The sequence below is a fragment of the Falco cherrug genome, chromosome 3 (genome assembly GCF_023634085.1).
Source record: "Falco cherrug isolate bFalChe1 chromosome 3, bFalChe1.pri, whole genome shotgun sequence".
NCBI classification, from domain to species: domain Eukaryota; kingdom Metazoa; phylum Chordata; class Aves; order Falconiformes; family Falconidae; genus Falco; species Falco cherrug.
In genome coordinates, this window is record NC_073699.1 from 72,843,949 (window position 1) to 73,997,381 (window position 1,153,433).

The following is a 1,153,433-nucleotide window of genomic DNA, read 5'->3' on the forward strand; positions in this document are numbered from 1 at the left end:
GTTTCTTCTTATATCGACTCTGAACCTCTCTTGTTTCAGCTTATGCCCTCCCATCTTCTTGCAGCTCACCGTCATGAAGACCTGGGCTCTGTCTCCTTCATGGCCTCTTCCTGGGTATCAGAAGGCTGCTAGCAGGTGCCTTCAAAGCCCTCTCTTCAGCAGGCTGAACCACCGTGTCCCTCTGCCTCCCCTCACAGGGCAACTGCTCCCTCACCACCTTGGTGAACCTCTGCTGCTCTTGCTCCAGTTTAGCAACATCTTTCCTGTATTGGGGGACCAAAACTGGACCAGTACACAGTCTCATTACAATAGACCAGTCTAAAGTCTATTGTACAGTTTCCTCCCCTATGAAGCCTGAGTCTATAAAGCTTTCTACTTCAAACTAGCCTTATCATGTCCTTTTCCTATAATATTCTTTTGCATGCACTTGACTCTCTTTGGTGGCAAATGGAATGCTGAGGCTGACAGCTGCAGATTTTAGCACGTGTGTCTGCAGAGCTGGGGCCTTTCCTGGTGAGCTGCTGCACATTGTACTCCAATATCTCCATGAGATGTTAACTCAGACATCACTCCGATCATGTGGCAACACTACTTCTGGGAACAAAGAGCCTTCTTCATGCTAGTTAAGTGTCCTTGCACTGTGTTTCCACCACTGGCGAGGTGGAAATGACAGAAGAAAGATATGATGGTTTGGCTGGGGCTGGAAACTGCCTGTCTCTTGCCTCCATCCAAGCCCAGGGCATCTGCCCACCAGGAGCACAGCACCCAGCGCAGGTGGGTGTCCAGAGCCCACAGCAGAGCTGCAATCCACGTTCGCCATTTCCCTGAGACCTGGGGTGGCCAGTGCAGCCATTAATTTAGGTAATCTAGAGCTGACCATGATACACACAGGAACTATCATACTGGTGGTAAATCCAAAGCCTCTCACCCCTAAAAATTCTGTATTAAAGAAGTATTTATTTTGTATCTCAGAGAAAATGAAATGGATGCTATTTTAAATGCCTAGACTGTGTCATTTAATTGAAAAATCAGTTTATTGCTTCCATATGCCTAGGACCACCAGGTGGCAATATAAGAAAAAGGATAAGTGCGTGTCTCCAGCACCTGCCGTGTATACCCAAAAAATCAAAATAAATGACAAATATATTCGAAGACAGGTATTTGGTCTCCTCAGAGTTGTTTATATGCAATGTTTCAGCGATAAGCATTTCTCATAATGAAATGCTGATTTTGAAAATATTCTTTCTTCTGTTTTGGTCCTGTAGTTGGGAGTCTGTCTGTACAACTTCAGAAAATGGTGAGTGCCTCCGAACCACACAGGGTCTTACTGTCTCTTATGTACATTCTCCCTGACCCCAACATCTCAATCTGAAGAGGATATAAAAACCTTGAAATTTTCTTATGTTACCTTGTTAAAGTGTAAAATGGGACTTATTTTCCTGCATCTGTTTTACTGTCTGTTTTTTGCATTCTGAAAGGTTGTCTAACCACGTGGATGCCCCAGGAAGGGTTTAAGCTCATGAAGTCCCATGCACCTCCTGAAGGCAGCTGTGATTTGTAAGTGAAGAGTTACCATATTGGATCATATGATGAAACTCTTCCAGACTCCGGTGACTTATTTCAGGAACATATTAAGCCAGAGGAAGCACCCCTGTGCCTATTAGCTATTGATGAATTTCCTTTTCCTTCTACGAGTTTGTCCAATTGCTTTCTGAATCTAGGCAAATCTGTAATTCCCCTGGTGCTAGACGGGAAGAATTCCCCAGGTTAAGTCTGTGACAGTAAGCAGATGCATCTCTTCTTTGTTTTGAATGTTTAATGCCGCCTTGTTGTATTAGAAAAGAAAAGGATTAGTTGCTTTTCACTGTCTCCATGTCATTCCTGATTTTACAAACCTCTAGCATATCCCCTACCCATGGGTTTCTTATCCAGTCCAAATTGTCCTGCTGTAATTAAGTGTCCCTTTTATGGCAGCCATACTCTTCCTGTCATCTGACTTACTGCCTCTTCCCCAGCGCTACCATATTTCTACCAGTAAAGAAGTATTTGTTACTCTTTTTGTACCTTTTCATTTATTAATATTTGTCTGGAAGTGCCTAGTCAACTAAACTGTCTATTTAAAGTACTGGCAAATCATTCTCTTTTTTGTTTTGAAACAAGTCAAAACATTCTTATTTGAAGCATTTAAGGCTTTAGATGCTGTCTTTTGGGTATTTGTGATAGAATGTAGTTTCTTGTCCTTGGACTGTTTTGTTCTTTCCTCATTTAAGTCATAAATTGATTTTTCTAATATGATTCTGGTCTGCAGCGACAAGTTGCAGAGGCTTCAGAATGGCCGCACGGGGTGGAACGGTTAGCACTTGCTGTTAAAGGATAAACCTAATACTAAAATAACAGGGTAGCTGCAACCCCAGACTGAAGGTACTGGCAGCGTAAGTTGCGGATGTCAGTGCAGCAGCTGACATTATGCCTCCTGCGTCTTTGCAGGTCTGTCGAATCAGTCAGTCACGGTGGTGAGAATTTCCTTTATTGGCTCAGTAAAAATAGAGGAGGCTGGTGAGTGACTTCTGTGGGTCGGTGAGAGCCTTCCCAGCCACGACAGGAGAGGGGTTCTCACACTGCGTGGAAGACCTCCCAACAGATGTGTCGGGTGCCAGGAACCTTTTCCAATCAACCCTGCCAACAAAATTAGTAGAGAGGAAAAAGTCTCCATAGGATTTTACAGATTATAAAACAAAAACTGATATCATTGATTTTTTTAAGTCCAGAGGAAAGTGCTGTAGCTGTTCAGCTTGTCTTTTTACGTAACATCGGAGGGAATTATTGTACCCTGCTGAGTTACTGAGCAGTGCAGTGACTCGTGGTTTGGTTTGTTTTTTTTCTCCATGGCAGCACCTTGTTAACCAGGAAGATCTTTTAAAAAGTAAACGAAGTTTGAAACACCTCCTTGTTTGTCCACAACTCACTCACTATAATGCAGCTAAAAGAAGTTCTCCAAAAGCAAGGAAAGCCTCGCAAGGTTGTGCTGTTTATTTTAGAGACTTGCTCTGTTATGGTGGTGGTGGGGTTGACTGGTCATCTGTAAGACACCAAAACGTGGTCTACTAACCATTAAGAGAAGTCATGTAAAAAGGTAGTACCCACTTGTCTCCATACATCTTGAGGAAACAAATTAAAGTTTGGCTTTGATATGCCTCTAAGAGGAAACATATGTTAGAAAAACATTGCCCAGAATTGTCCCTGTCCCCTCCTCCCCCAGTGGCTGTTTTATTGGGGGTGGGAACTGGTGTCCCAGACACAGGCGAAGAGCCAGCCCAAACCAGGCAAAACTGCCTGATCCCAGCCTGAGCACGACTTCAGTGTGGCAGAACCACAACAAAGGAAGATGTCACAGAGTCTTGAGATTTGCCCAAGGGCTCGGTGGTTGCAAAACCCCTGTCCCACCTGGGAGCAGACTGTGCTCTGCTGTGGCGATGACGATGATGTGTGTGTGGAGCCTGTTCTGCACCTTGTGCTTCTGTGTGGGGGTGGGAGAAAGGTGAACATATGCTTTTGAAGAAGCTCTCGTATGTTTTCTTCTAAAGGTGCCATATGCGCGCTCTGAGTCACTGGGACATAGCTTACCCTGTGACAGCAGTAGCTCTTGACAGCACTGCTGGTGCGGCGGCTCAGAGGTCAGTATGGAAGCTGACATGCTTTTGGATCCGAGATTCATATTCTGCACCAGCCCATCAGCTAGCGGTGGTGACAAGTCCAGTTGTAGGGGCTTGGGCTTGTTCTTCTTTGGGGTCTTTTCCTTACAGACAGCTTCCTTGTACTGTAGGCTGGTGGAAACCCTTTTTTAAGCATGTACAATATTTTGTCAACAGGGTAGCATCTGAAACTGGCCAGAGTTACGGCTTTGACTGTGATGCTGTTCCCGTGTTCAAATCTCAAAGCAGTTTAAAGTGTCTCGTGGCAGTGTGTCTGCAGACAGGCAATTCACCTCGGCTTCAGAAAGCACACCATGTCCCGGGCAGGCGGTCTCTTTTTTTCTCATCGGCTGTTGGCTAATATAAACAATATTCACCTCCCAAGTGGCACAGATATGCAAATGAACCTTTCATAGGATAATGGCCATATGAAGCTTTGCTAGCAGGCATTCACGACATGTGGAGGCATGTTGGTGCCAGATGCTTGCAGGGTTTTGGCTGTGCTATTCTCTTTTCCATTAGGATAGCGAGTACCAGGCTATTTTGGGAGATCCACTGCAGGCCCAGATCAATGATTGGTGCTTCTTTAAAAGCTTCAGGCAACAGTGCTCTCCAGGTTGCCACAGGATTAGCTGGCCCCTACACGGTGCCATTCTGTCTCCAGAAGCCCTTGGCTTGTCTAGCTGCTATGAAGTGTTTTATGAACACCGAACCAATGTCGTGTTGCAAGATCTCCGAGATGTGATAGTGTTTCATGACACAAACAGAAGAATTTATCATTCTTAGTGAAACCTTCTGGGGAATTGCTTTGTGATGGGATGAGCAAAGCTCTAAAAAAATCATCAGATTCTTTTGTTTTTTCAAACTAGAGTAAAAACTTGTATCACTGTCTATAGTCTTTTATAATGAGGTAAAAGCTAGTTATACCAGTATATGTGGAACTGTACAATTTTTACTTCTTTGTGAGGTCAAAATACCGCCTGATATATTGAAGTCTGTTGCTTTATCAGATATAGGAAAACATCAATCTGCTTTCCCTTTTTCTTCTTTGAGGCTTAAAGCTCACCTAAAATAGCTGAATTCAGTTTATAGCTTGGCCAGCAGCAGCTGTACAAGTGAGATGGTTCTGGAGCTGGTGACTAAGCCAAATAGTCTTTGCTTGCATTCAAGACACTTCAAAAAGTGACAAGGTCCCACCCTAACCATGGAAACCCAGCACTTCCATTTCCATCCCACCACCATAAATGTTGCAGGGCAGCAGCCATGGCAGGGTGAGACAGCTCATTGATTTGGGAGACCAGAAGCAGGAACTGCATCCAAATGCCCACTGCACAGACCTTCCCCTAATGCCCAGTGTTGTATACTGGGAGCGGGAAAGCAGTAGCAATTGCAATGCAGGGTCGTCCATATGGACTTCCCTGGGGGGGGGAGGGGGGGGATGCCTCCCAGGACTTCTCTGACGTGCAGCAAGTTTGTTGTCAGGAGGACAAGCACAGCACTTCTCATCAACTATCTTACTATTTGAGTGGCCACAAATGAGTTGTCCTGGATTTCACCTTGACATTTTGCTCTGAGTGAAATGGAATTACAAGAGGCAGCAGGGACAGCCAGGAAGCCAAAATGTGCCATGGATGGCACAGTGGTTTTCAGTGTCCAAAGCTATCTGGAGCTTTGGACTTTTCTTCATTCTGCTTACTGCAGAGCTAAGGCTCGCAGGCTAAGGCTGACAAAAAAATTCCCTACACAGGGAAGAGATCTGTGCTACATGACCCTTTCACTGCTAAGATTCCTGTCCTAAAACCTCTGCCCATGGAGCTGGAGAGCCAGTGCTTTGCCTGTTTGTATGTGGGATTGTTAGGGGCAAAGAAGAGCCCTGAGTGGCCTCTCCCTAACCCACTGGTGTGTCCCGCTGTTGGGCGGCCAGCCTGCTGCCGCTTGTCCAGCGGTTGAGTCCTTCACAAGTGCACTGCAAATATGAGTTTTTTTGTGATTACTGTTACCCATTCATACCTCACAATGCTGCTTTTCACTAGATCATTTGCTCTGTAGATGTCTATTTGAAATAGACCAGAATTGACCTTAAGTAGACAATGTTTGAAGGGCCTTCACTTGCATTTCTGACAATGCGTGCAATTATTCCAGCACCAGCATGACTGTTTCATTTGTCAAATGCTGATCTGATTTATCTCTACTGAAAAGCAGTATGGCTGATGACAGTCAGCTTCAACAGCTTTTCCTGACTGCCTATTATTGTCCTCAACCAGATTAATCTTCTGTTTTCTTTGTTAAAAATATAGAAGGGGAAGAAGAAGTTGTTTTAGTGATCAGTATTGGACTATTGAGCATAGCCAGAATTTAGTCTGCCATCAGGAAGGCAGAACTGCAGCTTTCGTTTTTGGTAGTGACTCACTGCATAAGTTAAGCAGGATGGTCCCCGAGGCTTAGACTTTTCATGCACTCTGCATCATGTTAGAAACATTAAAATATTAACAGACTTTGATCCCAGTGCAGCCTGATGCTTGCTCAGCTCTGTTTTCAAGCTAGAATGCACTCCATCATTGGATTCTGTAGTAAACTTCAGAAAACTTAGCCTGAAAGCCAGAGCATCGCTATTCAGCAGCATCTAAACTCAGTCTTCAATTATTTAAAAGCCACTCTGAGTGCCTCTTTGGAGTCGTGTTACAGATATTTGTTGGTACTACATTTTTTCATTAAAAGACACATCTCGCTGGCCCTCACCAGTTCTTGTGAATGAGAGCATTACCATTTCTATGCAGCAATCTCCATTCCCCCTAACACCTTGAAACTATCCATATCCTTCTCGTGTTTATGTCAGGAGGATGAGACCTTAAATATCTTAAAGGCATTACTAGGTAGCTAGTGGTTCTCACACAAAACCACCGAGATCAAGTTTCAGGAAGGAAAAAAAAAAAAAAAAAAAAAAAAAAAAAGAGGTGGTTGAAGGAATATAACTTTTTCTCTCCCTGAATATTTCAACAGGAGCATTACTGGCCAGCTACCAAACCTTGCTCTTTCTCACATGTGCTTCTACGTCTCAGCCCTTCTTCTAGGGACCTCGGTGGTGGCTGCAGCAAGCAAGTGCCTGTGCAAGGAAGACAAATTAAATCTCTGCCAGCTCTGCCTCCTGCACTGAGCTGCCAGTTCAGCACTGACGGTGTTTTCTTCACAGGCTCCCGCAGCTCGGTTGCGTAAGGCTGTCAATCCCAACCAGATCTGGAGGGCCCAGAGAAAACTGGCTGCATGCAATAGTAGCAGCCTTAGCATTGCTATTACCGGACAAGTGGGTAGTGAAAAGCTAGAAAGCAAAGGGAGAGGTACTGGCCCGTGTTCCATTATTCTTTTAAATCTTCCCCTTCTCATCCCCCCACTCGAGGTTGATTGAGCTGTGCCTGAGGAGGTTTGGAGTATTTCTGAAATTTGCTTCATTTTGAAAAGGTCTTCTGAAAATTTTCCGCCAGTTACGGCCGTGCGAAATCACACATCAGAAAGAGCTTTGGTGTTGCAAAACAGCATGCCCATCATCTCTGCATTTCTCTCTCTGAATGTCTTCCAGAATTTCTCCTTTAAACTTCAGCATTGCCCTCACCCAGTCTTAATTGTTGCTTCTTTTTGATCTTTGCTCAGCAATATTTTTCAGACAGTTTCACCAGAGGAAGCTGAAGTATCACCTAGGGGTGATGGAGAAGGGGACATCTGGGACAGGCACATATGAGGAAACAGCTCCCACTAATGTTTGGGGGTCCTCGAGTGACCAGTAGCTCTGGACTTGTACTTTCTTCAGAGTGACAGCTATTTTCACTCACTGGTGTGCATTTCCAGGTCATCAGACAGACAGTAAGAAGCCCTCCTCACCATGGACTGGCTGTGAATTGAAAGAAAATGAAATAATAATCAAAATAGGCAACTCTGAGTCTTTTGTGGGCAATCAGGTTACTAGCAAGTGGCTTTGGTGACCCTGACGTTGTGAGCCACTGAAGCTGGCTGGATAATTAAGGAAGGAAGGAGATGTAGAGGGTAATGCATGCAGACCTCCGGAAGGCTGAATTGCATACAGATCAACTTTGCTTTATTTGTCTTTTTTCCTTCAGAAACATTCAGTGTGTCGCTAGACTTCTGTTTCTCGGTTTCCCTCAGACAATATCCCTGTTCCTCCAACAGATTTCTGCTTCAGTAGAGGGACTATCTGATTGCAATTTCAAAACACTTTATATACTTATTTTCTAAGTGATTATAAGATGCTTTATTTAAAAACGATGACTTCCTTACTGTTGGTCTTACAGACTTGAAGGTATTCTCAAAGGACACCTCCTACCTGAAGAGGGATGAACAAGCAAGTTAAAATTGCCTGAACAAACCAAGTAACATTAATCAAATATAAAACAGACCTTAGCAATTAGGCTAAGGAAAAAGCACCTGAAAGAATAAGATGGCATTCTTGCTGGTTAAGCAGCTAGTCTGCGTTCAATTCCTGGCCATGTGAAAAAGTGTATTTTCCAGCCTTGCTTGGTTTTATTAGTAACTAAACAAAACCAGAGGCGACAAAGCCATGTTCCTGTCATGGGCAGAGTAATGCTAATGGCAGTAGATGAATGAAAACAAAGAGACCTGGCCCAGGCTGGCAGCACAACTTGCTACATACACACCGTATTTTGCTGACAAGGGTCCTTGACACCTGGGATAATTCCAGAAAGGGCCAGGTGTAAGTGCCCAGTGGATGAGCGGTACGTGGAGTGCATCAGACATTTAAATGCAGCACCAGGGTGATCAGGAAAAGGATAAAGCTGCAATGCAGAGTGTGCGTAAGGGAAGCTGTGGCTCGGGTGCTTCAGAGTCTGGCTGCGAGGGTGCCAGCCACCACTTGTCCGTGTTTGGCCAGTAATATGCCTGCCCACCTGCCACCTACCTAGGTGAAGAAAACCTGAGGATGATTCAGGTACCGAGCTGAAATTGGCAGGTCTGAGGGTCCCTGGCTACGGGGAGAGACAGACCGAGAGGAAAGAGAACAGATGTAGCTGCCACAAGGCCCAGTGCGCGGCTTAAACCTCTTCCCCAGGCACAGCTTTTCACAGTGCTTTCCCCACAGGGCCTCTCTCTCTCTGGTGAAGTCGAGTTGCCTTTGCTCCCCTGGAGATGGCAAAGCGCCTGTGGGTTAATGAGTTGCACCTGCTGCTGAAATGAAGCTGTAATTATCCTGCATTTCTATGCAGAGTTGGGTTGTCTGGCTGCAGGGTGGCTGTGGAGGTGTTGTTGCATTTCTGGGGAGGCTGCTGCAGGCTTTGAAAGAGGAAAAAGTCTTGTTAAATCCACTGGGTAAAGCTACCAGAGGGCAGGTTAAAAGCCGTGTGTTCATTAGGAGTACCGAATGTGTTGGGTGTTCTTGCTGAATGACTTTCTGTGCCTAAGTGTTGACTGGAAAGTCACTTGTGCATCTAAGGAGCCCAACGGAAACTGTGAAATTGGATTTTGAAAAGAACTGCAGCAATGAATCTGGACAATTCAGTGATGCTGAGAATGGCAGGAGTGGACAGAAGGAATGTATCTTGGCAATGCTGTCTGATTTCTTCTGGAATTAGGATAGTTGTTTAAAGTCCCTGTGTAATATAGCGTGACAGACAGCAAAGATCACAGAAATTGGTATAGAGGAGTGGATTAGCAAATTATTTGTAAACCAATATAGTGTACCTTTCTAAACTACCTTTTACGCAAAGAGTGGCCTAAACTGTTAAGAAAAAATAAATCAATATAACTGCAAAATTAAATGACAAAGAAAGTTTACTGCTAGGAGAGTGTCCTATTTTTGGCTTATAAGTGGATATACCCTGACTGCTGCTGCTGTGTGTTTTATCTGTCCTTCAAAACAGCAGATGAATGAGCATTTCCAGAAACACTGTTAACTAACAGGGGAAAGAAGCTGAATATTGACGTTACAAAACAATTAATGCTCTTGTAGGAAAGTACAAAAATGTTTCCATTTAGAGGATGAAACAAGTACCTGGATTTTATTTGACGTAAACCAATGTGTTGGGTGTGTGCTTACGAGTTCCTAGTAGGCAATGTTAGACATGAAGCTGAAATCCCAGACGTGCAAGGTGAAAAGCATTGGTTGCATTTCCACACTGCTCAGGAGGCATCTTCTTTCCTTCTTCCCTTGTGCTTAGAGAGAGGAGAAACTGTCCTGGATCCCAGCCTGGGAGGTAATGTTGTGGAAATAAACCTGCCTCTCACTGGGACAGCTGGTGCTGAGGGAGAGGAGCAGCCCAGCACCAGGCACTTCTGAGCAAGGCGGGAAGGTGAGCAGAGGCAGAGACTAAGAGCTAGTGAGAAACTGGCTGTGACCTTCTCTAAAACTCTCCATTTGTGGTAGGGCTAGAGGTGATTGATAGAAATCAGCTCAAAGTGAGGCTTTTAAATACTTGAAACTGACCCCAGCAGGCTGGCACGAAGCCACGCATGGGCTCCCAGTCCAAGTGAGGAGGGCAGGAGCAATGTGGTGAGGGATCAGATGTAGGACCAGTAACCACTGCCCTTATTTTTCAAAAGAAGTCTTTCCTGACAGAATTTTGTTCTATGTAATCTGAGAGTGGTTTTATCTGAGAGAGTGGTTAATCTGAGAGAGCCTTTACCTGAGAGTGGTTACTGATGGTTATTGTGGATGTACTGAATTTAACCATCAGCTGGTCTTGGTGACACTGGTGGTATCCCTGTGCTTTGCTGCCCATGCTGTTGCCCAAGCACAAGGAGTACGGATGCTATGTGGAGCTGCTGTGCTATCAGCAATTCCTCCCTCCTCAGCAATGCTGAGGCAAAATTTCAGTGCCAAGAGGCAATGAGATTGTCTTGTTCTCCAACAATAAAATCAATCAGCAGGCTCCTCTAGGGTCTCATCACCACCTTGCTGCTTACACTGCATAAACCACTTTTTAGTATTTTTACTTCTTTATTCTGTCTTGCTGCATTATATGTAACAATTCTGGTTAATTCTCCATTAAAAATGGAGAAGTAAGGAGGTAAGATGCTTTTGCATACCACCTAGACAGCTACAGATTCACCTATGAGCCCACTTCTCCTCTGATCAGCTATGCCACAGTAAAAGTCCTTGATAATCAATGTGAAATCGCATCAGCATTATCATCCAAGCAGCAAGCTTATGTCCATTTAGGCAGAAACAATTGTTTTCCTGAAAGACTGTAGAAATGCTGATTAGAATCCTATATCTGAATCACTCTGCACCAAATGAATTGGTTTGTTTTTCTTTAAAAATGTACAAACGGCTGAAGTATGCCAGGAATCTTGCTTCCATAATCTGTAGTCAGGGATCAGAGCTGGCGATGGCTGTACCTTTGCTACAAGTGAATGAGAAACATAGTGGTTAAATTTTATTAGGGTCACTTGTAACGTTTCATTTTCACAGCCAGTTTGGTTGGCAGAATATTTGATTACATATTTTTTGCATAATGAAGCAATGGAAATCCACAGCAGTCCTCCTCGATAAAAGGCAGTGGGATGATACATGTTTTAAAGAGTCTGCATGGGCTCTCCTGTAAGCGTGAGGCTCGGGAAGGGAGGCTTTTTCTGCTGTCAAAGCCCATGGAGCAGAGCTGGGCCTTTTCAAAACTGTGACAGCCCTCTAAGTAAGGAGAGATGTGAGCTAAGGTGATGTGAGGGCTGCAGAAAAAAACTCACCAAACACCCTAAAATGCAAATGTGCAAAGACATGCAAGAGCCGGTCCTCTGAAACAGAGCAGGCGGGATCCACCTCTTTTGCTGGTGGAACAAGAATGGATTTACATCTCACTTGTGCAGTCCTCTGGGGCAGGACTCAGAGCTAAACAAAGGCATCCTCTGCACGACAGAGGAAATCACCACCATTTTATGTAAGAGCTAAGTTTTAATCTTTGATGCAGAGGACTTGCCTGCACTGTATCCCAGCCCACAGCCCGGTCGGTCTGGGCTGTACATCCCTGGGGAGATGCAGCATCCGAGGCCAGCGTGCCTCAGCGAAAGCATCTTGCTTGGCACTCTGAGTCTTTGGGTGGGGGAAGCAGAAAGCCAGCAGGTTGTATAAATTCACAAAAAATGAGTATACTGGAATTGCAGCACTTCTATTTCTTCCTTCTGAGCGTGGGCATAAAAAAAAAAAAATACATTTTCAGTAGGCCCAGAGTGGGTGTGTGAGAGAGTGGAGTGTTTGCTCCCCATTCCCACCATCTGGAAAAGGGTGGACGTTTCAGGGGAAAGGATCCTGACAGCAGAGTTCATCTTTGATTAGCACATCACGGAGAAGTCGCACATTGAGTTGCCCAGTCTTAAGTGATTGCAGGAGAGGTTATGGAAGAAATAGACAAAATGAGTATTGCCTGACCACCAGGCCTGGAAGATACTCACCCAGGTCTCCTAAAGGAGAATGTAAGGATGCAAGAGCTCATTTGCATGCAGCAGTGTGCAACCTCTTGTCTAAAACCAGTTTGCTGTTACAAGGCTGTTACAAGCACGATGCTTGTTTTTTAAAATCATTTCCAGGGGAAAAAGGGGAGACTGTAGGCTGGTAAATTTGACACTTGTGCTGGGAAAACTAATAGAAGCTATAAAAATAAGAGAATTAGTGGACAGGCAGTAAAAATGACAAACAGAAATGTTAGTGTGACTTTGTGCCAAAGTCCTGTCTCATAAACGTATCTGAGTTCCCTGAGGGTGGGTAAGGCTGGGCTGCTCAGTATAATCCTCTTGGATTTCCAAAAGATTTGTGAGGACCTGGGTTGCCTGAGAGTAAGGATAACTTCACCTCTGGTTGCCCTGAACTGTCAGTAAGAGATGGTGGGGCTGATGTGAGGGTGCAGCGAGTAAAGGAGAAGAGACCATGCAGAGGTGTGAGTGGTAGGGTGCAGGGAGGAAGGTGTAGTAGAGGAGGGACAGGCACTGCAGAGACAGGAATAATCCAGGCAACAGGACAAGGAAGGAAACTGAGGAAGGGAAAAATGGACGTGGAGAGGCAGCTGTGTGCTGACTTTTTTTTTTTAATTAGGAGAAGCTGAAAATACAGGGGGACGGTAGGAGTGGTGCTGACAGAGGCAGCCGACAGGGTCTGCTGGGGGGCATGTGCAGGTGCCACGCTGCAGGACATGGTCCTCTGCGGCGACTCGAGCAAGTACCCTTAACACAGCAGAGGCCTTGCCTCAACGTGATCTCCAGAGGTTCCCAGTGGAAGGATGAGAGCTAACGGGCACAAACTGAAATATGGGGAATTCCATTTATACATCAAGAGGATCTTCTTTATGGTGAGAGTGATCAAACACAGGTACAGGAGGTGCCAAGGAGGTTGTGGGGTCTGCCTTCTTAGAGATACTCAAAAGCCATCTGGACACATTCCTGGGCAACTGGCTCTAGATCGCCCTGCTTGAGCTATGGGTTTAGACTTGATGGCCTCCAGAGGTCCCTTCTCACCTCAGTTTTTCTGTGAAGAGGAGGATTGGGCTATTCCTTGTTTGTGAAGGAGCAAGGGGAAGAGGATAGAAAATGCTTTTTCTCCATCTGTCAACGTCTTTTTTTGTTTGTTTTTTCTGTGGTGGTTTTTGTTTTTTGGTTGTTTTTTTGTTTTTTTTTTTTTTTTTTTAGGGGGCAGGACAGTGAAAGCAGCAACAGCAAGTCTGCTCTCTGCAGGCATGAGGAGTCCTTTGCTTTACCATGTCTGTGGTTTAATGACAGATGAAGGAAGGGACAGGCAGTAGCAATGACCATGATGGTGACAATGAAGGACAACAGGAAGCTGGGAGTGGTTGCCGTGGAGGTGGGTTTACCACCCCTCTAGTGCTGAGGGGACTGGTGGGGAAGGGTGTGCAGCCTTGCTGCTGCAGTGGCAGCCCCCACCCACAGGAACAGCAGTGCTGGCCCTGCCCCACTGAGAGACCTGGTCCTGGCGGAGGCAGCTGACAGGCTGGCACCCTGAGGGCATTTTAAGTCATTGTTTCTGAGATGGAGATCTCAAAATCCTGATGTTCTTTTGAGCGTTTCATTTATTCAGATACCCACTATGTACCTGTCCCCTTCCAGTTTGGGCTTGGATTAGAAACTGATGCCTAAACCAACAATCAGGCAAAAGGGGTGGTGAAAGAAGAAGAAAATGCCCTTCTCTGCTAGACAGAGATGAGGGAAGAGATGGAGAGGCACTACAGAGGTCCTAGATGGGGAAGAGGAAAGCCATACCTGGCTAGTCTGTACAGTTTCACCAGGTGTCAGCAGCGGCAGGGCGTGGGTCGGGTAGGGCTGGCCTTAGCAGTTCCTCTTTATACATGGTTAGAAGAATGTATCTGTGTTATTAAGGGGCCTCCCGTTTCCATGTGGGAAGTGCTCAGGACAGAAGCCACTTTGCTGGGGCCTCTTTTTGGTAAGGAAGGGAAACTGAACCTGGGTGGGTTGTCATCCCACAGCCGGGAGAGCGATGTGGGCGTCGGGGGGAAAGCTGAACACATGAGCAGTAACCCAGCCCTTTTCACTCCTTGCAGAGTCCAAACCCTTTCTGGATATCACCTCTCCCCTCTGTCCTGGGGTCTTTGCCTGGGAGGCTCGGGGCTGTTTGGGCTCAGGGCTGTGTCCCTGTTCATCACTTCTTAGTCCAGGTTGTGCCCAGTGTGCCTGGAGGTGGGCTAGGGTCCAGTACTGATTTAGTCAGTGACAGCAACCTGCTTGCCTGGGAGAAGCTGCTGCAGGAAAAAAGTCTCTTTAAGTGGCATCTTTCCTTTTGTTTTAAAAAGGAAGAGAGAGTTTGCACTCAGGGTCTCTGTGGCTTTCACAAGGAGCATAGTACAACCCATCTAAGGAATGACGGGGTTGCTGTGAAGGGTGGCCCAGCAATACGGAGCAGGGAAAGTAACTGCAGTGCAAGACTTGTGGCATGTGCGCTTCGTGATAACAGCAGCAGGTGCGGCCAAAGCAATCCTAGCTGGCGATGGACAGAGGAGTCAGATCATCAAGATTAGCAGCCTGGAGCACTGTGGGAAAATCCCTTTTGGGGGGGAACTGGAGAAAACCGGAACATAACAGACGTGTAGTATTACAGAAAGCTTGTTAGGGTAAAATACAGCTGTCGCTTTCAGGATGGTTGGCATGCACGGAGTCTGCTTTACCACAGCTCCCTAAGCAACACACCCTGCCAGCTCAGCACCTGCTGGTAGGGGTAACGGAGTGTGGAGTGGACTGGAGACCCAGCGGCCAGGCTCTGTTGTGCTCCCTGCAGGACTGGGAACTTGATGGTACCACACAGCTGACATAGTAGTCACCACATGAAGAATCTATGAGAAGATGCCCGCTGCTGAGCCAAACATTGTGGCGAAATTGCTTTCCTCGGATGAAATAATCTCACTGAAATACTAACGCACACCTCCATCTCAAAGCTGCCCACCTCCAAGGTCTACTGCACCTCACTAGGTATGTGATACTAATCGCTAACAACAATATGTACAGTTAGAGCCACTCAAGCTCTACCTAAATGTAAAGAAAATGGACTAGTTCTGGACTGAAATAAGTCCAAAGGGGCGGGGGGAATTGTTGTCTAAACTCCCAAACGACCACACTCTGATTTAGTGTTTAACTATATACAAATTGTGCATAAAGTTAGGCCAAGCTGACCCACCCTCCAAAGTTGTTACGAATGAAGGGACTTCTAATCAAGGGAGTTACCCTTCAGAAATAAGAAACAGAGAACAGATAGTGAAAAGAACACCATCATCTAAGTTATGCAGAAAGAAGCCTTCAAGTGAGGAAAGTTATGGCTGTAAGAGGACACAGGCTGATAAGGTGTTGCAATCCACTGACATCAACAGAAAATTAGCTGAAAATAGTACAAAGAGTATTATGGTAGTGGGAGATTGTGACCTCCGACTCAAATAGTTCCCCCAAAAGAGGGCAAAACCCTGCTTGAGGAGCATGTGTAGTTAGTAAAGAACTTCAGCACTGCTATCTGAGGATGTGTACTAATTTGCATTAGAAGCAAGAGACTTGTAACCAATCCTGTGTATGATAATGAATATGCAATACACTATGAAGTATAAAAAATGGACAAATGAGAGGAGAAGTTAGGGAAGACTCCATCGTAACTTGAGGGATCAGTCAATGGGCTGAAACCTGTCTTCTCCCCTATAGGGATGCCTATTGTGTAAGAACTTTATTCTGTGACTAACTCATGCTAGCTCTTATTAGGTGTATTGTTTTAATCTTGCTTTACAGTCAACATGCTATCACTGGCAATCTTCAAACCTTATTCTGTCACAAACTCGTATTTTCTATAATAAAAATCTTCAGCTGAAGTTCATTTTGTATAAACTTCCAGAGATCTGAGTGGTTGTTACAAGGGATTTGACTCAGTGATGCTGCCAGCCCCCAGGGGTCCCTGAAAAGGTTTGTCAAACCCTGCTCTGATACAGTGGGCTGTCAAAACGCAGGTAGTGGACGGGCTGGTTGGACACAAAGTTCTCGTCTTACTTGGGAAACTGACAGGCTGATCAAATATGAAGGGTTCGAGGATACCCCCCATTCTTAACATGACAAGCACCAAGTCTGATAAGACTTCCTTACCTAGCTGGGAAAGGCAATTTTACTCTGTGCAACAGTTTGATTTGTCCCTTACATGGATTTTTTTTTGTACTTAGGCATTAAAGTGAGAATTGATGTGACCAGGAGCAGGGCTGAAAGAGGACGTGGTCAAGGCTCTTACTGCTGTCCTCGAAGACGTGAATGCTCTGCGTTTTAGGATTGACTCAGGTTTTCCATACTGATGTGTTGTCTCCCCTGTTCTCCCTGTCCATTGTTCAAAGCTCATTTTGACAACACCACTTCTACATTCAGAAAGTACAATTTAATTTCCAGATTTCTAGGTGTAAGCTTTTAGTGAAGACCTCTCAGAAATGAACTAGCCCTACTTCTGCCAATCAGTACCCAATACAACTGTTAGTTACCTTGCCATTAGTCATTAGTTACCTTGTTTTTCCAAATGCGCTGTTTTTCCTTGTGTGAAGGAGCCCATCAGTTAAATTGTGATTAACCCCATGTTGTGCATTACATATTGACCTTGAGTTCATTTCATTTTGTTGCAAATTGAAGTACTCCAGAAAGCAGTTAAAGTTCTCAAATACTTTAAAGACCAGCTTTCTCTTGAGTCATTTGGTGACAACTACAACTGCCTGAAGCATTAAAGCTGACATCTCCCAGCTTAGCTGAAGGAAGCTGAGACACATGGTATTTTAAACAGAAGAGACCTTGACCTTGGAAATAGCTTTTGTGCTCGTCCTCCAGGGACTGTACTTGTGCATCTGAAGGTTTTGCTGCAAAATTTCGAGGATGTGAAGGGTGGGATAGATCAGGAGAGGCTGATGGGTGAGACTTAGTGGGGTTCATGAATGGCTGATGATGGTTGATGTTAGCATATGTGTGGTTATTTTCTTCTTTTCTTATATTTTAGCTTTCAGCCCAGAGGTTTGGGTGACTTTTTAAATAACTGTTTTATGCACAGTTTAAAAGCAGACAACTTTGTCAGTAAGCCACTTAGCCAGAAACTTTCTTTAACTCTGTAGCTAAAGACACCATGTGGTATCTTGTTAGAAAGCCTAAACAAGAGTTGATAAGAGCTAGGTAGGATTGCCAACATCTTTGTATAAAAAGAACATATTTTCCTAAATTAGAAAGCTATCTAGAGACAGCGCTTCCTCCCTTTCTTGGGAGGGAGACCTCCTGCCTTAAGTTTTCAGAAATGACTGGTGATTTTTAGATACCTCTGTCTTGCATGTCTGACTACAGACTACTCTAAGAATCAAGTGGGTCTGAAAACTGAAATCCCTTAAATACATTTGGGCAGCCTCTTCAACTGGTTTTCTCGTAGCTGGTAGCTTTTGTCTTATACTGAATAGGTCGCTTTCTCCAGGTATGTGTTCTGTTCTTTGTTGCTAATTTTGTCTGCAGTTTTACTAGGTAATACGCCGCTTCTTGCCATGAGTTTCAAAAGTACTCAAAATAAAGATGACCCCCGTAAGTTTGCAAAAGCTATCCTGCTGCCTCCAGGAAGCTACCTTTCTAAAGGCTCAAGCAATCTGGTATACAGTCATCAGTGAAATGACAGTGGAGGTACAATCAAATAAAACAGCTTTAGCAACTCTAAGGCCTGGTTACCTTGTCCTCCTGCTAAGGCAGCCTCTTGCTCTGAGGATGCCTAGCCTGCCAAAGCAGCCTCCTGCATGTACGCTCCTGCAGTGTTGTAATTGTGCAGAGAAAGCGTTGGCTGTGAAGGCATGACCTGAGCATCTCCTGCTAGCTAACACTTCTTGATTTGGAGGTGGTTAGGCTAGGGGGGAAACGTTTTGGAAAACAAAGGTTTTGGAAAACAAGGCACCAATTGACCTATAAGTCCCTCTGCCACATGGTGTTTCTCGTTTGTTAGTTTTACTAGATGTTTCTCATCCCCAGTGAAGTAGCTGGAACCATTGCATGATTCACCAGCAGCTATTGAAGAAATTAAATGTATATGCTGTTTTATCCATTGTGATAAGAGTTCTTTTAAAATACAAAAAGGGAAAACATCTGGGTTTACATATATCACAGCAAACATGAATGGATGTCTAAGGAAAAACTACTTCAGTAATTCATTCAGCTTTCGCTGTGTAGTCAGACTGTCTGTGGGGTCTGCCATCATGTAGAGCCCTCCCATCTGGCTCATCCTTTTGGTGTAGACTTCTGCTCTGTTCTCTGGATTTGGCCGCTCTAAGTATCTGTAGTGACAGAACCTAAAACTGGTATTTTCATGTAATTTAGAAATCTTCCAGCTGTCTGACAGACTGTTGCAGAGGTGAGAATATGTTATAGACCTACGAATACACAGTAGTCTTGTAATAACAACAGAAAACCTGTGTCAATTTTCTTCTCCCATTTGGCAAAACTCCAAGCATCTGCTGTCTAAGAACATCAACTTTTTGTAGCAAATTGGTATACTGAAACAGAATAGGTCCAATTTTCTCATTTCCTTAGTGACTGGAAAAAGCCCCCAAAAATTTCTACCAGACAGCAGAAGGTAATGAGAGCTATGAGGTCAGATTTATGTTTCTTATAACATGCTTCTGGTAATAATACAGAAATCTCATTAAATCTTATTTAAAAATAAAAAAAGAACCCTCAACCTATTTGTTTTTTCCTCCTTTAAAGTAAGTGAAAACTGGGACAGGCAGAGAACAGACCATCCGTGTTGCATTTTGCGACACGTTTGTTTGCAGGGTAATCCACATGCACTAGGGATACTCGTTGTATCCAGTGTTGGGGCTGGAAAGGTCTTGAGCTTCAAGGAAGGACAGTTTAAAAACTCTTTGGGCAGATGTAGCCATAGTCATCATCTGATCACCTGGTCTCTGGTCTTGAGGCAAGTTACTTCTGCTTACTGCTGTCTCCTCAGATTTTCTGATGCTGCAAGCAGGCGAGATTCTGTGCTGCACAACTGAGCTAGGAGGTCTGCTCTCCAGGCATCCGCACGGCAGGCAGAGGCAGCGGAAAGGTGGCACACTGCTCCTTAGGTGTCACAGCAATCTCTTGAGTTCATTGAAGAAATTTGTCGGAAGTCTTCAGCAGTGGAGGGGAAACAAATCAAGCTGGAAGCTGGCTAGTGGGGCAGAGGGGGAAAGGGGGCAGAAGAACATAAATTATGTGAATTTTCCATGTGGCAGCAGTGAAGCGGTTAAGGACAAAGAGTATGAAACCCTGGCTGATTGCTTAAGTGGTGCCTTTTGGGGACTGCAGCTGAGGTCAATAATCTAGGTGAACACCAGGCTTCAGAAAGCAGATAGTAACCGACACAAGTCTCACAGAAAGCAGATAGTAACAGACACAAGTCTCACTGCTTCCACCAGGTCAGACAAGTGGCAGAGTGACCTACCTGCTGGATTAGCAGTTGCTGCTGTCTGGGGACTCTGACCTTGCAGTAGCACCAAGATGTTCTGTTAAACCTTCCTTGAGGAAATGATGTGGGAGGCTTTTTGCACCTTTTAGCTGCAAGCTGAGGAGGAAATTGTTGGGAGTTGCCAAATCTGGTAGCCAGACAGAGGTGAGGCTGCTGCAGCTCTGTGTCCCCTGCCACAGCCAGCAGTGGGGCTGAGCAGGTACATCCTGCAGGCATGCAGGACACAAACACACACAGCTGGTTGCACAGCTTGGCATGGACAAAGAGCACAGCGCTTGCAAAAACACGGACAGCACCAGTGGCCTCATCCTGTTTCCCTTTCCGGCTGATCAGCATGACAGTGCTTTAGTGGAAAAAATATATGTACATAGCATGGACCCCTGCAGTAGCTGAGCTTAGAGACAGGCTGTCCAGACACGGACACCCGGGTCTTCCCAGTACCTGGCACCTGGATATATGAGACCCACAGCCCCTCCCCACCACTGGTGCTCAGGCATGCAGTTGCACGCTACGGGTCTCTCCAGCCACTGGCCTCAGACACTCAGTCAACCCAGAAGCTGGCCCTTGGGTCCTCTGCTCTCCAGCTGCCTCAGGCACAGACACAAACATGTAAAGGTGTCTCAGTCGACCCCCAGATGCCACTGTCTCTCCTTCAGCTGGTTTTGGGTTCCTGGTCCCTCTAGCAGCCTGTTCTCATGCTCTCTGGTCTCTCTGTTATCTGTCCCAGACTTCTGGCTGCAACACCTGGCTCCTAGGCTTCTTATGCTGCTCAACAGCTACTCTGGCTCCACATCTGGTAGTGATTACACAGCAGTATACACACCCATGCAGGCATGCCAGTTTCTCCAGTTGCTGGCATCATAGACAAATGGGTTCTGTGACTCATGATCCCCCATCCTGCATATTGACGTTGTGACATCCATGCGCACAGAGTGGAGAGCCCCTCACCCTGGCAAGTAGTTAGAAATGGAGTTTGATGAGAATAGAGGACAGGCTGCAGTAATCGGGCACAGGGCACTGCCAGAGATGTGTACTGAGTGATAACCTGTTTACACATAATCAGTTCCTTTTACCCCTTTCTTGACTTTTTTTCCCATGCTTATTCCTCTCAAACCACCTTGATCCCTTACTGTCCCTTCCTCTGGTCCTTCCTCTAAACAACCTGAAGTAAGCCTTGCAAAATCCCCAAGTGCTCTTCCCTTGCATCCTGCAAAGAATTCCACAACCTTAAGGCAGTAACTCCCTCTCAGTCTGTAAGGTGATCTGGAGAGCTTCTCCTACCAAACCTCATGTTGATGATGGGTTTCCCACGAGAACAGTGGGCTGAGCATCCTCCTGTGGTGGGTCTGGGAGTATCTGATTAAGATGTTGGGGTTTGACTGCCTGTCATCACTCCTCTGCTCCTTTGTGTTGGTGGACACAGACCTTTGCTGATGTGAGTGCTCTCCAATGGTGCCTGGGCAGTAGCAGTGTCAGGGTGCTCTGTTTCCCTCACTGGGTTATTGGAGTTTCCCTGGCTGTTGTGGTGGGGATGATTCTTTAACTGTATAATCTAACAGAAATGACACAAATCCAGGCTCACCTCTGGTAAATCAGTTGCAAAGCTGAGTTTTGGTAGCAAAAAAATTTAATCTAGATAAGAGAACTCACAGAACTCTACTTTTGTAGGAAGGCTGCACATCCAGGCTGTCCTTGCTGTTAAGGAGAGGTGAAGCTAATTAAAATTGCTCGGGGTTATTGCCAGCAAAATTATATGGAAGCACCGTATTCATTATTTAGTAAGCTTTGTACTCTAAACTTTACCACGTAACCTCACCATTATAAATCACAGTACATTCAAAGAGCAGCTAAAAGGGCTTGGGTTTTGCCATATGCTCATTTCTCATTCGTTTAATTCTTGACTCATGGAGCTATTTTTGTTTCACACTCCTAAATTAAAAATGAATTGGCCCAAGGATGTCAATTGGAAGTTAATGATTAAAAAACCAACAACAGAGTAGGGAAAATGTATAAAGGCAGGACAATGAAACCTATTGATGAAGTTAGCTATAAATCTTGGCATGTTGCATAGTAACAATACAGGAAATCCTAACTATTTGCTGGCGTGGTTCAATCCACATTACTGCTTTACCAAAGTAACAACAATTTACAAAAAGGAGCCCAGAACATCCTGTCAAAAATTACTTACCTGATAAATCAAAATAATATTTATGTAATATTTCTTGTAAGCTCATGAATATGGGTTATATCAACTCTGCACATGTTCTAAATTTTCTCTTCAATGTTCTAAATTTGTCAGCAGGGAGGTTTAATTCTGCAATAGAAAATGAAAGTGTGTGTACGTACACAACTTGTCAATATGTCCAGAAAATAGTTTCTGATGTAATGCTTTGGTTGGGAAAAAAATGTGGAAACATTCTGTATTTCCTTATAATTTTCTGGAATACTAACTGCTTTTAATATATGCATCCATACATATGTTTTCCCCCTTCTCCAGACTGTTTTGTTTTGCAGTAAACCCTCACCCTGCTTTATGGTTTTCCATCTGGGAAACCATATGAAATAACCATGGTTCAATATTGAATCGTCTTTTCCCTCAGCAAGTAATGTTTTCTGTCTGGTGGCTCGTCTGACCAGCATAACAACTGGGGGAGGAGGGGTAAGTGCTGGAAAACTCACTGTCACCTTTTTTTGTAGGGTTTTTTTGTTTTGTTTTTACTATTTTGAGATGTTGCTCAGGTTGATCTACAAACCTAGCATAAAAATGTTTTCTCTCAAGGAAAAAGAAGGGGTAAAACTTTAACATTCTTCTTCCTTCTTCATGTAGTCCCTTGTTCTCTTTTTTTAAAATTTTCATTTCTGGATACTTGCCCATGTTCAGAGTGTTGATTAAAAAATGATCATAATAAGGCAACAGTCTGCTCTGCCTTATATACGAGATGAACTTGTTTCCATAGAGTAAACCTAAGATGAATTTACGGTGGCATAAATACGAGTAATAATGGTGAATGCTGAGGCAGAAGCAGGAGCATGCTTCTCAGTGTTGTCAGTCTTATGATGATTTTAGCGAGCATTGAATCATTCAGTTTATGTAACTCTGAGGATATAGACTTGTTTGTGCAGAAAATACCTTGTATCTCACATGCACTAGTGAAGTCCATGCCCTCTTGCTCTCTGGTCCTAATGCTGGGGGATGGGAAAAGAGCAGCAAACACATGTTTTTTCGGGTGATTGCACAATTTGAGATGAAAGAAATATCACTTTTTCTTTGTTGCATTAGACACCAAGAAATTTTTGTAGGCTTTTGTGCATGCCTTTCCTGTGCCCTTCTGGGCCCTAAAGGTCAACAGTTCCAGATTTCCCCCAGAAGAGAAGGCTTGTGGTGAGCTGTTGGTCACCTAAATTCTTCACCAGGAGGAGTTCCTCCAGTCCTGGGTTGGCTTAGAGGGGTTATCCTATCTTCCTAAACAGTCTGTTTGGCCACTCTTCCTTGTTGCTGAACTAGTTACATGATGGTCACGGTGTTTTCTTAGACCTTTACTGTATACAGTTAAACCTTATAATTGCAGTCAGCTTCAGGCTAAAAAGAAGAACAAGCTAAGCAGTTGTTCCTAGCCCTTTAGTAATTCTGCAACCATAGGCAAACCCATCTCAGAACTGCCCAAAACACAACCCAGTTAAGTCCTGATAGCAGTCATCCACCAGTAAATGCAATTGTAGCCTGCCACTGGGAACAGCAACACTGATAAACTAGTTTTAGCTTACTTCTTTGACAGAAGTTTTTCTTAGGATTCATGCCATTTCACCTGCAAAAGAAGGGCTCAGCCAGTAGTCTGGCAAATTATTAGGTGTCCAGATGTGCTTGGCAGCTGTGAGGACAAGTTTGGCCACCAAAGAAGCCCAAAGAAAGGAAAGTGAATAGTCATATAAATGCATAAGAGACTTCTTAGGTACGGAAGCCACAAACTCTCACAAACAGGACTGCAGAAAAGCGAGGAGGATGCTAGGTAGATAGGGTAAGAAAGAATAATGTAATTTATGGGTAGCCAAATGGCTGCCTGGGAAGTGCAGAAGCAAGTTCGCAGATAGTGGGATGCTTCTATGCAGAAAGGTCTGTGTTCAGGGAAGTGCAACTCTGCCCACAGCAATTGCATCAGGAAAAGTGCCAGGAAGAAGGTATATATGACAGAGGACTGTCATCGGCAAAGAGGCATCCATTGTATGCTAAGCCAGTGATCTGTGTATTAGATATAAAGAAAACTACAGTACACAAAGCAGTGTGTTGCTTGATGTACCACAAATGTCAAAAAATATCTTTGCCAGTTAAGTAAATACATCCCTGGAAAATATATGATGGGCTACTCTACCCTTCTCGTGGCATAATGCTGTCTTACTGGGACATACGGGCTACTGATAGGAAGCTTCTCTGTCACAGAGGCAGGAACAGACACCTATCTTAGACCACCACAGTTTACACGGTGCAGCTTACAACATGGCATGTAAGTGGAGAAACATGGAGATGTATCCCCAAGAGGAGGGGCAGTTCCATAATGAATAAAATGCCCCTGGCCAAGGGTGCTTGTACACTCAGCATGGGAAGGCTGAGGGTAAAACCAGCTTCAGTGTCTCACCGTGCCAGCTATGTCAGGAAAGAAGAGAGCAGTCTCATGTGGTGTAGTAGAGGAATCTCATGATGGGAGTCAAGTGAGGCAGTGAAGTCTGAGGAAAGTACTTTTTAAATAATAAGCTGGTGACTAGGATTAACAGAGCTAAAAGATGGCTTAAAGCTTTGGGCTGAGGATCACTGATGACTGCTGCATATAATGAACTTCCTACCCCAGGGAGAGGGTGATGCGTACCAAAGGGCCAGTTTAAGACTGGAAAGGACTTTTGGAGGAACTAATGATCTCTGTAAATCTCTTTCCCTTTGTTTTGGTGTTAAACACTTTTTGAACTTCCATGATAAACATGAAGTTTTTAGTGTAAGTGACAAAAAACCCAACAAATCCTTTCTTCACCTTAGTTTTTCTTACTAAGTACAAACAGTATACTGTAAACACTGTTCCCCTATAGGAGTAGAAAAGAGAAAGTAGATGAAGAGTATTTGCATGACTAGTGTAGTGCTAGTAGTGTAATCATAATGAGGGTAATATAACATCTACTTGAAACAGAGTAAAAGAATTGAGTATCAGTAAAGGAAAGAGAGAGAAATTAACGAGAAACATCTTTTCATCATTTTGAATATACCCAATTAAATTAAGTTGAGCAAAGTTGTCTAAATTCTGATACGTTCATAAACGTTTTCATGCATATCATGCTGAACTAGGTCCTGAAAGAAAGAAAAGTGCCTTCCTAGACTCTTTCTGTGTATGCAGCCAGAGCAGCAGAGTATTCATTAAAGCCATAAGTAAAGTGCATAACCAGAGATTTAATTCTTGAAATTGCATTTGGCTACAAAACTTTAAAAACCATGTGGAGAAGGCCTTTATGTAGAGTGTCCTACTGTAGCTTTAGAGTATGAGGAACTAAATTAATTCAGGGAATTTATTACTGCTTGCAGTTTGCCTGTGATGAGGGCTGGGACTGTGTTTTCTTTTCGGAGCTTGAATTTTAATCTATGTTAATATTCACATCAACAGGGTAAGTTAATGAGGCCCAAGCTCATTTTATTATCCTTTATCTGTCTGAAGCTCTAAGCTTCTACCCGCGCAGCCTGAGCTATGCACTCTGCATGCTGGATGAGGAGAAGCAGTTTGTACTTGAGCATTTGTACGGCACAGACGTGAGTGCTCTGTCGTTGGTGTTCTCCATATGGGAAAGTTCATTTTGTTTCTGTCTTGCTTGAAAACAAACAAACAGTAGATCAGCAACATGACCATATATATTTATATATGTATATATGTATATAAAAGGGGTAGAAAATAAGGGGTATGAAAAAATAATGCAAGCATGCCTGTGAGGTCTGAAATGGAGCTGAGTGCGCACTTCTTTGTAGAAGACAATGAGTGGTTGATGATTGCTGACGTACACTGGGAAAAAATAGAAAGCTTATTTAAAAGGAGACTGTATTAAAATAGGCACTTTTTAATTCTTGAAACTATTTTTGTCACATCTGGGACTCCTGAAGTAAGTGTTTGCTTCTAATGATTTCTCAAGTAAGGACTGACAGGCTTTGCAGAAGGATTTGAGCTTGTCAGATGTTCCACCATTGGTAAAAACTACACAAAGAACAATGGAAATAGCACATGGAGTTAAACTGTTAAAAAAGCTGAAAAGAAAAGGAGAGGGGTGTGTCCAACAGTGCAGCCTTTCTGCATGTTGCATTGCAGGGAAACGTTCGCAGAGGATCTGTCTGCTGAACATCCTGGCCACTGCCTGCCTAAGCGCTGAGCAGGTGCAGGAGGATGGAGAGGTTTCACCTTCGTGGTATATTTAAGACTCAGCCAGAAGAGTTTGTTAAAGTCTGGAAGCAGAGAGGAGTAATGAGTCTTGCTGCCTGGGGATCAGGCTAGAATAAAGTGCGAAGAAAACTTCTGTTGAGAGGAATTGGTGGACATCTAATGCAACTGCACACATCCCATGAGAAAACAAATAACCCAATGCTCAACACCGGGAGATGTGTTTGAATTCATCGCTTCACCACTCCTAATACTGAAATGCGGTGGCACAGACCCATTAAATGAACATCTTCATATGACTTTCTACCCTCATTACAATTTTGCTTGTCCCTAATAGGAGTAGTTTTATATCAAATGCCAATATTGTAAGGAGCATAATGGGATGGGAGGAGTGGTAGGCTAACACAAAGCAAGAAATGTTCTATGGAGAAGTCACATCTGCTACTCCGAATTTCACAGTGAATTTGTTCACCTTCAAAAACTTACAAGCCTTTTTTTGTGGCGATGAGGGCAGCTTTAGTTAGCAGTGAGCAATCAAAGCCCAGCGGGTGGAGCAGTCAGGTTTGATCCCAGGTTGTGGCAACCTGAATTGGCCGCTCAAGGATAACGGAGGGCTGACTTTGTCCTCTAACTCAATGGTCAATTAAACCTGGGATACATTTACTGGATTTTGTTTTGAAATTGTTTTAATTTGTCCCAGCAAAATACCCCTGAAAGTTTTGAACTGTAGCAAGTACTGTTCTCATTTGTTTGCATGGAACATGTCGGAACAACTTATGCATTTTTTTCCGCTATGCTGAGCTTCACTATCATCATAAATTGCTTATTTAAGTTCAAATGTCAGTTAATTCTTAGGTAAATAAATTCTTGGGGTTTAGAACTGAAATGAAGCAGTACATATAGAATATCAGCTGAGGAGAGGGGGAGGGAAAAGACTTAAAGGTCCTCAAAGAATGGGGGCACTTATTAGAGAAACATTTCTTATTTCAACAGCAGTATGACAGATTTTCAGCTGTACTTTCAACTTGGAGAGTCTATAATCACAATGGGAAGTTCTGTGGAGGCCTCTAAAAACAGTAAAATGTGTATACATAGTGTGAGATATGCCCTCTCCCCACACCCTGACTAAGGCAGTCCAGTGAAAAAACATGTTTCTCTGTGTGTGTAAGAACCATTTTCTGTAAAATTTTCATAAGGATTGGTAATTTGAAAACTTCATGCTCCTGCAGCCCTCCAGTACTAACAAAAGCTACCGAAGTACTAAATTAAATTTCAGATTCTGAGCCTACTAGAAGCTGAGGTCAAAGTTTGGAGGAAAGTCGCTCCCATTTTAGTTACCAGCAACACCAAGGTAGTTAGTGATAGTGTTGGCTTCAGTTCTGACAATTTTTACAGCTTCATTTGTACAGCTAGTTTTGTGGGATGACAGTGACTATCTTTTGCTAGGGGTGCTCATATCTGATGCTGACACTGATGTGTCTTCCTCAGAACTGATTGCAGCTGAGTTCCTTGTTCAGTTGCATCTTATGACTCTCGAGCCACCTTCTTGCATGTGTGTGTTCGTTGTTTTGGTATTTTTCCCCCTTTTCTCCCATTAGCTCTGCTACTTTGCTCAGAGTGTCTTTCAGTGACCTAAGTATAAACCAAAGAGGATTTCTTTCCTGTGTTTAGAGGTGAGGTGAGTTGTGCGGATTATGGAATTTTTAACCTTTAACCATTATCTATCTTGTCACCCTCCCTCCAGAGCCCTAGTGTGAAGCTCCTGTCCTTGCCCCCTCGTTATTGTTAGTGTCCCTCCACCTGCCACTCATCATAGAGAGAGTCAACAACTTTGGAAATGTGACTGCCTTTAAAATGAGCAACTAAGACTTTGCTTCCTTTTACCTTTCTTGAAGAGAAGCTGACCTATGCTCAGCCAGTCTGCTTTTCTCAGCAGGTCTTTTAGTAGGGGATAAAATGAAGGGTTGCTCTGGTTGGAGGAACAGTTTTGTTCTCTGGAGTAGCAACAGCTGTGCTGGTGCTGTGTTGTACAGATGTGTCCAAAGTAATAGGAACACAAGGTTTCCCAAAGAGGGATGTTTATATGCTGGAGAGGAATTTTTTCTTCTTCCAAGGCTTGTGCAGCTTTGTATCACCTGTTGATAGACGACTTAATAATGTGGACTAATTATTATGTCAGCTAACTGACTTGCTGAGGATGTGAGGTTCCTCCCTCTTGTAGAACCGATGTCTCTACCCCTCTGCCTGCAGGGAGGGGTCCCTGGTGTTTGGAAATACTGGAGTACCCTAAGACCCGGCAGAGTAGGAGCCACTTGGGTAACTGCTATGAGTACAAAGCCATGCACGTATTTCCTGCCCACTCTTTTCCAGTTTTTCATTTCTGTTTCATGCTCCTTTTCCCGTAGGCCTAGGCAAACAGGGGGTGTTCAGTTGCGCAGGCTCATGGTTTTGCACTGTGTGGCAGGGAAAGGAGAATTAATTCTGAGCTGGGAATGGCTTGTGTGTTTATGTCCTCAGAACGGGTTTTGCACGTAGATGCATGAAAAATTCCCAAAGCAGGAGGTAGCATGGGTGTCTCTGCCTTGGCCCTCATGGTGTTTTCCAGGCCATTAATGCTGAGCTGCTTGTGCCTGCTTGGTGTCCTGCCGTGGCCAGTGCTCTCAGCAACACACACACTATTTTCCAGCCAAACCAACTTGCCAGAATGGACAACTTCATGTCTGTGGGGCAGTTTGCTACCAGTGGCAGCTTCCCTATTCAAGCAGCCATCCCACACTGCTGACTGCAGTAATAGGTAGGTGGGTGATATGGTTAAAGCTGTAGGTTGTAAATGTGGTTGATACTTCTCTCAACTTAATTTGCACCCAGCGCATGTGGGTACAGGGCTCCTACTGCACAACCTCTTCTCAGGAGATAAAAATCCTCAGTTCTAGTTAAAGCCTGTGTTTGCCGACTCATGAAGGTGTCTGTCCTTTCTCCTGAAGCTCAAGATCATCTGAGCTCCCTTCTGCTGTGCTTCTGCTAGTGAGCCAGCCCAGAGACTGCTTGCTGCTGGTACCTATAACTGGCACTCCCACCTCCTGCTCCTGTCCTCAGATCTATTTGATCTCTACTGAATTTAGCTTCTAAAGCTCAATAATTTGTTTAAAATCTTGTGTGGTGCTTGGCTTTGATGGCATCAGTAGCAGCCACTTTCTTGGGGCTGGTGAAGGACGTGCTCAGTGACTGGAGATGCCTCTTCCACCTTTCTTCTCCTGCCTGCTCTTCACTCTTTCCGTTCATTTGGCCCACCTCAGTGCCTCTTTACTAGGGGAGAGATTTTAAACCAGTTGCAATTTGCAAAGCTGGTGGCTCAAAATGCCTGCAGGCAAGAGAGGTCTGTGGCAACACTGACATGATGATACTGCCACCCAGGGTTGCCCTTGCCAGCAGCCCAACATGGGCTCCGGCCACCTCCTCCCCAACTCTTGCAGTGCAGCCCTAGACCCTCTGTTGCTCCTCTGCAATGTCATTTAGTGAGTAGTGGTGAATGCAGTAGCGCACTGGCAGAATCCCGATCAGCTCAAGAGACAGAGTGCTCTTGAAAGTGCACTCATGAATAGTATTCATGCGTATTAAAGTAATGGCCGTAAGTACTGTTCACCATCTAAAGAGATGGAAAAGGCAGTCAGTAACTGAAGACCGAGCTCAGATAAAAATCATGATGTTTAAAGCCACGGTAACAAACCTGTCAGTATCCTCAGCCAGTGAGAAGAAAATCCCTGTTAAATAAGTCAGCGACAGGGAGAGTCAGTTCGTTGAACAGCACACTGGTCCATTCTTTGGGCTGTGGTATGAGGGCACAGAAAAGCCCTGCTGATATCCATAGGGTGCTGTGGAAGTGCTGGGACAGGTCTTGCTGGGCTGGCTTCCAGAGCTAAGCAAGCCTGAGCAGAAAGGAACAGAAACGCTAATCCGGTCTTGGGGAGAACAGGCACACCATGCTGGGTTTCGTAATGAACAAACAAGCTCTGAAAAGGCCAGAAAAATTTGATTATAAACCTTTAAGAAAAGGTGTTATATCTTTTAAAAGAAAGAGAAAGCTGAAAAAGTGCCTGTCTTGCTCTTGCCTTACCAACGTCTATTTTATTAATTATTTGAAAAAAGGGCTGCATTAGTAATCTTCCATGAATTCAGTAGCAATTTTGTGATTTTATAGGAAGTGTATTTGCTGTGACTGTGGAAACTCAACAGTTCAAGCAAACTTACTTCCCTGACCTCTCATTTTTTTTCTTGACCTCTTAGAGCAATGTTTTGCTTTGTTCTAGTTTCCCATTATTCTTGTGCAACTCTGAGCTGTTCACATCCTCCCAAAATTTCTGGTTGAATATACGTTTCACATTAAAGTAATTCTAGACTTTTTTTTCCTTTCTTGAATCAGCTTTGATGTATCTGAGTTTCTCCTGCCATCTGGTATTCTGCATTGAGAGCCACGATCCATGCTGTTAACTCCTTACTGGTATTTTCTCTTTTGCATGTGTTCGGTGGGACCACTAAGCTGCATCAGAAATCTGCAGAAAACACATTTCTGGTGGTTCTGAATTCCCTCTTCTTGGGCTTTATGTCATTTTGTGCTGCCTTGAGCGGGCATCTGTTAAAAAGCAAACAACTAAAAATGCTCTTTCCTCTAGCTGGCACCACGTTCCCACACTACTCCGGTTCTGGGGTGCAAAAGAACCCGGTTTAGGACACAAAACCCACCACATGCTGGTGGAGAAACTGCATGGAGAGGTTCAGTGTTTGCCTTCATGAAGCAATTGGTGATTATTCTCTGAAACTTCTCATTTGCTGAAGCAGAGACTTTACTATAGAGCTAGAAGATTCGCTCAACTTCAGTAATTTATGTGAAATAGTAAAATCTTTTTCTCCTGAATTCACACTCAGTGTGGTGCAGAAGAGAATAGTGGATGTATTACGTGTGGTTTGGATGTAAATGTTCAGCATATGTTTGATTATTTCCCCATTTGAAAAAGGGCTTAGACTACACTCATAAATACTGCAGTAATTGTATTTCAGGGCAGAAGCTTGTCTATCTATTTTCTCTAGATATGAACCCTCCAACTACTAGGATGCACATTTTGACTTTTTATTATAATGTGGTGTTGTAATAGTATTCCTCCTTCTCCAGGGAGGTTTTTATATATAGAATGTTTATATATACACACACACACACACACATTAAAATGGTTTTGCTATGGGGGAAGTGAGCACTGAGTCCAAGAAGATAGGTTTTATATATTTTATTCATAAAAACAGATTTGCAACAATTTATTAAAAATTGATCTCATGCAGTATAAGGTTATACAAGAAATTCTTCATTTACATTTTATTCTGGCAGTTCCAGTCTAGTTTAAAGCATTTGTGCACTAACATCATTGGAAAATGGCATTGGGGCACAGCCTCTTCATAAATTTACAGTACATTTTTGCTGCAGTATAAAAGAACAGAAACATTAAATAGCTATATTCACTTGGTTGGTCTTGTTATCTGCAGTAAAGTAAAAAAAAAAATGTTATGGGAGAAACTACAGTATCATTGAGACAAAGAATGTACTGCATGGTTTAAACCTAATAAACGTCACACAGTCAGTATTCACGAAGTTACAGACACACACACACTCACCTCCAATGGTCCAATACTTCTGATTTTTTTTTTCCTGCTAAGTTGGAATAATATTTCTACAGAGATCTTTGTGTATACATTATATACAATATTGTAATTTTCTCTTTTTAAAAATTAACATTCCTTTTAAAATAAACCAGGCCCTGATGATATTAATAAAGCAAGAGAATACTGTCAACACACATTGAGTGACAACGTCAGTGTTTAGTGCTTAAACAGAGTAATGAGTTCTATTTTATCTGTGTTTATACTTACATGTTTTTGTTCTAAAAGCTACAGATATTTCCATAACCTCTCTTACTGTATGTGCCAAGTGAAATATTTTGTGATGCTCCTGATTGTAAGATTCGGATACATATTCATGTTGGGTTTGGCCACTATGAGGTGTGTTTTATTTTTAATGGAGATTTATGCTAGCTTGTCAAAGCTGCGGTTAAGTCCCTCAGCTAATGAACCTCTTCAGCTGTGCTTCAGTCACTGCTGATTTCTAAACCTTTGTAGGAATGTCATTCCAAAGGTTCGGTCTGAGGTGCACAGGTGTTGGTCAAAGAAAACTGAGAGCCCAGTGGGAGCTTCATGTGTTTCCCCCCGCTCCCCGCCCCCCCCCCCCCCCCCCCCCCCTCGCCCCATACTCCTAGCAAACAGCCCTGGCAGTGAGGTGCCACGTTTCCAGTCCCTTGGAAAAGAAGCTGCATGTGTATCTCACCTGTGCCTGAGGGTTTGGCTCCAGTGCTGGTCCAGATAATATGCCACTACAGTTCCTCCTAATTACTTCGGTTCAGGGGATGGAGCTAATGTATAAAACCCATTGTTTTTTCACAGTCCTCTTCCGATTCAGATAAAATATTCTGTTGGTGAATTTGATTTGTCCTCTCTCTTATCCACTACCACTGTCACACACGCAGGTACAAAGCAAACAGTGTATATTCACATCTATGTGCTCTGCAGGTTTGCCTGCAGCAGCAAAGTGCTGTGCCCTACCCCTCCCCCCCCCAAGTCCACTACATTATTTTGATTGTAATTATGTGTGACATAATTCAAACAAACTATGAAAAACAATCCGTCCTGTGACATTAAGACTTTACTACCCATCTACTACTCAGCTTCTTGAGTTACCAGCCCTAGGACTTTTCCAGACAGTTTAGTACCTTATGGTTGGTGGTGTTTATTTTGAAATAGGTGCAGAAACTGCTAAAAATGAAACTGCAGATGGTCAGCAGTCACTACCATCATCCCTGGAGAAGGGTGAAGCACTCCGCTTCCAACTAGCAGCTCTCCAGCTGGTGACAACTCAGAGCTTGGAGCTTCAGCCTCTGCTTGGGTTTTATGTACAGCTGCAAGTTAGAGGTGACCCTGCTCACAGCACTGCAGAGTCTCAATGACACCCGATGAATCATTTCTCACAGTCCTCCTTTCCTATCAAACATCGTCCCTGAAATGAAAACAAGCAAGACTAACCAGTGCAGAATGTTTCCAGCAATTTAACACAACTCTTGTAAAAATGAGAAAATGAGTGTATCTATTTCAGTAAATATGGTATAGCTCAACCATTGTACTTTTCTTACATGGATACAGTATAGAATTGCATGTTCTCAGCAGCCACATAAAGCTCAGTGACATTTGAGTGGTTTGTTGGGTTTTTTTCCCTAGTGTCTTTTTTGCAAGATCCGTATTTCCCAGCCTCCTTGTTGCTAGTAGAAATTTGGGAAGAAACGTTTTTCAGTGACTTGTATGTGAAGAAATAAAAACTCCATGAATAAGGCTACAGATCAAACTCCTTGTGTCCTTCTCCTTTGCCTTCCCACACGAGTTACACGGGCACTCCTGTGATGAACGGCCTCAGCAGTAGCTCCTCCGTGGTAAGAGCCAATGTTACTTACATGTTTGTAGCAGAGTTCTAGGTCAGATGTTTAGTCCAGTCATTTGAGTACTTAAAAGCAGTTCAGGAAGCACTGATCTCCCTTTCCTACAGCCCCGAAACCATTACTCGGAAGGAGGGCGGCACGTGTCTGTGCCGAGGACTGGCACTGGGGCTTACACATGGACTGGCACAGCTAGCATCAACTCCTCCTATGGATGGCAGGTAGGCATGATGAAGAATCGGCAGCTGCAAAGACAGCCGACGCTGTATGCTGCGAGAGAGACAGAGAGGAGCGTTAGCCAAGAGGAAAATGTAATACATTACATGCTCGATGTGCTTGCAGGTTGTTGCAAGGATATTTTCTGTGCCTGCTGCTGTGATAGAGAGGGTTAATGCCAAGAGCATTACACCCGCTGCTGTAGAGCTATGCCACCACAGTGTTATTTCCCCTTGGGGAATTTTTCTGACAGGCTAGATACAACAAAGGAATCTAAGGATGCATTCTCAGCATCCCACAACCTTCTGAAATTCCCAGGCACTTTCAGCTTAATTGTCAGACTGCTGATACTAGAAAAAGGGAAAACCTTAAGTCTGCAATGAGGGCATATGGCTTAGCAACCCCCCACCCCTTGAAAAGTGATCTATTCCATTCAGAGCCCCGGCTGGCTAACTGCATAGACATGCATGAGATCACAGGCTGAGATTTAGCCATGCATCATTTAGCACAAGGATGTCAGAACTAAGGACAGCATTTTTGCAACTCCAGCTAAGGCAGACGCAGGTGTGTGGAGGAAGAGAATTCAGACTGATGGGTTTTTTCCAAGTAGTTCCTTTTTGCAGTTTAGGTCTGTGATTTTGAAGTGCTGGATGCTCTCAAGTTCCCACAAACAGTGCTTGGGACTGAGGAGTTGGCACGCTAAAAGCAGTCTAACCTACCACCCACACCAAAATTCAGTATTTAGGAACCCAGCATTCTTTATTCAATTTTCCAAGCAGATTGACGCCATGATTTGTTGGGGTTTTTTGTTTTGGTTTTGGTTTGTTTTTGAAAGGATACTAAACTGTGCTCACAGATATCCCAACTCACCACTTTTTGTGACGAGCATGGTGCCATAAGACAAGGGCTCTGCTACCCCCACGCTGAGGATATACTAGCACCTTTCACAAAATCAAAATCCAGCTGAGGTTTGTTAGAGATGTTTTCAGTGATTAAGATGTTACCATACCAGTATGGCTTCCCCATTTGAAGACATTCACTCTTGAAACACAGAAGCACTTTTTAAAGAGAAGGCAGATGTCAAAGTGACAGAGCTGAACCAAAGACTGGCTTTTTGATCCCAGGAGAAAAATGCCCATACAAAGCATTGTATCAGTACAATAGAGTTTCAAATTTGTGTTTCCCTGTTGACTGATACAATGACTGTGCATAGACAGGCCTTTATAAGAAGTATACATTTGAAAGCTTGCCTTTGGACAGCCTTTCTGATTCAAAAAACATTTCTTTTTTGCTTTGTGTTAGGAAGCGGAGACAGCTACCAAGGCATCCATTGCACTGTTTGGGGACCAAGCAGTATAGCTTTCAAATTCAAACGGAAAGAAATGTAATGCTGCTTCTCTTTGGTTTCTTCACTACAAATTCAGGCTTGTTTATACAGAGATGTAGCGCAAACATTTGTAGTCTGCCTAAGTCAGGAAACTCTTTCGCATTCCCCCTCCCCCAACCTCCCTTTAAAAGTTTGATGCAATATTAATCACAGTGTTGATGCATTGATCATTGTAGTGCTGGCAATGCATTTCTGGGTCTAAAGAAAATCCATTCATTGTTATTTTGCTACTGTGCCTGACAGTTTCTGGTGCTATCAATGAAATCATGCCTCGTTCCCAAGAAGTGCAGAGGTGGCATGGCTCGCTGCTTCCATGTGCTGAATCCTTATGAGCCTGACGCTGTGGATTGTCATTCTGTCTCTTGTTGCAGGGTCAAACGCAGAATTGCTTGCGCTTATTTTCCCACCAGTGGAAATGCTTACTTTGTTCTACTGTTACAGACTTCTCATTAAAGAGCTTTTTGAAGCTATTCCAAGAGAATCCAGTTGCATAATCCAGTGAATGGGATTTTTTTCCCACCCATTTAAGTGTTAGCCATACCATGGACAAAGCATGATTATTTGACTATGCCAATGGTGGCTGCAGTGGGTGGCAAATTTTCCTTTAACTGTACTTAAAGTTTACTTTCACTTGAAAACTTGGTTCCTGGAATTGGGGCAGAGGACTGTAGCCTGGAGACTCGCACACAATTAAGAGTTTAGGTAAAACTCTTAGGGAGGAACACAAAACAAAAAAAGTAAAAAAATCCAAACAAATGTGCCATTTTCTCCTTAACTGAAAGTAAATCTTGTACCTTACCTCACTCTCTGTAATTTTTTTTCTTTCTTCAATATCAGTGGTTTTTCCCTTCCCCCACTCCTACCACATTTTGTCAATGCTTTTGGGGTAACCCCTGATAGCAATACAGGCTGGGGGATGGAGGCATCAAAAGCAGCCCTGCTGAGGAGGACTTGGGGGTACTGGTGGGTGAGAAGCTGGATGTGAGCTGGGAATGTGTGCTCGCAGCCCAGAAAGCCAATTGAATCCTAGGTCACACCAAAAGCAGCGCGGCCAGCAGGTCGAGGGAGGTGATTCTGCCCCTCTACTCTGCTCTCGTGAGGCCCCACCTGGAGCACTGCATCCAGCTCTGGAGCCCTCAGCACAGGAACGACATGGACCTGTTGGAGCAGGTCCAGAGGGGGGGCCACAAAAATTATCAGAGGGATCAAACACCTCTCCTGTGAGGAAAGGCTGAGAAAGTTGGGTTGTTCAGCCTGCAGAAGGCTCCAGGCAGATGTTATTGCAGCCTTCCAGTACTTAAAGGGACTTACATAAAAGATGGGGACAAACTTTTTAGCAGGGCTCGTTGCGCTAGGACAATTGGTAATGGTTTTAAACTAGAAGTGAGTAGATTTAGATGAGATATAAGGAAGAATTTTTTACAATGAGGGTGGTGAAAAAAATGGGAACAGGTTGCCCAGAGAGGTGGTAGATGCCCAATCCCTGGAAACATCCAAGGTCAGGTTGGATGGGGCTCTGAGCAACCTGATCTAGCTGAAGATGGCCCTGCTCATTGCAGGGGGGCTGGACTGGATGATATTTAAAGGTCCCTTCCAACCCAAACCATTCTGTGATTATATAAATTTGTTTCAAGTTGTCCATACAATATATATAAGTCAAAGCATATATATATATATATATATATATATATATATATACACACATATATATGGTCAAGTATGTTGGGGAGGGAATGGTTAGTATTAGTGGTTTTAGTCTTATAGGCAACTGCTGAAGGAGATGGAAAGAAAAGGTGGTGTACCACACACAGAGCAGCTACTCATCAGGTTACTGTGTTAGAATAGGGCATATATCTTCAGCTCTGTACAGAAATGCCATTTATTAGGGGTAATTAAAATAAAGTAAAAACTTGACTTCCAGTATCAATGTACATATGAATACAATACAATACACATGGGAATGCACGATGCTACAAAGGGAGCAGAGTCATGCGAAAAATATTTTGGTTCTGCTATAGAAAGCCACTGGTGAGATCTGTTGGTAAGCTGGGGGACTGAGACAACTGCTGCTACAGTGAAACATCTGAAGATCTGTGGGAGTGTGTAAACTGTGTCTAAGCATTCAGGGATCATTTCAGTTGATTCTTCAGCCCATTAATGTTGAGTTTTAGGAACTGCTGGGAAGCTGGAGAAATTCTAAAAGACTGCAGTAAAGCAAGATGTTGTACTAGTAAGTAAACCATTCTAAATCCACCTTATTTTAGTGACAGATTTGAATAGGACCATACATAGAGTAATACGAACCACTGCCAGTGAAGAAACTGAATAACAGAGCATGTTTATGCCAAGGCATGTGGCTATAATGCAATAATCCAGTCGTAACCAACATTTTTTATAAGAATTTTTTGTTACTAAAATTGTCATTACTGGCTCCAGCAGGGTATCTGACTGTCTTTTAAATGCTGCTAAAAGCAGAGCGAGCCTTAGCTCAAAAAAAAAAAAAAATCCAGGTGGCTTCACAGCGGTTACCTACTTTAAAGGCTACAAAAATGACCACATATAGGACATACTCTATCAAAATGGCAGGTTTTAGTGGGGTCCTGCAGAAATCTGTCATCATTTTCACTCAGAGATCTGGAAGACTGTTATATATTGTTGCTGTTAAAATGAGAACACTATAAATTTTAAGGTGCCAAAACCTAATTCAATGATTGTAAGCCACTGATGAGATGGGACCATGTGCAGGAATGAAGGTGCACAGAAGAATATCTTTTAAGGGTCACAGGAGATATCATATCGAATAGATTTGTGTGGCCACCATGCAGATAAGCTGACTGATGCAACCTTAAGATAAGTAAGGGGGGATTTCCCAAGCTGGAAGACCCTAGGGTGTAGGGGAGATCTGCCTCTCCTGTGAGAGCAGCTGATGAGGTGTGAGTGGGGCCGGGGTGATGGTGGCCAGCCCCCCACTCCCACAAAGGGCAGCCCTGGGTGGTGCTACCAGCAGGTTGGGCAAACAGAGCCTGGGGCAGCAGCTGGCACTGGAGGGCACTGCTTTGAAGAAGGGACCTTCCACTGGCCAAGTGGAGAGGCTTGAAGTCCACATAGCCCAGCAACTGGACACCATTCTGTGACCATCTGCACAGGTCAAGGGTGCTCATCCTACTGACCCTCAAGGCAAGCATGGTGGGCACTCATCTGAGAGCAACGGCGGCAGCCCCAGCAGCAGGGGGGTCTGTGCCATCTACCCCGGCAGAGACAACACCTCTGCCCAGACAGAGCTGCTGAAGGCAGCGGCTGCAGGGCAGGCCTCGGGCTGCGGGAACTGCCTCAACCTTTCTCCGGGGGCAGGGACCTGCCTGCAGAAGGTGCCCAGCTGGAGCAGTGCCTGCAGAGGTGGCCGAGCTGCAGGAGGTGGTGAGGAGGCTGCGTCACCTCAGGGACGCTGAGAAGTGGTCAGACAGCTGGTTCCAAGCGCAGCCTGCAGTGGACCCACAGCCCATGGCCAAATAGTCAAAACCTCTCCCACCAGCACACACAGAAGGGAGCGGGGACAATAACGCAGAAAATGGAAGCTCCCAACATCAAGGACCTGCAGGAGGAAAATCCTTCCCCTGACACCTGAGGTGCCCTTGCAGAGCCACTTGGCCGCCCTGCAGGCTGACGAGGAAAGCCCTGGCCCTGCAGGAGGTGCAGGAGGCGCTGGAGCGGAGTGAGGCAGCCCGGCCTGCCCCGAGCCACACCAGTGCGCTAGGGAAGGGCGACAGGTGATGGCAGCAGGCAACTTCTGAGGGGCACGGAGCCCCCGTCCGCTGGCCTGACTTTCTAGAGCTTTCTAGAGAGGTCTGTTGCTCACCAGGGGCTCGTGACAGGGGTGTCACTGAGAGACCAGCATCAGTCCACTGACCATCACCCACTGCTGCTGTCCCACTGGGCACCAGTGATACAGCCAGGAGCAGCCTGAGGAGTATCAAGAAGGATTACAGAGCTCTGGGAGTGGTGGTAAGGGACAATGGAGCACAGGCAGGTTTTTTCATCAGTCCTCCTTGTCAAAGGGAAGGGGCTTGGAAGGGCCAGTTGAATCTGGGGCATCAACAAATGGTTACAGGGCTGGTGCCACAGGCAGAGGTTCTGCTACTCGGACCACTGGACTCACTTTGAAAAACCTGGTCTACTGGGGGCTGATGGGTCCCATCTGACAGAGAAGGGGAAGAGCATCCTTGGTCATAGGCTTGTCAAGCTGGTGAAGAGGGCTGGGGAAGGGGAACCTCAACCCATCCTCCTCCTACCAGCTGGATTGGGGGGTTGGAACTAGATGATCTTTAAGATCCTTTCCAACCCAACCCATTCTATGTTTCTGTAAATAACCATGGAAGGCCAGAAGTGCTGCCTGGTAAGTTGAAAAAAAAGCCTGTGTGTGCAGAAGTATTTTCTTAAAGAGCACAAACCTTGGAAAAAGGCGGTCTCTTGTAAAAGAGAGAGAATCACAAAACCCTAGTCCCGAAGACGACTACACTTCCCTTCTCTGGCAGGTCCAGTGTGCCTGGGTGGTGTGAGTCTTGTACCCAAACTGCCCACACATCCTCTGGGGAGACACTGATCTTTAGACCTGGCACAGTCACAGCTGTGCCAGTGCTGAACGACACTGTTTTGATTTAGCAGGCCTTTATTAATTTCTTTCCATAAATGTCAGTGACTGCTCAGATTTGTACTGGCCCACTCTTTAAGACCTTTAGGAAATCTCAGTCTTCTCATCAGTTACCACTAGCCTAGAAGAAGTTCTGTCATCACCAAATGGTTTTATCTTTTTTCTGTATTGAATCTCTATCGGGAGAACTGGATTATCTGAGTGTCTGTTTTTCTTAGCATCTCTCTTAATGTAAGGAGGCCACGTGCAGACGAGACTGCTTTCAGACTACATTATTTCTGACAAATGGTGCTGGAAAAAGGCATAATAGCTATGCATTAAAACATGCTGCTGACCCCATAAAGTCAGAAGAACTTTCTCAGCAAGAGCTCTGCTTTTGTGAAATAACCAGATATTCAGCTAGTTGGGGCCTTTTTTGGTGCATGTGTGTGTGTGGATTAGCTCCTGTGCTGGTTTGGGTTGAGTTTTTTTCTGAGTGCAAGGACAGAGTCAGAAATCCATGTTATTTTCCTGCACCAGGTAGTACAAGGCATTAACTGCTATCTGAAATCAGGTTTGCTGTCACTGATGTAACATGTGACTCATTCTAGTAATTTGTTTAATTTATTCTGTTTTTAAATAAGCATTTAAGTTGCCCATGTAGAAAACAGGAGTCTGACATCTATTAACTCGGATCCTGATGAAGTGGTGCCCGTGTAACTAGGCTGCTGTGGAGAAACAGCTGACCCAGGGACAAGCAAACATGGTGCTTCCCTAAGCTCTGGCCCACAGCAGGCCCTGCTGAGCTCATAGAGGATAGTATGTGAGTTTATTGTATAGATTCCTGGAAAGAAAAGCTGATACCATAGAACTCTTTCCCCTCCATGAATCTAGCAAGTGCTTTGTGCCATCCTTTCCTTATAGCCACAGCACTGTTTCTAAGGGAAACTACGTGGTTCAGGCTTTCCTATGCCAAAACTCAGGTCCAGCTGCTATGGTAACAATGAAAAGCCCTCAGACTGTTTTTACTTCCAGCTAGCTTAAGACCGAAAGAACAAAATGGCTATGTACACCATGAACTCCTCTGGCTGATGTGTGGAAGGACTTGGACTTTTGACAACAGTCATGACAAGTGTGTGCACATATGTACATCCTCTTCTCTCCTTAATATACATTGGTGGTTGGGCACAGCTTGTCCTGTAACTCACTACAACAGCTTTAGATATCATGTTAAGGATGTTTCTGACAAGAAAAAAGAAGTACGCTAGTTTGCCTTTGGGGCACCTTAGGATCCAATGCCCCTGATATCCTCTAAATTTGGTGGTGACGGTGAGCTGGTGGCAGGGAGGCATTACAGTACAATGTTGCTGCCCACTGGTGCTTCAGGAGGTGCCATTCACATCTGTTGCTGATGGTACAGGCTCTCTCTGTGGCTGGAGCTGGCTGAAAGGGTTTACAGTGAAGGTCTTCCCACAAAAATGTATGAAAGAGAAATATGGGTTTTGATGAAATGTAGTAATTTAAATGAATGTCTTATCAGCAAAAGAGCTGCTGTCCAGGGTGGAATTTATGGCTAAAACAAGTAGAAAGTGTGCACGCCAAGCACATGCATACCTGAGAAAGCAAGGGGTGTCTCTTTTTGTACCATTAAGTAATGATGTATACTTACTGTTCTGGAGAGTTTATGTCTTCTATAGGATCTTTGCTTGTTCTGGAAGGGTCTGATGAGCCCCATTGTGCTGGTGGATTTTGATCAAGATGATTTTTCAAAATGGCTTTCTCACCATCTGAAAGGACAACAAATTCAATTTTACTGTACTGTAACAAAATGACCATTTTAAAATTGTTTAATTTTAAAATTTCTCAGATGTTCATAATGCCACAAAGTAAACTCTGCCTGCCTGTACTCTAATACAGTCTCAGGTTTCCCTGTGAGTCTTTCATACGCTTCTGCTTTCAATTACATGCTTCTTCATAGGAGCTACCATGAAGAAACAGAAAAGGGACAAACCATCTTTTGTCCTTCCTCTGCTTCTCCCCCCCCCTTTAAAAAAAAACACAAACCAAACCTTGTTTCCCACCTCTGTGTAGCCCTATCATGCCCTGTCACCTAGTCTTAGGCCGTGTAAAAAATTAGTGTAACTGCACCATCATATTATCTTACACTCAGAAATTGTTACCTTTTCATACAAAGAAAACCTCTTAAGTCTTTTCCTAGAAAAACTACAATCTCATTGATGTACAAAACCTTGGTACTCTTGCAATCACATAAGCAATTGAGTGTTGTCATGTAACTATCTGCTATCATTTAGCACAGAAATACGATTTATACCAGTTGCACTGGTCCATAGGCTGTCTGCAGGAAAGACAGCTAATGATTTCATTAAGCTTTCTCCTGCTGTTCTCTTTTCTGCATAGTGATAACATAGAAGATCATCATTTTCCCTGTAGGTAGCTTCACTTGGTTCCCCCGGGTGTCCCGGGAGTCCCTGGCTAGCTGTGCTGAAGGCTATGGCATCGGTCCCCCTGTGAAACACAGACGAACACAGCCATTTTAGGAAGGCTGTCTTTGCTGAGGATCCTTTCTGTTCCTGGCTGCTTTTCCAAAGTCTCCTCCTGTTAAGCCAAATAAAGTCACATGGAAAACATCTAAGTAATGAGGACAGTGCACAGTTTTCATAAATAATTACAGAGCAGCTCCAAATCCATCACCGACAGTTTGCCACACACACAGAGAAACAGTGACTGCTGCAGGCAATAAGGCAGCATGGAAGAGGACTCAAAGGTAAATTCTTGAAATGGACACTGGAGGTTTTGAACGTAAAAACAGGTATGAGGGGAAAAAGCAGGAAAATAGTGAAGAGAAAATGAAAATAGCATGAAAAACCCAGTACGTACTGAAGGCTTAAGCTGCTTTTCTGTTCTACTAATACTCGGAAGCCCCAAATACTGCTGAGGTCCCAGCATGCTAGGAATATGTATGTTATCAATGAGCACTGGTGGGACAAAACAAGCAGCAGAAACAAAGAGTGAGGAAAGAAGCTGGAAGCAGAAACAGGAATATTTTGAGGGCAAACTCCAAAATGTATAATTGCTTTCTCAGCATGGTCATCCCTGGCGTTATTTTGTTGCCTTCACTTTCTGCTGTGAAAAATCTGACTCATGAAGAAATGATGTAAAAATGTACAGGCATGGGGATCACAGACATGGAATTTTTCACTTATGTTGCATAGAAGAGAAGAGTCTGGGTGAGAAAGGAGGTGACCAGAACACATGAAGCTGCTTCTGCAGGGGCCAGAAAATGTCAGTAAAAGAGAGCTAAGGAACCAGCTGTAGCAAGAAGAGTGCCTGGAAGGAAGATATGACAGGATTCAGTGATGGTTTAGATGTGAAGGGAGTCACAAAGAGTCACATCTGACAGTGGCTAAGATAAGCAATGATGTCTATCATCTCAGGACAGCCTGAAGTTTGCTGGTGTCCCATTTGCTGTCACAAGAGTTCAGTTTTTATTTTCCATATATCACATTTCTATGTATATCGAGCTTGACATTTGCATACAAGCCTTGTGATATCTATAAACAGACACATAAAAAAGAACATTTTTTACTTCCATGATTAAAACCAACATTCAATCCTGAGCTGATCTAAGCTGACAGTGAAAACTGCTGACTTTATGATATAGACCAAAGTTAAAATTTGAGTAATCCTTGTAATTAGGGATGGAAAAGCTTTATTATTTAACTGTCTTAGGCTTCCAACTTCTTTGGCCAAGATAAGCAATTTAACCTGTTACAAAGCCACTGAAGATGCAATTCTTCAACAAATGACTGGAATATGCAACTGTTGGGCTTCGAGAGCATGTGATTTCATATATTAATGTGTTGTCGGCCCCTGAAGGTTTTATTGTGCTTTCAGTTGTGTTGAGAAAGAGAGAGAGAGAGAGAGAGAAAGAGAGAGAGAAAGGAGATGGTCCCTGCCAAAAGGTGGGGGATTTAGTTTAAAGTAGAGCAGAAATCATACATTCTCTGCCTACTCACCCCTCAACACCAACTGCCCGTATATCACTGCATGTTATTCTTAATAGATCTTTTTCTACCACTCTTGCAGATGACTCTCCCTCCCTTAATACACTGCATAAATTTCTGTATCAAGGTTACCATATACAAGTCTTAATGTGTATGTATAAAATACAGAGAAAATCCACATAAAACTGCCATAATGTCAAGATGTTTTTCTTTTTCCTATGCTTCTTTCAAAATACAGAAAAGTTGGGTAATTCATATTTGTTAAGCTTTTTGGGAAAGGAGCTGTTAAGATTTTTATTCTGCAGCTATGGAAACTAGAATATCTTTCTTTTCTTTCTTTTTTTATTATTATTTTTTTTATTTACCTTTCATTTAAATAATGAACAGCAAGATTCTCACTTAGTGATATGCTTCCAGAAGCCTGAGCTTAAAGAAAAACACTATTACCATATGTGCTAAAAAAAACTTAAGGATGGAGGAAATTGATTTTATATACTTGAACAATGGAAAGAAAATAAGGGTAACTGCAAACATCTGAGTTCCCAGTTTCCCCTGAAAGTGTAGCATTGCTTTTAGTACTTCCCCATCTTTTCTTCCTTTGTCCATTAAGTATGCCACTTGAAAAATGCCCTTCATTCTTAGGGTACTGTCTGCCACTGCAGATGCTACTGAATAAGTTGCACCAGGATGATCTAACTACCTTCAGTACTGAATTTACATTACCCAGAAGCACTTTCTAAGTAATTTTTACCTTTGTAGACCTCAAACAGGAACTCAGAAGTCTGAATAAGTGATGCCTGAGCACTTCCCATTCAGAAAACCGCTGGGAGAAAAGACAAATAGATCTCAAGGGCCTTGCACGGCACTCACTGATGAGTTCATTAGAAAACAAAGCCTGCTGCCCAGTTGTTGGCAAGAGCCAGAAGGCTTTAGCTCAGAACTTTTGCCTACCTGCAGCGGAAAAGCAACTTTCAATTACAAAGCCCTGAGCTGCAAGAGCACATCTGATGCTGGCTGTGGAGAGGCTCAGCGAGGAGGTTGCTGCTCCCAGCTGCTCATCTCTCCCTCTGCCAGGGGTGACACTTCAGACCTGCCGCACCTATAATCGTATAATCACTCTGTGCCCTGCGCTGTCAAAATTACCTGGGCTGGCTTAAACGCATCATCCATTTTAACAACTCCTGTTCAGCTGCAGGCAGAAAACACCAGGTAACCGCCACCGCTGCAATTTCTTCCAAGGTTTTAGAAACTGTATTTCTTTAATTAGAAGCTTGTTTTGTTGACATTTGTAAACTGCAACTTTATTGAACACCTTCATCACTACACTTTAGTGGCATTATTCCTCTGATGGCTTACAACTAGATGGCAGAACTGCTCTTCACCCCACATCTTTCAATTCCACTGTTGTTTTCTGTCTGCTAGAAAGCGTATTTTATGCTCTACAAAGAAGTATGTGTGGTTTAATAACAAATTATAACAGCTGGCAGAGGTAACCTTGCTGATTTACTAAAGAACTCTGGAAACTTTAAAGCTAGAGGTAGATTTTTAACATCTACTGTAATGTTTCACAGTTCTGTTGTTTGGACTGTGAAACATGACTAGCCAGTTTCTGCTTTTCATTAATAGGATGAAAAGAAAATAAAACAAAAGACAAAATTAAAATGATCACATCATCTGCTGGGTATATCAGAAAAAGTTCTCCTGAACTAAGTGCACAGCACAAAGCAGTCTAGATCATGATTTCTGATAGTTATGTTTTGAAAGGAAGATATTTTAAAAAGAAAAGCCAGCGAGATTCCCCTCTGATTTATACTACTTTAAATCAGAGGAAACTCCCTTTACTACAGATTTATTTCTGTGGAAGGAAGGGCGGGCACTGAACCTTTGGCAGTTTGGTCTCCCTGTTGAAACAGAAACAAGTTCCAGCTTCAGGATTGGAATCCATTTGCCAGGCTTCATAGAAACTAGTATACATATCTCTATATATCTCTATATACAAGGGATATAATGAAATATATACTTTCTTTAAAACAGCAGTCAGTCCTTTAAAGGAGTTATTCCTGAAAGCTTTTCCTTTGAATCTGTGGTTTCAATTTTAAGCTTAATGCTTGAATCACACCAACTTCATAGAGGTAATATTCCCCCCTCTATCACAGATGAACTCTGTTTTGCTTCGTATTTATGAGCAAAATGCCTTTGAGATCTGTTTTCCTTTGAGCTGCTTTTACATGGGAAAAAACTAACACTAGGAAACATTGGAGTGGGGTGACAAGTGACAGTATGTAGGCATATCTGATATGTAAATGAATGCTCCTAGTCCATTTACAGCAATGAGTAAAAACTGTTTTCTGGCTCAAAACAGAAAAGGCTTTCTGAGCAAGCAAAGGTGCCTGCAGAGAAAGAACTTGCAATAAGGGTTTGTTCATAAGTGAGGGACTACTGCAAGGCTGTCTCTTGCTTCTTATGTACTTTCCATAGAATCACTGTAATTCATTAATTTCCCTAATATGCTACTCTGAAATGTACTGGCAAAGGTAGAAATAAATGGAGGTTCTTCTGAAGGATTTCTTCTGGGCATGGCTTTATATGAAGCTCTTAAAATCTATGAATCATTCATGTAGAAATAATTTCATGTAATAAAATGTCAAATAGAAGTCAAATAGAGTAAGATAGTAAGATTCCAAGCGCAGCAAAATTACACACACCCCCCAACCACATATTATCTTCCCTATGTTTTTTTCTCCTGAGTAACTTTTATCTCTGCAGGAACTTGCACAGCAGAAATAACTTCTACCTTCATGAAGTGTCTCCTGTTTCTGGCACACTGGCTACATGGGTGCAGGGAGCCCTTTTGGGAAGCTCTGGTTTGTGCCTGTGCCAGGGTATTTCTTCCCTGGAGCTGTGTGGCACAACCTTCATCTTTATACAGCATCACAGCTATAAGCATTTGTCCTCCTTTTCCCAAATGTCAAGCTGGAATACTCAGCCGAGTCTCCAAGCTTGGCTCTCCTTGCTGAACAACGCTGCCAGTTACAGGAACTGCCTGAGCCAAGCGTTGGTCTCACCCACAGCCCATCCCTTCCTCAAGCCCAGGCTGTAATGTGGCTCTGCTGCTCCACCAAGGTGACCAGATCCCACAAATGCCAGGGAAGAAGCTAATGTTGTGCTGTGCATAAAGATGAGGTCACTAGCAGACACAGTGACTCAAAATCATCTGAGGAACTTATCAAATAAAGTTAAGGGCATGGCCTTTTAAGTTAAACTGGGGAAGCCACCTGAGGTCCCAAAGCTACAGTCCATGGAGCACATGAACTGCTTGACCACACAAACCTATCCAGCAATGCAGACAAAAACCTGCATTAAAAAAAAAAAAAAAAAAAAAAAAAGCAAAAAAAGCAGTCAAACCATAAACTACAAACCACATTCTCCTAATTGCTTTTCTTACACAGCCAATTGCTGTAGATGTCTCAGGGACACTGTTTGTGAATAAGAGAGGAGTGTCTCAGATAATACCTCTCCTTAAATGAGATGTACTGAAATGTGCTGTGAAGGAGTTCCTGTGCCAGCACAGTTCTCCTGGGTTACATGTGTTGCTGGTAGTAACGAACCAGGAATCCCAAAGTTAGGAAACTTCACTGATGTCAGTCTGTTATAGGAGTGTGCAGCCATGTCTACCTATTTTGGCTAAAGTAATTTAGATTTTTTAACCCAAATCCATATTTTGTGTAAATGACGGTGGTGGGGAAGGAAGGAAAGAATCACAGAATAGTCAGGTTTGGAAGGGATCCCTACAGATCACCTAGGCCAACGCCCTGTTAAGCTGGTTCACCCAGAGCAGGTTGCACAGTCACATCTAGGCAGTTTTTTAAGGTTTCCAGAGAAGGAGACTGCACAACCTCCCTGGGCAGCCTGTTCCAGAGCTATGTCACCCTCAAGGTAAAGAAGTTTTTCCTCATATACAGAAGGAACTTCTTGTGTTTCAGTTTGTGCCCGTTGCCCCTTGTCCTGTCACCAGGCACCACTGAAGAGCCTGGCCCCATCGTCCTGACGCTCACCCTTAAAATATTTGTAGACACTGCTAAGATCCCCTCTTGGTCTCTCTTCTGCAGGCTACACAGGCCCAGCTCTCTCAGCCTTTCCTCATCAGGGAGATGCTCCAGTCCCCTCATCACCTGCATAGCCCTCTACGGGACCCTCTCCAGTAGTTCCTGTCTCTCTTGAACTGGGCAGCCCAGCACTGGACACAGCACTCCAGATGTGGCCTCAGCAGGGCAGAGCAGAGGGGCAGGATCACCTCCCTCCACCCGCTGGCCACCCTCCTCCTAATGCCCCCCGGGATCTCACTGGCCTCCTTGGCCCCAGGAGCACCCTGCTGGCTCATGGGCAACGTGCTGCCCACCAGCACTCCCAGGTCCCTCTCTGCAGAGCCGCCTCCCAGCAGGTCAGCCCCAGCCTGTGCTGGTGCGTGGGGTTGTCCCTCCCCAGGTGCAGGACCCTTTGTTGAACTTCATGAGGTCCCTCTCCGCCCAGCTCTCCAGCCTGCCCGGGTCTGCCTGAATGGCAGCGCAGCCGCCTGGTGTGTCAGCCCCTGCTCCCAGGTTTGTACCATCAGCAAACTCGCTGAGGGCACACTCTGCCCCTTCGTCCCAGTCAGCGATGACTGGAGTTTAACACGACTGGACCCAGCGCTGACCCCTGGGGAACACCACAAGCTACAGGCCTCCAGCTGGACTCTGCGCTGCTGATCACAACCCCCTGAGCTCTGCCATCAGCCAGTTCTCCATCCACCCCACTGCCCGCTCATCTGACCCACACTGCCTGAGCTTACCTATGCGGATGTTATGGGAGATGGTGCCAACAGTCTTGCTGAGGTTAAGGTACACAACACCCACTGCTCTCCCCTTGTCTACCCAGCCAGTCATTCCATCACAGAAGGTTATTAGGTTGGTCAGGCATGGTTTTGCCTTGGTGAATCCATGTTGACTGTTCCTGATGACCTTCTTTTCTTCCACGTGCTTCAAGATGACCTCCAGGATGATCACCTTTCCAGGGATGGAGGTGAGGCTGACTGGTCTGTAGTTTCCTGGGTGGTCCTTCTTGCCCTTTTTGAAGACTGGAGCGACACTGGCTTTCCACCAGTCCTCAGGCACCTGTCCTGTTCTCTATGACTTTTCAAAGATGATCAAGAGTGGCTTGGCAGTAACATCTGCCAGCTCCCTCAGCACTCAGAGGTGCATGCCATTGGGGCCCATGGATTTGTGCGTGTCATTTGCTTAAGTGATCTCTAACATGATCCTCCTTGACCAAGGGAGAGTCTTCCTTTCTCCAGACTTCCTTTCTTACCTCCAGGGTGTGGGAAACTAAGGCGATGGCCTTGGCCTTGAAGACTGAAGCAAAGGTGGCATTCAGTAACTCTGCCTTCTCTGTGTCCTTCGTCACCAGGGCACCCACCTCATTCAGCAGCAGGCCCACGTTTTCCCTAGTCACCCTTTTCCTGCTGATATACTTGAAGAAACCCTTCTTGTTATCCTTGACCTCCCTCACCAGATTTAATTCCAAGCAGACCTTAGCCTTCCTTGTTGCCTCCCTCCACATTCAATGAAATAACTTCCTTTGGCACTTATAGGAGTTAGAAATTTTAACTCTGGACAATTTTTACAGATCAGAAACCTAATGAAGTGTCCTATGACATTAAAGTTTGATTAGGACTTGTTCGGGATGCATTGCATAAGTCCCATGCTATTATCTGTTCTCTGAAGTGCAGTGCCCTGAATCTGTGTAAGCAATAGTGATGGGGATACACGACATTGCTTTCTCTATGTGAACTCCTTCAGAACAGCAACATATTTTATAAAGACTGACATAGGATTCAGCTGTGTTGACAACGCAAATGTGGCAAATGATCTGCTGTGATTTTTAGCTCCAAGTTAACTGCTATTTTTAGCATCTCTCTTCACTGTCCTACTCACTCTCCACTCATATTTTTTACAAAGTCCAAGGTAGGCACAAACCTTGTCATCACCTTAAAAACAACATTGGACTGGCTTCCCTAGTTGCATGGTGGAGGTGAGAGACATGGTCACTTCTAGGTCATGCTAGTAAAGTATTTACAATCCCAAAGCTTCACTCAAGTAGCATCAGGGAGGCATAATTTCAAGGTTCTGTACTATCGTTTACAGAAAGTTACATGAAATACATAGCTACAGAAAGCATAGTTATGTCAGTCAGAGTTAACTTTCCTGTAGCTGTAAGGGCCAGAATTTTTTTAAGTATCATTTAAGAGATGTCTGTTTGCATCTGCACAGAAGCAGCAGTGACTCAGCAGCATGAATTCTCCAAAGCCTTGTTATTTTGATTGGAATGGCAAATTTAAATTAAGCACATAGGTTGACTGTTGGGAATGGATGTGGTGAAAGAAATAGAGAAGAGATTCAGATATATAGCTAAGGAACAGGGAAGTGGGGAAAGAGAAAACAAGAGGCAGAAGAAACACGAATGGAGGGACAGAAAAAGGCTAGCTAGGGTCATTGAACAGGGTGGCTCAGAGGCTGGAAGTATGAATATTTGATGTCACTCAAGTAAGGATCAGGATAGTCCATAATACTCATGCTTGGGGCATTCTCCACCAGCTTCAGACACCTGCTTCAAATTGGGATCCAGGTCTTCCTCATTCCCAGGTGTATGGATGCTCCAATATAAAGATGGCCAAGGAAAAACATCCTTCTTTTTTCACCCCTCTCTTTTTGCGTGGAGCTTGATGTGGTAGGTCTGTTCAGAAAACCGTCCAGCAACTTCAGTATGCAGAAGAATATCTACCTTGTAAATCCTGATATATGGTTCAGGATATAAATGAAATAATACATGGTTCCAAGCTACATTAAGGCTCTGTATTTACAGGTGATTTTAAATATGTATCCTGCAGCAGGAATGTAGAAGCTGGGGAAATGTACTGGGGAAAAATTAGGAACACAATCTTGGATGCTTCTGTTTAAAGCAGCCATTAGGCATCAATATCTTTTGTAGATATAGTCTCAAGTGCAGAAAGGTTATATTTTCTTCTTGATTTCATTGCCAGCATCCTACTGTTAATGGAATACAAACTGCTCTGGGAAGTATCCCATCCTAAATTTACACCTGACGTATCTCTTAAGAATCATTTTTATTTCACATACCCAAACTCAGATGGGCATTTGGCACAATGTAATGTATCTTTTCTGCCTGAAGTACTATTCATGAATTATCATTTCTCCTGGAGCATCTGACATGGGTGGAACATTCTATGTGTTCCTTTCAAACACTTGGTAAAACTGCCTCATCCCACTCACTGATGTTAGTTCTTGCTGCTGATCTCAGCCCAACAATCACACGCCTCCAGCAGCTATTTACGTTTTCCTTTTCCTCCTTCCCCCCCCCCTCCCCCCTTCTGTTTTTTAATTTTAAAAAGGACACTGGGAACTCTATGGTGCTCTTCCTTTTTTTTTTTTTTTTTTTTTTGCCACAAGTTACACAACCAAGTGTATACACAGGCAAAAACAAAAGGCACATGAAAAAGTAACCTTATCCAACCAAAATTTCAATATATTTCAAAAGCATATGTGAATTGTTGCTGTTGCTCTAAAATTATTCTTCAACAACTGTATTTACAGGAGTAGCTTCTGTTCCACTTAACCAAGGTTACACTGCCACATCAATAGGAAGCCTGAGCCAAGCATTGCAGCAAACATGCCAGTCTATGACTTCCCAACACAGGGCAACTAGTTTTTCACATGCCATAGCAATATTCAGCTGTACAAACTCATTTGCCAAAAGTCACAAAGTAGAACCATTCTAGAGTCAGAAATGGAAGCTGGGTGTCCTGGCTTCCACTTTATTGCGCTATACACCAGATCTTATTGCTTTCCAAAAGTGAAATAGCTTTAATGAAAGCAATTCTTTTGCATGTGTTTCTTCAGGGAGCAATGCAAGAGACACAGTAGAAACAACTTAGGAATATTACAGTCATCATTAAATCCTTTTTTACCAGTTCCTAGGGAAGAATTTTCATACATGAGTGCCTTCAACTCTACATTTAGAGTCCAAACTAGCACTGAAATATTTACGTTTCTGTCCTATGTGCTTGACAGCAGTTTCCAAAAGCAGGATTTGAATGTCCTGCACAGACAAGCACATACTAAACTGGGCTTCCTACTGTTGAAGGCTGGCTTGATTAACTCACAAGATCTGAAACATTCTGTGACTTTCTCCATGCAGCACAGAAAACTTGACTTCTGAACACAAGTATACTTCTGAAAGTTCCCCACTTTACCATGTGTATTATACACACAGGACATAAAACAGAAGACATGCATACAGATAAATAACTATACATATACATAGTTATAACATATAGCTTACTATGTGAATCTGCATGCTTTCTGTAAAGCAACCAAAATATTTAAAGCTCTATCTTACAGAGGTCTGAGTGCTCTTGAACCAATCCAATAAGATTGCTATTTAAAATCTTGGCAGGTTAAGCTACTAATGGCTTTTACTAGCTCTCACCTTTGCTGTCTGTAAAGTTCCGTATACTAAGAATGTCATTAAGATCCTGATAGTGGTTCTGCTTAATGTATGTTGTTTTCTCAGGAGTGTCCTGAAGTTGCATTGTGACCTCTTCCAAGTCTTTGTCCAGCTGCAAAACAGAAAGAGTATGAATCCCTAAAAATGCGACTCATTGTTTCAGGTAACTGCAGTAACTGCATAGCTTTCTATAATTAGGCTGGAAGGCAGGTGGCAATGCAATTGCCACACTGTGCCAAATAGAATTTTCTTATAGCACTACAATGCTACCTCTAAAAATCATGCTATAAGTAACAAACCACATTCAGCTGTGATGTTGCAGAGGGCATATGAGAAGAATAATCTTAGTAGTTGACATGTTAAGCAATTCAGATATCCAGCTGAATTAGAAAGAAATAGGCATTAGGAAGCCCAGCCTGATAACCTCTCAAATGTTTATTATTTGTGCATACAAATACAGCATACACAGCTATAACCACTTTGCTGAGTCAATCAAATTATGAAACATACAGGAGAATATAAGTGAACTATGTCATTAGGGACATGTCCAGCCATGTGACTGACTGCTGTCAACTCTACCAGGAATGTTACTTTGTCCTAAAGATTATTTTTACTCCTTTTACTTTTCTTAGACAGACACACCCTTATTAGACTTTTTGTTTGTGTTCATGTGTGTTGAGGTTTGAAGTCCAAATCAGTTTGGCTCACACAGGGCACCAATTTTCAGAGCACAAGCAAAACTAGCAAACTGCAACAAGGCTTTACCACGGGTCAGATTCTACCATCCCTGCTGTTTTTCTATCTTCCCAAGGCCAGACCACCCTGCTCCTTCTCTCTGCTACATCTAAGTCCTTCCTTCTCCCATACTCATCCTTCATCCAGTGCTTCCTCAGAGCTATTTAATCACTTTGCAGAAACGAGCTACAGCTGCACATTGTCCATGTCAATCAACCCACTGCCTTTGAAGCAAGGCCACAGCTGCATGTTATCAATGCCAATCTACCCACTGCCTTCATTCCTCTACACGTGTGTGTGTGTGTGTGTGTGTGTGAAATTTTGAAGAAAATCCAACTCACAGTTTTTGGTTTTGGGGCTAAGAACGCTCCACGCTTTCCTGAATTTACAATTACTCCAGTGTTTTTCATTTTTTTCTGTGTCTTCTGTAAGTGTAATAACTGTGTAATCTGATAGCTAGCACTAAACTGCCATTGCAAACATAACTTTCCAAAAGGGAACAAAATGGAAGTAAGAAGAGGGGGAAGAAACAAAAATCCCAGTCCTCTCTTTCCCCAGAAGCATCCTTTAAGACTAGAGGGACAGGGAGAGAAGCACACAGCCACAGCAGAAATGCCAGGTTGGTACACCCCTAGCTTTTAGCACTGAGCTGAACACGGGGTGCTCTCCCCAGAGGGTAACTTGTATTCAATTGGCTACAGCCCCAGTAGAAAATAACCAGATACAAACATCTTAATGGTGATCTAGGATACTCTCTGTGAACAGTTGTCCAGGATGCGATATCCAGAGTACACCCCACTCCTTACTGGCTTAAATGAATTTTAGAAGTGCTGAATCTAGATTTACATTTTTTCCTTACAGAACTGGGACATAGCAACTCAAGGTAGATAAGCTAGAGGTCTAGCTGCTAGCCATAGTAGGGTATTCTCCAAATCCCCCTGATAATGAAATTCTTATTTGGACCTACTGGTTCTGAGGATTTAATTTGATCTGTTTAAGCAAAGCCTAGAAAGATCAGCAGGGCCCTGTGTGCACTGATATGGCTCAATTGCCCTAACCAGCCTTACCTGTGATCACTGTCCTGAGCCTTGCCAGGCACAGGCTGAGATCTTGTGAGTTGGGAGGCTTAGCAGAAAAAAAACTACAGCAGAATATAGAAACTGAAATAGCCAGTATAGCCAGCTGAGCCTTTATTAAAAACTGCAAGGCTCTCACATGAAAGAGACCTGGCAAAGCTGAACTAAATTTCTTTAACAAGGCAGAGGTAACTTCTGCTTTTGGAGTCTTTGGTAGTCTGAGTAAACACCTTTTGGTTACCTAGGCAATTGTTGCTAGTTAAGATGAAGAAACAATGGTTGCATCAAAATACCTTTTCTTCAAGGTATAAGAATACTCCACACACTAGGCAAGAACAGGTTAATTTTTTTGTAAGACATAGATCAGTTATGGTTATCTTGTCACACAAAATAGGCAGTCTTCAAGGCTGATTTGTAATTGTTTGAGGTCTCCTGAGCAAGGATGGACAATGAAAAACATACATATTCTAGTTCTACGGAAATTCATGCACTCCATGCACTTATCCTTTTTCTTGGTAGAGACTGAAGAAACTTCACAGCCTTTGTGCCAAAAGGGTCAGCCCACATGATCGTAAAGATCTTTTCCACCTTAAGAAAATATGTAGTTCTCTTTTGTGGCAAATGTAAAAAACTGTCTAGCAAGTTTTTGTGGGAACTTTCACAGAGGCTGAGAAATAACAGCAGCAGCAATCTCTGAGCTCAGCCATAAACAGGAACAAAGGTAGCTCTTCGGTGCCCCTGGGGCTGCACGTCTCTGTTACGCTTGCAGGTAAAGGTTGCAGTTCTAGAGCTGTTGCTCTGTGCTGCTCAGCACACCCGTGTGAAGCAGCAGGGTAATTTGCCTGTTACAAATAAACAGGGGAAGTTTCATTTTAATTTGCTAAGGCACATTTTCATTTTATCACACCTACCATGTATTCGCTGTATTAATTGGCTATTCATATAAATAATCTGTTTTCTATGATTTCAATATTTTTCTACTGGGAAAGCAATTTTTTTCCCTCTAAAAAGTAGTCAACATTTAAGCAGATTAGAGAATTGCAACAACAAAAATGCCTAGGCAGTATATACAATAAACAATACCTCTGTAATTTTCATTCTCAAGCGGTGGTTCTCTGACTGCAGTCCTTCTAGTCGAGATGTGCTGGCCTGATTGACGCTGGTGACTGATGTTGATGTTTTTGAATCTTCTTTCTTTTGATTTTGAGTGAACTGAAATCGTCTGTTCTGTGTGGCTGCATCTGGGTTTGTCCTCAGTGTGATGAGCTGAAAGGTTTAAAATCCTAAGAAATCCCATCCATGGTTTTAATTTTGCAGCTATTTCTTTTGTATCTCAAAATATTGAAAAGCAAACCAAGAGTTCCTTTCTGACTTTCAACTACAAAATTCTGGAAAGTCAGCTCTGCTTGCCATGTGCAATACTTGAGATGATTTCTGAGCAGGTTGAACCAAAATGATGTTGCAAAGGGAAGTGTTCAATAAAATTAGGAAAAACTAATCTAAAGCATATTTAACTGGATTTTAATTATATTAAAATATATTTTAATGTTTCATCAAACATTTTTTCCTTCATTGATATCTTTATACTTTTGAAGGATATATTCCTTAAGAAAAAACAACCCACTAAGCCCTTCTCTTACCAGGTACAGTCTCATCTGAAATTTCTCCTTTCCTACTTTTACAAGTAACACTCAAGCAGAGAGAGGCATGAAGCAGGAGTATTAACTGAAAGAATTCATGGGAGATTGCACTCTGGAGATAACAGAAAACTCATTAGGTTTTAGTGACTCAAAATAAACCAAATCTGTTCAAATAAATTAAATAAGCCACTTACAAAAAGGTTAACCTTAAACATACTTAATTAAAGCAAATATAAGTGAGATTTAACACTCGGTGACAATGTGAAAATATCACCTCAACATGAGGAGAGAAAGCTACTAGCTGTTTGGCACAGAGAAGAGAGCTACTCAGATTACTCTAGAGAATACAGAATTTATGATTACTTGCCAAGCAGCATAAATATATATATTTCTATACAGGCCAAGCTGAAGGAGCTCCCTGCCCTGAGAGCATAGGCATGGCATCGTAATTCCAAAGCTGTTGACTTGTCTGGAAAGAGAGAAGAGGCCATCATTTTGTAAGTGTAGCACAGCCAGATTTTGTGGTATAGCCCCATTTTGGAACTGGTTCCTCTTGTTCTTCAGAGAATGAACCTGTTCTGCAGCTGGGGTGGCATGAAATAAGGACCTAACTCCTGCTAGAGAGAGATCTGACCGATCAGATGCTGAAGCACCATAGGTATTTACAGACCAAGTCTGCAGATCAGGATGATGCTTGAAGATGATAAATTTCGTTTTTCAGGTAACAAAGGAGATGAGAAGGCTGAGGTTCTCAAGGCCTTCTTCCCCTTAGACTTCACTGCTAAAACTTGCCTTCAGAAATCCCAGACCCTTAAAGCATTTGAACACAACAAGTTCATGCAACCTGATAAAGTGTATCTCTGAAGACTAAGGGAGCTGGCCAATGTCATTGTGAGGCCACTCTCAATTACCTTTGGAAGGTGATGTTGATTGGGAGATGTTGCTGAGGACTGAGAGAAAGGAAATGTTACAGCTGTGTTCAAGAGAGGTGAGAAGGAGGATCTGGGCAAATACTTCCTTGTCACTTTCACCTCAGTCCATGGAAGATGCTTTAGCAAATCCTCCTGGGAACCATTTTCAAACATATTAAGAGCGGTGATTAGAAGCAGTCATCATTGATTATGAAGGGGAAATCCTGCCTGAACAACCTGATAGCTTTCTTCAGTGAGGTGTCTGGGCTGGTAGACAGCTTCCTCAAAGGGAGGATGTATCTCTTAAAGTCTGCTTAATGCAATGAGATCCCCTAAAGGAAGAACAAATTCTTATTCTGTGCTAGAAGAATGATTAGAGGACTAGGGCTGTACTTTGATAAAAGCTTCTGAAGATAGACATCATGAGCGTCTCAACACCATGTCATTATTTCCATTTGTATTTAAGTGAGGTGGTGTGATCTGTGCAGAATAACAGAGATGCCACTTTGGGTTGTGGTTTTGGGCCTGCCACAGGTCCCTTGGGAGAGAGTTATTTTTCTTGACCTAAGTGAAGATTTCAACATTGTCTCTCATGATGTCCTCACAGTCCAACAGATGAAGTAGTGACTAGGTAAGCAGCCAGGGAGATGGACTGAAAACTGGCTGAACTTCCAGGCTCAAAGGATTGTGGGAGACAGTCACTAGTGCTTGTACCTCAGGGGTTCACACTAGGACCAATGCTGGTTAACATCTTTATTAGTGACCTGGATGGTGGGACAGAGCACACCCTCAGCAAGTTTGCAGATGATCCTCAAGGAGGAGGAGGGGTTGACATACCAGATGATTGTGCTGCCATTCACTGTGATGACAAGAGACTGGAGATCTGGGCCAACAGAAATCTCCTAAAGCTGAGGAAAGGGAAATACCAAGTCTTGCCCTTAGGGAGAAAGAAACCCCAAACGCCCACCCAAACAGGCTGAGGTGTGTTTGGCTGGAAAGCAGCTTTTCAGTAAAGGCACTGAGGTTTGTGGTGGACACCAAGTGGAACACAAGCCCACAGTGCCTTGGGCCAATGGGGGCAATCTATTCAGCCCTGGTGAGAGCACACCTGGAGTGTTGTGTCCAGGTTTGGGCTCCCCAGCCCACGAAAGACATGGGTGTACTGATGGAAGCCCCATGAAGGGCCACAAAACTGTTGAAAAGGATTGGAGCCTTTATGATACAAGCAGAGGCTGATGATTGTTTAGCCTTGAGATGGAAGAGATCAGGGGACATCGTTTGTGTGTATAAATGTGTGATGGGAGAGAGTAAAGAGGATGGAGCCAGACTTTTCTCAGTGGTGCCCTGCGAAAGGAAGGGAAGCACAAAATGAAAACCAGGAAATTTCATTTAAACATCAGAAAAAAACCTTTTTCTACTGTAAGTGTAGTCAAATCCTTGTATAGATGCTGAGAGAGGTTGGGGAGTCTTCATTCCTGGAGATAATCAAGACCCAACTGCTCAAGACCCTGAGTAACCTGCTGTAACTGAGTCTTCCTAGAGCCCTCTGCCTCTCCCCTCCCCCATTTCTTTGATTCTAATTAGGCTGGTTGTAATGACTGGTGTGTCTAACTCTCAGACCAAAAACTGCATTAAAATGAAGTTAAAGGTGAAGAACGGTAATTACAAGGCTTCTTAAATTAGCAGGCAAAAGTGTTACAAGATAAAAGCTCTTCAATTTTATGTCATCTAAGTTCAAACTGAATATAAGATAGAAGTATATCCATCCATCAATAGACTCAGCTTCATCTGGAAGTCTATAGCTAAAGACTGGATGTTTTACCACAAGGACATATGCTCTAATTAATTCATTCACATGATATGGATTAGGTGGAAAAGTCCATGAGCCATGTTGTTGGCTCACATGTACAAGGGATGAGGTTAGATGAGCTTTTATGGCTTTTGCTAGCCATAAAGTCAGTGGAGTTTGTGTCTTGCTGCCTTGTATCTGTGTAGTTTCAATTTTGACAGAGTCAGTGCTGAATATCTATAAAGAGTCAATGGCAAACAGACAAAAAATGCTACCAACACAGAAAATTAATGTTTTAATCCTGGCCCCCTAGAACTGATTTTGCCTTGCTGCTCTACAGGAAACCAGATCAGAATCAGTGTGTTAATGCTGTTGCAGCCAACAATGGTATGCTTTTGGTGTGCGACTAGAAGTGAGCACAATGTTCTGTCTCGAAAGGAATGGAACAGAAAAAATGGAAGGACATGGAAGTTTGATAAACATGGATAAACACGAGAAAATCACTTCATGAAGGGAGAATACATATTAGGATTGCTTCTTTTAAAGAAGTGATGAGTATGCTGAAAAGTACTACAGATATGTTCACCCTTAAGAAGATGATTAGACATAGCAGTTAACTTCTAACAGGAAAAATACACATAATGTATGTTTGAATTCTGCAGACCACTTCTACAAGATATGCTTGAACCCAGAAATCTATGACAGTTTTAAAAATATTTGGACATTTTGATCAGATAACAAGAATGTCAACAGTTACTCTAAGTAGGATGCAGTATAATAGATACTAACTTTTGTATTTGAGGACAGCGATGATCATTTTCCCCTGATTTATCTTACTCCACTATGGGATTTTCCTCATGTTTTTCTGAGGTGCTTGATGCTGAACAAAATGGTAGTGAACGAGGTGGACATTTAACTGGAGAAATACAGTGATCACCATGTTATAAGTAAATAAGATTAGTAGAGCTGACAAGAAGTAAAGGGAAAATGTCATGTTTCATTCTCTAGTTTGCTTACATTGTTGAATAGTTGCCTATTCATGTTTATAAAAAGACTGTGGGGCAAAACGGGATTTCCAGCACTGTTGGCTCAGGAGACTGCTGCAGAATAGTTAAAAGGAATGTGTTTTACTCTGTAGAGCAGAGAAGTAGAAGTACTCATCGGACCCAAACCCACATCACTGCTTGCATCTGTCTGGCCACAGTGTAATAAATGAAAAGGTGCAGTCTTCAAGTCTTCATTAGCTTCTCCTGCACTTGATAAGCCACAGCTTTAGTATTTCACTAGCAATCTTCCTGTGTCACCAAAATTGTACTAATTCACTACATACTTGCTAAGGGGAGAGATTTGGTGCTTCTCTCGCACCGACATCTTACCTAGATGTACAGACTGGGTGGTGTTGGATCTAATCATCTGAGGGGTCCAGACAAGCTATTGTGAAGCCTGTGCTAGAGCAGGTTGCAGGAAAGAGCGCTTGCCAGCTGTCCTGCTGTAACTGTGGCACACCACGGTGAGAAGAAATGTAGGGCAAAACATATGAGTGCAAGAAGAACTCCAGCTGTGAAAGCACTTGCATGGGCACTGGAAGTGCTGCACTCCAGCTCCTGCTTCAGCATCTTATTTTTGTACCTTAGGTGAGGATCATTTTTAATACAAAATAGCTAAGCATTTGGAAACCTGACAATACATGGAATAAGATGAATTACTTCATGCTGGAAGGCTACAGTTCATATTTGTATTTTGAGTAGAAAGAACTGAGAGGAAAAATGAGGGCAGGGTAACTGGGGTTTAAAAGAAGAGCAGATGAAGGGGTTAAAAAAGGAAATAGAAAAGTAATTTCAGTGACTGTGGCAGCAGAAAAGAAGGATGGGCAAAGGAGCATGAAAGCAAAGGGGCAGAAGAGCATGTCACAGCATTAATAATATTTTCTCTTTGAAGAGAGTTCTGACATTCTGTGGAGGTATTTTTGGCATCAGAGTTTTAATATGCATTTTCATTCAGCTTACACACTTAAATCTTGCAGTATTTCAAAGTACTCTCCATTGCTGTGTTTGTGAATGTTCCCTTAATTTAGAATGAAGTTACAATTATTCTCCAAGGTCCAGAATAAAAATATAACTATATATGTCTGTACAGTTTTTTAATATTTGAGAGGTGAAGTGCAGAACTTGTAAAAACATGCTATGCTGGTTAGTTGTTCCTGGAGAATGAATTACTTCTCTTTTTTGCAGATCAGAAGTCAGCTTCTATTGCTAGCATGCGCTTCTAATTTCTTTCAGAGGGAACACTATGAGATAAATTTATTTTCTTGTTTCTTTTACACATATAGTTCTTGTTGCCCCTGTTAGAACCATCACCAGGGATGCCACTTAGCACTAGAACCTATTCACTGTAATTTGCTCCATACATTTATTGAATGTGGACCAGTAAAGAGTCACAACCTTTTTATCACTACTCATTTGAAAAACCTAAAAACAGATTCCAGAGGTGAAAGAACCTGCATCTTGACTCTTGCCTTGCAAACATTCCAGACATCCAACTGCGTACGCATTTGATTTAGGGTGATAAGCTAGATTTATGCAAGTCACTTAAAATGAATATAATTACACATTTTACTTCAAAATGCCAAATACATTCTCCAGAACCCGAGGCTTTTCTAAAGTAAACTTATGTAGAACCAGTTTTGCCTTCATTCAAGATCTGTCATACTCATGTCTAAGGTTTAAATGCACAAGTGAAATGATCAAATTCTACCCCTCCGGGTAAGTGTCTTCTCAGCTCTTCCAACAATGCACAACAAACACATCCTTAGAGCCCGAAAGAGCAAAACCAAATGAAAGCATATGCCTCCCGGTATGTGCCTTACTTAGTCCATTAATATACCCATTAGTAAATACATCTTCAGTGTCAGCATTTGCAGCATACATGCAGTTTTCCTCTGAAGTACTGATAAACTCTGCTGTACCACGATACCTGAATACCTTAGAAGTCTCAACACAGTTTGCCTTAGAGCATGCCAGTGAACTAAAAAGGTCTTATTGTTTTATAGGTATAGAAGCAGAGATCTTGTTTATCTTGCTTAGGGTACACAAGAAACATGGCAGAGTAGACAACTGGACCTGTCCCTCCTGAATCCCCACTGATCACGCTTTCTAGAAAGTTCCTACAAGTTGGAAATGGAGACTATTCCATTGAAATTACAGAAAATAACTTGTGTTTCCCCAGGCAAAGATTCAGTAAAGATACAGGCATTAGAAACACGCATGTTCACTCTCCTGCCACTCTGCATAGACTGCTTTCTCCAAAATCTCATGAAGCTTTGTTCTTCCTCTTCCAGAGGCAAGAGATTATAGATGGGCTTGGTTTAGTTAGGAGTCACACACATCCCCTGTACTTGAAAAGGCAATGAACGTTTAGACATTAAATCACCATTACAAAACAGAAGGGAAAAAAATCCAGACCCACGCTAAACAAATTCACCTACCTTAGGTACAAACACAAGGCAGAGAGTAATGGTGCTGCAGAATATGATGACTAAAGCAACGATGCAGAACTGCACATTGGGTTGGTCTCGAGTAAGGAATGAAACAGCAGCACCAATAATGCACATTATCCCCACGTTGTATACACTCATGCCAATGTACTTGCTATCATTCAAAGCAGGAATGCTGACATTCCGTGTCTCCCAGGCTAGGAAACACCCAAATAACTGGAATGGTAAAAGAAGGAAAAAAGATGACAATTATAAGAGGAATTGGCTGACATCCAGAAAAAACATTCATTTAAAACTGGTATGTTTTCTAACTTGACAAATACAGGTGATACTACAATACAGAGATATACACCTACCTCTCACCCAAAAGCTAATTACCCATGTGATTCGTTTTGCTCACTAGGACGGATTCTTGATTCTTACAAGAAAAATATGAAGCCTGGAATTACTTGTGATGGGAACAAATTTCTCTAAATGCTATGACTATTTTATACTTTTACTAATTTTTAAAGACAGCTCTTCCTGTTTGTTTTCAAGGATTCTAGTAAAGATATAATGTGCTCTGTTCTTTTAACTATTTTTAGCAGCTGTTCTCAAAATACTCTTATCAATCCAGTCATTCATTATATGATTATCATCTACATTAATAAACAGCAGTGCCAAGATATGTCCCATGGGAGATAAATACACAATGTAGAAAGTGTCACCCTAGTTGTTCAGACTGCAATTATAAAGTCTTTTATTATAGTGGGAGTTGGTAATGGCCTTTCAATTGCAGTTGTCTAATGATTTCTGGCATAAAACATTTTGTGGCAATTTTTTGTTTGCTTTTTTCTTTGGTGTATTTTGTTATTTCCAATATGCTTTTGTGATTCAGCAGGGGAAAGTCTTTAGTGTAAGGAAGCTGTCTTCATCCCTTGAAATTTAATTAGATTTTTCTACAACATGAAGTGCTGCAAAGGATTATTTTCTTGCTTTTGCATTCCTCAGAGAAATTCTGGCAATGCAGTAAAACCACAAGCAAACTCAAGATGTTGTAAATAGGTAACCCAGCCTACAGTCTAGGCAAAGCCCAATAAGAGTGTACGGTGCCCTGGGAAGGATGGCAGACAGCAGATGGCATCGAGGGGAAGGGAAGGACAGAGAGAGGAGCCATTATTGAGACCCAAGACATGGTTTCTGTGTTTTCTAGCTTTTCTGATCACACTGCAGAGACAGTCAAGAAGGAGAAAGAAAAAAGGCGCACTCCCATTGACCTTGACATCCTTCCTCCCAGACCACCACATCTGTCCACTGCATGTCATGGATGGAGATAATCTTTCCTTTTCTACGACTGCAACCCATGTGGCAAGGCAGGAAATCAGAGGTCTGTGATGATGGGGATTAATTGCAGTTGCCTAGTAAAAATTTGCCTTCTGGTTTTTTCCTGTGGGAAAAACCATAAAAAATTTCAAAGGCAAATAACCTGGACTAGAAGAACACTGGCTGCCAGTCAAGCGCAAGAGAGTAGGGAACTGACAGAGTTATGTTTGCTGTCCAAACTCAGTTTTGCCCTCACATGCTTTCAACTGTAGTAACAACTGGATGTTAATAACTGCAAATTTCCTTGTTTATTTGCTCAGTTTTTTCCTCAGCCAACAATGGCAACAAACCCAACCATTTGTGACTCAGCTACTTTGCACTCCCACAGACAGGGACCAGCAGGCTGCATCCACCTACCTACTCACCCAGGCACTTCATACCAGGACTTACTGCTGCACTGCCAGCCCTGCCCTCCCATTGCTGAGCTTGTCTGCTAGCTTATTTTGTTCTCTTGCCTACAGCACATATGTTACCCTGCCACATGTTCGTGAGCAGACCTGGCTGGAAGGCTTTGGCAGATGAGGCATCCATTCTCAGCCCATGGCGTGTGGCAGGCTGGAGGTGCTGCCTAGTCCAGGCAAGCCCCTTGCTCACCCACCTTCTCAATGCTGCCGTCACTGCTGCAATCTATTAAGATATGTAGGCAGGGGTGGCCCTTCCCAGCAAGAGCAGCAGCCATTGCCCTTGCAATCTTTACCCAAGCCTTCCTCTGCACCGTTCCCACGCTGTCTCCTCCACACACACCTGAAGAACATGGTCCTATCCACGGCACTCCCTTGTCTTCTTGTTGCAGGCCTAACACTTTGGTTTTACCTATCTCTAGCAGGACTAGAGCCCACACCTCACCCTGGTCCCTTGCCCCTTCTCCTGCCCTACCCAGCTGCCTAAGAAGTGCTTGACGAAAAGTAGTGGCTGCTGCAGGTGCAGCATGGGAGGTTTTTGCTCTCGAGGGGTCAAGGTATATGTAGACAGCTACCTGGAGCAGTGAGGGGTCTCAGAGCCATTCAGGTGGGGCAGTTGAGGTGGGTAAGCTGTTTATTGAGTTCGGTAGCTTTGTGCCAGAGAAGCAGCTCAGCCCCTAAGATGTTTTCAGAGCTCCTCAGGTAACCAAGATGATAGTTCCAATAAGGAAGGATGCAGGCAGCACTCTGCTGTTGGGTCTGGCACCATGCACAGACAGAGCAGGGGAATGTACAGACTCCTCTACAGGCTCCGCAGAAGCAAATTGTCCACTGTATTGACCTGGCTGGTGTGGGGATATACCCTGGTGATACCTTTTTTCAGGATACAAACTTATTCCTCCCGGACACTCCACCATCTCAGCGTTGCCTGTTCTGCATTCTTGGTGCTGCACAGCTCAGCTGTGCTGCAGATTTACACCTTGCCAGCCCCTGAACTGACAAACAGGCTGCTCTGGGCTGAGCAGTTTTGAGGGGTAGAAGGAATCCTCGCGTGTATGTCTGCATCATGTTTTAAAGGGATGAGATCCTAATTAACTATGGAGTAGATGACTATCTTCTCCTGCTGCAATTAATTATTAATGAGATTTTTAGGGTTGTAGGTCATCCCTCACTCTCCCCCACTTCGCCCAGTATGAACACATTCCCTTCCAAAAGCATTATGCCGGGAATACAGCCAACATACTTAAATGAGGCCAGCACTTATTACAAATAATGGGCATGAATTTATAGCTGAAGCAGTTATAAAGCGATCTAAAATATCAATTATAATGGAAAAAGATCATTTGAACAGTGTTGTGGGGGTTATGGTTTGGCCCATTCTCATTTATAATTGACAACAGCGTGAAAAATCGTTAAGTATCTTCCAGATGAAAGGAAGATATTTATTTATATGATAACTACAGAAAGGGAGTGGGTTTCCTCAGAATAATGCACTATAAATTTGAGAGCATTGTTTTTAATTTTTATTGGCATTTTGGGTAAAATGCTTGCCTCAGGAAGTGAGCTCTCCTTTTCTAAAAGTCACAGTTCATCTTTGAGACTCAAACATGGATAAAAACTGAGAGTTTTCTGCAACCTGCTGCCAGGACAGTGGTGATTGCAGAGGTGTTCCTTGTTTGCTTGCTACAGGTGCCTGCAGGGCTCTGTTGGCTTGGTAAGATTTCGCCTCTGTGACAGAGCCTTCCTGAGGGAACATGACACCTTCCCTCCACCTGCCCTTCATATTGTCCCCCTTCCTGAGTCTCAGCCAATCTGCACAAATTAAAAATTCATTTTTAAGACGGCAAAAATCCTGAAAATGGCTTGGTTGAGGAATGTGATGCAGATGTTAGTGATGATTACTTGACAAGTTTTAAATATGAAACTTATGACCTCCAGTTAAAAACATGGACTCAGTACCCCAGTTCAGCTGCTCTTTACTCCTAGTACCTAAACTTTAAACATTAGTCTTGCCCAGCTATTTAAATCACACTTCTCATTACGCTTGGGGACACCTGAGTCTTGACACTGCTGTGCAGTTTAAGGACTATTTGATATTTAAGGCTGCCTGCTGGGATTGGCAATGCAGCTGTCTCTCCTCCTATTGCTCCTAGAGGGCTCAAGCTGGTAAAGGCTTCTCAGAGCATGTCTGCCAGCTTGGGTCCCACACAAAATACAGCAGCAGCCGTCTTCATTCAAGACAATCATGCTGGTGATGACCACTGCACAGCTTAAGGTCTGGACAACACGGCACAATTCCAGATTTTGCCTGGGGTGTTCTCCCTAGCCCCAGAGTACAGGCTGTCTTCAGAAGGAGCTCTCAAACTTCTTTCAGAGCTGTCAGATTTTATGTAATGAGAGGCTGACTATCTTCATTACTTGGGCACTTGCGTGGGATGTTAGTTACGATCTCTGCTGAGAATTTTGATTAAACAGTCTTTAGAGAAGGTGTGCATGAACACATCAGGATGGAAGCAGGCGGCTCTTAGCAGTGCTAATGTAATAGATTCAGAGAGGGATAGGACACATCTGTCCCCGCTGTTTTATACCAGCTCGCTTAGGCAGCTCCTTGATGGCAGTTACAATTCCTGTCCTGAGGTTCCTGATGGATCCTGTGCATCACAGGAGTATTAGTAACTTAGGGCTATGCATTCTCCTACAGAAAGCAGTTACCTGAAAGTTAAGGAACACAACAGTCTACTGTCAAGTCTAACAGTCTAATGTAAGTCCCTTTGGGGATCTCAACCAGAAACACATTGAGAATACAACTATGAATGCTTCCTACATCATTAGTCATTAACTTAAAGCCTTTACCCATTTTGGTCTACTAAGTACACATCTTGCTCATGTAGAAAGTGGTGTAAAATGTTAGTTTGGGTTTTCTCTGAAGGTATGGACTGTGCAGGCAAGATTACTTTGTTTTATCTGTTGTTTGAGGCTAGACAGCTTCCATTTGACACTACTCTGATTTAGAGTATTACCTTTCTAGCAGCTGAAAAGGTGGGTTTAAACTGTGTTGTCACTACAGCTAAAAAGGCTGTGAGACAACCATTGTAAAAATTTGTGGAAAACAGTATCTGAAGACAACAGGATTATACCACTGTGACTAGAGATAGAATCCTGGTCACTGAAATAAGTTTGTATTAAAATCTTAGAGGGATAACAGGACTATGGAGAATACAATATTTGTGTTTAGAGAGTTTAACAGGCAAACTTTAATTTTTAAAAATCTTGTACTGACCTGACCAAATTGTGATGGCTGGGAATATGACAAAAGTGTTTGTAGCTGAAGTGTTGGAAAACAATAAACACTGTTTTGCAAAACTCTACTAGCTAGTTCATTTTAAATCTTGTTCACCAGAACTACTGCTAAACACAGTGACAATTGCTTACCGACCCACAACACATATTAATATAATCAAGTGTTTAATTTGCTCTTGGACTGCATAGAACGGCAGCTACCGGCAGGAAATTATTTATTCTCCTGTAGTCTGTCTTTCACTGTACTGCCCTTAAACCATTTTGTCTACACGTTTCATTTCAAAGTCATGTCTGCTTATAGTTTGAACATGGCTTATAAACAGTATTAGGAAAGCAAGATAAAGACAGAAAATTATACTGAGGATATGAAATGAGCAAACAAATACCAGAGGAAAAGTGTCCAATCTTGTCAGAAGGCATGCTTGCCAATAACTAGAGGGTATGGTTTTGGAAAGATTATGCATTGGACCAGGCTCAGCTTTGCAGCTAATTACTGTCCTGCAGTATCCCTTAACCATGCTCACTTGTGGATCACAGCCCTGCTGTGCTGCAGCAAAGAAAAAAAGCAAGCCTTTACTTCAAAGATCTAACATCTGGGGAATTTTTTTGTTTGTTTTGTTTTTTTGGGTTGTTTGGTTGTTTTCTCCTATCTGGATTACTGGGAGATTTCCCCTCCTGCCACCCCTTAAAACAAAGGTGGTTCCAGACTCTGGACTGTAAAGGCCTCTCAGTGTGAAGTAACCATGGAGCTGGACCTGTGGGTTTCCCTACTCATGTTCGTTTATTAAACCCAGATCATCACAGACATAAGTACATTTTTATTTCAGTGAAAATGATGCAGATATTTTTCAATGAGAATTTTCAAAAGTTAAAAAAAAAAAAAAAGCATTTTGATTTTCAGGTTTTCATTAGAGAATTGGACAGTAAAAAGTACTGAGACATTTTCAGGAAGATGCATAGAAAAGTGATTCTTTTTAATTGCCAGCACACCAAATAAGGTTAGCAGACAGAAAGACAAACTATATCCTTGTAGTTCTCCTACCTTCACAGTACAATCAGATGTTAAACCATTGGTCCCTCCCCTGATCCGGTATGAGTCGGCAGTGTATTTAGTTCATTTTCACAGAGCTGCTCTGGATAGACAGTGTTAAAGGGAAGCTTAATATTTCTATTGAGCATTAGGATAATGGCTAAATATTTTTTAATGCAAGATATGATATTCAGCTATTCAGTTGAAGGGCTCTTTCTTCATAAAAGTCTTGGCAAAGTCCTTCATGATGCAGGGCACTTCATAGGGTCCTGCCCAGGGCAAGATGGAAAGGCAGCTGCCCAAAGCTATGGGCACTGACATGCATCCACAAATAATTTTCCACTTTATACTCCAGGCCTCCCAAATCAAGAGGTTAATAAAATATTTCCCCTTCCTTCTATTCAGACTGTATTTGAATTTCTTCTGTGAAAATTCTGCTTAGTCATGAAACACATTATAGTAACTAAGCTGAAGCAAATACGCAATTGGTTATTAGCGAATATCCATTTGGAATAGCTTTATATGGTCTCTGGCATAAGATTACCACAATCACAACACTGTAAAACCATGAAACATCTCTGATAAAAACAAGTGTATGCTACAATTTAAATCTATTTCTGCTATTTAAAAATTGATGCCAAGAGACATGTAAGGGAATACTGTAATATCTGCAATATTTTAAGAATATATTTGAAGTTTTCTTACGGTCATAGGGAAAAAATTTTCCTACAAAACCATATGGTAACATGTTTTGGATGCTAAAACCCTGTCAATGTTTTATTAAAGCTAAAACAAATATCTGGTACCACTACAAACTACCTTCCCCCACCACAAAGCTTAACTATCTTCCTCTTTAATGATTGTAAGATGGGACAGATGGGTTGGTGCTAAACCCACCATAAGTATGAGTTGGAATCATGCAAATTAATTGCGAAAGAAGGAGTCGCTCCTTCCGAGTACTCTTTTCGATCAGGAAGGGAATTAGGAAAGAACGCAAGTAAATGTGTTAAAAATTAAAGGTATTTTCAGAAAATAATCAGGAATTTTAACATAATCTGGAAGCTATTCAATTTTTCTGCACATAAAATTTATCAATTTGATAAAGAGATTGAGAATAGACATATTGTTGATACACTATCATAAGATAATTGGAAGGGACTTGAAATCATCTGGTGCGACCTCCTGCACAAAAAGCAGGCTCAGGTCTGAGGTCAGACCAGGCTGCTCATAGCTTTATCCAGTCTGGTCTTGAAACCTTCCAAGGATGAAGGCTGATCCGCCTCCCTGGGCATCCTGCTCCACTTCCCTCGGAGTGAAATTTTTTTCTGTTATATGCAGTCTATATTGAGTAAATATAGTAAAACAGTAAAAATGAGGAGTGCATGTTACACACCACAGCTGTACTGTTCCTAAGCAGCTCCTGGATTAGTTGTACAGAGAGGGCTTAAGCACCTAAGGTGGGAATCTACATCCAGCATCCAGCAAGGATGGTCAGGCCAGCCCTCAGTACCATCTGTAGATACCTGAACGCTATAAGCCTTGAAGTTTCTGCTTCTGTGCAGACTAAAAACTGCCTGGACTCTGGCTGGGTATTTTCTTACCAGTGTCTGTCATGTAACCAACCTCTGCTGGAATTCAGAGAAGAGGCATTTTGGGCTAGTAAGGACAATGTACCCTGACGAAGACGCTCTCCCCTCCTGCTCACCAAGAGAGGAGCATGTTTGTGGATTAGCCATCAAAGTGAAGGAAGCTATTGGAGATGGGAGCAGGGGAAGCAACAGGAATATTTACAAATACCAACTGAAAGATGCTTAAGTATGTGCTGTAAACAATCTGCCCTAAACTTCCTAAGTGTAAAGAAGCTTTCCTTACCTTATAAATTATTTTGGTTGCTGTGGAATTTAAAACAAACAAGCAATAAAACTGGCTGAAGACTAGACTGAATGTAACACAAGTTTAAAAAGAGGAAATTCATAATAATGATTATGAAATAAAGTTCTAAAACACAGATAGTGGAAAGGAAAGTTAGATATATAGTAGAAAACGAATGGCTAGCAGCATTAACAGAATTCATAAGGATTTCTAAAAATGTATGTGGAGAGAAAAGAATCCTAATAATGATTCATTCCTTGGAAAATGACAAATTCAATAGTAATGATACATAATAAGATATACTTAATGAATATTTTTATTCTATATTTATATAGAGATGGAACAATCCATTCACGTCCTGCCAAAATAGAGAACTGCAGCTTATTCCAGCAGTAAGAGAGCTCTTGAAAACCCTGCCAAGACAAACTGTTGTAATCAGAGAGATCCAATAACTTGCATGCAGGAGTTTTAGGAATTGATTTAGAAGTTGTCTGGACTGTTGGACTTAATTGTTGATATTTATTGGTGTTCTGGCAAAGCTGCACTTCAGATATAAAGAGGCCATATGGGAAAAGAGAAGGTGGAACATCTTCAGTGACTACAGAGCTATTACGGTAATTTCTATCCTAAGTAAATTAATGAAATGGCTGATACATGAACTTGGGCAATAAATGACAAAAAAAAAAAAAAAAAAGTAGTGACACAATTCAACATGTTTGGTTTTTTTTTTTAATAGGATTGCAAGATTGAATAAAACCGATTATATTTATGCAGCTTACGTGGATTTCTCAGTAGTGTTTGTCTTAATACTGCGTGGTATTGCTATTTAAAATAGTATGTTTCAAAATCCATACAACAAATTTAAACTGATTGAAATCTAGGTGATAGATCTCAATGTGTAACTATTAATGGGAAGCTACTAAATAAGAGCATAGGTTTTCAAAAATTCCTAACTTAATGCTGTCCCATATTTCACATTGATATTAGCTGTAGCTTGAAAACCTCTCATTTAACACTTAGAGGGTAAAATTAGGATTTGATAGGGAGCACAACAGCCAAACTGAAAATATACCTTGGCCTCGAAAACCTGTTTCTCGATAGCTGAAAAATAAGTAACTGTAATATATGTCAGCAACACAAAGAAACTTTCAATGTATGTACACCTTGAGTCTAATGTTAATTAAATGCCTTATCAGGAAGAGGAGAATCAAACTGTAGACAAATCTAGTGTTTGTGGTTCATAATCAAAAGTGCTCTAGAGGAGTCCAATCCATCCCTAATCTGGTATTTTTCTGGCTGAGATCAGAAAAAGAATTCATGACCCTCAGAAAGATGTTAGTGCAATCACAAGTAATGTACCACTGGCAAGTTTAAGTAAGATAGTGCAATTTTTATCATCCTTTGGAATATACAAAGTAAAGGTACTTTTCAACCATGTCTAGATCATCAAAAATCAAAACCTAGACATACTGCAGCTGATGGTCACCAGGTACACACAGCCAGACCTTGAGCTTGTGTGTAGCATTTTAGAAGCTGAACCTGAGGTGGGAAAATAACTGGGTCTCTTATGTATGGTGGGACTTGCCCAGGGTCACTAAGAAGACTAACACAATGACAATGGCAAGATTTAGGATGGTCATCTTATTATTATTCTCTGGTCACTGGTCCTCGAGAATCTGAATACAGTAACTGAGAAGCCTTCATGCAGTTAGTAAACATTTCCTCACACCCCTTCAAAGGCAATTGAAGAATCATGAATCTGACTTTTAATGTTAGCTCACCTTAATACAGAAGGAACCCGTGCATCCTGGCGAGTAATGCCTTCCCTTATTTTGCCTTGCCTGGCCTTCCCTATCCTGCCCTTTCATGCTCTGCCCTAACCTGAGTGATTGATTCACTGCATCAGTGCATTTAAGTCATCAGAATAGACAGTATTGCTTTATATCTTCAAGCCAAAAAAAAGTACTTTTTTAGGTTATCCCAACTTAAAGTATTCCCATTTTGAGATAGCAAGAGGTCACTGTAAATAATTTTAGGCTGACTAAATCATTAAGCCATTTCACCTTAAATATTGCATTGTTCTGTAATTAGCAATACTAGCTCTTTAGTATAAAGTATGTTAGAGATAAGTATTTTATTATTACAAACTGCAGAATTTCATATTAGATAAACCTTTATAAAATGATACAGTAACATGAGAGGTTCTGGGTTTTGTTCTGAAGGTAAAGTATGTGTGGCGTGCGGCGCACAGAAACATCCTTGGTGATAAAATAAATTGCATCAATCCTGCTGTCCTCATATAACTCACCATAGCAATTATTTACGTGATTCCAAAGAGTATCTTCTTTTTCATATGTAGTGATTTGTGTGATAAAAGGGCACTGGAGTAATAAAAAGTGTATATTTCACTGGCAGTTATGAAACACTGTGTGCCTGAAATAAGTACAGTGAGTAATGCTAAATGGCATTTGCAAACTTCAACACTCACATATCGTGTAGGAAACAGTCCAACATACATGCCAACAAACCAGTCTAGGGCAAAGGACTAGTGAGAACCAATGCAGTTTGGTTACTGCCCAGCACAACTCAATCTTGAAAGAAATGTCAAAGAAAATTATTTGATAATGTATTTTTAAAATATACAATGTTATTTTCCCTCTTTAATTTTTAATTTGAAACATTATTGAAGTTATTTTTGCAAAAAAATCACCACCATTTCAGTCTCACAAATCACCACTATTTGTTGGAGTCTCACTATTTTTAAAGGAATTTTAATTTGATTTGTTCATTTCCACTGCTGTGAGTGAAGCAAACGCATTTACTTGTTTACTTTTCAAACAGAACCATGGAGAAAAATGTCTTAAGTACTTTTATGAGGAACACTGGTAAATTCTACCTGGAGGAACACCAAATGAACTGTTCAAAATTTCTATACAAGGAGATTGGAAAGTAACAAAAGTATGGAAAACATTGTTCCTTTTAGCAAATTATCTAATAAAAATCTTGTAAATTTAAATATGCAAAGTGAAAAATACTCTCCCAGGTGAAGAGCAGGAATTTATTGACAGATATGTCAAAGCAGTAATAAAATAATATACTAGAGAAGAGATGAAAAGTTAAGAACTTCATCCCTAAAGATAAATAAATGACCTAAGAGATACAATCCATCACCACACAACGTAATTACTGCAATACAGTTAAACACCTTGTCAGCAACTGGTTACTAAAGCTATGCTTTCTAGTTTGGCTGTACCTTTTTGGAAGATTTGGCTTCAAAGATACAAAATCAGAAACTGGCACTTTGCAGATTAGGAAGAATCAAACAAAGAAATGTGAATAGGAATTTCAGAAGCTCCCAGCTCCACACAGGGACTTGCAGACGGGCCCTGCAGATGGGTGCAGGGGCTCTGACAGCCTGAAGGAGCCCTTGTTCCCTTTCACTTGCAGAAATGTTTTTTGAGCTGGACTAGTTCACGGGTGTGTAAAGAAGCTCCACATATAAGGTAGTGGTAAGTTTTGGGTGATGTGCTGTTTTTGCACAAAGTATGATGTTTTATGCCAATGGACAGTTAGATTTTACTGTCAAACTGTGGCCTCAAAGCTGGTCAATGTCAGAACACCTAACTTCTGGCATCCTTGCCTTCAAAACACAAATGCCTCAATACTGTGTTACATGCTGAGGTTACTCTGAATCCAGAGCTACTCAGATCGTGCTCAGATGTGGAATCTCTCCTAACCACTAATCCCTTTGTGGGATCAAGTATGTCCTAGCTCTTGATTTCACAGCCTGCTTGGACATTCTCTGAAAAATAAGCATCTACACCCAAAGCTGATTTTTTTTTCTTTATTTTTTTTTTTAAATGGGAAGGTGGGAAGACTTCTTTTCAGCTAGTAGCTCCAGGATCAGAGCTCTCATCTGGTAACCGGAGGCACTTGGTTCTAGTGCCTTCTCTGCCTGAAGGCACTCCGCAGCAGATCAGTCTGTCACAAAGCTATTGTTTCGCATTAAAAGGAAAAGCTCTCATCCCTTCCTGTTGAACTTCATATTTCATATTTAAAGATCTTTCAGCCTGAAAAAAGCAGCATGAAAAGCAGCAGGACTCTGCAGCCCAGCGGAGCAGCCATTCGCTGTGGAGAGGGAAGGCTCCGGCCACCAGCAGCTCCCTCTCCCCAGCTTCCCCCAGGGCAGCAGCACTGACCAGGCCAAGTGGAAGCAGCTGACCCAGTCTTTCACGGGTGTCCTAACGAACAGGCATGCTACAAATACACAGAACAGATTGAACCCTTCGGGCAGTGTAAACTAATGTTTATCTAGGTTTAGGATCCAGATGGGGCTCTGTTCAGATAGCTGTTCAGCTGGTCAGTGCTGTCAAAACCAGATGTTTTTAAAGCCTTCAGGCTTAGGAGATTTAATCACTAATAGTCACCTTTACAGGTTGTTTTGTTTGTGGTTTTTTGTTTTTGTTTTTTTAAACTATGAGGATTCAGGATTCCTGGTTCCTGAGACCATTTCAGTAAGTAAAGCTTTTTGTGGAGATGGGCCTCAGTGACGAAAGGGTTATTTTGATTCAGACTGAATCAATCATGTGTCTCCTGCAGCTTTTCCTGAAGGACATCTGCAACTCAGAGGCAAGCATCTAGAATAACCTAGTCCTACCTTTTTGGAGAATCCAAAGGAATTGAGATGATTTGGGTTCTTTATTTATAAAGTTGTCTCATTCACAGACCCATCTTTTCACTATTGAATTCCTTGGTTTGTGGTATATCTATAGTATTCAGCTTAAGGGCGATTAATGTCTTAATTATTTTAGGTATGCTTATATCCATATATTACCACCTAATGAACTTCAAAGCAGGTCCAATTATAAAAGGTGTATTCAAGGAAGTTTGAACTCACTCCCAGCCATCAGAAAAACAAATATAATTTGGTTCATGCCTATCAGCAGTTTGAAGTCAGTGTTGTGCAGAACAAGCTATGCTTACCATCAGCAGCCCTTTATAGGCGTAGACAATCCCAAGCCAAATTGTCATGTGAGTGTTTTCGCAGTGCTCCAAGATCGGTCGGATGGAGATGTCTCTGCCTGCAGGGTCCGGCTGCAAAAATGAAAGGTGAAATATTTGGATTCAAATTTCATTTATATTCACACCTCAGAGGTACTTAAACATATTCTTAGTAGATGGAGGATGTGTAGAATACAGAGTGGACAACTTTAAAGCAACTTGTGACGATGCAGACCCCTGCACCTGCAAAGGAATACAGTGAAAAGCAAAGATCTGAGGAAACAACTGCATGATAGCTACCACCAGATGAGCTCACCTCTACTGCAAACCAGAAAGAAAATGTCTGAAGTCACTCTGTCTTTAACAGTGTCAGTCACACTTACCAGCTCTAAGACACCTAATTTTTCTACAAGGTAAACAGCTTGAATGCATAGGCATGAAAATAAATGTACTTAAAGCCACCCTTTCACCTGCGGTTCTCATGTCACTGGCAAATGGCTGATAAACAATGTATGAAGCACTGCTGTGTTTCAGGTCTTTTTTCATTGACAACCATGAGCTAAATCAAAGACCATTCACTATGGAAACTACAGCAGTAGCTTAGAAGAAAGTATAAATCATCAAAAATCTGGAAAAAACGTCCTTTACAGCAAGTGAATGTATATGCAAAATTTAATGCCACTGGAAGCTTTGCAGCTTTCAATTTATTTTGAAAAGGAGACTGCATAAAAGTGAAGAATCAAGAGTACTTTTAGACTGTTGGGACTGTTTGTATGAGGGAGAAGTTGTAATTACAACAGAGAAACCTGGAAGAATCACCCCCACCCCCTCACCTCTTTCTTTTTTTTAAACAGGGAAAAACAGTTGACATGAAGAGCAAACGGGTACTAGCGACTATGCGTTCTACAACTAGAACACAATTAGGGTTTGGTCAAACTGCTTTTTAATGGTGTACATTGTATAAGAACACAAGGTGCTTCTCATATGGGATTCTAAGAGATCCTGTTTTAGTTAGATACCACAGAATACTCCTGTTGGCTGCTCTGAGCTGTGTGTACCTACAGTCTGTTTTGCTTTATAGAAAGCACTGAAATACTAAAGGCCGTTTTTCCTTTCTACTTTGAAACACTGGATCTGAACTTCAACTAAACTAAGATCAAACCAGACATAATTTTCTGTATCTGGTTGTCCCAGTGGGCTTTCAAATTTCCCTTTTTGATGAATAACACATGTGAAATACCTCATGCAGAAGTATAATTATTATTATATGGAATATGGAAAAATCCTATTTTCACCAACTGAAACATAGAATTGTATGTGGAAGGACTTCAGAGAGGTCTGAATAATTTCCTAAAGCTTATTCTTGCTGCCCCTGATGCTGGTATGAATTTTGCTATGGATTTCAGTGGTCACAGCATTAATCTGCAGCTCAGTTTCTTCCATCAGTCTTTTTGTATGTCAGGCATTGCCCCTGACCTCATGCACTGTAAAAAAATAATGTAACAAATAAGGAGGTAGACACAGTGGGGGGAAAAAACAAACAACATTGTGCTATGCACTGCACAGTCAAAGGATTCACAATTCTCTTTGCAAATTGTGCAATAGGCAAGGCACTAACATTTAAAACCTTTTCCTATCATGGACTTCTGTAGAAACTCTGAACAGGAGAAAAAATTACTTTGAAGAAAGGTGTCCTAAAATAAAATAAGATAAACACCAAGAAGGTGATACTAACTTTCCCAGAGAGCTTATGACTCCACCCTAACGGTTGCTAATGGCAAGCAAACAACCATTAGCTGAAGAATTGAAATGACTGCAAACATGAAGTGGCATCACAACATCTAAGGTGCTACAAATGTTTGTCCGGGGACCAGTTGAAATATCTCTTTGTTCCCCATCAACGACAAAAGCCCAATGCTAAAATTTAGGTGCACTGAAGGGAAAGTACCCTTTCATGTCAAAGTTACAACTTGCTATGTTCAACATCATTTTTGACTGGTATGAAGTGAAGTTCACATGACAAATCATTCAAATACAGCTCTGAATGTTTAACTGATGTGTGAACAGGACTGTACTACAGAGACATTTTTTCTGAAATTCCAAACTACACCTAAGCTTGCTATATTATTTTTTTTCCATCTTTGAGTTACAGTATGCTAACAGTTGCATCCCTTATGGAATTATGGAAGCTACATCAAGTATAAACTTGTCATCATCAGAATGTCTTTTTTTTTGGTCTCCCCCCGCCCCCCCCCTTCACACTGGGGAGTCAGCACAGGACTCTATTTCTCCAGCTCTACATCCTTCCTGCCATGTATTCCATCTATTTCGGTTTCATACTTCTGTGAAACAAGAAAGTTTATAAATTATGTAGACTTCCACCTGGTGCAATGGACAATTCCTTATTTTGAAGAATATTACTGAAATGAGAACTCCTATTTGGTCAGTGGCAGATTATATTTTTATTTTCACTATGTGGTTATTCTCTAATGAAAATTTGCTTCAAAATTCAAAAGCATATGTCCATTTATTTCTCAAAACCGAGAGACCCAGGCAGAAAAATGACAAAATGGAAAACATAACTTGTTTTCAAATACTGTTAAACAGAAAGAAGTTGCATCATTTCCTTTGTAATGAAGTTTGTCAGATTTTATAAGGCAATGATAGTTTTAAAATTATGTTAATTAAATAAAACTGTGTATTCAGATTTTCTACGTGAGATAAGGAAATCTTGTGACTTGCTCTAGGGGGAGTAGGAAAAGAGAGAATACTGATTGCAGCATCAGCAAAAGTGTACATGGGGCAGTACTTCTTTCAAAGCACTTTCCAGATCTGCAAGGTAGTAGTATTTTAAAGAAAAATTTGCTGAGGTCTTGTGTGTGTGGAGTTAGGTGTAGCAGGTAGCAGTAATTTTACAGTGAACTGATTTTGCTGATTACTTATTGCTACTGCAAAATGACATTCCTGTTTTTTAATTTGCCATTCTGTTTCTTCACTGGTTTTGCATGAATTAACTAATCATAGCAAAAAGCTGGGTTAAAAAAACATATGATATTTTCTGATGTCAAAAGAATCTTTAAAAACTCTACAATTACAGCTGAATGGAGCACTTCACTGACCTCTCTAATCATCCACCATTTGTGCACTTTGTTACTGCTTTAGAGAGGATGACAACATAAATGCTACCAGTGATTATATATGTACTGGAAATTTGCCCTTTCCTTTTATAGAAAACAATCTAAATGTCCTTCAGATGTCATTCTCAAAAGCCTGAAGACCTCCTGTCTTGTGAATAGGCTGAAGCTTTCCTACCTCTTTTGAAATCTAATAAGGTTTCTGACATTGACCTCAATTTCTGGAGTGTTTTCAGCAGCTGAACATAAACAGTTTAATCTGTTCACTTCATCCAAGAGTTGTGTATCATCACTGGCAAAATGCTTGTTTTACATGAGATCTGCTAGGTCTAGAAAGCAACCCAAACTAGTAAACAGATTACCTACAGAATGTTTATATCCCCTCTCTGGGCACGTTCAAATTGTTATTAGTCAACTCTGTGGTTTTGTTGCCTTATCATTTTCTTTGCATTTCAGTCTGCTGGTGGGCTGGCAGATCCTTGTTGTAATAGGTGAGCAATGGCTTAGGTGGTACTGCCAGAAGGAGGAGTGAGGCTTAAAAGCACATGGAAACACCACAGGGAAATTTGCAGGAGGGACTCTGGCAGGGGCAATGATAGGACTGCTGAGTGCCTCCTCTGTTCCTACACCTCTGCTAAATAACTGAGCAGCAATGAGACTTCTCTTCCCTTCATGTCTCTATGGACTGCAATACAGAACTACAGGCTCAGTTTAAGCTGCTTTCCAGAGTGGCCCATGTTAGGGAAGAAGCAAGGCTGCTTCAAGTGCAAGTGCAGTTTTTGTTGAATAATTATCTCCAATTCCTTTAAGGATCTGGCTCCCCTTGAGTAAACAAATGCATGCAGTGCAATGGACAGCTTTCCTTGTCCCAGGCTAAGGTGTGGGAAGATAGGGCAAACCACCCTGAGGCACCTATGCCTTCTGGGCATGATGTTATTTGACCCATAAAGACAGCTCTTGTCTCCTTTTTTCCATCTGTAAGTACAATTTCTTAGTGGCTATTATACTAGCCAAGATCTCTTAGGAAACGACCAACACACAGTGGGGAGATATTTGTATTATGATTAATGTTTCATTGACTTATTTTGTGTCTTTATTGCCATTTCTTCTCTATAGCTCCACATAGGTCTTAAAAGGAGGATGGGTGTATGTTCCACTAGGCATTTCATCCAGCAGATGTCTGTGAAGAACAGACTGGGCCACTGCGCAGTATCCAAAATCCTTGACCTTCCTAGGCTACTTTTTCTACACGGTCACCTTTCCAGCTCCCATTGCCAGTACAGCAGATGATCGTTGTGGTGCTGCTGTGCAACACAGCTCACAGGTGGACAATCTCAATAAGCTTTCTAAGAAACTTTGCAGCAGATTTCCAGCGTGACATTTTGGCATTTCTGCATCTGCAGTTTTACCAGTGAGGAAATCAGAACATTAGGCCTCAGTTTTTTCCAAAGATGGATATGAAACATAAGGTAAATAGTTGCAATTTCTGTTTACTAGGCTTAAAATACACTGTAAAGTTCCTATAGTATAGGAAAACATAAGATCATACTCTTCGGACACATTGTTAAAATGGTCTTCGTATACCAACCCACTCTCTGCTTTATCCTCCCTTTAAATGACTTCCATCTAACTGGCATAATGACTGTATACTATTGCTAGTCTGCAGCATGATTTAGACATCTCTGGCATTTTTAATTTGGCACATTTAACGGTGATTCCTTATCTGAAAACCCAGACTTTGCTAAATGAGAAGATCATCTTTCTTTTTAAATACACTTTTTTTTTTTTTTACCCCAAGGACAGTTATAGTTAGTTTACACTATATATTCTGTAAGAAATTAAATTTACTGGCATGTTGTAACAGGCCCTCCTCTGTGCTAAACTGCGTATCTGTATGAAAGATGTTCCACAAAAGGATTTAAAGTTTTCAGATGCAGTGTGTTGCAGCCAGGCTCTCAATTACTGATGAAAAGAGAAACAGAAGGATCAGAGGATGTCTACTTTTCAGTTACTTAGTAATTTGAGGGTATTTTTAGAGAAAAACAACTGTGATATAAAAAAGAGCTTTTTGAGGAAATGGATCCCTTTTGTTTTATATATTTTTTACTTTCTGTAGTCACATCTTCCACAAATGCAAAATAGCAAACACAATACTAAGCTGGGGTAGCTCACTTGGAACGTCTTCCAATTAAAACTTTTTAGAATAAAAACTTGTTTGCCTTTGTTTATATCTGAGCTTAGGTTCAGATACATTATGAATCACATTGTATGTTATATATTAGCTCAGCCAAGTACAAAACTGTTGCTGAATTCTTGCAGTCCAGTGACCAATTTCATTTCTCTTCAAGATTAATACGGAAGTTTGGTCATTTCTGTAATAGTCTAATGATCCAGGACAGTGATTGATTTAAAGACTTTTTCTTAATGTATTTTTCTTTGATTCAGAGTCACGGGACAATGTGATCATGGAACAGAAAATCAGCTTTTAATAGGGGAATGCAGGATTCTGTTAATAAGAGCAGGCTTTCAACTAAATGACTATCCTTACACCTGGCCCCTTCATGACTCCTGCAAGACAGATGACAAACATGAATCTTCTGACCTCAGGAGAAGGTATGGACGAGATTCTGAGCAATCACATATATTGCATCCAGTGTGTGTACTTGATGCTCTCTCATGCAGGTCCCAAAGAGAAAATTATTTCAGACTTGAAATTAGATTTGTTTTTTTCAAATTGTTTAAATATTATTAATATTTGTAAGGACATTTACAGTTGACTGTTACAATGACTATTAATACACAACTGCATCAAGATAGCATACTATATCAGTTCTCATTGAACAGAAGAAGTTCTCATAAGGATCTAAAGTTTAAGAATGCTGCTTTTTTTGATTTTTTTTCCATAATCTGAGATTGAAGACAATTTTTTTTTTTTCATGAAATAGTTACAACTGCTTCAGCTCCTAATCTGTGGATTTACTTTGTACCAGTATAATAGATTAATGCTCATGGAGCTACTGGAAAGGGAGCTGTTATGTCATTTCTGTAGATAAGGAGGGGTTTTCATATGAAGGTTAAACAAATGCCTAGGAAATCTGAGAGGAATTAATCTTATTGAGCCATACTTCTTTGAGTTGGAAAAAACATCTTTCTTTCTGATAACTATGATGAATATAAATATCCTCACTCCAGTTTTTATTGCTCAAGAGATTGAAGCAGTTTTCTACAGTAAATTTCTACTTAGAATTATTAATTTCTAAAATTCTAATTCTGAATTTTAATTAAAAACTGGAAAAGTGTTGGAGAGAACTTTCTTTTAATCTTTTTTTGTTTGGAAAAGTATCAGTTTTTAATAAATCTAATGACTTGAACTCACATTTAAAGTTAGGTTTGCAGTTCTTTACAATGTTCCCCTGCAAAGTTATTTAAATTGAAGAGGTGTGATTTTTAGATTGTGATTAACTTTTAAAGCAGTATTTATTTATATTAACTATACAGATTAAAGGTAAATTACTGGCAATTCAAATTCATGCAAAACAAGCATAATAATTTGCTCTGTGTTTTGTGAAAGTTTTAGACAGTTTATCTTAATTTGTAATAGAGAAGATTCCAGCCATTTCAGGTATGTTAATGAACGAAGCTTCTAAGGATTGCTCTTGAAACTTCCAATGGTTCCACAGTGGTGATGAATACTGCTGCAATGCACTATGGCAGTATTATTTTAAATAACCCCGCTGCTTAGGCTCAGGTGGGAACTGTGTGGGACAGCAGCCAGCCTTGGGCACAGTATGCATCTTCTTCCCAAACCCTCAACAGGAGTGGCTGTGTGCAAATCCAGAGGAGGATTTGCACAGAGCTGAGGTATGAAGTGTCTTGGAATGCAAGGTTTCTCACGTAGATCTGAATATACACCCCCTGCTCCTGTGAGGTGAATTAAAGGATATTTTTAGGTTATCCACAGTGAATACAGTGTATTTTCTGCTTCATTAATTTTCTTCTTATACTGAAATTAAGCTCCCCACCTCAGCCAAGGGACTAGACTTCAGATATTATCTGGCATCACAAAAACTTCAAAAATTAAACTCTTCCAACAGTTCAGAAGAAATCCTGTTTACATTGTAAATCCTAAAAAATCTTCACTCCTAGTGGTATTTTAGCATAGCATACACATGGGACAGTAATTCTGTAATGGTTGGCTAGCTAGAAGTCATCACACAATGAAATGACATTTGCTGAAATACCAACACATATATCCCTATTTTTTATCTCGTCACTTATTTTTCAGTTTACTTTTCTAAGACATAAAAAAAGATGTACCATATAAACCAAGGAAAAAGTATTATCAAATTTTGGGGCCTAAAGGATATTAATGTAGTTATTTTACATCACTCATCTCGCTAGAAATACAGAAGACAAGTCTAAATTTACAAATGGATGGGAGTGAAGAAAGAAAGAGAGAGGAAAAAAAAGAAAACATCAGAGATACACCACTGTAATTCCTACTACCCCAAAACAATAAGGTCTGGAAATACCGTCACAGTGATAGTCACACTAGTCACACCATAATAACTTTAAAACAAATCTACTTTCTAGCTCCCCATCTGGCTCTTGTACAAATAATTCCATAAAGCAGTAAACCAAAAGTAAGTAAATAAGTAAGTACTTAAGTAAGTACTGTAAGTTAGCATGATTTAAAGATGAAAAAACACCAGAAGACCTATTTATATGTTCTTGTATTGTAAATGTGTCCATACACCTGTTCTTAAAGAAAACGTCTCGGCAGCATTATTTGTAACATCACTTTACTTAATGATTTTTATTTTGCTGTTGTGGTGCTTCATTTCTGTTCAAATGAAACTGTCTTTTGAGAGCCAAAATGTTCCCAGTGATTTGGTATTTTTATTATTATCATCCCCTAATCCAAGCAGTTTCATTTATTTGCATTAACATAATATACAGAATAATAGATTAGACTCAGTAAAGAAACCCCTGTGATCCCTGCAAACAAATGCAGACTAGCAGTGAAAAGGAAAATGCAAAATTCTCTTGTATCATGGAGTGTTTCAAACAACTGTGACTAAGTCTTCCCACTCTGCACTCAGTGATCTCTTCAGTAGAAATTTTACATCATATGATTTCCCCAATTACATACCTAGGGACTGGATAATGAACTGTTTCTGCATATGTGCACAGAAGCCATGGGACAAGTGTTACAAAGACTTAAGAAAGCATTCTCAGCAGTAGAACGTGTTTTTCTTTGAAGGGAGGGCAAAAGGGCAAGGTATGAAAGAAAAGCAGGTTAAAGGAATGAAGACCTTTGTAACTACCCAGACGCCCCTGTGCTGCACTGATTCTTCCAGAAATGTGTACTTCTTGTCTCAGCTTCACAAATTGAGGAAGGATGTTTTCCCCTCCTTTCCTGTGAAGCTGCCCAGAATCGTGGCTGACAAGCTGGACTTGCAGTTTCTTCTAGCTTTTCCTTTCCTAGCTAGATTTCCTGCTATGCAGGAGGCCATGCCAGCCACTTTTCTTGGTGGCTGGAACAATTCTGTACCTCCTTGATTACGGTAATGGAAACAGGCAGCATTAATATAGAAGTATGGCAAATGCATGAAGAACAGTAAAGCAAAGATGCAGAGGACAGCCATAGACAAACTGTTAGTGCGGCCCCGACAGGAACCAAGGTAGAGACCTTTTCTGTGCATAGTTTGCTAATGGGTTGGCTTTAAGCTGTAAGCAAGGCTATGACTTATTGTTCTTTCTGTGGAACTTAAGAGCAACAGGATTTAGCTCTGTTCCTGTCAATAAACCAGATTTGCACCCAACAGCTAATGGAAACTATCATCAAATGCTCCTCCCAACAAGAAAAACTCTCAGGTTCTCAATTGTGCCCAGCTATTTGGGCCAAGAAGGGCAACAACCTCATCTCTATAACTGCCTTATATTTGCTGTTTAGTGCTATAATTCCTTTGATTTATGGATGTTGACAATATTTATTACTGTGCCTATTTGCATTGCAGTGACAACAACAAATGGACACTATCTTCCTGCAGAAAGTGAAAAATCCATTCCCTAAGAGGATTTTAAAGCATACATATGAGATGTGGCAGAAGAGGGAAGCATAAAGTAGCGTTTTATGACATCTTCAGAGGCCAATATCAATGGACACCACTGTCCCCCTATACAGCCACTGACAAATGAATAGTTTCTGGGCCATGGCAAATAAAAAGGAATACTTCTCAACATGAAGGACATTTTAATTTCCTCACTATTATTTTATATATATATATAAATAGACATATATTAACCATCCAAAATGGTTAGATGACGGTCCATCAACCCACTACTGGAGGATTTTGCTGCTAGTTTTATGTCTGCACTAAGACACATTTAGAAACTGTTGTATTAAGTGGAGGTCTTTCCTTTGTTTTCAAAAAAAATAATCAAATATTTAGTTTTTAAATGCTAAGATTAGCTTAATAAGTAGATTCTCATAATTACATCACAATAGTTGTAGCAGAAGCACCTACATCTCCTCCAAAGTATCTCTAGAATTAGGTTATTCAACTTCCCCATCACAAAAGTTGCTGTGATTAAAATAAACTCTGTTTCTTGTTGACAGTCAGATGTAAGGTGCATCTTAATATATGGAAGTACATGAAAACATTTGTCTGTCATAAGCTTTTTGAGTATTTCAATGTTTTTTCTCCCACCTTGCAACACTAGCAATGTCTCAGATATAAACATTTTTACCTAATATCATCCAAAACCTGAATAGATGAATGAATAAATAAAGGTCAGGTCAACAGAAATATTTTGATTACTTCAAAAGATTTAATTTGGGTTTTGACCTTTTAAAACTCTTAACCTTACTTGATAGAACCTAACTCCATTTTGAAAAGAAAGGTAATTCTGAATTAAGGGATTTTCTTTAGTTAACAAAGGTCAATAGGAACATTTTAACACTTTTCCACCAAAACTATTCTGCATGGGGAAACTCACTGAGACTCCCTTTTTCTGGCAAGTATATAAATCTTACGACTACTCAATGTTTTCTGAGAAAAATATCTCAATACTTAAGGAATATCATCAGCAATAAGGTTGTAAATCCATGGTCTTGATGGGTTACTTCTGAAGATTCACACTTGATAGTATAATTGATAGTATATTAAAGCAGAAGGACACTAATGAATGAACCACATGGCTTTACAACTTTTACTGGCATAGTAATGCCAGCAAAGCCTATAGACTGGAGATGAGTACAAGGTGACTAACAGTATATAAAGTATGTCTTCATCTTTGGTAGAGTCCTGTTTCAGCTGTGAAAGACATAGCTCTTGGCAAACTAAAAATACTTTTGGAACCTTAAATCAACACCTTTTCTGCCTTAAAGAAGGAATCTGAAATAAGGCTTAGGATTCCATATTTATATTGGCATTACAGTTTAATAAGACCATTTTGATAATTGTTTCATCTTCAGCAAAACACAGGATATAGATTTCCTTTTCATTAACTCCAGCCTGAAATAAAACATTTCTTCTAGAAAAAACATTCACTGACCATGAACCTATATAACCCTTGCTGAGTCAATGCAAAAAAATTGGACCTAATTTTGCTCTTCATTTCTAAAAATGAATTTAGTTCAGGTTCCCTTAGTTCCTAATATGTTTTGTCTAGTAAATTGAAAGGCTATGTAATAAAATTTTTTCCCTCTGTTGGTATTTACAGATTTTAACCGAGTAAACTCTTAATGTAGCCCTTGATAGGCTAAATATTGAGTTCCTGGTGTTTTTCACTATGAACATGTTTTACCTTCTTTAAAAAATCTCATTGCTTTTCACTGAACTGTCATACCAGCAGATCTCCTGAATTCTGCAGAATGGAATGGAGCGCACTACGCTTATCATGGCTGCCTGGAGTCATATCCAGGTTTAATAACCACCATAACACCTAAGGTTAAGTCAGACCAAAGTGTATCTGTGAAATCACAAATGCCATAAAGTCTCTCAATTCTCTCTTCTTTATTCTAAATGAATAGAGAAATGTGAAAATAGTTTAAAAGCTATAGAAAACAAAATAGATAACCTTGAAAATTTATTCACCAAGTATTTCTCCTGATAACATAGGAATAGTTGACATACGTAGGAACCAGTAATAGTTGCACTAAGCTACCTTGAAAGTTACATGCCTCCAAAACACAAAAAAGAAGAGCAGTTATGGAGATTTTTGATTTTTCTATTACGTCTTTTTTCTATAAATAGCTATTTCAGTGTTGCCACTTCTGCTGATGTTACTCAGAACAAAGCAGGTAGTCATGGGAATTTTTTGTTTCTCTCAGATCAGTAAAACTTTTATGCAACATTTTTCTTAAATAATTTATCTTCTTTCAGCATCTGTCAGACCAGATTTCATTTAACACAAGTCTACCACACACTTTGTTGCAGGTCCTTTGCTCTGGCATACAACAGAAGAATTTTCAGTTGATAAGAAAGCAAGCCAATGTGAAACAAGACCTAGCAACCATAAAATGCATTTTATATTTCCATAGAATTGTTTTTTAAATTGTTAAGCTTCATATCATAATAGTGGATTTTTTTGGCTTTTGAAGCATATGTTTGATATATATGTAGTACAAACAGATAACTGTGAATTCATTCTACCTTGCAATTCCTACATCTTCTTGACATAAGTAGTACATTTGCTTATTTATAAGATTATTCTTCAGTGAATTCTTGTATTAAAATATCTGGATGACACAAAATGCTTATTTTCAAACTAAAGAATTATAGGAAGCATTGATCTGTAACCATTCTCTGATGTATCTGTAAATATTTTTCTGTAGCTAACTACACAGTGTATATCTATAGCTGTGCATTTTTCCTTTTGTCATGTGACCTTTAAGTTGTCTTGGTAGATACAGGTGATCTTCCTTACAAGCATCTTCCAAGTACAGATCTATCAGGCATCATTGTAAAAGCATTGTTCCAGGATCCAGTATTGGCAGCAAAGCTTGCAATCTTTCCTGGCCTTGAAGAATTCATTGAGGTGGTTATTTCTGAGGTAAAGTGCTTCCACTGTCCTCTGAATCCATCCACACTTTTTTTTTTTTTTTTAATAGAGTGTACGTAAGGATTTTATCATTCCTCCTATTATTTTTTTAGGAATGCTTATTACATAATTTTATTCTAGCGGGTGAGCATATATAATTCTTCTAGAGCTGACATGAAAGCCCTCAAAAACTCCTCAGCACAACCTCTGACAGCTTACATTTACACCCAAGTTTTCATTTCTGAGAACAAGGCACTGAAAAGAAGCAGCAAGAGGATCAGTGCCTTTGTTCTTCCATACCATTTTTCACTGCTCACTGGAAGACAGGCAGAGGACGAGATAAGCACAGACAGGCAGGCAGTATCAGCACAAAGGCAAGAAAAGCAGCGTGTTTCTGAATGGTGATGGCTGGTGTCAGCTAGGTTTGTCTGACCTGGCATTCACCTCCTCTGTGGCACTCAGCTACACCACTAGCCTGTCACACATTCCAGGACAAACCTCTCCAGTCTGAGCTACCTTCTTACGCTGCCACTGTATCCCCTTTAAGGTAGCAGTGTGACGCGACTGTAGGAGAGGCAGGAGTTGCAATCTTCCAGCACTTTGCACCGGCCTGCGTGCTGCAGTGCTAGAAGGCTTCCTTGGAGCAGGACCAGCCTAAATAGCTGAGTGAGATTAAGCAGCAGCAGTACAGCCCCAGGATATCTTCATTTTGCTGATGTGCTTTGAGAAGCTAACAAAAATGCAGAATGTTCTGCTACAGAGTTCCTAGTTAACATTCCCCTAAATAAACCCACACCGAGGATCTCTGGAGCAGTTATGGAAAGACCCAAATGATCCAACCTGGCAAGCTTAGACAACTTAGCTCCTCTGCTGGAAGAAGCTTTCCTTACCAGTGAGAAACTGAAGCTTGAGCTTGTGTTCACAGCTCAGCTGAGGCTTGAAAAAGTGTCAGTGGTGACAATTCTTGATCACTTGATTCTCTATATAGCAGAACAGACTTTGAGTAAATTAATCAGAAGATGAAATAAAGAGTCTCACAAGTACATCAAGGATAGAAATAAACCTTGGGAGAAATGCTGAGATCTTATGGAACAAGGAAAATATTAAAAACTTAAGACAACTGAAACATCAGACCATTTTGGTTCAAGAAGACTGTGGGGAAGAATTGAAATAGTGGTGAAAATATTCCCTTTTGCCTGCCAAACTAAGAAGGAAGGAAGGCGGGAGCTACAGTGGAAAGTGGCCAGGTTCCCATGCTCCCACTAAACATATCTATATATATATATGTGTGTGTGTGTGTGTGTATATACATAAAGCATCTCCTGCCACTGTGACAGCTAGTGGGGTATGAACTGACTCAGCACCAATTCCATACATGGTCCCCCAGCTAACATATTAAAAAAAAATTATTTCCGTAACCTGATCAGTATTGAAAAAATAATTTTATCTTTTCATTAACCTTTAAAAAAGTGATTTTTCATTTTGAAATGTGTTTGTGTAAATAAGTGTGTATTTCCATGGCAACAAGGCCTGATGTTCCCACAATCACCTTGACATTAATTTATGAATACATCAGGCATTCAATACAAAAAATTAAACAATAGCAATTATTGGTTAGAAATGGAAAACTGCTTTCTTTGAAGGTAGTTGAAGGCTATGAAATTCACCTCTATACAAATCAGAAACTCTATTATTATTTTAGAAACAGGAACTCCTATCGAGGCAAAATGTAAGTGCAGTGTTTTGATCTTGACTTAACAAAAGCAGTGTCTATTAGCTTGAAAAACCTCCATCTAATGTTCCCACCCAGGGAAGAATGGACAGGGAAAGAAATATGACAGTTACTCATACACTTATCAACAAAAAAGTGTATCCACCACTGAGCAGTGCTAGGATATCATCAATGGAATGAAAAAAATGCAAAATTTGAGTGGATCATGATTTAGCTAAACTGCTAAAACTCCAAGATTTATATATTAGGGTGAATAAGTGACATGGTTTGCTGGCATACAGTTTAGGGATTAGAACATCTATTGTTCATGAAAAATTTTAAAAGCACCACCAAAATACAGTTGTTTTGAAGCACTTGTACTATTATTTTCAGGGAAAAAACCCAACAAACTCTTACTTTAAGTTTCAGAATATTAGAGTTTTAATGTTTTTACTTGAACTTTTTATCAGTTTCAAGTTACATGAACCAATTTCTTACAGTTTATGATAGCCTTCCTCAATTAAATAGTATCATTCCACAAATAATTCTCGCTATAGTAATTAAGACAACATGGAAATAAAGTATAAGGGAAAATTAACAAGAAAATCTGAATCTCGTGCTTCAAAAGCAGTTAGTTCACATTACCTAATTTGCACATTAAATAGTACTTTAGTGCTGTAGGAGCAAACTGTCACAATCTGGCCCTATGCATTTAAATTTTTATGGAGGCATATTAAGTTCTTATTGTTCTTTAAATACTTTTTTTCCCCCCCAAAGAAATAAAGTCTGCTAATTACAACTAAATAAAAGGTTTTAATTTTCAATGTAGTATATTTAAATACACTGCTCTCAAGTACTGTTCCAAAAATAATAGTCACAGTATGCAATTTGGATTGAATCAAGCAACCATGAATCTAAACGTCGAGATATACATTATTCTCATGTGAATTAAACCAAACCTGAGGAGCAGTGTCTCTTGTGACAAGCAATAACAGCTTCCTCCAATATTCTCTAATCTATATTAGCTGTGTAAATATGTTCTTTTTAATTACAAAGTATATTCTTATAATGCAGATTTTATCATTTAATTTCTATTAACAACATATTTTCACAAATATGACTCCTGGTTCTCTCTTTAATATGCTCTATGTTTGCCAAAATAGTCTCAAAGGAATCCAGTAATGTTTAACTTTATGGTTAAAATCATTTGCCCATGCCACAGGTTACGAAGACACAGCATGTAGCTTACAGACTGAAGTCAAATCCACTGTGTACAGTTTGTTGTTTCCGGATTATTTTTTTTTTTGCTAGAATATTTTACTTGGTGGAGAATTAATAGAAATATATACCTGAAATTCCCTGATCAAACACCTGCCTATATGGACATAGCAGTATCTTTACTGGCATCTCCTGGAACAGGATGTGGGGTTATCTACACATCTGAATGGCTATCTTCAACCCTTAGTATTCCAGCATTATCCGAATGAAACAATAAAAATAGAAATAATAAATACACAGATGAAGGACATGACTGAATAGAGTTTCTTACCATCATCATGCCACTTATTAACAAATGATGAACACTCTCATTTGTACAGAATAGTGTTTTAAATGGCTTTAAAAGACAGGTAGGTGCAGGCTGTGTTAGCAGAGGAATTAATTTTGTGCATATGGACAGTGGCAAACAAACAAGATATGATGTTATTAAAGCTATCCATTAATGTGACTGTCCACCAGGGCTAATGTCCATTTACTAAAGGGTGCAAGAGGGCGTATTTTTCTAGCTCTGCAGATAAGTGGAATTAAGACTATATTATGATTTTGGATCCAGTGGCTGTATCTAAAAATCAATTGCTGTAGTTGTTTATTCTTGTCAACCATCTGCCAGGGTAGGGAGAATGCCTAATCCAAGCATAATATACCTTCCCTAAAGTGAATGGGAATCTTATTTTTCATTTTAGTGTGGTCAGGATTATGCCTGTGATCTTTCCCGTTTTTCAAGCTTGACAGGTTCCTACAACTGCAACTACTTTGAATCACCATCTGTATCACTTCCTGGGCTGGACATACCTATTCAGAGAAAGTCCTGTGGTCTGAGTACCCATCAGTGGATGGAGCACATCAGGCACGCCTTTGGAGCACACTTGGTTTAGTTTCACTGAAAAGGACACCAGTTCTTGTCTTCATATCTAAGAACTACTCCAGAAGTGCATTCCCAAATCAAAATGGTGATGCAGACAGACATGAAGTTCCTTGGGGAGGGAAGCTACTTCATAACATAAGTCAAGACAGATTAAACTGGATAACTCGCTTGTTCAAATGTACACGTGTGTATTTGTGTCTATAGCTTCATATAATGTTTCTCCGATATGGATTTTTTTTTTTTTAAAGAGGAAATTGACGTTTAAGAAGCTGCAAGCTGAAGATTCAGTTTCTCTTTGAATTTGCATTAGAAATCTGAACTATAATTTAACAAGAAGATCAAAACAGAAAACCAAACCACCTTACAAAAGCTGTCTTTCAAGCATGTAGAGATTTAGAATGTTTCTGTAAATTGCTGTCTTCAGGCTGATTAGACATTTGCCATGACAGCATCACCACAGACAGAAACCTGGAGGGTTTTTTTAGCTATACCCTCACTAGATCTGTGTTTTTTAACTTCTGTCAAATAGTGATAGCATAGTGTCTTGCATGGTAAGCCTGATCTGATTTGTGAAGGTAGCTCCTATATACTGTAATACAGAACACTAGCGATTCTCGGTAGTTCCTTAGAGGTATTGCATCCAACCAGTCACTTGTGATACTGCAGGATGTGCAGGTATGCCTTTGCAGGTGCAACAAGCCCAGAATTTACTGAAGATGATCAGGAAAGAAGCCATGGTGTGCTCTCTTCTTTGTAGTGCATAGAGCATACACAGCCAACGATCTGAACACCTAGTAAAAAGCATGCCCCCCAAGGATTCCCTCTTAAGGTCAAAAGAGGTAACTGGCAAATTTTGGAGTATAATGCAGACTGCATACTTTTCAAATCCTTAGTCTATGCCAAATCCACAGTGCACAGAGAATGGGGGTAAGGGAATGGATTTAGCCCAGTGTACTTTCCTATCTATTTTGCTTTACATCTACATCTTCTGAAGAACATCTGTAGCTTGGTGGACAGACTATTGGAAGGACGATATCAGGGTATTCCCACACTCCAGCTTCAGGGAGCCATGGAATAGTTGAGGTCAGAAGGCACCTCTGGAAGTCATTTTGTTCTTTTTGCTCCACACAGGGTCAGCTAGGGTCAACCACATACTGTGATCTTCTGTGGTGGTATGCAGGACCACCATTTCTAGAAGGAACTTCATATTCAGCTTGTTTGCCCAAAGCTGGCCAAGCTGCAGTGCTGCAAGTGAAGATAAGATAGTTGGTGGCACAATTAGCTCAGGCGCGAGTTTCTGGCTTGTCCTGAAGTTTGCCCAGAAATAGTTGGGTATTTAAGTGTGGGCTTTGGTGTGCACTCAAAATGAAGTACAGATATTCCATGCACAGATCCACAGAAAAAAATCCCATGTCTTATCTTCCGCTTGGTGTTCATGTATATGGGTTTCCCCCTAACATATGTCCCCCATTCCCAAAGTGCTGGGTATATTGAAAATTTATGCATGCTTTACATTTAATTTAAGCATTTCCATAGCAACTGCTAGATTTGAAGATGTTTTACTTTTCTCCTATGATACAGAGTATATTCTTCTCAGAACAATTTCCCAGGCTGTGTTTAGCCACATTCATGTGACTTTCTACAATTTCATTTTCAATGAAAATTACCAGATCATCTACCAGATTGACTTTTATGACTTCTTCCATCTCACTCTGTGTTTAAACAAGTAGTTCTGCATCAAATGGAGCTAATGAAGCCTGATTGCTCAGAATCAGTGTTTTTGATTGATAGATGCAGGGGTTTAATAAGGTCCAATTCACAACCAAGATGTTCTTCACTCTTGGAATAGATCAAAGATGTGTTTCCTCCTCTCCTTCTCTCTTTCCTTCTCTCTCTTTCCCTCTCCCTCTGAGTCTTTTACACAGATGCTTTACTGTCAGGAGAGTCTAAAGGATGAACATGGTCACCAGAAGCCTGATACTCAACCAGTGTTCATAACAACACACAGATAGGTAAAACAAACATGTCTGTATGCTGAAGTCTGGAACAAAACTAAGGGGACTTGAGGTGATCTATGGTGCACCCAGCATTAATGAAGTGATGACTGATACTTCTGTATGGGGAACCTTAAACCTCTTTAAAAAAAATCAGAGTTTCAAGTAGGAATAAAAATACAATACAGGTAAAAAAAGGAAACATATATAAGGAAAGGAAAACAGGGGAGGTATGGGAAAGATTTTCCTTGCAAATTTTCACTTCTTTCTCATCTGCATTTTGCCTTTCTGAATGTCACTTCCGAAAAGGATCCCACAATTGTAAGCTATTCTTCCTGCCCCTTTGCTGTCACAATATCAGACTTTCATCACATCTGATTTCTGTTCCAGGACCACAGCTGGTACAGCGTGCATCTTTTATACTGGTATACTTCCATGGACAGTCTGCATAAAGCACAAATCTAACAGAGAGTAAGCAAATGAAGAATTTAAATTTGCCATCAGGTTACGCAGACATCACCTTCATTTTGTGCAAGCAGTAATGCCTAAGCCAGGTGGTGAACAATCAGGCTTCCTATTCTGTCAGGCAGCAACCTGACGCTTTACTTGCCTGATATGTCACACAAACCTGAGCTGCTATGTAAACAGCAATAAATAACAGAGAAGTGGGTGGTGGCACATTTGTTTGCAGCTCGCACATTCCTTCCCAGTCCCCTCACTTTCATCCTAGGAAGCAAGTGAGGCAGTAGAGACAGAGGTACTCTCAGGATCCTGGCAGGCTCCAGGATGTAATCACCAAAATAAATCAATTAATTTAACCCTAATGTAATTATCTGCTTTAGAAGAAGGGTGATTTTAGCTTGCTGAATTAACTTTCAAGATCAAACAGTTTTGCTAATAAATTTATACAGTTCCAAAGACAACAGTATTCTCAGCAGCCCCAGTACAACTCCAGTGGCTTCAGTGGAGCTGCTACATACTTCCATAAATGGCAGCACCTTTCAGTCAGGCAGCAAGGATTAGATTTCCAATTAAAAGGTGGCTTCAAAAATAAAGCCTACCATTACAATCAAACTGTTGTCAGACTTACAGTGAATGTATACCTGTTAACATTGGAAATTATGCTCAATTTGTGGATAGAAATTTCAAAAAAAGATTCAAAATGGAAGGCATTTCCTCTGGTTTCCATGCTCAATCTGTTGTAAATTGCAATATCCTCTGGAGCGGGGACTATGGGTGAGGTTTGCAGCAAGGGCCTAGGATATTAACTGTTACAACCTAAAGATCTGGTGTTTATTTTTAGGTAAAAATGGAGTAGTGAGGAGGAACAATGTCAGACAAGGATTCATAAAAACTAAGCACTTGGTTAAAGGGATGTGGTAGCCTCAGCTCCTGATCACGCAAACAGAAAGGCCAAGGTACTTTTCCAAGAAATGTGATAAAAGCCCAGAGAAAAATCTATAAATGTTCATCCTATATTCCCACAGATTATTAAAGAGACTACTGCTGCTGTGATCTGTTTTGAGTCCTCTAACGCTGACAGTGGGCTCCAAGAGTGCAAACAGGTCAGATGGAGGAGTGTTCAGTCTGTGAACCCTGTCGGAGGCAGAGGAGCCCAGCTGCTCAACAGCAAACAGGGCTTAGGCAGTTCTTCCCTAGAAATGGCACTTGTGCATCTGGAAAGTGTAAGACCTAGGATTTCAGAAGCCTGCAAGGACAAATGGAAACTATTATGAGGTTGTGAGAAAATTAATTTGTACTTAGGTGCCTATGAGGCATCTATGCAATTAAGAATTTAGATTCAATTTGGGGTCCTGACCCTGTATTCTGACATACCTCCTGCAGTGCTTCGGCTTATGCTGGCTTTCCATGAACAATACACCACCATGCAACAAATACTGCCAATGCACAGCCAACGTGTCTGCTATCACCAGCTCCTTTTCTTCTGCTTACCTTGCTACTGTCCATCTTCTCCTCTCCAAAGGAGATTCCCTCCTTAGCTCTGAACATTTTCCATGTAGCTAATTAGTTTAATTCCTTGCATCCCTGGTGTTTGTGGGCACATTCCCTCTTTACAATTTCCTTCCTTTCTGGTGGCAGAGGTGAGAATCAAACAGCCAGGTTGCTACAAGGCTGACAAAACCTGGGAAGCACCAGGGAGGCAGCCACATCACCTGTGAGGTCCCGGGCAGCTCAGCCCATGGGAGGCTGAGTGACAGGCAATCCTTTACTCACAGCATGTGGGAAAGGGAAATAGATGTTCGAGGGAAGGATGTTAACAGCAAGACTACAGAAACCTGGCAATAATCGCCCACTGCATCCAGAGCTCCCCAAACCAAACAGAAGCTATTATGTTTAACTTCAAAACTGCATGTGTATTCAGCCCATCTGAAATACAAACATAGCAGGTTATAATGACAGCCTCTCAATCTTGAAAAGTATTGAACATATAATACCAAAGGAGATAAATGGCAGCTGAAGTTAATAAACTGTCAGTAATGTATTATTTCAGCTTTCCACACACAAACTGGTCAAAAGTCACATTGGAACAAAGTTTAGAGAAATTTCTTTACAAATTAAATGACTGCCTCAAGCAAGACCTAGTTCTGTGTACTGAGAAGGCATGAATCTCAACCAAAAAAAAATTACTTCATTTAAAATGAATTTGGAAGTTATTATTCTGAAACTATAAAGGCTACACAGATTAACAGTGAAAAAACCAAGGTAATAATTGATTTAATTATTTCAGTTCATGTTTATTTGCACCTCAGTTCTCAGTCCTGAAGCTAGGAAAAGTTCATTTTAGCACTAACTACAGATGAACCTTAAATAGTAATTAAAAGTAATTTCCATGGAGAAGAATAGACAAGGATACAATGCAAATCCTATTTATATCTATCATGAACATTCAAATCCATCTCAATCACAGCCATTAGAACATGAAGAGCAAATGGGTATATAGACACAGGAATACATAGCAGGCAATTCTTTTAGATGTGTAAGATGGAGGACATTCTATGAGATCATCCTTACCAGGACCAAAGACAGCAAAACGGAACAGAACAGAACAGTGGAGATAACTGTCACAAAGATGCTCAAGGCTGTATTTAGAAAGGGGACAGGAGCATGTCCATCATTTTGATATCACTAGTACCTATGGCAGGCCAGCTCTGTAGGCATCTGATCCCTGTGACACCTGAGTTTTCCTCTGCAAACCTTTCTAGTAGGCACCCCTGCTTCTGCAGCTAGGTGCATGCATGGCACCTCAGGGCATCCATTCACTTGTAGCTTGTCTTATGATGAGTATTACCACAAAATGTTTCCCAACTGGCTTACTTGTGGGGTCTGATTTAGTAAAGCTGCTTAGGCAGTACCTATCCCTGTGTAAAACACAGCTTGTGGCAACAAGAGGTGTCCCTTACCTCTTTCCTCCCCCCACCCTAAATCTCATCTATCAGGACAGAAGAGAGATAGGCTCCAAACTCTCTTCTACATCATCAAACTTGAACCAGCATCTTTCACTTAAGTACTCTAACCTGCCGGAGCACAGCAGTGTTTAAAACCTTGTACCCAAATTGGGAAGAGGAAGCATGAGAGAAACTGTCACCTCCTTGTGTACCCTACACCTCGATGTATACCTGTCAGCTGGAGGATAGGAGATGCAGAAATAAGGCACTTTAAAACCTAATTTTAGGTCAGGAATTTTATTAACTGGTGCAAGTATGTGAAAAAGGACCTGGTTCTCTACGTGGCTGAGCAGCAGCGAAGGAAATGGGAAGAAGGAAGGCAGCTAGCCAGTGGTAGGGTATGCAAATTAGGAAGGAGATTGAAAAATTTTGAGATGGTGTACTGGAATACAGAAATCACTGGCCACTGCATGTCTCTAATCCTCTTCTATATTGGGTCTAACGTTTCATTACATGTGGCACAGAAATCCATCCTGCCAGCTGTTTTGCTGGCTTTAAGAAGGATAAAAACAAGTTCAAAATGTGGTAGAAGTCAAGGTAAATTAAACATTTCTTGTCCAATCACTGTATGACTCAAAGAACCAAGAAGGTAATAAAATAAAGAAGCAGCATGGTCATCAACACTCTGAACTACCATCTACAGATCTCTTTATACTTTTAAAATAAAATTATCTCTAGTGCCTGCTTATGCACAGGAAACAAACAATTTCTTCTAAATGGGAGTAATGCTGTCATGCATTCATATACTAGTCACTTTTTGAAAAGATGGTGACAGGAAGATGCATGTGTACTGTCTACATTGACCTTCTGAAATCATCTCTTCAATCAACAGTCAGTGCCTTTAATTTCTTTCCTGAGGATGAAGACAGCTTCTACAGCTAATCCTGACTTTAAGTCCTTAACATTGTATTCCTTCTCATGCATGGACAACACTTGACTAGAGGTAAACTACATGTGGTAGAATATGAAACTGCTCAATTATCTGTGTCATCATTCAGTTGGCTGGCAAAAAAAGAGGAGGAAACCCATGCATTTTTAGTAGAAGTTTTGTAAGGATGACAAGAATTATTTTTTGATGACAAAAATGACAAAGACATTTTACCATTCATGTTGTTATAAAGTAATATAAAATAATACCTTTTTAAAACCCCCTACAGAGTGAAGAAATGATACCCTAATATTGATGGTTTTAAAAAATAAACACATCTTTTACTGAAGTTTTCCCACTCCTTATCCCAACACCAGAGTACCTCCAATATATCTTGAAGAAAGGAACAATTGTCCCATTTAGTGGTGGGGGACTGTGAAAGGGAAAGATTAAATGGGTCGTCCAAAGTCACAAAGGCAGTAACTACACTCCAGAGGACTTAATTGGAATCCTGAGTTAGTTATCAGACCAATATTAGTTATGCCAATCTACTACCCTGGTTATCAACAGCTTTGATTGTATTTTGTACTGAGCATCGTAAGATCCACTGCTGCAAAACATTTTTCGCTGCATAAATGAAAATTATTGAATTAATATCAAGGACAAACCTGGTCAGAAACGAAGCTTCAACCTTACACTTCGATATCTAAAGTGCTTCTGAGAAATGGGGGGTGGGGTTGGGGGCAGGCAGGCAGGGGGAGGGGAATGATCTACCCAGAAGTGTCCTGACAACATATAAGCAGCACAAGCTTCTGCTGTGGTAGCAGAGTTACTTCATTTACATGAACAATTTATTGCTTCTAGTAAAGAACATTTTATTTCAATTAAGTGGACTTTAAATAGAACATTACAGAAAAATATCAGGTCGTCTTTATTGCTGTTGATAGTTTGAAGTAGTGCCCACCTTTCACAGAGATGGGTGTGAATTTGCACTTGAAGATATATTTTTTCTCACTGTTTTTACATTTTTTAGGTTAATTAATATATCTGCACTGCATCACAGCAAAGAAAAAGGAACTGTCACTGTATAAAAGACCAGAAGCCCAGTTAGCTGGTATCTTGCTTCCAGAGATGTTTTGCAAAATGTACAAAACTTGCTAGTTAACCATATTTCCAGGGGAAAAAAAAAAAAAATATCATTTTTCCAAGCTGCTGGAATTTTTGGTTTTCTCTGAAGGAGTGGTAAAATCTTTATTACTTGTAGAAAAGTCAGATCTGTTATTATTTTTTTCTACTACACCTTTTTCTTCTGTATTTCTTACACAAGTGAATTCAACAGGTTAATTATGCAGTCTACAGAGTACACCCTTTTATCTTTTAAAATGTATTGATAAAATTAAGGCTTCTACTGGCAGTTTGCTTATGTCACATTAGAAAGAGTACTCACAGGTTGGCCTTTTTCACCATTATTTTATATACTGCTATCATATAAGCTCCTATGTCATTTCTGAGTTTTTAGAAAGCACCTGAACTAACCTTTTCTATTATTTTTGTTGTCCTATTATTTGAAATTTCTCTTTCATCTCTCTGTCCTTGCCTTCCTACATTTTCCACTCTCATCACTGTGTGCCACAGACAGCTGCCATTATCAGCTATAAAATTGCTCTTCAAAATGGAAACTCTTACATTATGTTTCTCTTTGCTGCCCTTTCCTCAGTCCTTTTAAATTGTTTCACAGTTTCACTGAACTGATTAACTTGCAGCCAGCTGTAAATTTTGCTACCAAAATACTCATGACAAATTTCAAATTTGTTAAGCAGTTGTGATCTTCATACTGATTTTGAAGCATTCCACTGTTAGATCGAATTTTTCTGTTAAGTTCTAACCAACAGATGTACGAAGGCAGCCTTTTCTGAACTGTTAGCTGCTTTTTGAATTAAAGTAGCAGAACAAAAGCACCATCCTCTAACTTCCACTATTAAAATGTAAGATAATACCACAATGCATTTTTAGTAGTAGAGTAATGATTGCCTGGATGACCAGTTTACATAATACATCTTCTCTTGTGATATACCTAGAACTTAGTGTCTTGTGATAAAAGAGAGAGATACTGTAAGAAAACCTTTTGAAAATGTATGCAATTACTCAAGTCTGTATATTTTCAAATTCTGCTGCATTTCATACTTCTCAAGCATTCCTGAGAAGAGAGTATTTCAGTATAATGTACGTATGCACAAAGTGCTTTACAGAAAATCAAAGCACAGGAATGCTTTGCTGTTTTGTGATGTCTGAAAGGAATGGTAATCTCGTATTCTTTCAAAACACCTAAAAGGTATTTGAAGGCAAGCTATTTCACCTTCTGCTGTACTTGAAAAGTGAAACTCCAAAGGTATTCTCATTGACTACTACACATTTATTAGAATTACATTTCTCTCTAGGCTTCATACTTGGAAGTGGGAGGTTTGTCCTAGAAAAGTGTTTGAAAGTTTCTACTTTCTTCATATATGACTATTAGAGCATGTAGGATATATTTAGTTTCTGTTTTCCACAACTGGATGTATTGACTCATACTTTCTGACTGTTCTTTTAATTTTCAAAGCAATTATTCTTGAAAAGGTTTATATACCGAGGTTGTCAGCTAAATATTTCTTATATGCCTGGAAAGAACATGTATCTTTGCAGAAACCCATCATTTTACAATTAGATGGAGGCTATGCTAGTGTTATATTTCATTGAATATTTCAGTTTGGATTTTAATCGTTTTTGTTCATAGGTGCTAAATTAATGACATGATAAATCCAGGACCAAATTCATCCTCAACAGAAGTATAGATTTACTACCTTAAAGCAAGTCTCTGTTAATTCAGAAAAACAACATCAAGAAGAAGAAGAAGCCTTCAGGAAGCACTTTATTGAAATGAACTTCCCTATACTGTGTAGTTAGAGCATACAGAAAAGGGAAGTTATGTTTAGAGCTTATTCTGCAGTCACCAAAAAGTACCCGTGTTTTAAATATGCAACTCAACGGTACATGAAATCTGTAAGCACACCTCACATAGGACCTTACCCCATGGGCTGGGATAGAAGAGAAAACTATGACAGCCTTGAAGAATCTTGAAGAATGTCTTGAAGAATCCACTCCGACTAAGCAGAAACAACTCTCCTTAACTTAAATCTTACATCTAAATAAAATGCAAATAACTCCATCAAAGGCTACAGAGCCTTAAAGATTTAGATTCTTTAAGCTAAATTCTTTAGAAAGAATGATAGAAGCAGAAGGAACCCTTTCCAGTGCATAGCCAATGTGACACATGAACAAGATACTTCACAAGTTCCTCCTGTCAGAACTTCTTATGACTGTAATTCTTCCTTCCAAATGTCAGCCTTGCTGTAGAAATTTCCAAGCCTGTGACAAGGAGGGGAAATAATATTCTCCTGCAGCTTTAAGGATCATTAGTTATAATCACAGCAAAGCTCCTTTATCAGAACAAATCCACTTTAGCATGACATTGTTGCAGGTCTCTTGAGATGGCTAAACCTTAGAGGCTTTCTCATGTGACTCTTACTGTGTCAATATCGTGTTTAAGTATGTTTCTGACATACTGATAGACAGTTTTCCTTTAAAACAATGTATCATAGGTTCACAGGAAAAATTCTAGATGAAAGGAACCTCAGGGACCTGTCTCTAGTTTAACCGACTGCTCAAAGCAGGCTCAGCTATGAAATCAGACCCAGTTACTCATCCAGTCTGACCTTAAAATGGACAGAGACTGTACAACCTCTCTGGGCAAGCTGTTTTAACACAGGATTGTGCTCACTGAGAAAAAGATTCTTCTTGCATCTAGGCCAAGCCTCTCATTTCAGTTGGTGCCCATTGTTTCTCATCCTCCCACTCTGTACTTCTGAGGAGCAGCTCACCTCATCTTCTCAATAACGCCCTCATAGGTACTGGAAGGCTGATGTTAAGCCACCCTGAAGCTTCCTTTTCTTGAGGGTGAACAAGAGCCATTTCCTCAGCCTCTCCTCTCAGGTCAAGTGCTCTCCAGTGACCACCATGTTGGTGGCCCTCTGATGAACTTGCTTCAGTAAAAAGCTCATGGATGTGCAGAATGTGATAGTGCTTTGCTTCGATTTCTGTAACAGTACAGGAACTCTAACAGCCAAGGAAATGGTATTCCAAACAAAATTGTAATTTTTTGAATCACCAGTGATACAGGAGGCATGCCAATTGAAATGTTAATCACAGGTATTTTAGACATTAACAGCAGAAATGTTAGGACCACAAACTGGCTCTGTCCTAGTTTCTTGCTTCATCAGACTTAAGATCACATGTGACCCAGCTCACAAAAGAATGTTAATTTTACAACCTCCATTTAATGTGAATTATGGTTTTGACAGGTGGATCTGTGTGTTTGTAAAATCAGCAACTCTACTTGAATGCTCACAGTGAGTAGCTGATTCTGTAAGACAGAACTGCAACAAAAGGCACACAACAAACCAGGTGAAAAGTACAAAGTAGTTAAGGTTTAATCTGAAGCATCTCTCATGGGTTGGATGTTATCTGAGATAAAGATTTTAAAAGTTGATGTCCAACATAAGAAATCATCTATTTTATGCCACCAAACACAATTTTTTGTTTCATTGTCTTTACAGTGAAAATAGTTAGCAACAAGATTATATAATTTGAAGCATGATGAAAGGGCATGGTGAATTCTTTAACAATTTTTTTTTTCTAACGCGATGAGGTGCCTTGTTGAAAGACTTTCTAGACAGAACAGCAGCTCATGTACAAAGTGGAGGAACTAAGGTCACTGTTACTCTGACAGTCAGATTAGAATGTCTCTGACATAAAGTATATTAAACTGAGAATGTGTTTTTAAAAATTAAGGAAAGAAAAATGTGACCAAAAATATGAAAAAAAATGTTGAAGAATCAGTATTTTAAAAAAGGAGAAATTTGAAGAGGCTGGACAGTAACTCTGGACTGACTTTTGTTCTACAAGTTGGGTGCTTAGCCTGTGCTTCTGAGGCTGTGCGCACCTTGCCAGAACACCCATCCAGCCCACAGCTGCCCCATGTGCTCCTGAGACCAACGAAGAGACGAATCGCAGGCAGAAAATGTACACTAGACCTTTATGGTGAATGAGCAGCAACGTCAGAGCAGCCAGATGTGTGCAATGCGATTGATCCCAGGATATGCAGTCCACCTGATGCCTCAGGAAAGCAGGGTGTGTGTTATGCAGGCCCAGACTGAGTTTAATGCAACTGTTATAAAGAAGGGGATGAGGTGACATGGGAAAAGGGTGCGGTAAATAGCTCTCCCAGACACTGCAAGAAAGGTGGATTGCCCTGCAGAAGGATATAAATAAGTGGTTTTCCAATCTCTCTTCCAAGGAAAGAGCTACACTATCTAGCACACTCAACTCTCATAACAGTTCTGCATTGCTTATTTAATTAATTACATACACGTGACAATTTAAAACAATCAAAACCAGAATAACTCTATTTGCCATTATTTCCTGCCAAGAGATAAAACTTCCTCAAAATTCTGAAAGAAGCTTCAGTTTGCCTGCAAGACTTGGAAATTAGAAAACTCACTGCCTGAATTTCCAACACGCTCTCTAAACTCTGATGCAAAACAGAGGTGCAGCACTTTCCGAATGTTCTTTTTGAAATGTCAGTAGGAATGCAAGTACTTAATAAAACATTCCTTACTTGGAATTAAGGCTGTAAGATTTTTATTAAACATAGCTGAATCAAACAAGGTTTGAATCAAATATCCACATTTGATGTGTATCATATAGATTGTTCCCACTTCTCCCACTGTGCCTAAAAAAGTGATTGTATGTCAAAAAAAAATATTCATTTGCTTTTAAAGGAAAGACTGTTTCAGAAACTTGTTAAAAGAACAAAGCTAAATAAAGCCTGGACTCACCAAACCAAGAAGAAAGGATGGGTTCATTCAACCATTCAGGGATTTACAGATCAGGATCTCCAAGCTCAGATATCTCCTCTGCTTGAGGGAATCTGAATTCCCAGTTCCTGCCTCCCTAGAAAGTGCCCTACCCTGCTGCTATAATGGGCAGTGTGTTTTGCATTTCACCTGTTACGTTATTTCACTTTATTAATAGATGCTAAGTGTATTAATAGATACTAACTCATGTGAACACTGATGCATACACTGCCTACCCAGCAAACATCCCAGCCAAATGGCTGGAGAATCAGTCTTAGACTGCTCTCATTTTTTTTTGTATAATTATGTCAGTATTTAATAAATAAAGAAACAACCTCAATGGGAAAGAGTGCAGAAGCCCTTGTTTAGAATGTCATGTAATCTGATTATCGGTACCACCTCCTCAGCCCACATCCAGCCCTCAGTCCCGCAGAGGGTGGATTTTAACAGAACTGGATCAAGTCCCATCCAGTCTGCCACGGTGCTCTAACACCTGAGTCAGCAGGCAGGCAAGTACTAATTCCCCTTGTCTAGCTCAAGCATGCATCTGGCTGAAGCATTTTTTTTTCCACGTGAAATTATTTGGTGAATTGGGTTTACATCTGTAAGATATTTCAGAGCAAGTGAATTTGCACTTCAAAGTCATTCCCGGTTTTTTTGCTAAAACAGTTTGTCCAGCTCTGTCATAACAATAAGCCTCGTTAGTGAATACTGTTTAGCAGAGAATAAGTACAATTGCACGCCTAGAAAACTGAACACAAAAACAAAATGAAGAAAAAAAAACAGCATAAAAAATTAAGAGGCCATGAAGATTTTGCAAACAGAAATCCTCAGAATAATAACCAAAGGAACATTGCAAATAGAGTATTTTGGGTTCTGTATGTGATCACAGCAAAGCATTGCTGCTCACCCACACCAGGCGGCTCTCTGCTCTGGAGAACAGCAGACTGTAAAAATCCCTTTTCATAGAAGAAAGGGGCTTGTGCATATCCAAAATTACTAAGATTTGCTTTTGAACCTAAATATCCACCTCAGCTGCTGAACAGATGCTCAGCCTCAGAGATGGTGCAAAAGCCTCACACTCAATTCTTCTATTCATTTTAAGGCTGTTGCTTTTTCATTATTGTTCTGGATCTGGAAAGACTGTAACCCCCTCCTTACTCAACTCCATATCCCAAAGTATATGCAAATGGGATGTTTGTCTCAGTTTGCTGGATGCCTATCTACTGTAAAAAATAATACACTTAAAGTCTTGTGCACCATTAGTATCCCAATTAAAGGATCATGTGATCTGCTCCCTGGCTGAAACTTGTATTCTCTTGAAATATTTTCTACCCATGACTGCTGAAACTGTTTCCATGATTTCTCTGAAATAAGCTGCCATTCCTTAATCATGGAATATATTGTCACTTTATTATGGTGGCAGGCATTTATAAGATATTGTTTTCTTCCCTGCCCTGCATACCTGAGATAACAATGGTTATCAAAGTCATCAGGCTAAACTGAGATGTCATTACTGGGTTAGAGTCTTGAAAAGGATGGAGCAGAGAAAATCATCTTCATGTGTACCCAAGTCCTGCTTTAATTGAAGGGCACAGCAGAACAGCTCCTGTTTCATTAACTTTAAATGACCTTGGTCTTCTTCACCATTTTAGAGGAACACACAGTCCTAAATTCGGAGTGCTTCATTCTTTCATACCTCACGGCATGACATCAGCTTTTCCCCTCTGCCTGTTTACCAACAAGGCTTTAACACTGAGAAACAAGCTTTGTCTGAGAGCAACAGCAGTGGAGACACAGTTATGTTTGTTTTCTCTCTCATCCTAATTTTTCTTTTTGTATTGATTCTTCATAATGCTGGCACCCAGACAAAGAAAGAGCACTTCACAGCCTGGCACTGCTGCTTTGTGGGGTTATCACATAGTCCTCATTTCAGTCTTTACAGAGCAGCTGCTTGTAATGTAAAATGTTATCACCAAAGCAAGCTAACAAAAAGAGATTCATTTACTGAGAAACCAAAGCTGTTCTTACGAAAAATAGGAATATTTACTGATATTATGGGATTGCTGTGAAATAAGCTAAAATGGTGAGTGTATGAGGAGATAATCCCTGAACCAGCTCACAGGTGCTGCTCTTTTTTCTCAAACTTCGAACTCAAATTTCATAACCCAGGGAAACCTGCATCTGTCCTCTGTGTATAATGTGTTCTATAATAACTACGTATTTAGAGGGAGTATATGTTTATAAATACACCTTTGCATTATTTTTTTTAAAGTACGAAAAACCCTAAAGTCAATGCTAAAATGAGGAGCACAAACTGCCTGCAGCTGATCACCAGGTTCTGGTTTGCCCACTTCTGTGGTTAAAGTCTCATTAACTTGCTGTATTTTATTGGGTATATCACCAAGAATCATCATTCTGGCACACTGATGTTGCACACAAGGTAGTGGAAAGTACATAGGCAATCTCCTGGGGAAGAAACGGGACCACACTCTTCTCCACTCAAGGATGAGAGAGAATGTGGCCATGGCAACAGCAAAGGGATGGATGGGGGTTGCCTCCTAGGAAATGCAAAGAAATCCCTCTGCCAAATAGCGCATATGTCACAGATGGTGGTAGCATGGGCGACCCAAGCATGCTTTCTGCCAGCACCAAGTGTGTTTCCACACATACACCCGAGCCCACTCTATGGAATTACAGTTGACAGAATTTTAAAGAAATACAGGAATTCTCTCCCAATACTCTGTTCTACCTTAAGGAGCAAGGGCCAAAGCAAAATATAGCACTTAACAACTTCACTTATGACCCTAATTCATCCCTACTTTGATCTTAGTTTCTGTATTTGTAAAATATTTATGGTATTGACTTCACAGGCACTTAAACAAAATTTTAAATATATTTAATCTTTTTTTATGAGAAAGCTACATATACCCTAAGGATAATTAAGGGGACAACGAACAAAGCAGCAATCCCACATTTTTTAAAATATGCAATGAAGAGCAGACTGTGTAATGTCAGGAATGACTTCACTTCTAATTTCAAAGAAGTATGGCCATGACAGATATGTTAATCATGAGAAGTATCTTGTTGAAATTAATAGGACAAAGAAACCATTTTGAATAAAGGCAAAAATTTTCAGGAGAGGATATAAGAAAGCCAAGAAAACTCTCAAAAGCATGAAACTCATGATAACATCATGAAAACTGCAAGGTAGTAGGCTAATCTTTCTTATTTTCTATGACTAAAATCCAGCTAGATTTATAGACACATACTTAACCATCTTTAGTATTACCTGGTATTATTTCTGAAGGCAGAGTATTATTTCTTCACTTTCTGCTTTTTTAGTGCTTTTATGTTTGTGATATGGATGTACTGATGCATTTTTTGCATTCATTCTTCTTGTTGCTTTGCATTGCCATGAGGAAAAACAGAGTAAGAAAAAACTTTCTGCAATTCAAATCGTTACCCACTCAACAGCCCATGGGGTTCATCTTCACAAAAAACTCTGGATGTGGGTCAAGTTCAGACTTGCCTCTTTTTGCCTTGAGGCATTTTTCTGCAAGGCTAATTCTATAGGGCAGAAATGCATAACATTACACTCAGAAAGACAGCTATTTTTAGCCATTAAAGACATATTTTTTAACAATTAAAGCATTACAATTTGCAGAATAATTGTGCCAAGCAGCAAAGATTATACAGATACCCCTAATGTGCAGAAACGGCATCTTTTTCATGACTGAACTTGTCTTCTGTCCTTGACAGTGACAGCTTATTTATTTTATTATTTTTTTAGATTCTGGAGTGCCTGAAACATAGTCCCAGTGTTTTTAATGTAAAAGAATACCAGCAACAGCCTGACGTGGAAATTCTTACAATCAGGTCAAACACAAAGAATGCAATATTTTAATAGTGGGAAAGGCTAATCATGTAGGAAGCACTGTTCTGTAGTGTAAGCACTACTAGGTGGCAAATGTTAGAGCAAATTACCACAAAGAATGAACAAAGCTGGGTTTTGAGCACTTACCAAGTGCTTTTTCCAGTCCCTGCTGCTGTTTATTATATCTCTGGGAGATGCTCTTATAAAAAATGAAGCTGGGGAATTTCACATCTCCAGCCAACAGAGGAGTATCAGAGAGGCTTGTATCTGCCAATAAAACTGATATTTACAGCAGAACAAGCATGATGAAAATGGAGATACAGATGCATCTGAATTACCCTTGGTGTCCCAAACAAGGAGATAGAGTGGAGCCCTCCTAACAGACAAGACTTGCCTGCTGATCCAGGAAGATAAGCATTTGAAAAGAGGCTATCAAAAGCCACTCATGAGCAGTCTTTTCTTCTAAAGCAATCTTCCTTGAGGATACAGGAAATCAAGTGTTCATTGATAATGTTTACTCTGTAAAGGAGTCATGTGGGCCAGATTATCAGATCTGCTTCACTTACTTTTCACAATTCAACTAGTAGGAGGATTTCAAAACGAGACACTTTTTGCCAGCTAGGGACTCTTTTGGTACAAGGCAGTTCATTATCATCACAAATAGAGTAGTATCCCACCATTCCTAGCAGAGGAAATGTGTGGGAAAGGGCTGTAGTTTTCTTGCACTCTGCCTAGTTTGGCAAAGAATTCCTTTAGGTCAGTTGCTAATTAGCAGTCTTCAGAACAGCACTAAATTCTGCAAACACCGTAACCCATGCAGAACCATCCCCAGAATCAGGAACCAGGCAGTCTCAGCCATGATCATCATGCATGTGAAAACAAGCTTGATACGAAAAGTCATGTTGTTCTATGAAATAATTATATATTTTAATTTTATGCTAATTTGGAACAAATGCAAGTGTTAAAATACCTTAATTTTTTCAAGACAGTTTTTTCCCCACAGCCTCAATAGAGATCCGCTGAAGCGCCTTGCTTAATAAAGCTGTATAATTCTTCCCCTTGAATTACAAAGGTGACTTTTTTGGTTTGCATCAAGCATAATGTACAGGGTTTGCATAGACACAGAATTTGTGTGTGTGTGTCTCATCTATATCTTAATTATTGATTTAAAAATAATTTAAATTTAGGAATATGGATTTGTCCCCTCCAAGTGTCTGACTTATTGTGTAAATGTTTTGGTCATAATAAATATAGTTGACTGGCTATCACTCACATTTTCACTGCTACTGAAACTCATTTTCAGACACCTCTGATCAGGTTCTTGAAAAAATTATTCTGTCACCAAGAACAATTATGAGTGACTGTTTCTTTTTGCTGTCATTCTGATTATATTCACTGTTTCCCTTTAGTTTTCTGTCCTTGCTGGATGGAAAGATGAAAATTACCCATGCTCTCAATTAATTTTCTCACTCTGCAAATTCAACTTACTGAAAAGTTTTCTCTTAAAAATGAATTTGTTACTTCTGCAACTGCAATCACTCTGCACCCAGATAACCTCAACTTCACTCCCTCTCACAAATATCTACCAGTCCCAGATGGTTCCACTTTATTGTGCCTAACTATGGCATTAGGATGGTCATGCAGATATGGGTGAGCTCAGAATAAGGAGGCATTTTTTTGGAAATCTGATCCCTACTACAAAGTAGCGTTTTTTTGTGGTTTTTTGAACATACTGTCTATGTGGAGCTTCATCAGCATTTGTGAGATGATAAAATTTATAGTCTGCTTGTTGTTGATACAGAAAAGGGTAAGTGACATTTGACTAGCAAGATCACTGAACCGAATAGAGCCTCAACATTGTGGACATGTAACCTCTGTGCATTACACTAAAAATAATAAAAAAAAAGTTTTGTATTCTCCTACAAAGGATTGGAAAATGCCTGAAACACAATAATGTGTTTGGAAATGTTTCCCAGGGGAATTTGCTCCATCACCTCCACAGGGATTAAGGTGAGGTTGACTGGCCTGTAGTTCCCTAGATTCTTCTGCTTGCCTTTATTGAACCTTTGGTTTTCCAGTCCTCTGGAACCTCCCCCAGTCACCATGATCTTCCAAAGATAATCAAGAGTGGCCTCACAATGGCATCAACCAGATCCCTTAGTTGTCATGGATGCATTCAGTTGGGTCCCACAGATTTGTGTATGTCCACTTGGTTTAATGTTCCCTAATGTGATTGTCCTAACTGAGGGTAAAGCTTCATTGCTCCAGACTTTCCCACTGATCTCAGGGACCTGCAGTTCCTCAGGGCAAATTTTAGCAGTAAAAACTGAGATGAGGTTGGGTACCTCATCCTTTTCCATGTCCTTTGTCACCAAGTCCCCTGCCCCGTTCAGTGGCAAGCCCTCATTTTCTGCAATCTCCCTTTTGCTGTTGATGGAACTGTAAAAGTCCTTCATGTCCTTTCTGTCTCTCCCAAGATTCAACTGCAGATGGCCTTTAGTCTTACCGATGCCATTCCTGCACATTCAGGGTGTCTCTATAGTCCTCTGTTTGCACCTGTCTTGGCTTTCACCTCTTTTACAATTCCTTTTTAGGTCTGAGTTGATTCAGGATCTCCTCCTTCTTCATCAGTGCAAGCCTCCCTGCCATTTTGGCTTGATTTCTTCCATGTTGGCATGGTTCACTGCTATGCTTGGAGGAGACGATCCCTGAAAACCAGCCAGCCCTCCCGGTCTGCTCTTCTCTCCAGGATCATCTCCTCTGGGATCCTGCCAAGTAGATCCTTCAGCAGGCCAAAGTCTGCTATCCTGTAATCCAGAGTTGTGCTTCTCCTATTTGCTACCTTTTCCTCTCTTGGATTGGGATCTCCACTGCCTCATGGTTGCTGCAGCCAAGACAGCCCCTAACTTTCATATCCCCAACCCTTCCTTGTTTGCAAGCATCGAGTCCAATGGAGTGTTGACCACTGTTGGATCGCCAGTGACAACTGCTAGGAAGTTCTCATCAATGCATTCCATGTACCCCCAGGATTGCTTGTTTAATGCTGTGTTGCCATTCAGCACACACTAGGTCCTTCATGAGAACCAGGGCTTCTGAATGTGAGGCTTCTTCCCGTTGTCTGAAGACAGCAATGTCTTCTTCCTAGTTAGGCAGCCTGCAGTAGACATCTGAGACAACATGGTCTGCCCTCTAATCCTAACCCATAAACTGTCCCAGGGCAAGGCTCCATGAATTCCTGCTAGTCTCTCACAAAAAGCTGAATGTCCCCACAACCTTTCTCACCTCTCTTTTCTAAAGAGCATGTGTCCATCCATTGCAGCATGCTGGCCACAGGAGCCTTCCCACCATGTCTGTACAAGGGCATAGTCCTGGAACTGCACACACGCTTTTGATTCCTCCTGTGTTTTTGTTCCATGCTACATCTATGCCGTAGTGTAAAGACATTTCAGAGAGGTGCTCCAGCCTGTTGATTTCTCAGAAAGTATGAGAGCTCCCTCCATGATGCTGTTCTCTTAGCACTTCCCTGTTTATGTGCATGTGCTTGAAGTGGGCTTCCTTCACTCTGATTTGTCATTCATAGGCTCTGCCTTGCCGGCCATACCCCTCGCACTTTCTTGCCAACGCAGCCCATCACTTCCTCAATGGACTGTGGGTCATCAACTCCCTTCACCCCCTTGCTCCCAGCTTCCAGGTCTCCTCAGCAGGCTTTGCCGCCTGTCTGTTGGCAGAGATGCTTTTGCCTTAATCCACCTAAGAGCTATTTTCTAGAATCTGCCTAAATACTAATTTCAGACATTTGCATTACTAAGTAGAAATCACACAAAGCTAGGCTGAAAGAAACCTCTGAGACATGACGAAGTATACCCAGCTCACTCTTGATTACACATTCATCTAACATGTCCTCAGAAATCTCCAGTGAGGCAGACTGCACAGTTAGCATGTTCCAGCACAATCTGTCCCTACACTTACTTTTTCTTAGCGTCTAACTTAACTCTCTGTTGGGTAAATTCAGCTCGTTAGTTTTGTCCTATACTCGGTGGGGATAGGAAGAAATTCTGATTTCTTGTCATTATAATAATCTTAATATTCTACTCTTCTTTTTATGACAAGCTTTCTCATATTTTTTTAGTTTAGAACAAAGAAGGCACAACAAACCAGAAAATTCTCAGACCTCCCTCATAAGCCATTTTATAAACCTCTCATACCTCTTCTGACTTTCCTCTGGACTCCCAGCAATTTTTTTACCTTTTCCTGAAATCCAAGCATCCAAAATAACACTAGTTAAAATGCCATGTGTAAAATAAAATACCTCCTATCTCCCATGCTTTACATGTAAACATTGCAACACATCTGCTCTGGTTTTTTTTGCAGCAAACTTTTCCAAAATATTCCCTTCTTACCACTGGGAAAAAAGATCACAACTGTTGATGAGCATTTTCTGCTCATTAATGAAACTGGAACAAAACACAGGAAAAATCTGTAAAGCACATTATATAAAACATCTTCCCAATCTGACATTGAACTGTCGTAACTATGTTTTAGTACATTTCTGCAACAGGTGGGGGCACCCACCAGATGGCAATTTCATCCATAACATTTCCATAAGTTGCTTGTGAGAATGTAACTGGTAGTATGTCAAAAACCTTATTAATGTTCAAATATATCACATCCACTGCTTCCTTTGTATCCACTAGGCTGTCAAAGAGGAAAACAGATTGATTTGACCTGACTTGTTCTTGATGAATTGATGTTGGCTGTTTCATATCACTTTGTTATTTTATCATCTATGTGCTTTATAAACTGATTATCTAACAATTTGTTTCATAACTTTTTGGCTACTGAAGGCAGAGTGACTGTTCTACAGTTTCTTTTTGTCATCAGCAATAATCCACAAAATCATGATAATTTCTATTGTAGTCAAAACATTCCTGAATGCCCAAGTTCAAAGTCAACGAGTTACAATGTGATTGTAAATGTTACACATTGTTTTAACTAAATTATGAATTCTAACAAGAAGTCATGTATCTCTGTCCCTGCTTTTGTATTTGGGTTTTGCCTTTTATTTCTTCTACTATTGCAATTGTGCCTGCTCCAAGCCTGTTTCTTACACTGTGAGAAAAAGTATTAAGGACTCTACAGAAGCATTTCTGAATTCTTTCTCTGTATTAGGCCACAAATCCTTTTTCTTACTCTCCTTCCAAGTCCTCTTCAGAAAGGTCTTCCTTCATGATCCTTACACCAGAGTAAGCAAAACAAACGTAGTTTGCTATGGGCATGTCTGCAAACACCTAACAACACTTAGCAAAACAGAACCACCATGTTTCATCCTTCCTTTGCCAATTGCCTTTGCACATCACAAGTGTTCAGGTATTCAAACCGTCTCACTGTTTGGACGTTCCAGCCTGACAGGACTAAACAAGAAATCCAGTAAGATCTGTCTACAGCAATCTCAGTTAAAGATCCACTTTTACCTCCAATTTTTTTCTCCATGTTCAACCTGATTAAATAAACATGGAATGAGGAATCTCTAACTTCTGAGGAACAACAGTTTTAATTAGCTTATAGTACGATGCAGTGCAGCAAAGGACTGTGAGAAATAATAAACTAGGAAGTGCTTCAGCCTTGGGACAATATTGCTGACAAGCGTTATTCTTACAAAAGCCATCAGTAACAAACCACTTTAAAGTTGCTGAAAAAAATCTGGATGCTTTGAATGACAGGCTAGACCATCATGTTGTGAACTGTCTGGTCTTAACCGTTACTCAGAATGGTGTCCACTTACTGTGTGACTCCCAGGACTGCTCTGGATGGAGTCGGGAAGGCAAGGAATTTCCTGTGGTACACAGTCCTACAGCTTCCTCTTGTTTGAAGCTGCTGGACTAGTGGAACATATTGTCCAATATTTGGATGAATTTAGCATCATGTGCTACACAGTTAACCAAGTCAGAGATAACATTATCTCAATTTTTATCGGCAACTTCTTTTAAACAGGAGAAACTCCTTTTTGTAACACTGGACCTTCTTTTGGTTGGCCAGGCTGCTCCTGCACTCTAGTGTGGAGACTGCTCCACTCCCCCACACTGCTTCATCTCCACTGCAGGATTTGCCAAAAGAAGGCCACCGTCACACACTTTTCTGAAAGGGCTTGCCCGTGATGCCTGAGGTGTTGAAACCTGTTTACAGGGAAGGATGAGTAGGAGTTAAGATACACTGCTACCTTCAGCACCACTGTACTGGCCTCCAGTGAGCTCCTGCGTGGAACTAAAAGGGAAAGTTTAAGCCTATAAAGCCCTAAAGAGTCTGACAAAGATCTAAATAATGGCAAAATCCACTATCGACATCATTATTCCATACTGCAGCCACTGAGGGTACCAGAGAAGCAGAGTCTCTGCAGAAGATGTGACAGGCAGCTAGCATTTTGCCCTGAGAGAACTTCAGTTTTACTCTCCTTACCCATGCCATTTGTCAACTTTTAGCACGTTGTAACAACCAATATTGCTCTTCTTGTATTTCAGAAGAAAAGGGAAGATCAAAGTTAGAGAAGGTGGGGAGTAATTGACATAAATACACAATGGAGCACAGAATTATGTATTACAACTTCCACAGAGCACAGACATATGTGGACACCTGTAACTATTGCGGTGAATCCATGTGTTCATGCTTTCCCATCCTAACTGTATGAAAACTGTCTATCCAAAATTACAGATAAAGTGTCAAATTTAATCCAAAACTTATTCAAACGAGTTAAATCACATTAATGCCAGTTCACAAGCATTTCCTCAGTCATGTTTCTCTCTCTTCAGATCCCGGACAAGTGATATAAAGACAAGACAGTTGATCAAAGTAAAATTTAACTGCCTGTGGCTGAGATTAGGGAGAAAAGTAGTAATTGCTAAATGAGAGAAGGCACTTCCCTGTTAGGTCTGTATTTGAAACGCTGTGGACTTCACAAGTTAGGAGAAGGCTCATGTGACATTAACTGCGTGCTGCTTGGCACTCAAGGTGACAGAAAAGCTGCAACAATTAAGTACTCAAAAGGCTTTTTTGGTAACTTGAATTTAAAGTTTTAGTTGCTGTTTTAATCATTGTTAGTGGACAGGAATTCCTATGAAACAGACTGCCAGAAAACCGGCTTGTTTTCAACACCCTTTACATTCCTGTCAAAACTGAAGTGGGATAACTCTATTTCTCAGTCACTTTGCATTTTCTCAGCCTTCTCCTTTCTCTTTCTGCTTCTGCTATTTATGGAAGAAGAAAGGGAGCACACACACAAAAAAATTTTCTCCTTCGTAACTGCACACTCCTTCCCACTAAAATCTGCAATATTGAAATTCATGCAATTTCCACAGAGGACAGTATAATCTAGTAATTCCTTTAATGCACTTCAAAGTGTGTTTACTATGTGCTGATGCTATCACTTGTCATTCCACAGGGAATTGCAGGCATTCCAATACAGAGCACTCCTGAAGTGGTTTCTGCATGGAAAAGTAGCTTGAGCTGTTTCTGATCTCTCAGAGCTGTTTAGCCCTGACCTCCATTCTCAAAAAAAGAAACAAGCCTCAATGCCTCCTTCAATCCCCTCAGTAAACTGTTATACCATATAAACATACTTATGAATAGAAGACATGGATTTTCTTCCTGCTTATTTTAAGGGAAAATGTCTGAAAAGATTGAATCAGGTTTGCCAAACTCATGTGTCTTTGCACACCATGTAATCGAGAACAACTATACTGTGTTTTGCAGCCCATATTAACATGAAGAGATCACTTTCTGAATCGAAATACACCTTGGAAAAATACACACTCCATCAGTATTAAAAGAAATCCACTCCTCTCCTCCAGCTCACCCTATTCCTATCTCTAAGATGCTGAGGAGAAGATATTAACAATGCAGACAGATGGAATTAGAGAAGTTTGAAATTAATGCGTTTCCTTTTGAGATAACCAGTACTGATACTTCTTACTTCTTTCTGATTTTTACACTGTATTTTTGGTGGGGTTTTGTGGTGTTTTTTTGTTTGTTTGTTTGTTTGTTTGGTTGGTTTGGTTTTGGTTTTGTTTTGTTTTGTTTTGTTTTGTTTTTAATGTTTCCACCTGATGTAAGAACTCTTCAACTATGGAAATTCAGATTATGCCTTGTATTCTTCTTTCACACTTTCCTGCAAGTATGAGATTCACTTTGAATCAACACAAACCCAGGACATAATCCAGTCTTCTTTGACACAAGTGTCTTGCTATTTGGTTCTTTACTCATTTGGTGATTAACAATGGATTTTCATGCAACCAGTACTCTTCTAGAGGAGTATTTTGTTGTGAGGAAAAGTGTATTTCTTTTTTAAATCAGCAATCCTGTTAATATAAAACTGAAGAACTCAAGTTGTTAAAAGAGAATAAATAATATTTTGGAGGAACATTGTACCTAATAAAAAACTAGCAAGCAGATTTCTTGGTTTGTTAGTTTTTTAAAATTTTGCACTGATTTGTTAATTTGAAACTAATCAGAATATCAGTTCTGCTTACTGAACACTATAAAATTAACATCTACAGGCAATTTTTCTGCAGCTTGGAAATGCAATGCATCAATCTGAAACCCACATTACACCAAGTCCTTTGGTATTTCCTTATTTTCTAAATACAGGCTACAAATAAATTGCAGCATTGTTATGATGGTGTAGGTAGGTTACTTCTAACAGCATTCAGAACTGCACACAGCTAATTTAGTATGTCTTCCATTTACAGGCACCCAGTAAGATAGAAAGTTTATTGTTGTGAAGAGCTCTGAAATAAAACAATTTCTCCACTTCCGGAGCACATATTTTTAACCTGATTTACGTCAGCAAAAATTAGCTGCTTTTTCTTTTAATAACTGTACTCTTCTGAGGCATGCCCTTTCATGTGGAAGCTGCACTATATAATGTTACTATTGCATGTATGTGCGTGTATGTACACACAGACACACAACACATGCAAGCCTGTGTTGCCTGTGTATATAGGCCAAAGCATATATGAAGAGTATTACCTAACTGTAGGTTACAAAGTAAGTAAACTCATAATCATTAAACACAATCAGGTTCAATAAGAATGATAATACCAGAGACGAGCAATTCTGTAGCCTGATCTGTAAATGGTATCTTGTACCAGATACTATTCAAAACCTGTCCCTCAATGCTCTACTGAACCACTGGATGGCATCAACCTATAACACAATCAGTTGCTGTTGCTTTACCTTTTTACAATTCTACTGATTATTCTACCATTTGCTACTGCTTTATAAAATTTGTGCATTCTTCATCTAAAACCCCAGTCCTGTGAGTTCATCCCTTTGGGAAAAAAAGTTTATTATCCTAATAGAGATACTAACGGCGACCTTATTACCATTTCAGTAACTGATTTTAATTATACCACAATATACAGCATCAGCTGCACAATACTGAAATAGAAATCTTTTGTTCTCACTTACACATTTCATAGAGTCTAATAAACTTGCTAAGGACATATGAACCTTTAATGGTCAACACACTTTTAAATAAAAAGATAGTTTTAGAGTATGAAATGAGTATTAAACTAATGTTCTTTGACAGCATGCACTGTCAAAGAAATTTCTTGCTTTATAGCTGGCAATATCTGCTAGTAAACCAGAAGAACTATGTATCTAGTCATATTTTATGAAGAAGAAAAAATACTGCTTTTTTTTTTTTTTTTTTTTAATTTCTAACGCCCAAATACAGAAACTTTTACTAAATAGTCGTTTCTAATGGCTGTGAAAAGTCATGCATCTCATATTCAAAAACCTTCCCTCTTGTCAAAGGTATTGATTTCACAAAACTGTACATCTGGCCATAGAGTTAATACTCTAAGTCAATGGGAATCTTTGAAAGATGACTTATTTGCATGCATGCCACACTTTGCAGAAATGGGGCCTTTATGGACTCAATTCTGCCTTCAAGTATATCTGAACAACTCCATTTCAAGCCAGTGCAAATTATAAAGAAGAACTGAGTGCTGTTTGTATAGTTTGGCATCACTAATAGTTTTCTTCTAAGGAGAGGAAAAGTGCTAAAGTGCTTGACTGGGATGGCCAGATTGTTATGGATAAACGTTGAAATTCACTGGCTCAGCTGTAATGCAACACTGCCAAATCTGTAGGTGAATTTGTACATGCTATTCCAGCTATGCTATGTATGTCTGACATGTAGTACTCGCATGGATGGCCACTGCAAAAAACCCGAACAACTAAATAGGATTGACAGTATGTCTTATGTACTTCCTATAGAAATGACATGCTCTGTCGCTCTCTGTACAGGGTCTGCTAGCTAAGATCTACTGGTAGGACCCTCATAGTTCATATTACAATTTGCCATATCATGCCCATCAGTGTTCATACCCTCATGCTATTTGTGGTTCACTTGAGGGTAGGAGTCCACTTCGCTTATCTCTGAAATATTCAACGAGCATCCAGTAGCAGTCCCTATAATTTATTTTGGGTTGTCTTAATTAAAATGAGATTTATTAGAGAGAAAGAATCAAATTAAACTTTAAGCAGAGTAAAAACATAGTCAGATTAATGTCATGATAAATTTAACTCTCTAGACCAGACTCTTTCTCTTTTTTAAGGTTGCAATATATTAGATAGATAAGAAGGAGTTTAAAAGACTATATTTCATAAAGTTAATTTGTTGCTGCCCAAGAGCAATGTGGTCTCAAGGCTGGATCCAATAAATGATGATCCCAAAAGTAAGGACAGGAATGGCTATCTTTCAGGCATCTGCCTTCACGGGTCTGGTGGCTAGATTAGATATGTGGATGCAGAGAGATATCCTCAAATGAGAACCAGAACAATTAGTATCCTGAGTGGAAAGCTGCCTAGAGTTAGGCAATAGAATAGCAGGATCATTAAATCTTGCCTCTTAGACATATCAACCAGATTCCTCTTTTTTTCTCTAGCACAAAATCCACTCATCAAACACACCTCTGAGCTTTTCTTTAAAAATGAAGCTAACAAAAGAAGCGGTCTACCATTTCCACATAAAAATTGGTATCTTAGAGCGCTGACATGGGAGAGGGGAACTACTTCCTGGTTCGTTGAATAAAATGCAAACAAAGTAACCTTGAGATTAGGGATCAAACATCTGCAAAGACAGTTTGAGTCTCCAATCCAATAATGCAAAGTGACATAATTTTCCAGGAGACAGACAAATGTTCCTACAAAGAAGAGTCAATGCCTGGTGATTAGGGCATTGATAGATGAACTGGGAGCTTAAATCCTGAGGAGGGAATTTAAACTGGTGGTCCAGTTCTTGGGCAGACAAGCTCCCCATCATCTTGCGCTATATAAAGGGTTATGTTTCACAAGGAAGGGGCAACTGTCACAGAGGTGGGTGTTTTTTTGTTTTTTTTTTTTGAAGCCTAGGTTTGTCAGAGTGATTTAAACCTAATGATTCCTGGATTCAGCTGCTCAATCTTAATAAGAGGAGTTAAGCTCTCTTTCCAAGTACTGGGGCAAAGCAAAGTAAGAATTTGCTCCACCCTGCCAAGACTGAGGCAACTCATCATGTACATTATCATTCTGGACGATTTTAAAGCAACAAATGGAGTGTTAATGGTTTAGGTAACAGCTGCACAGTAGTCTTCAGCAGTTTTAGATTTAATTGCATAATTCTGCTCAAGTTCCAGTTAAGGTGCTTGAACTTCTTATGTTTAATTTCGGTTTTTAATGTCTGTTGACCTTCTAGATTTTGTTCTTCATACTGCATATCAGCCCAGCATTACAAAACTAGGAACCAAAGAAGGCGATCAGTAATATTATTCTGTAGGCCCAAACTTCTCATCATGGAGCCTCAAGTCTTAAACCAAAATTTGCTCAACCTTAATATAACTCAGTCTATGAAGTTGGCTGCACTGATGGTTATGCACAAGAATCCAAGCTATTTGTAGAAAGCATCAAACTGCAGCTTTAGCATTGCAGATATCAGAAAAAGAGAGAAACTGGTCTTTCTGGCCCCAGAGATTGCTGGTGTGGAGGGGTGGTGTCTCACCTTCAGTTTTTTGCTCCTTTATTCCATCACAGCACGGAGAGGCCATGGTCACGGCTCACATCTCTTTAAATAAGGCAAAGTAATACCTGAAAGGATCTCTGGATATGTCTACAATAAAGTTCTGCAGACAAGTACTGCTGGAGCACTGGTGTGCCTTTTGCGCTGAAAGGGAGTCATCTCTCAGAAAAAAACAACTTTTTAGTTGGTTTGCTCTGATGACTGACTTCAGGTGATGCAGAAGAGGCCAATATTGCTAGTATGGAACAAAATACAATCACATCAGCTGGAAACACGCTTCTTAGTCCAGAATTCCTACTATATTCACTTCTGCAGAGCTGCTCTGGCTAACCGACTGCATGTAATGGTCCGTATTGTTCTTTTTAATAATAGTGTGGTTAAATGCATGCCTCTAGCAACCCTGTGAGTGTATCAGAATATATCGGTGTGAAGTCTCTGGGAAAACCCCTTTTTGCCTCAAAAGTCAGGAAAATGCTTTTCCCCATTAAGTTAGGAACACCTCCACTTTAGCTCCCCATAGGAGCTACTGGTAAGATGGCAGACACAACAGTTTTAGAAAATGGCTTCAGAATTCAGATATTCAATTTTTAAGCTGGATTTGAGACCATTAGGGAATTATTATGGCCTTGTATTTTCATCTCATCTATACAATCTTACTCTTATATTATTTATATTGGGTGAGGGAACACAGATTAAAAACAGATTTATACAGTATAGACAGAGACCAGATTAAAATAGCTTGTCTGAATATTTTATCTAGTCTGACTCTCTGGAAGGCTCATCTAGATTGGTTTAGTTATATTGAATAAAAAATTACTTTTCTAAGAAAGCACTTTCTGCTTTCCCTCCTTTGACCCTTTCAATCTCTCATGCTGTCAGTTACTTCTGGATTAAATCCACTTTTCTCCTCAAATCCCAGTCTGGTGAGTCCATGTCATTTGCTTGTAAAAGTCTGACAGAATTCATCATACTATCAGAGAAACTGATTGGAACTCTATCACCATTCCAGTGATACAGTGTCTGATCGGGTGGTCTGTTTGAAGTGGGTAGAATAGCTTTTTGTTCCTGGTAGATTAGCCATGTCTCTCATTTTTGCTGATACAAATACCTAGCTCTAGTCGCACTTCCCCATTCCAACAACATGTAATATTTCGAATTCACTTGTCATGCAACTGGTGGGTTACTCAGCAAAAGAGGTCAAGGTGCATGGATCTTGGATGACATTTCAATTATTCTAGCCTGAAGACAAATCATGGGGTTTGGCTCTGTATCTTAAAATAAAGGGTCCATAACTCTTAGATTTCTGCCAGCATTTATTCTTCTCTTTATTAAATATGAATTATTTATAAACTTCATAGGTTTTAAACTGTCATGGTGTTGAGCAGTTCAACGTAAAATATTCCATTCCAACATTTGCTGAACAAATCCAGATAAATGCCAGCACCTTCCCTCACACCAGAAATAACCAGAAAACAAATAGCGAGCCACTTATCAAAACAACAGAGAAATAATGTTTTCTGATTTATCACCTATCACATGAGTACTGTTTGAATTTCCTGCATGGATGATTAATACTTTACAAAAAGAAAGATGAATAGTGGACAATCACAGTACTGGAAAAACAAATTTGCTCTATTAATATGTACTGATTTGCCATAAAGTTCACAATTTGAAAATAATTTTGCTGATTCTTTTAAGCTTGAATCCAGAAGAAGTTAGGGTCTTACAAATCACAGAAACATATTAATCTAGTTAGGGAAGGGTTTTCTAACTAATACAATAGATAACTCATTATACTAATTAGAATAATGACAGGAGTATAAATGTCTTTGTAGCACTGGTATAGCTTAACAGGAGAGACAACAACAATTGCAAAGATAACACTCAGATTTGCACGTGCACAGACGCCAAAAAAGGGAGAGAACTTCAAAAAGGAATTAAGCCACTTTATTTCTATATAACCCCTCCTCCCACCAACCAAAGCAGCTGCATTTCATATATTCACTGAATTTACTATAAAACAGTTTTCTGAAATATTTGTCTCTATGTATCCCTTGTATGTAGGGACACTTTCATATCTTTCTTACTCTTTGGCTGGTGCTTACATCTAAGGACTTCAAATGTCTCATCTCAGAGACATTAGAAGCTTGTATACCATCTATCACTTTCAGTCACCCTAGAAGCACGGCAAGGTGATGGTGTAGAGAGAAAGAAAAATAGATAACAGGGTCCACACAGACAAAACATTTTGAATAACAACTGTCATTTCTTAACAGCAAATAGGTTTGGACTTTGGTATTACATGTTTTTCTACATGGATGCCAAAGGGCATCTCAGAGAGGGCCGGCAGCGTGGCCTCTTATGCGCAAAATGGTATGTTTTCAACTCATTACTCATTCTCCTTCTTGTACTGGCTGGATTGGCCTTTCACATTACCTGGCACCTTGGGGATTGTTGACTGTTTAAAATAGTCTGGTGGGTGGTTGTTTACACCTGGTAACTGCTGTGCTGTGCTGTGCAAATTATTTCATGCTGAATGTATAAGGTTGAAAACTGCTCCCTTACACGGCGAATATGGCCAATGTAACATGCATAGTGCAGCCCGCCAGGAGGCAAAGTGCAACTTCTTTTTTAGGAGAACAGAATCATTGCAGGTGAACTGGATCGTCTGAGTTTCAACACATTTTCAGGAAGAGTGGACAGCTGAAGATGCCTTCTGTTTGCATGTGTTGAGGCATGTGTTAAGACCATACATTTGAAGGGAAGGAAATATGATTCTGAAACTGTGTATACTCCTCAACCCTGTGTGAAGACAGCGCTAGAGAAGTGATACTATAAATGTCCATACGTTGCTTTGGACTGAGAGCCGGCTCTGAAGCAGCCTCAGGTGAAGAAGCAATGTGGAATAGTGATTTTAATCCCATTGTGATGCAATGATTTATGCTGACCACATTGATGATATTGACCTGAAATCTTACTGAATCTTCTCAGGATCCCAAGGCTGTTCCTATGGAACCAAGAATGGAGCTGAACTCAAGAGCTGCAAAAAATCCCTGAGATCTTAATAAGCATGAGCAAGGTCAACGTCACCATGCTGAGCTGAAGATCCACATGGGGAAATTGACTGAGCTGTACTGGTTACATACATTTTGTCTTGGATGTACAGTAGGAAGTGATACAGCTACCAACAGAAAGTTCTTCGGTAGCTCTGAGATGGAAGTAAGATATGTCATTACTTTAAATGGCATTGGTTTACAAAACCTACTTGCAAATGATTTCAGATATGGGAGAAGAAGAAATGGCCACTCCAAAATGTGGAAGCAAGAGGTAGGGCTAAACATGCTGCTTTTTCTTAGGAGAAGATGTCTTGTGTCTTGCCCTGCTTGCAGGATGATTTTGTGTTAGGATCTTCATTACTGGTTCATGGATCTAAAAAGGTTTTCTTTTTTCCCTTACCTGTTCCTTTAATTGAAGTGTGGGATTGAAGTCTATCAAAGAATATATGTTTTGCTTTCACAAAGAACTTTCAACCTTTTGGTGACATCTGTCATTAACTGAAATGCTTCAGCAATCTGTATCTATAAGCCATGAGGCATTACAATATAATTACAGGGCCAGAAAGATGCATGCATATTTGATGCATTGATGCATTTTCATTATTTTCAGCACATCAAAAAAATTTCTTGAAAATATAGGCCAAGTCAGTGTGACTGAGCAACCTCAGAATAAAGCATTAAGGAACAGGGACAGAGACATTTAATGCAGGAAAGCATTCCACACTAAAGGTATGTCAATGTGATTGACAATGATAGTGTCAGTCCTGAGTCTAGAGAGATGTAAGCAACAGAACTGATAATAAACATCAGATTTTTCAATGCTAAGGAGTTCCCAATCCATCCCTTCTTTTACTCATCTGATCTGTAACATATTTTCCAAGAAAAACACCTCTATTAACCAAAGCAGGATTCCTCTAGGCCAGAAAAACCCTACCTTACGGTAGCCATTATCCTCCTACACAGTTTGGATACAGTGAGATGTAGAAAGAGGAGAGTCCTGCTAACTGAGTTGCTATACTGAAGGCAATTTTAATGGTAAATCAGAATACGTCTTTCATAGAGATTGAACTCTCTGAGGAGGAAGTTACAGAGCAATTAGAGATGCAATTACAGTAAGTCATCAGGACCAGATGGTATTTCATTCAAGGATTGAAAGGAATAATGTGAAAGAATTTACTGAAGAGGATATTTATTCTGCAGCTTCCAAAGAGGCAGGCTTCACCCTCTCAGCAGAATGAACAGCGTACTGAATAGTCCACCGAGTCTCTGGTTACACAAGACTGAGCTTTGGTCTCTGGGTACTTGCTGCTCCCTGAGTAAAGGAATGAGTCTTACACTGTAACTCTGAAAGTCAACAGCTTTGGACTCTAAAGAAAATCTGACTTCCACATTGAGCGATTTCTACTGAGCAAAAAGGTTTCAAGAGGCCAAGGTGAAACTCACCAACTTTACCACAAGCTCAGATAGCAAAACTAGTAGAAATGCAGAAGGTGCTGCATTTGTTCTTTCCTGAAATAGGTAAGCCATGGGTTCAAGCTGGATTGGCTGGATCTGTGAAGTAAATACAAAACTCTGGCTAGTAAGAGATGTACCAGTGCAAAGGGCCAAACTGTGGCTGATACGTAATGTGCAGACAGGTGCGATGCAACTCTCATAGTAAGGGCAGGCTACAGGACTACAGAATTACCCAGAGCAATGTTGCCCAATCCCAGTGTAAACTGTATGATTCTTCTGAGCTAAAACCACTTCTTCCCTCTGAACTGTGAAACTCTTCTTGATTCTCTTAAGTGTTAAAAATTTGTGGCTGTCGACCATAAAAACTTTTGTCTCATGTTCTCAAAGTTCGGACTGGGTTTTGTGCATTTGCTTTTTTAGCTGCCCAAAATTTAGCATAAGCCTCTTGTCTGCAATGGTGGAGAAGAAAACTTGAGCTGAAAGGAAATAAAAAAACCAACCAACACATAAATGAATAAAGACATATATAAATGTTTTAATTTATAGCAGTATAATGGTATTTAATGTGTCATACCTCATCTACCACAATAATTCAAGAGGGACATTTGGGGGGTGTGTGATACTTTAATTGCCATTGCACTAATGGTTAAGAACTAAGCAGCCTTGGGTTTATGATAGCAATAATGAAGTGGACCCAAGACTGTACAGATCGCTATATATGACACAATAATCTGATATTCAATAGTAAAGACTTGAAAAGGTTTATTGGGTAAAATATAGACTAGATGACACTGATGTTAATATCTAGCATTCAGACCTTCAAGACTGGTAACAACTATTTTAATAGGCAGCATACATAGGATTTTACACTGAATGTGCATATATTTCTGCCATGCTATGCTGGCCAATAAGAACTGATTAAATACTGAAGATGAAACCAACCCCTAACAGTTAACAGCTAGAATTTTCTGGGCACTTCTGCATATTGAGCTAGCTCTACCATATATTCAGAATACACTGTGCATAATCCAGTGCAATTAAACCTACTGTTTACGCAAGTTATTCTTAAAAGCAGACTCTTTTTCTATAGATAGCAAAACTGCTCCTAAGAAGACAATCTTGTGAAGTGTATATAGAACCAACTTAATTCACAGCCAGGGAAACTGTCTGAGAATCTAGTTGATAGGTTTGTAAGACACTGATAGATATAATTTGAGATTATTAAATTTAACATTTGCTCTATCAGATAAAACCCAAAAACAAACAAACGAAAAGAAGCATGAACATTTTCTTCTCTCTCAAGTGTGGATGTACCTAGGGGTACTTTTCTTGTGTGAAACATCTCTGCAGCACTCCCAGTAAACTCTGCCCAAAAAGCCAATCCCATTCCTGGGTGCCCAAAGTATAGCTGATAAATCGATAGAGTGACAATGTGTCTAGTTTTATACTGGCTTAGAGCACACAACAGCAGAAAACTGCCACTTTCACCCTATTCATCAGGGTGGAAGGTCAAAAAGCTATACCCTTCAGAGTTAATATAAGCAATACTTATTTTACATATTTTTATAAAGAGAGAACTTTAGTGCATTACTAAAGTTTGCTGATTGTACTAAATGGTTTCAGGTATTAAAATATTACAAAGGACTAAACTGCCGAAGGGTTTGTAGAAATTGGGGGGATTGGACCATCTTACACAAGACGTTACAGAAATGAGCTCTTCTTCTGAAGGCACTATGTGAAGACTAACTAAATCCCTGGAAAAAACTTACTTTGGTTTGGGCTGTGCAGGAGTATGAATAAATAACTTTTATGACACAGGGGAGAAAACTGAGACAAAAGATTATGCTGGCTAATCTATGCCAGATTTTGGATTCCAACAGTTCCAGGGCACACATTCATATTTCTCAAGTACACTATACATATCTATATATTTATATATTTTGAATGCACAGTTGAAACGGCAAGATGGAGCTGTAAGATAATCCTCATAAACAAATCTGCATTTCTAAACTTTATTAACAAGCTGCCAATCTGTGGCCTGCTGGAAGGCAAATAAAACTTTGTTGCAGGCAATATAGAGTTCACCAGCCATTTAAAACCTGATGTCAAACTAAAAATTACCTACTGTTTATTACAAACCTTCCCATCCCCTCAGAAAAAAATGCTGAACATAGCTGGACAATTTTCAGAGCATCTGGGATGGAGAACCTGTTTGAAAATAAGTATATGTAACCTGTTTCATTTAACAGTTTACCTATGTTTATTTACAGGATTTGCAAGGGCTGCAGAGATGAGCAGCTGGGATGCTTCTGTGCTTTGATGGTTAACTGGGATGAATCCTTTCCTTTCTGCAATATGTGGAAAGGCAGAAACGGGCTCTGCCACTCTTTTTTCCAGGCCTTTGACAGACACAGCAGTTTCAAATCCCATCTGATGGAGCCTAAGCATGGATTAGTACATCTGTTCTCTGACTTAGTCCTACCCTATCTTTGTTTGGCTCTGTCTATTTTTTTTGCTGGTAGCACTGCCTTCATTTCTCCAGGACAGCTGGCTTACGGACAGTTTGTTATGCTGTTACCCTATTTCAGGTAAAATTGCTGCCACCCCTGGCCTGAAACCGTGCTTCCTCAGTTATCATCCATACAGTCTGTTCAGCCCACTCGTTAGATAGGTGAAATATCACTGGCAGTCAGATGAGAGAGTTGGTTGAAAGGCTCGCTCCTGACACAAGAGACTCTCCACAGAAAGAACTGCAGGGAAAAGGCCATGAAATGACCGCCCCAGGGAACGTTAGCAGCTCTAAAGGAAAGACTGTAGTCTTGATATTGTTGACTCAGAGAGGATTGCAATAGGATGCCTGGAGCTGTTGTATATCCATGCCAAAGGATGGCTGAACCACACCTGAAGCAGTCCCTAAACTACTGCAGAAAACAGTCTGATACAGACTATAATTTTTTCCATCTTCTGGGTTGCAAACTTCATGTGTGGTCTAGCCACCCCTGCTTTGGAAGGGGCAACACTTGAATTAAGTGTGGGAGCACTGGTAAAGGCAACATGCACAGTTCTGCCATGTCTGTTAATTCACCCTGTGTCAACTCAACTGGATTAAAACAGCAGGGAAGAAAGGTAATCAGTGCACCAACCTAGATGGGTAGCTATTACATGGTTTCTCTATAGCGTGAACTTGAGTGCTTCAGGCTAGTTCATCAGACTGTGAATTGGTATAGGCAGAGCATGTAAATAGATGTTTTGTCAGCAATCTGCTCTTTTGCACAACAGAACATGGCTTGTGTTCTTCTAATGCAATCAGCACTGTAACAGGCCTGCAAGGTGTTTTTCTTTTTAACCGAAAACTAATATTATGTAAGGATGGTCAGCAGCATCTTCACTTAGCATTAGTAGTAATATAAATGTGCTTGTAAATTACAAACAGAAATGATAATACCTTTCTTTCCTACCCCAAAACACATAGAACATTTCAAATGTCTAAACAGTTTTGTAAATCTTGGTTCTAGGGGTGCTGCAGTTTGGCAGAGGAGGATGTCAGTCTGTATTAAACTATTTAATCCAGTCCTCATATTAGGTTTCAGCGCCACACTCAACCCAGATGCAGAAATACAGCTCACTGTAGCAGTCTTCATAGTAACAACAGTAAAATTTTAGCTACAATAACATTGAAATGGCTACTGTAAAGGAAGCCGTAAGTAACTTCCAGATTTTGGATGTTCACACATGCCCCTGGCTTAAACAGAAATAATATTACTACTTATCTTTCAGGGGTACTGAGAAACAAACAAAATTATTGTAATTCTTGATTTTTTTTCTGTAAGTCAGAAGTTAATTACTTCACAGATGGCAGAACGGTGAATGGAATGAATGCAGTCAGTTTGCCTAGAACACTGGATTCCAGAACATAGGCAGCGAAATGAGACAGAAAAAATTGCTGGCAAATAATAAATATCTATTTCCTTTTTGCTTTAAATAGACTAAAAGGTCAAGAGAAATGTAAGACTGATATTTATCCAAGTAAATAGCAATTACACTACTAGGTATATTGGTCCACCAGCCATCTCAGACAGAGGGATGAGCACTACCTTGGCTAGTAAAAGATATCCTTCCATAATATTTATTTCTTTCATATTCTTTAATCAGAATAGATTGAAATAAATAGTCCTAAGGGTCACTGCTATTCTGCCTTTTTGCTAACAGTGATAGAGATGAAGTTTTTATTACCCATTTAAGGACATAAAGAAAATATTTTCATAGTTTTTAAATGGATTATATGTAGGAACATTATAGACAGCAATTTACAGCATTCATGGTTTGCACATAAGAAGCATTTAGCACCCGTAGCAAAATATTCCCTTTTATACTTTAGTGCCGAAGTTTTTTGCCTACTTCAATGATTTAACACTGACGCAATATTTGTAAACTAATAATAAGAATGGTTAAGGCCTCTCAGAATAAGCTGAGCTAAAATATTAAGGAGCTAGCATTAGAGACAAGGATCAAAAGCTACAAAAGTAATGTGTCAGTTCTGGCTAAATTCATCAGGCATGTCCACACGACTGCGCCGAAAACAACAGATGTGAGCGAGTGCTGGGTTTTTCTTGTACTTTAACTTAATCTGCTAGTTTTAATTATTGAAATTAACATTTTGATATATATATATGATATTTATATTTAATATAAATTATATATATATATATATAACAATACTTAATAGTATATTGTACAGGTTTATGCTATGGTCATTAGAGCTTTCCCACTGACAACTACCAACTCCCCTACCCATCACCTGAGGTTAGGGACAGGGTGTATTTAAAATCTGCTGTGCCTGAATAGCCACTACACAGCTGATGTAAAGATGAATGAAATAACATCTACTGTCCAAACTGCAACACTTCATCATTAATTTGTTTTAAGTTTGTTCATTACTGTGGTAAGAGTTCTTCAGTTATAACCTGCAAGGAGCCTCAGCTCTTGCAGGAATCTGGATACGCTGAGTCTTGTAGTAAAAGTTCTGTGATCAGTTTTTGTCAGTTAAATGACATAAAAGATTTTCCACATTCTCTTTACAACAGGAACAGCATTTAGATAGTCAGCCATGGATCTCTTACAGCTCAACGGAACAGTAGGATCCACCATAAAGGACTTTTTATTTTTATGTGATACTTTTCTATCTGAAATGATGTGATTTACACTCATTCATAACAGCAGATTTTTCATATGTAATAAAACATCCATTGGACTTAGAAGAGTATTTACTGGTTCTGTTGTGTTCAGCAGAACATCAGAGTGAAGTAAACTCTCGATGCAATAACCAAGACCTACACATGAGTCAGTGACAGTGACACATCCCTGCTTAGCTGAACTCTCAGGTATGGCAGCACTTTTGGGACCCCTGAAGACCTAATGACAGGACGCGGCACGCTGAAAAGTGTGGAGGTGAAACCAGCATATTGCTGCAGGGACCCTGGATGCTCAGCTCAGGATTCATCCTCTACAATAAATCATTCTTCAGCAAACACCTTTTAAAATGGCAGATCACAGTCACCCTTAGTACAGTAATTTGTACCTTAATATGAAGCCTTTGTCCTGCTAGAATTTCAGTGTAAGGGTAAGACTGCAAAGGAATCTGAGAGATTTAAGTACCTGATACCCTTAGCTACCAACTGGGACTTCAGTGCATATTTCCTCCGCATCCCTTAAATATTGTAGTCTGGGGAGAAAAAAGTCTGTTTTGGAAACAGATATACTTAAAAAGTAGTTACAGAAATGAAGTCCTATTTAAGCACAACCACAGTTACGCCTGTATTTTTAAAAAACTCCAGGGCTTGATCGCAGCAATTCTAGGCCAATAAACCTCACATCTAAACCTGGCAAATGGGCTGAAATGATAAATTAAGCAGAATGAAAAGAGACCTGAGAGACCAGGCTCGCTAACATGATCTACTTGGCATGGATTCTGCAAGGAATTATCTCTTACTGTTCTTTAAGTGTAAATAAAATAGTGGCTATGACAGGAAAAGTTCATATATTTCATTTAAAAATCCAAGTTTCTACAGAAGAGGTAACTGCAAAGGTGTGAGGTGATGGGCAAAATACACACAAAATCAATGAACTGCAAAAATATAATATCAATATGCACGTGACACAAGGGGCTGATTCCAAACATCTGCTTTAAAAGCATAGGGCAGGGAGTTAGGGTTATGAAGGTTTTTAGTTATTATTTCAAACAAAGTGTGATTCAAAGTACCTAAGTATCGAAGTAAGTTAGACATTTAAATTCCCAGTGCAGTCAATGATGGATTTACAGTCTCTCTGTGGTCTCTGGGAATTCATGAAAATTCAAGAGGTCACCAATCTGGGCTGTTTACCTCTGGCACAGCTTATTGCCACTGTAGCGTACATGGCAGAACAGATAATATACTTGCTGCAATTCAGTACTCACACATTAACTTAAAATCACTGCTGACCTTCTTTTAGGTTAATAACTTAGGTGGCACGCTGCAGCAGCCAAAATGTCATTCTGTCACTTCTGTTAGAGATCTGGAAAGCCTCAGCAGATATCAGGCTTGGATGTTTGGTGGCAGTAAATTGCCCAAAGACCATCTGTTAGAACACAGCTGATGGCAAGTGAGGTGCTTCTAAAAGGCATTTCAATGTTTTTCCATGGTGGAAGCTATACTAGAAAAAGAGCTAAGCTGTGCCTGACCAAAAACCCCTCCCAGATGCGTCAGCTTTTGTATGAAAGTTGTACAGTAGGCCCTTTGGGCTGGTTAGATACAGAACTGAGAATCCTCCTCTGCAGCTACCTGCCTCCTTTCAAACAGGAGAAAGACTGTCTTTACAGTAAATAAACAGCAGTGAGTAACTGCAAACTCACCAAAAAAGAGGATTTCCTAGTATTCTTGTTACATGGACCTGTCTCCACATAAATGACAAAGAATAAAAATTTACTGGTTAGCTAAAATCCAAGACAGAAAGAACACAGCTGGATTTTGACTCTGCTTCTAGAAGTCTGTCTGCATTCCATCACAGAGATGGGCAATATAAAACACACAAAAAAATCTGATTTAATGAATGAATTATGCTAAATAGATTACCCTAATACAGTCTCATTTATCTGCTACAATTACATATAAAGAATGCATATGAAAAAGAAGCAGCAAACAACGACACATTTGAGTCTAGCCACTTCACTTAATGAGTGAAATGCACACTGAAAACCTAGCACTATTTTGTGACCTGAATAGAAACTCTTTGCAGAGCTGTACAAAGATATAAACCTGAAATACAGGATGGGATACAATCTTGTGTAGTATCTACACAACAAAACCTTGGCTATTGTACCAAAACCTGAGATTACTCTGTCAGTGTTCAAAGAACTCAGATTATTTCTGCAAAGCATTAGTAGAACTGTTCATTCAGCCTTCTAGTCACATAGTGAAGACTACATAATTTGCTTATGGTTGTACAGGATCATGCTACATCAGTTTTTCCTCTAACTTCATGCACATATATAGAAAGAAATCCCACAAAATATAGTTTCATGGCACACAGACAGAAAACGTGGAGATATGTCAGGTGTCCGGCTCTTCCACACAGCGGAATAACAGCAGTTTTGTTATATTCAAGATTTTCCAGCATGATTTTAGATTCAAATCTGGAAAAAACCCTCACCACTTAACCATATGCTACTCTTTAAGTATGAGTCACCTGTTGACTTCAGTGTGACTACCCATATGCTGAAGGTGTACAACATATTGAAATACTTTCTTAGTTTAGAACCAAAGTTAGAAACAAGATATATCCTTCTTGTAGAGACCTGAAATGGTATGACATTCCCCGTGCAAAAGATTCACAGATTGTATCAGGATAATGAAAAATAGAAAATAATTATCAACCTAATTGAGAAGATGAAATAGAAAGGGATTACAGAATGGCAAGAAAACTTCGGTATTCTGGGATGACTAGAAAGAGATTAATTCACAGTAACAGAATTGTATCACTATGTCTTTTGTGGTTTGAATGCTATAGAGCACTCTAATTTCAAGTTTCCTACCTCTTGCCAGTCAGTAAATAATTCTCTGAGATTGAAGAAACACCACATTGAATGTTTTTGGCAGATAAATATGGAAATGCAAGATTATAATGGTATCCATGAGGTTAATGTCTAATAAATACCAAAATTCCCCAACTTCAAGGCTTATCCCTTCAGCTAAATTAATGCTATGAAGTTTGAAACACTACCAAGCAAAAGTTAAGACATGTCAGATAATATCTGGAGTACAACTTCAGTTCTTACACACTCATCATTTGCAATAAAGTCCTTTAGGGAAAATATCACTGAATCACAGTACAAGCTCATAGCAATAATGAATTACAGTTGCAAGGGTGTAAAGGTAGGTTTCCTTCCCAATTTATTCTAAGATCAAGGTGACATACTGAAATGAATTCATTACTGTGAACTCTTATTAACAATGAAAGTCTACAAAATCAGCAAATATGAAAAATATTATATGTAAGACATTGTAAAAATCTGAATTATTTCATTAGCAAGCAATATAGTTTCAGGTCAATTATGGAAATATCAGTTATGTTTGTTTTATGAGGAAAAACAGAGTAAAACACAGACTTACTTGAGTAAGCTAGGTATCTTACATTTAGTCTAGCAAAGAAAACTGTCATCTTCCTGTCTTTCTACAAATCATACCAATGTAGGCATTCATCTTTAACTTTAGTTATGTAAGCTCTCAACTGTCTCATCAAAATAATGAACATAACAGGCAAATTCTATATATTAATCAGTATGTCTCATATATGTAAACTCTGTTACTGGGCTGATGAATGCTATGTTGATGCTCAAATCACAGAAGCCATATGTTTTCAGGCCAAAAGAGACCATTAGAGTTAAATAATCTGCCTTGTTGCATCAATGAGACAACTTTTACTCAGTGATACCTTCACAGAAAGAACCTTCTCTTTTATTATGCAAATGAAAATGATCTGCCCTAGAGTAAATTTTGGAGAAAGCTATCTAGTTTTGAATTGAAGATTGCAAAGAGAGAGTAATTCACTACATGACCAGCATGGCCTAATTAATTACTGGTGTATTTAAAATGTTCTGTCTTGCTTCTTAATGTGAGCATTGATAATTTTGATTGTCACTCAGTAAATCATGGGGTTTTTGTTTGCCAGATCAAAAAGCTAGTTAACTTGTATCTTTCCTCTGTGTATAAGTATTTCTGAATTCATCTTATTATTATATCTGAAAATAAGCAACCCAGATTGCAGTAACTAGCAAAGAAGTTAGTTCAGGCTCTAAAACCCTTAAAAATATGCGGTAATGCAAGACAACAGAGTTATGAATTGTGTGTATTTGGGCATTTTAAAATCTGATACCTTTTCCTAAAGCTATTTATAGCTCAGAACAATGTTCACTGAGCTGTGCAGTCCCAGGTCTCCCACTTACGTATGGTAATATTTCTGAACATTCGGTCTCCTTAGCATTAGTCAAGGAAGACCTCTTCGTGGTATTGTTCAAGAGTAAGTACATATCATGCATTCTACTCTTGAGGTTACATAAGGATATTTTAGGCAGTTAGGCATAAACCCCAGGACCTTAATGAGCATCTACAAATATTTTCCCTTACTAAACTGCACCACAGAACAAATTTGTTAGAAGATAAGCAATATTTTGTTGTTCCAGCTCTAGTGTTTTAATCACATAAGAAAAGTATAGAAGAATATGATATATTTTGTTAGATTTATTGGAAAATATCAAATAAATCTATGGATTTATAAGCTTGTCATCAGGTCTGAAAAGGCAACAATCATTCAAACTAATAGGAAGAGAAAAAAATGTTCTGAGTTAAACTTAATGCTGTTATGTACTTAAGATAACTTGAGACAGATGAATAGTTAGAACCAATAGTTAGCACCACAGGTATTTTTATAGCTTGCTTGTTCCTGGATTGAGGAAGATGACCCAGGTATCAAATATCTAATTTACAATCTCAGCATCATTCATGACTGTACTTCTTACTAGATGCTGTGCTATGGCTCTTCTTATAGCACTACAGGAAAACATTTGTTTTGAATATCAGAGAGATCTAAAAGTGGAAAAACTACTTATGACTGTGGCAGGTTGACCCTGGCTGGGTGCCAGGTGCCCACCAAGCTGCTCTATCACTCCCCTCCTCAGCAAAACAGGGGCAAAGAAAATAAGATGAAAAAACCCTCATAGGTCAAGATAAAGGCAGTTTAATGAAGCAACAGAAAAAGTTGTGCATACGGAAGCAAAGGAAAACAAAATGTGTTATTCTCTACTTCCCATCTGCAGGCGATGTTCAGACACTTCCCAGGAAGGGGCTTCAGTATGTGTAGAGGTTGCTCTGGAAAATCAACATCTTAAATGCTCCCCCTTCCTCCTCCTTTCTCTTAGCTCTCATACCTGAGCAGACATCAGATGGTATGGAATATCCCTTTGGCTAATTTGGGTCAGCTGTCCTGGCTGTGTCCCCTCCCAGGATCTTGCCCACCCCCAGCCTACTGGGGGCAGGGAAGGGGGGGGAAGGTTGGAGCGACAGCCTTGGTGCTGTGCGAGCGCTGCTCAGCAGTAGCCAAAACCCTGCTGTGTTATCACCACCTTTCCAGCTACCAGTACAGGCACAGCTCTACGAGGGCTGCTGTGGGGCTCAGCCAGACCCAGCACAATGGCCCAGGGTATTAGACACATAAATGCAACAAGGCTGACCTAAGGAGTACCTTAGCTCAACCATTGCTCTATATTTTGATTACCTAAAGATATCTATTGTGGCCTTGTAAAATTTACGTTATTTATAAGTAACACTAAAGTAGTATTTTCTCTTTTGGTCTCACTGGCAATAGAACATTTCTTCTGTATAGTATCTACTGGACTGCAGCCTAGTTCAGTAGGATGCTAGACCCATTCTTGCTTAAAAGACTCTAGAGGTGACCTCGTTGGCTGTCACATTCAGCTTCCCTATCCATCAGCATGGTCTGCATGCATACTGGAAAGCCAGTGTTGCACAAATCATTGTGATTTAAATGCCTGTTACCTACAGAAGTTCCCCCTGCCTCCTTGTTTTAGTTTGCTTGCAGACCACTGCAGAAGAAAATCTGCTTTAATCCCAACCTGTAGACATAAAGCTTCATTCACCAAAACTGCCAACTGGTACTCTTTCATCACTATTAAATCTACATGAAAGAAGGTAATCTTCAGAGAAATCTGTGCATTAAAAAAAATCGGTAAAAGAAATAATGGTTAATGCATAATGCAGGCCACAACTGCAGATAATAGAGCGAGCTACTCTCATTACCTTGGTATTCTGCAGTACAAAGGACATAGAATCACAGAATCATTTAGGTTGGAAAACACCTTTAAGATCAAGTCCAACTGTTAACTCAGGACTGTCAAGCCCATCACTAAATCATGTTGCTAAGCACTGCATCTACATGTTTTTTAAATACCTCCAGGGATGGTGATTCCACCACCTCCCTGGGCAGCATGTTCCAAAACTTGACCATACTTTCCATGAAAATAATTTCCTTCATATACAATCTAAACCTCTCCTGGCATAATGAGGCCATTTCCTCTTGTCCTGTTGCTAGTTACCTGAAGAAAAGACCTACCCTCACCTGCCTACAACCTACTACCCTGCTTTCAGAGCATCACTAAAAAAAGTCTTTCACTCTTCCCTGCCATGTATCTGGAAAACATCCAGATCTCTGAAGGACTCAAGTTCTATTTCCAGCCTTCTCTGGTCTCCCCATTAAACTAGATTATTCAATATGGTTATACTGGCAGTATACACTTGACTGCTCTTCTCTCACTTAGTGCAGTAAGTAAACACAATGAATACTGAAAATCAACCTGCTATGAAATTCCTTTTGCTTCCAAGGCTCTTCCTTAATTCCTAGTGACAACTTGCTCAATGTCGGTAAAGGTGATTTTATAAATCCAGATTTTCTCAGAAACTGTCAGAAGTGTGTGTGGGGAAGTAAACTTTCTCTTTTCCTAGAAACAGTCCCAGATCTTTACATCCGTATTCCTCTAACAGTCAGATTTTAAACTTATGAAAGCAACAGACCTCATAAAAGCAGCTTTGAGAAGTCTGATTAACTAGTTCTACGATATGAATTTTGTGTTTTCTTAGTATATAATCTATTTTAATTAACCATGAAGTGGAATGTTAATTACTGTTGTCATTTAATTTTAGACAGTCATATCAGTTGCGGAATGGACTTCAGTGGATGTTATTGAAAATGCGTTTGAAAATCAAAATGTGACAAATTAAAGTGTTTTAAATAAGTGGCATTCAAATTATGTCCTGCAAGTAGGTGGGAAAAAAATTTTGGTCTGCAGCCTAGATCCTGGATGTCATGTCACTGCAAGGAAAAGCCTCTGTGGCAAGTAGATTAACATAGACAGTGCTTTACTTTTCCACTTAACCAGAATTTTTTGCATTAGACACAGGCTGCATAGACATACACTGGAAGGGTAAAAAAAAGAGGGGCAGTTCTAGACAGAAAGCGTCCCTCAAGAATTTTGGAATATTTTCTTGTACTAGCACATGTATTTTCTTATCTGCACTTTGCAGCTGTCTAGCAGACACTAATGAGAGATTTCATGTTCATACCAATTACTTGAAATATTTAATGTCCTTCTTAAGGTGCATTTACACATCAAAGAAATGACTCAGTCCAAGCATCCCACAATGCTGCAAAGGAAAAAAAAATGTCCTCTCTTTGTGCTGTAAGAGAAATGACTTTCAGTTCTCCTGTAGCTAAGGATACATCACCAGTTTTATTTCAGACCTTCATTTTCAGAGGTTGATAAACCAGGGCAAAAGCGCTGCGTTTATACAATTCTGGGTAGCTACTATATCAGGTAAACACTGAAGTTGTACCCTCCTTAGCCAGTTAGTGACATTTTAAGGTGGGCAGCAATCAGGATCCCCAAAACCACCTGAACACAACAACAGTGAAAGATGTAGTGTGTACCTAACAGACAGCTGGACTCTGAAGCAAAATAACCCACCCTATCATATGCAACTAGGGTGCTGGAGATCAGTTTCTAAGGTCTGAGGCAAATCACTAAACTTATCTGTCTGTAAATACACACTTCTGGAAATAATAAATTATCTTCCTTTATTTGTTTTGTCAGAACTCACTTGATAACTTTCATTAAATGTTTCTGTGAAGAGCAGTGGGTGTTAATTAATCTTTATTATTTAAAAAAGGAGTTACTGAAACAATCGCTTTCAATCGGTGAGACAATTACAAAACGTGTAGGTTAGGTTGCCAGTGATGTGTTGCAGTGATGGTGGCCAGTAACTTTGGTAGCAAGTCTCAAATTTATATGATGTTTTAGTGTTTTGGTTTTTTTAACTGCTAGAAAACATATTCAGACATTTCTGTCATAATTTACACAAAAACAAAGAAAGCTGGGCTTGTTAAATAACAGGATCCAATTAATTTTATATCAATCTAATTTTGTGTACTACTATCTTCCTAAAAAATCAGATCTCGCAGCTCAGAGTGGTTGGTTACAGCCCACTGTTAACTATGTGTGCACTAACCTGCCTCTGCCTAAGCCTGTCTACAACCACAGCATTTCTAGTTGGTGAGAAGGGATATGATCCGTACAGAAGGCAACAGATCAGCCGGGTGGTAAGTGGTGAGCCCAGAAGTGTCTGCCTGAAACACCAGGCACTGAAGCGCCCTCCTGTCACTGCACCATGAGGCAACCTCCGTCTTGCCATTTTCCATCCAAAGAAATTGTCGTTACTGCTAGAGACTGTTGCTCGCAAAGACATCTTACCCTCCGTACATACACATTATCTAAATCTAGCCTCACATCCTTTAAGGTCTTATTAGATCTGTCTCTGGTAAGGAAACATCTTTAGCTGTTAAATCGAATAACATTTTCCTAGCACACATACTCCAATGTCTGAGTTTGGTTCACAGCCTACTGCTTCACTGTGTATAACCTTCAGGTTTTTTAAGAAATAAAGTCAGCATTGGGAGTACATTTTCAACCTTAAAATAGCTGGAATCATAATTGTAACTTTTTTGTTTGGAATACTAATACAAATAAATACATTGACAAATATGAAGTGTACTTCCCATATGAAGAGAATGTTTATGAATAATACCGAGATTTGAAAATCTGTAATTGTCTCACATTTTTCACCGTTTTGAAAAGAATTTTAAATCTAAAACTTACAGAAATTTAAAGTGGAAGTGTTAGTCTTTGAAAAACAGTATAGTTCAAAGTATAACAACCCCCCTGCATTTTATTTTGATGGGAAAGCACTAATATTCAAAATACTCTCAGTTTATCTTCTCTATACTAAAAATGACAGTCCTTTTATAGTAAAATACATACTTGTCATTCCATGTAAAAATTCTTGTTGCTGAATTTGGAATAGGAAATTTTTTATTATTAGTGCAGGCAGTCTTTGATTTATAGGTCAGATAAAAAAAAAAAAAGGTCCCAAGCAAAAATCAGTTTCATGTTTAAGCCTTTTCTTCAGTTAGTACTCCCTCAGACCAGAAACTATTAATCTTTGTGGCTTTTCATTCCTAGGAAAAATTAGCTGTTGGTACTTAATCTCCTTTCAAATAACTTTTCTTTATTTTTCTGTCATGAAATACAGGTTCAGAGGTGCTGTGTGTTACTGTGTGGTCAGTATGGCTCCAGGCAGAGAACAGAGAACTTCAGTAAGCTACCCAGAAAATATTTGTGTCCTCATTCAGAACCCAGATATTACACTATCAAAATGACATTAACATCTGTGCAGAAACGTACAGCTCCAGATGGAACCAGATAACGATGTCTGTAATTTCACAAACAGGTGTGTGGGACGGTGGGGTGGGCAGGAATAAAAAGCTACAAAAAGAGGTTACTGCAATGACAAAATTCTAGGACTTCAAAGGAACTAGTAACACAACCATCACCAGTGTTCAGTAAGACCTGGGAACTAAATACTTGCAGGTATCCCTTTCGCAAGTTCAGCTGGAAAGGACAGAGGACCTGTGACAGGGCACAATGCAGCCGTAAGTCAGCCACAGACTGCAATGGCAAAGAAATAAACTTTCTATATGGGTACATAACGGCATGATTTGTGTGTATCTGAGTGAAGTTTTCACACCATCTTCTGAAGCATGTGGTATTGCCTGTCACAGAAAATTTAAATGGATCATATTACTAATGCACTTCTTAATGATATGCCCTGGTTTCAGATGGGACAGAGTTAATTTTCCACTTAGTAGCTGGTACAGTGCTGTGTTTTGGATTTGGTGTGAGAACAATGTTGATAGCACACTGATGGTTTTAGTTGTTGCTTGGTCATGTTTACACTGAGTCAAGGACTTTTCAGTTTCTTTAGCCTTGCCAGCAAGAGGGCTGGGGGGGGGGGATGGGGGGGGAGGGGGGCATGGAAAATTGGGAGGGGACACAGCCAGCACAGCTGAACCAAACTAGCCAAAGGGATATTCCATACCATGGGACGTCATGCTGAGTATATAAGGTGGTGGAAGAAGAAGGAAGTGGGGAGACATTTGGCATTATGGTATTTGTCTCCCCAAGTAACTGTTATGCGTGATGGAGCCCAGATTTCCTGGGGATGGCTGAACACCTGCCTGCCCATGGGAGGTGGTGAATGAATTCCTTGTCTTGCCTTGCCTGCATGTGTGGCTTTTGCTTTACCTATTAAACTGTCTTTATCTCAACCCACGAGTTTTCTCACTGTTACTCTTCCAATCCTCTCCTCCACCCCACTGCGGTGGGAATAAGTGAGTGGCTGCATGGGGCTTGGTTGCCAGCTGGAGTTAAACCACAACATGGTATTATAGGAAAATTTGTATGTATGTGAAATCTGGAGGTGACGCATGATTCTGAAGTGTTATCATACCCACAAAAGGAAAGGGAAAGCAGACTTAAGGTACTTGCAGAGGATGATTACAGGCATGAAATACAAGGGGATAAAAAGGTAAAACTATCCTCAGGATACCTGTAATACCAATGCCAATAAAAATTCTGTATGCCAGAAACTCATAATGTTAAGAGAATAACTGTGGGGAGAGTGAACCAAGAAGATAAAAGGTTTTAATGAAATATTAACAAAATCTTCATCCCTGTGCTTGTTTGTAATGGGGCATCACACTTTCTAGAAAGGCCGTGATGGGATCATCAGATTATGGCTCTCCCTGTTTGGAGCCAGAACAGTTGACGAAATAGGAAAAGCAGTGTAACAAGAGGAGAAATGATCATAAGATGGGCAGGACTTTAGTACTGAATATAGAAATAAAGATAATTAGCACAGTTATATTAAGTAGAAGTGTGTCCTGGATACCAACCTGCAAGAATTTAAAAGGGATAAACATCAATAAAGTTTTTATTCATATTTATATTAACGGTATGCCTAAAAACTGTTTACAAGTAAACTAAACAAGGGAAGACCCAGATTGCTAAAGGCTTATACTTTATGAAAAGTGAGGTATCTCCAGCTGTAAAATGGTCTTGGAATATGATGACTTTGGAGGATATTGTACACTGAGTTCGGCGAGCGTTGCCATGTTCAATATTTCTGAGCACCAGCATGCAAAGAAAGACCCTGCACAGAAAGGGAGCAGAGGTGGGCAGTAATGATTAACAAGTACAGGTAGTGCCCCCATGACTCAACAAGAAAAGAAGACAGGGCCTGGAGCCCGCTGGCTTGTCCAAGTGGCTCATCCGAAGAAGGCCTGCCCGGCCTCCTGCCAGCCTGCCTGACAACCGAACCCGTGACTGGATGGGGCTGCCTCAGCCTGCTGCATGCTGAAGTGGACAGAACCAAGGCATTTAGTGTGAAGAGCATTCCTGCAACACACAGTAGATGAAAGAGATGACTCAAGCGACATCTTTCAGCATTTGGTTTCTGTGTGTCTCAGATTAAAAATTTAAGGGTATGTTACGCAAAAGGATGCAGGCACAGTGTGAGACCGGGTGTTGAGGTGTCTGACTTTGAAGTGGTTGGCATCTGCTTCTGAAGTGCAATCCACAGCCCCATGTCAGCTGCCTGCACCCTCTATGGTACTCTTCCACATGAGATTCAAAGCAGCAGCACGCTGAGCAGTGGGCCACAAACACTACTCCAAGTAAAAATGCTAACGAAACAGCTGTGTCCGAAATCCCACCCTCCTTCAGCTTTGGACCCCCAGAAGAGAATTAGTGGTGCTGGGGAGTCATGCATTGGAGTGTCTCCAGTACAGTAAACCATCTTCTTAGCTTCAGGAAAAAATCTGTGGAGAGTTTACTCCACACTTTTTGGACAGGGACACCCAGACAGGGCAGCTGTATTAATCCCCAGCTGTATAACAAGTCTTATTGAGGACACAGGCAGGGAACTGCAGATGTTGAGAACCTGAACCACCATCACACTTGCAGTCCCACCTGCAGACACTACTGTGGGTCCTAACAGAAACTGTCCTGGATACCTTGGGCTACAAAGAGAAAGAAAAAGGTAGCACAGTACTAAAGGTAGGCTGATGGGTAACATCCCAGTTAGGGTGGCTGAACCAAGAACAGCTCCTCTACTTTTTTAACAAAAGCATATGACACTGCTGTGTTTTCAGAGGACCTCATTCTACTTGTATATATTAGACTTGCTCTGATGACATACACTAGACTGAGTATCTAAAGGGGTATATGTAGAGAAAGGCCTGAGGCACAACATGGTAGTGAACTTCCACTTACGTGCAGTTCATAGAGATGCAAAATTTTAGTGAAAATTTCACTAAGTGAAACCTAAGTGTCTGCAGACCAAGGGGCAGGGATTTCTAAGCAAAGTATAAATATTGCTAAAGCTCCCCAGAAAGAGTCTAAGTATTTTGTCTTATCAGAACATGAAATTGAGAAAAAAGAAAGGATAGAACTGAAGGAAATACCAAACAAATAATGAAAGGTAGTTTTGGTTTTTTTTGTAAATAGCAGAGGTGCAAACTATGGCGTAACTTACATGTGAAGTTTGAATTAGACAACTATAATAGCTGGGCTGAGTACATACATACAAGGTTGCCAGAGCCTGCCTCAAAGGCTGCACAGCAAATAATATTAAACAGAGTAAGACATGCTAGAAAAAAGTGCATGCAAACCCATAAAATAAAGCAATGGTAAAAAAGAACCAATATTTTGGTTATGAGAGCACTTCAGAAACTGATACAGGATTATATGCTACTGCAAAGAGTGCTGAACACACGGGCAGAATATTCTTGCTTTCTAAGAGTTAGGCCTATCAAAACCCCTAAGTGATGTATTAAAACATACATATTTTACTAAATGTAAGAACTTGTGAGTTGTAGTTCTCATTCATTCATCTTTGCCAGTTACCATAACCAACCAGCATCACTGCTCCCCTTCTTTGTCTATATTCTTCCTAGTTCTCACTTGTGTGCTTCTAACTACTTTTCTCCTTGTGCAATGAGGCATGCAGATGTGCACTGACAACCGGGAGGACACTGTCCTTCTCATAACATTCCAGGATCTTAACCATAAAATAGAAATGAAAAGCTAAGGAAAGGAATTCATCTTAAGGGCAGAATGACAAAGGTGATGTTTGGAAGATTCTATCTTAGTGCATGCATACAATGCTACTGCATACACCTTATGTACACCCCTCCCCGCACACCCCCCCACCCCCCCCCCCCCCCCGCATTAGAAAAGATCAATATCATTACAAAGAGTATTTAAAGGATAGGACTTTTATCCCTGAAAGATTACAGATGTGATTTGGATTCCTGTAATAGCTTGAATATTGTAGGAAACTTTCCTGTGACCCAGTACAGCTTATTCTATGTCGAAAAGTCATGACTTAAAACCTAAATCCAAGCACTGCTTAAAAAACCCCGCTATTGAAATGAGGTGGATGGATGATGATTAATTAGTTCATGCAACAACAGAAAGGCAGAAGATACAAAACAGATACTCCAGAAGAATAAAGGACAGTACTATAAACAAATACAATTACATTTGCACCAGTAGGTGACAGGTCCTTTCCCTCACAACTTAGACTCTTAGGTCAGCAACTGTTACTGTCTTTGGCAACAGGCTTTTCATCTTGGGATATCAAACAGGGCTGACAAGCACTGACCTTGCTTGACAGTGGTCATTAACCATGTTCACTGTCATGAACTTAACAGCACTTCTGTTTTATGCTACTTCTTCTGACCCATTTCCTCCTGGCTTCTCACTCAGATCTGGCTCAGGATTCCGCTTTATCAGGATGGAGACTCAGTGTCAATTTTTCCCACTTTTTTTTTTTTTTCCCCTTTCCCCTCCCTGCCCCCCGCCCCCCCCCCCCCCCCCCCCCCAATCTGTGACCTGGCCTGGACGGCTAAAGGGAAGAAGCTCAGCAGTCTGTCAGGTCTGACAGTTCGCCCAGGCTAGAGAAGCAGACATGGCTCTTTCAAAAGGTATTAGAGTGCCAAGGGGACTATTAAGAACAGAAAAGGAAGAAAGGAAAACAGTCCACAGGGTCCCACTTTCTGAGCGTGCAGTGTTGGATAAAACAATTTGTGTTGTAAGTTTGAGAGACCAATGGAAAAGCAAGTTCCTTATGGGAAAATAAAAATGTAGGGGTTTTTGCATTTATAATTACAGAGCATAGTCATCCAGATAGTTCCCAGCTTTTCACAATATACATTTTATTTAAGCAAATTTTCTATATTTGTCAACTCAACTATTAAAATATTAGATGCAGTTGTGCAAAATTTCACACTAAAGACAGTGTATGTACTAATTTGATACTGTCAGTGCTTAAGTTTGGTGGATGAAAAATATGCAACAGTGAGAGAGGAGACTTGAGTAAAGGGAAAAAGATAAGCACCATAAAATATCATACCGGTTTAGAAATGTTGCTACTGTTGGGATGAGCTGATAACAGCATGCAGCACAAAATTCTGTATTTCAGGGCAGGATCAATAGGATTTTCCTGAAGTGTCAGATGTCTGGACTCTAATAATAAGCATGTATAGGTTAATGGAAAGAATACAGCTAAAACTGTCAAAGGTGGTTGGCCCTATGGTTTATAATCTGGGTGTCACCTCCAAAAGTAGGATATTTCTTGGAGCACAAACCAGTCATTCCTGCCTCCCAGGAGATCCTTGCCAGTGAGGAGTCTCAAGTGAATTACGATGTTCTCCCACTCAGCAGTGAGGATGAAATCGATAGCCCATTGTTCAATGTTAATAATAATCTTTATATAACAGCAATTTGAAAAAAAAAAAACACCAAGAATATTTATGAAAAAATCTGATTTATCACACACTGAGAATATGCTTTGCCTGCAGCAGCCATCTGTCTATGCACTTCACGGCTCTGTTTTCTGTAGGAGACAGGCTGTCATACGAAACGTTTCTTTCGGCTGCTTATTTTGGGGTTCTCAATTTGAAGGAGATCAAGTATTTTGTATATTTTTTCCAGCACAAGAAGATATATTTGAAGGCTGACACACAAATCAAAGGCCCAGGGAAGGCGTTAAACTTGTATAAAAGTTTATGTGGAAGTGAAGATTGGGTCAGACAACTGCCAACGGCTGGAAAAGCTTTCAAGCAAAGTGCCTGGGAGAAGGGTAATACTAATGTTGAAATCCGAATGAACCATTGTACTGAGCAGAGTAGTCTAGAAAAACAAGTACATTGTCTGCTCCAATACCTGTATGTGCACTTTCGACAGTGCAACTACAGGAAGAGTGCCCTTTTAGAACTGTCTCCAAACCAGCATTTTTTGCATGTATGAACATTTATGATGGAGTTCTATTAAGAATGTGTATTGTTCACTACCTAAAGATGATTTCCTTTTATTAGCTTTTTATTTCTTTTTTGTTATTAAGATGCTGGAAATTTGTGAGAAGGCCAGTGTCTACGCAGTTGTAGGTGCACATCTATGTGCCTCAGTGTTAACCATATTAACATAAAGGCAGGCTTCTGGGGGTGGGGTGGGGAAACAAGAGAAAAAATTGATAGTTTAAGAGGTTAAAAATGATAGTTTAAGAGGTTAATAAAGATCTGATCTGTATTGGATGTAGATGTTGCAGGGAGAAAATAGGGGGTGCATTTTTTAGCTTGTTTTGCAGCAATATGGTCAGCTTCAAAGCTGCAGCAATAAAAATAAATAAATAAACCCTGTAGCAGTGATCTTAACATTTTTGCTGTAGAACCACATTAAAGAACATTCAGCTGGGCAAAATCAGTGCACGCCTCACTAGACACAGAGGTAAAGTAGCAGAAAAGGAAGTACTTTAGTTAACCAAACACAGGTGTGTCCTCAGCACAGGAGAGAAAAAAATCTTTCCTTGAAAGAGGAGTAAATGCAAGCTTTCAATGGCAAATGCTGAGAAAAGAGATGTAGTAAGTTAAAAATGAATGAATGAAGAGGAAAGGAGTAATCTGAAAAGGAGGCAGCTGAAAGAATGAAAAGAGGAAATGCAAAATATACGCTGAGAGAGGGGGAGAGAAAGAGGAAAACATGGAATGAAGGGGAGGGAAGAAGAACATTCAAATACTTAGCTGGATCAGTCCAAAGCCACTAATTTCTGTAATACATTTTCATCAGTTTCAACAGAAGTTGTGTCATGGTTATAACTTGAGTTTATATTTCTATTAGTCTTGTAACTGTGTGCAGCAAAAGGAAGACAATTTGAAGGATCTGGTTGTTTCAAGATAAGCAGAACTGACAAGTCCATGAAAAAAGAATTCTGCCCAAATAAGCAATAAAATGGCTTAGAGCATATTCTGGGTTTATGTGTGTTTCACTGGGGTTCAGTTGGAAAGACTGTGCATATGCGGTGAACACACACCTCACTGTTCCTTTAGTGGTAGTGTTTTTTTGGAATAGAAATCCATTTAGGACAAATTGTATCTGGGAGAGGGAGGCAAGAAATAGCAGGCAATTTTGTCTGATGTTTGCAACCTGTTGTGGTTTAACCCAGCCAGCAGCTATGTACCATGCATCTGCTTGCTTACTCCCCCCACCAGCCCCTGCTGGTGGGATGTGAGGAGTATCAGAAAAAGGTAAAACCTGTGGGCTGAGATAAGAACAGTTTAATAGTTGAAATATTATTTTTTTTAATGACAAAATTACATATTACATACAACAATAATAACTGTAATGAAGGGGAGAGGGAGAGAGGAATAAAACCCAAAGGAAAAGAACAAGTGATACACAATACAATTGCTCACCACCTGCTGGCTGATGCCCAGCCCGTCCCCAAGTAGTGACTGGCAGTCCCTGCCGACTCCCCCCCGTTCATGTACTGAGCATGACATTCTATGATATGGAATGTCCCTTTGGCCAGCTGGGGTCAGCTGTCCTGGCTCTGCTCCCTCCCAGCTCCTCACTGGCAGAGCATGGGAAACCAAGAAGTCCTTGACTAAGGGCAAGCACTGCTTAGCAGCAACTAAAACATCTGTGTGTCATCAACATGGTTCTCATACTAAAATCCAAATCACAGCAATGTGCCAGCTACTAAGAAGAAAATTAAACTATCCCAGCTGAAACCAGGACACAACATAAAAGGAGCAGATGTATGTCGAGGTGGAAATGCATACTGTAAGTGTTATGAAGTAAAGTGAGGCTTGGAAGCTAAGTCCTCTTCAGTGCTTAGGTATGCAAAATCCATAGTTCCTTCAGTTTAGTGACATGTACTATCATATTTTTTTCCACTCAAAGAAGCAAACAAAATCCAAGACCCTTAATCTCAAACAATAAAGTTTCAGATTCCACCTTCCTTCAAGGCCAAATACAATAATCAACCCAAAGGGCCAAATTCCTTTTTCCTGAGAAGTTTAAAGGAGACTCATTATGTTGGCTCACCAAAGTCCACAGCTGCAGCAAACCTAACTCAGGAGCAGATGTAGCTTATAGGGACAGTGATAGTCTGACTTCTGATAACTGGCAGCAGGCCTGCTTCTCCTTACGTGCTCCTATCTGAAAAATGGATCCCCCCCTCTCTGCTCATTCCTCCTGTCCTCTTTCTATCAGTGCAACAAGCCTGGGGAGGAGGTGTGTAGGAGGAAAACCAGGGGAAAGAGGGAGAAAGCAGACTTCACAGGAGACATCTGATCTGGAAGTTGTCAGGGTGCATAATTAATTGCTGAACTGGTGAATCAAAAAAAGAGTGTGGGAAGAGTATAAGCAGGCTAGACTTCTTATAACAAAACCACCCAGTGGAAAATCAAAGTTTGTAGTATATTAATAGCACGTAAGAAGATAAAAGTTTTCCACAAGTCACTTCAAAACATGTTTTCTCAGGGCAGCAATATATTTTGGCCTCAGAAGAGCTACAGCAAAGAGCCTGGAGGCTTCTGGGAAGAGTATTGACCAGGCTGAGCTCCTGCACCGAGTGCCATTGTACTTGCTCTACATTATAGGAAGAATTCAGCAGATACATCTGCAATCAGATGAATTTTGAAGTAGAAGTCATGCCCTCCAAACACCCAGTATATTTTATGGCTAGGTAACATGTGATAACTTAAAAGTTTATGTATTATTTTAGTGCCCCAGCTATGACAGCCACAGGTAGTGCCATAATGCTAAAGAGAAAGGAAAAATACCACTTCTTCTTGCCAATACAAAAATATGTGCCAAATGCTTCTCAAATTTTTAAAAAGTCAAAATACACAGAAGTGGGGTTTTTTTTGTGTGTTTCCAATATAGCTGACTATTGAGAAGAAGTCCTGATAACAGATATCTGTTACATTAAAACAACAAGCAAGAAAAGAAAAAGATGGATTTGTAGTTTGCCTATACAAAATTCTCTGATCATTTCTATTACTCAGCTTATTCTTTCAGCAGGTGATATCACTTACTGTTATAGCCCTCATTCCATCAGAAGTATTCCTGAGGAAAATACTGCAGCCTAGGGATAGCCTGAAAAATGGTGATCTCTACACAGCCAACAGCTTTACTCTGCAAAACTAACTGAGAAGGAAATCAATCAGAGGGTCTGCAGCTGTTCAGCTGTACCAACCAAAACACAGAAAATAGGTCACATAAGGGGCTACAGTTATTCTGTAGCTTGAAGACCTTGGAGACATTCTTTTGGGATAATCCGTTCTTTCTAGCATTATAAAGTAAATTATTCTCACCCAGATTTGATGTAGGTCCATAACAAATCAGCAGAAGACTGATTTTCACAGAGTCTATAATCTGTTTTTGATGATCCGTGTAATTTCCAGTTACTGGGGTTCTTAGTGGTTTTTTGAGTTCTTAAGAGTTTCTGCTTATTAGAAATTAGTTAGAAAAAAAAGAATAATACAAAATACTTCAGACTGCTGGCCAGTTTCCTAATGCTTTTCCTTATAACACATTACAATTTTTGATAAACACCCTCTCATTGGGGTTTTCCCAGTAGTTACTGACTTTAAAACATGCCACCTTCATCTTTTTGCCCTCTGTAATTGTACTTCACCTTGGAGCCCTAAAGCAGTACTCTTTCACCTGGACTGTCTCAAATGAATATTTATTTTTCTTGAAGAGAAGCAATACAAATAATCCAAAAAGAAAACTAAAAAGAAAAAGAAGAAGGAGAAGGAAAAAGAGAAGGAAAAGGCAAAGGAAAAGAAAAAAACACCACCTCTCCCCAAATAATCTTCAATATCTTCACACAGAATCTGGTGGTAAAAGGAATAGTGCATGTGTTCAGAAAAGCCACAGTTCAGCCACTGAGCACATGTTGGTGGCTGTGCAGAATAGCTTGCAAAGTCAGGGCCTGAATCAGCAGCATAAGAGAGTATAAAAAGACAGAGACCAAAAATACACAACTTATGTTACGAGGAGCTGCTTCATGGGGTGCAGACAACAAAAGGCCACTCTGTACTCTGGGTGTTAAGGACAGGATTTCCTACCAGTAGTTTTACCCTACTCTTTTCTGTTTTGAATACTAAACATTAGGTACAATAAACATCACAGTTTGTGCTGGCCATGTCAATGATGTACTTAATTTTACAATGGTCTTCTACCTAGTCTCCAGGAAAAATATTTGTGAACAGAGAATACTTTCTTTTTAAAAACATAAGTAAAAAAAAATACAGTGAAATACACCTGTGTGTAGGGCCACCATCTAAGCCTCAATTTTCTCTTAAAACAAGCCCTAAATGGTGGGTAGTCTTAGTGGTCTTATTGATATTCTTTGTGCACACAAAAGATTTCATAAAACATAAAACTGTGTTATTGTGTAAAGGTGATACTAGTAATAAATCCAAGATAACAGGGAGAAATTGGAGATATTAAAAAAAGATGCAAAATACCAATACAGACAGTTTTGCATTCAAAGACATACTTCTGTTATTTTCTCAAACATTCAATTAAATGAACAATAGTTTTTGGTTTATTTATTATCAATTTACCTTATTCGGATCCTCATTCCCTTGAGAAGCTATTTGTAGGCTTCATTACTGGACGTCTTCTGCTTCTCTGCCTTTGGTTCCATGGCAACCAAGGTAAAATTAGTAGCAGAGAGGAAATCCCAAGCAGCCCTGAGCTAGAATCTTAGGAAATCCACCTTTTTATTTCACAGAATCAAAGAATCGCAGAACGGATGAGGTAGGAAGGGATCTCTGGAGGTCATCTGGTTCAACCCCCCTGCTCAAGCAGGTTCACCTACAGCAGGTTGCCCAGGATTGTGTCCACGAGGCTTTTGAATATCCTCAAGGATGGAGACTCCTCCACTTCCCTGGGCAACCTGTGCCAGTGCTCAGTCACCTCACAGTGGAAAAGTGTTTGCTGATGTTCACACAGAACCTCCCGTGTTTCAGTTTGTGCCTTTTGTCCTGTTACTGTGTGCCACAGTAAAGTGCCTGGCTCCATCCCCTTTGCCCCCACCCTTCAGGTATTTATACACACAGATAAGGTCTCTCTCCATCCCAGCTCTCTCAGCCTTTCCTCACAGGACTGATGCTCCAGTCCCTTCGTCTTTATGGCTCTTCATTGGACTCTCCAGTATGTCCATGCCTCTCTTGTGCTGTGGAACCCAGAACTGGACACAGCACTCCAGGTGTGGCCTCACCAGTGCTGAGTAGAGGCAAAGGATCACCTCCCTTCCCCTGCTGGCAATGCTTTCCCTAATGCAGCCAGGACACTATCAGTTGCTTTTGCTGCAAGGGGACATTGTTGGCCTATGTTCAACTTGGTGTCAGCCAGGACTGCCAGGTCCTTTTCTGCCTTCCAGCTGGTCAATGCTCAGCTTGTACTGCTGCATGGGCTTGTTCCTCCCCAGCTTCAGGGCTTTGCACCTCCTCTTGTTGATCTGCACGAGGCTCCTGTCACCCTATTTCTCCAGCTTGTCAAGGTCCCTCTGGATGGCAGCATGACGCTCCGTTATATCAGCCACCCCTCCCAGTTTTGTGTCATCCGCAACCTTACTAAGGGTACACTCTTGGCCCATGATCCTGATCACAATGAAGATGTTGAACAGGACTAGACCCAGCATTGACTCCTGGGGTGCACCACAAGCTAGTGGACTCCAGATGGACTTTGTGCCACTGATAACCACCCCCTGGGGCCAGCCATTCCGCCAGTTTTCAGTTCACCTCCCTGCCTGCTCATCCAGACCCTACATCAACAGCTTCTCTGTGAGGATCTTATGGGAGATACTGTTAAAAGCCTTACTAATGTCGAAGTAGACAATAAGCACTGCTCTCCTCTCGTTCACCAGGCCAGTCATTTCATCATAGAAGTTTATCCTCCTTATTTAAAAAGGAGGATGTTAAACTGAATGTGTCGTTTGATGAGATAACTAGTTCTGTATTAGGATTTATGTGGGGTGAAAGTTGCTGATACACCTATTTGGAACAGCCACTCCTTAAAACACCACAGTGCTTGGAAAGCCACCGAAACTAGCTGAGTATCAGGAGCTACGCTGTTGAAAGCACTTGGCCAGCACTTATTTGAAAAACCAAGACAAAACTAAAGAAAGAACTAAAGCTGGAAGAAATAGAATTGTCACCATTTAAACAGGTTAGGATGAAAAATGCCATTTAATACAAAAGTAACTCTAAGCAGTTAATTTTGTTTGAACTCTCTGGCATATGAAGCCACCACGGAAAGCTTTGCTGTTGCCATGACTGCACTGCCATATGACAAGATAAGATGAAAACTTTTAAGCATGCAGTTGCAGGGAACAGTTTGAAATTTCTGTCCTTTTCATTTATCAGGCCATGAGCTAATTAGTGGGAATAAGTAAGAAAACTTCCCTCATGGCATATTAATTCACAATGCATATTCATGGGGGTTCCTACTCATCCTCTCAAGCATCCTGGACCGCCTACTGAGAGGCAGCATGGTTTGCCCTCCAGTACTGCCCTGCAGAAAAGTGGGTATAACACCACTTACTGTGTTTTGAAGTCTAATTAGCTGTTTGCAAAAAGAACTGAGGTCGGCAGATGAAAAGTGCTTCAGAAATGCAAAATATTATTATTACTATTAATAATAATAATAAAGAGCATGCACCAAATAATTATCATAGCAAAACAACACTGGTAATTTTATAAGGTCCCCAAACTGTATGAACTGGATGTTAAAGGGAAGTTAGGAAAATACCTTCTTTTCCTCCAGCAAAACCATTAAAATATAATTGTTCTTGGTTTTTAATAGATTCTGTTAACAATATAACTGGCATTAAATATTATGAATAGGCTAGGTGACTTTTCTAAATAGAGAAAATAATATGGCTAATGTTTTAAAAAGAAGCCCATATTAGGCTAACAAATGCTGAATGTTAATCAGGAGATTTTCCAGATTTTCAAGCACTGAATTGGCTGGTCTCTTGAAAAACATGACCTATTTTTAAACACTGATCTTCAAAATGCTCTACTTACAGTCTTATGTTCAAAGTATTAGGCTGCAAGGTTTGGAACAATCTAAATAATTGATGATCTTCTAATCAAAAGGGACACACATCAAAGAGAAAAAGCTACAGTTCTGTTCATTGAAAGACTTAGGCAAACATGGAAAAAAGAAAAAGGAAGGTAGTGACCAAAAATGTGGGCAAAAAAATAATTAAATCACTACTGATTTTTTTTTATAGACCACTCCTATCATAAATCCCACAAATTGTTTATGATGAATAAATCAGTTGGAAATATCAAGAAAAAACTGATTCCCAAAGCAAACTAAATTTTCACTTGATTTCCATAAGTCATACCTTTTATCCCTTTGTATACAAACCAGTAATAGACCCTAATCCAACCTCTAACAGACAAGATTCCAGTTCTTCAACTTATTTCACCTAAAGTTTGTCTTTGTGACAGGTAACTTGCTATCTTGGAAGTTCATGGCTTCCCTACATAATAAATATCACTGGCTTAATTTAAATAAGTTAAAAATACTTTGGTTAAACTGGTGAAAAAAGTATATCAGCAGGAGTTCTGAAGTTCTGATGTGAATGAAATGGCTAAAGCCAGGTCAAAATCAATTTAGAGTTGTCACAAAATATGCCCGCTTTAGAATATACCTTTACATAAATTCAACTTCATATGTAAATTATATCTAGGTATACAGAGACATGAAGCAAATTTTCACAGATTCTGATTTCATACAAAAGGAAAATAGCATCCATTTCACATAGGTGCAGGGTGTTTCTAAGACAGGAGAAGAACATTGATATCACTTCTCCATGCAATTTTCTGAATTTATCTTTGAAGGCAAGAGTCCTCATTTGAATTAATGTTTACTAACTGCAATAAATAGTCCTAACTTCCAAAACACACTCCAAACCCCGAAATTTTAATGGCTAGACTCCATTAACCTTTTAAAAAGAATCTATTTAGTTACTATTTTGCATTCTGTGTCTAAGACAAGAGAAGAGTTATCTTGGTAATTTCTTTATAGATGTATCTTAGGTATGTCCACACACACTCATTTTCACCAGTAGCCACATATTTTTGCCTTGTTCTCTTTGCTGGCTTCTGGGACTTTGATCCAGAAGAAGAATAGTCTTCTGCTCTTTTTACCTTTTTTTCCTTAGGTCACTCACACCGTCACTTCTGTTTCACATGTTTTTGGTCAAGTAAAATCAATAGAAAAGGGCTTCTCGTTTTTCAATAAGACTAGGGTATATAGGCAGCCTTATCATTCAGAAAAGTTTAAAAGATTCTGAATCATCCTAACATTAGATTGTTTTAAAAAGATGAATATGTAGTTCTTAATCTGTTTTGTGCAAATGTATGATGGTCCAGACATATGATGGAAAGTTTACAAGCCAGGATGTAGGACTGCAACCAAACAAGCTTGTTTTGCATGAACAGCTATCAGACACCTGGTGAGGTACATCAAAATCAGAGAAAAGGAAGTCTCGATAGCACAGTTCCTACACCCTAAGGCAACCATAATTATTAATACAACAACTTGGAAAACAAACTTCTTTTGAGGAAAAAAATGATGGAATTAAATTTTGCCCTTTACAGGATACCCATACGTAATGCCTTCTATTATTTGGATACAAAGGCAAAACTTCCTGCAACTCTCTCTCACCCACCAGAAATATAAAAAACAACTGTAATTTTTCTTCTAACTAGAATTTTTTACAGGGTGAAAAAAAAAGTTCAGTACCTACACTTGGCACTTTTCCTGATACACACATACATGTTTTTTCCCTTTATCCCTCTAAATCACTGTCAAGCTTTGAACATCACCGAAATAATAAGCGGCCACTTCCTCTAGTTGTCTCTGCTTTCAAAACTGGAAAATAAAGGAAGATAGTACAAAAAAGACTAATGAGTTACTGAGCTATTTAAGAATATGGGCTGAATGTCAGATGCTAAAATCGGATTTTATTCCTAGACTTAAAGAAGGAAAGGTCTTGGGAACAGTTACAGATTGGACAGCCTAATAGCTTGGTATATCCCATGTTTGAATTGCACCCACAGACTAGACTAAAAGCTCTCCATGTAAAAAGACCAAGAGTCTAAAGATCTACAAAGTTGCTTTTTATCACATTCTTTAACCTTTATAATAATATGCTGAAGGGAAAGTAAGAGCCAGACTTGATTTAAAAATGGCATAGACCTTTGACTCTCCTCCAAATGCATGAGAATTGGACCTCTTAAATGACGTACTAGGCCCCTGTTGCCATCTGAAGCTCAACACAGAGGGACCTATTGAAATTTTTCTTAAAGTTTCCTTTCACTTCAGAATGTCAGCATGATACCGTAGTTAACAATGGGCGCTGTTGGAAGTCCAGAAATGCAAGATGTAAGTGGAGGATGTTCACTTACAACTCAGTCTCTTGGCTTGCAGCTCAGTCCATTTCCCATTAGACCTCAAGGTAGGCAATATGGCTCTTCTCTACCTGCTCTAAACCACGGAAGATAATTGCTTTGTAATGAAAGCAATTACATTAAAAATGATGCCATTTTCTATAAACTTGAAGTCATGAGAAGTTGTGGCCATATGTGGTGGTGGTCAGCATTAGGTTCATTCATTAACGTACTTATAGTTTGCTTCAAACACAGGACTGCCTGCAAGAAACTGAAATGTTCTCCTTTAGCTTCTTCTGATTCATGTATGAAGTTCCTGACAGAAATTAGATTACACTGCTCCTAGTTAAAAGGTGGCAGCTCTTTGCTGAAGGACTGGTTGCCACCATCTATTAAACCCTTCTGTTGCACAGTTGGAAGCACCTTAATTCTGAGTTTAGATGAACATAGCTCTCTTTCACCAAAGGTTAAACAAAATTTGGGGAACGGTTTGTGGCAAGCATTGACACAAATCTGTCACATTTTAAGCCATATTTTTTTTAATTTACCTCATTTAGCTTTTCCTATTAGTTTCTACAATAGACTGTGTCAGTTTGTTAGATTCAAAGCCCTAACAGTAACTCACACAGCACTCTTATGTAAAATGAAAATAATTATTTCAAATAGGTTAAATATATAAAAGAGGTTTTGAGGTTCCCAGATGTGTATTATTCCACACAGGGCTACTGAAAAGTAGCTGTGATCTAAAAGAGACTTTATTTAGCCATGCTTTTGTTTCTCTGCATTTAGTACAGCCTTTTACTTTCCTAGTCAGCAGCATGCCACCTGCTCTTTCATTTCCTCAAAGTAGGTCAGCAGTCAGCCATCAATCTTTCATCTTCATTACAGCTAAATCCTAAAGCCTGAGGCAAATGAACCATTTTAAAGGAGATGCAGTGATAGCTGTGGTATTCTCTCTCTTGTGTTAGCCATTTGTGGCTGAAAAAATACCACAAAATCCAGATGAAGCTAGCCAGCCTTTAACTGGAGAGTAACAGGAATGCAAGCAGTTTTCACAAGGTCTTTCTAAAAATCTGGGGCCCTGTTCCTAAACACAGAAGCATGGGTCCAGTCTCCATATCATATAGTCTCCTTCATATACTTATTAAACTATGAATTTCAAATGTTAAATCATTACCCCCTAAACCAAGGCAATTCTAGATATTCAACTAATCAAGTGCCTTAGAAACATCTTTTAATTTCTGGCTTCTGTTTACTCATGATCAATTTTTAACTATTTTTCTCATGTGTCAGCACTGACATACAGTTTGAATAGTTCACCTCCTCTCCTGTTCTTTAACATTACATATATTAGAAATAGTAATCATATATCTTCCTGGCATCAATTCTGCAAAATTAAGCAAGCTCTACTTTTTTAGACTATTTTAATAACAGAGGTTTTCATTTTTTTTTTTTACTAGCACAACATTTCTTGCATGTACCCGTTCCTTTATGAGGTCATTTTTTTTATCAGAGGTGACCTGACTTAAAAAAAATAACATTATTTGTAATTTAATAACAAAGTTTGTGGAAATCAGATTTTCTGTCTAATAATTGTACTGAACCTTGAAAGACTTTTGATTTCACAAAGCATTTCTGTTTCTGTAAGTCAATGAAGCACAGTGAAGTTCAATCAAGCACTGGGCAGTTTTCAGAAACAAAGGTATCTGACAATTTCACCAGATATGGGCAATAGCTCACTGATTTTTTCTCAAACAGCAAAAGACAAGGCAGGGTGAGGTAGACAAGAAAGAGCTTTAAAACAACGAAACAGGATGGAAGGAAGCCCACATGAAGCGTATGCATGCAAATGCCAGGAGGACAGGGGTGAAGAGAACAGTGGGGGAAGCGTTCACACTTTTTCTGGGAAGTCAGCATGATGGAGCATCTCTTTGAAGTGCCTGTACACCAAAGCATGCATGTAGCATGGAGAACAAACACGTGGAATATGTGGTTTGTGTGCTGAGATGTAGTAGGAAGGCTCCCACGGCTGGGGTGCTGCAACAAATAAATAGGAAGGAGCAGGCTGGGAAGGGAAAAAGGGAAAGTTGCCTGTTACATGAGATAAAAGTGAGAATACATTGGACTCTGCCTTGGGATGAATGATGAGCCGGTCCAGAGTTTATGGTTAAGATTAGAGGGCAGAACAAAGCGGTGTATGTTGTGGTCGGTGTTTACTACTGACCACCTGATCAGGAAGAAGTTGATGAGGCCATGTTCAGAAAATGGGAAGAAGGTTCATGTTTGCAGAACCTTATTCTCATGGGGATTTGACCACCCTGATACATGCTGAAAAGACAACACACAAAACCAGAGATTCTGGAAAACTGTGGACTGCAGTGATGAGAACTTCCTGACACAGGTGTGGATGATCTGATGAGAGGAGGCAGTCTTCTGGACAGGCTACCTAGAAAAAAAGGCAGAAGTGGTAGAGGAGGAGAAGGCTGGTGGCAACTTTTGCTGCTGTGACCATGAGATGGTAGAGTCTGTGATGCTGAAAAGAGGAAAAAAGGCAAATATCATGATAGCGACCCTGGATTACAGGACAGCAGATTTTGCCCTGTTGAAAGATTTGCTTGGAAGGATCCCATAGGAGATGGTCTTAGAGAAAAGATCAGGAGGGCTGGTCCATTTTCAAGGATCACCGCCTCCAAAAATAAGAATGGGCCATCCTACATGGAGGAAATCAAGCAGCAGCAGCAAGGGGCCTGCATGGAGGAACAAGGAACTCCTGACTGAATTCAGACTTAACAAGGAATTGTGCAAGAGGTGAAAGCCTGAACAGGTGGAACCAGAGGAATATAGAAACACTGAATGTTCAGGAATGGGATTAGGGAAGCCAAAGTCCATCTGAGGTTAAATCTTGGGAAAGACAGAAAGGGTAACCTGAATGACTTTTACAGGTCTTTCCACAGGAAAAGGGAGATTACAGAAAATGAGGGCCTGCCACTGAATGGGGCAGGGGACCTGGAGACAAAGGACACGGAAAAATATGAGGTACCCAATGCCTTCTTCACCTCAGACTTTACTGTTAAAATTTACCCTGAGGAATCACAGGCCCTGAAAGAGTGGGAAGGTCTGGAGCAATGAAGTTTTATGCTCAGTTAGTACAATCAAGTTAGGGAACATTTAAATCAAGTGGACGTACACAAATCTGTGGGATCCAACTGAATGCATCCATGTCAGGACTAAGGGAGCTGGCTGATGTCATTGTAAGACCACTTTTGATTATCTTTGGAAGGTCAATGGTGACTGGGGGAGGTTACAGAGGACCGGAAAATCCAAAGATCACTGTTACCATTGATATGGGCAAGCAGAAGGATCTAGGGAACTACAGGCCAGCCAATCTCACCTTAATCCTTGTGACAGTGATGAAGGGAATCCCACTGGGAACTGTTTCCAAACACATTAAGGACAAGAAAGCAATTTGAAGTAGTCAGCAAGGATTTATAAAGGGGAAGTCCTACCAATCTGATAACCTATGACAAAATGCCTAGCTTGGTAGATGAGGGGAGAGCAGTGGGCCCTGTTTATCTTCACTTGAGCAAGGCTTTTCAACACTCTCCCATAACATTCTCGGAGACAAAGAGATGAAGTAGGGATTAGACAAGTGGTCCCTGAGGGGGACTGAAAACTGACTGAACTGCAAGATTCAGGGGACATGATACCCAGCAGCATGATGTTCAACTCGAGTCCAGTCACGAGGGGTTTATCCTAGGGATCAACACTGTGCCCAATACTGCTTGTTAATGATGTCAATGAGAGGACAGAGTGCTTCCTCAGCCAGTTTTCAGACAATACAGAGGTAGGAGGAGGCATTGATACACCAGATGGTTGTGTTGTTCTTCAGTGGGTTGTTGAGAGGCTGGAGATCTGGACTGACAGGAATCTCCTGAGCTGAGCAAAGGGAAATGTCAAGTCCTGCTCCGGGAAAGGAAGAACCAAAGATACCCAACCCATACAGGCTGGGTAGTGTTTGGCTGGAAAGCAGCTTTGCAGAAAAAGCCCTGGGGGTCGTGATGCAACTGGCCTTTTCCACTGCATACTAGTTCCACTTCATGCTCCTTAGTTCTTGTATTTGAATAGACTAGGTGTGATCATTTCTATTCACATTTTCTACACCACTGAAGATTTTATACTTCCCTGTCCTCATCCATCTCTCTTCCAGTCAGCAGTCTACCCCAGTCTGTTCCTTGGATGGAGGCTATTCCACACTTCTCAATCATCTGCATAGCTCTGTATGTTTTCCATCGAAGGTAGGGAAGTGTGCTGGAGCTGTATACAGTGAGGTATAACTGGATTTATAAACTGGCATAGTATTGCTTTATGTTTTGTTTTCTACTTATTAGAATTCCTTACACTTGGTTTGCCTTTTGACTCCTACTGAGCATCAAGATGACATTTTCTTATAACTATGTCCTATTGTATCAAGATGTCACCATGACCAGGAATTTATTTACATTCAGTTCTACCTTTTATTCAGTTTTCACTGAAAACGGGAATCTTGCTTGTGATTTCAATTTATGAAATCAGTGTCACAGTGACTTGTGGAAATTACTTGTCAAAGTTCATAATTTCAGCAGCTGAAATAATTACTTTGATAATTTCTGATATTACTCTCATTTCAGATTAATTAAAATTTTATGAATTTATTAAAAAAACCCAAACACTGTCAAATTAGGAAAAATACCCAAATTATTACACCTTTGTTCCTGAAGTGATCTTTTCCATCTTGCTCCAGTCTAGTTCCTTTGTAATGCCATTTCTTATAATCTTGTTTGATGATCTGCCATCACACACACATTTCCATCCTGAATGTGCCTCCACAGTGCTTTAACTGGCTGGTTTTTCTTCTATATTAGTATATGCAAATGAAGAGTATGAAAAACACTTTGTCTCAAAACGTTGCTCACAGCATTATTGTAAGATTAGACCCAATGAAATCATTAAAGATATATGCCTTCAACCTATATAACAAGTCTGAAGAACACCTTGACGTTGGGAGCAAGGAATTTTCATTTTGCTTTCATCTGCTGCACAAAGTTACGTGCTAGCTCAACAGTATTATTCCAAATAGAAAATTCCATAGTAAATTACTATCTATTATTAGCCCTATAGATTTATGATGTAGGTGTTCTGTTCCACTTTTATTTTCAACAGTCCCACAAACTGAGAGAGGACTAATCAAAGCTGTAAGATCAAGATTCCTTTTCTGCAGAGATGTAACCTGCACACAGAAATATGTAACAGGGCAGATATCCAGCTTTTCACCTACCACAATCAGAACCATGAGTTGTTTCAATGATGTTTAGGTCCTCTACCATTCCATAAGAGATTCTTGAAACTTCCATGAGCTAGAAGCCCACACATTCAAGATGGTCAGAAAGCAAAACAGACTCCCTGTTCTCTGCCTCTTGGAAAAATAGGTGTACATCAAGTTATAGAAAATGGAAAAAAAAAAAAAAAAAAAAGGACTTATTTAAGTGGACATGTGGCCATCAGAGTTATTCCTGACCAGATACCAGAACTGAAACATCAACAGTCATTAAATATATATGTATATATGTACAAATAATACATACATTCATTCATACAGATATATGTATATCTATATACAACATACTGAAATAAAATTTAGAGAAGCATTTTTTCAAAAATATGTGTCTTTTCTAGTATCTAATTCTGTAACACACATCAAAAAAGATTATTCCACACTGCCAAGAATTACACAATATTTTATTTGTTAATGAAAAAAGCAGGCATAATGATCTTAAATTGTAAGAAGGGCATTTCCATAAAATGAGTACTCTAGCCTCATAAACCCTAACCTGATGTAGCCATAGTAATAAAAGAATGATCAACTGCTTAGAAAGATTCTCTGATCTCTAACATTCTTGGGTCAGATGCTGCGTGAGAAAGCAATAAAAATATCTCTGAGTGAATGGAAACTGTTGAATAAAATGACAATATTAAAGAAATCAGTACACCATGGCACTTAAAACCAAAGTGTTATTTGAGATAACAAGGAGTCTCTTATAATCATAGTAAGGAACTTGCTACAAAAAAGTTTTACATTAGAGTAGAAATGATATGAGGAAAAAATAGGATTTCTAATACAGGTTTTAGAGACAAACAGCTAAAAGACAACATTGAGTTTCTTTAAATGTACCTGAAAATCAGAAAATTGGATCCATGACATTGCTGGACTTAGGTGAGAGGTAAAGATGAGAAAAGAAGTAAATTTCAGCATTTTCTGGTGAAGAACCTGTTGACAAAATTTCTACACCTGAACATTCTTTTCAAGTAACAGAAATTAACTACTCCACCAAGATTCAGAAGATTTTAAATAAAATGATACATTAAGTATTCATTATATGACGTATGCCCAGAGATAATACTGTTGTTTAATAAGCTAATAAAAAATGTAGTTTGACAAAAACTGACAAAAAAAAGTCTTTTCATGCAAATTGCTTTTAAACCAGAGGGCTGAAGGGTAGTAAGCACTGCTCCTATATTTTAAAGGCTGTAAGGGATATGGTATGAGAACAATGTCTAGGAATACAAAGAAGCACCTATACAAACTGTGAGATGACTGCCCTCACACAGGGATAGACTTAGATGGACTTAGACACAGGCTTCACAAGCAGTGGTGCAGGACAGGTAGGCAGCTGCTACAGGTCATAGAAGCACTCTTGAAATGCAGTACTCTTGCTGCCTACTTAGCTTACACAAAGAGGAGACAACGTGTGCTGTGTAGACTACCATCAAAAAAAGACAAGACAGGGAGGGCTGCCAGGCAGCTACAGCTGTGAGGAGTTGGTCTCTCCCATTATGAGGTACTATTTCCACATCTCTTTTGCATACAATCAGTGTCAGCAGCACTTTCCCGGGTCCCCTCCACATCTCTGACTCTCAGTTACATTGGCCAGTATCACCTTCCCAAATTCTGCAAGACCTTCACCCTAGGCCCCATCCCACCCTCATTCACTAGGAGCTGGCTCCACCACTTCCACATAATTAAGTTAGTAAACATCTGTATTCAATTCTTACCATAAACCATTAAATCAGGTCTTACTGGGAAGCTTGTCCACAAGCATGTTAACACCAGCCTGGAAGTACCTAAACCATGGCCACCTGCAGTCAGGTCATGCCAGTCTTTAATAGCTGCTCACCTGTAGGTACTGATCCAAAACTGTGCTGACCCAAACCACGAGTTTGCTGTCCTTTCACACAATCAGTTTTATCAATGACCTGCAGATTATGGTAGTGAGAGTGAGCATGATGTAAGATTTGGTAAGCATGAGAGTTCATGGACACAGGCAGGAGAAAGCCTTACAAGAGGGAGTAGAAGGCATGCACTTCCCAGAGTACACATGCAGCTGCTGGAGGTCTAAGAACAAAGACAGTTTGGAAAGTTGACTGTAGGGTGACTCAGGCCATTATAAAGCAAAAAGCCCCCAGTTTTATAGCTTTTAAGAATATATATCTGTCACTGAAGCACTGCTAATGCATATTGGTCCCATTAACAATGTGGTTAACAGCTATTACGTGTTTCTTCTCTTTTCTCCAGGGAGAGAAGACTATACAGAAGGATGTTTTAAAATAAAAACACATATGCATAAACACATACTTCTGGATATTAATGCTGGAGAGAGCTAATTCAGAAACAATCCTTGCTTTTATAGGAGTGAGGAGATTTGTGATAATCTGCAATTTCTGTAGAAAAGCTCATTCTAGTGTTTGGCAGATCCCCAAAAAGATTTTTCTCACTTATATATGAAATATACATTTGAATTTTTTGACTATGCCTATCACAGAAGAAACAACTTTACCCTCTAAAGTGAAGCAATCTTTACATACATAAAATACAGGCAGACAAAGGTCTTGATTTACTGCTGTATGGGAAACCCAAGAACAGAATGGACTAAGGCACTTGCAGTAAATGTCCTGTGCTGGGACTAGCAGGTTTTTTAAATAGTTTTTCCGAATATCTATATTCTCATGTCCAAATATATTGAATTGAGATTTTTTTTTTACAGATGATAAGGTACAAACAACTAGGACTGCATTGCTTTGCCAGGGTGGGACAGAGTCTTCGAGGTTTGGGTACAGATATGGTATAGTATTACTTATGGCTGCTGTCCTGTAAGAAATCTTAGCAACAGTGAGAAATCCAGGAGAACTAAATAGGTAAGTGAAATGACCTGTAGTGCATAGACATAAAGTGAATGGCTTTGTGTATGGAAGTTCTTCTTCAGGCCCGCTCCCCACCAGCATAAAGTCTGGTTTACATGGGTAAGTTTCCAGCACTCTGCCACCTGCTTATTACCTGTGTGTATGCCCGTGCTGTCTAGCTAGTTCACTGAGTGTCTCCCTGTGTATGCTAGAAACAGGAGCGCTCCATGTGGCACTTTGCCACTGAGTATATCAGTATCTATTAAGTTTGAGCAGCACTAAAGTGGTTTCAGTGCAAAGCCAAGGCGCACCTTTTAGATGAGAGCATTATTTCATGGTCAAGCACTGCCTAAAGATCTTGTGGCAGATGACTAGATGCTTCCTTATCCCCATGCGCAGCAGGACCAATCCATTGCTGCCATTAAAGCGTTTCACTACAAGGTCTTGGCCAGAAGACCAGTCACGACATTCCAGATGAACGATGCTGACTATAATTACTTCTAATAAAAGCTGAGGCTTGCCTTCTCAATAAGATTGCTCATGACTAGACATATAGTTTTAAAGGCTTACCAGGATACCCTAGGTGTGTCTTTTCAGTATCCATCTATTAAACATTTGAAGGAACAAGGGAGTATTCTTCTCCCAAAGAATCATTAATTACATTAGATGATTTGTTATCCTAAATAGCTATTTTAACATAGAATTTTTTATCTTCAGAGAAGTCTGATAGAAGGATTTTATTGGTCTCTATTGCAGTCTCAGCATATTCTTGCAGTAATTCATCATGCTTCATTTAATCTGCATCAGCATCTGCTTCCTGACATAGGCATTAAAGTCTGTCTTTCCCTGTACAGTGGTGTTCGCTTCCACAAAACAACAGAGAGATGTTACAGGGCTAGAAAGGGCTGAACATTGACTACCCAGGATATAATGCAACAAGGAAGATGAATACATTCCTGGAGTCTGTCTTCTGGAAGTTTTTCTTAATCGGGCTCTGGTGTTTGATGGAGGGAGAGTTTCCTTGTCTTTCTTGCTTCTGATATTACGAACAATTCAAATCACTGACAAAAGAGTGAAAAATATTCCTGTCTGGATTATAATGCCCCCAAATCTTGACACAATATGCAGTTCAAGCAAAAATGTGTCCAGAGATCTCTCAGAGATTTATCCTTGAAAGAACAAGGAAAACATGTGAGGAGATGAGCTGCTAAACTCTTGCAAGTGTGGCACTGCTGAACAAATGCTGAAATATCCTAAAGCCAGGTATGTTGCTATTTGGCAGTCAGGAACTGACTGCCAAAAAGCATCAGTGTTGTCCTAAACCAATTCTGTAGTTGTTTGCAGCCTTATAAGGAAGCATAAAAATCAATGCTAAGTTTGGCTCTGGCTTCAGCCTTCAGAGAAATAAATCTGAACAAATGTATCCTATGTATTTGAAGTTTAAAGTGAAGAAGTGCGATTGGATCTAACACATACTGAGCCTCCTCAGCAAATGAACAAAACTGTCACAGTGTCTTCTGTGTGAACCAGCAAGATACCACTGATAGATGCTATGCCTGTTGCTTTTGATAGTGATTAGGTTTTAAATCATTTACTGGTAGTCTCATGCTATACACAGCAATCTCAATAGTGATGTTACCAAAAGTGGTAAATGGCTGCTTTTAATCCACATGTATGTAATGACTTTACTGGTACTAGATATCTGCCATCTGATTTCCTTTTGTCCAATAGTCTGTTTCTCTTAGGACTGGGGATTATACCTCGAAATCCCAAAGGAAGAAAGAAAAATAATCTGGATTGCCAAATGTAGTGGAAAGGATGGGTCCTGTCGGGTACCTATGGTAGCTGAGTCCTCAGAAACGGAGGAGCTACAGCAAAGTGTTAGCAAGGTAGTAGCAACATGCCAGAAATGTGACTACATAACAGCAGTACAAGTAACAACTATTACAGGTTTAAAAAACACAGTATCATGCTTCTATATTCCAGAGTAATACTTCCACTCTAAGAACCGTAATTCCCTACTAAAATCAGTGTTGCTCAACAGCACAAGCAGGAAAATATGCAGATGAAAATGCTGAGGTTAATTGAATCTAAAGATCTGTGAGGAAAGTAACTGAGTGGGCCATATGATGACAAATAGAATTTGATATCTGTAACTGTAAAGCCATTTTCACCTAAAACCAGGGGAACTACTTACACATTTTCTCAGGGTCTTAATTAGTGCATGGAAGTGATCTGGGAATCACTTTGACAGTAAAGTCCAAAATTTTGTTTAATGGTGTACAACACTGAAAAAGAATACACTAAATATAAGGAACAGGATAAATAATAGATAAAACCATTACACAGATCTTCTAAAATATGCAATATTAGTCATCCTAACTGAAAAGGATGCTTTAGAGTTTGTATGTCATAGGAAAAAGAGCTTAATAAGATAGAGACTGTCTACCAAAGAGAAAAGAGGAAAATAAGGTTGTACAGTAAACACACAGATGTATAATGAATGGTACTGCAAAAATAGATGTGGAAGATCCAACTCTTTTGTCCCCTAAAAGAAAAATAATATGTTCAATAGGATGGAAAAGCAACATTTCCAAAACCGAAAAAGGAAGTTCTTCACACAGTGCCAAGTTAGCAGTTACACTTGACTGTAAAAAGTTAGCAAGAGTCAAAACCAACTGACATTTATGGGAATAACAAAAGTATTCAAATAGTGAGCATATAAAACAGTTATGAGATATACACAATCGTACATTTGAAGTCACTACTCATTATGAACAATGGCTGAAAATTTATCAATGACAGATGAAGGCTCAGATCTGCACTACATGTTTCCAGCACTCACCTCTGAAAGTATTTGTGCCAGTCATTGTTGCAAACAAGCCAGTGAACAAGACAAATTACAAGCCCTGTCAATGACAGTGGTTCCTATGTTCCTGAGGTTGGGAAGTAGCATTTATTGGGAAGTGAATAATGGAGCCAGAACCAGAATTGGAATTACTTACTGAAGAGGAATAAATACTAGTAAGCTTCATCTTATTAAGTAGCTGAAGCAGCAGCCATTCATCCTGCCATTTTGGAACTGACCCTGCCCTATTTCTTTATTTTTGCCAATTTGATACGTGTTTCCATGGGAACAGAAGCAGGACTAGCTACCAGCTGAGTCAATCTCAGCTGCTGGCTCCCACTTCTCACGTTTTGTTCCGTTTCCTTGGAAACTGCTGTCAAATGAGAAAGAGAAGTAAAGCAGCTTTTGCACTTTAATATTTACTCTCTCTTTGGACCTGCTCTAGATCCTCTGGGTCGGCGGAAGGTTTACAGCTGACTCTAATGGCCATTCATTTTCCTCCTCTCTGGAATGGCTGCCAGCCACCAGTGGGCCCCAGCAGATGCAAGTAAGAGTTCTCAGTTTCAGCTACTGCTGGCGGGCCGCCTGCTGTGAGCTACAATGGCAGGGTTTGAAAGCAGGCTACAGATTTCAGGAGACATTTGGCTCCCACAGTCTGTAATATTTCAAATTGGAAGGAAAGAAATTAAATTTATTTAAAAAATAGTAGGGGAAACAGATGGGTGTAATGATATTTAGAGAACAAATTGACTAACAAGATCTGACCTGCATTAGGCTGAACACCCTCAGAAAATACTTCAGCCAATTATATTCTTCATTTCATAATATACGTTTGACAAAGTTCTCACTAAGCCAGCTGTTAGCTGACTGAATAGCCCAACAGCACAATGTAAACAACGCTCCCTAAACACATCTGTTTATGCATATATACATATGCAGAAAGAGAAAAGAACGTGATCTGATTGTTTCAAAACGGCGAAGAATCTGCGTAAATCTACTTGAGCACATGAATTTGAACCAGACATCTTTACCAATTCCAGACCTATGCAACTCCCATATTTTTATCATGTGTATGCAAACACACGCACGCACCCTTCTCCATATATAATTTTGGGCCAGGGTATTTTCCAGTTCTTACAGCAGCATTGTCGTGACTGAAGATGAATATTAAAGAAAAAAATAATAATGAAAAATATATTTTAAAATTGTATTAAAGAACATAAAAGAGCCCTGGAAAAGCATGTAGGCAACTAATCTATGGCTTAAGTAAAATTTTCTATGAAAATTATACTCGATCTACATCTGTGCAATTAAATCCCAATTTTCACATATATTTTGTTGAAAAATGTAAAGAAAAATCTATTTCACAAGACAAAAGGCTGTCCTAAAGAAAATATTTATATATGGTGGCCTCTGCTTTTAGTTAACTAGTCTAACTATTTGGGTACAGTACCATGTTCACTTTGGACATGCTTTTGAGGGAAGAGGTTAAAGAAATTTTAGCAGATCTAATTGCTCACAATTACATAGATCATTGTTGATAAATAATGCTTTGTTTTACTAATCATTGTGTAAATTAACTGAAGCAAGGAGCCTAAAGTTCCTCCTGAAGGACAGTTCATGATGAGAACTAGCTAAAACCAACTCTATAGTTTGGACAAGGACCAATGAACACCAGAGTCTGTGTGAAGAGAGAAGGTAAAAATTTCAGAGTGAGGGAGACTACCAAGCTTTCATCCCCATGACACCCACCAAGAGGCACCACGCAAGCGCAGCTGGGAGGGATTTATGGAAATGACTTCTTGGAACTTATTTTAATATGAAGCGGGAGTAGGTTATGAATATGTATAGGCATATTTGGAAGTCTTATGTATATGCAACATTTGATTACATAAATTGAGGCAAGTTGTTGCCCCAGGCACGCATGGCTTTGGTGAGAGTCACCGACTCCACCCCCACCCCCACCCTCCGCTGAATAAACATACCTACTTTACAATCTGATGAAATTGTGGATTCTGATTCCACACGTCACTTTTACTCTTCCTTTTCTTTCACACCTAATATATGAACTCCTTCCTGAGTTTTCTTTATCTCACTTCTCAGTTACGTTCACAAACTCTCACTTATCAGTGGCCTGGCATTCCGATTGTGAGTAACTTCTAGAATCATATATTTAGTTGCATTCACATACAGTCCAAATAATATCTGTGGAATATTCATTTCTTCAGGTACTACACTAGGAGCAGTCTCACAGAAAAGACAATCAGAGATCCAGGAACAACATTTCTTCCAGTCTTGTTGCACTTTCATCCATCCACCAAGAATATACTCAACATTGTTGGGCATCACAGAGTTGTGTCAAGTCAGCTAACATTGTGATTTTGTTCTGGGTTAGTTATTTGAATGAAAAACTTAGGCAGTTGTAATTGTTTTAAGTCTTATCCACAGAGATGTAAGACATCTGAATTTACCTGGCCTATTTATTGGTTTCCTTCAGCTGAACTTAAAATCAAAACCTAAGCTCCCATTTTTCTCTTTATCGGTAAGACTTCACATGGCAAACAAGATAATAATCCTTAGGTTTGCTGCTGCAGTTGCCATCAGGAAAGACCATTTTCTGGAATAACTTACTAAACCTTTGTCATCTTATCATTCACTTCCTCTTCCACTGAACAACACAGGTCCCAGCACAGAGACTGGGACTTGTCCTGAAGGAATCTGCAGGCTACACCCCTCCTTCCTGGAAAACGAACTTTTATTTATTTCTTAATTCTGTTTCCTTGTTCTAAAGAATTTTATATCCATTTGAGAGTTTCTCTCTTATTCCATGGCTGTTTAATTTCCATGACAGCCTTTGATGAAAGAAATTGCTGGGTCCTTTTCGGAGACCTAGCATGCTGTGTCAGCTTCCATTCATATGCCTGCTGGCTTCTTCAAAGGACTTCACTGAGTTTTTGCATGACTTGTTCCTTCACAAGTGCCATGTCAACTCTTCCTCAACATAGCATATCGACTTCTAATTCCACTCCTGATTATGATTTTTATAAGCTGGACTGCTACAGACATTAACTTACAAGTTTGAGGTTTCCACTCCATCTTGAAAACATGGCAAGTCATTTGCAATTTTTCACTCAGATATCAAAGCAGTTTTGAGCTAATGATTACACACTGCTGTCAGTAGTTTAACTATTACTCCTTTGAATTGCTTTAGAAAGTCTGGGAGAATAGTCTGTTTCCACTGATATATTTCTGATCAGTTTCTCTATTCCTACTGGCAACTACAGTCACTCCTCGGTGAGTTCATCAGAAGGGTTCTAGCACAGCAAGCTCTACAAGCTCTTCCACAAAGAATTTTGCTAAATAAAGCAGCAAAGCAATCATTTAATCATACTACACAGCCTTGTTTTCTGCAAGTAATGCTCTTATATTCTGATCAAATACTGTCCCCAAAGATTCCCTGACAAACTGCTTGCTACCGATATTTAGAGAAAGATTTATCATTAATTTTTTTTTGCTTTTTGCAAGATTTTTTTTTAGACTGCTTTACTGTGTTCTATATTTAACTTACCAGACTTTATGAACCTTTCTATCCTCATTTGGATACAACTTTGTTTTTTTGAAGGATGTCTTCCTGCTGTTTCATCATGCTGAGTCTCTTTTTCAAGTCTTACTTGCTGCATGGCATGCCTTTACTCTGTCTCTCCAATATGATATTCTTAACACTCTCTAGGCCACCTGCAAAGATTTAACTCTCTACAGTGTCATCTTTAGTGTCTCTTTAAGAAGCTTCCTCAGTTTTATGTTGCTCCCCTTTCTGAAGCTGAGTACCACTTCACTGACCTTTTTTGGTTGTTGCTTCTTCAAAGCCATCAAAGCTAAGAACGATCTGTCTGCAGTTACAGAAAAGTCCTTCAGATATCAACGCTTCAGAACAGATTCTGTATGCTATTCAGAATGAATTCAAGGGTTAATTCTGTCTTTTTGGATTTTCTAATTTGTTGAATTACAAAGCAGTCACCACTCCTAAATAAGTTAGTCTGGGCACCACATTTGTTGAGTTTACACAGCCATTTTTTGCTTTTGCAATGTTTATGACTCCCTCAACATACCAGTCAAAGCTGACCTGACTTGTTGGTTAGCAATATGTGTCCGATAGCATACTTACACACTTGGAATGCATGTTAATTCTGCCTCACTCACTGCAATGATTAATTCATTAATCTGAATTGACTCCAAGTTTTCTTCAACAGACTGCACTACTCAATTTTTCCTGCATATTGACATTTTTGTTATAGCAATGTCCTCATATAAAGTTGGGCATTCTTAGTTTCCACATTTTATTTCTACATCAATGCTAGAAGGCCAAATAGGATGTGTCTCATCGATCTGTTTTTCTCTTCTGTATCTTCTAAAATGGCACTTTGTTCTAGGGTTTTTTTTCTCCATTTCATGTTTATTACCATCCCAGGACAATTCAGTGTGAAACCTTAAATACTGGTACTCCAGATTCCAGAATGAAGTTTATTTTTAAATAAAGGTAAAGTTATCATAAGGTTGCATAAGAGGAAACACTGCAGAGGTAACTACATAACTGGCATTAAGACATCAAGAAAGGCAAAGGTTGCTGCCCTAGATCAACAGGTTTTAAAATTCTACTAGAAATATTGGCATCCCGTATGCAAAGTATTATTTCTATTGAGTCTAATGCAAGATCTTTTTAGCTTGGGAATTATGAAGTCTAGTACTTCTCCTTTAGTATACAAGTTCTTATTTATTGAACATTGTCGTTGGTTACCTTTGAAGGCCACAGTGATTCAATTTGTGTCATAGACATTTGTGTTGGGAGAAGACAAGTAAGAGGCTTTCAAGCTAAACTTTAGAGCCAAACAATTACTACACCATTGTATTATGAGCAACAGGTGAGTGTGACTGTATGTTTACACACAGACTTACTGAACTGCAGTAAGTACCTAACTGAATTGTGATATGGCTATTGCACAAGGAGAACATATTCCACTTTGTAAAGGATTTTGCTGTTTCAGATTGTGGTTTCATTCCAATGCAGGTGTATCAGTGAGCAACTGAAATTAGAGCAAGCTGGTTTCCTATATACTTTTTGTCTTGTGGCTGGATTCTTTGCATCTAATAAAGTATGAAGCTCCCCTATAGCATGTAATTTATAATGTTTGTCTTTATACAGAGGGGTAAACTCACTCTGCAACCCTCCTCTTGGTGGATACACTACCAGAACCCACAGCTGGCTGTTTCCATCAAATCTGTAGAAGTGCTACATCCTTAAAAGCTGTATCTGCTCTGTCAGGTTTCACTGAAACTGGCAAACAAAGTTTGTTGGGCAGTAGAAAAAAACACAAAGAGCACCCTTGCACATAAACATTGCCATCTTAAGAAAGCAGAACAAAACCCAGATGGCTGGGAAAAGGTGCTAGAGCCTTGCCACTGGGGTAAAGTTCTTCCACAGCTGCATACACAAAAGCACTGTAATTCCTCATGGCCTGTCAAGCCCAAGAACCCAGCTGGCAGGATGGTGAGGGAGGATGCACTCCAGTTGACACAGCCAGGAGAAACAGTCTGGCAGGAACCTACTCGAAATCTGATCATGTCCACAGAGCACTGTGACTATAACAAAGAAGGTGAATTGCGATCTAAAAAAGCAAGTTCCAAGTTCAGCCTAGGAAGAAGCTAGTGAGAAAAAAGCAATTGGTCTCTTCACTGGGCTGAAACATTAGCAAAAAGAGAAATGTTACAGCTAGTGCAACAAGCAAACCAGATAAATGGAGATATTATATGATTAATTCCCATTTTTTACACTGCTGCTTGAAGTTAAGCAACATTTTGTGTCAGAAAATACTTCTATGTTATATGAAAATCAAGCCTACAGTACTCTTTATAAAGTATACATGGGTGAAAACTTACAGTTCTTCTGCAGATCAGCATACAGCTAAGCAAATTTTAAAGTGGTCCCTGCCTTTACCTGTAACCTGTTTGATTTTATCCAAGGACTACATTGTCTATGTATCATATATCAAATAACTGCCCTACAGGATGGTATAGATGCTTTTTACATCTCAGCCATTAAAACTTTTAACTTAGTCTCTTATGGAAGCCATAGATGCACTTTTCATAAGGATGCCTGACATTTAGAGTCAGGATGCCAGAAGCAAGTCTGAAAGCTGACAGACCCAGCATCCCATCTGATATCTTACTTCTGTCAGGGGCCGAGTCACCACCAGTGCCTTCACTTCCCTTTGCATTTTTAGATGTAGACTGCCTGTCCTCAGCTTTTAAGGCACATATAGCTTGACTTTACAAACAATTCTGGAAAAGGAGTCTGAATTCTTAAAAAGTGCTTGATAATTCACTGGCGTTGGTATTCAAATAAACTATTTTGTGAATAATGCCAAACAGCAAAGGACACTGTCAGTTTTTAGGCTCCTCGTCTTGGTTACTTTGATAGACTTATTTATTGAGACACAGTTAAGAGAGGACCACCTTATGGTAGCCAAATGCAGAACATCTACATAGGAAGCTGATGAGTATTCATAGCTAAAACAGCACTCAAACAGTTCAGTAGCTAGAATGACTGACTGTGTTCATAACTTTGGAGCCTACATTGAGTTTAGTCTCTATCACTTGATTCAACTTTAACTGAAAGAAAATAACACCTTTAAAATTATTTCATAGAAGCAAGTGGGACAAGGAATATATGAGACAGAGTATTGCTGAAATAAGGCAGAAACTGGCCTCCAGTAGTGTTTACTATGGTGGTAAGTGCTTTTCAAACATGCAAAAGGTAATACCTGCTCAGGCAAACTCAACTACCAATTAAAGAATTCACCATTGGAGAATGCACTTAACCTCCCTAAAATTTAAAAAAGCAAACTATAACAATAATAATCTAATTTAACAAGCAAATACAACTGTCATTTGCCTTTACTCAGGAGTTTCTGGGACCTGAAGAGGTGTGTTTCAGGAAAGCAAACTGCAGTTCACCTCACTGCTTTTACAAGATAAAAACAAGTACAGGATTTAAATGACTAAATTTGCTTGCATAATACTTTTATTTCCTTCCCTCCTCAAATCCATTAGCTTAAAAAACATTCTGGGAATTTATAATAATAGCTAAGAGCACTTACAGTCAGTTTAACTGAATTCTATCCTGAGTGTTCAAAATATTACACATCCTTGTGTGTGCATTCAATGAATGTGAGTTTACATGGCCTTGCATAGTTTCCAGAGAATTTAAGTTCTGATACAAAGTTCAGACAACTGGTTTGCAGACCTGTGGACTAGATAGCACCGAATGTGGGACAAACACACTGAATTTTTAGTGGTATACACTACACGACCAAGGAATACACTGATAATTCAGATGGAAATTGCAATGATTTTAAAACCGGAATAAACATTATTTTTCAAGTATATGGTACTTATGTTTTGGTAACTTCACAGTTACTGCTGCTCTCTGCAGAAATTTCACTAAGGTAATTCTGATAAGACCAGATGTCAGGATGTTTATTTATGGCTTCCCTCTGATCAGGGAAAAAAGTAAAAGTCCTTCTAACTCATTCACCCACAGCACTGAAATGAGCATTATTTCAACTGAATTTTGTGACTACTCATCCATCATAATATATTTGGTTTTAAATGAGCAGTGAAACCATTAACAACACTGGCAATCGAAATATCAGTTGCAATGCAGTAAATGCAGAAGTGAAGCAAACAAGTCTATCGACAAGCTGCTATTGTTTCAAGCTCTACAAACACAAAGCAGAAGTGTCTCCACAAGACAAGTTTCTGTTACATTTTTCATTTTTTATTGACAACTATAGTAACTGGGGAGTCTATTAAAAAAACGTTCAAATGCTAGGGAATGACTGAGAAGTATGTTTTCAGACTCTAAAATGATTGAAAAGCATCCATTGCAGTTTAGGAGGCATCGTTCTAAAACACCTTATACAAATTATATTCAAATAAAAAGTAAATACTTCTACTAAAATTCCAGAGCTACACTGCAAAGTAAGACCAAAGTAAAAATAATGGAATAAAATATATCTTTTCTTGCAAATGTTAACATCAGAAGGGAAAATTACCATTCTTTTTCTTACTGATTGCCAAATACTGAAGAATAGAATAACACTTCTAGATTGTCCTCAAATAATCTAGTTTTCAGCTATTACCAGTTTCCATGTTGGAGGTAATAAACTCTCAAATGCTGCTAATCTGCATACAGATAGATTTTTTTTTAATATCCTAGTTCTGCACTGTTGCTGCTGTGTTTCCTGCTGTCAGTTTGTCCAGAAAGCTTTTCTTCTAGAAACCTACCTGAATGCTGGAAGATTTGTACAGCTGGCATTAAGTTATTACCTCCTCCCTATGAAAATCTCTAGCATGACCTTTCTGAGAATGACATTAAAATAGGAACAATCACGGAGTGTGTGTATGCTCATGCTATTACTGAAAATAAATATAGCAGTAGGTAACATAATTCCTGAACATCTCCATAAAGAATGCAGCCTAAGCAGTGACCCCTTCTGCACTTATCTTGAATGAGCTCTTACTGAAATCTGCTAATGGGTTCTGATAATCTATTATTTATTGCAACAGACTCTAATAGAGAGTCTTAGCAGAGGACTCTCCTGTGTTTACAACACTTTCATCTAAAATCTCTCACAAGTGACAGAAATGTGGCACCTTCAACTACAGATACAATTTCTTTTGGTTGCAGTTACTTAATTTGTATTTGCTTTTACAAAACAGAATCCTGCTTCCCCCCAAATACGCAGCTTGACCTGCTTTCATATAACCTAGTGCAACTTTAGCTTGTTCTTACAGAAATCTTAGATACTGATATGCAACCATAAGTATTACTTGGGCTTGAGGACATACCTCCATGTTATACTTTTCCACTGTCCTTCTCAAAGGATCCACAACCTGCCAGCAAATCAGGATGCAAAGATCAATCAGTAGCATCCCTCCAACTATCACCAGTAGCTTCTGGTCTTTAATGATCTGGAGAGACAAAAAAAAAAAAAAAGGGAAAAAAAAGGGGGGGAGATTCCCATGAGCCATAGATAGATCCCTGTACAGTTTTAGTCCTATATAGGGAGAAAAACACAGGCTGCTAATAAAAAGGGTTTTTAACAATGAACAAATAAAAGTTTCAGAAATATCAAAAGCTAAAAGCAAGAAGACACAAATTATTTTAGTTTGTTTCCTGGTTGTTAGAAGTATCTAAAGTGCATTCCAATTTCTAAAAAGAAATTGGGAGGACTCTAAAATATTGATATTGAAGTCCAGGTTTAATATTAAGTCCTGGAAAATATAACCCCCTCATATTCTAGAGAGTCACTATGGTGTTTATGTGTGCAAATGCGCAAAAGTGTTCATTACATCTGTCAGAGCAGCAGGAGTTCAGACAGTTTTCACTAAGATTTATAGTGTTCACTTCTTCATAACCTTCTCGGACGTGGAAAACACAGAATGGTCAGGGTTGGAAGGGACCTCTGGAGATCACTGCTGTTGACACACTTGCCAGGTATTAAAAGATAAGTTAATTTTTGAGGTTTTGTGTGTATGTGTTTAACATTTGCCTCTGTTACCCAGGGAGCAGAAAGGGATGTTATATTTTTTAAATATTATCAAGATTAGAAGATTTTATTCACATGCAACTTAAAACACGTTTTTAATTTTGCATGGATTTTAGGTTCAAAAAAGAAAACAAGTTGCTAATAAAAATAACAAGCAAAACCATGTTTTACAGTCTTGTATAGCTGCATGCAATATCTATATTATTTCTACTGCTACACAGTAGCAACACAGAAAAAATACACTGCAAGTACATTATTTCAGTTGCAAGGCTCTAAGCATGTTCAAATATCAGGCTTAAATTAACTTTGTGTCAGTCCTCTTGTGCCTATGTTCATGTTTTTTAAATTAGTATGTACTTCTATTACTAATGAACACTCATCCAATATTCAAAAGACATTGCCAAATTGTTTCAACACGGACAAACCTACATATTTTCACCTAGTTTTGGTTCTCAAAAACAGTTGGCTTAATCCAAATTAAATATTCAAAAACATCAAGCCTGAGCAGCTTAATAAACTTGCAATTATTTCAGTTCAATTTGATGAACTTGTTAGGACTTTGAAAATGCCTTAAAAAGCCAGAAGTGTGAGCTAATATCAATACAGGTGAGGGTGGTATGCCTTCCTAGAATAAATTGTATTTGCACTGAATACCTATTGAATTGTATGAATATGATTTGAAATAATGCAAGAGGAACTTCAGAAAGTTTGGTTTTCATATTATTTAGTGAGATATATTCTTCATTTTGAAAGGTGTTTCTGCAATATTTTGCACCGCTTTTTGTTAATCTGCTAGTTCATTTTATAAATCATTTGGAGTAAAATGAGTGTAAAACAGGCTAGCAATCAGAATGACTTAAAGGACTTGATGCATTATTTTCATCTCCTGAGACCAGTTATTTAAATCCATGTAGCCACCATCATCATAGAGGACCAGAAAATGATGCTTTCCACATGTTTGCAGCATAGTAAAGTATTGCAGCAGTGATAAGGCAGTGTGTCCATCTCATCAGAGATAGCACAGGCATGCCTGGAGAGGGTGAGTCGAGGGGAAAGGTGAAGCTTTCATGGTGGTATGTCTCACTGCCGGATGGTTTGGCAAGGAGAACTTTTCAAGGAAAAGTTGTCTTGGTGGGAGGTGCACAAGGAGGAGGAAGACTGTTGCAATGTCTTTCCTCCTGAGGCTAAAAGGAAAGCAGGTATTAAGCAAAGATTCTCAGACACACCTTGGTCCCTTGTCTTCTTTGGGAAAACATAACCATACCTAACCTTTTAGTCATTTACCAAGTTGCAAGCAAAGCTGAAACAGGACTGTTAATCACTGAGGTTACCCTCTGCAGAAAAAGCTCATACATTTTTTATCTCTTTTCTAATGCCTCTAAACAGGGCTTGTCAAAACATACCTAGTGCTGCTCTTGGTGCGAGTGGAGATGTAGAAGAGAAAACCATGGGGAATCAAGTCCAAAGATAATTTGGATTTAGATGAAATGTAGACCCTCAACCCAAATTTCTTTTTCTCCCTCTTAAATGGCTAGATAAATTATTTTATTGGCATATTTCAGTTGGTCTTTCTTTTTCAACGGATGGGGTTTATTTTACTAAAGTTGGCTGTTTAACCATTGTATGTCTAACCTCTCTCAGTAGCCAATGGGCAGAAACAGGAGCCTTTAAAGGACAATTCATTCCACATATCTTGGGCACAATTTAGGATCAGAGAAATTAGTGTTCTGAAATATTCCCCTCCCTTTGCTCCCCGACCAGAGAGGTGTTAATAAACAATTTACTTCATCTAAAAATATGCATTTGAGAAATTTAAAGCTATGTGAAAAGAATCTGCCAGAAATGTTTCTTTCTGCTCTACTGAACCATAAAAGTTCCTTGTAAAAAACCCATAACATCAGTAACGATGCCTTATCTTTCTCATGAAAATAGGGAACGTTTTACCAGGGACAGGTAAAGCATGTGACAGCTAGCCCACTGCCTTCCAAATTGGTACCAATTATATTGACATTGCAAGTTGGGTTGAGTAAGATGCAGATTTGCCAACACTCAGTAATGTTAATCAAAGTGGTACAGTAATGCCAGAAGCAAAAGAGTAAAAGGATACTATCAAAAGCAGTAATACTGATAATCCACTCACTAACAGGGTCAAAAGAAATCTCATATTAACACGTCCTATTCAGAATCACATCGCTAACTGCCCTTTCCTGCTTGTGTGCATCTTCTATTTGTACCTGACCCTGCACTACTGTAGGTCAATATTGGTATTTTAGTTCACATATAAGTTTGGTAACCTTTTTGGGGGGGCGGGTAATTATTAGAACAAATCAAAGCAGAAATGCAGCTAACAGTGGAGCTCTTCCTTGGATACCTCTTGGAGCATTTTTTCCTGTGTTACATTGTGAATGGCCCTTTTCTGGACAGAAGGGGAGAGGCGCGTAACAGCAGCTGTCACTGGCAGCAGGTGTTATTAATCCCTTACGTCCACCAGACAGCCAGAAGGAAGGCAAGCAAAAGAAAAGCCCATGAGATAATCTGAGGAAGCGGTCTGCACATGCTGCCAGTGCTGCATGCAGGGCGAGCGGGCTGACGGCGGGGCTCCTGAGGCTGCCCCATGGAGCCATCGCCACCACGGTCTGTCCCTGGCAAAGCCACAGCAGTAATGCAGCTCTGCAGCAGCACTCTTCACCAAAATGCTAGCATTTCGTAACGAGGTGTTGCGATTCAATTATTTTTCACTTCTGACAGTGATTAGCAGAACGTCCTAACATAAACTTGTTCTGAGAAATGCCATTGGTGTGTCACTAGCAGCATCTCTAAGAGGCTTGCTGATCTCCACCCTCCCCCCACAGAAAGCCCAGCTTTCCCCCTGCCCGGCCATCACTCCCACACACCAGCAGTCCTTAATTCAGTACATCCACTCCTTGGGAAACACCAGATGCACTGAAGGAGTCTTGACTCAGATCTTGTGAATCCAACAATTTCTGTGTCTGACAGAAGAAAGTCATGAGCAACGGAGGCTCCTTACAATCAAATATAATATTCTTCTTTCAGAGGAAGATCCTTGCTTTTCCCCTTTTTATCTTCCTTCTAGCATACAGTAGATCAGCCTTGGGAGAAATGCAGGGTAGCTAATAAAATCCATTTTTTGTGAGTGCTGCTGACTCCTTGCTGAAGCCAAGCTCTCATACAGCAGCATCTGTGAGTAATATTTTCTACCATCTGTGATTGGATAGGTGAATCTGTCTCATCCTGGCAGATCTGCCCACTGTTATAAATGCCATTGCTACCAGTCTGGACTATATATCTGGATATGAAGCTATCTGTCCTCAAAACAAATTCACTCAGAACAGAAACTGGTAGGCCATTTTCTTCTCAGAACATCGCTGTATGAGCAAATCAAATTTTTTCTGAAAACTTGTGACCATGAAGACAAGTTTAAGATCAAAGTCCTTACCTTTTATAGACCTTGCAGTTTGATCATAGGAGATATAAAATCTGTCTGAAGTTCTGGGATGAAGTTTCTGCTCATGAAAACCTTGGGGATTTTCTAGAATTATCACAGGCTGTACCACCTGCCACAGCAACTTCAGCTGTCCATGTGGTTATTATTTCACAGACTTTTTGTGCAGCTTTTTTCATTTGCTTCCATTGTGCCCTGCAGGACGCTATCCTCCACCTGTTTATGGGATCATGTGGCAATTTGGCAAAAAACAGTAATTCAACATTCGGCTTCCTCTTTGTAGTTTGGGCAAAGGAAAACTTTGTTATTTCTTGCCTTATTAGAAACCAACTCTGCAAATGTGTATGACAGGGACCTTAAAGCTGAGCTCCATTCTAAACCATGAACAAGGAGACTTACGTAAAGGCTTACTCTCTTCTCCAGGATGCAACATTAGCTTTGTACTCTCTGAGTTCCACAAAGAGCTTTTCTGCATGGATCAAATAGTTAATTTCCTCTTGTCTTTTTTTTTTTTTTTTTTTTTTTTCAGAGTTAGTTTCTTTGCTATCAGGAACTTTACCTCCCTTTTTCAGAATAAAATATCTTTAAATTTAAAGGAAGATCTGTTGGTAAATATTGGTGGTTTGTTTATTTGTTTGGGGTTTTTATTAATTGCATTCATAGAAGCATAGCAAGGCTGGGAGTATTTTTATTTTGTTATAGGTTTTCAGATACATTTTCTTTTCCTTGAAAATTTAGGGTTTTTTCTGTTTAAGAAGGCAATTCTGGTTTCTCTTAGGTAGATCAACCCTTTCTAGTCTAGCTGACAGATCTGTCCCTTGCCTCTGGCACTAGCTGGATAAACACTTAATGCTATTCAGTAACTTTTTTTTCAGTTGTCTCTTCCCTGACTCCTGGAATGGAATCTGTAGAGAGAAACCCTCTTTAAAGGATCCCTCTGTGGAGCTTCCTAGACCTTATTCCATTAAATGAACAGCACTGACAGCAATTACTGAAGCTCTCAGAAATCTGAAACCCAATCTTCCTCTCCTTGGTACATACAGAAATCATGCTGATAGAAGTCCTCCCTCTGAACTGAAGGGGAAAGTGAGAAAATAACAGAGTTTGGGGGGAAAAAAATTATAAAGTCTGCAAAGCTGCAAAAAGGGACCATACAACCACTCCTAAACTTGCCTTCAGGATAGTGTCTCTGTTGCATAAACTAACCTTCCATTTCTCACAGTACGATTACTAGATACCTTAGGGCTGCTCCCCTATGTTTAGTGGGTCGGCACAAGTGGGATGGTGCTGTGAGGCTGGTGATGCAGTCAGTAGTAGATAGGTGAACTTTGCCATACATGGGCTGATGGAGATATCTATCTTTGAGTTATTAAAGCCATTAATATTTTAGAGATCTATTCTGTAATACACTCTTAATTTCTATTGTGTAACAGAATGAGAAAAAAGAAGTATTGAAAACACATTATCCATTGTTTCCAATAGCTCTACAATGGTCTTTTTGAACAGCTATTATGAGTATTTCCTATAATAGGTTCTATGATTAGTATTGGGAACACTTCACACTGCAATTACGTTAGTTTTAATGAGTGAATGCTAACACTTTAAAAGCGTATTTTGCAGTAGCAAGGTTTTTTGACCAGGAAGTCACTGGCAGTAAATAGCTAAGCTTAAGACATTTTACTTTTTCAGAGGTATTTTGATTAATTTGATGAAAGATTTGTATATCTACTTATAAACTTAAAAATAAATGTTTTCTGTGAGGATTTGCTGTGACCCCCTTCAGTCTAATAACTTGATGATTTTTACTGCTTTCCAGGATAGTGGAATGCATGGTACTACTGATAATAATGGACAATCGGAAATGATCAAAAAGCTTGTTTTTGAGAATTAAATAGCTACAGTCACTAGCCTGCTAAAGCGCTTATTTCTAGAACGTGTCTTCTTTTCTGACTCATGCTTAGGATAATTTCAGAGCAACTTTGGCCAAACTGACCCTCTCAATAACTGCACTGCAAATGTGGATGTGTTGAATCTATGCCGTGCTGCCAGGAGAAGCTATCTGATTAGAAGACATCTTGCCTCTCTTCCAATTCATGTAAAAGAAAGGGGGAACATCCTAGGGGGATGCTCTCTAGGGGTGATAGAAGATAAAAATTTTACACAGGTTAGAGAAGGAGAGGTATTCAGTGACAAATTAAAAAAAAAATAAAAATCTTCATCTTTGAAAGCCTGAGCTTTGGCTACAGTTAGTTATGGCTACAATGCATTAGAGAATTGGAGAGAGGATTGTTTTACTAACATTGCTGATCCAACCATAAGGAGCATGCAGAATGATATAACATGGCTAGTTTCACAAAACTCTTGAAAGGACAAAAATAAAAAAAACATTGTAGTCTTAAAAACCAAATGGCACTAAAGAAATTTGACTTCACAGCATTAGAACCAACCATTCTTGCTATACAATGTTTTGGAGGGCAGTTTCAGCTGGGATAGAGTTAACTTTCTTCTTAGTAGCTGGTACAGTGCTGTGTTTTGGATTTGGTGTGAGAACAATGTTGATAGCACACTGATGGTTTTAGTTGTTGCTGGGTCATGTTTACACTAAGTCAAGGACTTACGAATTTCTCAAGCCCTGCCAGCAAGAACGCTGGAGGGGGACAAGAAATCGGGAGGGGACACAGCCAGGTCAGCTGACTTGAACCAGCCACCAGCCAAAGAGGCATTCCACACCATGGGATGTCATGCTTGGTATGTAAACTGGGAGGGTGGGGGGGTGGGGGGTGTTGGCTGGGGCCTGGGGATCGTTGCTCAGGGACTGCCTGGCCATCGGTCAGTGCATGGTGAGCAGCTGTACTGTGCATCACTTGTTTTCTTTCCTCCCTTCCCTTTGGATTTCCTTCCTCTCCCACTCTCCTTCCTTTGCATTATAACTGTTGTTGTTGTCATTATTATTGCTCTTTATTTTTTATTTTCTGTCAATTATTAAATTGTTCTTATCTCAACCCTCAAGTTTTACATTCCTTTCTGATTCTCCTACTTGTCCCTCTGAGTGAGGGGGGACTGAGCGAGCGGCTGTGTGGTGCTTAGTTGCCGGCTGGGTTTAAACTATGACAACTTTCTTAGAAACAAACCTCAACATTCTGTTCACTTCTGGAACTACCATAAGTAAAGCAAGATATGCTGTCATGAGAGAGCTGCATATCCCATCAACACAGCAGGTCAAATTCACCTTTGAGAGAAATGCATCTGCTGAGCCCAAGATTGCACGGCGGTAAGTGTGGAGGAATTTCTACCACGGCTGTGAATGCTCATCTTTAGGGTTAAAAGGGATCCCAATCTTCGGGAAAAAAGTGCACAAAGGATTTGAATGGTCTGGAATAAATGTTCTGATTTTGTTTGAGATAACATTAAAATACCTAGAATTTAATATTTTCTTTAATGAACAATTCTGTGGGAAAGCATACTACATTGTTACCAAATAGCTGGGGACATCAATGCACTTGATTACATTTACAATCCAATTTCAAGCTATTCAGGAATAAATTGCTTCATACTGTATAGCGACATGTTCTTTATTTCTCTGTCATCCATTAGTCTCATAATACATAGAAATTATGGTTGTAGTGCTGTTTATGAGCAGTTACATTTCACACAGAGTTTTCATTGTTTTCATTGCTACTGAGGTTTAGCCTTATCAAACTGTACCATGCAGAAATTTACATACATAAATTACTCCAAAAGCAGATTTTTCTCCTAGATGTACAGTTCATTAGCTCAACTTCTTTCTGTGACAGAAGCTTGAGATTTAGCTCCCCGATCCATATTTATATGAATGTAAATTTTAGAAATGTGATTCCTATTGTTCCCCGGCTGGCATTTTGGCTGATCAGCTTTTATGACAAACAGGATGCTTATTTTACATCTAAATATGGATTCTAGGATTACACTGACTATTTTCAAAGCTTTGGACTTAAAATTTATAGTTACAGCTATTTGAGTAAAAAAAAAAATAATCAGATAATTTGGTTTCCACTTGTGTTGCTTTAGGAAGTACTATATCTGTATATTAATAACCCATGAAGCTATACCTGAATAATTTATGCTGCACTGTAAGTATCATGGATTACTTGGTCCAGTGGTAAATATTCATAAGGAAAAAAAAAATCCCAAACAAGCAAATTTCAAACCACTGTCTTGCTTACTCTCAAAGACTGAACAGTAACACAGAACATTTCTTTAGGTATCCATGTGCTGGTTCATTTGCAGGAGATGGTCCCTTATAGATTGTTTTACTGCTGGTATGGTTACCCAAAGCAAATTTTTGGACCTTGACACATCTCCTTTTCAGACTTATGGTCTCTAATATATACTTAATGAAATACAGGTGCATGCTATGTATGTATGGGAAATCCAGCATATAGCTTTTTGTTATACACACAAAAAGCTCTAGCTAGATTGAAATAAATGTCCCGGGAAAGTGTAAATATTTACAATCTGAAAACTGACCTCGAAAAATATTTTCTAGCAGTAGTTACAGAAAACACTGATTAGGTAATAAGATCTACATTCACACTAATACAGAACTACATCTATAAAGGCATTTAAGTGAGCAAATAATATATGGCCTGTGAGGTTCTGACCTAATCCCTCTGTCAATATAATCTGGAAAACTTTGCCTTGTTTATCTTTAAATTATTGAGATAATGAGTATCTCTTTTAAAACCTCTTTAGGACTTCTGTGAGAAAGATTATAGATTCTAATAAATTTTAAATTCCATAGATGGCTTGAAAAACCTATAGAAAAGTTTACAACTAGAGATTACACTCATCCTATAAACTTTCTCACAGAGGGATGGGGATAGAATAAACAGACAAGTTGTGAGGAGAAGGCAGCAGCACATAAACTTTTAAGTGTGTGGCATCCAACTGCCTTTTCCTCTCTGTTTTTTTTTCCCCAGGGCACTCTGTGCAGTTGCAGGTACTGACAGCTTCCCTGCAGCTGGTACCACGGGGTGAGAGCACACAGCCAGCCACTGCCCACCCCGACTGGAGGGGTCAGAACTGGGGGCTGCTTGGAGCAACCCGTGTGTCCTGCTGCCCAGAAAGATATGGATGGTGTCTTACCCCTTCCAGCCTTCCATGCATTTCTGTCTATGGACCATTAAGTATAGAAATTGAGGTGGGTTGGCCATTTGTGTTAAAAAATGGAGTGGGAAGGCAACAAGCTAAAAAGTTTGAGAATTCTTGCTCTGCTTCACTCAGGTAGTAAATTTGCTTCTCAAAAACCATGTTCAGAGAGACTTCTAAAGCATAACACATAATTCTGGCAATTAATTGTTTTTCTTCATGTCGTCTCTTAACTATCTTATACATGAGATCACCTTTCCCAAAACTCCTACTACCTTTTTCATTATGTATTTTTTTCCAGTTTAAGGGAAAAAGACTGCAACAGAAGACTGCCCCTTTTATTACACAGCCCTATTGCCTGCCCAGAGCACTCACTGTGTCTGCTACATGACACTGGCATCCTGTAGAAAACTAAGGCTGCACTTAATAATGCATGCAGAGGAACAAATGTACATTGTAGAGATCCTAGCAAGCCGTAGGTTTTCAATGATTGATTTTTTAGCCACAACATAAGCCTTTTAACATTTTCATGAGCCCATTCTTTTTAAACAAAATGAAAGAGAAATAATTTACAGTGAGGTTCACACACCAGCAAAAGGAACCTTTAGATTTTTGCACACCTCATAAGCTTGAGCTAAAAGAATAACTAGTAGCTATCACAAGCTGTACAACAGCATAGCAGGAAGACAAGGAACAGAGTTCGCTTTTAGGTTTTACAGATACATAGTAATATTAAAAACAACAGGGAAACTCTAAAATCCTGTGTTCAGTTTTTATGCTCTGCCCAAACTTCTGTGGCAACCATTCCGGCCACACCTAATTACAACTTTTTCTTGCCTCTTATTCCTTTCCCACTCCTATGTTTCTTTCCCAGTCTATGTCACTACTTCTCAGGTCTCCCATCCTGCCTCTAAATTTCAATCTTAATCTAATTTTAAAGCAGATCTAGTCCCTCAGCTAGAGTTTGGCACTTGAATCCCAAACTCAGGCTCTGTGTTCCACTATACTCAGCTTTCTTGACCACTTCTTACCGTCCTCCTTGCCCCATTCAACTCTTTCCTGGCTTTCAATGTTATTTCACGTGTCAGAATTTTAATCCAAATTCAGTCTCCCTCCTCAACTCCTTCTCCCAGTCTATAATCCCAGGCTCTTCCCCATTCTTTTTATCTGGACAGGCTCCCGTTTCCTCCAAAGCCCTTAGCAGCGAACCTGATTTCTCATTCTCAGCCTCTTCCCTGCTCCCAGCCTCTGTGCCCCATGGTTCCCCTTGCAGTACCAGTCTCCATTCCATCTGCTAGTGTCACCAAAGCAGTCTGTGCAATCTCTTACCCATCTTTGCAACGCATGAAGACCATAGCTCTCTTCAGAAGTCTTTTAAGGATTTAGTAGGCTGAATGCAAGATTAGTTTGCCAGACTGCAGCCTGACAGACATAGCTAAGTCAGGCTGGACTGGTAAGTCATTTTTCTCTGTTGTGGTTGGTTGTAGCTTTCTAACCCTGGATAGTACCAGTATCTTTTCTCAGTACTTGTTAAGCTTTTTAAACCTTTAATATCTGAGAACTCTGCAGTCACACAGTAAATTTAAGAACAGAGAAAAGCTTATGAAATATCATCAAGTAGAATAATACCGGCAAAGCCGTAGCAAAACAAGTCTTAAGAAAAGATGCTGTTAAACATCCTTTGTGCAATTATATTCTATATTTACCTTGCAATAATATTGTCAACGTAAAAACATATGCCACCAGAAATCTACAGTGGTAGCAATAACTAAGTACATTGATAATATTTTCGGTGAAAATTAAACATAAATCATCCCTCCCCTGATGTCACAGTTAAAGGATTAACTACAAATAGACAGAGCTAGAATGTACTATGGTAAAGGTAAGACAAGCTTATCACAGCAATGGCAACTGAGAACTATGGTACTTTCAAATACTAACTGCAACATGCAGCACTGTGACGCAGATCATCGTGTTTTATTGTGTCCACCTACAAATGGTCAAATACTTGTTTTTGAAGGAACAGAATATATAAAGCTTATGGAATCTTTAAATATCACTGCTTTGGATTTTTTATGGTGGTATTTGTCAAAAGTGAATGGTCTTTATTTGGCATACTGGAGTTGTGCAGGGGCAGTCACTACGCAGGACTGCTTTAATGCCCCCTAAAACCTGACCATGCAGTTCCCATCAAAAAAGACAGCTTCACAACCTTCTAAACTTTACCACAAAGACTGGCTTCTTCAGATGGTTCAGCTAGCTAAAGCTTCCCCAGGCCACTACAGGCTCTCTTGCCACTGATACTCTCTTCTCCCTCTTTTACCCACTGGCAGTCCTCCTGCTGGCAAGGAAAACATAAAAACTTTGCCGTCCTCTGAGCAGAAGACATTCTGCAGCCCAAAATCAACAGAAAGATGTATCAGAATTACACCTCAATTATAAGTGTTACAGTTATTTTTGATACTAATTCCATTCTACTTTCCATTATCTCTACTAACCTCTTAAAAACTCAAAATTAATTTATTTTTCCCTACTGATTTATCATTTCCATCTGACAAAAATTGATTCCCTTGCATCCCTCTGTTTCAGATCCAGCTAAAATGAATACATTTAAAATTTGCTTCCTTTGAGCTCTAGCAAGATCAAAGATGGTAACAGAGCTCTGGGAATCTTGCAAAATGTCTCAGTTAGCAGCCTGATAGAAGAAGGAGTATATTCTGAATTTTATTGTTTATTTTTTTGCAATAACAAAGGAGTAGATGTATAAATGGGTGAAAAAAGAAGAGATTTTTGAGAGCTTTATAAACAGAAGTAAATAAAAATCTTCAGCTAATTCAAGATACTCTAAATCATTTAGTTACACTCTCCACTGAGCTAAAATGGAGCTATAGTGTATTATTATTTAAAATTCTATATATTTTCTCACAATGAGACACAAATCTACTCATCTCTTCACAAAGATAAGTGTCCAGTAAAAGTCTAGAAGCAATTTTGCCCTATCTGATGAATATAAATAGATTCACTCACCATATTCTTCTCTCCCTTACTTAATACCCACTTCCATGAAATGAATGAACCAGTATTTTCAAAAGCCACACAGACATTATTCCACTCTGTGAAGAAATTTTTCTGTTTGGAAAATTTTCCTGATTAAAATATTCAGGACGACAGGCATAAATATCAGATTTTACTGTCATACTTATATACAGGTGGAAACCGAAGCGATCCCAATTAATAGGCTCCATAGTACTTAAATAATTTTGGAATTTTGTACTCCTTGTATTGAAACTGCTGTGTGTCATGTCACGTGCTGTCATGGCACAGCTAATTCAAGAAACATGAATGTGCTTTTTCACACAGGACTACCTTTATTTATCAGTTAGTTATTGTTTGTGAAAATTTCTGTTGCTTATGCTTCCATAGATACAAAATACTTTGTAAACTACATCTGCTGAAAATGGAAATATCCTTGTAAGACATAAGTAAAGAATGCCATGTTTTTCAATCAACTCTTAAAAATGCTCTATCCTGGCAAATCAAAGAAAAAGTAGGACTAGTAAACATTTACCCTGTATAGCTAATTTGTTTGCATTAAGAAAATTGTTGCCTTATGATTCATGTTTGTGTTCTGGAGTGGAAAATCCAAATAAAGCAAACCAAGATAATTCTGTGGCTATGATCCTTTAAAGTTTACAGAACAAAATGTGTTATTTTCTGAATTCCAGAATATTGAATAAGATGCTGTAATAGCCTTGATGTTTTCAGTATCACTTACAGTGAAGTAGTTCATAGGTCAGCATCCAGGTGTCTGAAAGTTTATATCCCTTATACTGGTCAGTGCCTTTTAAACTGATGTTAAGTAATTTTTAACAAACAGCTGTGAATAAATAATTGCAATTTGCAGTTGTTGATGAGCCTGTTGAAGAACAGCCACTATACAGACTTTGAGGATTACATTTAACTAAATGACAGTGATATTTAATATCGAGTAGCAACTTGAAGCTCTAAAATGAAATGTTTTCTAAAAAACAATAAAGCAAATACTTGGTGACAGTCCACTGAAGTACCTGCTTATTTCTATTTGGAATAATATGTATTGTAGAAATGATAAAATTCTTAGGATAATAAAGGTTATCAAGTAAATATTTTTGTGTTACCCCACCAGTATGTAACTTCACTAATTTACAAAGATTTTTACCAATATAGCTGAAAATATATTTGCAATGTAAAATTTCATTTTTCAAGAAGGTAAAATACTGACTCAGCTTTGGTTAAAAGTCTTTAATACAGGTAGTGTAAGATACTTTAAAAATATATACTGGACTTTGCTAGCATAAACTGATATATTATGTGGCCACTTTGCACAGGTGCAGAAAGGGTGGTCTCCACTTTCCTCCATCCAAAGACACTATTTCTGGTACATAAATTTCTTACAGTTTTAGTTATTTTTAAGATACTTGTTATTTACTTTTCATTATTTTTTTACATTAAATGATATTTTGGATTTCATTAACACACATTTAAGCAAATCTGGCATGACCAAATAGTAAAGTACTAGGTGGCTATGTAAAGGTGCCAGAGTGCTAGGTCCAGTTCCAGCCATGTCATGTATTTCCTTAATAAACTGAGACATAAATCTTTTTAGAAACTGAGTTAACTCTCTCTGTCTATTTAAATCCAAAACCTTTCCAGGGAAAGGTGTATCTTGTGGTGATAGCATCTCCCTACATGTTGCAACTGTGGAAAAAATAACATAGTACTAACAAAAATAGTAGTAATACAGTTCTTCCATGACTACATATAGAGGGAAACAAACTGAGAAATCTGACAAGGTTTTGGAATATTATTCTACTTATTTTGGGTGTAAATGACTCTTTACCACTTATTAGAATAAATCTATTCAGCTGCCTATAGGAACTGCATTTGGTATTACTTCTCACTATAATAATAGCAATTTTGTTTCTGTTTCATGCACATTTCTCTTACTGTTTTCTCCATCAGATTGATTTCTATTCACCAGCTTTGTCATTTTAGAATAAAACCATCTGATTAAAAGCAAATGAAATGAACAATACAGACATGAATTGTTGTAGTACTCCTAAGCTAAGCCTAATTGTTTATAGAGAAAACGTGCTGAACCAAAAATTCCAGAGACAACTAGCGTGGTTCAATTCCAAGCAGTCTTAAGGTAAACTTACAAAATTTCAATCAAAATTACAAATAGAAAGCTGTATAAACAGCATTTTCCTTTCTTTCCTCCTACAAATCCATGAAAAAATTGTGTGTAATGCCTGCATCCTAAACAGATATATACAGAAAACATTTCATAACAGCTATGAATCTACCAGAAGACCACCTCTGGATGCATAAAAAACATACTGAATAAAAGTGAGGATCTGAACTAACTTTGAAAATTTACAGCCATCTCTACTGTCCACCTCTCATTATAAAGACTGAAGGGCTGATGCTTGACTCCAACTCTTAGAGACTACAAAGGAGACCAAGAAAGCCTCAATATCAAACCATTCAGGATCTTTGAATGTGACACATGAACAGAGTCAGCACAAGTACAGCCACCCAGGTAATGTAGCAAAACTGTTAGAGAGTTGTATTACAGGGCAACAAGAAAAGAGTTTACTTCCCCTCACCTTTTTCTTCATTTTTACATTTTTGAAAATTGCATGAACTCTCCATGTTTTTGCAAACATTGCTCCAAATGCAGTTGTGTATCCCACTGTAAGAATCCATGTTCGGACCTAAAAATATATATATATAAAAAAAGACAAAGCCATTTAATTTTCAGTAGACAATATGGATATCACCATTCCAGCCAACTTTTTTTTCAAGACTTCAAAAAACTATTCAAAGAACTTCACAAAAATGTTGACATTTCAGAATTGCCTAATTCATAGCTTGCTTGCCTTTTTTCTCCTCCCTCCAGCCCCATCTCCAATTATAACAAATCTGGATGCTGAATTAACAATCAATTCCATACATAAAAATACAAGTCTTACAATATTCTGTATTTTTTTCTCACTTTTATTGTGTTCTGTGCAGACACAGGAAGGAACTAGTGGAGGAAACCAAGAGACTGAGACTGTAAAAGTATCCAGGGAGCCAATATTAACAGCAACGTTTTGAACAGAGGAGCAGAGAAGTTATTCAGACTAAATAAGAGGAAACCGTAGTATGTAACGTATGCATCCCTTAATGCAGCCCTTGAGCATGCTGGAAAGATGAGAGAAACTGACCTTAAATTATCATATAGGGGAAAATGGCAAGACAGGAACATAGACTTGGTGGGCAGACCTTTGGGGCAAGACCCGAATCAAAGATAGCACCTGCAATATTGGCCTAAGGAAAAGGAGATGGTGAGCTTACATAGAACGATGAAGTAATGGGACCCTGAGCTGGCCATAGCTTTGGCATAGACCTATCTAGACATTTTCCTCATAGGGAGCTTCCCAGAGAAAAGCAGAGATTTTAAAACTAACAAAGATTTGTCTTTAGAATGAAAATGAGTAGAATGATGATGACTTTTTTTTTTATTATTTTATTTTTTTTAAATAGAAAAACCTTATATTGACCAGGGAGGACAGAACACAAGTTACAAAAGCTTTTTGAGCAATTCCCCACCTGCCCACAGCATCCTTGAAAGTAGGTCCTCGCTTTCAGGCTTGGTTTCAACTAAGCCAGTGACTTTAAGGGTTGCAGGAAGCTCAGTGCGGCCCCTTCTAATTCCTTGGAAGTTTCTCTTTTCATTACCCTGGAGGTTTGGCTGTTTGAAAGCTTTTCTGCCCTGAACAGACCATTTTCTTCCCCAAAAAGGGGCTGAAGACTACAGAGCAGCGCAGGTGGAAAATCATGCAAGAGGTACCACAAGGAGCTGGAAGCCTACAGCTGAATCTGAGAGCCTGAGAAATCACAAGGAGGAGGATCAATGTCCAGCTCCCTCTAGAGATTCCACGTGGACTGGGCTGTCAAAAACGGAGAGTGCACAAAAGACAGCAAAGAAGTAAAAATAAAATGCTTTGTACATTGCAGATGGAAAAAACTGGGGGAGAGAGAACAGCTAAAGACAGGGAAGGCAAAGCTAGAAAAAGGGAAAGGCATCCTTGTTTTGGCCATGTTGGCCATGCATCCTTGGCCTGTAGAGCTGTTTTTTGATATAAAAGCCTGATTTATAGAAACTAGGAAATTCTGAGAAAGGATTTTGAAAAAAAATCTTTAGATGACCTAAAGGCAATGTTGTTCATTGGAAACTGGCTTAGCTTCACATCTGACTTCTGGAGAGTTTGGGATTTTTAATTTGTAACTTAATTTGTAACTTTAGGACATGCATATCGATGAGAAACTAGGCATTGTAGTAAGTTGCAAAACTTGGGATCTAAGATAAATATCAGGAATAATCAAAATGTTCCACTTCCAGATACATGTTATCTAGTTTTTGCCTTTTCAAAAATCTTCAGAATTTTCATTTTTGTATTCAAATAGTGATTCCCCCCCCCAAAAAAAAAAAAAAAATATTGTGTAGAATAGAAATTCTGAATTTTACTAAGCATTAGTGACTGGATATCAAGGCAGAAAAGAAAAAAAATGTATGATTCACTCCAAAAATGTTGATAAAACAGTAAGAGACATAAAATTACTACAGTTCCTTAAAATAAATAAATATGATATGTATCATCAATAATGGTGAATTAGTGAGAAAAGGGTACACACAGAAACAGCAGTTTGGGTCCTGGCAAAGAAGAGTGTATACAAATGGACACCCAAAAACTGTCTGAGAAGGCATATGGCCCAAACTGATAACACTGCACCATGCAGGGGGACACACCTCAAGTGTGGAAGTGTGAACTCCAGAGGTGCTGTCTCACCAGTGTGGGCATTGCCAGGTTGCAGAGATACACACAAGGGTACAAAGCCTACATCTCTTACAGGACAGGTGTGTATAGGGGAACCTGCACCCCCAGAAGAAAGGCTGGGCTGGTAACTCGTGTCCTGTGAGTGGGAGCTCTCTGCATGTAACTCAGCATGTGCATTTATTCAAAAATATTGGGAAAATATACAGGAGACTGTTTAGATATTTGTATGCATATATTAACATTTTATTAGCATCTGATGTTGTGGTTTATCTGTTGCATTTCTGATATTGACCCTGGAACGTATAGTTCACTGATTGCTGGTTAACCTTGATATTAATAAAACCAGTAACCAACTGCAATTAGATTCAAACTGCATGAGTTTTGCCACGTTGTGTCATTCTTGAATGGGATATTGAAAAAGAAATCCATAACCCCCCTGCAAAAAAAAAAAAAAGGTGGAATAGATAGGAATAGATATTTAGGTCAGAAAAGCATTATTTTTAACTCAAATATTTTTTCAAATCTTTGCCCATTAACTATCATCGTACATCATTATGCTAGTAACTTCAGTAAAACCACACGTAGATCAACTATGAGTGATTTAAAAAACATATTTCATGCCAACATGTTCATATTAGCGAGTTACATCTTTTTTGACTTCACATCAGTTGAATCGTGATAACCATATTCAGCATTCAATCGTTTTTGTTGTTATTAATAAGTATTCAGCTCGTTTGTGTACAGTTTAGTGACATATTTGGCAAACAGATACATGGTATTTTCATGTCTCTAATAAGACTGTTTTGTTCTCACTGAAACAGTAATTGCCTCTTGGGAATAGTATTAAATTCAATTATGCTCATAATATGTTTCTAACCTGATATTCAGAAAAAAATATTTCTAGCATGTTTGGTTTAAAAGTTTTTATGTAGTCCTGATCTGGATTGTGCAAATTAGAATAATATAACTATTGGCTATATTGGAAACATTCTAGCTTAAACATACCAGGAAATTTTGTCAAAATGAGATTGCTGTTGCTAAGAATGAGATGGTAAGTTTCAGATGAAAATAAATTTTTAATTTTGAAGAAAATTACCTCAAATTTGTCTCCTATAATTCATTAGTTATACTTAAATTATACTTAAAGCAAAATTAAAAAATTACAAAACAGCAAAAGCCTCTGAAATTCATACATCTGCCCATTTATATCATTAAATGTATTATACCTCCAAAATCTACTCATCTGAAAGAACACAATGAAAATAACTGGAGAGCATGACCATAATGTTATACAATCAATCAGCAATTCTCTTATGCTGGAAATTTTTAACAATGCATTTTGAAAGAAGAAGCTGAGGAGGATCGCCCTCCCCCGAGTACCGACCAAATGAGCAGGTAAGGCACCTCCTTAGAAGACAGGAAACTTGCATTCCAGTCCCTACTCCAAACTAGACACAAAACCTGACAACATTCTTATGCTTCTATAGAAGGGTAACATGCAAAAATAGCTACTGTTTATCTTTTTCTTAAAAGGTTAGATCATTACAAATTTCCTCATGCTTTCATTGAATTTTAGGATATACCTTCAATTATCTGCCTTTATTTCTTGGTTATTTCGGTTTTTTTAATAACATGTTTTAACTAACAGAATATCTCCTACAAATTTTTTTGTTATCCATCATTCAAAGACAACTCACAAGAGTCAAAGGAGATAATATGGCTTGGTATACAACAATCAAGTTTGTCTATGCAGATGCTAAAATGCAGTCTCCTACTTCTTTTTGCTTTATACTTCCTACACCTTTTTTGTTTGGGATGTATTTTTAAAAATACGATGTATGTACATGGAATTTGTGCTTCCTATAAATTACTTGACAGAACCTCTTACAGGTGCATAAATTATGATAAGAGAAAAAGCTAGAAATCACTTATTTAGTGGACAACACAGCTGACAACCACCAAACACTGAAAGTGTGTCTGCAAAGAAACAAACCATTCAGGGTAGTTTTGCAGACTTGGAACAGATATGATTTTTATTTAAAACAAACAAAAATGCACCTTTGTCAAATATTAGTGTTTGAACAAATGTTGTAATGTGTTTAAACAATGTAAGGTCCAGCTAAACAGTCACTGCATTTATGAACAAGATGCTCCTTACATCTTGTAGAAGCATTTATTTTCAACTTCCCTTTGCTGCAAAAAGCCTCTGTTTTAAACTTATCCATAAGGTCCTAAATAGCTTTTATTTTTTTAAGTAAGACTGTTCTTCCATCATAATAATAAGCACCGATAGCTTAACAGCCTTATATAAAGTTAATTCATTTTGAATCATATTTCTTTTCAACCTTGAGAGTATGCTGGCCAGACTACATTTTGAATGCTGCTATTTGATATCTTCACACAAATCTATCTGCATCTTTCCCATCATCTTGTTACGTGAATGGTGAAATGGTTACTATTTATATATCTGTGTAACAGACCCACAAGGTTATTTGATATTACAACTTGTTACTAATAAAAGAAGCCATCTAACAATGAATTAGTAAGGGGAAGTTAGTAAGTTGTGAAAACATTAGAAACATCCGGAACAAAGAATGAAAAGTCTCTCCTTGTTTATATACTCTAAGAATGAAGCTAACAAAGAAAAACACTATTTTGAGTACTGCTAACTTTCAGATAAACTTCAATATTATTTGAATTTATTTCAAATAATTTATTTTAATAAAATCCTATATAAAATTATAAAATAAGGTTATCTTGGGAAATGGGCTGAATTGATGAAAGGTAAAAAGCTTCATTTTTAAAGAAGTTCCATTGTTTTCCCATGTTTGAACATCACTGCATATGCATTCAGAAGGCCATACAGTATTGAGCTGACAATGAACACCTGGGAAGGTATTGAGCTCATGAAAGCAATAATAAAAATTTCAAATGCAGCTGATCAAGAAAGTGATGTATTTTACTCCCCTGTTAAGTTGAAAGAAAAAGAATACCTTCTGAACTGAGTATACTACGTATTCTCTTTTTTTTGTGTTGCAGCTTTAAATTTGCTATACTAATCCAGTTTGCTAATACTAAGCAAACAACAAGATGGGATTAAAGACACAGAATGAAGGATCAAAACTCCCACATATCAACACAAAGAACTTCCATGTGTTGCAAAAAGAGCTACAAACTTCTTATCACCTCTCCAAGTTACTTTTTTTTTTAATAACAGTTCTTTGAATAGAATAATGAAACAGCTTGTTTTTTTAGCAATGTCTTCTTTAGTTAGAAAAACATTTAGATTATGTTCCTGCAGAGGAGTCACTCAGATTTAAGAATCCTGAAAACCTAATTTTTACAATCTCAAGACCTTAATTTTAATGGTTTCTTTTAAATAAAAACATTCAAATCTTTCTTTCATAGGACTTGACAGCTGAGACACTCCCCAGCTTAGTTTATGAGACTCAGCTTGATTCATTTTGGGAATATCAATAATTATCCCATTTTGCAAACGTACCAGGTTGGAAGCTGCAGTACCCACAGGACTAGGTTGCAGCTGAACTTTAGTGCTGAGCAGCTTGGTGGCATCTTAAAAGTGACAAACGTGAGAATACACCATGCTGTGGGTTTAGCCCTGGAGAGTATAATTGTCTTTAAGCAGACAAATCTGTTGATTTCTGTGGACTACTCATGAGCTGAAAATTAAGCACCTTCTATTTTCCTGGCAAACTGGGGACATAAAGGATAATTACGATGAACAAAAATGTGTGCTCTCAACAAGTTACCATTGAGGCTTGACCCTGCTTCTATGAACCATGGCAAAATCCCCAGTGTGAGCACAGGCAGGCCACAAAGAATGAGTTCATCTATTTGAATTTTACTTTTCTCTTCTATATAAAACATTTTTTTACACGAATTCACAACTTTTAACTCATTCTTTAGAATCTGTGTGGCACTGACACGGTTCTTGTAAAACATAAGTGGCAATAACATTAGAGAATTTAATCCTGCTGTTTTCACATAAATTAAGTACAGTGGTTCTTCACATGCTGTGAGATCTCCTGTAGTGATTTCCTAATATATTTCAGACCATTTTTCAGAATTAATACATGAGTAGTGTAAAAGATATTACAATTGCTCCTGATTCTATAAGGAGGCTTGAAAATCTAGCTGTTGTCTTACTGAAGGAGAGACAAAATGTTCTAAAAATATTACCTTAATAAATCTCTGGCAAGGTTGTCATGTATTTGCTTCAGCATACGAAATAATTTTGTTTCAAGGATCTATTCAGCCTTGTAACTTTTGTTTTTGCTTTACCCCCCCTCCCCCCCAAAAAAAAAGTCATTTACTAAAATAGAAGCTGATCAGGCTCATGTTAAACTCAGTAATAGAATTGCCTTTGAATTAAATAGGAGTGAAATCCGCCTCAGACTGAACGATAGTGAGGACAGTTATGAAACTGATTATACAGAAAAGGGAGATTAAAATTAACAGCTAAACAATTAAGTAGGAAATAAACTAAAGAATACATGCAAAATTAAAAGGCCAGACTAAAGACACAAACAAAGGCTACAGTTTCCAGAGACAAAGAAATGGATTAGAGGTCCAAATCCTTCTGCAGTTCAGTAGAAACTGAGTGTCTATCTGTTGCTTTTTTCATTCTTGGCCAAAATTAAACAGTTTGAGGAAAAGTATCAGGCAAATATAAAGCCCCAAGAGGGGAGAAAACCCCAAAATCTATGGCAATGCCTAATGAGCATAAAGAGTATGAATAAGGAGTACATACATCATCAACTACTAACCAAATATCAAGGCTAGATGCTATTTGGTAGCACAGGGTCTAGTCCAAGTAGCTGTTGCCCAAAGTACACCAAGACAGCCACAGCTTCCAGGTGGCACTGCCCAGACATTTTCCTTTCAGTCAGCTTCCCCCAAAATGGTTAAACAGAGAAAACTCAAAGTGACAAGGCAAGACAAAGCAGGAATAAATAAATAGATAGAAGGTTCATACATCTTCTGCTCCCTGTTTACCAGTTAAAGCAAGTCCCTACTTCCAGAGCTGCTCTCGGCCAGCTCCATGACTTTCAGAGCTTTAGCAAATTACTCAGGATTTGCCTCACCCTGCAGCCTGCCCCCATTCCTAGAAAACTGTTCCATAACCTCTCACACCTGGTTTTCCTCCCTGCTCCTCACTGCAGTCTCTCAGTCTCTGTTGGATGTGGTTTTCACCATGTCCCTCCACTCTTACACCACCCTGCAATCCTCAACTTGCACAGTTTCAGGGTTTCCCAAGAAAAGGTGCAATGTAGACCACGGAATTCCACCCTGCCTAGCTGTTCTCTCAGCAGGGCAGACATAAGACTATGAAAAATCAGTAAAAAAGAACAAAACCTGCCTTTCACATTGCTACAAGATGCAGAGTCAAAAGTGTCCATGATCCATAACTATTAGCTGAAAAACCCTAAGCGCTTCTGAAGATCTGGAGACATTTAAAGGTCCCATTTTAAAGTACACTTTTAAGAAGGTAAGGTCTATAACATCTAGTGTTGCCATGAATGTACATGTTCTCAGGATGTCTGGTTGAGAGAAACACAAAGTCCAGTAGTCACACACTGCAGTAGGTAACTGGACTTTATCACTGGTATCTCTCCCCTTTCCCTCTCTCTTTCTGTATCTCCACCCCACCCTGCTGTTTGGTTCCTTCATTCCATACAAAGCCTGTTTCCAAATGCCTGCATCATAGCTGAGAGCAACCGACTGAAATCTGAAGACCTGGGCACAACCTGGGATGGATGAGGGCACCGTTGAACACCACAGGTGTGCAAAAACTTTCACACGCTGTTTACTTGATCCAAGGCAAAACACTGACAGGGCTAAGTGAGATCACCAGGAATCACAGAATACCTGCCTGGTTTTGGCAATTCATCTCAATCATTCTAATTAATGACATAAGATAAAGCATGCTTAATTTTTGTGTCTGTGTAAATTACAAGACTTAGATCCTCTTATCTGTGATATAACAACTATGCAGAACTCTGGAGTGCAAAGGAGACTGGTAGACAATTGCTATCTCCAGAAAACATATCTCCCAGAACAGTGTGATTCCTATACTGAACTATTCCAAACAGATCATTTGCCATCATTGCAATCACCCAGTGCAGCATACTCCCTAGGAGAAAGTGCTGCTACACATCAGGACTACCAGGACACAAAAGCAGAGCTGTTCAGTCTACCACTATCTAATACAACAGACCTTCCTGGTTGGAAACTACGGGCATTTTGCTGCAACCTGGAGTACCTAAACCCATCTTCTTTTCAGCCCCTACCTAACCAGTTATATCCAGAGAATATGGACATAATTTTATTTACCTGCTTGAGGGACATGCGTAACAGAGGAGGCTGTGCTCCTCCTTAGGGCCTTCGTAGCCTTTCATCAGTAGTAGTTCCAACTTGTGAAGACAGTACTCGTCTTAAATGTAAAGTGTGAAATTCTCAGTAGAATGTATTACAGCAGTCTAAATGTTATGATCATATCTAATATTCTCTCTATTTTAAGTATCTCTATTTAGTATGTCAGCTTAAACTCTATTCATAGGATGTATCACTGGCATTGCTAATTTTGAGTCTCTGTCTCCATATAATAAATGCTTCCATTTATTTTTCCACTTGTTTGCATTTTTCCAGTTGGCATCACATCTTGTTTCACACCCGTACTTCTACCTTCTTTTTTGCTATGATACCATGGTAATTCTGAGATTAAAAACAAAGATAGATCATTCTCATTCTTTCTCTCTCCCTCATATCTGAAGCACTTTCTACTTTGGCATACATATGCATTTAATGAAATATTGTATTGCTTCTCCTTTTTCTGTAGAACCAAAAAAGTTGCTATTAAGTAGGCCATGATCTAATGGTTCTGTAATACACTGACCACTTTACCAGGATTCACTGCTTTGGAAGTTTCAATTCCATGTAATTGGAGTTTTATAATATGACAACTCATACTGATTTATATACTAAATCCTCCTACAACCAGTACTTTACAGAGTGGGAAATGGTGGTACAACTTATCAAAGAAATCCTTTAAAATTGTCAAGTGTTACTGGGCTAATTTTGGATGATGTTTCAATGTCCTTGAAATATTACAGCATAATACATATGCCATAAGTAGATGTAGGTTGTAGAAAAGTCAAAAAGACCAGCAATTCCAATGCACTTCACCCTCTAAACACTGTGTTGTAGAGGAATGAAGCTGGGTTACTTAACATTGATAATATACAGCTGTGGGCTGGCTTCAGGGGCGGTGGGTTGGCCGATGTAGACAAGGTGCAGCTGTGGTGGGTTCTGTTAAGGGGTTGGGCAGCCAATGAAGAGGGAGCAGCCAGGGAAGAGAGAGGAGGAAGAAGCAGAGAGAAGAGAGAGGGTGAGCGTGTGCCCTGGGTGAGGAGAGACCAGGAGGCAGCAGAGGGACTGGCATGAAGAGTGTGTTGGTATGTGGTGGTAAAAGACCTTGTTGCAGCTGGCTAGCTTGGAGAGTGCTGCAATACTGTGCTATAGAGGAAGCACACACAATAGATTTGGAATGTAATAGCTACAATTTAGACACCATTTTTCCTGAATTTTGTGGGTGGACACAGGAATATTTAAGGACCTCCTATAAGTGTTGTCAAAAAACCCCAGAATATTAAATAGATATCATATGTAACATACCTAATTACATAAAGTTGCTATTGTATACATACTGCTACTCAGGTGAGATCTAATAGCTTCTGAAATACAGAAGACAAAGAGGGTGATTACTTGGCTTAGAGAGGGGATAACACTAATGACAGCTTTTTAGGTTTTTCATGCGCTTATAAAAACTGAATCAAAATTTTTACTCCCCCCCCCCCCAAAAAAAAAAAAAAAAAAAATATCTCTCCCTTCACTGACATGACTTTTCTCCATGCCTGGGGTGTAGTTGTTACACCCACAAGTTTTTGTCTCCATGGGTTCTTATGATCACCCTCCATTGTAGCTGGTTCTCTTAAAGACTAAGCCACAGTCTTAACTAAAATGGGAATTTTTAACTAATCTTTAATATTGCTAGAATGGGTAATCAAAACCATGCATTTCCAGTTAAATGGATGATCAAGAGAGATTTATGTTGGTCTGATCCTATAAGAACCTGTATCTGTAAGTAGTCCTTATGAAACCACTAAGCATATTGCCTATATGAAAATACAGATGTTCATGACGCGGGGCAGAACATATATGCTGTATCCAGCGCTAGTAGATGTTTTGGGGAGAAAGGAGGAGACGCAGAAGAGCTGCTGAACAGAAGAATGGATTTGTGTCCCATATTTATGAATCCCCCAGCATTAATTCAGTTTTCTAGATATAAGGAAAGTGCATTGCCACAGTCAATAGTGGCCATGTAAAGATGATTCTAAGAGAAGCATAAGCTATCCCACAGACAAAATTATAAATGGAGGAAGAAATTTTGTAAGAATTGTTTTAATAAGCAGAAGGCTAGATAGGTTGCTTCTGAAGGGTTTCTTGCACCTATGAGTGTAATACTAATTGCTGAGAGAGCTGGGATTCCTAAGTTAAATCAGTAGCCGTGCACAGGAAAGCACAATTAGAAATGTTTCTGCTCTGAACTGAACCTGGAAAGCCTAGACTGGGGAGAAATCTCCCAGACTCTGCTCTATTGGTATAAAATGTAAGTATGCTAAAAAAAAAAAATCAATCACTGTTCAAGGCATGTGGTGATAGTTCTTAATCAAAGTTGGCTTTAAGAACACAATGTTCTCCCCCACCCCTTTCTTTTAGTGGTCAATTAAGTCAGGTAGTTATCTTACTCGAGTGCCCATCTAGAACTTTCCCTCTTCGGCAGACAGACTTAACGTAATGTGACAAATGTGACAAATTGGAAAAAAAGAAGAGACATGTAAGATAAGACAGAACAAAACAGCCCTCACTTAAATTTTGTTGCATTTAGAATATGAGAGTAGTAGTTACATTTTCAGAAACAAATTAGGGAAAAATCAGCAGAGATGTTCTCGCTCAGAGGCACAGGATTTTGAATGTTGGTTCATTTTTCAGAGTTAAGACTGAGCTGTTTCGCATTTAAAGGAGGACTTAAATGTACTTTTATATAGCTAAATCTGGATGGAAACCTGTTCCCCAGAACAACTCTGTGCTGGTGAGTACCTCTGGTTCCTACTTTCTTTCCTTCTGTTCAGCTGTACTTGGCTGCTTCAAGAAACGGGTTGTAGCCTAGTCATACAATGGCCCACAGCCTGGCAGTGCAGTCAGGGGCTCTGAACACAAGGCCCTCCAGGCTGAGCAGACAGCAGGACCTAAAATTTGCTACTCCTGCCACCAGATTCTTCTGCAACAGAGGGTAAGAAAAGAATAGGGATTGACATCAACAACTGACTTCCTAATGACACTTCTGCTCCATTAGAAGCTGTTTCACAAAAAAGGGCATAATTGCTGGATAAAAAATGGATGTTGGCATCTTCCACTTCCTATTGGCTCCTATGTATTCAGAGTTACAGTCTGGGAGAGGTGAACAGGATCATCCTTCTACAGCCTTTGAGGCACTTCTTTCTACTAGCTATATAGAGGATTTGCACTCTAGCTGTTGGAAGACTGGATATTCTCTCCTTCTTTCTTTTGCTGCTAACATTTAGGTGTCTAAAATACAGCTGTGTCCAGGCCCAACTAAGGAAGCTAAGACTGTGCACAGAAAATCTTGTATTTTCACCCATACTTTGTCTAGTGCATCTTGGCATGTATTAAAGACATCTCTAGTGCTTTGAAATGGTATAACTGAACATGTCACATGATGTTTCACTTCTGTAATGGCTCTAGTCAGTATGGAGGATTTCAGTTGAAATATTGGGATATATCTGCACGAACTAGCTTTAGGCATCCAACTTTCATGCTTTGAATTATTCTCTGGAAGTAAAGTTTCTCTCTCTCCAGTGATGACAGCAGAAATTCAAACTCCTAAAAAAAGATGATGTGAACTGCAACTTTTTAGAGACTTCAAGAAGGATCAAAACCACAGTAAGGATAACTCCTGAGCAAGTCTGATATTCTTAGACAATGGGCAAAGCACAGTCTTGAATTTTTTTGAGAAAATATTTGATAAATTTAAATGTTGTTTGTATTGGTTTTGGAAGGAATATACTTGCAGTGAAGTTCTTTCCCTTTCTTTGAAATGGCCTCTGTCAGTCAGGCTGCATACTACAGTGAGCAATTAAGACATTACAAGTTTCTGCATGGACATATTTAATTTGGTTTGAGTTGCTTGTTTTGCTTCAACTAGAATATATTCTACATGGATCTAGGCTTGTGTGAGTTTATAGCGTAGTCTGGAAATAATACTAGAAGTCTTTGGAGATTCAGCCAAAAGGATTGAGTAAAAACATTTGGACAAGCAGCAGTCATGAAGTCTAAAATAATAAAAAAATCTACAAAGAAAACATAGTAGCTTCACAGATATTATTAATCATCATGCTATGAACATAACCTTTAATAAATCAACTTAATTTATATAATTTCAAAACAAGAAAGCATATCTACTCTTTTAGTGTGAGACCAAATCCCCAATGTACCTGAAGCTTTCATTAATAATCATACAGTTTTGTGCATGTTTTAGAATTTGGTCCCAGAAAACATTTCAGGAAAGGACTAAAAGAATCAGTGATTAAATGGAATGAGACATCCAACTACTGAACTTTTCTGTTTACATTTCTTGCAGAGCTTCCTGTAAGACTATCTTCAACTAGAATATATGGAATTACTTACTGTGCAAAGTGTCTCAAATGTCTTTTCGGAGACAAAGGATCCATCAAGACCAAAAAGAAAAATAGATGCATAAGAAAGCATCCCTCCAAGGATAATAAGGTTGTTCATGTAGGGACTGGACATCTTTATTAGTCTATAGACAAAAGGTGATAGTGCATTAAAGAGGAAGTGATTACTTCTAGGTTATTAAAGCAATAAAGAAGAGCTTTTTGTAATCAGGCAAACAGATAACCCTTCTTGTAGAACTCCATGCAATCTATAGGCATGCACACTATTTGATATTTTATAAAGTCTAGCATTGTTTCAGGTTTTTTGAATGTTTAGTATAAAGATCTCCTATTTTACTGATGGATTAATTAGGTAGTTAATGTTAATTGCAGACAGTCAAACATAAATAAAAAAATTACACTTTCCAGACAGTATAAAAGAACTTGTCTTAACAGACAGACAATCTGTTTCAGTGTGAATATATTACACAGTCATTTCAATTAAATAGTTCTAAAATATAATCTTTCCAGTTTTAACATTTTCCTTATATATGTACACACATATATATGAGACAGACTCTATAAACATGGTATTTAAATATGAAAGAAGTAGTGACAGATGTAACATGAGTGTCTTACTTCTGATTTCTGTTTTTGATGTTAAAGAACAAGAAAGCACTGGCCATTATCATTCCTAGGATGGTGAGGGCAGAGAGGATGCTGTAGAGAGGCAGGGAGATCTTGCGTAGCTCCTCTTGGATAATTGTTTTGTCCTTTGGAGGCTCAAGGCCTAGAATTACAAGAAGAAAAAAAGGCTTAAAGTTCAGCCAGATGTAAATTTTCTATAAGAAGATTTGTCTCTCCTAAGTACTATACCTCAGTTTAGCAATTTTGAACCACATCAGTAGCTGATGAAATCATTGACTTGGACAGACATATGTTAGTCACATTGATTGATAAGAAGGTTTGCATTTCTGGAGCAGGTAAGCATCCTCTTTGGAAAAAAACCCCACAAACCTACAGCAAAACCCTAATGCAGAACCCTGTAAAATATATGCTAACTATCCTCATTTTAAAGTGTAAATAAACACTAAAATGCGTACTATGACTGTAAATTTTACCAGGAAGCTATATTTCCCTGAAACAAGTGACAGACCAATGAGCAGAAAACAGAAAGCATTGTTCTCTGCACATTCTGATTATTATCAGGGCAAATTCAAACTGCCTGTCTAGATACCTACCACAGCTGGAGACCAGCTTTGGTGTGGCAACACTGGGGCAGGGACTGACAGCTCTGAGGGGCTGAAATAGGATCCTGGGCTGTGGGCAGGGTGAGAGAAGTCTCAGGAGGTACAGGAGGTTGAGGGCTGTTGGTGCCATCAGGATTCTACAGTATGGAACAATATGGAAAAATGAACAGCAAAGGTTTTATGGGGACAGACCCACTTTACAAATCCCTGCAGATGTGGACTTCAAAGCCTGAACCTAAAAACTCTGTTTAAAGCCATGTGCTTGATCGACAGCCAGCTCCCACTAATTAAAGGCTTCTCAGTTTAATGAGAAAGATTACTTTCCGACAACTGTAATAAAGCTCTGCATCCCCTACTTCCTACACTCCATTTTACCTGCGTACTAAATTTTCCCTTGGTGCAGGGGACTGGCAAAAGGTCTTTTCCATCACCACCTTCCTTCAGAAGGGGATTTGTGTGCCCTACAGTGCCTCAGCCTGTCCTTTCACATCAGCTCTCCTTTACTGGATGCAGGGGGGGTGGGGGAACGTTGCCACAAAGGCTGAGGTACGTAATGCTTTCTTTGCCTCAGCCTTTAACAGCAAGACCAGCTTCCCTCTGGGTACTCAGCCCCCTGAGCTGGAAGGCAGGGATGAGGGGGAACAGAATGAAGTCCCCACAGTCCAGGAGAAATGGTTACTGACCTGCTGATCCACTCAGATGTGCACAAGTTGATGGAGCCAGATGGGATCCACCTGACGGAGCTGGCAGGGGAGCTCGCCAAGCTCATTTATCAATAGTCCTTTAAACTGGGGACATTCCAGAAGACTGGAGGTTGGCCAATGTGACACCCATTTACAAGAAGGGCAGGATGGAAGATCTGGGGAACTACACCTGTCAGCCTGACCTCGGTGCTGGGGAAGGTTATGGAGCAGATCATCCTGTGTGGCATGAGCAGGACAACCAGGGGATCAGGCCCAGCCAGCGTGGGGTTACAAAAGGCAGGTCCTGCCTGATGAACCTGATCTCCTTCTATGACAAGGTGACCTGCCTAGTGGATGAGGGAAAAGCTGTGGATGTTGTCTACCTGGACCTTAGCAAAGCCTTTGACACTGTCTCCCACAGCATTCTCCTGGAGAAACTGGCTGCTCATGGCTTGGACAGGTGTACTCATCACTGGGTTAAAAGCTGGCTGGCTGGCTGAGCCCAAAGAGTGGCAGTAAATGGAGTTACCTCTGACCTGCAACTGGTCACAAATGGTGTTCCACATGTCTCAGTATTGGGGCCAACTCTGTTTAGTATCTTTACCGATGATTGGGATGGAGGTGATTGAGTGCACCCTCACTAAGTTTGACACCAAGCTGGGCAGGAGTGTTGATCTGCTTGAGGGCAGGAAGGCTCTTCAGAGGGATCTGGACAGGCTGGACTGATGGGCCAAGGCCAGCTGTGTGAGGTTCAACAAGGAGAAGTGCCGGGTCCTCCAGCTGGGTCACAACAACTCCACGCAACACTACAGGCTTGGGGAAGAGTGGCTGGAAAGCTGCCTGGTGGGAAAGGACCTGGAGGTGCTGGTGGACAGCCGGCTGAACATGGGCCAGCAGTGTGCCCAGGTGGCCAAGAAGGCCAATAGCATCCTGGCTTATTATCCCCCACAGTGTGGCCAGTAGGACCAGGTGAGTGATCGTCTCCCTGTATTCGGCACTGGTGAGGCCCCATCTTGAATCCCGTATTCAGTTCTGGGCCCTTCACTGCAAGAGGGACATTGAGGTGCTGGAGCACGTCCAGAGAAGGGCAATAAGGCTGGTGAAGGGTCTGGAGCACAAGTCTCATGAGGAGCAGCTGGGGGAACTGGGGTTGGTTGGTCTGGAGAAAGGGACACTCAGGGGTGACCTTACTGCTCTCTACAGCTGCCTGAAAGGAGGTTGTAGGCAGGTGGGGGTTGGTCTCATCTCCCAAGTAAAAAGCAACAGGACAAGAGGAAACAGCCTCAAGTTACACTGGGGAGGTTTCAGTTGGATATTAGGGAAAAATTCTTCACTGAAAGGGTGGTGAAGCGCTGGAACAAGCTGCCCAGGGAGGTGGTGGAATCACCATCCCTGGAGGTGTTTAAAAAACGTATAGATGGCGGTGCTTAGGAACATGGTTTAGTGACGGACTTGGAAGTCCTGGGTTTACAGTTGGGCTTCATGATCTCACAGGTCTTTTCCAACCTAAACGATTCTATGATTCTACGTCTACCACACAGGGCCAAGCAGCTTCATTTCACAAAATTGCTGCACAGGCAGAGATCTGTGGACCCACTGACCACAGAGCTGTAAGTAACTGACTGGCAGCTGCCATAGCTAAATTTGACATTCACTCTTCTGCTTTGCACCTAGAAGAATGTTCAAGGATTCATACAATAAAATAGCTTTATCTCTATTAGTTTAGCTGAAACAATTCAGACAATGGATATTTGCTATCCTTCAGTCTTTATGCCCAACATTTCTGAAAAAAAATTTCCTTTTAGGTGATCACAATAAAGTGACAGTAAAGGCACCATTTGCCAATTTGATATTGGAGAAAAGTACCTGAGATTTCCTCCATTTCCCTTTCCCACCACAGAGCACACATTTACAATGCATGACGCTTCACAAAATTAGGCAACAAGTACCTAGCCAAAAATACAACAGTGCACATGCCTGAATTAAAAGAACTGATGTTAAAGGAAAAAAAAACCACTCTGCTGTATGTAAAATATACAGGATATACTGCTGATTTGTATTTATTAAATATAAACAACCCGTGATTCTATAAAATTTAATTTTTTTTATTTGTGCAATGGCTATTCAGTTCTATTGCTTCTAATATGAATTATTGTTCGTTTGTGTGCAATTTTATGCAATGGTTTAAACAGGGTTATATTTACTACTCCACATTTTAAATACTTAAAGTTACTAAGTTTTTTATACTACTTGGAAGACATAAAACCAGTGTCTTCCACATCAAATACCACCTCAATAAAAAGTTAAGGTGCGTAAATGGAGAAAGTTTCACTGTGAGTAACATAATACACATTAAGACAAATATAAGACAGGCTATGGGTGGAAGAAACACCAGATGTGGTCAGAAAAAGATCTAGGAGTCTGATCCTGAGAAAAGCCAAAACAGAGATTTTCCCCATCTTCTACTGTCTATGAAGGCATGGAATGACGAACAAAACCTGTCTCCTGTTACATGGTTCATCCTGCATATATTATCTGGAAATTAATTGTATTGAATTTGTATTCAAGTACGCCATCAGTTCCTCCTTGCAGCAAAAATAATCTGCTGGGTCCCATACTTTGGCAGCTGGGACAGATTCTGCACTCTTCATTCCCAAAGCCTCATTCTCCATGACAGTTGTGAGAAGTGCATGTAGCTGTGCTCTTTTAAGTCCTGCAAAGGATACCAAAAGGAAAGGTGGAAAGCTCCAACAGATGGACATGCAGCCATGAATTAGATCACTGCAGTGAAACTCCAGTCATGCTCATGCAGACCTTGGATGGTGGGACACTGGAGGCAGGTTTAGTAGAGCATGGGATACAGCAGCTTGGTACTCATCCACCACTCCCAGGGGAAACCAAACAGATCTCATTAAGCTGACTTTACTTATTAGCTTTAAAAATAATGTATATACCTATATTCAACAGGAGAGAACGTGAAAAATTCATTTCAACTGACATCTGGCTGTGATGATCATATGCTCAGAAAGCTGTGGGTATGCCTGCACTCCAACTGTTGTGAGGGCAGAGGAAGTCCCCACATTAACTATGGTGTAGCATGGGATACAAGATGGCAAGATACAGCAACATAGGCTATATGCCTGCTGTGGACTTTGGGAGTGCTGCTGGGCTGAACAGCCTCTCTGGCTGTGTTTCACATGGGCCCTTTTAAAGCTAGCCTTGGTATTTTAAAATTCTATTTTCTAACTGTCTAACAGACACCTCCCAAAGAAAAACAAACACCTCCTCCTTGTTGTGTGCAAACACAGCACACTAGAGCATCCTTCAGGTGAGACGAGCTGGGGGAGTGGGAATTGGGGATGAAACTAGAACATTATTGATTGGTAGAGATGAAATAGAAGACCTATCTGCAGCTTGTTGAAATATCAAAGAACGTTTGTGTACATATATGAATTTGAATTTGTCATGGTCATTGGAATGAAAAACAAGTACACAATATCAAAACATATATCAAAAAATTCTCCTATTTTTCTTAAGCACAGCTCAGCTCCCTTTCTCTTCACACAGTGTCATAGCTTTTTGATATTAAAACTCTTAAAACAGTTCTTTACCAGCACACAGTATTACAAACTATATGCAGTTATCCATGTCATTCCTGTACCTCTTTCCAGTTTTCTCTCCTACCTTGGAATCTGATGCTATTGTTGATTATTTCCAGCGTGTCAGCCACAGCATTGTACTCTCCCACCTTCACTTCCTTTCTTTCTGCAGAGACACAGACAAAAGTGATTGTTTATGGCAGTTCATATGTTCTCAATTATTTAACTGATTTTGCCTTCTTTTTTGACAATACGTCAAAGGAAAAGAAATATGCAAGAACAGTGCATGAATTATTAAAGCAGAATGCCAGGCAGCTAACATCATTACAAGAAGTATTTCTAATTCTTTAAAGAAATGCAAAGTATTTTCAAGAACTCATTTACATAACCAGGGAATTGTTGTTATCGGGCACAGACATCTCCAGCTTAAAGATCACACACTTACTGACTGGCTCACACAATGCAGGACATTTTGCTGGGAAAACAGACATGGCTAAATCACACATTCCACTCATTTAAACAACTAGGACTTCTTGTTTAGTGAAGCATTTCCCAGGGGACTCACAGTGGCAGGCTCCAACCAGTACGGAGTAGACTGGCTTATTAATTGATACTCTGGGAATCTAATCTCTTATTCTGACTGGGAATTAACAACTCATTAGTACCCTGACTGCAAGACATACAATGTCACGTAAATAAAGCCAACATGCACTTGCGCTAAAATTATACTGTTAACTCGCATCTACTGTTTGGCACTATCATCACATATATGGCCTTCTTGCACCTAACGGAGTAGAGTAACACAGATACTTAATTTGTTCAGCTGCTGCCTTGGCCCCTACAGCTGGAACTCCAGCACATATTTGTCCCACCCTTCTGATAACATCTGTCATCAATGAGTTTCTGCTATTTCTGTTGGGGTTTTGGTATGGCTTAGAAGTGCAAGAACTTACTAAATTATCACTTTTACACTAAAACTTTTACATTTTGATCAGAGACTTACAAACCACAAGCACATTGGCTAAATTGGATGAGCTGGTTCAGCAGAGCCAAAAATTTCCTTTCAGGCCTCTATGTCTGGGCATGCAAAACCCAATTTACATTTAAATTCTGAGCTCATGACCCTATTTGTGACACTGTTTTGGGAGCTGATGATCTTGAACTAGATGGCAAATTTGAAAAGACTGTATTTCCCCCAACAGCTCCACATTAACCTTTTCTCCTTTCTCACTCAAAGTGATTGTGCCTGTTCAGCCCTGCTGAATGGAGCAGCTAGCTCCATTTTAGTAAAATCTACAGGCTGATTAATATTAATCTGACAGCTCACAGGAGGCAAAAGTTTTCCTTACATAAACCGCACTTCTTACTGTTAAAATTGTTTACGCAGAATTGTATACTGGGCTGAAAATCTGGTAGAGATACCTAGATGTTTGTTATACCCCCATCAAAAGCTGGAGTCTGCAGTTCTAAAAACTGATTTGCCTTTCAAAGGAGCATGATCCACTTGTGGGGCCCTAAGCCTAGTTAGGAATAAAAGTGCAAGCCCCTGGTCTCCAGCAGCAGTTTCACAAAGCCCATCCACACAGCATTACCCAGTCTTAAGTGTAAATATAAGTTTATACTATCTGTAACTGGCTGAAAATTCTCTGTGAACTAGATATATGAATAAATCCTTGACAGTCTTAAACAATAAAATCTTCCCAGTAGTCATCTAAAACCTAAAATGGTTACGGCTAAAAACTTCACCGATTCAGTTCCATCTATGTTTGTTGCATGACAGCTACTACCCGTAGATCCAAAACATTAAAGATGCCAGAAAGTCCACAGCATCTACTTATACCAAATGGGGAGGCCATGCACCTTGGTTTGGGTCTAGTCACCACTTTACAGCAACACACTAAAACCCGATAGCTCTGATGAACAACAAAGAGAAAAGTCTTGCATGCCAAGGCTTACTGAAGTCAAGAAAAGCCATGGAGGTATTTGATATCTTAAAGTACTTACAGTTGTGGAAAGTAGTCTATGAGGGAAATAAATCACATTTGTATTGAGAGGAAGGATATACTACCCATTTCATAGTTTGGTTACAGGGGTGCTAAGGGGGAGATGCAAACAGTCTTTGTGCTCTTTTGTACTGCCAGCAAGGAGTACAACTACAGCTGTTGGTTCTCCAGGCACAAGCGCTGATCAGTGACAAAGTCACCCCCAAATATTAATTAGAAGAAGCAAGGAGGTAGCACTACAGCCCTCTTTTCTCTTGCGTAGGCCAACACAGCTAAGGATGGGACTGCAGGCTCTACTCTTCTATATGCCATTACCTCAAGTTCCCTTTGGAAATTCTGAATTACTCAAATCAGTATACTGTTTGTACCATGTAGTTCATATCTGTCAAAATCTCTGTGTGTTCAGCACAAAAGGACAGGAGGAATTGGAACTCTTTCAAATAAACACACCAAAAAAGTGCTTTGTGCAATATTCAGAATATGATGTTGGCTTCTTTCTGTAGTGCTTTCATTATTTTTAACATGATCTTTCCATACTCAGAGAGACTGTATTGATACACCACCACCACCACCCCATCCCCTCCCCGTCCCCTGTCCCCCCCCCCCCCCAAACCACTCAGGTTAAAATGTGGAAAAGAAATATAAGGGAAAATATACCTGTTCTGTGAGATAATGTTTGATAATACCATGACAAGAGCGGTGGGATTTTAGAACCCAACTCTCCAACTGGCCCAGAAGTATGTGACTGAAAGTTATGCCTATCTAACAGAATCCTAAACAACCAATCCTTATTGCTAATTAATTGTCACAGAATAGATTACTTATACGGCCAAGATTAAGGCCTTCTGCCACCAAAGAACTGAACTACTCTTAAAGGTGAATTAAAATGTTTTCTTCTACATGTTTTATTACGGAATTTTGTAGCCTATTTTAAGCAACTCCAGACAAACTGTCAAAAAGAAAATTGACAAAAAAGCAACTACTACTTAACAAATTGGGTCACATTTCACAAAATACAACAGATTTTTAATTGCATATCAGGTAGTTACATGTTTTTGTTGAATAAAAGCAAAAATAATCCTGCAACTAACATCAGCTGAGTAAAACAAACTTACTAAAATGCACGAGAGTATTATGATTGCCAGGATGACTTACCCATTTACCCTGAGAATTACCAGATAAGTTGCTAACTAATGCTTAATTTCAGTTCTTTTCACTGTATGTCATAATTTCATTTCCATTACATTTTTAGAAATGTATTTATTCACACCTCATGAAGATAGTTTTGACTGAGATGTTTAAGGATGAGAGAAAGCACTTGCAATGTATAAGAGATGGGACAGATGGATTTCCTTTATTTTCCTCTATGTAGACAATGCTGGCTAGCTCCTAATGACAGTAAGACTTTGTCTAAATCTAGAGCTTATAGTTCCTTCAGGTATGTCAGTCTGACTGCAACAGTACAGATAAACCTAGTGGTGATGCAGTTAAGCCAATATAAAAATGTTTACAGCAGTATAATCACCAGTAAAATGTATGTTTATAATAAATGGCAAGGGCAGTCTGAAACAACACAGAATCCTACAAAATTACAAGATTTATGTTGATATGTGAATGCATTCATTAAGTCCTACACATCTACGTGGTGATACCAATGTAAAAAAGTATGTCTAGGCCACTAGAACAAAGACAAATTAACAGGTCTGCCCTAACATTACCATGGTGCTCAAACTACATGGCTGTAAATAAAAATTAAGAACTTCAAAGCTCTAAACAGCTTACCATAGCTTAACATGACTAATACTTTGTAATGTCACTACAGCTTTTTATAAAGTTATAATTCCATGCAAACTACAAAGAAAACATGTGCAAGTAATGAGTACCCACTTTCCAACAAACATAATTTTAAAGTAAATTTAAATTTTAAAGTAAATTTAATAAATTTACTATGGATTATTTTCCAGATAAGTTAAGGGTCACTGAGGTGTCTTATCTAAAGGACACTTGGGCTATTCTCAACTTAAAAGCAGCAGAAAAAAGACAAAACCTACAGCTGAAAGCATACACAATATGCTTTCAAGAGTAGGTCTTACTCTGTCCTGAAAAAACATCCCTGCATAAGGTACTGCCTCCATGTCTCCTTCTCCTTGAAAATTTTTCTTCACTCAGGAAATTACCAGTGTTTTCTCTCACAACCTTCCCCTGACACCAGTTTAACAATCCCTTCTCTTTGTCAGCTGCCTCTCTTGCTTAACCATTGTAATTCAGTGGCAATGATTAGATGCTTAGCGCATTAGAAAATCTTGCTGCATATTCAGCACTTAGCCTATCTCTGGTTCCAATATTATTAAACCTTGTCCTACAACAGAAACATTTAACTCTTGCACACTGTTCCTCACCCATGCCTCACAGCCCAACAGTACTGCTGGCAGCTATAGGGAATATTTACTCATCAGATCTGAAGAATTTTGGAAAATGCCCAAGTGGCTGCCAATAGGTGAAACTGAGCATGGACCATACGCACCTGAAATGCTTAAAGATCCTTAGGAGGAGAATGACACTTAAATTTGGAAAGATTTTAATTTCAAATCAATCTCTTAGATATGAATCAAAAATCATGTCACTGCACAAGTACTCACACTTTCAAAGACACATCTAACCTATCTGAAAGTTCACCATTCACAAGCTATTGGCAACTTATTGACAGGTTCAGTCCAGAGACAGGGCAAAGGGTACACTGACACATTACATTATGGTGTCCTGAGGCTTGCCTTTCTGCAGTTTGGCTTCTGGTCACATTCCTTTTTAAAGAGTGAATGTTTTTCTTTAGCACTTCAAACTGTCAGTCACCTAGCCATCATGTGTAACTGACATGTCTTAGCTCTTCTTTCTCATTCCCTCTATTGCCTACTGCAAAGGCTTCTGAAGAACTAATGTGCCACATTTAGTGACAGCAATCCTGCAACCAAGGGAATTCAGAGAACAAGTCCCAGTAAGGATATGGGTGGAACACAAACAGTGAAAACCCTAAGCCGGAGACTGCAAACTGATGGCAAATCTGAGAACACTTTCCATATTTCAGTCAGTCCTGTGTAAATTGCCTGCAAAGTCTCTTCTAACCTCTCCTACCTTTGTGTCACTCATTTTGAAAGCTGTTTCACAATATGATGATATACTACAAAAGCTGGAAATAATGTTTTAATACCTCTATATTACCAAATTAAACCAATTGTCATGAAAGCTATTTTCCTTCAGAATAAATACAGAAACATTTCATGTTTAGGATCCCGTAGAAACTCTTAGCAAATTAATGTAATCTTAATTTTCATAATATATCCTTGTCAAACAGGACTGGGAAGCTTTCCAGTTATCCTTATCACATATCAGCAATAACCAATACAAGATGAAAGTTTCCAATTAAAAAAAAAAAATCACAAAAGAAGCTTATAAATAATGAATGAGCAAAGCTTTTTTTATTAATTTCTATCCACTTGTAGGCAACCATTTCTTTGTTTAAAGACAGAAATGCTGAGATAAAGAATCACAGTTCAAATAACAAAGAAAATGTCAGGTCAGATAGAAGATTATTCGTCAGCAGAAGCTGCCAAAAAGAAAGAATCAAGGAAGAAAAATATGTTACCTTTGCAAGGATTTGAATTACCACAGTTTTTACCCTTGCAATTAGAGTAAAAAAACTGTTTTGCCCAAAGAAATATTACCTTCATCTTTAACTCTGGCATAACTATTTCCTTCATTTGAATTTTTTGTTTATTGTTTTATTTCTGAAATCCTGGATTGCAGTGCACACAATATACAGGAAATCTTAAGTTATGAAAGCAGCTCATATAGCAGCTGGTAATTACTCTTCATAGCAGTTCTCAGGTCCTATCTTTCATTCATTCATAAAGCAAAACAGACATAAAGGTTAAACCAGTCAAAGGCCAAACACTGTATGTCAGCCTTAGAGCCAGGATAAAAACTAAGAATCTTAAACCTGGTATTATTTCACTAGTTAGTCATGGTATTTAGCCAACAGGACATAGCAGGCAAGTAAGCAAGTAGCACATAAAATGTCATTAAGTATCTTGAACTCATAAAAATCTAGTCATTTTATAGCCCAAGAAAAATTTTCCATAAAAAGTTCAAGCATATGCATTTTTAAAAGCTTATAAAAATTAATTTTACTGATTAATTTTAACCTTTGTTTTTACCTTTCTGATTTTACATGTCTCCTGTTTTGCTTATTAGACTGGCTTCTAGCTCTGCATAGCAATTTAGTAATTTAGTTCATGTGGATTTAATACCTAAATATTTTAGGTATTTATATATTATGTATCAAAGAACTATGAAATAAAATACAATTAAATAAAAAAATAATGGCTTTGAGTTTAAAATAATTACTTCTTAAAATCTGAATTGTTAACACTATCATTATACTTTCATACAGGAAACTGAGAAAGGTATAAACAAATCTACAGTAATGAAGGCAGGTTATCTATGAAGTATAGTGATTGGTGTGATGAAGCAAGCATACAGAGGTTACATTAATTCTTCTAAAAAGAAGTTCCTGTTTCTTAGGTTCTTAATAAATCCCTTGATAGTTTGAAATGTGGTTGTATATGAGATCACAATTTTTTTAGTTTAAATACTTCTAGCATAAAATCTTTACTGACAATCATAATCAAACTATGTAACCACTGAAACATACGTCAGTAATTCGAATTACCTTTAATTCCACTAAGGAAGTTAACAGATACAAATATTCAAATAGGTACGGTATGATTATAGTTTAGGACACATACATGGGCAATAACTGCAACATCTCAATCCAGCTAAGGTTATTCCTGTTCTATAGTTCATTCTCTTTTATGATTTGATTAAGTTTTGAAAATCCTTCTCATTCTGAGAGTTTATTTGCCAAAGTAAATTATTCTTTGAAGTACATACAGTACTTCATACATACATGTATTCATACAGTACATACAGAACGTAAGTGTACATGTGGTTTTAAATATTAAATTTTAAAATATTAATATTTATCTAAACATACAATGGTCTACAAACAAAAATTGGTATTTATTTCACTTATCAGTTGGAATCACCTCTTCCTAGCAGAGTCCAAAAACAGAGTGCTTTTCTTGACTCAGAATTTACAGCGGGAAATAGCACTGCACATGTAAAACTACAGGCAGCCACACTAGGAGAAGGCATTTTCTCAATTATTAAATAATATTACAACTTTATTAATTGTTGCGTGTCGTTAAGTACCTTTACTGTCATACACTAGTCCATTTTCTACAGTGTGCCAGAAAATCAACTTGTGCAGATACATAGGCTTGGGCTGGCTTCCTGGGAGACCTCCCAGGAGCTTCCCAGGTTTGAAGGGCCATCCAGGCAGTGACAGGTTTGGATGCAGATGCCACTGATATGCAGAAAAGTCCCCCTGGCAGCAGCCCAGGGCCCAGCAGTAGCTCCATCTGTCAAAAGTCTCTCTGGGAGAGAGACAACTGAAGCAAGAACTCCACAGGAGGTGGAGGTGCCAGTAAGAGAGGCTGTGGCCGTGTTTTATTGCCTCTTGAGCTTGATTTGAGAGTGCTGAAACGTCAGAGACCACGAGGCGTAATTCAAGATATACCATGAATTATACCACTAATTCAAAGATAAGGGACAGCAAACCATAGGCTGGTATCCATTTTGACAGTCTATGAGACTTCCAAAGAAACCCAAGATGATAGAGTGGCAGTTTTTCCAGATATCTTATGCAAGGAGAATAAATGCAATTATTATCTCTCTGGTGCCCTGGAAACTGAGTCTGAGTAGGCATGGTGTGCCCTATCAGGAGAGTCTGGCAAAAGAAAGATTTGAATCATTACCAGATTAACAGAGGATATGTTTTTAGTTATTTAAGTTATTTAAGTCAAATTCACCAAGCAGTGTCATTTAGGGAAGAAACAACTGGGAACAGCCCTGCTGTCAGTCTTTTCTGACTTGCCAGGTAAAAAAGTATATCTGTAGCTGAAAATGCAAGACACCCAAGACAGTAGCCTAATTCCAGTTTCCATCTGCTGGCTCAGCATTGAAACCTTCCATACAAACCTGACAGAAGACATGACTGGCCACCACCAGGTGGCCACCTGACAGGAAAGCCAGCCCTGGGGACCTAGATGACCCTGGCTCCAGTCCTGCTGCGCACTCTGGTTGAATGAGACAGAATATCAGAGTGACCTTTTCTTCTTCTGATATGCTTAATATTCTAGCATTTAATTTGATTTTCTTGTCTATGTCTGAAAGAAACATTTCCCTACACTTACCTAAACCCATTACTTATCTAACTGAAATTTTAAATTCAATTCAATGTAGAGTATCACTTATTTTTTTGCAGTTAAGACGACAACTAAAAAAAAGGAAATCAGTTACTTCAAAAACCCTGGATGGTTACCTTTTTCCCCAGAGAGGCTTTTCTTGTCAGTGCAGTGATGCACAGCACAGCCACTGACAGTAGGTCCAGTCTGTGGACAACTTCAGCTGACCTGAACAGTGCCACCAAGCCTCTGCCACCATGTTTTCTGAAGCTGCTCCAAAAAGACAGCACAAGCTGCATGATGCAGTCTTCCGTTTGAGGGTTGGGTGGCCCTTCCTAACTTACATGATAACCAAACTTTAATGCATAACGTGGCAGAAATAAAAATGTCCCCCCATCACAGAAGACAGGTGCTTGGCCAGAGGGCAAGAGCAGAGCAGCATGCCAGCTATCGCATAGATGGGACAAAGTGACTGAGAACCTTGCAACATGGTTGTCTTCCCTCCACTTCGCAAGGCATGCCTGCTTTCTGGTAATCTCACACAATGCAGGGACAAAACAAAGGCTCTACTGTCGCACATTTTGATGCATACCTACATTTATATGATTAGGGCCTTCCCTTGCCATCTGTCAGGGTTGTGCTTCCCCTCCTCTGGGAGGGCAGGGCTCAGCACATGCTGAGCAGCCTCACAGCAGGCTGTGCTGGGTCTGCTCCAGCCAAGAGGTCAGAAAACAAGATGCTCTGGCTTCTTCCTTAGGTACTGCACCCTTAAACTTTTTCAGAGTTAAGAGTCCATTATTTAGAGGTTGGAGTTTCACAACTACCATGCCTGAGATGGGAGGAGAGCAGCAGCTGTTGTATTACGTGTGTTAGATCCGAACTACTACGTCCTTGAATATCCATGCTTGCCATTACACCAGGTGGCCTGTGAAAACACTGTAGCACATAAAGAGCTTTGAATACCTTCTTCATGATCCTGGGGCAAACCCAAAGGCGGAATTCCCACTGCCCTCATCCTAAGGTACAAAGTAAGGTAGCTGAGGCAGCACTAAACACGTTTATACAAAGCTGCAAACTCCATGCTCTTTTCAGCCCTTGTAATTCATACAGTAACTGCCGGGGGGGTTTCCTGTACAGGAAAAGCAGTTTTGACTCACCCAGGCTAGTTTATTCCAGAGACTTTATTCAGGAAGAGTAGAGGAAGCATTCCAGAAAAACGTTTAGAGCAACAAAAAGCCCACTTGTGCAATAACCTGCATCTGCAAGCCACCCCTCGCCAAGATATAGGGGAGACTGTAACAGCACCCAAGTAGCTATGCACACCTAAATCACTCTTCCAGCTTCCACTGCTGAGATGAACAAGACAGCTGTTACTCAAAGAGCCATCAAAAGCCAGAGACATTCAGCCTTTCAAGCTCTAGCCCTCCCCTGACAGTCAGCTCCCCAGGAAGCAGCCTGTCTCGGGGCTCAGAGCCAGGCGGGATCACAGATTGCATTTCCCTGTTCTCAGGGAGGTACACTCCCCACCAGGGACAGGCTTGTCACCACTACGTTTAGGGATGGCACACCAGGGAGTGAGAAAACAAGAAATGTTACAGAACCGCAGGGCACCCATCTAACCCAAGACCGGAGTGATTCATAGGGTGAGAAAAGTGTGCTGGAGAGTGCTGCTTTGAGTGTTTTTACAAGCAGAAGTGGCTGCTGGGAAATTCCTCTTCAAAGTCAGTCTTTCTTGCCTGTCTTCAGGATTCCCCAAAGGCTACCTGAGAAGTTTGGAAAGTTTGGTGCACCTACCAGGAGGAGTGGTTCTGTGAGACCATAAGCACACGTGTGAGCAACCTGCAGCCTGGGATGCTGGCTGTGGGTGCAGGTGGTGAGGCTGTGCAGCCCCATGCCCTAACGCACTGGAAGACATGAAACCTCTGTGTGAAATATCACCAGCTAGAAAAAATGACCATGCCCTACTCAGTTCTCACAGGCTCTAAGAGACAGATACAGCAGATGAATCCACTCATAGGAGACTGCTGATCTACAAAAGAAGTGACAGGTGCAGTATTTGAAATGTTCTGGGTACCAGCCCAGCCCAATAGGCCCCTACAATGATATTTCTCACTTTACAAATTTCCATTTGACACCCTCTTTTTTGGATGTAAGTGTATGTGATTTGTATGTCAGGATGAGGCCAAAACAGTTTTGAAACATGATAGTAACAGTCAAATCAGAATTTAACTCACCCTGATGCATATTGTTCATGTTGGTGGAGCTCTTTGACTTCCTTCAGTTACTACCAGTACATTTTAGTAGGATGCATTCTAGTCTTGAACTTCAACATTTATCACAACTATTTCTTTTTCCTTTTAAATCCTAACTGTGTTAAAACTTAGAGGGGAAAAATCTACAATAATCTCTGCAAAAGAAGGCTCATACAGGAAACTATTTTGGTTTGGTTAGATTCTGTAAACTGATCTTGTATTCAAGAGGAAAGGAACACACTCCAACTGGAACCTGTTAAAAGTCAAAGTTCCAGAGAAATAACTACATTTTCCTGCTACTTCAGTGAACCTCCACCTGCTTTAACTGTTTTGAGTAATCTCTTTGTATTACTAATCCACTGGAAAAAACAGAAAGGAGGAAGAAGAGCCAACAGTAATCTCTCAGTACTAATTAGGAATAACACATATTTTACTAAAAGCAAAGGAAGTGGTGTAGAAGACTGATTAAGATAAAAAGAAGAGTTTTGAAGTGATAGTTCCTGATTTCATCTTTAATGACTGCTTCAAAATTTTCCTAAAATATGGTATATTTTACAACACACTATGTTGTGCTGGTTAATTTTAAATTCTGATTTATTTTTCCTTTTATTTCTTCATCTGGAGTTTGAATAGCTACAGAAAACAAGTCTGCATTAAGAGAAAAAAACTCCCATGAAAAGCTACAGCCATTAAATTATAATTACTCTAAATAATAAAGGATTTAATGTTTAATATAGAGCAGTTATATAATACACCTGACAGACAGCTCTGGAATAAAGTTGGCAAAGCAGAGCCAGAGAACGCAACCATTTACGTGTAAGCATAGCTTTGTTTTTGTGCATAACATTAAATACACTCTTCTAAGAGTTTCCAGAATGAAAAGTGGTATTACAGGTACTGAGAGAAAACAGTCTGACAAAACACTCGTAGTCTGAAAGAATCTATTCTGGCCAGAAAATTGATAGCATACAGCAGTGATGATCTTGGTTTGAATATTAACTTTTTACAAGAGGACAGAATTTATGCCTGTAGGAATGCAATATAATATAGGGCAAAAAGTCTTGAAAAGCCGATTAAAACTAGAAAAGCAGAAGTATGCATTTTTTTCTCATGTATCACTGCACTGCAGTATGACAGTGAAGACTGCTAGAGACTTTACAAGTGGGTGGGCACAAAAGACTGAATTACCTGTGAAGATGCACTAAACTCTCGAAAATGGCTGCACAAAACTAATGTTATCATTTTTTCATTACAACTAGAATCAATGCTTGAAAAATTCTAGCGTTTCAAATGTAAGGGATATATATCTCCCTGTTATAGCATGGTTTGCCTTTTGCCTGAAATAAAGTTAAAATTGTAGACGTGTGATGAGTAAAGAAAGCCGAGGTTTGTTTGGAGTATGAAAGCGCGAGGCGTTCTGGAAGCAAGAAAGGCCAGAAACAGTTTCAAGGATAAAATAGTTCAAAAAGCTTTCTCTTGAAAGTGTTAGAAAAGTATTACTATAAGCTACAAAAATCAATTGTCCCACAAATTTTAATTGTGACAAGTTTGAAAGTCAAAACACAGTGATTTAACTGAGAGAAGGGGATTTAAATCTTACTTGAATCAAGTATGTATCTCAGTGCATATGTATCTAAGAAATCACTACCAATCCCTCACTAGTCACAGCATTCAATGGAAATTTAAATTACAAAATGTTTCAAGAAGAAAAAAAAAGATTGAATGGAGCAGAATCATAATCTATGTCATGCATTTTATATAGTTACCTGAATTACAAAAAGCAAGTACTTTACCTATTAGACCATAAATCTTTAACGCCCCAAATTTTAAGAACCTCTGTACAAACCTATATTAGAAAAAAAAACCTACTTAAACTTAGGTATAGTTTTTTTTCTCTTCACCTTCTTGTACACAATTGTACTTGTACAATTCTACTGCAATAGTCTTTACAGCAGGGCTCCTCAAACTGTTTAACCAGGGGGCCGGCGCGCGGATGCAGTGGCAGGCAGCCATCTGCGGCTGCTGGGTTTCCCCCCCCAACCCCCGGCGGGGGGGTCTGTAAATACCGGGGGGCGGATTGAGGACCCTGGGGGCCATATCTGGCCCGCAGGCAGTAGTTTGAGGACCCCAGCTTTACAGATTACTGGGAGCTAGCGATGCAAGTCAAATCCTCTTACTAATTGCTTTTCAGTGTAAGGTAAAAATATTATCTTGCTTTCCTGTGTTCTGGATAGGTACAGAAAAATCTAGCACAAATCTTTTGTTTCTAGATTTAAATAACTTTGATTTAAGCAAGAATAATGGGATGTAAGACAATAAAGGTCAAAACTCATGAGGACACAGCAGCCAGAAACATACGGAACATAACCTAGGGAAAGAGTCACACTTCTTGTGTAAACCAGTGCCTGGATCTTCACTTGCATATTCGGAAACCTGGCATCCCCAAGTTCCAGCTACAGTCTTTCCCTTATTTCTGATGCTCTCCTCACCTCAGGAGTCTTACCACCTCAGCATCTAGCACCTCCTGACTTTCTTGGAGGAACAGAGATGACCTGGTCTTGGTCCTGGTAGGACCAGGAAAAAGAAGAGACAACAAAGGGGCCAGGATTTATGGCACATGTTGCATGTGCTAAGACAGAGTTTGCCTGTGCCAAAAGCCCACCCTGCTTAAATCACTTTTTCACTCATCTAGACCATGTTACTCCTCATTGCATTATTAGCATGTGTAAACATGGGGGAAAACACAGCCACTGAACAGAACAGTGCTCGTGCGGCATCCTCTGCTCTGGTCTTGCTGCAAGAGGAGTCGCTGGCTCCTTTTCAACCACGCCACCCATGGGAGAGCACTGCTGTTTGGCAGCACCCCATTTTCCCATGTACAGCACCAACACTGAACTGCAGCTTGCTTTTCCTTGCTCTGCTGAATAATTTCTGGCACGCAGCAGTGGATATATTCCTAGAAATGAAAGTTTCTTACTTGGATGGAAAATATTCTATAACTTTCGCAGCCTGTTTCAGGAGATAAGACTGCTTCTGCAGACACTTTTCACACCTGAGCTGTAGGGGATAACAGTGTTGCAATGCATGCAACCAGGATGAAAGCCATTCTCACTTCTGCAACCGTTATCAAGACCTTGTCTACCTGCTGCATCGCTTGGGTTCTTTCTTTCTTGTGTAGTGTGCCAGCAGTCATTCTGGCAGGTTTTGAAGCTGCTGTTTTATCCAAAGATAGCAAGCACATCATGGGCTTTCTGCTGTTCCTTGTGTGTGTATATGGGAGTGATGGGTGGTAGAGCTACCATGAAAATTTTATGGACCCTTCTGGACTAGCCACTAACAAAACAGTCCTTTCCAGTTCATGCTCTTACCCTCAAAATACTGAATCCCTTCACAGCTTTGACACCACACCATCCAATATACCAGAAATATCATGTTTGTATTGCAATACACCTCAACTGTCCCTAATAAAGCCAACAAAAAGCCTGTGCCAGAATGTCATTGTTTTTCATGGTTTGTTTTTAAATTTCAGCAGGTTATCGGACTGAAAAATATTCTGCAAGACTGACAGAGAGAGCGGAGAGAGACCAGACAGCAGGCTAACAACACACGCGCAGCTCAGTGGTCAGGTAGGGCAACCACACAGCCCAAAGTACCAGACGGCACAAGTGGTAGGAGGTGCAGAGAGATGGTGGGAGGAAAAGGACTCTGCATTGCCATGCTTCATTACCAAAAGCTATTGCAGCTAGTCTTGGAGAGACCAGAGACCTGAGAAACAGCCATGTAGGCCCATTATCCTTGTATACCCCCAAAAGAAAGATTATTTACAGGCCTTTTTACCTACCATCAAGTCCTTAATCTTCTCATATCTGGACAGTCTAAGCTCCTCAAAACTAATCAACTGTTTCAGGCATCTCGCTACCATTTTGAAGTTTCCCAGAAAAGGTCCAAAGAGTTACAGATCTTATTCGATCAGGTCCAGTTCAAAAGCAGCAATTCACCAATCAGAACAGTGTATCTGCTCAGTTTGTGATTTTTGTTTATAAATCTGCCCATTGAGTTTCCTGATTTTGCCTATAAAAATGAAATAATCAACAGATAACAAACTGATACTGCATTTTTGATAATGTATAAAATCACTACGATTTTTTTAACTCGGGGTATGATGTTCTCAGATGTACTCTTTCTATTTCCTTCAAATGGGGCTTTCCATATCTTAGGTTTTTACAAGAAATGCTGTAGAACCTACACTACAGAAAGATAAATGCATTCAACTGAAAGCAAAAACTAAGCTCATCTTATGATCTAGCTTGTACTTTCTGTCTGCTTGTTAACTTTCTGTTACTTTCAATAGTTAATACTGTTTGTGTGAAAATCTGCCCACTGATTTCAGTATGAGAAACTGAGTAACTGTTTCAGTGGTCCAATTTCCTGCTCCTATTTTCTTAATAAAAGCCTCCTTCTTTACACCCCATCCAACTCATTCACTGAGCTTAAAACCAAAATTACCTGCTATCTGAAACCCAATATGTTTCTTAATTATCTAATTCCCATTCACTTAAAACAAATGATAATAATTTATACTATACCTTGACCTAGCACAGAGTATAATTTAATAATCAAGAGAACGCTATACACATAATTGGAAATGGTAAAAAACCCATTTGAAGAATCTTGAATTTTTCTGCTTCTTGCATTAGACATTTTCTTAGAGGAATCTGTGTATGACTAATTTAGTACTATATCAGAAAGAAAACAAGCTTCTTGAAGATAAAGTACAAAATTATCACAACTAATTTTTGCTAAAAGCATGCCAGCTCAGATGGCATTTTTCTAAAATTATATTACTATAGCTTTTATAGCAATCAAAAGCAAAAGAGTTTAAAGCCAGTTTTAACAATACTATCTCCAAATCAAGTCAGAATCTTTCTCAGTCTTTTGATTTTAGTGAAAATAAATCTTGAATTAATGAAATCAATTTATAGTACTCATTACTGCATAAATTATATATTTTTTCTTTTCTTACTAAAAATAAAATAATCTTTCAACTTTATTTGATTGCCAAGAAAAAACAAAAACTGCAAAACATAACTTTTTAATTATTTAGATCTCTTTCCCAGGTATTAAACAGGATTAATCCATTTAGCTAAATTTAGTACATTTTAACAAATACTAAAAAAGAAAAATAATATAGCAGAAAAGAAAGACTGAAATTTTTATATTTACAGCCAAACACAGAGTAATTTATTTTTCTTTTTTTCTGCAGAGCTGTGGTGATCAAAATGTTCTGTGTTGATAACAAATTTAATGAGAGACACTGGAGCCTGTATTAAGGCCACTAGAAACTGGACTGGCTTACTGCACTGAGCAGCAGGCACCACAAGGGAACAGAGTCAGCCAGAGCTGTTCACCAAGTCTAAGACAACAAGCAGTTATGGAGGTGCTTCAGGGAGCCCACAAAGTCTCCAAAACCCAGGTATGACACTAACGATTTCTGTGCTCCTAATGTACCTTCTGGCACTGAACTCATCAGCCTGAGATGATACATCCCACAAGACTGCTCAGCCAAGACAGCCTTCTGCTGAAGACATAAGCTACCACACATGAGAAAGTCTCACCATTTCACAGACTGCTTAGTCCCTACCTCAACCACACTGTTGAGGTAAAACTGAGATTTGGCATCATAAATACACATTCAAAATAATTTCTCACACCATTATCTATTAGAAAACTAAATTGTCCAATTTTTCAAAATAAATTCTTATTCCCAACCACCTTCAAAGCCAGTCTTAAAGGCTGAAGCCAGACCTTAACAAAAGTCTTTTTCACCTGTGGATGGATCTTCCCATTTGGAGTTCCCATGGGGAGGGTAAGAAGTGCAATACAGCCTGGAATTAACAATCTCACTGAAAGCTTCCTTGTTTATGGATGGCATAACCATTTTGAGTTTACCATAATTTGCATGTGCAATAAAACATTATGCACCCAAGCAGTATAAATTAGGGTGTTAAAGCTTCTTTTTTTCCCTTGTCCTGCTACAGTAAGTCATTAAGGGTGACATTCCTAATAGTCCTGCTCTGAGGAACTAGTCTTCAGATTTGCTTCATTCTCCAAATTACTGTGCTGGGGCAGGGGAATCAAAAATGAATTTAATCTTAATTTAATCTTAATTGGTATTACTAAAGAATCCAGTTTGGTCTTTCTCAGCAAGGATACTGCGTTCTCAAATTTACAGATTTAATTTTGTTTGATTTACTCTTCAGCAGCATCAAAGTATTTTTGTAATATCTAAGGGCCGTAAATACTGTCTGAACTTGGTTATTTAAACTTTATTACATGAGAAGTCACTGCAGAATTCAAACCTACACAACAGGCAACTGAACAGTGCTTGATTTAGTTCATGATTATTACTGTAGCTAATTTGTCCCTTTCATAGCCACCACACTGTTTATTAGAAGATTTGGTGGGATTCATCTGCCCAAACATTGATGAGTATGACCTAGACTTCTGTATCTCAACTACTGTGTTCAGGCTCCCTGTCAAGAATTTGAAGGGAACAAGCACTTCTTAAACAGCACAATTTGCTTGGTCTACTGTAGACACATAACTAAGGATATGATTGAGTTTCATTCTGGAATTGCCTATATCTTTCTTTCAGGTGGACCAAGACAACTGCCCAGGTGCAAATATCTGGGTAAGTTATTTGACTTCTGATGGGTATCAGAGGTGAGACAGATTTCTTCTGAAATGACCATCTTGCAAAAGAAAGATGAATGAAAACAAACATAGATCTAATAAATTATTCCCTTCTTACACAGAGATTTGTCATGGATAGTAGCATAGCTTTGAAAAGAGTTAAAGAACAAATGTTTAGAAGAAATTTTTGTTAAAAGGCCACTAAAGAAAACAATACTTGCTCACAATTAAAAAAAAAAAAATAATTCTGCTGTCAGTTAAACCTGTACAAATAGAGCTGAGCACACAAACAACAGAAACTGAGCTCAGCCAAAGAGGACTGCTGTTCCATTGATTATGCTTGGGCTTAGGCTATTTCTTGAAATCTCTTTCTGTTTTAACTAGTCTAAGCTTTGTTTAGTTCCTAGTAATGAAACACTTCAAAAGTCTCTGATTGTTGAAATACAAATTAAGAAATTTCCACTTCTGTTTCCAGTTGCTTTGACCAGGAGGTTCAATGACAAGGCTTACAAAAAGCCTAGGCACCGAGATCAAACACAACTATAGACATAATTACCAGTGCAACTATATCTTAGAACTGGTCCAATATTTTTTGTGACAAGAAAGAAGAATTCCTGTTAGTCCCACTTAGCCCCCTAGGTCAGTCACAGGAACAGTCCTCTGAGATACAGTAAATAAGAGTTTAAGTTCCTTCTCTGAAAAATCTGGATGAGGGATCAAAGCTCAGCCCTACTTCACCCTAGATGAATGCCCCAGCTCCTGGATCATCATTTTGCGCTTTCTTTGTGGTAAATTAATATTTAGTTATTTATACATAGCAAAAAAAGTTCCAACATGAAAGACTTAGAAATGTCCCCCAGATATATCTCAGGAACAATTCAGTAGTTCAGAAGATACATTTCTATGCAAATCCCTGCTACACATCAAGCAGAGGATGGAACCAAATATGAATTATGTACCTTTCATGTGGGTGCTCTGCCTGCTAGGAATGGGGATGCCTTGAGCAAAGCTGCACTCAACATGGTGCTTTCTTGGAACTGCAGACCATCAAGAAATGTAAGGAAATGCCTACTCTTTGCTGAGGTACTAGGGCCTAGAGATGCCATATTTTAGCATGAGTCTAGAGCAGGCAAATACTGGTGTGAATATGGGTATGCAGGGAGTTCAAGATCAGGCAAATGTCTGAGGAATGGCTCTGGGGATCTACATTCTTAATCCTACATAACAGGGTAAAACAATTAAAATCTTTCAATGAACTCCGTAATATTTAGTTACTTTAGAATAATTAGAATAAAACAGATTTATCATCCAGACATACAAGATCATTTTCACCAGGCAAGCACAGTCCGTTTGTGCATGTGTCAAAAACACCACCACACCCCACACCCCCCCCCGCAACATTCCAAATGACATGTAATTAACTGTACAGGCACTTGTGCAAACACTAAATTCTATGCATACCTTTTGCACTTGTACCCCTGTGAGAAGGCACTGCAGTAGACTTTCACATGACTGATATATCCCTGCATTGCTACAAGGAAATAAGGATTTGTATTTCATATGCCTCAAGAACATATTTTCTATAATTGGGTGTGTATTTTTAATATTAGTTCAGGTTTTTTATTATATGCAATGAGATCAAAGTAGACTGTGTAACAATACCTTAAAAATTAAAACCATATAGCCCCAGAAGAACATTTAAGCCATGTGCAAAATGAGGTCTCTCAATGCATTGTCTTTCAGATTATAGGTTTGATTGCATGAGGTGCTGGAAGTCCTGAATGCCACATCAATTTAGCATTTTGGGATCTACTCAGAACTTTGCTGGATCAGGCTCAGAGTTTACAACAGTACAACTACACTGTCTTAATAATGCACTGCTTAATTAAAGTATTTATATGCACAGCAGTAATTCATCATACCATAAGCTATTGCTGATTAAAACCAGTAAGCTGGTTTTAAAACCTTGTGCACTCATTATAATCAACAGTAGGGAAGGACTCCTAAAGGCTTGACCCACTTCCAATACAATTTGACCCAATTCAGTGTGATGCAGCTCCATTTATATTTTATCTGTTGATTGGGTTTTATCTATTTAACAGATCAGCTATTGATTTCTACAGAACAGCACAATTTATAGAATCATTCCAGATGAAAAGGAGAAACATCTGTTGTTCGGTTTTGTTTGTCCTTGGCCACTCCATCAGGATTAATTATCTAACATCATCTTTAGTAGAAAAAAATGCTAGCCTGTTCTGAAAAATGAAATGTGGATGGCATAGCCTTCTTCACAGCTTGTTCTACTGCTGGACTGTTACGTAGTTACCCAGTGATTTGGCTGACATTTAATCTAAATATTCCCTTACGTCTTTATCTAGCCTCATAATTATGGACTAGAGACAAAAATCCTGTTCTTGACAATGGCAACTAAACTGTAGCATAGGAAGGTAAACCTACCACGTGTACAAGTCAGGAAGCTCTCCTCCTGTTTTAGCCCTTTATGAGCCAGAGACATCTCTTTTTTGGGTAATCAGTGGCAACTTGAACAGCAATTCACAAATCTCAGATGAGGACAATTCCCAGTAAACTTATATCATCTGAGAAAAGGGAATACACAGGAGAATATTCTAGTCAAAGCACAAAGGAGCTTACCAATATTTCAGAGACTGGCCCTCTACAAAGCATGGAAAACACACACATGATTGTGACAGAGGGCACACTGTATGTTGTTTATGCTGGATCTAAGACAACGGTGTATGTATATCACTAATTTTCATACAAAATTTAACAAATTTTTAAATCCTTAGCATTTTTAGCAAAGGAAGAATGGAACCTAGTTTTCAAGGTCTAGTTTTCTAGCAGTCCTCTGCTTTGGGAGGATACCGACAAAGATGAATAAAAAAGGACTGACAGAGGGGAAATTCAAAGAGCCCTGTAGGGTTTTTTTTTTTCCTTTCTGCCCACCTTGTGTAGCCTTCCTGTTTCTGTACTAGTCAAGGAACTATTTGTAAACGCTAAGTGGCAAACTACTTGACTGAATTAATGTGGAACATTTCAACTCTGTTTCCATCTCCATCCTGAGCAATATAAAACAGGGACAGATTTTCACTTTCTTCATGCAAAGTGATGAAAAGCCACTCCGTGATCTAATCTTTCACCTACTTAAAATTGAATCAGTCAGCATAGAGTATTCCAGTTTCTCTATCTGGACCTCAAATGAGCTTTCCTTAGCTGCTTGTAACTTTTAAGATGCTAGAGATTTTCAGCATTAGTCATTTTATACTTAAGAATAGAAGGGGGAAAAAATACTTGTGAGCTTTTACCTTTGATCCTATAATTGCTGACGTTTTAGTGCTTGGTTTATGGCATGCAAATGTCACATTTCACTCCCTTACTCCTGTGTCCCCCTTTCTTGCTTGTTTTTAATAATAGTTGCAAAGCCAAGAAGATGAAAGGAAAGCAAGTAAATGGAATATACCTAGTTTTAAAAAAAGCATTTCATAGTATTTCACCCTAAATTTATAGAAAATTATGAGAATATAAATGCCACCTGGAATGAATACTGCTTGAATGGGTGTAAATTACAGACATTCATGAAATCAATTATTTTGTAATGAAGGATACTGCCGAGCCACTTCCACACCTGTTCTTTTAGTATATGTATGAGTGAGCTGGGAAAGCACAGAGCAACACATACTGCTAGTGCCTAGAAATCATCTCTATTCTCATTGTCCTTTGTATCCACAGCCTGTAGTTATCTGGAGTTCAGAAAAAGCACTGCAAATTCAGTGGTTCAAACAAGCATAATTTTAATGCATGTGAAGAGTCCGTAGTTGGCAGCAGCTCCTGGGATGAGGCTGGTGCCCATACCTGGCTACGGCAGCACTGTTTGAGGGAAGGATGCTGCACGTAATTCCTCAAATCTGTCACGGAAGGGGCAGCGTGCATTTGTGCTGGTATCTGCTGCCCAACGCATGGAGGTATGTATGCAGATTGCGAAGATTCAAAGTTATTTTTCCAGTACATCTGTCCATGGCCCTATGGGATAATGAAGTCCTGCCAGGGATGCTAGCTGACTTGCTTTGTATGGGTGCATCTGTAGGCAGCAAAAAGAGCCTTTTCTTCCAGCTTCTCTGCCCACGCAGAAGCAGCCAAGGTTTTGCTAAATGGGAGAGCCCCAGGCCAATTACCGCAAATAAATTGAACCTGACAGATCATTTAAGATAAACTTTTATTCCTTTTAGGATCTCACGTTAAGAAAGCTCAACACCAAATTACACAAGGCAGAACTGCGGAACTTTGCGATGCTCCTACCTAGACCATTTTTTCTTTTTTAATTCAGGAAAAGAGCAAGAAAACATTATTGTTATTCTGGCAAGATCTCTTTTGTCAATCACAACAAATGTCTAAGGCGAAAAAAACTTGGGAAACTGCTTACATGCTCAAGTCTTCAGTTACGAAGCTGAGGGAGAAGCATTTATCTGACTACTTCATCTTACAAAACATGTAGGTTTCAGATTTGCTTCATTTAGGGAGAATCCATTTTGGGTAGCATTTTCAAAATGCCTGAATGATTTGGAAATACAAGTCTTGTGACTCAGTTGTCTTTCCCCCTAATATTTTATATTTCTTACATTTTGTCAGCATCTTCCATACATGTAGATAGGTCATAGAGGGCTAAAAAAGAAATACCGTACTTTGGTTAAAAAAAACAAAACAAAACAAAACATGAATCAATAAGGGAAACAGAAGCATAAGTCCAACACAAGCCCAGAAGAGGGGTGGAATATTTGACTTACCTGCTGGTCCATGGCATCAATAAGGCACTCTATATCCACAGGACACATGTATACATATTTATGAACTGCAAGCCCAGAGTCCTTCCCAGAACTCATTCTTCTGTAAGCCCCACTAATTTCAGACCAGCCCACAGTTTGAGTTATGAGCACCACTGGTTTTAGCTATCATAGTACATCATCAGCTGGCCTAAAGCTGCCTGAGACTTGGGAGGTTTTCAGTGATTAAAATAGGCCTAGAGTGCTGAAAACCAAACCTGTAACACAGAGACAATAATCTAGCATTTGGCTGCAGGTTATCACTTTGTTTGTCAGCTGAATTTATCAAATCTGGATATAAGCAGTTACATAGCTTTTGATGATCTATAGCTTCCGTATACAACTGCAACCTTAAATCCAACTTAAGATTTTCTGGATGAGAAAATTCATGAATGATTTTTCAAAAATGTTGTTCTCTCCTCTGAATTCAAGAAGCCCTTTGTGTATTTACTGACCTTTGTGATTCACACTTCAGGGGCTTTTCATAGTCTTTCCCTTTTGAGGGGGGAAGCACAGACTAAATATGTGAACAACTTCCTCCTTTTATCAGGGCCTCTGTCATTTACTAACACAACACAATATTCGCCTGCTGTCACATCAGACTGCCACAACCATGCTCCAAATGTCACATTAGCAAAGTCAGGTTAAAATCACTTTGTGTTATAACACTTTCTGCACTGACCTTTTGAAGGGCCAGAATGAGAGGAAGACTTAGTTCCCCTCGCTCTGCGCAGGGAGCCTCTCCTTATTTTCTCTCCAAAATGCAAGAAGGACATAGAATCATAGAATCATTTAGTTTGGAAAAGACCTTTAAGATTATCAATTCCAACCATAACCCGGGACTGCCAAAGACATGCTTCAGGTTTTATGAATGTGCAACACCCCTGCAATAGACCGGACTCACTGCGGCTCCATCTTGTAACCTATGTGGTACAAGCAGTCTTGTAAAAGAGTAAAATTGCTCAAGGATTTGGGTCTCTGTATATCTTAGACACCGTGTTCTTTCCAATATGCAGGCTGAGGAGCACAGGAATCTGCTTCCCTTGACATAGTCAGCTTTCCATTTTAACAGTTCAGGGCAGAACGCGGAGCTATTTGCCTCACCAGGTATATAAATAACCTGACCTTTAAAAACGGCCAGAACATGGAATCTGGATTACTAATTTGGGACCTATAGCATACTTCTAATTGAGGCAAGGATCCATCATGGCTTTATGATAGATGGAAATATATGTTTCCCAGGGAAAAGCTATCCAGCCTGCTCGGGGCAAAAGCTGGCATGCAGCTAGCCAGGGGGACCTTAGGGGGTACCTTTTTAATGAGATATTGCTCTTTTCCTCCTCCTTCAAACTAACCCTTACTGGTAGCCCCAAGATGATTTGCAGTGGACAGGGAGGCTGTGCCAGAGCTTCTCATGCCAAGTGGGGCTTCTGAGCCCACCTAGTCAGAGAAGGCAAGTCCTAAATCTGGTACAATAAAAAGAAATTGATTATTATACATATATGCTACTACACAAGGGATTAGCTAGCAAAGACTGTACAGTGTCTGTCAAGGTCAAGCATGGCCTGGATAGCTCTGAAATGGACACGCAGAAAGTAGCTCAAGAAGGAAAAATGTCTCCATGGCATAGAAGTTAAAAAAAAGTGGGGAGAAATATAGTGAGAACACAGCAAGGTATCAAACAGCTTTGTGTCGGTAGTTAGGGATCACATAAAATAGCACTTAGTTTTATGTACAAATGACAGTTCCTTATTCCTGTGCCTGAGTCTGTTTCTTACACGTACAGTATTAATTCGATGCATTTTTCATTCTGGCAGTAGTTTGAACTAAATCACTGCTAAATCATCTGTGGTGAAATAATTTCTTTACAGGTAGATGTACTAGATCAATTTAATGAAATAATTTACTTATGAAGAATTCATCCCTTGTCCTCCATAATCATTTAAGGAAAAAATTATACACGCACTCCAGCTGCAGATAACAAATACCAAGATGGATGGAATTCTAAGGAGACATTTTTTTCAGCAGTCCACATTCATGATCTCCCTTTAGTTTCAATTTTTGAACCAATAACTCAAGAGCAGGAAGAATATGACCCAGTCCTTTTGCTCCAGGGGCAAGGCGACATTAGGGTCCATAGTAAGCTTTTTAAAGATGTTTTGCCTAAGTCCTAATTATCTACAGCTTTTTTGACCCCCAGAGTCTGCTAGAGGGAATTCTGAAAAATAAGCTTGCCCTCCATCAGTTTATGTAACTACAAAGGGTTTATACTATCACTGGGAATAAAGAAATGGAATGCTACTATTTCCTGAACTGACATCCCCATTTTGTTTCTTGTGATAGGGAGGGAGATAAATTCCTGTTAAAGCAAGTCAACAAGATTCACTGAAAATAAACAGAGAGATGCTTACCATAGAAGTATAACAAATATAATATCATTATTTTAGATTACATGATTCAAGCCAGAAAATGACACCTGTGCTGTTATAGAGTGTTACTAAAGGTCAGACTTTTATCACGTAAACAAAATCCAAAAGTTTTTCTCCTAAAACTAATAATTACATGTGCTTATTTTCTATTACTGTGTTTACAGAATCAGAACTCTTTAATTTCTGAACTAGATTCCAGTGATGATGTATTGAAACAGATTGTTTTTACAGAAACTAAAATGTCAGCTTAGAGAACAAGGTGCCAATACAGTGACTGCATGATCAGCCATGACTTGAAACTAAATTAGCACTTGTAATGACAGAACAAAATGAAACTATGATTAGGGTGCAAAAAGGGGGGCTAGTAAATTTGAAAAGAAATTTAGTCTTTTTGTACCTGTAGTAAGAAGCTAATATGTGGATTAATACTGTTCCTGTGCTTTCAAAGGTTTAGTATGAATGCCTATATGGATTCTGCAGCATACAATTCACAACTGCCTTTGGTCACCTACACAGTGAAAAAAAACATCTTCACTGCTTTTTTTAAAAGCATTCCTTGTTCATCTCCCTTATCTATGATAGGTCTGTTTGTCATCTTTGTTTTCTCATAACACTGTGTTAATATAGCCTACCATCCCAGAAGTTGGTGCCTAAAGGAAATTTTTGTCAAATATTCTTTGTAATAAATTTCCATTGACTTAGAAATCTGTCAGGCATTATAACCTTATCTCAGTATCTCTAGCCTGCAACTACGCAAACCTTCACAAGCTGGCATGGTATACTACTACTAAACAATATTCTGGTTTTGTCTGTTCAAATGCTGTAATGTCAAGCAATAAATCTACGTCCCTTTAGTGACCTAGATAAGCTTCATTTTCTTCTTTTCCATTCATTAAGAATTAAAGTTGTTCTGTTTCATGGGTTTGTTTCTCTTGGGGAAATATTTAACCTACAGGTTAGGGACAATGTCATTGCAATAGACTGCATTCTCTATTAATTATGTCAAATGAAATATTTTTCCCATAAGATATACCAGAATCTGATGGATTTCTCATAAGTTTTCTGTCTCTTTTTATCCTCCTGTAGCTGTATCACAACTCCTTCCAGAGAAGACTGTCTCTCTGAGATGCTGAGGGGACATACTTGCCAGCACACAGCTCTGCAGAGAGCAGCAGGTCTGGACGGCTCTGCAGCCCTCGAGAGAGATTGCCTTTCTTCAAAAGATGGGGAGGACTGGGTGGTGAAAAGGTGGGACAGCACTGTACCTCACCTAAAATTAAACATCTGGACAAATTAACTCTAGTAGAAGTAGGATTCTGAATACCAATTGCAAAAAAATAAAAAGTAGGAGAGCTCTGAAGGAGACAGCTGGCAATTCTTGCAGGTCCTTCTCAAACACCATTTCTTTAGTGGGGTACTGATTTCTGTTAACTTTCTGGAGCTGGATACTTCAAATTTTCATAGAGATTAAGCATTGTAAAATTATTTTCTGTTGCTTTCCAACTTTTTTTCTTTGCTGTTACTTTTGAATCTTAGTCCTTTTCCTTAGTATTAAAGTCAACTCCTATGACATTTTTGCACAAAATAGTGACAGCGACTTCTCGGTTCCTATGAAACACTTTGTGCCTCAGAGTATGCCAGATGAACTGAAGTGGAATCTATAAAAACTACAGCTATTTCTATAATGTGTGTGTTTGTCCCAGAAATAATTATTTGCAAAGTCCAACACACCTCTCAAGGGATGAACTGCTCTTTAAAACACAGGCACAGACACACAGCGATAAATAGGTCTCCCCTGCTCCTCACACGTGTCTGTCTCTCATGCCTGGGGGAAAATACTGAATTCAACTCCTCCCATCAACTCTGTCATGCTTCCTGCAACTTTGGGTAGCACAGAAGTACACAGCTAGCCTTAAACTAGCTTGAACGCTGATAGCTGCAAAGCTGTGCTCTCCCATAGTCACGCTCCCAAAGGAAAGGTTACCTACCAAAATGCTTATTTTCTCCTGGGCAGATTTCCAGATTAGTCTGCTCAATGTTATTGTTGCTACACAGCTAGCAGTACCCTGGTTGGCCTGTTTAAAGCTAGCTCAGGTAAAACAAAATAAGCTGCTGTGACAACCAGCAGCTGCAGTATCAGCATACCCTTTCAGTGCGTCCTCCCTGGCCTTGCAATTTATATCCACACAATACAGCTTGTTCCAAATGAGGCGACTCTAGCATCTCCACACACTTAATCCCATTAATCTTCCTTTATAAGCAATGCCCTAAGACCTCAAACAACTTCTTTAGCTATTATCTTTCCTTCCTCCAGTTTGACAGTACACATGCAGAACCTAGGTACCTGAATCTCAATATGTTATTCCATGTTTATTTATAAAAACAAACCAAACAAACCAAAAACTCTACTATGAGTAAATAGTACCAATAGAATAGATTACAAGAGGAATAACTGCTTCAGGGAAAACAGTGCTGCTAGGAGGTTTTGAACAGGAAATGTGCCCAAAATAACCTGACAATAACAGGGGGAAACAGGTACAAACATATAAAAAATATAATCTCCTTTATGTTTTCATCTGACAGAGGACTGGTATAAGGGTGCCTGAGATACTGATAATAAAATGACAGGTGACGTTCAATGCTAGTAAGGTACAGAGTAACATATAAGCAAAATTATCTCACATATACGTACATAGTGGTTGGTACTAATTACTTAATAGCATCCAGGATGACACCTTAGACTTACTGTGGCTGAAAACATCAGTGCTGTGCTCACTGGTGGCAGAATAGGCAAAGATATGATGAACATGGTAGAACAGAATATTGGGAAAGCGGTTAACACAGAAAGGTCATTCAGCAGCGTGAGGTATGGAGGTAGGTGTTTCAGTGCGATGTGTGGCTCTCATTAAATTCTCACAAAAAGGGAATAAGTATCAGGAAAGGTAAGGGAATATTAAAATTATTGAGCAGCTTATACGTGATGAAAAACTATATAGATGACAAGGACTCATTTCTAAAAGAGTGTCATTGATAAGAGAGATCTGTAAGACATGAATGATATGAAGAAAGCGAGCTAGACACAATTATTCATTGCTTCTCACATTAAAAGAAGCAGGGTATGCCCAATGAAATTTTGAGGTAGCTGGTTTAAAAGAAGAAAACAAACAGATGGAAGGGCTTTAATCTTTACATGCATAATTATGTTGTGAAACTCATTGCTACTGGATGTGTTGAAAGCCAGAAGTATAAATGGATTCATGAAAGATACGACAAATTGATGGAAAATAAATCCACATGCAATTGTTAAACTTGATGGTCCAAAGACACCCTCCAGCTCAAGAAGTCATGAAAACACTTGCCTTTGGGAACTCAGAGTGTAAAATAAAGAAAAATCATTTCTATATATGCCTGTTCTGACACAGATACCCATAAATGGCATATGCCGTATCCTTTCCTCAGTATCCACTACTGAGTGGATACTGAGCTGGGCAGAGCTCGTTATCTGACCCAGTAGTGCAATTCTTCATGCACTAGCCACACAAATAAATATGGTCAAACAGATTATCAGGTGTTACATCATTAGGCACTGAAACACCAAAACCTCTGCACTCCAAATGCCTTTGCTTGGTATGCAGACAAGGATTGTTTCACTTTTCTATTTGGTCTTTCCAGGAGGTAGATAGTATTTCTTGATAGATTTCTTCATTATCAGTGGTTGTGGGGTTTTTAGTGTGCATGTGTATGTATGTGTGTTGAAGAGGGAGGAATCACCTCTTTCTGTCAAGAACTGACCGGGAGTCTCTTCTTTAAAACACACCAGCAGAAGGGGTGGTGAAGCACTTCCCTTTCAAATAGTTACCTATTTCAATATAAATGGTTAGAGGAGTCATCATACACTTGGGAACCCCAGATTCAATTCACTTTCTTCCTGAGAAGAACTGTAATTTTCACCTCTTTCTATTTATGACCAGGCTATATATACATCTGGATAACGACTTTCACTATTTGTCCTGCTAAAATCTTGTACAACATAGGAAAACAATTGACATTGATGTACTAGAGACAAAGGCTGAGAGGGCCTGACACTATAACCTATTATGATCCTCACTTGAATGAGGGATCCAAGACCCAAAGATTACTTAAGCATTTTACATTCAAATAATACATTGGATTTAAAGGAAAACAAAAACAGAACCAATGTTGGAAGAGCAAATAAATCTGTTTCCTCCTTACAAATACCCTTAACCACCAGTCTAGGGTTTCATACTTTACCTAGGTCTCTTACTAGAAATAATTCAAAGATCTACAACAAATAAGCCACCTCAAGGGTGTCTGTGGCTGTGGTGGATCCTCTTGTACCCCTCCCGGGAAACCTGCATGCTCAGTTACCTCTCTGAAACGCCTGTACACCAACACACGCAGCGCAGGGAATGAACTGAACGGGAAGAATGAGAGATCTGTGTGCTGTCACAGGGCCATGACCCCATTGCAGTTACAGAGACACGGTGGGGCAGCTCACATGGCTGGAACGCTGTCATGGGTGTCTATGCAGCTTTTAGGAAACGGGCCAGCAAGGCGAGGTGGTGGGGTTGCTCTTTGTGTGAGGGAGCAACTGGAATGTGTTGAGCTCTGCCTAGGGTGGGTGCAGAATGAGTCCAGAGATTATGGGTAAAGATATAAGGGGCAGGCCAACATGGGTGACACTGCTGTGGGTGTTTGCTACAGGCCACCTGGTCAGGGAGAGGAAGTCGATGAGGCCTTCTACAGACAGCTGGCAGGAGCCTCCTGATCACAGGCCCTGGTTCTCATGGGGAACTTCACCTGCACTGATATCTGCTGGAGAGCCAGCACAGCTGGGCACACACAGTTTAGGAAACTCCTGCAGAGCGCTAATAATAACTGTTTGATGCAGGTGGCTGAGGAGGCAATGAGGCGAGGTGCCTGGACCTTGTACTCATAAACAAAGAAGGACTGGTTGGAGATGTGAAGGTTGGGGGCAACCTTGGCTGCAGTGACCATGAGATGGTGGAATTCAGGATCCTGCGTGGACGAAGCAGGGCAATAAGTAGGATTGCAACTCTGGACTTCAGCAGAGCTAACTTTGGCCTCTTCAAGGACCTACTTGGAGGACTTCTGTGGGTTACAGCTCTAGAAGGTAGGCAGCAACTGTCACATATTTCAACCTTCTTGTCTTCTCTAAGCAGCCTAGATCTTTTGCTTTTTGTAATGAATTTTTAATTCATTTTTTAATATTCTGTCATCTTTACACATTTTCCTTAAATGAGCACTGGATACAGTAGTTAGCTGTAGCCTTTTGGCACTGGGTAGTTTAAAAGGATATTATTTCTACACCCCAGTACAGGATTTTTCTTCTTTTAACTTCATGTTTTTGCTTATTCATGTTCAGCCTGTGACCCACTGTAATCCCTAGTTGCTTTTACGTGTAACTATGGCGTGGTGAATTGTTCCCCATTTTGTATTTGTACAGCAGTTTACTCCCAACGTAGCGCCAGGCATTTGACATAAATAAACTGCATCCTGTTTTTTCCTGATTACTTCTTCAATTTTTTAATATCTTTTTGAATCCTTGTCTAGTCCCCTTTGTGCTTGCTGGCTCCCTCAGACATCACTTTTAATTTGATAATTACATATTCTAGGTCATCTTCTTAATCAGCAATAACAATATTCAGTGACTCCAGATTTAAGGCACACCCTGTCAGCACTCTGCTTGGCACATCTCTCCGTATTAGATGACTATCCTTGTCATTGAAATGGGACTCTAAATCAGTTTTGCTGACACCTTGTAGTTTCGTAAGTTTCACATAGATTATACTAACCCAAATCGCTTAAGAAAACATCATTGCCAACAAAAGATGGAAGTGGTACTCCACAGAGGTAGTGTGACTGAAATGCACTGCCTAAATTATTTGCTGAATCAGCACCCTAAATGACAAGTTATAAGACAAGTGGGTTTTTGTATACCACAGTTCAAACTATCAGGACTAACTGGTATTGAAACATCTGACAGCACGTAGAAAACTATTGTTTAGGGGGATTTCAGATGGGAGGGATCTAATAAAGGTTCGACCTAGCCACCACTAACTGCCCTGGAGCTAAAAAAGCTTGTTTAGGACATGGTGGGGGGAGGTTTGTGTGTGCGGTGTGCTGGAAAATTGCTACAAGCCACCACGGGTACTGTTAAACAGGCTTAATTTGACAGGATGAATTGATCATTAAGCTAACAAAAACAGTGGTGGCTAAGATAGGAACAGCTACAATCTAGCTACATTATTTATAAGGAGACAGAATGGAGTCAATACTGCACACCAAGTCTACCAAACACTTTTGTGATTTCAGTCAAGTACTCCAGTTAGGATGTGACAGAAGCAAGATTTCTGACTCCTTAAATCTCTTTTTTGCATGCAAAATAATAGTCCTTAATGACAGAAAGATCTTTTCCAGAAGAATGCAGCTGCCCAGGATAAACACCACACAGTTTTACATATTTTATTGTTCATCACATGAACAATGTGACACTAGTGATTATTTATTGTTCACCATTCAGATTCTGCTCAGCCAACAGAATTCTGAAATTCTTTATTTACTTTTCCCCTAAGTTCATATATGGCTCTTCAAAGGTACTCCTTAATCACTCAAAAATTTTGATATTTATAAGGAGATTTTATTCTCACTTTGTAAATATGCTGCAGAAGCAGAGAAATCTGAATCCACTGATTCTGGATGTTCGACACCATGGATTCCAGATATGACATGAGATATTTCAAATGTGAGTTTTTAGAGTGGTCATTAAATATTTTCTGTTTATTGGATTGTATTCCTCCAACATTATCACAGAAAGAAGATCCAAAGACTGGTTCTGTGTGGTATATACTGGACAGGTGTAAATATACAAAAAATATTCAGAGGCCATTAGTCTTATTATTTATATGAACCCATATGGAAGCAAGAACCAAAAGTAGTTAAGACTCTGCTGGATCATACTTAGAATAACAGAAGGAAACTTTTCCAGGGTTGGATTGATGACCCTGGAGAACAAGTTGTTGTATCTGTAGGTGGTTCTGGAGCATTGCTAATGTCTCCTTCATTGAAGCAGCTGGGGACAACAATTAGGAACTAAGTAGATGAACCGAGGCTCCAGTTAAGAAATCCAGGATTCTCATGTAGCTTTCTCTTCACTGTAGAGTAGACATTTGTTTGTCTATTTCTGTTGATTAAACTCAGAGAAGAATATCTGGGGCATTTACTGCAGAAATTCAGTGAGGCCTTTTCTAAGAAGACCACTTGACAAGCCATGCTCTCATTCTTGCTCGGTACCTAGATCAGCTTTCAACACAAGCAAATGTTGTTATCATATTACCCGGTTAAATGAGTTGAAACTCTTAAATTCTTCCCAGAAAGACACAGCAGATGACCACTCACTTTCTTCAAGTTTTCTCAACAGGCAGTACCACAGACTTTGTTCCTATCTACAAGAAGCGTGATTTATGCACATTTCAATGGTATTTGTTTACAATTCAGCTTTAGTTTTCCTTTTTAACCTATTACAGCACAGAAGTCTCTTAAGAGTTTCTCTAATGTCTGACAGAAATAGGAATATGGCTGAAAGCAAGGCGCCATTTAGGCTCCAGTCAGATTAATCAGAAAAGATCTGCGAAAAAGTGAAACACTTTGAAAGACAGGTATGTGTCTGTTCTTGCAGCGTCCTGTATCACAGCAATCTACAATCTCAGTTTTGTTGCTTCCCTCCCCGCTCCTTGATATGCACACAACAGTTGCCAGGGCTCTTTCAGCTTTCACCAGCCAAAAGATTTTGGCTATCTACTTCAACTACATGTTTGACAAAGAGAATAGTCCATTTATTGCACCCGTGGAAAAATTGCCATTCATTCGGAAGGATGCCAGCTTCAAACATCACTTGGATATTTGAGCTAGACTGACAGACTGCTCTTTATATGCCAGTAAGGTAGGGGAAGAAAATGCTATGAAATGTGCTTTGTATTCTCTGCTGCATACTAAATCATTCCTGGGTGGTATTCATGATCTATAAAGCAGTAAGTAGTTTGGTCACAGCTATCTCTGGCACCATCTGTTTGGCCACTTGAAACACTAACAGGCTGCACAGAAGCTGAAAAACAGACATGACTAGCGTGAATTTGGGAAAAACTATATCCAGATTCAAAATTAAACCAGCTATTCAAAATTTCATCACAGTGCGTCAGGCATACCTCGGTTACCTTCTAAACTCTCACAGGCTGGTTTTCCCTTGCCCCTGGCAGACATGGTTGTCTGCTTTTTTCATAGCCATGATGTTTGCAGATAGTCTCATTAACACAAGAGTTGCCAGCAAAGAATAGAAAATGAAGGTCCTGAGTCTACCTAGAAATTTTCTACCCTGGCAAATGAGGAAAAGTATTGCTGGCCAAGGAATCCTACGTCTGAGATACAATTATCTATTTACCCATTTTATTTTTCTGCATTGAATTATTTGTAATAACTGTGCATTTTCGTTCAAATTGTTAACAAAACTATAAAACATTGCAGATGAAGAAATAACTCTTGCAGTATAGAACACTAAAACTGATGATTCCCAATTATGATGTTTGAATAAAAAGTTACTAATACACTTTATATACTCTATTCTCATAATTACATTTAATCTCACAAAAGCGTTTACAAGACATCTTTGATGTGGTCTTTTTTTCCTAGAAATCATCATGATTTGTGTCATATTCTAAAATAAAATATTAATGAATGAGTTTTATATGGGTTTTAAGCTCGATATCACCTAACAGCTACAATGACAAAGGAAAATCCCATTTACCATTTTAAGTACTGGACTTAATTAACTTCTTTCCATTATTAGGAACTTCCCCAATGGTCCAAGATTTCTTTAAAGTTAATGAGACTGTTTCAGAAAGCTTCCTAACCAATAAAGTATTCTTTTGAACAAATTAATAATTTCTACAATTATACCACAAATATTGAGTGTAAAAGCCTTGTATAAAAAAATACCAATGAAAGAACAGAAAAAATATAATATCATTTATAGTTAAAAAAAGATAGGTAAGTTTCACCTATGTTGTTATACTGTTCCTTATTTCAATTTCTCATATGTTTTTGTACATTCATTTCCAAAATTAGTAAGAAATGAAACAAAACTTAAGACCAGACTTCAGATGTGTTGACAGCCTATTGTTTGCATGAGAGATAACCCAGCCCGTCTCCTGCCTTGGTTATTTTTTCCTGTAGGTTAATGATCAAATCCCAAGTAAGGGCCTGAATTAGTTCTGAAATAGATGTAAATCTGATGTGAAACTGAAAACATTGTAAAGAAACTCAATTTGAATTGTTGAAAATAACAAATCAGGTATCCCGGAGTTCTATCACTTGTCCAGATGATACATGTTGCACCTCGACATAATCCACAGTCACATCCTCAGTGTGCAGAAGGAACGTGCCAAACTTCCTCCTTGTTCAGATGCTCTAGAAAGGTACATACAGCTGCCTTAGGCATAATGCATAAGGGCTCCTTCAGACTTCTGAAGAATAAACACCTCTTGTAAAATCCCCTTACAATATTTTCTCATGATTCTTTCATGTGGCTGTAAACACCGCTACTATGAAGAAATGGGAGGGTGTGGGGGGAAGAAGAGGAAGCAATCAATATTTATCATTAGTGTTGAGCAAGAATTTCTAAATTATATTATCATGAGATGACATCTGCAAAGTTTTAGTGGGCAGAAATGCTTCAGGGAACATGAGGTAATAGCATCAGTTATAGCTGTGAAGGCAAGAGCAATCCCCAAGATTGCTTCAGTAAATTAGAATGAGTAACAGATCCCCTCAAGTGCATTGCTGCTCATTAATAATAATGCCCATACAGCAGACAATTTCTGTTTAAAGGATAAGCCTTTGTAACATGGTCAGCAGGATTATGTTTAAAGCGATCTCCTGAAGACAAAGGCAGCGCAAGCTTCTTTCTCATGCATTGTCTGAAAAGGATTTGCCAGCATTCTCACCACTACTCTAATGAGACCATCCAAATGCAATCATCTCCAGTTTTATCTCAGCCTCAGCCCAGGAAGAAAAACATGAATTGCATTTTATATACTGCAGAGAGAACTATAACATGTCTTCTATGAATCACCATTTCTGCAGGAAACTCTCCCAAGCAAGCACCTTGTCTGGGCTGCAAACAACCCTTGACAAATCCCCATGGCTGCATTTGTGGTCTCCGCTGCTGAGACCATTCCCTGCAGGAGCAGCTCAGGCTGAGAGGATGCAGCGGGCTTGGCAGGTCGCACTGTGGAGTGTGTTGCCTCCAAGGGATGGGGTCAGCAGTTTGTGTTCTCTGCATGCTGAGGGACCAGTTCCTGAAGCAACTTTTAGAAAGCAGTTGTGGAATGTCAAAAGTGAGTCTTTAGAAAGCACAACACTAACTTGAAAGAGCTTAGCAGCAACAATTCTCTCTAAATTCCTCTCCAGATTCAGTTTTCAGAAACTGTATTAAGAAGTGGATGATTAGCTGACCAGGAGAGTTTTTCCAACAGCTGTTGGCTGTTACAGATCAGTAGTTTCTGTAAGTATGTGGATTTTCTTCTAGAAAAGTTCCTGGAAATATCTGGGAATACCTCAGAGCACTCAGGGTTCAAAAACACAGTATTTTAAGCAGGTAACAAAACTTTCAAAGTATTCTGCTGCATCTTCTGAGCAACTGTTTTTCAAAATAATTGTACTATTTAAAACATCCTGAAACAAACGCCACACAAATTTGAAACTGCATACATAATTATAATGAAAATTGAACTGTTTGCAACCTACCTTGGAATTGCGTAAATTTGATGGTTCCCATCCTCTCTCCATTTCTGAAAACAACTTGACCCTAAATAAGATAAATAAATGCCTTATAAGTTTCATAAATCTCTCATAATATAGTTTTGTTAGCACTGCAATTATTTTCCGTTCACAATTAAAATTACCCAAGTAAGGTTTAAATTTGAAGACAGCAGATTCAACAAAGGTTAAAATAACGCAATTACACCTCCTTAAAGTTTTCTTCCACGTGTTTCAAATGGCCTTAGAAAATTGACCAATGCTATCACCCACTTTTCAGGGATGGAAATTTAGGTACAATAAAGCCAGTAACTTACTCAACCTCAGATGATGAGAGATAAGCAAATAATTGATTTTCACTCCGTGATTGTTTTTACCAAGGATATGTAAGAGTTATCAAAGATCACACAAGAAAATCGTTGTCCATTTCATTCATCATATGGTTCTCCAAATGGCTCTATAATCTACTTATATCTTATCTTATATACTTATTCTACTTGATTATGGATACCAGTAGCTCGTGGCCTGGTTTTGTACTACACCAATATGCATGTCCTAGAATTCTTTTTAAATGTAAAGCCATTAAGTCAGTACTACCCTTTGTTTTGCAACTCATTGTTACTCCTCAAAATAATGGCTACATGACACTGAAACCTCCTCACATATCCCTAGCAAATTACTCTCATCTTTCATCCCATCTTTCCAATTTACATTAAGAAAAGATCTTGTTAAATTTCTTCCTTACTTCAGCTATTTCATAATTGAGTATGAAAGAACAGGTTTTCATTCATTTATGCTAAGAAGTATCTTTAATATTTTGAACCCACAGTGGAGTGCTGAGTGCTGTCAATATAGATTGCTGTTTTATTGCATCCCTAGTTTGGTTTATTATTATCATGTACATTATTCTTTGTTTTAGAGGAATCAAGGTAAGAGAAAACAAATGATAGGTATTTAAGGCTACAATGCATTTCTCTGTGCAAGCCAGCCCCTTTTTGGATAACCCTTTCTGGTCACTAAGGGGATGCATGGAAGACAACCATCTGAATTACTGAAATCAATTGCCTGCAGGAACTGTACAACAGATGCAGAGTACAGCATACCCATTCCACGTTTTCTGCAAGCAACCAAACACAACTTCCCTTTGATAAACAGAAAATGACACCCTCCAACAAATATAAGAAACTTTGTGCTAAGCAGTAAAAGACAAAAACACCTATATGTGACAAAACGAGAGCAAGAGACATGTATACCAGTAATGGGAGAGATGCTGGTGACAGCTACAGAAGGATACGGGAGCTACTCCTAATGAAATCCAGTAAAGCTTAAGTCTCATCCAGTGGCTGCTAACACAGCTCCAGGAAAGAACCTAAAACATTAGCAGGCAGATTTATGTGTGCACTTTAGCAGCCTTCATCCAGATCTCCTTTAGTTTGGAGAAGCAGTTTTTACTATCCCTTCATCTGTTTCAGCATCATCCTAATGCACTTGGCTACTTTGTTTAAGTGGCTACTTGGTTTAAGCAAAAAACAGTAGATAATATTAAAAACTTATAAAGATGCTATGCAAGCATCACTTATTGCAGACATATAGCTATAGTCAACCCAGTCTTAGTCTTGCTAAATTCTTGATTCTGTGACCTGCATCGGAGAATTCTGTAATTAAATTTTTCACTGTGTGGATAAGTTTTTAATTTGATTTTAAATTTACTGCTTTTTACTGTAACTTTATCTCCTTTTATTGTTTTATTACAAGTTAATAGAACTGTAAGTTGTAGTCTACTAGAGTGGTATCTATGGTTAAACATGGAGCACAAACATCACTGCTATCATAGAATGATAAAATGGTTCGGGTTGCAAGAGGCCTTAAATACTGTCTAGTTCCAACCCCCCCTGCCATGGGCAGGGACACCTCCCACCAGATCAGGTTGCTCAAAGCCCCATCCAACCTGGCCTAGAACACTTCCAAGGATGAGGCATCCACAACTTCTCTGGGCAACCTGGTCCAGTTCTTCACCACCCTCACAGTAAAGAATTTCTTCTTAATATCTAATCTAAATCTACCCTCTTTGATCTTAAAGCCATTATCCCTTGCCCTGTCACTACCTGCCCTTGTAAAAATTCCCTCTCCAGCTTTCTTGTAAGTCCCCTTTAGGTAATGGAAGGCTGCTGTAAGGTCTCCCTGGAGCCTTTTCTTCTCCAGCTCTTGAAGAATCCCAACTCTTCTAGCCTGTCTTCACAGGAGATCTATCGTGATGGCCATCTACAATTGTCATCTATTATTGATAGTATAATGTACCGGCTCAAGAAATTTTCTAGTTTCCAAGTGTAACTGTTTTGCAGTATTATCAATGCTGCTTGCAAAATCACACACATTTTCAGCATTCAGTCGGACAGGCAAATATCATACGCATCTACTGACTAAACACATACATCCTCATTGGCATGTTCTGAAACTATCACCAAAACATAAATCAGTTCTGAATGTTCTGAATAAATGTAAAAAAAATTTAGAAGTATTTGTTTTTATCAACTTCCCTTTGCTAAGATTGGTGGGTTATACTATCTAAGTATATCTAAGTAGTAGGTAAATAAAGATATGGATGATGGTGATGAAAGAGTTATGGAACAACTCGTGAAAATGTCATTGTTATGTGCAAAGTTATTCAATTACAGTGTTTTACTTTCATTAAAGATTACTGGAAAATGCTAAAAAGTCAAAAGGGTCATTATAAAGAATAACAATTTCTAAATACTATTTTATGAAGTCTGACATTGTCCTGGATATTGTTCACAAACTACAGAGTCTGTATGTTATACACGCAGATATTAACAGGAAAAAGAACAATTTTGAGAAATTGAAATTGGCTATTTATTCGATGTGTAATCCAATGAATAAATCTGTTTTCAAAGGTAAAATGAACAAACCCCATATCAGCAATAAGCCTCAAAGCAGGAATCTCTAGTGCAATCCATGAATGACAGTACATATTACCCAGGCATCATTACCATACCACTTGGTTCTTTGCCCCTCAGGAACATGCTGCTTCATAACATGCAACAAGTGGCTACAGCATCTCAAGTAATTTAAACCCCTCAAGACTAAAATTCCTGTGTGCTCGGTGAGAAAAATTCCTAGATTTTTACTGGGACTTTAGGCAGCCCCAGGAGATGGATGTAGTGTTGCTGTTGCAGTATTTGGTTCTGCCAACATGGCAGAAAGGAGCACTCCTCATGAATACTGAGAAATTGTATAACTAGCAATAACTTCATTTCTTAAAACAGAAATAGGAAGGAAACTAATGAGAGTCACCTATTGCTCCATGCTTTCACCACTATTTTATGAAAAATAAGGCAATTACATTTGGGGTAAAAAATGTTATATAAATATATAATAAAATGTTGTAGTACATGATTTTATAAACTAAGAGCAACGATAGTAAGAAATAAGCCAACCAATGTTTCAGAAACCTGTTTTGTAGAAATGACTTTTTAGTCATTTTTTTAGATTTATGGCATGAGAAGCGAGTTATAATCCAATGACACTCTGTAGCTCACATCAAGTAATTTCCTTGCCACTGAGGTAACATACCATAAGGTTTAGCTAGAATTATCTTCTTTAGGCTTCAGATTCATAAATTACTTACAGTGTTTTTTCTTTATTTAAGGTAGAGGATGTTTTAATAATAGATATTACTAATGCACACATTAAGCTCTGACATTACAAAAGCCAATCTTAGTACTATTTCGTCTTTTCTTTTCACCTTACCACATACCCCAGCATATATGCTGGTACAGACTCCAGACGGTGTGACCCATCACGAATACAAGACACAAAATCCCCTTTTACCTTCTGTTGTGTTCTGGTGACATTGCATAGGCATATTTAGGTACTGTCAATATTTCCCAGTCAAGTAATTATTTTGCTTCGAGAGATGTAAAATATGATCACTGTCCTTAAACTTTTAAATCAAGTGCATGATTGGACTACTTGCACTTGAGATCAAACCATGTATTTTACGATACATTAAAATAGTGAATTAATCAACAAACCCTTCCTCTATTACATACAGATCATCCCAGTGGAGACCAATAGAACCCACACTGGTATCTTAGCGCCTGTTATATTTTCTTCAATCTACCATCTACAGATATGTTTTTTCCCCTTTCTCTACCAGTACAGAGTAAATACCAATTCTGTAACTGATCTGCCCAACTCTGAGCTGTGGACAGGATCTTCACATCAGTAATTATTGTTGAAAAGTTGATGGGAAGGAAATTGGAAGTGTGTGGCTTGTTGTCCAATAAACAGTGATGTGAACAGAGAGGGGAAGAGAAGCTGAATCAGCTGTCTGCACAGCGTGGTACTCTCAGCTGTTGCTGCTGCTATGTACAGCCACTGCTGCACACAGCATCCCAATAAACTATATTTGGGATCCATGGCAGCTGCATAACTCATAATGCAGCCTTAAATGATTATGCTTTACTCAGTTTTCCTAAATGTGTAACCACCTCACAAGGGAAAATACTAGTTGCACATTGCAAGTTAGGTGTCTTGGACAACAGAAATATATAGAAGCTTAAGTTGGGGAAGAGGGGTGCGGTTTAGGGGTTTTTTTATGTGATTGGTTGAGTGGGGTTTTTTTAATACATCTCTGAGTCCAGCTGCTTTTCCTGTAATTATTTGGTGCTTTTTTTCCCCCCCAAAAAATCTACAGTGTTATAATCTTTTACCATTGTCCTGTTTTCAGCTGAGTTACTTTTCTTCTTAGTAGCTAGCACAGTGCTGCATTTGGGCTCTGATGTGAGAGCAATGTCGACAGGACACTGATGTTTGGGTTGTTGCTGGGTGATGTTTATACTAAATCAAGGACTTTTCTGTTTCCAGGGCCCTGCCAGCAAGAGGGCTGGGGGGGCACAGGAAATTGGGAGGGGACACAGCCAGGACAGCTGACCCAAACTAGCCAAAGGGATATTCCATACCATGGGACGTCATGCTGGGTATATAAACTGGGGGAAGAAGAAGGAAGTGGGGGGACATCTGGCATTACAGCATTTGTCTTCCCCAGTAACCATTACGTGTGGCAGAGCCCTGCTCTCCTGGGGATGGCCGAACACATGCCTGCTCATGAGCAGTGGTGAATTAATTCCTCGTTTTGCTTTGCTTGTGTGCACGGCTTTTGCTTTACCTATTAAACTGTTCTTATCTCAACCCTTGACTTTTGCATTCCTTTCCAGTTCTCCTCCCCATCCCTCTGGGTGAGGGGCAGTGAGCAAGCGGCTGCGTGGTGCTTGGTTGCTGGCCAGGGCTAAACCACAACAACCATAAATGAAAACCAGCACTGGACCAAACATTTCAATGGTGTCAGTCTCACAATTGCCACATAGAACAACATCATCTCCCTGTTTCTTCTGCATACTCTCTTCTATGTGCTCTGTTTTACAAGCCTAACACTGATTTTCGTGCTACCTGCATGTACTTTATTATACAGCATAACTGCCTTTCAAGTCATTACTAAAAAGACAGTCTTTACCATCCCTGGATGTACAATCTTCACCTTTTTGCTTGAATTGATGTTCCTTAGCCATCAGTCCTTTATTTGTGGTCAGAATAAGAAGTCCACAGGACTCATCCATTCGCACTCACAAAATATTATCCAACATTTTCTTTATTTTACACATGGGACTTCCCCTGCCTTTACAGCAGTCAGTCATTTGTCTACACTTGGAAGCAGCTGTTTATTATACTTTATTTTTTTCCTGGTGGATAAGAAGTAATTATCTTTGCTATATTATGAACATGTCATTAAGCTCTTTTCGAGCTATAGAGCACTAGTATTTATTAGAAGTTCCTTTGCATTATCACTGACAATATTATTATTCATCTCTGGACATAGGCCCATGCCAAAGTTAGAATTCTTTCATTCCTCATACACTGAAATCCACAGCCAACACACTTTCTCTTTCATGTCTCTAGCCTTCTTCGTAAGTCAATAAAATCAGAGTTCAGAAGATTCTTAACTGCTCTCACAGACAGGGCCAGGTCTTCACTTTGACCATGATTTCATTTACCATGTATTTTCTTCTCCAAAATGTCTCAAATATAATAAACAGAGAAATAAACACGTAGCATTTATTTCTGTGATTTTCAGTACTACACCTACAAAAAAGATCTGCTTTAGACCTTACTTCACTCTCCAATAGTCTTCCACACATGGCACCAAACAATTTTTTATTTATTCAGATTTGTATTAAATACTAAGCTTATACTTGCTATTACACTGTTGACTTCAAAAGTCATAACTAGATATTCAAGTTAAATTAATAACACAAATACTCCTCATTAGAAGAGAGATCATGAGTATGTTGACACACACATCACAGCTGGATGCAAGACAGTTAAATGCCTCAGGACTCATGTCCCCCGAGTATTTTCCAATGGGCCAATACATTCCAGGGACTTTGCCTCAGTTCTGCTTTACTGTCCAGGAATCTGGGCTATGCTGCCCTAAAGGCAAGCCATCTCCCCATATAATAGTGTTTATCCCCAGTGGCTTTCCCTGAAATGCCTGAGCCTACACAGTCTAACCAGTTCCAAAAGTGACTGTCAGTATTTTTTCCAAAAATTAACTCAGTCACTTCTGGAGTTCTTGAGTTAGATATTTAATATAAAGTAAACCATTTAAATAAATGCATGCAGGAACACCTGAAAAGCAGTGAGATAACTAAGGCAACTGAAGTTATATTTTTAGTTTAAAACAGAGTGCATTATTATATAATGAGTATACAATTAAAACTGTCCCTTTAAGTTCTGTGACACCTACTGAAATCAAGGTGTACCTCTGATCCTGTAGTGTTCTTATTGGACAAAGGCCAATAAAACTAGGCGCCAAGGAGGGTGAAGCATCACAGGACAGCAAACCTAAGAGCTTGCTAACACCCAAAGGGCAGGCAGGAATTGTCCGCCCACATTGCTCCTAGCTGCACAGTCCTCCTACACCCACCTGGTCATAGCTCTGCATTCATCAGGCCCCATGTGAGCTCTAGTGGCCTATTAAACCAGCAAAATGTATTCTGTGATTTTTTGGGGGTTTATTTTGTATTGGTTTGGCAAGTGGGGGAGATGTTTCTGAATTGCTTTCCAGCACCAGATGCAGGTGCCAGCAGAAAGAGCTGGGAGGGAGGGAGAGAGGCACCCTCTATTAGTCCCAGCTCCTTTCAAAAGCCTTTCTGCGTTACCATGCAATCCACAGAACCCACTACTCGTATGTTACACTCAATTTACTCATACCGGACTTCTTAGCTACTGACATGCCTTCCCTGACATGCAAAAACCAGCAAGCTGGCATTCTGTGACTCTTGGCTGTGCAACTTTTAGGTGGTGAAGAGCTACATGCTGTAATTCATAACCTCTTCCACCCTCCAGTCCTCACATCTAAGACAGCAGTGTTTATTGAGAAAAGGAATATCATTTAGTCCATCAAATTATATAGTTGAGAGTAACCCAACAAGCTTTCAGCTCTGCAAGTCTAACCTCCCTTCTGAAACAAAACAGCAAACTTCCAGCTGAGGGCAGCTTGTGCACAGCTCTTCTGGTTTCAACCTAGTTACATCACTCAATTAGCCAGAGACAAAGAGCTAAGCACAGGAGATGTAAGCACAGTGCAACAGAGAATACTAGGGAGACAGCAATAAAGTTGTCACCCCTGTGGGATAAAGAGGTAATTGTCACCTTTGGAACAGTGAGAGCAGGAGGCAGAGGGTGACAAAAATTAAAATGCTTCATAAAATCATCAGTGCTTCTGAATCCAAGATTTTACATCCTCAGACTGCTGTGGATAAAATGTTTCTAGAACATTTGATCTAAGCAGACCCAGTAACTGGTGCTTTTCAAGCCTTGAGACTATTTTCAGAAAAGGTGTTTCTGTCAAATGTTTCAAGATTGAAGATTTAAACTTGAAATATTTTATGATCCAAAGGGATTTCTTTTCCCTGCCTGTTTTCTCTCTTATGACATTTTCTGAAAGATTTGGGTAACTGAACACTGGTGTCTGGAGAGCAGCAGCAGCAGAGCAGCTCAAAAAGCAGGTGTGAAGCACAGCTAAAAATCTGGTCTTGGGCTAACATTTTCTAAATGAAGCAATACCACCATTCCCATCTAAACAGATACTTGTGTTCTAGCTATGACAGAGCAGGCATAAAACAGCAGGAAAACAAAATGCTTACTTCTAAGCATTAAATATCTGTCTGTACCACTGGAACGAGAAAGTTTCCAAACACAACAACATGGGTTTTGGAGAAATAAAGTGGGAAAGAAGGAAAATAAATTGATGGAACAGAAGTGACCAGAAAAAAAATCTCCTGGTAATTGTGACAGCGATGGAAAATAAGAACCGGCATTCATCAAATCCCATAATATCAGAACTAGGAGGCACTCATAGAAACTATTAGGACATCAGTCTAAAACAGAAAAATCAGTGATGTTTTTCATGTTGTTCCTTTGCATAGCCTGTAATGAACTTCTGAAATCTGCACGGAGTGGGGATTGTTTATTTATTTGTTTTGTTTAGAAAGAGAGGACTGGGAAGTGAACCAGTCTACTGACTTCATGGGTCACTTCAGATATTTTTATGTAGCTGCTTCTGTGAACTTTTGGCAGACAGAAAGGGAAATATAAAATCGGCTTTATCTTAGAGTTCAGTAAACATGCATGATTTTTTAAATAGGTTACAGAAACTTCAACATGAGTGAAGTACAGGATAAGCAGATGTACAGGTTCACAACAGAGGCCATTTGGAAATAAAGAACACAGGAAAGACATATAAAAGTTACTAATTTTTTCCTTCTTTTTATTTTTTAAGGGCAAAACCTGTTCTGGGTGAAATTATCCAGCAATTTTAATAAAAAAGATGAGCTTGGTGCCTCGTATTTGCCAAGAGAAGATCCTAACAACAGCTGATACAAGCTCTTTGTGGCATTGACCAGTTGTGCTCTTTGCTTTGGCACGCATCTCCCTTAAAGGCCTATAGAATAAGTAATAGAGTTTCTAGAAATTAAAAAAAAAATCTAAATTTCCAGGTTCCCTTAGAATGAACTGTCTTGAATTACAAGCATTTCTCCAAAAACAAGTTTCCTCAAAAAAATGGCTACACTGTGCATCTCCTAATATCATGATAGGAATGATTGAGTTGTAATCCACAGCTAAGCTGGAAGAAATGGCAAGCGAAGAACATCACATTAAGTTTCAAATTCTGGGAAAAGGTGGTCAAGTATAACATCTTTATGTACCTACCATCCACATCTAGGATTATGTGAAAATACAAAGTACCGTAAGTCTTACCACCATGATTTCATCATGCTACCACTTAACTCCCTTTTAAATAAAGAGTTCCAGTCCATTCAGTCTCTTCTCCATAGCAGAGGGGATTTCCCCCCCCAACCCACCCCCCTTTCCACTCTCTACGCCTTTATTTCAATTTTCCTATTTATTTCCTGAGCAAGGCTATCCATAACTAAAACACAGATGCTCTTGCTGTGTAGAACAGTGCCTCTATTTCTAACTAATATTTTTCTGTCTGAACTTTACCATATTTTGGGCTGAACTTCATCTCTTTTATCAGGGAAGTGCAGGAATTGGACGGGGAATGTGCAGAATTTCTTCAGATGGAATTTTGTCCCTCCATCTCACAGCGTCCTCTGCCATCAGCTGTCTGCACAAAAGCGTGCTGTTGTCAGCACAATGACAAGAGAGAAGCCCAGACTAAGTTGCTGTATTAGATTAGCATTTAGCTGTGTATACACGGTTTTACACAGTTATGCTGAAATGAGACGGCACAATCATAACATTGTTTTTCAGCACAGCAAGCAAAAGGATGATTTGTGAACATCTGAGCACTCTTGGTTTATGCACAGAAGCAAGTCTAACGGAATAATGTTTCTGACAAGATACCAGCGATTCATAAGCAGGTGAAGGTGGGGAAAAAAAGGTACTACCCAGGAAATCATGATCAAACAGTATTGCACTTGATGGCCATTGCAGGTGAAGAAAGAAGAAACCTTTACACTTTGTCACTCATTTAATGTGCTTTTACACATTCAGCTAGGCTTATGGTTAGCACAAGACAAAGAAGTTAGATGCTCTTTTTACTATTCTTTCTTGCCATATCATTTTCATGCAGTGACAGAGTTGTTCTGCTCTGTGAGCCATCTCTTCCAGTGCCCATATAAGCTCTTTGTGGGCTGCCTAAAATATGGTCATAACTAGCGGTCTTGGGTTTAAAAGCATGACAGGAAAGAAATTAAAATGAAACATACATACTTGACAAACTTTTTTGCAAGCTTTTCCTGAACATTTAGCTAGTCTCCAAACCTGCAGTTGGCCTCTGAAGCATGAGCAAAATAATTCCTTTACTCTTGACTCAATCGCTTTCAGATGTGCATAAAAGCATTGATGTAAACAACTTGTCTTTCAGGGTGGCAACAGAAGAGGAAACAGTCTGAAGCACTGGGACTAGGAACTCAAGCCCTTTTCAGTGTGTATTAAAAAGTAAATATGAACTGCTTAGGTGATACTCAGAATTGTTCTTTTGAGGTTGAGTCCCTGATGATTTCAGCTTCTAGCTCTGTGTGTCTCTAGAAACAGCATAACAGTACGTTATATTCTGCCACCATGTGTTGTTTTTTTTTCACTGCTTTTGTAAGAATGAATCAGAAGAGATGGCATAAAGCCTTTTAAGGACACCACATTAAGTAGCAGTGCTATCTCTTCAACAGTGCAATTTCAGACGATGTTCTGAAGTAATTTCTTCCATTTTCTTTAAACTACATTAATCCCAGCAGAGAGCACAAATGCACAGACTATATTTCATTTGTTCTGATGATGACCCGAAAGACAACAAGAGCCATTACCTCCTATCCATGCGCTTCTTTCTGCCCAGGCTCTGTCACGTTGGCTGGACACAGGAGATTACTTTGTTTATGAGGTTCTTTCTAATGAGCAGGCAACCTATGTTATTAGCAAAGTCTTTGCATCCAATGTAGAGCACACTGGCTTTATTCACGTGCAAGTGCTAAGCACAGTATCTTCAGATTACTAAGTGAGAACTTTAATTCAAAACTGCCTTAATGAGAAAGGAAAATAAAAAAAGGCATAAACACCAGACAGCTTTACAAATCTCTTTTTAAGTATGAATACCTGTCAGTCTTGGATGATTCTTCCTACTGGCTAGAGAAAAGACTACGATAAGAGACCCATTCCCAGTGTTATATTGCTACTATACATCTAAAAATTTCCCTGCAGGCAGAAGGGTGATCGCCAATTAGGAAAGACTATTTGGAATCAGCTAAAAGGCTTGGGGTTTTAGTGAACAGCCATCCATGCCCAGAACACAAACACTGATTTTCCCTCTTTACTCAGTACAAGCTCTTACAGAGGAACTCAAACCCTTTTATTCAATATTCATTAAATGTTTGTAGTGACTAGAGGATTTTAAACCTTTCTTTGGCAAATCAATTAAGGCAGCTCAAGGCACACACACGAAGTCCAGGACATTAACTTTCTAATATATATTTCCCAGTGACAGTCACTGAAATGGGCTGGTTTTCCATTTCATAATGAAACAATGATAATCTTTGTTCGTTTAAATTTACAGAAAGCTTCTAACAGCCTTTTATTTTAGCCCGGCTGTAGTTTCGGCTTTACTTGAAAACTGTTTTAAGATAGATATTTCTGTAAAGCTAAAAAGCCTAAGCTAAACTATTTCTAATCCTAGGACTCAGAATTGCTTTTCTTTAAAACTTCCGATTTTGTCTATATTGCATTCCATATCAGAAAGCACTCTTGAAGACAGCTATGTTTGACGATAATGAAGTAGATGTTTCATTCTCTTCCACTTTAGTGCTGCATCCCTCCAGGTGATGCTTTCATCAGCATCAAATTCTGACTGAAAGCTGCAGAGAAGAGTATTAGTGTTGCTGGGCACAGAGATTTGAACAGGTTTGGCACTGGCAGGAAGGAGATCTAACCAACATATTCTACATAAAATCAAATTCAGCCCTTTTCACTGCCCATTTTAATCCTATTCTAACCTGTGCCAACAGCCTGCAGAGAATCAGTGAGATATAATTGGCATAGTTTTGACACTTTAAAATTCTCTATTTATATCCTTGTAGCAGTTTTATTGAGGAAAGACAGCAGTCTCCATGTTCTTCAGAAAACAGATCCAAAGATGCTGGAAGAAGTTCAGTTCAGTTTCTGAGTTGTGAGTGATCAGCGTCATATACCATTAGATCCTACACAGCATAACAGCTTTCCAGCTGGCATACATGAGAGCTCTCAAAGATGTAGCTCTCTTTAGACTCCATAAAGCAATACTTAGAGTAAGGGTGTTACTTTGGGATCACTTTTTCTACATTTTCGGAACACTGAAGTTAAGGTTTACTGATATTTAAACATCTTCCCACTGTGATGGTTGCTCTTAAAAACTTTTGTGAAATACTTTGTTGTTTCAAATACATTCTCTGCCTAGAATTAATTTAAATCAATGTCATACTAAAACTTTGAGACATACTGTCCTGGTTTCAGCTGTGATAGAGTCAATTTTCTTCTTAGTAGCTGGTGCAGTGCTGTATTTTGGATTTGGTGTAAGAACAATGTTGACAGCACACTGGTGTTTTGGGTTGTTGCTGGGTGATGTTTATACTGAATCAAGGACTTTTCAGTTTCTTGGGCCCTGCCAGCGAGAGGGCTGGGGGGGCACGGGAAATTGGGAGGGGGCACAGCCAGGACAGCTGACCCAAACTAGCCAAAGGGATATTCCATACCATGGGACGTCATGCTGAGTATATAAAGTGGGGGAAGAAGAAGGGGGGGGGGGGGGGGGGAGGGACGACACACATCCGGCATTATGGCATTTGTCTTCCCCAGTAACCGTTAGGTGTGACGGAGCCCTGCTCTCCTGGGGATGGCTGAACACCTGCCTGCCCATGGGAAGTGGTGAATGAATTCCTTGTTTTGCTTTTCTTGCGTGCACGGCTTTTGCTTTACCTATTAAATTGTTCTTATCTCAACCCTTGACTTTTACAATCCTTTCCAGTTCTCCTCCCCATTCCTCTGGGTGAGGGGGAGCGAGCAAGTGGCTGTGTGGTGCTTGGTTGCCAGTCGGGTCTAAACCACAACAATTATCTAGAATTCACACTCACTTAACAGAGAAACAGTGTAATTTTTAAAGAAAGACATTGTTTGTAAACTCTTCAAGATCCCCTAGAGACATGATGATGAAGATGAAAAAAGGGCAACAGATAATATTTCATTGTCACCCCTTAAGTCACACTAGCTAATTTGCGGAAATGAGAAGTGTAAGGTATTAGTAAAGTAAGTCCTCTTTTTGCTTTTCTTCTAAGTCAAGGCAGTGTGCAAAGTCCGATTAATGACATGAAATAGCTAAGGGCTAGGACATCTCTCCCCCTTCAGCCCCATTCTCATACCCAACATCATACCTACACCATGTCATGCAGACTAATTCAGATGCACCCAGGCGAGTAAGCTGGTAAATCTACACAGGAAAACATGATCAGTTTGAGTCTGGGAGTACCACCAGATTCCCAGACTACCAAGCTTTGTCTAGTGAATCCCCTTTCTCAGCTCAGATACAATTAAACTGCTTCTGGACAAAAAAGAAAAAAAAAACCATCAGGTATCTTTAAAGTACTGCTCTCAGTTCTAGCTTCAAGAGGAGCATAGGCAGAATGAAGTCAGTAAATTCGTAAATGGATGTGAGTTACAATCAATAAATGCATTTGCAAGGGGACACATTCATATCTAAGCCCTTTCTTGAAATTACAAAACTAAGCATGGGGAATTTTTCACTCCACCATTCCCATCAGAAGACTCGTTCTGAACCTGAATCTTCTTGTCATTTCAGGATTTTCTCTAGCTTTCAGGTTCCTCTTGTTTTTGGCCATACACTCACTTTTAGGATCACAGTACGGTTTGGACTAAACAGCTTTTCCCCTGGTAATTTTTGGCTGACATTTATGCAAAGAACAAGGAATTCTCCTCAGCATACTAGGTATTCTCTGAGCTGCCACAGGGAGAGGAAAAAACCTAGCTATCCTTCCACCACAAAAACTGGTATTATATAGGAGACAAGCTTTTACTTGGCCAGTCTGAAATCCCTCTCTCACGCACAAAGGGTATAGGGAACTTCATGTTCCAGAATGGAGGCAGGGATTGAATTTCAGCCTTCTGAGAGGGAAACTGAGGAGGAACCATACTGGGCTGTTGCTGTCTGAACCTTGGATACTGACATTCTCTTTAAATGCCTCTGGTATGTCTAAAGCAGACAGTTGCCTCAGTGCATACTCTTGCATTTTTTACTGTTATTTCCTCCAGTGTCTCATAATGGAACCCTCAAGATCCTTTAGCTCTTCCTATATGATATTTTAATTCTCCTCTACCTTAAGAGTTCCTTTCAAATCCATGTTATCAACAAGTTGCATGAGTAACACTCCTACTTTTAGTATGAGGCAAAAATAAACATATTCAATAATATAAGTTCAAGAGCTGATACTGGTGTCTTGGAGAAACTCTGCTAGAAGAGCCCCTTCTCCTAGCCCTTTCAGTCCAGCCTGGGGTCACCTCTCCTACAGCTATATTCTAGCTGCCTTTTTTATTTATTTCTTTTCTGATTCTCCATCAAATGACTACGTGAAACGCAGGTATATTCTGCTACATTTCCCGTGCACTCAGGCAGGCTCGCCATGAGGTACAGCTGACTGTATTGAGCATAGTCCAAAGAACAGAGACGCTGAACTTCTACACTTGGGTTTGATTTAGTACGTTTTACTAACATGTAGTTTAAATGATGTCTACATGTAGGCATTACTAATTGTGTAGTGAAAGTTTGTATCCTGTCACTTGCTCATTGAGAGACTAAGGCTGTCTGTCCTCTAATAATCTGGCAAAAGAACACAATTCATTTTTTTAATACTTAAGAGACTCTAAAGTTGGTATATTTACTTGTACTTAGTTGCAAAAAAAAAAAAAAAAAAAAAAGGAAAAAGCAAAAATGCTGGAAAAAGGGAAAAATCCCACAGAATTTTCTTACATGGAAAAAGAAATTAAATAACTTTTCAGGTTTTAAAAATACTTTATTTGAAAGGAAAAGATGAAGTGTTTTCTTTTGAAAATGTAAAACCAATTTTCTACATTTTTTGAAATACTGAAAATATTCAGATATTTAAATTGTGGGAAAAAAGCGTGTATCAAAAGGCTGATGGTGGCGAATATCACTCAAAAGAACAGATAATTTCTGATTGACTCATAACTGCACTCTTTAGAGACTAATATATACAAATGTACACTAATTTCCCTGGTTTATATTCAGAAAGGACTATACTCAGTTGAATAGAAGATGAGGTTTTCTTCCTCCCAAATCAATGTCTCAACAGCAGTACCCCAGCCCCACACCCCTGAGTCATGCTGAGCTGGGTTGATTTGCTCTTAGAGCCCTAGCAATGTGCTCTAGCAACCCAGCAAGCCGATGCCAGGGCAAATCCGATGGAACCACTGCTGGCAGACCTCAGCTCATGCTGCAGGAAGCCCTGAAACCCTGTTCTGCAGAGGATGCGGAAATGATTTTAAGGTAAGATCTTTGAAGGGAAGTCTAGCAGCCCAGCCTTTGTTTGCCCATTTTTCTGCTCCCAGGGAAAGAAAAGGTTACCTCACACAAAAGCCTCCTGGGTCGATGTCAGTATAGAAACTGTTATCACTTTGGCTGCTTTCTTCAGCCCTGTTTGAGAAATCAGACCTTCAAGGTCTAGGAACCATTATACTTGAAAGAGACCTGATTGGAAAACAAAGAAACCATTGTTTAAAGATGCAGTATTCTTCATTTGCCTAGAAAAGATCCAATACTACAAATTCTAAATAAGTGCAATGAGTTGAAGCTCACGTTGACACCTCCATAATTAAAGCATTCTGGCATCAGGCGCTTGGCTTCTTGGAGAGGAGTACATGAAGAAAGACAGCAATAATGTCTAAACAGCCTGAAGGAAGACAAATGACAGATTCCATTATTTTCTCTGGCTATCTCCAGTATCGTAACCTTTTCCTTATCTCAGTCAACACACTCACACTGAACTGAATGGGACTAAATTTCTTTTTAATACTTTGACAAACTGCACTGCTCTGTACAATAGCAGCAAACCTTGTATTCACAGGTGCCCTTAAAAATCAGTTACTTTACTTTTTAAATATTTGTCATCAATCATCTATGTTAATTGGCCAAGTGTATGGCATTCCTACAGTGTATTAAATGTCCCAAAATAACTAATGAGAAGCCTCTTTTTCCATGTCTCACATGAAAGCGGTATTAGACTAAGAAAGTATTTCCTTCTCTGCCACTGGCATTCAATGAATATTTATGATGTTTTTCACTACATTGCAGTAATATGACAATGTTGAATTCCAGATAGAATGGGGATACAGTGCTTAAAAGTAGATTCTACTCTCTTTTTATCACTCATAAAAAGAATTAATTGCAAAACAGCTAACACAAACAATTCCTTCTCAAATTAGATCATATTTTATCTTCATATTCTAAGCTGGAAAAGGAATCTCTTAATTTGTAGCAACAGCTATCTTTAAAAACACTAATAACGTGAACACATTTATTAAATATTTGTAAAGCTATTTTATGCACAGTACTAATGCTGACTGATCAAAGTGTACGTAATTAATGAACAAGAAAGCAATCGCTGCAATAATGGAAATCTTATTAGCATATAAATTATCTTGTTATCAAAAGCTTAGAATACCCATGTATAGGAAGATACCAGTTATATCAGACTGTTTTTCTGAAGCCATTAAACCAGAGATCCTCAAACTATGGCCCACGGGCTGGATACGGCCCCCCAGGGTCCTCAATGCGGCCCCCGGTATTTACAGAACCCCCCGCCGGGGGTTGGGGGGGAAACCCAGCAGCCGCAGATGGCTGCCTGCCACTGCATCCGCGTGCCAGCCCCTGTTTAAAAAGTTTGAGGAGCCCTGCATTAAACAAAGTCAACTTCCCTGGAAAGGCCTGCATCTCACGGTAATACAAAAAAGCTTTATCCTCTGGACAGGAACTCATAGGAAATGATTAGGAACTTTCAATGCAGATCTGGGTACCAGGAGGTGCTGGCTACAATGCAGTGCTGGGCTATGTTACCGTCCAAGTTAGGTAAAAGAATTTATGCAGCACTGTTTTTCAATCCTATTTCTCTCTCTTCTATTACTAGCCATCAGACAATGTGCACTGGTAACCCCTGGAGACAGAGAGGGCTTTATCTATCAGCTCTTCCTTTTTTCTCATCAGAAATCTTCTCTCAGCAATGTGGCAGGGGGACTATACAGGAATAGAAGAGGTGAGACATTTGCTGATGAGGATGTGACATTTTGACTCAACTTATTCAGGAGAAGGAATTTTACCTACTAAACCCTAAGAATAATTTCTGTGGCTTGAAGCCAGGAGCAATTTCCAGTGCTCTCTAATTTATCTCCCAGGGTGGACACAGTCTGTCCTACAGACAAAGACACAATGTTCATACTCTTGAAGAGAGACACAATGTTCATATTCTTCCATTTTAAAGAGTGAACTTTATTTTGCTCCCTATACAGTGGTGTGCACACAAGGAGCAGTGGATCCAGTGGTAAAGTTGCTCCTAGTTGCAAGCTTCTTTATTTCTAATCTCCAAGAGACTATCAGTATCCTATTGAAAGGTGATGTCTGGGGAGAAAATTTATGTCTCCAGTCATTCTAATCCATATTGGATCAAAAGCATCATAGAAAATACCTGAAGTTTTCTACTGACATCAGTGAAGTCTAATTAATACAAATTTCTTTCTCAAGACAGCATTCATCTTTTCTTTTTTGTCAAAATGTGTCCAAATGACAACTATTTTTATCCAGAACTTGCACTACTTTTAAAGACCAGAGTTTGGAGGTTTTCTAAGCCTTTTAACCTCTTTAAGATTTATTCCTAGAAGTCGGGCCACTACTCACTCCAATAACATTTCATTCATGGAAGTATTCCCATGGAACATAATGGACTAAATATTGTAGATCACATCTAAGCAAGAGACACTTTCTTATTAACTGTTCTCAGTGACAGGAATAAGACGTTTTATTTTGGATGTGAACTACCATAGGCCATTGTAACTTTTTTGCCCAAACAAAATATGTTTTACATGGAGTCACATATTCCCCCTGAAGTTAAAGCAGAAGCCAGCTACTGTCTTTATTCAACAGTGTTTAATTTATACAACCGACACGTGTAGTAGAGCACTATGATAACTCTTTATTTCCTTCTGAGTGAAAATGGTCAAGTGGATATAAAATGTTCCCACTTTTACAATGTGCAAGATAAAAGCGTATGTAAAAATCAGTATGTCACACATCACAAATATACTGAGTACTACAGGTGAGGAATAGGGAAATGGCAAAGTATTGTCCATTTTCATTGTTTATATTTAATAAAATAACTGTAATTTCCATGTTATGATAGTCTATCAGTCCAACACATAAAATACAATCTAGTAACTATTATGTTATTTTAGTATTACAGAGTTTTCCTTTAAAATTTTCTTTTTATCAGGAACAGTTTCCTAAAATAATATCTCCAATTATAGCTTGATATGAACCATATTCAGTTCCAAATTTATCTAAGGAATCCATGATAGGACAAGCAAGCATGCTTCAAATGCACAACCTCCTATTGGAGTTTTATTTTTAAATTTTCTGCACATCAAATGCTAGAAAACTCTTGCTCCTGATTTTCTTCTTGCCAATAGATATTAGTTATCATAAAATTGTACTTTTTTCTTCTGTGTGTGCCAAGTCAAGATTGTTTGGTCACTGTATGCAGTCAATCAAATCTGGTGTATCTCAGAATGGTGCTGACTGGGGAGACATGTTATCGTTCCACAACTTTAGCCCGCCCTGTAACGAACTAAGGGTGCTGTCATAGCAAGCCCTTCATGACTCTTCAGGCATTTTGTTTTGTTCCGATTACTCACCTCTTTTACCCAGCAATAAAAACAGAAACTCAACTGAAATAAACAGCACATTTCCTGAAAACAAGGTACATTCAACAGGGATAAAGTATTGGGTTAGTTCTGCTTTTCCTCCTTTTCTCATTTCATCCAAACCCACTTCAACGCAGTACTTCAACGAGCATCAGATCCAGGAAAAACCTTCAAGTTTTGTCAAATCTGGCAATTCATTTCAATGTACAACAAATGCAAGTTTTTCATGCAGACTGTGCTGGGTTTGGCTGAGAAGAGTTAATTTTCTCCATAGTAGCTAGTATGGGGCTATGTTTTGGATTTGTGCTGGAAACAGTGTTCCCAATTCAGGGATGCTTTGGTTGCTGCTGAGCAGCTCACACAGAGCCAAGGGCTTTTCTGCTCCTCACAACCCACCAGCGAGCAGGCTGGGGGGCACGAGAAGCTGGGAAGGGACACAGCTGGGACAGCTGACCAAAGGGATATTCCGTACCACATGGTGTCACCTCAGTATATAAATCTGGGGGAAGAAGGAGGGGGGGGGGACACACATTTGGATTGTTAGCATTTGTTTTCTCAAGTAACCATTATGTGTGATGGAGCCCTGCTCTGGAGATGGCTGACCACCTGCCTGCCTATGGAAAGTGGTTGATGAATTCCTCGGTTTGCTATGCTTGTGCACATGGCTTTTGCTTTACCTGTTAACTGTCTTTATCTCAGACTCTTCCAATTATCTCCCCCGTCCCACTGTGCAGGAGTAAGCGACCCGCTGTGTGGGGCTTAGCTGCCAGCCAGGGTCAAGCCACGACATAGACACACCGCATGAAACACCATTCATTAAAAAGAAAGGTCACGCAGATCATTTTCGTAAGAATACAAATTCAGATTGGCTGCTCCTTACAAGCCTAACACACTCCACAACACTTAGAGCTGATTCTGACCTTCGAAACAGAGCCATCTCACCATGCAAGTAGCTTGTCAGCGCCTGTCACAAGGTGTCTCTTGAGGCAAAGTTGGAGAGGGTGCCTAATCCACAGCAGGCTTAACTCGAGTGCTGCCCCTGCAGGGTGCAGTATGGTGATTTACACACACCAGCCCAAGACTGCTGCTGCTGGGTTACTCTACTTCTACACCAAGAAACAACCTTGTGAGTGTCAGGGGAGCAGTTATTTCAGACTCACAGTTCCCATCAGAGCTCAGTTTACTGCCCAGCATGAGTTTGCTGATACCACAAAAGTGAAAAGGAAACAGTGAGACAAAACGGGGGGAGAGTGGAAGATCAGGGCTGAAACAAGATCACAAGACACTGCTTTTTAAGATGAATCATCTTTCCCTTTCATGTCCTGGATGGCTAATCTGAAGAAGATTACGACCCCTTCTACTGAAGCAAACAGTACCACATCTGGTTTCTAAGGAAGTTTTATTTTTTCTTATTTTCACCTCTTTTACCAGTATGGGGACATACGACTGTCGTGGTTTAACCCCAGCCAACAACTAAACACCACAATGGCCTTTGAAAAACTGATGGTTTGCAAGTTACATCATCTTTAAACTTATAAACTTTGCTCTACAGTCAAATCAGGTCAGGTCAGGTTTTGTTTTTGAAATGGATTGTAAAAGCAACATTTGTCAAAAGCTTCCAAGAAGCAGCGTTCAATATACAGCTTTCCTACATAACGAGTAGGGACAAACTTCGATGTTACTCCTGTTACTTTATCATAACTCCTGCTAATCTATTTTTGGCTTTGGAGGGTTTTAAAAAGTGGTTTCCACTTCACCCAGACTCCAAATAAAAATAGCTTACAATTTCTCTTTGCTGACACAAGTAGAACATATAAATGTCAATAGTATCATTGTCAGTAGTCTTGGGGAAAATTTTGATACATACCAGTTTTGAAGAAATATTTAGTATCTTTAACGTTAAATGTCTGCAATTAGTGAGTACAAATACATGCTGATTACTGCGCATTTTAGAAATACAATATATATCAAATATCACTCAGGTCTTGTCTTTATTAACATTGGAGTGAGAGAATCTGGACATACTCTGTCAGTAAAGGCATCCTTGTTACCCTGATTGTTAAGAGACTGCACAGAGGAAGGCTGGGGAGAATGCCGGCAGTTCCCACCCAGATCCGTACTACCCTCCTTCAGTTAATTACAAGATTAAGCTAACCAAACATGCAGGCTTCAGGAATCTGGAGAGAAAAATAGTCAGTGTTTACAATAAAAGCTGGTAGATGAAAAACAAACTAATGTGCAAACTGGAGGTAATGAGGAAAAATGCAGAGGAGGAGAAACAAAAGTGCCTGTGCCTGTCTGGAATAAGCTTAGGAATAACTTGTATTGAGAAAACTCCCATCACTTACAAACACTGACACTGCAGAAAGATGCGCATTAATGAAGGGAAATTCAGAAAGCCACAACACAAAAGCAGCTTTTGCCAACATCATGCATGTCAAATACTATTTCCCCTCTCAGATCACAGCATTTAAATCAATGGCCTGCTCACTGCCACATAACTTCTTAACATAAGCATTGGTAGAGGAATTTAAATCAAATTAAGTACACAGGGATTAATTTCCTGGGGAGGATTAAGATCTTTCCATCTATACAGAATGGTTGAATAAAAGTAAAAAGAGATATTGCTGCAAATATTTTAAGGAGGCAATCAGCAAAGAAAAAAAGCTTTTTCATCAAGGTGCTGCAAAGGTAATTAAGGAAGAACTATAGCAGGAGAAGCAGATTAGATATACAGCACAAAGAAGGCTGGGAGAGAGAAATCTGTCTTTACTAAAGACATCAAGCTTTGGTCATGACCAGCAGGATTCTATTGCAAGTGTAGAAATAAGAGTCAAAGATCGTGCCATCTTGGAGTGGAAGAGAGGTGGTGGTAAAGAGCAAATTGCGTGTGCAGGGCTTCAAGGCTGTGCACCACAGCATCTGCATTGTTACTCTGCAAAGCAAACCATGCCCATTTGATTAATTACAATCAGTGTTTAAGTCAAACATAGTGTAGTCTGAATTATGAATGTAAACTGTGCCTTATTTTGGCTGCCATTTAACAAAAGTTAAGAGGACATGAACTTAAAGTTGCATTTACCTAAAAGGCTGTGGTTACTACAAGTAACTTTTCCCATTTTCGTAACGGAAATAAAATTGAAACAATAACAGAATCTTGGGAATGTAAAAGAGCTTAAATATTTTACCACATGAGTTAATTCTTTTTACAAAATTGGAGAAAAAAGAACTTTACTTTGGCACAGAAATATAGCCATCCCTCTTCTTCCTTCCTAAAATCTCATTAAAGTGTGAAGGATTTGCTGTGTTTCAGAATTTTTCACTTGTTCCCCTTCCTGTATGAGATCTACTATTGAAGGATATTATGCTAGTGACTCACAGGGCGTTTGGAGCAGATTCTTTCCTGGCTACTCTCTCCTATGCACTGCCAAGCATTACCGAGCATTGTGGAAAGCAGTCTGAGATGTAGTTGGTATGAAAGACACAAGAGAAAATAAGATTGTTGTGTTTTATTGGGATTGCATTGCATACAGCTGTGCTTTGTTACTGAGAGGAGTCCATGGTTTTACATATTTTAAAAAGCATTTGCAGACCTCAAAGAATAAAGCCAACCTAACACTGAAGTTATTAAAGTAACTTTATTATCTGAATTTGATACTCTTATTTATAATTAAGATGGTAAAATATATGCAGTCTGCAAAAGCCTAAGACACTATATCTCTGCTAGCGTTGTGGTTTGGGTTCTATGTAGCACTGCCTTTGCACGTCGCTCAGATAAGTGAAAAGCATGTCACAAACTGCATTTTCAGCCATGACAAGCCCCCAGGCTGTGGCATGGCTTTATTGAAAAACCTAAGTCTGACATGCCTTTAATTTTCACTGAGATGCACATTAAAACTTGTATAATACATTTTGTATAACAATTTTATTCTCCCTTACTGTTAGCATTTGGGATATTGCAGGACAGTTCCACAAAGACAGAATACTACATGGTAACTCTATATGGGAAATGTTTCTTTTACTGGGACAGAATCTACCTTGCAAAACAAGGAACGCACTCTTTTAAGACTTGATTCAACACAGCCCTTCACCAGTCCATTTGGAATACACATGCTTAATACTCAGTGTGCTCTTAAGCACTGCACTTAATCAGAGCCTAAGAGATATACCAGTATAAACAGTTTGAAAGCCTCAGGGAAAATATTTTTCAGAAATAAAAAATGAAATTCAGCTATTCTGCCCCCGATAATTTTAAGTATCTGTATTAAGAAGTAGAGAAAGAATATTCTACAGTTTTAAAACATTTGGTTACACATTATATGCTCCCTTGATTTACAGTAGAGAAATAGGCAGTTTGACATTTGTAAATGGTGTTAGGATTTTCCATGTTTATTTTTCTTTCTAATGCTACTTGTCATTGGGTAAGCCTTTGACCAATTTACCAAAATGCTTGTCTAAAATACCCTGAATGTATTATTTCAGGTGATTAGCTGCATCTTTACTGAACATTTTAAAGAGCTGACATTTACTCACTGATGAACCACACAAATATGTAAATCTAAAATGCCCAGATCTTAAAAACCCCAAATGCCCAAATATAAAACCCAGATATGACAAGAAGTAATTGGTTAGGTAGTTAAAATGTTTTCCATCCTTTCTTCCTTCCATGTATATCTATTTGCAGTAACAGCTACAGAAATTTATGAGCCCAACAACTCAGATGCCACTACTTAGGTTTTAAGGGAAAGTATGCTTAATACTCATCACCCTAACAGTTACTTATACAAATGTTTTCTGAACCACATCTACAGGGATTTCTGTTCCCTTTGCCACAGCTTTTCCTGTTCCTGTAACTCAGGAGCCGCTGGGATGCATGTTAGAAGTGCTCTGGACCAGGTTCCATCCCTTCCCTCCCAGGCTAGTGGTTGCCTCAAATTGGGGAAAAAGCCCCTTCTGTGTCCCGTGAGACTCTACAGCTGTGTTATGGAAAACAGATCTAAAGCAGAGAAAAAGCTTGATTTGGTCTACTGCACTTGCAGGAAATACTCACTAAAGGATGTCTGTCTTGCCATAAATGCTTTCTGCAAGAGGGAAAACTTGACACTAACACACACGGGTCTGAAACATTAGGCTGAAAACTGAGCACTGAATCTTTTCTAGAATATTAATAATGGCCCTTTGATATATATAAACTAACCTGCATCTTCAACATGGAAACTAACAGAAACATTATCTAGATACAAAGAGATCCAAATTTCCACGAGAGATCAAAATTTCCACAGTGCCACAGTCTCTGCACTCGAAGAACAGGCTATAGGATAAATTCCATTAAAAGGAGTAGCTTTAAAGTCACACAAAAATCAGTCATAAATCAATAAACAATTTCAGGTTTCAACGGAAAGTTCCTTACAATGGCTTTGTGATGATGCTGAGGTCTACACACAGCTTGCAACAATCAGTATGTTACACAGTATTTAATGCTGCATTGGTTTGTTTTGCACTCATCCAAAGGGACCAGCAAACAATTATTCCTCAGCTGTACGTGTAGCTTGACTGATTTATTGCCAGATTCAATTTAACCGATCTATGTGTTCTTACTTGAGGCAATTTATATTTTCAATCTCTTATCAAACTTTGTGGTGTCATAATTGCTTTTTATGAACTTTTGCCTTGCTTCTGTATGAATGAAACTGTCACGATGAGGAAGAAAATGTGTAGCCAGACACCAAGAAAAGGTGGTGATTTAAGATTTATGAAAAAAAACCAACCAACCCCCCGAAAAGGAAATTAACTGACAATATAGATATTATGGGTTTCAAATACCAAGCTTTAGGGTCATTTAAAACAAAAGTGCCAATAACGGTATCTCTAAGATGTGACTGTGATCTTAGAAAACTCAATGTTAAGAAAGTCTAACACTTCTAATTAGAAAATATTATTGCAGCCTCTTTTGGAGATGCTCACATGGTTCTCTGGTATGCAGCAAACATCTGAGTTCAGCAGAACGAGAGCCTCCAGGCTACAGCAGTTTACCTCTCTCTCTCACAGAATTCACGTTCAGCTGAGACATGCACTTCTGATCACCGTAACTTCTTCCCCTCTTCGTAACTCCTGAAGAACATTTTAACCCAAGTAGCTCAACAGGAACATGCTGAGGTTGTGGCCCCACAGTCACCAGGCAGATGCCGCACCACTACCACCACCACCACGCATCAGAAAGCAAGCCAAGTAGTGGCACACAAGACTAGACAGCCAGGTGAGGCAAGACCAGCTCCTGAGATGCCAGAAATGATTCAACAAGCTATTTCCTCCACTGTGTGGAGCAGGAGCGTGTCCTTCACCAAGCGTGGCTGAGGGAGGAAGGGAATATTGCCAGGGTCTCTGCTGCTGTCTCACACTCTAGGGACAATATTCTTTGCAGACTCTAGCTGTGGATCTTAGCTCTGTATATTTTGCAGCACTCATAATGATGACTGCTTATGCACAACATCGTTCAAATTACATGAGCAAACACAACTGAACCACTGTCTAATTCAGCAGCTAGGATGAATGAGGCAGAATTGAAATTGCACAGACAGAAGAATTTCACCGGAAGTTTTTGTGGCACAATTTACAAGGTAGAGAAGGTGTAGCATTTACAAGGTGCAAAACAATCCATAACTGTATTTTTCAAAGTTTTCCAAATAAAGAGTTGGCTCTTATATAGCTAAATTATGCCTACTGATAATAGATTTGACAAAAAAAAAAAGATGTCAGTTCATCATAGATGGAAAACCACTGTAGTTTTTGCTGATTTTTAAATACCGTATACGGACAATTCTTCACTCAAATCATTCTCTCCGATCTCTTGATTTGTGTTTATTTAGTCTGGAAATTTTTTCAGTTTGTTAGTATTATGATGACACTCAGAATTTTACATGCCACCATGCAGCACATAGAGTGTCCTCGGCAGTGACAAGGAAACATCAGCCCTGGACAGCTTTACTTACAGGATCTATGATAACTGCTTAACTGTAAATTCACTCTTTGGAATTAAGCTATGTTGTTTTAGTTAGGTCTGGGTTGTTTTAATCTAGATTCCCTGTTATTACACCTATTGCTACTACATGAGCGGCATGACACAGAAACTGTGCAGATTATGCTCAGGGTGAAGGGTCACTCAGACAAAAAGGCTTGATGCGAAAGAGTTCGGTACAGATTTGCTTATTTTAGTTGCATACACAAGATCAAATGTTGTCAAAGCAGTCCAACAAGCTCTTGGTTGAGAGGCAGAAAGACTTGTTAGGAGAGACAATTAAGATTTCATGAAGCTTGGCTAGATGTTGGAGGCTGGATATATAGAAATTCAGATATTGCTAAAACTATCAAGAACAGAGATGTGTGAACTTCTTTTTAGACCATGCTCTAAAAGAATAATCTGGTTCCTGACAGTGGTTAGCAGGCACGGTTATAATTTTGGTGCATTTGAGGTCATTATCACAAAACTGGGAAAATTATGGTCACACAGAAAAACTGAACAAGTATAGCATGCTGGGTCTTAGATTTGATTAAAACTGTTTATAACAAAATGAGGGAATAGTCTGCTTCCTGCCCAGTGCTTTGGGTTTATATGTTGACTACCTCAGTTGTCATTACGGGCCAGATATAAAGTGGGTGATAATGCAGAAGGCAGAATCCTGAGACTATTTTTCTAAAACCTATAGAACATTAATACTTACAAATTGTTCAAATGAGGTGGCTGGGAATAAAAAAAAAAAGAAAAAAAAAAAAAAGAAAAAAGCAAGGCAGCTTGCTTTACTTTGCTAAGTGCTGCCTTTGGCCACTGCCTGTTTTGCTATGGCAGCTCTGAAGGTGGGACTCAGCACAAGCAGGTCACAGCGTCCTAGACTGAAGGGGCTCCAGCAAGGGCCTTGCTACGCTTTCGGCTTCCTCACCTTCCATGAGTTTCTTCACGTGAAGAACTCCAAGGGGGAAGTCCTACCATACCATATACTCTACAGAAGTGCAAGATCTTTGTTGTGTTACGAAATCTTAAAAAAGAACGCTATCTTGACATTGCTCTAGCAGAGGCTAGATAATTCAAAAGCCATCTCACATCAACAGCAATGGCTGAGGCAACAACCTGCCATGAGCAGATGGTGGGAAGAAGAGCAGAAGGTAACAAAAACAGAAGTTTTAAAAGCTGATTCCAAAAATACTAGAAAACTATTTGAAAATGTACTGTGCATTTGTCTACAATAAATGCCATTATAATACTTTAATTTCCCCGTGTTTCACTAAAATGCTTGCAGGCTCCAAGAACCCTATTTGCAACTGGAGCACCTCTCCAAGGAAGAAAACTAGTTCATCATAGGAAACATGACTGCCAGAAAAGAGGAGCAGTGATGTATGAAAATATAATCCATTGAACATCAGACCTGACAACCTCAGAACTTTTCCAGGCTAAGTCAGCTAATAAAACCATTTTTAACATTATAGGTGGATTCAAACTCAGCAAAATGCTATATTCAAGTTAAGGAATATTTGTGCCTTGAGCTGTCATAAAGATTAACAGCAGTGGAGAGTATGTTAATTGGTGAAGCCAAAATCTCAGAAGTACTGCAATGTGAAGAGAATTAAAATAGAGTTTTAAAAGTTTAATTTTTTTTGCTGGCTAGAAAGCAAAAATGTCACATTGCAAAATATTCCCCAAGGGAAAATTTTGCTCTTAGGTGCACACAAAAATTCCCAGCGGTCTAAATTCTAATTCTTATAACATCAATGTGGGTCACTTTCACTGAATTAAAAACAAGACTCCTTTTAAAGGCTTTTAAAAATTGTCCACAGATGGGTAGCCTAGATAGAACAGAAATTGGCTTGCCATGCAACTATTCATCAATGAAGAGTTGTCCAATTAACTTAAATCAACAGATGTTTGTAAATGTGGTACAAAAATTATCATAAAAATTCATTTATTTTATTCCTTTTCTTAAGAGTATGCAAATCAGTGATGTAAAGGATAAAAATAAGCAGGTTAGAACTAATTTTATACGTAATAATTTATTCATTAAAAACTGATCTAGGATTTCAGGATATTTAGAAATATATCATTTATGTGCTTTAATCATTCTCTAAACTCTCAGTATTTATTATAAAGCAAAACATGTTCGTATGATAACAGCTCTTCAAAGAACAGTAGAAAGTTATTATTAAGATTTTCACAAACTGGTTTATGAGTCTTCCTATTGCTTCAACCTTCATAATATTATGTGTACACTCTCTGAGAGTTCTCCCTTTATCTTTTTTCCATATTTCATATTCCCAAATATCTGACAAAAAGTTAAGAATTACATTGTTGTGCCAAAATAATATTTATAATGAGCATAAATGATCACTAAAATATTCAGCATTTTTTTGATTTACGTGATCTGTATTGGAAGTTGCAGCTTTTATAGGCATCATTAGATGTTAATTTTTAAATTCCTACACCATATTATTTTAATCGCTCACAGTTGACACCCGAGTCATGTAATTCCACATTGCACACTATCTAAAGGCATTCTTCAAATATGCTTGAACAAGCTCTTGTGTCTAATCATTTATTACTAACTTACAGCACTCAACTGATCAGCACTCTTAAAATATATTCATTAATTCTAGAAAGCATTTCAGAAGAAGTTGCTTCTAAATTTTCTGTGAGCAAAAAGGATTTTGGAATAACATTTCGAGTCATAGCCTCACATTATTTATTAAAGCACTTTGCTAGGTAAGCACCTTCTCCTGCTCATGATGAAATTAAGCGATTTCCCACTCACTGATACAGGAACAGGATCAAACCAGTAAAATCTTACTATAATTTGCCTGTACAGTGAAATAATAATAAAATGCAATGTATACTAAAATAAGTGAGAATACTGACACTAAAATTTTGCATCTTTATGGCATTTATTGTCCCAAAAGAGTCCTGGTGTAAAGCTAGTAAATAATAACTTCCTTATCTGTCTGAAATCTCAGTGAGAGTTTTAGGTACACAGAATGGAATTATCAGAGCTGGAAGGATCCCAAGGCAGCAGGGTTAACATCTGTTCCCATGGAAAATAAAACAAGAACTGTAATACCCTCAAGCACTCAGGAATTCAGTTTTATACCAGTTCTAAAATATGTTATCTCTAAAATCATAGCGGTTTTTAACTCTTGAGTCATGACTGAAGGGCATTCACATCTCAACTGTAAACTGAGGTGCTTCTGCCATGCTGTCTTCTAGGAGGGAAGGGAGATAAATCAGAGCAAGGTCTGAGGAGTTTGTGGACTGTGGCTGATGCAGGATAACTAATCTTGCTGCTCTGACCACTGTGCATACTGAGAATATGCTGCAGCTGAAGGCTGTACTATGTTTGCTGAGTTTCATCCCCAAGCCACAGAGGGCTTGGAAGTATTCATGGAAGATCTTTGCTTGTCATTTCAAATGGAGACATAGAAGCAGTAGCATCCCTAATTTTGCCATACATCTTTTTTTCTTCTCTTAGTGACACCAAATGCAGGAATAATTATAACACTGAAAAACACTGTTAGTCTGGAATGTCTGTGATTGATTGGTTTTTACCTATACATCGTTGCATCATCTGCAAATACTCACCTGGAGGCACGGTTCAGCTGTGCCTGTACCAGTCTGTACTTGTTTGATTCACACCTCATCTGCCAGTTAACCATAACAGAGCCTAGCTGGCTCTTCAGGACCATCACGCTCCATCTAGTACACGCTTACATGGCCCATCTAGTAAACAAATGGCCCATGCATATACGTCTGTTTTCTATGAAACAAGTATAATCTGTTAGTGATCTGCTTTTCAACAAGGACAGTAAAATCAGTTTCAAGAAAAGCACAGTCAGGTGAGAAGATGTTCATTAAACTCTACACACTATCAAACAAATCAGAAGAAGAACAAGAGGCACTGGGGACTGAAAACTCAGAACTGTTCAGTGATGCAGATGACATGAAAGCCTTCCAGGAAATCTTTTCCTTTCCCATTATATTCTCCTAAATAAACCTTTTCCTGCAATGTTGCTTTCTAGACTCATTGTTCTTTAAAAAAGGTGTGTGTGTGGGTAGGGAAATGGCTATAAATTTAATTCCTCTCCCAGAACCCAGACCCTGCTGACTCTTCATCTGTTCCCTCTGCACTCAAGATATTTCTCTCTTGGGGAAGGAGCAATCTTCCTCTACAGGCAACAATACTTGAAAGAGCCTTGACATAATTTTAACCTGCAGTTGTTTGCTAGGCTACTGTATTAATTGACACATTATATGCTAGCACAGCTATCAAGAACTGCATCAGGCCCTAGGGCAGTTAAAGCACCTAAGACTTTTCCTTCTGCACCATGCTTCACTTTCCTTCTGCACCTCCCTTAACAGCAGTGCTCTAGTCATTCCTTGGGAGGGTACAGCTGCAGTTTCAGTGACAGAAATTGCTAAATTTCACAAGCAGAAAATTGGAAATTTGCAACAATGTCAACACCACACACCTCGCACCACATTTTTATTTTGGATTATAATGGCAGAGGAGTCTCTGTCAAAACAGTTTTTATAGCATATATTGCAAATCCTTAACTCTTTTCCATGGGCTTGTATATGGAGGAGAAGCATGTTGTGCACATTATCTTGCTGATATGGGATCATCACCAGAGATACACAGTCATGTGTCATCTGCCTTTGATCATAAGATATGGACACGGTTTGAAGCCATGGTATAGGTGGACAGAGCTACTACAGGTTTCTATTATTTTTCAGAGATGGTATTTCATTGGTATGCTTACTGCCAGAGGGTCACTTCTCCATAAGTATCTGTAAGATATTCTCGTATCACCCTTTTTCAACAGGCACATGAACAACATTTCCTATCTCTTGTCAAAAAGAACTTGGTGAAGTGAGGCACAGGGTTTTATCACAATGAAAGAAGATAAATATCATTTTTCCTTCTTTTTCTACTACATGCTGGAGGGGTGACAAAGGAACACCTTACCTACCTAGTACTTCTGTTTAACTAGAACACAAAATGCCATCTATTGATCAGGAAAAACAATTAACTTATGCAAGAGATAGCAGAGTTCCTATGTTGCTTGTCCGGCATGTATAGGCTGTCCCCTCTTTCAGTATCTTTAGAATACAGAAAAGAAAAACAGAAAAAGAGAAAACAAACCCCCAAAAAGTTAAAACAAAGGTGGCTTGGAAGCAGGCAGCTACAAAACAAATCACACTTCAGAAAAACCAGGGTGGTGGAACTACTGAAATGTGCTTTGTTTCTTCAGAAGCTTGAAGGAGAACTACTTTGTGAAGCACAAACCTGCACCACCACTTAGACAATGCAATCACCTTCAACAGAGCTGTTTCTTGATTATTTGTAGGTACTTCCACTCTTTGTACCCTAAGCAGCAAAAAAGCAGCTTCTAGTGCATATTATGTATTATGTTAAACACTGTCTAGATACAGACAAAATTAAATATAGAGCAGAGGAAGCTAAGACACATTAGCCAGATCTTAGAAAATATTTCACTAGCTTTTCTGTTAATGTATGTTGTTTATTTATTTCCATCAAATATCCACCTATTAGAATGAGAGATGCAATAAAAAGTGTTCTGCAACTTCAGACTAAAACCTTTTTTTATTTGCCACCAACTGTATCTATTATATCGTCAGCTGCTGATTAGCTTGAGGGCTAATCTTGAAATGTCACAGTTAATCTCAGTTCTCACTTTAACAATTTAGGATTTCCTTTTGTATGCAGTTTTGCATCGTTGGCAGATGAAGACATTTGCACTGAATTTTCCTAATGAGCAAACATTGTTTATGACCCTATGCAAAATTGCTGATGGCTTACTTTAGCAGCTATTTTAAAGAGTCTACTAAATGAACTGGCCATGTCAGGAGCAAATTATTTAACCAACCCACTGTACTGCTTTCAGTTGCTCATCTGAGTTGGAAAATGTACTAGAAGTCAGGAGGGAGTAAGGAAGTAAGAGATTCACCATGTTTATCTCCACTGAGGGAGGTTCAAGGTTCAGGAAAACCATAAAAAGATTCAGGAGGTCTTGCACACAGCTAGTCCCCAAGTATTGTTCTTTCTTGTGCTACAGAAGAAACCCTGTACCAGGAAGCAAGTTCTGAAAAATCAAGAGGAAACACAAGGTTCACATTGATAAACTGTGGGGTCAGGTGTGGAAAAAAACTGAGACTGGCCAACAGTCAGGTGGGGTTGTAAGCACATGCCTGTGTGTGCATACACACACATATATATACACATACATACATATGTTTTCCTGATAATGCATCTTGCTAGCGTACTAGACTCCCTCAAATCACCCAATTATGGATAATAGCCAAATGCAAATTGTCAAATGCTCATAATTAAAACCAAGTCAAATTTGATGGAAAGTTCAAAAGCATTTCTCAGGAACAGGTATCTTTATAGTGTTAGGTATTCCACTGCACACTAAACCTCCACACACACCCCTTTATAAAATTAAATGTACTTTTAAAGCACTATTGTAGATTAACAAGAAGTTGCTTGATTAAAATTTCTGCCCTCCCCCCAATAATTTTACTATCTGCCCTACCTCAGCCATGCTAACAAAGAAAATTTTGCTCCAGGTATAAGTAGCACTTGAGGCTTTATTCAGAACTGTTCATGCAAAATTAACTGCACTTATCAATGCCACTACAGAAATGTTTGTTAGAACCCCAAATTAAACATAAATTCAGTCTGCTGAAATCTACGCTAATTCCATTTGATTGTCTGCCAAAGAGCAAAGTATTCCTTAATTTAAGTCTTAGGGTATGTGATTTTTTCAGGATGACATGAAATAAATATTTTCTCCCTGTTCTTATTCTGTTGCTAACACCTCCTATATCTCTGAGATTTCGGTACAACAGTGGCTACTGAAGCCTGGAAAGTGGAGGCAAGCTGCTAAAATCAATCTTCAGAAATAATCAGCATCAAGATAGAAAATTAACTTCATATCAATAAGCATTTTTCCAGTTATGAAACATGACTGGATCCATTCAAATTCAAGGTGCCAGGCACAGACTTGCTATTTCATGGCTGTGGTTTCAATTGTGCAGCAGGTACTGTGATGGAATTTTATCCTACTGTGCTAGTTTCTGGTTGGCATAAAAAGACAGACAACACTGTATTTAATTTTCTCTCTCCTCTACTGTAATACATTTTCCATTATGCACAAATAATAGAAGGCCATAAGGATGAGAAATAAATTAAAAATTCTGAAACCTGATTTATAATCACAAGTAACAGCAATAAACTCAAGCAGCAGAAAACCCTACCGCAACAGTTACAGGACTTCAGGCTGTAACAACCAGGGAGAATTGGTAACGTTCAGGACATCACATCAGTGACAAAAGTGATTAGAAAATTAGAGGGAAGTATTTTTTAAAACTAATGTCATTTTTTTGCATTAAAAAAATAAAATTTTTCTCCATCAATACATTGTGGCTTTCCTACCACCTGGATACCCCATGGAACCAATATAAACTTTCAACATACTGAGAACAAATATGGTATATAATGTCTTTCCAAATATAGCCAACATTTTTTGATAACAAATATAAACATTGCTGTTGTTGTAAGGTACTATGTAACCACCCATAGCCTTTACAAAGGAGGGGGGGAAGGGAAAAAAATTACTAAAACAAATTCCTTCTCTTCTCTAGATGGCTTTTCATTCAGTATGCACTAAATATGACTCATTAACCTGAGAAGACAGCACTAATTCTTCACTAATTATCAACCCTATCAACCTACTATGGTAGTAGTATTATACAAAATAAAGTTAGACATTTTTCTTTTTTATTTTTTATTTTCTTGTTAATCTTTCAGGCAAACTATCTTGCTTTAGGAGAATTATTCTAGCTCTGTGGAAAATTCTCTTGTTCTTTCACACATACGTGATGGGCATATTATAGGAAGTATGCTATAAACTGCTGTATAATTGTAATCCATATATTTAGATATCCCATATATATTTTTTGTTTCCCATCACATTTTCACTCTGTATTGATTCAAAGTAGTAACACTTCAACAGAGACCTCAGTAGATTCTCCAGCTCTAAATTACTTCCAGTGGCTCTACCAACTACATAAGGGGACTCCTCAGACATCTAAACTGTGTCAAAATAAATTGTGCGAGTACTTCTTTTCTTATCTTTCATTTTCTGACAGTTAGGTTATCAAAAAGAATGTGTGCCGTTTGAGAAGAAGGATATGTTAGCAAGGAAACAGGCATCTGGCAGTTTATAAACCATTAAGGTGGCACGGTTGCATTCAGTTTACAAAACTGGTTTTATTTGGATTAAGTGGAAAAAATAGTCCAAAATCCTTTAAGAGATTTTTTGTTTTAATAACTTCCCCATTAAAAAGTAAGTGCTCTTATAAGCAAGGAATTAGAAAAAATCTAAGCCATGAAAGCCAAACTAGTCACAAATCAAAAGGAATCCTGTCCTGAAAGCTGGTTGTTGCAGATGGACCTTTCTAACCACAAAGTGCCTTACTCATTTTGAAAACAGCCAGCGTCAGGGGATCTGACTGCAGAATTAGGACATTCAGATTAACAAAACTGTAGGAACATCCCTGCAGGTCTGAAATATTGCATTTCTCATTACATAGTCCTTTTGCACCTGTAAACCAGTATCCATTTTACCTTTGAAAAAGTGTTGCAGATAACTGTTTTACTATTTTCTGATAAAGCACCGAGTATGTTACTTTGCTCTCTGTTCAAAATATACGAGAAAATTATATGGCAATTAACATGACTATAAGTCAGATAAGTGTGAAGGAAAAATAACAGAAGGAACCACGAGAGAAAAAATCCAGAAAAAGAGCAAAACCTTCAGGAATTTAAGGAATAGCTATAATTTTCTTAGCAATAGATTTCTGACAGTAGAATTAGAACAAGCAACATTTATGTACTGAGCTTCTGATGCACAAAAAGAGGATTAGTCCTGTCAAGTTCTCAGACAATAGCCTAAACTGTTTTCTAAATATTGTCTCCAAGAAGGAAAAAAAAAAAAAAGACATTCTGTGTAATCAGGAACTAGCACACTTCACTCCCAGCAAGTCTTTTTAAAACTGTTTAAAAAATTCCACAAAAAAACCAGCACTCAACAGTGATTAATTTTTTTTTTGTTGTTAACTATAAATAATTTCAAAGAAAATGAAAACTGGGTAAAGGGATTTATTATTTATGACATGACAGTATTGCTTATATCATATTCACAGAAAGCATAAAGAAAGATGCCTCTTAATAGATTTTGCCTTTTTAGATTCTTGTCTACAGCTTCTTGTCTACCTTCTCCTCTTACCTAATAACTAACAACATAGTTTATTATATCATTGGATGGGGTTTTGAATATTGGTAAGACTTGGTCCTTCCTTTTACTACCTCTTTTTTAGAAACTCATTTTATGTTTGGCACAGATACTCTAGAATAAAGTAATGTCCTTTTCTTATTTAGAATAAGTTTTTAAAAATAAATTATAAAAATTTTATACTAAAATATTTTTTCTGGAAAGAAATAAAATGAGATATGGCACTCCAAGATGTAAAACTTATGTTCCAGTGAGAGTTTTAAATTAGGTCAGAAATTACAGCTATTAATTAGACTGAAGAATAAAAAGTTTAAAAATATTTCTGGCAAGAATCAATCTATTCCTTCAACTTTCTGAACATATCAATGCAAAACATTTCATATCTGCTATAAAACCCTTCTTCATACCCGAAAAACTTGAGTATTGTTTGTTCCAATTATATCATAAGGAAGTGTAGCTGCTATAGATTTTCTTTTCATATTTTTCTGATTAAAATATTTCTGCGAATGTATTATAGGAACAAGCATGACCCTTGCAAATACCAGATTTTGGCTGTGCATTGTCACGATGACTTGGTAGAGAAATGTTTTACAAAGCGCTTCAGACAAACACTAAATGCAGCGAATAATTGTGCGGTAATTTCCTTAAAAAGCATTATACCTGGGGGAATAAAGTAAGTAAACATGGCCGAATGTGGTTGGTGAAACTTTGATTCATTCCTTCCCTAAAGGGATGCAGTTCATATGTGAGGTTTTGCTGGTGTCTCTGAAACTAACAAAAAAGAGCCTTCTTAATCTTAGGGGGTTTGTTTTTTGGTTTTGGGGGATTTGGGGTTGTGGGTTTTTTGGTGGGAGGGAGGGAAGCAGTGAAGGGTAATTAAGCAGTGCTAATGAAATTATACATAATCATCTGTCAAGACTAAACAGCAGGCAAAATGCTAAGACAGGGAAAGAACAAAAAACACCAAAAAAAGAGAACTGCATAGCAATATACAATTTCAACCACCTTGAGAGATAACTGTACTTGGAATAACTCAAGACAGAGATGTCTGAGTCCCTGCAGTCTGGTTCGTAGCTGCTACTGACTGAAAGGTTTATTAAAGATCCAGTCCTGCTATGGATGCAATGGGATACCCAATTCTTTTTACAGAAACCTTCAGTCAAATTCAATGTAAAAAGAAAGCAAAATTCATATTGAACAGGAAATTAGATTCTAGTATTGTCTTGCCATATGATTGGTTTTTTACTTACACATCCTAAATTAGCTTCAATTGTACTGTGATACAAAACATAGGCTTCTTCAGCAATTAAGGACACCAAAAAGTTGAGCCTGTACTCATTGCTGATGTCTATACATAGGAATTTCCTCCTTGAACCAATTTGTGACATGTATGACAGTCCTAGTTCTACTTCAACATGTTTTGAGGTTAATTGATACCCAAGACAATTTAAATTAACATAGGGACAAAATCTGACAGGCAACTGCACAGTGGCAGCAATGACGCCAGCCTCCTGCGTGCTCTTGCTGCAGGGAAGTGCCTAAAAGCACTCCCTCTGCGCACAACTGAAATACATATTTCTTCAAAACTGATTTCCTTGCCTACCCATGTTGCAGCCCAAGTACATGCTTAACGAAGCGTGTCCCTGTAAGTCCCTTGCTTGCTGTTATGGGAAACTGTGAAGAGCATTCCCCCTAAAAAGGAGTCTGCTCATCTTTCTTGGTGAAGGAGTATGGCTCTACAGCCTCCTGAACACATGTGCCATTAACTTCTGACTGATGTTGCCTCAAATGCAATTAAGGAATAAAGAGTTTTTAGGGCCACACTCCTATTGCCCATTTTACTCTTCTAAAACCAGAGGCAATGTCAATTAAAAAAAAAAAAAAAAAGGTTTACTACGTATTTGCAACGGAGCAATTGAAAACTGAATGATATTATTATTACTACATGTGACCAGTTCTTTTTAAGTCATAGTCAACAGGCTTTGCACTTGACTGTGAAAAAAATACAAATTATAAATAAACTTAAATGGCAACTGAAGTATGTTGTAAGAATATCTAGGATGTACGGCACTGGAGTTGGAGTCATTAGCATACCTATTACCAAAAATAAATGAAATGATGGAGAGAAATAGCAGGCATTTTCAGATCACATTCTAGCTACTCCTCAACTGCTAAAACAGTCACTGAAATGGTCACTGCGGCTTGCAACACTTGTGGTTCCCTTGAGACCACTCTCACTTGTTATTTCAGATGACATCCATGCTTAAAAATCTGATAACTTAGGAACTGTACAGTGTCATCACTTGGCATAAGAAGACAGGTAATAAGCAAGAGTCTCAAGGCAACAACATTAATTTTTAAGATAAAGTAGAACTGTGGAAGCTCTGAAGATACAAGAAATACAAAATGTGTTTCTTTTTCAAGAGTATTTAAAATTTAATGCTTGCTTCAGCTACTGACATAAAATCACAACCCTCCTCCACGCAAGTATCTGTTTAGGACTTACCGTTACTCCAAAGAAGTTGGTTTCATTCATAGCATCCAGAAAAATTTTGCCAAGTTTGTGATTCGTGTAGTTAAAATCTTCAATTTTTTGGTGCTTGTTGGTGGCATTCAGATACTTCATTGCCCGCTGCAGGGTCTTGGCAATCACCCATATTCCATCATACGCATAACCATGAAATTTGCTGGATTGCCCATCACCGCGCTTAGCATTGTATTCCCTTTCATATTGCTGTGGAGTCTGCAGAGGAGAAAAACTTCAGGTTTACTCCAATACTTAACGTTTTACAGAGTTGCATCCTAACCTACACCTCGAACTGCACCCTCCAATTTAAAGACATGCATGACTGATACAGAAACAGCTGCCAAAACAAAAATTAAAAAAGAAACTATAATTCCAAAAACAAATGCTACCTGACTTACAAGATTGATGGTGAGACTGGGAGGGAGACCTAGGAGACAGGCTGAAAAGCAGTTGTTCTGCTTCTCTGTATGAAGGACAACTTTCTCGGGGTTTTTTTTGGTTTAGTACAAAAGGCTTCAGTTCAAACAAAGGTACCAGCATACTGGTCAGACATAATACCAGACAAAGAGGAAGTCTCTATCCCTGCAAATGAATGATCTTATTACACTTTATAGAATAATGCAAATCAAATAACCTTCACTTGAGCAACTATTTGCTTAATATGAAATTAGCTGAGTGGCAATTTGTCTGTGTTTTACTATGCTCTTTGTGGTGTGCTATCTTATGATGAGTTGCCTTTTCGTGAAGTTGCCTTGCATGCTCACTCAGCAAGGCATGAAAGAGAGATGAAAAAAAGATGAAAAGCAGCAAAACCAGGGACGTTTATTCGTTGGCCAGAGCTTGCATGAATTTGTTCTGTGATAAAATGTTATGTACTTTAAATGTGTGGAAATACCACATATTTACATATTTAAAATAACCCCTGCCTGCCTCCCCCACAGTTCTGAGACACAAAAATCAGCAATGAAATTAAACATTTTCAGGATTAGGTTTAAACATAAAAGTTTGCTGTTTCTGCACTCAACAATTTAACCTGACATGACACAGCACATGATGCTGCTGACTGCAATTCCAGCTTTACTGTACATTTAACTTGTAATGTTCATACCAGGGAAAGAGAACAGATTTGAGGCAAGGGACTTTACTGCTTCCTTACCCTGTAGAGAATTGGAATTTATTTCCAAATATTTTAAAATTGCAAACCAGTGGAAGGATGAGACTAACCATGATGACTGCCAGCTCTCTATGTAGAGGAACCCTCTAGCTTCACCTCCCTCCTCGGTGCTTTGCTGTGTCAAGACACTTCTGAGACAACTGATGGTGTAATAAAATAGATGAAGGAAAAATACTAACCCTTCCTGAGATGGTCTTTGTCACTTTTGAGCTGAGAGGCTCAAAATCCACTCCAATATAACCTTCCATGGCTGCAAGAAGATTTTTGCTGAGACATTGTGAGGAATTAATCCAGGATTCCCACCAAAGGTTTTCATACCACCCTGGAATAATCCATTGATACTTGCTGCCATACATTTCTTCATCATAAGCCTACAAAGAAAGAAAAATAGAAAAGGTAATAGATATTGTAATAGACATATTGAACATAAAAGTAATTGCTTTCTTTTCACATTTTTTCCATTATTAATGAAATTATTGTGTAACTGAAGGATACACAAGTATTTTGAATAGTTTAGAATAATTAGTAGCTCATAATTAAGACTCCTTTCTTTAAAAGTCCCGTCTTTAAAATTCAGGCCATTAGAAGAGAATTTACTAAAACCTATTTTTCTTTTAATAGAACATTTTTTCCGAAACAGAAAAATAAAATATTGGATTCTAGAACAAGGGGAGATAAAGAGGAACACTGGCAGAAGACACAGCGTTTGCACAGAAAATTCTCCCTAACACAACTATTACATGAGTGGTGGGACCACCATGCTACCACATTTAAACTAAGTTGTTATCATCCTAATACCATCCTATGATACCATGAAACAGGATAAGTTTAATTAAGAAAACTTGGATCCTAGGCAGCATCAAATCACAATGTTGCAAATATGAACTAAGTGACTGCTAAAACAGAGACCACAGGCAGCATGCATCAACAGTAAATCGATAAAGCAAGCAAATCTCCGTGATTTCTTCTTTTTAAGAAAGAAATTTCTACAGGTGGAATTTCCTATTATTTGAATACTGAATACAGCCCACTCTGCTCCAAGATACTGAGATGCTGGTTATCTCTTTTCAATACGTAGCAGATACATACAACAGGAAACAGAAATGCTTTATTAGTCAGGCACATATGCTGTTGGGCCTAGGAGCTGATATATTCACAACAGATAGTGTATTCCATTGCAAGGAGTGTTCTAGGATAAAATCGGTAAATTTTATCTCTGATGTTTCTCTCACTGTCTTGTAACTAGATATTTTTCTTTTGACATTTCAGTCAGACTCCATTTCAAAACAGCAGGTTTCATGCTTCTTTGGCTCCCAATATAAGCAATACTGGAGATACAAGACATAAGATAAAAATTCCCATTTTTAGAAATACGTGGTGCAGCCTTAGAGCTCTTAACTGGAAAACTGCTACATCTTCACAGAAAATGTTACAGAAGGAGGAAAATGTGAGAATGCAAACAGGACATATTAGTCATTCAGAACACAACCATTCTGAAAAGTATCCCAAAGATCACACCAGAAACCTACCAGATAAATAAAGATGAATGGCAAAAAATGTGAAATAGGGCAGCCACCTAAATACATTAATACCCAAATTAAAATTAGGCTTTAAATCTGCGAAGGCTATTATACCTGAAGGCTATATATAGGCCAACACAGTTCATAAATGTATTGTGCACAAAGCAGATTTGTTTGACCCCTGGTTGCAGGAGCTTTTGTTCAGCCAAAATCAAATTTCATGCATTTGTATACAACGTTGCTTGAAAGTGCTCCTGTCTGAAACCCAGTGCCTTGCGTCTCATATCTTACTTATTTCACAATCCACATAAATTGTCTCTCTCTCGCTCATTAATTCTAAGCAGAATTCCATCTGCTTTTGCCCTCCTGCCCATCTCCACTCCTGCTATGATGACATTGCATCCCAGGTCCACTTGCGAGTAAAACAGCAGTCCCATCTTGCAATACCTCCTGATGTCTAAAAGAGTTTCCATTACACAATTAGGTCATTCAAGACCTTTCATTGGTATAGTGTCTTTTATCTGACAGTTTTCAAATCACTGAGGACACAAGTTGACACAAAATAGTGGTTTCAGAGAAGGACAATCTTCTGTAGCTTCCCTTGCTCTATAAAGTATCAAATCATGTGTTGCAAGAAAGTCTTGGCTGTGAACTTTTCTGAAATTGGAGCTATTGGAAATTTTCAGTTTCTATAAGCACCTGAGCCTGTTTCCTGAACAATCTGTAAATGTCCTGGGATATGGGCTGAAAATGGAAAGTTTCAAAATAGCCAGGAATTCCATACTGGTAACAAGGGATCATTCCCAAAAAGGCTGGACTGAAACTTGCACATTCTTGCAAGAATTAGTTTTTAAAAAACAACAACACTTAAGAGCTGGCAGCTCTTCATTCGAGATATGGTGAAATGATAGGATCTGAAGGGTTGTCTGGGGAAGACAAAAGAAGGAGTCAAATCATCTCCTCCAAAGCGGAGCACCATGACCATGTAGTCATTTTTCTAGTGACAGCACAGTTGTTAGTGTTCAGGCATTTCAGTGTGCCAGAAGACATATTTCGAAATAATGCTTTTTGCCGCCATTTCCTCCCTGTTGATTCTGCTAAATGGAGATGACCTTGATGCCTAAAAGATATATTTCCTTGAAATATGTAGATCTTTCTTGAATTGTTTGAATGCACACAGACCACTTCTTAACAGGTTATAGCTTCTAAAAGGAAGATTTGTTGGCACACAAGAGCAAGGCAAAGAAGGTTAACAAATGCTTTGTACCATTAGAACAGTCATATGTCTTCCCTAATCTTTCCCACATGTCCTACCTAGGCTGAAAAGCCCTGAGTTGCTGTCAAGCAGCCAGGAAACCATCCTGGACATTTTTTGCCCTTGTGAGACTGAATTTTATTTTATTTTTTTAACTTTTCATTCTGGTTTGTATCCATAAAGAGATGCTTATTTACAGCAAAGAAATTTCTGTAAGAGATATTTCTAAGTGTAGTAAACAATTACTGGCAGTTTGTTTAAAAGGGCCTGAAAAACCCTATCCCCACTGAATTTCCATTATGGTTCCATCATGTCAGCATGGACACATCCTATAGCCCACCCCTACAAGAATGCCTGTAAACTTCTGAATTGCAATGAACCTCCATCTGTCATTAGAAACCAACAGTGCCTTTAATTCCAAAACAGAGACTCAGTCGTAAAGCTTTATCAGCTCAAAGAGAATAGGGTCCATTCCTTTCATATCAACTGTGTTGATTAAGTCTGGCTTTATTTATTATTAAATGTTTAGTAAAAGAGCCACCTAAATCTCATGCAGTGACCTATGCATAATAGTCATCTTCTTTAATTGTCTTCAGACAGATAATTGTTCTCAGCTATGTCAGTCTTGATGTGTGCATGATTATGCTGCTTTATCTCTATGGCTTCAAGATAATTTGTTGGAAAATTTCCCACTAACAATCTTTTTTAAATAAAATTTTCTGCAGAACTGACGTTGTCATTGGGAAGTTGCAATTTCATGTTAATTCAATTTCAAATGAAAAATGATGTCTATCCAGCACAGTTGACCATTTTGATCGTTGAAGTGTTAAGTTTCGACCAAAATACCCTAATTTCTATGCATGAAAAATATCGTATTCATCCCACTGAGCTGAAAACATTAGAAAGCTAAGATTTCCCATAGAATTAAAATCGCTAAGTGTTTTTGACACTAGTGTTAAATGAATACTTAAGCTTATTTAAATCATTGTAGGAAACATCTCCTAACATTCACTTTGTCTTGAATTAGCCCTGTCACATTTTTAAAGTTTGGTACTGAATTAGACTGACTTTTAGTCCATTTATCTTTGAGTTATGTGCCCTGCATCTTTTGTGTGTGTGTGTTCTGCGGGGAGGGGGAAGAAATAGCCAGGCAAAATGAAAATGAGCATACTGTGTCCAAAGAAGAGCAATGAAACTGGTGAAGGGTCCGGAGCACAAATCTGATGAGGAGCGGCTGAGGGAACTGGGGTTTTTTAGTCTGGAGAAAGGGCGGCTGAGGGGAGACATTGCTCCCTACAACTGCCTGAAAGGAGGTTGTAGCAAGATGGGTGTTAATCTCTTCTTCCAAGTAACAAGTGACAAACAAGAAAAAATGGCTTCAAATTGTGCCAGGGGAGGTTTAGATTGAATATTAGGAAAAATTTCTTCACCAAAAGGGTTCTCGGGCATTGGAACATGCTGCCCAGGGAAGTGGTTGAGTCACCACCCCTGGAGGTATTTAAAAGACTTGTAGATGTGGCACTTAGGGACATGGTTTAATGGTGGACTTGGCAGTGTTAGGTTAATAGTTGGACTCGATGATCTTAAAGGTCTTTTCTAATCTGAATTATTCTATGATTCTATATAAACTCTGATGGATATCCTGAGGACACCTCACAACACATGATTGTTGAATCCAGACAGAAAATTGAGGAAGACTTTAAAGATTTTCCCACCTACATAAATCATTAGCAAATAAAATTCTGGTTATAACCACAATCAGAAGAAAAAAAAAATAATCTTGCAGTAGTACAACAGCATCTTCCGTTAACAAACTCAAAGCCTTTCTCTGGCTGATTTCAGACACCCTGCTAGATATAATGGAATCACAAGTAAAACCTGTCTGAAGATACACCTGGAGAAGTGGGTTAAAAAACTTGGCATATCTAAATTATTGTACTCTTAGACACATAGCTGTAGGAGTGCATGAGTCAACAATACATTTTATGACTAATAACAAGCTTACTGACATATTGTAGTGCATTAATATATAAATGACCTACTTTGAACTGCCCTCCTTTGCATTCAGTCTCCTGCTGAAACTCTCATATACATACATTTATACAAGCCTATATTATACATGATCTCTCAGATTTCTCCAGGCTCCAGAAAAATCCACCTTACTATTTTTGACACTAATGTACTTTTGAAGCAGCCCTCACCCTTCAAACCTTTCTGAGTTACACACACTTCCCATGTTAGTACTAAAACATTGCCACAGAAAGCTCCAGTGGGCGTCCATGTGAGAGAGACATCTCACATCCAAAACCCTTCAGACCAGGGTGGTGCAGACAAGAGGACACGCTGCCCCTCCAAGGACTTCTTCAGTGCCCTCAAATGCACACAGATTTGGAAAATAATTGTAAAGGAAGGCAACTAGATAAGTAAGTAAAGCCAATCTCTTGTCTAATGTTCGGCTGGAAGAAAGTTCCGATTGGGACCCCTCAGCTGGGGAAATGCAGCCCAACCGCAAGAGATCAGAGGAGGAGCTGGGCTGCGGAAGGACAATTCTTTCTTCCAGGAATGGAAAAATGGGAGATTATCTTTGTCAATCCAATTTAAATGCTGGAACAAAAAGATCTATATGCAAAGACCTATCACAGATGAGAAGAATGAAAAAGAAAATAATACTTTCCTTTTCCGTTTGGATGCAAACAGATTTTGTTCCTTCCAAATATATTCTACAATCTCCTTTCCAAATTTTGCCAGCAACTAGGACAGCTGCTGAGTATGAGCCAACATGTGTCTGAGGCACATGTAGCGCTCAGATTTTGAACTTCTGCCTTTCCCTTCTTTGCTTGGATAGGCAACTGTCTCTAAGTGAACACTAAAGAACAACCTCTGAAATTTAGATGCCATCATTATTGCTTTTCCATTATATTTATTGTGTTCTTGGCTCATACAGGATTAATCTGGTTATTTAGACTAAGAATTTGATGCCAGTACAAAATTTAGGCCACTAAAATCTGCCTGTTTGGAATTTTTTTTTTTTTTTTTTTTTTAGGTACAAATAAAGAGCTACATTTTAATCCTGCTACTTTCAATGGCAACCACGCTATGCATGTTTGCAGGACATTCACACACAAACAAATAGTAGGATAGAGAATTTTATGTATGCTGGTCTTACTGTATTTTTTTTAATTCAAAAAATATTTTTTTTTTACAAAACATGTAAAACATGTAAAACGTACAGCAGTCAGAAGTGAATGACAACTGTACAATTAGCAACATTTTGAGTAGCAGAAACTATTTAAGGTTGCTTAGTTAGCATGTATAGGAAGAGCTTGAATTTCTTACTCTTTCAAAGCGAAGCATGCAAAACCATATAATGCAGACATTACCACCAGAACACAACTCCTGGACAAGATTCAGATCTTACAGTTTTCTGTATCTGCTGCTAAATATACAAGTGTTCCACTGGATCTGACATGAAGAGAAATGCTCAAGCTTGATTTGGCATATAATTCCACTACAGGAAAGCAGTAAGAAGAAGCTAACTGTGCACTCCATGCCTAAATTCCACTTCAGTCAAGTACGAAGTATTTTACTGAAACAGAAATGCAGCTAAGCATGTGCAATCTCTCTTTAGGATATAAATCTTGACATAACTGAACCCCATGAGGAAATGCTCATGCTCGAATTACTTTACATTCAAATGTAACACATTCTTTATTCTGATACGCAATTAAATATATTTACTTACACAGCAGAAAACTTTCACAGCCATTTCCTCATCAAACTGGCCAAGGATTATTCGAACATCATTACCCTGCAGATTGAATAAAATACATGGCAGTTAAACACAGTCACAGCCTTTCCAGAAACCACTTCAGTTGGCCATTCAAATTGTGTAGAGAGTTAGCACAAATTACAGCTGCAGACAGCAAAATTAAATCAGAACTACTCCATTTTTCTATACCTTTATAAAATTGAAATACTGCAAGAGAAAGCCGCTGAGGTGTTTGAAGAAAATTATTAAGCAGTAGCACTAACAAGAATAAAACTGTTTATCTTGTCAAATATTACTACTCAATAACACTAAAATATCAAATATTATTTTGATACTTTGCAAGATTTATTTTAAAATCTTGCTTGTTAAACCCAGCTGAAAATATGTTTTTCACTGCTTACATGACCTAATGCTGTAAAGTTGAGAGACTGAAAATTTGTAAGTGAAATAAAATGCCTTGATATTATGCCCATTTTAGTAATTTTTAAAGGTTTTACTCGTACAACATCTTCTCTACAGTCACCATAACACATTGTCAATCCCTCCTCTCCTCCTCCCTCCCACCTCCACACATTAAGAAAGTCATCACACTTCAAGCATCTATGACTGAAGTCAGCAGAGATCATTTTACTTTCATACTTAGAAATATATTTAGAAAATATTCCTAAACTCAGGAGCATATGCAAGAAAATATTTCTTAAGGACCAGCGTTAACAGTTTTCTCCTGTGAAAAACTGCTGCTAACATCTATATAACATAGAACAGACAGCTGCTTATGACTTAATATTACCTTTTATATCACAAAAAGCCGAGTTCTCACAAAAGCTTGAGCAAATCTGATTTTTCATTTCTTTTATAAAACACTTGGTTAGAATTACTAACAGCTCTTTGCCTCTCCAAGGAAAAAAGAAACAGATAATTCAGTGTGAATTTCAGTAGCAAAAAAAAAATAATTCAGTTTTAATTAAATCAATTTATCAAAAATTTTCAGTTTAGGTAATTTCAATGTTTATTTCCTGTTCACCAGAAAATATTGTGATGGACAGAGCAAAAAGATACTAGAATGCTTCTGCAATTAAATGCATGAAATTAGTATCACTCAGCATGGATAAGTCACAAGAACATAATATGCTTTGCTCATTCTGAAGCTGTCCATTTTCAGGAAATCTGCTTGTCTTTATTTTTGTCTTGTTTTTATATTTAGTTGCAGATTGATAAAGTTATGTAAATCTTACTGAAGTAGATTAGATTCTTTTTAAATAAATCTAACAGGTCACATAAAAATAAAGAAACAAATTACACAAACTACAGCAATAGTATTACAGTTTTTGTAAGGACAACAAATAGATTTAGAAATTATGCAGCAAAAATCCCTCTCACCTATTATTTCTGTTTTTCACATCTTAAAATAATTTTGGTCACTCTTGGAACTCCGACTCTGAATCACTTGACCTCTCTGAATATAAAACTTCAGATGTAATATTTGAAAAAAGAGTAGCAAAGTTTTGTTAAAAAATAAAATGGCACAGCACATAATTATTAAACTCAAAATTTAATGAATTCCTTTTAATTTTATAACATGATAAGAACCAATTAAAAAACAACAACAACAAAAAAAAACCAACAAAAAACCCACCAGAAGATGTGTGGCCTCATAGTTTATGAGCAGTAGAGACTGTAGGCAGGGTATAGAGAATAATGCCTGCTGGCTGTGCAACAGCTGTAGTGTCTGTGGTGTGTGGTTCCATGCCTTAGGATGTTGTTTCCAACTGATTATCACAAAACCCAGAGTACATTACCCACAATGACCCTTCTTGTACTGTAAAGCACTACAAGAAGTATAGTGCATCTCAATATCAGACTAAGGATTTCAGGGAAGTTGAATTTTCTGTCAGGCAGGAATCTCCACTTCCAGGATGGGCTGAGATTCCAATGCCAGATCAGGAAATCTCCGAAGTGTGAGAACCATATCCAAACCAAGTTCTTGAAAATCCCTGATGCTCAACTAGAAAGCTTCACTAAACGAGTTCAAAGGTCAGCTATGGCTCTAGAACTTGATGATCCCTGATGTTCTGTCATCCTTTGGATGTATGATCAAGCCAAGACACAATACTCAAATGTTCTTTTGCCTAAATTATTGAGCTTCCATGTTAACACATAAATTACTTTGTTTGAAGCACTCACTACAAGCGAGGACACTAACATGTCTCTATTCATTAAAAGATTTGGATGGTATCCAACCACAAACTGATGAAGAAGATCAAAAGAAATGTTCTGTTACCCCCGTTAAAGAATCAGTCAGTCATGTATTTCAAGTCCATTTCAAGTATTGTGTCATTGAAGACTACAGCGAATGAAAGTTAAATTCTGATTTTTTCCCAAAGACTCAATAACCTTAATAATATTCTTTTCCACGTCTTTTTACGTGCAATATGCTAAAAAAAGGAGGTTCTCTGGCAGAAATATGAATCCCCAGTTCTCCCCTACATTTGTCCAAGTATTAACCCTTTGAGGGGTGGCAAAAAATCACAATTCACTTATGCTCAATACTGGCCAGAGATAGATCCAAGAAGATAAAGCTGAGAGTCCGTAAATAAAGTGACTGGAAATAGGATCCAGTGAGACAAAAAAGGGCACATGGGAATGACAGACAGATCCCATAAGGAATTTAGGTAATGAGTACTTACACTTTTTAGGCAAAGATGGAGCAAAGACCTGGCGAAGTAGCAGTAGGTTTGATACCGTTATTGAATAAGGAGTTTGGGAGGGACAGTTAGTACTTTTCACGCGTATGGCAAAGTAATAAGCTTGACAAATAATTACTGTTAGGACAAATGCAATCTCAGAAAGTAAATCCAGAAGAAAATGGAACTACAGGCTAGACAAAGGTATTCAGAGGGAGATAAGAAATCAGAGAAGCAGCACAGCACTGAGTAAGCAAGGAACTTCAGACTGGGTTGAAGATCCAGAATTAGACAGGGATGTTGCTGGGTTCAGTGGAGAGCAAGGGATCACAGAGTCAAGCTGACAGTAAATGTATGCCTGAGTATCTTTTTCTTTGTCCAGCTTCATAAAGTTCCATCATAAGGAACATAATATATAGTTCTAGTTGGTTAGATTTTATCATAAAAGATTCCTCCTGTTTATAACCACACAGATATCAACACAATGCAGTGAGATGCTGTGCATGTAAGCAAAGAGTTGTATGTTAGAACACATGCGGAAGGAATTAATTTAGGGAAGTCCATACAACAACTTTTCCTCTTCCACGCATAACATTTTTCCTTTGCGCAATGACACAATGTTCAGTAAGTCTCTATCTCCCCAACTCCGCTTTTTGCACCCCCTTCCATATTTTTCCCAAATTTGTTCCTGAAGAATTGCATTTAATACAGTAAACAGGCTTAGATCCGTTTGATGCCAGGCTTGGGTCTGCTGGCTCTGTCCTGCATAAAAAACACTGACATCTCAAATTCATTCAACTGGACATAGCTCAAATCCCTTGCAGAGATTTCATTTGGATGGACAATGAAGTCTGCACTGAAGTTTATCAGAGCCGGATTCATGTCAGCACTTGTGGGTCAGGGTATACGTCCATATTGTAGTCTCATGCAAAGAGATACATCAGATACTTCCTGGGATAAAATTTTTTCCTCCCTTCAATCACTGACTATCAACCAGTATGATTTCCTCATGGGACCGATGCAAGTTAACACAGTGTAACTCTCTTGTAGGGATCAAAGTCACCCACTGGATCCCAGCAAGTGTCAAGTACTCTTCCTTTCTCACAGAGCTGTAAATTGCTTGCATAGAGCCAAAGCGTATTTGACAGAAGAGTTTTTAATTCATGGAACTAGGCAGGTGATCTATGAGATGATTAAAAACATCCCAGGGGGAAGGCAACTCCCAAAAACTGCACTTAGATAAAAAGACCGATGTTTAGCCCATTTGCCAGATGGTGAGCTGTCATATTTACTCTTTTCAGAGATTAGAGTAGCAATATCAGCATTTAAGCTTTGCCCCTCGGTAAGCAATACGTATGTTCGCACATGGACTAAACTTCAAACAAGAAATGAAGAACAGTTACATTTCATTTACCCACAGTTGTGGCAGACTGTCCATTAAAACATGTTTTATAAATGAAGACTATAGCCTCAAAAATGAATTATTCTCTTTCTCTCTTCTTTCTTTCTTATAGGTGAGGATATTATTCATCCCCTAAAGTGTCTTTGGTACTACTGGCAGCTGAGTAATATAAAACCTGAAGACAGTGAGGATCAAAACATCTAAGATGCTCCACTGAGGGATGAAGAACAACTTCTCCCCTCCACTGCCATTTCTAAAAGCCTCAGATATGAGGCACTCTTTAGCCTTTTCAGAGTTTTTGAGTGATACGCATTATGCTGGAATAGGCAGCTATTTTTTTTCAGCCTGCAGAGCTTTCCTTCTGTGATCAGATTTTAATCTGTCTCATTTCTAATGAATAACACCACAATGTTGTATTATACAGCTTTCCAGAGAAGGATTGCTACAATATCTCATCTGCCAGGAAAAGTCAATGTCTTGGCAGGCTCTTTATGAAATATCTAAATTGAATAGCTCAGATACTTTGTCTTATTCTCTGCCATGTATCTGACCATCAAGACATTATCAGTAAATCTACTCAAACCTGGGTAACTTCGTCAGTGAGGTATCCATACGTTCTGCCTTCTAAATGACTGGTTGTCCACTTGAAGAACTATTAGACAAGCCTCTGACCTTAGCGATGGAACCACTGATGAAGGTGAACTAAAGGTTGTCAGCTCCCACCCTCATAACATGCTGTCAAAGCTTGCTGATGTCTGTGCTAGTGTGCATGTCACTCACCTAGATTGAGGCTGCATCCAAACTTGTTCATGGCCCAAAATTCTAAAAGTTAATTAAATTCACTCTTAGAATGAGGGATCGTGTTGGGTCACTATCCAAAACACCTACTGTATTTGTGAAATCAGATGGAAACTGAATTTCATTGAATTGGAATTTATGTGTTGCAATTTTTTTGTCCTATGTGCAAGATACAAGAAAGTTGGAAACAGAAGCGTCACTGCTCATACAATTTGCCTACGCATGCTTAGAATTTTTAAACATTTAAGTTGATGTACAAATGCATATCCTCCAACATGCCTTTCTATGAACACAAAAATGAGTTTTAAAGATAGCCTTAAGCCTGAATTTACTTTACAACTGTGATTCAAAGAGGCTGGAGTGAATGCAGTAAAAATTAAAGCTTTGCTGGGAAAAATATGAAACATAAATTTCTGCCGACCATATCAGATATTTCTATTTTGTGTTGCATAATCATTGACTTCATTAATTTAAACTGTATTTACAAAAATAAAATATATTTAATGTCTGTTTGAATCAAAAGTACAGTAAGCAGATGCCAGTTTACCCATATTAGGTTTACATCTTGAAGGAAATAATGAACAATTTTAGAATTGGATAGCTAAGTTGTGCATGACGTGCACCTAAAGACAAGTAACCTTAAATTGCTGTCAAGAATAAGTGATTGGCTAGATATTTGCTTACTTATTGTTGTAGTAATTTGTTTTGAAGAAAAGACCAAGCAATAACTTTAATATATTGTTTGTTAGGGTCTTCTGGTCTCCCTGTTCAATATTGTTGATATACAGGAAGGCTAGAATCTCATTGCTTCTTCTAACCTTCAGCCTAAATACATGCTTATATGCATTTCTTCTTATTACATCATCCATTGGTTTAGATAGCTCTGCCTTCAGAATTGTTGTTTTTCTGATGCCAGGGGTTAAAGACCTTGTCAAAAATATGGACTCTACTGATAGTACACACTGGAGTTGTTTCAAGCCCAAACAGGAAATGCAAACTGGCTTAGACTGGACAGACATAAATGGCTTCCCATGAACATAGTCTTTACGTATTTATACTTTAGACATTCAGCCTTGCATCTCTACACTGTGAGAAGAATAAAGCACACTTAGTTTACCATGCTTCAGACCTTTTCCAGTTAGCTCTAGTCATATGGGTCGACATCCTTGCTTAAATTTTATTTTTTTAATAACATTCAATTTGTTAAGTTTTTTTGAACCTGATTTAAAAATCTTAAAGTATTTGCCGGATTGTGGCTTTGATTGTGTGTCATACATATTTGATGCTGCTAATTATGTGATCTTCACCATTTAAAAGTGCTTTCTCTTGCTTTTCAATCATTTTCTCATGTTCATATGCAGTTTAACCTTCATATCTCCCATGTCTACTTTATTGTTGGTTGCACTGCATGGTAATACTAAAATATAGTTTTAATTTTATGAGATGCCAGGAACCTAATAAATCATTATAATAAAAGAAGGATGGTAAATTATTCTGTTATCAAATTTATTTTCCTGTTTTTTCCCCTATGATTCATATGAAATAATGCAGATGATATAAGCAAAGAATTCAATCTAAAATATGTAATGATGCTAATGGAAAGACGCTCAGTGCTTTTGCTACATGATAATTTACTTTAAAGGGGTTTCGGTTCCAAACCTCAAGAGCTTTCACACATACATCACTAAGACTGGTGCTTTAGGTACAAACTCTGAGCCAGCAACAACTTGCTTTACTTACCGTTCCTATTGGGAATTATAAAAATACTTACTATATGCATAGGAATTCATTGACTTAAGCAGGACTAGGCCCTGAAATGCCATTTGTTGACCTTATTATGCAATGGAGTATAGTAGTATATCATTCTTATGCAAACTTTGTCTCATTAGCCTTCTTCATAGGAAAAAAAATATTAAATCAAATGCCATGCCATATTCACCACTTTCTCTTTATTCCTCAATCAGCAGCACATACCTTAAGCTTCTTTACACTTGTGCAAGGATCATTGGAGAAACTCTCAGTATCTGAAATCTCGATGTCTTCACCATACAGGACACCAGTCAGATCATTCCTCACCTGTTAGAAGTTGAGAAAAAGGCAAACTAGTAAACTGAGACTCAGGGAGGAGGGAGCAGATGGACTATATTTATCACTGTAATGTCAAGCAATGAGCTCCATGATGATATACGCACACACATTTTTTTTTTTTTCCATTTCACCTTAAATCTCATTAAGGCACTATTTTTCTACGAACATAAACTACTATCAATGGGTGTACTACATAAAGTGCTTTCCTATGTGATGAAACGTTCACAGTGGGCTCACACTTCCTATCACGAGGATGGAAAATTCTTGTGTATTTCCACTGCTGTTAAGACCAAAATCTTCCCTGTAGCCAAAGTGATGTTTGAGGCTGTATAAAGAGGAAAGACACATCAAGGAAATTCTTACATATTCTCAGTGCTGAATACTGATTTGAAACCACTGTCAGCTGGTCCAAGCATGAACTAGCTTGCATCAGTTAGAGATTGGTAAAGCTTAATGAACTCTGTCCTCCCCATTCCTTAGAGCGTGTATTTTATCACAGGGCAGCAAGTGGTATGGTTTGCTTAAAGGTGACACACGAAACTATGTACAAACAGATTTTTTCACCTGTTTTTTTATAGGGGCAAGATTCTGTCCTCTTTGAGCTGCCTAATAGCACAAAGAAGCCAGAGAACATACAAAGCAATCTGGTTTACAGACTTAGGGTTTTTTTCCATATAACTACTTCAAGGTTTTCTGTCTTAAATCACTGCCAGTTTTCCTCCAGCCACATGACTGCAAAAAGTTTCACATTAGTATTCCTAATAAATGAGCAAAAATAATGAGCTGGACATAGTGTGGTTACAGACTGAAATGAAGAGAATAGTACTCCAATTTTAATTTAATAAAATTATGATCACATTCATTGCACTTATTTGTCTTTTTTATTTGTTTGTTGTAAGAGAAAGGAGAAGCAAATCACGGTTTAAAACAGGTATCTCAAATGCAAATACAGGAAATACAATACACAGAAGAGAAATATATGTGATACTAAACAGGAAAATTTAGAAGTCTATAAATCATATACAGATTCTTTCCAATGACCCTCTGTATGAGTCACTAGAATTACATATTTTAAGTCTCCCTCCTAAGCCTCTTTTTCCTTGACCTCCTTTGAAAGATAAGCACAGTCCACTCAAAAAAATCTGAAAATATTTGCTATACCGTGCCATGGTCAAGTAAAGAAGATGGTCTCTGTCCTCCAGGAGTGAGAAGTTCTTCATTTGAACTAACTATAAAATTCATATAATGAGAAGGCATTTCTTCCATGCAAAAATAAGACCTAGGTATTGCTAAATTTCCTCTGCTGAAAGTCTGCCACACTCATGCCTAGGTATACAGCAAAAGCAAGGGGAAGCAATAAGGTATGAAAGGTCACAGGTGAGACTTCTGCATTCTGCTGGCAGCTTTACTTTCATGAGAAACCCATCCTTTCAGTAATCCTCCAGCCTTTCTTTAATATATGTTTGTGAGCATCCTCCTAATCTATGCGTGTTAGTGGTTCTGTTGGGTATATTTCATGCTTTTATGTTTACCATGCAAGTAAAATATTTTTTTGGTATACTGCTTATCTGGTTTAGATAAGAACACAGTTTTGGTAAAAAAAGAGGAACATTAAAACTATCTTTGTACTCCTTTTGCAAATTTCTTCAAGACAAAGAAGCATAATCTGGTTTCTGCAATGTAACAACTGCATTAATTGATCCTCAAACAGCATTCCACCTTTTCGCTGTTTCCTTTAAGCTGTTTTTGCCAAGTTTCTTGGTTGACCAATGAAGTATTTCCTGAAGATCATTACTACACTGGCTGCTTTAATTAATTCTTTCATGGCCTCTGCTTCATCTTAATACCCTTTAGCCATGCTTTAAAATTATGAAGATACATTTCTACATTATAGCTTTTTACAATGACAAAAACAATTGTACTTACAGGATTTTTTTATTACAAAATATTTTATTTTACAGAAGCGACAGTCAGAATGGTCAGTCCACCAAGTTCTGAGTTATATCCTTCATCCTTTTGTGATGTTATAATCAGTTTTTAAGCATATTCTGCAAAATTGTATTCACTGACAAAAATGATCAGCAGTGACTCCTTTTTCTGCTAGTATCCCAGTAAAATGAACGATTGATATTTTAGCTCCAGCAACACCATTAACTGTTCCTTATGATACAGGTCTTTATCAATACAAAGAAAAATTGCTTTTCTGAAACAAACCATCAGTGGTAACAAAAGAAAATAAGACTCTTCTTGATCATAGTTTAGCTAATGTCCAATATCCTTCTACCTAGTACGGAAGCTCACTAAAATTATCATGTTACTTAGAAAAAGTAAAATTTTTCCTTAGCTAGCAGAACTGTACTTTCCAAAGGCATACAACTTGTCATATGCTTCTACCCCAGACTGCCCTACTTTGTTCTATAAAATAAGAAATTTTGCTTTTCTGATATTTTCTTGGTTTTTTACTGAAGCTGTTTCTAGTCATTCTTATAATCTCAGAGAGACTAGATTAACATTACTTAGCTGATCAGTGTAGAAATCAGCTGATTCACCAAATAATGTTTAGTCAAATCAGACCATTATTAACATGAGAAAAATGAAAAAAATACACATTAAATATTATTAAAATAGACAAAAGCTTATGGATAGGTTTCAGTGGAGGGCTCAAGGCTGACACCTGAATATAAAAATTACACTTCAGACTGTCTACTATGGACTTGCCATGATTCCTTCCCTTCAGAACTTGTTCATGAACTCTGCAATTGAGGTATTCAATTCCATATGAATTTTTTTTCTAAGCAACAATATGAAGTTGTTTCCAAGCAAAACTTCTTTAAATTCAGCCACTGAGACATTTCTTTGACACCCCTCTTCCCCAACTGCTAGAAGCCAATACTCTGCAGCTTGCAGAGCTCTTAGACTTTTCATTGAACTACTGAATAACCTCCCAAAAGACACACCTTATTAGATTTGGTGCCAGAGAAGTTGGAAACTGTTTCCCTTCACTTCCACAATCAGATATTAGATGCTTTTCAGATGCATCTGTTGTGGAGATTTTGCCAAAAGGGCTTTATTTCCCATTATCACAACAAGATATTAGGAGCTTTATAAGATTTTGCAAGGTTTACTTTGTTTTTCTAGAAGACAATGTTTTTTCTGCCCTTTCAACGTTATGACCACTAGTCTAACACATCTCATCTTGTGCCTGGTCTGGGGGTATTTTCCAGTCTTTGTTTTGTATTTCCATACTTTTTTTTCCCACTATCCTCATGTTCTTTTCTTTATTTCTAAGTATTCTCACTCACAGAATTGTAACTTGTGGTATTCTTCCATCAGAAATTCTTCAATTCTTTCAAACAATTTTAACTACAGAATCTTCTGATTTGGAATTGGGTCCAATGTCAGAATTTGCCAAGCCTCACTCCAAGTTCTAGAGCTCCCAATTCCTGTAGCAAATGTTGCTATTTTGGATTATATCTGTGAAACTATTAATACAAAATGCTGCATGTTTTGTTTTACCAGATGCTTGCAGTCCCTGAAAGCGTTACCACCAGTGGTACCAGCAGTTTTAAATCTCAGCAGTAATTGTTTCATTCCACCAACTCTGAGTAAAGAAAATTGTATTCTACACTTCTGCTTCTTTATTGTGTAGAACAGGATAATTTCAACGGGAGGAAACTGCTGTAGAAAGTTGTAACAAAACTGCATTAAGGTCCAGTGGGGATCTGCAGCTCCTAAGTAAATCTTGCACTGATTTATAATACAGAATAATGTAATTCCATGTGGTTGTAGTCCCTTGCTAACAATGTAATGAAGGTGGTAGCTCTATGTCTCTTTATGTAAATTTTGCACACTTTAAAGACACCAATATTCCATTTTCCTAAGCCAGGAATTACCAGACCTGATCAACAACAAAACCTGGGAAATTTCACAAACCACTGCTTAAAGACCATGGTCCTTCACTCACAGAAAAAACAAACAAACAAACAAAAAACCACTCATACACTGCTCTGTGTACAAAGCTAGATTAAATCACTGTTTCATCATACTACATATTTGGTCAACCACTACATATGCAGTCAACTTCATAGATTACTGGTTTGCAAATATGTTTACCCAGGAGCAAGCTCCAAAAAATGAAGGGATTGCATCTTGTGTAAGGGATGCAGTTGAGGAAGAAAAGGATGGTCCTTGAGACACAAGAGAAGATGGGATGCCAAGACCCCTCATTCCACCATAGCTGCTCTGTGATACAGCTCATAACCAAAACAAGATTTTAAAATTTGCTGCCATGTCTGGTTGCTTATTTTCCTCTGTGAAGTGGATGGCAGCAATACTTTCCTACCTCATAGCTGTTGTATCAAATTCAGTGATGTTTGAGAGGCAAACAAAGTCCCTGACCCTGCACCTGTGAAGGAAGAAATACAGGGGTTTTGAGGAACCAAGAACTTGCATTGCCAAGGAAGAAATTAATGTCTTTAATCTCTAGCAAATTGAGAGAGTAGATAGAATTGACTAAATGGGCTGTGAAAAAAAAATGAGCCTAGGTGAGACCAAACTGCAACACTCTTGTGGTCTGTTTCGGGAAGGATGGGTGTAGATTTAAGGAAAGGAATTAAATATTGGGGAGCAGCATGGGACAGCTGCTCTCTCAGGAAGAGGGACACACGTGCAGTAACACCAGCCCTGGACCAGGGACCTCACCAGCCAGCACCCCAGCAAGGGGAGCAGGACAGGCTTGGAGAAAAGGGCCAGTTTCAGCCATGAGGCTACACCTCCAGTAAAGTTCACAGTGATAAGGCAGGTCCAAGGTAAAGCTGGGAAGTCCATCCACAAGTCTGGGACAGGACTGGGTCTGGTGAGAATAACCAGGGTCAGACAGTCCCATGACTGCTGGGCAGGTCTGTACTGACAAGACAGGTCTGAGAACAAGCCAGGAAACGGGTCCAGACCAACAGGGTCCATGACAGGCACGGCCGTGATGGAGAGAGTGAGCAGCGCTCCCTCACATTGCCGGGGCAGGGGCTGATGGCGCCAGGCTGAGCTGCAATGGGGTCCTGGGCTGTGGTGCAGGACGGCAGCCTCAGGGGGCCAGACAGCAGCAGAAAGGGGTTTTGGTGCTCTCAGGGCCCTGACACTGAATTTTGGCTCTTGGCACATTTTTTACTTCCTATCTGATCTCTGTATGATGATTCCCTGCATACAATATATAAATGATCCCCTGCCTCACAAGGGTACAAAAGCTGCACACATACTGATTTTGTTTGAGGTGAATAGATACTGCTCACTTCAGTAGGATTCTAAGTGCAAGCACCTGCTCACCAGCAGTAAAGAGATAACATCCATTTGACTACATTTAATTTTTACCAAGCCAATTTTATCCCTTCTTCCCAAGAAAATAGTAAAGAAAGGCAATATTCCTCATGAATTGTCAATCTAATACCGGTAGTTTGGATTGAGGGGTCTCCACTGATCGAGGGTTCAAACTAGGTTTCAGATCACACATTTAAAGGCACAGTTCACTCATTTAATCCTAGCTCTGCAGTTACAAAACAAATTTAATAATTTTTAGGTTAATCATACTACTTTGCTTTTAACAGATATTTCCGATGACCTTTTGGTTCACTAAAGCTGCATGTAAGTACTGCAAGCTAAATCCTTGTTGTTCAGGGCAGTCTAATCCTACCAGATGTTGATTGTAAGAGACTCCTAATGAATGAGAACTGGTCAAACCAGACAGATTACACAGTCAGTCACATATTTTACTAAGATTTTCTTCTGACGAGATTTATACTATGTACTTTAAAACGTTGTACTGTAGGACTTTCAGTACAGAGATATAAACATATGTGTACAGAACAAATGCATGAATTATAAGAAAAAAATATTTCTTTATTACATGGGCAAAACATAAATTGTAACTGTAAAGGCCAAATTACAATTTCTGGGATTAGTAAAGATACAGAGATCTCACCATATACAATGCATTACAAGCAAACATAATTATCCCTATCTTCATATAAATGAAACAAACACTCACATTTAGAGGCTTAGAAACTCTGAGTGAAACTTACTTTCAAGAAATACTGTATCTGGAGAAGAGGAATTGTGTCATACTAAATACTGATACTTGTCATTGCCCTTGAATTTAGAAGAAAACTGAGGTATGCTTTCATTCATATACACACCATTCTGGATTACAAAAATAAAAGAGGATGTAGAACCTTAATTTGAGCAGAGAGACAACATAAAACAGAAGATAAACCATAGATAAACCAAAAGAAAACAGTAAAATATTATTTTAGTTATTAGGAAAGAGTCCCATTTACAGGAAAATTAAAACCCTAACTATGTCTTACTACATAAAGGAGAAATAAAATACAGATGCATTGGATTTCCATCTTTGTTCACAAGAAATCAGATATTTTTTACAAATCACATATTGTGTGTGGTTTTCAGGGTGAGAGAAAGGGAAAAAGGAACCTTGGGATATTGGGCTTTTACTTGGGAAAACTGAGAGCATAGGCCTTCAAGAAAAATACAACTTTTTTCATTGAAGTAGGATTCTAGCACATGGATCTAAACTCGAAACTCTTGCCTGCAAGAAGTGCCTGAGTGTTTCAGACTGAGAGTTTTGGACTACGGGAGGAGGAGGAGGGGGAGTAATAACAACAATAATAATGGTAGAACAAAAATAGGATATTGTATTTTTTTTATTTTTTTATATATAACTACATCTTCCAATTAAAAAATGCTGATTTTTCTTCTTTCTGCCTGGAATGTAACCGTGGTAAATATGATTTCACATAAATCCTACATATGCATTACTACCACACAGATCACACCTATTTAAACATAAATCTTTATAAAGCCACATATAAAATGCTCTCCCCCTAAATTCTCTAAAGTAGTAAAATTTCCTTCTCATGTTTTTTGCCCACAGAAACTAAACATAATCATGAACTCTGATGTTAATCTAATGGTTGTGGGTAAAAAAAAAATAACAGGAATTTAGTGTTCTTATGGTAGGGGGAATGTTTATTAGAGGTTTTTAAGGTGACTTACAAACAGTTTGAGTTAGAAGGTGATTTATCTACAACAAAAAGATACAATCAATCCATCTTATCAAGAGGTGGATCACTTGCAATCAGGTTTTCGAAGATACAAGCAGATTAGATTGAAATAAAAATTCAGCTAGGAAAAGGAAACGGGAATCTGCACTATGTTGAAACATGAACAGGTTAAGTTCTGCTTAATCTACAAGCATGTTAATGACCAGGACGATAGGTTCAGCAAGACTTTGAGTAGTCCAAAGAAACAAACTCTCTTCAATAAGACTGGATGCTAAGATAAGCAAACGCACAGTACAGCAAGGAGGGAAAGGCATGGTACATTCCTTATAGGAAAAAGTACATAATGCAGTGCAAAGCCAGAAAGGATCCCAGAGATAATAAGCAAGGATTGAAATTTAATTATATATGCTCTAATAAATAACAGTAGTTTACATGAAGATTTACGGGACATCAATAAACAAAACTGAAGAAGAAAATATACACAAAATATACTTCTGATTCCTTCAGAGTGAGGTACCATCTACAAAACTGAAGGCAATGTGGTTCTGACAGCTTCCAGACAAACCGGACAACCACTCTTCTACAAGTTTATCAGACTTGACTCTTAGAAATAGCAGAACAAAAGCAAAGAGTCTGGAGGTGGTAATATTATACAACAGTATTTTTCATGCCAGGTATTATGCAAGTAAATAGGGGCCATATTAAGAATAGATTATTCAATTATTTGTAAACCAATGCCAGAAGCACAAGTAATTAAGCAAGAATTTAGAAATTCTTGTTTATTAAAGCAAGTAAATAACGAACTACTGAAAGTTTCCGCAAGCATTCAAATTACTAGGAGTGATGAATTATCTTAGGGGGAATGTAGAGGCAGACAAGTAAAAGCACTCTGTATTATTATGTGTGGAGGGTAATTAGAACATAGAATGCAAAATACAGAATATATTTGGATCTTCTGACAGAACTGCTCAAGTTTTAGAGTATGTGATTAGACAAAAATTATTATATTTAAAGTATTTTAAAAACTACAAATAATACATATTAAATCTGCTTTACATTGGTGAATTTGGCCTAGATTAGGAAATAAGAACAGAACAAAATGGAAAGTCTCATGCTATCACAGAAAAGACTAAATAACAGCTTAGAAAACTAGCATGAATTTCTTTTGAAGCATGCACTATTACACCACCCTCAAAAACACTTCTGTAGTATTTTTCATGTAGCAAATACACTGTTTGATTACTGAACCAAAAATTAGGGACTCGACATCTGATTACATTATTACAGGTGGACAATGTATAGTACTCATTAGGAATTCTTAAATGCACACGTATTTCAAACACACACATTTATTACTCGGAAAGAGCCCTTTACCAAAACAATTCTGAGCAGAATTCATTTAGAGGGATAATTCAAACAAAGCAACATGAACGATAATTAAATATTGTTTTAGAAAACATTATTAGTGCCAAAAGAGCTACGATTTATAATTACACAAGGAAGTGTCTTCATGTAAAATCCTCCTTGATTAAGCAGAATGAAAGCAACAGTAACATTTACACATTTACAGTCTCTCCATCCATGATGGATGAGATATTTTTTATTCCAATACTAACTAGGAAAGGTGTTACACAGATTTTGCTAAAGTTAAGATAAATGGGCATTTCTAAGGAATGAGTCACCTCATCCATAAATAGATGTCTAAAACAGGTGAGATGAATTGCACCTGGAAGTGCCTCTCTCTTTTCTCCATTAACTATAAATGGAGCTTAGATGGCTCTCAGGTACAGACGGACAGCTGAACTATAGCTGAATGCCAGGTCTCGAAATCAAAATCTAACCCTGTGTCAAAATGGTGTTCCAGTACCAGAAGCATCCACTGAAACTTAGAAACCCCAAAGATGCTTTACTTTTATAAAATGTTCTCAGCACAAGGTTGAAGGAGTGGGCTACTTCCCTGCATCCTTTCCCATCTGACCACCCAACCACCGAGAAAGAATACACAGGTTCTTCCTCTACTTCTTGGCTGGCAGAGGAGGTTTGTACAAACCATGAGTTTTGTGAAAAGCTTTGGAGTCTTTATCTGGGTTTTTTTCTTTCAGAAAACCTGGGACAATTTTGAAGTTTTATCGTCACTCGGTTGCTCTACTGAAGCTATAGCTATTTACTAATGGTTTAATTACATCAGACTCACGGGACTACGTCAACATTTATAAAAAACTCTGTATCCAGGAGTAAGTGTTGTTATCAACTGAAACCTACGAATACAAGCCTCAGTGGGAAACTAAAAAGAAAGAAATGTTTACCAAATATAAAAATCGGATGACATATTGATGAAGGGAAGATTACAGAAAACATACCTGTGAGAATACAAAAATATGGAATTATTACTATCTCAGTAATCCTCCAAAACAGCAATCAACATTTCTCAGACTTCCTAAATGCAGAAAGGTCAGCAATATCAAGCTAAGATTTAATTTCATTCTATGCCTGAACTATGGGAATAGTTGTCCTCATTCCAATACACCTGGGGTTTAGGCTTTTTATGAGTGGAGGCACAGGTTTGCTTAAATTTTGAGAAGTTTAATGAAGTATTTCATTAACTTACTTTCCACTTGCACTGCTCCAAAGAATTTTGTTTGGATCACCTTTGTATAAAAACCCCCTGTGGTTTAAACTTTGTGAGTCTATATAGCTTCTTCCAGGTGAAAAGACTAAAACAGTCACCACTTCAGGCATATAAAATCATGACATGATAATGTTGCACCAAATGATAATGCTAATATAAGCAGACATGAAATTTTTACCATGTGAACCATGCTTCAGCCCCATGTTCATTCCTTCTGAAAAAATACTCCTCTGACCCAAATAGTTTCGGGCTATATGAGAGAACTAAAGTAGATGCTAACTGGAGTGATATTACTGAGCAGAGGCAAGTAATCAGGGGTTTTAAAACAATAATTTCTCTTCTTTTTCTCAGTTGTGTATCATTTACTTTCAAAGACATTTTTCACTTGCACTTGTCTACCAAATTGCGCCATCCTTTTCTATTTTCTTAAGACTGGAATTCTGTAGCACATTGTACTGAGAACTGTAATAATCCATTTGGAAACTAAACTGAGGATCAATGACACTAAAGGAGTAATGCATTTCTTACAATGTTATGTATTGAAATTTCACACTAATGTTTAATTGTTAAAAATAATTTTGGTGTCTTTAAAGTAAGAAGCATAACATACTGATTAACTTTCTTCTGCCTTACATGCTCAGATGCTCACTAATACCATTCCTGTGATCACTGGGATTATTGTCTGAGGAAAGAACTGATTTACAAGCCCAAATGCCCACCTTCTGACACGCAAGCACTGCTGATCTGATCATTCTATTAAAATGCTTCAGCATCACTGTGTGTCCCTCTCCGTGATGGATTCCATCTTTGCTTTATTCATTTTTATAATGCAGAAAACCAAAATAATTTTACAAATATTTCTGAAACACAGTTTTCTCTTGCATCCTCTCTGCTTGTGGGACCCAGCAAATCATCAGCAGCTCAGACTTTCCCAAGCAGGAGCATGAATCTGGCTATAACTGCTGGCATCAAGAGTCAGTACTCACTCATATGTACTGGAGGAATGGAAGGGTTACAAAACCACAAAGATTGAGATACTGTCAGTGTTACAGGAAAATCTCTTTCCTTCTTGCTTGCAAGCCCACAATCCAAAAGAAGGTTGAAATCTACAGTTTTAGTAGTGGCAGTCTTCAAAATGGCAACAACATTCTTCCATTTGGATCTCCTCACACTACTCCATACATATGTGGAGTACATAATACACATGCTATCTCACAGGCTAGCAGAAAAGCTACATAACCTAGGGCAGGGGTCCAGCGCACAGATGCAGTGGCAGGCAGCCATCTGCGGCTGCTGGGTTTCCCCCCCCAACCCCCGGTGGGGGGGTCTGTAAATACCGGGGGCCGGATCGAGGACCCTGGGGGGGCATATCCAGGCCATGGGCTGCAGTTTGAGGACCCCGACCTAGGGTATGTGGGGAAAAAAATCCTTCCCAGATGCTCAACCATGGTTTAATCTACAGAAAGGACTTCTGTGAATTCCATTTGTAAATCCTACATTTTACATTACTTTGTACAAAGAGCTATAACATTTCTGATAAGAATGTTTGGTAAGTTAAATTTTATTGTTGATTGATGCAGAAAACTGTTGATTGACAGCCAAACACAACAGTTTTTCTATTTGGGAAATGCATTATTCAGTGCAGTAACCTCTGCCAAATTGTCATTTTGGTGTAGTGTTGTGAATGTTCACAAAGACTCCTATGGTATTCATTCAAGTAAAACTGTTCCCTGTGTCCTTTGAATACATCCTGTAATGAGAAATTAATGCTACAATTAAGACTTCTGTAGGACGCAGTTGGTACAGCCTTCACCTGTATGAAAAATAAAATCCCTTAAAAGTATTTTTGTCAGTTGTGGAACAGACAGCTTTGAGGAAGAACACTGCTTTAAGAATAAGTCCTTGATACTTGATTCTACCAAACAACCATACACATGATGGAGTATCCTGTACCACTTGGAAACTACATTTCCTTAAAGATGGGTCTTAGATAAAAACATGGAGGTGTTAAGAAATTGGAGCTGCTTACCAGGCCACCCCTAGTATTTGGAGAGTTAAGAAACAGATTCTACTGGCTAAAGATGAAGGTCCTGTTCCAGACAGCACAAGGATATGCAGGAAAGTAATACACAATTTTTATTTTCAATAAAGAAACAGAACAGGACAATAGATTTTTTACCACTTTCAACAGCTCCAAATTTCTGTTTTTTAAAGAAGAATTTTCAAACGTAAGATTTTTCTATGCCAGAGTAAACAGACCAGAAAAAAAAAAAAAAAGTATAGAAAATGAAAGTAAAAGGGTCTGTACCCTTTATATAGACTTGAAGCATACTGCAACAGAAGATTTGCCCTAAGCAAGAGCTGAAGATCCAGATTACATGATGATCTGGCTATAGTAAAAATAACCAGTAGGATCCACGTCCTTCTCTTTTGTGAGCTATCAGTGCACCCAACAATATGAACTACGGTTTAAAATAAATTAAGGGTGTACCTTCAACACAATTTTCCCTCCATCTCACCTGCAAATTAAAATCAAGAGTTTGCTGACTTGCTCAATAAAGAGTTGTTAATCACCTCTTTGAGGAAGAGACACTAATCTTCAGGACACTCAAGCACTGACTTCTGTGGAAGCAATCTCTCTAGAAGGAAACAGCAGACACGTAGGAGCTGTATGGTGGCTGTGCACCCATCTTTGACTACTGCTGTTACCAGATAAGCACAGCAGTGGAGTGGCCTTCTGCCCTACTGTTAATCTCTCAACTATTAATCTTTGTAGGAACCTCACTTGAGTCTACCTACCACTGAATGCTTCCTGAAGAAATGTCTTGATTTTACTGTTCTGTTTCCAAACCAAAAAAGTAGAGAGGTGATCCTAGAAAATGTCAGAAAGGCACATGAAGTGGAAGTGGATCAGATGCAAAATTAATATCTAACATTTAGTTAGCGTGATAATGCCACTCATTGCCTCAGGAAAAAAGTAAAAATAAAAATAAAGCTGGCAAACTCAAGACTAATAAAAGACTATTTAAATGTGTTTTGAAAAGGTGCCATGTACTGATACAAAATCAAATTATACTTTCGTGGAAGCCCACAAAGTTGTACCCCTTTGCCTTACATGTAGTGGCAAGTTCAAGGCTGTTAAAAGAAGTGAGAGAGAAAGTTGCTAAAAGTCTGCAACAACAACAAAAAAAGCTGATGTTTATAAACAGCACACTGGCATAAGGTGAGCTACACCACTTCCTATCACCTAAGGAGAAGCAATTTACAGGCTAAACTATTATTTTTGCCTCTACTCTCTCTTTCTCTATCCCTCCTTCCTCCTAGGAACTGATAATGGCACTATTATTTATTACATTGCTGATTCTCACACTTTCATCATGAGACATGACTGTCCTCTGCTGAAGGTTTTGGAGAGTAACCACTTCCGTTAAGATACCCAGGCAACTTAAAAACATGTAGAAGCCACAATCACATTATTTTTAGAAACGAGGAATTTAGATAAGCAAGATAGTTAATAGCTTAGTTAACTCATGCTAGTTAAATTAATCCAATTAATATATGCTATACTAACTTTAAATTACAATCACTTCTTAATCTAAGTTAAAGCAAGGTAAAACAAGACAAATTAGTGGCTCTGTTAAGGGAAGCCTGTTCATCCTATTTTCTAGCACTGCTAGATGATTAAACATTATTTCAGAGTTTGCTGATTATCCCTCTGTCCTCCAAGATAAAAAAAATACAGAAGCTTTATTAACATTTTTTTGAATATTGAAGAAAACCTTGCAGCAACATTCCCCGCAATGGTGTATGATTGTTATTTCACACCTTATTTACTTCAGAATCCTCAGAAGGATGCCATATGGTGGTGATAATTTACTGTACTTGAGTGTCTCAGTTTGATTCACATACTTCCTCCACTGAGATTTCAATTGTCAGCTGAAGCTGTACTCCAGTTACCTGTAAAAAGTCCTTCTAGAAAAGAAATTTCCCCTTGGATCTCGTACATATGTTTTTGAACCCTTTAATGTCTTTGTTAATTGCTTGTGCTCTTTCTCTTCTCTTTTGGCAGACTACTATGTTCTGAAATTTCTTCCTTGCAATACCTTTTTCTGAAGCTTCTTAAATCACAATAATTCTTGGTGTATCTTCTACCAAGTCCTTCATAAACAATTTCTGCACATTATTTTATGTTATTCTGAATGGGATTCTGAATAGACATTATGCTGCATGTTGGCCTATTGTCTTAAGCAGCCTTACTGTGGTTGCACTCATTCTTACAGCAACGTAGTTAAAATACTGTGGTAGCATCTTTTCATTTCATTGGCTTTACATTCTTGTTTCCTGCAGAGGAATCCCACAGGGTCACATTAATAAAAGATATTTGGTTTAAGAAAGGAAAGCCAATTTTATCCATGACTGGAAAATGAGACAAAATATAAGCAGTTTATCAGCACTGTCTGAGATGAAGTCCTTAATTCCATATGGAAACCAGAAGACAAAATCTTCTAGGTTACCTGAGAATTACTTGAAGTGTTTTACGCTACAAATTAAGCAAGCAATTTCATTCTGTGTCTTTAGGCAACTCGTTAGCAACTTCAAGTAGTGAAAATTATGTCTCTTTATTATGGACTGGTGATCATCTCCTTGACCATGTGTGCTAATACATGTTACTGTTGCTGCCCTTTTCATTTTCACATTACAGATTGTACCTGGAATTCACAGAACACCTGGAATCAGACTTTACCATTCTGTATCCCCACAAGAACTAACAACAATCTGGCATGAAAAAATGTTCTGTACCTTCATAAGCATATGTAATGCTCTATTTTAGCTCTCCTATGGAGGAAAGAAAACACACAGCATCATTAATGGTTATGAATTTGACTTCACCAGAATTGAACAATGTCCTTAAAAACAGCTTCTATCTATTTTTCAGTTTTAAACAAATTCCATGCTATTCATTACATGTTTTTTCATTGGTCTGAAGGATAATAGCTCATCAGCATTTTTTTTTTTTAAAAAAAGCTGTAACATTAATAACCTGTAACATTAGCCTCCCTCCTTTAAACAAGGAGGAGACCTAGAAGCACAGGTAGTAATCGCAGTAGCTCATACAAGCAAAATCTGTTCTGGCAAGAAGAAACTGGGATTCTGTTGAAAAGCATTCATTTTCTTTAGATACTAATTTTTTACAGAACATTTCTGTTAAAGTTCTGCAAGCATATTTAAATTTAGAATTGTTGATCCTACAATCTGAATCATTCTTTAATTTTTATCTATTTATTAATTTTAGTGCTTAAAGACTTTTGTGGATAATATCTGGAGAAGATTTTTTCTATAAATCTAGGGGCACTCCAAAATGTCAGCAGTGTATGTTGTATGACAGCTTTTAAGAAACCACTGTGATATCTCTACAGGGGACATTTCACCATTTGTACTGACCATTCACCAGTAATTTGTGTGAATAAATGTTTTAAATATCAAACTATTGACGTGGAACGAGATTCTCTTCCACATTATATGAGCACATCAAATTAAGGGGAACACAGAAGTTACTACTGACATTTGGGTCTAAAATGTGTAACAGAGAAAGGAAGAGGAGAATCCTCCCTCTTCCGCTCCCACCTCTCCCTGACTCAATTCCCTAGGTCGCCAGATGATGTGATACTCCTAGTATGGTCCTTAAGGAGAAAAGAAATGAAGGAAGTCAGAATATCTTATGGTGCAGTGCACCTCTTAATTTTCAATCATTTCTCCAAACTGCTACATAATTTAATAGATTAATTTGCAGCTTTACAAGGGGAAGTGACATGCAAGTGTCTTCGTGCAGTGTGAAAAGAACCTACAGGAACTCAACAGGACTTTTTTACTAATGCTATTTATCCTAGCAAAAACAAGGATATCCAGAAGCAGAGCAACTTCCCCCAAAGAAGCTATGCTGGATTCAGGGGGTACTTGGGTCACATAAAGGGTGAAGCCCTTACTGTGAACCTGTGTAAAATTCATAACACATATAAACATCATTTCTCATGTTACAGCTCTAGCAAAAAGGGTTAATGGACTTTCTTGGATGTATTAATAGTGTAAAGAGGTGGCAATAAACTCATTATATATGACAGACAAAAAGTGCTGGAGTTTCTGGTCTACCGTAAGCATTTCCAAGGTATTTTTCAGGCAGGTATCAATGTGCTCTGCCCATTCTTTTAGGCAATCTGCAGGAACTTCAACCTATAAAACCACAATAAGAAGCAGCAGGGAACTAAGCTAACAAACTCTGGCTTTATGGCAGTGGTCTCTAAACTTTCTTAATCATGCAAATTTTATTTATTAGAGGTAGAAAAACTCCTTGCTCTCACTAAAGCAATGTGATTTAATACACTTAATTATTTTTTGAACACTCGGTTTAACACATAGAACCAGACCTTCAAATCGCTGTATGCTAAGTCCAGTTAATTTCAATACTTGGTTTTACTGGCTTTTAGCTTCACAGAGATATGTAGATCCAAATGGAGGATACATATCACTGGCTACACTTACTAAATGATTATATTAATTTTTAAGTCAAATCCACCAATTATGCAAAGGTTTTCCTTGTATTTTGGCTAGTAAGTTTCCATCCTCCCTGATGGCAATCAGTTGTTCTTGCAAACTAATCAGAAAGTGTTATATATTCATATATTTAAAAAATGAGTTCAAAACTCACCGAAACACTTGTTTAGAAGATTTTTAAACAGGATAGAAAATTCAGTTTCCATCTTTGTTAAATGTACAGATACTACAGCTTTTATTAGGTGATTGGCTTGCATCGGTTTTAGCAACAAAATCACATAACAATCGAAATATTTCCAAACATCTGTTTCCAAAATGCTCTCTCTATAGCGCAAGTTTCCTCTAAAAAGCAGTGACTTTCTCACTCATTGTTAAAGTGTCACCTTCACATTGAAAGGACACATTGTGGGTGTTTTGCTTTTTTTTAAAAAAAATATCTGCTATGGACAGCTTCTTGTCATCACAGAAAAGGTCAGCAAGTTTGGAACATTGGTCTTTTTGTAAGAGAAAAATTAGTTAACATCTCCCAGTTCGAAACTTTAAGCACTTCAACATAAGAAAACCAGTGAAACTGTGGGGTACAAAAGATTTTTGTGGTCACTCCTCATCTGATTAAAGACTATTTTAAATATTCTACTATTTAAAGGTATTATTTTTTATAAAATTAACTACATTGATAGCACCCTGCAGCACATGCATCTTCATGCACTTTTGGTTCCAGCTTCTTTACTGCAAGAGCTTGCCTATGACTGACACAGCAAAGGAATCTCACATGTGATGATAGCTCTGTAATCTTATTCTGGAATACATTTTTATTTCAGCTGCTCCATTAGTGGTCACACTCACGCAGTTTTTCCATAAAACATTACTCTTATTAAAGAAGTCATTTACTGTTGAGAATGTATCTTCTGCAGCACATTTTTCCTTCAGTGGCTCACAAAAAAAGTACTACATTATCTTTTTCATTATTGAAGCAGAATCCAGCAAATACCATAAGCTGAGACGTTAGAAACATCTGTACTTTCACCCAGCTGCATCAAGTCTCCTACACTGCGTGACTTGTTCTAGTATCTGTCTCTTCAACTCTTCAGTAACTCTTCAACTGTTCTGTTCATCTTTCAACAGTATTTGCTGACAAAGGAATGGACTTTAGTTTGTCACTGTATTGTTTTCCATGCATTATTTCAGCCATTCTTAGTGCAGCCGGAAGGACAAGTGTTGCCTCAATAGTGTGGGGCTTTTTGTCTTTTGCTATTAAGTAAGAAACCTCAGATTTTACTTTTAAAGATTTATCATTATGTTTACTTATGTAAAGTACTGGACTGAGTAACACAGGACTTTAAACATCACTGAAGAAATTGTAGTTTGTCTTCAAGTTCTGGATTCTTAACTTTTAAATGCCTTTTTGATTGTAATGGTTTTCATATATTATCAATAGCTAATGTCTCCAGGCACAATACAGCACAGGGTGAGGTTCATCATTAGTAACAGCAGCTATAAATCCATATTTCAAATAATCTTCTTGATAATTTTGCTTTCTTTTTGGCTATCTTCCTGTCAGGTCTGGTTAGTTTGCCATTGTTTTTATCCATAAGGTGGCTGATGAACAGCTCATAGTACCGGCAGGAGAAGCATCAGCTCTCCCATTTTCCTCTTGATCGCTTCTACCGGCATTATCGGTATTATCTTCAATTTGCAGTTTCTTTGCAGAAATCTTTTTAAGATACTTTTCCATTCTGTAGTTTAGTAAAAACTATATAATCTAATCCCTAAGTCCACTTAACTGGGCACACACAAACTGTAATACCTGGCAATATGCTAAGCATGAATGAATGAGTGAGGATGCCCCTGTCAACGTCTACATGTTGCGAAGTGCCCACCCCTTCCTCAGGGCACCTCATGAACTCCACAGGACCATCTGACATATAGACCGACTAAATGCACCAGTGTCAATCTGTATATGAAATATTAGTAAAGCTTAATTTCTTTCTTTTTTTTTTGATAAAAAATTATAAACAGAAGTTCAACTACTTTTTCCTGCACCCCAACAGATCATCTTGCACATCCTCAGGGGTGCACAACCCTCTGTTTAGAGACTGCTGCTCTATGGGATCCTTAGCCCCACTCGCTTTAGCTGGGCACAGTCCAGAGTTTTCCAGCATCAATCTGGATTGCAGCATGGATTGAAGGGAATCTGTGCCCACCTGCAAAAAGACATACACTTCAAGACATATGCCTATAAAAAAGACATATGCTTACAGTACCTAGAGTCTCTATACATTCCTCTCCCAAGAGTGAAGATAGCCAATTCTATCCAGTCTTTCCACTAAAACCAATGCCATGAAAAAATTCAAAATTCAGAGGAAAACTGTTAAGATTGATTTGCAATTTGGAAATAGACTGTACAGTAAGAGACTAAATGAGCACTAAGATGGATTAAGACAAAACTGAATCATGATGATACAGTCTGTACATGATAAATTACCTACTTAAGGAGATTTTCTAACTCCAATCTCTTTAATCTAACAGACAAAAATACATAAAATATGGTGACTGGAAGTTAAAGATTAAATAAGGCACATTTTTTAATGTGTATCGCTAGTCATTAGGACAGTGATAAAAAATATAGTAAATTTCTCACCCTCCTGGTGTTCTTGGGCATGAATACATAGGAAACAACAGGAATATACATACATGAATTAGATTCTGTAGCATTTTTCTTTAGCAAACCAAGAAAATATCTGGGTTTTGACTATGAAACAATGATTCCATGCTACAGATAACCAAACTTTCATACTTTGAACTTCTTACTGGCATCTACTCTAATCCCCACTCCAAAAAGATACCCTTCATTTATCTGCACCTCAATGTCAGTGTTGATAAAATGAGAATAAATACCTGCAGATAATAAAAATAACAATTTATTTTTAACTATTTAAGATCCACTGATGAAAACCACTGATGACTTCCATTTTACTGGCAGCGACCTGAGCACAAAGCAGTAACATGATGTATTGGGTCTGGCTGGAATGAAGTTATGAAGTCAAATTTCTCCACAGCAGCCTGTGTGGTGCTGTGCTTTGCATTTGTGGCTAAAACAACGACAACCTACCAGTGCTTTGGTTATTGCTAAACAGTGCTCGCACAGTGTCAAGGCTTGTCCTCTGCTCCCTGCTCCCAAGTCAGTGAACTGGAAATAGTCTAGATACTGGGAGGGGAACACAGCTAGGACAGCTGACCCAAACTGACCAAAGGGATATTCCCTACCATGACATCATGGACAGCAATAAAAGCTCAGGAAAATATTTTTACATTATACTACACAACACTGTACTAAGATCCACTGGTATGTAACAGGTTTTTTAAAGAAAAATACCAAGATTTTAAAGCCAGAAGCAAACGTATCAATCATTCAGTCTGAACTCCTGCAAAATAGAGTACATAATGCTTTAGTCAGAAAGTACTGTATCAAAACCATGTAATGGAGGTTGACAGAATCTCAGTCTTAATAAACAAAATCCTTTTTGAAAGTCCTTGCTCTCTTGGAAATGGGTGAGAACTTACAATTTTATTGCAGATGTTTTCTCAGGATCACACTTGGAATCTCAGGTCCCATAGAGTTTATTATTTGCTTATGAGGTAATTGTATTTAGCGTTCTTTTTTCATCAGTAAAACTTTGCAGACAGGCATAACTACAGCTGGAATGTTTTCCTTCCTTGCATTGCTGACTGAAATGCATTCATACTGTGTCATTTGAAAATACTTGCATTATTTTTCCTTGCCTTTCTTTCATTCTCACATTAGATTTTACAGGAAAGAGGTCTTTCATACTGATAATTGAAAATTAATGTGCATTCAGTATGAGTCTGCAGTTTTATTTGAAATTGACATAGAATTTCTAGTATCAAAGGATCTGGAAGCCTTGTTTAAGGTTACTTGGATTTCTAGTAAACATGAATCACTTCATCACGAATTACCACAGACTGCTAAACATTCCTTCAGCAGAAGTGATATTTCCATGAGAGAAATAAAAATTAATCCATTTAATTGCTTTTTATCATTTTCTTCTTATGCAAATACGTTAATCCAGGATTCAGATCCCCAGTATGTTCCATATTTCAGTCAGAACTGCCTTATTTGTTGACTCTGATTACTGTCACCATACTCTGATCAATGAGAATAGATGTCACAACACAGCAAGGTCCTACTGTATTTTTCAGTAAGGGACAATAGACAAGGGAGGTTAAGGGAGGTGCCAAGAGGCCAGCATCTGGAATAGATTAAACGTTGATACTGTAAAAACCCTACAATTCTAAAAACTAAACAAGCAAGTTATGCAAAGCATTGTAAGGACACAAAGTTTAAGCTAAATAAGAGAGTCAAGGCAGGGGGATTTCTTTAGGTTTATATTTGTACTGCTGCACAAAGGAAAATTAAATCCAAGAGAAAAAAGAAGCTAAAACCAAGTAGTTTCCAGGTGAGAGTGTTGACAAGTTCTTGCTTTTTCTTTGGACAAGCATTTGTCCTAAAGTGTCTGATATTCATATAAACAAAAGCATCTGTGAAACCATGGGTGATGGAATCCATCACAGAAATCTTCACAGCAAATACCATGGTTTTTCATTGCAGCAAGCTGGACAAGCGAAGTGACGCTGGTCTGAGGGCAGACCTCAGGACTGATTGCAGAAGGCTGACAAGGGTAACACAGAGCACTTGTCTGTTCCACCACCGCAAGAGCAAACACTTTTGCAATCATTAGACCTGACAGAGGCAAAAAATGAGATTTTTACTAGGCTGTAGGCAAATTAGTTTGCTAGTACACCACAACATCATACTGGCTGAAATTAAAGAAATAAAGCTAAAGTGAGGAAAACGACTGGAAAGCAAAATAAGAGCTGAAGGCTACACTGCAGTGTATCATAATCAAAAGATAATTCATATATTTCCCTCCTCTCCTTCTCCAGGGCATACCATTTCTAATATGATGCAGACAGCCCTACGACCGCCAGTACTATGAGGAGTATAACTTTTCAGTACGCTGGAAATAGATCAAAGCTGGGAACTTTGCAGCACACTGCATGAGTATAGCCATTTGGATCAGTGTTAGCTTAGGGGTCTCTGGGCTCATGAATTCTCACTGTGATTGTCAGGACTAGATACAACACCCTATAGGAAAAATGCAGATTTATATATTTTTTTCTAAGCATTTTGAAACATATTTTCCTCCCTTATATCTTCCAACTAATGATTTTAATGCTAATATAAATTGCTATTTTACAGTCTTGGAGAGAGAAGACATCCTGAAATGACATGCGGACATCTTGATGAAGCTGAGAAATGTTGACAATGACTTGGAGGAAATGAAAGGATGCACTTTTCATTGATAAAGTTGCTGTAGCTCAATTCTGCAATCCCATTCTGTTTAGAATTAGTATCTCATATACAGAATCAATTTAGATAGATGAAGGATACAGTAGACCATACCTCTACTACATGCGACCTCAATAGGCAGAAGGACCACGGAAGGAAAGTTTTCAGGCTGGAGGCATAACAATATTCAGAGGAGTTCAGCACAAAGCAAGGGGGGAAAGTGGGGCAGCTGAGGTCTGGGAAAACCATTCCTCCTTCCTTCTCAGTGACTGCAAACAAGCAGTTTGGCGTTTCTTGCGCTTGAAGACAAGAGGAACCGTGGGGCAGAACGGTTCTATATGGAATGGGAGGCTTGTTTTATGGATAGATTCTTGCTTATGTAGGAAGCCATGGTTACAGCAATCACCATGCAAAGCACCACTCCTGATAACTGCAAAGCCACAGCCTCACGTCTCCCACACATATGCTTTGACTAATACATTTTTCTAAATACTCTTGTTTACTTACTTCTTAGGAAAGGCAATCACATCCTGGAGTATGCAGGCGAGGTGCTTAACTGCTTCCCCCAGTCCCTGATACCCGTTTGTCCTGTCTGGCAAGTTGCATTTGATCACAGAGTATTATTAAGGCAGTTTTGGCCTGTCTTAGGACCTGCTAATTGCCATATATCATCTTGTCTCTCATGGTGCAGTTTTAGTTTCTATTAGAAACCCCTGTTCAGATGTGGGATGCAAAATGTGTCAGAACAAATCTCCACTATGTCTCTACACTGCAAACAAAGGCAGAGTAAAGACACTCCTGCTCATACCACATCACTAACTGTGTATCCAAGGAATGACTAGAACAGTCTCTGCCAGAAGAAAGACCAGTATTTGCTCATTTCTCATCATCCAAACTGCCAGCTCAATGTCCTGTTGAACCTTTAAAAAAGTTTTGTCAGTGAAACATTCTCTACAACACTATCTAATTCTGTTCTGTAATCCTCCTCCCTTTCATACACGTGTAATTTGCAGAACGAAGTACAGGAATTCACCACCCACCTTCCTCCCTCAGAGCAGTGCAGAGCAAATACAAGCATTTCTTGTTATGCATCTGTTTAAGAGTATCTGGATACATTCCTTGTTTTCCACCTACACTGTACCCTTCTGGAATGGGCTGCATTCCCATTTATTACAGTAGTGAAAGTACTTGAAGTCACTGCCAGAAAAGGATGCAGATGTCTGCCACTGCTGATTAGGTGCCACTCCGTCCTGGTGGTGGGCTGATGTAAGTTTGAATTCCTTTCAGAGGATTCAAAGAGAAGGGAACAGAAAAGAGAATTTCCGCTTCCTTGGCGTATTCTTGAAAGAACGGCTAAGGCAAAAATATCATTATCTGCAGACACAGCTTTCTGAATAGAAAGGACTGACCTCCATTCAGCCTTTGAAGTACAGACGGTAGCATTCTGGGGTCCAGAAAATGATTCAGAGACGTGACTCCTGCATGTATAGAAGCACATCTCTAGAGCCCCAGAGAAAGGATTTAACTTCCTGGAAAGTGGCAGGATCTACAATACACAGAAATCTTAGTGCTGACTCTTGACTACCTTTACTAGTTCCTTGGTCTGTATGCTGTCATCTCTGACTCTGATTTTGAGAATAAATCCAAAAATCATTTATCCACTAATCCATCAGTTGTGTAAGGAGGAAGAACAACTAAACTCCACAGGTCCTGGAGCTAGAGACAAGGGAGCCTAAATGCTTTTACAGACCTAGCTTTATGAGCATCCTTAAAGCTTCCTCTAGTGTCAAAGCAATTGCAAAGAGCTCTAGAGGTGATGCTGAGAGCCACTGAAATAACATTTTAAGTAAATTTAACTCCTATTTAACATGTATGCAATTTAGCCTTTGACATTTACAGAAAGTGCTGCCTCAAGTTCTCTTTAACTGTATTGACTACTGTCAAAGCTTAGAAATATGTGTGCTAGAGGCACTCATGCATTCATTCAGCCAGGGAATACTAATACAATGCCTTAGTAGCTTGTCTGATCTGGACTAAAAAAAAAGGCATTTGGCAAAAATTGTTCATAATGAACTTACAACATATTCAAGTGTATCTTCAATATCATAACAATGTGATTATTATCGTGAACTTACAACATATTCAAGTGTATCTTCAATATCATAACAGCATGATTATTATCGTAAAATTGTCAATAGTCAGAGTTCAATTAATTCTGTATTTTCTATCAAAGAGAAAAAAATACATTTTTATGAAGTAAGCCCTCCACAAAATGATGGAACACTGATTAAACAAATTGAAAATCTTTACTTGTAGAAAGAGCTCATGGTTTTAATTCTGTTTGATTAGATCTAGGACAGAACAGGGAAAGAAGATTCCTGTTAAGAATGGGGCGTGTCTAAAATCCACAAGAATTTACCACTGAAAGGGACTGCCTAGGACAACCAAACAGTTGATACACAGATTAAAAAAATCCACACATGGGAAGGCTCTTCATATGCTGTAAGCTGTAAAACACTTTCCAGAACCAAACCTTAAATATCTAATAAAACATTAAAGGTTACAGCTGCAATGTACCAAAGGAAGAGAGTTTAAAAGGGAGAGAATTTCAAAGTTTCACCAAAGTCTTAGGGTCCTGCAACAGCTGGGATCTGTTAAATTAAATTCCTGGAAATTCTAGGGAGCTTACCACATGGAAAGCCTATCACTTGTGAAGTTCTACACTTCATTTCCTGATTCCTGTTAACAAGATCCTTTGTGACGATCTGTTTCTTCTTGTTGTGGGAATTTCTTTATTCCCTGTGTCATATACAACTTTCACAAGTTTATACATTGTTCTCCCTACAGTAATGAATTAATACATTGAAAACAATTGGTCCCAGGTCTACTCCTTAAAAAGAAAAAATTCACTGTTAACTTCTCTATCCTGAGAATAACCCTGTTTGCTGCAGTCTTCCCTCTGGCTGTGCTCCTGAACTGTCTTAGAACTCCCAGCACCTGTCCTACTATCGCTGTTCCACCCAGCTCCCGCAGGGCACTGTACCAACAAACTTAAGACTGCAGCTGAGCATTAAAATCCACTCCAGTAGTTCTAAGAAATCCATTAGCTCACCACCTCTGACATGACCTTCCTTTGATAAAACTGTGTTGTGATTTATTTTTCCTGCCCTCTGCCTACCATTTTATTCTTTCCTTCAAGACTTTGCTGTTCCTGCATCCCATGCAGACACAGCAGTCTGTGCGGCAGACTCTGGGCTTTGCATTGAGATCCTCTGGGGACAAGGTCCAGAATGATCATGGAACTCCTAGGAACCTTCTGAGAAACACGAGGGTGCTTGCTGCTTTCAGGCAAGGATGAGATAAGGGGAGCCATGACTGTGTGGGCCCCAGGAAGCTCTAGCCACTTCTAATGAGCATGACCAGATGCCCTTGACCCAAGATGCCTGGAGCCTTTGTTGCAGCCACCTTCTGATTATAGAAGGTCAAGAACCCTTTCAGCTTGAGCTCAGAAGAGGCCTATGGAAGGGCCAGGCCCAGAGCACAGCTCCCAGAGACAAGCAGCAGCACAGCAGGTGGAAGAGAGTGGAAGAGAGAGGCAACTGTGTTCAAGCCAGCATAAATGGTCCCGGGTATGGCCATGACACTCCACAGAGTAGCTTCCCAGCAGCTTTGGAGCATCTGACCCTGCAAGCAGCTGTGTGGTACTTTAGCTGCTGGCTGGGTTAAACCACAACAAGCACATCATCTACCTAGACTTAAGCACGGCTCTTGACATTGTCCCATAAGATTCTCACAGAGAAGCAAATAGAGCATGAGCTGGACAAGCAGACAACGAGGTGGACTGAAAACTGGCTGAATGGTTGGGCCCAGAGTGTGGCAATCACATGGAGGTCAGGTCCCTCTGGCCAGTAGCTAGCAGTGCACCGCAAGGGCACTCAGCAGGTTTGCTGGGGACACAAAACTGGGAGGAGTGGCTGATACACAAGAGAGTCGTGCTGCCGTCCAGAGGGACCTCAACACAGGCTGGAGAAATGGCTGACAGGAACCTCATCCAGTTCAACAAGGGGAAGTGCAAAGTCCTGAGCTAGCTAGGGGCTGACCAGCCAGAAAGCAGTTTGGCAGACACCAGACTGAGCATAAGCCAGCAGCACGACCTTGTGGCAAAGAAGGATAATGGTATCTGGGCTGCATGAGGTGAGTGTTGCTACTGCAGGTCAAGGGAGGTGATCTTTCCCCTCTATTCAGCACTGATGAGCCCACAGATAGTGGGCCAGGTGCAGTTCTGGGCACCCTAATTCAAGAGACATGGACACACTGGATAGTGTCCAGCAAAGTGCCATGAAGGTGATTAAGGCACTGGAGGATCTCAACATGAGAAAAGTCTGAGTGATTTGGGACTGTTCAACCTGGAGAACAGAAGGCTTAGAATGGGGGAATCTCATTGATGTATATAAATCCCTGAAGGGAGGGACAAAGAGGATGGAGCCAGGCTGCTTTCACTAGTGACAAAATCAGAGGCAACGGACACAAACTGAGACATAGAAAGTTTCATCTGAACAATAGGAAACATTTTTTTAACTCTGATGGTCACCAGGCACTGGCACAGGTTGTCCAGGGAGTCTGTGGATATGCTAAAACACTGTCTGGACATGGTCCTGGCAACTGGCTTTAGGTGTCCCTGTCTGAACAGGGGGTTTGGACCAGATGACCTCCAGAGGTCTCTTCCAACTTCAACCATTTTGGAATTCTCTGAACGAAAACACTACAAACATTACTGATGTCCTGCATATAGTTACCTCAGACAACGCAATGGACATCTTCAGATACAGCTAACAGATTTAAAGCCATACCTTGTGCTTTAGAGTAACAGTTTAGGTTTCAGAATGCTCCTATAATCCATAGTTATGTCTAAACTGCCTTGAAAAAGAGTGTTTTTCTGGGACTTGGCATTAGGCTTGTGATGTCGATTTGAAATCTTTTCAGTGCAAGACCTAAAGCACAAGATTTGGAAAGAAGAAATGTCTGGTTGATGTGTCCTACATATCTAGAAGTTTTGATACATGTCAGTAGCTCAAACTATTTTACTACTCTGCAACAAAGTTGATTTCTGTCAGTCACAATTTGGAACTATTTTCCAAGCTATGACAGTGTTTAGAAAGTTATTTTCATGTACACCGTTAGCCTACTGCCAGTCACTGGGAGCAAACAGGCTCAGAATATGCCAGTGGCAAATAAAAATTCTTAAGAAAAAGGGTGGTAATGAGGAATGTTATTAAATTTACCAGGTCACATCTCTCAAGGACACTTTCTCACTCAGATAAAAGACATTCTGTTCAACGATGCAGGGCACTTATTGCCTATGAATGACCCTCTACTCTGTAGCTGAATGTGCACAGACCATTTCCTATAAAAAGCAACAAACCTAAGCTAAGGTTCTCTCTCTGCTTTCTCCCCATTTCCCATATCATAATCGTATGACTTTCCCATAATCCCATGGCCTCTAAATATTTACCAGGACCCAGAAGAACCATACTAAATTTAGTACTCCTAAAGGTTTTGAACACCACTGGAGTCTCACTGTAACTTTGACAACTTCTCTCTGTTTCATTTCCATCATATTATCATCATTTTTGCAAGCAAAGGAAATACAGCATGGAAAAACTCTCCTGGCAAGCATACGCCTAGATCTGCTACATGCCCCACTCACTCATGTTGGAGGTGAACGATCTTCTCAAAACCATAGAAAAAGTTTTCGCACTGGCTTTCAGACTCCCATCACACAAAATCTTCACTCTGCACTTTGAGTGATGTCCAGTAAGTCTCCATGAAAGTTAAGTTTCCACTTTTCCAAATGACATGAGAATTGCAGAAAAATTATAACCACAGAGCCTGAGTCACCCTGCAAATGGAAGCTTAGCTTTGGGCAGATGAGCCAATCCACGACAGTGGAATGACTGCTAAAGATCACGTGCAATGGAGAAGGCAGAAACTTGGCAGGGGGATAAGAGAGGACTGCCACTTTCATCAGCAGCCTGCAGTTAAAGGGGGGGAGTAAATAAAACATGAAACTGCACTGGAAGCCAAACTATGTGGAGATCAATCTGGCTGCTCCAGACAAATGAACAAAAGACTGGCCAGATGTTAACAGCTTACATTCTTACTTTTCTGGGCGACTGCCTGCTTGAGCCATATGCTCCAGAGTGGTCTACATCACCAGTTCACTCAGATCCTCAGTACGACACGGCAGCACAGATAATCTGAAGATGCATGGCATTGTGTTAATGATGGGGCAGATGCATGTTTTGGGGATGACTGAGAATATGTGAAAAAGTCTCAGAAGAGCTGTGTTAATCCTCATCTTGGACTTTTTTTTTCTACACAGTAAATTAATAATGTGTAAAGAAGGCAGAATTCTGACTGTGTGACAGTACGTATGTTCTACGTTTCTAGATTTGAAGTCTAAGAGGGATGACTGATGTCTTTTCTTAAACACTTTTCTTAGGGAAAAGCTATCTCTAGCCCCAAAAAGGTTCCACTGTCCTCACAGGGCACAAGAGGTTCTGCGATCTGTTGAAACTGAATCCTGAATCACTGCAAAACAATCTAAAAGCAATAACGAAGACAGAGAAAATACAATATAGATTTTGGTGGACACAACCAGAATAATACAGAAAAAAACCACCACAGTTCTTGGGAAGAGATCAGTTTTTTTAAACAAATCCCAGTAAATAAATGTATCCGTGAACATGCAGCACTGAGGAAAACACACAGGAACACTTAAAAATTACTCTCACATCCTGAGCTAATTCGGGCTTTAATCTTTCATAATGACAGTGATAGGAGACAGGCATATTTTTGAAATCAAACTTAAGGAATGGCCCCAGTCCTGCACATGCTGACTTCAAGCAGTTTAACAACTGCTTTATCTTCTTGACTCCAGTGCTTGCAGATTACCTTTCACGGGGAATGGATTCTGTTAAATTTGCATACTCTTCCAGGAAGGTTCATCATTTCAAAAGACATTCTATGACATTTCCAGGGTTTTATTTTAACCTCTTAGCAATTAAGACCTTGAATTTTAATAAATTGTTTCAGAAATGGTTATTTCAGTGAAGGGAGCTTACTCTCTTCTGATTTGGACAATATCACATTTCCCTAGCACTCATCTACATCATGTGCACAATGGTGCCCACTTTTAAATTTCATCACTGCACCACTGATTTTAATTTGAAAATATCCTGCAATTGCCTGATGAATGGAAGATAATTAGATACTCAATCAAAACTATTGCGTGGGGGAAATTTTTGCAAGTTAAAAGGATGAAATATGATTCTAAACAGTGATTTATTTTCATTTTCTAAAAAACAAGCACCAAAGGACAGCAAAACCCAAAGAAGAATTAGGACAATGCTGTGGTATAAGCAATAAAATTTCAATGTGCAATGCTAACATGTGTTCCAAGACAATGCTTGTTGTAACAGATTTTCAATATAATCTAAATGGGAATTTTCTTCTTTGAGTCTGGATCAGTCTTTGTTTCAGATAAAGGGATGATTTTTATATCAGATCCGTCAGAGAACTCTTAAATATATGGAGTTTGTCAGCCAGGAGGTATTAGATGTATAGAAGGTACTGATGATTCCACTCATTTATCTTGTGTTGCAAACACCAGCCTATCACACATGCACAATATAAGGTTTGAACATGCTAGAATGGCGACCAGTTATCTAAAAACTTCTTAAATCTGATTTGGTTTTGTTGAAGACACTTGGATTTTAACAAGGACACAACAATATAATACCACTGCATAGCTAATTCTCTGCCAAGTGATGTTCTAGCCTCTTTTTTTTTTTTTTTTAAGTTAAAAAAATGTAAGAAATGTATTAGGGAACAGAAGCAAATGTGAAAAATATTGAACAATGTATTACTGCCATATGAAAAAAAGTTTCCTAGCATGGATGACATTTGCGCAACAGGCCAAAAAGACACTTATGCATGCCTTTCCGAAAATTCCAGCAAGTGACCACCTATATTTTATATGCCTGAACATCTTCCTTTCAGATTCTGAAATTTCTTACTGAAAGAAATGCCTGTCTCTTCCATTTTAAATTGCTACAGTGATCCTTCCTCCTTAAACCACTTACAAACACTAGCGAAGATACAGTTTCCCATTTATATGAATAGTATTTTGTGATATTAGTTGAAGTCATTTTCAGAGACTGCCTTTCTGTCATGATCTTAAATGTATCGACTTGAATTCTAGGAAAACGGAATTGTAAGACAGAACAGGGGAATTCATTCATATTCGTAAGATGAAGAGAACTTGAAGTTGTTCCTAAGAATTTGCTGCAGAATTCAGGCAAGAACTGGCAATAGGGCAATATGAAGATCTCTGGCACATCTATGCCTGTGCTTTTGCTTTACAGGAGAACTTAGAAACCACAAGTAGGACAGAGTCTCCATATTTCAGCTTATTGAATTCACTAGAAATCTCTCTGGTAGAAGAAGATTGGGGCTTCTTGAGATCATGAAAAACACCAAGCAAACAAGTGATTTCTTCATAACAAGTGAAGTTTGTTTAAATATAGACTCTTTTGCTACGATTTTTACATCAGTAGTTCACAGCTTTCAAAGTATACATCCACACTTGGTAAAAATTTGCTTTTGTTTTTCTTTTAAACCAATGAAGACAAATAAAACCCTCTTTGTTTGATACAGGATATATTTCAACAAATCCTTAAAGAATATTTAAGGCCATATTAAGGCATCTCAAGCATCCTCCAAACTCAGGAAGAACAGACCATGTCAATAGCTGTCCAGTAACAATGACCAAAACTTTTGCCTCAAAACCTTCATATTAGTATTTTAAATAACATCTAACAATTTATTTTATTACCAGTCAGCTTTATAAATATTAGTGAACACTGGACAGAAGTTATCTGTTTATTTTGTCCTGACTATAGCAACCTATGTCAAGAGAAGACTGCTCCTTCCTCAAAAGCAGCTAAGCACAGGGAGATGGGAGAAATTCCTGGGTGGAACCAGCAAAGGAAAGACATCACAGAGATCTTTTCATTTCCTTTAGAGAAAAAAAAATACGAACCAGTAAAAAGAATCTGAAAGGCTTTGTGGAAAGAATGAAATTACACAGAAAACAGACAAAAAGATAGATAGAATACAGGAGGAAGACAGGACACCTTAAAAAAATAAGAAAAATCAGAAGAGACAGTTTGCAAAAGTTCTACAGTTAAACAGTGACATTTGTAATGTCTCAGTTTTCCTGCTTACTTTTTTTACTCTTTTTCTTTTACTGCCTGCTGTGTCTTATCTTCTGCCTCTCCCACTTTTCTGCTCTCAAAGTTGATGGTACAGGGCATCTTCTAGGATGAAATCACTAGGTGCTATTCAGAACTTCCAGTTTAAACACTGATGTTACCTGGAGAGTTTGATGCTTCCAAGATCATTCTTAGAGAAAAATTAGTATTTTTCTTGCTGCCCTAAAACCTGTTGGAAACTTTGATGGAGGGTAGAAGTCTCTGCTCTTCTGTCTTTCCTCAGAAGCCAAGCCTGAGAAGGCAGAGCGTAATCACATCTTGAAGTCCGCATAGTGTATACCTACAGCCATCAAAAACTGGTGTCTCAAGCTTGCTTTTTGGCTGAAATTTGAAAGGTCACCAGGTATTTCTTTTCCCTGCCTAATACATCTCAGCCCCTCAGTAACTGTCTCATTGCATCTGCTTACCCAACGAATTTTCATCAGAACTGACCACTAACTCGGATCCTAGTTTGCAGACTCCACAGTGAGAGTGCAAGGCTACGGTAAATAAACTTCTAGAGTAATAAGACTTCTGCCCTGCTTTCTCTACAGGAATAGAGATATACTATTGGCTTCTTTTTCCAGTATTACATTTTCTGGGATGAGAACTGGAATTTATAGATGCTAATGCTTTCAAGTTAGGTAAAATGGACCCTGACAACCAGCTGATTTTTGAAGTAGATGTCAGTGTACAAAATGCAGTACAACCTTAAGAAATCCTAAGTGTGTTAATCATGCCAGCCAGAAAAAGTACTATTTTGTCCACTTACAAGGATTTTTTCCTCTATTTTTTGTCACAAAGGTATTTTTAGGCTATTAAACTCAATGAAGATTGTGACAGAGTCACAAGAGAGAATGCTTCATCTTTTATTTTTCATATTGTTAATATATTTCATTAGCTTACTGCACACTTCTCATTTTTTCTGTCTTTTTGAAATGCCACCTACACTGATAAAATTGCATTAGGAGTTCTCAATATTTCCAGGAAGAAGCACAGAAATCACATAAAAGGATGACTATTAAGAAGCAGAGGAAAACAAAGAGTCACTTGAGATGATCAGAATTTAACTTGTTTTAAAAACAATTCCAGACAAGATACTCAGTGGGAGGGAAATATATATATATATTTTAAATCTAGAAATATAATGAATATGCCACCAAATGTGAAGTTAAAGTGCAGTTCCACTGAATTAAAATTAACATTACAGGAGCAAAAGAAAATGACCAAAGCCAGTCTAAGGGAAGTGTCCTATCACAAAACAAGGAAGCCAGAATCCCTCCTGGCGTACCAGTGTAATCAAGGGCCAACTTTCAGTTTGAAACATATTATGAACCAAAAAGTGTGTACAAATAAAATTAGTATTTTACTGTTCCTTCCTGCATATTTCTCAAGTAAGGTAAGCTAGAATTACTGATTAACAAATACAGCGTTACCTGAAAACCAGTACAGGATTACACATTCTTCCATTTCACAGTCACATTATGAAGCCTTTACATCTTCTACAATACTGGTGGCTCCAAATATTTTGAGTTATTGATAGTTAAGTATGATTTCATTTCCATGATTCTGCCCACCAAAACATGGAACATAGCAAACAGACCACAGGAATATTGCTTGGTTTGCCTAACTCAAAATACAATCCCAAACAGCTACTGCTAGACAGCCACAAAATTGAAGGCACCAACTGCTGCATAATTTCTGATCAACTGAAAGCTCACCTGGGAACCGGAAACAGGCATGGTCAGGACTTTACTGAGAACTGTGTGCAACAGTCTTCAGGGGTGATAAACATTAAAGCTAGCCTTGCTTTCAGCAGTGTGTTGGACCGTACGATCTCATGAGGTCTCTTCCAACCTAAATTACCCTATGATTATATACCATAGCAAATACTTAAAACTGAAAACCCTGAAAATATTTTGTAACCTCATTTATAAACCTTTGCCACAGAATTGTTAACTTTTGAAACTGAGGCTTCTCCCAGAGGATGAGAACAGGGCGGCAATCCACAAAATCTAGGACACAGAGCACAAGAGGTATGAACTTGTCCTAGTTAAGTAACTGAACTGAAGACATTTGTATGTTACCCTTATACCAAGTCAACTTATAGACTTCAAACATTAAACTAATGGAAGAGACATTTCTGGTTGTACAAACAGACCTGAATAACTCATACAGAATGCTAACAGTGATCTGCGCTATTGGCAACCATAGACTTCTGGTCATTTAAAAAGTCATAATCCTTGAGATCCAAGCAACACCAAGAAAGGAAGCCTCCAGCCATGCTAGCAGTATCAGATATACAGATATTTTCCATATGTTTTAAGAACTGAAAGCATGCTGGTATAAACATCTCTGTTCTCTCTTCCTAGCTTTTGCCTCTCTGTGTGACCTGAAGAATGAGGAAGATGTAACATTTATTTATAAGAAAGAGGTTTTCCACCAAGTGAAAGGAAATGTGTGATAACGCAGTCTCCATAGGAAGGTTTCCCAAGGAAAATGGCTGACACAGAAGCAAGAGATCCTCTGTAATTCTGGCCTCCAGAGGTAAACCAGAGTAAAACTGATAATCTAAGCAATTGAGACAACTGTCTCATTACAAGACAAGGTAAACCAAAGCAACAGCTTTATGACTTCCAGGGACAGATAACTTGCACATAAGTTAGATGACCTTTAATTATCTGGACATAAGATAATAGTACAAATTGCAGAGAGACAGGAGACAGTGATCCAGCTAAAGAAAAAGTGATCAGCCCCCCTAAAAAGAAGTTTAATTGCATCTCTTCAGCTGCCATCTGAGTTCCTGTTGACTAAATTATAGCTGTATTAAGTCTTCTTTATATAACATGAACAAGAAGGCAATATCTATTGCCACATATTTTTAGGTGGAATGACAACTGGAAGAAATTAAGATAGGTAGGCAAATTGTTGTAATTTTTTTTTTAAAGAGGTCTGCCAAACTGATACAGTCTTCCTGGGAGATGGAAAAATAAAAGAGAAAATTGCTCTGTCTTGTTGCTAAAAGTAAAACCACCTGAGTTACTACACAGACTTCTCTGAAGACCCATTTATTTCTGCTTATTTCACTTTATATGAGAGTAAACAGAGATGACAGTTACTTCTGGTCTACTGGTTTGTAATGCATTTTGAGTATAGAAAAGAAGAATCACATCCTAAGCTTAGTGGAATTTTACAACAAAGAGATAAGTTTTAGATGCTTTTCAACAATTTTGTCACTTTCAAAAAATGTTAGAAGGATAGTTTTGGCTTATGTTCCTTTAGAGGGAAAATTATGGTTTCAGTCAATGTACAGATTTATACCAGCACCTGGAAGTCAGTAACAGGCCCTAGTGGTTCCTCCTCTAGAACTTCCACCCACACCTTTAGTCCTGTGTCTTCAGTCTCTGCCATCGACCCACCCAACAATCACTAGACATGACTGTGACCTGGGGATTGATTTCCCAGCTTGGCCTTGGACCTGTCTCGCAGCCATGGGCTTCCTTGCCTGATGGTCTGCACGCTTGGCTGAACCTGGGCTTGCTCTCTGGGCTGGTCCTCCTCCCTTGCAGCAGGGCTGGGCTCTGCCTGGCCATGGCATATTCTTCCCCCTCTGCTGCTGGTGGCTCCCATCACTCATTGCTCCTGTACAGCCAACTAGTTATTTTCTCCAGTTTTTTCTGTGCTTTCACTGTCTGCACAGGGAAGGGAGAAACTGCACGGAGCTGAAAAAGGAAGGATGGAGCTCTAAAAATGTCAAAGACTCTGGGCTCAACAGGCTCTATAAAAATCACCTGAATTCAAGGAATTTTAACTGGACCTTGCATTACCAGAAAGTTTTAATGAATCACACTAAATTGAGTTTGCAGTCTGACACAGAGGGTTGTTGCTCTACCTTTCAGGAGAAATAGAAATACTTTGAACTCAAGTGCAGCAATCTAAAAAGTCCTTGAAAGCTGCAGTTTTAACATTTCTTAAGCGACCCTGACAGACATGAAATCCATCCCTCTGTCCCAAAGGAATAACAAGAAGCCCTGTGTCACGTTTGTTTAGTCTTGTCTTAACAAACCCTATATGATGAAGGTACCTACCTACAACATACCCAGACTATTCCACTGTTTTCCATTTCTAATCTTTCTTGTAAAACATGTTTCCAAATTACTGAACTTTCTTATAGACATCTCTGATCTACTTCCTTCTTGGACAATACTAGACCTGATGTTTCAACTTGCACCTAATGAGAACTAGTGTTGAAGTTTACTCTGGGTGTCTTATGTGTCAACACTGCCTTACATTGGGGGTGGAGAAATGAAAGCAGTTTGCTTCCTTTCTACTTTTTACAGTAGGTCAAGCAGTTTGACCTTCTCGACCCTTATCCAGTTTGTGGTTCACTACAGCGTTTATCCTTCTCTGGAGATTGGCTGCCTAGATAGCCATTTAGCACTTTTTCACTTAAATATTATTTATAGTAAAACCTTTCTCTACTTGTCAAGATCTTTCTGAAATCTAATCCTGTCCTCTGCAAAGTGCTTGCAGCTTTTCCCAAGTAGGTCTCAGCTGCAGATTTAATAAACATTTTCTCTATTCCACTATCTAGAGAAAACCTTATCACTTTCTAGAGAAAACCATTTGACAGAATCCCATCCTTCTTGTGTGACAGTTAACCACTGATAACTACTTTTTGAAATTATAATTCCAGGCCAAACAAGGATAAATCATATCATACTTTTTGGTGACTTTTTTCTTCAGCATTTGTTTTAAAAATAAATATTCAATTGATACAATGTCAATTAACCTTGGTGGCAGGAATATTGCTTAGAGACTGCATCTTCCTCAAGACCAAGTTTCCCTTCTTTTCTTTAGGAACACCTTTAACATTTTTATAAGTCATAAAACATCACACTTATCTATCCCATCTCCTTGAGACCTATTATCCTGTCATAGAGGGAAATTAGATTGCTTTACATGATTTATTCTTGACAAATCCATTTTGGCCATTGTTTAGCATCTTTTTATCTTCTGAGTGATTCCAAACAGATTATCTGCTCAAGTGTATTTCCAGGAATTAAATTTAGCCTGACTGATCTGTAATTCCCTGGGTCTTTATGTGGTTTTTTTGGAAAGACAGACACAAAGGTTTCTTCCCTCCCCCTACAATTCACTTACTTTTTATCCTGTAATTCTCAAAGCCCTTATAAGGGAAGACTCTAAGATTTCTTAAGTAGTCTGTAGTGAATTAATTGTGCCAGACAATTTGAAAATATCTGACTCATCTAAGCAGACTGTAACCTGTTCTTATCCCTCTTCATTAGTTTTAATTATGCTAGTCTTCATAACACAGTCAGCCTTTTTCTTTTAATGAATGCTGAGGAAGGGAAAAAAAAAACAAACCACGAAACTGGCATGCTTCTATTACTTTTGCCTCTCATCAATTAACAGGCCAATTCTTTCCCATGTCTTGCTCTGATTAATTACTTTCTTTTAAATAATCTATTGTTAAAACTGTGCTTAATGCACTTGGTCTATATATTATTACAATTTCTATGACCAAAATGTTGCTCATAGTGAAGCTCAGAGGATCTGGAGGATGCATCGTATGTGATCTTATCAACACTGGGGACTTCAGTCATTTCTCTCAGTAAGTTCTTCCACTGTTTTCAGCCATAGACCTACCACATTTTGTCACTCAATGTTCAGACTGATGCTTATAATACATCAGAGCGTAAAAGGAACACAATAAAATGAGATTTATTCTCTCTTTAAAGGGAACCAATGTCAGGATACAAACCTTCTTCAAAATCATACATTTTGGCAAGTCAATGAGCATGAAGGAAACTTCGCTACAAAAAACCCCAAACTGTTTTTTTTGCACTTGGGTGCAATGATCTTGAGTATGAAAAACAGACAAGGGAAAGCATGTGTAGTTTTTAATATGGACAGTCAAATAAACCCCAAAAAGGAATTAAGTTTATTCAGTACAGCAAATGTGACCTAGTGAGACAAAGCCAAACAAGACTGAAACAGTAGGTCTGTTGGGGTTTTTTTACTTAATTGCTACTAACAGAAGAACTAGCTCCTTGGACGCATGAGATTAGTAGCGCTCTCTGTGTACTGGAAATTAGGTAAATCTTACCTCAGAGAACCTTTGTACATCCTGGGTTAAAGTTCCTACTCTCTTCCACTGATAATATTTGAGTAACTTCAAAATTGCTGGATTCACTGCGTTATCAGATGGCACTGTCCGGAAGAAATAAGGATATTTTTTCTTATCAGCCAACTCTGGCGTTGTTGCTGCAAATGAAAGCTGAAAAAAAAAAAAAAATCAAACAAAAAAAATGAAAGTCACCATAAGTCATCAGGCAGCCAGAACAGAAATTTTGCTCTTCTCAGTGCAACAAGACACAATCCATGCATTGAAGTCATTAGAATTTTAATTATCATACAGCTTGGGAGTCCTACTAGCATCATTTACCCCTTTATTTTTAAAGGCCTTTTTGAAATACCTTAGCTCTACAAACTGCCTGCTACAAATTAAACTAGGGAATTTTCAAAGTCAGTGGTGCAAAATCCTCTGAGATTATGCATTTTACACATTGCACAGAAGGAGAGCTCTAAGGAAGTAAATCTCTATGATGAAGTCCCCATCAACTTCCTTCTGTTCTCTTCATAAAAGTTGAGAATAGCTCCAAGGGGATATTCTCAAACTCGTATGTCTTTAAATTAGAAGGTGAACCTCTAGTAGCACTTCTTCCTATTTTCAGGTAATAAAACAGTTTTAGGTAGCAGAGAAAAAGAAAATAATTATGGCATCCAAGGCTACAGCTCAGAAGTTTGCCTGGCTCCCAGTTTTCTCCACTGAAGCAGCCCTGTGTGATTTCTGTTATCAAAGGGGACTCAGTGGCTAATTCTACACATCTGAAAACACCAGAATTTGTACAGAGTTTGAGAGTGCTTATAACAAAAGAAAAGAGGAAACCTTTTAACACACACAAACACACACATGCACGCAAACAAAACTACCCTGAATTCTTCTGCTCAAGTTAAAGGCAGCATATTTTTGTGAATGATTTTCAGGCAATGTTATGAATAGACCCCTGCAAATTCAGTTTTTGAGAATTCTCCTATTCCAAAGATACTTGTGGTCATTCCCTCCAGTATTTTTTAGGTTTCTAGGAATGTGTTTCTCAAGCATTTTTTTTTTCAGCCATGCATAGCAGCTGAGGGTTCTTTTTTAAAGCACTGATTTAACGCAAATTCATTTGAGTATCAAAAAATATGCTACCTAATACAGTTAAGTCTTTCAAACTCAATAAAGAGTTAGAAAATGTAGGTGAATTCAAGCCTATATAAGTACATCCAATCATAGTATTAAATTTACACTTTATTCAATCAAGCATTCAGTATATTTGGGCTAGATAGCCTTTTCTGAATTTCAGAATAGGCAAGTTTAATCTGAAATAACAGTTCTAACTTTTTCTTCGTGTCTATGAAATCTAGATTTAGCTTGACAGTGACAGAACTCATTCTCTGATTTTAGACTCACAAAGAACATACTGCATTGCTACAACTGCCTGAATATAGGGCTTTTTTTTCCTAATTAAAACCCCTGAAACCCAAACAACTTAAACTGTACATAACTGGACAGCTTACACTATACCTGTCTCTTCATCAGTCAGAAGCTAGAGAATTATTTTAAGACCTTCTACTGCCATGTAATTCTTTTAAAATATTTTGATTATTTATTAAAATTTATGTATTAATGTATATTAATATAAATGAATAATTTTCTAATTATTTATTAATTAAAAATTTTATTATAGCAACTGGGATTTTATTAGATTTTATGAAGAAACTACAGTATGAAGCATTGTAATATTGTCATCTGGATTTTCTACAGCTATACTGGTTGGCTCACCTAGAACTTCATAGCATTTAGTAACCAGAAATGAGCTTGTGAAGAGTTGATTTCAAGGGAAAAAAGAATAAAGATCTGCCAGGCAGACCTACCCAGCTTTTTTGTCTAGCCTTGTAACACTGAACATCATGCATCCAATGCACAACGAAAGTAGATGGACCTGTGTATCTGACTGAAAAAGAGAAAATTTGACTTGTGAAATCCAGCATGAAGAGGAATGCCTCTCAGCAGCCTGGCTGCTTGCAGCATGGTGACTGCAAAGGACTCGCTTTTCAAGTTATTATGGTTTTGGATCGAATGTAATGTGATTGATCCTTAAGAGCAGCACTGAAATAACAGTAATTTATTTCTAAGACAAGCAAAGTAAGACAAGCAAAATCTGCAAGGTTCAACTAACTCAGATTCACAGATTGAACGGTAAAGTTTTCTGATCAGAAGTACAAAAAGCCTTAGTAATGAGAAGCATCTTTATAGCTGTGAGCTGGCTTTAGGACAAAGATCTGTGATATAAGCAAGGCAATTCAGATGTGTCCTTCGACATTTTAGTGACTTTTTTAAAGTGCCTAAGTTAGTATCCTAAGTGCCCAGATTTTCTTGAGAAACAACGAAGCAAAACCTTACCTGTCTTCATTGTTTAAAGAAAGATGAAAACTCCTCATAACAGATTTCTCAGCCATGTAAAATGAGACAAGATGACTCCAGGCTCATATAATACTAATGACATCTGAATTACAAAAGAACATTCTTCTTCATTTACTTTTTGAAGAAAGGTTTTATTAAAATATAAAATGGGAAAGTTTCATGCTCGAACAATTCTTAGCATGTGGGATATGTTCAGAGGCCTTTCTTTCAAGCATCACACATACCATGGCTGGTCTCATTAAAATGGCAAAGTGATGCAGAATAAGACACTCACAAGAGATGGATGAATAACCTGAAATAGTTGCAGCAGCCATTTTTAATTTTTTTCCTTCTTCTTCTTTCTCATAGATGTTAAGCCATTTAAAATATTTAACTTTTCACAAAACCATCCCTATGAGGGTCTGGGGGCACGCAGTGAACTTAACCCAATAATCACTGGCAGTCAAGATTGATTTGAGAGGCACAAAGAGGGAAAAGGAAAAAGAAAAACTCATTATATTTTAAAAAGTGGTAATAAAAAGATCATGTTAATAAATTGACATAATGTAGGTTTACTGGAAAAGTATGTGATATAGCACAGCTATACAGAAATCTCAGTAAAACATTCATAACAAACTTTAATCTATGTGGTGAAATAAGACCACAACACAGTACACCCACACATGCATTGAGATGGTACAGTCCTTGTTAACTGAACATAAAACCTCTGTATTTTAGAGCTAAAGTTGTTTACTCATGAGTAATTTGAAACTTGAACCTACCGAATAGCAAACTTTTCATAGTTTCTTCGCCTTATTCTACAGTACTGAAAGGCATAGAGATCTAGTTCTGGGTTTTGTTACAGGAATTTCTTTTTATAACTTTTAGTTATTTAGTCAAAAACCTGGAAAAATAGCAATCCTACTGCTCAAATAACTCTTTGCAAACCACAAGTACTATTTTTCACATTACTGTATTTGCAGAGCATACATATTCATGCATTGCTAAAAACATTTTGTTACACATGTCACATTGCTGCCTCGCTGCATACAGAAAGAGTGTAAGATAAACAAGTTATAAGCGAGATTATAACTCAGCAATAAATTCCTGTGGGGTGTAGGATGCCATTCTTTCAAAGAAAATTATTTTATATAACTACTAAAGGTGACTACCAAAAGTCAAACTTCAAGAAGGGATGAAAGACAAGAATTATTTTTTTTCAAATTGCTTTATAATGGAGGACACAGTGGATGTATACCAGGTAATATCTCATAATTGTGTGTGTGCATATGCAAACAGGCTCTGTGTGTGTATATGTGTATGTAGATCTAAAAAAATACCATTTATATATGCATATACACTATATATATATATATAATCAGTTTGAATACAGTAAGAAAAACTGAAGCTACTTCTCAGGTTATCCCTGAGAAAACTTTCTTTAGAGTATCTGCTTATAATTTGATACAAATTGTGAGCAACTTCCTCTGAACTTAAAGTGAGTGTATGCAGGGAAACATACATCAGCTATGACTCAGATGGAGATTTCAGAGATGAAGTTTACAACTTTTAAATAGAAAATAAGAACATTTACCATTTAAATAAGAATATTAACTATAGTACAAAATGAGAACCAAACAGACCAAGGTATTGAAAAACAAATGTTTATTTCTTCATAAAAACCATAATTTAGTAAAAGTTCTGCTGCCATTGATATCATAATTAAGTCTGCTCAAATTTTAAAATGAACTTGAACACCTAAAATTATTTCTATTGCTTTTGTGTCATCACTATATAAGTGGATTCCAGTTAGCATAAGTTTCATCAGAATGCATTTTGTCTCCACACGTTAAAGAAAAAAAAAAAAAAAATCAATAATGTGAATACATATAGGCAGTATGAAAGGAATCAGTGCAAAAGGACTTTTAAGTATGTCACCTGAAGCTCATTTACATATACAATGTTTAGCTTACTACCGTGTTCTCCCTGTGATATTCCATTCAGGCCATATGGCAGCAAAAGCACGTGTGAATGGAGAGGTCCATATAGGGTGGCTGCAAGCCAGTATTTCAGATGAAGTCCCAACCCCGCTAGAGTCAGTGCCAAAACTTCCACCAACTTCCTTAGAGCCCAGATTTCAAGCCTGTGATTTCAGCACCTGGAAATCAGATCTAATTAGTGATATTTACCTGCACCGGTATAACTGTAACTCTGTAGGTTATCCTGACATTTTGTATTATGCCTAGACTCATATCTGTATTTGTGCAGATTCTTCTGTTTGAAAGACACAGACCTGGCTCAAGAGTGAGCCAAGCAGTTGTACTTCATTGCTAGCAATGGAGAAGCAGAGCAGAAACACAGCTAATGACTTTATCTTACCCTGTGAACAGAAAGGAAGCAATGAATAACTGTTCCAGAATGAGTCCGAAGCAGTATAATTCAGGAAATGGTGTGAAATAGAAAAACAACAAAACATTAAAAATTATATAGAAAGGACCTGGTAGTATTATGTGCGTGAAAGAGTGTCTTATGGTAAAGAGTTGTGAGACCACAAAATGTAGGATGGTTTTGTACTTCAAAAAAAGAGTCTTGGAAAATACCCGATTCTGAAAAAGCCACTGAGACAAATTTTACTTTCAGAATTAAAAAAACACCCAACCAAGCATTATTCTGCAGAAGTCAAGGAAATTTCTTTGGCTTCACACTGAGAGTGAAAGTAGAATTTGATAATGGAGAGGTCAGAAGTGGAGACAATGTTATAGAACTATTATGGGAAATGCTTCAGCCTAATATGACAGATGGCCAGGTTAAGGAATTTGCACTGGTAAACTTTGCTGAAAAACATATAGAAGGATTTTATTAAGGAGGTTTGGGGGTCAGGCACATGTTTTGATAAATTAAACTTTCTCCAGAATGATGATACTTAAGGAAACAGGAAAACATTAATTTTGTTGAAAATCCATACAGCTTCATGGAAGGGTTGTAATCAACACTAGACAGAATAAGATTAAAAAAAAATGTTAAAGTGTAGAATGTAACAGTTCTGCAGAAAGGGAGTAAAAGCTTGCTCTATAACCCTATATTAAGCTGAAATGAGGTGTGGTAGTTTAAACCAAGGACATCAATCTAAAGTGCTTTCAAGGTAAAGCAAGGGTTCTGCCATTTAAGGAAGTAAGAGTGCATTCCCTTAAAGAAAGTCAATACAGAAGCTGGAATGGCAAGGTGATAAGCTCTAGCATTTGTTTAAGAAAATAGGATGCAACACTAACAAAGTCAATGGGAAAGATCTGGAGTTATGTAAGAGAGGATGGATATTAGAAACCTGAAACAAAAACCACCATATACAGAGTGTATTATTCCATATAGAAGTCAAGAGGCTGGAAGCTGGAAGGCACCACTCTGCTGTCCCAGGAACAGCAGAGGGAAGGAAAGCCACCAGAAATGGCAAGTAGTTTTCTGGTGTTCAGTTGTTTTATTACGTCTAGGAAGCATTTATGTTTAAATTTTGTCACTGTTGTAATGTACGGAAGTCTGGGAAAAATAAAAGAGCAGAACTATCCCTTGGGTAAACAGTCACCCTCATCTCAGGCAACAGGTCTGTTCTGGAGTCACATTTATTTAAAAGGACTGTACTAGCTAAAGTAAACCAATAACAGAAACCCTTAGCAAAGTTATTGTAGCTCCATAAAGCCCATAGGGCAGGAAACCGCACTCCCTTCAAAGCAGAGTGGCCCGTGGAGCAGAGTGGCTAGAGGATTGGAAGCATCTCCCACCACAAGCTCCCCAGTGGCTCAAAGGAGGCCCCTGACATCTGGCAGGAGGTGCCGTATCATCCAGCTTTCTCAATCCCAAATGGAGAATGAGGTGTTGCTCTTGCTACTTGCCTCTCCAAAGGAAAAGGCTGTGAAAGAAAGCTACATGCCGTGTGCTTAGAGTATTATAAATCGAAGGGGGGAAAGGAAAAAAAAAATGCCTCAGGTAACAGAGCAATCTCCCTTTAATAAAATATCATATGCTAAGACAACAGATTTGTGCTTGCAAATGGGGAAAATTAGCTTATTGAGCACCAGAGAGACTAGCTCAATTTTCCTAGGCTGTACTGTGTTTTTTACAAGTATTTTATTAATGATTCCTAGAAATCTAAATCTGCCTCTGTTGCTGCAAAACTAGTCTGGATGTAGAGAGCTTTTTATATATGGCAGATATCACCTGTATTTCCTATACCTTTTCTAGAAAGTGAAATTATGCTGATAAATCAACATTGCTAAACAGGATATACACTGCTGATTCAATCGATTGTGATATAATTTATTATTATCATAACAAAAGATTGCATGTCATGTATGCTTAGATAAGAAGAAATTATTTTCTGCAAAAGGAAAAAAAAAAGGAAAATGCAAATAATTGTTTCCAAAAAGAAGGCAGAATGTCAGAGAGCTCCACAGAAAATACACTTACAATGGTACAGGGTTGCACATACAGAATCTTATCACAGGAAAATAGCCAGGGTGAAACTCAGGAAGATGATAATTTGCAGCAACGTGTACTTGCGACACCACAAACCCTTCCTTTGTGTGCCTTGCCAGGAGCTCTAATGCTTTGACAAGCCCGTGCCAATAATAACAATACTCAAGTGTGGGCATGTGACGACTTGATGGCCCCTGAAGCTAGGAGGACCAGAATGGAAACTAATGAATAATGAAGAGTTAAAAGATTTGCCTGCTGCAATCCTTGAGACAGCGTTAGATGATGTCATGTAATGAGAGAAACATTATACTCTGAACCCAGAGAGAGAGAATAGATTGAAGTGTAACAGTTAAATTGCATTTTTAATTGAATGGTAATTGACGTTTTGTAAGAAACATTAAAAGACATAAAATATAAATATTTAGGTTAAATGTTAATTCACTACTTAAAGATGAACAGTAACCTTACTACACAAGCCAATTTGCCCAGATGTATGGTCTAAATACCACTGAATTTGATTTTGCCACTAGTCAAGTTATAAATAAATTTTAATATAACAGTGCTTTAGACAACGAAAATAGTGATATATATAATCAAGAAGATTATTAAAGAGAACCTTAAGAAATACATGATAGCATGTAAAGTAAAAAAGTGATATATTAGACTGCTCCTTCCACCCCAATGCACAAAATGTATCATCTAACCAGCTTTGATGGATGATTTAAAGAAAAGGTATGTAGAAATAAAATTGAAAAGATGGTCACAAACACCTATATATTTGGAAAATATTTCAACATAATAAGAAGCTAAGTGCAGCAATTTCATTGACAAAGGCACTGCATAGATCTTCAAAGCAGGTGAAAGCAACACACAGTAATACAGATCAAGAAACAAAGATGTTTCTTGACAATTTGCCTGCACAGCTGCTGGTGATAAATGCCTGTATATGGACAGTAAAGGAGATGGTTCTGAACCAGACCTAGGAATAAAAGTGGCAACCTTCCCTACTAGCTATACTCTAATCCCCATCCCCAAATGGCACAGGTGATGCACTAACATAAGTTGAAAGAAGAAAGAAGGGGGAGTAAAGAAGAAAATATTAACAAGAAATTATGCTTTTCCAGCACTGGTAAGCCAGCTACATTTTTACCTGTCGTAAATACTCTTCAATATTCACTTGAATGAAAGCTCTTGAGACTCCATCGTACTTACATTCAGGAGATTTTATGGGATTGGACAAACTTCAGTGCTATAAGAAATAAAACTAATGATAATTTAAAAAATGTTCTGTTAACTCTGTATGGGATTTCATTATGACAGTTGCAAGAGCAAAATAAAAGTCTGGGAGAATATCTATGATGGCTCGCTAGCTGGTACATGGGCAGGATGCCTCATCCAAATGAGGACATAAAAATACACATTGTATTAAACACACTGGAGAAGAATGGATCTCACAGACGAACATCCCTTTCATCATCCATAATATATTACCCATCTGATTAGAACTACTGTTCCTTTTAAAATCAGATTTTTTGCCAAATACTCCTGCCCAATATCATCTGCTGTTACCTTCATTAATTCTGTGTCTGAAATTGCTTCCACTGACTGCCTTTTGGCACCTGGGAGTTTCCAGAAAAAGCACTTCCAGCTGGTCTCAAGGTTGGAAGGCACCCGCCTCCACACTGATGGTATTCCAGTGAATTAATCCAATCACAATAAGACTGATATTCAGCTGCATGCAGTTCTGGAGACATTTCAGGAAGCAATTCTGGCTCCTGAATGAATCAATATTTTTGAGGATAGAAACTGGTTTTGATAATATGAAATCCATATGAGAAGTAGTTCAGCTAAAAGATGTGTGCCTATGGACCAACGTGACAGGAGCACACAGTCCTGTTTGCTTCCTGCTTGGGTAGCCTGACCTACTCCCAAGACAATCTGGTAGGAACTGCAGATGTCTGAATGCAGAAAGTCAGAGCAGACGATAAAGTTCGGCCTTTTGGTGTTAAAATTTTGGACTCCTATAACGTCTATGGGTTATGTTGAAGAAGAGTGACTGAACTGATCCTCAGCTGAAGGGCTTTTTGTCTTCAAGTAATGAAGAGAAAAAACACTAGCTGAAAATTGTAGCAGATTTTCTGAAACAAACAAACAAAAAAAACCCCCTATCTAGACACTAGCATTATTGCTTCACCTGCTTCTTGGGCTGAAAGGTTAAAAAGTCCACCCATCTGTCCACACTAGCCAAAGCCTATAGTTAAGAACTTTGTAGCAAATAATGTGTTAAAGGAATTCCTAGCACAACGTTCCAGGTGAATGGAGAACAGTTATTAGTGTTCAGAGCAGAATAAAGTTACAGATCAAATCCAAGACCAAGTACTGGGATCCATTGCAAGTTTTAATAAATACTGCCTAACAAACCTAACGCATTCACCTTACTTCTGAGACATACCAAGGAAGTACGTCATGGAGTTATGGAGACTTTCCTTCAATTCAATGGCTAACAGTGCAGCCAGTAAAGTTGATAGAGACTTTAAGGTTTATAGTTCCAGTAGGCAGCCAGCTGAACATGAGGCAGAATCATCTCAAACAGATTACCCCACCCAAAAGTCAAAATTCAGCATTAGGCTTAACTTTATTCTTTCACTATTAATGCAAAATCAACAACTGCTATCCCTTTTTCATAGCACAGTTCTTTTGATCATTCATTTGAAAAGGTGTATCACAGTCTGAAGGTACTAAGGAAATAAATCTGGCAATCCTTTAGTGCTTTTCCTACTCTCCAAAAAGTATTTTCAGATCTATAATAAATAATTTACAGCTAACCCAGGTGTTCTGCTTACTGCTAGAGGTTGACCAGAGCATTGAAATTAAATGGCAGATCTACAGAAGTTGCTGCAAATTTTGGTTTAATTTCTAAACAGAATAAAAAACAAAATCTTTTGAGCATTTTCATAAATGGAACTGCATTGCAAAAGAGGGTTGTATATCTTTGTCACACTCAGTTGCTTAGCATTTGGCTACTGGCCTGGATTATACCAGAATTCAGCTTCAAATCCCTGCTCTGCTTCAGTCACAGCATTATTGTTTAACCCAAATCAAGCAGTCTCCTACACTCATACTCTGGCTACCCAGCTTGCTTGCCTTTTGTCTACAACAGATTATCCTCAAAATTTAGTGAAAACCACCAACTCTGTAAAATATTTCACCTTTGATAAAACAGGCTATATTGCCATAATCCATTAAAAAAATAAATTATTTCCAGACCTATTCACAACAGCATGTTCCTGGCTCGCTGCCCAAAACTATTATAATTCTATTAGTATTGTTTGTTTGTCACATTTCATTCAGCTAACACATGTTAAAACTACAGCTGTTCTGTCTACATTTTGATTTTAAATAAGATAACTGTTTTATTATTTTTTCCCCCTCTAAATGATGAGAAGGAGGGAAAAACATCCCAACAGAAAGATACCTTAATTGTACAATACAGGGGTGCTTGCTCTTGTGAGCAAATAAACCCTGCACTCTACTGGAAATGGGGAGAAGGACCATTGGTGAGATTTAAGATGAGAATTCCCCAGTTCTTCTGTGGAGTGGACACCCCTATATAGTCCCAATTCTGTCCTTTCCATCTTTTATTTCTTTTACTGGAAAAATAGCATCTGAAGAAACAAAGCACACCATATTAACTCACAATTTACTGAAATCCTTACTAAAATATTTTTTCCACAGTCCTAAGTCATTAATTAGTGGTTTATTTTTTCATTCTCTGGTTTCAAACCTGAGCAAGAAATTCCAGATTTTTCAAGCCAAAGCAGGTTACATCCTTAATATGCAAAGTAGTAACACATAAAGAAGCTGTTTCAATGAGCAGCACAGCTCAGAGTTGCCTTATCAGGTCCTGGGAGCAATACTTCAGCACTAATTCTGCACTCTGCTTGGACTAATTTGCCTTTTCTTTCAGCTCTGCAAATTTTCTGATATCTCAGGGCTACATGCTGCAGTCGCAAACCACCAGGAGTGTTTAGAGAGTAGTCTGACATCAGTCACTTGGAATTGTACCTTCTCTAATAATGGATAAAGAGGGGTTATGCTACAGAAATCAAGGGCTTGCTGGAGGGGAGATGACAAAATAAAAACTGATAAAAAAAAAATCAGGGAACTTTCTTTGCTAACAGACATTGCCAGCAAAATACGTACTGCTTGCCCAGCAGCAAGGGCAACTTGGGTTACATTGCCACTAAAAATCTTCAGAAGAAATGACAATCACAATTATGATTATAATACATTTGGCATTAAATGTCAAATATGTCATTGATCCTCCTCTAAGAAATAACCAAGATCACACATACTTTATGGTTTTCTTTATCTGCAGCCAATACAGACTTTAACAACATGCTCTTATACAAAACCTTTCAGTAACATATGCAACTAGGGAATGTTCATGCAGATATACTGAGACAACCTAAATCACAAAACTATTTATCAACTTAAAGCTGTATTCTGTGGTTTCTAATCTATAACTATGAGCGGTTGTAAAAAAAAAAAATCTTATGAGGCATTATAAGCTATTTTTATAACATAAAAAAAGGCAAACAGTCTTGGTCCAAGCACAGTTGCAAAACAAAAATCTCCTCTCAAATGTGACTGAGGAAGTGGAAGAAAGCATAAGCATTTCCTCCCAGTGCCAGTGCCCCCAGGACATCAGCTAATTGTTGCCTGAGTAACCCTCAATATGTTTTTCTCAATACCTATGCCTTGCAGGTCACTTCAGCAGCTACTATTAATTTAATAAGCGTTTCTTTATGTCTGCATTTGATTTTAAGTACAGTACTTGCCCCTGGTCTTAGAATGCATGCTGGGTAGAAAGCCTTAACATTATCTACACCGTTTAAGATTACGCACACTTCAATTAGATCTCTCAACCATTCTTCCTTAGATGCTGCCATCATCCTAGTTCCTGCAGGCTGAAAGCTGAATGTTTTTTCTAGACCTTGTTATCTCTTTTGTCACTTATTCCACAAAACTATTCACAACAATCCCATCTATTCCTGAAAACAGTCCTTATCAATTCACTCTTCTTACAATATTTTCCATAACATACATACATCCAGGTGAGATAAAAACTGAACTGAAACACTCCACATCCGTATGTAGTATTAAACCCAATGCAGCCTTATGTTTTCACATGCAAGGAATATCTTTGTGCTTGACCTTTGTCACAGGGCCAGGAAAGTGCTTAAGAATACAGTTTAATTTTAAATATTTCAAGAGTTGTATTGATTTGAGAGATGGAACTCGTATGAAAACTCAGTACGTGCATTAGAGTTCAGTAATGCTTATTAGTTTTGGAAGGCTGGTTTAAATACCATCTTTGCTAATTCAATCTCATGTAATTCATTATTTATTACTCACTTCTCATGTACAGTGATTAAGCTGTAATTTTTTAAGTCGCTTCTTCTCAACTTTCTCATTTGCAATCCAGTGTTTTTTGAATTGCCATTTATTTTTATACAACATTTTTGACCAAATTGTTATCATATTTGTGCTTTTGTTTGGAGGGCTTGCCTTTTTTTTTTTATAACCACATATCTTATGGCTTTGTCTACTCAGTCGTAACTTTAACCAACTTAACTTTGTTTAAACTAACAAAGTTTACTGACTTTGGCTTCTATTACTTTGGGTACTGTTGAGTTCTTTCAGACTTTTTCAAACACTGCTCTTGGATGTATTTCTGCCAAATGTGAACATCTCTACTATTTTTACTGCCCCTCTACAGGGGACAAACACTTGATGGAATAAACAGCAGGGCAAATGGAAAGCATTTTTCCCAAAGATAACCAGTGCAATTCCAGATCAGAAAATATAAACCATTAATATTCAGCTACAGGTTTCAGAAATTAAATTGGCGATTTGATGGCTTTTTCTGGGGAATTACACTTTACTCCACGCTAACATACTTTCACTATGAATTTTGAAGTACCTCACACAGTGAAAATAACATCAGCTTTATCAAGAGCACATATCAAGAGCTGCACTAACAACCTATATTAATATACTGTGCATCTGGGTGAAAAACTAGATAAGATTAAATATATTCACTGTCTTTTTTACAAGCAGGTTATTCAGAAATTCTCTGAAGTTAGACAGCTAAGTTTGTTAAACAGCAATTGTAAAAAAAATCTTTCCCCCTTTAAACTTATGTTTCAAAGAGAACTATGTCTTTGAGAATTGAGATTCCTGGTATATATGATCACTTATCCAGTAAGAAAAGAGAAGGTAAACCACAAGTGCAAGGCCCCCTCTCTGTTTCACTGAGCAGTAGTGAAAATGAAAGTACTTTTTCCTAATGTGCATACAGTATCTTCGCAGCAAATTCACAGAAGGTCCTAGAAATTAATAGGGCATTCTTTTCTTAATTTGATTATCAGATTAATCCAGTTTACTAGCCATAAGTTACTGGAATTGCCAGCTTTCATTTCTATCACAGTAATTGTTTATTCTCCATCTTCTTGGACTCCTGAGAGCAGAGAGATTCACATTACTCTGAGTAGAAAAATCACTTCCCACAGTACAGATAAGGAGCAATCAGAGGAAGGCCAGCTTGAATATAACCTCTTGACCCATTCCAAAACAAGGCTCTGAAGATAAAAAGCAAGGAGGAAACCCTGTCAGGAAATAAGCAACAGCACAAGAAATGGATAAGGGACCGTGAGATAGATGGACAAATGACAACAGAGAACAGAAGAGGTGCTGTTCAGAGTACAGAAAAAGACAGACACTCCACAAGAAAAAAAAGCAATGAACAGACCAAAACAAAACATGGACAGACACCATGGACAGATGCAGTGAACAGGAGGAATCTTGGCATTATTTATAATCTACTGAAAGCCTGGCTTTGCATTTATCAGCCCAAGTACTTCACAAACACAGGCATCTAACCAGCTGAGCAATTACATGTCCACATGTTCAATGAAGGAACTACGGAGGTCTACAGTCACTTGGACCTGAGAGAACAGTAAGTAGAGGACAGCATATGTTTCTAAGACCTTTCTTAAGTCTACATGAAGAATTTTACCTCCCAGTGTATTTTTTACAGCAGTGTAAACCTTCAAGTTTGATGTGATTTATATTAGTACATCATCACTTGTATTGACTTGCTGGGATAAGCTGTAAGGTGAGATGAATCACTCCCTAGAAGCATCTGCTTCTCAATACTGTAGGCACTAATAGGAGACTAAAGTGACTGTATCAGATGCAGCCACCTACACTGCACTTGGACAAATGAATCCCATACAAATTATCAGATCTATATAGATATTTAAGCATGTGAAGAAGCAGTAAGGCACTTAGAAGACACTTTTGCCTCTTAACCCCTAAGGATTTTTAGCTATTTGATGTCTTTAAAAGTTTAAACTAAATGGTTAGTAAAGCTGATGGTGCCTTAATTCTTCAAAAATCATACTAAAAGGCAAACACAGATGTCACTAAATGTTCAAGTAAATCCACATCTTCACTGTCTGGAAAAATTCTTACCATAGTGCTAAGGATCAAGGTAAGTGAATTTTCACTGTAATTGCTCTCAATCTTAAAAATACCTGGAGATTCAAGTCAGGTGCATCAAAATAGTCTTAATCCTTACATCTTCCATTATGTCGTAATACTTCCACTTCTACATAAACAGCCCAAAGAAACTTATGGGCCAGCTGTCTACTTTGTTGAATAACCGTTGCCATTTGAGCCAGTGATTTTTTTGTAGCGTCATTAAGCATTTAGTGTCATCATATGTCATGTCCATATAACATCCCTCTATCACCAGCAAGCTATTTACCTTAAACTTCAAGCAACAGCCAAACAAAACAATGCCCATACACTTACAACACTTACATCTGCTCCTTTAAAGCTTTTGTATGTACATACACATGGCTAAGGCTGCAGGCAGACCTGTGGTACATACAAGCCCAACGAAAGTCTGCTGTTGAGCCTCCACAGACACCACTTGTTGTTGGATTAAGCCAATGCTACACACCTCCGCTATATCCCAACTGCTGCGTGACACTTGAGCTCTCACTGTCACGGAGCTAAGCACTCACTCTCTGTTGTCAGTTTTCTACATGCTCTGCTTTACCAAAAGACAAATGCAACACAGCTGAAAGAGCAGGAGGTGTACTTTAAAATGACTAAATCAAAGAGAAGGGACTACAAATTTAACCCACCCCTTTCTACGCTAAACTGCACGGCTTTGCAGAAGCGCTGTGGCAGACTTGAGGGAAAGAGGACACTGGACTGATACCACAGCCAAATCCAATCCATTTTTGGTTTGAGGAGTCAGGCACAATTATCCTCCTATGACAGCCAGCTAAAAATATGGAAGAGAGGCAGATGGGTAGAAGGCTTTCTCACTATTCTTTGCACAAAACAGTGCACCGCAGATACGAAGTTTCCATGGAGGTAGTCGGAGCCACAACCAAAAAAGCAAAATAGAGTAATGCCTCAAAAACATATGGTCTGGAAATATTTTCAGTTAGTGGAGCCAGAAAAAAAGAAAAATATATGGAAGTATTATAGTCTCCTTCCCTACGTTGGCTGTAAAATATGCTGATGGTGTCAGGATGTCATTCAAATTACAGTTGTTTCAAGCCCTTTTGTGTTAAAGTGATGTCTATTTTCAAGTTATTGATCAAAAGAAAATGGAATGGCCCCATTGCTGATAGAAAGGAGTTTTCTGGATTCACATAGAGAGCATAACAATAGTTCAGAAATTTTCATGCTATTACTTATTGATGTTATTGAGAACTCATAAGCTACACATAAAGATCAATACATATAATTTTCCTATATTGACAGCCTCTATCTCTCACTGCCAGTAAAACCACACATTTATTCAAGTTCTGAGCCTGCAGGACTCAATTCAGGCTGGAAGGGAGCTGGTCAGGATGTGGCAGGGGAGGGCAACGACTCCAAAAGGAATATTACGCCTTCTGGGTATTTCTGGGTTTCTGCATGCTTGTTTCAGGAAGGTACAGCAATGTCTCACAACAGCTTTCAAAGAGTGAGAGGACACTCCAATTTTTGCAGGGTGGGGCTGGGAACAGACACATGCCCCCCCTCTCCCCCATACACCTTCCTACCTTTCCCCTTTCTCCTGCAGCACATGACATCTGCCTCCTTCTTGAGACCCACAACACAAAGGCACAATACAGCCATCCTTCCAGCCATGGCATAACCTCAACTCACCTCCTCTTGAGGCAAGAGCCAGAAGCTGTTCCCGGGGAAGGTGAAGCAGAAAGGTGAGTGTAGAACAAGCAGCCAAACAAATCAGATGGCTGGAAGAAGTAGTGCATGCCCAGACTGCTCTGCCTCTTCCCTCTGCAGTGATCCCTCTCTCTAGCCCCTTCCCCACAGCTGCTGAAGACCACTAGTCAGGGAAGGTGTAGATACCAGAGGGCAACCTGCCCCCATGTCCTGGCACAGAGGCAAGACTGGCAGCCCCCACAGCACCTCTGCCCCTCGCAGCTTCCACACAAACCCAGCACTAGCAGCGCACACAACCTGCTGCTGTCAAGCACAACTGGGACTCATAACTACAGCCTGTTGCAAGTGTGTGAGTTATGCCTGTTGTGGATTCTTGGAAATGAAGTAGCTGTTCGTAATGCCAAACACTGTCTTCACTCTTATAAGATTGAAGTATTACAAAAAAAAAAATCCTAAGGATTTTATACAGTGTAAGATGCATATATTTATACATATATAAGATCCCCCCTGAGCCTTCTCTTCTCCAGGATAAATGATCCCAACTCTCTCAGGCTTCCCTCATATGATAGATGCCAAAATCCCTTCATCCTTGCAGTGGCCCTTTGCTGAACTTGCTCCAGTATGTCCACATCCCTCTAGTTCTGAGGAGCACCACTCCAGATGTGCTTTAGTCAGGGCTGAGATGAGGAGAAGACTCACCCACCTCCCTTGACCTAGGGGGGGGTAACACTCTCCCTAGTACAAACTAGGTCTGCTAGCCATCCATGCTGCAAGGGCACATTGCCAGCTCATGTTCCACTTGGTGTCCACCAGGAGCCCCAGGGCCTTTACTGTGAAGTTGCTTTCCTTCCTTTACTGAAGATGTTAAAACACTGTTGGCCCCAGTATCAATCCCTATAGTCTAAATACTAAATAATATATTTTTAAATGCTTACATGCTTGTCATCTTCTCAAACTATTCTTGATAAAAGTAAATTAAAACAGAAAAATAAAACCAGTGAAAGAGAACAGTAATAAAGATGACTTAAAAATCACTAAGGTGCAGTTGCAAGTTAAAGCTCTAAAGCAGAATAACATGTATAGTATACCCCTCTATTTTCCTCTCTGCCAACAAACTGATAGTAAAGCAAGCACATTATTCCACATGAATTATGCCCCCTAGCCCTATTATTCATACACAGTTATACAGAAAACATCTTTATTAAATCCAAACTCACATTGTTCAACCTCAATCCTTTGTATTGTTTCTGTATATGCAGTTACTGTGCTGTATTTCAGGCTCAGATCGCCAGCTGCCTTCATTATTTAGATGGCTGTCACTGAAAAATCAGTGCTATTTGAGTCACATAATTCCAGTACATGATTTCACAAATGCAAATTCACGAATCCCACAAATGCAGTTACCTCACTGCTTCTGCACTCAGAAACTGCCATCCATCTAAGAACTGCAGATAAGAGAGTAGCTTTAGATTTCACCTAAGATAATCAGCCATACATTTGTTATTGCTTCACTTCTCTTCATGAAGCTTGAGAGCTGACAGTTTTATGAGATGAATGGGAAAAATCCACACAACTTTCAAATTTATTAATTCAAAGTTATTCAATCAAGTTGTTTGCAAAGGCAGGCAAGCACCTGCGCAGGGGTCCACTGTGCCCAGGCTACATGCTCTGATTCAAAAAAGCCAAAGAACATATCAGGGCAATGGCCACACCAGGTCAAAGCAAAGATACACATCGCCGTTTCCTTCACCTCTGCACCTGCTCTTTCCTAGACATCTGCTCTCAGCCCTTTTAAGAGACATTCCCAAAGGAATCTTTCAACCTCCAGTAATATGTGGCTCACAGATTTCTTTGGATCTTTCTGATGTCTTTGCATTTAATATTCCTCATGCCTTTTTTTTTTTTTGTTGTTGTTCCATGAATTTATCTAGCTCAGCTACTTTTTGAAGTTGTAATTTTTGGCCTCCATAATAATGCACAGCAAAGAGATGCACAGTTTAACCATACTTTACTTGAGGAACCATCTTTTCTACTTTGGTCTGAACCTGTTTCTTTCATGTTTCATTTTATACTGCATAGTTCTTGCTTAGAAAAGAGGGTGACTAAACTACTGGCTTAGTAAAAGTTCACAAAAACTCACGACCAACACTTTTAATTACCTGAGCGATACAGTGTGCTCATTATCATACTAAACAATATTTGCATTTAATAAGAAAGTCAGGATTTCAAGATCCAAGTACAGTTGCTTAACAGTCCAAGGAGTAGTAAACACACTTTTGGCAGAGACAATGGAACTATTCCTTCTACTAACAAAAAAGTAGATGTTCACGGGTAAATACTGGGGCTTGTTCTATTACGATCCTAAATTAATCAGTAATTTTGTGTATCCCATTGGTAATGTCAGAAATGTTATCATTATTTGCATGCTTTAGAAATCCCGTGTAGCAACATGACATTAGAAACTGTAGGAAAATTGGCTTATACATGGACCTTTTGTATGCATACAGATTGACTTCTTTAAAGGTTTATGTTTTATTACTAAGTCTTCCTATACTTACTGCAGCATCCCACACAGACAACAAACAGAGGGTGGGAAGCTGCTGGCACAGCGCTGGAACTCTGGCAATTCTTAGCTGGAAGCTAAATCTCTAATCCTCGGGCTGCTTTCAATTATACCAAGATAGGAAATAGCATGGAACTGCTCCCAGGATAAGAATTTTATAAGTGGTTCCGTAAAAGCCCATCCTCACCCGCTGGCAATAAATAGAGGGTACAGTCACACTGAGAAACCAGCCCCCTTCCTTCTTGAAAATGCAAGGACAGCTGTAAATCACAAAATACAAATTTAATACTGTCACGTAATGAAGCTTATCAGCTGATTTACTAGCAAAAATAACTACATGGACATTCTAAAGTTCTTCAGGTTTTATCTTGGTAATTAGATTTCACCAGAGCCAAGCAAAGATGGACAAAAGAGAAGATGCTGTGAATCCTGTATTTCAGGGTTTGTGGCTCTTACATGTATTGCTAGGAAGCCAGCAATGCTTGCAGCTGTCAGAAGTCGTGGAGTTCAGAGCTCCTGGGTGTTACAAACTCTGTCAGGCAGCCGGCAACGCTTCAAACCAACATTGATCACCTACTTTGGAGTTCACAGCCATTACAAATAGTTCCAGCAACCTGGCAGGGCTAGTAACAAGTTATTTCACTTAGCAACAAATGCTGGCGTATGGGTGTTGCTTATAATTTCTAAGGAGCTTTTTGCTAATGCTATTAGCTTCCACAGTCAGCTGGGGCTACAGTAATGGGAGATTTAAGACATTTTAAGAACCTTTCTAACACTGGTGGCTAACAACAAAGAGTACCTTTGGCTATAGTAACTGTGCATACAAACATTGCTAATATGTTGGCAACTTTCCTAATAATAACCAAGTGCCTGATACTACCTACAACTGTGGAAGCATTAGTCAGTGCTTCAAAACACTGCTGCTATGTCAACAACACGTATAGAGTTTAACAAGTAATTCTGACAATATCAGAAGATATTCTGCCAGAGCTCTGTGCCGCAGCTAAATCCCTCACTCAGCAGGGTACATAGCTCAGGCTCAGCACTGTGCAAATAAAGTCACACAGATTTTGAGCAATGTGAAAATAGTGAAAACTACACCGCCAAAAACACAAGATGCTGTGAACACAGAAAGAGGCTCTGCTTCTGAATACTAAAAAGTGTTTATCACAGCCGAGAGCCTGAGCAGAAAATTTTAATTCAGACATCACTGTCATTGTTCATGAAGATGTCTGTAGATTTGTTTCTTTTTAAATCTGAATTAAAAATAAAAAGGAAAATGCTCAATGTCTTTTAAACAAGTTGTGGATTTGATGCATCATGTCTTAATAAAGAGATGTTCAAGAAAATATTAGAGTGAAATAATTCTCAAAATCAATGTATTATGAAAGCTATACTGTAATCCAATCCCTGAATCCTGTAATATGAAGGTGTATTTTAACATTACTTTACTACAGAGCAGGAAAACCCTTGCCAAATCCTTAACTTCAAGATTCACTATATCTGCAAATTTCACAGGGAAGTTTTTGAAAATTAATTTTTTTATTGGCAGAAGACAAACTCTCAAAATTAAAGAATACCTGTGAAGTCATTCAAGTTTTCTTTATAGAAAAAGTGAATTACCTTTAATTTCCTAATTTCATTTTTAAAATGTTTAAACATTTTATCCTACAATTCTTCGGTTCAGCTTGGTTTGCATTTTTATGTACTATACAGCTAAATATGTGATATTAACATTAATGCTTTCAGATGCAGTAAGATATAAACCCCATGCCTAAAGATAATTTTGATTGTTGAAAGTACACAATTTTACTGCATAACTGACTCTGTTTTCCAGTTTCTTTTTAACTGCTGATTCCTTCACAAACGTAGGGCAAATCATGCTCAACCAGTCACATCACCTTTTTCAGCAGAGAACAAACTATGTACCTGAAGAAGAAACAAGGGAAGGCATGCATCTCACTATCACGTGGTATTTTCTAAGCAGGCTAAACTATCCTAAGCAGACTGAACTGCTATATATGATCTGAACATACTATTCAGTGGGTATATAACTAGCTAGAAAACTACAAAAGAAAATCAGCTACGGTAATTTCATAGGATGTACAGTCTTTTCCTGTTCTGCTACCTTATGGGACCAAATGATGAAATAACACGTAAACTATTAAACTTGCAGATAACAGTTCAGAGGGGATCCAAGATACAGAAATGCAGTTGTAGAACTGAGAACAATGGTAAATGAGAGAAGCACTCTGGAAAAAATAGATGAAATTCAGTAGGAAGAAATTAGAAACAGACACATTTAGGAACAATGAAACCCACCAAATAATAATAAAAAAAAACCCAAAACAAAAACCAAACCAGTCTAAACCCCAACTTGTTAGTCTTGCATGGGGAAAAAAAAAGATCTGAGCATATAATAGTTCACAAGGTTAAATGTGAATCGACAATGCTGTCCTGCAGGAAGAAGGGCATGCTGTTGTGTATGAACAGGAGTGTTATCTGTACTACAGCGGGAGTGGAGTTTGTCATCCACTGCTGATAGATGTCAATACAGCAGCTAAGTCTAAGAACATTTGATTGTTAGGAGTACCAAAAGGAGGAGAGGTCAACCATTTCTTTTCTACTTCTTTCCAGAGGTTATGTACACTATCAACTCAGAAGCTCCAAGTGATGCAACTCCTTAAAAAGCAACCATTTTTAGTTGGTGGCATAAAGTCAGTATAATCTGCCTACTGCAATATAAAACTAGACCTTGACCATTAAATCCCTGTTCAGCAACTGCAGGATACCATGTAGTAAGAAGAACCTAGAGAATACATGCTCCAGTAACCCAAAGCCACAGAACATTCTCTACACACTTTATTAAACTGAAAACTTGTAGTAAAACCCCCATCGAGACAGCAATGATGTGCCACAAAACGAGAACATAGAAAGATGAGAAACACTGCCAATGCCCTTGACCTACATAGAAACAGGCAATTTATTCTGTGAAACTCCTAATGACCTTTGTTAGAGTTGCTGAATCTAGTGGCCCAACAGAGGCAAGGCTGCTACAGCTCTGTGCCCCCAGGTCTCGCCAGTAGCAAGGCTGAGTGGATTATTCCCTACATAGAGAATATACACATATACATATGTCCAGCCACACAGATGAACACAAATACTGGCAAAAACACAGACAGCAGCAGTGGCCTCACCCTGTTCCCCTTCTGACTGGTCAGGATGAAAGTGCTTTAGTGAAAAAAAAAATATATATATACATATACACAGTGTGGACCCCTCAAGTAGCCAGGCTTAGGACACTCATCCGTCCAGCAGCTGTCCCTGAACACCCAGGTCTCCCTAGCTGCTGGTACCTGAACACACAAGCCCCTGAGGCCCACAGCCCCTCCCCAGCTGCTGGTGCTCAGGCACACAGATGCAAACCACAGGTCCCTCCAGCCAGTGGCCTTAGACCCTCCGCCTACCCAATAACTTTCCCTTGGGCGCTCTGGTCTCCAGTTGCCACAGGCACGTACACACACACATATATAGGTGTCTCTCAGCTGTCCCCCTGGCCCCATGGCCTCTTTTGTAGTCGTTTTGGCTTCCTGGTCCCTCCAGAAGCCAGCTCTCAGACCCTCTGGTCTCTCCGCTATCTGGCCTAGACTTTTGGCTGCTTCAGTACCTGGCTTCCAGGACTCTTAACCTGCTCAACAGCTAATCTAGCTTGATGATTGCACACTGCAAACATACCCTCACTTGCTCCAGCTTCTGCAGACACATGGGCCCCAGGAGTCATGTTCCTCACTCCAGATGCTGGCACTTAGACCTCCTTAAGCACACATGTGCACAGAATAGAGAGCCCTCGGCCAGAAAACTCATCAGAAATGAACTTTAATGAGAAGGTGTAACAAATAATGGTGGTCAGGCATGGAGCATGGCCATACAAGTGTACTGACCAGCAACCTGTTTACAGACAACCAGCCTCTTTTAACCCCTTGCCCATGCTATTTCCCATGCTTGTTCCTCCCCAGTTTGCCTTGATCACTTGTGGTACCTCCTCTAAACATTCCATAATAAGTCTTGCACAATGCTGACACTCTTCCTCTACATGCTACAATGATTCCCACACCCTATAGGCAGTAACCTCCCTCTTTTGGTGGTCCCAAGGCCGTCTCCCATTGACTGATCTTGATGGGTCTCACACCTGGACAACAGGGCCCACCACTCTCTTGCAGCAGACCTGTGAGCAGCTGGGTGAGGGTGTTCTGTTTCCCAAAGGAACTTCTGGGGTTCCTCCACTTGCCATTGTCCCTCTGCTCCTTTGTGCTCATGGAGATTAACCTTTTACTTCATACTGTAACAACCTGAAGAAGTTGGCTGTGTCTCACCTGGCAGAGGCGAGGAAGGGGAAGGAGTCACCACTAGCCTGAGGTGGCAAGAGCCACAATCCTGATCTCAATCCAGGCAGCCACCTGCACTCAAGCAGGACAAACCAATTAAAAGAACTTCCTACTAATAGGAATACCATTACGCCTTATCCTACTCGCTGTCTCTTTCTGTAGCTGGTTTCCAACGCTGAAAAGCGAGGCAATAAATAAATGAACAAGCAGAAAACCCCAAAGTTATTAATCTTAGGGCTTGAAATCCTTCCTTGTTCTTGAGGGTACCTAGCAGAAAACCTTAAGCAATATCATTATTTATGTGATATTCATATAATAATTGTCCAAATTACCACTACCAACAGAGCTCTAAACCTCTTAACTGGTTTACCAGTCAGGCAATGACACATTCTAAGCCTAGCTCTTTCACCACAAACTGTCTACAGTTTCTCATCCCTTCCCTATATAAACACAGTAACACAGTCTACAGACATCCATTAAACATGCTCTCTCTCTGCCCCCCACCTCCTTTGATGTAGGCTGTCCCAGAGCTTCACTCTCTGGACATTTAGAAACTTTAAAAAACCCTTCTAACCTAAATACTTATGGCCACTCTACATGCATTTGCTCTTTCAGCAGAATTATTCTTCCTCCTTGATAAATATCCTCAAAGCTAGTTGGAAAACATTCACATACACTCTGATCATCATTTCAGTAAAAAAGTTATGACATTTTCAATCTCTTCCTCCAAGATTCATCTTCCATTCTCTAATTCACCTCTTTTGGGCTGTTCCAGTTTAAATTCTGTGAACATTTTGGCCAATTTTTTGCTGAATATTCTAATGATTTAATGAAGTATTACCAGTGTTGTGTACTATGATACTAGTTGTTTCCTGTTCCTATCAAGAACCCCTTGCCATGACAAAACTGAATTATCTTTTGTATACATATCACACCGGTGGTTTACAGTCACAGGTGGCTCAAGTCCAAGGCCTGTAGCAGAAATGTTTGTTATTAATTTTGAAATGCATGATTTTGCACAATGACCCTTCCTTATAATTTCTACTGCTCCTTTCAAAAGTGCATGTCTTTCCTTCAGAATTCAGCAACGAAGTTCTCCTCAGTAACACAAAACACAAAGGCTTTGACAAGAGGATATGCAACTTCCCACAAACTGTTGAACAGCCAACAGACAAACATTTTAGGGGGTCTTTGTGAGAAGGTGATGAATATGGGTTTGAAATCCTTCAGAAGGAAGAGGGCAGTAAACCTGCATATAGCACGCTTATGATTCACAACAGTTTTAAAGGAGATGTGTGTCTGCGCATGAGCAGAGGGGAGGAGGAATAACAGCAAGCGCTGAGACATGCTGGAAAAGCTTAGGCTGTTGTGGAGGAAGTGTAATTTATTGGGATGGTCTAAATAATGCTCAGTTTTGGAGGTTATTTGATTTATTAGATTTTGTTATTTACTACAGGGCATAAATACAGAAATTGATCGGTGTGATTTCTGTGCCCTTTTGTATTTATCTTTTAAGGAAATTTACAGATATTTAGCTTTGTTAATATGTACATAATCATGGTGCTAGGTAAGATTCATTAATTTTACCTGGTAAAAAAAATATTTATTTTCTCCCTCAATTTAGCTGAAACATTGAGATTTTACAGATATACAGAAAAATTTTACTGTTGGAGGTATTTGTTGGCTTGGGTTTTTTAATTATTTTTTTTTAACTTTCCATAAATCTTTCCAATTTGCTCACTATAATTTCCTTCACCAGTATAGTTATGAGCAGTAGTCACTGAAGACAACAGAAGGTACAACAAAGATGAATAGTTTTTGATACTAATTAATCACAAATGACCAATTAGAGGATCCATTAATTTCATTTTGTGGCACCAAATCAAATGGCCCATGTGTAAAATGAGAAGAGCACTTCTTGCAGGGGCAGGAAAAGAACCAGGCCATTAGGGTATAATCTGTTAGCTTTCACACGCACAAGTCCTACTGAGTATAAAGAGAAATCTGTCTAGCATTCAGTAGCAAGATCTGTCCCAAATTTGCCTAATTGCTTCGTAAGTGCTATTGAGACAGGAAATGTAGCTGCTACTGCAGTTGTAAAATGAAAGGCAGAGAAGGAAGATGGTTATTGAGTCTATTTTTAAGTATGAAAAATGCACTCGGGTAGTATGATGATGCAGACATTCAGACACACCAGAATGGAAATACGAATAGTACAGTGAGAGAACTGGTTTGTGTTACATTTCAGGATAACGACAGCCACCCTAGACCTACACGTTATAAAAACATAATAGCTGAACAGCTTAAGGTTTAAAGGTTAGTAGAAACATCCTGCAGATAATATTTCATGTGTAAAATATGCTTTTGAGAATTTTATATTATATCATAGTTTAAGAACCGGAGGGCTACCGTCCTGTGAGTTCACATAACTTAAAGGCTGTCAATACTTTCCTGAGGTCCCATTAGGTGAAGAAACAACTGACCATATTGACAGTGGCCCTGCTAAACAAAAAGCATGCATTATGACTTTGACTTTATGTCCTATTACAGTGATGGAAATTTTTTAAAAGCACTCCTTCAAGAGCCAGGTAGCCTCAGAAGAGACGATGTATCTTTTTTACATTACAACAGGAGAAAAATCACTAAGATACACCAGGATCTGGCAAGCCACTTTGTATATGGATAGTCCTGAAATGCCAAGCTATGACAACAGAAATGGCCGATGAAGTTTATCACAGAGTTAATCCCCCATCACCAGATGGATGGATGGGGCACAGCACTGACACAGCATAATGCCACTAAAGCATTTTCAACTACAATTCAGAAGGTCTTTTAAACAAAGAGAAACTGTCTACTGAAGACAGATCACAACTGCCCTACAGATACAGCAAAATGCTTTTTCCTAGTGGTTTACCTGGGATGAATCTTGATTGGCACTGAAAAAACCAGGCATTTATCATTAACAGATGCATTAACATAAAGAAGCCATTTTTAACAGTTAACCTATTACAATTTGTTTACCACTGCTGATGGAGATAAACAGATCAGGAAAATAAACCCTCAGTAATTTTTACAGTACTACCAACATCAAGCATAAACACCACCACCCCCCCACCCCCCAACGAAAATACAATTAAAAAGAAATCACAGCAGCATTCTCTTCCCCTGCACCCACCCTGCCCCTCCCCCCCCCCCCCCCCCCCCCCCGTTCTGTGAGGTTCATAATTCAAGCTTGACCTACTCATTTAGGGGGGAAAAAAAAAAGAAAAGAAATTGTTTTTGCAGGGAGGACAGAGATTCTTGCCTAACAGCAGCAATGCAGGAACCGAGGCGTTAAGTAAAACACCAAACATCACAAGTGTTGCTACTGGATCCTAAGGGCTGACAGCTCTATTCAGTCGATGCTTCCACGGCCAGTGGCAGTTGATAAGCTGGGACTGAAAATGAGGTAGTTTGTGCACAAATGAGGATCTGATGATACGTACCCACTGACTACCTTGTGGGTGATGACACAATTGAGTTTGTTAATCTCTTACTAACAACAAGGCCCTAATTAACAAGGTAGTGTGAATGTGGATTTATGTTTTTCCAGAAATCACCAAATTAGAAACCCGATATCCATGTTTGAATAATAATAAGATCTTTAAAACATGGGGGTTTACGCCTTGGCTAAATAATAAAATTCCATTGCAAGTTAACCCTTACCTTCTTAAATCACTTACCTAAATATCAGGGAAGTATCTTAATTAATGAAAATGTCCATCCATGGATGGTTAACCTATTTGTGAGCTCACTGAACCTGCAGGTTGAATCCTGCAGGGTTGGCAGATGAAAAAAAGTCTGCTTTTTTCACACCCCCAAATCCTGCATGTGTCAGTGGTTCTTTCAGATTCAACAACAAATTATTGTCATTTCAAAGTAATTCTAACAGTCCTCAAGAGTCTGCTGGAAATCACTGGAAAGTATCTGGAAATCACAGCAAAATGGAAGACCCTCAATCCAGAACTATTCACAGCTTCTCCTCCTTTCCAGTGTCCTCAGAAGTGTTACCATGAGTTGGGAGACACAGGAGTAACAGACACAGATGCCTTCAGACTAGCAGTTCCTAATCCTGTTGTACAGGTATATGGCGCAAAATGTGTGTACGGCCCTTGGCTTTCGGCAGGCAACACATGAGAAGAGTCAGACACCCCAGAGCATTCAGCTATGTCAGTACCCAGAGGGAAACGGCAAGCAGGAACACAGATTTGAAACTCTGCCTTTCTACCAAGATTATGTCTGTCCTCTGCATAAAAAGCCTAGCAGCCAGGATTTCCAGGATGTACGCCCCTCTTTAATTCCAGGTGTTCACATCTTCCTCTCCCACCACACAGGATATCACCACAATCACAAGCCCACAGCTACACCAAGGAAGGGCACACTACTTGCACCACACAGCAAAAGGCCACCACAAGCCGTGCAAGGCATTCATACCTTCCTTTCTTGGCCCAATCTCCTCTTGTCACATCTTGGAAGAAATTGCAGAAGCCATTGTATTTCCTAATAGGCCTAACCACACTGATAGGGCACAGACATTGTCACAGCATGACTTCTGGTCACTGCTGTCAGGATATTTATGCAAAAAAAACAGGTTTAAGCAGGAGCCAGGTATGACACCACTCAGATGACAGCAGCTCAGGCACATGTACTGTAGAGGAATGAAGGCAGTGGGTTGATTATCATTGTTAATATAGGGTTTATTTCTCTGTCCACAACTGATTGTTCTAGTGAACCCATGATCAATCTCCATGTTGTTAACGAGGGTGTGGCAATTTTGTCTCCCCTTGAGGCAGCCTCAAAAAGTACCTTTCCAACACTTTGCCATGTCTGAACGCTGAAAACCTTTTTCACTGCAACTGGCAAATCATACTTTTTACACCATACTAGCAGAATTCTTATTGCTGTTTTGTCATATTTTACACCTTTTTTCAAATATATCCATAAGTATTGCAAATATAGAATTTGTCTCCCTGTCCACATTTAATTGTTCTAGTAGGTCTAAGACTAATCTCCATGTTATTAGCAATGTTGTTGCAATTTTATCGCCCCTTGAGGCAGCCTCAAAAAGCAATTTTCCAGCATTTTGCCATGTCTGAACACTGGAGACAGTTTTCAGCGTAACTAGCACATCATTTACTTTGCACCATCCTAGCAAAGTTCTTATTGCCCTCTTGTTATACTTTACACTTCTTTTTTCAAATATATAAGCATTGTTAAAGTGGAATTTTCTTCTTCTGTACCCATCTCAATTAGTCCTCATCTATGTTGGGTACCAAAAGTTGCAATTCGAGTCAAAATGGACAACAAATATTGCAATATACCCGTATCGATTAGTTGCAACGGCTCACCTCTCACAGTGTCTGTTACAGGTCACAGGTTCCCCCGCTTGTCTCAGCTACGTTGGGCACCAGTTGTTGTAGTCAGAGTCCAACTCAGTCAGCCTCACACAGGGCACCACTTGTTGCAGCACAACCAGACTAGTAGACTTCAACAAGGCTTTACCGTTGGTCAGATTCTACTATCTGTGCTGTTTCTCCTTCCTCCAGATGTCAGACCACACTGCTCCTCCTCCATCTGACCCCCTCTCCCACACTCCTCAAGGCTATTTAACTACTTAGTGGGAACAAGTGCAGCTGCACATCATCCATGTCAATCAACCCACTGCCTTTGAGGCAAGGCCACAGCTGCACGTTATCAACACTGATCAACCCATGGCCTTCATTGCTCTACAATGTACCAGCAGTAGTGTTGGTGCTGGCAGAACTCTAAGCTAAGTTGGGACATGCCAACAAAGTGTACATAGAGTCCCCGTGAAAATTCAGCTTCTGCAGCTTTTGTTTTAGGTGTTCAGAGCCTTCCTACAACCAACATTAGATACACACGCTATCCCATGTTCAAATTATCCCACAAAATTATTGTAACAAGTTGTTCCGTAAGTGGGTTTCTATTGTCTTGGGAGAGTTTATCAGTTAACTAGTTATGTTGAGAGCAGAGAGGTTTGGCCACGAACTCTCAATTTGATTTGTGACAGCAGCTGATTGTGATCTTAAAACTAGAAGCATGAATTCATGTGGCAATTGAAGCAGACTAGGGGAAATGGTAACTTTATAAATATTCAGAAGAATGTACGCTAATACATCTTCCACTGGAGGATTTCAGTCTTTGCCACTGCAATGCTCTTCTGTGCCTAAGAGACATTTGGAAGGAACACAGAATAAAACATCTCCTTGAAAAAAAAAAGTTAGCTGACACATCTAATATCACTAAAATGAATTTAAGCTTATTTTTGTCCATTTTATGTCTCAGGTGCTACTAGAAAGACCCACAGAGATTTTGACTTAATAGACTTAAAACAGATCCATATAGAGGTGCGTATGTGCTGACTGTCAGTATAAAAGCTAAAGATAACATTACCTGGAAAATATCTCTAGGAAGAAGTAAAGACTCCACCCATTGGGGGAAGAGGACTATACCCACTAAATGAGACACAGAAGGAAGAAAATGATAATCCAAGAACCTGGATAGTAGAATACTAATTTGTTTTATAAATGCTGTGAAAGGGTAAAGATGGAGTAAAGAACCTGTTGTTTTGCCAAAATGGATTTGTTTGTATTTCCTCGCTGTGAATAGGAACTTGGTACAGCACATAAAGCAGAAACTTGCTTGGGAAACAATCAGAAAAATTACTTTCTGAAAAATATTGATCAGTGATCGTAGACTTCCTGTTAAATGAGGCTAGAGGTTTAAAAATTATTTTTCATGATAAAAAAATACGATCATTATGCATATGCACCTACAGAAGAAAAAGAAGCTGAGGAAGAGCCTTTAAACATGCAACAGCAGAAACAACAGGGCATGAAGTCAGGTACAGGAGGATATTTCAACAGGAGCCAAACCAGAGGATCCTACAGTGGGCTGGAAGGAACCTAAGCCTCTTCTGGCAGACAGACTGCTCCATTTCCTTAGATAATCTGACAACACCTAATAAAGTTTGAAAGTTGTTCCTAGGGTCTAAGCTGCACTTTGCCACTGAAACGAAGGAAAGATCCTGCCTCTGCTCTCCTCCTCCTGGCAGTCACCTTCTTCATGCTTGAAGCTTGCCTCCATTCTTCCTTCCCACTCCTCCTTGAGTAACTCCGGTTCTTCTGGCCTTTCTTTTTCAGGTCAAGTTTTTTGGTCTAACAATTATTCTCATTGCTCTCCATGTAACCTTCAAGTGTTGTGCTCAGACATGAACACAGGCTTTATCGGGTCTGAGCACTTATCCCATTATCATCTTTCCCCTCGCACTCTCCCATTGGTCAGTGAGCTGCGCTAATTTGGGCTTTATTATGTTGTTTCCTTTAGGGCGGTAACGACAGCTTCAAAATTCAAATAGCCCTTGGTGGTTCAAGCTGTACTAACTAGCTGAATACAGAACAGCAGAGCTGAAAAAGCTCAGGAGCTTGTTAGTTTCTGGGCTTCTCAAGGACATTCTTCCACTTTTCTTCAAAAGCCAGGGTGTTTCTTGCTGTTTGTTCACATTTTTGTTCCCATTTTTAAATGCTTCGAATTCCAAAATTGCCTTTCCTGTCAGAGAAATCAGCAAAATAGGGGAAACCTCCCAGTGGCCACTCATCAGTAAGCAAAACTAACTTAGAGGGACAGTGATGCTACAGTTATTTCTGAGCACAGTCATGAGGTATCAGGAGATGGAGATTCTTCTGGAGATTTCTACTTCTTTTTTTTTTATGTCACTGCTACTCCACTGCTATCTCGGTCTGACTACGGGATTATTGCTTTCACTATTCAGTAGCCTTTGAACACAGAGCATACTTATTAAATCATCAGATAGCACTAGGTAAAGGTGGGCTGTGAGCAAATTAAAGGTCAACATTACAACTAATAAACACAATCTCAACACTCTGAAGAAATAAATTGAAAATAGATCAGGAATTCAATAGAAATATGGGCAAGGTATCACATCTGCAGGCAGAAATAATCACCTGCACAAAAATAAAATGGGAAATAAGTGGCTTTTCAGAAAAGGACATTGGCCCAGTTTAGGGAATAACACGTCAAAAAGGCTGTGGACCAAAGTGCCCGAAGACAAGCATCAGGAATGACCAGAGGTACAGAAAACACCAAAAAATTGAGCTTTAACTTTATAGGAAAGAGACAGTGGATCTAATAGAAACGTTTAAGAACATAAAAGGCTTCTTCAATAAAGGCATCAAGAAGAATCTGTACTCTGTTTTTAATAAGAAATTATGAGTTCAGATTTCAGCAAGGGAGATTCTGGCTAGACCTGATGAATAAAAATCTGCTAGCCAAGCATTGGAGAAGGCAGGTTGCACAATGACTATTTTGAAAAGCTTTAAAACCAGATTAGTAAAAGAACTTTGCCAGTAATGATACCGATATAATTTTTTTAACTCCAAGTTTTTTCCAACAGGGATTGCCACAGTGATGAGATAATGATTATTGAGTATTTTTCTCTATTGTGATTATTAGGTTAAACATAGAAATAAAATAAAATTTTAGTAAACATTGAATATTCCACAGTATATATAGTCCCAGTGGCTTGCAAAACAAATCAGAAAATAAAGTGCCCAAACACCAGAAAAATACTGGATTTTTATGACCACGTGAATCCTGTGACCAGCTCTACCTTTCAGGCCTATGCCTGCAAGTTCAGGATGATCACTAACCTGGTATGAAAATTTTGTTTTATCCTTATGGCCTAATTAATGCCTCATACAGACTTCCATAAGCCCATTTTTTGAGCTGGGATGCAAACTTTGTGCTATCTTTAGAAATTTTAAAAAAATAAAATAAAAAGAGAAACTGTTAAATGAATAGCAACAAATATACTAACTATGAATAGAAACCTGAATGAGAAATTATTTTAACTGATTCCACTCTACACCCAATGTAACGTAGAGAGTACAAAAAACCCCCTCAATTTCCTACTTTTCCACTTGCATATATTGTTTAACCTACATATCTGTAATTTTGCTTGTAATATAAATTGTACACAGAGAGCCAGTCAAATAATATATCTTAAAGTTTAAGTGACAGATGTCTGAAGATTTATATTTTCACCACTTGGTCAGAAGCAAAACAGCAGGTTTGGGATTTTTTTTCCACTTGTTTGTCTTGGTTTTATGGTATTGAAAAAGTCAGTCTATTCCAACTGAAACATGGCACCAGGACCATACTAAGAGCAGATGCTAACTGCCAACAGTTTTAAAGTACTTAGTGAGCAGTAACTGGTTAGTCTTTAACTGAATGTATATAATAGGTTAAAGAAAGATTGTATCAAATATTTACTTCAGCTTCCAGCTTTTTTAAAATCTGAATTTCTTCTTAAGCAAGAAAAAGAATGGGGAAGATTGCTACTGACATGACTTTAATATGATTGGTAGTCATGGCAGATACAAAAAAAAAATACCCTAATTGCTGCCTATTTGTTCAAATACATTACCCAATATAATTGGTCTCACAGAACATATTTATCTAAATGTGTAAAAAGACTGATTTTCTTTAACGTGTTTTTGTCTGATGGTGTAAGAGAAGTTATTTTTTTAAGTGTTTTGGAAATAACACGCATGTTTTGCTTTCCCATCTGCCTGCAGGCGTGAGTTGGCATTAGCTCTACCGCAGTTTGTGTGGTAGCCTACTGAGTTGCCATCAGGACTGCATAGGATGTTATGTCACATCAGGCCAATAGTAAACGCAACCAGATTTTTAATTAAAAACAGCAAAACCAAGGATGATGCTTGTATAAATGTATACAAATTAATAAACACATACAAAGAAATAATCCACTGAAGTACAGTCAGGGCTTTTTTGGTGTTTCTACAGGGGGTAGCATAGGTCTTTTCATATTCCCTATCCACCTTTTTGTTCCTGTTTGCTTATTAAATAAATCCTTACTAAAGCTAGTGAACAAAAGTAATGTTGTCTGCCAGTTAAGGCTGAGGAAGTACACTGTCCGTAAGCCCAAGCTCCATTTAGTCACAGGGTGAAGCCTTTTGTGATTCTATTTCCCTAATGCCTGCAATGTACTTAATATTGTCAACAAGTAACAGAAAAATACATCTTACTTCACAACATGCCATATCTCCCAAGATCTCATACTCTTTGGCATAAAACTCTCTAACAAGATCAGTATATTTAACTTTCAGACATCTTAGGATTTGGGATTTTTTTCTGCCAAAATTGACTGCCAAAGTCATGCTAAAGGCTTTGCTTTAGCCTGCAAGTTTGATGCATATGGGGCACATATTGCTTCTGATATTTGTCAAAGATAGATCCTTCTGTGTGTTGTCATTAGCTACTGGTGAAGCAAAATAAATGTCTGCAGAAATTATGTATAGATACATACACATAACACACACACAGAGCCTGACACTGCAAACACTTTATAAACACCAATCCCTGATCATTAAAGTGCAGCAACACTAAGCACTGAATATGCTGTACTTTGTGCTACATCATGACTGAACACTCAGTGCACTGATGGAGTCTATGCTGCCTGTGACATCCATCCCTGCAAAGACTGCAGAAAAAAATGGGTGTGTACTTGTTTTCCTATAAATCTCTAGTCATATTGTTCATCCTTCATGATGCGAGCAAGGGCATTACTGATGACTTCAAGAAAAAAGTGGACAAAATGTGATCTTGAAAACTTAATTTCACAGTAAAATAATGAAATTACATCTACAGGATTAAAGTACTAATGGATTTCTATTGAAATTACATTTACAAACAATCATTCATGGCAGACAAACTTCTTCACACAACTTCACACAAGATGGCAAAATTTAAATATGTAATGTATGGACTTAGGGAAGGTATCTGTCCCCAGGAATCTTTCCTTTTTGCTGCAATGGATTTCAAGACAACTTCAGAAAGACAGAGAGACCTTGACTGATGATTAATAAGCCACAACTAACAGAGCATCTTTCTTCTGCTGCCTTCTGCTTCTGTGGTGAGAACAAAACAGATTAGAAAACCATTAAGTTGTGGTTTCCACAAGAAATGCACCCCTGTACCTGTATACATTGCCACCTTTGATAAAGAAACAATTATTTCATCAGAGCCAGCCACAACACTCCTCCTCCTTCCCAGCCAAGCAAGGAGGTGCTGGATGTGGTATCTAGAGAACAGTTCTCCCCCCAGGTAGCACAAGCAGAAGGTAGACCTCCTCCCACGGTGTGACAAGCATAGGGCATACAGTGCTGCTGCCTCTAACATACTGCCGGACAGATCTGCTATCGCCTCCCCTTAGAGTAAATGCTTTTAGTAAGAAAGGAGCAACAAAACCTACATGTGATACTCCTCAGAGGCTGGGAAGGTACAGGAAAAAGGTGAGCTGTTACTGCAACAGCTCAAGCCCTCAAGTAATATTCTGTTCAATGTTTAATTACTATCTTATTAACTGGGTGTAGAGCAGTAATTTGAAAGGCATAGAATCATGGAACGTTTTTGTGTTGGAAGGGACCTAAAAGATCATCTAGTTCCAACCCCCCTGCCACGGGCAAGGACACCTTCCACTAGACCAGCTTGCTTAAAGCCACATCCAATTTGGTCTTGAACACTTCCAGGGATGGGGCACCCTCAGCTTCTCTGGGCAACATGGTCCAGTGTCTCACCACCCTCACAGTAAAGAATTTCTTCCTAATATCTAATCTAAACCTATCCTTTCAGTTTAAAACCATTACCCTTTGTCCTATTGCTACATGTCCTTGCAAAAAGTCCATCTCCAGCTGTCTCGTAGGCCCTCTTTATGTACTGGAAGGCTGCTATAGGGTCTGCCCAGAGCCTTCTCTTCTCGAAGCTGAAGAACCCAACTGTCTCAGCCTGTCTTCATGGCAGAGGTGCTCCAGCCCTCTGATCATCTTTGTGGCCCTCCTCTGGACTCGCTCCAACAGGTCCATGTCCTTCTCATGTTGGGGACCCCAGAGCTGGAGGCAGCACTCCAGGTGGGGTCTCATGAGAGCGGAGCAGACAGGCAGAATCAACTCCCTTGACCTGCTGGCCATGCTTCTTTTGGTGCAGCCAGGACTTGGCTGGGGCTGACTTTCTGAGCTGCAAGTGCACATTGCTGGGTCCTGTTGAGCTTCTTATCTGCCAACACCCCCAAGTCCTTCTCAGGGCTGCTCTCAATCTAGTCTCTGGCCAGCCTGGGCTTGTGCTTGGGATTGCCCCAACCCATAAGCGTGTGAGTGTAAACTTAAACTAATATATTTCAAACAACGCCTTTACCTTACTAAAATTTTGATTGTGGTTACTCTTTTTTCCATTTTCTGTGAGAATGCGTGCCAGTCAACCTTTTCAAAATACAATGATTTTATCTACACTTTAATATTCAAGCCATATTTTCATGTTTAATAGAAGTGCTAAATTACAGGGTTTTTTAAAAAAAAACAATCCCACTTGCATTTTATCCCTTTTAATGTAGGATTTATATGTCCCTGAAAAGATTAATGCACAGGGCTGCAATGTGTTTTATTAACATACCAAACTACCCAGATTATAGTCACTTGCACATGTGAAATGTACTAGCGTCGGTGCCCTCTGTATTGTTAATGTCTGATAAGGGAAAAATTATGGACCAACTCTTTTCTTTTTACACGGAGAAGAGGAGCAGACACGCTAAGCAGTTTTGGGTGCTCAGTCTATGCAGAAATTAAGAACCCGCATCAACAAGCAACTAACAGTTGCATTAGGCAGGCTGCTGGTGCACACCTCATCCCACTTAATGCACATTATGGCACAGCCAGTTGCTAGTCTCCTATGGTGCTGTAAATTCAAATTATGCCTTAGAATGTCATTAGGAGCTCTGAAATTTAGACTCATTGAAACAAAACAAACAACAACAAAAAGAGGGTTGGGTGATTTATTTATTCCTTTTCTGAATAATTTTTTTCCCAAGATTATCCTACCTCAATATGTAGTTTTTCTTCTTTCCTAGAAGACTTTCGAATACTGGTTAATTATGCAAGAATGATTTTAGGCTCCTTTTTAATTATAAATATTATGCTTGGCAAAGGATATGTCTCATTCTTATAGTACAGCTTTAACTCAGAGTCCACTTTTGCGATTTGTATCACAGGAATGGTGTTTTATACCCACCAAAAAAAATCCCAAACAAACCCAACTTGAAATCTCTTTTCTGGGCACAAAGTTTAAGCAGAACAGTATAATTAATTATGCCTTTAATTTGTAATGGTAACTGATAGATTGAAAAGTGTCTGGAAGCTAATAAACAGAAGTTGAAAAAGGTCCTTATGCTTGTCATTTAATGACAACCTGTTTGTCGCTTGTGGTAAGGAGCTGGTTTGAGTTTATTTTCCCCTTTTCCTTCCCCCACCCAAGCTGTTTCTTTACAATACCCCCTCCTTGTTTTCCAAGGGCATCCACGATCAGGTTTTGCTCACTGCAACAGATTTTGATATGTCAACAGAAAAACGATGAGGGCATTGCCATGCACTGTTGCTATACAAATGTTATTTTTGAAATGCCCAAACTTATCTATCATGATAAGGACTTTAAAAATCACTGTTCCTAAGATGATCTTACTGATTAATTCAGAATCTTTATTACAACTGAACCAAGACTGCATAACTAGAAAACAAAGATTAAACGTTTTCGCTTACCTGAATTTCCTTCTGGGGAGATGCTATATTTCAGCAGATGCTGTCAAATGCCTACATGCTCAAACAATATTTTACTATTACATCATCATAAATATTTCCTACAAACTTAACTAATCATGGTTCAACTTGCAGCCTTTCCATTTTGATGGCATCTATACTTCAGTCTCAGCAGAAAATACCTAGATTTTTAGGAATAAATAACTAAAGATTTAAAACCAGCTATGCAGTAGTTCCCTGTTCACTGAAGACAAAGGGAGCACGAACCAACAACATGCCCTTGCAACAAAGACAACTGATCATATCATGGGCTGCATGAGGAGTGTTGCCAGCAGGTCAAGGGAGGTGATCCTTCCCATCTACACAGCACTGGTCATCCCACACCTGGAGTGCTGGATCCAGTTCTGGACTCCCCAGTACAAGAGTAACATAGGCATACTGGAGAGAGTCAAACAAAGGGCCATGAAGGTGATTAAGGCACAGGAGCATGTCAGGCAGAGAGAGCAGTCTGGCCTGGAGAAGAGAAGGCTCAAGGAGAATTTCATTGATATATATATAAATACCCAAAGGGAGGAAGCAAAGACGATGGAGCCAGCCTCTTTTTAGTGGCGCCCAGTAACAAGACCAGAGGCAATAGGCACAAACTAAAATAAAGGTGCTTCTGTCTGAACATCAGGGAATACTTTCTGCTTTGAGGGTGACTGAGCACTGACATGGGCTACCCAGAGAGGTTGTGAGTCTCCATCCTTGGAGGTATTCAGCTGTCTGGACATGTTCCTGGGCAAACGACTCTAGGTGGCCCTTCTTTGAGCAAGTGGTTTGAACCAGATGACCTCCAGAGGTCCCTTCCAACCTCAACTATTCTGTGACTCTGTGCTTACATATGTTTTCTATTGGTTATGTACTTTAATGATGTTGAAGTATATAACATAATGAGATCTACTGTAAAAAAAAAAAATGGATTCTCAGTAACTTTCATTTAGGACACATACACTTTCAAGAAAAACAACATTTTTGTTAATGATCTCAAAGTGTGTGTTTATGTTCTGTTATGTCAGGAAGAAGCACAGTTAATTCATATCAGCATTTGAACAATCTGTTACAACTTTACTGAATTGTATCTTGTTTACTTTCAGATTTTTTGAACAACTGTCCTCCATCTCCTAATGTATTTGTCATTTTTTTCACTGTTACCAAGGTTTCCAAGCAAAATAAGAGCTGAGAGCAAAAAAGGACCATGTAGAAGACTGTCTTCAATTTCTGCATTTTTTGGTAACATAGAACAATGTGCATCACATTTATAAAGTGGCTGATGGACTACTGGAATTTTAAAGCAAAAAAATAGCATGAATTCATCAGAACTTCTGAATAACATTAGATTTTACCCTATTTCTAATGGAGCTGGAGGAGTCTTGATTAAATAATCCAAGTGCAGCTGAGTTGAAACCATCACTCTGCTCCAGTGCCTGATTATGGTTTCTTTTAAGCATTTGTATATAGTTCTTAATTTGCTAATTTTACTTTCTAGACACTAAGTACATTTTTCATGATAGTTTAGAGGGCCTTACTTAACATCTTTCTTTGTATGTACTTCCAAGGCCACATGTGAGTTATCTCTTAATAGGCACATTGATTAAGCAAATATTATACTATACTTTACAGCACTGTACTCATACCTGAGACCACAGGAAAAATGCACAGGATTTTTAAACTGATTTAGAGAAGACATGACATTCTTGGACATAATGACACTGAGTAGAGGACCAGGAGAACTTTCAGCTTCAAAAACCAAATTAGTTTCAGTTTCAGTTGAGTTGTTTCCTGAACCAGCTTAAAGAATTGCAATTCTTAAAAATAATTCACTCAGCATGAAAGAAAATTTCTTACTTTGCAGTCTCCTTTTATGAAGAATTGAACACTATTATAACATGTATAGTCTCAAAAATAAAATCAGCTGATAAGTTTAGACAAGAATACTAGGAGTATTCTGATTCTGAATTTAAGTTTTTGGGGGATTTAGGGGGAAAAAATATTATAAACATGCTGCAAAAAGAACAGTTCTGGTGAACACTGGAGTTTCTCTAGGATGTGACAAAACTCTGGGTTTGATTCACAAGGACTCAGAAATATCTGGTTACTACTGGGTGCAATGACAAGAGCTTTCCAAAAACCACTCAAAAAAAATTCCGAAATTTTAAAGAACATACTTTCCCTAAAGCATACTCTGTACTTTCTTCAAATCAAGTGCTATGTGATAGACAGTCTTTGAGTTTCAAGGCAAGACTAGCCAGGAAAAAACTGCTACTTGCTTTTCCTTCACTGTAGTGAAAATGTTATTTATAAGAAGCCACTGCTCTGAGAAACTAGGCTCATTACTGGAAGATTTTGGGAGATGAGGCGAGGGAGAGGAACAGTTATATTCCAGCCCATGTAGAGATATATTCTACCAAAATAAGAGAAAAGGCAAAATATTGCATTAGGTACCTTTATGCAACTGAAAGGACTCATATTTGCCCAGCATTTGTTTTGAAGGTTTTAGATATATACATATATATAATGGTATGATTATCAGACATTATCAGATATAAAGATACAAATGCTAATGAATGGCACAAGTGTCTTATTCTATGTTGAACTGCAGATACTCAAAAGTCTCCTAAAACTGGTAATTGCAAAGGTTGCCAAACCTCTTTTCTGTCTAAACAGACTCTTTTTAAGCTTATATTGAAAAATCTGCAGTTTCCATGAAGTTCCGTCCTTGCTGTTAGAGCAATTAAGTGATACAAAAAATACGTAAGTTTTACTGTAATCTTTGCACTGTAGTATTATTTTAGCAACTTTGAAATGTGTATATTTCAATTTCAAGAAAGACACCAATATGGAATTGCTGCGATGCTAGAAGAAGCTTTAACTGTGAAAAACAATAGCGGACTATTATGCGATTGGATTAAAAAAAAAATAGAGAGAGAGACACCCCTGAGCAAGGACTCTGATTTATACTGCATGCCACAAATCTGTTGTTAACACATTTAAATCTGACTCATGTGCATGTTTGTGTGGAAAACAGCTACTCTCAGATGCACAAAACAAGGTATAACCTGACAGACCTCATTGCCCTAAGTGTGGACAACATACACAAGAGCACAGAACTAAGAATTTTGAACAGGTGAAGTGGAGTACCAGGCAGCAGTTCTAGCTCAGGTCCCCAGCACACTAAAATCAAGCCGGCGCGACGCTGAGCTAATTTAGCCTGCTTCACAACAGGAAAAAAATTTATGGTGAAAGCTACATGCTGACACTTAGAGCCACTGACTAGCTCTGCCATTCCATGCTCCAAAACTAGCTTTGTCACAGTATTCCTAGGAATTCTGGACCTCCGACACGGCAAGGTCAAAGTGTTTTAAAAAATGTGAAGTATAAGAAAGATATAGAGGGAAGTCATTAAGTTTTGTATTCTCTCTTAGTCCTGCACTAAGGAGGAACAGAAGGACAGTCAAACTTATAAGAAAAAAAAAAAACCAAAACAAAACCAAAAACCAACCCAAAACAAAACAAAAAAAACCCCAACCAAGAGCAAGAGAGCAGAGACTGTGACTCATTGGAATCCACGACTGGGGAAATCTCATTGACCAGAAAGATGAGCTGCCAGCACACAGCTGGTGTGGAGAAAGGACAGCGTTGGAAGAAAAAGTGGCAGGCAGGTCTCCAGGGGAACATCTGCAGGGAACTTTATGCAACACAGAGTTACAGTCTTCTAGATGGATTGTCTCTCACATCTCAGGGGACAAAAACAGCAGTTATAAAATATTCCTCAACTCTACTGGTGAATTTACTATTAAGCCAATTTTATTCATTGATTTTACTTCTGTCTTTAATACTACATTTAGGTAAATTCAGATTTATTTCTTTTTCTTTAGCCATTTGTTCTTAAGAGTAGCTGACGTTGAAAGCACTTTGATCTCTCCCTCTGGCTGTAATCATGCTGCTGTTACCTTTGTCGGTCTTTCTCTGAACTGAAACATTTTTGTAAAACCCAGAGTCATCAAATCTGGCAATTGATGTAGAATGAGGTCGCTTAGTTATTACAGAGACTTAAACAATTCAACCCCTATTATCAGTATTACAACATTTTTAGTCCTGCTTTCAGTAATGGATTACAGATCCATGGAGGTTTGAGATACAAACCCTCAAGTAGTTTAACATATCTCCACCAGACACCTATTCCAGATATATCATATAGGTTGCAGGGATGCTCAGAAAAGTTATAGCATTTTCTGGGAAGATAACTTTGTTGTAGAATCACTTTCCACTCCAGTAGATTTCTGAGTCCAAGCCCTCTCAGTGGTTTCCACTGTTCTGGAAGGACCAGGCTGAATAGGTTGGGCTGGATGACTGGAAGACTTGCAGAAGTTACAAGACTAGTCATTACTTTGTAGAAACAAAAGAGAATACTGTGCACCTACATTTCTTAAGCTGATACAGCATCTGAAACCTGTTTCTATTTTGTTTCACATCACAATTTACAGTTTCATCCTGTTGACAGCTGATCAGAATAAATCACTCTCTAGGACACTGTTACCAAGGTTGTAAATAAAAAGAAAACACTAGACATATTAACAAAGTGACAGCTTAGCTCTATTAACTGAAAGAAGGAAGTTTCAGAAAGAGACAATAACAAACTAGTGTTTAAAGAGAGCATCTTTCAAGTTTTTCCACCCTGATAAGGGGAAATTCACTTGCAAATTGTACTTCAGAGTTCCATCTGCTATACCTGGAGTACTCTGTCCCGAAGGTCAAAATTAGGATTTTATTTTATTTCTAAAGTGAGGATATTGCATGAGATAAATATTAATGCATTTTAAGTCTTATCACTGCTACTATGTGTTCAAAAACTACCCCCGAATTAACAACATTTCTATATTCAATGTGTTATTCCACCTGAGAACAAGACAAATTTCCTAAATATGATTTTCCTTTCAGAATTCACTTTATGTTCAACTAGAACAGTATGTAAGACAAGTAAATTAAAAAAGGCAAAACAGAGTTAAAGAATCAGAGAAATTAAATCTATTCTGCTGCCTGAAAAAGGCCAGTATTGGATCATCAGAAGACAACAGAAGAAACTCAAAACCAGGGGATACATGAAGCTTATTTTAAATATTTTTTTTTAATCAGCCCAGCCAGTGACATATATTTATGAATTTAGGGCTTAGAATCACTTATATTTAGGGTTTACCTTTATTCTTCTCTGAAGCATGTAAAATTGTACCCATGTTTCAAATAAACAATATGGGGAAAAAATCTATTAAGTTATTGCTTTTATTTGTATTCTGAATCAATACATTCTATTGAGTGTTAAACACAAAAGAAAAACCTAAAGCTGAAGGGGGGTGCATTGGACCCGGGCAGCAAACCCAGCTATGTAATATAAATAAGCACTAATAGTGGGAATCAGAAGGGGAGGGGGGGGGGGGGGGGGGGCAGCAGATGGGGGGGGGCTGTTGGTAGGGGGGTATGGGTACTGTTTTCTGGGTCACAGTTTAAAGACTGGGAAGGATTCAGAAAGAATTTCTTTAGGTAAAAGAAGCTGTACTCTGATAAAATAAAGCACTCCTGACTAGTCTTATATAGGACAGTGCTATTTTCTTTCAGTTGACATTAATTGGGTGGAGCTGTCCAATTTCTTTGTTTACAGCAAAGAAAACACACTCTGAGTTTCAAGTCTGGATGGTTGTGGCTTGGTTGACATGAAGCCCCAATTTTAAGATCAGTAATTTTCCATTTTACTTGCTGTGTACTTGGAGAATTATGGAAAAGAGATTCCAACTTTATGCATCAGTCAGTATCAAACTAGTACAGATTTTAGAATTGTGTTTGCAATAAGGACATGGAAATCTGAAAGAGAACTCACTAGAATATGCCATGTAAATATCAAATAAGAGACTGAAAATAAATTAACATTTCTGAAGAAACTGGGTTGCAAGATACGGACTTTGGGGAATGCATCCAGCAAAAGGCAAGAAAGACATTTAGGTGACTAGAGCACCTCTCCTATGAGGAAAGGCTGAGAGCTGTGACTGTTCAACCTGGAGAAGAGAAGGCTCAAGGAAGAACTTACCAATGTATATAAATACCTGATGGAAAGCAATGAAGAAGAGGGAGCCAGACTATTTCAGGTGCCCAGTGACAGGGCAAGGAGCAATCCACACAAACAGAAACACAGGAGGTGCCATCTGAACATCAGGAAACACTTTTTTTACTGTAAGGGTGACCAAGCACTAGCACAGCTTTTGAGTGTCTCCAAGGCTGGAGACACTACAACTGCTCCTGAAACCAGGACAACCAGACAATCTACAGAGGTGCCTTCCAGCCTCAACTACTCTGTGAATCCTGCAGAAGTGACTGCAGTTCTTAGATGCGAACCCTGGAGCAACATGTCAGAAACTTACCAATCCATACAAAAAAGAAGGCTAATTAGTTAATTGGTCTCAATTTATAAATCAGCAGGTGGGGAAGTACATACATTCTTAAAACAGAAGCTATAGAGGTGTTATGAGGATTACTGGATTAAACAGCTTGTGTTACTGTCCTGTTTTGGCTGGGATAGATTTAATTTTCTTCTGAGTAGCTGGTCTAGTGCTGTATTTGGGATTTAGTATGAGAATAATGTTGACAACACATATTGTTGCTAAGTACTGTTTATACTAAATCAAGGCTTTTCAGCTGCTGATGTGCCAGTGAGGAGAAGCACAAGAAGCTGGGAGGGGACAGAGCCAGTACAGCTGACCTGAGTTGGCCAAAGGGATATTCCATACCATATGATGTCATTCTCAGTATATAAACTGGGGGATAAACTGGCCAAAGGCTGCTGCTCAGGAACTGGCTGAGCATCGGTTGGTGAATGATGAGCAATTGCATTGTGCATCACTTGTTTTGTATAATTCTTTTAACATCATCAGTATTATTATATTGCCTTTCTGTCCTATTAAACTATATTTATCTCAACCTGCGAATTTTCTCACTTTTATTCCTCTGATTCTCTCCTCCATCCTGCTGGGTGCAGGGGAGTGAGCAAGTGGCTGTGTGGTGCTTAGTTGCCAGCTTGGGGTTAAACCACAACAGTTACACAGAGGTAAGTCTAAGTGTTGACAGTAGAAATGCATGGATTTCTTTGCCCATAAAGACCTTCTAGGTGGTGTTTTAAGTTGATTTACTCCAACCAAATCTCTATTTTATCAGAAATCAATTTAGTCAAAGATAGGTCATACAGAAAATGTCATCTGACACATGACTAAAATTTTTGAGATCTTAGCAACATTTAAATTCTCTTTTGAGCTTTTACACCTCAATCACCTGTAACTCCAGCATTTGCTCGACCCAGAAACAACAACCATAAGACTAGAGCATATCTTTACAAGGTAATGTTAAAAGTCTTAACATTGGTATAAAATAAATTCTGACCAAAAAAGAGTGATCCATTGTGACTTACTTCTTTTCTAGAACAGAAGCCAGTTGACAATGTCACTACTTTATGGCTTATATCTTTAAACAGAAGGTGCTGCAGCCCCACAAGAACCATTTGCAATGAAAAATGTATCAAACTGAGTAGTAGGTGGATGCACTTCTTCATGCTGGTTGGAGTACTGGTTAATGACTGGATAAGAAAATGAAGAGTATGACAAGTACTACAACGAGTGCAAAGGGACAGTGTTGGTAACAAGGTGGGAAGACAGATTTCTGTTCCACTTGCCAGGACAATACATTTCTTCTGACTACCACTTCTCAAGGAGCATTAAGGAAACACACATGCCTGACAGGCCAAACACTCCCGTAAGGTATCATCTAAACTACCAGCTTTGATGATCTAAGTCCAGAAAAACCATGCTTTGATAGTCCTGAAATATGTCTTGTTGGCTAGTATGTGGGATGACTTTACAACTGCTACTTCAGTTGCAGTGATTTAAATTCTCATTTAACTGACTTGGTACTACAATGCTACTTTTATCTTCTTCTAATTGAACGTGGCAAAGTAGTCAGTCTACTCCTCACAGCTGCACAGGTGATAGTATAATAACATGCAATAATTACATTTTACTGTCTCAGTTGTTATTAACACTTGTATTCAAAGTTACACATAGTGTTCAGTTGTCAACCTCAGACTTAAGACTGCAGCAGGTGAGAACATCTGTGCTAGTAACTGCCTTCTAGCTTCAGAGATCTACATCAGATTTGAGTTTTTTTACTACCTTAATTGCTAACAAATTAAAAATGCAGCATTTCATATAATATCATAAACTACATTGAAAATGCTTTTATGTCAGTGTTTTGAGGTCTCAAGAATTTATGAAAATGGCAAATAATCCCTGCAGATTTATCTGTCCACATAAGACATCAAATTGTGCCATATTTTCATGTTCTACCGGCAGATGAGCAAACTCAAGGTGGACATATTAAGTGAGGCACATCTGTACCTCAATAGTATTTGTACACGGGAAGCCATATCCATGTAGTAAAACCAAACAAAACCTGCAGCTCTAATTAAGTGTATACAAAGTTGAGCATTAAAACACTAATCAACATGTGGTTATGACAGGTAGGCCTCTGCAGACATCACACTAACATTCAATAGTAGCAAAACATTTCAACAGAATACTAAGGATTTCTAGAAAAAGGTCATAGCACAAAACAGAGGACATCCTTATGACACTGTATTTATGTCCATGATGTCACCTTGCCTAGAACACTGAATGTTTCCAGTTCTCTTTTGCGTACTCCACTTAAAAACTGAGACAGCAGAAACAAAGTAGGTACAGCAAAAGTATGCCAAAAATGATCAAAATCATGGGATGATTCCTACAAGGTGACACCAAGGAAACCAGTGAGAGATGCAAATGAGTTTGCAGTGAAGATACAAAAACATAAATAATTGTGAAGATGGTAAGAAAATCAGAAAAAAACCAAAACAAACAGGTAAAGTGAGAAAAGGACAATGGTTTTCTAGATTCTCCAGATCAGCACTTCAGTTTATATTCAGAGACCTGATCTTTCAAATGTGAAAGCTAAGAAGAAAAACAAAGAGAAACAAAACAAAACAAAACAGGCCATTGCTTATGTGCCCCTTCTCCCATGCTTTTACACTTCCACGGGGGGGGGTGGGGGTGGGGGTTAAGAAAAGATAAATCATAGTCCAGCACCAAACAGTTGAAGTAAAATCCTGGCAGATGTGAAATTCCACTGCACTACATTGTTGTTTTTTCCGGTACATCATCTGACAGCCTAAGATATCACTATAGTGGTGAGCCACAGCTCCTCAAGATAGAGGAAAGAAAACTGGAGACAGAAGTTTCTAGAAGACAAATGTGCTCTTTCAGCTACATGCTTGGTTATCCAAGTTCATTGTAGAAGTGCTCTATAACATGGGTGTCCCACTCCTTGTGCAAAGGCCTAATCCAAAGCCAAGCAGATCCTTTCCATTGCCCTAAGAGAAAATCCTTTGAACAAAGAAATATGTAACAACTGTCACTTTTTACAGCCTTTTCTGTAGGAGATAAGTTGTTGCATTGATGTTTTACAGAATTTCAAGTGAAGGGCAAATTCTCATCAATGAACTGTTGAGTAAAATAAACACAGTTCACGTAAGAAATTGCTTCCTCTGCTGTGAAAGACACTCTCATACCATTCAAATTAAGGTTTTTCCATTGGAGTTTGCTCATTTCTTCTCTTTCAATTCTATAAAAAGAAAAATCACTAAGGAGCAGCTGCCTGTTCTTCAAGAGCAAAAACCTGCAACCTAATCTAAATTCTGTTTTTCTTGCTATGTAAGCATTCTCATTTCTTGACTTGCATTTTAAACTCATTTAGCAATAAACATACATTCAAAAAAGAAACCAAAGACGTTCAATTTTCCACAGAAGCCATCATGGTAAGTGGTTTAACAATGGAAAAGGACAAAATACTTTCAATATCTATAAAGCTAACTGATCTTAAACTAAACTTTATGTATTGTCATACCCTGATGCAATTTGGTAAGTATTTATCTGTTGCTTTATCTTTTACTTATATATCCTTATTTTTATCAAGTAACTTTAAGGCAATCCCTGCTAAGGTATCCTAAAGCAAATTTTTATGAGTAGTGCAATTCTTGCACAGATTGAATACAAAGCCTCAGTATTGCAGCTTGCTTTATTTCTAAAGCTCCTGTAATGCAGAAAAGTGCAAACCTCTCTAAAAAAAACAAGGCAGTAGATGTGTCATATTTGTCATGGAGCTTTTCAGGGCCCAAAAGGGTTTCTTGAATGTCGAGAAATATTTGATATAAATGAGGTATTTTTTTCTTCAACTGCTCAGCCTAATTCAAGTTAGGAAAGTTCATAGATTCATTGTTCCCACTACAAACTCTTCTCTTTATAATGATATTTTTTTTTAAATAAACATGCATGCACTACCATAGTCCCTCTGTTTTTCTGGCATTAGCTAGTTCTGCAGAAACATTTATGCACCACAATAGGCTTACTTGCAGCAACAGATTTTCTTCTGGTTAACATTCTTCCCAACTTTTATCTCTGTAGTTCTTAATGCTTCAAGATACGTGCTATCTAAGTTCTTACTGCTAGTTATAAACACAAATTTATTTTAATTGAAGGTCACATAAGGAGTTGGGAGACAGTTCTTATCTTCCTCAGTTCCCCATAGTGCTTAACATTTTCATATATTACTCTTTTTTTCCCCTCTATAAGTTGAATAACATTAGATTTTTTAATTGCTTATGGGTTTGGCTAATAATCTTTCCTTTTTCCTTTTGGAGATCCTCTCCATTTTAACTACTCCTGTTCTGTAGATATGTATCTACTGTAGAAATATTGATTCCATTCAGTACAATAAAGAATTTATTCCTTTAAAATAAGACCACAAACATACCAAAAGAATAAAAGCCTGAAGACTGTAAAGTTAGGGTCCATGACTTACGCATTTTAAAAAGCTAATGATCTGCATCAACTACAAATGCACCAAATCACTGAAATCAAAAGGCTCTATTTCTATTTTTACCACAAAGTCTCTGACAGAATAAAGAGACTAAAAGTAGTGCAACATTCATGAATGATTTAGTAAGAGAAGATGTCGATTGCATCAAGATTCAGACGTCAGTATTTGTCAGCCAAACAGGACAGAAAGCTCCTTATAAATGAACCCTTAAAACCAGCTAAAATAGAAAATGCAAGTGGTGTCAACATTTTTTATTCATTATCTATAGATAACATAAATGTCTGGAATGTTGTTCTTGTATCTCATAATATATTTTCTTCTGTTTGCTGTATCTTATCCTGTGACACATAAAAGGATACCTCTAACATGAAAGAAATAATCTTCATCTGACCAAATGTATAGTCTAAACACCCTCTACCTCTGCATGCCTACTCACTCTAAAATTAAATCACTGAAAAAATAAGCACCAAAAAAAAATATGTATTAGACTCGTCTTCCATAGAGGTCTGACCACGTCTCCTCACCGTGTACTTCAGTAGAAGTGCCTGGACCATACAGAAGGTTACAATTTAGTTCATAGCTTCATCATTTTAATGATGGATTTCTAAAGTTTGATCCAAGATTTTCTAACCTATCCCAGATAACCTGAAGTAGTTCTCTTAAGGATTTTTTGGTGAATTTTTTCTCTGTTTGCATTTCATTCAAAAATGGAAACTGGAATTACATATTACATTCTAAAAGAGATCGTAAAATTAAACCTCAGCAGCTATAAAATATCAAAATTAAACTGCTGATGCAAGTAGTATGCATGACAGTACATACTGACTGAAATTATTCTTATCATATGGGGCTTAGTTATGTTCCACTGAGGTGTAGTTTCAAAAAAAAGTTGAACTGATCCAGATGTAGCCAGATTAGAACTAAAGATACGCAAAACCCCAACAAAATCTGCTGCAGAAAGATTTGCAAATGGAAAAAGATCAACATAACCATCCAGGCAAAAGCAGGTCATAGTATCAATGACACTAGGATAAATTCCCTGTCCAGCAAAGGGGAAAGGCAGACATCTGAAAATTCTTGAGGGAGCAAGGGGAATTTCAACCACTCATGAGAAAAGGAAGTGACACAATGTACGATGGACAACCTGAGGAACTAGAGCCAAAAATTCATAAGAAAATAAGATTATAAAAATGGGTAATAAAGAACATTGATGCCTATCTCCATTTTGTTTACGGACAAGTTAAAAGCAGAGGAAAAGATTTCATTATGCCACCGCTACGAAACTCAGGAATGGAAGTAGATTTTCGTAAATCTATGATCCACATCAAGACTTTAGAGATTAAAATGGAAATACATGCAAGTAGCTGAAAACATGCAGCACAGCATTCTGTAGATACTTCAGTAAAGTAACAGTAAACTGGAGAAATGTGCAGCCACTTTTGGATACATCTAAATGAAATATAAAGTCTTGCCTCAGCTCCTGCAATGCAACACTGGGCAACAATCTTCAGATTCAGTGACTTTTATGAATTACGTGAATCTAACAAGACCTTTCTCTAGATTCATGAAGTACATCAGAGAGGCTAATAATTCCATCTAACCATGACAGTTCCCAATTCTGATATCCCCTAAAATGAAAAAAAAAAATCCAAAGAGAATACCTATAACAATACGCTTTACTGAACTAAGAGTTTGAAAGTAAAATTATTTCACTTTCATAAACTACAGTCTAGGTCTTAAAATAGAATCAGTTTTGCTCATTGCAGTCACTAAGGTCAGTGAATATCTGCCCAGCAGGTGACCAAAGTGATGTTACTTGTCAGTCTGACTGCACTGTGATTAGCGACAAGACACAGAGTCCATATTTAACCATATTCATTTGTTAATTACATGATGACAGAAATAGAGCACTTCAAGACAGAATACATCTATTTGCATCTTTCAACCCAAAAGGCACTATTTTCTACCTTCCAATTCTTTTCCAGGACAGTTGAGGTTATATCCTCTTACCCACACTCCCAAGAAACATGACAGGTCTCCATTTAATACCAGTAGGAATAGTAAATTGACAGAAAACAACAACTATATGGAGTGACAGAATTTGGAGGATGAATTATAAGAGTTGAGCTTATTCTGAATAACTGCAAAGTAACAAAATTTGTAATTCTGTACAAAATCTTATTTTGGGCTAGCTTAAAATTCTTATTTTAGTGTCCAGTTTTTATATTTCATTGCCATACAACAGAAGAATGGAAACAAAAAAAGTTTCAGAATAACAGTGAAATTTCTTATTTATAAAATGTTTAAATTTCTAATTTTCATCCACCCATTCTTATCTCCCTGAAATTATATTGCCAGTCTTTCTAAAAGAAATACCCCGTATCAGACAAACCTCACAGGAAAAACACCTGTAACATTCTGCAGCTTCATAAACCATTTAATTTCAGCACAACTCCTTGCTGCAACAGTATAAGTTTCCCTGATCTGCTCTCCAAAAACCGATGGCCTTTTTGAAATTTCTGAGTGACTCACTCAATGGTATTTGGAAGTTCATAGGCAGGAAACAACCCACTTTTATTTATTTATGCAAAATCATCTGCACCACAAGGCCCCTGAGTTATGGTAGGCAACTAAGTAATGCAGCTAAATCACATCGAAGTGTATTAGCTGGAAATTTATTTATGACAAAATTGAATCTGAATATAGCAAGGTTACTTTGGGAAATAAACTTTAGTTGGCAGGAAAAGAGTAGGCTTAAAATGTACATGAAAACAAAACTGTTAACTGTAGGAGAAGAATGGAAACTCCATAGGTAAAAGTGCAGCATGACAGAGAATAAACAAAAAAGTAATCATAAGCAAACAAAAACTACCAATTGCAGATAAGCAAAACAAACAGCAGTTCTGCAAAATCACATGTTCAACCAGAAATTCCAGCCTTTTCCAACTCCAAGCTAGAAACAAAGAGTCAGCACAAAGATGACAAAAAAGACTCATGCTGAAAGTACAGAGACTTATTTCCTTGGGTTCTTCAACAAAAAATAATATAAAGTTAATAGGTTTTTTAAGAGTAGTTTCTGATATGGGAAACAGAGCAGCCATTAAAAATACACACCATAGCATACTCATTTCAGTATGGGAAAACTTTTAACAAAACTTCATGGTACACAGAATAAAACTGTGCAGGGTGTATTTGTAAAGACATTTCATTTTAAGTGAATCAGGAAAAAAAAATCCATGATTGAAAGCAAAAACTTGTGAAGAACTACACATGTTTCTACATATGTGAACAAATACATGTTTCTACAGAACAAGTGAAATCAAGTATGCGAAATCTAGTTAGTTGTATTAAGAATACATCATACCTAGCTTACTGTAGAAAATTCAGGGTTTATGTGCTGATCTTTACCAAATAATAGTGAATATGGGTCTACAGGTAGGTGTTCTGCATGTGAGTCAAACAGCTTTCATTTTAAGTGGTACTTTCAGAGGCTGTTTTAAATTAAATACTATCAACTGGGTGTGCAAGCTAAAAGGAGTGCCAAGCTCCTTGCAAATCCCTTTTGAAATGAACAACATGCAGTAAGAGGCTATGTAGTGTTTTACTGCTTCCCATGCAAATGAACTCTAAGTTTTTCAAAAACAAATCTGGAAACAGTTTTCAGTGATGTTCCCACATTAATTGAGACACTCATGGAGAAGATATTTTGACTAGAAGCTAAAAAGCTAAAAAATAAGGATGAAAAGGTTGTGCAGATGGAAGGTGAATTTATATCACAGAAAAATCTCCAACATGTTGATATAATTAAGCCTTCCTAATGAGTTAGAAATCCAGGCTAGTTACACAAGCTATTTTAGTTTCTCTAGCCTTCTGGAGTCGATGGAGAAACTCTTCTTGAAGGCAATGGCTCACTCTGGAGCTGATCTTGTTCTCTAGAGGGCAGTCTCTTGCCCTCTCTTTCTGCATTGACTACAGAAAAAAAAAAATAGAAGGATTAGAAATTAGCAGCATCCCTTTGTTAATAAACTCATTCCATGCTGAACTGGTGTGTGGAAAGCTGGACAAGGGCAATTACTTTGAGGAATTAGTTACTGTCCCAGGTATAAAGCTCTACTAAAATGTTTTGAGTTTAACAAAGAAACCAGGATATCTGTTAATGCGACAGCAGCAGCAGGTTGGAAGGCTTCTTTCATGATGATTAGCCAGGTGACATGTTTTATTAAACAGCGACTAAAGCAAAGCGAAACTATATTCTTGCTGAGAAACTAATACTAGAAATTTGTCTTTATGTTTGAAAAATATTTATAATTTTAGATTTATTGATGGCTAAACAAACTAGCCATTAGAAATCACTTTATAGGAGTTCTAGTGCAAAGGTCTGTTAAGGTCTGTTTAGGCTTTATAAAGTGATGCAAACTTGCAGAAGTACCCCTAAGAATTAAATACTATGCCAGTATGAAATTATTATTGCAAATAAATTTCAATGGCACCTTTCAAAAATTAAATTAAGAGGGTGTAGAAAGGGAAATTTTAAATGACTCGCATACCATCCCAGTATGGAAAAAAAATAATTGGAAAAGTGTGTGTGTGCATACATGTATGAAGTCTGAAAAATTCAAATGGGAAACACTTTTTCAGGACCACTGATTCTGAAATTTATGCAGATTACAGTGAGACAGAATACATTTAAGTGGAAATCTAACTAGCTTCTTGACTCAAAACCAGAGTTAAACCTAGAGGAGATTATTTACAAACTGGCCTGAGCAAATGAGAGACTATGTTAGACATCAAACAGTGTTTAGCAACTTGCTGAAATAGCCCCCTGTGCTATGGTTGTATATCCTCACTATCTCTGAACTTCTTCTGCCTTGCTGCACAGATAAAGGATGTCTAAATAAAAAACAAGCAATAAACTGACTTTGCATTTTTGAGGGACTGCTGTAGGCAGAAATAACTTGTGCCATCTCCTTCACTGAGGGAGGGACTAAAGGAAGGTTATGAAAGGCAAGGGTAAGATACAGAGAACAGTAAATAGTCCAATGTAAGAATTCATCTCAGAAGTTCAACAGGGCAATTTGTCTCTATTCTGCCACTGAGAAGCAATGGAAAGAGCAAATCACACTCAGCGTGAAACCTCTGGAAGTCTATGTCCATGTGTTGGCTAGCACTGAAAATTATCATCACTTGGCAGGGGAAGGAGAGGACCTGAAACTAAGTTATGAACATGCCAGCTGGTAAAAGTAATGGTATTGACCTTTGTTCTGTGGCAGTGGGACTAATTTCTGAAAAACACACTTTTTAAATCCTAGTCCTGACAGCATTTTTCCTGAGAAGGAGGGGTATTTTATTTATTTTTATATAAATATAGAAGTAAATATATATTTAAAAGTATTTTACCAACACTTCAATAATTACTTTGTCTTTGAGATTTTTTAAAAAACTCCCCAATTTTAAGCATAAGCACTAGAACTGCAAAATCATTCAGAAATATAGGAAGCTGGATCAGGGGGTGGGGTGGGAAGAAAGGAGGGGGGGAAGAAACCCCACACTTCTTGGCTGGAAAAGTCACCTTCCTTCTGTATCAGCCATATTAGCTAAATAACAGGAAAGGCATTTTAGTGATGTTTTATTATCTTTGAGACCAGGCACCATGACTCTGCTCCCTCCAATGCCCTGTGCTACTCAGGAGCAAAACAGCAAATTCTTGATCCATAGGAAGCCAGTCATAGGTATGGATGCATTGGTGAACGTCCACAAAGCAGATCAGAAGTGCTGATTACTGTCTTTTACTCCCAGGAAGGCTTACATAGTTACCTTTATTTGTTTGCACACAAAATCTAAAAGGTCAGACCTGTGAGATTCTCCCATTTCTTCTATTTAATTTTACCCCAGCAAATGTCCTTATCCTCTAAAGGCAGGAAACGGTGACACCAGCACCAGCACGGACATTATGGTCCCAATTATACATTGCACCGCTACGCCTGGCAGAACTCGGGAGCTGTTTGATGTTCTTTTGTCTTCCTGAGTTGCCAGAAAATAAAAGTCCGAGACGTGAATTTCCCTATCCTCTGTTAATCTAACTGGGCTGTTCACTCATTTTAAGTGCCAGCATTAAGTGTTCAATGATCCTGTTTTGGAAAGCAGTTGTGAGAGGAAGTGGAATTGAAAGCACAGGAGGATCAGCTGGGAGTTCTCAAAAGCAATAAAACACAGAAGGAAAAAGTAAATGAGAAACAGGATGAACTGGAAAGAAAATGCTAAAAATGCCAGAAAAGAAAGAGAAACGATAAACAGAAGCTCTAAAACTGGCTTTCCAGCTCTTTGTGACATTCAGTCTCACTGAGATATCTAGCCTGCGTACCAGCAGTCCGTTTAGATACTGTTATTTATTTTGTCTTAAGAACTTTCTACTCACTTCACTGGGGAATCTGTCTTGGGTAAGGGGAAGTGGATGGTTCACAGGCTGTGTGCAAAGGTAGAAGGTGGCATTCCCACAAGGATGTGTTCAGTCCCAGTTTCTAATGGAGAAGGCCATTTCAATATTTAAGTGCAAAAAACTCCCAAATAAATGCTTAGTCCTCTGGACATCAAGTCAAGCAGTATGTGCTTTCCTGAACAAAAAAACCTTCTTGTCTGGAACCTGCAAGAGCAGAGAAGTCATAATAAGCTCTTGGCTTTCATAGGCAAGTTAAGGTAACTGCATTATAAAGAATATTCATTTATCCATGATGAGGTGACATGAAGGAGAAAGTAGAGAACTTTGTTACTCACAAAAGGGTGTAAATTTGTGGCACCTGTTGCAAAATCCTGCATACTGGGCCATTTTATACTGTTTGCTAGCAAATTTACTTTTGACACTGCTGACAGCACCAGTCAGTGAATAATCAACACTGTCTAATAACACAGACAAGTGTTCATTAAGCAATAAGAAGAAACTGAACAAAGTATTTGAACATAAATGAGCAGCAGGCATCTTTCAGATGTGTTATGTTACCATGAAGAAAGCTGTGAGGTTGCAGGCACATTTTGGTTCTAACATACCCAGGTACTGAATGATAGACACATAAAAAATGGGTTTCTTTTATGACTCTGAAATTAAAGGCATTCCAGCAAGTAAACATTAACCAAACATTGCAGAGAAACAAAGGTAAATGAAACATTTCTCACTTGCATTCAGTTAAAAATACTCTTGACTTCAGAGTTTTCTGATTATTAAAAGGAATCTCAGCACAAGCAGGGCTCATCATCTTTATAAAGAAAGTGCTGATTGTCAAGAGGATATCTTTTGGTACCTTTGATAGCAGAAATGGAAACTTCCACTGCAAGTATTAAGCTATGGCACTGAAAACAAATAAGGTGTTTGAATCAGGGCGACAGAGCCTATCACTTGAAAACACAGCTGAGTACATAAAACAAGCGTACTTCATCAAGGTAAAAATTGGATTACTGTTAGAAAAAGAGAAAAATCATTATCAATATTAACATTTTCATACGTGGAATAATGTATAAATGTATAAGCATCTCAATCGATAGATTTTACCTAAATTTGGTATTAAACCAGTACTTTTTAGAAAGCATATATGATTAAAATTTTTCTAAATTCTTTGTGTTAGACAAAGGCCATCAGAATTCGCCGATTATAAACATGGTATTATTTACATTGATCCATATCTGATTATTTAAATCCAAATAATTTTAACAAAATTTTTAAAAAAGCAAACATACATTAAACTTTGTGAGTGTACAGAAGGATCTAATTTTTCCAAGAACTTTTAAAATAGCCTTACAGTAAGTACCATAGTACTGTACTGTATTTTGCTTTCTTGAACCAGAATAATGGAAACTAAATACTCAAAAACTCTCAAAAACACACATCAATAAAGATTTCCTTCTTTACCAGGATCTTACTGTAACTTGGACCTTTAATTTCAACAGTCACGCCAGCTAAAATCCCCAGGTAAAAACAGTGAGAATATTCTGGTAAAATAAATGAAATTAAATTAGATTCCCTCAAACTAATGCTGAAAGTAGAATAGGGAGGTGGGGAAAGGGTGGAGGGAAGTCATACGCAGTCTTTACAGTCACTTTCTCAGAGGAAATTCAAATGTCACAACAAGCAAAGTATTTCTCTAGTCAGAACAACAGACACATTAAAAACCCACATGCATTCGTTAGCCTGCCGCAAAAAATCAACAGAGCAAAAAATTAAAATACCTTATTTAAACACATGCTGCCTTGTTCTCAAGAAAAATAAAAAAATCTAAGCAATTGAAACTAACATGAAAAATCAAGCCCAATGCAAATAGGATAAAGTCGCTTACTCTAAATAAGTAAGAAGCTGACAAAGCTTGTTTATCAGAAACTCATTCTATAAAATCGATTTAGCCTACAGCGCCAAAACAAATCTGGTAAGAAAATTGTGCGTGTTTTTAAGCATGTATTTATTATATACAAGGGCAGTAGCTTTTTCACTGGGAAAAAATATGTCTTCCAACTTCAGTTAATTAAGTAAAAATTAGTTAGAAGCTTAGAGGAAAGAAATTATATCACTTTCAGTAACTTTTCTGTCAGTCTAACAACCATTGTTCTGGTTATCCTAAATATACTACCACTAAAGTAAATAAAAGATAAAGATGATAGATATCAATTAAACAGCTTGGATACTTAAGCAGTCAGCAGGAAGCCAATATTACTTTTCTGACTTGATTCTGTTTGCAAGTAAAGGTAAGTAAAGGTATATATCATAAGCCAACTTACTAAGAAGCCCTTGAAAACCTTTGAAAATAAATCCATTACCTTTTCTAGTGTTTTCCTAGCAAGTTGCTTTTCCTTTTTTAGTCTTTTTGCTTGCTTACAAAGCCATTTTTGTACTCTGTTTTCACTGTAAGAAGGGCAGCAACACCTGCTTAACCCTTTTGTAATAGTTACCACTCAGTTCTTTAATGGCAGATGCTGAAAACTCATAGAGGAAATGAGACTTTTAAATCTCCTTACAGAGTACATAATTCACTGTTTGTAAAGTCCTCATCTATAAGGTAGTAAACAGTCTAGACGCTTTTCTTCTTCATGTATAACCACTGGAAAGTAACACAGAGAATAACCACTGCAACTTGGATTTAAAAAGCCGCTAACACTGCTAGCGGGGAGTACAAGGAGCAATGCACCCGCTCTGCTGTCACAACAGTTGTAAAAGAAAGGTGTTGCGAAAAGACAAGCAGAAAAGAATGTCCCTTTCTAATTCCAAACTTTCATCTCTACCTGTCAGTGGCACAGTAGCAAGCAGTCCCTACAGGGCTAACACGGAGGACGTGTAGGGTATGAGCCCCTTACACCATCCAGCTCCTCATTTAAGGCAGGCTAGAGAAGGTGGTTCAACACCTCCCACACCAGCCTCCAGCCACCTGTGCTTCACCTGGAATATACTGTTTGGAAGATTTTCAGCAATAGCAAAACTCCCACAGCTCTCGGGAAACTGCAGCTGACCCTCGCATAGAAGATGTCTCCCCATACACACATCTGAATTTTTGTAGCTGAGCAAGGGATCACATTATGTTTTGTAACTGACCTTCTCTGACTGAGCAGACATTATAAATCAACTCCTTGCATACAAATCAAGGTCTCTGAATCTTTATTCGATCTCAGAGAAACTAGATTGAAGAAAAGAATGGGGGGGGGGGCATCACCAAAATGTTCCCAGACAGTTACAGTACTTTTTTCATATGTTTAAATTTTATGGTCTTCCAATGCATATAATATTCCAGTCCTCAAACTATTCTTCATATAGTTTCTGTGATATAGCTACAACAGATAATCCAGTAGTTCCTCTTGTGCTGTTGTGCTGGACTTCAATGCAAACCCCATTTTCTTTCCTCTGTATTTACTTGCATTTGCTTTATTAAAACCATGGAACCATCTGTTCAGTTCATCTACCAAGACTACTCAAATGACTTCAAATTCACTGATGGTGAGTCTTTACAAGACTCTATGCTTGATATGGAAAATGTATATAAAGTTAGGATCTATTTCATCACATTTATTCGAAAGTAGTAAGCTTTCTACACCTGCATTACTTGTTAGTAAAACTCCCTTTCATTTACATGAAAGAAGAAGTTATAGGTCCCATAATTCCAGGCTCCACATATGTGGGTGAAGTTCAAGGGAAACCAGACTTGAACAACCTACCATAATATATAATGGAAAAGGCAGTGACATCGAGGGCTATAGAGAGGCTCAAAAAGATTTGAAAAGACAAAAATTAATATTATGAAGATGACCAAAAGCATAAAATGCTCAAGAAAGTACTTCTAGCATGGGCTTCAGTACAAAAAAAGGAATATTCTTCCTTTTAAAGATCACAAGCATTTCCTTTCACAATTCATCTTCTGCCATAGAATGATACACCAGAACTACTTCCTTCTCCAAAAATTAAGTCACATAACATAGGACTATAGCTCAGCAGGTACCTAATCCCTCTTTTTATAGTCACACACCAAAACCAACAGGCAACAAAGAAGCTAAATAGCAGTGAAGAGACTAAATTTGTATCACAAATTGGTATGTGCACTCTGCACCTATTTGCTAAAACTACAGCATTGTCACTGACACTGAATGGTATCTTTTGTCTTCTCACCTCTTTCCATTTTTGTTTTGTTGATTTGGTGATTTCTGATTTCACTGTTTAGCCAGAAAATAGACTGGACAGGACCTCGAGTCAGAGTCTAGTCCTTTGCTGTTACAGGCCTGCCTGCTTTTATTAAGAGATAGGACCAGAGCATCACCATGCTGATGACAAACCTTCTCAATTTCAATGTAAATACACCAAAACGTTGTGTAAGCTAGAAGGTAATGTTTTATCTTCCCAGTTCTTGTAGAGAAAGCAATCAGCCATTCCTCTTTGCATCTGTCTCTTGTGTCCACTGAGCACTTTAACTAGATTGCAACGAATGGTTCGAAAAGACAGAAAGCAAACACTAGTGTCAGGCTCACAGAGGGAACTGGAAGAGCTGGAAACACTGGCTAATAGCTTCTGCCACGTAAATTAAGCTATCTGTTCCACAGGGATTCTTACACTGGACGTTGCACCACAGACTCAAAACAACCTAATGAACAGAGCAGTAGTACAAACCTGTGGAAATGACAAAGAAAAGCTGCTCTAAGAGGCTTCAAGCTTAGTCTCTTCTCTAGTACACGGGAAAATGCAGGTTCAGACAGGAATTAGTGTTGTGATTTTGGTGATCAAAGCCTAACACATGTGGCCATACTGTTTGGAGAGCACGTGACAGTAATTGTTGTAAATATTAATCCAACATAAAATTTGTTGACTATTTTCAGCCATGAGTCGTATTTTGTGTTTTTGCAAGGGGTAGAAGCAAGGAAATTGATATTGCTGTGGAATTTAATGGCTGCTACTGCAAAATACAGAAGTTGCTGTCAGAGACTTTGATGCCATTGTGCAGCAGAATACAAATTACTTCAGCTACATTTCAAACTATCTGTATGGAAAACTTCATAAATTGCTTAAAAGACCTTCAAATAACACATGTTCATTACCATATTCTGACCAGTTTACTTATGAAAAAACAACATTAAAATCAAAATTTTTCCTAGTAAAAAACCTGGAAAATCATTCTGTGTAAAAATAAAACAAAGTTACTCCCACACTCATGCACACGGAATTGTGTATAACCAGCATGTAAACAGTTTTCAGCTTCTCTTTCTATGATGCTCTACAAACCACAAAACCAAGAAAAGAATCACACTCCCAGTCACATAGAAAACACACTAGAAATTGATAAGCATTGCAATCTTTTCAAGATATTTTTCACTTGGGAATACTATAAGAAAACGGAAACATCTCTTTCATAAAAAGTCACCACTGCTTTCTTCCCACATACAAATAAGCCAACACTGCATACAAGAAGGATGTCAATAACAGTATTAATAATGTAAAAGGGACCAAAGATGAAAATTTAGATGAAAATACTGCCTTAGCTTTAGTCACAGTGAACTTGAAAAGATTATGGGAAAAACGGAGCATGAGAAAAGATGAGATTAGCAATAATTAACTGAAACATGATTCATAATTGCACATGGACAGAGAGCACAAAGGAAAAGAAAGACGTCATGGAATTAAAAGAGTTGAATGTGTGGGGGTTTTTAGTAACCATATTTGATCAAATACCATGATTTGCATGACCACTGCTGTTACCTAGGGAGTTGAAGATTTTGTTGAAAGTAAGTTCACTATAGATCCTTAACTACTGAAATACTTGACCTTGCTAAAACAAATAATCAAACCAACCAGCCAATCCACCAGACATACTGTTAACGGTCAGTAGACCTGAAATGCACTTCTGTTCCCAACAATGACAATGACTCCTGACATTCAATAATTCTGAATTAAGACATGTGTGTACTAACTGAATACTACTGCATTCACTTATATACCTAACAGTTAAACACGTATTTAATTTCTTTGCTGAATCAGGACCTTATGTAACAAGTTTATTTTTATCAGATGCCTATAAAAGAGTATAATCTTAGAGACAATTTTGAATTTGAACACTGACAGCCTGGCTTCCCTGACTTGAAACTTTCCAGACTTCACAGTTTATTTATAGAAAAATTACAAAGACAGGCATATCTTTTCTTTGATTAAAAGGAATGAATTAGGTAATAGAGTAATACTTGTTTAAATTTTGTGATACAATACACTGTGCTAAAATGAGAGATTCATTTTTCTCTTAGCTACTAATTTGCATTGCTTGTATATTGGCTTGTCTGAAAGAGGCAATACTTTGTAATGGCTAGAGAGGACTGGGAGACAAACTGCAAGTGAATAAAAACGAGTTTTGTTTCCTGATTGTTAGTGTGTGTCTTTCTGTGTAATTTTCAATAAATGCAAACACCATGCCTCAATTTACTCACTACAAAGAAACCAGTGGAATTAATTTTAGGCATCACCATCTACCCCTGTGTGACTGTCTGTCAAAAGATCAAGTTGTCAAACTGAGATTTAGTAACCAGCAATATAGAACATGGGTGGTTTATTGCTGCATGTCAACAAAGCTGCCAACTTAGATTATCAGTTCAATAAAGCACTGTTTCACATACAGCATATGCTTAGGTGATATGGTTACATGAGGACCTACTGTCTATTTTGGGCCTTTCTTGCTTAAGGAAATGAAGTTTAGTTGGTCTGGAAATTAATTTCTAGGGTTGTTCTCCAAACCTCAAAATACATCAGTTTTCAACCAGCTTCACACAAGTTCTCAACCCGGAGGAGGGAGCCCTTATCAGCTTCCCTTAATGAAAGCAAGGGTGAAACACTCGTGTGAACCCACTTGCAGTGTTACTTCACAGAATCAATTCAAGGTGGAAGGGATCCCTGCAGGTGATACATGTCAACTCCCTGTTTAAGCAGGGTCTTCTAGATGAGGTAGCTCAGGGCTGTGTACAGTCAAAGTCTGAGCGTTGCCATGGACAAGGATTCAAAAACCTCTCTGGGAACCTGTTCCAGTCTCTGATTATTCTCATGGTAAAAAATAAATTTCTTTGTATCTAACCATGCCGCAACTCATGTCCATCATCTCTCGTCCTATCATTGTACATCTCAGGCTGGAGAGCCTGGCTCCACCTTCTCTACACTTCCCATGAGGTTTTTCTAATTTTGTCATTTTTTGGGGAAAAAAAAGCTTTAGTTGGTAGCAGCTGCAATAGGAACAAATTTCTAAGACACAACTGATTTGAAAAAAATTAAAAATAACCATCTTGTACCTCTCTGAAAATGATGACATCTGTGAGGTAAGGAAAAGGAATGCTATACCAGACTTCGTTCATTTCAACTCACGGCCATGGTTTGGTAAAAAAAGCTCTCTCCATCTCTTGCAAGCTCAGTATAACTATACTATATATAAAGAACAAAAAAGGTACCTCTCATTTCCTTGTTATTCCTTGAAATTGGAAAGAACCAAAACAAAGTGTTTAAAGTTCTGGTTTATTTAAAAAAAAAAAAAAATATTTTGAAAATGTGTGTCACTTTACTGAACTGTTTTCCCAAGGGCACCAAAGTCTTAGTTGGTAAGTACCTACGTATTAAAAGATTTTTTCAGTGGCAAGCAGCTCCTTGACAGACAAAGGCAAGAAGATGAATGACTAGAGACTGAAGCTAAGCAAAGTCTGACTAGGAATATTTTAAAAGTGAGTGCAATTAATCAATGGAAGACCTCACCTAAGGGTATGCTGGATTCTCTGTAGAATATTTTAAATCAAAAATGGATGTCTTTTATAAAGATGCGGTCTAGCTCAGCCATAAATTACTAGGCTGTACAAAGATGTACAGTAGATGAAAAATTTTGGCCTGAGTTTTAATTGGATGTCAAACTAGCTGTCATAGTTGCTTCTTCTGACCTGAAGATTTTGGACTCAGTAAATAAATCATTTTCAACTTCTACAAAGCAGCAGCTTCAATAAAAGTTTGTAAGGCCCACTGTAAGTGTGAAAGGCCTAGGATACCCAATGGGATAAGCTCTGTGTGGTAACTCCATCCATACAGTCTCATGTCTCACACTGTGAACATTCAGGATTCTGGTTATAAGATGACTCTTCAGGCTTCTAAAGGTGCGGAAGCAAAAAAACAAAGCAGCCCAACAGCTGTTCAGGAGCAATATTTACCAGGCACAGATGCTAGCAAAGGCATCACCCTTGCCTCCTCAGCAGCTTATGCTGCTCCTGCCACAGAAAGGGAAAAAGGATCTGCTGGATGCTTGAGTTCTGTCAGGCTGCGCGAACATCAGCAAGCAGTGCAAAGAAAGAAAATCTGATCTGCCTAGCAAAACAGTTGGTGCAGAGGACCCAGCATCCACCACATCAACAACATTAGCTTTAAAGTAGTCCTGTGGGTGAGCAGGTTTCTAGAGGAAGAAAAGATAGTTGTGCTCCTGGAGCATACATGGCTCCTGGTTCTTCCTTGTGGAAGCTAAGTCATGCACTCCAACACCTCCCCTTGGTAAGAACAAAAGCACAGTAAGTGGGGGCAGTAGTACAATTTATTTCAAAACTGCACTCCACATCTGAACTAAAATGCTAATGTAGGTATTGTCTTAGAGTCCTAGCCAACTGGGCCCAGATGCAGTTGAAAAGCACAAGTATAATTTTCCTTAGAGGGTACTTCCATGCCTTCATAGCTGCAAAACAATCTGTTACATCTCTGATGTCTTGGGGCAGAGATACAAACTGTTACTCACAATACAAAAGCTAGAAAATTGCTAATGATGAAATGGAGTCTATCTTTTTATGTGATTTAATGAATCGGTGTTCAAACATTTAAAAAGATTATTTCTGTTTTCACTTAAGAGCAAGGTAAAAATATGCATTTATGTAATTCCTTCTTCTCCCTCAAAGCTAATGTGATTTGGAACATTATTTCCTTCATATCTTCCCCTAGAAAACAGATTCACGTGAATATGTTTTCCATTTGAAAATGAAAATATTGTTTCATGAAAAGGCCAGATATTGTCCCTTTACTGATAGACATTTGCCTGCCTCTAGACTGTCCTCAAAAATCAGGACAGTCATTTGATTTTTTCGTTGTGGATTTCTGACCAAAAAAAACATTCTACCAAATCATTGAAAGATTTCAGTGAAGAACTTCAGTCAATCATGCTTATTCTTTTTATTTATTTTTTTTGCAATTACTTTATCTTGTGTACAATGAAATGTTAATATCCATTACAATTTTACTTCATGCAATTTCCAGATGAATAATTTCCTTCTAATACTTTTTCTCAATTTAAGACAATAAGTAGCTTTCTCCATTATCTAAGAAAGATTTTCTGGGTTTTTTTTTCAAAAGGTCATTTTCCATGCTTTCACAGTATAAACAATAACACTTCAATTTTCCTGTAAAATCATCTGTGTTCAGCTGATCTGTAGATAAGGTTGGACTGAATAATTTTGAGGATCTAGGGTGACCTCATACACATAACATGCCAAAGGACTGCTCTGAATTGCATTTCCTTTAACCTACAGCATAGCATTAGAAAAAAACATTTGCTTTTGACTTACTAGTAAGGTAAAATTGAATGAAAGATTCAGTAAATTATTCTATTAAATATCTCTGCTCTTAAAAATGTATACCTTACTTCTAGCTTCCACTTTGAATTATTCTTGACATTTTTCTTTGTGGTTATCAAAGTTTTTACATAGTTCAGGTGGCAAAATTTCTCCATCATCTGTTCTGGGAGTCTGAAGAGAATTCTGGGACTCTCTCCTTATACAAAAATCTTTTAACTACATTTTAGCTATTTGCATAGCTGTTCTCTGAAAACTTTGGAATTTATGAATATCTTCTGATATGGGCATCACAACTGGACACATAATTCCTTCTAGAAGTTCCCCTATTTGCCTATCCATCCAAGAATCCTGTTCTGTTGAGTGCAGCATCACACTGTGATGACAGGTTAATTATCTACCAAGATTATAGCCCTTTTTAGGAACACTGCTCTCCAGAAGAGATGAATGTGATCCAGAAGAAATGAGTATGAAACGTATTAAGACACGCTGTCCTCTCACTAATCAGGATCACTCTGTGCTAGTAACTTGTTTTCATTACTTATAATTCCCTATCCTTTGCAAGGCAAACGTCTTATGAGCGATTACTTAGAAACTAACTCATAAGTTATTTTTTTTTCTCAATATAAATTATAATTTCAAAGCAAGTCAAGTTTGGCAGGAGGAAATTTTTCATAAATCCACATGGGTAATTTTTTTCTTTTCCCTCTGTCTGCTTGTTATTAGTCAAAAACCTGTATCACGTGTTCCATTTTGTAGGACTCACTTCAGCCTATATCAGCTCAAACTATCCTCTACAGTCTTTTAACTTTCTAGTGCAGTGTTATCTTCCTTCTAGTTCCTTTGAAGTTCTCCAGTGGTCCCAGCCACTAACATGCATGACAGTCACAAAGTTCTTCGACCAATTTGTCAGAAAACAAATATGAAATTATTCAGAACAACTTGTTCTCAAATACCTAATCATCATCCTCACAGGTTATTGCAGAAAAGCTTGCAGCGTTTTTTTTGTCATCTGTTCCCCCCAAACAGACAAGAAAGTACAATTCTATTAAACACCTCAAGTGTTTATACATTGTTACTGACAATCCTATATCCCCCTAACAATGAATTAGTATCATTGTTAGATTTACTTTGGTACCCAATATACTTAAGTGTCTTATTGCTATTCTCCTTTCTCTTACCATCTTAGAATTGCAGAATAATTTAAGCAGGGAGGGACCTCAAGAGATCCTCTAGAGCAAAACTCTGCCCAGAGCAGCGCAAATCACATCAGATTGCTCAGGACCTTGTTACGTTCACAAATGTTCCTATCTTCTGTTTTTCACCAGATGTCATCACTTTCTCCTTTTTAATTTTGCTTTTATTAAATGTCAAACAGTAAGCCAGTTAGTTTTTTGGTTGGTTGGTTTTTATCATCGGGTCAGCCTGTAGTTGACTGGTTATGGAGCAAAATTTTTAAACAAATCACAACTATAAACTGTTAATTTAAACAAAAGTTTATGTTCAATAGTCCTTCTCTTTTTTTTTTTTTTCCCAAGAAGTTGACATTGTAACATATTTCATACAGACTGAAGTCCTCCATCACACCTTCATTTTCCCCTATACATATCATAACTACATCATGAGTTCATCTCTTGTTTGTCAGTGTGGTATGATAGTCTTCTGCAAACATCAGGAAATAACTTTATACTGATTACTTGCTTCATATTTCTCTAATGTCTGACAGTAATCTCTTAAATATTCATTTTCTTTCAAGGGGTCACTGGCACAGCAACAAGAAATGCTATATTTGAGTGCTCCCTCTTGACTTTTGCCCACTTGATCTTTCTTAAAGAGGCTGTGACTGTTGAATTTAGCACTCCAATCATGTCAATCTTTCCAGAATGATTCAGTAATACCTAGGGATGAATTTATGTTTATAGATGAGCAATTATAGTTGTTCTTATTTGAAACTCAAGTACAACCAAGTAAAGAATGTCTTGACCATTGATATTTTGACCAATCGTGCAAAATATCACCATTTTGCATTAAAATAGGTACACTTTCTTCTCTGTATTCTTTTTTACTTTCAGTTCAGCAAGCTTCTGACCAACTTCATCAATCTATCTCCCCTGAGTTTCCACCCTTGTTGTAGTGAAGAGGAAGCCATACAATTTATTCAGTCTCTGCTCAGGACTGAAGGCAGCCGCTGTTTCATTACGTTAATTTCTGCCTGCTCTCTTTGGCTGTTGGGCTTGACAAAATTTTTTGAAGGATCTTTTAAATGTTACTGCCTGTCATATTTTTTGATTGTTAGGGTTGTTTGGTAACTAACTAAGAGGCCCAAGAACTTTGCTTGTAGAGCAATAGCTTTAACACTTCAGTATTATGGCAAGACATGTTATAAGTTCTGTTTATCTGCACATAAATGCTGTTATTGCAGTTTTTTGAAAAGTGCTTATTATTAGCTGGGAAGCGGTATGGTTTCAGTACAGCACAGTTTCTGGAAAGCAATTTCTCCTCATTTCAGAATAATTTTAAGCCTACATAAACCGACATTGCATGCTGCACACCTTTTAGTATTAATGTCTACCTGCCACAGAGAGTTTTCTGAAACTCATTTACTTTGACAGTTTTTCAGTCCTCTTGTCAGTATACTCACCAAGAAGTTATACCCTCCATATCGAGCCACAGAAGGCCACATTTGTATCCAGAAATTATCATATGTGCAACTGAGGCAAACAAATATTTTCCATATGCCCCAAAAGCAGATCATAAAACAAGCAATTGTCAATGTCTATTTTAATTTCACACTCCTTTGTAGTGCAAATCACTAATTTGGACACTTGACAGTAGTTGTACTTAACTGCTTGTAAAGTACTATCATTTCCACAGTTCAAGAAAAGTATTAAAACTGACTTCACAACAGATACTTTGCTTTCTTGAAAGCCACTGCTGTTGCAGGAGTTGAGTTCTCTGCTGGAACTACTTCAGGACTTATCTAGAAAATGGCACTAGATTAAAGGTTTCATGGATCTGATGACAGCTCAAAGAAAAAGTAATGCATGATCTATTACAGAAAATAAAATTCATTACTGCAGGAAAGCTCTGTAGAAGGACTGACATTATCCTTAGCTTAGAGATTATTCCCCTCTCCCAATACAATCACTAGAGAAATCATTACCCCCTCTACCGGGAGGGGGTGGGGTGGGGGATGTGATGTGTGGATAGAATCCTAGCACTACAATAAAATAAACCCGTTTTTTGTGTGTGAAAAATAAGCAAAGAGACCACCTTGCAAATACTTTGCTATCATCTAGAAATACATGAACCCAGAATTAAAAGTTTCTATGTTCTGGCAATTGTCAATAATGCCAACACTTTCATAAGTCTAATGTATGAAAGATAAACCATCTTTAGTGTTCCTAACACAACAGCAATTACTGTGGCTCAGCAATTTCAAAATCACAGGATCACAGAACAAGGAGCTCATGAGATCAAATAGTCCAACCTCCTGTTTAAAGGAGGGTCAAACTAATGTTATTTATGTCATTACAATACTTCTTAAAAACAAATATCTATTTGCACATGGATTCATATTCAATTCAACTCAGAGGTTATAGCTCTGTTTCATTGTTACTGCTTTTTAAAGCCTGAATGAAGATTTAGAAAAAAAAAAAAACAAAACAAAACCAGTAACAACAAACGCATACGGGTTTAAAATCTACTCATCATTGTTAGTTGATAAGGGAATCTGTAGTGATTTCAGCCCATCAGTGTAATTTCACAGCTATTGCTTCAATTTTTTTTTTACTCTACAGTACAAATATCAAAATGAAGATTGGGGGCTACATTCACAAAATCACAGAACCGAGGTAGGAAGACACCTCAGCACACTGTCTGGTCCAGCCTCCCTACTTAGGGCAAAGGCTACTTGAGCAGGTTGCTCAAGGCCCCGTCCAGTCACATTTGCAAATCTCTCCAGGGATGGACTTCTCACAGTTTCTCTAGGTCGGTCACCCCTACAATGACATGGAATTTCCCGCATTTCAGTTTGTGCCTGTTTCCTCTGGTCCTTTCATTGGGCACTGCTGAGAAGAGATTAGCTCTAGCCTTCTTCACTCATTCCCATCAAGTATCTTTACACATTGACATGATCCCCCCAGACCTTCTCTTCTCCAGGCTAAACAGTCCTAGCACTCTCAGCCTTTCTTCATACGGCAGACACCACAATCCAATCATCATCTTTATGGGCCTCCACTGGACTCATACGAACATGCTCTTGTCTCTCTTGTACCAGGGAGCCTAGATCCGGACACACCAACACACCACTTCAGATGAGGTCTCACCAGGGATGAGAAGAGGGCAAGGATCATCTTCCTCAACCTGCTGGTCACAGCCTGCCCCATGCAGTCAGGCCCAGGAGTACTGAGTATCAAAAAGGGTGGAGGCTCCACACTACCCCTGGGAAGCCTCTTCCAATGTTTGACCACTCCTATGTTAAAGAAATTTTTTTTTACTATCTACTCAGAAGTTCCTTTGTTCCAACATTACAGTACTCAGACTAGAAAATGCATTTATGCTAAAACCAGAGAATATATTTAAAGACGACCTTACTTGTGCACTGCAAATATAGCTCCCATTTTTATGGCGGCAGATATTTCAAGTATATTTCTAACAAAAAATTAAGCAGGTCAAATAGACATAAGACCTCAGCATCTAACGTTTGTAACTTCCAACCGTAATACTAAGGTATTTCTCCCTGAAATAAAAACATTTTCAAAACTGTTTTATGCATAAAATTAAGAATTTACATCTTCATCTGACAAAAAGCCATACAGAGTAATAAAAACAAAGAATTTAAAAAAATGATATCTAGCTGTATTTCTCAATTTCATCAAATTATACCTATTTTAATAAAAAAACTTCAAAATTTTTAGCTCTGATCCACATGTTCTAGCATACCTTCACAATGTAGAATTTAATGCTTTTATGTCAAAGAAAATAGATACTGCCATAGGAAAAAATTTATACATAAAGTAGTGCATAGGATCTAGGAATCAGCACACAGATAAGTATCTTCAAAATATGGAGATGCTTTTCTCTGAATTTCCTTGGAAAAAAAGCTTAGAAAACATTAATTTTTATTAATGTCTAGGTTTTGAAATATTAAAGCCTATACTTCTAGATTGTGTGCACAACTGTAAGAGGTAGAAGATTACAATTTTTGGTACACGTAGAGTACTTTCGTATATAATGCCACGACTTCCTTATGACTTATGACCGCAATTTTTGGTCAAATAAAGAATGTTGTGATTAAATATGTGTTAATGTGGTGAAGAATCACTGTAGCAATTCTGGAAAATACATACTCAGAAGTTCCAAAAAATGAGTGTAATCAATACCTAAATTATATAATTTAGAAAGGTTTCCCTTTCTAAAAAAAAATTAAAAATATAAATAATAAAATAATGCAATCTCTTGTTCCTGTAAGACAGACAATTAAAGTGCCCTGTCTTGAATTGAGTCTGAAGAACGGACAATACTCTACCCAGACATAAGTTCAGGAATACCAAATGTCACATCCTATATTTAAGAAAAATTAAAGCTGACAAGATTGGTCATATACTTGGAAGTTACATCTTCAGAAGAACAGGAGACTGACTGTTCTTCTACAATACTGAGAATCTTTGAAAATGAGCCCAAAGCTATATCATCCATAAACTGGCTAATTTCTGGTTCTATCCTTAGCAGACATTTATATTGTACAAGGTAATTTCAGGTAGCACAGTGTAGACAAACTCAGTTATAGGTGAAATTAAGTATCCCAGTACCCACAAGTTAAACACTGCAGAGTACAATTTGTGGGAGCTGCATCCCAGAAGAGGATCCTGGACTCTGTGCAGATTTAGCTTCCTTCTAACATGAACTGGAAACTATGGTAGTGCAAAAACACAGCCAAAACCAAGCCATATACTAAACAGGACGTATTTAGCTGACGGGAATGCTGAGGATAACGGTGAGTGCCAAATCCTCTCCCTCTGCAAAGGCCAAGCACATCAGTCAAAGCAGCAGATCCCTACTTCCATGCATACCACAGGATGGTGGGCACCAATACCTGGCCTGCCAAAGCAGCTGGCTACAGTTCATTATTTTTATCTACACACACCGATTGCCAGAGCGTAGCAGCACTCATATTTTAGAGGCAGTACAACAGTGTAAGTCTTGTTCAAGAGAAACAAAACGTAGATGTGGAACCACCCTCAGCTCGAGGCACTAGGGCTGTCTTTACCATCGTCCTAAGCTCAAGGTGATAACTACCCTGGGCAGTCTTCTCCTACCTCATGTCAGTGGTGCCCCACTGCACACCAAAGTGTTTAAAAGGTTCATGTGACTAGAAAAACAGCATGTGAGGGACAGTGACTTTGTAACCTTATGGCACTTAGATGTTATTTTGACTATCTTACAGTAAAATGGTAAGCCTTCAAATTTCTGGGCAAGCGTTCTGACTGTTGTTTTAACAGTCATAAGCACCAGCATCTCCTTTACTATCTTATCCGCTGGAAAAGTCTTGAAAAACAGTGTCTTTTGTTAAGGCCTATTTCTGCTGCTAAGTGACAGCAACCTGCATTGACTAGAGCAGATCTAGATATGATGCACAAAACCAAAGTCATACATATCCAGCACCTAGAGCCACCCCAGACAAAAAGGGGGCTGCCTTGTACATTTAAGCATTCTAAAATCAGGTTGAATCTCCATAAAGAGTTTTTTATTTGGTTTTTTTTGTTGGGTTTTTTTTTCCCCCCTCAATCTGTGTGTCCGTCTTCTATGTATAATTCTAGCTTAAAACCTCAGTAGAGGCATACAACTTCCTCCGTACTGAGCCTATAAAGTTGTTATAAGAACTTGGAAGAGATTTCTCCAGATGACTATTAGATTGCAGAGCAGGAAAAAGGATTTGGCTAATAACTTTTCATTCTGCATATTACAGCCAATTGTGATGTTAAAATTAGAACCACAGTTTTGTATGTGGCAATTAAACATAGCGAGCAGTTGCAGTATGATAAAAGACAAACGTGGTTTCAGAAATACCTGGCCAACACACATACTCTGAGAACATCAATGCTTTTTCAGAGGAATGGAAGACAAAGTCAGGCTCTTAAACTTACTGTACAGCACACAGGGAGAGTTAAATGCCTCAGAATGAGACACAAATGCATCAGGGGAGGTGGTTAGAGCTAGAGCAATGAGCCACACCAGGCAGAGGACTGCATTTGAAATCCCACCCTCCACAGGGCTTAGGCAGCAGACTTTGTAACTCTACGCTCTTGGGACAAAAGCATGCTTTGAAAATGTGTACACATCATTATTCTTCACTCTTCTGTTTTCAGGTGAAGTTGCAAGGTGGGTATGCTTATTATTCCATATAAATATTGGTTAGAGCACCCAAAGAGAAGTGGAAGCCCATCCCTTCAGAGACACAGGTACTCACACAGAGCTTAGCTGTATCAGCAATCACCAAACAAGCAGCTGAGACAGTACCACTTCCAATCCCTCAACATTAATTTCACCAGGATAAGCACTGAGCTAGGACTGGTTTAGACAGTTCACTGCACCTTTGATGTTTTGCAGCAAGACAGAATCGCCTCCCTCAAAGGCCAAAAGCAAAGGAGGTACAAAACCAAAAATCACAATATTGGCCACAATAACCTTGATGAAAATTCAGAAAAGTGACATTTGTTTTGATCTCTCTTTTTATTTTTTTAATAATGACTGTAGAAATGGCATTCTAAAATACTGGCAAACTCACAAGCAGTATCATCTGGGACAGGATCCCTCCTGACAGAGCCCAGCATGTCATGGAGGCCCTTGTGGCTGACTACCAAGATGACACACAGAATAAGACATTTACACTCCAGAGCAGTGCAGGGTCAGATGCAAAGTCTGACGACAAGTTTATGAGGTGACTGACGGGATTGGGCCTCGAGGTGTCCTCATACAGTGGAGTTACCAAAATTCATTTCATACGTGGACAAGTCTGAAGGTCTGTAGAATTCATGTGATCCACACTTCATTATTCATCTAGGAAGCTGATGCAATAATGTTATACTTGAAGGTGAGGTTTGCTTTCGGGGATCATACATCTCATAAATTCAGCTTTTGGGGAACACATTCAGGTAGGATGTACATAGTCTCTAGACAGGCAGCTAAGACTTCCAAAGTAGCAATCTCAATCCACTTATTCTCAGTAAACATGAATCATTAGATTTACTGTTCAGTGCCCTCTCCCCTTTACATCTATGCTAAGAATATCATATTCTGTGTGAAATCATTTGTGACTGGAGACACAAGCTGTCTTTCCAAGGCGTTTAAAATCCTATAATAACCTGTGTGTAAAACAGTACAATATTGGGCAAAAACATTTAAAGTTTCATTTTCCTCGTTCAGATAACCAGTTAGACCACTGAATGAACTATGAAATTATACCCTGTTGGTTCATCTGCAGTAATAAATGTGGACTCTGGACATAAAAATAAATGCCTACAGTTCAAATAAGCAGTCTGCAAGCCATGACTAATTGGCAATGCGTTGCCTTTAAGTCCTCCTAGAACTGCTCGTGGCAATGGGAAACTGAAAAGTTAAGAATAAGGCTAACAGAGAAAGCAAGCAACAGAAACATTTGTACAAAGATTATTACTCAGTTCTATTGTCTTATGTCTTGATGATTTAATTGGGGGAAGGGGGTGGGTGGGGTGGGGTGGGGAAAGAAAAAAAGAAACCCACCCCACCTTTTAAGGCAATATAAGGAGCAGAATAATAAATCTCTTATTGTGGTCTAGCCATTACACAGTGAATAGGAGACAAATCAAGCCAGTGCAAGCACATTTGTTATGAGAGGTTTGTGTTATAATTGAGGATATTCCTCATGCAACCTTGAGTACAGTCTGTGTATAAGGTGACTCTATGATAAATATAGTTGCAAGAACAGTAGCTTAAGGTCTTGATCAATAAAGGTGGATGTGTCAGGTAGTGAAACTCAGGGCCCCATAGTTGCACCTTTCTGCCCTTTGCTCTAAAAAAGGAAAAACACAAGAAATAACTGTCTGCATTTTCTCTCTTCTTCCCAAGCAAAAAACAGCATAAAGACAGGAGTTTATCACATAGAAAGAATTCCAAAAGCAAGGACAAAATCACATTGGTCATGAGAGTTTTCACACTGAAAACTCAAGGAACTCATTATCAACATTAATGTTAATGTCATTTAGCATTATCTGACTTGGCAAATGTAACATTACTGAAATTTAATAATTAAGACACAAGGATTTGAAAAGATTGCATGAAATTTGCCAGGTAAAAATTGTTTCTTAAGCTTCCATCTCTATAATCAAATTTCTTCCAGACTGGTCTGATTATAGCCTGTAATCTGTATTTCTGACCTCCCATATCAATATCCACAAATAACATACAGGACCTTTACATAACAGTAAACTATCGGTTCTGATCCTTTCTTCTCCTTCAGATTTGCAGATTAGATTTTTTTTTAACTTGCAAAACAGGTGAAGGGCAAAACCAACTGGAGAGCAAAAAGCCAGAGGAAAAAAATTTCAAAGCAGGCTCTAGCAACCACCTACACGTCAACCACATTTCTGAACGAAAAGTCATCCTGATGAAATGTAAAAGATTGCAACTACATTTATCTGAATTGTAACAATGCCCCATCAGCAACAGAGACAAGGACTGAAGACAGTTTAATATAGCTCTAAATATATACGTGTGTCTATACATATACGGACACACATGTAGGTACACCAGACAGAATCAGCACCTTAGTCTTCATATCTTTATTACTTCATTTTCATTTTGTTAGTAAGAGCTAAACATAATGCTGCTGTTCTCTGTTGCTTGCTTAGTCACTGCCTTTCTCAGTAACATTCAGAGCCTTCTAAAAAGAATCAACAAAAATCTGCTTACCTAAACAAACCATAGAATCATAACACAGCTTGGGTTGGAAAGAACCTTAAAGACCATCTAGTTCCAACCCTTCTGACAATGGCAGGGAGTGTTTAAATTAAACAACAGATATTAGGAAAAGAATCTCTTTAGCATGAGTATAACTTAATAACATGGGGGGGGGGGGGGGGGGGTGTGTGTGCTATAATCAATGATGCAAGTCTATCCCACTTCCCAAATCTGATCTTTTCCTTACGGCTACAGATATTCTTAAATAGAATAGTGGATCCAGTTTGGGAGTTTGTTTACAAATGCAAAACCCAGCATCCAGCTTTTGATTTTGTAACTGTAGACTATTTCAAATCGAGACTATCATCATTCTTTAACAAGCTTTTGTTGTCAAAAGCGTTATGACAAATACCTTTCTTGTTCTGTTTTATAGAACAAATTACATCTTTCTTTATGTCAAGATGGCAATGTTTAATAATGAATTTATTATATATACAAAGTTGTAGGTCCCAAGCACTTCATGCAATGCTTTCGACTGCTGAACTGGAGATCTTTCACTCCCCAGTCACAGATGTTCCCTCATCTGAATATTGAAGGACTTGAATTAACCTTTCAAAAGCTGTGCCACTAATCTTTTTACTTTCAGGAAGCAATCCAATACATACTGTGCCCTCACAGTAGCTCAATTATAAATAATCATAGAAGTTTCCTAGCTTAGTGTTGTAGCATAACACAAAGCTCATAGTGGTTATATTGTCAATCCTGCTGTAGTTTAGTAATCAGCTTGTGATAAGCTGTCTATAGGATAACAAGGTCTAATGGACTTCTGCAGAATAAGGAAAGATAAGGACTACACGTCACTGGGGATACACTTTCCTTTGAGAATTAGGAGCAGAATGTGTCACAGCTTAATGCAGAGTTCACAAACTTCAAGCTACTAATCTCCTAAAAATTAATGAAACCAAGGCAAGACAAGAAATCAAAGCAAATCTGGATTTGCAACTTCAGTTAGGAGAGTCAACAAGAGATTCTGAAAGACCAGAAAGGTGAAACTGTGGAATTGTTTTCCAGTTTAAAAAAAGAAGAAAAAAAAAAAAAAAACTCAGATACTTAAGCTTTCTATAGCTATAAGTCCTGAACGTAGCAAGAAGGAAAAGACAAATGCCTTATCACAAGTCTATGCTTAAGAGCTGTACAATATGTTCCTGTTTTCAGTGTAACCCTAGGACCAAACCTTCCTAACTCCAACTACGGATTGTTTCAGCAGCAGTTTTGTATGCATTTATAAGTGCTTTTCCAACAAAGCCTGGAGGCTCTTAAGCTGCAGTGATCATACCCATTTTCCCTGACAGTATGTTTTTGCTATCTGTGGTAACTAAGTCTAAAGTAAATAAATGTTTCCAAATCACTTCAAGTTCAATTACAATGTATCTATCCCTTGTTTTATAGGCCTTGTATCTGTCCAGTTGTGTTAGAACTCAACTGACGCCAGGAAAAAACAGGCAGAGATCTACAAGTCCCCAGGAACTGCTCTACAGGTATGGAGTACTCTGAATACCAAGAACCAAGATGCATGCCATACCACTCATAATATTAGATGAATCATACCAAGCACACTGCAGTGCACTGAGAATCAGGCCCTTTGAACAGCTTCTATTATGTGAAGATTTGTACTTTAGTGCTTACTTTTATAAAAATATATCAGCAATGTATTACTTTTTCAACTAAGCATAATTAAGCTTTTTCTTGTTTTAACGGTCAATAAATACATTATTTCAATTTCAAAATTATGTAAAGGTGTTTTCTGTTTTGCAATTGCTTGGTTTATGACTTTGTGTTCTTCAGTCTATGCCCAGGAGCTGCTGTTGCTATTCTGTATGAATTACGCTCTCCCTCAAAGTAAGTGATTAAGTAATCGCTGCCAAAACAGCATTCAGGGGAAAGTGGGTTAATTTACCACATGAGAAAGCTTTCCTTGCCCTACAATAGGACAGTAAAAGAGAATGAAATGAAGTGGATTTAAGACCATAGGAGTAATATTATGAAGCAACAAATTTGTTATCATACCAATTTTGCCTTGACTTAATTGTATTTACCTCCTTTCTGTGGCCAGGTTTCTATGTTCCAAGGACAGCAACAGCTGTGGCAGGAGGGTGCTACTTGATATAGGGCCACTCAAGCCAGGGTGGTCAGAGGGACTGGAGAGAAAGCAATCCCAGGGCTTTCCAATGAGGATGATGAGAAGCATCAAACTGGTCTTGTAGAACACAATCGACACTATCTTTTAGAAAGAAACTGAACCAGTCACTCTGGCAAACAGCATACCGAAATAACCAACTCCAGATTTACAGAAACTGTAGGTATGGTGAAAACAATCAGAAGGACCACAATTGGGGAACTGGTGGTAAAAGAAGTTTGAAATGAACATTCTAGAATATTTGAAATCTTGCAATAGTTTAAGAAATACAATACTATAATCTCAACACTTTGGAGTAAATTAATAATGATTGCCAAGAATCAACCAAAAACTGACAAAGTTATTGTATTTTCAGTGAAATAAGGTAGTTTTCAATCAATATAACCTTTAAAGCAGAAAAATCACGTACCTATGTGCAAACAATTAGCATCCGATTTCTCTGAGCTGGCTTTCAGATGAGAAACACAAAACCAAGATTTGTGTAAAGTCAGGCAGAGGTTAAAATGCAAAGAGGAGTTCAAAATTCAGTGGTGCACCTGCCAAGAAACTATAATAATGTGCCTACTTCACAATGGGAGACTTTCAAGCAAAGACTGTGGGTCACAGCAATGAAAGCAATAGGACTAACAAATCAAAAGGTGATTCTCTGGGCTGCCAGAACTGCAAATAGAATCAAAGATTATCATTAATGGTGTGTTAGTGTCACACAGGTACATCCCTGCAAATTGTATGACATTTACCAGAAGAAGTCAAGAGAAGACATGCTGACCAGCTATGGGCTAGAAGGAAATTTAGAAGCACTACTGTCCAGTGGGTTGGACCATACAGAAGACAGACATCAGGCAAGGTACTAGAAAACGTGCCATAAAAAACCTCCTCAAATCTCAAAAAGAAATCAGTGTATATCACAGTCCTCATCCAGCATAGCTAAGATGCTGAACCACAAGTGATTTCCCAAAGAAGCAAACTTTAAGTCTGCCTACCATATCAGGACAGGATGGAGAAGAGATGGCAGAGATGGAAATCAAAGCTACCCAGCTACCTCTCAAAACCACCTCCAGAAAAACTGGCAAATAGTAATAAACCAGCCTGAGGGGACATGAAGGAATACCCTTTGTAGCAGTGAAGGAAGCTGCAGCAATAGCTGAAAGGTGCAATACTGAAAAATTTTGGTAACTGAATAAGATTCTACCTGTCATGTCTATCCTAATCACATAAGAAAAAAGACTTGCAGTGAGACAGAACACTTCCATAAAAATCACGGGGGGGGGGGGGGGGGGGGGGGGAGGCAGGGGGATGCCCTTCAAAAAACACACACACACACACTATTTACTCTGATAATAAATTAAGCTGGATGCTTTCAGCACCTTACCTTACCAATAAATCAAGCTAGCGTTAAAAGACAAGGCTTTGTGTTTGGAAAAACATCAATGCTTGTATGTTACATTATGGGTTTGAGGGCTTTTATGTATTTTATTTTTCTTCAACAGACCTTTCAGATTTAAAGGAAGAGTATATGGAGGAGAGGGAATATCTGATTTGATCAGAATTAAATGTTTTCCCAAACCTAAATTATACTGCACACCATTCCCTTTCCAGTCTGGGTCTGTTCCCTAGACCATCAACCATATTATTGATCCAACACTAAACAGAAGTGAATTAATTATTGTGGAAAGGTATCCAAGAATGATAAAAAAAATACAATATGATTTTTTTCTGCCAGAAAAGTTAGAATAAATATACAGATTCAGTCCTGAACAGCTTTGACTTTACTCTAGAGCTGTATTAAAATGCCTTTATTCATGCTTCATATAACGACTGAACTTGTTGACGTTAGATCAAAGGCAAAAACCAGACTGCATACCGTAGTTTTACTGTTTTCTCCAACAGTAGAAATACAAGACAAAAATGAAAAAGAACAGCTAATCATATTTAAATAAAATGAAAAATACTGGATAGAAGCCAATTTCAAACTGATGGAAAACCAGGTTAAGCCATACAAACCAATTTCATACATTTAAGCAGAAAACAGAAAGAAGGAAAAGAAAGGTCCTACTAAATCTTGCAATGCATTTGAAATAAAGGATGTGCATCTCTTACCATACCTCAGCCTGGAAAATTTCAATTTAAACTTTGGCGACCAAATTTCTGCTATTAATAGCAAAGTAATGCTAATATCTCCCCTGGGGTACAGCTGAAATAATGGACTAGGAATCAGGTCAGTGTTTTGACCACTGTGAAAGAACTTTTGTCACTAAATTGTCTTCTGCCCTAGTGTCCCCTCCTGCACTGCATTTCTCTAAGTTAAAAGGTGAATATATAACTACTTTCCAAGGCTAAGTCTGCTCTACCTCGGGCGTGTATGCATCTGTCCACATACAGCCACAGCCTAATTAGGAGGTATGGTACCGCTGATCTGTCTCAACTCCCCACGCATTTTCCTCCCCAACAGCAACCACAGAGCTTCAGGAGGGCCACATCAGTAACAGCAGGGCTCCTGCTGGCAGCTGGTATCAAAGGGAGGATTTGCAGAACTAAAAGGTCTGTCTCCCTCCAAATACACCAGAGCTTCTCTCGAATGAGGAGAAACTTCACATGAAATTCCGCCTGAAGGTCAGTCCTGCTGTGTTTTCTTCCTCTTCAGGAGCTCCCAGGCATTCCTACGGTGAAGTGAGTATAACTTCCTTATGTGCTCAGCTAACTCCCAAAAGCAAGACTAGAATGTCATCAGGTTTGCACCTTTAATATAATAAGACCTTAAGAGGCATTACTCCTCACAAACTTTGACTATTGAAAGTATGATGCAAGTACAGAAAGCCTATAAAATTCCTCCAATCCCAGGAGATAAAATTGGAAAAGCAAAGAAAAAAAAAGATTTTAAAAATGAAAATTAAAGCTTATGATGGTGAAATGTGGGCCAAGAAGCCAAAGTCTCAAGTCTTCTGGTGCATTGGGTCATATTCCAGTGGGAGAAAGACCTGTTCAAGTGGGACCACCTGCATCTTGTAGATAGAAGTAGCTAATCTTCTTAGCCAAAAACTAGTTTAAATGCTCTTTTCATTGCTTAAACTAATAATACATGGAAATTGTGCAGTGAAGGCAAAAGTAGCACAAAGTCACTGTACTGGAACAAACATGACAAGGATTATAAAAAAAAAAAGCAACAAACACCAACCACAAAAAAAACCAAAATGAAAACACCACAAAAAGAAAATCCAACAACAAAACACCAAACACATTTTTTATCAAATGTTTATGTGTCCATGCCACAGCTCTGGGTAACAAGCCTGAGGACTTAGAAAATGCAGATATTAACAAGGAGAAATTTGATTCAGTGGCCAGTATAGAAACCTCTGTGATGACTTGCATCACTTAAGTGTTAAAACACACCAGTTATAACCTGCACATAGCTGTGAAATTCCATATTAACAAGAATTTTTATGAGTAACAGAGTCAGGTAATAAAGCCTTGTTTCCTACAGATACACGTGTCCTGGGCTTCTGCGCACACACAAACACACACCCTGGCTCCTACTTTATATCCTTGTGGGCTTGACCCCTCCTCTGAGTTTTCTCAGCTTTCCTTTCTGCTGCTTTTTTTAAGTTTTTTCTGAACGCAGCCAGTCCCTTTCCCATTGACAGTAGCTGGACAAGGAGCACCACATGCCATAGCTGGCCCAAAGTTCTCTGTGCCCATGCTACAGCCTCTCCTTCATACATCTGGATGCCTGTCTTCATTTTCACAGAAATGTATGGAACCTAATAATCCTTGGGAAATCCTCTGTTAAAATTTGGTTGCAATCGGCCAGTTCCTCCTAATAATTTCTGACCACTGGCCGATTGCAATCACATCAGCTTTGTTTCAAAAGGAAACCAAGGGCTAAAAACATCACTGAATGCCTTCAACAGCAGCAGTCTTTCTGGTAATTCAGAGATGGGATGTTGAATACCTGTGGGTCTCTAGGAAAATAAAACAAATTCCAGGGTAGGCTCTTTAATACTCAACTAAATGAGCTAGAGAACTAAAGCAATATTCTCTTCCTAACACTCCTTTCCAACACATGAACTTGCCCTACATTAATATGCCCACAAAGTAATACATCATGATTAGGGTACCTATAATTTTCTTAGAAAACTTTCCAACATGAGATGCTGAATCCAAAACAAGATTTCTACGTTGAATGTCATTATGATCTAATCACTGGATCACCTGTAGCAGTTACTTGTCTAAAAGCCAGCAGTTATGAGATTACATTACATTAACTATGTAGAAACAGAGGATATTCCAAGGAAGCACTAATATTTACATTTTGTTTCTAGTAGAGGCTTATTTCCAGAGTTAAAGAAAATAGTAAATGAAGCAGGCTCTAAGAGAATGTAAACAGCACAAAGAAAGAAAAAGGCAAGTCTCCCAAAGAGTTTGACAAATGAAGAGAGATGACCAGTTTGGTCAAAATCTTCATCTTGGTTAAATGCATATATTAACATGGCAATTAGGAAACGCGTGAGATGACAATGGAAAATAACAGAAACAGAAATCTATACAATTACATGCTTTTGCCACTGTAAAATATTCAAATGGAGAGATAAACTGTTTATGGATATCCTGAAATAGAAGATAAACTGAACTGCAAAACATCTCTGTTCTGCACTAACTGGTTACTAGCAGGAATGCTTCACTGTACAAAATAAAAACATACAACTGGTCTTTTGCAATATATTGTAGATATTATTAATGGTTCTTCTTCACTTTAATTGCCTTTAACACACATTCAAAGAGAATGGGGATAAGATGAATCCAGAATAATTTGACATTGAAATATCCCCCTTACAGCACAGCAACTGCCCAGTATTATACCTTCATGCCTTTATGACCCACTGTCAGATGCACGGAATATTATTGGCAGATTTTAACCAAAATGGCAAAGGTTCAAACAGATTCCACACCACAGACCGGAGATCAAAGCCACACGTGCAGCCTCCAGCCCATGCTCATACTGTCAACGAAGCAAGGACTGCCGGCTCATGGAGATTACTCACAGGGAAGATTTTCATTTGAGCAGCTAAGGAACAGGTGTCTGCATCTGTCCTACTATGAATGTGTGTTCAGAAAACAATTTGCAGGTTGTGTCACCCAGCATACCTCAGTGAAAGTCCTTAAGGATGACGTAAGTGTTTGCAGACTAAAACAACTTGCTCTCTCCACAGATACAAAACGGTCCATTAAAAGAATCATTTTATTTTTTTAATTTTTTAAATTTTTTTTACAGTAAGAGATAATTAAATCAGCCGGCAGTTAAAGGCAGCCAGTTGAGAACAGAATCTCCCTTTCTGTTCCTGATCATAAGTAAATCAAAATTTGTCAAGATGGGGGAGGAAAGGAACCTTCTGTTTAGATATGGTACAGAAATAAGGCAAGTCACCTTCAGAGCGAGACTCTTCCCAGCCTCTGATAGTCTTCTATATCTCACACTGTTGCAGGCCATCAGTGACCTGAATGAACCAGTTAAGTCAAAAAGACAGTATATTATCAACAGCATACATTAAGGCAAGAATGAAGCTACTTTGCAAATTTTTTTTTTCTTCTTTCCCCCCTCTCGTCACTATTATAATGTTGCCTAAGTAGCAAATGGAACATGATAATTTCCAGCACATTTGTATTCTTTGCCGTTTGTTTAGTTCTTTGCTTTTGGATACTTTTTACTGCAGAGAATGGTAGAAAAGAAAAATTCCCCTGAACAGAAGGAAAGGAGTCACCCAGAAACTTGGAATTCAGGGCTAAAGGGCTTTCAGAAAAGTTTTGCAGGTAGCCAGCCTCATACTGTATTTGCCAAGGAAAGTAATTTTTCAGTTGTTATGTTCTGTTACTCTTCTTTTCTTCCCTATTCCTCCTGGTACCATCAGTATAATTCTGCATTTCTTATATACAGAAGACAGCAATCACTTTGCTCAACCACATGACAACTGTGTAAATCAAATCAAATGTTCCTGCTAGGGTTAAGATATTTCTTTTTGTGACTGCCTGCACAGGGACAAAGTGATGGAGTCAGACATCCAATTGCAAATCCTCTATTCAATAATACAATGTCAGGTTACTGTTTGTCTCTATGCTGTTTTCCCTTTTCTTGACTGCAACATAAAATGACTTCGTCATCATCACAAATTCATGTAACTATTTGTGATTTTGCTGGGATTCCTTGAGGTGAAGTTTCAAGTTTTGAGGTAAGACAGTCTTGTATTTTATCAGACCGAGTATTATTGCTCCACTTCTGAGAACTACAGATTTCGATCTATTCCCTCTATTCAAGTTATGCATTTAATCAAAGATGCTTATGACAGCGGATCCTGAGGCGTAGAAGGCTTTGTACTCCGCTTCCCCACTAACTTATACATGCTGTCTGCTGATTTCCAGATACACATATTGCTGTCACCGAATGACATAACACTTTCACAAACTGCATTTAGACTGTTTCCCTTGCTGCTATACCATCCACCAAGCCTTACCACGCTTCCCAGCCACACTGTTGTTTGTGTTCTTCCATCATGCAGTCAATCAACAGTCAACCTGACACAAAGTGGAGTTACGCCGTGTGACAATTTACCTAGTGCCTGCAGGATACTAAGCCCAAGCAGCAAAGAATCCCTTGATGTACTGATATCATTAATAATGTTTAAGACTTAGTCACAGCTGTAGAGGTTAAAGACAAAGAAATAGGTGCTGTCTGGTATCAATGCTTCATATCATTGTATAAGTTCGCACATATATTGACAAATTCAGGCATTTAAAAGCAAACAGAAGCTTTCTAATTGCCCTTCTTTATTGACTAAGCAACTTCATTAATAAATTGATTTTCAGACTTTAGCAAGCAGAACTTGACTTCAAATGAAAAGGGTTTAGCATAACAAAATTCAACTCCTTAAAACACCCTACATCATCTGGAAGTTCCATGTGACAGATTCCCAAAAAATCCAGAGCTCCAGCCATATACTTCATTATAGCCCATGGATTAGGCCATTTTTAAGAAATAGCACTAAATGATAGTTTCAAGCTTTCTGTTGCTTTCTCTGTACTCCCCAGAGATACACTATTATTCTGTTTCCACAGTAGAACTGATGTTTTCCACATTAGAAAAAAATCCTGAAGCATAAGAAAAAAAGATCTGATATGACAAGCATTGCAAATACATTTAACAAGCCACTTTAATTATCCTCCTAAGATTTTCCCATTTGTACTCTGATCATCATCTTCTTCACAACCTTAATTACGCCTCATTTGTTCATTCTGCTCTAATCTCAGTGAGTATTCCAGGTGGAAAAGAGGAGTCTGCCTGTAACCAAAACCTCAGGTAATTGTCATATACTATTATTTTGCCATAAAATATTTGGTTTATTTTAATAAAAATGACACAAACTTATCTTTGGGCAACATGAATATAGAGTAGGAAGCCAGGCCATTTCCACATCTGAAAAGCAGAACTGGCTGGCTACCTTGCATGAACAGCTATCAAGCCAAAGATCATCACTGGACAGATGATTGAAGAAATGAAGAAAATCATGCTGTTATCTGCATTTTAAAGATTAGTATTAATAAATTCTGATTCCTCAGCAGAGGGAACCTTTCCACAAACTTGACCTTTAATAAAGTCAGAAAGAACAACAGCTGGGAATAAATGTACTTTGTGAGTCAAATACTGAGATACATACCCAGTTACTACTTACAATTTGTGCACTTCCAACACTTTTAAAGTTAATAGGAATTATTGCATTTTGACTGAGTAAAGACTAAGACCACACTGTACCATAATTTAAGGCCTTACAAGTTGTTTCCACTAACGTTGGATATGTCCTAGATATGCTTGCCTACCATGACCAAACTTCATCTCATTTAGGTTGCTTTTTGAGATATATTAAGTTGATTTTATTTAATCAATGTTTTAATGCATGACTGCTGCCCATATTCACAAGTGTTTTGAGCATAACGCCAAGCCTTAAAATTTAGTACTATATAGAATTAACTGCTCTTCTTTACATATAACTTCACTGATCTTCAAAACTGCAATATACTAATTACGCAAAATGTTAAGCTTGAAAAGCATCAAATACTAACTTTTAAATTTTAAAAAGACACACAGATACAAGATAGTCAGCATTTGAACATATTCCATTTGATGCCTTACCTGAACCAAGTTCCATCCCTTCAGAGATTCAGCAATGATAGAAGTAACTGTTGCACATACACCACCAAAAACCATCAGATGATTAGGTCCGTATTTTATTGCATCATAGAAGGCTTTGAGTCCTTTTGCATTGTCACACTGGGGAAAAAAAAAAAAAAAAAAAAAAAAGAGGCAATATTCAATGTCACAAGTAACATAATTAGCTAAGAAATAAACTACTGGGCAGGAAAAATTTCAGAGGTTGCATGATGTAAGAACTGTACAATATACAACATTCTGAAACCTAAATATGAAAAACTGGAGCACACTGTTCTGAACCTCTAATGTGCTATAGTAAAAGGACAGGAAAAGCCCTCCTTACATTGTTCAAAACCCCTATGTCTTCCTTCCAAGCCAAAGCTGCAAGATCAGAATTTTGATACCAACATCTGACAAAAAATAAAAAAGCCCAAACAAAAAATGATTGACTGCAACTTTTTCTACATTCAAAGCTACAATTTCCCAAAGTAAAATTTGGAATGTAACACCAGATGTCAGCAGGACTTCCACAGTTGGAGGAAAGTTTGACACTACTGATGGTCTCTGTAAAGAAAGTTCTGTCTCTAATGAAGACTCCTAAGCGACCTCTCCTTAAGGTCCAACCTCAGTATTCTGTGCAAAAATATATAGTAGATAGACTTTGTGTTATCCTTCTAAATAACAGTCTTTATATATATATATATATATATATATATATATAATTCTCTAAAAAGACTAAGAATTAATTGTCATCATTTCAGGTGTAAATAATTTTAGCATAAATCAAGATCAGGATTGAAAATTGAGAAACAGAGGGTGATGCTAGTCAGTATTGCAAAAGATATATCAATCCTTGAATAAAGTAGAATCAATCATTCATAATAACTTAAGTAGTCATAGCTTAATTCCTGAGCTTATGTACCTGAAGTTAAGAATTTGATTCTAAACCACACTGTAAGTCAGGAGTGCCAAAAGGCTATAACAGTAGCTGCCACTGCTCCACCAGCAATCACTTCTTTATCTCTCTTTTTAAAACAAAATATTCTGCCCTCTTTTGCCTCCTCTACAAAGTCTTCCTCAAATATAGTCTTTATAAAAACTATCATACACCAGCCTCCAATATTTCATTATGAGAATTCAATAAAACAGTTCATTTACTATCAGCATCCAAGTAGTAATTGTCTTGCATTCTCTGGAGAGAATAAAGATTTTGACTAAGAAGTTTGCAAGCTTCTATTAATCTCCTTATTGAATTAATATGCTAAAAGAAAAATTATTCTATTTGCATTCTATCTGCAAGAATAGAATTACTGCTCCCACTTATTCAAACAGATACAGATTTTCACTACATAGACTGTTTTGAAATTGCATAATATAGCACAACATTTTCCTTCTTACAGAAAAAAAAACCCTCAAAACATTCAGTACAGCAAAGGCTCCCTTGTCAGTCTGACAGATTGGTGGCAAGCTCACATTGTAAAGGAATTAAGGTTGTGATTACTGGAACAAGCAGCATCCTCCATACTTACTCCTCCACCCCCTAGTTAAAGACCAGTTTATTCCAAGCGCAACTAGAAGGCTCAGCTACTTTTTTACTTTGATAACCAGCCAAGGACACTAGAGCTTTAAGTATCTGAACTTAAATGACATTTAGCCAAGTCTTTGCCCTCATCCACCTTACCATTTGAAGCTACAGAAAAAAAAAAGATTGTTGAACTGGTTTTCATACCAGCCTAAAACCAGATTTTTTTATTTTTTTTGCAAGATGTGACGTTTTAAATGTATTCTTCTTAAACTGTTAGTCAGTGATACCTGTCATATATGAAATAAGGAGGATGCTGATAGCAAAAGAACAGTCAGAAGCTGTAGCCCATGAAGAGCTAAATACATAAAAAGTTATGGAGAAAAAATTCGGCAGTCTAAATGATAAGACCTACAGTCTGTTATCTTAAGTAAAATTCATACTAAAATTCACCATTACATCACAAAATACTGATGCATTTTTAACTATTATTTGCGTACAAATTGTTTCTCACTGCAGTAAAGTAACTTACGCAGTAACAGATCCTAGTAGGTCAATTTGCTGGGAGGTCCAGAATTGCTATTATGATAAAGGTTTTTTTTCTTATTTGATCTTCTCATGTTTATGAAGATACTTGCACAACTACCCTTTTTCAATCACACAGTGATTCTCTTGGGGAGGCATGCCAAAAGCTTTATTCACCTCTCTCAAAGTAAAGAGTTCACACTGCCAAGATACATTACAGATCAATCCGAAGCATGTACAATAACATGTGGATCCCTCTTCAATGTGTTTCAGTTAAAAGCCTACCATGCTTTCATCTTCATACTTTCTTCCCGACTAGTCCCTCTCTCTTGTACGCCACCACAAATAATTACAGTACTCAACCTGCTCCTTTAGCAAAACTGCCAAAATAGTCCAAAGTAGGGCTCAGAGATAGAGAACTTAATACTGTGGCTGGCCACAACTGGACAGAAATAAAAGGAAAAGCGAGAAAGATGGGAGAAAGCAGACTTTCACATTTGTTTAATGTCACATTTCATAACATACCCCGTGTATAACATTCCTCCCAGCAAGCAACAGAACAGTCTGTCACAAGCAATAAAAAATAAACATTCAGATAAAAACAATAACCCTACGAAGCCAGACAGGTGAGCAGTTAGAAAAGGTTTCCTCCTGCCTCTAGTCTGAGGAACATACGCTTAGTGAGCTCCTGGAGCCCTTTTAACAGCTTAACTTTTCCAGAGATTCCAGAAGGCCACCATTGCTGATCATGATCTATTGCCAAACTCTACAAACATAACCCTGAAAGCGGGCAATGCTGTTGAAAGACAACAAGCACAAACACCACTGAAATTCCCACCACGTAACCACCAAACGAGTTCCTGAATTGTTGATGCCAAGTGACTACAACTAGGTCCAGAACCAACACCATGCAGCAATCTAATTCCATTACAACAAAAGACCTAGTTAAAATCCAAAAGCCAAAATCCACGTTAAAAAGCAGAGGCTAGGAAGCCCTGGCCACATGTGGCTGACAAGAAGCTGACTGGCTTATTAATTGGAGCATGACTAACAGCAGTGAAGGGGAAAGAATCCCTCATAAAAAGCCACAAACTTAAATGATAAAAAATACCACCCAAAGGAGCCAACACTGCTTTTGCAAGCTAGTTTTGCTCTCTCACCTAAATTGTCATCAACATCTCTGTTTTGCTGAGCCAAACCGCAGCCAGCTCACTTTCAACTTGTATATAAAAACAGACATCCACACTGTGCTGTTGATCTCGACCACACATTGGAGCACAGAGGATGGCTGCAATACCTTTCATTGGAGATATGTAGGTTTACTGTAACTGGAATTCCAAATACATGTCGTTTGGAAGATGCTACAATTTTCTTCAGAGAAAGGGGCTGAGAACTGTTCACCCCAAACATGTTAATTGCTGTGCTTAGTCTCGGCCAAAAGCCAGTAATAGGCCACATATAAAATAGCAAACATACGTTTAATGTAATTATTTCATTAATAGGTACCTTAACACATTGATTTGACACAGATTATATGGACAATTCATAAAGAGAAATACCAGAAAAATCACCAAGCAAAGGTCTGAAGGGCACTACCTCTCAGTGCAACAAAGATGGATTAATATCACAGCTGACACCAGACAAAGGCATAGTTTCCATTACCATGGAAACAGAACCACTTATTAAGAAAAATAGCCAGATGAACTGCTGCATAGGAGAGGAGTTGAATGAGTTTGGGGACTGAAGTGTTAAACTTACTGAATCCTCTTCAGAGGAGAGGCTGCCAGATAAAAACTATCCTCCTCCACAGAGAAAAGGATCTGAATGCACAGGGAAGAAGCACTGCCTGAAGTGTAAGGGATGCACAAGGACAAGAAGCCTTTCTGGAGAGAACAGCACGGCAGCACAATGCACAAGTGAGACCTTCTCCGCTGTATCCAAAGGCCCTCTGCAGCCCCGAGAAAGGATGTCCGATGTGAAGGACACACATCACTGAAGTCAGGAGAAGCAGCAGAACTGACTCGTGAGGGTTGCTGACTGCCAGGAAAGCTGTCTGGCAGACAGATACCGGGGCACACACTCAAACCCTCACATCCACAGGCATAACACTGCAAATCATTAGTGCACAGGATGGAAATTCATATGGGTCTGATACATAAAGCTTTGCTGACTCCTATAACATTGACAGGTTCAAACAATTACAGGGCTAGCAGAAGAGCAGATACTTGTAATTTAACTGATCTCGTTAGAATCGTGTAGCAACGAGAACTATTGGGAACCAATGCACTGGTCAGATGCATGATTATATTTAAATTTCTAGCTGTTGGATAGCTATGTGCAGCTGTTGCTCAGTTAGCTATATTCTGGCACAAATCTACTTGTCCGAATAAAAATAAACCTGAGGAACAATTTTGGTATCTATTGAGCTAGTGACTACTGAGGTTAGAGATCCTTTATGATGACAGGGAATAGCCAACAGCTGTCATCTGCATAATGAAATATCAAACTTTTTCAAGTGATATGAGAGCTTTCAGCAACACTCTGCAGTCAATATCATTGGAAAGAGAAGCAAGCGCTCATAAATATACGATGAGACTTCCTTGAACAGAGGGGACAGAGGTACAAAGCCTTATTCCTATCCTCTGCAAAATCTTGCTCAGGAACCGACTGTGCATTAGACTATCAGCTTGAAAGGAGCTAAGAGATGAGGAATGCCAAAAATGGTTTTCATTTGATTTTCATTCACTTGTTCAAAGTCATCAAGCAATACAGGCAATTAAGTGAAGAACATATGGACAACTGCTCTAAGCTACAACAAAGGTCAATCAGGTTAACATCCTCTGCCTGGGTTTATAGGCAGGGCATGCTTTTCCCGAGTTACCCTCTCTGTTTTCAAGTATCAGTACTTTCAAAGCCAGAAATTATATTCTTGCATTTAACTGCTGTAAATGGATTTTCTTTCCGTGACTTTGTTCAACTGCTCTTGGAACCACCACTTTGGCAACCATAACATCTGGTGACAATGTAATTATCCACTGAAAGAAAAAGCACTTCCTTTCATTTGTTCTAAACTTCTTCACACTGTGCAAAGTAGGTGTAAGTGAAGTAGTGAAACGTCTTGCCAGGGATGTTATGAATGTTAAAAAGCTCACAAATACATGAAAATAAATTGAACGAGTTCACAGATCAAAACGTCTTAGAGAGACAGTGATTTTTCTCAGGAAACTCCTGAATCACAGATCTTTGGCATCTAGGATACTGTTCTGGGGATGCAGGATTAGAAGCTTGGCCTGTCCTGGCAATCAGATTGTTCCAGGACAACACAGAGTACTTGCACCAAGTCTGGTCTGAAAAAAAAAAAAATAATGCAAAAACCCCGTCCAACAACTACACCAGACTTCTGTATCTTAGAACTGAAGTTAACTGCAGGCTCTTCTGTATATTATTTATCTATCACCTTTTAACCACTAGCAATCAGATTTCATTTTGGATCAGGAGTGGACACAGCAGAGCAGGACTTAATCTATTCAGTGAAACATTTCCAGTAAATCAAACCGCTCACCTTGACACCTCTTGGCACACTGACGATTTACCTAGCAACTTCTGATCCTGCCTGCTGCACAGGGAATAGTTCAGAGTGCTACCACTAAAGTACTGGTGCTTGGCATCCAATTTAACAGCCTACATTCTGCCTCAGGTGCCACCTTCCTGAGAAGCCGTCTAAAAACCTTGTGAAGACTCAGCTTCTTTCTCCACATAGTTCCCAAATAGCGAATGAAGAAAAAGAAAACTAAGTCCACACAGCAAGACAAACAAAACCTTCCTGTTTCTCCTTATAAGAGAAGTACATATACTTTCTCCATTTTTTCCCCCAATTTTTTTTTTATCTGACTTACGTTTTCCATCTTGTTACTAGTTCTCCAAGTATATAACATTTACACTGGATGATTCCAATTTAAGAACTCCAATATCAAATGGAGTTGAAGTGTAGCAAATAGATAAATCCTGTGTAATAAAAAACTGACTCTAAGTTTCCATGACAATTAAATATGCAGTAATAGCAGAGATCAAATTGACTTCCTCTTTTCACAGTAAACTTGCATTCAGCTTGGAAGTTGAGGTCTTTTGCAAAGAAAGTTGCAGCCTTTCCTATCTGTAACTGTTACACAGACAGAAGTTCAGAAGACCATCAAAAGAAGCACTTTGTGTATTTGTGATAGGAAGGTGACTCCCTTTCAATAATGCTGATGTATTGAGTTTACGTGGCAAGGTTTTGGTAGCAGGGGAGCTGCAGGGGTGGCTTCTGTGAAAAGACACCAGGAGCTGCCACCAAGTCTGTCAGAGCCAGCTCCAGTCAGAGCCAGCTCCAGACAGCTCCAAAATGGACCCACCAATGCCCAAAGTTGAGCCCATCAGCGACGCTGATGGCAAATCCATGATAACACATTTAAGAAAGGGTAAAAAACCACTGACAGCAGCTGTGAAAGAGGAACAGGGGAAAAAAATGTAAGAGAAACAGCCCTGCAGACACCAAAGTCGGTGAAGAAGGAGGGGGAGGAGGTTCTCCAAGCACTGGAGCAGGGATTCCCCTGCAGCACATGGTAAAGACCATGGTGATACAAGTTGTCCCCCTGCAGCTCATGTAGGACCACGGTGGAGCAGATATCCCCCTGTAGTCTGGGGAGGATCCCACACCTAAGTAATTTTAGATAGGATCCACCATATCCTTTTTCCTGGCTGTACCACTAATCAAAGGCAGGAGCTGTTCTAGGGCTGCACAGCAATGGAATTCTTAATTCAGGTAACATTAGCCAGGACACCTGTAAGATGATGAACATGAATTCAAAACATTAACATCTCATTCTGAATCACTAAGAGAAAGCTAACATTTGGACCTTAGAGAGGTCCTATTGTGCAACAATAGCAATCAGTCAGATCCCACAGTATAAGTTACTGAGTTCTGCTAGATTATTCTGCAACTGGACCCATCATCTAACCAGAGTCAAATTGGTGTTGATTCAAATATTCCCGGGCCAGAGGGGATTTTATAACATCCACACTGTATTTGCTCACCCATAACATACAGTCCATTTCATTTAACTCTGACTTCCACATCAATATTACACAACACAGTTTTACAGATGTTTTCTAATTAGCACCATCGATTAAAATGGATCAATGTTCACACACACACAACACGTCATCTTCAATTAGACATTTTTCTGAGTATCCTTAAAGCTGCATGTGGACATTCACATTCAATTTTATAGCACAAATCTGTAAAAAGCAAAATTTAGTACTGTATTGTTTTCTATGACATTCCAGTGCTCACTTATCATATACTTTGGTACACACAGTATTAACAGGGAGACCAATGCCTTGCTCACTACTTCTTCCTCCCTACATAATCTATACTGCTCCATTGCTGTTACATTTCATGGAAATAAGAGGAACTATAGAAAAGCTTAAAAGTCCAGAGGAATAGCATAGGAAAATAATATATTCAAAGACATTTAGGAAACAAATGACATGTCCTGTTGTTGAGAATAAGCTAGCTCAGTTTTCTCCAGCTTTTCCAATTTTTACCAAAGAAGCTCAACATTACAATGACTTCTAACAAAAAAAAAAAAAAATACAACAAATGAGGAAAATATCTCTGTCCTTTATTTACATCAAAAGGCTTTTTAAAAGTCCCCTAGGAAATCAGTTTTGGTTTTGCATTTAAGTAACCTTATAAGGTGCTAATTGTTTCAGAAGCTTGAGCCCCAAGATCATTATCACTTAAATTTATTGTTGCAAACTACTTACTATTTTGTTGCCTCTCATTTTGAAATAAAGACATGTGCTGTAGTAGATTGACAAGGCATTTGCTGGTTGCAGCTGAAGTACAAAATGAAGAGCTAAGAGAGATAATTTTGGCAGCCTCAACACAGAGTCACTAATGTCAGTTGTTCAATTTTGTACTTGCCTCGTCTTTCCTTTTCTTCCCTTCATTCATTACCATTTATTATTACACTACCATAAATAGCCTATGTTTTCATATGTTGGACTATTTTGGTCAGATTTCCTTTCATGCCATTCCCTGTGCTTTTTAGAATATAGGGAAGAAGTCACAGAAGTGAAAAGATGCGTCATTGAAATATGATATTTGGGTTTCTTTTCCAGATCTAGAGTATGAGCGCTGCAAAGGAGATGACATTCAGCATGATCAAAAATCAAAATCATAAATCAAAACTTAATACAAAAGTACTTCATTCTATGTTTATTAAAATACATTTTCTGAAACTGCCTTTAAAAAGTCAAGTTTTACCAGTGTTCTCCTTTTCTTATGTCTACCGTTGACTATGTACTTGGTTTTAATAGGAGGATTATTTTTTTTTTTTTGCCCTCAGGTCATTTTGGGAGAAAGAAAAATCACCTAATGCAGGGAAGGATCACCATCTCTGAACTGTTGACTTGCTTCTTTTCAGTACACTGAAAATTTTTGTGTACTGAAAATGTGAAATTCCTTTTAACTGCAGCTGTGCTCTTTGCAGCAAATAAAAGGACTGAAATAAGAGAGGAGAATATAGAAGGAGAAAATCCAGATTTATAAATAACAATCAGGAAGTTCATGTAGATGGAAGAAAATGCAAGTGCACTAGCGCAAAAACTTTTGAAATAACAGCAATATACATCATAGTATGCCTGGCATCTGACTCTTGAGTAATAAACTGCAACTGAAACAAAGATAGGAGTGCAATAATATTTTGAAAAATCACTTAGCCCTCAGCAAATCAAGAATCAGTTGTGGGGGAAGTGTACTATATGAATTCTTTCTTCCCCATGACCTACTTGGTCCTGAAAAAGAATCTGATTTCATAAGGGTAAAAAACCAAACAACCAACAACAAAAAACAACCCCAAAACCACACACAACAACAAAAAAACCTTTCTTTTTCGACATGAAATTAAAATAAGACATGTTCCGAGTGTGAGAAGATATGGAAAAAGAGCTCTTCAGTATCTTTCTGGCTAAGAGCATCATGTTGAAATAAAATCTCCCATATGTGCCTTGGTCACACAGCAACAGGGCCTGTCTCCCAGTGCACACAACCACAGAAGTTTCCAAATAAACATTGACTGGGGATGACAAAAGGCACAGATGTCTGAGGCACTTCAGAATTGTTCTTATAGCTTCTGAAAGTCACGTTCCTGGAAAACACGAGAAGTTCTCTTAAGCTATCACAAGGATGTCTGTGGCATTCTGAGAATATATTTCAATTTTAATAAGAGGTCAGAAAGCATCTGGTATTTTCGGAAAATAAGATTAGACTCTTTTCCTTTACAGATTTATGTTCTTCATGAAGAGTGCTAAGTGGTACAAGCAGCTCCCAGCATATTTTTTTCTTAATCAACATTGTTTGATTTTTTTTTTCTTTTTAAATCTTAATTCTCAAACAAGAATACTGGAAACACAGGCACAGGTCAGAAGAACAATACAACTGACAAAGTAAGAGTTTAAAAAGGGCTTAATGAATTAAGAATAGCAAAAATAAATTTCTTGACCCAAAGGTCAAGAAAATCTGGTATAATAGTCTTCATCATGGATCTATGATTTTTAATTAAAATCTTACTGTGATGTAAGAGTTGAACTTTGTCTATACTGACTACAACTCTGCTAAGCTAATTTTTTTTTTTTTTTAAGAAGGAATAACGTGTGATCATTTGGATAAGCCACCATTTAAGTTAGCACATAAAAGCCAAATGGAATTCATGCTATGTTTTAATTTGGCTTAAGTTAACACAGCACCAGACTACAATAATTTGCCATTGTGACTTGGCCTTGCCCTAGTGGTGCCTGACAGCGGATTTCTCCAGTAGGTGGAAAATGCCTGCAATGCCTACAGCACTCGGACTCTCTCCTGATCCCACTGGCCACCATATTTCATGCAGTGCAAACTGTCAGAATAAATTCTGTTATTCACAGGAGAATGACACAGTCCAAACAATTTACTGGGAATGTTTTGGAAAAGAGGGATTTTTAAAATTTTTTTTTTTTAAAATGCAGTAAAGTGATCTGCAGCACCCGAGAAACTGAATGTGCTCCTCGTTCAAACCCACTGTGACAAATGGTATCACCATGTGTGACATCGTTGTGCGAAAATGGTGCACTCCTCACCTCCCACACACACAAGCATGTCCTGGGTGCGGAAAGGGGCAGGAAGGCAGAAGCAGCAGAGACTCTGAAAGGGAACCAGCAGACTAACACAAACCTGAGGTGTCATAGGCTTAGCTGGAACAAGGAGCAGACTCAAAGTTGAGCCTCAGAGGCAAAGGAAAGAAAAGGAGCAGCCCTGAAAGTACAGGGAGATATTGGAATGGAAATACATTTTGAAAGGATTCAAACTTCATGAACACCACAGGCGGGGTTATTGCAGGCATTTCTTCAAGACTTTTATTTAATAATTTGCCCAACTTAATTTGGGTTTTCCCTATTTAAGATTCACCTTGATCTAGTTGGGTTTTACAGTCCTGGAAACTAGTAGAGATTAGGAACTACTTCAAAAACATGGAATGATGGATCTGTTTGACTTGTGGTCCTTTCACATTCACACATAGACACTAAATTTCTCTGGCTTTAAAGCTATTGCTTCCATGCTGCAAATTGCAACCCCGTTAACAAGAGCTATTCCTTTGCAAGATCAAGACAGGCTAGCAGACTGCCAAATAAATCCTCACCACTCACATTCAACAGCGTAGTATGGGATTTCTGCAAGCAGAACAACCAAAACCCCCTTGGAGCACCTACAGAGAATCTTAATTAAGCTTGCCAAGAGCAGGGTATTACTCACCTTGACGTATCAACCCTTGGGGGTTGCCTCCTTATGCTCCAGAAAAAATAGGACATGTGGAATAAAAGTGAAATAGAGCTGGGCTGTATGCAGGTGAAATGCCCACAGAGGGCATAGATCAAACATGCAGTCAGCCCCAGATCAACCTCCCAGAATTTTTAAAGCAAATACATTCAGTGCAACTCTGGATTGTTTGCAGTTTCCATACCATAAGCTAAGACCCACTAGCTTGTCCATCTCACCCCGATTAGGTCACCCTAATTCTCTTCCTTAGTTACCTAGTTTAGTTTGCTAAATGTAGTACATGCTTTTGACACAGTCATGACAAACCTGTCTGATCAACTCCTTGCCTATTCGCCACCCAAGGTGAACTGTAAGAGCTGCAGCCCAAGAGAGAGCTTTGTCTCTGTGCATGCTATTCTCCTTCATAATAAAATCCCAACACAAACTCCCTCAGACGTGTCTCACTGAACTAGTAATTCCTGCTGGTTGTGTATTACCAAACTCTATAGAAATCTCACTGACACACCATGAAGGAGTTCCAAACCACCCAATCCTCTATCATTTGCCCAATTACCTTCACACCGTGCTTTTATTTAGCACATCACTGTTGCCGTTAGTTTGGCACATAACACTCTGCTAGGCACTGCTACCCTGTAGGCAAAGCTCATGTGCCTGAGTAATATTCATGGCTGTATAAATTGACTTTTTTGACTTGCGTAATGGCTCAATTAAACTCTACTAAACTCTAAACGACTACAGTCTTCACTGAACCATCATAGCAGAAAATTCTCAGTCTAGTTTAGTACCTGGATAGACAAACAGATCAGTTTTTCCATCTGTCTACGGAGACCTCCCTGCCTTAAAAATCTCCATGATTTTGCCAGATTCAGTCCCAACTTGCCCACAGATTTAAAAAACAAACAAACAAACAAACAAAGAACCCCACCGTGCAAATATCAAGCTCCTTGAGACATACTGCTTCCTGTTTGTTACACTATGTACTCCAGCAGAGCTAAACTGCTTTAAGATTGCACAAGGAACTGAGCAAATTCTTGACGTTCCTTTGCCAAATAAGTACTGACCTTCACCCAAAATCCTAACAGGTTGACATGGTATAAAACAGTAATAGGATTATTTTAATCATTTTGTCAAGCACGCCTGACACTACACTGTCAAGTGAAAAAAATGCACTCTGTACAGTTCTAGATCAATTTTATTTCTTACTATGACAGCATAAAGGTAGAATAAATGGTGTGAATGAGTTGAAATTTTCTTGGTTATTTTTTAGGCAACAATTTGAAGCAAAATCTGCAAATCCTGACCAGGTGAAATATTACATTGACAATGACCCTGCCCAAGGAAACCATTCTCAAAATGAACCAGTGCTCTGAATACCTGAATAGATTTCAAATGTCTTTACCTAAATACAAAACTCAGAGTGCCTCAAGGGTAGAAAAGAGGTTACTTTGTTAAGTCTTCTGGTACAAAGTAGTGGTGCAGTAAAACAGAGCTAAACAGGTTTTCGGTTGGTTACGTGAAACTGCGTAAGAATTGACAGCTGTGGAAAGTGTTGGTGCAGGAGGGAGGCACAGCACCAATTTCAAAACCAGCAGCAAGAATGGATGCTAACAAGCCTTTATCAAGAGTCCAAGGTGTTGAGAAAATACAGGAGCAGACACACTCCAGCGCCGTAGACCAGATGGCACAGTAGCACCAAGGAAAATGTTTTCCACTTCGGCTGTGGTCAGAAACCATCACCTGGCTACTACCCTTCCACAGCCCAGTGAGAAGAGTCTACGTGAGTGGTTCCCACTTCAGATAAAGCAAGCTGACAAACTACAGCCCATATTTATAGCTGTTCAAATATAAGCCTGCTGACCTCACACTGAAGTGAGTAAGAAGAGTCAACACCATCTTTTCCACTTTGGCACAACAGGATGTATATGTACATGTGTGTATCAGTGTTTGCATGCAGGGGTAGGGACAGAGAGAGGAGGACAACAGCACCGCTGGTTGCCACAGACCTTCCTGCAGCACTTATTTGACTGTTATGTTTTAAGGGTGAATGACAATACAGTAGTCAAAAGGCGATTCTCTTTTCAAACACCCCATATCTCAGCTTCATGACCAGGAGCTTACCAGCAGACTTCTACGTACTAATCCTAAAAAAAAAAAAAAAGGAAACCAGCAAGTAAATAGAAAAAAAAACGCACCCCACTAATCTCTGTGGCAAACGGACTTGGAAGCACAAGTCAACTTGTTGAGCTAAGAAGCACATGGTGATAAATAACATCTCAGGTGCCAGTTTATGAGCCCATGGAACAGCCCCTTCCTCTGGCACACAGAAAACTGTATTCCCTAGCAACAGTAAATCCAGCAGAACATGCACAGACAGATTCTCTCAATGCCTTCTACTTAGACTGCTAGATGAAAACTGATGACCGAGTGAGCACCAGCATCCAGTATGCTCAAAATGTAGTTTAAGCTACTATAGGAGTTGGAAGATAGGAGACTTATACCCACACCAAAGAAGAAGAGAGACAAGCAAAGGTATGTATTAATCATAAAATGCACAATATTAACATGGATTTGGGTGGCATATGGTGTGTTAGCATGCAAACATGTGTCTGGGGGGGGGGGGGAAGGCAGCACGTCATATGTTTCCCCTAACCACACTTATTCACTGCTTTAAGCTCTTCAACAGATATCAAGTTAGATGCAGATATGACAAAACAACTACACCTCCAGATTTCAGAACTCCTCATGCTTTAAATTCACCATGATAACAAAACTCTGCTGAGGGAAGGAAAACAGAAAATTTGCCCACTGCTTTCTTCATCACGTAATCACTTCTATGTCTTTACTTTATTCATGAACAGTTCAACCATAAATATTAAAGACAAATAAAAACATAATTATTTAAGATCACAATAGAAAACACTTTTTTAAAAAATTAGACTACTATAAAAGTTATTTGCAGTGTTACTCAGAAAAAATTATGTCTCGTTTGTATTTTAACATTCAAATCAACCTAAAAAAGGCTATTCAGTACTTACTATTTGGTACACAGAGTACTGATAATCACCTTCTGAGTGCTGTGTACTTCTGCTCTATACCACAACATATGGAAAACAGAGATAGATCATAGCTAACAAAGTACTAGTTCTTCTTTTAACTTGTCTCCTGACAATTTAAGAGACTGTTTAGAGTCATTTAGGTGGGTTTTCAACTTGTTTGTGCATTAACTCCACCAGGTGTATTATGAGCAACTTATACCAGTCACCCCCATATTCCTCACTGAGCAGAAATAATTTGTCTTCTAATGCAATCCTTTGTTTATCACTGTTAGTGAATTTGCACACACACCTTGCAACGTCATTTAACATCCTAGTTTAGCCTTTTCAAAAAGCATTTAGCAGCATTAGTTCCTGTATTTTCCCACCTTCAGCAAATATTGGATACGTTCTTAATCAGAAATATTTAGGGTCCAGCAAGTACAATGTTATGATTCTAAAGGCCATTTAATCAAAAAGTGCGTAAAACAACACGGTTGTCTTACGAAAGACCTGTGTAAGTTAATCTGATATGAAGTATTAGTTCAGCATAGACAACCGTTTTTTCCCCAAGAAATCACATTTTTATAAGGTATCTGCATCAAATGACACACATATTGTGCCAGATTGTGCAAAAGAATGCAGACAGCACTGCTTTCTACTTAGAAATAATAAAACAGAAGTGGTATTGGCACGGCTTTAATCTGTTATAATGTAATTGCCTGCCATTTGCCACTAAGCCCCATTTTAAAACCTTACCATTTCTGTGAGCACTCCTATTAACATTACTTACTCTGGGACTTCAAACTTTAAGAGAATATTTACAATTGAGTAATGTCTTCAAAAAGATATTTCTTCTGCTTATTGAAAAATGTTTATTTTGTGTGGAATGATTTTGCTTCCTTTTAATATAAACCACAAAACCAGCCATCAAGGACCTGAATAGAAGATAACCTTTTTTCTATCTGAACATCTATTTGAGATAAATTAGAAACATTACTCTGAGTAATTTCAGGACACCTTTAGCAGTAAAGCAGAAGCGCACTTTGTCCAGACCACCTTGGGCCTGGCAGATAAAAAACCTCTTCTGAGTGGCAGGACTGAACTACCTCGAGGTGAGAAGAGACATAAACATGAAGCTCTAAACACTAGCTAATGCTCTGAACACAAAGGTCAAAGCTAGCTGACTCTCCTTTTATGCAGATTCCAACCCCTGCCAGCAAGGGCTTGTCAGACTAACTCTTTAGACTTGAATCTAAATGCAGTAACACCTTGATGCCATTGATCCCTGAAGAAAGGGTTTGGTGATGTGCAAACATAAGCCTCTCTTTTGATGTCATTAATTCTGTAAGAAGGTAGCAAAGCAGAGAATATTAGCTTGGAATTCAGTAAGTTACAGTAATGATTTAGGAACCCCTCAGAAAGTACCTAAAGGCAAAAGCTGAATGAGCTAAAGGGAACATCAAAGCAACCCCACAAACTGTGAAGCCAAGCAGGAAAGGGCAGGGGCCAAGACTTCACCCTGCCAGGACTGCGAAAGACACAGCCTTCCCCTTCAGGGAAGTTGTTGGAACAGCAAACTGAAGTGCTTTGCTCATAACTCATTTACATAAGCTCAGCCAAGCCGTTATATTTGTACACTGGAGGGCTGGGCTGCCCTTCAGTGGGGCCTTGACAAGCCAAATGTATGGGCTGACAGCACCCTCATGAATTTCATCAGGGCAAATCCAAAGTCTTGCATGCAGGAGAGAATAGCCCTATGCAACAGTTCAGGCCAGGGACTAACAAAGTAGCACTGAGAAAGGAAAGGGGGACTGTACTGAACAAGAATTTGAACACAAGTCAGCAGCGTGAGTGCTAACTGCGGTCTGCATTAGCAAAAGCAGAGCTCTTCGATGGAAGAGACTATTCCCTTCTAGTCATCATTGTTAAAGCTGCATTTCAAGTTGTGTGCTCATTTTGAAGCCTCCAGATGCAAAAGAAATATTGATAAAGGAGAGGGAATCCAAGGAGAGCCATTGAAAAGGTGATGGAACACATGATGCATTAGGAACAGCTGAGGAAGCTGGGCTCCTCCAGCCTCAGGATGAGAAGGCTACCAGAGTCTCTAACTGCAGCCTTCTAGTCCCTAAGAAGAGTCTGACTCCATCTGTGTTTCCCCCTCTTATAGATGCCCAATGAAAGAACAAGAGGTCACAGTCTCAAGTTGCAGCAAGACAGATTCTAATTAGATTTAAGAGGGAAAAGGGCAAACCAAGTGATCAAGCACTGAACTAGTCAACTAGAGAGCCTGGAAACTCTCCATCCTTGGAAGGTCCTGAGCAACCTGATGTATTTTCAGGATTGGCCCTACATTGAGCAGGACGGCAGACTAGGTGAACCCCAGAGGTCCTTTTCAATTAAAATTAATTTGTGGCATTTCAAAAGCAAGTAGCCACAAGAGCTGAAGCAAAGAAAGGCAGGCAAAATGAGCCTCACAACACCATGTTCAGTTGCAGCAGCCTACAATGCAGCAGTAATTCTAGCTAATCCAGCAGTATTCCAGCACTGATGCAACAAGGTCTGCAAAATTTTGAGCAGCACCTGGGGGGAGGGAGAAAAATAAGGGGTCTTCACCCCATTTTTGGGATGAAGCTGTGCAGTTAGACTGCTAGGCTTCTAGGCTAAGGCTTGTATCACACCCTTCCACCACCAATAAGAATCACTTTGCATTGGGAAAGCTGAAGATTACTTTGGCTGGCATTTACTTAAGACAGCAATAAGAACATACATAAAATTCTTGAGAAAGAATGGCATTGATAATTTTAACAGAACAGCATGATCTCTGGCTCTCGTGTTAGATTTTATTTGAAATCTTGGTTCTTGTTTTGCTTCTTTAAATTACATTTCCATTGTGATGCGTTCTTTGCTAGCATAAAGAACATTATTTACAAATTGCTATGGATAGTTGAACAATTGGTATCATCTGCTGCATTCATCTGATGTACTAACGTCAGACTGGTTTGCTGCAATTTTTCTAATTAGAAGAATTTTAATTTGTCTAGTTCAAAACTTTTTTTTAAACATCATTTAGTCAAGCAAGTGATATCTATGTTCTTTCATTTTTTACGCAGTCATCTCATGTTCACCCAGCGACGTCAAACAGGTGAGGAAAAATGCAATATGACAATATTTAGCCCACAAGCACAGGATGTGTTACCTTTTGCTCAGGTCCCAGAATAATTCATTGCAAGTCAGAGTTTGCAAAAGCTCAGTGAAAGCAATGACAGTAATTTTCCTTGTAATCATTTAAATGAAACATTGAAATACTGTAACTATTTAAGGTACCTATGACTTAAGGTAATTACAACTTCCCCTAGAAAACACCAGATTGTCTAGGCTATATTCCTGGAAAGAAGGCGTCTACTGATCTTGGTATACAGCGGGGAAAAGTGGGGTCCGATTTAGAATAAACATTCTTAATATATATTCATTACTTTTCTCAGGAATATTCCTTGAGCCAGCCCCAGAAGTTGCCAACATACACTACACCCAGTGGAACCAAACCCTTTCTCCCCATCATGTCACTACCCAACTGTAGGGTGCACACTGTTTCACAGCGGAGTTACTGCTGCTCATAGCCTGCAGCTGCAAGAGAACAACCTTAAATGTAATTCATGTGTTTCAGCATCAGGATCTTGTCTTTCACGCAAGTACTATACTCTATAGATCTAGGAGGTGGTAAAATAGTATGGGGAAGATTTAGTCTGGGGTAGCAAAATGGGTGGGAACAGAGAGATGGTAAAATTTGAAAAGGTAAGGGAACCCAAAACAATCATGCGAGACAAAAATATCATTGAGTGAATCTACGCTAAAATATTCTTCATCTAAATTGTGATCGTGAGCCCTTTTCCTTTAAGGACAGATCTCATTTTAATTAATTCCTTTAGGTAATCAAATAAAAACTTATTTTTGTTGCCTACCATCTGATTAAAATAGGAAGGGGAATCGCAGATGAAAGTTGTGTATGCAAGAATGTACTATCACCTAGATTTTCCATCTCTTCCCTGTGTACTACATAACCCTAGCACCGCTTCTGCCCTGAGACATCGCTGTTACTTTTACTCCAATCCTTCTCCTTTACACCCTGTTGAAAAATCTTTCCTCATTCATCCCTTCTGCATACTTTTGCCCCAGGGCTAAGCTGACTTACAGAGCCCAATTAAAAATAGGCATAATAATAATCTTTCCTGTTGGAGTGGTAGAATTATCTACCTATACAGCTTCTTCTAGATGCTTTCCCATGTACCATACAATCTCCTGTGTATCCCAGCTCCGCTAATACTTGATCCTGAGCTGAGACCTAACCCAACACTCTTGGTACCTTACCAATACTTCTGTCCTGCATTCCCACCCACTACTGGCATCCCTCCTCCAAGGGTACAGCCTTAGGTGTCTAAATAAGTACAAGAGGCTGGGCATGCTACTACAACAGACATACACACAGCAAACATCCTCTGAGAAACCACTTCTGCGACAGACTTTTGAGAACTGATGAAATACTTTTATAAGATAGAAATCCAAATTAGCAGTGTGGCAAGGCTAAGAGACATCCAAATTTTTATTTTTATTTTTTTTTAATTGAGCATTCAGTATCATTTTCACTTGGGAGAACATCATGTATGTTGCCTCATTATTGTATGCTGTTATTCAGTGTAGTTTACACAAGGCTTTTTCAGATCTAGCATTCTCAAATGTTGGCATTCAAATAGAAAGGAAGTGGTCCAACACACTGAAGTATCAGTATGGAAAATGTATTTTTAAGTAAATTTGCATTTGAATTTTTTTTTTTTTTAGTATAAGGAGATGAAAAGCAGCACATGCTATCCCTATGCTTTATATAGTACTATCAATATGATTTTTTTTTGCTTCCCAATAAACATGAATGAGATGTCAGTCCCAAATACTCATGACATTTACATTCAAGAGAGTATATTAATATTACACACCAATATTTATTTGACTGATAAATTACCCATAAAGATTATTTAGGAGCTTCAAGACCAGAAGTATCTCACACTAGATGCCTTCTCTTGCTTCTTCCTTGTCTTTCTCCTAGCCCACTGACCATGAAGAGAGTGGGATACAAGCCCTTGCACCCACAGGCTAGTACAAAGCTGCTTTAATACAAGGACCTTTGGGACTGTCACCAATTACCTCAGCAGAGAACTTAGCAGCTGTAAATAGTTTCTGTACTATTCTTTCCCATCCCCCCCGATAGCGTTCAGCAAATATTGTAAGATCAGAGAGAAAGAATAACTAGCACTTTCTTGTCCATCAGGAATAACCAGCTTCCCATCACCCACCTTGTGCAGGTAGAACAACTTAAAAACTTAAGATTGAGCTCTTTAAAAATTTTAATTAAAGGACAAGTAAAGAGTATGGCCAGTCAGCAGATGGGCAGCAGAAGAGTGCAGTAAGCCCAGCATCAAAACTCAGTCTGCTAAACTGCAGTGTATGCAGTCCTTTGCCTGAGTTATTATCTGCAAGAGAGGAAGGGATATTGTTGCATTCCTGATTCTCATATTGACCTGTAGTTTGTCATTAGGCCATGCATTTTATTTCTGTATAGACTGTGAATTGGCTAAAATCCAGCCTTTGGTTGCTAATACAGTGGATTCAAGTTCCACAAAGTTATGTATAGGATCATAATTCATTGCTAGACCCAATATTGTCAGCAATAAACACTAGAACAAATATTCTTCTGGGCTCAGAACAGAAGATGAATTTCTACAATTCCTAACATTTTTAGTTAACTGTAGTGATTAATCACTGGCAAAGTTATCCTATTCACACACACAGAGGAAAATATTTTACTTCTACTACCAATTATTCTTAGCTCAGGAGGTAAAGACTTTTACTTTGCATTTTAAGTTTCTCCTTGCTAAACATGATGCTGTCTTGTCAGAAATCTGCACTCTCAGTTGTTCAAGGTACCAAAAACTCCACTGCAGACTGCTGCACAACATTGTTTATGAACAGTCAACAAACACTAGAAAGATTAGATGCATCCAGACCAATAAATCTACTGCTACTATTCAAAGCCCATGCTAAAATCTTTTCTGGTAAAACAAAAAGGGGAAGGCAAAAGGAAATTACACAAGAACTGGCGCTTGACACCTAAGTGATGAATAGAGAATGAGTGAGGTGAACTACTGTCACTCACCACTCCATTTAGCTGTCTTTAAGATGCCGTGAGAACAGATTGAGCAGCAGAAGGAGCCTCATAGAGTCAAAAAACTGAATCTCACTGTCAGAGCTGCAGCAGGTCACTCTGCCACCTCTGTGGCTCACAGGAGGTACACAAGGAGTGAACTGGGACTGGGACACCCTGACCAGGCTGGGAAGGAACCAGATAGCACCACCACAGGAAACGAACGATCCTGCAGTCTTCTCTGCCTTCTGTTGGATCACGAACACCTGGGAAGTGGCATCATCTATGCTCCTGCTTTCACGGCTCTGCTACCTTTTGCTACTTTGGTGTCTCAAGCTTGCGAGGAGAATATTGCTGAACACGGGACCTTTAATAAAACCACCGTGAGCCTGTCCTCAAAAGGGCAAACTAGAAGCAGCTCTTCAGGTCACTAAGATCTCCTTTGAGGACAGTCTATATGGCCATACTCATCCATGGGGAGATATATTGGAGTTTAGGGTGAAAGTTACCCCATATGAAGGTAGAGAGTTTGCTGCTTTTTTAATTTAATTTATTATTCTAGAGTCCTTGTTTAGAAGTCTTCACACTTACTGAAAAACTTGAAGTTACAGTGAGCAGAAAAACGCTGAAAGCTAAGTTGTTATAGCAATCCACATGCGCTTTCTCCACCCATGCCCTTAGCACAGCTGAGGGTATGGCTTATCCCAAGGACTGAAGCTGAACTAACATCTTGCTGTGGACGAGAACAAGAGGCCCTGGCCTTCTGGTTTTGACAGTCATGCAGTCCCACTGTGAATAGCCTGAAGCTATAAAAGAGAAGCACACAGGTGACCCCCCACAACTCCCACCCTGATCAGCGAGTTCAGTCAGCTAGTCCTGAAACCAGGGCAAGCAGGCGGGGGGAGGGTGGCACAGGGAAGGCACAAGAAGTCACTCCTTCTGCAATGGCAAGCCCCTCACTGGGCTGGCTGCACTGCCAGCGTGCTCTTGATAACTGCAAGACTGCCTACCCAGTCTGTTTCATAGCAAAGGGCATGTCTTTGCATCTACTAAGGGCATACTCGCACCTCTTCTCTTGCTCACTCGCTGATTTCCCATTCTTCCTCTACTAGTGTTTTGGTTTCAGCACTCACACAACACGCATAGCCTTCCAACATATGCCTTCAGCTTACAATTGTAATAAAACCACATAATAACAGTAATAAAATATATAATGATAACTTAATAGAATATGTAATTATATGATAAAAATATTATTATTATATACTAATAAGCTGGCTTTACTAGACATCCATCTAGCTTCCTACCACACCTAGCTATCACTGTGAAGAAGGACATTTAAATTCCACTTACATTCAGCTTGACTAAAAGATGATTAAACCTGTAACTTCGACTGGATCCATGACTGCATACATGACACCCACTGGCAGTGGGTGGTAGCCACTAACACTACCAACACTAACAGGGATTTCTTTTTCTGGCAGCATTTCTGAAAGTTTTGTGGCCCAATTTTTAAGTTATGGTTTTCAATAGCTCTTTGTAAAAGCCATTTCATGAGGAATTATTTTAATATTACAGATACATGCATGACTCTCCTCTTCCTTACAGCAGTTATTTGCTACAGCAATTTCACTGTCTTCAGAGGACTTGGTTCTAACTACATTAATTCAAGTTCAAAAGTAGGCCATGGAAACAAAATGAAGTATGGGCAAAGTGCAAAACCTCTTCAGTAGTCTCATTTAATTTGACATATAAAATAAATATGGATTTTATTCAGGGGTATATTGTCATCTTCAAAAGACTGCTAATCCTAGAAGTCATTTTATTGAGTCTTTGGTGGTGATTTTTAAGCAATAATTTATTTCAATTAAATGACAGCATCTTTTAATCACAAGGAAGTGACTTGGCAGAGAAGCAATTCTGTCTTTGGAGCTTTCATACATTTATTCATGTGCCTAAATTTCCTAAGACTTTAGGAAACAACTGAGTTCAGCTGAAGTTTCATCCTGAATTAATAATTTGGGGAAAGCAATCTGTTTTCTTATAACACATATGAAATGAAACAAGGTGAATGTTAGGCGGAGCAGGGGTAATGTGATAACTTCAGGCCTGAGAAAAGCAGATGCAAACCCACTGCAATCATTGGCACATGGAGGTGCACTGCCAGAGTTAAAATTAGTCCACAACAGCAATGATTTTTATGTCAATAAAACCATAGCTTTCCCAAAAAAATGATACATGTCATACAAAGCAATTAAGACTCTTTCAAGCAAGCAAAGGCATTAAAAACTGCTGATACAGTTAAGAAGTATCTCTGTGCCTGGGAGATAATGTTTAACATCACGTAGTCATAGAATTAGGCAAAACTATTAAACCCTATAGCAGGCACCAGACCTGGGCACACACAGTGATGTGACCATTCCTAACAGGGCTTGAGAACACGCAAAACTCCATTCATTTACACCAGGCTGACATGAATGACTGTGCCCTGCTATAATACTCCATTTTTGAAATCTTTTTGCCTGCATATAGCTGGAAAAACAACATCAACACCTGAAACTTTCTGATAATAAATTTCTTTCCCTGATGTATTTTTCTATTTGGAAAGAGCCCTAATAGCTCCGCTTTCTATAAATGGATGTTTTCATTCAGCAGAGGAGCAGCCCTTAAGACACCAGAGCACATTTTTTTTGTTGTTGTTGTTCTGATGAAAATTTTCTGCTGGAGTACATTAGAAACCACTGAAATCTCCTTACAGAGTTTATCACATTTGCTTCATTCAGTCAGCAATGAAAATAAGTTATAAGTTAAAAACTAAGCCTGCTGCTTAAAAGTTTCACATTATCAGACCACATTGCTATAATTATAAAAATTCCACACAAACCCCCAGTTCCTGGCCTTATTAAAATATTATTTTTGTATGTTACACCTACAGATTATTGTTCCAAACTAAGTAGTTGCTGTGTTACCTTGCCACCTCTCAATAACATAGTTATGAAATACAAATAAATGGATTTCAAAACTTGCAACAGTAGTATCCATGAAATTGTTTAGCATGTCATAAGATAAAGGCATTTAGGAAAACTTTCTTCATGGAACAGGTGGTGAAGTATTGGAACAGGTTGCCCTGGGAGGTGGTGAAGTCAATATCCCTGGAAGTGTAAAAAAAAAAAAAAACCAAAAAAAAACCCACACTAAAAAAAAAAAAACCAAACACCACATAAACGTGGTGCTTAGGGACACAGTTGAGTGGTGAACTTGGCAGTCCTGGGTTAAGGGTTGGACTTGATGGTCTAAAGGTCTTTTCCAACCTAAACAATTCTATGATTTAACAAGGCTTTCTGATGACATCTCTTGCACTCAATCCACAAATACACCTCCATATTACTTAGCCTAACAGTCCAGTTTCTGTGCTAATCCACACGTGACAAGAAAGGAATTAAGCCATCAACCATGAATTCTTCTCCTCCCTGAATCTAGGATTTATCTCCAAGATATGTGTGAAGCTGAGCACTGTACAGCACTGAAATCCTGAAAAGTGTCAGGTTCATTACATATCAAATTAGAGGAGCAAGAAATACGTACTTAAACTGCTTGATAGCTCATCTGTAAGCCATAAGTATTAAGGTATTTTAATCATCGAAAGAACCTGGTACTGTATCACTAGGAACCCTTGCTACACCTAAATACGCAATGAGAAATGATCTAGGGGAAAACTATTTTTAAACTCAAGGGCCAGCCAGTATACAGTTCTATAAAATCTTACATTAGAAAAGAGGTCATGGTGCTGTGACAAAGGGAAAAAAAGAAAAACCAAAAACCACAAAAACAAATCACCCAAAGAAAATAACAGTCATCACCTTGAGAAACTGTCACAGAGTCTGAAACCTAGACAGATCTACAGCTTTTTGCCAGCAGCAAGAAGCCATAGTAAAAAGGTGCAAAACATCCTGCAAGCAGGATGAAATGAAGTTAGAACAGCCTTTGGGATTCTTAATTTGGTGTACGTATAGCAAGCTGAATTAGAAAATACAGTGGTGAATAATGAAAATAAACATTCTTATAGCTTTGACAGTCTTACTATAACAACTGTGCTTATTTAGACAGCATGTTTGTAAAACTGAAGAGCTTTAATCTCTAGCACAGTTGTCCTTTCCAGGTTCAGCTTGTAGCGCAGGTGAGAAATTTAATTTTGTGCAGCCTCAAACATTACCCTGATTCTCTCCTGCTCAGAACCCTTAGCTTCACAGGCAGCTGGAGTATCTAGAAAACTTGGATGCTCATTGAGCAATGAGAACATTCAAAGAGTGTTTACAAGCACTGCCATCTGAATGGCACCAAAATAAAATAGGCCAAAGTTCAAAAATATTTTCTCAGCAAGTTCGGAGATACACCTTATGATTACCTACAGTTGGTTTATACTTTAAAGGCTAATTTATTTGAAAAAGAGAAAAGACAACAGCCGATGCAGGCTGTGTCCATAATTTTCCCCCTTAAGTGTTTCCATTGCCAGCAGACATGCTTTATTTTATAGGGAAATACCTCTAAATTTTATAATAAATGTATATGGTATTGCTTGTATTTGACCTACAACCTTCTGTGTATTCCAGTATTATCATAAGAATTATTAATATTCGTTAATAGGTAGATCTCTTCCTATTTACAGTATAAAATTGACTGTATTTCAACTTCTTTTATTCCTAGCAGTTATGCAGTTTCAATGGCTATCAAGTACAGTATTTTCTGAATATATAAATATGCATAATTGCAAATTCTACAAATGAGGTTACATTTACTCATGTGTCTTCACTTTCAGAAATTTTTATGCATGCTAATTACTTTTCCCTCTCTCTGTACAACATTTAAACATCTCCAGAGATTTCACTATGATTTCCATGTATATCAGATCACATTTAACAAGTCTCAGTAACACAAAAAATACTGCCACCTCTGTGAGTAGATCCAAATTCACAATTACAAACTTACTCAAACTGTAGCAAAAACACGTCTCCTGATTCTTTCCCAACAGCAAATTACATTTTTTTTTTATACTCCTTTACCCTAATACTAAATATGGATGACATCTTAATGAATAATTTCTCCAAAAGCACCGTCTCACTTCTTTCACTCTGGAAGTCAATTTTACTCCCATAGATAACAGAGCAATCACTTAGTTTCTCATCTCCTATCGCATAGCACCCTTGGGGCAATCACAGAAAAAGCTTATTTATACATTAGCAGAATATTAGATTATTTCATCCATGTTTTGATCAGGCATTTCAGTTGGGGCACTCTTTTTGTTTTTCTTACATCTTTCCTTGCTCCTTAGTTTTCTTCAGCTGGAGAAAAGCTGCAAATCAAAACCACAGCACTGCTGCACACAAAACCCAAGGGTGGCATATGCTCCAAAACACAGGTGCTGCTGCTTATACAAAGTGCATAAGCAAAGCATCAATATAAAAGGAATTCACCAGAATTAGGCCTGCAGGGACTGATCTTCAACCACTATCAATTGTCTTACATCCCGGCAAAGTAAGCTCATATCAATAGATTGGTCTACCCTTTAGCCATTCTAAACACCTTTAATCATTCAGTGAAAGGTCATACTTCATAACTGGAACTAATACTTTGCTCTCCGCCATCTTTCTTGAAGTCAGGTTATTTTACAGTTAGAATACAACTGCTCATTAAATGCATCTTAAATATTGTAGCCTTGTACAAAAACAAACAAACAAAAAAAAAGAAAAATTAAAAATCTCTACTTCTCGAGTCAGGAGTTAACTATATTTTTCTTGACCACTAACTTATCTTTACAATTTAAGCTTTAGACCTCCCCCTGCCCCCAACTATATTTATAACTTCAGGTTAAAATAATGAGACTATGCAATATTTTGCACTAAAACTACAGTATATATAGGATAGAGTGGTACCCATTAAAAACTTTAAACTTGCATGATTCAAAGATGCAACAGAGTGCTTTCATGGCAAGATTGCACACACATTGCTTCTGCAGTAGTTCAAGACTTTGTCTTTCCAGAAGGCAACAGAATTGTGCAATAGCAGAAATATAACTGCCCCATGGCACAGGATTGCATACCACACTGGCTATTGCTAATAAAACAAGGAAGCACAGAATTATCCCTCCCAAATCTTCCACAATAAATCTCTGCCTTTTAAGCCATATTTATGTGGCAAGTTTTTACTAGCATGGCTATTTACACTCCACTCTACCCATGCAAGAAATTTCTTCAAAGAAAATTTGGTTCTTTACTGCAATCAAAAAATCTGTCTAGAAAAATCGTAATATTTGTCATTTAATCCTATAAATGTAACACGTTAAACCAGTTTGCTTACAATGAATGCCGCACAAAATGAGGATGCAGTATTACAGCATGCTGATGTTGATGGTCAGAATTTTACAAAATTAAACGTAAAGTTGTACTGATTAATATGTTACACCTGTGCCATATATTAATTCTACATTAATCTTTTGAGCAGACCTAGACATCTATCCTTTAATCCTTAAAATTAAGGACAGAAACAATGCAGTGTCCAAGACTGTGCACGCCTCAGTGCCAGCAGCAGAGTCCTTCTCACAGCAGTCCTCCGAGCTGCATTGAGAAATACAGAGCACTTTCACTGGAAAACTCCTAGGCTCAGCCCCAGAATTACCTGTTACAACGGCTGTCCCAAAAACATTAGTCACAGCTGTATTTTGGATCTACTAAGTAAAAACAGAGGATAAGATAATGTTTTCCTTCTTCCAGATGCCTCCTCGTCCTGTCCCTACAGCTGCCTCCAACTGCTCCATCTCCCACCCAGGGGATGCCTCCGCATCGCCATGCTGCTCTTGAACATACGGCTCAGGCACTTGGTTCTGGAGCTGCCAGACACACACAGTGAAGCTGAGGGAGGCTAATGCTAGCAAACTGCTGAAGTCAAATTATAATATCACATAGATTTAAGTGAGCAGAATTGATGAACTCCACTGTTTCTCTTAACACCATTGCTCTGATCTTGTTTAAGCACTGAAGAGGTGCACCGACCTCTGCATGCCTGTTCAGCTGACCTGAAGGCAGCCACACGAAGACACCCCTGAATGACAGCTCTAGTCTGCACACAAGCAATAACACTTTTCCAAATAAAAGGAAAAGATACTTTGTAGCTGAAATTGATGCCTTTATGTGAATCTTAACTACGCTGCTATTATCTCCATTTACTTAAACAAATTATTTCTACCTATAAATAGCAATGAGAAACTCAGTTCCCCAGAGACAGGTGGAGGTACACCACTGCAAAGGCCAGGAAACAAACACCACATCTCTTTCATTTGCCAAGCTCTGTTTAGAAGTTTGTTGTAATTGTGTCTCACCTCCTCAAGTTTATAGCAATGCTTAGGTCCATGCGCACTCCACTGGAGAACAGTAACCAGCAAAAATCAGAAGGCGAACAAGTTTTGACACGCTTCAGCTTTCAACACCCTCATAAGACTGTTGTAACAGAAAACATTTCTCCCTGTTACAACCTATTGGTTTAATTCCAAATTATATTAAGGTATATAAGTTCATAATAAGTACTTTAGATAACACTAAGCTAGAGGTTGGAAGTTGCTATAGATTAGTGCTACCAGTGAGAGGTCAGACAGGGAACCCAGGTGGCAAGGACACTGGATGTTGAACATTCATCAAATGGAGCAAAAACACTACTTGTATCCGTGATCTACAGTTAAACACAGCACGACTTAGTTGAAAAACATGTTCGTGTTTGAGTCACGTCTGCTACTTCCGATTTGTTTACTGCCCCACTGCAATCCCCAGTTCCCATTTCTCCAGTACTGTACGTTCATTCCTGTTCTCATTCCCCCAACAGAATGAATCGTGAGCTTATTAGTAATGCATACCAACATTGGTTATATCACTTCAAAAATGCTCTCTTCATTCTCCTCACAGGAGTATCAATTTTCCTTTACGTATGGACTAAAGGACACTTCAAGTTTGTTTTGAAAGTATTGGGGCAGAGCTTACTTTCAATTTTACATGAAGTTTACACTAAAAAAAAAATCTGGGCATACACTTCTGACTCTATTCATCTAACAGCATAAATCTGTCCCATAACTCTAGATTAAAATACCTACAATGAAAAATAATAGCCAGAGAACATAGGTACTGGAGCAACACATTAAGGGCTATAAACTAGTTAAAAGAAATTTATAGAAGCTGAATCACACAGAGCTGCTTCAGAAAGAGAGGCAAAGAAGTTGTCTCCCATTAGCGTCACTTGTCACAAAAAGAATAATTTTCACTTAAAATCATAATGATCAGACATTTTCATTTAAAATTTAATTAATTTTCATCATGTATTTTCACCTTTTACTGAGTTATTATGCAAGATAACACAATTAAACAGCTTTATTATAGTTGAGGATGTAATTTTTTTAAAAAATATTTTCTCAATAAGATTAAGATCATCTCATTACTCATTTGGATTAAAACATCTTGATTTACAAACCAGAAAAAAATGTTCTTCAGTTTGCTCACAAAAAGTGGAACTGAGGTTATACTACAACAAAAGACCATAGCCACACCAATGACTTGGCCTTAGGTAACAAAATGGAAAAGGGACAGGGTTCTTTTGTGCATGAAAACTATAGTGGCCAGTTAAACTGACAAATGTACAAAGGGATGAGATAATTAACACCTTTTAGTTCTCTTTTTGGTCTCTAAATTACAACCTTCTTCCTCATGCTGGCACACTATTAAGAGTCATTTTGTTCCTGCACTAAGGTCGAGATCTGATGCAGCACTCCTGACTAGAGTCATTTATAACAACGGGAAACACTACAGATGCAAAGAAGACCCAGGTCAGTCACCATCAGTTAGTATGCGAGATCACATATTTGTTACACAGAAGTTGTTACAATCTTAAAAATAACTGAAATTAGGAATGAACCTAGGGGCTTCCACAAAGTGGAAATGAGGAATTTGCAGCTAGGCATTTTTTAATTGTTAAATCCAAATTTTCAGAAGCATTAGATATCTTTGTTACCTTTGCATCTCCAAAATGACATATTATAAGAGGACCCTGATCACCAGTAGACTAGGGCTTTATAAGGGGGGGGGGGGGGGGGGGGGGAAGAGCCCCCAAATCCCTGAAAATTTCCAGAACATCAGAAACCAAAACCAAACAATATTTTTTTAGAAATCTAAGGTTTGCATTTCTAAGTTACGCTCTTTCCCCAGTTCCTGTCCTCAGCATTTGAAGTCTCTCGTTCCACACATCACACACACACACCCAGTATCACTCTTTCTTTCTGTCTCCATCTACCTCTTTTCTAGTTTTCTTGTTCCTCTATCATACTTCTGTTTCAATTAATGGGAATTCTAGTTTTCTGAAGACATGCTAGCATGGGCAAGCATCCTTAGAGTAGAGGTACTGTTTGAGGTAGACACTGAGAGCATTAAACTTATTAGACATTGGGACACATATAAATATTAAGATTTAGGACTAGACAGTCTCCTGGTTATAGCTGCAATGACAGATAAGATTTTGTCCTTGTTAATATATTCAGTTATGCTGCCGAGTTTAAATCTGACCTTGGGAGTTTGACTCCTTCCTATTGGTGAAGCAAAATTAAGCAGAGGACTCTACTGTGCTTCTTCTACAACTGTAAGAAGCCTGACACTTTCTTCTCCTCCTCCCCTTTACCTCCAAAATGAATGCAAGAAACCTAACATGGCACAAGAAAGATCTTACATAAGCAATTTGACATTTCTGTTGTTTTGAAGGAGGAAACAGGCCACGGCAGGCAGACCACCCAGGCAAGTAACTCCTTTGGGATTGATGGTCAGGATTCCCTTACTTTGAAGGCAAACATTTTGCCCTGCAGCAAAGGGCTGCATGGCATATGGGCAAGCTAGCTTTTTTGAATTTAGCTTGCATAAAAGTCCATCTTGTGTAGCCTTGCCTTTGTACTGGGACTATGCATACTGGCTCAGTAGCTCCATGCTTTTTGCCCCAGAGCATCACTGGTTTGCTCAGACTGGGCTTAGCAGGATGCAAACACACTTCTGACTGCAGCAGGCACAGTAACAACATTGCTGTAGCTCAGAGCTAAAAACTGTACCACGTAACATATCTGTACATGTTGTATATGTAGGTGAAAAGTAATTTACTTAGTCTGCAGAATCTACAGAGAAACCCAACAGTGTAGACATGGGATACTCTGTATTTAGGCACGCCAAAAGAAAGCTTTTATGTCTAGGTGCCTTCAAGGTTTCCTCTTGTGCCTTGAGACTCACCACCTAGGGAGCTCCACGTCATACACACAGAGGCAGATGTTACTTTCTTACTTTAAAAGTGGTTTCTAAAGTTGGGATAGCAGTTTTATATTTCAGTTCTGCTTTCTTCCTTGAGTTACAAATGTTGTTACCAGGTCCACTTTGCAGAAGGAAATATTAGGTTCAAGTAATCACAACACCTTTTTGCCTTCATCAGCACATATTTAGCCACATTCCTCCAGCTTAGGCTTTCCCTAAGCGTGAAGCAGCACAATAAGAGAGGGTGAAGGTAGATTGGGGTTTTGTCACTTTTGAGTTTTACCCTTTAATCTTTCAGCTGACACCGATGAGCATCCTGCCTGGGCTCACCACAGAGACCAGCACCAGCTCTGCACTAGCCAAAAGAGCAGAGCCAAAGCTCTTACTGTTTTTCTACCAGATGATGTAATATGAAGTATGTGTAAGTTTCCTTAACAAACTGAACTGCCTTATTTCACCTATTTCAATAGTCTAGATATTCACTCGCATATTACAACTTTAAGGAATAACATAATGAAACACTAAAATTTAGCAGAGCTTGGACATACACTTAAAATGGATAAAACAGAACTACAGGCTTTAAGTTTGGAGCTCATCAGCTGGAAACTGACAAATATTTGAACATAACAACTGATCACATTTAGGTGTGAAAACATCAAATATAATTTTTTAAATTATTTATCAAAATGTTTCCAGACATAGATGGCAACCCAAAGAAGGACTACCATGTGCATCTCAAATAACAACATTCAAGAATGCATCTGTTGCACTGTGAATTAATCAAAAGAAAGGCTTCTAAAATAATCATGGGAATGGAAAGTCTATCTTAGGGGAAGGCTAAATAAGTTTGATTTATTTATCCCACAAAATAAAAGGTGCAGAGAGAACTTCTGTTTCTTTGCCAACTACATCAATATGGAAATAAATGGAAATAGATGAGATTAGGAACTTAAACTCCTGATAATTTTTATTTCCACATTCTGTTTTGAGCATTTTGAATATTTTTAATATTCCACCTTTGAACGGAACATGTTTGGATCACGGCTAATGACTTTCATTGCAACCTTAAAGATGGAAAATTCCTTTCCTTTTTAAACAATCATTCTGAAATACCTTTCAGAGTATATAGATACATCAAGCAGATCAGATCTGGCCCAGTATGTGAGGAACACTACACTTTCATACATGATAACAGTAATAATTCTGAATCACGTCAACCTGAAACCTAAAGTCCAAGACATTCAGGGAGATTAATATGCCTGACACAAGAAGAGGGCATGAAATGGAAGAATTGGAGACTGAGAAAACAACATTGTGATGTAACTTTTTTTTATATTCACAGCACTAAAATACTATATAAATGCTAAAGTTTAAACTGATTCATTTAATTTTAAAGCACCATTATTAGAACACTTTATTTGTTATCTGGCAAAGCAATTTGTATACTTAAGTGATATGTATGATTCAAACACATGAAGATTTAAGCACAGTTCTTTCTTCCCAAAGGGAATAAGCACAGCATACTGCAATCAAGAAAACTACCCAAATCACTCAGCCTTCCCCTTCTGTAAAAAATGCCAGTATTACTGATAATTTTTAGTGGATGTTTTTCATATAGAGATCATACGGATGAATTACATAGGTACAATATTAGCATTTATTTCATTTTACACTTTCTATATTTGTCATATAAGCCTTTCCATGAGATGTGTTTTTATGGACACTGAAGTTTCATAAAGGGAAGAAATATTTCTCTTATCTTGTCTTCTGGTAATAATCTACTTCTAGAAAAATCTCATTTATAATACCAGTCATAATCACAGGATTGGTTGGCTGAATAGGTGTGCTGTCATTATATAGCACACATTCCTCCTGTAAAGTGAGTTAATATTTATGAATGATTTCATAAGGATTTTTTAAGTGGAGGGGATCTTCCCCTAGCCCTTCATCCTGGCAAATGATATACACAAGTTCTCTATCACAAAGCAGCTTCATAGAAGTATTTATTAATGAAGTATTGACATGGCAGTTCTTGCAGAAGCAGACTCATGTTGTTTTAAATGCAGAATTATCTGGTATACATCCGATATTGGTTCTATACGTATACAGCAAAAAAAACAACTTTAACATGTTTCATGATCATATCAAAATATATCTGCAGTTAAAATCACAGAAACAAATTCACTCACTGGAAAATTCATTAAAAAAATCCCTGCGGTTCTCATAGCTTACAGTTTAATGAATTGGTTCTTTTCCTTTAATTTAAAATCAGGCATGAAATACATGACAAAATGGAGATGGTTATACATTTTATTGCTACGTTAAGGTTAAGAAATAAATATGCAAATAAGGAATTTCAAATTGCTTTAGAGACCATGCAAGCAGGCAAGATTTATAAATATGAAAGGAAGGCAGCCCTGGTGAAAACTCATGCAGCTCCACTGACATTCTTAATAAATGTGTATTTTTAGACACATTTATACCACTTCTGTTAACACTTTGGGATCCATAAAGTACAAATACAACTTTTCCATACTAATTTTTTCCTAAATTCTGCCCCAACAGTTTCTAACAGATTCCTTCTTTTAAAGAATTACCCTGAGCTGTTGGGTTTGACTCTTCCTCTCACTTTAAGAGGAATTTAAAATTTACCACTATTTCAATGTGAAGGATCTTCCTTTTAGTGCTATTTCACCTTCCTCTTTATTGTTCATTGTGTCTGTTATTGTTTAAAAATTCTGGTTTTGTGCTGAATGTGACTGGAACCCAGAAAGGATCACCCTGTTCCCAAAAGCAGCAAGGTCTGAATCCTGCCCTGAGGATCAATCCGTCAATCCCTAACAGGGTTGTTAGTGCAGATTCTCCCCTAGACTGAGGGCACAACACATGAGGAGGGTTTGTCTTACCTACAGCAAACCACCACCATGAGGGAAAGCTGCTTTTAAATCCCCAGGCACCGAATGCTAAAGCTGCAAGAAACACCACGTCTTGCTCTTTGCTTTGCCACTTCTTGAGTGACTTCCTAAACGCACCAGTTGTTTTCAGCCTGGATTTAAGCTGCACCTCCAGGAATTCATCCTCTCCTATCCATCATTCTCCTTTCATAATAACCCTTCACCCTTTTAGAAGTCCCAGAGGATTGCTTTTAAGTTGGATGAAATCTAATGAACAAATAACAGGAAGATGCAAACTAGCCACAGCTGCCCCTTCCCAAGGCATTGGGGAGCACAAGGGAGGCTGGCAGCACTATTGAGGCTGAACAGGGACAAAAATCAAAAGTCACAGTGGACACTAAGAAAGCTTGAAATTGTATTTACGACAGTGCATGCAGAGATCAGACAGTTGGACAGAGGACTCAAATCTCCAGGACACTAGGCTTTATTAAATATTTTTTTCACAGGAAAATGTAATTTCTAATTGCACTCTACACATTTAAGGAAAACTCCACCGTGGCTACCCCTTTTCTTCACAGGTTACTGAATTATTATCAATTACAGAATACCAGGATCTTTTTTTTTTTTTTTTTTTCTTTTGCGGGGGGAGGGGTAGAATCCAGTGACATTTAAGATTAACTTTGAGTACTTACAGAACTTTTCCTATTATTTGCACTAAGACTAGCTTACTAGCATCAAAATCCTGGATGATACTATCTGGCTTTATAAAACAACAAAACAGTAAAATCACAGCTTTGAATTTCCAAGCAGACACACCTACCAGTGTGGAAGGTGAAATCAACTTCCCTCTTAATTGATTCTGTGTGACCTCTTAAAACAGAAATACAGAGAGGAAGATAATCATGGTGGGAGGCTTGAGAATTTTCCATGAAACTTTCCAAGAAGTTTTCTTACTGTCACTCAGCACAAGGTAAGAATCTACAAAGCCAACGTCCCATCTAAAAAAAATTGTATCATTGTGATCCAGTGTGACATTCCTTGTAGTTGCATTACTAGCCTTTCCTCTGTAACTTTGCAGACAGTAAACAAACAACCCTTTACACTGTTCCCAAAGTAGCCTGGCCATTCTACACCAGTCCAACCACAACAATGAGTAAACCCAGAGTTTTTCACCACATCTTAGAATCATAGAACCATTTAGGTTGGAAAAGACTTTTGAGATCAAGTCCAACCATTAACCCAGGAGTGCCAAGTCCATCATTAAACCACGTCCTTAAGTACTTTAGCATTTAATTCATGATTTTCTGGAAAATAAAATTGAAAGGCAGCAGTTTCTTAGCTTAGCTTTATTGTCAAAGCCTACATACAGAAGCAAAGTTTAAGGGTGATGAAAACGTAATCTTAATTGCTGTCATAACCTGGGAAAGTAATAGTTATTTAGAAGTGGCATGCCAGTTTACTGTATTTGTAAAAGCTGTCAGACAGGAGGTCAAAGTACTTCCTCCCCTTTTTCCTCCTACACTTACAGTTTTAATTCCCAAAGTGCTGCAAAGTCCTCCAAAATCCAGATCTCCTTGAAAACAAGCATCTCGGTGGAGACTGAGCAGCAAGGAATCATGACCATTCAGTGACAAATTATTAAACTGCTGAACATCACAATAAAGATACGCAAGACAAACACAGACAGGTCTGCCTGAGATTTACTGATTGCTTATAGCAGGCAATATATTTACTCCAGAGCATAATATGTATGTTCTTTTCTCATAAGCTCTGTAGAGGTGACCACATGAAGGCTGGAAGCAGTACCTTTCATATGTCCCAAATATTCTTTTTCATGCAAATGTAAATCTTATGAAGTGTTTGATGACTTAAAGTAAGGAAAAGAAGATCAAAACAAGCGATAGTCACAAGACCTGCACCAAGAGAGACCAAAAACAAACTAGAGACAGTCATCACAACGGCAAGGCTTTCAGCATTAAGATGCTCACCTGCTGTAGACTCACAGCAAGGAGCTTTTCTTCTTTCCATAATTCTCTATAACAGGACAGCTAGTAATTTAAGTACCACAGAAGAATACCTGGGGACCACCCAACCATCTCTCTTCCTTTCCACCTATGAAAATTACTCACACCTCTTCCACTGTCCCCACCTTTGCCATGTCATAGTCTATGTTGCTTTCTGCACTGATGGCTTGATACTAAAGTATACCTTAATTCTGCATTTTCAGATTTTCTGTTTGTTAGGCTAGGGAGGTGAGAGATCATATATATATATACACACGCATATGAACATCTTCTCAAAAACTTCTAGCTACCAACTTCTGTGTTCAGAAAGCACCTGTGACACAGACAAGCAGATCCAACCATCCAGTTTTTGAGTAATGAGCATGCCTCAGCTATGCCATCAATCAAGCCATGCTCTGACATGAACAGTCTGCCAGATCTCAAACCTCTCTACCTTGATTAAGGTCATCAAGGCGGCGGACCCGTTCCTGAAAGCAAATGCAAAAATCTCTGTTGGTGAAGTTTGCAGCTGACAGGAAAGAAAAATTAAAAAACAGGTGAAGTGTTACTTATAACAGCTCTACACAGCTTTCTAGAGCATAGAGATGGGCTGGCAAACATGACTCAGTACTGCTAGACCAGCTTACTTGCCACACGAACATACTCCACACTCAAGGGGGAGTATTGCACTTGAGAGGTGCTAACTCAGAATCAAGCTTTGGGACTGCAAGGAATATCCAGATGACTGGCACCAATTCCTGCAGAAGACAGGGCCTGCTGGGAGGAAGCTTCACCACACAGCAGACAATACCTTGCTGCCATTTCCCACAGGGGCAGCGGAGCATTTCCTCACCACAACGTGAGTGATCCTGCCTGCTGCTCAGTCTCGTGAGAAGAAACCTGCTCTGAAGTGCAGATGAAGAAGCCACATCCTGAATCCTGCTGCCAGATGAAGGGTGTGCACAGGGGCCCTGGGATGCAATTCAAGCTGCTGAACATCATGGATATTTGCAGTTTACAGGCTGTATGTACCACATCACACAATCAAAGTGAGGAAGTTGATGAAGCCATCTTTAAATAACTTGAGGAAGCCTCTGGATCACACCCTCATTCTCACAGGGGACTATAAATGCCCAGACATCTGCTCGAAGGGCAACATGGCAGGACACAAGTAGTTGAGGACACTTTTTCGAGGGTGTCAGACATAAATTGTTGATTTAGGTACAAGATGGGCCAACCAGATATGATGCACAGCTGGATCTGCTGTTCACTAACAAAGAAGAACTGAGTGAGCATGTGGCAATTGGTGGTAGCATTGGCTGTCATGACCCTGAAACAGGGTTTAAGATCCTGAAAGGAGTGAAAAAGCAAAGTACAGACCCCAAACCTGGGAAAATAATGGAGTGAGTCCTCTTGGAACACATTTCTGGGCACATGAAGGAGTAGATGACTGGGAAGAGTCAGCACAGGTTTACCAAGAGTAGATCCTGCTAGACCAACCTTATTGTCCAACCCCAGGACCCAGAGGAAGAGTGGGTGTGTGAGCATAACACCAGGAACAGGCCAACACCCAAGAGGTTTCTGCATAACAATTTTAATGGCATTATTGGTCTTGCTTTCCTACAACTAATAACAGACTCATATCTCAGTTATACTAAGAATAACTAAAGCCATGCACTTATACAAAGTATATGCTTATTTCATCTTTTTTGCACATAAACATGATTTTCAGAATAACAGAAGGTCAAACCATTTCAGACTCAGTCAACAGTGGCCACTGGGTCCATAGAATTTGTTGGAGTTGCGCCTCCTACAAAGCTAAGGTACACAGAGGTGGACATGGGAATCCACAAATAGAGCATTTCCTGGGAGCTTGCCTTTTAAAAGCAAAAAATTACCTTTTTTTTTTTTTTTTTTTACAGGATCCATTAGATACAGTACACGTGTCTTGCAGATGCAGATGATAAATATGCACTGCATATTTGTGTATGTATAATCTCATGTAAATGAAAACCAGCCTTTCACATATTCATGGAGTGTCCTTCTGGGCTCCCAGCTGAATAAGAATGCTTTGTGCCCAGGAACTGGGCCACCTGAGCTGCCACCTGCAAGGGCAAGCCAGGGCAGCAGGTAACCACAGTCAAAAAGAAAAAGAACAAATTGAAAATCTGATAGAATAAGGTTCAGTCATACCTCGCACCCCTCCCACATCTAACTGCAAGAAGAAAGGGACAAAGAGACAGGACCGACAAGGAACTGAGGCAGCAGGGGCACATGGTGATACGACCAAAGCCAGTTTGGGGTCTCAAGGCAGAAACCCTTGGGTCCTGCCTTGCTGGTCTACCCCTGCGAGCAAAGCTTTTTGCTTGCCATGCATGACTGCTCCTCCATGGCACCCTCCCAGGTGCACCCAGAGTTTCCCCAGTTGCACCCTTTCCCCAAGAACAGGGCAGTGTGCCGCCTACACTGCCAGCAGCCACATCTCCCCAGCTCAGAGTGCAGCAGCCAGCACCCAGGTCCAGTCCTGTCAGAAGAAGATACCTTACCTTCCCCCACCCCTTTTTTTTTTTCCTCCTTTAAAACACAAAACTGAAACAAAACAGTATCACAGAATAATTTATCAGCATGATAAAGAGGTGGGTGTCTTCTGAGCAGACACTGATGACAAACCTCAGAGAAGCCCCCAGTGCAGGTTGTTCACAGTCACACAGTTTCAGAATATGCATGGACTGCACCCAAAACCAGAAAGGATGCAATGTGCACATTAGCCTTTTATCCAGGTGTCACAAGCCTCTGAATAATTCCACCTGATGTGATAGGGGCTTACTTCTCACACATGGCTTTCTGAATAGCTGACAGTCCCATCAACAGAGCCACCATCATTGTGAGACTGTACAAGTGCAAGCACAGATGCAGTTCTCAAAAAAACATACTTATCTATTCACTGCTTGAGCAAAACAGTTTCTCATAAGAATATGCTGGTTTATATGTTTCAAGACTGAGCATTCTCCTCCTCCTGCCTGTTACCCAGGGAGACTACATGATGGCATGGTCACCATGGAAACAGTGGACAAACTTAAGATGTTTTCATTGCTGTTGATAAAAGCCATCTGCATTATTTTTTCATTTCTGTTTCTCACACCACCAGCGCAGACTCCCAAGCCAAACCATAGCAGCTGTGGTGCTGTGCGCAGCCAGCAAGCATATACCGCTCCCAAAATGTGACCCCCACCGCATCCCTGCGCCTGCTGGTGGGGAACAGGGCAAACCACCTACAGCTCATAACAAATGTGACAGCAGCAGCCGCCGCCGCCTGCCCTCCTTCCTCCCCCATCTCGTATGAATCTACTTGGAAGACATTCTTCTGAAAATTTTCTGACCTCATTCCAACAGGGGAAAAGTACATGGTTTGCCTCAATGCATAAAAAAGGGTTGGAAAGTGTTTGTGTAAATTTATACAGAATACATTCCAGCTCAGATTTTGATTCTTTAACTATGGTTCTGGGTTATTTAAAAAATAACTTCTTTCTCCCAAATTGACTCATTTCCATTCCCACACACTCATTCAAAATGTAGCCCCTTACTTGCTCCACAAGCCTCTAAGTTGTACTTCTGAGACCCACTGTCACAGATGTGCTTTACTGTCCCAAAGATACCATCTTCTATACATCAGGGACAGACCTTACTCAAACATACCCTATCTCTGATCAAATTATTTTAATAGTAGGTATCACAAAGAAAAAATTTGCCCACATAAACAGTGAACGTTGGACCTCTACTCTGACATAATTTGGGCTGCAATGCATCTGTTCAGTGTTTACTAATACAGCATTACAAGGCTGGGACCTAGCCTTGAAAATTCCGAGTGGAATAGTAATTTCAATTCCATTTTTTTTCTGATTTAGGAATCAGCAATCACCACGAAAGGTGTTGCCCATAGGTATTTGGCATTATTGATGCCTTCTCTGTGTTTATTCAGGTATAGCTGATCAGAAATTTATAAAAAATTATTTACACAGTATGAAAGTTGGAAATTTGGTGAGCATTCTTGAATCTGTGCTGTTCTCTTCAGTAGGCTGAGATGGCTGAATAGAACCAGAAAGATCTATTAATTAGGCATCAAATTAAGTTCCTGCCACATTTTCCAGGCTACAACTGGATGTCCTATTACACATAATTTATTTGCTGGAGATTGAGTTTTGAGTTGCTGTTCTCACAGGCTTTGGGGTTTTAGTTCCTTACCAGAACCAGAACTTCAGGAAGTTTCTGTTTTCCCAATCATTAAGTTGAATTTGCGGCATTGTAACATACCCTTTACAGGTATTAAAAAATTACCTTATCCTAAAAAGTTTCTTCACGATGGCACTTCAATTAGAGATGACAGATGTCTCAGAGGATGTTTCTTAATTTCAGCAATCGCTTGTAATTTATATTTTTTTAATCTTTGCATGGGTAGAAACATACTGTTTAATGTTACATGCCTGTTAACCTGCTTATGCTGTCTGTAGTCTATAAATCCTCTGACTGCTATCAAAACAAAAATATGAAATAATTTTCTTAATGGATATGGAATAATTTTCTTAATGGATTTTGTTAAAGTTGGGAGTTTCCTACCAAATCAAGACCTACCTGTACATTAAAGACAGTCACCGAGGAGGCAACTGGTGTTTTGGGCAACAGGAGTTTCTTCCCTGCCTGTTTACAGCCAATTCTACCCTGCACAACAGTCTCCAACACAATCCTGCCCCAGGCTGAGATCAGGTCACTTCTTAAGAAACTCTTTAACATGAGCGGAAAAGAAAGTCTATTTATTTTATTAAAGTTATTTTTCCAAATGCCATAACATTCTTTTTTCTTTTTTTTTTTTTTTTAAACTCTGAATCCTTTCCAGCTTCTTTGCTGAACGGATAAACTGGAACTGAGTATACTCTTGGAGTAAAGGTCTTAAATGTTCAATTAAGAATAGCTATAAAATGTTCCTATTACTGCTTGACACTCATACACTCAAGAATTACAGATGCTTGTTCAAGGGATCCCTAAATCCTTCTTCAAATTGCTACATCCATTGCCATTACACCCAATGTCTATAGCCACTATCCCACTGATATTGTACACAAAGAAGGAACACAATTAGCTATGGTAGCTCACTCTGAATTAAAAACATAAGTAAATTGCTGTTAGCTGATTTCAGATCCCAACATCAAAACATAACTGATTATTATTAAGTTTAAAATCTATTAGACTTTCAAATCAGTTAGCCTGAAATCAGTTGACAGCCAGAAATATCTAGCTGCAAGAAAAGTCAATATAAGCTATAAAGATAACTGAGGCTGGAACAAAATACTAAAATATACAGTTTGCAACCTTTCTGCCAAGATATGCTGCTTCCATATCCTTTTGTTTAAATAAATGGAGGCAAACAAAGGAAAAATTAAAGCTCTCATACGATAGAGTGGCATTTTCATTCAGATAAAGAATCCATCAGTGGCAGATGTAGGACACTGGATATTTTGTATTTCCTTATCAGCCTCTTAAGAATGCAGCATTCAAAAAGAGAGTCATAGGAAAATAGCTGCAAGACATCAGCAAGTTTTGGTCAGCGTGAGACTCTAGTCTTTGTTGTCTCCTGAAAGATTGTGTCTTTCTTAAGCAGGCAGAGATCAGAAAGAAAAAAAATGAGTCTCCATAAGATGTTATAGTCTTTCCTCCAGAAAGATTTCTGAAATAAAAGCTGCCCTTCAGAAGATCAGCCCCTCTGCAATGTTATCTAGCCAACATTTTTTACTGTTTTTTGTTTCTCCAGCATAGTAGCTGGAAGCAGGGATATTTATCATCCTTTTTGTGGACAGGATACTGTAATTACGACCATCCTCACTAATCCAACCTATAAACTTACTAAGTGAATATAACCTATACAGGTCACAGTAGGTGGTCATGCCTAATAAGTTTAAAGATCTCCTGCCATTTACCTTATCAAGGGTGAAATCAAGAGGCATTTTGTCACAATTTGTAAATGTCTATAGGGAAGGATTTATTTTTAGAGACCAGCCAGAGTTTAATGATATCTAATGGCTGCATGTTGTATAATAATACAATACGGAGGTTTCCCAGGCTCCTTTATATACTGCATGGAGCTGTAGCAGACAACATGCAAACTTATGACTCCTCTGCAGCAGAAGCAATATGCAGATTTGAAATAAAGGCATTTACGATGAGATTTAGTTTGTGATTTGAAGTTCTATCCATCATATGAAGTATAACAATTTCTCACTCTTCAATAAAACTTCTTTACTGCTGTAAAGTGGTAAACAATTTGTTTTAAGAATATTCTTTGGGATATAGACTAAATCAAGGTAGCTAAATATTTCTCTCCCAATTTGTTTTAGTGCAAGTCAAAGCTATAGTTGGAAGGCTGGCTGTGGAGAAGCGGTATATGGAAAGACTGATGCTGCATTTTGGAAGTTTGGTGAGGCGCAGAGCACCAGGGAGCAGAGCAGGATGGGACGAGCACAGACGTCAGGGAAAGGAAGTGACAACAGGCCAGTAGGAGGAAACACTACCTGGGGAACTATCTTTAAGAAAGGAGAGGTAAACCAGGCAACTGTAAAAGTGAAGGACACTAAGCGAGCAAGTCCCGGTCAGACGATGTTTACAAAAGTGAGATAGATAGACTGTGCTCAGGGCCTTGCAGCAGGGTGCTTGAGAAGAGCTGTTGCCAACGAAATCGCTGGATCAATACTTTGCCTTAACAGACCTCTGCCTCACTTTGTAACTAACGATACGCTTGGATACAAAATACATCCATTAACAGCACAACCAATTCTGGGAAAGCAGAGAGCAAGAATGAGAAAGAATGTTTCAATAACATCACACACAACAGTAGGAACTAGTGAGAGATACATAAACATTAATACTACTTTGGCCCTACTGAGCAGCCGGGGTGCGGTGGGATATCAACTTACATTGGAGTGCTATTCTTCACCCAATATATACATATGTTTGTTGTCATCTTATTCTGACAGCAAAATTGAGTGCTTTTAGCCAACCAATAATTTTTCTGTTACCTTTAATCAGAGTGTATTTATTGTGGTACTTCAGACCAAGCAAGCCCCAAGCCAGTCTCCTCCCTTCTATTCTTCCCAAAGAGTTGGAGTTTCTCTGTTTATCAGCTACTACACCCAAGAACAGGATCTGTTGAAACAGTTGCAAAAGTTGTTTTAAGGAAATAAAAATTTAAAAATTTTATGACAGTGTAGCTCCCCAAACCAGCACTCCTGGAGCTGTCCGGGTCTCCACAGTCATCCCGATTCTCGGGATGGTCTTTACATCTACCTAGTTTACAAGCATGCTTTCAGAAGTCTTCTAAGCATAGATAGCTCTATGCATCTTGAAATAGAGCACTATTACTTTCAGTGATAATGCAGGCTTGCAACTCAAAAGGACAGTCAAGCCTTTAATCCTTTAAAATTACAAGATGAAAGAGAGGATTGAAGCAGTATTTTCAAAAATGTCGAAGTGATTCACATGTCTAGTTCTCCCCTGAAATTTTGAGAATGTAGGCTTTAAAGTTGCTTAACAACTTATTTTAAGGGACTCAAATCCCTAAATAATGATAAGTATGCTCCAATTATGTAAAAATGAAGTAGGGAAGCATGCTCAGTTCCTATTCTTAAAAGCATTCAGATTAAACAAATCAGGAGATACAGGAACAGAAGTAGTCAGATTTTTACAAAATCTCAGTACAGAGCAGCATGTGTATGTTTCTGTAATTAGATCTCACACATCCACTAGAAACATAAATTGTTTAGAAGCTAAAGGTTTTGCTTTTTATATTTGGAATATATGTGGATAATTTTTCCAAATATAAAAATGAAGCTACAGTTAGAACAAAATCAGCCTATTGCTGAATACCAAATAATAATAAATAATATTTAAAAAAAAAACACAAAAGAAGTGCTTCATATTCTGTTGAAAAACTTCTTTCTGTTGATTTGTTGATATACTCATCCCTCCTTAACAGAGAGGTATCAGAATTCCAGGTCACGGGGAATATAGACTTCCCTCATCTGCAAGTTCCTACAGCCTAGCGCTCCTTTGAACATTATATAGGAGTTTCACCCTTCACCGCAACACTTCTATTGCTGCCTGACATAGGAGACAGTCTGGCTGGTCTCTTTGAGGTTTTACCTTCCAACAGACATGCAAGTATTTCTTTACTACACTAAATGATCTCCCCTGTGCTAGAGCAGTTACTAAGCAACTCTTTGTGGCAATGGAAATCTAAGTTCTTGCCTTCCCTTTGGTGGCTACTTGGCTTTATGCAGCAGCAAGGAACACATCTTTCACTGAACCTTATAGTTTATACAACTGCAAATTAAAAAAAAAAAAAAAAAAAAACAAAAAAACAAACAACCACACAAATATTTTAGCAGACTAGTTGTATCTAGTTCATCACTGGCTCTTGACCGAGACCAGTTGTGATGATAATCAGCAACTTTGCAGTGCCAGCAGCATTGAGGCGATAGTGGACCTTATACAGAGGATAGGAACTACCTACATCTTACTACTTGACTACATTCCACATAAAAACAAGGCTGAGAAGAAAGTAGTTATTTATCAGTCTCTCTGCATATTGCATTCTTCGTTCTGTGTCTCAAAGGAAAACTGTTCTTTCATATAGAAAAGCAAAAAAGAAAAAATATGTATACAGGTCTTTTCTCCCTCACATTTCTAACTAGTCTAAGAATCTGGTTAGATCTTACCAGGTTGCCATCCAGGCTACATCTCTAGATGTCATAAAGCTTATGTCTATTCACTTTTGCAACTTACCTTGATTGGATCAAAGAAAACTTCACTAGGTCTACAGGCCAGCTACTAGAAGGAAATCACATCTTAATGCTATGTGAAAGCCTCATGTGCTGAAAAGACATTTGCTTTTTATCTCTCACAGGACAAAATAATCAGGTAATCACCACTGCTATTTGAACAAACTGAAAACAAAATAAACCCCACCAATCTCATCCAATCCCCATAATTCTGAAATTCTAGTTTATGACAGAACACTGAGTTTAAATCAGTTTTATATTCACCTGCTTTTGTAATCGATAGAAACATTTAAATAGATTAAAACTTTAACACAGAGAAACAATACTCTAGAACATACCTAACTTAGTTTAGAATCAGAGGACTAAAGGACCTCATGAGATAATCTACTTAATTTCCAGTCAGCATATATTCTCATTTTGAGGTATAATCTTGCACAAATACAGAGATCTTACAAAGAAAAAGAAAAAAAAAGGAGCCCTTTTTCATATGTATATGAACAAGCATGAGACAACTCTATGTTAGTTTTATCTTTTTCCCACCGTTCTCCACGATGTAATTTAAAGCTTTTTGTCTGAGCTATTTTTAAATGTTTCACTTCATTGCTTCTACTTATTTCCATTAAGCAAAAATTTTCTTTACTCTGCTTAATCCAATTATTAAACAAATGTTAAATTAAAAGGTTAGTCAGAGGATTAGGATGGTAGAAAGAAAACGGTTCAGCACTTTATGTTTCCTGTTTAAATTTCCATTTGTATCATATTTCTACCTGTGAATATTAGTGATTGCACATCATGTTAGGTCTACTAAGGTAAGAGTTCTGCTTTTTAGAACAAACAGGTATGCGCTATTCCTGATTTTCATCGTATTTCATTCCAAAAGCTACTCCACTTTCTCAGGCGGAAGACACAGCTCCTGTGTTTGTAGGGTACCCAGTCAGCTGCCAGACTTCATACAGCGGTACCTGGACTGCATAGGATGGATCATACCTGTCCCAAACGCGTGCAACCAAGGAGCAAGATTTCACCTACAGCCTTGACCTCAGCTTGCACAAAGGAGCAGGGCGAGAGACAGGTGTGCCTAGCACACCACCACAGAAAGGAGAGAGCACAAGTTTTGCTTTTTAATGCATCATGCAGCAAGTCATGCCAAGACTGGAGGGGCAGTAACTCATCTTTGAAACAGGGACATTAGAAACTGGGAAGTCACTACTGGAAACTAGAGTAAATCATGTATTCTTACGGATCTTTTGGAGAAGTATACAGCTCCATTCTACCCATAGTTTACCACATAGGCTTAATTTAGCCTTACATAAATTACCATCTGCAAGATGCCCCTACATATTTTATTATTTTTTTTTGTCTTTGCAGCTTTCCACATGTTGTTCATTCTGAGCAATACACTGACTAGCTATGCAAACATTTTTCCCATCATATTTATTAGCTGGTATTGTTTCAGAATCAGCACTACTTTGTTTCCAAGTACATCATTGCACCACAGCATGATTTGAGGACTAAATTGTCACACTTGAGACCAAGATTTTTAAAACACAGCTTTACTCCTGCCTGAGTTACTGGATTATTTTACACAAATTGCTCAACTGCTAGCACTTCTCCTTCCCCACCTTAAATCCTGTTACCAGCAAGGCTAGACTCTCTCCTTAAGGCTACGAGATCCACAGCTGATAACTATAGGTCTTTACAAAATCTTTGCAGATTCATATGTATTTTTCTACTTAAAATTTGAATGTAGAGTTTAGTAAGGCAGATTAGGCAAGGAGAACTCTGAGTCATTGGCAGGCTCCCCCAGTTCCCAGTTAAATGCTTCGCATATTTTGGTTTAGCCTCCTTTACCCTGGCTCAGGGGTTCAGATAAGCTTTTATGTGGTAGGTATACCAAGGGCATAGCTGATAAGGAAAAGTCTGTTTCACTATGATCATTTAAATGCAGGAATTATTTTCTAGAAGGTGGTAAAATGCAAAAGGAAGGCCATATTGTGCAGAGATCTTCACAGAGGTAGGCAATAAATTGCTTTATCAATGCTAAGAGGCCAACAAAAAAAATGTTAGTGCAGCCAAGATAAACACAAACATTTATTTCTGTTTATTTATATAAATATATGTATAATGCATATATATATATATATAAAATAATTGTTTGCCTGCATAAGAAGTAATGAGTTTACTGGGATTACTAGGGGGTTTTGCACGTTCACTGCAAGTGATCCAAGAACCTCATGTAGCACATCAGAATCATCACCAGCAAAATCACTGAAGACGACAAAAAACTTCAAGGTCATTTGCATTTTGTGTCTTTGCTTATGTAGTGGCTCAGTGGGATTAAAGATGCTGTCCAGTAAATGGCAACAAATAGCTGATCTTAGTTCATCTTCTAGACAAAAACCAACTTAAAATGGCAATAAATTTGTAATGTTATTTTTGACAATGCCACCTCACATATGGGGGTGCATTCTATAAAAGAAAAAGATCTATTAAAAAAATGAAGTAAAAGATACATTGGTTTTGAAAGACAGGTTATCAAACTGTTTTCTGAAATATTCCATAAATTGCTAGTCTGAACTAAGATACTTGTTGCTAAGGTCTCAGTGCTGACAGCCTGAAGTCAGAATTTCCAGATGACTTCATGAGTACCATACCCCAAAAGTTACTCGGCTGGGACTCAGAGGCTGGACTTTGTCAGCAGGTTTTTAAATCAAATAAAGCCACAGAAGATTTAGTCTGCAAGTGTGTAACAGAGATAACTTCTGGTCTGAAGCAATTCAGCCAACATACATGCACTGCTTTAACTAGAGGATGAACAGACATCTCTTCTCACTATGAAGAGTTTCATGAAGAACCACATTGTCTATTCCCTGCCTTACTGCCTTAAATACATCACAAATCCATGTGCACTTGTACAGATATGGATCTGTGAATGCCATTTGTTTCACTGTGAAATCAGCTGAAAGCAAAGCCTTCTCAAGTCCTCACCTGAATTTTAGACTCCAGGCAAATATACTTTGAGTTGATCTTCTGACACTTCATCTTTAATGGGTTAGAAATAATATATAAGCCCAGCAAAACCAACATCCGACTGATTGAAAATTAGTACTTTTTTTGTTTGTTTTATAAAGAAAAAAACAAGAAGAAGAAAAAATAGTCATCCTTACTGAATATCTTAGTTTGGCTAACCTTCTAGGGTTCCCATTAAAATCATGGGTCTCTAATCTAATTCAGTAAGAACAAATGCAATTCTTACATTTTCAGATCCATAGATGCAGGATAAAATTACTGTGCCAGGAAAAAAAAAAAAAGGGGGGGGGGGGGGGGGGGGCACGCACGGAGCGGTGCCAATCTCTTTTCAGCTGATTATGTATTGTATACTTAGCAAAAAAAGCAAGCACCATAGAAGGCATATAATTGTCCATAAGACAACGAGAGAAGTCCTTCTGTTCTGTGTGGCACTAGTAAGGTCTTTACCAGCATGTCCAGCTGGGCTGCTAACACTAAATACCCAGACCCTCCACAGCTGGCTGTTGGGCAAGTAATAGGACCAAGCAGAAGAAAAAGTATAGCTTGTAAGGAAGGCTTAAAGGAGTTGTGACCGTTTGCCCTGGAAAGTGAAAACTGGTTATCATTCAGAGTCTTTAGGTATGTAAGTGGTAAATTAAAGGAAGCGTGGGTATCACTGTCTCCTCCGTGTCTGCTAGCAGTAAAACATGGTCTTGCATTACAGATTCAATGTAGAAAGTTTCCCCTGCCCAACCCTGAAAGCTAGAATAAATGACTAGAAAAGGATTTGAATCTCCATCATAGGAGGTTTTTAAGAATAGGTTGGACAAACACTTATGAGAAGTGACAGTTACAATTGACACATTTATATTTGGACAGATACATGGAAAACACAGCCTCTCAAACTGCTTCCCAGTTCTCTCCGATTTGCCTGTCAGGGATTTGCAGAGTTAACACCACCAGAATGACTTTAACATCTCACGTTTTTCCCACACTACAGCCAGTTTAATGGCAAAGCATACGCAGCTTTCATGAAATTGTTACACAGGCAAATTGGGATAAGAGACAATGAACAGCAGAACTAAGATTCACCAACCAAAGGAGCAGGCAGCAGTACCGTACTGCACCTTGTTTCACCGTTCACTGTTTATAGCCCACAGCAAATTAGCTTATGAACCCAACAGTAATAAAAAGGTAAACGAAAACATTTAAGACCTGCGGAGATGTGACAGGGTACTAAAAAGCATCCTTCACCGAATCCCAGATGCCTGCCAACAACAACTACAAGCAGATGTAGAGAAACACTAATGCAACGCTACAGGGCCCCAGTAAGTGCTCTGAGCACAGGCTAGGACTGGAAACCAGTGAGAACCATGAGGCTTGGTTTACTAGTGACTGACCTTCAAACCTTGACAGATTTGGCCAGTATGAAAGTCTCTTAGGGAACATACCTCAACAAAAAGCAGAAACAATGGGAATGAGAGCAGCCAGGATTTGAAGAAAGTTTATAGGAAGAGGTGCAACAAGGATTCTTTATATTAAAAAAGCCAGCACATAAAGGAGCCATAGGCTGACGTAATGTTATACACATTTCCAAGCAAGGCAGTAGGTGTAATACGGTATTTTTGTTAATCATTAGATGTTGTTTCCTTTCCACAACCATTATAGCTTCCACAACCATAGAGAGCCATGTAGCTTCTGATCGGATCAGGGCAGATGAGCCTCTACTTTAATTTGAATCGGGTCAAACCAGATGAATTGATGGTGAGTCATTTCAGAGAATATAACTTAGCAAAGTAATGAGAAAATAAATTCTTCCAGCTTTTCTTATCTGAGGTAGGATTATTACTAGGAGTTAGAAAGTCTCCTTCACTTGCATTTTACTGAAAGCATGCAATCTTTCTTGTGACTGTGCTGTCCCAGTTTTCAGGTATTGTCATCCTGCTGCACGGGGTGATGCTTGGAATCATTTCAAGGCTGAAATCCAGGGAAACAAAATCCTGGTTTTGAAGCACTGAAAGTTAGAAGGACTCAGAATGGTTATCCAGAGTTTACAGTGGCCTCTGCAGAAAACTGCTGAAGTACACTCAGTTTGCTGCTAATTAAAAAAAAAAAAAAATTACTATCTTTTCAGGGACACATTTCCAATGTTGGAAATAGTTTTCTTCACTGGCTTAAAGGTACCTACACAAGCTTTCATAATTTTTTTTATTGTATCTTTTATGTACTAGATAACATTGAGTTTAACCTCTTAGACTGCAAAATCCTCCCAATGTTTGATATTTGAATTGTTTAGTCAGTAGCATGAAAAATTGTTCAGCTTTAGAAAGCATTCTCTTGACATCGTATTTTATCAGGTATCAGGTTCAGTAAGAGCACTAAACTCACAATGAGTTTTGTATTGATAATGTATGGAGGTAAAAAAGCCACTGCATCAATCTGCAGGCTGATATCACAGCAGTAATAAAGCCTTAGAAGGACAGCAAGGAGAGTGGGCAAGAGCTTTAAAAGTTAGCATTGGAGTCTGACACCTGGGTACTAGCATGAGCACTGAATACGGTCGCTCTGCTCTTAGCAAAGAGCTGAGAGAGCAAGGTGTGAGCTTGCACTTCACCTTTTCCTGTTGACAGTCTGTTTCTCACCAGAAAGTCACTCTCATCAGCATTTCAGTCTGAGTTAAGAAATATAGAGGCTGAACCACAGATACTTGCCTCATTCTTCTGACTGTAATGAAGACAGTAATTTTCAACAGCCAGGAGAAATCTTAAATCAGTACAAGCAGATACATCAAAACTTACCTTCCAACTCCTAAACTAATTACAATGCAAATCCGCCATAAAATCCCAAGCACAAACAATTACAAACAGGCTGACTGCAATTAGATACACAGATATTAATCAGAATCAGCTATAGCACCTCTTACATCAGCAACAGCTATACAGAAAAAAGAAAAAGCAAAACTTCAAGGAATCCTTATCTTTTGCCAGGTCACTCTTCCCCCTCTAACATTTTAACAAATAAAAGAAACCTAGCAGTTCAGACACACAGTTGTTTTCTCCTCCTATCACAGGAGCTGACCTTATTAGACTGCCACAACACTGACTCTCTGATGCATCTTTGTCACTACAGTGTCCTGATAATAAAGCAAAAACATCAGAAACCACAGAAGCTAGGAATAACCACTATGCCATGTTTTATGTGCTTACAGTACCGTTATTTATAAGCTACCACCAATTTCTGAAGCTAAGGCCTTGACTGTGATGCTTACCTGGTACTACCGCAGGCCCCTTGAATGAGAGCTAATTGCTTGAAATACTCCGTGTGCACTTACAGACCACATGACGGCCCGTGGCAGTATAGGACCTCTGCACTGGGGTGAAGGACTTCATTCCTTCAAGGTCATTTCCTTCCCATTTATGTGATGATAAGGTAGTAGTAATTTAAGTGAAGTGAGTTACACAACACGGACAGAATGTACTTGACCTTACAGTTTTCAGTATACATTTAAACCACTGCATGTGATTCTAAGAACAAGGCAGAGTGAAGAGAAAGTGATATCTACCCTTTGCCCTGTCCTACTTGATTCAGCCCACAGCTCTACTGTATTCTACTTCCATTAATTCTCTTTCTGCAAGCTCGAGTTCATACTGCAAACAATTAATTTCTTCTGTGATTCCTCCAAAAATTCACTGTTACAACACCTACACGCTTTACATGCTTTTAATAGATTTATTTTCACAACATACCTAGAGCAAGCACAAATTTTATCATCTTTAACATGAAAACAGGGCTCAGAGAGAAAGGTTAAATAAAAAAAAGAAAAAAAACACCACCACATACTTACTACTAATTTTGGGTGCTCAGTCTGAAAGTGCTGAAAACTGCTTTTTCAGAAGACTTGTTTCACCATACTCTTTCATGTTCAAAGCCCAGCTACTATTAACTTCAGCTGCAGCTGCAAGTACTCAGTGCTTCTGCAAATCAAACACTGAGGTCTCAAGTCAGCAACCCAGAAAATGAGAGCCACCTGTGAAAAGCTGTGTTTCTCTGCCGTGACTGGCACTGCATTAGCAGAAATGCTTCTTCACAGCTGTTCAGCTGTGACTAAGGCTAGGCAAGATAGCTGTTTGTTTTGTGAAGGTTTCCTGGGTTGTGGGTTGTTTTTTTTTTTTTTTTTTAAAGAAAATAGTAAACTATTTACAAACTCAGGTTGAATTCAGTTAATATACAGCTTGACAATTGGGGAAGTTCTAAAGGTGTCTTCTCTGAAGGAGCCCTGGCTGAGAGGTGGAGAAGCACCCAGAGCAGCCAGCCCTGCGGCTGCGCAGGCAACAGCACTGCAGGGACTCCAGCTGGCTCTCTTTCTGTGAGGAGCCATCACTTACCATCTGACCTTTCTTTCAGTGAAGAAGCAGGCTGAAAAGAGTTAATCCAAGCTCTTGGAAGGAATTCAGAATTCCTGTCTGTGAACAGCTTCTGTATGTCACTGCAAAGTAGCAGTGGCCTGAGCTGTGGTGAGCCATGAGGCAGGAGCTTGGATAGCCGGCCCTGTTGGCCACTTGCTGGCAGCATCTAGGATGCACCCTACACAGCAGCACCTGTGCCACTTTGCAGGTGTGTGGCTTTGCTTCAACACAAAAATTGCACTTGGGTCACCTGACAGTTGTGAGCTTCAAGAATTCAAGAGCCACAGAAGCTCCTGGTTAACACACAACAGTGACAAGCCAGTCCTTCCCAGTTAGCTGCTCCAAGGGAAAGCTCCTGTGCTTATTGTCTCCCTACAAGGAGGGGAGGGAAAAAAACAAAAACAAACAAACAGAAAAAACCCAACAACTTCTGATATTAGTTGGATGTAAAGTCTGTAGAGGTTTTTAGACCACTTTACTGTTCACCCATGATTTTATTCCAGGTGATGCTCTTCATTTCATGATTGCCTTCAAGATACTTCCATGCTTTGATTTTTATTTTTCTTGCATTATTTTTACCAGGGCTCAAGGCTTTTAGTAAGTAAACTATCCTCATAACCAGGCCATGGGAATAATTCAAACTGTTCCCTACGGACAACAGTTTAGTGTTTTATTCTTTCAGAATTATGGTTGTAGAGGAATATGACTTGCACTTCCATTATATGTAACCTTGCTGCTACTCATTGTATTTATGTCTTGACTATAAATCTCTTGTCTCCATCATTAAGTGCTGGCCAGTGCCTCTGGCCACAAGCAATAGGGAATCACAGTAGTAAAACTGTTTATTTCTGGCAAAATACTGAAAGTAAAATTTTCAGAGGAATTCTTTTTTGGTTCAAGTAGCTATTTGAAGCTTATAAAACCACATGATGCTGCATTATCTTTGCTCCTTCTGTTTCCAATCTCTATTAATTCCCTTTTTATTCATAGTTAGGTATAACAAAATCTTTTAAATAGCAGTTGCATAAAACATTCAGACTAATGAACAGCAAAGCATTATTTTATGCTAGTAGGCTTCTGTCCTTTACAGTAATTGCTTTCATAAAGGACATACTTATTATTTCTCATATTGCTTTTACTGTAATACAGTTAAATTTTTTCAGTTACAAATAAAAGCTTTACAGTTTGCTTTATTCAACCCTTTACAGGATTTGATGTTGTAACTTTGTTAATAGTTTTCAGGCTGCATCTCTCTTGGTAAATTTTCTGGAATTACTTTGTTGCCTTATCTTGGTCACCTTGTCTCAACCCATATTGCTAGGGAGCTGCTGAACCAGTTAGCTGTACATTTGAATCTGTCATTTCTTCTTTGTTGCTAGAAATCAGTCTTGCATATGTGTCGTCTTGTGCCCTTCGCACTTTACCTCTCTTTTCAGATGCCAGTTGCATTCTTGGTTAGCAAGAATATTGGAAGTCCCAGGAATGTGGCTATCTCTGCATAGTAATATTTGATTTGCTATGGCTGGCTTGATGCTTGCAATCACATTTTCAGCTGCTGCTGGCTTCAAAGCTTCATTTGCTATAAACAAGATAGTCCATATACCGTGTGACATGAGCTGTACTGGAAAGCTGCCTTTGCCTTCTGCTGGTGTTTTTCTCTAATTTACTAATTCTTTCTACAGGCTTTGTTATTGCGATACACTCCTACTTACCTATTCCTCTCCATCTGGGGGAAGGGACAAAATGAAAAAAAAAATAAACCAACAAAAAAACAAACAAAACCAAATCCCAGGGTTTTGGCAGTCCTGACAAATTTTTTTTCTGCCTTGTCATGGTGGAAGCTGTGCTGCAAAGAGCACCAGAAATGTTCAAGCTCGTGACAAGAAAACTGAGGCCCATTAACTGTAATAACACTTGACACCTTCTGTTGTTCATTATGCTATCAGGTTACAATCAAGAATTTCCTCAGCCAAACGTTCTAGTGTCATCTGTCTTTGTATCTAACCCCCCTGAGGCCTTGTGCAACTAAACTAATGTCATTGGCACTGCTATGGCACTAGGAAAAAAGCACAATGTCCTTCAAAGCTAGGTGTATCAGCCAAAAGGCATCCAGAAGGCCAAAAAGTAATTTTTCTTTGTAAACTGTTGCTTGAAAGCATTCCGAAGGGAAGCATCTAACACAGAGTGTCTTGCCTGTGTGACTGCTTGCTTTTTAACAATTTTCAGTCAGGAGTAATTCCATATGAAGTGAAAAATCCGTGAGTCAGTGGCTATGGATTTACCTGTGTTTCTGTAAAAATTTTTACACTGTCGGTTCCATCTGAAGATTGTATGATCTTACGTTAAAGCTTCTGTTTCCCCCAGGCTATCAATTTGGTTTGATTTCTTCTTCCAAAGACACTGCTGTTGTAATATTTCTGCAGGGGTGATAGCCAAATGATATTTTCAAGCAAATCACTTCAAGGCTTTGCCTAATGTATCCAGGTTTTTTATAAAGGACAACCTACATTACAGCATGAGGTCATAAATGTTTCTATATACGGCAGACATTTGTCATTATTAAAGTCATGGGCCTGGATATGCCTCTAGTACTGACATCAGACTATTACCTCACTCATTTTTCTCCCTCCCTGCATTCTGGCAGCTTTTAATTTCTTAACTCTAAAATTGATGTCCAGATCTTTATTTGTACAATTACTTTTTCTTCTTTGTTTCACAGCTCCACCCCAAGGAGTAAGAAGCTTATGCAAGTTGAATTCATTTCCCATGTAACTTACTCATCATGTTTGCTTCTGCTAGTAAGGGAATCGCTGCTTAATTCAGACACTGTACAAGCAGTGTTAGAAAGATGTCATACAAGGGCTGGCCTTCTGAACAATAGGATTGCCACCAAGAAAACTTTTGCTGTTGCATTTGCACGGATTAGCCACGTGGGGTATAGCAAATAACGGGTTTGCCTTCTGATGCGATCTAAAATAGTTGAGTGGCTGGCATGACAGTCATTGTTCCAGAAATGAGTTATTTTTGTCAAGATAAAGAAGAGGTGCTTATAAAACTATTTTAAATGGTTGTAATTTGACCTCAAAATTTCCATCTGCAGTAATGCAAATACTATTATTTATGGATTTATAAACACTAATTTGCATGATATGTTTATTCATATACTTTCAAAGAGATGCTGAAATGATAAGGAGGAAAAAAACAGGCAACGTAGCAGTGTTTTGCACTCCTAGAAGATAAACATTTACAAATAAACACTTGCTTGGATTTGGAGGAGGGGAGGGAACCACACAAAAATCCCAAAACAACAACAGAAAACAAACCATGTCTGCTTTGGCAAACTAGATTCACCTGTCCCTCCCACCAGCAGTTTGGTAAGAACTGAGCCATCGGGTCAGCCCAAAGATCTGCTCAGGCCAATATCCTTTGTTAGGCAGTGGTCAGGATACTTTGAAAGGCAAATGTAGCTTGAGATTGGCTTTGGTACATTTCCAAATGGAAAGCAACAATACACTGAGTCCCCAAAACCAGCAAAATCTTATTAGGTGGCAATTAAAACTTCTTAGGTATAATCTTTCCTCCCTTCCCCTTTCAATCTTGTTTAACAGAAAAAGTTTTACATGGCCAAAGGTAGGTTGATTGAGTGTTTTTGTATGAAGAAGCACTGAAAAAGCAGTAAATGGTTTTGTCAGATGCATCCATCTCCACCCAACCCATGTCCTTTCCTAAAAGTGGTGGGATGGGGCCCAATGGTGCACTGTCCCCTCAGTCTTCTTGTGCCATGCCTTCCTGGTGGAAGGAGAGCTGAGCAAAGGGCTCCATGTACTTTACCAGGCTGCCCCATCTGCACAAGTGCAGTGCCTGTGCTTCAGAGCATGAAGCAAGCTCATTAGCTAACACACAGCTTGAGTGTATTCCTGTAACAAGAGTCTTTGCTAAAAGATGTTAGTAGCCTCTTAAATCAAAAAGCTGTGTTACCCTCGCTTACAGCATTACAATTTGAGGAAGTGCAGAATACATTTGTATTGTGCCCTATCTCAAAAAAAGTAACGAAATCGGTACTGTGACCAGCATTTCAAACGAACTACCAGTCTTGGGCTTCCTATGAAGAAAAAAATGTAATCTTGAAAAACTATCTGAAGAGTGTTTTCAGTCACCCTTTTTTAAGTCACTTGTTTTCACCAGCTGCTGGAGTTAGAAATCAGCGCTTTTAGTGACCACCGAAAACAGTCAGTCAAAAACCAGAAGGCTTTTTGTTGAGTGGAGATTTCAAGGAATAAATTGAGAAAGCAATATTACAACAAAAGCAAAACTCAGAAGGAAAACATTATTAAATATCAGTAACTGCTATTGCATAGGAAGCATCAGTATTTTGAATCTGAAGATATTTTTTGCTATATTAATTTTTTTGCCGGTGTATTCAAATTTGTCTAATTGGGCTGCATTGTCTGCCTTTTGGAGCAGGGGAAAGGGAAGATTAGTCTGAAAGCTACAGGGACTGCTGCGTCCTGGGTAGAATCCATATCAAGCATTCAAAAAATGGGTTATTTTATATGGCAGAAAAAGGGATGATAGACACAATTTCCTGACTACGTATTTAAATTATTTTATTTTCATAACTAGTACTGGAAGTGTTAATACAAGATATTGATTGTAGAGTTACATTCTGGAAAGAAATAATAGCCTGACACAGATGCCCTCAACCGTGGGAAATCATCAAGATAGTTGAGAGAGACAGCTTCTGGGCCTGCTTCAGTTTTATTACTCTCACAACAACAAATGCAGACAGGTTCTTGATTCACAGCCTGGTCTTGGCCAACTCAGTGACTTTCTGAATTGCAGCAAACCGTGCCCAGCCTTCTCTGTGTCTAGGAAACTTTTGCTGCCATTTCTGTCACTGGCGCTTTGGTCCCTCCTCCTACCCATAGGCTCCTGGATGCTCCTGCTGCTCCACAGGCTCACTGCCTCTTGCTGCCAGCCTCCCTCGGGGCAGACCTCTGTTCACCCACCCCAACAGCAGCAGCCTCCCATCTCCACCAAGGTCCTGCCCAAACAAGTCCTTCCATTTTAAGGAAGGAAATAAAAAAACTAACCAAAACAATGAAAAAAAAAACCCCAGCACTCCAAATGAAATACACCATCAGTCAAGCCTCCCAGCCAGCTTTTATTCACCCCCTTCCCTACTACTACTTTTTCAGTCTGTCAGTGCAACTGAGATAGTTATTTTTCTTTACCAACCCCTCCACCTCATCCATCCAATCCAGAAACTCAATCTGAACTTATCCCGTCCTCTCTCCTGCTCCAACACTTACCTCTTCACCATTCTAGTCTTTCCTTACCCTGCAGCTTGCTGTACTCAAAACTACTCTAAACTCAGTCTTCTCTTCCTCTTAAACAAACTCTTGATTCTGCTTGGACATTCAGTTACTTCTTTTCCGTATGTAAGTTTATATGTCATGTTGAATTTTGCAGGATGTGAGACTTGACTGGAGTATTCTGTCACATAGTAAGATAAATAAAATTTCACTAATGTAAAAAAATCTATTTTATGTCTTCCAGAAAATTATGTTTTCTGTGTGCATGGGGGGTGCGGGTGGGTGGGGGAGGGGGGAGAGATTTTCCCCTGTAAACATGGAAATTTTTACATTTTGTTCCAAATTCTGAGGGGGTAAAAGAAGTCTTAAGTACAATTTCTCCTTCCACCCTCCTGTCATCAAGCATGGGTTTTTTTCGCTATTTTTTTTTAATTATTATGGCTGCTCCTCTTCTCACTCTTACTTAGGTTACTTTATTCACTGTATAAAATATGGGGCTGGGGGTTTCCCCCTTTGGTGGTGTTACAGTTTATAACTCCTCAAATAATTCAATATACAGTCAATGCAACAAGTCTTGTCTCCTCCCTGTCATCAACAGCAGCTTTTTATGCCCAGTTGTCATCTTCCCTACAAAAATCTTCATACAACCATACATTGTTACAGAAAAACATCTATGCACAAAAGTACACTTTCAAATGCTTCCATTAAATTTGTCCCAACAGACACTTACAAATCCTTATGCACCTGTCAATCTGTTTAACTTTTTTTATTTCACTAATTGCTTGTGCTTTTCTACCACATTGGCTACATGCAACTGTTACTATACATCTCGTACCAAAAGAACAAGATTTCTGGGATAGAAACTTATTTTTGGTTACTAAAGTTACATCACATGAAAAAGAACTCTTTTCAGGACCCTTCTTGTTATCATAACATAAAAAAGTCAAGCATTTTGGAGTCCTAAACCATTTTGTAATTGCAAGCAGACTTGACCCTGCCTCTTTATGACAAGTTGTATTCTATTTAAACCCCAGTTCTGATCTGGTTGCTCACAACAAACACATTTCTACAGGAAAACAATATCGTTTAAAGTTGAATTGAAAGAAAGAGCAAGTAAAAAGGGAATATGTTTCCACTTTTTTATTAAAATGAGAGCTGTTGTAAATGTCAAACTAGACAAAGGACTACAAAGAAAATAAAGAGGTTAGAAGCAGTTATAGAACAGATTGTGCTCAAATACAGTTTATACCACATGACTTACAGATGAAGTTTGCGATAGGATGCATCTACAGTTTTCTTAATATCCTTAAAAATTATGTGTACTGCACAGAATTAAGATAGGTTCTGCAGTTACTTACTATTTTTTTATTAATTAATCATCTCTGTTTTAAAAATACTTTTTAAAAAACAATATTACCATTTAATTAAACAAACAAAATGGATGTCAAAAGTAGTAGTGAAGCAAATCCCTCATATCATCTTCAATACTTTTGCAGAGACTCGCAACCTCTCTTTTGGAAGAGATGGAAGGCATTCTGCGTGCAGAGAGATGTCACAGATCTCCCCTGTGCTGTTCTCCCTGCAAACAGCAATGCAAGAGATGTGTATGTTGCAGACACTCATCTTGTGAGTTCACAGCCAGAAAGCAAAATTGAAACTAGCCTGTGATCACCTTCCGTGTCGCTTTCCTTCTGCAACTTAATCACATGTGAAATTCAACTTCAGTTTAAGTAAAACCGCCCTTGCATCTTAAAGTCACTTTTTATGACTCTGATAAAGAAGGCTCATGCACTGATTTCTCTGATCTACGTAGTACTGTTTATGCTGGTAAGACTTCTTGAAAGCATACCCCATCTTCTGGGGAACTTGAAAGAACAGCATTATTTTAGAAAATATCTTGCCATATTTCTCAAACATTCCTCAAGCACTATGACATGACGCAATTAGCCTGTAATGTAATTAGATGTAATTAGACTGTAAGAGGGAAGATATTATTCTCTTCTGTTTGGTACTGTATCTGGAATACTCTATCTAGCTTTGAGTCTCCAGCACAAGCCCAGTTACCAGGCTGGTCAGCAGCATGCAGCGCACAGCCCAGCATGAAGAGGCTGAGGGAGCTGGGCTTGTTTAGTTTGCAGGAGAGCAGGCTAACTGGCAGCACAACAGTACTGGAGAAGGAGCTACAAAGATGACAGTCCTGGCAGATGATATAACAGCAGGCTATAGCTACAAACTGCAGCCTGGGAGATTCAGCCGGACATCACAAATACCATTTTCATGAGAGCAGCGCTGGGACAGGTGGCCCAGCAAGGCTGCGGAGCCTCTGCACCGGAGGCTTTTGAGGTTTGGCTGACTGAGCCTCAGCTGACCCACTGCAGTGTGGGCAACAGTGCTATCTGGGCCAGAGACTTAGGCCAGATGACCTCCAGAGGTGCCTTCAAACCAACAGGTCTACAATTCTAATGAAGTACATGCCTAACCGGACAGAGCCCATACTATCATATTTTAAAACAGACCCCTACCTAAAATTTAACTATACTACAAATACCTACTTGCAGATACGTTAAGAAAGGTGGTGAAAATGTCTCCTGAAGTATGCTTCATTTAAATATTTTTTTAGTATTTTCTGTACGTATCAGCCATTTTAACCATTTTGCTGTAGTCAGTTCAGCTTTTGTTTGAATTTTTCATTTAATGGCACAAGTTAGGAAGGGACCCAAGGGAATGTTTAAATCCATAAAAGGTGCTATAGAGCCTGACTAGTAGTTACACCTGAAATATAAATGTACCTTACCTTTGACAAACCCTAAAGATATACTTCGAGATGTGAGCACTATCTAACTTTAATAACTCTGTTTAAAATTAAAATGGAATAAAATTGTTCTGAACTGAAACTGGAGTTATATGCCTCCTCACATTGATCCTCGTTCAGAAAGAATTAAAACATATTTATAGCTTTCAATGGTAGTACATTCTCTGAAGACTGATTCAGAGATTTACATCTCTGTAATTTAGAGATGTAAATCTAATGTAAAGTAGAGTGGTCTACTCTCACACTTAAAGCCAATTCTTGTTTGTGTTTTTTACCCTCAACTGCTTGATTTTTCATTGTTCTTTTTAAAGGTGGGGGTGGGGGGGAGACACAAATTATATTTCATTGCAGTCACACCATGGCTTTGCCATCTATATGCTGTTCAGATTTTAAAACAAAACAAAACAACAGAACCCGAAATTCCAAACAGTACACATTTCCTATTGATGAAAATGGCTAGAAAACAAAAAAAGAAGGTTGTGCCCTGTCCCTGGAAAAGTAAGTAAAAGGTCCATAATTTTCAAATATATCACCCAAGTGCTACCCCCTGAAACAAAGCAAAGCATAAGTACAGAACAAAAACCTTCATGCCAGAAGTATTAAAATTTGCATAAAGTATATTTTGGAACCCTTTCTGGCTACTGTCTGTCATATCCCCCACACCTCCCGAATGTGCTGCTTCTTTTGCACAACACTTAGCCTCTCTATGCATTACTTGAGGGTCTAGGCTATCCAGCGGTTTTCATGCTATAGTCCATCTAAAGGAGTGTTGATAATATACATGAAAATACATTTTTGAGGGGGAGAAGGAAAGAATCTGCTCATCTTGGGAGATCAAGCAAGGTCACCATTTCAAGGGACCTGATGGAAACCATATCCACACCTGATGGACACTTTTTTATAACTTCTGTACTTTTAAAATTATTTTTTTCCTTCCAGCACCATGGCATTTGAGATTCAGAAAAGAAATCTTGGGGGAGCTGACTGTTGTATGAGAAGCACAGGTGAAACTGGGAAAAAAGTGGTGCTAGGTGAGGGAGCTGATCCTGTGGCTGGCTAAGTGGTTGTGAACTGTCAGTAATGACGATGTAATGGAGGCTTCCTGCCTTACTAAGCATCATTACCACGGATACAGAAAATATCTCAATTCAAGGTTTTTGGCTTTTTTTATTATTGTTTGGCCAGTAAAGTGCTTGCTGTGCTTCACTGCTGAAATCACAGTGAGTTCTAAAACCATGTTGCACTGCAGCTGCCAGACATAATGATGGAGTCTGAGGCATAGCAGTTCAGCTGGAAACTGCCAAGGGACAAACAAAGAAAAAAATCAGTGCTACATTTGCAGATACTCATACAATTGCATGTTGCCTGGAAATGATTCCTTTTCCATACATTTTATTTATTATTCAAATATTGCAATTTTAACCTGAATTATTTCAATTACAAGCTTGACATTCTCTTCCTTGTCAGGCAGGAACACCTTTCAACATTTTCTGGTAGCATGAAATAATTAAAACTTAAAAAAAAAAATTATGTAGTAAATATATGCCACATAATTAATATGTTATATATATAATTATTCTACATATCTTCTTAATGATCTGGACCCTTATTTCCCCAAGATACACCTTTGCCAGTGACAAACAACAATCAGCTCTTCTGTGTGTACATGTGTATACACACTTTAACAAAAACACCAAAGGAGCACTTTTTTATAGTATATATCACTTCAGAAATGCAAAACGAGATATCGACTTGGATGACACAGGACCTGGAGTACAATCCACTTAGTGCTACATTTTATCACAGTGTAATTTTTTCCCCAATTTAATCTGATAGGCAAATATAGTAGAGAACAGAAATGTAGTAAATTATCCCACCTTTATCCTACAGATAATGGAGCAAACCATTGCCCACTGTAACTGAGTTTTATTTTGTTGCAGTGGAAGAAGACAATTACAGGTAAATTTGTCAATGGAGTAATGTGAGCAACTAAAACTAGCTGACCTTTCTGGTACACTGTTCCACGACAAGAATCGCTCCCCTGCTAAGCAGCAGCAGATGGCCAGAGCTGTACAGGTCTGCTTCCCAGTGAAAAGTAATTTGTTTTTAATTTGTATGTAAAGAAAGAAGATGCAAGCCCTTATTTAAGAATCCCAGCCCAACACCAAAGCATGTCCACAAAAGGGGCAAGTGGCTGGCTGCTTGAGGTTTGGCTTAACTGAGTTCACCTGCAACTCAGGTGGCTGCTTGGACCCCTGCCTGAGCCTGGAGTGGCCACATTGACCAAAGCTACCCAGAACTGTTCGTCTTGTCACGCTGCATGCCAGAAACAGCATGCACCAGTGTCACAGCACAAGAATGAAAATGGTGGAAAAGAACATCATCAAAAATATAAAAGCAGAAAAACATGAGAGGGAAAAGGCATGAGGTCAAGAAGATGAAAACAGTACAGGAAAAAAGAGACTTTCATTTCATAACAGAGACAAAAAATAAAATTTTAAAACAAAAACTGAGGCTGTAGAAGAACGAAAAGATCTCTTTAAGCTTGGCTAAATAGTTGACTCTTACACATTGTGGATTCAAAATAGGATATCTGGAAGAAAACCCTACAGTAAGAGTGTTACTGGTCAATTCCCAAAAGCCAAGAAACAAAAAATTTTTTTACTTCTGTCCTCATATATTAAAATACAGGATCTGATTCCCCCTCCTATTAGTCTGTTTTTATTCTGTTCAAATTTCTTTTCTTTTTGCCAGCATTAAAAAGGAATAACACCAGTGTGTAAGTGGAAGCTTTTACAGAAGAACACTTATGCTACCCCAAAAACTGAATCTTTTCCCTAATATTCTTAAGGCACACAGTCTTCAGTATCAGCATATCACTTTACTAACCACCTTAATGTTTTTGTATTATATTGAAAATAGAATGACAGTACATGATAGCATGTACTGGTATCTTAGGTTGCCTAAAAAGTACCTGATGCTAAGAAAAGATTCATTTTTGAAAGTAACCTTTCAGAAGTCTGTAGTTGCTAATAATCTATATACTTTCTTCTTTAAGCATGATGCTTTTTTTTTTTTTTTTTTTTTATGTGAGATGGGAGCTATGCTGCCATTTGGGCAAATGGCATTTTGCTAATATAGTTGTTGAATATTTTTTGAAATCAAGCAGAGAAACTTCCCTAAAATAACTTGTTTAAAAAGAATTTGTATTCAACAGTGCTTGTTAAAATAAACAGAGCTTAAAAAAATCCACTCATTAGTGGTGAGTGGGAAGCCACTAATTCCCTGTTGTAGGTCCTAAGCCAACAATTCCTGCTAGTTTTAGGCTTTCATTTTTAAAGCTATTAAGATTAATCCTTTTGAAGCAAATAAAGCATTTCAAATGAATGTATGAAAACCAAAAGAGCAAGTTCTTGATTCTGCAAAGAGCTCATGCACTACTCACAGTTTTACCAAGAAATTAAAGTTTCTGGTCAATTTTGCTGCTATTCACTTGAAGATATCCAAATAAAAAACTAATTATCACTACCCCTAATATTCCTTAGACACTTGCACCTGATGTGCATATCACATGAGATTAGTTAGGAAAGAGTCAAAGAAATTAAAGTCTTGTATTTAAACCTCTTCGCTCTGATGAATGACCTAGCTAGCATCAAGTCCTGTGGTTACACTTAGCCATCCAGCTAAGAGGCTAATCAAGCTATAGGCACTTTTGGCAAACTCTTCCCAGACAGATGAATGGATTTTTCAGAAGGAGGTGTTAACCAAACTTTTATGATCTCCAGTGATACTTACTGGATCAAAAGTCCAAAAACTTTTGCTTGTTGGAACGATGCATCAGCTTAAATCTGTGCTAAAAATTCTTACTACTATTGACTTTATAAGGCATTGTAACCCAAATTACTGTTGTATGTTGAATCCCCTGCAGAGTGCCCACAGACACTAATTTCACTAATTCCTCCTGTGTATGTATAAGACTACATAGGGTAGCTCAAAAAAGCCTATCTGTATTACATTAGATTTGTAAAGTGAATGTCCAGGATAAAATTATCAAGTTTAATATATATTGCATCTGGTCTTAATCATAAAACAAAGCAATAGGCTACAACGTAAACTCAACCCATTCTAAGGTTAGCAAATGTGGCTTCTGGGGAAAAAATACTGTCAAGCATGTGGGAAGTTTGTAAGCATGTATATGTGTATCTGTATATGTATACATATAAGTATATGCCTACACACACACACAGATGAAGTGTGTGATCTGAAAATTAGTTACCCAAGAACTAAGCAGGTAGTTCATGTTGCTTTAATTAAAAACTTTTGCCACACAGGTCGCAGTTGAAAGAGTCTGTTTCAGGTCTTGACTTTAAGAAAATTCAGAAATATTGCAACTCAGGAGCATTAAGGCTTTACATACAGTCCCTGTTCTCTAACTTAGTTTTCTTTGCACATATGAGCCATCTGCTTGGAGGAAAATGGGAAAATGTCACTTTTAATAAACATACAATGCCTGCGGCAAATTAAGATTGTATTTGACAATCCTACAAAAGTACAGAGGAGGTAAGTTTGTTAATGCTGATTATCTTCCAGATCTTCGATAGATTTTCAACAGCCATTAAAACAGGCATCTTCAAAGAACTTGTCAGGGGAAAAGTAAAATATGTTTATGTGGAACAAATTCCTTCAAAGATTCTTTCTACATGGTTTCCTACCCAGGATCATGTCTTTCTGCAAGAAGAGGAGAATGTTTTGGATCATATTTCCTATTGCATTTGAAATTATTATTGTTTAATTTTGTGACAGTATTCTCTTAACTGTCAAACATCACATGTCATTTTGCATTTCTTATTGCCTTAGCAAACACACTAAACTTTGTATTTTAAATTATCCATCTCAAAAGCAAAAGCATACATGGTCTTTATCAGACGGTGCAAATACAAAATTATGCTAGAATCTGGTAACATATAATGAAATTATTATTAACAGATCAATTTAAAATAAATCAGCACAAAGATTGTTATTGTTTTTAAATAACATGTCTTGAGAACAGAGCACAGGACACAATGAATCTGTGAAGTCTCATTATGCTACAATGTCTGCCAAAACCACTCTTCTATCTTCTACCAAAACCTTTGATCTAAGTTTTATTATAATTTCCACTTTATCTTTCTTATACATTTATTAAAATTAAGGTTGCATTAAACCAAAAGAGTAGGAAAAGAAAAAATGTTGAAAACCAGCTCTAGTTCGACATCATCTGTGTGTCTGGGCTTGGATCTCTGCAATCCAGACAACAACCACTGAACAGCAGCCTGTGGAAAGGACAACTTCTGTCCATGGTACACCTCGCTTGCACTGAAATTGCTCCCAAAACAGCAGAGAGCAACTGGGGAAAAGATTTCCCTTTGGCAAAGAGCTTGACTGAAAAGACTTCAATTTTTAAAACCACACTGAACCACTCAGAAAATACTCTGAGATCAAAATTAAAACCTACATTCTCAAAAAAGACATCCCGGACATTCCTAAAACAGAAAGGTAATGGACAAGTTTCCTACTGCTGGCAGATGAATTGGTGCAAGAGCCTAGCATGGCAACCTGCTGCTGTAATTGCTCTTCTAGCAACTCAGTCAGCTTATATTTCTGATGCCAAAAGATCCAGGCTCCAAAACAGACCTAAAGGAAGCTGGGCAAGGAACTGCAAAGGAGAGCCCTACTGCCCCCAAGGGCAGGAGCCGGCATAAATTGTTCCTGGAAATATTTTAACTGGTAAGAGGACACAATGATGCACTTTTGGATGTTGCTGGTACTATCAGACCTGCCTTCTGTTACCCTGAGTTTTTCATCTGGAAAATACATCCTTCCTGATAACCAGTAGATTATCCACATCCTTCCCATTCTCCTTGCATCATCAGCTCAGCCCCTGAGTGACTGAGAAATTAGAGTTTCCCCTTAGTGGTAAAGAAAGTCCTATTTTGGCTCTCCAATACCTGTCTTTTAAATTACAACATTTTGGAGACCACAACACCTTCAAAATACAGCATTCTAACCGCATACAAAAGGAAACCTAGTTCTGGTCAAAGATAAAATCATAACCACCTTTGAGCTATTCTTCTGCATTAGCTCACATATACATCCAGAAAAAATACTCTAAACAAGTTCCTTAAATGTGCTTGAAGGTCTGAAGCCATCTCTGACACAATTATTTAATATTACTACTATTCTATTTTATTTTATAAAAAACACTACAATATAGTAAGCTATGTCGTGCATATACCATACTATTATTATATCACCTGACATACCAATATATTTGTGGGAAGACAATACACCATCAAATGCACTATAAATGGCAAAAGAAGTTCGTAAGAGCAATGTAGCAAATGCCTCTGCATAAACCTCTGGCTGCCGTATCTACTCTCTGTCTATAATTCTAGCCTTATGGGTAAAGAAACACTTGGACCTTCTAAAATAAGTTTTAAAAACTAAGGACTTCTAAGTTATCTGGCAACCCTCTGTATTTTTCATTTAGGTAACACTTTCCATGATTTTCCATCATGAAAGCCATTTCTATGGAGATGTAGGACTGTGAAAGGTGATGTGAAGTTAGTTCCTGAGGAAGAGGAGAAGTATCCTTTGTTGTACAGATCTTTATATAAAAATCAATACAGATTAAGCCAATCTATGCATATCAGATTATAAAAAATAATCTGTTGTTTCGCACCAGAAAAGAAAACACCTTGATGATGTTTTCTTGGGGCTTCAGTTCATCATCGACTAGCACAGCATACAAATCACGCTCATATTATGCATCAGTCTACATAAAATATAAACTTTCAGCAGGAAGCTGAAGCCTCTTTCAATGAAGCAAGAGGTAAGGCACAGATCAGTTCTTTTTTTCTTTCTTGCTCGTTTCAGAGGTTTTCATTTTGCTTTGCTTTAACCGGTGTTTCTCTCTGTCCATTGATCAGTGACACCACGAGGACAAATGTTACCCTCAGTCCAAGACACTTGCAGTACTGTTCAGGAGCAGCAACGTAAAGCACCCCCTTGAATAAGGCTTGTCTGGGACAAAGTATTCATTAGCTACATGGACCAAGAAGGAAGGTCTCCCATTTCTAATGTTCTGCCAGAGATTTGGGCTGAAGAAGGAAGGAAGATTCAGGGAAGAAGGCCCTGGCGTGAGGTGGTTTTACATAACTAAGAACAGTGAGATGGACTATGGACAAATGACATTTATGGAGCACCATATGATAGACTAACAAGTGGGAAGAGGTATGAAAAAATATGCAGAAGAGTAAATGATAACTAGAAATGTACCTAGGTCCAAACTTGGAAGCATCACTGCTCTCCAGCTCTCCCACCTCTCTAACCCACAGCTTGGACTTTTCTGGACAAGACTTTTGTCTTTTGGCTTGAGGAGCTAGGATTTTGCTACTTGCATCTCGGAAGCCAGAATTTTAATTGCTGCATATGCAGTCAGACCGTATTTTCTATTTAAGTATTATGTTATTCTGGTCCTCTTCTCCACAGAGAACAAGGGAAAATCAATCTAGTGGGATGTTTTTGCTTGACAAAGGGGTTTGTTCATGATTCCTAAAAAGATCTAAAACCTCTCTACAGGGGCAAATGAATGCAACAGGCACTGCTTGAAAGACATACAGAATATGCAGGTATCGGGTAGCAGCAAAGATGTACAACATAAGCACATGTTATCTATTCAAAATTGGGAACAGAGCTGCATGCAACACAAATCAGAGTAGATATGGAGAATCTCAGAAGAAATTAAGTGGGAAGGGGAAGAGAGTAGAGATAAAAGCATTTATATGTATTTACATAGATTAAGCTGGGCAAATTGACAACAAGCTAATACGCACTTACGGAAGTGGCTGGCGGCAACTGATTACAGGAAAAGGAGGGGAGGAAAATCAGAAATTTGCAAGTACTTCTAGGACATGTAACAAGATGGAACAGCTGAAGAGAAGAAAGTGATTTTCCAAAGCTACAAAGAAAATCTCTTTAGGAGAACATCATTTGTTTGGCCCCAGGGAGAAGAGAAGTTAGATTACACATACACCCTCTATGCTATGCAATGGGGAGAATACAGCACTAAAGAAATGGAAAACTGACTTCAGCTCTGTGGGCCATATAAGCCTTCTTTTTACCATAGCTTTCTCACATAAAAACCTAAAATACGCTAAAATCAAACTTTTTGTTTTCAGTCCTCATTACTGTTAAATGAACTTTATTTAAGACCTGCTTTGCACGGAGATTTGTCCTACTCTTCTGAAGATAAACACTAAGGCTTACGGAGTAAAGTGGCTTGAAACCCATTCTTCTATCTGTCCAAGTGGCCAGTCAGAAAGGTACCATCCCAACATACTGCAAGAGGTAGAGCTAAGGGATACTGTAAGATTAGAAATAGGCAACATAGAGACAAGTATCATTCATTACCTACTATCCTGAGATGCATAATCATTCTTTTGTCCATGTCCTGCCTTCTTGCTGTGTGACAGTCTGCATCTGCTGTTACTTGGCTACTCGGGCAGGTCACTTCTCAGCCCACACTCTCTGACATTGTTATCAGTCTCTTTCTGAAACCTAGGAATAACATCTCTACACAGCACAGACCCATCAGCACTACTCCTAAATAACATGGTGAAACCCTTTTTTAGGGTCTTTCAAATCCTAAGACCCATGGTATGGCTCTTCCTTGACTGGTGTGCTTAATCAGAAGCTTACCTGAAAAGTTCTGAAGAAAAAAATCCATTTACACATCCTTTATTCTGGCTAACATTCCCAGACCTATCCAGGCATGTCTCAGAGGTCCCTGTTCTTGCAAAGCAGCCCCTAACAGCACTCCAGACCTTCTTCTTTCTTAGGAAAAACACCCAAAGTCCTGACAGCATTCTCTAATCAAGCTTTTGCCTCAACTTGGTACCGCCCTATGGTTTGTTTTAACACCACTGCAGGAATGCCCAAGAACTGGTTTTCCATTCATCTCCAGAGGCAGCAGTCCAGACACGTATTAACTTGTGTCAGCCACTGCAAGGGTTACAGACTCATTTATTTAGTGCATTTGTTTATCAAAAGTATAAATTGTATGAAAGAAACAAGAAAAAACAATAATGCTATAGATGATTTGGTTGTAACATTGAAAAAAAAGAACAAACTTGCTGGTCAAAATGTCGTCTTTGGTCTACTTCTCACTCTGATGCAGTGTCTCAATTTAAAAGTATGTTCTTGATTATGAAGTCATTTATACTAGTGCCTTGTTACACCTATGAAGATAAACAAATATATTTGTTAATGTATGTAGATTACACTGATGCATACATTTTATTCCATTAAAAAGCTAGCAGCTGGATAGATTGCTGCAGTGCTAATGGAAGCACGCTGTTCCTTCCTCTTCCCAGTTTCTTAGTTCTAGCAGGAATCTCTCATTTGACCTTGGGCAAGGCATTTAAATTCTTTGTGCCTGTGTTTTCTCATCTGTAAAATTAAGGCTATAATGTCTACCTACTTCACAAGAGGGACAGTGTTAAATTTAATGTATTAATGTTTTAAAGTGTTTTCAGACAGCTGGATCAAAACCACTACAGAATGTAGGTTATTATTAAAGTATGCTTCACTGAATTAATGCTGTTGCGTTACTGTATCTGATTAAATAAGGAAAAATATTCAAGTGACACCTCCTGGATTTTTTTTTCCAAAGGATGAAACTGATGTTCTTTCACCAGCCCACAGATGGACCTGAAGGCTTATTTTGGAGAAAGAAAGAAGGCAAGGAAATGTGGTAGTCAACAGAAGTGAAAGAGTCCTGCGGAGCGGATGATTATGAGGGCATTTAAAGCAATTGCAAGGCAGAGCAGAAGGCAACCACGCTTTGTGCCCCACTGTGACCCATCAGTCTCTGGTAGCAATACAGTCTCTGTTCATCTCCGTGCCAGTGGGACAGGAACACCCTCTCTGTACCATCACATTAACTGCTGCATTTGGCCTCCGCTCGGAGTAATGAAGTGCAAGATTTGTAGCCTGGAGTCACTTTCTGGTGGAGCCGACCAGCTCTCAGGCACAGTTCAGATATTCTTTGAGTCTGTTCAGTCACGGCAGCTAATCCATTTATGATGAACGTGGCATATTAAAGTGTCAGTTATAAAAAGGGGGATTATTTGCAGGAGAGTTGTTCATACCTGATGCCTCTCCTACATCTCCTCTTGACCTGATGCGCAGATGCCTGGTCTTGTCCTGTGATCTCACATCAGGATCTTGTTCTGTGGGGGTAAGGGGAAGGAGTGTTTGGAGCAAGAGCTGCAGGAAGATGAGAAGGGTTTTTGACAGCATGTTGAGTTGGATGTTGTACTGGTGTTGATGCCGCTGGTCCCAATGCCATCAAGGCATTTCTTGTGGATGACAAGGAATCTAGGAAAGTAGTGATTAACATGCATATCAGTGTGATTGACAAGCTATGTTGTCTGCTTTGTGCTAATGTATTGCATGGATAACACCTAGGCATATCAGAATCAGCATATAGATTTAGAGTACAGACTTAAATCAGAAATATTTAGCATATTTCCCAGTAAATGAATAAAAACTGTTTGATGCATCTATCTGCTCAATAGACCATGGAGATCAGATTCAGTGTGGTGAGGGAGTGTTTTTGCCTTGTAGGGTACAAATGGATAGTAGGGAACCTTACTTCAGATTGCAGAAAGACAAATTCACTTGCTTTCCCATTCCTCCATCCCCAATTTATCACTCCAAAGGCAAGAAAAAAATAAGTACAACATTAGGTTTGATAACCTTCTGATAGTAGTGTGCTATTAAATATACACAAATCAGGGAGCTTGAAAAAATACAAGCAGGGAGCATATCGTCTACCATCCAAATCTGCCAAGAAGACTGAAATAGAGGTTGCAAAGTCTAAGGTTGCATATATTTTATGTCTTTTCTGACACCATGCTGCATACATCAAAGTACCCATTCTCTTTTTTTTTTTTTTCTTTCTTATCAGATCTGCAGAGAGGCTAGACTACATGTTTTATTACTACACCAGTCAAAGACCACATAGCTTTCTGAACAGCAATGACACTACTTCGATTTCTTAAGAAAAGTCTGTGGGACATGAAAACTTACCACAGAATCAGTGATGTCACTTTAGTCTGTTTGAATCCCTGCAGAACTGCTGCTGTGTAAAATGTGTGCAGTATCTTCTAGGATTAATTCTACTTTCTGCTGGTATTACACACAAAACACCCCTTAATTTTCCTCTCTTCACCAAGGCGCATGTAAGCCTTTCACAATGACTTTGCTTTTTGTTCTCCACCTCATATTTCATAAAATCTAAGTTAGGTGCCTGAAGCTGATTTCATAATGACATCTCTTTTATTTATTTGCTTATTTGGCTGACTGGTAATTTTTAAATAAGTCGCTGGTATAACTCTAACACATGATCATCCAGAATCAGCCTCCTGCTGCCAAAAATTATCTGTCTCTTTTGATTGAAAGATCAGCCACTTCCTTTGGCATTTTTATTCCAAATGTTAGCTCTGAATCCTCTACCAGCAGCAAAGACGTAACGTTTTGCTGTCTGTTACACATGGAATAGAATACTTTTGCATGTAACTTCTATCAGACGATTAGGTGTAAGGATCTGAATGATGATACTACTGAGAGGTAAGCATGAAATTGTGTATTGTCAGAATATCCTCAACTAGGAGATCAATACCTGATCAGTACTGCAGCAAAACAGTTTTCTTCCACCTCTAATTTCAGTGACACCGTATCTCCTAATATTTATAACTCTGTCTTACAATAAGGCTGGCTGGAGGAACAATGATGTGATTTATGTGTGAAAACCATTTACCCAAAATAAACTACAGTAAAGTATGCTTAAAAGTATAATTTAAAGCTACCGTTGTCATGAGAAGATAAAGTACATAGATTTGTATTGCATTTAGGAATAGTGCAACAGCCAATAATTCCAGTAATATTTCGAGTGACTGATTCAGTAGGCTGTTGCAGGGCAGTGGTGCAGTTTAAGTAGCAAGCTAATTTCCTGATACTATTTTTATGCACAGAATAGAAAAACTTCTAGACAATTATTTGGCTAATTACGAGGTCAAGGTGAAATGGCACTGTGTGAAAGAAAAGGTATAGAGAAGGAAAGCAAAAACTAGATAGAACAAGCAGATACAGTGAAAAGTAAGGATACCAAGTCATAAGCAGAGTGAGAACGTGGGAGGTTGCTGTCAGAGGCAAAAGGAACAGGAGATGCAGAAAAGATGATCACCCTATAAACAGACAAAAGTGTAGCCCCCTACTGTGGACTTTTTTTTTTTTCATGATCTAGAAATGAACGGTTTTGAGACATTTCCATGTTTCACTACACCTGGCATGATAAAAACCTACTATATGTAATACTTTCAGTTCCACAGGTTGAAAGGTCTGTCCCATATTTTTTTATCTTCTTCCTAGCTGTTTCACAACAAAAAAGGAGAGGGAACATGGCCTTGTTTTTCTGTATGATGCACCAGGTACATTTATACCCCTGGCATTTCCCTTCCTTTGGCAGCTCCCCCACAGAACACCCTGTGCGTGGAGAATATAGAAGCAGCAGGACAGAGATTCACAGCAATCAAAAACCTCCTGTGTATCTGAAGCCAAGATAAAATCTCCAGCACTAAAGCTAAAAAACAATTTCAGTGACATCTGGCAGAATTTGCCAGATGTTAATATGTGAATTCATGCACGGTAAGACAGGAAGAAAAGCAGATCTTCACTGAATGAGCTGTACCACACTGAAGAACTGAGAAAAAGTGGCAGAAATGAGTCCTAAAAGAGATAAGCAAAGAAAAAAGTAGCAAGCCCTTCATATGACCATTCCTCAAACACACTCTACATTTAAGTGAATGTTACAGGTCCCTGTTCTTATCAGATGACTTCTTCTTATAAGATTTTGATGCATTTAAGTAAGAGATCTTGACTATATATATAAAAAATAAATAAAAATATTTATTCATAAAGATTTAGGGATGTGTTACAGCCAATGTAAATATGTGACAATTGGTGTAGAAAGAACTGATGGTCCCAAACCCTCTCTGATCATTTTTGTTAAAATAAGTCCCCTTGTCAGTAATGAACAAAGATATATTGAACCCTTTACCTAAAACTGAGGGAAACTGCCAAATTAAGTCACATGCATCAAAGACCTAAAGACAAGTAAGGAAAGTATTTATTAAATTTGGCCACTGCTAAAGCTGGAACTCTGCACTTGTCTGTATTAAATTGTACCTATTTTTCCAGATCGTTTTTCTGATTCCTCTAATTCCACCTGCCAGCTAGCACCAAGGAAAAAGCTTCAACACAAATTTATAGATCCTGTCCTGAACTTCTGTGCAGCTGTCAGATAGGAAGAACATGTTGCATTTTTATTTTTAGATTCCAACAGAAACATTCACAGGTTATAACCCCAAGTTTGCCTGCTTCTTCCTTTCAAACGGATTTAAAATATATTAGTCTAAAATAGTCACTTCACTTCAATGGCTATGGAAGTCCTACTGCAAAAGCAACTTGAAGCTACAGGATACCACCAAAAGTCAGTTCCCAGACCTGTAACACATGGAGACTGCAATAAAGAAACAAAGCAGCCACCATTCCCACAGACTTTGTTTTGGACCGGGCATTCACCGAACAGGGTACATCCATGGGTTTCAGGCTCTGGTCACACCAGCAGAATCTCACACGATACTGTGTGTGTTTTGTGTCTCATTGATACACCCCTGTCTGACTTTCCAAACACTGCCCGCGCAGGTTCCTACCAGACTTGTGTAAACCCATTATGAAGTCCTTATCCTGCAGTGCCCCACAAAAGAAGTGTCAGATCCCACCTGGGATTATACCAGATGATGGCACTACCAGTGCCATCTGTGAAGCACTGTACAACACTGTAGGCTTCTGTGACCTATGAGAAAGCCCACAGGAGTATTCACCCAAGCCACTGCTTGCAAACCGACACGTGCCGGTATTGTAGCCCCCCCGTACAGAGGAACTGAACCGTACCCATCTGATGATTCAGGATGATGGAGAGTTTGACAGCTGCTTCTTCCCAGGACTACATGTTGCTGCTGCTACTCCTACTCCTACTCCTGCTATTACTGCCAGAAACAATAAATATGTAAGAACAATCTCCCTATATATTGTTTCAGATTTAGAACAACCCTGACTTCCAGACTGGAGACTCTTTCATAATAACCAGAAAAGTCCTTTTCTCTTTTTTTTCTTATAAAATACCTTGTTTTCAAATAATAAAGTTTTTTCCACAGTTTTTTTCCTGATGTATCTTAAAAATTCTGCCCTGAAAACATTTGGAGCCTCATGATGAGTAACTGTGATTCTACCACTGTTAATCTTACATATAGACTGACATTTGAGTCAAGTTTAATGTAATAGATGAACCCAACTGCTGACTGGTTCCAGTTATGTTAAAATGATCAGTGACTTGTAAAAGCTGCAAAACAATTACCTCCTTGGCAGGCTGAGGAACTAACCCCATACTGAAACGCAGAACTCTTCTCAGGTTGCTTGCTTTGTTGGGGAGACCTTTCCATCCGCCTGTTATTACAAGAACTTCTTTATCTCCCAGATGACTTGCAACAGTGCAGGAGCAGTGAACAATTCACTCATTTACTTCACTGTGCTTTTGCAAAACATTTATGGCAAAATGCAGGTTTTTCTCGTAACTCATTAATATCAATCCATTTTCATGTCTCCTGTTCTTATAGAACCCAAATTATGTATGGATTATAAGAATCTAATGTCCCTCCTTGTATTCATTTCACCATGCACTTTTCTCCCTTGTCTTCCCATTTGTTTAGGTGTTGGGGTTTTTTAAGCTCTACTATTTCACATTACTAAGACTTTGCAAATTTTAAGCTGGAAGGTGAGTGGAGTAACAACATGCTTAAGTGAAATATTCAATACTTAGCAATTCCAATTATCTTTCAGGTTTCCTATTCAATAGTACAACTAGGTAACCTCACTCTTGGTTTCTATACAGTAGTTTTCACCACAGACTAAGCAGGAAATTATTAGTTTGCCAATACTTCAGATACCCAGATATTCCTGAAATTCCTTCAGTTCTTTCCACTCAAGCTCAACTTAGCTTATCTTGCTACACAATCGCAGAACCACAGAACAATGAGGTTGAAAGGGACCTATGGGGATCATCTAGTCCAACCCCACTGCTCAAAGCAGGGTCAGAAGAACCAAGTTGTCCAGGGCTCTGTCCAACTGTGTTTCGAGTATGGCCAAGGATGGAGACTATACAACAGCTCTGGGTAGCCTGTTCCCGTGTTCAACCACTCTCACAGCAAAATAAAAAAAATCTTATATTCAGATAGAATTTTCTGTGTAACAGCTTATGCCCATTGCCTCTTGTCTTCTCAATGGGAATGAATGAGAAGAGTCTAGCTGTTTGTTCTCTAAACCCTTCCATCAGACATTTATAAACATTGACAGGTTTTCCCTTGACCCTTCTCTTCTCCAGGCTAAGTAATCCCAGCTCCCTCAGCTTCTCCACACACGAGAGATGCTTATCATCCTTGTCGCCCGTGGCTGGACTTGTTCCAGTAAGTCCGTATCTCTGCTGTACTGGGGTACCCAGAACTGGCACTCCAGATGTGGCCTCACTAGTGCTGAGTAGACAAGAGCAATCACCTCCCTTGACCCATCAGCAGCACTCTTTGTAATGCAGCCACCCCAGGAGGCTGTTGGCTGCCTTTGCCGCAAGGGCACATTGCTGGCTCATGGTCAGCTTGCTGTCCACCAGGATGCCTAAGGCCTTTTCTGGAACGCTGCTTTCTAGCTGGTCAGTCCCACTGTGTACTGGTGCCTGGTGTTATTGCTCCCTGGGGGAAGGACTTTGCAATTCCATTTGCTGAACTTCCCAAGATTCTTGTCTGCCATTTCTCCAGTCTGTCAAGATCCTTCTAGAACACCCATCTGGTATAACAGCCATTTATCCCCAGTTTTGTATCATCTGCAGGCTTGCTGAGGCTACAGTCTGTCCCATCATCCTGATCAATAATTAAAAGGTTTAGCAATATTGGCCCCGGTATTGAGGCTTGGGGTACACCACTAGTGACTGATCTCCAGCTAGACCTTGTGCTGGTGATGACTACGCTCTGAGCCTGTCAGTTCAGACAGCTTTCAGTCCACCTCACTGTCCACTTCATTAGCCCATACTTCATCAGCATGTGAGCTCTCTGATCACTTGTGTTGTAGGAATTTATCACCAATGCCCTCCAGAAACATCCTGAGCTGCTTGTACCCTTCCGTGTTGTACCTTCAGCAGACATGAGTGCTGCAAGCCGCCTATGAGATGAAGAGATGATAGCTCAGTATAGTAGCTGCACTTTACCTTCATACTAGTGATTCACCAAGTATCATCTGTTTTGCCTTCCCTTACACATAGTATTTCAAAACTAAATTTTACAAAAAATTTTGTACGTCGTGTGCTCCAACCACTTAACCACCTTGGTAACCCTCCACTGGACTCACGCCATTATGTCAATGTCTTATACCCAAGAGCCCCAGATTGGTTCCTTTCAACCCGATTTTGTTGAGTTCCCTCTGTATAGAGCCCTGCCTCCAGTCATCAACCACTCTTCCAACCATATTTTTCTAGTATTATCTGTTACAGAAATTCAAAAGTCATGAGTCAGGCTCCAAGCTATCATGAAGCGGAACCTAATCATAATAAATTTTTATTGTTTATTTGCCTTTTGATTTCTGAATGCATTCCTATTACCTTTTCAAGTTTTACTCTGCAACCACACAAGAGACTGCAAGTCTATTTTTAAATGAAAGCATTAGAGTGGCTTCCTGACCATTCATCACACCACCTTCCTCACTGCTTCCAGCACTCACTTCAGAGCTCTCTGCTACGTGGGTTTTTTCTTGCATGCTATGGAAAGGCTCCAAGACAGCAGCTCCATTTCAAGGACACAGAGTTTTCCCACATTTCCTTATGCTCTAAAAAAGCCATGTTTGGGCAATCCTGAGTCAAAAAAAGGAAAGGATGATCTGGGGCAACTTTTACATGAAATAGGAATGAAAGCAGCAATTTTATATATCAGTTCAAAAAAATCAGAGGAACTGGTACAGGACAGAACTGTCTGGGTGTGACTCTCCTGGGCATTATGCATTGGGGAATAAAAGAAGTAGACTGACTAACACTCAGATAAGACAGGCAATACAGAGAATCTATGTGGGTACTCCAGTGAAACTAGAAACCACGGTCATGGGGTTCTACGTGTGATGTCTGGGCCAATTAATATTTAATTAACCCAAGAAAAATGCAACAGTAAAAAAAAAAAAAAAAAGACAATTTGGTGCTTTTTTTTTTTTTCCAGAGAACTTAGTTGAGAAAGTCTCCTGGAATGTGATACCTGGGATTGACCTCCTTTTTCAAATCAGGCAGCATGGGGCTTCAATCAGATCCACACTGCACAAGGGTCTTTTCTCACTGAAGCATCTGCAGGCCTCTGACCAGCCTCATCACCCATCTCTGAACCCCTTCTATTACTCCTGTACTCATATTTATCATGGAGTACAGCTCATACATAGATTTATCACTGGTTTATCTAATGTCTGTTTAATACTGTAGCCACATTTTTCTATTTCATATTTTATGCATTGCACTTTAATTTCAATGAATTTGCTTTCCTGATGCATCTGCCAATTGAGTGGAAATTTTAATTGAAAACTAAACTTGAACTCACTTAGAATATTTGAAATTTAGCATATCATCTTATATTATCTCACCAAATTAATTATATATGATTACATATGTGTGACAGGATAGTCTGAACTGTGGCTGAAGTACCACAGTGATGATAAACAACAAATTGCTAAGTTTGGGAAAGCTGATTATGATTAGACTGTCAAAGGATCAGTGTCAGAACAGTCCTGTTTAACATTTTAATTTTTATATGGAAGGAATAAACAACTGGTTAATTTGCTGGAAATTTGCTGATGCTATTAAACTGGGTGCTACTGAGAATACTAACGAAGACAAAGAAATAATAGCAAGGAACTTAGTTTAGAAATATGTTTTGAAAATAACAAAAGACATTAAATTTTCAAAGCTGTAAAATCCTTAATTAGCAAAAGCATCCTGCAAAATTAAGATATTCAATAACAAAAACAAATCTGAACACAGTGCTAGAAGCAGCACTGGAAGCAGAAAATTAGACAAACACAAAATCTGCATATTAGGTTACATAGGCAGATGCTGGGAGGTAGCAGTCCTTCAGGTGCAAAGATGTATTTCCATTAGAGGGTTTAATTCTCAGACTCTAAATGGATGATCTCTCATGTAAAAACCTAGGTGGCATCCAGGCATTTCAATACCACAAACACAGGCTTGAAGGTATTTCCTGGATTAAGAGATCAGTTCATGAACAGGAAGGGGTAAGAAAACCATAAATACACAACTTTGCAAAGGAGCTAATCAACAAGCAAATGATCTTCATGCATCTGAACAGTAAAAACAACAAATGGCTATCTATATGCCTGGATACATAGTGCAATTCATTTGACCAAATTTAGATAGTTATGCTAAATATATAGGTTAGACAGTGGAAAGAAACAGACTCTTCTAGAACAGGATTCATCTCATTTTAAAGCATACACCTAAATGTCTTGACCATAAAGGCTGACCAGCTCAGACACACATATCTAAAAATAGGTGTGATGAATCAGATATCATCTTTGTATCCATCATCACTTAGTTCAGTTCAGCTTTGATGGGTGCTATCCGTACATACACATCCCACTTATGGATCAGGTCTTAAGAAGCAAGAGGAAGTATTTAGGAACTTTATAATGCTAAACTAGCAGTACATAGATAAAAGTAAGAATGACAGTATTCTCAATAACAATCAAGGCAGAAAGCCCTACAAGTTAAGTGTATTAGAAAGTAGTTGTTTAAATAAGTAGTAATGGGAGCTTTAGAAATACCGTAATTTCAAATTATGCAATCTTATTAGTAGTTCTCTTCCAGAGATTTGAAGAAATGTCTATAAACCATAAGAACTCTTATACAGGAGAGATGAAACATGAAGGAAGAAAAATGTCATTTTGATTTTGTATCCAGAACTAGCCACAACCCTACATCTTCTCCTATAGTGCTACATAGGTACACATGTTTACACATACAGGCTTTTTAGTAAGCTTAAAGTCAAAGTACCCAATGTGTCTATCGTATCATTTCTGTTGAGAGAATTGCATATTTATATATGCAATGTTCTGTAAATAAAGATTAACAAACTTTCACTGATACAAGAAACACTGTGAAATCTTAAAATATCCTCAGTTTCTCATGCTAATCAGTTATTATGTTATCAGGGAGATGGGTTTCAAATTTCTCTCAATCAGTATACAGAGAAGACAGTATGATCTTAAATCTAACAGAGACAGAATTATATATTACAACTGAAATATGAAATCAGCAAAGTTTAACCAGAAATAAATAATATGTGAAATTGCCTATTGGTAAAACTTTGCAAAAGATGCAGTAAATTCTTCACCCTTGGAAGACTCCGACTAAAAATTGCACATCTTTCAAAAAGATAAATTACAGTTCTGAGGGAGACTGGTAAAGCTGACATAGGAATCACTTGATGGATAGAGGAAATGGTCCATGGAAGTTCAGGCTAATGAAGTCAAGATTACTGTATTTCACAAATTAATCTACTCGCAGGTTTTGATCAAGTTAGGACAGACAGCAGTAACAACAAAAATTAGAAACTAAGAACTAGCAGTTCTTTTATAAGCACAACAAAATTACTAACACTTCTACCACCATGCCTATCACTGCCAACATTACTGTATTCAAAATATTACTGATAAACCAATATCTACCTGCAAGTATCCTTTTCACAGCCCACATGATTCATTTTGCTTTTCTGTCATCTGCTTTTCCTCTTCTGTTTGGTATGTAGGTTGTGCTACAAAGGAGAGGCATTTCTCATGTTTTCACAAACAGAAAATTCTCTATACGACCTCTTAATAAATAGATCTTAGTCCCAAGGATAAAGGCTTGGCACTTCACTTGGCTTAGAAGTATGCCTGTATTATAGCACCACTATGACTTCAGCTAGCAGGACACCACACTTAAGACAAATGACCCTCTGACTTTTGTATCTCACTGCATTTCTAACCACTCCACAGTTTAAATGTCTTACTTTATTAATACTGTTTTCCAAGTTTTGTGGAAAGAAGTTTACACTGAAGTTCATCCTTCTGGCTGTGGATGTGGTTTCTGTCTATGCAGACTTAAAGATCAGACCTTTTTAAGACACCTTGACCTTGTCAGGATTCAGTAAAACAGTCTTTCGTGTAAATGAGAATTGGATCAAGAGTATTTTTCCCATTGTAATACAAGCACCTACACAACTGATTGTATCAGTAAAATTTTAATAATTTAATAGGTACCACATAAATATTGTAAACCAATTCCAGCTACCTGTCAGTTTTTCTTGTGAGTTTTCTTATATATCGAGGAATTCCTGTTTCTGTTAGTGTTGGTTCAGAATTGGAACATCATTAGAACAAAACGGTGAATGCAATTCAACATCCCTCCCTTCACAGTAAAAATGAACACATATTTAATTGGGCAGCATTTAATCACAAAACTGAGAAAAAAATCACAAAACCATCATGAATTTCCTTAAATAATGCATTTAATAACATTTTCAGAAAATCTTCCATTCCAGCCTGCAATCCATGAAATATATTGCTATGGCAAGGTACTGTAGTAATATTGGATCCACCCAGCAACAAGAAGCCAATTCCAAACAAAAATGTGAATAAAATTCATTTCTCTCATCTTTCTGTTGCTAAATACCTCTGGAGTTAACACCCCTCACTACAGCTTCAAACCCTACCTCTTCAAATATAGCACTCTGTTCAAAACATTTGGGTCTTTGAATATCTTGTGGTTTAGATGATACCAAAGCATGCACTCCTAAAGGATGCCTGTGCTTGGAAACTGCTCATAAGATATTAGGGCAACACCTTTTTCTGTTTCTTCTCTTTTTAAAACCCCATGGAACGCTGACTTCCTCTTCACAACATTTCATCAGCCTCCTGTTGATGACTCCTCTCTCTTGGATCCCTGCCTCTCCTGCTTACTGTGGGCAGATGAGATGTCACAGAGCACTCAAGAGTCAGTGGTCATGGGCAGGAGAAAGGAGCTTGGAGCAGTAAGGATGTGAGCCCAGATAACGCCTATGTTAACAGCAAGCAAGACAATCCCTGCAGTGGTAAAGAGGGCAAGAGCCACAGACAGAGGAAACAGACAGCAGGACTAAATACTTTGACTATGGTAGACATAGAAGATTTGGAGAATCACCAGAAAAACTAGCTATGAAGAGCCTCAGAGAACAGTGCTTCATTCCTTTTTTTACTGCAGAGTCCTTCTGTATGTTTAAAATATTTAATATGCCTCTGTGTCAAACAAGAAAATGCTTTTAGTGGTATGGTGTCAGCTGGTATCTGAAATAGATAGATGGCACCTGAACGTGAAAAACATTTTTATTTTAAAAGATTGTCTGTGCAAAATAAATAAATAAATAAATTACCTTTAAGTGTGATGCAAAACCAGAATGTTTAATCTTTCAGTGGAACTACTCAAATCAGACAAGTGGTCTGACCACCTTTTACTTACTTTGAAAGAAACCTTGGTTTACTTCTCCTGACACTGTATGAGTTGTCCAGCAGTTCACCATTCTCAGAGCAGTTTGTCAGGCTGCCACACTTTAGCCTAATTGCAAATGATCCAGAACTTCAATTATTTTTTTTTTTAGTTCCTTGCCTTCAGAAGGAAAACAGGTCCCTGCATTGCATTGTTTTATCAGTGCTTTACTGTGAAAGCTAAGAAAATTGCAAGATGTGTCTGAGAATGACAGCAGAATGGAGGCATTACTGGTGATATTTCTTTAGAGGCTGACTGCACAAGTCACAAATCAAAATCATGTAATTTGCTCCAAGAACAATAGTATTCACCAGAGATCTGGGTTCACTGAAACACAGCACACCAGCATAAAAACCTGAAGTGAAGTTGCCCTAAATGAAGTGTAAAATGCACTATTTTTTCCAGAATGTGATTATTCTGATAGATCTCCATTTTCATTTTACAATGCAAAAAGAGGCATTTTATGAAACCTTCACAATAAACATTACAAAATATATATCTGTGTAGAATATCACACAAGCAAAATATCCACGAGGAGACTATAAGCAGGGAGGTGCAGAACAGGAGAAAGTGATTTTGTGAAGAATTTTGCAAGGGGTTTTGATGCTATTAGAAATAGAAAATCACAAACATTGTATTTCTCTATCAAAGAGAATTCTGGAAATAATCCATTTTGTGTTGACTGAGATGATTAACCTTCATAAAAAGAGTAATTTAAATTTTTACTTTTTTTTATTTTGAATTTTCATGTGTGATCTAGTTCAAAACTCTCTACCACCTCAACTGAAATTAATTTTGAAAGGCAAATGTAAGTGCATGTAATTTCAAAAGTTATGTCAAGACTGTCTAAACTATCCTTCCTTTGGCTTTTGAAATTAAGGCTTGGTGATAGCAATGCAATTTTGTGATAGCAATTGTGATTTTGAAAGAAATTGTGCTCTGCATGAATAGTTCTCCTCACAATTTTCTCCTTATACAAGAGTTAAAAGAGTTAAAAGCGAGACCAGAGCGCAGGATATGTTTCCCCAGCATCACAAAATACAATCTATGAAGAAGCTGTGAATGGGGAGGCATACCCACGCCATAGTCATGCCCTTCATCAGCTCCGGTGAGTGGTGGCCTGGGTGCCCACGGGAGTGGCATGGAGGAGCTTCCCGCTCTTCACTCCTGGCCACAGTGCTGCCACCACCCCAGCTCCCAGCACATGGTATGGCTTTGCTGACCTGGTTTCCAGGTTTTCTGGCTAGACACGAGAGACCAAAGAAGGAGGTTTTGTAACAGACAAAGATGAAGAGGGGGTGGTGGGAAGTGAGTTCTCTCGACCATATGCTGCAATCCCACTGAAAGACAGAGGTGATGGAAAAGGCATTGTTACTACATCTTTTTACAGTAAAATTCCCACAGACACCTAGGGTAGGCTCTAGCTGACGCAACACAGATCTCCACGTAGGAGACATCTACATCCATACTAACCAGCCGAGGCTCCCTTTGTACTTCACAGAGAAAACTAAGCTTTCTCTAGGAAACAAGTCTTTTTATCTTAAAATAGTCACCTAAAATAGGTCAGATTAATTTCTCCACATAGAAGTGCCTACTTCTTGACAGTACAGGAAACCCCGCCACACTAGCTGAAGGGAGATATCCCCAGCTCATACCTCCAAACCCAGGTCAGATGAAGCCCTGTCTCAGCACAGCCCTTTTGCCCTGGACATGGCTGGAAGCACCCCTGGCTTCACAGCACCAGACCCCTCTCCTGAGTTGTCAGCCCTCACTGGATTCACCAACTGACTCCTCTGCTCCAGACTCCTTATGGCTCAGAAGCAGCAACAGGAAAACAAAAAATGCCAAGCACAAGTCATTTTTCTCACATCAGATGTCTGCCTATACACCATCCATATGTATAAGGCATATTATACCAAGCAACTTCAAAGGCCTGAAATAAATGGAGACACTGAGGAGATAGAGTAAAAAGATAGAATTACATCAATGAATAAAGAGTGAGTCCTTTGGGGCCAAAACATAAGAACTACATTTCTTTTTGCTATATGAGAATTAGCTCAAATAACATTTAGAAAGGGTTAACATAAGGCAACTGTTGTGTAGCCTTTGTACATCTCTGAACCTCTGCTGCACTGAAAAGTCAAACAGAATAAAACTGAAACTGGGTACCTTTTGTGGCAGTTCACAAGAATAGCTTATAAGGAATTTACCCAGGCTCATCTACTTATTCCTTTTCTTAAATACATGATTTAGAAAACAAAGAGCTATTGCCAGGAATCATAATAAAGACTTCCTGGAGGAAAAAAATATAGATAACAGAACACCTTTTCTTCTTGTTTTCAGTTAGACAGTTCTAATAATAGGGGTAGTGATATGGCAGTTTAAGAAAGCTAAAATTAGCATTTGACAAGTATTTTATGGTTCACGATGTTCATGCCTACGATACTGTATTGAGAAACTGTATTCTCTAAGAGGCAAAATAAAATACCTTGCTCATGTGAATGTTAGATGTCAAGAACCGACTTACTAAACACATGGCCTTGTAATAACTTCCTGGGACACCAATTTACACAAGTTTCCAAAATGTCAAGTCTTTACCAAATGTGAATGACATGACACTTTTGTTTCCTATGCCTGTCCTGGCAGGTGGTCTCATAGAGCATCTCAGAAAACATGAATGTACAAGGATTTACAGATCATACGTAATGATCTGCATATGCAGTTGCACACAAGAAAACCAATAGCTATTTTTTCTTGTTTATGAAATAATACTCTAATAAATGATGTTGTATGTTAATGCCATTGCAAAATGTCTATTTTTTTACTTGCTTTTTAACAGAAATTCCTATACATGTACAATCCAAAAAACCTCAGTTTACTGCATCTTGAGCTTGAAGCAGAATTTTTTTTCCTGTTTAGGTAGGATAAGAAAACAAGCACACCTTGAAATTTTCACTGTAGAAATAATTTGCTTATCAATGTCACTTTCACTGACTGTTCCACTGCTGTTTTGTGGTTGGGTTTTTTTTATTCATCACATAAAGGGTATGCCTTAAATAAGCCAACACACAGCTATCATGTTACTGTGTCATTCCATTAGAAATGAACCAGTTTATTCCCAAAGAAAAGACAACAACCAGCCTTTAAGTCAGACTGGGACATGTTGTATCATCCCTGTCAGAGATGATACACATTAGGATAGACTCAGCCAGGTGTCAACAAGCAATCTGAGTGCAAATCAACACTACTCAGAAAATCCCAGTGGTAGTTAGGTCTATTTGTATGCCTAAGCCAAGTCCCAGTTACAGCACATGAACATTTCCTGTTAACATCATCACTAATCAAAGCACTGGCTTTACAGTCCTTGTATTGGCTACTTACTCACAGAAAACTAGGTAATAATAGAAGAATAACTTTGAAGGACAAAATTATTGTTCTTTATCCACCAGTATAACTATTTTTAGATTTGCCTAAGTCTGTAAGAATCCATCAACCTGGTCACCCTGAGGATGGCACGAAAGGCGAGCCTCTATATGTCAGTCATATGGTGAAAGACAGAAATAAAGTGATACACAGACAGATCAATTATACCTGGCTGCCTACCCCCATGGGTAAAAACCTCAAGGGCATAATTTTCACCACTACACCAAAAAGCTGCTCCGTGGTTGGTTTCACAAATCTGCAGAAGTAGTTCTTCTGCTTTCCCACACGCTTTGTCCAACACTTCAAGGATTAGGGCTCTCTACAAAACCCAAGTTCAGCGCTGCTTCAGCTGGAGGGGGGAAACACATCACACCCCTCTCCAAGATACGGCTGCTTGGGGTGGATTAAAGCGAGAGGCATACCAGTCCTGTTAACACTGTCCTTCTGGTATAAATAAATAAACATTACAGACATAGATGTACTCTTTGAGGGATAAGCAGCCAACTACCAAACTGGAAGATCATTTTCACTCACTAGCTCTTCATTCTCAGTGAATGTTTAAGCATCTTTTTATGTGAAAGTGCTACATTATGACTGTTCAAGGGATTCCCACTTCCAAGGAATTGACAACACAGTAATTAGGAAACGCACATGAAATCATAGGAGACCTGAAAGAAATCAGTCAAAGAAAGCATTCAGTTCTCAGCTCAGTGCCAAAGCCACCAAGTTATAAAGTACACTGCTGAAGAAAGCTTTCCCAAAGGCTCCTGCTGAAACAGCTTCATTTAATACAAAGAACTCAGACAGTTGTTGCAAGAGTGCTTCCTATGCCTCATAGTTACCATTTGCATTCTGGAGTAGTGACAGCTTAATTAGTTGAAATAAAACAGTACCAAAGCAAAAGACTGAGAACCATCCCCAAAACACCCTCTGTGCAGTAGGGCAGTGCTCTCTCATGGGAGGCAGAGGATGTGGATTCAGAATCCAGGGGCACAGGACAGAGTACAGCCCTGCTCCCCTGTGCTCATGAATGAAGCTACAACACTGTTGAAGCCCTGTGTAAGACCACATATTGGGTGAAGTGATCTCTTTCCATTCTTACTTCAGCAAAAGCAACACAAACATTTTTGGATGTAACTCTTCCTAGTTAACTATGCCAAAAAGTCAGTTATATGTCCCACTCCTGAAAGATCTCACATCCAAAAAGCCAAGTATCTGTATTTTCTACTTAAAAGAAAATTAATTGAAAGGTTGTATAAGGTCACATACGACACATCTGGGCTCACAACGTTAACAAACTGAGGCACATCAATATTGTCCCTGACAAACTATTAAATTCAAGGACCTCTGTAGCTTGTCTATAATCAGTATTTAAAACTCAAGAATGTGTGCTTTACTCTCAGAACCAGGAAGAAAAATCAGAAATCTTAATACCCCGCATTTTGTTAATCCCTGACAACCCACCATGACATGTCTTTTCCAGGGGTTGTTTCAAAAAGAGAATTATGGATTACTTCGGTATTTCAATTCAAATTGTAGAGGTCAGTGCAACAGAGCTGACATTCTGTAGTTCAAATCTATTGAACATTTATGTGAGGAAAAATATTTTGGAGCTGCTCCTAGAACTAGAAACTATGCAAACACAACTAACGAACAACCACCTACACACCCCCAGCCCAAATGAAACAGGATTAAAAGCACTGAATCTGAGAAAATACCAGTAGGTTTTAATTGCTGATCACTTAAACTCACATCTACACTTTTCAGTTATTTAAGCTGGACATCTTATCCTTTTTACATGAGAAATTAAGACATATGCATTTCTCAGGACTGCATATAATTACATTTCCAGTTGGAAATTATAAACAAATAAATAAAATAGTAAATTGTATTAAAAATAATTTACAAGCAAGAATGTTCTCAATGAGTATATGCAGTTGATAGATTTGTGTTACATTATTAACCATGGAAGATCTCCTCAAGTAACTTTATCGCATATGGAATGATGTTTGTTATATGTAAAGCACTTAAAAAATTATACATAAGTGCTTATGAACCAAATGCACAATTAAAATTACATTAGAATTTCTCCCTTGGATAATTTTCTAGAGCATCAAAAGAAGACATATAATACCTTCTTCCCATTACATAATGCAGTGCAACTGTTATTGGTGTAATAATGTCAAATTTTAATAACTTAATCATTACAGTATAGTCCATGTTTAAAGGTTTATAGATAAGCAAATATATTGAGATGCACTACTTTGCAACTTCAAAATATTAAGCAGTTTACTACTATATATGGAGCCTGTATGCACATATGCCTGTAAATGCATATGAGGAGTCTGAGAGCATCTGCTCCACAACACGCCTCCAATGCTGGAGACATAAGTTCAAACCAGTGAAAATCTCTTTAAGAACAGGTTTACAGTTCCAGATCACCCAGATATGTGAGTCCCTCCTCTTAATTTTGTCACTGTTATTTTGGCCAGCCTAAAAGACAGGCCTTAGAAATTAATTGTCTTGATTTAATTTCTGCAGAGAAGATAAAGAGCTATCTGAGTCCTACAAGAAAAAGTAAAACCCACAGCTTTTCTCAAATTTGAAAGTATTATGACGAAAGATACTAATACTCTTTATATCTAGCTACTGAGAACCCCCACCTCTTGAATCAGCTCTTAATTTTTCCCCAAACCAGCAAGCAAGGCTTTATAAAAACAAACACCCTGCCGTGATGGCGCAGCACCGACCTCTCTCCTACTCATGCAGAAGGCGGCAATCTATAGAGCTGTCACCAGAGAAAGCAGGAAGAGCAAGACACAGAACAGAATGCAGAAGAACAGAGCAACTCAGCAAGCCATGGATCTGGGGAACGCTTTCTGGGTACCTCAGAAACCCAGAGAGCCATAGGTGTTTGCCATCCCTCCTAATTCCCACGCTCTTTATTCCTACTTCTAGAACCAGCAGGGCATGATTCCACTGCAAGATCACTGTCACAGTCAGGCACCCACCTGAGAGCCCAAACTCTTCCAGAAAGCCATGTTCACAGTATTTTGGCAGAGCCACCAGGGAAGGATTCAGTCACAAGCTTCCAAAACTGTGCTCACAAAGGAGGCCCAAACGTTAACACAGCTCTACACCTACATCCATTTACCTGCGTGTCGTGGAATGATACTTGGAGTTCATAGTTCTTCAACATCCACGAATGCTTGTATAAATGTTTCAAGGCTAAATGGATGGCGGGCAACACGCCTGCTGTTAGGTTTGTCCGATCAATCAGGCAGCTGGTGGGTGAAAGCCCGAGAAGGGGGAGGCGGGTGCGATCCAGTTCCTCAGAGCACCTGATTATTAGTAACACAAACAGCGCCAGTATGTCTAGTTTCCAGTTCCAGAAAACCATCTTTGTTGGTGCATATCTCTTTCTTCCTTCCTTTCCCCTGCAGCCCACATCCCTGAAGAGCAGGCCTTAGATCCCCTGGTTGCCCGACATTTTGCAGCTTTCCTTGCTTCAGTCAGCTGTGTCCCTCTAAGAAAGGAGCTAATTGTTATTAAAGGATAAAGACCTCTCTACGGCTGGCTTTCCAATTTGGACAGTAATCCAGCTCACAGCAGTGCTGTGAATCAATACTTCACAAGAATAATCTCTAGACAAATTGCTCTGCCAAGTCTAATTTTAAACATGTGTCATTTTAAACATTTCTATAGCAGAAATATTCATCCATAGGTGAAAAATTGATAAACAAACTAGTATGACTCCTTTGAAAATAGATATTCTAGGGACTGATTGAAGTGATTGCATACTGAACTCATATTTGCAGCAACCTGTACACTGTCGGGTCAGAAGACTGCTTTAGTCTGTTTTATCTTGAACAGATCACATTTTCAACTGGCTTCATACAGACCAAACAGGGAACATGCAGTCTTGAGCTTTGATATTTCATGCACTTCTAGTGCAAAAGCTGCATCAGCTGTAAGCTGTATATCCTCTGCCTGACTCTGCTTTTCTCAGAAGCCCTGAAAAGCAATGGTAGTTGTGAGCATATACAGAATCCAAGCCTGTTCCTCCCATGTACAAGCGTTTGACAGGCATTTCACATATTGTTGTAGCTAGCTAAGTAATTTCATCACACTATTTGCAGTTTTTCAAGTAATATGCCAGGCTACAGAATGGAACAGGTGCTGCGCATGCAGAAATGCAGAGAAAATAGTAATGCGGGAGATGCAGGAAAATCAAAACTGACCAGGGTGAGAAGGGAACATAAACAGGACCATCACACCAGAGAAGAGCCTGAACCTCTGTCCCCTGGCACTAGCAGTTTACTTCACCCCTCAGGCAAGCACCGTCCTCCCTGCTCCTCCCTTCACAGCAGCAATGTCACTCTTCTGGTGTAAGCAGACACCTGGGTGATCCCTTCCCTCCATTCAAGCAGCCGGCTCTCCCCATGCACAGAAAGCCCCCTACACCTACTGGAATGCTATCAAAGGCAAGGGAGGGAAACACAAGAGCCAAGCCCAGGGACAGGGAGATGAGGAACATCTAGCCTGGGAGATGCCTGTTCAAGAAGAAAAAAGCTCCAACTTTCAGCACAGTGTCATTACACATGCAGCTGAATAGCAAATTGTTTTGCCATCTTGTGGAAATTCAAAAGATTTCAAAAGAAACACCCTGTACCAAGCTGGGATGGAAACCCAAAACCTCAAAGGTTTTCATGACTCAATAACCTGAAAGGAAAACAAATGGAAGGGCTCACAGGCAGAAGTTTAATTTGGTATAAATCAAATTTGAAATTACATGTTCAGAGCTTGGCAATTTATTTTGTGAATAGTTGACATTTCAAAACAAAGTATTAGTTTGCTGCAGAAAGTAAAGGTGTTTTTTTAATTTTAATTTTCAAAATACAGTTTCCAGGTCAATACATTATTCTGAAACTGACATGAACTAAAAAGCTTCTACAGAAAATCTCCAAATAAAGTCTAATTATAAACATTCTAATTTATAATTACAATCTGTATATTGCATAACATGAGGGCATGGGAGTAAATAGATAAATAAAAGTAAAAGAGCAAAATAATATTGAGTAAAGAAGCAATAAATGTCTGCCTTGGGCCCAGCAAATAGCCCCAAGCAGGAGATACGCTCAATTTATTACTAACTGTCCACAGTGCCTCGTCTGCCAACTCACTTGCAACTGGGTGGGCAAGAAGAGAGCCCAATCAATTATTATTCCCCTCCATGCATTCTTGGACACAAATACAAGGGGAAATAGAAATACCTGATGCATAACCTTGCTTTTCTTCATCACCATTGTCTATAGTCAGAAAGCAGCAAGGCTGTATGGAGCCCTTCATGGCGGGCAGGAGGTACTGTTTTTCGTCCTGTACAAGGCTATGACCAAATCAAACGCAGCAGGGTCAAAATTTGTTATGGAACTCCCTATACTGATAAATTTAGCACATCAGCTAGGCACAATGCTAGTAGGAAGCACATTCCGGTAGCACAGTCCGGCATAGCAACAATTTAACACAATGACTTAATAGGTATTTTCTGATGCTTAGTCTTATGATTCTATAATGTGATTACTGAAAACATATTTTTAAACATCTTTTAAACTCAGGATGAAATTCTTCCCTGAGCAGAGGGCCAGTGTAGGCCAAGATGTTGCTTAAATCCCATTTAATACCTTTCTTAGAGGCTTAAACAGGATTTTGTTGATGAACAGTCCTTGAACCAGCCTTCTTTACCAGCATTATTTCAGCATTGACTACACTAAAGGAGAGGAGAGGGGGCAAGTGGGAGGTACTCACATTGCCAAACTTCAGCAGCTAAGGTGCTCTGCACTGCTCTTCTTCTTATGCCCAAATCTTTTCATCAACTAAGTGGGAACATGGGGCTCCACGAGTCATAGCTTTGGCTCACATTTAGGTAACAAAAAAATGTGGTTTGAATATCCAGTATCCTCTTTTGTGTTCAGAAACCAAATATGCCACCACACCTCATTCAACCCGCATTGCCCAACCCAATGGCTTTAAATCCATGAGAGACCAATGGTGTATCAGAGGCTATGAAATAATTTTCAGCATCATATGGATGGACATACATTTTAAGGACATATATTGCAGGGAGCACCACCTCATTCTGTAGATATATGACTGACTTCAACCTAGATCAATATTTTTTTCTCCTTGTGCTACTTTTGGGTCTCCTCATCATTGCTGCATTTAACCCATGCCTGGCAAAGGAACAAGCACGATCATGTACTCGTGCAGCCTCGTGTTACTTGCTTCCTTAAAATCTGCTATCTGACAGAAACATTCACCTATGTAACCAGATGACTGTTTCTTACATCGTATCTTTATGGCTAATTGATCCTGTAACACCTGTGTCAAAACATGCCCATTTGTTTTCATTTTGATGAAAAAACCAGCCATGTTTGCCATGCATGTGACTGATCATACAGATACAATTTTCAGGTTTAAAATAACATCTCCTGAGGCTTAATGCCGACAAAAGCAGATTGGTATGCCCATCACACTTTTGAAGACAGTGTCTTTCAACTCAGTTTACTCAACAGCCTCAGAATTTACTACCACAACATAAAAATTGTGAAATCTTGATCTGATAAATCAACTCACTGCATCTTATACGTATTTCTCAGACGTGAAGCTAAATTCCCACAATTATTTGAAATAGTACTAATTTTGAAATTTGACTTCAGTGTCAGAAAATGAAGACCATTTCATTTTAAACCCTGCCTTCAGCACTATTTTGGGAGTCTTTACCAAAGATAAATAATTGTTCTTCAGCACAGTAAGGATCACTATAGCTTTTGCAAGAGCTAGCTGAAAGCCTTAGGACAGAACTGGTGACCAGATGACTCACTGTTGGCATCTCCTTTGTGAGATCTGCACAAACTGAGTAATTTTCAGAGAGGGAAACTGTAGGAGGAAATTGTGCTCCCTCATAGATGCACTGTCTCTGAGAACTTAAAAAAGCAAAATACCCACCAAACACCTGGCATAAACCTATTGCCTATAGCCAATACTTTTCAAAGGCAAAAGGAGAAATCTTTCCTGTGTTGTCCTCCTTACCACATTATCCTCTGCCTTTATAGCATTTTAAATTGAGTTCTCAATCCCATGATCAGTATTTCTGAACCATAAATCACTTAAAGAGTTATTAGTTCATGTAAAAGGTTGACTATAGACTGTATTAACTGTGTTAAAGGCTGACTATATATTTAAGCCGTATGTCACCTCAGACATCCCACACAAAACTTCCTCCGCCTTGAGTAACACCCATTAACATTTATAGGATGTTCTAACCCCAGCCTCAAACGTTAGTTTTTTTCAAAGTAGGTTATCATTCATTCTTCTTGTCCCACGTGTCTCTGCTCTTGCTGCTTAATCACTCAGTGTAATTAGAGTACAGAGCATTCACACATCCTAAGAAACCTTAGTAATATATTGGAAAACATTGTGATTTATTTTGGATGGCAACTCCTGTTCTTATATCAAGACCAAGCCTCTCCCTATGCCAAGAGCAGCTTCAATATCGAGGCACTATTATCTCCTCTAATATATCCCAGCTTTTTAAGTAGCTGGCTATTCAGCTAAAATTATTTATCTCCCAGAGCACCACCCAAATGACCAGGCTACTAATACTTCCAACTGCCCTGCCAAGCAAGACTGACCAGATTGACTTGTAGGTAGCAAGATTCATCTGGAGAAGGCAAATGAAAATTCATTTTTGCCACAAATTCTAGTGTCTCACTCCTCATATGTAGCCTGAAAATCTCATCTCTGCTTCTTTTCCCTCTTCCTCAGCATTGCAGCACAAAGATCAAATTCATTTCCTCCACTCTGAACAGAAGGCTTGAAGAAAAGAGATAAAATTACTAGTATATACAGCATTGGTGAGATTATTTCTGAAGCAACAGATCAAATTCTAGTGGCAGCACTTTGAGAATGAAGATGACAAGCTGTAAAAGATTCAGAAGAAAGCAGAAAGCCACAGGAATGCATTTCCCCTCCACCTTCGGGGCCGGGGGGAGGGGGGGGGGGGGGAGCGGGGCAGGGAAGCTTGGTCTATCTACTTTAACGTTCACAGGCCGCTTAATCTGTAACATGCTCTACAATGGATGAAAAATGATTTCTAATAATACCAAACTTTTTAACTCCTTGGTCAACAAAAACACATTCTAACTTCCAGCAAATTATCCCCTTTAAAAGAAATAACCTTTAATAGATCAGTTAAAAAGAGCTGTTTGCTGCTCTAACTCCACCAAGGGCTTCTGCTGACATTGAGATAACACCTCCTGGTACCCACGACTGACATAATTGTGGCAACTGTATAGACCTGCCTTGAGTAACAAGGCCCGAGGGACATATGTCACTTCTTTTGTTTATATCATACAAGCTGTCATTTTTGCCAAGATCAAACATACCATTTCCATATATATGTTAATTACAAAAAAACCTTATTTTTTAAATAGCTGTTGTTTTAAAAAATACCTGCACCTTGCATATTTCTCAGCAACAAGATCTTTGAGATGCAATAATCCAATTCTAAAGGATATTTAATTCTGATAATGCTGAAACCAATCCTGAAAGGATCTGCATCCCAAAGGCTGAACAAAATCAGCATTTTATTCCACCAGGCAATTTGAAACTTTAAAGCAAGCAACTATGAATGCCTTTGTTCTTAATTAAAAGTGGCAATTCTAGGTCTCCTCCTCATAGAAGCACGTTGCATTTTCATAGGTGGGCTGGCTTGCTAAAGTGCTGAGCATTCAGCAATTCCCACTGCTGTTGACAGAAAATGCAAATCACTTGGTGCTTTTGCAAAGCAAATCTTTGGTTCAGGGACCTAACTTGAAACATTTTTTTTAATAAAAAAAAAAAAAAGGCAGCTGATACCATTAGCATTCTTCACAGCAGGAAATCAGGAGCAGAGGGGAGCTTGGCTAAATTTAAAGATCTGGAATGCAAAGCTTTTTGTATCACTTTCTGCATAGTAGTATCTATTGCTATTTAACTTATTTTACTACATTGCATAATGTCTTCCTGCCACTAGCACATCCCTCCAGATTAGATTATCACCAACAACATGGAATTGGTCCCGCTTATAATTTTTAGAATGGGAGAAAATGGAAGGGAAGAAAGAGGAAGTTGGCTCTCTATCTCAGTCAGCCTCCTGTAAATTATTAATACTTGGAGCTCTCCAAATTCACAGGTGAGAAGGGAAAGCAAAACCCAAAGTGCTTTTACAGAACCTTGAAATTATATAAAAGACCCCAAAGAAATGCAGAGTTCATTATTTTTATATTCTATGTGTACACTAAAATATCTCTGTATGATGCTATTAAGAAACACAAGGGTGTGTAGTCTGATAATCAAAATGCTTGAAAAATGTTATATTAGATTTTGTTAATCTGTCAAAAACTGTCACTTTATACAGACTAAAATTTGTAAAGAAAGATGTGTTCCTTGCTAGAAAAACATTAAATTCCCTGTGAAACCAGGGGCAGTAAACAGTGGAAAGGAAGTTAATTAGCATCCCAAAAGGGGCCTCTTAATACTTCTCCCTGGAGATTTTGGAAGTAAAATGGTTACTTAGACACCTATTGTGTGTATGAGTCTTCACATAATTCTGTAGTTCAGTGAAGCTGCAGCAGAAGCAGAGGCCTATCGTAGGTAAATGGTAAATTAAAATACATAACTACTTTAAGGAAATTAAAAGATTGAGCAAATACATTCTTTTAAATATATATGGTAGTAATTCTTTAATTTTTTAAAAAACATATATTCTGGAAATAACTTAATCCGGCAGGCAGGATGAGTTCCTCTAATGGGGACTGTGGTAAAATGGTCACACTATGGTAGAAAATGTAAGGGGTGTAGAGAAGAAAATGAGGTTCAGCCAAGAACTTAAAAAACATTCTGCAGAACCAGCTACTCTGTGAAGGAGCACATGAATCCAGCAGATCCAGCTTGCCAAGAAGCAAACTAACAAGGTTGCCATGTATGGTCTGTGACCATCTGAAGAAGGGAAGAAGACTTCCGATTCCAGCAGGATCCAGTCCATCAGAGCCCTTCATACAAGGCTGGTTGCCCTGAATAGGCATAAAAAAATCAAAAAGCCTCAGTCATCCTGCACAGCCGTCTTGCCGGGCTCCGCAGAGAGGAAGGGACTGCAGGGAGAGCAGTGTGTGCAAAACCTGGGAGCTGAGCACTCACAGCTTCAGTGGTTACAGGGTCAGCAGAGTTTAAGCTGGGAATAGCAATGGACTTTTAAAGGGATTTCAAGCAAATCACTGAGAAAAGTTTTCCAGGGAGGAGAATTTGGGGGGATCCTCAACACAAGATCAGAGGGCTTTCTAAAGTACATATCCTAGTTCACAGTGCAGCAAGTGAAGTCCCCAGGTGAAATATATGGCCTATATTGTAAGAGCTGGATAATCCTAATGGTCCTCTGATCTTAGAACTCATTAATTATTTAAAAGAAATACCATGGCCCTAGTAGGAAACCTACGTTTTCTAATCCTATCCCTCAAACTCATGATGTTCACTTTAAAGCAATTAGTCCATTACCTGGGCCTTCATCTCTCAGGAGCCTCAGTAACAACAATTTGGACAGCCCTTCTGAATTAGCCCTTCTATTCCTCGTTCTTTGTGACTATTATTTTCAGAGAGAAGGTGGATATTTGCCTTTAAGTTGTTAGCTTTCATTTTCACATTTGAGAACACTTATTTGGAAAATACTATGGATAAAATAGAACTAAAGGCCGTTGATAATGAAAAACTAATGGCACAGAAATTGGACCTCAATCACTGACTTGGCAATGAGATTACATGGTTGTTCCATCACAAGGAAAAAAAGAAAACCTAAAAAAAAAAATATGTTTGCCAGTCAGTATGTCCTGTTTCCACTCAGCAGGCAGCATCAAGCAGCCCCCAAATCCAGCAGATCTTACCCACAGCAAAATCCTCTGCAAATAGAGAAATCCCTGTCTAGCAAAGAAAACAGCCCTCAAAGTGTCAGTGGCATGGCAAGGGGAGACACAACATGACTGAAAATATATTCCAGCTATTCTTAAGGGTACTACCTTCCTTAAGTCAGAGCAACGCTGTGGCTGAACCAGTTTGCTTCAGGAGTCAAGCTACCGGTCCATCAATGCTGGAGCCAGGGACCACAAAAGTCTGCAAATCTCATTTCTAGCTCAGACAGACCCACAAATACGGGAACAGTGCATCTGGCTCCTGAAAAGCTTCAGGCTCTGTCACTGATTTAGTTTCAGGATTCCTAGTACAAAAATAAATGAGAAAAAAAAATGTCATGTATGTGCATTGTACCCTCTCAGCTTGGGATCCCACAGTCTGAAATAGAGCTCCTGGGATATATGGGGCTGCTGGGTATCAATGCACATCTAAAGGACCTGTGCTGACTGGCCTTAATGTATGTCTCTGCTAGCCCTAGCTGCTCCAAAGGTTATTTAAGCCAAAATGGATTGCAAAGGGTTTTCCTCTGCTAACTTCCATCACCTGACTCCCTGAGCCAGACCTCCATATGCAATGGTTCAACTCTTCCTAAGGTAAAATATTTCCTTTCCTGTGATAGCAATGGCCTCCACTTGAGTTTCATGAAAGAGTTGTTTAGCTCACAGCTTCTGCAGTTTGCTCAAATGCATTGTTCTTCCACCATATGCCATGAAAACATCCATAAAGCAATGAAACTGAAAAGCAGAAAACAAAGCTTGAGACACACGTGCGTCATCATGCTCGGATCATTAATGTGAGATGGTGTTTTGTAGCCCTGATATGCGATGCTATTTATGTTGCCATCCCAAATATTTATGTGTACTTAATTAAAACAATATAAATATTACATTGACAACTTTCTGTGTGAATTACATCATTAAATCTCTCTTTTCTAGCTCCCTCCTCACCCTTTTCCTATCGCAAATATTTTCTTCACAGCTATCACCAGGATATTACACCCCATCTTTTCTACAAACTTGAGTAATTCGCTCTGGTTGATAACCATATCAGAGGATAGGGCCTTCCCCCTCTTTCTTCAAATGTAAATGGAAACTCCTTCCTGGGTTTATTCAAAAAATATTTTTTCCCTGCTGACAGAGCATGTTTGGCATTTGAATCAAAAGATTCCATAACAGTGTGTTATGCATAACATTGCAGTATGCATAGGATAAGTTATACATGAAATTGCAAGACATATGCCAGAAAATGATACATTGGCTTTAATCTCTTCGCAGAGGTATTTAGAGGATATACATTCTGCAGGTCTGGGATCCGCATCCAGAGGAGTGGGTGCAGTGAATACATGATTTCTCTCCTCTCCCCACCCACATCTTAGCATCAGCGGAGAAGCCAGCATAGAATTAACATATACACTTAACTTTCAGATTATTCCCTCCAAGTTTACAAAACTCTAAAGAAAAAAGAGCTTATGCCACAAATGGAGCCATATTATGTATTATGCGAAAGTCAAAGGGGACAGTGACTATTTAAAGAAAAATGTCCCTCCCAAGCAGAACGTTGCCAGCAGAGTAGACAGTAATCATCATCCATGCACGTAGTGTATTGCATTTTAATGCTACACCCTTTGAATACATCAGACAGTACAAGTACTTGGTAATATTTAAAGGTAAGAAATTACCCAACTACTTCAACATATGCCTGACAAACTCATCTGACGATACAAGAACAAATGTCTGCCAGTTCAGTCTGCTGTAACCTGTACCCTCTCTCAGACCCTGACATCTCCTGTGTATTTAGCTGACTGTTACTCTTCAGACGACCACACCACCACTGTATCTGTCCCTTTTTGAGCACTACTTTAAAAATTAAAGTAAGGTTCCAGATAATTTACTACTCAAAGTACTCACAAGCCTGTCAGGCCTCACTCCCAGAGTCCTGACCTGGCTTCGGGACACCATACTTCCCCGCGCAAATCCAGCTGTTGTCAGAGTGACTTGAACCTGTGCGCCCTAAGGCAAAGGCCCTAACCAACACATTGTGCACACTTCTTTTAGGGGAGCATGGGAGGGGTGCCCTTGCTCAATTCTGTTAGGGCAGAGTTTGTCAGATGGAAACTGGGAGTCCTTTGTTCCTCTCAGAGGACCATCAGGTTCTACTGAACACTGAGCTTCACGCTCCTGGACAGACACCTTATTTTGCACCACTGGCACAAACCCACTCTCCTGTTTCCAGAATATGTTCCCCATCCTTAGTATAAGCAAATATGACTTACTTCCACTTGCATGAAGAAGATATGAGTCAACTTCATTGACACAATTCATGACTGGTCTTTTTGAAAAAGGCATCTTTATTTGGAGGCTTAGAGTCTTTTTAAACTTACAATAGCTGGTAGGTGTGACCCAGACTGGTGCACAGCCTGTACAACTTTCTTAAACTTTGAGGGAGGAGGTTTTTACTGAAAATACACACAATTTTTTAGTAAAATAGAAAATAATAAGAAGGGCTACTGGTACCTAGGCTGTAACTTCTTGTCAGATAAATTAGCAAAGGTACTTGCTACTTAATTACAGAGTAGGAGAAGGCAAATAGATATTAACTGTCAGTAAGGTCACATTTTCCTTCAGATATTGTGGAGTCCTGTGCATTTTCCAGAGCTCATCCTTCTATGCCAACCTGCTATTTAAAGGTATTAGAGAGTATTATCACATAAAGATGAGATTATATCAGGATTACCACAATTTATTTGTAGTAGTTAAGAGAACATGAAATAATCTCATCCCAATGGTATGAATATTCTTCTCTCTTTGTGATAATATACCCCACTTTTACTTCTGGAAAATATTTTTTTCAGCTTGTCAAGACTCACTTTGATCTTCAGAAAAAAATGACAGAATTCTAACTTGCACACACAGCTTTCTTGACTACACGTGTTTAGATTCAAAACAAATTCGGCTTGTCGGTGCAGCACTTCCAGCACTGCTCCTACAAGAAATCAGAAAATATATTCCATATTTGAGAGATGTCCAGATGCAGAAGGGCAGATATCCAACTTCCATTAAAGCACTTGTCTTCTGACACTGTGCCTCTTCCTCTAGTTTCTGTATGGTCAGGTTTTGCCTGATGCAAATTAAATGCTGTTGAAATTGATAATATTGTCTACTAGCATGATTAATTCCTGTACTTTAGGGTTATGCTGCTTTTTTTCTTGTAACGGATGTGTGTCAGGGTGCTTAAGCACATATCATCTTTCCTGATTTACATGAAGTTGTGAACTACATCATGTGTGTGTGTAAAGCTTTCTCTTTAATTATTTCACAAAACATTTTTCTGCATTTTCAACGAACTAAAGTTACAGTCACAAGGATGGGAAAAAGAAGAAATATTATATCATGGTTATTGATCCAAAGCCATAAACTATCAAGCACCCTTAACTTCTAGGAGCTGGTCCAAGGGCTATTGGAATCAGTGCATTACTGCCATTAATTTCAGTGGGTTTGGGATGAGACTCTTTACAGATGATCACTTTATAAATCCTCTAGTTTCTGAAATAACGTAATTACAAAATTTTGCCTAAGAGTCTCATCTAGAGTTTGCTCCCGCTTTCACTGAAATGAACAGCACAAAGTCACTAACTTAAGACCTGAGTTGTGCAAATGCCTACAGCTGGCTGAGCTTTGTTTTACTGACTGAGCCTACACTAGACTGCCCAAATAGATAAAGATATGCCTATGGGGTGGCAAAACAGAGTTCACCGAACTGGATCAGGATCACACTCCAAATACATTTAAGCATCAAAAATACTCAAGAAAGAAGCCTCTGCATTTTTATGCACTTGCTATAACCTATGGTCATATTTTGTAATGAAGGTGTAATTCACACAATCACAACTGCTTAAGACGTAGACTAAGGATTGTACTTAAGTGCTTAATTCAGTTTAATGCATTGAAAAACACTAGAGCTGCTGCTCATGGGCTCAAAGGTTAGCAAGATCAAGTGCCAACAAACAACAAACTTAGAAGGTATGCTGCAGTTCTTCAGATGGTTGGTCAGAAATTAAGTCATTATAATGCTTCGTTATACAAACCAGAAATATCAAGCAAACTAAAATATTCTGTACGACTACCTGAATGCATAATAAAAAAAAATCCAGGGGTTTTTATTGTCATTATTATTTTTGAGAGCTTTTTGTTAAAGCATTATGCAAAACTGCAATAGAAACATCAGATTGCGACAACGGGAGATTTTGGAAAATCACGAGAGAGAGTATATGAGTTTCTGAATCACTGCCATATATTTCCTAAGCATTATAAATATACTACAATTATTTCTCAAGCTATTAAAAAATCCCATGCGTTCAATGCTCTACATTCTCTTTTTCAAGAGCTGACAATGTCACAAGCACCACCTGGGAAGCCCTGAGAGGCACAACTACTCCCTGGTCTGCGATTACACAATGATAAGGATCCAGGCCCTTCAGGCATGTCTATTTATTGGTGGCCTCAGAAAATAGGCTGAGGACCAAGTGGGCATGGTGAGCCACCTACCCTTCTGCTTACCGTAAGTGCACTGAAGGAGTAAGGAAATGTCTGAACCAAGTGAAAAAGTTTGCACTGCCATCATGTATTCGATGGCTATTCCAGCCATTAGTCTGTGCCGTCCTGGTGCAGTCAATCTAGCGTTCTTCATGAACACTAAGTTATTTACTTGTCACTACTAAGCATGCAATAATGATCCAACCATTCTCCCAATACATACATTTGCCTGACTTAGCATTCCATAACCATCCATTTATTAATTGCTTAAAAGCATTCAAAGCTACACAGTAAGCTGGCAACATGACCGATTCTTTATGTCCCTAGAGTACAAAACAGTAAAAATGCATTTTTTAAGAAACTGATACTCTTTCCAGAGTAAAGAAGGGTTCGTTCCGTTCCCCCCCTCCCTCCCCCGGCCCTGAATATTTTAATGCTAAGTACCTAGGTCAGTACCTGAAATCTGTATGAAGACCTTTGAAATATTTTGACTGCAATGAAGTGCAGCACCTTATTGATTATGATATTACTGTATGAAGAAGGAAGATCTTGCCCAGGCTTCCCTCCTTCCTATGCATGTGTTATTTTTGTAACAATTCCATCCAAGGGGAGGATTTAAACAGCATAATGTAATGAAAGCAGGATTAGGAGAACTGTGATTTTTTTTCTAACACGTACCTCACTTTATGAAACAGGTAATGCCATTCAGAAAATCCCCCATAATTCTTTTCATTACGATTGCAGAGTTCCCTGAGATTCATCTTTTTTAAGGAAACAAACAGCTACTCTAGGGTCATCTCGCTAGTATCGCCTTTCAATATCTCAGCGTTGTTCACACAACAGGACGGCAGCATGTTCTGTCCTAAATGACGTCTTCAGCAATATTGCCCTCCGTGGATTTCTGCTCAGAGGTATCTGAAAATACGCTATGACAAATTTCTGTCAATAAAGAGCAGCCGCCCTAGAAGGAGAGCCTTTTGTAGGAATCTGGGGGCAGAGACACTATCAGGAGGCAGTACAGCCCGTCATTGCTGCTCTCAGCTTGCTCTCCTCGGACGCTGGGAATCGAAGGGCAGAAGGCAGGGGCTTCCTTAAATTACAGCGGGGAAGATTTTCAGCCGCCGTTTGCTTTACCGGGGGTTGTCTTGGAAATGAGCGCCCGGCACCAGCATTACACAAGGAACGACTGCCATCTTCAGGCAACCCTCGGTATTGAGCCAGCGCGTCCCCGCCGCAAACGCCCGCTTACTGAAGTTGTGGCCGAAACCCAATGCAGTTGCGGGTGGCTGGTGGTGGGAACCAAGTTGAAGCCCCCGCCTCGCTCCCTGCCTCGCTCCCTGCCGTGTACAGGAAAGACGCCTGCCCGCACAGCACGGCGCGGGGCTCCTCTCCCAGCGCAGCCCGCCCGCCGGCGCCGGTCCGGAGCGGGGCACCCCGCGGGCACCCCCGCCCCCCCCCCGCCGGGCGCCCCGCGGGAAGGGGCTGCGGGTGTGACTGCGGGGAGCAGCGCCTCCGCGGCCCGCCGCGCCCCCCCGGGCGGGCGCCCAGCCGCTCCCGCCGCGCCAGCCAGAGGAGGGGAGGGAGACCCGGCGAAACCCTGCGAGAGCCTCCCTGCCGCCTCCTCCTCCTCCAGCTGCGGCCGCGGCCGCTGCCCTTCGCGCCCCGGCGCTGCGTGGGATAAACCGGGCTGGCAGCGTGTGCCCGCTGGCGGGGAGGGGGAGTCCAGCGGCCGGCGTGCATCTGTTGCTGAGCGGGTAGCGCCTGGGAGAGGGATGCGGCCGCAGTTCTGCCGGGCGAGGGAGCGCCAGCGAGAGCAGCCCGCCTCCCGCCGCTGTACGTGCGTGCCAAGGGCAGCGGACCCCCGGCACCCCCCGGCACCCGGGCACCCGCCCGGGCCCACCCCCGCGCTGCAAGCGGCCCCGGCCGCGCCGGGCAGAGGCGCCCTCGGGAGCGGCAGGGCGAGCCCCGGCGGCCGGGGCAGCCGCTCCGGATACGCAGGGCCAGCAGGATACGGCCCGCCAGCTCCGCGTCCTCTCCCTCCCGCCGCCGGTCCCTCCGCACCTGCCGGCCGCTTGCGGGGCCGGGCGGGTCGGGCGGGCTCCGAGGCGCCGCGTACGGCCCCGCCGGCAGCCGCAGCTCCGGCCCGGGCGTCCGCGCTGCCCTTGCGCCCCGGCACCCGCAGCGCCCCGGGACTGGGCGGCGGCGCCTCCCCCTGCGCCCGGCGGCGCGGGGCCCGCGGCGGTCCCTACCTCCGTGTCGTACAGCCGCAGGTCCAGGAAATAGGGGTTGAGGAGGGACTCGTTGCGGATCTGATCCATGGCCAGCTGCACGGCGGGCAGCACCCCCCGGCCGATCTTGCTCTTCTGGTCCTCCTCGGACTGGCTGAGCGGCATCAAGCCCATGATGGAGATCGGCGTGGTGGCGTTGGGGGGCAGCCCGGCCGCCCCCCGGGAGCTGCCCCGCGGCCAGCCCCAGCCCGGCGGCGCCCAGCCCAGGCACAGGAGCAGCAGTAGCATGGCAGGGTTGGAGGTGGCAGCGGCCGGTCTCCGCGGAGAGGGATGCATGCTGCTGGATGGGGGGGGGGGGGGGTGGGGGGGGTGGAGGAGGAGGAGGAGAAGGAGGAGGAGGACTGAGGGTGGGGGGACGGACAGAGTGGCGGAAGGGAGCCGAGCCCCTCTCAGTCCGGGCGCATCCCCCGGCGGCAGAAGCCAAGGCGGGAGGAAAGGAGCCGCCGCTCTCTGCTTCCCCGGGAGCCTCGGGGTCTCCTCGCTGTCGTCGTCCCCCCCCTTCCCTCCCCTGGCAATAATCCTTCTGGCAATGGCGCCTACTCCTTCCCAGGTCTGTCAGCTGCAACCACCAGGAGCAATAAATAAATAAATACCCACCACCACCACGCACACAGAGTCGCGGTCCCCACCACCCTCCTCCTCTCTCCCCGGCGGCAGAGCAAGGCAGGGGGACCTGCCTCTGCCTCCCCGGCTGCTCTCCCCCCTCTCCGCTCAGGGAGGGACAGCACCTCTGAGGGGCGGAGGGGTGGCCCGAGCAGCCCTCATGGAACACCTCCCTCCTTCCCCCCTCCTCCTCCTCCTCCTCCAAAAGGAGGAGAGAAAAAAAAAAAAAAAAAAGAAAAAAAAAAAAAGGATGCTCCAGCAGAAAATGCCGAAGAGCAAAAGAAGCCACCACCACCCCCTAAGAGCTGGGGAGGCGGAGGAGGGGAGTGGTGCCGAGCCGGGGCGGGGGTGCTAGTGCCGCATTCCCCGGGATCCGGGGCAGCGCAGCGGGCGCGGGCGCCCCGCGGGTCGGGCAGAGCCGCCGCGGGCGGGAGGTGCCGCCCACGCCCGCCCTTCGGGCCGGGCAGAGCCGCCGAGCGGGATGCGCAGCGCGGGGCCGGGGGCAGAGCAAAGTGTGCGGCGGGGCCGGGCCGGGCCGGGCCGGGCCGGGCCGCGCTCCCCTCACGGCACCGGCATCCAGCGCCCGCGGGCCGGGCACCCTCCGCGGGCGGGGCTCGCAACGCGAGCGCGAGGGCCGCGTGGGCGCGGGGAGGTGGCTTGCGCGGCCGCTGCCCACCCGCAGGCACGGGGAGGCCGGCGGGTGCCGCGCGCCCCGGCCCGCGCTCTCCCCGCGCGGAGGCGCACCCGCCCCACGCGCGCCTCGTCGCGCGCGCACACGCGCGCACACTGCCGCGCGCGCTCGCCTGTGCAGGCACGCGGGCGGGTCCCGCGCACACGCCCCGTCGCGGCCCACCCGCGCCCCCGCGCGCTGACACGCCGCCACCCCGGCCGGGCACCGCCAGCCCCGCGCGCACAGGCACACGCACACGCGCTCGCACACGCACTCACACGCACACGCGCGGCCCGCGCCGTGGCCGCGCTGCGGCACGCAGGGGCCGGGCGCTCTGCGGGAGCAGCGCTCGGGGCGGTCGCGGCGGCTCTCCCCGCAGAACTCGGCGGGGCTGCCGGGGGCGCCGAGCCCTCCCCACGCCTGTTCGCCCCCGCGGGCACCGCCGCGCCTCAGGGGGTGCCGGGCGCACCCCACACACCTGCCGAGGCTCCCGCCTGGCTCCCAGCGTGCCCCCGCGCCGGCAAGCACGTGCACACTGCCCACCCGCGGCCGTGGCTTGCGAAGTCCCCGAGCAGCCACCGCTCGCCTGCAGCCGGCTGGGCAGCCCCAGGAGGCGAGGGAAGAGGGTCGCTGTGCCTTGCGAGGCAGGTGGATCCCACTCAGGAGGCGCTACTGGCAAGTGCAAAACTTTCCTTAACCCTGCCTTAGGCACCTCGCTTCTTACACACACTCGTAATTCTCCTGAAGTTGCTCACAGCAAACCTTTGCAAGATCAGCGTAATACATCTAATCCGTATCACACACGCGACGGTGGCATCTGTGCGATAACTTGGAAAGAATCACTGTGGACTAAAGAATTCTAAGAGCATCGTGACCTTGGGCTAAATGGCCTCCACCCATGATCTCCTAACACTCACTGCTTTACGGCCTTTCCCTTGGAATGACATCCAGCAGTGCTGACTTGAAGACATCAGTAATGAAAAGTCCACGGCATCTCTTGATAAATCCGTTTGATCGCTAATTAGTTTGCTGAGAGGTGTAGCTCATACTCGGTAACCATTTGTCTTATTCCAGCCTCCAGCCGCAGGTTTTCATGCCTGTATCAGCTTAAGGGGACATTGTACCAGTGATCTCCCACGTGCACGGGCTAAGATCAATCACTGGGGTTTTGCTTTTGTAAAATAACCAGAGCGACTTTTCCTCACCTCAGAAATCATTCCTGGAGGCATTGCCAGGGCACCTCTCCTTTTTCCACTCTGTGCGTGAACTGGCCTTTCTGATTCTGCCACCCGTCAGTCCTGGGCCACCAGCAGCGACCTCGGCACCTCCCTCGGCACCAGCCGCTTCCAAGGGCCGAGCAGGTCAGGAGAGCTAATCCCAACCAGCCAGTCTGTTGTCCTTGTGGGGCTGCCTCTTTGTGGAATAATCTACACCATGGTTTGAATCCATACTGCCTACAAGCATGACCTATCCTTCTTTGCTCCTGCGCACCTGATCTGGCATTAGGATAAATCAAACTCCGCTTTATTTGCACAAGTGGCCTGTCCAGCAGTTTCTTTGTCACCTGCAAATGTATCAGTAACTTATTTTCCTCCAGAAAATTGATTATCGTGACACCAGGAACAGACCTCCCTAGGATGCCAACAGGAATAGGTGCCTTATTGATTATGCATAATGTTATTTTTAATCAGAATTTCCTACGCTAAATGATGTTTCACCATTCTCAACTTGATCTGCCATAGATAACCAGTTTGTTTGTCAAAGTCTGTCTCACAGAAAATCATTCTTCACTGCTTGTATCCCGTATCACTCTAGGATTTTCTCCAGTACTTGGCTACCAGGACTGCAGCTACCTGGATCACTGTGGTTGTCATTTTAAAATATTGGCAGTATATTGACACATGCACTCACACTCTCTCTGGAATGCCATCAGTTTTCTAAGCTGCTTTTTTTTTTTTTTTTTTTTTAAGCAACTTCCCAGTTTTTGAGAACTTGGTCTTTCTGAAAGAAAGCTTGAGTTCGAGTTACGTGGTACAACAGAGTTAATACCTTGAATATTACTGGCAACTGCTTGACATCCTTCTTTGTTATTGATGCAGCAGCAAATGTCCCTTTGTTATTTTAAGAATCGAATGCATCTCTTTGCTTCTTTCCAAACACGGGTCAAAAAGAGTTATTGCACAGCTTTGTTCGGCGTACAGCTGGGGGCTTGCCCAGGCATGGGGAAAGGGCCCAGCCGCCAGCAGTGCCAGCACGGCGCTCCGGGGAAGCCAGGTCAGCCAAACACACCTGGGAAGTGCTATCTCATGGAGCTGATGCTTACCCTGGAGCACAAACCAGTTCCAAAAGCAGGCCCGGGAAACCAAGATTTACCTTCCTCATTCTGGGGGCACTTGGCAGCAGATCCTTTCTATACATCATTCTGTGCGTTATTCTGTCCGTAACAGGAGCCCTGGGGCGACAGTTCATCCACATGCACATTTCAGGTTTGAAGGTGATCACCTTTGGTCAAATGAATCCCAGCTCCTGTGTCTGAACTGCAGAAGTCTGGGATATCATTTAAACTAAGCAAAGCTACACTTCAAATTAACAGCATTTAATAATGTGGTACTTGTGACCTTCATCTTTTTGTTACTGCATTCCCTGTCAGTAGAACAGGGATGCTCTATCTTAACGGTCATACCGTGAAGATAGAGCAATAAATATTTGGCAAGCACTAAGACACTGTAACATTCCAGTTACATAAGAAAAAGCTAAGAAAATAACCTTTTATTTTTCAGGCTAGATATTACTATGGGGAAGTAAATAAGGCCATATATTGAACAATGAGGATTAGGCAAAGTAAGCCTCTCAAAATCCTTCCTGTATACTCAGTGAGGCATGAAAAAGACAGTTTCCACGTATTTTGTAAAAAAAAAAAACAGGAACATGAGGCAAGAAAATCATGTAATTAAAGACAATAGTGTAATAGATGCACTGAGGCTAAATTTAGATTTAACAAAGAACTTTATTCCTGACACTTTAAAATATTTAATTTGCAATCCTATCAAAAACTTTCATGTTGTACACGTATACATGTATTTTGCAAACCCTGCTTCTTTCCAATTCTCGGCACTGAGAAATCGCTTCTTTCATAGGTACTATCTTATGTTTATGCATAACAGATGCCCAGGTAGCAGCTCATTTTAAATAAAAGGAAGCCTAAAGGATGATTGCACCAAACTGCTTATTAAAGATTGTGTCAGACACAGCCACCTGCCCAGCTGCCTTTTTTTTTTTTTTCTTAGAAATTCCCAGAATGTTTTGCTCCCATAAATTGGTAAAGTGCATCCCCTAGGATGAAATCCCTTGAAGTAGCACATATCCTGTATCTGTTATGCAAAAAGGCATTATATTCTTATTTGGTGGTCTAGACGAGACACCCTCTGATCTGTTTATGCCTTGTTGGCTACAATATCAGTTCACAAAGCCTGTAAATCCTGTTCTCTTTGCCCAAAAATCAAATGTCACTTTCATCTTGACATAGTACCCACTCCAGCATTTCAATCACGTGAATCCTTCCACTATAAAACCAGTTATGTCAGGTATCTTCCTGCTAATGTTCATTTCCAGTTTCTCTCAGTTATTAGTAAGTCTTCTCACAGTGTATGCACAGTTAACATTTTTGTTCTTTATATTTGCTTGTCACAGACTACCTAATTCACGAATTTCAGGTCCAAGTATCTGTACTGGTATGACTCCCTTGACCATTTTTTCTTCAGCTGCAAGTTAAGTATCTTCAGACCATGGAAACCCAGAAAACTGATTTTTCCCTCACCACCAAGAAAGAAATTGCATCTGCTGCAAGCCTTCTCCCATTCTGGGAGATGGTCTGATGCTACATGAAATATGTCACGCTGCCCAGCAGGCCAGTGACTCACTTCCTGCATCCTCCATCTTACTTTCTTACTGCTTTTGAAGATAGAAGTCACTGAGAAGGTCCTGCCCTGTTTCTGTCTCCAACTCCCTTTGGAAGTCTTGGAAGCCTCTAAAAGTATGTCATCTTACAGCCACGTCATTCCTGTCAGCGCTGACTGGGACTGGTCTAAACAGGCTTTGTCTATTCATATAAATGTCAGTGAGTAATGGACTGGAAAAAAAATATTGAAAACTGTTGATCTAGGCATAGTAATTTTAGTACTGCATATACATACGTAATTGTTTTTCTCTGTAAATGGGGAGTGGAAGAATACTGCAATGCTCCAGTTCAAACACAGCTATTGCTGTTGCAGTCAACTGCTAGCACCCTGACAGAACCGGGGGAGCTCCGCTATCCCTCTCTTCCCTCCCTCTCAAGGACTTTCACACCTCTCTCAGCTAAGTTTCTAGCACTGTCAAAATTTTATCTTTGTTACGAGTCTATACAGCATTCTCAAACGTTGCCAAAAACCTCACAGTTGCAAGCGTATATAGACAGCTGCACGATCCTAACCCTAGAGTTGCTCCAGACATCTTGACTGCTACATCTTTATATCAGGGTACGAGAACAATGCTCAGCTTCAAATTAATCTCCCAAACTAAAGGCTTTAAGAAAGCTAAATGAAATTAAAAGAACATCAGATTTAGAATTACCAACCCAGCACTACCACTGTGTAACTGCCCCCGTTTTCATACACAGGGAATAGGAGCGAAATCCCATCAGTCCTGGTGTTACCAACCAGCATGAATTTCCCCTTCCAGTAAATACTGTAACTTCCTATAACAAAAATTGAACACAGCTTTGAGTCTTTTATTTCAGCAGAGCTAGCAGGACATACTGCTTCCAATTCATTTTGCCCAACAAATATCCAATGATGACTGTTGTTCCTGGGTTTTTGTTCAAGCTGTAACAATCCTCCATCACCATGGTTCAGTCAAGACAGCACATACAGAGGTTCTAGTAGTTTATTTCTTCGAAGGAAGATTCATATACTGTCTCCTGTTGAAGTGAAAATCCAGGAAGTTCTAGCCCATGCTGAAGACCCAGAATGTTTAAATGAAAGGAGAACAGTGGCAGAATAAAAGAAAAGAAACGCAGCAAAATAGTTACCTAATGAGTTCAAAGAAATTAATTAAAAAAAAAAAAAAAAAAAAAAAAGGAATCCAGCACCAGACAGCAATCTGGATTGCAATTATTTATTATTTTTTTTTATATAAAGGAATACAAAGACTAAGAAATAAGCATTTTTCAATGACTTTTTTTTATTATTCAAAAAACCCAGCAAGTTCAGTTAGCACTTACAGCCCCAAATTCTCACATTGATGAAAATCCTATCAGGTAATTTATTAAAGACTTCTTGTATATTACTATCCCCCTCATGAGGTACATTTAGCACAGGGTATGGAAAACCAGGAAAACATTTTGCAGAGTTAATCTTTTGTGCCTCAACTGTGCCAAATATGCCCCATACCTAGGGACATCCAAGGAGCATCAGGCCAGGGAAATGGAAGGAACCCAGGAGAACACCGAATCACGCTGATCCAGTATAATGCCTAAAAAAAGGGCAGTAAGCATGGGAGGGGTTGTATTTGCAGCTAGGCAACAGGGAAGGAATAAAATCCACTTGGAAGACAGATTTCTTCATCTCTATCCTAGAATTTTATACGGCGTACTGTGCGCTGGACCGATACCTTCCTAGGACAATTTGTTCAGTCAATCTCTATATTTAAAAAATGTCCTTTCTTGTTTTGAACAGTGATGGCACAAAATGGAGGAAGGAGCCTTGAGATTTCCCAGTTTGCACTGCCAGCATCCCACTACTTTAAAGTTACCAATAAGCTTGAGTTGCAAGTTTTGGTTTTATGGGTGCTTCACACAGTGAGTGGCAAAGGGGAAAAGAAACATACGACTCTTAAATATAAAAGGAAGATGAATACTAAGGATGGGGGGACCTGCTGTTTCTTGATTTGGACCATGTGGAAAGCGTTTCTCTCTCTTTTTCAAAGTAAGCCCTAGGAGGCCATAACCAGATGAAGTACCATTCTAGGACTGAAGTCCTCTGATTTTTGCATTTCTGTGAGGCATCCAGCCCCTTCTCTGCTCAAGAAAAGCCCAAAGTCCACAGCCCGTTCCTCAGCAGGTAACCTGACCTCCTGCCAAAGGAAGCTGGAAGACATGCACTAGGACTCGGATGCTTGATGGAGGCCTTCACCCTCCAAACCTGAACCCAGACATTAATACGATTCCAGTGAGTTAAGAAGAAGAAAAGGAGATCAAGAAGAAAACACAGTAAGTAGATGGACTAAAAGGCCAACATAAGGGGAGCAAGATGCTGACACTGCTACATACAGTGTGTGCTTTTGAACTCAACATGTGTTTGCTTAGCAAGTACGCAACCCAGGCTAGCAGGTTTGCTGGTTTATGAGAAAACAGCTCAGTTACATGTAACTAGAAGCTCAAAACATCAACACATCCCTCTAAACAAGTGCAGAGTTGGAAGTCGTATGGAAAACAATATCCAATTTTAAGTTTCACTTACCCAATGCCACCTGACAATGAAATCTTGAAGTCCCAAAACTAAGAAAACCTCATGGACCATGGAGGTCAATAACAGTTTTGTCTGTGTTTGTAATAGCTGGCCCCTCATTAACTTACTAATTTAATTCAATCAACAGTCAAGAAGGCCAACCAGAAATGAACAGAAAATTCTTGCTGTGTTGCTGGAGCTCTTACAGTTCTTTCGTGCAGCCACCCATTTGTGATTTGTGGCTCCAGAAAGTGCTGCTTTCACTGCTGCTGCTAACAGTTGAATAGAAGCATTACTGAGTGCAGGAAAGGGAACTTGAGAGACTGTAAAACAAAGCTGTCTTCTCCCAGGTGCTGCAGGGATCACAGCCTAAGAGATCAGAGGAATTATTAAAACAAAAACACTGACCATAAGGAAAAAAAAATAGTTGTAAAGACAGTTCCCACTCTTCTGAATCACAAAATATTTCATTTATTCTAGTATCAATTCTAGTATCAATTTCATCAGTTCAGCCCACAGAGACAAAACTTCAAAGGTGCTCACAAAAACATTCTAACTACATGGGTTTAGAAAGACCTTCAAAGAAGCCACATATGCATCACTTACAGGCAGAAACCCTCCCCCCACCCCCTACCTAATCATATAAATAGGTATGCCAAAATGGCATAAGGTTATGAGGATTCACACAAAAAGCTGTACATTTTTAATAGAAAACATGAACAAAGGCAAAAATAATGAAATACATCCAAAACTAACTGAAACAGATGCCAAGACTTCTGAGGGGAAAAAGGCTGGCACTTTCATGCTTCTGCATGCCAGCATAACTCCAGCTGACACAGAAAGAAACTTTCCTTATGACCTGAAACCCTTTCAATCGGCGTTGTAATAACGGCGGTCAGTGACCAAATACATTGCTACATATGCTATTTGTCTGATTGGGTAAGGCGGATCTCACATACCACGGCAGAAAACATCTTGTACCTGGTGAAGCTTAAACCCTGTATTTTCAATAGGGCTTGTATGTGCTGACATGGCAAACTTATCAGGAAAGGAGTTCCCAGACAAAATGCAAGTGATACCTGAAAGACAATTCTTTTTGTATTAATACATCAGCTGCATATCATATCAATTAGATACAAAACCATTTTTGTTCATATAATTGTTTTTATATGAACTATTTAAATGTTTAAAATTTAATGAAATATACAGTTTCTTAGATTTATTTCTTCTAACTGTAATTTTGAAATTTGTCAAAAGAATTATTGCTAGGTCTGATCTTGCAAGTTTTACGCATGTTGAAAATCATTATAAAGTACATTGTGCACTCTGGGACACAGCCATATAGCTAGATCCATGTGAATCCAAATAGCTTTTCCCAGAGCATCACCTTTGAATATTGTTGCCTTACTTCTTTAAGAAAAATGAGAAAATCCCCATTTTACTCCAAACTCAGACTCAAGCATAATTAGAAACTCGTCAAGTGCCATGAGCATCTTAAATTGTCACAACATTTAACGTATAGCATTGTCAAGCATGTGCAATCCATATGCATCTAGATTGTTATTTGTGCAAAAACATGCAGACCTACTCTGCCTTCACGTGCAAATCCACAGCCTTCAGTGAGGGTTTTGTGGTAGTTATGGGAGAATCTGGCCGACATTTACCTTCTTTGTATTTAAGACAAGAATTATTAACTACTATCCGTTAAAAGGTCCAACTGCAGAATGTTTTAATAGAAAAATAAACATTTTAAGTTATTGGCAGATAACATTAGTGCAATTACTTTGACCGCCTTACTTTCATACAGCAGATTAAAATAATATATTGTCACTTGTGAAAAGAACCTAAGACACTTCAGAAGCAGTTATGTAGCTGCCAAACAAAGAGAAGAGGATCAGATTCTGTGGAATGATATAACCACCACACTGCACTTTACGTAGCTCTCAATGCTTAGTGCCTTTTAATGCTCCAGAAAACGAAACCCAAGGCTTGTAAACTAATTGCAGTTCTTTCCATACAAAAATATATCACTTATGTGATTTTCAAAAGGCTGACTAACTGCTGGCTAGAAAGAGCACATTTTCGTATTCAGCTATATCCTAGAAGACATCTGGATCAACTTCTTTCTTTGAAGAACCATTTTTGGTAGTCCGAATTGGTACACGGTCGTAACAATGGTGCTGGGTTACCACTGTAAGCATTTGACTCAGCTTGTACGCACTTCTGGGTTTGTAGATGAAACAAGGTACCATCCTGCAAAACACAGAAATAATTTTTGCTTTTCAGTTCTTAAAAATTACAGGCATATCACTGTGTTTTAAAAGTAACGGAAGACATTCGTAACAAATAAATATCACACATACCCTTCTCATGGGGCCATGCAGTGAAGTCAAAATGCCCAACTTGAGGATGTCTGAAATTCTGTCAGAAGATCCTGCTTTTAAACCTACACTAACAGTGCTTCAGAGTGATTGGTGTTTTGACATCTAAGCCTGTAAATGACGTGCCAACCTCACTCACTTTCATTGCATTTTGTTACTGCACCAGAACATGGGCAGAGAAAAGCAAAGCCAAGTACATGCATTACCCAAATTCACCAACGTATTGCACATCTTACAAGTAAAACGTAAATGTTGTTAGTTAAGTGTAGTTATTGAATACATTTTTAGGGAAAAAAATTCCCCTTTCTTCACAGGGTATATTTTTAGCGGAAAAGGCAAAAATATCTAAGCATGCCCTGGTGCCTGCAGATGTGTGTGGAGTTAGCTTGCTGGCTGGAGGGCAGCACAGCTGCCTCTGAGGTGTAGGGTCTGACAGGCCTCCACAGTCAAATTTCCCAAAGAACACATTTTGAGGCCTCAGGGTCTCCTACTACAGGAGTCTCCAAGAACATTTCATCTCCAGTTCCTGTCCCTCGCTCCAATTTGGGAGTGCTGTCAACTGGGATAGCGACCTGCAAAAAGGCGGCATAGCCAGCTGTGGAGAACTGCCCTGCTCCAGAACCATTCCTCTGGCCCAGGTGACATTCCCACCTGTAACCATTTCCAAAGCCTCCAGCAGCTTCAAAAGAAAAATGCCAACACCCTGTCTCAGAGCATAACCCTGACCCCTTTGCGAGCCTGCTCCTCCTGCTGTGTGGAGCGCTGCGCTAACTGTGCCTCGAGCTGCAGCCACTGATACCCAGCAGCTTGCCCATGGGCTTGCTCATGGGCTTAGCTCCTGAATTACTTTCTTGTTTCCATTGTGATAATTCAAATTTTTGAGTGAAGTAATCAATATCTGCCTCACTGATTTTTGACTCAGTGCCCGTAAGAACTTAATTCCTGCCAGGCTGCTGGGAAGGCTGTTCAAATCTTTGATTATGATATATCCATAAGGACAGCTTTTCCAGTGTCTGACACTTTTCTGCACAAAGCAAGAGAAATGTGGTACTGACACCTCACCCATCGCTTGCCTTGAAAGGTGGGGACCAGTGATTTTGATTTAATACAACAGAAGAAGGGGAACTGGAGCAGAGCAGTATGTTCAAATCACCCACAGGCACAAAGTGATCACAAGAAAGAAAGAAGATTTAAAATAATTCCTAAGGTATCAGATGCTAAAAGCTAATGATTAGGAATGCAGTGGAAATTTATGTATTCCAAACTTGTGCTTTCTTAATTATTTCCTGAAGTCACTGAGGGTCATTCAATATATGTCATCTTAGGGATTAATGCATATAACTTTGAAAAATTTTGTTAAAAGTCAGCATTAAAAATGAAACATCATTTATAAAGTCAGTTTTTTAAAAATTTTGTTTTACTTAGTAAATACCACTGTGAGCTTCAGTCTGGACTAGATCTAGTGAACGGACAGTTGTTTTCATATTTTTCTTTAGAATTTACTCTGCCACCTATCACTGATGGTAGTATCTAAGCATGAAATTTGTCAGCCACGGAGCCTGTAGAGTTTAGATGCATTATGCAGACACATTATGTAAATAAACCATTTTGATATATTATATGACCTTTTCCTTTAGCTAAATAATAACACTCCAGAACCTAAACAAGGCCATCATTTTTCATCCGATATTTTTTTCTCTCTGGCATCCAGGAACTCCTTCAGAGATTAAAAACTAGTAAACGCAGTCTTCTAAGATCACGTTATGTTTATTAAATATACTCCATATTTCTCAGTATTCCTCTCCTTTGGGAGTAGGCATTAAGGCTGAAGAAGAGAGGTACAGATTTGCCGACTGCCCACAGCCAGTAAGATGTGTCCTGTTGGGGCAGGAGTAGGGTGGAAGGTATTTTTTGACAGTGCATCAAATTACACAGCTGCACATTACACTGCAGAAAAGCTCAGGGAGCACTTCTGCTGCGCACAGGGAGGGTCATGAGAGATGGGTTTTGCAAAGCAGCAGCAGCAGCTGCTCAAAAGCAGGGAAGAGTGTAAAGTAATGGTGGTATGTGAAGTATCAGAGAGATATGGTGGTACAACACTGGGAAATAAAAGAAGTCAATGAAAGGAGAGCAGAAGCAGACCATAGCCATGAGACTGGCTGGGGAAGGCATATATGAAGGCACATCAGTTCTCAGGAGAAGACAGTAGGGTGAGATGTGAGAGAGAACCAAGCAGCCCACAGAAAGTGCTAGATGGGGACAGGGCAAAGACAGACCTCTGCCAATCTTCCCAACTCCTTTGAGATTAAGGAGGGCACTTTCCTTCCTCTTGTCTTTCCGTACTTTGACTGGCATACTCTTCACCTGTGCACTGCTGCTACCCTGGTTCTGTGTTCAGATATTAAAAGCCAAGATAACATATTTCTCCCAGAGATCTATTCAATGTAGCCTACACGATGTGCCAGCAGTAAGATAAAAAGAAAAAAAAACCCACCCTCAACAATTCTCCTTCCATCCACTCCCCAAAATACCAAACCCAAAACCAAGCAGACACACTTACCTCTCTCAAAACAAATTTCTGATTTTCAGGAATACTGTGGACATTTTCTTGACACAAGTACATTGTCAAGTAGTCTGTCCCTGAATCGACTGCTGCACAGACTTCTGGCTGTCGAGTGTTGTAACGTATTTCATTATGGGATGTGTACTCGAAAAACTACAAATCCAAGAGAAGAAACAAAGGACAACAGTCACTTCATATGTACACAGGAAAGTACTTAGAGGACACACTAAGATAATTAAGTTCACATATTGAAGTTGCTGTTGTGGAGAGAAATTCTTCCAGAAGTATTCCAGGAGCCTTAACTTCTGCCGTTTGCTCAGCGTTTTACAGAAAATCAATCTCATCACAGCACTGCTTTACTCTAGTAGCACTTAAAATGTATGAAGTGCTGAATAAATGCCCTGGAAAACAGACATTCCAGCATTAAAGAACTTAAAAAAATCTGACTATAAAATTCTACTTTCACATTCTAGATCACCCTTAAAAATAGGATGGAAAACAGTTTATAGTCTGACATCATGCCTTCTTAATTCAGTTGTCACAAAACAATGTTAGTTTTAATTAAAGAGTAGCTCTCTGCATAGTTTCAAGTGCAGTTTTTGTCAAGGTTCATTTCCAGTTACAAAGTATTCAAGATGCATGGTGATGAACATTTTATAATATAACATTTTAAGACATTATTTGAGGCAAATCAGCTACAGCTGCCTTTAAACATGAACAGAATAAAGACAATTTACTAGCTTTGCTTGTTGTACAGTATTCTACAGAGGTGTTCTGAGCATGCTCTAAAACATCTTGGCTTCTGTAGCAATTATGGTTGAAGACTTCCTTAAAATTTGTATATTTATCATGGACATTTGCCAAATTTTGGACTTCATTAAAGAGCAGCAGAGCCTGAAAGTTGTTTGTATTTAGCACACTTGTAAATAATTTAGATTACTATAGTGCATGGATGTGTGTTTAGATCCAATTCAGATTATTCTCAGTAGAGCAGAGGAAGGTTTTTATACACATCAGAAAATTGCTTGTTACCAATAGTATAGCTGCATTAGTGGAAACCAATACAAGGATGAGGGACAGAAGTTTTGTTTCACCCCTGGAGAAAGAGACTGTAAGGTTTTATGAAGGGAGCTGTACCAATTCAGAAGTGTTGTATATACTTGAACTTGCCACAAAACCACCCTTAACGACCATCAAGGCTAATTACCCTTGAAAGGTAAACTGGAAGCAGAGTTTTAATGTAAACAGGACCATGTGATTACAAAGTCTGTAGTCACCCATTTCCAGGTTGTAAGAGCCCTGATCTAGACTACACTGATAGCAGTTGATTCATGAAATCTGCCTCTCCTTTTATCACACTCAGGAATTTCTCTGCCGAGGTGGTCACTGCAGCTGTACACAGACCAGTGCTTCCCCCTGTAGTGCTTCATGGCTATATTTTTTTTTTTGCCCCACCAGTGATGCAAGTGACTGACCCCCCCCCCACAATTAACCTGTTTGCCACCATTCATTAGTGGTAAGCCCCAAAGGGAAGTGAGAGTTTTTTGAGAAAGCAACTTCAAGTTTTGAAGTCTACCTGCTGACATTAACACCCAGGAGACTCTCCTTTCCCCTTGAAACCTATTGCTGGGGCCTGCTCCTATGATGCAGGCTGTGCTACCTTTATGCCATTTGCTTTATGCCAGAAATGTCTCATCATCATCAGTTGTAATAATATTGCCCATTTATTAAAATATTATTATTAACTCTTAACAGACAGAGGCTGTTCCCTGGCCTTCAGGCTTTAGTTCCCAGGTTCAGCACCTGGCTGGCACACGGAACGCCGGCTGCTTTGGGCACCACAGTGAGCTATAAGGGCACTCATTTTAAGCCTATGACTCGTCAATAAAGAAAAAACTTCACTCCTACTCGTTTGTGTCTGGGTGGACACATTTTTACAGCTGCCACTTTTACAAGACCACACTTAGAGCCTTGGTCATTAATGGATTCATTAGATATAACAACTCTTTTTAGCCACGTATTCAGTATCAGTTAAAGCCTGCAAGCTGCTGATTGTACTAGGTGCACCAAGAGTAGATGGAACAGCTACCTAGATCAGAGTGCTCCTTACTACTGTCATCTTTCCCAAATGGCCTCTCAAGGACTTGCACCAGATTTTGGAGAAGAGCAAACAAAATGGTTGACTTCTGGATAACATTAAGGATTGGGGTTATACTATTAGCAACCAAGCATTCCTGCCTCCTTGCCCAATGAACATTACACAGTTCTTTACCCTATACTGCTTCAAATGGAATAAATACCTCAGACTTTGGGCTTTTTCAAGCTCCAGTAATACACAAGATAAATCTTTTCCACCTCAAAAGGTGAAGTGTTTTTTAGGGCTCTTTCCTTGCCCAGTGGGTTCTGTGGGCAAAAAGGAAGCATTTTCAAACTGATCCACGCACTCTCATCCCTCTCTGTGACTGACCATTGTTATTCTGCACACAGAAGGAAGTCTGCACTTGACAGGCAGAAGCAGCAGAGAGGTTACCTGGTCTGATACCCCTTTCGCAGAAAACCCAGGAGCTTTGCTAAGCTCTTTGTTTGCCTCTCCATATTTTATTCAAATTATCAGATGCAAATGGGAATACTGGGGGGGTACTGTCAAAGCCGGCTGTTGAGTGGTTTCCCGTCCTCTTACCACATCGGGTTGGCTCCCTGCCACCATGCGCTTGGTGTGCGTCCCAGCCACACCAAGAAGGGCAAGGGGCTGTATTCGTACTGAATTTTAAAGCCTTTCATTCTTGTCTGCTGGGGCAGGCACTTCCACAAAACATCAGCAGCCTGTGGCGCAAGCACCAAGTAGCCAGTGCTTTGATTTTCTGCCTCTCTTCCATACACACTGAGCTCCTTCTTTCACCACAGCTGTATCCTCACCTTCTTGTTATAATGAACACACTAATTTTAAACAACCCACAGATACCTTTCTTACTGGTTACACAAAAGCAACTCAAAGGGTCTAAAGCGAACCCTCTTACTTAGGTCATGGATTCAAGGAAAAAATAGCAACAAATTACCAGGGACCTTAGTTTCACGAGACCGGTTTTACTTACTCGGACATAAATGGAAGCAGGTGCTGGACTTCATAAATAATCAAGAGCACAGAACTCTCCTCTTGGCACAGTGCACACAGATATTCAGAGGTCACTTTAAGTGGAGAATTGCTTCCAGTGAAAAGAGCTTTTGCAGTTGTCCCCTTCATAAACAGACACCTGCCACTAGCATATCATGCCGAAGGATAGGTGCACTGGAGTGTGAGGCACATATGGCCGACCAAGTTAATCTTCATTAATGTTAAATCCTTTTTTTTTTTTTAGAATAACTTTATTCACCACAGTACAGCTCAGTAAACTTCATTCCTTTATACCATGAGACAGTGTGAATGTCCAGCAGGGAGTACTATGTGAGGAAGAAAATGTTCAGTGGTAGAAAAAACTGCAACTAGAGGAAGGGATGAGAAGGAGAAGATTTGAGGATTAAAAATGAGAGCTACCCAGGAAAGAAGAAAAGCATGTGCAAAGGAGCAAAATGTGACCTAGTGTGGGTAAGAACTGGTGGGAGGAATAAGCGAGGGAAGAGACAGAGCAAGGCATTAGAGAAAGACTGGGAGCCAGCCAGCATAGAAAATAAAGTGTTAAACAGCATGGAGGGAGGAAACTGGACCCGTCTGTGACATGTGGTGCAGGGCAGGGGACTGGAGCAAAGCTTTGTAATGAGGGTTTGCTGCTAAAGCTGTATATAGGTAATGAGCGGAGTGATGAGAGCCCACTGGAGGAGAGCTGGCAGAAGAATTTGGGATTAGGATGGCAGATTCCCTTCCAAGGGCAAAACAGCAGTTAAGGGCTGCCTGTTGTCAGCAAATATGTGTGAAACTGTGGTGAATTGCCTTGCTCTCCTTAGCACTGATACAGCTAGAGGATGACCAACCTTGTCACCATCAGTTCCATCAGCTGGCAGCAGTGGATGTACATGTGGGAGATCTGACTGTTTCGGTCCTGCCACTGTCATCTGCCGACTGGGCTAAGGAATGCACACCGCCAGGAGCAGCCTGTTACCTTTTAAGAACTACTGTCAACAGGGCAGGGGGGCGGGAATGAAATTGAGAGAAATGTCCTGCTGGTAGGTTTCATGGCTATTTGTGAGCCACAAAAAGGAGGTGCAAGTTCAGCAGTCCTGACTTCCATTTCCCATCTCACTTGTGCTTCTACATCTTGTCTTATTTTAGCCTCCCTCTGTTCCCCCACCCACAGTTCTCCCTGCTGTTCACTTCTCTTGCAACTAGTACCTGTCATTCCTACTGATGCCCACTTGCCAGCTGCTCTCTCCACTCCCACATTCAGTCCCCCTGCCCCTTTCCACTAAAGAGGTGTCCAGCGATACTGCGCGTCACAATCCCTCCCTGCAGCTCCTAACTAACCCTTCCTCTGTCACACATGCCCTGCTGCCCTACCTCTGTCCAAGAATTCTGCTCCCTGTCACCTTGGCCCCCTCTCCTTGGCTCCTGTCAGCCCTCCCATGCCTTTTTGCCCATTTCACTAACAGTGTTTTGCCCATTTCCAGTGCTTGGCCTTCCCTCCTCAGGCTCTGCAACTCTCTTGTGTCATCTCGTATTTTCTCCGATCCGTTTATCCCGCAGCCAGGTGGTTTCTCCGTTCTCCTTCCTCCCGCTGCCCCAGATGCCAGCAGAGGGAGCACGAACCGCGCAGCTCCGAGCGCCGCTGCCCCCAGCCCGGTGCCCGCTGCCGCCGGGACCCACCATCAGCAGAGGCACAAGGGCATGAATATCCCGTGATGTGGTATCTTTGCAGTCAATTCAGTTAGTCTCTTAGTGCTAGCTAAACAAAGGATAATGCCATCTCATGATAATTCATCTCTGAGTTGTATTTCTCTTTTGCTTTCAGCTTTTATCCTATCTCTTTTATTTTTTCTTGCTGGAAGGGATAAAATTTAAATAAACGTTTTGCTCAGAGAAATACAAAAAGATTCAACCCCTCTCCTCACTGTAATCTGTCATACAAGGGAAAAAAATATCTATAAATACCTTTTTTGTGTAAGCATGCAATCCTATGCATGAAATACTTCTTAATCTACAAATGCAATCAACTCTTCTTCATCAGGAAGTGGCTTAACTAGGTTATCTGATTATTAACTTATCTTCAGTGTAAGTGTATAGAAGTATGCTTAACTTGGGTGTGGAGCTGAACTGAGGGAGTCAAATGGGTGGCTGTGGTGTGGCTTAATATGCTTGACATACATCTGTCAGCACTGAGATCCTTTGGCTTTCATGATCCAAGATTCTCCTCCTGCCCCAAACCTTCCCCCCACCCCCCACCCCCCACTCCCCGCCCCAGCATCATGGCCTCTGGGACAGAAACACCAGGAAAGTTAAGACATAAACGAGCCAGAAATAATACATACTACTTAACAATAGTTCTAATAGTTAAGGCAATAAACTTGCTATCAGAAACAAATCCACTTCTTTTTAAGATACGAAGCACAGTGCTCAGGTGGTTGTTTTCCTTTTTTCATTTAAAATGCAATTCATATTATAAGCTTTCTCCTCAATACAGACTTGTTTTTTACTCCCTGAGTTTTTACACCTTTTTAAAGCAGGGTTCAGAAAGATAATGCTTATCTGCCACATCTCTGATTCTCTTCCAAACCTGTTTTTCCTTTCCTGTCTGAATGTTTGGATTAATTTAAAAAATCCCAAACAAACAGTCAAGCCACCCAAACTGTCACAGGGCTATGGACTTACTCTCAACGAGACCCTACCTATTCTTCCACCCCTCCCCACTAGGAGCATGCCATATAGTCTAATCTGGGTTAGAAAACAAAAATCAGGCTAGATAGGTAAGTATATGTTACATGCTACCCATCAAGCACTAAGCCTCAGTTCTAGGTGGCCACTCAAAACCATGTGAAACAGCCACTGTAGTTTGCCACACAGCGCCCCACAACACTTTTACCACAGCATTATGCAGAGAGCTTTACGGGTATCATACCTAACCCCTGCTGCACATAGTTTTGATCAGTATGGAGAGGAGACACCAGCAAGCATTTTCAGCTTCAGAAGTTAAATCAAGACAGCAAGAATCAAAGTGTTAGAATGGATCCCTGCTTTCCAGGGTTCTGGAGCCCACGCCCAGGAGGCATTTCTGTACAGTGGAGTACAGGAGAAACTGTACTCCAAAATGCCATCTAAAACCTCTTGTGCAGTTAGACAAGCACCAAAAGGAAGAGGTATCATGAAAGACACATGAAGAACTAGGTGAGGTTTGCAATTCTATTAAGGGCTTTGAAGACATGGACAAAAAGCTCAAAGATGTGCTGGTCTGCCCAAACTAGACTATAAGCACTATAGCTGCTAATGAGCTCTGTGGAAAGGTGTACTTAGGGTATGCATGAGTTCCCTGGTCTGGGTAGACACATCATCAGAACGAAGGAAGTCTGACCTTAAGATACATCAAAATTAAAAGCATTCAGTGCAAGATTCAACATTAGACCTAAGGTCAACTCACTGTGGCAACATACTCTCTCAGCCCTACTGCAATGCTTTTACTGTACTTTTTTAGATTACAACCATCGTGTTAGTCAAAATGAAAATAAAACATGAATCTTACCTGATTTTGTCCCATGCCATGACATGGGTACAGTATGACCCTGTGTCCAGTTACTTGATGTTCATTTGTAGGGTTATAATCAAAACAAAAGTTTGCCATTCCTCTATTCTTCAGCTAATCAAAACAAAAGAATGTTTAAAGTATTAAACTAAAGTAAGGAAGATATTCTGTAGTCACTTTACACCCATGCTGCTGGGCTGTGAGGTTTGTATCTCAGAGCTTGTACATACTAACCAAAATGGAATAGATCAAATGGAACCAATGGCAACATCTCTGACTAACGGGAAATAAAACTGTTGGGATCGTCTTGACTTTGGGTGTTGAAGCAGCCAGACACGATGACTTCCCCCAGGAATGACACCATGTTCTAGTGTATTTTCACATGAAGCAGGCAGGAACTATGAAAAGCTGTGCTGAAACTCAACAAGCCAGTAACTCATGCAGAACAGCTCCCACCCCCCCAGGATCTACTTGTTCAATTTTCTTATGAAAAGACTCAGTTTGTCAGATGGGAGACGTTAGAAATATTTGTTCTCAAAAGGACTCCAGTACTCTCTTGAGGTTGAACAAGCAGACAGATTTTAAGACCAGATATCATGAAAGTGGGTAAGATGTAACTTTGGAAAGAGACATTAAAGTGTGATATAAAACGTTCTTTACTATTGTTGCTGATCTCTGACACAGCAAGTGTGTAACTTTTAGATTAGATTTGAAAATATTGTGACCTGGTTTTAAAAACATCAGGCTAATTAGCAAGGATTTGTCCTTAACAGAAGGCAAAAGTAACTGAAAATAGGTTAAACAATGCTATAATAATTACTGACTCCTAGTATTAGCCATTTAACAATATTAAAAATTACAGAGTGAAACAGGTTCTGTAAACACAGATTTGAGCTGAATGACCGTGTTACTGAGTATAATTGTATCACAGACAAAAAGAGTAAGCAGAGTAAATCTCAGAAGAGTTAGCTCAGCAAGGTGTAATTTCACCCCTCTTCCCTAGTCGTGATAAATGTATCCTCAATTCTTAACTTGGAGAATGAATGTGCACAAAGGGATTGCAGAAGGCTAAAACCAACCAAACACGACAAACCCTGCAGGACCCTAACCCACCACAGAACAAACCACACAAGTTGGAAAATTAAATACCGGTGTTCTATATACATTTTGCTTTCCCAATGTCTACTTTTATTGCTACCCGATGTCTTCTTTCCACTGCCTTGCGCACGCTCCCACTGACCGACAGCCAAGCTCTCAGAACCTTGCATGCCTGGGCTGCCCGCCCAAGGCAACAGCGATGCCTTGGGCAGGAGGATGGAGAAGACGACCGAGCCGCCAGCCTGGGGCCCCTTGCAGGGCTGCCGGGGGCTGTGAGGCTCTCCTGTCAGAGCCAAACATATAAACAGATTACTGAAACCCTATCTTTACAGGCTTTGCCTCTTCATTCCTCTCTGAACATGTTTCCACTATGCATTTGGTGTAATTTTTCAGTACAGGATAAACTAACATCTGAATTCGGCGTATGGTAAAATTCATCCTTAGTTTTAGTGCTCAAGTTTACCAGAAAACCCCTGGGAACCCTTTCTACAGAAAGCGCTGCTTGTTTTATGGGAACACACTAGACCATTGCACCCCTCCTCAAACTGTCAAAAGAAGTCTTTTTTTTTTTTTTTTTTAACTTTATAGCACTAGGCAAGAATTACACTTAGAAAAACAGGAAATAAAAGTGTCTTCTACAGATGATTTTTAACACTACCATGGAACTACATAAACCAAACAATAAGCTTCTCATATTTCTACATGCTACATCAAGAAACGTCAACTTAAAGTCATAACCACTTAAGAACAGTAATTGTATCTCTAAAAACATACATTGGTTTTGGTGGTTGTCAGCGGCTGTCCTCAGGCTCAGAGGGTCTCTCATTCATACGTTCAGTAACGTACGACTTTGCCTGACTGTCTACCGGCCCCAAGGGAAGATAAACACAGCAAAGCCCTTATCTGTGGTGCCCTTCCAGACAACCCAACGTCTTCGCTGCCGCTCCAAGCATGCATTCTTCACTGTCAGCCCCCAGCATGTGCTTGAGCACATGGCCTGGAATTTTAAATAGCCTATTTTTAAATGCTATGCACCACCACCAACAGAACTATGGTAACTCTCTGATGCGTGCTACTCAATGCCCAAATACAGACAACAAAATCTGTGTAGAAGATTACCAAGCTAAGCTTCATTTCAGGTGGCTTAAAAGCGAGCCTGTACTCCCAGGATGCTACCACATGTATTCTCTCATTTTTCTCTCTCATGCAGAAATGCTTGTGATACGTGCAGACATATGCCTAAACACACACGGTCTGTATTTCAACCTGGTTCTTTTAGTTTCTTTTATCAGACATCAGTAGATGCTAGACATTAGTAGATGCTCTTTTATACCCACACTTCATCAGGAAGCCTAATAGGTATTCAAGACCTGCTTTGCGGGAATAGTGCATACTCTAAGCTGTTAAATGACCTGATCTGAAATGACAAAGATTTGGAAATAATCACATTTGAAAATCTGATTGCAGAATCATTTATGGTAAAGAGAAAAAAAAAATATCTGCCCTCCATTCCAAGGTACAAAAAAGTATGAGAAAATATGTGAAAATAATGCTCTTGTTAAATGAGAATACACAGTTCAAGTTCCTTTTACGTGCTACAGCTCTATCAAAACAGCAATCATCCATTCATTTCTGAAGCTATCTTTGTTCCCACATCTACCATAAACAAGTCATGCAATAAGAACAAAATTTTCTCTGTGACTTACCTTGATTCTCTTGCAGAATGCTGCATTAGAGAAACAGAAGCAAGAAAAAATGTTGATCACCTTGCCATTAAAACACATCGTTCAGTCAGTTCTAAGAAATTCTGCCCATGCAGGATTACTGGCTGCTTCTTTGCCTCCTATTGAAATGCTGCGGTTGTACTCTACAATTCCATTTAGTTACCACTCTGTTTGGAGGCTGGGACAGGTAGTAAACAGCAACTACTGAGACATTCACCTCAGACCTCTATCCCTTACTGCTTGGAGAAATTTAAATCTGTTGTTTCCTGACATCTGGACACTTGCATATAACAACACAATACAGATGGCATTCTGCAAATCATTATTAGGTTTTGGGTTTTTTTTAAATAAAATCCATTTCATATAACTGTAAGCAAATCATCAACAACAGATTTTTGACATTAAAACTTCATTACATTAGTTGATAAATACGGGCAGTGGAGTACAGCCAATCTTCCTCTTCATCCACAAAATAGATCAGAATCCTCTTTACTCTGCCTCAGTGGCACTGGTGCTGATGCATTGTGGTACTGTGGGACACAGTTATGAATTTTCAGCAAGCCAACAGCTTCATGGTACTGACCAGGTATAATTTTTTACCTCAAAAGTAATCTGAGCAGTCAAAAGGAATGATTTTACTGAGTGTATGCTATTTTCGTATCACCCTTTTTGGAAAAAAAATAAATATCCTCTGATTTCTGTTATCTTCTTAAGCTATCGTGGTTTAACCCCAGCTGGCAACTAAGTACCATGCATCCACTTGCTTACTCCCCCGCACTCCCAGAGGGATGGGGAGGGGATCTGCGAGAAAGGTAAGACTCGTGGGTTGAGACAAGAACAATTAAATAATTAAAATAAAATAATAACAACAACAATTATGACGAGAAGGAGAGAGACAGGGACAGAGGCATAAAATCCAAAAGGGAAAAAAAAAACCCAAGTGACGCACAATACAACTGCTCACCACCCACTGACTGATGCCCAGCCAGTCCCAGAGCAGTGATCAACAGTCCTGGGTAATTCTCCCCTGTTGATATACCCAGCATGTCATTCTATGGTATGGAATACCCCTTTGGATAGTTTGGGTCAGCTGTCCTGGCTGTGTCCCCTCCCAATTTCTGATGCCCCTCCAGGCTTCTCCCTGGCAGGGCCTGGGAAATTGAGAAGTCCTTAACTTAGTATAAACACTACTTAGTAACAACTAAAAACATCCATGTGTTATCAACATTTTTCTCATACTAAATCCAACACACAGCACTGCACCAGCTACTGAGAAGAAGATTAACTCTGCCCCAGCTGAGTAAGTGCAACGCTAAAATGGGTATACGATGCTGATGACTAAGATCCTTAGAAGGAATCAATTATGAGATACTGCTGTTGGAATTCAGTTGTTCACCCTAGCAAGTCCAGATCTCCCTGGGAGGCTCATGAACATACAAGCACATCTCAAGCCATGGTGTGTTTGTTCACTTGTATCAAACACTTGAATTTCTCCTGCTTCCTTTAAAAAAAAAGTCTCTCAAGACTTTTTCAGAGGCTGTACAGCCAACAGAGTGGTGCATATTTTCCTGTGTTCGGCATCAGATCACCAGGTCTAGTCAGCTATAATCTTGGGTACCAATTCAACTCAAGTGGCAGCTCTACAAATTGTGTTACAATGCAGTTTTAGAGGTATACCCTAGAGGCGGCTGTTTTGGAGCCTGATACCTCTGACAACTTGTAACACCAGACATGCAATAGCCTTTTTGATGGCATATCTTAAGCCACGTAGCTAAGATCTCTGCTTCTCTAAGCCTCTCTCTATACATCATGTGTTATTTAGGTAATTTACAAAATGTTCTCTTTCATGTCAAAGCTATACAAAATTACTCATAGTTTTAAAGGCTTAAAATCTTTCTTCTCGAGTTTGTTTGGGTTTTTTAAGGTTATATCTGGTCTAAATTAAAAAGAAAATTATGTCTATGCATTCGGAAATTCATTGAGGATGAGATGGTCTCAGGGCAAAATGCGGAAGGAAGCTGCCAATAGAAAAATTCAAGTTTTCGATCTTCCAACTAATTCAGTCAGTCACAGATGCCTTTAAGGATAGGTGGTGAAACGAGCCATTGGCTAGATCGTCACAACAGACATGTATCAGCTTAGTTGCTTCACATTCAGCTGGAAGAAAGATCAGCTACAAACCGTTTGAAAAGAACAAAGAAAAACTTCTTGTATCAAAACACAATATGGTCTCACTGCCAAGTGATCAAACATAGAAAAGGAGAGAGAAAATCCTGACTTTTGTGTCGACACTGTCTTTTAAAAGCAATTTGGATGCCAAGTTCAAAGCCAAATTCACTGACTGACCATAATCTTTATCCGCAGATATGCACCCTGAACGCCAGCAATACCTACTACACCCTTGAGGGGAAAGGAACCCTGACTACCCCTGTGCTTTGCAGCCACGCATTTCCATAGTCACCACTAACATGACAAGATCACAGGGCTGCCCAGTTCCTCTGTCTTCACCCAGCTGCACAATGCAGCAATGTCACGGTACTAATACTGAACACACAAGATGGCTCAAAGTTCCTCCTAAAGGTGCCCACACCGTCCCTTCCAAGGGCAGCTAAGATTTTTCAGCAGACGTAGTTCTGGGGTATCTAGGTGGGCAGTCTGCACAGACCTGGGGTTCAAGTCCCTTTAAGATTTCACACTTCTGCTGCAGAAGTACAGTATACACTTTGCCGGTAAGTGCATGCTCAAGGAAGGCCAAACCAGATGCTATGCCACAAAAAGACAGACATTAGCACTCTACACAAGAGCCTAAAAGGGATTATCATTGGCCTTTCCGGAAATGCTGACGTATTATTATTTTAACCCACTAAATGCCTACCAGCTTCGCTCCCTCCCACCCCCCAAATAAATTACTAAAGCCAAAAGGGTTAGTTCGTGTCCCACACAAAGTTCCAAAGCTGCATGTAGCCCAAGGACAAGAAAGAAGTTATTTCCCTCATCTCTATGCCTCAGGCAGTTTATAAGAATGCAACCATAGCTCAAGCAAAAATATTCAAAATTCAGTATACTTAAATAAAGTTTTAGGCCGCTAACTTTTTAGACAGCCAAGCTTAGTATAGATATTTTTATCTACATAGCAAGAGAAAAAAAAATTAGCACGTGTGTCTATTTGTCAGTGCATGGCACTGAAGGCTGCTCAATTCTTGCATTTATTTCAATAACATATGGCTGACCTATGGGTAATCTTAGAAAGATTTTCAACTTCAGCGTAAAGATTTTCAAGGGAGGCAGAAATCCCCATATTCCTTTGCATCTCTTTGAACAATTAAATAGCCTCACACTAAACCGAGCTGTTAGCAAAGCCAACACTTTTAAACACAGTATTTTTGTGAACCAGAAAAGCACTACACAGCTAAGGCAAGAGTAAAGAACACGATCAATGATTCATTGAAGTTAGCAGATGGGACTCAATATCCACAAATCAGTCGAATCAGTAGGTGTCATTTTTGCACTGTCACTTTCTCAGAGTATAACTGTACTTTAATCACATTTTAAATTCCTCCTGCCAAAAAAAGGTGCATTCTTATGCCTACGAGTAGATGACAACCTTTAAGAATTGTTTTTAGAGAAATACATAGAGCACACCTAAATAACACCATAGATCCCTCAAGCAGCTCTGAACAAGAAGTATTTCTAGGTATTGTCAACACCTTTCCTAAGGATGACACGTGCAGTTACACTATGAAAGAAACTGCACAAATCCCTTCTCCTCCCCAGGAGGCTGAAGCACCATCACTGCCACCAGTCCAGGCTTTCTTTTGGAGGGCGAAGGATGGAGGTGGAGGGGATGATAAGGTTACTGAAATGCTCCTAGAAGGTAAGTCTGGTAACATCTTACTGCTTCAACTGTCTCTGACCTTGTCAGTTAGCAATCCAGCACAAAACAACAAAAAAACCCCCAACAAACCAAAGCTGTACTGGGGTCTGTTCAAGGTACTGGGTAATGGTGGTTGTTACCTTTCATGCCGGTGATCACAGAGAGACGCCAGCTCAGGTGCAAGCTCCAAGATAACTGGAGGAGGGTGACTACTCTCTCAGAGGCTCCCAAGGGCTTTGCTGCCAACTGATGCACTCCCTATGGGAGCTCCTACAGCTCCCCCCAGGAAATACAGTTCCCCATGGGAGACTGCAGCATCTCCACATCAGGATCTTTCCATTCAGCGGGTAACAAAGCTGTTAGGGAAGACTGTGGGGAGACTCGGTTCCTGTACGTTTTGTATGCCCACAGGGATCAGGATTTTTTCCTCCAGTGAAGGCAATTCTACAGAGACTGATTAACTGAATCACAGATGGCAGCAAGACAAGACTGTTGTGATACAGGCTCGATGCAAAGCAGCTGTGTGGGAATGCAGCTCAGCTAGATCTGCAGAGTGATCGAGTTACCAGCAAAAGTACTTCTAAGTTGCATTGTACTGGTAATCAGGAAGGTATTTCATACATCGTTGCCTGGCAAAAAGGTGCAGTCTGGTCTTCCTAGTAAGATAGGCAGCAGGTATTTGCTGATTTTTCAGAGGAAGCAGGTATTTGCTGCATCATCTCCGCCTTCGTCCTTTCCAAATGAGACTACAGTAATGTGATATACATGGAGCTATAGTTTATATTTATTTGTAAGCTGCAATTAGCATAGAAAGTTGTTGACTCTTAAAAAAAGGAGAAGAGGATTCTGATACTGAACGAACAAAAATTGCTTGTGAACCTGTGCTGCTCTAAATGGACCTCCAGATTAAAAATTAACAGGTTGGTTTTGACATACAGAATCCTGTGTGATCTGGGAGCACACAACACCAGCTCTCTCTCCCATCATCACAGCATCATAGTTTTCATCAGATAAAATGTGGAAAGACATGCTTCAAAGCACACACTATTTGCAAGTCGACGACTAAAAACTAAAGCACTTTGGTGTTCTCTTTTTTTGCTATGCAACATTTCAAGAAATAAAAAAGTCATCCTTTGCTGCCTTTAACACTCCCAAGATGTCACTTGGAAGGTGTAATTCACAGCAGCTTTGCCTGTTCTCCTACCCTCTCACAGAACTCCTTCATAAACAGCATCCCCTAGAATAAAGAGTCTAATAGAAAGCACATTTTAAAGGCTACCAATTCTAACTGAATTCTACCAAAATCCCAGCATGATTTTGGCAGAAAAACACCTTCATACTGAGTCAGTGGGAAAGCTCAGAACCTCACGGACGCCCCTCCTCAGCAGCCACGTACCATTCCAAAGAAGCCTGGTCTGTCCTCAGGTACATGAAGCTCTGGGTACACGTTCTCCAAGAACCATTTGAAGTCCTTACATTTCAGCTTCTCCCGAAGGAGTCTCCTTTCTGTCACATCTCCATATGGTTCCTGAAAGGAAAAAAAAAAGAAAAAAAAAATTAAAAAAACCCCAACCAGAACAGATGCTCTCTTCTAAATTATCTATATACATTATTAGGAACCGTATGCTTAAGTGAGGAGTAGGACTTCCAGCCAGGAAAATCCCCATGTTTGGGTGCTGGATTTGATTTCATTATCCTGACGTTTGTTAGATGTTGACAAAAAAGAACTGGAACGGTGCACGTAAAACTTCTAAATATGCTAGAAGACAGTTCATCTGAGAAAACTCCCCGAATTTGCAAGTAAGGAAGCCCTTGAACACAGATTGCTGGGAACTGAGGTGTATTGGAAAATAAAACTTCCTTTAGCTGGATAATTGAAAAACTCAAAAGCAGTGAATGAATCTTAAGAATTTTAAATTAATCTACCGTCTATTTGCAAATTACCTGTACAGACAGTTTTACACTTAACTGATGAAATTCATAAAATCTGCTAATGTTTCCTTTGAAATTCATAGTTTCAGGGGGTGGGGAATATGAAATATTAAAATTCCAGAGAAAAGCTTTCATTGCAGACTTCCCTGTCTATAGATCGGAGCAGAGTTCACATCTTTTTATGTCTGTCTTCAAAAATCTATCTTTATATTGACTAGGGACTTCAGTCACGCATGAGATAGCACTTGCAGCCCCCAGATTTTTGCAGGTTACTTGACACACTCTTTCATCAAACCACAAATATATTTGCATTTCTCAAAGCTGTGGAAATATCACTGAAAACACAAAGAGGATGTAAAATAGAGACAGAGGTGCCTGCTTGAATAAACAAACAGCATGACATATTAGCTCTGAGGTCCGAACATTAATCTTGCAGTGAAACTCCACAGAACCAAATAGTGCATCAATCATTTTTCCATTATGCTACGGAACTGAATATTTGGGTTAGATGAAGTAAAAGTGTCTGAACTCAAATGCTGCAACAAGTGGTGTACAGAGTGCTATGGAAACCACAGCGCACTGGTGGCAGCTTTGATACATACAGAAAAACGGCGTGTCTCAGCTTACATCCACTGTGTTACAATAAGCCAATGTGCAAAACTTCCCATACTAACACACATATATCCTTTCAGGTTAAAGTCCTGTCATTATAGATATCAGCTGCCCAGAACTTTACAAGAAAAATTGTCAGCATTTATTGCTGTTTTCTCTTTGCACATGACAAACAGAATCAGCATGGCGTTGCCTGTGAGCTCCTGCCTTCGGACACACAAAACCTGTATTTCTCTGAAAGTCAGACTAATAATAAAACCTAAACGGATTTTATGATGTTAAAGTAAAACAATTATTACAAATGCATGGACTATAATAATCCAATTACCCAATTTAATCCAAAGGAACACGAGATGGAAACTAACTAAATTCAGCTTCCCCTGTGCCCTCCAGAGTATCTTTTAAAAGCCTAATGGTTTCCAGAGCACTTTTTCCCCCAGCATGTCTATGGGGGTAGGCCACTCAAAGGTGTGGGGAGCTCCCTGTCCCCCTGCCCGGTCCCCAAGCTCTGGTCCAGCACCGCCAGAGGTAGATGCTCAGCAGCCCACTTCTCCCCATGCACAAAATCAGAAAGCCACTTGCAAAACTTCCCGTGCAGAGAGAAGTGCCTGGGGAGACTGCGCACTCCCAGAAACAAGCAACAGCAGAGATTTCTTTCTTTTAGGCCTGAATTTTGGGCTTCGTGCCAGAGGTACATTTAAGTCATTTCTAGACACTGTGAGGATTTTTCAGTATTATTGTCTTCCAGCCTACAGGCCCCTCACAATAAATATATCCAAGCTGTGAAATTGCACACTGCTTTGCTGTTTTAACCTACTCAGTTTTCACAGTATTTATCTCCTGAAAAATCTGGCAAACAAATTATCTTGTATTTTCTTTCTCATGGAAAATAAAAGTATTAACATTAAAAAAAACCCCAAACAACAAAACCCAGAATTGATACTTCAAACATCTTACTAGCAACATTTTCATCTGAGTTCCTAGGACTGATTTTAATTAATTTAATCTTTGCAATATTGATTTTCTACATTTTTTTTTTTAATCAAACATTGTGCGGCACTAAATCAGACAGAAAAATTGATTTTGTCTTACATCAGTCCGAAGTTTTACTATTATCACAAGACAGGTAATTTTGATAAAGATTATTACCATGCTGTTCACTGAAGTATCTACTGACCATTGAAACTTGTTGATTAGCATTCATTAATTGTGTTTTGTTCTGTAATTCTTTATTGATAGAATCCTGCATCAGCTGTTCCATAGAAGTGCACATTTTTGGCTGAACAGCTCCTCTTTACTTGGGTTACCTTGCTTAACTTTATTCCTTCATTTATTCACTCCTTTGTTTAATACTGACACAGATTTGGCTGCCTTCTAGTCTTAAAAAAAATCTGATTTTTATAATTAAATTATTTTAAAACACCCATAAATTAAAAAAAATACAATTAACTAGATATACACATTTATTCTATATTTGAGAAAAACTTTCAGAAGAAATAATAAGCAAACATAAAAAGCAATTAATGTTAAATATTAGCTTAATTAGTAGTTATTTCATTTAACTCAAATTCTACTGAAATTCCAAGAACAATGGACTTGAACTCACCAGGCGAGCATGTGGATTTCGGTGGTAATAAAGTTCTTTGTACTCATCCATCCACACTTCAGCTGCACGCACGCTGTTTGCCAAAGCTTTGGACCGTGAGTACGGAGCTTGTTTGGGGAAAACATGACCTACATGGGAGCAAGGGTGGATCTCAAGACTTCCTCCACACTGCCATATCTGAGCAAAGAATTGACATTGTGCATCATTAATTGCAATCTTTGCAAGCAGAAGGATATAATCATAATAAGACTTTGTAAATTTAATATCTTCTCAAGAATATCACACCATACTACAAGCAACAGAATAATTTTGTGTCTCATTTGATGAATAAGCTGGATAAAATGACATCCTTGTGAACACAGAGCAAATCACTGGGACTAACAAGGAGATAACGCTATCTCTGGTTTTATCTGGTGTGCAATTATCCCTTTCTTAGCTTTACTTTCTCTGAAGGCATGATAAGAAGCGGTCCACAATATTTCTGCAAGTCTCACTGTGGTCTACAATTAAAGGTATACAGGCACCACTGAAAAAAAAGGGAGAGAGAGGCATGTTCCTTGTCTGCCTTAACCATGCGACTAGTCACCTTGGAAAGAAACCGATGACCAACAACTGATTGCTTACCAGAACTCTTTGCCCATATTCTACTGGAAAGTTGACAAAACTTTCATTGTTTTGTCATATCACTGGAGAATGATACCAAAGATGTGTTCCCATTTCTACGTTCACCATTTCAGAAGACAGGCACAGGTGCTGGGTTGTAAAACAAAATTAACGTTTTTCATTGGAAAACTGACCTGAAAACCCAGACCCAAGGCATGAAAAGAAAAGGCGAAGTAATTCTCTGACTCGTGGTGGTCCAACCAACATTAGTGAAACAAGCTCCTCTATCTAAAGCAATATTCCTACTCGCTGTCAAGGGAAGTACTTGAACCCAAGCATGGAATTAGCAGAAGTCACTCTGCCCTTGTGCTCATCCTTGTGTCTTGGGCTCCCCAGGTCAGGAAACGTATGGCCCTCCAAATAAAGACCACAAATGACCACCAAGTGGATACATCAGCCTCAGCACTCTGCATATTTTTGAAATTAGACTCTTTTCCTTTGAAAATCATGGACTTTTGGCATGATCCATTCTGATCTCAGGTTTGAGGTAATGAAAGGAAAGCACAGACAGGCACTTCCTATTTAATACCGTGTGCGACCACAATGTGGCAGACACCCCGTTCCTGAAGGGTGCTTCAAACAAGGGTTGTGCAGTTCAGTCAGATGGGAGGCAAGGTAGGACACGTTGCTGCACTTGAACTAACTTGAGGCTGTCACCAATGGCTCCGATAAACTTTCTGTAAAAGATTTCTGAGAACTGGTACTCCAGCAAGCTAATTCTCCTCACGTATTCAAACCTGCATAAGTGGCACTTTGTAAATGGAGGACAAAGGAAATTAGGTGGGATATGCGTAAGGGCAGAGGTTTGCTCCCTGACAATCTTCTTGTATGACACACACATGAACACAGCAGGAGCAAAAGCTGTGAGTTGGCAAATAAAACTTTGGTACTTAACAATAACAAGACATCAGTGATGGGACATGTCCCACCTCTCTCCCTGGGACTTTTAGGGATCTAGAAAGTCACTACAGATGATGGCTTTCAGCATACATAAGATGGATGCTGTCTACAGACTGCTTTTTTTGTTGGTTTTTTTTTCCCTTTAAAGTTACTAATGATTTCTCCCAAATTTCTTAATTTAGAAATCAATGAACATTGCCTCCACTGATTTGGTTTTGGATAATGATGTCAAACCTTTATGCGTGGCACAATACTGTGCTTAAAAAAAAAACCTGTAAACATTCTTAATATATAAGTTTACTTCTAAAACAGTTTCCTTAAAGGCATAAGGAATTCATCATTCAGCTACAGGAAGCACTGGATATCTTTACTTTCTGGACTTAAAACTTTAATTTCTTGCTTTTCATGTGAGGTTTCTCTCCTTTTTTGTTGCTTTTTGTTGTCATATAAACAGAAAGATGCTTAAAGGAATTATACAAGAAATCTAGAATTATGTACTGATCTTTCAAAGAATTTGCATATTTTCACATGTAAGTTATACTACTGCCATTTTGAAATTGCTATGAAACCAGCTATCCACTTTCACTTTAAGTTCTCCCTTTTTGAGATTTGTTTCAAAACAATAGCTTCCTTACATCATTATTTCTATATCCAAAATTTTTTTTAAGTTGAAATTTATCACACAAGATTTGTCAGCAGCTATTAAGCACCATAAATTTAATTTATTAAAGTTTAACAGTTTCCGTATTTTTTATATACCATATAAGCGTTTTTTTAATTGACCATTACTGTTTTGATCAGTCTTGTTTTTAAACAAGACGTGAGGAATGGACCATAAAGACTACTTAAGTAAAAATGTACAGTTAAGAAGGAAGCACATTCTTCTACTTTTCCATGATAAAGTCTGATTTAAATGGAGTAAAACAGACTGACCGTACCTGTGTTAAACTGCTGACAAAGAGAAATCCACAGCAGCTGAATTTTCAATAATTAAAATTCTGAATTTCCCTAAAAAATAACTGTAGGTTGCTAAACAATGCTCATTAAATTCTGCTTTTCATTAAAACAGTTCAAAACTTCTCCTGTCTTCCTATTACAAAAAAAAAAAAAAAATATTTCAGCTAACCAATTCCTCAAAAGATTTATTTATTTTTATTTTGATGGAAAACTTTTTGACCTCTTTATATAATCAGGTACAAATGAACAGACATAAAATAAAGCAAGGAATTCAAAAGAGAAATTAAAGTTGTTTATTAAATGCAAACTAAGTGACTCCGGAGAATATTCTTCTGTAGCAGAGAACCACATTAGATTTTCTTAATATTTTGCAAGCTGACATGCATGAAAATATGTTTCTTTACTAGGTCTGGCTACCTGGCAGTTCTCATTATAGAAGTGTATTCTATTCCTTCACCACAAGAAGAAAACAAGGTGACATTCCTTTCTACTTTCACTTTCATCTTGATACATGCAGACTATCAGCATTTTTTTCTTTTCTTTTCAGAGACAGATAGTGGCGTTATGAAAAGCTACAGTAAATGTTCAAATCTCTCCTTGGGATCTCCATCCCTGCCAGGGTCTCTGGACAACTGACCTGATGCCGGGGCAATGTACAGTAAAGCTCTATAAGCTCTACCACCTGCATTCTAATGTTTTAGGACTCTCTGGAAGAATAAAAAATAATTAAAAAAAAAAAGAAAAAGGACGCTATCCCCTGAACAAAGACAAACTGTGGAAAACACTCTGTTCCTGCCCCTTTCTCTGCTGCCGTTTTGCTTGCTGGCTGGTGGCTGCACCCCACAGTGTGGTGCTCATGCATCATCTGCTGGGAGGGAGCTGGGTGGGCAGAGGGGCCTCCCCAGCCACATGAACCCATCCCAGCTGCTCCCACTGCAAGACAGATTTCCAGATACATACAGGAAGAAACAATACAAAAAAAAAAAAAAAAAAAAGATTAGAAAAGAGACGACTCCAAGCGATCAGAGGCATGTATCATCCGGGCTCACAGACAGTAAGGTTTCCAACAGAAGAAAGGACTTAACAGTAAATAATTTTGCCTTTTTGCATGTGTGGTTTTCTCTCATGCCACGATGGTGGGTTGAAGGACAGACTACAGGTGTATCAAGCATTGAACCCCAGGCACAAACTTATATTGCAGTGCCACTAGCAGGACCAAGAGCATGGGGCAGGGGGTGAGGGCGGAAAGCTGCATCCAGGTTCCCCTCATTCCATGTACAGGAGAGAGAAAATGAAAGGACGTGTTTTGCATCCCTCAGAAAGCGGAGTTTCAATGCCCATTATGCCCATGAAGTGAAATTTTACCCAGCCAAATAGCGTTAAGCGATCCAAAAAATCAAGGCACACAGACTCCATCCTGCATTCAGCACACAGCCTTCATCTCTCTTAGTCATCAGGCTTTTAGGTGAAGCTTTGTCCTTGTTGTGCTTCTCAAAACCACAGGGAATTTCTTCAGCTTAGAAAAATCAAAGCATGAGAAAGAGGAGGCTTGAGGACAAGTCCCTTCATGTCATCGGGAGAGGGTGGTTTTTTTCAGAGATGAGAACAATAATTTACAGCGTTTTTCCATATCCCTGCTCCTAATTTGCAGGTCTGGCAGGTCTAGAAATCACAGTGACAACAGAATTAACACGGATTTATCCCTCTTGACCTTCTTGAGCACTGTGGGCAGCCAGAACAACACAGTCAAACAACATCACAGCACTCTGCTCTCTTCCACAAAAATCGTCACTGCAGGAAGCACAAGTACAGGGGCTCAAAATCAAATACAGGAAATCACGTTCTGTACAAACACCCAGATCCTACTGGCAATCTGCACTAGTAAAATTAACATGCCCGGGCATATTCACCGGCCATTGCACATTCTGCTCTGCCAAACTGCTGGCCTCCCAGAAGAGTCGCTCGATCCACCTGCAGCCTGCAGGCACCCTACGCTGGCCGCTCTCCTTTCCTCATTTAAATGCTTCCCCCACCTGCCATGAGCCACCTCCCCGCTCTCAGCCCGGTGCAGGACAGCCTGCACGCCGGTGGCTGCCAGCGGATGGCCCTGAGCCCCCGGGCTGGTGCACCCGCGTGCCCGCTCAGCCCCTGCGGGCACGGCAGCACACCCGTGAGCAGCCCCCAGCACGCCGGCTGCAGGGGACTCTGCTGCTGCTCCTGCTGCGCTCCCGTGTGCCAGCCAGCCTCTGATGCCTCCTCCGGCCCATGAGGTGGTCACATTTCTCCATGCTGAAGGAGTAAAGGCACTGCTCATACATGGTGCTGCACCCCATGGCGTCAAACACCTGGTTCAGGAGAACCGGTAACATCAAAAATGAGACCTGCTGCCAGAACCTGGTGGAGGTCAATGGCAATGACAGCCTGGGTCTAAAGCAGCAGCAGCCAGTGCAGGGCCAGTGTGTCATACAGGGCAGGGCTCAGGCTTGTCCTGTCTGCAAGGCTTCATCTCCCCAAAAGAGAGACATGCGGAACAGAAAGCCAAGAACTGCTTGTTCAAAGAGGGCCGTCCGAGTCTTTCTATAAGGAGTTGTAGAAAGCACCCACAATCCATCTCAGAGAGAAGAAAACCACTGCCATCTGCTACTTCCTACCGGTTAGGGGGCAACTATCTCGGTGTCACCAAATCTGTGGCAACCAGGGTGACAGAAGACTGCAGACATTTCAACAACATGAAGCAGATCCTGTCATATCCAGTTGCGTCAACTGTGGCTGTTCCCAAGCTTGCTGCTTTGGGGGTACAAAATTCTGCTAAGAGGCAGAGCACACAGTACTGCTTTCAAGAGCAGCATTCTCTCCAGCTCACGGGTTCTTAGTCCGGTTGCACGTGCACTAGCAGCACAAAGAAGTACCTGCAAGAGCCGGTCTTGCTCAGGAGATGCACATATCCAACATGCTTGACACAGTTACGCTACGTTTGTGGGAGACAGTGTCATGCTCTCCCATGTAGCCTGCTGCTAAACTGACACTCTCCTATCTAGGCTTATTTGCTGCTGCAACAGCGTCACAGCTGAGAAAATAAGAGACACAGCAAGCCCCAGTCAGCCAGCATCTGCACCCAAAAATGCATGATTTCCTCATTGTCATTACCCCTTCCAATCCCTCAGTAAGCAAGAAAACAATTTTCCCTTGCCAGAGTTAGCTGGGGAAGGCATCCGCCACCAGGCTGCTTTCCAGCTTAAACTGCCTTGGGTTGTGACTGACGAAGAGCACAATTATTTCTCTGGCCTCCAAGCATGAACCTCTATTGCTATTTCTGGCTCCCTGAGCAGCCTCTTAAAAAGAGGCATAACAGTAATTTCATCCAGAGCTATTTCACAGCTCCTGACCCCGTGACTAAGCAATTACCCCACGAAGAAATCCCTTCCCGTGGAAAGAGGGGACCCACTGCAACGCACACATCAGCGTGGGCTACACCAGAACTGGAGTCAGCTGGGAGACTTCAGAAGCTCACAGAGCTGATGGAGGTGGGCGAGTTGCTTTGAGCTTCAGGTAGAGGGATGCTGAATTTACTGACCGAGACAAGTAGGCTGTGTGTTTGGACTTACGTGTCAGGAACTTTTCCCTGTGTGAGAAAGGAGGTGGTCATGAATTCAGATCAAACAGCATCTCCAGCTGAGAAATCCCCCTCCAGAAAGAAACCATGTCAGCTCTAGGTCTGTGCTTATTATCCTCCCTGATCCTTTTCTTTCCTTATTTTTGTGCCCTTTTTGCTAGGATTTCTGCACTACAGGCAGTGGAAGACAGAAACAGCAGCCAAGAAGACTCCATGCTCCTCTGGTTAACAGGCAGACATCAAGTGAGAGTCTGCCAATGCCTCCTTTCTCAAGAACATGGGTTTTTTAACATTAAAATACCATTTATCCCTGAAGTCTTCTGTCACCTGGTTAAAAACACCAAAAAACAACCAAACAAAAAAATCAACCCTCCCGTCCCACAATCCAGTCACACAGAGAAATGCAAATATGACCATAAACCACACCTGATAATGAGTAGAAAAACACGGGAAATCCAGGATGATAAGTTGTGAACTCCTTGCAAGCCAAAAATGGCCCTGCAGTGTACCTCTTACACCACCACTGCATTGCTTCAGCAAGCCAAGTGTGATACAGAGCAAACCACAGGCAGCCTGTGCTCAGTGGGAATTAGCAGCAGCACAGGTAACAGCAGAGTTGAGGAGAACAGTTTGCTCACCAGTCTTCTATCTCCTCTCTCTTCCCCTGCCATAAATCCATTCCAGCTACCCATCTGCCTCACACCTGAGCACTGGTCCACCCTCTGGTGCGGTACAGCTCTACAGTTTCTGGAGATTTTCCCCATCACCTTTTATAACCTTTATACAAACCTTCCCTGAAGTGAGAAAGAATAAAGCCTTAAAAAAAGTGCAGGGCTGCCTTGTCCTGCCCCACTGGTAACTGCCACCAGCTGCCTCCTGCTCACGATCAACCATGGCGAGAGCCTTGAGTCACACAGGAGAATTATAAATGTTTCTTTCCAATGATCTTTTTCAAGCCACAGAATGTAAACTCCATTGCAAATATCACACACCACTACTTACATTTTATTCTGTCATTCAAAACAAGGATATGTTTTTAAAAACTGGTTTTAAACGGCTATTTTGATGGATAATACAGCTATAACTAAGTGTGAGAACAAGGAAAAAGAGATTCATATAACCATCTCCCAAAATATTCTCTTCTTAACACTTGCTTACATTACAGCTATCTCATTAAGTAAAAGGGTGTGAAGAAAGAAATAAGCAACTTGTCTTTACTCTCAGGAAAAAAAAAAACTTTCCAGTTGAGCCACTTACCCTAAATGAGAATTCAAGGTTTTCTCCACCCCAGACTTCCATTCCTGTGTCATACGAACCAAGATAATCAAAATACTTCTTACTCACAGAAAACAATCCACCTGCCATGGTTGGAGACCTATCAAAGAGAATAGCAACTCTGAATTGAATAAAAAGCAAAAAAAATAACAAAACAATGCAACGGATATAAAAAAATTCAGTAACTTCTTATTTTCCATTTTCTCAGTCTTTTCTGGATACAGAGTAACAGCCAGCTATTGACTGGTTATCATCAGGTCATTTAAATTCAATTTTTAAATGTACCTGAAACAAGCTCCAGAACATATTAAAATGAAAATATAATAAAATCAGAGAAGATAAACATTGTGTTAATATAAATTTTTGCAATCAGTGTCTTTATGACTAGTAAATGATTAGTCTCTTACTTTCACGTAGTAGACCATAAGCTTTTTTGTGGCCAGATTATATTAGTCATCTCTGAAATTCTAAGTGCAATACCCTCACATATTTTACTTAAGTAAAAAGTAAACAAATATTTGTGCTTTAGTATATAATAACAACTTTCCTGATCCCATTAATATCAAGTGGAAAAACTCTCAGACATCAATTGAACAGAATTAAGTAAATACAGCCTCTGAAGAGGTACTTTTTTCTTTCTAAGAAAATCTGCTCATCTGTTTGTTTGGTTTTTTTAATTTTTACGAAGTTTGAGGGGAAAAAAAAATAAAAATAACAGGGGTCAAGACCAGACCCTCATTGAAGACCACAAGGCCCAGAGCAACAGCATACTTAAGGGATGTACTTTCAGTAGTGTAGTGTGTCCACACATATATAAATTTTGTATTTGTTCAGTATTGTTCCTAATTGTTTGCAGTCTTAGAAAATGTCCCTTTTCAAAGTGCCAAGCATATTATGCTGGTTGGAACTAAGTGCAGCTGACACTTTATAAATTTTACCAAATTGCAATATTAACAAATGCTAGGTGCTGTGATCAGTTACTCTTAATCTATCAAAACTAATTTTACCAACCATCTTTTTGAAGCAACACTGTCTTACACTGTCATATGTTGTTTCAAAGAACGGAATCAGATGAGCTGAGACAAGAAAAAAAATAAACAAACTCCAGAACCAGTCAAGCTCTTTTGTCTCACTCCAGATCTCATTTTTCCAAACACAGCTGTTCATGACACCACTCTCAGTGCTGCTGCTTTCTCCAGACGCTTGCCAAGCTCACAATCCTTGGGCTACCATGAAGCTTCATCTCTCATCATTTTCCCCTTGGCATGCCAAAGACAATTCTTCTTGGCATGGAGAAGAAAAGCGTCATATTTAAACTAAAGGCTTTAAAAACATTTTTTAAGGAGGATGTGGACTAATATATGCTGAGAAAAAATAAATTACTGCCTCACTTTCTCCATTTGAAAAAAGAAAAAGTTCTCTTAACTGAGGATAAGTTGATTAATATTTGTGAAGTACTGGGTATTATTATCATGATAAACAACCTAGAAAAGACTGAGAAAAATTAATCATTCTGTATTTGTTGTAGTCCATAAGGTAACAGATCATAAATAAAAGCAAGAACTGACACAATCATGGCATTAAAAAATGCCAAATAGCTGCTTCATTTCTTACAACACACTGCTGAAGTACAGCAGCTTCCAGGTTGAACACAACAGACCCTCAGCTACCAGGATTTTGTCTACAGTGTCCATTTTCTAGATGCACTGTTTGTAATCTTACCTCTACCTCTCCTAAAAATACAGCATGGGACAACGAATAATACCTACTGACTGCAATGCATCATAAAATAAAACAAAAACAAAACCCACAAGGAAGACATTGAGATGAGCTCCTGTGAGTTAGACCTTGAGAGAAACTGGTGTTTAGTTACATCATTTCATCCCAAGAAAGAACTGGCAAACTGGTTCACCTCTGAAAACAGCACAAGGAACCACCACTATCGCTACAGCACAGACAGCCTTCAAAACTACTTTTGCCTTCTTACTGGTTGATGATTTTTTTCCTTCTTTCATCGTTGACCATGGTACATTTTTTACAATGCGGATCTCTCTGCTTTGCATAGAGGACATCCCTGAGTGTTAATCAGTTACAGCCTTTCTGCTTGATGATAAGCATCTGTGGGAGTTTGCCTGCAGGAGTCAAGAAACTACATGTGCAGTAAGGATTCCATATGGAAGATTACCCAGGAATTTCACCTTTTAGCGCAATACTTTTCCAGGAGCATGGTGACCAGGACCTATTTTGGAAAAAAAGGGGAACTAAACAAAACACATGATTTTTAGTAATATGCTCATTTCTCAAGTATTTTTCAGCACCTGACATTTCCAAGTGAAATCAAAAATGCCTGTAACGTTCACAGTTTCATAAAGTACATAAAAAGTTAACCTGATCACATCGGTCTTGGACTTGCGCCGTTTCTGTTCTCTTTCCGGGGTACTGTGCCAGGTGAAGACCAGCCTCCAGTCAAATCCACCAATCTGTGGCTCACCAGCATTCCCCAAGTATTCAAATGTGTTCCAGTCAATAACATCAATAACAGGGCACACAACAGCTGATTCTTCTTCCGCAATCCTAGCATGTTTTTAAAAGAAAAGGGTGACTTCCATTAGAAACTTCTCTCAAAAACTAGAACTGTCAAGAACAGAGAATGTTTACAGATAACCAAACACAAGAGTTTTGCTCCTTTTCAACTCATGCTGCAATACAAGGAAATAATGGCTACAAGAATAACCACCGATTTCTTGCTGAAAATGCAACAGGATGGACTCAGCTGTAGGCACCTGGCCAAGCATCGATCTTCCTGGACAGTGGGAGCGAGGTATGCCAGATGGCTTGAGAGAACACATTTGGCATCTGCCTTGGCTGCCATTATTCTCAACAATGTCTATTTTGTTTTGTACAGGTAGCAGTGTTTAAGATATCGAGAGAGCGGCCTGATTGTATAGTTCTGCAAAGATGAATAATAAATTAGCTAGCCTCTTGGCTCTTAAAAGTCATGGTTGATCTTGCAACTGTGATCATCTACAGAAAGTTATACTGAGCACTACAACAGTAACTCAAAAAGAAGTTATAAGCTTAAACAAAAAAACCTCCATGTAACATGGGAATTGGTGAACAGTGAAACAAACCTGAAGGAGACCTCCAGAAACCCTGGCAACACAGGAGATAAAAAGGAGAAACAAGATAGTACTGCAGAATGACACACCTATCAGCAATCCTGATCTAAGGTAGTTAAGATTTTTATCACACTAAGCATATATCAGAGCCTAGGATATTTCTTGCAGGTCTACTTCTGCAAGGAGACAAGCCCCTTCCTCCCATTTCTCAATACCATGCAGCATTTTCCAGATTCTTTTCCAAAAGCATTTGCCCTTACAAAAGTCAGTGGGACCCTCTGCCCCTACCGCAACTTCTGGAGAGGCATCTCTCAGTACTCGGAGAGATGAACTTCAAGCATGCAAGCTCAAGCTAAGGTCTTTCCCCTAAATCACTCCTTGGCAATCTTCTCTACACTACTCTTAGACATCTCCCGTTAGTTCAGTGAAACAAGGTGACTTGTTTGACTTTCAGATGCTTGTACTTCTAGCCCTGCATCTTCCAATTTTCATATTCCAGAGAATAAGGAAAACTGAACAAATTATATTGGCGAACAGGGAAAAGATATGATGCATCTATCATTTGAGGCAAGCTAGTTCCTCATGGGATTAAGCTTAAAACCTGCCAGCTGACCAAGGAGTTCTGATTCTGAAATCAGAGCAGTCTGTGGTGGTTAAATGCAGCAGAGAGCAGCAGCGGTTTCAAAGAAGTATTGTCTGAGCTGGGAAAGACTGCCTTAAGTATGCAAGACTCTTGTTGCTGGAGGGAAGATGCAACACAGCTGTTTTCTTCTCAATGATGACCCATTGAAATCTTGTTTGGTAGAGCACACAAAATGGCTTTTACAGATATTATCTCCTGTTTTGCACAAAACTTATGTACAAAGCAACTAGAATGATAGGTACACAGAGGAAAAAGAAATTCCAGTAAAATGTAAAAATGTTCTGTTGCTTCTGTAAAGGAAAAGGAGTAAAAATTAAGTAGCTTTCATGTGATTTCAGTTATGAAAGGAATCAGGTAAGTGAAAAGCCATCACCCGTCCTGTAACTTAAGAATTAACTAGATGGCCCAATGCATATGCAGCTTACAAATGCACCTATGTTTGCACCATAAAATGCCAACACTTGCATTGCTCCCATACATTTAAATCAGATATGCCATGCAAACATCCCCTTAGAGATGTACGTCTGCATCTAGAGCAAGGGCAAAAATTCCAAGACGCATCCAGGGCTAACTTTTTACAGGCGATTTATTAGACGCAAAATTATCCAAATCCTTCCTCAAGACTGCCATCTAGTGGTTTGCTAAAGAAGTGAAGAAATTACAGAATCTTGTCCACAGTTACGTAGTTTCTTCAGAGGACAGTCATTAAAATCATGCTTATTATTTTACCTTTACCACTTTTCCTTTATTCACACTATCTATACTGCTCATAGTGAATCCACAGTTATCTGGAATGCTGTCGGTGTGAAATTTAGAAACAAGGTAAATATGACAATTTTAAGAAAAAAAAAAAGTTAAAGTATCATTCCAGATACAATTTCAAATGGACAAGGGGAGTTTGAGAACACAAGTTCCGCTAGGAATAAGGAAGACTTGCACACCTCAAGATAGCATGTGGTTTTGGAAATCTTTCCCCAGTTTGCGTAGGGCTGTTTTTTCTGGTCTTTCTTTGAAGTCTACAATACCTGGTGGGAAACTTTATAGGATGCAAATGGAACCACTGACCTTGAGAAAAGGATTTCTTTCTAATTATGTTTTACAGAGAGCTGGGTTTCTATACACAATATCCGGGAGGCCTGATTCAGGTACTGCATCTATCCGTACATGCTACTGGTATCCAAAGGGGTAAAGATGTAAGCTGTCAGCAAGAGGGGCAAAGGCAATACAGCCTCGTGCATGTGAGGTGGGGGTGGCAAGGTGCTGAGGCAAAGTATACCAGCGGCTGAACCAACAGTAGGAAAAGTGCATGTATGGCTGCTGACCACACATGGGTGAGGCTTCAAGAACATCATAAACAGTCTAAGTTGTACTAGAGAGCTAGTATTCTGCGGTTTAGGGATTTTTGCTGGGGTTAGGGGGGGTTTCTTTGGTTTTGGTTTGGTGTTGTTTTTTTTTTTTTAATTAACATAAGTCTTCTGAACTGCCCAACACATCTGCAGTATAGATTAAAAAAACCTACACAGCTGTAAAGTACAATGTCCCAGGACAGATGGTGTCCAAGTAAAAATCACTGTTGACATAACATTAACTCCTCCTCATCCTACTCCATGATGCTTTATACCAGAACCAGTTTGGAAACAGGATTTGGAAACAGGAAACAGATTTGCTCAGGCCTAGGAAGGCTGATTTTATTGACTTATCTTCCAGTCTGCTTACATGCACACTGCCCTGCAGTCCTGTCTCAGGACACGCATCTTTCCAGACCTTCTCATCCACCACCCAGGCTGACAGAAATAGCTCATCATTCCCAAGGTAGTTTCAAAGCTGGATTCTTCAAAGAGGATTCTTCTTCCTGAAAGCAAAACTCTCCCTTCTCTGAAGAAAAAGAGCAGACTGGTCTTTGGGAGAAAATAAAAATCCACCTCCTGATCTTCCACGCTTCCATCTGTTACCCCACTGCCAGGAGACAAACATTCGCAGCGCCTCAGGGACCAGACTAAGGTAACCTTCAGTAAACGACTGCGAAGAGTCATTTTTTCCACTGCAGAAGTGTGCCGAACTGTCCCTTCTGCTTCTGCAACGGGAGAGAAAAGCAGCCCAGAGCAAAACCTCACCTTGCCAGCAGTGGCTCCAGCCAGCCCTCGTGACATTCGCAGTGGCAGTCCAGGAACGTCAGGATGTCTCCTTTTGCCACAGATGCCCCCAGCAGCCGGGCTCGAACCAGCCCCTCGCGCTTATTGGCACGGATAAGACGCACCTTGCGCAAGCCAGCCACGTAGTTTTCCAAAGTCTCCTTTAAATGTTCTGTAACAAACAAAAAAAGAAAGGAAGAATATAGTTCTGGAACAACTAGTTTACATCATGCTACAGAAAGCTGTTTTTTCAGTAACATATTACTTACAGCCTTTAAGATACCAGCATTTTCAACTCCGATTCTGCTATACTGTCCACATTAGGAAAGGTCAAGAAAAAAAAAAAAAACAGCACGTGGATGGACACATATCACGGTTATTTTTAAGAAACTGAATGCTTCATATTTGCCTCTAATCAATTTCCAAATTGTTAAGTGCTTCTCAAATGTTACATAAAACGTTTTCCATGTAAAAGTTTTATTCTTAACACAATTAATCTGTGGCAGAAAATGCCAGAATTGTCTTTGTGTCCCACAAGTCAAATGAAAACAGATAAACAGGTAACTCTTGCTATACTACATACCGGGGCAACCTCGGAGCAATCAAAACTTGCTCACATTAGGAAACCTGAAATGCTCTCATCAGGCTGTAGGTTATCTATACATCCAAGCACCCATGTTACAACACAGCAAACATGCTTCCCCACTGTAAACTAAATTTGGCCCAGAAGTCAAATTTTTTCACTGGCACACTACAAGAAAACCTATCTTCCAGTTGAATGCCTATGTTGTATAATTTTATGGTATGTTACCTAAACAGCGTATCTTTTTCTCCTGTGGACTGGCTGACCAAAACCACCCATCAACAATCAACATTATTTAGAATTATTCTTCCTACCTTTGTCACTGTAATCATCTACAAGGATAATTTCTTCCAAAAGTATATCTGGAGATGTCTCAAGAACACTATGAACAGTTCGCAGAAGCGTTGACCAAGCCTCATTATAAAAAGCTATCACAACGGAGGTTTTCGGCAGGTTATAATAATCGTACTTTTTCTCTCGGCATCTGTAAGGGAGGGGATTACATTTAGTACAAGTGCAAAACCATTTGTTAATTTTCAGAAAACTATTCTCAAATGCAGATGTTGTATCCTATTTACTAACTGTAAGCAAGAACATCTAAAGGATATTAAAAGAACTGTACATACGAAGAAAAGTCATGCAAGCACTTTCAGGAAGCTGGTCTTCCAGAAGTCCCATTTCTGCAGCAGCACTATGTCTAAAATTCTGCAATCCCCCAAAAAATCTAAACAGAAAAATAATAGGAGGCATTCTGGGCTGGTGTACGTGCAGTAGCTGGTTTTGCACATTATTACCTCAAGTAGAAGATCAAGCAATGGCCAAAACATGCCTCAAATTACAGGGGGGAAAAAAACCAAAATAAAAAGAAAACCTAAGTGCAGTAGAAACGGTAGCATAAATTACTGATAACTTGTGCTTTGGAAAATAAAACAAGTGCTAGACAGTAAAAATATAACTGTAAAGGAACACCAACATATAAAGGAAAAAAAAATAGCAACAGAACTGAGATGTATGTACACTGAAGCAAAATTTGGGAAGACCACAGAACTGCCAAGATGTAATAGTGAAATCTGCAAAAAACAGACAGAGACATAGAAATGCATGGTTTTGGCTCTATGGAGAGCCAGGAAGTTTGCAAACCTTTGGATTAAGCTCCAGAATGTATTTCCTATAAACATATATATGAACTTCCCTAAACGAATGTAAGGATGCCAAGAAACTTATAGTTGAGCCAAAAGTGTATGTAAATTGTTAAGGATTTCCCTGAAATAATTTTAAAATAAAGACGGCATTTATTACTACTTTTCCCCTTCTCTTCGAGCATTCTGCGTAAGCAGTTTTGTTAAAAAACAACTGAAATGGTTTAGAGATAACTGAATTTTCTTATGTCTCCAGCTTACTGCCTGGAGTCACCAAGGCTTGTAAGGGTCAGAAAGACATACTTCAGCTTCTGTGGACTGCCTGGTCACAACAGACACCGAAGCAGGTAGGATACCCCTCCTACCAAAACAGAACAGCAGTGACTCCTCCAAAGCCCATACTACAGGGAGCTAAAGGGGGAAACCAGAACTGATCAGTAGAAAACGTAACGGCAAAATCCCCTAGGTCAATGTAGGGGAACCAAAGGTCCCCAAAACACCCAGAAAGAGACATTAAAAGAAAAGTGCTTACCTACAGCACATTGAGAATATTTTTACTGGCTATTTAATGCTGTTCTGTTTGCAATAAAAAAAATACTTCTTATAGGTTTCTTTGAAGATTAGGCACTATCTATCAAGAACTGTGGTACAGAAAGCAAAAAAAAAAATCCAAATCTGCATATTCCTAAAATTAAAACGGGGGGGGGGGGGGGGGGGGGGGGGGGAAGTCTGTAGAGTATTTTTGTAACAAATACCTGAAAATGAGGAAGCAACGAGAAATGACACTTGGGCAGAGGAGGCACACAGAACACTGCTTGCTCCTCAAACAAAACAAATGCAAGGGATGCTACGAAACAACACTCATTGCCCATTGTATATGATCCATATGCATATACACATACAGATATACATAGACAGGTAGATACACGTTACACATATAGTGAAATGCAAAGATGCCCATCCCTCCAGGCTGTAGCTTGTCCTGAGGCAAACAAGGGCATTCACACAGAGAACTGCCTCACACCAGCAGTTGGTAACAGAAGTGATTTATTTTGCCAAATGTTCATGTATTAACACATTAAAAAAAAGAGTGACATTTTAATTATTTTTTAAAACGCTGAAAAACCTACTGTATGAGTCCAATTCTAGAAATACATATTTACTTTACCCTATTGAAAAACATTTATGCTCAGTACTGCCAGGAGATTTTTTTTCTCATACATCACAGTTACTTGTACCAGCTAATTTCAGTTAATTTCTCAATGGGTAGGTAAAGATCCCATTTCCAATGTAGAAAACTGAAGGAAAAAAGAAATAAATAGAAAACCTCCAGGAAAGCTTTCTCTAGAAAATATGTCAGAAAGATTCACAGGATAATAATGTTGTATTCCATTATTTAAAAAGGGAAATCCAAAAGGTCTAAAGAAGCTTATAAGCCTAATTATAGATTAAAGACTTCAATGGATTTGACTGAAAATTACATGCCAGAGACAGGACACACAATTTGGCACAGGGGAAGGCAATCCCCAAACCGTCTGCGATTCACTGTGCATTGCCACCTCCTGCGTTGAGCTTACCCTACACTGTGGAAAGGGGTCAGCCTCCTACGGAACATACCAGAGTACGTTTCTTAGGTTTCTGAAGTCAAGAAAGAGGCCAAAACTAAAAAGTGTGGTTTATTTACTAGCTCCATGGTGGAAGACAGCAGGCAAGAGCAGCGCAGTGACTCACAGGGCAGCAGCAGGGCAGGCTGCCCAGAGCCGTGCCCGCCGCCCCTGCAGCCCCCAGCGGGCTGGCGGGACGAGGCTGACCGCCCGCCGAAGAAAGAAACCCTGCATACCGACATACACAGAGCACAACTGACGTCTCAGCTTTCTGTTATATTAAGTCTATTTTGGTGAAAACTAATCCTCGTGTATAGCCTAACCAAAATTTTGTAACTTTTACTTTTAAAAAATAAGACAAAAATTAGTTATTCAATTTCTATGCAGATTTGCATGTTTATCTCAGAAATTATTTCCAAGACACACATTCCTTACTAGATTGCTACGAGATCTCAACCATTAGCAGTCTCAAATATCGTTGCTTAAATGAAGCATACTTTTCCTTACCTTTCCGTACTGAAAGAAATTTCAAAGAGTTTTTTCTAAATCCTAAAAAATAATCCCGTTGGGGAAATTACAAACTCAGGGCATTTAAACCCTGGAAAAAGAATACTGTAAGAAAATCTTAAAAAAAACCCAAATGAATCCCTGAAATGGAAATGCTTAGAAGTACTGCTGAATAACAGTTAAGTGGCATGCATATGGACACTAAACATTACCACTTCACAAGATACACAAAGCTTCAAAAAAGACACTACAAGCATGCAACTTGACTTAAAGCCTAGTAGTTTTAATTCAGTTTTACCATTTCCCAACTCCTATTTACAACAGAACCACCTTAGCAGTCTTGTGTATTCACCTTTGCAAACTTCAGGATGTATTTTTATTCTCCATGTGTCAGCCAAATACCCAAGCTCCTACTTCCCGAGTGAATCATTTCACTCCTACTTCAGGTTATTCAGAAAAACAAATGTGTATCAGTTACAGTATGTCATCAAAATGACAGGGGGTATACAAACCGGTGACAGCAGTCCCAAAATATGGTTTTGCAGATACTGGGAAGATACTTATACTGCCTATACTGCCAGCTGCTTTCGGCTTCTGACTCAGGCACTCTTCAGTGCCACCCTCAAATGCGTAACACTGGCCTTTCCCAATATAAGGGATCATGTTAAGACAGGATTAATTGCAACTCATGTTAGCCATCTAAAAGCTAGGTGCCATCTTCCAGCTGAGCATCCATAAAGATGGATCCAAGAAGGTGACTCAGCCCATCCTCCTTAAGCCGTTCACCTAGAATAAAGAAACGGGCTTTGTGGGTCCCCACCTCCCCCTTGTCTACAGAGGTTTAAATAGAGCGCTTCTCTAGTTAACTTCTGTGTTAACTTCTAGTTAACTTCTCTAAGGCTAAAGTTAAAATGACAGGAAACTACCTGTAGTCTGTACTATTGGCTGTCCGATACATCACCTTGAACCTAATTATCATAACTACCAAACGGTTCACAAAAACATTAACACAGACATGAGGAAATGGGCTGCCTGTAAAGGCAGCACTTCCAAGCATGGGCCACGAATGCAAAAGCACCAGCATTTGGAGTCTGACACGGTCTTCCACTACTCTCATTATCTTATTCAACCACAGGAACTTTACTATTTACATAGATAATAATTATATATATTGACAAAAAAACCCACCTAAGGTAAAAATGTGTTCATGGTGAATGGGTTCATTTTCTCCAGAAAAGTACACCTATCTCTGGTCAGGCTGATTTTGGAAAAAGTTACCAGATACCAGTACCAGCCACTGAGGAAAAACCTATTGCCAGTACACGTGAGCAGTTTTTTTAGAGCCAAGAAAAGAAAGGCATAAAGTTTTAAACAGAACTCTGATTTCACTGAAGAACACTGATACATAATGGATAACAATGATAGCAGGTAATGTGATGCAAAGGTGCAACACCTGCTCAGGCTCTGCCCTCCGATGGCTCCTGCTCTCTGCAGCCCACCAGAAAATGCACAAGCAGAGCTGCACCGAGAGAAAACGTGGCTGGGATTGCCCCCAGCACCCCCAGCGAGTGAGCTGGGAGACTGCCCTGCTCCTGCAGCAAGCCTGCTTCTGCACTGTCCTCCGTCTCCCTCAGGCACACTGTGGCTTAAAGGACAGGTATAAAACAAAATATTTGCCTTTCGGCATTACTTGCTTATCGATTTACACTGAAACAAACGTCTACATTTTAAAATTCTAAGTATATTAATCCATTAATCTTTAAATCCTTAGATGGGAAGAGAGAGAGAGAATAATGCTGCTATGTACCCAGACACAAACTTAAAACCACATTCACCGTGCACCATCTTTCCTGGATCTTTCACTACAGCATCTACTGAAACATTTAACTCCACAAAACACAAACTGAAGCAAAGCATGTAAAGGTGTATCATCACACACCCACATTCCTGCAGGATTTCAGTTTTACCTTTTTACACTGCATTTGCAGTCATGGTCTAGCTAAGATTACATGGCTGACAAGTTTAATAATTTAATCTTGAAATCTACTATACTACAAAGTCTTCTGTTAGCAAGCTTTACAATAGGTTATTTATTAGAAACTAAGGAGATCTCAGTGAGGAAATGCCTATACAAAACTGAATGGGCTATTCTGGAGAACATTTATGTCAATTAATGTAATCACTCAATTTATTTCATTGTAAGGAGCTGTTTCTCTTAGAGATGCACATCTATACACAGGGAGAGACCATGAATGTGTGCATGCCAGGCATGCTGCAATGACTTAATTAGGAATGGTTCCTAGCATACTTCTATGTAAAACTTTCACCACAACTGCAACAACAATACAGAAATGGAAAACATATTTTTAATCTCCAAATTTCATGTCCCGTATGCACAGTTACTCATATTTTAAGAAAAAATATGAAACATCCTGTGAGTTTTCAAAGTTTTGCTAAGAATACAATCTGTTCATAAATCATCTAATGCTTTCTAAAGGTATACTCTTTTAACTTTTGCTTTTGAAGTTGTTATGTGAGTGCCTGAGAATACAGGCTAGTTCAAGATTGTGTAGCTTCTTTCAGGAAGTTCAAAACAGCATGTGTCACTGCTATATCTGATTAAACAGACTACAGTACGTGGCGTTGCCATATATGCACTGTCACAATGTCATCTAGCAAAAGCCGTTAGACTCCAACTTCAGGCTGGTTTTCACGCAGTGGGCTAGGAACCAGGCTTGCTGGGTTCGCTACAGTGGGACATGGACATGCTGACTCACAACACAACCTCCTTTTCTTAATTTGGACAGAGTTAAGACATTAAATTAAACAGAGACATGCTCAAACGTGGCTTTTTGTAGGCTGCAAGTAGATACAGCTGATGTGGACAAATGGCAGAAACTGGGCACCTCAATCTAGTTTCACCTTCTCCACTCCCCTTCTCCACTCCCACCCTATAAGCTGCAGAGGCGGCTATGTGGACTCAGGGGTATCTTCACCCCTAGATACATAGACAGGTATCTTCACCCAAGAGAAAACACCTCCTTCTCCCACCCTCCCAAAGCCACGGCAGAGGACACAGTAGTGCTTGGGTCCTCTTCTCCCCCCTTTTCTACCTCTTCCATCCCTCCTGCTCCCAGCAGCAGCTTAGGGCTCAGCAGGTCCATCCATGAGCATCCCAAGCTCAGCAGCATGACATGGGTCATGGTGCTGGTTTCTTAGCCACTCTGCAGAGTTACCAAGGCTGTGTTACCTACTCCAGGCTGAATGTGCATTGAAACAGCTGCTCCTCACTCCTCCTCAGGGGAGAGCAACCTATGGATAAAATCTAGTGTGTGAGCCAAAAGCACTGCAGCCCTATTACATTAAAACCTAGGATACAGAAGTGCAACACTTCCAGTGGAATTAAAGGATATGATAAACCAGATTATTCTTATCTCTTCCAAACACCATCCAATGCTAATGAGAGACAGAACCCAACCAGTTCTGTGTTTTTTTTTCTTTTACATTAAAAAAAAAAAAAAAGTCTTATCTGTGCATGGAGCAGCTGCACCCTATCCTGCACACCTACATACCCCACGTGCGTTCGGATGTTGCAGAAAAAGGCACTGACATTTGCAGAAGGTGTGTCTTGATCCGATTAGCAAAGCAGATACCAGCAAGGTGCTGATAACTGCCAGAATGGCTGTATTATTCGGGGCAAGGGTGAAACACGTAAGCAGTGTGAGTTAAAGCGATGCTGGGCCACACTTCCCCATGACCCAGACCCAGCCCAGCAGCCCAGGCAACTGCTCCCTAAGTTGTGTCTCCTGAAACCTATCACATTAGGAGAGAGCCCCCCAGCACGGTCTAAGACACCATGATATGACCAAGTCTCTGAAAACAGAGGCTAGCTAGATTGTGAAATGGTTTTCCAGATTATTTTGTTGTAAAGAATGATTCTCTCAGTGACAGTAAGGTCTCGGCAAGACAGACTGCCAAACATCGTTTTATAAGATTTCAGATAATAAAGGGCTCCACTGGTTAGTATAAAAACATTGTGAGAAGCAAGGAAGAAAGCTGGTAACTCTGAACTAAAAGAAAATATTTGTGAAGAAGTTTGGGGGGGAAAAAGCAAATCTGTTTTAAGACAGATTAAAAATATATCAAGAAAAAAGTGTCTAGGAAGTCTACCTATGAGGCTGGACTAAATCTATACCTAAAATTCACAAATTTAAGAAATCCATAGATCCTTCTAATTGCAAATTTTTAGAAGGCAGCAATAGAAGTTCCTACCTAACCCAGATTCTGGATACACAGATGAGAAGGCATTTCTGCATGCATCCATGGAGAAAAAACAATTTGGTTTATTTTGCTGAATTGAAACAGCGGTTTCATTTTGTTCAAATGCTCACTCATGTTTGCAATTTTCTTCCAAGGTAGTAAGATACACTTAACATTTGCACACAGCCATACTATTTCCTACACCTACATTCAGAAACTTACACTTAACATTTGCACACAGCCATACTATTTCCTACACCTACATTCAGAAACTTACACTTAACATTTGCACACAGCCATACTATTTCCTACACCTACATTCAGAAACTTACTTTGATGTGAGTAATTTGATACAGGACAAGAAAAGCATTTTGCAAAGCAATACAGTAACTGAAAGAAGTTATTGTAACCATCACTAATAGTAAGGTGTGGGTACACCTGGTTCTTACAGACAATCATATATAGTAAAAGCACTGCTTGAATAGAGAAAAAAAAAAATCATAATTTGTGGTTACTGTCACTGATCTGGAAACTTTGCCAGGTCAAAAATGAAATCAACAGAAACCAAGTACTCATATTGATGTCAGTGGAAACTGAAGATCTCTACCAGAAGCTGTAAAGAAAAGCAGTCAAAAACTAATCATGTGAGTTCTTCTGGAAGTTTGCAGGTGACTATTAAATGAAAGCATAATGACAAAGGAAACCGACACATTTTTACAGAAGACAGGAAACAAAAATAATAAAATACCCTAAATATCAAAGTACTTGTGGAAGCATTGCTGTACTTTGTACTGCTATAAAATGCAAGCCTGCTTATTTAAAAACAAAACCTACTCCAAAGCAAGCCCTGGGCACAGAGCACACAATGAGCTGCACGTTCAGAGGGAAGGGATGCGCCAGCAAGGTCAAGCTGCTGCAGGTAAGCTCTCCACTGCAAAAAGAATCACTGCAGTTATTTCACATTTAGATAAGAGATGAAAGAGAAGCTCCTGAGTGAAGTCAGGCAGTCATGGTGGGCTGAGGAGGAAACGCTCAGCTGCTGCACCATTTCCTAGAATAGGGTCAGCTTAAACCTCCTGGGAGCTGCATGCCCATCAAAACCAGGTGCTGTGATTTCTGGAGTAGAAGAGGGATTAAAATCAAGTCTCCAGGATTATTCTGAGAATTTGCTAGCAAATTACTATCAGATGAGGAGCCTGCATAATTTGGTGCCTACAACCTAGTAAACAAAACACACCATGGTAGCAAGTGGGACTGGACTGTAAGAGAGTCACATTCAAATCTGGGAACAGGTGGGAAAAGCAGTTTTGAAAGTTGGAAAAATCTCAGTGCAAGATTGTTACACTAAATTCAAAGACAATATCCCAAAAAATAAATAACATTATAGGCATAAATGATGGTGACAGAGGAATTTAAGTATTTGTGTATATCTACCTATCAATATACAGACACTTCAAATATATACACACAGATACTTTTTGATATATATAAATATATATATAAAACATATATATAAACAAGCTTTCTCTCAAAACACAGAAAATTACCTACAATTAAAGAACAAACATCTAAAATAGCTACTAATTATTATGCAGACCACAATCAATATTTTGGGGGCTTTTGTAGCTACCCAAAATCATTTGCAAGGTAAGGAAAGACAAGCAAGACTTATAAATCCATTTGCTTGCAAGCACAAGGATTCATGTATTGCAGGCAAGCACAAGAAGCCTGTGATTCAGGCTTCTACCGTGAAAGAGACGACACAAAATGCTGAGCCAGCACAAAAGTGCCTATCCCTGCTTTGTTCCTTTTGAAACAAGAGCAAGCCAAAAGAAGGCTGGTGTGATTTTACAGAAACCATCCCTGAAATAAGAAGGTAAAATGTCCAAAATCAGGAACAATGCTTGAGAACAATCCTTCATCTTAAAAGAACTCTAGCAGAACAACTGGAAATGTATTTCTTACACATTGTAACAAGCTGCAAAAGCCTAGGAGACCCCATCAGTTGCCTGCCTAGTCCTGCACAGCAGCAGTGGCCAAAACACACCGCCCAGAGCTCATCTCGCTGCGCTTAACAGGGCATCAGCCCCAACAGGGCTCTCAGCAAGTCACTGTCTGATGGAGGATGCCTGCTTGCTTTAAACCTGCTATAACTGTTGCTTCCTGTATGTGTACGAATTCAAGAAATGAAGAATAGACATTGGGAAGACAACCTGGGCCATCTAGACAACATGGGGCGGGGGGGCAGTACAGGGAGTTCAATGGGGCAGTGATGTAGTCTTGAAAGAGGTACCCAGAGAGGCTGTTGAATCTCCATCCTTGGAGACTTTCCAAATTTGACAGGGCAAGGATGACCTTTAGTGACACAAACACTGAAGTTGCTCTGCTTCAAGCAGGACGTCGGACTGCACACCCCAGAGGTTCCTTATAACCATCATCATTCCCTGACCCTACGGCATATTTCACTTCTAACCTTGTACAAACTGTATCACCAGTTAATAATTTCCTTATACTTTTATGCATAAAGTTTTACCGAAGAACATTTTTTATAGTTTGTTTTTATATATATGCTTATGTAATTTGTTTATACGTACACATATATATACATACACACACACAACCATAGCCACCCATAAAACTGATGTTTCTGTGTGATGAAACGCAACATTATCAGTTGCTGACCTCAAGTGCAGACAGTTAAAGGAAGCAGGAACTGTCTAAAGGAAACAACAGAAGTTGTTGAGTTCTCCAGGTCTGTGTTTCAATAGAAACAGGATCAGTTCCCAGAAATAAACACATGTACACAGAAAAGCCACTTCTGTGAGAATAAGAAGGAATAAAGGCCTTCTGAATATCTACACTGGCAGAAATACGTAAGTAGAAGCATCTAAAGTTGAAACTTTGTAATAAAGTAAATAACATCTATAGAGGCTTCATAGTCAAATGTAATCAAACACCACATTCTTTGGGGGAGTAATCTCAGTCAAACTATGCTTCTTCTCCTCCTGCACGGCATCACCAGAGATAGGTACTAGCAAATAACTACTGCCACATTTCTGGTCTGATAGCAGGTCCAGGATGTACATGTGACAGCCAGAAAAGTTTTTTGTTATCCGTTTCTGATAAAGCAACACCTTGTATCCCCAATTTTGCAGACCACATTTAGAGGCTTACTGGCAAAATTCTGGTTTTCACTTGTTTCAAATATTTGTGATTTTCACAAATTCACATGCAGAGAGTGGGTTCACTGATAAGTGTGGGAGGACATTAAGGTTAAAAGGAACAGTGGGACATCCAGGTGGTGGGGATACTGCCTCCCTTTATTGCCCTTTCTTTCATCCTCCCATTTTCCTGGTATCTAAAATTTCCAGACTCGCCTCTACACACATAAGTATATAAGTGAAACTGACCAAAAGTGCATAGCCCAGAATAAAGTCTCCAAGCATAGTATCTGTCAATATCTTATGAATACTTGAACTGAATTTTCTAGTAGATGGACTTCCTTATCCATTACAGTAAATGGATTTCTGGGACAAGGAGGGGCCAGGATTTGTTTTATCCATTTTATGCATCAACCCAGCATTGCAGCGGCTCACCAAAAGGCACCCTCTCGGTACCCTGCCTTCCAGGCTAAAGAGTTGTAAATTAGTCACTTCTTTATGGAAGCCATGCTGTAACAGCACTGGGACCAACAAGAGACTTCTGTGGGACTTTACCAGTGACCCTCCACCAATAAATAAATACATAAATAAATAAAACAAGTGCCTCCCCGCTTTCACCCAGTTATTTATAAATGCAAGGAATTTCCACATTATTTCACCACTGTTTAAGGAACTCATCAAAGGCCTCTGGAAATAACGCCACACTTCCTTATCCACGTAATTACAGCCTCCGAAGAGCTCAAATATGTTTGTGAGACACGTCATCCTTGACAAAAGCCAAGCTGACTCTTTCTCAATAGATCATACCTACCTATCTACTACTGATTCTTTTCCTTACACAGTTTGTAAACTATATGCCTGGAAGGGATCCAGGGCTTGCCAGCACACAGTTCCCTGGTCTCTACTCCTCTGGGACTCCACTGAAAAAAAACAGTCACCTTCTTGTCTTCAGGTACCAAAACTGTTTCATTGATCACATCTAAAAATTTAGCCTTTACATCATTTTTGTGGACTGCTGAAATCTAGCTGAAGTCTACCATTGCTACTTATTTCCTACCACTGCAGCCTCTACCCATCACCCAAATGTTCATTAAAGATCATGAATGGTCAAGCATTACCAACCTCAAAATAGAAAAACCAAATCATATTTTTTCTAGACTTGACATTTCAACCTGTACAGCCTCTAATCTTACACTGAGGTGCAATGAATTTTCTATCACTACAGGCTTGGTGATACCTTATTCAGTACTTTTATTTTTTAACTTTGATCTCTTACATGATCTTGCTTAAGAGAGGTAGTTAACGACTTCATTGTAAAAGTGCCTTTAGGGAAGTTTTTTGACATTTGCTGTGTGAGCTGGATAGCTGTTCTGTGATGTTTCTGCCATAATTTAGATTTGGCTGTATGAAAAGGCATGAAGCACCTGCCAGCAGATACTACAACAGTACAACACAGCCCCTGCCTCAGAAGGCAATTATTTCTGAGAATATGTCACTGATGCTTTGCAATCCTTTTGTTTTGGATACATTTTGTCATTTCAACATCCAAATATTCAAGGGTGTGTCACTGTAGCAAAATCCATCTGCCCATTTACATTATTTTCATTTCAAGAATCTCCATACGTGCATCTGTAACGTCCCCTGCTCAACAGCTGTCATCTCCCATTTCCTCTAACATCCTGTCATAAAGAAATGGCAGGAGTCCAAAATAATTTCTTGAAATTATTTAAATTCCTCCCATAGAAAAGCAACTAGAACACTCCTTTTTAGCCTGTGGTCTACAGACTGCTCGTAAGGGGAGAACAGAAGATAATTAAGGAAAACAAGCCTACTGTCAGGCTCAAATTTATAATAAAAAGGCCTTGCATTTGCACTGCAATTTTTTGAGAGCTATCATAGGATTAATGTTTTAGATTCAGCACTTAAAACTAGGGTTGGGTGAACTACCAGACATGACACACTGATGTGAACTGAATGCACAGTAGAGACGGAGCCCTGCTTTTTCCACAGCTCTTTGCTACCACACCATACAAACCTGTTGCAACACTGGCGCTGTTACTCACAGGACAGCCCACGCCAAGATGAACCACTCAACTAAACAGAGCATTTGTGTTAGGCCAAAACAGTCAGACCCGCTGTGTGGCACTGACTTCACCACTGTGCCAAACTGTTGCCTGTAAACTATAATCATCTCACCGAATGGTATCTAATCCTTAGTTTACAGTTGCGCATGCCATCACCTGGCATTAATATCACAACTGGAAAGGTAATCTGTAAGTGTAAACTGACCCAGCAGCTAAGTATCCAGCAACAAAGTCCCAGTTCAGAAGAACGTTATGCATCTTTTGTGAGCATTTCTACATCGCTTCTGGTAAAGCGTAAGACGCTTGAATACAATGCAAAGCTGAAGTCTGCGAAGCATAACATTTACGCTTTTTAAGCCTTTTAAAGCCGGGAGCGACTGGAAAGGTACGCTGCTGCCTAGGGACCTACGCCGGGGACAGCAGCCGCGGCGGCATGGCGCTGCTGCAGGGCTGCCACCACCGCCAGCGCTCCCGGGGGAACACCCCGCTCCCCCGCGGCACACAGCACCACCACGCCGCTCCTCCTGCCCTGTGGAGGAGCGGGAGCCAGGCAAAGTCACCGACGGCTTCAACTTTGTGAGCAAACCCTGTGATCTGAAAGCTTGTGGGCCAGGAGGGGGGTGTGCGTGCGCGTGTCTCAAGTTTGCAAAGCCTCCACGTTTCCGAGCGAGCTGCAGCTGACACGACTCCCCCGCGCCGGCCGCTGCCGCCAGCACCCTCCGGCTGGCGCCGGGGCCGGCCGCGGCGGCGGGGCAGCGGCAGGTGGCGCGGCGGGTACTCACAGCGGGTGCCAGCGCTCGGGCAGGCGGCGGTGCAGCGAGATGCGGTCGCTCAGGTAGATGTTGATCTGGTGCCGGCGGATGCTCTCCTCCTGGCGGCGCTTCTCGGCCGGGCTCAGCTCCAGCCGCACCGCCCGGCCCAGCTCGCCCGGCGCCCCCGGGTCCAGGGCCGGCTTCGTGTACACCGGCTTCCGCAGCAGCTCGGCGGCGGCGGGCGGCGGTTGCGGCGGGGCGCGGCGGGCGGCGTGGCGGGGCGGCGGGCCGTGCCGCCAGGCGAGGAAGCCGACGGCGGCCAGCAGCCCCAGGGCCAGCAGCGCGCCCCCGCCGCGGCTGCCCCGGCCCCGCTTGCCCCAGCACATCCCGCGCCCGAGGCGGCCGGCCATGCCGAGCATAGGCGGCGGGGCCGCGGGTGGCCTTTCCCGGACGCGGACACGGGCGCGCCTCCGCCGCGGGCGGACTCGGCGAAGTTCTCACGGACCTGCCCACGCCGCGCCACCGGCCCGCGCTAGCGCTGCCCCGCCAGGAAACCCGCCCGGCTCCTCCGCCGGCGGCCCCGCCCCCCTCCCCGCCCCGCCGCCGGCCAGCCCGGAGGGGCGCGGCGCGGAAGAGCCGCGCACGGGCGCTGCCGCCGGCGCCCCCGGGCGGGGACACGGCCCCGCCTGTCCCCGGGCCGCGGCGGGCCCCGGCAGCGACGCTCCTCGGTCTCGCGGTGGTCGGCAGGCTGCTCGGCCCCGAGCGCCCCAGCAGCCCCGGGGCAGGCACACGCCTGCGGCTTGCTGCGGGCCCTCCCCGGGGACACAGCCGGCGGAGCCAGCAATGGTCCTGAGCCGGCCCAGGGCTCGCCCGGCCGCTCCCGGGGCAGGGGGACACGGAGCAGGGCCAGCGCGGTGCCGCTGGCTGTGCGCTGCAGGGGTGTGGGGAGGAGGGAGAAGGCACGTCCCCCTGGTACACTTCGGCTGTCACCCTTCAAGGAGGAGGTGGTCTGGTCACCCTGATGCATGAGGGACCTTCACGAACGCGGGCAGGCGTGCGGCTGGTACGCAGGGGTACCCCGGCACGGGAAAGCTGGGCTGGCACAGGGCTGGCACAGCCGCAGAGAGCTGCTTGGGCCCTTGGAGGGACAGCCCCGAGGCTTGCTGTCTCCTGGCCGGGTAGCTGGGGCTGCAGGAGGACAGCGAGGGAGGTCACTTGCCATGGGGGGACTCGGAAGAGCTTTGGGGCTGAAGGAACAAATCGGTAGGAAACCAGGCTTCGTCCATGCTGCCGCCCCCAGAGCAGCAGGTGCTGCAGCAGTAACAGAACGTGGCCCAAGAAGCCGTGGGAGGTAATGACAGGAGCTTCTGCTGACCAAAGCAGTGTGCTTGGCTGAAAAAAAAACATGTCAGCCAATGTGGCCTCAAGAGAAAGAAATCCAGGAGACAAGTGAAAATCCTGAATGTATTATCCAGATAACGGGGAAGTCCATTTCATGCCTTGACAGAATTACGGGAAAAAACACTGGCATTTAGTCAAAACTTTCTAATTCACTTCATACTCAACACATCCGTACTGCTTGTCCACCCCTAACCAGAACGCAGCCCCATCTGTCTGAACTTGCGATCCTGAGGCCATAAGATTACATGAGAATTTGTGATTCTGCATTTGAAAAGCCCTGATGTAAGTGTAACGTGAACTGATTCTGTTCATCTCCCAGGTTAAGCAGGAGCTGAAACTCTGGGTTTGAGGTGTCATTTGCTGTACGCATTTTACGAAGGGGCTGTTTACTGCACTACCCTCTGCTGCTGGAGGGCCCTCAAGATCAGCCCTGCCGAGGGCTCCGGTCACCCCCAGACAGGGACTCCAGCCAGGTCAGCGGTACTGGGTGGTGCTCACCAGCATTGCTGACGAGTGGATGAAAACACGTCTGGCACTAAGGAAGGAGAACCTCATCGCTACCAGACAGGGTCACAGCACACAGCAATGGGCTGTTTTTACATGATCATAAATACTGTATGTGACAACAAACACAGAGGCTGTCAGCTACTATGGAGGCCTTGCTCTGGACAGAAGGGTGCTGAATAATAATGAGTCACCCTGGTGCTGGCCAACTAGCATAAATGAAGTAGTTTAGGTGGATTTGCAGATGAATGTGTGTGTATGCATACATATAATTTCATTATTTCTTATTCAGCTGTACAGTTACCCATCACAGATCACTATATATGCATAAAATCTAGTTTCAAAGCATACATACCATCTGGAATAACTTAAGCATAATACTAGTAAAGTATGTGTGTCTAAATATGCATTGTAGGCAACTACCAAGTACCAATACGCTAGACATGAGAATATGCACTGTATATAAAGAAAGCCAAGCCTAGCAAGCTTTGAGTCTGAAGTTAGGTGGCACTAGTAATTGCATGCCCAGCGATTGCATTGTCTCCTTGCTTGCCATTCTTCCTGAACAAAGGAAGCCCAACTGGTGTCATTGGTATTTTGTTTATAGCAGGAGTTCCCTAGTTTCTGGCCGGGGCATGAGGTAAACCCTAGAGATACAGCCAGGATTTCTGGAACACGCTGCTGATTTAGATCTGGTTGTCTGGAACAAATATTCTTGGGTTTTTTCCTTTGTGTAAGGTTGCAAATTACTTAGAATAGGGCAACAGAAACATTAAGCATGAGGAGCCCAACAAGGACTTCTTGGCATGAATCAAAAGAGAAGGAGATCATCCTGGACTCCCAAAATAAATTATTGGGAAAGACTGGGAAGATGTAAAGAGTAAAACGTAGGACTGAGTGTTTATTAAGAACAGTGAGAAAGAAAATAGGAGAGTTCTGCTGAAGGGGTTCTTAAGTATTAGAAAAATAACTATTTTATTTAAGTATTTTAAGTATTATAGCAATATGGAAGAAACACAAGAATGTGATCACAGGACTAAAACAAATTTTAAGGTTAAAAAATTGGAAATTGAGAAGAGAATGCGACCAGACTGCAGGAGGCATGCTGCAATCAGTGGCAGACAGGGTAAGATCAGACAAGACTGTTGAAGATAACCAACATAGCTTCCTCTCAGTCACATTTTAAAAAGGAAAAAAGGGCTTAGAGGAAAAGGTAGGAGAGCATCAGCTTGCTTCCAGAGAAGCAAGAAACGTTACAGCTGGTAGGAAAGTAAGGGAGGTGGCTCTTCGGTAGTAATAATGCCCTTAGAGCAAAGTAGCTGAGAAGGTGTTCTGTGATCATCATTGCAGTGAGAATGGAAAGTAACACCAGTAAACGGTAGCTCCCCAGGGGTGATGTCCAAGCACATAAATCTGAGGAAATTCAGCAAAGGAAAGTACCATAATGGTGTTAATGCAAAAATCATTAAGAATAAATCAGTTGCATTCACAAACAAGTTTGAACGAGATGTAAAGAATGTGAAGTCAAAGACACTTTTTCTAAACCTTTTTAAAAGTTTGTGGGGTTCAGTTAAGATCAGAAGACTGAAATTTCTGCGCTGAAATATTTAAAGTACAAAAACTTCTCCTTTGTATGTAAAAATAAGCCCCAGAGAAAAAACAAAAACAAAACCAAAAACAACACCGACAATTAATATGGCAAATTAGTTTCCTGCTATCCATAAAGCTTGTAGCAATGTTTTCATGTAACAGTTCCTTTTAAGCAATTCTGGTGTTTTTTTCAGGTTTATTAACAACAGAAGTTAAAACAAATGGTTTTGAGATTTTTTTTAAGGATTAGTCAGAATGTTTAGTGAGCTATAAACTCCATTACTTCAGGAATTTCAGTCAGAAATAAGTAGAGTAACTGGACAAGTCATATAAAACCCATAATTATTTATCTAGAAAGATCTATTGTGCCCTCAGTCATCATAAAACAGGAGATCAGTGGAATAATTAATACATTCGAAGAATTTATTTTTAAAAAGTAAAATTGTACTTTTTCACAAAAAAAAGAAACAAAATATTAACTAAACCTTTCAAAAAGCACTAAGAGAAGATGACTAAAAAATATGCAATTGTCCATAAGGATTTACATTATAGCTAATGTAATAACTGAAATTAAGATAGGATCTGTTGCTCACTGAAATATCCATTTGAATTGCAGACAATATTTAGTTTACCTAAAAGACATAAGCTTATTGAAGACTTGGTCTACAGGCAAGGAAAAAAAGTGGTAAGTAAGGACGAACTATTTTACACATCTACTATTATTTAAAGTTATTCTGTAGTGGTGACATATACATAACAGAAAAAGATAGAGGTATTACATTTTGCAAAGCTTTAAAATATACCTCATCCAGTGTTTTCTTTGGAATTTTTTTTGTTAGATCTGCATTTTGTGTCAAAATAAAGCAAAATTCTAAAATAGAAATGGGGTGTGAAGTATCAGCTGATAGAGACTGCATTTAAAATAAACCTGAAATTCAAATATTTTCCTAAATACATACTTCCAGGGGAGAAGAAAGTGACAAATAATGTATTCCAAAACAGTGTTCCTAGTTTTAGTAACAGCCAACACTTACATATTCTAAAAAAAAAAAAAAAGGGGGGGGGGGAGTATCAGAGGAGCATGATGGACAAATTTGCAGATAGATAGGAAATTTGTTCAAAGAGAAGATTCAGACAAATTACAAAACATACCCACTAGAGACAGCTTTGGACCTACAGGTCATTGTGCACCATTGCTTTACCTGGGCATAAAATAGCATTGCCCTGCTGAGAAACAGTCTTCCCTACCCCACCCCCGTCCCCCCCAGCTCCCACCTTGGCTGCTCTTTCTCTCCTTATCAGCACAACTGTACCTGTATTTTTACAATATTATTATTCAGCTCATTGTCCTACCAGTGCCACAGGTTTTTTTATTCATGTGTTTGTGTTGACAGTGTCTTTATTTGAGACAGCTGCATAGCACAAGCAAAACATGAAATGCGCTGCACCCCACTTTCCCAGCTGCGGGGTGCCGCAAGGGTAGGTTTTGAGGTCCTTGGTGCTTCAGCCGGGCCCCTGTTTTACAGGGTGGGCTTTGGGTCAAGAGTGAAGCTGGAAGCTGGATGCATAGTCAGAGGCAGAGCGTATCAGGAGTTTAGTCGAGAGGAAGAACAGTGGGTACAGTGGCCTAAAAATAAAATAGATTAAAAACAGCGTCTTGATGAGTGAGATAGAAACTGTCAGCTATTTCATGGATCTTCTATGAGACTGAGGAATGCTGTGAGAAATTTTCATACTGACGTGCTAATAAAAACAGGCAGCATTCAGTGGATTACTTGGGCAAGACCTAATCTGTACCAGTTTGCAGACTCTCTAGTACATGTATGTGCGTATGTATGTCTGCATATATAGATACACATACACGTACACACACATACAAAATACCTTGTTTAAAAAGTTATATGCAAGCTAGGATAGCTTAAAGGTAGGAAGGATGTGTATGCCAAAGGCATTGATTGGTTATGTATTGCTGGTATATAAATGTTCTCCTTAGCTAAAGAGCAAGTATGAACTACAAGCAGTAGAAGAGATGTTGTAACATAAAGGAAGCCACAGCTAGCAAGCTTACAACAAAACTGCAGTTCTGTGCACAGAACATGGTATGATGTGACACGTTACTGAAGGTCTGTTATATTGGAAACCTAACTGATTTTTCATATATTCTTGTGCAGACACAGTGAATCAAAATACTGTGTTGCAAATAATTTTTGAAAGTTTGGTCAAAATTATGGCATATTCTGAAAAATATAAATGAAGCAAATTCCTCTGAAAGTTACAGCAGCTGGTTATAGTAGACAAAATAGAGACCAGCTATATATACTGTGATTACAATTCTGAACCAAGAACTCAAGGGCATATTACGTGGTGGAATTCTTAGTCATCCTATGCTGTAGGCACTTACAACATATTTTTTTTTAGTAATTTTTTCAAGGTTATTTCTGTTTCTATGCCTGAAAGGACCAAAGTTAATGTATACCAGCTCTGGGGGCCCCAACATAAGGAAGACATGGACCTGTTAGAACAAGTCCAGAGGAGGCCACTAAGACGATCAGAGGGCTGGAGCACCTCTCCTCTGAAGACAGGCTGAGAGAGTTGGGGTTCTTGAGCCTGGAGAAGGGAAGGGTCTGGGGGGACAAGGGGTAGTGTCTTAAACTGAAATAGGGTAGATTTAGATTAGATATTAGGAAGAAATTTTTTTACTGTGAGCGTGGTGAGACACTGAACCAGGTTGCCCAGGAAGTTGTAGATGCCCCATCCCTGGATGTCTTCAGGGCCAAGCTGAATGGGGCTTTGAGCAACATGGTCTACTGGAAGGTGTCCCTGCCCATGGGAGGGATGTTAGAATTAGATGATCTTTAAGATCCTTTCCAACCCAAACCATTCTATGATTCTATGATATATGAATTGAATGATACTGGAGAAGCATCTGCTTTTCTATGATGGTATTTCTAATATATGTCTGCCTTTCATTAAGGCAGAGATAAAAGTGTTCACACCAAACACATGCTAAAATTTTCAGTTTTCTTTTTCTCAGAAGTATGACTTCCTTGTGATTAATATCAGCAAGGTTTTACAGTAGAAAATAAGCCTTTTACTCCTTGAATCGCCATGAAAATTGAGATGCCATCATCCCCGGTCTTCATAATGAAGACTATGACTGAGTCAGCTATGTCTAGTTTTCTGGATTTCTTTGGAACAGTTTCCTTGACTACTTGCATTTTTCCCTTTCTGAGATGCTTTTGATTATGATACTGATTTTATAGTCTTCATTATTATGTGATCCTGAGTTATATATGAGGAAGAAATTTTCTTGTGTGTCATGGTATAAGGATATGTCCAAATATGTTACATCCTATTATTACTGTAAGAGCAACAGAATTTCTTGTTATGTTACCTGGCCGATTCATAGTTCTACGTCACTGCACATTTGTTGTATTATACTTTACTAACTGCACAGTTACATTAAATGCCATAATGGTTTCCTAGGCTTCGTTTTGCAGATGATGAGTTCTGTGTCTTGGAGAACAATGACTATGTTTCTCTCCTTTATGTCACCTTGTATTATGAGTAGCTTTAATAAAGCTTACATTGGCCCATTTACCTCCCTGCTGGTGTTTTGATATCATTTGCAGTGGAGACTTCCGTTAGGAAAGATTCACAAATGCTGACGTCACATGTTTGCTCTTGCCTTGTCTGTTCTGTTTTTTTTTGGTGGGCCTGTTCTGTTCCTTGTACTTTTCTCATGTCCTTTACAGTAATTTTTCCATCCATCAGGTTTTTCTCTGCCACTTCAAATTATTTTCAGGTCAGAGCAATCTAACACTGACCTATACAAATTAACGCATCGGTGACAGGAAAGATTTTCTTGTCAAAAGCAACACTGTTTTCACTGACTGGTCAAACCAGATGCAGTTTGGACAAACCTTCCCAACAACTAATGCACAATTTGCACTTGAGAATCTTGGTTGTTTTTTTTCTCCTGTATTATCTTCAAACCTAAGCCTTCTCTATCATCCTACCCTAATGAACAGTTTGAAAGGGTTAGGCTGATTCTTTCATTGGTGAAGAAATCGAGTCCTGTATTTTCCAGAGAGCTTGGTACTACATCAGCATGAGAATATTCTATAGCACTTCATTCATTTCAGAAGAGATCTGATTATTTTTCCCTTGCCTCGTGATATTTTGATTCTCAATCAGAGACAGAAATCACTGTATGATCTTATCTGTATGAAGGCCTAGGATGCTGACTGAGAATAGTAATGACCATCAGATGACAGCAGCAGAATTCAGCACAATTTCCTTGCTCATTTTGTAAATCTCAACAAATACTTCCTATTGCTTAGTTATGAGTTTCTTAAAATAAGACTTGCATATTTTGCTGTTAGCTTCTAATTACATTCATGGTATCTTTGTCTGGAGTTTCAAATCATTAGTAGAATTTGATAGCGTAATCACCAGCTACATACCATAAATTTGTATGATCAACATGTTCAGTAGCTTATCTCAAAGATCAACTGGAGTGATCCTGTCACTAATTTGACTATGTCCAGGCATGCACTTTGATATGGTAAGTATGACCCAGTTTTCTTCAGTCATGAATAATATATTGCATTAATCACTCTTGCCATTTGCTTCTTCCAAACTCTGAAATCTACACGCAGTGAATTACACCGTCCAGGTTTATTGGTGATGGCAAGCTCCTCATACCATCGTAATGTAAGAATGGTTGTACTGGCTAGACCAAAAGTCTACCTAGCCAGGCATCTTTCCTGTGATGATGGCCACTATAAGCATCTTTATGCTTAAGGAAATTATTTAACATAAATACATTTCATATTCATGTATTTTTTTGTATTTTACATGAGTTAACACATGGTATATGAAGGAGGAAGGATCACTCAATAATTACCCTGTCTAGGGATTTGTCCTGTTCCTTCTGTAATGATAAATTTGCAAAGGTGTATTTTTTTTCTTTGCTGTGAATGGTACTTTCCCAGAGGACTGGTTTAAGTGGCCATAAACACAGCCAGAACTCTTGGTTGCTGGAGTCTTTCTCAAAGTGTAACTTGTTTAGCCCTTTGCCATGATGGTTTGGCAATCTGGATTTGCAGGTGGACCAGATGCAGAAAGCCATATAACTTGGAAGATATGGATGCCAATGCCTCAAACCAGGGGATGGCTTCCTTTTAGTGGTGTTTGGTGGTTTCACTGCACTCCCCATAGCCTCTCCTAGTCATCTTGTCCCCAAAACCTCCACCACTGTAGCAAGTGCCATGTTCTATTATTGAAGTCACCAATTTTTATAGATAATGACTTGCCCAAACATACAGGGACAGGACACAATTATTCTTAAGTGGCTGGTCAACTCCAGTTAAAGAATTACTTCATCGGTGCTTTATTTTTTCCCCTCGCTTTATATGTAAATCAATATAACCTGGAAAAGATTTCAAGTTGCCTGGGAGGCTGAAGCTGAAGATCACAAGAAATCCAAATTTTATGCTTAAATGACTAACTGATCAGTGCTCTCAGGGGGTAGGAAATGTGTCGGTTGGGGAATGACTCAACTGTGAATTCTGTGTCTCTGTGACAGAAGAGGCTGGTTTGGAGCTGAAAGAAAGTAGGAAGGTGTAAGTAAGGCTGAAGTATCGTGAACGCAGAGTGGGGCTGACAGAGGGACCACGCTAGGCCATAGAAATCCCGTTGTGAAGCGAGAAAAAGGGGTTACTGCGTCGGGTAAGAGGGAATACGCCCTGCAGCCCTACAGGCAAGGCTTGCTGCGATGACCACAGGCAGAAACACACACAATGCAGAGCCGCTTCTTTGTAAGGGAGTCAGTAATGGTAGCGGGAACGCGGCAAGGCAAACGGCGGCAGCCCGGAGGCGAGTGGATGACAGGAAGCACCTGGGGAAGGGGCAGGAGCTGTGGTGACCCAGGCGCTGGCTGCGACGAGGAGCGGTGACACCGCCGCCTCCCGCCCAGGCGCGGCGGCCCCTCGCCGGCTGCAGCAGCGTGGCGTGCGGCCCAGCCCGGCTTCCCCTCCCCGCCGTGTGAGAGCGGCCGGGGCGCAGCGGCCGCCCTCGGCCGGCCTCCTCCCGCCGGCGGAGTCCCCTCCTCCCGCTCCCTTCCCGGCGGCCGCCGAGCCGCCGGCGGCCGAGCTGCTCAGGGCTGGCCGGCGCTGCCCATGGGGGAGTGCGGAGTGCCCCCCCAGGTCCAGCTCTTCCTCCGCGCCTGCGAGCAGGGCGACTGCGACACCGCCCGGCGCCTCTTGGGGCTGCCCGGCGGCGGCACCGCCGACCCGGCGGCCCCCTCCTCCTGCGGTACCGAGGAGGCGGCGGCGGAGCCCCGCGGCGAACCGTCCGCCCCGCCGGCCCCCGCCGTGCCCGTGGACTGCACGGACGAGGCCGGCAACACGGGGCTGCAGTTCGCCGCGGCGGGGGGCCACGAGCAGCTGGTGCGGTTCCTGCTGCGGAAGGGGGCCTCGGTGCAGAGCAGGAACCACTACGGATGGAGCCCCCTCATGCAAGCGGCCAGGTAGGGGAGGGATCGGGCCGGGCGGGGGGGGTTGTCTCTGGCCGCCATCCCGCCTCGTTGCGGGGCATCGGCCTAGTCACTTGCAGGGCGGGTACGGCGCCGCCGCCAGGCTCCTCCGCCCTCAAAATGACACGTCCCGGGCCGGCGGAGGGCGCCCGGGAGCGCTGGGGGCTGCAGGCGGGCCGGCGTGCGGGAGAGCGGGGGCAGCCGCCATGTTGTAGGCCGCGGTCACTCACCCGTGTAGCGGCCGTTACCCCGGGGGCGTCCGAGTGGCCACCTGTTACCTTCCCGGGGGGGTGGGGTGGGGAGGGGTCGTCGAGGTTAAATCTGGGTGAGTGTTACGCTGGGGCGTTAGGTTTTCTCTTTCCATATTGAAGATGTGGTAATCAAAGCTGTTCATGCTCTCTCTTGGGTATAGCCAGTGCAGAATCCCAGAGGTAACATGAAAACACTGCTCCATCTTTTCCTTCTGTGGAAATAAGATATGCGCACACCCCTAACTTTTTCTGTCATATTTTTTGGTGTGTTTGTGTTTTGCCCTACCTGTTGAAGTGACCTCAGACGTAAAACATACTGAAGCAGAAAGAAAGAATTCATTCCACTTGGCTTTTCTGTGTTTTCCTAAGTGGGTTGCTGGAGGATATGGATAATCATTGCTGAGGCTTTTAATGACAAAACTGAATTGTTTTCTGCATCAGTGGTGCTGCGCTTCATGTAACCCACTGCTGGGTTGTGGGATGTCCCCGTATCGCTGATGCTGGTGTTTGTGATTATCTTTACATATACAAGTACCCCTCAGGTTTACAGGGGTGTTTTGCAAGGTTGGAGGGCAGCGCTTTCCTATAAGAATTGAATGTTTGAGAAGAGAACAGTTTCTTGGTGGATTTCCACCCCCCCCACCCCCCCGTTGGTTTACAACAGATTAAAATACTTGGAAGGAAAGAGTCTGTTTCAAAGTCAGTGTTTCTTCTTTTGGTTAAAGCCCATAGAAAGTTCCAAAGAATGAGTCACACAGCTGGTTTCCCAGTAAGAACAAGGAAGACAAGGTTCAACAGTTTTGTTATTTTATGAAGGTTAAAAAAAAAACCCAAGGAAAAAAATTGCAGAAACACTCTTAGATATTTTTTTCCTTAATGAAAACCGTACGCTCATTCTCTAAAAACAATAAACTCAAATCACTATAGCCCTGTCACTGTTTGAAAGAAATTACTTGCTGCCATTTGAAAAGTACTGTATCATTGAAGCCTGGGGAGAAAACACGGAGTGGAAGAGCATGTTTCTTTTTTCTTTTTAATGGATAACTAAAAAGGAAACATAGTCTTTGTACAGACGTAGGTTTCAAACTATGTACATGTTTTTCTGGCTGCGGTTAGTCCTGTTGAAACTGGACAGGAGATACATATATGCATAAAATTAGTCATGTACAGGAGTTGCAGGCTCTAGTGAGGTGATGGAGTGAAGGCTACCAGGATAGACCTAGGGACTAGACAGGTCCTCAAAGCTTTAGCCTGCAACTCTGTACTTCGTTAAAGGAAACTAGGGGTCTTGTGTCTGCTTTAGTAGTGTTCTTTGGGATTTCCTCGACTAACGTTTGCTTTGCTGCAGTGTAGAAAGTCTGCTTCCAGGATCAAAGTTTGATGGTGTTAAACACTGCACAAGCACACAGTAATGTACGATATCTGTGACAAAAGCCCAAAGTACCCATCTTGTCAATCTGTTATGTTTATTGAAATGTGGGGATTCCTCAGCAGAAGAATGGTAAACTGTTTCCGTTTTCTCATGGTTAACTAGCTGGTTGGGTGTATGGCTTTCATGACTGTCTTTTGTTTACTGGCAAACTACCAGAGCCTCTGATAGTCAAGTGGTATCAGGGCTGGGTTACGGGTAAAACTGGTGTCAAGAGTTCAATACTCTGACAAAGTTCTTTTAGATACTCTACATAAGGAGGCTTTAATACCAAGTTTCTTTATTGGAATATATTTGATGTTACATAGGATTTTAGTTTAGCCTAGTGATAGAGCAGCCTCCTGAAATCATGACACAAGCCTAATATAGCAGCCAAAACACACAGTTGAACCCAAGACAAACAGCACGCCCATTAGTAGTCCCTGTATGCTCACCGTCATGATGCTGGTCATCCCCAGTTGCCAGGGAAGAATATGTGGCTGGAAGCCAGCTCATGCCCCATGTTCTCTTCAAAATTTGTTTTGTTGGGTTGCTCAGTTTTGGTGCTCTGTGTTGGGCTGAGCTGTGTAGACACTTCCCCTATGCTGGTCTGACTGACTCAGGAGGATAATAGTTTTGATTGTTTTAGGGAAGGCCATTCACACAGACAGTTGTCCCACTCTGCTGATAGAGCTGTTTCTCTAAAACAAAGGGCGCCCTTCAATCCCTTTTACATTGAGAGAAGTTCAGCTTAGTTTACAACAGCTGTCGTCACTGGCTGTGCTCTTCTGTTCTGAGCTTTGTGGGCACATGCCTGCCTTGCCTGAGCCTTCTTCCATTGTGGGGGTACATTGATAGTTCACAACTGGAAAGCAAGGGATGATGCAAATACAAAGTCTGGCTATCCAGTTCATGAAAAGGTCTTTTTTGTTTTCTTTTTTTTTTTTTTAGCATTGACCCTTTGAAGTAGTTTTTATTCTACTTGTTCAATAGTAATGAGGGTGCTTAATTAAGATCTCTGCAAATAAACTGCCTTTGATTCTTGAATGTGATACAGGCCTGGAAATAAGAGGATGAAAGTGACACTGTGGTTTATAGAAGTTACATGTTGATGTTATGCAGTTGAAAATGAGGCTAGCACCTTGCTGCTTTACCAGAACATCCTTTTAAATAGGTGCCTGGTTTATGAGCATGGTCACTGGTACATGTGGAATGGTTTATTTTACAGTTCTCAGCTGTTCATTGCTCCCCTCCAGTAAGGTGACCACTGTCACATTCAGTGGTATGTGTGTAGTCCCTCACAGTATATTAGTCAGTAGATTTAGTAACAGTTTTCTGTGTTCAGAGTATGTCGGTTTTCTTTTGAGAAGCCTCTGCCATCCAAGGTGTTAATTCTCCTCCTTACTTCTTTCTCTCAAGGTTTGGACACATAAGTGTGGCTCACATATTGCTGGAGAATGGTGCTGATCTCAATGCACAGAATAAGTTAGGAGCCAGTGTCCTCACAATGGCCTCCAGAGGTGGCCACGTCAGCATGGTGAAATTGTTGCTGGAATCTGGAGCTTTTGTAGACAATTATGATCATTTTAGCACAAGTGTGCTTAACAGCAGCAGAGATGAGCTTCCTGATATCACTCCACTAATGGCAGCTGCTCAGCATGGACACGAGGCAGTGGTACATCTGTTATTAGACTGGGGAGCGGATTGTAATTACGCTGTGAAGACTATGGGTTGGAGTCCTTTAATGCTGGCCGCTGTTAGTGGAAAGGTGAGCTTGGCACAGCAGTTGATGGAGAAAGGTGCCAATCCTGATCACCTGAATGTACTACATAAAACACCTTTTGAAATCTCTGTTGGCTTCAAACACAAAGACATGAAGGACTACCTGGAATCTCTCACAACAATCAGATCCCAGACAGGTATGGAGCATTAGTTTTTTTGTTTCACTTTCTTGAAGTTTTGATTGTGTATTTAGAAATCGAAGGAGTTATTTTGTATGTACATGATGTTCTTTATAATTTGTAACTAGACTCTTGAAAATGTTGGAATAAGTACACCTACCTCAAGTGCGGGAGGAATGCACAACTTCAGCAAGTTATCTCCACGTTAACATGACAAGATCCCTGTCCTGCAATAAAAATAATGTGAAACATTTTAAAGTATTTTAAATGTTTACTTTTAAACTACCCGATCCAGTTGCTCATTTAAGAAGAAATTACAAAGGCCTACTTGAAATCACAGTAAAAAAGGGACATAAAACCCCAGGATATCACAGAAAGGATATCATAGACTGAGAAAACCTGAGAGACTGAAGAAGTTGAAAATGTCTGGTTTCATGAGGAGGTGATTAAGAGGTGTGATTAATAAAGTGTCCACATAGGGCACAGGATGTCCAATACTGGAGGGCCTTTTTATGTGGCAGCCAAAGAAAAAAACTGTGTTTAAAGTTAGAAGAATTCAAATGGGAAATAAGACACTATATTTTGCAGTGAAGCTTAGACCTGAAGTGACTTAGTAGAGGTGTAATCAAGGGTTAAATGCCTTTCTAAACCTCATGATTGGATTGTCTTCACTTGGTGTCACATATAAGGCCTGTGACTTGCAGAAAACCAGATGAGGTTAACCTAACATTTTCTTCTACCTCTCTCTGAATATGTGAAACCTCCTCAGAGCCCTTTGATAGTGGAGTGTGTATTCTGAGAAAACCAAGTATTAATGTGAATGAATAACAAGTCGGCATGTGCCCTACTTTTATGTTCCTTGCAGGAGATGGGAATACTTAGTTGACTTCAGGACTTAAAATTTATAAGCAATCTCCTTCCTTCAAATGAGAATATGCCTGTTTATGTGCACACACACAGAGTAGGCACACACACTGTTTGTATATGTACAAAACTAGATTAAAATAACATTATTTCAATGCAAACCTCAATTAAAATGAAGTTAAGAAATGCTGCTTTTATGCTTTTTAATTTTGTCTTGTAATTTATTCGTTATGTGCACTGAACGAGACAAGTGATAAAGAGGCATTTTGTGACTGTAATTAAAGAATGTGCGGTGGTCATGTGACTTTAGCCATGAGCATGGAAGGATGTAAGAAATCCAGGATTTTGTAGGCAGAGGTAGTATCTTGTACTAGGGAATCTGAAGGCTTAGAAAGATGTGAGCAAACAGACTACAAATTTTTCCTTCAGTCTTAACCTGTATGTCCAGTACCATACACTCAACCCAAAGGAAAGAGTGGTATATTGTCTGTCTTTACCAGTAATTTTCCATTTTTTAACTACTAAGCAAATTTGTATTCTGTTGACAATTTTTTGGGATGTAATTACCTAGAGGTTTTGTTTTTATTGAAGATAAAGGTTAAACCTACTTGCTGTCACCTGCCAGTTTGAAATGTTAATGAATTTAGGCTTTAATTTTTTTTTAGTTTTTACTTATTGCGGTTATCACTCCCACATATTTTTCCACATTAGCTTTTCTTTCTAGCCGGTTCTATGAAATAATATTAAGAATGTCTTATGCTAGTTTTGTTAAAGTATTGTGGATTTACTTCTCTTCCCTTCTTCAGAAGTTTATGCTAACAAAAATACATTAAATCTGTTCCTGAAATCAGGCAGTTTGATTTGGACATCATGTTGGACATTTGAACATCAATAAGTCATTACAAAGATTGAGACCTTATTTCTGTATGTGGCTGTCTGGGGACACTTCGAGATGTTTGTTCTTTATGATGAAGATCAGTGGTGGGAGGTGCTTAACAAGACAGTTTGGAAGAGCTGCATCTGGATTCTTCAGCTTTGGAGTTCTTGGCTATGAAGTCTAAGGATGTGGCTAGCCTAGAAAGAACCTTTTCCAGGTGCTACCGCCCACCCAGCCATGGTGGCAGAAAGCCTGTAGAGTAGAATAGCCCACTGTAAGCTCTTTGCCACTTATAATATGAGACAGGCTTATTTAAATCTTACCTAATTATGTCTACATTATACTGCCATATGGACATGTCCACAATCCCCAAAATTCTTGGGTTTTATTCACATTTGGTGTCATTCTTGCAGGTCAAGCTTCTCTGATACTTTCAGAAGCAAGGACAAAAATCTGACATTTGTTTCTGCTTTGGAGAAGGTGTTAACTTAGATGTTGGCTCATAGGTTAAGTTGGAGCTAGGGCTTTCATACAGCCATGCTGCCAGACAGAACCGGCTGACTGTAGACATTTGCTCATGATCAGTCTCTGAGGAATAGACATCAGTCAGTTACAGTACACACAGAGAATCAGTGCAGTTCACTAGTGCAGTGCTTTATACCTTGCCCATACAGTGCACATACAGAATGGATGTGCAGGCAGAGTTGGCCTGATTGAAAGTCTTTGTATTCATATAATATAGTGTATTGAAGAAGTCTGTTTAAGCTAGGAGAGTGGATTAAAGCAGATGAATGTTCCTATCACCTCTGCTGAGGGGGTCCTATCACCTCTGCTGAGGGGGAGTTTCCATCAGAAGGGTAGTAACTAATAGGGATGAGGAGGGGTAAAAATGTTAAGCTTCCAGACAAATTTCTGCATTCATTTTTGACCATAGCTTCAGTCTCCTAGCACTGAAGTCTTGTGTATTCTGGGAAGAAAAACCCCCACCCTTTCTCTTGTAAAGAAGGCAGCAGAAAAGGAACTTGTCTTCTGATCCCATTGCCATAGATAGGGCAAATTGCATCCCAAAAGAAAGCAACTCTCTTTTCGGGGCTGTTTTCAGTAGCAAAGTCAGAACTAACCAAAATGGCCTGGGTGTTGCCTGTGTTCTGCCTCTGTTCTTGCTTTGGCTTACCTGGAGGAACCCCCTTGCTTCTGGCATCTCCTTGTGGTCTCCTGCTCCCTGAGGCTGCCTTTCGTACGGGCTTTTCACATGCCAAGTACAGGCGCTGGTTGTCCTAAACAACCCTTTTGAAATCAGTTTTCTAATGGTGAGCTCATACATAGTTCCTTCTGTAAGAGCAGTTTCTGAATCAGGAGAAAACGTAGGACCCACTGTTCTCTTTCCCAGTCTTAAATAAAAGGTTCTTATGGTTTTCTAGGCTTTTGCTCAGCATTTTCAAATTACTTCATTTGTAGTCAAGCTATGAAGATCAACCTTTTATGTATTACCATAAAAAAAGCAGTATCCAGCTCAGGAAATCTCTCAATGTCTCCTTGTTTTCCTTAAAATCTTTTTACCCCATTGATTCTGTAGTGTCAGTAGCGTTCTGGAAGATGGAAAAGGATATATTTTTCTGGCTTGAGTGGAAGGTGCAAAATCATGTCACTATTTTTTCCTCATCTTACATAGTATCAGCAGTTTCAAAGCACTTTGAAGACGTGAAGGGAATGATTCTTCACTAAAAATACTAAAAATTATAATAATTGCTGTTCTTATTATGGGGATGGTGATCTGGGAGTTGAAGGATATTGATTAATGCACAGATACCAAGGTGTGTAGTTCAATCATCCCTATTTATTTTTGTGACCTTCACAAATTAACCTGGTAATACTGAAGAGGAAAAAAAAGTGGAACAGCTTGTAAAATTGTAAAACTCCTTTTGAGTCACCTTTCAAAATAATCCTGTATTATTTGAGTGTTTGCAGTTGTACAGAGGATTACACCAGACCACAGAACCATTCTGTGGTTCCTTAATTGATATTTTAGTCTTCCAGGCAGGAAACACGAAAGTTTCAAATACAGTCTTCTGATAGAGAATGGAAGTTAAAAGGCAAAAGCCTATACTGGTGCTTTATTATAGTTTGTATATTATAGTTAGCTCTGCACAGAGAACCATACAGGTGAGTGATTCTTCACAAAGGGAATAAACAGGTTATCAATGCTTTCTTTGTTCTTATTAAAGGTATGTCTAAATGTAAGTTTTATAGTACCTTTATGTAAATTTAATACTTTCTGCTATAAAAAAATTACTATAATTTTTTTGCTTTTTTGATGGCTGCTAATGGAAATATTTATATTTTTCCCAGATACAGAAAAGAGGCAACCTGATGTCTTTCATGCTTTGAAATTGGGTAGGTACTGAGAGGATTCTTGCGCTGTGTCCAGTTCTTGTAACTTCAGAGCATGTTTGTTTACTAATATGGGAAACCAAGACATGTTCTGTTTTTACATGTGACTTTGTTTTTTCCTTGTTCTTCTTTTAATTTTAAAAATACATTTATGTCTGCAGTTTATTTTCCTTTACGTTCCAATATGAGAAAATCTTTATCAACTTCTGGTTGTGCCCTTTATGCCAAAACGGTGTTATGTTGTAGTTCCAGTTACTGCAAGACCATGCTACCTTTAATATGATTTTTTTTTTCGTTCCTCATAAACTTGAAGTATGAAAACAAAAGTGCTAGTTGGTGCAAAGAATATGCTGGCTTCTATTCCACATGAGCATTGTAATTGCTCTTGAAAGTTGTCTCAAGAAAAGAGTAAGTGTCTTAGATTTTGCCTGTTCTCCCATGACCAAGAGTGACTTCCATGAGCACACAACTGGTAAAACTCTTCTGTGGCAAACAGAAAGAGCCAGTGCCATCCTGTTGATTTATTGTTCCAGGCTCCTGGTGGATGGCAAGCTGCTTTCTGGTTACCTATTTCCCTGGATTTTCCAGCATAGGAAAAAGTGCTGAAGTGAAGGGTTTGGCCTGAGACTTGCTATCTGATGGCTTTGACATGGGAAATGGTTTTATTCAGTTTTTGTTTAGGTTCCTGATAATGTCGCAGGTCAGAAAACTCCACACTGTTTGCAATCTCTTTGACAGGTTAAAGAGATTCAGTGTTTGAACCTTACCTGATTTATAGTTGGTATTTTGACTTTTAAATGTTTTCAGCTATTTGATAGTACATTTAGCCTATGGCTGGCATTCCTACCTATGTAGACAGTCTGAAAAAAAATAGTCACTCAGTAGTAAAGCAAAGTTCCTGATTGATCTATGTAATATTTATTTATTTTTAATATTGGAAGATGTAATTCCCATATGAGATGAAATCTTATGTTTAATGAAGTCATGATACCTAAGGGGGGAATCACTTCTTCAGTCAGTGTGCCCTTACTTGGGACTAAGATACCGCAGACAAAGAGAAAACTTTGGTAGTACAGCCTTGCACGTGCAGTGGACCGAATCGTTACTGTTGCTGTGCTTTCTGTGTCTGTGGCGTAGAAAATCTGATCATATTGCTCTGAAAGCTGAGTCTCCCCCTCCTGCCTGTGATACGTGCATACAGAATAAGTAAGGTTTAGAGTTGAGTGCAGCTGCCCCTCATTCCAGCTTTTTTGCCCATGTACCTACTCCTGACTGTAACATAATAGTAAAGCCTTTGGTGTGGTTCACCTTCTTGCTTTCAACAGGGACCTGCACCCTGAAGAGACCTCTGAGTTAGCAACTTCCACAGTTTCTGATGGATCTTCTTTTTGTTATTATTATTTGCAAATGAGTGGATTTTGTGAAGGAAAATCCATTTTTTCTGAACATCTGTCCAATTGGATTTCAGAAATGCATCTTTATATCAACAATTATCTTGCAAGTTTTATTGTTGCTGCATTCCTGTTGAGAAGTTAGAGGTGTGTTTTAAATGGTTAAGCCTGGCCTTAGTGTTCAGTTCATATCCTGAGTTTTGTACACCAGTGTAACAGTTGCTTTTCAAGTAACCATTGTAAGTCATCTTCTAGGAGCTTCACGGGTTTTCAGGCTACCAGACCTGGAAATGGGCAGACATAATAGTGGACAAGAAAGAGGTGATAGGCAGCAGTACCAGGAGCGCTCTCTTAAATGTCAACTCTTCACACGTAAGCTGCCAAAACCTCTTCCTGAGGCGGCCTCAGGTCTGTTAGAGAGTTCATCTGCCTGTTTTGCACTGCTGTGACTTTTAGTTTGAGATTTAGAAATGTTAGTGCTGGGTCAGAAGTAGTCTTAGTGGATGAGCCAAATGGATATTGTGTGGCATACTCCTTTTGATTTTTTCTGAAATACTTGGCTACAGATAGCAACGCTGCTAAAAAGCAACTCAATAGGTTAAGAAGTGTCCAGGCCAGATTTCAAACAATTGTGGAATCTCTGTAGGTTCCAGGGTTTCTATTTAACAAATTCTGTGCTGCCGGTCTGTGTTAAAGCCACCTGCTGCCTTTTGCTAAACAGGGACATAAAAAATGTAGTCCTGTGCTTTTGTATCTTCCCTGTTCCAAGAAATTGGGTGGGTGTTGGTTTCAGCAAGTGCATTCAGCTGCCTGCAGGGTTTGTGTGGGGTTTTGACTGGTTTTCCAAGGAAAGTGTTCATGCCTATGATTGAGTTGAAGGCAGCCCATGTCTTGAAGCAGTTTACCATCTGAAGGGTTTTTTTAAAGGTGAGATTTTTTCCATTTGCATGGCAGTTGATGACTTGCTTCTTTTTACTCTGTTCCTGCAGCGGTACATATTCGGTCACAAAGGTCTTTTTTTTCCTGTTAACTTCTTGCCTTCTTTTTCCTGGCATATGTCATCAAAAAAGTAAGGGAGGTGGGTGAGCTTAAGATCTCTGCTTAAGATAACCCTATCTATGTCATACATTTTTAAAAACTGCTTGTTCCTAGTTCTACTAATATTTAGAAAAAAGCCCACAACTTAGTTAAAATATGTTCAGTAGCATATTTTATACTGCTTTTCGTAATCTAGACATGAACTTGGTGACTGCCAGCCTCTTCATATGGGAACCTGAACATTATGTTCAAGTTTCAAGAACTAGAAAGATGACAGGAATAACACGTTACGCTTGAGCAAGGAGTAGGGAACTTTTGCCTTGGAGATTTAGTTTAAATATTGGAGGCAGAATTAAAAAAAAACACTTTCTGAATATAGAAAAGTTGAGGACTGGAATAGATAAATTCCTTGGGAGGTCGTGGAATTGTATCAGTAGAGGTTTTTAGAATCAGTGAACCACCTTTGAAAGGACTCACAGGTTAGTGTGACACAGGGTGTTGTTCTGCCTACTTAAGGCAAGGGGTGGCCTCCACTATCTTTTGAGTGCCTTTGTACCCACTGTCTTTGATTCTGAAATTGTTGCTTGCTGTGATTTCAGCCTATGGAAATGGAACAGGGATCTTCATCCTGCTGAAGCACAATTCATAGTGTCTCAGCCTCGTCAATTTTCCTTTCATGACATCATCTTATGACAATTTAATAGAAATATTGCCTACTTGTGTCTTCACATGTGGGATGCACTGCAGTTTATACAGCTATTAAGCTTAGTTGTTCATTTTAGAAAATGATTCTTGTAACGGGATTGTACTATAAGTGTACAGGTAGGGAAAATGCGGGAAAACAGTGCCTCCTGCTTATGCCACAGTTTTATATAGCCTGGAAGACCAAAGATCAGTACAAATATATTGCAGTTGCTCTAGTACTTTATTTTTTCTGTTTTAATTCCACTACACGTAGACCAGTGTCAGCAAAGCAAAATACATATTAATTCAGTGGCTAAGCAGTTCTCTGTTGCTTATGTAGATTATGTTTTATCACTGTTTTGCAGGAAACTTCCAGCTGGTTAAAGAGATTGTTGATGAAGACCCAAGTCAGGTCAATATTACCAATGTTGATGGAGCATCTCCATTAATGATTGCAGCTGTAACTGGACAGCTGCCCCTTGTTCAGCTCCTTGTTGAGAAAAATGGTGATATTGACAAACAGGATAATGTTCATGGCTGGACAGCACTAATGCAGGCCACATACCATGGGTAAGATATATGCTGTCTTTGGATCTAGCAGTAAAGTAGTTTCATTCTTCTTACATCCCAATAGAATAAATCTTTCTGACACTGACTCTGGAAGCAGAGGGGTCTTACAAGAAATTGAGAGACTTATGACCTCAGTTTTCCATGACTCTTGCACTGCCTTCAGCTTTTCAGAGCAAATCTGAATGCTCTTTGGGTTTCAGAATGAGTGGCACATTTGGGAACTTGGAGGTGGCTCATTAAGTGCTGGGAATGTAGTGCTCCAGGCAGGCACTAAGAGTTTTGGTGCTCATTTCAACTTCCATCCTTTGACGTTTTTTAGTGTTTTGTAAGATGGTATTGCCCCCTGCTAGGATTGTAGGCTGCATCAAGTTGTGAAACTTCAAGGCAATCACCCTTCTATGTGCCATACTTTCCACTCTTAAACCCATTTTTATGTTCCCCTATCCAGCCTTTAGTTTTCATGGAATTTTCTGAAATGTGCCCACTGGGGAACTGGATGTTGTTTTCTCTAAAGGTACTTTCTAAATGCAGGTAGGCACTTAAGAGTCAGACCCCAAAAACTGGCCTGGTACTTCAAATATAGTGTCTGTCATATGTTTGGCATTGTCTGAATACAGGATATTTGGTTTAGGAAGGTGAACTGTTCTCTGTTGTAGCTGAGGGTCTCAGCAAGGTGAAGATTCACTTCACTCCTAGTAATGTTTGCATTAATTGTACAAATGCAGATATTCTGCTCCAGCCTTTATTTTTTGCCAGCAGATCTCACTGGACTATGAAAGCACAACCAAGGAGAAAAATAGGAGGTCAGGTCATTGCTTTGTGAAAATTTTTCTGAATTAGTTCCTGGTACCTACATAAGATGAGATTCTGTGCTTCCTCACCAATGCAATGCTGATAGTAGGGATAGGCATTTCACAGAAGTGCCTAAAACTCAGTTTTCCCAGTGTGGCCATTTCACTTACCAGGAGCCACCCCAGTGCACAGCTACAGTAGAAGCATCCGGTGGTGATGGGATGTGCAAGAGCTGCTGACATGTCCCCTTACCGGTACATGGGCACTTCTCTTGTCTGTGGAAGTGTATATGCCAGCAGAGTGCTGCATGTGTTCGGATATGGCCCTTTCAGTTTCCTGGAGGACTGTGTTATGAAAGTTCCCTTTATCAATTAGTCTTTATAGTATGAAATTCTATTAGCTTTGTTAACATACTTTATACTTGAAGTAGAGGAATTTTACTGGAGACTTTGGTATTGTTCATGCTTAAGTAAAACAACTAAAGGACACCAGCTCAGTAGAAGGACCAAAAGGACATCCCATTCCTGGAAGTAAGGACTTGGCTTCTTGGAAACTTAAAGCTCTCCATAGATAAGTAGTGATAGCAAGACTGACTCCAGGGACATCTGGATCAGTGAGACAAGCAGCAAGAAAGCTGCAGAAATACAGTTGCTTTGCAAAGTTTTACTATGATTAGTACTATGATGATCATGACTAAAATAATGATTTTCACTATGATTGGTAGTGTTGGTGTTCTGTGAATTATGTTCTCTTTTTTTTTGTTTGTTTGTTTGTGCAGTCTCATTGGGGAGACTTCAGTGAAACACATTAGATGTGACTAATCACTGAATGCACACAAGTATACAAGAAGCCTCTGTAAAACCACATTTGGGGTGCCCCAACGTGGCTGGGGCACCTCATGCGCATGAATAAATGTTTACCCTTCTAATTCTATACTTTGCATTCTAGCCTTTCTGCTTGGTTGGCATGGGACAGTTGTGAGTTTTTGTAACTGGAAATCTCTGGCCTCTGCAGCGGCTCAGCTAGCCCTTTCTCAGGAGCAGCAGTGGTGTGGAGCGTCTCTGGTTTGAAGGAGGGAGTAGGCAAGGTCTGTGTGAGCCAGGGGTGCTAAAGGATGTGTCTCTGTGCCCTCAAAGTGCAGTACTGAAAAGCAGGATGGCGGGATCATGGAGTTTTAAGGAAGAAAAGTAATGGGAAGTATGCAGAGGAGCTGTGGTAGGGATAAACAGAATTTTTGTTAAAAGAGAGGAGAAACACTCTTCCTCCATTTTAGGTTGTCTTTATCTGGAGTGAGTTCAGAACTGAAAAATTTCTACGATAAGAAGGAATGCTCTGAAGTGGAGAGGTTGAGATTGGTTTGTCAGCCTCAGTATTAGAATTCGCAGTGACCTGTTGATACTTCAGAACATTTTTGGTCTATGTTGCTTATGCATGTTGGAGTTTGTTTTATACAGTCAGTCTCTGCTCAAGAGGAGTTTTGTATTAAATGTATTTTTCCTAGCTCTGTTGTCTGTTCACATATTTTGTAGGCTGAATTACAGTATTGTTTTTAACTCATGAGGCAAGTCCTGTTTATTTATTCAGGTGTATGAGAAGGGAGAGAGGCTAATGGGAATGGGATGGCGAGTTCCTTTTGTGCAGCTAGCTTTTATGAGCTTTTGTTGGAAGGCATCTGTGTTTGTTATCATTTAATGCTGATTTGGTTTGCATTTGAAACACCTCAAGGAAGTGATAATGTGCATTTTCAATTGTATAATTTATATCTCTAATTAACAGAAGTACTGTTTGGAGTTTATGAATTATCTTCAGTCAATTCAGCTTTTCTGTATGCAATTTCTTACCTGTTCTGAATATGAAATTGTATGGGAAGTACTGAATGGAAGAATGATGGTGTATGATGAGTACTGGACTGACCTTTGTCTTTCCATCTGCTTTTTTTGCCTTAGGCCTTAATGGCATTTGCTTGTGAAGGTGTTTGGCAACAAATTCCAGAGTCAGTTCCAAAGAGTCAGCTTAAGAAACTTACTTCACGCATTAGGGTTTTTAGGCTAACTTTGTGCATGTTGATTAGTGTGATTCATAGTGAGTAAACTGCAACTAACAAAGGAATCATGGGAGCTTCTGAATGGCTTGTGAATAAATTTGAGACTCGGTTAGCTATAGAAAAGGTAAGAACTCTGATCTCTAATTGAGGAGCATTGGTATAAGTGGATGAAAATGGAGTATTAGGGGTTTGGTTTTGTTTTTTTAACATGAGCAATGCCTTTTTTTCTTCCCTTAAAGAAACAAAAACATTGTAAAGTATTTGTTAAATCAAGGAGCTGACGTCAATCTTCGTGCCAAAAATGGATACACAGCTTTTGACCTGATAATGCTGCTGAATGATCCAGGTATGTTATTTCAAAGAGCACTGAGGAAATGTACAACATAAACAGATAAACATCCTTTCCAATCTAGAAAATACATTAAAGTTGCTAGGAAGTGTATTTCGAGGTCCAAGCTGGATACTGCCTGAAAATGGTGGGTTTTGAGTTAATTGGTTAGACAAGTGTATACATCTATGGGATAACAGATTTTGTGCATTCCTCTTTTGTTTGTTTTTGAAGATGCTTCAAACTGTGTCATTTGTATCACCAGAACCAGTTCAGTCGCATTTGACAGCGGTGGCCCAGGTATTCTGTAGTGTTATTAGCACAGATATGAACTGGAGCTAGAAGTTTCCACTCTGAACAGCAGTAAAGGGGCAGGATAAAGAGAGTGCAATGAGAACAAAGCTAGTGAACTCCTGGCTGAACCTCCCAACTAGGTCTGTAAAGGCTGAAAGTAAATCACACTTCAGGGTTCAGTTTTGGTTTTTTTTTTTTAATGGGAATGCTTTAGAAAAGGGCAGCATGTTTTGGGGAGACTTCAATGAAACACATTTAGTGTTTGTTGTAATATAATTTGTTATTGTTAACCTTGCCTGGTATCTGAATTGCTTTTGTCTGAAGCCAGCACTACTGCTGATGGAATTAGTTTGTTTTCTCTGTATTTACTCATTACGGTGTTTTTGGTCACTAGCAGATACCTTTCCTTTATCAAAAGTAGATGACTAATAGTATGCAATTTTAGAAAATAAATACAGTGAATTGTTTTATAACTAGCTTCTTGTAGGACAGAGTGGTTTGTCTTGTTACCTGTGTGTGTATATATATATATATATATGTCAGTTTTATCTGCCCTCCTGAAAGTCTTTCCTGACCTCTGTATGAAATACAGATTTACAGATTTTTTTGCTTTCCTGTCCTGTTCTCACGCACATTCTTTTTTCTTCCTCTTCCTTCTTTTTTTTTCTACCTTTTTTGTCCACCTTGTTTCTTGCCTTGTCTTTTCAATCCCTTCATTGTCCAGGCTGAACATCTCCTTTCTCTTTGGGATTTAATTTCAAGCTTCTTTTCTGCAACCTACACTTGAAGAAAGAACATTCATTTTTCTCTACTGTCTTCTGTGTCAGGTGAGGAAAGGCAGCATCACAGCTTCTGCAAACTGCAAGAGAAGGCAGTTCACTTGGTCACACATGACTGATTCTGACAGAATAGCATGCTTATTTATATTGATAAATACCTTTTAGAGCAGTGATGGTAAGACACTAGCCCACTGTGTGGGAAGAAGGTATAGGAAACAGGTCAGGAAAAAAGGTTTTGGGGATTCATCTGCTTTTGCATTTGAGAGCTAAATCAATTACTCCCTTACAGGATTTATAGGGGAAGTGTCAGCATATCAGTCATAATTTGGGAAAGCAAAACAGACTAAAGGTTTTCTTAATTTGTTTTATTTTAGACACAGAGCTTGTACGGTTACTGGCATCAGCATGCATGCAAGTAGACAAAGACAAGAGTAAGCTGAACAATAGATCGTCTTTGCCTTGTTCCAGAAGTAGGCAATCCTTAAATGTCCCAATGTTGCCAGATGACAAAGGAGGTCTAAAGGTAAATATATTCAGTCTTAGATAACCAACACATTATTTCCTGTAATGTTTGAAGCAGAGAAAGTCATTGCTAAGTGCTTTGGATCTAGTATGTAACTGGGATATTTTTTGGGGGTGTGTTCCGAATTCCTCATTGACAGTGCTTCCTGGTTTTATGAAACGTAGCATGTGTTCAGCTAGCTTTCTTTTTGTCAGATGGCAAGGCAAAAGGAAGACTTTTAAGGAAGAGTTTGCACTGAAGCATTTCAGTGCCTAGAAATAGACCTCATAATTAAGTAGTAGAAGGTACTAAGGATCAATTGATAATTGCAAACCACTTTAATGTTGCTTTTGTAGTTTATCTTAAAAACTCCCTGACAGATCTATCACTGCTGTAAGGATTATTTAATTGTACGTTTCTTTTCCTCTTTTTTTCTTTTAGTTGGAACTAAATTGTTGTGTCTTCTTATCAATCTAGTCCTGGTGGAGCAGGATGTCCAATCGATTCCGCAAGCTGAAGTTGACTCAGACATTACGCCATGGATTTCCTTCCAATCAGTTTGCACCTTTTCCTGATGAGCCTGAACCATCATTAAATTCCACCATAAAAGCAGTTTCAAAGGGTGATACGGACACCTCTGCAAACCTTGATGCTGCTACAGCTTGGATCACAAATAACAAAGCTAGCGGTAAAGCCAGAGTTGTCTTGCGGGAAGTGAGCTCTTGTGGCATACTCAAGATGATACTATTTCTAATTTACTGATTTAGTTTTTATTTGGCTTAATATAACTGAAAAGACACATAATGTATTTTTAGTATATAAACAGAGAGGTGTTTGTATTCCTGACTGTTGATCATGCTGAACGCTGAGTGCAGCATCATTTAAGCAGGAAAATGCTACTATTTTTATATTAGTGTCCTGTAGCAAGCACCATTAAATTGAATAGTAGAAACAGGTCACTCAAAAGTATTTGATATCTTTGATAAACTAATTTATGTAATGAAAACCAATTTATTTAAAGAAACAAAAAAATAATTCTGAGAAGAGGTATTGGAAAAGCCCAAATCGTAAAGCACATCTATTGAAATTGTACAGCTCTCCGTGCAAACCCCCTCCCAGTTTCTGATGTGAATTAGACTATTGGCTTAACTTGAATTTAGGTACATGGCAGTGTCACTGGAAAACTTGGTTCTGTGTGCTTTCTGAGGGGGTAAAGCTGTTGAATGTTTGAAAATAGTAAGCTCTTCTTGAGGACAAAAGTAGGAGCGTGTAAATAATAAAAGCTTATTTATATATTTTTCAGGTGTAAACACTGCAAAAGGAGGAAAGGATGATGAATTACTGACAACCATGGTATGTCACAGTGTTCTTGGTGTGTTCAGACCAATTGAGAAGGTCATGCAGCTCCCCCCTCCCCCCCCTTTTTTTTTTTACCTCCTGTCCAACTCACTATTAGGAAGAGAGCTGTCATTTGTTCATAGTCACTAGACAGGAACTGACAGGCTGTGAATACATCAGTAGTTCTTAGACTAGAAGTACTACAAGTAGTATGGTATAGAAGCTGTTCACAAGTACTGACTTGTTTCAAGAGTTATCCATACCTTTGTATGATTAGCAATGAATTAGTAAATAGATGCCAGCAACTAATTAGTTGTTCCAAGCAGTATGCTGTGAGGAAAACATGGATGGAACATAGTATAACACGAAAATGAGAAATTATTAGTAGAGGCAACCATTAAATACTTAATTTGGAATATTGATTTGTATTATTCTGTTTCTTCATTTGTTGTGCTGTAGCTTTAAATTCCCCTACAGCTTGTTCCCTCAAGATGTCATTACCTGGTTATCCTTTATGTTCTTTTTTTAAGAAGATTGAGAAATTTTTGATATGACTGACAAGACAGAACTCCAGGAAGCCAAATCAGTTGTTTTAGTTTTTTCTCTTTCTGGAGAACACATACAGCAGGAGCTGACAGTTGTCCACTGTTTCCAGGTGTCCTGGGAATACAGAGAGGACTGCCTTGTTATTTCTTTGGAAATCAGTTGTTAACATTCCTGTTAAAAACAATTTGAATCAAGATTCAGTCCAATGAAGGAAGAGACGTTTTCTGCCACTTGATGAACTATATTCATTGTATTAAATGAATGAGCATACTGAGGTGCCAGAATGTCCATTGGATTCTCTTTCTTATTACGTGTTGTACATCTTCACAAATACTACTTTTATCTCTCATTTCCATTTTATTTTGTTTAAAAATGCATTTGTCTCTGTCTTTCTATTTAACTTACAATTTTGAAACTATATCATCAGCTTTCAGTAATCTTTCTTAAGAAGAGGCTCTTTTCTTTTTCCTGTTCTTTTTTTCCCTCTCCCAGCTGAGAAGTAGTGCTCCATTTACCAGGCTGCCCAGCGATAAACTGAAAGCAGTGATACCTCCTTTCTTACCACCCTCAAGTTTTGAGCTTTGGAATTCTGACCGAACACGACTCAGCAAAGAAGGCAAAGGTGAACAGATGAGAACTGCCTGGCCACAGAGAGCAATCAAGCATGATTTTAACAGCAGTGGGAACTCTGATGTAGTAAGTAAAACGTGTGCAAGTACTGTGTTACGTCCAGGCCATGCTGACTGGTGAGGCACATGGTGTTTCTGCCTAGAAATTACTTTAAATCTTGTGTCTCAGTAGTGGCTTGTCCTTTTAAGCTCAGCTGTTTAGGAAGAATACACACCTCTGTGGAAGGAACATAAATGGAACAATAGTTTTGTATGAAATAAAACAATTTCTTTGCCGTTAACCAGAAAAAAGTTGAGCCCTGATGAATTTGCTGCGAACTGCTAAAGGGGCTGGAGGTTCCATCTATATATTCTAGTTGCCAAAGTAGGTACAGTCATTGGAGTTTGGCAGAAACTGCTCTGATTTGGAGGAAGACTAGGGGCAGAAGAAAATAATGAAAGTTTCTCAGTTTTTAGGAATTAGGGGGAGGGAAGAAGTAAGAAGTATCAGTAAGACATAAATATACAGATCTAACATTCTGAAGGATTAGAAATAGATAGAATTGTAGGAATTAGTGATCACGTGGGTTTGAAGGTGTAGAGCCTTACAGTGCAAGTACTTTAAAAAGGGAAAAAAGTCTGAATAAATTATGATTTTTTGTAGAAGGTTTCTGTGATGTTTTTAGTGAAAATGCAAACCAAAAGGAAAATTAACTCAATTTGTATTGAGACAGGAAGCAGAACAACAAGGACAGCCTTTGCTTTCATAGTTAGTAGGAGAAAAGAAGTGCTTACTGCCCTGACATTATTTTACTAGTCCAGAACTGTATTTCACGTCAGTTCTAGAAATAGGACAATGAAGACATTTTAGGAGGATTTTTTTTTCTGTCTTCTTTTTTTAAGTGGAAGTTATCTTAATATGAGTAGAGGTGATTTAGGTGGAATGAGGTGGAATACTAGAAAGGAAGTGATATACCACAGGAAGGTAAGTGTTCATCATCCTAAAAAGGCTGATTGTAATAACGTAAGTGGATTATTGGCACCTGTACATAAAGTGAGGAGCAGGGTAATTAGGGGAGGACTAGTCATACATGGATCCTTCTGTGGGGAAAGAAGGGTTTTCCTATGGGAGTAGGGAGGAGAGAAACCTACTAAGTCAGAGTTTGAAGAACTGATTTGAGAAACAGGATAAGAAACCTGAAGAAGCTGAGCTGCAAGAGCCATATGTCACATGGTTGGCAGTGGCCAGTGGTCTAAAAGAAAAGAATTGAAGGAGGATGTGGATATGGCTAAGGATTTGGCTAGTGTATAGCAAGATCATTAGTGCCTTAGTTAACAATAGTCAATAAAATGGTACCTGTAGATGTTTAGATTGAAGGGCATATGAAAATGCAGTTGTTGGAGAGAAAGTTCATGTCACTTATTGCAGCGTAGTTAGTAAGAAACAGGGATATGATAGATGAGAAGTGGTAGCTGTTTTGTAAGATGGGAGAGACAAAACCGTGATTATGCAGGAAAGAAGTTTCACATATGGTCACTTTTTTACCACCCCACCCCACCCCCCGCTTGTAATATTGTGTGTATTATATCTCAGGTGCATTGTATATGCTTATTTTTTGTTGGCCAAAGGTTAAGGAGAGTTAATGCCTTTATTATGGTGTCATTTCGTTTGTGGAATATATATATATTCAGTGTATATATATTTACATAAATATATATTTAATATATATGTATATGTAAAGTAAGAGTGTTTCTGATACCCATTTTCTTCTTCAGGGGAAGTTTCAGAACTTAACAATAAGTAAAATAGCAGTTGAAGTTTTATCTTTGCTTTGCTTAAAGAAGAAAGATAAAAATTTTTTTCTTCTTATTTTGCAGACATCTGTTAGCAAAGGTACTAGACCAGTCAAATTACCAACATTTGCAAGAAGACCTGCATCTCCTTCAAATTCCAACAACTTCAACCATTCTCCTCATTCTTCTGGTGGATCCAATAACATTCCGGGAATTAACAGGCATGGAGGAGAACTGCATAACAGATCAGGTACCATGCTGCTTTTATTTTTAATAAGAAAGTAATTTCTAACTGGTTCAGCTAAAAAATTAGTGTTTGTGATGACAGTACTAAACCTTTTCTGAGAGCTCCTACTGCTGTATAAGCAAAACTTCTATAAACTTTGTTGGAACAGGACTAGACTCCAGAGTAGGTTAGTCCTTGCCTCAGAAAAAACATGTTGATTTTATTGAGTCCACCCATGATGGTTTCAGGTGGACACTTGTTCATTGCAACGTATGTTTCATTGAGCTGTCTCTTACCTATGTTGCTTGCTTAAAAATAAAAATCTGTTTTCAATTAAAAACAAAGCAGCAAGCATTGTGGTCTGGCAGCTCTAAAGACAGTATGGTGAAGCAGCTCATGGAACCTATATCCAAGCCTATGAAAGTCAGTTCTGTGTGTGTATAGACAAGGCTGGCTTCTCTTTTCTGTGGCTGATTTTTTTGTTCCCTTTCATGAAAGGTGCTGAATAGGTCTGAACCTTAAGATTCTCTCCCTTCATCCAGTCAGTTTTTAAAAGAGAGTGGTAGAGAGACGTGAATTAAGAATTAACAAATATTTTTAAGTGATGATTTCCTTGACTCTGTTTTTATTTTGTTTTTTTCATAGGTGGCAGTGCAGATAACGTTTTGTCTCAGATTGCAGCCCAAAGAAGAAAAGCAGCAGGCTTACCTGAACAGAAACCCAACCAACAGCATAGTCCGGTCCAGTCAACTCCTTCATCCACTCTGTCTGATTTGCAGTGTGCTCAAATCGTTGGCAATGGACATGTTGTAAAGGTACAGAGAAATGTAAATTTTTGTACTTCCAAATTGTCTTAGTCATGGAGACATTGCACAGCCTAAAATGAATGAACACCTGTTACAGTAGTGGAAACTTCTCAACTCCACGAGACTTCCTTTTAATTAAAAGTCCACAAAAGGTCAACCCTGATAATAAACCATGATGTTTGCTTTATTATTAATTTTATTCTAATTTAAAAACAATAAATGTAATACTTGATCTTAGGGTAGATCTGCACTGTTATTTTGATTTCTACTCATTTCTTTCTATGGACCTGATTTGAGTCCCATGTTTTATATTAGTTATTCCTGGGCTTTACTCTAAAGTGGAACAGCTAGTTTCACTGCAAAGGCACAACCTGAGTGCAGAACGTGAGATAATTTGTACCAGGATCTGCTGATGACAACAGTATGTGTATATCTGGGCTGCCTCACAAGGTGTTATTTTTAAATGGTACGAACATTAAGTTGTCATTACCAAAGCCAGGTTTTGCTCCTAAGGGCAGGCCATGTTATTTGCTCTGACTTAACTACCAATTTCCTGGAATAGCTTTAACCTCATGACTTTCCCATTTTTGTGCGTGGATTTGGAACTTAACAACTGCTTCCTACAAAATTTTTAAGGATTAAGATTTTAAATCTTCAGAATCTGCAGAGACACGAGTTAGAAAGCAGCATCGGAACAGAAGATATGATACACTGTTGTAAAACGCATGGATTTTTTCACACAGGGAAACATTACATTTCAGAGAGCAAGAGAAAGAAAGCATATAATTTGGTGGTTTAGTTCTAATGTCTGGTATTCTGAAAATGTTAGAATACGTAACCAAGAGCAAAATTTCTCAACTTTTGGTTTGTGTAATCTCCAAACAGCTCGTTTTTCTTTGGTTTGTTTTCTTTGCACCTTTTAATAAGATTCTTGTTGAAGTTATGCCTGAAGAAACAAAAATGGCCAGAGTATAAAAATACTGCGTTTGCTGTCTTGTCCTGTGATGTCTTATATGGCAACAGCAAGTAATATATATATTTAATCAGTAAATATCAATAATAATGAAATCGCAAAGTTGTTCATGCTTCAGTTGAAATTTCTGGAAGACAAAAATCAGAAAAAGAAAAGCATGCAACTATCAATGCCAAAACAGTTTCCACGAATAGTCAATTTGTCTCTCATCTATCAGTCCTGATTTTGAAGGAGCTACTGGTTGCTTTTCAAAGATGAGAATGGGAGCTAAAATTTATAACTCCGCTGGACCCCCAAAAGCGATGGACTCATACTGATTCATTGGCACATGATAATCTTTCCTCCTTTTCTGTCCCACATAACTGCTCCCTGGGTTATAAATGATCTGTCTCTTGCCTGTAGACAAAGCCACTTCATTGTCCTCTTCCCTCATTGAAGTCTCCTTTTTCTTTAAGAGTTGGTCTGACCAATGTATTTCTAATTAAAACCTGAGTAGTTTCTCTCAGCTTGTTTTTATCTTTGAAATAATTTCGGAAGAGTTGCTTGAGTGCCTGGAAAAATCTTACTTTTCTCCACTGTATTAGTTGGCCTAGTAAGAGATAACACCTGTGACTGTGAGCTTTGGGCTGCAGATCTTGGGGCCTGTTGTTACAACAGTGCTGCCACTAAGAAGTTTTAAGTACTATTTTCTCACTCATAGTGGAAGACATTAGGGAATAAAGAAGTAATGAAGTACAGTGCCCTGCAGATCATCTTCTGGGAAGGCAGTTCATCATACTGTTGAAAAGATTTTCACATAAAAATGATGCCAGTATGTTGGAAAGGCAACAGATCTTTCAGTGCCCTTTGCTTAGATGTCTAGGTGAATTTCAGTGTATCCACCAATAATTAGTGTGGATCTTGCTATAGATGTTTATGTATCACACATCTGAGGTGATTTTTGGGAGATCAGTGTCTGTTGGGAGTACACAATCACATATGGATCCACATTGGCTGCTAAAGCTTGAACAACCTACTTTGTTGTTGTAATCAACAACATAAATGCTAAAAATTTAAGTACTGTATCCCTTGTGGAAATGCTTGTGCCCTTCCCTTGGGATCATGCTGTCTAATCTTGGAAATAGCTGATGTAAAAATGCAGCGATGTTACACTGATGAATTTTGCAAAAGTTATCTGTGAGGGGTGGGATTATACAAGCCTTAAAGAAAGCAAAAGGAAAACTGAATAACAATTTACAGGGTGATGTAATTTAAATAAATGCGGACATTGTGCTAGAGAGGGAAGACCATTCTGAAACACAAATGTCCAATAACAGAATACAGGGAAATTTGGGGCAGAAAACTGAAATGAGTTCACGATGCTTTCCAGAGACCTCTCAAATTTGTATCATGCTACGTTACTTCTATTCAGTCCGTTGCAGGGCTAAGGAGGTGGTACGTTCTGGCATAGGATAGAGAGTGGAAGAATGTTGCCACTCAGATCAGTCTTTATCATTTTAATCTGCATATCTTTCATTAGAAAGAGAAGTTCCATTTATGCCATAGCACAGAAGCAAAGTAGTAGAGAGGCAGCAACCCCTGTCATTCTCCTTTCTTGCCCTGTTATCCAGCTCAATTTTTCTTCTTATGTTTTTCTGGTAGCAGCTGGACTGACAAAAGGTATTTAAAGTTAAACTCTGAATTCAGGAATCCAGGAAAAGATCACCTAAGATGACTTCTTAGATCATATAATGCAAACATTGAAATGTGTGAAGTGATAAGTATATTGAGGAATTTAGGAGATAAGAGATACATTAACTTTTTTAGAAAAGACTCGTTTACATACATACATTTTCTTACTCCTCTTTCTAATTCATCTGTTTTCCCGTTTTCCATGCCTCCAAATGTATTAGTTGCAAAATATTTAATAAATTTTGAATAATTTAACTCCTGTTACATAATAACAAGTTTAACTGTTGACTGGAAACTTTCATGCCAGTGCAGCAGGGGTTTTAATTGTACCCAAAACTTCTGGTAGCATGAAGTGCTACTTTAAATTAGAATTTGATACACTTTGAACTGCTTTAATTGAGGCTTCATTTATTTAATTAAATCTCTGAATAAAAAAGATCTGTTTTCAGACTCAAAAGTAATTTCACCTTTTATAAAAAGAATAATTGTAGTGCTTGTATATAGCATTGCTTTATAAGAAATAATTTTCTTATTCCGAAATTACAGCCTTGAGAAATGTCTTTTTCTTGATGAATTTGAAGGGACAGACTGTCACCTGGGGTAAATCAGTATGGCTCCAATTATTTCACTATGAATCAAGCAGAAGCTTGTAGTGGTGACTGCGTGCTTTGCAGAGATGGTATGCAACTTAAGTAATACTGAAGCATTATATATAGATAAATACTTTTTTTTAAAACTGAAATTATTGTATCATTAACTACAGCAAAAAATGGAGATGAACAAAAGACCTCCATCTGGGACTTCATCTACGTCTAAAAGCACATCTCCAACTCTCACACCTTCCCCATCGCCCTCCCAGTCTCCTAAGGTTCACAACACAGAGTCCTCGCTCTTTTCTTCTCACAGACAGGCCAAGAGCAATGATTCCAGCAGTGGTACTATTACAGAAGACGGTGAGTAGGTCACTGTAATTATAGGAGATTAATCAGTCAAGAGCACAGAGTGTTTAAACTGTACTGGATTAGTGTGTATCTGCATGAAAGTGAAAGCTTGTCTTTCTTTCTAGAAAAAATATTTCAGTGTTTCTTACTGAGAGATTGGCATTCCTGTAGTAACTGGCTGTTTTGCTGTGATCCCTTTCATTTAGAGGGAGGTCAGTCATCTCAAAGCAAGCATAGAACATGTATGTAGACCGCTCTTATGTGGCCTCCTTCCTTTCCTTTCTGTCTTAAATTCTGCTTTTCACCCTTCGCTGAGAGTAGAAAATACACTTTTTCCAGATTGAAAATGTTTGTATGTTTGTTTGTTTTTTTGTAATAAATGTACTGAAGCACATCATTACAGAAATACAGTTTTGATTCATAGCAAGTCATAGCTACATGCAATTGATTTTTAAGAGCTGTATCGCATATATTTTTTAGAATTGCAAAAACAGTCTTATTTTGACCATAATTTTAACTTTAGGTTATAAGAAAGGATAATAATGTTATTCCTCTTCTAATAAGGTTATACCTTTTAAATCGAACTTTTGGGTCTAAATTAGAGCACTTTATTTAAAAAAGTCATTTTACTGCATTGGAAACTGGTTATCAGTTCTTTATTTTCTACTGTAAACATCTCAAAAAAAGTGAAAAAACCCCATGACTCAGAATCTTTTAAATAAGAGATGGAGGTACTTTTTATGTGGTTTCTGCAAGATGCACTTTGTACTATTTTTGTTTTTTTTGAAGTGTCCGTATTGATTTTGTTTTGTTTTCATTTGTGCTGACTTTGTCCATTGACACTGTACTTCCATTCAACACTAAAGAGGGCTGGTACTTGACCTGTTCTCTGTCCTCTTATGGCTTAGCTGTAACACACTTTACTGACTGCTGGAGAAAATCCTTTTGCATTTTAGTTAGTGCCGTTTTATAGTAACGGCTTGATAACATATTTTCATATTTTGATGAGTTGTTTGTTTAGAAATAAAAGGCAAGAGAACTTACTGTTGGATAACAAGACTAATTCCCCAACCTATTAGCTGTTCTAATGTTACCTGGTAAAGCCAGACTGTGACTGCACCATGTGCCATGATACAGTGAGTTTCCTCTGTAGCAGACAGCTAGATTGTCAGAAGCCTAAGTAGTTCTGCGTTCTTTGTGCTTGTAAGCTTTTGTACTTAAGTGGTCATTTACTTCCAAGGCCTTCTCTTACTGTGATTTGATTCATCAACAACAGTACAAATGCTCATAGGCCCAGCAGTAATCAGAAGAGTAAGTGATGTTAACTTTTCTTTTTCTTCCAAGTAAGTTTAAATTGAATTAGAAAATTATTTGCATTGAATATTACTGTGAAGGAACAGTAGGCAGCAGGGCTCAGAAGTGTGAATGGTTTCTTTTAAGGCAACCACTTGGTGGACCATCAACAACAGCTTGTCCCTATTTTGAGAACCAGTGATGTAGAGAATCATGAAAGACGAAACCATGTGCGAGTAAAAGGAGGAGGCTCTGAAAACTTGGAGAAAGGTAATCTTACCTTATTACTACAGAGTAGTACAAAAGACGTGCTAAATAGAAGTAATGTGGCAGAAGTCATAAGAGCTGTGAGAACCCTTGCTTTCTCCAGGGATATAGGTAAGAGGCAAGATACAAGTAGAGCAAAAGAAAGACTTAGTGAAAAAGCAAAGGGAAAACAATATGTTATGCATGAGTTGTAAAACTGAAAGGTTTCAGGTTTTGTTTAAACTTAAACATATAAGGCAGGAACTGAAAGAGGAAAAGAGGAAAACATGAAAGGTCTACAGCTGAAAGCGTTGTTTCTGTGTGTGAAAAGTGATAGATGTTACAGTTGTTTATGACAGCAAGGCTCTGGGTTCAGACCCTGAAAGTTTCTTCCCGTATCACAACCTGTAATTTAAGCACATTAGTGTGATGAAAAATGAGAACTCTAATTAACGACCTAGAAGAAAAAAAGGGTAATAATGTATCTAAGGGCTTCTGAGGAAACTTGCGTTTTCTTTCTGTAAGATGATATTTTTCATCAAACTGCATGGTAAAGTTCTCGTGCTATGTTTTTGAAGCTGGTTACCTTTTGCCATGGATTAACCTGAATTAGGGTACTACAGCATCTAGCCTGAAACCATGCCAACCTTCACATACCATGTTAATCATACCAATTTAATTGTCCTAGAGGTAAAAGCCCCAAACCCTACCAGAAAATAAGGCTCAACTAGAATTTTTCACTTCAGTTTTCTGTGGGCTCTTCTGTGTAAAGGAGGCTTCCAGAATAGTGCATAGAAAAGTGTGTCCGTCTCAAGATATTTTGATGTCTTTTGAGAAGCTTAGGGTGAGGTTCTCTTTCACATTTCTACTGATGATGGAAAAAAAGGGTCAGTCAGAAGACAAGTGAAATAAAAGCAAAGTATATTTGGGAATGGTATAGTGATGTCTTTACAAAGAAAATTAATTTATATCGGGAATATTAAATACAGTTTGGTTGTGTAATATAATCATTCATATTCTTCACTTTGACTTTGACTCCTTAGTTTAACTGACCACTTTGGTACTTCTGGGGAAAAAAAATTAGTCTCTTGTGACAGCAAAGCAATAAAAATAAACAAATTCTTAGTTGAGAGAGGTAGGGTGTAGTAAAGAGGTGATGGTGGGTTATTCTAAAACTGCGCTTAACTTTTCTAACTGGCTCATCACATTTTAAATGTGTGGGAAGAGTCATTATCAGGTCCTCAAACTTTTAATTTCATGAGACTTTGAGAGGAATCCCAGTATCCAGTGCTGTTAGCCTTGGAGGGTAAGCTTATGAAACTTTGAATTCTGCTCAGGTTTTATCTTAGCTCAGCTATCTGTGTTCAAGATGCCTGGATGTCGGGCACTTACGGAAGGGAGGTTCAGATATACCCTTGTATCAGTGTTTTGAATGAGCAGCTGGGTGGTTCCTTGCCTCTACACTTTGCCTTACTGGATCATGACAGGGAAATACACCATTCAGTTCATTGCCTCCTTGAAGAGTTTTGCTGTCTAACCTGCACGCTCTGGGGCAGCCATCTGGGGCTGAGCACCTGCATTATAGGCATTGAAGTGCCTAAATTGTCCTTAGTGGTTTGGGTTTTTTAAGATCCTTTTAATGAGGAAGAAAGGGCAATACAACAGAAAGATTTTATCCTAGCAAGGTAAGATTACATAGAATTATAGCATGTGGAAATAGGTGAGAACACAATGAGCAAGCCAGTGTTGTAATTTCTGATGCAGAGTAAATGTGATTGGGTTTTTCTTACCATATTTTATAGTGTGGAATGTATGTTTTAATATATATTTTTGGCAGTTAACTAAAATAAAGTTAACTAAAAATGACTAAAATTTTCCCTGATCCATGGGGATGTGTGTGTGTGTTTTCTTCTCTATTATTACAGATGAGCTGACTGGCATCCTTAAAAAATTGTCCCTTGAGAAATATCAACCTATTTTCGAGGAACAAGAGGTATGTCTTTTAAAAACATTTATCCTTTTACTGTTTTAGAAGAAGTAGGGTGTGACACACATTGCATCAGATTTGTGGTCCAGAATAAAGTTTTACAACCATTTTTGGTTGCAGAGAGGATGTTGAAACATGGACCAAACAGTATTTGTCGCATTCTCCAGGGTACTGCAAGTATCAGTGCTTTGTACACTGAACCTACAATTTTAATATAGCTAGTTTCCCCCTCTGTTTTTACACTCTGCTTTTTATTTGTATTTCTAAATCCAATGTGGCTGAACAGTTTATAGGACATACTGTATCATCCCTGGAATCACAGCTGGAGCTTCATTTGCAGATGGAGAAAGCAGGGTGTGAGTCACCGAGATAGCTCCTTTCTCTTCTTTATCCACTGTGAATAAGCAACAGGAGAAATTGGGGAACCTAAGCATCGTTGTAGATGAGGCCTGTGACAGTGACTTGCCTGTAGGATGCAATGAAAGGAAACGTTGCTGAAAATAAGTAAAATTAAATACAATGTTTAAGTTGTTACCAGGTATGAGTAATAATTGTGTATTTGTTTGACTAAGGACAGAGGGAGTGAATGGACATGCAATAAATTCACAGTGCTGCAGAGTTCAGGGTTCAGCACATGAGCACAGATTATTTAGCTGCATCACAATACACTGGGCTTGTTATTGTTCCCCTACATGACAGGCAAGGGAGCATCAAGGTAGAAATTAACATGCTCTGTGTGTGAAGGTTGTATGTATATAAAAAGTTTTAGATGTTTGTTCTTAGCACAGCTTTATGGATGTGTTGATATAGTAAGAACTGATATATGAACAAACCCTAGGTTTTCCTCAGGAGACACTGGAACACTACACAAAATATTCTGAAATGCCAAAAGTACTTGTGGGGGAGTGGGGGGGAGCGCAGCACGGAGTGGTGAAAAGTGAGAAATCTTAGGCTTGTTCATCTAGCTGCTACTGTAAGTAGAGGAATTTTTGTGGAGAGGATATGTTTTGAATTGATAGAGCTTTTCTGAAGAAGAATCTAAAATCTATTAATATTTCAAATATGCTATGATAATTAATTGAATTTAAAACCTGACAATAGAATGGTAAAGTGGATACAATTTGGTGCTGCTAATTCATTCAAAAATTTTGTGTGCACAATATTTACAGTAAGTCTGTACAATTAAAAAACACCAAACCACTTTTAACCTGTTACAGTGAATATTTTGCCTAGGTAAATTTGTCTTGTCTTGTTTTTTGGTTTGTTTTTTTTTTTTTTTATGTGCAGGTGGATATGGAAGCCTTTCTTACACTTACTGATGGTGATCTGAAAGAGCTAGGTATTAAAACTGATGGATCAAGGCAGCAAATTTTGGCAGCTATTTCTGAACTGAATGCAGGAAAGGTACATTTTGAAGTACTGTACTTAGTAAATTAATTCAAGGTTTGCTTATATTGTTAATTCAACATACATTTCAAAATTCAGTTGCAGATGTTAGTTGGAAAAGCCAAATGAATGTTTCCCAAACAAAATTTTCAATGTATTTGTTTAGTGAAAAATATCTTCCTGTGTGGTACTCCCTGTTCTTTCATTAACTCTTTCCTAGTTCAGGGACCGTACAGTTCTTTTACAAAGTATTGGAAATTTTATCAGAAACTACTGGTAACATAAACACTGGCAATACTGCAGTTACTGAATATTGATTTCAGCGATGCTAAAAAGAATCATCTGGCTTCTATAGCCCAGCTAGAGGATATAATGTAAAAGGAAAGGCCTCCTCTGTTTTGCCTAACAGTTCTTCATTTCTCTGCAATTAAGTAAATAGCACTTCTCTCATTCCTTACACTTTCATTGTCTTTTTATTTTATATTGACATAAATTTGCTAATAATGGCATACAGTAAGCAGTGTTCCTGTCAGAGGGATTGTAGACTGGAGCATCTCTTTAATTAGGCCTGCTGACACCTTTCAGCTGCTTTTTCAGTTTTGAGGTCCATTCTCTCTCTAATAATGGAAGCTTGGATAAATAAAACATAATTTCCCCAAGTTAAGATCAGCAGCAGCAAATGATGTTAGCAGCAAGGCTAAAAATTAGGGGAGGTGGATACGCTCCATGCTGTAAAGCTGTGAAGAAAATAATGAAAATGTTTCTATTGCTGTCTGGTAGTTTCAGGAAAAGATTACTAAAAGGTTTTCTGCGTATTTGAAAGGTAAGGATTTGTTACTATTCCTAATAGTACACTATGACTGGGCATAGACACGCATATTTACACATTCTTTTTTTGAATTCTTAATAAATTCATTTTTTAAACACAAATTTAAAAATACTGTCTTTTAATTTATTGTGCTTTTACAGGGACGAGAGAGACAGATTTTACAAGAAACTATACACAACTTCCACTCTTCCTTTGAAAGTAGTGTTAGTAACACACGACCTCCAGGTCATTCCCAGTGTAAGTAGCACCTGAAATTAATTGAAAAAATGTTTGAATACTTTAAAAGTAATACTGGCTAGAAGACAGAATGTGACAAATAAGCTGGTTAACTGCTTTCTGGGTTAATGGTTGTAGTAATCTGGGCAATGTTTGTGTCTTTTGCTGAGACTGTAGAGAAGATTTCAAGGTAACAAGGTAGAGATATCTGTAAGAGTTCTGTACACACTTCAGTACTACCTGAGATACGCATAAGATTTTTTGTTATGCATTACTAAACACAGAAAACGGGTGTAAGTATAGCAAACTATAGTATAGAGTACTGGTTTTAGTGTGTATATATAGCAGCGAGAGGTGCTTTTCTGTATCATACATCATTTACTTTTGCATGCTCATTATAGGATACAATTTTCTTGAGTGTGATCAAGTAGATTAAGTATATTCAAGGTTTACAGTTTAGTATACTGGCTTAGATAGCTGTGTTTATTGTGTATTTATCTATCTATGCATTTAATTATTTTGTATAGGTAGTATTTTTATATGGTTGTCTATGGTCAGTTTCTTTGGAATACATCTGTTCTAGCCACCAGTGTTAACTGCTAGCCATTGCTGGAGGAAATGCTTTTCAAAGTATACTATCTATAACCAAAATGTACAGAAAGGTGTTGCTGACCTGTAACAAATTAATACATTTACTATAGTCACCCCTAGATATAAAAGTTGCAAATCTCTGTCCTGCCAGCCCCCGGAGCCGAAAGCAGATATGCATCTGTTACTCAAGGTTAAGGAATAGGGCAAAACATATTCATGTGTGTATTTCTGGATCCAAGTTTTAAGAGGAACATGAAAGCCATTGAATCGCCTCAAGAAATTCACCATGTTAAAGTGCCTCTTACTCTCCTTCAGTTGCTTATTTTGCTGCTTGCATCCACTCACAAAATCCTTTCATTTGTGTAGTGATTATGTTAAATAATATTTCAGCTATTATATGCTTTAGGAGGCCTTAACAATGGCAAGTCCTAGCTGTTTCAATCTCAGTCAGCTGAATATCTCTAGATACGTGAAAGCAGGTGCTATCTGTAGTCCTACTACTGTCTTGGGGAAAACTGGATGTTGCTGGGTTGGTTAGTTGGTGTGGGATATTTCCTGTATTCTGTGTAGTGTGCTTGGTTGAAAGCCGCTATCAGGTGTCACTGTATGCATTGTGCAGCTTACTTCCCATTCTCAGAGTAATCAGTATGTGTAGAAACTTCTGGATGTCTTTTGATAACATCCCCAACTTGAAGAGCCTCTTCTGTAGGTACTGCTAGGTGAGCAGAAGCTGCTATTTGGGATTTGATAACATGGTGCAGTGAACTGGAATTACTCAAGAACTGAAGCAGCATACGGATGTAACGTGACTCCAAGCAACTTGCTTAGACTAACGGCTGAACTTAAAGTGTCTTTAAGACTGCAGAGGACAGTAATGGTGGCACAGATTTGGGGAGAACATCCTTTGGTAAGAATGGAGGCAACAGTTGCTCCTGCTGACCAGTTGACAAGATGCTTCAAAGAGGTTGCCATCAGAGATGTAGCTTTTCAGTTTTTGTGTGTGAGAGCTCCCTGAAATAAATTTGGCTGTGAAACAGCAACAGAAGCACTAACTGAGAAGGAAGAGGAAGAGAACATGTAGGTAAAAGAAGTTTCTACACCAGGTAAGCTGCTTTTTATTGTAAAAAGTAGCAGTGGGACCCTTATGCAGTCTCTAGAACTTGAAGTAATTTCCAGGAATATGTAGTATTTTAGAATGTAAGAGCAGCTGTACCAAGTCAGATCCAAGGTCCGTGCAGTTGTGTTCAGCTTTTTCATCCAGTCTCATTTGACAATGGTGTGAAGAGCTCCTTGCTTTCATTTGCTGTGAACTTGCCATGTCCTGACTCTTTTGCTTCATCCTGCTGGATCAGAAGATACAGTGGACAGTTGTGCCCTCTTCACTGCCTCCATGCCACTGGTGATTTTACAGATATCTGTGATACTCGTCTTCATTCATATTTTTTCCAGATGGAAGACTTACCGGCTGCTTCATCATTCCTTATACCATAGTTTTTCTGACCCCTTTTCTACTGTATTTTTTCTGACTTGTAGATAGCAGCCTAGAATACGATATTCAAGAGGTAGGCATACTGTAGATTTACACATGACAGTGGTGTTTGTTTTTTAGTTGTGTTCTTTACTTCAAGTTCACTTGCCCTTTCCTAGTTATTTCTAGTCCTCTGCTTTTTTGGCTATAACGAGTCTGAATTCATATTAATTGGAACTACTTATAACCCAGCTCATCTGTTGAGTCTGAGCTCAGAGCCTGTCGTTTTAGATAACCACTCATACATCATTTTACCCATATGCCTGCCTTCATATTTATCTTCATCAGATTTTGTCTGTCATCTTATTGTTTGGGCACTGATGTCTCATGAAGTCCTTTTGCCAGTCATCTGTTTGCCTTTCTTTTTATTTACATGGATAACATAGGAAAGTTTGTCACTTCAGTCTATATGCCCTTTCAAAATCGCATACTGAGTCCTCATGCAGATCCCTGTGAAATGCTAGTGGTGAATTTCTCTGCTATGAAAAAAATCACTGTTTACTCCCACCTTACATTCTGTGCCTTCCTAACTGATTATTTATCCACACAAGAAATTTTCTTTTTACCCTGTTGGTTCCTTATTGTCTTAAGACCCAACCTTGGACCTTGTGAAATGCCTTGCAAAAATCCAGGCATCAGGTGGACCTCTTTTATCTACAAGACTCTTGTCACCTTCAAGGAATTCCAGTAGGTTGGTGAGGCAAGACACTTCAAATCCCTATTTGATTGTTTTCCACAAAATTTCAGATTCTGTGGTATAGTTTATGCTAATCTGCCTGGTACTACTGGCCATCTCACTGGTCTTGTTTCCCTGGATCTCCTCTTGAACCATTAAAAAAACCTAGCATCATTGTTACAATTTCTCAGTTATGTGGCAATTTAAAGAAGAATCTGTGCTCTGTACTCAGCAGTTCAACTGCCTAATCCGTGTGTTCCTCTAGAACATCTGGTTTAGCAATTTGTTACTGTTTGCTTTGTGTATTCATAACCTTTTTTACCAATACTTCAGGTTAAGATACCTTGGACTCCCACATAAAGAAGGCTTCTGAAATGGGAACCTTCCCAAGCTTTTCCATGGTGAATACAATCAGTTTTTCTGATGTGAATTTACTTTTCTAGCTTGTTACAGTCTAATCATTGATTGGCATCATGGTATCTCTTAACTCCTGTGATGTGTTTGAAAAGTAATATCTGAAATTTTTGTGCTGTATGCATAGTCTACTACCACTGGTTTCTCTACAGCTCTCCCTAGGAGCCTGTGTGGATACCATTAGCAAGAAAGCCAGTTCATGCTTTTAGAAAGCTAGATGTAGCTCACAGGATTATAGAAACATCCTGCTCTTCCAGCTGTGTCAGTATCACTGTTTTCACACCTATTGCTGTGATTTCCTCAATATTTTGAGTCATTTTAAAAGCTCAGTGGCTAAAATGGAGTGGCTGCCAGCGTACCTCTGCTTTTATGAGGTTTCCAGCCTACAGGGATGTAAAGAAGATAACGAAATACAATCCGGATATATCCAAAGACTCAGAAACAACAAAGCAGGGGAAAAGAAGTTAAATCCTCACTTTCTGGAAATGTGGCTTGTAATTGTGGGAGGTCTGTAAGCTGACTATCATCACCAAGCCTGCGAATGTCTACAGCTTCTAGACACTCCAATGCCCACTTAGCTTCAGATCGCCCGAAAATGCCCCAGTCTACACTGCCCATGCTCAGTCCCTCCCCTGCTGCCACTGGGTCAGGAGCTGTTGCTGCTCGTCAAAGCTGGTATGAGATGGCAGGCAACAGAAATAGAAAACCATCTAGATGAGCGTTCCTAGAATGGAAAAGAGATCTGCAGTGATTATTTACATTTACACTTCTAAGGAATGCAGTTGAAGGAAAACAGGAGGCAGAAAAAATAAAAAGCAAGGCCATCAGAAGTAGAGGATTGATGTTACAACTAATTTCACACAAAAGGCTTGTTTAAGGAAGATACTACATTTTTCTTGATTTTTTTTTTTTGGCAGTTCATAATCAATTGCTGGCTTGTATCCTGAGCTAGCTTCTGGTTCAGCATCTCCTGCTGAGGTCATTGCTTTTGAACTCACTGAGATACTCACTACAGGAACTTGTAGAAAAGTTGCTGAGTATTTGTTGGGTTTTGGCAGATGAGCTGTTTCAATTATAATAAAGCTCACTGTCGGGATAAAGATTCCTTTGTACATCAGTTGCTGTGTCATCCCTGGGGCTGGGAGTGAGATGATTCTGCTTTGTGGAAAAAATAACAGGCTTTGACATAACATTTATTTTCTGGCAGAAGGATGCTGAGACTGCTTCCTCCCCAGCCCATGCCACTGATACTAGGTCAGGCTTTGGGAGCTCCATAGTCCAGTCCTTGCCTGAACTGCGTAAGGCAGATGACTGCCCTAGCTACTGTATAAGTAATCCAGTGGTTACTGGACCTGTAAGCCATTGGATTCAGGGGCACCATAGTTCTTGTCCCTGTTCTGAACAGGCAAACAGTACTGGCGTGGAGAGTGTTGCTTCCATCTTTTCTTTTGATGGAAAATAATCAGTGACCTTCAGAAAATTCTTCCAAAATTAATTCATTCCAAGAGTGAATGTTATGTGTGTTTTTTGACATTTTGGTAGTTTTCAAGGGGAAAAAATACTGCTTGGAAAATTGCCAATGCATGCTAATCACTCTGTCCTTGGTAAGAGAAACTACTAGGAAGATACTACTTCTTTATAACCCATTGAACTGTGTCAGACAAACCCAGAATTAGCTTGCTGCTTCACCATTTGAATTTAGAGCAGATGACCAGCCGATGAAGGCATGAGGCAAGATGACTGCTCTGAGGAACAAAACGCTCCTCCTTTGTCTGGATTCCAACTTCAATGTGGCAGCATGAATTCCTGATTTCTGAGGAAACTGGATTTAGGAAATCATATCACCACAGGAAATGTTTATGTCTGTAGTTTGAGGTGAACTTTTTTGCTTACATGATTCTGCTAAAAAAGAAAATCAAGACTTTTTTGAATGCCTGATTGGCAGGGCTAAATGTTTAGGGGTTTGTTTTGGAGGGGGTGGGGGGAGGGCAATATGCATGCAGTCATCAAGTGGATAATTAATGGATGGAACAGATCTGGCAGTGGTCTGCAGGTTAATTGAAAGAACTGACACCAAAGGAGAGAGAGCTGTATCTCAACAAAGACTTGCCAAATCGGAAATGAAAAGCTGAAAAAAGTTCATGTGGATTCTATGAAACTCGGGGGGGGGGGGGGGGGGGGGGAAGGGAGCAAACCAACTGAAATGATTTCTTCCCTAAGAGTAAAAGTAAAATCCCATGTGCTAGTTATAATACATATGTAAGGAAGTGTTACGGTTTAGATCTGTGATTAAAACATGGAAACAGTTCATGGCGTTCCCTTGCCGAAGTCTGGGGCTTGTAACAGAATTTCCCTTTTCTACAAAAATTACATGAAAAATAGTCTGAAGGACACAATCTTTTTCTCCTAGGGCATTTCTTTTAACCTCATTATGAGAAAAAAGCTAAGAAAGATTTGTTGGAAGTAAAGCTAACTGGCAGTTAGCTTAGTTTACCTTCTAATATCAAGTTCATTAAAACGCTTAAAAGAAAATGATGAGCTTCATCAATTGCTATAGACATCCAGCTGCTCTTCCCCACCTAAACATAACACTTCTCTTAGGTGGGAAGAAAAGAGAACACCCCAACATCTGGCAGTGGTGCTGAACAAAGAAAGGATTTAGATACCAAAATAATACACTGAATATTTTCCAGGTACAAGTGAAATGAAGAGTAACTATGCTTATGATGAAAAAAGAAAATTATGCCATTCAATCTTTGCAGAAATTGCGGTCTTCCAGTTTTGCTTTATGTATGATATTATATTGCATATTATTACAGACTTACACGTGCCTATGTAGATATTTTAAAATATGGGACAATAAAGTGGAAGAGTGGGGAGTCATTTATATATTTACTTTACACTTTGGGATTCAGATAATAGCAAATGGAAGTTATCCAAAGAAGGGAGTTACAAAGTTTCAGAAGTAAAAATAGGAGCAAAACCAATACAGACTTGTAAATAAAAATCATACAGAATTCAGGTAGTCACTTGCTGGAAAGGTACACATTGAGAAGGGAGAGATACTAGAAAGGTTTGTGGCAGTAGATGGCCTTTTCACACGTGACTTTGACTTTTCATACTTTCTGCATACAGAGAAGGGCTTAAGATGAGAAAAATGAATTGCAGAGTTAAATTGTTGGAGTCCGGTATAATGATGATATTGGGAAATGTGGGCCTGTTTCTGTTAGTTGTGGAATTACTTCTTTAAAGCTGTGAGTCTTGCTGGTTGCTGTTTTTCAGATTTTTTTTTTTTTTCTTTTACAGCACATGGCTGCTCTATAAAACCACAAGAAGCTCTTTCTCCTAAAAGGTAGCTACTGGAAAAAAGTGGGGTGTTTTTCTTATGGTGAACTGAGTAAATAGGAGTGTACAAATGAAAATTTGAGAAGTTATTCCCAACTACACCTGTATAGGACTTTCTGCAGTAGTGTGCTTAGAATTTGAATCCTACAAAGAATCAAGGAAAATAATAAAGAGATTGTTTTTGTAGTTCAACCTAAGTGTTGAATTGTTCAAGGTGTCAGTGGTCTGGATTTGAGAAGAACAAAGTCAAAAGAGCATGAAGAAAGAATGACTATATAAGAAGATTCATGTTTTCATTCTGCTCTTGCCTATAGATGAAGAACCCATAGGAGGCCTACATGGGCACAGTAAAGAACAACAGAAGCATGGAAGAAGGCATGAAAACCACCACAAATTACGAGAGCTTCTACATGGAGAAATCTATAAATGGAATATGCTTCTATTGACTAGATACAGATAAAGGAGTCCAAATTGAAAGTGTAATGCAGGGGTCCTCAAACTGTTTAACCAGGGGGCCAGCGCGCGGATGCAGTGGCAGGCAGCCATCTGCGGCTGCTTGGTTTCCCCCCCCAACTCCTGGCCAGGGGGGGTCTGTAAATACCGAGGGCTGGATTGAGGACCCTGGGGGGCCGTATCCAGCCCATGGGCCGCAGTTTGAGAACCCCTGGTGTAATGGTTTAATGAGAAGGAATATAAAGGAAAAGTAATGTTGCATTCTTCATTAACCAAAATACACTATCTATTCAGTATTAAGAGGTTACAACAGCAGTAAAAGTAAATATGAAACACCTATTTGTAAAAATAGCACTTTATTTAAGGAAATGCATAATCTGTCACCAATATTTAAACAGAAATAGTGTTAAAATATTTTATATTGCTGATTGTTTTGAGAATAAAACCATTTAACTGATACTGGCTGGATTTTTTTGAATGGTAACACTAGCAAATCCTTAAAGTACATTATTATAACTTGATTTTTGAAAATAATTTTGAAATACTATAACTCATAGTTACAGTAATTATGAGTGGGAATAATTACTACTTACTAAATAAGATTTTTGTTGAGCAAATAAAATACAAGTCATCAGAAACCTCTGATGACACAAACGCTTAACTTTACCACTGGTTGAATTCAGTGTGAGTCCAGGAGTACTGATGCTGGTAAAGTCAAGAAGATCTTGGAACTCCAGTGCAGAGGAATCTCCAGTAATTACTTCTGTACAGAATTAAAGCTTTTACATTTTTCCACCCTCCTTGCTCTACTTAGCGAAAATAAGTATAGAAGTGGGTGTAGTGTAGGCAGAGATAACAGCACCAGTGAAAGTGGTGATGGCCCTGCTGTCCCTCAGGTGTGCCTCGGTGTATTAGCTGGTAATGTGATGGCTTTATTGGTTTGGCCATCCGTGGTACTGCTGCAGGTTGCTGACAGCACACAGCAGAGCAGCTGAGCTGCACCAGGTCCTGCATGCAGCTGTGCCATATCAGAGCAGACCTTGAACACAGGTAGCTAAATCCCCAGGAGGAAGAGGAGAAGAGGTTGCAAGGGGCTCTTGCAGAAAAAAAGAGGGTTTTTGCTTGCTGATGAGGGCAAGCGGAGCCTGTTGGTACCCTGACATCCATGGTGGTCATGCTATTGGCATTTCAGGTGTTAACAGTGTAGCTGTATGCAAAATAGTTTCTGTTCCATTTTTCTTTTTTGGTGCATATATGTCAACAGACTTGCAACACTCAACGTTTAGGATGGTATTCTATGTTTCTGGCTTGTCTTGTGCCCAAGAAAATCACTTCTTATGCAGAATTGTGCTTCAGGATTAATTTCAGCTTTAGGGTAAAAATACGTGATTTCTGCTTTCACAGTTTTCAAGAGTTGCTGCTAAAGATGACGTGGCAGGGCAGACTACAGAAATGTTGGGTGCAAACCATATAGCATTAAGCTAATGGCCCTGTCCTTTTCTGAAGAAGCACGTGGGCAGTTTTGGTTAAAACACTGCAAAATGCAGCAGAGAAATAGTTGCAGCTTCTTATTAACACTAGGAAACAGTTGCTGCTTCTGAGCCAAAACCAGGCAGTGGCACCTTGGAGCCCCTGTCGGTGTAGCTGGGAGTAAGTTGCCCTGGAATGAGCTGAAACATCTCACCTCCTACCTAGTGCCTGTGGGCCTTATGGCAGCACAATTTCCCTGTACAGTTTTGCGCTTTTAATGCAACAGGTGGCAATCCAAACATCACCTTAAGCCTGCTAATAGGGAAACCTCAAAGTGAGAAGGCTTCAGCTGTTTCTGTTAAGAGCTTGTGTGCCTTATTCTTTGGAAGGAGAAGTACTCACCTTTTTTTTAAGGTATTCATATTTTTTAAAGGTCCTTTTCGATAAGATATTGAACAACAGGTCAGCATGAAAAACACTGCAAGGTTGAGAGATGCATTGTAAGATCTAAGAGGGCTCAAATTCATGTATACCACTGCACAGAAGACTATTAACCTCAAGACTGTAAGGCAACGTAGGGCTGTGCTTCGTTCCTCTGAATTTTATCTCGCTGTGCAGAAAATAATCCAAGGTTTACAGAGCGTGGCCCCGCAAGACGTTGGTCTAGGATGGGGAAGAGTTAGGCTTTAGTTCCTCTAGCTGATCTATTTATTTACTAATTCCTAAGCTATATAGTGACTGAGGATAAATAATGATATACATTTAGGAATGTTAGCCAAAGTGCATCCAAGAACAAGCATCAAAGAGATTTAAATGAAACACAACACTGTCAAAGGAGACCTACTGGTGCACAAGTGTGGGCTCTGCATCTACACAACAGCAGAAAGGATTCCTCAGACTGTCCTATCAACAAGTGCCACTGGCTGAAGGGTTAGCTTTATTAACATAGGAAGAACACAGGTTTAGAGTTTAGGAACCCTTCATATCTTTTGCACGCACTTCTTCAAGGTGGTCTGTGCCTTCTGCCCGATTTAGCTGCCATTGTAAGTGGAGAAACAAAATGGGTTGCTTACCAGTGGCTGGGTTTTATGGCTCTGAGAAGAGGTAAGGTTGAGACTGACACCTGCATTTATGTGTCTGTGTATAAGGGCTGACATGGGTGGCTGTATAAACTCCACTGTAGGCAGCGGAGGTCTGGCCAGCAGTCACCAGGGCCTCAGCCAGTGTCCGGCCAGACCAGACCAGAAGCTTGATGCAGTTGTCCAGATGCCCACTGGCACTTGCATGCCCTCAGGCATCCACAGCACGTGTGCGGGTGTCAGACAGAGTGCTCTGTGTAGGTTCTGGTCCGTTTCTTTGTTGCAGTCACTTGGACAAAGAGACCATTCAGAGATGGGGACACTCATTTCATTGGCCTGTCCTGATTTGTCACAGACATTCAAAGGTGAAAAGCTGCTTCCCGTTTGCTGTTCATTTTCTGTGTCCTCCTTATTAGTTTAAAGTGAAATCTTTGTTAGCAAATTTGCTTACCTCATAATGAAAAGTGATCCCTTCTGGGTTTTGCAGAAGAAGTAAACACTACAAAAACCAGTTCTTGTTCTTACTCAGTCTAGAATTATGGACTTGACCAATCTGTGGGTTTTAACCCTAAGATGTCTAATTTTGCTAAGGAGTACTGTTATTTTACAAGAAGCTTTTATAAGGTTCTTTGAATTTAATTTTCTTTTTTCTTGCACTTTGAGCGTTAATCAAGATCAGATTTTAAATAAAGATACTTTGCTATCTGGAAATTATTCAAGCAGTCATCTCTACTATTTGTCGCGCTTCAGCAAATGCCTCAGAAGCCAGGTAGCTTCTCAAGGGAACAACTTTGGTTTCCAGAGTGAAGTGGAACATAAAAATTCATGCAAACGGATTTCTTTAATACCAAGAGCATCTTAGTTTAGAATTGCTTGGCTGGTCTGACTCTTGACACTAATAGCCTCAAACTTGCCACTTCTAGATTTTATTTTCTTTCAAAGCCCTCTTGGCAGTACGAGGGTACATTTAGTGGGAACAGCCTTTGTCCATTAAATCCGAAACTTCTTATGCTATATTTAAAGCTCATTTGAAATACTTAATTTCCAGTCTCTCAGAAGTTTCTATTATTGAAATAAACTGTTAATGCAATGTCCTCCTTAAAGTGTCACAGCAAAGAATTGTTTCAAAGCGTTTTTTGCCACTTGTCATTCACAGCATTCCAGTGTGCATTAAAACTTAGTGGAGTTAACACGCAGTCATAAAATCAAAAGCAAATAGATTTTTGAAGTATGATTGCCATATTCCCCACAGTGCATCTATTGCATTTTAATTGGCTTCTTATTCCTCTCAGTTCTCATCAGTAGGTATGTACAACACTCTCAAAATAGGTCTGTCTGGTCTTAGGAGGAGTGCCGTATCTGGCTGTTGGTGGAGTGGCTCGTGCTGTACTGGAGCAGGGTTCTTGAAGGGGATAAATGGGTGTGAATGTAGAAAAACAGACCCATTAAAGACACCTTCTTACAAATGATCTAAAAATACTCTGTGCTCCTGCATTTACTTGGTATGTGGCTGTGAGTTCTTCTCTTTAGTAAGCCTAAGTGATTTGTAACACCGCAGAATTGGTGGCCTGCAATTAGCTGGAGCAGAGATTTCTGTTTTGCTGAGTTGCGGAACAAAATCACTTTGTACGGAGAGCAGCCAGCGAAGTGCAATGGATTTGATCACCATGGGCTTGACTTCAGCTGCTCTCAACAGATTTCTTATGTCTTTTACAAGTCACTCCCTGCTGTCAGTTTGTCCTAAGAAGGGGAAGAGGGAATAAAAGGAAAACAAATTGAAAAAAATTAGGGATAGAAGCACAGATAGTATTTTTATTAGATTGTGATTACTGCTTTTCTTTCCAGGATCTGCCTCTCCTTTAGGCTGTTTCTTGAATATTCAGAATTAATACTGAATGCCCTGGTACTCACTCTCTTCAGCAGCTCCTGGATCCAAAGCACGCACTTTTTATCAGAGACTTGGTTCAAAATCTATTGCTCACATTCCTTTACTCAGACATGGAGCAAACAGAAAGCATCATTATCTGTGCTGGTAATTAACTGGTGTATGCAGAGGTCTACCTTTCCAGCCATCTGGGCCACAGAATACAAAATACAGCTCCAGTTTATAGATGCTCCTAATACATTGTATCACTTCTCTCCTGCTGAGCATTTTAATTGTGTATGTCAGGCACACACACAACCTGTAGTCCTTAACAATGCCACAGATTCATTTCACAGAATGGCTGAGGCTGGAAGGGACCTTTGGACATCATCTTGTCCAAAGCCTCCCTGCTCAAACAGGCCACCTAGAGCTGGTTGTCCAGGACTATGTCTGTTGCTTTTCCCTCATCTACTGAGACAGTCAAGAAGAGTTATCAGGTTGGTCAGACGACATATCCTCTTTGTAAATCCATGCTGACTACTCCCAAGCAATGTATTAAAATATTTGGAGATTATTTCCAGGATTATTTTCTCCTTCTCATTCCCCACAGTCAAGGTGAAGCTGATTGGTTTGAGTTCCCTGGATCCTCTTGCCGTTCTTTAAGGTATGAAATATGCTTTCTTCCAGTCCTCGGGAACCTTGCCCAGTTGCCATGACCTCTCGAAGACAATGGAGAGTGGCCCTGCAATGACACTAGACAGCTCCCTCAGTACTTGTGGCTGCATCCCATCTAGTCCTGTGGAGTCATATCATACAACATCTCTTGGAATGCCGTGTAAAGGTATTTTGTCATCTACATGTCCCCCTCAGACAACACCATGGGTGTTCTGCATACACCTCTGCTAGTCCCTTGGTGGTTTATGGACATTCTTTTACAGTGAACTTCATAGTAGTTGGTCAGCTATATTCTAAGCATCCATCATTTTAGTTGCACGTCAACAGTATCTATGGCTCCCATTCTTCAGGCGTGTTTTGTTGCTTCTTAGCCTACACAGTGATCCATCAACTTTGGGGTCCCCGTTCTACTTCCTTGGAAAAAGTAAGTGAACAGGTTCCAGCTAAAATTTGCCAACACTTTTTTTGTGTTGTCAGCATTCAAGCAAGCCCAGCATCATCATGCAGTGGGTGAGTCTATTTTAAAATGCTGAGACTTTGATGGGCTCTGAATATTCTGAGAAAAAAAACCAACTAGTGCATAGTGAAGACTGCAATACCCTGTGTTTCCTAGGTTGACCTAACATCACTCTTGGCACTCACCACACTGATGAGTACAATAAAACAAATTCATTCAAGCAAATGCACAGTTTGGAAACAAGTTATTAGATTTAGAAACAGGTAGCAAATCCTGCAATAATAGAATGCCTTTTATTAGTGTAGCCACAGGTCTTTTCCTGGATTTTATCCAGATAACAGACTGTGGAGTCATGTTGACTAGTAGTTTGATTCAGCCAGCCAGCCAGCAGACCTGGCTCCAACTCTGAGGGAAGCCAGTCACTCCAGGTGCTGTTTTCCACAGAACAATACTTACTTGCAGCCAAGCTCTTCCTTATTTCTTCCACCTGAGGAGAGATGCACCTTCTGAAGCATCCTGAAATGTTAACCTTGGTAATCAGACAAAGATGTTGACTTACAACGTCAGTGTTGTCCATTTGTTGCTTAGTTTAGAGGACAGTGGTGTTCTCGGATTAGGCAGTGCCCTGTGACAGCTCCTAAATGTGCTGGGTTTTGCGATAGGACTGCTTAAACATAATTATGGTTTTCGACTTGTGGTAAGTATGCTTGCTGAGAAGTTCTAACAAAAAAGAAATGTCCCTTTGTACCTTCCAGTGAACAAGTGTCGCGGTTTAACCCCAGCCAGCAACTAAGTTGCTGCACTCGCTCACTCACCCCTCTCCAAAAGGGATGGGGAGGAGATTTGGGAAAAAGATAAAAATTGTGGGTTGAGTTAAGAACAATTTAATAATTAAAATAAAATAAAATATGGTTATTTTAATAATAATAACAACAGCAATAATAATAACAATTGTAATGAGGAGAGAGAGGGAGAGAGGAAAAAAATCCAAAAGGGAAAAAACCCCAACAAACAAGTGATGCACAATAAAATTACTCACCACCCACTGACCAGTTTCCAGCCAGTACCCGAGCAGTGATCAGCAGGCCTCGGCCAGGTCCCCCCAGTTTTTGTACTGAGCATGACGTCCCATGGTATGGAATATCCCTTTGGCTAGTTGGGTCAGCTGTGCTGGCTGTGTGCCCTCCCAATTTCATGTGCTCTATCACCCTTCTCCCTGGCAGAGCCTGAGAAACTGAAAAGTCCTTGACTTAGTATAGACATTAGTAACAACTAAAAACATCCATGTGTTACCAGTTTATTCTCATACTAAACCCAAAACACAGCACTGCACCAGCTACTGATAAGAAAATTTACTCTATTGCAGCTGAAATCAGGACAAGTAACGAACTAGAGAGCCAAATACTGGGTTGATTTGTACTGGTGTAAATCCACTAAATCCAAGCCACTCTGGATTTAACTGGAGGTGACTAGAACACAGACTGGGCTGAGATAATCTATAAATGGAGCATCCCACACACCATGTTGGACTGCATCATTCCTATGCAAGCACGATGTGTATGCAAGTAGGCTGTACCTGAAGTACCTGAAGAATGTGTTTGTCATGTTGCTTTAGATACCACTTTAATCTGCTGGAGCTCACCTCCCTGCTGGCAATCACTGTGCCATTGCTTAGCACCTTGGAAGGCCCTGCCACTCTCTAATCTGATAAGTAATAATTTGATAAAACAAGTATTGCAAATGTTAATAACAGACTTGCTTTTTATTGCCTTTCTTTTCTGTTGGATCAAAGCAACACAAAGAACAATTCATATATAGAAATGAGGGGACAAAAAGGGCAAAAGAAAACTTTAAAACCACCCCACTAGAAAACCCTGACTTGGCTGGATATAACAACAAAACTAAGCAACTTATTTAGCCTGTTTATTATGTGGAAATTAGGAATAGCCTTGTCATATGTTAGCCATTATGTACATGTGTGTATTTTAAATTAATTTGGAAGAACTTTGCATAAGCACAGCATGACTAACACCTTCTTTGTCTCCTGGAGACAACCTGCAGTATAGGAAGGGTCACACAGCCATTTCACAAAAGCATTCTTGGCTTTCTGCTGCAACTTGCTTCTTCCTCACAGGCAGGAAAAGCCAAGGAAAAAACAAATACAGAGGCCAGAGCTGATGATAGGATGGGAATCCATGTTATGCCATTTTCAACCTTCTATACATGGTTCCCAATGTTACTCTAGATTCCTTCTGGTGTACTTCCACACAGACACAGAAAAACTTAGGTTCTCTGTTTTCTGCCTTTAAGGGGACTTCTGGCAAAGACACACCAGTGGTGTCTTAGATGGAGCAAGGATGATTCAGGAAGGGAAAAAGAGAAGAAGGACACTCTCCTGTGCTTTTTGTATTTTCAAATTAAAAATTGCATAGAAAGTTTAAAAATATGAATGAGAGGTGTATAATATATACATATTTTAAATCAAAGCCACCCACATCTAAAAATTTCCCATAAATAAACAAATAAAAAATTTTTACTTTCCATTTCCAATAAAAATATTTTTGCCAGTTTTATTTTCAGTTCATGTACCTGCTTTTTTCAGTATGTCACCCTAGGATTTTTAATATTCTCCAATCAGCTTGTTTTCCCTGTGCTTATTATCAGAGCCAAATGCATGTTGCAGTCCAGATCATTCACCATTGTGTAGCTTTTTAATTTGTAAATTAGACATGTATATTTATAATGTGATGAAACCTCAGGCTGAGGTCACTGGATGGAAGAAGTATTTATTTGTCTCATGGGTTTGAATGGAAGAGTATGTTCTTGGCAATAGTTGTCATGTAATGAATTTGGGGATAGGTATGTGGCCAGGAGGGAGTGCATCCTGAGTTCTGCTCCTGCCTTGACAACAGACACGTTGTGTGATGTTGAGTAAATCAATTTTCTGCCAGAGTTTCCCTCCAGCAACAGACAGCTACTAATATTTCATCCTTAGCTGGTTGTGCAGTGACCAACACTGACAACAGAAAGCTCCAGGAAGAATTAACATTGGCATTAGCGTGGGCATGGCTCTTTAACCTGCTCAATATTTTCTGGGTTTTGAAATGAGAAAGTAAAAACACTATAAAAACATTTGCAAGTGTGTTGGTGCCCAGACAGGAACACCACCATCCCCCAGGCTTTAGATCATGCTTTTTTCCCCAAGATTCATGATGAGAGCTGGGAGAAGTAACTGATTGGGAAGAGTCAGCATGAATTTACCAACTGACTGACCAACCTGACTGCCCTCTATGACAAGATGTCTAGATTTGTGGATGCAAGGACAGCAGCTTGACTTTAACAAGGCTTTTAACACTGTGTCTCACAGTGTTCTTATATCCAAGGTGAAATACCACAGTTTGGATGAGTGGACAACTAGGCAGGTAAAAAATTGGTTGGATGATCAAGCTCAGATGGTAGTAGTTAATGGTTCATGCTTCACCTGGCAGCCAGTAGTAGGTGGAGTACCCCAATGGTCTATCCTGGGACCTGTCCTGTCTTTATCGATGACCTGCAGGAGGTGGTGCATTGCTTGCTCCTTAAGTTTGCAGGTGATCCCAAACTGGGGGACCAGTGGATATGCTCAAGGACAGAGCTGCCATCCAGTGCACCAGGTGTGGGAATGGGCCAGCAGAAACCTTACAAAATTCAACACGGACAAATGCTGAGTCCTGCACCTGGGAAGGAAGAGCACTGATTAACAGTACGGGCAGGGTGGTGAGGGAGCAGCTCTGTGGAAAAGGACTTGGGGAGCCTGGTGGACATAAGACAGCAGTATAGAGTGTCTGCAAAGAAGGCCAACAACATCCTAGGCTGTAGTAGCTTCAGGCTGAGAGGAGTGACAACCCCCCTCAGCACTTGTTAGACCCCAACTGCATCCAGTTTTGGGTAGGAAGGATGGATAAACTGGAGTGAGTTCAGCAAAGGGCATGAAAATGGTTGGGGGCTGGAGCTCTTGCCCTGTTAGGAGAGGCTGAGGAAGTGGGGCTTGTTCAGCGTGGGGAAAAGAGCGCTTTGTGTGACCTTCTGGTAGCTATGCAGCTAGTGAAAGCAGCAGCCTCCTGATTCCTGTGGGGAAGTAATCGAGACTATGGAGCCAGGCTCTTCTCCCTGTTGCAGGGTGGGAGGACTGGAGGCAAATCTCATAAACTGAAACAAGACTGCATGTTAAGTGATGCTTTTTTACCATGAAGAGGGTCAAACAGCACAGCAGGTTGCCCACAGGGCTGTGCATTCTCCAGTCTTCAGGACCTCAAGACCTGAGAGGATGAAGCCCTGGGCAGACTGCTCTTGCCTCTTGGCTGACCCTGCCTTGAGCAGGGAGCTGGACTAGAGCACTAGACCTCCTGAGGTCCCTTCGTAACACGGATCCATAATGAAAGGCTTCATCAGATGCTGTGCTGCCCAGTCCCCCCCGACCTCATGTCATGAAAGGAAAGCTTGACATGTTGGGGAAAGCCCACCGGGCAGCTCTCCAGCAGCTCCACACAGGTGGGGTGCAACCCCACCATTCCATCCATCGCTCTGCTGCCAGCTCCCCACGCGCTCCGGCCGCGCTCCAGGGCCACAGAGGGTGGGCGCATGCAGCGTTTCGAGCTTTTTCTGGATGAAAACTGCTACACGAGCTCCAGCCGGTACAGGCAGACCGCGCGTCAGAGATTTAGTTTAACAGTTTCCCCTTCACTTTCGAAAAGTTTGAGTCTCCTCTGATCTCTCGATACCCTTATCAGGGGCACCTCAGCCTCCCAGACAGCGCCTTGAATTATTCATGGCTATTGACAATCACAGAAATTAACGTTCCCTCAGCGAAAGCTCCAAGAGAGCGCACTGCAGCACCGTGATAATAATGATCAAAGATTAAATGAGATTACCGGCGGCGCCCTCAGCGCCGGGCCGCCCCACGACGCCTCCGCCGGCCCCGGCCCCCGCCCCGGCCCCCGCCCCGGCCCCCGCCCCGGGCCCCGCCCCGGCCGGGATGAGCGCAATGACGGCGACCGCCCGCCAGGGGGCGCTGCCGACTCAGCGTTGGCGCCGCGGCAGTCGCCATCAGAAACGAGCCGAGATGAGGGGTAGTGGGCCCGAACTGGGGGGTAGCTGGCCTGAACTGGGGGGTAGCTGGCCCGAGCTGGGGAGTAGCTGGCCCGAGCTGGGGGGTAGCTGGCCCAAGCTGGGGAGTAGCTGGCCCAAGCTGGGGGGTAGCGGGCCCGAGCTGGGGGGTAGCTGGCCGAGCTGGGGGGTAGCTGGCCCGAGCTGGGGGGTAGCTGGCCCGAGCTGGGGGGGTAGCTGGCCGCCAGTGTGGCCCTTTCCTCAGCAAACTGCTGTGGAGCAAACAGGCTTCCCTGCCTGACCTTGCCTTGCCTGGGCCAGCTGCTGTGCCATGGCCCTCGGGGAGCGCCCATGTTTCCCAGTGGGGATGAAACCCTCCCCTCCAGTGCGGTGGGCAGTTTAAACACATTGGGTCTCCAAAATACACCGGAGAAAGCTGATGCGACCCTCAGCCCTGGGGTGTGCCCCAAGGAGCAGGGAGGAGGCCAGGGAAGCCAGGTCACTTCAGCCAGGTGCTGTGGGTCAGCAGCAGGGGGGAGGCCATGCTGACCCGGTGCTGGCTGACCTGGCAGCCACAGCAGTGTCTTGGCTGGTGAGACAGTCTCATAAGGCATTTGCAACGTCTTATTTTGCTGTACCCTGAACAGAGGCCCTGAGTTTAGTCGGAGAGGGCTGCTGAGGAGCCAACCTGAGCTGACATAACTGCTTAATGCCACTGCCTGAGTGTTTCTGGCAGTCGCTCTCCCATTTAACGCAATTGCTGCATGTGAGCTGATGCACTGACAGCGCCGGGGGAAGCTGGGTGAAGTCACAAAACACTCTGAAACAGATGCGGGGACCTAAGCTTCCCCCTGTTTACGTACGGGAAAGGAGAACCCACAAAATAATACTGGCTAGTGAGTGGCAAACAAAATTTTAAATATTATCTAAAATTGCTCTTGTGCATTCTCTGCTCCAGTCTTTACAATATATATTTACTGTAGAAACAGGGTACAGAAAGCTCAATGAAGGGAAACGTGACAGGAACGGCATGTTCTCACATAGGCCTCCAAACACACTAGTGGTTTTCTCCATTGCAGTCAGCATCCCCATTGCAGTGGGAAGAAATTTAGCTCATCTAAACCCTCCAAACTGAGTATATATTAGTTTAAGCCATATGAATCAAAAATTTTTATGGTAGTGAAAAATCTCTGATCTGCTTAAATTCTTCTAAATTTAGGTTTGGCGTTGAGTCATCATTATTTCCTGTCAAATGGTTTTGTGAAGTCACCCAAAATAATGAGATGTCACTTGCCTGGATACATTAATAATTAGAAGGATTTATTGTAGCAGGCATCATGGGAAAGTGTAACTTTCCCATTAGATGTCCTTAATTGGAAAAGAACGTGTCAGATTTCAGATTAACATAGGGTAACTACAACTATCCATTAAAAAGAGAAGGACAAATAACACAAGTGACAGCTCTTGCAAGAGTACAAAGATTTAAATACTTTATAAATTAAGGGGAGTGAAGGTGCTCATTTTCATCACTAAAGCTCCATGACCTGTCTTCATTGTCAGAAGGATGCAGTCTCCAAACTGAATTAAACCACATAAAGAGCAGATGCTGTATGTAATTCTAACAATAGAATATTTATGTAATCAGTGATAATTCCTTTTTATGTCTTTCAACAATGTCTTCTTAGGGAGGGCCAAACTGCTCTGGAAAGTATTCGGTTATGCAAATAGGAAAATTTTGTAGTGACAATGGTGTCTCTTGAACCACAAGAACTGTAGCTAGTACATTTATTCAGCTGGTGGCAAGATGTGGGATAGAGGAGTGGTCTGACTGGCTTTTAGATAAAAATTGGAGGGCTATTAGGTAATTGTAATGTAAATCTAAGAAGAATGAGGTGCCTAACTACTCAGGCATGTGTAAGGGGTTAATTTAAGTACCCAGCTTTTGTGTCTTCCTTTTGGCTGTGGATAATTCCTCACAGACCCAGGCCAAAGGTTTTACTGGGTGGTACACAGAAGCTAGAAAGTAGGTCTTACAGTGCTTATATTTACTTAGAGCCATGAGTGGAACCAGTTTACACTCATATTTCTGCCCAGTTCCTGGTTAACATACAGGCATGTATTTTATTTATGCAGACTTAAAATCGTGCTCTGAACAACAACAAACAAGAGTAATTTAAGGAAAGGGAAAATGTGTCCAGTTAATTTCAGCTTCCAAAGAGATGATGCTCCAAGATGGGGAGACTAAAATTTTGTAGCTTAAGCAACCTACTCCCTTTGGGACATTGGATCTATTCATTCCATGTCAGTTACACCTGGAAGTTACTGCAAGCTAATGCTTTTTCTGCGGCCTCTATGAAATTGGTCCAAAAACATTGGACCAGTGCCTAACTGACAGGTGGCCACATTGCCAAGTTATCAGCTCATTTGCTGGTCTTGATAAGTGTTTCATTAGGGCTGGTTTTGGTAGGAAAGCTGAATTTGTTTCTTATGGGGAAAGGAAATCTTTTAACAAGGAGGCTGAACCACACAAACAGGGCCTTGTTGGATAAGCTTTTCAGTTTGACCATTTTTGTGCAGCATTTTGCTTGAAAAATATGTTTCTGGGTTTTATGACTGTTTATCCAAATGATAAGCACTAAGTTTGGCTTTAGAAAAGGGTAGATCTAGTTTATCAGAAGACCTGGTGGAGATAGGTGCTGAAAATGTGTAGTTCAGTAGGGCTGAAAAATGCGCATGTATTTCACTCAGAAATTAATTAAAACATAAAGTGTAGGTAGAATTTTAGAGGCATGTCATAAATGTCCTTTTGAAGTACTGCACCTTTTTATGGTTAATTTAGTCTTCTCTTTTCCAAACTGAACCTTTCATCACATATTAAATCCTAGGAGTGCTAGGGAGCACAGGGTGTGTCCAAAGGGATACATAAAAATCGCCTTCCATAAGTTGTTAGCATCCAGCATTTGTGCTTTTAATGAGCTGAAATGAGGAATCTTGTAAACTAATTTGAACAAACTACAGTGTCTTACTCACAGCAAGATGCCTCAAACATCAATCAGCTCTTGAAAGTTTGTTTGTGAGATACTTCTCCAAGAATCTTTCATCCTAAAAATGACACTTGAAAACTCCGCAATAGATCTTGACAAGATTCACACATGAATGCCCAAGAGATGAGTGATGCATTGTTTCACTGTGGAAGGTGGTATAAATATTCCACTTCTGAAGTTAGGTCTAAACAAAGCTTACCTGCTCATTAAAATGTAATGAAACCTGACTATTTTACACACTGTCTTGTAAAGGAGATTTCCTAAAACACACCTTTATTTTCAAACCTTGTCTGAAAAACTTCTGGTGATAAGCAAAGTTCAGTACAATAAAGGAATCATTTTATTCAGCTTTAAGAGCTGGAATGCCTGCCTCAAAAGAATGATATGTAGGATGGCTACCTGGCATACCATCAGCAGAGTTGAGTATTCTCTTGTAGTAGTAGTAGTAGTAGTAGTAGTAGTGTTCAATTAAAATCTGTCTGAAGCCACAGATGAGTTCTCAGCTCACTGGCCTCTGAATAAGGATACAAATCAAAATTGGCACTTTCCCCAGAAACCCTCTTTGAAGGTTAGCTGCCCACTTGGATTCAGCAAAGCACCTTTGACTTCAGGAAGACTGCTGTGCTGCAGGTGCCTACAGGCCTGGAGCACTCTCAAGCACTTCAGAGCAAGAGACTTCACCCTACCAAACAGTAGCTGTTTCAACTCTTCAAAATGTGGGACAAGTTATGCTACAGAAAGAAACAAAGAAACAGATTGAAGCCAGATGACCACCTTTTTTTTTTTCTTTTTTCTTTTTTTCTGTAAAGCAAGGGCCTTCACAAATCTGAATAGGATAATTTTAGGGCTTTTGCATTTTAAGAATCACTGTGACATGAATTCAGGTTGATGAACCATCACACCTGTTTGACTTCTTATGTGTTAAAATATATGCCTGACTTAATTTTACCAGTAACGGCAATGTATCAAACAGATTATACAATTAGAAAAGCTACAAAACCAAATAGATGGTCTAGCTATGCCTACAGGAATTGGAAATTAATTCAGACAGCTTAAGGTACCAAAATATACAGATAGATGTTTCAGGAAATTATGAAATATGCCTGATACCCCTTGAAATCAAATCAGGCATGCAGAGTCAGTCTTGCCTATTTTTTGTGGTATAGCCTGCACAACAATCATGAATAAATACCTATGTCATTACTTATGGGTAGCCATGTATACTCATGGCCAAAATAATTGCTCAGACACCAAGCACCTTCCTGTTTACTGGGCTTTCAGGAGCTTGTTTAATATTAACAGTGGTAAAAATGATAGTAAGCAAAGTCAACAAAACAGGGCTTATGCGGGGTCACCTCAAGCTTTTGCACATAAGCAAGGAAGTGCTTACAAGGCATCATTATGGAAAAACCCAGACCTTTACAGGGAAGTCAGCATCCTGGGGTGTCTCTGAAGTCTGTGTACACTAATGCACACAGCATGGGGAATAAACATGAGGAAGCTGAGAGATCTGAGTGCAGCTGAAGGCCTATGATGTTGGGATCACAGAGACAAGGTGGGATTGCATACAGGACTGCAGTGCTGCAATGGAGGGATACAGGCCAGGAAGACAAGGTGGTGGAGTTGCCCTTTATATGAGAGAACAGCTGGAGCTCTGCCTAGGGGATGGATGACGAACCAGCTGTGAGCTCATGGGTATCGGTTACTGATTAGACCAATAAGGGTGACCTTGCTGTAGGTGCACGCTATAGGTGGCATGAGCAGGAAGAACAAATGAATGAGGCCTTCTGTAGACAGAAGTAGCCTCATGTTCACAGGCTGTGGCCTTCATAGGGAACTTCAAACGCCTTGATATCTTCTGGAAAAACACCACAGTACACAATCCTGAGGGCAACTTCCTGACCCAAATGATAGAGGAGCCAATGAGGACAGGTACTCTGCAGGACCTCATAATGAGGAAGGTCTAGTTGAGGATGTGAAGGCTGAAGGCAGACTTGGTTGCAGTGACCATGAGATGGTGGAGTTCAGCATCCTGAGAAGAGGAAGCAGGGCAAAAAGCAAAATCACAACCCTGGACTTCAGGAGAGCAACTTTGGCTTCTTTAGGGACCTGTTGGTAGACTCCCATGGGATAAGGCCCTGGGTGGAGGAGGGGCCCAAAAAAGCTGTTTGTTATTCAAGGATCATGTCTTCCAGCTCAAGAGCAGTCCGTTGCAATGAACAGGAAGTTAACAAGGAGTTCCTGGCAAAACATAAAAAGGAGAGACACTGTTTGAGCATGCAGAAATGCTGTTAGGAAAGCCAAAGCCCATCTGTAATTGAATCTAGAGAGGGATATTAAAGGTAACAAGAAAGGCTTCTCAAAGTACATAAATAGCAAAAGGAAGACTACGGGAAATGTGTGTCTGCTGCCGAATGTGGAAAGGCCCTGGTGACATGTGTCATGGAAGAGGCTGAGGTACTGAACACCATCGTCGCCTCAGTCTTTACTAGTAAGGCCCACCTTCAGAAATCTGAGGGCCCAGAGTACAGGGGGAAGTGTGGAATAAGGAAGACTTACCCTTGCTGGAAGAGGATCACATTAGAAAACAGTTAATCAAACTGGACGTATTTAAGTCCATAGGCCCTATTTATATGTACCCATGAGTGCTGAGGGAGCTGACTGATGTAATTAAGAGGCCACTCTTGATAAACTTTGAATGATCATGGTGACTAGAACTGTCTGAGGACTGGAGGAAAGCAAATGTCACTCCTGTCTCCAGGAAAGGCAAGAAGGAGGACCCAGGGAACTGCAGGCAATCAGCCTCACCTCAGTCCCTTTGAAGGTGATGGAGCAGCTAATCCTGGAAACAATTTCCAGGCATACGAAAGACAAGAAAGTCATCAGTAGTCACCATGGATTCACCAGGAGGAAGTCATGCTTGACCACCCTGATAACCTACAATGAAATGACTGGCTTGGTAGGCGAGGGGAGAGCAGTGGATGCTGTCTACCTCAGTTTCTGTAAGGCTTTCAAAACTGTCTCCTGTAAGATTCTGATGAAGAAGCTGATGAAGAATGGGTTGGCTGAGCAGAAGAGTGAAGTGGACTGAAAACTGGAGAAAGTCCAGTAAAGTATGACTAAGGGGATCTCGTCAGCATGTACAAATATGTGAAAGGAGGGTGTAGACAAGACAGAGCCAAGTGGTTGTGGAGTCTCCATCCTTGTACATACTTAACAGTCATCTTAACATGGTTGTGGGCAGCCAGCTTTAGATGGCCCTGCTTGAGCTGGAGGGGGTAGAGGGAGTTGGACAGGGTGACCTCCAGAGGTCCTTTCCAACCTCAGCCGTACTGTTACTCTGTGAATTAATGCCATGCTTTTATTTCAGGTATGAAGACAGATTAAATAAAGAATTCTAATCTCTATTTACAACCTAATACCTGAATCACAAAGTAAAATTAAAATGAGGAAAAGAGCTGCAGAAGGTCAAGACACTGCAACAAATAGGGTTGTACTTTCTAAAAACTAACCAGTAGTTTTGTTGTCTCACTTTGGGCGTTCTTTGAGTAAGTAAAATGGCTTTTTTTAAAAAAAAACTTTTAAAATTTTTTTGATTTTTAAAAATTTTTGAAAATCCCAAACACCCAAAGGATAGATTTATTTATTACTCTCAGTTATGAAAAATTATGTATAAGAGAGGCCGGAGGGAAGAGACAGTAGTTTCTGGGAGGTCTTGGTGCTGCGTCAGGAGTTCTCGCCTCTTGTAGGCAGTTGGCAGAGCCACTGCAGATCTTTTTCTGCTATGCCAGCAGAGCTGCCCTTACGGCTTACTGACCAAGGAGCTCCACATCAGTATTCTAGAGCAATCTGGAGGTAGGACAGAAGTCCATGTGTTCAGTCCTTCCATTTAAGTCTTGACACTACTTACAAAAGAATTTTAGTCTGTGTTTTCACAATGAGGAAGAGGTCCCAAAACCACTGCCAGAGGAAGATTTGCATAGCTCTATTGATATAGGAGCACTCAAACTACATCAGTTTGCAGTCCTCTGCGAAGAGGGCCTTGGACTGTAGACCAGATGAAGTGGTTAGGTGCAGATAGGGGTCAGTCAGAATCCTGTAAGAAGTGAGTTTAAACATCTGCCTCAATCCTGTAAAGCAAGGAATGTAGAAATGAGCTCCCTGAAACATTGTGGGACAAAAGAGGGGAACATGAAAAAGATTTTGCAACGAGTCTGTCTTTGCACTGGTTCGTGAAGTCAATAGCTCCTTGCTTCTCGATGTGCTGGCCAAAAATAGTCTCTATTAAAAGGTGGGGGAAGTTGAGGCAAACAGTTAATATGTGCCCAGGCTCTTTTTATCTGCCTGACTATAAACATCTGTGGATATTAGTACAGTGTTTGTGTATATTTTTCCAATTACCGTGGAAGTGAGCATTGCTGCAGTGTAAGCATTTTCATCCATTTGTCTTTTGAGTAAAACCAAGAAAAATAACCAATACCAGAATCAGTAAGTGTTCATTACAGCCCATACAGATGTCCACTTTGACCTATTGTAATGCCATGAGTAAAGTTCTCAATATTTTGGCAGGCTTCATTCACCTGGTTTCATTATCATTTTAATAAAATGAGATTTCAGCTGTGTGGCTTTGGTATTTTTGTTGTTTTGGTTTTCTTTTTCTTTTGCATGTGCAATATGAATGTAATTGGAAGGATTGCAGCTTTTTGCTGTATCCAGTAAATGTGGTCTGAATTGTCTTTATATATGAACCAGCCCAAATATGATTACAAGTGTGGACAAAGTCACTAAAGCATTTTCTATTCCATGTGACCAACAGGGTTGAATCGGCTATCACTGTGCTTGATGACTAAAGCTTCTGCTTTGCATCCTACATTTTTTCAAAGCATAACGCAGTTTCTATTTCCCTGTTGTTATGATTGTATGAGACAATCCCTAGCTTTAGAAAAGGCAGCAGCAAGTCAGGGCATTAAAATTAAAGGGGAAAAAAATCTACACAAACCACTTAAGCACACTCATTATTATGGCCCTTGCTACCTCGGGCCACTGGAGAACTTATAATTTAGTCAGCATTATGCAGTTTGAAGTGTTTTATGTTCTGCATGGGAGCAGGCTGCAATTCAAATATCAGTGGCCATGAAAAATATGCACATACGTTTAGTATGAAAATCTCCAAGGGCATAACAGAAGAGACGGGCACATGTAGCTGCAGTGTGATGGAGAATTTCTGTGAATTAATCATTTGGACATAGTTTATCACCATTTTATATTTTGCCAGAGACGCTTCCTCGCCATTTGTTGGGAAAACTTATTATACATGCACATCTTAGAAAGATAATAAGGCCAAAGCCTTTGATGCTTAAAGGCAACAGGCTTTGTTAGATTCTGTTATGACACAGACAACTTCTCCACTGACAGAGCCATTCAGATAACAAGAGTAATTGCTTATTTTATTGAGTTTAGGGGATTGTGCTCCATTCACCCTTCTTGCCTATTACATCAGCTATTATGATCCATCCTCTACCATAATTTAGGGGGAGTGGAGTATGTGCATTTTGAAAGCTTTTCTTGAAAGAATAGAGTGCTGTATTTACATTTCCTTCATTATCTCAAAGTGTAAATACTTTAATGTATTCCTTCTAAAGAAGCAGGGTGGCCTGCATGTGCATCTGTTTATGTGCCTAGGTGTTTGTGTGTAGTTTACTGTCTGGAATGGGTAGGGGAATAAGAAGGGTTCATTTAGCTGTTTCTTTATACCCTCTTCTGACTGGAGACAATACCATTGTAATTGGTATTAGCAAAGCTACAAACAGAGCAATCACTTCTGACTTTAAAAGAACTTCATTGACATCTCCAAATACATGGGGAATTTTAAAGTAGAACTTTCCCATCTGTAAGGCTTGGTATGATCAAAGGCCTGATAGCAGCTCCAGATTACTGAAAATGAGGCTACAGACCAGATTCCAGCTCTTTTTGGAGAAAAAGAAGCCTTGAGTTTGATTCAGCCTAATCCTCAGAAAACTATCAGAAAACTAGCACTGCAAGGACAGAATTAAAAAAAAATAAAATAAAAAATGCTTTCAAATGTTATGTACCATCCAAAGACTTTAAAAGGTACAAACTCAAAATTACAGTGTAGAATTCAATATCTTAAAATGTTGCTATGCTGTACAGTTTTATTACTGAAGAATAAGCAGTTTTCCCCACTTCTAAAATAGAAATTTTAAAGTATGGCTGCTATAGCAAAGTCATGAAATGGTCAGTCTGACTTCTGAAACAATACAAGACAATACTGACATTAGTAGAAGGGCCACTTTCAAATGGAAGTTGTGAGTTAAATGGAAACCAAAGTGAGTTATATTTCTTCCATTATATAAAAATATAAGCATTTTCCAAAAGTCTAACCAAATATGGAGGCCAATTCTGAGCAAATTCTATTGTTTATTTTATGAGAAAGGAATTTATATCCCCCACCTCTGCCACTCCCAACAGGACAGTGTATTTCTCACTCCAGAAATACTAGTGAAGAGGCTGCAACTCATATATGACAACTTTGTGTTCACTAACATTTGGTTTCCTGGTTCATGTGAATGCCCTGATAGAGTATTTGAACTCACTCACCCAACGTAGCTGCTATCAGCTGGGTAGACTGGATGCCATCTTCATTTCCCTGATGCTTGTTCTGCTTTTGTCTCCATGAAAAGGTCTTGTCAATACATCCACCTTTGTGTTTGTCACATTTAAATATGTAGCCAGATTCTTAGCTTTGCAAGGACCATTTCGTCATCTTTTGAAGTCAATCCATGAGGCTGGTAACAAATAAGAGCTTGCCAGCTATGGAATGGCTATTAACAATGAATTTTCCACAGCAGACATCATGTGTTTGTCTTGTGGCTGGCTGAGAGGACACAACTGTGTTCTGCATCTCAGTGGAGCAGCTGGCAAGATAAGCAGAGTGTCTGGATTAATGTGCTTTGCTCTAATTAGCTCTGTAAAGAGGCAATTGGCATAGGCAGAGGGCCATGCTGGAGTAATGAAAGTACACTTTTTTCAGGACATTCTCTCTGCGTAGTACTGGTTTGCATAGATAGACCAACTCATTTGGGCCAACCTAATTATGACTAAACGATGCTCTGTTGTGCTTGCTGTTTTGTCATTTCCAACTGCAAGGTCAAGAGTGACATAACATTTCTGTAGACTTGATATCCTTGGCAAAATTAAGGATATTTAGCCACCATGTATTCAAGCAGTTTCATGAAACTTAGGAAAAGAGGATAGCAATTTGATATTTTCTTTCACAGATATTCCATCCCTGTTTTTCTTGATAGAGAAGTCACTTTGGTTTGTTTCCTGCAATGGCAGCTGCTACTCTCTACACCTCTGCGACCATTTTGTCTGCAGGGTTGTGGTCAGGAACACATTGAGATTCACAGGTAAGTTCACAGTGTCTCCAAAGGGCTGTCCTACTGCTACCCTCAAGTCAGTTGTACGTACAGCCAGCGAGCCCGCAAATGGCCCTGCAGCCTGGCTGTACTGTAGCTGGGACTTCAGCTGTCCAATAGCTTAGCACCCAGCTATGTGCCTGCACACACATAATGCTGTACACATGCAATGACTCTGCCATACTGGTCATGCCAGGCTCACCATGCATGCAAGCTCTGTGTGAGCAGCAAATCTGATATATTGTGGATTCACTGAGTTTGAACTCTGTGCCCATAGTGACTCCTTTGCTCCTGAATAGCAAATCCAAATTGTGATATGCAGGCATGCAGTAGTCATTTGTGACTGAGTTCTGGTCATCTGGCAAATAGTCCAAGCTACTGCCTCTGTGCTGACCTGTAGTCCAGGACAAATGTCCAAATTTCTGTGTTTCCTGTGGGAACAGTGGAAACTGCTCCGAGTAGAGTAAGGCATTGTACCTGGGGAAGATCAGGCACATGACAGCTACATGGGAGGTAAGCAGAACACCACACAGGAAGAATGTCTGAGAGCCACTCTTCAAGAAAGATAGGCATAGCTGTTGATAGCACATTGTTCTGAGATCAGGCTGTGTTTGACGCAGTTGCTTCTTGACAACACTGAAATACTCTCTGGCTGTGGCATATTCTGCATCACATTGCTGGCTCCCATGCTTCATCTCCTAGGGGGTCCAGTTGTTCAAGTTCCACACAAAAATGGCATCAGCAGCTTTTTAGGTTTGCTAAGAATTAGTCATGGCTCCTGTATCAGGATGTCATTTTATAGCAGAGCTACTTCAGGATTGTCTGAAGTGTTGGTGATGCCTTATTGCAGCTACCGTTGAGTTGCCCAAAGTTATTTTGAGTGTGTGCTTCACTACTTAACCTTCTCCTCCTTCCCACTTACCACTGAAGTCTGCCCCCCCTCCTCCTTTCATGTTAAGTTCAATACATACTGCTTCCTGTTTGTGAGTGTTGCAGGTAGTGTAAGCAAAGAAGCAGCAGCAGTAAATGAGTGTCAATTCAAGTAGCAAGCAGTGTGGGACTTGCCAGGGCCAATCTTCTCCAGGCTTCCAAGGACAAGGGCAGGGAGAACTGGACAGAGTTTTTGATGGATAGTCCAGGAGGGTATTTCCCGCCACAGTGCTGAGCTGTGTTTCAGGGCACTTGCAGCCTGTGGTCTTTCTCTTGCTTTTGATGTAGATTTTTCCTTTTAGAAGCAGCAACCAGGGAGTGTATTTTGAACAGGATTCTCTTGAGAGTTTATCATTTTTTCTGTATTACCACATCCTTTTCAGTTTCTGTCACTGTAGCCTCCCTGTCGGGAATGCATTCTCACTGTTTCAGGTCATGTGTCTGGTCTTTGCTGCTCAGCTTCTCACTGCTAATTTGTTCTCTGTTGGTTCAGGCTGGGCCCTAAACAATTTTTATGCCTTCTAGTTAATAGTTTGGCATTGTATGTTGCTGTTCCTTCTTCTCTCCAAATTAACTAACTGCTACTTTATAGATTCTCTGAAAAATGGAAAATCTACATCACTTCTGTAACCTGAACATAAAGGCTGTAGTCTAACAGAGCACAAGGCCTAACAGAGCAGAAGGCCTGTGGCCTAACTCTATTGCTTAATCGAGGTTATATATATTAATAACAGAAACTGCAAAGGTAGCAGAAGTTGCAAGTAGGGACAGGCAAGATCAAAATGGCTCTGGCAAAAGTTATTTTAGTCAGGTAGGGTTTATTTTATTTATTGCTTGGGACAAAGTATGAACGCAAGCTAAAATTGCAACAGCAAATAACCCCAGAGCGTGGCAAGTATACTTAGCTAGCATTAAGGTAATGTCATGTAGAAGCAGAATATTTGTGGTTAGCTAAAGTGACAAAAATACAGCTGCACTGATATTAATCCTGTATTAATCTTGTAAAGAGATGGGATTTTGAGAAATAGAGGCTTTTGGAAGGGATCTCCCTGCTTCCTCTACATAGACCAGTCTTCTCTTTTTAGGCATTAACTGAACTTGTTATTCTGATTTTGTTATTGATAACCTGGCTAAATAGGGAGCTAATCTTTAGTGCTCACTTATCTGTGAGTTTTATGAGTTTATTTGAAAATCCTTGTAACAGCCTTGAAATTCTACTTATCATTAGAGGTCCTAGTTTGGGACTTTTTCTTATGTTTTAATAACTGTTAAGTAATTCAAGATGTGTTTTTAAAGATGCAGCTGCTGGCTAAATACTTTTCAATTGTAATGTGAAAATATGAATGGATGTAATGTGATTTCATAAAACATGGTCCTAATTAAGAAAAGGATGAAATGTATGCTTCAAGTTATGTGAATACATAGCTATCAGTTGAATGCTTCTAAACTTATTGTATATATTTTAAAAACATACCCTGGCCTGAAAGAGAGCATTTCAGGTGGTGTAATTCTGTTCTACAGAGGGCAGTAGTATGTATACATCTATGTAATGCATAAATATGAACAACATTAATATTACTCATTATAAAGTCATTTTCACTTGGAAAAAGGTGATAAGTTGTGTAATAAGTAGCTGTTATTCAATATGGCTACAAAAATTTGGTTTTGCTGAGATAAAATCAGGAAAATGCTAGTAATTAAAGTAATTGTCTGTAGAAATAGCCTAAATTGAATCTGTGAGAAGACAGAGAGCCCATGCAATTTATAGAATCATAGAATCATTTAGGTTGGAAAAGACCTGTAAGATCATCAAGTCCAACTGTTAACCTAGGACTGCCAAGTCCATCACTAAATCATGTCCCTAAGCACCGCATCTACACATTTTTAAATACATCCAGGGATGGTGATTCCACCACCTCCCCAGGCAGCCTATTCCAACACTTCACCACCCTTTCAGTAAAGAATTTTTCTCTAATATCCAATCTAAACCTCCCCTGGCATAACTTGGCCATTTCTTCTTGTCCTGTCACTAGTTATCTGGGAGAAGACATACCCCCATCTGCCTACAACCTCCTTTCAGGTAGTTGTAGAGAGCAATAAGATCCCTGCTGAGTCTTGTCTTCTCCAGGCTAAATTCTCCTGAGTCTCGTCTTCTCCAGCAGCTGAGGGAACATGCGTTGCTGAGGGAACAATTCCCTCAGCTGTTGGAGAAGATGAGACTTCCCCAGTTTCCCCAGCCACTGGACAAGATGAGATCTCCCCAGTTCCTTCAGCGGCTCCTCATGAGAGTTATGCTCCAGACCCTTCACCAGCCTTGTTGCCCTTCTCTGGACACACTCCAGCACCTCAATGTCCCTCTTGCAGTGAGGGCCCCAAAACTGAACACAGGATTCAAGGTGTGGCCTCACCAGTGCCCAGTACAGGGAGATGATCACTGCCCTGGTCCTACTGGCCACACTGTTTGGGATATAAGCCAGGATGCTATTTGCCTTCTTGGCCACCTGGGCACACTGCTGGCTCATGTTCAGCCGGCTGTCAACCAGCACCTCCAGGTCCTTTTCTGCAAGGCAGCTTTCCAGCCACTGTTCCCCAAGCCTGTAGTGCTGCATGGGATTGTTGTGACCCAAGTGCAGGATCCAGCACTTCTCCTTGTTGATCCTCAAACAACTGGCCTTGGCCCATTGGTCCAGCCTGTCCAGGTCCCTCTGCAGAACCTTTCTACCCTCAAGCAGATCAACACTTCCCCAGCCTGGTGTCAAACTTACTGAGGGTGCACTCAATCACCTCATCCTGATCATCAGTAAAGATACTCAACGGAGTTGGCCCCAATACCGAGACATGTGGAACACCATTTGTGACCAGTTGCAGGTCAGAGGTAACTCCATTTACTGCCACTCTTTGGGCTCAGCCAGCCAGCCAGCTTTTAACCCAGTGATGAGTACACCTGTCCAAGCCATGAGCAGCCAGTTTCTCCAGGAGAATGCTGTGGGAGACAGTGTCAAAGGCTTTGCTAAGGTCCAGGTAGACAACATCCACAGCTTTTCCCTCATCCACTAGGCAGGTCACCTTGTCATAGAAGGAGATCAGGTTTGTCAAGCAGGACCTGCCTTTCATAACTCCATGCTGGCTGAGTCTGATCCTCTGGTTGTTCTGCACATGCCACATGACAGCACTGAGGATGATCTGCTCCATAACCTTCTCTGGCACCAAGGTTAGGCTGACATGCCTGTAGTTCTCCAGATCCTCCTTCCTGCCCTTCTTGTAGATGGGTGCCATACTGGCTAAGGTCCAGTCTTCTGGGACCTCCCCAGTTTGCCAGAACTGCTGATAAATGATGGAGGGTGGCTTGGCAAGCTCCTCCACCAGCTCCCTCAGTACCCTTGGGTAGGTCCATTCCAGGCTTATAGACTTGTTCACATCTAAGTGGAGCACCAGGTCACTAGCTGTTCCTTCCTGGACTGTGGGGGCTTTATTCTGTTCCCCCTCATCCCTGCCTTCCAGCTCAGGGGGCTGAGTACCCAGAGAGAAGCTGGTCTTGCTGTTAAAGGCTGAGGCAAAGAAAGCATTAACTACCTCAGCCTTTTCCTCAGCCTTTGTGGCGATGTTCCCCGCCACATCCAATAAAGGATAAAGATTATCCTTGGCCCTCCTTTTGTTTCTAATGTATTTGTAAAAACATTTTTTGTTATCTTTTACAGCAGTGCTCAGCCTGAGTTCTAGCTGGGCTTTTGCCTCTCTAATCTTTGTCTTGCATAACCTCGTGACATCCTTATAGTCCTCCAGAGCTGCCTACACCTTCTTCCAAAGGTGGTAAACTCTCCTTTTTTTTTCCCTGAGTTCCAGCCAAAGCTCTCTGTTCACCAGGCCAGTCTTCCCTGCTGGTTCATCTTTCAGCACATGGAGATGGCCTGCTCTTGTACCTTTAAGACTACCTTCTTGAAGGATGTCCAGCCTTCCTGGACCACTTGGCCCTTCAGAACTATCTCCCAAGGGACTGTCAACTAGACTCTTTAAACAGGCCAAAGCTGGCCCTCCAGATGTCCAGTTCTGCTGACCCCCTCCTTACGTCTCTGAGAATTGAAAACCCTATCTTCTTATGATTGCTACGCTCAAGATGTCCTGTGACCACCATATCACCCACCAGTCCTTCCCTGTTTGTAAACAGCAGGTCTAGCAGGGCATCTCCCCAGTTGGCTCACTGACCAGCGGTGTCAGGAGGTTATCTTTCACACACTCCAGAAAGCTTCTAGATGGTTTCCTCTCTGCTGAGTTGTATTTCCAGCAGATATCCAATAGGTTGAAGTCCCCCACAAGAACAAGGGCTAGCGATCTTGAGACTTCTCACAGCTGCTTGTAGAATGTTTCATCTGTCTCATCCTGGTTGGGTGGTCTATAACAGACTCCTACCAGGATATCCACCTTATTGGCTGTCCCCCTGCTTCCTACCCATAAACACTGAACCCTACTGTCAACATCATCCATCTCTAGGCAGTAGAAACACTCCCTGACATCCAGAGCTACCCCTCCACCTCTCCTTCCTTTTCTGACCCTTCTGAAGAGTTTGTAGCCATCCATTGCAGCACTCCATTCATGGGAGTTATCCCACCATGTTTCCATGATGGTGATTATGTCGTAGTCTTCCTGCTGCAGGTGGCTTTGAGCTCCTCCTGTTTCTTGCCCATGCTTTGGACATTGGCACAGATGCACTTCAGCTTTGCTAACCGCCTCACCTCCAACCTTGGCATGTTGCCCCCAGGCTCGTGTCTCAGGAGCTCAGGTTTTTTCCCTTCCCTCTTTGAATTTAGTTTAGAGCTTTCTCGATAAGCCCTGCTAAATCCTGACCTAGGATCCCTTTCCCCCTTTGAGACAGGTGCCAGCAGGCCTGTTTCTGTGTAAACTGGCCCATGATCAAAACCCCCAAAATTTAGCCAGTGACACAAGGCCCAGAGCCAGGTATTGGTCTGTGTGATCCTCTGATTACATGCCCCACCATTCCCTGCAACTGGCAAAATAGATGAAAGCACTGCTTGTGCTCCTGATCCCTCAATGAGTTGCGCCAAGGCCCTGAGGTCTCTCTTGATTGTCCTCAGCCTTCTTGTCATTTGGATTTGATCAATGCCACTTGGAAGACCAGTAATGGGTTGTAATCAAGGCTGTACCAGACAAAGGAGTTTTCAAAAAATGTCCCATACCCGAGCCCCAGGGAGGCAGCAGACTTCCATGTTGGTTGGGCCCAGTTGGCACATTGGGCCCCCCATTCCTCTAATAGTGGAGTCGCTGATGACAACCACCTTTCTTCTCTTCCTAGCAGAGCTAGTCGTGATGCACGAGGTTGACCAGCTCTCCCTAGGCAACTCCTCCAGCCTGGATGGGCTTTCATCCACTTCATCATTTTCCTGGCCTTCAGGTTCCAAAACCACATACATGTTGTGTGCAGTGCTGTTCTATATTACATGATATACAAATTAGATAGTTGTACGGCATACATGGCATACATACAATATGTGGTATTATGTTATATGGTATACTAATTAGATTGGAACTGTAAGGTCTTTGCAAGTTTTAACTTTTGTTTTGTTGGAAAGGTGTACGAGTGGTGTAATAAACTGACCTTGAGAAGGGGCCTTATGTATTTGAAACAGGATAGCAACTCTCATGTTTACACTCTCTACTAAGGGATCAATAGGATCCCATTCTGTTGTCATGTCTTAGCATTTATTTTAGTTCTTCATTTCCCTGGAAAGTATTTAGGTGAGAAATATCAATAGTGAAATGGAGACAGCTTGGGTAGGTCTAGAAACCCTTGAGCTTACAGTGCTGGACATCAACCTTTCTAACTAACTACTGAGCAGCACTGGCACTCAGTGGAAATTTTTTCCAGTAGTAAATGGGAAGAATCATCAATCTTCAAGGTGTTTATAGCTTTGGCCAGTGTCCTTTTCCCCATTTCCAGTTTCTGCTCATGCTGCTGTGCCTTTGGATCTTTTTTTCCCCAAACACACTCTGCAGTGTTTTAAAACTGTCTGCACCACAGTTCTTTAAAAAGACAGTGGCTGTTTACTTCAGATCTTTTATCCTCTGTATTACTGGATTCATGGTTATTGTGTTACTGGATTACGAAAACAGACTGGTGATGAATACTAGGGTGTTCATGACTTTTCCCTCCAGGGAAATACAGTGCTAAAATGTGATTTCCTTTTAGTGAAGCAAATGTTGCAGGTATCTGTTGAGATTTCAAAGGAAAATTACAAAACAAATTTGGGACTTCTTATGCCTACACTGTCATTTTAAAAATTGTAGCATGGATGTCCAACATGGATGTTCAAATTGTATCTCAGACATCAGTCCTCATGGAATTAAAGTATTGCAGAGGGAAATGCTATTTGATTTGGAATATGTGCCTTAGATTGTATCCTCTACAGTTTGACTGAGGAAACTGGTGAGAGGATATTGCATAGTCAGCTGTTTCATGTGGCTTCCCTTGCAGCCTCAGCTGCTGTGGGATGAAGCAGCACTTGATGTGGGGGGATTTTCAGGATGATTCATGCTTTAGCGGGATGAGAACATATTTTAGACAGCTGTACAGGATTTTTTAAGATGTTGGTGCTGTTACTGACACTTTCTCACCAACTAGAGATAGCGATATTTGCCCAAGGGGTGGGTTTCTGGTAGTAATGTAGTTGATTTCTGAGTTAGTTATTGGCTGTTTAAACGTCATTAGCATCTTCCCTTGATTTTCACTCACAACACTATCTAGCACAGTGAATACATAATCCAGTTTGGGTTTTTTTGATTTGTTGCTGTTAAATGATATGCACTTTCTGGTCAGTACAATGCTATAAATCTACCACTTATTTTTAATCGGGTTACTTTAAAATTGGAGGAAAGGAGAAACTGGGTTATTCCAGACAGCTTGAAGAAACATTTTAAAAACAGCAGGTATCACAAGAGAAGCAATGATACTCGGGTAAAAATGAGCAAAATGAGCATATGCACGAGCATATGCACATATGCAGACAATTATTTGGACTGCTTTATTCCCTTTTTTTTTTTTTCCTTTTTTTTTTTTTTTTCTGGGTTTGGGTACTTGCCTGCTGGTCACCTGCTTCTCCACAAGGCAAGGGGGAGGAGGGGTGTGTGTGGGGCATTTCCCTGTTGCCTGTGTAAGCCACAGGGGCAGGAGAAGAGGATGGTGAGAGACTCTGCCTTAGTCTTGGGGCACAGGTGGGACAAATAGCTTCCTTCTCACTGAGGTATTCCAAGAAGGAGAGGGGCAATACTGAGGATTAATAATCAGATGTCTGCAAATTGACTGTGTCTTGTGGAGGGACCATCCGTTTAGAGTGAGTACAAAAATCATTCATGTTCCTTGACCTCAGTTCCATGACTGATCAAGTTGTCACTGGTGTTGGTTTTGCAAAAGAAACATTTGAAAACTGGAGGAAGAACCTTCACATTTACATGGCTCGCGACCAATCGTAAGATCATTGACCTTTTTTCCCAGTGTTGTTCAGTCTGGGCTAGATTTAAGTTGCACATTTAATATATGCATCAAAAAGGAATTTGAAAACTGAGTTTTGATACCAGCAGATATTAGAAATTAAAAAGAAAATGGAATCAGCCCTTTGCTGTTACTTTGCTTTGTTTATAACATAATATCCTAAGCTGGTAACAGTATGTTATAGTATAATGTAATTGCAACAAGATACAGTGCAATATTAACATCAAGTTTTCTAGCTAAAACATACCAATATCACACAGACAGTGTCTTTCATTTTGTGTTGCAGTGTTTAGTTGTTGGCAAACACGTGAAATCAGAGGAACTTGCAAGGAAAGTAGGAAGAGTATAAATGAGTATCATTAAAGAACAAGCTACAGTTGCTGTAGAGTTGATGGCTTCCTTGGAGGCCCAGATTGCACAGTGCCCAAAGTTCTTCTGTTCATTGTAGATTGCTGTTTTATTTGTGCTTAGAGGTCATGATTTATTCTCTTTATAAACCCTATTATTTTCCAGAGTGATTGAATGAGGGAAATCTGATACATTCTGGGTGCTATCTGCATGTCAGACACTGGAGGCTGGATGCAACGTAATCCTCTTGCAGCCATCTCATTGCTGGAGTTTTTATGTGAGAGTGAAGCAGAGCACGTAGCCAGAAAAATTTCTATTGACTTCAGTGGATATTGGCTTCTGCACCGAGAGGTTTGTTGTAATAAACAGAGTCAATAAGAGAGAAGACAACAGAGAAAATGTGAGAATGAAAGTTTTACACAGCTTCCCTGAATCCAGATGCATAAAAGGCCCATTGAATGCTGACCTCTTCCTGCATGTGATCCCTTCAGGTTTGATGTAAAAGCCTTAGCTGAGGAGCCACAGGTCCAGCCTGCACCCACTCTGTAGCTAAAACAAGATGTGTTTTTCTCAGAGCTGTCAAGCTATTGCTGTTCATAAGCAGTAAATTTATACAAATTAATTTTAAGAGATGGAAAAAGGTTGAGTTTGCTCACAGGTAATACATTTGGACTTCAACAGTGTGAAAAATTTAAGAGCAAGTGAAAAGAAAGAGAGAGAGAGAACAAGCCATATTTTTTCCTTATAATTAATGAAGCACTATGAATTTCTGGCTCTTTGGGAAAGGTGTATTACTAAGAGTCATTAATGGAACCTAGGCTTGAAATACACTAAGCTGAATTGCTGACTGAAGAAATGTCTGTGTAAAACTTAATGTTTTCCTTTTTGCGAATATTTTAGAATCTTTAAAAAAATTTTTGAAGAAAAGAAATCAATGTTACACTTCTTACCATTTGCTTTAAAAAGGATTTTCCACTTGCTCATTTCCAGAAGGTCATCTCTGAGATGTACAAGCTAGCCCTTCATTTAGGTCTCTTCTTACATTCATATTTAACTTTCTTTCATTCTGTGGCCTTTATTAGCTGAGCTCAAGGAGCTTGTAGCACATTTTAAACAGCAACACTGGGAGGATGTAAATGCAGAATAATGTATCAGGACTCAAATTTGCATGGTCAAATGTCAAAAAAATTAGGCCTTCCCCAGAACCATGTCAAGAGAAATAACATAAGTGGCCAGCTCAACAGCAGGCATGCCATTATCAGTTAGTTCAACCTGTCATCACTGACTGGGAGTGGAAGCAGTGGTCATTAGCTTTAACTCTGCCGGGGAAGGTTGCGCTTCTTTTTATTTTATTATATATATTTTACGCCATCTGACAGTATTTCACAGAGCACCACAATGTTATGGTTTCCTCCTTGACAGGGAAAGGAGGGGGAGGTGCAGGTGAGGGAGTAGAGAAGAACACTTGCAATCATCTGTTGTCAGCTGGAGGAGTCAGGAATTGCATTGCCTATCGGATAAATACTCATTTAGAGTAATCACTTTATTTCAGCCCTGTAATGACATTAACAAGCTTGGAATACAGGGAATTACATGAGTCAGAACAAATAATTGAATATTCCACTGCTGGGGAATGGAGCCCAAGTCTGACAATGCCATGCCATCTCTGAAGCCAGCACTAGCGTGCAATTAGATGATAAGCTTAAACAGCATATAATTGGTGCTACTAGTATGAAAAACATAGTGTTAATTGTTAAATTCTTACCTGCTTGTAATTTTCATGGAACAAAAGTATCTTGCATGTTTTTTTAAACAAAAAGAACCAGAGGAATCATTTCAGTAAGTTTTTAAGAAAATGAGGGTTGTTAGAAGATAAGGGGAAGAACCAGAGTCCACAATCTAGAAGTAACTTCAATGTGAAAAACTACAACACTTTTTTTTTTGTTGTTGTTGTTGTTGGAAAGCATTTTTTTGAGAAGAGGATTATTATTTAATATACCAAATGGTATCACGTTTCACATCTAAAGGGAAAAGTCCTCATTTGTCCTTTTTGCCTCAATACATTTGGTCAATTCACTGGTTTGTGTCCAGATACTGTTGCTCCACAAACTGTGATCTCACAACTCTTGAGCCTTTTTTCAGTCACTCATTGCTCTTGGGATGTTGTTAATAACACAAAGGCCTTTTTATGAAGATACGCCAAAGTATCCAAAACTACTCTGCACTTAGAAGTGGAGGAATCTTAAAATGACTGATTAACATGACACCTCATAATCTGATTTATCACCAAACTCTAGGTTTAATTTTTGGCACATTCTTAACATTGCAAGTCAGTGTATTTTGGCAAGTTCCACCTTTTTAATCATCAACTAAACTGACTTAACCTATCAAATTATACATTCTATGGTAGAATATTAGAAGAATTCAGTTGCATATATTGTATACATTGAATGATTTGATAGGAATTACCACAGGCAGCACAATTTCTCAAGCATTTGCCAGTTTAGGTAAAGGCTAATGTTGGACAGATAGAATGCAAATGCAAAAGCATCATCACCTCCATCACCTACCTAGATTAGCTCTGAAAATCATAGTTTTATCCAACAAATAGCACATTAAATTTGCAACATTTGAAATAAACACAGTGGAGAACTCGTATTTACTATAAAGATGAAAAGATTAGACCATCTTAAAACTAAAATCCTGCTCTGCATCTTTGGCCCTTGATTTCAGCAGTGCTGGAGCTTCCTTATAGTTAAAACTATAATTGTTACTGCAGTTGCTATTTGTTTTTCTTACCAGTCTATCATCAGGCTACTGCTGATCCTTCTGTTGAGACTTGAGCAAAGTACTCGGCTGTAGGAGCATGGCAGGCCAGGGAAGAGCAACTCATTCTAGAGGAAGTTTGTGGGGAAGCCCAGGCCTTATGCGGCAGTTCAAGCTGGCAGGTTTTTTCTTTGAAAGGAGGGAGGAATCCAAGCTGACGGGGAATTCTGGGTTCTGATAAGAGAAGCTTTGCATGGCTAGCTGAGTCTCAGAGATCTGAGACTTGTCATGTTGAACACTTATTTCTGTTTTCTTAACAGAAGAGGGTGACCGCACCTCTTGCTTTCCCGAAGATAAGGCATTCTGGGTGATCATACTTCAGATTATTGCTGGCATTTGGAAAATACAACCCATGTGTTTGACAAGTTGGCTTGAAGAAAAGCTGACTGTAAAGTAGCAAGCACAAGCTTTAGATTAGAAGGTCAGGTGAAATATCTACTATAAAGGGATGTAGTTGATCCCCATATGAAATCCAGGTATGCCACTCCTGTAACGGTGTAGCTTTGAAATATACGAAGCTTTTTTAAAAGGAAGTATTTGCTGAATTGCTACTAATTATTAATACAGTTTTAATCACATTTACATTATGATTTTTAGTCAACAGATGGCATACTCTCAAGTGCTTCCATTTTTTCTGTCAATAAGAATACCTGCAAACCTTGTCTCTCTTAATTTTATTAATGATACTGCAATTGAGAATGCATTCACAATTGACCTATTTAATAAAATGTAACTTATTAAAACAATATTAACATTTAAAAACATTGTGATTACTATCAGCAATCTAAACATTTATATTAATCTGTTATAATTTTCTACCTGTTTGTATGTGTATTCATTCCAAGAAGGCAATATTTTTAGTATATTAATATTATCCATACATGTGCCAGGTTTTTATATTATGTTGGTTCAGTTTTTTCACCTTGCAACTGTACTAGCACCCCTGAAGGGACAACTAAAGATGTTGGTTTTTGCCAGAATAGGAATTTACACCACAAAAATATTAGGAGGTATCTACTGAGGAAAAGTAAATGAATGCAGCATTGGTTTCCATGTTGCTTCCTAAGTATGTTGGGTGTCTTGAATGCGCCCACTCCCCTCCGCAACTGGCAGCCTGGGCTCAATGTCGGTGCTGATATGGCCCAGCTGCATGGCCTTGGATCCAACTGCTGTGAAAGAAGTTGTGTGGAAAAGAGCTATGAGAAGTCTTGTTGGAATTTGTTCTCATTTTGCTTGAGTGCTGTATATTTAAGCTCAGATCCTTGCTTGTTGCTGCTGCCTGACCTTTATTGCAGCTATGCCTGTTCTTGGCCACATACCCCATTGGCCAGACACTGACTTGCGGACTTAACCACCTGGTTTGACTGTGGACCTGCTTCATCATTATGGACTCATCCAAGAGTCTGGGATGTTACTTCTGATTGCTGCCACTAGACCTGCTTTGCTGTTCTTTTTTAGGTACTGTGTGCCTGTGCCCTTGCTGATGAAGCTGCTGCCTGCCTTGCTGCCTGGCTGCTCTTGTGGAGCAGCTAGCCCTTGCTTCTCTCTGTTGGTTGCTTTGGTCCTTCTTAAGTCCTGAGTCAAGCACTGTAGAGCCTGGCCTTTGGGCTGTGCAAAACCTTTCCCCACCTTGCAGTCTGCGCCCAGGGTCCTGATGGCATTCCTAAATTAAAATCAATAAAGCAGATAATAACTTTCATAGCAATGTAAGTTTGGGAATGACTTAAAGAAGGCCAGCTAGTGCCTTTCCATGCATAGATAAATATACCTAACCCATCCCCTACAGATACCCATGTAATATTTTCTTCAAAAGCTGTAATGACTGAGATTCTGCAGCATCTCAGGCAATTTTGTCCAGAGTGGAATGCTTCTTAAAATTTCACCTGAGAGCTAACCTGAGTATCTCCTGCTTCCACTGAAGCTGATTACTTTTTGTTTCCCTTTCACTGAATATGAAAGAATTGATGATTTTGTTTTACTACAAATCCTATGATAGTTTTAGAGATTCTTCTCGGTACTCTTTTCCAAGACTGAACAAACATAATCCCTTCTACCTTTCTTCAATGGCCATGTTGTCTAAACCTGTCACCATTTTTCTCCTGAGCATATCTCTCATTTCTCTGCTTTCTTGAACTGTGGTGCTGGGAACTGGGTGCTGTGTTCCAGCCAAGGCTGGCTGAACACAGAGTAGAATGATCTTCATCACTTTGGTCCTGCATATGACAGTCCTACCAGTATATGCTAAAAAAGATTTTCTGTTCACAACAGCAACATCACAATGTCGAGTCTGTCAGTTTATGGACCTCTACACCTTAGCTGTGCGGTTAGTCTTTATATCGTATTATGCACATCACTTCTTCAGGCCACAGTTCTCTGCACTTGCATATTGAATGTCTTCCTGACTTACTAGGTTAATTTTAATACCAATTCTATCTCTGGTATGATGCCTTCCGGACTAGTGACATTTGTAAACTGGTAATTTTTTTTCCTCTGCCATTCAGGTTTTAAATTAATGTGTTGAATAGAATTTGGCCAAAGACAAATTCATGTTCTACTCCAACTGAAACGTATTCCTGATCTGACACTGATATTCCTCATGTGCATGGTTTCTACCAAGTGATTGGTCACCTTATTGTAACAATCTCCATTGCCTTTGCTGGTTCACTTACAAGACTATCATGAGAGAAAATACCAAGTTTTAGAGAAATTAATATATCACATCTGCTGCTTCTCTCTTTCAGTTACACCAGTTATGCTATCAAGGAAGATAAGTAGCTTGAACTGATGCTACATGTTCTTGATGTGTTGGCAAATTCTTTGTCTTCTGTGTGCTTAAACTCCGATTGCTTAAAACATCATTCTAGGGTCTTGAAATAGAGCTGTTTTGTAGTTCCCTCCACCTTCCTTTCCCTTCCTTTTAGGTACTCTGTTTCACTTTTGGTACTCTACTAATCTCTCCAAGTTCTCAAAAATGAGGGGTTTAGTGATCGCACTGACTCCTAAATGTTGCAAGGCACTGATTCCTGACCAGGGAAGCCAGTTTCTCAGCAAGTGGTAAGAGATAAGGCAGCAGAGGTATTCTGAGGCAGCAGGGATTCCGAGCTAAGAAATCATTGCCAGGCACATTCTTGTGGTAGAGGAAGCACAGCAGCCATGCTGAGATTGAGATAGCAAGGAAGGAGAGGCGAGGAACTCTCCCTACAGAAGTCTGGAATGGTGCTAAATTTCTTAAATATGCCTTGATTACAGAAAAATTGGCCATCTCTTCTCAAATGATTTCTGCCAGGCTCTGCAGATTTGAATACATGTCATTCATGTATTCTTGTCCTTTTTATTTTTTTTTTCCTCTGGTATTTTGTATTTGATGGAGCATTAATTGTATTTTAAGTTTTGAGAATGACTGAATTTATTATGAAGAGGTAGACCATGCTCCCTTTAGAGGAACTGAAGAGAAGATTGCTGCCAAGGGAATTAATCTGTTCTCCCTCTTTTTGTTTTGATGTTTTTCGGAGAAGCCACCTACATGTGCAGTTGTTGAATGTTCTGATTTCCTGCTATTTCTCCACCTCTCCCCTGCAGCAAGCAACTAGAGCAGCTTTGCTTCCTTCTCATCCTCTGATAATTCAGCATTCAGTGGACTATTAATATGGGTATTGCGGAAGCCTGGAACAGAAAGTCTGCTTGCTGACAAAGCATAAATAAGCTTTAGCTTAGTACTGACAGACAGATGTGTATAGCAGCTGGATCTGAAATAAGATTTGGAGTGCTCAGCACTTGTTTGAAGGCTGCATCCATATATGGTTTTCATGTCTGGATGAGCAGCATTTTGTGTTGTCAAATACTGCGTGGGGGAGAGAGGGAGATATCATGGCAACATTTGGTGCTTAGCTGTGAGAAGGCACTGATGCCAGGAAATATTTCAACATCTAGAATAGCTGCATTTCTGTGCAGGCTTGAACAGGACCCAAGGAGCCAAAACATCAGATTCTTGTTTTCATCTGTGACTTGTGGAATAGCAGAAAAGGGACATCAAGACAGGACCAGAGGAGTTTAAAATTTATAAATTAAACTTTCCTTTTATTTGGAGTGACCTGTACCATGTAGTGTTAGGCATGATTAATTATGAATCTTCTCTGGCTATTCAGTTGTTGGTTATGATAGATGACTTCTTAGAGAGAAGCTTTTGCTCTACAGACCACATTTATTCCTAAGGTGTCTCTTCCCTCATGAATGCAAGTAGCTAGACAGATCCCATGGCACAATGTAAGCAGGAAAATAAGAATTTTTTATTTTGTATCTGAAGATAGCATGATTTTTGATGCAGTTGTGGAGTGTTCGACAAGACTGTCATTTTAAATTGAAAGATATGTTAGAGTGCTGTTATGGCTTCAAAACCCAAGTTTTCTTAAGCTCTTTTTACCACAGAGGGAAGCGTCAGTAGACTTTTCTGTCTTTCTCCAGGATGAGAGTAAACCCACCATTTCTTTATAACTCCCCAGATGGACTTAGCAGATTCTAGTGGTTTGTTCATCACTTAGCTTTGTCCACCACCACGGTGGAGGAATGGGAATGTGACCTTTTCAGACACGATTCCCTTTTCAACTTTCTGAAGTATCATTACAGTGGAGACTTGCAGAGTGATTCTGCCTGTTTGTATCCCCTTACAGTAAGTTGGGGGTTGGGGGAACGTGCCATCATTCACTGATCTCTGCCTGGCATTAGGAGTGCAGTGGCAGCTGGCTTCCCCTGCAGGAAGGAGTTTTATGGATCAGTGTTGCTGTGAAATTATGAGGATTAGAAGAATAAAAGTAAAAGTTCGTTATTTTCTTTTAAAAAGATAGAGCACTATGTTTTAAAAAACTTAAATCAAGAGATTTGAGTGATCCCTGAACAAAAACAAAACTGCCATAGGACTCATAGGAAAAGTCACGCCTACTGTGCTTAATAATGATTCACCCAATATTTGCCTTTCTGGCTGATAATCATTAAAAAATACTCACAATAAAAAGCAGTTTCCAGCTGGGAAAGAGGAATAATACATTCGTACTTTTTACAGTGCATCAGCAAAGAAGCGTATCAACTTAAAACCAAAAAATAATCCAGGTCTATGATACAAACAATATGCATATAATGAATACAGAGCTTTCTGTGCTCGCAGGGACTTTGGATACATTCCTGAATAAGGGCTGGCATTTTCATGGAAATGGCAATTTTTACATCAGTGTCAGGCTGGTAAAGGGCTGTTGAGACAAGAAACCCTCCTGATGCATTTGCCCAGACAGATGTTTAAGAAGAAGATATTTCAAAGACATCTGCATCTCCGTGGCATTCTGAGTTTGTGCTGGTTCATGGCTGTTCTGCCTGCTGGTTCAAAGGAGGCTGACAAGGCAGGTAAGTACAACATTTGGCTTACCTGCTCTTCTATTTTTCCTCACCTCATAGTTTATTTTAAACATCTCTCCAACTCTGAGAGGACTCAGGAGAAGAGATTTTAAATGTTGCAGTCCTCATTCTATCAGGTTGAGTGACCCAGTGTATATTCCTGCAAATGTCTTTGATAAGTCATTCTTTAAAAACCTGTATATAAATATCTTTCATGTCTGTACCTTAACATAGGTGCTGCTTCTTCCAATTTGCAAATTTATGCAAAAACATAAGCCAGCTTTCTTCCTTTCTCTATTCCTCTAAGCAGAAGAGTTTTATAAAACATACAATACTAAACCCCCTGCTATGAAGTTGTTACCTATAGATTCTAAAAAGATGCAATATTTGTCATGTTCATAATTTTATTAAAGATATTTTCATCCTCTTCTCTAGCATAGATCTATGGAACATCAAAACTACTATGTGAGTCATGGTCTGTTTTGTATAAATTCTCCCTGACATCACAAATTTCATTCTGTGGCAGTGTTTAATATCAGTCCCAGATTTGTTCATGATCTGAAGTGGATGGCTCTGCATAGGAACTCCAGCACATCTCCATGGAGTTCGGCTTAAAATCTGTTCAGACATAGTGATTTTATTTAGCCTAAAATCCAGACCATTATTAAACTTCATTAAGATCCAGCAGATCATTTCTGCTGTTCAGTCCTACTGATTTCAGTGTATTTGTGTAATGATTTGTCCCCTTTGAGATCCCCAAATGTTAACCTAGAAACCATGTTTACAGATTGTAATTCTTCATGCTCTACAGGCCTGAGTAATCAGATTACAATATGCCAACTTTAAAGAGACTTACTGTTTAAAACTGAACAAATCTGAGGCAGGAGTTCAAGACCAAATTTCGTGTTAATATATTTCCAGTGACTTGTTGAAGAGCTATTATAAACAAGACATTGCTATGGTGGTCACAAGGTGAATAGACCAAGAAGAATTATAGAGTCTGAAAAGGTTGTCTGTTAAATACTTTTCCATTTGTTTCCCATATGCTCTGATGTAGAAGTGCTGTTTGGAGAGATCTTTAATAGCTGTAGGGTCCTTGGAGTTATAGTTTGTCATGGACGCATAGGCAAACGTTCCCAAGGAATGGATCACAATGAGCATCCAATACCCTCAATGTTTAGTGACATCTTCTGAGTTCACAAAATCAGACATTAATATTGAGACAAGAGAGTTTTCCCTCCACTGCTGCTCTGATTCCAAACAGAAGAAAGGCATCCAGAGTTATTTTAAACTTTGATAGAACTGGTGCCATACTACAGATAAGTTGACATTAATCCATACAATAGGGCCAGGGTCCTAGCCCTTTAAGCGGTATACTATCCATTTTGTATTGCTGAAAAAAAAAATAAATCTCAAACCTCTGAATTTCTGTTAATGTTTGAGAAAACATGTACAAAAAACCTGTAGAGGAATGAAGGCTGTGGGTTGATCAGCATTGATAACATGCAGCTGTGGCCTTGCCTCAGCGGCAGTGGGTTGATTGACATGGATGATGTGCAGGTGTAGCTTGTTCCGCTAAGTGGTTAAATAGCCTTGAGGAGTGTAGGAGAGGGTGTTGGATGGAGGAGGGGTAGTGTGATCTGACCTCTGGAGGAAGGTGAAACAGCACAGGCAGGTAGAATCTGACCAACGGTAAAGCCTTGTTGCAGCAAAACCCCACTATTCAGCACTGATAATTTGAAAGCGCAGTTGTTTTTTTTTAAGGGTCCGTGGGCAACTAAAACCTTGAGTAGGTGGTAATGAGATTTTTAATTAATTTTGAAAGCACATAAAGAACATTTCTGTGCTTTTATGTTTCAAAGTAGAGCCCTTTGGGGCTGTGGCTATCTATGTGGCCCTTGCAGTTGCTTTCACTGCAGGTACAGAGGCTGAGAAGTACCAGTTTCCTTTGCTACAATTCAGTCTTTTTCATTAGAATATGAGACCTTTGCAGGCTGTCATGCTGAAGAAATTCAGGGACTTTTACCCATGAGTAACTCTAGAATGATGTCCAGTTTTTCAGAAATTAGTTTCTCATAAAGTTTATTAATTATTATATTTTGCAACAGCTGTAGTTTTCTGTATTAAAATGATCTTTACATTGTCTTGCTACAGTTTTGTTCAGCTGATTAACTCTAACTGGTTTATCACTATACCATCCGTTTAAATTAACAATCTGCAAAGAAAGCAGATAAAGTGCCTCACCATGTCCCATTACAGGGGTAGTAATAGTTACTTAATTAAGCATAGCTACTTCAGTTTCCAATCTGTTCTTTAATGATCAACACAAGGCATTAATTTAAAATATTACTAACCAAAAAAATCTATGTAAAGAGATATATTTTAGCAGGTAAAAACAACATTAATGATGAGAAAAACATGCTGTTTTCCTTAATAAGCATCTGCACTACAATCGCTATCGTGTCTATGAAGCTGTACAGTGCTACCGACTTCCTAATCGTGACCTCTAGTTGCAAGAGTAGGGCCTGATTGATCTGCCCTACAATCGCTATCATGTCTATGAAGCAGTACGGTGTTACCAACTTTCTAATCATGACCTCTAGTTGCAAGAGTAGGGCCATTGACTTTCATAAGCAGTGCACCAAGAATGTTTCTGAACGCTTTTTCCCATCACATGGACAGGAGGGTGGGGAGTTGAACATGGGGACAGTCCCCATCTTGCTATGAAGTTTATCTAGCATTTGATATATTTTGGGAACTCCTTGTGAAATAATGGTAATAATTAATCTTTAACAGTTGTTTAAGCAGCTGCTGTGTTAGCAATCTGATAACAAAATTGGTCATAAAGAACATAGCTCAGAACAGGGAGACATTAAAAAGACAATGTGATGAGATATAGCAAGTCTTGTTCTTAAGCGTTAACATTTTTACACACTGGAGAAAAATAAAATAGAACATATTGGAAAAACTCTGACAGTCTTTCTGTCTCAGAAGCACTACTATAGAGCTGCATTTATACCTTAACACACTTCCAGTATATTCAGTGCTGCATTAGCAAAATGGCAGCTCTGGCTTGGAGAAATACTGGCATGTTCTGTCTCTAAAATGCAAAAAACATGACTCAATAATTTTAACATTTAAAAAGTGGAACTACACTCCATTTTTACCACTCTGTCAGTGCTGCAAACATAGGAAATCTAATGTGTTAGTGCTTCCTACATACATGCTACTAGGATTCTGAAGCTGAGTGCTTCTATGAAGATTGATTAAACATCATACTAATTCTGCACAATCAGCATGTTACACAGTTTTTATAGGTGGGTAAGCCAAAGCATGGAGAATCTGCTTTGCCAGACATTACACAACTAAGCTGATACCCTTGAAAACACCGGAAAAAGAGTAAAGTAAGGAAAAAGCATGTGGAAGCGTGAAATTAAAAAAAAAAAAATAAAAATTGCCTCAGCAACTGATAACTGGAAAAACTGTTTGTGGTTTGTTGAAACTAAAACTTATAATGAAATTTTGTGATGAAATGAAAGGAAAAAAAGTTAAAACTCCCTTGAAAAAACAGATATTGTTAGATCACATTTGCTTTTGAACTTATCTCCCTGTTGAATCCTTGCAGATATATTTTCAAAGTACGTTCTTTTCATCAAACATCCCATAATACTTTATAAAATGATTGGTAGCATTATTATTCACAATTAAAAGAAAACAGTGCTTGTCAAAATAAATGAACAAAGTACACTCTGTGATGCAGTATCCTTGACTTCTTTAATCCCGTTTGTTTATTTACACACTAATTGCAGAAATTGATAATCCATATGAGGTCACCTAGGTCCATGGAAATGAGTTTTTACTGTATATTGTGATACTGTAAATATTTATTTAGCTGTCCAAGTTATTTGAACTAATCACTATAGCTTTTCTGGGAAGGGTAGGTTTCTCTGTAAGAGCTTCCTCAAGGGGAAAAGACAGTAAGAGAAGAGTTATTTGTAGAAAGGTTCTTTTTAATGTTAACATGCAATATTATGTATATATTAATAGTTACATAATTGTATAATAATGTGATTGTGTGCTATCATCCACATACATCATGATATAACAAACCATCACATAATCGGTCTTATTTGCTATGTTCAGACAGTGAATTGAGAATTCCAAACCAAGTTACAGTCACCTTGGAGTTTTGGGGGAAATATATGAAAATATATTTCAGCATATTTCTACATTTTCTACTGGCTCACTTATTAGGTGCCAGACAACCATTTTTACAATGGACCAAGGTAGATAAAATCTCAAATACGAAGGAATGTAACCTTTTTTATCACAAAGTTGCTTCAAGTGCCATATATATTTGATGAGCATACACTGATAATGTCAGATATTATTTTTATATATATAAAATATATTTTTATTTTTAATAAGAAATAATTACTTACAAAAGTTGTTAAGCTTTTGTCATGCTTTTTGTCCACATTTGTGTCTTGGCAAGCTGGTGTTCTATAGGAGATTTAGAAATATCAAGGCTCCTTTAACCTGTCTGATAGTTATCCTTAACATTTCTGTTACAAACGTACAAGGTAAGCCATACTATATGGTTTATAGTAAAATGTATCTATCAATGTCAAATGCTTATTCCCTGTGACATATTTCAGGCTTCATTATGCGTAACAATGCAGAATTAAATGGGCTTGGATGTATGTTTGTGTCTATGTATACTTGTAAATGAATCCTTGAAGGAACTACAGTTTCCCTGTTAAAAAGAGGTGTCATATCTTCTTTCATTTAGGAGAGAGTTTCAATGAGTTGCAGTCTCTGTTCATTAAATATCAGGTGAAGCTGCAAAAATGATTCAGACAACAGGATTGTTTAGCAATTAAACTGAATAAAAAAGGAGGAAAGCATGACAATAGAAATGCAGTTGCTCTGTTCTGTTGGAAAATTCAGGATTCTGAATCTACATCTTTGTAAGAAGATTAACAATTGTATGTTTCTGCAAAAGACAAGTGCAGATATTAACCAGGCTGATAGTACAGCACATAAGAATTTACATATACTGCTTCGAAATCAGTTCTACATGTAATTTTTTTAATGTAAGCATTTTTAAGATTAAGTTTATTTTAATTTAATTTAAAAATAAGTTTATAGAAGGGCCTTCACCACATCTGCATTAAAAGATTATATTTTTACATGTACATATGGGGAATACCTGCATCCATACACAGTAGTGTGGTCTCATTCTGTAAAGTAATGTCTGCAGTTCTCTAAGTGTTAAGATATTCTCTCTAGTGTTTAACTGAAGAGGTGTGTGCGTGAGCTCAAGATTTGCTCAACAGTAGACATGCAGATAATTAGGCAAACACTAGCATTTCTGAATAAGTTCCTTAATCTCTAAATATTGTAGAAGTGTTTATGGTTAGTTTTTGGTCTCAATTTGCTGCTGGTAATGGTAAGTCTCTTCTTCGCCTTGGCCACTAAAATGTATTTTGAGGTCCAAACATACACTGTGTTTTCTGTTGTTACAACTTTAAAATGTCAGGTATAATGTTCTTGACATTTTAAGTTCCATATTCAGTGCACTTAATTCATATTGTTGAAATACATTGGATTCCATTGTTTGTCTTTAACAGAAGTACCTTTTTTTTTTTTTTGAATCACAAACAGACAAGAGTCTCCAATTGTTTTCAGAGGTAATTGGCTGTATGTTATCTAGTCCTGAAAAGGCATGGAATCTATACTACCAGAAGTGATGTCATGCCTCTCGACCTTGTGACCTAATACAAAGCAACACAACTCTATCATACTTACATTGGTATAAGCTTGACACAAACAAGAATGCTATCCCCTTCTTCCCCTTTCTCCTCTGAGAGGACCAGGGGGACACAATGGAGAGGAGCTTTCTGCTAAACTGTGCTGAAGAGAAGGGGAAATAAATGAGTAAATGGACCTCAATAACTTCTTGAGACATTGTTCTTTTGCAGGAAGAGTGAAGTCACCAGCTTACATGCTGCTTCTGCTCATTTTGTTGCCTTTCCTGGGAAAGATTTAAATTTTTTAGCCTGAGGTACCATAGGATGACAGTTGTGGGGATGAGACTGTAGACATTTTTGCCATCTCAGTAACACAGTGATTTGTCAGCTTTGGTTTATTCCCTGTTGAAGGCATCTTTTGAACTGGAGGTCTAACTTCTGATTCAGTGTTTATCTTTGGGTGCTTCGTGCTCTGCTTGACCAGAGATGAGTTTTGCTGGCTACTGCTATTGCTCATTGTTTCCTTGCAGTGATAGCAAGTTCCTTGAGAATGGTCTTAGGCTTATGTTGTCCTTTTCCTCCCTCAAGTCCAGATACTGAAGCCATGGTCCTCTTTCTGAAGCTTCTGAAGTTAAATTCTTGGAAAGCGGCAGTGTGCGTAGATTTCAAATCCTTGTCTCCACTACTTCATTATTTAGCAATGTCTTAGGTCTGATATAAAGACTTTTGCTCCTCGTGTGAAGATCAGAGCTGTTCAGACTAATTTCTAACATGTAATTCATTCTATTAATTCTGTTTGCAAATTTCTGAGTGCAAGTTCCTTGTTTATGGATATGCATTGTCACATGGGCAATTTTATACGAATAGTCTTTGAAAGTGAATTGTTAAACTGTTTGCTTCAGCTGTTCACTCTGTGCAGTTCATTCCTCATGCTGAGTGAGTGGCCACCTCAATTGCCCTGACTGAACGACTGAAACTTTCAAAATGCAATCAGAAATGAATAATATATGATAAATGCTCATGTTCACACATGGATAGCCTGGTTTGCATGCAAATATTGGAATTCAGATTGTTCTTGGTCGTTTAGAATATCTCTAGGAATAGCCTGAGAACAGGAACTCTCATGGTGCATTATTTTAAGCATTCATACCACATCACTGTTAAGTTTAAATGCACTCTCTCCATCAGACCTTTCATGGTCCTGCAAGTTTTAATGGGCTCTTCTTTGTTGCCTTTGGGGATCCATATCCTCCATTATCTCAACCCAGTTAATAAAATTGCCTACAGTTCTGTTTCATAGTAGGAGATGGTAGTATTTCTCCATTGCTGCTTGGGTATTCGGGGGTAATGGCAGTACCAGAGATCAGGTGTCATCACGACTCTCTTGGCTGGGGACCTTGAAGTGGTATGTTGTGTTGTCTTCTAGCAAAGAGTTCTTTTGCATAACCTCAAGGGAGAAATCTGGTTGATGAAATGGCACTAATGAATTGAATTTGCCTACACCTTAAAATAGATAAATGCATATATACAAATACATATTCATATATATATATATATAAACCGGATACATATACACATACATGTGTGTGCGTGTATAGATCTCATGTTGGAGAAGGCTAAAAGGCAGATATTGTCCAGCCTTCACAAGTAATTTGGAATTCTTTACCCTCTGTGTAAACATCTAACTGCACTCTCATGAGTACAGTGTTTCTTCCCTAGCTGTGCATCCCTGACAGTCATCATAATGGGCTTCTGGGGTTATGAAGCTAGCAAGGCATGTCAGGGAAGGTATGCAGTGCCTTCCTCAAGGTTGCTGCAGTGTGAAGATGTTCCTTAGGATGATATAGTTCCTGGTGTCTTCATTATAGGCTGGTATTCTAGAGATCTGAGTTAACTTTCAAGAAGCTGTCCTAGAAATGCTTCATCTACTGCAAGCTTGCATTTTTTTTTGTCTTGGAATGAATTCTCCTGGCTCATCGCTAAGTCTTAAATCTGCAGGGGAAGCTTGTAGCAAGTTACAGAGCTTCTCAACCAGTTTGGACCTCAGCACAGGCTTCTGCATGTTTTAAGATTAGGCCAGAAATCCAGCTTGAAAAAATGAGAGAAAAATGCATGGTGAGAATGTATTCTCAGAAGCTACTGGTAAGTGACATAGAAGAGGAAAGAGAACTGGAGATTTCAAAATTCTGACTCTGTAGGGTAGCCTTTGCCTTCAGAAGCTGGGTATCATGATGTCTATACAAGCTGCTTCATCTTTTATAAAGGAGACTTCACCCTCTCAGTTGAAGGAATTAACTGCATGTTACACATTTTTTAACATTGAGGTGTTTTAAGTTCAAAAAGGTAACTGAGTCTACCCAGAACATCTGCATGCCACATGGGATTCCTGTGGCCTTAGCATCTCTCTTTATGAAGAAATCTACATGATGCTTTACATTATACATATTTGTGTATGCATAGTGCCAAATAACACCTTTAATTATACCAGCATAAAGAGGGATACAACAGCTATCAAACATCAAAAGTTTTTATCATCATGTGCATTCCTATCACAGCTATCTGTTGACTTCTTGGACTGTTTTTCCTTAGTATAATATATCTATATTCCATATGCAAATTCCACTCTGAGTGATTTGCCTGTTTTGTAAGCTAGACTGCACCTATAACATGTGGGATTGAGTTAAAAATGACAAGCAGACAAGCACAAGGCACATTACCTTGACAAACTCAGCCTCCGAAAATTAGCCTGTGCCTGAATTATTAAAATAACAAGGAATATTTCACTCAGCTGTGGAGAAATGCTCCTAATTGTCCACTTTAGCCAACTTCTTTCAGACTTCACCATCGGTCAATTTATGGTAGCGGCTTGCAAATTCCTGAACTCCCATTAGAGAAAAGTGCAACAGCAGTCCAACACACCCTCATTTATTTTAATAACCTGCCAAGCAGACATGAAAATGTTAAAGTTGGAAGGCTATAACATGACAGGAACCTGACTTGTCACAGCCACATTATAATCTAGTTAAATTACTTTCTTTCTGCCTTTCATGTCTTTTCAGGTAAGTGGAAAACTAATTGTCAAATTACTAATTTTGTTGGCATTAATATCAATACTAAAGCTAGAGAAGCAGGAGCAGGTAGGCCTGTGGTTTTTCTTCATATTGTGTGTGGATGCTAGAAAGCATTCTGAAAATATAGAAGGATAAAATCAGAGCCTGGTCTTTCTATCAACACTGACCTATTTATTTTAAGAGGCACTGAAGCTGTATGAAAAGACTAGTTAAAGTCTCTGGGTTCTTTTATTATTATTTAATGCCTGGAAATCTTGTTTACTTCAAGCTTGTTTCCTTTGTGCATAATAGTGTACCTGATGTAACAGGGCCAGTATTCACATCTAAAGTATTAATGGTAGAATCTGATCTTGTAGGAGAATACAAGGAACTGCACTACCGAGAAAAAAAATCTTCAACAATGTCAGGGTCACACTGTCTTTCAAAATCAGCTATAAGTAGGTCATGTTTCAACTGCAGGCAGGGTCGAGAACATTTCTGCAAAAAGTGCTTGGGATGGTTGAGGAGCATGTTGAGACAGCCAGGGACAGCTCAGGTGACTGGAAGGAAGACCTAATTGTGATGAACATGGAGATAAAAATCCAGCTCCAGACTCATACCTACAGGGGGTTACTTGCCCTACATGACATGCAGGCTCCTAGGTGCTTTCTCCAGGCAGGACTGAATCTTTTACTTATGTCTTCAATCCATTTTTCTGTTTGTTTGGGGTTTTTTTTTGGTTTTTTTTTGAGGGGAAAGGGGGAGTTGCTTGCTTGCTTGCTTGTTTGTTTTTCTTGTCCATTTGATGATAACCTTTCTGGGGAATGGCGCTTGGCTTCTTAAGTGTTTGCACAGACTTTACTGGCCATCATGGCATGGGTATCTTCCTATGAATAATAAGCCTTCCACAAAGAAGAGTTAGACGCCTTAATGAGAAAAGAAGCACAGTCTTTTCCAGAAATACCTGGAAGCTTTTCCTAACAAGCACTTAGCTTTGCCTCTGTTTCCTCTGGAATGGGCCTTTTATTATATGAGTCTAGGGTACGATGGCAAGTGTTATTAGCTGTGGTTTTGCAGGGAGCTGAGTTTTCAGATTGTACAAGAAATAGCAACATGTTTCTACAGTTTGGGACAGAAGTTATTTAACATTGTCTTTTACCCGCTCTTTTTTTTTCTCTGCTGAAAAGAAACATGCAGAAGCCCATTCCCACAGCCTCTTAGCATATCAGTTCTGTCTCAGCTGGAACCAGAAAATGTAGCATCAGAAGATAAAACTCTTGATGCTACTGACAGGATTAACGAGAGTGTGATTGCACTCAAGTGAGTCCTGATGGATTTGCAAATATTTCCTTGTGGAGAACATGAGCACAGACAAACACATAAGAGCACTGAGCCGTGGTAGTTCTGTATGGGACTGAAAAATGAAACTGAGACTCTATGCCTCTGTCTTCATCATCTCCTCTTTTCTCACCATACTTCATGCAAAATCGGCTGGCTAGTTTCAGGCTACGACGCAAACATTTGCAAAGGGGCATTATTGCAATGAGCAGGAAGAGGAGAGGAGAAGCAAAGTAGATCAACTGGAGCACAAGCAGGGAAGGGTGAGCTAAAGTGGTACAGTTAGCTTTTAGGTTCCCAGAAGATAATAAGGATCATGTGCAAAGTTGTGATGGTAAATGAGGCAGCTAAGGCTACAAGAGCAGTCAAGCAGTGCTGAGACTGGGTCTTACAAATAACTGATTTTTCTAGTGTTGCTGGCAGAGCAGGGAAAGTTTCTCTAGTCCTCTAGGAACTGGGTCACCTGGGAGCAGCTGTTACAGGGTTTCATTCAGAGTAAAATGGTAGCTACATTATGAGATATTAAACTGGCTTTTGAGAAAACTCACTGATTCCCAGAAAGACTGATTGTTTGGGATGGATGGAATTTTTGCTAAATAATTTTCCTGCCTAATTAAAGCTTTTTGAATAAATAGAAATTAATAGAAATACAATGACTTTGTGTCAGTGACACTGCCTTTGTGTTCACGAGTGTGTATGTGTGATACATACTCTCCTATACTTGGTTCGTCCTGTCAGCAGTCTACAAAGTACTTATAAATGTGCTTTTTACTTTTCCTGTTGTCTGTTTTAAAAATGTCTCCATTTTGGGAGACAAGAAGACAGCCGTGAATGTTTAACTTGCCATTAGCATCTATATTTTATGTTTGAAACATTTAAAAGCTTCTGTTTTAAATGAAGATAAACACATCCCCAAACAGCTGTGCAATGCATGACACAGAACAATTGAGTAAGCATCAAAGCACTTAATAGATAAAACAGTGCTGGATGTGGTAAAATAAACAGGACTTAATCCCTTTATAACTTCAGTAAATAAATACAGCTTTAATTCAGATACAGTTTTGCCTTTAGGTTGCTCTGTTCTGTTAACACCTATCTGTCAGCAGTAATACCATGTAAATGAGCCACTCTGAGCCTTTCCCCTTGCATCTTGTTTAATCCTCTTGCATTCTTCTAATCATCCTACACACAGAGTCCAATATCTATTTTCATCTGGCAAGATAGGATCTCCTAAGGAATTAAAGATGGTTTCCACTTAGCTCCACAGTAGGCAAAGGCTGGGCTGTGATCTAGGGCTTTAGGGACTTCTCATAATACGCTGGTGCTCGCTAGATCGAAGAATTGAGTTCTGGCTACTGGATTTTTAATCCTCCTGTGGCTGATGTTGGGAGCTGCAGTGATTTAAGATCTTTGATTACTCAGAGCTTGGCCCTTTGATTGAGTGAACTTCTGAAGACAGCGTGTGACTGATTTCAAGTTAGTGGTTTTAAGTAACTACTGGAAAAAATAGATAGGAAAAGCCCTGTGATTAAGATGCACCGTCTCTCTTTTTAATTGACTTTCTGAAGCTATCTGATGCTTTACTCTATACACAAAAGAAAACTGTATAGATCAGTATTTGTTCTAATGAAGAACTCAAGTGTCACAATATTTGTACTTGTTTGCAGTGACATGTCTGTTAAAACTGTAGACGCTAAAAGATATATATTTTAAAAACATACTTCTCACAGGGCATGTTTCAGAAGTAGCAGCAAATATAGCCTTAATGCACAGGGCTAAGTTAAGCAGCTGATATCATTTCAATTTGCAATACATTTTCAAATACTATATATTTGTCAGCAGAAGAACGGTGGATGCATAAGGGCAGGCAGGAGTCATGGAAAGCTGTTTATGTTGGCAGTTTGAAGTATTAGCAGTTTTTGAAACTGAACATAGCTGTTTTGATGCATCTAACCATATTCTTGCAGAAATGTTTAACAACAGTCATTCTGAAGCAGGTGGAACTTCTCTGCAGAGAAATGTTCCAATAACTTTTGCGTGTTTTGGAAATAAAACAGCACTTTCATAAAATACATTTTTTAGTGCCGTTTCCTTGTTTCAATGTGATCCTCAAGAAAAAAGAGTGTAGACATTGGCTATTTATATCTTAGATGCCTGTTAAAAACAGCAATAGCCTTCTTGTTTAAAAGCTGAGATAAAATACAGTTACAGTTTCAGTGGGAGCATTGCAGGAAACTGTTCAGTTGTGTCTCTTGTTTGAAGGTCCAGCATCTCTACCTTGGGAAATAAAAGAGAAAGCAAGGACAAGAAAATTGGCTTAGAAAAAAGAGTGAATATGCAGGAGCTGATTTGGCTTGCCCATTCATCTTACGGGTGAGCTGCAGAATTATCAAGAAGTATTAGTGAGCTATGGAGAGGTCCTGGATTTATTTTCATGTATTGAGTAAGATTTTAAATATGAAGGGAGTGAAAGAGACTGTGTCTCTGACTTGTGTCAATATCATCTAGCATTTAGGTTCACATTTAAACAAGCCTGAACCCTACTTGCTTTCTTGGAGAAGAAAGGGAAAAAGCTGGGAAGGATATTACCTTCTTAGTGGAGGTCTTGGCCATGAAAGAACAAAGTGCACATAGACTTCTCCAGAATACTGTGCATCACCTTTTTTTCCCAGAAGCAGAACCTCATGTATGCACAAAGCAGCTATGCAAGAGCAGCTCCTCTGAGTCTATAGTATAAAATCTTGTAACCTAAAGTTTACCCTTATCAAAGCCTTTTTGTTTTGACATTAGGATTACGAACTATCACTTTGGAGTGACCTTGCATATTCCTTTAAAGGTAAAGCTAGGGCTTCTGAAGTAGGACAGTGAATGGGAACTGAACCCCTTTGCTAACTGGGATGTGAGTTTTCCTTCTCCTGTCTTACTTGCCACTTAATTGTCAGGTGTACAAAACATTGCAGAAGGATGCCACTTTTGCTCAGTGAGTCAGACAGGGTATTAACCGCATTTCAGGACAGCTGTAGCAGTTATAGATATCATTCTTATTTACTGGGTGTGTAATTTCATTCTATTTCTTATACCTCTCTGCAAAGACAATAGTAGCAGGATCTTTGCCTTAAAGCAATACAGACATTTCAGGTATGCACCATGCACAGCTGGTTGCTTGAGAAAATGCAAATGACACTGCATCTCTTCACTGACCTTGTAGATAAAGAGGTTTTTGTTTATACTTACGTAGGACATTTTGTATGTTTTGTGTATGTTTCTATCTATAAACCACATATGTACACATCCTCTCACTCCAATATATGTGTTATTATGAATGTGGTGGCTTCAGGAACTATGACAATGATTATAATTTCTCCCTTAGTGAAATAATGTCTCGCCTGTCTTCTCCAGTGAGGATTTCTGGCGTATTCCCCCAGCTGTCTGTTCAAAACAAAATGTCAGGTTTTCCTCCATGTTTCACTACCTTGTTGCTTTTGCTTTGTGCAGTCTCTGTTAGCTTACTGATTTGGGTGCTTGTCTCACAGTAGTTTTATGCCTTTCCCACCATTCTTTTTCACAAGCTAATGTTTGCAGTCCTCCCAGATTTCCGATTTTGCATGGGAACTGCACTGATTGAAAATGGAAGTGTTTGATGCTGATACCCTTTTGCTCTATGTGAACATCCTCTGTAATCTTCTCAAGTGGGCTTTAGGGAATACACAACTTTGGTTTTGCACTTGAAACTGGGCTGCGTGAATATGCTAATATACTGTACATATGAGTTTGGTAATCGCATTCATATAGTGTAGATTGTGCTGCTGCATTTCTGATGGTCACACACTTTGTCATTTGAGCATGCTTTTGTGTGTGCACATGGTGTGGCAAATCTGCATAACCAAATATTGAACAGCATAACACTCCCTGTATAATCATTCATTAATTTTATTAAAGGTGGGCTGGGACTGGAATGAGAATTAATTAGAAAAAGTAGAAAGCATAATTAGTAACATACTTTTCCTCTCACAGCTTTCTTTTTTCTCTGGATTCTTTTTCCTGGTGTCCTAATTATTTCCAATCTTTTAAAATTCACTTTAATTTCAATTTAAGTCTCCCTGGGCATGCAAACTTGACAAGTGGGTTTTTTTTTCCAAAGATTGATTGACAGCAGTTTCGAAACTGTCACAGTGCTAATTAAAACCTTGAATATATGTCTTTATGAAGCCTGAAACACTATGCACTGCTGCAAAATCCTGGATCTTGTGTTTTGAATGAGGTTTTTTAACAGCTAATATGGAATCATTATAACTTGCCTTTCCCCAGGCTTGATATACAGCTCTCTCCTTCACACTTTATTTATCACTGAATTTAAAGCTTATGTTGACAACATGAGAAAGAGAAGCCCTCCCAGGCAATGATACCTGCTCTGTCTAGCCAATGTCATTTTACACTTTCCCTTTTCTGGTTGGCAGATCTGGGCAGAGTTGGCTTCTACCAAAGTGCAGCACAATTTGACTTTCAGTTCTGTGGATATCTGAGGAATTCATGTTAGGGATACAGTGGTCATATTCTACCATCTTTGGACTGACTGACTCTACTGGAACTGTGTTGTCAGGAATCTTCTACCTTATGCTTAAAAAATTATATTGATAGCATAACACATTGATTGCTGTGTGTGTTGGGCTTGGGTCCTGCTTTCTAGCTTGTCAACTTTCTGGAGGCCAGAGTATTCCCAGAATCATAAGAAAGGCGTAGCTGAAGGGTAAGGGAAGTATCCGCCACTAAGCCACAATTGTAAAAGCAAGCTAGAAGCAGTCCTTGCATTCAGTTGGAATATGGCTATCTTCCTCTCTTTAAACCTGTATTATTTTTCTAGTAAAGCAGAGAAAATTCTGTGGAGGCAGTGTGAGGATTCTGCATCCCTTCCTTTACTGCAACCAGTAGAAATGATTAACTGTGCAAAGCTTTGTGAGACAATATCCTGCAGCAAGCATGCTACCAGCCCTAGTCAGAACATCCAGAGCAGGGCTTGATGCTTCTCATTGTCACAGTATCCCTGTGGTACCTCTTTGTAAGTACCGTTTATTTCTTACAACAATGCCTAGTGTGACAATATTGATTACATGACTAAACCAAATGAAACTACTTCATGTTTTAAGAATCTGCTTAAATATGTTGCACAAAGGCATTAGACTTAAGCAATCTGTTTTATCAAGTTTGGGCATTTTTGAGGGGAGAGTTTTGGGGTTTTTTTGTTCTTTTTTGTGGTTTTTTTTTTTTTAATTGCCTATCTGACTACAGACAGGTGTTATATTTAGGTTTTCTGCAGTCTTACACAACGTTAAAAATGGACTTATTTTCTCTTTCTGTTTCTTGTTGACATAGTTATGCTGAAAGCTTGTTGTATCTAAAGAATTTTTTTACTTTTTAATGCGGTGATCAAAAATAGAAAATATAACCCTTAGTGTAAGTATTATTGTACTAAATTGTGTGACAACTGAAAGTTTTACATTGTCTTTAAGTTGATACTGCTACATGTGATAATTTTTGCAGAAACAAAATCCAAATTTAAACAGTTTGGCTAAAAGTTCTTTCAGTCACTCAACTTCTGGTTCCTTAGCTTTAACAGTCTTGTAATTGTTAGTTCTCCCAGCCACCATGCTATTTAGACCCCGATTTCCCTATTCTAAACATACAGCAAGATCATCAGGCTCACCTGCTGGAGAAGGTGCTGGCTTTTCAGTACCTGAGACCTTTCTGAACATTATGCACTGTCAGACTCAGCCACCTCATCTGTGGTCCTGAATATCCAGTGTAAATCTTTTGGCGTCAGTGCTTTTGCTCTCTGAATAGCTATGTTTTCATCCTCATCGTCTTCCTCTGTTGAATCAAGGTCAGCAAGACCATCCAGAGGGAAGGACAGAAAAACAGCATAGTGACAAGAGTTAGCAGAGTTCAGTATGAATTGATTGGTGAAGGATGATTTCAAAAGATTTCAGCTGCTGTAAAGCCAGCCACAAAAAAAAAGCATCTCCTTCAGTTGATGATAAGGATGATCTGACTCTTGCCTCTCCATCCCCCACCCTATGCACACTTTCCCTATGTATTTAGAATGTATGTATTTCTTAAGTCCTTGCCTGCATCACTCCTCCGTCACAGTAATTTTCATGGCAAAAATTGCTACCCATCAATTTGTGAGCTGTTGGGCTTTTTAGGAATACATCATAAGCATATCAGGGTATAGAGAAGAGAGGTGAAAATGCATTTAGTTATGGAGGGCAAAAAGTAGATGTCAATGATACATTTTTCCCTTCCCTATGCAAAAACCTTTCTGGCAAAATTATTATGAATCTAACCCAGTTATTCTTAAGTAACTACTTTTACCACATATATTCAGTCTTGGGTAGAGTGGCTATTGCTTACACTTCTGATTTTAATATGAACGTTTGCACAAGAAATTACATCTGGTGATAGTAACTGCCTGCTGTGATAGTGATTGTGCCTAATTGCAGGCAGGTGATATCCATAGGTCCATCCGCAGTCAAAAGCTGTTCATTTGGGTCCCCTCTGCTCACAGAAGTGAAAGGGGTTATCAGATTTTGACTCCTTTTTACCTCAAAGGAACCTTTGTCAATCCCTGAACATTCAGCACCTTTTCAAATAGAAACGTTACAATTGTTTAAATAAAAGAATATGAATTTTCTTTCCCCCACTTTTAAATTATTTGTAGTACTCATAATAAAAGTGCCCTGATTAAAAAGTGCTAAGTTCTATAAAAAGTAATATAAATACACTTGTCTAAAAATGCTTATAAGGTAATTTTATGACAAGCACAATAGATTATAAGCAGATAAATACAGGATGAGAAGGTGGTAGGACAGCATAATGATCTCGTTTTGCATGAAAAGCAATAATCTTAGTTGATCACACTCTGAGACAGGCTATAGTTCAAAAAAAGGAATAAGTATTAAATAAGACAGAAGATGGTAATTTATTTTTTCTGAGCAGGACTTTCTTATCAGTGTGCAGACACTGGAGGCTCCCTGCTCCTCTTGATGAGTATCAGAGTGCAAAAGGTCTAGCTGATAAAATTCTTTAATGATCTAAAGGTAACTTTGGGAGTAAAGGATATCAGATATTGGAGTCTGCATGAACTATTGCTCTCTGTATAGTAGCAGTGGCTTATCTTTCATACAGTGAAAAAAGTGAGCAAAGTTTGAGGCAGAATGACTGTTTATTTGGCTTTGTAAATCTGGATTTAAACAGCAGGTGGAATGGAGAGAATAGAGCAGTGGGAACCACTGTGGTTTTCATCCTTCCTCAAAGAATTTGTTTCTGTTAGTGTTCTTGGACCTAATAACCATCACCTCCCCCTCCCACCCCCCCCCACCCCCCCCCCACCCCCCGCCCTAAAAAAAAAGGAAAGAAAGAAAGAGCCTGACATTGTTATCAATCATATTTATTGTTGCAGTGGTTAAGGGTCAGCCAAGTATTGATCCCCATTTTGCTAAGCCCTGTACAAACACAGAGTTGACGATCTAAATAGACAAGTTGCAAATAGTGTAAAGTGTAACTGGAGTAAACTGGTCATAGCAAGATCCATCTAGTCAGTTCCACAATTAATTTTAGGTTGATGGATCAGTCAAAAACTGAAGCAAAAGAAAGCTGGTTGGGGTGTGATTGAAGGGCAGTAAAAGGAAGAATGTGGAAAAAGCCAGGTGTGTGTCGGTCATAGGGCTGCTTGCAAAGTAAGAACTACATCATTAAGAGGCAATCAGCTACTATGAAGTCACCTCTCCTCCAAAACAGAAAATCAGTCTCATGACTAACATTAAATATGTGTTCAGAATCTCTTTCAAATATACATTTATTGAGACCAACGTACTTTTTTGTGTTGCCAGCATGTAAGCACCTTGATTTCACCCACTTTTACATCATATGGTAACATCCAGACCAGTTGAAGGGAACCTGGGGCTTATCACAGCTTTTCAGCTCCTCTCCACCTGGTTCTTGTTTCCTGTGATATCAACATAAACTGTTTTCTAATTTTCTAGATCAGTTTTTTTTGCATCACTGACACTATTCTACCCCTTCAGACTAGGGCATGCTAGGCCACCTCTACAAAGTTGTCTTAGCTTCTGGTCTAGCCAGAATTGCATGTGGTTGCAGGGCTTGTAGTCTTCAGTGTTTGTGGAAGTGCTGTTGATCCTGGATGTAGCCCACTTCTTGGGAACCCACTGTCTAAGCAGTCTGGCATGGCCTGGAGCCCTGCATCACTTACTGCTGGAAGCAGAGGAAATCCTTAATGTCCCAGTGGCTGTCAGATTGCTCCCATTGCTTCCACTGTTTTTCTAGTACTGTTACTGCATTAATGCACAGGAATAGTTTGCCTGGACAGGCTGTGAAATACCCATCCTCAGAGAGCTTCAAAATGTGATTGGACAAGGCCCTAGGCAATCTGATCTAGCTTTGATGTTAAGCATGTCTTGAGCCATATGTTCAACTGGATGGCCTCCCATGGTGCCTTCATACCTAAATTACTCTGTGACTGCTCAAATTACTCTGTCAGTACATCAGTAAAATCTCTGGGCAAAAATTTTAATTTGATCATATTTTAAGTATGTAAGGAGGGGTGGAAAATATGATGCCTGAGTTGCCTCCAAGTGATACCGTAGATCTTCCAAAGCTGCATTTGAAGCAACTGTGACGGCTCCAAAAAGCTTGTCACTAATGTCAGAGGCTTTTTTTTTTATTTAGCTTTCTTTTGTGGATTTACCTTTTCTTGTTCATGGAGTTTAAAACAGCTGGTGCACAAGTCTTCATTATAGATGATGTTTTATTTAAGGACTTTGGTGAATTAAAGGAGTTCTAAAGGAGACCTTAAGTTTTCGTGACCTATTTCATGGGACCTTTACTAACCACTTTTATATGTCTCTTTCAGAGTTTCAGGAAAAAGATTTGGTTTTTAGTGTTAGAAAACGCTAGCTACCAACAAATAGTCTTTTGGCACCAACCAACAGATCATCTGACAATGGATATATATTTATAAAAAAACCCTGTCCTAATTCTTTCCTCTCCTGAAATAAATCAGAAGAACTTTTGTGTTTTTAAATGAGATAACGTCAGGTTCATTCACAGCACAGCAAAATTTGATCATTTAAACAAACTCTTCTCAGTATTAACCTGTTTGTGCCTTTCAAACCTGGCTTTCTAGTGTAATTATAAAATACCTGAAAATATATTTTATGTATGTAGGCTGTTAGCTGTTTTTTTCAGTCTCATTATTGACCATGAACAAATGTAGACTGGACACAGGATTACAGTTTTAGTATCCTGTTCAAGCAAAAAGGAACAAAAGCCATGAATATTGATCAGATAAATACAATGATATATGTGTGTATATATATATATATATGCAGGTGTGTAATACATATTACATATGCATCCTCATGTGCATTCTATCTTCTTTTTAGTGTGCCATGTTGAGCCTGCTTGAAACAGTAGTTTCCTTGAGAAGAGTACTTGTTTTTCTCCCTAAATATGTAATATTTCAGCAGTATGATAGATCCAAATTCCACTGAAGTCAATGGAACTGGCCAGCTTCAGTGGCCTTTTGTTCTAGGTCCTGGTGATGTGTTGACAATAATTTAAATGCCTGTTTCCTATTCTGTGATGGTAATTGTTTGTAGAATAGTGTACAATATGTGCATCTTTTATTGTGTGGTCACTCCTAGGTGGAGCTGTATGAATTGTGAGAATTATGCTGGAGTTTGGTGTATGCTTGATCAACTTGAGGTAACAGTACTGTACTTTTTACTATTTACACTGTCAGATAAGTTGCTTCCGGTGCCAAAATGTTTAAATGCTTCAGCAACCACATGTTCCTAGTGATTATGCTGTGACCACTATTGTTCTCTGTCCTCTGGATAGGCTCCCTGTCAGATCGCGTGTTAATTTTTAAAATTTTATTGTGGTCTTTCAAAGCATGTGAGGATGAAACCTTCTGTTATCATTAATCTACAAAGTTTTCACAAACCTATATAGGTGTGAGCTGGGATTTGCAAGGGAGGAATATGTGGGTATTCAGCTTCATTGGCATTGCTGTGGGACTAGCTGCCCGATTTCCTTAGATGCCTTTTAAAATGGCAGACCTAAGAATTTTCCTCAACAGGTTAAATCTTAAATGTGTACCTCATTAGATGTTTAGTTAAGGTATATTTCCCTCACCTCTCTTTTCATTTAGATTGTGTGGTTCTGCTAAGGTTTTTTTTAAGGGGGCAGTACGTCATCCTTTCATTACCTATGTTCATTTGATGATACACGTACATTTGATGATACACATAGATTTTTCTAGGTTGTCATTCTATTATAAACACGTCAGTATAACTCCTGTACCTATTTGGTGCTTCAGTCTAGAAACACCACTGTGAAGAGATCCACACAGCTAAGCAGAGAACTCGTGGTAGAGCTCCACTGCAGACAGGCAGTATACAGAGATGGTGCAAGCAGGGACAGGCTGTGATCTAAGAATTTAGAAATATTGCCCAAAGATTCATGGAAGGTGTTAGGAGGCCAGACCTCCACTGGACTTGACACTGTGCCAGATATGAAGGACAAGAAGAACTTCTGTTGTGACATCGGTAATAAAAGGCTGAACAAGGAAATTGTGGGCCCGTTTCTGAATAGAATGGGTAGTTTAGTAACAGCATACACAGATAAGGCTGAGGCACCCAGTGCCTTATTTGCTTCGGTCTTCACCAACAAGATATTCCTGGCTTCTGTGCTTAGTGAAAGGGTTCAGGGCAGTGGATACAGATGGAAGCAGGGATAACTTGAGAAAATTTGACCCATACAAGTCCATGGTCTGTATCCAAGGTTGTTGAGAGAGCTGGCAAGAGCTCTTGTGAGGCTGTTTTCTATTTTCAGAAGGCTTTCGACACCATCTTCCACAAGATCCTCATAGACGACCTGATGAAGGGTGGGCTAGATGAGAAGACAGCAAGATGGACCAAAAACTGGCTGAATGTCTGGGCCCATAGGGTGGTGATCAGTGGCACGAAGTCTAGTTGAAGGCCAGTAACTAGCAGCATACCTCAGGAGTCAATACTCGGTCCAGTCCTTCATTAATGATCTGGATGATGCAGCAGAGTGTACCCTCAGCAAGTTTTCTGAGGACAAAAACTGGAAGGAGTGGCTGATATGCCAGAGGGTTGTGCTGCCATCCAGAGACCTCGACAGGTTGAAGAAATGGGCTTACAAAGTTCAATAAGGGAAAGTGCAAAGTCCTGCATCTGGGGAGGTACAACCCCATATACCAGAACATGCTGGGGGCTGACTAGCTGGAAAGCAGCTTTGCAAAGAAGGACCTGAGGTTCTGGTGGACACCATATTGAACATGAGCCAGTAAAGTGCCCTTGTGGAAAAGAAGGCTAATGGTATCCTGGGATGCATGAGGAGTGTTGCCAGGAAGTTGAGGGAGGTGATCCTTCCCCTCTACTCAGCACTGGTGAGGCCACACCTGGAGTGCTGGATCCAGTTCTGGGCTCCCCAGTGCAAAAGAGACATGGGCGTACTGGAAAGAGTCCAGTGAAGGCCCACTATGGTGATTAAGGGACTGAAGCATCTGTCATGTAAGGAGAGGGTTAGAGAGCTGGACTGTTTAGCCTGGAAAGAGAAGGCTCAGGGGGGATCTTATCAATATATATAAATACCTCAAGGGAGGGTGCAAACAAGACAGAGCCAGGCTCTTTTCAGTGGTGCCCGCTGGCAATGGGCATAAACTGAAACACAGGTGGTTGTCTCTGACAGAAACACTTTTTTACTTTGAGGGTGACTGAGCACTGGCAGAGGTTGCCCAGAGAGGTTGTGGAGTCTCCCAACTTGGAGGTATTCAAAAGATGTCTGGACGTGGTCCTGGGCACCCAGCTCTACGTGACCCTGCTTGAGCAGGGGCATTGCACTAGATGACCTTCCAGCCTTGACCATTCTGTGATTCTGTGATTTTATGACTTCTTTGAAAAGACATGGGTATCAGTGAAGATCCCTAGTGACTGGTTGGATGATCAAGCTCAGAGAGCAGTTATTAGTTGGTCATAACCTACCAGGAGCTGAATAAGAAGAGCTGCAGTGGTTTATTTTGGAACCTCTCCCTTTAAACACATTTATCAATAACTTGGAGAAAGCAATGGAGTCCTTGCTTCTCAAACTTGCAGGTGACACCAAACTGGGTGACACTGACCAATTGTGATAAAGGCCAGGGATGCCATTCAGAGGCACCTGCTGAAAGAATGTATCTAACAGGAACCTTTTGAAATTCAAAAATGTCCTGTGTAAGGGAAGGGAGAACTCTGCAAGAATACAAGCAGCGGACAGAGTGGCAGGGGAACAGCACTGCAGAAGCTGGACATAAACCAGCAGTGTGTCCTGGCAGAAAAGAAGGTTCTGGACTATATGAACAGGAATATAGCCAGAGGAAAATGGTTATTCCCACCTGTTCAGCACTTGTAGACCCCATCTAGAGAAAGGCATTGACAAACTGGAGCAATTTGCAGTTGAACTAGGTGATTGTTGTAGGTCCCTTCCAACTGCACTATCTTCCATCCATTTCGTTCCATTCCATTCTATTTTCTGTTTTCTGTTGTTTTCTCTTTTATTCTATTTATTCAACAGAGCATGCAGAAGGTCAGACTTGTGATCAACAGTACAAATACAAGACTACAAGATTAGTCCCTTCTAACCTGAGTTACACAAAGAACCTATGCTCCTATCCTAAGAATCCTTTTCACAGTGGACAATCCCAAATATGCAAAACCCTTGTGAATAGGAGTTTTTGTGACACTTTCACCTAAAATTTCACCTAGAACATTAATGATGATATAAGCTTACTAATAGGTTGGTTCCTTTAGTAGAAACTTGACTGCATTTCTGTCTTGTGTTTTTTTATATGTGCTCTATGTGAATGCTGTTGCTATATATGTCTTTTCTTCCGAGGAGGATGAAGAGAGAAAAAAGTGGGTTTTTTAATGCCTTGACACAGGTAAATTTATTCTTCTTCCTATTCCTGTTTGACTCAGTGATTCTTCACATTCAGAGGAGCCTGTGACATCTGCAGTTTCAGTTGCCCAGGTGAGCTTTGTCTTTTAGGCCCCTCAGCAATGAATCATGCTATAAGTTTTTATTTGACTTTGCTGTTCCTATAAGCAAAATAATAACGAGGTACAAAATACCTATGACTTTTGACTGAGCTTATTGTTAGGCACATCTGCAAATTCCCAAATTTATTGGTACTTATGTGCACCAAGAAAGCTGAAAGAAGTTTAAATTTTGTGTTTCTTTAATAATCATGTAATATACAATCATGTATTTGACAGTTCCCATTAAAATTGCTGTGTGAAGATGCATTAAAAATATCTTATTTGAGTAAGACAATTATTTTCTTGAATAACGAGTTGAAGGATCAAACAGATGTGCAAGTAGCTACAAAAGTGAGAAAGTGATGACTTCAGCAAATGCTGTCTCTGGCTTCCCGTTAAAGTGTACGTTACTTGGTATCAGCACTGATTGGTCTAACAGCTGAAACATAGTCTAAGCAAGGATCTTTTGGATTATCAGAGAGGGAAACAAATGATACAGGAGGAACATACTCTTTTTCAAGATCTTTCCCTTTCTCTTTTAGCTTTTTACACAAAATCAGGCTGTAGATATAACAGTGAGTGGCAGAGTAATTCTAGGGGCCAAGCCTCAGTGAAGAAGGGCAGCATGTGGGTTCATTTGCTTCAGAGGTTTACAACTAAAGGAGAATAGCATGTTGGATTTCTTTGCAAATCTGCAGAGTTCCCAGCATCACCTTCCTGAGGAGACACCGAGTTTTGCAAAAGGTGTTGTTTAAAAGCACAGATAAGTACCAGATTTTTATTTGTGAAAAATTAATGATGGCAAAACAAGAAGTTTCAAAGTTAGGTGTCTACTTCTTTATTTGACTGCCTAAGTGATGTAAATTGTTTTCCATTATGGCAAACAAGTAGAACCTATGAACAGAATTGGGCTTAAAATGCACTTCTTGAAACAGGTAATTTTATTTCATCTAAATGTACTAGGCACTAAATGATTATATATTATTGATCTGTGCAGCCAGTCTTCAAAACTGCTATTAATAAAGAGAAGTCATTGTGGAAACGTTTTTTTGAAAAGAGCATAGTTTTGTTCTTTTTAGTGAACCAGAAGTAAATGCTGAATTTGCTTTCTTATCATGTCTACACTCTGGTTCTGTAATAAGTTATTATATGTTTAAAGTTCTTGAGGTTTTGGATATGGTAAGAAAAAAAATGTAAGTGTCACTTCTGGAGTATATGGTAGGTAGTTTGCTTTGTAAAAAGCCAGTAACTCAGCTTTTTTCTTCTCCCTACAAAATACAGGTGACAGGTTATTTATAAAAACACATCTTAGGCGAGTAATTCAAACCTCAAATTTTATATTCCTTTAAGTGTCAATTTTTCCCTAAAGGCTGTTATCAAAATAATCTAAATCACTTTCTTTATATTAATCAAAGAATTACAGCACTTAAATTTGTAGTTGTCACTCACATAGTTTGTGCCTAAAGCATTTTGAAATTGTTTTGTGTGGTCTTTTCAATCACTGTGGGTTTTTTTTCTCAAGACATTGTCAACATGCACAAAGAATGGGTTCACAATTGTAATGAATTTCATTCCTTTGGGACTTTGAAGGTGAAGTGTAATCTGATCTCCAAGAGTTTTAACAAAACTAGCCATTGTTTCAGAAATTCTAACATTAAGCACAGCCAACAACTACTCAGTCATGGAACATCTTACCTAGCAAACTGAAAAAATAAAAACAAGTTTCCTACTCAGTTCAACAAGATCCAACGAAATCTGTAAATGAGCATCCTCAAGAAGTAATTTCCAGTTTTCATATTGGAAGTTCAAAAGCAGTTAACACGTTACTTGGGCATTCCATATGATAACACAATTCCTAAAACAACACCTGTGTTATGACTTTCATTAGATTAGGTTATTCCTATTATTACTACTAGGAATCATTTGTTCCTGTTGTAGAAACTTGGAAAAGCAGAGTATTACTATACTAAAGAACACATGAGCTTCTTGAAATAAGTATTTTTGTCTATAACAGGGACTAAGAAAAAAGATGAATAGTTCAATGACTGATAGAATAAATGTATTCGATCATTGGACAGTCATGCATAAAATAAAAGTGAAAACAATATCTCTAATACAGCTAATGTAAACAGTTTAGTAGTTTTAAGTAGACTCATCAATTAACTAGACATTATTGAAGTCTAACGTATTTATTTGGGACTGTGTATCTTAATCAGCTCAAATTCAACAAACAATCTGAAGACTTGTGGGATAAATAAGTACAAAATTTAGCACATCTTCAATATATACTTTCTGTTAGCACAGTATCTTAGATATATAATTTCTGGGGTGATATAGACATTTTTTTATTACCACTGAGTGAGTTTGTGAATTAAACTATAAAGGACAAAAGACAAGAATATTATTTATTACCTATTAATAGAATATTATTTCAGGTCCCTTATAAAAAGTAGGTTATACAGTTTCACACTTTGCTTATCTCACTGTAGTTCTGACAGTTAACAGAATTCATAATAGGATTAATAACTATTAATATTTAACACTTAGTGTGATATGATTTTATAGAGCACAATAGATATATGTAAATTATCCATTGAAGTTGGCCACCCTTGTATAGTCACTCACATCCAGGGTACTTATCTGCTACGTGTAATCTCTTTAAGTTGCACTGAATTAATTTAAAAATTAGGCAATAAAATCAACAGTGGTAGAAAAAGCCCAAGAAGGAATTATGTTTGGATTTGGACAACTACATTGAAAGAAATAAAAATACAAATGAAGGAAATAAATGTGTTATTTTATTTTAATTTTATTCAAAGAACAGCCAGAACTCTTGGGTAATTTTCTCCACCTTTTTGACAGCCCTGACAGAAGTGAATGTTGTGGTTTGATGCCCTTTTTTTTTTTTTAATCAGTAGGACAGCAACCAAGAATGTTATCCATGACAGCCAAAGAATCAGAATAAGACAAGAAAGGTAAATTTCCTCTGGTTACTTTTATAAAGTTACAGGCAACTCTGCAACTCTGTTTTGTTGAGACTGTAATGAAATTGTACATTGGAACAATGAAAAATGAATTTCCTAGATAATTTGCACATTTGTTTTAATTCTGAGAATAAGGAGATACTGAAGTTAAAATATGTTGTTTAAATAGCTAAGTTTGGAAATCTTCGGCATAATACTGAAGAAAGGCAGTTCTGCTTCTCAAATATAACTGACTCTGAGACACACATTAATAATAGCATCTTTAAATTTTTTTTAAATTATTTTATTTGCTATTTCCTCTTGTTTCAGTAGATGGTTTGAATTTTTTTAACAAGGTGATCTTGCTGTTTTCCTTGATTTCTCTTTTTTTGTTTCTTGAATGATGCCTTTGATATCTCTGGATGCTATAACAGGGAGAGGGAAAGTGAGAAAAAGAAAATGTGAAAGTAAATGTGCTCACTGAGGATGAAAACAGAATCTAGCAAACAGCTGAATTACGTGTGTTTAGTAAGTGGCTGTTCTAGTGTATTTTAAGGAAGATATCTGAAACTGCACAAAGAATTGAAAGATCAATAAACTAGCTTAGTTTCTCAAGCAGTAAAAATCAATTTTGTGGTATCTTGTTTTCCAAGCAAAATTTGTGGAATTACACTGTAATTATGGACAAAGCATGGAAAAAAATTAACCTCCATGAAGGACTGAAACTATGCAATTGTATATTTTTTCTTTAATAAGCAGTATTAAATTCCATTCTTTAATGACATTTTCAAACAACAAAAGCTTATCACTTAGTACAGATATCTATCCATAGAATAACAGTTACTTTTCTTCCAATATATACTCTATTTCTATTATTATTATATAATGTGTACATGATAGTATGTGTTCATCTTCACCCTTTGTGTGTACAATGGGGGGAAAAAATGGTGTGTCTTTGATTACAGTGTTTACTCTGATTTGAAAGACAGACCTTTCCTGTTATGAGTGGAACAGATATGGTAAGGGGGCCAGTGGCCAGTTTGTTCTGAATTTTTTTCAGTAAATTTAGAATGTATTCATATCAGCAGCGACAAAATAGAAAAGTCTGGATCTCAGATCTATTGTGTTCAGTGGAAGACTATCCAGTGACTAGGATTCAGTGAACAACTGACTACAGTGAGATTTGCATCAAGCCTACTTGTCAGTGTGAGATAACAGCTGCTAAGTGACTAGGGTGGGTTTGATGGATTCTGCCTATTTTCATGGCAGACAGATGTCAAAATTCCCACCACTTACAGGATCACCTTACAGTACACTACCTAGGAGACAAAATTTCTAGTCCTTAGGCTGCATATATAAAAGGTTTGCTCAGCATTTTTAAGAAGGAGATGTTATCCCTCTTCCTAGGATTATTTTACAGAATTGTCTTGTGACCTGGCCTGCCCAGGAAGAGGAAGGACTGACTATTCTTACTTCTATGCCAGGCAAATTCTGTATCTGCTTAGTAAAGGTTAGATGTTTATACAGCACTATCACTGTCTAACCATTATGGTTTGTATGGAGTCCGAGAATATGAAAATAATCAAAGTGAACCCTAGAGGTGAGATAGGCAGATATGCGTGTAGTCTGAATATCTGGCTAATTTGTGAAGAATGGCTGCAAAAGAGTTGTGTGCCATCAGGGGATAGCTAGTTCTGTTTATTGCTGGTAGCAAAAAATTGGATAATAGTATTAGCATCATAAAAACCCTGAGGGACTTCTTTGTCTTCAGATTTGGCAGCAGAAAGTGAAAGGGACAGGTAAAGTTAGTATTTAAATTTTAGATAGTGGCATGGCACTGAAAGTATTGAAAGCTAACACAAGACTGATGCGGACGAGGAAGTTCCCTACTCCCATACAGACAGTACTGCACGTGCTGTGTACTGCATCCTGCAGCCATGGGGTCAGAGATTCCAATCTCCTCATCAGGCTCAATCTTTTTCCCTGTCACATTTGCATTGCTGCTGCAAGAACTAGGAAAATCCTGTGGCCCTGTGTGGGGGATGGAACTAGGAATTAGGGGGGTCTAAGCCCTTGGTTCCTCCCATTTAGTGCTGTTTTTTCTCCCCAGAAACTTCTATCAATGTAACATGATGGAAGAAAAAGTGCAGCAATGGATAAGATTGATAGTTCTAGGCAATCATTTCACATATTTAAAGAAGTGGACAAACTGTAGTTGTCATAATGTTTTAAAAGTCTTAGTAGGCTTGTTGCTTGTGTTTTTAGAACTTACTCTACTTAAACTCCAAAAGGATTTTAACAGAATGAAAGATTAACAAGTAGCATTTCATAGCATTTAGAATTAGAGTGGCCTGCTCAAGCCAATACTTCAATGAAAAACAAAAGCCAAGCTTGCCTTTTAGAGTTCTTTAAACAGAAGGACTTATTTTGATTGTAACAAAAACACCCATAAATCTATGCACATATATATTGATCTTTCTTTCCTCTTAAAAATGACTCTGTCCCAGTAAGTTGGCATATTTCATAAACAAACCAACAAATTATTGATCCATCATATACTCTAAAAATCCTATGAAGAATCTAGGTTGCTTTTAAGTTCATGCTGTACCTAAGGGAATGAGAAACTCCAAAATGAAAAATAGATATTTTAAAACAAGCACAAATAATAGAAGATGTATAGCTACTTTTACTTCTGTTTAACCTTTCATTGTAATTCATTCTCTGTTCATCAAAACTATTCTTTTGAGCTAATAGATTACGTAGTTTGGTAGTATGACTCTTTGTGGTGGCTATTAATTATTAAATTAATTATATATCCCTGCAGATATCCCTGTTCCTTTTTGGCAAATTCTGTGATAGTGTGTATTTTCTTAAGCAGCACTTGTACAAAATTAAGCCAGCCTAGCATCTTGTTGCTGAAAGTAACATATTTGGTTTGGATTAGAGATGGATTCTAGTTCCATATCCTTTTACAAATGAAATAATGAAGTAGATTGCAGATATTTATTAGTATTAAGTTAATGAACAAGGCTATGAAATGTTAAAGCCAGGTAGCTTTTCACTGTTTTGAAGAGCTGACAAGGCACACAGAATCGCCAGGAACTTAACTGTGAATGACTTCCTAGCGAGGAATGGCAATAGGCTAACATTGCCTTTTGGAAAGGAGAGAGAATTAATGATACTAGTTAGTGGTAAAATAAACCATTGTTAGTGGCTATTTATTCAGCCACTGATCCATTAACCACAAAGATGCAATTCTTCTCCATTAAAGTGTAATAGCTGGGCTGCAGAAGCTAGGACTATTTTCGCAAAACACCTGCCTTGAAGTAGCTGAAATTCCTTTACTTAGGCAAATATCAGAAAAAACCCCCTTGGACACCTTGGTGCAAAGCTGTGGTCTGAAAAAGACTTCCCTTTCAGCAGCTGTCTGGTACTGGAAATGCTTTCTAGTTTGATCTGGAAGTTCCTCATGTTTCTGCTCTTCTTTTGTCCTTGCCCTTTTGTACTTGCTGTCACCTGCACAGGTAGATATCTGCCTGTGATGGGGCAGCAAACAGTGACTATGAGCAGCACTTAAATCCCGTTTAATCTTTACTAGTAGGCGTGCTATAAACTCACCTATACACACTCACAGGGCTAGGCATGAACTAGGGTGTGAATCCTTGTTCCTATCTGCACAGTGACTCAGCTTCTATAAAAAGTGTGTACAGTTACTTTCTGCCCCCTATTCCTTTAATTTCTTGTCTGTCAATCAAACAATGCCTTACTTTTAAGACTTTTCTTCTATTTTGTCTATTATGTGAATAAAAGGAAGGCTGAAAAGATCAATCAAACCTTTGCCAGAAGAATGCAGAAGCTGGTTAAAGATGTTTTCAACACTAAACATAAAGAAACCTTAAGCAGCACACAGGATCCTTATGCTAACCACAAAATTCAAAAAAAAAAAAAAAAAAAGACGAAAAAGGCTTCTTCGTACTGGTCTAACAGCACACTGAACTACCTGAAACGCAAACCACAGAGCTGATTTGTGAGATTGTACTTGCTAGATATTTTTCCCCCTCTCTTTCCTCACAGTAGGGTAGAGCTGTGCAAGGAAGAAACCTTTGTGACTAACTGCCATGTGAAATATGGATGTTTACTGTTTGTATGCCCTGTGTATTTTATTGCAAAGCTTGAGTCAGTACTATGAGTAGGGAAAAAGCCAGCTCCTCTGATCTCAACTTTAAAGGTGAAGGGCCTTACCAGAGTTTTCGGAATTCTCGTTTGACTTTGCCAGCCTGTATATCGAAGGAAATCTCCAGCCTCTGTGGAGCTTCACTCTACTGTGCTGCTGCTGAAGGGATTGTAGAGAGGAATTTCTGAGCTGCGATGTGGAACTGGGAAAACAAGTCAGCTTTTTCTGAGCTTACAGTAAGGCCCAGCTGAAGTTTTCAGAGAACTGTGGTGGAAAACTTCCCTCAAGCTGGGTACGGACTCATTCATTGGGGCACTATAAGGAGAGAAACATAAAGCTTTCCCTCATTTAGACAAGTGAGGTGAAAAAAACTCAGCAAAACAAACAGGGAAAAGTATTACTGACTCAAACTAACCTGCTGCTCTGAAGGCTGAGGGAGGGACCCCCGGCTGGAGCAGGGCAGAGTGTGAGGAGCCTCCCCCTGAGGAGGAAGGAGCAGCAGAAACAATGTGTGATGGACTGACCGCAGCCCCCATTCCCTGTCCCCCTGTGCTGCTGGGTGGGGGATTTTATACCCCATTATAGACCCCATTATGTATTACATTTTAGGCCCCATTATATATTACATCAAACGTTATTTCTGTTGATAATTCATAAATTAATATTTTTCCTAATAATTTGTGTATTATATTAATGGCTTGAAATGTAGATTGCACAGTTGGATAGAAACCTTAACTGTGGCCTGCAAGATATAGGAATTGATTCTTTCAGCATATATTTTATGTCTTGGTGTGTGTAAATAGTGTGAAATATGAGTATAAAGCTCTGAGCAGCCTCAATCTGCTTTCCTGTCTAGGTTATCTGAACTTTATTTGGGAAGTGGAGAGTTAGTCAAATGCCATAAAGCATGTACAAATTACTAAAGAATAAGTGAAATTTTTGTAAACAGACTTCTAATTATTTTTAATTAGACGATGTCTTAGATTTTATTGGAATTTAATGGAGCTTGTCAAATACTTGAAAAATATTCCTCAAATAAATTATCCAATGAATATTGCCATTATACATTAATTAATTTATTCAGTGAACAATATTCAACCAGCTACAGAATTGGTCAAATGTTGCTAAAAGCTATTTGCTGAAGAATGGTTTTGATGAATAACAGCAGTACTCTTTGAATAATACATTTGAAAAAGGCTACCTGAGAAGTTCTATTTTTATCAGGTTAGAGATTTTTAAGTCTTACAACTGAGCAGCCACAGAAACTCTAGGTACACAAGACCCATGTGAAACCCAGTTATTTGGGTAGATCTTGCTAATACAGTGAACTAGGGAATGGTGAATATTTTGTAGTAGTTCACATACCATTAATATCTTCTGAAAACTGAGTTTTCAGGACTACTGACTCCACAGATAAACCATCTGATTGTTTTGGCTACATGCAGTAATCCTTAGTAGATGTTTTGTTCGCTGATCTTTTTCTTGGTAAACTGGCTACATCCTCCAGGAGATTCAGGACTTCTGCCATGTATCTAGCAGCTCCAAAGACAGTGGAAACCACTGGATTCTTAATGAATGAAAAACAAAGGCATCTCTAGTTGTTTAGATCCAGACTTACCATGGAACTCACTTCAGGCTCTTAAAAAGAAGTGTTATAGATGTGGAAGAATTAGGATGTGCTGTACTGGTTTGCTAATTTCAGAAACAGCGAGAAGCTGGCGTCAGAGACACGACCCCTCCAGTTCACTGACCATGAGATTTAGAGGGACTGAAACTGTATGAACTAGCAGGTGTATGTCTGTGTGTGCACGCGTGCGTGCGTGTGTGTGTGTAAAATAGGATTTACATTATTTAGCCCTGGAATGCAAAGCTTTGAGCCTCATTCACTACAGTACTTACATTAGGTAAGCTGCTGCATTCAGAGCAGCAGCAGGGTTAATTAATCCAAGCCAGTTCAGACTGTGATTGCCTGGCTAATCGGCACTGTGCTTTTATTTATTTTAGAAGACTTCTCATGTTCCACTTCCTATTCCGTGCAGATTTGTCCTGCCCAGTCTTTATAGAGAGACTAATGCATTTGGTGTGTTTGAGTGATACTGCACGGTCTGTTTGAACAACAGTCAGAGCTTGTGGACATAACTGCTAAAACTGGATTTAAAATTAATATAAAACTGATACAATAAAACCCGCCTGGGAAGTAGAGTACTTAAACATGGATCTATGCTTTGCCAGACTCCAGCTGCCCAGGTTGTCCTGTTGTTATACATAACACTCTACTGCTGTAGGCTTACAAACCTATTAGTTAAAGCTTAAGCATGTCAAGATGAACAGTCCTCTGAAATTAGGCCTATAGACACACCTTCACAGGCTATGTCAATATTAATTATTAAATTAGTCCAGCATGACTGGAACAGACTTCTAGTGCTAAAGCATCCAACATCCCTACTATACACATTTCCACAGGGTTACTTTTGGCTAGTTGTAGGCTGATCACATGGTCTGAATGCCTGATTTCGTCTGATGTGCATTAGGTGTGCTGCTGGCGAGTGAGCATCTTCCAGTTTCGTTTCATCCAAATAGACTCTTGGAGACTGCTACACAAGGAAAATGAAAACGCAGTAACTTGGGTAGATTGAGAGATTTGCTTCAAAAGTGAATTCCTTAGTTGAACAAAACACTGACACACTCCTTATTGTTCATGGAAGTAGGCTCGCTGTGTGTTAGATTTTAGATAATCATGGAACCAAATTAAAGTTTTATTATACATTCTCATTAAAAAAAAAGCAGAAAGAAAAGCAGTTGCAGTTTACTGGATTCTACTCTTCAGATTACTTTGAATGAGCTTGCACTGGTGAGTGGGTTAAGCAGAGGGATGAAGTGAGGTGTTTAAGATTTGAGAAATATATTTACTCCACAAATTAATTAAATCTGGAATTACAAACGTGTTAGTATTTGTCACACCATTGCATGTACTGTTAACCATTAAAATGTATTAAAATTAGCATCTCTTCTGAGATGCAAAACAATGTTATTAGGCTCAGTTATGATGCCAAAATAAATATATGATTTTAATCCTCATTCCTACAAATTTTGGTCTCTGTTTTTTACTATCTATAAAAAAATCCCAAATGCTATGATGAGCAAAGACCATTAAATCTGTGCTCCCTCTGGAGTATAACAGTTTTACTGTGACTATGTCCATGAGTTAGAAATATTATGGGTCAAAAGCAGGCTTAGGAGGCCCTCAAGTCTGACCTAATTATCTACAGTACGTTTCCCCTTTTCTCCAGATACAGTTCTATATCTGGAGGCCAATTAATTTTCATGCTGTGTACAGTGGAGCATATTTTTGTGTCTCTTGTAGTCACTTGGGAGTTAAGAATACTATAATATTTCAGTATAATAACAGAAGATAATTGAGATATTGTGATTTAGTAATACAATAAAGAGCTCAACATCACAGCTAACTACTAAATGAACTATACCAGAAACCCATAGCTGTATGCCTAACTTTTTAGGCAGAATTTGGGGGGAGGAACACTAAAAGCCAAACCTCTTAATCTCAGACCCACTTGTCTCCATTTTGGCTGTGTCTTATGTAACACAATGGCCATACTGCGATGTGTGAACATGTTAGTCAAGACTCAATCTGATCTAAATGCCCTAGAACACCATTATTTAATTGGCTTTGTGTTTATTCTTCTGTGTAAGTTGATGTGAATCATTTAAACCTTCTGTGCCTCTGTTTCCTGGTTATGACATTCAGTTCTGCTTTGACAGTGCTTTGATATACCACTATGGTCTAGCAGTGTAGAGGAACTTAAACTTACTAGTAAATCATCCTAGTTAGTGCCCTCTGTATTATAAAACAGGGGTCCTTCTAAATAAGTGCATCCTCCTGTAATATGAAGCTGTTTCATTTCCTCTATCCGTGGAGTGAGTTCAAGAGGGCATACACAGTACTGCTCGCCAGGAGTGGGTGACGCCACTTCTGTGCTGCAGCCTGCAAGACCTGAGAACCAGAAAAAAAATACTTCAATGAAAGTACCAAAAAAAAAAAGAAAGAAAAAGGAAACAACAGTAACAAATTAAGGATTGAACACATTTAAAAGAAAAGAAACAGCAAAACAGATGTGATGACACACAAATAAAAAAATGCAAGGTGTAATTTCTAAAGCACTGAACATTGGACTGGTGCTATTCCACCAGAGGATACTTCCAAAAGCCCCATGTGAAGTTTATTCAAGTGCGCAAATATTATTATATTGCCTTCCCCACTGTGGTGACCTAATGCTCTCTGAAGTATAACATACAGTTTCTTAACGTTCAGCCCATACAGCTTGTCCATTTGTACATGCACTTCAGTCTGGTATCACACTTGCTTATATATTACTTTAAAATTCTGTGAAGAACAGCACGATGGATGGTTGAACTATTTGTTTTGCTCATTGAATACACACTGTGTCCTCTGTTTTGTTAACAGGCCTACGGCTGAGCAGCATGTTGTGTTCAGGATCAGGAAAACTCTATATATGAAGGGGAGATTGTGTCTTTCCTTCAGAGTAATCTTGTTGTGCAGCTGGGAGAGGTGTCCAGGCTGTGGGGTTGTGCAGGTCAGGATGGCTGGATGTGAGGTGGGTTTTAGAAATGTGGGATTTGCATAAAAGGAGGGTAGACACGCAGCCGAGCCTTGAGGTGATTGGGGTGGTAAGAGGCTGCTTTAGAGCTCCAGAGGGTACTGTAAGGTTCGTGCATGTGAGGAGTTTGTTATTAGCTTGAAAATCAGGGCTAAAGGGAAGGGCATCCCTGCAAGGAAGAGTAGGTAAAGGTTTCCAAACCTCTAGTTTCAAGCTGCTTTATTCAGCAGTCTTGAGTGTTACCTTAGAACTTACGCTATATTACCGCAACTGTTAGTGTGTGGGAGCTTTCTGGCATCCTTGCTGTGGGGAGGAGGTTTCTCCTCTGGGTGCTGGATTGGATGCTGTTGCTGGTGGGTCTACTTCTGTATGCAGTTCTTGAGGATGCTTCGGGGGCAGATTACGTGATGATATGGGACTTTGTTTAGTAGGGGACAACTTGCTTATTTTAACATTGGCTAAGCTTTTAGTTCTTCTTTTTATTTCTATTAAATATAGCCATTACTGATTCTTTTACCATTTCTATTTTTGTTTGTTTTATATTTGCCGAAAGAAACAAAATAGTGGTGGTTATTGTGTAAACACTCTGATGTGTTTATTCTCCCCAGCTCCACAGGTGCCAATATTATAGAGAGGGATTTTGATATTTCTTTTGATTTTCAACTTCTGAGTGCCCATCAGAGAAGTCATTGGTAAAGAATTATAAACTAAATAAAGTAGTATACAGAAAATGCCGCTTCTTACAATGCGTGAGCCCATAATCTCTGTGGGAGAAAAACGAATGGTCCTCTACAGCCAGAAACCCCAGCGAAGGTGGCTACTGAACTGAGTCAAACACTGCCTGGAAAATAAGAGATTAGAAGCACGTAGGTGACAGCCTTTCACCCAGAAGGCTTTATTTCAGCTGTTCAAATCCAGTGAAAAAACAATAAAATTGTTGACAGCTGAGAAAATAGTGACCAATGTTACACTGTCAGAGATTTGGTAAAGTATAAGTAATAAGTAATATTGAGAAATTGGGGACTGAATGTTATAAGAACTTCAGGATGCCCAAAGCAGTGTATTTGTAGCGCTGGTGAGACAGGTGCCGGGAGTGGTACATACTGTTTTCTCACTAATGAGAACAAGTAACTCAACTGAAAACAAGCAAGTTCAGCTGAAAAATAAAGCACACATCTTAAACAGTGAAATGAAGTAAGCTGATGAGTGGTGCAGTCTGAGCCTCAGTCTTCAAATCAAGACTGACTACCTTTTGAGGAAGATGTCTTGTAGATGAATGCAAGCTTATAGCCAGAGCAGGGCATGTATGAGTAAAACATAACGCTGTTAGACTGAGCCTTTGGCTGGTCCCTTATGGCCTTCATATGTGTGAATTCTCATCTTGACTGTACCAGGTGGGTGCCAGGTGCTGGCCGGGACCTGCCCTGGGCTCCGTGCAGAGCGGCCAGGGCTGCCCCGTGTTTGGCACAGCTGACTCCAGCCGGCTCCAACACACCCACTGCAGGGCACGGCCAGGCCCCCAGCCCAGGTGGTGGGGCCTCGGGGAAAGCTTCTGTCAGAAAAGGTGGAAAACACCACCCAGGCAGGTTCTTGGACTGCAGCCCACAGTGAGAGCGGTGGAAAAGTGTGAAGGGGAAGGAGCGGCAGAGAGGAACCCCTGTATACTGACGTGTGCGTGGGAAAGGTGTTGTTTTAATGTTGGTCTCTGTTTCTCACTACCTGAATCTGTTTTAATTGGCCATAAAGTAAATGAATTTTCCCCAAGTTGAGTCTGTTTTGCCTGCAATGGTAATTGGTAACCAGTCTCCCTGCCTTTATCTTGGCAGGGAGATTTGTCATCCCACTTTCTCTTGCTGCACCACTACAGAAGGGGTGTGAGTGAGAAGCTGGGTGGGTACCTGGCTGTTAGCCATGGCTGACCCACACATTGACACATAGTAATGAAAGTCTGAGCATGCAAAGTGAATCTAGGGTATACTTCTAAGCCACAGTCTTTTAAGGGGTTTGCTGCAAAACCAACATGCATAGAATGCTTAGTTTGGTCAGATTTCCTCTAAATTTGAAATGCTTATGTATCACCTACTTAATTAAACAGGATAAAAAATTATGCTGAAATTTTAAGCTCAAGGAGAAGTAATGCAGGTAGAGGTCCTAACAGAGGACTTGGATAATTCTGAAACTGACCCCAAACAGGGAAGATCTAAAGTTTTCCTGTAAGATGATGCCGGAAAAGCCATTGCTGTGACTATAATAAGAGTGCCTGGAGAACATAATATTGCAGGTCAGCATGTGTTTATTTCCATGTAGGTGGAATAGTTATACTCTCTCTCTATAGAGTATAACTACAGTCTTAGACAAGATGGATTAATTTAGTTGCAAAATTAAAATAAGAGAAGAAAAATTGCCCTGCTTGTATGATGTGGAGACAACCATATAAATTTGAATTTATATATGTGTGTGGGTTTTGTCTCTCCACTAGCTCTTTGGAAGAGGTATAAATCCACATTGCTGTTGTGTTTTATCCAGGTAGAACAAAACTGACAATGCAACGTGGGGAATTTAGGTAAGAAAACCTAACCATAACACAGCTTAATTGGTAGAGTACAAACTATCAACAAGAACAACAAGAAAAGAATGACAATCAAGAGAAGTTTGAATGGGATTTTGCTTGGTTAAAGTTAAGTTTTGTTGGCTAAATCTATATGGCTTTTCTGATAAATGGCCACAGAAGTGATTGTGACATGATGTGTTCTGCACTCTGTCCACCTCCTGGGCATTGCAAACAGCTGAGTAAAACCTTGCCTGGGTATGCCTGGCAGCGTATTAACCATACTAAGCCTTCCAGAGTCCTTAGGGAAATGGGTTTCTGCGTGTTTTAGAGGATGGCCTTCTGCTTTGCCTAGGGCTTCATGTCTGGGGTTGCTACCTAGATAGAAGGTGAATTTGGAATTGAACAAAGAGCTCCTTTCAAATAACAGTCTGGATGTACTTGGGGGCACCAGATTTTCAGCTGGCAGGGCTGGACCTGGGACTGCAATAGTTCTGTACAATGAGCAGTACTGGGTATGTGCTATTTAAAGTTATGGACCTAAAATGCAGTATATTAGGTTCCAATCACAGCTATTCATTTTACAGTTTTGTCAGGTTAGGCGCTGTAAGATGTCTACTACACTTAGTGGCTATGCTAAAGTTATTTTGAGTTTCCTGGCCCCTAAAGATGACAGTAAAATGTTGGCCAGTTGATATACATGTGCTGCAGAAGCTGTAGCAAAAGACATTAATGGATATTGGAAAAAGCAAGAAAAACAGAATATGAGATTCCAGGTGCTGGAAATAATATTAAATTAAAACAAAAAAAAATTACTGTGGGCATGTGGCAACTTTGCCTCTGGAGATCCATATATAAAGCATGCTTCTAGGGCATATGCTCAGTCTCCAACTTTCATGAGTGCTAAAATCCAGCAAATTTTTGATATTATCTCTGTCAGACCTCAGTGTTCTTTGAGGAAGAGAATTCTTTTTAGCACTGTAGCTCTTAGAAAAGGGATAAAGCAGAAATGTTCAAACACCTTTAAGTACCTGTCTCAAGAGAGTCAAGCTTAAACCATCATTTAATCTCTGCTATGCTGAGACTAGAGGTTTGAGAAAGAATTTTTGTTTAAAGCAAAACTGGTGAATTTGGACTTTTGTTCCTTTTCTGTGAGGACAAAATTAGTGCATGCTTCTAATGCTATTGTGAAAAATAACTCACACATTTTGAAACTGAAAAAAATCAAGATGGTTTCAGATATGAAGTTTGGCTGAAATAAAACCGGTCTATTCTAGCAGCGCTAAAAGGAATAGGTTAAAAGACAATGTCTTGGGATTCAGAAGCATAAATGTAGGCTTCATGACCCTTGTCTTTGTTGAAAAGTTTTCCTCCTTCCAAATATTATAGCTTTGTGTCTTAACATTTTCTTGTGTGTATGTAGTAGACTTTCAGTACACCCGGACCCTGCAGTAGGGTATCACTGAACTAACCTGAAATCCAAGGAGGTGCATTTTTATTGTTAAATTAACCAGAACTCAGCTTCTTAGGGAGAACTTCCCAGTTGCAACGTTTTTTTTTCTGGAGTAATTTTTTCCAGCTTTCATAAAGTAACAGAGTATAGCCTTTATTAAAACTCCTCCATGCAGGAGCTATGAAAGCATACATGCATCAGTATCAGTGTGCTAAAACCCTTTGATATAATGGTAATAGACATTTAGATTTCCCCAACTGTACCCAAAGACAAAGATCACAGATTGTGGAAATCTGTAGCACTTTGTGATGACGAGCTACTTGGGTATGTTCTTTAATTGCTAACAGTGAGAAGCCATAGCAAATATTGCCATATAGCAATTGGCAACTATTGAACAGCAATAGTCGCACTATAGTGGTTGGTGCTTGTGAAGCTCTGCAGCTCTTGTCTGAATGATGGCTCCTGGCTCACTGTGTACCTGGCTGCTAAAAAGTTCACATGTGGGAAGGCAGCCAGCTCACAGTATGGAGGCAGTACAACTGCTGCTCCATTGCCAATGTAGGTAGTAATAGGAAACATAAGAGCGTATGTAATGGGTGATTGTCACCAGCAGAATGAGAAAGGGGCTAAAGATTGAGACGGAGGGGCCTCAGAGACTGGCAAGTGATGTAGGACATGTACGTGCTGAACTGCTCCAAATCACAGTTTCCTTCCTGACCTTCTGTATGGCCAGGTCAGGTATTTATGGCAGATAATTTGAGGAAGTGCATTGTTGGTGTATTTCTTCTGCCTATTGTGTGGGCATCAGTGGCTAAAAACTCTGTTGTAACTAAACATGTTTCAAATCCATCTGCAGGCAGTGACAGTGTACCACAGAGGAGGATTTTTAAAGCTCTGTTCACACAGTATTCATTACAGGCATGGTAGAATACATAGCATAGTGCTTTGTGATGCCCTTACTCTCTGTAAGAACATGTGTGATGCACAACTGCCACTGAATAGTTGAACCAGCTGGACTTCCCTTGTACTCCTCAGGCTCCTTTCTTCCTAACCTGCTCTTAATGTGAAGCTCTTCATGGCTCAGTCCCTTTTTTCTGTGTACGGGAGTTGTCAGAAAAATGGGGCCTCCTTACAGCATTTTTAAAGCTCTACAGTCTCTGCAGTGGTTTATGCTGGTACGTGGACACCTCCTCCAGTGCTGGCATGTTATGTGCCAGCCAATGAACATAGAACAGTTTGGGTTGGAAGGGACCTTCAAAGGTCAGCTAATCCAACGCCCTGAACCCCTAACCCCCGCAACAATCAGGAGCATCTTCAGCTAGATACGGTTGCTTAGAGTCTTGTCCAACCTGACCTTGAATGTTTCCAGGGACGGGGCGTCTACCACCTCTTTGGGCAACCTGTGCCAGTGTTTCACCAAATGAGCAAAGTGGCTGAACTTGACAGGTAACCAAAGAGGTAACAGTTTTGGGGACCTTTCAGGGAGGTGCCAGATCAGGAGGACTTAGTAACTATCAGTAATAGCACATATTATAACAAAAAGTGAGTAAATGTATTTTACTGTGGTAATTATAGCAGCCCCTGAATTTTCAATGTTATTTCTTCTAAAATCTGTCTTTATATGCTCTACTTCTGTTTGAAGGAGAGTATGAGTAAGGCACATACTATGAAATTCTATTTGTAAGAGTTTATTACTGAACTCTTTGTAACTGAAATATTAAAAACATTTCTTTCACGGACTATTTCAGGGAATTTTACTTAAGTACAGTTTAATGATTTGGCTCTTTTTTTTTTTTTTTTTTGTTATTCCCTGAAAGCTTTTCAGGCTTATTTTAGTGTATTCTTTTCTTTGATCTTCTTCGTAATAACATGATAGTCTCACATTTCAATAGAGAAACTGGAACTAAAGTATACATGAAAAACTCCATAACAGCTCTCTTGCTGTTTATTTCAACAATCTTAATTAAAGAAAAACCTAATCCTACAACAGACTTGTGATTTGCCTTTTCTTTGAAGCACAATTAGTTTTCATACATATCCCTTGATGTCAGTGAGGGAAAACTATTGGTGGGCGCATCAGTGCTGATGGGGTTCAATTAATACATTTTTTTTCTGAAATGTATCTCACAATAAACCATGCACACAGTGCACATGCACACACGCACATATGAAAGTAAGCTCTGTATTCATACTGCCTGCAAAGCCATGTCTAAGTCTCTCTTGGCTGCTAGCCAAGGTCTCTAAAAACCCATTAAGGCTATTAGAGAAATTATTTCTCTTCCTTTGTGAGCTGGGTAAATTTCACAGTTATCATTGCAGGAGGAAATGAATTGGGAATATATCTGTCTGGGGATGGTTGGCCCTTCAGTGGGAATTAAGCCAAGTCGATGTAAAAGCAGCTGTGTGTCAGTGCATGTACTTGCAGGAGAAAGTCAGTGGATGGCACTGTAATATAACTATTGTGGCAAAAAATATCTTGGATAATTCTAAGTGCTGTCTGGTATTTGTGAGTAAATTCATATCTTCTTGCAATTACAGGCTTTATTGGAAATCAACTTTTGCCTTAAAATTATATGTAAACCAATGTTTCCCATGTGGTGTGCTTTCCAGATGCAGGAGAACTAAGCAATTCATTCCCAAAATGGTGCAGCAGTATCACTATGGCATTGTATGGTGACCTTGTCAGACCATAATAACAATACAAAAATATACAGTACAAAATCAGGAGATTTACAAAGATGGCTGGACTTGGCCTGTGTCGTCTGTTATGCTTCATAGTTTTGCGTTTGGAATGACCAGTTCAGAAGTTCTTGATTGGCATGGAAGTCAGAAGCAGCAGGATTTCCTTTTGATTTGTGAGCTTTGGTAAGTAGAACTTATGCAGTCTGCCACGTCAAAGTTCATAAGAGAATAGAATTGTTTTTCTTGTTTTTAAAATCCCACTTTTCAAATACTTTGAAACTTCGAGTTTCTGGAACCCACATGTCAAATATATGGTGGAACAAGCATGGTAACACAAGATAAATCTTTAACTTTGTACTTGGTCACACGAAAGGTTTTTATCTATCGAGTGAAATGAGCAAGATATGTTTCCCAACTTCTTGCCAGTATTTGGAGTAGTGATTTCAGAAAGGAACCATGTTTTCTATCCCACATCATATACCTTGAGACATTTGTTATTTATCTTCCCCCCACCCCCCACCCCCCCACCCCCTTAAATCCTGGCCTACTTTCTTCATCTGCTTGTCTTCCCTGCTTGTCTTCCTTGTTGCTAGCAACTAGCAACGTGCAGAACATTTTTACTGGTCTGCTTTTAGGTGCTGCAGATAACAGAATTAGGCAGACCATCTCAGATTATAGCCTGTGTACCCTCTGGTCCTGTAAGATTTTTCAAAACTTTAGTATGAGAATTTCGTAGAGGGACTTGCATATTTTCCAAGTTTCCCTCGTAGATCCACAAATGCATGGGACTCAAAGGAGCAGGACAATGTCAACTGAGCAGAAGCGAAGGCCTCACAGTTTACATTTTAAAATGTAAATGCACACGGGTCTTTCCAAAGAGTGCATACTTTTTGTAAGCTGTGTTATAAAACTTGTTTCATCTAGGTCTGATAGCAAGATACTATCCTAGTATGAGACCTCTTCTCCAAAAGGTAGCTAGAGGAAATGTGACTAAATGTGTGAGCTGCTTAAAAAAATATAAGTAGCCATATGTGTGGCTTCTGCAGTTGTTAAGGTAATCTTGGTATGGTACTTGCCATGAATATTTTGTATTTTTTCTCTGCTTCTAATCTGTTGGTTTTTTTTTTTCCCTTTGTGCTTGAAGTTCACTGTTGAAGTAATTCAGAAAAGTTTTCTATACAATTCATATATCCTTTAACATAGAATATTTGATTATTTACATTTATTTTCTTTCAGTGGTTCTATTAAAGTACAGGCTAGTTTTTCAACCTATACTTTTGAAAAGTGTAGTAAAAGAGTGATAATTTAAAAATAAGTCAGTCATCATGCCCAAGTGGTATATATCCAAGAGTCCTGAAAGAGTTTGAAGTATGACTCAGCTGAATTTCTAACAAGACCAACACCTTGCTTAAAAATGGGTTAACTAGCCAGATGATGAGAGGGTAGAAATGCTGACCATATGCTCTAAAAAGGTTCCAGAGGAGCTTATTGTGTATTTAGCTGGAGTACCACTGAAATAGAAAAAAAGAGTTGGAAGATAATAATTTAGAGTTAATCCTATAGTTTTGCAAAGCAAATTTTATCTGGCTAATGTCACAAAACTCTGAATGTGTCAGCAAATGAATAGTAGGGATGTTAAGAGTATCTTTCAAAAGGCTTCTGACAGGGTCATAGGTGAGAGACTACTCAGCATTGCTAGCTGTCGGGGTTTTCTCTTAAGCCCCATATTACCTGATTTTGTTTCTTTCAAATTCTTCATTGTGGAAGTCAAGAAATGGAATGGTAAGTTTTTGTAAAAAATAAAAAATTCTAAAAAAACCAACCTAGAAGCTCAGGAATCATGATCATGAGTCAGTCTATCTCAGAAACTGGACACCAGGAGAAACAAAATTGTTATTATGTCTTAGTATGTCATGATTTATAAGCTTTTGCATGATTCTGTGGCTAGTCACACATATTTTTTGGAACGTTGTGGACTCATGTCTCCTAAAAAAAACCCCAAGTACCCGTGAGACAATGGGCCAAAAAATAGCTAAGAGGCAGGAGACAAAGCAGGAACAAATGGTCCATTTTCATTGTGGCAAAAGGTTAATAGCCACAAGTTTCTGTACTAGTTTGGCTGTTTTGTAATGTATTTATTAGTTATCTGGAAAGAGGAAGAAGAAATAAGGCAGCAACACCACATTATTGGTAGATAACCTCTTTGTAGGTTACTTGTTAATCAACGCCAGAGAAGCCTTAAGGAATTTCACATGGACTCTGTCAGACTAGGTAACTGTGAGGTACATTCTTTTTAAGAAATATATATAAAAAAAATTAAAATACTTGCATGCACAGTCATTGTATCAGCCAGCAGTGTAGTGTTATATAAAATTTATTGGGCATTAATGGAAAGTCCATGCTGGAGAAAGATATTGCAGAATTGGACAGGCCCAGATGTGGAGAGAAAGGCTAGGGTCGTGAGGATCTGAAGTGGTGGTTTACCTGAGGAGTCAGATGATAGTGGGAGTGATAGAGTATATGGTTTAAAAAAAGGAAAAAAAAAGTAATGCAACAGAGAACAAAGATCAGGACACTACAGTTTCCCCTGTCCCTTAAGAATAAAGAAGCTCTTACCAGAAGGTGCCTATATAAACTGTGGAACTCATTGACTCTGGATGAAGATGAAATCAAAAATTTTGCAAGCTTCAGAGAGGGAAGGGGCGTTTATATGGATAGCAAGAATATCCAGAGTTATGATAGTAATGCTAAAAAAGAGTATTTGAAGGGATAAAACCCCTCATGCATCAGGATTTAAGGGAATCTATAACTAAAGGGATTAGGATGAGACCTTCAAGGGAGACAGATTATCCTGCATCTGCAGGGGCTTCCTGTATCTTTCACGGAAGCATCTGGTGCTGGCTACTGCTGGAAACTGTATTAGGCCTGGTGGGTAGCAAGTTTGAGCCAGAATGGCAAGTCCTGTGTTCATATCTGAAAAACACTTAGCTTGCATCGTCTGTGTTTGTGTTTTACTTCCACTACAGTGGGCTTTATTTTCTGTTTGTTTGCATCATGATTTTGTGCTAGGTCAGGCTCATGTTTCTGATGGTGCAACATACATTTGAAATCATCGTGATGAAGTAGTTGTGTGAGCTAGTGGGCACCACATAGATTCTGAGAAACCATTAACATGATATCCAGCCAGAGGGGAGTTCCTCAGTCTTTTTCCCTATTTCTCCAGATATAATGTGGAAAATAGTAATATTTACTTCCTGGGGGGAATTATCAAGGGGAATTAATTGTTAGTTACTCTTTGAAAGGTATTGCAAAGTGTTCTATTCAGTACCATTACACCCTGATAGTTATGTCCTGACTTCTTTCCTAGGACTGTGTTTTTGTTGTATTCATTTTTTGGATGCTTTGAGCAAAATACTTTAAAAAAAACAGGGAGGGAAATGTGTGCTGCTTCCTTCAATTTAGGAGTACCAATTGTAGAGGTGAATATTTCTAGTCATACATGTGGTGGTTGCGTCCAGCCTGGGCACTTTAGTTTAGCTTTGGGTAGCTTCCAGTTTGCAATTTCTTATCAGATCCTTAAAGGAAGATAAGTGCAACTTCAAAACCTAGTATCAAAAGGATATTACAAAAATTTACCCATGGAAAAATATATCTTTATATTTGATTAACTGTGTTTTTCTGACTACAAAATATATCTGTTAGAATTCTGTGGCTATACCCATGTTTCTATCATAAAATGAATTAAATTTTTATTGTTACTTCATTTGCCAGTGATTGTTTTCTTTTGTTCTTCCTTTCTTAAGAGTATTTGGCCATAATTCCTGATTATTATTTTTTTATTGACCTTTAAGTTTAATGTCTTTGACATAAATGTTAAGACTCCTGTATTTCAAGAGCTTCATTTGGCCCATGTGTCACTAAGACCTGAGTGCAATTTTGGCTGCAGAATTCTGAGAAAGTTTTAAAATTCCACATAAGAGCTAAACAGAGGTGCAGTAATTTTTTGCATCACTTTTTTTATGCAATTGTATAGCAAAGTAAGTTAATACTGACCAGTTAAGTTTTCTATTTCCTGGATTTCATGACACTTTGGAGTGTTTATATCCACTGTGTGATATGAATTAATTCTAAAGTATCGCACCTAATGCACAAGATAATTGTGCTAATTAGGCTTTTCATTAATGAGAGATAACATCTTATCCCTATGACATAAGATTGACAGATACTGTAGCATTCTGTGAATTTTGAAGCATGTGTACACACCTAAACTTTCTGGTTCTTCAGTGTGCTTTTTTGTCCTATCCGCTTTAAGATTACATGGCTCAGACACTCAGTATTAACTCAGTATTAAGTTTGGTACATCGTTTTCTAAAACTTCCACAAAGAATGAAGGAAGTTCAGCTTCTATGAAACTGTTTTACATTGGCAAAATTAGTAAAATTTGAATTAGTTTTATTTTAAAATCCATTTTTACCCCTTAGTAAATTCAGGTATTGCGGTCTGCCTGGCAAAAATTGCCATTTGTCAACTGTTTCCCTGGGGTATGTGACCTCTAAGCTTTATTAAAATTGAGTTGAACACTGTTCAGCTCAGTCAGTAGTTGGTGGTAAGATTTTAGGGTTATGCAGACTGATTTGCAGCCACTTCTGCTCTGGCTTAAACAGTACGTATTACTTACATTATTGATACAAATAGTCTTTGGAAATACTTGACTGCTTTTAAGAAAACCTTTTTAAACCTCTCTTCTCTTCCTAGGTCTTTCATGTGTTTGATGAAGCCAGATAACATGTCAGTAGATTGTGCTGAAAAATGTCAGAACAGTTTCACCAAAATGGAAGAAACTTCAAAAATTGTACCTTTAACATGATATAAAATAAAGCAACTTTTATCTGATTCTTTTTTTTCCGTTTCTGGAAAACACTGTACACTGATGAAATGGCAACATTAAAATTATGCAGGCCCAACGTGTTTTTTTTCTCATCCTTATCTTTCTTCTTGCAATGAAATTGATAATATCTGTGATTTAGTCTCTTCCTGTTTTTTCTTTTACTGTTCTGTAATTTCAGAGCCTCTTGCAGCTTTAGGAAGTTGCAGAATAACAATAAAAAAATTTAAAATACCTATTTCTCATTTTTATATTTTATCTTGAATAGGGGACAAAAAAGGGGTACAAGAATGCCAAACCTTTTTTTTTCCTCTCCTGTCTGTGACATAATTTCAGTTTGAGTCTTTGTTAGTAGCCAGTTTAATTCACCATTTGAAAAGTTGAGACATTGCTCTGGAAATATAAGAAAAAAATTTAAAGGCTGTTTTTGTTGGGAACTGTGGAAGCCACCTCTGCAATGGGCTTCTTTGAAGGACAGGCTTTGTGCAATAGGTACAGGTGTTCCATATCCCCCTTGAACACTCTCAGTGTTATGTGCAGTCTCTCTTGTCTCACCAGTATGGCAGATAATATATTTACCATGTAATTCTTGTAAAAATATACTCCCTTAGCAGTTAAGTCATAATAATTTCATGGTGTAGTTCTTTGACTGCTAGTCAACACTGTAGTAGTATAAGTGAAGTTGATTTTAACCTGTTCTCTGGAAGCAAATCAAAATAACTTCTTACATCAGCTTTTCTTAATTATTTTTATAGCTCATGTAAGTAATACCTAATCTGATACTACTGAGAACCAAAGGGAAAATGATATGGAACCACCTCCCCAAACCCAAAAGTTAGGTAAAGAATGACAGCTCTTTTAAACTTAAATATGTGGGAGGGTGGGGATGCAGAAAGTGACATATGGTGTGTGGATGTTAAATGTTAAACTGTGTGCCTGACAGTAAACAGCAGTTAGCTACTATTTCATGCAGGCCATATCCCAGTTTATAAATTAGTGTTTGAAGAGGCTTATGGTACAAATCCTGTCATTATTGTCCTTGTTGGGACCACGTCCTGACTCGTGGAATAACCTTGTGATAACAGGGGTTGGCTTATTTTAATAAAGATGTGCGTCTCGGTGTTCCCGCAGAGAGGCCAGCTCACCTGTCGGTTACAATAGCATCTGCTTCACTAAACACCAGCTTTGAGTATATACCAGCAGCTTGGAAAAAGCAGAGCTACTTGAGAAAATGCAGGTCAGAAATGCCCCCAGAGATGCCATTACAATAGTACTTCTTTTGGCAGACACTTGTTTTGAATATAACCTTCCAACAGCTCTGCGGTCCTGGTCCTTGTGAAGTCCAGGAGCTCTGGGCATCCGGAAAGGACTGGAAGTCCTTTAATCTGACTTCATTGTGCACACTGCTGTTATCATGCTTGTTTTTCCCATGCTGATGGGTGATGATTTTTGGCACATACAGTGATCCTAACTGCTGCTGTACAGTTCAGCCCTGTCCTCATTGCCCCTGAATGAAGGGCTAGATTATCTATGTGTTGCTTTGCTCTTTCTGACTTAAGTCTCTGTCCTCTGATTCTTCTGAACTCTGGAGAAAAAAACCTCCTGTATCATCACTTTTCTATTTCTTGGAACCCTATGTTGTCCTGTCTGTGACTGATTAAAAGTAAAACATTTTCTATAAATGTTCTTTTTAACTAACAGTGTGTGTTTAGGTTGATAAGGGTCTAACTGGAGTTTTCCTGATTTAGAATGACATTAATGACTCACAGCAGAAGGAACACGCACTTCTGGCTTCCACTGTTGTTAACAGCTAAAATACCTTATTCAGAACAAAACTGAAGTCGTTCTGTATGGGATTACCAGTCCAGCCTTTGGCCTATCTCTGCTTCTCATCTTTCTTAGCTGAGAGCCCTTGTTCATCGCTCCTTGCTATAAGGAGAACCATTTTTTCGGTTGGCTTCATCCCCTCAGTGAAAGCCAAGAAATTTAAACTGCTCTCCAAAGTCAACACAAAGACTTAACCTTCTTGGAAGGATCCAGTCTGAGGGAAGCTTTATTGTAAATCCTGAACTATTTTTACTGTGATGAGCGCATTTGAATCATGTCATGGGGCATGGCATGGGTTACCCATTGCTGGTATCAAATGAGTTGGCTACAGACCAGACCCTGTCAGTAGGACTAAACAGCTTGTACAGTGAGGCATGCTAATTCTGCTATGCTTATAGGGCAGTGCTTTCTTTTATTGCACCAGATACAAACCAATTCGGAGCTTGCTCAATGCTCTTTAACATGTGCTCAATTCTGCTGTGTGGACATGCTTTTCATGACCTTGGAATTTTGAACCTTTTTGAACCATGTCTCTTCTTCTATATAAATATCTTTTTTTGTAACTGCCTATGGCCTCTTCTGTTATGTACAGAATTTCCCAGATTTGCCTGTGAAGTGGAAAAGACCTGTGATTTTTCTTGAGGTGTGGTACTCCAATTACAAAATCATAAACTAAATGAGAGCCTTAATTATAATGGAAAACAGATTAGAATATTGTCATCTGCCTTTCTGGGGAGCCAAGGGGAGATTATAAAGCCAGTGGCCTAAATTTATGTTATTTGTATTTCTGTGAGTCAAGCCTCAATCTTGTAAAACAGCCAGTAGGCCTGTATTAATGGGAGAGGCCAAGAGAACTGAATCTCAAAGGGCTGTTGCCCTTAGGATATGGTACATTATGATAATGTGATGAAAAATAATTACCAAAGGTGAAATGTATATTGTCAAACATAAGAGCAAGCTATTCCTTACTGAAAATGAGGATGTGAGAATGATAGTAAATGCCAGTCTGCCAGGGCTAGGTTTCTAAAGGCATCTCCACTAAAATTGGCTCTTGAGGCACTGAACTGGCCTTCAGTTCTTGCAGGTGGAGGTAGATCAGTGGAGTAAGCTTGTATTGTTCGTATTGAAGCCAGATCTTAAAGCCTACTGCAGAGATTATAGATTTATATTTATGGCAGAGATAATAATAGCATTCCTGATGATGACCATTGTTATGATAAATCCCGCTGAATGGGAGTGATGACAAAAGTGTAAGACTTCGCCAAATAATATTAAAAGGTGATACAGAAATGGAATGGGAGCATTTATATACGCATGTGCTATTGATATCGGTTATTTTTGACAAACTACATCAGTGCTTCCTTTCTCCTCTTTCTAAGTTGGTGGATTTTTTTTTTAATAGCTCTTTTTGTGGCCATTGTGTGTGAGATCTGCGTTAATATTATGTTTGTCACGTGCAGGGTGGGGCACAGAGCAAGAGCAGTCCTCTGGCAGCTTTTCTTTTCATACCTGTGTGGTGCCAGGCAGCAGTATAGTCTCTGTGCCCTCCTTTCCCCTGCCATTTGTCTTCAGGAAAACCATACAGTGTGTGCTGAAAGATTTCTTCCTGGTTATTCAGTTAAAATAGTAGCCGCCTTCATGGTGTGGTGTAACTGGATCAAAGCACAAGGCAAACTTGCAAACTTGTGACTTTGGTCAAGGGGTGTATACGTAGGTGCAACCTTAAAATATGTAGCCAGCTGGACTGAGTTCAGTGACATTATTTTCATGCTTCAAGTTATGCATTAATTGTTTTACTGGATTGAGACTTTATTATGGGTATGAATACAAATTCTGAGTATTCTATTCTGAAGTCTGCCTATAAAACCTCAGATAAGAGTATAGCTCAAAATAAAATCATGTCCAGCTAAATTGGTGTGGAGGTCATGGACCAAAACCTATTTATGAAAATGAAGCAAAATTAATTTTTAATGTATTTTCTCCCTTGGGAGAGAAGAGTGATTTGGCACTGGATAGAACCAACTATAGACCAAAACTCTTCATAAATTTGTCAGGTATGTTTTACTTCTTTGCTTGTCAAATGCCATACTTGTGAAATAACTTCCCCTTGAGACATTATCTGGCTTAGGTGTTATATTGTTAATATCTCCACAGGTCTCAAAGCTGCTAGCTCTGTGCCTCATGTTCTGTATTATCTGTATCTACACACTACTACTGCATTGTAAAGTGGAATTTTTGGCTTGTTTTAAAGGTGGAGAGCTAGTGTTCAGATTAGCTTGCTCAAGATCAAACAGGAAATTTCTGGCAGAGAAGACCACTGACCCTATGCTTCAGAATAGCATTCAAAGTGCTGCTTTCTCTGCTTCTTTGTCTATCTGGCAAACAAATGTCATCAATAAATCACTAAAAAGAGGTTCTTTCTGTGGTTAAACTAAATAGCTTCTCCTAGGCCCTGAGGAAAAGTTAGCAGCTTGTAAGGGTTTTTGCATGTCACTGAAGGGAACATTTTAATACTTCGGGAATCTCACCACTGAAGAAAAATACACAAATACATATCGGTACTTTTATAATCTAGTGGTCACTAACCTTGGATTGCCCAAATGTATGGATCACAGGCTAGACACAGAAAACAATGGAACAATCAAAGTAAATGGGCATTTCTGAAAAATCGTGCCTTTTTATGAGCAAGAGACAGAAATATTTAGTGTTAAGAAATATGGATAAGCCTGAAATTTGCACTTCATTTTTTGGTAATACAGGCAAAGGCAACAAACAAATGAGATTTTTAAATCTCTGTATCAAGTATGTATCAATATACTCTATCAAGTATACATGTCTTTTGCTCCCACTCAGTTTCTGCATTTCCTTTACAAATTGTAACTATGATTTGTAGCAAAAAGGTTAAACAGCAAACAGTGGAACATTTTCCTCTTTTTGTCCTGAATTTTTTAATGGTTTAAGGATGAGGGAAGGGTAAATGATGGACTAGATCCAGTCTTCACCTGCTTCTGGGATATAGGTCCATTGCTAAAGTCGTGTTGTAGGTATGGTATTTCATTTTGGTTTTGCCAAGTTGAATGAGAAATAGAACTTTTCTGTTTCAGTCTTCCAAATGTTATATACACCTGAGAGAGGTAGATGTTGAATAAAAACATCATGAATCAAGAAATTCTGTCCACAAACCTCATCCTCTTCAAGGAAGAGTAGTAAAGCAACAGCCGTAGTATATGCTTTGGTTTGAAACCATCCCTCTCTCAATTTGCCCTTAGGCCTATGTTAATTGCTGAAAAGCCAAACGGTATGAGCAGGTTTTCAGAGTACACTACTGCTGAAAAATAAATGCAATAAGGAAACAAGATAAATACCCAGTGCTAAGAAATGATGATTCTCTAGATTTCCTCGGTCAAGCAATATTTATCAGGTGCATTGATTTAACTAGCGGCTATTGGCAGTTACAAATGGATGATGACAGGAAACAAAAAACCACCTTCATTTGCCATAAGGGGGCTTTTCATTTTAATGTAATGCCTCTTGGAATTACCAGTGTCCCGACTACATTTCAAAGATTAATGAACATCATCCTGTCAGGTTTAATATATCATAGTTCTCTAGTACACTTGGACAGGACACTGTTCTCATAGATTCCCAGAGTTTTCAACAACACTTACAAGATATTTTTTTTAAGACATAAGTTCTGAGATGAAGTAAATATTCAGGAGTTTAAAAAGAGCATTCATTCCAATCTGTATAAACAGTAAATACTATAAAATTAATTTATGCTTGTGGAAAACAGAAGCGTCTTGAAATGCTGCAGGGTTATGCAGAAAGTTGCATATAGCTGGGTCCTGTTATCCTGGAAGTAGCACTCTATTGTGTAAGTGGGAGGAACCAAAAAAATTACTAAAAACCCCCAATTTTTCAACCTCATTAAGTCTCAGAGGTCTCTTGCAAAATGGGGTTGAACCTGGAAAATGTGTACTTCATTTTTTGTAATTTGAAGAATAAAGCAAAGTAAATTAAAAAACTAACATTAAAGCTGATATTAAATAAATTCAAGTTGAAGAGTTAGTATTCCAAAGCTATCATGATTTAAGCTTAAAAATATTTTGTTTCAATGAATTTACTTGATTGTGCCATAAGCTCAGAAAGCACACAACCAAACTTTTTTGATATAAACCACACTGTTTATGTTATGGTGAAATAGCATCAAGCATGCCTCTCTACAAAAGAGAATAATTTTCTTTTTCTTGAATAAATAACTGGAATGATAGTATAAATACTATTGATGATTACTTGGGTTTGACATTCCAAAATAATAAAAATGAAATCATCTTTATTTGCTAACACTTCACAAGCAAATATTTTTTTTCTTTGTTTACACTAGGGAAAAATCTTTGTTTCTGAAGTGAAATGAAGAGATTGTTCCTGACTTGTTATGTCTCACAGGTCTCATTCATAAATATGGTATTGAATAGAAAAAAATTGTTTTGCCAGTGGAGTACCTCACAGTGTACACAAAATTTGATCCTAGAAAAAGTTTCCAGAGGATGAATAGCTTTCCAGAATTATTATATTAAATATAAAATTAATTGTTTCATATAAGTGTTAATTTAATTCATGTGTGATTTAGGTATTTTGTATAAAAAGCTCCATTAGATTCCTACAACCCATGAACAAAATATTCTATGAAAAACAGGAAACACATATGTAACTTGATATTAGTATATGTACATTAGATAATGTAGATTTTGTTTCAGGGTAGATTTTCATGTCAAAGGTGCACAGAGCATTTCTGATGCTCTCTTCTTTTGATTTGCATAAATCTATACGTTTTTTGGTTTTGTTAAGATTAATATCATGTCATCAGTAAACAAAAATAACCTGTGATCAGAACATCTAATACAGTTTAAAATTAACTGTTCTGCCATGTTTCACTTCAAAACTCTTGAAACTGTTACTTTGGTTTAGAGTTTTGAAATCACTGAGGAAATGCTGGAGTTAAAAAAAAATGCCTGGCAGAGAATTCTTACCCTGAACAAGCTGTTTTGTGAGCTGTATGGGAAACAAACTTTGCGTCATTTGGCCACAGCACCCTGCCTTAAATAAGCAGCAATGCAAACTGCGGTAAGGCAGATCTGCAGGTGTGCAAGGTGGCTAGCACACGGCAGTACTCACCTTGTTTTGGTGCAAAAACAATTGGTCCTTATTCCTTTTTTACAAGCACTGGTTTTTTTTCAGAAGCATCTTTAAAATTTTCATGTTTTTCATATTGAAATCCACTTCCAGATTGGCTGTTGGAAATTTAATGGGGAAAGATGGATGGGAAAGAGGAATCTGATAGTGAATACTCCGAAATTTGGTTTCTTTGGGTTAGGGGAAAGCCTGATACATCAAAATGTGCTTTTATTTTTGCAGTAATTTTTGAAAAAAAAGCAACCCCCAAACAGAACAGCTTTTTATTTGAGGTACTGTGATATCTGAGGTCATTCTTTGGGTGTTCTAGAATCTTCACAGCTTGCTGGATATAGTTCTTAAATGTCATTTATTAACTCTACTGTATAAGCCTTGCTTTACTCTTCGAGGTGGAAATACCTATTATTTCTTCCATTCCAGAGCAGTCCAGGAGATTCTCCACAACCTCATGCTCTCTGAGAAGGACATCACTTCTGGCCTTCATTCTTAGCGATACCTTATTCACCTCTAGTCTGCATACGTAGTCTTATTAACTGTGGGATTAGTGATGAGTCTCATTCTGATGCTGTAGTGTTTCTCGGTCCTGAGCTGCTTTGCATGCCTGCCGCAGAAATCTCCACATACTGGGATTGGGTAATACTGCCTCCAAGAAGTTTAAATCCTGCTCTCAACCCTTCCTTAGTTTTCCTGTATGACCACAGGCAAATCTTGATCTGGTCTCTCTGAGGTGTAAAAAAGGGCTTAAACTTTAGATGTCTATCAACTCATAAATGTAATCAAGCAGAGCAGGAAACAGTCTTCCACTTCCACTGTTTCCTCCTCTCTTTTGCTAGAAAGTATTTGTTCTTTTTACTCAGAAAGCTGAGGTCATCTGCTCATGTTTCTCAACTAAATTGTTAAAAAAACTCCTGTGTAGATTAAGTGACTGTTTCTAACTTTTGTGCCTTGAGCTAGTGTATTGTAAATTCTGGTGTCTTATGGAGCCCTTTTCAGCTTTATTCATTGTCACCCTCAGTGGTGCACTGAGATGTTGAAGACCTAATTTTAACAAACCAAAGTGACTTTATTACGTTATCTAGTTTCTTATTAAAGAAACAGATCTTGAATAATAGTAAACTACAAGTGCATTTTCCTTCCTGGACTGATTTTGAAGCTGTCATTCTCCTCTGCAGAGTTCTTTGAGATTTCTATTTTGGGCTGCAGTAAAACTTTCTGAAGTTTTATGTATGGCTTTTTAAAGATGAGTCACTTTTTTTTTTTTTTTTTTTTTTTATACCAGTAAGAGCCAGTAGACTGGACTGGGGGAAGCTCACTTTCAAATCCTTTGCTTGAAATCACCATACTTGCCTGTGTATATCTTTGGGCTGTATATTCATTAGAACAGTTGTACACTGTCTACGCACTTAAATAGTGTTTAGAACAAGGACTTTCATTGGAAGATAAATGGGAGGCACCGTGCGAGGACAAGAGCCAACAAATCCAACTTGAAACATAAGAGAGTCCAAGCAGATGTAAGGAAAATCTTTTTCACCATGAGGACAGTCAAGGACTGGAACAAGTTGCTTGGAGAGATTAGGCAAACTCTGTCCTTGGCATTTTCAAAACCCAACTGGATAACGTCCTGAGTAACCTGCTCTGTCCTCACAGCTGACCCTACTTCCAGCAGAAGGTTGAGCTAGAGACCTTAGGTCTCCCCTGGCATAAATGATTATCCACTTCATTCATACGTACAGTTCCTACAGAAGGGGGAACCGTTAACCGTCCTGTAGGTTCTCATACTTTTTAATCATATAGCTATTAGTTTAAATATTTAACTACTGTCTTAGAATTCCTGTAAAGTTTTGAAAATATACTAAGCACAGTGTCTTTTCCTTTGAGCCCCCTTTTACGCAGAAGGCTGTATTACAAACCAAACCAAAACTAAAAATAACAGGAAATTGTTTGAGGTCTGGGCCCATATAAGGCAAACTGACTGTTCTCAGATTTAGCTCAGAATAGTCAACAATATTTTAATGCAAGTTCAGACATGGCACTAAATCTGTGAGTAAGCGGTAAGTATATCAATTACTTATATCTATACTGTGCACATTGCTGTGTGTCTAATGTTAATAGTGATTGGAGTGAATACACACGTGTATATGTAAGTTTTCTGCGTAGCTCTAATTAATTTGGAATATGTGACTGTCACTCCAGTAAGGTGATGTATTTGGTTGCTATATGCTTGTTCAGTAAGCAGCCTCATTTGCTCATGGAACTGACATTACAGCATTCTGCTTTCAAATGCATTATCCATCCTGAACAGAACATGAACAACATAAAAAATAAGAAAATTATTCTTCCCCCAAAGATAATGCCACATAATTGAGTCTCTGTATAGGTTGTTTGGAGACAGTAACAAAGAAATGTAAAACAGGATCCCTGAACAGCTTGTAAAATCTTGTTAAGCCATGTTAAAAAAAATACATTAATACCCCTATTAGAAGCTGCAGTTTATTTATTGCATCCTATTCTTTAGACCTAGTAGGCATAGGCTTTTTTTAATCTTTCATCCGTCCTTCCCCCTCCCCTTTGAAAGTGCACTCATTGAACTCTTGGCAATTAGTGTAATTGAAATTTATTGACAATGCGGCCGTCTGCTGAAGCTTCATTGTTCCGAGTGCTTAGTGCACAGCACTATTGAGCAATGCCATGGCAGTGTCAGACAGCTCATACCTTGCTCAATTATATCAATGGACCAGTGACTGCCAAAGGTTCCTTTGGGGGTACGAATGTTACTTAGTGATAAGAGCCTTTCGAAACAGAATCCCTGGGCCCCATCTCTAGTGGGAGATGGAAATGAAATATGTATTTCTCTGCTGTGGAAAATTAATGTAATTGGCTCCCTTAAAAAGCTTTGACAAGTTGACCTGTTTGAAATCTGAGGAGGGCTTATACTGTGGTATCATATTATCTCCAACATAAAACCCCTCCTTTGGTGGCAGTGACAGTGGGATAAAATGGAATTTGGGTAGTAATATTAAACTTCAGCTCCATTGAACACGTTCATATGTTTTTTCATTTATAGCTGCAAGATGGGGTCTTATAGGAATCCTACCTTTTTTTTTTGTATGGCTACCTAATCTTTTTTGTTTTGTTTTGTTTTGATTTACAGTAGTGTAGGGGAGAAAACAATGTGTGTGGGTAAGATCTCATACTCGGCTTTTCTTCTAAAAAGTATATTGATGGAAATTTAAATGACATTTCAAATAAGAATATTTGATTCAGGCTAATTCTGAAATCAGAGTTAAACTCTCAGACAAATTAATCATATTCCTTACACACATAAAGGTTTACAAACCAAAAATAAATAAGAGCTTGGCACAGCAAAGAACAAAGCTGAATATTCAAATATGCATATTAGCTTGTGTTTGAATATAGGTGTATACAACAGTTTTGTGTTTTATTGGAATTAAACTACCATCATAGAACAGGAGGCATTTACAATAGACCATAATCTGCCCAGGCTTAAACATAATGTATTTCTACTAAAATCACTGTAACAGTGTGCTTGAAAAACAGGTATAGTTGAACTAGTATTTTTTTTAAATTTCAGATAATATAATGACTTGACAATTTATTTAATAGAATATTAAAAAGAAAAGGAGTTTAAATGGGAAACCTTCACATAGAACTCTAGGATTTTATTAAATTATTATTTATTCACCTTTCTATTTGCCTTCTTTTCAAATTCAGAGAAAAATCTTTTGTTAGTAAGAGATGGGGGAGTAATTATTCACATTGTAAATTTTTGCATTGCAGTTGTCTTTGACCTTCAGCGCACGGATAAAGATCTCCTTTTATTCATGGGAGTTCAGGGAATATAGAATTCTGGTTTTCATATGTGGGGTTTTGGGCTGTGAAGTCCTCTTTTGTCACCTAAAAAGATTTACCAGTAGTGAAAAGAGGTACCTCTGGTGGCAGAATCTTGGGTGTGAAAAGTGTAAGACAGAAGGGAAGGGGGGCTTTACTTGATGTAAAGAAAAAAATGCAGCAGAGAAGGGAAAGAGATAACAAGGAAAATTATTGCTTTTAAAAAAACCCAGAAACTAACAAATGAAAATCAGATAAAACAAAGTGAACAAGTATCCTTTGAATTGTGTGGAGACAGAGCTCGGTGATTACTTTGTGATTTCAATTGCTTCATCTGGATCTACCCCTGCTTCTTTGCTTACCATTGCCTCCTACATTGGAAGAGCTCCTTTCCTGGTTTCAGTTTGGATGCCACCAAAATCTCTTGAGAATATCTTTCAAGATGTAGCATGCTGTTACATCAGAATTAATACTCTAGCCGAGATTTGACCCCAGGCCTAGAATAATCCTGCTTTTCTTCTGAATGACTCTTCCTCAGCGTGTCACTGCTCAGAACTTAGTAACATTTGAACTCACTGATACCTTTCTAGTATTAAAAGCTTTAGAAAGAACTTTGAGACTAATTTGTCTAAAATTTAACCCACCAGATATAACGAATCAAATTTGTATTCAACAAATACCCTTCAGTGTCCAGAGCCAGCTACCTCTTATTTTTGGGAAAAAATCATGGGGAAGGAATGTAAGAATTTGAAGAATTAGTGTCAATATTTGAATGCAAATACTTTAACCAGATTATTTAAAATGAGGAAATTATTTAAAATAATTTAATTATGTTTTTAGCATTGAGTATTATCAGTATGATTAGCATTTTGTATTATCACAGAATACATTTTTGTTTAGTTAACTGGAAGTCTACCTTAATAAACTAGAGCTTTGTATAGAGTCTCTCTGAGTCTTATACTAAGTGATTTCTTTATGTAATTATCACCTCTTGATTGCTGGATGGTAAACTAGTTAGTGAAGGACTAATCCTTTCTATCTCAAACACAACACATAATCAAAGCTCAATCATCAGACCTATCCTCCTACAGATCTTCCAGCTGCGATCATCTTCTGTTTCTCCACAAAAGAATCTTACAGAAGATAAATATATATATAATACTGGATTATTTATATAACTTTAAATAATTTCCTTTAATCACATTAAACTTCAGTGAATGTTGTGCATGTGATGGGTTTAAAGCTTTCATCGTAACTTCATAAAAGTTCTTTCAGAGCCTGTGCTAGAGAACCATCATTCTGAATTGCTACTAACTAATGTAAGCATGCAATTATTTTAAATGTTCCTCCCAGGGATTCTCTTGGTAAAGTATTTTAAATTCACATATAAAATATTAATGACAATGTGAGTTTAACTTCCTCTGAATCTGGGCTGACTGCAGTCGTTACATGGAGAAAATTACTCAAATATCTTTATTAAAAGTATAGTATTTAGATGCACACTTTGCTTAGTAAATAGATCTTCTAAATTTCATAATATTGCCATACAGTGAAATAAACTTTACCTTTCAAATCAAGAGGTTACCTAATGCTTGTTTAAGTAGTTTGCATTTAGTCTTAGGAACATATTTTGCTGTATTCCTTCCATGCATTGTGCGTACTGGCAAATATAAAGATTAGGCAACTTTCAAATAGCTTTAGGGGATAACTATAGTCTGAAACAGTATATAGTAGAGCTGAAAGTATTTTAAAGTAATATTAATCTTTTTAATTCCCCCAATACTGCAAACATAATATATTATTTTAGGCATTTTTTTAATTAATTAAATGTCCATGGCCTTATCTGCTCAAGAAACATGGGGGTGGAGGTGGGTAGGTGGAGAGCGAGCTGAAAATAAATATGAAACTTTTGTACATTAGTATATGTACATCTGGAGGAAGAAAAGGATCCCCGTAGCTCTAAACCTGGTTACATCTGTTCTAAAACCTCATAAATTTCTGCTTAGCAGTCCAGCTGGGCAGAATCTTAAAAGAACATCAAATAGATACTCATCTTGATAAAGTAATTATGTTGTCAGTTCCCTTGATCAGCACGAGCTTGACAAAGCATGCTCCAAACCTGTAATTTTAGCCTAGAGCTCACAAAACTTGAAGAGGTGATCTATGGAAAGCAATGAAATATCTGAAGGTACAGGTATTCATGAATTGCTCCTTAAGTGCCAAATCTTGGCCTGCAGTTATCCGAAAGCTGGGCAGTACCAGCCCCGGGGTGGAGAGAAAGCAGAATATTAGGCAGTGAATGTATTGTCACTCCCAGCTGACAGCTCCATACCATAACCGTCAGCCGTGACATCTATCTTAAGAGCGTAGCACTTTTCAAGTTCTTTTGTGTCAGTCATTCAACTATGGACACGCTGTGTGAAATCCTGGCCTTGAAGACAAAACTCTAGCTGACCGCCCGGATTTCATGCCCTCCATGTGGAGTGGGGGAGAGGCTATTTCTGCCATGTCACACTCCAGGCCTGAAGGGTTGAAGTCTCCAACCAGGATGCATGGGGACATGAGTTAAGCAGTTGCACAGTAAAAAGGAGAAGAAAACTTTGTACAAGTCTTTGCTTTTGTGCTTCAACTGGGGCTGAGCCAGGCAACTACGCAGTGCTCAATGAAAGAGAAAGGAAAACTATAGGAAACACTGTGCATGAGAAGACGTGTGTGTAAACCAGTAAGAATTTAGGGGGAGTAACTGGTATCCACATAATTATGTACTACTTAGGCTAGGTTTTGTGTCTTGAAGTATTTTTGACAGTTATAATTCTGGAGGTTTTATTGTTGTATTTTGGCTTATCTTTCTCCTTGAATTAGAAAATCAATTCCTAACAGAATTTAAGTTGAAAAAAATATATTTCAAATTCTATTTTCTAAGCCAACATAATTGAAATACAAATTTCTGATTTTTACCTAAGTCTTATCTAAACATCATGAAGTTAAAAATATTTATTGAGCCAATGTAGTATGTTTTGGATTTTGTGATATGTAATGTTCCATTGAACCAATGAAAGATGGCAGCTTGACAGAGATACACGAATTAGATCAGAATAGTACTGTGTGTTTTCCTTGAAGTTTTGCTAGTTCACTGCCTGATGCTTTTTAATTCATGCTAGTACATGAATTTGACACATTGAAGTATTGAGTATTCAGCATCAGGTTTCTGATAGAGCAAACGCAGTCCCTTGGCTGTCCAAGAGTATAAGTGGTTTGAAACATGATCACAACGTCTGGGAGAAATCCTTCTAATAGGCATTAGAGAGGGTCGACATTTTTAAAAGATAAAAGCATATGGTAGTCATACAAGAAGGTGCTCCTCTGAGACAGAATTAACATGAGATATTGATAGTAGTTCTTTCAGATTAACATGTTGCATAGTCATTACCAGTTTCTTTTGCATTTACTTAATGCATTTCTTCCAAGGTACTTACCTTCTCAATAGGGATTGTCTTCTAATAAACACTGTGACCGAGTGATGTGTGATTTAAGATATGTTCCAGCATATTCTTCAAAAACTTGTTGGAAGGGCTGAAATACCATTGCCTTTTATGAAAGTGCAGAAATTACCTGTTGAAAGATTAAAAGGTCTGTAGAGTTTTTTGTAAAGGCATATCGAAAGACCTACAGTAAAGTGAAACAGTGGGATTTACAAGAACTCTTATCTTTTGGCTTCCCATCATTGGAGGAGATTTTACATGTTTGCCTGTGCCTTAGGAAGCTTCGTTAAAGGACACCATTAGAGCGGTCTTTGGCAGAAGAAAATGAAAGATGCAAAAAACACATCACAAATTTTACAATAAAAGAAATGTTTTGCTTAGTAAAAGGTTGGTAGTATTCACTAAGCAATGAGTTTTGCCTTCTGGAGTCTAGGACAACATTTGCCAGTTAATTGAAACTGCACAGAGGGGTTACTCGTAACCTGAATATCAGCAAGGTTTAGTATAGCTCTGCTTGATATTCAAACCTTATTCTTCATACAGCTATTTTAAGAAATATTGCATTGGTCTGAAAAACATCCTGATGGCTTTACAAGAAAACAGAAATGGAAAAGATGCATGTAAATGAATTTAAACAATGTATTGCTATGAAGATAAAAACACTATTGCAGTGCTGAGCAGTATTCCAGATATACAAAAATACTGTTATCTTATAGGAACTACTTAAGCTTTTTTTAAAAAAAAAAATTGTCCAAGAGCCTCAAAAAATACCTGAAAAAATGTATTATATTTAGTGGGCTAGCTATTCAAAATTATTTTAACATGAAATCTGGCAAATATTTTAAATCCGAAATGTTCATTTGACTGAAATGGAGTAAATGATTCTATAAATTCCTGCCCATGAGGGGGTTTTATTTGTCTCTTTTTTTGTGTCATGCTATAGATCCTGTGCAGGTCTATGTCCTGGATTCCCCTCTTCTAACTTGTTTTGGACAATCAGCCCTAAAACCCTGCTAGCACAGAATCCTGAATCTTCTTCTCACAGGGCAAAAGGAACAGGAATTGCATTCCAGACAAGGATTATCATGCATTATGCAGGATAACATGCTGTATGGAAGGGTAATATTAAAAAATGGGAAAGCAAGCAAACAGACAAAATGCCCTAATAATCATAAATCGTCCTAAAACTAAGCCAGAACAAAACAAACCTCAAATCATCCAAATAAAGAATAATAAACAAAAAACATACAAACAAAAAAAGTGCTTTGCATGTTTCCTTTTTAGGATGTCCAAGGAAGTTTTGTCATAACTGAAATTTTGATCAATCATCTGTGCTAAACAAGTATAGTGTGAAAAACAAATGTAATGGCTTTTTTTTTTTAGTTCTGTCTTTGTTATGATAACTCTGATAGACCTTGAAATAGTTTTCTATCTAGTTTTCTTCTGAGAATAAGAAAGTTGTTCAAGTTTGCCAGACAACTATATCATCATTTTCTCTAGAACTTCCTGCCATAATTTGAAAAAGTCTACAGGATGTGTTGCTTGCCATAATGTAAGTAATAAACCCCAATGGTTTCTTTAGTGTGTGTCTGTATTTGCTATTACATGTTTTACAAGAGGTACTGGCAGCATAAGCAATATTGTATGTTTTCTAGTATATGAGGCAATTCATAGTGTTCTTTGCTGTTTTCCTGATTTAAGAAAAAGGAAAATCTGACTTGTGTTTGGAGTGCTGTCATCTGGACACATTTGTTTTGTTTTTTTTTTTTTTAAAAAAAAAACAAAACAAAACAGAAAACATTTATACATAGGAAAGTGTTAACTGACTAGTCCTGATTTGCAAATTACATTGAGTTAGAAAGGTTTTACCTAGTCCTACTCTCACTAAAGTAAGTCACAATGCTGGTTGCTTTGAGGGGAGTAGAAATAGTGCATTATATTTTTGATGTGTTTTCTCTTCAGTCACTAGAGAAATGGGAATAGTTGTGAAAAAGGCAGGTGAATTTAGAAATCCCCAAGAGGATATTTATAGCCATTTCTTGGTGTACAGGATTTTCATATGAATTAGTATAAACAGTGTTGGCTTGCTGAGATGTGGATTACAGTAAATTTACTGATTTTATATATAAACAGTCTCATGTAGGAAAACAAATGAATATCAATGTGACTAACCTCCTCTGAAATTTCTCCATGTCATTCTATAGGAACTATAAATATGAAGTAGAATGACATTAACCTGATTTTTTTAATACCAAAGGCAGCAAGTGGAAAAATGTCACAAAATCAGATTTTGTATGACTGTCACAACTTGTCACCTATGTAATTTATGCTGTAAAAATATGAATACAGCAGGATGCTATACATGATTTATAAAGATATAAATAGTAAACAGTACTTGAAATATATATGTGTATTATTGCTAGCTATTCTCTAACCTCATTGTGTAATGCTGAAAATTGCAGTTGTTTCACAATTTTTAACTTTTTGTCTCCAGCAAATGGTTGGAGAGGGGCATGCTGAACTGGCAGGCAACTGTGAGACCAGCTAGATTTCTGAAACCTAACAATCAGGGAAATTTAAAGAGTCATGTAAATACACTCTCAGACTATTACTAGGTGGCATTGTTGTCATATTTTAAACCATAAAAATCTAGAAAATGTAGGGGCTTTTTGACAGATGGATTTTTTTTCTGTGTTGAAGAACTCTCTGTCTGTACTTTTGAACAGTGTGAATTTCCTAAGTGTTGGAAGGAAATAGAAACAGGTGTGTTTTGGAGGGGAGGACAAATAAACTGCCATAGTTTTTAGGGGTGCAAACTTAACTTATAACCTATGGATGTCATCAGTGAGTTATGAGTGTGCTTTTTTCAATGTTAAGAATGTATTGGTATATATAATACTAGATTGTGTCCCTGTAGACTGATATACAGCTACAAATATGATATTGATCATGAGACCTTACATATCAGGATAGGCAGGCGTGAGAGTAAGTAAAATTCATTCACTGCGGTTCCTATGTGAGTCTCATTACTGATTTCTACCCAATCTTTATATGGTTTTGTTAGGTGTTAAGACCACATCTTGGTCTTAGACATAGATACAGAGTAATTTTAATAGCTTTTTTTTTTTTTTAACCACTGTTTAGCCAGGCTTCCTATGCTACCTCCCAGCCAGTGTGGATTTTTTTTTTTTTTTGAGTAGGTTTCTTGAGCTAGGGTATCAAATGCCGTATGTCTTGGGGAATATTTTAATGTCACATTATTTCCATCTCTGGGTAATCATCTGTCACTTTAAATGCCAGTGTCAAGTAAAGACTCCAAGTCCCTCAGGCCAAAAATCTCATGCTTTCTTCCACTATAAATTAGGGCACAATAGGACTTACCTTCTCTCACAGTTTGTATTTTATCCCATTCTTGCTGATGATGACCACCTGAACAGAAGTTCTTCCTTGAGGTATCTAATATCTAGTCATTATCTAATTTGTGGAGGAGAAAAAGGAGGCTTGGATGATACCCTGATATTTGGAAGAGGGCCTAAGAAAACCTCCTGTTGTCTGTTCCACAGCTGCTTCTGAAGGCTCAGGTCACTGCAGTGTCAGAGCCTGGGTTGCTTGTTCCTTTCCAAGGAGAGCCTCCTAATGCAGATGGGCTTATTGCCAAGTGCCAAGAGACAGGTGGTACTGCCAAGGGAATTGCTCACCTGTGTAGAGGACACTTCCTGTATGAGGGGTATCCCAAGGTCTCTCTTTTAGGACATCTCTCTCATTTTCATAATCTCACATTGAGAAACCATGCCAGAGTCATCGTGAAGACAGACCAGAGCTGTTACTGGATAATCGATGTCAGGGTTGATCAGTTATTGCAGATTAGTGGAGGTACGAAAATTTTGTCAAGTGTGTAGTTAGCAGACATTGTGAACCTTGTTCAAAGCTGCTTGTAGAGGAGATAATTTTTTACCACATCAGAACAAATCCATCTTTGCAAAGTTCAAATAAGCTGAAGACAATGATTGATGTGGCTGCATAGAACTGCTCATCCTTCTGAGGCAGGATCCTATTGTTTGCTAACATAACGTCTCTCTCGCCTTGCAAGAAGTCTGTCAGAGCTGACATGTTGCATAACTTTCGTTTTGGCCTCTGCTGCAAGCACCATCAGAGGAGAGAAGCGCCAGACTCCGTGCCCATAAAGACTCTTCACCTGATTGCCTGACACCTCTAGCTCCCTAGTTTTCATAGAAGGGACAAGTAGTGAAAGTCATTGTGAAAAGAGAGTATAGGTCATCCTTTCTCTTTCCCATTAATGTCAAGCCTGAGGAGAAGAGGTTAATGTAGAAACCCTGAAGGTGCAGCTAGGATGAGTACATTGCTCTCAGGGTGGGGTGCAAAGCCATATAGGCACTGTGAAGGTTGTATTAATTGTGGGTCTTTGATGGGTGTATGAAAAGCAGAGAAGCTTCATGCAGTTAGTAATTAGTTAATTAGTAGCTTAGATTTGATAAGAAGTTTTAAGTTCTATGCTACCTGTTAATCGGCAGGAGCTTCTGAAGCAGGGACCAGGTTTATCTTTGTATGTCAGGCAGAGCTGGCACAGTAACTTGCACACGCCTGCCTTAATGGGAGGTCAGAAGGCTTGCCAAATATGTAACAGAAATACAGTTTTTTTCAGTGGGATTTTGGCATCAAGGTAATGAATTTTTCTTTTGTGTGATTCATGACATATGAATGTTTGAGATGGGTAATACTTGTATCAAGTGAGAAATGATAAGACTTCAAGACTTCAAGAGGTCTCCTTGCATCTCAGGAGGAGCTAAAGCAATACACTGATTATGGAACGGATATTCTTTAGCTAAACATCTCATTTTGTACAATAACACAGGAAAACTGAATACTATTGGAAGGCCTGGGACATGAACTAAAACATCTGGTGGTGCATCAGGTTTCCAGCAGTTCAGACTGGTGTAGATTACATTTTGTGGTCATGGTTCTTCCCTTTATGAATGTGTATGAAGAGAAGTCTGCTACGTTTCTCTAGTTGGGTATTTAAAGTAACAACATTGGGTTTAGACTTTGCTCTGTAAAATTCCTCTGTCCTGAAGCAAAATGAACTGCTCTAATGAGTATGACTGATAATTTCACAGCAGAATAAGCCATACAGCTAGATTATTAGGAAGCATAAACCTAGATTCATCCTTGCCGACTTCCCTGCTTTGCTTTTTTGCCTGCTCTATAGCAGAATACAGAGCCTGGAGTTCCTGAAGTGCTGGCTAGACATAAGCACAGGATTTGTTGAAAAGATCAGTATTGTTGCAATATATTATTTATTTTATTAACCAAAATTATTTATTGGTGTTTAAGAAAAGTTTTACATCAGTGTATTAAAAATAAAGGCTACTTCTCTGGTGACTGAATACAGTGCACAATCTACCACTCCAACAATTATGCTGCACATGCATGAATGAGTTTTGTTACTGCATGAATATGCTAATATGTTTTTCTTGAGGTGCTACAATTTTTTTCAGCACGGTCCTGGGTGTATGGCAACCCTTTTTCGTGCTGTCTTTACCTGGTTGGTGACTTTTCCAGGGAAGTTCTCACTGGTCTGGATCTCAGGCCTTTAGGGCTTTTGTTAACGCTGCCAGGACACAAGTCAAGACAAATAAAGAAATAATGTGTTTATATTGTCTCCAGATAGAGTTGCTATCATATTTTTATGGTCTGGAGAGGTATACTTTGAAAAGGATAGCCGGTGTCAAGAGCAAGTTGTCCAAGTGGCAGTTTATTAGCCATTTTTCTCCTGATGTCTCCAGCTAAGCTGGTTGATAAAAGGGGCTGATAAAAGTTTCTCTTTCAGGGCAGCCATGAAATTGCTTCCTGACTCAGACCACTGAGTAGGGATAAGGCAAATCTTAAAACCACCTTCTAAAAGCATACTAATGTGTCAGAGATGCATGCTTCCACACTGGAAGCCACTGGAAGCACTTCAACCAGGATGAAGAGGTCTTAAATTGCTATTTTTTTGGTCCCATATAGACCAGTTATTTTCTCCACTGATAGAGCAGCTTTGGCGTGTATAGCAAGGAAGAAAAAATCAGTGATTCCAGCTGACTTGATGGGCAGGACTTTGATCCCTGAATCCCATTTTTTAGTTATTGGTGGACAGATCGATTCTGTGGTCTGTGATTTACCTTCACAGGCCAGCTGGCTGAGGTAAAAACTTGCCTCCAGATAGGCAAGTTGTCTTCATAGAGGCAAGTTGCAGCTGCTGTATTTACATGAGGACAGGAGGCACTATACATGCAAATGACAAGGACCACAATTTTTGTACATTGTCTCTTCTGTGGCTTATACTACAGTCCGCTAATATTACAATAAAAATCAGCTTTGCTTTCTAGCATGGAGATAAGCATCGGTAGCCATAAAAGGCTCAGCATTCAGGTTTTCTATAACTGTCTGTGGCTAACGAGTACAGTAGTGCTATGGAACTACATTTTCCATGTATGTTTAGCCCATATTTTGACTGATTGTGTAAACTGCATAATAGTTGAAAAAAAAAATGTTTAACACAGATTAAGCATAGAAGATTTTTTGAGATCTTCTGGAGTAAATATTTAAATATATATTTAATTTTTTCCCCCTAGATCTGTGTGTGTTTTAGAGAGTTGGTCTTTAGTAGATAATTACAAGTCAGTTTGAATTTTTCCCTCAGGGGGTTTAAAAATGCTAACACCTACTGAAACTGTATTAAGAACCATTGTCTTCATTGTCTGAATATTTTGTAATCTGTCTGAGCCAATCTTCAACTTAAAGGGGGTTTATTTTGTACATCTAACATCAAAAGAGGTTTCTTTGGTAATATTTAAAATATGTGCTTTGCTTTTTGGTGGTTTTTTTTTTCTTTCCCACTGGCACAGTGTTTTGTATGCTAAAATTATTTCAAGGGAAGATCTCTTTAGAATCTCACTCCTCATACATACGCCTGAAGTCAAGAAAAGCATACTACTGTTTATTCCATTACATCACACAGCCAATTAATCAAGATTTGAATGAGTATCAAGATGTAGCCTTCATTCTGTCTGCTTATTAACTTTCATTATGTGTAAATCTAAGGGTAATTGTTAACAGGATGGATTATGCTGTAAAGTTTTTTTTTCCTATAACAGCATTCCTTCACAGGTCCCTTATTAAAGCATACCCAGGGTGATATATTATGTTAAGAAGGTTTAAAACATAAGGTGACAATGACCTTCCCTTTAATTAACTATGATGGAAATAAAGGTGAGAACAATGATGATGAAGCTCTGCTGGAGACCATAAATCATCTGCTGCACTGGTTAGACAGGACACAGCTACACAAATAACCTTGCAATTCACAGGTTAAATGGCTCTTCCATTGTGTTACTTTTACTATTGTTTTTATTTACAAACATACAGATAACTTCAACTTTGTGGCAGTGTAAAAAGTCTCTTTGATCAAACAATGAGTTATTTTCTGAATATAGTTGAAAACAAAGTATTTTGTTTGTTTAAATATTACTCAACATTGCAGCTTTTAAACAACAAAGTGGAATATGCAGCAATGGAAACTTGGAATATTTCTGTGTTTTCCTCAGAAGCCGGTGCTGTAGAGGACAGAAGGCAGTCTAATGTTTGATTGTAAACAGTTCTTTGTTTCTCCTAATGATTCTGAGCTTTCACCATACTATGTGAGATGAGATTGCCAATTGCATTTTTCAAGATCTGAAAATGGTTTCTAACTTATTTAACTAGGTTTAAGAGCATATCACATGTTCTTAGCAATAAAACTACTTCTTTTCTAAAAATATCACTTGATCTGGTAACAGTCCTGTAACATTTGGTACACCAAACAGAGTTTGCAATATAATGGGAACACTTAAATTTGAATTACAGTTCAACAGAAGTCATAAATACATTGACTAGGTCAACTGCTGCACAATGAAGTAGGCAAGATTTTTGTCATCTTGACTATCAACAATGCAGACAGGACATCAAGGGTTTAGTGTTTAAACTGGTAAGTATTGGATAATCCTGTAAGATTAGAATAGGTTCATAAGGCCTCCTATTAGATAAAAACGAAACAAAACAAAAAAAAACAACAAACAAAACCCAAACCAAACCACAAACAAACTAATGAAAGTACTACAGCGTATTTTACACTTCCTTTATGTTTTTTGTCTCTTGATTTTTCCATGGTAAATCTAAAATTGGAAAACAGAAAATCTGGTGGGAAAAAAAAAAGTTCTAGAAGATTTCAAAGTGGATGTTAACAGCATTAAGCAACAGAATTTTGGGATATTTTTGCAATTGACAAGAAAGAGGTAGGTCTCGTAGAACTGAAAACACCTGAAAGAAAAGAGTACAGCAGCACAAAGCTCAGAATTAACTGTCTGTTCTTTTCTGTGTTTTAATGCCAGCAGGCATTGCTGGGGTAAGTTTTGGGTGGTAACTTTATTTTTAAATTTCAAGATAGGAGCGTGGAGTTTTATCTTAGGCTATTTCCCAGCTGCCTGAATTTAGCATGTTAAAAAAAAATAATAAAAAAATCATCAGAGCAGTTTTGGATTTCTGAAGTGCCAAAGTGCAAACAAAGGATCGTGGATCGAGAGCTAGCTGTCTGAGAATTACTTTTGAGTAAATGGGCTTCATAGGGTAATGAAATGTTATATAAAGTAACATTGGTACATTTGATTATCCCTTTATGTGTTTAAACAGAGTGTGTAAGAAGAGAAATAATAATTCTTATTGCTTCAGTATGTCCTGTACGTAACAGTTCAGCAGAACATTTTTTTTTTTTTAAAGTATGCAGTCTGCATTAGTCTTTGATCTATGTTTGCATGTGGATGGCAATGTGCATAGGTCCTGAGACATGGGATGTTACTGAGCTTGAAATCAAGTTTGTTTGTGTGCTGGTATGGGAAATGTGCAAGTGATGCAGCCAGCATTCTGCAGTCATCTTTCCCTGGGTATCCAGTCCACAACACAGTGGGAACATTGCTGTAATATCATTTTCTCTGTTGCCTTCCTGCACATGTTGAGCAAGTAACAGGAGCGACTGGGACATCATCAGTTCCAAATGCCTCAGCGATATTAGGGAACTGATAAGGCAGGATACCTCCAAACAATCCCAGTATTACTCTGTATTGGGTAGTCTTGTGAATCAGATGATAATGGTGATAATTCCTTCTCAGCACACCTTTGGTGCTTGGTGTGATGCTTGCTATTTAATCAAGAAATATCACACCAATACAGGGAATGATGTTCAGCATTCGCTGCAGCTCGTGCTCTCTCACACTGCTCAATACCCTGCCTCAGCCATTACGTGGTCTCTGATGCTTCTAACCTGTCCAGACCTCTACACAGACAATGAAGGAGAGGAATAATCCTTTCAAGCTCTACAGGCAGTTCCTGGAACAGAAGACTTGCTTTCATGCTTTAATGTAGCATAGAACAACAAACATTCAGAGCATCTCCCGTACAGAGAAAGAGTAAAAAAGTATATATTTAGGTTAGGCAGAAAGGCCGAACTATTGCCCACTTCCTAACAGACTAACCTCTTTCTAACATTATTTGGACACTTACTGTGGCCCAGTCCTTTGGATATCATTGATCCCCTCAAAACTCTTTTTTTTCAATGAGTTCTTTAGAGTTGCCCCAGCATTTCTATGAGAACTGCAATCTCAATCTGCTTTTCAGTTTTTTTGATCTTACTTATATTTTAATGAACACTTCCACTGGAGAATATTTTTACCATAGACTTTCTAAAGAATAATACTCTGATGCTGGTGCAACACACTCACATATTTTACCAATATGACTGTTTTGGAGTCAGTGGAGAAAAATGCTGATGACAGAGCACCAGTGAGTTGGTGTTGGGGTAAAACACTGTAATGGGATAGCAGAAATGTCAAGTATTAAAGGCAAGCTGGTGAACGCCAGAGGCAGATCCTACTTTGACTTCCTCCTCCAAGAATGGCAACAGTCTCCACAATTTCAGGCCAGAATGCAAAACAAAATTTCCTCAGTTCAATTTTCTCTGAAGTAGCTGATCAACGTTCAGTCTCCCATTAATTAATAAGAAGAGGAAGACTTTGAAAGAAAATGAGAAATTACTTTGCTGCTGCTGCTGCTGTCAACTCTTTTCTCTGGGTTTGTAAACCTTTTGGCTGTTGTGACTCAATGTGACCCAATCTTTTCAGGAAAGAATCAATTGTTTTACTATTGGTGTTAATTCATAATAAAAAGGCTTATGTGGGATTCCATACAACTATTTTATTGCGTTTTTGGTTGGCCCTTCTATTAGAAGGGATAGCTTTCTACAAAATGGTGTAATTACCTGTTTTTCATCATCTTGCATTCGTGCCCTGACTTTAAGTGGTGAAGTTCCACAACACTTTCTTGAGATTTCATAGGCCTCCCACAGTTCCTTACTAATTTTTTAATTCTGTACATTGTCTTCACCTGGCCCCAAAGTTTTTCTCAGTATTTCATTTTCCTATTCTAATAAGAGCTCCAAGACTCACACCCAGATTGGAGCCAAAAGTCATTTGTAATTAACGCGGTGAAGCTGAAAACTGTTTTTTCTCAACACTTCCTTTTACTTTCATGTTTTTAATGTAAAGGGAGATTGTTGTTAACATCTATATGGGAACTTTGGAAGACACACTGAACAAATGACAAATAAGGTAAAGAAGAGACATAAACAAGGGATAAAAATCAGAAATGAGGGTTTGAGCACAAGTGGGGCTACTTTTTAAAGTATCAGGTCGGCTTGTACATGACAAGGAGAGAGTAAAGAAAGAGAAATTATTGCAAGTTTACTCATGACCATTTGAAACCTAGGAAAATTTGCTATGAAGATACATAGGTATACAGTTAAGAAATATGGCTAGACTTGTAAAATCTAAAATAAACATTGCTTATTCCTTCTCTGTCAAAGGAGAAACATTTCTTTTTGATGACTGTTTTTTTGTTTATTTAACTTCTGAGTGTGTGTTTTTGTTTGTTTGGTGTTTTTTTTTAATGGATTTGAATAGAATTGTCTTGTCTTACAGTGGAATCCCAATTTATTAAAACACTTCAAGTTTTGGGCAGCGAAACTTAATACATATTTATAGGCACATTTAACTTTCAGAAGGTTTTCATTAAAAAATCCCTAGGCTGAAAATGTGATTTGGATCATGCCAAAATTTCTTCCCATAGAATCTGTGAAAAGACATGAGCTGCATATGCAGTTCAGTGGCAGAAGTCTGTTTTTGCAGTAGTTTTAATGAAAGCAGTAACATCTTTTGCATTTTTAGAAGGGTATAAACAAACTTTTCAATGCTATGCAGTGGGCAGTTGCATAATTTTGTTGAGCAGATCTGTGTGTTCCCTCTGTAAAGGGGATCTCAGCCAGTGATCTGAGGACCCAGTACATGCATTGTGTGCTGGATCTGTGCATCTGTGGGAAACTATACATTGCATACATACTGACTGAGACTAAATTCTTGGTACGTGATATGTATATAATGTATCTACATGCTCCTGGTTCCTTAAGATGAATTAGATGTAACCACTGTTTTAATGTTGGACTAGGTCCAAGTACATACTTTCAGGTAAAATGTTACTGCCTAAGAAATGCCATTCATCTTACAAAATTCTGACTGATATTTAGGATTCATAATGAAATGAAAATTTGGGTTTTAATATTATGGAGGGAGGGAAAGAGCTATGAAGATTTGATGCAGGGTTTTTTTGGCTTCTGTTGAATCCTATTTAGGACAGATGGCAAGAAGAGTTAGTTTCAGAGTTTAAATGCTAGATATCGTTGTAAGAGATCTTTTAGATAAATAGGGATGTGTTAACACGTTTCTTAAGTGCACTTAAAAGTTAAAAATTGAGGGTTAGTATTTAAATCAACAGATGCATCCTGTGTCCTTAAGCTTTCTGACATAATATTGAATTTGGTTGTAGCTTTTTGTTTTGATTCCACACTAGGAGGAGAAAAAAGCGTTACGGATTGTTAATAAAATAGGAGACTGTTGAAATGGCTGACTTTTGATCAATCTCAGATTTCAAAATCAGGAAATTTTGAGAGTTGTTAACAAAACTTCTTTAGTTAAGGAAGTGGGAAAATGGGAAAATCCCACTGACTATTACACTCTAGGAAAAGGTTACCCTTACAGGATATCAAAGTCAAAGTTTCATCTGTTTTCCTCACTTCAGGATGAAACATGTTGTTCTAAACTCTCCAGAAAAGTTTGCAAGAGCCTTGGAGTTTTTCAAGGGAATTTTGAGATTTTCTTGAAAATGTGCTTAGCAGGCTTAGTTGTCACCCGGTATAATGGATGAAGATTTTAGTTTACTTGCTCTTTTTTTCAGTCACAAGCTGGTAGGAGAATTACTCAAGTGGCTTAGAATGAGAAAAGCAAAGAGTGAAATAACAGCATGATTAGAGATTCCAGTAAATCAAAACCTCCCACCCAAATACCCAGCAAAATTATCTGCACTGTAGTATTAATAGCTGTCATGGTACCAGTGGGTTTCTAAGAAATTATATTCTGAATCATTAATTAAAAAAACCCCAATAAGCCAAAACAAAGCTGGCAGGAACTAGAATTTGTAGTTGAGCAAGTGAAAGTCAAATCAATTTGACTGGATCTTTTTAAAAACAGATTTTCCTTGGTTTGTTACCATTTTAATTTTTTCACATACTTGGTGCTAATCAGGCATGACAAATAGGCTCACCTTTGAACACACTTTGCACTAATAATGTCATAAAGTAACTCCCTTTAATTGGTACCTCAGGCCACCGTCATCAAACAAGCTCATAAAAAGGAACTAGTGACAACTTTCACTTCTGCTAGATTTATGAAAGACTTCTTACCTATGCCAAGCCAGTGAGTGTTTACATTACTATTCCAGGTCTGACCTTTGACCAAAGAAGCAATATATTTTGTGTTCTACAATGCACTCGCACTATCACTTCAATTCATACACTTATTCTTGCAGTGAATGGCTATTGTGAAAACTTTGCACTTAGAAAATACAAAGGACAGTCAGTTTACAGTCAGGCTTACAGTATAATGTAGTAAATATGTTTTGGAGCTGGATACATAACTTAAAATTAGTAATTTATCCCACAATTGATACTTTTTTCTTCACAGATTGTATAAGCAAAGACTCTCATATGTGCTCATTATTCAAAACTATTCACCCGATAACTTCTGTGAATAATTCTTGGTCTTGGTCTGTAGCTCATTCTCAAGGATCTCATTGTGAATATTTGATCATCGAAATTCCAGCTCAGTGACTCATCACCTAAATCATATGGTATGCTTCTGCCAGGATGGAGGAACACAGCCCTTAATTTTCTACTTAATGATTCAGAAAGTGGTGAGCATTTGTCCTCTGAAAGTCAAGGCCCTTTATCAAATATCCAGAATTTGAGGTCTTATCTTAGTCATTGGTTTTAGCAGATGTTAGAGGTAATAACCAGTAAATGCAGATTCAAAATTTTTTTCAACTATTGCTTTTTAAATTAGATGCTTTGATGGATGCTCCTGTTTTTATGTCATTCTTTTTCTGCAAGTATTCCAGGCAACTAACAGATAAGAGTAAAATTATTCAAAGTGTGTTTCTACAAAATAGGATTTATAGTAGCAGAAATTCCTGCTGATGTCCAGTAATACATGCTCATGAATTGTATTATGAAAGTAAGAATTTACTTTCAGCTTTATAGTCTAATTCTCTTTATATCTGGGTAGGTTCATAGTAGAATTTCTGTAGCCGGTTCAAATACAATTTCAGAGAATATTTAGATTTTAAGTTCTGTATTGTAGAGGTGCACATTTGTCATCATGATTCCTTTAATTTTAGAAAGCCAGAAAGAGGTTCTTATTTCAATTTGAGTTCAGCTGTGCTTTTCCTCTTTAAAGAACACCAGTTCCTCCAATGATAATTTGTTTTATGATGCAAATTTTGTGTGAGCTGCATTTTGCCTGCATCAGTGCTTTCTCTTAGTAACGAATATTGTTAAATTAGAAATAGATTTATTAGGTTTAAATGAAGGTGGTTTATTTGATCAGTCCATAATGTTTCGGTATTGGATCAGTTTGTCCTTTTTCAACTTTATTTCAGAGGTTTTCAGTACAGCATAGCATTTAGAATGAAGAAATTCAGCAATCAGTGATACTTCTGGTTCATTAATGTGCATTAAGAGTTAATGTGTTTGGAGTATAACTGTGCATCAGTATATAATTTGCTCTATGCCCAGGTCTTTCTGGTTGACGTTTCTGTGTTTGAAGCTCTAAGGGTTAATAGGGACCTAAGTTAATGCACTATGAGTGATATCAGAAAGGAATTAATGATTCTCAGAGTCCTGGTTCTTCCTCTTTTCCCTCCTTGTTATAGCAGTGAGAAAGTTATTTCACTATTTTCTAATTTACCTATCCATCTGCCCTTCTCTTGACAGTCTGTATAGATCAGTTCAACTTTGGTGATACATAAGTTATGACTCTATTAAGCTCTTTAAGAGAAGACACTCCCTGTCAAAAGCATAAATGTACTATCAAAATGACAGGTTGGATACCATTCTGAATGTTGTTTATAGAATTTTATTCACCACCGGTGACTTCTGTTTTATAAACTACCTGAAGCTGCTGTATTATTATTTACTATATGATATATATGGATTGATCAAATTTAGACCTAGTTTTAAACAGAATACGTGTCTATCATAAAAAAATGCTAACGAATTAAAGCATTTTAGAGATGTTCTGCATTCATGTAAAAACATTTGTGTACTCATTGTGAGGAATGTGTATATTTGAATAGATACAGTTGGAACATTCTGTAGCCCACAGTGTTCAGGGAGAATAATATTAAAAGATTTTGCTCCATTTTGAAACATTTCTCTTTGGATTGTAATGGTATTTGGAGAAAAGGTGACATAGTGGCTTTCCATGAATGTTGTAAAAATAGCTTGTAAGTTACTAGGTATTTAACATTAGTATAGCTTTCATTATTCTGTTTTTACCTGTGGCTAAAACTTTTATGCAAAATGCTATCATTTGCATAGTTTATACTTGATAAATGTTTCAAGCAATACTTCTCCATTTTTGGGCTGCATGCAAAAATTTGCAAACCAGTCAGGTACTGATACTAGATATGGCAGTAGACACATTTGGGAAAAAACCCTCTCAATAGTGCCACAAAATATTATTTCCTAATGTGCTCTGAGATTTCAAAATTCAGCCTTCCAAATAAGTGAAAAGTCAGTATGGAATAGAAATATCTAGTTTTTCATACGGAAAATTCAAAATATGCAGTTAAATAACAGTTGCCTTCAGCTAGATGAATTCATTTGAATAAGTTCTTTCTCAGATCCAGTAATTCCCAAGCAGGGTTTTTGGTCTGTTTGATTTATGATAGATTTAGCGAAAAGACTGGAATAGCTTAAGAAATTCTGTCTTCTTTTTCTAATAAATTTCCTTGTTCAGTGTTAGATGAGATTGACTATTTTCTGTTGATCAGCACTGTTTTCAGACATGTGGCCTGTCTTCACCTCCTAGCAAATAGATAAGAGCCAGTGAGGGGAGGGTGATGCAAAGCTGCTGCTTTGGGTTGGGGGAGAGGAAGATTAGAATGGGCAAAATTTAGGTTTAAATTCTCATCACAGGAAGCAGTAACTCTACCTGTTGATACAGAAGGTGCATGGCAAGCAGCCTAAAAGTGACCTTAGTGGTTACTTCCATTTGCAAATTTCATCTACTACACAGAGCTTCTTTCTAGAGAGGATGGGAAAGCACTGCTAAACACGAAGAAAAAGACACTGACTTCCTGGAAAGCCACCAGACTGGAAAAGACGTAGTTTTGCCTGAATCTATCCTGCTTCACTAAGCCAAATGGCTTGAAAAGTTACATTGTACCCTGACATTTTCCTGTCCTAATTTATTCAGCTGACACTGGAAATATGATAAAGAAACCAGTCAAGGATGCCTTGCTTTGTAAACAATGCAATAACAAAGTACCTTTAATGATTTAGTGCACTAGTTTCTTGTCTCAATTAACAAACACAGTTCACACATGCAAATCTCAGTCTTTATTAGATATATGAAGAACTAAATTTGGGCTAGTTTAAGGGATTTCTCTAAATTGCTCCAAGTGAAAGATGTTCTAAAATTAATCTATTAAAAATTCCAGATATAATTAAGAAAATGTTTATCATAAATGTAGGACGTTTTGGATGTGAAGTTAGATCAAGGTAAAATCTCTCCCATTTCCTCTCCTTATTGAATCTTTCCAGAATCAGTTTTTCTGCTGGGGCAGATGGCTCCTTAAATGCAGGGCTGATGCAGCTTCAGGTCACAGGGGGAAAAATTTTTGGAGGAAAACACCACCAAAGGGATGGTGAGCATTTAAAAAACCCCACATTTTCAAACATCTTGATGTGTCTGCAGGACAGCAACAAAGAAAGAGGAAGATATTGTGGTGGCTGGCCTTACTCCTCTTATTGGGGAGGAAGGAGTTGGTACAATAGTTCGTGGATTTCCATCCTTCCCTCTTTTATGGTAGTGTGCAACTGCAGGTGTGGCTTGTGCAGCTTTAGTAGCTGCAAGAACTACCTGAAGAAGAAATTCCTTTCTTCCAAAGCTAATGTGATCTAGTTTTCAGGTGGTGTCCGGAAAAAGAATATTTGCCCTTTGATGTTTTTAATTACACGTACTTAGAGTAATGCTTTCAAACTCCTTAATTGTAAGAATTCCTGCCTTAAGTATCTAAAAATTGTTTGCCTTTGATGAATGCAAATATGATAAAACACTTTAAAGTCTGTTAGCATTCAGAACTGCCATAAACTTACTTAAATATTGTTTGCAGTGAATGTGAATAATTTTTAATACATCTGAATTTATAGCATGCTTTTTAAAACGGTGGTCTCAGTACACTCTCCACATAATAGTTTAAGCACATTCTGTATCCCCACATTTGTTCATACAAGTGACAGAATTTACACAAACCGGTTTATTCCAGTGAAGTACTGTGAGAGTTCTGTATCAAAACTACTACATATCCCTTATTTATAGCTACTTCTTTGCCTTTTCTGTATTTATGTTGTGTCATAAAGAAACTCAAAATACAGCTCCAAGTCCACATAGTTAAATACTAAAATAAAATCTCATTCTTAAGAACGTGTTTTTCTTTTTTCCCCCTCCTGTTAATGACAGATGCTTTGGCTTGTTTTTTCTTGTTTTCCATTTCTGGTTGCCTACCTATGTTGAGGGAAGTGCCTTTGCCCAACATTTGACTTTTTTCTTCCTGAATATGTTTGTATGTTTATAAAAAATACAAGTTTAAAAGAAAACCACACACAAAACAGCAAAAGCCCTCAGAATAAGCAAAATAACTGCCAGTAACTTGTCAGGAATTTTTTATTTTTTTTTCATCTCAACTCCAATAACGAGAATGAAGGAAGAGTTTTAAGTGGGTTTAGTGTTTTTACTCAAAGCTTGTAGAAATTGTTACCTTCACCTCCGCAAGTGTCAAAACATTAATTTGTGTCAAGAACATATGCTTTCAGTACTTAAAACAAGCTTGGTTTTGTGCTGTTGCTCTGCCTTGTTAGTTCTTACACTTCGATTGTCTGGAAAGGTTGCCCCTCTCTACTACACAAAAAAAGGGCCAGGCATAATTTCGCCACTGATTGAATGCATGTAGTGAACAGTCATTCCTGGTGGAGAAAGGCCGAGCCTCCTGCCATTGTTCCCTTGACAAATAGTGAGTGTCCTCCCTTTCCACTGTCTGACCTTGACTAATTGTGTAGAATTGGTGCAGCTGTCCCTGGCTCATTCAGTGCTGCAGCACAAGGGCATGTAAGAAACTTTAAGCTGCCATCATAAAACTCCAGTTTGAGGACTTCATCACAATGCACAGGGCTCGCTTTTTTTGTTGTATGCTGTTTGTTGCTGTTTACTTTCTCCTATAGCACGTTTTATAGTCACACTGTTTTCTTCTCGGTTGCTTTTGTATGTATTTCACAAATCTGTAGAGAGTGGTTAGAGTATTTCTAAAACAGTTAGTCACATGGAAAAATACTTCTAAAACCATCAATTAAAAATGATATGGGAAATTATGCTTATCTAGAAAGTGAGTGGAAAAGCATGTTTGTACTTTTTTCCCCCCTTATTACTGGCACGATCTATCGTTGGAAATCCTTTTGTTAGAAAGCTTCAGTATATTAACTTGGAAACTGAAGGATATAATCAGAAAAAAGGAGTACCATGTGCATATTAATACAGGGAAAATTGCCTGGTGCTGCTTTTAACTATTAAGCCTAACTGAATATTTTAATTATTGTGTGTATGAAAACAAGCAAAGTATTTTTCCTGTACAGGAGATTATTTATAATACAGGTAGTTGTTAAATACATATTAATGATAATATAATATATAAGTAAAAGAACCTGGAAATTTTACTAGAAATCTCTTGAAAATTTTTATTATTTCATTTGCTTAATTAGAGTGAAAGATTGCCTTGTGAAAAGGGAAAATTCAGTGTGTCCACACCACTTTTAAGTTGCACTTAGCTTTTAGTGTTAGTGTTAAATGGACTTTTGTTTGAATGATAAACAGGTCTTGTATTTGGGTAAATTCCATACATACAGAAGGAGCAATTGCCTTGCTTTATTTAAGGTTGGACCTAGTTCAATAAAGTTCAGTTTGTCGTCTACTATGTCTTTTTCAGTCACACTGCTTCTCAGTGACAGATTCTTTTGACAGAATAAGCAGATTTCTATAAAAAACATCACAAAAAAGAGAAGGGCCTTATTTGTCTGCCCAACCTACATTGCAAGTCTCTCCAAAATAAAGAGAACTTCTGGGTCCTTGGATTGTGTTCCTACCAACAGGATAAGTGTTCAAGTTAAGCACGTTAAATAAGTTAAGAAAACCAAATAAAACCTCCATAAGAAGTATCTGCATAAACACAAGTCTCAGATTAGGTGGCAAAATACTTATTGAAGGAATGCAAGTAATGGATGAATTTTCATAAGTGTTGAGTATTTGGTGGCTTATATTGACCTGGGCATGTCCAAGTCAGACAAGGATGGCAGTATAACACTTTACCCCACGGACTGTTTGCTCCAAGGAACGTGACCTGCCACAGTGAGTAGGAGGACTTACATAACTTTGTTCATGAGATCTTTCTTCCACAAATTCTCTGCCCTTGTTACCCGTGTTGACAGGTGACTCAGTTGTTCTGCTTGGCATGTTGCTTACTGCAAAGGAAGAGTGGGCAACACATGGCCTGAAGTACTGCAGGTGGCCATTTCAAATATGATTGTTTTGGGTTCCTGGTATTGCAATATGTTAGCAAACAGGATTCTCTTTAAAAATACCTGCCCCCTGTCCCTGCTGCTCAGACCTGTGCTGGGAAAATATTTAGTGCCAGCTTGTGACCTGTTCAAAACATTTCCAGTGAAATTAAAATTTAGGAAATATGCTTGTTGGCTAAAAAGTGAGGCCTGAATGAGACTTGGTAGTCTCACCGTTATGTTGCTCAGCTGTGGTCCCAAGTCACTCCTTGGTTTGACTTGAAGGCTTGTCACTTCTCCCCTCTCACCTTCATAAGAGCTTTCTGACAGACCTTGATCTCTAACTTCTTGCGTAATGGTGATAACAACCTTGTGTTATCCAGTGGCCTATTTTTGATGTCTGAAAATTATTAGCTCTTATTTGAAACTTGGAGTAAACCATATTGAGAAGTACATTGCCAGATGTTGAAGGTTGTAGAGTTGTATTTTAATAGCTAATACTTAGAAAAGAAAGCTTGCTTTAATTCATGTAATAGCAACAAAGTAAAGTACGTATAAAGGGAATGGTTGTTATTACTGACTATCTATGTTGTCCCTTAAGAGCAGTCATGACCTCAGGGCCCTAGTGTATCTATGCTGCTGGAGGTGAATCGACTGCCTAGGGCCACACTGAGAAGTGGAGCTCAACTTCTCGGACTCCCACCTGGCTCCCCAGTAGGCAGATGAACAGTCTCGTAGATCCGTGCTACATAGTCCTTCAACAACAATGCCAGTTAAATCCTACTTGAAGCTGCAGGTTTTGTTTTGCATGGCCATGTGCTGCCTTCCTGCTTGTGCCAGCACACATATTTGCAGGCAGTGAGGTGGCTCAGAAGCTCATCAGTGAGGCTTATGCTTATTCCTCTCCCACTTTATAGGGAGTTAAAAAAGATAAAAGGCTGGAATATGGTCAAAGATGAGGGATATTTTTAACCCTGGTCACAGTGACAGTCTCGCAGTTGCAAAGACACTGCTGGGGCATGTGAGTGTGTTGCATGTGAATAGTAATTGGAAGGCATTTTGAAGAAGAAATCTTTAATCTGTCTTTGTGGCTAAGCACTTTGTTTTATGGAAATTTTATGGATTGTTTTAACTGTTGGTGGTTTAGATTTTCTATTCTATGTAGATTAGAATATTATTAGTAAGACGCCACCCTTGCGCTGCCTGTCTTCAAGTCCTGTGTGGATCTTGATTTCAGGCACAGAAAAACAAGATTATTCTCTGAAGTGGGTGTGAAAGGATGAAACAGAAAGCTTGCCAGTTTTTCCGCCTTTTTTACTCTGTCTACCCAGCAGCAAACAAACACGTGAGAGAAACAAGGAAACAGAGTGGTAGTATTTCAGGGTTGTGTTTAGGTATGCCTTTGCACACTTCTCAGCTGTGCCTAGCAGTGTAGTACTGGCTGAGTGGTATCTGATTTAGGTTCGCCTAATCTGTTTCCCAACAGTCTTAGGGACGTAAACCATCAGATGGGGTTTGCTGACTTGTGACTGGGAAATGGGAGAGATGCTTATTTCTTTTTTTTTTTTTCTTTCTTTCTTTTTCTCTCCATAAAGCATATGGAAACTTCAGAGAAATAGTGGTTCCAAGAAAACTTGCAGGTCAAAAGTGGGATGAGAACACAGAGGAACAGACAGGGTAGCCACGTTATTCAAGAGAAGATGGGATAGGGATGGCTTTTGAACATGTGCAGGTAGAATCTTTCTTTCTCTAGTGTCTTTTCTGCTCCTTTTCCCTTGGGTATCTATTCACTGTTTCTGTTCATTCCTTCCTTTTCTAATCTCCCTAACAAGTCCCAGGCAGACGGGTCAATGAGTCGAGTCCTGTTTCAGCTTTTCTAGACTCTCCCTGTCACAGGGGCGAAGAGGCAATCACCAGAAACCTGAATCGTAGCCACAGTGAATGCATGTTGTGGGCAATGGTGGAACAGCTACCATGTTTTATAGCTTGGCCCAATGTAAATAAAGAATTGTAATGCTTTAAAAAAGACACCAAGCAATTTAAATACAGATTTTCTATTGCATGACTCAGAGAAGCTTGTTTATCATACCAGTTACTAACCTGTTTCTGGTTCTGACTGCCTGGCTTCCCTCCTTAGGAGTTTGGAGAAGGGCTGCAATCTTTGTGTAGCAGGACTTCAGATGGGTGTCCCCAAACTTTCTAGCTATTCTTGGAAGTATTGGTGGACAATAGTCCATGGCTGAATTCTGAGTCATCCTCAGTGGGTTGAATAACCTTCCCGAATGCTGACTGTCTGCAGTACATAGGCATGTTTTCTTTATGTTTGAAAGGAAACCCAGCCAGAATAGCTCTCAGAACACAATACAGAAGTGGCAGACTGAAGAGCTTAATTTTTTATTTAGGAATGAACACTGACATTAATTAGTTAGGCCCTGAATAAAATAATAGGTTTTGTTAGCCTGTTGTGCAGCTGGATGCATCTAAACTATCCTAAGTGTTTTAGAGCAGCTTTATTTATCAAGGAGGAGTAAAAATCAGGAAGATCACATTTTTTCTTGGCATTACACTGACTGCAGTATTTATGGCATCCCATGCACAAAGACAGATACGCATACAAAAGTAGGGATAACATACAAAGGATTACAGAAGAGCTAGCTAAACTATTTGATTTTCATATGTACAGGCACATGACAGGACATGACTTTAGCACAATGAATGCTTCCTTCAAATCCTATGCACCATATTAACTAGAAATTCAAATAAAGCCTTGCCTTTGCTTTCAAACAGAAGAGGGATTGGCATATTTAGATTTAATGCTTCTAAGTTCTCTTCAGGAAAACAAAGCATCAAACAGGGTTGGAGTGCAATTTTCTGAGTAGGAAGACAGTGCTACTCAGAGACAGAAGACAAATTATTATGTGCCTGATTTCTGCAAATCTTGCTTCACAGGAATTGTAAAAGCCAAGTGCTGAGGAAGACATGCAAGGGTTAATATGATTTCCATTCCAGCGAGTTTTGCTTGCCATTATTTTCTTTTTCTTTTCTCCCTTTTAACTGATTCATAGCATAAAATCTTCCTGGACACCTAATTATCAAGCCAGCTCACAGTCACAGCTGTCTGCTTGGAGAACCCATTAGATGCAGCAGTTGAAGCCTCCATAATTCCCCAAACTTCCCGGTTGTGAATATTAAGAAAAGATTTTTACATGTCATATGCAATTCGGAGGTGGTGTGAATGGCGTTGGAAATGACGAGTTCTGAATGCTTGTCCATCACTCCATTCACTGGTTACAGGTGGTCTCATTTTCCACTTTCAGATATCGGCTAGCTATGACAGCAGGCACTTAATTTGCATGTTCGACAGACAACAAACGGCCCTGTGCATGTCAAAATAGGTGGTGATGCGTGACAGTTCCTACACAATACTGTCTCCTCTTTGCTTGACCTTTGACCTCCCTGCATGTCTTCTTTCACAATCAGAAAAAAATGCACTTTTCGGCTTTGGAATAAATTTGATACCAAATTGATTATTTTCCTTTCTTCTTTTTATTCTTTCTTTTTTCTCCTCCTCCACTTTTAAAGTATGCATGCATCCAGGCTTTCATCTTAATGGCTACGAAACTCTGCCAGAAGAGTCTCATAAAATTTAAAAATAGGTAAGCAGTGAGGACAGGAAGCTGCCTTGTTAAAATTCATTGTAGTTAAATTGCTTGAAAGTTCTTTGTAAATGCAAATGTAACCTTTAAAAGAGACCTTAAGTTGGGTTAATATTTGTTAAAAATAAAATTAAGTTTCAAAAAAATTTCAGAAGTGCTTTATGTTCATTTTTCCTCAGGCCGTATATCCATCTTTATATTTGCAAGTTGAATAGTTTAGTACATATTTCATCAAGACGTTTCTCCAGTATTTTTATGGCTGCTGTGACTTGTACTAATGTTTAGTAGCAAGACCTAGTCTTTTCACATCATTAGAAGCACACTTAAAGTTTACAGTTTTATTTAAGTCAAAATGCTGAGACGTGATTAAAGTACAAAAATGTTTGAATGATGACAGCTCTGAGCAGTTTATTGGGTTATTCAGTGTTTGGTTCCTGGGGACTGCAGTTTTTTGTGTGTGCTGCCTCCTGGTTAAATCATATCAAAGGGAAAACTAAGACGAGCTGGATTCAAGCATGGCTCAGCATTGCAGAGTTCACCCAAGCACCTGAATTTTAATTCCAAAGATACACGTTCCCCCTTGTCTAACCAAGAATGACCATAATCCTCTCACAGATCTTATCTGAGCTGCAGCTCTTGTTTTAATTAAGAATTAAAGCATGACAGCAGATAATCACACCTCTGGGGTGTTACAAGATTTGAGATGTGGTTGTGTACCCAGTACCCAAGGGTGTGATTATTCTGTGATAACCCCACCCCTACAGAGTCATCCTGTCCAGGGCCTCACTAATGGGCAAAGCGCGTTGCTGTTGGCTTCAAACATTGAGCTGGATCAGCAATGCACAGTGGGCTGATCATAGGTGATAATGCACCAGCATATCTTTTCTGTTGTTTTTTAATACAGCTCACCTTTTTTTTTGTCAGCTTTTAGACTGTTAGAAGACTTGGCAAGTTGTAGGCATTTTTTTCCCCTCCCTAAAGTAAAATCTCCTTCATGAAGCAGCACCTGTTGAAATTTGATGTATATGGAACTTCAGTGTTAATTTAAGATAAGAGATGGTCTCTTTGATGTTTAGCTGAAGTGCTTACAGCATTACCTTGGTGAGCTTGTTCTGACTTTCCTGTTGTTCTACACCACCTCACTGTCAGTTTGAATGGTGGCCGAAGCCAGTGGACCAGATCTGGCTCCTCAGGAGCACTGAAATATTTGGACATAATTGATTTGTTAAGAGCTCAGGCTTGTAAATGCAATTCACATAGGAAGTTAATGTACAGCAGGACAATTCTCTTAGCAAAATGCATTCCTATTGACAGCATCAATCATGATGTTGACAGGTGGGGTCTCAAAGCCGTGTTTTAGCCATTAACTCACTTAAACCCTAGTTGTGTGAGGGATGGGGAAGGAAGGAATTGCCGCTGAGAAATGAGGCAAGTTTCCAGTTTTTAGCCCCAAGTGGTGCGGGGACAGAGCTGCAACAGAGCAGCTGCTCTGTGTGCTTCAGTCAGTGTGTACCAAGGCTGGTTTCCTTTCACCGGGAAAGTTTGTCAGGAAGAGCGAAATCAAAGGGAAGGTAGGATGGGCATATCTCCTGTCAGTCACATCGTCTGCTGACAGCTCAGGAAAGCATTTTAATCTTTACCTTGTCTCTGTCCACTGGCATTAGCAAAGATGCTGACTGAGGGAACAACTGTTGTTTTCAAGGAAACAGTTGCTCAAGGTGAGCTACTCTTCAGCATTAAAGAGTTGACTGAACGGCTAGCTTTGCTTGAGCCCAGGCAGAGACTTATTTCTGAGGGTAGATCCTAGACTTTGAGGTCAGATGACCAGTGAGGCTGCAATAATTTATGATGGGGGAAGTTTTGTGGAGGAACCAGGTCTGAGGCACCCAGAGCAGCTTGCTTTACTGTTCACTGTAAGAATAGAAAGGCTTGAATTACAGTAGAGTTGAATGTAAACTCTCACTTTCAAACCTTTTATAGAAATTTTGGTCTTCGTATGTCAGGGCATTGTTAAATAATCAGGTGGTTTATCTGATGTATTTACTGCTGATCATGGAATTCTGAACAGAAATTTTATAGGTGCCGTTATCCGCTTAGCAGGCTGTACAAGAGCAGCTGATGCACATGATATTGTATACTGAGGTGGAGCTGAAGTATCTGCCTGTGTGGACATGAGCCAGCAGCCGTTAGTGTCTCAGTGGGGTTTGCCAAATGTAATGGCTATCCAGCTTCTGGATCTGTCTTGTGTTCAGCCAGATCAGAGCACAGGCAGAAAAGGGAGGCAAGTGCATGCTGTGCAGTGGTCCATCCAGAGTGGGTGGATTAGAGAATTATATCCTTTGAGACAGCAAGGTGTATTCAGAGAAACAGGGAAGGGAAGAGGGATGCAGCTATCCCTGCAACCATGACAGATTGCTTATTTTTCTTCCCCCTCCCCACATGCCCCATAGTAACGCAGCCAAAGGTGAATTAAATGGAGCATTAGTGATGATATAAAACCTATGGTGATGTGCAAAGAGCCTGTGCTTCGTCAGCTGTGTTTGTTTATGCATCTGCTTTGGCATGCATCCTGAGGTGCTCTGGATGGGTAGTCTGCTTTTTCAGTAGAAACGCACGCCTATATTTGGTAAGGATTCATAATGAAATATCAAAGCTTGAGTGAAGTCCCAAAGAAGAAGGGAAATGATTTTCCAGAAATCCCTTCCAACGTGGTGTGGTGACCAGCTTATTTGTTTATAAAATTGTATTTCTTCCTTGATTTTTGTGAATAAAGCGGCATGCAGGTCCAGTACTCAGCTATCCAACACTTACCTAAGTGACCATTGCTTGGTCATTACATATGATTTCCAGGCTTGTAATTTCTCAGCCTTGCTTGGGAATATCTCACTCATGAATGCCCATGTTTTTAAAGCTTTTTAGCATTGGAACTCTGGTGAGTTGTCTAAGATTTTCTGGATGTCTGAGGCTGTAAGGTAATGAATTTTTCAAAACTATGGGGGACTTAGGCCTTATCACTTTAAATAGAAACAAAGCTGACAAGACAACTTACTGTTGTTAATTCGGTTAGTGGAAACTGATACATTAAAGCAACAGGAATCAAGATTAGTCGAGTTTATTTTCTCCTCAGATCTCAGACTGTGGATCTAAGGCTTAAAAGTTTTTGGTAATCTTTCTGTTACAAAAAGACACCCTTATTGCAATGCTGGATTTCTTACCACCTAGTGCACTGAGACACAGCATTTAGGAGCATTCCATTACTCCTCAATGTATTTGTATGTGGTTGTTTTTCATTGTGCAGTTTTGATGTTCATTAAAAGAAGGTAAAAGTTATGGTCCCCTTACTGCAAATATTACTTTTTTTTCTTTTTAGTGTAACCTTTCTAGGTAAATGAAGAGGAAAGGAAAATAGTATAACAATTGCTGTTGGATCCATGGGTGGCATAGTTCCATCTACCCGTCCATCCTTTCAATTCAAGCATGAATACCAATTAATGATTAATTGCTAAAACCTCATTAAAATGTCTTTTGCCCTAAGTATGACATCCTTCTTTTTGATTTCTTTTTAATTGTAATTTAATTGTAAATTTAAATTAGTAAATAGTAAATTTACTGTGTACATACATACTAAATACATTTACAGTGCACATACTCTTAAACATGAAAGAGGACTAAAACAAGAGAGATAACAACTATAGCATCCAAAAAGGGTAAAAAAAAAAGGTTTTGTTTTTATTCTCTTTGGTGAAATCTGGCAAAACACAACTGTAACACAACTGCATCTTGTTTCAGGTTAGATTCTATGTTCCCTTTTCTGAGATCTGCAGTATGCAGCATCTTCTGTCCAGCACCTAGCTCAATGGAGCCCAAGATCTTGAAAAACTTTTCGTCAGTGAGAACACTCTCCAAAGTTTTAACTTGCCCTCAAAAACTGGCCTAAAGCGTATTGCTGTATCAAAAGGAAAAAATGGGTTTTTTAGTTGCTCTAGCATAGTTGAGGTTTGTTTTCACTTGTTAAAATGATAAGATCACCTTCACTTGTCTTTATTTGTATATAAGGCATGAATGAAGGAAGTACTTCTGTTCCTCTTTCTTCTTTTCTCAAAGTGTTTGATATAGAAGCCCTGGAGCATCACGCTCAGGATACCAAATCTACTGTGTAACAGCTTTGGGAAACTGAACAAGATCCAGAATTTGAGTAAGAAAACTGTACTGTGCATAGGTGGAGCTTATCTAATGCATTTTAAAGTACTGTGTCAAATTTAAGTTCATTAAACTCCTGTAATTAGGAGATAGTGTGGGATTTGTTTCAGGAAAGGGTCAAAGAAACCTGAGATGAATCTACCATTGCTTAGTGAAGAAGTGTAGACCACTGTCTCAGATGAGAGGTAAAATATTCAGATGGATGTTAGGCCATACAAGTTCTCTTGCACATATTTATTTTCTATGTAAACAATTGGTACTACCCTGTAACAAGAAAGCCTTGAACAGAGTGTGTGAGATAGTTTGTGATCATGGAGTCACAATCATTTGTTGGGCTCCTATGGCTTAGGTTAGAGACTTAGGTAAGGGGCAACAGAGAAGCAATCACAAAATTGTTGGGAAAGGGCAAGCAACAGACTGTTGTAAGTTGCATCGTTAAAACGCACGTTCTAGGGCTGTAATGATGTCAGAAAGTCTGATGATGTCCTTATTCTAATTCCCAAAGTAGATGGAGACAAAGTACTTCTCTCTTTTAAGGTATGCTCCTTCTTTAATGAGTGGAGAAAGGTGCAAGTTTTGCAAGTTGCTTTTCCCAACTTGAGGTGTAACCATCACTGTTTATCCTGAAACACTATGTCTGGCTAACAGAATTAACAATGTGCAACTATAAGAGCCTTTCACCAGGGAAATGGCTCATATACATGAGCAATACCTAGCTCCCAGATCATCCCAGTTCAGTGGAGCACTTCTGAACCTTCACCTAAAAAGCACTGTGAGTTTCACCAATAGCTTTGTCAGTTTGGGGCTTCTTTTTTGTTTGTTTCTTGCTTTTTGAAGCACAGCTCCCCTACATATTTTGACAGTACATTTAAATTACAGCAGACCTAGAGCTGCTCCAAACTTATTTGCAGATATTCTGCTTTTTCTTTGTTTACTGTTTCTTGAATGTTGATGTTTCAGCTGTCAGCATACACATAGCATGAATATATTTTTATTTTTAAGAATTTATAAAGGAGATAGAAGTCTACTTCTGCCTTTTTTTTTTTTCTTAAGTGTGATATGTGTTGACAAGTAGATCATGTAAAAGTCAATCTGTGGTCAACCACATCTAAAACTCAAAAACTTATGGCTTCACATTGCAGGAGACCATGATAATCCACCTGAAATAATCATATCCTGTATATAAACTCTCAGGAGTTCTCTTCTGTGAGTATAGAATTGCAGCATATTTTCCATTTGCATGTAGTCATAGAATAGTGGAAAGCTTTGTATATGAACACATGCACTGGGGCTACCCACTTTTAATCCTTTTGCAAGACACATATAGCTCTTGTGCTTTCGGGACAGCAGCAATTCTAGTTGTGCTCCTTTGATTTATGAAGTCTTAAAAGGGAATTAAGGAAGGAGGCTTGGCCTTGAGCACTGCCACCTTTGCTCCAGCTAGGACCATAAGTTGTAACTGAGCCACTATAGTTGAAAAGACAGTGTGACACTTCTTTATATTGCCTTTGACCCTTAATAATTTTTTGTAAGGGATACAGGAAAAAAATCTTCTGACTCTGTAAACAGCTAGTTCTCACTAAATCTATACTATGATGTTGCTAAGTTTTGTGCTGATTTGTATCACATCAACCCCGTTGGTTTCAGTAGGGTCACAATTTGTTTCAACCAAGGTATGTCCTACCGGGAAATGGAAACCATTCAAGTCTGTTCTTTAGTACATGATTACTAGGAACTCTGTACTACTCGTAGTGATTATACTGTTGCTATTGCTATTGCTATTGCTTATGACAGTGACATGAATATAGTGACTCTACTCCCCAAATTGGGTCACCCACTTGATAAACTTTGTGTGGAAATTGAAACCATGTGCTCTCTTAAAAAAATATTTTAAAAAAAGTGTCTTTCTCATATTCAGTGCTCTAAAATGTACATCTGGAAATTACAACCACTTTTTAAAAAAATCTTGCCCTTACTACCTTGCCTGGCACATTTCATTATAGAATGGTTCTCAATGAATGTAATGGGTCTTTCATTTAAACTTAAGAATGCTATCTAAAAAAATGTAGCCGATTTTTATACAAAAATCTTTACTTGTAGTTTGAGCAATTCTTTCCTGAATTTCTAAAATTTGGGAAAAAAAAAAAGTGCACATTTCCCAGTGTTTCACTGAAAAGAAAAGAGAAACGAAGACATTTTAAGTTTTTCTTTTTTTTTTTCTTTTTTTTTTTTGAGATATCTTTCTGCACATTTATGAATGACATTGAATGAACGAAAGCCTATTTTCCTAATGAGCCCAGTAGGGCAAAACCTTATTTCTTATGCTTTACTTCCCATTTTCAGCCTAGCCCAGGATCAATAAAAGCAATCATAAGCAGTATAAACCTGTTTCTCTTCTAGCTTGTAATGAATAGCATGAACAAGTGGAGAATTTTCCAAAAGGAACAGCTTTATATAAAATCTACATCCTTATTTGCAAATCTGATCAGCTAGAACGAAGGTGCTGATAAGCTTTATTTCCAAAGATTACTCCTAACCACTTTCTTCAATGCCAGCTTCAGATAGAATTCCAAACTTTCAGAGTTAATTTCTAGTTTAGTGATTTCAGGTAATCACCCAAACTTTTGGCCTCATTTAGAAACTTATCTGTTACACAATTTTTCATAGCTGGGCCCTGATTTTAGAGGATTGGGTTTTTTGATTTGAATCTCAAGATGCTGCAAATTGGTGAGTTCTGATTTCAACTTTTCTACCTCAAAGACTGTTAGAGAGTCAATTCTTTTCAGCAGGTAGTGCTAAATAACTAACTTCTTTATACCAAGACATGGAACCATAGTTATCCAAAAGGCAATTTCTTTCTGCTGACTATTTTACATTGGGGTAAATTTTAATATGAATCAGAAGTTCCCTCCTTACCTTACATCAGTCAAGTTAGGAATTTCTTTTTTTCCATAATATGTCTGACTTTACTTGTATGACCCAGGGCAGAATTTGAGCATCGGAGATTGGATCCATACACAAACTCTCTATGGCACTATGTCACCTCAGATTTAGGTTTCCTCTGCTACATGTCCACTTGTGTACAGCATGGAGTTCTTGACATTGCCACTAAACTCTTCCTGGCACAGATGGGGCCTAAACTAGGTTCCTAAATCTCTGAGGTGACCATATGGCTGATGAAAAAATCATTTACTATTTAATGATCTTCCTCTTATAGACTGTAGTAATAGGAAACCTGAAAAGGAAAAAATAATCAAACTAATTTTTTAAGAGTCAAACAAAACCAGACAAAAAAATCCTGCAAACCCTCCTGAGCAGTAAAACTGTATCACCAACAATTAATAGTTCTTCCATGCCTGTTTCCATCTCCTACTGCAATTCCAGGATTAATTTTAACCCTCAGAAGCTACTGTGATACAAAATGATTTTTAGTTGTATTTAATTTTTAAAAGAGTAATTTCCAAGGGGAAAGTTAAAATCTCATAGTACTGTGCAATGTAAATATGAAACAGAGGTCTTAAACCACAAAATATTTAATACTGCTGGCAGCTAACTCCTATATCATATTTGAAGCAGAAAGAAACACTTTCCCTGATTCTCAGGTTTTATTTCTTGGTTTCTCTTTTATTTTCACATCAAGTGCTGCTTTTCCTATCAGAAATTTGCTGTTTTGTCTTACGAATTAAATGCAGTAAATACGTATCATTGTATCTCCTTTTCCCTTCACTGTCTCTAGCCTCCTTTCTCCAAACCTGAAGGATACATCTTTTATTGGAAAATATCAGTTGCAAATGCTGATATTAAAGTAATAAAGATGATTGCTCTTATTTCCACTGAAAATATTAATGAAATATCCAGAAGCTCTAAGTAAGGCTACAGTTTCAGGGCATTTTTAATGATTAGTGGCTGTGTGATAATACAGACTGTAGTGTTGCAGATCTCTTCATGATCTCTGCTTATAAAAATGTTTTCTGTAGCAATACTGAAGCATGCTATGTTGAACTCTTGGAATGACTGTAGAAATTTTTATTGCATACCAAATGCAGAAACAGAAAGCTGAATGAAAAATTTAAAGGCAGCATAAACATGGCCCAGTCACAATTCCTGCTATTTATATGTCATAGTATTAAATAGTGGAAAAAGCAAAAGAGGTGGTACAGCTGTTAAACTACTCAAAATATCATAAACATTAGTAGGTTACAAGTGCTATCCTTCATACATATTATATGATAGCTTTGTAGCCATACCTTTTTTCAGTTTCTATTTGTGCTTTGTGCTTCTAATTTTTATCAGACCAATTTTTATAGACCTTTTGTGTCTCTTAGCAAAATTCAGAGAATAGCTAGGTTTTTTTGGGATGGAGATTTAGGCAGAGGTGCCAGGTGAAATCACCTGCAGATTTTCTTGAAATGAAAGTGCCAAAATGGCTAGAACTGATAATACTCAACTGCTTTTGTTCTCTTATGACACAAACTTGGAAAAAATACCTTTTGAAATAGAGGAATTTGGAGAATCTATATGGACCGGATAATATCCCAAACCATTTCCAAAATCACATTTCGGTGAAAAGAACAAGTAAAATCCTTGGTTTAATTCTTTCCTTTTCTGCACTTACCATCTGCAGCTTTTCCAAAGTCTTATTTTAGTTCTTACAGGTTGGACCAAGATCATTCTGATCACTTTAAAAAGCATAACTTAAAGCAAGACCATAAACTTAGTTAATTCCAAGTCCTTAAACTACTGTCAATCTATAAAAATATTGTAAGGACATATAAAATCTTTTGTTCAGTGCTAACTTTTAAAGCATTGATTGTAACTATGTTATATTCAAAGTGGAAGAAAATTGGCATCACATTCATTTAAAGCTATGAAATTATTTAGAAATGGTTTGTACCAAATCAGCTGTATAAGTGGCAGCATTATTTGTTACATATTTTTCAATGAATTTAGGCCTCCTCCTGTTCATGAAATTGTGTTATTGGAACTGATTGATATATATATATAATATTACGCACAGTAAAAATTATTTTTAATATGGTTTTGTCTGGAAGCTAAGGAGTTATAAGTTTAGAAATGACAGAATTAAAGAATGAAACTCCAAAATTAGCATTTTGGATCTCAGAGCAGCTAAGGAACATGAAAATATTTTACCTAAACACGTGTGTAACAATAAATTGTAAGAGTTTTCTGTAAAGCCATGCAAAAAGATCACTTAACAGGTAGACTGATCTAGCCTGAGATGACTAAAAATCCTAGGAATTCCCAACACAAGTGAATCAATCTGCAGCTGGAAATGTGTGTGAACTTTTAGCAATAATGTTTTATACTATTACTGGGCAATGCAGTGGTATTCTTACACTCATAGGTTATGAAATGGTGGCTTTAAGTGTACCCCACACACTGGAATCTCTTCAGCAATACTTTTGACCAGTAACTCGGGACACGGGCTGAAAGAGTTGTATCTTAGATTATTTTCTTTTTTTAACAAGTGAAGTATCACCTGGAGTGTGTGTGTGTGTGTGGAATGCCAGGATCGGAGGAGAAGAGTTCAAGTACTTACAGTGATGTGAAAACAAGAAGTTACCAAGTATTTGCAGCCTTGACTCCACCAGGTACTTCCAGACACCTGGCAGGAGTCTGAATTTTTATATTTGCCTTGTTATCTCCTGGAGTCAAAAGAGGCCAAGTGAGTTCTGGAGGCCAAATAGTTCTCAGCAATTTATGTGGCAACTCCTCTGTCTCAAGTGAAAGTAAGTGCAAGGCTTGCTTTCCATTTCTGTTTTGTGTCGGTACCTGCGTTTTGACTATAGTAAACCATGGCAAAGCTGCAATCTGAAGTATCAGAAGACACAATGCAGTAGGGCTTTGCTCTTCCCAATATCTTTTTATCAAGGGATCATTATAATTTTCACATCTCCCAAACCGCTCCCTTGCAGGAGCTGGTTCCTCACTGTTGTTTCCCAGTGGTAGCTGTGGTTTACATTACCCTTTGATGCTTATGTCAAAACTACATAAACCTAATTTATTTGTGCATCTCAGCCCTTAATATACCCTTTCATAAACACAGTTAAAGAAACCTAATTTCAGCCTTTTGATCTTTACCTTCTCAAATCCTAAATACTTTGTATATATTGTATAATACAATATAAATTTCTCTATAAATGGGAAGGATTTATTTCAGTACCTTAGTCTTGAATATCTCACTCCTTTCTGCTGTTGTCATTCACTGTGATTTTTTTTTTTTTATTTCATTGTAGGCTATTTCATGACCACCGTGTTCTTTGTTCATTTTTTTTTTTTTTATTTTATTTGTACTTCTGTGTGCACAGATATTAAGTATTGTGCTCCAAGATAGTGCTACCTCTTAGGAACTTGCTTTTCACATTATGCTGTTTCTTCTGTGTTTGAAACCCTGCAATGCGGCGCCCTGAAGCAGGGATTGTTTTCTTGTCTGCCCAGGCTCAGTGATAGGCTTTTTGCTGAGAAGGTGCAATATTATGTATTTTCTCATATTTTGTATGGGATTGGGGTAGCAGATCGTCAATGCGTGTGTAGTGTCTCCAGTCTGCTTTGTAAGAAGCTTATTCCCTGTTTGCTGTAAATTACATAAATGGGTTATCTTTGTGCTAAAAGAATGGTGGCATAACACAATACTGAAAAGATGGTTCCTAGAAATAATAAAAAAAGTTATTTTAAATTTCTGGTGATTGTTACTTAATTGGCTATATTTGGTTAGATGCACTTAGTGATTCTCACCTATGGCTCCTGGCTGCCAAATGTGCAAAGCTGCTTTTACACCAATTCACATGATTTCAGATCAGAAGGCTTATCCAACAAGAGCTGTTGCATTCAGATATAGTGCTAAATCTGACCTTCCTGTCTTCAAACTGTGAATGCAGAATTTCCTCTGTAAGAGAATGAGGTATGTGGTCACTACAGCAAGGCTGTGCTGATATTGGACCAAAAACCCTCCCCAGTCCCTCAGCAGTTAGCTTCTCAGTACCTCATTTATTAATGTCTGCACAAAACTTTAGCTCTGCCAGTATGTGACTGCTAGCAAAGAAAAAGAAAGTAGAGATGCTTCAGATACCTCATTAGCATTATTAATTAAACAACACTTGGCTATGGTGTCCTCCTTCATCCAAGGCTGCCTGCCAGTGTTGTAGGAACAGTAGCTATGTTCCTGCTTTGGCAGGTGTGTTGCTGGGTTGTAGTGTCCACTCAAATTGCTTCTCCCACTGCTCTGAGTCTGTTGTGGCTGCACCTTCCCAGTTTTGGATGCAGCCATATGCAAAGCTGGGCTCTCTGGCTAGCTGGGGCTGATTTACGATTTGGGCTTGGCTGCACATTAACAAAGCTGTAGGGAAGAGGTGTATACTGCAGACCATTGCTGCAGCTTTCTGGTTTCTTCCACTGCATGCTCAGCTTCAGGACTGACTCTCACACATCAGCAGTGGCTAAGAGCACCACTTCTTAATCTCAGTTCAGAGATTTTTGTTCCATAGAAAAGCCGGTGAGTTGCATCTAGGCAAGACTTAAAAAGACCACATATCTAAAGACTTGTTGCTTTTGAAAGTTTCTTATCAAAGGTGTTCAGTGCAAAAGGATTTTGTTGCAAGGATGAGGCACCTGTTTTTCTGCTGCCCTGCATTAAATCAGAGTGGTGCAGAGTTCTGTTGTGATCATGTTTTTGTGCACTGGGGTCTGATCTGAGAGAAATACCAAGCAATCAAGCAGCTGTTTTGAGATGCCCTGCAGCACATGAATCTTGCCTTACCACTTCTTTGCCTTTGTTGCTAATTAAGATGTTGCTGATGAAATTGTAGAGAAATAAGCCTTTGTAATATATTATATTCCTAATTCGATCATTCTAAATGAAAAGTTTCTTTATATATGTTGTAACTGCAGAAAGAAGCAATGAAATAGAGGGTATGCCAGTTAGAACAAGTAAATGTGGAAAAAAAATGTAAGAGTATGTGAGGAAAAAAAGGCTAGGTAATGTTTACTTTTCCAGGAGAATAAAATCCTAAAGAGAAGAAACAGAGGCACGATAAAATGAAAATTTCTGACAACTAGCCCTGCATCATTGTTTCTGCAGTTAACAAGAATTTCAGAAGGGTTTTGGGGATTGCTCAGTGTGTATTTAGATATGGAAACTAGTGTATGAATCAGCCCTTTTCCATTTTTTTCTTGCAAAAAATGATTTTTTTTCAGATTCCATCACAGCATCATTGTAAAAGTGGTGTCAATGTAGGAGGCATGTTTCTGGGAAGAATAAAGAGACGGTGTAGGGACACATTTCTAATCATTATAATTTTATAATGAAAAAATTAACTTAAACACTAAATATTGGCAGCCAAAATATTGTTATCTGCTTATTATCTACTTGTGCTGAGAGTGAATACAAGGAGACAAAACTCTATTGTAAAACTAAGAAACTGAAACATCTCCCCCGCCATTTCAAAGGAAACACTACATTGCCATAAATCAAAGCTAGCATAAGGATATTTTAGTTGAAGATGAGGTCTTGGGAGTTGTTCACATGGAGATATTAAGCACCTGTTGTTGATCTGATTGTTTTATATTTATGCTGCACAATGAGTCATGTTTTACACTTCATTAATTGTGGCTCTGCACAGGAAAATTATTTGATCCTTGTTTGCTGCTAAATAACAGTTGTACATATATTATTTGGGAAAAAAAATTGTGTTAATGTATACTTTATGTCTTTCCATTCTTTGATACTTTGTAGAATGTAAGCCTTCATTTCATTAAGCCTTAGTAGTTGCTTTGCGATGGGATTTTAGTTTTTAAAGTATGTCCTAATAGTAGGCTACTTTGCCATATTTTTAATGCTTTTCCTTAAATGTTTGCACTTCTGAAAATATTTTGGAAGCAACTCCAGAAATGTTCGTAGGAAATGGTTTGAATGCAATGCTATCCAAATAAATTTATTTCATTGTGCTCACTTAACAGGCTTGTATGTGTGTATAACTTATGTGCTTAAAGTTTGGCTGTTTCCATTTCAGACCTGAAGAAGGGCTTCTGTGCTTGAAAACTTGTCTGCTTATCATTATGAAAACATTATTAAAATGCAACCTATGTTTACTATACTCTTTACTGAGATGATAGAAAAGTGGTGAAAACTACAGGGTAACTTGTTTAAAAGGAAAGCAGTAAAACAGAACTACTGAATGTACTTCCAGCTTATTTTAGTAGTGTACAACAGTGGCAACAGTGAAAAGTCCAGTGTGACATAGTCATAAAGCATCAGTAAGTGCTTCAGGAGAGTAGTGATTGATAATAGACAGTACTTTGGAAAGATGCTGCGCAAGACGTTACAAAACCAAAAGCAGCCTGGAATTTCCTCACTGAAGTTTATTTAGGAAGGGCTCTTTAGAAGATTTGAGACTGCCTCAAAACCTTACCCTGTTTACAGAGAACCACACCCTGAACTATCTGTACTATTTAGACACTTTTTGTATGCATTAACCATTGAATTAACATCTGTCTTAAAGAAGAAAACAAAAAACCTAGTAAGATCTCTTTGGATATAAGTTTTACTGAAAAAAACTTTGGCAAGTGTGCTTTCCTTAGCAAAACCTGTAAATGTGATGCAGACTGGATATCTCTTGCAGCATCAAACTTTCATTAAATAGATAGATTCACATGCCTATAATGGAGATCAGAAGCAAGTCAGTAGTAATACAGTGCAGCAGGAGAGGTGATTCAGCAGTATTCTTGAAAACAATGTACTCAGGACTTTTAAATCCTCAAGGCAAGTGATTTCGCCCAGCTTTATGTGGACAACATCCAGCCCTGATCTCAACTTGCGGTTTCTTAGAGGTCCAAACAGTCAAATAATATTCATTATCTCTTGAAGAAAGATGTAGATTCCACCTTGAAAATATATACAGTGGGTCACAGATGTAACAGAAAACCAGATTTTCTGCAGCTTCCAGTGTACAGAAGTCCGGATTTTTTTTCATTGAACTGGGCCCTTAGCTATTAAAGAAAAGCAGTTTAAAATGTACTTTGGCAGCTTTAGTATGCTCAAAATGTACACTTATTGCCATATCATATCAAACACATTTGTAGCCTCTTTCACGCTAAACTTTTCTTAATGTGCTTTACAGAAACAGATCAACATATTAAAGGGACACTGTCAAGGCTGTTAGTCCTAAAAATTGACCTACTTTGACACTGGTCCCATACTGAAGCTTTTACCTCTGATATTTGTTCTGTGTACCTCTTCCTGGATAACTGTTCTACACAAGGGCTAGACATAAAAATATACATTCAAGTCAATTTTGTATTAAAAGGGGAATTTGAGAAAAGAGGGTGTTATGGGCAAAGTTTAATTTTGGGATCATCAGCAGTGTTTTTTCATAAGGTTCAGATGTAACTGCTGTTGCTATCAATAAGAGATTTCTGAGGAGATCCCAGTGCAAATATATGTGACTCAGAGGGCTGAATGTTTATGTGTTGGCAGGCTGATGCAGACAGACATGACTAAGTTCTATCGAATGGCTGCTTCATGGAGTAAGTTGTCCATTCAGAAAAAAAGTTTTTTCTGGCTTTTCAAACTTACTAGCCATCTTCCAAAAGATGACTGACTTACATTTGCTTGGAGCAGGTATTCTCTGCTTTCCCACAAATTAGGCACTATATTAGAAATGAATTACTTGTTAACCGCTTAAAGGTTTGGACCTGACAGGAGCTTAGTTTATGTGTACTGATTCAGTAAAGCACTCATGCAGCTTGTTGTTTGCCAAACTGGAAAAAAAATATATATCAGACTGCTGAATTTATTGCCATGACTGTCTTGATCAAATCCTAACTTTTCTTTAGTGCTTTATATTCTTAGAGAATATTAATTAAAAAACCCAACATGCTCTTCAGAGAAAAATATCTGTAAAGAAAATGAAATAGGGTGATACCCAGCAACTCTGGATTGAATATGAGTACCCACCTCCTGAGTACTGTTTCCCTTCTAACTGTCAGTTATTTCGTAATAACAGGTATTCTGAAGTACAGGGCAGATATACTTTAAAATACAACATGTACTGATCCAAAGTGTGGACATCCATTTCAAAATCCCAAATTCATATTTCTATTCTGGGCATTTGTGTTACAAAAAATGAAGTCCTGAGTGTATGGCTGCACATGATTGACATCTCATCCCCTCTCTATTTGTATTGGCTAGTAATATTAAGAAAAGAAATTACTCATAACTGATGTTTTCATGACAACAGACCTGATGTTTTTACAGGAAAGCTGACATTTGTAAAGTCTTGTGCCAAATCCCATGCCAAGTCCCACATTTCCCAGGAGGTGTGATCTGGCAGTAGTTTTCCTGGATCCATACCAAAGAGAGAATGTAGCATCCTCTTGCAAATAATTTGCAAGCCAATGCTACTGGAAAGCAAGTGAGCAGTACCTATTCATCTGCATTAACTGGTTTAATGTATGTAATAGAAAAACATTTTATTTCATTATTCAGCCATACTGCTTCTCTGTCACATCTATGTAGCTATCAAAAAGACCCATGCTTTTTTTCAAAAACCTAGCTCAAAGAAATAGAACAACGTCACTATTTATTCTGCTACAGTACTTCTTCACTGGTTCAATATCTAATAATGATTCATGGCACTAATATTTGGGGATTTGGCTGTCATCAGAAATGAACTGCCAAGGAAGTACTTATTTTAACAGAGATAGTATATAGAGAAGGGTAAAGATTTGCACTTCATTTTGTAATGTCAGAAAAATTTGCTATGTTTGATTTTTTTTCCTTTCCTCTCTTCTTTGGGGAATTAATTTCTACAAGAAATGGACATTACAGTTGGATCTCAGAACTGATTCTGTGCAGTTTTCATGGACGCCTCTGGCTAGCTGAGGGCTGCCATCATGTAACAGTTGCTACCAGGCAGGCTACTTGGTTGGTCTTAACTCCCATTTTCCCCCTTCCCCTCAGGAAAATTCACCGAAGTTTGTATCCCTCCTGGCTAACCCCGTAGCTGTCTTAATAACCTGAAGCCTGTCCCCAGGCTAGTTGTCTTGGTGCTGTCTCATCCTCTGTCTTGCAAACCCAAAAGTAGTTAATGTGACTTCAGCAGAGGGTCAGGATTATTCTGGGTCCGCTGTCAACTCTCTTCTGAGTTTCTGAGCTGCTTTTGGTCCTAATACAGGGCTCCAGAAAGAGACGTGCCTGATTTCCACTAATCTCTACATGCCATTTCTGACAGCTTTTCTGTGTCCACCTGGAGTGTGAATGGTTGCTTAGCACAGGGAAAAAGTCATCAATACAGTCTTCAGATATAACTATGGGCCAAATGCATAATGTGGATGTAGCATTTAATTGGAGTATTTCTTAGGATGAATGGAGTTGTGTGGATATGTTTACAGCAGAGTTAAGAATTGACATGCTATTTAGCTCTCTTTACCACTTCCTTGAAAATCCTGGTGTAGTTTCCATAATTTTGAGCCCTTTATCTCTATAATAAATGATAACTGAACAAACTTGATTTGAAACCCAAACATAAATACACTGAAGGGCATTTTTTTGGAATCTGTTTTCAGTTCTTTCTGTTCATCATCCTTAGTTTTTGTAACTCTGTCCAAGTGCTATGGCAATTATAATTTCTATCTGTACTGTGTTTTCTCCTGCTTTTTCCAACATTTGTCAGAAAAAAACTTTTTTCAAAAAGACTTGCATTAGAGTGGCTGTAAACCGTTTTGTAGCCCCAATACTGCACACACAAAGTCTTGTGTATCTGTCTCATTTGTATTATATCTCTCAAGAGCTTAACACTGTGTTTGCAATTTATAGCTCCACTCATACTTTCTGACTATTTTGGTTCTATAGTAATTGCAAGAGCTAACAATTATGTAAAGCATTATATCTAAGAAATCTGTCAAATGGGCAGAAGGCAGTACGTGTTCACTCTTCAGCTGCTAAGTGTTGGGAATATCATCTCTGCCATCAGCCCCACAACTGTAAGATCATGTGGGACCCTGTTACACCAACTTCCCTCAGCCAATGGTTCCCAAAGCTGCTCTCCAGTGGTGAACCACAAGAGGCTTCACAAGGCAAGATGTTTGTAGTTTATAGGAAAAAACCCACCACTGTAGAATCAGACAATAGTTGAGGCTGAAAGACAACTTTAGAACTTGTCTGGTCTCCTCCTGTTCAGAGCAGACCTAACTTTGAAGTCATATCACTTTTCTCTTGTTCTTCATATTTCTTGTTTATTTACTGTTTATGTGTATAGTGTTTTATGTATATAATGCTTATTACATAGGTCCTTGGTCCAGAAAAATGTCAGAAAGTTACTGTACATTTTTAGTGTACATATATGTATTGATACACCTTTCAAACTACGGTATATCCCTATATAACTGTAAAAAAGAATATAAATAAATAATTGGTTTACTAGGACTGTGAAAAATGATTACAATAATCCTGGCTGTTACTGCTTTAACTAAGACTTTTCAGCTTATTTAGGTGATTTCCTTTCTCATTTCATGGCCTTAGCGACTGAGGTCGATGGACTTCAACTGAAAGAAATTCCAAAATGCAGGGGTCTGCATTTAATTACTTGCATGTTATTTTTTCCTGACGCTTTCCAAAGTTAATCAGTTATTAATGATATTTCTCTTATGTTATTAATTTCTTATTTTAAGTTTTCTTTGAGTTCCAGGTTGACCTCTGTCTTGCTGCTGGAATATGCACCTGTAACCAGTGAAACTAGAACATGAGCCATCTTATTTGTGTCTGTTATTTTTGGCTTATGGAATGTCCAATCTTCCTCTGATTTTTTGTCTTAATGTAGGACATTTTGCTGATTTGATTTCATTTTTCTCTATCATATTTATTTATTCACTTGTTTCAGTTTTAATGCCCTTTTGGCAGCTGGACTGGAATTTGTGCTCTGCTGAAACGGTCAGAGTGCAGTGTCTCTACTACCAGCATATCCAGAGAGATTCCTAGGAAAAGGGAGATCATTCTCAAGGGTAGGAGAGAAAGAAATGGTGATATATTTGCAGCGATCCTAGCTGAAGTACACTTGCTTCTCTTCAAGTATTTCTAGTAGAGAGGATTTTTGTTTATGTTCCAATGGAAAGTGTAAAAGATGTTGTTCCAAGCACGCCATTCAAAAACAGATGTTTCTTTTTCATTAAAAGGGGTCTGGTGGCCCTCTGTGACAGTGGTGATATAAAAATGCCATTTACTTGATTTTTAATGAAAGCATCAAGTACATATTTCACATCCACTCAAAGAGCTGTCTTGGTTTTTCTATCCTGTGTATTCACGAGGAAATACAACTGCATTGTTCTGAGGTCTGACTCTGCACTTTTGCCTAATCAGAGCAATTTTCCTGCTTGTCATGCATAACATTACTACAGCTTTAAGCAATTAATTGGATAGTTCTGTACTAAGATATCCCCAAACTGAAGACTTGTGGAGCATAATAGATGAGCTGTCTGCATCAGAACTGCAGCCTTAAAGATGACAACTTGCAACGTCCAGCAAAATTTCTTTCTTGAGTGGCAGTCCTTATTGCTGACATACATTTGATGTATGCTAAGCACTATCCATTGCGTGTCAGTTTATAGCCCTTTAATTCTGCAGACTTTTCAAATTTGTTTTGGAATTCTCAGTACAAGTTTTAGGATAAAGCCTCATAGACTGAGATCCTGCACAGCTCTGCTTGAAGATTACAACCTCATTATAAACTTCATTTTGTAAAAAGTAGGATCTGGATATCTTTGACCAAGTTTTCTTGTCTTATCATGAAATGTGCTATGCACTGACTGTCTGTCATTCTCAGCTTGGAGGAGCTTGTTTAAAGCACACCATAATGGTTTTGGTAGGGAGTAGTAACATGGCACACCACTAATGATGAAAAATGTGATATGAAATGATCCAAAGTGTAAGGGTTAATTTCTCCAATAGCTCAGAGTTTCTATGTAAGCTTTAAGTTTAGCTTATTGCAAAAAATTATTTCTAAAAATGTCTGCAGCTACTGAAAAGAGAATGGTCCATCTCTGTAATGCCTGTTTGTATATCATTGGCCTTTTCATCACAGATAAGAATGAAAAGCCATCAGAAAGTAAGAGCAACCAGTCCCTCAAACTCAGCTGGTATATAAACCTCATTCGAAAACTGCCAAGACCAAGTGTGGGTCATACTTAAACTGGATAATAAAATTACACAGATTACACACAGTTATTATTTGAATAACTTCTGTTATTAAAACAACTCTTTTGAAAGTCAGCTAGCTTTACTAATATCATGCGAAGTATACATGTTCCGAAGATGGTAAAGAAGTGTGATGACCAACTTAGAGATCAGTAAAGGTCAAAATTAGGGATTTATTTCTATGTATTACTGCCCAGTCTTTAATCAAATTTGATTATATGGATTAAGATTCTGTATCTGTCCATTATAATGAGTGTTAGCTTTCTCTATGTATTCTGATGAGTTACACAAAATAGGTAAGAGTAATAAAATACCTGCAACATTCCTGTATTACAAAATCTCACTTTTTTTTTTTTTACAAAATCTGCTTTTGCTTTCAGACTTAGTTGCCCACATATGCTGGGTTGCATTCATGTTCTTCCACTACCTTTTTTGTCATAATATCACATATTTTTTATTTTAAATCATTTATATAACAACTGCTATTTTTCTTAATTAATACAGCAATCTGATAACATCTTTTAAATGTTCTAGTTATTTCAGCATTAAGTACACTGAAAATAGGATATAACAGTTAAATAATAAGTAGAATATATTTTAGACATATACTAGGACTGTCCCCTTTAATTCTCAGATCTCTAGTGTGTCACACAGCTGCAGATTACTGTGAACTTTCTGTCCACATGCTTCAAATTGTTGATTCAAATCATGTTCAGGACAGACTACAGCCATTTAAGGAACTACATGTGCTTAGGGTAGTTAGCTTACTATTTTCTCCCCTTCTGTCTGGACTGGTCCTGTCTTAGGCTGGTTCTGATGTTCCAGGATAAATGGAATTGTGTTGTGGCCAAGTAGATGCTGAGAGCATAGAAAAGGCTCTAGCTGGACTGCTGAAGTCCTGCCCAGAGTACTTAAAGCTTGCCAACATCCTGCTGTAATTTCTGAGTCAGGTAACATCCTTTCCAAAACAGCCCTTTAGGAACACAAAATCTTTTGAAACTCTTGATTGAGGGTGGGCATTGTTACATTAAGTCAAGTTCCTCTCAGCAATTAACAAATTGATTGGTTTCAGTAGAGCTCATTCCTGGCTTTACAGTCCTGTTCTTAGGAATTACAATGGTGTTCGCTGTCAGCCAGGATTCATCAGCTATGGATAGAGGAGCAAATATTAGAAAGTGTTAAGAAAAAGTGGGTTTTCTTTGTTCTGTGAATTAGATGAGTGATTTTTTTAAAAAAAAGGCTAAATAAAGGAAAAACAAAAAAATAAAAACATAGTAAGTAAAACAAGTTAAAGGTAAGACATCTGAACTGTGTTACTTGCCTCGGAATATTAATTTTTATTATTATTATTTTTTTAATTGAAGACTAGTGTCTATGGGGAGACTGATCAGTGTGGCATCTGAAATGAAAGATACCGATATCCTTCAGACTAATGGATTTGTTTTATTTGGCAGCTAACGAATTGGTGCTCTCCTGTGCCTTCCTGGTATCTCTGGAGGTTATGCTCCAGGATCATCTTGCCCCATCTTTCCCTTAGTAGAAACTGCTACCTCAAGCTGCATCACACACCAAAGCGTTTCCTGCTGCTTGTTATAATTCACTGAATAATTCCCTCAGGATATAGTTTGCAACAGGGAAGATAAAGGGAAGTGATATAAGACAGTTACCCTCAGCTGGGAGTTTAGGAGTGAACTCATCTTCAGGAGAGGCCAGACAGAAGGCCACCTGTGTGGGCAGAGATTTATTTACAAATGAGAATGAAGTGTAGGTAACCAGTGCCATAATAATCTGAGTGGGTACTCTATCAGTTGTAAGCACCCTTGAGCAGAGGTGCTTACTATTCTTGCATAACTGGCACATGCCAAGTTATTTCCTTGTAGGATCCTCCTTCTGCAGGTCAGGCTGCTCAAAAGATCATAAATGACACTTTTCTTATAAACACTGCACAGCCAGACTGATACACCTATTTTGTTTGGCCATCTAGTTGCTGACCTGCTTTCCTTATTTTGCTAAATATATGATTAGACGTAACCTGGCGCAATGTAACCACTAACCTTCATAAAAAATCCCAGACAAACCCACAACAAAACAAAGATAATGAATCTCTTCCTTATTACAAACCCTAATGGACAAGAACAACACTTCCATTTTACATACATGCTATTTTTCTGGAAGTTTCAGATTGCCATGACTGAAAGAAATCTTTATGGCAGCAAGACTCCGGATTAGGCCTGCGTTGCCATCTCTTTTCTTTACAGGTTTCTTCTGCATGGTTGCTGCTTCTCTTTCAGGGAGAATTTAATTTACAGGGCTGATGTGAGTCTGTTTTGTCCTGTCCACAAGTGGATAGAAGAAAGCTAGTAGTGGCAGGGAATGACCAGAGACATTTGCATAGTGATGAGCTAAAGCAGACGATGACTGAGATTACCTACCTGTATTTGCCACTTGTTCACATCTGCAAGAAAGCTGAAGACAATCTAGAGAGATGCTATGTTAGTGACATTACCGAACATTTTAAGAACTAGAGCAAAAATTGAAGAATACAGCATCACTTGCTGCATGCAATAAATTTGATGTGATAGAAGGGGTAAATGTGTGATACTGACATTTAGTAACAAACACACAATTCTAGTAAGATTCTGAATATTATAAATTCTAATTAAAAAGCATTAAAATATCTTGTAAAATAGATGTGAGGTATTTTAAAATAAATATTTCAAGAATTTTTATTGCAAGAAGTGTGTTAACAAGTTTTAAAATTGAGATGTCTTTTTAAAAGCTGAGAGACAATACACTCTTTAGAGATGCACTAAAAATTCAGAACATGTGAATACAAAGTCGTTTCTTTGCTTTCAGCCTTTCTATTATAAATTCTATTAGTTCCACTGAAATTACCTTTTTATTTTTTTTCTTAAGAAATAATACTGGGCAAAGTAATGGAGGCGTTTTTCTCAGGTCTCTGAAGTGCTTAAGGTGACTGAGGCAATTCAAAAGATGGACTTCTTCCTGTGGCACCGGGAACCCACACTTGCAGACACCTCACATTCCCATGAACAGTCGATAGGCTGGCTGGCCATCATGCACATTTCAGTGAAGCCTGTTGGGCAGTGTTACAGTAGAAAAAGGTTTGTTGTGTATCACACTCCAGAATCTGTGTATGCAAGTGATTACTGTCATATTGGCTTACCTAAAGTAACCACTGATGTCTAAACAAAAATACTGTAACGTAGAAAGAAAAGAAAGAAATGGAGAAAACATAAATTAGAACTAAAATAGCTACATCTTGGCAGTAGCTACTAATGAAATCTGTTCTGTATCAACTTCTTGCAAATTGAAGCCCCTGAGAATTGGTTAGCTGTGATCAATCATGTTTTTTTGTGACTGTAAACATTGCCATGAACAGCCTTACATTCATTTAAGGGCAACAAGTAAAATGTTCTCTTTGGTAAAAAGAGTATTGCAAACCTTTGCATCTCATTTTCTATTTGCTGCAGAAATTGAGAGGAAAATCATTAAAATATACTCAAGTGATGAGAAGTGTGATTTTTTAATCTCGCTTTCTCTAAATGAGTGGTGTATTCAATTTTTTAACATGAGAAATTCTCTAAATGAATGGTGTGTTTCAGTGTTTGATGTTAGACACTATTGGTGCCAAATCATAACCAGCTCCTGACTTGCATAACAGAGTATGTACTATACATCCTGCTGTTAGTACTTTCAAAATACCCAATGAAATAATAGATGTTTGACCTATTAATGGGATTTGTTCTTAATGGAGTAAATGTTCATTCATTCCTCAGCACAAATATTTTAAATGTGTCAAGTTCATGAGCAGGGCAACAATTTGTAAAATAGAATGGAAAAAAATCTGCAGCCCCCACCCCACAAGGACATTTTTTGTCAGGGGGAAGAGGTGTGGACAACCTGAATATTTAAGGGGGTTTTGTGACATGCAGTTTAAGAGAAAAGCCCAAGAAAGGGAAAAAGAAACTTGTCAGGCTTTGCTACCACAGTAATAAGCAGCGTGTGTTGCCATTACTGCAAATGTTCGCAGTTAATATGGAGTTAACAGTAAAGCAGAAGCTTCCCATGTCAGTATTACATGAATGTATAACTAGTGCTTGGGGGGGGGGGGGGGGGGGGGGGCACAAGGAACCTCTCCCTTGCTGGTGTCACCTAATCCTCTGCCTTCATACGTTGTCATAATGTACATTTTGCTCCTTCTGCTTTGCTCTGGCAGTATTTGTCATGTATCATTTCTTTCTGCCCCTGCTTCACAGGAGCAGAGGTTCAATCAATTTGCTATTTTATTTGTTCATGTTGTTCTTGTCCAGTCGCTCTGTGGCACCTGACACTTCGTTTTTCCCCTTCCCCTTCTCTGTCTCTCTTTTCTAAAGGATTGAGTTGTGTTTTATACCCTATTCCTTTCAAAATATTGTGTACCTTTCTAAATGATGGCAACCTTCTGACAAGGCAAGAAGATGACAAAGCTGGAAGCCACATCAGGAGGACCTGCTATGTCTGTTGTGACAACAGGGGAGGAATGCTCTGACTCGCTCCATTTAGGTCTGAAAGCACCTGTGCTGTGTTTCTGACAGAGAGGGGGAGAAGGTGGGCACCCCAAGTGCTGGTCCTGTTCTATGCTGCCACTCAGCCCAGCCTGCATCCCTCTCGCTCCCTCCCTCCCCTCCTTCCAGTCTCTTTCTTCCCCTCCCTCCCTAACAACTGAAGAAAGGGTAAAATAGCAGAAAGCTTTGCTGAGAATTATGCAACTCATATTGAAATAGGCAGATTACCCTTTCCTGACCTAAAAAGCAGACAGAGTAAGAGAAGCTAATTTGTGCCTCTGTGTCACAGGCACTGTGTTCCTGGGTTTCAGCCTGGATCAGTTGTTATTTTAGTCCTGAATTCACTTTAAAGAAAAAGCAGCATTCATTGCTTTTTTTTGCCTAGTAAGGTCCTCATTTACATGAAGCTGTCAAGTGTTATGACATTCAATGTTAATAATGCCACTTTCATTATTTTACTGTGTGTCTGCTGCACTCTTATAAGAACCACAGGTATGAAACATAAATGTTTCTGACGGTACTGTCATAACCAGGGACACTGAAAGAAACTCAGCTAAGATGCCTATTATGGGTACCACAAGGGCAGAAGCCTTGCTCTCTCCATCACTCCATTCTTGTGGGGCAATACTCAGACCATTTGTTCTTGCATTGCAATAATATTCTCTAATGCCATTCTCAGAATCATACTTTTGCCAACAATGACAACTATAGTAAAGAAAGCTTAAACTGAAGTGCTCAGCCAGTCTGTAGACACTGTTGCTGAAGAACAGGAGGACAGCTTCAAGACAGAAAAGTAAATCATAATCTCACAGATTCTGTTCAACCTACAAAGTCATAAAGGGAGATTTGAATGTCATTTTATGATGCCAGAACTTAAATCATGAGCCAAATGGATTATATTAAATATATGAGAACCTAAATACTTACAAACTTAAATACTGTTACCATAATAAAAAAAATAATTTTCTCCTTAATTTTCTTTTTTTTTTTTTGCTGCACTGGCCAGTCTGGAACTTTTGGTGCTGAAATGCATTAAGAGGTAACAGCCTTATTATGTTCGTTCTGTACAGTAAGGCATATGCAATAGGTTATGAATTAAAAGCCCCAATAGCATTTTTGTGATAGGTAGGTAATTTCATTTATTTCATTTTACAGAAAGATAAGATAGGACAGGAGGATGGTCAGCAAAGTTTTCAAATAACAGCAGTAAATCCAGCATTATAAAGCAGTGTTTTTCTCTTATTTCTGTGTTCACTCTAGTACATGTACTACTCCATGAGAAAGAGACTGTCCTCATAAAATTCCAGCTCAGGTTTGAAAATCCAGGTGTCCTGGATAAGCATAAAAATTTTGCATGCTGCCTTCTAAGGGAGAGTTCAAAAGACTTAGAGGTTTTGTGTAATTGGGATAAGCAACTAGAATTTCATGCTTATCCAAACAGTGCTAAACCTCTCAGTCTTTGAACTTTTTTCTTAGAAGGGTGCACCAGAAGAAAGTTAAAGGGATGGGAAGGGATGTACATACAGGGGTTCAAGGAAAGAGAAAGTACGGACAAAATACAAGGGGTAACTGTTGTGTATGTGTTTGTCTGGGTGTGTGAATATGAAAGTGTATTTTGCAGTGGTAGGGAAGATTTACTTTGAGGCAGCAGGAAAGTAAAGACTGTATGTGTAGTCCAGCATCGTACAGGATCAAGCCTTTAGGTCCAGCCTTTCAAAGCAGCTGAACTCGTATTTCAGTACATAAGTATACTTGGTAAGTTTATCAAAGCATTTGAAAATTAGTCCATGTATAGTACAAGAGACTGGAACCAGACTTCAAATTCTGCTCTGAAAAGAGAGATGATAATTATGAAGTGGTAACCTATTTTTCTTCCTTGCATTCAAAACAACAAAGTAATTATGGTAAGACATGTGCTAGTAAAATAACTGCAGTTCAGGATTGCTTGTCCTTTAGCATGTTTCTCACAAATGCAGATTGCTTGCAATGAAATATAGGCCTGGTGATTATTAATCAGAACAGAAATTATAATAAAGTGGTTATATACTCATGTTTATGATGGCTAAATTAATGATTTCAAGACAGGGTGTAGCAAGAAATAATAAATCAAAGTAATAGAGTCAAAATTATTTTAAAAAGGCAAACATATTCAAATCCTATAGAAAAATGAAGATCCTTATTGAGATCTTTATTAGTTTGCCAGTCAAACTGTAAGATCTAATGGAAACTCTGTATCTGCTACTGGCTGAATGAAAGTAATAAATGTAAGTAATTCAAAAGTTTGAAACTAAAATTTGACTGAAACTAATTCAATGTAGTTGAAAAACCGTTTTCCCGGGTAGTGTTTGTTCACAGCTAACCTTACTAGTGCCATCCATTAAATATTCACTGAGAACCTGATTCTGATTTCCTTCATGTCACTAATGAGGTTTTTATTGAATTTAGTGATAAGAAACTTACGTACCTTTAATGGTCAAAGCGGTTTATAACTATGAGCAATTAAGCAGTTTAATATCAGCACTGAAGTAATAGCTCACATTTTTTAGTATATATATAAAGCATGCTAGGTGATGTTCTGTCTAACTATATGTTAAATCAGTGAATTCTTACGTTAAAACTCACAAATATAAACTTACATCTAGAGAAGATGACAGGTTCACGTGACAATAAATTACAAACATGGTAAAAGCCTCTGGCTTCAAACTACTTTTAGGCATGGATACTTTAAGTTATCTTTTTTGTATTGCTATGGTGAAATAATTTAACTGTCTCTGTACTTGTAGCTCTGGTACTTACTGATTTTAAAACATTAAGGCTTACGAGTTGAAACTCGTTACTGAAATTAAAGAGTGTACTATACATAAGTTAAACTAACTGTGCTGTCAACTCAGTAAATTAGTGTAAGTAACGTAACTTCAGTTGCCTTGAGCATTGCAGGCTCAAAACCTGCCTGAGAAACTCAGGAAGTCAGTTGCAAAAAACCTCAGGATGCTGTGTCTAGACTGCTTCTGGTGTTGCTAGCTAGCGCAACATTTCCTTACACCTCTCTTCAGTAGTTAGTGCAACTGCAGGGGAGATAGGCTCTTATACATGCATCTTTAAAGTAGCTTAAGGTATTTAGACACTCAAATGTTATTAGAAATCAATGGTTTGGATGCTTATTTGCACAAGGCTTTTTCAATTATTATTATTTTTGAAATACCTGCAACTAAGGCTTCTAGTTGCTTCTTAGGTGGCCATTGTTGCTCAGCCAAAGTATCAGTCTCTTTTCCATCATGAAGGTTGGTTGTGGTGGTTTGAAAATCTGAGTGATAAGAATCAGTCAGAACATCAGGTAAGCTTCATGTGAAGTGACTGGACATCAGTCTCAACATATGAAGCAATTTAAGTTCCAGCTTTTCAGCAAGAAGCAGGAAAACTTCATCCTTTTTCTGCCTGCACAGTGTTGCTATAAGAATTGCTGCAAATCCTGTAATAATTGAATACCATGTGGCATCCTACTTTGATCTTAGAATTTCAGCAGTTTCAGAAAGGGAGAGGATTGTTCTGAATGTTCCTTACTGAGATCTTGTATTTTGCACCCAATCGATCTCTGTTTATCACAAAATTCACATCACTGGACCAGTGATGTAAACATGTTGTAAATTCCCTCTAATTCGGTAGGTTCTCCACCGCCAAGGGTGGACTGAGGACAAGAGAGCCCTTGATCCAATTAAAAGAGTCAAATCGGTTGACAAAAAATAGACACCGACTGAAGGGACCTTCAGTGCACTGACTGCACTGATTTGTGGTTTAATTCAGTTGCCTAAACACAAGCCTCTGTTGTCACTGTAGACAAGCTGACGTATCCCAGCCTGGTTTTTGCTGCCATCCCAGAAAGATTCAACTCTCCCATAGGACCTGTGTCATATCTGCCTTATAAACATCCCAGATAACCCAAAGAGCTTTAGATCCCTATGTTTAGACAACTGAATTGAGACATAGATATCCGCCAACAGAAGCTCAAATGCCCATCTCACTTGTAGACTCTTAAATACAGACTCCTAAATTTAAAACAACAAATGAATCCCACACAAAATGTCACAGCAAGGATTGTGTAGTTCTGCTGTTAAATGTTTAATGAATGTCTGTGACAGATAATCAGCAAAGTCACTTGCTGTCTTACAAAGTAAGTGACATATTGAATGCATACACTGAAAAACTAAATTGAAGAAAAACAGGACTTGGTAGACAGGTCAAATATGTCACCCTTGTTGAACCAAGGCTCAAGTACCACTGACTCAGAATTCTGTACTGCTTCACAAATGACAAAATAAGATCAGTAAGAATCTGCTGATACTTTGTATGTATAAGAAAGCTTACCTTTTGGGTAATTCTTTCACTTTCTTAAATTGCTGAAATTTTGAGAGCAAGTCAGGATGTCACACAAAATTCAATTATTATAGGATTTGGGGCAAGATTAATTTGGGCATTTATTGATTTCTTAATTCTGGTTTTTTTCTTAACAAAAAAACCTTTCTTCTTAAGGTAATCTTCCGAGTAGAGAGTAAAAGTTCTTGGCCAGGTGGAACAGGTCTTGCTTCACTTAGATAGTCTAAGTGCACAGTATAATGTAGGAGGGAGGGGGGCATGGTACCAGATGTTTCACCTTCTCTTCATTTTTCATCCCAGATTATACTGGATGAAGACAAGCCTTTCAGCTGAAGGAAGTTAAGTGTGTTCTTCACAATATCTTTTAACATACAGTTAGGTTTATTGTTTATATGGTTAAGAGGAGCCAGACAAACCCGAGGTTGTTCTAGACACCAAGGAATAAATATCATTCCCTACCAAAAGAAGGCATGATCTTAGTACAGAAGACAAGATAAATAATGGCCAGAATGATGGGGCACCCCCTTGGTGGTAGCATTTGTGGATCATTCCAGCCTGGCAATAAGAAAAAGCCTTATTTTCTTGTTTCATTTTCAGGGATGATTAGTTGAAGAGAAAGCAGTAGAGTAAGAAAGGAGGCAGGAAGAGGAGTAGGTCAGAAGAGAAGAGGAAAGGGAGGTTTCATCACAGTTCCCTTCAGGCTACTTGGAAGTCTTTGCTTTTTGCAGATTTAAAAAGCAAAAGTACTTTGCAGGAGTGTGCATGTTTCATAACAGTGGCAGGGAACTTTGAACATCTCTCTCCCTCAGCTTGCCATTGGCTCCTCATACTTCCCTGTAGTTAATTGCCTGAGCATCAAAGAACTGGTTGTAGTATTGCTTACACTTTTCTCCATAGTGCTTCAGACAGAAGCCATCTGGATTTCTCCCTATCTCATTTTGGGAAGGAGCATGTGACTGGGACAAAGACTCGTAGCAGTAAAGTGCAGTGGTCCATTTTGCTTAGGGTACCTTTTGTCCACCTCTTTTCAAAAGCTTAAAGACCCTGCTAAGTTACTGCAATACTGGGCTGCTATAGTGTGGAGGTTTGTCAGTGAAGGTCTGTACTCCTGTGAGCTGGCGCCTCTCTGTTTCAGTATTGGCCTCCCCTCTCACAAGACAGCAGTTGCATGGAAATCTGCTGTGAGACATCGGCTGTGATACGGATAATGTATCAAAATAACATAGATGTAAATAATTCCAATCAGCCGGGAATACTTTACTTCCATGGTTAAATTACACATCTTCTAAATAAGACAGCCACATCAAATTGTACTATCTTGCTGAAATATATTCCTATAGGAATACCGGCTTTTTTTGCAATACTCTTAGCAATAGACAGTTACTAAATTGAATTTCATACTTTGGTGGGGTTTGTGGCGAACAATGTTAGTAGCAGTCTATCCAGAGAAAAAAAAGTATAGAGGGTGACCAGGTGTATGAAAGGTACATTTATAGTCAGATGAAGGTATCTGAGAGTTTGCACAAGTCAAGTCCAGTGAGAAACAAAGATTTACCTCTTTGTTATTAAGATGTGTTGGACAATGGCCATACTTTTGATTCACTTCTATTTCACCCATTTTTCTTTCTGAATGTATGAGGATACTTACGGTGAGATGACAAAAACAAAAAAAAAAGATACATTTATCTCCTATCATTGCTTGTCTTATATGAATTTTATCAATCTTGTGATTTCTTCTTCATTGAAATTATACTGAATTATGATATGTTTTGCTGAGACGAGGCTGTATCATACGTACTAACAGAAGGAGTAGTATCTAGCTGCATGAGAAGGATGTTCAAGATGGAAGACTGTCATTGCTAAATAATATTAAGCCATAAGCACATGGATATATGCAGAATATTGAACCTACCAGTAGTACTTAAGAATACCTAAACATTTTCACATGCATTGAAAAGTTATTGCACACATGCTGAAAAGGACATAAAGACATTGAAAAAAGGAAATTCAAAGTCCAGTTATCTCCAGTATTGCACACAGAAATGTATTTTCCAGCAACATGCTAGTCCTCAATGACCCTTTCACACTACTTGTACATTCCATTTTATACAGATCTTTACAACTGCGTTTCATCACTGTGTTATCTAACTAGCTACTAATACATTTTTACTTTAGGGAATGTTTTTATGACATTATTTTTATTATTTTATTTCTCTCATTGTCATATTTCCATTTTATCTTTAATTATTTTTTTTTTCCATTTAGGGTGCCAGAAAGTAACACCCAAGAAAAGCAAAGAAACACAAAACTAAAATCAACCAAATATGATCTCCTGTTTTTCCCTGATGAAATTAGCTTTGCTGATATGCCAGATGATAGTGTGGGTGGTTCCTGAGCAGTGTTATTTCAGCCAGACTGCATTTTTGCATTTTGCACAGTTCGTTAAGGGCCGAAGGATGCCATCGTTAAAAAAGGTACTGTCATCAAAATGAAATATTTCTAGCTTTAACAAAGTGTATAAAATAATGGCAATTTCATCAGTTCTGAAGGTTTAATTTCATTAACAGCTGTATTTGTTTAAACCAGCAAAATGAAGTCTGGAAGGAGGTATAATTGATCTGTGTCTGTTGCTCATTAAGGATGAAGGGAAGATGAGGGAGAAACAGTTGACACTGAGGGGACAAAGAGCTTTGAGAATACAGTGATAGCTAAAAAACCAGTGCTTATAAATTTGCTTGGAACAACTCAAGGTTGAGAATGAGGTTTCTAACCTCTGTATAAGTAAGATTTTGTAAGGGTGGTGGAGGCTACCCATCAGACACGTTTTAAAGCAGAACTTGTTCAGCTTTTGTAAAAAACTGTATGAAGACATTTAAGTAGTTTTGATTAGCTTTGATAGCCAGACCAGGTTCCTTCAAGTCCTGTATTTTACTTCAGCTCTATGGTTTTAATAATTTTTTTCTAACTTGGTAATGTAACTTCACAACAGACGGAACATAAGGAACAGCATAAGAAGAGCATATGTGATATTATTTATTAGGTATATTCTTCATCATTCAACAAATTATGGCACAGGACCTTCTAAATTACATCCATGGGCTCTGTAATAGTGGGTGGTAGCTTTGTTTTCCATGGATTGGTTGGTCATTTCTTGCATCCATGTGAATTTTAGCAGCTACAGTATCTTCTGGCACACAACTTAACATGGGTTGTATGAAGAAATCTCTTCTATTGTTGCTGTATTTGATATGCAATCTGCTAGTCTCAGGTCTTGCCTCTAGCTCCTGCATTGATGAGAAATGATGAACAACTGTTCTCAGTTCATTGTGTTCTGCCACTTTTGATTTTATAGATAAATGTCATATCGTTTTCAGTCACTGCTTTTTCAAGCTGAAAAGTCCTAGCCTGTATATTTATTTTGGTTTACAAACTGTTTTTTAACACTGACTTGACATTGTCATAAAGTTCCCGGTATATTCTCAAGCTATTTTAATCTTGGGGTAAGCCAAGGGACCATCCCCATGTCTGGGAATAAGGAAAGCTCCATACCCTCATTTTTTATATGTTAATCTATCTTGAAGTTCACCTGTCATTAGATCAATAAGTGAGGTTATCCTGTAGTTCTTAGCAGTCGGCCCTGATAAGCAACAATAAATTTTATCCCCTTTCAAGAATGTTTACATTGCGTAACACCATCCATGGCATAGCTCTTTGTCAGACTTCAGTTACAACCACTTGAAACGGTGAAAACTGCTCACAGCTTCCTGCCTTTTAATTGCTTCCTTGGTTCTATGTGCAGGTATATATTGTCCCACTGAATTTTAGGTTCTTTAAAAGCATTTAGTGAAGGACATCATCAAATGAACTGCTATAACTCTCAACATTCCCATTCATCCACATGCTTGTTCTAATGATAAATGTAAACATTATTTTATTTTGTATACAATATATATTTGTTAAAAATATATTTTTCAGTATTATCCAGATCAATGCTTTCAATTTTATTGAATAAAGCTGAACTATATTCTGCCTAAGTTAATGCTTACATATCCTATGAAAAGGATTGAGTCCTTCTCCTCTTGTTCCAAGTCCAGGAGACCTGGTAAGAAGCTGAACCATATTCTGTCTCCTGCAGGTTCATAGTAGCTCCTGAAGACTTACAAAACATCAAGAAAGGGACACCTTGGGCCTTGAAGCTGTGTTGGTAGGACCCAACAAGTAGTGGGAATTTCAGATTTAGAAGTGGTTGCCAAGGGGTTTGTAAAGTTTGCAAGAGTTTGCAAGAGTTTACCCTCTTAATAACATCTAATTTTTTCTTGTTTGTTATATTGTTTTTATTAAGTTTTCAATCTCCTGGCTGCCAAGTCAAAGCTGATTAGTGACTCGGCCTTACAAGTTTATGCCCTTGAGACAGCACTTCCAGTAACAGATCTGCTAGTACTTTCTAGCAAGCCTCACTGTTAGCTTTATGTTAATTTCTATAAAGTCTAATACCACAAATCCAAAATTCTTTGCCTCTGTTTTATTTTAGATCTGAATCTCCTTGAAAATATTTTTTTTTGTTTGCTGCCATTGGCAGATGAGCTAATATCCCTTCCAAGCAAGCAAAACACATAATTACTTACATGAAAAGCAAGCTCTTTGGGAGAATTCTCAACTAAACCCACCCCTTAGAGGAAAATAGGAAGGGCACTGGCAATTAGATAAGCTGCACTTAAGACATGAACAAACACATTTATCAGATAATTAGTAGATACTTTTCTAGGTATTTCTGGCACTGAGATCCAAAAACAGTGCTAAGGCAGGTAAGCTCATCTGATGAGAAAAGCCCTGTGGCTGCAACAGACAGTTAACTTGAGAGGGAGAAATGCCCTGTATTGTAACTCCTTGCATGCTTCAGACATTCAGTGTTCTTTGTCTTGAGTCTTCAGCCAGTGTTATCTATTCTTCTCCGATAAGCTGGAAGGTAAGAAATGTCACTTTTGGAGAAAGAGCAGCCTCCTGTGAACTATCTGCTTCTTGCAGCGGAGAAACCCCACCTTGAAGAACTTGGTATTTTAGGCAGAGTAAGATGAGGGAGCAGACAGGCACAATATTTTAAATAAAAAGATTTTAAGAATCATTTTGATTTTGATTCTAATTCAGAATAAACACTGTGTTCGAACAGTAAACATATTAAAAATAATGGTGATACCCGTTTCCCAACTAGTCTTATAATATACAGTCACTATACTACGCATAGTATACTATGATGGAAATGCATTGAGTTGCAAACTTTCCTCCAAACTGCCTTAGAAATATATTTCTTCATTTGACGAGATTTTAAATTATCTCAGCATGTCTGATTTTAATCTTCTGTTATATGATAATTGCCAATCACAGGCTGCACAAAAATGAGAGACGGTTGCAATTTTGGCACTGCTGCCAAGAACCATTTCCTCCAGAAAGAAGCTTTCAAAGGTCTTTGTTTCATATTTACATTCATAGGGTGAACATGAAATGAAACTTTTTAGTTCTCAAGCACTAGAATCTACCCCGTGTGTGCTGCTGTACTTTCAACAGCTATATAGAAATCAGAGCTATATAGAGCTATATTTTGCTCACAGGGAGGTTAAAATCATTAATGTTTGTAAGAAGTTCCGAGAGCAACACAGAGAAGATATTATGTGTCTGTCTATGAAGGCAATGAATGTCTATTCTGCGTCTATGTCTATGTTCACGTTCTGTGAATGTCTAGCTGTGTGGCTTTATAGATAACATAACATAGACATGCTTTACTCTGACTGACCAAAGAAATAAAAGTTATTTAGCATATTAAGGAAAAGTTAGTGGTGTTGGGAGAGACCCATTATCTTCTTTGTATGCATCTATACAGCAGTTTTAATACATAACTTGTTTATTCTGCATTTTTATTGCAATTTTGGAAGTGAGATCATGAGACATTATGAAATATCTACCTTTAAATATCTATTCAGAGTGGTATTTGTTTAATGTAAAGTTAGCTATCTGAAAGCTAGACGTCTAAATGCACTAGTCATTTGTATTCTCTTTATAATCAGCACAGGAAAACATACCTCTCCTGAACCCAGTTCTTCCTTGGTATACATCAAAACTAGGTGGGATGAAACACCTTCTGGAGATGTCTATCTGCATCCATTAACTATAGAGGGAACCTATTTAAGATTAGCTCTATCTATCTAGAAGATAAAGAACTAATGGATCCAAGGCTCTCCCTTACTGCTCCATCAGTGAAAGATGCTGCCAACTCCAATTATTTTCTAAAACAGAGGGAATGAGACCCTGGCCCTACTAAAACTAGTGACTCCACAAACTTCAGCAAGGCCAGCACTGTTGCTGCCAGGTTCTAGTCCATTTACATGTGTGCAAAATGTCCAACTTCAATCTGGCCTTCCTCCTCCTTGGATAAAGGTTGTGACTGTGTGGGGTTATTTCACAAGCACAGCAAGTTTCTGCAGCTGCAACATAATGAATCTAGGAAGAGCTATAATCTGTGTAATGTTTGTGCTTTCATAAAGTGGGTGTTTATTTACTGCATTTAATTCTTTGGATATACAGTTCAAGGAAATGACTAAATATTTCATGTTCACGTATTTAAAATACTGATAGTCTGCAAATGAAGGCAAGAGTAGAAAAGATAGGCAAACAGAGATAACTGCAGCCAGTTTTAAGCAGAGACTGAGCATGAGTTGATGGTGGCACCTGCTTTGCTGCAATGAAATATGGATTTTACCACGTGCATGAAAACAAAGTTACTCATTCCTTATCTTAAAGATGACAAATTCAGTTTTGCCTATGCTACTGAGAAACTTCAGGCAGGCCCACAAACCAATGGTCCCTGGTTTTCTCTCTGAAAACCTCTGCCTTTGAAGGATGTTGATGACTGTGAGCAGGAGCAGGCACCTCGTCTGATTTAAGGGTGTCCCAGGCAATAGTCAGACTTGTGGCAAACAGAAGATAATGGGCTTTTATAGTAGTGGCTTTTCTATCTGATTGCTAGGGAAATATTTATGCCTTTACACATTCAGCCAGCACAGAGCATTACTTATATCAAAGGATATCTCTAAAATGGGAAATGTTCTTGAAACACAGAAGATAGCAATGTCAGATGAAACAAGAATTACTAAGAAGTTCAGAGTAAGCCTGTTCACAGAAGGAATTGAGCAAGTATTAAATACCAACCTTAACAAAAATTTGCAACAAAGAGGTGTACCCAGAATTTTCTGAAGAAACATGAGCTGTGCAATAGGTATCAAGACATGTACAATGTTGAACACAGACAGGCACAAACTTCCTTTACGTACATGTTATTTTGTCAAATAGAAATAGAGTAACAATAAAAATCAGGTAATAAATTCTTAGCTCTGGAGCCTGACACCAGTGTTGGTTCCCGGCCACTCACCCCCTTTTTCAGCCACAGGATGCCTCAGTGAAAATCTTCGTGAAATCTGTCATACTCTAACACATCCTTTATTTACTATATTGTTATATTTATTCAGTCAATGCATCTTTTATTCAGTGTTTTAGAGGTTTCTTGAACTAGCTGCTTTGGTGAGTTTTCAAAGAGGTGGGATGTCATAGCATCAAGGCAAGCCTTGATGAAATTGCAGGTAGCTGCATGTGAAAGGCGTGCATATATTCATGACAAGCAGCTAGTCCTCTATCAGGAAGAGTACTTCCTGTACTCTTAAAGGTGATGGTACCAGTTCTATCCATCCTTAAGCATGCTGAATTTTGTAAGAACCACTCTGTATGTTTCAGATTTCTACTTCCTAAGCCAATAAGACTCTTACTATCTTAACCTGTAAACATTTTAACAACAAATTTATCATGTAGCAGAACTTACAGAGGAAACATACAGTTATTGCAGTTTCCACAGGAGCCTTATTATGCAAGAAAAGATCACTTCATGATGTTTGGAACTGCTGGGAAATCTCAATAGCAGGGAGTTCATGTAATGTTTTTTGAACTGATTTCCCTCTTTTTTTATTTTTTCTGGGAGTGGATCTGTCTTGTCTGTAAGCAATACCAACAGCAACTCTCAACTTTGGTGGTGTTATTTACTTTCCATCCTCTGGCTAAGCTGGATGCTCTGATAAATCCAGGCCGTTATATGAGTCCCTTTTTGCTCCTTTTGTATGGACCTGGCAAGGCTCTTTAATAGCCTGTGCTCCTCAGCATCAGACTGTGTGGAGTCAGAAAGGTCAGGATGATTTGCGAGCCCTTCCTTGTACGACAAGTTAGTTTTAGCTGCAAATGCACTCAAATACTGTATTATGCACTGATGGCTTTCTGAAGTTGTTCTGCCCGCACATCCTGAAGAAGATGGATTGTTCATGATCCATGTGTGAGAATCGCTGCTGTAGTCTGTCTTCAGCTTCAGCTCACATATCTCACCTCTGGGCAACAGCACTGTGTAATTGATGTTCAGTATGCCTCAAGGGGTTAAAAGATTAATGCACCACAAAGGTATCCTGTAAGCTTCAGTTTTAAGGAGCTAGACTTCGATCTGCAGTATTAGGTTTCATTAGGAGGTTAAAAAAGTTGTACCAGAATGTATATTAGGCCAGCAGCTGTAAATAGTTGAATGGAGTCATAACTTTCTGAAAGTTTTTGTCACTTGGGTATATGATTTCACCATAAACACTGAGTAGGATTATATTTGACAGCAATATCTTCTTTAATGCAGGTAGTGAATCAGAATGCAACAATGGTTGTTATTTTAAGAATTTCAAACCAATGTATGTAATTGTAAGAATTAAAAAACATAACTGCATCCAGAAGCCCTGATTTCCCTGCTTAGGTTATAGTAACTTCTTATGGCTTCAGTGAGAAGTTGCAAATGTCCAGAGCAGAAAAAAAAATCAACTCCAACTGTATATTTACCTGCATATATATATATATATTGCATATATATATATGTGTGTGTGTGTATATATATATAAAAATACATATCCTTTCACCCTCATTTCTGATTTTTTCTGTAAATTATTAGCTCCAGGAATGTTCTGTCAAGGACACTCATAATAGCCAGATAAAGTGTTATTACAGTGATTGTAAGGAAAGCTGAGTAACGTTAAACTTTGAATGCGAATGGATTTTTTTCCCCAGTAACTAGCTTAGATTTCATATCTGATTCAGGCTTAACAATAGCAGTATAAGGCAAAAGAGAGAAAAAAAACCCCTTTTATGTATATTCTGTTTAAATTAAGTGTTCTACTTTTTAAATTAGATGTGTAGAAATTATTTCACCGAAGCTGGAAATTAGGTTCACTGAAAGCATTTGGCCATTAGCATAGATATCATAGAGGATGATACAAAAAAACATTAAGGAATGGCATGACCTGAATAAGCCATTAATATTAAAGCTGCAGTTTGGCAGATATTTAAACAATAGTGAACATCACCCTTCTGGCCTGTATTGCTGGAGAAGTCTTCAACAGAAAAAGTGTTTTGGTCTCATCTGAATCTAGACTCAGTTCTAACTATTTATATATAACAATAATATGGGTATATCCAGTGTAATTTGTTCAGCATTCTCTGGGAAGTTTACAAGATTGGCTTAGAATAGGTGTCCCTGGTCTTCAGCACAAGAAATTGAAGCAAAATGTGTCATGTACCTCCCTAAAAAACAAGTTGATTGACTCCCAGATTGCTCAGATCTGTCCTACCTCTGCTTCTGCTACTGATCTGCAGACACAATCTGCATTTATGTCAATGATTGGTCTGGTCATAGGTGATTAAATGCTTGTACAATCCAGAGATGTTGGGAAAATTTGTCAGTTTAAGCTGAAAGGAGTTCCTATTTCTTTTTAGTATTTAGCAAAACTGAACAGAGCTGGAACACAATTGAGCAATCAATCTGTGTATAAGAAAAATGAAAACACTGATCTCCCTGATAACAACTGATGTTTAAAAAGCTTATGATTATAGTGAAGTACTAGGGATACTTTTCTTATCCTGAGCTCTGTAGAAGAGTGTGGGATGAGTAGACCACATTTAGCTCTTCTTGAATAGGCTTGAAAATCCTGTGTTGAAAGTGGAGTGAATGAACAAAATGACTAGAGAAACAGAATAGAAATCTTAAGGAAAAATAAGTGGATTGAAAAAAAGAGCAAAGAACAGACAATGTGGAAAAGTATGGGGACTGTAGTATATAAGAAAGAGCCACCTAGAGAAACTTCAAAAACAACATACTGTGACAATAAGCAGTGCTTAGTGTATCTAGATGCATCGAGATTTCCCTAACTGATAGAAGCTTCCGTGTATCTAGAATTTATTTGTTTTTAAAAATGTATTTTCCCAAAAATATTCTGTTCTGGAGGTTAGAGGGTTTGCAATTATCCATGTAAGTATGGTGGTCCCTCTCAAGTTGACTCAGCTCCCACTTCAGTCTCCCAGCTATGACAAACTAACTTGGCAAGCCCTCCAGACATCGTAAAGTTCACAAGCCTTTAAACACCACATGGTTTGACCCTGTCAAAACCAACATGTGCTACTTTATGGTAACAAGGTGGGAATCATATAGCAAGTTGCTGGAAACAATGGTAATTACACAGTAAGTTAATTATGCAATTGTCAGGAGATAACCTGCCAGTAGTAATGTGAATCATATCACCACTATAATGCCAGGGGATATTGCAATCTGTAGTCAACTGGTGTTAACTTTAAAAAAGCACCAGAATACAAAAGTCTAAGAGGACAAATTATGGAAATTGAAATACCTTGAAGATGTGAAGACCACAGCAGTAGGACAAAAGGGGATCACTGTGTGATCACAGATCTTGTTTAATCTTGTGACATTGTTTGCAAAGTAGATTTTGGAGGCAAAATTTGCTTTGAATGACAAATTACACAGAAAATGTAAAAGTGAACCTCAATATTAGCCAGTCGTTAATACCTGACTTTTTCAAGTATTTTATTTTCTCTTTTTAAATTTTTCCCCTCATTCTAAGTATCTATCCTAGCTTGCCCATAAATTTGTACATTCATGTAATATCACCCAAGGGATTAAAAACATAGACCTTAGTTTATTTAAAGAAATTAAACATAACTTTACACAGAATTTAGTTTAAATGAAATGTTTGAAAACCACCTAACATATGCCTTGTTAGTTCATAAGGCACTAGTGCTGACACAAATAGACTATAATTCTGTAAGTACTAGAACCACATTAAGCTTTTGTGAAAAATAGTATAAATGATACAAACTCATTTCAGTATACACAGCGTCAAGCTCATAGTACTGCCTGAATGCTTCTGCTGCTGTTGTCAAAGATTTTGAACAAACTCAGCTGTACCTTGGGATGAAATGAGATAATAAGACTTAGAGTATCTGCTTCCCTTATCTTTGGTCTGATTAAGCTTATACTGCAAACTCTGCATTGAGTTTATTATTACGGTAGAGATGGTGCCCAATCTCAGCTGGGACCTGTAGGCACAATTATAAGCAAGCAGTAATTACAATCATTTAAATATATGTTTTTAAATTTTTCAAAAGCAATCTGACAGATATTTTGGGGTGATTTTATGGGAGTGACTTCTGAGAACTGCTGAACCTTTCACATCCATTGTTGTAGTACAGAGCAGGAGAGGGATTTGGCTTTTGAAGTAAACATCACCCTGGAGACTGAATTGTAGCAGCTGTAAGGGCTGAAACTGGAGGCAGAATGAGTGCAGAAGGAGCTGGAAGAGATGAAAGGGAGCTCAACACAGCCAGTGAGGCAGCTCAAGGAAGAAAAGTATCACCATGTCTTCTAACAACATCAGCGAGGAAGCTGGAAAGTGTTGAGGAGTTCAAGCTGAGAAGGAAGCAGCACCAAAGAAAAACAAATTCCCTCTAGGGTGAGAGACCATACTGGCCTGTTTATTCTTACACCAGTGAGGAATACCGTGCTAATGCTGTCACTGATCCTTTTGGCACTGAAACAATACAGTGGTATTGGGAGCAAAATTAGTTGTCAGACTTGAAACAAAGCAAAGGACATAACAACACATTTCATTCTCAGCTCTAGAGTCACCACCAAGCAGAACTATTTTGTTAATATTTTATTGTTATTAGTTGTAAGTACAGCAAAGGAACTATTACAAGTGAAACACTAGAGCAGACTGAGCTGACAGTAAGCTAAAACATGCCTAGGGCAACAAACTTTTTTTTAGTGTTATGACTTTCTAGTTTCTGCTTGTGATGAATAACATGTCAAAAGAATCCCTAAACTCCTTTACTGATTACAAAGGTTGCTGAACAAATGATCTGGAAAACAATCCAACTTTAGGGTCACTATTTGCAAATAATCATTTTCCTTTTGTTAAAGCATCCATTGATCTTTCAGATCCTTGATTCAGCTACTGCCTGTATATTTACTTTTCCAAATGAGGCTGAGCTCCCAAGAAGAAGGGTGCATGTATTTGGAAACTTCAGTCCTGTGAGTGTCAACAACCCCCCTTTTTCCCCTACTCATTTCATGTTCTATCACAAATTGAATAAACCTCAGATTTTGACTCCTAATGGGAAGAGTGCTGCTGACTGCCCTCTGGTTGAGACATTGGTGGAAACTTCATGTGAAGGGCTGTGCTTACTTCATAAGGAAAGGCTGAGAGAGTTGGGGTCCAACCTGAAGAAAAGGTGGCTTTGGGGAGACCTGATTTTGACCTTAAAGGGGGGTTATAAGACAGATAGGGAAAGACTTTTTAGTAGTGCCTGTTGTGATAGGACAAGGGGAAATGGTTTTAGACCAAAAGGGGTTAGATTTAGATTGGACATAAGAAATTCTTTACAATGAGAGTGGTGAGGCACTGGAGCAGGTTGTCTGGAGAGGTGGTAGATGCCCCATCCCTGGAAACATTTAAGGTCAGGTTGGAAAAGGGCTTTGAGCAACCTGATCTAGTTGGTGTCCCTGTTCATTGCAGGGGGGCTGGATGGGAAGACCTTTAAAGGTCCCTTCCAACCCAAACTATTCTATGATTCTATGGTAAACACAGAGTTTATGAAGCAAACTAATCTGGGAATGCTAATCTGAGGCTCATCCTGATGACTGAAGGCCAGGTATCTGAAGCCAAGAGCAATTCAATTTTTTTTCCAGGCTGTGCCTGAGTTTGCTGTGAGCTTCAGCCCACATGTCTACATAAACTGTGAACTTCGAATTTTCATATGTTCATTCAGAAATTTCATTCACCTTCATTTTTAGATCCTTGAGTTGGCTGTTACATGGAAATGGAGTTACATGGGCTAAAACATGCTTGGCAGCCAAGGACTTCTCTATTTCATCTGATGAAGGACTTCAGAAATTTGTTTGCATTTTCTAGCTACTTTGGCTGACCTCATAAAAGATATTCTCTCTCCTTACAGATATTGCCTTACTGATTTCTGTTGACATGATACATAGTCTTAAACCCATTGTGTAAACTCCTTATAAAGTCTTATTTAACATCATGATTTCAATGTTGTGAGAATAGGAACTGACAGGCCACAGCTCCTCCACTCTTAGGGTGTTATTGCACATGTAAGGGGGAATTGCTACTACTTTTTATATTCTTTTGGATCATGTAGCTTGCATACTTCACTGCAGTTAGCCCTCACTGCTGAATGCTCTGACTGGAAGAGAAGAGCGGCCTGACATAAGTGGGTTTAAATGACTTTTAAAAGTGAGTAAGCAGCACAGGCTAAAGTACTTGGTAAGGAAGGGACTTTTTTTTTCCCATTCAGAGGAGCTGCTGTTCTTAGTTTAAGACATCACTTCCTATGAGCTTATAGGGGAGGATAGCACCAGATATGTTTCTGTTTTTTCACTAGTGTGAATATTACTTCCAGTATTAGAGTTCCTGTGAGGACTGAAAAGGGCTTCTCTGGGCAGACTGACATTTGCTTTCTGTATCAGACAGCAGTGTGATTACAGAAAAAATGAAATTATTCTCCAGAAACTGAAGACATTTGAAGTAGAAGAATTTCTGTGTGATACTGCAAAAAATGAGCTATTTTCAAAATAAGGACAATGTTAATTGTTAACTTAAGAAAGGATAAAAAATAGGAAAATGAAAATGTGTATTAGGCTAATTTTTGCATTGTATAATTTTTCAAAGGAAATTAGCAAAGAAATTATGGCCTTTTTTCTGGCTGAATTGTTATGAAAGCCATTTTCAAGTTTTATGAAAAATACAAGTTCTAAACCACTCAAAACTTAAGAAGAAACTGATGACGAAAAATTCGTCCAAGTGAGGTAGCTTTTACTCATTCATTCTGGTTGCTCACAGGTACAGAAAGATTCACAGTTTTAGAAAATACTCAGTTTTTATTGCTCAACTGAGTCCAGGGCAGGAGAGAGATATAATTCTTCCATTAACAAAGTAAGATAGGAACAGCAATCTTAAATCCATTCCACATGATTCTGCCAGGAAACAGGTATAGGCAGCTGCTTTATTCTTACTAGTGTTTTCACTGTGTTAGTAGACTATCTCACAGATGAGTCAACAAATTAGCCAGTGTTTACTATTTAAAAACATATTGCTCATCCTTCTGTTTTTGGAAAGGTTTGGTTACATTTAATCCTTCTAATCTCTTGATTGTACAGAATTATTCTAAGGCACGTTGCCTTCCTCCCCACTGAACTCAGCCAACATGACACTATCTTGTTTTTCCTGTAATCAGAAGCTAATGGGGACTATACAAACTGCTCCCTTCCCTCTACCCCATTCTTTTCCACCGCCCTCTGAGGCAATCAAACTGTGTAATCATTAAAGAGACTAATCGAGACAACAGGATTAAGATCCAGAAGCTCACTATAAGCCTCCACTGAATAGTTATCTCTAAATAGGCCAAGAACAGAAGCATGAGTAAGTCAAAAGTTCTGTAAGAAAATCATAGGCCAAGTATGAGAAAAGGATGTAAACTTAATTTTTGGTGATTACATTAGCTTGTGTGTGGGGCTTTGGTTACAATACAGAGCATGTGCATTTCCTTTTTTAAAGGGTACACGTTCTTTTTAAAATCTACCACCATTTATATTTGGTAGTTGTTTGCACCATGTTTCTCAGCTGTCCCATAGCATTCATTGCTATGTAAGAATTAGAATTCTTTTTGTATGTATATGTAGCGATGGTCTGGCAGTAAGCCTTCATGTATATGGGTGCTTATTCAGCAGATGTCTCAGAATCTGAAGTGTAAAGTGCATCAGAAATATTCAAAAGATTTATGACATGTAAGAATTAATGTATATATAACACAACTTGAGAAGGAGAGAAGAATCAACTTCTAGTTCTCTGTGTGTCTGAGAGAGTGCATCCATGTAGGACTGCTAGTCTATAAAAATTTTGTTTAAGCATGAAGGGATGAGCTTTGCAAAAGAACCAAAGGGCTGAAAGGAAACAAAGGATCCACAGAGGCTGGGGGAAAATAGCTTTCAGGTGTTCATTACTGAAGATATTAGAACTAAATAGCAATCTGGATTGCAAGAAAATCCTTATAAACTTATTTATTTATTTATTTTAAAGAAAAAGCATGTATATAGTTGGCTATGCTTCTAAAACAAAATAAATTAATAACAAAATCTTTAAAAGAAAAGAAACAGAAGATGTAGTATTGATCTTTAATCTTATTTTAATAAGCCATACTTGCATGTTTATGCATTTATATATAAGTAGATATTTCTAGGGAGGGAGGGAAAGTGCATTGTGTGTGTTTCTATTTGTATGAAAATATGAACGTATGTTATATGAATGGAAGATAGATTGACTATGTATACAGTAGTTGGTAATGGGCAGTGGTAAATGCAAAGTTGTTGGTTTTTTTTACAGTAATTAACTGGTGATTTATTTTACAAATGTGTCATGGTAATTCAATGAATTTGCTAATTTAGTGCTAGGAGTTTTTATTTGCAAACATCAAATATTTTACTGTGCACATCTGTGTCATAGAGAATTCTGCCAATGTGCTATTATTTTGCTCATTTCAATAAATTTGTTACACAAATATGAAGAGGAAAGAGTGCCTGGGATGTTAGGAAACTATAGAGTTGCTGTGCTAACATGCATAGACATGAAAGAATATTATAGGCTCTGCTGAGCATTCCTCAGAGGTGTTAACGACTTTAAGCCTGTCAAGAATGTCTCCAACTTGTACAGCAAAGACAATTCAATAGTTTAATAAAAAGGTGTAACATTTCCTACAGGTGAGCTCAAGTGATCAAAGGCTATAATAGAGCTTTTGTTACTTCATTCAAAGAATGCATTCTGGAGTTTAACCTTTGCTTTTGATGTAATGTCATCTTTGAATGCTAACAGCCTTTTCTAGGAAGGATTAAGTTGTTTGAAGTGTTTTTTGGTCTTTATTTAGGACCTGGCTTTGGAAACTAACAAAAGTGTGGAGTAATGTGCTATAAATCATAGAAAGACTTTAAATAATAATATCTAGAAGAATAACTAAAGCTTGTGAAGGAGGTCAGGACTGGATGGGTGAGTTTGACCACACTAGCTGCATGTTCAACAAAGATGTCTAGAGTTTACTCATATAAAAGAACCCTTTTGGATGACAGTATTTGTAAAATGGCTGTAACTGCTCCATTTTTGTGGATACACTGTATTTGCATTTCCATTCTGGGGTCAAACTTGTAGCACAGGAACTGTATAAACAACGAGGAGTAGATAACAACAGGAAAGCTGAAGCTATACAGTCCCAGTATCACCTCCAGCTGTCTGACATATGTTTCTGTTCTTGAGGCAGTGAAATCTATTTTCTCCTAAACCCTCACAGATTTCACCCCAGCATTTATATTAATATTACCAAGTGTATTACTGTGGCTGCTGACAGCCTATGCAAAAAAAAGTCTTTGCATTTAGGGTGATGAATATAGCATGACTGGCAAGGAACAGTGACTTTTGGCATCTTATTTTAATCCTACTTCAAATACCTGTTAGAGCCCATCATCACACTTTCAGCATACTGGCAGGTGCAGAGGTAGAAGCCATAGCATCACTGGATCTGCCTAGTTTTGCACTGTTCCTAAAACACACTCTCAGTTTCTCTTTCCACTCACAAAAATGCAGCCCAGCCAGCAGAGCACCTTATTTCATTAAACTGTGCTGGTACAGGGCAAAGCACAGATACTGAAAAATGAGACCTGACTTTTAAATAAATTCAGATGTAATGCCATCTAAGCCTAAACAAAATAAATAGGAAAAATGAACAGAAGTGACAGCAGGAAAGAGATACTGATGCTTTGTTTCTGAATAAGGAAGCCAGATAGGCAAGGATGATTAATTCTAGTAGTTATTACCAATTAATTGATTGACTTGGCCTGGAAGTACTAATATATCTCCATCCTCTGGCATAAGGTGGTTCAGGTTGTCTTTCAGGAGCAGCTGCCTTGACAAAGAAAGCAAAAAGTTGACAGTTACTGAATGGTTTTAGGCAAGGCTGAAAGTTATGGGAAAATTCAGAAATGGTTTTCATATTTTGAAGCAACTAGTTGGCCTTGAGGCAGGCACTTGTCCCACATTACTGGAGCATGTCCAAAATCTGAAATAGAATGGCATGGGAATAGGTCAGGTATAGGTATCTTTTAAGAAAGCCCTCTTGCCTGATTTTTGGTTCTCTCCACCTACCCCAGCTTTCCAACACTACAGAACAGATGGTAACCCTAGGAAAACAATGGTAAGAGATGCATTTCAGATTGCCAGTAACAACAGCATTGTGGTATGTTTTAAATTTCAGAGTGAGATGCCCCCCCTCAAGTCATTGCCTTCAATGAGCATCTCAGTTTTGCTACAAATAGTGGCTTACAGTTGGCACTGGAACTTCTGTTCAGACTAGAAAGAACCTGAATGTGAATCAATACCTGTCCATTGCCACAGCTCCAAACAATTTAAATAATAAAGCAGTGGAATTTATTTGTGTCTTTGAAGTATTTGCACACAAATGGAACACAGATATTAGACTCCATTTACCTGGGTTGGCTTAGGAAGGTGCAAGCTGCTGGGTCAGGACAACATGAAACTCTGCTGAAGCAATGCTGTGGGTGGAAGGTACACTGTGGAGAGATGCCCTGAGTGAAAGTCACAGTTAAAATGCAGTCCTGTTCAGATAACAGAACTCTTCACGAATGTGATTTTTTTTTTTTTAAGTCCTCATTTCATACATGACTTCTTCCAACCTGCAGCTTTCCTCTAGGGAAAGGTTCTCTTTCTTCATGATCTTGAAGGGAAGGTCTGGACTTTTTCAGACAGCACAGACTAGAAACAAGTGTCAGGAGGACTGGAAGAGCGAAAGGAGGATATTATGGGACTCTGGTGCAAAATGTGTAAGGCTGCTCAGAAACATGCATTTCATCTCTTGGGGCACATCAAAGGTGAGGTGAAATGATCCAAAAAAATTATGCTGGGCATCCAGACATTGCTCTAAGTTTCTTGCCCCATTTTCTCTGAGTGATAACACGAAACTTTTTACTATGGCCTGCCTTAAATCAGAACAATGCCACATTTTCTTTGTGTAATATTTGGAATCAATGACACCAGAAAAATTGTTCCAAGAGTAAAATATTTTTTTCCAGTGAGCTAAAAATTTTGACACAATGGACATTTTATAAATTAATATAATCATTATGTATACTATTGAAAGCATGTATACATACCTGTAGAAAAGCCTAAATCATTCATCAATCTGTTCAATAGGTCAGCAAATGTTATTTTTACAATGTATTTAACTTCTCTCCCCCCGCCCAGTTCTGTGATTTCATTCCTGTTCCTCCAGCATTTAGATTGAAATTGACCGTCCTCAGTGTAGGTACCGAGTATGTCTTGGGTCCATTGATGCAGACAGGAGCAGCAGAATTTTGGGAGTGATGAAAGAGTTATGCATTTAAGGAAAAAAATCCCCCGATTTAAGGTGTTGGCATACACAGACATATGAAATAGACTGTTGTATTTGTAGCATCTCTTTCCACAGAAATATATGATTTTTATAATAGATGGGAAAGATGAGGGAAAATCCTATCTCTCCTCAAGCCAGAGATTGCAGAATATCACTCTGAAAGACTTCTCCATAACTCTTTTGTCAATGCTGAATGGATGACTTGCCAATACATACAGGCTGAATACCCAAGAATAATACATGTGTAACCACATATGAAATATCAGAGTATGTGCATTCCCAAATTCTTGATCCAAGGGAATGAATCCTACTTCAGCAATTCTCAAAGTTTCCAGTGTTTTGTTTTATAAGGCCTTCTCCAATGTATTATTGCATTCTGTTTGGGATGTTCATTTTTTTATGTCACAAATATGTATTTCCCAAAATATGTTGGACAACTCATCCAAAACTATTCAGGTGAAATTCTTGGTGTTTGAAGAAGAAAAATGCAGTATGTTTGTTTTAGACATCACTTCATTTCCATTTCTGTAACTATTAGAGAAAATAGCTCTCTACAGGATTGGAAATAAATTAACATTTATATTGCTGTTAGCTCTGATTCTAGTTTTTGGGTGGTGCATGCTTACATGTAAGTTTTAGGACTGCATATTAAAAAGCATTTGTTTTCTTCTGGTAATACTGACAAATCCACAAATACTGCTCAAATGAAAAAATGATTTATGATCACAACTTTCAGGAATTCTGTTGTTTTAAATTGAGACATCATTATCCAGTACATGTAGTGATTCATCTTTATGAACTGTGTGTGTTTCATCACCAGTATAATTTTTTCCACCATTTTATTAAGAATGGTAGGTTTTTTATGAGAAGAGACTTCTGATCCTATGAAACTATTTGAGGGAATAAAACTAACACATATCCTGAGTGTGCTTTAATTTATGAATAAATCTATTTTATAATTTTACTTGTAGAAGCATCAGTGAATACTAAATAGTGTTCACTTTTTTACATCTTTACTTACAAATAATTGGAGAAGTGGCTGATGTTTTTGACCAGACAACAAAAAATCCTGACAGAGTTGTAAAAGATTCCTTGAGATCCACTTGCTGAACTCACTATCTGCTGTTTTTACTTCTGCTGATGAGAGAAATGGCATATTTGTATGTTTATTTCATATATATTAAGAAAATGAATGTTTTACTGTAGAAATGGTCCTTAAACCATGCCACAGGGTTATTTTGTTCAGAAATTCCTACTCAGTTGAAGAGTAAATGGTTTTACATTATGGAAATTCAGATAGCTATGCTTCTTGTAGAAAAGCAAATTAACTGACTGGAATGTCCCAGTTTGTATACCAAATGATCATTTAATTGTCCTTTTTGATAGTTCTGGTGGTTACACATTGTTTTTCATTGTATAATAGAAAAAAAATGTGAATAATAAAATATGCTTTAGCTACCAGACAAATCTGTGTACCTCCAACTGTATAGTGCAAGAGCAACACTTAAAAAAATATTTAATATCATGCAATGCCTTATGAAACATAAGGCAGAATGAGGGTATTTTCCGTATTAACAACAAGAACTGTAGGGTTTTGCTTTGTTTTACCAATAAATTGTAAAAAAAAATTGTAAAAATATTTTTTCTCTGAAAGGGGTTCCAAGAAATGGCAAAAGATATTTGATTAGGGAGGAGAAATGATGAGAGTTGCAATCTCCATTCTTTGTCTTCATAGAAAAAAATCTCAACATTTAGATGCAAGTGTGAAATTAGAAAAATTTAGAGTTCACTGTTTTCATTTCCATAGCTACTAGAGAAAATAGTTCTTTACACATTTAGAAAGGTAGAAACTTTCTGGCCATGTATATTATTAAGGTGTGCAGAATCATATCTGAAATACTTTCTCAGTGGTGTAATTCTAACTTTGCACGAACTTCTCAGCTGGATTCTTTTGAATTTGAAGAGAAAACGTGAAGAAAACCCTAAACTCATCTTTCAGATTTTTAGAGTCCATGCTCTACAGGCAGCAAATTACATGGGGTTTTTTTTGCAATAATTTCTTCCCTATCCACTCTCTTTCCCAATCAGCATCTTACACAGAAAGTTTAGCTTAATTTTACAAAATTATATCCACTGGAATTGTTTCTGGACATTGAATGGGAAAAAAAATGAACATCTGTGGATCTTGTTTCATAGTTGATTTTGTGATTAAATATTCAGAATATGGCAATATGTAAAACGCAGTGATCTGATTGAGACAAAAAACATACCATGTGCATTTGGCATTGTGCAGTGCTTATGTGCAATGAGTAACAGTTATGTATGTTTCCAAACCTTCTTTTTTCATTAGAGCCAAACTTCTGTTAGTGCATGCTTCAGTTATGGCCTGAGGTTTTGTGTCAAAAGAGGTGTGGTAAATGAAATAGATGATGTTTCCGGATGACTTTCTTGGACCTTTAATATTTCTTTGTGTATGAATTAAAACTGACCAAATTACCAGAGAGTACTAGTAGCATTACATTTTCTTTCTAGCTCCTGTCTTCTGTCTGTTTTTGAAGATCACGTGATTGATCTTTGTCTTTCTGTCCTTGTTTTTGATCATTCTACATGCAACTGTTCTGCTGGGTCTCATTAATGTTCAATTTGCAGCAGAAAACCATTTCCATGCACTATCAAAGTTGTATTTAGGAACATAAAAATTTAATCTTATATGTTAGAAAATGAACTCTAAGGAAAAGATGAGATTTAGCACTTCTGTTGTTAAGCAGACATTCTCAGTTCACCTCTTAGGGAAGAGAGAGACATAAAATAAAGGCACATTTTAGGTCTTACTATGGAATCTCAGAGGTTCAGAGGAGAAACTGCAGAATGAATGAATATACATAATTGGTTATCCTTTTCTCCCTAAAATTTGCTCTCCAGGTCAAAATCAGTAAGCCGTCACAGGAGGGCTCATACTCGCCTTGTCCAGACTAGTCCTCTTGCTATGCAATTTCTGTGGTTAAGTTTCATTTTAGTTTTAGCATTTCACACACTTTGATTATGGAATAAATTTTCTTTCTCATGCTCATTTCTGGAATTAGAGGTATTAGTCATTCAGTTGCTGTTAAATCATGATCTTATCTCACTGTTTGTATAAAAAAGTCTTTTTTCAGTCAGACTACTCCACTGTAAAACTAAATAAGAAGAGGGGGCTTAGACGACATTCTGCCAAGTACTAGAGAAGAAAAACACTATTGAAATAAAGCATATATATATGTGTGTGTGTGTGTGTGCATGTATGTGTACAGCACATAATGGTGTATAGCAGAAGACTGGGGGAGGAAATATTATGACAACAGCTTTACTGAGATAATTTCCTGGGAGATAACTTAGCCTAAAGGAGGTAAATGGGAAATACGCTAATTGGAAAAGCATTTAAGTGTTGCCAAATGCTGTAACAGTTATTAAACAGACACTGCATATGTATCTGATTCTGAGGTTGCACATATGAATGCATAGGTTTCTCCAGTAAAGGTGGAAAGAAGAATCATTTTCTTAGCACTCAGAAATTCAGGGTCATGGCATTTTTTGCCCCTTTGGCACTTCTTCTACAGTAGAAAGTTAAGCAAGAAAAGTCTGGATTTAAAATATTATAGTTTAACAGTGCTGTTGAGATATTAATTTGTACTGATGTTTTTAAATTTCTTTCCACTGTTAGTTCTGAGGAGTCTTTGGTAGTGTGCTGGCTTTGCCTGTGATAATTTTCTTCATAGTAGCTGGAATGGAGCTATGTTTGGGATTTGTGCTGAAAACAGTGCTGATAACACAGGGATATTTTCGTTACTGCTGAGCAGCTCACACAGAGCCAAGGGCTTTCCTGCTCCTCACCCACCCACCAGCGAGCAGGCTGGGGGGCACGAGAAGCTGGGAGGGGACACAGCCGGGACAGCTGACCCCAACTGACCAAAGGGATATTCTATACCACTTGGCATCACACTCAATATATGAAGCTGGAGGAGGAAGAAGGAAGGGAGAGAGGGCCATACAGTGTGATGGCATTTTGTCTTCCCAAGTCACTGTTAGACGAGATGGAGCCCTGCTTTCCTGGGGACGGCTGAACACCTGCCTGCTGATGGAAAACAGTGAATTAATTTCTTGTTTTGCTTTCCTTGCATGCGTGGCTTTTGTTTTACCTATTGAACTGTCTTTATATCACATGTTTTTTCACTCTTATTCTTCTAATTCTCTCCCCCACCCCACCAGGGGGAGGGAGCGAGCAGCTGTGTTGGGCTTGGTTGCCGGCTGGGGTTCAACGAGGACAGGTAGGTTTCAAACATTGGTTTTAATTTGCTGTATTTCATCACTGTATTCCTTTCTGGTAAAAAATAGTATTTTGAAAGACATAATGGTACAGCAACATCAAAACTTTGCTAATTGCCAAAAATGCCATACAGGAGTCTTGTCTGTGGTGTGTCCCATGCTACATTAACTGCATTGCATCGTAAAGCCGAAATAGTACCACTGGATTTTAAGGATAGACTATGCCAGGCTTTCATCTTTGTGGTACAGCTTTGATGTAGAGCTGACTGTTTTCATCAGAAATGCCAGCAGCCATGTTCAAACTATGGGTGAAGGACCTTGGCCTGTATTTCTGATCTTACACAACCTAACCATGTGTGACAACATCAGGCTGGATGCATCTGTATATCTGACCCTTCACATGCAGAGCACTCCAGAACAAAAACCTGTTCATAGAAACATAAACATACCCAAGGAAATAGAAATTATTGCCTATGAGCGGTAGTTGAGGCCTGTTTCTATGAAGGGAACACCTCATCTTCTTTTGCATGAGTGGTGAGTTAGGATTTACCGGTTGGGGTTCCCAGGTTAATGTCATGTAATACTATGGTGGGGTGACCAACTGGTCAAGAGCAGATGTTTTTTTCTTGAAAAGTTAAAAACCTGGGGTCTAAGAGCTTGAAGCCTGGAAACCAGAAGGCAGAAAATCAGAGATCTTTCCATAGGGATCATGAGGCTTGCTGAAACTGACATACATCCCCTGAACATGCTGCTGTTGACCAAATTTTTCCTCTCTTTCACCACCTCCCTCCCCCACCAAATGACAAACAAGTCAGGTAATTTTGGGTGAGCTGCAAGGAAGCATTTTTTCCTTTTGCTTGCAAGTTCTTGTTACCCTTGAGGAGGCAGAGCATCATCTTACAATCCCTCCTGTCAGCAGATATTGAGTGGGACAAAAGTACAGTCTCAAGGTAGCAAAGCGCAGGATCATTCCATCTTTGATGTGAAGGATTTGCTGAGTCTAAGCCTTGGATGATACACCTCTTTCTTTGTGTGGAGCGGCAAGTTCTTATAAGAAATGTAAAGCTGCAACCTGTGGTTTCTTCCAGTGCTGAGAGAAGGGCTTCTCTGGAGCCTGCTATATATTCGTAACATCAGCTTATTAGGTAACATCAGGTTATTAGGCTTCTCTGCTCAAAAAGGGCAGGCAGCAATACCCAGAAATGTATTTTCCTAGCTGCTTTCATGTCCCTGGAACTCTGAATGAAGGTCAGTATCTCCTTGCTGTCCCTTCCCCAGTCAGTCTAGACTCAGGGTGTCAGCTAGTTTGTGGAAAGGTAAAGGTCTTCAAGAAATGTTTTTGATGCACTCAATCACAAAGTAGGATAAATTAATCTTAATACCATTATTTGCTTTTCTTATGAGATTTTTTCAAGATCCTGCAGCCTTTAAATATATCACATCAGCAGAGCATGTCACAGAGGTGAAGTTACATGACTATGCCACTCTCATGCCTTGGGTGAGGCTGAGGTGCTCGAGACTGCACTGAACAGTAAAGTGCATTTGCCTTCTATCAAACAGACTCAGTAAGAAACCCAGGTTTTAAAATAATGGTATTAGCAACCCTTTTGTGCCACAGCTACAGTCTCCTAGCTCAGTTACAAAACCAGAGGTGTTACTAACATTCATAATGTGAGAGAAGTTAGATCCTATCATAGTATAAATTAAAGGCTTTATGCTCATTCCACCTAACAAAGACAGATGCCTGTAGGACCTGGGAAGTTGGAATGAAGTTGCCTGTCCTGCGACACAGGGTGTCTCCAAATCCCAGTACAGAATCCTTTTGAGGAGAACAGCTGGGTAATTGCAGTCTTGAGAAGTTGCAGATTTCAGGAAATGTGTTCTGGTTTAAGTCCATTTTGGGTCACTGGGAGAGTACATCAGGAAGGCAGAACAGTATGGCCATGTATTTTTTGTCCTACATTGCTGTGCCGCGTTCCGTTATATTGTTAAACAGCTGCTCCTCTGCAGGCCAATTCTAGATGCTGTCCTTAAACAAGCAGCCCACTACTTCTCCAGCTGATGTTGCCAAACAAAATCCTGGTACAGGTACAGGATAGCTGACGAAGTTTGCAACATGCTTGGGACCTCCTGGGCTAAAAATTGAATGGTGAAACTTAAGATTTTAGCAGTGGTTTACAAATTCACAAACCATTTTGGGTCTGTGTTTCATTTGCCTGGATATAATATTTTTTTTTTTTCTAACTAGTGCTAGCGTACCATTTTTTTCTCAAACAAATTATTTGTTCTTAGGGAAATTAAAGTGGGAGGTATTCCTTCAAGTTGGGTCATCCTAAGGAGCTTTTCATCATAGCTTCTCTCTGACAAAGTAGGGCAATTCTGGGCAATGTGATAGGATAAGGGGAGATGAGAGAGAATATAAGCTTTTCACCTGAAGCAGAGGATTTTTTTTCTCCCATGGTTGCATTAAAACATGTTTTCAGCTTCTGTGATTTTTCCTAATCCTGTATGTTCCTTTCAGCTGTTTCAGCATGCAGAGCATGTTTACAGACAAGATAATGTAGGCAGGATTGCTAGCTGGTTATAGGAGTTATTCATAGATCTGTGCATAAGTAAGGATAAACAGAAGAGTTTATTTTCTTGACAAGATTCACTGTGTTGTAGTTAGATGGAGTAGGTTTAGTGTGCTGTCTTAATCCAGCTCTTACAAACAAGATATTTATTCAGCAAATCCCTTGCAGTGGATTAAAATCTTAACCTTTTGAGTCCCTTAGCATGAAGATAAAATCACAAACAGAGGTAGCCTTGAAAATATTTCTTGGTGGTGTATAAACATTTGAAAGGGTGTTTCTGTATCTTAAACCAAGATTAAAAAAAGGTCTTACAGTATAAAAAGTAGAAGATAATGACAGAAGTTTGAGTGAAAAATAACTAGTAAAAATAGATATTAAGTGATTATTCTCATACATAGGAATATTAATGGAGTCTTTCCAATTAAGATTTATAAAATAATACTCACTTAGGACTTTTAATAGGTCAAGAGGAGCTCCTGACAAGTCAGGGCAGCACTTGTGTAGAACTAACCCTTTGATCAAACTCATCTTTCTACCCCAAATGCAGTCACCTCTGCTGCTTTTATAATCCCTTTAATAATTAGTCTCTGTACTGGTGAAATTTCTTCTTGTCTTCTTTTTTCCCTTTTGGGCAGGTGTTTCGTCATTCAGTATGCTAGAAATACATTATTGGTTTATATTGAAGACTTTTTCTCTAGAACCTTGCCACACTAGATAATGACATCTGTTTTGAGACATATTTTAAAAAGTTTCAGCCACATTAACAAATATGCTTCCCTCTCAGAACAAGTGAATATTTTTATATTCATATTTTTATATTTCACACAACGAAGAGTGAATTTCATGAAGGTGAGGTATAACTGTAAGAATCTATTCAGATTTGGAGGCAACAGTTTGAGATTCTAAGACATACAGTAAACAGAAGCAAAGTTGCCTTTGCCAAAGAAATGTCTTACTATACATTAAAATGGGAGACTATGGGATTTCAGGAAATAATCCAAAATTCCAGAAATTATTTAAATATTGCTGGGTGTTAAGTTTCAAGTAGGCCAAGAGGATATACAACTGAGTTCCCAATGAAGCCTGTGGTAAAACACCATACTACAAACCCTTTCTTTCCATAGCTAAACTAGCCTTGCTTAGATTTCAGCCTTGTGCGTGTTGATTACAAAAGCTCTTGCTTCCCTTGCACAAATTCTAGACTAACAGATTTGGCCCTTTTCTGTTTTCTGTCTGTTGGTCCCTTATTCTCTTGTCCAACAAGCGAAAAACCTCTTGATGTGCAGTCAGCAGTCTGGTAGTTGATATAGCAGAGATTATGTGAGTACCAAACCACAGCTTCGGAGGTGGCATGTGAATAATTGTGGTTGAGCTGTTGGAGATGCCAATCTGGCACACAGGACGGTGCCCACCGAAGACTGCAGCCATGCTAGGAAATAGTCATCATCCCTTCCTTGCCTTTTCTGTACACAGGGCAGGAAGATTCCAGTACCCATTAGGCTTTTTGTTCATTATCACTATCACTCATAAGCAGCTGTCACATATCGTATTTTCCATCCTTTCAAGCATCAGATGGGATACTACTGAATAGCTGCAGCGCATTGATTCTGGAGCGGTGGTTATGCCGGGTTGCTGAGTGACTATTAGCTGTGGCAGGTCGACAGACTTCTTCCCAGTAGTACTCCTAAGGGGGTCCTCAGTAAAGTGGCAGAATGATTTTTGAAGTTTCTTTTTCTATCTGACTGCCAAGAGCTTCCAAAAATAACCCCTATTGCTTCTGCTATTAGAGCTGAAGCTGGAGCTATGCACTTGGAGAGAGTTTGCAGGGCTCAGCGTGGATCCTGGCATTTCAAAGCCAGTGCCGCTCCATGCGCAATTCAAGCAGAAAAGTACTTACACCCCTTGCCCTGCAGTGGGCTAGGCCAACTGTCCTGATGAATTTACAGGCTCTAACATTTCACAGCTACTTAACATTAAGCATGACTCCTTCTGACCCCCAGCCCTCCCAGGCTGGAATAACAGGCTATTCAGTGCCTTACCTAATTGGTAAGGCAAGATAATAATGAAAGTAAAAGAGACACGAAGACAGATCATGCCTAAATGAACACAGGGGAGCTTAACCAGCAGGAATAAGAATAGCTAAGATCTTGTGCCTATTGTTTGCATAACATCCTGTTTTTATAAATGCAGTTTCCTATCAACACTTCAATCACACTTAAAAACACACAGAAAAGGATGAATGCAGATGCTTGTGGCACAGTAGGGATGACTGCACAACATAAGCTGAGCTGCTGTGTATCTTTTCAGAACAAGGGAAAATAAAGTCTGGTACATTTTTTTTCTTTGCCAAAGACCTCAGTATAGAACTGCATTTTTTAAAAAAGTGGCCAATTTAGCAACACAAAGGAAATAAAAATTCATCTTTGTACATCTAAATTTATTTTAAAACTGTTTCTGCAGAACCAAGGTCTCTATAACTCTTATAAAAGCAATATTCTAGCCTTTTTTGGGTTCCTTAAAAGTGCTTATCAAGATGAATGAGAACAGTGGTGTGTAATTTCAAAAATGTAATTGCTTTTCTCTCTAGCTTTGTCTAAGCATTTTCAAGGTCATCCACAAAAAGGGACAGATAAACCTATAATCCAAGTCTTCTCCTGGTGTTCCACGCCAGTGCATATTACTCCCTGAATAAAAGTCTTGTAACTTCTTGAATTGTTCACTTTTACTTTTCTTTCCTTGAAAGAGAATATGAAATTCCTACCAGTTTGAATATCCTGTTGTAGCATTAAAAGTCTGAGTGAACACGAAGCAAAATATGCTTCCATGTATTTTGAAGAACAGCCTCAAACGGATAAAGAAAATTCATTTCCGTGTCATCCACAGTGTGTATCAACTCTGTTTTGCCTCTTCAGTCTCATATGTAAATAATGGGCCTTTTGAGAGGGGCTGCAAAATTTGAGCTTGTATGCCCTCCATGGTATCTTCAGGCCTGCTTTAGGAGATGGTTCCCTGCTACCTCCCCTCCACATTCCAGCAGCTGCTGTGATTTTCTTTCTTACAACAGGATTCTTCTCTGGAGGGTCTCAGGAAAGAGCAACGCCACTGCTGTGCTGCCCCTATAACTGCCTACACGCAACTAACTAAGAGGTCTCCTGGGACAATGACCTTCAGTGTGTTACAAAACTGGATTCTTGTGCCAGACCATGACAAAGGAGATAGGATGCAGCAGAAAAGGGAATATGTAGGTACCAAGGTAAGCATTCTTTGTATATGTAGAAAATGTGACAAAAGTATCCTATAAATACTTACACAGCTTCATGCCACTTCTTTACTGGAGGTTGTGGTTCTAGATCCTGGTTCATTTCAAGCATCACCAAAGGAAATGGTGAAGCTCCTTACAGGAAAAGTATGCGTCATCAGTATAAATCTGTCATTTTCAAGATGATATTCTTAAATCTTATGACTGCTTCAGTATTAGTCCTAAACATGATTAACTGCCTCAGCTCAAGAGGCTTTGCAACATCTTAAAAGGGACAGGAGGAACAAAATTCCGATTTTTCCTTGGTACCTTTATATCACAAATTAATGTTCAACCTGTTCTGACCTTTCAGTTTAACACTGGTAGTCCTAGGAATTTGTGACTGGTTACTTGTCTTCTGCCAGCTAATGCCAACTGCTGCCCGCTCAGCCAAGGAAGCAGGAAGCAGAACACTTCTGTGCTGCACTTGGCACTGCAGGGGGGCAGCTGCTGCGCACCAGCACTTCCCTTACCACTTACACGCCAAGCAGCCAGCTCACTGCGACCATTACCATTCTGTTTTGAAGCTCACTGGTCTGGGTGACATTTGAGTCCTCTCTTTGCACTAGTGGGAGAGAGTTATGGACCTTTGTTCACGTGGTTTACAAGGTGGTGGTACAGTCTTCTGGAAATTATGTCTTCTAGATAAATACTTGCTTTAATTTTCTTAGATAACAAAACACCTTTCTTCAGGTCATTTTAAGAGATAGTGAAGCCAGGAAATCTGGTGACATCCTCACTGTGTAACTCACTTGGGATTTGCTTCTTTTCTGGCAGTCATCTATCGAACAGGAAAATCTGCATCTGGGATGAGCCACTAGATTCAGTTTTGCTCTGTGCAGAGGATTCCTCCTCACCCTCACCTGTCCTTGACATTCTGAACCTGTGGCAGTATGGCTTTGATGAAGCTGGCCCATCAAGATCTCTCTTGCTAGCTGCTGCACCCCACTCCTGAAACATGAAGGTATTCTCTTCTCCTTGGCAGGGAGAGAATTACCAAACTAGTCTGGAAAGGAAAACATGTACATGCTCATTGCAGTGGCTCCCTCATGCTCTGTAGCCTCTTTTCTGAAAGCAGGTGGAGGGAAGACAGGAGCAATGTTCTGCTGTTGATTCTTTCAGGATTCATTGGACTGTTCCAGAAGGGATTTCAATTTCCTTGTCCTACAAGGGCTTTTGGAACATTGTAATTTTCCAAATATTTGGTAATATTGCTGTTTCAGGCTTATTTCTGGATAAATGTGTAATAAAAACAACTGCTTTGTACACACATCAGTTTCTTCTTTGATTTAAAAGAAACCTTGAAAAAAGTAATGTCTTTGTAGCCAAAATTTATGCTCAGTGCCAGAGGTGTTCTACACCAGCTGCCACTTTCATCATCATGTGAAGGGTCTATGAAGAGGAAGTATATTGCTATCACTGAACATTACACCTCTTGTACTCAGGAGGAAAAGTAGACTCGGTACCCTACACTAATCACCTCAGGTACCCTAGGCTATGTCTCTTGATTGTGTAGAATGTACTGTACTGTTACCAGTTCTCGTATTGATGACCCTTCTCCTACTTGTGTGTATATTTTTGATTTGCATGTGAGCTGTTATTTTCAGTATGCTACTGTCCAACAGAGCGATGCATAGGCTCTCTTACATTGAAAATGTATTTATTATGAAAGCAAAGTTACTTCCTTTGGTAGACATACACACCTCAAGCCAACAAAAAGTTAAATAATATTAGCTGAAAAGATACCTTACTTTTAACATGCTCTGATGTAGAGATGCATAAACCCCAGAGCTATTGTAATAGCTCATTGTTTTCTTGCTATTGCAGTGAGTTAAATGTAATTAATCTCTTGGTGTATGTAAGTAGACACTGTCTAGGGCTACAGGACACATGCATTTTTCTTTTCAGCTATCTGCATGTCCATAACTGATACCACATTAAAAGTCTAACTACGTCACATTCAGTTATCAATTCCAACAACAAAAGTAGTAGTAGTAGTAATCATAATAACCATAATAACCACAATAATAATAATAATAATAATAATAATAATAATAATAATAATAATATCAATAATAACACTATTAATATCAATAGCAATATTAATATCAACAACAACAATAATAAAAATTTCATTAAGACAACATATAGCATCTCAGGATTGCCATTGGCTATTTTTTTCGTCTTGTAGTGCACCCGTAGGTCCAGTTCTCCTCTAGGGATCTTGGAAGCACTAAAATTCTGCACCCTGGGGACACGCTTCTGTTATTCCAAGTGGTACTCCATTGACAAAACCTGCATGTGGGGACAGGCTACTGGTGAGGGTTCTTCTGGAGAACTACTTGTTCCTAATTTAGTATCTCACTCTGATTTACCAGAAATCTGATTCATTAATCTTCTAGACATACTGGAAAATCCCATCTGTTTTAATAACCACAGGAGAATAGAAGCGGTTGAGGGTCCTGTGATTATGATTGATCTTTGTTAGGTAATCTATGGAAGACACTCTATTAAATTATGTTGATCGACAGTATTTGAGTTTGTAATGTTCAATTAATTTTTTTAAGGGTTCAAAAGTCTGGATTGCTGTCGATTAGCATTGTTATAAATGGATATAAATATGTTCCACAAACCGTAGCAAAATGAACTTCAAGATTTTTGTCAGTGAAATTATTCCTAAATCAATTATTCATAAGCAGTTCAAATGATGATCAAGTTTAATGCAATGCCTACTAAACGGAAGTAGTAAAGCCATTGAGAAAGCCTTCTTTGAAGAAGTTTGCCTTGTTACATGGTAATCCTAAATTGATTACTGGCCAAATAGCTCTGATTTTCTATTATATTTCATTGGTTTTAGTTATGTGTCTTTTATTTCATTTGCTGGCATAGATTTCAGTTATGGATTTTCATGAATTTGGCAAAGGAGGCCCAAGTAATTCTTTTTTGTTGTGGCTGTAGCCAAGGGGGTCCTTACAAATTGAAACTGTCAATAATTTTTAGTATTGTTTTCCATTTCCCTGGAAAGCTATTGCTGCTTCTAAACAGAGGAGATTTAGGGATCCCTACAAGACAAAACCTTCATGGCTTGCTTTAGGAGTAGGTGTGAGGCCATTATCCTTTACCCTTCACAAAACTCTCCGACATTCAGTCTCACTCTCCATTTTGAAGTCTGTAAAATGACTGGTATTTCAGAAAGAAGCATTAAGTTATCCATTCTCTGTCTCACGGCAAGCACTGTAATGACAAAATAGTGCCAGTGGATCTCTGGGGGCAGGTGACAAAAAGATCAATAACATTGCAAGAAAAGCGGAAGGCATCATTGTAGGTATCATCCACTTTATCCCTGGTCATGTAGAAGTGAAAGCCTCATCTGTTTTGCCTGAACCTCTGTTAGTAGAAGAAAAGATGTTTTTAAGAACAGCAGGGGTGGCAGGGAATATCTTCAAGGTTGAACAGGAATCAAACTTTTTACATTTCATGTATTTCAGAACATTCAAATCTATTTCCAATGTGTGGAAATTCTTTCTTGTCCAGGACTGAGGAAAACTGAAATTTCCAACTATTTTCAATCAACTTGACTGAAAAGCAGCTTTTGTCTGAGATGTTTCCTATGTTAGCTGGTAGTATGTTAACCCCAAATAAAGAAGGGAAAAGATGACACTGATATTCTGTATCTTGGATATTTGTCTTCTTCCAAAATCAGATGGCACAGTGGACCTTTGCAAGCCAAATTAATCAATTTAATTATGAGTATCTTGATGGGTTTCATTCTATTAGAAAGAGCCTGCTTACATCATGCTTTTCCAAATTAATCCTATCAGTGCATTTGCTCAAGCGGATGAATCTTGAGCTGTCCTCTGGGCTTCCAAAAATATGTAATAACTTGCTGTAATAACATTAACAGAGAAGCAGGTAAAGGTTCAGTTACTAACACTACACAATCCACCTCAAACCTTGTTTTTTTAAAATATTTTTTTCAAATCAGAAGCGTAATTTAAGGCTAAGACATTGTTAGCTATCCTGCCTTGCTTGGGGCTTTGCTGCAGAGTGACAGGTCTTTCTTCCTCCATAGACTGAATGCTCTAATTACACCTACTGTAAGTCAGAGCTACACTACTACAGCATCAATGCAAATGTCAGATGTCTTTTCACTTTAAACTGTCTAATCTCTAATAACAGTGTCTCATTTTCAGGAAAAATTTTTAGGAAATTTCTGTATATTTAGATACCCTTTATTTGTCTCCTTCATCTTTATGTCACTAATTGTGTTCTATATCATATTTCTTTTCAGAGGTCTGAGTGTAGTGCTTTGAAAGTTTATATGTTAATTGCCAAGGTCAAAAGAAAGAGAAAACATGCTCTGATTGTCTAATGACAAGTAGTGTGATTTGAAACAGAAGTTTAATGGAGTGCTCTTTGTCCATTAATAAAAAGTACTAATGCAGGGACATTGAATGTCTGCGATTTAATTCAAACCCAGTCAGTATACTGCAACAGGTTTAAAAATACTTTTTTAACACCATTTTTCCCCTCATTTTCATGCAATCGGAAAGCTTGTTGAAAGCCTCACAAGCAATTTGGCCTGATCATGCAAGCCTTTGTTCAGGAAATTAATCTATAATGCCGCTCTTGCATATGCCTGTAAAGCAGTGGTCTTTGATATCTTTTTTCCTGCTGCTAAAAGCCAGTGTCTAAAGCACATGAATAGATTTTCTTACCATTTCTTCATCTCTGTTAGAGATGACGACCATCTTTGGTAAGTATAAGAGAATTCAGAATTGGCTTGTTATCATTTCTAAGAACCTGATCCTGCCTCCACTGAAAATAATAGTGATTTACAATACCTGAAGTAGAAGATCTGTATTGCTACAGAACATTTCATTACATTACATAGTACTGAACAAACTTTAAAATATTGCATAGAATCATAGTGTATTTTGCAGAACAAGAACATTTTTGATCATAACTGATTCTCCCCTCATTTGGTTCCTGCAAAACAATGTAATTAGTCCAGTTTCTTGACTTATTTGCATTTGGTTTCCAGTAATAAGTATATTAAACCCTTCTTGATGAGTACATAGATCATCCATAAGGTATTATCTTATATGTATTGGAGATGAACAAATAAGTGCTGCACTTTCAACTGGTTTGATTTTTATTTTTTTCTAATAGACATATCTCCAATCTGTCTACTCTATAGGAACAGTATGGTTCAGATTGAATAAATAGCATTCAAACACCCTTCACAAAATGTTTCCTTTTGTTCAGAGTAAATCTGCATGCAAACCTTTCCTTGTGTATGTGTAGCATACATGTGTGTTAGAGGACTGCATCTTGTTCATTCTATGTCCATGGCATCTAATTTCCAGAAGGTAAAATAGTTTTCTTGTTGTGTTTATTCTCATTATAGCTGTGGCACAATGCCATTTTACTGATCCTTGTAACTGTCCTGCTACTTCAGTTTTCAGTCTCAAGTATTAATGTTTGGGATAATTAAAGCAATTTTGATTTGTTTTTAAGAAAAAGAGACCATTCTCTTGGCTTTCAGCCCAAGCAAATATAAAATGTAGTATGAAATGATCATATGTAAAAAAAGCTTTTGACCTGGTCTTCCTCCTTCCCTACCTAATGCAGTAGCCCAGCAATTACAGGCCTTAAACAGCTGACAAATGTGTGCCATTTATGTACAGTAGATGTTACCAGTTGGTCAAGATATGCCTCTCACTGACCTCTACTGCAGGTGTGGCTTCAGAAGTGCAAGTTTCTGAAGAAGGAGTAGCACTGTGCCTGACTCCAAAGTTCTCATCCATTCCTGATGGATGCACAGTGTACATTTCTTCAGGAAAGAGTCATATTGACATTATGAAAGAAATACACTGACCTACTCACAGTTCACTGAATAATGGCCTGTTCTTACAAACTGTCATGTGAAAGTGACATTACAGTGGTTATAACATAGCTATATAATATCCAGGATTTAAAGAAATGCAAACATGTTTTTTCTTTGTTTGTCTCTACCTGCAGCCACGTGTTCCTTGTGAAATGTCTGCTCAGCTGTTCAATAGAGTCCTTGAGCCTACTTGTTTCATATTTGTTCATCTGAGAATTATGTTCTTTGGACAGTTCAGGTCTATTATACTGAGAAAAAGAGTTACTTCCACATACCTTCTTCCTGTTGTTATCTTTGCAAGTAGCAAATAAACAGCATAGCACCAGTAAGAAGCTGAAGGCATGTCAGTCAACACATATTGGGGAAGGGGGGGGGAGGGTGTTGGAGTGGGGAAGTTGCTTTCAAACTTTTAATTTATTTTCTTCTTGCTGAGGAAGAATTCTCCTTTCTTATATGGTTCCTAAATGTAAAATACGTTTTTAAAATACCTGTTTGCTTCTTTAAAACAACAATGCATTTTTGGCAAGTGAAAACCACCTTATCTTTTTAGCTTGATGAAAGTCCCTTTGGAGACAGTTTGTTATATGCTCACTGCAAGATGCTTCTTGCCCATCACAGAAGCTGCATTCGTTTGGTAGGCAAAGTTAAAGGATGCTTCTGATTCAATTTAAAACTTTCTTAGAAAAAAAAATAATTTCAATATTAAATGAGGACATTTACATAACAATAATCCTGTCAGCAGTTCAGAATTCATGGTAGAAAAGTGTTTTTTTGGAAAAATGAAATTGGGATTAAATCAAATACTTTTCAGTTGAAGAAGAATTATTTATTTACAAAAAATTAATTATGTTTATGCAGGTTTTTGCTAAAGAATTCCACCGGTTGGCAATTTTTTGAAAGATTACTCTTGATTACCATTTGTCATTAATCTTACATAAGTTTTAATAGACAGCAGGAAGCCTAGTTCTTAAAGTTAGGCAGGGTTCTCAGTGGTCAGTATCTTTAATTCTCTGAAGCACAGACAGGAGATTGCATTTGACCTTCCTTTAATTTTAATTTATTTCTTAGCAAATATCAGTGATCACAAATAAGTGCCTCATAGTCTTTTTCAGTCAAGAATTGCAAGTTTAATCATTACATTTTCATTTTTAGAAATGGGAAACACCATTACAGTTCAGTATAGAGTGGGCTTCCATTGCCCATCATGTTCCTCCCAGCACCACTTCATGTCTTGAACTAGGATGAAACCCAGACACAAAATTTAAACTTAGAGTTGATCTCACAAATCAGTCTTATCTGAACAAGGAAATATTTAATTCTGGACTTCTGGTCTGAGTCCTTTGTAATCTTGAAAATCAGAGGCAACGGTAGTTGTGTCTTTCCATTTGGTATCATGATTGTCAAAGCAGATAAGACTCATGACAGCTGTTAGTGGCTCTATTAAAACATTTGACAAGGAAGAATTTTCTCAGCAAGAAAAAGAAAAAAAGCACTCTCTTCAACACTTGTGGATGTCAAAGGTGAACGGTATTTAAATGCAGATTTTAAATCATATATAGCAGTGCTGAAGCTGAAGTGCTGAAACCTACATTAGTGTTGTCAGATTTTTAAGTCAGACCCATAGTTCGATTATAGTAATAGGATATACTGGAAGTTTAGCAGGAGGTTGGGAATACTGGTATTTGTTTTGTTTTGGTTTGTTGTGGGTTTTTTTTCTTTTTTCTTTAATAAAAAAGAAAACTGCTCTGTACATACATTTAGCATTATCATAGATATTTATAAACAATATTTAGTCCACAACTTCATAACAGCCAGTAAAGGTGACCTTTAAATGCTGTTGTTGTTTTGGCAGCAAATCTTAAGATGCTAATATATGTTATAGGTATGAAATATTTCTTTAAGTAAGCACCATGCAGCCCACCAGAGAATTTAGATTAAAGTGAAAACTGTGAGAGCCACTGCAAAAGTGTGTCTTTACATTTCAAGTGGGCAAGCAGTTTCAGAGAAGAAAGCAGCTGGCAGAGAGATTCAGGATCACATCAGCTAACCTAAACAACAGCTCAACTGTGCCATTCTCTGGCATTTTAATTGTACTGTTATGTAATTTTTAAACAGCCACATCATTATGCAAATGTTTTTTAAAATGCACACCCTTAGGTACCTTAGCTAACCATCAGGGCTTGTCCACTGCTGGAATTGTTACCCTTAGTCTATCTATCTTATAATGATTAAACATAATGTAAGAAATTCAAGGGTTTAGGCCAAATAATTGCTACAGAAGGTCCTCCAAGGGCACCTCTCTCTGTCTCTTGCTCTGTATTGGACACGATTTTCTCATGATTAAAATTCAGGTGCAGAGTCCTTAATCAGGCACAAAGAAACAAGAATTATGCTTGTGCTGGGCTGACTGCGTGGGAGAGTTGGTGGATTTGCTCTGAGGACAGGTACTGTTGCCACTGCCACATGCTGCCTTTAGGGTTTGACCACAGTGGTCACCATAGGTTGATGCAATTGCTTGCACAGCTAGAAGGAGCCTTTCCTTCACTTGGTCATGTGAAGGTGGGTTGGCTTCTGCAGCTTGCTGTTGCAAGTCCAAAGTACACTGTGACTTAGTACTGGCCTAGTTGTAATTGTAGAACAAGCAAACACAATGATGGCATGTGCAGCATCTGAACATGAAGATTCAGACACATATGCAGGAAAGTGCAGACAACAGAGCTAAATGAAAACTTGGGATGCCACTGTCTAAGCAGTCTCACACATATAATTATGTGTGATTTTGAGGGAGAAGGGTCAAGGTAGTCCTTCCAAAACACCTTATGACATTTTTCAACAGCTACTTGAAAACATGTGTGTGCGCCTGTGCATGTGTGCTGGGGAGGGGCAGCACACACAGGACACACTTAACTGGTGAGTTAATTTTGAGAGTTCAACTGAAGATTGCCCTACTCAGGCAATTCTTTGGAAGGAGCTTTGCTTCAGATGCTCCTTCACAGAGCCCTCCGGTGATGTGGACGAACCCGAGCAATGGGATTGTACCAGTGCAGATGTGGGGTGAGCGAGGCATTGCAGAATCCCCTGCAAAGCTGTCCCTGGGGAGCGGGAGCTTAGCAGGCCACAGACCAGTCAGGAAGCCATCCCAAAAGCCCCGGAGAGACAGTGGGAAGTCCTGTGCCACCGAGGACTGTCCTTGCAGCATATTTTTGCTTCTTGCAGCCCTTCTCGTTGTCCAGGTATGGCTCTTGAATGATGAATCTTGAATGATGTGCAGGTAGTGCTGCAGCAGAATCTATGCTGCTTTTTTGCACTGCTGTACAGTTGGGCAGCAGGAGTAGTTGCCAAAGTGCTCATCCTATAATTCAGCGCTTCTTCTTGATGCTGGAGCCCTGCCCGATACCCAAACATAAAGAACAATCCATAGGCTGCAATGAGAATGCCGTTGCAATGTTTCCACACTCCGCCCCACCCCCCCCCCCCCCCCCCTTTTTTAGCTTGAGCTACATGAACTGTCCAAAAAATGTAGCAGGAGGAATTCAATATTTCTTGAATATGTTTAGGTTATATTTATAATTTTTTAAAAAAATCCTTTTACTAATCCTGTTTTCCTCTGTGTGTATATTTATTTGTGCACATTTATACATGTCTTTGTGTAGGTTTTATAAATGAGACATTGCTGTTACAGGGGTTTTCATTAAGACAGCTTGATGTGGAAGTTTTTGTATGTTTATGGCAGAGGCATTTTTATAAGAAAACCATTTTCCACAGTCTGATAAATAAGCAATAAGGGGCATGTTCACAAGGAGTATACCGTAGTCCACAGGGATACAAATACTAGGAGCGAGAGCTCTGTTTAGAAAAGGAGGCTATATTTAACAAAGGCAAGTAGTAGCTGTCTAACACTGATGTTTGCCTTTGCAGCAAGTGACACGGCCGTGGCACACAGGCTCGTGGGTTCTCAGCAGAGAAGAAGATGCCAAATTGACCCAGGTAGGTCCTAAGTAAGTGTTATAATCTCAGCCAGTAACTGGAAATCCTGTCAGGCGATGAGAACAAATTCAGTATAAATTACCCGCAGAAACATCGAGGCTGGGAAAGTCGAGCGGAGCCCGGGGAAGGATCCCGGAGGACGGTGCGACATCGGCAGGTGGCAGCATCGCCACGGGCCTGGCGGCCCCGGCTGGGTGACAGCCCCGCCTCGCTCCCGCGGCAAGTTTTACATATGGAAAGTTCTTTGACCTTTCATAAATTTATTGTCACCCTGGTTGAGTGGCACTAGGTGCAAATAGTCCGCCCCTCCTTCAGTGTTTGTCTGTGACTGGGTCTGGTAATTAGAGATTTCCAGCTCTCCGAGCTGCTCGACTCATTTGTTCCACTCATTGTTTTTGCTACGTGACACAATCTAAATTCTCCAGCTTGTATTTACATGAGCCGGTTCTCAGCCTCACGCAGAGAGGAACTGGGCTACAGTCCATTATAGCTGTGCGAGGATGGCTTTACGGGAGGGAGCGTGGGGTGGAGGGGAAGAGGTTTGGGCTTGTTCATGGCTGGCTGTGATGAGTGTGGCTTGGATGTTCAGAGCCAGCCTTCAAGTACTGTCTTTAAAATAGGTAACTGTGCAGAATTTTAAGGGTAGCCTTTTAGAGGGATTCCTAAAATAATCTGTTTTGTTCATGCTGGCTCTTCTGGCTGAAAAACACATGCATAAATGTAAGCGTTTGTTAGAGGTAACATTATATCTGTATACTTACAATGAGTCCTGACCGAGGCATTGTAATCAGCCACCCCGTTCTGATGTCATTCAGCAGTTCAGCATCTTTCAAGGAGTTTTTCCCTTTTATTTCTGCCCCCCCCCCCCCCCCCCCCCCCAATATATGAAATACACTTTTGGAGGAAGGGTACTTCTTTTCAGCTTCTATCAGACTCAGGAATCAAAGGTCAAGCCTGAGATAATTAATCCCCCCCGCCCCCAATTTCAACTAGTCAGTTCACAGTGAAGTTAGTTTATCTTCAACTACAAACCAATTAGACTTTCACCCCTGACACACTGGTGAAGTGATAGTATTTTTTTTCCTTTTATTGTTTTTAATCTAACTGCTACTGTAGACACAGAATTATTCAGCCTTGATTAAATATTTTCAAGCTGTCTCACCAAGTCAATCATGTGCACATACATTTTCACACACATTTCTCACAGTAAATTAGTAGCAATTGCTTATATGGTTAATAGTTCAGAAAATGAAGTTCTCCCTTCAGAGGTGTATTGTACTGCCATAATGTATGCCCCAAATTGACAATACATGGTTCTGTATGCAGGTTCTACTTAAAGTGATGGTAGACTGAAGCACCAGAATTCATTAAATTGAGCAGAGTTTCTCATTAAATGTGTAGATTGACACTCAGAACTGACTGTCATTTGTTTTTTTGCAGCTGTTTTTTTATACCATCAATGCTTTATTTAGAGTGAAACTTTACCACCCGGTGGCTGAGAGGTAGCTGGCTTGTGTGTGTGGGAAAAACAAGTAGAAAAATATTTTGCGTTATTATTTTTCTGGAAAAGACAACTGGAAGCTTTACAGATTTAAGTTCTTGATCTTCTTGTTTTCTTTTCTGTGTCTAATTCATACCCTGAACAATGTATGTTATCTGGTTTGCAATGTGCAGTGCATACATATACATTTGTTTTCTAAAGGGAACCAACCCAGTTAGTCCTCATCTATTTTCTAATATAAACTCCTCTGCAGAGGTGTTAGCAAGTATATTTCATTTTAACTGTGCCCTATAAATCCTTCATGGAAAATTCCAATTAATATGGCTATGCTGCAAGCTGGGCCAAAAAAATTAACTGATCTGTTCTTGCTCTGCAAAGTGATTTGATGAATACAGGAATGGAACAGTCTCAATACAAAAATACTGTTTCTCTTCAAGAAGCTGGAGTCACCAGGTGCCACTGTTTTGCATCTTAACATAAAAATCTATAAGACTGCACCTTCTGGTATTAACAGATAACACCAGAATGCTCTACCCCATGGCAGTTTGCTGAGATGCAAGATATCAATGCCCTGAGACTCTCAAAAGATTTTTTTTTTCTTTCCATAAACATGGGACCTCAATCACTGAAGAGCACAACTTGAGGAAGACTCTCTCACCATGAATCAGCCTTCAGGGGGAATGCTGACTTCAGGAAGAGAAATTATTCATGGGGGACATTCATGAGATGGAGAACTTGGAAGGGACATTCTTCTGAAATGGAGGGAAATCTTCAGAAAGCACAGTCTGTTTAAGGACATAAAAAAAATGAACTCCATGGAACACTGAGTGCATAGCCTTGTAAGAAAAAGTCTTCTGGGTAAAGGGAACCTGATGGCCTCCTGGGTGAGTCCAGGAGAGGGGCATGAAATGTTTGGTTTTGTTACATATCCATAATTCTGACTTGAGACATTTTTCACAGTATCACAGAATAGTTGATGTTGGGTGGAACTTTTAGAGATCATCCAGCCCAACCCTTCAGCTCAAGTAGGGCCACCTAGACCATGTCCAGACAGCTTTTGAGTATCTCCAAGGATGGAGACCTTTCTGGGCAACCTGTGCCAGTGCATGTTTGCTTTCAGAGGCAGAATCTCCTGTGTTACAGTTTATGCCCATTGCCTCTGGGCCTGTCACTGGGCACCACTGAAAAGAGCCTGGATCCCTCTTCTTTGCACCTCTCCTCAGATATTTATATACAGATCCCCCCAAGCTTCTCTTCTCCAAGCTGAACAGTCCCAGCTGTTTCAGCTTCCCCTCATAAGAGAGATATTTTAGTCCCACCCCATTTTTATGGCCCTTTGCTGGACTCTTTCCAGTAGCTCCACCTCTCTTGTATTAGGGACAGACCTGGACACACCACTTCAGATGTAGCTTCCCCGGAAGGATCAGCTCCCTCCTCCTGCTGGTACCATTCCCTGATCACCATCACCAGACAATCTGCATCACCAAACAGACAGAGGTTGTGCTGAGCAGTGTAAGTGAGATACTGTTCCTGTTTCAGGTCAAGCATTGGGAGACTTATTTTTCCTACTCTTGTGCAGCTAATGGCCCTGAACAGTTCAAGGGCCACAAATGTAACTTTCTTATGTTCAGAGGTGCTCAGAACCCATATAATGGCAGGAGGGCAAGTCCTAGACAGTTGGTTTCAACATGAGAACTGCTTCCATACACCATTTCCATACAGCACATATATAAGGCAGAGTCCTGACTTAGTTTCTAATAGAACATCATAGTTTTCTGACTTTTTACATAATGATTATCATTTAAATATTCTGAGAAAGTATGGCACCACTGCACTGGACAAAATATCTTCAGCATATGTTCCCAAGCAGAGTAGCCAAAGTTATATGTACTTCTTTTGGTGAAAGAAGTATGTTGAAATTGTGGTCATGTCATTTTTCCTGTCATTATTCATTATGGCTTTTAAATTGGAATATTTGCAAAGTCTTTCAACTCCATGATGGGGGGGGGGGGGGGGGGGGGAAGGGACCTTTTTTCAAAACCTTTCACATAAAAAAAAATAAACCAAATTAAAAAGGAATAATTCAGGAATATAAAAAGCCAATTTCCACAATAAAATGTCCCTATTCTAAAAGAAATTTTGCTTGATTTCCCAATTCAGACATGTCAGATTTCATAAGCCCTCACAAGTTAAGCTTAACTGTGTGTTAAGAAGTCAGGCTGATGTTTAAAACTGTTCCATTGGTATTGGTCACGCTTTCTTCTACCAAGATTTGTATCTGCACAAAACTTAATATAAATGCTATAACTTTAAAACAAAAATAGTAGCATACTACAAGTATACTCTATGAACGTAATGTGAGGAAATAAGAAAACAACATTTACAGAGCATGTTCTGAAAGTCATTGGGAAGTGGATGTTTTGGATGGATACAGTTGTTAGGGAAAAAAGTACCAAAAAAGTACAACACTTAGAAGTTAAGTAACACTTTTCAGGAATAGATTTCAGTGGGTTGATCTAAGTTTCCTCTACATTGATCAGGGTTTTCAATTGTCTTGATGGAACTTTAATGAAAAGTGACTAAGATGGACCAAAAGGTGGCTTGGCCTAGATGGGTTCAAGCTTACAACTTTCATGTCACATAGAGATGCAGCATAACCACCAGGCTTTATGAGGCTGGCAGGAAAGGACTGATTCTCAGTTTTCTTATTGCAGCTGGGCAACAGATCAGTCCTGAATGCAAAATCCCTGGGTTCAGAGAAGGTGAACTCAAGAGGGTGTGTGACTTGGTAGCATGGGGCCAGAGAGCTGTATTGGCAGGAATGAATTGTTGGGATCCCTGTGCTGGGTAAGGGATCATCTGCCTTCTGCCCAGGACTGGGTGCATCATGGTTCTCACCATTTCTTACTGGCTAATTCAGATCCCTTTTTGTTCAGTTTCTGGAATTTGTTAATTCCTTTTTGAACTGTTTGTTATAATAGTTTGCCATAAATGCAGGATATATAAGCCACTCTTAATTTTGGGGAGTGGAGTGGTTCAATTTTGATTTACTCTGCTGTACATTTTTGCAAAAATAAATTTAAAATAGCTGTGAAGCTCTGTTTCTTTCCCTGTAGGATAATAAACTAGAAAATATGCACTGGCAACTTGGAAAGGACTGATATTATTAAGAAGAAAAAAAATTTCTTAGTTCATTCTAAGTATAATGTGTGCTGTGGAAACAAATCTCAGAAGTATGAAGAGCAGAATTATTGCCATATTTCTACATTGACTGAAAAATTCAGGAATATATTTCTAAAATGCTTTCAAATATGTTGATGGTAATTTGCTATAGCTTTTTATAGTCCTAATTAATTAGAGCTAGCTAGAAAACAATTATCATGTCTTTGTGTCTGGAAATGACATCTGTAAGATAAATTTGCAAGTATATTACTACACACAGTTTTGTTCATCTATGTAAATATTTTTATAGCTGCCAGTAGTTAGCTTACAGTGGATACTGTTTTGGAAATCAGCATGTGTCATTAGCATATTACAGAAGATAAGGTACTCCAGGCATTTCTAACAATAAGAAACACTTATTATATGGACTCAGTACATAACTGCACATACTGATTACGTGTTGTTTAGTTTTGAAGATTCTGTTCTGAATCAGCTTACTGGGGAGAAAAATGACCTAAACTGTTGGGGTTTTTTATTTATTTTATCATCCTGTCATCCTGCTTCCTTTTTAAATGCTGGTTCACTGTGTGCTTTATGTTTGTTGGTCTTTAGATTACCGAAAGGATGATACTAGAGTCATCCATTGTAAGAAGTCAACACATTCAACATCGATTTAATGTTTTACTAACAGTTCTGTATTTGGGTAATTTTGCTGTAAAGCACAGAATGCAGTAATGAGGCATACTTGGAAAAAGGTGATGGGTCATTAATCAGTGGAGCCAAAACAAGGGTCACTCTCTAACTTCTGTCTACCAGGAGTACAAACGCTCTGACCAAAGCGACATCACATCTAAAGAAATTCTGTCAAAGATTATGTTGACCTCCATGGCCCAGAAACATAGAGCTTGGAGGTCTTACAAATCATTGTTCCTCTATGCCTATCTGAATGCATGGCATGGCTTTTCCTGGGTTGTCTTAGTGGCCAGTACATTTCTTCACTAAGTCCATGTCTGTCGCTCTTCTGCTCTGGAGCAAGAGCCATCTGTGAAGATACTGGTTTCATGTCTTGTAGACAAAGCCTACTGCAGAGGAAGAGATTGTATTGTGCCAGGTGGCGGTTTATTTCACAACTAAGTAAGAGTACCTTGTCTTCAAAACTAGCATAGCTGGTGTATTTTATTCCGAAGAGTTACATCTGCACAGAGGCCTGGTGAAATGTATTTGGTGACATGCTATTATCACGCTTTCCTTAAGGGTTATTTGGCTAGGCAGCACACACAAAGAAACCAATTTACAGCCTGTCAATATTGCCATATTTGTAAAGAATCCCGGTAGTCTGACTTGCTTTCTAGGCCTTAGTACATCAGCACATCAGCAATTTGCCTCAGGATCTGGCTCCTTAAAGATTATGGTGATGACTACAGCTTTTAAGTAAATGATCTCACACTTACATTTCTAGATGCAAGCTACAATTTTGTGATAAATCAAAGCAGTTCATGCTCTGCTTCCCGGAGGTCACAGCAAAGCTAAAGTGGATTTGCTTCATTTATGGTTACTGAGATACGTATTTTGTGAATCTCTGTATTCTCCCCTTCCGCCCCAGTGCACCAGCACAATCAGTGGATGCATTACTCATAGACAGTGCTTCCACGCTATGCCAAGAGGGATCCCAGCTCGCAGTAAGTACATTTTTATAAATACTGTACTCTTCTAAGTTGCCTCTTTTTATGTTTGAAAATATGAAATAAAGTCCTTCGTCATTTCAATGAACACACAAAGATTTACTTGAGCTTTGGAAGGAAAACAGGAGGGAAAAGAATTGCATTGTATGAGGGGTATTTCATCCTGTTTCCCAGTTATGAATCTTCTGTCCTACCCTTTGCCCATAGAAAAGCAAGTATAACCACATGCTTCAGAACAGAAAAACACTGTTTGAGAGGGCAGGATTATGCCTGTTTGCATTTTAATTAAAAGAGGGGCAAAAAACCTCAGACAGAAAACCCCCAAATCTTTACCAGGGCAAGGATATGTTTCTTCAACAGATACAGGCTATGTGTGAAGTGCATAAATACTTTTTTCTTATTACTCAAGAATTTATACAAGGTACCTGAATGATTCTCTCTAAGGCATTTTTTCTTACAGAGCTAAAATACTATATTGCTTCTCTGAGGGAAAATTAATCTATAGAGTACCATGGGATAAAGTAAACAGTGCTTTAATATCTCTTCTAAAGGACATAGTATAAAAATAAAAGTGACACATTTTTTACTTGTTTTGAGTGCACAATTTTTCACACCACAAGTAACTATGTAATTTATTGGAAATTACACATTTACTTTATTCATTAGTACTTGTAAAAAATAATTGAATTACTTCTAGCCTATTCTAGTTTTATGGAAAATGAAGAATGACTTGATTCAAACATTATTAACTAAATTAAGTAATTCTTTACAAGGCATTTATTTCTAGACTGCCAGGACTTTCAGCTGCAAATAAGCCCCTTAGACCAAGGTAGAGATTAGTTCAGTGAAAGCACAGAGCTTCCCATTCTCACTTCATAACATTCATCTCATTAGATCATGCAAGATTGTAACTCCCAATAACAGACAGAGAACAAGAAGTAAAGAAAGAAAGCAGACATATAGAAAGAGATAGAGGAGAGAGCTTTCCTTTACCTGTAAGAAATATATCAGGCCAAAGCTAGGAAACAATAATGTAAAATAATATGCTTGTCAATTAGAGAAAATGAACATATTCTGCTAGTCTGCTAACAGCTCACTCTGCCACTCTTCTTCTATGTTTTTGCTATTTACAGATGTGCTGTAACACGAAGGCTACTGGAAAGTATGGCAGCATACCACAAGGCAGAACACTACAGCCTTTTAAGGACTGGCTGTGATCACACAGGTAACACTGACTGTTGTCTGGGTGAAAAGAAATATCACTCTATATTAGGGAAAGATTAGGTGAAAGTGCTGTTCTGTAGGTGCTGTAAATCACGTGAGCCAGGTGATCACACAGGTAACACTGACTGTTGTCTGGGTGAAAAAAAAATCACTCTACATTAGGGAAAGATTAGGTGAAAGTGCTGTTCTGTAGGTGCTGTAAATCACGTGAGCCAGGTGAAATGCACCCTGTGATGCTCACAGATCTGGCTGAAGCAGTTGCAGAGCAGAAACCATTTTCTCGGAGACCTTGTGGAAGTTCCACAAATGAGAAAATGGCAAAGCAGGTCTTTAGACATAAACAAGAAAAAGAGGAAGAAGTAGGAAATATAACGTAGTTACAGAAACTTCCATTCCTAGAACAAAACCATGCACCTAATCATTAAATAATTTGCAAACAGGTGAGTGATAACAGAGCAGAATAAACACCCATCAGGGAAATCTGAGAGGAAAATCATATAAAAACTGTTGCATTATAGATGAAAAAAAGAAATTAAATGTATATGTCTTATGGTAAGACATTCTGCACTGTGGTCTTATAAGAAAGCTTGGAAAATGTTTAGGTTAAATTGTTACTCACACAGAATCTAATGTGAAATTATATCCATTTTATAGCTATTAGTAGTATATTCTTAAAATGGAGCACTGCAGTGAATGAGACCTGACAGGGATCTGTCCTGGTTTGAGTTTGTCACTAGAGAATTGGGTAAAGAACTTGAGAGGATGCTTAAGGAATCTGTAGATTGGCTGAGGCATAAAGTGCATCAGTGAACATGATTAGAATAAAAAAAAAGTTCCTGACAAATTGAAAAGATAAAGATACTGAATCAGTAGAGCACTGTGCTTAAATAAGAACAGATAGTTGCAAGAACAAATACTTGCAAGAACAAATACAAGCTGACTAGTCTTATATAGGCTTACAAGAGGATCTGGAGGGTTTTAATGACCCCAGCCTAAGTCAAAAGTGCCAGTGATGTTGCAAAAAGACAATCACCACCTTGGGCTGCCAAGAATATATCCTGAAAAATACGTGACCTGATACTTCTACCCTGCTCAGAGTTGGAATGGCCCCAGCTGATGTACCATGTTCAATTTGTTATTACCATGCTTTCAGAAAGAGGATGTAAAATAAAATGTAAAAAATGTAAAAAAATGTAAAAATCAAATTTGTAATGAGAAAAATCAGAAATTTAGAAAATATGACCTATGATAAAAGGTTATTAAAATGGTATTATTTAGCTTAAAGAAAGAAAGATATAACTATAGGGTTTTTATATGATGGGAATAAACATTTTTTTTTCTTTTCCGTGAAAGATGTGCTCTGCATTAAAACAAAAAGAAGAAAAAATCCTTCTCTTAAAGTAACAAGTGCACAGTTCTGCCAGGAAGGTTGCGGGATCTCCGTCACAGGAATTTCCAAAAGGAGTTGGAACAAGTGTCTGTCATGAATGATAACAGTAGAGGTAGCCCTGGGCAGGCAGAAGGATGAAGTGACCATGTAGTTTCTGCCTTTCCTATTTCCTATGACTTGTGTAGGAACAGATGACCAAGTACATTGGCAGCTCACAAATCAGTAGATTTTATCATAGCAATAAATCATGATTGCTGAAATCAGAGAACTACTTATAGACAGAGAGGAGAAAAGCCCTGAGGCCTAATTATAGTTTTTGTGAGACCTTTTATACCACAGTGGTGAAAAGAAACCATATAAGATTGTAAAGAAACTACTTAATCAGCCTGAGTCTCACCCTTAATATCATATGCCACTGCACTGCAATATACAAGTCTAGTATTTTAATAAAACAGCCATTCTTTTATTAAGAGTTTTCAATTGTTTTCTGTTTCAAAATAGGAGCTGTTTTTCAAAATCTGACACAACATACTGGAAAGGAATGAAAAGAGAAAAATAGCCACAACTGTTATTGGTAGTCATGTCTGATATACGGCAGTCTGAAAAGCTTAAAAGCAGGAATGTTCCAATCTTCCACACTGCAGAGATTAAAGAAAGTAAAGAATGTGTTTGTTTTGTTTTATAATCATAAAGTACCTGTGTAATAGTCTGCATGCATATGCAAAGCAGTCTTTAAAAATAGACTACAAAAATACATTGCAAAAGTGAAAACTTCAGCAAAAAATCCAACTCAGCTTTTCATGATTAAATGTACTCGCTGAAGACATATCTTTAGATAAAAATTTATCCCATAAAGAAGTCTTAGTTGGACAAGCAAGACTAACAGCCTGAGGTTTCACCCTATTCAGAGCTGACAGACCTTCATGAAATTCTCTCTTAAAGTCCTACTCATGTCCAGTCCTTGATGCTACACACTTGTCTTTGCAGATTACACAGCATAGTTTGGGTTCCAGTCTAGAAGGAACAGAGTTTTAAGTACTGCTGCTTCTAGCTCAAGATTCCTGAAGGCCATGCCATGGATTCATGGATGTTTTTTCTCTCTGTGCTTTTTCTTGCTCTCCTGTCAATATGACTTCTGGAGAGGTCCAGCTGAAAAGCCTGTTCCAAGCTGGTTTTTTGTCAGTTGTTACAGTTCTAAAGGGTAATGACCCCAGAATCTTCAAACATTTGGGAGTCAGCATGTCCACCACAAGATGTCTTTTTTTGGTTGGTTGGTACGAGGCTTGTGTTCCTGTAGCTAGAGGTATCCCATGGTCCAGGCCATGGCCAGACTTTATAGTATCTCAGTGTATATGTGAGTTTTATATTGCTGACAAAAATTTTATGATTAGAATATTTTCTAAGAGAGGTCCATGTTCATTAAGTATGTGATTTCTATAGCTAAGAATCAACTATAATCCAAGGTGAAAGATGGTGTAGCATTTAATTGAAATAAAGTACTGGACAAATTAGAAATGATTGTAGGTAACACATCATATGATGTGTAGGGAAGGGAATATGCCCTTTAAGTCACTGTGAAGCACACTATCATTTATATGTAGTCTGCAAATTAATTTGCATTATTTCTTTAGCTCACCAATGGAGGAAGAGGAAATGGGGATTCTTGTTAATAATTTTTGACCCAGAGCTTCTTTGCACTTTAGCAGGATTTTAGATGTGAGCAAACTTTTAATATTTGTAGAGAAAAAGTGGGAAACATCACATTATCAGAGTACTATGCTGTCTGTCTTCTGGTATGTTTGCAAAGAACAGATAGTTAAACATGCTTTTTAGCAGAAAGGTTGCCTTCAACCTGATTTGCCCTAAAGGCTTGAAGCCATAATCTATGCTCTTCTGGTCACAATTTATACTTCTACTGTCTAAATCATTTTACTTAAAATGATGTTGTTCCCTATGAAAATGTTCTTTTGAGAATGATTATGCTCACCATTTCTGATTTCAGCATCACTGGTTTAGTGCCTGAGGATCATATTGTCTTGGTTATACACATATTACAACCATGGCAATTCAGCCTAGTATCTTCTCCCTACAAGAGACAATAAGGCAGATAAAGCTGGAAAATGGTTATGGTTTCATAAATTTTAAACAGACACTGTCTGTATTTTTGTGCCACCCATTTGTGTCTTCTCAGGAATTTCCCCAACCGTTTCCCATTACTGCAAGGAACTGTTGTAATCCTACAGATGAGGGCTAGGAAGGTGAAGTGCTAGAAAACTCTCAATTTTGTGCTTGTTCATCAACTTTTCTACATGTCATGGGAAAGCCTAAGATGGTTCACACAGGTGGGTTTCTTTGTCAAGGTGCAACAGGTGCTTCCCACAGGAAACCAGAAGTCTGTCATGGTGTGGCCAGGCACACAAGCAATCCAATCAACCTGCCTGCCCATGTTCTTCCTTACAGGTTTTCCAAAGGCAAAAAGACTAACATTACATAATGATCGTGTTTGCAACATTTTAATGACATCATAACATTTCTTGTTCAGTACAAAGGGTCACTTAATGATGAGCTCATCAAAGGAAAAGAAATATTAAATGAAAAATAATTAGGCCTTCTGTTCAGTATAGATATTGCTTTGACAGTATTATACATATTCTGTTTGCTAAAGATTGTATTAAATGATAACTATCACAGAATTTCCAAATATCATCAGGCTTTCATCTTTGCTAATACTGTAGAAATCCAGAAAGATTTTGTCCTGGCTTTAGAAGTCCATGTTAAATGCTGTAAGTTTTTATAAATTAGAACTGTACTGTCACCCTGAACCCCCACAATTTCTTGTCTCAGGCATTAACATTTCACTGATAATACTCTTTTCATAAATCTTGGCATTGCTTTTAAATTATTCATATGGTGTTATATGAAAACACATGACAATTTTAAAAAATGTATTCGTCAAGCATCTTGCAATCAGCTAAGATGCCACTCTGCTGGTTATTTTTCTGAATCTTGCCATCTGAATGCTCTGAATAAATTCTGTTTTATTCAATAAGTTTCACTCTTGTTTCCAAGCATTTCTTTTATGATTTCTACAGCTTCACTTATATTGTATTACCCTTCTATTTTATTTTTTTTTTGTCTTGATTCCCCTTTCTATCTATCTGCTATGTGCACTATTTTACCATTCTTGCAATCTATCGTTTTAGCTTGAAAAAGATATTCTTTATTATCTGGTCTTCCCAGGATATACTTAACTTTCTGACATTCTTCTTCTCTGAGTGACCTTTGTAATATAAACTTTCATTGCTGCCTCCTGAAAGTGTATTCTGACAGCAAAGGCTGGCACACCTTTAATTCTTAAATACAGAAACCACGTTTTCTGACATTCCCATATCCCTCTCCGATGCTTACTTTTCAGCAATATGACAATTACACAGTGTTGCTAAGTTGCATTATACGTTTCCTTTGTCCTTTTTTTGAGTTGTCATACATTATTCCTTTGGTGTTTATCCACAATATGATGAAATACAGAGTGGATTTTAAACTGAGAAAGTAATTCAAGACCAATGAAACATACAAAACTCAGATTAAATAATAAGAATCTTTGTTAATATGGGGTTAAATTGCAGATACCTTTTGATTATTTCTAGCACAGATGTCTTTAGACTGTATTCTCAGATTTATTCTCAAAAGCAAAATAAAGCACAAAAATGACATGGGTAATTTTACTTTGCAAAACATTCAGAGCATCATGAGTATGGAAAGGAGCAATTAAGGTAACCCAAACAATCTTAAAATGACTCCCTACCACATCACTTTGAAAGAAGTAGTGAAACTTCAATGAACTCTCATCAGAATGTTGCTAGTGTACACCTCAATAGTGATCGCAAGCCTATGTTACTCCTTGTCTTAAACCTCTCCAAGACTGCATAAAATAGGAGTTTGTTGTAGTTTCAGCTTATACTTGTGAGATTTTCTGTAACAGCCTGGGACTGTTTTGCAACCCTTGAAGGTTCAGAGGAATCTCTTTATTGAATTCACTAAAGTTTTAATCAGGAAAAATACATTGGTAAAAAGAACACAAACATATAAAACTCAAGACAGTCTAAAGAAATTTCAAAGTCCTTTTTATTTTATGATACTATTTCTGAAAGAGCAGAAACTTCAGATTAGACTTCCAGACAATTATAGAGGTGTGACAAGTTGGTCTGAAAATGCCCAGTGATGATCCTTGAGTCAGAGTTTGTCATGTATCTGTTAAGTATGAAGTTGACATGAGTGAGGTATATCTATTTTATTAAACAGGATGAGTGGGGAAAGAAAAGTAAAGTGCAAACAAAAATAACTGAATTTATTTCATTATCCTGATCTGAGTCTTGTGTGAAAATCCTGATGAACATTTCAGGAATATTCTTTAAAATATCATAAAAATTCCAAGAACAAACAACAAAATTAGTTTAAAGATTAGTTTCCAGAAAACAATTTTCATGTCCAATTCATCATGTTTACAAGGTCCTGGACTTTAAAAAGAACAAAGAACTGAGCCAATGAACATTAAACTTCTCATTGGCACAAAAAAATCCTAAGATACTAAAAATATCAAGTCAGATTATAAATACTGACAACATTCATGTGTAATTTTTCACATGTCTCCATTCAATTCAGCTGGAGTTTTCCCATGGATTTCAGCTGACCAAAAAGCAATTTATTCTTGCAAACTCCTCCAACAGGTTATAAATGAAAAACTGAAGCTCTGTACAAATCTGCTCACTCTTTGCCTCTCCAGTTCATTCATATTATTATTTTTTTTGTGACGTATCATCAAGCTTAAATTTATTGCACTTGTTTATTCAAATAATGTAATGCGCTTCAACAGTGCTACTTACCTGAAATATCTGCAGAACTCGTCATAGAAAATGTTAATTTTTCTTCCCGTACAGCCATGGTCTTGATTAAACAATTAGTTTCAATAACTATTTTCTAATCCTCAAGAAACCACACTGAAAATATTTAATAAGAAGGTTGTGAAATTTTTAGGTAATGCAGAAAGCAAATGAAAAGTCTATTTTAACTAAAAAAATCCCTGACCCCAAACATTCACTTCCAACAAAAGCCATTTTAGGGAAAAAACCCTCTGTTGAGTCAAACCACTGTAGTCTGTTATATTAAAATGGTATTAATTTATATGCATGCATTTTATTTTTCTGATTTGGATTCTTAGAAAATCAGGCATAAAACCCAAAATGAAATATTCAGTTAATAAATAGTAGAAAAACATCAAGCCCTTATACTGAAATGCATATTTCTTTATACTGGGGTCATCTAGATATTTTGTAATAATTTAATGTAGAAGAGCTTGAAAATCTCATCCTAAAGTTTCAGATCAGACATTATGACTTACGTTTATTTGTTAGGTATTTGTGTCAATAACTTCCTTTAAATCAATTATGATAAATTGAAACACAATATCTCAAACATAGTTCTTATTTTTATAATTGAATTACCACTAAAAAAATTGAAAAAGTATGCCAAATTATAAAAATATATTCCAGGTTAAGTTACTAGTTTCTAAATCTAAACAAAACCATTTATAATGGAAAATAATAAGTCCTTCCAATTCAGAAACTACTCCGGAAAAGTGTTATAATCAGATAGCAAAGGAAATTAATTTGGGCAAACATAATGGCTCTTTCTGGCCTTAAAATTTACAAATGTATTAAAATTGTCTCATAATCTGGTTCATAACCCAACTCTTTTGAAAGCCTATGGCAAAACATGGCTTTACAGGTCCCACAGAAGCTAAAAAATCCTCTCTTGACATTCAAGGAAAGCAGGTAAAAGCAAAAGAGAACACCCTGACAGCAGAACTTTCATTTTATAACCTCAGAAGATAAGAACATAAAATTACCATATTAGGTCAAGCTAAATGTCCATGTAACTCAGTATTGCATCTTCACCCATGGCTACTACAGGGTATTTAAGCTCTTTTTTATAAACTTTGACCTTCTGTTCACTTCATAGGTTACATATTAAACTTGGAAACAAAAATCAAAACAGTTTCTTGCTTTGTTACTAATTTTTTTTTTTAATGCTTTTGTGTAGTTATTCCCCAAAATTCTTTTTGTGTGCCTTCCTGTGATTTTATATGTAATTTGTCTCACTTTATGCTTTTAAAAAAACTTCTTCAGTTGGATATGACTAAGGAGGATAATTTCCTTTTTTCCCCCCAGATTTGCTATTGCCTCTTTTACCTTTTCTGTTCAGCCATATATTTTCCTATGGAATGTATGAGAAGTATCTTCTGATGGTGGGGTTGATTAATTGTTATTGTGAATGTCTAATACATTATCTTTTAAAAAATTCTGTTCCACATGTAGACATCTTATCCTTTTTGCTGTTCCTTTTAATTTAATTTTAACTAGCTACCTTCTTTTTGGAGAGCTGAACTTTTTCTACTGGTCTTAGCTGCAGCAGGAGAAAAAGTCTCAGGTAAATGTACCTCAAACAATGTAACAATTTGCTAAGTTAGGATCATCGCTTTTAAGTATGCCCAGAAAAAATATCTCCAGAATTCCCCACTTTTAGCTGTCAGCACAAAACTGTTGGCAACCATGTGGTTTGCAGGACACCAATAAGCTTTTTGTGTGATACACAAATAAGCAGACAACCTCGTAACCCAATAGTTTCAGTGTCTGCTGTCTGGTCTCAACATAAGGCCTATGTGGCTAGTAAAAAAATTAAAAACCAGAATCTTTACTTATTGCTGAAATTCTTTACTTTGAAATTATTTTACTTAGATCCCAGAATAATGGCAAAGGAATTTTATCATGGACAATGGTAACAGACTCCTTAAAGTAAAAAGAAGTGGTCAGGTCTTGCCTCTTATCCTTTGCTCCTAAGGACATTCTCCATAAGCCATATAAAAAAGATATATGTGACTCATACAGAATTCCTCGAGGAACTACCATATCAGCTGCAATGCAAGCTGAGGACCAGAGTTTTCCCCCAAATAAAAATCGTTTCAGGTACCCACATGCTTATATGGGATGAACCAAAAGACAGATGAAGACGTTAGGGTCTTCCCTAGTTTCAGGTTTCCCAGTATACCCTCAACAGCATTTTCAGTTAAAATTTGGGAATTGTGCAGCTTCTTTGTGGTTTTATGTCAAGATACAAGGAAGAATCTGAATCTGCCTGGTTTTGACTTAGAGTGAGATAGGAGTTGATTGTTTCTGTGAGTTCAACTTTCAGAACCTTTTCTCTCGTCTGAAGGAAAAAAATCAGAGCGATCAAGTTAGCGATGATCAATACAAAACATGACTGAGAACCCCTGCCTACTGACAGCTTCGTTTAAGAATATTTGTAAAGGGAAACTGCAGGGCTGGAGCTTCTAAGGCTCCTGGTACATTCCCTTCCAACTTCTCAGTCAGTAGAATTTTGTTCTGCTTCATCGTATTGGTGAATAGCTGTTGTGGAAAATTTAATAGAGATGTCTTATGCAAATAGTGTGCTCTACAAGTAAAACAAATAAAAATGAGGAAATGTACACATTGTACCTTTGAAAGGTTGCAAGCAGTGGCGCAGAAGACTTGGGTTACAATAACATCTGAAATGAGCCTGGGAGTGGGAACGTAGCAAAGCTTGTTTCAAAGTGGAGCCAGTTCACTAAACACTAGAGTCATTTAATGCACCATCAATTATTTCCTGCTTGTCACTTAAACAGGCTGCACATATGCATGGCAGGTCATGAGTGCAAAGAGGAGGTAGAAAGCATGATTTATTGGCTGGGGCAAACACCTGCGAATTAAGCAGCTCAGAAATTAGCCACAAGTAGCATATTAGTGCAGCTAATCAGGCACGGTTCAGTATTTCAGTTTCTTGATTTGCCCATAAATAAGGCTGTATGTGGCTGCCCTGGGGCATTCTGGTGATTAACAGCCCTGACCTACAGTAAAGTGTGCAATCTAAACAATTTAGTGGGGTCTGCAGGTGTACATTGTAAGCTTGTGCTTATAAGGCTGCTACATTCAGTATATAGAAAGCTCCCGGTATCTCGATGTCTTGTTCATACATTTTATCACACCATTTAATGATCAATTTTCTTTTCATTCATTTACCAGAGCCTGGTAACATTAACGAATTTTAAACTATGAGGCACTGATGCACAACTGTGAAACCTGGTTGTCTTCTTTGTCCTATTCAGATGCCAGAAAAATGAGATCATCACTCTTTGTGGTGCACTTTCACATCTCACACCACAGTGGCTGGCTTTCATCACAGCTGAAATGACAAGTCGCTACTTGATTATTTCAAGATCTGTGGTTGGCTAGCCTACCTGTTGATTGCTGATGTAAAAGCATTGTATGGCAGAGCCTCTGCGCACGCAACAGCAGTGTGCTGTTCCAATTTTGCAAAACACTGAAACAAAGAGAAATTTTTGATCACTGCGTACTGACACATTAGGCACATATACTGGAGGAGGTTTGAAACTCTCTTGAAACAGTATATGTGAACTCATATAAAGCTTAGCAGTAGCTGTATGACTTTAACTGTTGGAAAAATGACAGTTATGAGAAAGAAAAGGAGGAAAGATGCCTCCCAAACAAGCAAGATACTGGATAAGGCATCCTGGTTACTCAGAGTTCTCACAGCACCATACTCATTCCTCACCTCCCAAAGAACACATAAGGACATGGACAAGGATGAAGATAAATGATCGATGGAAAAGTTATGTCATGTAGCATCACTTGTGAGGGAATGACACTGCATAAATCCAGAACTGCTGACATTTTCATATAAAAAAATGCTGGGACATTTTAGGAAGGAAACACAAGAAGAATCATAACAGGTACATGACAGAAAAAGTAGGGTGACCATTGCTATTTACCTTTTTTCCTAATATAAGAAAAACATGGTAGTTCTGCTAGCTTTTGGCCAGGCCTGGGCTCTGCCGGGTAAGGACGTCATCGCTCCATCCCAGGAAATATCTGGCAGTCCTGAAGTGTGGCCTGTCAAAGAAGAAGGAGCTCAGAGTGAAACTGATTAATTAAATCAATGGCATAGGCACACCATCTGCCTTTTTCTGTTCTTTTCTCTGTTTAGTTGAAGAAGAAATAAAATGGGACAAAATGGTTTTGCTGGTTGACGTGAAAGACTTCTTTTCTTGGAATAACTTCAAAAAAGTGTTCTTCTCACATTTTATTTAGCATATTGTTATCCTTATAACAGTATAATAGAAACTCCTCATATTTATTAAGAGAGGTAGAGAATTACATAAAAGAAGGTAACAGAAATAACAGATGTAGTTGAGAACTTTACAATATTGCTGTATACTACAATGATATATGGAAGAGTTGCGATGCTTGTGTGCAAAAGAGCCTTTGCAAGTATTGATAACAGAATAAAAAATGATCAAAATATAATGCATAATCTAGAATAGGAAGATGACAGTGCAGGGACAGAATCAGATCTATTAAGATTCTTCAGATGCATCATGGGATTTCAGACCTTGTCATCGGAGAAGTTAAAGTAACAATTGAAGGTGTATCTATGATTTTGAAAAGTGTATAGTATCATCAGATAACCAAAACGTCAAAGCTCTTGTTATAAAACAGCCTTTGCCTTTTTGTAAAGGGGATGTTAAATTTCAAGTACAGCAAACTAGAAATGGCTACATAAAACCAAGCACAGGTTAAAAAAAAGCAGATTTATTGTGAGAACTCTGAAATGATATCTAGATGATCCCCTGAGCAGCCCTTGAGATGTCAGAGATGATAATACAGTAACAACATTTGGGAAGTATTTCTAGTTTTACACTTAGCCTTTTGGCAGGAATTTATTAAGACAGAATAAGCCTGTGACTTTTCAATTTCAAGTACAATTTGTTTCTCTAATATATCTGCAGGAGTAATGTGTGATGGAATTTTTCCTTTGCTGGGCCCAGTAGTTGTGGGTGATGATGTGCTATAATAGGTTCTCACAGGCCATATCTCAACAAGATAAAACACAACACATGTACATCTGTGGCCCAGTGTCAATGCCTTAAATGTACATCAGAAATGCATTAAATCTTCTGATTGCTATTTTGTTTGTACAGCTTGTTGGTTCAGGGTTTCCTCTGTAATGTACCCTGCTGATTACCTTGAATTATTGGCATACCCTTGGTAGAACAAGCACACCTTGTTCAGAAATACAGCATTACAGATGTGGCTTGAATCTTTTCCTTTATTAGCAGAAACAGAAGAAATGTTCTTCAGGTTATTCCAATACACTTCCTGAAAGCACATATCTTGGAATCAGCTGTGTCTAGCAGTACTTTGGACCAAAAGGAAAGGCACCTGATATCACATCAGAAATTTATCCACATGGTTGTTCGTGTGTATGCACCTGTGCTGTGTCTATATATAATAACATAACACTGTAGAAAATAAAGTCATATGGACAGCTATGGAAAATGGTGCACCAGAAGAGGCACTTTCAGTTTTGAACACTCTTTCTGGGCCAGATTCTCAGCTGGATTGAATCTGTACATCTTACACCAGTTTGCTTGCTCATATGTGAGACTATTTGAAAAAAATGGATGTTTTAGAAGTAGTCTTGAGCTAATTGTTAATTGAAGCCATAGTGTTTGATAAAAATTAAATAAATATACAAAAACCTGAGATTAGTTAACACCAGCCAGCTCCAGTCACTAGTGTTCCCACAACACCCTATCTGAGCTAAGACAGCCTGTTGAAAGCAGGGACATAGAGATACATTAATGTATCCTTCGGGTTTCAGTTTATGTCTAACCACCTTGTAATATGTCTGGGGCAAGGTGGCGGCTGTTTTTGTAGGTGCATGCTCTCTTTTAACATTTAGTCATCAACATTAGTTGTGAGAGTTGTGTCTCTGTGCTGTGTTGCCAATGTGAGGCTGATAACTACCCCATGAACTGCACACATGCGGCTTTTGGACTGCCCAGATTGGAGATGTTACTGGAGTGGTTCCTTTCTCATTCACGTCCCTGGGTTTCTTTTCAAAGGGTGTCATGGTTATTCAGGGTACAGCAGAGGTGTCTGCCCAGGGATAGGCACTCAGCCAGATTGCTGAGCTACACAGGGTTTGAGGTGGAAGATTTTTGGTCAACTCCACACAGTTCATATGCAACACATCTTGTTAAAGTGTGTCTCAGTCTTGGGGAATAAAAAGTGATGCTCTTCCATTGTCTGCTCAAAATAATTTGTTGATTAATTTTATATGGGGATGTAAAGTAATGTATACTTAACACGTGTGGCAATTCTTCACCGGCATTCACAGCTTCTCACACATCGTTGATAAAGTAACAGCTCTCAGGCAAGGGGTGAGTACTGGCTAGTCTACCACTTGTTGCCTGCTGAACAGCTGTTTTTCACAAGAGTGTAAGGTGGTCAGATCATGCTGACATTTCTGCAAATCAGATTTAGTTCATACTGGTGTTTAAACAACTGTACTTTGCATAGATGAATGTGTTATTGCTGTTGTGGCTATATTAATTATTGCCTCTAAATTTTTACCTATTTTGGGGAAGGTGAATTATTATCATATAAGATAAATATTACACAGGAAAGTTAAAACGTGATTCTTGGTCACTCCTAATGCAAATTAGTTTGCATAAACTTTTCACTGCATATGGATAAGTAATCAATATATTCCTAATATTTAATATAATAATTTATAAAATACTTAAACTAATATATGCATTTTATTACAGTTAATGGGACTGGTTTTAGAAGTAAAGATTACAGAAATGGTATCTTGGTTGTAACAATTGTCATTTCATTATAATAAGCAACAGTTCCTATTTCTGAAGGAATTGAATCATTTTATTCATCTGCCAGGTCTCATGGCTGTCAAAGGACATTTTTATATTGACTTTAGTAGAAGTAGAAGGATAAGGCTACAGCTAAATAAAAGAATAGTTAAGTATTTTAGTATTAATAATACATATTAATTATATGAACTTGAACAAATACAGCTGATATGATTTAATTTGCAAATACAGATTTAGGTGTCTCTAATAAACGTATTCTGAAGTGAAAGCAAAAATTGAACTATATTACAGATTCCCAAGTATAGTTGTTTTTCAGTAAAGGAAGAGAGGTTAGGGGAAGGCAGGCATGTGTGCCAATCTCCTTTTAGGGTCCGAGTGTGAATTCCCTTGCAGGACTGCCTGCAAGCTTCGTTTTGAATGTAAATCATGATCCAAAATATTGTAATTTTATATTAAGATTCTATAGAACATAATTTAAAGTTTATTTTTTGCTCTTCTAAAAAAAAACTATAAAAAGTGAAAGCAATGTAACAAATATGTGGTATAGGTCAATTTCTTTTATCAAGTTAAATGAAACCCATTGTAAATATAAACCCTTTACCACTATATATGTACTTGTTTTGCAGCTACAAACATCACTAGTGAAATACTGAAGGTAATATAAGACATAAAGAACAATGTTTAAAAGTGACCACAAGGAATTATGGATAAATTAATAATTAGGTTAAAACTGCTGAGGAAATGTGTCATGCCAATGCTATATTATGAAGCAGGTGCGTTGGTTTATAAAAGCAGCTATTTACAGTGCATAGACACCTCAGTACCAGCAAAAAAAGGAAACTGCAGATTATAACAAAAATAACTGACTGATTTAGCTATATGGGCTACTATATAATTTGCCAAATTCTTTTGGTTTTTAATGCTGTATTTTTTTAATTGTGCTTCTACTGGTTCATTATACTTTCCTATTTCTCTTAATGCCATTTTACCAGAGCTGCTTCCAAAATATTCTTCATACTCTTAATTTTACTGTTCATTTCTAAAGTTAGTTCCATCTATACCACTTGTCTTTAGCTTATATATACATATCTGTGTGTGTGCATATAGTGTGCAAGCTGAAACATGTATGTATGCCCATGTGTAAGATCTAAATAATTAACATGCGCTGAGAAGAGAATATCAGCAGCTAGTCCAGAGGTAACCATGCTGCAACCCTGGTTGTGTCATAGTTAAAAGTGTACTGTGATTATTTTATGTGCTAAATTGGTTCAAGGCCCCTCCAAGCTCAGGAGCGATGCATCCTACCAAAGAGGAAGTCAGGCAAAAATGCCAAGAGGCCTGCATGGATGTACAAGGAGCTCCTGGACAAAGTCAAACACAAAAAGGAAGCCTACAGCGGGTGGAAGCAAGGACAAGTAGCCCGGGAGGAATACAGAGGAGTTGTCTGAGCAGCCAGGGATCAGATTAGGAAAGTTAAAGCCCTAATAGAGCCAAATCTGAGCAATTAGAGCGATCCTTGGCCAAGGGATGTCAAGGACAAGAAGAAAAGCTTCTATCAGTATGTTGTGATAAAAGGAAGACTACTGTAAATGTGGGTCCTCTCTGGAAAGAAACGGGAGACCTGGTTACTTGGGATGTGGAGAAAGGAGGTACTCAATGTTTTTGCCTCAGTCTTCACCAACAAGTAGTCCAGCCATACTGCCCAAGTTGCAGAAGGTAAAGGGATTGGGAGAATGAAGAATCACCCACTGTAGGAGAAGATCAGGTTCAAGACCATCTGAGGAACTTGAAATTGCACAAGCCCATGGGATGTGATGAGATGCCTCTGTGAATCTTGAGGGAACTGGCAGATAAAGTGGCTAAGCATGGGGAATTCATGGCAGTCCGGTGAAGTTTCCACTGACTGGAAAAGGGAAAATATAACTTCCAGTTATAGAAAGGGAGAAAAGGAAGACTAAGGTATCTAAGGTCCAGTCAGTCTCACCTCTGTACCTAGCAAGATCATGGAGCAGATCCTCCTGGAAACCATGCTAAGGCACATGGAAAATAAAGAGGTGATTGGTGACAGCCAGTATGGCTTCACTAAAGGGCAAATTATGCCTGACAAATTTGGTGGCCTTCTACAATGGGGTTACAGTGTTGGTGGATGAGTGAAAAGAAATTGATGTCATCTACCTGGACTTGTGCAAAACATTTGACACTGTCCTGCATGATTTCCTTGTCTGTAAACTGGAGAGACATGAATTTGACAACTTGGTGGAAAAGGCATTGGCTGGATGGTCACACGCAGAGTTGTGGTCAATGGATCAATGTCCAAGTGGAGACCAGTGATGAGTGGTGTTCCTTAGAGTTTGGTGTTTAGGTCTGGCGCTGTTGAATGTCTCTGTCATTGACACGGATGGCAGGATTGAGTGCACCCTCAGCAAGTTTGCTGATGACATGACACCAAGCTGTGTGGTGTGATTGACACACTAGAGGGAAAGGATGCCATCCAACGGGACCTTGGCAGGTTGAAAAGTGGGTCCATGTGAACCTCATGAAGTTCAATGAGGCTGGCAATCCCAAACACAAACAGAGGCTGGGCAGACAATGGATTGAGAGCAGCCCTGAGGAGAAGGACTTGGGGGTGTTGGTTGACAGGAAGCATGGCATGGCTTGGCAATGTGTGCTTACAGCCCAGAAAGCCAACCATATCCTGGGCTGCATCAAAAGAAGTGTGGCCAGCAGGCTGAGGGAATTGATTCTGCCCCTCTGCTCCACTCTGATAAGACCCCACCTGGAGTACTGTGGTCAGCTCTGGGGCCCCCAACATAAAAATTACATGGACCTGTTGGAACAAGTTCAGAGGAGGGCCACAAAGATGATCAGAGGGCTGGAGCACCTCTGCCTTGAAGAGAGGCTGAGAAAGTTGGGGTTGTTAAGCCTGGGGAAGAGAAGGATCCCAAGACACCTCATAGTATCTTTCCAGTACCTAAAGGGGGCTTACATGAAAGCTGGAGAGGGACTTTTTTCAAGGGCATGTAGTGATAGGACAAGGGGGAATGATATTAAGCTGAAAGAGGACAGAACAGATTGTCCAGAGAAGCTGTTGATGCCTCATCCTTGGAAGTGTTCAAGGACAGGTTGGATGGGGCTTTGAGCAACCTGGTCTAGTGGAAGGTGTCCCTGCAGGGGGCTTGGAACTGTATATGGTCTTTTAGGTCCCTTCCAACCCAAACCACTCTATGATTCTGTGAGGCTACAGTGCGTTTTCTTATTAAAACTTTAATTTCTTTTTGGCTTCAAGAACAGAGTTTCAGTGTTTTCCATACAAACATATAATACAATTTCAGTAAAATAAATTCACTTCCAGAATCCATTCAATACCTGATTAATTCATGTTATTGAGGCAACAGAGATATGATTAACTTATTCATGTCTTACAGTTCATAAACTGTACTACAGGTAACAATGTGAGACACCGCTGATACTTTATTTAATAGTTCAGCTTTAGGAACATCAGTAGAGACTTGTTTTTTCATTAAATATGGTTGTAATCTAATGTATTTGGAAAAATTAGTATATTTCTTGAAACTGCTATCATACGTTGAATAAAATGGAGTTTGACAACAGTTATTTAGCATTCCTAGAAGAACTGAGACACAGTTATGGGAAGCTTATTGTACTGGCACCATTTTTAAATAATATTCCAGAAGCTTTTCGACATATTTCTGTGTGGGAGAAGTATATGACTTCGTGCACTCTTCTGGGCAGTCTTTACCAATACTTCATTACTGTGAAAAAACATAAGGGAAGTGTTTTCTATCCAAAAGATACACAGGTTCTTCCTGCCCCTCCACTATAGCTGAAGTTTCAGGCTTTTGAAGGTGTTGGGTGTCAGGGAAGATGGAGGTGGTCTCTTTTTCATCCTCTCTGTGCAGTCTGGAGACCTCCTCTGCAGGTCTTTTACTTGGCAATATAGATCACTGACAACCGCACACCTCCTGTAGGCTGGAAGACCATGTGGCCTAGACACTCCCTGCATTTTGAGACTTTCCAGGTGATTACGCTTAAATGCAACAAGGAAGACAGATGATTAGAGTTCACTATTTTGCACAGTCCTTGTGAGCAATATCTGCTTTTACCTGTAGTACTACTTGGTTACTTGCTGAAGTTTTCTTATATAAATGACTAATTTTCTTGTAATACTCTCATTCCCTCACAACATCGAAAAAGCTCCTTCTTTTGTAGAGCTTCATATTTATGTGTCAAGAAAAAGCCATCATGATGAAAAGTCAATTGAAATGAAATTGAGTGTATATGTAACGTTAATAATTTAATTCCATTGCCTTCCATTATTATTCTTTAAACTGATTTACGAGACTCTTTTTGCAAATCTCAAAGTGCTGTATGAATTATAAACTGTGAATCTTAGCTAAAGTCCTATAACCAGATCCTATATTACCACACAAGAAAAACTTCAATTACAGCTGAAAGTAAATGTGCCATTTAATGGTAATAAAACATTATAGTGATAAAGTAGCTATGCTTAAATCAAAGATATTCAGAGCTAAGTTGCACTCAAGAGAAATCCAAGAGTCTTAAAGTACAAACCACCACAAAGACTTTGGTTTTGATCTCTGATGATGCCTTGCAGTGGCCAAACCCTTACGATTACAGAGTACTAGCCCTGGAGATCCAAATTACATTAACAAGTTTTTTAAAGGCACTAGATTCCTTCTGTCTCCTTTTAGTTCCTCCCAACTGGTAACCTCTTCTTTGTAACTAAGGGGAGATGTATCAACTTTGATTCTGAGAGGTTCTTTCTGTAGGGTCAAAGTATTTTTATAATTACAAGGACCATAAATGAAGGACATTAAACTTAGTAAAACAATGAGGTGGACATTGACATTCATCTGTTTCATGTGTACAGACAGCCTTGATCTTAAAAGTTTGTGAGTTTGGTGTCAGTAATTTAGAAGAAAAAGCAGATAATACCAGGATTGTATGGTTGGTTCGTTTCTAAAATAGGTGTTCCTACAGTGAGCTTGGATGGGTATATCAAAAAGATATGTGATAACCCTCCCTCCCCTCCTTATCCCCCAAGCTGGACATGGACTTGTGGTGAAGACTGCATTTGGCCAGTCTGCAGGATCTCTGTGGGAACTTCTGCTGCAGTCCTGTATGCATTCCAAATAAAGCAATTTAGTTTAAGAGCATCTGCTTTTCCCTGTTGCAAGATACTGCTAATCAGCCAATTGACATTGTTTCGCCTCTGTAATGCCAGGGGCTCCTGAATAAAAACATTAGTGCTGCCATGCTGGATCAGATGAAAGAGTCCATCTTATCTTGGTTGCCTTTCTTCGTTGATGACTAGCAGCAGATGCCTAGGGAAGCATACAGTGATAATTCCCTCTGTGTACCCTCCTAGCTGCCAGCAATGTGTGGACTCAGTGAGTCAGAAACAGCATCTTTTTCTTCCACAAACATATCTAGGATTTTTTGCTTTTGCTTTTGTGTTCATTATGTGATACTATACCGCCCTTTTTAAACAGGCTATTTCATGATTTTGATTCACCTAGGCCACTCTTGCTTTTATATCACTTTCTCATATATCAATTTATAGACCTTTGTTATCTTCCAGATGATAGAGTTGTTATCTCTTTAACTGTTCTTCATATGGAAACTGTGCCACACATCCTTCTCTCTACCTCTTCCAGTGTTATTTTACCCTTTGTGGGAAGCAGAATGGCACCTGATTTGATTCTCTATTTTTCCCCTTTAATAATAGTGAACATTTGTACTAGGTGTTTCCATTTACCTATTCCAATTTGAGAACCTTGAATAATTTAGTAACATTAGCCTATTTTGAACATTGCAGATGCTCGTGCAGGTTCCTATCAGGCTCCATTGTTGACCTACCTCTACAGAATCACCATTTATCTTACTTTTTGTTCCATAGTATGTAGATGGGTGTTTGTGTCACCCCTCCAAATTTTAATTTCTTTTAGCGCCTACCACGAAAGACGTGGTAGAAAACTTTGTAAAAATCCAAATATAGTATGCCAACCAGATCACCCTCACCTTCAGTCCTACAGAGATAATTACTAAACTGTAAGCATGGTGCTTCTCTATGAATACCAGATTATTTCTTCCCCGCTGAATCACGTGTCCTTGTTGTTTCTATACTTTATTAATAGTTTATACAAGTTTACTCAGGTTTGGTGCCATACTTAATGATCTGGAGTTCCCCAGATACTTCTCTTCACTGTAGCCATTTAAAAAATTTGGTATCCTGTGTTTACAAACTGTCACACTTTTTAGAAATTGGTATTATGTATCACAACTACTGACAAAAGTAACATAAGCTAAGAACAGATGTGTAAATCAATGTTTGGAATGACTGGTACTGACGTCCTAACAATTTAATTTCTTCCCTTTGTATTAGGTGCATCGAATGACACATATTTATAGAATTATTATTTTTTTTTCCTAAAATGTAACATTTTAATTACAAAAAATCATGCATTGAACCAAATTCTGTGGAAAGTCTTGACTATAAAAGGGTAGAGTCAGTAAAAGAAATATTGTTTTAATAGAAGATTTTACCAAAATGGGGTGTCACTGTATTATAAAGAATTTTTAGTAAAATAAAGATGACTCTATAATATTATTGTATTTTTTTTTAGGTTTTATGGTAGGTTTCTCTCTTGGGCACTATCTGGTGAGCACGATGTAAAGGTACCTAAGCTCCTTAAAACATTTGATATTTCTTCAAAATGGTCTACTCATATTTAGAAAGGGTACATACTTTGTTCAAAAACTAGAGAATTTTCCGACAGAGAGTGGGAAAAGAATGGGACATGGTCGATGCTAGGTTAAGTTAAGTAGGAAGCCAGACAGTGTGTGGATGTGAGGAAGAAGAAATGCACGACTTAACCTTTGCCCAAGGCTCCCAGAAGTGTAGTGCTGCCTCAGTGTATGGAACATCTAGCAATCTGTGAGTACATTGTGCTGATGCTTCCTATCTATCTGACCACTTTCTTGAACCCAGTTAGACACAATGGGGTCATCTGGTCAGTTATGTCATAAAGATAGAGTAGACTTGCAAAGTAGCTGCAATATGGTGAATATTTAATGACTCTCTAGAAGTTGGCTTCTATTAATGAAGCTTGGAGTGAATAAAGAACTTTGCATTTTGAGAAATGTGAAAGTTGTTTCAGCTGAAGCTCGAAGGCTTCCTCAGACCACATAGTCAAACCTAAAGCAAGATGACTGAAGAATTGAAAAGATTTGTTATAATCTTATTAACCCAATCTTGCAGCCCAGCTAAAGCTACTTTAAAGTCCTTTTACATTCCTGAAAGAAGAAAAAGTAAATAAGTATATCCATGAAAAAGAAAGCATGCTGGCTTAAGAATGAACAACAGAAGCCTTTGGATCAAGAATCCTCCCAGCTTCACTCAGTTCTTCCATTTTTGGTTTGGAACAAAGACAGTCTTTGTTGGGATGATGCATATTAATAGTCTGTGACAAGTTATAAATACATTGTGGTTGAATGGGGTTTTTTTTTACAATAGATTCTTATAGTTTTTCTCTATCAGAATTATATGCATGGAATTTAAACAACCTGAATACATTTTTGGAATTATATCTCTGAAATTTGACATGATAGGCAATAATGCCTATTTAAGATGATAAAATGTGAAGTCATTTGGCAAGTCTATGACCCAGTAAGGTAGAAAAGAAAGTATGCTTAATAAAATAATAATAATAAAAAAACAACCAACATCCAACCAACTGATTTTTTATTATGAAAGAGATCTGAGAAGTTAAAAAATGTCAATTTCACTCAATGTTCAATACCTTTTGTGGCTTCAGTTTAAGTAAGGAAGAATAACTGATAGTATCCTGATTTAATATTCTGTGTTTTCAAAATATAATGTCAGTGGAAAAAGGATAGTATTGTCATACTTCCTCGACAGTTAACCCACAGTTATATCTTTCTGTAGGGACAATAAAGTTTCCTTCACAATAGTCTCTTACTTTCCCTTTGGAGGAATCATATTAATGGTTGAAAAGAATAGTGTACATCTTTTATTAATTCCTTATAATTAACAGTAGATATATCTAGTGAGGCTCATTTGAATCACTTGAAAAAGCTTAGATTCTCAGAACTCCTCTAGAATCTCAGAGAATGACTGCAGTAATCAATGTTAAGATGATTTCATTTGCTTCCAAGGGAAAAATGTGTGCCTGCAATTTGAATTTTATGACATCCAGAAGCCAGAAGACTTTGCATAAGAAAATCAATGATAAAACCACTAAATAAAAACAACTGATTTTGAATATTTTCAAGTAATATCTTTTCCTGCAAATACGAAAGAGAAAAATGCAAAAGTTATTTTAAATCTTAAATAAATTCAAAACTATCCTCTGAATGAAAAAAAAAAAGCTTTCATAATTAATAAGATTGTGACTAGCATTCCATCAGAAACCTGGTTTTGAGCTCTCTCAAAACATGCCTCTGGCTGAATACTGAATGTATTAAATGTATATTAAAATGTATGTTACTTGAATACACCCATGGTGCTACGTGATCTGGATATCTCTGAATAAGCAACCTATTCTCATCATTATTTTTAGTCAACCAATCACTGTGACATCAATAAGCTTGATCAGTTATTTCTTATGAATGATGGAACTGCTGAATGCGCTGACCAGTATTATTCACTAGAAATAATCCCACCAATTTCTTTCTCAATATTTTTATTATGAGATCTGCCAAATGATTACTTTTCAACTCAGATAACAACTATTCTTTTGATTTTGTATACTGTAGTTCTTTAAATAGTGCTAATATCCAACAATAGTTCAGAAATCCTAGAAAAAGAGAAGTATGTAACTCGATCACATTATATTTTTATGGCCAGTTATATGTAATCAGCACCAAGTAGACAGAGTACTTCTGAGCGTATTCAAACAATAAGTGGGTTTATTTATGGTCAGTTTTTTCCTAGGTATGTGAGGTAGCAATCTGTAAGAAGCATTACTTACAGACCCATATGTAAAATGTAAAATGACATCTATTAAAGGCTTTAATTTTATTTGCAAGACTGCAATCTGTTGTGGGACATTTTAAGGTAAATGAAGCCTAGCAATACTTTATGACTTTCATCAGTTTGGGGGGTTAGGAGTCTGGGAAGAAAATGTCCATAACCACATCAGTACAGGTTATTGTAACAGTTGTCTCTATATTTTTTTAAGTTATTTTGTGAGTTACTTAGCTTACTTTAGGGAAAGTGGAAGGGTATAGAGATGGTGGTTTGTTTTGCTAATCTTACTCTTAACCTGTTGAGAATTTTATCCCTGTCTGGTAGTATCTCAGTTAGTGATTTGTGGTCCCCACAGATGGTATGGCAATTTAAGCTTTTCAGCATGAAATCAAAATTGACTGCTAAGCAGGGAGCTGCTGAGGACTAGCCCAGACAGACATGCTTGAACATACGCATATGCCTGTCTCTCTACTGTGCCTGGGAACCTCATCCACTCTGGAATCATAAAAGAGAATTTTAAGCTTTCTTCTGGAGAAATAGATTAGACTTTCTCCTGGAAAATATAGTAGAAGGACATAACTTCATGGTTAAAACCTTTGCACAGCATGTGGGTGGCCTGGATTCCTCAGCCTAAAGCTGTTCAGACCAAGACATTCTGCTCTTTAGAGGGTACCTGAACCACCAGACTACAACCCGCCTTGGGCTGAAACTATATGGCAAAACCTTTGACATTTACAGGGTTTGAAGAGGGAGAAAGAAGACAAGAGAAAGCAAGTTCTGTAACCTGGCATTTATGTAGGATATTTTGAAATACTGCTTGCCAGTCCTTGTTTCCAGAGTTGTTTGTGCATTTTATCCAATGGCAGTGTAATGTATGAGCATTGCTATAATGATAGTTTACAGTATTAGGAGTTTTCAGAGAATTACAGACTGAGAATTGTAAAAATAAGTTTCATGCAAGGGATATATGGTCTGACTTGTGAATGAAATATGATTTTGATCAAAAAAGGTGCTGAATAAATGGGAAAAAAACCCCCCAAACCTGACAGTTTAGGTCTCATCCTTACAATGAACAGTTCTTACATAGTGAGTGTTCAAGATTCATTAGGCAAGATGACTTTGTGCCTTGTTTTTCAAAAAACACCCGAATAATTTCATATAAAAGTATACCTGGTACAGGATACTAGTTTATTAACTAATTAATCGGTTTTTTAATTTGGTATTTGATAAAATTTTAAAAATTGCAAAAGCTCAGCTTAAGTATAACATGTCTCCTTGTTTTATATCAAAACAGTTTAATAACTACCATATTCTGTATTTTCTGTCAGCAACTACCCATTAATACGGATTTGTTTTACAATGAGTTCGGATTGATTTAAAACTCACTTTAGAATTTCCTACAAACTTGGTCACACTCAGAAAAGATTTGCAGGAAAGCACAGCAGTTTTTCTGAAGGCTGGTAAAAAATGCTCTTTGGCTTCTTTTTGTACCCTAATGTTCAACTGTTATTGGCCTACTGAATGTTTTAGCAAATTGGTGATACTTTCAAAATTATTTTCTTTTAACATGGAAAACTAATTGCTTTTCAACTTTTCATTTATATAGGAAGTGTTGTCTGCAATTACTTCAACAATTTTGGATACTTTTGCCTCTTATAAAAACATATTACTTTTCTGGTGGATTTTTTGAGGGAGGTGTGTGTTTGGGTTTGGTTTTGTTTTTTAAATGCTGGAGACTCTTACTTCTTCTGGATCTAAGTTATGACCTACAGGGCATGTGGTTTCTTTGACATGAAGTTTATTTTTCTAAACCCACAGCTTGATATTCTAGCACTTAATTTCAGAACGCAGCTTAAATCACAGAAGCCATAATATGTCAAATGATCCTACACTTGCAGGGGGAAAACAGTAAGTAATGAAAAAGCTATGATTGCTTTTCTGTCCCTCCAAATGACAGTTATCACCTCAGTGACCTGCTCCGGGCAGACCCATCTAAACATGACACACTAAGGGATAACGTCATCTAACAGGGTAGTTACAAAAATCAATACAAAACCCATTTCAAAGATACTCTGTGTAAGAATCCTGGTGTAACGTTTATTTATTGAATAGGCCTGAGGAAAAAAAAAACAACCAACTTTTCTGATAGATATGCTTTACCTCCCAAGCAAAGGAATTCTGTAGGTAAGCAATAATTGTATTTTTCAATCTATTATTTAGTGTTGCCAAAGCTCAGCCTAGAATCTAATATGTGGATGACTGCTATAACTCAATTATGAAACCTAAGCAGAGCTCTAATGCATCTGTAATGCAAAAGGAACATAACAAGACAATTGACTGTACTTCTCTGAGTTGAGGGGTAGCTGTCTGTGTTTGTGGAGGGATGAACAAAAACAGGAAGACAGCAGGGTTTTTCTCTGAAGGATTAGGAATGTTCTGTAGTTATCTTCACTCATGAATAGAGAAGGCATGGTTACATCGTTGAAACAACTACTGGCACACAACTAACTGAAAATAGGTTTCTATCATTTGCTTTCTCAAATGACAATAATACTGAAGGCTACAGCAATTTTATCCAGTAATTCATGCATTCTGGTTGGTTAAAAAGTCATTTAAGAAAAACTAGGATTTATTTTCCTTATGTTTATCAAACTCATTTCAAATCTTTAGGAGCTTTATTCCTCTCATCAAGTGAATGATAAATATGGTATGGATCTTCAGTTTTGATTTCTTACAAAAAGGTGCGGTATAGCTTGATAGTTTCAAAAATATCATAAAGATGGTATTGCTGGATATTAATGTGAAAACACTTTTTATGTTTCAGAAAATGTTTCATCAAATATCAGGATTTTTTAATGTTGCCTTTTATTGCCACTTAATCACTGTAAAGGTCAGTATTTTTTTATATTTGAATGACTCTGAGGTATTTTGTGGTATAACTTTACACTAAACATAATTCTGGCAATTCCACACTCAGATTGAGAGATATTTGATCACTGAATTTGTCACACTGAAACCATCTTGCAGACTTTGAAACAAAAGTGTAAGGAGAGGATTAAAAGAGGAATAGGGAGAAAAGTTAAAAAAATAATGTGACAATTTCTAGGACCACTCAGAAAAGTGTAATGAAAATCTAGGCATTCTGGTGAACAGGGGTTGCACTTCTAGAGTAGGAAGACATCCATCTTCACACCTAAAATATTAATAAAATTCAGGAATAGATGTCACTGATCAAGGAATTTGAATGGAAATATTCAGAAATATTAGCTTCAGTGTTTCCCAAAGCACTGGTCTGCTAAACAGATGATCTTATGCTCTTTATACCTCTCACAAAACTGAGCGGTTTTGTAATAAACAAATCTCTCTGTTGGATCATGTCTACTTTCCATTCCTTGCTGTAGATCAGCTGCCATTTCACATACAGAATGAAACTTGGCAAGTGAAATAAAATACACTGAAGCAGAATTTCCTGTGAAACACGGCCAGTATTCTCTTCCTGAGGAAACTATACCTTAATTGCGTCCTGTGTTTCCTACAAAGATGAACTGCTTGGATAATTTGTGTGCCTTGGGCCTTTGTATTCAATTCAGTCTGAGAAGGCCAGAGAAAAATGGCTCTTGAAAAACAGTATCCCATCCAAAGTATATTCAAGTACGGAGAAGAGAAGATCTGCAACAGTCTGCGAGTATGCCATACAAGTGCCATGCAGGAAAATACTATTTTAGTTCTTTCTAACATACTTTATTAATTGTTACAAAGGACATTTCTGAAGCTAATTTTTAAAGAAATTAGTAGGTTTTAGTATTCATCTGGTAGGTATTCAAGTTATGTCAGGGAAGAACAGAGCCCTGATGCAATTGGCAGGATAAAACGAATACTGGGACATGTGAATATGCATCTCATTAACAGATGTTAATGAGGGGCAGGAGAACACTTTCTCTGTGAACATGATTAATATAAGACTTCTCTCTAAAAAAAAAAAAGCGTTGGGAGAAGGAAGAAAATCCATTGCCAATGATTGCTGACTAGGAAACAGCAGCTAATGTTGCTCCGTGGCTCAATGGCTGTGGTATAAAGCTGTTTCCTATGTTGCTCAGTTACAGATGTTGGTATATGGTTTTTAAGCTTTAGAAACAGTGGCTGCTTGCTTTCATCTTCCAGTCTCTTGTTCTAAGCAGTATATAACTGCCAGGAGAATCTTGAGCGTAAGCTTACCCTAAAACATTTCAACCATCATCCCCAAAATCCTTTCTAACTACGGCTCCAGTTTTCTGGAAGTTCATTCATGTTCTGTTTTTGGGAGACTTACAGCACAGCTCAGGCAGAGACTGACAGCCCTGGGGGATGCAGAAATGGGGTCCTGGGCCATTGGCAGGGTGGGGGAAGGTCCTGGGACACTGGGGGGAAGGGACAGTCAGGGCTGGCAGTGCCTCTGGGCACTGACATTGTATGTGGGAAGTGAGATCTTTCCAGGTTGCTCAGCATTTTCATGGTTGCTGTCTGAAGGGTGAATAACATCTGAAAACATCATAGAATGGGACATTTATGGGATTACTGTTTTCCTTTATAATAGATACCTGTATTGAAACAGAGAGGGCACATCTGGTTTTAAAGATGTCTTTAATTAGTACATAAAATTTCTCCTTAAGTAATTAAAACTTTAATTTTGGTTTCACAAGGTCTTGATATTAATAAACTCTTACGAATAAAAGACTATAACAGTGTGCTTGTTGAAATGTCTTAAACCACAAATATCCAGCTGGAAATGATGTTTGCAAAAGCTGTCACAAGCTGTACCAAATTGCACAAACTGCAACACAAGAAATTCCATGTGAATATGAGGAAGAACTTCTTACTTTGAGGGTGACAGAGCACTGGGACAGGCTGCCCAGGGATGCTGCAGAGTCTCCTTCTCTGGAGACATTCAAAACCTTCCTGGATGTGACTCTGTGCGACCTGCTGTGGGTGACCCTGCCTTAGCAGGGTGTTGGACTGGGCGATCTCCAGAGGTCCCTTCCAACCCTGACTGTTCTGTGAATCTGTGAGTTCAAGAGAGGAGTAATCATTGTTAAAGTGCAATTAATGAAAAATTGATCACAGTCCCTTCTAGTTGCTATCTCAAAACCCCCTGGAGGAGCAGGGGTCTACAGCTGTAAAACAGCCCGGTAAGTAAAAGACCTGGTGCCTGCTTGACTGGTTGTCCACAGAGAGCAAAGAAAAATCTTCAGCAGCCGTTCTTCTGGTGTGTCAGTCTGTCCTCTGAAAAGAGTAGGTGGTTTTAGAGGAATAAGCAGGGACAGTATCAGATGTTGCTTAAACCAAGGACTGTTGCTTTACAGAAAGTCCTCTGAAGTCCTCTGTAGTCCTGCTGCACTGCTGTGAAAGGGAAGCTGGCTGTCATGCAGAGAACTGGCTTGAGCAACCTGTATATCTTGGACACCTCACACCATAGCTGTAAACAGAAGTCTGAATTGAAATTTGAAGGTATGCACTGATGGCTGGAGGCACAGACTGCTTAACAGAGCTACACTCATCCTTTGGAATAAGTCACCAGAAGAAAAGTAGTCTAACAGTCTTGATTTTGAGGTGGATATTATCTAATTGAAGTGACATTCCAGATTCAAGGAAAAACTGTTTTGTTTTCACCAATGAATTGCTTTATGAGGTCTAAGTGCTCTTGGAGCACCTTAATGTCAGAGGGGAGGCACAATAGAGTCCAGATGTTGAAAACTGGAGTTCTTTTTATTTACCAAGATGGCTTCCTTTGTTTCCACAAAGGTTTTGAGGAGAAGATAAGAGAGAAAACCTGTGGACTTTAAAAGGCATTGACTTTTTTTAAGAACAAATTTCACCAGCACTTTAACAAAGACAGTCTCTGTTTCTCCAGGAATGCTGTCAAATACTACAACTGCCAGCTTACTGTGAAGCATAAGGGTTTAAGGGGAACAATTGGAGTTACATGACTGAAGCACTGGGGCTTGGGTATGCCACCAACTCAGAAAACTGCATGTCCAAGAGATCATACTGCAGCAACATTAAAACTCTCTTTCTGTTCTTATTAAATAGAGAGTTGTGTTGATCCTTGCATCCTTGGATGTTATTCTGTAGCTTGATCTCAGTATTGAATTGTTCTCTTATTTTGGCATTATATTGTTGCCTTTGCATTTAAAAAACCCACAAAGATTACAAGAAATCTGAGAAGGCATTCCTGATTCTCATCTTTTGGTAAAGACAGTCCATACTAAATTCTTCCTCCTAAGCTCAGCACTTTGTCCTCTACCTTCCTACATGTTTTCTGTCTTTCCTCTCCATTACTGTCTGAATCTTCTCATGCCCATGCACACATACAGTCCGACCCTCAAGAAAATATGTCATGGCTTTTAAAGATCTAGTTAATTTCTTTCCATCAAACAGTGCTAAGTATTAAACTGTATCATACCTCAGTCAGATCCTGATAAGTGTTGCAGAGATGCTAAGAATCACATTTATAGTTAATACTCTTTTCAAAGTAAGAGCCACATTGTTGTCACAGGATTGGTCTTCTCTCCATGACAACAGTGAAGCCAGTGTAATTTCCTGGGAAGTATGTCAAGATGTTGGCAAAATACATCCTATTAAACAAAGGGGAGAAGTAACCACAGCACATTCGGAAAGCCCAGGATGTCCTTAATCAGAAGCCATTAATCAACCAGCAGAACTAAAACAGTTGCATTGAGACACATGTAGGCTGGTGGTTGTCTCTAGCTCAACATTTCTGGTAGGGGAACATCCTGAGATTTTTCAAGTATTACAGCAAGTATCTGGCTCATATTTGTAAACCAGTTAGGGACTTATATTACAGTTCTGTGTTTGCACTTTTGCCTTTAGTTGAAAAAGAGGTGATATTCTATAAATAAGGTATATAACCTCACAAAGTATTTTCCCTTTCTAGTTTTAGCTGCTGTTCAGTACCAGTGTGGATGTTTGCATTTCTGAAAGGTAAAACTGGGTCCAGGTCAGCTATGTTCAGGTTGGGCAGGAGGGGTGAGAGAGGGTTGTGCAGCTGAATGACAGGTCAGTGTCATGTGAACTGGAGCATGCAAACTGTATTAGGCCATGGTAATCAGGGGAAAGAGATTCAACTCCCTTCGTTTTCTCTCCTCACCCAATAAATCCACGCTTGAAAAATGTCAGAGAGATTTTTTAGCTCTATAGGTATTTTAACACATTTGTGAATTTTTAATCTTACCAGAGATGTATGCAGAATATTACAGTCTTCTGTGTATTACCAGTGTAGCTGTGTCTGGGTAACATAGTACCTTCATGTTGCACACCAGTATTTTAGAGTAGCCTTTTCAGAAATCAGAGTCAGGCAAGTCAGTTCAGGTCAGAGTGTTAACTATGCAGTATCTTGAGGGAAACTCAATCAAACCCAACCAAACTTTTTATAAGGCATCACAAATCATCCTGTATTAGCATCACATGGATTATTTATGAAAATGCTGTTGCTTGTCTGACAACCTGGGTGACATTACCTCTGGAGGATGAGCATCACCATGGCAAAACAGACATGTCACCATTAGACATTAGTCTACTGTAACTAATTTATAAGGCTGTCCTGTAATTTGTTTTGATCAGGCAGCCTTGAATATAGTTGAAGGGGATGAAAGAGAGGAGGGAGTGTAGGGAGGGAAGAGGGAGAAAGAAAATCCAGTATTATTATTAACTAGTGAATTCAAAACTATAAAAAATAAAGCATGGAAAAGTGTAGCAATTTTTTCACCTCCATAATTTCTGTCTTTACACGTAGAATATCTCAGAACTTCTAATACAAAGTTTCTCTCTTGGTTGTGGAAATTTTCCAAAAATATTTTTAACTATGCTTTGTATGCTTTTAATTTGTTCTAGATGCTATATGATATCCATCCTCTTGCTTGCAGTTCTTTTTTTAGAAGTATGGATATATTCTAAAAGTGACTGTGAAAATGGCACCAGAGTTAATCATGTTACAGTAAATGTCATATCAAGTTTGTCTGTCAGGAAGAAAAAGGGAGTGTTTCAAACTGTGAGCTTACAAGCCAAAGTAAACATGTAAAAGTCAAGGTTTGAGCTGTGTCCCTTCTGACTTACCAAATTCTTCAGCAGAATATTGCAATTTGAATCATCTTTTCTAATGCTAGTTGATAAAGAAAATTAAATAAGGAAGAAAGAACTGGTAGGCTATGCATGTATATGAAATAGTATTTCTTCAGTTATAGTTGCTATCTGCTAAAAAAAGATGGAGAGGTCTCATAATTATGAAATAGTATCTTGACCGTAGGAGGATCTATATTAGCATAGACCCTCCTGTGTGCCTGTGCTGGGATGCAAAGCATTCTTTTGGGCTGCAGTTTGTATGGCTCTATCCCACAACTCAGTTTTGAAGGGAAATGGTTTCTCTAGCTAAATAGAAGACTACTGTTCTAAAAGGAAAGGTATTCTGTTCAGAGTCAGGAGCAATGAAGGAAGATATCAGTGATTTAGTGACATTAGTAACCTTTAAAAGTCCCCAGAAAAGGGCATTATAGTTTATACCAAAGTGCTCCAAAGAAAATTGTTCCATATTCTGAGAAGATGTTGCAGCTGACACAGACTAACAATTTTGGAGCCAGAAGTCCTCTGGTTAGCTGTAGTAAAAAGAAACCAAAAAGAGCCCAGTATTTTTTTATTTTTTTTTTTTTCAGGCAACTTCCACATCTTTCCTTCATTTTTCTTTCTCAATATCACAGCTGCAGAATAACCAATATTATAGTACTATACCCCTATTAATTTAAGTAGTAGTAAGTAAAGAGTCAGCAAAAACATAAATGAGCTTTGTTTTGTATTTGTAAGCTAGTACGGTGGGGAATAATAGATGGAAGAATGGGATTTCTCATTGGGAAGATTTTTTCCCCCTCTTCTTGTAAGCAGAGATATCAAATTTGTTAATTTTTTTTTTTTTTAAGAAGTCTGTCAAAATTTACTTCTCTCTCCCAACCTTTACCAGACATGGTTCAAATCTAAAGAAAAAAATTGCTTCTGTCACAGTGTCTAATCTGAATAGAAAAATGACATTAACACATAAGAGAGATGAATAGTGAGAGGATAAACAAATTATCAGGAATAAGGACTGCTTATATTAATTAGATTTACTTTTTCCTTGTATTGTGGGTGCTCTAATGAACTCAGGAGGAAAGCAGAAGGACAACTACACAGGCATAAGATGTCTGGCGGTAATGTAAGCTTTTGCTCTATAATCACATGATAATGATTTCTTCTCCCATTTTTACCTGCTAGTGTCTGAGTTCCATGCTGTGGCCTCTGGGTCCTGAAAACATGGCTGACAGTGTCTCAGCTCTTTAAAATCTTGGTAGGCACATTTGAAAGCAATAGAAAGGGGCTACAGAGGAGGAAGGATGCTTCTGCTGCTGGCATTTTCTCTGCACTAGTACTTTGAGCAGTTATAAAAATTATTTATTCTATTTAAATAGTATTATAAAATACCACCAACTACTAGGACTGGAAAGCATATGGGTTTCCATCAAAATAATTTATCATAATTCTATTTGTTTGAGCAAATCAGTTTTTCTGGTAAGTTGTTTCTTGATTTTGGTAGGTCCAGTTTTTCTCAGTCACTCATAAATTTTCTCAAATGCAATATTCTTCAGTTCTCTCACTAAACAGTTGGCATCACCAGGAATGATGTAGTGTCTTCTCTTATTTTATTTTTTTTTTTTATTGGCAAAGTATTCAAACTACACAACAGTATGGTATAAAAATTTTTTCCTCCTGCCCCTTCAACCCCTTCAATTCTGGTCTGTTTGCAGCACATTTTTATTGTATATCAGTCATATACTTAAAAAAATAAAGCACAACAAACTAGCAATACTTTCTCTAGAGTTACCATCTATAGTTCCTCTATAATATCAATTAAATTCCATAGTAATAAGAAATGAATTAATATTGCCATTGAGTCCTGTACACTTTTGGAATATCTACTTTGAAAATATTAAACAACCAAGGCAGCAGTTTTTCTTAGCTCATTTAATGATCAAACTCAGCAGTTTTTCTGAGAATAACACACAAAATAACATTGCTCCCAGCTAGTTATTACTCACAGTGATTCTAAAATCCAAGTTTAAGATGTGCTATGCAAACAATCCAGTGTACCGATATCCCTAAATACATCAAGTTATGACATATCCTTGGTGAATATATTTACTCTTTAAAGAATATTATTGTATGGCACTAGCATTCTAAAGTGACCTTTTAATTGGACAGATGCAAATAGTAGCAGCAACCATATAACCTGCATAAACACATTTTTGTTTTAGTAGTTTTCTTGCATTTCCTCATATACTGAGCTTTCATTGCTGCAGCTTGTAAAACTTCACCTTAAAACAAAAAAATCTTTCAATAAAACATTTGCCTTTATGGAAACACACTTTGATGCAAGCTTTCTCATGCAAAATTCTAGTTCCATGCATATTTTTTTGACATTTATACGTAGTAGCATATATGAATACACAAACATACAATGTTCTTTTTACTCGTGTACCCAAAAGTTCAGCAAAGTAAAAGTACGCCTATGCTGTACATAGTAAAAGTAAAGCAAAATAAATTAGCTATCATGAAACTCCACGACGTTGCAGTGAGGTTGATTTCAGTCAATAGTTGAAACAGTTTGCTTAAAATTAGTCCAGATATTGCTGCAGCTTGAAGTGCACTACAGGTCTTTATTATGTTTATTTCCTTAATAGCAATATACATTACTGCTTTTTGTGCCAGTTTTTACAGTCAATTTAAATAGATGTGTAAGTTGCTTATGGTTGTGCTCATCGTGTTGAAATCCATAGCAAAATTTCTGCTTTATTCAAAAACCGTTTTGTAGGAAAGTTAGATCTGGTGGTCACAGAAAGGTTGAAGAATGCAAACAATGTGTTCAGAAATACTTTTAAATGCATTTTAATAAAGCCATTTGTAGCATGCTATAATTATATTTTTGGACAAGACATTATCAGTCTTCTGTTTGTATAAGATCTCAAAGTGTTCATAACATGAAAAGTACTATAAATGTTTAGCAGTAGTAGGACATGAAAAAATTGCTTTAATTATGGTACTGTTTAATAGAAAACACTGTCAGAATGATACTTCCAACAAATAAAAGCTACAATATTTATCTTTGATTAAAGGCCCTTTCCAAAAATTCCCAAAATAACATTTCTGGCAAAGAGATGAGTTATCAAAGTATTTTCACTAATGAACTAATTTTAGAAGTAACAATCCAAGGAGAACTCGTGTCTAATAAAAATGCTTCTGAGGGTTTTTGTTTTTTGTTTGCTTGTTTTACTTATCCTAAGCCAGTAAGTCTGGAAATTGAATCACAACTTTAGTACACGTGCTGGGTTTTTTAGCTGTCTGGCTTCTCCCGAGTTATTTGAAAACTAAGCTTTTTGTGCTGTTCATTATCAGACCTGAGTGCATCTTTCAGAACATTCTAATTAGAGATTCTAATTTATTTTTCTCTATTTCAATTAGCTGTACAGTAAGCTGCAGAATATCTCGTCTACAGAAGATACAGGTTTGTGACAAGAAACTGGCAAATAATGTTTATTTTATATATGTGTCCCACAAGGTATCTGAGATTTGACATTCTGCTTAATGCAAAAATTCTGAAAACTGTCATTCACCCCATTAGAGGGACATGAGAAGTTCCTCTATCCCAGGCATATCCACATGAGCAGACATCTCCAGACTCTATCCTTGGAAATGTAACTCCAAGTGACTAGATATGCAACCTTTAGTTAGAATGATCTGGTGGAAATACTCTTTGTATCCTTACAGGTAAACTGGTTCAATAGGCTTGTGACTGAGTGCTTGGAAAGCTGTTACCAGCTTCATGGTTTTAGTTCATGCAGTAAGGCAGCATTAGGCCTGCTGGGCAGTTTTCTCTTAGTTCTGCTGAGATTCTCTCAAGTGAGAAAAAAAGAATTAAAATGTTTACATTGTATCCTTAATTTAGACATTTTTGTAGTTCTTCACCCTCTTCTATTATTTGAAATTCTTTTGATCCTTTAAATTACAAGGGCTGAAAAATGTGTTAATCCTTCTTCAGAGATGTCTCTCAAAATAATGCTAGGAAGATCAGGACCTAAAACATAAAAAGGGAAGGCAAGGTGGTCCCATGACTAAGGAACTAAATAAACAAAACAAAAGGAAAGACAAGACTGTTGTGTGCTTTACTACTGTTGCTTACTCACTGTTGCCTGTGGGACCTCAGAAGAAATACTCCGGGCTGCACTGTTCCCCTGCACACTCCCACATACACCTCAGCTATTGTGGGAAGGGAACCCAGGCCAAAAATCATAAAGGGCGTAAATATCCTTTTTCAGTAAAATTTGTATCTGTAGAATTGCTGCCATGATTCCATGGCAGTCACAAAATGGAGCAATTACACACTTAATCTCTTCTCTGGCTGGACAAATCCATTTCTAGAAAAAACCCAAATGCTCACATTTTGGGCATCCTTCCCTTCACTCCTCCTTCTGTTCACAGCATCTGAAAAAACACAGGAACTTGCAGCACAGAAACTATGACTTACCAGGGAGGCAAAATATATTTCTAAATCACCATGTGCCCCACTTTCTCCAGATGAAAAATTTAGGCAAAAGTGTTTCCTGAACCCAAAAGAGTACTGTTAGGTAATATCCAATAAAACAATGTCAGGGAGGGGTGTGGGGTTTTTTTAAAGTGCTTGAGAAAAATGGTAACAAAATATTATTATTTATTAATCAAATAACTAATGATTTATTCATCAAAGGAAATGAACCTTGAGCTTCTGTTGCCTACATCATATCTTAATTCTGTATTTCATATCTTGGTGTCTGTAATTAAGAGAATTAATAATACTGGGTGCTTTAGGAGATGAAAAAATGTCTTTTAAAATTTTAACAAAACTTTTATAATATTCGCTATAGAAATGATCCAGAATGAAAATCTGAATTAGCTGCAAACCACCATGGTTCTCATATCGTTGGCAATGTTCAAAATCATATATAAAGTGCCTTTCAAGATAATTTTTTTTTTTTGGTGAACAATAATGTTTTTATACTCCATTTCTATCCGAAATAGAATTTCTATCCGTGGTGTCAAAAACCATTTCAGCTCAGAGTCCAATTTTCCCTTTAGTGGTGACACTAATTTAGGTGTTTCTCTTTGCTTTATCTGTCTGTCTCTTTTCAAGGAATTTGGAGGAATTTAACCTTTGAGACCTTAACCTCTGAGCTGAATTTTACTGAAATTGGTCACTTGGTTCAAAAGTTATTCTAGAGGGTGGGACAATTGTTTGCCAGATGTACAAACAGGCGAGGCAGTCATACAGGCTCATTTTCTAAGTAATGAGATGAAAAATATTGACTGGTTATTGAGTTAAGTTGTTGGCTTGTGTCATGCCTAGTCTTTCTGGCTCCTTTTCTTTTTTCCAAATAAGAGATGTACATGTTCAATTTGTTTGACATATAATTAAAAAAAAAAATTAGTAGTGTTACCAATTGTGAGCTTTCCTTGTTTGCTTTTCTACTGTAAATGTAGCTGAAAAACAGCTTCAAAACACAGAAAATGCTCAGGACAACACACCACTGGGCTGATCATTTTTTGCGAGCCATTACTTGGATAGACCAGACTACTAATAGTAATACTGTTGTAATGGTATTGTCAACACTTCCTTCAGTAAATCAAGGAGTTTCTTATACTTCATCTGAAATAATCATGTATTTTGAAGAACCCAGTCTGTCTGAAATGGCCATTGCATTTGGACCAAACATGTTCAGAAACACACAGGTTCAAGATCCATAGGCTTGGGAGATACAGCTTAGGACATCAAACTCACTTAGGTCACCAGATTTGTCCGGTACAGTAAAAAGCAGTCATGCAATTAGGCATCTGTTTCTGAAGAGTTTCTAGAAATTGTCCATTCTATGAGAGACACATACAAGTAGAGTTGTGCACTCTGCTTTATCTTATCCTCAGCCCTGCCTAATTTCTAATTCTTCAGAAATAGGTGAACACACTTTGTTTTCCTTGTCCTTTCTCAAAACCATTAGTGAGGAGGGGGAAAAATGCATCTCTGGCTCCCACAGCGAGGTAATCCAATAAATATATCACCATCTTATGTTGTACTCGAGCAAGGTGATCCTGCACATGCAGTAGGCACTCTGCTTCCTCCTTTTAATCAGGAGACAATAGTGTCCGATTTGCTGTTTTCATTCTTTCCTTTGGCACTTCTCTCTCATACATCTCTGACAGGGATAGGTTGGAAGCAGGTGTAAAAAATGTAATGACTGATAGTCTTTAACCATAAATGTGTGGGGACAAAAACATAGGAAGGTTCAAAAACATAATTGTGTTTTTAGGGGAAAGATGGAGGAACAAGTGTTGTCCCTCCTAGACATCATGGGACAGACTGAAAAATGCTGCAGATAACTCTCAAGACCACCTTCCTGAGTTGGTGCAACACAGAAACTGCTACAACTGATGTGAAAACAGGTCTACCTGTTTAATTTGTTACGCCATCTAGCATGCGAAGCTCCAGAATTTTCTCAGAATTATATAACAAAAAACATGTTTGGTTTATTAATGTGTGAAAAATTTTAAATGTTCAAAAGAGAAATACATGCACTAAGCAAAATTACTTAGCAATTGGGATCTTTTTGTGTGTGAGAATGGAGTTTTAAATAATTTCATTGTTATTCTCTTATTCATATAAATGTTTTTTGTGACCTGTGAAGCTTCTGATGCATGGATGGATTTCATCAGTTAATGATATTGCTTGGAAATATAATGCCACTTCTCACCTTCAGATTTGTCATACTTCACATTATCTTCAGCTGATAATTTAATATCTCCTTGCTATTGTATTATGAAAAAAGCTGTACAGAGGTACCCTGTATGTCTTTTTAAAACTATTCATTATTTTGTCCCATTTTATTAATTTTCATGTGAATTAAATCGTTTCAGTCATCTCATTCACTCTTCCTACTGACTTCCTACTGAAATGACCATATTTGTAATAATTTATATCGATTCTCTGTGTAACTGCTTATTTTCAGTAATCCACCCTCTTGGAGCTCCATATTGTGCTGTCATATAAGCTCCTTCCCCTTACAACAGGTGCAAACTATTGCTCGTGCAATCAGGATGATGCACTGCTATGTACACAAAATTCACATCCATGGCTCTCAAAGCCACCAATTTTTGCTGGGACAAATGAAAACATGGAATTGCTGTTATGCACATACAACCATTGGTACACGTCAAATACACGTACATTCATCTCTATATACATACAAATTTCCTTGCAAACACTTGGAAGCAATTGTATTTCTCTCTGTATTTTTGCATATGTCTTCAATGTATAAAGAGTAAGCCTAGGATTTTATGAAAATCTTCTCTTCCAGCTCTGATAGTCTGACTGACATGAAATTCAAACAGCACATATTTCAAAGGAAAACGAAGATCTGCGGTTAGCTGTGTACTGAATACCAAAATTAAGGTCTTTCCACATAATTATCAGTCTACCACAAGAAAGACATTGAGGTGCTGAGTATATCCAGAGAAGGGCAATGAGGCTGGTGAAGGGTCTGGAGCACAAGTCTTATAAGGAGCTGCTGAGGGAACTGGGGATGTTCAGCCTGGAGAAAAGTAGGCTCGGGGGGACCTTATCACCCTCTACAACTACCTGAAAGAAGGCTGTAGCAATGTGGGTGTTGGTCTCTTCTCCTAAGCTACAAGTGATAAAACAACAGGAAATGGCCTCATGTTGCACCAGGGGAGGTTTAGGTTGGATATTAGGAAAAAATTCTTCACTGAAAAAGTTGTCAAGCATTGCAAAAAGCTGCCCAAGGAGATGGTTGAATCACCATCCCTGGAGGCATTTAAAAGACTTGTGGATGTGGCACTCAGGGACAAGCTTTAGCAGTGGACTTGGCAATGCTAGGTTTATAGTTGGACTTGATGATCTTAAAGGTCTTTTCCAATGTAAACAATTCTGATTCTATGACTGCAAATGATGGCACTGCTAAAACACGAGTTATATTTATATATATATGTATATATATAAATTGTAATGAAATTCCAAAATGAAAACAGAGGACAAGAAAACACGTAAGCAGCAACTTTGAATTGAGCAAATATGGATGGAGGCATAGAAAGCTGCAGACTAAAGATATTGACTGGTTCTCAGTTCCCAGATAATTAAAATGCAATAAACAAGAAGTGTTTTCTTTATCTGCTAAAGTCTGCTATGCAGACAGCTGGTCCAATAGACTGACAGAAACAAAATGTTATCTGTCTGCTATATCTCTGTTCTTTTCAGATATTGACCCAACATCCAGGAATGAAACCTACATAGCGAAGGCTTCTACCTTTATCACAAATGCAGACACCTACCAGAGAAGCTAAGGCAGCTTCCTAAAGCTTGACAGCATTTAAATTAAAGTGCAGAATGTATGTTGGTATGTTTTGGAAGTCCTTCCCAAGGGTAAACAGTAGAGCTAAGCAATTCTAAGCTAAGACCAATGACTTTTTGAAAAACAATTGTATATGTGAATGGTGAGGCAGACAGGGTGTGTTACAGATTAATTTTATTCATCATCTTACTTGTAACTGAATGATAAACTTGCTTCCTATGCATATGATGAAAGTGCAGAGTTATTTCTCTTATGCTGTCTACCTTCTACTACTATCTTATTCCTATTATTTAATCTATTACCTATGCAGATTAGGACCTTCACATTGCACCATAGCAGTTTCATTTCTTTGGCATCTTTTAGACAATTTGGTAACCTGGATAGATTATATTCTCCACATATCCTTATGTGATCATCCTTGTTCTTTTAAAGGACTACAATAGTTCTGTGAAGCAAGACTGGAGACCTGAGTTCCTTGAACTCTGCAGCAGGTATCAGATCATCCTGATGAGAGATTTTTCATTTGTTCTTTTCGTTCCACATTCTTCCAGCAGTTCAGTATGAGCAAGACGCTCTGCATAAAGAAGGGGTCTTTTGGAGAGTCCTTCCTATGCTTCTCCACAGGGAATACTGATGGAAAACGTTTGCTGAGTTTTCCTATTATAACTATAATTATCTTCCCTGAACATTCCTTCTATGCCTTGGTTACTTACTGGCCCTACAGGTGCTTTGAGAAGTTTCCTGTTCCTCGTGTTTAAAATAGTGTTTATTAATTTTATGCCCTTTGGACGTTGTCCTTGAAGCTTTTCTTCTCTGCCTTCATGTTTTTAATTTTCATCTGTTGTGTTCAATATGGTGTCTTAAGTCTCCACAGAAGTCTACTATACAGCTGATAGGAGTCACATGAATTTCAATTCTACCTCCAGGACGTGTGTCTTAATACACACCTTTGCTGCTCCTGTGCAAAAGGAGCCAACAGAAACTGCTGCAAGTATAGACTTCCCTTCACTAACACTTCAGTGGAAGGAAAGAATTACAGGTAAGAAAATGGTGTTCATGTAGCTGAGGATCAACAACTGATTAATTAGGACTCATATTTTGGAAAAGCTGGATGAAGTTGGTCATCAGGCTATAACAACTCTTGCTGTGTGGACCAGAACCATCTCACCTATATTTTGGACAATTGACACCTCTGTAACTGTGGTGCATCCATAGTTTGAGGGTAAGAAGACATTAAAACTCCAAAGGACAGATCAAACACAGTTTCACATTTAATCGGCGCTTTAGTGAACCTTATGACTTTAGATGTCTTGCTCATGATTTTGAAACTTTAGGTTTGGTAACTTTGGTATTTGCACATTTAAAATGATTAAGTTTTCTTAAAGTGTTTCCCAGCTTTCCTGAGTATCTGCTACCACATACAGACCCTGATGACATATATTATTTAGTTCATGGCACAATGCAGGAAAAATTATATCTGATCCCAGAAACTATTTAATTGTTGGGGCTTCCTTTAATGTTTCTTCCTTAATTGTTTTGTATTTCAGTATATGCTGAATGTTTTTTTTTTATTCTAATCATTATGCAGTGCCAAAATAATAATTTTGGATAAGTTTGGCAATTTTTTTTCACTGTTGATAGTAGTTAATTATTGCTAGTTTTAATTATTTTAAGTATAATTAATAAAATATACCATAAAAAAATTATCATCTTCTCTTTCCTGATATCAAAATCCTATTAACAGACTTTGGGAAAACACAAGGGGGAGCACAAGGCAGGGCAAAAAATTTCTTTCATTGGCGTATATTGTTGTGAGACAATGAAATCTGAATATTGCCTATCCTGATCCCCACTGGGATCCCTGAGTCCACAGAATGATCCTAATTGAATTTTCCCTGCCTAAATGGAGTATGCCCTGTTGTGAACCTGCTTTGAGCATGATGACGGAATGGGACGTCTCAGAGCATCACTTCTGTGAGACCCAGGGCCTTCCTTCTATTACCTCTATTATCTAAACAAATAACCTTGGACAAATCAATTTATATTAATCCAACCTAGTGGTTTAAACCTCTCCCCTTTCCTTTAAAATGTCTCAATCAAGTTTCAAGTGAAATTGTTTGAACATTTATCTCTTAGAATGTGCCTGTGTTTAACAAGTGAAATCTGTAATTTTTTATTAAAAATATAAAGATGTTTAAATGGGTAAGTTAATCTATGGAACATAGCAAGTTCTTTCTGCTCTGTAAGACCAAGCACAGAACCCCTTAACAATACTTGTACTTTTGTTTATGCTAAAATGAATTGGCAAAGTGAGATTAATCTGGATTTTTTTGTGCTTTCTTCTTCCATTCATCATGTGAAGAACTTAATATTTCAATATTTTGTTTTATAAAATTAAAAATCTGTACCCATAGTGAACTTCAGCCATGTTTACTGCAGTTATCACACAGGATTAGTTCTTTATAATACTTCCTGTGTAAATGCACTTGAAATAGATAGCAGTGTGTACAATAATTACTTAAATTTATGGGGAAGTTGTTTGAAACTTAATGAAATTCATTACGTTATTAGATAATACGACATTTTTCAAGTGTTGCTTTTTTTTAATGTATAAAGCATTTTATCTAGAAAATAATCTAATTTAGCTTTCTCTTTATTTTGAAATTTACAGATCAGTGCATGATTATTTTCACACATGCCCTGAGTTAATCCATAATCCTGTGCTTGTGTAATAATTCTAGTGTTTTATAGAAGTTATAATAGTTTTATGCATAGGAATAGCCCTGTTGTCAAGTGAAAGATCTTGTGTATTGTCTATATTTGCTATTTTTTTTTCTGATTTCATGTTCAATGAGTAGAGACTAGGGACTGACAAGGGAAGCTAGACAAAGCATTTAAGAATTAACAATGTTTAACAAGCAATGACATCAATATTTAAGTTTATATATATAAAAAATATGGAATTGTGTCATGTATATATATATATATATGTATGGAATTGTGTTTTTAATGTTTCTACCTACTGAAGTTTTTGTATTCAAGATATGGGTTAACAATTATACATCTCACTCTTTGTCTCTGCCGAAATTGTTAATTTTCCTGCTTTTGTGTAGATGCTGAGCTGGATATTTCTAGCACTGGTCAACTCAATATAATGTTATAGACTTACAGAATATTTTGTATGAAGTTGCCTGATATGTTCAGAGAGAAAGCATGCCTTTTTGAAAATATTTTGAGGAATGATAAACTACCTGGATGACATCCTTTTAAATTCTACTGTATTTTGTTTTCAGGTTGTCATTCCATTAAGTTTCTGTAACAATATTGCAAATCTTTTCAATTGCTCAATTCCAGTTGATGTTTGGGTTTGACTGGCAAAAGAAAAGTTGTTTGTAATGGAACTTAACTTCACACCTAAGAAAGGCAGTAATTAAAAATAATTCAGCACGTTAACTTGCATAGCACATTACATGCAGGCTGTAAGACTGTGCACCACATAGTATTTCACAGAACTTATCTTTCTGAATTTTATGGCTAGGGTTTCATGCTGAATAGCCCCCTCCCTCAATCACCTAGGCTAACCAACCCCCCTGCCATGGGCAGGGACATCTTTCACTAGATCAGGTTGCTCAAAGCCCCATCCAACCTGGCCTTGGACACTTCTAATGATGGGGCATCCACACCTTCTCTGGGCAACCTGTTCCAGTGTTTCACCACTGTCATCATGAAAAATTTCTTCCTTATGTCCAATCTAAATTTGCTTTCTTCAGTTTAAAACTGTTTCCCTTTATCCTATCACTACAAGCCTCTTTCTCTGTCTTTCTTCTAAGTTCCCTTTATATATTGAAAGGTCGCAATAAAGTCTCCCTGGAGCCTTCGCTTCTCCAGGCTGAACATCAGCCTTTCTTCATAGGAGAGGTGTTCTAGTCCTCTGATCATTTTTGTGGCCATCCTCTGGACCCGCATTATTGTCTTATCCCTTTTGAGTTACAGTAAAGAATTTGTGGTCTTATCACAAATATTTTTACAGACAAAACTGAAATTCAAAGATTTTCTAAAACGTGAAAGACTGAATCTACCATTGCAGTGTTTGCACTCTTATAGCTCTTTTTATCACTCCCAAACGAGGAAGGATTCTTTGGTTAAAACCAAAGGACTCATGGTTGAAGATTTCATATTAGTGTCAATTTTTTTCTGTTTTCCCTGGTCAGTTCAGCTCTCATTACATTTTGTCAGAGTGATACTAGCTCTTCAGTGACCCTTCTTCCCTATGCCCAAGTTCTGACTGAGTTGCATGGGGCAATCAACATCCTAAAGACATTTTCCCTGTGTTCTGGTACAAATAAAAACCTTGCAAACTTTGCTGAAATCCTTTCAGAAATATCCCAATAGTTAGAGACCACATGTGGAGTGAGAAAAGATTCCCTGGGAGAGCTGTGATCACCTTGATCCCACCAGGCTTGGTACTGCCATGGCTTAATAGCTTCATATAAATCTTGCTCTAGTAGCTCTGCACAGCCTTGCAGACCTCAGTGCAGGCATAAGCCAAAATTATTATCATAAAACCCTCAGCTGATTCCTTTGTGCTGCACTCTAGCCTCTGCAGGGAAAGTTTTATCTCTTCCCTCATATTTTAATTGTACGCATTCTTCAGCTGGTAGCAAGATGCCTGAACAAATGACATGAGTTGACAAGCCTTTCAAAACAATGAGGCGACTGGTTTATATCTGTTGGTGTGAGAGAGAAGAAAAGGAGAGCAAATTAGAAGAAAAAGTAAAAATAGTTTATTCCCATGCATTTTTCTCCCAAATAATGCAAAGAGGTGAAGATCGTATAACCTCTCTAGCCTACTGCCTCTTTATGCAGTAAATCTATACCAGTAGGAGATTTATTAATTTAACCATGGTCTTACATATAAGAATTATATGGGTAGTCTCAGATCATATTTATTCATTTAATAGAGGGATTTATTGACAATGTCTGATAACCATATTTTGTAGTTTAATATTTTTTCCCTTCTTATTAATAGTTTCTCTCTATCTTGCTATTTAAATTAGACATCTCTGTAGTCCTGAATATCGACAAAAAAACCTCTCTTCAGCTGGATGACATAATTTGGCAATCAGTGAATTTGAACAGCACGTAGCTTCTGAGGAAAAAAGTATATGCATGTCTCATAACTGCTGCTGAGGTTTAGTTAAACACATAACCTTTATTTGAACTTATTTCATTAATCACGGGCAAAAATGTAGCTATTTCACATATGGGATTGTGGAAAAAGATAGCATGATCATGTACTATTGCAGAGTGCTCACTCACCAAAGAAGAAAGATAATTTTGGTAGGGAGAGCTGACAAGGCACAGGTAAACGCCCATACTGGCTTTCCTCTGGAAAGTTCATGAAAATGACTACTTTTTTTCCCCAGATAAATTATAAAAAGTTCACCTTATTAGAAGTTGTTAAAAGTTGTTAATAACAGCTTAAATTATTCACAATTTTTTGTTTTCAGGGTAACAACAGTGTTCTATTATGGATCAAAAAAATGTCTTTTCATTTACAGTCATTCTCTCACTTTTGCTTCTGCGTAAGTCTGCACTCCTTAGTTTCACACAGACAACTAGTTTGATAGTTTCTCAGGCAACAGGTTTTTAGCCAGTTTGGTATCCCACTAGCTCACTGTTTTTCTGTCTCCCATTTTGCAGCATCCACCAACCACCACTTAGTTCACTTGTTCTAGTGATCTTTCGTTTCTGAGTCTTAGAGGCTGACTTGCTGCTATCTATGGGGTCTTGCTAGATGCTGTGATCTTAAAGAAAGCAATGCCCTGATAGTTTCAAAAATGACCCTACGCTACTGAAACAATCTTCATATAAACCCTCCCCTGAGGGGCAAGCACAGTACAGTGTTACACTGAAATGTTGCCATTTCCTTCCACCTAAAAATACACAAGGTCCAGGGCAAATCTCCTAACATATCAAACCCTTGGCTCAGTCCACTGTGACATATGTGGAGATTAAATTTCATCCTCCTGATGATGTGGGAATTTGGGAAATTAAGATTCAAAGCTTCTAATTATAAGAGGAGTGGTGTGCCTGTCAATTTAAAATGATGACATGTGTGATAAGATTGTGATCTTACTGAGTTTTCTTAGGAACCCAAAGCATGTGTGTGTTAGATATATACACTTAACACTAATCATCCCCTCAAGGTACCTCTCATAGGCTGCCCTCTCTCTGTGAGGAATGTATATTTGTGCTCTAGGTAAGACATGACACTATACAATCATATGATGTAGTGGGCAGTGCCGGGGGTAGGACTACTTCCTTTTTTTTTTCATTTTTTGTTCCAGTTAAAACAATGCTGTAAGTGTAAAATGCTCCAAAAACTTGTGGGATCTTGAACACCAAGTTCTATATATGCAAAATAGAATCATAGAATTATTTAGGTTGGAAAAAGATCCTTAAGATCACAGGATCTAGCTGAAAACCTAGAACTGCTAAATCCACCACTCAGCCATGTCCCTAAGTGTCACATCTACATGTCTTTTAAATACCTCCAGGGAGAGTGACTCAACCACCTCCTTGGGCAGCCTTTTCCAGTGCTTGATAAACCTTTTGTTGAATATTTTTTTCCTAATATCCAACCTAAACCTCCCCTGGTGCAGCATGAGGCCATTTCCTCTTGTCCTGTCACTAGTACTCTAATAGTACTAGAAATATAACGCTTTTGGTTATCTCTTTCCCTTTCTTATTTTCTTTGTTAACTGTATATAAGTACTAAACCAGGCCCATGTGCCACTGGTAGACTGGGATGATATGAGCAAAGATTGGACTATGCATTATGAGGTGAACACTTTGGAAGTTTTGCATTTGGAGTCTTCTTCAGGAACTGCTCCAGTGAATATTTGGAAAGCAAGATTCAATGTTTAAGTCTCTCTCATTCCAGTTGAGTGATCCAATATACAAGGATGTGGTGTCAACAGCTTTCCTGTTGGTCTCGGTAAATGTTGAAATACTAGTGTAACATGACAGAGTCCCGGTGAGGCAGAGAGTACTGCCTGCAATACTCCCCCAGGACAGAGATTCATATCTGTCCTCTAGAACAGAGGGAATGCACACTGAAGTAAAGGTCTGCACCATTTCTAGTGACTGTTCTTACCATGGGTTTTCAGCAGCTCTGGGACTGTGTATACTTTTGCTGTTTGCAGGAGGGCTTAGTACTGTTCCCACTTAAAATAAAAAAAAATAATAAAAAAAATCCAACAAAAACCCAAACCAAAACAACAAATAAACCCCAAATAATTGTGGAAGTAGCTGCCTTTTTCCAGGTTTTCAATACAAGAATCTTACATGGTCATAGATGACCACAACATTCTTGTATGCTACTTCCAGGACCTAAAAGGTGACTCCCCAGCCAGAAGAAAATCAGGGATTAATCTGCAACAACAGAATATTTAAGACAAGATTTCAATGAGTCTGGCAGGTGTGAGTCAGCTGCTGTCTTCACACACTGCCCAGGCAGCTGCAGGTCCATAAAGCACCTAAAAAGCCACGTACCGAGAATGACCCATGTGTCTTGTTACAGGGAACAGTGATAGTCTCTGATTTGTTTTCAATATGTTACTACATATGAATATCATATTCAAAATAATAGTAAATATATAACCACAAGGTGATGTTCTTTTCCTGTTTCACAAACATGACCATGTTCGTACTCCATAACCTCCTGCATATGCACTGAGTGCCAGGCACCAAAAACTACAAGAAGAGCAAGCAAGGCTAAGCCATGCAACTGCCAAAGTGTTTGCATGCATCAATGAATTCCCAGAAAGCTCTGAACATCACTGCAAGCCCAGAGCTGGTGGCTGCAACATGTACATCCCTGCAGCCTCTGGCTGTGCTTAACCTGTTCAAGTTATCTAAATCAAGTCAGGAGTGTGGGCAGCAGGTGCTATCACCTGCATATTTTCCAAGAGAGATCCAGCTGGGAAAGACTGGCACAGATAACCACTGAGGGGTTCCTATCAGCATGGGCAGAGGCTTCAGGCTGAAGAAGAAATGTGCTGAAATACCCTGTCCTCTGACCAGCTTGGCCATCATCCCCCATTGTCAAGACCCTTAGAATCTGGCTGCTATAGCTGGTGGCAGCCTGTTTTGGCAGAGCTGTTCCAACCCACCTCCCACCCGCCTTGAGTCATGACTGAAACTGTGTTTATCCAAAACAACACGTTTATAGTTTCATGATCACCAAATTCACCATTTGCTCCCTTTTTGCTGGGTGCTTATGAGGAATCTAAAAGAACAGCAATGTCTTACAGAAGTCCTTAACATAACCGGCGTCTTATCTGTTATAATAAATCAATGGGATGGGGACATTCCTTTCCTTATAATTGAAATGATTCAGAGAAAAGAAAAAGAACAAAAAGACATGTTCAGCTTTCTAAGCAATTTGAATATATGTAGTATTAGAAGACCATACATAAATAAATGCAAGCTTTTATGCCTAATTTCAGGAGCCCTATCCAGTTTTCCAAAGCTCATGAAAATTATTTAAAATCATTCATCAAAATTTCTTGCAGTAAGCAGCATCAGATATGTGAGTGATGATGTAGACAGACATCTGAAACTTGGAAATCACTGCCCAATTGACTCATTCTTTAGGTCACATCCAGTCCTCTTGTGGATTTTAAGAGACAATTTGTACATGACAGGCTGATTTCTTACTCTAGTTTATTCCTATTTCACCCACTGAAACAAGTGGAATCATAGAGCAAGTTGTGGTGATGAAGCTAGAGGAGTTGTGTCTCATTTTCACTCTCTCAGGCTAGTCAGATATTCTGTCTGATGCAGAAACTCCTTGAAAGGCAGGTTAAAATTTGGGAGCTTTCTGCAGGAGTCTAGGATGTGTATTTGCTGTGAAGTGTAAGTTCTTCAGGAAGAAAATCCCACACTCAGAGAAATATTTGTAATATTCTTTACTATTCTGTTTGTAATGACCTTTTAATATCTTTACCTTCTTGTGTACAGTGTTTGGGTAATCTTTCAACAAATTACGGTAAAGCACTGGCAGGTTATAAAGAACACATGTGCTAGATGACCATTGATTTTTCTGTTAGTGATCTTAAGAAGAGAGAAATTAATTAGCAAACAGTGGGATTTGTCTGCTCTACAACTCCTGCCCAGTCAGCTTTGAAAATGTCTACCAGGTGAAACTTAATTAGGCAAAAGACAGAAAAAGCACTGAATGAATATGTAGGAACATGTTTCTTGTTAGAAATGTTTCCATTTTGATACAAAGTGTAGCTTATAAAAAGTTACTCCAATACTTAAAGCCTCTTTGCTAGTCAAGTGGAACAAATAGTCTAAAAGGAAATGCAAAAAGTATCATAATTTAGAAATTAGCATAGTCCAAAATCTGAAAATGGTTGACTATTAAATGAATTGCTCATGGTCTTTTGGAGAAAAAAGTAAATAATACATGAAATGTATCTGCACCCACAACTTATGCGGTAACTGACTCTCTGGGTTGAGTTTTGTTTCTATGGTAGCATACAGGTAGTTGAAGGATATACCCTTCATTCTGCCTTTTAACCCAATGAAAGCCAGTGCTGTGTGTCTTGAACCAGGGTTGCACAAAGAGCTGTTTGCCTGTGAGATGAAGAAGCTCTGAATGCATGAACCAGGGGCTTCCACTCACCCTGTTTTAGTGAGTTTCAGCAAGGGGAAGGGTAAAGGGAACTAGTGTTGTGTTTGGGGTATGCCAGCAAAGAAATAATAAAATAAAAAGAGGTAGGAATGAGAACCTCACTATCCTTGCCTTTTCTGTAAAAGGATGCTGAAAATTCTGTATTGAGCTGGCCACATAAGTAAATTAGGAGAGGCAACACTTGATGGGTGAACCATGGGACCATACAGTTCAGCAGCTCAACATAATGAAAAGCAGGTATTTTGTAGCAAGACTATATTCTGTGAAGACCTTGAGATTTTAAATTTTGAAACAAAATGCTTTTTGCCTTTATGACAATTAGATGGCAGACAAATCATAGCTTTAAGATATCTTTGTTGTGGGCAGAAGCAACTACAGCAGCATACCATCTCAGTTCCACTGTGTATCTAGCCCAGATGCTACAGTTCTTATTCACAGTGAATAGTACCTGTTCACCAGAATGAACTAATTTGAAGCAGACTTTCCCCACAGGAAAGCTGTAGTAAAAAAAAAGAAAAAGTAAAAATGCTAAGAAAGTTCATTTGTGCTAGTTAAAAAAAAAGTAGTAAGATTAAAACAGTGAAATAAATTAGGTTTTATATTTAGTTAACAATGAGTTATCACAAACCATTCCCATATATTTCCTAATGGTTTACCATTACATAACCTGCTCTATATTTATAATGTACATCTGGCATACTGTACTTCTATTCAGGTCACTTTAATTAAACCAGCCTCCAAGCTCCCATATAAAACAATGGAAGTTCTGAAATGCAGGAAAACAGCAACGCAAATTTATGAATAGCCCTGTATGTGAAGGCAGGCAATCTGCAGATTAGTGTGGTGGTTTCCTGTTGTTAACACCATAAACTTGTTGAACTTTGTTAGCTAAATTCTTCTAACTTCAGCCCAGTCGCTGCAGCTACCGCAGAAGAGATGGGCCAGGAGAAAAAGGAAAAGATGAATAGCTTTTTGAGATTAGGAAAAAAAGAAAAAGAAGCAAGCTTTGTGGGCTTGAAAAGAACCGCAGTGCTTTGGAACTCTCTGACTAAAATTACAGTATCAGTGTTCCCTCTCAAAGACAAAAATTGCTTAAACCAAATAATCAGTAATAGATAGGCATGAGAGGCCAATGTTGAAACAATTTCTAAAAGAGACTTGATGGTTTAGACTTAATTTTCAGTAAATGTCTTGCTTAGCCACCAGTCTGAGGGACTGAGCAGCTCCCAGTAGGCAGAGCTCTTCTCATGAGGACCTCAATTATATGTATTTAAAAATAAATGATACTGCAGTGTTTGGGTGCAGAAGGTTATTTCAAGTTTCTCAAAATCTTGATAGCCTAACAAGCTATTTAAATCCTCAAGAAATTACTGGAGATTACTTTTAAAAGCTATAGGATTGATATAATTCATTATTTTTAAACGTTGTTGCAGGCCTCTAACAAATTCTCAGTATGGATAAGAACCCTTGTACAGGCAAAGTTTGTTGATTAAAGACCTATTTTTCTTAGCTATTTTTAATGAATGCTGCACAATCTGCGAACAACAGTCAGAAAAACATGAATAGAGGATAGCAACTGTTACATTTGTCTTTATATAAAGATACAGTATTAGTATATTCTACAATAACTATAATAGAATAATATTCTATTACAGGCTTACAGTATCATAGGATAATTCAGGTTGGAAGGGATCGTAGGAGGTTGCTAATCCAGCCTCATGCTCAAACCAGGATAGCCCAAGAAATTGATAGTTCCTCCAACTAGATATCTGCAATTAATAAAAAAACCCCAATAACCAGCAGAAACCTTCCTACAGAACCTGGCTGCAAAATAGCCTAGTGATTTGAAAATGTCGGTAAAGTTCCTTTTACCACCAATTATTTAATTCAACTGAAAGTGGAATTAATTGGTAAAGGTTATGTTATCTAATTAGTGAACAGACTGTGTGCCTTAAACTATCAAAGGAGTTCTTAGTACAAATGCTCACTCTCTGAACTATTTGATATGTAATTGATGCAGACTGTAACATCTGTTTACAGTATATTCTTTGTCAAATACTTTGCCAAACAGTGCAGTTATCATTTTTACCTCTCCTTGCACCTTCTTATCCTGTTCTTCCCTTCTGGGAGAGTCTCCTAAACACATGGTCATAGACATGAAGGTTTTATTTTCAGATTTCTTGAACAGAAAAGGCTAATTCCACCAAATAAGTTATTTGCAGTTCTTAATATGACCAGTGCAAATAACTGCATAAACGGCAGGGGAAAGAAGTTTCTCTTTTTCATACTGCTTCTGCTGTTCAGGGAGATATTGAAGTTTTAGACATTACAAAGATTATCCAAAATGACATTAGTCTAGTCACAACTGTAGCAAAATCCTCCTGTGTAAATTAATTTGCTGTGAAAACCTGTATAAAGACATTCTGAACAAATAGAAGACTACTGAAATCTTACTCTTCATTGTGCAAATAAAATCTGTAATTAAGATTTAGGATGGGGAGTTTTTATTTTTGCTTCCAACAGCCCTTCTCTGCAGACCACTGACATCTCTTTTGTTTAAAGATTCAGGAGTTAAAGCATTATTTTATGGTAAATTACAGGGTGTTAGAATTAATGGCATAATAATTCCGAGGGGAAGGAATTTTAAGGTAATGATATATTACTCATGTAAGGCGAGACTCTGTATGCCTGTGTGGAGATGTAAGGTACAGGGGAAGAGAAGGAAGGGGAAAGTGGAAGAAAAAGGAAGGAGGCCAAGAATTAGGATGCTGTCCCTATATGTAAGTGCATATGGCAACCCAGAAGGAGCAACAGACAGACAGGGATCTAAATGACTAGCTGAGCAGGGGTGATACAGCGGATGATATAATAGGCAACAAACTGCCGTGTCCTCCTGCCTTTCAGAGACCTGCAGAATCACTCTTCATTCTGCTTTGTTCCCCAAACTGCTGGCGTGGACCCACCCCCAGCGGCATGGGCATTGTACTTCTAATTGGTAGCTAGTTACAAGAACAGCTGCAACCACAGTAAAGAAAATACATCTATACGCAGAAAAGTGTGAATCTGCTATGACCTTACCTGGCTTGTGATTGCACAAACCAAGCTTTTTCTGGAAATCGTCAGCCTCTATAATTCCCAGGGAAATAACGACACATTGACACCCACCAGGAAACTGTGATGGTCATTTTAATTTGCTTTGAAATTCGAATTCTAACATTGATTACTGCCCTAATATTAGATGCTGTTCAACAGCCACTCAAGAGCAGGATGAACTGCTGATGTGTAAGTCCTGTATGTCATAAAGGCAAAATGATATGCACAGTTCTCAGTGTCACTTCCTCATCTTGCCAGGTATTCTTCAACAGAGGCAAAGAGATGCCTTAGTATATTTGGTATACATAGACTTCAAAAATGCCACAGAGGAGGTCTGCCTGTATTACAGAAGCAAATTCCTGAGTCCAAGTGGGTTTGCAATCAATGGAGCTAATGAATGATATAGTCCTTCTAGAATGAGAGAAACAGGTCTGCTAGAGAGAATGGCAATCATAACACTGTGAGTCCAGGTGCGGAAGTTACCATTGATGTACTGGGAACAACAAGAGAATGCAGAAGATGAAAAACAAAGCCCGTATCTGTAAAAATAAATGACTCTGCGAACTTCAGTAAAAGAAATTAGGATACTTCTATAGGTGAACAGTAAAGGCCATCTGCGGACATTTTACAGTGCACTTCAGAGTCCCAGGGAAGTGGGCAAGAGAATAACAGCGGGGTGAATAGAGACTGGGACAGAAACTGCCAGTGATCAATTATTAGCCAGTAACAGAGAAAAGCAGAAAACAAACACTTGCAGTGCTGCAGCCTTTCAAAAAGTGCACTATAAATCCTGCTGTTTTCTCCAGGTATTAGTCTTTTTGTTTTCACAGAGAAAAGAAATCAAGAAAAACATAGAAAGGCTCATGTGTAAGTTACGGCCATGTAGGGAGCTGAAAGCTCCCTCGTGGACATATCAGTTGACTTAAAATAACTGGAGATTAGGTGTCCACATTCCTTAAGATGCTTGAACGTTTTAGTCACTTCATTAATCACTGAAGCTAGGAGGAGGATAGGGTATGCTTGCTTCCATGCAAAGAACCGTAAGAGCGTTTTCTGTGATTGACACAGATGTTAGATGTTAGATACTGGGAAAGGTTTCTTTGGGCTCATTGTTTATTTGATGAAAATTGCAGCTTTAGAAGAAAGAAAAGAATGCAAAGTCCCAGATTTTGTTTCAACATTTGCAAAATAAAGTACCTTGATTTTTGAAGTGACATTTCATCTCAATATTGCCTCAATTTAATGCATAAAAAAAGAAAATAAATCATTTTGAGCATACAGGTGTGCTAATAAGATACGGCATTTTTACGGATTGCTGGTCTCATGAGGTTTTCAAGGTCTGAAAGACAGGTAAGGCAGAATGTACTGTCTGGATCTTCTAGCTGTTAGCTTGCCTCCACTCCCAGGCACAGAATGGGACAACTGTCCCACATAATCTAATCTAAGATTTGCCTTTGACTCCAGCAATATGAAATGCAAATGCTTTCCAAAGAAGATTTCACAGTAGAAACTAGCTAATTTTAAGTTGTGAACAAAGTACCAAAAATGTGGGTAGCATCCCAGGGATGTTTTGCTATATAATTCTATTTCCACTAAAATTGTCAACCAGTGGCAGTGCCTATAGTTTTCTATTTTACTTTGTGTGGGGAAGACTTGGCTAGAGAAGATATCTTATTTCATAGACCTATATTTGATTAGCTCATCTGTGATCATGGTGAACTGCAGGAATTTAATTAAATACTTTAGCATCTGAGGAATTGTTACAGGAGTCAGGAGATGCTGCATCAAAATCAAACAAAAGGGGTAGGCTGAGCATAGCTGTGAATGGGAGTGAATGTATCTGAGGCAACTCTTACTGCAATGTGTTCCTCATTTTAATTAATTTTTATTGTTTTATTAAGTAATTTTTCTACTTGGAATGATGGTTAAAAACCTGGAAATGTTGCAAGCACCATCATATATTCTGAGACTCTGTATTAATATCTTCTGCAAAATGTCAAAGTACATTTGATATTAAATTGTATAGCTATTTGTGCATTGCAAAATCAACCACATTGCCAAAAATGTTAAAAATCCAAATTGGGGTTGGCCACAAATTACCTAGTTTAAGACAATGAATTCATTGAGCTTTTAGGATGTGTTCACAGTTTTTCTTCTGTCTTTTTTTTTAACATTTTGAGTCCCTAAAGATCCATGCTGAAAGGGTCTAATACTTATGGTTTACAGTCATCTGTTACCCATTCATTAGAGGGGCTTCTCTGAACCACTCCTTTCCCTGCCTAGCACTGAGGTTTGAGAAACAACCCACACATAAAACAATTGCAGTCAACAAAACAATCAACCCCATTGTTCTCTGCAGGGATTTGCTCCAAAGAGTACATCAACTGGAATTATTTAGAGAACTAAATTAGTGCAAGATGGAGTCAGAGGCATACTGGCAACACTTTGAAAAATCACCTTGTTTGTTCTCTGCTTGCTTTTAAAAATATCTTTTCATTAAAAATATTATGAAGAAAATATTAATAGAAAATTGCCTATAACAATTTCAGTGTAAGTTTATTGTTTGACTTTTGTGGTCTACTGTAATCCTCTAATGTTTTACATGGGATTTTTCATAGATGCAAATCTTTCCATTCGGACACAGTGATGTATAACATCACAGCTGAAATATTTTCCCCATCTTTGCTTGTACCAAAATTTTATGTATTTTCTAGGGAGAATTAAGCTGAGCAAGGATGCTGATCAGGTCTGTAAGTCAGAAGTCCCTAAAGCAAGTTATCTGTATTTCTCAGTTTAACCCAACATACAAAAGAGAAGACATTCCTGATGCTGTTAATGACATTTTTTAAAATGTAGTCCATGCTCTGCATATTAGCAGGTGATGTCAGAACCTGGCTCCACACAAGATCACCATGAAAGTGAAGACAGTGTGTGCTCTTGGCCAGTTTTTGAAGGTGGCAGCTATGCCTATACCTCCATTTCAGAGTCAGAATGAGCTGCTGTTATCCACAAGAAATCAAAAAGGGCAAAACTTCCATTAACTTTCAAGGGCTCAGGATTTCCTCCAGAAACTAGTTTTGGTTATGACACTGTGTTACGCAGTTACCAGTCACAATTAGAGAGTCAGTGCTTAACATAGCAATATCTGAGACGGGTTTTTTTCCTTCCAAGTCTAATTCTAGTAAGCCCTAAACGTAACAATTATCATCACATGATGAGGTTGGCAAAGTCATTTAAATTACAGTTTTCAAACTTGAGAGACCAAAATCAAGCACTAAATGCAAATTTAGGTACCAAATTAGCCACAGGTTGCTTTTAAGCCTATATCAGTGAAAAATACCAGTCAAAGCTAACGATTTAGCTGACTAAAAGAGATAGGAATGGTTAGCTAGCCAAAAAAACAGTGTATAGTGTAGATGTTTGGAAAATTCAATACTAGGGCATTAGTACTTGCAGTAATAGCTGTCTTTTAAAGAGGTGATGATGTGAAAAAACTTCTAGACTGATGTTCATATCAGTTATCAACTCTCTTGAAAGCAAATGATTGCCTGGTGTATATTTCAGTAAGGTTAGAGACTTAAGCATGTCAGGTGAAGAAATTAAAAAATAACTTTGGTACTAAGCAAGGGAAAAACCCACTGTTTCTGAGCACATGACAAGGGCAACTCTACTATTATTAGATTGTTTGGTTTTTTTTAAAGCTAGATTTCTGTTTATTCAGAAGCTATTTACTTTACACTGGTGTCTACGGCACATGTGAAGTAATTAATGTCACCTGTAATTTCATTGAGAATTTCGTTATATGAAATTATTTCATGTGACAGCAATCTATGCTGGAATGTCATACGTGTATCCCAGAAGGGGATGCTTATTCTCTGGGCTGCTAATATTTACAGACCTTACCGTGCAAGAAAGCTACCATGCATAAGAAAATAAAAAGTGCACATGGATGTTCAACATGCTGGTAAATCTAAAAGGATAACTCTCTTTACTTCCAGGTCTTTTTTCCTCACCTTTGCTAGTAAAGCTTCATAACCAAAGAAAATGAATATTCATACATTCAGTTTCAGTATTGATAATACTGTAAGATAATTTTATGATTGCCACTAAACCTTAAATAAAAAAAAAACCCAAACAATCTGTTTCATTAATTTCTAGTAGTAGAGAATGTAGAGATTTTGTCTGCTCGCTTAGCATCTTTTCTCATCAAATTAAGGAGCTTGTAACTCTGATCTTTGACTTTTTTTCTTCTCCACCAATACAGTTTGAACAAAAAATGATAATTTGTTTAAAGTAATCTCTACGTTCACGGCCTTTCACTATAAATTCTTGATTAAATATTCTGAGATAAAAGGACAGGTTTTTAATGCAAAAAATTTCAAACTCGGGATGCTATAACACCTGAAAATGGAAGACCTTAATATACCATAGCCAATGACAAAAATCGATGAGGTACTATAATACCTTGTTCTAAATTAAATAGGAATAACTTTTTAAGCCACAAATCTCTAAAATATAATATATAACATTATTTACATACTTTTATACATACATACATATATATATATATATATAAAAAATACTGATAAAATGTCAGTGCTCTGAGTTAACAATTATGACCAGAGAAGACTACACAAAAGATATGTATGGGTACAAATGTACCATTAGCCACCTACTGAATAAAAAAACCCCACAAACATGCAAAAGGCCTAGTGCACAGATACAGACAAATAAGGCTGATAAAAAGGTAATATTAAATGTTTTCTATTATTTGGAATCAATTAGCTGATCAGAAAGAGCAACAACACAGAAAGGTCATTTTCTGTTCCTTGAACGGTCATTCCTTGGGACAGTGAATACAAGAAAAGAGAAGGACTTTCTCAACTCTGGGATTAGTTGAGAAAATGATGATGTATTCACATCACACAGTGAATAATACAGACTTCAGCATAATTAAACTGACATCCAGAGTAGATAGGTCCAATAAAGAATTATTAATATGGGACAAGCTGTACAAAGGAGAGTTTAGAAAAAAAATCCTAGGACAACAGTTGAAGTTATATATATATATATATATGAAGGTATATAAATATATATTCATAACTATATATTTACAAAAATACACATACATATATATCTACATTTCCATATCTTATCATTGCACATACACACATTTGTATGTAAGAATAGAATTGGTAAATAAGGAATGGATTTTAGCTTGATGTGGAATAACAAAAAGTAAAAGAAGCTGGAAAGGAGGAAGGTCTATGAGGAACAAGAGGAGAAAACAACATCCATTTTTAACTCTTTGGAAGGAAGACCCTGTCAGTAAAATTTGTGAATTCTTTGCTTTATCATGGAGCAGAGGAAATTTTTAGTGCAAAGACTGACCTCATAAGTTAACAAATTATTCCTTTGTCTCCACTTGATCCACAGAAGGTGGTAACAGATAGTTTCAAAGGTAAAGTAGCCCAAAAGAACAGATCTATTCTAACATTATAAACTGTCAGCATAAGCTCCACTTACAGCAGAAAGGTTTTGAAGACCATTAGTTTCTGGCCTTCTAATGGGTTTGGGTGGGAAGTTGAGAATACTGTTATGCCCATAGTAGCAGAGAGGAAAGAGGTCAGATAAGGGGCTGAAAGGACTCATCTAACTAACTCAGAAGGCCAAGGTATACAGAAGGAATAGGTCAGAGAATATAATTGTTTTGATATATGCTGGTCCTGAAATGTCTGATCCCATGGTATTTAAAGAACTCAAAATACCACTTTGGGGGTTGTGGCATTTACATTTGAGAGCTTACAAGGGCAGCAGTGGTATGAAAAACATGAAAAAGAAGAGACGTGCTACACATCTTTAAAAAAAGTGGGGAAACCCCTGGAAAGTTATGGACTGTTCAACTTAAAAAACCTACTGGAATAACTAATGAAACTGTTTGGCTGCAAAAAAGCAAGGAGATTAGTAGCAGTCAACATGGGTTACTTAAGTACAAATCATGTCAAGCCCATGTAAATTTACCTTATGACAAAGATGCATTATGGACAGAGGAGAAGAAAATGTCATATATACCTTAACTTTAGCCTTACTAAAATCTTGACTTTGATACTGTATTTCATTATATTCTTATAAGGGAACAGTGTTTTATGAAGTGTACTTTAGGACAGTGTAAAACCAATACAAAAATCATTGCTAAGTAGTATTTATTAATGGGCTACCCCTAAAATGTAAGGAAGTAATGAGTCTGATTCTGCATATGACTGTCAGGGGTCTGGCACTATTCCGTTTTTGTTAATGACCGGAACGATGGCAAGGGAGAGTTAATTAAATCTGTAGGTGGCGCTGAGATGGAAGGCACTGCATTATACTGATGGATGGGATTTCAGTTCAAACAGATCTTGACAGACTGAAAGCATGGTCTGAAGAAAACCAAAATGCAGTTGAAGAGGCACAAGTGAAACAGTGCAGACAGACAGGCCTAATCAGCCACACAAATTCAGGATCCAGACAAACTAGCTGAGCAACAGGCCAGTAGACAGGGGTTTAAAAGTATTAGTAGATCACAAGTGGAACACAAGTCAATAATGTCATGCTGTTGAGAAAAAGATAAGCGCTGTCCTGGGAAGATTAAAAGGAGCAAAGCGAATAAACATACGGTATATCTTTCTGCTCAGCTCAGCATTTGTAAGAATTCAGGAGGAGTACTGCATGGGGCGTTTCAACAGAGGTGTGGGAGACTCTGCAGGAGAGAAAAGAGAATGACCAGAGATCTGAAAAGCAGCTCCTGTGCAGACAGGCTAAGCTATCTGCTCTTTAATGTGTGTAATGCACAGAAAAGAACAGGGAGTGTGTTTGACTCATACAGCCTTCAAAGGCTGCTGGAAGAGAAACAGAATTGTTTTTTCTCTGTGGTCACAGTAAACAGGAAGAAACAGGCTGTATTTACGAAGTAGTTTTGGTTACATGTCAAAAACCAGGATTATTAGATGTCAAAATAAGTTACCAAAGCACGCGTGGGATCTTCATCACTGGTCTCTATGACAGCTATTAGAGACTTTATTAACTCTTCAAGCAAGGATCTGTTAGGAATGGTATGCTTAACCTTATCACATGGAAGGCCAAAGGACTAGAAGGATCCCTTGGAAATCAAAAGTGGCCAAAATTTTAGTGAAACCTTGCATGGTGTGACCACTTTGAAAACTTAATCCAAAGTATTTGTTGTGAGAGTGGAAGAAACAAAATAATGATGGAACAGTGGGATAGGGAAGCTTACTTTACTGACTAATGTTCCCTCACATTGGTAAATATGCTTTTTAACAATCAAGGTAGGAAAGGAAAAGAAAATTTATTTTGAAACCATCCTCACACTTACCGTTCTTTGCACTGAATCTTTTGTTGCTATTCCAGTTGTATTTCTGCTGAAGGTAAACCCGATAATAATGATCTACTTACATGGCCTGTTCTCTGCATATCTGTCATATTAAAGTCCATGCTGTTTGTTTATCATGCAGTGATCTATAGCCCCCTATTAATTTAATTATACTAAAAGATCTTAAAAGCCTTGGGCTAAGTAACATGTCAATTACAAATGAGTTTAACTTGGAATAAATATAAACTTAATACTTGTAATTTATTGCTTTAAATATAAACAAAGCCCTTACTATGACACAATCTATTATTAATTGCTCCAGTGCCCCAAGTCCAATTAAGCAAATCCATTTACATTTTCTTCAGAGGAAGTTGATGTTCATTTCTCATAGGAAGTGCAAGGAGCCTACCTTTCCACTTCTTTTAAACCCCCTAATGCAACAAAGCACTTCTGTGTTTAATGAACTGTATCATGTCGGGGGTGAGGGACTTGCTGGTGGTGTGGGAGGTAGGGCCATGTGGGAGGGCTTGTATTTTCTTGAATAAAGTAACTTTCAATCAAATATCTGGTCATATACAATTATTTCTTTAGATAAAAGTAATTAATGTTTTCTAGTTGAAAAGTCTATATATTTCTTCAGTAGTCTTTCAGAAATGAGAAGCTGTTTGGAGTTATGCATGTGTATATATGCATCTATGTGCATTATATATGTTCAACTGAAAAGTATCTTAAACTTTTTTTATATTAGCTATACTTGCATGTATTAAAGTAGTGAAACTGATTTTTTTTTTTTTTTATGTGTGTGAAAACATGTACATATAAAAATGTCAGCCGCTGTGCTGAGACCTGGTACTTCATGCCTGGGGTAAAATTTTATTGCCTAATTATAAAAGAGAGGGTTTATAGTGGAAACCCTGACACAACATTAACTATGGTTGTGCTATCAAAGGAGTGCAGCATTTAAGAATTTAGGAACTATTTCGTTTGTGTGTGTATAGGCAGTCATGTGTCTGTCTGTGTCTAAACCATCTTGACTTACATGTGCCTTTTGCATTTATTTTTGAACACTTTGAGAAGCAAAGTCACAAACTGGTTCTGACAATAGCATCTTCATAAGTTTATCCTTCTGGCTTGCTGTCTATAAACAATAAAACCATTTCAAAAAGTGGGGAAAAAAATCACCAGTAAAGCATGTACAGCTTAATATGGATGTGCAATGCTTTTTTTTCCTATATTCTCAAGTTACAGAACTGAGAAATGCATAGTGAGCTGCAAGAAATCACACACAAATCAGTTACAGAGTTGGGACCAGTGTATAAATCTTCTGAGTTCCAACCCTATACTTCAGATTCATGGCCTCTTTAGTGATATTAATGAAAAAATGACAAAATTGAGATTATAAACTTTTAATGGGCACAACCGAGATTTTTGGGGAATGAGCTCAATCACACATCCCTGTGGTGTCTGTCTGCCTAGCTGCATTAAACGCAATGGGCTAGGCAATCATCCTTGGACCTATCACTCACCAAGTTATGCTGAAGTTAAAGGTTGTATCTATAAACCTGCAGAGGGTTTACAAAATTTCTGGTGGGACTTGTAGATAGTTCACTGACTCCTCTGAACATAAAAGGTTGGGTGGGAGAGACACCATCACTTGGGTTGCCTGTAGTAAGAAAACAATAGAATATGGCAAAAATTTAGGCTAGGCACTATTTCAAAGGATCTCAAGGAAATTAGGTGCTCTAACACTATTCAATCTTGATGCAAAGCAATGTTACTTCCTAGCAAATAACTCCTGCATTTTCTTGTGTGTGAAAATGATATCAAGAAGAAACCAAAAACAATTCCCGCCACATTTCCAAAATACCATTTTGAATCTTAAGATTCTGAAGGCTTATAGTATAGCAGAAGTGCAAATATAAAACATTACTACTTTTTCCATCTTATTGTACGTGGCATACTAACATGCCAATCCATGTAGGCAATATATTTAATTACTAGCTTTACAAGGGTAGCTTTCTTTAAGCTATTAAACTGTGTTAACATGAACTTTTAACTGTGTTGATAGCACAGAACTTAATGGAAATGTTATAATTCAAGATGTGCTCCCTGGGGATGGCCTTTAGTGAACAAAGGGAAAGAGACACACTAGCACCCGTAGTAATAGTTATATTCGTACCATTTGTGTGTGTGCTTGAAAAGTTGTCCTCATGTTTTTTCAAATATGGCTTTGGAATCATAGACTCATACCTAAGTTAAGAGGAACCACTTGACATCATATAGCCCAATGCCCTACTCAGAGCAGGTCTAACTTGATAAAGGTCTTATCATGCCAAGTCTTGAACATCTACAAGGATGGAGACTCCACAACCTGTCTGGGCAGAATTCTCCAGTATTTGGCCACCCACACAGTAAAACAGTTTTCTGTATATCTAACCAGAATTTTCCATGTTTTAGCTTGTATCTGTGGCCTCTGGACTGTCATGGCACACCCCTGCCATGGCTTCTGTCTCTTTTATTTGAATCCCCTCTTCAATGCATTTGCAAACTGCATTAGGGTCATCCTTTGCTTTCTCTTCTCCATACTGAATAAACACAGCTCTCTCTCAGCTTCTCCTGATAGGCCACATGCTCCAGCTCTAAACCATTTTGGTGCACCCACTAGACTAGCTGAAATAAGTCAGTGTTTTTATTGTACTGGGAAGACCAGACCTGGACAAAGCACTACAGATGCAGTCTCCACAAGCACCAAATAGCAGGGAAAGATAAATTTTCTAGATCTGCTGGCTGCAATCTTTGTAACACAGAGCAGGATGCAGCTGATCTTTGCTTCTTCCTTGCTGCTGCACTGCTGACTCATCTTCAACTTGCTGTCCACTATGACCTGCAGATTCTTTTCTGCAGAGCTGTTTACTAGACAGTTGGTCTCCAGCCTGCATGGGTGTGGGTAGTTACTCTGTATCAGATGCAAGGCTTTGAATTCACTCTTTTGAGCTTGCTTCCAGTTCCCATTAATTTTATTCCAGTTCTTATTAACCTTGCTCAGTTGCCATGAGCTTTAAAAGATGGCACAGTGTTCTCACAATGACATTGGCTGACTCCAACACTCTTGCATGCATCGCATCTGATCCCATGGACCTCTGTGCATATGTTGTGATTGAATTACGTTGTCTCGTAATTTCTATTTGTATACCTATGCTTTTCATAGGTTCAGAAATGTCCTTTTTCTTTCATGTTGGTAGTAACACAAACATAGATTATATTTAGACTTGCTTAATGGCTCCTTCAAACAGTCAAAGCACTGTGAAGGCCTGTGGTGGAGAAGAGAATACAACTCTCAGAGTGTAATTAGAGGAGTGTTTCTTTCCATGGCAGGCTGGCTAAGCCGTCCTTAACTCCTCACCACTTATTCCTGGCTCCAGACAAGTCCCTCCATTATGCTAATACAACTGTTTGTGTGGCTGTTTGGTGAAATGGTTTACAGAGGTTAAAACTAGGGTGTTTTTTTTTCTGTAGATTTTTAAAATGCAGCTCCTTTATCTTTCTGTTCCCCACAGAACAGCCCCACTGCCAGAAATAAGGGGAGGAAAAAACACCGAGTTGCAGTATTGAGGGAGAAACAAGGCTGATGGTGAAATGCTTTTCATGCTGCATCCTCAGAACAAGACATAAGAACAAGAGTGATACAAGGCAGGAGAAAATAACAGACTAACAAAAAGTAATCACACCATCCTATTTCCTGCCTTTATTGTGGCGTCCTACCATTCCGGCATACCTAAAACTCACTCAGCATAATGATGATATTTCAAGTAGTAGGATCAATTGTCTTTCTTATGGTGCTTGTATATATACAATGTATATGCCCAGTAAAACCTGATTCCACCTACATCATTCGGTAATTACAATTTATGAAATTCTTAAGATAGATAGAAAAGTACATTTTTTATTACTCCATTCTAGCTATCATATCTTAATTAAATAGGCACACAGAAATGTGTAAACTGTAGTCTGTTCTGGTAAATGGGAGGTGTTGTTGAGCTGAGCCAGTTTGCACCAGTGAGATGGACTTTAAGAGGAGCAGAGGTAAGACAGAGAGCAGATTGAGCAATAAAATATTCACAGAATAAATGCCACAACCACAAATAATTGAATTAAGCAATAACAAGGCAGACACAGGGCATTTCCTGTGGATTAATGACTAGCTGGGAGAGTTGATGGTCCACGGCGGTCATCAATTCCCTGGGAAATGTCCTGTACCAAGGTCATCGTTGCTATTATATCCCCCTTTTCTTTTCTCCAGCAAAGAAAAAGAATCCCACATTTTACCTGTTTTCACACAGTGTCATCACTCCTTTAGATGACTGTGGAACAGATGGGTTTGAATGGCAGAGCTGCTGAAGGGTTTCTCTGTAATTGATGTCCGGTGCCACAACCAATCAAAAACACCTTTTCACCATCGAATTTTTAATCTGGCTTATGCAATATTTCAATTTTTTACTTATTTAACTCTTGTGAATCCCCAAATAATAATTTTATTTTGCTGTGGGCCTGCAACACTGACAAATCTGTGTCCGCATAGCTAGGTGAGCCGGAGGAAGCTGGACATATTTTATTCCTTTAGAAGTTTTCCTGTGGCATAAAGAACCTGCTGAGAGAACTGGCAGAGAATTTATGCATTCAGCCTGCTCTTTGGCAATAATGTGTGGATTTATAACATAAAGTACTTGCTTAGAACAGGTCAATAATGGTGATAATTAAATCTGTCTTTGATATTCAATAACAATTATGAATTAAAATTTGTTATGGCAGGTTTTTCAATACAAGGCCTATCATGGCTGAATTCCTCTAAGACATAATTTTATCCAGACATGTTTAAGATATTATTCTGGGGCAAGTATGTAAATCTTTAAAATCTATTTTTCAAACAGTAAAATAAAAAATAAAGCACTAAACCCAAAGGTCCAGAAGATAAAGGAGCTTATGATTATCTGCATGCTCTTTTGGTCAAATTTATTTTACAGTTATGCCAGTATTCCTTAACTCACTTATCTTCAGAATTTGTGAATCTTAATCTATCACTTTTTTCCCCTTAAACTGGCATTTCACATTCAATTAGCCTAATCTTGAAACAGAACACTATAGATTATACATTTTTTAAAATTACTGTTTATGATCCTTTATTCATGTTCCATTTATGCACTCTCTGTTACTGTTGGCATTTGCATAGTTCATGGTGTGCAGCAAGTTGCTCTTTCTTCACTTCAGCACGATGTAGTTAAACCGCTTATTTTCACATGCTTGGAATTTTTTGGCTCCGTATACCCATATTAATTTAACTGGCCAATTAGTTGTTATTAAAATATTTTAAAAGAACATACAACAACATATGCACAACAAATTATTTCTTTCCACAATTTTATTAACATTTTTGTAGGTAGTTTCCAGTTTCTCACCTCCTTTTCCCACCAAGAGAGACTCTCCAAGTTTAGGAATACAGACTGCACATTAGATTCAGGGCCCCACTAAGTTTCCTTGAATTCCTTTAAGCTATGTTGAGAACATGGAAAAAATGGGCTGAACTAATGAAAATATTAGACCCTTTTCTTCTCGCACTCTAATGTTAGGAGTTGATGCCACCCTTACAACATGACAGATTTAGATCATTCATGACAACAGGCTGGTACTCCAGGACTTTTTAGGAGAGGGTGAGAGACTATAAGATTTAATTGCCTGATTAGGAGCAAACAAACAATCAATATATTAAAAGGGATGCAATCCCATGTATTTAATATCTTTTTGGTCAGCTCTAACCATGTGCCACATCTTTTTCACAAAGATGGATTGTGGGAAGATCAAACTTTAATACTGAGATTTTAACCGTCAGTTTGGCATTGGCAAGGGGAATGTACCTAGATTTGCCTTGTAAACCATTTGTGGCAAAAATATCACCCTTGTTTTGTGTTTGTAGATATTTGGTTCTTAATCTGTGATTTGGACTCCCAGATAAAATATCAATAGAGAACTAATTTTAAATGAAAATTGCTTCTTTTCATAATAGCATGAAAATGACAATAATCGAGCCAGTCCTTCAGAATTTTCCCTGAGCAGTTCAGTTCTGAAGTACCACAGAGAAAAGGAGTCCCTTAAATACACAACCCTACTGCTACGAGACACACCATATCTTTCCATTATACTTGCACCTCTTAGAATTAATCTAAGCTGGGTGTAGCAGTGGTCAGAGAGCAAAGAGGTAACAGACTGGAAAGCGGCAAATACTTACATCTCTGTGTGTGTGTGTGTATTGTTACACAGGAGTTATTTACCTTGCTAAATCTTTGTCTAATGATAATATATGTAAGATATGAAATTTACAAAATAATAATTAAAAAAAAAAAGATGGAAGAACTTCAGACAGGAGTAACAAACTATCAGAATGGTCTTCAACTCTTTCTCCCCATAAGTTTCCTCCATTCTTTCCTGCACTTAGAAATAAAAATTAAAGCAACAAAAAACCCCTGAAAACACATTTTAAAATAAGGACACAGTCCCAGTGTGGTATCAACAATAAAACTGTATTGAGGGAAAAGGAGCTAAAGTACAGTAGCTGACAATCTGGCCTAAAGGTTGCACATAAAATGAAGATAATAGAAAAGTCTTTATGTTTACTTCATGGGGTTATGTATTTGGATTTAGTGTCATAGATCAGGTACAGCCAACCTTTCAATCCCTGGAAGTCAAGAACATATGATGTCAGAGTGCTTAATTTAGTATTTTATAATTATTTTTTTCTGGAAATATACAAGTATTGAGCTCCACATTTTATTTCTGGAAATAAGAGGAGACTATCTTATTTTACCCTTGTGGGACAGCTGACTGATAGGCAACACTCTCAAGGCCAGGGTTCTGCAAAAATTAAAGTTTCCCAATGCAAGAACAGTTACTGTAATTGCCACGATTACTGTGCTTTACCTTTGAAAAGGATGGTGTGTCAACAGGCTAAAAAAAAAGCCATGTTGTTTCAGCACTGGCCAGTGAATGAGATTCCCTTAAATATTGATTTCAAAAGTAGTCCTCTGCTCCCTTGCTGCTAATATATATATGTAAAGATTATATTTCTAGATGTCCTTTTATGTCTCCAGGCTTTACCGCTGTAGATGAGAATAGAAGCTCAAAACTGCTCTATAGCATGGCCCAAAAGCAGCAAAAAATATACAAATCCTTTCCCACTGAAGTTGTTGTCCAGGGAATTCCTATGGTGACAAATAGACAGAAGGTGGTATACACAATTACAAGCAAGATGGAAGGATGCCAGTGAGATATTCTTTGTATCAGGTGTACCACGAGCCAGCAAAGCTGAGTGTGGAAGGAGGGAATACTATGGGCTAAGTGGGTGCTGCCTGCTGGTGGGAAATGGGATGTGACTGAGTGGTTGCATGACAGCAAGCACTCTTCACCCTAAAACAGCTTCTTACCATTCCAGCCCACACCAATAAGCACAGAGGAGAGAAGTGTTTGGAAACCCCTCCTGATTTGCTGCCATCTTCTTGTGACTGGCCCAGCCAGGCAGCTCCCAGACAATGGTATTGGCAGCGGCCTCTCAGTGCATCTGGTGATGCCAGTGGCTGCTGCTGCTGCCAGCTGTTGGCTGGATCCCTGTGTGTGATCAGCATCAACTCCTTCAACAGGAACATTTCTCCTTGTCCAGAAACACTGACACAAAAGGAGACAAAGTGGGATGGCTATTCCCACCACAGGCTGTATAGGCCATTCATGTATTTGGGACCCAGTGGTAGCAGTTTTGTCAATAGTAGAAAACTGACCCACCGAAAGAGTCCAAAAGGGCTTAACCTTACCTCCACGCTCAAAGCACTTTGCTTTAAGTGATGGAGCACAGACATTGCATGCAGAGCATGCAGACCTGTTTCCGAACAGGTGAATACACTTGTTTGTTAACCATGCAATTAGTTCTGGCAATGTTGTAAGATATTTTTTTACTGTTCTTGTGCTAAAGGAAGCTTTCAGTCTGATAAGTTATAACATCACACCTGTGTAAACATGAGGTATGATGCCATAAGCTTTACTTACAATTACAGTTGTTTTTCTTAAATTACATGAAGTATAGTCCACAATAAGACACTTCATTGTTGGCAGTTATTACAGATGTATCTCTGAAATGGCTGATTGCTTAATTACCCTTCATATTTTGACTATTCTGGCAAATTTCTAAAAAGAATCTCTAACAAAGAACCGGATGAATGTTTCCTCTGTACTCTTCAGTTAAGGTTTGATTGTTCAACCTTTAGATTTATTAAAGTCAATCAGTTCAGCTTCTATTTTCTATTCAGTGTAATTTTGCTTCAGGCAAATTTCACTTATGTGGCATTTAATCCAAATAAATAATATTATTCCAAACCCTCTTGCTTCCTATTGCACAAGGCTGTTAAACAATTGTCTTCGAAAACTCTAGTCGTTAACTACAAGTCTCAATGTTAACACGTCACTGTTAGCATTTGTAGCATTTCCTTTCTTACTCATAAAGACTTGAATTAGATATGAAACAGATTTTTTTCTGAAAAGAACTTTTCAGTTAGTTTTTACTCCTTAAGCACAGAGAGCTTCCAATTAGGTGAATGGAAATTTCAATGGGTAAATAAGTGAGGATTTGGGTCCACGCAAAAATGATACCAAGATTACAGCTACCTAATTTTGGTCTTTGTGTCAGAAGTCTGATGAAAATGTCATAATCTATGTAAAGAAGATTGCGCACAATTTAGAAAATAAGAATGAATATCTCTCTCTACTTTTCTGTTATTTTCTAATCAGATCATTCTTACCTTCTGTGAATAAAAGTATAAGGGTTTCAAAACTATTTCCTTGATTTAATTGCATAGGGATTTTTAGTAGCTGGATTATTTCAGTGGAACTACTCCCAATTTCTGAATTTAATGAGACATCTGAGTCTTTTCAGAGTCAAGGCTAGAGCAGAAATATATTTTATCATTTCTGGAGAAAAGACTGCTTTGATGGGAATATTCATGAGTGCTTCTTCTGAATGAAGGAGCAAAAAAATTGAAAAGTAGCCTACTCAAAACTTTTTACTTAGTTAATAATGTTCACTCTTTTCCTTCTAGACCCTTAGTAAATTTCAAGTACTTGCAAAATGCTCAGGTAACATTAATTAAAGTGCTTGTCATTATTGATTTGGTCCTACTCAGAACTGTACGTATGCAGAAGTTATACTGTAATGAATTAGTTGTCTTGAAGTAGCCACTATGTCTCTTTAAACTGTGTCTTTGGAAGAATTCCCATTTTTGTTTATCTAAAACTAAAGACTGGAGATGGTTAAATTCAGCTGGACAAGACCCCGATCAATGCAATCTAACCTTGAAGTTAGCCCTGCTTGAAGCAGAAGGCTAGACTAACTGAGGTCTCTTCCAACACAAATTATTCCATAAATCTAAGATTAAATGTAGTGTGGGTTGAATAGAAGAAGGACTACCTGTACCAGGGCCCAAACAAGCTACGGCAGAAGGTGAGAAAATGTGGCTTCCTGTTATTGAACAATAGCCTCATTTCACACAAAACCGCTTAGAAATGTTACAAAACAGGAACCAGCCAAAACAAAGATGAAAATGATAACTGCAGTAACCGCAGATCCACTGCTGGACTGGAGAATCCCCCTGCACATACCTTCCTCCTCACCCAGAGACCCTTAGTAATAAGGGCAAAATATACTTTTTAATGCTTTTGTTTCTTATGTACCAGACATTAGAATTACCAAAAAGTTAAAACCAGCCAAACAAAACTCAAGCCAAACTAACCATTTCAAGTTAAATCTGTGTAACTGTGAAAGTGATAGTACATATCACTCAGCAGAAATGGATCAAAAAAATTTTAAAAATGCTTTTTAAAATACACGTAAAAAAGTAAAACTGACATTATCCACCGACACCCTGGGCTGTTAGGAATATCACTAGTAGCAGATGAGATTCATAATACAGTGATGTATTTTCCTATGGCAAGGCAAATAATTTCCCTGGCAGCTGAAATAAAGTGTTGACTCTTCTTGAAAATTAATTAGCACAGGAACACAACAGAACAAATGAAAGGCTTCTTGTTCCTAAAGGTTATCCTGTAAGGAAATAAATCATATGAAGGTATGAAGTGTGCTCTCCTGTACTTTATGATTAAGTGCTTAAAATATAGACAGTCTCTAAGCCTCAGCTTTTGCTAGGAAGTTCACATCAAAGGTGAGTTAAGTCTTTATTATAAATACATGGTAAAATATAGAAACTGGAACTGCTTTAAGTTGGGAGATCCTCTGGTTTCAGTAGAAAGACCTTTCTTTTTATCGACTCATTTTACAAGTGATGTCCCAAATTTATGCTAAGAACATTTTCATGAAGCTTTTGCTCTCCTTTTGGCAGAAGGCCTTGAAATTTTTGTCAAATAAATTAGAACTAATGTCTTTGGCTAAAAGGAAGAGCCTGTTAAAGGGCAGTAGTAATCAAGACAAGATAATAATTTATCTGTGATTTTGTGGGTATTAGTCTAATATCCTGTCTATTCACAGCATGTCAAAGATAAGAGCAGTCACCAGTTTACTGTTTTTCTGCCCTCTTCTTCCCCCCTCCCTCTGTCCCTCAGGTCTTGGGAGATAAAAGATAAAAACCACATATTAGGCCAATTGCAATAATATTCCACTAAAAGGGATACACTGTTACTATTATAAATTAATGCTTTAAACCTCAAACTAAAAGAAACTATTATTGGATAATTATTTGTCCCCCAGATAATTATGCACATGAGTAATTCTGCCTCTGTGAAGAGTTACAGGATTTACTGGAAGTCCCTAGAAGTAACATCAGTTGCATGTGAACCTGTTTACAGGACTGTGACTGTAGTTCCAAAGGACAGTCATGATAATGATTCCAAAAAAAAGTTTCAAGGTAGAAAAGAATCAAGATTGATACCCCCTGGGGATTTTTGTCAATTCTTTTGTTCCTATAGGTAACAATTTACATATTAGGGTTTAAATCTGATACTTCTGCTGACCACTACAGAGATTATTGGGGAAAAAAATGGATCTCAAATGTGTTGTTGAACTTCACTCAAGATGCTTGCCAGTAGTTAGAGATTTAATCCTGTTGATTTTGTCACCTTGCTACCTTTGAAGGCTCTTCTTCCTGATTGGGAACCATATCTAAAGGTCAAATAAAGCACTGAAGTGTCCATTCTGTAGTCTTTATAGCCACTTTCCTGTCATGTAGTAATACAAAGCAACCTTGAGAGCTGACTCTTAAGAGCTTCCCATGCTTGAAGAAACTTTAGGCTTGCACTAGTTAGTAAAAGGAAAGTGGTTTCCAGCCTCATGTTTTTTACAATCTACTTTTTGGCATAAGCATGAGTATTCTCCCTTAACTATGTTAGGAGTTGAGGCTCAGTTCACCTCCTAATTAATTAAGGCAAAGTCATTTATTTAAAATTAAATTATTTTGTTATTGTGCACAGTGGCTAACCTTTCACATCTGACATATTGTATAGATCTTTTACTTTATTTACAAATGTCTGTTTAAAGAAATGATTAGTTCTGTAATTTGTTCAGCAAGGCTTCTTTATAGCAAAGCCCTCCTGGGAACTGTTATGCAAATAAAATCCATCTGGAGATTGGAAGTAATGCAGGTGAAATTATAAACAATATACTTAATTTTTAGGAGGATTTAAAGGGATATAAAAACACACTTCATTAGAAAATCCAAGCTACCAACATATGTTTTAGTCACTGTTTTTCTGGAGTGCTGCTGCATGCATCATCAGTGTCCCCTGAGGTCCTCCCAAAACTATTGAACTCTATCCCATATCAAATATGCATATAACTTATGTATTTACTATTTTTCACAGTTTACTAACCGACTTGTATTTTACAGGTAACATTCAAATAGAAAACGGAGCTGTGCAGTGGGCATCTGGTGATAAAGAGGAAGTGATTACAGCATCCAAAGAGGAGGCAAGGATGCATTTTCAATTATTCATCTTCTGTTCCATAGCCTGCACCAGTATTTTCATCTTCTCCTATATGGTGGAGACCCTGATTTGTGCAGAACGCTACTGTGCTTGGTGTAGAGAGTAGGAAGAAAAACCTGCTCACAATTAGTAAAATTTTCAGTGCTGTCAGTAGTTCATTAGATTATGTATTCTAGCAAACCGGAATCTATTATAGCTATTAGGAAATTATTTTACTTAGTTTCTTTTATTTCAAAATTAAAAATGGCCCATGAGTGGATGTTATCAGGATCTGTATTATAGAAACTAATTAAAAGTTCATAGCTATTGTTTTCTGTAGCTATGGAAGAGCAAAATAGCATAAAAGGAATGTCTTAGTTGTCTCTACTTTAAAAGTATACACCCTGCAAATTTCAAGTCAGAGTGTCACAGTATGGCTATTGTGTAAGATTTAGAAAGCAGGCTTACTTCGATGAGCCAAAAATATGACTCCCGAATCTTGTCGTTTAAAATGTGTGGAATCTATAGAATCTAGTCCTGCTGTATCGCTCCATCACAAGGTAAGCCCCAAAAGACTACAGGGTGCTTTTTTTTCCCCTATGGAAAGAAACAAGAGAGAAGGGAAAGAAAGAGAAAGGAAAGCAGGAAAAAAACTGCTGACATTTGCAGGGGGGAATCTGCTATTAAAGTACTCCTTCAGGATGCATTTTCACTTCTATGTGATGTACTTCATCCATCATTAGCAGTGGCAAAAATTTAAGGGAGACAATTTTGAAAGGTTTGATACATTTCTAAAGGTAAGTGCATAAAAAGGAAAAATGGTGACTCTTTTGTGTTTGTGAGGACAAGCTGAGTTTCCTGGGTTTCATCTTAAGAATGAAAAACCATAACTGAACAATTTGGACAGTTCTGACAGTGTTACAGAAACACTCTTTGTTCTTTTGTTTGCTTAGAGTCACAGGAAGAGAAACTTCTGGCATCAAGAAGCACCATTAGTAATATCAACATTTTATCAAAATGAGAATATATTGTCCAAAGGTGAAGCTAGTGTTTCACCTTGAGTATCAAAAGACATTCACTTTTGTATTCATGAGTTAAAAGTCACTCATTTTCCAATAAGATCAACTTCAATAGTTTCTTGATTTGTTTAATGTAAGATAAAACCCATACATTTCAGGTTACAAATAATGCTTCCCTGTAGAAAAGAGGTACATATGGGATTGTGGTCCTTGGACTTCTAGTCTGTGCAGATTGTTGGAAAGGCAAAATGCATATCAGGACCACCAGCAATCAAAATAAGTCAGAGGATAAAAGACATATCTAAGCACTGTTGTAAGAAAGTGCACACTATTCTTGTGGTTTCTTGCAGAAAAAATGCTGTGGAAGGTATGACAACTGTAGTCAGCTTGTGTTGTCACAAGGTGAGGATGTAGTCATGGGACTCTGGCTTAAAAAGCTCTTAAATTCAGTCAGATGTCTCAAATCTTGTGGTATATGAAACATTCATGGTGTAGAACCTGATTTTCTTCTGTATGGAGGCAAACCCCTTCTCATCAAGAGTGAGTTCAACGGAAAGTCCAAGAGGAAGAATCTTCTAGAAATTTATTTTTTTAAAAAAAACACTTCCAATTAAAGATATTATCAATCCCTAAAATGCTTAACTGTAAAATGAACCATCCAAAAGAAGAAAATGTGAAAATTAAGTTTATCTGTGAAGCCTTTGTGTATTTTTTTCACAGCACAAGTCTCACCTGAGACCATGGAGTATCACACAGTGATACTATGAGGATGTGCCAGCTGGTAATGTCATGCTTTCTTGCTTTTCTTTTTAATTACAATTCAGCAGTGTGTTCACCTGTATGCCACTGCCCATCCTTAATCTTTATATACATTATACCCTGCAACCCCTGATTAATCTTTTAAACATTCTTCCACATCAAACTGCTACTCATTTTTTTGTTTTAATTATTGCTGCCTGTGATGTGAGTCAGAGACTGCAGTTGTTTCTGACCGTTCCTAAGAAGGTGAGCCAGGTGTCATATTTGTTCTGTTTGTAATGCATTTCTCACTTTTATTTCTCTGGGTTATGCATTATTCTGTATGTTTATGTGCATGTTTACCTCTATGTATATGTGTGTGTGTACATACAACTCTGTTCTATATCTGTACAGATATTACATGTATAATAGGTACACTTTCTTCTTTCTTCCTAATCTTACCAGAATTTTGTATAGAATGTGTCTATAGCAAGTGAATGAGTCTGTAGCAAAAAGAGAGGAAACAAGCAAAAAAAGAATTATTTTTTTTTCAGTGGTTTGTACTGCACACACAGCATTTTGGAAGGTCCTAAATAAAAACAATTTTGCTGCATGTAAGGTAAACTGCCTGGATATCTGCTGATGGACTTCACAAAGCCTGCTAGAGCATGTGGCACTTGCATCTGAATGTCAGGTTTGCTTTGACTTCTGCTAATGTCCAGTGTAGTCCTTCCTAAGCTGACTGTTTCTAAGTTTAGGAAATATTCTTGTGCAAAATGTATTGCAGACTTGCAGCCTGACATGAAGGTCTATCCTCTCGGTTTTTAATTTTCCAGCTTTAATATGTTTTCCCTGTCATACTGTCCAAGAAAGTTTATCACTTGAAAGTTAGAAAGCATGTTTTTCACTATTCTTGTGTTTTAAAATGGCAGAAATGTTCAATTTTTTCCTTTTTTAAAAATAAAAAGTCATAATTTCAGACTTAAAGATTGGAGAACAGGGAGGAAAAACCCATGTAGATTTTATGCCTTATCTGAAGCAAATAGTGCCATTTGCACTGTACCTACTAAGGATATGTGTTATTTTGGGGAGGACAACAGAGGGTGGCAAAAACTCCCTCAGTTTTACCTGCTTACCTGATGGTTGTTAAGACAAAAAGAATCAATTTTGATAATAAGTATAAAAATTATTAGTTAGTTGGTTATCCACCTAAAAGGCTTTTAGCCTTCCCAGTAATTAGATGCATAAGTGTCTACCTGTGGCTTTAGTGGCAGAAGTCTGTTTTATATTAGTGTGTAAAAGTTGTTTCTGTTAGGTGTCTCTTGAGAATATATTATGGAGTAGAAAAGTGACCACAAAAATTGGTACTGGCTTATACCGTTTTTGGACATTTCATAGATAACCCAAAGAAGAGCTGGATGTGGTGACTAAATTCTATTTCCTTCAGAAAAAAGTAGTTTCTTCTGTCCAGGTAAAAAGTATGTTGGCTCAGCAGTGAAAGAAACTTGCACCGCCTATGCCATATGTAGGCTGTCAATAAATAAAGAAGTTCAATTTCCAGGGCTGTAAATAAATATATTATGTATGAGGTTTTTCATTATGTTCAGATGCAACTTGAGGTATTGTCTCTGCCTTCTTGGAAGTAAAGCTATTTTTCTTGACTAGAATAGGACTCCCTTACCACATATTTGCAAATACATTGTTAATAAGCCAATGAATTGCATTTAAAGACAGAAAACAAGTTATTTTTCATTTCTTTTGATTCATTCTGGGTGCTTTGAGTGAACTGAAAGGTGATCTTAAACTTCTTTTTATGCTGACTTCATATACTGAGAAATGCAACGTTTATAGATAAACCTTCTGACTTTTAATGAAAATTATTAGCTATTAACATTTTGCTTGGAGGCATAAGCCATAGCCCAAACTCCATTCAAATCCATTAAATATGCTTGAGACCCAGCTGTCAATAGGCACCATGGAGTAAATTTAATTTTCAGAGTCAATACAGAGCACAGCTGCATTAAGCATAGGATAATTCTGGCACATTATTAATTTGAATGGCCATGTAAGGCATTGTCTAGACAAGATATAAGCCCAAGTTTTCATAGGCAATCTGTACATAAAATGAAGTATGTCAAGGTTGTAAAGAATACTAATAACACAGATCTGGCCTATTAACCAATATTGATTGCTTTTACTGTGACACGGTCCAGTAACTTTAGAGGTGAAATAGTAAGATGTTCAGCACTACTGCTTCTTTTTGAAAAGCAACACTGATCATGGACTTTTTCAGATGAAGCATGAACGTATGCAGTCTCAAATATTTACTAGCATTATGCATGATTTCTAGTAATCTATTTCTGTGGATTAGGCCATTTTAAGAATCCGGGATTCATCAGAAATCGCAATTAGTCTTTCTGGTAATATGAGGCATTTTTATTTCAAATGCTGCCAATATTTGATTTTTTTCACAATATTTATAGCTATGCTCTGCATAAATAAAGTCTGTTTTAGAAGGTTAAGAAAATTTATACTTGATACTTACTCTATTTATACATGGTTGCACCAAGTCTGTAACATTTCCAAGAGAAATAAATAAAAAAAGGAAAATTAATGTTTTGAAAACTGTATAACTTTGTAGTAAAATTGTTCCAAATTATTTCTGTGGTTCTGTTGAACTCTGTTAAATGACTGAGTATTTTGGTGCTTGCACTTTTCTGTATACAAGCAGACTGGAAGTTCTTCTAAAACATTAATGAAGTAAATCCGCTTCACTTTCAGATGATACTGTAATTATGTTTGATCTGTGTTTTGTGGGTTCTTTCATACACTGAGCCTGGAGTCTTGGATTCGTTACTACCAGCCCTAGCTACATCCACATTAACAAGTAATACAGACCAATAGGGCTATATATGCAGAGTACAGCAGCTGGTGGTGAGGACCAACATCCTCATTGTACATATTTGCAGTGTGTTTCAGTCTGGAGTAGATCCAGTGCAGTCCCATGGACTGAATGCCCTTTTGCCACTCTGTAAGTGCACTCCTAGGGTGCATCTTCCAGTTTTGTTTCATCCAGGTCATCTGTTCCAGTGTGAACTAAAGCACAGGAATGGGGAGAAAACTGGGAGATAAATTTCAGGAGCTGAACTAAACCATTAATGTGGATGAAGCCTTTGGATTCTTAGTTAAGATGACTAAGGAACATAGAATAATTCATAGGGTAAGTTAGGTTATAGAAGGGACCTCAAGAGGTCCTCTAGTCAAACTTTCTAAGCTAGACCCACTGCAGCACAGAGGAATAACCATCTTCACAACGCAAGTCAACACATGCTATGATCTGACACACTGCTTTTTATTTTTATTTTAGTTTTAGTTTTATTTTATTTTTATTTTATTTTTATTTTTATTTTTATTTTTATTTTTATTTTTATTTTTATTTTTATTTTTATTTTTATTTTTATTGTACTATTGAAGTAAACCAGGAATAACACAGGCTGGGCACTGGAAGTTAGCTACAATAAATGCTTAGCATTTAATGCATAAAAAACCACCAATAATTCCTGAATTCTATTACAATAGAATACTTCACTCTTTCTCTGACTAATGGGACATTGTTTACTAAATACAACTAACACTCCTAGTTGTACCTTAGTGAAATATCAGAAAGTATTCTTAATAGAATTATGATTTTATGGCTATTTATACTTTTATACATAATAATTATACATATAAATTCAGTATTTATTTAGGATAAAATGTGCTGCAACAGTGAATCCCACAAGTTAATTTTAAAAGCAGTAAATTATTTCCTTGCACTTGTTTAAAATTTGTGCTTGAAATAAACAGGTATTCCCTTATTCATTTATTATATATAGTATAGTTAGTCTTGTCTGGAATGAAGGCTGATTATTAAATTATATGCTAACCATTAACTAGCCTCTTAGTCTTCTGTTTTTCAAACAACCTTTTATAGAATTCTTAGTCTTCCCTTATTGTCAAATGCAAGCATTCAGAATTCATGAGACTGAAGTAAAAAAAAAAAAAAAAAAAGTCTAAAGAATGAAAAATATTTACAGCATGTCAAATGTTTTTTTGTTTTGTTTTTTAATTGTCAGATGAGATTCTCAGGAAAAAAACTGACTACCAGGGATATAAACTTTGAAATGGATAATAAATAATGTTTGCAAAAAGATAATGAGAATTGGCAACAATTATTTTGTTCTTCAGCTAATTTTTTTTTTAATCTTACTGCTGATTGGTGTTGCTTGTGACACAGAATAAGTTCTTGGTCCCACTGAAGTACAGCCACTCAAATGCACTGGTGTAGTCTGTAGTTTTAAAGATAAATTCAAGTTTTCTGAGAATTTGGGCTTGCTAACACTGCACCTCTTTTAAGAATACCTTTTTTATCATATAGAACAAGCAGATAACAGAATATTCATTTTCTTTCTTCCCTGCTTCATGATTGCCTTTTGGGATGCCTTGAAGTGTGCAGTTAAATAATATCTTTTATTAGAATAAATATAGTTTCCCTTTTGATTTCTGTATGTATATATTTTCCCTTCTAGGTTTTTTTCCTGAGAACATCTATATCAGGTTAAGTATGATTGCATTTTTTTCCTAAACAAGTTCAAATTGCATGCAGGATATTACAAAGTAATCAGTATTTTCTGACTTTCAGATTGCTTTGTTGGCATATTCAAATATTTTATGATAAAAAGTTTTGATTTACGTATTTTGAATTCTGTAGTAATAACTATCTGTTTCTAGCCTGACTGGCTATTGGAAATTCTTCTCTTCAGATAGTTTCACATACATTTTTCTCCTCTGTCTCACCTCATGACCTTTCAAGTATAGTTTATGGTATCTATAATTTTCCTACAATCCATTACAGCAAAAAGGATGAACATGCAATTTCTAAAAATCTCTCCTTTTTGATTTTCTAGTTTGCATTTTCATAGTTAAGTTTGATTCCTATATGTAGTTTATTTCTGCTAAGTGTTTCAAATCTTCATTTGTTTTGATATTTGTCTAGGTCATCACATTTTCCTTTGGGCCTTCTTATTCCATTGTTATCCAGCACAGGCAATGTTTGGAGGCCTGTGAATCTGAAATTCCATGGCCATTGCTCCTGCAGACTAGCCAGGATATTGATGTGGGTGAGAAATTAAGGGAACAGAATCACTCATTTCCAGTTTTGTGAGAAGGAAATCCCTCTGGAGCTTCATCTGGGAAAGTCACAGATTCTAGTAGCTTTACTGTTACTGCACAGCCCTTCTCAGAAGGGGAGGATCTTCTGCCCACATAGAAACCTTCTCCTTTATTTCCAGTGATGTGTGACCTGAAACCTTAGATCTGAATACATATGAATATTGAAAGAGAGTGATTTTGATGCAAACCAGGACATTTTGGCTAAACACAGCTACAGTTACCAAACATTTTTCTTACACACATGAACACCTCTTTTACAAAGGAAGTGAAGATTTTGTACCATTCTTATGCAGTGATGGGAAATATCACACTCGCCTCACCAACCTGCAGCTAAAGAATCAGAAGTCCCCTTGAGCAAAGAATCCAAAACAAGACTGTGAAGATGACTCCTACTTCCATCAGCAGCTTTCAACATGCAGCATATTTCTGAAAATATTGAACTCTACAAATAAATTTACAGCAGAGCTCATAAAAATAATGCAAATGGGATACAAACCCAAAGTTATCTTCTTCTTTGAAACATACTGAAACTATTGCAATAAATATTCTCCTTGTGTTTACCTCCCACTACCAAATGGTCTGGAGGTCTGAGCTACTGCCCAGAATTTAAAACTCCAAGAGAGAAACTTGCTAGAATAAAAATATTTTAGTCTGCTAACACAATACTACACCAGCATTACCACTGAACATAAGCAATAAAATTTGTCACATACCAACATTATGTTTGTATTGCAGTAATAAGAACTGCAATAATAAGAACTGCAGTAATAAGAAACTGGTTGGGTTTTTTTAGTAAATCTGATCTGTGGATCTTGTGAAGAAGGCTCTATCTTTTTATCAGAGTATAAAAAGTTTCTAACTGATCTATGCAAAGGCAGCTGAAACTTTAAGGCAGTTTAAAATGATGGCTACTAAGAAAACACAGTCTGCTACTGTTTTGCAGATAGTAATCTGAAGTGTCTTCCTCCTGCAAAAATCAACTAACAAAAATAATTTTAAACCCAAGCAGGTCAGTTAATATATTTTTTTATCAAAGCGCTATCTCATGGATGCTCTCTGTGCACAGTGATGTGATGATGGTATGGTATCTTGTAATGACATGCATCGCTTACATTTGAGATGGAGAAGCAGCAGAAACCTGTAAGATGACTATTAAAAATTTTTAACCATTCTCAATAGTGTTTTGGTATTCCTGGATCTGGGAAAAGTTCAGCTGTGCCTTGGGTATGCATTTCATCCTTCTTTTGACATGCTTTAGTTTCTTCTGCCAGTAAAAATCCTAGATTCATAAACTAGCAGGAACCACAGCATACCCCAGGCACCTCTCTCCACTTTGAATAATGAGAAGACTGGGAGTACAGAGTGGCCTGTTGACTGTTGCCACCCCTTTACACCCATTGCTTCTTCTGTATCAATTGAGCCCTTAGATTCCTAGCAAAATGTCCATTTCCCTTTCATGACAGTCAGGCACAAAGCACAAGAGGAGGAAGTGAAGAGAAAACAACAAAGAATAAGACACTAGCAATTAGCTCAGGTATTTTTCACTCCCATTAAACATTTCAGAAGGTGACCCATGCTGAGAAATTGTCAGCACTTCACCACTGCAATTATGGCTCGGGTGGAAATCTTAGTGAAGCTAATGAGTGCTTTCATGTACAGACGGCCTGTTGGATTAGTATCATTACTCACTGTACAACCTGCGAGAGTGGCTGCAGCCGAGACAGGCACCCTACCAGGCTACGTACTACACCAGCACATTGCAAAGTGTGGATATAACCCCTGCTGCAAGTTTCTTATGGTCTTGCTGTAGGCAAAGGAGAGGAGGAAGGAAACACCTCAGCTTCGTTGTTTAGCTCCGGGCCAAAGCTCAGAAACAATGAAATAATCAGCCAAAGGTCATACAGAAAGTCTGTGGCAGAGCAAAAAAGTGAATGCAGATCTTCCCAGGTGAAATCCAATCTTTTCAGCACCAGACTGTTGTTTAATCCTAGTCATTCGCATGAGCATTTTTTGAGCAATACTGTACAAGGATTGAGTCTGCCCAGCCACTGTTCTTTCTCACAGAGTATCTCTTTCACTATAGTTTTCTTAAATAGATGTAAGTTACTGACTATATGCAGGTAGCAATAATGAATGATATAATTATCTAGATAATTCAGTTTTTCTTCAGTAAAAGCTTAATAGTTTGTATAAGAAAGCACTACATTCCTTTCAACTGTTGTTATTTGCATATGCTGAAACCACAAAGGACATTGATTATTTTAACTGTACTCAATTTGCCTTTGAAACTGACATTCTAAAAAGCAAAATAGCTTAAACAAACATGAAAGTAATCTAATACTGACATAACCATGAAAGATAATAAGATTACTATGAATTGATCCAAATATACTTAAAATAATTAGAAATTATTTTCTCATGGTATACCATTTAAGTTAAGCTGCTTTTTACTATTACTTAAAAAAACAAGCAGAGCGTTACTTTCCAGAATTTTAGTTGTTGTTTATGACATTCAGTAAAACAACGGGAAAATATGTTTTTCTCTTTTTTTGCTTTGTCTTTTGCATACAGTTTGTAACCAACTAGCTAGTTTTGCACCAGCCAATTTAGTAAGGCCAGGATTGTTGTTATTTTAATACTGTATCATTTTATTACTTTAACTCATGAACCAATTGGTTTGTGTTGTTTTTTTTTTCTCTTTCTTGGCACCACTTCTACTAGTTAACTTTATGAAAAGCAGTAACATGAAGGAAACAAGCCATGCTAATAACCCCTACAGTCACCAAACAAAAATGGCATGCATAGAAAAAAATACCAGTTAAATTTCAGTGCCGTTTGTCAAATTAGCTATGGGGGTCAACCCCAAAATTAACCCAGTTTGGCATTGCTTTCACTGCCTCAGTCCCAAATGATTTATTGGAAGTTTGGGTCTTGTAAGAAACATAGCATTTGTTTCTCTTCCTAAGGAGTATTTGAGTTATCTGAATATAACTAAAGTTTGGAAAACAGGATTAAAATCTAATAGCACCAGGTTTTCTCTCAAGATTTAAAGATCTACCTGGCTTTAACCAGTCTGGCAGCTTTCTCCCCTTGTAATTTCAGAAATAACTTTCCTGATTAAAAGGAAACAAAAGATATAATTTAGATAAACTATTTCCCATTATTCAATTAAATATTTTCAATGGTAAAGTGAATTTTAAAATAAATGCACAGAGGAAAGATATCTGGGTAGTTTGGTAGAAATATGAGGACTTCTGTTGTATTTCCCATTCAGCTCTTCAGTCTGGGTTTATTAGGTTTTCCTCTGTAGGCCAAATCTAAGAAAAAAGATGAATGCCCATTTTGTTTTCAAAATTTGCCATTTGTACATATTTATCAAGGTGTTTCATTAGATATAATTATACAGCTCTACAGTTGTATTTGGAAGTCAGGTAGGAAGGGCTTGGAGAAAGACTTCAACAGTTGCTCATGGAGCACAAAGTACAGAAGCAATTTAGAAGAAAGTTTTCTGACTTGAGTGTAAAAAGAAAGGACCTTGACACATGGCAGCTGCTGTTCATCCATGTGGGAGAAAGAATAAATGCTTCCTGGCACACGCTTTCCCCCAGCTTGTCATTTGACTTATGGTGTTGGAACCTTCATGATGGACATTTGACTTTCCCAGGGAAAGCAAAGGCAATGGCTTTTAGGCCTACTGAAACCTAAGAACAGCCTTATACCAAGATGACTTTCAAGGCAGCATTATCACAAAAGAAGCCCCATGAAAACGCCCCTTGAAACAACTGACTTCCAAGGTCAGGCATGGAATGCTTGCGGCAAGGAAAACAGAGAAGACAGGGCTAGAAGTGTACACTGGAAATAAAAGGGACCCCACACACACTACGTTGCCATAAATTTCTGGGAGAATACAGAAAAAAAATCTGCCTCTTTAGGAGACCCAAATATAACATCCAGTCTCCCACTCTCCTGCCTTCCTTCTTCTATGCTATCCCACAACCACTTTGCTTAACGTTGGAAGTATTTGCATTTCTTACATGTATGTTTCTACCAGAGAAACTCCCAAGACCCCAGAGTTTCAAAGAAAAGTCTTGCTAGAAGTGAGCTGTAATGTTAGTATCATGCTCAAGACCTCACAAGCTTAAAAAGCAAGGTGTGCTTCTATCCATCTCACTTGCAAGGTCAAAAGTTATCCCACGGCCAGGAGCAGAGTTTCTCTCACATTAGGGAGATGAGCTCTTTAGTGCCTAGGAGAGCTCACCTTTTAAGTGAATCAGGATCAAATCCCAATTGTCTTTGAACACAAATCTCCCACAAAGGTGACTTAATCCATGGGCTAGTCAATAGGTACCTCTTAATCTCTCCCGCTGGAAGTGCTCTACTTCCAGTAGGTAATTAACATTCATCTCAGCAGGGACTGCGACTGGATTCTCCCACATCCCAGGGGAGTACCCTGACCATTGGACTGTAGGATTTGTTTGTCGTTTTCCCCTCTTTCTTCTAGCCCAGTGAGTATTTCATTATTTTTATACACAGATATACAAACATGCAGAGAATCATACATTGACACACCGATAGAATAATATCTGTAATTATAGTCATAGCAACACAAGCCTGTTTTCTGCAACTGGAGAACTGCAAAAAACTATTACAGATGCCTGGCATAAGTATACTGTGTTCATTTAAAAAAACCAAACCAAAACAAAACAAAAAAAACCCCAAACCCCAAACAACACAAAACCTCTAAAATGGAGGAATGAAGAATTTTTATGCTAGGAAGCAAATTTTTTACCTATTAACATTACTGCCTCACAAGTGGCTGAAACACATCTTTGGCCTATTGCAATGACTCCCAGTATGTGCATATTGAAGCTGTGCAAAAATCCTAAACCACAAGTAACTCCCTGGGTTTCAGTTTTTGTTATAAGCTTAACACTCAGTTCAGGTTCACTGAAAGGACATTACAAGCCTGGAAAGCCCGTGAATGATGTAATGCAGACCTTTCATATGGCCTACTGTGTTTCGCAGCACAGCATATTGACAGATAGCATTTACTTCCTATTTAAGGATTTCTATCATTGTAGCACTCCAAAGATGCAGAGCAGTTTCATGTAGACGTCATTAAATGAAGACTCAGTTTATGTTGACAAAATGCAGGGAAAGATATGGATGCAATAAAATTATTATTGTAAAGCACTTAAAAAAAGGTAAGCCGAATGATGCTTAGGTGGCAAACTCCAGAAAGAACAAGTTGGGCAAGGTGATATTTATGGTACCCTGTGAGATCTTAATTCTGCTCCGGTGTGCATCCAGCCTGTGCTCTGAATGAAGCAGTCTGAAGAAAAAATACCCTGCTGATAAGTAATTAAGGTCTGTAGCATAATACAGCCTCACAAATGGTCAAATAAAATTTGTTGAGGCATTTTCTTTGTTCTTCCATCCGAGATGGAGTGTGGAGCCCTATGAATCTTGTAAGCTAAATTTCTTTGCATATGAGTACTTAAGTTTTCAAAAAGGAGGTAAAAATCAGTAGTTCTTATGTAAAAGTAAGTTCCATGTAGCACCAACAGAGTTAAATGCTACATTTTAGACATTAGAATTACCATGAACAAACAGAGAAGGTGTTTGTTATCTCAAGGTGATCTTGCTCTATGCCAGCTTTTAGAAGAACGGGCAATCTAGCAGCTGTCAGAACACACCAGCTGATATGGTTGCACACAACCAGGTTTTCCTGAGGAATTTAAACTAAAAACCCAAAATAATAATTTGCAAGTTTTTGTAACTCAGCTGTTCATGGGTGGAATATCATTAAGAAAGGAAATATACTTCTTCAGCCTATAGACTGGGTTGGGTTTTTTTTTGCTTCTGAGTATTTTTTGGAAGGAGGAGGTTGCTTTACCTTACACAAACTATGCAGTCGCCTGTCACTAATACTGTAAATTTCACTCATTCTTTCTCAGAAATGTTATCCTCACCATGGACAAGTCCTCAGCCTCATAGGAAGTACCTACTGAATAAAATGAGAACTAAGACAGAGAAAGGGCCTTCCTTCACAGTTAGCATGAAGGACCCTATGAGGCCCTGTAATGACAGTATTTTGGTAGTTGAGCTGGCATCCTTGCTGCACAGGAAGCAGAGTATTTGTTGCATCGTTGTGGGGGCAGATCCCTCAGTTCTATCCTGTACCTTGGCTTTGTAGCAATTACTTAGGAGCTTTCCTAAGTTGGACGCACCAGAGTGCACAAGACATGCTCCGCTTCCGCAGCCTCTTTATCCAGCTCCTTTCTTTTGTCAGAGAACAGAAGCGTAGATTTGTCACTGAAGGAGCTATAGTTTGCCTTCAATCATCTCAGAAGAAAGCTACCTTTGAAGCTTCTGTTTCTTTATGCCCCTGGCAGAAAATAGTGGATAAATTTAATCTAAGAAATGAATTCCTGCTTATAACTGTTATTTGATAAATCTTATAATTCTGACTATTCAACAGAAACCACTTCAGCATGGTAGTTATTATTCTCACACAGTTCTAATCCATACCATGTAGCTTTTGTACACAGATTAGTACTTTATTATATCAAACTAAATATTGTTTCTATAATCTAATTAGATATTTTGCAAATAAATACATCCTGAACAGTTACACTATCTGAACAGTAATGTAAAGGTTTGAATACTTAAAGAATAAAATGGTTGCTTACCAGAAATTTCTGTTGCATTAATTAAACATCCAGCTGGCTTTGCAAAAATTAAAGGATCCTACTTAGTCTCCTTTATGTGTATTGCATTCCTTTCTGTAAAATATTTTGAGCAGATGCATGATATAAAATTACATTAGAAGATAGGTCTTTATAATTCAAAAAATGTCCTGCTAATGCTGAAAATATTGACATTTCTTCCTGAGGTTCTGACAGAAAATACAATACACTGTCTTACGTCAATTGAATAATTAGAGATTATAGTAATTCCTGCAAGGCTTTCATATGTGGCACGTTCTGAAAAAATTTCAAAAGATGAGATTTACGTAAAGGTGGGTGTCATGAAATATTAGGTGCCTCTTCTCCTACAACAATGACATACTAAAGAGAAAAAAATTAAAACTCCTCTAGGGAAAAATGCTGGCAATGCTCAGGTAAATGTTGGAAAAGCCCAAATTGCAAGTGGAGAAAGAAGCTGTCAGTGTGCTCCACACCATGCATGGGAAGTGGTATATGAAGACAGTAACAGAGCATTTAGCATCTTTGGATTCAAATCTGGTAATGAAAGAAAATGATAACCACTTGCAATGATTTACAAGATCACTTCTAAAATTCTTAAGCAAAAATAATGTACTTGAAACATCAGTGACTTAATGCCGTTTCCCTTCTTCTTTTCCCCTTTAATATTGTGTATATATTTTATGTGCATTTTTTATACATTTGTCAGGAGAATATTAATGTTCTGCTTTATGATTACCACCACCTTTCTAATCATTGCTTTTTATTATTCTTGTTCAGTACAGCTTAGCCGCCGAGCATGAGCAATGAAATGGGGGGGAAAAGAAAAGCAAATACTGTATTATATCATCATCTGGGGAGCGTGATTGTTTCTGCTGTGTTAATTTACACTAAAATCTATGACCCAGTGAGTCTGATTGATTGCCAAGGGCAGAAATCCAGCCCCTGGCCTAGTTTATTTTGTGAACTGTAGCCTCAGATATCGCTGCAAGCCACAATGATATTGATTTGATATACACTAGATGGCTCTTTATGCTCTTTGGGAAATTTATTGTGCAGAGTCAGAACTCAGACAGATGGGGAGAAGCTGCTCTTTAAATTGAAGAGGGTTATCATGGTTTGACTCCTGGGTCACTCGGGTTACCAAGTGGCCTGAGCGTGGCTGGGTCGGAGCAGGCTCGAGGGATTAGTGCTCATCAGTTTTGAATGTCAAATCTCCTCGGTGGACTTGAGTTATTGCTAATAGGAACTTGCTTGGGCCTATAACATTTGGATGGCCTATAAGTTAAACATCATAACCCTTTCTTCATGTCATGGCCCTTTAAATTATGGCTGAGCATACCACCTTTGCTCTGGACGTTTAGCAGGAGATGGCCGTGTGTTATAAAGAAACTTGCCTCCGAGGTGGACCACACCATTACAGCTGCTGTCTGCAGAAGAGCTGTACCCCCATGCTCCCTGCTTCAGACAGTGTTGCAGCCCTGTCCCATGCCTTCTGTTGCTCACATGCTGTTGTTACCTTGGCTTTGCACAGAAGATCCAGCATAGTGAAAACTAAAGCATAGCTCTACTTTTCCCTGAATTTGGTGTTTTTCCTTCAAGGGAGGCGGGAGGGGAAGGTCTGGGGAAACTTCTGACTGTGGGACAAAAAAGACTGGCATGGTGGGAAATCCCATACCCTTTGGGCAACAAATGAATGAGGAAAATAAATGTGCTTCTAACTTGGGATAAAGCGTTCTTCCAGATTTAAGGGAGTTTTCTACATAAGACAAGGCCAGGTCTGCTACAATTAGCTTAAGTCTAATCATGATTTTCACTAAAGCACTGCTAATTTTTAACCAGTATTTCATGCTGAAGAGACCAGGGAAAATATCTATTAATTTAAAGGGAGACACTATTTATTATATAATAATACAGTCAAACTTTTTAATTAACAAAGAAGAACCTCACCACATTTTAACGGGTATCTTCAACAGTTACAAACTGTACACAGCCCACATTTCCACACTAGTGTGCTTGTATCAGCATTTGAACTATTTCCTTTGAGATCAAGAGAAGGATTTTCAGTCTCGTTCAGAGAGTCAGGGAATTAGCCCAAAGGAAGTAAGCCCCACATGTATCCAGCATATAGGATAGGGCTCTGTGCTGCCATTACAGTGAGAAAAATAACTCTCTTCCTACTTTTATGAGTAGCTGCTGGCTCCCTATGCACAAAAATTAGTTCTCTATTTTTCTTCAACTAGTGTATGATTCATACAGGAATGGGGGAAAGTAGAGATTATTTTTAAGTTTTGATCTGATTTTGGTGAAACTGGGAATTAATGCTTTTAAAGAAAATACAGTTTCCCACAAACTAAAAGTGCATTTATTTCTGTGAAAAAAGGACAAAAAAGAAAAAAAAGAAAAAGAAAAGAGAAAGAAAGAAAGAAAGAAAGAAAAAGAGAGAAAGAAAGAGAGAAAAAGACAGAAAGAAAGAAAGAAAGAAAGAAAGAAAGAAGGAAAGAAAGAAAGAAAGAAGGAAAGAAAGAAAGAAAGAAAGAAAGAAAGAAAAGAAAGAAAGAACGAAAGAAAGAAAGGAGGAAAGAAAGAAAAAAGAAAAAAAAGAGAAAAGCCTTTTGGAAACACACATCTATTCTATTTCATTCTGCATACCTATCCAAAACAAAGAAATCTCGGGAGGTTAATGGTAAATGGCTTAGCCTAGCCTTTTGGACTCTGTTCTTGGCAATACAATGGAGCTCTAGCTGCATATTATAGATATACTATTACCATTTAAACATAATACTGCCTGGCTTGTGGTCTGAGATTCCTGGGATTTTATTCTTCATTTGAAGTGAATACTAATTGAGAAAGTTACACATTTGTATAGCTCCTGAAGAGTAACACCCACTTCACCTATCTCTCTATTGTAAATTAATATGTAGCAGATGGTGAGCTGAGATAGTTTGACAGCCTACTTACAGTACCATCACTTTAACCTCTATCTGAAAAAAAAAAAAAAAAAAAATCCCATTAGCTTTTCTGCTGTTGGGCTCTTAACCCTCCAAAGTATCCTTAGTTATCATATCATGGGATTTTCTGCTATGCCAAGGAAGAAAATAATTAAAGATACCCTCTTCCATTTAAATGCTTGTTCTAATTTTACTGGGCATATCTTTTCCTCTTAACTTCTCCAATAATTTCAATTTAAATCTTCATTTAGAATGAGATTTTTCTTCCAAGGGGGATTTTTTTTATCTTCAGGGACAACTTAGTGCACTGCAGAAGCAAACACAGAAGCCCTTCCATATATTATGATTAATGTGGTGTAAGGAGCTCCCCTTGCTAGAAATGCAGAATCAAAGGAAGCAGAGCCCATAAGTAGAATTTAAATTCAATACACATTGGAATCTTATGGTTCAATTCAAAGTGGCTCTAAAGGAAGTAATTAGACAATCACCAAGGCTTTCAGTAAGAAACAACTTTCCCTAAGAAGGGCCTGCTCAAAGTCTGCATTCAAAGTACTCAATCACTTTTTTTCCCCTTCACTCTTTCTAATAGAGAAAGAAGGATTTAAAAAAAAATAATTGGGAATCTATGTTAAGAGCTTTAAATTTAAGTCTCCTTTAAAAGAAATTATCTAATTGAATGTTTTCTTCTGATGGGCTGATAGAAGTGTTTTATTTACTGCCGAATACAAATGTATAGATCATTGTCAGAGATTTGCAAGAGCATTGATCTTGTGAATTTAGAACTCTTCCACATGGGCTGAAACAAGATACTGTTCAGCCCTATGACATTGTTCACATGCTGTTGTATGGGGTTTTTGAAGTCAGAGGAGGTTCTCCATGACTCTGGAAATAATACCTGGCCTGAAAGTCTCAGTCTTGCAAGATAACAGGAATGTCCTATAATTTGTGGACTTGATACCATATGATTGACTTCTTAGGCCAGTACTTTCACCAAAGTCTCCAAAATGTTGCCTTAACTCTTTCACATTTTATAGGAAAATGGACTAAAACTTTGCAACCCTTGCAAAAGGGTGTGGCTTTGATTCAAATGTCCTCTTACATGACAGTGTGAATGGAAATTGTCAGCTTCATCAATCAGCCCATCTCCACAGCTCTTCTTTACTTTGGCAATTTTAATACACACACATACACACAAAAACAGAGGCCCATATAGATTCATTCCATTTTTCCTCTCTCACAAGTATTCATAAAAAACAAATGATGACTTACACATACATATATTAAAGAAAGACTTTGTGTCTTTCACACATATAGAGAAGGAATTCATGTTAAAAATGTCACTGTCACTTTCTGTTTAGATGTCTTTTTTTCCTTCCATTTATGCGTGAATGTAAAAAACCTGCCTTTATGTCTGACACCTGGAAATCAAGGATGTTCCAAGCCAGTGTACCACACCGGTGTCATCTACTGTGGTGCAATCAGGAAAATGTCCTCCTTCTTTACTATTTTTAAACTTCCTTGTGCAGTATGGAGCATCTTTTTCTCTGGATAGATATTCAGTCAAGGAAGGGCAAGAGAAGTTATAAATTGCATTCACAGGACACTAAAAACAGCTCCAAGCCTTACAAACTGCATGGAGAGATTGCGACTGCCATTCCCAACGAAGCATTGCAAAGGCACAGACAAGAGCAGCTGGCTGGGGAACTGGAGCGGCATGGAGTAGTCATGAGCCTCAGGTTGGGAAGGATGAATTTCACCCCACCAGTCCCTTTACACAGCCATTGCACAGACCCCCAATTACTCTGGCTTCATGCAAGTGCAGGGGATTGAATTTCACCTGGAGAGTTAGAAATACAAATAAACATTTTATTAAATAATTAGAGCCCATAATTGTGGATTACCTTTCATTTGTATTAGAGGAAGGCATGGTATGGTTAGACTCCCAGAATCTTGTTCGGTGTTTATGTCACATCTGATTGCTAACTGAAATGTCAGGATTGTTTATCTTTTTTCCTTCTAGATTTTTTTTTTCTATTCAAATTGATTCCAGATATCAGAAATAAAATTTCCCCTCACCTTCTATTGAGATAGACGACCAAAATAGCAGATTGAACAGAACTTTAATTTTGTTTCTAAGAAAAAAAATTACTTTTTAAATTGCTCACTTTTAATACTTTCTCTTTGCAAGTCTGAGAGGTAACCAAAACATTTCTTAGTTGTTTCCTCAATTTTATATGCTACGGAGAACGTCAGCAATGCCCCATAACACACAGCCAAGCAACATAATAAAGCCCCCATCATATTTCAGTATAGCAATGTCAGCAGGAGGCTTAAATACGACTTTGAAAGGCTTTCAGTCTCTTGTTTTTAATAACGGAAATAGGTCATGATTTTTAATAATACTTAAAGTACTTGTGGCTGATTAAAACTTTATTCCTTATTTGAAAAGCTTAATTTGGATTTTGATTCAAATTTCTAGATGAAGCCATGCTAAAAGATTGTGAGCTGCTGTCTTTTAAATAGGGCTGGCACTGTGATTTCTCAGGAACTAAGGAGGAGCTTCTTGTCTGTCACTCTTGGACAGAGAGTGGAAAGATCCTATAATTTCTGGGAAGACCTGCTCACAGTCAAACTCATCCAGGATTTCCTGGCTGGAGAGTAAGGTAGCGAGTTGTCTTCTGCTGTCACACAGCCCAGGCTTGTGAATTGAAAGCTGAAAAATCACTCTAAAAAGACTTGTGAGTCTTGTGCTTAGGTCCTACACATTATTCAAGCACTTGGGGAGGGACTTGAACTGAAGAAGCAGATCAAAGAAGCCAACTAAACCCCTCAGTCCTAGTGCTAAGCTTTTAAAATGTACCAAAAAAAACCAAACAAAAAAAAAGAGGCCATAAGGGTTTTTATGAAATCTGGTTCATCAAAGTTCATCTAGTTCATCTAGTTTTCAATTTCTACTGCAATGAATTGCTAGAACAATGCCACCTGTAGCACCTGTGACAACACTTCAAATCCCCACCCAAGTCTGAAAATATGGTATTTGTGATTAACCACGGTGGTTTTTCAGAACTGCATTAACTACTGTTACCTGACAAGAACAAAATCCTTCTCATAAAGGTAAATCAGACCAGAATGATAGTAGCCTCACCATTGTTATAATGTGAATAAAGGAATTAGCCAAGTACATGTAGAATTCAGAAATAATATTGAATGAGATGATTTTGTATGGTCTTTTGTGCAACATAAGCTGCCTCTGAATCACTCCTATCACCCCTATTTGGCGGTGCTTCTCCTTTTTTTTTTTTTTTTTTTTTTTGAGGGGGGCAGGAATTTCTAATAAAATAAAAAGGAAGTCACCAAACAAAATTTTAAAACCTCATATGCCATATGCTAGAGAATCAGTCCTTACCAAGTCATTCCAATAGATATACATACTTTCACTACTGGAAATACATTTTTTTCTCTGAATTTACTAAGGTTTGACTTCTAGCCATTTGATCTTATTATGCTTTTGTCTAGTAGATCAAAGAGTGCTCTGTTATCAACTTTCTGTTCATCTTGGTACAGCATCATACTGGGAACTCTTGTTCAGCTGATTATCTCCCATTGACCTTGCCTTCACCCCAGGAGTCCTTTTCATCAACACTAATTTATACAGTATAGTCCCCCATCCCATAAATATGTCCTTCACTCTTTGTGAATACATGTAGGTTTTTACAACTGGCTACATTAAAATGACCCCATATTGCCAAGCAATCTAGATAATTCTGCTGCAATGACTTGTCTTCTTTATTATCTCCTATACCTGCTGCTTTTGTGCCATCTGCAAACTTTATCAGTTACTATTCAAAGTTTCTTCTCTACCACTGATAAAAACATAAATAGAATAAAGTGTAAAACTATTTTTTCAGACCCCATTTAGAAGTACAGATATTTGATGATAATTTCTGCTTAGAAATACTTTGAGACTTACTTGTTAGCCAGTTTTTAATCCATTTAATATATTACATGTTGATTTTGTACCACACTCATTTCTTAATCAAAGTGTTGTGTGGTAATAAGTGGAATGCCTCACTGAAATCTCCGTACTCTATATTAACTTGATTATCTTTAGCAACCAAATTTGTAATCTTATTAAAAATATATTAAGTTAGCTTGATAAGATCTATTTCTGGTACACCCATATTGACTGAGAGTAGGGGTTTTTTACTTTCTTTTGATTCTTTATACATCAAGTCTCCTATCAGCCATCCCATCATCTTTTTCCAGTGTTATCACGACAGCAGGCCTGCAGTTACTGGCATCATCCCATTTTCCCTTTTAAAATATCAGTGCCTCACTGGCTTTCTTCTAGCCTTCAGGAAAACCTCAATATTTTATGGGATAACCGAAAAGCAACAGTAATAATCCAGAAAGTTAATGTTTCCACATGATTGGAAGCAAATTATTTAGAGCTACTCATCTCAAAATGCCCAGCTTCAGAGGCCTTTTAGTATTCTCTTGCATTACTACAAGAATGGGAAATATGTCATGATCATGATCATGAGATGATTAATACTTCACCCTGTTTCTCCTCACAACACAGAGCATTGCTGTATTAATATTTACACACCTTCCATTACCATCTGATAATGGCTCTGTTCCTTTACTAGGATTCCCTTCATTCCTTAAGCTACTTTCAGACAAGCTCTTCTGTCTTGTCCTTAGCTCTTTTGGTCATTGATATGTTTTTAATTTTTTTTTATTCTTTTCTTCTCTCTCAGGTTTGTACAGTTCCTAGTTTATATTCATTGCTCTCTATTTCTCTTCCCTTTTACTTTCATCTTGTTTCTATATTATTTTTTTATTCCCTTTCCTTATAGCTGCCTTCACTTCCCCACTAAACCAGGCTGTTTTTTAAATCCATATAGCCTTTTCTGTCAGATACGGAATTGTGCCTTTTTGGACATCTAGTAAAACATTCTTAAACAGTTCCAAACTGCCATTTATGTTTTCTCTTTGATTTCTTTCTCTGGCCTGATATGTCTTGTAATTATTTTCAGCTTTGTGAAATGGTCCTTTAAAAACATCAAGTACATATATTGCATTTTGGATGCCCTTCTGACTAGTCTAGCCAGCTTGTCTCAGAGAACATTGGTTCCCCTTCTGCTGAGATGGAAGCCACCCAAACTCTGCAGCATGATATTTCATCACAGAGACAGTTTTAAAAAAAAAAAAAAAAAGAAACCTTTTCCATGTACTACTTAATTGATTAGCTATTAAAACTATTTCTGGATATTTGTTGTTGTCAGAATTTTCTGCTTTGCATTTCTTCTCTTCTGGTACAGGACATATTCTCAGATTAGAATGTTCTCCACTTTCAGCACTTGCTTTAGTGCCACTGGGATTTGGCAAAATAGGAGGTGACTTGTCTAGAACACTGACCATGTAACTTGCAGGATTCACTAATCTCAGAGTCACGTTTCATTTCCTGGCTCTCCCAAGATGGAAACTAAATCTATTTTCATGCAACATGTCTCAAGCACGATGCAGTCTTTGAAGGAAAGACTCCCTAACAAGGACCATTCCACGTATCATGTCTGAACTATATGAATATAATTTGTCAGACTGGGTTCTCAGAGGCTTTTCTGTCATTGCCGTACTGGGAAGATGAGTGTATAACTTCAGCCATGCTGAGCTTGCTCTGCGATTCCTCTAGTGAGACTTTGCTCTGGGTTAAGATTCCTAAATGTAGGAAGGAAAATCCACAAAAAAGGTTTCTAGGTGTGCTGCAGGTGTCTGAAGATCCTATCCTAGTGAACCCATGTCCAGCCAGCATAGCCAGTGGAGGCCACGGTAGCAATTCAGCTCACCCTAAAGAATCTCTGTTTTTACCTAGTACTGAATAGTTAGTAGAGTATATTAAAAAATTAAATCCTGAGACATCTGGAGATAATGAGTCATTTCTGAAACTCACTGAAAATTGACAGGAAGACTTGGAACTGTTTTAATATTATCTTATGGATAAGCTCACAGCTTTCCAGCTCACTCACAAATTTGCTCAACCTACCGCTTGATTTGACAAAAGCTTCGGTGTAGGTCTATGGTAAACACCATTAATAAATACCCTTGGGATTTTAGCAGTTGAGAGTACATCCATAAAAGTGGTTACAACCATGAGGTGAGAAATGACATGTCACCCAACTTTAATAATGCATTGCTCCTGACCTATATTGCTTAGCAGTTACTTCACAGCAAGACAAAATATTGGAGTGTTAGAGGATCTTGATTTTAATGAAAACAAAATGAACAAGTCTAAGATAATGTTAATGAAGTCAGCATCAAGTTTAGTACCTGAATGTCAGCATCATTCCAGATCTAAGAACCTATTCAGATTTTCACTTTATTGAGACTTGAGGACCAGCAGGAGAGGTATGGAACAGCTCCTGTTCGGAGAATCACTCAAGATGTCTAATGATCCAGTCAGTTTTCACTCTTCTAATAAACTGTAAATTTTATCTTTTTTCACTTTTCCCAAATGAGACAGTGAAAGCTTGTATAGTATGTAGCTGTTACATTGCATTTAATTTAGGCAAAATACCTATGGAAGGAAAATGTGTGAGTCCAGGTGCAAAGTTTATAATCACACTAGATATTAAATAGCCATTTCAATACTCTCCTGCTTCCTTTAATTTTTATGTATGAGGAATATATCCATAGCAGTCTTATCTTCCTGAGCTTAATACCAGCCTGGAGACTGCACTCCCTGCTGAAAGCAAAGAGGTTTATTTCTCTGATTCCTAACTTAATGTTTATTTCTCCTGTGCACCTCTTAGGTCTTCTGTAAGTTGCTGTTTTTAGACGCCTAGGCTTCTGCAGCATCAGTCAGACTTCTCTACCTACTGCAGTTTCTTTGCATCTTTCATCACAAAAATTAGAGACTCACAACATACAGTGCTTCAAAGACGGCAAAAAGCCACTTTTGCCTCTTATCAAAACAGGAAAATTTACCAGGCCTGATCAAGTTAATTGTTCATTGATAGACAATGAGAGCTTTAGACCTTTCTTCCCATGTTTCCACATGAATCAGCAATTCAAAAATTTTATGCTGATTTACTTTCTCACTCCAAACGAAGTTTAGGATTTTGGAAATTGTGGTTATTTAAAATGAAAACAATGGAGACAAACAATTTCATCAGGCTGTGTTATACCTCACATGCTTTCATAAACTTCTTTGTGGTAGTCTGAGACTGCTTTCTAACTATAAAAGTAAGCACAGTTTCTGATATAACTTTGCCATGGTTCCTGACCTTGGACCATAGATAGAGACAGCATTTCCTTTGTGCGCCTACAGTGGTAATTGATGATTAGTATATGCTGAGTTTTATATGATGAAAATCATTACATTTAGCCAACTAATTAATCTCTCATTTTCAATCCTTTTAGAATTACTGTTTAGTTTTTACACAATATCATTAAAACCTAAGTTCCATTAGAAAAAAATAACAGAAATCTATGTCCTATTGACAGCCAGCAGGATTTAGCTCACACAGTGCCAGATTGGAAGCTGCATTTGGGCAGTTAGGCGATGAGTTGCCCTTTCAGAAGCAGCTAAATACTGAATTTCTCTAATCAGACAAAAAATTATACAAGACTCCTTCCTAGACCCATTCAGTAAAGATCGTCTTCTAGCTTGTGGATTGCCTAACGTACATAGCGGTCCTACAGGTATTTCAGAAGTTGAAAGTACATGTCTGTACACAGGGAAAAAAGACAAAACAAAGCACCAAACATTTTGGAAGTGAGGAGTCTCAAGATGTCTGCATTCCTCTCCAGGAATACAGAACATCTGCAGAAGTGGCTGTGTGGCAGGGTATGGATGACTGAGGAAACATGACATTAAGTGAAAGGGTTGCTCTTCTGCAAACCTCCTTTGCCTCTGTGCTTACTGATGCAAACTCTCCTGGCCTGTCACTTGCAGGAGGATTTAATGGATGTTCGTTTTTTGGATCACGCTACTCAAAGATGCTTGACCTCCTTCTGTGTAACAGTTGATGGATCATTTGTAATAAATCTGCTTCCAAGTGGGCTACACAATAAGGGTGTGAGGGAAAGCAAGCTGGGTGTAAGCAGAGAGGGTACTACAGCATATGGAAACTTTGTATAAAACTTATGATGTTAACATGACTTCTTTCACCTAAGGAGAACCTATAAACTTACCTATTTTCTCAGCCTACAAATTCCTTAGTATTTCCCAGGGGATGGCTGAATGGTTCAATTCAAAGGATTTTTTTAATTCTTGTAACCCTAATCTTCATCATTATTTCTAATTCCTCAGTACGAAACCAGAAATATTGATGATCTAATACGTTTTACTGAGCAGCACACAACCTTCTTTATGGCACTTACATCATTATGTAATATGTTATAAAGCAACTTGCATGTTGTAAAACTCATTAAAAAGATATATTTTTTTCTCTTAGCTTGAGTTCACGATGGCCAAAATTGAGGTGGAAAGCTATTAAAGTTACAGAAATCCTAGCAGTACATGTTCTTTTCAAATGTTCTTTTCTGCCCTCTTACTTGGTGTTTTCTGTCACATTTTCAGTATTTCTGATGTGGGTCTATTGAGAGGTAATTTCTCAGCACGGCAGCTGAAGTAAGACTCCTACGGGATTAGTAACCCAACCTTATAAATCGTTACCTGGTTTCTGTCATTTACCCTGATTTGGTCAGGACAGTTGCTAACTGAATGAAAGTGGCATAAACCAAAGTGAAAGAAGAATGATACTGAAATATAATATAAATGAAACTTTTTTCATAAATGACTGGATAGATTTTAACACTTGTCAGAGCTTTATTGCCAGTGAGGTACTAGCCACCTTGTCTGGGAAAGCCACAGAAGAGGATAGTATCTTGAGCATTTTTAAAATTCATTTAGTGTTTTTAGCCTCTTATTGTTTTCAGCACTTCTCAGGTTCCTGTTTGCTACTCTCTTGCATACTGTATATGCACATCTTGTGCTGACTTTGGAGGATTTTTTGGCTGCAAAAGTAGACAATTACCAGGGCACATGCTTACTGCTCTAGTGGTTGGGAAAATTAGGGACTGTCATTACATTGAATTATCAGCAGGAATACAGTTCAGTTCTGTTCCCATTGAAATTGCTTGATTTCAGAAGAGCTATGTTTCAGACTTAGATTGTAATTTGTTCTGCTGAAAATGGCCACCCCACCAACAGCATGCTACTTCACTTGTAATTTAAGAACTAGCATAGCCTGTCAAAGCTAGCAGCAAGGAGGCAAATCCTGCTTTAGCAAGTGTAGAGCAGAAGTCACTTAGCTGAGAGTAGCAGCCCCCTGTTCTCTGCAGTGAACAGCCCAAATCGTAATAAAAACTTACTCATATAAGCAACAACACATTATTGCTGTGTCTACCATTTAATTTGGAGATAACCAAAAATTAAACAAAAGCTGTGTTGCATTATTATTTTACAAACCGTTTCGCTCATTTTTTAATCAGGTGACTGAAGAGCCCTTGCCTTCACCTGAGCATGTAAAGACCCTATCACTACATGAACATTACCCTTAATCCCTATAACCTTTGGATAGGCAGTGAAACTGAGGCAAGAGTTTTCACTTTCCCAAGCCTTTGCTGTTGAGATTAATTTCTTACTATCAGTCATGAAAAACATAAACTCCAGGTATTCACAGAAGAGAAAAAGCCCAGGTATAAAGCAGGCCTTTACATAGCATTCCCCTTGCTGGATGGCGAGATAAATGATTAAACATATTGCAGCATATTCAGAACAGGAGTGCTTTTTCTGCTTTCTGAGAAACATTGCTGCTGATTAAAAGCAATGCAGCTGCTTGGAGAGCTAAATAGATCCAATAAACTACAGGCCATACCCTCTCAGTGCTAATTAAGGTGTTAATTAAGAAATGTTATCTTGAGGAGGCCTGCTTGAGGGATAGAATCCTTCATACATTTTTGTGTACTAGTAAGCCAAGGATAAGAGATGGTAATGTTCTCATTCCTGGATTTTTTAATGAGAAGATTGATTATACTGCTTTAACCAAGGCCCTGGTATGTAGAACCATTTAGCTGCAGAAAAACCTTCTACTATCGTTATGTGAAGTCCAGTCTTTGTGACTGTAAGGAGAAGATGGAGTACTTTGACAGTTTCTACCGGCTGTTTGGTTTGTATCAGTCAATAATACCATTCAGACCCAGTTTTGGGAGTGTGGTGGATCTCGCCTACAGCTGTCTCACCAGGAGATGTGTTCTGGTGGTTCTCAGCCTCCCTACATCATCATGAAGCAAAAAGCTGCTCCACTGCAGGAAACAAGTGAGTATGAGGGAGAGACCTTCTCCGTTTTCTTTCATGTTCCCTACAACCTGACTTCTTCCAGACAGATAGGAAACCCATGGATTTGGGAAGACAGGAGTAATGACTTGTTCTGAGATTGCGAAAGAGAAACTAATTTTGCTAATTGGCTGTATAAAATTAAAGTTCTGATCTGAATTATATCCCCATATATTAATGGATATGGCAGAGACTTTACTGTTTAGGTGAGGGATGGGAGGTGCCCAAGGCAAATAGGAAGACCTGTAATCTAACTTGCCTAAAAAATGGCAGCTGGCCCTCACGCTGAACTTTCCCCTCGGAGAATGTTCCTTTCCCCTTCGCTTTAATGTTATCTCTGTACAATACTCTCTATATTGATCTGTGTCAGTCTCTAGTAACTTGACTGCAGCCGAGTTAAACAAGATCTATGTGGTGCAACCATGAAGATCCAGAACAGTTCTAAAATATTTTTTTTCTACAGATGTAATGGCTTTAGGATGCCTGCAAGGTAGCTGCTAAATTGGAGCTGTGCTAAAACCGGTGAGGCCACCCTGCTCCCCAGTCAGCCTTGGTGCCCAACGCAAGCCTCCCCGCTGGCCAGCGGCGAGCGGCTGGATCGCTCTGTGTGTGCCGGGGAGGTCCCCCACAGCCACCAGCTTACAGGCAGCTCAGCTTGAGCTGGGCCTTGCGGTGTCTTTGCAAATGTTCCACTCCTGTAGACAACATACCCCATGCTTACTTTAGATTTAGTGAGAGGAGAAGAGTTGCTTTTACCAGCCTCTCTGTCCTTTGTGTGACCACTCTGCTGAGGTACCGGTTTAAGGATCAGGTCTTGCCCAGGCAGTATTTTTTCCACACAGGCCTTAAGAAGGCCTTGCTAACTTAGTTTAGGCAGTTTTTCTTAGGGGTGGGTGGGTTGGTTTGTTTGTTTCACACTGGCTTAGAACCTCTCTATATTAACTAATTAATCTGCGAACGGCCTTCTGTTTATGGCCTGGCTCTCGGCAGCACGGGTTAGCTGCACGCCACCCTGCCGCCCGGGGCGGCGTCCTGGCGGCGGGAGCCCCGCGGCGCTGCCCGCTGGACCGCGCGGCTGCTGGCGGGGCCGGGCCGGGCCTCAGCCCCGCGGCGGGGAGCGCAGCCGCGGCGCGGGCGTTTTGCCTCCCTGCTCTCCTCTGCGTCGAGAATACCCCTCTATCAGGCGGCTAGTTTAGAACAAGAGTATAAGCTCATAATACTTGAGCCGGATGACAGGAATCGTGTGAGGAACTGTCATTAAAGGGTGGATTTTTATTTTTATTAGCTCTTCGTATTGTTGTTGGGATGTTACCCCCCCCGCCCCGTTCCCCTGAACTGCGGGCGGTTGGGCTGTAGGGGGTGCAAGAGCTCCACTGAAGGCCGCAGGCCCGCACGTCTCCGCAGGTCAGACCGCACGCTGAATAGGCCTTTATCGCCGCCGTGGAACCCTGCGTCTCCCCGAACCCGGCCCTGTAAGAGGGGATCAAATCGGGATGGGCTGTGACTGTGTGAGCTGTGGCCTTAAACCCGCAGCTGTAAGTGAGAGCTCAGGAACGGGAGAAGCTTGTATTCGTCCTCCTCTGATGCGAGGCGTGCCGAAACGGCGGGATGGCTTCTGTCACTTGCGGGGAAGGGATATCTGCCCTGAACAGGAATGCCAAACTAGTTTCTTCATCAGGAAAATGTAATCAAGGGACAAATGCAGCATGTTAGCCATACAGCAAAAACGAAAAAAAAAAAAAATCTTTAGAATAAGAAAGCACTGTTGATGAGGATTTTCTTTGCAATTATAATACCTGCCAGTATTTTCTCTTATCTGGGGGATGTGTCTGTGTGTCGTGCCCCGCCACCCCCCCCACCCCCACCCCCCACCCCCTGGGTGTGTTATCATTACTCTTCACTTATTTTTAAGCAGTACTAAGTTTCACTTTTGAACTCGGTGTGTCAGTATGTCGCTTAAGAGACTGCTCTGCTTAAGTGATTGTCACTCAAATTAGTCCTATTGTTTTGTGATATATAAGTCGTCTTCTACACTGCCTGGATTAGTCAGCTCAATGGCAGTGACAGCCATGCATTGTTTGTTGTTAAGAGAGAGGAGTCTCACATGGGAAAACACATGTACATCCAGTCGGGACACATGCATTTCCCACCAGTGAGAGAGGGAGAGGTTTAGCAAACTAGTATTTATTGCTTGTTCTTGCATGCATGTTTTGTGTGTTGGGTATTGCAGCTTGACAACAGGAAATAAGGTATGAAGATATGTTCAGGCATGTAAAGATGTGGTTCTTGGAGGATTAACAGAGGTCCTCTGCCGTTAAAGTATGAACTGATTATTTATAGCTCTGAATTTTGTAACACTGAAATTAGGATTAAGCCTGAAAATAACAGGTACAAAAGGAAGGATCCAAATCTGTGTAGCCTGAGTTGGCAACGTTTAGAGGGAACTAAAGCCAACGGAAGCTGTGTGAGGCACTTGAAAAAAATAATTTTGTTCCCACAGAAGTGCAAAAGCATCAGTGGAGAAAATTAATTCAATACTTGTATTTGATGATATGATATCAAATATTTAGGAAGAATGTTAAGAAACATGAAGAAGACTTCACCAATTAAACATATTTAACAAAACTGATGTTCTTATGAGGGAATATTATAGTATTTTTCTTAAATATTTTCAGTCTGAAAAAGATTGTTTGCACTGTGCTAACTTTAATATTTGCTATGCTATAAAGTGTAATTTCTGCTCTGAAGGAAGTGAATTTCATAATGTGTATCCATCTACCTGGGTAGAAAAAAAATCCTCAGTCAACGCTCCTCACTCTTACTAGTAACTTTATTCCAGAACAAAATTATGAGTTCAGAAAGCCTGCCAGAAATTAGTTTTCTGTAGGTAGACAATGCTGGAAGAGTCATATCTACTAATTTGTTCTGCCTTCAGTTCTCCAAAGATTCCGGTTGAAAAATAAACTCCAGAGAATAAAACAGGTTTTGCTATTAAAACAAGGGGGATCTTACTGTAACATTATAAGAGGCCCGAGAGACTTTTGCACTAATCATTCTGTTATTTTTCCCACTGAAAATGTAACTTCACAAAACTGATCTGAACAAAACCTAGGTCAGTAGTCCAAATAAATTTCCTGCTGTATTTCAAAACAATTTTTCTTGTCTTTCTTTTTTAGAAACTTTCTGTGTTATTTTCTTATAAATACTTGCAAAACCCCCATGCATTTTAATATTTTCGTATATTTCGTACACTAGAAAGCAAATTAAAAATTTTTTTTCTGTGGTAATTTGTATAAAGAACAGATATCAAACCAGTCAAATAAGAGTGAAAAAAATATCACTACATACTCCATTTCTTTGGGTTTTCAAACCTAAGTAACACCACTGGAATTGCAAAGTATTTTTTCTTTTCTTGATTATGAATCCATTACAGAAAATATCTTCCTTTCCTAGGTAAATAAGAAATTGTATGAATTTATAGACATGAGCGTAAGCAAAATATGAAAAAAAAGAATGGACTTCTTGAGTCTGTTCAGTCTGTTTAAATCAACAGGACTGCTAACAGTATGGGTTAGGGCTTTTACATGCATATATAGCTGTAATCTCAGTTTGATCAAGATTCTGTTTCCTTATTGTTTTTGCATGGGGGAAATGCTGCTTTCAAATGCATGGGTTTATTACATTCCAGAATTAAATGTGTTACTATTTTTTCCTGGAAATTAGACTTGCTTCCCATGTGCATAACTTAATTTGTAACTTTTCATCAGAAGCTGCCATTCTAATTTTATTTATTAAAAGCAGTTGCCTCTGTGATAAAACTATTTCTTGACAAGGTGACACAGGCTTTTCTCTAGGAACTACTCATGTTAACAATGACATTGGTTTCAGAGAATAAAATAATTCAGCATTAATCATAAAGTTATTAATGATTTGCTAGATGAAAACATCAAAATAGATTTTTTAACAAAAACTTGCAACTTTTATTCTGTTTTAAGTGTCTTTTGCTTTGCATTGAGCTTGTGAGCAGAAAGCATTAGGAGGACTTTTCCTCTTGATTAAAGATTGACATGCATAACTCTTCATGCACTGAAATGAAAATGTGCCCCTTAGAGCAATGGCACTCGACCTTTAACAACCGAAGAGCCATTTAAAATCACAAAGAGGCACACAAGTCAAAAATACAAAAATGCGTGTGGCGATTTTATTAAAATTTATGAATGAATGCATTCATCAAAAACAGTTAAGAAAATCCAAAGGCACTCTGCAATTTGTGTCACAGGGCAAAGTAATTGATTGGGTAGATTGTATGTTTTTACAAGAAGTAAAAAAGAAACTTTACATACGTAAATGGAAGGAAATGGTGAAAGATATCATCCAACAAGTTTGCAGAATAGCTGAAAAGAAACAGAACTGAGCCAGCATGTCATGCGATTTCTCACTCAGACCCATGATAAAAGCTCTATACAGGCCTCTGAAGAATGAATTCCATAGGTTGAGTACCACTGCCATTAAATACTGTAGGTGCTGAGGTTGTTTTCATTTTCCTTTACTGTTCCTTTTGAAGTTATTCACTGTGTGAATATCAAGTAACATTTTTAATGCTGTGGTGATAGATTCTCCTTTTAACAGAGTATTTTGCAACTAGGACAGCCTTTCCGTCACTGAATGCAGATTTGGCTGTAGAGAAAGGCAAAACTCCCTTCTCCGATTATATTCAGTTATCTAACCTGAAAGTCACTGCTGCATATTCTGCATTTGTTCTGTACAATAAATTCCCATTTGATTTCCAGAGTAAATCTGTGTAAAGGCTGAGTCAAGAATTGCAATTGCAATCCACAGTGGAAAGGAGATTCTTCCTATGTGTGCTGCCGCTGCAGGATGTCAGTTCTGAAGCAGAGAGCCAAACTCAGCTTCGTGCTACCTCCTTTCAGACCTTTTTGAACTTGATGAGGCTATGGAGGGTAAGGAATTCGGGTTTTACTTATTATGAAGCTGTTTAATGCAAGATGTATGGGAAAGAAGTACCAGCTATGAAATGTAAATGCTGAAAAATGGCATGACTCTGTTTAACTCCTTGTTACTTTACAATGCTATGGACAAAAATTGGAGCTGACATTTCTCTTTGATCTGGTTTACCCATCTCGCTCTGCTGCTATCAGCAGTGTGTGACAGCAGCAGACATTAGCTAGGAAAGAGGGAATAGGGAAGAAAGAAATGTAATCCTCCCTGTGGCCTTCATGGGAGAATAGTGAATTAGAGCCAGACGTTACACTTTTAGGTGGACTTAGAAAACAATGCCCTTCTCACAGCAACTGTGTATGCGTACCAGGATATTGAGGAATGCAGTCACATGGACTCATTTATTTGCAAAATTAATAAAGACAAAAAGACAGAAGGCAAAATTGAAAAAGTGGAATACACCTGAACCCCTGCTTACAACATGATGTTTTGTTTCATTCTGCTTAGATTACATAGTACAAATCATGATGTGCATCTTGTTCATATGTATATCTTCCTTGCTTTGAATTTTGTCATATTTTTAGTTTCTGTACCAAGGGAACAAGAATGGTCAGAGGAATGGAGCAAATTCTCTGAGAGTAAAGACACTATTACCTTCAGATTTGAAAAGAGGTAGCTACAAGGGGATATGGTAGGTATTGATAAAATTGTGAATCACTTGGAGAAGACTGAATAGAAAACAACTTTAAGTATTTCAGTACAAGGTTTGCAGGGCACCCAAAGAAAGCAGTTTTAAGCCACATACACAAAAAAGGATGCTATGGACTCTCTAATCAAAGAATTTAGAAAGGAGTGAATACATTCAAGGAAGATTAGTCCAGACATGCTAGAAACTGTCCAGCCTTTCATGCCTTTCTCTCTTAATTCTCCACCAAGTGCCCACTACTGCTCTTAGTTGGAAAGAAAATTCTCTACCAGTTGGCTGACAATATGGTGGTTCCGATACTCCTATCGTGATTTCAACAGTTTCAGTGTGGGTTACTCAAAAGTGTTTCTGTTTCTAAGATTCAAATCCATCATGCTTTCTTGTGAGGGTCTATTTGTGTTAATAGTTCAAGACACAGAATATAAAATGCTATTTTATCTTTGTTTTAAAAATTAAATATATAATGTTTATGTTAGCATAACCATCCTGCTGTTTCTTCCTTGCTTACCTCACAGCTTTGTGATGATTTAAAATGCAGAACACTGCTTCCCAAATACTGTAATTCATTTACATAATGCCACTCTTTTTTCCCTGTTATTCCCCATTTTCATTTTCTTTACATTTTAAGAACATGCCAGACTATCAGTAGAATGAAAACAATACTTGGAATTTTAAATTATGACATAATTTCTGGCATGTTAGACAGTCTGATTTACTAAAATGAAGCTTTATATTTGGTTGGTTGGTGAATTAAGGAGGAAAAGGAGACTGCAAATTTCTTCAACTTGTGATGTGATCAGCTTCCATATGATCTTTGTAACAAAGGGCATGGAGAAGACTGAGGTACTCAATAACTTTTTTGCCTCATTCTTTACTGGTAAAATTAGCTTTCAGGAATCCCCAGTCCCTGAGGCTGTTGGTGCAAGTCAGGAAAAAGGAAACCTTACCCTTGGTGGATGATCAGCTTAGGGTACACTAAATAAATGGAACATAAACAAGTCTATGAGACCCAATAGGTTGCATCCACAAATGCCAAGAGAAGCGTCTGATGTCATCATGAGGCCACTCGATTATCTTTGGAAGGTCATAGTGACTGAAGGAGTTTCCTGACAACTGGAAGATGGCAAATGCTATCTCTATCTTCAAGAGTGACAAGGAAGAGAATCCAGAGAACTGCAGACTAGTCAGCCTCACTGATTATGTGCAACATGATGCAGAAATAATTCTGGAAGGTATTTCTGGATATGAGGGACAAGAGGTGATTGTGAGTAGGGGAAATCACGCTTGACCAACCCGATAGTCTGTGATTAGTTGACTAACTTGGTGGGTAAGCAGACAGCAGTGGCTGCTATCTTCACTTCAATAAAACTTTCAGTGCTGTCACCTGTGACTTCCTCATTGACAAAGTGATGAATTGCAGTTAGATAAAAGGACACTGAGGTGGATGGGAAAACAGTCTGAACTGTTGTGCTTGAAGGGTTGGGCTCACAGGCATGATGTCCATCTGAAGTCTTGTCACTGGTTCTGTAATCCAGGGGTTGATACTAAGGCCAGTACTGTTTAGAATCTTTTTTAATAACCAGGATGATGGGACAGAGTGCACCCTCAGCAGATTTGCAAATGTAGAATGCTTGATACACCAGATGGCTGCACTGCCATTAAGTGGGATCTTGAGAGGTTGCTGAAGTGGAACAACAGGAATCTCCAGAGCTAAACAAAGGGAAATGCCAAGCCTTGTCCCTGTGGCAAAGAAACCCCAGGCACCCACCCAAACAGGCTTGGGGATGACTGACTGGGAAGCAGCTCCGCAGAAAAGGCTCAGGGCTCTTGGTAGACACCAAGTGGAATGTGAGCCAGCAAATTGCCCTTGCGGCATAGGTGGTCAGCAGCAGCCACGCTGCATTAGAGAGAGCTTCACCAGCAGGTTTGAGGGTGGTGATTCTTTTCACCCAGCTGGAGTGGTGTGTCTGGGTCTGAGCTGCCCAATGCAAGAGAGACTTAGGCATGCATAAGGAAGCAGGGCAAGTGAAGGGCTACAAAGATCCTGAAGGGATTGTAGCTTCTGACATATGAGAGGCTGAGAGAGCTGGGATCATTTAGACTAGAGAAGGGAAGGCTCAGGAGTAAATCTCAGTGTGATAGAAGGGAGAGTAAAGAAAAAAGCAGACAGACTCTTTTCGGTGGTATCTACTAAAAGGTTGAGAGGTTATGGGCACAAACTGAAACACAGGAAATTCTACTTAAACATAAGGAAAAAAAAAGTACTGCCAGGGTGATTGTTCACTGGAACAGGTTGCCCACAGAGGCTCTGAACTCTCTGTCCTTGTAAATATTAAAAAATGCAGCTTGCCAGTATCCTGAGCAGCCTGTTGTAGCTGACCCTGCTTTGAGCTGTGGGGTTGAACTAGATAACCTCCAGAGGTCCTTTCTGATCTTAATGGTTCTGTGATTCTGTGAGTATTGCCAGCAACACCCACGTGAGAGGTAGCATCAAGTGAAGTGCTACATGGGCAAAAAGCATTTGTGTGGTACTCAGTGGAGTATAGTACACGGTAGTGATGATCAGGAGCCAAAACAGGACATCTAAGATAACCAGGTTCCTGATTGGTGCAGAAACTGTGCTACATGGATGTGTCATGTTTTGCCAGTGTTCTTTGCTAAGTTGTGTTATATGGGTTTAGTTTACACAGATTTTAAAATTCCAGAAATGTCGGTGGAAGATCATTGTTGAGTGGGCCGTTATCTAGAAAAGATTCCATGTCTAGTAATAATCAAGACTTTGATCTGGAAAAAAATATATAATCTGACAGGAATAACAGAGAGATTAACAGTTCTGGGGCTAGGTGGTTAGGTCTTGATGCATTCATGAAAAAGATGAAGTTATGAGGGGTGGGAAGGACATAAAAAATTACATGTCAAGGAGCACTGTGTACAGCTACAGTAGTTAGAGTTGCGCTGTAAGAAGCAACTAGTCATAACAATGGAGGGTTTGAATGGCAAAGCTGAGGCAAAAAAGGAGACTATGCTCCTTGAATATTATAACAGGGAAGTAATGAACAAATACGTAGGTATATCCATGCACTCAATTTTAATATCCGCATTTTAAAGGATGCTCAAAATTGAAGAGAAGGCCCACAGAAGGCCCAGGAGGAAGCATTTTACTGCAAGAAGTGTAAAGATCATTCTGCTTATTGTATTAAGAGTGTCAGAGGTGGTTTGATCTCACTGTAAAAGTAATGTCAGGAGAGGTAGTGTGGGATACCGAAGGCTTTTTAATCTAGTAGAGAAAGGCATAATTAGAAGCAATAGCTGGAGGCTGAGGCAAGGCAGAGGCATCTGAGAAATCAAGCGCACAATTTTACAGTAGGTCTGAGAAACCCTTGAAATGGATTACTAGGGTAATGTCGTGGCTTTAGTTCTCATGGTGTCTTCAGCTCAAGACTGGACATCTTTCTGGAAGGTGTGTTAACTGCTGCACACAGTGAAAACAAGATGAAAAGCAGACTTGTTATTAGTTAGGTCAGTTTTGCTCAGCTGATAATGGATGCCCTACAAATGAGCTCTATGCCACTGCAGCTGGGGAATAAAGCTGTCTGCCCTGTTACTGACTGTATGAAGTTATCTTAAGGTTAACTGGATAGTACAACAAAATAACTGCTTTTGGCCTTAAAATCTGTGGTTTGCATAGAATGAAAGAGCTCTTTACTATGGATTTCTAACCTTAATTATCCTGCCTTGCTCTGCCTGAACAGCTGTAAGGCAACATCAGCCACCAGCTCTATGGCCTGATCTGGTTGTCTTCAAACAACAAGGTTTGTGTGTTAAATGTATTCTAAATATTGTATAAACTGAGTTTGGGTACACAAAACTGAAGGAAGAGTTTCAAGGTACTTCATGTAAGCATTATATGCTATTCTGACTAAAGGTGATAGAACTACTATGCTCTATCTAAAAATGAATCCATTTTAATGCAAGGTGTCAACAGGTTAATATTTTATAGCATAAATACTGGCAGAGAATCCCTGCATTCTTCCCTACTTACATTTTAATGAGCTCAGTAAACTGAAACAATAATCTTAATAGTAAGGAAAAACAAGACTAAATTACAAGTTCAGAGGCTATTGTCAATTTTACAAATCCAACAATACCCTGCAGGATTCCAGGTTTGTTTCTAGCTGCTCAGGAAGCTTGTGTGATTTGCTCACACATTTTTTCTTATACCCCAGAGCTGTGCATCTGCTGGAGTCAGGGATCTAATATTCTCTTTGAACTTCCTTAGCATCCTAGTGCATGCTGTGATCCATAATTAGTGCATGCACACACACTAGCTATATTAACTCCTAAATGTCAGAAGTTTTGCTGTGTCCAGCACCTGGTTTAGGTGCTGCACAAGAAGAATACAACTCTTGCTCTAACCTTAAGGTTGAAAGTCTGCTGTTATGACTTGTATCTTTAGGGGGAAGGAAAATAGAAAACACAACCTCTTATTTTTCAGATTTGATACTATGATGCAATTTTCCACATGTGAAAGAATACCTAGGATCAAGGAAGCAACTGCAAATGGCACAGAAACCTGAACTGCTTAAAGTTCAATTAGTGATAAAAGATGTAATTGCTAATGCCCCTGGAAGACCAAGGTACTTTCTTTGTCTGTCCATAGGGCAGCATGGTTGAGATGTCTCAATATGTATCACTTCTGGAGAGAGATCTTTGAACCCAGAAGGCAGTTTGGGTTTTTTGTGGTGTGTGTGTTTGTTTCAAAGAAAAAACATGAAAAAACAAAAACCCACAAAAAACCCCAACCCAAATAAAACACTTGGACCTTGCAGTCAGTGGGATAAGAATGCAAATAAATCTGACAAGTTGTGTCATTTGTGGGCATTCTTACCAGGGATTTGAATGAGTATGTACCAACCTATCTAAAATAAGTGGATAAAATCCACCAGATTTCATGGTATTCAGATTCCTAACAGTGGTTTTGGTTTTTTTTTTCAACATGCCACTGAAGTGTGCCAGGCTGTTACTGAAGTACCACAGCATGTATTTTTGTGAAAATGACTTTACAATATTTTGCACCAATTTGCTGTTCTGTCAAACTTTTTTTTTTTTTTCAACTCTCTCAGAAGCTTCTTGATACAACAGGCACACACACCATTACTTCACAGGTTATTAGATAACCTTTATTCAGGCTGAGTTGTTGCCTTTATCCATTCTTCTCTAATGCAAAGCCTGCTAATTGTATTCATATAAATGTAAACAAAAGGAGAAACAGAAGACAACTCCGAAAGTTCATGCCTCTCTGTTTAACAGATGGCCTGGTCTAATGAAACATGTTGGAGTGTGGGCTGTATAGATTTCACATGTGCTAAGTTTTCCAGGGTGAACAAGAATGGTTGCATTAAGCACACTGTAAACATATCGTTGCAAGAGGTGAATGTCACAGAATTATAATTTGATTTAAAGCCAGCTCTGTGACTGAATGTCCAGGTGTCACAGCAAGATCAGAGGATGCCAACACATTTCTAGCATGTGAAGTCCTTCACATCCTTGCTCCATCCCACCTCCTAGAATCCAGGCTGTAGCTGAATGTCCTGCAGGTCAGGCTGTCCCACAGGTCCAGCAGAGAAGGACCTGCAAGTGATGTATTGGTTAAGTTGCCTCTCAGCTGAGATACAATCTTATGTTAATCGCCTTTTAAGGATGTGGTGAAATGCAGTCAATGCATGCTGTATTTACAGAATTCTTAAACTTATTTACCAGATGTAACTTTTATACAATTAATATATAATGATGTATTCTGATGATGTATGTCCATGTTAAGGTTCTGCCCTCTGCAACTAGCAAATATTTAGAACAAAAATATGGCCATTCATTATTATTATTTATTTATGCTTTTATAGTACTACTGAAAAATCCTACATGTGACCACAGCTGGTTTCTTTGCAGATTGCAATTAGACTGTCTTCTGATCTGCAATCCTAGACAAGAGGAAAAATAATCAGAGTTTAAATATTGGGTTAAAAAAGGATTTTATCATGTTATAACTGGTGCTCTGGTGTCAGCTGGCCCATGTCATATTTTGATTTCCTATGGTAGCAGTTAAGTTAAATGTGATTGCCATTGTTCACTACAAGGGCATGCAGGTATGAGAAACAAAAGTGCTGCTTGGAGCATCCAAGATTCAGAAACAAGTCATCTACTCTTCATGATGACCTCACTTTTACTCCTTTCTGGAGACGCGAAGAGAGAAGTTCCTGCCATGTTCTTCTTTTAGAAATATAGATAAAAACCTGGATGTAAACAGAAATCCTTTTGAGATTAAAGCTATTATTAAAGCTGCTGAACATGGGTTAGATTGGTATTATTGTGGAAACACCAATGAAGTAACACCTGTGATAAATTATCAGCTGCATAATTTATTCATTGAAGCAGAAAGTTTTTAAGGCTAGCAAATTGTCAGAATACACAAATGAAAAGATATTTTAATCTGAAATCTGTAACCTAGAGCAAATGTGTAGCAAGTCTTACTCTTTTTATAATTATTAAGCAAAAATGTACACTATTCTACTTGCATATGCTTAACATACCAAGTGATCAAAAGCTTAAGGTGAAGTATTCTTTTAGGAAGACCTGTAGTTTGGCCAATGTGTGACTTAATAGTAGGTAGTAGAGAATTTCTTATGAGGCTTGCATTGGTACAGCATGAAGTATAACATGGAACTAAGCTGTACACCAGGGAAGGGATACAAGTTCTGTATGGCTTCCATCTCCATCAAGAAGCTAAAATGTGAGTACACAGATAAATAAAACTGTCAGAAATTTTGTGGGTGGGTTGTTTGGTTTTTTTGGAGTGGGTGGGTGTTTATTTGTGGTCTTGGTAGGTTTTTTTTTAGAAAATAATCTTCAGTAAAGAAGCTGCATAGCAGCAAAGAAAGAAGTACTGTATTTGTCTGGTGATGTTCAAACAAAGCATGGGAGCGCAGGGAGCTTTAAACTCACTGCCTGAAGATTATTTCTATTCCATTGCTCCATGGCAACTTTGACCAATTCAGGCCAGTTTTTAGGAACTCTTGCAGCATGAGTATGTAGTTCTGCCTACCACATCATCTTCCAATTGTCTCTGAAATGTGGGTTAAGAGTAGTTGATCTGAGTGCTTGCAGGTGCTGGAATGATTGTAAAGCAGTAGATTAGCCCTCCAAGCTCTACTCTACAAGACAAATACATATTGCAATAGATATTAACGTGTTCTTTCTCTCCCTCTCTCAGTGTAAGTTCTTTCAGTTTGCTTAGAAAAGCAAATGTGAAGCTATCTTCAATCAGAACATACATGTGCATTAGCTCTGCACATCTATCTCTATGTTTGTTCTATAGTCCTTTGCAAAGTGCACAATGTGGATATGGGTGAGGCTTTTAGCTCCCTACCCAGTTAGAGCATATCATAAAGCCTAAACTAGATCAGTCAAAGGAACCAAAGGAGTTTCCAGTTTTATTTGATTCAGAGAAACAGCTGAAATTTTCCTTTACAAGTACAGTACATTTGGGCCTTCAGCTATAGTGAACTACCACTGGAAAACGATAGTTTATCATTCACAGCAGTGAGAAAGAAGGTCATACAAGGATCACCTCTCCAATGACATAAACATGAGACTTTTCTCACAAGCTGTCAAACTTCAATTGTTGGTGAGATCTGTTGTGTCAGTGTTTCATAATAATTGCTTCTAAGTCTTGTTAAGGGTCTGAAACAAATTACCTGGGTGACATGCTTTTGGCACCAGTGAAAGAACAGCGAAGGGAATACATATTGCATAACAGGCTTGCCTATCAAGATTTTCTTTGAGTTTATTGCAGCAATTTTACTTTTATTTTGGTATTTCGAATAATGGAAAGTAAGAGTTGCAAGTTGTCTCATGCTTACAAGGAAACATTTGTTCCCTGGGTAATAGTCTAACTGGCGAACATAAACTCATTCATAAGAATAGACTTCTTTTCAAGAAGAGGCATTTTAAACAGAAAAATGTTAATCCTTTCAGTTATGAAGGCCTTTCTTTAGTTTTAAAAAGTAATATTAACTGTCTTTGCACTGTAAGTCAGGTACTATTTCTTTTATATTATATGCAATAAATGGATGGCAGATTATATATATTAATGAAAATCAGCAACACACCTGTCCTAACCTACAGAAATGCACTGGTCTGCAGCAATACATCAAATTAAATGTATATTTTCTGTGTAAGATTTATATATATTTCTTTGTCAACAGCTTTAGAGAATGTGAAATGGCTTACTACTTGCAAAATGCTGCTTCTCTTTGATTATGTGTAATGAGATTTATATGAGAAGATGGAAAGGGGTTCCGGGGTTGGGTTTTTGTTGGTTTGGTTTTTTGTTGGTTTTGTGGTTTGTTTGGGTTTTTTGGATTGTGTGTGTGTGTGTGAGGTGTTTTGGTTGTGTTTTTTTGTTAGTTTGTTGTGGTTTTTTTACATTGACCAAACATGTGAACAAAACCCCACTGAATGAAGAAGAGATCACCCTGTGTTTTTACACTCATAAACATATTTCATACAGAAGGTCAGCTAGGTGAGCCCCATACCTTGCAAAACTTGCAATGTCAACGAGTCAATACAAGTATAAAACAACTCAGAGGCAGAGAAGATGGACACATGCTTGATTACTTACTTGTGAGTGCCACTTCTTTAGGCTTTTATTTAAAAAACAAACCAGCCAAAACCTCTCTGCTTGCAGGGCCAGGTCTGTTTTTCAGGTACAAACTGCTTTTTGGATTTGATAAACAGGACACATCAACTAACAATTTAAACTCTAAAGCCATAGTAATAGGTATGTGGCTTTTTCCCAGAGGCTTGAAGTTAAAATGCTACAAGTGCTGCAGAATGGCAGCTAAACACATGTCCCTTGGGCTCTGCAAAGCTTCATTGTGCACAATGATGGAAATGTGAAAAACAAGTTGAATGCAGATTTGGCTGTTTTCACCAAGCTGCAAAAGCCTAGAGGATTTTGTCGTTTATGTCAGGGGGTAAAATTCTCATTGCTTAGTTTAAAACAAGAAGTTACTATGCTGAGCTTCACTTTTTACTTTGTGCAGGACCAAAGAAATAGAAGTCTTAATTAGGAGCTTGCAGACATGATGTTATCCTTAAAATGGACATATTACACTGCATAAACCAAAAATGTCCTTTCTTTTTAAACAGGTTTTCTTTGGCAATTTTCCCTTGTGCTATCATGCTTTCGGTTATGTTGTTGGTGACTGATCATCTAAATACCACCTCAGTACCTGGATTTGATGCAGTCTTCCTCTCAGTTGTTCTTATACAGTGCTGCACTTCACTGTCACTTGTTCCTTTCAGTTTCCAAGAACTGAGGAGTTACCACCCTGGCCCTGTGCCTCCACCCCAGTGCAGCAAGGGCCTGAGATGTGGTGGAGATGCTCTCTGACCTGCACAGTGTAAGCTCTTCTGAATGTGCTGACATCACTAAGGGTTTTTTGAATAGTGCTGCTTAGTTAGAAAGATGAGGTCTTTTAGGGAGAAGCAGCAGTTGATGTGCAATAGGAATTACCGTATTTTTTATTTACAGCTATTATTTTAAGCGTTTGTGTAGTCATGCGGTTGATTATCAGCAAGCACATAATTCCCTTAAATTTGCATTTGCTGGGTGCCAGTAACAGTACAGGACTAAGGGCTGAGGTTTGCACTTGCAGCTTGCTTCTGTCTTTGTAGCCTACTGTAAACAGCATAAAAGCTGTAGTGTGTAGGGACTGATTAGTATTCTAAAATAGTTTAAGAGCCCTCTGATGGGCTTCCTTCACATGTATTAAGTCAGTCATGAGTACCAGCGCTAAAAGAGACATAAATTAAGCCATGTATGTTAGTATGTAATTGGCAAATGCAGTTATATGGACCTTTCTCTGGTAATATATTTTTAATACATTGAGTCAGCTGCAAAGATACAACAATAGTCTTTCCCACTAGGTAAAGAACCCAATTTCATTATGTGTTTGCTCAGCACAGGAACAAATGTAGACCACAGTGTGGTCTACATTCCTATGGGGTTCTGAGTATTATTGCAAAATAATGCCAATAATGCTATAAAGTGGTTGACATTATTATGGTGACGATGTGTATGTGAAGTTTCACAAACAACTCTTCCCATACTCCTTGGCATCCAACCACCATTCTGCAGAAACACAGTCATTCCACTTCATTTCCAAAATAAGACAAAGCCTTCACCTCTTGCTGAGAAAATACAGTCCTACAAAACTATGCACTATTTATCACATATGGCTTGTCAACCCAAACGAAGCACTCTTCTTAACTGCCCACAAACTGACAGTGAGAAATATGGTTCTGTCACATTTTATTCTCCACGTACATTCTAGAAATAACCCTATTTCAAATCCATTGTTCATCTATGATCTGGACAGCCCAGGATACTCTTCCCACCCTCCAAGGTATATAGTGGCTGTAAAACTTCACAACAGCTCCCTGATTTGCCTCCTAATACAGATCAAATACCACACTATAAGAAGTTTAGGTACATGAGCAGTTTCATGCCTAATTACTGTATTTGTGTGTGCAAAATTAGAGGCTCAGTCTAGAAAATTTGGCTCCAAGTTGTTTCAGACTTGGTTGGAAGAGTATGGATTTTCCTTTCTATTTATTTTACTATTATTATTTTTCAAGTCATATAGGTCTAAACTCTGGAGTCAAAGTAATTCTTGGTGTAACAAATTTTACTTCAACCTTTCTAATGTTCTAAAAAAATATTTACCCATGGAATGACATATATCTTTATTCATTTGAGAGTCCAAATGAAGGTCTTTCACAGTTGTTTAGAAACTAATCTGCAAATCTGTTAAAAAGTAATGACTAAAATATTTTGTCATAAACTTTTGTGATAGGAGTCTTTGCGTTTCAAATTTATTTTTCCTGTTAAGTAGAAGACACGTGTTCTCTGAAAAGTCCATTTGGGCCTTTTTGATAAAGATTATTTGCAGAGAGCTGAAGGCCAGTGAATTCCCCTAGCCTCAGACTGGGCTAGAGGAACAGCCATTGCCTTTCACATCCCTACGCCACTGAGTAAATTTCGAAGTGTATCTGTGTTGTTCATAGACTTCATCAGTCCAATCCCATTCTTGCAGCAGGGAGCCATGATGAAGAATAACTTTGGCAGAAAATGCTTATGGTGTTACGGTATTGTCCTGTTACTGCCTAGCATCGTGGCTGGCTCAAAGATAAGTGGTCCATCCTCTGTCTGCTGAGATTTTGGGATTAGTTCTTATTCCAGAGCAAGCAAGCTGACTGGACAAGTGAGAAGAGTTGATCATATATCTGTGGCACTTCTACCAGTGTAGTTACTTCTAAATCTTAGACCTGAAATCAGTGTATTTTTGCCCTACGTTTTGTGAGGAGCAGTCTTTCCTACAATAATCTGAAGGCATGATCAGATAGGCCACTGCATATCAATTAAGTCCTATTGACTTCAGTGACACAGGATATGACCATACACCTTCTGTGATTTATATGGTGCTGTAAGCTAAAATATCTTTTACAGAATGATGGTCAGTGCACTTTTCTGACAGCTAATTATGTGACTCTCACAATTTGGAAGTACTAAACAAGATTTCTGTCATAAACAACATCATAAATCTAGAAAAAATTCAAGTTTTATTGTAATGCATGGAAGATTAGATCATGTCTTGAGGTTCCTTTGTGTCTCCTCTCTGCACTGGTGGAGTTGTGCTGCCTGGATCTAGGCCTACTGTAAAATGCTGTTTCTGCCATCAGAAATGCCAAGTCCTACCAATAAAATCCTGGGGGAAGGGGGGGGGGCAGGCGGAAATTAATTGAGTCTGTAACTTTGTCAAACCAACTGAGTTCAGGAGTTTCCCTGACACATAAAAATGATTAAGCAGATTGTTTTGGATATTATCTTTTTTTTAAGGAGTACAGATTCAAAAAAACCATGCCTGTGTCAGGGCTTTTGGTTTTCCTTGCTTCAGTCCACTGTGAAATCATGTAGACAATGAGTACTGTGATTTTTTTTTTACAACAGAAATCAACATTTTCCAAGTTTAACTCTAGTTTAAAGCTAATCTCATTCTGTGACCACATAAAACTTCTAAGGCCTGTCGTGCGTACAAGCTCAGTGATCAGTGATGACGCACCATACTGTTTACTGGATCAGCCAATCCAACATTTAGCAAACTTATAGGCAAAATGAAGTCAGACACTGCAACTACAAGGCAATTTCCTTTTCAGAGTTGAGATCAATATTTACTAGCTTTCTACAATGTTGCCTATGCTTGCTTGATCAGCATCTGCTTCTGAAGACCATTGATTGTCCAGAAGGCCCTTTCAAAGGCAGATAATGCTCTTTTCAAATACACTTTGTATTGATCAGCAAAAAGAAAGTTTTTGATGGTGCAGAGTGCAAAAGCCATTTATAAAGATTAAGGACAGTGATATGTCACTGTGGGTCACAGTGAGGTTGAATTAATACGGGCTAATGCATGTTCTACTTTTGAAAACAATAGACAAAAGTATTTGAGGATTTAAGTGATAGTATGCCTCTACTTGCAAAATACCTGCTTTACTATCTCCAGGGAATTAAACCTTTCTCCTTCAAAAATGAATTGCTTGTACATACTCTCCAGTCTCTTCCCACATGACTGTTTGTATTCTGTGTCTTATGGCAAATTAATATATTAACTTGATGGACTGTGGAATTTGATAAAACAAGAAAAAAAACCCTTTAATTTTAGGTGTTCTAAACCAGTATGAAATAGAGATGCAGTCAGAATTTTTATGGCAAATTAAATAGGCCACAGTAATAGAATAATACCTTGGACTTTCACAAAAAAAAAAAAAAAAGAAGATTAATTCAGAACTATATTTCAGTGACTTTCATAAGTTTTATATTTGATTGTTCTCTCCTCATTTTTTCATGTTTGAGGAACATGGTGTATCTGCATTTTGTCCTAGAAATTTAAGTGTGTGTTCTGAAAGCCAGTGTATCATCCTGAAAGACAAAAGATGTTTATATTCAGAGATTTTTGTGTAAGAGTTGGTGCTATGAGAATTCAATACAGGAGAGGCTAGGAAGAATTAATAGGGCTTCTTCAAGCACATCATGGACCAGTTATGCTTCTAAAATACACAAAATTAAAAGAGCATATATGATCTTCTGGTGTCTACATCTCTCCAACAATAATAACTGCAGCATATCTATGAAACAAGCATTTGGTTTCCTAGATGGAGTTCTCTGCAAATGCCAAGGTTGATCACTGGCATGTGCTGCATATCTCTCATTTAAGTAAACAGCAATAGCACGTATGTTCAAGGACAAAATTATATTCTGAGTCTTCTAGCAACTTCAATAACATATATTGTTACATACAGGAAAGATGTGTCTCTCCTGAGCCTCTTGTCAAAACTCTCTCTACACATATGAATTTTCTTTAAAAAAACCCAAACCCAAAACCAAAACATTATATCCACCAAGGGCATGTAACTTTCTATTGTCTTAACTAAAGGAAATTGATAATGATTAATTGATACACTTACCAGATCACTAGAGCCCACACACAATTTCTCTGGGGCTTTCTGCATATTATGTTGTTCTTGGCTCCTTTAACAGGGACTTTCTCTCCTCCTTTGGTCATGATGCATTGAAATAGTCTTTTATGCAACAGGTGAAACCTTCTGGTAGTACTTTCAAAGACAGAAAGTACAAAATAAACTGCTACTAATTTTCCCAGGCATCCCTAACAGTCCTTATAGAACAACACCTTAATGTGTATGAAAAATAAAGAAAATACAAGCTGGAGAGTTGTCAACAGTTTGAATTTAGTTATGAATGTCCAAGGAAATATATTCTGACCCAAAATGTATAGTTGTACTAGCACAGAAGAAGCCCAGGAAGGCTGAATTCTTTCAGGGGTGGCCAAGTATACATGTGACAAGCACTTGTCTGAAATAGAAAAGAGGCTACTTCTGGTTTGCTTTCTCCCCTTTCCGTAGAGAAGCCAGGGTTTTTCCCAATTTGACGTTGAGGCTTCCTTTGACAGTTTACTTTTGCTCTTTTAAACTCATTGAGGGTTTTTTAATAAACTTTTCTTGGTTTTCATCCACCTCAGGTCCCTGAAGAAGGTCACTGCCTCCAAATGTTTTATCATTATTTTCTTGTAATGCTATTATATAATACCTTTAATATGGTGGATCCTGTCAAAGTGAAATCTAAACTGGGTTAATCTGAGATTTTATCTCTATGGTTGTTTCTTCTTGTCCAGTTGGGGAGCTCTGTTTTCAGATACGATTTTTATTTCTGTTCCATAAGGTTGGTGTGTCCTTACCAGATCGCAGCTTACAGCCTCACCCCTTTCTTCAGATGTCAGCTGATACTTCGGTTGCCGTTATATTTTCCTAAGACATCACATATTTGGTTACATTACTTATTCCACTTCTTTATGTACACATTACCCTATTTAGAACAGAACTTTTGCTTCTTCGCAACCTTTAAGATAGCTTGTGTCATTTAAATTATTTTGAGTTTATAAGAGGGTAATTTCTTGAGTACACATGCATTATGCATTTTAAAAAGTCTGTGGTCTTTGCATTTAACACCTTAGTGCCTTTCAAAGAGGTCTCCACTTGTTTTGAGAGAAAAAACATCTACTATTGCTATCAATATTTTTCTTATTAGTTTTTCCATTCTCTCTATTTTGCACATATCATAAATGACAATATTAAGCTCTATAACAAATTTTTTAACAACTGTATATCTCATGTCAGTGAAAAAAGTATCAGCTGTCACCATGATTAATGAGCAAACTCCAGTGGAAGAAATAACATGAATACTCTGCACACAAAGAGGTATTGCAATACAGATATTTTATTACCCATGTCTACAAATGAGCCAAATAACTACACACCCACATAACATGTGTTTATGGTTGATATAATTGAAGAAAATTTGCCAAGAATTACAGTTTTCATAAAAACAATAAATGTTTGTTGAATATGTAATGCTAAATTCAGTGGCACTTAAGACTAACCATGTCAAAGAAAAAAAAAGAAAAAAAACCCAAACAAATCCCAAAAGATACCAAATTCTGCATCTTGACTGAAAAAAGTAATGGATTATTTTTTAAACCTAAAAAAGACACCTGAAGACAGTGAAATTATTATTATTATTGTTGTTGTGGTGTTCTTATTATGCCATTTATATTCTATTAAGGGTTATGGCAAAATAATGTAATTTCAATCTTTATTATTGAACAGAAGCAATTTTGACAATTCAGAGCAGTGGTTTTTGTCTGGAGAAAGAAAACCCCACAGCACTATTTTTTTTTTTTATTTAATGGGGCAAAAAGACAGCCAAAATGATGTGGTTTAATTTACGAATTAACTACAAAAAAAATAAATAAAAAGTATAATACCTACACTGTAGTACAATCTATGGTTTTATTTTTCTTAAGACTTGACTGTGTGGTAATCAAAACATATAAAAGACTCCTTGACATTATTGTAATGAAACAAGCCATTTAGAGGTATTGCATTTAGAAAATCTTTTTTTCCTACAAGTTTCTTAGGCCTTTTTCACAGAACAATTTTGAGTCTCAAGAATTAGTCTTAGAGACTTCCTCTCTGTAGCATTTTCAGGGATTTCTTTCACAGTTCTTTCTTATATTAAGACAAACAACCCATTAATTCTCAGCTTCTTAAATCCACCTCAGCAGTTACAAAGCAGAGACAGCAGTCTGTGGTGAATCACCATGAGAGGTTTCCTGCTGAATGCCTCTGCTCCATGGTGTACAGCTTGAGGAAATCTGATGTAATATATGTACAAGTTTCTATCAGACTAAATGAGTTCAAGATATTTCATTCTCACTTGAAGTTAAGTGCATTGTTTTCCCTCAAGGAGATCCAGGCATTGGCTAGAGTAATGCATAAATGCTCAAGCAGCGTCCCTTTGACAATGGAGAAGACTGCTATCCTCTCAGCTACCATTACCTCCCTAATTCTTTCCTAAAGCCTGAATTTTAGTGGAGTTAGTTTTCCACTTGACAGAACATTACAGAAATACAAGAGGAAAATTTGGATGGCTTGTTAAAACAACTTGATTTTCAGGATGCCATGTTTTTTTACCCATTGTGTGAAAAGCTCATCTTGTTTAAATTCATGCAGGGAATGTGTGGGTTTTTTTCGTGGAGCAGAGACATGATCACATTAATTTTGAGTCCTTTGTTACCCATTCTGAAGATGAGGTCTCCTGAGAGACTTAGAAATAGTTAAATTCAATTCATCTGGCATTACAGTTTTCACATCACTTCTCTAGATCCAGAAAACACCTGCCTTCTTGGACATCACTTGGTGGCCTCAACTGCAGCAAAGTAAATGTACCACAAAGAGGTCCAAAGACAATTTTTCTTGGAAAGATGTATGCAGCTGGTTGAAGCAGAAGTGGATTGCAGCTACGGATCGTAAGAAGCAAAAAGCTGCTGGAAGGAACAGTTCTCCGACATTGCTGCACCCCTTCCTCCTCACCTAAGCTCATTGCATTTCATGTACAAAGTGTTTGCACCACTGAAATTCCTGCTCCAATGCTGACAGCTGATCATTGTCACTAATGTTGCCAGGCAATTAAAATTTGCTTAGTCAATGAAGGTAGATAACGTTCACTTTCTTGGGGCCCAATCCACATTTCTGGTGCATGCTTCTCTGAACCTGTCATACCTGCTGCCAGCTACCCTGCAGCATGTTTTCTGGTGCCTGCTTAGATGTGCAGTTCTCCTGTCCCACTGTCAATAGATGCTGGCCTGGCCTGACTGGATCTGTGTATCTGAGTGGCTGGTCTGCATATGAACAGTCACAAACCAGACAAAAATGGAACAGCAGTATGGCTCTTTACGTTCCACGACTATCCTTGCAATATACAAGTTTCAAAATCCTGTGATGTGAAGCCTGTATGTCCCTCAGACATTGCAAAGCCCACAGCCATCTGTGGCAGGGTTAGGTTCAAGCTGATGCTTTTGTTATAGGATTGGCTTCTCAAGGTCAGAAGTTGAGTCTGAGAAATTGTCTTTTAGGAAGCTGGCCAAGACATAGAAGCAATCTTGGCATTTGACTTGCACTAAAAATGTCTCTGTCCAGGCCATAAACATCACTGCATGGTGGAGATGGGGCCATCTGGGCCCTTTTTGGTGACTTTGTGAAGGACAGCCTTGGCAAGGTGGCATTATTGAAATGGTCTATCTACTGTTGCTTAGTACCTTTCTGATTTTGCACGGACATAACTGAACAAACACTCACAGACCACTTGCCTCAGCCTCTTCACTGCTCATGGACACCATTTGCTCCTTTGCTTGGGGCATGCCTGGCTTTTGAAAAAAAGATGGGTATGGAAGTAGATGCAGGCAGTGTGCAATATGATGAATGCAGGATGCAGCAGGCACAGACGGTAGGGATGCATGCTACCTCGTTCCTTGCTCATATTTTTCCTTCCTTTGTGTTTCTGCTAGAAGGCATGACTGACTCTCAAACGTGGGGTAGCCCAAGGGGCCTGTAGAGCCCTTCAAGTATAGGGCAGCGTGCCTGTGCCAGGCTGGGCATGCCCAAACGGCCCACGAGGTACAAGTGTGAGAGCTGTTCATCTTGGGACATTTTCACAGTGGGCAGATTTATAGTATCCTAATGTATGTGTATGGACATAGCCACAGCAAACCTTTTGCAGTTCTCATTTGGGTGTCCCTGCCCTTTGCTGAACTTATTTTTAATGATATCATGTCCTTCACTTCAGCTTCATTCAGTCACTACTGGTCCTAACTTTTCTGCTGTTTGCATTCTTCTTTTCTTTCCATATGCCATGCCTGTCCTTAATAGCCTCACATCCCCTCCAAGAAAAGCAGTCACGGATTGACATTTGTTGTGATCATGCTGTTCAGTTTGTGAATTTTATTCCTTCCCATCATTTTCATATATCTTGTTTAATTTAATTGTAAGCGGTTTAAAACAGGGGCAGCTTTTCTGTGTTCATACAATGCCTTTCTTAATGTGTCTTTGACCTCAACAATTACTCAGGTGCAATTATAATAGTTATTATCAGCTATAATAATTATTCTAGGACCAAGAAAAATACAGTCATATCATTAGCGCATTCCTCTCTGGTTCTTGAGCAATGAATGAGCCTGAACACAGTTGTGTACTTTGCCCTGTGTATTGCAGTCATGTTGGTTTGGAAATGTTTTTGAATATTTACAACGAACTTTTCAGAAGTTTTTCTTGTCCTGTGCAAAATGGGATATTAACCCACTGCTGACCAAGGAATAAATCTTAGCATTTTATCTTGTTGGTTTTGTCATTATGATTATTTCAGAGATCCTTTGAAGGTGTTTGCATTTTTCACCTTAGACATTTGTCAGAAAATAACAGAGGTTTGAAACTGTTCTGAGGGGAGCTAGAATAGCCGGAGAAAGGCCTGAGTAGTGTGAGCAGAGTGCAGGATGGTAAAGTTCAATGATGCATTTAACACGGGCAAATACACTCTCTCCTGTGTCTTAACAAGACAGCACAAACATGTAACCTCATGTATGTGAGGCACATAAGGATTATCAGATTTTCAAAATACTTCCCCCAAATTCAGATTTTTTAAACAATAACGTTGGCAAAGAACTAATGTAATTTATTTACATTTTGGATGCTCTTCTACAAGTATTACTCTTCTTAAAAGTGCCTAATGCAGAGAAATTATTTCCAAGTGCTGTAGAATTTGTTTGGACTTACTAATTTTTAGCAGAAAAAACCCTCAAGCTAAGATTCAATGTTTAGTCTGTATTTGTCCATAATGCTTTGCTTGTGTGTTCCTCTCTAGGTTTATTTACTTGAAAAGCAGATCTTGTTCATAAGTGCTCCATAACCAATGCTAGCAGCTGAGTGAATACTCAGAAGACGACACTGTCTTCTCATGACACACACTACAACAGTCTTCTCTGAATGAGGCCCAAATCTGATCCTCCTATATTCACTTTTCTTACCCCTGACTGGAATACTAAATTAATGTGCTACCCACCTCACCACCACTAAGAAACAAAGCCAGTTCCAAAGTGCATTAAGGGTAACAGGTGCAGATTTCTGATGAGCTATACCTTATAATAGAAATTAATTAAAAATGTGGATATCCTCCAGAAGCCATTGGAATAAGCTAAGTGACGTAGAAAGTATGGCTTGTAGCAATTTTATCACTCTAGCTCACTTCTTAGGGAAAATTTACAGTATGAAAAGTCCTAAGGTTACATGCAATGTGATCCTCAGGTCTGGGATGACTGTTACCACTCCAGAAGGAGATTTTTAATTTAAGACAGTTCTGTGAAAAGTCTGCTCAGTGCTCAGTAGTGCAATAAGTCCAAATCAAATGTTAGGGCTTACCAGAAAGAGAACACAAGGTAAAACACAAAACATTACACCATTGTGTAAATACACAGGTTTTGGAGAGATCCCAACCCACTTTACACTGACAACCCCTAGATCTTGTATTGAAAAAATAAGCAAATAAGCAAACCTTACATTCTCCAGGGTTTCACAGATGTCCATTGTATCTTCTTTCAAAACTCTACATCTGGAACACTCTGAACAGTCAAATTCTGTCACACCTCTTCATTTCAAAAAAAAAGATCAAATACATGGAATAGCTCTGCATAAAGAACAGCTTAATTGGGTGGTACTCTTCAGCCCAGAGAAAAGGAGCTTTTGATACAAAGGATGTCTGTGAAACCCTGGAGAAGGTGAATAAGGTTTGGTTGTTTGCCTATTCTTCCAATACAAGATCTAGGGCTGTGAGCATGAAGTGGCCTAGGACTTTTCAAAACAAATGGTGCAAATGTCTGTGACATTGTCACAAGATATATCTAGTCTGAGGAACTTCAACCTGAGGAAGCTATTAGTGCTAAATTATTTGCAAGAATTCAAGATCTGAACAGCTGAGTGAATGAAAAAGGGTGAAAAAGAGCATGAAAATGAAAAAGATTGTTAAGTACAAGGATACTACCTGTGGCTCAGAAGGCTCGTGCTGAAAATTGTTCAAAGCTGGAATGGTATTTGTGGGAAGTACTACTGTGCAGGCACTATTCTGTTGTGCTTAGGCGTCCATTTCTTGTTCCAATGAGAGACCAGATTTAATTTGTGCATCTGGTTTGATCTAGTACACGAGGTTTTATATTCTTTTGTTAAATTCTTATGAAAATTGCCTGAGACTTTACATAGTAGTAAGAATGTGTTATTATCAGAATCAAGCACTGGTGTTTTTCAGAGTTTAAAATGCTTAAACATGCCTTTAAGATGACACCTTTTTCTGACTTTCCCTTTTATTCCAGTGTTTGTGATCAATAAAGATGATTTCTGACATGTAGTCTGCCCATGATGTTGTAAGAGCTCCTTTGTTTATTCATATACTTTGATGAACTACATCATTGTTATGGTGTTGCAAAGACAAATAAAGAATTACACTTGTAATACTAGAGATCTGTTAATATTTTTTTTCTCAGTGTTATACACACCTACAGAGCACATGGAAGACAGTGGTTTCCAAACCATTTAATTTCCTTATATTATCTAATACCAGGGAGCAAATATCATAATTATCAAGACAGCATGTTCTCACAAGTATATTGGGCATTCTAATAATGTCTTGATTAATAGGCAGGACCAGTTATGTAGATTTGATTTGGTTACATTTACTATTGCTTTGATTATAGGTACAAATAATAGTACTAAATGCCTCTTTCATTTTGTGGATATTATAAAACATTCAGATAGTCACCCAGGGGCTCTGCTTCTGCCAGTTTTAATGGGTTGTCCTCCTGCTGCTCACATTCCAGTTTTCATTCAGGCCCTCCTGCAACTGTTGCAGTAGAAGAATTGCAGAAAAAAAAAAAAAAAAGTCTAAAAGAGTGGTTGCAGAGAAAAAAAATCACAGCTACATTTTATTCAGATTCTTCTACTATGAAGCAGAGCTGCTTTTGCAGTTAGTAGCTTCCTTGTTGCAGCTGATCCAGCACGAGACTTTCTATAGCTGTTATGTTCCTGTGGTGGTAAGAGTTGTTACTCTACCGGAGAAGTCCCATTGCAGAATCAAACTGAGGTGTCAAGCTAGAAAAATGGATTCTGCCTTCAAGATAAGTTCAGAATCTTCATATGGAAGAGCTGATTATCCTCCATAGTTCTGCTCTTTATACAAACAGTGTGGCTTCATATGTGTAACACAACCCATGGGTAAAGTTGCAAAACTGCTCTGCTGGAATTGCAGGGACTGTAGACCTGCTTCCGAGGTCTGAAAATATTAAAAAGCTAAATGATATGGGCAGAAGAAATGTGTCCATTTTTGACTCATTTTGCAGTAATATGAGTTATAGAACTAGGAGTGGTTTGCCCACAGATGAGGCTTAAAAAGGGCTATTTACATCAATGGCAACAAAGTAAAAGCAAAGAATGGTACTTCTTTCAAAAGCAGTTTTATTTGGCACTGGCTGCTGACAAATACTAGCTTACAGCCTCATCTAGTCCTGAGGTTTAAGCCCTTACCCAGTGAAGAAACTCTGAGCCAAGAGTCCCAAACCAATGCTTTTCCCTGTTCATGTGCTATGTTCACATGCCAAGCTTCTGATACTCCTTCTCACTTTCTCCAGATAGGCATGCCTCCTAAACTCTGCTCCCACAGCCTGAGTAATTGCTCTCTAAGCACAATATATGTTCAGGCTTCTGATGTAGAAGTTGTGAGGAGCTGAAGGATGCTCAGAAGAGACAGGCTGCTGAGGAAATGAGGTTTGTTACATCTTTGCAAACTGAATTTTCCAGAGATCATATTTGGGTGAGCATATCTAGGAATATCAGAAGGTAAACCTGTAATAGTCCCACAAAATTCCATGCATTGCTACAAACTTTAAGGATGTCAGGTTTTAATGGATGTAGTTAACAGTATGTCTGTAAGTTAATTAATTTATTCATTTATTTTACTCAATGTAGCCAAAATAATGTATCTTCTGAGTCCATTCACAAATTTTTCTCAAACATCTATTTATGTTTAGGCACTGCATTTCCATTCATATAAATCCCTTGATTTTAGAGATTATACCCTACCTTATTCTACTGTGGGAACTGAATCAGATTCCACATTTATTTACCACAAGGTTCCTTTAAGATCAGTGCAAGGTTGACTTGAGCTTAAACTGACTGCTTTTAATAGCTAGATTAGAATTGTTGCTTATCTCAGTGTTTTCTCACTGTCTTTGTCCATGGCTTGCAATATGCCTAGGTCTGAATGCATGCATGTCAGGTAAGAGGCAAGTAGGCACTATTACCTTGCTGAACCTATGTAGCTTCCTTGTTTTGGATGATTAGGGTTGCAGAACTGCGGTGTTCTGACCCTAGTAGCATTGGATAGATTTGCAGAATCAAGCTCCAGTTATTTTCCTACTGAAACATCCAAAGAACAAGCATATTCTATGAAGCTTTAGGTTAATGTTGATTAGACTTTAAAAAGTCAGCATATGTCTTTTTCAGTATGTTTATATCATAAAGAGAGAAAAATTAGTCAAGAAAAAAACAACTAAATTTTTAAGATCTCTTTTTGCACATCTGTGATGTTTTCTGGAACATTCAGATTATGTAAAGATGAAACGTTCCTGTTTCATGATTATAACAAAGCTAATTGTTCATACTTACTTGAAATAAGGCAAAATGAGGTCTCTGTTACAAAAAGATGTGAAGCAGTAGAGAGTTCAGACATATCTGTCCTGGAATTCAGGTGTATTTTTATTGTCTGACTTGATTTGAATGGGGTCACAGCCATGACTGGAATCGATGTATTGACTAGCTTCAATTTTTAAAAATGCACACATTTAAGCATATTGTAAATCTCTAAATTGTGTAAGTAAAATAATAATTTAAAAAACACTTGGTGGAATAAAAAGTACTAAAATACAAGAAAATAACATTCCCTTATAGTTCTTATTTGTAAATTACATCTGGGAAACTAAAATTTAACAGAAATTTTGAATTTTAATTGCACATCTTGCATTTTCCTATTATTCTGTTAAATTTAAACTCAGAAATTCATGGGACACCTTTCATTTAAACTACAAAATTTTCAATTGGATGATAGACTGCAGGACCGCCAATGTGTTGATTGATTCCTACAAAGGTCTATAGAGCAACTGCTTATTACTGGCAGAACAGTGAAGATGAATGAAATTACACTAGTCAGTGATCTCTATTACTCTCTCATTTTTCTGGTTCTGTGAGTATGAAAAGGAGGTCTGTCTGTCACACCTGTGCACTGGTCATTCTGTCTGAAGACTCTGCTGTTTGGGCAGTAAGAGGCCTGTCACATGTTTGTGACCAGTAAAGTGGAAGCAGTAGATAAATTCTCAGTAAATCTTAAACGCACTTGGAAGCTGCGCAGAATGGTATTAGGAAAGAGATGCTGAACATCCCACAAAAGCCATTTTTTATCATTGCTATTTTGTTTATAAAATGCATCTTAGGATGAAGTAGGGCTTAAAAATGGTAGGAATGAAATTTGGAGGAGTTATCCTAGTCCCACTCTTTGAGTCAATACAGAATTTCAAGGACTGGGTTGCTATTTAAGATTTCTGCTGTAAAGAGCTTATAGCTGCAAGTCCTGATCTTGCTTTTACTATGAGTAATTTAGTTTATCTGAAAATACAGCATTTCAGACTCCAGTGGATCTCAGTAGTTGCATAATGTTAAGCATGTATTTGCAGAATTGGAACTTAAATGGATTTCAGCAAGAAATGCAGAGAAAAAAATAGATGATAGTAGGCATGTGGACAGCTGATGTGTTTGTATGTCCACTGGTTGTTTTAAAATCTTTTTCATTTCTTGTTGCTTGGAATATCACAAATATTTGACTCCAAAGTCAAAGGGAGATTCAGCACATATTCTACAGGGTCATTCTGGACCACCACAAGGTTTTTGTGGTCAGGCTGCCTTTTTCTTTTCCAGATCTTTCTTCTTCCATTAATATAGTCGGTTCTTTCTTGTGTTTGTCATTTTCACTATTCTTTCCAGTTACTTATTTAAAAGAAAACAAACCCTCCAAACCATTACATTAACAATAAAAAGTATTCACTCACCTCAGCCCTCAGTGTGTATGAGTTAGTTCAGTCCATTTATACTTTTTTTGTCTTGAAACTCCTCCATCATTCTAATGGGAGGATGAAGATTTGTGGCAGTCCTTTTTCACTTGCCAATGGGGGATCTGGCACTTTTCATCTATTTCTTGTGTAGTTTCTGGAAGTCACCCTAGATCTTCATTATCATAAAGGAAGGGCCTTTGGAGCTTGAAAATATATGTATGCTTTTAACATAGGCATATATGTAAAATTATTTCAAAAAGATGTTGATAATGTTTTAGGTTGTGGCAATACCCAAAATAATGTAACTGCTTTCTTAACAAATACAGAACTATTCCCTGCAGAAAAATGTTTTTTATCTGGAATGATGAAGCAGATAAAATGGAAGAGAATTCTACAGAAAACCACAGCAGACAAGGCTTTTCACTAATGTGAAGAATCTTGTTTCCATTTCTTTCAGGATAGTTACAGTGTACAGGAAAACGGTGGAAAGAAGTGAGAAGGAAAGTGCAGATTTCAATTCTCTTATGCAATGGAAGTCTTTTACAGCTTGGGTGGGTCCTCTGCCAGAGGCCCCTCCAGATGTGGCCCTATGGTTACCAGCCAACTACGAGGCCATAGTATTGGCTCTGCATCAAGGCCATGCAAGTGTTTGAAACAAGTTTGATAGTGGATGCAGTGATCACCAAAAAGCATAGTTTACAGTGGACCAGTGTGTTTAGGAACCACTGTTGTGACCAAGACAGTGTTAGGAGAGAGGGTGTCACTAACCTCCTCCAACACCTATGCTTTATGAGTAAAGGCTGGCTGGAAAAAAAGGTTATGGCTTTGAGTATCAGAGGTTCACCTGTTTCCCAGAAAACTCCTTCATAAATCGGCTCAAGTCACACTCTCCTTGATGCTTCCCACTGTGTACTTTCAGCAGCTTCCCAGTAAGCAAGCCAGCTTTTGCTGATCACATTTTTTCTTTGCTTTCTCTGTCTGCTGAATAAGAAGTCTCCTGCCTCTCGTTGAGATGGTGAGTGTGTCTAGGCTAACTTTTAAAAATGCTACCAGAAGCTTTCAAAGAAGGCTTCTAGAATTACAATGAGGTTCCCTGACATTTCCTTTTTTGTTGTTTTCACAGTTTGATGCTTTCTTTCTAGAATATCTTCATATGATGTTTCAACTGAGAAAACATTTTTCTCTTTGCTTCTTCCCCCCTCAGCTTTCAAATGTGTATCAATCAGTATCTCATCTTATATTTTAAGTTAGCTAAAACGCAAAACTCAGGTAGAATGAACTGGTCCCACCAAGATACATTCCTGTTTCCATTGCTGCATCATCGCTCCTGCCTGGCTTTGCTTTATCTAACTTCAGAGTGAGTGGTAGTAGCACATCAGCTTTCCATCTATGATATTGGTTCTTTTGCCTGCTTACTCCATAAAATAAGATAGTAGCCTCTATGAGTAAGTGCAGATGTCCTGGAACTGTACATTTACATTTTGAGATCATGCTGTTAGCTGGAGGGAAAACCTCCCGTTTTGTAGTCATTTAAGGGAAAGTGAGTAAATACCCACTACTTAAATCAATAGAGTACTCTGTAATCACCTTGAATAAAAGCTTTTTTCATTCATGAATCAGAAAAGCACTATTTAGCATTCTTACACTGCATAGTGTTATGTTCTGAAAGCGACTTATCGTGAAGAACAAATTAGGGTTTTTTTTCTAAGCCAGACTGATGCCAAATTCCTTTTACTTTGCTTAAGAACCAGTCAATTGCCTGCTTTTGGACTTTTAGGTAAACTTTTTTGTAAAAAGTTTGATTTAGAAAAGTATACCAACAGACTTATTCCTTAGTAATTCATAGTCTTTCTCCTACTTAATCTTGCTGTGACAGATACTATGAGCTGAGGCATCCTGCCTATGACCTAGTCATTAACTATCAGTGTTATTCAGTCTCCCCAAAATAGTATTCGACATCTTTATTACATTACTATAAACAATCATCAGAAACTGGGATAAGCATTAACATATATTAAGTCTCGTGCAGGTCCTATTTGTCAGAAAGAATTCTGGAAAAGTCTGTATTAAAAATGAGTTGCACTTTTCATTCTTTGGACTTAATAGCTGATTTTAAGAGGCATTTCTGGTGAATGAAAATACTAGTGTATTTGAAATAATTTCCTTAAGAGTCTACAGGAAAATAGTATTATACAGTTAGCAGAGTTTGCTTGAGAAAGGAAGAGAACTAGGCTGCAAGAAGACTGATTTTTATTTCAGCGCTTGAGAGGATGTTTTTTCTTAGATTATGAATGGCATGGGAATTCCTCTCTTATGAAAGCAAACTTGGAGTAAGCCTCTAATACTCTCCTAGGATTCTGGATGATGGAACTTTGTATTTAGATCAGTCAAGTGATGCTTTACCATTGTGGTCTTTAAATTTTCTTTTCTGTCTTCATCGAAATCACTTTGTCTAGTGTCTTACTCCTTATTCATCCTTTGAATTCAGATTAGCATTTACATTTTCTGCTCACAGCTTACCTCAAATTAGGCTCAGTATCTAACGCTTCAAGCCAATCTGAGAGAGAGTTATAATAGGAAAAGAATAGTATTAGGCTATACCTTATAGGTACTGAGGTGAGAAAATAGTTCAAGTTGAGCTGCAAATATGAAATGCATTATTTGCAGTGGAATGTTGGCTTTACTAATTAGCAATATTCATGTTTTCTATCTCAGAAATAAAGTAACTAGCTGAAAGACGAGGGGGAAAATCACTTTTACTGTATCAACTTGAAACAGTTTGCATCAAAATAGAGGCCAAAAATAAAAGAAGAATAATTGTGGAAAATAGTGGCTCAGTGTTGCAAATCTGTCTTCATGCTTGAAAAAAATATAATTGATACTAATACCTATAAAATAGCAGGTACTTATATTTGCCTAGAGATTGCAATGATAGTGCTCATTGTTCCTTTTTTGGTGAATACTTTAAAACTAACCATCAGGTATATGACACCACAGGACCTTGCTCCAATTACATATTTGGCTACCTGAACTGTACAGCTGCTATCATCAAAGCATCAGAGTGTCTGATAGCCCATAAGGCTATGGTTTATTTTCACAATTTTATGATTAAAAATACTTATGCTTATAAGTCAGTGGACCTATGTGACTTACATACACAACCATAAGTGGCTGTGTTTCTTCCCTACTGAACAAATCTGCCAGAACTCTGTCCCTTCCTTCGTTGTCCACAGATAAGATGTTTGTGTATCATTTTTATTCTGTTGGCTTCCTATAGTGGGAGGGCTGTTGGCTGCTGTCTGACTTCTGACAGTCTTACAAAGCCTGCCTCCATCCCTGGGAGAGGTAAAGCAGGTGGCTGCTGTAGGAGTCTGCTTCTGCTTTTAGAGGTGACTAATGAGAAATGCTCAGAGCTGGAATGGTGATACTTCTGCTCTGTTCTTCTTCATTTTTGTCTGTTGATCCTTTCCCAAACTACTTATTGTCTTTCTAATATTCTTGTATGAAGATCATATAAATGGGAAAGTTGTTCAGGTATCAGGCAGTGCCATAGATTACCTTCCCTTGGCAAACTTGGCCAAGTGTGACAAAGCATTCTAAAATAATCTAAAACAAGTGAAAATGTGGGGTTTTGTAAATACTACTTCTGTGTCTTTCACCATGCATGAAGTCCATGGTACCATACATATTTATATTGGATCTTTGATATATAACTATCTTCTAGCTCCCCAACGCTGTATTCTACACTATTTAGGAACAATTTTCATGTATAAATTAATCTTTTTGATATGGTGGTTCTTTTATGCCTATATATTGACTTAGGCTTTGTAAACATGATAGAGAAGCAATTGTTTTCTGTCCAATTAGCCCAACCTTTGCCTTGGCCGTAAAACTTTATGCAAAATATTCCTTTCAGTCTTTGCAGTTCAACTAAACAAAGATAGACTTATAACTCTTAAAGATTTTTTGGCAAACTGCTAATAAGAGCTTTTTAAAATATATAAGACCTTCAGCTGATGGAAAAGTATAAGAGGGGAAAAAAAGACTGTACTCTTGCACAGGCAGTAATGATGACAGCACCATTAATAACATGGATCATTAAAATTTATAAAAAGCTATACTTAATATAGGATATAAATACATTTCTCAGGCAGAGCTATGAAATTTATAACTTTTTTATTGTCACCAGAGGACCTTCCTCATGCTCTGCACCCCTCCACTGTCTGCCTCCATCATAAATCACCGTGTGGTTAATAACCTAGATTACAACTACCAGTTGCATTTACAGAATTAAATATTGACTATGTGAAAATGTTATTACATTTTTACTGATCGGAAGACTGCAGAAGCCCTGCAGGACATGTAGCTGGACAGAAATATCAGTGTAATATTTGTTAGAAACACAGTTATGGGATTCTTGGTAACAAGTGATAGTGTTTTCAGAAATAGAAAAGTAGGTGGTGGAAAGTGAACTCCTTAATTTCATACCAGGCAACACGTGTCAGCCAGAGCAAGTTATATATTAAAGGCCATCTCCTTTTGGGCTGAGAAGTTTCAAGGCCAAATGTACGAAGTAATTTTTAAAGGTGAGTATGTGTGCTGGCAGAGAGATACATCAGAAAGCCTGACAGCATTGCTCCTCAGGTCTGAGAACTTGGTGGAATTGAGCTGCACATATGTCAAGTAACAGGGCTTCTGCCAGGTTGTTTGGGAGACTGGCTTAGGTTTTAATACTTAATGAGTTGTATCCATTTGATAACATGAAGTTATCCAACTTCATGTCTCTTCTTCTGTTTTATCATTGTGTGAATAATTCCAAGGGCCTCTTGAATTTCCTCTTCTTCACAACATATGAATTATGTTCTGAACATATAAGAAAAAATAGTTTCTTATTAAAATTAATTTAGGATTTGGTCTGTGTTATTCACCTAATTAATTGGTTTAATCAAATCTTTCCTTAGCGTCCTTTGATATTTCGTTTTAATGCAATTTTTTGCCAGAATTCAAGAAAGCATCATGTGTCCAGATAAATTGCCACTTTCGTGTCACTACCTCATTCCTGAGCTTCTTCCTTCCATCTGTATGTGTTTAGTTTTTTGGTCTCTTTCTCCTGAATGGAAGTTCAATGACCCACCTGCCCCACATTGTGAAACTAAAGAAAGGAAAGTTCTTTTGAAGTTTCCCAGACGTAGTATCTGTGCTGCATTGGAAGCAAACCCATGCTTTTGTGCTGCAACACATTTTAATAATTATTTCAATACAACTCTTAAGTAATAAATTATTTTTCAATAAATCATTGATTTGAATATTTGTCAAATTTAAACCTAAACAAGGAAGATTTAATTTACCATTTTGACCTGAATTTCTACATGATGCCAAAACTTTTATTAGGCATATATTCTTTGTCTCTGCACATTTTCATGCTTATCTCCAAACCGCATTTAATTCATCAGCAAATTCTCCATTATCCTGCTGGTAGACTGACAACAGTACTGAAGGAGGTGTTTCATTTCATTCATAGGTGAAAGGATGATATCCTCTTTCATTATCATATGGCTCTCCCTAAATTGTCCACAGTCTCAAGAACAAGTTAGAGTTTTCAATCTGTAATAGAACCCAAGCTTTGCCTAGTTTAAATATTTGTAGTGAGCCCTTGCTGCATCTCAATGCAAATCATATGGAAAAATGTCTTCACAGTAATGATTGTGGAAAGATCAGATACTCCATTCCTTATCCTGTTAAAATTTTTTCTGGATTGAAAGAAAAGGGCAGTTATTCTGGAGAGTCTCATAGATGTAATTGCAAAAGTGCCAGATTTGTGAAGTGTTTCATTTTTTCCTTTGATATCTGACCCTGCTCATAACAGTCCTGACCACTTGTCAGATGACTTTAATTAACAATTATTTGGTGTCACATTCCATAATTTATTCCAGGTTAAGATGGCATGGAAGTCTGTAAGTGCACCTTTGCTGTAGAATGGTTTGATATGTAGTGATTAATAACTGTTAAAGCATTTTCAGAAAGTTTTTCATTTTCTCTGTGTTAATATATTTAAGATTAAATCTTTTTACTTTCTCTGCAATAATAATAACGTTGTAATAATACTTGACTTTTCCCCCAAGTTCTGTAGCAGATCAATATAGTTTACTTTTATACCAAGGGGGTATGTAAAATCTATTATCATTGAAGGAGTTGTCCAAATTTATTCTACTTTGCACATAGTTCCTCTTAGATCAAATGTTCTAGCATTATGTACCAGTGAAGAGCCTGCTAGAAAGTGGTGGCAGCCATGTTTGAGGGAGCAACAGGGAAAGAATTAGAAATGTGAAGTGTTGTTGAGTGGTTAGAAATACGGAATTGTGCGCAGCAACAAGCAATTTATGTCCCTCTGGACACATGCAACAAACGGTGAATAATTCTTACTAGAGAGAAGCAATGCTTGCCCTACCTAAGAGTCCTGCTGTCACACAGTTCTCTGGCAGTATGTATCAGTATGGGAAATCTTCTGAAAGGCTACCTTTGTCTCCCAAGTGGCATTTTGTGTATCAGTCCTTGAGGCACTGACATCTGAAAGCCTCGTTATTTGTTTGCATGGCCAGACAACTTCCTTCTGTGTCCTTTTAGTTATGGTAGCAACACAAGAGAGGGATACATTTAGGGAGCAAAAAGAGAAAAATAGAGGTCAGGAAGAAGAGTAGAAAAAAGGTACATAAGGGAAAAGATGACAGCAGAATCGTAATTTTCACATGAAAGAGGTATCTACCATGTTAAAGCTCTGAGATATGTTGTGTAGGACCTTCTGGATGGCTCAGTCTAATCAAAGCATCTCTTAGGACAAGGAATATGCCAGCACCCCCATCTTGAGCATCAAAATCGAGCTCTGCTTCCTTCTCGCTAGGTTTTTTTAACCAAAGACTGTGAAAATAAGTGAGGTACTGAATAGCTGCTCTTTTTTCCCCGGATAGGCTTAGTATCAGAAACTTTGACCTTAGTTTAATGACTTAGCATTTCTCAGATTTCTTTGAATTACTTGAAATGTCTCAATATGTTATTAGAGTTAAGTCATTATGCTTTTTAGTCTGGATGGATTCAAACCTGAGGTGGGGAAAATCGATCCATAAAACGTTATTAGGTATCATGGTTTTACATGTCTTTTAATGTATAGTGAAGCAAACAGCTCTGAATCAGGCACTAGTGTTAGGCCAATGAAATGTCTAAATATGGTATTCAGATATTGAGGCTTGTTAGCAGAGTCACCAACATATTCCCAGGAAAATGCCAAAAAGGATGAATTGTGTCTCAAATTTAATGCTCTTTAGTTTTATAATGGAGGTAGACATATACCAACCTACATATAGTAACTCAGGGATTAGAGTATCTTCTGTTTGGGGAATTTAAGCTTTGTCTGAAAGAGTTTCAATTTGCACCTTCCAAAGCAAGTGCCTTGGCCAGCAGATAAGGGAACATTCATGAGAAAGGCTGCTGCCTACTGATTAGGACTTCCATCTGTAAGGGAAAAGACTTGAGTTTTGAGTCCTCCTCCAGTGCATATTTCCATAATTCAAGTGTAGCATATGCTGCATACTTCCAGAGCTAGCAGGAAGGTGAGAGTGACTCTCAATGATCTGCATTCTGCCCTACAGCACTTAAATGTCTGAATACCTCAGTTCTTTTGTAGACCTTTGTTACTGCTGGCTTTTAAAGCAAATGCAAAATGAATCAAAATTTCAGAAAATGTGTGTTCTGAACTTGGAGGAGAACAGTTGTATAGCTCTGCTCCCCTACTAAGCACAGGTGAAAAAACAAGAGGTCTAAGACCTGTCTTGTGCTGTTAAATAGGAAGACATAATCACACTAAGCAGCAGGGAACAAAGACTTTTGGATGAAATATGCCAGTAGACTTACAGCATGCCATACCTGTATGAAGGTATGTTGAGACTTGGAGTTTGGGGCTGCCTTCAGTTCAGGAGATGAGAAGGGCAGGACAGCATCTAGAAAGACCTCTGCAGTCACGTGAGTAGCCAGAGGCAAGGCAATCTTTGGCAACAGGCTGGCCAACTTGGTGAGGCAGGCTTTAAACTGAAAGATTCTGGGGGTGGGGCCTAAAGTGGCAAAACTCATGCCATTGCAACCAACTGGGGAATAAATCAGGCCAACCAGAGCAGCAACAAATGTTCCTTAGCTACCTCCCAAGATAAGAATCAGACCAACCATCTCAAGTGTACGTATACCAATACACCCAGCCCAGGGAACAAACAGGAGGAATTGAGCCCTGTGGCCAGTCAGGAAGTTATGATATCATAAGAATAACTGAAACATGGTGGGACAACTCACATGACTGGAGGATCATGATGGATGGCTATAGGCTGTTTTGTAAACAGGGAAGAAGAGGAGGAGTCATCATGCTCTGTGTTAAGGAAAACCTTGAATGTATAGAAGTCAGCTACCGTGATTGTGGAAGCCCTATCGAATGCCTCTGGGTCAAGACCAGAGAGGTCATCTCCAAGGGCAATCTTACAGTAGGCATCTGCTACTGACCTCCAAACCAAGACGGATAAGGCCAATGAAGCAATATTCGGTTCACTTAAGCAAGCTTCAAGTCAACAGAACCTAGCTCTTAATGGGTGTCTTCAACTATCCAGACATTTGTTAGAAGAGCAATACAGCAGCTCACATGTCATCCATCAAGCTCCTGGAATACATAGAGAACTGCTTCCTCATACAGATGTTAAATGTGCAAACCGGGAATGAGGTGCTGCTGGACTTGCTAGTCACAAACCAAGAAAACCTTTATAATATCTTAGTTATGATAGCTTTGGCTGCAGTGATCACAATATTGTGGAGTTTGGGATCCTGCTGAGCATGCTGAAGGTTAGTACTAAGACATGTTTTAGATTTTAGAAGAGCAAACTTCATCTCACTCAGAGATCAGTTACGAGGGATTCTGTGAAAAGCTTCCATGGAGGATAAAGAGGCTGACAAGTTCTGGGAGTTTTTCAAGAACGCTGTCCTGGAAGCACAAAACCAGACTATCCCCTTTAAATGTAAGGGAAGTAGATAGAGGAAGAGATCCCCTTGGCTTAACTGTGAGCTTCTGAGCCTGCTCAAAAACAAAAGAGAAGCACACCAGAGATGGAAAATCAGACAAATACCCATTGAGAACTACAAAGACACTGCCAGGGTGTGCAAAGATGCAGTTAGAAAAACCAAAAGCTTATCTTGAATTGAAATTGGCCAGAGAGGTCAAAAACTACAAGAAAGGGTCCTTCAGGTACATAGACAACGAGTGAAAGCAGAAGGAAAATACTGGCCTGCTGTTAAACAAGAGAGGTGAATTAGTCACCAGCAACGCTGAAAAGGCAGAGGTTCTCAACACTTTCTTCACTTCTGACTTAACCAGCACTGTTGGGCCCTGGGCCTTGGGAACAAAAATCCAGATTGATGCAAATACAGACCCACCATCAGTGAAGGAAGGAAGTGTCAGTACATGAACTCTTACAGGAGCTTGACCCCTACAAATTGATGGGCCCTAACAACATTCACCCAAGGCTTTTAAGAGAGCTGTCTGCCATTATTGCTAGGCTGGTCTCCATAATCTTTGAGAAAACGTGGAGATCGGGGGACATCCCAGAATACTGGAAGAAGGCTAATGTCACTCCTGTCTTCAAGCAGGGCTTAAAGGAGGAACCCGGAAGTTGTAGGCCCATCAGTCTTACTTCAGTCCCTGGGAAAGTTATGGAATAAATTCTCCTGGGGGCTATCACATATCACATGAAGCATGTGATTGGGAAAAGCTAGCACAGATTCACCAAGCACAAATCATGCTTGACAAATATGATTGCCATCTACAGCAAAGTAACCTGATTGGCTGAGGTAGGGCAAGCAGTGGGCGTTGTCTACCTGGATTTCTCCAAAGCTTTCAGTATGATTTCCTACATCCTTCTCCTAGAGAAACTGACGTGTTATGTTATAGACAAGTGACCTGTGTGGTGGTGGGTGGGGAGCTGGCTGACAGGCTGCACCCAGAGGATGGTGGTAGATAGCTCCTTCTCACACTGGCAACCTGTCACAAGCAGAGTCCCCCAGGGATCAGCATGGGGCCCAACACTGTTTAATATCATCATAAGTGATCTGGATGATGGGCTTAAGCACCCTGACAAAGTTTGCTGATGATACCAAATTGAGTGGGGAAGTGGACACTTTGGAAGGGAGAGCCACCCTGCAGGAACACCTGCATAGTTTGGTAGAGTGGGCTAACAAGAACCTTGTGAAGTTTAACAGCCTGCTGGAACTTGGGGAAAGAAAGAGAATTTACCACCTTTGGAAGAAGGGGCAGGCAACTCAGGAGGACTATAAGGATGTCATTAGATTATGCAGGGAGAAAATTAGACAGGTGAAAGCCCAGCTAGAACTCAGGCTGGCCACTGCCGTAAAAGATAATAAAAAAATGTTTTTACAAATATATTAGAAACAAAAGGAGAGCCAAGGATACATTCAGTATGTAGTTCAAAAACATAAACCTACAGAACTATTTAAAATGCTGTAAGATTAGCAGAAAAATTAATGAATAAAGACTAGTGCCATTTACAACACAGTAGAAATTTACCTCATCTTTATGGGACCAAAAGACAACAAAGCTGCCAGAGGAAAGTTCTGTCTTAAGAGTTTTGGTGCACAGTTCTTCTTGTCCAACACGCAGACATCTGGTTTTACAGATGTTGATTATTAGAAAGTCTTTCCTGATATAAATGTAACCAGCTCACCTGATTGACTTTTGACAATATTCCCTCTCTTCTCCACAACTTTTGACAATTCCTCATCTTTATTTTTTTTAATAGAAGACATTGCCTGTATTCAATAGACTCTTTCAAAGATAGGTTTTTGACAGATGTTTTAGTTTTCCCCCTCCTCATTCTTTTATATTTGCCTATTAGTCACTTTGTGCAGCAAAAGAATCGTCTCAATATCTTTAACACTTTCTTGCAAAAGCTTCTGTTCAGATTATCTCAGATCAGAGAAATATCCCTTCAGAAAAATTTATATCCAACACTAACAATTAAAACCAATGCAGTCCTTAGGGTACAAGAGGAAAAAGCCCGTAGAAACCACTCATTGATGCTTCACACAACAGTTAATAGCTTATTCACCTTCTATAAAAGATGCAGAGAATGGGGTATCTATTGGACAGCTGAGCGCAGTCAACTCTCAGTTTCATTTGCACAATGGCATCCCATTAAATGGTATCCCAAATTAATGTTTGTATCTCTCAGTTGTTATGTTCCATCCGAAAAGGGACTATGAGCTCTTTGCATGATCAGTAGAGTTTCCCACCACCTGCTCACTTTCAGAGATGAAGGAGGCAAAAAGGACCAGCACTCTGCTGACAGGAGGGAAAATATCTACCTAGCAAATGATAGGGAATGCAATAAAAGTTGAAGCAAAGCATCCATTCTAAGACTGACTATGTGCTGTGCTAATTCTTTCATAGCTCTTGATAGGCTCCTGATATTGCATTCAAATCAAAAAGTACCACAGATGAGTGCAGAACACAAAACCAGTGCAAAACCTAAACACAGAGCTTTCATTTACTCCTTGGAAACCCTACATAGTTTTTAGAGCCATGTCTTTAAGCGTGAGTGTGTATGTGTATTTGCATAGACAAGCATACAGCAAGAGAATTACAAATACAATCTTTATTTACTTTGCCTTGATTCAGCCTTTAAAATAAGCCAGTTAACTACTAACTCTTTTCATTTCTACTGTACAATCTGTGAGAAATTGGAGAACTTGTCCTTCATAAAATATGATTTAGTTCATGAAAGACTAAAACTACTAAGACTTATTTTTTCTTCCAGAAGAACCCGAACACTTAAGCCATCTGCATTCAGCAGTTCTACCATGCTGTTTATTCAAATGAGAATTCTTAACAAAAAGGTTACTTCATTGGGCCAGTTCAGCTTGTTTGCCCAGCAGGAGCTCCGCACTTTATTTAAGCTTTTAAACTCCATATCAGTAGCATGAGTTGATGTTTAGTGCACAATAGGGATACAGTATAGCCTAATATATGCATTTTTCCTTCAGAATTCTAATGGTTTAGTACTGAAGGAAATTTACACAAGCCTTATAGAAATTAAAGCAAGGCATTTATTTCATTCAGAGAATGCAGTGACTTCCAATGGTTGCACTGCTAAGGACTCTCAGCTTTGAAAAGGACCTTTTATTGTGCAGGAAGAAAGCTCAGATATAGCACTAAGTGAAAATTTCAGAGTCCAGATTAGCATGCCTAGCAACTCATTGCTGTGTACCGTTTTTTCCCAGTCCCCTACTAGCTGAACTCTTTCCGTACATCTTTAATTGATTGGGTTAATATAAACCCTCAGCACTACCAGTGTTTGTGTGGCCCCCATAATAAGGCTATTGTGTGCTTCTCTCTACTCTTGTGTTCCCTATTTAGGAATGTGTCGCTCTGAGCAGTTCAAAAGTGTGAGCAAATGAAAAAAGCCACAATCACTTCATTAATGATTTGTAAACAGAATATCCAGTACTGACGCCACCTGCATAGGCTTTCAGAAGAAAAAATACTGGATTTGCTGAAGCTCTGTTTAGAATCGCTGTGGAATTTAATTCGGCAGAGTAAATAAATACCCCAATTAACACTTTTACACTCAACCAAATGGTTGTATTTAGAGGAAACAGTTTCTTTCTTCAAGGAAAAATTCAAAGCAGACATGGGATAAAGATAAAAAAGAACACCCCAAAAACAAACAAACAAAAAATAACCCTTAAATCTCTCCCAGCAAGTTTTACACAAGAGGGCATACAGCAGTGGCTGAAGTTTTAAAGGCAGACAGCAAAATGTGTTTAAAAAAGAAATGTAAAGTAAGAAAAAAGTTCACTGAAGATTTCAAAATAGCAGCAAATGTGTTTATAACTTCAGTTTGCTGCTGCTGTAGGCCTCATTAAAGCAAGCCTTTGTTTTTTCCTTTTCAAACACTACCTATTATGACAGCTAGAAACAGCTTACCAGCTGCATACTGTCATCTTGGTCTGCCAAGATATCATGTAATCATTCTCAGAGTCTGAAAATGGGTATCCACCACTGGCTTTGTGAAGATGTCAAAAAGCCTAAAATTGCTCTGCATGCATATAGTTCTAACTACACTGCATAGCTGTTGATTTAAGAAAGACTTCTAGTAAACCCCACTGAGGTAATATTTATCTACTGTATCTATCTAAATTACAGGCAAGCTTCTTACATGGCAGCAGATATGCACAGTTTTAAGACCTGTCAAATACTGTGAAGTTCCTTCAAATGTGAGGAAAGAAAATAAGAGTCAGGCTTCTTTCTGAAATGCCAGGCATTCAGTCACTCATCAGTGCTTGCAATGACAACGCAAACCCCCTCATCAGCCAGGGGATCACCTGGCTCTTGTATCTGATCTGCTATCATTCTGTACTCTGCCTGCTGCGAAAGGAAACATGTTGCAAAGGAAGGAGACATGAAAAGGAAGCTCTGAGTATTTTATCCTGCATTTCTAAAACTGACTGTGTCATGTAACATCACAACATCCCGTAAATAAACAGTGGAGTGGGTCCACATTTTCACTGGAGTGGGCGAGGAGAGATATCGACTGTGGTCAGAAACACCACATTGCGGAGGCAGTCTCTTGGGAAGAATGGCCTCCAAGTGAGGCATGGCTTCTACACCAGCACTGTTTTCTTCCCTATAGCCAGGAGAACAAAGTTGGGGTTTCTCCCTTCAGGAAAGATTTTTGAAACACTTCTTCATGGAGATGAAACAGCTGCCCATCCTGAGGTTTATATTGCTCTTCCCCACTCTCCTGTTTTGCAGTGCTCTGTATGATGCATGTGTGGTCCAGGTGAAATGGGCTCTGGCACCCTGAAAAACAACAGGACAAAATATTTTCTGCTGAAAGATCAGTTAAGAGCTCAGCCACAGACAAAAAAAGCACACAGAATCTCAGGAATCTTTAGGAAAGAAGCAGAACAAAGCAGAGGATGTTGTGTGTTGATTGAGGTGGGGTGGGGGAAGATGCTTCTTCAATATTGTAGCGCTCCTTCTCCCCTATATTCATCTGAACACAAAGTGGGTGCAGAAAGAAGGAGTTTAAAATTTTAATAACATCTCTCCACCAATGGAAAAGTCCAAATTAGCTCCAAAAGGACTTGGGAACTCCTGAAACCCTGCAGAAAGATCAGTCTTTACTGTTTAGCATGAGATGCCATCCATTTCCTGAATGTTTGACTATCCCTCATTTTAATGGTTTATAGACCATTGACTAACTGTCCCATACAAAGATGTAAAGCAGGAGTATAGGAAATGGAACATAATTCTAGGATCCAGAGGTTATATGTGCTTGCATCAAGAAAAATATTGGCATCATATTACCTGACGCTCTTTGTCATTGTTGTTGGCTTGACTCTCAGTTCTCACATACGGGCTTGTGGTAGTTTTATGTTCTCCTAAACTACAGCTCTGAAGCATGTTTTTGCAAAGTTTTGGGTTCTACTTGAAAGACTGAATATTGTAAACAACATCTAAAGGTCTACAAACCAGCTCAAACTGCTATGCAAATCATTAGGCAAGGAGAGCCCTGCAGTAATCTGAACTAGTATTCCTTGCAGGAGATGCAACAAACAAAGCAATCAAAAGAGTTAGAGCAAAGATGAGTTAAAGGACAGATAAAGTTAATATTTGTCACTAGCAATTTAGTTTTCCTCCAAAGACATAGATTTCTGAACCGAATATTTCTGGATGGAATAGTTAGTAATCTAGCTGGCTTTCTTGCATACTGTATGTAAGAATCAGTGATGCAAAGCAACTGCAGAAAAAGTTGTGCTGCCTGAAATTTCTCTCAAATGTACACACCAGACCATTACCTAGCCTACTTGCCAGAAGTCCATTCATCTCCTATTTTAAGCAACTGTCAGCAGGTATAACTGGCAATTTGATTATTGCACATTACAGCACCATTACAAAGCAGAAGGATACATATAACCAACATCTTTCCCACTTTAGGGATGTATGCAAAATAGGCATGGATTCAGAGGATCCTAAAGTAAGCAAACTGACCAGGTGCTCATCTGGTACTCACAATTATCATCTCAGAGAAGTCTGTTCTGTGACATGCTTTCAGTTTTAGTTTCTGATACATTCCTTTGTATTGAGACCTAACCATACAGCAACCCTCTTAGCTGTTCTGATTCTTTTAGGAGGAAACCCACACCTAGGTAGGAATGAAGTTGCCGTGGGTTTTCCACTTTAACTGCTGAAGAGACCAGGACAGGATGGAGCACACAAAGTCTACCCTCCTCACTAACTGGACACAAATCACATTTTTCTGTGTGGTATGTAGTGTACGTTGGGGAAAAATGCAAGAGATTTTTCCAAAAACAGTACTGCAGCCCTAACACATGGAAATGATCTCACAGCCCAACAGCATGATTGTTGGACAAATTATTTAATAAACATGACTTCTGAGGAAAGGCATTCAGAGCTTTTGGATGCCAAGAGTGGACAGCAGCATATATGTGCCTTAAACAGGATGAGCTGCACCAGCATTTTCTAAAGCGTGGGCATTCTTATGCGTTCAAAAGATGTAAGATGCCCAGCATGTATGCATCCCAAATCTCCTTTGATCTTCCTTGTTCTTTTAAGAAGTCTGAACAGGACAGGACACCCCGGCCTCCAGTTTGATACTTAGCCATATTTGCTGGGTTGTACCTTTTCTCTCAGTTTTAACCTGCTGAAAATGCAGTTTCTGATAGATAACCAAATCATCACAACCCTCTTGCCGGGAGAGTTCTGATGGTCGTAGTCACTTAAGTGATATGCTCACTAAAAATAGTGAGTTACATCATTCTATCCTAGAATAACTAGCTGGCTGTTGAGTGATTATTTGGAAATCATTTAGAATAAACAACTTCTGGTTGTCTGTAAAGTGTTGTTGAAACAGTATTTATGTCTCTCAGGACAGACATTCAAAAATAGATAACAGGCTTCCTTATAAGTTTGTGAATGTAAGATAAAGTCTCTTATGAATCAATATTATTAAATTCTATGCATAGTGATAACTTGAGCTTTAGAATGACTATGTAATTCTTATGCTTTGGTATACAAGCAAGGAAAAATTAATGTATAGGAGGTATGATTCCAAAATTAAATGTGTGCATTTGGGAAGAATGTCAAATAATAATTCTGACCCAAAATATTCTCAGGGTATTTATTTGTACAACTTTGTTTCTTTCACTGTAAAACAAATATCTCAGAGTAGCCTGGTAGTACTTACTGCCGTTTTAGAAGAAAACACAGCAAACCACTTTGCAGAAATTAGTGTTTTGGGTTTGGGTTGTTTTTTCTTTTTTTTTTTCTTCTTCAGCTCTACCTTTTCTTTGGACTTTGCCAAAACTGTTATGTTCCCTAGAGTGTGATGAGAAGTTATATTTGAAGGATTTCAAATTATATTAAAAGAAAATTGCACAGTGACCCTTCCTTATGTGCAAGCAAATCTTATAAATTTCTGCTGGAAAGGGAGTGTGTGTATGTGTGATGCCTTTGAGGAAAGAAGCAGCCTTTGGCAGTGCTAGCAAGCTATAGCCTATAAAATAATTTCATGAAGCTGAACATTTGATTCAGTTAGGAACCCAATGCTCATTATTATTTTGAAATTTGCTAATTCCTGTTACACGTCCAGTAAATACCTCAGATTAGGCACATACTAGAATGTGACAAAATCAATTCTCTGCACTATAAACTTGGGCAACTGTTTTTTGAAAGAAACCAAAAATCTTAGCTTTCTTAAGGAGTGCAGTCAACGATTTACAGTTCCACTTGGGAATGTTTTCTAATCTACCACTGAAGGTAAATGGAAAATTAGAGACAGATTTTTCCATTCCAGAGAGGCACTGAATAGGGAGAAAAGAACACTGTTCTTTGCAGTTGTGAACAGCCACAGTTAAATTCACTCATCTCCTTCATCATGAATTCATATTACTTCACATATTTCTGTGGCTTTTGTTAAGGTGTAGGCAAATATAATAAAGATCAGAGGGAAATGGCATAATGAAAGGCATTTTTCAAAATGCATGTCTGCTCTAGTCTTTGTGACTTACTTTTTATTTTTCATGTTGTAAGACTATGATTCACAGCCATATCCTGCCCGATGGGCTCCAGTAATCTCACTGAAACTGAGAAAAACAAGTGTTTCAATTTCTGGTATGATTTTTTAGACATATCTGGACATCTCGAAATTGTCTTTGCGAAGGGAGGTGGTGTTTGGTAGAAAAGAGTTCAAACTTGTCCAACTTCTGTTTTTTTTCTCACAGCAATGTAATATTTCATCAATAACTAAGTGTAGCTGTAAAAATTTACTTTGATCAGCTTTGTCTTAAATGGCGAAAAGGACTTTCGTGTCTCATTAATGAACTTGATGCATAATGATTTTGGTAATAATGAAACTTTACTTATATTTTTTGGTGTCTTTTATTTAGATTAGAATTGCAGAAAAGTTGATTGACAAGCTTATAAATAGTACATTCAAACACCAACTTGACTACTTCAGTTCCACACTGAATAAAATTAACAAATAGCAGTATTTACACAGGACTACAATACATTTCCTTCTAAGCTAGGACAAACTTTTAGTCTAAGATGGACATGACCACTGTGGGGCACAAGACCTTCAAATAACAACTAACCTGGATGTGGTCTTGGTTCCCTCTGAAGGAGCACCTAATTCATTCCACAAACCAAAGAGGGTGCTATCAGTTGCAGCAGTAACTGCTTTGGGAGCAGGGAATGAGTAGAAAGTATGAACTGAGTTAATTACTTAACTGTGTTTTAGCGTATATGTTTGCTTGCTTATTTTAATCTATGTAGGCAAGTAAGAATGGAATCTTGAAGATAAAACGTAGAATTTTTTTTCTTCAGTGTAAGCAGTTTGTAGCACCACTTAATATACTACATAATAAAAGAATTGTGAGACTCAATGTTTTAATTCGGCAGGTCTTAGATGTTTGATTGTGCATTCTGTATCTAAGCTTTCTTCCCCTTAGAGTGTACAATAAACACATACTTTGTATGTGTATTCTGTATATCAATTATCAAATGTATTTAAGTGGTAGAAGCTGTACTGCCACTATATGTCGAAGGAACTTGGCTTTCAAAAATAGGTGAAAAGCAGTAAATGTGGGCTAGTGCATTATTTTTCCACACCAGGAAGGAGTCATCTGGCATTTCTGGTTTTATTAGTCAGTACTTACTTTCCCTAGATTCACTAGAAAACTCATTATTCATTAGGGCAGGAAAGTTTGAAAATAGCATCCTTCAAATGTATTTTATTTTCTGATAGTAAGTGGCACTGCTAGTTTGATCCCTATATGTTAAAATACTATCAGCTCTTTTCTTCCCGAGAGTAGAACCTTTCAAAGATGAAAACTTAAACACTGTTTTTACTTCAGACTTTTTATTGTGACTCTTCAAACAGGAGAAAAAAAACCCCTCACCATGCAGTTTACAATGAGAAGAGTAATCAAGAGGTCTTTTCTGTTCATATTTTTATCTGTCTTTTGTCTTTTTTAGCTGTTTTGGTGACATTTGCTTTGAAAACATAGGTCTTTGTTTTTATCCTTCTTGAAAGATTATAATTGATTCGGTTGCCGTCTGTGTGCACATGATGAGTATTTGTTGTGTAGATGGAATCAGTACTGGCAGAATATTGCTGCATGCTGCATGTTGCATTATTCACTTTCATCTGCATGCAGCTCATGGCTGGCAGGCTCCTCACAGCTACCTTTAAAGAGGCTTCTCCAATACAAAGCTCTGGCTCGTTCAGTAGGAAGTCTAGTAGATCAGCTGTCATGTTGGAAGCCTCCTGCTGAATTCAGGAGAGAATACAGCAGAGGGGGCATGCCAGGGTCTGATAGAGGATTGTTTGAGATAGCATTACTTTGCTCCAAAAGGCTCTGGTCATTTCTCTTCAAGTTACTGCTTTGTCTGTAGAGCAAAACAAGATTCAATTGGGTAGGGATAAATCCTGGGATAGAAACAACCTGTAATTTTCCATTCATTCTCGCTATTATATCCCGTGCAATCCAAAGAGCAAAACATTGTCTTGGAAAGCAGGTATTGGTAACTCTGTTTCATAGTGCATAAATACCTAAAGTAAATCCTGGCAAGTCTCACATTTGTGCATTTGGCCTTTTATGAGAATCATTCAACTGACTTCAGAGTGATGATATAATACTGAAAGTCAATGGATATGCTTTTTAGTAGGATGCAATGCGCTCTGAAAATTCCTTTGCAAGGCCATTTTGTTAACTTGAGGATTTCTGTTACGGTATTGAAAGACGACCTGTAATGAATTTATAGGCAGCAGTTTTGAGTCCCTAGCTGAGTTCTCCAGCTGGGAGGTACTGCCCCCGCTACAAAATGGGAACATGTATCTGCACCTCAGCTGCATCAGCAGCAAATCTCAGGGCTTACATCACCAGTGGTGGTGGGATGATGCTAAGCAGCCAAACTTCTTACTTGGTCAGCTTTGCCCTTTTGCTGACTTTGCTGTTGGGGAAGAACAGACCAGTGGGGCACTAACATCTTAAGCTTCTTCACAGCATGACCTGGTGCTTGTCTACTGTTGAGTCTGGAAAAGGTCATGTGGGAAAATATGCAGGAAATAATTTTGCATTGGAAAGTGTTAAGCTTTACTGTTTAGCTCTGACTGCAATACTTAAAGCTTACTTACATCAAACTTGCTCTCATGACCTGTGCCAGCCAGGAAGACTACAGTTTTGACAGTATTTAGATGGGTTTGTACTAGCAAAAAAACTTTAGACAACAAACATTGAAGACCTAACATAGAACTGACTGAAAAAAACCCTCTTTGAGCTTCTGTGTGTAGTCTTTTCTCTACCTGATTGCATTATGGGAATTTGTGTACAGGGGGAGCCCTTAGTGTATAGGAGGTATGAATGAAGCAGCTGGGGAAAAAAAAAAAAATAATAAAAAAAAAATTAAAGGGCTGGGGGAATAGAAACTTTCTATTCCTTTAAGAAGGTTTCAGCAACAGTAGGCTGACAAGATATAAAAGGAAGAAGGGAATCTATGACAAGAGAAATTTTCAGTGCTAACTCGGTAGCACTTATTCTTTGCGCTGAATGTATAGATGTACTATATGTTATTAAATCTTTACCTTAGCCCTAAAAGTGGATTTTATACAAATATGTTACTTCCTGAAGTCCTCACTGCTCAATTAGCTGTCATCCAGAATTCTCCTGCCCTCATAGTCATCTTGTTTTTCTAATCTTAAGCTGATTCCTACCTGTTAATTACTGACAGTATCGTCTCTTTTCTGTGTAACAATTTTGCAACAACAGTTGTTGACAACTTTTTCTGTTTACGTTACATTCTTTTCTTTCATTCCACTACATAGTCTTACATTTTCTTGAGCAATGAATGGCTAATCTATTTTATGGAAGAAGTACCTATTTAGCACCTCTGAATGAAATACTATTTCATGAAATGTTTGCAACTAAGAGTGTTTCAGCAGTAGGTTAGGATAACTAAATATGCAACAGTATCCTGACAAAAATAATTCTTCAGTACAGATAGAATGCTAACGACTAGAAATTTTCAGCAAGATACCAAATATCTTTACTTCAACAGATAGCTTGGATTAGTTTGCCTAATGGTATAGTACTAGTTACATTTGCAAGTTACCCTTTTCTGAAGGTTTTCAACCACTGAGAGGTTACTATCTAGATGTCCTTTGAAATGTGTTTCCTTTCCTGGTATTGTTATTGCCTTTAGTCAAAAGTATGTAATTCAAATTGTGACAGAGAAGGAAGGAAATATTGTGTATAAGAGCAAAAAGTGTTTATTCATGGATTTCTCAAGGGCCACTCAAGCAAGACACTGGCAGGGTTTTTTTTTGCTAAAGGCTGAGTTTGTAGCCTTAGGTTTTTCAGCTTTGCGCCCCTTCCTTGCAAAGCTAGGATATACTGAGTTCTGAAGCAATGTTTTCTCTTTCTATAATGAGGGGAAATAATTTTGATATATCAGATTAGAATTCAAAAGAATAGCTTATGTAGTTAAAAAACTGATTCTGTTGCTATTTTTCCTGGTTTCTCACACTGTAATGAACTTGCATAGAGATTAGTGTTTGTCTGTTGAGGGCCTTTCTGTTAAAATAACATGCAATGCCTTTTGATCTACTCATGATGTGGCCATTCCTGTACAGGTTAATTTTTTTAAGAAACTGGAAAATTATTAGGCCAGGACATTCTCAAGATACATATTTCTTTGCCATTTGACCCGGTTTTTATAATTGAAATTAACATGACTTTAAAATATGGTGAGTCCCATTAATTCGTGTGGGAGAGAATGAAAACTGTTGTGTAATCATAAAAGGTGAGAAGCTGGTATTTTCTCTTGTGCATACCAAATATAGACTATAAAAACAATGGAAAAAGCAAAGCTACTGTAAGGATTTAAGTGAGAACAAACTATTAAAGAATGAATAGAATAAAGAACATTTGCTAAGTTAAAGCTGTTACATCCATTTGCATTTTTCAGAAAAAAATAATGGCTTAAGAGCTATATTTCAGTTTATCTGGGGAAAGTTTCATTTATTGCCTTCTAGGCAAGGGTTGACAAGAAATTTTCAAGGTATTTGTAGTATTGTTAGAAATTAATAATTCATGTTGGTATTATTATTAAATTGCTGTCAACTAAGGATGACTGAAAATCATTTTGCCTAAAGGAACACATCCTGGCAGTGTATCTATTTGATATCAAGGTGCCAATTGACTCTTAAATGAAATATTTGGACTTCTTTGACAATTCATGGATTTGTAACGATCTGTAGTATTTCATGAAGATTTTGATTCATTCTTTGCACTTTTCCTCCTAAGAAAGTATGTATATATGGAGACACATCACAATAGTTTGGTCACAAAACCTGGAAAGTGTTGTCTGTCCGTACATCAGGTCTTTTTTCTCTGTTACATGTCACCAAAGATTTCAATCAAAATGTGCTAGTAAAATATATGCTAAAATGTGTACTAAATCTTTCAAAATGATTTCTCTGTCTTTCCTTGCATTTGATACGGTACTGAATCACTACCAGAGTTACACACAGTAAAATAACAGAATAGATCGGTGTTGAACTTGCTCAAAAAATTATTGTGGAAATCATAAAATGTTCTAATTTAACTTAGAGCACTGTAAGTAAAAAACTATGTGAGAATGTAAGAATGTGGCCTAAACCCAGATTTTTTTTTACTTAAGAGATGTCAGATTTTAGAGGGATAATGGCAATTAGACACAATAATTTTCTTTCCATGTTTGATGTTGCCTGTTGCTGGGATTTCGATAGCCAGATCCAGGAAAAATTTTAGAGTAGTGAAGAGAGAAAAAGTGTCTTGTTTCATGCTCATGGAAATATTCTTTCTTTGTTTACCTCATTCAACAATTTTAATTCTAGAGAGATGAATTGCAAAGCAGAATGTGAGACCTCTGTCCACTGTCACCTGTGTTCAGATCCTCTCATGCCGTTAAAGTGGTGAGGCTGAGATATTGCAACACGGGTTGTGCTCTCTGATCTGACATGACCCTACAACAGCATCACGGATTAAGGAGTTTTTGAGCTCTGTTTCTTGCTGCTGACTGAGTAGTGCCATTTTCCCTTCATTTCTCATAGTTGTGTCATGTTGCAAATATGAAAATGTGTTAACAGAAATTAGACTTCAAGCCTTACACAGAGGGAGATCTTACCAATTCTGAGCATGCAAGCTCTGGTTTATCTGCAGTGTAGCTGGCAGCTTGAAATGTATGGCTTTCTTTAGTTGCTAGGGCAGCACACATGTTTGTGTGTCATTCCCAACACACTACTTCCAGTTTCACAGTAGAGGCCTGGGAATCACAGCACATCGTTGTTACTGTTTGGAAGTCACCCTTTATCCTGCAAGTGACAAGTACCCAAGTTTGATACTGGGAGGCGTGTATAGGGGGAGGTGAATGATGCAAAGTAATTTTCTCTCCAGAATTTTATTTATCTCTCTGGAGAGAGACTTTGTACAGAGCTGCAAAAACTCAAATGGACAGGTAGTAATGTCCCAAATACCAAACTCAGCATTACATACACTGCTGCTGATCTCTTCTCTAAATAATTTTGACCACTGGGGGCTAAGCCTAAGTTCTTCACATGGCATGCAAAAGAAAGAGGCGTTTGTCATTCTGGTGTTTCAAAGCATGTTTCTGAAAAGCTATCCTGCTTCTCTCTCTCCTTTTCACTATAGAAAAGCACTGCTAGGCAGAGTTAAATGGATTAATTACCTTTTCAGTGTAAGAGAAAAAAGAAATAAGAGTCTTGTCTTTATCTCCTCTGATTTCAGAGGCTGACTAGAGGCTTTTCAGATGCGCATATCCCTTTAATGACTTAATCATCTAATTAGGTGACTTGCAAAGGCTATTGGCAAATGAGCAGAGGGTTATTTTCTAATTCCCATGTATCTGTTGATAGAGCAGAGGATTCTGGTTCCCCCATTCAAGGTTCTGGAGATAAAGAGTTAAGATTAAAGATGAACAAGCTCATTAAATAGGAAATGCAAACAGGCTAAGAATGTGTTATTTTTATTTTAAACCTCTGCAGCTTTTTAGCAACAAAGTTGGCTTAGAGGATAAGTTTAAACCACTTAAAAGAATCCCTCAGTTTTGAAGTTTCCTTTTCTATGCACCCACTTGATACATGTTAAACCAGCTTTAAGTCTTCAGTAGTGTTGAGCTCGCACATTTCACTGTGTGTTAAAATGGGCAATTAACAAATGTTCTTTACATGTGAATACTGAATCAAAATAGTCGGAGTTCTGTGATCATGGGAAAAGAGTGTTGCCTAAAACAAGTAGTCAGGAAACATAGTTTGAGTTTCTGTCTGGCTCAAGCATGGAGCCTATGCTACCTTTGTTAATTTGGGATGTGTGGGCTTCATTTAGTGTTGAGCCCAGTATCTGTGTTTAGTTGTGGTATTTCAAACATATCAATTTCACCTTTACAGTAAACGTCAGGAAAGTACTGTGCCCTTTGATGTTGTTTTGAAGTCATGCATTACTGTGAAAATAACACTTACTTAAGGAGGACAAAAAAATTGGCTAAACCATGACTTAGCAATATGTATGTTAAAATAATTCAGGAAGATTGTCACATGTAAGGCCAACTTTTTTTTTTTTTTTTTTTTTTTTTTTTTTTTAATCTGAGGCTTAGGTGATGCTTCCAGGTATGTGACAATCTCAAGACTGGATTCTTTAGTACAACTTTTGGTTATTAATGGTATCTCTACATTACAGATCACAGTCACAAAAATCAATTTAAATTAAACAGAATAAATGTAAGTAAGGAATTAACTTAGCCTCGTGTCTGATATAATGACTAGAAAGTTTGGGAATGTTGAGCTGAAGGAGTTGTCAAAATCATGGATCTTCAGGAGATAAAGGTAACTGATTATGAGTTGTATCTTAGAGTTGCACAGGCTTGTAGAGAGAGCAGCTAGAGCAAGTTTTAATCAGTTCTCTTATTAAGGAATTCTTCAGCTCATCCAGCACCCATCTCCCTTCTGGGAGAACATGATCTTCAGTTTTTGCTCTGACACACTGTGCAGGAGTTATCCACCTTCAGCCTTTCCCCCAAACAGCTAATGCGGTTTCATCACTTTTGCTGGGCAGTCTTTATTCCTTTCTATAGGATTTGCCCACTGTATTCAACAGACTTCTCCTTTAAGATATGGTGAAGTGCCATCTCCTAAACTGTTTCAAAACTGTGGGTTATCAAGCCACTACACACTCTACTGAACGATCACTTGCACCAGGAGAAGCAGTTGCCCATGAATACTGTTAAACATGATTTAGACTTAAAACTTGTACATTATATTAATCCAGGTTTCTTATCTACATCATGATTTTAGACAGAGCATCTTGGTGGCACAGTCTTGTAACATAGATACCTACAGTCCAGCTTTGCCTCAGTTGCCAAGAGTGACTGTATATAACAGTGCAGCCATCCAGGTCCATTAGTCAATCACTCTGATCAGGTTTTTGTACATTTTTGCTGGGTGGATTGTGGGTAGCCTAGAGTGGAGAACCAATCTGAAGTGCAGTACTTTCTCTTCTGTGTTCAATTCTGTATGTTTTACATACTGGGATTTCTCTTCCTTACTGACAAGCTGACCAGAAAGTAAATTTCTTGTTTTCTTTTTCTTTTCAGGCAAAACATCTGGTTTTGGCAAATGTATTTTTTATGTTAAGCCCATTTAGTAATAAATTCCTGTTAAACCTCTATTTTAATGTGTTTTTTCTACTGCTTTTTGTAGTAATTATCTTCTAGAGAATTATTATTTTGAAAATTTAAATATTCTTTGTAAACTTGATATTTTATTGTTGTGATGAAAGCAGCCACTGGTTTTCAAATGTCAAAATTATGTGTTTCATTCCAGTTCAGAATGAAAATGTTAAGAGGCATATCAAAATACATGTAGGAAAGAGAAACTCGTATTGTTGGCTAACTTTAGTACGAGTAATTAGAATTTATACCAGTCAAATATGCTTTTCTTTTGTTGGGTAATGTAGGTCTACAACAGAACAAATAATTTAAAAACATTAAAAAAGCTTAGTTGATCTGCTGAGGCACATCTGTCCCTTCTCTTTCATTATTGACATCAGTGGCTTAATATACCATTAAAACAAACTCTATTTTAAAATATATATAAGACCTGACTCCTGCAGTACAGTGAATGATGTCCTATTAATTCCAGCTCAGGCCTCACCAGCCATATGGACTCATACTACATTGCTCACTAATACTGAATCCAAAAGTTCTCAGTGAAAGCTTAGAGACTTCTGCCTCTCTCAGTGCAAGAACACAGTGTATCTACCATAGATGTTGTCAGTCCTAGAGGCCTATTGTTTTTTGGAATAAATAACTGGGATAATACAACATTTATGTGTTAATGTCTTTAGCATTAGTAAGAAGTTCTCTGGAAAATTCATCTACAGGATCATCTGGGAAGCGATGATGGTCCAGTGATTTTTATTTCATGTGTAAAATCAGCTGATGCCATCTGCTCTTCCTTATATCCTATCCTGATGATGCTCCCTGTCTGAAGCCTGCTTGCCACAAGTGTTCCTCTGTACCCTGCTGTTGACTGTGATTGCATCTGGTCCTGCTTTTTGGTGTAGGGTAACTCTGTGGCCTCCTGTCCACATACGGCATGAAAGGACAACTGTCATCTTATGTAGTTCACACATAGAGAATGATATTCATAGAAGAGGAGAAATGTTTTAACATGGATACTGAACTTCTCCAGCAGTTAACGCAGATGGGTTTTGCCTACATTTTTCCTATGGTTGGATTAGTTTAAATCTGATTGCTGGGGAAAAGCTTCTTTTAGGACCATGTATTCATTTTTTAGCATCTGGAAGATATAACCTCTCCTCAGACCTTGAAAACCTGTTTAGAAACACGGGCACTGAACTTCGATGTTGACAGTGATGAGCATGAATGTGTGCTGGGAAGAAAGGTGTACCCAGGTGCTCCTCAGGCATGCATCTTCCCTGAAACTGGGAGCTGTGTGGGGAAAGTATTTTTAGAGGTTTTGTGTGACAATGCCTGATTGTGCCTGTAATGCCAAGATCAATAGGAGAGAAGTCCATCCAAGGCTATTAAATACTCTGGTTCACAAAATCATTAAGCCACAATCACTGCAAGACAGTAGGGTATTCTAGAGATAAACTACTATGTAGTTTTTTAACACATATGCTGTATTCTGGAGAGGTATTTCTCTACATACCCATACTTCTCCCTGGCCATTTTAACACACTGCCATTACAGACTCTGTACTGAGTGAGATACACCACTGATCTGATGAAATATAGTCATTCTTGTGGGGGTTTTTTTTGATTGGTTGCGGGGTTTTTTCCAAATATTAATAGTACTGGAGCATCTGCATAAGATCCGTAATATTATCTGTCTGCCTGTGGGAAACATACCTAATTTTTCATAAACTGTCATTACTGCACAGTCTCAGCCCAGTATCTCAGGCCCATTGCATATTTCTCAATGACTGTAAATTTACAGCCAGGCACATATGCAGTCAAGTGAACTGGTCAACGTATGCATTTAAGTAAGTCTTGATGGGCAGATTAGAATAACAGTGCACAAGTTCTGCGTAGCAAACTGGTAGTCTCAGAACCACTTGCTGAGTCTCAGAAGGTCCTTGGAAAGAATGAAAAAGGGTGAAGTGTGCCTAAATGAAGATTTCCTTTTCGTGGGGTGCTGGGAGTGACACAGGAGAAGCCTGGTCCCCTTTGTTCCCTATTGAGGATCCTCCGAGCAGGAGCACTCAGACTTGTTTGGAGGATCTAATATCCAATGTGAAACAAGGACCGCATGTATTGTGCCTGTCACCAGCGGCTCTATTAGAAACAGTCGGTCCTTTTCCAAGGCTACATGGCGTGTGATGTAATTCCATTTTCTTCCTGACTGCAGGAAAAGAAAATCAAGTAATTAAATGTGAGAAATCACCAGCCAGGGGGGGCCTTTCTGCTTGGGTGGATTTCCCAACACAGTTGCCTGGCCGCAAAAGCCAGAAGCCGACCCGGGGAAAGATGGCATGGCTCTGGACAAAAGCATGACACTGCCCATGAATGCACTGCGTACCAAACACAGTTTGTTGTCAGGAACTGACAAGCCAGCCATGTCCAGCTCAAGTGGTCCTACTTCCCTTTGGCTTGAAAAGGCCTGCCAGTGAGGAGGCTTCAGTCACAGCGCTATGCTTTACGCTCCCAGCTCCATTGTCCTGAGGCCGCAGGTCCCGGGCAGGAGGCGTCACCACCCCACCAGAAGGCGATCAGGGGCGGTGGGACTGTGGCTTGGAAGTGGGCTGGGGGTGTGGGAGGGAGGGGGCCTGAGGAAAGAGTGTCCTGCAGCCAGGAGCAGCCTCAGTCACAACATCCTCATCTCCCTGTTTTGGCTTCCTGGGCTTTTGCAGATTTTAAACCCCCATTTACACCGCATCTCCCTCTTCTGCAGGCTACAGGACATCATGGTTATGGCATGCATAAAATCTTAGTGCTAAGAAACATTTATTTGGGTTTTGGGAAAACCTGCAGCAGAATTCAAATGTTATGTATGTGGGTAATAAAGAGTCTTGTCATATATAGCCTTAACTTTCAGAAAGCCTGCACTTCCTCAAAGTGAATGAAACTCTGCAAACAGGCAATAAACCTGCAGAGAATTTGAGCCACCAGTTTGGTGGGAGAACTAAAGTAATTTTAGTTTACTTTGATTACTCTTTTTAATAGGTAGCTTACAAGAAGCCTATCACCTGTTTTTTATAAGTAACTATGTTTGACATTTCAATTTCGTTCTTACAGCTTTTAATACATTTTTTATCTTGTACTCTTCTACAGATAATTTACTTCCCAGTGTTTCTTTGTAATAGCAACCGGAATGGAAAAAAATGTTCTCATTTATGTGTAAATTTTGTTAACAAACTCATCTACATAAATCACATTTCTTCCCAAGGATTTTATTGTGTGGTAGCTGCTTTTTCACTAACTTAGAACTTTAAAACAGAAATCAGCTTGAAAGTAAATTACACTGAAAATAAGATCAACACAACAAAACATTTTGAGTTTGGCTTTAAAAAATAAAAGAGAAAGAATCAAGGCAATACAGGGTATTAAGACCAAGGAAATTGTTTAATACTTATATGTTGTTTTTGAGGGTTCTAAAGCGTGTGACTCCATCCTTGTTCATTTTTTAGTAATTGAAATGTGCGAACTATTCTGTCTTGTTTAAGCATACTTGAAGAGCATACTATGGAAAAAAAAAACCTACTTATATCCATTTGTTCCTTCCAGCTCCAGGTGTAAGATTAATTAACACAGAACAAGTTTCTTTGCCAGGCTGGCTAAGTGACAGAAATAGTCTCTCAGGTTAAGACCTTTTGTTCCATTGCCTTCATAAAAAGTCTGAAATGGTGTGAATATGGATTAAAATGTGGATGTCTTTGAGACTAAAGCAAATTCATTGGTATTGTGGGCAAGGCTACTTACTGGTGTTCCTATTACTCACTCAGAGGTTCACTGGTTCTGACTGGAGACAAATGCTATGGAAATCTAAAATCATTTTGGTAATGACTTTGTTGCCCATAGTATTCTGTGTTTCAGCAGTCTGGGATGGAAATGAGTACACAGAATCCACATGACATTGCGACTGGCACTCACTGCTTCAGGTTTCAGTTAATCCTCTGCAGACTGCTCTGAACGTTGAGCAAAGTTCCTAATTTAAGATCATTTCCACAGATCTTTTGAAATTATCGGTAAATTATCCCATGCTGATTTCAGAGAGGGTGGTATCATTTGTCCAGCGCTCAGTCTGTGGTAGCAAAAATGGATCATTTGAGAAAGTCACAGTTTCACGTGTCCCTTCTTCTGATCAATAAATAAATAATGCATCCCTGAGTGGCAAAACCATTCCTTCCTGGTAAATGCAGCAGAATATGCCTTTCTATGTACAACTTTACCATATTAAATATTAAATATAAAATATTAAATATATTATTTATCAAATACTGACATACAATACTGCAGTGAAAACTGCAGTTTCATGTTATTTTTATGTATGCATAATACAGTGTAGCTGTTTTGAATGTCTTATTATAGTAGCCAGTCTTTCCAGTCTAGAAATGCACAAAATTCATAACTAACTGGCTTGTAAATGCTTTATTAGAAGCTCTACGCTCATTTCCTCCCTAGCCTTCAAAGCTCTAGCATAATGACTATCTGGAATGAATTCTCTTCCTTGTTTTAGTAGCAGCTGCATCTGTGCATGGTTAAACTTAACTGTTAAATGTTCCACAGTGGAATCACTTTTTCAATAACATAAAAATATAAGAATTTTAGCTGGTTCTGATTCATTATCTCCTTCAGAAGCCGGACAGCCAGAATACTTGATCAACAGAAAGTGAAACCTAAGTTTTTAAGAATATTAGTTATTTACAAGAACTATTTCACCTTGGCAAACCAGTGACTCAAAGCAAGTTGTGTAAAGCAAGGATCATCATACCTGCCAACCTGGTAAAAGATTCCACAGCATCAGTCCTGCCTTTAGTCATCAGAGGGTCAGTAGGCTGACCGTGAACACCTTTTGGTTGCTGTACGAAGTGCATGGAGGCTTTGCTGGTAATCTAGGCTTGGACAAATCGAACTTTGGACTTTGAAAGTCAAGCAACACTGTTCCTTGAGCTAGGACTTACATGTTTTACCTGGATTCTGAAATAACAGTAGGAAATACAGTATCATGACTGTCTTTTGAAGTGGCTTTCATTGTTTGTGACTGTGGCTCCATGAGCACCTACTGTCTGGTTTGTCATTTGCTGGAGCAAATATGAAGGGTAGGCATAGGAGTCAAATCTCTCCTCAACCTGTCAAGGATAGCGGGCAAGATGTTCAGTTGTAAAAGTTAGAACTCCAGTGACAGGTGTAAAACTCAGGAGTTTCTGACTTCTATTCTGTATTTTCCTAAGCATGGTGTGTGATATTAGAATTATTTTTTGTTACTATATATATAATGTAAAACATGAATTCTGTTACACATGGATCACCAAATGTAGTTTCTAAACACTGTAGCATTTTGAAATTTTTAGAAATGCAAATGCCATGTAAATGAAAAACAGAATCTCTTTACTTAAGTTTTTCAATTTTTTTCCCTGCAGTTTTTGTCAGAAAATACTGGATTACTGAATACTGCAAGGGAATTTAGTCTTAATTAAAGCTTATGTTATAACAAATGTATATGCATATTGTACTGGATGTGTAATTGGGATGGTTAGCTCCATAAAGAAATATTTAAACAAATGCAAAAAAGTCTGAAAATCTGTCAGCAATAAACTGTAATTAATCCAAAACTTTGACCACTAGGACCTGATTTTAGTTCCTCCACGCTTCATTATTGCTATTGTTACTCTATACTTTTAAGTGATCTTAATTTATTTTCTTTATAATATTTTTTGATAGTTATATTTTTATATTTTTCCTTTCAAGAGCTTCAAGCTCTCCCTACCATTTTCTCAGTCTCTCTACAACCATGTGTTATGCAAAAGTGTATGGATCATTTCCATACCCAAAATACACTGGAGTGAGAGGAATACTGTGTAGAAATTCTATTTTAAATCAAACACAAGTTTAAATCTAGTTGCTTAAGATTTTAGAGGGACAAATAATGGTGGAAAGCAGAAGACTGGTGAGAGATAGGTTCTGGTGCCTAAAATCTGTATTAAGGATCTATTAGTAGCCAAGTTTCCAGAAGCCATGAGCCATCACTGCTTCTTGTTAAAATCAGCCATTTTGGGGAAAAAAAAGATGGCTAATCTATATTTTTATTTTTATTTTAGATTCAACATTTTTAAACAAGGATTCCTACAGTCAGTTTCTAAAATGCATGTTAGAGCATTTTGCTCTGAATACCTTTTTTTTTCCAACAACTGTGAGAAATACATCCTAGAAAACAGACAGCACACCACCTTTTTTTTTTTTTTTTTTTCCTGCCTGTATATGTATCAATGGAAACAACTTGTTTTTCCTGACTGTGAGCACAAAAGAGAAGCCCAATTGTGCTGACCACGGGAAAATAAAGGGTGAATATTATTTAATCAGTTTTATTTTCTAAATGCTGTCCTTTTAAAAAAGTTGAAATGGAATTTATCTTTAGGGCAAAGTGAGACATATTTTAGGTATCTTGAAGCCATGCTTCAAAATCAGCTTCTCTGCCAATTGTCTGCTATTGCGCACACTTAAGCAAATGTGATTGAAACCCTGCTCAGCTCTGTGTCATTTATAGGACCTGGTGTGTCATCTCTGAGCACAAAGAGCGTTCAGTGCTGCACTGAGGTTACAATGCCATGAGCGGTGATGAGCTAAAAGCCTTTGGAAGAGTGTGAAAGAACTAAGTAGAAAACCAGCCATGAGGAAATGGACTTCTGCTTATTTTTATAAACACATTGTTGAGTAGCATAGGTACAATGCAAGGCAAGAAAGGAAATATCCCCTTTCTATATATCTACCATTTTTGCCTGAGCCAACGTAAAGATTTCCTATTGTTCTTCAGTATGTGATCCAACTTTAAAAAGACCTCTAGTTTTTGATTCACAATTGTCTGGGTTAAGATACAGTAAGAAAATGCAAGGCAGCTGTCTCACACCTTAAGTTAATCTCTAAGAGTATTTTAGAGCTGTTCAGCATATCCAAGGTTCTGACCTTCCTTGGCAAAGCTTCTTAATTTTCCCACACCTGCAGCTTTGCTGTCTTTTTTTTTTTTTTTTTTTTTTTTTTGGTCTCACAATAAGCGTAGCTAAAACAAGCATTCCAGTGTGCATGAATAGAGCACACAGTAGGCAATTTGGGGACTCATTCATCACCGATCAATAGAACTGCTCGGATAGTGGATGAGATAGCAAAACATTTGATTTATTACTTTCAATGTAATAATACATGATTTTAAAAGAAATTAAAACCACAGAACTAAAAAACTTTATCTTATTTATTAACTACTGATAAAAGTAATAAATAAATACTGCCATTTCTTAAAAAATATCAGTCAGCTGTGTCTATAAAATGTGGCATCTTTTCTTGGGAGATGTAACAATTATGGGGGTTTTAAATTATTGGGATTTTTGTTTGTTTTAATATTTTTACATAAAGATGCTGCTGCTTACCATTAGTAAAATGAATATATATTAAGAAAACACAGCAACAGAGATTCCACATGTGCTAGAATATGGCAAAACTCTTTGATTTCAGTGCTCTTATGGAATAATTTATCCCTCTTGTCATAACATCGAAGTTACAAGGCTGCAGCATATAGTATCCTATATAATAACATCAGAAATTAATGCACCCTGAAATATGCATGAAGAATAACGCATATGGTATAATGACTACCAGTAATTATAAACATTTCTTCTTGAAAACAGTGGTTCTTTACCTTAAAGGGAAGATTCATGTCCAGAACATTTTTCTCAAGACTTCAAAAATGCCAGGAAAGAGAGAGCATGAGTTTGACCTCCCTCCCCCAAGATTTTATTTCCAAATTACACTGAATTTTAAAACAAAGTAACAACTAAATACTGCACCAATATTTCCTTAGTAATCTGAGTCAAACTGATCATTATTTTCTGAGTAAACTGAGGAACTGAAAGCTCTGTCATCTTCTTCATACATGTTTTGGATCAGCAGTGCATCCCAACAGTAGAGACCAGTATAAGGAAAGTCAATGAGATATTCAGTCACAAAGAACAGAAACCATAACTAATGATATGCCTAGTTTGTGGTTTTAAACAAAGACATATTATTTTTCATCAAAAATTATCTTTAAAAAGGAGTTGTTTTGTTCTAGTATTTCAAAAGCAACAGAATTAAATTTTGCAGGAGGGAGGGAGAGAACATCTGTCTGAAGACAGAGACGAATACTGTGTACCAAAGCTAACAGATATTAAAATAGATATAACTGCAATGTATCTGCCACATGTAATAAATGCAAATTATATTGTAAAATGTTTATTTATTGCATAGAGAAGTCTTCATGAATTTTGAACTTCCACAAATTGTTTTTTCTTTAATTTTGAGAAAAGTCTGAGTAATCTTTGATACAGTCTTTTACCTGAAACTTCCCTGATGTTTTCAAAGGCATACAAAGGTGTTAGGGTTTTTTTGCTACTAAAAATAAGTACGTTTATAATTTTCCTAATTTTTCAATTTAAGGCTATTTTTTTTATTTATTAGATATTCCATAATAAAACTGTATTTTAGCCTTGCTTTCCTTCACACATCAACATTTTCTACTTGATCTGTATGGGTTTTTTACAGAGATATTTTTTTTAACTTAACAAAAATGGGTTATTTCTGAATGAAAACTGCAAGGTGATACACTTAGCGCAACATATACAAATGACTATAAATGGCCAGGACTGATATCTGTCATGGAAATCGGGCTCCAAGAATGAAAAATGGCTTTGACCATTTTCCAAGGAAGATATATTTTGGCAGTTTGGTGACAAGACTAAGAATCATATGCTGCCTGTAAACAACTTTTTGAGTGTGTTGTTGCTAAGAGGTTAACCTTGCACCCACTCTTTTCAGTGATGCAGCAGTGACGGTACTCCTGTCTCCATTGGTATAGAAGCAGACACCAGAGCAGCAAAATGCACTTTGAGGTTGTTGGTACACATATACATATATATATATATATATAGGATCTGTAGAATGCAAATATCTTAAATGATCTACTTCCAAACATGTTAGAACATTACAAGATCTCATGAAAATAAGTTATTACGATGCTCACAGAGGAAAATTTCCTGTGGCTAAAACTGGGAGTAGGGACTCTTGGCTCATTCTTTGCTGTTCAAGCTCATGGTTTACTTAACCTAGACCTTTGGGGAAACGTTTCTTTTTTGGTTATTTTCAATTAGTACTCAGCTTTTTATAGAACATGAAGCACATAAAAACAGTGCAGTTTTTCTGAAGAGCCTTCCTAAATGGCTCAGAAAAGATCTTGCTGCTTCAAAAACACCTTAGAAAATAACTGGGGTTTATAATTTAATGTGATAATGAGCAGGAACCTTTCCATGTAAATGCTATCTATAGGAGAGTAGAGAGAAATACGACTGCTTCTTTCAGGGTCATATATTCAATAGCGGTGATGAAAAGAGAAATTACAGGAATTTTTTATCTGCTATTTGGTTTTAATCCTATTCGGGGAAACAAAGTATTTCTGAAGTTTCTCACTGTCTGCATTTAGTGGAGTCAAAACTCTTGGTGGTGAGGGCTCTGTGGAGTGATCAGCATTCCCATAAAAAGTTTTGCACTTGGAGAAGCAATGTTTTCTGACATGATCTCTATCTAGACTAGCTCCATATCTTCGTTATTAGTATATGCTAGACTCTTTTGAATTAAAAGGACACAGTATAGTGTAGAAGTACCCTGCCATCAGGTTTGAATGCTGGTTAATGGTCCTTTCTTAGAGAAATCACACACCAATTCACTCTGATTTCTCATGACATTTTGGGCTGAATACTCTATGTATCCTGAATACACTATTGTATCCAGGAAGCTTAAAAGCTGATTGAATTGTTTTATAGGAAGGAACTACTTTCTAATATAAAGACATATAATTATAAATGCTGCTATATTTATAATGATTTATTTTATGCATATCAGATTTCTCTAAAGCACATATACAATGACCAGAACTGAGAAGGGTTTAGAAATTTAGAGATAACTATTTACGAAATATGGAAGTTCAAGTTGAGCTATGTGAAAATAGTTTTAGACATACAGGATATTGCTTTTTTTCTTTGATTTAATTATAAAATACATAACATGTTGCATTGAGACTAAATTGGCAGAGTTAATTTATAGGCAGAACCTTAGTGTTGCTTTTTTATTTCAGAATCCCTGAATTTTATAGAATGATATAGATAAAACATTGTTGGTAATAATAAAGATTACACAAGTTCAACTTTAATTACGTGAAAAATTACTACTTCTTTACAGTACATATCTCCTACATGTAAAATCATGTGATATAGCATATATCCAGTTCACTGATACATATGAACTGAAGATCAAATGTTATTTGTGATATAACATGCTCCAAATAATTTTTTGTGTAAGAGAAAAAAATTAGTACACTCTGCCTACCTTATTGTTAACCAGTTGTCTACACATAGCATCTGTTTACATTAGTAATGTAATTGCTGTGATAATAAGCTCATTGATTTAGTATCTAAGGAAATAATCAGTCAGGACATCACATTTGTCTTGCTTTACTTGACAGCCTATCTTCTACACTGAATAGACAATGTCAAGTCTTGCCATTGTTTCGGAGAAATGCAGCAACAAAAAAACCCAGAAAGCTCTCTTCTCTTTGCCAGCTATTGCCATAAAAATGTTTACTGCAGCTAACTGCTATTGGGCAAATTTAACAGTAGCACAAGGCCACTCCACTTTAGTGTAGGAAAATTATATTTCTTTTGTTATTCACAGAGTATGACAGCCTTATCTTTCACTTGACAGTTAAGCAGAAAAGGACTGTGAAAAACTTAAAAGTGAAATAAAACAAAGAAACAACTGGGAAGCATCGGTTGGCTGACTCACTAGGAATCTTCCTTTTTCTAAGCATTTTTATGTGAAAATATATAACCAAAGTCTCCTTACTAGGAGTTAAGAAACACTTTACAAAACTGTGATATGTCGATGTACTTCGGTTCACTTCCCAAAATCCCAGATGAATAAAATGAATCAATCAGGAGTTTTAAATAAAGAACAAATCCAGTTTTATGATTTTTATTTCCTTTATCTTATGCACAGTGTAGTCTTACCTTAATATGTGCTGCCTGCTGCAGTTTTGGATTTCAAAATCTTTCAAAAATCCATGGTCCACAGAATGAGTTCATGGGCTGAAATCATAGAGGATCAGGTTGTCTTGGCCTTATGCGGTGTTCGAGCTAGGGAGTAGGACAAGAGTCTCTCCTCTCCATCTGTTTGCCACCCATGAAGATCAGTATTCACTGCATGGCCTTAGACAGCAGTGCTGAATGACTTCTGTGCCTGGACTTTGTTGTAGATGAAATGGGGAGCAGAGAGCAAAAGAAGTCTCATTCCTATGTGGAGGTGAATCTCTATTCATCAGTTTATAGACAGCACAACTGAACTCATGCACAACAATGAATGAGTAAAACTGCTCTCACTATATAGCACCAATACATTCCAAGACCTCTTGATTTTGAAAGATGTCTTTAAAATACTGCTATTAGTTATTGTGTACTTCACAAAGAAAATTAATCTTTAAACATTTTAGAGAGGAAGGGAAGGACCACTCTTCCTCTTCCAAGGATAAAATTAAAAAAGACACTGTGGAAGAGTCAGTAGAAATGAAGATATGCAAAACTAAGGCCTTATCATGGAATGTTAATTACCTGTTCGGTAGTTGTACTTACAAGATGAGAGCAACCAAAGACAGGTTGTTCTTTGTTTCCAAACCAGATGTGGGGTAGCAGAAGTGTGGCCTCACAGCTCATCTAAATTCGGAATTCCGGCAGGCTGACAGCTGCTCTCTTTCTGCTGATTAAGAAACACTGACAAACATTTTTTTTCCTTTTTTTTCCTGCAGAAAGACTTTCTTGGCTGCTTATACTTGTAAACAAAAATGGGCCTTGCCCACTCAGTGTTTTTAACTGTAATTACTAAAAAGGGGGTATTACTAAACTGAAGAAGAGGCAAGGTTGGATGAGATGCTCTGGAGGTATAGTCATATACCATGTATTTACTGATGTATCACAAAAAATGCCAATTACAATTGAAAAATGTACTGATTTTTTTCATAACTCTCCTGGACAGAAGCCTTGAAAGGTGTCTCCAAAATGAAGTCCTTTCTTGTCAGACAAATGAAGTCTATTCAGTTGTGGCCCCTTAGGGGACTGCTGGCAGAGTTCAGATCTGACACAGGTCCAGACCCCCTCCTGCTGCACATAAGGTAGAAAATCTGTGTTTCTGTTTCAACTTGCAAGATAGTATTCTAGGTCTCTTGATGTTCTTCCATTTCTCAGAAAAAAATTTAAAAGGACATGATGCTGATGCTGCCTGAAACAGTAAGTTTGAGAAATGTGGATGCTTATGGGTATTGCCTCAGTGTGGACAATGTGCTGCTGTGAATCTACATTCAGTTGTCATCTGGAAGAGATTTTGTAGGCCATCTTCATAGTTAGAGTTGCACATCACTTGTGCCTGTTGCATTGGCACAGATGTACTTGTTCCAATCCCATCTGAACACTTATTCTTTCTCCAATAATATTTGCTTTTGGACTGAAATGAAGATTTGGCAATATGTGAAGAAGTCATGTGTGCTTGTCACCATGTTAAAAGTTTTCACAGTGCTCTTTCCTGAAATTGGATTATCTAGTTTTACGTATACTCCCAAGCTATAAATTAGCATCTGCTATATAGGTAGGCTATGTATGTAGAGTATTTATTTATTTATTTATATACATGCACATGCTTATACAAACATTATTGCTATAATCTGAAAGAAATTATATAGATGTTCAAAGTAATATATTTCTTTCCTCAGATTTAAAGATATTTATTTCAGGTTTCGTGTTGTTCCTTTTTCCCAGAACTGTGCCTCCTAAAGTATTTTTATTGAGATACAAACAAGCTGGTCATGAGATTCTGCAGTTTACACATCTACAGCCTCATAAACTGGACTGGAACACAAGTTTTCTTCCTACTGAATTATACCTCACCAAAACGGTTGCTTTCCTTCCTATGACAAAGGAGTTTAGAAGGTTGTATCAAAATAAAAGATATGCATCTGGATAGTTATACTGGGTAGTTGATAGGAGCTTAAACAGTGAAGAAGAAGAAACCAAAGAGGATAGAGGGCATCCAGATTCAATACACATCCTCTGAAAGCATCCACTCTGATTGCAAACAGGTTTTACCTAACCATTTCCACACAGCAAAATTCTGGAGTGATATTACTTTTAACTTGTTTGTTGGTTTGTTTTTTTTTTTTAACCTGAACTTTCTTCTCAGAAAAAGAAAACTAGCAGAAATGCATCTCTAGGAAGAGTCCACTGGGGAACATCTGTGGGAAAGCAGGTCTTCAGCATGGAAAAAGGAAAGTTCACTATGTGAACGGACTGAGTGTCAGACCTAAGGGCCTGTGTTTAGAGGTGCTTGTTTGCTGCTACCTGAGCAGAAACACTGGAGGGGAATAAAAGGAAGGAAGGTGGGAGAACAGTTTTCTCCCCCATTCTGAGAAGTGTTTCAGTTTGAGATGTACTGTGTCAGTCACACAAGAGCCTGTCATTAGTACTAAGTCACCTCAGTTTTATATACATATCTGAGTATAATGCCTTTCTATGGTTTTGCCAAATTCTGTTTGCCTACTTGCCTCAGGGCAGGTGGGTTTTTCCGGCTGTCAACTGAGTATCACTGGTGTTTTTCATTATCACCAGTCATCAGATAAAAGATAAGAGAGTAAGTTTTGTGCTGATCTGGTAAATTTCCGTGCTGTTTGTGTAAGCTTGTTGGACATGGGTTTGGGAATTTTTTTTTCTTTTATTCTATTTCTTTCATTACCTTCCTTTCCGTATAGGTTCTATGCCTCTTACTGGGCTTTTACTCACTGCTGCACTGTTCTGTGTGAAATAAACAATAAATGCCTATTCCTTCAAGTAAGGCAGAGGATGCAAGGTATTCTAAGATTTACAATATTAAATCAAGAGGCAGTGTGGTTAGTGTTGATAGAATAATACAGAAATCATACGCATGCTGCAGCTCTTACTTGTTGGCAGTTTTACACTTTGAGAACACTTTTTCAAAATTCTAGTCCTAGGAGATCAAATGACAGGAAGATGATGGATTGTTGGGGAAATCTTGAAATGAGCAGTGTCTGTTCCATTTATAAATATAACAATCTACAAGGTTAGAAATGAAAGCTGAAAAATCAGTAGTTAAAGCTGTTCAGAGTAAAGGAACGGTTATGGAATGGATTTATATATAAGCTGCTTCATATATCACACGGGTATGCTGTAAAATATGAGTGTAGGTGTGAGCAACCACTTCAAATAGCTGTGGAGATTAGTATTTTGGTCATTGACACTGCCTGGTCTGGGAACTGGCTGAGGTAAAATTAATGGTATCTTTTAACTACTTTCATTAAAATCTATTAATAATTAACATGCCAATACTTGTGAACTCCACTTTTTAAAGAACATCAGCCTGAGTGTTACAGGAGTTTAGTCCTTAAAGCTGCTGACCTTATGTCTTGTACCAATCAAACGCTTCTGAGCTATCTCAAATGGCATTTTCCATCCCTGCCTCTTCTGGCTGTCATGGAAACAGCTGTGCACCCTCTTATAAAGGTACTGTAATACTGTCGGGCTCCGCAGAAATCACATTAACAGTGGAGTTAGAATCAACTTAGACACAGTAATTGTTGTAGCTTAGGGAAATAGCCCCTTTCTTCTTCTAGACATCTCTGAGTCTGAGCACTTCCCAGGAAACTGGGTTCCATTTCCTGGAGGAAAGCCATCCTGAGGGACACCTGCAATTCTGCACTGCGGTGATAAAAAAGACAGGCATGAAATCTCTGCATTTACTATTAGCTGGAGAGAAGGTTCCCTCTGAGATCTGTGACTTCTGAATGGCACTCAGCTTTTGCCATCAAATGCCTTTCTTCAAGTGTGTAAGTGCTCATGAAGAAATTAGACAGAGATACAAAACGCTGCACCTCAGATGTCTCATTTCTCACAGCGCAGAGGAAAGTCACTGCCAGGCTCCAGATTTGCCTTACACTGTGGATACTATTACAACACTTCCCCCCTCCCCCCATTATCATCCTGATTGTCATTAACAACTGGAGCAAAAATGAACATCTGTATGGTGGGGGATGGGGTGTGGGGGGGAGTTTTTCATTTTATTTCTTTCTTGTTGTGAACTCCTTTTCCTTACAGATACTCACTTTTGTTTGTTTCATTTCTGAACTCGTGAGTTCTATGGTTGGTTCCAGGAGAAAACTAAGATTGAGGAATATCCACATCTCCTCTCATAGTCAAAACCCCACAGCTCTGTAGCTGTCATTCCAGCAGAAGTCCTGGAAATTTCACTCTTGCACTCTGTCCTCCCACTTCTATTGAATGAAATGGCAGCAACTGCTCCACCATTAGGATCAATATCCAGGCCATTATGTTGGCAACAGGAGCAGCAAATCACATTTACGTGGATTGTCAGATTCATTATTATAAGCAGATGGCAGTCCTTGCACGACAATGCAGCTGAGAGAAGACTGACATCATTTCAAATTAAAATCTATAATGCTAATACACATATCTGACTCTTTGTACAGGCCTAAGTGCATTAATCTTCTGAATGATTTGCCAACGTGTGCACTGCTTTAGGTGTTTTCACTTGAGTGGAGCTAAAAGGAGAGCTTTTAACTGAGAATGGTTAACATTTATTCATACAGATTGATAAAAGTTAACATGCAATTTTCTTTACTAGTAACCCCCTAATAGGAATTAATGGGATATTTTGAAGAGAAAATGTCAAGTTCAGAAGGCCAGTTTAAGAAATGTGTTAACCACTGAAGAGAGAAATATGTTACTAGCATCTCCTTTATGTAAACTAATCTTAAAATAATTACTCCTAAAAGAAAATAGAGCATTCTTTAAATGTGCAACAGAATTGCCTAAATATGCAAAGAAATTTCATTTGTTAAATGTGGGCAAAAAAAGACCAAAATTTTTATGATCAGATCATCATCAAAAGTTTGAAAAGTTAATATAACATAAATTCACTCTTTTAACACAACTAAAGTGGAAGACAGTACCTAATAAAAAGGATTTTAAATACTTTGGGATCCATTTTATCTGCAGTGTCTAGACTATGTATCCTGTCATATTTTCAATAGCATGCTCTAGTATTTCAGAATTTCATACACAATTTTTAGGGATGCAGAGGCTGATTCCTCCATTCTTCTGCCTTTCTTCAGAAAGGATACATCTAAGAGAAAGAATCTTCTGGTGAATAAAATGTAGATTGAGACTGCTGTCAAGCTGCCTAACCATGAGAATTCAATGTCTTTGCTTTTAGAGGAATGTTTGCATATTGAGAGGCTGTTCTGGACTATTTATGCCTGCACATGGGATCCTGATTAACCCCACTTAGGGAGCCGTGTCATCACAGTGTCGATTCTGAGCGAAAATACCTTTCCTTTTGGAAGGACTTAATAGGTGAGAGCATTACGCTGATGCAGCTGCTTGATTTCATGAAGCAAATAAAAATGCTGTGTTTTCCCTGAAGAAGATTGTTTTAAAACATCCAGATTAAATAGAAAGCTATGAAACTCAGGAATCTTCCCATCAAAAGCTTTATAAATACATGTGTCATTGCAGAAATACTTGTGCTTTGCCACAGAAGCATATATCTGAAAAATAAAGTTTGTTAAAATGTTTTGACCAGAGTCGGGTAGGACCTTTTGTCCCATTTTTTATGTTATTATCCATTATCCAGAGATTTAATTTCAATGGAAATAAAATCTTCAGGTCTACAATATGCCTTGCATTCTCTCAGTACATGCCAGTGCCATGTGCTAGCACATGTTTTAGCAGAGGTCTGGGTTGTGAATTATTTATTTCTTTAAAAGTATCATTGATGCTGTTGACTTTTTCTGATTTTTTTTTTTTTATATTAGCAGATCTGAAGCCAGATATCTCTGTATTTTGTTCATATTTGCTCAACTTGCTGCCAAAAATATATTTCTTAATTATTTCATCTGACCCAGTAGTGATATCTACTTTCACAAACCAGGTGGTATGTGTAGCAATAGAAAATGGTACATTTCACTGATATAAAAAATAGCTTAATAATTTTTGTACCAAGAGATTTTTTCTGAGTAGGAATTGATTTGTGTTAAAATGAATAACAAATTACTAGAAAAAAGTAGTTTTTCTACCTAGGAAGTTGCTTTAAAATCTGCAGGATGAGAAACTGAACAGGGAGATTGAGAAAAAGATAATGAAAGACAATTTCAGTTTTCAAATTTTAAAAAAAGAAATTTCATTCACACACAAATTAATTAAACTTGAAATAAAGATATGTACCCTATTACAGCTATGTGAGTCTGATGTTCCTAAAATCCTTACTCTTCCATGAAAAATTTTGCATACTTGAAACTTCCAGTTTTTATGGATGTTGGAATGAACTGATTGAAATTGGAATAGTTTTAACATCGTGACAATCAGAGAAGAAACTAATAAGAATTCTGAAAATCTAAATGCTCATCAGCTTTTTGAGATGTTGAGCATGGCTCATAGTCCTATTTGAGTCTTTTAAAACCATTTTCTTGTAAAATGCTTTACCAATGATTGCAGTCTTAAATCCCTATTACATCTCTCAGCTTTCTTTTTCAGGAATTATAGATGAAAACAGGTATTTCCAAACAGTAAAGGATGTTGAAATTCATGGTCCTGATTATTTAAAGTGCATGGGTTGCATCTGATATTTATTTAAACATTTCTTTTCTTAACATAATATTTAAACTGGTTAATTAATGGATACTAGTAAGAGATATGAAATGTGCAATTTATAAATTGAAAAAAGCTCTTAAAAGTTTTACAGAGCATCTGGAACTTTTCCACCACAGTCTTGAAGTAATATTCTCTAAGCCATAAGATCCCATTGTCACACATCTCACATATGTTCCTCCAGAACTACTCAATGGTTTGATTTTTCATATATGCGTTGCATGGATTCATTATAAGTACAGTACACACCAACAACCCTCATTCTTCATTCACTAGCCAAGTTAATTTTAATAACTTCCAAAATACTACTGCTGAATTAGCAAATCTGAATAGAGCCTGTGAAATGAACTCCGGAGCTTGTTTTAGAATATGGCCTGTATCTCCCAAGGGACACTCAGTGACAGTTTGAAAACTGCAGTAGTTTAGTAGTAAACTATAAATTAGGATTTTTTGAATATGTGGAATAATAGACTGCTTCTAATCCATGGCTGAAGAAGTAAGAATCAGCATTTACGGGTTGTGTGCGCCTTACATTCAATCTGAACCCTACAGTGTATACTGCTTTCCCCATCCCCCTTTCCTTCGCCTGCATTTCAGTTTGTTTTACTGACTGAACACTTAAAGAGATATCTACTTAGGGATGTCAAAAGGTGTAGTAAATGGGAGGCAGGCCACTGGGAGACAAAATAGGGAGGTCATTCCGCCTGACCTCCTCCTGTTTTTCCCACTAAGAAAGCTGCTGCTCAGCTGACTTAAGATTGAGAGACAAGGCAGAAAAACAGCAAAAACAGTATTAAATCAACCTGTTTGCTACTGTGCTTTCTACTTGCAAAAGGTTTTCCTTCGTACTTAAAGCTGGTCTCCTGTTGCACTCATTCCCTTTAGAAATGCAACAATATTTTATTTCTGTCTGTTACTCATCCCATGTGCAGGTTGTGTAAGTGAATGGAAATCCAATGATAAAGTCCTCTTTGACTTCTGTCAGTTATAAAGAGATTAATTTTGACAGTTACGCTAAGGTTCTCAGTAGCTGTTGGGTTTGTAGACATTGCAAAAGAAATCTGGTCTTTAGGTGATATACAATACTTCTGGTATTTCTTATTGTGGCATTAACATATTGGGAAGAAAATCCCGACTTCTAACCTCACAGCTACATTGATGAGGTACAAATTGATTTCTTGTGTATATTGAGGCTCTGAGCTGGACAGGAGGGTCCCAAAAGTCTGGCAAGTGAACATTCAGTTGAGCACAAGTGCTTGTCATCTTGAAGAGAAGCAACAACTCTACTCTTACAGGTATTGTGCACCTCCTCCTAGTTGCATGATGCCCTGTAGATCATGCCCACTTTGACAGCACCTTGTTTAGCTAATCTTTAGAAATGAGGAATATCTTCTGCACTGGGGTCAACTGTAACTAAGAGGTCCTTTTGTTCTGTGGGCAGCAAAGGCTTCATCCTACCAAAGTGGAAGTTAGCCCTAAAAATTTACAATTTAAAGAGATGTTTCAAAGTCATTTGTAGTTTTGAGGTGCTTACTTTGGGTAATTTTCCTTATCCTAGTGTAGCTCACTCTGCAGATCTCTGCCATTGTTTATTATGAACTTGTAGCAAACCTGGTTATATATTTACCCTTAACAGGAGGGAAGAGCTCTCCCCAGGCATATATGACAAAATCATATAATGACATCCATATACAGCAAACCAAACAGGAAGGAGTGTCATTAAAAAAAAGTTTAAAAAAATCAGCTTCTGACAAACATACACACTCAAATTCAACTTCAGTTTAGTATTGCTCTTGCTGCTGCTTAGGGCTTACATTAAATATCTTTTACTTCCTTGTATTTTCTCTCTATTTAAAACTAAAAGGCACAAGTTCTAAACTATAAAGCTTTCTGGCAATGAAATTTATGCAACTGAGAGATAAAGGTTTGGAAGCTTCACAGACGCACCTATGAGGCAAAACTGGAGAAAATATCAGTGATTGAGTGTAAGTTCTGGCCAAACCTTGGCAAGTGAATGATTTTTGAGTTAGATACTTCTTTCTTCTGTGTTGTAATGACTTACTTTCTCTGATGCAAATTACTCAAGTTGCATCAGTCTGTATTTTTGGTTATGTAAACATCTCTGAGAGTCCAATTCCATGATTCTGGGGTCAGCAAAACAACAACATTCTAGAATAAAAAATAGAAATATTCTTTCAATTGCAATGAATAAAAAAAAAAAAAAAGAAACCACTTTGCAGGGCATTTAGACCCTAATTAGATTTCCAGTCATGGATTTTAGTCTAAAAGGTTTGGTGGGTTGTTTTTTTCTTTTTTTGTTATTGTTGGATTTCTTTGTTTCTTTGTTTGTTTGTTGTTGGTTTTTTTTAATAAAAGCAGAGAAATTCTTTGTAAGTAGTAATTTGTAGTATTTTGTATATAGGAATTCTAGAGCATACCTGCTGGCATATAATTGCAATAAAGAATAGTAAATAGAATATTACTAGAATATTATTAAAATAAGAAATACTAAATAGTTTGGAGTCCAACTGTCTCTTCATGAAGCAAATGAAAGAAGACTTTAAACATAACAAAGTCTACTTACATTCATAATCTGTCAATTTCAGTGATACACCACTGCCAATCCTTAGTTTTCTACATCAGCTATACAGCTTGCTGTATATCATGCCATAGTTAAATACAGCTCGATAATTCTCTTCCTTTTTTCTAAGCGTCAGGTCTCTCCATGATTTATTCTCTCATATATAATATAAAAGAACAAGTAAGGGTATATTATTTTATACCTTTTCTGAAAATCTCTAGAAAAATAAAATAAAAAACCTAATGGTAAAACAATAACAAGTAATGGGAAACCAATAACCTTCTTCCTATTCAGTGTCATTGTGTTAACTTAAGAATAAATATTTCTTAGGCTTTTTCTTTTTTTGTCAGGGGCACCAAACAGTTATTGATACACTCAAAATGGTGTTGTTTCTATATCCATATGGAATAAGTAGTTGGAGAGGTGATTTTAAAAACCCGAGATTAGATTTTAGTTAAGTGCCTCATTAATAAAATGAGAGAAAAATAAGAATGAAATACAAATAGAACTGCACCAAAACTGAAGGTTTTAACCTGTACTCTAGAGAAGGCAGAAACATTTTAGTACCAGAGCACACAAGACCTTGTGCGTGAACAGGGTTAATCCCCTATCCTTAATAGCATTCTGTGTAGTAACTTTGAAAACAAACTTTGCCAATTACTAAAGATAAGAAATATCATTTTATCTGTATTCTTCAGTATGATTCGTTTAAAGACTTATTTGTGATTTTAAAAGCAAACTCTTTTCAGTGGGATACTTAAATTTGGACACGTGAGTCAAATGCACAGAGCATCCTGCAATACAGGGGAAGTGCATTTCTCAAATGGCAATTAGTTTTTCACTGTTACTGATTCACTAGGTATCTTCTGTCAAATGGGGAGCACAAATGGGGGTGGCTTATCAGCTAAAGCACTTCGAATGAGAATGATAGATGTGCTTTAAAGGTAACCATCTGTACTAACTTTCAAAGGTGCTGAACTAGTGATCTCTTTCCACTTCCTTCTTTTTCATTTCTGATACACATTCACACAAGTACAGAATTGCTAGTGAATGGCAAAGTGGGATGTGGACAAAGGTTTTCCTTACTAGGAAGGGTTGAGCATGGTGTGGAGTGAAAAGTTCATTGTATGATGGATGAGCCAGTGAGTATGAAGGTCACTCTGTCAATGGTACACAAGAGAGGATTATGGGTGACAACAGCTCTAAAGAAGTAGTAGATAGATTGTTTACAAAATACAATAATAGAGAGTTGTAAGAAACTTCTCCAACTTTGTTACTGCTAAAGGATCACCAGGAAAAATCAGCTGAAAGGTATTTGGATATCTTGGGAACATTTCAAAAATAGGGAGAGATTATTACCTTGAAGGCTAAGATCTAAGATCATCTGTTCCTTTTCGAATTGAATCATCACTAAGAGACAAAGAAGTTCTAGCCCAAGGCAACAAACACACTACAAAACCACCTCCTAATTCTGGAAAAAAAAACCAACAAAAAAACCCCAACCAAAAGCCCCCAACCCTAAAACCAAAATAAAGTTACAGTAATTTCAAACTACCCTCTGCCAAAAAAAAAGAAAAAAAAAAGAAAAAAAAAAGCAAGCAGAAAAAAGCAGAATTTTACAAGGTACCTCAAAGTACTGTGTGCTGAATGAAAATAAGAGTCTTTTTTTAAGGTTAAAATTGTGCAAAAGTACTCTTGGTCTGTTGAACAGATTATCTTTTAAAGTCAATCAGTTAATGTTCTAATAAAAAATGACGATAGGCATAGCTGACAAAGTGACCCTCAAATGCCCTAGTATTTGCATATTTTATTTTCTGCCAACTTAAAATTAATATAAAATAACCTGGGGTTATTATAAAATATTAATCTCATTAACATTATAAAACCTAATATTTAATTACAGCTTTCTGCTATTTCTGACTTGTTTGTCTTTCAAATGAAAACAATTTTGGGATGTCTGAATTTTAGATTGATTAAGAATGGAATACAGAAAGCATAACATTTAATATGGTAAAATTTCATTATGATTCAATCTTGTTCTAGAAATGCTTCCTTTGAAGTCTCCTATTTTGGAAAGCAATATACCTTAAAAACTTGTGTAAATAATGTATCTAATTTCTGTACAAATGTTTTCCTATACAAAAGAACACAGTTTCAAATAAAAAATTCATCCTGAAGATATACACCAACTTTTTTCCAGCTAAATTGAAGCATATACTCAAAGATTTCCAGGCACTCACCAATGTGAGACTATGCCAGAAGCAATAGTTTCCATCCATATCAAAGTAGTGTACTGGATGGTGGTTTTACACTGAGTTAAAACTGTGATAACAGGCCCTTTCAGATATGCCATTTCTTAAATGAGGCACCCTTCATTTAACCAAGTGTTCAGTATTGCCAAATCTATAAAGCTAAATTGCTTTTTTATAAGGTAGAACCTTACCTGTTGAATAAAGTATGTGCAGTGAGGCTTATAAATGCTCATAAAGGGAAAGTATGGAAGGTAAAAGTATCCATTACCTTTTGGAAAAAGGACGATTATTTCAAAGAAAATGCCAGCAGTGGGAGACATATAATAATAATATAGGAGGAAAAATAAAACTGACTTTTTCCCAGTACCACTGTTAATAATACAACTACTTCTTTTCTATTAATTAAAAAGTGTTTCTTGCTTGCTATATATTTTTAGTTAGCAGCCAAGTATTTTGCACTTTATAGCAAAGACTGGACTTCGACCAAATTGGGAGCAAGTGTGCTTTAGAAAGCTATTGGGGTAAACTTTATAACATAGTGTCTCTTAATGAAGGACAAATTCATTTAATAGATCTCCCTGTAAAACAGCATCTGTTGGTAAATTGGCTAGTGGGGTTGCTGTAAGTAAAATTCACTTTTGTGTACTGAAATGGCACAGTTAGACTTTTGAGTTGAGTTAGACTTTTTACCTACCAGTATGATACAAATAAATGGGTCAAATGCTTTTTTCTAAGATAAAATGCTACACTTCCCTACACAAATGCAAGCACATAAGGGTATCTCAAGAAAAGAAATAGCCACATCTCCACATTCCAAAGTTCATCTTTGTATCAAAGTTTGGTACTACTTCATAACAGATAATCAAGTTTGCCTTAGTCGGGGTGTGGGTGGGGGGGTGGGGTGCACGGGGGATGACTTGTGTGTGATTTGTACCATTTACTTTTTCTCAGAAACTTGGTTTAATTTGTTTTACATCAGTGTCCCTGAGGGACTTTATTATATAAGCCTCCTCAGATACTGAGCTTTGCCAAATACACCCGACCATGAAAGTGGGACAATATGTCCTACTTATGAGCAGTCTCCAGTAACTACACCTTAGTAAGTACAGGAGATAGTACTACACAACTATTTTATGAGGCTTAATTTCTGAAGCACAAATGGTTGTCCATATTGGATACATCTGAGATGGGGAGCAATTAGAAGGTTTTCAGGGGTCCAAAAAAGAACTGAGAGCTCTCCTTTCTAAGGCATACTTCAAAAATTCTAGGCTGGATCAGGTCCTCCATTCTTTTTAGGGGTTTGTTAGGATACAAAATTATTTATGATTATCTAACCTGACTTCACATAAAACAAAGATTATAGAGCTGTCCAAAATTCATTTCACTTTGATCTAGAACATGTAAATTTTAGGGAAAAAAGTCCAGTCTCAATTTCCCCATCACAGAGAGTTTCCCATGGCCCTTTGAGGGTTGTTAACTCCTCTTCCTAAATAAACAAATGTATTGGGTTTGTGTGGCAAGGTTTTGTAGCAGGGAAGCCACAGGGGTGTCTTCTGTGAGAAGCTGCTGGAAGTTCCTCAAATGTCCAATAGAGCCAATGCCAATGGCTCAAAGGTGGACCCGCTGCTGGCCAAGGCTGAGCCCACCAGCAATGGTAGTAACACCTCTGGGGTAACATATTTAAGAAGGCAGGGGTGGGGAGAAACTGCTGCACAACTGCAGCTGGAAAGAGGAGTGACTATGTGAGAGCAATGACTCTGCAGACACACAGGTCAGTGAAGAAGGAAGGGAGAAGGTGCTCCAGGCACTGGAGCAGAGATTCCCCTGCAGGCCTTGGTGAAGACCATGGTGAGGCAGGCTGTCCCCTGCAGCCCACTGAGGTCCATGGTGGAGCAGACATCCACCTGCAGCTCCTGGAAGACCTCATACCAGGGGGATGCACCCACAGGAGGCTGTGGCCCTGCGGGAAGCCCATGCTGGAGCAAGTTTGCTGTCAGGATATGTGACTCCATGAAGTACCCGTGCTGGAGCAGTCTGTTCTTGAAGGACTGCAGCCCATGGAAAGGATCCATACTGAATCTGTTTGTGAAGAACTGCAGCCAGTTGAGAAGGACTCATGCTGGAGAAGCTCATGGAGGACTGTCTCCAGTGGGAGGGGCACCATGCTGGAGCCTTGCCTTGCCTTGCCTTGCCTTGCCTTCCCTTCCCTTCCCTTCCCTTCCCTTTCCTTCCCCTCTTGTATAAGATTGGATTCAAAAGCCATGCCACAGCTCTTTTTGGTAAACTTAGACAATTGTTTCTAGGTTTTGCAGCTAAAAGAGACATATCCTAGTATATTTTTGAATAGAACTGTGCAGGGACTAAAATTTGGCTTCAGAGGTCTGCATTTACCTGCAAGGACACTGAAATCTTGAAATTCACTGTTGTCTAAAGACCATCTCTGAATAATTTATTTATTTATTTATGGGAGGGGTGGGGGGATGGGGGGCAGGAATGGTGGGGGGGGGCTTTAAGTACAGTTTGCCAGAACTTCAGAAACTAAGAGTAGATGTGTGGTCTTTATTTGAAGGGAATTTTTCCAATGATGGGTATTATAAGTTCGCCAGTCATATAACTAGTTTTGGATTTGAGTCACAAATTTGAGAAGAATATACCTGTTTGGAAGAAAAGACTGCAAATTTGAAAAAAAAAGAAATTTAAATAAAATAAATTTAAATAGAGTGTAGCTAAAAATGAAGGATAAACTGAATAGAAAGGAAAATATGACATTTCAAAATGGGATATTAATGGCCAAATTATCTGGTTTGGACACTTGGAGCGTGCAAGCGGAGGATAAATTTCCTCCTTGGGACATTCAGCAGTGCCCAATGATAATTGACTACTCATCTGAAAAGACCTTCAGTATAGGTTGATATAATACAAATGTCAGGGTGATTGTAACTTTCTTAACAGTGATGGAAATCCCCAAAGGAAGGAAGTTAGAAGGATTAAACTACTATTAGATAACTTCATGGTGTATGACACGTAAAACACTCAGAGCTTTCATTTTACCCTGTTCCCTGGTTCAGAGGAGCATTATGTTCTTTCTCTTGGTGAAACAAATTAGTTTTTTATATCCTTATTTATTAATATATGTTCCCTCATTGTTTACCTTTGTAGCACCCAAGGGGCTCACATATTAAAGTTACACATTACCTCAAGCAGTGGGGATGCCCTGCCTGTGTTGTTTTGCTGGGCGGGTGCTGCTTAACCCTCCTTCCCTCGCAGTCGCGGTTGATGCTCTGTTGGGTGATGCTGAGGAAAGATCGGCACCAGACCAGAGGCCCGGGAAGTGGCAGTGAGTCACAAGCCAGCTTCAGCAGGCAGTTTCCCCTGTTACCTCAACCAGAACTTTACAATTTCCTATTGAAGAGTCTTTTCAGGGTGTATTGACAGGAGTGGCAGACAGGGTAATGAAAGACAAATTCCATAACGCAAAAGGCAGAGGCGCTGACAATGAGATCAGAGAGCTGACCCCTGACCCAAGTCAGCATTTTCTTTTCTGTCCTTCTCCTTCCCTCTCTCTTTCTCAGTTTACTGTTTCAGGTTTTCTTATTATATGGAGCAGTTTCAATTGTGACCCTGAGCCCATTATTGCTTTGGCTTTTCCCCTCCCCTCAAACAATTGTTTGGAAAATGGCCCCAACAATGTGGAAAAGATGCTGATAAGTATAGAAAAGAGAGGTTAATGAGAAAAGCTCGGAGCTGCTTGCAGTATATTTCGAAGAGAATAAAAGGAAGAGTAGTGTTTTCAGTGCTGGCGATAACAAGAAAGATTAGTGCAAGTCTTCTCTGTGCATTTATGTGTGTGTGTGTGTGATGAAGTCCTTCTGTGAGCCACTTTCACCAGGAGGATAGGACAAGCAGTATCATTTCATTTCCCATAGTGATTTAAGTATTCAAGCCATAACAAGATATGAAAGATATCTTTATGTTGTCATTTTTCAAGCACTTCTTCCCTTTTTTTAGCCTTTTCCTACAGACACACATTTATTAGTTAAATAATTCATGGTATATGTTGTTCCTGATTTTGCTCATGAAAAGGTGAAAATATACTGGTTTACCGTAGGGGTGACATGACTGGCATTCTTCTGGACACTAGACATCTCACTTCTGAGGTACATGGCTTCTTCAGTCAGTCCTATATTCTTTTATGATATGCTGTCTTATCACCAGTTGTGTTATGACATTTGTGCACTAAAAACATCTAGATGCTTCTCCACTTTAAAGTTTGACTAATGGGTAGTCAAAATAGCTCAGTTATGCAAATCATAAAGATGCCTTTCAAGACTTTTCCTTCATTTGTCAGCTTCAGAAGGCTTTCTCACTTTCAGGACCCTATTCACATTCTATGTGAGATGTCTCTGTTGTACTGTATCAGTCTTACTGATATCTAGCTAGTTCCATCTTCACTCAATAGATTTAAACTTCTGCAAATAGTGGGGAGGTTCTTTACATGTGAAAGATACAGCTGAAGGTTTCCTAAATAGAAATCAGAATACCTGGGAAACTGATTTAGGCAGAACCTAGGATTCTTATTTGATGAGGGCACTGAAGACCATATGAGCAAAGACACTGAAAAATCAAAAGGATTGTTTGTGCTAGTGGACAAGAAGGCTTGTCTTAGGGGAAAAAAAATATTTACACTATTGGATGCATCAGTACTTACTATCCAGAAATGTAGTGATTTAATATCCACAAACTACAAGGTACTTGAAGCCAAACAGGAAGGAATGGAGAACAAAAAAATCCCATGGAGCAAAGCTAAGAATTTTCAAGTTGTTGGCCTCCCTTTTTCTTTCAGAAGATCAGCACATTGCAAGAGTTTGAATGCTAAGTAAAGTTTGTGCTGATAAGAAATATCCCTTTTGTTAAATAGAACTGGAAAAGCATCATCTACTGTCTTTACTAAAGATATCCCCTGCCAATATTGGTCCAAGCCTTGAAGAATGAAGTCATAAAATATGCTGTATTAACTGCAGTGCTGTTCATAGCAATGATTTAACTATAGACAAGCAAGTTCAGGATACCAAAATTTTAGGTGCTATCAACCTATAAATGGAAATATAGACTCTTCCCAGGAAAATTTATAATGAAAAAAGACATTTTAAAAAAGTTCTGAATTCTGTTGAAATGTTTGATAAACATAAAGGTAGAAGTGTTTTAACTAAACCACTCTAAACCTGCTGATAGTTAATGAAGTTTTTACTGGGAAAATTTTGTTCCTTATAAAAATTTATTATTATTCTGCATTATTAAAGACTAAATAGAAGAAGCTTGAAGAATCATCTAAATCTGACCTTTCTCTGTCTCTTCCTTTAGCTTGTCCTGTTAATAGAAAGAAGTTGGATATGGAAAATATTCCTTCTTAAAGCAACATATCCCTTTGGGAGTAATTTTGTCCTCTGGCCAATAGACATTTTTGTTTCTCTTACAGGACATTTATCAGGTTCAAGCATGTTTTTCCTCTTTTGCAAAGGACCACAAATCAAATCAAATATCACAACATACCTAGGGATTACCTATGCCTCATGCTGAGCCTTATTATAGGTACTCTTTCTTACACCAGCCTCTCCCATGCGAAAGTAGCCCTTTTAGTATTCCCTACTAATGCTTTAAAGCAGGCCATTGGATAAGGGAATAAAGACAGAACCTTTAAATTATTAATAATAAAAAGAAATCTTCTATATCATATCAATACAGTAAAAAAAAAAAAAAAAAGCAATTTGCTACAGTGGAATAGGCGTTAATTGAAAGGCTGACCTTCATTCAGCACAGTTAGACAAGATCAGCAGAGTGGAGGCACTGGCGGGCTGCAGATCTCCAGAGGGCTTCCAGCTCCTTGTTGTGATGCTTTGGATGAAGCTTTGCATTCCGCCTCACTTCAGGGACTTGTTAAACTGCTGAAATTTGTGAAGTGAGGAAAAGAGCGCTATTTGTACACAGGCTTCTGGCATGTTTCAAAATATGGGGCCAGCAGGGTCATACCTTTCAGCATCGACCTGTGAGCTTGCCTGCCTCACATTCCCAAAGCATCAGTCAGAATGGGGAGCCATGTGAGGGTAGCAGGAGACTTCTACTTAAGACTCTATGGCACCTCAATTTGGATTTTCGATTGATTTGGTTTCATCAAATTGAGCAGATAAGCGTATTGTCCAGTGTTTATTGCAGGTGCTGGCAATCACCAATGGACTGTGAAATTAGGCAAAATCATACTTTCTTAAACATGCTTTTCCAGGGAGAGCAGATGTTTCAAATCCTCCTTCTGGAAGTGGAATAGTTTTTTTCCGAAAAGAAAGAAAATATGTGTGTGACTATATCACTGTTTAAGTAAGCTGAAAATAGAAATAAAATGAAAGTTTTGTTGAAACTCTTTAGAAATGATGAAGCATATGCTCCAAACTTGGATCATATTTCTGTGTGTCTTGTCTAAAGTCAGGAAGTTTTTCAATCCACGTTTTATAATTAACCAGTGGTGACTTCACCTCAGTGAAGACTGATGACATCAGGGTCATACCTAAAGAGTAATTTTCAGACTCTATGCCTCTCGAGAAAAGAAATTCTCCAGCTAATGTCAACTGAAGAAATGGCAGAGCTCCAGCTGAGTGATGGAACTGCTCCTGCTGATATACCATATTACAAGAAATCTAAATACAGGGCTTCTCAATACTCCCCTTCTGTTTGAAGCAGATAGTGGTTTGCAAAGTTAGAGCAAGGAAGAATAAGCAGGTGATGTTCAGTGTGGCACATGGTGTTCAAATAGTCCAACGAAAGATAACCAGTTTCTTTGCACAAACACCATCGAAAGATTTAGGTTCCTTGACTCATTTTTCTCTGGCCATATGTCTTTGGGGAAAAAAAACCAAAAACCAAATCAACAGACTCTGCAAAGTGATTACAAAACCATCCAGATCAAACATTTTCATCTGAATATACATGCAAATGGAAAAACAGCTGTATTGTTGATTGTTTGGGGACAGATATACTAGCACTGAACAGAATTCTGGAAATCAAAATAATACCATTTACAAAATGTCAGACAATCCCCATTGCATATTAAGTAGAAACAGAGGATCGTGAAAACATTCTTCACACTGCTGTCAAGATCACAGATTAGGTGATCTGATCATTTCGTTGATGCTCTGTCATAGCTAGTTTGTGGTATGACATCATAATACAAGTGGGAAAGGAAATAAGTTAATTTTCAAAGTAGAAGAAAAATTACACGATTAATGAATTAAAACTGTGAGAAAATGGGACAGTTCAGCCTTCTGTGCTATTTCTGGAAGTAAGCTAGTGAGCAGTAGATACTTTTTGTAACACATTTTATATATACTTTTCATGACCAGCAGACTTTGTTTCCATTGTTTTGACTTTTTAGAAACTAAGTGATTTTTAAAGTCAAATGAAACTACTGCTTGCTTCTCTCATTTGCTGGAAAAGTAGAAGAGAGAGAAAAGGGTAGATAAAGTACTGCATCGTTTAAATATCTCTGCATTCAGTAAAATTCAGAGGTTCTTTAAAAATACAGTTTACAGAACAATTAATTTATATTTTTAGTGCTCTTTTGCAGTACAGAATTAGGATGGAGCATAGATGAGGACAATTCTTATAGTGGAACGATATAGCAGAACAAAAAAATATAAGTTAAGTTGGTGCTGCTGTCACCAGCCTCACAAAGGAGAAGGCAAAAGGCGTCTTGTGTTACTCCACAAGGGGAATCTCCTTGAGGGACTGTAATTTTCTATACTTCTTCTAAAGGGGAAGCATACTCCTTAATCTTTGGGGTATTAAGTAGATGAAAGCAAACCTGACACCTACTTCTCCTCCTTAACCCAAGTTATTCTTTCCCCATTACAAGGTATTTTTCTAATGCCAGTGCCCTTTATGGGTTTTTGATCTAATGCTCTACAGGGGACCTACATGATCATCCCTGTATTCCTCTAGAAATGATTCTATGAAAGGGAAATCCAGAATCCTTAATCCTTTTACTTCTATATAGATTGTGAAAAGACCTAAAAATTATCTGAATAGCACTGAACACTGAGAAGGATAAAATAGTACCAGCTGTGGCTTGTTCCTTATGCTTTCTCCTGTGTTACACTGCACAGGGAAGGTACCATTGCTGGAGGTGATTGGATCCATATGACATATCCTCCACTCCTGTAATATTCAGGGGGGGGAAAAAATCAAGGAAAAGTCACCCAGAAACTATAAGAGTTTTATGGATTTCCTAAGTACTCAAAATGAGTACTACAGTTTGGACTAGAACTTCTCTTGCATTGTTTGTCTGTTTGCCTACTCCCTTATTCAGACTCAGAATCTGACAATTTCCTCACCTCATCTCTGTATCTTCCTCTTCAATTTTCTCACTTTTTCTGTCTAAATCTGTTTTATTTAACTAGTTCCCTTTTCATTATTCATCTTCTTTTCACCAAAAGTATGCTAGCTAGCTGACATGAGTCACCATCATACTGATTATACTGTTATGTATGTTTTATCCTTCTTCATCTGTCTTTGCAAACATTTGAATAAAGAGACTGCCTTCAGCTCTGGACATAACGCATGGTTCAGTTCATACCTCAGAAGGGGTCTTACCTCTTCTTGGCTTATATGCAGTATAGAAATAAATGTGTACTTCAGTACAGTAATAAACAAAATTACTAATGTACATATTGCTTTCATAACGTCAATTAAAATGATGTGCAATCCCCCTTCCGACTGTGATTGCAAAAGTGGGCATGTATGACTGACATCTTTAGAACATTTTATTAGTTTCCTAAATGTGTAAGCTAATACAAGATTAATTCCTGTTTTCATCATTTAGTGTCCGTATATCTCTCTCAACTACTTCTTTATTGGTTTCTATAGCTTTTTGGTTTTCTTTACTCTTTTCCTTGTCCTTCTATATTGAATGCTTTCTCTGGGTCTGTCTATTCTCTATAATGGTGGCATGTCAAGAACAGTAAGACAGTATTTCTGAAACTAACTGCATTCGTGTTTTTCTTTATGTCCTGTCTTGCATCACTGCTCAGTGTTAAGCAAGTTGTAATATCTCAAGTGGTGAAAATTGTTATGATAACTACTTTTTTAATAAAAAAGGGTTGAATTCATACTGTACATGAGACAATTTTTTTCTTTTAATTTTGTCTTCTTGTTTCCAAATGCTCATAACTTTCTGAAAGCCACTAGCAGTCTTCCAAGCTTCTCTTCGAGTAATAAAAAATGGAAAAACTTTTGCTTTTTGAGTAAAATTGAGGTATTGTTTCTAAAACATCTTTTCTTCTCCACTTTCTAGCTAATATTGTTTACACAATCCTATCACAAACTGTCTGTGAATTAGGAAAAAAAATGCTGTAATTTGCCAGTGGTATTTAGTCAGTTGATCATGGTTAAGTTACCTGTGACAGAAAAAAAACAAAACCAAAGTGTCTGTTTACTTTTTTAAAGGTAAGACAACGTTTTTGTCTTTTCAGTTCTTTGCTGCCTTTGCCTTGGATAGTCCATCAGGATACTTGGAGGTTTTCCTAAAAAGTCTGCCTGTATTAAGCATGGTCCACAAAACTGTTCTGAAGAGCCATCAGGAAGCCTTCCATGGCTCTGTGGAATAATGGTTCATGATGCCTTTATGGAAATACATGTCATACTACAGTGCTAAATTATGATGGCAATTAAAATTTTGTCTCAGCAATAAGAATCTAGGATTAGTAAGAAGTAATAAGATAAGTGCTCTTGGATTAAAAAACTAAAAAGTAAAATAATAACTTTCTCCCACAGAAAACTGTTTCTTTCACTCCCTTTTGTGTGCCTGCAAACCAAAAATGAAAGTGCATGTATTCCCTTTAGGGAATTGCAAAGACATTCTTCATAATACTCTATGCAAATATAGCTTAAAAGAGCCTGACAATATGAATAAACTTGCACATATGTGAATATACCCATCGGTAATTTAACAGGACTGTTCATGTGCGCAACTGTTCCTTCACATGAATAAGACTTGCATAGTGAGTTCTAAACTCTTAGAGTACATTTAATGAAATAAGTTAATGATTTCTCTTCAACATATCAGGACAATCACGTGCCATCTGGGAAGCCAACAAAATCATGCCTTTCCATTCCTATTTGGCCTTCTACTACCCTGTATGCTACCTGCATTGTTAGCTCTGACCTGGCTCACCTGATGTACTGCTGGGAGGGAGGAGAGGCAAGACCCCAGCAGGGGTGTGCAGGTCACTACAGTCCTTTCAAAAGCTTTGTTGCTTCTTGTGGGAAATTATGGCCAACAGAAACAGAAATAAAGAGCCCACCACTGTTACTTCTCCTCACTAACCCTCGGTGCAGGCGACAACATTCAGATGGGCTCAGGTAGCATTATTTGTTTTAGTTTTAATCTGCCACAGACCAGCTACAAACCTAAGCCTCCGCCTTCAGCTTTCTAGTTGATGCCTTTTCAGTAAAGCTCCAGAAAACTACCTTCAGATACCCAAAGTGGCAATTTTAGAAGGGTGCTCTATGTGTGGTTTCTGGAGAGAGGTGGTCTCCTTCTGAGTACATACCATTTAAAGCCTCCAGGCTTTTACTCTGGCTGACCCATCTGATGCTACCCTCACTCCTTTGGCAACACAGCTCACCTATACTTGCAAATAAAATGACCAGCATCTTTTCTCTGATCCAGTGTGTGGTGGCACACTGTCCATTTACACAGCTAAACTCTCTTCTCACTCCGAAGTGTGTGGCCTCACAAGTACTGCTTACTGTCCCTGGTCTGCCCCAGAAGAAACTCCAAATATGTCTGCAAGGATGCCATTTACACAGATTGTGCAACTGTGCCTGAACTGTGTCAGCCAGGCTGCAGTAAAATTGTATAGACAGTTGCTCATCCAAGCTAATCCTCTCTCAACAAGACCATTCTCCCCATATGTAGGGTGACCCAAGACTACACTTTGCTGTGGTTCTGTGATGTCATTTTCCACCTTACATGAAAACAACATATAGGATGAGGCAGATAACATTAAAGCTTGATTTATATGTCAGAACTTACATCACCCAGCCAGTCGGCTTAAAACTGTATTTTGGCAGTTTTATTGGCAGTATTGTGAATTTCTCTCTACTGATGTTAATATGGTTGGTCATTTCCTCAGATACTCCCTGATAAACCAGAGGAGGTAAACATGTGCCATTTAAGTTGAAGTCAGATTGTGAAGCCCTTACTTCATGTTGGTAAGTCATTAATTACATGACTGGTTGTTGGTCTTTGTCCTATCAGTAACTGCCAAGGCTTGGGAGTACTGCTCAGTGTTTAAAGACTCCTATTAAAAAAAAAAAAAAAAAAAAAAAAAAGAAAAAGAAAAAGAAGAAGAAAAAAAGAGGAAACAAAAGAAAAAGCACAGAAAAAAAAAGATTACTATCACAGCTTTAAACCCACTTCAGGGCTCTTTTCCTAATGAACCACTGTTAGGCTTTTTTGACCTTCAGTTTAAGAAAGAAGACCTTAAATTACTCTTTTCGATCAGCATCTCCTTTTAGCCTTCATTTTCCCTTATTCCTCTTCCACTGGCTTTTGAAGTTTCAAGAGGTAAGATCTGCACTTAACCTGCGGTTCTTCCCAACACCACAATATGCTTTATAAATCTTTGAGTCTCTCATACTGTGTTCCCTACTGTATAGAATAAAGTGGAAATTGACTTCTGCAGAGGCCATTACCAAGATTTATTGATCTGAAAGGATAACATTTTCTTAGGCAAAACTGAAGCTAAACATGAAGGGAAGAGACTAAACATATTTGGTCCTGTGAGCTTTTTATTGCTGAGGTGCCAGGACCTTATTTCTGTTTTGGAATAATCTATTCTCTTTCTTTCCCTTGTTTTTTGAGATCACAGAAAATGTCCATATTTGTTTCCATGTTGTAGTTCAAAGCCTCTCTTTTTAAATTTTAGTTAGGACACTTCTCTGCAGGCTTTCCCTTAGGCCTGAAGTGGGTTTGTTGTTCCTGAAATTTCTGCAGCAGTTCTTTTTAATATTATGCCAGCTTGGAATTGAATTGCTTTTCACCTCTGGCATCTGTGACATGAAAAATATACAATTCTGTGTTCTGAAAATAAGAGACAGTTAGTATTTTGACATTTAATGAGTCTAGACTTACCAGTTAGGCAGACTTAAATCTTTATGGCAGTGGTTTTTCAGCATGTCTTTTAAACCCTATTTTTGATGATTCCAACTGATGTAACTAAATATGCTTTAGAAACCTGATTTTCCAAATTTTGTGGTTTTTTCAGTCATAGAACATGTATTTTTCAGAGAGGTTAAGCGTTCCATGAAATTACTAAAATAGATTTGTATATATGGCATCCCACTTGTGAAATGTTTGATAATAAACCTTAACCTATGATTCGCCCTTTAAATATCCAAACTAAATCTAAGTTTCAATGCATTATTAAATGTAAGCAATACTGTAATAGCAAAAAGGAGCATAATATAAATGACTTCTGGAATAGTGGTAATCAATCCCTTTTTTTTTTTTTTTTTTGATAAACAGACTGTCAAACTGCCATCTGAAACTTCTTAGAGAAACTATATTGATCATAACTGTAGTTTGCTCTTATTTATAGCCAGCTAGAGCTTGAATGCCTTATCTGAGTTGTCCAAAAACTTCTTTGCCTCTTCCATAATTTATTGAGATTTGTAAGTGCTTTTTATCTATCTGCTCCTCTGATTTGTGCTCATCAGCCCTCAACCCTTGCCACAGTTTCCTAATGTAAATATCCTCTCCTTTGTCCTTTAGGACATATGGGGATACCTTTTCTCACTTTAAGCTCATTTTTTGGTATGTGTAAGATTTGTCTTTTAGGTCAGAAATCAGCAGCTTGGGTGGACTCTAAAGTCCCGTTGACTTTGAAAGGTCTTTCTACAGGGGTCTATGCCCATGGATCCGATAAGACTCAACACACGGGAGAGCTAGTCTGGCCATGCTGAGCCACACTGAAGTAATTACTTTGAGTCGATCTGTTTGCAAATTTTCATCATTTAATTCAGCTGGTTTCACTTATAAATCTAAAGCGACATAAAATCTTTGTCACTACAAATCAAATTATTCCAATCTTAGGAATGAAATGTTTTGACTTTCAAAATGTAGGCAAAGTTCTGTTTTGTGGAAACTGGTTTTTAATACACACTGAGTAGAGTAATGAATTAGTGGTGAAAGGATTCCATGATTCATAAAACTAACCCATCTCATTGTTAAATTATTTTTTTACAGAGTAGAGCAACTGTATTTTACCTTCCAGCCACACATATGGAGATGGATGGATTATGTTACCAAATTCACTTCCTGAAACCTGCTGCACCTTACAGATTCAATAAAGGTTGTTATCTTATGCTGTTTAATATCTGTTGCTTAGTGCTGATGTTCTTGGAGTTGAGTTTTGCAGTATATGGTTTGGTTTTAAGAGGGACTTTAATCTCCACTGTGGTTATTATGACTTTTCAAGACACGTGTCATCAAGGAGCCTGTCCTTCAAGTTAGACTTCGATTTAATTTTTTTGTTCTTACTTCAGCTCTGTTACTCTTTCATATACATTACTCTTTTACCTCTTCTCTAACAAGTATCATATACAAGACCTGGTAATGGCCCAGGAAGATTTTTCAAGCTGTTCCTCACAGAAAAGAGAAAGAAAATGTCTGGTCCTTCAGCCCTCAAAGAAAATTAGTACCCAGCTCCTTAGCAACTACAATTAAAATTACAAAAGGGATGTTTATTTCTATCACTTCTGTTGGTTCTTTAAGACTAAAGTATGTAAGGAATGCTCTACTGGGTCCAACCAATAGATGTTTTTTGGAAGGATAACTTCTCCATTCCTATGACAGGCTGTCCCCTGCTACTGTTGCTTTGGAATACTGCCTTTTGGAGCAGCTTTGGAGTACTGCCTCTCATTCTAAGGTAAACCGATCCTTTTAGCATTTTTTCAGCCTGAAACTCAGAGTTTTGAACTTTTACTACTTTTTCCACGTCAGAGAAAGTCTTATTCTGTTTTATCCCCATTGCTCTCTCTACTTACATGTACTGCATACACACACCCTCTCTGTCCAAGACATTCTTTCTTTTCCAGGGTGCATACTGCCCACTCCAAACTGGTGCAAAGGGATGTTAAGCTATTTTGCTTATGCTCCTGGGTGAAGAACCTCTTTCACACCATCTTGGAAGCATTTATCTAAGATAGAAATCAAAGGCTATGGGTGTGAATCTCAATATTCAGTGTCTGTGTAAACATTCAGGTTGTCTGTGTAAGCTTTATTTCATAGTCCTCTGTTTTTTATAGAGAATAAAACTTTTAAATGCATTCATAATTTTATGACTATTTGCATAGACAGCGAGGCCAATTGTATGAGGCTCAACAAGAAGTGCCAGGTCCTGCACTTGGGAGGAAAAAGCAACACCGTGTAATGTTGCAGGCTGGGGACAGAGTGGCTGGAAAGCTGCCTGAAGGAAAAGGACCAGGGAGTGAGGGTTGACAGCTAGTTGAACATGAGCCAGCAGTGTGCCCAGGTGGCCAAGAAGGCCAACAGCATCCCAGTTTGTATCAGAAACAGTGTGGCCAGCAGGACTAGGGCAGTGATCGTCCCCCTGCACTCGGCACTGGTGAGGCTGCACCTCGAATCCTGTGTTCTGTTCTGGGCCCCTCCTGAAGTGAGTAGATGTAGAGGTGCTGGAGTGTGACCAGAGAAGGGCAACAAAACTTTTGAAGGGTCTAGAGCACAAGACTGCTGAGGAGTGGCTGAGTGAACTTGGGTGGTTTAGCCTGGAGAGAAAGAAGCTCAGGAGAGACCCTATTGCTCTCTACAACTAAATGAAAGGAGGTTGTAGGCAAGTATGGGTAGGTCTTTTCTCCCAGATAACAAGCAATAGGAGAAGATAAAACAGCCTTTAGTTGCACTAGGGGAGGTTTAGACTGGATATTAGGAAAAAAGTCTTCCCTGAAAGGGTGGTCAAGCATTGGAACAGGCTGGCCAGGGAGGTGGTGGAATCACCATCTCTAGAGGTGTTTAAAAAATGGGTAGATGCGGTGCTTAGGGACATGGTTTAGGGATGGACTTGGCTGTCCTGGGTTAACAGTTGGGCTTAATGCTCTTAAAGGTCTTTTCCAACATTGATGATTCTATTACCAATTCTAAATACTAAAGCCATGTAACATGGGCTTCCTAACAGGTTCTCAGTAGTCTCTTATTACTTTCTCCAACCCCAAGTATAAAGGTGTCTTGATGAAAAAGTAATCATTACAGCTCTGGAAAGCTTGAGAAAACAAATAGACCAGTTCACCTTCTTTAGCACTTGTGCGCACATTCACACCTTGACAGTTTCGCCTGTACGCCTCAAACTTTTTCATGCATAAATATACTTCCATCCCATGAAATGATAGGTGCAGTTATGCTTACTATTCCAAGATTGCTTTGTGCTTTGTCCCGTTCAATCACAGGTTGAAAGAACTGTAGGAAGGGAAGAGCCTTGTGGTTTAGGATAGTTGTACCCAACCTTTTTGAAATAAACTTTTAGATCACCTGTATTCACATGTTCTTATTCACTGACAAAGGAGGAAAACTGAGAAGAGATATTTGTTAAAAATGTAAATATTTATTCTTCGCTCATGTAGGAACTGGAACTGCTTTCAGCCATTACAACAATCAAAGGCATTTGATTGCACGCTGCTATGGCGTGCAAACCCCCTGCCATGGAACAAATGAGCTGCTGCCAACTGCTTTTTCTAATATCTCACAACTTTGAGTCCTTCTGTGATGGGAGAACTACACACTATAGCCTTGAGAAGTGCTATTGAAGGTGCAAGCAGTAACAGAAGTTTCCAGTGAAGACAAATCACAAGGCACTAAGAAGCATCAGAAAAAATACCTTTTCTTAGCAAGCTTAAGGGCTGAACCTGTAGTTCTAGCCTACAGATACCCTGGGAATTATAGTTACTAAGATTACATTATTGCTCTGAATTTTAAAAAGCCATGTACAAGTAGAGATCATGAAGTGAACATGAGAAGGTCTATGTGAGAAGGTGCTTGGATGTTTGGAAGTTATAGGCTTAAGGTGTGGAAGTGTATTTTCATATGTAATACTGCAACCACCTGGAATCCTCATGGAAGAAAAATAACCTTATTTGTGAATGCCTGTGTTTTTTTAAAACTTACAGAAGTGTGGGAAGGTAGTCAGGAAAGTCAAAGAAAATTCAGGTTCTAGAAGATTTATACCTTGATTGGATCAAGTAACCTTCAAGAATGGCTCTAACTGTTTTCACAAATCTTGTAGAAGGTACTTCCTCCCACAGGGCACAAGCCAGAAAATCATTATGTTAACTTGTATGCGGCTATACTATTTCCATGTTTCAGGAACTAACAATAAGAAATGTATGCTTATTCCACATTCCTAGCATCACTTTACATAACATTGTTAACATCATTCTCATACACTTACTTCTGCAGTACCACTTTTATGTAATGATGAGCACCTTATTTTGCAATGTCTAATGTTATTTTGCCATGTATAATGTTGACAGTTTTAAAATATTTCTAACTTTGAATAAGGAAAGGTCATACTTTAGAAGTTTTAGAATGTTATGATAGAAATCAATATAGGGAAGGTCAAGCTTCCTTGCTTGACTACAAAACTTTTTCAAAAAGTTTTAGGTATTGGCTTAAGCCTTACAAATTACACACATGGGATCCACCAAATTTTAATCCCTTGCCTTTTTCTTTCTAGGAGCCAAAGAAATCTTCAATTAAAAAAAGAATTAAATTAAAATTTTAAATGTATTATGAAAGCTAAACATTGATTTCATATGGAGACTAAATATTTCTTTAATTTGACTCATTTTTTTCCCCTAAGGTTTCCCTAAGATTTTTGTATAGTAATGAACTGTACCAAGACGATGTGAAGACTTTGAGGCCAGTAACTGATACATTTAAAGATGTGATCATAAAGATTATTACCTTTAATTAATTAATCATTAGACTGTGTATCTCAAAACTCCTCTTTTTCAAGAGTTTGAATGTCAAATATTATACAATTTTCATCAGCTGTTCCTTATGTAGTTTTATATGATAATTATAACTATGGATGCTTGAAAATAATTTTGTTTTACATCCAAATATGTTAAAATGCCTACATGAATTTTCCTTTGATATTAAGAAATGCTTCTCTTCTAGTGAACACAGGTATTACAAAGGAGTTTAATCTTGAATTTATGTATTGATGGTACAGATGGAAGAGGCTGTAAAGTGAATGTGTTATGCTGATTATTTATTTACATTTTGACAACACAGATTTCTTTGGATAATATTACATCTTTTTCCATATTTTTTCCATTGGCTGAGTAGGGTTTTTCAAACAACACATTTAACAATCTTACCTTGTGATTTTTTATTTCCTTTATTAAGAATGTGGGTTCTGAATTTCTCACCTTCCCTTATAGCTCTTTTTTTCTGTTGATAGGTTATGATGAATTTTTCAAATTTTGAACTAAATATGAAAAAAATGGTCTGTAGGTGATTAAACAGGAGTAAGGTAGAGCACAGCAATGTCTTCACAGATAATCTCATGAAACAATGAAGGAAGCTTAAAAGCTCAAAAGAATAGATGCAAAATAATTTCTTGGTAAACCTGAATTATGCTCTCAAAACACAGTCCATTCTATGCAAGCTTCCAGAGATGTATTTCTTCCTGCTGTTTGGGGGTTTGTTTTGCACAATAGGTTTATCCTTGTCAGAAATCTTCAGGAATAATGTTGCACACTACCTATTCAATATATAGGCAAATTACAATTAGAACTGAGAGAACATAGCGTGAGGAATATAGGTTAAACATTAAAAAAGAATTCCAGTTCCTTGATCCTTGTTGAGAGGAAAAATATACAGCATATTAATAATTCATCCATCCATCCATATGTTATGAAGAATATGTACAAACGAAGGAAAACTGAGGGGATAAAAGAATGTGAAGTGGATCTGAAAAAAATGATAAATGGTTTATTTCACTTTTATGAGAAAGGACATAAAGACCGGATTGCTGTATAAATTTCTCTCTTAAAAGTTTATTTTCTTTTAAAATATTGTTGATTGAGAGGTCTAGAATCAAGGTGTTTATACTAACAATAACAGGCTTTGACTCTGTAACTGTCATGTGCTTCCAGAAGAGAAACTCATGTTTCCCTGAATGAACACTAGCACAGAATTCAGAAGACTTAAGGAAAAAAATATCCTAACAGCCACAACCCCATGTATGTGAAGAAAAAGGAGGGTGAAAATATATTTTCTTATGACAAAACTTGTTTTATATAAAAGTTGACAGGCTGAGAAATTAATCGAGGCAGTTGAAACCAAGAGAAACAAATCAGGGCTAATGACAGACTTGTTGAAATTATGTCTGGTTACTTTGAGCACCTTTAAAATTAGCATATGGAGCCTTTTCAATTTAGGCCAGCTCTACTGAAATAAGTTGTTTACTCCTGAGATTCCTACTTAAAAGTGAAATGAAATTAAGACTACTTGCAAATTTTGGCTTTCTTCTTTTAATTTGCTTGAATAAAGTGTATCATTGCTGCCTACACTCATGTTAAAATAGCTTTTGTAAAATGTAATATCCTCACTAAGACATTCTTGAGAATTATCATAAAGAAAATATGGCTGTGAGGAAATTTAAATAAAAGCTAGAATGAGGGCTCCTAGGACTTCCTATACAGAGTTTATAATTAATATGAAGGTCTGGGGAAAAAAATGAGTTCTGCACTCAACCGTAGAGATTTTTACTAGTAAAAACTGGAAAATTCAACAAAATTTCTAATATATAAATGTATTAGATGTGTAGGGGTTAAAAATTAATTTATTTCACATAAGTAATTTTTTTTAAGTCAAAATTGTTTTGTAAGAAGCTTATTGGAGCTCCTTATTTAAAGCATATCTTAGCTCCACTACAAACATCTGAAAGGCTTGATAAAGGCAAAAAATCTCTGAAAGGAACATTGTCTTCCTGATAGACCCTTGGACTGCAAAGGAGATATTGAAGAATGAAAAAGGAACTACTGTATTTCTGTCACTAACAAAAATCCTCTGGATACACAAACCCCAGAAAATTTAAGTGTGTTTTTAATGAAATTATATTATTGTTGTCTGGTTGAGTGTTGTCTAAATGTAGAGCTACAAGGTCAATGTCTTGCAACCAATGGATATCTATGAGCCCTATCACATGCAGAGTACTTGGATTCTTACAGTATTGCTTGTCCAGCCATCAGAGAAATGCCTGAACTGGTTACACAAATGAGTGCTCTCAGCACATGCATCATTGAGATTAGAAGCAGAGAAAGGCCATGTTAACTGTAATGCATGATGGCTTCTCAACCTTCCTTTCCTCTACTTGAGAAATAAGGTGAAACCAATTGCCTTCTTCATGTACTGCAATCATGTGAGTAATAGGAGTGCAATAAAGACTGTAGCTATAAAAAACTGGCTAATAGGCTGCTACTATGGCTTATCACCTGTTTGGGACATTAAAATGAATGTCATTTAAAACTTTGGAATTTCTTTTTGAAATCCACAAATTAAAGAGGCTTCTGAAATTTTAACCCTTTTTCTTGATTTTATAACAGCCAAGACTAGTTTCTGGAATGAATGGTTATGTTAATAATACCCAAATATTCTGGCCCCTGCAGACTTGTGGTGCCTATGGGCTCGATGGATATATTTGGAAGTCCAGAAGTGCTTGCAGTCACTGTGTACTTCTATACCGTCTTAGCTTTCATTTTATTTTGTTGTTTTATCCTTTTCAGTCATATAAATATGCATATACATAGATATTTCAAACTGTACCCCAAGGATTTGAAATTCAGACAAATGTCTGGGGACTGGTTCCTCATACAGAGTTAACAGCAGCTGCCCATTAGCTTATAAAAACGACCCTTAAATTCCATTCTAGTCCAATCTTACAAAATGATCTCACATCCTTCCCCAGATGACTAGTTAAGCAGAATATGTATATACATGCATATACTGCAAAAAATAGTGAAGTAATGTAGGCAGAATTACATCATGTCTATGGTTAAAAGGAACCAGAGCTCTAGGTTTTCTCCACAAAGTTTGTGGCAAGAAGCTACAGGCCAAAAGGTCAAGAAAAATATTTGGACTTGAACATGCAAGGGAAAGGTGTAAGAGAAGAGATGGACAGTCTGAAAAGGTCTTGAAAGAGCTCTCTAGGAAATGCACACTGCTGTTACACTGATCTCTCACAGTTTAGAGAAGAAACAAATTGGTAACACTGAAATCTGAGGGATTTGAGGCAAGTAGCAATAGCAGAACAAGCATGATCCAGCTCTTTCTGTTCTACAGTAAATTCATTGTCAATCACAGCGCAAAACTCTTGCCTTTTTTTTTTTTTTTTTTTTTTTTTAAGCATAAGGCTACTAAAAACAGTTTATGATGTAGAGGTTAGGCTACTGCAGTTATGGAATAAAATTAACATGAAGTGTCACTGCGGGAGACTGATAATATCACAAAGTTCTGGTATTTTCTTTGTAAGTTTCTACATCATTCCTTTATACATCAATATACATTAAACATCAATATGCAATGAACATTACTCCGAATGCCACCAAGAGTGGGAGATGCTCAACTGCTTTGGGTCAGCTGAAATTAAAATGTTGAACAGTAACATTATTTGTTGCATTTATAGTCAAGTCTGCTTCCAGTAAAGCTTCCGAGTGAGACTTCCTGCATTTGAGTGGAACGCAGGTCTGCTGTCAGAGTTGTCATGGAGTTTCTCAATTAAGGACTCGGAGGTCAGAACATATCTCTCAGATACAACATGGCAAGCATCCTGTGCACATTATGTCTCAAGTCTCAGAAAGAACTACTGGTGCAATACATTTGCAATTGAAATCATAGAGGATTTTCTCTATCCTAAATGATATTTTCAGAACTACAGTACTTTAATGCCCTTTTCTACACAGTGATGGATCGGTAATATAATAGTTATGCAAAGTTATTATTTTTTATTACTTATGTAAATACCTTTTCACACTTTCACTTGAAGAAAAAATTGCACAACCTTGTCTTTTTGCAGAATTTTTTAATGTCTTCTTTCTTTGGATTTTTCTCATTTCTTAGAAATTTCCCCCTCTATATGCCCAGTTGATATACATAAGGGAGGACTTACTCAACCCTCACCAACTGCTTTACTTACCAAGCTTTGCAATGTTCAAGGAATATACAATTCGATACTAATTTAATAATTTTATTAGCAAGTTTTTTTGCCTGTTTATCATTTCTCCATTTAATCTTATGCTTCAGATATTATTTTTCAATTTAAACATACCATTCTAATTGAAAATTTAAAGCCAGTACAATGCATTTAGTTTCACACACAATTTCATGTGACCTTTGATAAACAGTAAAATGATCTGTGTCCACAGTTCAAGAACTAAAAGTTTAATAAAAAGAAAAGGAAATGAATATTGTTTTTTCTTGGAATATGTCAACAGGGCACAGGTTTCCTGATATTTTAAAAATTATGTAGATATTATTGCAGAACCGTTTAATTTATCAAATACAGCTATCATTTTCATCCTTTTATTCTTAAAATTTATTCATAAATCCCAAATGATGATTCTTTTTATTAGGAAAAATCCTGTCTCCAAATTTCTCTGTTTCTATTTCTAATTAATGGGTTTGATAAACTATCTACAGCTATATTTCTTTCACAATATATATTCAGTATATTTAGTATGTGCTTCCAAATAGGCATCATCTTGCAGCAACACTCATCAAACATTTAAAAGAAAGTGGCTTACTTCAAAATAAATCTTTTTATGCAAACTTGGCCAATATAGTTTTGTATTTGTGATTGTATTTTTTGATTTATTTTAGTGTTTCTCAGGGAATGGACACAGAATTTTTATAACAATCGCTCCTACTTCTAGAGATATAAATCACCAAAATGGGTCTCGATTACTCAAATAGAAGTAGAAATAAATTAGGAGGAAATATGAAGAAGCAAATTCCTTGTTATTCATCTGCACAGGTCAGTGTCATGACATGAGCCTAATCCAGAAAAAACTAGCAAGCAAAGGTAAGCAAGGTCTGTTTCAGTCACTTTGTGCAATGCAGAATTGCGCATCTCCTAGAGATCACTTGGTGTTTTTTGGTTTCAGTGGTATACAGCTTTGTTCTTACTGAAGTATATGCTATTTCATATTTACTTACAAACTTTTTTGTCCAACATATTCCTCACCCCTCTGAGCCTGGTATTATCAGAAGATTATGTCTATTCTGTCATCAGCATTGCTAAAGAAAGGATTCAGGATTAGTAGGTACAGGATAGCCCACTATATAGGTCTATGTTGTGGTTTAACCCCAGCTGGCAACTAAGCCCCACACAACCGGTCGCTCACTCCCCTTCTTGTGGGGTGTGGGAGAGAATTGGAAGGGTGAAAGTAAGAAAACTCATGGGTTGAGATAAAGACAATTTAACAGGCAAAGCAAAAGCTGCACAAACAAGGAAAGCAAAACAAGGCACTCATTCACTACTTCCCACCAGCAGGCAGGTGTTCAGCCACCTCCAGGAAAGCAGGGCTCCATCATGCCTAATGGTTACTTGGGAGGATGATTGCCATCACTCCTAATGTCCCTCCTTTCCTTTGTCTTCCCCCAACTTTATATGCTGAGCATGACACCATATGGTATGGAATATCCCTTTGGCCAGTTGAGGTCAGATGTGTCCCCTCCTGCTCACTGGTGGGATGGTGTGAGGAGCAGAAAAGGCCTTGGCTCTGTGTGAGCACTGCTCAGCAATGACTAAAACATCCCTGTATCATCAACACTGTTTCAAGCACAAATCTACAACATAGCCCCATGCTAGCTACTATGAAGAAAATTAACTCTATCCCAGCCAAAACCAGCACAGCCTACTACCTTTTACTTTGATAGTGAACTATTGATAACAACGCTGAGGTAGCTTTTCCAGCCATCAACCTACTTATCCTACTAAGGTTGAAGCTATAGTGCTGCTATGTTTTTTAAGGCAGTTTCCGAGAACAACATGAGACACTGTGTAAGAACCTCACTGAAGCCCAAATATGAGATGTCCATTGTCTCTTCTGACTGAGAGATCTCTTCTGCTTTTACAGAGATTAAGTTGGCTTGACTGAATTTGCTCCTGTCAGCTCCATGTTAGCTGACTCCTTTTCCTAGGTGCTTTCAAGCTGACAGATATCCCATGAATCCCATCTCCATGAATGGAATTTAATGAGTTATGGCTTCTTAATCTTCTTTATCTATTTAATCAATGCCAAGTATTATTTTCAGTTTTCCAGCCTTTCAATACTTCATGACTTCAATACTTCACAAATTTTCAAGATCTCATTAATGTGATTACCACTGCTTCACCTATACATCTTTGAATAGACACAGATGTAGTTTATCAATCAGGCCTAGACAACTTGAATTCCGTAGGTATTTGATGTATTTGTTCTCTTTATTTTGGGTTATTATTTCCTGTTTTATTTTTATAATTGTTTATCCACCAAGAACAAACCAACCAACCAACCAACCCCACTAAAACCCCCAGAACTCTAATTTGTTAGTACACTTAGAAATGCAGTTTTGAAGGTAAAGTGATATCGGAAACAAAGGTAAAAGCAATGATACAGACAACAAAGAGTGAAATGAAAGGCTGTTGTGAATAGAAAAGGACATGTTTGGAATGAGGTCTGGGCCCCAAGTTCCTAAATTTCAATTAAACACCATCTTCTCTTCATTACTGATAATTTCAATTCTGGGGAAGAAAAACATCCAGCTCCAATTTAAATGATATCACCTTAAGTCAAACCATTTTGAATTGTGAATCAATGTGACAATATAGTAAAGTATTACATGTATACATTCAGAACAAATGTATTATTTATGTGCTTTTTAAAGACAGATGCTTCAATGGTTTGGAATATCTTCTGTGGTGGTACACTGCTGTTCCTTCCACCTTTAGGAGACAAAAAATAGACAATGTGTATGCTACAGCTGTCAAAATGTGGGTGCTCTGCTTCCAAAAGTTTTCAGAGGAAGCAAAGGAAGAAGATCACCGGGGCAAAAAATCTAGGACCAGAGCTGATCACCATTTCTAGCATCCCCTTTTCTGGTTCAGTATTTATCAGGATAATTAATCTACCTATCTACTTTCTTCTTTTCCTCTTACATTCTTTCTCCTCCATACTATGGATTGCCCTCCAGCACCTAGTTATAATGTGTAGGAAGAAAAACTGTTTTATCAGGGAAAGGGAAGGGGGGTGGGGAGGAGTTCAATCTGCCCAACATATGCTGGGGTCTCTCAGGCTGCCATTACTGAAACGTCCTAGGGATTTCTAAAAATTATAGATGACAATTTCTTAACTTAGAGAGTGTTTCATCCTACACAAAGGAATTCTGCCTTATACCTCGACTTGACAGATAAAACCGACCTGATCACAGAACTAAAAATTAGGGTTTCTTAGGTGTAAATGATTACAAGTTGATTTCACTACTGTATGCAAACAGAATAAAAGACATACCAATGAGATATACGCTTAGTGCTTAAAAAAGTCAGTTTATCATAGCTGAAAACAATTATGAGACAAATCAGAGACAGAACTCAGTTGGAAAAGTCTAAATTATTATTGCAAACTATTTAATATTTTTGAACTAGTTATCTAAAATGTTATCAGCAAAAAATTCGACCTTGTGAAACCTCAAAGCAAACAGCAACTTAGCTTAAAGGATAAGTGAAAGCAGCTATAAAAATGTGGCAATCCCCCAGACAATTAATAAATTATAAAAAGAAATAAATAAATGAGAGCAATGAATATTAATTAGATCAATTTTATTAGTAAAAAAGCTAATTGAAAAAAGGACATAAACACATTCATAAAATTAATCCTCTTTTTTCTAAGATGTTAATAAACTTGATTTGTAAAAATCAGCATACTGAGTGCTGATCTGGACATTGGTGAGTGAAGGTGTGTGAGGTATCCCTGGTTAGTTCACAGGCGATCAAACACACTTACTCTATGTTTTTAGCCTCACTGCAGAAGGTACCTCTTTTCTTAATATCCTACCCTGGTCTTCATAGCCTCTAGTACATCTTTAGGCATCTATTTGTCAAGAACATTTTATGCATTATTCACAGTGCTGCTCAACTCATGAACCAATTTGCTATTGTTGGTTTTGGTGGATATTCCTCTCTGTATGATTTTCTTTCAGGGACATGCTGCCTTTTCTTCAAAGTTGTTCATAACATCTTGGTGGGACATTTTTTTAAAATCTGTAAAGATAATACAATCTGTTGTTATGTGTATATAGTCTTTGCACTTATCTGGTAATGCAGAGTATTTTCTCTAAGAAACCGTTGTCCAGCTTTTATCACTAACTGCATGGATCTTTGGAGGAGTACTGCAGGGATTAGTGCCTGCCCTATCCTATTTAGGGGTTACTTTAAATACTTAGAAAAGGAAGTGTTATGCCTGGTATCGACTGCAAATATGAAAACTGAAGGTTTGATAATAATGAAGAGAACAGCTTGCTTAGGCAGAGTGCTCTGGTTTGCTGGTAACTTGACCACAACCATCTGTAGTATATTTTCTGGTATGGTAAAATACAAACTCAAATATCTAAGAAGAATTCAGGTCATACTGGATGGTGAGATCTGTTCCTAGAGTAGCAACCTCAAAAAAGAAATTAGGCATCATGGTGGGTAATAATAGGATGATCATTTACGTGACATAGTAGCCAAAACAATTCCATGCAATTCTTTGATGTATAAATGGTGAATTTGCAATAACTGTGTGTGGGTAAGTTTACCTCATTATTTCATGTTGGTAGTTTGACTACTGCAGCCATGTACTTACTACTTGCATCCACAACAGAAGAAGGATATTTATAAACTGGAAAGCTTTCAGAGAGGATTGAGCCATGCCATGAAAATAATTTAAAGACTGGAAAATATTCTTGCTGCTGAAAGACTCCAGAAGTCTTTTCAGCTTATCAAAGAGAAAATTTAAGAGGTGACCTGAGCTAAGCCTGCACTTATCCACATAAGATGTGAAAACACAATAGTAAATTGATCTTCATTCCAGTGAAGAAAGAATAAGATCTATTTCTTGGTAGTAAAAGAAGACATAATCAGACCTGAAATTATGTAGGAACTGTTACTACTGGACTAACTTATCAGTTTTGCAGTAGATTCAAGGGGATATCTTTCTAAAGGTCTTAAAAAATTCATTCCAAGTGGCTGGCTATACTATGCAAATGATAAGACTAATTGATCACAAAGTCTGCCCTTTCACTTCATTTGCTCACAACCCCCTAAAAGGGGAATTGCCCAGTCTATGAAGTGATTGGCAAACCTCTAACACCTTGAAGAATTTACCACCTTGAAAGGATCCTTTTATCTTCTGTGACTTCACCAGAGTAGTGCAGATCCTGAAGACATCTGCTGGTTTGACAGTGTGATAAATGGCTGCCCATCTGCTTCTTTCTGTCTGGCAGAAAGAAAGTGAGGGGGAAAAAGGTCCTTCAAAAGTCTGCCTCAGGTCTTGTTTTCTCATGTGGTTCCTCTAGACCATACATGGAGTGCCCCAAATATAACAACTTATTTTGAATGAAGAGTGGTACTATGCTTGTGGTGGTGCTTATTTCTGTCGCTGGAGGATCTAGGTTTTGAGAAATACAGTTAAATAGTAACCTTCATCCCCTCTTCGGGGCTACTTACCATATTCAGGTGGCCAACATCTCAGATCAGGGCAACAAGTCAACCACAAAGTTCCCTGTGAAGGAAAAGCCTGGGGGATACAAAAGGCCTGTAGTTTATGAGCCATCTAAGTGCTGTAGGTCGAAAGGGGAAACACAACAGGAAGCATCTATATTCAGCATGGCAATGGCAACAGGCTGTAAAGTAAAAGCATCCTTTCTTTGAGCTGTCTGAAGAGTGGAAGCTTTGGAAGCTGGATCCGAAGGAGCTGCAGAAATCAAACATCTAGGTTGAATGAAATCACTATACCATAGTCTCTTTCTAAATGTCTTTTGTGTGAAAGTTCAGAAAGGCAGGGTGAGAAGCAAGTCAAATCTAAGGTAAATTACTGACATCAGTGCAAGAAGCTGACAGGGGAAAATGAAAGAGGAATGGAAGTTCAATAGAGCACCCACTACTGAAAGCATCACTTGAATGTTTTGGTGTTGGGTTTTTTTAATGTTCCAAAGACAGCATAAGAAAAAGTGTTAGGAGAAGGGGAGTTTGAATATACTGGAGGGGTTTTTTTTATCTTTTGTTTTAATGTCAACTACAGAACCTTTCCCCCCATATATATTTTATCAAACCATGTTTCCAGATACAGATTACCAGTATAGACAACACCTTTATGACAGACTTTAATATGAGAATACTCACTGATTTCTAACTAAGAATTAGCATAGAAAGATATCATTATTTTGGAATGGGGTGGGGGGCGGGTGGGGGGCGGGGCAGAATACTCAAATATTTAAAATCGTTTCAATTTCTGGGTGGTATATTTTCTACACTTTAAACAAAATGGTTATGGATATTTGCACACGGAAAGGCAAAATTTTCATTTTTAATCCTCTGCTAATGAGTAAGTATTGTGGGAAGAGGTCTGAATGTACACAACTAAAAGACAGTGTGACCTACCCCCATGGCAAAGCTCTGGAGTCACAGTATCACAGTGCTGTTCCTTGGACGATTGGCCTGATAGAGATGCAAGATATACTAATATGGGCAGCAGGCTGAACTAATCTAGCTCCATGCTTTTTCAATACTTTGTTAGCTCACGCATAGTTGTTTTGGCACTTCCATGTGACATCACAATGGACTATTCTGGAAAGAATTACATCGCCATAAACCGTATGGGTTTATTTAGTATTTGGATTGCAAATATGTAAATAAAAGTCATAGAATTAATAGACTCCTTTTTATATTTATGTATGTAAAATGTTTCTAAAATGTTAGAACATAACACTGTATGGATAAAGGCTTGAAAAGAACTATCAAGACATCTTTCCTTTTCACACACCTGATTAAGTTGAATCAAGCATTTCATATGACATTGGAAAAGCACAGTCAATTTACAGACCCAGATACATCTTCAGTCTTGATGTGAAGAGATGTACAGCAGTACATAACGTGATTGGGGTCATACAATGTGTCAGATGAGGCAGGATCAGTGGAGTCTTAGTCAGTCATTCCCTACAAATCCACTCCTGATTTGAAGACTTCTAAATTCATTTTCCACTGTATTGGACCTTCTGTGGTCTTTTTGAATGATAAAAGACTGTTATAAAATCATATCAGGTCAGAGCAGTAAGTTTTTACTGTTAATTTTTAATTCCCTGTGGAGGGATTCAGCTTATAGTGCTGGGTGGTATAAAGGCATGCTTTCAATGAGCAGCCAGTTTCACTGCTGGAAGAGACTGCTCATTGAGCAGAGCTCCTCTGCATTGCACCCTGTCTACTGTCTTGCCCTCCTCCAGTCTCCCTGGGTGATGGCACAGATCTCCATTGCCTGGTAAACCAGTGAAGAATTAAATATATACTGAGCATGGGCAGGACTTTAGCTGTAACTGAGTCTTTCACAACATGGAGAAGAAAAAGTCAGGAAGATTTCTGCTAGTTTGATGAGATACAGCATGGTTTTCAAGGACTCCAGCTCCAAGGAGATAAAATGGTGCTGAGCATCTCACCATTTGAGCATTTCTTTTTTTCGCCCAAAGTTGCAGATAGTTTGTCCTCTGAGCAGTAAAACATCTGTTTTTCCTGTCTGAGGCCTAGCAAGAGGAAATGCTAGGCTAACTAGAACCTGGCTTATTTGTATTGAATTAATATAGTCATTAGGATTCTAACTATTTTTATTTGGTGACAGTTTGCTACTGATACCACCTTTGGGACAAGCACCTCTCTCTTTTATGTCACTTTTCTTATCATTGACAGGAGAAAATGACTGATTGCTTTTGGCCCTTGCTTGAAACTCCTTTTCGTGACTTTGTTGAGTGCACATCCTGTAGCAAGTAGATATTGGTAGTATGCACCAGTCCTCATTTACTCGCCTGAACAAGTGCTGACAGATGAGGGAGCTGACAGTCTGCCCTACTGTTGAAGCTGGAAGATATAGTTACATGGAATTTGCTGGCTTTTTAGACCTGAATAACTGCAATTGTGTATAAGGGTCACCTCTGGGTTCAGTTATCATTCTGAAGAAAAAAATGGAGGCTTTTTTGTTTTTTTTACATTCATACATTTTTGGCCTTCTAGTAAGCGATGCCTCAGGAACACACAACCTTGGAAAGTCAGATTTTCACAAAGTGGCACAGAAAAAAATTACACTAATGCTATTAAGATGGCAAGAAGAGATGTCAGGTATAATTATAATCCAAATTAAACCACTGGTATTTTTTCCAATAGCAGTCGTTCTTAAGTCAGTCTCTCCCTCCCTCCCTATTGTCTGCCTGCCTGCCTGTCTGTCCCAAAGATTTTTGTACCATTTTATCTAATCATATGTGTCACTGTCAACTTGTCCATTAGGAGTCTGCTCTTCCATTGACTTCAGTGGTACTAAACATGCAGGACCTTGCCAAGGCAAAAATAAGGGTTTTTAATCCCACATAAATGCTAGCTCTCAAGAATTTTGTGACAGTGGTTTGCTGTAACAGTATAAATAATCACAGAGGACAAACACAAAACTGCATGGTCTGCACTCCACAGTTGTGTTTTCAGATATACGATGTTTTAACAATCTTGATTTGAGATGAAAACTCTCTTTTCCCTATATCAGTTTAAAATCAAAATTTCAAACCCTTAGTAAGCAACTTGTAATTTAAAAGAAACATGCTAACCAAAATATCTCCCTGGTGACTGTAATCTTTTTATCAGGACAAATTTGAAGAATAGTCGAAAAAAATGCTCAGTATTTTCTCTGACTCCCCTCAGGCTCACAGCAAAAAGCAATAGTCTCTAAGAAGTGACTAAATGGTGACCACCACCATCCCTTAACTTTTCTTCATCTCCTAAAAACTCTTTTACACTACGCTTTTCTTTCTTTTCCTATGTTGCAAATATTGCAAATTACTAGTTCAGTATATCATTCCTTCTAGTAGAATGGATTCCCATCTCATTTAAAACAGAGGAGCTCTGATACAGTATTTTCTGAAAGTTTTTTCAAATCCTTTATAAATGTTTCAGAGTTCACCTGAAGCAACTCCTACTCTGTACAGAAAATTGTCATATGCATCTAATTTACTAGGCAGGCTAATATCTATTGCATCAGGGTACACACAAAAGTGGTTTATTTTAGCATTTTAAAGATTTATACCTAAGTACTTCTACTGCACAGAGTTTATCTATTCAAATCTGCTTTGGCTGCTGCTTTGACATAGTCACAGAGAATGGTCTTATTTGCATTAAGTTAAGGACACTTCGCAAAAGGAAAGCAAGCTGCTGTCCTAATCTCATTCTTGTTTATTATTGACATACATAGTCAGCCAGAAAGGTTGTTCTCAAGAAAATTATTTTTGTTTTGTTTTTAATGATAAACACAAGTCTTTTCGATCCTGTAAAATTCTAATGTGACTGAAGAACTGATAAAAAGATCACAGGAAGGAAAGTTGAAAGGCAGGGGATTTATAGATGTACTCTTTAAAACTTTTGCTTTTATTTCTTGTTAATACCCATACAACACAACACCTAATTAACATTCTGGATAAAACACAGCATTATTAAGGCTTCATTACACTCATAGACACCTTTCAATTAAGGTGCTTGAATTCACATAAAACATGCTCTCCTATCCCCAAAAAAAGCTTTTAGGAAAATCAGTCAAGTCTCGAGAAATGTATGTTAAATAAAAGGAGAGATTTTTTTGTGAGATTGTTTGGGTCTTTTAAAAAACAAACAAAAAAACCCCACGTATCTATATTAATAGCTTTCAAGCCTCTTGCGAAAAGAAGCAAGAGCTCTGGAAATTCCCAATTTTTAAAAGTCTCTGGCTGATCTCCAAAGTTTGCTACCTTTTTTAGAAACAGTGTTTTTCGGAGGCTAGTATTTTCACCGGGGTTTCCTGGCTCTACATAGCCTTGTACTGAATTTGAACCACTTAACATTTTTATGGAGGAGCAAAGTAGATCTGGCTTAATACCTGAACAAATCAGTGCCTGTCAAGCCAGAGGAACAAACTGCTGTTCTGGAATCAAGTCTTTGATCCCCAAAGTTTATGCACTCTCTTTTTCTTGTTATCAACTAGTTGACATACCTTTCTTGTGCTGCTGTGCCAGACTAATGACATTTTGTTATGAATCCATTGTAAAATGGACTTCAGTAACATGTAAGTGAAATTAAAATGGAATCCTAGTGAAATTTTATGTTTCTTTCTGTGGAACACTTAAAGTATTAATCAAACTCAATGCCAAAAAATAAGTACTTTTTCTGTCTTTTCTAGCTTTTGTCCAAGCTAAACTTTCTTTCCCCTCCTTCTGTTTTTTTACTTAGATAAACTATCTTTCTCTCTAAGCACTACTTATGGTTTCAAAAAATGGAAGTAATCTGGAGTTCACTTAAAGATCAAGTACCATAAGCTGGTGTTTTCAAGTATACTGAAAGTTTATTAATGCTTTCCAACTCATTTCCTACTTCCCTGCCAAAAGCACTCTTTAGTGGACTGTAAAGTTTTTCAAATAATAGACATCTGATCCAAGTTTCTTATGATTTTTCTTTTCAAGAGATCACATACTTTCAGAAATCTGGTAAAATTTTATTGTAGTATAAAAATCTGGCATTCTGACTGGGTGCTAAGAGTTGTGAACTTATTAGCCTTTTAACATCTGTTAAAAAATTCATTTCCTCATTCTGAGAGATTCAGCTTTGCTTTAATACACATATTCATATGATGTTTAAGCCAAAAGAAGAAAAGATTTCTGAACCTTCCTCTCACAAATAACAGTATCTGATACCAAAATGGTTATGACCTTTTAAATAAAAAGCACTCTTTTGAAGTACAATGCAGGTCTGTAAAAATTGTCATTTGTATGTATTTCATGGGCTTGACAGCAGCATTTGCATCTCTAAATAAAATATCTCTTTGATCGTATATGACTTTCAAAAAAGAGGCAGGCCACCTACTTGTGATCAAAGATCTCATGAGTGAGATGCAAGCTTACACTCCCCCAAAAATATATTTGACAGACTCTTAAATTGGGGTTTCAGCACAAGTTCCCCCCTCCTCCCATAAGCAAATTGCAGTATCACAGAAGAGTGGCATCAGGAACAACAAATGCAGAGGGAACCTTCTGAACACAGTTAATTCTTAGCATCTAATAAAGTCTTGGGCTCTTTGTTTTGTCACACATAACCACACAATTTTTTTATTCTTTTGGCTTCTATGACAATTCATAGCACATCTAGGCTATAAAAGAGTAAAGTAAATGTCAGTGTGGCACAGGTAACATCTATAATCTGGCCTAGCAGAGAAGCTTAGAGCAGGGTTAGACATTTCAACAATCAACAATCTTTTCTGTGCTTTAGATTAAAATTTAATAAAAATGTTTCAGTGAGGTGAAGACTTGTGCAGAGCAGGTGAGGAAAGATCAACATTTACTCAGCCCAAATCTAATCCAGCCACTTTTTCCTCTTCTCATATTCCCCATTCATACAGAAAGCCAGAGCGTCCCATCTACTCCTGGAACAAAACACACAGCATGACATGGTTTCTTACTCAGGAAAGAGGATTAAAAAAAAAAAAAAAAAACCTCCTATTTGTAGGACCTGAGGGATCTAAAACTCTATCTGCATCCCTCTACCAGTCACAACTCACCTATTTAAGCCAGAGGTTTTTCTTTGACTGCAAGGATATGAAATTCCAGTGGGGTCACAGTAAGTCCTATTCTGAAACCCACCACTGTAAAATATAAGAAGGCAGAATTCAGTGATGATCAACTCAGAGCCAAAATAAACCAACAAACCCAACATTGCAAAGTCCCAGTGTGACTGCGGAGTTCAGGCTATGCAAACTGTTTAGACCAGACAAACTCTGCAGCTCTGTCTCAGGATACATTTTACTGATTAGGAAATTGTGCTGGTGAAATTATCACATTAACATTTTATGGGAATACAAAGGAAGGAGGAGAAAAGAGAGAAAGCAAGGGAAACTGCAGGCAGATTTCTTCACTATGATCTCTGAAAGCATTGGATACTCCCTGAGCCAGGACTGTATCTTGATGGGCTAAAGTATTTGTAACTGATTAAACAATAAAGTTAACTAGAAGCTAATTAATAAAGCATGTGCTTTAAGTACTGATTTTATATTGTGAATTTATACTGGATGAATTAATACAGTATAAATATCTTTGTTGCTGCAGACTGGTGAATATACCTGGTTGGTAAGGCTCAATAAAGCTCCCCTGCTTCCCCATGAGACATTTGAAAGGCCAGGACTTCAGCAATGAAACACTAGCCTTCAAAAGTCTTACATCATAAACATATAAAGCAGTCCAGCACGGAAGGTCAATCATCAATCACTGTGACACTGTCCTTCCTATGTTGCAGAAGCAACTTCACAGCATAAGCCATTTTATATTGCATCCAAATCCATTCTGACATTGAGCTAGTGGGTTACATCATTGTAGAAATACATGGCTTTAGTCAACATGTACTGTGATGAATCATAGAATCATTTAGTTGGAAAACACTCTTAAGATCATTGAGTCCAACCATTACCTTAGTGCTGCCAAGTCCACCACTAAAGCAGGTTACTAAGTGCCTCATCTACATATCTTAAATACCTCCAGGGATGGTGACTCAACCACTTCCTTGGGTAGCCTGGTCCCGTGCTTGGTAAACCTTTTGGTGAAGAGATTTTTCCTAATATACAATCTAAACCTCCCCTAATTAGAGTGAATCCTGGTAGAAAATGTGTTTGTCACCACAATTTCTTTATCATTCCTTCAGTAATATTTTAAGTCAAAATTCTGGATTTTGAGAATTTTTAAGGAATAAGGTATTTTCTTGTTGTTGTTACTAGTATTCTGGTTGGTTAAAAAAAAACAGCAAGCAAGACCTGTAGAAGAAAGATTTCTTTAAAAAACACATTTGCCTTGTATGATAGTGAAAGATTTTGTCATTATGTGCAGGCTATTCAATTCAGTAGGTGAAGATATAGAATAGTTTAAACAAAATTTGTATAAAAATAGAATTTTGGTATATCTAGTGTAAACACACAAAAATTATATGGAAAACATTTCCAGTGTGCAGAAAAAAACCACAAGAAATCAAAGTTTACTAACCCTACAACACAAATAAAACATGATTTATTTTAAAAGCTGAAAATACATGTAAATAATCTATAAAATAAACTTTTAGAACATCAAAAATCTTCTAACTAGACCAATTGCTACCACAAAAATTCCGGTGAGTCTTGAATTCAGTGTAACATAGAAACCTTGAATTTGCTGAATATCTTCCTTTTTTTCCAATTTTTTTCTTTCCAGCTTAGTGAAATAATTAATTGGAACATTAAATTATAACTGTGTGGAGTTAAATTTTGGGGTTTGTTACAGAAAGGTGAGCTGTATTCAAGACTGAACATCTCTTTGGTACTCGGGTGAGTCTTTTTTTAAGGACAATTTGCCCCATGGTTGAACTTGTGTGATAAAGAGCAAGTGTACTGGTCTAAAATACTCTGAGAAGTTAGAGACACCAACTCTTCTAGGAAAGTAAGGACATATTTTTGTGACACAATGCATCATTGCTTAATATTTGGTCCATCATCACAGACACTTTTCTTAACGAACTTCTAGTCATATTTTCAAAATGGTTTGTTGCTCTTGTCAACTCCTAGCTAACCCAATTTTTTCTACTAATTATGGAAACTGTAGAAATGGAAAGACCAAATAATTCATACAAGATTCTGCCATATTTACTCATATTGGATGAAATGAACAAAATAAAAAATTACTAAAAAAAATCTAGTTGGGACAACTAGCTAATTTTGGCTTCAAATACAAGCACTTGATTTTGTAAAAGGCAAAAAGGAAGGTTTTACTGTTTAATTTTTTCTGCTGTTTAAAGTAAGAAAAAAATCTGAAATATACATTTGTGTAGTTTCAAAAAACTTATGAAGGATTTTTAGATAAACTACTATTTTGTTTAGCACTGACAAAATTACTCAGTAAAGAATACATCATCGTCTCTTGACAAAAAAGATGATAAATAATAATAATAATAATAATAATTTTTAAAATCCTTGCTCAATCCTCCATTTTATTAATGAGTGGATTTTGAAGGAAAAAGAAGATTCTTTGGAGATTCACATTTCTGCCTTTCATAGACTAAATTTTTTTGCTTGAATCTTCAGCCATTGGCAGAAGCAGTGTTATCCTAGAGAAGAGTTTTGTAGTCCCTTCTAAATTTTAATCTAATAATAACTGAATAAAAATAAAGGTCTGCATAGGAAGAGAAAAGGTCTTTATCAAAGAGTTGCAACCACTTTGACTGCACATACATGAAAGTTAATACTCAAATGTTTGTCTAAGAAAAATAAAATTATGTGCACATACACTCCATTTTTTTCTATTTTCGATTACATTACTGATGCAAAAATGTCTCAAGGGTTCATATGAAGTGCTAATTCACTTTTTCAGACTACCCATATAACTAAAGAGTGATTAATTAAAACTGGTTCATTTATCACAGTCGCTTTTTCCCGTACTAATCTGTGATTCAAGTAGAATAGGGGACTGTTTTGGCTGTGCTCTTTTTTCTTTTATTTGGTAGTATATTTTCATAATATTTTGCTTTTCTTTCTGTATCTGTCAAATGGAGTATGGTATATGGCACCACAAATATTTTTATGTAAAAACAGTAGCCTTAGTATCTGTCCATAAAAATGTAATGTTTTCTGCTTATTGGACAAACATAGACACATTCCAGCCTCTGAAGAATTCTGGGAATTGTAGTAAAATTGGTATTTCCAGTACACATTGCTATAATTAGAATTACCTCTAGATAGCTTTTTTTTTTTTAATTTATTTTTAAGTAGTGTTTATCCTGTGGGAGCCCTTGCTGTAGTCTTATATGCATGACAGACCTTGATACCTGAGACATGGATACTCTAAGGGCACAAAGCACTGCGAAGAATGAGGTTCTTCTTTCTCTTTTATTACTAGGTAGGAAGCTTTACACCTTTTCTAAGTAAAAATCATTTTCTCTCTACCAAATATGATGCAATGACAATTTATTTGTATTATTTCAAAATTTATTTCAAATTCTAGGGCACTAGTCCTAAATCAGGACCACATTATGCTAGGAGCTCCATAAATATTGAACAAAAAATCTAAACAAAGAATCCCCAGAAAACAAGAGGAAAACTATTTTTTTCCTCTTTCAGGAGCTTACTGGTTTTAAATTACTGGTTTCAAACTGTGCCTTTGCAAATTCTGTGCAAAATATTCTCAGTACTCTGGTGTAGTAAAATGGAAAGTTCTGTGGTTATACAATGAGGAGCAACCTTAGAAATATAAACCAACATAAGTAATTGAATAGTATTGCTTTAAAATTGATGGGGTTCATCCCTGCAAGTACATTTAAATTTCTCATATTTTTAGACCAAACAATAGCATAAAATCGCTATAGCAGATATATAAAATGAAGTACAGAAAGTGGATGATGAATAATAAATTGTGTCTTGTTGTATGCTCTTCTTTGGAAAGGATTTGCATTAAACAACTTTCTTTACTTGTCATTCAAAATTAAAACTAAATCTGCTTTCTCAATATAATATTTACAAAGAGAATGCTTCTTGCCTTTTCTTCTAGTGTGAATAGTAGAGTATTGTACACGTACCTTTCTGGAATGAGGCAGGTAAAGTCATCCAACTAGGTCTATCATTTGCTGATTTTGTTATTTCCTATAGAAAATCATTTATAATTTGTATAATTCTTTACCAAGAAGTGATTGTTGGTACACTTTTATGTGTTGCACACATAAAGATCTGAAGATCTTCATAAATACCAATACATAAATACCGCTTGTACCTTATTATCTGGCAGTCCAGAGGGCCTATACCATCACTTAACCATTGCTGACATTGAAAATTGAAAACAAAGCATTTGAAGTCAAGTGCAGATAAAATGTCTGTCATTTAATGTTCATATCATGCAAGCATATAGACAATCTCATTTATAGAAATATGAATGGCATTTATGAATGACATTAATATTGGCCTTGCACAGAATCACAGAATGGTAAGGGTTGGAAGGGACCTCTAGATCATCTGGTCCAACCCCCTGCTAAAGCAGGTTCATCCAGAACAGGTTGCACAGAATCACACCCAGGTGGGTTTTGAATGTCTCCAGAGGAGACTCTACAACCTCCCTGGGCAGCCTGTTCCAGAATGCTGTCACCCTCAATGTAAAGTTTTTCCTCATATTCAGGAGGAACTTTCCCATGCTGCAGTTTGTTCCCATTGTCCCTTGTCCTGTTGCTGGGCACCACTGAAAAGAGCCTGGCCCCGGCCTCTTGGCACTCGCCCTTAAGATATTGTGTGCATTGATAAGATCCCCTCTCAGTCTCTCTTCTCCAGGCTAAACAGTCCCAGCTCTCTCAGCCTTTCCTCATCAGGGAGATGCTCCAGTACCCTATTCATCTTCATAGTGATCCGCTGGACCCTCCCCAGTAGTTCCCTGTCTCTCTTGAACTGGGCAGCCCAGCACTGGACACAGCACTCCAGATGTGGCCTCACCAGGGCAGAGTAGAGGGGGAGGATCATCTCTCTCCAGCTCCTGGCCACCCTCTTCCTAATGCCCCTCAGGATACCATTGATGGTTTTGGCCACCAGGGCACCCTGCTGGCTCATGGGCAATGTGCTGCCCACCAGCACTCCCAGGTCCCTCTCCACAGAGCCGCCTCCCAGCCGGTCAGCCCCAGCCTGTGCTGGTGCGTGGGCTTGTTCCTCCCCAGGTGCAGGACCCTGCATTTGCCTTTGTTGAATTACACTGGGTTCCTCTCCACACAATTCTTTAGCCTGTCCAGATTTCCCTGAATGGTAGCACAGCCTTCTGGCACATTTGCAAAGTCATTATTGAAAGATGAAAATAAACCCAAGCTATTTGTATTTGTCTGAGGTGGAGAGTAAGTAGTAAAAGAGACCCAAAATCAGTCAGAGCTTCAGATTTCATTATAGTAATTGGACACAATTCAGGCCATGCAACACTATCTGCAACACGTCCATGGTGAAGTTTCTCCTCAAGAAGATCTAAATTCTCAAAAGAAATTCTTGTGCTTTCACTGTCCTTCAACATACAACAAATCTGCCTGCCTGCATGATGTAGAATTTGACACAGAATATCATATCTGATTTTAAATGCAGGAGTAGATTTTAGCTTCAAAACCAGGAGAAAACTACTTCTGCAGAAGAACATAGGTTAATTTTTTCATCTCTCTTTCATATAATTACCCAGGATCACAGTGAATCTAGTGCCATGGTGTTGCCTTCTCAATTCCATATTCATGCTGACAACTGACTGAGTTCTTTCTTTCTTGATCTCACTTACGAGCTTTTCAGCAACAAATGAAAGTTTTCCAAATGGTATTTCAATAAAATAATAAAAGCTATGATACACAATGAAGTTTTATTTTTAAGGGAAAAAAGGTCTGTTTCATTTATAGCCTTAAATATCACCACCGTTAGATTAAAATCTAACCACTTAGATGATCATAAACCTGAGTAAAGTAGTAGGCAAGCAGCTGATCTGATATGTTCTTAATTGAGCTGCTAGGGTACTGTAGCATAAAGCACGGCATTTCCAGGCTCTGAATTGCTTTTATTGTCTTTACATTAATGGTTAAATTTGTAGGAATAACTTTCAAGATTTTTTTCACACAAAAGCCTGATAGAAGCAGTTTTGTGATGTGAATCACAAAAGAGAAAGTACAACAAAGTTTACACACAATGATTTTTTTAAGTTGACTGTGTATGACAGATGATTTCACCTGTTTCATTTTGCAGGGGTAAGATATAAGACCAGAGTACAATTTAATAATTGTTCTAAAATACTTTACACTTCCATTTATTCCCTATAATATTTTAAGGTGGTTGTCAATCACAGTTATGTAGACACTACCATAACGTGCTTATACAAGTATTTATATATGCATGTAAAGCAGAAAGTTAAATTTAAATAACTATCTCAGAAAGCAAAGAAAACAGTGTCTTTTATCCAGCTACATTTACATAAGTGCATGTTGTCTGTTCTCTAAATTACTTAGGTACACTAAAGCAGAGTCTAGCTTTAGGTAACATTGTCTATATCTACCTAGATTTATACAGCCAAATTTTGCTACTTCCAGTCAAACTAAGCATCACCTAGAAAGGACTGTCTGCAATAAATACTGTAAAGCAGAGCTCAAAATAATAAAGACAGCGAAACCACACCCTGATTTATACTCAGAGGGATATCTTCATCTATTCACATTTAGATACCTACTGAGAATGCATCTATATTTGAGCTTTTTACATGGATTGTCTTTGTAACTGAGGAAGGGAAAGAAAGGTATCTAGGGCACAGTCCCTCTCCTGTGTCAGGCATCTAAAATAAGCCAAATGAGTCATGGCCTCAAAGTGCCTCTCTCTTTACTGACTACAAAGAGAATCTAGATAACTGGCTGAGATGTGAAAGTCTATACAGTGGTTGTCCGAAGTTAACAGATACATCTCACTCACAGTGATTTTACACTACATAGCTGACACAGGTGCCTTTATGCATCTCTTTGGGATTGATCAATTTGGACTTCTCAGAGTTGCACTAGTTTCAGTGAGCTTTAAAAGAGACTTCAGTTAAAACGATGCAATGCTGATTTATCAATATAGTGGGCACATTTCATGACACTTCAGCCTAACTTAATGAGTAATCAGATAAGAGATGAATGAATGTGAGTTCAGCTCATACTGAATTAATTTAGTTAGTTTCTTAAAAACTAGTTTTTAGTGTATCTAGTTTTATTTGGATATAGGAAATGTTTTAAGCTATTTTAAAGTTAATCTAAATCACTCTGATTCAGAGACTGAAAGAAATAGTGAGAAAAGCAACTGGTGGTAAGATAAGGCTCGGGCAAAACCAGGCTTATGGAGTTGAACAGGCGAAAAAGCAGAGGAGAAAATACCAATTTTTGTTTTGTCAGCAAAACAAAACTGCTTTCTTTCACAAGGCCTTTTTTTATTATTTTTTTATTATTTAACAAGAGACAAATTGCTCAGTATACCTCTGTTTGGGCATTTGAAACTTTCACGTGGGTGTCTGTGTCTGCATGTAAGCAGGTCTAATATGTTTGAAAGTCTAAATTGTAATGCTATAGAAACAATCTCCAAGTTTGGACTTGGCAGTTCTCATGGTAGCAATTCAATTAAAGATTGAGTTTGAAAACTTATACTTAATAATTTCAATGGGAGTCTAACCACTGATTTTAAAGGGACCATACCATCATGCTAAGCCTATGATTTCTGATACTACGTTTTGTGTCAGATTACTCACTCTGCAATTTTGGATTATGTCAATGAGGCTGCCAGATAATGTAAACAGATGTATTGCCTTTGAAATCAGTGGAGTTGCTGGTTTACAGCAGCTGGTAAACCAGCCAGGGATGCTTACATGGGCATCCCAGGTTCAGCTGTTTAAATGAAGGTCAAGGATGTAACTTCCTTGTTACTCCTTGTAGCTTCCTTTTGTTTCTGCTAATCTTTTGCACACTGATTATTACAACACTATCAGAAACCAGACACCTATTCAAACTGGATCTGTTGTTCACATCTTTCGAGATTTGCTTCTATCATGTAGATGGATTAATTAAAATGTACTCGGTTTACATCCAGATACATTCAACCACACTAAAATAACCAATGGGAGGCAAATTCTTTTTGCAAATGAAGATTCTGGCTGCACAGTGACTGTGGCAAGCTTCAGCATATCAGTCACATTATTAATGACTCTGGAGTGCATGTTTACACAGAAGGCATAAGAGAAATTAATTGCACCTTCCTATATGTTACTGAATGGCCCAATAATTTTGAAGTGTCTTAATTTGTCCTTTTTTTTAATGTTATACACAAGAATGAGTGTTGCTGTCTAAAATTTCAACTTTAGTAATCCCAAGACTGCCATTGTATCTGGATACTTGTAACATATCATACAGAAAATATGTACTTTTTCCATACTTCAAATGTAGACCTGAAAATGCTGTACATTTAAAAACCAAGCACAAACTGAAATAGCAATAATCCAGTTTATAAAGCCTCTCTTTAAGTGAGCAGGAAATAAGAAAGGTGACCGTAATTATATCAGAATTTTGGAAAAAAAACCCACACAATGTAACTTGCACCACGTTTTTGGAAAACTCTCAAGAATGTCAAGCAGTTTTTGCTCATATTTCCCTCTGGGGCTGTTGTTTATAGCTTGCTTCCCCTCCTCCCCCCCCTTTACTGTTTTCTTATTATACTAACCACTTTCTACATGTCTGTCCAAAGAAGTACAGAAAATACTGTATTTCAGATCAGAGTCTGCAAATGGACAGTTGTTCTAGCATTTCAAAACATTTAACATCAAATTATTCTGAGAGTAGAAATAATACTGAAAGATATGTTTTTATTTTTTTAAAACATATGGTTCTTTTCCAGCCAATGCTACAGCCACTTATTTCTAGCACACAGCTAATGAGGAAAAAATAAACAGATTGTTTACATTTTTAATATTCAGATGGGTTTTTTAAAATTTATTTCTTCTATGTCTATCAAAATCTGCACAATGATTTAAATTTGCTGAATAATTACAATTTAATTTTAAAAACATAGCAATATATATGCTACAGATTAGCATATATATATGCAAGTTCCCACTTAACAGGGTAAATAGGGAAGATAAGAACATATTATACCACTTTTCAGAATAAGGCCTAATATCTGCAAATAGGCTTGTGCATAAATAAATATGCACATGGAGTTCTATTGGATTGAACATTATTACAGTGTTGTTCAACTTTCACATTTTTTAACATTCAAAACCTATCTATATTATCTCTTGTGTTCATGTGCATATACATGCATTTCATCCACACTTCTTTTTCTTGTCACGTGTATGTCTTCTAAACAATTCCATTAGAAGACACACATTACATATGCACTGAAAGAGGGCATTCTGACAGCAGTAGTGTTCAGAGACTAAACTCTTTTCATAATTTCATTTTCTATCATCCCATACACAATTATTTTACTAGCAGCAATTAAGTGGTGATGAATAATACTGCAAGTAATAATTTTAAATTTACCCTGTTACTCCTCTAGCACTATATTTTGCTGTTCTTCCAGTAGAGAGATCTCTTTTTTAATTATTTTTCACTTCTTTTTTTTTTATTTTCTCCACAGCCTTAGAAAACATTTAGAACTTATTGTATATGCCAAAGAAATAGGAATTCTGTTGCTGAAATTTATTCTTTGGTTGACAGCATTTAAATGAGGTGGAAGATCCTGATCTATGGCATACCTAGCTCCTTCAATATTGCATACCCATACCATTTTATATGGACAGCCTGACTTGACTATCCTTTTCCCCAGGTGGGGTTGGTAATGTAGTCCACATTGTAATGGTAAAGACCCATTCAGGCAACCAGGGCGGTTTTCTTGGCCAGTTAAGGGAAACTGCAGCTACAGTTCTGTGAATCTTGAACAGTAGTGCTTTGTTCACAGGAACAAATCATTGTATGATCAGTATATTACTATTTATAAACTAAAGTGATGCTTTGGACAAATCACATCAGGAATGCTTGTCATCATTCTACAGCAGCAAGGTTGTTCACATGTGTAGTGGAATCCCAGTGGAGGGAAAAATCAAAGAAGTTCCTTAGATACTTTGAATCATAAAGTCATGATATATTTTACTGGGTCTCAATCAGATAATTCACACTTTTATGCCCAAAGCTACTATAAGACCAAAGAATAAATTATGGCAGTAAAATAGGAAGAAATACAAGTCAGGAGAAAATTCTAACCTTAGATAAAGGTTTTACTAAAATAATTAATGATATGATTTGACTAGTAAATAATACAACAAAAGTGTTCTGTGATAAATAAAAGCTGAAAATATACACACACACACATCCATATATATATACACACATACGTATGTATTTTAAGTTCACTTTTAGGAAATTGGTGGCAATCTCATGTGGAAATTATGATAAAATGTCAAGATTTAACCAATCTAAAACAACAACAGAAAATATTATTTAGGTTACCTATGGTCTAGAGACCAGTTTCAAATACTTCTGGTTTGTTTTGGTTGGGTTTTTTTCAGTTCTCTGTGGTCAGACTGGCAGTACTCTCACCGGGCTTTTTAACCCTGTCAATAATTATGACAATGGTTTTGTTGTAGGGATTTTTTTATATATAATCCAATGAAAAAAATCGTTTAGCTATGGAATAAGATTAGGTACTGTTTGGTATCCAGTTTACTTTTCTCATACAGACCCATGCACACACCTCTGGCATTTTTGACCTAATGATAACATGAGATGTTTCTCCAGATATTTTGCTATTCCCTCCTTCATGGCCAGATAATACAAAAAAGGCATTTGAGAAAAAGATCAAAAGCCATGAATAATAATAATACTACTACCCACAAAAACATACAAAACAGCTTGAAACAACTCTCATTATGTTACACTGTGAAACAAGAATAATTCTGTCATGCAGATTTATCTTTCTAGTTATTTCTTTTTGCCACAATGAAAGATCATTCTCTATTAACTACAGGGGGGAAAAAAAGTTTTAAAATTTTAGGAAGAATATCACTGATTGATCTCCTGGTATCTGCTGATCATGCTCTTTAAAACACTTCAAAGTTTTTTAAACAGTGACTGGACAGTAGAGTTGCTACAGAATATGTTTTTCCTACGTTTAAGAAGAAAATAATATCAACCTGAAAAAGATGCCATTTTCTAAGACAGATGTCATGGAAAATGCTATGACACAAACAAGAATTCCATCTTTAGCCACTTCACCTTGTACAGGAAACATATGTTGGCTATGTGAGAAGAGCTAGGTCTTCAACACCATTTTTATATGTTTCCATAGATTTATTCCATCAATGGGGAACACATGTTTAGTTGGACTTTGGGACTATTGAATCAGCTGTCTGCTGGTGATGAAGACATTATTGTTGATTTTTAGTTTTCATTTTGGGGGAAAATGAAAGTGTATCAAGTGTATCTGACAGAATAGTCATGTTATGAAACACTGGCTATCCAGTTTGTCTCTGAGAAAGTGAGAGACTGAGTAACCATGTATTGCAGGAATCTCAACTTAAATGCAAACCATGAGAGAAAGCCTAAACATAGATGGGCTTTTCAACCACCACTTGTGAGGTTATCTAGCTGCCAACAGTACATATTAAATGTCATGTGCATGTGGTGTGACCGTGATATGTGGAGTGTTAGTCCTGATTTCAAATAACCCTCTGATATGTGCGCTGATTGCTCCTGCTTTCACCATGCCCACTAAAACTCACCTGCACATCTTGCTCCTGTTTTAGTATTTCCTTCTAGAAATTATGTGTAATAAATCACATTTTCTGTTTAGATTCTCTCTAAATCATTTGCTTGAAAAATGCCATAAGGGCTCTAGTTTACTGGGAGAACTTTTTCGGTAAAGGCTATTCATTTCACCCCTGGTCCTTGAAACTTCTTCCCGGTAGTACTTCTATAATAATTAGTACTTTTGTCACTTCTTTAGCAGTTTGTTGGATGCATAAGTCCTCTGATTGTCCAAAAAATGTAAACCTCACACGGCTACTGTTAAAGTTATCTTTACTGATGCCTTTAATGTGAAAAAGTTTAGGCTCTGGTATCTGAGTTTTCAGCTCTTCTGCCCCTTTTTTACTTAAATAATCTTTCTATTTACATTACCAATGTGACTACTCTTAACAGTTCTGTTGACAAAGGTGCCTAAAATGACTGGCGGTTCCAGAAAATTTACTACTCCTTTGTTTTCTAATGGGGTTGACATTGATTGAATTTCATTTCTGTTGCAAATGTCAGAACAAGATTCTTAGTGAAGGCAAGAAGTAAATGTTTCATTTCATTGCATGGTCTTCCTTACCAAATTATGCTTCTTTCTGGACAACCATTCTATGTCTTGAGGCCAGCTCATCCATTTAGGAAAAACTACTACCTGTACTATTGCAAAACAGGAAAATGCCTTTGAGTTCACACAGGGTCACTATCTTTTGATATTTCATTGAAACAAACAAGTACTATATTTAGGCAGCTCATTTAACACAGTAAGCTAAGGCTTGCCATTAAGGGAATTTTAAGTTCTGCCCCTGCCTTCTATCTGCATTTGATTTCAGCCTATATATTATGAATGCAAACATATTTTAATGCTATTATTTTCATTTATTGAAATCCATATCATACTGAGATCAGTTCCCAACGTTGTTAGCATTTATGCCTTCTTTCTTCCTTCACTTTAAAATGGTGAATACCATGATTTGGCTACTAAAAATAGTTTATGTGTGAAACAGCAGCAGATTTTTCTTTTTTATTTGCAGTAATTCATCTTTTACCTTTTCTGCCTTTTTCTAACTAAAGCTGGTGAGCTTTAATCTTCACCCCTACTCATATAAATCTCAATTATCTAGAAACTAGAATCATAAAATCATTTAGGTTGGAAAGGACCTTTGGATCATCAAAGCCAACCATCAACCTAACGTTGCCAAGTCCACCACTAAACAATGTCCCTGAGTGCGACATCTACACTCTCTTTCAGCCTCCTTCTCTCCAGAATAAATCACCCCAGTTCCCTCAGACACTCTTCCTAAGACCTGTGCTCTAGACCCTTCACCAGTTTTGTTGCCCTTCCCTGGACATGCTCCAGCACCTCTGCATCCCTCCTGAAGTGAGGGACCCAGAACTGAACCCAGGATTTGATGTGCGGCCTCACCAGTGCCAAGTACAGGGGGACGATCGCTTCACTTGTCCTGCTGGCCACACTGTTTTGGATACAAGCCAGGATGCTGTTGGCCTTCTTGGCCACCTGGCCACACTGCTGGCTCATGTTCAGCTGGCTGTCAACCAGCACTCACTGGTCCTTTCCTTCAGGCAGCTTTCCAGCCTCTCTTCCCCAAGCCTGTAGCGTTGTGTGGGGTTGTTGTGACTCAAATGCAAGACCTGGAACTTAGGCTTGTTGAATCTCATGCAATTGGCCTTGGCCCATCAGTCCAGCTTATCCAGATCCCTTTGCAGAGCCTTCCTGCCCTCAAACAGATTAACATGCCCACCCAGCTTGGCGTTACGTGCAAACTTACTGAGGGTGTACCAGATCCTCTTGTCCAGATTGTTTATAAAGATATTAAAAAGATTGGCCCAAATACTGACACCTAAGGAATACCACTTGTGACTGGTGTCACAGCTGGTGTCACAACACCAACTGCATTTAACTCCATACACCACCACTCTTTGGGCCTGCCATCCAGCAAGTTCTTTACTCAGCAAAGAGTATGCTCATTCAAGCCATGAGCAGCCAGTTTCTCCAGGAGAATGCTGTGGGGAATGGTATCAAAGGCTTTACTGAAGTCTAGGCAGACAACATCCACAGCCTTTACCTCATCCACTAAGCAGGTCACCTTGCCATAGAAGGAGATCAGGTTAGTCAAGCATAAACCTATACTGCCTAGGCCTGATTGCCTGGTTGTCCTGCACAAGCCATGTGATGGCACTCAAGACTAACTGCTCCATAACATTCCACAGCACCAAGGTCAGGCTGACAGGCCTGTAGTACCGTGTATCATCCTTCCAGCCCTATTTGTAGATGAGCATCACAACTGCTAACCTCCAGGATTCTGGAACCTTCCATGTTAGCCAGGACTTCTGATAAATGATTGAAAGTAGCTTGGTGACCCCTTCTGCCAGCTTCTTTAGTACCCTTGGGCGAATCCCATCCAGCCCAACAGACTTGTGTGTGTCTAAGTGGTGTAGTAGGTCACTGATGATTTCCCCTTGGATTATGGGGGCTTCATTCTGGTCCCTGTCCCTGTCTTCCAGCTCAGGGGGGTGGGTACCCAGAGAACAACTGGTCTTATTATTAAAGACACAGGCAAAGAAGGCATTAAGAACCTCAGCCTTGTCCTCCTTCTTTGTCACTATGTTTCCTCCTGCATCCAATAAAGGATGGAGATTCTCCTTAGCCTTTCTGTTGCTAATGTATTTATAGAAACCTTTTTCATTGTCTTTTACTGCAGTAGCCAGATTAATCTCTAGCTGGGCTTTTGTCTGCCTCTTCATCCTGGTTGGATGGTCTATAACAGAAACCTACCATGATATCTGAATTGTTGGCCTTCCCCCTGATTCTTAACCATAAAAATTTGACCCTATTGTCACCATTTTCAAGACAGTCAAAACACTCCCTAGCATACAGGGCTACCCCATGGCTTCTCCTTCCTTGCCTATCCCTTCTGAACAGTTCATAGACATTCATTGCAGCAGTCCAGTTATGCAAATCACCCCACCATGTTTCCATGATGGCAACTATATCATAGTTTTCCTACTCCACAATGGCTTCCAGCTCCTGCTGTTTGTTGTTCATGCTGTGTGCACTGGTGTAGATGCACTTCAGCTGGACTATTTATCCTGCTATCTTTTTGAGGGCAAAACCCTAATTTCTATGTGACCATCCTCAGACGTTTCTGTGGTTTCTAACATGTCAATAGCCCTTGAGTCTTTGCTGTCACATGAATCTCCATCCCCTTCCTCCACTGAGATGGCAGACCTTGCTAACACATCATCCTTCAAACACTGGTGTGTTGCCCCCAAGTTTCTCTCTAGCGAGGCTGGCTTTATCCCTTTCCCCCTTCAAATCTAGTTTAAAGTTCTTTCAATGAGTCCTGCTGATTCCTGTGCAAAGATCCTTTTCCCTCTTTGAGATATGTGTACACTGTTTGTCACCAGCAGGCCTGCTGTTGTGTAAACTGATGCAAGGTCAAAAAAACTAAAATTCTGCTGGTGACACCAGGCTTGGAGCCAGGTGTTGATCTGCTGGCGCTTCCTCTTCTTTCCCTCATCATTCCCTGCAACTGAAAGGACAGAGGAGAATACTACCTGTGCTCCTGATCCTTTAACAAGTCATCCCAAGGCCTTGAGTTCTCTCTTGATTACTCTCAGACTTCTAGTTGCTACTTCATCACTGCCTACCTGAAAAATTAATAATGGATAGTAATCTGAGGGCCATACCAGAGTAGAAAGCTTTCTTATCACATCTTTAACCCAGGCCCCAGGGAGGCAGCAGACTTCCCTAAGAAGTGGGTCTGGTCTGAATACTGGGCCTTCTGTTCCCCTCAGGAGAGAGTCTTCTATGACAGTGACCCATCTTTTTTTCTTTATGGAAGCAGTTTTGATGCAAGTCATAAATATACTTTAACTTCAGCAACACCTCCAAGCTACATGAACCATCATCCTCATTAGTGTTAGTTCCACTTGCAGAGTTATAGATATTTGCTCTGAGATCACATCCAGAATTTATGTTATTCTAGAGAAGTTTTATATTCAGGAACATGTCTTGTGTTCTGATGTTCAAGATATCCACTTGTAAGCAGTATTGAAGCTCTCTTGGATTGTGTGTGGGATGTGTTAACCTAGTGTTGACATGACCTAAGTCTACTTGAATGATTTTGAGCACCTCATTGCTGAGCCAGAGCATACAGGCTCAAAATCATTATGATAGATGCAGATTTCAAAGAACTTAGGTGCTTTATCTGGAACACTCAAGTACATAAACTCCTAAAACAGAGAGCAAGAAACATGCCAAGGATATTCAATAGGCAGAATAATGAAAAAGTGCTCAATATAATTTCTCTTCAATACTGTTTTACTTTTTCAAGGAATAAATTGGCGTTATATGCACAACAGTTCTACCCCACGTAAAATGTAAGAATTATCAAAGGGTTGAATTTTTAAAAATTTGTTTTGTTTAGTTTTATCGTTACATCAGCAGTAATGTTCTCTTTAATAAAGTAATATTTAAAATCCCTTGGCAACACTTATATTATACTCTATAGCCAATCATTTAAACTACTGAAGCTGAGTGATCATTTGGCCTGGGATTTCTCATAGTTTGACAACTGAAAATTGGGAAACTCAGTTTACAATCTACTTTTATGTTTCTTAATTCAGTGAATCTATTTTTATCCTGCTGTAAAATACATCCTAAGAGATTCAGTAATAAACAATCTAATATAAAACGAAGACTATTTTTTCAGCATCACAGCACGTGGTTTTGTGACCTTAGTCTACTTTAATCTCCCTAACGGAACCCACAACTTTCCTAGAAATGAGTGAACCAAACGTACTAAAGACTTAGAATCCCCAAAGCTAGGTTCAGTAGGGTACAAAAATGGTGAATTGAATAGGGTAATTCTAAAGCCGAACAGCTGATCACTCTTGACTAAGATCACATAAAGTTTGAATGATCCTGCTGTCTTTCTACTAACTTAAGGGTTAGGTTGTCCTCTCCAATCTTGCCTAAACCATCAACAGTTCTCAGCATTGTTCAGGTCTGCACAAACCTTAGCACTGGTCCTGGATCCTTAGCAGTGCCTCCTGGATATCCACCATGCTTTGCTGTGGTGGCTGTCTGTACATCGGTGTCCTTGCACTGCTTAGATCTCCTAGTTCATACTGAATTACTTAAACCTCATTGCTTTCTGCTTCTGCCTGCCTCCACCTCATGCTTTGCCCACCTTGTGCTACAGAAGCAACACCCAGCTGTGTCTTGTTGCCATTTTCTCTTTCCCTTGTTCTCTGCGTCCTCAGGTTGTCTCTGACCTATAGTTCAGCAGCCAGGACAAGGCAAACAGGCACACTTCTTCCTTATTACCAAGCCACAGCCTTCAAAAACTGTCATGCATATTTGTATTGGGTTTATGTGGCAAGGTTTTGGTACCTAGGGGGCTGCAGGGCTGGCATCTGTGAGAAGACACCAGGAGCTGACCCCATGTTGAACAGAGTCCATTCTAGACAGCTCAGAGATGGACCCATCACTGGCCAAAGTTGAATGAATTAGCAAAGCTGTTGGAATCTCTGTGATAATGTATTTAAGAAAGGGTAAAAAACACTGCACAGCAGCTGTGAGAGAGAAGAGTGAGCACAATGTGAAAGAGTGAGCCCCACAGACAGCAAGATCAGTAGAGAAGGAGGGGCAGGAGGTCCTCCAGGCCCCAGAGCAGAGATTCCCCTGTAATTCCTGTTAAAGACTATGGTGAAGCAGGTTGTTGCCCTGCCACCTATAGAAAGGACCATACCAGAGCAGTAATGGACACTGCAGCCCATGGAGGATGCAACACCAGAGCAGATCAATAAGCCCTGAAGGAAGATGAAGCTCATGGAGGGTCCATGCAGGACCAGGCTCCTGGCAGGAGCTGCATACCATGGAAAGGAGCCCACACAGGAGAAGCCTGTGCCCAAAGGACTGCACCCCATAAAAAGGATCCATGTTGGAGCCGTTCCTGAAGAACTGCAGCCTGTGGGAAGGATCTGTGGGAAGTATCCTGTGGGGGTGACTCCATGCTGGAACAGGGGAACAGCATGAGGAAGGAGCAGTAGAGACAAAGTGTTATGAACTGACCACAGGCCCCATTCCACATCCACCCTGCACTGCTTGGGGCAGGAATGGGGGAAGGCAGAAGAAGAAGAGTGAAGCTGAGCTTGGAAAGACAGGAAGGATGGGGTGAAAGTGTTTTTAATTTTTTCTTATTTCTCACTATCCTATTCTGTTATTGATTGGCATTAAGTAAAAGTATTCTTCCACAAGTTGTCTGTTTAGCCTGTGATGATAATTGGTGAGTGATCTTCCTGTCCTTATCTCAGTGCTTGAGTTTTTCATATTTTCTCCTTCTGTTGTGTGGAGGAGGCGAAGTGAGAGACCTGCTTGATGGGCACAGCCAGCCAAGGTCAACCCACCACAATATCACATAGCAAACTGGTATTGTAAAAATTACATTACTCCACCTTTCATCACCATCTGAAAAAAATTCTTGATCAGTTAATAGGAAGGAGAAACTGATTCAGTAAAAAATTATGTATACTATTGAGAAGAGAAAAAAAAAAAACAGGAAAGAAAGGTTTTAAAGAAGACAGCATAAGAAGGAAACACCAAGGACAGACATCAGAAATTCTGTATGAAGACACAATTTGAAAGTATTTTAACAAAATATTTCAGCTACAGCCTTGTGTTTCCACCAAGCAATAATAATTTGACAAAGAAATTGATTAGAGCATATTCATACTGTTTTTCACAGCAATGGCTTTTGTATCATAAAAAAAAAAAAAAAAACCCACAAAAAAACCCCAAAAACCAAGCTGTGCTGCCATTCTTCTTGGAGTCTGGAGTACTGCTCTACAGAATATCACAAGCCTGTTGTTGCCTTCCCTTTTTCTGTTCTCAGATCCTGCATATTATCTGACAGGAGTATCAATACCTTATTCACCAGAGAGAACAGCATAATGTGTGAGTAAGGGTGGCTATTCTTCCTTAAAATCAAAGGATTGAAAACCTCGGAACACAATGCAATACTTCAAGTCAAATTGGCACACATAGATGCTAGTGATGACACTGTCAGTGGTTAGCAGTTACCCAAGATAGGCATTTCTCCTCTTTGCTGTCATTTCAGATCCTGCAGAAGTTGATAAGGATTGTCTACATGCTACTAAGGACCAATGTAAAGTAAAATAGTTGGTCTAATGCCAGCCCTAGTAAATCAGCATGAACCTAACCTTCAACAACAGCCAATGATTGCTGATTTTCTTTTTAATCTTCTGGTTACTAAAACCTGACCTCTTCCTGTTGGTTTATTTCAGTTATGCTTCTTTTAATTATCCAAATATCAATGTAATTTTCTCCTACTTTATGACCTACTTATGCCAGATTTGACTACCTAGGCTAAAGGCTCACTATGAGTTGAAGTCCAATATTGTCTAAACTGAAATAAATCTAAATATTGGAAATATGTCTTGTTACTGACTCTGTCTTGGATGGGCTTTTCTTCTTGCTTTCTTTACAGATGCAAATGATGTGGAAATTTGCAATATATAATGTGAAAATACTGGAAGCAGATCTTTTTCCAACTTGGCTGCATGTGATGATAAAGAGGGTAGTAGCAATGAGTGATAACCTGAAATTGTATTTCCTCTCTTCTGAATCTCCAGTTGCTACTTGTGCATTCATTTTCAGCTAGTACAAAATCATTTTGTTGGAACAATAATTTTCTTCATAACTTATTCACTATAAATTCTGGAAATAATTTTGTCTCACTGAAACCACTTTTATAGCAGACTAATACCACTAATTTTGATGGATTTTATGAATAGGTGGAAGTGAGAGGCAAAGCCTGTGCTGTGTCAAATTAAAAGCTTCAAGGTAGCGAAAGTCAACAGAGGATGTCTGCCATGTCATTTAGTTTCATGGTGACTAGCACTGCATACAACTTACCAGCTCCACAAACAGCCTCATTTATGATTTAAAATAAAGTTAATTTACTCTATGACGTTTTGCAGATAGAAAATCTATTTGTTGGGAAATAAGAGAGAAAATATAATCCACACAATAGCCATTTAGAATCAATATCTAGAAAGTAAGTGAGGAGAGGAAAAAAGGAGAATATTCCTGGAATGTGTTTCAACATCTTTATGAGATACTCACAGAACTTTTTGTTTTATGTTAGGGAACTACTATTACAGATAAAAGAAAATGCTTAGTTTGTAACCCATTTTGTCTGGGAAATATTTCCATGGACAACTTTAATACAAACCTGGAGCCACGTTGTTAAAAGAAGGGAAACCAGCAAATATTATTGGTGTTGTTGAAAATTGCTTATTTAGAAGAACCCATGTGAATCTCTTAAAACCGTATTTTTTTCTACATAATCTTACTTTCTTAGAAAAACCAGGAAAACTATGTGTGTGGTTACTGTTACAGAGCTTAATCTTAACTTGCCTTTATTTCACATGTATCTGTTATTCTAAAATAGTACCATATGAAAATGGTTGTGTGGGATAAACCAGATAAGTTTATTTGGATGGCTACCCATTAAGCTACCCCAGTTTAACTAAGTTGCTATAAATTATGACTTTCGGTGCAGAAAACCCATACTTTCCGTTACAGGGAAATGCAGCAAACTGCAGCACTTAAGCTATGTTTTTAGGTATAATAAGAAGTGGAAGCTAGCACTAAATTTAAAGTAGGTATGACAGTTCAGGGGGCTCTAAGCAAACCTGGTGCAATATTTCTGAGTTGCTTGTATATGATGTTCTTTTCTGTGGCTGATCCCCATGTCAGACATCCCTCTGGCAGACTCAACAGCTTGCACCCAAAGGGAGCTAGGCTGTGAGGCAGGCAGTTCGAGAGACTGAGCCAGGAACAAGAGTGTGCGATTGATATTGCTGTCTGGCTTACCTATTTATATGCTAAAGCATGTAAGCTGCTCAGCCTTGAGCTGGAACCCAGCTGGGTATAGCTCTGGTAGCACAGGCTAACCAAACAATGCTATATTTTAGGAATACATAGTTTTCTTTAGGACTCCCTCATTTCTAGGGAACGCACCTTCTTCTATGACAACTACTGAAAGCTCATGATGGTAGAGCAGTAGAAATGGTTTCTCAGGCCTAACAGTGCTGCAGTTAGTACTTTCTTTAGAGGTATAATCAGTAGTGCCAGCCAGGCATGTGTTGTACCAAGTGAGAGCTTATGAGAGACCAGCTGTGGCTCTTGAGCACACAGCCTGTCCTGCTGTGAAGACATACGTGTCAAGACGCAGTGCTCTTGATTTCTGGAGGGTGCTGAATGACTTGCCAAAGTTGTGATTTTTCCCTGCAGACGTAAGACTCGTGAAGGGAAAGTTACTTGCTGCATGTGGGAGAAAGCAGGAGCGAGAGAGTGAACAAGTTAGCAAGCGAATGCTGAGCCCTTACAGGTGATCCATTACCCTGCAGCCATTACAATTTGTCATATATGCTTCACCTAGCATCAGCTGCAAGATGAAATGTTTTCAGCTCAGTTTCTCAGTCTACCTGGATGTGTCAGGTCAACTTCCTTTTAACCCGCTGTTCTGGTTCATGGACTTCTGGAAAATATGGCAGAGCTGATCAGAGCTAACAGTTGTCTTTTTTTTTTTTTTTTTCTTTCCCTCTCACAGTGTGAAACAGAGTTTCCTGTACACAGATACCACTAAGAATTTTACTTCCAGATTAATCCAGTACAGTTCAAAAATCCTGGCATATACCTTCACTTCTGTTGCAAACATGAATTAAAAAACCCTAATATATAAGGAAAGGTTTTCCTGCTTTGCAAATATATTCACACACAAACACACACACATGTACATGTGCATGTAGACAAGCAAACACACTGACCTACACGTGCATCTAACAATCATCATCAAATAAACCATCTTCAAATGATTTAAATTGTTTTCCAGAATATTAAAATATGCATTTTTTTTAGTCACAAAACTATGGCAAAATGATATGCTGGTGGTTTTTTATTTTTTTCTTTTTCTGTCTTTACAATATACAGGTAGGAATCAAGGTATATTCTATAGCAGCATTCAGATTAGAAAATTCTATTTGCAAAATATTTTGTAAAAAATCTTTCTATTTGTGAAATTTCTGACTGTGTTCTGTACATAGAGCAGGTAGAACCTAAAGAGTTTGATTTCTGTTTTAACTGTCAGATGTAACTGGCCAATTTCCTATGCACAGAGAATAATTTTAACACGGAAAGTATTGAAATTATAGTTGAAGTTGTATTGCCAGGCAATTCACACAAATTACATTGCCCTTCCATACAGAATGTTCTAAGATATTGCTGCTGGTGTATTGGTCATTGCTCAGTCCCATGTTTTTTGAATCATCTTATTCCCAGACTATATATAGATTGAATATATATACATATTTTTGAAAATGTTCAAAATAGTAATATTTGAAAAATAAATTTTCAAAGGGGAACATGGTACTACTGGAAGTTTTAAATCTAGTATCTTTTTTTATGTTCAATCAGAAACAAAAGTTTGTTTTCATTGAACCCTGAACACATTATTTTTATGATTATTATTTTCTAGATTAATGGGTGTCTAATACCAAATTATTAAACATATTAAACAAGGTTTACATCATCAGTTTTATTACCATGACATAGTAGTGGCTTGTATAGTAGTAAGTTACAAACCTAATGCAATGATAAACATTTTTTCAAGATACTTGTGATCCTTCATAGTTGCTCCTTTCTTTTTTCTTTTTTTTTCTTTCTTTTTTTTTCTGTGTTAGTTTGGGGTTTTTTTGTTTTGTTTTGTTTTGTTTTCTAATTTTGCTACACATTGCTAAACATATATACTCTGATTTGGGGGAAGCTGAAAGAACATAAATGATAGTTATGCAGTTTTTCTAAATTTCCTAACCATGGAAGCACAGTGAACAAAAAGAGTTTTTGCCATAGAGGGTTTACAAAACTGCATGGAGCATAGGAGAAAGATCAGAGTTTCACTGACACACCATTGTTTCTTTTTGCTCAGGCATGCTCTTTGATAAAAAATACTGTTGACTTGCACACAATGCAGTTTAGTAAAGCCCACTATTTCAGTAAAAAAAAAAAAAAAATGGATAGAATCACCGATGGAATCCTGAATAGAGCAATGTTTTCACATTCATTTTTAAATTGCATTTTATGTGATATTTACTTCCAGTCTTCATGTTCTGTCCAGCAACATGTTTCTCACTTCTTCTCATTTTGCCTCATTCTCAAGTACTTAGGTAGGTATTTTTGAAACTTTCAGTCTGGTACATCTGATTTTCTTGTACACATTATCCTACTCAGCTGATGGTGATGTGACTTTTAACTTGGCAATTAATTCTATAATTTTAGAAGTCCAGCATATTTTGTTAAGAAAAGGTTGAACTGCTTGCTGCAGAGGTCAAAAAGAGGCATTTTTCTGTCATCTCTAACATTTTTAGACATGTTAGAAGTTAGGACTCTACCAAACATGCAACTCCAGTATCCCTCTAATGACAGTATGGGTAGAAGCTGAATGTGAGCCATATTCACTTGAATAGAGGAATGTGAGGGGAAGAAGCTATCCCTACGTGCATGTCAAAAGATAATGTAGTAGAAAGAACATCTAAATGACCTAAGGAGCTTAAGCAGTACATGAAACCCCTTGATGTGACTTGTCATGCCTGAAGGACTAAACTTACTGATAGGAGAAAAAATATCTAACCCAGTAAGACCGATTGGTATTCACTGAGTGGCTCTGCCTCTGTTTACAAGTGCCACATGTATGCCTAACAGCTAAGGCTTGGCTGGGAATCCTAAATAAGGGAAGAAATTTATTTGAACTTTGGCATGACCTATCATTGCGACGTTCACTGAAACTAATAGCAAAAATTATGTAGCTTGAAAATAATGAAATGTGCTAGAAGGTGGGTTTATTATACATTTTCACAGTCAGAGGGAACAAACTAAACCTGACTCTGAATGGGAAGAGTAGAAGAGAATCCAAGTGTAATGTGAAGCCTCCCTCATCTTTTTAAACATAAGGAACTAAACATCAAGAGAACATTAAGTGATTAGCTTAAACATGCATATTGATGATGGTACTGAGAAGACTGTTTTCTTCATAACCTATTTGCTTCTTTTCATATGTCTTTTCAACAAACACTTTATGAAATTCCAAGAAGCTAAAGAATACTTCTACTTAAATAAAATTATTAAGGTGTTGTCTTAAATTTATTTTAGAAATGGTTGGTTTGCTGTAAGACCTAAGCATATCAGCAAACACACTAGCAAAATCATCTAAGGATAAAATTATTTTTGTAAACTCAAAGCAACAAACCATGTAAAACAGTTGTGTTACGTATGTTAGGGGTAATGTCACCACATTACTGTATTAATGTAAATTGTTCATCTTTGTCTGTTAATCTCAGTAGAAAAATGTCAATGTAAACATCTTCACATTATTTTTTTTTTCAAGTCACACTTTCACAACTGTCATCCTAGAATGGGAAGGGACATAAGTTCCTGCCTCTTTCCAAGGAAAAAATTGCAAATTATTAAATGAGAGGAAACAGCTAATACCCTGAATTCTCTGAAATAGAACTATCTAGGCTTTTCACTGTCTTCTGATTTCAGTGTTTTGAATTACTCATCATTTCCCAGTTTGACCTGTCTTGTTTCAAAGTAAAAGGCCAACAGAAATGGAAAAGAAAACCAACTGGAAATATATAACCACATTCTTTCAAGTCACAAAAGCATGTCCATAAATGAACACATATACTGAGCAAAATAATTTCAGAATCAAAATAATATCTGCATCTGATCAGAACTGTAAAATCTGAGAGAATTTCAGTATTAAGATTTGTAAATAAGGTGAGTTTGATTCATGATGTAAATAATATTTGTCTATATCAACTTTCCCTTGTTGTTTATAATTCATTTCTTAAAATGATCCTCTGAGAATTTTTGGTTTAATTGCTTTCCGTAGCAAATGGTTTATATAGTTTGAAGTGACAGGTGGTTATAAGCTAACAAAACACATTCCCTAGACCACAGCTTTAAAAGCTCCATGCAAAATGAAGTAAACTGGCTTTATTTTCCATTTTGACAGTGCTTAATCCTTAGTGGGCAGTCTCAAACATGAACCAACCAGACAACCAAAACTTTCCTAATATCATACAGCTTGAAGGAAAATACCCAAGACTTTCAAGACTTCATTGAATTTGGTTAAATTCTTCCCTTTACTATGGCCTTTTTTTCCTGCATAGAGAGCAGCACTAGGAAGTCCTTTTTAATTTTTTATACAAAGAAATTTGCATAGCAGGATTACATACAGAAAGATGGAATTGATTCAGGTAAGAAACCTGGGAAGTTCTGACACTATGACCAGATATTTTACTTAAGCACTAACACTCCAAAGTGACAACAGATCCTTAAACTCACCAGTTAAACCTGTGTCATCATTCACTGATTTGCAAGCTTTATGAGAACATAATGCAAGTTACATAAATTTCATTTTTTCCTGGGCTTCAAAATTCCTGTTAGATTAAAGCCTAGTCACTATGCATAGCTGTATAATTTCTTGATAGATGGGTAGGTTAAAGAAGGTTAGGTAGATATGAGTGTAAAGTAAATAAAAGCCTCAATTGGGAGCATCCCTATTGCAGACAGGCATTCTGGATAACTATTTACTTTAGCATTAATTACTTTGTCAGAAGTTTCTGTCAAGACTGTAAAATTTGGACTCTCAGTTTAAGTGGATGGAGGGGATGCTTTTATATTGTCATAATTTTTTTCACTTTGGTGAGAAGAAAAATAAATAAAAGGCTGGAAATTGAAGGTGTTATACCTCATCAGAACACAGCTGCTATTAGAGGAGATGTGAAAACAGACATGTCAAACATGTCTGAACAGACATCAAATACAATAAAAGACGGTTTCTTGGACATTATGCCAGCCCTTCGTCATGTCACTTCTGGTTTTCCTGCAGAAGTTTGGTTTTCGAGCTGTGTTTGTCACTAACTTTACCAAAGAGGTCACTAATTTTATAAGCCCTGTGAAACAGCATTTTGCAGCTGCAGCATATTTCAACATGCAGGTTTGTGATAGCTTCTCATAAGGTTAATTTGGTTCTTTAATATCTTAAACACAAAAAGACAAAAGAAGCACTTTGATTGTATTCAAAGGCAAAAAGAATAAACAAAATCAAAACAGGTGCTGCACAGTTACACATTGCTATTTGCACTCTGTCTTGTCCTCTTCCATTTTTTCTTAGTGATATTCACTTGGCTAGTGCCTGTATATAGCATATATTATCCTTGTTGATCTCTGCAAAGACATCTATTTAGAAAGCTGTTTAAATTTTATGCCTGGAGAAAAAGATAAGTTTATTAAAAATCTAAACCCACGTGATCCACTTTTAAAATAATCTTTCACAGTATTTTTGGATAGCTGTGTATTGATACATATTTGCTGACACATTATTTAAGTGACAAGTTAGTACAATAGAGACATTTTAAAGAGTAAATTATTATTTGTTTTGCAAAATAATTACTAATTTTCTGTCTATGTGTTTGTGTAAAGAAAATGTGGTACCAAAGGAGCAACAATGAAAAATAATTTTTAAAATACTTGCCAGTTGCAATACTTATTTATAGCATAAAAGTATGCTGTAACAACCTATATAAATGTGTATTTTTATTGACACAATTGATAAATACTTTAATGAATATATAATAATACAAATGTAATTGGTATAGAAGATCCATAAGTATTCTCTCTTTAAATATGGCTATGCAGCTGTGTAACTGAGAACTTGGTCTCTTTGTATAGCTTTAAAAGGAGAAATTCCTCACATTGACACAGTCTTCTTTGGAAATAATGCTGAGATATTTGAGAGTTAGGTGTCAAAAGAGACTCAACTCAGTAATTAAAAAGCAAGAATTGAGGAGTAACTACAGAGTGAAAGTCCAAGCAGTGTGGAGGCACTTCAGTATGAAGTTGAAGCATCGAACACAGAAAAGGTGTAGAATTTCTTTCTAAAAACTGGTACAAAGCAGAATGAAAGAACTTTGGGAGTATTCGCCTCAAACCAAAGTAGATATATAACCTCCAAAAAAAGATAATCAAAATATGCTTTCTGGAATAATGGATCACTTTGACTGATAATTTGCTTTGCATAAAACCCTATTGTCATCCAAATTTAGCTTTGAAACCACGTCATGAAAAGGGCTTTAAATGAGGAGTAACAGCTAGAAGGGCTTTAAATGAGGATTAACAAAGATATAAGGGATAGCTGAAAAATGCCAATAGCCAAGAAACAATAATGTGGACGAAACCTTATAACTGGGGAAAGGGAACAGGACTCTTTTGTTATGATAATATAAGGATATCAGAATTAGAATGGAGTCAGCAAAACATTCTGCTATAGGTATATTAATGCAAGAAATATAGGGAAGAAAAAAGGGCTGAGATTCTTACTAGATGGTCAAGTTTATGACTTAATTGGTATAATAAAGACATGGTAGGATAATTCCTATGACTGGAATGTTAATATGAAAGAGGAATAGTGTGTACAAGAAAGGCAGGTAATGAAAAGAAGGAGGAGTATTGCTTTGAAGATAAAGGCTGCATGCGCTTGCCGAGACAGAAAATAAAAGGAGAAAAGCTTGCTGAAAATCTCTGAGTAGAGATGGGCAGGGAAGAGAACAATGGAGCTATCTGATTGGGATCTACAACAGTCCAAAATGTAAGGAAGTTCAGGTGGATAAGGCTTTCTGTGAAGAAATGGCTAAATCATTCAGAGCACAGAATTTGCTTTCAAAAGAAATGGAAGAGTTGGGGAAGTGATACAGCAGGTTAGAAATTATTCCAGCCAACTTGGAGACATCAGATAAGAATGTAAAGGTGAAAGGTCATCTTAATGTGAATAGCCATAAACCAAAAGTATTCAAGACCTGATAGGGGTAAGAGGTAAAATGACATGGGGTGGGGGTAAATTAAATAAAAATCAGGCTGTCAGGAATACACATATACTCAGAGGGTTGACAACTATTGGAGGTGAGTGTAAGAAAAGATGTACAGTGCAGCTGGCCTTTTCTTAGGAACACAAGCACAAACTAACCGAAGGAAAGATGGACAGATGGGAAACTCCTCTGAACTGTGAGGTTTTTATTGATCTCAGATTATGGAGAAAATGCGCAGGATGCAAAAACTAGTTTAGCTTACTAAGTTTAAAAGCACAGAGCAAACACATAGGGACAAAATCCCAGATGTCAAACACAAAATGAGGTACAAATTACAAGAAATGGCATTGGTAATGAGGAAAAAGTATATTTATAGTAAAAGGAAAACTATGAATATCATTGGTTAGTTTCTTCATAGAGAGGGAAAGATACGCTTAGAAGAAGAGAAATTATGCTTAGAAGGCCAAATATTTTAATGGCTTATGGACCTTCATAAGAAATCAAAGAAATAAGCCACCATTTGCTATTAGCAAAATTGTTCTGAAAAAAAAAAAAAGGAAAAGCAATTGTCAATCCAGAACAAAGGAGGAATAAATAAGAGTACTTAGATAAGACAGATATTTTCAACTCTTGGATCTGATAATCTTCAAATGAAATCACAAAAAAACCTAACCAGATATTTCTGAGACTGAAAAATTTGAGAGTGATTTATTTCTTTAAAAAAAAAGAAAAGAGAGAGCAGGAAGTACACATCAGTTACCTACATATAATTATTATTGTAAAAAAACCACAAAGGCAACCAATCTGTAATCATCTGAAAGACAATAAGGAGATAAATAGCAGCCAACATGGACTTCTAAGGAAAAAAACACTCTAGCCCTATATATATATATATATGTAGATTTAATGAAAGGATGACAGACTTGTAGGTCAGGAATTTGGTTTTGACCTTTCTGAGTATTTTCCCACTGTATTTTGTGACACACTAATAAGCTAAATCAGGAGAAATGGGACTTAATAAAAACTATTATAGTGTAGGCGCAAATCAGTTGAAAAATGTACTCAGAGAGATTCTGTGTTTCATTGCCACAAGGGAAGTTCTGCAGGTATCTGTTCTGAATTCAGTGCAATTCAGTATTTTTATTAATTACCTGGGTGGTGGAAGACAGTATGCTTTATACTTACAGCTAATACCACCTGGAGGGATGAAGCATTTTGAAGAACAGAATTAGAATTCAAAATACTCTTGATAAATTAGAGAAAAATTCTTGAAACAACAGGATTCAACAAGGATTACTTCAAGGAACTGTGCTTTAAGCCAAAGTGCAATTATTCAAATACAGGATGGTAGTGTGGGCTGTTTCACAAAAAAAAAAAAATATAGGTATTATAAAGGTCACATGCTGGAAATGAATCAATGATATTATGCTGGTGCAAAAAAAAGGCGAATACTCTTCTGAGATGCATTAATAGGAATGCAGCTGGCCAAAGAATTGACAGAATCCTTCTGGTGCACCTGCTAATACTGAAATCTCATTCTGAGTAGTTTCCATGTAAGCATCCCAAGTTGAAGGGAGTCTAAAGGAGAGTGACAGCACTAATCAGAGATCTGGAAAAGGTAAACGGTAGAGAGTTGTAAAGTAGAGAACACTGAAGGGATGGCATGAAAGCAGTCTTGAACATTTTGAAAAGCTGTTGCATAGACCTGTTAACTTTGTGCAAGAGGGTTAGTGTGCAAAGAATGAGCTTCAGTTGCAGCAAGAGGATTCAGGGATAAGAAAAGTTCTCTGTGACAATGGCAGCAAAGCACCTGCAAAGACTGGGCTCCTCTGGAAAATCCATCAGTAGAGGAAATTTTATTAACAATTTTGACAAATATTTCTTAGAAATTATATAGGAGTAGCTAAACCTGGCGTTGACAAGGTGAATGGATACAACGACTTCCTGAGGTGCCTTCAAGGACTCTTTATTGTGATTCTCTAAAGCAAAGAGAATTCCACACTCACTTTGCTCCTTATACATAAAAAGATTCGCAATAATAACAGAAAATCACATTAGATTATTTAGGCCCCCTGTCAGTGTTTGCATGTCTCCACATTTCTAATCAGATCTATAACTAATATTAATTATCCTAAATAAATGTGTAATTCCACCCAAAATGAGGTACCTGAAGGTTAGGAATTTAGCCATAAAATATGGATGATAACACAGGCATATATAGTTAATCCACATGTGCTTTTTTGTAGGTGTAGTGTTAACTGAATCACTTTTTTTTCACATACTTTTTTTCATGCCATTTGCCTAAGACTAATTTGAACTTTTACATTGCTTTAACAGGAACTTTCTCATTAGTTTAAAGGAAATAATAGTGTAGTTCATAGAATGATTTGTGCTTGAGAGACAGATATTAAGAGCAATTCTGCAACTACTTTTCTTTGTTTTCATTTTAAGGACTAATGGGAATCAAATGCCAGCATGAGGTAGTTATAAACATGGTGAAATTGTTCTACTAATCTTGCAATATGCTGTCAAGATAATAATAGCTCTGAGCATTTCCCATTGATTTCTGAAGGAATTACTGACTTATTATCTAAAGGAACCTCCTTACAACTGGTTAAAAATGAAATGCAGGTTTGAAACATCTACTCTTTCAATAAATGCTGTGAAAATTACCCTTTTATTCAAAAAGAAAGCAAGGAAAGTGGGAAATAGCATATCATGCTTGTGAAGTCTTGAGTTACAGAGATGTAAGGTGGATGCAAGGTTCCCCATGAACTTCATACCTCTTCATGATTGCTTACTCTTGGAATTGTCGTGCACAGACCTATTTCACATGTCTTTCTGAATCTTCAAAATTTATGTGTTGTCCACATTAGAAGTAAACTGTCACATGCCTTCCCAAGACAGAACTGTGATAAATTTCTTGGCTTAGATTTCTCTCCTTCCTTCTGTGTTATTGGAGACCTCTGGAAGACAGAAACCATCCCCACTAGAATGTATTAACTCAAAAAAACACAGATTAAATGGAGTATTTTGAGAAGTACATTTGGCAAAAACTTTATCTTTCAGTCTCTAGTGCAAATTCAATCAGAGATTTAGGTAGGAATGAAGACAAAACCTGCCATCTAGATAGTAAATATGTGATTTGTTTGATGCATATCTTTAGGTGTGCGGGTTGGGGAGGTCCTTTTTTGTTCTGGGAAGGAGTGCACCTCTGGAGAAAATCTGCAGACAAATTTGTCACTTTGAAGTTGATGTTAGGCTTCATACCTTATTGCCTCGTTTTATGAGGTAGTATGGCTTTCTACCCAAAATCTCAGATGACCCATTTTACTTACATGTTACAACACTTAAATGCTGAATGGAAGAGTGGTTGCCTTAATAGGTAGTGTTGTATCTGTAATAACTATAATCTCATTACAATATTGAAATACTGCATTAATTTTCAGAAGACTTTGCTGCCCCAAAAAATTTTGGTTTAGCTCCTACGCTTGCTCTCCATCAGTTTAAGTAGTTTACTGGAAAATATTATAGTGCTTCCTCTTACAGGCATAATCTGACATATTACTTCTGGTATCATGCTTGCTGTGTTCCTGATGCATTGTGGCCCAGCTTAAATAGGATGTTTGGAGCATTTGGTAATTTTTACTACTTCTGAAAGACACTAATTACCCTAGTTCTTCTTTGGAAAATTTCACTCCTTAACCATGATAGGTTAAAACACTTTGTTCTGAGGAGTTCATAGGCTCACCCACCTATGTTCCATAAGAAAATATGGATATAATTATCCATATGCAAGGAAAAATTTATATGTCTATGTCAAGCAAAGTCTTTGAGCTATAAATCCCAGTTTCTAGAGGCATGCAGCTCAGGACCATGTGCAATTGCCTAGCTCTGGGCAGTGTGTAGCATTTCTCTCATCATTGTTTCCAGATCACCTTATTATGTGACATCTTAAGACTTGAGACAAACATAGCATGCTCTGGGGCAAATGGAAAGATGGCCATGCGTGGAAAGGTCACATGACAGATATTGCCAGTCATTCAGCACCGTGTGTATGCACTGCACTGTATCACAGGTTTTAAAGAGGTGTTACACAACATCTAATGCAGGAGCACTGGTGATCTTAGGCAGAATGCAACAGTTTAAGGATATGCCATGAAAGGGCTGCAGCACTGAAAGCTGCCGCAGGAGCCCTAGGCTCACAGCAGCTGGTCAGCAGGTCACTACTGTGTGAGTGGTGCATACATGGAGGCACCTGTGCATGGGTGTACACAAGGCAGTTGTCAAAATTAGGACATTTGACTTCAGTATGTGGGGTGCATCAAGCCAGTGCTTCCTATTAGCTGACTTTACCCCTGCCTACTCACCATGCAACGTTAGAAACTTCATTCTTAGGTGCCTACCTCTTCTCGTTCATTGTGGATGGAAAATAGTGTTCTAGCTTGGGTTGCTGGATTTCATGAATTGGACATTGAACAGGTAGGTGTCCTTTGTGCAAAATAAGCTTTGGCATGCTGATATTATATTCCAATCCTTAAAGTGTACACAAGGGTAACTGTTTATGCTTTTAAATTTCACAGTGATCTGAAATACCTTGAATCTGGATACCTGAAGTAGTTCAAGAAGGAGCTGAAAAGACTTTTCTTCAGATAGCAAGGAGAAAACTATTTCTTATAAATTATTTCTGATGTATCTGATATGTATATAATGTGCATATTTACCATGTCAATTACCCTGCCATGAGAAAAGCAGCACCATGTACACCCTTGTAATTATTAGAAGTAATACTCTTTTGTCAGAACATGCACAAGAAAAATATTTTTATTTCTCATGATCACCTGGTTACTGCTGGAGACTGTTTTGAAAACAATAACAAAAGATAGTTGGCTAGCAAAATGGAGCAAGAAGGTCATGATTTGTGTCAATACTGGTTCTTCATATCCTGCACAGTCATGTTCTCCTGTCCTTTGTGTGTTACAGTTTCAGTCTGCAATTTTCACCAATGCCGTTCATTATTTAAATGAGACAAATAATCTATTGTCAGGGACCGTGATCCTGGTGACATTATTATTCTGACCTAGCATAAATATCATGACCTGTCTTGGAACTCTTGCAATAAAAAAATAATAAAAAAAAAAGGGTTCAGGCAGTCAAGGTGACAACAGACCTGTCCATAAATCAAGCCTTCAGACACTATGATAAGTTTTATTAAAGAGCAAATGGATTTCTTGACATTATGACTTGTATACAAGAGTCAGTAAATGTAAATGTAGCCATTTTTTTAAAAAAAAGATAAAAGAGATTAGTTTGGGAGACTAGTGGAAAATACTGCTGTACCTTTTATTTTCACTTTTTTATGTTGACTGTAGGACTCCTGAAATACCAGAGATGGATGATATACACAGAAGCCCACTTATTCTGAAAGACAGCAGGAACTTAAGATGATGAACATAGCCGCTGGTCCAGATCAGTAGCTTAATTAACTCAATACTCTAACCATTTTTATTTGACATAAGGCTATGTGCAATTATTTCATGCTTCAGAAAGGTTCCATTATATCTAGATACATAACTTAATATGAAATCTTAGGAAAGCTTTAAGGAAGTTTACTCTTAGTGCTTTTTCTTTAAAGCATCTGATCACAAATTAGATAGTCCAACAGGACTGGATTATGGGAACTAAGGTGTTCTTTTACATATATTTGTAGCTTCTTATATCCTCACTGTACAGGTTCAAATTTTGCACACCCATAAAGTATGTGCATAATAAAACAGTGTCAAAAAGCTTTTACCAAAATAATTTGATATTAAAATATATGGAAATTAAAAAGGCACGGTTTATGTACAAGGTGCTTTTCTGTTTAAAAACAACTATAAGAAATACAGGAAAAGTGCTAAAAAGACCCATTTGGATAGTCAAGTATCATATATTTATTTTTTAATATTTCAAGAAAAATATATACATTTAAGAATAAAATCTATCTAGAGAAAATAATTACCTTGGTCGTCAAAATCTTTTTTTTTTTTCTGGTGTTATGCATAGCAAATATTGTGGGCAATCTGAGTCCACATGGTGTGTTAAATGTTGAAAAGTCACTTTCTAAATCTTCACCTTTACTATAATGGTTGTATTTCCTGCCACTTAGGACACAGCACTGACATTTTGATAAGCATGGGCCAGTTCTGTCTTCTTGTGTTTCACAGTGACTGTCCTTTCTACTTTGTGTGTATTGATTTGATGATCAAATATCAGTGTTTATATTGAAAGGTGTCTTTAAAGGAGTGACTGCTCAAGGCCTGTGTATTGTAATAAACTAAAGTAAAATAACTGGTGACAATTAGTGTAAGACAATAAAATACCAAAAAGAAACGGGTAGCATATGAAACAAAGTAGCACCTGGCATAAAAGACAACCTACTCCATGATGTTATTCATCTTAACATCCTTTTGCACCGTTCTGAAGTGAAAACTGCTGTTGATTACATGTGTTAAAATTTCAGTCATTTACTGAAAGATTGCTCAGCAAACACCCTGTTTTCATTTTGCCACAGTCAGACTAAAACAAAAATCATCCTTCACTTTACACATTTGAACTTTGTACTGCTAAGGCATTTGGAGTCAGAATGACATATATCAGGATTTTGATTTTTTTAATTTGAAAAGACCTTTTACTCATTTCTTCCACATTTTTGTTAAAGACTACTACAAAGTAGCAAAAAGTGCGCAGAAATTCTCTGCAGCTCACAAACACGAGGCTGAGGTCCCTTATTGCCTCACCCTCCCTCTGCTATCCCCCTACACACACCCTGAAATCTTCGAGTTGTCCAGGATAACTGGGAGATTGGGGGGGCACTACTGACCTTGGCTCATCCTGGAATGGCACCTGGGCTTTCTTTGAGAGAAAGCTATCTCAACTGTATCAAAACCATAGCAAGAAATGTGCTGAGAATCAAATACTTGGAATACATCAGGATAATGTTCAATACCTTTGCCCAGCTATTAATGTGAATGCAGCTGCCAATGTGTAGACGTACATTACCCCTTTCTTCCTTTCACTTTTTTATCTTCCAGTAAAGCAAGGTAATTTTTTCCAAAGTCTTATACTATTCAGCTGTGTTTCTCTACTTACCATCTAACATTTGCCTCATAGTCAACAATGTCCCAACATTGCCAACTTTATTTCCACCAGCATACATTTCAAGTGACTCTTGGCACAGTGTTCAGACGTCAGCTTCATGGGAGTAAAGGAAAAACAGTTTTCTGCTTATTCACTATGATGACACTGAGTGGCAACCAGGTGCTCAAGCCATCCTCCCTCACATTTCAGTCTTGTCCATCTGGAAAGACTAAGTCAGAGCATGGCTTTTGAGAGTTCTTGAGATTTTCTTCTTGACTTTGTAATTTTTGCCAGCCAAAACAATATGAAGAACTTCAATGCCTTCCACGGGGAGTACAAACCTGCACTGAAAATTGTCAGGAAAAATAGTCACCTTCAACACTGTAGTGTGAATCGAAGACATAGACTGTTTCATTGAGAGTTAAGGAAGAAAAAAAGACAACCTTCATTAAAATCTACTGATGTTTCCATATCTATGTATTAAATGCAATTTACCTTATAAATTCCAACTGAATCTTGTTTATGTCAAACATCTATTTGTCTTCAATTACAAATGATGTTACAGTAGTCTATAATTCAACACGTAATCTCTTGTCAGCGTCATCAGTGCACTGTAAGTCACGTAAGCAGTGCTCACAGCAGTTGTCATTCCATATTTGGTAACAAGAATTTCTCTTTCTAAATTTCACTTCCTTTTAATTTCTTCTGACATTTTCATTAGAGTTCCTAAACATTTTCTTTCTCTTTGTCCAGTCGAACCCATGTCTTCTCAATGCCTCATCAGACTATTAAGTCAGAACCTAATGTAATCATACACAATAAATGTGTAATTATGAGTATGAAACAGCTTTGGTTCCTGTGCAGTAAACTTGACTTTTCTGCTCAAATAAGTTAGGAAAAGGCATACAGTGATATGAACGAAATAGCCAGTGTTTTGTTTTGTAATATGCTCTATACCTCTAAAGTAAATCTGCAGTTGAAAACTTCTCTGACCTAAATCTTGATAGATTTGTAGTCTGGTAGGTTGCTTTGATGAGAAAAAGTTTGCAAACGCTAGGAAGTTCCAGACTCAGACATAATTTAAATACTTTTAAAATGCCAAATATAGTCAAACTCAAACAGAATCTGATTTTAAAATCATTGAGGGTGATAACACTGATATTTTTGAAAGGAACAAAATGAAAGCTATGTAGGTGTGAAATGGAACCCCTTGTTGCTGTGCAGCAATCTCTCTGCCACAACTAACTTCATCTGGGTTTGTGTCCCAGGAAAACTGAAAATGCAAAGGAAAGTTCTTGAAAAATTTAAGAAATTGAAATGATTGATAACTGGGGAAATAAAAATTGCATCTCATAAAAAGAACAACCAGTGGCTTTTGTTTAGGTTAGCTGTCTACAACATGAATTCAAGGGAAAATGCCTGGCCTTGGTTCTAGAAATTGTTTCTGAGTTTGCGAATGCTTTTTTAGAGCTGAAGCCAGTGTGATAAAGTGCTGTTCTTTCACCAGAAAGAATGTTTGCTTACTATTTCATCATCCCCTGGAGGCACAGAGAAAGAAAATAAGCACATCAGTTGTCATTATGACAGGATAAAAATGGAGCCATCATATTTCAATAACACAATGCAATGAGCAGCCCCATCGAGTGATGAATTATGGACTCTCTCTTTCACACTCAACTATAAGTTAATATTATCTCCCCAGGATAATTAGAGTGAAGTTCAATTACTGACCCTGAATTACCGTGTGGGCCACTCTATGGGTTCTGACACAGCGTTTTACACATTTATCTTTTCACCTAATGCGCTAAATCTGCATTGCTTTGGTGATTAATCATACTGGGTCCCATCTAGCTCACACTATTCTTCTTGTATGGATTGGCTGGTCCCTGGAGTCCCCTTGAGCACAATATAAGAAGGTCTATTATGCTGTGTTTTTCTACCAATTTATGTTGTTCTACCTTGTGTTTTGAGATTGTGGCCACTTCTGATGTTTGCCCAAAAAGCTGATTGTAAAAATAAACACTTTCAGATCATTATCCACCTCCTTACCAACACAGAGACCAATAACTCCATCAGTGCTGTAAAACATACCTCTAAAACTCCAGCTGAAACAGATAGGTCCTTTTATTTCCATGTGTAAAGATGAAAGAAGAGAAGTTCACAATATGTCTCAAAAGGCATTGATCAATTTCCTGCAAGCCGTGGTATTTCTTTCCCTCATGAAGAACAAATCCCACTCTTGATATACTGTCATGGTTCAACCCCGGCCGGCAACCAAGCCCCACACAGCCACTTGCTCATTCCCCCTACAGTGGGATGGGGGAGAGGATTGTAAGTGTAAAAAGTGAGAAACTCATGGGTTAAGATAAAGACAGTTTAACAGGTAAAGCAAAAGCTGTGCACACAAGAAAAGCAAAACAAGGAATTCATTCACCACTTCCCATGGGCAGGCAGGTGTTCAGTCATCTTCAGGAAAGCCGGGCTCCATCACGCGTAACGGTTACTTGGGATGACAAACACCATAACGCTGAATGACACACACCCCTCCCTTCTTCTTCTCCCAGCTTATATACTCAGCATGATGTCCCATGGTATGGAATACCTCTTCAGCTAGTTTGGGTCGGCTTTCCTGGCTGTGTCCCCTCCAGATTTCTTGTGCCTTTCCAGTGTTCTCATTGGCAAGGCCTGAGAAAATAAGAAGTCCTTGACTTAGTATAGACATTACCCAGCAACAACCAAAAACATCAGTGTGCTATCAACATTGTTCTTATAACAAAACCAAAACACAGCACTGCACCAGCCACTAAGAAGAAAATTAACTCTATCCAAGCCAAAACCAGGGCATCTACTTAGAATAAGTCCTTTGCTAATTTTTCCTGTCTTTTACAGCTGTATATGAGTAGCCTCAAATATCTGTAACTAAAAAAAAAAAAAAAAACAAAAAAAAAAAACCAAGTTTTTACTTAGAACACAAATGAGGTAAATAAACCTCTTGATTCAGAACCCTTAGCACAGCTTATCACAATCATGTTTTCATCAACCTAGAGTCTTGCTGAATAAATACTGGTGATTTGAGAAAGCTAGATAATTTCACCTCACTTAAGGAAAATCCTGGTTTACTCCATGACATGTCTCAGTGAAATGAAGGAAAAGGGATTATAAGAGAGTCAGAGGATCTGGATAATCAGCTATCTAAGGGATAGAGATTGAGGTCATATGCTGGGAGGAATAAAAGAGAATGAGATCCTCTTTTATATCACCATTCATAATACTTAAATCTCAGGTTGCAGGGCATAGGAATAAGTTGTAATTCCCTTACCTACAGGCCAGGGAAATGGGGAGCAAGGAGAAACAAGAGGCATAGAACAATTTTGTCAAGTGACAACACATAGTATGCAGACCAAGACATTATCATGAGCAGCAAATTTGGGCAACAGCAAAAGGCTACACTTCAAATCAGAACAGAAGCAGGAAAAGATCTAGACCTCAGAAGTATATGATTCCCACCTCTTTCCTGGGCATAACGTCCCTGGGTTAGGTATCAATTATGTGATGTCAGTGAATAACTATGGTTGCTCTTAGCAAGCACTTTCATGTTCAGTTATATGTAACACACATTAAAACCTTGGCTCAGAAGCAGTTTTTAAAGCTCCCCATTATTTTTGTATTTGAATCAGGTTCAGATCAGATTTTTTAGGTGTTTATCTTTTCTGAACTGGTCATTCCAGTTCTAAATTTTTCTCCCTGGGTCACAATTTCTAAAAATATAATTTATGTTAAAAGCAATGAAGTGCTAATAAAGTGCTTCTACACAAAAAGGAAGAAAAATAATAAATATATTTTAATTTTATATATAAAATATAAAATAAATATATTTTAATAATAAAAATATTAATCTTTTATTAATTCAAAGCTAAAGTTGTGACTAATTGTAAATTTATAATAGAACGAGTACAATTGTGTACTGATATATTGCACTTGCTGAAACTTGGTGAGCTTTCCAAATCGGTGTGATGGAACTTGCTGGCACGCTCTGAATTTCACATTGATTTATTTTGCATTTATTTGTCCTTCAGGGTCAAAGCAAAGTTATGGGCCTTGTTTCTATAAAACTGTAATCAAAGCAGTCATAAAGGTGGTGTGGATGAAGGAATATGGTTTTCATGTGAGCATAATAACAGGCTGGTATGTGACAGACTTTTCAGAGGAGAGCAGATATCTTCAATCCCCATCAGTAGTCATTTTTAATCACTCTTGCAGCACAAAAGAGTTGGAAACCTGAATTCTATAACATGCTGGATGCCCCTCATGGGGTTTGCAGTACACCCATGTTTTTATATATATACACACACACTTACATATACATATATAACATATACATATAAAACCAACCCTTCCCTTTTCTATTCTATCCTCTCCACCTGAAAGGAGGTGGCAACATGATGCAGCCAAGGATTTAGTGATTTTCAGGTGATGTCAGAGACCTGACTGTAGAGAAGTGTCTTAAATCCAACATTCTCCCAGTCTCTGCTCTGGGCCAAGGGCAGGTCAGAAAGCCAAAAGAAATTCTATCTAACAAAATGCAAACATCAATCTCTTTCCACTTTCTTGCTGTAATACAAGAGCCTGTCTTCCTAATCACCTGGAGAAACATAGCCAGACTAATGTAACTAGTTTAATTAGACTTTTTGGATGAGACCAGTCCTTTCTTCAGGTGGGACAGGGAATGTTTCCTGGACATCTGATAAGGATATGTACTTTCACTCAGTCTGTATATCTCTGCCTTTCCTGAACTGTGCACTGGAAAAACCTGGGTTGTTAATTTTTTTTCCAACTACAAGTAGCAGTCTAAGCGCAGGTAGGTCTAGATGTTGTGCTTTAGCACAGCTACAACTATAAATGACAATTTTTTAATAATTTGATGTGTAGCAGAGATTTCAGCAGATAATTTTGGACTTGAATATGCTTTGTTTTCCTGATGTCACGAGCCTCACTGTTGATTTTCTTGGAAACTTAAATATATATTTAAGAAAACCCTTTTTTTCCCCCATTCTCTCTGTTTTTTCACTTTTCTGTCCGCTCAGGCCAGCCCTCACTACTCTTTTAAACATACCACTGCTTTGAAAAGCAGTCTAGGATTAGGCCTTAACTGTCAACAAGCTGCACTGATCAAGAGCTACATCATTAATTTCAACAGACAGAAAAAACATAGCAAAGAGCATCTTCTGACTGAGCCAAGCCTACAGAGCTCTGTGTTGACTCACCTGACAACATTGCTACTATTTTAGTATTTACTGTTTTAGAGCATAGAGGTACTGGCTTGAGTCAGACAACTGTGATGTGAGGAGTAACATTGCAAAGCCAGGCACAGGATGAGAGAGATTGCTAATTGGGCAAGTCTGGCCACCATCTGGCAGTCGTAGCCTCTACCTAAACTCTCCAGATGCAGCTCTGAGCAGCTGTAAATAAAGTCTTTCAGCAGTCAAAGGTAATTTATATTAGATATTTTATTCTGTTAGTTAAGGTCCAGAGAATTTTGTGTGTCTGATAACCTTCTGTGAGCCAGAAGGAAGAATATAGGGAGGAGGCAGAAGATGGCAGTTAAAACTATATTGCAGTTGTTTCCAAGATAGTTGAATCGCTATATGCCAGCAGTCACATTTTCAACACGCACTTGTGAACGCAGCTGTTGAACTTTGTCCAGCATGTGCTAGCATCTGAAAAACATACACAGTTTGTGTGTTGTCCTCCATGAGGTTGATACTATCTATCATGGAAAGACTTTGAAAAGTCAGGATGCAAGTTCTGTCATAGTGCTACTGACAATACTGTGAAATACATCAGTGGACTGATCCCTTTCTAATGCTCTAATTTAGTCTTGATTTTCTATTATTTGCCTTATCATTTTACCATATTTTTATATTCTTGCAAATTCATAGTTTTCTTACACTGTACAGTAATCTTACTCTCCGTCTTGCTCTTCTTATTCCTTCTTCTGGAAATCCTCTCCCTGAGTTTTCTTTGTCTTTTTCTTTTTATTATTCTATTTCTTTCTCTTTTTTTCTATGGAAAATTTTTAACAGCTTCATTTTTGGCCGCTCAGGCCTGCGTGCTTACAAAATATCTCCTGCCATCAAAAGGCAGCAGTTGTTCTACCGCTTTATGTTTGAAATCAAATAATCGCACTCTGAAAGCACCCCAGTATCCACTGAAGTGCAGTGCCCATAAGAAAGCCACAAAGGTGTGTGCCTCTTGGAAGTCACAGTTCCCAAAGACTTTCTTACTCAGGTAGTCTTCCATTCATATAGTCATTTTTTTCCCCCTTTCTTCTTTTTTCTGTCACTTTGTCACTATGCATACACACCATGAAGAGTGAACATACATGCATGCACAAACTTGCATAATGGGAGGGAGACATTTTTTTCCCCTACTATTCCTTCTGTGACAGTAAAGAAATGAAAACAATTGTTTCAGAGCTGCATATGATTATATTGTGAGGGTTTAAAAGTATTCTCCAATCTTCTATGATTTTCTACCTGGTATAGGCCTATGTCCACCCAAATCCGTGTCTATCTCTCTGGTCTACATTTATTCAGGCTTCACTCATGTCTGTCCAGCTCTTAAGTTCATATGGGTTGTATTCTTTCCTAAACCTCTAAGGCAGGTGTTACTGTGTTGATTTTACTAAACGAGTAAACTCCTTCCCTGTCAATAAGAAGAACAGTGTGTGCTATAGCTCTTTAACTGAGTTCAAATTCTATCTCATAAATGGTCCCAAGGGTTTCTTTCAGTTCCATTCAGGACCACTTGCTCAGCACATTTTCTCTCTGAATCAATAATATAATACCTGGGCTGGATAACAAAAAAAAAGCCATGTTTATTTTTTCTTTTTTTCTTTTTCCCCTCTCAGAGCTTGAGTATAACCAGGCACACTGATTAGGTCTGTTTTATAAAACTCCATGTTACAACCAAATCAATCTTTTGGTAAAATACTTGTCCAAATGAACCAATTTGTGTAAGTATCAGGTTTGCACTTGTATTTTTCTGTGAAGAAAAAAATTCTGCCTGAAAAAAAAATCTGGTTTATTTTTGAAGAAATTTGAAAGAATTAAAAAAAAAAAAAAAGTTATACGCCCAGTACCAACATAAGTGATTGTGCAAATATGGTAAGTTACCCCACAAGAAGACTTGTGCATAGTAGTATTTTGTGGATGATTGTGGGAAGACTCCCCTTGGTCATTCAACAGAATCTCTGTTGAAATGGCTTTTACATAGGTCCATTACTGTCTTGCTCTCACTTTTACAAGTTGTTATTAAAAGAGTGGAAATGTAAGATTCTATAAACTGGAAAGCTTTTCTTCTTCCAGCTCAGTAATCTAGTAATACTCTAAATAATGCCTACAAGGCATTTGTTGAAGGTTAGTTCCAAAGACCTTTGCAGTATCCCTCATTTGGACCAGACTGACTGCACTGGCAATAGACAGGAGAAGTGCTTTCTCTCTCTGGGATTAATCCCCAGGCACAAAGCAGTACATCCTCTCTTAGGATGATGCAGGGTGCTCTATAGAGTGTTCTGAAATCTGATGCTCAGGGGAAGGAATGTTCTGGCCTGAACTGTTTCCTGTGTCCTTTTAGATGGTAACCACATCCTTTGGGTAGAAAGAGAGGTGTTTTCCTCAACAGCAGGTACCACAACTGTACCTAGTCCTCTCCTAGATGCTACTACTAAAGATATTCTGGTCCCATTTAGTCAGGTTAGTGTAATGAGTCTATATAGATGTGCATGTAAAATTCCATTTTTGCATTTAAGTCTCTATTACACAAACTCATATATCAACAACAACAAAACACACACAAATTTAAAAAAAAAACAACCAAACACTAAAAACCCCCTCAATTATTTGTTGTCTTTTTCCAATAATGCAAAAATGCAGCTTTATGTACCAGTACTTTCTAATATACAAGAGCTAAAAGGATATTTTTTTAACACTCCTGTTTTCTCATGTTAGCTTTGTTAACAGAGAGGTATTTATATTCCTCCTTTTGATGATACTCCCTGACACTTCTTCCGTGAAATGTAAACAGTGAAATGTCTGATTCTTTAGAATCTTCTAAAACATCCCGGACATCTTCAGAAAGTCATTGTAATAAAAGACTAGTTCAGAAGTAAGAATGCACCTACACTACCCATTTCTTCCTCAAACAATGGATATAAGAGTTTGTCAGCTATTCAGATTTTATTTTTATTTTACAAATCAGCTCTGAAGCTGTCTCAGGTTGGAATCAATATTACAGCCATTTCAGGAACACATTTTTTAAGGAACATTTATGTCATCATTGATTCTCTGGATTCTTTATAACCAAGAACCAGCCAAAGCATACTTGCTTACAATACTGTATATTTATTGGTATCTGTAGTACAGTATGTTTTATAGGGTTGGTTAATCCAGGAAAAAGGTTAGCCTAAGTTGACAAGGCTGAAAAGTATTGAAAAGAAGATCAGCTCCTATGGGATTTCTAAATATTTATCAATGATTGATTGATCCTATGTAGAGTACAATCTAATGGACTTAGACGAGTTAATTTATTCTTCGGTTTTCCTCAGGCTTTTCTTAGTTAGTTGAAAACCTCTGCTAGTTTGTGTTAGATCATATGTTGCAGAAAACCCAGGTCTGAACTATTTGTTTAGAATATGCTTCATTTTCTTGCATCTGTGAAGTCTGAACCCTGAATTGATGAACATTATGCGAAATGAGTTCTGTGTTTCCTCTGAAAATAAATACCACAAAGCACATCATTTACCATCAATTATGATATAGTAAAGATTTTCCATGAAATTAACCTAAACAATCAAGTCATCCTTTGATATTATTTCAGTAGCTGACTGGCATTGTCACATTCCAGAAAATTAAATTCAGCTTTATGAAACATATGTTTAAGAGTTGTACCCTTTCAATAATTATGCTATAACATCCCTATTTTATGCAAAGCTAACTAGATATTGTCATATTAAAATAGCAAATCCAATTCATTGCTTATGAAACACATGTTTAAAAAAATAAAAGGCACACTTTAATTATTTCAAGAGTGTTCAGACTAGCTCACCAGCCTACTGAATATTGCATTTGTTTAAAACTCAATCATGCAAAATGAAGACTCGATTTGAAAAATTTTAATAAAGATAACCAGACTATCATTATATCATTTGAATGCTAATCGGTGCTTTCATTCAGTGGAGGGAGCAGCGATAGTGTCAACTTTGCTGGAGGCTCTTTATTTTGCAATAAAAACATTTACATTCTAATGATTTTATTAAAGCATAGTAGCTGTCAGCATCCCCAGATGACTCCCTGGCAAACTGTATCAGTTATCAACTCATATTGCCTTTATCAAAACCACCCAGTGGTGAGTCTAGGCCTGCCACAATGAGATGTCTATTGCTCGGAGAGCTGGTATTTAATCATTTCTTCTACAGTATTGTTCTGCTTACAGTGCATAAATAAGTGCTTCAAATAACTCCAGAGTGCTACTGACAATGAAACAAAGTATCAGTCCTATTTATCTTTCCCACATTCTTCAGAAACCCTCTTCTCCACTTCTTTTTTTCCCCTTTTTTATTATTTTGTTGTTGTTGCAGGCACTTTTTTATTCACTCTAACCTATCATCATTCAACAGCTCTGAATTTCTTCATGATGAGCAGTAGGACTCACAGATAGAGTCAAGGAAGGTGATTTTTTAAAAATTTTTTTTGCTAGGCAGTAATATAATGAATACTAGAAACAACTGGATTATAAGTGATAGGTGGACTCTGAAGCAATGTCGACCTTAACACAAAAACCTAGGGGGAAGGAAAAAAAAAACCCTAAAACCCGAGATTGCCATTTTATATCTCCAAACAGAATGTTCCTTATGTAGCAAGGAAAGGGGGAAAAAAAGGGGGTGGGGGGTGGGGGGGTGGGGTGGTAGGCACAAAGTTGTAAACCTCCTGGGAAGATCTTGTCAACCCTCTGCTAAGGTACACTAAATATAAACATATGCATGCCATATATTGCCAGATTTCTTTTCCTGACTAAGCAGTGCTGATCTAAGGACAGCTCTCTTAATGGTGATAAAACCGTGTCAGCCCTCAGCACATATACACGCCTGTTTTGAAAATAAATTCTTTCTCTGGCTTTCATTCGCTTTGTTTTTGACTCAGAAAACCAACATAGATAATAGTGCTCTGAGGACTCCTTTTTCAGCTAAGCCAACTAAAACCATCTTGATCTCACTGTGTAAAAAGTCTCTTAATTTGGTGGTAGTGAAGATCTGTCCTTGGATTGTAGCTAAATAACTGCTTGGAATAGTTTTTAAAACCTTCAGTAGAGATTAGCTGTAAATGTTTGTTTTATTTTGGTGTTAGCCCAGCTCACTCTGACAGATGGCAGAGTGACAGTGTACTAGGTGGGGGCTTTTGAGTTCAGTGTCCTAACATTTGACTTTTTGCTTAAACTGCTAAACATCAGTTCTGATCCACTGGGATGTTTCCCTTGCAGAAATGTCATCACATCCTTTTTGGTTTATGGCAGCTGTCCATCTACCCAGTCATGCTATTATCCATTCTCCAGTAAAGTGTTTAGTATCAACATCAGAATGTACCATGCAAATCAATAACATATTGTTGTAATTACATTTCTCAGGCTGGAAAATCAAATAATGTTTGCAGTATTTGGCTGAAATGGCATAAATATGCAAAGTCTATTGCTCAGCTAGTCTACTGGTAACAGATCTATTTTAAATCTAGATCCAGATTTTGTTTCTGACTCTGCTTCCGATTTGCTCTGCAGCCTTGGGCAAATCACATTGTCTCCATCTGTAAAAGCAGATGATAACTGATCAAAGGCACCATCTTTGACTGGTGTGTGTAATCACAGCCTAAAATGAGGACAGATTTTGAAGAGACACATAGAGACAGAGGGGCAAAGAAAGTCAGCATTGCTAATGCCTGAATGAGGGATGGATATGACATCTAGACTTGATCATGAGTCTGTTTGGGAGCATTATCCAGTCTGGCAATATGTTGTGCCAGAAAGAAGTGTGATTTTGGCCTCCACTCCCGTTCCTTTCAACCTCACTGCACTTCCACATCTTCTTGCAAGGCTTGAAGACCTGAAGAGGATTTCAAAACTTTGAAATGTTCTGCTTCTGCTTCTAATGTTTTCCTACTTTAATACTGCTGAAAGTTACCTTATTTTCTTAATCTAAAAAAGCACCATGCAGGTCAACAAACATACACTTGCATTCAGTGAAGAGAGAAAAACAATCAGTTCATTTTAAATGCACTTTACATTTTTTCCCATCTGATTTTGGTACAAGGCACAGGGCTTCTATTTGACTTTGTCCTGCTCACTTTATACTGAAGTGCTATTGACCTGACCTCTTTGATATATCAGTGTTGACAAACATGCAGTCTGACAAACAAGGTCCTGATACAGTCTTTCAGACATAGCAGCAGTACTTCAAAAACCTTTCAAGCTGCTATTCAGATGAAGATGCTGCCAGAACACATTTTTTATAAGGTGGAGAGCATACCACCATTTTAGAAATAAATCCCCCAAAATAGAATTGAAATTTTATCAAAATGCATTTATTATTGTTTTGCCAGGTACAGCTTTGAAATATTACTTCAAATGTAGCTTTACAAAAGTAGTGCATTTATCAGTATTGAACATAAATGGTTTTATAATGTTGGATGAAAGATATTGTAGAGTTGACTGAGGATGCATAAATACTGGTTTTATACAAATATCATTCCTTTTATTAATTATATTCTTGCATTAAAATTCCCATTAGGTATTTTTAATATGTACATGCATTTCTTTTGACAGAAGGAAAAGCCATATGTAATTCGGCTATTTGTTAGTTTCCTAGACTAGAAAAAACTGTTAATTTCAGTTTTTTAAACAAAGGGATTAAAGAAATGTGATCACTCAAAGGTGATCTGCAATTTAGTCTTCCTATGTAGATATTCTTTGTTGAGGAACTTATGTTTTGTGTTAATGTATTTTAAAAAAATGAGACTTGTGAAATTATTTGTGAAAAGAACATGCCTGCCTGGGATAAATATATCTTTCAGCAATGTGAGTGTGCATAAACTTATCTAAATAGTAACCTTTCTTTTCTGAATGTACGGTTTTAACATCTAGACCAAAGCTGTTGCAGGTTGTGCTCCAGTGAATATCTGATTAGAGTACTTTCAAGGCAGATGTAAAATACAGCTGTTATTACAAATAAAGCTCAAACAAACAAGGACTGGTAGAAATGTATGTTAATTGTATAGCAATCATACCAAGAGAATTCTGAATTTGGCAGTATGTGCTACTCTTCCACTAATAGCTAGGACCATCCTACAGAACTGCATTCCTCTAAAATGGACCATGCTTCATCAGCAAGCTGCAGACTTCAAAAGATGTGATAGGATCTGAGGTCTTGCTGTGAAACACACTGAATAATTGTTTCTCATTTCTTTCTCTGACATGCTTCTATGGAGCAGAAAAGCTATAAGGGGTCTTTTGTAATCTGTGCATTACCAACAAAACTCCTTTTTTTTGTGCAGTGGATGCAAGGATGGAAGAAATTCCAGAAACTGTGTTTTCCTTTTGTGGATAAATCCTGAAACACTCAAGAAAACAGTTTTCTTTGAGGAATAGCAGCCTGTGGCAGACAAGGCTGGTAAGACTGACCTCTCACCTTCCTACTACTTTTGTTAGTAGAATACAGTGATCAGACAGAGCCTTAAAATGGAGAAGAGAACCTGCAAAACAAAAGCTGTTCCTGCTCCATCTAGCTCTAGCTCTGAGCCAACCTAATAACTATAGGCAGCAAAATCAGGAGATAGGGTAGAAGTGGGGCACTGCTCATTCAAGGGATGCCAAAAGTGACTCTTGTGAGAAGCACAACAGTAAGAAGCACAAAATAGGCTCCAGAACTTTATCTCCATGAAACAAAAAAAAAAGACTGTTGTATTTGACATTAGCCACCTCCTTTCCCTGTGAAACCTTATTGCTTGCAACACTGGAAAGTTCCACAGCTGTCCAAGGCACTGCTGGATGGGGAAAATGTAGAGGGACACCAACCGTCAGGTGAACTTCAGACATGCTCAGAGCTTTTCTGTGTGATTTCAGAGGAGGATATATGAATAATAATACGGGAATTGTGTAATCTAAAGAATCTTTTATCTGTTTTCTGTTACCATTTTCATATTTGCTGCCGTGGATATTGTAACAAAAAACAAACAAACAAACAAACAAAAAAACAATAAAAAGCTCAAGGTTTTTTTATGATTTGCATTTTAATTAACTTCTTAACAGAGAATAGTATAATTGGAAGGAATAATTCCAGTGATGTTAACACCATCATATCATCTGCTGGAGTCTTTCTTGTTTGGCTACTTTTGAACTGTCAGAAGTTCTTTTGACTTCCACTACAGATAGAAATGTTTCCGGAAGTACAAAGGAAATAAATATCTGAACCAAAAGAGTTTTGTTTACTTACCAAAAAATCAGCTGGTCTTAAATTTGGCATAACGAATAAATGGTATTCAACCAAAAGCAAATATGTATGTATTAATCTGAGTATTTTTAAGAATGTTTGGCACCAGAGTTACTACAAAAAGCACACCACACTGAGATAGCTGTAGAAAAATCGAAAGAACCTCAATTTCTCAAATTTCTGAAATATTTGAGATCTATACCTGTTATTCACATATTAGTGATGACTGAACAAAATTAAAAAACCATACCTCATTCCTCTCTTTCTGTAGGAAGCAGCAAAGTGGTATCATGCTCAACAGCAATCCTTAGTAGCTATTTCTGCACTTTGGATAAAGAGTTGTAAAAATTGTCTGTACTGTTGCTCACCTCAGAAAGCATGACATTAACAGGTGGTCTTTCAATTTCCCTGGAAGTGCTTCTCACACTCTACTTGCTTTCTGAGTCAATTCCAATCTCTCTCATTTTAAAAAGGTTACAGAATCTGTGAAGACCACATGAATGTGAAAACAGGTTATTATCTCCCTTTGGATGAGAAAATCATTCCCAGAGTTGGCATACTGTTTGAACAGTTTTTGAGTGAAAGATGCAGGCTTATAAAACTGAAATATTTGATGGAAGTATGTAAATTTCACAACTTTTAAATAGAAAACGGAAAAAAAATGTTACTTTTTTCTCTTGGTGTTACATTAGATAAAATGAGCACTTTTAAAAACTTTTTGCTGTGTTTCACTGAAACACAGATTATTGCATAGCTTTTAATATTATAAATATATATGCACTGATATTTGTCTCTATATTTTATATATAAATTTAGTCTGTATATTTAATATTCACATAAAACAGAAAACTTTATTGAAGGGAATATTTCAGTGTTTCTACGTTTCTGAGATAGTTTCCATTTTGTAAAAATTTTTTGAATGCCTAATTTTTGTTCTGTTTGGAATGAAACCCCACAAAAATGTTGCAGTTCACTTGAGTGCTAAAATGATCTAAAATGAAGTATCTGAAAAAAATAGGGTTTTTTATGTTTGTACATCTGGATAGAGGTAATAGCTTCCCAGGTAAAAACCCTCCTCATTCTGTTCACACAAAGTGGTCTTGCTGAAGTGAAGTACCTATAGAGGGTGAATAAACGTTGTTCTCCCCCTGAATTATTTTCATTAGTGATATAAAAGGCTTTTAGATCATAGATCCATGCATTATAACGTGAGTGGAATAGTGGTTGTGATGGGGATGGTATTCATTATCCCTGGCCTTCTTTGGGAGACGAAATTGTAATGGAACAGTTTGGGGGCCATATTTCCTTTCCTGAGACTTTGCCTCTGACAGCACAGGAATCCCACTGGTAAATAAAGGGTAAGACTTGCTGCTGAGAACTAGTGTCATGAGTAAGCACTTTCTGAAGTAAAGTTACTCTTTGTGGATGGATTCTGTGGAGCATGGTGAGGATAGTATGATGTACATCACAGAAGGAACTATACTATACCCAAGTGGAGTAATTATGGAAAAACCCATAAGGAGCTTTCAGTAACATTTAGTAAATGAAGGGACAAAGGAAGCTACTGAGATTTAAAAATTTGATTCTTTCCTTGCTGTCTGAGAACCTACAAATGAAAAGATCTGGGACACTATACAGGGATTTATCTCACAAATGTTATTTTTAAACAATTATCAAAAAGTCTTGTTCCACTAATGCAGTAATGATAATTTTAACTCAGTTTCATTTGAAGTTAATGAGACTATTCATACAATTTAGGTAACTGTTTGAACATTATATTGGGCCAACCTTAAAAGAACTAAAACCCCTCCAGAAACTGGTTTAAAATATGTGTAATGTTTTAATAAGATAACAATTAAAAGTCTTTCATGGTAATTCATTTCTAAAAGCAATGCCCTGAATAGTTATGAACAAATTTAGAAATGTATCAAAAAAGCTAGCTGTTTGAATCACATCCACCTTTTTCTTCTCACCCATGTTTTCGTGACCTTTTTAACATGGTCAGATAGGCCTTAGAAACCCATAACATGTCAGTCTAAATACATATATTCTAAATGCTGCTCTTCCACTTGAACTAATGATGTACACTACTCTAGCAGACAAAGAATATTCATTTGCAATAAATCAAAAGGTCCTGCACTTTATATAATTGCACATAAAAATATATTAAAAGAAGCTATTAAGGTTGCAAAGTCAAGCATTCTAAAATTAGAAAAACCCAGAATGAAAATTGCTCATGCAACCTTAATTTACTCTGTCAGTGTTATGTATTATTATAAAGATGTTAATAATATGATCAGATTTATTTATTTTTTTCCTACAGGACCTTTGCTTCATAAAACTGATAATGTTTTTTTACAAATAACTATTTTCTATACTGTTTTTCCCTCACCATTCAGCGTCTAGTCTCCAGGACATGCCTATCTATTCAAGGCTGTTCTGAACACACAATGATGAACATCCTTCATGTCTCATCTGTAGTGCTGAGCATTCTGTTATACAGGGATGTAACAAACACAAGGGAATTCATCCCCCTATAAAAGGAACTGGATTGGAATGAGATTCATGTCAAAGGTACTTCCAAATACGGATGCTGAATTTGAAAGGTCTGTTGCCTGATTTTTTAGATAGCCTTTTGTAAGCTGAAATGATGATTTTTGTTGGCTGCACTTGCAGCTGTGAATTCTCAGTGCTTATGCCAATTAAGTCCTTGGGTCTCCAATCATCTAACCAAGAACCCCTGAGGAATTGCAGATAGTGATCTCATGAAAAAATCTTTTAAAATTTCTTGCCCAGGAGCATAGAGGAACTCTACAGCACAGTCACAGTCTCTGAAGCTAGGGTTTGACAGTGTCAACCTGTGAGTCAATGGAGCCTCAAGAGTTAATCAGCTCACCCTGAAGGGGATACCCGTACATGCTCAGCTAAGTACCTCTGCAGTCTCCATTAACTGTATTGAGTATACCCTATTTAGCTGAGTACATGGGGAGCTATAGCATATAGATCACATATAGACCTATATATGAGTTCACATATAGACACCTAGATTTAGCTGTCTTAATCTGCAAATTGAAATCCACTCAAGTTTTATTGCATAGTCCTAACCATGAGATTATTCATTTTCTTCCTTCCGTAACTTTTCCCTTAGTGTAGCTCACCTTTCCCTGGAAATTTCTGGAAATCTTTTCCCTGATGCTGGTAGCAACTCACAATTAACCTCTTTGTCCTTAGCTGAATTTAGCCTTCATAAAGGCCTAGCCACATTTTGTCTTTGCCTTTCCAAGATCTTCTGTGAATCTCTTCCATATTTCCTTTGCGATCTTTCTTCAGCCTTCCTTTAACTTTATTCTTCTATCTCATTCCTAATAATTTTCAATTCATCACATTTTCCTGTTCTCTTGACAAAAAAGACTCTTCCACCCACTTGAACCAGTCCATTACCCCATTCTTCATCCCAGCTTTTCGGTTCATGCTCTAACAATCCATCACTCTCTCTCTTTCAGAATAAAGTCATGTTGTTGATCAGTTTTATACTGGTAACACATAGTCAGAAGTGCCAAAAATGCATTCCTTTTATAGTGACAATTCAAAACATTCTATAGATAGCTTTTTAGGGTTTGGTCTTCTTAGGACTCCAGGTTGAGCTAATGGAGAAACTGACAGCAATAATTATTACCTATGTAAGGACTAAGAGCAAGACTAAACCCTATGCTAGAAGGCCTTGCAGATGGCAGAGGCATGATGAGATGCAGGAAACCTGAAAAAAAACAGCCTAAAGCTGCAATTTCAGGAAAAGTGCTACTCATGCATCAGCATGGATGAGCATGCCCAGTTTAGCATAGGGAAATATATTTTTCACAAGCTAAAGATAAATTTGGAAAGGTTTTCAAAAGGAAACAAACAGCATGCACTGTTTTCCTGCTGTTGTTACAGTCCTTCCTCTAAATCCTGTAGAACATACAGGTTCATATCTGAAAGACTTTTTAGCCTGGGCTAAGGAAATAATCTTCCAAATTTTAGAATATTTCTGGAATAGCTTAATTATTAAGGCTGAAATTCTGAAAAACAATTTAGCTTCATGTATTCCATTAGAAAAAGATATTTAATACCAGATAATGCTATAAGGTTATTTACATGCAATGAGTTCTTGTCACAGATGGCCGGTAATTTTAATAATGTGCAGTACTATCTACCCCACTTGTAATTACTGAACTTCAATGTGTATTCTGGGGTTACAGGTAAATGAACCCTAATTAAAATTACCATCACGGTTACATTCCCTGCTAGAAGTCTGATCCTATGTCTTCTAAAATCATTTACACTAAGGGCTATAGCACATGGTTTTACATGTTCAAAAATCTTCCATCCAGAGGACAGTCAAAACAGGGATGTGTGTTGAACTCTGATCTCCCTTCTGATTTAAAGTTGTAAACCTGGAGGCATTAAAAGTAAGTTAATACTTGTTAAAAAAAAAAAAATTGCGAGAGGTTTTTTTAGACATAATTAGTGAATAATTCCTTTAGTTACTTTGCTCTCTTCCTTTCTCATTGAACTTGACCCTGTTGTCTATAGGAAGCGTTATAAATTTTGAAAGTCTCCCATGAATTGGACATTTTAATGAACTACTCACAGCAGTCACCTGTCAGTGGCCAGTGTATTGGAGAGAGCGAGTGAAAATTTATCTCTCCTGCACAATATGTAACACTACTTTTCACAGGGACCTGGGCTAATTTAACTCTGCTGTTTTCTGAATTAACAAGACTTGTCTTCAAACCTTTCGACATAGGAGCATTCTGTTCTGTTATTATTTTAGCGCTCGCTTTCCCACCCTCCCTCAGGACGTGCGTTATTTAATCCATCTGGAGCCTTAGTAACCAAGTTCCCCTGCTCTCCCTGACCCCAGTGATTTATGTTTCATATTTCATGCTGTGGTTGGTCTTTTACCACTTATATTACCCCTCCTTCTCCTGGTCAATCTCCCCCCCCCCCCTCTTTTTTTTTTTTAGGAGGAAGGATAAATATTTGACAAGTGGACTGTTTGTCATGCAAGCCCTAACACAGTTACAGTTAGAGAGGGGAATAATTCAATCTGCCAAGACTTAAATGCTGATAGATCATTGGCCGTTGCTAGGCCAAGGGTTGTGCCACTCATAATTTTTCCCACCGATACAACTATTTTATGGAATATGACATACATCTTTAGGTGTTAAATCATCCCTAGAATAATTTGTCTGTCAGGAATCAAAGTGAAAGGAAATAAAACACTAGACCACAAAGTTGTATTGCTAAATCTCATATTCTGCAGGGGCTCACTCTTGCACTGTAGAGTGTGTTATATCTGTGTCTTTAAATAAAAACAACACACACACAGAGGGAAGAAAACCATGAAGGGAGAGCAGGGGAAAAACACTTGCATTATGAATGTTGGATTCACAATCAGTCTCCCTTCACTCTGTGCCTTCCTCACTCCCCGTTCCTCATATTCTTCTTATCAGATTTCATGTTTAATGCCCACCCTGAACCCCCCGTCCAACACCCACAAATCTGACTGAACACAATAGCACTGATAAAACGGAAGCAAATTTCTTCTATTAGTGACTGACAGCAATTTGAACAAAATGAAGTTGTACCATGATATCGTTATATATACAAGGTGCAAATAACCTAGTTTGAATAATCACAGCCTCTGTCCTTTTAAATGATTTTTCTCCCCCATTTAAAGGGAGGCCTTTGATGTGATAATATTAATTCCCTCTGTGCTTGGAGGAAGGGGAAGAAAAAAAAACCTAGGAGAAGCGGAAATTAAATGAGTAATGCAATGTCAGTCAATCTTTTAAACCAGGGCCTTATTAACAGCTAATCATTTTGTCATTTTGTCGCTCAAAGTAATGAATTTGATAGGAGGAGAAGGGAATGTTTTATGTTTATTTTTATTAGTTTTAAACAGAAACAGTTGTGGAAATATTATATTATCGAGACTCACAGCATTTAAGTGGTTTCTGTTCAGCATATCACTATTTTTCTTCTCTGCCAGTATCTGATTGCCATAATTTTGAATAATCTGCTTGTCTTTCAAAAAAAAAATTGAAAAGGATATTCATCTCAGGCATAGCACAGGGTTCCATCATTGGAGATGCATTAGGCTTTTGTTAGGTATTTCTTTACATCCTATTTATTCAGAAGTATCTAAGTAATTAATCGCTAGCAGGATAGTTATGCAGCTGAAAAGAATAGTATATGTTTCTCAGCTGCCAGTGCCTGAAGACCAGGAAAAATGCAGGGAAAATCCCATTAATAAATTTCTACTTCTAGATGTGCAATATGTGGTTTTGTTTTATTTTAAAATTCTGTAGGCTATGGCTACACATTAAACATGTACTAGCAGAAAGCATTAAAAATCTGTTGCTGAGGATGGATTCTCTGTCGACATCCCTGTAGCATTCTCCTTTGAAATGGCAGGGGTGACCTCTGAATTGGGACTCCAGAGGACTCTCAAATTAAGTACTTCGAATATGGTGCCATTATAAGGCTTGATCTAATGTTGATGGGACTTTTCCATCAGCAAAACCTGCAATATTGGACACATAGAGAATATAAGAATCCAGTCTTTTATCAGGTTACAAATTTTGGTTTGTCTCAATGATCCTTTTCATAAGTTTCCATTGCATTTATGTATTTACTTATTTTATATTTACTTATTATATACATATTATTTTAGAGCTACGTTTTAAGGTCAAAGAATGGATCATGACTCTAGAGAAGTACAGCAAAAAATAGTCCCTGATCTCCAGCTCAAGGCCAGCCTTCATTTACCATGAGTTAGGTTAGCAAGCAAATCGATACCTAGTAGCCTAGTGATCTGTCTGGTGATTTACTTAGTCATTGACTGAAAAGTAATTGAGTGGGTTAAAGTACATGTGAAAATACTTCTCTAGCATTAGCAAAGGTTCCATTTCATTTTTGTTTTGAAACATGAATGTATGGAAATTCCCTCCACCAAAATGGAAGCATTTACTGCATAGGGAGAAACACATGAAGGTGGCTAAACAAAATTCAGCCTTTAAAGCCTGAACAGAAAATGCTGCTCTACTCAAATTATAAAAAGATAGTTGTAGACATACCCTACTTCCAAACAGTTTGAAAAATGAGGGAATGTACCTTCTTTTGAAATTTCCCACTGGCAAGAAAATGGTACCATACTATCCGCAATTTCAAGTTACAGAATTAAAGTAGGAACAAAGTGATTTTTACAAAACACTGAACCAAAGGTTACAGCTGGCTCCTGCTTGAGTCCTAGAGTCATTGATTGTTTTCTGCCCACAGAATTCAGACATATCCACACTCTTAATAAACTGATATATATCAACTGTGACCACAGTAATTGTCATCATACCCACCCAGCCTGTGGCAAATATGAGATGAAGTGTATTAGCTAAAAAATAAGTGAAAGAAAATTATAGGAATTTGTTATATCTCATATTTTTGGTGGTCTAGGAATACACACAAGAGTTTCCAAAGGTCAGCTGACATACATTAACTTGGCTAAACTGCAGTAATGAACTGGTGTGTTGGAGCCCTAAACATTTCAACAATAACCCTTCCAACTCTCTGGATGAACTGATGTTCTGGTCGTCTTGTTTCCGGAATAAAGAAAATGGAAGAAAAGGAATATGAAATACACTGAGCAGTGTAGGCATTTTAAATACATTGTGTGAGTGTAACCTATTATCGTATGGCAATGATCCTGCTGGTTTTCAGTGAAAGTATTACTCAGGAGTCTGTGCTAAAGGATGAGTCCTCCTTTTCTTTATCTTTACATATCTATGTGTTCTTTGTGCTATAGAAATGCCCTTGTGCGAACTGATTGCTGCCATTAGGTTGTTGATTCAGTTGATTGCTGCTTTAGGCTGTTCATTCAGTCTCTGCTCTCATCAGAGAAGCTTGTCCAGAGACTCTCATAAAGCCGTTTCTTTACAGAAGACGAAAAACCTTCAAAGCATTACCAGAGATATTATTTCCTTTCTGTTTGTAGGGAGCAAAGACATCAAAGAAATAGCTAGATCCAGAATCTACAGCATATTCAGAAAAGACATAAATTTTGCAAATTGCTCTATAATTAATTGGAACTGGAATTTTGATATTAAAGAAAGAGTTGTTACAGAATCACAGAATAATTTAGGTTGCAAAGGACCTCTGGAGATTGCCTAAGGGCCAACATAGATCAGGTGGCTCAAAGCTGTGTCCAGTCAAATTCTGTACATATCTGTGGATGGACATTCCATAGTATCACCTGTCACTCATCAGTCCAGCATTTGGCTAACCCTCAAGACTGAATCAGTTTTCTGAAACTGAAACAAAATGATATATTGACAATGAATTGAGGAAAAAAAATCCAGCTCCAAATACATTGTGTTTCCCACAGAACCTTTACTTTTTAATCAAAACGTACTTCTGACCCAAGTGTTTCTTATAGTCTTGGTCTACGTTTTGAACATTTATACTTCAAGTTTTAGGAGCAATCACTAGATCTCACTGTTAGGTTAACAAGGCAATTTAAAATACTTTTGATGAAAACCAGCTTCAGCCATCCTTCTGTTGTAAAAGGATTGCAAAGTGGTCATATGACTGAGAACACATATATAGAATATTGTTTAAATTCAACATTCAGACTGGAGTTCGTGATATGGACACTTGAAGTATGAAAAATTTTTCAACTAAGTGTATCCACATTCTTCTGAATATTCTCTTGTTATATACACATTCTCCGGTTGTTATTAGAAAATGCCACATGGGTTGATACACATTTACAAATACGGATTTGCTGCAAATATTGAGCCCATTCTTAATGTACGACCTATATGCTACACATGCAAACTCTGCATTTCTAAGTATGAGTCATCATTAAGAATTTTGCTATTATCAATAAAGTATAAAATGTGAGGGATCATAAAGTACAAAAGTTTGCACTAATTTTCAACTAATAATTCCTCAGTTCTTCACAATCAAGTGGTGGGTTTTTTCTCCAAGTATAATCTTTCGGCACTGCAAGTTTCTTACTCTTGCCCCAGCATCAATCTCTTTCTCATAAAGACAGCTGAACTCATCACCACATGGAAACAGGGCTTTGGAATTTTCTAGCCAGGAGGAAAATGTTTAAGAAACTGAGGACAGCAACTGCAACACATTTATTTGTGTATATACAATTGCAGATTCCTTTATTTTGCCAAAACATGTACACACTTTCACTGAAATAGTTCATACTTCAGGAGTTTTATCTTTATTAAGCAAATAATTTCTGGGCTATACTTTTATACCATTTTAGTCCTTCTTGATTCCTGAAGATTTTCCATCTGAAATACAGGAAAGAGTACCTTTCAGAGAATATAATGTTATTCACTGATAATTCATATTTTCCATAAAATGCCTATACATGTGTGTATCAATACCAATATAGGTTTCAATATTAATATTGATTTAAATATAGACAGCTAGGTATATGTGTAAATAAAGGAAACTGTATAGGTTATACACTTATGAGAATACTAGAGGAGCAAATAAATAATTTTGTAACATGCAGAGATAAAAGCTGGTATAGTTGGAGGAATAGTATTGAAATATTTTGTTTTATACAGAAAAATACTATAATTTTTACTAATTTATTACAGCATTCTTATTTGAATAACTTGTATTAAAGCCAGCCACAAGTAGATATATTTGTCAGACATGACTGAAAAAACTAGTGTAGAGATCTAGAACTGGAATATAGGATATAATATTCATCTCACCTTCTGAACTGTCGTGTGAATAGTGTGTGAAGTATGTCTGTAAAACCTATGCCAAGAATTTTAAAAATTGGAGCCTAAATTTAGATTCTTAAATTCTATATTTAGATATACAAAAAAAATTGACCTGTTAGGTTTTTTTGTTGGGTTTTTTTTTTTAATATTGAATTTGCAAAACATTTAATCTCAACAAGAGTTCTTGGGTACTTGGTAGTTCTGAAAATCAGGCCATTTGTTTATATGACTGAATATTATTTTTTAGAAGCTTAAATTCAGGTTTATCCTTTTGAAAATCTCAGCCATTGATCCAAATCTGTGTCTAATAGACATCAATATGAGCTTCGTTTCTGTTTTAAATGGAAGTAGGAGTATATCCTTTTCTAAAAAATAAATCTATTCACAGCAGCATAATATATAGACAGCTTGCACAAATTTGAAGTCATACCATTGTCTTGTAGGCACCTTACTGAAACACTGAGGCTGATAAATCATAAAACCAACTGGGCTTTCTCCTGATATCTAGACACACTTTTATGCCAAAAAGATAAAATATAGACTACCTTGTAATTTTTTTCTCTAATACTATGAATAAGTAATATTACATGAAAAGTCACAGAATGCCCCTGATTTAATAGAGAATAATATTTCAAAGTCCATACTCCTTGAATATGCTTTCTTTAGTCATTCAGATCATCATTATGGATGACTTTCCTTACAGAGGTAGGGGAGGGAGAATATTTGTTCCTTACACTTCAAAGTATAGTAACATTTTTAAAGCACAGACTTTAATAAACTTTGTCATATTAAGAGTCCCCAGACTGTTCCCAATAAAATCAGACACTAAAGATGCTAATTCATGAAAGAAAAGTTCTAAGGAATCATAATGGCTAAATATATAACTTGTTTAAGAACAACCCTTCCACTTTGAGCAGTATATTTATTCTGTACAATAGTATTTCATGTCATGTTGGTTTTACTTTATACTGTTGAAAAAAATCAACATGAAATGAAGAGTGAGAAATAACAACAGTCTACAGTTATTTTACCAATCTCTAGACATACCTACTGCCTTTCCAGACCTTTATCCATGTTATTCTCTGGCAAACAGGAGGGAGGAACTCACATCTGTCTCAGTTAAATGCTTATTACAGTCTCAGAATCAGAATGCAGCATTCTCCTTGAGAATTATTAGCTGAACCACAGTTGCTTAAAATCCTTTTATGCTCCTTTGTTACATTCGAGACAGTCAGAAAGCTTTGTAGTTTGAGCAATTTCAGTCAGACCTGCATTTTGTGTGCCTTGCTAGGCTGATATGTTGATAGGCTATTTGGAGCTGATTACTTACTCTTTCACTAAAAGTGCCTTATTTTGTCTCCTTCAAACACCAAGGAAAATCCAATAACCCTGAGATGATAATTTTAACAATATTTATTACTCTTTTTTCCATGTATACATACAAGTAATTTCTGCAAATAAAAGCATTTAAAGTCATGTTCCAAAAATGCATGTTACAAAAGACACGTAGGTTTTTGGTAATGTGATATATGGTACCTCTAAAATTCTTCAACTGCTGTCTGAAAAACGGTACATATACATATATATGTAGTCAATTGCAGAAATGCACACTTATGTTTAAGACGTTCAAAATATTTAAATGAGTTCAAGGCAAAAGAAAGAATTAATTTATAAGTTATGTATGTGGTTCAAAATTTAAAATCAAATACCTACTGCTCTAGTGTCAGCATTGATTTATTATTGTTCTGTATGTCTTCATTTTGGGTGTATTTAGGTAGAAGTTTTTTTAATTAGTTGTTGCTATTCTATTTTATTAGAGCATTTAATTTTTACTAGAATGTGGCTTTAATTCACTGTTCCAATGGAAAAATAATGCAGTATCTTAAACAATTAAAAAGCAATAGCCACATACATATTTATGTCCTATAATTTATTGATAAATAAGTATATGTTACATGGATCATTTTCTGGAGCACACCTGAAATAAAATAGGGCATCCTCTGACAAGTTCACCAAGAAAAAAGCCCATCTTTCATTAAAAATAAATTCAGGAATCATCTTTTTCTTCAGTCTATGCTAGACAAAAACAGAAGTAACTTTACAGAGTGACTATTGCAGAAACAAATAGGTAAGCACACAAAGCCTACTTGCTGACTATTACTAAGCAGCGTCTTAAACAGTCCCTTCCTTGCTCACAGCAAAGGAGTTCTAGAACAGCCCCTTGCCAATGAGCCAAAGGAAAAGGAGTCAGACTACCCACCTTAGAAGTGGATGATATTTTAATTTCCGTACTTAGCACTGTCCCAAAGGGCTCTCTGTGCTTGTAAATAAAATGATTGGGTGTGTGCTCTCAGATCCCTGAGGGCATGGGGCACAGCACAGTGCATGTCCACACAGCTGATATCTCATCATCTCAAAAAGCAAAGTAGCATTATCCATACTGCTTCTTGGTAACATTTTCTTAATTATTCAGTTATCTGAAGTATGCCTGAGTGCTGTCCAGAAAAAATGCAAGTCCAGCCAAGGGAAAACCAGTCTGGGGAGCGTTTGAACCTGTGCTTTGGCTCTGCTTAGTTTAATAGCATAGTGGTAGCCAGCCTGAACTTACTGCATCCATCAATATGCACAGCTCACATCTTGCAAAGTGATTCACACAGGAAAAGCTTTTCAACAATTTAAATACATTCAGAAACTTTCTGAGGGATATACTGTATATGTTATGTACCAGGAAAGTAAATGTAGGTGTGAACAACCATCTGTATGTCTCTCTTTTCTATGCAGTGCATAGGCATGCACTGAAAAGATAAACTAATATCTTTCCATATGTTCAGAAGTAATGATGCTATGCTACATAGTTAATGGGTAGCTAACTGCTTTACAGTCTGCAGTGAATAGTTGCAGACCTAGGATAGATTCCATTAATTAAACTGACTAAAATATTTCAAAAATGCACTAGATGGCTTAGATGGTAGCTTTTGATCATTTAGAAATGTCATTTTGTGATTTTTTTCATTTTAAATAATTATATTTTATTTTACAAGTTCGTAGGCAGAGAAATTAGCAATTTAATGTTGAATTTAATGAGGCTTTTAAAAAGCTTTCCTAGAAATATTCTTGCCATTTAAAAAAGCCTGTAACACACAAGGATGACATAAATGACAGACATTTACAGTATTCTGTGTGACGTAATGCATGAGGCAAGAAACCTTGTACCTCCAGTGAATTTTGATGCAATAATAGCCTAGCATGAGATCCCTCATCATTTTCCTTGATATGATAGTTAAGTCATAGTACAATCAATTTCAAATGTGATCTTAGAGAAACTGGTTTAATTCTATGCATCTTTATATACTGAAAAGATGGATGAAACCTACTTTCTGCCATGGCAGGTTGGTTGTGCTGCCATCTACTTGTAGACATTTAATCTAGTGATTTTTGTTACTCATCCTGAGGGGCAAGGAGCCTCTGTTCATATAGAAAGCAATTTTTTTCACTAATCAATCATTTTTTTCAAGCTTGTTGGGGTTGCTTTGGCTAGAAGACCATCCAAATGAACAAGACTTGGATATTCCACCAACTGTTCAATAGTTCTTTCTCTGACTATAGGAGAGATGTATAATCCGCTTTGCAAAGTCTGGGCTCCAGAAACTTAGCAGCGTGTATTACAGCTGCCAAGGCTGTCCTTTAAAAACATTAAGTCTCTAACTTAGTCTCAGTGAACTCATCAATGCCTTGATGGACTTTTAGTGCAGTTTGCCAGAGTAAAGAGCCATCTTTTCACTATGGTTACCTGAAGAGCATAAAGAAACATGCTGCATAAACCAATGTAAGTAACAGGTAATAAGATGTTACATGAAAAACCATCTACTCTGGGAGTGCTCCTCAGCCTCATTTGTAGGATGGCAAATTGTACAGTACTGTATACCACTGATAAGGTGTTTTTATTTTACTTTGTGGTTACAAATATGGCCCTGTATATTGCTATTGTATATTGAGCTCACTGAAGTCATGAGGGATAGGGAAGGGCCTGCTCCACTTTTCTTCAGCTCTGTGAGTGAGGGCTGACCCTTAATTTAGACATAAAGAACAGGAACTGAATTTTCTGTTTCCCTGTGTCTAGGCACTTGCTCTTTTCTTTTGGTGCTTACTGTTGTGATTACATCAGGCAAAGAAATTCTCCTCTATCTTCTCCCAGCATCTTGAAACCATCATTTATAATTGTTTGTCTTGTGTATAGCCTCAGTTGAAATAAATGGGATTCCATCTCACAGTGGGCCAAGTTTGTTTTCTGGGAATGTCGAAGGAGAAACTATGGCAAAAGCTCAATAAGTGTGCAAATTGAAAAGTAATTGGGAGACATATGGGTGTATATTGAAGACACTTTTATATTAAATGTTCCTCAGAGTGATATTTAAATTAAGTACCACTAATTTCCAGCAACTTGTTGCTGCATTTTGTTTGGGTTTGGTTGTTGTTTTTTAACTGGTGGTATTCTTGCTGTTCTCTTCATAATTTTGCTTTCCTCTGACAGTTATCCTGGGAATCATATGCAAATTGAGTAAAAATGTGCAAGTTCCTGGTAATCAGGACTTTCCCATCCCTAAAATGATCTTTTGTCTGGCCTTAAACTGTATGCTGGATGTTTTAATCACATTTCCCCCTGCACAGTAAACATGACCTTTGTTCTCAATACACACACATGGACATTTGGGAAGAGACACCTAAAAATTAGGTGGTGAAGTACCCATGCAGCAGACTTAGAGTCAGTAGATAACAATGACTCTGAGTCTCCTTCTGCCCACCCCCACTTTCATCTTTCTGCCAACTATGTCTGCAGTATCTCAGGCTAAAATCTTAGGACTTGAATAGAGTTCATCTTCGCTTACTTTCACACTCCCTAGATGAAATTACTTCATGAAGTCCTCATGGATTTCACAGAAGCTTTTAATTTTGAGCACACTTGTCTTTTTTTTTTTCTTTTTACCTATTCCATGATCTTTTCATCACAAAAACAAATCAAACAACTTCTTTTTTTTTCTTTTTTTTTTTATTTCAATGCCTTATGTCTTTTTTGACTTCTCTTTAGTAAAGTTGTAAAATAAAACTGGAAAATGAGATTTTATAAAGTTATCTTAACAGTCCAGGGGAATGGCTGTGACCCTGCTGGAGAGAACAATGTGCAGTTAAACACTGAGGAATACTTGAGCAGTACCGCCATGGGACGTTGGCTTTGGCAGCATAACTGAGTGAAGAAGTTCTGGCTCTCTCTGTCCCCAATCCCAGTTGCTCATTCTTACCCCTGGAGCTCATCCTGAACTAGGAATTATTTTATTTTCCTCGTTTTACAATACAGGAATACAGAGATTCATATTGAGATGGGAAATGAGAGAGAATGAATCATTAGAACAAACAAAAAGCAAAATGAACTTGCAAATCTACAAACTTGGACAATATTTCTGTACATGATACATTACGTGTTCTGTAAGATGAGATTCAAAGTATAACAAGGATTTCTTAAAAAGTCCTAGGCAATTATTAAACAGAGGCTTCTGTTACTCTCTTCATGTGCAGATTGATCTAGGGTAGAGACAAGGATGATAAACACACTGTAACAAAATTTGAATGGAAGACCTGGTCACCTGATTGGCTAGAGATATTTAATTTTTTTTTTGGTATAAACGAAGTTTCTAGGTGTTGGAATTTTTTATTATTTCCTGGTGGTAATGGACAATACATCACGTTTCTTTGCATTAATAAAAGTAGGGTATATGACATCTCTCACTTGCTGCATTTGCCTTGATGTCCAGCCCCCGTGTAAGTCTGTGTGTGCGTATGTGTCCTCTGTGTGTCACAGCACTTCATTAACTTCTAACTTCATTACAGACTAAGTTAAAAAGAAAGACGTGCTACGAAGGCAGCATCTTTATTCAAATGTTTGACCTTCATGCTTTCTGATTTATTAGCGTAATACAGTATAAGGCAATATCACATAAACATAACGTATTTATCAAACACATTTTTCCAGTAACTTGTGATGAGCATGAAAATATTCAATGCATATCTTTCATATAAAGCCCCTGATACAAAGGCATTGGCTTTTAAATAACACTGATAAAGGTACAGTAGATTTTCCTATGCCAGAGCAATTTCTTCTCCTCAAGTATCATTGCTTGTAATTATTTTGCCCTCTCACTTTCTTAACAGTCAGTTACTATTTGAAGGATTTTGTATGTTAAATTCTGCCTTGGCTATTTTGGGGCTGTTCTTCCAAAGATTAATATAAAGGGCCATTTTCCCTCCTCTGTGATAATATAGAGAAACAGTGTTGTGTTGTATGGTATTTGTCCTGAATGCTAATTAACGAAAAGTCCAAGTGTGACTAGTATGGCTAATACTTTGGCAGAATTATAACTCTTAATTATAAAAGTTGCCAAAAAGCAGTATTTTATGATTAAAGAAAATATATGGGAAAGAAAAAAAGTGACTTCTTACTAAATTTGAGTCAATTTAAGAGTAGCAATTACTCTAATAATTTGATTGATTTTTTAAAAAAATTACAGGGTCAGCAATCCATTTCATATCTAGTTAGTGTTTGACATTTCAGAACTGTGTTTCATATAAATTACCAACAATCTAACAAAATATTTTCTGCTCTTCAGGTGACAGTTTCCACCTTACGGTGCATGTATCTCAATTACTTATTGCTGTTGAGACCTTTACATGCTAAGCCACAGACCTATCAGACTTCACCCTGGCTTCTTCTATATTTATAAATAATGTTTGGCATATTTCTGACATCAGTTTCTCATTTACAGTGTAAACTAGTAACGTAAGATGGAATGGAAAGACACAGAGATAATCCTCAGTGACCCTTGGGGTCACCCTGTGCTTTGCTATAAAGATGAAAAGAAATGAGCTGCAGCTCAGGCCTTTAAATTAACAGCAAAAGATATCAAATCCTTAAACCATTTAACAACTTAATTTGACTTGGTTTTGTTTTTCTTTTATTTCTTGTGGGAGGAGGAAATGGGAAGGCCTGATTAGAGTGGGGTTCCAATTCTACAGTCTTTGAACTAACATTTGGAAGTGTGGGCTCACAAAATATTTAAATCATTTTATTATAGATTCAGAGAGTTTATATACACTGCAATGTGTCAATAGAACCATTTTCTAATAAATGTGATGCATACTACAGTTTAGCTTCAAATAGGACATTATTTTAGAACAGTGATAATATTAATATCGCTAATGACTTCAGTCTTTTAGTTTCCCATGCTTTTCCTATGGCCTCTTAAAAGCAACTAATGAAACACCCAGCAATTCTGCCACAGGAAATTGGTATTTTATTAAAAGATACTTTTCAGTCTTTTCATATTTTTAGCCTTTTCACTGAGTCTTGGTTATGATTTAAGTAGCTATAAACGTAGTTCTTTCTCCTCCTATCAGATATTTTTATTATTGTTGCTCAGGGTTACTACTGTGATGATGATAATTGAAATTGCTCTATTTCTTCAATTTGTGTATGCAGTAAAAATGTATTTTTGGATCTGACATAATCACTACTACACAGCATTAGATTATTATGTCACCAGTTTAGGATCGCTTTTGACTTCATTATAAAACCTGACAGGAAAATAAGATGGATTACATGGCTACCAGCTGAGCTAAAGTTTAAATTACTTTTATGCATCCTGGGGAATAAAGCTTCTTCTCCTCCCAAATTAAAAAAAAAAAAAAAAAAGGCAAAACAAACACAACAACATCTGATCTAAAAGAAAATGTGAATAGCAGTGATAAAAGTGGTTAAAATAAAATGTATTTTGCATCTAGCAGGAGGTGTTGCAGTAGTGTGAGTTTCCAGCATGAAAAGAAGGCAGGTTTGAATATTGATCTTTTGAAGCTCCATTAGCTATATGCTGAGTATTGCTGACATCACAGATTGATGTCTCTTTAAGCTGTGTCTCAGATTGAATCACTTGGGGAAACCAGCTATTGACTTGGGATGTTTGTGCCGTTCAACCACTGGTGAATGCTCTTTTTCTATTTCTTTCTCCCTCTGTCCATCTATTTGTCTGTTCCTATCTTGAATACACACAGGTGCACACACATATATGCACAAATACATGTTTGTCCTTTTGTGTTAGGGATTGCTGTCGTTATTTTTGGTGTAACTACAAGTGGCCAAAGTTATACTTAGGTTTCCTTATTACATCTGTACATTACAGCTTGTAGGTTATGATGATCACAGTGAGGCAAAGCTTTTCTTACTGTTTAAAGTATTGAGAAGTATCCAGGAAGGTCTAAAGGAATGCACATCATCCTGTCTGTGGAGACCTTCATTTCACCTTGTAAAGTGAGGAAACCATAATAGCCTCTGGAGGAGTGCTATAGGAATCAATAAAGACAAAGAAACCAAAGCCCTTCTGAGGTGATGGTGGTAGAGATGTGTGTGTGTGTGTGTGTGTGTGCGCCTGTATGCGTACGGGTGGAGAGCTGGTTTCTGATGAAAAGGAATGCAAATGTTAAAGGCATTGATCAGTACTCATCTCCGTTCAACCTCATGCCCTCTGCTACATCAATACATTGGAAACATAATTTGTATCAGCAGTTGTTTCTTTAATTAAGATCTCTCCCAAATCTTTCTCATTGATTCATGCCATTAACTTATCGATCAGCTTGCTTATGCTGAGATGGTAGTTTTTGCTGAGAGAGGCTATCTCTCTCCGTTCACGATGCTGGTGCACTACAAACATTTTGGCAAGTGTTGGGAAAACTGGAGCTCACTCAGCTTTGGCACTGTTTTAACAGTTCACAGAGGCTTTCTAGGGGCAAGAAAAGAACCCAACCCCAAAAATAGTCATTCACCATTGCATAACTTTGAAAACCTGCCAAAAAACCAAAAGTCTTTAATATGTTTTAAAACCTTGTTGAAAAACTAACTAGTCTAAAGATAACATGTAGAAAATATTATAGCCATGGGGTATACGACATATTCAATCTCTATATGTTAATGGTTAATAAAAAGGAACTAAATGACAGAATTTGAGCTGAAATATGAGATATATTTAGGAATTAATTAAGAGTAACTGATGACTCATTTCATCAAATAGTTGGTAAAAAATGTGATAATCAAGGCAAAGTGAGGTTAGGGCTAGGTAAAAGTTGAAAAAGTAAAGTTCCACAAGTATTTTATTTTAATTCTGCATACTTCATCTCTTCTTATGGTCCATTTATGTTAGTTTGTCATAAAGAATGTTGCAAACAGGTTTACTGGTCAGTATGTTCATAGACATAGAATTTCCTATAGATACCCAGAGCATAAAATTGAATATTTGTAGTAAAAACTTGACTCAGGCGGAAAGGAAATCAAACTGTATTGCCTCTATCTTCTTAGACAGTCAAGTAGGTGATTTCAAATTTCAAGTAGTTACGAATGGATTGTGCAAGGAAGATTTATTAAGTGAAATTACTTAGTTCTATGGTTCTTTGTTTCACATGTCTTTCTAGATGATGTCTTGCTAGCACTGCGGGGAAGTGCAACGACTTTTATGAATATCATCTTGGGAGGTTCAACAGCTCAAGACAAGCAAGAAGGAACAGAGCAACAGTGAGCGGGTACCTCTAACCCTAATTACCAGATTGAACAGCCCAGGGACAGATAAGGTGCACATGGCACTCAATAAAGAGCTATGCCTAATATGTAACCTTTGGGGAATGCTTTAACCTCACCAAAATACTTTTAAATCTTATTCAGGGAGACCAGCCAAGAAATGGTTGAACTGACCAGTTTGTTGCGTTAAAGAAGCACAAAGTAGCAAAGTGGTGGCTGTACTACTGGAACACATGTGGGAATTTGGGACATACAGTGACAATAGCAGTGAGCAAAGATATTACTGACAGGAAGCATTATCAAAGAGGAGACTCAGAAGCTGATGGTTTTCCTCATAAAGAAATGCATTAAAATTAATACTAATACAATTAATGAAACAATTCCTTGTGTTTCTTAGGAAATTAGTATTTAAACTGAATGTACTCTCTGTGACAGAATGTGGCTTGGGACTTCAGATGCTGCTTTCAAAAGGATAGCACCTTCTCAAGGATAGATCTGAATTACATACTCTAAGCTCAGACAAGACACAATTAATTTCTGACAGGCTTTCACAGCCTGGACACTCTCTTTCAGATCTGCTTCAGAAGTTGTGCTGATTGTGCCTTGTGCAACTTCCATGGGGATGGGAAGCCATAAGCCTCTTTACTGTCTTTTTAATCCTTTTCCTACCAACTGCACCTTCATGGCTGGGAGCTAGCAATTAATGCAATGAGAAGTGACCTGGAGAAGCCACAGAGCATATAACAACAGTTGGCAGCTGTCTGCTTTTTGGCCACCTGATAGAAGAATGGGTGAGAGCACAGCTAAAATTCAAATAGTTTCAAAAACATAAGTGGCCCATAAAATCTATGGCTTGTGGTATATCTGGTGCAAGACAACCAGACAGAATTTACAGTGCACTTTTCTGTAACAGAAAAAAACTTGTAACCTCCTGTGCTCTTCTTCATACTTCAGGAACACAAGCTCAGTAATAAATAAGCAGCCAGAGATATGCTGTATCCACTGGTTTCTGTGCAGCTAGTTGCACCAAAACTGCATTTAGTTTCAGACATTATCAGCAGGAGATCTGTTAGCTTGTTGTTTTCTTTGAAATAGTTTGTCTCCCAAAAAAGCAAAGGAGTAGTTTTGGGTTTTGGAATAAGAAAATCAGATTGATCTTGTGGCTAAAGTGATCAGGAGTGAAATAGTTTGTATTTTCCTTGGCTAGGATGAGAGCTAAATCTGACATAAATTAAGCCATTTCTTCTACATGAGTTAAAGTTTTAAGGTAAATTTGAGGATAGACGAATGAGGTGCCCTTGCCAGAGCTTTCAGGTGGGGTTTTGGGGACTTACTGTAGATTTCAATGGATGCAGCATTTATCTATTATTTTAGTTAGTCTGCAGACAACTTAATATAAGATCTGATCAAATGATTGTAATTCACATTTTCAAGGTTGTTTTCAAAATGGGTGAAGCCCTGGCAGAGAACCCATCAAAACTAATTTAGCTAATTGGTGGATTCTTCTCTTCAATCTGAAGAGCGAATACGGATCACAGTTTTCATTAGACTGCTTTCTAACCCATTTAGTTTATTTGATGTTTGAACTGCATATAGGCAAAACCTTATGTTCTGCTACAAAATTCAGCTACAAAGGAGAAAATATGAGAAACTGCTTACTCAGAAGCTCACAGGATACAGTAAGAGAAAAACAGATTGAGATCCTTTAAAACAGTGAATAAAGTGTTCCTTCTTTGTCTGATTTTAGTATTTTGGGCATACAGAGAAATTTTATAGCATTTACAGGATAGCCTGATCTGCAGGCTGTCCAAGATAGTCTTCTCAGGTGGGCATGTACTAATTCTGATGGACAAAAGAACACCCTAGTAAGACAAGTCTGTGTGGCTTTCTTGCTTAAGCTTACTTTATACGTTCTTATTTGTTAAAGTTTTCACAGAAATAAGTTTGTGTGAAAAAAATGAGAGCAAAACTTTTCTGAAGTGAGAATACTCATTCCAGAAGAGATATGATGAGATTTCAGGGGAAAGGTGAGATTTCATTGCAAGCACTTCCACTTACAAAGTTTCTGTGGGCAACTCATTGCGCTGTTGCTCCTTCCATATAAGATTTGTTTTTGTTTGTGAGTTAGGTGTGGGGTGTTTTACTTATTAAAATCTCACAATTATTTTTCTTTCTACCACCTCTCACAATAACTACCAGTAGCTTGAACAGCTCTAACTTTTATTAATTGTTACTATTTTCTTGTTAATGTATTTATTATTACATGTTAAAAGCAACAGAAACCTGAAAGGTCAGCTTGTAAAATTGACAGATGTCCATAGCAATACTATAATGCATAAAGTGTATCATATATGCAAGCTTTTCAGAAATGCCTTTGGCTGAAAATTTACAAAACCCTCTTTGCAGTCAGCAGGTTGAGAGGTAAATTACGGACTTGTCCTCATGTTGTTAAAAATAACCTGAGCAACCTGGTTTGGAGGAGAGCAATGGGCAAAAATAAGTGTTGTACTCTTTAAGGTTTAGCCAGGACTACTTCCTTGCAGACAAGTCTTTCTGAAGTGTATAAGGAACACAGATGGGCTGATGAACAGAGATAAATAAACTGAAGGTGTGGCCTAAATATTTTTCAGAAGTATTTTCAACTAACATTGCCTTCATTATGTTTTCTACTTTTTCATATTTTGCATCTTTTCCTGAATTTTAGTTATTATTGTTATAGACTCTTGATTATATTTATCTCCCTGTTTTTGCTCTTTGTTTCTCTCTCTGTCTCTTTCCCCCTTTATCCCAATTTCACTGTCTTTCTCTGATTCTTTTTCACTTCTCCCACCCACCTCCCCTTTTTCTCTCTCACGTTTCAATGTTTCTTACTTTTCTCTTTTGTCTACTTTATCTCTCCCTTTGTTGTCTCATTCTCTCCCAGTGTCTCTCAGTTTCAATCTAATCTCACTTTCTCTCTTTTTCTCCCTTGGTCTGTCTCTCCCCTTCTGCGCTTCCTTTAGATTATTTTATCTGGTTGCCTTGTTGCATGAAACTTATGGGTGAAGTAAAAAAGAGGAGGAAAAAAAGAAACAAAAGTGGGTTTGCTTCTTTCTAGGGCAGTGATGGGTCATAGTCATTTAAACTACTTGGAAAAGGGCATGTGGCTTTTGGAAAGCTCTGCTGACCATTTCTGTTGGGCACGTACAGTCTTCCAGCTCTCAAAAGCCAGATTTCAGGAGCTGAATCAATTCAACAGTAGAATTGTTATAAATTGAGGATCTAAAAATATATTGATGATCTTTTCAGATGTATTAGAGCATTCCTGGGTACCTGAGACAGTACCTCCATATTCAATTAAACTTCCCTTCTGAACAGATTAATAGGGAATTATGGAGTAAGATTAAAAAATTTGCTTAGCCAGGCTGTTCCATTCCTGTAAATATACATCAAAGGGACTAGGGGATTTAACTAGGGAAGAATCTTGAAACTAGGTATTATAATTGCCAGTGCCTCGTAGGAGCTGGGGGCTGTCTGTGGGGGCTGTCTGTGGGGCCTGTCAGGCCAGGGCCTGGCAGCCAGGGCCCATCCCACTGCCCCAGCCCCGGGCACTGGACACATCCTTGGGGACAGGGACAGGCCGAGCCTGGCTGGGACATGGCCCATGGGAGGGCTTGGCTCAGCAGGGCCCATGGCCGGGCAGGGCAGGGCTGCGGGCAGCTGGAGACTGGCCCTGCTGCAGTGTCACTGGGGCAGGGGCTGACAGCCTGGGGGGCTGATACAGGGTCCTGGGCCGTGGGGGTGGGGGAAGCTCCAGGGGACTGGGCAGGGGCAGCCAGGGCTGGTGGTTCCCCCACAGCCCCAACAGTAATAACCATGTAGTAACCTGGATATTGCATACGCTCACTAAACAGAAGCTCATGCCAAGAAATTTTTCAGAGAAACTTGGACAATAACACTGGGATTTTTTGTTTGAACATTTTCCAATAAAAGATATTTAAGTAAAGATGTCCTGCTCAGGTTGAGTTGTAATTGAAAACTTGGAAAAAATAAATTTTGTTCACCACTTAGAAACTAACTTCCTTGTTCAGACACTGCCAAACCTGGCTATCTCAGCCTAGTAACTGCAAAAGTAGAACTATGCTCTAACATGAGGAAACTGTTTCTTCATTGCTGGAGTGAAGAATGGATTCCTTATTGATTGCCAGGCACTGAATTTGAAAGTAAAAAACTTTAACATAGATAAATATTACAGGATAATATTTTTCTTATTCTTTAGAAGAAATACACTTATAAAATCAAATTTATGGATGTCCAGGCAATGTTAGCAACCCCTATATTGGTTATGTAAATCTAGCCAAACATTGGGAACATGCTATTAGAGCTCCTCTTCTGTAACTGATATGTTGTACTGTTGTGATCGTTTGAACTGAACATGTGATAAAATAGGCTGTTGTTTTTATATAAGGAAATAAAAACATATGACAAATTACTGAATATTGAGGCATAGGCTGTGACCATTCAACTGGAGGTTTCTTGTAGGAAGATTTTATTTTGTGAACATCGATACCATCTTTTTAATGTAGTGACAATAATTTCAGAGAAGAGGGACTTTTATGTTTTTGAATCAATGGAATTTATAAATATCTTTGAAATTCCATATTGACTTCTCTAGAAGTTTAACCTGTATTTTATTGGGAACTGGGAGCTGTTGTGAAGATTGATTAATTTTGCTATATCTGACACTGCCCCAGTAGAACTGTAACTGGCAGGAAGGTTGGCATTCATCTTAGCTAACTTAGATGTTCACAGCATAGACCTTGACTCTGAGTTGTCTAGACTTCCTTTAAGTCTGTTCTTTACAGTCGTTCTTTATAAACTGTAAAGAGAATTTAAACTACTACTTTCAATATAGGTGTCTACAGGGGTCTAAAGGTAGTGCTCTCTGAGAATAAATTAGATGTTGCGGGTGCTGGAAGTTTAGTGAAATGCAAGGGGTCACTGGAAAAATTGATGAAAGAGAAATCCTTTGAGGGTTAGTAAATACATGAACACCATTTCTGGTTCAGGAAATCTCTAAAATGCAAGCTTTTGAAAGCTGAGAAAGCACTTGTTAATGTACCTTTAAAAACTTATTTTGGTTTTGTGCTCCTCCCTAGCCAGCCACTTATTGCCATTGGCAGGGACAGGTTAGTGGGCTAGAGGTTTTTTGTGTGCCTCAGTCTCATTATGACCTTGTCATAATAGTAGACAGAAAGAGTGGTGGTGGTGGTGGCAGTGTGTGTTACTGTAAAGTTATCTTTCTGTGGGCTACAAGAACTTTCTATATGAAAATATTTATCAAAAAATAAAAAGCTGTGGTGGATGCTCAGAGAAGAATGTCAGTGTATTGAAAAGGCAGTGGACCAGTTTACTAGCTACAGGCGTGTTTATTTCATCTGTAGGTGCCTAGAAGCTTTACCTTATGGAAGGTGAAGTCCTAGAGACTAAAGGACACTGATTAGCTGCAAAGTGATTCTGAGCCAGTTTGGGGTGAGGACAGGGCATTTGAAAGCACCTTACTAGCTGCTGGCAGGTGGCCAGGATACAGGCTAGTATGGCATGAACTAAAAAGGAATACTGTTTCATCCATTGTTTAACAGCTGGTTTCCTCTAAAAAGTTTTTCTCCTCATCTAATAAAAATACAGTGTTACAAAGTCTGCTCACTGGTGTTTCTCCCGTGAAATCACAGCTGAACCTCCTGAGATGAAGTTTGATAGATCTATCTAGTCTGATGTCCAGGACACAACCCGGGAAAGGAGGAAATATGTGCTTCCATCCTAAGAAAGAGGTAACAGCTAAAATCTGTCCAAGGAGGACTGTTCTCAGGCCCAAGAAGTCCAACGTGAAGTTAGCCTAATGACTGTGACTGTGACACGCTGCAATTAATGTCTGCTCCAGCCACTATATTCAATATAGCTATTCCATTATGCTGAAAGACACAGAAGATATTTCTCACATCTATTGTTAAAGAAATTATTTCTATAAATAATTCAATTTTCACTCTCTATATGTAATTCAACATTATTTACTTATTCAAGAAAAAATGAACCTTAAAGAGGTTGACTCAGTAGCTCTGTGGTCAGGGTATTCTTATTATTCAGATGTGGGAGATGGTACTACAAGTTCAAGTAGCTCTATGACCTGTAACTAATTCCAACCTGCTCCCATGAGAGGGAAGATAAGCATGATAGAACAATAACACTGTTCACTCTTGGAGTAATGACACTTTACACATTCCGAATTTTAGGTTACAGATATTTTTTTTATATGTTTACAATGGCTTGAGCTAGGCTTCATTTCACTTTGTGTTAGAAAAAACAGCTGTGGATATTTCTTATGACTTTACAAGACGATATGTGACTACTCTTTTAATATGTGATACCGCATTTGTGTTGTTTTCCAAAGTCTGTATACTGTGAAAATATCAAGTGTGAAAACATTAGGCTTCTGTAGTTTGGATGAACAATTGGATAGAGCTAAATATGGTTTCATCTACTTATTTTTCATGACAAATAAATTTACTCTTTTGATTGAAGACAGCTCCATATAAACCTTACGTGCTTTACTCTACCATAATAGTAGTATCTTGTACATGCATTTCTTTTCTTTACATATGTTTTGGTCAAGGTGACAGATACTAAGGTCAAAGTTTCTTATTATATTTGACTCTATCTAATCCTGGTTAAAAGGAGATGGACAGACTAATCACAAAGGCAGTATTTTAAAGTTTATTACTATTTATTTTCTCTGTGCAATTAGTGTTTTGGATTTTTTTAACATCTTCTATATTAAAATATGGGAATGTGTGGTATTTGGAGCTTTTTAGGATATTAGTTCTCCTGTGATGTCCCTTTAGCCTCAGTTTTTAAAGGTGTCCTTTTTTTATTTCATGTGTTCTTTTGGGCAATCATGTATTCTTTACCACATTCATCACAGATATAAAAAGGAGGTTGCAGAAATCAAGCAACTGTTCCTTACATTATTGCAGACTAACATAAGCAATGCAAATCTTGATCAAATTTTGTTTTCGATATAAAATTAATCCTAAAGAATCCTAAAATTTTAAAGTTAATAACTTGACAGGTAAGGCTGACAAAGGTTTCTACTTTTGCCTTTCTCCAAATGTTTCATTATTTTGTTAAAATCCAGTCTTTGTGTTTTCAGTCTGGCTAAGGCATTGTCAAACAATGAAGACACTTTCTGGGGAAAAAAAAAAAAGTTAAAAAACTAATAGTTATGTAAATCGCACATTTGTCATGTACGAGAACTAGTTTGTTTAATTGTAAATTTGAGTGAGCTGTTTGGGAAAGATAAGGCTTTAAACATGATAGCATGTAGTAAGATTTGGAAATTTCTAGATTTGGGGCTTATTTTAATCTTAGAAAGTTTTACTTCAGATTCAACAACCTATAAATGTAGGTCTTTGGGCTATGGAGGGCTTTGCTGTGATGCACTGTTTCAGTTTTCAAATGGACTATGGAAGTTTTCACAAATGTAATTTGTATATAGGAACAAGGTTGGCTTACATAAGGTTGCATGACAGTTTCTAAAGAGATCTAAAATAAAAAAAAAAATATTAAAATCTAGTCCTCCAGATCCTATGCTGACACTATTGCTTGGCTAAAGAATATACCAGAATAAGACAAAGATCTGGGAAAAAGCAAATTTCTTATCTCTAGTAAATATGGTGAGTACATGCTGTTCCAGCAAAGCTTCTAAGTGATTCAATCTACCCATTTGCTCAAACCATCTTGCATTGTAGGACTGTATGAATATTACTTGATCTCAAAAAACAAAACAGTTTACATTTACAAAAAAAACGGTATTAGCTGTCATGGAAATGTAAAACAGTAAGTGTGAAGTGGCTTTCCAGAATAGCAATTGCTTACTCAAAAGAACTCCAGCTAGGTTATTCGACATTATGGTATCTAAAAATGTTTTTATCCCACCTATCTGTCATTGGGTAAATAATGGTTAATGGAAGCAAAGTATCTGGAAGTGCTGGTTGTATACACAAGGATGGATGATGGTCAAGACAATGATTTTAGGTGAAGTCTTATCAGCATATCAAGAAACCCTCTTGAAAAAAAAAAAAATTACATCATCTTGAATGAATGAATGAATAGTTTTGCATGGATCAATACCGACAGCAAGAAGGGCCTAAGCTGTAGATTATACACATAAAGTTCCTTAGTGTTTTGACTGTTAGGTGTGAAGAATATTTGGTAGAAGACAGGAAGCAAATGAAGGATCTATTTCTGTCACAGCTTCAAAGAGCAAAACCCTTGAAATGCCTTCTCAATAAATCCATATCTATATAAATGAATATCTCATGAAGTTTATAGTATCATTGTAACATGAGAACCCTCGTTGAAGTGACCTTAAATTGGAACCACGAATTCTACTGAGGAAGCATACTGATTTTCAAAGGAGAGTGAAATACAGGTTTCAGAGTTATGGGTGCTCAAATATTCTTAATTTAAAACACAGTGGAGTTATCACTCAACTATAATATTATCCTGGCCCTGCAATTCTTTTATGTATCTAACTACCACTATAGTGAGTGCAGGATTTCATCAGAATAGTTACAGAGCTGGACTTCAATATGTCTTTGTTTCTTTGTGGTGATTTATTTGGAAAATATTGTATTTGGCAATAGTAAGAATGGAAACATGTTTTGCATCTTAAACTGAAAACTAAAACCCCAACTGTGCAAACACTTAGGCAGGTGTTCCTTTTTGTGTATTATGAATATCTCTTTGCAGAATTCAAGACTTGAATACTCCACTTACTTTTGTTGTTCTTGTACACAAAGCTTTTCACTTTGACTGTACAGTTAAGCTTCTTTTGTACAAGTTTTTGTATGTTTTATGAAAGTACATCCTCTTGCAGATTTCCTTAAACTCTCCTTTGTATGTTGTATTTCCTATATTGTAGTGGATGCTCTACAACATTCTAGTTGATTTCCTTTGCAACTTAAATTGAGATCAAAAGTTGAATGTGTACTATATGTACATGAACATAAGAACTGTTACTGTAAGCAACATAACATTCAATTTGGTTATATAAACCAGTAACTGCTACACATCATCAGACTAAATTTTTATGTAATTGCTGTGAGATTTGTACCCACTATCACTGGGCCTGGATCTAACCCATCATGGCTGGTCTATGCTCGCTGTGTTTTTCCCACTGTACAACTGTGAGTGGTATGCGATCTACATTAAGGATCATGTAGGCAGCACAAGTGAACACGTTGTAACAGATGTCTGTAAAGTGCCATTGCAGAAGCCTTGTAAAATGGAGAAAATCTCACTAAATAGTAAAGGAATGCTGCCTTTCAGTCTTATTTGGGGATTTTTTTGTGTGGTATTTTTGATGGATCCTCTTACTCAAAATCCATCAACTCATCTGATAGCACTGGAACCTGTGAAGTGTTAACTCTTAACCTCATCCTTTTGGAAGATGACTTAAAATGGGAAAAAGGATGTGTGTTATGTGGAGAAGGAGGATATATATTAAAAAAATAAATAATAGTGTGATAGGGATAAGGGAAGGGCGGGGGCTGATGGTTTAAATCTCCGTGGGCCTCGGAATCGAGCCTGTTTCAGTCAGATTGTGGCACTGCTAACAAATCCAATAGCAGCTAATCTGATCATCTGGTCTCTAGTTTTCATGCTGTGTTTTCTTCAGAGTTCCTTCTCCTAGTTCCAGTCTGTGACAGTGTGATAAGACACAAGAAATTTAGTCATCATTGCTGCTGTAAAGGAGCTCAGAGAAGGGATTATGATATTCCATAACCCTTACATTAGACACGGACAGGGGCAGCCACTGCTGTGATTACAGGCCTGAACACTGCTGTTATTTTTCCCACCTCCCTCCCTTTATTCATTTATTTATTTATTTATTTAGATTTCTTTTTTTTTTTTTTTTCAGAGAAAGCTTTAAAAGATTAGCTGAGAAATTGTCACCATCACAATCGTCATCCTAAATTTGGTTGTGCAGAACTCAGAAGTTGTGCAGCTCAGAAGACTGTTACACTTCTAACCAGCACGGCCAAGATAACTCTCAAGCAAGTTATCAAAAACACTCATCCGCTATTCAGTCATTATTAGGAAATTCAAACAGTCTAAGCTGAACAAATCAACACGGAATACAGAGAGGATTCCACAGGGAGCATTGATTTAGGAAAAATATAGTTTACTGCTGAAGCAACTCAGAGATTAGGTTGCCTTTCCTGTGTTCTGCACATGGCAATATTGTGACAAATATATTATTTGCGATACCTCTTGCTTCTGGGTATCAAGTAGGTTTGCAGTGCTGTTGCTGAACCAATAGTTATACTTGCTAATTGACATTCCAGCACCAAGGCTTTTTACACCATCCAGACTCATATCCCCATAAAGAAGGGTCTTTCTGGAACAAAAAATAGAGGGTTTTTTTAAAGAGCAAAATCACAAATTAAAAAAACGGGTGATGATGGAAGTCACATTGCCCACTCTCACAGAAGCAATAAAATGGTCTGGAAATAATCTGTTGTTTGTTTGCTTTAAAAGCAAGAAGTGAGAGGGTTTTTAAATTGGCTTACGCTCATGGTTAAAGATTGCTTCTTGCATTTCAAAAGGGATCCCCATCACTGGCATTGTTATTTTTTTTGCAGCATTATTGTAAGGAAAGGTACTGTATGGAAATGTAACCCATATGCCTGATCCCAAAGAAAGGGAGTGTGTGAAGCAATGGGCAGAGACACAGTATTCAGCTGGGATGTTCTGTTTCTCTGCACACATGTGGTGTGCAGTGCTGCTCTGGTCTGCTCTGCTCTGCTAGGAGGACTCAGGCAGATCCAGAAATAGCTGTATGACAGTTACTGGAGTGGCTCAGTAGCTGCTTCTGAGACTGTATAAGATTTCATTGTGCTTGAACCATCTGACAGGACATGCCTAGTCACCACCAAACTCTGAGCAAGGAGGAAAAGTTTTAATCACATCAGCAAAAGCCAGATTTGTAGACTCCCCAGTGGCTCCATGCAGGACAGAAAGAGATGCCTGTTGTGAGCATGAGACCTCCATTACATGCCATAAAATTCAGGTTACGTTTGGCTTTTGCCTGCAAGTAAAGGCCAGCTGGGCAAACTTGAGAGCTCCAATAGCGGTGAAGACTGCTGGCCTGCTGTTTGGTGAGAGATTTTTTACTCAATTTCTAAAGCAACGACAATCTACAATATACAGAGCCTGAGATTTCAGCTCCCAAAGAACATGAGAGGAAAACGTGTTTAAATGTAATGTACTTAAAATATGGCTATATAAATATTATGTTAACACTTTATATTTGAATATATGTAATCATGATTAAGAGAGGAACTTTGAGGGACATCTTATCATCAGTAATTCCTACCAACAGGTTTTGTTTAAAATCTAATCAAAGTATTTCAAATATGGTTTGCTATATTTGATGCTATTTATAATGGTTTCTGTATGCATTAATTTTCTTTTTAATTGGAAAACTTCTGTGATACTACCTCTTTGAAAGTTGACTGGAAACTATTAATTCTAACTTATCAAAGTTTTGCATACAGTTAATGTGAGGTTTAACCCAGCAGTGTTTTCTGGAGACACCTAATGCTTTCCTTAAGCACAATTTCTGTGTATCCATTCACAGAGGTTTTTTTGCTGAGACACAGACAGAAAAAAGTAATACAGAGGCACACATAGCACTGCCTTGGCATTCACTTACCCCTTGACAACACAGCTGGATTTCTTTGACCTTTTTACAGAAAATATTGAAAAGATTAAATATTACCACAGAATAAAAATTCCATGATAAAAATAAGCTGTGAGAGAGAAAACATGCAACCACTTCTAAAATATAAATAAGACCTGACAGATGGCTAAGAATGATGGCAAAATTCCCTATTAATTTATGATATTTTGTATTAGGAGGTTCACTATGCCTTGTGTGCAGAGATGACAAGATAAACAATGATCATTTTTGCTAAGTAGATATGCAATCATCCTTAGAAAAAGGAAAAAAAGAAGAGAAAAAAAAACACCAAAAAATTCACACTCCAACTTGTTCCTTTTCTGTATTTTGAACTTCTGTGTTGAAGCTGATTGCCTTGAGTATGCCTTAGACTTTTTAATTTGATCAAAACCTTTGGACATTTCTTAAAATATTTTCCTGTACTACCCCTTCCATCTCAGATATTGCTGACATCCACAAAGTGGCCCAGCACAACAGATAAGCACTCCTTCAGGTAGCCTAGCCCATTAAGATGAATAATAGCTGATTATTTTTGTTTGCTTGCTTTTGATATTTTGCTTTCCTCTAGTCAAGTGAAAATTTATTACAGAACAATATATCCAGATAAGACTGTGATATGAAGAGGCCTTATTTGGCCTTGAGCTAATCAAATTGGGAACTCATCCTGTCAAAGGTCAAGGTTGTAGACTACTTCCTGTTTCCTTTAAAACTAAAAGAAACATAAAAAGACCCCAAACTTTTGAGCCATTGCCATGGGGATTTCAGAAGATGATTGAGGCTGGAACAAAGCATACCCTTTGCTTCTGGGTATCAAGGAGGACTTTAATGGTATCATGACATTGATCATTGAATCCAAGGTCACAGTCATGTCAGTGTTAATGAATTCCAAGTATGATTCCACAAAATATTAGTATACAGCAGATAGGAAGCAGCACATATTATAAATGTTTTTAGACATTATTTATAACATCCCATATAAAAGCTTTAGGTTGTCCACCCATGGTAAATCTAGACAACTGTTTCTTTCATGTCATGTGAATCAATATGAACAAACACGATGCTTAAGTTCTACATGTATTTTTTTGTATTCATCAATGTTTTAAGAAAATTGTATAAATTTCTTGAATCTAGTTATACATTTATGCAGAAATTATCTAATCCTAAGTAAAATATTGATAACACTGTGATCTGAAATGATTTTCTGTCTTTGCTGATTTTCTCAGTCTGTAGTCAGTTCACATTTCTTTGTGATTTGCACATATTCAAAGTCAAATGAAATTAGGGCAGAGCTGTCTCAGTGAAGCCCACAGTGACAGAGATGTCCCCAGCTGCAGGAATTTGCAGTTGTGACTGACTCTTTTCTCTGTCCACTATAAATATTTCAGTAGGTCATGAAAGAAGCCAGCTACACAAATCACAGTTATAATGTATTAGAGTTAGTTAGCTTGTTTTTCATTGGCTTAGGGTAAGCAAATATTTTTTTTTTAATTCATTGTTACGAAGTATGCATTATATGTATTTTAGCTATTTTAAGAACATATTTTTCAAAAGGTTTTATCAAAGGAATTTTCTTTTTTTTCTATATGAACTAGAATTAGAAATTAAAAATGCAGCAAACTTCTTAATCCCACTTAGAACCTGTTCTTATTTATAGCATCTGTCTCTATCAGTGTTAAAACCAAACATTTCTTACATATTGCAGTACAAGCGAGCTATGCTTTTCAAAATCTAAGATTCAGGCTGTTAGCTTAGTGGTTGTTTAATCAATGTTATGTATCAAAAATAGGAGAACTATTGGCCCTGACACAAGACTGAATTCTGTTGGAACTATGGCAAGTAGAGACCAAGCCAAGGTGATAGCAGACATTTCCCTGGGCTTCTATAGATCACTGCTAAAGTTCAGAGTTTCTGACAGTCCCCGTGCAGTACTAATAAAAGATAACAACCTAGAAAGGGTAAGGAGAAACAGAAATGTTAGCTCTCTTATCTGAAAATAAATTCTAGAGAAGGTGTCTCCACTGGGTTCTATCAGATACAGCCTGAGTGATAAAGATCTCCCAGCAATAGCAGTCAAATCAAAGCTCACTGAAACCAAGTGGTAACATTGTAATTACTAATTTAGGTTTCAGCAGACCAAAAAGTACACATAATATTGTGGGTAAAATGCTTCAACTGAAAAGTAACAATAAACTCTAATTATTCCATCTAACTCTTAGACCCTTTGAACAATTTCCCACTATTTTCTATCACATTCTGGCAAACACTTAGCAGAAAGGTTTTCTTTCCACAAACCTAACACACTTAGGTACTTTCAGCTTACTAGAGCATCCTTTCAGAGCTCTGGAGCCTTTTAAATCTGTGAAGACTCCATGGAATAATGAGAGAAGCAGAGTACTTACATTTGCAGGGTCTGTGAATAGAGCACCTGGTTGTCCCAGGTGAAGATTTAACATCATACAAAAATTTCATAGAAGCATAGAATGGTTTGTGTTGCAAGGGAACCTTAAAGATCATCTAGTCCAAACTCCCTGACACGTGCAGGGACATTTTTCACTAGATCTGGTTGCTCAAAGCACAAAAAAATTTACACATATAATTTAAATCCTGAAGATGATCAACTAGATCAGGTTGCTCAAAGCCCCATCCAACCTGGCTTTGAGCACTTCCAGTGATGAGGCATGCATAACTACCCTGGACAACCTGTTCCAGTGTCTCACCATCCTCATCATAAAAAATGTCTTCCTTATGTCCAATCTAAATCTCTCTTTCAGTTTAAAACTGTTGGCCCTTTTTCCCGTCCTTGATAGAAAGAAGACTTTGGTAGAAAGTCTTTCTCCATCTTCTAAGTCCCCTTTATATAATGTCTCCTTGGAGCCTTCTCTTCTCCCGAAGGAAAAAAATTACGAGGAAAAGAAACAACAAAAAAAGCGCGTTCTCATAAAATTCCCAGATAGGAACCTGATTAATTGATTTGGAGGCCAATAAATGAATACAGTAACGCACCTTATACAACTATCTGATAATTTACCTTAAGGTGCTCAGTTGAGCTGGCAGCTCTGAGAAATAAAGATAGGATACTGGACGTAGTCTGCAATATTTAAAGTATGTCTAAGGCATGAACAAAATAAAGACACTCATCACTACTTTCCTGAACATGATGTCTTTACTTGGAGTATCTTCCTGTCTGTATTTTCTTCTTCAAAATGATCACTGTGGGAAAAGCATATTTTGAGCAGACCTTAATAGATTTGACACCTGGCTTCTTAATAAAGTGTATGTTTCTAAATTAAGCATTTTCACAACCATAACATTATACAAGCTTTCCCTTTAGTGAATTACATCTTGTAAAATGATTTGAGAACCACTTGTGGAAATAGTTTAATGATAAGAAACAATTCAGGTTATCACTAGGTGGAATAAATGTGACCAGTGATGAGGCAAACGTGGGTAAGTCCACATTTGGAGAAATCTTATCCTAAACCATAAAAAGGCCTTGAATCCATGCTGTGTGCTAAGGAAATGTATGGTAATTGTTGTTCTTATGGTCTTAAAGTTACACTAGTTGAGGGATTTGTGTGCACCCACACTGTAAAACATAGTATTAATATACCTTCCTTCTTAACGTGTTACTAGCATAATAGATGACAGACAGTAGATAATAAGCCTTGGTATAGGGTAATGTTCATATGGGGAATCAAATCTCCTGAACAGGATGTTTGATAGCTGTTCCTTGGTAAAGAGAATCTCCACTGCATGTGGAGCATCTTTAGCTGGATTGGGAGGGTTCCTCAACCGACTATGGCCCTACTTCACTCCCCCTGTCTTAACTACATACGAAATATCTGTTACATTATCTTAACTACAGGGAAAGGACTCTTCTAGATGCCATTCATGCAGCAACTGCTTCTATTGAATATTTAGGTTTTTATGTCTTATGTACGTACAATTTGATCACTTCTGCAGCAGGAATCAGAGGGCAGCCTTCGGGACACTCCATCCACATGATAATCAAAACGTTTAAGTATACTAATCAGATGTGACACAGCAGGATCTGTCCTGAGGAATTTCTACAATTGACCAAAAATTGCTACCTTGATTTCTGTAACAGTTGAATACCTAATTCAAAATGTTCCACCTATTACCTAGTTTCAATTACCCAGTCAATTACCCCATCTAGACAGGTGACTGATATCTCACTTATACAGGTGACTGAATTAATGGTTCAAGTGAATCAAATGGGCTTACAGACACCTGATGCCCAGCTACATCCAAATCATAACTAAAGAATGAACTTGACTGTTGTACTTCCGTCACACATATCATTTACGTCCTGTAGATGCTGATGCACTAATATTGGTTTTGTTTGGGCTGGGCTGTTTAAGAGAATGTCTTCTAAGTCCTTACCTATGTTTCATGAAATCTGCCTCCTTAATGAAAAAAAAAACCCAAACAAACAAACAAAAAAAACCCCACAAACTTGAACAGTGACCAAGCTCAGAGAAAGGAGAAAGCTGTGTTGCCCAAACCAATACGGCAATAGATTGACATAGCAGCTGATAAAAGTATAGGCATATTCCTAGTAAGGAGCTTGACTATGGAGTAGAGCTAAGGCACGCTTCAGAAAGCACACAGGAATGACCTGTGAAGCTGAAAACAGGCCTACTTAAGCAACCTGGAAAAGTGTTAGGAAGATCCATAAACAAAAGGGGGAAAGACGGTCACAAGCTATTTCTTGTACGGAGACTGAAGAAGAAGATATGGAAAGCAAACTCTTTGACCCAATGATCCTTTCCATTGTGTAGAGGACATGTTTGAGGTTCATTTAAAAAAAAAAACCTCAAACACCACAGCATGATGGAGATGTTTCTGCTGTTTCTAAAGCAATGGAACAATTTTACTGCATTTACTTCCAGCAACACTTTTGATTGGGAGAGTAGAGTGTTTAGCACATGATTAGCCCTACTACACCTTCTTCTAATGCCTAAATGAAGGATTGGATTTGAGTTTTTATTTTAAGGAGGTTAGCATTTTTACTGTGAAGAATCACACCTGCAGGACTGAATTGAATGCATTGGCTTTCGGAGACTAAACTCTTTTCTTAATTCAGCAACTGACCAAAACCTGTGATTGTTAGAAAAATTAGATAACTCCTAAGCATAATTTTCTTAATCATCATAAGAATTTTCCGTTATAAATACTTCCACCAGGGATATTTTTTAAGCTATTTACTGCTTTGCAAAATATTTGCATTAAGAGATTACAAGTACTATAGAATTTCAAGTTAGTATTTTTGTATGCCCTGAGCAGCTATGCTGCATCATTTTGAAGTACCTGTGTATGGCTCAAAAATATGTTTAAATAGATGAAGCGGAAACAAACTTCAGTGGTTTAGACTACCTGTAAAACCAAGGTATAGTAAAGAGGTATTTTTTATTATGAAATTGAAGGAAAATTGTGTTTAATGTAAATTTAATTAGCTTTCCTATAGCCATGTAAACCATGCAGTATCATGAAAAACTGGTGCCAGAAAGCACCTAAGAAACAGTCTCTGTTCTTTATTTTTACTAATCAGAGTAGAACTGGAGAAAAAATACTAAGAAAGCTTCAAAAGTAAAGAGAGATTAAACTATCACCTGCTTTCTGATGCAATTGCATTTTCAAAATTATGCTCTAGCCATTGTTGTTTAAAGATTGTAATTCTGAACCTAGAATATATAATGATTTGACATATATTGCAGGAAAGTATGACTTCCCTATACCAGTTGTGCAAATTTTCCTGTATGTTTTTTGCTATTAGTACAGGTAACTAGGATCCACTTTTTATGTAAGTTTCCATATATTACCATAATAGAAGCTTTATGCCTCATAGTTACTTGCTTTGTTTTTCATTCCCATTTTATAACAGCATGCCTAAAGCCTATCAATATTCAAGTTAGCACTTTAAAATGAAACTATAAATTTCAATTTGGAGAAAATAAGCCCGTATTCAGGCTCATAAGTTTTAAATAACACATTACCATTGGCTACATTAAGTTTGCATTTCTAATGTTATTTTATGCATTTGACAATAGATGTTCCACTCTGCTCAGTACTGGAGAGCAAATGCATGTGAAATGTACGTCTGCTCAAAATGTAAGAATTTATTAGAGCTGTCAGTCAGCAGTGACATGAGAGTTAAATTATTTCTGAAGATATTTGAGTTGATTTTTGCACTTCCCATTGTCTTTATCCTCTGAAGTTTGAGCATAAATAACTCTTTTAAAATGTTTTCTTCCTAGATTGGTTAGTGCTTTCTAAAGTCAAGTACAATGAAACTGAGAATAGAATACCAGATGCACAAACCTCTTAAGGAAATAGCTAGGTAGCATGAGAGAAAGATTGAGATAGAGAGAGAGAGTGAGAGAGAGGTTTTATTATTTATTTATATCAATCCCAGAAGAACCAGATTGGTTTACTTCTATCTTTGTTTTTGTTTGATTCAGTTCCTTTAGGAAAAATGGTGACTAATTTTTTTTCCTTATGAATGCTTTCCTTTTAAGTGCAAGGTGTGTACTGGTGGTCAAGTGGCATCTTTTGCAACTGTCTGAATATTAACTGTGATATAAGTAAATATAAAATTCCCTCTGCTGCAGGACTAACAGCAAGGAAATTGTGTGAAAACACTACTTTTCCTGGCAGGAGTGATTCCTGTTCTCCTTTACAGCTTTTCTTGTTTATTATGTGGATGGGCTATGAGAATTGATCTGAAGGAAAACAATTTATTTTCACTTGACTCTTGTCTATGATTGTCTGGTGCTACTGCCTGCATTTTTTAAGCCTGTTTTCTTCTACAGAAATTAGAATGAAAAACAATTAGCTTCCTTATGAAATATTACATCTGTGGGCCAGTGTTATCATTATACCTTGTTTCATTTCAGTTGTTAACTTAAGAGCTTTTGCATGTCTAGAATAAAAAATTTCAAGAATGAAATCACTTTGTATAGTTTCCCAGAACTGTGAAACTATCTGTATAGCTCCTATGTATTATGTCTGTCAAAAAAAGAGTGTGTTTTGCTAGCTGTTTGGTTAAAACAGTTTATTCTTGGTTCAGGTGTCAAAACCTAAAAAGTTAGTAAGGAGGTGTAGTGATACATTTTAGACCAGGGGTCCTCAAACTGCAGCCCGCAGGCCAGACACGGCCCCCCAGGGCCCTCAATCCGGCCCCCAGTATTTACAGAAAACCCCGCCACCCCCCCACCCCACCCCTGCCAGGGGTTGGGGGGAAAACCCAGCAGCCGCAGATGGCTGCCTGCCACTTCATCTGCACGCTGGCCCCCTGGTTAAAAAGTTTGAGGACCCCTGTTTTAGACTCTTGCATTCATGTAAATATGGTCATGCTATGGTAGAAGAAATTTCCACAGTAGTGGCACTATTTGTAGTTTATTACTATGTGATGATAGAAAATTCCTAAGTTTACTTGGACTGCTGATATGTTTTCACATGCAAAGGTTAGAATTCAGTCATGACATAAATAGATGGAACTTCACAATGTAAATTTAGTCTGAATATAACCAAATAAAGAAAATTAGTGCATTTTCTTCATTCAAGTGAATAATTCTCACACAGCAATTTACACTGAACACCTAAAAAAATCTGTCATGCATTTCTCCATTATAAGCATTACTTTGTTTCCAGAAAGGGTATTATGACCAGAAAGCATATGGAAGTAGCTGGGAAAACCTTGTTCAGAATTCTAATAGAGAAATTCATCAAAAAATTCTGTAACAGGTTAGAAAATTCTGATTGATCTCCTAGATCTCCTCAAAACTCACACTTTATTTTCCAGATACCTTTCTCAATTACAGAACTCTGGGTAGGGATTGTCTTTAAGTAGACAAGCAGATGCAGAAGGTAAAAAAGGGTAAAGCTTTTGGACTGAGAAAGGCAATTAATAGTTTGATATGGAACTGGGATCATGTCCATGCTGGAGTTGAGACGTACTACTGAATTGATATGCAGTTATGGTGCATTAATATATGAACTGTTATCAGCTGCCTTAAACACCTGCATGCATTTTCATAGATGTCACAATTGTAATTATGAGCCTTTTATTCATAATAATATCAACAAAATACATTTACTTGTGCCTAATGAACCAACAGGAGTCCAACATACAGATGTGAATACTATTTATATTGAATACCTGCTGAGGAAGAAGATTATTTCACTGATTTTAAGAAATTAATCTGTAATAGTATAGAAATATGTGTCACTCAGAAGTGAAGCTATTTATTTATTCTCTTCTGGTGTTTTTCAAAAAAAATAGGTAAGAGCATTTCAAGTCTTTCTGCACAACTGGAACACTAAATATATGAGTTCTCAGACCAGGCTTAGATGAGGTAGGTGTCCACATTATGTCAAGGAAATTCAGGCTCTGTGTTTATTTGACTACAGTAATCCAGAGTTCCTAAGTAAGGCATATAGTCTATGTGGTAGAATATTTGCTGTGGCAGCAGGAGGTTTGTGCTGCAGCCTCTGGCCTGGTGCAGAAGAAAGTAGAATTTAATTTCCCAGTCAGACCTTGCATTCCCAGCACAGCCTTTTCTGACACACACTTTCCTTGATATTCTACTTACATGCCTAGTCCTTACACGCCTCGCCATCTGGGTCTCTAGGCAAGGACCTTGGCAGAAAACGGGACTGGATCTTTGTCCAGTGTGGACAAAACTCATTCTGGACTCTGTGAAATTGATCTTGAGCTTCAACATGACAAGGCAGTACACAGTTGTCTACAGACTCATGCTGAATCAAGGTCTTCAAAGGAGCTATCCCCTTCATACTGTGAATATTATTACATGAGTGACTGATTCATCCATTTACGGGAAAAAAAAGAAAATCACAAGGATTAGGGTGTCTAAAAGAGAAGAGTCAATTAGTAGATACCATTCAGATGCAGAAGGGATCATATAAGCTGTGCAGTCTGAAAAATATTCATGGCCAGTGCTTCAAGTGTCCAGGTTTTCATGGTTAGACTATCTCTGTCTCCCCAAGCCAAAATATTCAAAATACAGAAGTTAAACTGCAGAGTGCAGGTGAAATCTGGAATGAGCATCAACAGTTTAAAATTAACAGGCACAAAGTAGTGTGCTATATGGCCCAAATGGCTACATATGGGAAATGTAGATGTTTTGGCAGACTGATGAAACTGAGGAAAAGCTGACCAGTTAAAAGCTTCATCTTCAGCCTGCCCTATTTGAATCATTCCACCAAGCTCTCAGCCAAGCTATTTAATAGAAAATTACATTATCCAGATATTGTACTGCAAACCCATCATGTCTGCAAAAACCTGCCTGGTTGTAAATCAAAACCTTTTGCAGGCAGTGGAAACAAGGATAACTTGCTTCAAGTGATGGAAAAATAGTGTACACACGAATCTGATAATGCCTGTAGTAGGGGTCACATCCATTAGGATAATTCCAACCCATTTGAATAAACACAGCCACTGCTCCAAGTAAAATCCAATAATAGATGTTGCAAAGCAAGCCATCTCACATGAATACTTGAGCCTTTGGTATTTAATGGAAATAAATCAGGCCAGGAAAGCAAACTGGAAACAATTCTGTGAGATGACTATTCAAGAGAGTGTACATCAGAGTGTGTACAGGTATCTTCTTTTTCCTTAGGCCTTGCAATGTTTAGCAATAATGCCTGTTGTGATACTGGCAGTACTATCATTTAGAAGCCCCACAGCAGCCATGTTTTCTCCAGAATTTTCTACTGGCATGGTTTTCTAGGGCTATCAGTAGTTATAAAAGATACACAGCATTTGGAGAACAGGGGTGTGTTGCTGTAGCAGCAGTTCAGCTCCTGAAAGGGTTCCTGAAGCAAAGGGGCTCCTCTTCACCTGAGGCATATTTTTGCACATAGATGTTTCGGTACATTTCATAAAAAAAGTTGTCCAGTAGATATGACCAATTTTAGACACATTTGATTGCCAGTAAGTCAGTTGCTCTATAAACTCCAAAATAATGTCAAGGAAAGTGGCATTAGTAGGATGATTTGGTCAGGGAGGAGGAAAATCTTACCATGAAGCTAATCAACAGGCATGTGAGCCATGTCTTACTGTCAAAGCCTGTTTTGTTTTATTTTGTTTAAAGAATTGCAAAAAACTTGTGGAAAAGGCACCAACAGATGAAAATCGTCACTTAGGTTCCTAAAAATAAAATTATATAGGTCAAGAGCTAGGGGAAGTTACACAAAACATGCAAGTGTAAATGCTCTATCATTTTTTCTTTCTTATTGCTTAAACTATTGCTTCAACATCTCAAAATGTGAAATATATGTTCTTTTATAAATCCAATCTAGAATGTCAATATGAAGACAATAACTGGAAAACTGATGAGTTTGCTGGATATTTGAGACCTGATGTGATATGGAACAGGTATGTTTGGTGAGCCTATTTGTCCTGTCTGGAAATCCTATGCTACAGTGCAACACCATTGGTTTTTAAATGGCCTCATATGCTAAGATTCAAAACATAGTTCTCTACAATCAATATAACAGCACTAACATGTCTACTGGATGTTTCCAAGCACACTTTCCTGTGACCAGCTTGTCACCGAAGCAACACAGATGTGTAGATACATCTTCATTATCCTCCAACCCATTATTAAATACTGTAGGAATGACATTAAATTAAATTACATTAAATAATGTCAATGCTACATGACAATAATGGCTATGGGGAAGGAGTCACTAACACTTTATTGACATCTCTTCCTCACAAGCTTTCCTTATTGACTTCCTTCCCCAAACTATGAAACCTGAGCAATCTCTGCATTTAGGTATTTATGGAGTTGTGACACTCATCTTTGCCTTCCTCTACCTGTGCTATATTCACTTGTTCGTGTCCTCAAGGAACATTTACCATTAAAATGTTGTTCAGAAGCTTTGGCTGAGCTCTGAAACTGACACTGTAGAGCAGTATCAAAAAAAAAGGCTCTGGCCTGCGCTATTATCTGATGAGATGGTTCTATATTATGTGAAAATTGCTAATAATCAAAAAAGTATTGCCAAAACAAAAATGAAAAATAATGGATTTCTACCTTCTTTGTAACAGCATGTTATTAACCTCTAACAAAACTATGGCTGGAAAAAATGAGGAGAAAATCTCAGACATCTGAAAAAATGTAAACAAGTATTTCCTGCCATACATCAGAGTAGTTGGACTTTCTATTTCTGAATTTTATATAATCCTTTTGTTCTGGTTTCAGCTAGGATAGAGTTAATTCTCTTCTTAGTAGTTGGTACGGTGCTGTGTTTTGGATGTGATGGAGAACAATGTTTATAGCATACTGATGTTTTTTGGTTGTTGCTGGGTAATGTTTATATTAAGTCAAGGACTTTTCAGTTTCTTGGGCCCTGCCAATGAGAGGGCTGGGGGGGCACAGGAAAATGGGAGTGGACACAGCCAGTACAGCTGACCAAACTAGCCAAAGGGATATTCCATACCATATGACAACATGCTGAGTATATAAGCTGGGGGAAGAGGAAGGAAGGGGGGGATATTATGGCATTATGGTGTTTGTTTTCCCAAGTAACCATTAACATGTGACGGAGCCCTGCTTTCCTGGAGTTGGCTGAACACCCGCCTGCCAATGGACAGTAGTGAATGAATTCCTTGTTTTGCTATGCTTGCATGTGCAGTTTTTACTTTACCTATTACATTGTTCTTATCTCAACCCTTCAGTTTTACTTTCCTTTCTGGTTGTCCTCCCCATCCCTCTGGATGAAGGGGAGTGAGTGACTGGCTGCGTGGTGTTTGGTTGCTGGCCACTGTTAAACCATGACACCTTTTAAAAGTGACTCATTTGATGTTTTTTTTTTCATTTTTAGCTACTGCAGATGAAAAAGCTTATCACCTAGTCAAACCGAAATATATATTAGGTACACTGAAAAGTGATGCACTATAGATAGTTCTTGATTTTCCATTCTAGTACCAAGATGAAGTACACATGATTCAGTGGAAACTACAGAGTGGTTCCTGAGAGATCAGAACAACTAGATTGATACGACAGAGGTTAATGAAAAGGGTATGATCCATGACTGTAGATAAGGCCTGGCTTTTAAAGGTATTTAGACACCTTAGCTGCTTTCAAGTCAAATCTGAATATCTTGGTTTTTTTAAAGCACAGCAGTGGAATACTACTCTTCTGGATACGGATACTTCATCCCTAATATTTCTGAACTTTAGTTAACATCACAAAACCAGACTTTTAATTAAAGTTAGATTTTATTTTACTTTCTCACTGGCTGTTTTCAAATTAAGCTGATAGTTCCTCTGAACTGAAGGAATGAAGTAGTGACATCATCAAACGGGCAAGTTTCAACACTGTAGGAGTGTTGTCTATCTCCTAGGACAAATTCCAGGATTAAAGCTTCCATCCACGACTCCATTTAAAGACTAATAAAGTTCATGACAAACGTATGAGTCAGGGAAGGTCATGGGTCAATAAATAATTGTATATTTCATTGTGAAAATACGCATCTTAGCCTAAAACCATGATGGGTATGGGAGTTACACTGCTGAGTATTGGAGCATCTGATTTTTAAGAGATTGACCACTAATCTGATAGTATCATTATTATAATACTTACCAGATAGTCAAAAAGAACTTGGATTAACTTTCTCCCCATGCTGAGGACTACAGAGTCATTCCCTATGAACTTACCAGGACCATCACACTGAAAGGGAATGTTCCTGTGGCCTCATGTTGAAGATGTTATAGTGTTGAAGCTGCTATACTGTGGAGTAGATCAGTATTTGTTGGATGGAAGGAGAATGTGTCAGTCCAGGAGGTTCCTGCAGAGCATTGATACCTTTTGACACAGGTGGCAAGGTGCCTGGACCTTGTACTCACAAACAAAGAAGGAGTGGTTTGAGATGTGAAGGTTGGGGGCAACCTTGGTTGCAGTGACCATGAGATGGTGGAATTCAGGATCCTGCGTGGACAAAGCAGGGCAATAAGTAGGATTGCAACTCTGGACTTCAGGAGAGAATTTTTGCCTCTTCAAGGACCTACTTGGAGGAATCCTGTGGGTTACAGCTCTAGAAGGGAGGGGTCCAAGAGACCTGGCTAATATCCAAGAACCACTTCCTCTAAGCTCAAGATAGGTGCATCCTTACGAACAAGAAATCAAAGAAAGGGGACAGGAGACCTGCATGGAGATTCTGGCAAAACTCAAACAGAAGAAGGAAGTTTACAGGATGTGGAAAAAGGGACAGGCTGCTTGGGAGGAATATAGGAATGCTGTCAGAACATGCAGGGAGGTGACAAAGAAGACTAAGGTCCGTTTGGAATTAAATCTAGCAAGGGAGGTCAAGGGCAATGATAAGGGCTTCTTCAAGTACATCAGCAGGAAAAGGATGGCTAGGGAAAATGTGGGCCTGCTGCTGAATGAGATGGGTGTCCTGAGGAGGAAGGATACAGAGAAGGTGGAGTTACTGAATGATGCCTTTGCTTCAGTCTTTACTGCCAAGGGCAGCCCTGAGGAATCCCAGACCCTGGAGGCAAAAGAGAAAGTCTGGAGAAAGGAAGGCTTTCCCTTGGTTGAGGAGGATCATGTTAGAGATCACGTAAGCAAACTTGACACCCACAGGTTCATGGACCCCCATTGGATGCATCCCTGAGTGCTGAAGGAGCTCAAAGACATTCTCTTTGAAAGGTCATGGAGAACAGGTGAGGTGGCTGATGACTGGAGGAAAGCCAGTGTTACTCCCATCTTTGAATAAGGCAAGAAGGAGGATGAAGGAAAATACAGACCGGTCAGCCACTCTCCATCCTTGGGAAGGTGATGGAACAGGCCGTCCTGGAGGTCATCTTGAAGCATGTGGAGGAAAAGAAGGTCATCAGAAGTCATCAACATGGATTCACCAGGGGCAAATCATGCCTGAACAACCTGATAGCCTTCTATGATGGAATGAATGGCTGGATAGACGAGGGGAGAGCAGTGGATGTTGTGTACCTTGACCTTAGCAATGTTTATGACACCATCTCCTATAACATCCTCATAGGTAAGCTCAGGCAGTGTTGGTTAGGTGAGAGGACACTGAGGCTGATTGAGAACTGGCTGAATGGCAGAGCTCTGAGGGTTCTGAGTAGCTGCACAGACTCTAGCTGGAGGCCTGTAGCTAGCGGTGTTCCTAGGGGTCAGTACTGGGTCCAGTCTTGCTTAACTTATCATTGACATTGATGAAGCGACAGAGTGTGCCCTCATCAAGTTTGCTGATGATGCAGAACTTGGAGGAGTGGATGACATACCAGAAGGCTGCGCTGCCATTCAGCCAGAGCTGGACAGACCGGAGAGTTGTGCAGGGAGGAACCTGATGAAGTTCAACAAAGGCACGTGCAGGGTCCTGCACCTGGGGAGGAACACCCCTACGCACCAGCACAGGCTGGGGCTGGCCTGCTGGGAGGCGGCTCTGCGGAGAGGGACCTGGGAGTGCTGGTGGGCAGCACGTTGCCCATGAGCCAGCAGGGTGCCCTGGTGAACCTGTTTTAGCAGAAGGTTGGACCAGATGATATCTAGAGGTCCCTTCCAACCCTGACCATTCTTTGAGCATGTGAGTATGTGCTCTTTGGGGATCATAACAGACTGAAAACCAGTTCTAAGTGTATATTCATGACGTTTTTGATATTTTTATGTCAAATTTTGATATTTTGTAAAAAACAACTGGAGATTCCATATCTGATATTAACTAGTAGAAGAAGATGATTGAGAATAGGCAGATGGAAATCAACTTGTGCTAGAGTGACCATAAAATGAATACACTTATGATCCTGAAGAAAAGGAAGGAGGGTAGCAGGGAGGGAGGGAGAGACAGCATAAAGGAAAAGAACATAGAAGGAAAAATGGACTGCAAGAAGTCAGACCTCTGTGTGGTGGGTTGAACCTGGCTGGAAGCCAGGTGCCCACCAAGCCACTCTATCACTCCCCTTCTCAGCAGAAGAGGGGTGAATAAAGTAGGATGAAAAAAACTTGTGTGTCAAGATAAAGGCAGTTTAATGAAGCAATAGCAAAAGCTGCGTGCGTGGAAACAAAGGAAAACAGAAGATGTTATTCCCTACTTCCAATCAGCAAGTGATGTTCAGCCACTTTCCAGGAAGCAGGGCTTCAGTACATATAGCAGTTGCTCCAGAAGACAAACACTGTAAATAACACATGCCCTTCCTTCTTCCTTCTTTCTCTCAGCTTTTATATCACAGCAGATGTCATATGGTACAAAACATCCCATTGGTCAGTTTGGGTCAGCTGTCCTGGCTGTGTCCTCTCCCAAAATCTTGCCCACCCCCAGCCTGCTGGTGAAGGCGGGGGAAGGTTGAAGCGACAGCCTTGGTGCTGTGCGAGAGCTGCTCAGCAGTAGCCAAAACCCTGCTGTGTTATCACCACCTTTCCAGCTACCAGTACAGGCACAGCTCTACGAGGGCTGCTGTGGGGCTTAGCCAGACCCAATACACTCTGTAAATTCAGAGAGTGTTTTTAGGGAATTTCTTATGGGAAGCAAGAAAAGAAAAAAAAAGCATTTAAGAAAACTTTTTAAAATTTATTATTGATAGTAATGGCACAAGTAAGAACTATCCCAGTGCAGAGAAAAAATAGAAGTATGATTAAGAGATTAAGCTAACTAAATTACGAATACTTTATCAACCTCAAAGATAGTAAAGTAGTATGCAGAAAATAGACATGTCAGTTTACTAAGGATGAGTACAAAAGATAACTCAAGTATATAAAATTAAAAAACTAAAGAACGAGAAAAAAATAAGTTACATTTAAGATTGTGATGGTTGTATATGTATACCAATAATAATAGGAAAATCACCTAAGATTTCATTTGACCATGAGGGAAGGCTGTTACTATATGGTGTCTAAACCTTAGCTGCTTCAGTCTCCCTTAAAAAAATAATCTGAAATAAGAGAGTGGCAATCAATGAAACACAGTTAATAAAAAAACAAGCAAAGGCTACTATATTAACCTATGACAGGAGCAGACAATACTTGGTGAAATCAGATACTTTAATCCATGCAGACCACATACCTCATCCTAAATTACTGAACAGTTCAACTACAGCAGTATGAGAGCTGTTAGCAATGATCTCTGAGAACATAAAGGATAGAAGTAGTACTGAAGACTGGAACAGTGCAGATGGACTGCCCATCTCTAAAATGAGACAGACATTCTAAAAGGAGGAACAAGAGAATTATACATCAACCAGTTTAATTTCAGTGTTCAGAAAACTACTGAACCAAATGATCCAACAAACTATTTGTAGCCTGGAAGCTAACGAAAAATGTAGTAGCAGCCAGCGTGGATTTGTCAACAGCAAATAATTTCCTTCTATTATAGAGTAGTAGGCCCTGTAGACAAAGCAGAAGCAGTAGCCATATTTTTTTATATTAGAAAACTTTAACATTGTGGCCATGGCATTTTCCTAAGCCAGTTAGAAAGACATCTTTTATAAAACAATGCTATGGTGTTAGTAAAAAAAAGGATATCAAAGATTATGGTTCACTGATAAAATCAAACAGATCATCTGTTGTCCTCTTCAAGATTTCCTTTCGTGACGTAGATGATGGAAGGCTTATTAAGTGACTGGAAACAATGCAACCAGGAAAGCTTCAGAGAACAGGAAGACAATGTGAAATTGTCTTGAAACACTAGAAAATCTCTGGAAAAAAGAATAGATTTTAATTTATACAACATGGGAGGTAGTTATTCATTGTTAAACCAATATGTAAAGAAAACTGGTTGCATAAAAATTTTGCAGAAAGAAGTTTGATGTCACAGTAGACAGCAAAACAATATTAGTCTATGTTCAGAATTGCAATACTGTATCATTATTAAACAAGAAAAAGGAAGGAGAATATCCCACAAGACACATGCAGTCATCCTTCTACTCTATTACTTCTAAGCCCTAAAAGGACCAGCTGGAGATCATATGCAGGAAAGAAACATGGAATTTAGAGGTTTTAAAGACATCATCCATGGGGAAAGACTGAAGCTACTAGTCTTCGTCAGGCTGCAGAAGAAAGTGGAGACGAATCATTAATCTCCTAGTAAATAGGTTACTGGAGTAAGAAACAGAATAATCTCTTTTCCTTGTACAAGATGAGGAGTGTAAGAAGTTATAGGCAGAAATGAAAGTGCATCTAAAATGGAATAAGGGAGATTTAGGTGGGTTTTTTTGAAAATATCTTCTGTGGCTATAGTTTTCAGCTGTGAATGTTTTTAAGAACAAGCTAGACAAGTGACACTTTTACAATGACATATTTGATCTCAACTACAGTAGGGAAATGATCCCATGAGGTCACTTCCTGTCATACTCTTTCCTACAAAGGAGGGGTGTTGCCAGGGAAAGTGATGTGTAAAATACACCACTGCTAATCTGTGCTTTGCCTGTTATTTGAATAATGTCCATGATATAAAGTCCAACAGATGTGGTCCAGCAGGACTTTGCTTCTAGTGCAGCAAACAAAGATTATTTTTTTTTTAAATAAATACATATGGAATAATATTAGATTGCAATATAAAGGAAAACAACAAGCACCAGTATTAATTTGGCTTTATTATGTTTTCTATTTCCACTTTGTCATGCCTTACTACATTATTAGCAATGTAAAGATATGAATATAGAAGTGCTCATTTTATCATGACAACGTTCGGTTTTGAAACTAATCTAAAATAAAACCCAGGGTATGCACAGAAAACTCAATTATGAAACAAAAGGCATCCAGTATGAAATTAAGGTAGTACATTCCATGTTTTATGTTCTGGCATTGTAGATTGTTACAGGGGTTTTTTTGCTGATAAACCTCACAAAGCTCACATAGCCAAGAGTAGCTCTAATGGACTGAATCTAAAATTACTCACTTTCATCTGCTGAAACAAATCAGTTTAATATACAGTTGTTTGTTGTCAAATACATTAAAAACACTTGAGCCAAACAAAATTATAGTCCGTGTTTGTTGTTTTCCTAGTATGTTTTTGGAAGGTGGGGAAATGGGATAAGGAGGAAAGACAGTTGGTGGAGTTTTCCCTGCACTTGCCAACATCAGACTAGATAGCATTAAGAAGATGTAACACACACAATATGCATGCAATGTGTCTGACTTACAGCAGCGTAAAGCTTTTTCCTTCCATTTTTTAATGTTTGACCATGTGTAACTAAAAAGTTCTAACCTGTTGGGCATTGCAAGATAGTATGCAAATAGGCCAGCTATTGACAAAGGACTACAGTAATTCACTTTTTTGTTAATCAGGGTGTGATTATCATTCAATTCTTTTGAACTCCATCCAGCTTGCTATTCTGTCTCAACTTCAAGCAGGTGTTTTGTTGTTGTCAGGCCATGAACACAGCCCTATGCCTGAGTCTTTCAAGTGTGCTAGCTGTGCAGATGAATTTTGCCTGCAAACTTTCCTCAGGCAATGAACTGACTAGTGCAACATGCTCACAGCAATGTTAATCTAGCTCAGGGACATGCACTGCACATGAAAGTCTATTTTTATCCTAATTTTTAATTGATATATTTTGTCCATTGTAAGTTTCCTCTCTCTCTCTTTCTCTCTCTCCCCCTCTCTCTTTCTCTGTGTCTTTATATCTATCTACTTTTTCTTTTTCCTTATTCTTTTTTTTTTTTTTTTTGAGGCAGCAAATGGATTAGAGTGAAATGAAACTACAGTAGCTGGCGGACACAAAGCAGAAACAGTGAAGTTAAATAAAATATGAGAGGGTGGATGCTCAGCAAAGAATTCATCTTTGATTTTCAAGATTAGATAAATTGGAAAAGTAATAATCAGTAAATTGAAAAGTGGGGACTATTGTGCATTAGCATTGTGACTAGCATAACAAATCTCTTTTATTTATTTATACTTTCAGGATGGTACAATATTTTATATTATACAATAGCTTAGAATGTCTTCTGGAAAGGGGTCACAGTGATACATTTTAGCTCTGAAATCCTGGTAAGAAATGTTTGTAAAGTAATATGATTCAATGTTATTCAACACAAAGTGTTATGAATATCAGAATCTTTCATACTTGTTCAGAACATGCCTCTTAACTGTAAATTGCTGTAATTGATGAGTATTTGACGGATCTATTTCTACACCATGTATTTGCCTTAGCTTTTCTGCACTAATTATTAAGTCTGGTTGTTAATCTTTAACTGAAAATGTATAAGTCTGTATATTATTATTTTACCACCATGGATCTAAACCACTGTGTAGAATAAAAATACAAGCAGCTGTATGCTGAATACATAATGCTCTGTCCCCCACCCCCCTAATTTTTAGTATACTGTAGTCCAAACTCTTACAAAACAAAAGTCAAAAAGGCTAATGTGACAAAAGGGTAAGGAAAAATCAGGAACATAGTTTCAGAATTGTTTATTGATCTGTTCATGGGTTGGGTATTTTCCATCTCTCCTCAATATCTACACAGGAAGTATTTAACGGGGAATATATACCTTAGATTATCTCCTCTTTGCCATTCACTCTTAGCTAGCCAGAGCTGGGTTCTTTGTCTTTCCTTTGCACAGTAAAATACACAGCTTGCTCTCCTCATCTGCTTCCTTGAAAAGGAAATTTGTCCCAGAAGTTCATCACATGTTGTCGCTGTCTTTCCTCTCCTGGTTTCACGCAGGAACACCACTGACCCCGCCTCGCCTTGCTGTGGGATAATCGTAAATTCCACACCAAGTGGATGCACTTGTGGAGGGACATCCAGCTCTGTCTGTAGGGAGCAAGCGGGAAGCTGAAAAACTAAAGTGAGAGATGACCATGTTTGATGTGGGCTATTTGAAAAGGGGGAAAAAGCAAACTACTTTATGTGGAGAATGAACAAGACAAAAGGAAGATTTGTGATATAGAAGATTTGTGATACAGGAGACCAAACCAGTGGAACTGAAGTGATAGCACTGCTAGCCAGACAGGTTGGGATTAAGCATGAACATGGAAAAAATACCCATGTATTTTGTAGGATCAAGCAATACCAGCTTCAGAACTTTTAGACTCTATTCTAAGCAGATGTGAAATGTTTGGTGAAGGGCTACTGGCTGATGAGGGTTTTTAGTGCCTCAAAAGCCATACCACTAAAGTGGTCAATAACTTCTTTGCTATTCCATGTGTGCATCAGCATTACAAACATATTCCAACATATTCTCTGCTTTTTGCTTATACTTTTTTAGATATAATTCTTCCCTTTTTGAAACAAATGCATTGTGTACAACCTTCTCATGTACTTGGGAAATCAGGTTAATTTCAGAGTAATTTGGTACCTTATTTATTAAAATAAAAGTGAGAATGAGAAAGGAGAAAAAAATCAATTTTAAGTAGAGTATTACAATGGTACTATTTGGATGATATTTTAAAATATCTTGCACAATTAGTTAACTTTTAATATTGATTTTGACATTAACTAAATAAATATACATTATAGAGTTGTGTCTGCTCTATTGAGTTATAGTATATCCATAAGGTGACTATCATTTAGTCAGTGAACTAAGAAAATTGATGTCCATCATCATTTGATGTCCATCATCATGACCATGCATGTCCATCAGTGTTCATACAAATAATTTGTTCTCAACTGAAATAATTTTAAAAGTTAACTTCATTTTAAGAAATTCAGCCCATTTCATTAATTGTTTTTCAAGTATAGTAAAATTTTAGATAAAGTGAACTATTTGTTGATGCATTAACCAAAGAAATATACTCAGTCATACAACTGACATACCTAACCAATGAGCCAAACCACTACTTGTTTATAACAGCAGATGGACTTGGACTTTGGTTTTACAGTAATGGTGTTCAGGTGGCAGCACTGGTTGAAGGCATCCCTATCCCCATTTTCTCTTCCCTTGTGGCACTCCAATACCATAAGTAGCAGTGAAAAATGGATCTCAAAACCAAGGTTTTCAAGATAACCACCCTTTTTGTACATTTTGCTTTAGTTTGCTTTGTGTTGCTTTATGCATAGATCAGTTCACTAATCCACTACACGATAGAATCATGTCCCAAATGTGGGAGCATACAAATAAGCTTCCTCATCCCATTCAAGTGTTGCAACCTTAGGTTTATGTTGGAGTTGGAGGTCTGCCATAACACGCTGTTTTATGATACAGCTAATCTGATCTGACAGCTGACTGCCACCAAACAGTGATCTTCCCTCTTTCCTGCTTTTCCTCCTGGCCCTGGCTATGTCTGCCTGTTTCCTCTCCTGCCCTGGCAGTGGTGCTCATCCAGCTCCCTGGAGGGACAGCTCAGTGGAGTAAACTGAAAGAAACCTATTCCTTCAGGGTTTTGGCATTCTGTTTGCCCCCAGACTGGCTCAGTGGAGTGCCAGCTGAGTGCTAGTGTCCGCTGGGGGCAGGCACAGAGGGGAAGAATGGGGGGTGCAGGAGGCAGCCCGTGGTCAGCAGCACACCCAGGGATCTGTCCTCAGTACTTACACCCTCCCGTGAAGCAGTATGGCAAATCAGCAGTACCGCTGCTGACCTCCAGGTAGCTGTTTCATAGTGTTCATTCTTTGTACAGTTATTTGGGGGGAGGGGAAGAAAAAAAAAAAAAAAGCCATTTGTAAAAAAATGCTAAAGAACATAGTTATGAGCTTCCAACAACAGAGCAGTCCCAACATGAATTTAAGGCTATGCTAATGTATAAACAGGCTATCGTAGCGGGGTACCATTATAGTCTAAGCACAAGTGTTCTTTATTGACTTTTATCAAGCCTCCCAAGAAAACTGGGTGATCTGAAACGGTTCTAGACTACCACAAAATATGTTCCAAAAAATGGAAAAAAACAATTAGGACTATTAGGACTTTTCCACAGAAGTGAAATGTCTTATTTCCACTGAGTAAGGTGTCCTACGGACTGAGCCCTAGGTGTATCAACCTCAGCATGCATTTGCTCACCATAAGTTTTCACCCACAGGAGTTTTCTGGGGAAAAGTTAAGGTGAAACAAAACAGCCACAACATGGAATTGTTTCTCATGATGTGTGTAGTTGCTGTTTGCCAAACTTCTCTCTGCTTCTGTTTTGTGAAAAAGCGAAATGTTAAGCAAATAGTCCCAGGTAAGTCTGTAAAAAGTGCATTGAGTACCAACGCATCACTAAAAAACACTCTTCAGCCATTGCATAAGGTTCTGGTTTAGCCTGCTTTGCATTGTCCTTTGCAGACTTCTGTGCCTGCAGAGCTGTCTTGATCAACACTGAGAACTTCTAAACAAAACATAGGCTTATTTATGGCCACCTAAAGATTTCTTTAGAGTACTCGGGCACAATCCCATTTTGAGGAGTACAGTATTTTGTCTTTATTCGGAAACATTTGTTTATGCAACTGGAGTAAGAATTACGGTAAACTAAGGTGTAAACCCCAGTTTGGGAGATCATTGTAGCACTTAGTGTTGGAGATTCTATAGGAGGTTTCATTCTTTCTCTGTGATACTAGTAAATTACCTGCAGCGATCTGAGTCACAGACCAATTGTTTTATATCCTAAGTCAGGAAAGCAAGAGTTTTCAGTCTTTTTCAGAGAAATGAAAAGGATTTTCAAGCTGAGGTGATCTGCTAGTGATCTTCATCCAACGGGTGCAGGAAAGGAATGAAGCTGAGCTGTTACTGATACCTAAACAAACACTGAATATATACAATTATGCATGTAAACAAAGAGTGACTCAGATATGCAGTTAGCTAAATGGATGTTAGTAACGTTAGCTGGAAAGGCTTTCATCATAATAAATTTCACAAATTTAATTGTGTAAGTCTCACTGTTTTCACTTCTATAACTAGGATCATTAGGAAGCACTGGAGAATAACAATAATACTAATAACAAAACTAACAATAATATCATAAAAATATATCTCATTGTCGTAAATGGATTTCTGAAATAGATATTGGAAAATTCTGAAGGTTATATTCATTATCATATGTTGCTACAATACTAAACCAGATATTCTGGTGTTCTATGTTCAAGGCAAAAAAAAAAAAGGATAAGGTGAAGATAAGGGTAAGGAACAGGGAAAACAAACAGGGGAAACCAGCAGAGAAAACAAACAGGGAAGAGAGAGAGGAAAAGGACCTCACCCCCAAAAAGAACTGGAAATCAGTACCAAATTAAAGAATACCTGGTTGATATACAATTACATGTACATTTTCAGTAGTGCAATGCCCTCAGAATTTTATATAGTACCATTAATCATGAAGAACTCTCTATATAATACTTTAGAAGCTGGATTAAAGTTTATCTATATTCATTATCTCTCATTTTTTAATGTTAAATTCTATTTTAAGGACATTAAATGTAGTATTTCCCCCCACATATACACATGTATAAATATGAATTTATATACACACTTATTATTTTTTACATATACGCAGCATGCAAATTATTCATTATCAAGTTTCAATATGGCATGGCCATATGAGAATGTCCATGTTCTTCACAATGCATTTTGTATGGCTTCTTCATATCGTGCACATCTGAGATAAGCAGAGTGGTCAGAAACTGGAAATCTCTTCGCATTTGTGTCTTAAACCTAATATTTTTTATTTATTAATTATTGAATCCACTTACATAACAATACTGCTAAGCCACATTTACTTAGCAAAGATTTAGAAATACCATCATGTTAGTGTTCAGCTGTGGTTAGCAAGCATTCATATTTTCCTAAACAAAAGCTGAGGTGCATGATGGGAAAACAAATATTAGCATATCTAGACTGAACATGGCTTGTAGACTCCCTGGTGAGTAGTGCTTCTACAGCCAAGGATTATTCACACCATATACAATTAAGTTTTCCTTTAAGACTGATTCTTTTATACTGCAGATAAAAATGAGAATCTACACAAAGTCTTCTAAAGAAATATTCACATATCTTTAATAAAGAAAAGAATGTAGTTCATCTCTTGCAGGCCAGACAAACTTAGGGAGCTTTATTTTATCTAGGAATGTCTAAGAGCAGAATTTGGTATACAATTTGACCTCTTTGATTGTATTTTGAGGTTGTTATTGTACTTTGCTGTCGGCTCTTTAATTAATCTTGCCGGGTCTGTAATATCATTGGGGCAGAAATAATTGCTTAAATATAAAAGGACCTGTTAAGACAGCCACATGGGAAACAGTGAAGTGGTGAAAGAGTGCACTTCTAAGATTTCCTTATTGACTGTTTAGTAAATAAATCGTATGTTTTAATTGCTCTGTCAGAAGGATCCTTCAATGAGGGAAAGGTGACTGGAGCTGAATATGGGAACACCACAGGACAGCTGTTTGGTCTGGCAAAGGGCTCTGTGCACTTGTACTATATATCCAGAGCGACCTTTCAGATTCCATGTACATAGTAACAATTAAAAGTACACAATGACTTGACAATGTTCACTGTGACAGACTGCAGGTTGGCTGCTTCCCATAACAGCCTCCCAGGCAGAGAGGAACAAAGAGCCTGGGCCCATCTGTACGCTGCTCTGAATGCCTCATGTTCCAGAGAGTGCGCTTTGTTTCTCCAAACGCCCCAGGAAGCTCTTCAACAAACAAAACTCAGAGGTTCAGAGGAGCCCAGTCAGGACATTAATATGATAATGAATTCCGGATTACTCTGACAGACGTGACAAAGAAATAGATCCTTTTGATAATAAGTTATCGGGTTGATTAGGCGGAATTTGTCTGACTCCATGACTGTCGTGGGTGTTTCAACAAAGTCAACAAACCCATGCATGACATCGCTTCTGTTACCCTCTACCTTGTTGCTTTTTGGTAAGTTTGACCCATGCCACTGATTTAAGGCTTCTTCAGTTGCAGTGAAAATGCTGCTACCTGTCCAGGAAGTCATGGTAAACCATAAATATAGCAGCACTTCTGCTACTGCATGCAACAAAGGAAAATGGTTGATTGTTGTAGGCAGTTCAGAAGAAAAATTGCAGTTAATTCAGAGGTATGACTTTGCTTTTCAGCTGATGTTCCTAGGCTGAATTATCTCAGTAGACTTTGTAAGATTAATTTCCAGTCATCCCACCCAACAAAGTGAAATAGTTATTTTTCTAGCCCATCAGAATAAACCTGATTCCAATTAAAATTGTACTTACTGTTGATTACTGCCAATGGGAGATTAGGTGAATCTTTTTCAGGTAAAATATTGCTGCTTCATTCATACAAGTTCAAGGAAGTTGCACGATACTTCCATAATTTTCGGAAGTGATTATGCTGCAGCTTCTTTTGACCTCATCAGAGATTGTCATAGCTTTTGGAAAGCTACTTACACTTTTTGTCTTACTATTAATTTCTGTGATAGTTATTATGTATTGTTGGCTGGATTCTCCAAAAGACTCTAAGATAAAATTCTGTTATTTCACAAAAGCCCAGCAGCAAAAGGACATCAACATACAGTAGATGGCTAAGGTCACACAAAGTACCAAAATCGGGTGGCACCAGCCATCTGTAGTTAACAGCTATTATATAAACATAAAGGAATGTGCCCTGTGTTCTGAGTGATGGAAAAAAATTGGTCATTAGCCACTCGGGAACACCCTATTCCCCCCACAGCTTTCCAGCTGCGATCCAAGTGTGTTTAAATAAAAACTTAGCACACTTAACAAGAAGTTTGATAGAGTGTTAACAATCCTCAACTTCACGTTGAGCTGTTAACCAACAAAGTAGTCATTAAATGCTGGTAATGACTGCGTTTCTTGGGATTGTTGCTTAATTATAACTTGATAGAGTGGGTCCTGCTTTCTGACTTGGGGAACATTTTCCATTGCAAAGTTTTAACTACAAACTTTTCTTAATATACCACCTCAGTTATAAAGCCATGAATATTAACTACAGCAAGAACCCTGCCTTTAAAAAAACAGTTACTTTTACACTTCACAATTATGTTCAAACCATAACTGATCTTGGATTCACCTCAGACAGTGGACTAGCAAAGCACAGCTGTTAGTAACAAATGATTTTTCAGGAAATATAGCTTTATTGCATAATAAAATACGCATTTCTGAAAAGGAATTCTTCATTATGGTTAACTGGAAGGAATCTAGAGCATAGGTAGCACTTCATTTCAAAAACCACCATGAAAGTGATGTAAAATTGCAATAAATGTTTTATCTCTTATTCTTTCAGAAGCACCTAAATACTGTTTATAGTGTACAAGAAATTATTTCAGCAGTCATGATCTTGAAAGTTCCCTAGCTATTGCTGACTGCTGTGCCTTAACGTTAAATAATTATTTCTTAAAATCTGTGGATAGCATCTGTAGATGGCTGTATGTATACAAACAGTTATAGAAATCTATTCAGGAAAGTTTTCTCCTCTGTGCTGGTATCTGAGCATCTAAATATATACTATCAAATTCCATGAGGAAAGATAAGGGGTGCAAAGTGCCATAGAGCCACATATTTCAAATCTTTGCACATAAGGTGGCTATACACAGACAGAAGGTGTCTAGGGAGAGAGACAGTCCTATTTTATTTTCTTTGTTTTTTCCCGTGTAATTCAAATCATAATATAACACTAATATGTATAAGATATGTTATAACACTCATTAAATAGCTGGTTTTGAATATGTGTGTATACTGAATTTATTCCTTTTTTCCATTAAAAAGGCTTACATATTTAAAATTCATTTAAAATTCTTAAAACTCCTTGGTACTTTAAGGCCATTTAATATTTTCAAGCAGGGAGGCAATCGGTGGGAAAAAAATAATCATCCTTTAAACTGAATCTTGTTCTGTAATTCACAAAATACTGAGTCTCCTAATGCTAAGTAGCTCAGCAAACTAATACATCTCTTGCCTTTTTTCAGACTATTCTTTTAGGTATTAAACAACGAGGAAATCAAACAAGATTCCGTCTTTAGAAGCTATTAGATCAAACATTCTTTGAAAAGCATAGCATATAGAATATATTTATTTGTACAAAATTTTAACTGAAAGTTGAACTGATAGTTTCACAACTAATTTGCCTGCAAAATGGCATTTAAATATTTTTAGAAGTGTTTATAGGATGGTTAAAATAATGAATTTTCAAGTTATTGCATTAATTAACTAATCAGTGACAACTGCAAAGACAATCTCTTACAAGAACAAATTATGTAGCTGGAAAAGATGGAGGAGTGTTGGAGCATGCAAGTATTTTTAGGTTTTCCATTTTATTTCCAATTATTGCCAGTAAATGAGAGGGGCCGTTTGTTGGAAATCTGAAAGGGAAGAGAGACAAATATCTTTGTATGTGTAAATCCTCTTCTTTCTTCATTCAAAAACTCAGGCTTGTGTCCACAGTGGCTTGTTGGCTCAGTTCATCAGAAAGCCTGCAGCAATTCCCTGAGCCCTCATTTGTAGACATCACTTTGGCAATGGAACAATGCAGCAGATTCTCATTCTAGGGATTACGATACCATATATAAAGAAAACATAAAAAGATTTACATATATTCCATGTAATTTCCTCCATTATATTTTAGAGCATGAAGCAGACTTTTGAGTCTTTTAACTGCTAGATGTGTCACAAAATATTTTTTTTAAAAATCATAATTTGTATCACAAGGATTTATTTACAAAGATAATATGAATCTCATCCATGACATCAGATAGATGTCCCAAAACCTGTAGGCTGGGAAAAAATGGATAAAAGGGAAGTTATTCTTTTGGGGCTAAATCACTTATCTTGCTGAATGATTGGGGTAGCATGTACACTGTCCCAGCTCCACCCTCTGGTTTGCATGCACACTACATATGGGCTAAGGCCTAGAGAAGGACTGCAGTTGTTGCCTGGAGTTCTGTCCTCATGAACAAGAGGGAAACAGTGGGTATGAAACCTTACCTTTGCCACTTGTGTACCAGGCATGAGTGAGGAAATACTGTCCACCATTCACAGGTTTGCAACATCCTATGTTCCTACAGCTTTCCAGGTGCTTCAAGATAGCAAAGGGTGAACTGTGCCTTCAAGAAATGTCTCAAATGTCATGACTTCAGAGTCACAAAGATCTATACTTTACCAGACAAATGTGCTAGTACTGTTCTGCTCTAGATGAGAAGTAAGCTCATGATAACAGAGCACATTGTTTGTGATGGGCAGTACATGACCCAACATAGATCCTGCTGGGAAGAAGCTATGTGAGACACATTCAAACAAGTACATTTCAACCCAGACTGAATTTACTCCAAATCAGTTCTGGTTTTCTTCATAAAGCTGATTAGAACACTGATTTTGTGAGCCCCAAATCCTTTTTTGCTGTATTGTTGGATAATACCCTAACAAGAAACACCTCCATTTCTGAGGATATACGTCTGCTAGCTTCTTGCTCCCAGAGGCATGATTAAACTTAAAAACACCTCAGCTGAAAAAGAAAATTCCCAGCAAACAGCTTGATTTAAGACTTTGACTTTAAATGGAAAACCTTTCATTCGCTTAACAAATCTTGGATCACACTCCTAATGGAAAAGATGGGAGAAACTGGAAAGGAAAACACCCTGAAAAATTGTTACTCTCACCAGCTATATGTGAGGAAAAAATATGTCAGAGTATAGCCGAATGGCAAAAGAGGAGACGCTGGCTGCTGTATGCTCTGGGATACCAACAAGACATTAACACTGTACGCAAAGCACGAGTCTCTTGAGCACAATGAGGTATGATGTACTTTTTCACAGACCTGTATGGCTCAGGAGCATGCTGAAGGAGGAACAGGCTCTCATGCAGTAGAGATCAGGCCACAGTGAAGTGCAAGGCTTTCCTGGCACAGATCCACTGGATTCTTTCTAATGCTGTAGTACTAGACATTATACTCAAAGTTAGGCAGGGCCTCAGAGCCTGATCCCTTGCTGAGGACAGACCGGTTTTCCCCTTATTGCAAAGGATCCGCAGACCTGTGATGAATGAAAAAGGGAGTAGCAACAGCATCTAACTCCTTTTGCAAACCCTCAGTTGCTGGGCACATCCGTGCAGGGATGGCGGCTATGATGTAGGGCTTACAAGAAAACCACAACTGTCTGGAGCAGCAGCAGAAAGCCAAAATTTACCATTGCTGTCTGAAATGACTAGAGGACTGCATGCAGGAGTGTGAATCTCTCCATTTTTTCCACAGCTTCCCTACTGGGTCATTAAAACCGAATTTCCACCCATCTTTGTGGGTCAGAATTAGGTAAGCTAGTTCTCTGGGCTACTTCTTTAAAGACAGTCAAGAGAGGTAGGCCCTGGTGAGGCTGACTGGTCCCATTGAGTTGGACAAGCATATTGGGATGCAATTGGTTGTCGTTTTTACATGTGTTGGTGCCATTAGGTATGGTGAGACAAATATACCAGTTTGCACTAGAAAACTGATTTTCGGGTGACAAAAGGGAGATGAAATGAATCACCATCTATGTGGTCACAAAAGTTCTTATTTCTCTTAAATGATTTCTATGGAGAAATGTATTTTAAATGACAAGATCTTTTTCTTAAACTTTTGTCTTATATTAGAAAATCCAAAAAGGTATCACTGTATTTACAGGAAGTGAATGATGGAGTCATCCAAACTTCATAGGGTTCTTATGAACTGAAAAGTCATCTATACATACATTTTCTCAAAAATTTTTTAATATGGTAAAGTGTTTATTATTTATTTAGCTTTGTCCTAGTACAGAAAATTTATCATTCAAACAGATTGGTTTTGTCACCTTAAATTCACACTGCCAGAAGTCGTGGACGAGTAATCAAAAAATTGTGTTCTCATCTAAATGTTATGTTCCACATTACATCTAGCAGCAAATGCAATGTAAATTAAATAAACCAATTGCAACAATAATAAAATAGGCAAAAGGAAAAAAAAGTCTATCCTTCATACCTTGCACAAGATTTTTATAAATTATGTAATAATTCTGTATTCCATTTTAAGTATTTCTCTTTACTCGCTTTTATCCTCAGTAAAATATTATTATTGATAAATTTTGCTCTATTATGAGTAGAGAGGTCTTTAATTTTGTCTGTTTTCTAGCTTTGCCCAAATCCTTACCTTCCTTATTTCATTACGTTCAAGACAAACAATCCTAAATTTTAATCTTGCTCAACCCATCTTCTGAAAAAAAAAAAAAATTAAGCCTATATGTACTGCCTGACACTGATCTTTGTACTGTTAGCTTTATAATTTTACCCTGTTAACACTAAATGCCACGTTTTCCTAGGATATTTAAGTGAATAGATTAAGGAACATAGGAAAGAGAACAGCATTGTTTGTTACCTGTGCATTTGGATCTTTGTGAAAGCAACTCCCAAAGTTGCTACTTCTCTCTGCACCGTAATGATTTTGTACAGTGCCTTTTGGCTCTAGCACAATGTGTTATGCATCAGTGTTCAAGAGCATATTGTGCACCATTATTGCCCTCTCTCTAGAGGACTACAAACTGCATTAGTTTGAATTACCAAATCAAAACTTTATGTGCAGCAGTTCCCCCACAAGGGCTTTAGCATTTTTATGTCATAATCCCTCTATTATCCCCCACCTCACATGCTTTATAACCATTAAGTTATTGAAAAATTCTCAACAGATGTCATCTTAAGATGAATGTTGCTGTGCCGACTGGTATCAAGGCTGGAATCTGGATATTGCTCAACTTTACTAAAAATGTCAGGGAGAGAATAGTCAGCTGTAAAAATACAAGATATGCCAGCAATGGTTGTTTTCATGTCAACTGCAACATGACTTGTAGTGTTCTCAATTTTAGCTTCTAGAAGATGCAGTTTTCATTTGATGGGTTGGCAGTAATAGCTTGAGATATGTAGCAAGAAAAAGGAAAATAATTCAAGGGCTTTTTTTCCCTCTCCTTTTATGATAAAAGCAGAATTGTGCTTTAATCTGATTTAAGTCTCAAGTCTTACCTTTTAGCATATATTGTTCCTATTGAGAATTTTGTTAAAATACAGAAACTTTTTGTATAGGTGTAATAGATATAACAGGTTATTGGTGACTATGTATTTTGCGCCCAAAGTACTGAAATAACAAAAATGATTGCTACCATGGTAATAACAACAATTTATTGATATCTTTCCCATCATTCCATCAGGGCATTTGTAAAATGTTGAAAATAACATAAAGACATAAAAATATACACCACGACGTAATTTAGAACCACCTTAAATTTGAAGCAAACAGTGCAAAAGACATCCATCTTCCAAAGAAGTGACAGTATGGTATTTAAATAATAGGAGCTACACACAGCACAGATACCTGTCAAAATGAGATTCAAGAACAGAGCCAGGGCCCACATTACTAAGAGCTTTAAAAAATAGTGGCATTTTATAGTAAATCAGCTGTTTAAGAGGCAGTTACTGTATGAAAGTGAGGATAAGCACAATATACTTTAAATTCATCAAAACAGCATAGCAGCTGAGTTCTTATATTCAGAGATGATGTGACAAATCTGATGAGAGCTTTTTAAAGAGGAAATTGCAATAATCAAGTCTCATGATGAAGCAGGTATATTTTGCTGTAGAGTTGGCAGGGAATATGCAAGAGATATATACTTGTGAGGACTGAAGTGAAAATTAATCTATTGGTATTGCATCTGAGACATGAAGAGTTTTAGTCAATAATGAAGCTTGATATTCTTAATGTGGCTCTCTGTTTTGTGATCTTTTACAAAGGGAAAAATCAAATGATAAAAAAGCTTCCTGTTCTGAGAGACCTCTAGAGCTCACCCCAAAGCCCCAAAACTGGCTAATGGAAAGTTTTTCCATAGTGTCTGCGAAAAAGACTGTTACTCTTTCTCCAATTCACAGCTGTATCTGTTATTTTAGTTGTCTAGACTCCTATAATTAGGGGAAGATTGGTTTCTGGACAGCTTTTCAGCCATCCATTTTTCATTTTGCATCCTAAAGACTCCTCTCTCCTGTGTTTTAGCTCATAGCTTCCGCTGGTGGAAAGATACAAAAAGGAGATGGAAATCACCAAAGAAAACTGGTTTAGCTGATAATAGCTCTCATAGAGAAGAGGCTGATCAAGCCAATCTTGCCTGTAAGCAATTAAAAGTGAAAATGCCAAATCAAGGCTGTGAAAGTCTCCACAGGCCTGACCCTTCACTGTAAAAAATAATGTTTAGAAAGATTACCCAGTCAAATTGCCAGGTAGTCACTCTCAATTGCCACTGTTTTAATAGGAGATACTTTTGACTGTACGCCCATCTTTAAGAGAATAGTGAACAGGGAATTTTGGAAATAAAAGGTCCTGAACTTCTATTTTCGAGAAGGATTTAATCACAGAAACTTCATCTTGTATTTTAGGCTTTATAGCCACTGTGCATTGTATATTATTCCTATTTGTTTCTGTTGTAAGAATATTCTGATTCTTCTCATTATACTGTGTGTATGCTGCTTTTGTTCTGTAGTGTTATTTTAAAACTTATGCCATATGAACATTTCCGGTTCTTTTGAATATGATACTCGAATTTTACTCAGAGTTTATGAATTGAGTTTGTTAGTGTATTCATTTATATGTAGTGATACTCTTCCAGCTCAAAGCTTTAATATTTCTTTACAGTGCTGGTATATGATCTGAGGAAATATATTTCTGGATATTTTGTAAGAATCTTAGATTTTCCCAAATTTATTTCCATATGGTTCTTCAGTACTGGTTTGGACTGGTTCTGCTTTTCTGTTGCATCTTTCCTCCCCTGGATCTGAGTGGTATATTTTGGTGTATTAATATGCCACTAACCTGGATAATTTCTACTGCTTCCCTTTATAAGAGCCCATGATGAGCTGAGGAAATCGATTGTAAATCACGAGGAAAATGATTGTAAAGGTATTTGTGCTACAGCAGTGCTATATGAGACCTGGGGTAAGGGTTATGTACAAAAAAATGTTGATAATAAGCTAGAATCTCCCTAACTTATAACTAATTAGAAAGTATTTCCTGTATCTCCTACATCTCCTTCTGTGACACCAGGGAAATGTACGTTTGCAGCCAAATGACTCATTTAGTTCCAATTTTACCTGCACCTTATTATGAGCTGACCTACCTTTTTAAGATATGCAATTCTTCTCCCAAGCAGTTTTCCATCTTCTTCTTCAGCTGTAATAACAGAAGCTAAATAATATTTAACAAATTGCCATTTCCTTGTGCCCTGTCTTCAATCCCCTATCATTGTTTTTAATGGGACAACTTAACCTTTGAACCTATGTCTCTATTACAGATATAGTTGAAGAGCCCTTAATTGAAATATTCCATACAACTTGACATTCAATATTATTTCTTTGCTCCTCTAATTATCCTTTTAACTTTCTTCTGCTTATTTGTATAAACCCTCCTCAGTCTGTCTTTCTACCAGACTGTTTATATATTTTTCAAAAGCCTTTCAATTATTTGCTCATTCTACTCTTTACATACTACATAACTACATTTGACCCCTGTAACCCTCCCCCCTGTTTAGATTTAGCTGAGATGGATTTCAGTTGTAGGCTCTGCAGCCATTTCTCAGATTATTTCCCAGTGTGTATCAGTAGTGCTCATCTCTGCATTGGAGAACATCCAAACAAAATCTCTTTGGAAATGTCACACCCCATCAGACTTCCTAACAACAAAAAGAAAGTGCCAATCCAGAAACATCTGAAACACACTGGTTTATTTCAATGCAGGCTATGAGAAACCAAACCTAGAGATATATGTTCCCAATGGTGAGAGAACTGCCATTTTGAAGCTTTCTTGGGTGCATGCTATCTATAAAATACAAAGCAAAATTAGACAGAATTCATGCAAAGTTTAAAACACTCCAGCAAGCCACGATAGTATTCCTATCCTACGACTTGCAGTTGCTTGTCTTCCCCCTTCACTGCTGGAGATTATACCCTTTCTATCTCTGTGACAATTCTTCTTGACCTCACATTCCAATGACAGGTTCAAAAGCACTTCTTGCTCTCAAATCTAAACTGGGGGTACAGTGATTGACAGTGGCTGGTAGTAAGGATGGCTTGAGTGACCATTCATGCTAATTTGCTATTTAATGTAATCTTGATTTCCAGATAACTTCTGGAAACCCTTAACTTTTTCTTTGCATGTTCCTATTTGATATTTCTTTCCAATATCTTAAATGTTTTTGTTTTCTACAGACAATAGTGTTTTCTATGGCTGAGAAGAGATTTGTTGCAGAATGGAGACTATGGGTCAACCAAGAGGCTTACATTGTTTCATTCTAGCACAGTTTTCTGAGTTACTTTCTCATCAGCTGGCAAAGCAAAACTTCCAGACTTATTGTTGTCCATGCTGCAAATGCCCTAGAGAATATTACTTGAAAACTATTAACTTTACTGGGCATATGTGATGAAGATATTAAAGGTGTTATCTGGAAGTCAAGAAGTTTTTCAGAAAACATCAGCCTGTGACAGGCAGCTAGAATCTTCTCCAGGAGAATATTACCCACCCAACCTTTATAACTGCCAAGACTTCCCATGCTATATATTTTTTTTTAAATATTTTACAAGTTTTATGTGTAGTTTTGTTCCCTGAAATTATGACAGAACGACTTTTTCCCATGCAGACAGTTCAACAAGCTCAGTAGTATCCTGTCTTGCACTGTCTGCTTTGGATTTTGCATAACTGTTTTCCAGTCAATAACTATGTAATTAAAATCCCTCATTGACACTGGTCCTATCCTTACAGTCCCCTCTTTCATATATAAAATCATCTTTAATGATGTCACTTAAAAGCAGACCTTTTCATGCAATTGGAAAATTTTAGAGAATTCATTTTAAAAATTTAAATACTGATCTGTATGTACAAGGAGTTTCATATAAGTAATAATTCTATTGCCTTGAAACATTTTCCTCATTACAATAGGACCACTGAACTGAATTTTCATCTTCTGGTGCACTACCTCTCCTTAAAAATATGGGATCTACTATATTGCATCAGGGAACTGTCACCTGGCCAAACATGAAAGATGAAAGGGAGCTTTTTTATGGGTTACTAAAATGAGAAATTAATGTCACAAACATAAGCTATTTTTGATCGCAGAAAATTTCTCTTTTCTGAAACTTTATCTAAAAATAAAGCTATTTTCTGACGTGTATGTAGGTAATGTCACACAACTGCTACCTGCATAGGCAGACCTAAATGAAAACATTTGGCATTACAATTGTTCCAGATCAGGAGGACACATATAGTCAATTATTAACGTTCAACAGATAAATCGTAACTAATTATGATGCAGTGACATGATCACTTCTAATTGGCACCTGTGCTATAGAAGTCTGATCTTGCTTGACCCTCATGTAGCTGAATGAGTGGGTTAATACATAAAAAACTTTTTTCTGCAAAGTTCATTATAAAGCTTCTGCAAAGTCTTGTTTCTTTTCACTTTTTTTTAAATATACTGACTATTCACCAAAACAGACCTGCAAATACTTTAAAAGATAAACCCTTTAGAATCCGTTTAGAAACTTTCCTAAGTTTTAAAGATTTCCATAACAATGAGCACACTTTTAAGCTCTTATAGTAATCTTAATATATAGCAGCGCTCTGTAGTCAAGACAGCAACTACAAAACTCTTGCATTTGGTATATGATGTGATCAAGAGAAGGGCTTTCAAGCTCACTTGCAAAGAAGTTTAGCATATACTCTTGACTATTATGTGGATAGTTTAAAAAAATCAAATATTTTTATTTTTCATAATACAGAACAGTGAGTTTTATCAATAAGAACATGTGAACAGCTGTGCTAGATCAGACCAAAAGCCTGTCTGATCCCGTATCCTGTCTCTGACAGTAGGCAAAAGCAGATGCCTGGAAAAAACTGGAGGAAGATGACAAGTATATTGTGAAATTCCCCTGAACATTCACCCCACACCCAACAACTATATACTTAAGAAACCTTTGGAGGTAGATGTGGTATCTCTATGCCTTACAGACTCCAGTGACATTTTCTTCTGTATCTCCTACCAATGCTTTCTGCATTCAAACAAACAGTTGAGACCCACTGCCTTTCACCTTGGGTGTTACCACAGCTAATTTATATATTTTGTTAAGATCAGTCTTTTTTTCTTTATTTGAACCTGTCATTTGCTGGTTTTGTTTGATTACATATAGTTCTAGGACTGAAGGGGAAGCGGTCCCTACACTGCACCACTTCCCAGCTTAGAGATCCCATCATACCTCCCTAGTTTATTTAGCATTTTGTCACTTGGAAACTGTTCCACAATTTTGAATAGACCACTCTGCCATCATTTGTTGCTGGGGTTTTTGTACATTTTCCTGACTTCCTGTTGTATCTGCTTCCAGATGGGAGAGTCAAATGTACACAACACTCAAGTGCAGGTGCACTGGAGATTTATATAGTAGCATACTAACATTTTCTGTCTAGTTTTCTATTCTTTACCTATTAATTCCTAACATTTGGGGGTTTAGCTTTTACTGAACAATGAAGTGATGGTTTTGTGAAACGATCGATTATAATCAATGATCTCATTCCTGAGTGAGAACAGTCATCTTAGAACCCATCGTTATGGAACTTCATAAAATTAGATTTGTTTTTTCATATGCGCTTCACTTCACCTTTGTTTGCATTAAATTCCATCTTCCAGTTTATCATCCAGTCCCTCAGTGCTGTGTAGTCCTTCTGCAATTCTCTGCAGCCAGCTCTTCTTTTCAAGATTCAGAATAAATCAGTACGATAAGCAAACTTTGTCACTTTTCCATCTCCTTTTCATGACTGTTAATCCAGAATTCCACTGGTCACCTCTCTGTGAAAAATAATCATTTTTTCCACTGTCTCCTAATTTATGGCTAGTTATTTTTCCAGGTTGAACTCTTTCTTATACCATGGCTGCTTAGTTTCCTTAAGAGTCTCTGTAGAGCCTCCAGAGCCAGACAATTGTCTTATTGTCTATTGCTTTCATTCAGAGTATGGGCTTATCGATCTGTAGTGTCCTAGATCTCCAGAGGAAGTCTCCTTCTGGTCGTCTGGTAGCAAGACAATTTTAAGAGTGAAGTTACGTACTTCAATCCATAGTTCAGCCATCTCTTCCTCAAATTTCAGCAGAGCTCTTGGAAGAATGCATTTGACTTTGGTGATATAAAATCATTCATTTTGTCAAGTTGTCCTATAAGCTATACTCCTGACATTTAAATCTGATATTTGTATTTTCCTTTGCTTTCTCTGTGAAAAACAGTTCTGGCTTAAAAAAAAAAATCTTCAAACAGCTAGCTGATGTAGAGAGATTCAAAATAGTAATTTAGTTCTTCTACTAGGTTGTCATCTCATCCAAGCACTCTTTGTATGCCTTGACTGTCTGTTGGGCTTTTAGACTATGTGACAGACTTTCTGCTCCTGATAAGATTTTAGCTTTTGGTTTTGTTTGTTACTTTTTTTTTTTTTTTTGTCTGCTTTTACTATGTTTTTACATTTAAGTTACCAAATTTCATGTTCTTTTCTGGATTTTTATTTAGATCAAACTTCATATTTTTGAAGGATGTCTTGTTATTTTTAATAGACTTCTGTGCTCTGCTGTTTACCCATGCTGACTTTTTTTTGCTCTTTCTAAAATCTCTGAAAATGTATGCATTTATCTAGTACCTCCAACATGAGGCTCCAAAATTATTCCCAGACTTCCAGTTAAGATTTCTTTAGCTGCTCCTTTTAGTTTCTTTTTAAGTAGCTCTCTCACTTTTATGTTGTTCCCTTTTTTAAATATCACATGACAGTAGAGGATTTTTCAGCTCTTGTTATTCACACAAAACTGTTGAGACAAAGTATGTGGTATCTAATATGGCAGAGTGGCTCTTTGACAACAACATTATGACACTTTCCTATGGACTGACTCAGAACCAGGTGAAATATTTCTCCTTGGGCAATTATTGCACAGCTTGGCCCAGGAATCGTTAGTTGTCCAGGAATCATCAACTCTTTCTAAAAACACAGCCTCAGCATCCCTGCATGGTTTTTAGCCAGTCTAGTGTGAATTAGCTGACTTCTCACATTCCTATTGTGTTTCTTGCATTTGGTGCTTCTCTGATCTCCACTCAGCAGCTTTTGCCCAGTTGATTAAATGTGTAGTCCCACAGATTCATTTTTCCTATTTAAATCTATAATTCCATTTAATAAATAGAGAAAACTACTTTGTGAATGGTGTGTTAATGCTTAACTCCAAACTTTCTGTATCATAAAGCACCTTTCCTCCATCATTTTCCTCAGTACTTTCAACTTCTACTTTACTGTCCCACTGATTGATTTTATTCCATTTTCTGATGCATGTATTCCTCACATTCTACGGGTGCCTATCAGCTAGAATAGTGCACATAAGAGGACCTTGTTTTAAGACCACATATATAATTCTGTAATACCCCATTTTGAAGTGGCAGTGGCAGATAAACCAGGAAGGCTTTTTTGACCACAACATTGGTCTGCTTATATGGCTTTGGTGTAAGAGCTGTAATAACAGAGAATCCAGTTCAGTGGGTAAGACTGCACAATAAAATGCTCTTAAAATAAAAACACTCTCGTCTAACAAGGAAGTTATTAATATTAACTGGGACATGTGCTTAATTTCACTGCAATATAAACACACTTTTGATGTTCATTTTCAAAGTATGCATTTGTATATAATTATGCTTAATGCATATCATACTTTGCAGTCATGATTTTACAGTCAGTCTGATGGAAGTGTTTGGTATTTTCATCTTTTTTATTTGCAATGCAAAATATTTCTTTGTCTGTATCGTTCTTATGTGCTGGAAACAACTTTCTTTTTCATGAATCATGTGGATAAATATATCCAAGAGTCATCTGATATACCATATTTGGAAAATTAGTAATATTTCCTACTTTCATTTAAGTGAAGCACTGCAGTAATGCACTAATGCTGGTGCAATTTAGTCTAATATTTATATGATTTAGCAACATGAAAGAAAAAAACACTTATTATAATGTAGATTAAAAAGAGAATTCTGATTACAGCCTTATCAGTAGTACTTTTAGACATATTTAATTTTCTTTTTCAGTGATTGTTGTCACAACAACTATTGTTTCCAGTAAGCTTCATATCACCCAGCAATAATAATGCCATTTTAATCTTGTAATGATGTGTCTTCTCTAGCTGAATTAATAAGGAAACCAACTAAAAGATAATTTGGGATATCTCTGAAATGTGTGCTAATAAAAAGGCTATGATCAGTCCCACTACATGTTGTTCTTCGTAATATTATGCTAATAATAGTAAATAATAGTCTTTTATTTATGTCCTTCTTCCTTTTCTTTATACAAACAAGTATCAGTAAATTTGCATGAAACAATACCAATGGCCATTTCGTTCTGAAGTAAACAGGCATGTCTCTGCTAAACTGAACAGCACTAGTCCTGTTTCTGTCACTGTATAGCACAGTCTCCATAGAATTTCAATACCTCTCCTCAGCTGAAGTCTCCTTTCATGCTATAGAAAAAACATAAAAAAAAAATCAATGTTTCTATTTATTTCTCAACTATTTGCTTCTATAATAATATCCTTATACAGTAAATACTATTGTGCTCACTTGATTTACTAAATACTACAAATGTTCCTTAGCAGAAAATTCTGTGACCTTGCATTGTGTTTGCATGGCAAGGTTTGGTAGTGGGGGTGCTGCAGGGGTGGCTTCTGTGAGAAGCTGCTGGAAGCTTCCCCTATGTCTCATAAAGCCAATGCCAGCAGCTCCAAGAGAGACCCACTGCTGACCAAGATTGAGCCCATCATTAACAGCGGTAGCACATCTGGAGTAATGTATCCAAGAAGGGGGGAAAGTTGCTGCACAGCAGCAACTGCAGTCAGAGACATGAGTGAGACTACATGAGAGCAACAACTCTGCAGACACCCAGGTCAGTGAAAAGGGAGCGTTAGGAGATGCTCCAGATACTGGAGCAGAGGTTCCTTTGCAGTCCTTGATGAAGACTGTGGTGAGGCAGGCTGTCCCCCTCGGCCCATCAGGGTCCACGGTGGAGCAGATATCCAGCTGCAGCCTGTGGAGAAGCCCATGCCAGAGCAGGAGGATGCACCCAAAAGGGGGCTGTGACCCTGTGGGAAACTGGCGCTGGAGCAGGCTCCTGTCAGGAGCTGTGGAGAGAGGAGCCCATGCTGGAGCAGGTTTGCTGGTAGGACTTGTGACTCCATGGGGGACTCACGCGAGAGCAGTCTGTTCCTGAAGAACTGCAGCCCATGGGAAGGACACAGGTTGCAGCAGTTCATGGAGAACTGTCTCTGGTGGGAGGGACCCAATGCTGGAGCAAGGGAAAAGCATGAGGAGCCCTCCCCCTGAGAAGGAAGGAGCAGTAGAAACAATGTGTGAAGAACTGACTGCAAACCCCATTCTCCACCCCTCTGTGTCACTAGGGGAAGGAGGCAGAGAAACTGGGAGAGAAGTTAAGCCCAGGAAGAAGGGAAGGGTGTAGGGAGATGTTTCAAGATTTTTTTTTTATTTTTCACTACCTTACGCTGATTTGATTGGCAATAAATTAATTTTCCTCAAGTCCAGTCTATTTTGCCTGTGACAGTAATTACTGAGTTATCTCCCTGTCCCTATCTTGAGCCATGAGCTTTTTGTTAGATTTTCTCTCCCCTGCCCAGCTGAAAAGCGGAGTGATAGAGTGGCTTGGTGGGCACCTGCTGCCCAGCCAGGGTCAACCCACCACAGACTGACAATTGCTGCAGACATAATTAGACCACTATTTTTACGTCCAGATGAGAACAATTAATAGTGGCATAAATACAATGTGTGTCCTTCCTTTGGCTCCAAAAGATATTTTGAACCTGTGAGCCTGGAGTTTTCTCCATAAAAAGAAAATTGAACTTATGGATCTCCTGAATGGTAAAACCTTTATTTTCTCATAGGGCAGGGCATGGATACTTTCTCATGGAATAGGTCATTTTTGCATGATTTCTGTAGGATGAAGGGGTATGTATTCTGCCTATTTTGTATGAACCTTTATATACATCAGTTCAGACCTTTCTCTTTCTTTCACTATGATTTATGGATATATATACTTTTTCTTTACGTAGTCTGGAAGGTGGTTCTAAGGCCACAGTAGGCTTCTGTTTTCATTACTGCGTAAATACTCAGAGGGCTGGAGACCCTCTGGTACCAGCTCAAGGAAGCCTCCACCGAAAATGCTTTTCTGGATACCTCTGCTGGACAGTCTGGGTCCACTGTAAAATCTTTGTTTTCCCCATCTGCATTTGCAATGGTAACTGGAGTAAATAAGACCTCTAGGAGCTATGGTGGAGCCAGGACATCAAGAGACCTCCACAAAGTTAACCTTTGGGTTTAGACATAAGTGGTCTAGAAAGCAGGTATGGTTCTCTGAGAGGTGCAGTATAGATATAACATGGTGTAGTATCTTAATCATTGATGCTAGTTCTGTCAGCCACAGACCAAGATATTACACCTTATGAAAGAAGGTGGTTGAGCCTGACATTAACTTGTAGTGTGAAAAGAAATTGTAACTGCAGTTGTAAACACTCTAATGAAGAAAACCTTACCACGATAATGTTTTTCATTTCTTCCCAAATTAGATGTTTTCTTGCTATAAAGTAACCACAAATAAAGCATTATACTAAAACAGTCTCATACAAATATTTTATTTACAGATTAATCTAAAAAAATCAAATGTGTATAGCATATTTGGCACAAAACACAGTTTCTGTCTTTTTTTATATTAACAGAATTCCTAAACTACTGTACAGAATGTTTCCAGGCCCATTAAATCTCGCCATTGTGGAAAAGACAAAAGTTAGGGGAAAAGTGTCCAAAAAGGGTATGTTCTTCTTATTTAATTTTACTTGTATTAAAAAAAAAGAAAGTAACAGTATACACCATTTTTTGCTCAGTTCCCCATTTCTGTATCAGAGAATATATCTATGAAGAAAAAACAGAAAATAAAGAGATAGTATATGAAAATTATGGATCATTACCTGAAGGATAAAACCCCATTTTTCTTACCTTTTTGTGTCTTATGAAGAAATATGCCAGACTATCCACTGTACATACAATATTTATAAACTCTTTTTTTCTTCCAAATCCTGGATTCTGGAGCCGTCTTATTGTTTGGTCTGCTTTCAAATGCCAATTTTAGACTAAGTCTTAGTACAGAATGGAAATTTGATCAAAAAAACACATTTATATCTCTGTGTAGGTATTGTGCTGCAGGGCTTATATAGCTTGGTATTGTGTGATATTACATTACTTACTCTTCTGACAAAATAGAATCTCTTCCCACTACATAACTTTTGTTAGGAGTGTAAGTAGCCTCTACTTCCAGACAGAATGCCCATATTCTTGACTAGAGCAGTCCAGTCACATGCTGTGTAGTCATTGTGTATATAAATGTGAAAACCATCAGAGGTCGAATAAGCTGTGATCATACAGTGCACCATCATTGTTTTACTTATATGCAAAATATGTCCTTTAACAGGGACTTGATAATTTCAGTCACTATAAAGAGCCCTAAATTAAGAAGTCTTTAGCATTTAGTTTCTTATCAGAAAGAATGCTTTCTGTATGTCCAGAAATTTTCATTCTTTATATGAAAGCACTGAACAAGTTTAAAAATACACTGATTTTTCAACAGGATTCACTCCTGTAGGAAGAGTTTCATTTGCGTAATTAATTGCACTGATGTTAGCATTGCAGTGAAGAGCATTCTCTTGGAAAGCCAAAAAGAAGTTAAGAAAAATGAGATATGGAATTGCAGCTCCAGACTATACTTCACCACTTCATATTATTATTCTTTTTTATTTTGAAGGCAGTTCACAAAATCCAGATGTTGAATGTAAATTATGTTTTTGCAGTAGTAACATGTGGTTACTTGCAAGGTTCACATTTACAGGCATTTTTTGTGTCAGTTTTCTCCTTGTCTTTCACATAGGTAGGCTTCAGATATGCTTCTAAACTTCTTTCTATGTAATATATCATATTTTAATTACTTTCCATTCTTCTTTCATTTGATTCACATGTGAAAGAAATTCTTTGCTAATCCCAGGTGGGATCTATAAATAACCTTTTATGTTGAAAAGATTTTTTTTCTTTCCAGTAGCTTTATGTTATTTTTAGATTTGTGTTCAAGCATTTTGTCTGAGCAAGCAACCTATATGTCTGCTAAGGAGTTGTTTTTATAGGTCAAACAAAAATCTTCTCTTTACCTGTAGGAAACTTGAGGGCCTTTCTGTTCACGTCAACGTGTTCTAGAATAAATCATAAAATATTGTGATATCATACATAGAAGTGCTTACAAAACTTATTCTGACATAGAAAAGGACTCATGAGTCTGACGTAAAAATGTTTTAACCATGGACATACTTAAAATAATATTTTATGGGTTTGCTAGTTACAAGGGTTTTTTTCCAGTTTTCTTCCTAAAGCTTCTATGCTTCTTGTACTTGAAAAGATAGGAACAAGAAATCTGCAGGAATGCTGTCAACCAAAGTCAGCATGGTCAACAGGTTAAGGTATTTTCCTGGATGGAATGAAACATCACTGTTGTTTCATTTCTCTGTTT

The 1,153,433-nt window shown here is 38.6% G+C and overlaps 3 protein-coding genes across 8 annotated transcripts; 1 reads left to right on the plus strand and 2 right to left on the minus strand.

Moving 5' to 3' along the window:
• Positions 1–32,325: 32,325 nt before the first annotated feature.
• Positions 32,326–520,104, minus strand: GABBR2 (gamma-aminobutyric acid type B receptor subunit 2). Of its 2 annotated transcripts, none has more exons than XM_055706084.1 (19): positions 519,315–520,104; positions 416,629–416,766; positions 332,505–332,675; positions 295,328–295,429; positions 288,443–288,508; positions 282,105–282,296; positions 280,731–280,967; positions 242,795–242,855; positions 207,524–207,604; positions 202,546–202,696; positions 201,920–202,052; positions 188,915–189,022; positions 173,976–174,098; positions 74,966–75,076; positions 62,009–62,233; positions 55,268–55,450; positions 52,356–52,485; positions 41,459–41,576; positions 32,326–33,829 (listed from the first exon to the last, which is right to left on the minus strand). In XM_055706084.1, the coding sequence occupies exons 1-19, from the start codon at positions 519,627–519,629 to the stop codon at positions 33,664–33,666; spliced, it is 2,811 nt and encodes a 936-aa protein (XP_055562059.1). In that variant the 5' UTR covers positions 519,630–520,104; the 3' UTR covers positions 32,326–33,663. The 2 variants fall into 2 exon arrangements, with proteins under 2 accessions (XP_055562059.1, XP_055562060.1); XM_055706085.1 differs by lacking the exon at positions 519,315–520,104 and adding an exon at positions 504,690–505,034.
• Positions 520,105–527,559: 7,455 nt separating this feature from the next.
• Positions 527,560–577,516, minus strand: GALNT12 (polypeptide N-acetylgalactosaminyltransferase 12). Its single transcript, XM_055705634.1, has 10 exons — positions 576,986–577,516; positions 563,763–563,932; positions 562,848–563,037; positions 559,360–559,545; positions 556,954–557,071; positions 549,564–549,740; positions 546,810–546,941; positions 538,718–538,831; positions 532,053–532,208; positions 527,560–529,364 (listed from the first exon to the last, which is right to left on the minus strand). The coding sequence occupies exons 1-10, from the start codon at positions 577,372–577,374 to the stop codon at positions 529,227–529,229; spliced, it is 1,770 nt and encodes a 589-aa protein (XP_055561609.1). The 5' UTR covers positions 577,375–577,516; the 3' UTR covers positions 527,560–529,226.
• An 8,898-nt stretch (positions 577,517–586,414) lies between these two features.
• Positions 586,415–625,428, plus strand: ANKS6 (ankyrin repeat and sterile alpha motif domain containing 6). Of its 5 annotated transcripts, none has more exons than XM_055705317.1 (19): positions 586,415–586,982; positions 590,067–590,566; positions 594,639–594,683; positions 598,159–598,363; positions 601,439–601,545; positions 602,975–603,123; positions 603,580–603,790; positions 604,406–604,455; positions 605,479–605,682; positions 607,473–607,638; positions 608,260–608,429; positions 611,828–612,017; positions 613,446–613,568; positions 615,470–615,537; positions 616,819–616,935; positions 617,887–617,983; positions 620,673–620,772; positions 621,091–621,158; positions 624,478–625,428. In XM_055705317.1, the coding sequence occupies exons 1-18, from the start codon at positions 586,633–586,635 to the stop codon at positions 621,128–621,130; spliced, it is 2,892 nt and encodes a 963-aa protein (XP_055561292.1). In that variant the 5' UTR covers positions 586,415–586,632; the 3' UTR covers positions 621,131–621,158; positions 624,478–625,428. The 5 variants fall into 5 exon arrangements, 4 of the variants coding, with proteins under 4 accessions (XP_055561292.1, XP_055561291.1, XP_055561294.1 ...); XR_008731423.1 differs by lacking the exon at positions 620,673–620,772 and having other exon boundaries at positions 586,417–586,982; positions 624,478–624,523; positions 624,831–625,428; XM_055705318.1 differs by lacking the exons at positions 620,673–620,772; positions 621,091–621,158 and having other exon boundaries at positions 586,417–586,982; positions 624,478–624,523; positions 624,831–625,428.
• The last annotated feature ends 528,005 nt before the right edge of the window (positions 625,429–1,153,433 follow it).

Coding starts and splice junctions, on each gene's coding strand:
- GABBR2 (XM_055706084.1), bottom strand. CDS start 519,629: ATGCATCCCTCTCCGCGGAGACCGGCCGCTGCCACCTCCAACCCTGCC. Junction 189,023..201,919: donor CATTTGAGACACTTTGCACA/GTAAGTAATTCC, acceptor ATATATTTTTAG/GTCCGAACATGGATTCTTAC. Junction 62,234..74,965: donor CCTATAAAGGGCTGCTGATG/GTAAGCATAGCT, acceptor TTACCATTCCAG/TTATTTGGGTGTTTCCTAGC.
- GALNT12 (XM_055705634.1), bottom strand. CDS start 577,374: ATGCTCGGCATGGCCGGCCGCCTCGGGCGCGGGATGTGCTGGGGCAAG. Junction 549,741..556,953: donor ACCTTGAATTCTCATTTAGG/GTAAGTGGCTCA, acceptor TTCTTTGCTCAG/ATATGGCAGTGTGGAGGAAG. Junction 546,942..549,563: donor GAAATCCACATGCTCGCCTG/GTGAGTTCAAGT, acceptor TTTTCCTTTCAG/GAACCATATGGAGATGTGAC.
- ANKS6 (XM_055705316.1), top strand. CDS start 586,633: ATGGGGGAGTGCGGAGTGCCCCCCCAGGTCCAGCTCTTCCTCCGCGCC. Junction 604,456..605,478: donor ATGAATTACTGACAACCATG/GTATGTCACAGT, acceptor TCCCTCTCCCAG/CTGAGAAGTAGTGCTCCATT. Junction 613,569..615,469: donor CTCTGAAAACTTGGAGAAAG/GTAATCTTACCT, acceptor CTATTATTACAG/ATGAGCTGACTGGCATCCTT.